The sequence below is a fragment of the Thermobia domestica genome, chromosome 5 (assembly GCF_964235325.1).
Source record: "Thermobia domestica chromosome 5, izTheDome1.hap1.1, whole genome shotgun sequence".
NCBI classification, from domain to species: Eukaryota; Metazoa; Arthropoda; class Insecta; order Zygentoma; family Lepismatidae; genus Thermobia; species Thermobia domestica.
In genome coordinates this window covers 182,903,688-184,037,834 of record NC_137458.1, presented here as the reverse complement: position 1 = coordinate 184,037,834, position 1,134,147 = coordinate 182,903,688, and the positions used below count along the sequence as shown (strand labels likewise).

The 1,134,147-nt window shown below is 36.4% G+C and overlaps 1 protein-coding gene across 49 annotated transcripts; it reads left to right on the top strand.

Annotated features, from left to right (window-relative positions):
* The first annotated feature begins 172,476 nt into the window (after window positions 1-172,476).
* On the top strand, window positions 172,477-1,127,880 carry LOC145686312 (uncharacterized). 49 transcript variants are annotated; one of them, XM_081759462.1, is made up of 25 exons: window positions 172,482-172,927; window positions 285,770-286,951; window positions 321,230-321,370; window positions 345,502-345,612; window positions 351,263-351,355; window positions 363,606-363,698; window positions 371,513-371,602; window positions 393,140-393,229; window positions 406,418-406,516; window positions 426,421-426,522; window positions 503,567-503,662; window positions 540,669-540,710; window positions 569,801-569,937; window positions 605,811-605,911; window positions 631,345-631,416; window positions 683,229-683,391; window positions 692,882-693,158; window positions 734,211-734,421; window positions 788,691-788,809; window positions 789,839-790,015; window positions 804,013-804,166; window positions 851,477-851,655; window positions 859,074-859,280; window positions 1,042,159-1,042,292; window positions 1,121,764-1,127,880. In XM_081759462.1, the coding sequence occupies exons 2-25, from the start codon at window positions 285,776-285,778 to the stop codon at window positions 1,121,954-1,121,956; spliced, it is 4,257 nt and encodes a 1,418-aa protein (XP_081615588.1). In that variant the 5' UTR covers window positions 172,482-172,927; window positions 285,770-285,775; the 3' UTR covers window positions 1,121,957-1,127,880. The 49 variants fall into 49 exon arrangements, with proteins under 49 accessions (XP_081615590.1, XP_081615605.1, XP_081615588.1 ...); XM_081759513.1 differs by having other exon boundaries at window positions 172,499-172,927; window positions 285,770-285,805; XM_081759464.1 differs by lacking the exon at window positions 631,345-631,416 and having other exon boundaries at window positions 172,477-172,927.
* The last annotated feature ends 6,267 nt before the right edge of the window (window positions 1,127,881-1,134,147 follow it).

Sequence of the window (1,134,147 nt, the reverse complement as noted above, 5' to 3'; positions counted from 1 at the left end):
GCAGTCAAAATGTCAACACTGTTCTCATGAAAGTGTCTGTGGGTGTGCATACAGATTCGGGACTTATCTCTCCCATGAAGCGCGAGATATGGTAGCTAGCGTCCATTATTGGGACTTACAACTTTTGGCGATGGAAATAGCCAGAAATATTGGACTGCCGAATTTCACAGCTTCAGTAGGGTTTATTACAAATTTGAAGCGGCAGTATGGAATAAGATCCCGTCGAATCACTATGTTACAATTGCGGAAAGAACATGACGAATCAGGAGAATTAACCAACATTGCGGAAGCATTTGTGACAAAAGTAAATGAGCATATCAGGATGAAAACAATCTCAACGGAATTTGTGTGAAACTGGACCAAAACCAATTCAACTACAAACTATCGTCAGACCGTCCATTGTCGAAAACTGGAGAGAAGGATACTATTTCGACGTTGCAATTGATGCATAGTGCAACATACAGCTATAATATTGACGTTGCAGTCTCGTTGGATGCACAAATTCTATATATGCTTTAAAGAATTCAGTGGTAAATTCAGTCCCTGTGTTGCACGGGACATGGAAGAAAGGCGCCCTCCTAATGTAGTAATGGACGCAAGTGTGAGCGGAAATATGGCGAAAGAACATCTTACCAAGTTTTTTTGTCGGTAATAAATTCACATTTATCTAAGAACGATATATCTCTTACTGTATGACTCTTGTTCGAGACACAAGGATGAACATCTCCGGAATGCCTGTGTAGAAGACGTGTAGGTATGAAACTAACCCCACCAAAAAACTACAAATTTTGGATGTATATTTTCTTCGGCAATACAAATTCTACGCCAAGCGAAATACTGACTACCTCCAGTTACGTTCCCGTGTGCAGCAGTCGTATTTACATGACGGTTCTTCCTCCTGAAATTACATTCGGTCATCTACAATCAGTTCTCGGCGAATATCTATCGACCAATGCTTCGTTATGCATGGTAGAGAACTGGTTATGACAATGGTGGGCCTGTGTAAGCTTTCAAAAGTGTAATCGATGTAGCTTTCCATACGGACATCACAGAGTGTGCGGTGTTGGCATGTGACAATTGTTGTGTGTTCTGTAGTCTTCCGTACTGCTTTGATCATTTTATTGAGAATCCTCACGTGCACTTAAAGTTACGCCACGTTACCTACGTGCGCCTCCTACTGTGACTTCTCGTGGAGGTTTCCAATATATTGCAGACAAACCAACGTCACCATTTATTTGAAGGTAAGGGGACTTGTTTAAACTTGTTTCTTTTCATAATACCTTTCCAACGATATACTACTTGACTCCCTTACCATTTAAAACTTTCGATTGGACCCTCCGGGGGACTCTGGGGAACAACGTTTTCATTCACAATGTGTGCCCCAAAAAGTAATGAGATACGTGTTGCCGATTTTTCTATCCGCACAACCCTTTTCCGCAAAAATGGCCCGCGGTCAGACTTTATAGACGCCCACTAGTTATGGCACGTGCTCTACTTTGCCCTGCTCTTTCGGACGTTTACACAACTTGCAGAAAAAACGGATATCAATGTTTGCTTCGGGGGTGCTAACCTTACACATGCTTTCCTTTCTGTGCTTATTCACCAGTTCGGGCCCAAGTACTTTCCTCGTAAGAACAATCCTGTCATTTGACTCGTTTTTCAGCCAATGATGTATGTTTTAACTACACCAAGCTCTTGCCATTCGGATATTCACTTGCGTGCTTCACACATTCTGATATCAACCAACCACTTATTCAGATGTAGAAACATTTTGTAAAATTTTAAACTCTTTTAACTTGATTATGGTAGGTGTCATTCTGAGAATAAAATGTTTTGGTTTTTTTTAAAAGAAACTTTTCTCCTTACTTTCATACGTATGTAATAACTTGACGACTTCTATCATGCACTAATTATATTGTAAATAAATAGCTTGAAATATTTAGTTCAGTGGTAAAGCGTGCGACTTTTCATAATGAGGTCGTAAGTTCGATCTCGATGGGGTCAAACATTTTGGTATGTTATAATAAATTCCTCAATGCATTAATAATTATATAAAATAATTACATTAAAATAAGTCATTTGAATATATATATTGATTCAACCATTTCATGGCATAAGTAATTGTTATGTTTAAAATATACATCTGACGTACGGTGAGTGTTTACAGAACGTCTGCATATTATTGTAAATGTTACATACAAATTAATTAAAACAAGGATTGACAATACGTATGTGTTGTGTATTTGCCTGAAACTTCAGATTCTCTCTATAGAAGTAACTATTGCAACCGGAAGTAATAGTTACTTTGAATCACTTTCTACTTTGGTAGAGTGTTGTCATTGGATGTTATCTTAAGACGCTGATTTGTTTGTAAAAAGACGCTTCTCGCTATCTGTTAAGTTTGATTTCTATATTGATAAACGTTGAAATCGGAAATGCTTAATTTTAATCCCTTCCAATTTGAATAGAGTTTCAACGTAAAAGATTGAATCCATACTTGAAACGCTGAAATAATTGCAGAAGGGCACATCTTAATATCATTTCCCGTTCTCGAGAGTGGAATGGAAATGAGTGTTGGCAACGAAAATAATAATAAATTTGACCTTTTCCGTTGCAAATAGAACATTAAAGGGGAAAATAAAACATATTCTTAAGATATGAATCGAATGCAAGAAACAACATGTTGATAGGTTTGCAGCATTTGTGACCTAAGGGGACCAGCATTGCTACCAGAAAGAATAATAAATAAAATCAGTTCCGTCTTTAACAGAGTGTTGTTGATAGTTATTATACATTGTATTGACAGGCTGATTTGTTTGAATAAAACTGCTTTTCGCTATCTGTTACCACATTTGTTCTATGGTGATAAGGGTTAAAAAGGTATTCAAACTGTAAATAATATTAAACTGAACCACTTCTGGTTGGTAGAGCAATGATAGTGTGTGTGTGTATAGTAATGATATGTTTGCAAAACTCTGCTTCTTATTGCCTGTGATCGTTTTCCTTCTACAGGGATATACGTTGAAACCGAACTTGGCTAACTTCAACTGCTTCAGATTTAAATAAGGATTGACGGAAAATATTATTGGGATGTTGAATTCTTGGAGGAACATTTTCTCAAGACCTTGAATTGATTGTAAAAAGCCGTATCTTGATATCTCTTATTGTTTTGGTTTCTGGAAATAAGAATTGAAATAGGAAGTAATAGTTAATTTGAACCACTTCCTCTTGATCGTAAGAAAGCCGTATCCTGATATCTACTATTGTTTTGATCCATGGAAATAAGAATTGAAATAGGAAGTAACAGTTAACTTGAACCACTTCCTGTTCCCGTAGGGTGTTGACAATAATTATGGTATGTTGCCTTGAGACGTTAAATCGTTTGAACAAAAATGTTCTCGCTATATGTTGCTGTTTTCGTTGTATGGCGAGGAACATTCAAACAGAATATGGTTAAATTTAACAAATTCTGCTTTGATCAAAGCTGCAATGGAGGAGGAGGAAGTTATTCTTGAGGCGATGAATCGATTGCAAAAAGCCACTTTTTAATACATTTTACCATTTTTGCTTTACGGAAATCAGCATTGGAACCCGGAAGTAGGCCCTACTAGTAAATTTGAACAATTTCCAGTTTTGGTAGAGTTATATGGATAGTAACGATATGTTTGTTGAAAAGCTATATCGTTTGCCTAAACCTGCTTCTCACTATCTGCTGTCCGTTTCGTTCTATAGCGGCAAACGTTGAAACCGTTATTGAATCCAGAAGTTTTCATAAGTTCTAACTACAATTTGGTAGAGTATTGTGGATAGTCATGATATGTTGTCTTTAGACTTTAAATCGTTTGCAGAAACCGCTTCTCACTATCCGTTATCATTTCCTTTGTATATCGACAAACGTTGAAACCGGAAGTGGCTAATTTGAACCAATTCCGGTTTCAGTAGAAGGTTAACGAAGGAAATAAAATCTATTCCTTAGACACTGAATTAATTGAAAAAGACCACATCTTGAAGCATTTACTATTTCTATTAGGCGGAAATCGAAAATTGAAACCGGAAGTAATAATAAATTTCAACTATTTATTGTTTTGGTAGAGTATTTTGGATACTCATGATGTTGTCTCTAGATGGTCACTCGTTTTCAAAAATCAGTTCTCGCTATGTTACCGTTTCGCTATGACGATAAAATTTGAAATTGGTATTGCAACCGGAAGTAATAATAATCGTTTTCATCTATGGGTTAAATGTTAGAACCGGGAAAAGCTAATTTGAACTACTTCTGGGTTGAAAATAGAGTTAACGGATGAGATGAATCCTATTCTTTGGATGAAGAATCAATGGCATAAAACCACTTCTGGATATCACTTACTGTCTTTGCTCTGATATCTGTCAACAGACACACGGATGTAACCACTCTGTAAGATTTTCGACTTTTATGCACAGCATAGTTTGGAATTTTAAAACGTGTCTTTGGTTCCATAAATATTATTAACACTAACATATCAATGATAATCTTGTGTATAATTCAGAAAGTTAGCCGTGAAATTTATGCTAGATTGGAAGTAGTTGTGGTAAGGCATCTTGCTATAACAGCTTTGTGGGTGTTCAGGTAAAACTAACATAGTCTATCCATTTTACAACGGGTGAGTAAGGCATAGGTCATTTCTACTGAATATCAACTTTACGTACAAAAGCGACTCGTGACTCCATGGGCCATTTGTTGATTCTTCAAGGTCAATCCAACGACAAAATAGCTAATACTAGGAGTACACGTGACTCATTATATCAAGAGAAGAGGCAGATTCAGCAGACATGTTCACGTATAAAAGAGTATTGCCTCTGGCACTTAGTAGAAAGCTTAACTGGGTGGAAGGAACATAGCAACGTTCTATGCGAAAGAACGCTGTTTGTTCTGTGTTGTGTGTATGAAACACGAGTTTGTTTGTGTGTCTCCTTGTGTGGTCTGTGTGGGGCCTGGGGATCAGACGAGTTGACGAAAAGTTACATAATTGTGATCACGGATACTTTTGTCCAGGCCCCAGATCAGAACGAAGCTTTTTTTTAAAAAAAAATCGAACCAGGGGTCTGAGGAGAGGGGGCAGTTTACCGAGACATGTAAAAATACTAGAAAATGACCGATATTTGTGTCGAATTCATAGTTTTCGCGGCCACTGAGATCAATGGTGACACTTCCATTAGCAATGACTTTCAAAGTCGGCTACCATTGTATGCCGGCCGGGGTCACCAGGGGTACCGAAACACGTAAAAATAATCCAAAATGACCTATATTAGTGTCAAATCCTTAGTTTTCACGGTCGCTGAGATGAATGGTGATCCTTCCAGAGGCGTTGACTTCCAAATACAACCCAATCTCCTGGGGGCCAAAGGCGTTCTTTTAAATTTCGAACCAGGGGGTCTCATTGGGCGTTTACTTTGATATGTAAAAGCAGCTTTAAATGACCGACAGTTTTTCGTTTCGTTGTTCAGGTTGTTTACTTAGATATTTTATCTGACCCATACGAAAAGTGGGTATTTCAGCTAGTTATTAATAAATGCAAGAAATAAATTATTAAAAATATACATTGTGGCCCAAAAGTAGGTATACAGTACCGTACTGATTAGCTCATTGCATTTTATAAAATTTCTTATTGTTATCCATCAGGTAGACTTAGTCTCTTTATTATTTGTTCTTAATGTGTTTTTACTTCCATCTTAAGCGCAGAAGAGCCGAAGCAAGTAAACCCATAAACTAAAATGTTATAGTTGATCAATTCAGAGGTGCAAGCCTACTTTTGAACTACGTGAACAGATAAGAATATATTTTGAAAGAAAGAAACGAAAGTGTACACATACATAATCGTGTTTGACTTTATATAATCTATCCTACACCGCGGTCACTAATCTAACAAGGAGTAGGCAGATTTTGGTAAGTGAACTTCGGGGCCATTTTTTGCGAGGAGGCAGTGCACATTTAAAGACTTAATATTACAAACTGGGAGAGCGCAATGGGCAAAAATAAGGGAGAAAAACCGGCTTCAAAAGTTTTCTACTCGCCACATAGACTGTTCGACGCGCAAATTTATGAAGTGACGGCGTAGCACAGTGAGTAAAGTGTGTCACTCATATGCAAAGGGTACGGGGTTCGCTTCCTGTTCGAGTCAATCCTTGTTTTGTTTTTTGCTTCAACTAATAAAGTAACCATTTGTAACTATAAATAAAATATTAATTCACCATATGTTTATAATGAATAAAACAATATAAATTTAAAAATCACTTGTAAAATCTTTCAATGTTCCATGATAACTAGCAAGAAAATTTAATCTATTCCGTAAATATACTGATATCACGAGTTGTATTATGGTTACGACAGTCAACGGCGCCGATTTCTCTGTAAATTTGGGGGGCATTCATAAAAATACATACAACAATACATGTAACAATAAAAATACATATGAAAATACATATTCATAAAAATACATGCGGCCCACATGAGCTTGGGGCAACGGGCCCCCGTCCCCCCATGATCGGCGCCCTTGACGACAGTCGTTGTGTAATAAATGTTCTTGACGCTTCGTGTCCACATCTGTTGACAGTGTGCGATTTACAAAGGAGTTGAGGATGAAATCCCCTTTGCTAATACTGGATGTTGCTATAACCAAAGCAGATTTCCCCCTCATTCCCTTGTAATTCTCACACTGTCAACAGATGTAGACACAAAGCTTCAAGAACATTTTTGCACGACTGCAGTAACAATAATATTTACGGAAGAGATTAAATTTTGTTCCTAGTCAACATGGAAGATCAAAAAAATTTACAAGTGATTGAAAATTTCTATTGTTTTATTAATTATAAACATATGGTGTATTAATATTTTGCTTATAGTGACAAATGCCTACTTTATTGCTTGAAGCAAAAACCAAGAAAAAAGTTTGACTCGAACGAGAATCAAACCCGGGACCTCTTGCACTTGAGTCGCTGATTCTTTTCACTCTGCCACGCCGCCACTTGATAAGTTTGCGCGTCGTACGATATATGAGTCGAGTAGAAAATTTTAAGACGGTTTTTCTCCGTCATTTTTGCCCATTGCGCTCTCCCAGTTTGTAATACGAGCGCAATGGGCAAAAATGACGGAGCTCTCTCGTATTAACTCTTTAAATGTGCACTACTTCCTCGCAAAAAATGGCCCCGAAGTTCACTTACCAAAGTGTGCCTTCTCCTTGTAAGATAATGTAGGGAAAATGTGAAAAGGTATATAATAATAAATATGAACATAAAAAATGTATTTTGAAAGAAAAAAGTTCCCCTGGAAGAACTTTTTTACTCCAGACGCCGAAGCATTAACCAGTGTTACAGTTGGTTAGTAGGTTGGTGGTCAGTGGGTCGAGCTTTCTGCGTGGATCGTGGGTCAACAGCATGTCACCCACTGTGACCCATCATGACCCACTGTGCTCACTGCATTGTAGACAGCATCTTCTGAACTGCATATTATTTTCACCCTCGACTCTAGTCATAGAAACTAAAAACACGTTTCTGATTAGTTCCAGTTTGCGATTGTCCGAACCTTTGGTTTATATATTGCGTATTATAGTAGTAATCGAAGAAAATTGTCATTCTGTTGCAATTGAAGAACAACAACATTGAAGAAGCAGTTGAGGTTAAATTTATACCATGGCAGTCAACGTGGAACAAAACGTGCCCTGCAGGGCTTCTAACCCGCCCCTCCTACTACTACTACTCTTAGTGCTGCTGCTACTCTTACTACTCCTACTGCTACTTCTCCTCCTACTACTACTACTTATACTGTGGATTCGTATAGCAAAACTTCACACGTAACGTAAGTAAATCACTTTTTTGAGTATTATTTTCATCTTATTTTAATGAAAAAAGTATTATGAAAATTTTAAAAATAAAATATAGAAATAAAAAAGCCTGCCTTGGCGCGGGTTTGAACCCACACCAAAAGCAGTTATAATTAATAGCCCATTGCACTAGTACGCTCAGCCACGAAGACCACTCGTAACAGCTACTTGATTTCTGCTCCATGGCGAGAGACGGATAATTCCAACTAACAAGAACCGCGTATTTAGCTCCTATGACCAGGGTCTAACGTGATTTGAAAATATGCTTCTGAACACTGGTGAATTTGTCTACATTTTACTTTCAAGGCCTCCATTTCCCTTTTTCATTTATTTCTGTTTACTTGCCTGAGATGAGTATCTCTAAGTGAAAAAAGAATTTGATGTATTTTTGGATATTGATATTTGTAATTGTAATAATAGCAATAGGACTTATACTAGTACTTGGCTTTCGAGACACACAGCCTGTAAGTTTTTAGAGGAGCTAACTACTGGAAAAATACATTTTTGAATCACTTTAATATATAAATTATTATATAAAAGAATTAAGTTGAGTTGAGTTGAGTTGATTTTAGTTTAGCGTCCCTTTCAGCAGCGAGGCTATATGAGACGTGGACCTACTGATTAACGTGGAATCCGAACCACATGAGCTCCCACCTATAAAAGAATTGAATGTAACTATGTGTGCCTAATGATCACGGCCAAATTGCAATCAAATGAAATGAATTTTGGTACATAGTTAAGCCTTAATCCAAACTGGGATGTTAACATATTGCATTCATTATAATATCCTAAGGGATAGTGGGGATCCAAATTTTTGCGGAAAAAATGAGTATCTCACAAGCCATTAAACTTACGGAGCTGAAATTCATTATATTAACTATTTATTTAAAATGAACAGAACGTCTCCTAGCATTTTTTAAACTTCTCATTTATGGGGAGGGGCGGCACTTTCTGTATGTGGTAAATTGATAGTGAGTTTAGTTTGTGAAAATAATGTAAAACGATAGATATTAGTTGAGAAACACATTCAGAAAAAAATTGAGAAACAAAAATACAGTGCTTCGGATCATATATCCATATGTACTTAGGACCTACCTTGCGCTTTCTACTATAATAATTGCTGAAGCTTATTTATTCTATGGAGCGTTTAGAGCACAGGGCAATCAACCCATAAAGTTGTGAGAAAAATAGACATAAATTTGTAATGTAAGCTTCTGTACGTTGGTCTACTTACCTTGATTTGGGATTTTAAAAATTTCATCCGTTTTTCCACTGAAAAGTATCGATAATTCAACAAGAAAATAATTTGACCATGATAATTTAATTGAAATTCATTGTAAGATTGCTCATGACAAACACTTTACCATTTTATATCGTAAAGGACAGATCCATCGTATAATTCTATATACATCAAGGCGCGTTGGACCACCGGAAGTTCTCATTTCGCAGTTGGCAGCTGTGCTCACCATTGGGTCGTGCATGCACTTTGTTCTGTTTGCAGATAGAGAGATTTCTCCCGGTTTCGGAAGCTAGAAGAAACAACATGAATGAAGGAATCAAACAATGATTAAAAATAACTGAAAAACTGACAGAATATTCTATTTAGTAGTACATAGAATACATGTGACTATCTACAAATAATTATTATAATACGTTGTTTCAACTATTATCATACATATTAATCGTGTGGGACTTCAAATACTTTTACAAGCAGGGTTGGACGTCTTTGGGCCACTTTCACATAATAAAAGCCGAAAGTTACTGGCAGAAGTTTAAAAATGTTTTATATCCATTTATAAGAAAATTGTCAATCGTTTTATACTAGTTTCCTTAAATCTCGGATCCGTTGCCCGCAGAGCCGTAGTTAGAAGGGGACGCGCGGGGCGGTCGTCCCGGGCGCTGATGGGTAGAAAGCGCCGAACGAACAAAAAGAAAGAAAAAGTGCTAGAAATGATTAAAAAGTATTGACACCCTATTACTGTAAATCAATGTTGTTGTCGGTTTCCAAAGCAATAGAGAGTTTAAAAATTTTCTTGCTCGCTCGGCTCTCAACACAAGCATTTCAGTCACAGTTGCAACAAGTTTTTACTTTTATGTAACAGTTTCTAACTGTAACACTCTAATTTTGATAAAATTTGGCAGTTACATAGTACACATAAAATACACGAATACGTGTTTTTTTTTTTTAATTTTCTACGGAGAAACGATTATTGGGGACAAAAGCCCCTACTCAATATTTCGAAAGTTGACGCAGTATGAAGTGGACCGAAGTGAATGAAATTGTGCACAGATATTGCACCTAGTAGATGTAAAATGAGGGAATACTTGTTTCGTATTTTCCTGAAACAAAGAAATAAATGTTTGGGAGAAAGACCCTTCCAAATATTTGATTACGAAACATGAAAAGTGCTAATGAGTATACCTTCGAAGTGCCTAAATTACATACAGAATCGCAACGAAAGTGTGTTAAGAAACAGTACACAAAAGTAAGCTAACCCGTGTTTTGGAGTTTGTGCGGAAAAACTGTGTGGATGTCAAGGCCCTCTTCTAAAAAAGTACATAATAAAGCAGAAGCGCAGGAAGGAGTGGACCGAAGCGAATGAAATTATACATAGATCTTGTATATGTAAAATAAGGCAATACGTGTTTCGCAAGTAGCTAGGGGGCAATAACTTCAGTCTTTGAACTTGAACTTTTAGGGCAGAAACACGAAACACTCGAAATTCACTGTATTGATTCCTACTTTTAGGTCATCTAACTATTGGTAAAATTTCACTATTTTCACACTAGTTTTTTTCTACCTATAGCGTATTTTATAGTATTTCGGGATGCGCCTTTAACCCTTACAGTGTTTTTCCCATAAATAAAAACACGTGTCGATTTATTTCCTGTTTACTGTTGATGTACAAATTTGAAGCAAATCAGTACGGGACACTTGGGAAACACGAATTGCTTTATTTTACATATACAATATGTACACACAATTCCATTCGCTTCGGTCCACTCCTTCTTGCGCTTCTGCTGTAATATTTACTTTCTTCGGAGGGGCCTTGGCCCCAACACTATTTTTCCGCAGAAGCTAAAAACACGTGTTCGCTTATTTTTTGCCTATTGTCTCTACAGAAAGTGTTGTAGTAATTCTCCTTATCCTTTAGGCACTTCTAATATATACTTATTCGCACTTTTGATATTTCGTAATCAAAGGTTTGGAATGGTCTGTGCCCTACCCACCTGTTTTATGTGTGTTTTTTTTTTAAAGAAAATACGAAATGCGTTCCTTCGTTTTAATTCTACCGTATCTATGCATAATTTCATTTACTTCGGTCCACTTCTACTTGCCTTTCGAGCGCCAACTTTCAAAATTTTAGGTTGGGGCTTCTGCACCCTAAAACTGCTTTTCCGTAAAAAGAAAATACGTATTCATTTATTTCATGTGTAATATCTACCTGCCAAATTTTATCAAAATCGGAGTGTTGCACTTGGGAAGTGTTACATGTTAGTACTTAAAGAAAGTTACTGCTGTACATGATTTTTAATGACGATGTGATATATATAAGGTGCTAAGTAATGATTTATAATGTACTCAAGAGCGTTTTCAAAATCAGTAACAGTCAAGGTCTGAGTCTGAAATACGTTGATGGTGATGAGTTTGCTTACTTAATCATGCTTTTCTACCCAATGGGATTAATATTTCTGTGAGAATGAAGATACGAAAATGAAAGGAGTGAAGAGACACGAGAGGACATGCAAGTTGCTGTTTGCGCGGGAATATTAAAAGTGTAGGTGAACAAGAGGAATAATAACACTTTCAAACTTCAAGCAGTTGTAAAAAAGGAGTCAGCGAATTTCCTCTTTTTCAAAGACTGATCACTACCAGTGTATTTTTTTATTCCTTTGATAGGCTATATGAAATGCTTCCAATTTGAAGGAATTTGTTGGAATCATTTCTCCATCAACTACTTGTATCGCCAGGATATTTTCTTTTGTGCATACGTATCTAGTTTTGTGGTTTTTCTATTAGCATGCATACCAAACGTATACACATATATAATATATATGTGTTATGTGTGTTAGTGTATTTTTAATATATTAATTAATAATAAGCAACCTTAAATTCAGAACTTCTATTCATTAAGAGATTACCAGGATAAGTAATTACTATTATTTCAAAATGTCGTAGCGAACTATATTTTGGATTTGAAATACAGCATTAAACATATTCTTTAGATCCATAGATCAATATTGAGAAATTTGCAAAGAAGGCTCCTTCTAATTATCCATTACATTTCACAAAATATTTTTTACCGTAAAAGAATTGAAATTGAAATCCTATTTACCTACAGAATAAAATAACAAAAGTTTACAATTATTACTGGAAATTAATTCTATAATCCATTTCGAACATTTTAAAAGCACATAGTTTCTAATGTACTGAAATTTCATTTCTTACCGATAGTATGAAATATTGCAAATAATTGTACTGTAAATTTCCATAACTGTTCTCCAAGTGGATTTGTATAGAACCAAAGGGAGTTTTGTCAAGTTTAACAAAAATTCCAAAATAAACCTCTTGAAAGCAGCTCTTGTTTGTAAAAGAATACATAATGATCGCTTTTGGCTGTTGTAATGCTCTTTTAAGCAGCTTAATAAAAATTCAGTGTAGCATAATAACAAAAGCTGCTTTTCTTATGTAAAGAAAAGAAAGCTTGGTAAGGTGTCTGTACTGGGTGCCGAATTCTACCTCACCCCGGGTTGGCATGTAAAAAGTTCGAACGGAGTGCCTACAAAACGGAATGCCGAGCTCATTCATCGTGTATGGCATGCTTTAACAATGAGAAACGCAAATAACTTTAAAACGTCGGCACAATCAAGCCCTTAAATGAGATATGAACTTCCTTTTCTAAACATTTGTAATCTCTGGGTTGAAATTGGTAAGGGTAATTATAATTTTTCATTGTTGTTAAAGACAAGAAGATTGTGCTGATATATTTACTCGTACAGTCAGTGGCGTATTTACGATTTTGTTTCGGGAGGGGCTTTGCTAACTTTCGGGGGGGGGCTTTGCCTGAAAATATGAAAATTCTGCAAGATATTTCATATACTTTACTATAGTAAGTAAGATTTCGGGGGGGGCTTAAGCCCGGAAGCCCCCCCCCCCTAAATACGCCACTGCGTACAGTCAACTGCTTTCGAGCTTCTTTAAAAGTACGAGTAATTTCATGTGTTTAGGTCCAACTCTTCCTCGTTGTTCAATCACTTATTTTCCTTCTTAGTTATTCTTTGTTTTTGACTGGGGTTAAAATAATTGAAGTAAATGATGTAAGTTGGTTCTCAAAATAATTTAGTGCAAACATTACTACATAATTATTGGTCAAGCAATTAAGTTCTATTACTGACGGTTTTATTCAAAGTAACTTATAATCTTTCATACTGTGTGTAAATTGAAGAAACTTTTTCCAATAAGAAAGTAATTTATCAATACATGTATTTTCATTTCCAGTATGTCTTTGTGATAATGTTTGTTACATTTTACATGTTACAAGCTTTGCTTACTTAATATACATTAATATCATCACTGAGCAAATCAGAATGTTTTAATTTAGAAAGTTGAACATTCACATTCAACTTGATAAACTAGTCCTATTTTACCCTGACCGAAGAAGAAGAGAGTAGAGAGAGACAAACATTTACACCCGAAAATGATCTGTCTAACGGTACTTTACGTAAAAATTATGTTATTTCATCGTCCTTTAATGGTTGTATCGCCAGACGGTCGTCTAGGTCATTAGGGTTGTTGACCTGACCATTATGTGGTTGGAACCGTTTGGAAAGTTCGTGTCCTCTTTTTTGAGTCTGTATACGTGTCTGTACAGACTGTATACTGGATATTTTGAAAAATAATAATGGAAATTTAAATTTGAATTTGAATTAAATCTGTTGATATGATGAAACGTTATTCTGTATCACTTACTTCCGTAGCAGTGATTAAATTAATAATAATATTGAATATATTTACATTATTGACATTGAGATCAAGACCCGTGTTCGAATCTCGTATTATACAGATGGTTTTTGAGTAATCGAAAGTTACATTGAGATGAAGACCCGTGTTGAATCTCGTATTATACAGATGATTTTTGACTAATAGAAACTCACAATGAGATGAAGACCCAGTTCGAATCTCGTATTATACAGATGGTTTTTTGACTAATAGAAACTCACAATGAGATGAAGACCCAGTTCGAATTTCGTATTATACAGATGGATTTTGACTAATAGAAACTCACAATGAGATGAAGACCCAGTTCGAATCTCGTATTATACAGATGGGTTTGACTAATAGAAACTCACATTGAGATATATATATAATTTGGAAAAAATGAAATATTTGAGTCCCACGGTTATGCCGGTTTTTATATTGCTTCGCTTTACAAAGAAACTCTTAAAAGTATATAGAAAGTGGGATGAAACCATTTTATAAAAGGTATTGAAATATATATATATATATATTATAAAAGTTTAGGTGGTAGGTACTGAGAATGAACCCAGGACCCCAAGCTCCGGAGGTGAACGCTGTATGGGAGAATTATTGCAATCCTCACATGTAACTTGGAGAAAGAAAACATTTGGAAGATAGGAAATATGTGTGATTTGAATAGTTTATTTATTTATTTTGTTAATATTCATTTTTATTGATTTGTTCATGGCTTATAGTTAACTCCGTGTTTACACCATGTTTCTAAGTTTGAAATACGCAGAGACTGAATTGTTCTTCCGTCTCTCACAGAAGGCTATCTTAGAATGAACACTTAGTTTTATTTTTGCAAATGGCATGACTTCCGGGTAAGTGACCTATAGACGGTTTCCTTTGCTTCCGTTAGAACTTTTAGTGGTGACACACATAGAGTCTCAATGTACTTTTTAATTTTATTTCCGCTTTACAATATGTAGTGAAATATCCTTAGACGGTTTCCCTTGCCCGTTAGAAGTCTGAGTGGCGACACACATAATTATAGAGTGTCAATGTACTTTCTAATTTTATTTCCGCTTACCAATATGTACTGAAATATCCGCCATTAACTATGATTGTCACTGAGATAGTTATCTGCCGTGATGAAGACAGATAGAAATTTAATGTTTCTTCCCTTTTACAAGATGTTATGGACAAACACATAAATGTGTTTTGTGGCAATATCTGATTTTGGCAATGTGAAAGTTTTACTTGTAACCATTTCCTTAATTAGTTGAGAAAGTGTGTATATTTCAGAACCGTACATCCCTACAGGACCCAATGGCGACACACTGTCGTAATGAGGAAAAAATGGTAGCTTTCCCTTGAAAGGTCATATAATGTTAAAAACTCTACATCGGTTGATGAACTTGTAAATAAGAAATTTTTAGATTTCCTGGTGGAGCACTGAATAATTTGATGCTATCGATTTTTAAACATGATGAACGATGTTAGCGAACATGATGACTTTATTTATAATTCATGAAAAAAACGGTTTTTGAAAACCTGATGAAAAGATGATGGAGGGGGAGGGACACATTGAAATCCCTTATAAATACTAGCGAAATAATGTTTATTATTATTATTAATATATACGTACGACACGAGTGCATATTGAAAAAGTTTATTTGTTCTTGTGTTTCTATTGAAGTTTTCGGTCTTTGATTCTAACAGAAGGAAGTTTGATTTTTAAGGTGAGAACTTTTTTTAAAACGCTAAACTTGCTTGTATTACCCATTTAATTATAATGGAAGTTTTCTGAATAATTATTGGCAAACTACTCGAGTTGCTTTTGAGAAATTGAACTTGGGACTATTTGTGTTGTCGGGAAATAAACCTACGACCATTTTGTAATCAGGGCAAGAAGGATAGGATTTGTGACAGACCGCGACCAGTGGAAATGTAATTTCGATTTTTTTGTTATTAAAGTTTTTTTATTATTATTATAGATTAGATATTTTTTATTGGTTTGTATGCCAGAGTATACTTGTAAAAAATGAATATACGGGCATTTTCTCCCTTAAGAACCGCCACTATGATTTTACCAAGGGCTAAAGACGAACCATTTACTTGTAGAGTTTTATTTGCTTAATTATAGTGTGTTTAATTACAATATGTTGATTGATTTCTTACGAATTTTAACTGTTACACCGATTGTATACTGAAACATGATCACTTTAAAATCACTTATACCCGATATATATGTACGCCGTAGAGATGGGGGTTGAAGTGAACTAGGATGTAATTTAGAATTCTGCCGATAGATGTCATACAAGTACGCTTGGTACCATACTTGATAATCTTTTAGGAAAGCAAATGTTTGAACACATTTATATATGTACTAGGACTAGTATTCGCAGAAAGAAAGAAAAAAGTTTCAGTTTGGGGAGGTAGCGCACTGTCCTAGAGTTTTTTGTAACTTATATGTGGATGCCTAGTACTCTTTTTAATTTTCGTGTTTTAATAGTAAATATTACTGAATGTTAGTTATTTGCGGCGGTGGCAGCCACATAACGCAAACATTAGCTTTAATGTTAAGAAAGAAAGGATGAAAATTTTACGGGTGAAGCCCTCCCCTAAATACATTGGTTATTGAACACTGTCTTTTGATTTTGAAAACTTGTGTATTTTCGAAGTGAAAAAAGAATTATGTACTCCTATTTGTACCATGAAATGAAATAAAATCTTTGAGTCTTACGTCCCACGGTTATGCCGGTTAGGCTAAAGGAGACAGTGATGATGAGAGATGAGTGAAATGGTGGAATGAAGAAAGTGGGAGGAAACGGGAGAACCCCGAGAAAACTCACGAGCACGGTGTTTGTCCACCACAAAGTTCACTTGGCGGGGGCTGGGATCGAACCCGGGACCCCAAGCACCAGAGGTGAACGCTCTACCACTGAGCCACCGCGCCCCCCTATTTGTACCATGTCCTTCCAACTAAGTGGCTTTTGCCTGCCAGATAGATTCCCTAGATTTTAGCAGTATTAAAATATATTGAACATGTATTATATTATTGCAAAATGAAATTATGTATGGCTATTCGTAGCATGTACCTACAACTGATGCCGTGCGCCCCCATTAGTTAGGCTCTCCATAGATTGAACATATATTATATTATAGCAAAAGGAAATTATGTACGACTATTCGTAGCATATCCCTACAACTGACGGGGGGCTCTTGTCTGCCAGATAGATTCCCTAGATTTAAACAGTATTAAAACTAAATTGAACACCTATTATATTATAGCAAAAGGAAATTATGTACGGCTATGCGTAGCATGTACTTACAACTGATGGGGGCCTTTGCCCCCTTAGTTAGAATTTCCCCTAGATTTTAACAGTATTTAAAATAGATTGAACACATATTATATTATATCAAATGAAATTATGTATGGCTATCCGTAGCATGTACCTACAACTGATGGGGCCTTTTGCCCCTTAGTTAGGGTTTGCCTTAGATTTTAACAGTATTTAAAATAGATTGAACACATATTATATTATAGCAAAAGGAAATTATGTACGGCTATTCCTAGCATGTCCCTCAACTGAGGGGCTCTTGCCTGCCAGATAGACCCCCATAGATTTTAACAGTATTAAAAATAAATTGAACACATATTATATTATAGCAAAAGGAAATTATGTACGACTATCCCTAGCATGTTTTTACCAAGTGAGGGCATGTTTCCCATTTGTTAGAGTCCCTACAATTGCAGGGCTTTTTTTTCTGAATAGGTAATAACATGATGATAATTATGTTCAACTGAAGGGTCCTATGTGTTGGTGGGTCCCCCTTAGGGATTTGTAAGACATTGAACCTATGGTGGATTAGTGATAGAAGAAGCTATGCCCCACAAAGTATGTTTTATTAACAAAACACAATTATGAGAAGAGTTTATGCCTTTTATTTATTGTAATAATGCTATCACTAGTAATTTTTACGGATAAAAAAAGAAATATATATCATACTTTACCTTTAAAATATAGATATATATTCGGGACCATCGACGAAATACGTCAACGCGACACAAGGGCTAAACTAAACTAAGGTTAATTTAAAATTTTTCCGCTAGGTGTCACTGTTAGTGGTGGTGGGAAAACACTTGATAGAACATGATATAACCTGCATTTGATGTGTACGCTTATCATTTTTTCTTACGTCGGCGTGCGTTAAAGATCACAGAGAAAGCTTTCCTAATTATTAAACCTATTTTAATAGTATTAAATAAAGTATAGTGGATTATCACTATATTTATTGAAGCCTGTTTTATTACAGACATTGAAGCTTGCTAAGTATTGTGTGGTGCTAGCAATCACAATTGAAACACCCAAACATTAAAAGTACCGACCGATGCAGAGTCGAGATTTCTTCTTTTTTTGTGGATTTGTGAACGAACAACTAAGCCTTGAAAGGTATGTATTTCTTATGGTTATTGTGATTTTTTTTAAAAAAAGAAAGAAATTATATACTTTTTAATTGTACTTGAGTTGTATTTAACCAATGTTAATGAACAGAGAGACTTTTTTTGTGTGTGTGTGTGAATATTTTTAATAGAATAGTTTACAACTCAATATAAGTGAATATATTTACTGATTTTTCAAAAAGTAACTTGATTGATTTCTATTTACATATCAATAATTAACTAAAGATGATTAATTTTTTTCTTTTATATGATATTATCATGAGAGCGTTGCTTAAAAAGAAGTATTTATTTGATCTTTTTATTAAAGTGGAGTTGATTACTCAAAATAGTTTTTGTTTGTTTTATTTTTTAGATGGATTTCTTCTGCCCAGCTGAAGAATTAAACATGATAGATGAAATCTACCTGCAAGAGGTCTTGCGCGGTCTCAGCGAGTACCCTAGGGTTTTTAGTACCTGGAAAGTCATTATGGAATTGAACAGACTTGGCCATAGGTGATCGGTGAGATGCGAGGCCATATTGCGGACCCTTCGTGTCTTTGAAGGTAATGATACACTACTTCTCCAGCATTGCGTAAGCAGTGCTGACGTACTGGATTTGTTTGTGTACGGGTTTTTCCGTACTAAAGAAACGTATGAATTGGCTCTAGATAAAGTTATGTATTTATTAGCTTGTGAGGAAGGTCAGGTGGATAGGATAAATGATGCAGAGTTATCTGAGTTTTTTGAGTTTGGCTCGCGATTTGTTTTGGAACCATGCTTAATCCCATCTGAAAATAATGCCATAGTCATGACCCCTCAAGAAACTTATAACTTGAGTCCTAATAATTTACATTTGTTAACGAATGAAGATTTAGCTTTTCTAAATGATAAAGCAGATGGGATTGGCAATCTAAATTCCGTTGAAATACCAATTGAAGAAGAAATGAGGAGATTGGTTGAAAATGAGGACAATGCTGTGGTTATACCCATGCAACAGGTCCAGGGAGAAAATCCTGTATACAATCCAGCTCATTATTGTGTACAGGATAATCATGACTATGGGAACCAAATGATTTTTTCTCCTCAGCCTGGACCGTCATATGCTAGTGTCCCACCAATGGTTGGACATGGCAACATGAACAAGAATAGTACAAGTAGTACTACTGGTAGTCCTAATAGTGGTAGTACAAGTGGTAGTAGTAGTGATAATAGTAATGGCGGGGATAATCAAAGAAATAGTAATTTCGAAGTTGTAAGACAAAGCAGACAAAGGTTTCGTAAGTTTCATCTTACGGGCCATGAAATTGCTGTCAGACCTGTGGGTGATGAAAGGAACATTAATAACCCATAGGCCTATATCGAAAGTTTAATCGATTTTGCGTTGGAACATGTGATCTCCAATGCACGCCCCATGGACTACATTGGTTTATACATAGAAAGTAGTAATAGTACTAATAACAAACCAGTGTATGTGCCGTTTAGAAGAAAGGGCAATTTCACTGTTAGAACAGTCCTCACTTCAATCGAGCGTGTACTAAATTCGAATGAAGTGTTCCTTTTAGGGGAAGACGTATTGTTTCGATTCCATATAGCTGAGAATTTGCACGGACAAGGAAGACCTAATGCAATGAGTGCTGTCCAAAAATATTGCAAATACCAAGATTACTTGGAAAAGCAATTAATTCGAATTGAAAATAAGAATATGTACTGCCTCCCCATGGCCATAATATACTGGATAACAAAGCATACCTCAAGTGGTCAAGTTTTATGTAGTTTAAGAACAAGAGACTATGATAGGTGGATTCTTAAAGCAGAAGTTCTCTGCTAGATGGCAGGTGTTGACGTTGAAAGCAAGCAAGGCTGTGACTTTTCCAATTTGGACCTCTTTCAAGCATATTTGAAAGGAGAGTATCAAATCGTAGTTTATGAGGAGATTGAAAAGAATATTCGGGAATATATAGTACGTTACCCGGGAGAACCAGCTGAAAATAAGATTTTTATCCTGTATGAAAGAGGTAACCCTATTGGTCATTTCGAACCCATTCGTAATATTACAAGTTTTCTTAGCAAACGGAAGTATTGTTATTATTGTTTGGAAGGTTATGATGAAAGATATCGGACACACAAGTGTAAAACTCGTTGTACTTTTTGCGAACATACTCACGAACGGGACTATACTGCAAACAAAATTAAATGCACTGCAAGCAATAGAGAGTTTGCTGAGGGTATATGTTTTGACAACCATGTGACACGTAATAAAGCGGCTAAATCCGTATGTGATAATGTAAAGCTCTGCATCGATTGTGGTATCATCTTTGATAAGAGGGGGCGAAAATCTGAACACATGTGTGGTGAACATTTTTGTTCAACGTGCTTTGCATATGTTGATACAAATCATACATGTTTTGTTCAGAGACAGCGACCTGTTCATACGAAAAGGTTTATGTACATCACCTATGATGTAGAGACGATGTTGAAGGCACCGAATGAGCGCGGTGAAAGGGAACATGAAGTTGTACTGGTGTGTTGTCATCATGTTTGTCACACCTGTATAAGGAAAGGTATCGATGAGCCTTGTAAAACGTGCGGTGACAATATTGGAAATCGTTCGTTTTCTTTTAAGACAATGACGGATTTTATTAACCACGTGTTAGTGGAACGTCCTGTCTTTCAGAAGATCGTGGCGATCGCCCATAATGGATCCCGATAAGATGGCCTCTTCTGTCTTAGAACTCTAATAGAAGACCAGCATATTGTACCTAGTGTTCTTATCCAGGGTCAAAAGATTTTTAATATTAACATAGGTAACCGTATCTTTTTTCGCGACACTTTCCTTTTTATTGGTGTGAAATTATCTAAATTAACGAAAACTTTAGGCCTTAGTCAAAATTTAAAGGGATATATCCCATATTTGTTTAATACTGAAGAGAATCAAAATTATGTCGGTCCCTACCCTCCGCTTGAGTACTATGACCCTGAGGGGCGAAGCACAGAAGAAAGAAAACAACTGGAAGCCTGGCACCAAGAACGTGCGGAAAGTGGCGAGGAGTTTAACCTGCAGAAGGATATGCTGGCTTATTGTGAAAATGACGTTAGAATTCTAACAGAAGCGGTCATTAAGTTTAGCGATATTATTGAAGAGAAAACGGAGGGTTTGCAATGTTTCATAACGTCATCCACCATTGCAAGTCTTGCAATCCGTACATATCGTACCCGCCGTTCCTACTATTCCTATCATTCCCGCGTTGGGATTTCATCATAAGACCAAGTATAGTACAAAAGCTATGCAATGGCTTATGCATATGGAAGACCAATTAGGGATAGAAATCCAGCATGCTAGGAGAGGTGGGGAAAAGTATATTGGTAGGTACAAGGTCGATGGATGGCACGAAGGACTCAACGCTGCCTTTGACTATTACGGATGCTATTTCCATGCTTGTCGGCTTTGTTCTCCCTTTAACCGTGACGCGGTTTTGCACGATGCTCAAGACTCGTACAATACGATGGAGAAACGATATAAGCAAACCATGCGTCGCCGTAGGTACCTGAAAAGTATAGGTGTAAACCTATATGAAATATGGGAATGTTCTTGGGACAATAAGGTAAAGACGGACAAGGAAGTGCAAAAGTTTGTTCAAGAACGTTGTACTAATCTGTCTGATTTTCTTATTCCTAAGAACTGTTACAACGTTGGTCGCACGGAGGTCTTTCGTTCTTACGTGAATTGTGCGAGTGATGAGCGAATATCCTACGCCGATGTAACTAGTCTCTACCCATGGGTAATGGCGCGTAAACCTATGACGGTTAAATCACCTAAGATTTACACCGGGCCGGACTTTCCAGATGTGGAAAGTATTCACGGTGTAGTTAAATGCACAATCTTGCCCCCGATAAACTTGTATTTTCCGGTGCTCCCATACGTGGCGGGAGGCCGATTACTTTTCGGTCTTTGCCGCACATGCATGGAAGAAGAAAACACTAACGATTGTACCCATAGTGACGCTGAGTGTGCTCTCACAGGAACATTTTGCACTCCAGAGTTACACCTTGCTCTTAAAAAAGGTTACAAAATAATCGATATACATGAGATATGGGAATTTGAACTCTTAGATCCTGAAGAGGGGAATTCAGGTGGGCTGTTCGGGACCTATGTGAATTCCTTCCTTCAGATGAAGCAGAAAGCCTCTGGTTTTCCTGCTTACTGTACCACTGAAGAAGACATAAACATAACATATGTATGCCCATGAAGGCATACGATTGAATTATGACAATATTAGGATAACCCGGGATTGAGGCAATGTGCGAAAGTATACCTCAATTCATTGTATGGAAAGTGGGGGCAACGCACAGACATGTCACAGAGTATAATCGTTAGTGATGAGGTCACATTTCTTAGGTATTTAACTACTGCAAGGTATGAGATTCAAAGTGTGGTACCAATTGATGATGACCATCTCATTCTCACATACAGAGACATTGAAAATGAAAACGTTCCATTAGAGTTTTCCAATGTGATACTAGCCGCATTTATTACTTCGTGGGCTAGATTTAGACTTTACGAACTACTGACGACTGTAGGACCTGACAGAGTAATCTACTGTGACACTGACAGTATCATGTACCTACAAAAAAAAAGATGAGGAACCCTTGTTACCGCTCGGAAACTATTTGGGTGATCTGACAAATGAAATTCCTGAAGGTTGGGAGTTTACAACCTTTATAGGTCTAGGCTGTAAAAATTACGTGATGCGGCTAACAAACGCCCAAGGGGATGTTCGAGATATATTCAAAATTAGGGGGATAACACTAAATAATAGGACCTCTCAAAAAATTAACTTTGAGAGTTCCTATAAATTAGTGTCTGGACAATTAGAGTCCACAGTAATAGAAAACCCAAATAGCATCGTTCGTAGACCGGGGTTCCGTATCTTTAGTTGTAGAGACAAAGACACACCGTGAGGTCAACAAAAAACGAAAACGTATTGACGAACCTGACACAACTGCCGATGAACCAATACAAAAACGTGCAAGTGTACCTTATGGTTATAGACCCACGAATGAGTGAATGTGAGTTGTATGAATGTCTCTTTTGTGCAATGAAACCCCGAACAATCATCGATTGTAAAAATATGTATTTTTAATTTATTTCTAATTTATTTTAATTTATTCCTAATTTATCTTTTTTCATTTCAAGCTTTAATCTTATATCCCAGTGATTTTTTCTTCATTTCGTTTGCTGTGCAAACAATATATATATATATATATATATATATATATATATATATATATATATATATATATATAATCTAGTCATTTCAAGCTTTAATTTTATATCCCAGTGATTCTTTTTTTTATTGGTTCGTATCTTTTATTCCCTCACATGTATAACATGTTCGAAAAATATATGAATGTATGAGTGTGAGTGTGTATATAAAGCAGAGTCTCTATTGTATGCATTAATTTGATTACAAGATGTTAAAGTTTCAACATCCCTCTACTATTTTAATTGCTGGTCCTTCAAGGGCTGGTCAAACTTGTTTTTTAAATCGTTTACTTAATGAATGTTATCAAATGTTTAGTATAAAATTTAATGATATTGTTTGGTGTTATGGTGCAGTAATACCAAAATTAGATGCAAATGCAAAAATACGTTTGGTAGAGGGAATACCTGACATGAATAATTTTGAAATTAAAGAAAATTCATTATTAATACTTGATGATTTAATGTCGGAAACTAATGGCGATGTTGCTAATTTATTTACAAATTATGCACATCATAAAAAGTTAACTGTAATATTTATTATTCAAAATTTATTTCCAAAAGGATAACATGCACGTGATATTAGTTTAAATGCACATTATATTATAGTATTTAAAAATCCACGTGATAAATTACAAATACAATATTTAGCAAGGCAAATTATGCCTCGGTATAGTAAAGAAATCGTGAGTGTGTTCGAAGAAGTAACACGGGAGCCTCACACTTATTTATTATTTAACTTGACACAAAAAACAAACGATGCATTGCGAATACGTACTAATATTTTTCCGAATGAAATCATGCATGTGTACGCTAACGTAAAAGACACGCATACAGAAATTTTTGTTTAGTCTGCATCAAGATGTTGAAGGTGAAACAACACTACAGCACGCTCCGTGCTCTGTGCAAATGCAAAAATGCAACACGAAAACAAATTTTACAAAATGCTTCAGGGGATTTAATAAGAACAATATCTCAAGTAGCTAAAAACACAATAAAAGGAAACATTCCTTTAAATTCTCGTCAGAACCAACGTTTACGTAGACATAAAAAGATCTTACGTGCTCTATCTCAGCAGCGTACTGGATTGAAAAAAAAGAAGTTGTTACTACACAAAGGTGGTGCGCTTCTACCGTTAATCTTGGGACCACTTCTTGCAGCAGTTGGAAGTAGTATTTTCAGTCGCTAAATATGTCAGAATTACGTAAAATGATTTTAGTTCCTGAAAATGCTGTACATGAAATTCAATCAAATCTTAAATCCATAGATTCACATCAGTCACGTTTAGATGAAGAAATGAGTAATATCTTAAAACGTCGTGATTTTAGTGTACAACAAAAGTGGATTTATATCAACAAGCTTTGCATCCTTATTTACAATATACATCTTCTTCTTCACATAAACTTATTACTTTACATATCATTCAAGAAGAAGAAGAAGAAAAATCATCATCAAGTTCCAAACAAGATAGCAATACTTCTATTTTACCATTTGTATCAGACATTTTACAATCAGTACCGAAAACACTTCGTAGGAAAACAGATCTATTATTAAAACAATTGACAAGTTCTGAAAAAATTAAGTGGGATAAGTATGGCATTGTACGTATTCAAGGAAAAACAATACCAGGTTCAAATATTATAGATTTAGTAAATGATGTTGTTCGTACAAGAAAATATTCAAGAAATCCTATAGGTATTCATGAATTTAAAAATTTATTAAAAGATCTTAATGTTCCTAAAGAATTTATTGGTACACCTATTAGCACACCAGCATCAAAAGTGAATAGTAGTAGACAACATATTCGTAAAGTAAGAAAATCTACTAGTCCTGCAGTAGTTGCTAATTTATTTAAACAGTGGAAAGAATATAGTATGTAAAAAAATGACAAAATTATCAAAAATATATTATGATTATTCAAATCCTGATTCTTTATCAAGTATACAAACATTACAACGCAAAACAATGTTATCTAAAAAGAAAATTAAAAATTGGTTAGCTTCTCAACATGCTTATACATTACATGCACCAGCTCGTAAAGTTTTTGAACGTAAAAAGTATTATGTTAATGCACCAAATGAAACATTACAAATGGATTTAGCAGATATGCAAAATATTGCAAAGTATAATAATAATTATAAATATATATTATGTTGTATTGATATTTTTTCACGTTATGCATATTGTGTTCCGTTAAAAACAAAGAAAGGTCCTGAAATGGTAAAAGCAATAACAATTTTTTAAAAATTTCAAGATACCCGTGTTTAACGTACAAACAGATTTAGGCGGTGAATTTTATAATCGTCATGAAAAACATTTGTTTAAACAATATGAAATTAATCATTATAGTGTTCATTCCGAAATTAAATGCGCGTTAGCAGAACGTTTTATACGTACATTAAAAGAAAGATTGTATCGTCATTTTACTGCAAAGAATACTTATCGTTATATTAATGTATTAGATCAAATTGTAAAAAATTATAATCATTCATACCATTCAAGTATTAAAATGGCACCTGCACAGGTAAATGATTCCAACGTGAATCAAGTGTGGGAAACATTATTCGGGAATAAAAAGAATAAAAAGAATATAACATGTAAATTTAGTGCGGGTGATTATGTACGTGTTAGTAAGTATAAACATATATTAGAAAAAGGATATTTACCTAAATGGTCACAAGAAATATTTATTGTTGACAAATGTATTAAGTCAGATCCTGTCACTTACAAACTAAAAGATTGGAACGGTGAAGAAATTAAAGGAATATTTTATGCACAAGAATAACAAAAAGTAATTATAAATTCAAAGAAAACATATCTCATTGAAAAAGTATTAAAACGTAAAAAAAGGGTGGATGTATGTAAAATGGTTAGGATATCCATCAAGTATGAATTCGTGGATTAGATCAGATTCTATTCAGTCTGCAAAATGAATTCGAACTTTACACACGACTTTTACGTTACTCTTCCTTCAAATGCAAGTAACAATCATTTTGATAATAATACAACATCATCATTTCGAGTTAAATTGGCACAATCTATTGATTTAAGTGATGGGGAATGGGCTGTTGCATTAACACAAATTAATATTCCATGGAGTTTTTACAATGTTGGTGAAAATGAAGAAATTATAATTACTAGTGTTATCGATGATAAAGTTGAACGCTACCATGTTCCAATAACACCTGGATATTATTCATCAATTGAATCGATTCTACAATTAATTCCTGAAAATGTTGGTATGTTACACTATTTACAAAATAAAAATCAAGTTGTTATTAAACATTCTTTAAAATTAGAAGATCAATGTATGATTGGTGTTACACCAGGATTACAACAGATTTTTGGATTTATTAATGAAAATACGCTTGATGTTAAAAATGTTATATACACAAAAGTTAAAAATGTTGATTTAATATTAGCACGTGGAAAATTTCCATGTGATTTAGATTATAATATTCCCAATACAATTAATGTTTGCATTGATATTGTAAAACAACAAAAATATAGGTCCATTAGTTCGAAAACTAGTGTATATAATGTACAACACGGTCATGTAAAATCTTTTGTTTTTCACACACCACATTATGTTAAAGTTGAAAAGAAATATTTTGAAACAATAGAAGTAAATTTAAAAGATGAACACGGGTTAAAATTACCATTTCGTTTTGGAACTTCAAACCTAACACTTCACTTTAAACGAAAATGATTTCTGAAAGTATTGATGATAGTTTTTACATTACATTAGTTTCAAATGCTAGTGCAGATGTATATCCTACAAATAGTCCAACACATATTATTAATCAATTAAAAAATAATATTCGTTTATCAGAATCCGATTGGCATGTAGGATTAAGTGAAGTACATATTCCATTAACATGTTATAATGTTACCGCTGGTGAAAACGTTATATGGTACAAATTTAAAAATGCAGAACCTATGAAAAGTAAAATTCTTGTTGGATATTATCCATCCATCACCACTTACTAGATGAATTAAACGCAATATCGAGTTTTATAAGATTTAGTTTTTCAAATGTTGTACATGTTGAATGTGATGAACGTGTAGAATCAGTTACATTGTCGCCTACATTAGCTCTACAATTAGGTTTTTCTGAAAAATCAGATCTTGTAAAAGAATCTCATGGATTCAAACAACCATACATAGATATCGGATATCCACATCAAATTTTTATTTATACAATATCAATTTTTAGGTGATACAAAAGCACCATTATTACGTATAGCAACAATCTCTGATATTAAATACGGAAAAGTTCAAACAATTACATTTGAAGGTATTCATTATATGCCACTTGCAAAATTTTGTTTTAACACAATTGAAATACTATTAAAAGATCATGCAGGGCGAAATTTGTCATTTCGTTCTGGGACACTGACCGTAACACTACATTTTAAACGCTCTCCTGCATCTTCTAAATAATAAAAATTATAATAGTAAAAAATGAGAGCAAGACGTGTTACTTATCACCGTGGACGTGGAATACCATATTTTTCAGGACCTGTATATCAAAGGGGACATGGTATAGGTAGTTTCTTTAAAGGATTATTTCGTTTTGCTTTACCATTTCTTAAACAAGGTGCAAAAACTGTAGGACGTCAAGCATTACAAACCGGTATGCAAGTTGCGGGTGATGTATTAGAAAATCGACCATTTAAAGAATCGGTTCGTGCGCGTGTAAAAGAAGCTGGTAATAGTTTAAAGACAAAAGCAATTAATAAAGTTGGGCAGTTGCTAACTCGTAACGGGAAGAGACGGTCACGCAAGAGGAAAGCTCCTGCAATTGTAAAGTTTGGACCACCAACAAAACGTAAACATCTACACGACATCTTTTCATAATGGCGTTCCTAAATTCAAATAGTTTTGATTCTTGTACCAATGAATTTGATTTCTTTTCTATACCAATGACACAAACAGCTATTGAAGCAACTACAAATGCTGAATATCGTCCTATTTCCACATTAACCTCAGAAGGACCTATTGAATTTCTTATTACGGGAGAAACAGGGGAATTTATTCATCCCGCATATCTATATCTTTATGTACGTTGTAAAGTTACTAAAGCTGATGGTACAACTTTAGCTAATGATGATATTGTTGGACCCGTAAATAATTTCTTACATTCTGTATTTAGTCAAATTGATATCACTGGTCTACATATGAAAACTTTTTTCTGCTGACTGAGGTATTTGACTTGTTTTTTCAAAAATCGAGGTCGCTGATTCCAGTGGTGTAGTTAGTTTTTGCCTATCACGGCAGAATTTTACACAATCTGATCATACTTACACTGACAGAATTTCTTATTTGTTCCATATATCTTAATAAGAAACTTACATTAAATATTGTACTATTGCTTTAATATTAAATATAAATATGGAACAAGTTACGATATAGTTACTGATACCCACCCACATATATCATACTATATATATATATATATATATATATATATATATATATATATATATATATATATATATATATATATACGATTTGATGTTTATGGTTCCAGAATATTACGTATGGAGTAGTTTTACGAACCTATTTGTCATAATGAATTTAGACTTGATAGAAAGTTAAGCAAATCCAATACATTTTTTAATTTCATTTACGACCTCAAGCTGATAATTGCACACAACCAAATAACACAGCGTGCTTACCTATTTAGGCAAAAATCTTCGTTTCTTTGATTTTCTGGAGTAAGTGGCGACCGGAACGTCACGCTGCAATCACCAGCAATAGTCCGCCATCATGTTTTCGTTCCACCTTCCCTGGTACCGGTTCTTCATGGTTTTGATATCCTGGTGAAATCGTTCACCCTGTTCTTCACTAAAGGCACCAAGATTGGAAGGAAAATAGTCTAGATGGCTGTGTAGGAAGTGAAGCTACATACTCATATGTACTCCTAACTTCTGAAATGTGGCCAACAAATTGTCAACAAGTTCCTCGTAGTCGTCCGCTTTAAAATTTCCAAGAAAGTTTGTAACAACGACACAAAAAGCATCCCATGCATCTCTTTCTGTGGGGTTCATGGTTTGCAAGAACTCTTTATCTTTCATTAGCAACCTTATCAGGGGGCCGTCAAAAATACCAGCTTTCATTTTCTCCTGTGTCAATGCAGGAAATTTCGAGCAAATGTATTTGAAGCAAGCACCATCCTGATTCGAAGATTTTACATACTGTTTTATTAATCACAGCTTTATGTGTACTGGAGGGAGTAACACTTTCTTAGGGTCAACAAGCGGTTCATTCTGGACGATTTTCACTCCCACTTCAAAATCTACTCTGGGAGGCCACAATCTTCCTACCCAGTGTTCATTCCTTGCACGGCTGTCCCATAAACAAATAAAGCAAAGATAACCAACAGGAACGGATGCCAACTTATTGCTATTATGTAGCAATACACACTTTAAACTCCTCTTCGAAGAGTTAATAAAAAGCCTCCATTCGTTCGCATCATAATCACATTCCATAGCTTCAATTAGTCTTTTGATATCTGAACAATACACAAGTTCTTCATATTTTTGAAAATATTGCAATAGATGCTTATCTTTGTCCCGATATACGATAGTTTTCCTGGTGCAGCATATTCCTTTCTTTCAGTCTTGAACACAGCAATTTTGCTGATGCTTTTGGTAGAGCTAGGTTGCGAATTAAATCATTTAATTCTGATTGAGTAAAGGGTTTGCATGAATTGCATTCATCAGACACCACAAAATCCTCGTCACTACGTTCTGTATTGTGTTGACAGGGCAATCGTCATCATCACTGGAACTTGCAAACGTGCTGCATGTAGGGATGGGAATTTCATTACTGTGAGGAACAGGTCTTCTAGCAGAGTAAAGATCAGGATACTGAATAGTATGTTTAGATTTCCTGCTCATACCAGATACATTTACTATACGGGAATAGCAGTCATTTACATGATTTTGCTGCTCTCGCCGCACCATTGGGATTCCAAAACTAAAGCTTGTTCTTCGACCCTTGCTCCATTGTCTGAGATTTTCTACACAAGTCCTGCATACTTTATGTGGTGCCCATGGTTTATTTTGTTCACCCAATTGAATTCCGATACACTTTTCGTATAAATTCCGAAATATTTGTTCGTTGTTTCGGGGTTCTGAAAGAACCACAAATATAGCAAAATATATCCGGATCGTTCTTACACTTTCTACGAATAGAAGTAATGTTTTTTAAACTCGGTACACCTGCCAACTTGATCAGAATGTGTGTATTCTACACTACAATAGCTGTAATCCTGTAGATATCACTACACCAATACAGCGCACCAATAGTAGAAATAACCAGATCAGTAAATGTTTGCAAAATTTCTACAAAATTCTAGCACACCTTTCGCAATCTATTAACTCGCCATGTTTTCCATAAGTAAAGAGTGCCGCGTAATTCGTCACCCTGCATAAAAATTCAGCACCAACCTGCGAGTACTCCTTTATTTCAACCCTTTACATACCTAATATCCTCTTCAATTTTAATTCAACATGATATTAACTCGTAAAAATAAAACTAAACGTAACAGTGAATGTGCTGCCATCTTCTGACATCTTGTAGAACTACGATTAATGGTTCTAAAGCATACATGAAATATTAGATAAAATTTCATTTTGTGAAAATACCTGACGTGAAAGAGGAAAACGGATTTCATTTTTGGATTTAGCACACTCGAATTATTAAAGAACAGCTGATAGCCTCCAGTCAGCAAAATTGATGTAGACCAGTGTATTTCGTTAAATGATAAATTAATTAGTTCTTCATCAGGATCTTATCCTTATCGTGCATACATTGAAACATTATTAAATTATTCTTATGATGCTTCTCAAACACATTTAGCATGTGCCATGTGGCATAAAGATACTGCAAAAAATTTTAATAAATTAGATAATACAAATGCTGGTTTTCAAAAACGTGCTAATAAGGTGAAAAATAGTAAATATTTTGAAATGTATGGACGTCTTCATACTGATATTGTAAGTTTAGATCGTATGCTTCCTAACAAAGTAAGTTTGCGTGTAAAACTACACCGTAGTAAAGATAATTTTTGCTTAATGTCTCCTGAAAATACAAGTTATAAAGTTGCACTTGAGGAAATTATTCTTCATGTACGACGTAATGATGTACCTGCAGATTTAGCTATGCAATTAAATACACGAATGGGTTCGAAAGTTACTTCTGACGAGAGTGGAAACAAGATCTTATACTATACCTGCACAAGTAAAGTCTTACAACATTGATAATCTTTTCCTTGGTAATGTTCCTAAAGGCCTGATTATTGGTTTCATCTCCAACACAGCCTTCAATGGGAAATCACATCTTAATCCCTTTGAATTTCGAAACTTTAACGTTAACAAACTGCAATTACAAGTCGGTTCAAAATCATTTCCTCCCAACCCCCTCACTCCTGATTTTAATAATAATTTATACCTTCTAAGTTACTATACTTTGATTTCAGGTACTGGTATATATTATCAAAATTATTCACATACTGTTACTGTTGATGAGTATCCAAACGGATATGCTCTGTATGCTTTTATTCTATCTCCAACAGGAACTTTAAATGATAACACGTGGGATGTAGTACGCGATTCCCCTGTAAATTTAAAAGTATCATTTTCAGAAACTTTAACTGAGCCTGTTACATGCATTGTGTACGCACAATTCGATTCTTTAGCACAAGTAGACAAAGAGAAATATTTATACTGATAACACCTTCTAATTTATTCAGTTGAGTACGATGAGGGTTGTTGTTCACTTCTCGGCGTATCATGATAACGAAGATGACTTTATTATAAAAGAGCTAGCCATTGTAAATCCTGACGTTCCCTTTTTTCAAAATTGGGTTTCTAAACCACCATTTCGTTTAAATAAGTTAGCTCAGCCAATCGTAAGTACAAACAAATATCTAGGTGAGAATGTGTATGGCATTACCTGGCACGAAGAGGATGTAGAATATCCACATCTTAAGGAAATACTTCAAACATATTGTTCAAATACTACAACCATATACACATACGGAATAAATACAAAGTGTTTTCTTCAAGAAATTCTTCAAAGAGAAGTTACAAATTTGGAAGAAATAAACTGTCTAAAGTATACTGCATTAAGTTTTCACGTTCATCGGTGTGCACATAATAAGCATCGTTTCGGACAATATAGGTGTACTGTTCATGAAGCATTACTGTATAGTGAATATGTGAAAGTATATGATTATGTGTTACATGTGAATAACAGTGATAATTACATACCTATTACAATTAAAAAAAATAATAATAATCTTCATCATGTATAGTGACGAATTATTAAGTGTTACTAAGTGATAAAGTAACTGGTGCAAGTGTTACTGGAATCTACCCTATTGACAAACTTCCTGTAACGGTAAAACCTCCTGCGGCACTTGTGATTAATCTTAATACATCTAATTCTGCTGGTTCCCACTGGGTTGCAGTGTACATCAATAAGAAAAAACATGGTTTCTACTTTGACAGTCTTGCTAAGGACATTCCCTAGGAAATAAAAAAACTTTTTGTCAAAAAATACTAAAATGTACTCTACAAATATTCAACAATATCAAGATGATAATTCTGTGTTATGTAGCTATTTTGTTTTATATTTTCTGCATCATATTATTCGCACTCAATCATTTGAAAAGTGTTTAAAATTGTTTAACAAGAAAAATTTGAAAAAGAATGATGATATCGTTTATAAACATGTAAACAAATTTTTAAAAAGAAAACACAAATATTTTTTATTTTTTTATTTTTATTATATATTTACATTTTTTTAATTTACATTTTTAATTTACAATATTTTTTTAAACTTACACCCATGCGTTTTATTTACAATTCCTCATTACAATCTTGATAATGCATTAGTTAATGCTGTTGATCTTTCATATTTCCACCAATAATTCAACTGTTGTGCATTACGATATGCACATCCTGATTTCTTTACAATAGTTGTGTGAAAAGAACAATATTCATTAAATGTATTTCCACATAATTCATTTAATGAAGGACAATATTTTGTTTCTAAATCAATGACATTATCTAATGCAAATATTCTTTTAATCCAAAGAAATTTCTCTAAACCTTTACATTAAAAGGTTGAATTCTTTGCGCATAATTGATATACAAGGTTTCGTATGCATCATACAGTATATCCAGTTTTGCTATTTCATTTCAATCCATGCAAATTTAATGTTAACCAGTCAATTTGTTTTTGACATCCTAGTGATAATAAATTATATTCTACTGGTGATTTTACCAAGCAAAAGAAATTTACTGTATCATCGCATGCAGTTAAACAAAACTCACGAATAATAAAATCGTTGTCAGACATTTTAAAACCTTGAATATCGATAATATACTGATTTACACATGGTGAAATTTCATTTGTATGAAAAATAAAAATGGAATTATCTGTCCAACAAATTCTGTATTTTGTAAAAGATCACAAGTTTTATGCATAAAGCATAGAAATGAGATTTCACTATGTTCTTGTTCAAACACTTCAAAGAGGAGTTCAAACACTATGTTCTACATTCATGAGCAAGATTTAACTTGCATTCCACGCATTCCATTGGATTATTGTTGTGTAAGTATACTTTTATAGTTTTTAATACACAGTTCACATTAATGTTTTCACCAGTACATAGCACACATGAAACACTAGCACTATTCGAATACATTTTTTCAATCTGAAATATTCGCTTTCCGTTTGTCTTTTCTTATGAAAATCTCTAGTAATTCCGGTAAATAGTCTGTATCACTTAATAATTCCACATAGGCATCTTAAATTTTTTTCTCTTGTTAATAGTCCGATAATATGCATGTTTGCGTACAAATAAAACACATCATCTTCAACACTAGGACTTGCTATAATACTCCAAGCGCGGGTTTCCAATAATTTTGGACGCATAGTCATACAATCATGAGCAAAATCATGATTAGATCCTGCCGTACATCCCTCACATATTAGTGTTTCATTAAAATTCCATTTTTCAATAGCCTTCTTTATACATTCGCGATCCACTTTTTCACTATTACAACAACAATCTAAAGCCCAAAATCGTGATGTTCTTGATAATACAACTGGAGAGAATGGTGGTGTTTGTGAAACTGTTAGCGCCGGTGAATCTATTGCGTCAAAATCAAATTCTTCATCTGACGATGATTCGTATATTTCTGTTTCAGCATCAGATATTGCTTCAATATTGCTATTGCAAAGATCCTTCTTCTCATACGACTGCATGATGTATCTTTATATATTTTGTCTCTTATAACCTGTATTTAAAGTATTTTCATAACCGCAAGGTAATCACGTGTTCAGCATTCCCAACATTAAAGTTTTTTTCTATTCTTAAATACCATAAGGACATGTTTCAACATGCTCACCTCCCACGTCCCCAATCTTTCTTTCTTTTGTGTTTTTCACCGACAATGTCTTTTGTTCACCTCGCCAAAGTTATTTTTATTAGTCTGTCTCCAACCTGTGATGTTTATCTTCCACGTCCGCAATCTTTCTTTTGTTCACCTACCGCGGCACCAAAGTTATTTCTATTAGTCTAGCGGTATTCTGTGATGTTTACCAAACGTGTCAACGGTCTTTCTTTGTATTTGAATTCACGTTTTAGCAACGCTCTGCAAGCACACATCATCATCATCACTCCTAACCAACCGGTTTTCCAAAAGCGCGCGAAAAGTTCAGTTCATGTCTTGAGTTCACCAGCAAAAGATGTACGGAAACCAGGATTTGTATATGTACCAGCATAGCGTATCATCCCGGAGTATACATATTCCGTACACGACGTCTTTTAGACGGAAAATCCACAATGTGTCCCGCATGAATAAATAAATATTTCCCATCCATCATACAGCGTTCACCTCTGGTCCGTGTGCTAAGGGTCCCGGGTTCATTCTCAGAACGTACCACGTAAACTTTTATAATATATATATATTTTTCAATACCTTTTATAAAATGGTTTCCTCCCACTTTCTATATACTTTTAAGAGCTTTCTTTGGAAAGCGAAGCAATATAAAAACCGGCATAACGGTGGGACTCAAATATTTCATTTTTTCCATTATATATATATATATATATATATATATATATATATATATATATATATATATATCAATGTGAGTTTCTATTAGTCAAACCCATCTGTATAATACGAGATTCGAACACGGGTCTTCATCTCATTGTAAGTTTTTATTAGTCAAAAACCATCTGTATAATACGAGATTCGAACACGGGTCTTGATCTCAATGTCAATAATGTAAATATATTCAATATTATTATTAATTTAATCACTGCTACGGAAGTAAGGGATACAGAATAACGTTTCATCATATCAACAGATTTAATTAAAATTCAATTTAAATTTCCATTATTATTTTTAAAAATATCCAGTATACAGCCTGTACAGACATGTATACACTCGAAAAAGAGGACACGACCTTTCCAACGATACACACACGTAATCACAGCTAAAAAAAAGAAAACAGGTACTTTCCAAACGGTTCCAACCACATAATGGTCAGGTCAACAACCCTAATGACCTAGACGACCGTCTGGCGATACAACCATTAAAGGACGATGTAATAACATAATTATTACGTAAAGTACCGTTAGACAGATCCTTTTCGGGTGTAAATGTTTGTCTCTTTCTACTGAAGAGAGTTGTTCCGTTGGCAGCTCTCATGACTTATTTATACTTTTCTCGAGTGATCTTGATGAATCAATGAAAATTCAATGAAAATTCTTGTGATTACTGTATCTTGTTTTCTGCTTTGTTGAAGTGATGTCTGAATCTCAATCAGCCTTCACTTTTGAAGACTTGGACCATGATGATTTTTTTTTCAAGGAAAGTCCCCAAAGGATATACTGTCTGCACCAGAGATGGAGTAGGTCAGTGGGTCGTGGTCAGCAGGACGTGACCCACTACTACCTACCACCCACCGTCACCCACTCTGACTGATTCACCGACACACTCAGACCGACTGACTCACTCTATTCAGTCCATAGTAGACAGCATCTTCTGAACACTGGTGAATGTGTCTGTGTTTCACTTTCAAGGCCTCCATTTTATTCATTTTTCATTTTGTTCTGTTTACTTATCTGAGATGAGTATATCTATGTGAAAAAAGAACTTCAGGTATTTTGGATATTGATATTTGTAACTGTTGTAACAACAATAGGACTTATTACCTGGCTTTCGAGATACAGCCTGTGAGCTTTTAGAGGAGCTAATTACTGAAAAAAAAATACAATTTTGAATCACCTGTAATACGTGAATTATTACATAAAAATGAATATAACTATGTGTGGGTGATGATCACGGGCAAAGCCAAATGAAATGAATTTTGGTAAATAGTTGGACCGTAATCCCAACTGGGATGTTATCATATCACTTTTTTTTATAATAAATGTACTAAAGAGGGAGAGGAGGTCCAAGTTTTTACGAAAAATTTAGTATCTCACAAGCCGTTCAACTTAAGGAGTGAAATTCAGTATATTAACTCTTTATTAAAAATAAACAGAACGTGTTCTAGCAGTTTTTAAATTTCTCTTCTATGGGGGAGACTTTCTATATATGGGAAATTGGTAGTGGGTTGATTTGTAAAACTAATCAAAAACGATCGATATTAGTTGAGAAAAAATTAAGAAACAATTATTAATGAGACACAAAAAATACAGTCTCAATTAATTAGAAAGCAGTAATAATTAGAAAGCAATGGTATCATATATCCACTACTTTCTAATATAATAATGTTTGAATCTTATGTTTATTATATGGAGCCTTCTCAGCACAAAGCACTGAAGCTATAAGGTTGCGAGGAATATATATATATACAAAATTTGTACCGTAAGTTTAATTACATGGAAGTCTTAAGTTTTTACTGTATACTTAATTATGTGGAAAACTTTACATCTTTTTTCACATTTACTTTGGTCCACTATACCTTGATTTGAGACTTTCAAATTTCATTCTATTTTCCACTGAAAAGTATTTGTAATTCAGCAAGGAAATAATAATATATAATACAAACTAAATACAACTTTCTTACAAGGCTGTCTATAATGTTTATTATAAATTAAGTAGAAATGTTACAGTTTCGGAAGTATATCACTTCCTTCTTCAGACTACTAATCCAACTGTGATTAGTAGTCTGAAGAAGGAAATGATATACTTCCGAAACTGTAACATTTCTACTTAATTTATAATAAGCATTATAAACAGCCTTGTAAGAAAGTTGTATTTAGTTTGTGTTTAAGATGGACACAAGGCCTTTTTATAATAATTCAAATCATCGTAATTTTACCCATGACAAACACTTTATCATTTTATATTGTAAAGGTCAGATACCTTATTATAACAGAGCGGTGCTTGAGCGATTGACCGTAGAAATTCAAACTCCGATTAGTGATAATTTCACAGCATTGTTTAATTGCAAGTGTAAACTCTTTAGCCAGTGGACAGGAGGACGTGGATCATGGGTTAAAGTTGATTACGATGGGTTTTGATGGGTAATGGGTCAGAGTGCGTGACGTTAGGTAGTGGGACATATTGGGTCACGGTTGATCGAAGTGGGTCATGGTGGATGGTGGATCACAGTGGGTCATGGTCACGATGGGTGGTGGGTCAATGGGTTGTGGGTCAATATTTCATTGACCTACATCATCTGAACAGTGATCAGAAATAACGATTTGAAGCAAGCATCATTCCTTCTGATCACTGTTCAGACATTTTCTCCTTTATATATTTTCCTTAGAACAACGTAAACATGATAGTCTAAACTAATACTTGAAGGCTGCTTGAGATTCCGCCATCACTTTTTCAAACTTGACGTATTATAAGAAAAGTAACAATGCACTGTAGTGCCTTTCTTTGCTAAACAAACGCATGTTTAATTAGATGCGTAACCGCGGTCTCAATTAATGCGGATAATCAACACTACTACTACAATGCGCATTTGCTGTCACTACTGGAATTAAGATTTCTTTATAGATTAATTGGTATTTTAGGCTTCAAGGCTTTTACTTGCCTCCTGATGTGACACTCGTCAATGAGCACGTAAGGTTGTAATGAAAAATGAGACTGAATTAAATTGTTCATTACGAAGCAACAGCTTGAAAGAGGTTTGATTTAAAGAGGGTGTGTGTCAAGAAAAAAAAATTGATTTTGTTGCGGAGAATGATAGGTAAATATAAAAGTTCGTAGTAAAGCTATACGTATAAAGGTAAAATTTTTAAGGGGATGACGATAGTTTCAAGAAGCAAATAAATATGAAGTTTGTTTACAAGGTGTCCAAAAAGTCCCGTATCATAGTTGAGAGCACATTTGTTCGATGTGCCCTCTGTTGAAAAATGCTACCCATGTTTTGAAGAGAAATGCTAAAGGATGAAAATACGGGGGGGGGGGGACAATTTGGGCAAATTGCTTCCCTTATATATCCTTTGTTTTCGTGCAAAGATGAGCCCCGTCGCGAATCTATACGCTGCATTACAACAGAGATTAACCGTACTCCCAGAAAGCGTAGTTCATCGAACTCAAAGTAAGCCTCGGGCTCCTTGACGATCAATACAGTTTGCCTGAAATCTAGTGTTCAAGTAGTTTAGTATGAGCAAGACGTAGTGTTCTAGGACATCAACTTGCAAGAACCATGCTTTCTTTATATGTTCTAATAACAAAGTACAATATTCTTATCCATGTTCAAGAAATGACCACACAATACTAGTTTGTATTCACGATCGTGGGGAAGGAAAAGTCGCAGCTTAAATGGATGTAGTTTTCCTTTGGGATATCGTGAATGACTGAGCGTCTTGTCTTATCCTCCTGTCCTCCCTTCGTTTTCAAATTCCGTATTTACGCAATCCTAAAACGCACATTTTTAATTATTTTTCAGCCCCAAAATCGAGGTGTGTCTTACATTCGAGTTTGCAAGTTTAGGCCTACATTTTGCACTGTCAGTAAGACCCAATTTACAGCAGAAAACGATTGAGTTTTGCCGGAGATAGCTAATCTCGTTAGTCATGATTCTGTGAAAAATCTGTACTAGGAATACCCACATTTTCCGAAAAATGGGAAATTGTTTTATCCGGAAATTGAAAACTGAAAATGGAAGACGAAAAATTTTCATTGTGTTTTCACATGTTCATTTATCTTTTTCATTCTTAAAAGTCAATGCCGAGTAGTTTTTTTTTTTTTTTTCGTCTCACATTTGAGGGCGTTTTAGTCTCGCGTAAATGCGGTATCTAAAAATGTCCTGCAACCTGCTTTAATTGAAACCTACGCTTGAAACTGCTGAACTTTTATTCTTATGAACTTTTAGTTGAGATGCATATTCAACAATTTTTCCTATGGCCACGGACTTTCACCCCAACGAAACTATGTTGGCAATCTCGGAAACACTTAATATATACAGAAGTGAACATAATGTTTAAAATTGTAAAAATTTTGTTCTCACACATTTTCACCGCAAATTCAGTTTTACCAATTTATTGTGTATTACAGCGCTTTTAAAGTATTCTGTAGATATATAAATGAAAGTCAACGCTTTACTTTTACATAACAGAAAATTATATTTGAAGAAAAAAACTAAATACAGTTTTCCTCAGTTGTTTATTCACCTATTTAAAGGAAAGTAAACGTTTATTTTAAAAGAACTGAACACTGTTTGAAACTGAAAGAAATGTTTTCAAACCTCGGATGTTATTTCACTTAACCCATTTCAGGAATTTTGCAGAAATTTTAAAGTAACATGTATACAGGGTGTATCAGATCACCCGTCCTAGGCTTTTTTTTTTTTTTTTTTTTTTTGGTTCGTAGTGCACGTATACAAACAACAAATGATGATGCTTTTATATTTGGTTTTTCAACTAATTCAAACTAGCTTCAGGTATTCTTATTATGATAATGCCATTAAGCGATCAGGTAACTGCTTTACATGGCATTTGATACATAGATTTGGTGTCCAAAATACTTCTCTGCAACACAGACTGTCACAGCAAAAGCAAGGTATGAAATTACCTGTTGCGCGTAAGTTAGGAGTTGCGAAAATACTTGCCCCGATATGTATGGTAAAGAGCTGAAATGCCATGTGAAACAGCTGATCGTTTAATGTCATTATCACGGTAAGAATACCTGAAGCTAGTTTGACTTAGCTCAAGAACTAAATATCAATGACAGGTTCAACAAAGATAAACAGAGTGCTGTGAAAGGTTTTTATACGAGTTTAAGAAGTGACTTCCCAATTTGTTTGTTAGAACACCTCTGTCTACAAGTATATTGAAATCTTTGAGTTTTATATCCCACGCTTATGCCGGCTAGGCTAATGGAGACGGCAATGATGAGAAATGAATGAAATGGTGGAATCAAGAAAGTGGGAGAAAACGGAAGAACCTGGAGGAAACCCACACACACGGAGTTTGTCCACCACAAAGGTCACTTGGCAGAGCTGTGATCAAACCAAGAACTCTGTGCAGCAGAGGTGAACGCTCTACTACTGAGCCACCGCGGCCCGTAAGTATATCGTGAACAACAACTTTCAATAAGGAACAAATTGCAAAGTTCTATACAAATTAGTGCACACTGATGAAGAAATGTTCTTTTCCACCATCACGAATATTGAACGCTCATGAGATTGGTGTATCATGTGTTCATGTTAATCCCAAAGTGATATGTGAAAAACGGAAACGAGTTCTAGGCAAGTTGACGTCGGACTAGGGTTGCCAGACGTCCCGTTTTCAATGAAAGAATTAACTGTACCGGAAAAGGCTTTCAGGACGCCTGTTTCCGCTCTTCAGATTGAAAAAAAATTCAGCCCGCAAGAACTAGTATGTCTCACCTGAAAACGGAAGGTAGTATTTCTGGCTCAAATTTTGACGCAACAAAGAAAAGAGTATCCCTTCAATCATAAATGGGAGAGTGTGTCGTAATTGGCGCAATATTTAGGGCCTGTTAAACACAAAAGCTCGGAATTCAGAATAAGGGACACGAGGCAGCTCTCCTGTTACCTCTCCACATTTTTTATACATCCTTTGTGGGGCTTCATTTGTGCTAACTGTATATAAAAAGAATGAACTGGAAAATTTTAAGTATCTACTAATCTGGAAAAGACAGGTATAATCGATTCTTACCAAATGAGTAGGAACCGTGATCTTAATGGCTATATAGCGTGAAATTGGTGTCCCGGTTTTTCGCTTACAAAATCTGGAAATCCTACGTCGGGCGAAAGAGGTCGGAATATAATATTGATATTCTGCGTGAGTGCTACTGGTCAGTTTATACTACCCCTCTTCATAATCGTATTTCCGTGCCAGACAATGAGTGAGGGACTGTTGGTTGATGCTCCACCTGAGAGTATTGCTGTAGCACAAGGTACTAATTGGATAACTAGTGATACTTTTTTTTTAGCTTCGTTGCAACACAGTGAAATTCTGTCATCGTTCCCCTCACATCCCAGTTCTGCTAATTGTTGATGGACAGGGCAGCCATAAAGAACTGAAAGTGATTAAATATGCGAGGGATCACAGGATTCACTGCTCAGTACTCCTCCACATATCACTCACAAGACTCAACTCACTGATAGGTGTTTTATGAAACCATTTCAAGACGCATACAATGATGCTTGTTCACTGTGGATGCGCAAGAATGCTGGAGTAAAGACATCCGAATACGATGTTACGCATCTTGGTTCAGAGGCATACCAAAAGGTATGTCATATGGACGTAGCTCTCAATCGATTTGCCTTCACAAGAATATATTCACTGAACCCTCAGATATTCAGAGACACTGACTATCTGTCCGGAAACGTCCACGAGTATCTGATCGGCACGTTTTGTGCAAAGGATTGGGCACATCCATCCTCACCACAACAAACGTCTGCAGATCAGGCGCCATGTTCAGGATAAACGGTCTCCCTACATCCTTGATGCAGTCCATATGGATCCCCAAATCTCAACAGGACTATTCGCTAGGGATGCTGCTAGGAGCCACATAATGATTTGGAGGATTCTGTACAATAACGCGTTATATCCTTATCATATTCGTCTGCACCAAAAACTCCGATAACAAGATTTCCATAACCATCTGGAGTTTTGTCAATGGGTGAGCGCCAGGAACCCATGTTTCAACAGAACATTCTGTGTACGGATGAGGCGACCTTCAAGATTAATATAGGTCAACGTACACAACGGTCACTACTAGTCCAGCGAGAATGCTCACTGGGTACGTGAAGTTGACAATCAACATATCTGGAGTCTAAATGTCTAGTGTGGTATAGTGGGAGGCCAAATTGGTCCTTATTTCTTTGGAAGTACTTTAACAGAAGTAGGATACGCTAATTTTTGTCAGATGTCCTTTGTGAGTTCTTGGAAGAGGTCTCATTAGCAACTCGTGAAATAATGTAATTACAAGACGGTTACTCTGCTCATTTTGCAAGAGTTGCCGGACAAACTGTGCTCATTTATTTCCAAACAGGTGGATCGGAAGAGGAGGCCGTGTCCTGGTCAGCTCGTTCTCAGGACCTGACTCCTCTCGATTTTTCTTTTGGGGACTTGTCAAGGAGCTGGTTTAGCAAGAGCGTCCTAGTACAAGGGAAGACATAATAAACAAGATCTATAATGACTGCCATGGACTAAGAGGAAATGAAGTGTTAAGAGCAAACTACAATGTCCCGGTGCGCATTCAAATGTGCATCGCACGTGCTGGACGATCCTTTGAACATTTATTGCGAGTTTTATTTTTGGGGGGGAAGTACGATATTTTGGTGAGAATGTTCAGAATTTGCAGTTCATGTTATTTATTTTATTTATTATCGTCAGTTTGTTGATTTGTACTATTCTTGAACAATTGTTTGTGCAATGAGTTCCGAAAAGTGATTTATTAAAATGTTTACATAAGTTAAGAAGACTAAGAGAATGGCAGTGATTTCGTAAGTTTGATTTTTTTGGGAGGGGGTTGTTGTTGGACTTTACATTCAAATTTGTTTCATACGTAGTTTAAAACCAAAGAGTGTTTTTCTCTGTTTTTCTGTTTTAAATTGGTTCAGATTCCGAAATCTAAATTAGTACTGTCCTGTAATATTGTTTTCGTTTGTTGATAAGTAGACGAGATATGCCCTAACGTTTGATACTGAATGCTGTAAAGAGTTTTCAGCAACTATTTAATAGAACATGTGCTATCTGATGTTCTTTTGGTGTCATTACCAACTAAAACTGTTGTGCTTAGTTGCAATTCAACAGCAAATAATACATAGATGCCAAACCGTAGAGTTTAACGAGAAATGTTCCTGTAAAAGTTGTTTCCTTTTCAATAATACTTCCAAATAAATCGAAATTGGTACCACTCTCCCCTTGAAATTTTGGAGTTGATCCCCGCGGAAGTATTCTCGCTACGCCACTGAATATGAAAAAATCACAGTTTGACTCTTCATATACGATTTGGTCATTCATTTTTTGTTTGTTTGAAGTGTCTACCTGCACTACGAAGTACGAACTGAGAAAAATGCGCGGGACGGGTGGTCTGATAGCAATTCAACAACAAATAACACACATAGATGCCAAACCGTAGAACTTAACGAAAAGTGTTTCCTGCAAAATTGCTTGTTTTTCAATAATACTTCCAAAGAAATCGAAACTGATACCACTTTCCATATAAATTTTTCGAAGTTGATCCCCCGTGGAAGTATTCCATTTAAAATTTTTGAAGTTGATCTCCAGTGGAAGTATTCCCGCTACGCCACTGGATACGGTAGCACCACTATTTGATTCTTCACATACGATTTGGTAGTTCATTTTTGTTTGAAGTGTCTACGTGCACTACTAGGCGAGAAAAGTTCCTGGGATGGGTGATCTGATACTCCTTGTATATAGTAAAAAGCTGAACGAACAGAATAAAGAGCTCGTCGCTTCATCAGATCAATACATACATATCTGTTACCATAACTAGAGGTGCGTAAAACATCTTTACACGGCTTCGCCGGAAGTCCTCTTCATTGTAAGGCTAATTTGACGCCCAAGCAAACGTTGGTACTTCTGCTTGAATGGGCGCAGAAATTGCCTGAGACTGTCCGCAAAAAAGCATCTATACTGGACTCCGAAGAGGTACTTGAGTGAATTGTCTCCAGAAAAAGCCATTTTGGGAACAGGCAGAAATACATCAATTTTGAAGAAACAAAGGTGACTGCGGTGTCATCCTCAATGTCTAGAGACGATATATCCAAAAAATAATTCTATACTCCAACCGTTCTACCGGTTGCAAAAAGGATACGTTCTTTGACGGTCTTCATATTGGTAGACGGATTTATATATATATATATATATATATATATATATATATATATATATATATATATATAATATATATATTCCATCACTGAGAGATAAAATGCTTGGATTGTATATCTGAAAAGTCGCCCCCTTCCCGTAAAAAGCTTCATTCGAACACTAAATCGAACAACTGCATCTGTAATGCAGTGCTGAATTGATTTTAATGTTCCTTTCAGCACCGAGGCTGTATGAGACGTGGACCTACTGATTAACGTGGAATCAGAACCACATGAGCTCCCTCCGGGAATCGAACCCAGGTCTCCAACGCCAAAGGCGCGTACACTAACTGCTTGGCCACGTAGGAGTTAATCTGTAAAGCAGTGTAAGCAAAAAAGAAAGAAAAAACACAAACACTCACACTAAAAGTTTGCGCAACTTGGGATCAAAACATTTTCAATGGAGTAAACGTCAAAGTCGAGAAATAATAAACGTCAATCAAAGCGGGCTTCTGCTTATTCATTACTTTGTTAATACTTAATTCCATCTATAAATAGTGAAACAATACTATGAAGAAACACTACTTAAACTAAAGGAACCAGAGTAATTTCCGACTGATTAAACTAGTTATATGTACTATACCTAACTTTACATTGTACAGGGTCTTCCAAAAGTCCTGCAAGAAAGTAAAAAGTTGTAACTTTGTAACCATTTATTGTACGTATTTGTACAAAACTTTTAGTGGACTTGTAAGAAAGTCTGAAATTTTGTTTCCAAGCATTTTTTTCAACGCCAAACCTCCAGCTGAGCACCATTTATGTCCAAACATTGCTGAAGTCTTTTCGGGAATCCAAGAATGGCATTTCGACGTTCATTGAAACGGGACACCACACATTTAACTTTGGAGAATCAGGAATATGTGTCTGAAATTCGTGTGGATTCTCAATTCCCCAGATTCTATAATTGTGTCGGTTTACCTTACCAGACACATGAAACGTGGATTCATCTGAGAACAGTAACTTTGAAAGAAGCCCTGGATCACTGTTCAACGTGCAAGCATCATTTCACAAAACGCACTTCTTATGTCACAGTCTTCTTCCGTTAATTCCTGTACAAGTTTCAACTTGTAAGGCTTTGCCTTTATTTTCTTACGAACGATATTGTATAGCATTGTCATTGGCACTCGCAGCTCCAAGGATCTGCGTTTCAACGATTTCTTTGGACTTCGCAACACGCTTTCTTGCACGGACTGAATCACATCAACACTGGTTGTTGGCCTTCCGCTACGAGGCAAGTCCAAGACACTTCCGGTAGCTAGGAACTTATCGTACCATCTCTTGATACTTGAACCTGCAGGTGGTTGTTTCTGATATTTTTGTCGGAATTTTCTTCTCACCAAAACACTAGATTTTAACTCACAAAACCAGGCCTCACACTAGTGTTGGGCAAAATCAGTTGAAATCAATTGCAATTGATCAATCAATTGAAAGCAATTGCTCTGAAAATTAATTACAATTGATTTCAATTGCAATTGATTTCAATTTGTAATTGACAATTAATTTCAATTGCAATTGAATTCAATCATAAAATTTGCAATTAAATTTTTCGTCAATTGTTAATTGGTCACCAGGCAATTGAAACTTTTAATTGTTGTCAATCGCAGAGAGTGCAAATGAAACATTTAATTGTTAATTGCAATTGACAATTGAGACTTGTAATTGTTAATTGCAATTGAAATCAGCAATTAAACTGAAGATAGAAGATATGTGTATATTGTGTTGTCCACTTGTTACTGTTTTACATATTTCAAATAAGGTACTTATAAGAAATGCTGGATAACTACCATCCCTTCGCCCCCTGAGAAGAAAGCCGTGAAACTAAGCATTTTAAAAATATATTATGTTTATGGTTCTATCCCTTTCGAAAGAACTCTATATGCCCGTCATGCATACAATAGGGATGGGCACGAGCGAGCTCGACTCGACTTGAAGCAGACATCTTTGAGCTCGACTCGAGAACTCGGCTCGAAATATTTTCCCCAACTCGACTCAATTCGGATCGAGTTTCCAGTCGAGTCGAGCCAAAACGAGCCAATTCGAGCTAAATCCTTTGTGCAGTTTCAAGTACTACTCTCTTCAAGTATCCTACATAGACAATATAATTATCCATGATATTACTACTACTACTATAACTAATTATTATTATAACACCGTGTATAAACATGGAATATATGCGGTTTGTAACTGAATACTAAAAATTAGTTGACTGCCCATCTCGGTCGTCAAGAAATCTTCAGGAGGCAAGGACATCGGTCACGAAGTTCTAGGTTTGAGTTCAGGAGGAGCAAGTATTCGGGCTCGAGCCAAAAATTGTTAAAAGTTATAGGACTCCAGCCAAACATGTTCAAAACTGCTCAACCCGGGTTTAGGGTTGTTAACGACTCAAGCGGCTCTCTCACAGCTCATTAACTTATCAAGTCGAACAGAGAAGTGAGCCGAGCCAACACTCATCTAACCGAGCCAGCTCGAGCCGGTAGCTCACACAAGCCGAACTGAACCGAGCTGAATGCTTACCCCAACCGTGCCGGTTCGAGCCATAGGCTCAGTTGAGCTGACTCGAATCCAGCCTATGGACTCGTTTCAACAGAGCTGGTTCGAGCCATTGGCTCCAATCGAGCCAAGTCGATGACTCGTCCCTACCAAGTCGGCTCAAGCCATCGGCTCAATTGAGCCCAGTCGATGGGTCATCCCAACCAGGCCAGCTCAAGCTGTTCGCTCAGTTGAACCGAGCCGAGCCGGTTGACATCACTAACCCGGTTGGGCTTCTACTTTGGCTAAACAAAATTAGACCGTGCAGTTCTCAGCCTTCATGGTAAGAACTACAGTATATACTTATATTGGTGCTCACGGCGTCATTAACTTGTTCCTCCACCAATGAATTTCGAGGTACTTTGTTTTGCATCTTTTGTGCGTGCTTTGTGAGCCTATTCCCACATTTTGTGCATCACCGGAAGTGGGTCAAAATGGGCCTACCAACATGGCGGAACAAGTTATTGCTGTTCCGCCACCAATGAATTTCGAGGTCGTTTCCTTCACATCGTTTTGTGCCGTTTTGTGCGTCTACTTCCACGTTTTGTGCGTCATGGGAAGTGGGTTAAAATGAGTCTCCAAGGTGGGACGAAAATGAATCACTGTTCCGTCACCAAGAATTTCGAGGTCGCTCCTTTCGCATCGTTTAGTGCCAGTTTCTTGCCGTTTTGTGCGGGTATTTTCACGTTTTGTGCGTTTCCGAAAGTGGATCAAAATGGGCTTCCAAGATGGGACGAAAATGACCAAGAGTTCCGCCACTATCGAATTTCGAGGTCGTTAATTTCACATCGCGTACCCTTTTGTGCGGCTATTTCGACGTTTTGTGCGTCACTGGAAGAGAGTCAAAAAGGGCCTCGAAGGTGGGACGAAAATGACCCACTGCTTCGCAACTACCGAATTTCGAGGTCCTTCCTTTCGCATCGACTATTGAATTTTCGTGCCGTTTCGTGCCCCTATTTCCACGTTTTGTGCATCACCGGAAGTGGGTCAAAATGGGCTTCCAAGATGGGACGAAAGTGACCAAGAGTTCCGCCACTATCGAATTTCGAGGTCGTTAATTTCACATCGCGTACCTTTTGTGCGCCTATTTCGACGATTTGTGCGTCACTGGAAGAGGGTCGAAATGGGCTCGGATATGGGACGAAAATTACCCACTGCTCCGCCACTACCGAATTTCGAGGTCCTTCCTTTCGCATCGACTAGTGAATTTTCGTGCCGTTTCGTGCCCCTATTTCCACGTTTTGTGCGTCACCAGAAGTGTGTCAAAATGGGCCTCCAAAGTATGACGAAAATGACCAAGAGTTCCGCCACTATCGACCCAGACAACACGTACGTGTACGACACATGTGCACTATCCATATATAAGCCGTACATTTGCACATGTGCATTTGTGTGGATGATGAACACATACATAAGCCGTGAATAACCCGTACACGTGAATTTGCGTGGATGAAGCATATATACATAACCCGTGTATGTGCACATGTGCATTTACGTGGGTTATGCACACGTACATAACCAGTGACTAAGTCGTGCATGTGCACATGTGCATTTGCATGGATAAAGTACACATTTACATAACCCGTGCCTAAGCCGTTACATTCACATGTGCATTTGCGTGGATGAAGCACAAGTACAGAACTCGTGCTTAACTCGAGAAAGATAACGTGTCGTAAATTTTACGAGCGAGTTGTATTATTTTGATGTTTCTTTCCCCATGCCCGGCGAAAATGGACTAGTCCGCTAAGTTCCATTTTCTACTAAGCCTGCATTGTTGGGCGGTATTTACTTTGCTTAGTTTCCGGCTGTATTTCTATATGAACTTGTTAGCCGGTCGTAAGATTTACGATACATTAGGAATAACGCTTGGATTTTTTAATATTGTTTACTATTATTTTCTACTTCTAGAGTGAACTTACAGATACTTTTAGTGAAAGTGTTGGTTTTATTTTATAGTATTTATTCAAGGAAAGTTTAAAAAAATGAATCGAACGGGTATTAGTGACAGTGACCTTATCGAGACTTATAATGCAACGAAAGGAGGCGTTGATGCACTGGACCAAATATGCCGTGCAGCCGTAAGACCAAACGATGAGCCTTGTGTGCCTTCTTTGGGATGATAAACATAGCACTGGTTAATGCCTACTTCATTTATGTTCACAACGTTGTGAAAAGCCTCTTTCTAGAAGAAAATTCGCCATGAAAATTCACGGCAGTCTTATTGAGCCAAGAACGGATTCAATACTCAAATTTGCCCCGGAAACTCCGGCAATCCATTGCTGATATCCTGAAAATACCGGTGCCAGAGAAGAATGTGTCCAGTCCAAAAACCAGACTCGCATAATTTGTAGGATTTGTCCATCAGCCAAGAGGAGAATGCCGTCAATGTATTGCTGCCGCTGCAACAGGATAATCTGCGGAGAACATCGTGGGAAATGCTGTGTACTGCGCGGAAAAAATTGGAACAACCAAACTGGCTGCAAAAATGTTCTCTCATATGTATTCTTACCAACTGTAATCATTAAAGTTCCAGTTAGTAAAAAGATATGTATGTAGTTAAGTTTTGGTAACCAGTCGTAAATTTTACGATACGTTAGCTTTAACGTAACTTTTTGAACATGTTAGCTTTCCACGGTTAAAGCCGCTATGTGCACATGTGCATTTGCATGGATGAAGTACACATTTATGTAACCCGTGCTGTAGCCGTTATATACACATGTGCATTTGTGAGGATGCAGTGCACGCACGTAATCCGTGCTTAAGCCGTTATGTACACATGTACATTTGCGTGGATGCAGCGCACGTACAGAACCCGTGCTTAAGCCGTTATGTGCACATATGCATTTGCATGGATGAAGCATATATTTATATAATCCGTGCTTAACCCGTTATGTACGCATGTGCATTTGCACGGATACAGCTCACGTACGTAACCCGTGCTTAAGCCGTTATGTGCACATGTGCATTTGCATGGATGAAGCACACGTTTATATAACCCGTGCTGTAGCCGTTATGTACACATGTGCTTTTGCGTGGATGCAGCGCATGTACATAATCCATGCTTGAGCCGTGCATGTGCACATGTGCATTTGCGTGGATGAAGCACATTTAAATTACCGTTGCTTAAGCCCTTGTGTGCACATGGGTATTTGCACGGCTATTGCACGTGTATATGAGACGTCCATATTACCGTGCAAGTGTATAATTTTACTTTCATTCTTTTACTCTCATTCTCATCAACAGAAAGTAACCTCCATTTTTGGTAGGTGTCGTTTTTCCTCCAGGCGGCGTTATAGAGATTTTTCGACGAATAACAGCTGAATGATTGTAAAAACTCCATAACGTCCACTGAGCTAGGATACAATTTCAACAGGTGGCAGCATTGTACTGATGTAACTACAGTCAGACAGTTCATAGGTTTACAAAATTATTTTCGTGACCTATTACAGCAAAATATGTTGCGTTATTTGTTACTTGGCAAACATGTCAAAGATACTACCTAAAGCTTTGCTTGTTGCAAATAATTAACTCCAAAACTAAAATTCTCACTGACAATTATTAGTTACTTGTTATATACTTTGAAGGTGATGTCTTTTCAGTTATAGATGGTGTTACTGTGTAAGACACTAAATATATAAACTCCTTTTTTTCGTTGCATCTCGAATTTGCTTTTACATCACCTCTGTACTACGAGGAAAATCACCTGTGCACTACATGTAAGTCATCTGGGTACTGCTTCAAATCACCTCTATCGTTCATGTAAATCATCTGGGTACGGCGTGTAAATCACCTCTGTCCTACATGTAAATCACCTGTGTGTTACGTGTAAATCATCCCTGTCCTACATGTAAATCATCTGGGTACTGCGTGTAAATCACCTATGTGCTACGTGTAAATCACCTCTGTCCTACATGTAAATCACCTGAGTACTGCGTGTAAATCACCTGTGTGTTACGTCTAAATCATCTCTGTCCTACATGTAAATCACCTGTGTGTTACGTGTAAATCATCTCTGTCCTACATGTAAATCACCTGGTTACTGCGTGTAAATCACCTGTGTGCTACGTGTAAATCACCACTGTCCTATATGTAAATCACCTGTGAACTACATGTAAATCAAATACGTGCTACTTGTAAATCACCTGCGCGGTAGGTGTAAATCACTTGTGCAGGACGTGTACGTGTGCATTGCACATGTTCTGTGCACGTGAAGATGTTGAATAGGACCTGGCATGTATATGTGCATCACATGTACAGGCGTGCATTTATACAGATGATGCACATGTTGCATCCGTGCAATTGTACATGTACTATACGGATACTATACGTGCATTGTGCTGTCTGGGGAATTTCTAGGTCGTTTCTTTCGCATCATTTAGTGACTATTTTTTAAAAAGTTTTCTGTGCCCACTTCCTCGTCTTGGCATCACCGGAAGTGAGTTAAACGGGCCTTCAAAGTGGGAGTTAAACCACTATCGAATTTCGAGGTCCTTCTTTCGCATTGACTAGTGCCTCTTTTGTGCCGTTTTGTGCCCCTATTTCCACGTTATGTGCGTCACCAGAAGTGTGTCAAGATGAGCCTCCAAAGTATGACGAAAATGATCTACTGTTCCGATACTATCGAATTTCTAGATCGTTTCTTTCGCATTGCTTAGTACCTTTTTTTAAAAAAAAAAAGTTTTCTGCATCTATTTCTCGTCTTCTGCATCTCCCGAGGTGAGTTAAACGGGCCTTTAAAGTGGCAGTTAAATGGCTCACTGTTCCGCCACCATCGAATTTCGGGGTCGTTTCTTTCGCATCGTTTAGTGCCTGTTTTTTACGTTTTGTGCGTCACCGGAAGTGGGTCAAAATGGACCTAGGGGCTATGAATATAACGAAAAAAGTTAATGCTGTTCCGTCACCAACGAATTTAAAGGACGATTCCTTTACATCGTTTAGTGTGTATTTTGTACCGTTCTGTTCTCCTACTTCCACGTTTTGAGCATCACCAAAAATGCATCAAAATGGTCCATCAAGGTGTGAGGAAAAAGAGCCATTGTTCCGCCACTATCGAATTTGGAGGTCGTTCGTTTGGCATCGTATAGTGCCTGTTTTGTACCGTTTTGTGCTCCTATTTCCACTTTAGTGCGACAACAAAAATGGGTCAAAATGGCTACAAGTATAGCGGAATAACTTAATGCTGTTTCGTCACCATCGAATGTCGAGGTCGTTTCCTTCACATTTTTTATGCATGCTTTGTGTCGCTTTGTGCATCAGCGGAAGTGGCTCTAAATGGTCCTTGAATGTGGGATGAATATGTCTTTTTCTGCCATATTTGTAGGTCCTCTTTGACCCACTTTCGGTGGCGCACGAAACGTGAAAATATGCGCAGAAACGGTACAAAACATGCACTAAATAATGCGAAAAAAGCGACCTCGAAATTCGATACTGGTGGGAGAGTGGGTAATTTTTCTTCCCACAATGAATGCCCATTTTGACCCACTACCATTCATTCACAAAACGTGGAAATGGTAGAAAACACGACAAGACGATGTGAAGGAAACGACCTCGAAATCGTTCATGATGGAACAGCATTAACCTGTTCCGCCATATTTGTAGGATAACATTGACCCATTTCCGGTGACGCACAAAACGTGGAAATAAGCGCACAAGACGACACAAAAATGGAAATTTAGCTTAATTACATGGCAATTTTAAGTTTGTACGGTACGCTCAATTACCGTATATAGAAAATTTTATACATTTTTCCTTTATGTTGATTTGGGGCTTTCAAATTTTATTATTTTTTCAACTGAAAAGTATCTATTATTCAACAAGGAGATAATTATCAATGATAATTATAATAATTATCTATATAACTGAATTCATTGTAATTTGGTCCATGACAAACACTTTACCATTTCATACCAGAGCCCTGCAAAGCCAGTCCCGGCCCGGCCCGGATGGATCTGAATTCTGTGCCCGGCTCGACCCGGCCCGTCCGAATTTCGAGCCGGGCACATTCCGGGCCGAACCGGGCCGGGCACATTCCAGGCCTAGCCGGGCCGGGCACTGAACGACGGATCAGAAACTAATGCTGGCAGCCTGTGTTAATCGTAATGTGCTTGGGAAATTAACTCTTTATTCAAGACTAAAGTTCTGTATTTCTACTATTATTATTACTACTACTGCTACTGCTATTATTATTATTATTATTATTATTATTATTATTATTATTATTATTACTAATATTATTACTACTATTACTATTACTACTACTACTATTTCTTCTACTACTACAACTGCTACGACTTCGCGTCAGAGATGACAAGTCTGGTGGCACATACTTTACAATCTAAGTACAGAAAAAATCGAAGAAATAATAGTTATTATGACCGGTCTGCGTAGAATGCGAATCGATGCTTGACGAGGGGCAACGCTGACTCAGTAGGTAAAGCTCTCACATCTGGTGCTAGAGGTCGTCGGATCGATCCCTCCTCGTGTTATGTGAGCTTTGTGGTGGACAAACACCGTGAGCGTGGGAGTTTTCGGATTAGCTAGTTTTCGTCCACTGTCTTCATTCCACCAATTCATCCATCATCATCCATACGTCTTGAGCCGTAATTGGCTAAATAACATATGAGAAAGTCAAGTCCTTGACCTACTAATTAGAATTTGGTCCGCTACCATTAGACCACGGAGGCCGAAACCATGAACTGGCGTGTTCATAAGATTAGTAGTAGTAGTAGTAAGTAGTAGTAGTAATAGTGTAAGCAGAAACAGTAGTTGTAGTGGTAGTATTAGCAGCAGTAGGGATGCGCACGAGTCGAGACATATCTTGACTCTTCTCGACTCGAATTAGAGTCGAGACACACTTTGTAAAATTCGAGACGAGTCGAGACAAACGTATTTCTCGACTCGTATTTTCGAGTCGAGACAGCTGGTAAAAATCTCGACTCCACTCGAATGTCGAAAATTTTTCTATAATTTTTAATATTATTTTGAAGAAAGTACTCACTCAGAAACACTCGGCACGAGAATTTCGGAAACTGCAGGACTTGTCAGGTGTTCGAACAGTGCTGTGGCGATTGTCTTCAACAAGTGGCGAAACCAAGGGGAAAAGACGTCCTAATGTCGAGGGGGTGGGCGCCCCCACCTCATTACAGATGTCGGATGTCGTAGGCTGGGCAGACTGGTAAAACAGGACAGGCAGCGAACTGCGTCGGAACTAAGATCAGAGTTTAATGCTGGGCAAAGTACAAGTGTGTCTGAACTAGTGTTGTCAAATTTCCAGAAAAATTGGAAAAATTGTAAAAAAATAAAAATAAAAATGTTTGTATTAGGTTAATTTTACTAGTAATGATATCTCTTTTTTATTTTCAAACACATGAAAATGTAAGTTCAAAAATTTCAATATTGCGAATATTAAAAAATAGCACTTGAAAATAAAAGTATTCTAATTATTAATTATCTATACATTAATTTTTTTAATATTTTATGTTATTTAAAGAAGAAAATTAATATATTGGATGTATCCAATATATTAAAGAATATACATAAAAAATACATAAACATATTAAATTATAAAATAACAATATACAAAATATTAATGAAAATAAAATAAAAGAATAAGAAAAATAACTGCTACAGAAATTAACAAGTAAATTTTCTACTTATAAGTGCTATTACTTCTTTAAAGGAAATCGGACTTCCTAGATTCCCTTTATTAGTAGAGTTTAACATACCCGGTATTCAGAGATGACAGGACTTCGGACTTCCAGAAGTCATGTCTATCTCCCAGTGTCGGGTAACTTAATTCAATGCACTTATTTCTATATTGCTTTTTTTCGTATTTTTTATGCAAAGAATAAAAAAGATAGAAAATGGCTCACATAAGCAAATGCTTGTGTGTGAGCCTGATTCTCGTGTTTTATTATTATTTTTTTCGTAACATATGAGGTTTATTCTTACTTTTAGTTAACAATAGTTTTTTATACACTTTTTAATTCTTTTAACCACTGTAAAATTAACCTTTTATATGTTTTGAAATTACTTTCATCTTTGATTCGGAGTGGGAGTTCATTATAGATCTTCGGAGGTCTGTAATATGTTTGGTATTGAGTTATAGATTTACTCGTTGCTCTAATTTCTAAATGTTTATTTGTCACATTTCTGGTTATATACGTATGTTTTATTACTTCCAATTTGTTTCTGTTCTTTTTAACATATATTAATACCTTCTGCAAATATAATTTTGAAAGTGGTAGTACTGAGAATTGGTCATAGAGTCTATCTAGTCTACTTTCAAGTCCCTTTTTTAAACATATTCTTACAATATTATTTTGCTGAACAATCAGAGGTTTTAAATGAGTAGGGTAAGCAGCACCCCAAATTAATATACCATATGTAAGTATACTATTTACCAGAGCATAATATACAGTTCGTAATATTTTTATGCTTACAATGTTTCGTAATTGAACAAATTTATATAATAATTTTCTTAGTATTGTGGCGATATGTGTAATATGAGAAGACCATTTTAGATGCTTATCAATAAATATGCCTAAGTATTTTACTTTATTTTCACTAATAAGAGGACTACAGTTACATTTTTCAGTATTTTGACAATAATGCAATTTTAGTGACATGTTCTCTGGCTGTCCTGTTATAGTTGGTGAAAACGTTATATACCTGGTTTTTTCAGCATTTAATACTAACTGATGATTATCAAGCCATTGTTTTACTTTCTACATTTCTGCTTCAGTTTTTTTGAATACGTCTGTCCATGTTTTACCAGTAAATATAAGTGAGGTGTCATCAGCAAATGATTGTATATGCCCGTCCATTTTTAAATTACATAAATTTTTATATAAATTAAAAATAATATTGGGCCTAATACAGTTCCTTGAGGGACTCCTTATTTTACATATAAATAATTGCTTTGAAAATTACCTATTTGGACGGCCTGTTTTCTGTCTTTCAAGTAACTGTTAAACCAAGATAGCGATAAACCTCTTATTCCACATCCTTCTAGTTTATTTAAGAGAATTTTGTGTGATATTGTGTCGAATGTTTTAGCTAGGTCTAAAAAAACTGCAATTACTTTTTCAGCTTTATCAACATTTTTACAAACAATCTCTGTTAAATTGTATACCGCATCTGATGTACTTTTACCTTTTTGAAATCCATATTGATTTGAAGAAAAGAATTTATTTTGTTCAAGAAAATTAACTAATCTTCTCTTCATACATTTTTCTAACAGTTTAGCACAGTTACTGAGGATTGATATAGGTCTATAGTTATTAGGGTCAGCCTTTGAGTCTTTTTTATATATAGGTTTTATTACAGCAGTCTTAAAATCATCGGGAAATACACCTGTTTCTAAGCTTAGGTTAAAGATATACTGCAAAGGTTTTAATGTATTTGATTTCGTATGTTTCAATACACTTGCTGATAGTCCGTCTATACCAGATGTTGTTTTTGGTGATAATTCATTTATGAAGCGTTCAATTTCCTGTTCAGGGATTGGAGTGAAGAATATAGAGTTTACTACTTTAGTTTGAGAATTCAAATTCAAATTTATTTTATCATCAATCTCTTTGTTAACTATTTTTTTGCCAACACTGGAAAAATGCTCATTAAAACTTTCAACTATTAACATTGGATCACGTTCAAACGTTACTAGACCATTTTTAGTGTTTAGTTCATTTATTTCTACATATTTTTTGTCATTTTTATCTATGATATCTGTTATTACCTTCCATAATTTACTAACATTCTTATTACATAATGTAATTTGTTTTCTATAGTAGTCATTTTTAACTTCTTTTATTAATTGTGTAAGTTTATTTCTATACCTTCTGTAATATTCCTTAAATTCTAAATCGTTTTTGTTTTTTATTACTAAACGACTTAATCTATCTCTTTCTCTTACAGAGTTGACTAATCCTTTTGTTATCCATGGTTTTATTTTGCGATATTTACTACTTACTTTGTTATTTTTATTGTTAATACGTGAATTACTTATACAATTTTTCATTATTTGGATGAAATTCGAAGTTCCAGTATTAACACAATTACTGTGTATTACCAGATTCCAGTTACATTTTTTCAATTCTTCATTTAATAAAGTATAATCTATAATTGTTGTTTCATATGATATTTTTCCCTCTTTTGCGGCGGGAGCCCATGTGGTTCGGATTCCACGTTAATCAGTAGGTCCACGTCTCATATAGCCTCGCTGCTGAAAGGGACGCTAAACTAAAATCAACTCAATTTTCCCTCTTTTGCATTGTAATGGGAACATTTATACTAGTGAGAAAGTGGTCAGTTATACTTGTTTGCAACACAGCTGAGGTGACATTCAGTGGACTTTGATACTTTAAAAATATATGATCTATACAAGTCTTACTATATTCTGTAACTCTAGTGTGTTTATTTATGCATGAAACATAACCATGACTATATAGTAAGTTTAAATACGTGTCTATATTTTCACAGTATTTGTCACTTAATATATCTAGATTAACATCACCTAAAAGCAAAGAGCAAGTTGATGAATTTTTAAGCTCATCATTTAGTGATTGTAGAAATGCTTTCTCATCACCACTTGGAGTGCGCTATATATGAGCTCAAAAATTCATTTAATCATTTTTAATGATTCCAACTGTAATCATGAGGTGGAAACAAACGTAAAAAACAAGGATTAGAATACTAAATTTACGCGTATATGTTTCTTCTCATAGAAAAGTTTATGTTTGTTTCCAATCCTTTCAAGAATGAGATCTCGAACCCACAAGTGCTAGAAACGTGCCGTTTTCATTTGTCGATTCCAAATTTTGTGTAAATTGTCCAGTTCTAATTGAATATTTAAAAAAACATGGCCATTAGTTCTTTATTACATTTTTAGGGCTACACTGGAAGTACAGAAAATTTTGAAAAAGTAAAGCATCATACCCTACGAGTTATATATTCCAACATCACATAGTTGTATATAGTGGTTGTATATCTGTCAGGCGTTTGTTTCATGGCCAAATGATAATGAAAACGATGGATAACCATTTCTCCAGTCTAAGATTAATCTTCATTGTTTGTAGAGTTTTTTTTTTTTTTTTTTTTTTTTTTTTTTTTTTTTTTTTACCAATAGACACCGTATATCACTGATAATTAACCCTTTCCGGATCCTATGGTACAATTTTGTACCATACGCGTTTTTCATGGTACATTGCGTTATTTCTCTTCTATTTGAGCTTTTTAGTTCGGGTTTTTTTGTTTTCCAAGTCCAGAGGCCTTGTAGAAGACATTACGTATGGTTTCAGACCGTCCTGCGTCCAGACATAGGAGGTGATGACGTCATAAGTCAAAAATTTCTTTTCTCATTTTCTAAGCCTATGTTCAATATTTTTTGGCGGGCTTATTTTTCTACGTAGAAGATTGAAATTTTGCACAAACATTCAGTTCACCGAGTCGTATTTATCAGATTTTTTGTTCCGATGTCAGTGCTAAAACAGGGGGGAACTAGAGGGGCAAAGGGGTAAAAAAAAAAAGATTTTTACCCCAAAAATCCCGTTTTTCGTCATTTTCCCGCCTTACATACATGATAGGACCACGCGAGTCATACCGTATGAAAGGCAGTTTCATTCTGAACAGAACGACGGTCGAATTATTATCTTAGGGTAATTAGGGAAGTCTCAGGGAATTTTTAAAAAATATAGTTCTATATAGGGAAAAATGGGGCATTGTCGGTATATATATATTTTTGGCGGGCTTATTTTTGAACGTAGAAGATTGAAATTTTGCACAAACATTCAGTCCACCGAGTAGTATTTACCAGATTTTTTGTTCCGATGTCAGTGTTAAAACAGGGGGGAACCAGAGGGGCAAAGGGTTAAAAAAGGGATATTTTTACCCCAAAAATCCCGTGTTTCGTCATTTTCCCGCCTCACATACATGATAGGACCACGTGAGTCATACCGTCTGAAAGGCAGTTCCATTCTGAAGAGAACGACGGTCGAATTATTATTCTAGGGTAATTAGGGCCGTCTCAGTGAATTTTTATCCAAATATACTTCTGTATAGGGTAAAAGTGGGGCATGGTAGGGAAATTTTTTTCTGGCGGGCCTATTTTTTCACGTAGAAGATTGAAGTTTTGCACAAACATTCAGTCCACCGAGTAGTATTTACCAGAAGTTTTTTTCCGATTTCTGCGCAAAAACAGGGGGGTCCAGAGGGGCAAAAGTTGAAAAAAGGGATTTTTAGACCCAAAAAATCCCTTTTTGGGGAAATTTTCCCCTTTACATACATGATAGAGACACGTGAGTCTTACCGTCTGAAAGGCAGTTCTGTTCTGAAGAGAATGATGAGCGAAACATGACCCTAGGGTAATTAGGGTATCTCAGGAAATTTTTTCCCTGAGATCATGGTGTTTTGTGGTCGTTTTGGGCATGGTGGGAATTCCTGATAAAATTTCTCCCGCCCTTACTATTCAAGATAGGAACTTGAAATTTGGTACACACATTTAGTTTACCAAGTACTATTCATCAGATTTTTTGGAGGTCTCTACGTTCACACAGGGGGGGCAGGGGGGCCCAAAGTTTGACCAAAAAAATTTCCCATCAAAATTTTCCCTTTGACATCAATTTTCCCTCTCCTGCTATATGGTATGGGCAAGGAAGTGATACCATTTGAAAGCCTGCTCTATTCTGAAGAGAATGAGGTATGAACCATGATCCTAGGATAAATAGTGACGATACAGTAGCTGCTTGACTGAAAGTCTAAAAAATAGCCCAAAATGCCAGGATCCGGAAAGGTTTAATTGTGTGTGTAATTTATTTACTTATTAAATAATGCATGCAAATGCATGCATACACGGTATGGGCATTCAGTAAATGGATACTTGAAAATTTGAATTCAATTATCTATACAAGCCGGCTATGAGTCTTTTGTTTTGGCCACGAACCCTTTCCTCCTACCAATTTTACAATTAGGATTGAGCTTCTTACCGGATGTGTAGCCTACCGAAGGACCACACAGATGTTATCGAAACTATTGTGCTATAGTTTCTTTGTATGCTTTGGCAAAAACTTCTGTAGATATCGAAGCCCGCCAGTGAAGCAATATCTAGCATCTTGGTGCTAGATCTAAAATAATTTACTCCCATTTAGCATCTAGCACCTTGACTTTAGCATCTTGACAAAATCTAGTTTGATTTCATTCTCCCCTCTGGAGAACAGAAAAAGAACGAAAATTTAGATGGTTCACTAATCGCAGTTGAAGCGATGGTTGGAGTAATAAAACCAGTTAATATTCCCGTTGTTGTATAGTTGAATTCACAGAAATGTTCAAAAATAAGCAAAACGTGACTCTGCACAAGATGTTTACTTACCCATAGTTTTATTATTGTGAACTGGGATGTTTCTGTCCCTTCTCACTTTACAACTTGAGAGGGGAGGGGGTATGATCGCCAGAGGACCACTAGTAATACACCGCTAAAAGAAATGCTTCAGTGCTGCGTCGGAAGCGGCATGTTTTGTATTTCTTAAAATGTTATCCATTCATAAAATATAAATTCCCCCATCCTCTCCTGATTCTCTTTCCAATATAGAGAACCGACTCTTTAAATGAAGAAAGAACCCTGAACCCTCCCGAAAATGCTAAAATGAATGATGCGTACAAATAACAAATCTGTGGATGAATCAAATAATGCAGATACATGAGAAGATGATGACGAAAATAACAGTGCTTGATGGAGCGCAGTCCACCACATGTAAATAGATTTGAAGTGTTCATATTGGTGTATGTGTACGTGTGTATGTGCTTGTTTCTGAGTATTTATATGCGTGTGTGTCTTGTAATTGTTATATTAATATCCACTGGATTAAGTGAAAGTATAAAATGGATTTGATGACAGCCAAATTGACGTCACCTTGGTAAGTCATTATTTTTTAATATTTAGTAATAATAAATTAGATTATAGTTTTGCGTCGTTTTCTGGAGCAAAGCTCTACAAGACGTGAACCTACAGTTTAACGTCGGATTTGAAACACATGATCTCCTACCATGAATCAAACCTCGTTCGAGAAAGGCGCATACGCTAACCACATAGCAACGGGGAGCTCAAAATTTAGTAATATGTATATTAAGTCGTAAAATTATATTCGTTTAATTTTTACTAATATAATCTTCACAATGTAAAGCCGTTGCTTGGCACATTATCTTGTTTAAAAACAAAAAGCCTATCTCTTATATGTCCGTCTCGGGGTTGGACTGCGGGATGATAGAAATCCGAAAGAGATGTTTTTATTATATTTTGTACAGTAGATCTTCTCCTTCATAATCATCGTGTTTGATAAGAATGAACCTCCCTGACTCACGAAAATGTATACGTAACATAGCAAACCATGCGCATTAAATGCCAGACTAATATAGCAAACATTGAAGATGCCCCCCTACAAAATTTTCTTTGGCCGCCCATGTCTGGAGGTACACAATTTCGCAACTCAGTGGATACGATGTGGATGTATTCAAAGTCTACTGATTTACCCATCAAATTTAAATTTTATAAAAATTCTCAGTGAATACTAACCTGAGGATAACTATTTTTTAAATTCAATCGCTAAAGGAGTTCTTTTTGGTTCACCAGATCTCTGTAATCGTCCGTCACGAAAACTGAAGTTTCTACAAGTGTTTCCCCAGGCTGTTAACAAAGCATTTTTTTTTTAGAAAGGTGTCCTCCAGGAACGTTATTTAGGGGTTAATTCCTCCCTTTGTTATATATATATAGATATAAGTATAGATATACTGTATATATTTAAAGATAAGTAGGAGCGGGTCTTTAAAATTAGTTCGGAAAGATAATATGAAAATCTGGCATAATTTGCAAGAATCTATCTAATCTAATATAAATAAAATAAAGAGTTTGTGTTTGTCTGTCTGTCTGCCTGTGTGCGGCCTGGGGACCAGACGAGTGGACCGAAAGTTACCAAATTTTGGTCAGGGGTATCTTGGCCCAGGCCCCAGATCAAGACGTAGCGTATTTTTCAAATTTCGAACCAGGGGGTCTCAGGGGGACGTTTACGGGACATGCCTGGAGTCTAGGCTGAGAGCTACCAAATTTTGGTCACGGGTACCTTGGTCCAGGCCCCAAGCCAAGGCGAATCTTTTTTTTAAATTCGAACCAGGGGGTCTCAGGCAGGGAGGCGTTTACAGGGATATGTAAAAGTGGTAGAAAATGGCCGATATTAGTGTCGAATCCATAGTTTCCGCAGTCGCAGAAATCAATGTGACAATTCCATTAGCGATGATATGCAAATTCAGCTACAATTGCATGAGCGCCGGGAGTCAGCGGGGGGGACGATACCGTGACATGTAAAAGTAATCCAAAATGACCGATATTTGTATCAAATTCACAGTTCTCGCGGTCGCTGAGATTAATAGTGACGCTTTCATTAGTGGTCACTTGCAAATTCAGCTACCATTGCATGCGGCCCTGGAGTGAGCGGGGGGAGGGGATACCGAAACATGTAAAAGTAATACAAAATGACCGATATTAGTGTCAAATCCATAGTTTTCGCGGTCGCTGAGATCAATGGTGACGCTTCCATTAGCGATGATTTGCAAATTCAGCTACCATTGTATGCGGGCAGAGAATCAGCCGGGGGAGGGGATACCGAGGCATGTAAAAGTAATCCAAAATTACCGATATTAGTGTCAAATCCACAGTTTTCGCGGTAGCTGAGATCAATGGTGACACTTCCGTTAGCGATGATTTGCAATGTCAGCTACCATTGCATGCGGGCTGGGAGTGAGCGGGGGGGGGGGGGGACAGGGATACCGAGACATCTAAAAGTAATCCAAAATGACCGATATTAGTGTCAAATCCATAGTTTTCGCGGTCGCTGAGATCAATGGTGACACTTTCATTTGCGATGACTTGCAAACTCAGCTACAATTGGGGAGGGTGCGCGGTTGCTCAGTGGTAGAGCGTTCACCTCCGGTGCTTGGGGTCCCTGGTTCGATCCTAGCTTGCGCCGTGTGGACTTTGTGGTGGACAAACACCGTGCTCATGTGTTTTCTCGGGGTTCTCCCGTTTCCTACCACTCTTCATTCCACCATTTCACTCATTTCTCCTTTAGCCTAAACGGCATAACCGTGGGACGTAAAGCTTAAAGATTTAATTTTTCAGCTACAATTGGATGTGTTCCGGGAGTTAGCGCGGGGGATACCGAAACATGTAAAAGTAATCCAAAATGACCGATATTAGTGTCAAATCCTTAGTTTTCGCGGTCGCTGAGATGAATGGTGACACTTTCATTAGTTATCACTTGCAAATTCCGCTACCATTGCATGAGCGCCGAGAGTCAGCGGGGGGGGGGATACCGAGACATGTAAAAGTAATACAAAATGACCGATATTTGTATCAAATCCACAGTTTTCGCGGTCGCTGAGATTAATAATGACGCTTTCATTAGTGATCACTTGCAAATTCAGCTACCATTGTATGCGGGCCGGATGTGAGCGGGGGGAGGGAATATCGAAACATGTAAAAGTAATACAAAATAACCGATATTAGTGTCAAATCCATAGTTTTCGCGGTCGCTGACATGAATGGTGACACTTTCATTAGTTATCACTTGCAAATTCAGCTATCATTGCGTGCGGGCTGGGAGTCAGCGGGGGGGGGGGGGTAATGCTTTAGATGTCCTCTGAAGTTTCTGCAATAAAAACGATATGAATATGAATATGAATACCGAGACATCTAAAAGTAATCCAAAATGACAGATATTAGTGTCAAATCCATAGTTTTCGCGGTCGCTGAGATCAATAGTGACACTTTCATTTGCGATGACTTGCAAACTCAGCTACAATTGGGGAGGGTGCGCGGTGGCACAGTGGTAGAGCGTTCACCTCCGGTGCTTGGGGTCCCTGGTTCGATCCGAGCTTGCGCCGTGTGGACTTTGTGGTGGACAAACACCGTGCTCGTGTGTTTTCTCGGGGTTATCCCGTTTCCTCCCACTCTTCATTCCACCATTTCACTCATTTCTCCTTTAGCCTAACCGGCGTAACCGTGGGACATAAAACTTAACGATTTACTTTTTCAGCTACAATTGGATGTGTTCCGGGAGTTAGCGCGGGGGGATACCGAAACATGTAAAAGCAATCCAAAATGATCGATATTAGTGTCAGGTCCATAGTTTTCGCGGTCGCCAAAAGGAGGGTAATACTTTCACAGGCGTTGACTTCCAAATACTGCCCACATGCGAAGAATGCGTATATTCAGCTAATATATATATATATACAGGGATTTATTTGTAGCCAGGGAAACCTGGGAATTTCCCCCTTCTAAATTTTGACTTCCTTGTCTCTAGGATTAATTCAGTCTTCCCAGCCTGGGAAGATATTTTCCCCCTTTTTCATGCTATAAACTGTTTTGAAGTGAAATGATTCAACTTCATATTTTAGTAGCGATTCTTTATTTATTTTTCAGTATGTTTATTGTCGCGAGCTATGTAGGTTTTGTTTATAAAATTGCTTCCAGAAGAATTATTCATAGAATTGCTTTCAATTTCTTCTGCAGAGTGTAAGAGAGCCTTTTCCAACTTAAACTTACAGCATACTGACGTTAGAAACCATTTATCTGTAAAAACCCTCGAATCTCTTCTTTCCATAAACGTTAATGCGCCAGACATTACTTCTTTCAATGCAGAAAGGTATGCCTTCAGCTGGATAAAAAGTGAACATCATGCTGCTACCGACAAACAACTGTAAAAGACGGTATCCGATGTAAACCAACCTCCTATTGGTTCAGTATTCTAAAGTGGGGTACGCTGTGAAAATATTGTTAATTTCTAAAGACAGTCTTAGATAACATGCCGTAAGTCATGCTTCAACGTACTTAACTCAAGGTGAAATCAGCAGTCAATCCTTTCTTGTGATTTTGTTATAAAAACTGTAAATATTGTACTCTACAATGGCTGTTTCAATTTCGAGAGTAAAAGTGAAAGAAAAGGTAAAGTATTTTTTCCTAGGTAGTATCATATTGGTAATTGTTTAATACATGCTCATGATTTTTCGGAGACCAGATTACAGTCTTTGTTCAATTCTGGATTCGTTTTAATACCAGTATGTTTTGTTGAATAGAAGTTTATTTTCAGCAGAACAGTGCTAGGGTCACGCACCCCTGAATCTAATTTTATTAAGTAGAAGGAGCACGCGCAAAAACTCATTTATGATATGAGGAATGACATTTAATACCATCTTTCCCCTTCTACTTAATAAAATGAGGTTTAAATGTATGTACACCTATCACTGTTCTGCCCAAAGTAAATTCTTACCTCTTATCGTATTTATTGTTCGGGCGAGGAATTTAGTTTTCAATAGAGATGCAAGGGCTCGGAAAAAAACCGGCTTTTTTGGAAAAAAAACTCGGTTTTTTCTGCTTTGCTTTTTTGCTTGGGAAATTTTGGGCTTTTTTCAAAATACTGCTTTAAATTGATAAAACAGACTTTGTATCGCTTCTCTATAACACAAAAAATCATTTAATTAGTGGTTGATGCTGATAATAATATAAAACATCGAAAATAAACTATGAATTTCGAAAAAATATTTCAAACAATTTTTCTTTAACATTCTTTGTATTATGAATTCCACAGGATTAACCAATGTATATAATAAGAATTTTTTAACCTTCTATATACAAAAGTAAGCAGAGTTGCCAAGAACCGTGGTTGTTTTTGAAAATGCCAAAAACCCGTTTTTGGGGGGATGTTTAAACCAGGCTTTTTTGGTTTAAACCAGGCTTTTTTGACTTAGATTTTTTGCTTTATGTATTTATATTACATATTCACAGAAATAAGTTTGTTTCGCCTTGATGTTATTATGCAACAGCGGGGTTATGCCGGAAGAACTCTCATAAGCTTAAAGACGTGCGGTCAGTAAATTTCTTAAGTTGAGAATCTCCCGCCCTAGCCATTGGGAAAATCCCGTCATTACTTGAAATGTAAGACAATAACGGGAAAATCCTGTTATTGCTTTGCATGTAAAATTTAAAGGTCAACGTACCATAGTCAGTACGCTAAAACTGAGGTATTAAATTACAAATTGAGTACCGGTACGTAGATATCATTGAAAGTCCAATCCAAGCTAATGTTGGAAGCTACGTAGGCAATCGAAAAATTTTGCCAATTTCTATCAATATATTTAACCAATATTGGCTTCTTTATAAAACAACACGCATTTAGGCATGCAGAAATATACAATTTGGTTTGTTTCGTATATAAGCGCACAAGACGACACAAAAATGGAAATTTAGCTTAATTACATGGCAATTTTAAGTTTGTACGGTACGCTCAATTACCGTATATAGAAAATTTTATACATTTTTCCTTTATGTTGATTTGGGGCTTTCAAATTTTATTATTTTTTCAACTGAAAAGTATCTATTATTCAACAAGGAGATAATTATCAATGATAATTATAATAATTATCTATATAACTGAATTCATTGTAATTTGGTCCATGACAAACACTTTACCATTTCATACCAGAGCCCTGCAAAGCCAGTCCCGGCCCGGCCCGGATGGATCTGAATTCTGTGCCCGGCTCGACCCGGCCCGTCCGAATTTCGAGCCGGGCACATTCCGGGCCGAACCGGGCCGGGCACATTCCAGGCCTAGCCGGGCCGGGCACTGAACGACGGATCAGAAACTAATGCTGGCAGCCTGTGTTAATCGTAATGTGCTTGGGAAATTAACTCTTTATTCAAGACTAAAGTTCTGTATTTCTACTATTATTATTACTACTACTGCTACTGCTATTATTATTATTATTATTATTATTATTATTATTATTATTATTATTATTACTAATATTATTACTACTATTACTATTACTACTACTACTATTTCTTCTACTACTACAACTGCTACGACTTCGCGTCAGAGATGACAAGTCTGGTGGCACATACTTTACAATCTAAGTACAGAAAAAATCGAAGAAATAATAGTTATTATGACCGGTCTGCGTAGAATGCGAATCGATGCTTGACGAGGGGCAACGCTGACTCAGTAGGTAAAGCTCTCACATCTGGTGCTAGAGGTCGTCGGATCGATCCCTCCTCGTGTTATGTGAGCTTTGTGGTGGACAAACACCGTGAGCGTGGGAGTTTTCGGATTAGCTAGTTTTCGTCCACTGTCTTCATTCCACCAATTCATCCATCATCATCCATACGTCTTGAGCCGTAATTGGCTAAATAACATATGAGAAAGTCAAGTCCTTGACCTACTAATTAGAATTTGGTCCGCTACCATTAGACCACGGAGGCCGAAACCATGAACTGGCGTGTTCATAAGATTAGTAGTAGTAGTAGTAAGTAGTAGTAGTAATAGTGTAAGCAGAAACAGTAGTTGTAGTGGTAGTATTAGCAGCAGTAGGGATGCGCACGAGTCGAGACATATCTTGACTCTTCTCGACTCGAATTAGAGTCGAGACACACTTTGTAAAATTCGAGACGAGTCGAGACAAACGTATTTCTCGACTCGTATTTTCGAGTCGAGACAGCTGGTAAAAATCTCGACTCCACTCGAATGTCGAAAATTTTTCTATAATTTTTAATATTATTTTGAAGAAAGTACTCACTCAGAAACACTCGGCACGAGAATTTCGGAAACTGCAGGACTTGTCAGGTGTTCGAACAGTGCTGTGGCGATTGTCTTCAACAAGTGGCGAAACCAAGGGGAAAAGACGTCCTAATGTCGAGGGGGTGGGCGCCCCCACCTCATTACAGATGTCGGATGTCGTAGGCTGGGCAGACTGGTAAAACAGGACAGGCAGCGAACTGCGTCGGAACTAAGATCAGAGTTTAATGCTGGGCAAAGTACAAGTGTGTCTGAACTAGTGTTGTCAAATTTCCAGAAAAATTGGAAAAATTGTAAAAAAATAAAAATAAAAATGTTTGTATTAGGTTAATTTTACTAGTAATGATATCTCTTTTTTATTTTCAAACACATGAAAATGTAAGTTCAAAAATTTCAATATTGCGAATATTAAAAAATAGCACTTGAAAATAAAAGTATTCTAATTATTAATTATCTATACATTAATTTTTTTAATATTTTATGTTATTTAAAGAAGAAAATTAATATATTGGATGTATCCAATATATTAAAGAATATACATAAAAAATACATAAACATATTAAATTATAAAATAACAATATACAAAATATTAATGAAAATAAAATAAAAGAATAAGAAAAATAACTGCTACAGAAATTAACAAGTAAATTTTCTACTTATAAGTGCTATTACTTCTTTAAAGGAAATCGGACTTCCTAGATTCCCTTTATTAGTAGAGAAATATACAATTTGGTTTGTTTCGTATATTTAGGCTTAACATCCTTACGAAATACCGAGGTTATCAAGGAGAAGACTTTCGCTTAAACTGACATCCGAACCGCTACTTGGGTTACGCATGAAAGAAGGTTTGTGGGTCGACCAAGAATTGAACATGGGACACCTTGATTAAAAGGTGAAAGGGAAATAAAACTATTGCAGTTGGTTTGATATCTGGAAACGTCACCATGAAGTTCACACGATTCGCATTTTTCATTCTTTTTATTTTTGTGGTTTAAACCAGTTATTAAAAAAAAAAAAAGTTGGTGTAAACCAGCCAACCCTAAAAGTAAACACTTCTTCTTAAAGAACACAAATAACTAGCAAAATAGTATGTAGTATTTTTACTTCAAAATATTCCATACCCTCTTTTTGAAACAAAATAAAATTAAAATAAAACATAAGAGAAATACTTAGATTTATATGATACATTTAAAGGCTGCATATCTAGAGCTTTTGGTTCTGTATATTCTTGAAATTCTACAGTTAAGTTTTATAGAACCACCATCACAGTTTACCCAATCCTCAAGTTTTCTGAATTTTTAACAAGAGGGATTCAACATATCATTACGGAACTCCCCCCTCCCAAAAAAAAAAAAAAAAAAGACTACGGAATATATTTAAGTTAAGCTAAATACAACTGCACAACAAAAATGACTGAGTGATTAGCTTTTGAGCTTCTATCGGGAAGTCCGGGATTCAACCAGCATTCGACCATTCTGACAAAGCTTTTCTTTGTTCCATCTGTGAATGTAGAAATAGTGCGTATACTGTGAGTTGGCCGACTTCCTTTCTTATTGTTTTTAAATAGTTATTATTACTAATTACCAGCAGTGACGGTTTTGCGAAGGTTAGGGGGGCGGTCTTTCGGACTGAAGCCCGTTCCCCAAAGTTACGGAATGTCTGCAACAAACGAAATATCTATTATTTATGCCTTTACTCATAAACTTTAAGCTCCCGTTAAATAAAAATTACGAATGTTTAAAAAACTAAACATTAGTAAGAAACCCTTCCCAAAATACTTTTCTAAATCCGCCACTGATTCTCAGTATAAAATGATTTTTAAAGTTGTATCCGGAAGATTATTGTTAAACATATAAACGAAACGAAATATTAGTTATGCCTGTACTCATAAACTTCAAGCACTTCCCAAATAAAATTAGGACTTTTTAGGAAACGAAACAATCAGAAAAACCCATCCTAAAGTACTTTTCTAAATCCGCTACTGATTATTTGTATAAATTGGTATTCAAGGTTGTGTCCGGAAAATTATTGCTAAATCACTTCACAGCTACAGTATAACAGATATGTGGAAGTACGGTTTGACGGATATATTGAAAAACGTACGCTTTGACGGATAAATAGAAAAACGGGCAAGTTTAACTTTTGCGCTAGAAGCTAGAGTACTAAAAGCTCTTAGAAATGAACACGGATGACAAACTAGAGAAGAAAAAAAATGTCGATAACTCAAAAGTTAAAATAAAGTTAAATAGCCTCTAAAATTACCCTCAAATACTACATTCTTCATGTTAGCTTTAATTCGTAAAACATGTGCTCCATCCATCTTGATGGTGAATTTCAGAGCGAAATATCACATTCAGGTCATGAAATTCTTATCTAACTATAGAATATACTATAAGAAAGCTATTTAGATAGAAAAATCATGAAGTTGAAAAAAGCCAAAATTTCCAAAATTCTCGTTTTTTTTCCAAAAAAGCCGGCTTTTTATGTGAAAAAAAACATCGATTCAAAAAAGCCGGCTTTTTTGCATCTCTAGTTTTCAAAGACCAAATTAGAACGGACTAAAGAATTATTTGTCATAACAAAACTGTTTTACGTGGGGGTGTGACACTTGTTACGACAAGTTGTGCAGATTGCAATGTAACTATAGGGCTTTTATTGGGTGCTGCACACTTGTCTTCACCAGTAGGACGATAAGCAACAACGTAACACATGTAAACTAATCTACCTAACAAAATATTATCTAACGTACCTACCCGTATTTATCATAGAATTGTTTTTTAAAAGGTGAAACAATGAGGAACTTGGGAACCGCCTATCAAACTAGTACCATAATTTTAAAGTAGGTAGGTTTAAAAAAAACGTCCCAACCCGACTTTAAAGTTGTTCTGTTATACGGAACACAATCTTGCATAAACATTCCCCCCTTCTACAAAATCCACAAATAAGTCACAGTATATATATATATATATATATATATATATATATATATATATATATATATATATATATATATATAGATAGATAGATAGATAGATAGATAGATAGATAGATAGATAGATAGATATGTACTGGTCAAAAATTAGGGGATCAGATGAAAACTCATGTAAAACTTCTTACGAATAATGTGACAACACTGTATCTTGTAAAATCGACTAGCATGAAGGCACAACGTGAAAACGAACTGTTTGAAACATCTGCGCACGTGATCGGTGACGTGGCGCTACCAGAGATCATTTTGTAGTTAGTGTTGTAAATAGAAAAAAAACCGTTCGTATTTTTTCAGAAATGTACGTTTTTTTTAGAAAAAAAACATTGCCTCTCGTTTTTTTTCTAAATTTCGTTTTTTTTCAAATAGTCATTTGTATTGCATCTTATGTCTATTTAAGTATTAAATATTTTTATGTAGGTATAATCACCATAAAATGCAACATAAATTAAACGCTAGATACTGATACGCCACAAATATTTTACAATTTACATGAATACCATACCTATTAACAATTCGGATTTCAGCAGTTTTCATCAATATCAACTAAGAAATAAAATTAGAAATGAAATTTTGTTTTTTCGTGAAAGCAGGCCTTAAATAAGTACGAAAATAATGTCACGAACAGTATAAAATTCAAATAACTTGTTTAAAGGTAAAAACTAATACTAATTTGCCTAATAGTATTTTTCTAAGTGTCATATATAAATAATTTGTCGACTAGATATATGTAATATGCAGAGCCGGCTCTACCATATATGCAACATGTGCATTTGCGTGGAGCGGCAAGTTTGGATGGTCCGGCAAAATCTGTCATAAGTATATTATTTAAATTAAATATTTCTTGTTGGAAACAGACTTCATGATGATGGTAGTTACACTTACTAAGCTGACATTCTATTTGAATACTACATTCATAAATTATGTTTAGGTTGCATTAGTTTAAGGCGACATGGACAATGCTAAAGCAAATGGTCAGCTTGATTGTTGCCAAATGCAAGAATTCAATTCTCGAACAGTAGTGAATATTTGTTCCATTGAGTAAGTTATCACAGTTTTGATATGACAACTAGTCTTGTTTTTGTCAGAAGCAAGTTCCTTATTATTGAAGATAGAAACAAGTTTGTTTTTTTTTAATGTTAACAGATATAGAAGAGAAATCAAGAAATCAAGATAAAAGAGCTAGTTGCACTGGAATTGCAAACTGATATATTGAGATTGAAGCTCGATAGTGAATTCTATAAAAAGGATTACCATCTTTCCTCTGCAGGTGTGTTTGCTTTATCTTTCACTAACATAATAGATTAATATATATATATATATATATATATATATATATATATATATATATATATATATATATATATATATATATATATATATATATAACAGACACAACGGGATTGCATTTTTATAAGTATTTAAGCCTTTCTGAGTGCAACTGCTCTTACCCTCACCTTTCTTGTTCATGCTGGAGTAGCATACTTAAAATCATGACTTTTAAGATTTGTTCTTTCTGGAGAAAGTGGGAGGCGGCAAGTTATACCATTGCATGGGGCGACAATTTGACTAGGACCGGCTCTGACGATATGTATATAAAAGACATGAATATAGGATGACACAATTTGAAGTAATGCAGGGTGTTTCAAAATTAATATTAGGGTTTTGAAACCTTGTAGTATCTATTACAATTAACTTACAATTATAAATATTATATCAAATGAAAGAGCAACTCAAACAATTTTGTACGCACGCATGTACACTCATGTCCAAAATTATTGTCGCATGTTTATAAATATGTTGTTGTAGGAATATAATTTGATAACGAATTCGCCCGGTATTTCTTATAATGTTACTCTGTGTATAATCGGCAAACACATGTATGTGGCAAATTTCATGTCAAAAGAGCAGTAAATAAGAACAATAAAACGAAAATAAAACTTTCTTGTCCATTTAGCAACATTTTGTTTTACTCATTCTAATTTTCGTATTTATAATCCTTTTCCTATGAAATTTACCACAAATACACATTTCCCGATTATACATATAGTATCAGTATTAAAAATACCCTGCAAAATCATTATCAAATTATATTCTTACAAGAAGACAGTTATAGTTATGCGACAATCATTTTGAACATGTGTACATGCATTGTTTCTTCTGTCTGCCGTTAGAAAGAGCAAGCAGCAAAGATGTAGACTAGAGAGCAGAAAGTTCTTTGTGATTTAATAAAAACTAAATCTGTAGAGTGCAACGGTCTGTGTGAAGAATATTAAGGAGACGCTTGCAACTACGTCCTTATCGTTTGCAGTTGCTACAGGTCTAAAGCCTACAGATTACGGTTTACGTGCCAATTTCGCAAGTGAAATATTGCTGCATAACAATGAAGATTTTCTGGATCGTGTCGTCTTCAGTGATAAATCGACATTTCACCTAAGAGCTAATGTGAACACTCATAATGTTTGTATCTGGCCGTCAGCAAATCTCAGGAGATGATACACTTGAAACGAGACTCCCCTAAATTGAATGTGTTTTGTACCATATGGTGGAAAGTTTATAGGCCTTTCTCGCCTATCGACTAGATGTGTGCCGTGTGACGAATGAATCTCACATTGAACACATGTAGCAAAGACTGTTTGAGGTGCATTAGAGGTTTGGTCTTTGAGTTGGTGTTTGAGGTCTTTTACTTGATGCATTGCTTATAATTGTACGTAAAATGTAATAAGTACTACGAAGACTTAAAACCCCAAAATTCATTTTGAAACCCTGCATTTCTCACCAAGAGTGTTGGAACTAAAATGTAAAAAGGAGAGAAAATTTTCCTTATAAAGTTATTGTTTACAACAACGATATTATTATTAGTCGAGACTAACAACGATATTATTATTAGTCGAGACTATAACTACAACAACAACACGAGTTAGTAGTCAAAAAAATGTAATCAAATGTATACTCGGTGGCCCAGGTGGCCAAAGTGGCACACACGGGTGCATTTGTTTAATCCGCTCCTGTATGGACACTAATTAAGATATCGGGATATTATTTTTGCAAAATATGGTTGGACTATAGTTTATCATAGTAATTTTTTTCTTCTGGTGTCGAATTTCCTTCTCAAATTTCACCCCAGTCAAAAATTCGAGAATTTTCTAATTTCGAATTTCCTTTACTTCTTTTTTCCCTGTAGCTTCCTTCGTTGTAGAAGGACCTCCTTAAGACTTGCCAGGTAGATACCTCGGACGGATACCTAATTGTTGACATCAATTGGACTAGCCTGCGCGCAGTGTTGCCAATTAGGGAAATTAAAAGTTTCCTAAGTTTGGGCAAAAAATTAGACATTTTTGTTTATAAATCCGTACCTATATGTCCGAGTGCAAGTCAACTTACGCCAATCGAACATTTGTCCTTACTTAACAATGCAAGTACAGATCGTTACAATGGGGTAATTAGGGAACGCACGAAAAATTCGTATTTAGGTTTTAACACGATTTTTCTAGTTTTTCCCTACTTTTCTGTTTACCGTAATATATTTTTGGTAATTAGAAGTTTGTTCCTTAAATATCGTCATAATATTCGTAAGATATATTAGTGATGTAACAGTGTTTAATTTAAGATAGTTTGCGTCTGTCTGGTAGCAGTGCTACCAGCTACAGAAAATTTTAATTCCAGATTTTAGGGGGAAATTTTGGAAAATTATCTGTTTTGTCTCTATTATTTCCCTCTTGTTGGCGATATAAGACCAAACGTACGAGTATCTGGAAGTCTCGTCTTTGCTCTACACAACGCACTATAGAAAGTTTCAATAGGATAATTAGAGGAAGTACAGTTGAGGTTTACAGTACACCTTGTTCTCTAATTGGGAAGATAACTGTGATTTTTTAAAAGGTAGAATGAGATATTTTTTATTGACATGCTTACTTTATTAGATATCGTCACATTACTTGTAGGATATATTAGAGGGATATCAAAGCTTATTTTAAGATAGTTTGTGTGTGTCTGATATTAGTGTTGCGAGCTACAGAAAATTTTAATTCCAGATTTTAGGGGCAAATTTTGAAAAAAAAAATCCCTTTTTGCTTCTATTATTTCCGTCTTGTTGGCTACACTCGAACAAACTACCAGTGTCTAAAAGCCTCGTCCTTAGCCTACACAGCGCACCATAAAAAGTTTCACTGGAATAATTAGGGAAAGTACAGTTGAGGTTTATAATAAACCATGTTCTGTAAATGGTAAGAAAATGGTGAATTTCTGAGGTTGAATTAGATTTTTTTTTTATTTTCTTGCTTACTTTGTTAAATATCGCCATGATACTTGTAGGATATATTCTTGGAGTACCAAGGTTTCTTTTCAGATAGTTTTCGTCTGTCTGATGGCAGTTTTTTCAGCCAAAAGAATTAATTCCCGATTTTAGGTTAAAAACTTGGAAAATTTCCCTTTTCCCCTCTATTATTACCCTCTTACTGGCCACATTGAAACAAACGTACCACTACCTGAAAGCTTCCTCTTTGCCCTACAGAACGCACCATAAAAAGTTTCAATAGGATAATTAGAGAAGCTGTAGCCCCGGCATATTTGATATTTGCTTGTGAGGCGTAAAAAGTGTCAAAATTTCATGTGTATGACAGAATTTTTTCTTTCCCTCTTTGGATGGAAGCAAGCGACTTCAGGATTTCACTGTACCTTGTCAACAAACCAAATATTTTTTTAGGTGACTTGAACCCATATAGCAGTAGTGGTACTAGATACAAAACATTTTGAAATTCGGTTAGGGAATTTTTTGTAAAGTTTCCCCCCTACATTTCCCTCAATAATTTCCCACCTATTGGCAACACTGCAATGCAACTTACACCAAAAACTAGCCACATCCATTTTCTAAAAAACAAGGACTTAACCATATCAATCGAATGAATGGTTTTTGAGCAATAAGACACTAACTGGAAATGTAGGAAAACGCCAAAAATGACCTGGGGCCGAAAGGAATAATCACACAATTTTGCTAGTATATAGGGTCTAGGTACAAAGAAACAAAAGATTTGTAAGTTACGAGGGCTTCGACTCAAGTTCTGTTGATTATTTCAATAATCTTGAACATAAATCGATAAATAATAGTTGCCAGAAAAAAAACAGAGATTTGAAAAAAAACATGAAAAAGAACGATGTTTTTTATTGAAAAAAAACTTCACAGAAAAAAAAACCGTTTTTTTACAACACTATTTGTAGTGTGGCGCTGCCAACACATTCCAGCTCCAGGATACTTTTGTTCTCATTGTGTTTAATGCGTCACAAATCCACATAGTGAAATTTCGCAACAACGTGATTTGCCAGAATCGCTGGCATGGCGAGCTGTCGGCAGGTTGGAAGCTGGTCAGTCACAGCGGGAGGTGGCACATGCCATAGGAGCGGCACAAAGTGTGATTTCCCGATTGTGGAATCGATTTCAAACAACTGGAACTGTTCAAAGAAGACAAGGACAGAGCCGTCCACTAGCAACCAAAGCCAGAGACGATCGTTATCTCTTGTTAACAGCCCGTCGAAACCGGCGTCAGAATGCAATTCTGCTCCCTCGAGCCTTCCGAACAGCAACAGAACGCACAATATCCACTCAAACGGTTCGCAATCGCCTACGAGAAGGTGGCCTCTACGCACTTAGGCCTATGGTATGTGTCCCATTAACTGCACGACACCGTGTTGATCGAAGAGCGTAGGCAGAGGAACATCGTGGGTGGGGACGCAATGAATGGGGCAATGTTTTGTTCTCTGACGAGTCTCGATTCAGTGTGTAGCCTGATAATCGACGTGTTTTCATCTGGGGAGAGTGTGGAACACGACACAATCCCATGTTTGTGCGAGAAAGATCCCAGTATCATGGTGGTGGTCTGATGGTATGGGCAGGAATCAGCATTGGTGTGTGTACTGATCTCCACATCATCCGAAATGGCTCTTTGACGGCTCTCAGGTATAGGGACGAGATTCTGAAAACTCTTGTTCTTCCTTATGCTGGTGTCATTGGTGATTCGTTCCTTTTCATTTATGACAATGCTCGTCCTCACAGAGCTCGGTTAGTGGATAAAATGCTGGAAGCTGAGGGTATCGCTCGGATGAAGTGGACAGCATGCTCTCCGGATCTCAATTGAACATGAACCCACCAATTGAACATGTCTGGGACATGCTTGGCAGACGAAATGCCGCAAGGCCAGTACCTCCAACAACCATTCCAGAGTTGGAAGTCGATCTTCTGGATGACAGGTGGCACAACATCCCCCAAGAACTCATCGATAATCTGATTGAATCCATGCCACGCAGGTGCGAGGCTCTGATGCTATTCGAAGTGATCATATGACATATTGAGGAACAATCAGTGTTGTTGCCTTGCCTGTTTGTGAGCAGTTCGAGAGGTATACACATAACCGTTTTGTTTCATGAGCCACGCGAACAAGGTTTTCCGTGTTCCAACACCAGTATGTGCCCTATTTTTCTAGTGTATCTTAAAGCATTCCTTCTTGTATGATATATATGAGTCAAACACAAGCTTATCCATACACTATCTTAAGGTCTTGTGTGATATTTCAGCTGATCCTCTAATTTTTTTGAGCATTTTATATATATATATATTTATATATATATATATATAATGGCGGATCCAGGATATGATCAAGGGAGGGGCTAAAACATAGTTTGCAGTTTTATTCCGTGTAAAGCAGGATTATTGAAGCCCATTTTATACAGTGTATACTTGAGTTTGAAGGGGGGGTTTCCCCCTTGGATCCGCTTCTGTATACACACACACACATGTATATATATATATATATATGTATGTATATATATATATATATATATATATATATATATATATATATATATATATATATATATATATATATATATATATATAGGTAGATAGATAGATTTAGATATATACATGATCGAAAATGGCCTTGATTCCATACTCGTTGAGATGAAAAGAAGATGCCGTTTAAATCCACAAATTCAGCACCATTAGTACTCTAAGGGGGATGATGACATGTAAAGATAATTGAAAATTGTCGATATTAATGTCAAATTCATAGTTTTGGGGCTCCCTAAGTTCAATGGTGATAGTTTTGGTCCTTTTTGTGTCCAAAATGAAACGTATTCTCCCCGTGCGAAGAACGGGTATTCTGCTAGTCTGTAATAATAACTAACGGAAGTTTCACATACTCAACCCTTTAATATATTTCTCGCTGCTCAAATTTACTCACTTTAGGACGTCGATAATCCTAACGTAAAAAATCCGAACGCGGTTCCTAGAAGCTTTTTACATTTTGTCTTAACGCTAGCGATAAACAAACAATAGCGTGTCCTTCGACGTTATGTGAAGTCCATGTTTTTACAAAAGTTCATTTACATGTAATTGTTTGTCATACATATTTTTATTTTTATTTTTATTTTTTCTTAGGCCTATAAGTTTTAAGTGTGACTTACAGGATCAGTGTTTTTTTAGAGTACAAGCAGGTTCTTCAGAAACATTAAATGTAAGTAGCCTTACGTATGGTATTGTAATTACTGTACGTATTGAATAACCACTGTATCGATAGAACAACATACCGTACAGTATATGTAAGCCTAAATGGCATTTTCTTGGTCATTTTCGAAAATCCGAACAATTTGAAAATCCGAACTACCTGTGGTCCCAATTAGTTCGAATTTTCGATTTCCCACTGTATATGTTGCAGACATGTTACACATCTCTGCTATCTTACTAGATGCAAGTAAGATTACTAGCATCAGGCCAAGAAATAGTTTTTAAACTATATTTTCCTGTTTATGCCAATACTCCGAACAAATTATTTTTTTCTAATGGTTTCAAAATTTCCGGAATTTTACATAGAACAAGGAAGATATCTCTATGAAATATATGTTTGATTTAACATATTAACTAAAATGATTCTGTGATTAACTAAAATGATGATTCTGATAATACCCAAATTTTCCGTTTTTTTCCTCGCTCGGGAAAACCGTAAAAAAACTTTTTTTACCCAAAATTTCCGTTTTTTTCACAGGCCTTTACAACACTAGTCTGAACACACAGTGCACCGAACACTCCTAACGATGGGCCTCCGCAGCCGACACCCATTCATGTGCGAATGTAACACCACGACATCGGCAACTACGACTGAAATGAACACGTGACCATTGCCACTGGACCTTGGCACAATGGCAGAGCGTTGCATTGTCTGATGAATCCCGATATCTTCTTCATCATTACGATGGGAGGGTGCGAATCCGCCGTGTTCCAAGGGAGCAGCTCCTTGACATCTGTACTGCGGGACGGAGACAAGCTGGCAGTGGCTTAATTATTATCCGGGGAACATTCAGGTGAGCATCCATGTGTCTAGTGGAGCTCGAGCAAGGCACCATGACGGCCGAGGCGTATCGCACGCTGCTTGCAGACTACGTACACCCCTTCATGACGGCCATGTTTCCCATCGGTAGTGGCATTTTTCGACAAGATAATGCACCATGTCACAAGACTAGGAGTGTGATGCAGTGGTTCGAGGAACACAGGAGCGAGTTCCAAGTGATGTGCTGGCACCCAAACTCTCCGTATCTGAACCCAATCGATCACATCTAGGATGTGATTGAACGTGACGTGAGGGCGCATCACCCCCTCCCAGGAATTTACGGGAATTAGATGACCGGTGTGTGCATATGTGGTGCCAACTCTCTCCAGCGCCCCCACCGAGGAACATTGTGACCATGCCAAGACGCGTCGCCGTTGTTATCCGTGCCAAAAGGTGGACATACTAACAATTAGGTAGGTCGTCATAATGATCTGGCTGATGTGTGTGTGTATATTTTAACTTGTATATTATGTCTCGACTCGAATTCGAGTCGAGTCGATACAGGAGTCGAGACAGAAACATATTTTCGAGTCGAGACACGAGTCGAGACAACATTTTTTCGAGAGGAGTCGAGACAGGCTTAAATCTCGACTCGACTCGACTCGTGCGCATCCCTAAGCAGCAGCAGTAGTAGTAGTGTCCGCCTTACAATTAGTAGTAGTAATACTACAAATAGTATCAGCGGTAGTATTAGTAATAGTAGTGTTATACCAGTGGTTACTGGCACAAATCCTGGGTGGATGCGGAGGACAAATCCCCTTCTTTGAATTGGGGGGACTGTCCTCCCCAATAATTCGATTTGAAATGTGTTTCTTGGGGAGAAATGTGATGATATATGTCCGATTGCCACAAAGGGAAGTGAGCTGAAATTGAAATTGATAGTGATGCCCCCCAGAACAAGCCTCAAATCTGTCCGCCTCCCAATGTTCAAGAACACTGTGATCCTGTGATTCTCCTTAGCATTGTTTTTCAACTTCATACATAATTTGAACATCGCTTATACAAAAATATGGGAACGATCTTATCCTTCTCCCTAATCTTGAAGACAGATTTGCTTCGCTGCCAGTAGTATTAATATTAATAGGAGTAGCGACAGTAGTCGTAGCAGTACCGTAATAGTAGTAGGAGTAATAGTAGTAGTAGTAGTATTAATAGTAGACGTGGTGGTGTTATTATTAGTTGTCGTTCTATTATAGTATTACTAGTAATAGCAGTAGTAGTATTTGCTATCGTATTTCTATAGTAATATGAGTAGTAATAGTAATAGTAGCATTAACAGTAGTCGTTGTAATATTAGTACTACATATGGTGTAGCAGTTTCACCTACCTTCTCTGTTACTCGTAACGCATTAGTGAGCGTAGTATAAGAGTTTTACGTCCATGAGCTGTATTATATAATAAATATGGCTTTACAGAGCAAGCATAGATAACAAATAGACAGAGAGAACAGGGATATAGAAAGCAAACCTTGGGTAACCTTTTACACAATTTTCCCATTAGAGAAGGGCAAATATACAGTGCAACGTTATGACGACACATTTCTCATTTTCCATTGAATAGTGAACGATTGACTTATCACAATTAGTTGTTCTCAGGCCGGTAACGCTTGGCCCGTTTATGCCCGGACCGGTCCTGCCCGTACTCCGCCCGGCTCGAGAATCGGGCCGGACACAGAATATAGATCCAGCTGGGCCGTCTTCGGCCCTGGGTTTGCAGGGCTCTGCACCGTATAGGTAAAACTGGTACACCGTATGTGACACTAATACTACAACTACTATTGCTAATACTACTATTACCATTATGAGTACGAATGCTAGTGCTAATTCCATTATTGCTGCCACTGCTACCACTACTGCTACTCCTCATTACTACACTACTTACGGGGCGCGCTGGCTCAGTGGTAGAGCGTTCACCTCCGGTGCCTGGTGTCCCTTGTTCGATCCCAGCTCGCGCCGTGTGGACTTTGTGGTGGATAAACACCGTGCTCATGGGTTTCTTCGGGATCTCCCGTTTCCTTCCTCTTTTTCATTCCACTATTTCATTCATTTCTCATCATCACCGTCTCCTTTAGCCTAACCGGCATAACCATGGGACGTAAAACTGAAAGATTTCATTGTTTTCATTACTATACTAATACGACAGCGAATACCACTACTGCTATTACTAGTAATACGAAAACAAAACAATGAAAATGATATCTTTGAGTTTTACGTCTCATAGTTATGCCGATTAGGCTAAAGGAGACGGTGATGATGAGAAATAAATGAAATAGTGGGAGGAAACAGGAGAACGCCGCGAACTCCCCACACGGTGTTTGTCCACCACAAAGTTCACTTGGCGAGATTCGGAAGACCGTGTATAACTTAAATAATGGATTGCATACAGGTGGGAAACCTGTTAAAAATGGGTTTTATTATTTTAAATAAATTATAAGTGTCATAATGGTGAAAAACAACCATACAGGGGAGAGACCAATAGTAAAATTTAATATATATAACTAACTAACTAACTAACTCTATGGCCTATGGAACCCGGAGGTTCAGTGCCGCGTTCACAAAAGCTCTCCACTGACTTCTATCCTTAGCTAATTGCATCCAGTTTCTACTTTGTATTCCTATCTCTGCGAGATCCATCTTAATATTGTCCTCCCATCTGCGCCTAGGTCTTCCTAATGGTCGTTTTCCTATGGGTCTACCAGTCAAGACTTTGAAAGCGTTTCTACTTTCTTCCATTCTAGCTACATGACCTGCCCACCTAAGCCTCCCAGACTTGACGACCCTAACAATGTTGGGTAAACCGTATAAACTATGTAGTTCCTCGTTATGAAGCTTCCGCCATTCCCCATTCTCGTTCCTCTTGGGTCCGAATATTCTTCTCAGGATCCTGTTCTCAAATACTTTCAGTCCATGTTCTTCCCTCAGAGTAAGCGACCATGTTTCACAACCATACAGAACAACAGGCATGATTATCGTTTTATATATTTTAAGCTTCAAATTCCTCGACAGAATTCGCGACGACAAGAGATTTTGAACCGAATAGTAACACGAATTCCCTGCTTTTAGTCGACATTTAATATATATATATATATATATTAATATTATTTTACAAAGGTGAGAAACCATAATATTTTAGAATAATACTTTTATTATTTTATTCAATTAACAACTCATTGATTATGTGTATTAGGGTCTATTGTATTGTTGTGTCTTTTATGTATTTATGTATTGATTTATGTATATTGTTTTAATATTTTTTAAAATTTTTCAGATCAAGAAATAGAAAGAGGAAAGAAGGCTGATTTAATAATATGGTATCAGGCAAAGAATATAAGCCCCACACCCAGTTTCTGGAGTAGATTAAAAACGAAAAGAGAGATGAGATGAAATACTAGAGAGAGATTGAAAAGAGTTAGGGGCAGATGCGTCTGCCAATAAAACCGTATGAACACGGCAAAGGCAGGGGTAGTGGAGAACCAAAAAAAAAAAAAAAAAACTTGGCGAGAGCTCGGACCCCATACACCAGAGGTGAACGCTCAAGCACTGAGCCATCGTTCCAGGAACACCTAATCGACCCTGGCGACTTGGTGATTTATTTGATCATTATATTTTGTTATATTTGTAGCATCATACTATAAACAATACATGAACATACGGGTCGGGCCGGGCCGGGCACCGGGAGGAACCGGGCGCCCCCGGGCCCTGCAGAGCTCTGTTTCATACTAGCTGTTATGCCCGTTCTCCGCACGGATCAGAAAAGATATCAATGTAAACAAACTTAACAACTGGAGAACAATTAAGAAACATTTCTAAAATTGGATATATTTTGTGTGAATATATATCCAACAACGTACATGTGTTTTCATTGGAAAGGCCGATGGGGGCTGAATTTGAACGTAAACACTATCGGGGGTGTCACTATACATCTGAGCAATCCCGATAAATATGGATCGACACAAATATTGGTCATTTTCTACTACTTTTACATGGCCCGGTGAACGCCCCTTTAGACCCCCTTGGTTCGAATTGTAAAAAAAAGTCTCTAGCCCCCAGCCGATACCGCGAAAACTATGAATGTGACTACTACTAGAGAGACTTTCAGAGTGGAAAGACGCGTTTCTGTGCTCCGCGGCGAGAGTTAAAAAAGGTGGGAAAAAGTAGGTGTACCGGGCTGAGCGACATATCAAAAAAAACCGTGAATGTTTGGAGAACAATACACAAAAAACAGTATACAAAAAGGACCAGTGGTTCCAAAGTTATAAGCAAAAATTCGTGGATAATTCTCCCATATAAATGTATTAGAACATTAAAACGTGGAAGAAAGATTCTCTAAAAAGTAAAAACTACAAGTCAGCATTTCCGCCTGTGTAGAGTGAACAGTAGTGTGAATGAACTAGTGTGTTGAACCAGTGTGAGTGCATATGTACTGGAAGTGACAGTGGCGGATACAAGGTAAAAAACAGAAAATTTTCACAAGTGTTGGACTTAAAATTTTTCTGGTAGTGCATGTGCATGTATAGCATGGAGAGTTAAATAGCTTTGGGTGGCCATGGTGCTGGAACTATGAGGGCTGGACGCTTGGGATTTTGGTGATGGGTCACTGACCCCCCCCCTTCTCCCCCCCCCGAGTTACCGTCTACGGACGTTTGGCGGGGTCATTGACCTCGGACCCCCCCCATTTTGTCATGCCCCCCGAGTCCCCGTCTCCGGACGTTTGGCGGGGTCATTGACCTCGGACCCCCCCCCAAATTTTTCTTCTGCCCCCCTCGAGTCCCCGTCTCCGGACGTTTGGCGGGGTCATTGACCTCGACCCCCCCCCAAAAGGAAAAATGTGTGCCCCCCCCGAGTCCCCGTCTCCGGACGTTCGGCGGGGTCATTGACCTCGACCCCCCCCAATTTTTTCTTCTGCCCCTTCGTCCCCCCCGAGTTCCCGTCTCCGGACGTTTGGCGGGGTCATTGACCTCGACCCCCCCCCCAAATTTTGTTCGCATCCCCCCCCAGTCCCCGTCTCCGGACGTTTGGCAGGTTTCTTTAACCTCGACCCCACCACTTTTTTTTTTTTTTTTTTTTCGAGTCCTCGTCTCCGGGCGTTTGGTGAGGTCATCGACCTCGACCCCCCACCCCACCCCCTTGCTTTCTCCCTTTTTCCCTGTCACTCTCCCTTTCCCAAATCCTTGTTTTCAGAAGCATGGCGGGGCCATAGGCCACGTAGTCACCTTTCCCATCCACGTCCCTAAACATCCTAGAGGGGTAAATTACCTCTACATCTCCTACACGCACCCAGTTTACACAACTAGTGCCCACACTTGGTTCTGGCTAGGCCCTCGGGTATAAGGCACCATGGCTCCCGGCCAAAACATTTGTTTAAAAAACACAATAAACATAACAAGATGTACAGATCACCAACAAATACGCCAACGAGAGATCAATCACCCGCAAATCCCTCGGTTAGGATAGTTAGGATGGAAGATACGGATCAACGAAAAAGGAGCCGCGAAGAAACTACACCCGAGGAGAAACAACTAAAACGACAAACAACTGAAGAATCAAGCTTTGATACGATATCCCAGGCCGATCAAGAAATGGCATACCTCGAAGGATTACTCGACTGGAAGAAAACTGGAAGAGGACATCTGGAGAAATTGAAAAAACGGGTATTGACTTGGGTTAACGACAGAGCAACACTAATGGGAAAAATAGAAGCACTAAATGAAACTAATAAACAAATACAACAGAAACACGAGGCGCTTCTAAAAGAGAAATTAATAATGGAGATGGAAGTAATGACAGGACCAAGAGGTACAAGACTAGAAGAGAAGAAACAAATTGACGAACTAATAAAAAGAAATGCTAAATTGGAACAGGAAATTGAGGAATTGAAATTGGAAAAATCAGAGATAAAGCAAGACAAAGAGAGGCAAAACCAACGATTGGAGGAGGAAAATCTAAAGTTAAACAAAGCCAATGAGGAAACATTAGACAAGCTAAGGGAAAAGGAAAGAAAAATAAGAAAATTGGAAGAAGAACTGCTCTTCGCAGAAAAGAAACATGATAAGCTCAAAGACCAATTAATAGAGGTGCAACAAAGGTTTGGAAATCAGACAATTGAACACCAACAAGCAATAGAAGTCTATAGAACCCAGATAGAAAAACTTAGAGTAAATCAAAACATTGAACCGGGTCAAATCCTACAACAGCTACAGGACATCAATAAGAGGCTAATGGAGGAAAAACAAGAGAAAATGGACACCGAAGAAAATTCACCAACATGGACAGAAGTAGTAAGAAAAGGAACAAGAAAGATAACCGACCGAGAGAAAACAATCATGGAGGTTTCTGCAAAAACGAAACCGGCGATAATAATAAAACCCAACCAAGGTGAAACTACCAGACAAACGGCGCAGAGACTAACAAGCGTAATCGATCCGAGGAAAGAAAAATTAAAAATAACAGGAGTTAAAACAACAAGAGACATTGTAGTGCTCGAAACAGCCACGAAAGAAGATTTGCACAAAATAACGTCAAAAGAGGAAATAAAAAGAGACTTTCAGTTTGAAGAAAACAAGAAGAAAAACCCACTAATGATAATATATAGCATACCGTCAGACATGAAGGACGAGGAAGTAATCGCGGCAATGATTGAGCAGAACTTAGAAGAAGAATATCAAGAAGAAGCGAAAAAAATAAAACCACGCTTCAGAGCCGGGAAAAAGAATCAAAAACGATGCCACCTTGTTATAGAAGTTACACCACAGATAAGAAACTTGCTGTTGAACAAGGAAAAAATTTATATCGACTATGAAGCAAATAGAATCAAAGACTTCATAGTAGTTCCCAAATGCTACATATGCCAAGACTTAGGGCATATAGCAAAGTACTGTACAGATAAAGACTCACCAAGATGCCGATACTGTGGTAGCAAGAGACATCTTAGTCAAGACTGCGATGAAAAGGACAAAAATAACTGTGTCCCATGCTTATTAAGACACAAAAGATGTCAGACACCAAACTCCGACGAATGTGTATCATATAGATATGCAAAAGAAAAGATAATTAGTAAAATAAATTATGGATAAAGTCATAAATAAAAATAAGAGAAATAGGAAAAAACCACCAAGCAAACTGAAAAGAGACAAGGAAAGATTAGAAAGATTCCTAAAGAGGAAATATTGGGAAATGAAAATTGGGAAAATAACAACCAAGAATAAGAGCATACAGACAGACTTGGTAGAAGAGGATAACAATAAAAGAGAATTTAAGCATCTACTTGAAAACAGGGCAAAAAATAGGAAGGATAAAAATAGAGAACAAAAATTAGGAACTATCCCACATATAGAAAAGTCATTTACACATGGAGAGGAGAAATTTCTTTTTCCGACAAAAGAAGAACCGATTCAAGATAACAAGATAGATTCGACTGTAAAAGACTCAGCAGCAAATTTTGAAGATCCAAAACCACTGTATACCAATATGAACCATATGTACAGACTCGCCAAATTAGAAGATAAAAACATACTGACAATAGCCTTAAGACAAACAATAAGAGATCTTCACCCAAAGGGTAGAACGATAACGTATCCTGCGCTGGAAGAAGTTGATAGAATGGAATTGCGTACGTACGACTTGCCAGCAAATGGATGGGAATTAATAGATTTAATAGACGAAGTATTTGAAAGAAGAGGTATTTATTGGGGCCTGGATAACGTATATAAACAACTAGTAAATGCGCATGGCAGGGTTTTCTTAGACTGCACAAAGAGCGGACCGGATATGTACATACATACCAAATATGCAGGATGACAAAGAGGTATTGAAGATAGCACAAAACAATGCTCAACATGCAAAGGTTGCCACCATGGAATTAAGAAGATTTGCAGAAACAAACGGTATTGATATCCTCAATATACAAGAGCCTTATATGGTAAATGGGAAACTTTTAGCATATCCAGTAAAATCAAGAATAATAACGGAAGGCGATGAACCGAAAGTAGCAACGGTAATTTTTAACAACAATGTGGAAATTCTGAAAATCACGCAATACAGCGACAACTGGATATTAGTTACTGAAATAACATACGGAAACTATACGTTTTGGAACATAAACGCATATTTTCAATATAGCATGAATATAAATTTATTCTTAGATAAACTCAATACCATTCTAGGTAATCACCATGAGAAGAATATATTATTATCAATGGACTCCAATGCCAAATCAGTAATGTGGGGATCAACTGTAACAGACGACAAGGGAGAAAAAATGGAAGAATTCATTGCACAACATGCACTGGAAGTAATAAACACAGGAAATAAACCTACCTTTGTTGGAATAAGAGGATCTTCACATATAGATGTGACATTAACAACACAAAACCTTAGTTCTAAACTTACAAATTGGAAAGTACATGAAAAAGAAACAACTAGCGATCACGAGGTTATAACTTTTGGCATAGAACTAACAAAAAGAAAAAACGAACCCATACTAATTAACAATAAAAAGACAAACTGGGAAATTTTTAAACAGAAACTAAAACTACCAGACATCAATGAAGAACAGGATACCAATGACCTTATTGAAACAATAGAGAAATCTACAATAGAAGCATTGAGAAAAGCAACGAAGGAAAACACAACAAAAAGAGGATATGGAGAATTTTGGAATTTGGGATTGGAAAGATTGAGGAAAAAAGTAAGAGCTAAAAGGAAGAGTTACCAAATGGCAATCTCGCAGACACTAAGACAAAGAAGATTAGAAGATTATAGGAAAACAAAGGAAGAATACGAAAAAGAGATTTTAATAGCAAAGAAGAATAGCTGGGAGAAGTTTCTATATGAGCAAATCCAAGTAGACCCTTGGGGAACCCCATATAAACTGGCAATGCAAAAGCTGAACCCGCTAATACTATGTACAATTAAAAAACCAGATGGAACGTACACACAAACAAAAGAGGAAACATTGAATATGCTGTCAAAAAAGTTTTTTCCGGAAGACAAGGAAGACGAGGACACAAAGGGACAAAAAATATTAAGAAGAAGAATCATGGAAAATGGAGAGGACACAAATAACACAGACCAAAAATTAGTAACAAACGAAGAAATAGAAGAAATAATAAGGAAATTAAAGACAGGAAAAGCTCCAGGTCTAGATGGAATAAGAAATGAAGTCTATAAGAAGAACAAAGACGTATGGATTCCGTACTTGGCGAGACTATTCAACTTATTACTAAAAAGAAGGGAATTCCCAAACAATTGGAAGGAGTCCAGATTAATAATACTCCTTAAAAGCGCCGAAAAAAATCCATCAGAAGTAGGATCATATCGGCCAATATGTTTACTAAGGAACGTCAGTAAAATGTTTGAAAAAGTAATAGCAGAGCGGATAAAAAGAACAAGAGACATGACAAACGATAAGCTGCAATTTGGATTTAGAAAGGGTTGCTCAACAGAAGATGCATTAACATCATTTGTCGAACAAGTAAAAACTAGCAGATCAGAAAAGAAATATGCGGTAGCAATATTTGTCGATATCCAAGGAGCGTTCGATAACCTATGGATACCATCACTTATTGAAAACTTGAGAAAAATCAAAGTATCGAATAATATCCTCGAATTAATTAGAAGTTACTTTACAAACAGAAAAATCAGAATACCTACAGAAACAGAAGATCATATAGTGGAAGCAAGAAAAGGATGCCCACAAGGTTCGATACTCGGCCCACTAATGTGGGATATTCAATTACAACCATGCCTAGAAAAACTAAATCGGATGATACAAACAGATAGAGTCATTGCGTTCGCAGATGATATAGCAATTATCACATCAGGAAATTCGAGAAATGAAATTGAAAGAAAAATAAACGAAATACTTCAGGAAATACAAAATTGGTGCCTAGAAAACAAACTAACAGTCTCGGCCAAAAAGACAAAATATATGATCCTAGGAGCAAATCTACAACGAAATCCTATGATAAGAATTGGCGTAGAAAAGATAGAACGAGTAACTGAATTTAAATATTTAGGAGTGCAAATCGACGACAAACTGAACTTTAACTCTCATATACAGTATATTACAGATAAAGGACAAAAGGTTATCAACAAATTAATGACATTTGCAACAAACAAGTATAAAATCCCCATAAAAACTTTTAAATTGTACCAGGAAGCAATCGTTAATGCAACAATGTGCTACGCATCAAGCATATGGGAGCACCGCTTGAGAGAAAACAAAAAACTATTAGGAAAAATAAATCGCCCACAGAGAAACCTGATGCTAAGAATGACAGGTGCATTCAGTACAACCTCCCATATGGCACTATGTGTAATACTTGGGATAAAACCATTGCACCTATGCGTGCGACAGAGAGCAATGATGTACTACCACAAGAAGAATAATTTGGACAGAATAAAAGAAATCGTCGGAAAGGAAACAAACACAAAACAGGATATTGAACAAATAATTATGGAAAAATGGAATGAAGAATGGACGCAGGTAACACACTCTGCTAGGGTGAAGAATATAATACCAACGATAAAGGATAGAATGGAAATGCAACATATGGACGTAAATACAGGGATGGTTCATTTCATCAGTGGACATGGGCCCTATGAGGACTACCTATACAAAATAAATAGAAAACCTACACCAAATTGTGATTGCGGCGAAAGAGGCACACCAGAACATCACATTCTATGGTGTCCAAGAATTATAATAGACCAGCAAAAAAGGGAACTCATCAGGGTAAAGGACATTAACCAAATAATCAGAAACAAAGAGGAATATGAAATTCTAAAATCATTAACAACAGAATATTCAGAAATTAGAAGACTGGCATTTGTGGCCAGAAACAACTGACAAATAACCTAGAAACTTATTAAGATAAATACTTATTCAGGATAAGTGAGTGCGTGAACTGTGTGAAATGCGTGCAAGACGACGAATGAGGTGCCCTCAGGACCGGAGCATCAGCTCCTGGAAGTGCAGGATCTCCGCACGGACCGAGGAACACCAAGTGGGATCAGTTGCATCTTCCGTGGCTAAGCTACAGGTGGGAGTTCCGGATGCGGCTGAAGCGTGAAAGAGAGTGAGTGTGAGTGTGGTGAAGGGCGTAAATGGGAAGAGCCCTGATGGGCGATGAGGAGGGATACTCTGGATCAGGTGAAGCACTAAGTACTCTGAGTGGACCCTGAGCCCCATTCATCGTTATGCGGGACTCGTTAAACGCCATTAGAGCTAATAGTGTAGTGAGAGAAGTGATGTGATGTGAAGTGTGTTTGTCGTTGGGGAGGGAGAAATGGCTTTGTTATACAAGTTAATGTATAAAATTCATACAGGTGAAAAACAGTATAAAATCATCAAGTATAGGTTAGATGGTGATAAGTGTTAATTAAATGTGCAAAAATATAACTACAGGTGAAAACCATACTAAATAGTGAAATAACATACAGGGAAAAATCTTCATACAGGTGAAACACAGCAAAAGGAGAAAACAGGAAGAGACATCAGGAAGAGGGGAGAAGGTAAAGACAATAAAGACCAAAAGATGCAAGACAAATAAGACGGACAAAGGACAAATTGGACTAGAGTTGAGCACAGTAGGGAAACATCAGCAAAGAAGACTAGAAACAATGTTAATGTTTTTTTTTCTTCTTTTTTTCTTTCTTTTGTTTTGTTTTGTTTTGTTGTTTGTTTGTTTGTTAATGTAGTTGTAGAATGGCTGTGGTTTCGCCACATCCAATTCCTTAATCCTTATCCCAAATAAAGATAATATAAACAAGGCTATTGAAACATTTCACTATGATGAGAGCCTTGATCAGCGTTAATTATAAGGTGCTGACAACAAAGGCAACTGAGTGAAATGTATATGAATGTGACACTAACATTTGCCACTTTCTACTACTTTTTACCTATCCCGGTAAAAGCCCCTATGATCCTCTGGTTCCAATTTTCAAAAAACAGCGCCTTTGGCCCGCAGCCGATGGGGCTGCATTTGGAAGTCAACGCCTGAGGAAGTATCACCATTCATCTCAGCGACAGCGAAAACTATGGATTTGACACTAATATCGGTCATTTTCCATTATTTTTACATGTCTCTTGATCCCCTTTATAATGCCTCCGTTCCTTAGCTAATGGGAACTAAATGTGAAAGTAAACGCAGTCTTGAGTTTCACCATTGAGCTCTGCGACCCCGAAAACTATGGATTTGACATTAATATCGGTCATTTTCGATTATTTTTAAGTCTCGGAATTCCCCCCTCTGGTGTCCTAAGGCCCGCATACAACGGTGGATGAATTTGAAAGTCATCGCTAATGGTAGTGTCACCATTGATCTCAGCGACCGCGAAAACTATGGATTTCACACTAATATCGGTCATTTTGGATTAATTTTACGTTTCGGTATCCCCCTCCCCCCGTTGATCCCCGGCCTGCAGCCGAATAGGGTGAATTTGGAAGTTAATGCGATCGGTGTTTCACCATTGATCTCAGCGACCGCGAAAACTATGAAATCGACACTAATATCGGTCATTTTCTACTACTTTTACATGTCCCGGTAAACGCCTCCCTGAGACCTCCTGGTTCGAATTTTGTTAAAAACGTTTTTCCGTGGTGTGGGACCTAGACCAAGGTACCCGTGACCAAAATTTGGCTACTCTCGGTCAACTTGTCTGGTCCCCAGGCCGGTTCCGGAAAACGTCCCCCTGAGACCCCCTTAATTCGAAATTTAAAAAAAAAAACTCTTCGTCTTGATCTGGGTCCTAGACCAAGCTAACCGTGACCAAATTTTGAAAACTTCGGTCCACTCGTCTGGTCCACAGGCCGCACAAAGATAGACAAACAGACACAAACAAACTCTTTATTTTATTTATATTAGAAAGGACAGATCCGACGTTATTGTAATAGAGCGGTGCTTGAGCGATTGATCGTAGAAATTCAAACTCCGATGAGTGATAATTTCATAGGCTTGTTTTATTACAAGTTTAAACTCTTTAGCCCTTTGGGGATCTTATGGTAGAATTTGTACCATACGCGTTTTTCATGGTACATTGCGTTATTTCTCTTGTATTTGAGCTTTTTCGTCCGTTTTTTTGTTTGTTTGTTTGTTTTTTAAGTCCAGAGGCATTGTAGAAGACATTACGTATGGTTTCACACCTTCCTGCGTCCAGACATAGGAGGTGATGACGTCATAATTCAAATTTATTTTCTCATTTACTAAGCCTATGTTCAATATTTTTGGCGGGTTTATTTTTCCACGTAGAAGATTGTAATTTTGCACAAACATTCAGTCCACCGAGCAGTATTTACCAGATTTTTTTTTCAGATTTGTGAGTTGAAACAGGGGGGAACCAGAGGGGCAAAGGGGTGAAAAAAGGGATATTTTTACCCCCAAAATCCCGTTTTTCAGGATTTTCCCGCCTCATATACATGATGGGGACACGTTAGTCATACCGTCTGAAAGGCAGTTCCATTCTGAAGAGAATGACGGTCGAATCATTATCCTAGGGTAATTAGGGACGTTTCAGGGATTTTTTGAAAAATATACTTCTATATAGGGAAAATGGGACATGGTCGGTATATTTTTTTTGGCGGGCTTACTTTTGCACCTAGAAGATTGAAATTGTGCACAAACATTCAACCCACCTAGTAGTATTTATCAGATATTTTTCAGATCTCTACATTAAAACAGGGGGTCCAGAGGGGGAAAAAATTGAAAAAAGGGAATTTTAGACCAAAAACATTCCGTTTTTCACGATTTTCCCGCCTCACATACATGATGGAGACACGTGAGTCATACCGTCTGAAAGGCAGTTCCATTTTGAAGAGAATGACGGTCGAATTATTATTCTAGGGTAATTAGGGACGTCTCAGTGATTTTTTTTTTCAAAATATACTTCTGTATAGGGTAACATGGGGTATTTTCTTAATTTTTTTTCTGGCGGGCTTATTTTTGCACCTAGAAGATTGAAATTGTGCACAAACATTCAGTCCACCGAGTAGTATTTAACAGATTTTTTTCAGATTTCTGCGTTAAAACAGGGGGGTCCAGAGGGGCTAAAAGTTGAAAAAAAGGGAAATTTAGACCAAAAAATCTTTTTTTTTTGGAATTTCCCGCCTTAGATACATGATGGAGACATGTGAATGGTACCGCCTGAAAGGCAGTTCTATTCAGAAGAGAATATGGGCGACACATGACCCTAGGATAATTAGGGATGTCTCAGGATTTTTTTCCCTGAGATCATAGTGTTTTGTGGTAATTTGGGGCATTGTGGGAATTCTTGATAAAATTTCTCCCGCCCTTACTATTCAAGATAGAAACTTGAAATTTGGCACACACATTCAGTATACCAAGTACTATTTATCAGACTTTTTTTTAGATGGCTACGTTCACACAGGGGGGTCCAGGGGGGCCAAAGTTCGAGAAAAAAATTTCCCTCCGAAATTTTCACTTTGACATTTTTTTCCCGCTTCTGGTATGTGGTATGAGCATGCAAGTGGTACCATTTGAAAGCCAGCTCTATTCTGAAGAGAATGAGGTATGAACCATGATCCTAGGATAAATGGTGACGATGCAGTAGCTGCTTGACTGAAAGTCTAAAAAATAGCCCAAAAAGCCGGGATCCGGAAGATCCCCAAAGGGTTAGTCAGTAGAGAAGAGGGCGTGAATCATGGGTCAGAGTTGATGACAATGGGTTTTGGTGGGTCGGTGGGTCACAGTGGGTAAGAGTGGTTCATGGTGGGTGGTGGGTCAGAGTGGGTCACAATGGGTAGTGAGTCAATTGGTCGTGGCTAAAGTTTTCACTGTCCCAAGCCTTCTCTGAACTACGGTGTTGAAAATTAATCAGTGAAACTCAATTGCAATTGATCAATCAATTTAAAGTAATTGCTGTGGAAATCAATTGCAATTGAATTAATTGCCAATTAATTTCAATTGCAATTGAATGACTGAATTCAATTGCAATTACTTTCCACTGCAATTATTTTCAATCAATTGATTAATTGCAATCGATTCTCCATTATTAATGGCCAACTGCAATTAACAATTAACCATTACTTACTTCAATTGTCAATTGCAATTAATAATTAAATTTACAAATTAATAGTTAATTGTTAATTCAATTGAAATTTGCCCAACACCGCCACACACTGCGCTTTCTCTTGAGTAGACGCCATCTTTGTCACGTGATTTGCGGTTATGACGTCAACGTTTACATCCGCTCATTGTTGCCAACAAAAATTTTAACATTTCCACTAAACATTACAATCAAAATACACAATTGTAAGTAGTGCTTTCAAAGTTACAGTTTGTTATGTTTTTGCAGGACTTTTGGAAGACTCTGTATACCACATTACGAAAGCGATATACTGTTTTTTTTTTTCAGTCATAGAATGTGCACCCAGTCGAGTCGTGAAATAGACACGCTGTAACGAAAACTGAAATTCAAACGCCTGGCACTAGAAGCTGTTGGAGCTGTGCTATAACTGTTTCACGTGGTCTGCAACCTATGACCTTCAACTATGTTTTAGTAACCAAATCAATGCCAAGGCACAAACAACCCAACTTTTTATATGAAGGCAACACAAGAAAAAAATTAACTTTTCGTTTCGAAAGTGATGAAATAACAATAATAAAAAGATTTTAATTCTCAGTAACCCAAATATTAATTAATTAGAGAACAACAAGCAAAAAAAAAACCTCAAAAGAGCTCTCCTTGATTAATATTTTTAAATTTCAGTGAGGCTGTGAAATATGTCAATATCTTCGTAAATTATCTACAGTATATTTCAATGTAAATAGAGTTCTTTAAACAAAAGGAGGCTCTGTAGTAGAGCGCTTACCTCTGACTTGTTGGATCCCTGGTTCGATTCCTGCTCCCGACAAACAGGTTTTTGGTGAACAAACACTGTAGGTGTGGTTATTCTTAAGGTTCTCCCGTTTCCTCCCATTTTCTTCATTCCGCCATTATCATGTATCTCGTAACCTTCTCCCTTACATTGATGTACAATCATGGGGCGTTGAACTAAAAATAAAAAGAAAAAGAAAGAAAGAAACAAATGAAATAAATTTTCCTGCAAATATCCTAGTAAAAATAGGTTTTCTAGACTACATAAGTGGCTCCGCGTAGCGTAGTTGCTAACGCTCTCGCTTTCGATACGAGTGGTCCCGGGTTCGATTCCGGTGGGGGCACTCAGTCGAAAAAGTATCAAAAGCTTTTAAGTCCAGCCATCCTGAATGAGGCTTTCTTCCATTTTCCTCATTTCACACCAGGTAAATGCCGGGTGGTACCTAACATATAGGTCCCAGGTTAGCTTGCTTCCCTTTCCCCGGATAGTGTGCAGTGGTAGAGCGTTCACCTCTGGTGCTAGGGGTCTCGGGTTCAAATCCTGCTCCCGCCAAGTGAACTTTGTGGTGGACAAACACCGTGTGCGTGGGTTTTCTCGTGGTTCTGCCGTTTCCTCCCACTTTCTTCATTCCACCATTTCATTCATTCCTCATCATCACCGTCTCCTTTAGCCAAACCGGCATAACCGCGGGACGTAAAACTCAAAAATTTCATTTTCATTTTCATTTCCGGATAGTGTGCTCACCGAGGGACGTCATAACTCAAATGCGACGGGCTAATAAGGTCATTGATGCCGAGAGCCCAGAAATCTAAATCCTAAATCGTCACTACACAAGAAAATGTTCGCGCTGAAAACGGTTTCTTAGCAATTATATTAAGTAGTCCTGTAGTAACTCTCCATCAAGTAATAAACTGTCACATATAAATGGAATGAATAAACACATAACATTCATTTTGCGTACCTTGAAATGTAAAAAGTTTCAAAACATTATTATTCAAAGATTTCTCAAAATTCAGATTAACCCATTCCTTTCTCCTCAACCATTAACGAGTTACAATAGTAAGAATTGTAATCATAAATCACATTACTTGTTTAGTACTGTATTAAAGCAAGTTATACTAAAGGAATATATAATTAATGGAATATTTAACTAAAGTGATAGTTTACTATTGTATTTACCAAGGCTTTTGTTTCCTTCCTCTCTTCATTTCCGTTGTAAACAACCTCGTTTATAAACCAACTCTCAAGCAAACGACAGTTGTTTCATGACGTCATCTATGGTGCAAGAAAGAGGTGTCTATAGCCAGTCAGGATCCCACATACAGATGGACGTATATAACATATAGCTGACGTATGGAACATTTGTATACATATGTAAAATACAAAAGATTGTTAGATGTCAGACGTTCTGCAGCGACATGATATAACACATAAGCGGGTAAAAGGCAGTACTTGTGTAGTATACGGATAAAGTACGCTCCGTACAGATTTCCTTAGTAAACATAACGAATCCTTCTCTTTGTACAATATACCGCTGTCCAGATAATGGATTTTTCTCAGTGCAAACATCTTTCACATGGTACGACGTATTGCTTATGTTTATATTTTGGTATTTTTACCCATAGGAGGGATAATCACGACCAATGAAAATTACAGAAATATATATTTTGGTCTTAGAAAACTTTTACCAAATTTCATCCTTTGACAATTCCAAATTTAAGGGATGTAACTAGGTACTCTCCCAAAAATTTTAAGGGGGAAATATCAATATACCCATTTCCAGGACCCCTATACTTATCCACATCACCATATAAGATGATAAAGTCTGAACAATGAAGATAAAATAGGTTAACAACTGACCACACTACCGTACTAATATTTGCAATTGTTTATTCACACAAGGGAATAAGCTGGACACCCAAATTTACATTGGGTCCTAGAAAACATTTACCAAAGTTTGCTTTTTGACAATTAAAAAAAATTAAGGGTTGGGCCAATGTTCTCTTCCCAAATTTAAAAGGAGAACGCCAATGTAATCATGTTTTATGAAAGGAAATGGACACCTCTACACACACACTCACATACACACACACACACACACACACACACATATATATATATATATATATATATATATATATATATATATATATATATATATATATATATATATATATATATATATATATATATATATATATATATATATATATATATATATATAATCAAGATTGGTTTTTATAATGTGAGTTCGATTGAAAGTTTAAAGGGTCACAATGGATTTGTATTTAACTGAGCAGTGGGGAAGTGGGTTGATAATACTAAGATTGTGGATTTAAATCCTGGTCGGAGAAAACAGTGTTTATTCTGATTTAAATCTTGAAGAAGAAACGTTTCCTTTATTTCATAATTCTGGATGGATACATTGGGATGCTCAAGAATACAAAATTTAGATAAGCATACTAAAATTAAGAAAAGAGAAAGAAACTACTTTATTGTTAGCAATTTTGTTCGTGTTGGCGCCTTTCTTGGACGGTTTTAAACCTGTTTATTTTAAGATCTGCTCGCTCCTTTCTTACCTGTCTAGTAAATTGAGTACAGGTTCCACTTCTGGAGAAGAATGTTCCGAGAAATAGGCTGCAGAGTCGACTTTCAAAAATAAAAATATCTACCTAGTCACTGAAACGTATTCTGGTACTTAGCATGTCAGACAAGAAATCGAGAAACTGAGAATCCGAATGTTTTCAGAAATGATATTGCTTTGATACTGCAATCTAGGCTCTAACTACATGGTCTTGCTCCTTCATTCTATAGTCAAAATAATAATAATAAAAACTATATCAGAGATCCCTATCTAACCTGCCCTCCTTCCGATTTCTGTCGTGGTCACATACTTTGGAAGGCGATGTAAACGTGCATTTGATAGTGAGGATATACCTATGCACAGGAGTAAAGCTTCGAGGTTCGAGTACATGATATTTACCGGGTGCGACTCAGAGGATATGTCGCAACTGTAAAATGCATAGAAGATTAGGTAAGATATAAATATATATATGAGTATATGTGGAACTAGATTTACGAAGAACAAAATAACGAAACGCAAAATAATGTGGTCAAAATGATGGTCTGATCCAAAGAGTCGCCTAAATTCTTGGTATGGAGCCAAATCCTTTCCCTCTACACTTAGAAGTTTTCAGTCAGGTTATATGTGGTAGATGCTATTTTTAAAAGGCACAGGAGTTCTTGCGTGCGTGCGAAGGGAGTCTTCGGTGGATAAATTCCACGGTCTAAGCGCAGACATTGACCTGCTTAGAGAGTTCGTGAGAGAACTTTGACTTCCTGTGTCTCTGTGTGTGTACGTACTCTCATTTCGTACATGTATAAATAAAATAGTGTTTAATTACAACACACGTCTTTTTTCTTTCTTTTTTTGCATTTAAATTTACAATGATTCTAATAATCTTGTTTCAATTTATTTTCGCTAAAGACCAGTACATTCTGCTCTTTTTGCTTTATTCATATTTCGAAAATTATTTCTAAGAAATAATAACATCCAAAAACAACGTTTGTCATACTGAATGTTCTTGTCATCTCAATTAAATAATAATAATAATAATAATAATAATAATAATAATAATAATAATAATAATAATAATAATAATAATAATAATAATAATAATAATAATAATAATAATGGAGAATGTATTACAGAACCATTTAAAATTTGCTTTCAAACCATTTTGAGGATTTGTGTGTCGTCTAAACCATGTCAATATAATCTTAGACTTCTAGAAATTTACGTAAAGTAGTATAACACCAGCTTCTACTTTCGACTTTCTTAAAATGGGATTGTTCTGATCAATAATAATCCACAAATGAAATTACAATCAGTATTAGAATCAGTACAAATTTTAAATATTGAAAATACAGTGCTTTGGATCTATATACTTGTGTATATATACATACATACATACATACATACATATATATATATATATATATATATATATATATATATATATATATATATATATATATATATATAACAGTTGAGAAATAAAATTACTCATATAGATCTCTTTATATAAACTTATGTAGACATTGAAACAATTCAATCCTGCTTGCATTATTGAGCAAAAAAGCACAGTATTTCTGAAACTACCTATATTTTTGAACGTAATGAAATTGTCGAATAGTAAAACATGACTTTGACCCTTGTATTTTCAAGTATAGAATTATTATGTATGGAAATTAGAGGAGAAGTCGCAAACCCAATGGAATTGAAAATAAAATTAAAAATGTCGAAGCAAAAGTTCCCTTGCAGCCTAAATTTCTCTTTCTAGAGTCACGTTATTATAATATCAACACTCATACTTAATACTGCTCTCCCTAACATTTTATTAGAGTTTATACTTACCGAGTATGCATAGCCGCAGGCCGGGATTTATATATTTGGAGACTCTGGACTAATAATATTGCGTGGTTCCCATTTAGGGTGACCAGATTCAGACAAGCTAAAAGTAGGACACAAATATAAGGTTACTGCGTCGGGAATACGCATTCTTTATTTCATTTAAAGTTAACCTTAAGTTAATCATTCTTTTTTTTCTTTTTTTTTTAAGGGGGCTACTCAACAAAAGTGTTGAAGGAATTCAACACAACTCCAAATACTTTCATGAATGGCAAATACATGATTGATGAAACAATTTGACAGTTTGATAGAGTAATATAAGAGTCACTTTAATGAAAACAAAAAAATAAGTATGTAGAAGCATAAAATCTTAATGAAATATAACAATTCTGTTCGTCTTAACGGTTATTTATCAATTAACTTGTAAACTTGTTTCCAAAAATGTTAAATTATTTTCATTAATATGTGAGATCTGTTTACTAACTAAACATCAGTACAGTGCTTGGTGACATATTTTTTCTATGAATATACAGTGGGCCGTAACTTGCTGTTTTGCAAAATCATGTCATGGAATTCACTAGAGGTAAAAATATAGTTACATTTGGTTATTATTAGGTGTTTAAGAGTTTCACTTTTTTACTGACAAGGAACGGACATGAACCTGTCATCCGGACATCCGAATCAAATCTAGTCCATTCATTAAATATAACAAAGATATGTTCATGCACAAAAAATTAGGTGCCATGGACAACGAAGTAAGCCCCTGGGGCCTATTAATCCTGTTAGTATAAGAAAATCGTAGACTCGCAGTAAAATAGCTATTGCATCAACACTATTCTTTGGAAAAAATGAATGAAATTTTTGAGTTTTACGTCCCACGGTTATCCCGGTTAGGCTAAAGGAGACGGTGATGATGAGAGATGAATGAAATGGTGGAATGAAGAAAGTGGTAGGAAACGGGAGAACCCTGAGAAAACCCACGCACACGGTGTTTGTTCACCACAAAGTTCACTTGGTGGGAGCAGGGATTGAACCCGGGACCCCAAGCACCAGAGATGAACGCTCTGGTAAGTCATGGTTTATGGTTCATTCTCTTCAGCATGAAACAGACTTTCCAGATGTACTATGTGTTGGGGCCCATAACGTACTTGAACAGGGAAATTTGGGAGAATGTCGGGAAAAATCCCTCCTGAAATCCCTCCCATCAACTTTGGATTCCTCTGGAGTGGCCCTGGGTAAAAGCACACAATCCAAATGTATCTAGGAAAATATTATAGATTATAAGGAATTTGTGTATCAAGTTTTGTATTGATAGACAGAATCGGTATAAGGGAAAAGCGTATATTGGTGTACAACCTTTTCCCCTCATACCCCCAACTTATCCCGACATTCTCCCAAATTTTCCTGTTCAAGTACGTTATGGGCCCCAATACATAGTACCTCTGGAAAGCTTGTTTCATGCTGAAGAGAATGAACTATAAACCATGACTTTTCAATGAAACAGTGTTGATGCAATAGCTACTTCACTGCAAGTCTACGATTTTCGTTATACTAACAAGGTTAATAAGCCCCAGGCGCTTACTCCGTTGTCCATGGCACCTAATTTTTTGTGCATGAACATATCTTCGTTATGTTTATCGAATGGACTAGGTTTGATTAGGATGTCCGGATGACAGGTTCACGCCCTTTCCTTGTGAGATTTTGTTACGACTCACATTTAACAGTAGGCCGTATCATTAAATAATATTAATAAAGTGGGCGTACGCATTGTTAATCTGTACCCGCATAAACAATAATAAAATTGCTGTACATTTAATTATTCTGTTTTTATAGATAATTAGTCTGAAACAAGAAAAAAATACTGTTACTGTATACTAATTGGAGATGGCAGAACACTTGGAATAAATTAAAGTTTATACGGACATAGGGCAAGGTGCCCTCAAAAACCCCCCTTGTTTATGACAAAGTAACTATGGATAATTATATAGTATATTACTACTTAGGCAGAAATTAGGGATGGAATTGTGTACTGATGAGAACTCATGGATCATCTTATAAACAGAAAAAAAAAACTACACTTTTTGTGTTAATTTGCTTTCATATGTATATAGGAGTATACACATATATATTTCCATATGAAATATAGCTTTTGGCGCAAATAAAGGGTATAATTCTTATAAAATTCAGTTTTATAGAGCATTTTACATAATTTTTAACAATATTTACTGGTTGAATGAAGTATAATCGTTCAAGTTAAAATTTCGATATATTATTTGTAATTATGGTTTACATTTATTGATTAGGAAGGACGACATGATTGAATTTTAGCGGAAGTTAGCCCGGAAGTTGTTACTAGCCAATGGGTATGCGAGAAATCATTAAATTATGTAATCGGGAAATAATAATAGCCAATTAGGTGTAAGAACGTGTTTTTGTGTTGGAAGAAGAGGGGATATGAATGTTAATACTCTAAATTAATCTATGTCAGATATTAATTTCAGAACAGTAACTAATAAATGGATAATTCACGAATCGTCGAGCATAGAATTTCACCAAACGATCAGGTAAAGACAGTTATTTACTCCTAAGTGATCCATGTGAAAGCTAAAGATTGATACAAATTGAATATACTATTAAAGTATTAACATTTTTCAATAAGACATGAACTAATTCTTTTGCAAGTACGTTTTGGAAGATAGATCATGGGAATACAAGTTGTTTATTTTGGTTATAGAGAGGTTATGATGTGTTGTCATTAAACCTTGTCGCTGGTCGCACACACCAGAATGGAAAAGAGAAAAAGGGGGATATCTTATTAATTTGGCTTCCATAATAAATAATTAGCTAAATTCAGTGCAAACCTCTTATGTTACCTTCTTATTCTAACTTGTCCTTTATGTCCCTAGATAAATACAGTTTAGCAGTGGTCTCGAGTTCGATACCTTTACAAATAAAATTTTAAAAAATCCATAATAATGATAATACGTCGAATAACAAAAATTGTTTGTCATGTTTACTATAATTTATATTCCACGTCGTATATTACTTTAGTGCAGAACTAAGAAAGTCCATGAGTTCGATATTAGTCAACATATGATAATTTTTCCTTAAGTTTAAATTCACACCTATACGTCGTATTACTTTCTAAATTCCAAATCTAGATTTTACATTTACTAACGTCTCAAGCTATGAAGTCGCTAAACCGGGAATCTTTTTACGTAGTTCTAGTATTGTATTTCCATATCCTGTTCGTATTCTTGTTTATATTAATTTCCAAGATGTAATATCAGTTGGAGTCTGGAGGACAGTAGTTAAGAACTATTTAACTTCCAACTGCCTTATAACATTTTTTTTTAAACGAGACTTTCCTTTTCTCGGCCTCTACCTCAATTAGTTTCATTCTTCAAACCGTGTGAATGTGATGAAGGATATGAAAGTTATCTATCAGCTGGGTTCCAAACCCGAGCGTATTTTCTCAATCGTTTCGAATCAAAGCAAATGTGGCAGAGGTTCTTGTTTATAGATGTATATTGTAATCTTGAGAAGGCTTGCACTGTTGTGGATTTTTTTCTACTTTCTTACTTATCATCCTCATTTCATAGCTAGGTGTAGATTAGCTTAGAGGGGGCCATCATATTTCACTGTCTTTATTTTTTTTCTTTAGTATAAGATATTCATATAGATATTTAATAATGAGTTGTTAAGAGAAAATATGTACGTTATTAATATGAAAGTTGTGTATATTGATGTAAGTAAATGTCGGAAATGATTAATTAAGAGGTCGACCAATATGGTGATTATGATTATACACTTGAAATGTTTAATGCAAGCGCCGAAATAAGCATAATATATGAACCCTGCCTGACTGTTTAATAACTAATTATGCTGGAATTAAATCACACTTGAGGCCATATGAGGCGTAGATAAAATAAGTAGGTTATGGAATTACCTCTTGGATACGGTGGATTTTTTTTTCGCTTATGTTACATGTTTGTTTATGTTAAATGATTTATGGAAGGAGTCTGTTGACTGAATTAAACAATAAACTGTCAAAACATCGGAATATAGTATTTAATTGTATATATATATATATATATATATATATATATATATATATATATATATATATCAAATATGTTAATTTCGATTCGAATCTCTCGCGTGGAGTGACTTCACCACAAGTTCCTAGATTATTTGTTGAATTTTTTTACGGTTTTATTTTTTTGTTTACTGAGAAGATCCGTTGCGCATGTATAAATTTTTTTTAAATGAAATGAAACCGATTTTCTTTTTATGAAGGAAAAAAAAAGATTTTTGAATCATAAAATTATATAATAGCTCAAATAAAATAGCATTACAATTTCTCATCAGTCCACAATTTATTTATTACTAGTTGAATATACCCGTGCTTCACACGGGAGCTGTATATGGAAGTCAACGCCTGTGGGAGTATCACCATTGATCTCAGCGACCAAGAAAAATATGAATCTGATGCTAAATCGGCCATTTTGGGCTACATGTCTCGGTATCCCCCTCCCCGCTGACTCCCTGCCCGCATACAATTGTAACTAAATTTGCAAGTCATCGCTAATGAAAGTGTCACCATTGATTTCAGCGACCGCGAAAACTATGGATTTGACACTAATATCGGTCATTTTGGATTACTTTTATATGTCTCGGTATCCCCCCTGGTGACCCCCGGCCCACAGCCGAATAGTGTGAATTGGGAAGTTAATGCGATCGGACTTTCACCATTGATTCCAGCGAATGCGAAAACTATGAATTCGACAGTAATATCGGTCATTTTCTACTACTTTTACGTGTCCCTGAGACCCCCTGGTTCGAATTTTGACAAAAACATTTAACTCTGGTCTGGAGCCTGGACGAAGGTATTCGTGATTAAAATTTGGTAACTCTCGGTCAATTTGTCTGGTTTCCAAGCCGGTTTCGGTAAACGCCCCCCTGAGACACCCCTGGTTTGAAATTTGAAAAAAGTTCTTCGTCTTGATCTGGGCCCTGGGCCAAGGTACCCCTGACCAAAATTTGGTAACTCTCGGTCCACTCGTCTGGTCTCCAGGCCGCACATAGACAGACAGACAGACAAACACACAAACAAACTCTTATTTATATTAGATGGAAAATACCCTCTCAGTTGGAGCATATGTAGCAAGGAAGCACATACTGAACTCCACAATATCATATCCTTGGGAATATGGAATGGAATTTTCTTCAAATGCTTGAATAATTCATTCTATCTGAAATCTACCCTCATTTGAGCAGTGTTTCGTCTTTATTTTATTTTATTTTATTTTATTTTATTTTTAACAGTAGCATACTGCTTTACATTTCTAATCTTATCAAACAGGTTGGAATCATTTGCTTCTTTTCTGACTATTTATTAATGTACTTCAAACTGCTCTGGACATTATCCCATTCAATTACTGAGTTAAGTCTCGTAAATTCAAAATAGTAATGTCTATGAAAGGTGTGGATCACTACTCAATATAATCGTTACAAGTTGAATAAAATGAACACACATATTTCTTAAAATTTGATATATTTACTACCCCATCTTCTTCAAAGGTTTTAAGTTTCGACTGAATTACAATTGGGAGAAAAATACAATTATATTTGTCAATCAATTTTGCTTTGAGTTCCGCGACCACTGGCGCAAATCCCAGGGGGACGAGGGGGACATGTCCCCCCAATATTGAACCTGGGCGGACTGTCCTTCCAATGATCTGACTTAAAAAATGCTTTTTCGGATAAGTGTGATGATTTGTGTCCGACTGCCACAAAGGAATGTGAGATGAAATTGGTTTCTGTTGGTTTTCTCATTTTTAATGAAAATGAAGGTGTGCGACTGTGTGTGACGTAACCTGATTTGAAATCTTATCTCCTCCTCTCCCCTAGGCCTTAGCACACGAAGAGTATATAGACTACTCAATGTCAGTAGAACCCATCTTTTAGTAAATGCGAATTTCATCTATTTGTAGTATCAGCCTAGGCATCTACTCATGCTTCGTAAGCCAACTAACAATATAGCCTATGGAACCCGGAGGTTCAATGCCGCAATCACAAAAGCTCTCCACTGCCTTCTATCCTTAACCAACTGGATCCAGTTTCTACTTTGCATTCCTATTTTTGTGAGATCCATCTTAATATTCTCTTCCCATTTGCGCCTACGTCTTCCTAATGGTCGTTTTCCGATTGGTCTTACCGCTAACACTTTGAAAGCGTTCATACTTTCTTCCATCCTGGCTATATGTCCTGCCCACCTAAGCCTCCTAGACTTGATGACCCTAACAATGTTTGGTAAGCCGTATAATTTATGTAGTTCCTAGTTATGAAGTTTTCGCCATTCCCCATTCCCGTTCCTCTTGGATCCGAATATTCGTTTGAGGATTTTGTTCTCAAATACTTTCAGTCTATGTTCTTCCCTCAGAGTAAGCTACCATGTTTCGAAACCATATAGAACAACAGGCATGATTATGGTTTTATATATTTTAAGCTTCTAATTCCTCGACAGAATTCGCGACGACAAGAGATTTTGAACTGAATAATAACACGAATTCTTTGTTTTTAGTCGATATTTAATTTCTTCGTGAATATGATGTTCGTCTGTTAATATTGATCCTAGATTTTTGAAAGTATCCACTTTATCAAAAGTATTATTTAATATTTTAACGCATTCAAAATTGCCGTGTTACGGTCCCGACGCACTTCCATGTATTTAGTTTTCTCTGCATTTCTTTATATTGTTCTCACATCATCCCCTATTAACTTTACATCATCAGCGTACGCATAACCTGGTGAACAGCGTTCAACTCTAGGCCCTGGTTACTATCTTTGATTTTCCTTATAGCGTACTCCAAGGAAAAGATGAATAATAATGAAGACAACGCATCTCCTTGTTTCAGGTCATTCTCGACGTGAAAGCTCGTGGCCAAAAATTTTCCTATCCGGAGTTTACTTTGGGATTAACCGAGTCATAAGCCTTTCTAAAATCAATAAATAGTTGATGTACCGTACTGCATTCCCACTTCTTTTCGAGTATTTGGCGAATGCTAAATATTTGCTCGATAGTTGATCGATTTCGTCTAAATCCGCACTGATAATCTTCAATAATTTCATCTGCGTATGGGGTCAATCTTGCTAATAGAATGTTTGAAAGGATTTTATAGCATGTTGACAGAAGAGAGATGCCTCGATAATTATTACAGTCAGTTTTGCCGTCTTTCTTGTGGATTGGAACAACGATTGATTCTTTACACTCTTGTGGCAATTCTTCCTTGTTGTAGATAAGGAGGATGAGTTTGTGTATCTTGTTCCACAATTTTTCGCCTCCAGGTAAAGTTAATTCAGCCGGAATTTTGTTTACACCCGGAGATTTGTGGTTTTTTAATTTCTTTTTTGCGATTTCTACTTGAATTTTATGCTGTACTAGAAATATAATGTAAATCTTTCATAATGTAAGATACTATACATAGGGCTATAGCTCTAACAATCATAGGTATTAAAGATTTTACACGTAAACAAAAGATTAAATAAAAATAATACACAAAATATGCGAAACGATAAGGCATTTTGTTTCAGTGGTTTCCTTACATGTGTCTACTAAGTGACTGGGTCTTAAGTTGCTTTCGCAGAGTAGGGTAACTGTCCCAAATTGACAGTGTACCAGTAATTGACACTATCATCTTTTTTCCGACGCTACAAGACTGCGGGACTAGGTACAAGCAAATGCTGCCACCTTTTCTTCCTTTGCAGTGTTGTTAATCCCACACCACTGTTAATATTTGCCTCTAAGTAGTAGTTCTCCAAAGAAAACAGAAAATCGATGGACAGTGCAAAATAGTACTATAATAGCTATATTAGCGAAAGAAATAAACATGTTTATCCAGGTGGAAACTTATAAATCAGCTTGATAAGTTGGTAGAAAATTATATGGTTCATTAGAATATGTCAATTACTGGGTCACAAGGTGTCAATTACTGGTACAATGATCAACTTTTCGTATACATATTGTAAAAAATAATAATTATTAGTCTATTATTTTTATGATGGTCTATATAGATGAAGAAAGGATGCCTTCGTACCTCTACGAGAGATCAGTAAGCCAGGCTCATTTAAAGGGTGAAGAGACTTGCAATTTGTCAAACACTGTTCTTATACTGTCAATTATTTGGACAGTTACCCTAGTTGGTTAATGCGTGTTCGTTCGATGTTCAACTTTTTCTACGATCGTCAGTTCAAATCCCGTATCCTTCAGTAACTTTTTTTTTTTTTTTAGAAAATTTTGATTCTGTTGATTCGTTAAACAATAATGTTTTGTTATAATAATGTTTCTTAGTATTATTCTCTTCATTCAATTTTTTTAAATAATTCAAAATTCTGTCTTTAAAGAATGTTACAATGATCAAGAATTTCATAAAAGGCGTGGGTCTTCTAGGATTCATCCGTTTTTTCCAGTTTTGCATTCCGTCATTATCATGAATGTCATTATCACCGTCTCCCTTAACCCTACAGTATAATCGTGAGACATTAAACCTAAAGAAAAAATAAAATATATAATTGGATAACTATAATATTTTTCTCACTGCATGAACATGAACTCTAAAGTTGTCTACCTAATCATCACAGGAAAATGGTAGAAATAGGGATGGTACCGAGACCGAGACGGACTTTTATATACCGAGACGAGACCGAGACGGACTTTTATATACCGAGACGAGACCGAGACCGAGACAGACCTCTATAAATCGAGACGAGACCGAGACGAGACCTTGGTCAGTCTCGAAAGTCTCGGTCTCGTCTCGAATATTTACAGCTATTTTGCCTTTACTCAAAATTTGTTTCGTTGCTGTGTGAGATAATATGGGAATGGTTGACTGATGTACAGCGGTGGACACTTCTAAATGGTACAGCCATATGGAGATTTACGGCTAAGGTGTACCATTTAGAAGTGTCCACCGCTGTACAGTGGTGTATTTAAGGGGTATGTGTCGGGCTCAAGCCCCTCCCGAAATCAATTTCTGATCATTCTTTCGCATTGCACGTACAACACAATTGTTTCTTACCGTTCCTCAAGCCTCTCCCGAAACAAAATCCCCTGCTGCCCCTCTCTCTCTGACACACTCTCTCTCTCTCTCTCTCTCTCTCTCTCTCTCTATATATATATATATATATATATATATATATATATATATATATATATATATATATATATACAGTCGCGGATCCAGGATATGATCAAGGGAGGGGCTAAATCATACTTTGCCTCTTTATCCAGTGTAAAACGGGATTGAAGCTCATTTTATTTAGTGTATACCTGAGCGTAAAGGGGGGATATAGTCCCTATAGCCCTTCCCTTGGATCCGCGCCTATATATATATATATATAATTAAAAATGCTGAAATGTGTACCATGTTGTGTGAAATATTGAAGGGAAAATTCTTCCAGATATTCTGCAATACCACTAGATAAACAAGCAGTGTTGCCAACGTAAAATAAAGTTGTATTTTTTCAAATTGCACTATGTAACGTATTACATATTTCTAATTTAGATATTAAATAAAACTACAATACCACATACATTATTCAGTGTAACAAAGAACAATACAGTATCTCCAACATCAACATTTTGGAGATCTCTAATAACTCAAATGGCATAGACGATGCAATGCGCATCATTTGTATCTTAGCGTCAAATACTATGATTGTGGTATAATGTATTTCGAATGAATGAAGGAACAAAGTTACCATAAATGGAAAATTTAACTTTTTCTAAAGACTTTACTTCGAAAACGCGCTGACATATCACGTCTCATCATGTAGATGCTTCCAAAAGACTTAAGTGATCATAATGTCATTTACAACAATTGTTATTTCAAACCGTTTCAGAGATAGCAAACACATGGATAGTGATTGTTATACTGCTTAAAATAACGTATTTGTGTTAAATTTTTATAATGATTGTTGCTTTAGTTTGCTTCTATAACATTACAACAATAGTTTTTGGTGGTTTTAATTACAAGTCGCAGTTCTATTACTTTAAGGTAGTGTTGCCAACTTAAATAAATTGCTAAATAATATTCTAAATATAGTGCAAATAACTAGCTAAATTGTAAAATATTTTAAAATTACTCGTAATTTGTTCTATGGTGCAAGAATGTTTTCAAAAGACGATTTTTTCGTAATCTTTATAATATTAATGTCAATGTCAAAGTTTTGGTTCCAGCAATACGTGTAAATGCAAATTGTAACTGAAATTAAATGTAACTGATAACTTTTCAGTAACCCTAGTTGTTCCCCTAAGCCTTAATCCTGATGTACACAAAACCATGGTTAATTAAAAGTTCTAATTACACCCTAGTTACATTTCACTTGTTTTAGTTTGACCACCGACCACCTCAAACTCGATCCATACCATATAGCTATATGAAATTATTCAAGGACTTACAGTTAGTAATACACATTGTGTTGATTTTTGGTTTGGTTTGTTTTAGTTTAATGTCCCACGATTATGCTAGGGTGTCTAAAGGAGACGTGGAGCTAATGATTATAATGGAATCCGAACCACTTCGGTCGTTTAACTGTACCCCTACCGGAAATCAAATTGGGGACCACGCGAACCCAAGTTAAGCGTGCTAGCCACTAGACCAAATGGAGGTCCTCACATTGTGTTGATTTAAATCATTGAGTCAGTGTTGTCAGATTCGAAGATAAAAAACTAGCGTGTCTGTGCTCCAAAAGTAGCGAATTTGAACTATTTGTAGGCCAAATATATACAGTAGAAATGAATTATTTAGCAACTAATGACTGGTATTAATGAAATGATTTTTAACATGGACTGGAAAATGTGCTGGACATATTGCAAGAAATTATGATCGATGAACAAAAACAATTCTAGACAGGATACCACGAGATAAAAACAGCTTAGAAAACGACCTTGTACAGCGGGGGACACTTCTAAATGGTACACCTTAGCCGTAAATCTCCATATGGCTGTACAATTTAGAAGTGTCCCCCGCTGTACAAGAAGGTTTGAAGAAATCAAGGACAACTGGGGAGTAATCTGAAAAAGAATTGCTCAAGATAGATAGTTGTAGTGAAGACTTGCAAGATCTTCATCCAGCACTGGATTGATAATGGTTGATTATGATTATGGTCATGATTTTTTTTATATCTGAACCACAGAGATAAACTAAACCAAGTCATAATTTCGTAATTTTACAGGAGAAGTGAAAAACCGGTTCCTGAAATAAGAAATATAGTATTGTTTTTCAAATTATACTAAGTAGTTACAAATTAATAGGATGCTTTTACACCACTAGAAAGAACATAGTCTATTTTAAAAAGTATTGTTAAGTCAATTTCGACCAAAAAGTGACTTAGCATAGTCTATCTCTAAAGTTCACACACACACACACACACACACACATATATATATATATATATATATATATATATATATATATATATATAAAAGGTAAACGCACCGGATTTCGACAGGTTAAGGACCTCTTTCAAAATCAATTGCCTATCGTGGCCATAATATTGGTCGGTGTTGGCCCATTTTTTTCCTTGAACTGTACAGTCTCTACTAATACTAAAAGTCACTTCAAGGCTCAAATGCTAATGTTAAATTTTTTTATGAAACTGGAACTCGCCAATGGAACCCGAAATCGACACACTTCACCTGGTTTCGACAGTTGCGGTACCTGAACTCGACACCTTCAATTATATCCATGTAAAACATAAAATCTGCATTATTAGTAATAGTAATCTCTTCTCAGCTTCAAATATAGTTTTATTATTATGCAGAAATTATCAGACGGGCAAAAGAACACAACTTAAATTTTCTGGACTGAGTAGTCACTTCGATGATCCTCAATTCGACATGCTGGAACCTGATTTCGACATTCCATGTCGAACTGAGGTTACAACTATCGGAGAATTATGCAACAAATAGCTTTATGAAACACCTTGAACATACTTGTACGTTTAAATATTCAGTTAAAATTATATTTACACTACTGAGCATGAATTCGACAACCTTGTCGAAATTCGGTTCACGTTACAAATAAAGGCTCGTGTTTTCGACAACCCCCGTTCATGTTACATTACAACCTTTGTCCTCACAGAAGAAAACAAAACGCACTGATTGAAACCCCTTTACTGCATTAAAGTACCACTATTTGCTTGAAGCAAACCTAACTTTAATAAAAGTCTTACGAAAATAACTTGCCGTCTTATGATTTCCTTAAGATTATGTGTTTTTTCTCGAAGAGTGTATCACACACACAACAATGTACTTCTTTTCTCCATGCGTATGACTCATCTACTGTAACCGCACTTTTGACACGAGAAAAGACACTCCCATAATGTTGCCATTTCTATTCACGATCGCAGGGATGACATCTTACGCTTATTTCACAATATTTAAACACAGCTATGTCGAATTCGGGTGCTGTCAAATTCAGGCGCGTAATCGTACAGCGAAAAAATTTTTTTTTTGATTGAACATTTAATCAAGTACTTCTAACATTTCCTTTATCTTCAGACTCCATATAAATAAAGCAAACAATGGAAATTATCTATCAAAAGGGACGAATGGGAACACCATAATAATGAAAATCATGTCTTCTAGTAGAACAGGGAGATCGTGTGTAAGAAATCGATAGCAAAATTGATTAACGTGAAATTGTCAATCAGTAAATGTGATTGTAAGCTGTTCGAACCTCGTGCTGAGAAATTTCTTAAATATTATAACTTCTTCTTGTTTTCTGTATTTGAGAAACAATTAAACTTCTATGTTTTTAAGACTCACTGCAATATGAAAATATGAAAAATGATATCTTGTAACTTTATTACTACTCTTAATTTTTTGTTTGCAAAGGTTTCGTAAGTGTTCCCTATGTGCTCATTGTGCTAAAGAAAGCTTTCTAGTGAATTCTATTTTTTAAAAGCACTAATGTAAGGAATTTATTAATCAATTTTCACATTACGTGTCGTCTCGAAAATTATATTAATGTCTCGTCTCGTGGCAGCACTACTTAATTAAATGCATTATAGAACTTTTCCCTCTATCCACTTATTTCATATACTTCCCTAGTAAATGTTTAATTTTCTCTGTAAGCATTTATTGAGGTAAAAGTTCTATAAAGCATTTAATTAAGTAGTGATATTTCGAGACGAGACAGTTATATAATTTCCGAGACGAGAGAGCATTTTTCAAGAAACGAGACGAGTAGAAATTTTAAACTGCTTCGTCTAGTCCCGCGGCAACACTAGTGATTCCACGAAACAAAATATTTCTCGTGTATCGTCTCGATAAATATATATACATATAAATAACGAGACTTCGAGACGAGACAATTATATAATTTTCTAGACGAGATGGCATTTGCACGAGACCAGACGAAAGACCCTACAATCTCATCTTGCGGTCACACTATTAAATTGGGTAACTTTGTCCTAGGCAACCTTTAAATATCAGTAATCGTCGAAAACCTTAAATTAAATGAACAAATAGTGAATTCCTGACACATGTCACATTTCGAACACTTAATTTAGTTATTCACTAACAATTTTAGAAATGTTGCGACCAAGGTGGAGACGATAATATTTTTTTTTATTTCCATGAGCGCCAGCAGTGACAGATATGAAATTTAGTATATAGTTTATATAAAGAAATTAACAAATATTTTTCTAATCTACAAAATGAAGTTCCTAACAGCGTAAAGAAAAGTTTTTTTTATGAAAAAATAACAGTAATGTCCACATTCTGCTAGAGTCGAATGTATTACAGACATTCACATCAAGCAATGGAAAGTATTCAAAGTTCTCAAAGACTCGTTTGGTTCAAAACCGGCATCATGAAACAACCATGTGTTGCGTTTTACTTAGAAATTCTGTCACCTCTGTTACTTCAACTGATTTTGCGTTTGTCAATGAACATTTCGTAAGGCGTAGAAAACTGCTGCATTAAATAAATAAAACGAAAATTTTACCCTAACGGGGCTCGAACCCCCATCTGTGAGACTACAAGCATTATGCCTTAAACACAGGCGATATTTTGTTCACCTACTAACAATTCACATAAACCGTGAAGTATTGGGCAGTTTTTTACCTTGTGGAAAATCATTGATAATACGAGTAATTTATTCTCGTTGCTGTCTATACTTTGATTGAATGGGAAATGTATTCATACACAAAAAATTCCCTAGCGAGTAAATAATACTTTCGTGTTTTAATTGTAATTTCTTTTTTTCTATATTTATTTCCGTTCTTTTTCCAAATACATTTATTTTTGTTCTTTGAATTTACCATATGACTTAAGAACATTGAATGTTCATAATCATAGAAGCAGAACCTCTAGTGAAATATATTGTACTTAAATGGTTTTCATTTCGAAATGATTATGCATCAACCCATCATAATATACAGTATATTCTTACGTACCCCTCTGTCAATTTCTGCGAAGAGGAAAGCGAAAAGTATTTTTCCTTACGAATCTCAAACTAAAATTTCACACGTCATGACTCGCCTCATACAGCTTCACTATTGCAAGGAGATACTAATACATGAAAATAAGATAAATGTAATTTATTCCTGTCTATATCTCCCATCAGTGGCGGCCGGTGGATTATGGTTTCGGGTGTTGCAGTACGAACGATAAGAGACAGAAGATATAAAGTTGACTCATTGACTAATCAGCATAACTTTAGATGCAAATGCTATGTGACATGTTAAATTAAATAAAATTGTTTTTAAAAAAAATGCAGAACATTTTATCCGATTAATCAGCATAACCAATGGTGATAACCTTTCGTGGGACATTCAATTCCTTGAAAGTGTCAATTCTTTCTCATGTGAAAAAAAAACTTTTCGTCTTTTGCTGACGCCATAGGTACAGTTAATATTAATTTCAGAAGGTTTGTAGATTCACTAAATATTTTTTCTAGATTACTGCGAACGATTCATTCTAGCAAACTCAGACCCTGACAGTGATCCGAATTCCTCTTCAGCGTTGACCTAAGAGAGTTCGTAGCAAAGATTAGTGTTATAAAAAGATGTACATTGAACACACTTTATTCACAGTTTATCTAGGAAAATTTAAAATAAATTGAAGAAATGTATCTGGTGCAAACAACACTATTGCCATAAGATATCCTGTAAATTTAAACTGGATTTTTTTTCGAACACTCTCCTGAATTACCCTTTGCTTGTTTTGTCTAAGCCTTAATTGCAAATTTTTCCTCAGTTGAAAGCTGGTCAATGTTTTTTGTAAGTTATTTACAGAAGTCATGGTATACAATTCATTCAGAATTTGTAGATTATTTACAGAATTAAAGCACACATAATAAAATTAAACCTATTAATTAAAATCCAAAACAGCTGATACAAAAGAGGTTCTGGTATATGAATTTCGAATGTTACATATTCATACATCAACACACACGCATGTGCGTAAAAGAAAAACTACATTCCAATCATCCGTCTTGGTTGTTACGCAATGCACGATGAACACAATATACTTCCACATGAGGCGAAACAATGCTTACCAATGTGATATGTTCTGGAAAGGAAACCTCGAAACCCGCCAGATGAAGGATCAGCATGTAACAGAAGCCAAAAATCAAAGAACATCAAAACAAACAGCACTGCTAGTTCAACACCCAGAAATGTTAACTGGGAGGGGCCAAAGTATTTGAGAGAGGTCCAATACGTCTACATAATATGGAACCTGTCTTATACTGCCCCCGAGAAGACAATAAGTAATTCTTACTTACTGTCACCTATATTTTTAGAAAAAAATTATAGAATGATTATTTTTATAAGAAAAGAAAGAGTACATGATGAGGCGTAAAATAAAATCTTTAGCATACATCAATCATTTCTCTGTTAAATAAGTATAGTTCGTTAGGAAAGTCTACAAACGTTAGTAGAGTTTCGAAATTTTTGGGAGGTCCGGACCAGGTGTACCCCTCTCGTGGCTACGCCCCTGAGCATTGCTAATTAGTCCCAAATTCAATCTGGCGTTTCCCATCAAACAGTTTTATGTGGAAAGTTATCAAGATTATAAAATACACTTATTTTATAAAAGAAATATGTTTATACTAATACTGTCCCCAGAGGAGGGGGTAGCGATTCTACATACTGACTTATTAATATTTGATTCACAAATTACTGTAGAAGAAGCCTTTATTATCAATATAAGCTAAGAATTAACTTCTAAATGCGGGTTTACTTTCATTTGTTTTCTCCTATACTAGATATTTACTTTCTTATTTTGTAATTCTGCTGTCACTTTTTTTAATTGTCATTATATTGATTTGCTTCAGTATGGCCCCGTAATATAAAAATATGAATGCATAAAAACACATTCCTTTTGTTAATTGCTAGTGAAAGAAAATTCAGAAATCTTAATTAGCGCGAAAAACCTTCTCGTTCACTGTAAACAGTGCTGTATTGCAGAAGCACTGCAACGACCAGTCCTTTTAACTTCCGAGATAGGGGAAAGAAGACTTAACATTTGCTCCAATTGTCGCGCTGAAGGAATCTGGTCGTTGTATGCTCGCTGCAACACAATATGAATTAGAGACTCTGTGACGGATAATTTTTTGCTTTTCAAAACGGATTAACAGAACGGACAGTTATAGAAGTAAAAAATATGTTATTTAAAGTGTTATGCGAGTATTAAACAGTATTTTTTCTGTTCTTTACTACTATTGATAATAATATTTTTTTCTTGAAATACTTTGGTCGTTGCGCAACGCTGCAACACTAACATTAGCCGCAGTGTTGCCAACAAGTTGATACAAAAAGTCGCTAAATTGGAGATGAAATGACTCCAATTTTGGGTGAAAAGTCGCTAAAAATAAATTTCGTGGAATTTTGCCTCTTTCATATATATATATATATATATATATATATATATATATATATATATATATATATATATATATATATATATATATATGGGGGGTGTAAGATACCTGTTCAATTCAAGCCATAGTTCTATCTACGCTACAAGAACGTGTATGAAAGATTCAAAGACATATATAACTAACAATAATTTCACTTTTATATATTTTTAACTTTATGATCAATTTTGCTTCAACAAAATTAAAAATGAATTTAGGAAAACGAGCAAAATTAAAGGTCTAGAAAAAATCTTGGTCTAAAAGGTCTACTCACGATGTATTGTTTGTGCCTCTAAACAGAAGCTCTGTAACCTAAAGGACATTAAAAGCTGGAGTTCGTTCCCGTTAGAAGGTAAGAGATAATAACAATCAAAGAGGGAATAAAGAGATAAATATTACGTACTTTCCCAGCTCGTCAACGTCTGCACTGATTCAAATAAGCAAAAGATCTGTATATCTGAACTGATTCGAGTTAATAGTACTTATTTTAGGACAACTTATTCGCAGCGCAAAAGTCGCTAAATTTGTAAGTAAGTCGCCAAATCGTCATTCCAAAATCACCAAAAAAGTCGCTAATCGGAAAAATTATTTTTTGTCGCTATCCTGGATGACGAATCCCCTAGATTTAGCGACTTTTCCCCCAAATTGGCAACACTGATTAGCCGCCACTGTCTCCCATACGACTAACGTTTGGCAAACAAAACAAATACGGTGAAACTACGAACACGACTGAAGCAGAATTTTCACTAGATTGACCTTGAGAGTAGACACATCGTTCAAGGGTACATATAAACATGAGTTCAGTAAACGTTTCTGTGGTGTTCTATTCAGTATTACTATTAGCCAATTTATAAAGGGACTGATATTTTTCATGTATACATACTATTTTGGTTTTTGCTTTATGAAGTTGCGCGCCAGAAGCGTTTTGATATAGGGTTAGTAGGTGCTGTATACATTCCAGATCTGCTTCATTGCGTAATAGTGTCATTGCGTAATAGTATCATCTATCTATGATTGCACTGCTAGACTGTTATTATACACAGAAATACCAGGGAGTAGGCAGTGTGCTGCATATAAAAGTGATACTAAAGATAGGCTGAATAAAATACTAAACATTGTGTCATCTTGTAGAATACCATTATAAACCGAGATGGGAGTACTTAGAAACATTTAGCTTCAACGTTGCAATTCGTTTTGAATATACCCCTTTGATAAGAAAAATGCAAATATCACCAATTCCGTATTTAGTTAAAACTTAGAAGATGTAATTGTGATTAATTCTGTCAAAGGCCTTGGAATAATTCGTGGATAAAATTGCTACAGATTCATGAAAACAAATAAAATCTCTGAGATTTGAAAAGAAACGAAATCTTTGAGTTTTACGTCCCACGATTATGTCGGCTAGGCTAAAGGAGACGGTGATGAGGAGAAATAAATGAAATGGTAGAATGAAAAGTGGGAGGAAACGGGAGAACTCCGAGGAAACTCACGCGCACGGTGTTTGTCTACCAAAAAGTTCACTTGGCGCGAGCTGGGATCGAACCAGGGACCTCATGCAGCAGAAGTGAACGTTCTACCACTGAGCCACGGCGGGCCCGAGCTTTGAAAAGGTCTTTTAAGTAGGGTTATTGCGTCCAAGATCATGTTGGTAAGTATTTAACAGCTTTTCAACATATGTTTTCACTCTAATTGTGAGACAACTAGTTAATAGTTTGTCCTTGCAAAAAAAAAAAAAAAAAAACACTTATAGGCAGAAAACTGGTAACAATAGCTGCTAATGAATATTTGAGGACTAAAACAGTAATGCTTGTATTGAGAGACTCTCCTAAAAAAGATGTCAGCGGTATTCATTAAGAAGAACAGCGAGGAAGGGAGCTAAAATAACCATAATTGTAACTCAAGATTATAATGGTAAAGAATCAAGGCCAGTGAATATTCCAAGCTTGCATAATCATATGGACAGTTTGACATCGTCTATTGTGAACGGACCTGAAAGACATTCTCGATCATGATCCGCTGAAACATGGAATATACTCTAGAATTAAAAAAATCAGTACAATAAGTAGTAGGTCGAAAATATAATTATTTATGAGTAAAAAAACATGTCGTGACTTAGCCGCCTCGTGTTACCGATTTCTTACACACTACATGTCTATTCTACTAAAGACATGATTTTCATTATTATTATTGTGTTCCAGTTCGTCCCTTTTCATAGATAATTTTCACTGTTTGCTTTATTTATATGGAGTCTAAAGATATAAGAAATGTTAGAAATATTTGATTAGATGTGTTATTCCTGTGATAATGAGGTAGACAACTTTAGAGTTCATGTTTATATAATGAGAAAAATATTATAGTTATCTAATTATATATTTTATATTTTCTTTAGGTTTAATGTCCCAGAATTATACTGTGAGGCTAAGGGAGACGGTGACAATGACATGCATGATAATGATGGAATGCATAACTGAAAAAAATGGATGAACCCTAGAAGGCCCACGCTTTTTATATAATTCTTGACCATTGTAACATTCTTTAAATATATAATGTTGAGTTATTTGGAAATATTAAAAAACTTGAATGAAGAGAATAATACTAAGAAACGTTATTAGAACAAAACACTATTGTTTAACGATTTGACAGAATCAAGCTTTTCTATAATAATAATAAAAAAGAACAGCTACTGAAGGGTATGGGATTTGAACTGACGATCGTGGAAAGAGTTGAACATCCAACGAACACGTGTTAACCAACTGCTCTACGAGAGCAACTTAATACATATTCACTTGACAGACATATATAATGAAACCACTGAGTCATAATGCCCTTTCGTTTTGCATATTTTGTGTCTTATTTTTATTTAATGTTTTGTTTACGTGTAAAATCTTTAATACCTATGATTGTTAGCGCTGTGCTGTATGTATAGTATATACATTATGAAAGATTTACGTTATATTTCTAATACAGCAGTAATTTTCCTCTCTCTTTGCAAATTTCGCTGGGTGTTTGCCACGTTTACGAATATGGAACTTAGAATTTGGCGATCAAAGTTTCGCAGATTACTTTTTAAAATATAATTTACGAACTTATTTCTTAATTTGTCATTGAAATCGTTTTTCGCAAATATGTGTTTCCTTCTTCATATTTGAAAGAAAACATGACAATTTTGATAAAAAGAAAGAGATATATTCTCATTTATGTAATTTCTAAAGACATGCGACAGAAATACTGGACAGAAGTCTACTTCTGACGTAGTGTTATTAGCAATTTTTTTAAATTTCGTGATCAAAAGTTTGGAGAGCTCTGTGCTTCACCCAACCGTTTTTTCCAGGAATGTACGTAACACGTAATCAATCATTTTACGCGTACAATATCTCTGCACACTTTCATTGGCTTCGTTCCACTTGGTCTTGACTTTCGGCCGTCAACTTTCAATTCTGAAACCCTGAGCAATGAAGAAAGGAGTGTCGTTCAATAGTAATAGACTACTTTCTAGTAGAAAATTACAAGACTGAAATTGTAAAAATACAAAATGACCGCCATGAGGAGAGTGCACACTTGTTTTACAGCAACAACTTTAAATGTCCATGTTCTCATACACTTTCGGTTATTGTAATACAGCATCTCAACATTCAATGGAAATGAGACCAGTTTCACTAATAGCCAGGGCCGGATCTACGAAATATTGCGCCCGGGGCAAAGAAGTTTTTCTGGGGCTCCCTTCTTCCCAAGTCTAAATATTTATGTTAGAAATTGGAACAAATCTTAGGTTAAGCTATATATTTTAAAAAGTTTAAACTATTTGTCATCTTTTACCCTTTTATAACTTTTACTGAAATTTTGTGTACACATACGACCTTGAAACCAATTACGAAGCGCATCCAAAAGTTACAAAGTAAGAAGTATTAAAAGTAATTTTATCATTTAATCGAAACACAAACCGATGCATTATGTAATGTTTATGTTTTATTTATATTAAATATTTATGATATTTTTAAAACTTAAAATCTGAAACCGGTTCTTTTGTTGAAGCCCATTTTCTTCGAAAATAAAATTCTGAAAACAAAATTCTCGAGATTTTTCTCGTAAGAAATACATAGTTGTAGAAGTTGCAACTTTGTTATATACATGTATTGGGACCTATTGTGAAATGTCCTTCAGATTTTAAGGCAAAGTAATATTAGTGTTATAATAGAAAAGAAAAAACAAATACATAGCAATTCAAACAAGCTATAAAGGTAACCAAGAAAGTTCGGTCGCTTTTTGTGGAGGTCTGTGTTCCATTGGTCCTAACACTGTGAGTTGAATGCGAATGGAGATAAGGTGAAGGTCAGTTGTTGGTGTGAGTATATCAAACATACTACCTGGTTGTAGCACTTCAGTTATACCATGAACTTGCGTAAGGACAGAATGAACATAGGACTTCCATAAGGGCGTGTATGCTGTACGAGTTCAAACTGGGATTAAACGCCGCTGCAGAGGGGCGGAAGATATGCCAGACCTTTAACCAGGGTGTCGTGATTACGTGAGCAGTGCAGCGGTGGTTTAACAAGCTTAAGAACGGTGACGAAACATTCGAAGACCCACCGCGTGCAGGAAAACGAACAGGAACAAAATGAAGATCTTCAGGCAACGATTGAGGCAAACAGTGGCCATACATGTGAAAAACTGGGGCTATAAAACGGACTATAAAACTGGGACTATAGTGCAGTAAATCCGACAGTTTCTGGGTTATTAGACTCCCGACCACAGGCTCCATTCCTCGGAACCCTGTGGATGTGTGGCACATCCACACCCCCTTTCATTGCCTCCCTTTCAATTTCATGAAATTTCGTTCCTGTCAAGAGGGCTCAAAATCTTTTGCTGAAAGCCCAAAATCTCTATAGCCGCCACTGATCAAAACAGGACAATAAGAACATTAATCAATTATCATCTCAAGGGATTTCTATTTTAGAAAGTTTGGGAAATGTCCTGGCTACTCTTCAGGGCCCCTTAATCTAGTGTTAGGTAACTTCATACATCTGTATTCAATATACCTAATAAATATGACGTTATGTGAATTCTGTCCTTTGGAATTCATTCTTTTTAAAATAGGCAATTAAACTTCGCCTGCCAAATTAGTATTGTTGTTATTCTTGCAGTTCTTTTTAGGATCGTGTAGCCAGGTACTCGATAAAACCAATTATAAGGACCCATGTGGCCATGGCTGTATCCAAGGGGTCCCATCAACGATGAAGGAGCCATCTTGGGCCTCATCAAGGGGGCCCTACCATATATATATATATGTTCGCATAGAACTAGTTCTAAACAGGGGCAGTGGACATGTTTAAATTATTATTATTGACTCATGGGGCCCAGTTGGGAATCCCCGCCTTCCTGCCCGGACCAGTCCGCTCCTAAATACAGTACATTTGACTATACCATTAATTTCTTCGACATATGGGAAAAGCGACTCCTTATTAATCATAGGTGGTCCCATAGATAGAGGTTCCCTTGCCATGATGGCTGGATATAATGAGATAATATCGTAATGAAAATACGTCCGTCGTCCTACAATTCAAATACGATCTAAACATTTCCCACCTACCAGCATTGTAGCAACTCTTAGGAATCAAAAGTCATATGCGTTGGTGCAATATGCTTCAATATGCATTGGTGCAACTCTGCATCTGTGCTTACTTTATGATCCCAACAGCACTTCCGAATCTCATGCAAATTGACTTATAGAGATTTCGTGAAATATTCAAGACAGAATTGTGTATATCTTTGTCGAACGTATTGTATGGACCAGAAGCATTATCATCTACGGCATTATGATTGTGAGGGAAGCATTTTTACAACCGTATCTACAGTCATGGTCATAAGTATTCGTACAGTGCAAACGTTGAAGAAAAGACACATATTTCTGCCATTAGGTAAATAATTAGACGCATGTGTTGTGCGAGACATATGCTTCATTCAGCAAAGAATATGCACAAAATAAACGGAAAACAAAACATAGATTAATTTGCTACAACAATGAAAAGAAACAAACATTATGCACTGTGTGCTGGACATAAGTATTCGTACAGCAAACGAAAAGTTCTCTGGTTATGAATGAAAAACCATAAATATCTTGCCTTAATACTTCGTATGCATGCCTCGCTTTCGAATAACCTCCCTCAATCTGTTGGGCATTGAATGAACAAGAGACGTAGTGGTTTCACGTGTAATATTTTGACACTCTTGCAAAAGTATCTCTTTCAGTCTAGTTTTATTAGTTATTTCATGTTTTCGTATGCGCGTTTCCAATTCACTCCACAAATGTTCAATGGGGTTCAGGTCTGGGGACTGCGCTGGGGTTTTCAGGGTATGAGGCGTGTGGTATAGTAACCACATACACACAAGCTCGGCGGTATGTTTTGGGTCGTTGTCCTGTTGGAAGTAATAATCTTGTCCAAGACCCAATTTATCCACACTCTTTTGCAAATTTCGTTTTAGGATGTCTAAATATACATATTTATCCATCGTTCCGTCAATAAATACAAGGTCTCAAACGCCCGCGGTAGACATACAGCCCCAGACCATCACCCCTCCACCACCATGCTTAACTGTCGCTTGTATATTCTGAACCTCAAGCTCAGTATTCAGTCTTCTCCACACTAAAATTCTGCCATCATTGTGGAAAATATTAAATTTGCTTTCATCTGTAAACAATACCTTATCCCAAAAGCCTGTACTTTTACTTACATGCTCCTATGCAAACGTTAAGCGCCATTTCCTGTTTTTCTTATTGATGAATGGTTTTCGTCTCGGTACCCGCGCTCTGTACCCAGCTCGATTGAAAAGTCGCCGAATTGTTCGTGAAGACACTTGTTTCCCGAAGTGTTCATGTACATATGCCGCTATCGCTGACGATGACACTTTCGGCGTCTTCTTCATAATTCTCAACACTACCCGTGTTTCCCTCGTAGTGAGCTTTTGTGGACGACCCACCCTTTCACTGTTTATGTATATTGTTTTCCCTTTATATCGTTCTACTATATACTGTACAGTCAAACGACTTCTGTCCACTATTTCTGCAATTTGTGAATACGATTTGTTCTTCTGAAATAGTGATAGAATCAGTTCCTTTCCTTGGGTGTGGTTTCTTTTCTTTTTCGCCCCATTATCTCTTTTTAGGTTACAGCGAACACCACCTCACACCTCAGCTGACACTTAGAGCGTATCAGTAATGACTATCTAGTCTCTGCCTGCTGGCACTAGTGATTTGATGGTACTTGTCTAGTATTATTCTGCGGTGTACGAATACATATGTCCAGGCAAATATCGCTCTGCCCACGCATTTCCTTTATTTGTACATTCCATAGTAAGGATATTTCTACGAATTCGTGTTGCGTCTACTCTTCCAACTGCAGGGACATGTCTGTGTTGGAGACATAACTCTCTCATTCACCATTTGCCTGTCAATACATTGTTAATTCTGGTACAGTTGCTGTATGAATACTTATGTCCAGTACTGTATATCATTAGAAGAACTGAAATTCTGCATTGAGCTCAACATGGTAGCCAGCGACATCATATTTTTCCGAAAGATTCTTCTTTATTCCGTCCATCATAATAGATTTCTATACTCATTTCCTGTTCCATATATTTAAGCCATTTCATTGCTTTTTCACTGATTTTCCTTTATGATGGAATCTCAAGGTTGGGATAATAGAGATAGTTTCGTCCGGAATATATGACGTACTGTACGTTTGCATGGCTAAACTTGTAATCTTTGGCGAAACGAGAAAACATATACGCAACCCGTTTTCTTCTCAATAATGTAGTATAAGTAAATTTAATAACTGCCTCCGTAAGAATTCTCAGATCGTTTTGGCAGTATCAGAATAACTTTCGGAATATTTGGCAGTATTCGGGGACAACGCCGAAAGCGTTGCTCATACATCTACATATATATTAATATCTGTCTATGAATGCATATTCCAGCGTAACTTTTGAAGTAATTTCAACCAAACTTGCAAATATATGACTTTCAGTAGTATTTTGAACCACTGAAATGAATAGTGATGCTCCAAATGGTGTTTAAGCCCAATTTCAGTTCTATAGACCGCGAGGAGGATGAAAAATATGACAAAAGTACTCAGATTAGTATTGAATTCATAGTTTTCGGGGTCGAAAAGCGGGTTGCCCCGTTTGAAATAACTTTCGGAAGATGGTACCCACCTCAAGGTAGGTATTTTGTGGGGCTAGAGTATTTCAATATTTATATCAAAGGTAAAGTATTTTTTTGTATTTTTATCATTAAAATTTAATTAAATTAAGTGCATCCTAAGGTAGAAGGGGATTATAATATTTACAATAAACCAATTGTCGTCGTAGAAAGAACGCGCATTTCAGATAGTTACATATAAACTCTTAACCCTTTGGGGATCCTATGGTACAATTTGTACCATACGCGTTTTTCATGGTACATTGCGTTATTTCTCTTCTATTTGAGCTTTTTCGTCCGGTTTTTTTTTTTTTTTCAAGTCCAGAGGCCTTGTAGAAGACATTACGTATGGTTTCAGACCGTCCTGCGTCCAGACATAGGAGGTGATGACGTCATAAGTCAAAAATTTCTTTTCTCATTTTCTAAGCCTTTGTTCAATATTTTTTGGCGGGCTTATTTTTCAACGTAGAAGATTGAAATTTTGCACAAACATTCAGTCCACCGAGTAGTATTTACCAGATTTTTGTTTTGATGTCAGTGCTAAAACAGGGGGGGGGGACCAGAGGGGCAAAGGGGTAAAAAAAGGGATTTTTTAACCACCAAAATCCCGTTTTTCGTCATTTTCCCGCCTTACATACATGATAGGACCACGTGAGTTATACCGTCTGAAAGGTAGTTCCATTCTGAAGAGAACGACGGTCGAATTATTATTCTAGGGTAATTAGGGCCGTCTCAGTGAATTTTTATCCAAATATACTTCTGTATAGGGTAAAAGTGGGGCATGCTAGGGAAAGTTTTTCTGGCAGGCCTATTTTTTCACGTAGAAGATTGAAATTTTGCACAAACATTCAGTCCACCAAGTAGTATTTACCAGATTTTTTGTTCCGATGTCAGTGGTAAAACAGGGAGGGAACCAGAGGGGCAAAGGGTAAAAAAAAAGGGATTTTTACCCCAAAAATCCCGTTTTTAGTCATTTTCCCGCCTCACATACATGATAGGACCACGTGAGTCATACCGTCTGAAAGGCAGTTCCATTCTGAAGAGAAGGACGGTCGAATTATTATTCTAGGGTAATTAGGGCCGTCTCAGTGAATTTTTATCAAAATATACTTCTGTATAGGGTAAAAGTGGGGCATGGTAGGGAATTTTTTCTGGCGGGCCTATTTTTTCACGTAGAAGATTGAAATTTTGCACAAACATTCAGTCCACCGAGTAGTATTTACTACAAGTTTTTTTTCGATTTCTGCGTAAAAACAGGGGGAGTCCAGAGGGGCAAAAGTTGAAAAAAGGGAAATTTCCCCCCCCCAAAATCCCTTTTTTCAGGAATTTCCCGCCTTAGATACATGATGAAGACATGTGAATGGTACCGCCTGAAAGACAGTTCTATTCTGAAGAGAATGATTGGCGGATTATAGTCCTAGGGTAATTAGGGATGTCTCAGGATTTTTTTCTCTGAGATCATAGTGTTTTATGGTACTTTGGGGCATTGTGGGAATTTTTGATAAAAATTCTCCTGCCCTTACTATTCAAGATAGAAACTTGAAATTTGGCACACACATTCAGTATACCAAGTACTATTTATCAGATTTTTTTAGATGACTACGATCACACAGTGGGTCCAGGGGGGGGCAAAGTTCGAGAAAAAAATTTTTCCCTCCGAAATTTTCACTTTGACAATTTTTTTCCCGCTTCTGGTATATGGTATGAGCATGCAAATGGTACCATTTGAAAGCCAGCTCTATTCTGAAGAGAATGAGGTATGAACCATGATCCTAGGATAAATAGTGACGATACAGTAGCTGCTTGACTGAAAGTCTAAAAAATAGCCCAAAAAGCCAGGATCCTTTAAGGGTTAACCAATTGCCTGGTAAAGGGTTCTTCTCAATTTTAACGCCTCTTGAACAAAAAATAAAAGAAGAACGATGAGCGTGCACCATATTTAAAAAATGTACACAAAAATCCTGAAATTTCATGAACTTGGAAACTTGGCTCCCTTCATAATATTATGTGTACCTTTCTGCTCTGAACTTAACGAAAGATAATACGTCTTTCAGAATTTCGAAAATTCCTTTCCCAAACGGGACAGAAGAGCTACGAGCTCTTATTTGTGCAATATGAAAATTTCTGATTATTTTCTCAGAAAATGGCCAAATTAAGTATCCGCTCAAGTTGGGGGTGTAAAATTTCGTCCTAAAATAATTTAATAACCTTTCAGCGTTTCCAAAAGTTCAACTCCTGAGAGAGAGAAAGGAGTAATTTCTATAATGTTGCATTTTCTTACATTTTTTCAGGAAAACTTCAATGCAAGAGTTCAGCAAAGTTGAAAGTTTGAAATTCAGTATATATAAAGGAAAACTTCATGCTTTGATAGACCGGCTGTTATCACTCAATGCCTTGAGGCACTTAGCGATAAAAATTTGAATTACTTCACTAAAACAATAGAATGCAATTAGTTAAATATATGTCCTCTCTAGTATATCAGAAAGTCACATCTGATGCGCAGGAAAAATCAAAATGTTATATTTTTGTAATACTTACGCAATAATAAACAAAATTAAGTTCTTAAAGTGAATGAAATCACAAAAATAATAATTTGGTCCCAAATGGGTAACCCATTTGGAGCCAGCGTCCTATTTTTAGGACACTTGATATTTTATTTTTTATAACAAAGAAGAATAAGGTTTTCGTGTTCTGCTAATTACAGGGAGCAATTGGAAACCTGTCATAATGCACTGTAATTTTTTGATACATTTTTACTTTCCCTCATTAAAAGACGGACGCTTAAATTTATCTTTGTAAGTTACTTTATTTGGGTATGTTTCGGGCAACGTTATTTTTTGTTTCTAATACAAACAATGCATTTAATTTATATGTATTAGGCAGCAATAGGTACGCGGCAATCAGAATATTAAAAAGTTATTTTAGTTTTGTTATTACTTTCGGTGTTATAGATGTTGAAACATTAGTGTCATATAAATAGGACGCTGGTCCAAAGTAGTATACTACCAAGTAATAAAAGCGAATGTATAGATAGACTGACTCCCTTGATTTTTCGCGTTCTTACGCTTATCATTCATTGTTCAATACTTAAAAACTACAAGTTTTTACTTTTCTCAATTGAATGCAATTTACATCTAAGATTTAGTGTAACTACAGTAGAGAAATAAGTGGTAGAAAAAGAAAAGTGCTGCATAATAATGTTCAAATTTGAAAAAAAATATACGCATCATACACAAAGCTTCCGCAAGTTGGTGTACAAACTGACAGAAACTTTAGCGAACTGAAAGAGAAATGTAAACAAATCACCTACAGAGATATTCTTTTGTATTTTCAACAGTGACACAGTGTAATATAGCTATAGTGAAGGAAACAGTTTGTTATGATGTAGATATAAAGAACAATCATCATTTTCTGTTGTACGATTATAAAACTTGTTATAAAAATTTGATCTCTGCTATGGAAAGGATATGAAAATAAAGGAGAGTGCTAGCGACAATATACATCATGATAGAGAAGATTTTTCTTAAGATTCCAGCGTGGTTTTCAATATGCTAGATATTGTAGATGGTCCGAATAATCATCTGCTATATTTTGAGAATTTTTTTCGCAAGTAGAGATCTGCTAATACATGTTCGTGAATTGGGATTCAGAGCAACCGGTACTCTGCAAAGCAATCGTGTGTCTCAGTATCCATTGACTGAAGAGTTGAGTAAATACATATGCACGGAGTTCATATGAATACAGATTCGACTGGGATGGTAAGTTCTCATTGTCACATGGAATGACAATTGACGTGTTGTAATTAGCACAAATTCTGACAGCATACATCCTGTTTCGTAACCATGAGGTGGAGCCGACTACATCATGAACATATTAGAATTGAGCAGCCTCATGTTATCCTACAATAACCATATGGGAGGTGTCGACTGCTTCGACTTGCTAGTTCAAAAAATTAGAATTGATATAAGATGCAAGAAGTGGTATTGGGTGTTATTTTCACGAATTATTAACATGATGATCGTAAACTCATAATTATGTTTACGAAACCAACTCAGTTCAATATGGATTTTCTGACACTTACACGCAACATATCTGTATATCTATTATATATATCAAACTTGGTGGTCACCTTTTCAAATGTATTCAATGATGTACGCCTCGGTGGAAGTGGTTACTTCATTATGGAAAGGAAGACATAAAGATGCCATGATAATCGATGCACTTGAATAACATTATCGTACTTTGAAAACTGTAATGCCACACTGTGTTTCAAAGCGTTTCGTGAAATACCAAGAAGGCAAAGAAAAATAAACTTTGAATCAAAGCCAAACACGTGTAACAAACTTGCACAGGTAGATCGAAATTACAAAACAGCAATTATCTGAACTTCAAACGTAACTGTTTAGTGTTCTAAATAAACAAACATCAATACAAAACACACACGCATATATATATATATATATATATAGGTAGATAGATAGATAGATAGATATAGATATATATAGATATAAATCAGGAAGACTTCGTGCTTCGATAGACCCACCGTGATCACTCAATGCCTTGAGGCACTTGGCGGTAAAAATTTGAATTGCTTCACTGAAGCAATAGAATGCAATTAGTTAGAAATATATCCTCTCTAGTATATCAGAAAGGACCAGCGTCCTATTTATAGGACAGGGCGTAAGTCACATCTGATGCGCAGGAAAAATCAAAATGTTATATTTTCGTGATACTCAGGCAATAGTAAACTAAATTGAATTCTTAAAGTGAAAGAAATCAGAAAAATAATAATTTGGTCCCAAATGGTTAAGAAATGGTAAAGCAAAACGAAATAACCCTCTAAAGAAACTACCTATACCATGTCCCGTTTGATATACAGGTTCTGAAAAATATGGTATTCCACGTCCACGGTGATAAGAAACACGTCTTGATCTCATCTTTATAATTATTATTATCATTATTACTTTTTAGCAGATGCAGGAGAGCGTTTAAAATGTAGTGTTACGGTCAGTGTCTGAGATCGAAATGGCAAATTTCGCCTTGCATGATCTTTCAATAGTATTTCGATTGTGTTAAAACAAAGTTTTGCAAGTGGCATATAATGAATATCTTCAAAGGTAATAGTTTGAACTTTTCCGTATTTAATATTAGAGATCGTTGCTATACGTAATAAATGTGCTTTTTATCATCTAAAATTGCATAATATCATTATAAATAAAAAAAATTGATGTGGATATCAAATATCTACGTATGGTTGTTTGAATCCGCATCGTTCTTTCACAAGATCCGATTTTTCAGAAAAACCTAATTCTAAAGCTAATGTGAGTGACAATGTAACTGATTCTACACGTTCAGTACATTCAACATGTACAATATTTGAAAAAATAAATCCTATAATTCTTGATACTGCGTTTAATTCATCTATTAAATTCTGAATGGTTAGATAATATCCAACAGCAACTTTGCTTTTCATAGGCTCTGCATTTTTAATTTTGTACCATATAACATTTTCACCTTCGCTTACATTAAAACATGTTAATGGAATATGTACTTCACTTAACCCTAGGTACCAATTGGATTCTGATAAACATATATTATTTTTAGTTGATTAACAAAATGTGTTGGATTATTTGTACGATATACATTTGTACTAGCGTTTGAAACTAATGTAATGTAAAAACTATCATCAACATTTTCAGAAATCATTTTCGTTTAAACTGAAGTGTCAAGTTTGAAGTCCCAAAACGAAATGGTAATTTGAATCCGTGTTCATCTTTTAAGTTTACTTCTATCGTATCAAAAAATTTCTTTTCAACTTTAACATAATGCGGTGTGTGAAACACAAAAGATTTTAATGACCGTGTTGTACATTATATAAACTAAGTTTTCGAACTATCGGACCTATGATTTGTTGTTGTTTTACAATATGAACGCATATGTTAATTGTATTTGGAATATTAAATGTAAATTACATGTAAATTTTTCACGTGTTAATATGAAATCAACATTTCTAACTTTTGTGTGCACAACATTTTAAATATCAATTGCATTTTTATTATTAAATCCCAAAATATTTTTTAATCCTGGTGTAATGCCAATAATACTTTGATTTTCTAATTTTAAAGAATGTTTTATAACAATTTGATTTTTACTTTGTAAATTTGTATCATAAGAATATTTTCAGGAATCCACTGAAGAATAGATGCAATAGAAGAATAATATCCTTGTTTTAGTTGAACATGGTTACGTTCAACTTTCTGATCCATAACAGTAGTAATTATATTTTTTCATTTTCACCAACATTATAAAAACTCCACGGAACATTAATTTGTGTTAATGCAACACCCCACTCCCCATCACTTAATTCAATAGGTTGTGCTAATTTAACTCGAAATAAAGCTGTAGAATTATTATCAAAATTTATTACTTGCATTTAAAAGAAGTGTAACGTAAAAGTCGTGTATAGAGTTTGAATTCATCTTGCAGACTGAATAGAATCTGATACAATCCATGAGTTCATACTTGACGGATATCTCAACCACTTTACATACATTCACCCATTTTTACATTTTAACACTTGTTCAATTAGATAAGTTTTCTTTAAATTTATAATTACTTTTTGTGCAAAAAATATTCCTTTAATTTCTCCACCATTCCAATCTTATAATTTATAAGTGACAGGATTTGTTTTAATACATTTATCAACAATAAATATTTCTTGTGACCATTAAGGTAAATATCCTTTTTCTAATATATCTTTGTACTTACTAACACAATCACCAGGACTAAATTTACAAATTATATTCTTTTTATTAAATCTATTTCCGTATAATGTTACCCAGACTGTATTCACATTGAAATCATTTACTTGTGCAGGTGCCATTTTAATACTTGAATGATATGAGTGATTATAATTATTTCCAACTTGATCTAAGACATTAATATATTGAGAACTATTATTTTGCAGTAAAGTAACGATACAATTTTTCTTTTAATGCTCTTATAAATCATTCTGCTAAAGCACATTTAATTTCGGAATGATCACTATAATGATTAATTTTATATTTTTAAATAATTGCTACACATGACGATTATAAAATTTACCGCCTAAATCTGTTTGTACGTTAAACAAGGGCAACTTAAATTTTTTTTAAAAATTCTGTTTTGCTTTTGCCATTTCAAGAACTTTCGTTGTTTTTAAAAGGACACAATATGCATAACGTGAAAAAATATCAATGAAAATGATATATATTTATATTAATTTATATACTTTGCAATATTTTTTATCTGCTAAATCCATTAGTAAGGTTTCATTTGGTGCACTAACATAATGCTTTTTACGTTCAAAGAGCTGGTGCATGTAATGTATAAGCACGTTCAGAAGCTAACCAGTTTTTAATTTTCTTCTTACACAACTTTGTTTTACGATGTAAGGTTTATATACTTGAGAAGGAATCAGGATTTGAATAATCATAATACATTTTTAATAATTTTATCATTTTTACATACTATATTCTTTACAATGTTTAAATAAATTAGCTACTGCTGCAGGACTTGATGTTTTTCTTACTTTAGGACTACGTTGTCTTTTAATACTACCAGTATTACTAATATTTACTTGTGATGCTGGTGTGCTAATAGATGTGCCAATAAATTCTTTAGGAACATTAAGATCTAATTTATTTTTAAATTCGTGGATACCTATAACACTTCTTGAGTGTTTTCTTCTACGAAAATGGCATTTACTAAATCTATAATATTTGAACCTGGTATTATTTTTTCCTTGGATAGTACTATACCAGACTTATCTTACTGAATTTTATCAAAACTTGTCAACTGTTTTAATAAGAGATCTGTTTTCCTACGTATTGTTGATCGTAAACACTAAAATGTATGATTCAAATGAGAAGTATTGTTATCATTTTGGAAAGCTGATGATGATGATGATTTTTCTTTTTTTCTTCTTCCTCGTGAATAACAGATAATCTAGTAGGTTTATGTGAAGATGAAGTATACTCTAAATAACAATGCAAAGTTGGTTGATATAATTTTCAAATTTGTTGTACACTAAGATCATGATGTTTTAAGATATTATTCATTTCTTCATCTAAACGTGATTGGTGTGAGTCTATGGATTTAATATTGGATCGAAAATCATGTACAGCATTTTCAGGAATAAAATCATTTTACGTAATTCTGATTTTAACGACTAAAAATGATACTGTCTACCACTGCAAGAATTGGTCCCAAGATTAATGGTAGTAGCGCACCACGTTTATGCACTAACAACTTCTTTAGTTACGTACGCTGTTGAGATAAAGAACGTGTCCATTTTATGTCTAAGTATACGTTGCTTCTGACAAGAATTTAAAGGGATGTTTCCTTTTATTTAAGGGATGTTTTTAGCTACTTGAGAAATTGTTCTTATTAAATCCCCAGAAGCACTTTGTAAAATTTGTTTTTTTTTTCTACTCTTGCACTTGCACAGAGAACGGAGCGTGTTGTATTGTTTCATCTTCAACATCTTGACTCAGACTAAACAAAAACTTCTGTATGCATGTCTTTTACGTTAGCGTACACATGCATGCTTTCATTAGGAAAAATATTTGTACGTATTCGCAATGCATCGTTTGTTTTCTGTGTTAAGTCAAATAATAAATAAGTGTGAGGCTCATGTGTTACTTTTTCGAACACATTCACGATTTCCTTACTATATCGGGGCATAATTTGCCTAGCTAAATATTGTATTTGTAATTTATCACGAGTATTTTTAAATTCTATAATATAATGTGCATTTCAACTAATATAACGTGCATGTTTTTCTTTTGGAAATAAATTTTGAAAAATAAATATTACAGTCAACTTTTTATGATGTGCATATTTTGCAAATAATTTACCAACATCACAATTGGTTTCTGACATTAAATTATCAAATATCAACAATGAATTTTCTTTAATTTGAAAATTACCCATGTGGGTTATTCCCTGTACAAAACTTATTTTTATAATGTGTATCTAATTTTGGTATTACTGCCCCATAACACCATACATTATCATTAAATTTTATACTAAACATTTGATCACGTTCATTATGTAATCGATTTACAAAAGAAGTTTTTCCAGCTCCTGCCGGAACGGCGATTAAAATAGTAGAGGGATGTTTAAACTTTAACATCTTGTACGCAAATGAGTGCATACAATAGAGCTTTTGCTTTATATGCACACAGAGACAGAGACAGAGAGAGAGAGAGAGAGAGAGAGAGAGAGAGAAACAAAAAATCGCTGGGATATAAGAATACTAAAGATTTCGAGTTAAAATTATCATACACTCATAGACTGTACTTATAAACTTCTACAAGAAGCAATAAAAATAAATTACGAACAAATTAAGAATAAGGAATAAAATAAGAAAAATAAATAAAAATAAATGATTTGAAGGGTTCACAGCAACAAAAAGAGACATTCATACAGCTTACATTCACTCGTTCGTGGGTCTATAACCCTAAGGTACACCTGCACGCTTTCGTGTATGTTCATCGTCAATCACGTCATGTTCGTCAATACGTTTACTATTTTGTTGACCTCACGGTGTGTCTTTGTTTCTGTACAGCTAAAGATAAGGAGCCCTGGTATACGCACGGTACCTTTTGGATTTTCTATTACTGTGCACTCTAATTGTCCAGACACCAATTTATAGAAACTCTCTAAGTTAATTTTTAGAGAGGTCCTATAATTCAGTGTTATCCCTCTAATTTTGAGTATATGCCGAACTTCCCCTTGGGCACTAATTAGTCTCATAGCGTAATTCTTGGACCATAATCACAAAAATGTAGTAAACTTCCAGCCTTCTGGAATCTCATCTTTTAGATCACGCAAATAGTTTCCAAGCTGTGACAAACGTTCCTCATCTTTTTTTCTGTAAACCATGATACTGTCGGTGTCACAGTTAGTGATGTGAAGTGGAAAATTTTCCGCGGAAACTTTTCCATTTCGGAAAATTTTCCGCTATATTTTTCCGGAAAATTTTCCGTTCTAAAATTATCTATCAATAATCAAGTAACAATTCCTCAGCAATCGTGAAATTGATTGAATTCTTGTATAGAAATGTTAAAAAGTGAAAGATCGTTTAAAGAACCTGAAAATTTTCTTGGCTTAGACAATTTTCAGTACTATGTAGGAACAAGTGGAACAATTGTTCATGAATCGAAAAATTGTCTGTTCTGTACTGTGATGAAAATTTTCCGGAAAATTTTGAAACGGAAAATTTTCCGATTTGTAAAAACATACTCCTCTTATTCATATATCGTTGTTTAGCCGTGATGTGAGATGGAAAATTTTCTTCTATATTTTTCCGGAAAATTTTCCGTTCTTAACAAATATCAGTGATCAAGTGACAATTCGCATTCGGTGCCTTCAAAATCGTCTCAACATCATACGCGATGTAAATAAACCTATTAGTATGAACAAGTCTGCGAAAAAAACATGTCTGGTTTATATCTACATGCATGCGAAATATTGAACAGAAATGTTCACCACACACGTGATCAGATTTCCGACGCCTGTAATTAAACCACAATCAATGCCGACTTTAACATTATGAGAAACAGATCTACCCGCTTTATTACACTTCACATGATTCTCAAAACATCTACCCTCAGCAAGCTCTCTATTGCATAAATTACATTTAATTTTGTTAACAATGTAATCACGTTCGTATCCTCGCAAAAGGAACACTGAGTTTCACACTTATGTCTAAGAGACTGCTCATTATAACTTTTGAAACAATAATATCAATACTTCGGTGCCTTGAGGAAAGTTTTAATATTGCGAATAGGTTCGAAATGACCAACAGTGTCACCTCCTTTATGGTAAATAAAAATCTTATTTTCTGAATGCTCTCCTGGATAACGAACTATATATATTCCCGGTTATTCTTACATGTTCCTCATAAATTACAATTTGACACTCCCCTTTCAAATAAGATTGAAAAGCATCAATATCTTTAAAGTGACGGCTTCCCTTAATTTTAACGTTAAGTCCCACCATCTCGCAGAGAACTTCTGCTTTAATAACCATGTGTTAAATCATCTTTTGTGTCATGGAGGTTTACTTGGCCCCATACAACAGCAAAAAGAAGACAATAGACATTATTATATTCTATGGGTATTAAATGCTTTTCCATATAGTTCTTGTATTTTGAATATTTCTCGACGACACTCGTTGTATTTCTCCCCCTTCCGTACACGCTCTCGGCAATGTGGAACCGAAATTTTACTTCATGCCCCAAAAAGGAACTCCTCATTTGAATTTAATACTCGTTCAATTGAGGTAAGGACCATTCTAGCACAGAAATCATCCTTTCTTCTCCATGGAATATACATAGGCTTGTTTCTACTGTTACTACTATCGATGTATAGCCCGATATAATCCTTGGGGCGCGCGTTGGATAACACATGTTCCAACGTAAAATCAATTAAACTTTCAATATAGGCCTCTGAGTTATCAATTTATCGCTCTTTACCCACAGATCTGACGGCGATTTCATGGTCCGTAATATGAAAGTTATGAAACTATTTTCTCACTCTAACAATTTCGAAGTTTCAATTACTCTGATTTTGTCCGTCATTATTATTATTATTATTATTATTATTATTACTAATACTAATGCCACTTGTACTATTACTATTATTGCTCCCATATCCAAATAATGCTGGAACAAGGGCGTATGACGGACCAGGCTGAGGATCAGATTATTTCCCATAGTCATGATTATTATATATATAATGTTGAGGAAAGGGTTGTATACAGGATGTTGTTCCTGGACCCTTTGCGTGATTGTAACCACAGCCTCGTCCCCATTTTCAACAAATCTTCTCATTTCTTCTTTAACGAAATTTTGATTACCAATCCCATCTTTAAAAATTCTAAATTTTCATTAGTTAGTTCATTTATATCATTATGACTGAAGTTATGATTTTCTTGAAAGGTCACGAGTATGGGATTTTAGGATGGGATTAAGCGCGTCCCAAAATCGCAAAGGAATGAGAACTCCGTATCCTTTATTCTGCCTAGCTAACCTTCCCCACAAGATAATAAATACATAAGTTTTCTCTGAGCCTGATCAAAACTTTCATATGTACGGAAAAATCCGTGGCCAAAAAGATCTAAAAAAAGCACAACTGGATACGCAGTACTGCAGAAGCAATGTCGTTACCTTCGAAAACACGAAGGGCGCGAAGCAGTGCTTCACACCTCTCCGGTTCCCGATGTTCTAACCTTTGCCTCTCCATTATTCCTTTAAAAAGCTAAAAGCTCTCGGGTAATCGTTTAAGCCGCGCACCAGCTCCTGCAAGTAGAGTTCATCCACAAGGTTCAGTTCCTCACTTGCGCAGAAGACATCCATCTAAAACAGACAAAAGAGAAACAACTATCTCTAGTTAATCTCTGATAAATATGTAAAACAAGATAAAAATGACGTGGTCACGTCGGTACTTTGGCCGCTCAACAACCAGCAAATGGGTGTCTTTCCTTAAAAACTGGATTCTTTTCCTTTAGTGCAGGTTTCAAGTTTCTATATATTTAAAAACTTCTTCAAAACAAGTGCTATGGAAAGTTCTATTTGATTTTTTACCTATGACGGCGTAAAAGGAAATTATATCAAAACCGGATAAATAAATACCTATTATATCACCTTGTATCATGTATGCCGAGACGTCGTATCATGTATGCCGCGACGTCGTATCATGTATGCCGACACTGATGTTAGTAGCTACACCAGGGGTCAAATTTTTGAACTACTGTTCAGTTTACTGTGAAGTGTTGTTCACGTCGAATGTCTCCTGTACTGTTTTTCGTGTTAAATTATGTAAGCACGTTCTGCGGCATGTAAACTTATATATTATATAAATTTAATTAAATAAATGACCATTTTAAAAATTAGTGAAAATAAATGAGCATTTAAAACAAATACAGGGATTTAATAATCAATGGTGGTTTGCTTGTCGTACCACCAATTCCTGGGGTCCCATCTCTAATTACATACAAAATCTAGTTTATATACTCTCAAATTTATTGCTATAACATTCTTCATAGGATCACAAATAAATTTGTTCAAAGCTTTCACAAACAAATCAGCAAAAATTGAAATCAATCTGTGAGAAAAGTCACTGTGTTCGAGTATTTTAATAGCATTTTTCTTACTTGACTAATAATATTGGGACCCTCCTAACAAAAATTTTAGTACGCTCAAAGTGATCGTGTAATTAATTACGAGATAAATAAGTCTTTTTATTTCGCTCCTCTCAAAAGATTCGGAGTACACAGCAATTTTAGTATGTTCACACTTATTAAGTGTTCTGTTAAAAGAAACATGCTGAGCTTCGTATCCAAACAATCCGTAAAAACAAACAGTGTTTAATATACACATCTTCTGTGGTAAAAAGTTAAGTTTGAACCTCGGCAAAAACATCTATCCATGTTCTATTCTGAAGTAAGTTCGAATCTCGGCGGAAGCATCTATGACGGAAATCGGTCCGTAGAGGAGTGCGTTTATCCTTAAATTTCGCGGTAATAACGCGTATCGTGTGCGCCTCTAGCGTGGGAAACCGTAAGTTCAAGCCCGGGCAAAACCGTCTATCCATCGCGTCTTTGCAATAAAAACCCGAATTCAAAACCCAAACTGGACGGCAAATCAGGCTGTCCCGTGCAGTAAGTCATATAGTTCATACCTTTTGTGCGACAGGACCTATGTTCAAACCTTAAACATCAAAAATTATGTGGATAGGTTTCCTCACCGGACAAGTAGGGCCTAAGATATATGTAGCTTTGTTGCTTTTTTCCACTACTACTTTCTTTTTAATTATGTAGGTAGCTATTAGCGACTTGAAAATTGGTCGGTAAAAAGTGTAGGTCCATGGTGGTGTTGAACAATAAACTACATATAACAATGATTCAACTCTTACTTAGTATATTCTGCATTTATCTTATACAACAACATTTTAAAAGTACAGCAAGAAATTTTGTATGATCGTGAGTTTTCTCGTGGTTCCTCCCGTTTACTTCAGTCCAATATTTCATTCATCTCTGAAGGGCAGTAAGTTATTACACCATAAATGAATGCTAGCACAGTTTTCAGCAAGCTAGCTTTATAGTACACGATGTGTTTTTACCGGTGGGCTTTCCGTGGATTTCTCCCGTCTTCTTTCGCTTTCTTCAGTCTAACAATTTTTCAAACACTGTAAACTCCCTCTTAACGCCTTTTGATAGAAAATAAAAATAAAATTAATATATGCTAAGCTACTTCTCTACAAACTAGGGTCGTAACATACAATGCGTTTGTCCCTGTAGATTTTCCCGGGGTTCTCCCGCTTCCTCCAACTTTTCATCAACTATTTTTCAAAGTTATATCTTATTACATCATAAGGGTATGCTTGGTTCTCAACAAGCTATGTTTGTACCATACGTTAATTGTGTCGTTTTTCCCGGAGTTCTTCCTTTCCTCTTGCTTCTCATTCCACCGTTTTTCGAAGATTGTAAACTCCTCTTAATTCCTTTTCATACAAAAAAGACGATAAAATAAAGTACAAAAAAGAGAACAACTTACATGTGTCTTCTAAGGTGAAGAAAAAACAGGCTTCAATCACGTAATTAGCAAAAACAAATAGTTTAATATACACAGTTTAATATCACAATATAAAGAAAAAGGAAGAAGATCAGGGTTTATAAAACTTTTATTTAAGACATTGGGAGGATCATTCATCTAGCATCATTTAAAATTTTCTCTGCAAAAATTCATAGACGATTTGTCACAACATGAAACTTTTCACATATTACACATTTTTAGTGCAAATAAAAGATTGCATTTACATCTTGATAAAATCATTCTACTTATTCACTTAAATTTTCAAGGTGCGATCTACATAGATTCTGGGATATTCCAGACATGTTTTTTCATAGATTGAAATAGTGATTCGGAGCTAGGCTCGCTCATGTTCAGCTTGTGCGATAAAATTCCATTCTAATTCATGGCGATTAAATTGTGCTCATTAGAAATGGTGATGCTATCAATTTTGTTAATGTAATTAAAGACAAAATTTATGTTCACCTACTTTCAACAACCAACCATCTCTCTACCAAGGCGAAAGCTGGTCACCCAGGTCATTGATACAAACACTCGCTTCCTCTTTCCGCCTTCAGTCTCACATCGCCCAGCTCAATCAGACACACAGACTGTTCATAAGTACAGAGAGGGGAAGGGGAAAGCTATCTGCATGCTAGCGCCACGGCTTTCTAATCACCCAGGTCAATAACACAGACACTCGCTACCTCCTTGCCCGCATCATTTTCTTTGCAAAAGAAGAGAGGGGAGCTTTATATGTATTTCATCTAATGGACAGTGCTGACCAGCCAGTTGCCAAGGTGACGTATGGGGTGACTGACGAAATCATTGACGTCACGCACTTAATGACAGTTTCACTCACAATACTCAGTTTTTACTGTTAGCTTTCAATCAATCTCGTGAATTCGTGAGAAATTGATGTGTCTAAAGATTGGTCCGCATCGTGCTATACCTGAATGTTGATCGAATTACTAAAGAATAAAGATACAAAGTAATGAAATTTTAGTATGATCACAAGTAGTGTTCTGAATATGCAAAGAATATGAACAATAAGATTTGAGTATGATCACACATAGTGTTCGAATAAATGAATGAGTAAAGAAATGTTGCTTCTCTATTACCTTCCTCTCTTCCTTCACATTTTCTCCTTCATGGTTAAGCGCTTACTGTGCACTTTCTTAACCTGGGAGCCCTGGGTTCGATTCCCATTTTAGTACTCTCACACGATGTTGGAGCAAATGAATGAATAAACAAATGTTTCTCCCTTCCAAACTCCTCCATTTTAAACACTTACTGTGCACGCCATTGGCGTGGTAATTTTTATTCCTACGAAACAATTTCTAATCCCACTCATTCAGGGTTCGATTCTCATTTGAGTACGCTCACACAGTGTTCGAGTAAATAAATATCCAATATCCTCCGTGGCTAAACGGTTAGCGTACAGGTGTTTGGCATTGGATTCCGGGGTTCGATTCCCATTGTCAATACATAAGCACGATTCTTCTACAAACACTTTAACGAGTATTATTATAAATAATGGGAATGAAATAAACAGGGAACCATTTGAGGAGGGCAGGGGGCAATTCTCTTCTTCTTCTCCTAAAGCAGTCATATTTTACGTTTGGGAACCCAGGGATACAGGGCTCATTTTTACATTTGGGGACCCAGGGCTACAGGAATGAGAAGAATCAAGTTTTAACAACTGGATTTTTATAGAGCACCTAAATCAAATCTGAAAACTCAGGGAAGAATTAGCTTTTATTATAAGGGATTACAAAGCCAGGGTTCTTCTCGGCGCCATATTTTTGAGGGTCCCTACACAGGTGCACTCTTCAGGAACCCATCTCAAGACATGGACCATGCTCCTGACGTCAAGGATCATTCATATCCCAAATGTCATTCAAAATTTTCAGGAAAAATCAGACCACTGTAACGATCAATCAATTAAGACTACATGACTTTCTCTACCACGTTAACATCTCAAACCCATTAGAAAACACCATAATTATGTAAAACATCTGTATATCGCTTTGTCGCAAGCGTTTCACGAGATTCTTACATGGTCCTACTTAGATTGACACTGAACCTGTTCTGGATCAACCAAACACTACTAATGTGAGGTGTCCTGCCAAGCATGTTCCGCCGGTCTTTTACTGAACTAAGATTGGGCCACTACAAGGTCAAAGGTCTAGTAGTACAAGTGTTCCTGTCTTAACAGGAATACCTGGAGGTAATAATATCGGAGGCTTGAAGAAAAAAGACGCTGTCCAATTGAACATTCATGATAGTTTTTACGCTAGAGGCCCAACAGTTTATGATAGACCAGACCAGCTTATTTTACGAGCCAGTAATTGTATGGAGGCTTGTACATGTAGGACCACATACACCTGTTTCGACAATGGGGGAGCTTTTTGTTTTTCTCGTAGTGACCATGGCTAAAGGGCATGTAGTTCAGAAAAACTGTAAGAGAATTGGTGTATGGAGGTTTTCTCTCGCACACCATGATTTCATGAAGGGATGTTGCGCAATTGATACTTCCGTATACTTAAGTCTACACTTCCAGGACAACATAAAGGAGCCAGAGTTGGATGATAATTATGATTGCTTGTGAAAATTTCGCACTTTCTTTAAGCTCATCACTCAACAATGGCATGCAGCATATTCACCACGAGAATATCTTGCGATCTATGAATTCATGTTGGCTTTCAAAGGAAGAGTGGGGTGTATAAATTATATTCCGAAGAAGTACAAGTGACTTCGTGAGACAATATACCAAGTCACAGTTTCTTCTTTGTATACTTGGAATTTGGAAGTATATCTTGGAAAGACAGGCGACCTCAAGTAATCCGATGTGTGTGTCACTCATTCTCTGGTCTTCAGACTCGTAAAGGTTTTAGAAATTTGAACCATAAATTATTTATGGACAACTTTTTTACATCCCCACCACCGTTTGAGGATTTTGAGAAAGAGGGAATCCGCACCTCTGGTATAGTGAATCTTAGAAAGAAAGGGATGCCTCTCTATTTCTCTCCCAAGGATTTGAGACTGAAACGTGGAGACGTGGTTTCCTTGCAAAGTGTGAGCTTGTCGCAGCGTGTTGGAAATATAAAAGTGAAGTGTATTTGCTATCGAGCATGCATGACCCACCAAGTTTTGGAAACATTGTAGACGCCGGTGGCAACGTAACCAAGCATAGGTTATGTTCATATCACAAATCAGATGAGCGTCAGCTATCAAACCAATAGGAAAACGATCTAGTGGACACCCAAGCACTTCCTCATCAATAAGCTGGCTGTCAATGCCTGTGTCCTGTATGAAAATGCTTCGATTGGTCGTAAAGCGTTTAGAATGCACTGATAGGAGACCTGCTAAAGTTTGGAAACCCAGAGTCGGGAATACATGCCGGGAAAACTCCTCCAAAGCAGATGAAGTCTCAAAGAGAAACTGATGTTGTTGCACAACATAAACCTCAAAAATGAATGGAACTAAAAGAATAAGGTGATGGGCATGTTTGCATGTGAAAAGAAAGAAGAAGAAAGTCTCGTTTTTTGTATTCTGCATGCAATGATAAATTCTACATGGACTCGGCATACTGGGAGGAGTTGTACACACTCCAGAAGTAGGATGAGAAATTAGGACAGGGCAATAAGCAGAATATGTATGAGATATATTTTTTATTATATGCTTAGTTTGTTAGATATCGACATGATACTTCTAGAATATATGTGGTAAACAAAAGTTTAGTTTGTTACTGCTGTCATCTATTTAGTACGAGTTCTTCGAGCCATAAAAGTAATTCCCGATTTTAGATGAAAAATTTTAAAAAAATTCATTTATCCCTCTGTAATTTTCTGTAATTTTTCATGTATCCCTCTGTAATTTTTTCATTTATCCCTCTGCAATTAGCTACATTGGAACAAATGTACTAATATCTGAAATCTTCATCCTTGGTCTAGGCAACGAATCATAGAAAGTTTCCATTGGATAATTAGGAAAGGTACAGTTGAGATTTATAGCAGACCTTTTTCCTTACCTGAAAAGAAAATTTTTTAAGGGAAGAATCAAACATTTTAAAATTACATGCTTAGTTTGTTAGATATTGAAATGGGTGAAACAAAGTTTACTTTAAGATGGTTTGCATTTTTCCAATAGCAGTGTTTCCAGTCATTAAAAATTTTAATCATGATTTTAGCAGAAAAATTTGGAAAAATCCCATCTATCTCTATAATTTCCCTCTTATTGGCTAGATTCGAACAAACGGACCGGCGTCTGAAAGCTTAGTCTATGGCCGACACAATGCAGTTCCATACAGTTTCAATACGATAATTAGGGAATCTACAGCATCCGCATACTTTTGATTTTTGCTTCTTAGGAGAAAAAACTGCGAAGTTTTTCGTATATATGATGTAAGAAAATTATTTTTTTCAGTCTTTGTATTACAGCCAACGTCTTCACTCTTTCATTGTACCTTGTCAACAGACAAAAGACTTTTAGAGATGACTTGAACCCCTGTGGCAACAGTTGTACCAGCTCCAGAAAAGGTTAAAATTCTGCTATGGAATTATTTGTAAATTTTCATCCAGCACTTCCCCCATAATTTCCCTCCCTTTAGCAACACTGCAAACAAACTTATTCCATACAATTGCTATATTGTTCTTCTAAAAACAAGATCGGGTAAATAGACTGAACTATAATTCATTAACTCAAAGTCGAGGAAAGCGTCAAAAGATGCCACTTAGTTAAAGGGTTAAAGGAACATATAAGATTTGTAGAAGGAATATTTAATATGAATAATTTTCACATACAAGAAAATCCATTATCAATATTGCAAATTTGCATTAATGCAAATTTATTTACACAATATGCATATCATAAAAAATAATTTTAATATTCATGGAACAAAATTTATTTCCGAAAGGAAAACATGTACATGATATAAATTTAAATGCACATTATATCATAGTATTTAAAATTCTCGTGATAAATAACAAGTACATAGGCAGATTATGACACGTAAAAGTAAACAAGTGGTGCATATGTTCGAAGATATAACTCTTAATCTTATATTATTACATTTATTTATAATTTGTTTTAACGGTTTTAACGCACAAAACAAATGATGCCCTACGAATACGCAGAAATATTTTCTCTGCTCAAACAACGTATATATATTTTCTCTGTTCAAACAGCAGTTTTGTAGTTTACGTTTAGTTCAGTTCATGTTGAAGGTGAAACCTACACTTTGATCCTCTCCGTGCTCTGTGCATATGTAAATATGTAAAGCGTAACAAATAATACAACATGCATTCGGTGATTTAATACGTACTATTTCACAACTTGTTAAAAATACAATAAAACGAAACACTCCTTTATCTACACCAATAGTGAAATCACATTGTAAAGTAAGAAGCAGTAACGTTCACATTGACGTAAAAAGAATTTACGTGCTTTACCTCTGCATCGTACAATACTTAGGAAGAATGATGCGTTTAGGAGAACATTTTATTATAAAAGAATGATGCGTTTCTACCATTATTCTTACGTCAATTACTTGGTGCAGTAGCAAGTAGTACATTTGCAAGATAATGCCTGAATTAAGTAATGATTTTAGTTCCTGAAAATGCAATGCATTAAATGCATGCGAGTGTGAAATCTATAAATATACATAAAACCCGTTTAGATGAAGAAATGAATAATATTTCGAAACATAATGATCTTATCATTGATGAAAATGGAAACTGTAACATCAAGCATTAGTTTGGTATTTAAATTATAATTAGCTATTTTCAAAAATCCTATTACATTACCTATTATTAAAAAATGAAGAAAAGTAGTAGTCAATCAACAAGATAATTCTATTTTACCCTTTGTACCAAACATTTTAAAATCAGTACCGACAACACTACCACGTAAAACAGGTCTATTAATCAAACAGTTAATAAATTAGTACAAAATTCATTGAGATAAATTGGGAAAGGTGAAGATTCGCGGAAATACAATTTCTGGTTCTAATATTATAGATTTAGATTTTCTACGAACACGAAAACATTCAATAGATCCAATAGGTATACATGATTTTAAAAGTTTAATGATGATTTCAATGTGCCTATAGAATTTACTGCTACACCAGTAGTGAAATCACATTGTAAAGTAAGAAAATCACGAAATTCATCGTTAGTAGCAAATATACATAAACTAAAAAGAACGTAAAATGTAAAAACGACAGAATTGCCAAAGATATATTATGATTATATGTTTCCTGCTTCATTATCAAGCATTAAAATATCACAACAGAAAATAGTCAACAAAGAAAATTAAAGATTGGTTAGTACCATGGGTTACATGTGCCTTTCATGAACCAGCACGTAAAATTTTCGAACGCAAAAATATTATGTTAGTGCACCGAATGAAATATTACAAATGGATTTAGCAGATATGCAAAATATTGCAATGTATAACAATAATTATAAATATATTTCATGTTGTATACATATTTTTCACGATACCCATAATATGTTCTTAAAAACAGAAACAGGTCTTGTAAAGTCGAAAGCAATAAAAAAACTTTAGTTTCAAATTACCCTGTTTAATGTACAAACTGATTTAGGTAAAAGATATAATCAACACGTAAAACGTTTATTTAAAAAATATTATATTGATCATTACAATCTCCACTCTGAAATTAAATGGGCAATATCAGAACGGTTTATACCAAAAAGAAAAATTATACCGATACTTTAGTGCGAAAAATACATATCGTTATATAGATGTTTTAGATAAATTTGTAAAAGAATATAATAACAATTATCATAGAAGTATTAAAATGGCACCTTCAAATTCAAATGATTCTAACATAAATCAAGTTTGGAATACATTGTACGAATAAAATGTATATAAAGATATTAATTTTTAAATTACAGCCGGGTGATTATGCTAGTAAGTGTAAACAATTTGAAAAGGGATATTTACCAAAAGGGTCATAAGAAACTATTTTTATCATGATAAATGTACTTTGTCGAATCGTGTTACTTATAAATTAAACGATTGGAATAGTGATAGAATTAAAGGGATATTTTATACACAAGAATTACAAAAAGTAAGTATTTATTCAAAGAAAACTTGTTTAATTGGTTAAGTATTAAAACGTAAGAAGAGTATGATGTATATAAAATGATTAGACCAAACATGAAGCACGAAATCATGGATTAAGGCAAAATATGTTCAGTCTTTAAAATGAGTTCAGCGATAAAACATTACATTTATGTTATTCTACCCTTAAATGCTAGTAGTGACATTTTTAATAATAACACAACTTCATCATTTATAATAAAGCTTACAAATCCTATTCATTTAAGTGATAGGGAATAGTATGTTGCACTATCGCAATTTAATATATTTAGTTTTTGCAATGTGCGTGGAAAGGAAATGATGAAATTGGTGAAATTGATATAACACCACCATCTTATTATTCCGTTGATTCTATTTTAGAAATGATTCCTGAACATATACATATGTTATATTATAAAAATATAAACTGGCCCTTTTCTGGATTAACCCGAATATGCACGTTTAGGGATAATATGTAAAACTGGATTAACTCGAGTTATTAGGTCATTATGCGTTGTTAGCGGTCATTATATTTTTTTACGTTCTTGTCTGGATTAACCCTAAATATTGCGTCGTGATAAAGAAAAGTGAACGGAGCAAATATTTACACGAGATTCAACCGTCTTATGTTTTGGTTTCTTGATTTAACACCAGGGGGCTGTGTATTACTCCCATAATAGCCCCGTGTTTTTTCAGAATTATCGTTACGAGGGGGCTGTTTGTGAGTTTCTTTTCTTTCGTTTTGAAGAAGTTTTGTGTTTACGACTGTATTGTTGAGTGCGTTTTGCAAATAATGAGCAGTGACGAAGAGGAAAATTTGTAGTGACAGTGAATTCACTACAGGCATTTTTTTAAAACATTTCCAATTTGTACGAAGATAAAAATGTAAACCCAATATATAAAACACTGAGGACGAAACGCAGAGAAACTGGCAAAATGAAAGTCAACATGAGGTATTAACAGTTCTCTGGTCTGGTTACAATGTAATTTATAAATTATCTTAACTTCTTTATTTGAGTTGGCATTATTACTAACTTTTAATAATAATACCTCTTGGATTTGCTTGTGATTAATGAAAATAGCATATATTATGATAATATAGCCATTATATTATGACACATGGAAAAGTATATGACTAAATATAGCATATTTTCAGCGTATATTTTTATTTCATTCTTACATTTTTTCTATTTTTCAGTGCTCGAAATAGCTCGGGATAATCCAGAAGGTGTGATTACTTTTTAAAATAACTCCATATTAGTATTACAGGAAACTTTTGCTTTGGGTCTGTTCGGTAATAAGGAGATAAAAATGTTTCCAAATAGAGCATATTTTTAGAGCGCAAATCCATTCTATTCTTACAGTTCTTGTATTTTGAACTGTGCCCGTAATAACTCGGGATAATCCTGGAGCTTTTTGAGGGGCTATAACTTTCGAAATTTAGTTCTGAATGGCAATTAACATAGATCATGAGAAGTTGCATTTAAAATTTGAAATAAAAAATATCATTTTTCTGGGACGTTTTTCTGCAAAAATGTAGAGCGGGAAGCCCTTACATTATTGAACATTCCTTAAAATTAAAAGATCATTGTATGATATGGTATAACTCATGGTTTACATTTACTTGGTTTTATAAATGAAAATACGATTTTGTTTTATGATGTAAAATTTGCAAAACCTTCCAATGAAGAAATTCCAGTATTAGCGTGTGCTGAATTTTCCTGTAATTTACAATATATTACCAAGTATTATAAACGTTTGCTTTGATATTGTTAAACAAGGAGAAAATATTGGACTGATACTTCGTAAAGTTAGTTCATATAATGTTGAACACGCACATGTAAAATGTTTCTAATTCACATATCACATTATGTTAAAGTTAAAAAGACATATTTCAACAAAATCGAAGTAAACATAAAAGATGAACTCGGTTTAAAGTTGCCATTTAAATTTGGAACTTCAAACTTGACTAAACTTTAACGAAAAAGATTTCTGAAAGTATAAATGACAGTTTCTACATTACGTTAGTTTAATGCAAGTAGTGATGTACATCCTATAGCGAGTCCCGGTGAGGCTCTACAGAAGCCGAGCCCGCATGGGAGTTACTGGTAGGAATTTCAGTGTTTGACCTTTGATACATTGCTTCTATTGCCTGCGTAGAGGAAAATAGCTCGTTCGAATAATCGCTTTCTAAATGCTAATGCAGACCAAACGTGACAAATCTAATGACAATGATTTATGATGAATTTACTGAGGGACACACCGTCGAGATTGGGCCTATGAAGAAACGGTGTGATTTATATTCGTAATATTAGAGATTAATGCCTAAATTTTTGTAATACAGATTAATCAATAACGGCGCAATAAACTATCGAACCCCTCCACAAGTTATACGTGAGATGACAATGGGGGAATAATTAGAAACCTCTTGCCCGCTGATATTCCAATTTTATATATTCACAGAGAATTAAATACACAATTTAATTGTATAGTTAACGAGGCCACAGGGGTGCCGCATAGAGACACAGAAGTGTCTCTCACAAAAGAAATGGGGTTCCAAGCAGATCCCGTAATAAATAAATACATCAACAGGGCGAACGGAACAAGATCACATGATAGCACCAGTGCCGTAATAGGTGGGGTGCGAGCAACTAGGTGAGTGCTAAAATATGGTAGCTAATCAGTGAAACATTAGCAAGTAATAATTAGGATTCGAGGAATAACATTATAACTCATTTACATCCTGGAACAAAAGGCCCATTGAGAGAGCGATTTCCCTTAATTATTAATAATAAACACACAGTAAGAATGTCATTTATGAACGCAAGGATAGGACAACGATAGAGTGAAGATCATAATCACAACTTTACAACACATGACCCATTTTAACGAGATGCCTACCTATCATGGATCTCATAAATAATTGAGTCAACACAACGCTACTGCGAGGCAATTCACTGACACATTGATATCGTTGGTAGAAAAGTAACACACACACTACCTTTCCGCTCTTGAAGAGGGATGACTTGCGGTGTTATCAGATTGTAGTCCGATAGGAAAAATCAGAGTTATTAGTTTCTTACCTGAAGATCGATGATGAGAATGTTTACCCTATTGGCGTCACAATCGCTATAATAAAGTAGCGCCAGCGAACAAGAGAGTGGAACCTCTAAGCAAAGGTTCCTCTCCAGATGTCACCAGTACTTCGACAACCGGCCAGCAGGTTCGCAGAGGCAGCTCTCAGGAATGGCCCGATGGTGGATGTATCATCCATAAACTCACATTTATATCAGTATACGGAGGCGTGCCAAGTATAACAGCAAAGATAGCTTGAGATTTTATTAGCTATCTGTTAAGTGTAATGATGTGAGCGACATTTGGTTGCCAGAATAATCTATTAAGAAGTCTTTGTTTACAGACCATTATACAAGGAGGTTTAGATAATATCCATTTTAGGCTCAAAAAAGGTTACAGTAGGTAGATTGGTTTTCAGATAATAAAATAATTGAGATATGGGCGATGCATCCGTAAAAATTCAAAGTTGATCATCCGAAGGTTCTGTATGAAAATTGAGAACAGAAAAAGACTTACGCAAAAGTGGATTGGGCGACAATCGATAGAAGAAGACCCACTGAGTTTGACAGAGTGGGTAGTGGCGTAGAATAGAATAGTCCTTACAGCTCAAGAGAAACTTAAGCTTCACAAGAATTGACGTGAACATTGTTGGTGCACTGTCACACTGACCTTATAGGCACGAAGATTAAATAGCTCGTATCTCACAGAAATTAAATAATTCCATCCTGTAGTGAGTGTTGTCCAGGACTAAACAATTAAACCACGATGCACTCGCGTCACTAGATGAGAACTAAGCTTTGTCACACCGTAGGGAGTAAAGAGGATAACAAAGTTCCACAACAGTTCGAAGAGAAAGTGTAAAAATTTCAACGTCAAGAGTGCAAAAGTACTCTGACGCAAGATATGTGTTACGACATCGCGAAGAATAAAGGTCTTAGGATAAAAAAACTCGAGGTTTTAAAGGAATTAACAAAATGGTGGGGTAGAATTACTTTAGAGTTGTGCAAGAATTTGAAATACTTGGAGAAACTTGATTGAATTCTAATGACATCATAGGACGCAAAATAAAGCATTACGCATGTGTATCAACTTTGATGATTCAAATGCATACGTCCTCATATAGATAATACTCAGTAAAAAACGGAATGATAGGTCATCAAAGTGGACCTTTCTCGATACACACACGTGTTCCAATTACAATAAGTTAAAACTTATAATGACACATACAGTTACACAACGCTTGATGAATTATAGTAATACTAAGTGTTAAGGTTAAGAGGTCATATCAACAGCTGTACAAGAAATAAATAGTCATTGTAATACCAAATGTCAAGTATTAACATTTATATAAGACGTGATGAGTCAGGCGAGTTAAATACAGAGAGTACTGCCTAATGCCAGTAGTTAAGGTTAAGAGGTCATAGCAACATATATACAAGGCGTGATGAGTCATTATTGGATATTGGTTATCGTTTTGAAAAGAGTATAAAAAACAATCTTGTTTTGAATGATCATGTCAAAGTTTTCATATAAGATTTTGGATGCAGGTGGCTTGGAGAAGGGAGAGATAGGGGACGAAAGAAGAGAATGTCTGGAGCGAAGCAGAACTGACAATTTTTATCGTCTACGTGGAGGCGACGGCTATCTTACAGATTCTACTATTTGTTGTTTTTGGTTTTTAAAGAAATGTTATTCTTTCACAGAATTCTTATAAGAGGGGAAAATGAAACGTAAGTATTCATAGCACTCATGTACAATCCTCCTTGAACAGTTATTGGAGAAGTGAATAGGTTGCGACTTGTCGTGAATATACAGGGTGTTTGCATGAACACCGGAAAAAATAGATGCGAAATTTTAGTAAGAATTTTAGCCACAACAATCCTAAAAACAATCCAACACAGTTTATAAATTAACTAAGGAATAATATTAAATTATCAGAAAGCGATTGGTACGTAGGGTTAAGTGAACTATATGTATCTTTAACATGTTATAATTTTGTTGATGGAGAAAATGTTATATGGTATATACTAAGAGAAGGAGAAACGCAGAAAAGTAAAATTATAAGTGGATATTATCCATCCGAACATAATTAATCGAAGAATGAAATAAAGCATCAAGAAATATATTTTTTGTATCAAATATATAATAACAAAGTAGTGAATACATTGACTCTATTCGTTTCACCAACATTAGCGTTACAATTAGAATTTTCGGAAAATTAAATTTTGTCCACCATTTTCGCAGATTTAAACAACCTTACATTGGTATTAGCTATCCACATCAAATTTTTATTTATTCTGATATTATACCCAGGTAAATAAGTTTTTGGGTGATACGAAAGTAGAATTATTACGTATTGCAACAATATCTAATATTAAATACAACAAATGCAAACAATAACATTTCAAGATATTCGTTACTTACCACTTGCAAAATTTTTTTCAACACTATTTAAATACTACTAAAAGACCACGCAAGGTGAAATTTGACATTTTTTTCTAGGATGCTGTGTGTAACACCTCACCTCATTTTAAGCGCTCTTACAATAAAAAATATTAAATAAGTTAGAAATAAAATTAAGACGCCATTACGAACATAGTATCCAAACTTTTCAGGACATATATACTAAAGAGGTTACGGTATAGGGAGAGTCTTTCAAGGGTTATTTAGTTTCATCTTACAATTTATTAAACACAATGCTAGAGCTGTAGGGCTTCAAGCATTATAAACAAGAATACAAGTAGCGGATATAATATTACAAAATATATCATTTAAAGAATCAATTTCTGCATGTGTAAAAGAGGACGGTAAAACACTAAAAACAATAGCCGCTAACAACGTTGATCAATTATTAACTGGTACACTACTTAAAAGACGAGCACGGAAACTCAAAACTCTTGCAGTTATAGATTTTGAAAAAGCAACAAAACATAACCGTGCAAACAATAGTAAAATAAAAATAAAAAGGAAAACATGTCGTTTCAGAGATATATTCTGTGATGGCTTTACTTAATTCAAATAGTGCAAAATATTGCACTAATGATTTTGATTTATTTAGTATTCCAGTGATACAAAGTGCAATTGAAACTGCAATCACTGTTGAATATAGCAAAATTTCAACATCCCATCGAATTTTTTATTACGGACGAAACATGTTATTTTATTTATACTGCGTATCTTTCTACTTACGTCAAATATAAAATTACAAAGCCAGATGACACACCTTAAGGTGAAAATGCCGTTGTAGCACCAACAAATAATTTCTTACATACACTACTTAGTCAAATTGATATTTCATTAAATTATAAATTAATGACTTCTTCATCAGGATTTTATCCTGATCGTGCGCACTTTGAAACGTTATTAAATTGTTCATCTGATATTAGTGATGTGTATTTAAAATTAGGTATGTGGTACATAGGTACTGCTATACAATTCAGACACATTAAGTGCAGATAATATTGATTTTCAAAAACGTTCTAATTATATTAGAAATAGTAATTCGCTTGAAATGCATGGTCGCCTGTATACAGATATGGCGGGATGACCACATGCAATTGTAAATAATGTGAGTCTTCGTATAAAATTACATCGTAGTCAAGATGCTTTTTGTTTAATTTCTGGTATACATTAACATTTGAAGATGTTACTGTGCACATGAGCCGTATAGATGTTTCCCCACATTGGAAATAAATAGTAATATGATTCCAGATACAACAAAACATTCTTTGTTACGTTCAAACAAAACCTTATAGAATTCCTGCAAATGTTAATTAAGACAACCTTGATAATGTTTTCCTGGTTAACGTTCCTAAAACTTTCGTTATGTTTTCGTCTTCATTTAAAAGAAATGAAATGAAGTCTTTCAGTTTTACGTCCCACGCTATGCCGGCTAAGCTAAACGAAATGGTGATGCTGAGTTGATGATGCAATGATGGAATCATTAAAGGGGGAGGAAACGAGAGAATCCCAAGTAAACCCACGCGCACGGTATTTCTCCACCACAAAGTTCACTTGGCGGAACAGAGGTGAACGCTCTACCACCGAGCCACCGCGACCCGCAGCATTTAAAGGAAATTCTGAAATTAATCCTTTTAATTTCCAACACTTTAACGTTAACAAACTGCAGCTACAGGTCGGATCAAAATCTTTTCCTCCTAATCCCCTCACCCCTATTTTAAAAATGATTAGTAGCTCGTAAGTTACCATTCCTGTTTTCCAGTACCAGATTACCTTATAAAGATGATGCACATAATATTACTCCTGAAGACTATCCACATGGCTATAATCCATTTCTCCTATGTCCTACTGCAACATTTAGATGATTGTGCGCAATGAACCCACAAATTTAAAATTATCCTTTTCCGAAAATTTAAATGAAGCTATAACATGCACTGTATGCGCACAGGTTGATTCCCTTATTAAAATTGATAAAGAACGAAATATTTATGTAGACAATACATTTTAAAATATATTCAGTTGAGTGTGATGCGTATTGCACTGCAGTTCTCCGTATTTCATGCTGATGAATACAAATTTCATTACAAAAAAATAGCTGTAATTAATCCTGATATCCCATTTACACAGAGTTGGATATTCAAAACTCGTAATGATATGAGAGAATTAAGTGAGCCACTGACAATCCCACCATCAGTTTGCAGATAAATCATACGGTCTTACCTAGTATGAAAAGGGCGTAGAATATTCTAACCTTCATGATTTTATTAAAAAGTAAGGCAATAATGTTACTTCCGTTTATACTTACGGCAAAACTCGTCAAAATATTCTCCAATCAATTTTACAAAGGGGTTACAAATCTTGAAGATTTGCAGTGCCCAAAGTATTCGTCATTAGCCGTCCATGTATCAAAGTGTGCGTACTATAAATACCGATTTGCAAAATATTGTAAGTTACATGAAAGATTACTTTATTGTGAAAATACAAAAATGTACCGATATACGTATGTTATATGCAAACAAACTAAACGTACATACTTTGATTAAAATATGTTTTCTGATGAAATATTAAAGTGTTGATCTGTGATAAAGTGACTGGTAAAAATTTGTGTGGTATATAAAAATAGATATTTTAAAAGTGTACACCATCGGCTGTATTGATAATAAACTTGGACAATTCAATTTCTTCCGGATCGCACTGTGTGTGTGTATTAATTGAGAAAAGCACTAAAGTTATCATTTTGATAGCCTTGTATTACCTATTCCGAAAGAAATAAAAATATTTTTAAATAAGGACAGTAAAATATATTTTACAAATAATACTGCTTACCGAGATGATGATTCAACATTATGTGAATATTTTGTTTTATTCTTTTTACATTATATTGTAAGCAAGATAACTTTTCGACAGTGTTTAAAATTATTCAATAAAAATACCCTTAAACATAATAATGATATTGTATTCAACCATTTATCAAAACATTAAAATTAAAAAAACAAGTAGATTAGATTAATATTTTAATTTACAATTCTAAATTTTGTGTTTCCTTTTTACTATCAAAAATCAAAATTTTACAACACTGAATGTGCAGTAGTTAGTGCTGTTGATCTTTCCTGTTTCCACCAATAACATAATAGTCGTGTAAACAAAATTCACGTCCTGATTTTTCAAAACAATATTATAACTAATTGTATGCGAAGAACATAAATAATTTGAGCTGCATTATGTAGTAATTGAAATTTAAAAGTTAAAGTACCTAAGTTTGTACCTATGGTTATACATAACCTAACAGGATATGATTTCCACTTGTTTATTAAAGAGCTAGGATGTAATAAACCAAAAATAGTTTTAATACCTAATAATGAACAACGTTATATATCCTTCAGTAAAAAAAGTTGGAAATATCAAATTAAAATTTAGAGATTCAATTAGACTTGTGGCATGTAGTTTAGAAACATTATCATCAAACCTAACGAGAGAACAAATGATTCATACACAATACTTCTATCCTGATGGAGGACAATTTAAACTTGTAATAAGAAAAGTGTTTATCCATATGATTATGTTAATGATTGGAATAAGTTTAAAAACAGAAAATTACCTCCAAAGGAAACATTCTTTAAGAAGCTTACTAACACACATTAGTGATGAAAACTATGAGCACGCAATGAAAGTATGCGAAGTATTTAAGATTTATAATCTAGGACAATATCATGATTTATATCTAAAAAAGTAATGTGTTGCTATTAACAGATATGTTTAAGACTGTTAGAGAGATATGGCTTAAACCTTATGGTCTTCATGCAGCTTGGCGTATTGATCCACCGGTTTTAGCTTGGGATACAATGTTAAAGACGACAAATATATAATTAAAGTTATTAAGAGGTTATGATATGGTCTTGTTCGTAGAGAAAGGTATAAGAGATGGAATTAATCAATGTTCGAAAAGATACATAAAAGCAAACTATAAATATATATGAAAGATTATGATGAGAATAAAGAAGATTCTTAAATAAGGTACTTAGACGCAAACAATCTGTAAGGATGGACTATGAATCAATATCTACCGTATAAGATTTAGATGGTTAAGTGAGCAAGAAATAGAATGAATAGATTTTATGAATATACTCAATAATTCTAAACTGGTTATATATTAGAAGCAGAGCTTGAATATTCTAAGGAATTACATGATCATCAGAAAATGTCCATTAGCACCTGGTTCAGAGCAATCAGTTATTAACAGTCCTATATAATGAAGAAAAATACGTGATTCACTATCGAAACTCAAAACAATGTTTAACATCTGGTTTAAAATTAAAGAAAATACATCAAGTAATACAGGGTGTCCAATATACAATGCAACCCAAAGTTTGGGATAGTAGGACTTTTGAACCTGAAATGATACACGAATAACGGTTATACCAAAATGAAGCCTTGTTCATGCGTATATTTTTAAACTAGGAAGCAACGATTGATATACACTAGGAACCACACAATATTGCCAGATGTAACCGAAGGTGTAAATCAATTTTTTGCAAAACATGTAAATTGACTCAACTTATACGTATGGGTGTTCTGTCGTTACTTTTCAGTTTGTTTAGTCGGAGTGGCTTGGAAACTATGGAGCAGAAGAAAGAATTTTTCATTTCCATCGATAACTAATCGTATGAGACCTCTGTAAGGGGTAACTAGGAAAATCGTAGTTTTCATAAATTTACACTCTTAATTGGCAACTTTGCTGATTTTTCAGTGCATTAAAAGGTGTGTTAAGAATCTGTTCACACCATGCAATTCCTGGAAACAATGAAAAACAAACTTTGAAATTATCATGATAAAGCATTTACTTACATGCACCCGGCAACATTGCTACTATCAGAAATGAGTTATCAGTAGTGATGTCTACCGGCTCGGCTCGGTTCAACTGAGCTATCGGCTCGAGCCGGCTCGGTTGCGATGAGCCATCGACTCGAGCCGGCTCGGTTGGGGTGAGCCATCGACTCGGCTCGGTTCGGCCCAACTGAGCCGAGGGCTCTAGCCGGCTCAGTTGGGTGAGCTGTTGACTCGGCTCGGTGGTGATTGAGCCGTGGGCTGAGCCGCTCGAGCTGTTGACTACATTAGGTTAGTTACTAACTACGTGCTACGAAATGTTATAACAAAAGCCCAATTTTCGAAGTTGGATTACTGAAGACAAATAAAATGTTTTATACTTGAGTTTGTAGTGACTGATTTGTTAATCAGTCTCTTTAATCAGTAAGCATTAGTTGGATCTCTGTTGTAAATATCATTCAAGAAACTAATTAAATAATAGTAGAAATATGTATAAGTTCAAGTACGCCTACAACTATTATTGTTAAGGTCGTGTAACAGCATCAATGTAGTACTTTTTAAAGGCATCCTTTGTGTTAAGTAAGTGTTAGGATAGGGGAAGAACTGACGGAAGAGAGTACAATTGGAAGGGGAGTTCGACAAGGATGCTGCCTATCGCCAACACTATTTAATGTCTATCTAGAAGAGATAGTGAAAAAGAGTTTACATGATGATGATGGTATTTCGGTAGGAGGTAGAATGATTAGATGCATAAGATTTGCAGATGATATGGCGCTTCTTGCAGAATCTGAAAAGAAAATCAATAAAATGTTAGAAAAAATGAGAGAGGGCTTTGAAGAATATGGGATAAAAATAAATGTTAGAAAGACAAAAGCCATGGTGATTGGAACGAAGGGGTCTGTGTCAAATACAAAAGTAGGAGGGGAGAAAATAGAACAAGTGAATAGTTTTCGATATCTGGGTAGTATTCTTAGTAATAACATGAAGTGCGAATAAAAGCAAGGATAGGAATGGCGAAAGAAACCTTTAGGAGGAAGAAAAGTCTGTTTTGTGGGACCTTGAATAAAGAGTTGAGAAAAACACTCATAAAATGCTTCGTGTGAAGTGTTGTACTGTATGGGGCGGAAACGTGGACATTACGTAAAGGTGATGAAAATCGACTGGAAGCCTTCGAAATGTGGATGTGGAGAAGAATGGAAAGAGTTAGTTGGGTCGAGCGCAAAACGAATGAGAGAGTGTTAGAAATGTTGGGTGAGAAAAGAACACTTTTAGATATTATTAGGAAGAGGAAGAGAAACTGGTTGGGACATTGCGTAAGAAGAGATTGTATCATGAGGGACGTCCTAGAGGGTATGTTGGCGGGAAAGAGAGGGAGGGGGCGAAGGAGACTACAATTAATGGATGATTTAAAAACAGAAAGATCATACGCGAAGACGAAGAAGTTAGCGGAGGACCGTGGAGCATGGAAGCTTCTCAGCTGCGGCAAGTGACCTGCCAATAAAGGCAGAATACCTATGATGATGATGATGATGATTTGTGTTTATCTAGACTTGTTTGTTTTATTCATCCCATCTATTTATCAATAAGTGAAAAAATATTTCTAAGCGAACTTGTATTATTTCTTTGTTGTTAATCAGGACAATGTTGAGCCCAACCGCCTCTGCTCGAGCCATGAGCCACCGGCTCAGCTCGAGCTCCGGCTCGGCTTGTTTCACCTGAATCATTGATTCGAGCCGGCTCAGTTTCGATGAGCCATCGGCTCGGTTCGGCTCGGGTCAGGTGAGCCATCGGCTCGGTTTGGCTCAGCTCAGGTGAGCCATCGGCTCGAGATGGCTCGGTGGAAATGAAAAATTCTTTCTTCTGCTCCATAGTTTCCAAGCCACTCCAACTAAACAAACTGAAAAGTAACGACAGAACATCCATAGGTATGAGTTATGAGTCAATTTACATATTTAAAAAAAAAATTGATTTACACCTTCGGTTACATCTGGCAACATTGTGTGGTTCCTAGTGTACTTCAATCGTTGCTTTCTAGTTTAAAAATATGTGCATGAACAAGACTTCATTTTGGTATAATCATTATTTGTGTATCACTTCAAATTCAAAAGTCCTACTATCCCAAACTACGGGTTGCATTGTATATTGGACACCCTGTAGAATTTGAACAATCAGACTTGTTAAAGAATTACACAGATTTAAACAGACAGGTTTATGAGAATTAACTCAATAAATGATTTTGAGAGACTTCTATAAGTTGATGAATAACAGTGTATTATGAAAAACAATGAAACATATTAGAAAAGGATGTAACCCTGTAAAAGTAGAATGTGATCCAGCACGAGTAGAGAAACTAAATTTTTTTAAAAATATAATTATTTATACAGAGAATCTATGTGCAATAATAATGGACAAAATCAAATTAACTTTTAATAAACCAATATATTTTAGAATGAGTATATTAGACCTATCCAAATATTTAATATATGATTTCCATTATAATGTGATAAAACCAAAATATAAGGACAAAATATAAATACAAGTACAGGTAGCTATATTTATCATATTCAAATAAAAGATGTGTACAAAGATGTTAAGAATTATATTGATTACTTCAATACAAGTGAATATCCAAAAAATAATAGATGCAAAATACCACAAATAAATAAGAAAATACTTGATAAGATGAAAGATGAAGTTGAGGATACAGTTATAGAAGAGATTGTTGGTATAAGACGGAAAATGTACTCAATTAAAGCACCATAAATTTATTTAACAGATAAAGACTTTAAAGGTAAGTTCGATAAAGAAAAATGTAAAAAAAAAAAAAAGGTATTAAGAAAAGTGTTGTATATAAAGAAGCCACACTTAATTAATATAAAGACTGCTTGTTGAATAAAAAGGAATATTATAAGAAGATGAATCGAATTTGAAGTTATAAGCATAATATACAAGGCGATTCTTTATAGGGTTTACAAGTTCAATCAGTTATAATTCTTTATTGGAACCACATACAGATTTGGTTTATATATTATACTGCAAAACACTTCAAGTTCTTTTTTCTTGTGACAAATCCATTATGCCTCAATGTGTGCACTGCGGTCATCCTGGACACACCCCAATGAAAGTCGATTTCCTGCCAAACAGTAGCCAGTATTTCGGTGGTAACGTCCGCGATGGTTGTTGTAAAGCGATGTTTCAGGTCATTAACGTTATCAGGTAGGGAAGTGGTGTACACCTTATGTTTCACAACCCCCCACAGAAAGAAGTTAAGTGGCGTGTAATCTGGAGACCATGGTGTCCAGGCAATTGGTTCACCACGACCTATATACATTTCTCTGGGAAACGCTGATCAAGAAATTCCCTTACGTCTATCAGGTAGTGCTGGAGGGTGCCATCTTGTTGCTACCATAAGCGGACATCGTGGTCATCCTCACCTAACTGTGTAACAACGAAATTCTGGAGCATATCAAGATAGGCAATGCCAGTGATGGTGCTCTCAGCAAAGAAGAATGGTCCATACACTTTTGCTCTGGAAACAGCGCAAAATACGTTCACTTTGGGGCTGTCACGAACGAGCTCCACGTGCGCATGTGGATTTTCCGTGCCCCAAACACGACAATTGTGTGTGTTGACTCGGCCGGAACGGTAAAAATTTGATTTGTTACTGAACATTCTGCCATGAAATGAATTATCTCATTCTGAATATCCGGACTAGTGTATGTTGCATTGGCAGGGATAGTTTTGACAATTTCTGCTAATTTCCGATCTTTACGAATACTAAATTCAAACAAATTTAAGAACAAACCACTTGATTGTTTTCCGAGTTGCTCATACCCAGAATCTCCCCTAAAGGACAACTGATTCACAGCCAAGAATTGAATAACTTCCATCACAATTTTCACATAGTACCTATTTTTCATAATTACATCACTACACACCTTCTTCACGACCGTTTCGTCCGAGTCCTCACGTTTCCGTTGCTCCAAGTAGCAAGCCACAGCGTGCCTATGAGTATCAGAATCGGCGTGAATAGAAAATCCCTTAATTTTTCTCGGTTGCATGCTTCCAGTCTCTGAAACCATTTTGCACAAATGAGGGATCACTTTCTTGACGGATATTTCCGGCATGGGAAGCAAAATGCAGCATCTAACATAACAGAATACTCGAGCAAATCCCACGTTTTGTACCATATTAGACGAAATCGTCGAATTGAACCAGAAATGCTGGAACCTGGAAAATTCGCAAGATACAGCTGAGCGGGCTTTGTATCGCCAAGGTCTGATACATGGTGGAAATCAACACCAACATGGTGGAAATCAGATGTTTGACGTTTAGTTTCTTCTTGACCTTCTACACATGTTGATACAGATGCCCCTGCTTCTGAATTAGTTTCATTTTCGATAACTTTTGCACCAAAAAATGACTTGATGGATGCCTGCTTCATATTTATGGCGTTATAATAGTCAGTAGAGTAATTGGAAACGTCTGGCGAGGTACATTTGCCTGTAGTTCATTTTCTACTGTTTTTGTTTCCTTCTGGAAATTCGCTAAGCACTCTGCTACTTATTATTGCGCGCAATTATAATGGTGTGTGACAAAATCTTTTTAAAATAATAAGTTCGGTGTTCTGCTGCATTCTTGATTTTTTCTCTGAGTGCATATAAGGAATTAACGTTTTCTTCATTCCGTATATTTGTAAACAAATCGTGAAACAAATGGTTCGGGGCCACTTCAGAAAACACAAAGTGAGCCGATGCAAACTGCTACTTAAAAACATTTCACAATCATTGATTTACTTTTGTGGGTGCTCCCCGCAAAGACTCAAATCACGTGAAAAACAGCAGATTTTTTTGTATCTGACTATTCTAGGGGCGCATGTACGTTTTCTCCAGGCATCACAGTTTCGGTACCAGTTTCATGTATGAGACATGCGTTTTCCTTGCACTGTAAGGAACATGGACATGTTGCATGTTTTACACGTTAATTACAGGCACACGTGGGATATGTATTGTCAAGTCGGCAAAACACTTTTTTTTTTTTTTTTTTTTTTACCTGCAATGTTACACATGCACAAGCCAGGCACTCACATTCATGTAACATAGCCTGTTTTCGGGTCAATTTTCATATGGGTATTCTTTGGAAGGGCATCTTGTCCAACGTCTTGAATGCTTTCGTGGTTGTGATTCTTCTAACTCTTGGAATGAGGAAAAGTAATACATGGGAGATTATTGAGTATATCTAGCAATAAGAATAACTGTTTTTCGTTGAAATATACGCTACGTTCAATTTCATTTGTTAGTAGTAGTAAATGCGCGCTAAGTTCAATTTTATTTAGTAAATAAAATCACAAGATTTTCCTATTTGGGATTTGCTGAAACAATTTGAAACTTCTGGACAACGTCCTTTTTAGAGCGGGCAACGGGCCTGGGCTGCACACAAAATTGTACACAAAAATACATAACTACCTATGTATATGCATATTATGTCTGCTGATGTACATACCTATACGTACATCGACCAGCCACTGTTCAAAGATTCAGCGTTTGATTTACTATCATACAGGGTGGTCCAAAAGTAGGTATACAGCCCCGTACTAATCAACTCATTGCTTTTTATAAACTTCTTATTGTTATCCATCAGGTAGACTTAGTTTCTTTATTACTTGTTCTTACTGTACCGTACCTACTTTTGGGCCACCCTATATTATTATTATTATTATTATTATTATTATTATTATTATTATTATTATTATTATTATTATTATTATTATTATTATAGCAAAACCGTCACGTTCTTCCCGCCCATTGTCAGAGAAAGAGTGTTGAATCCTTGATTTTTCTCCTTTTTTTTCTATTTTTGTCCTTCGTTCAATAAAAGATTTCCCATCCCTCTCGTTCACTCTGTCGTTCATCTGTTTGCAAAATGGCATTTTCCTGATTAGTGGTGAGAAGACAAAAAATCTTACCCCCCTGCACTTCATGTTTTGGTCAACATCAAGGGTCAACATTCATTCATATTGCTTGGCTTGAACAAAGCGGCTTTGCTTAGGGATGTGGGCTAACGGTCGTGACACCCGCTTCTGAAAAACGAGAACTGAGGTACCAAGGAAAGAAGATAGGTTTTATTGCGCCGCCCCTGGAGTCAGACGTTGGCAGTCGTAGTTTTTCAAAAATAATTTTCTGAAAAAATGGAAATAATGAATATTTGAATGAAAGGAATTTCGCAAAAATAATCAATGGGAAAAATTTTGAATTGACCGAAGTGCACACAAGATGCACACAGATTGGCATTACATACAAAATGCACACACAGGGCAAAATTACACACATTTTGTGTAATTACACACACATTGGCAACGCTGCTCAGGAGAGTAATGCTCCTGGAAGTAGGAACGAAAAACACAGTTCTGATTGGTTGGCGTTATCCACTTCTTGCCACGTTGCATTCAAGGGAAGCCTTATTTGCACACCTCCTGGTGTATGTATCGAAATCGAAAAGAATCGATCTTCGTCGACACTGAAATTTCCGATGTTGCCAAGTGTACTGTTAATACCATCGCAACCACGTAAACTTGAATTATGGAGAAGGACCTTCAAGTACCGATACCTCCTTACTTAGAAGGTATAGAAGATATTAAACACTGCAAGAACTTTTACACATATGAAATGTCAACTTCAACTTCACAGCTTGAGAGTGAGGTTCGAGTGAGTTCGAATTCCATTTCTTATTGTGAGCGTGAGGTCGAGTGATCTTGAGTTCAGGTGAGTTTGAATGAACGTGAGGTCGAATTCCATTCCTACCGTGAGCGTGAGGTTGAGTTGAGTTGATTTTGCGTTTAACGTCCCTTTTCAGCAGCGAGGCTATATGAGACGTGGACCTACTGATTAACGTGGAATCCGAACCACATGAGCTCCCGCCGGGAATCGAACCCGGGTCTCCCGCGCCAAAGGCGCGTACGCTAACCGCTTAGCCAGAGCGTGAGGTTGAATGAGGTCGAGGAAAAATGAACACCTCGGTCACATTGAAGAGTCAGTTCATTTATATAGAAAAGAATATTTAAAATAATGACTTATTCTCGAATTTTATTATACAGTAGGTTGGTGTTACAATGCGTATAACTAGTTAAATGTTATTTGGAGAAAACGGTTACTGGTTAAAAACAAGCAGCTCTAGCGTTGTTAAAGAATATTAACGAATTTAAGTTCGCTTAAATAAACCTTCTATTTTATTGTGATGTACACAACCTGTAATTCATCACGTCTATTATTTTATGAATGAAGAAAAAAAACTATTGGGCAGTACCTGTACCTAGGTACAGAAAATGAGTACCTAACCCAACACTGCGTAATGGTGACTCGTAAATACAATGTAAGTAACTAACAAAATTCATTATCACTCTAAATATCAACCATTGACACTTAGAATTAAGATTTCACAATGCAAGGGTTTGCTTGCTGCTTTTTGACCGAAGCAAAGAGGAGGTCCAGATCAGACTTACTCGGCATGTGTGTTGTCTGTCTGTATGTCTCACGATAACTTTCCGTTTCAAATGGAACTTTCACAGATTGTTTATTGGTTCAAAGTACAGGTCAGGTTCGTTGGGCAATAAAATCGAACAAGAGGGAGGGGATGAAACCCTCCTCTAAAGGGGCAAAAATGGAGAAAAAAACGATATAATTTCAATTAAAAGCTAATTATATTGAGTTTTTTCTCCTGTAAGAGCTTTCTACTTTTGTAAACGTACTTCGGGGATTGTGAGCTATTGGTTGTGAGAAATCGGACAAAAACGTCGCCAGACGATTAAAAAAAATGAACTCGGCTTAACGTAACGTATTTCTATAGAGCTTTAATTTTCACCACAAGATGGCCCTTTTATATAGATCTGTTTTGAATGGACGTGTTGAGATAAGCATAGAGGGTCTACGCTCTACATTTCTTTACTTGAATAGATGGCGAGTTGTACAGCGGGGGACACTTCTAAATGGTACAGCCATATGGAGATTTACGGCTAAGGTGTACCATTTAGAAGTGTCCCCCGCTGTACATGTACTGCAAACTATACGCGGTATAGGTACCGGCTTTATGAGAAAATGCTCGAATCAAAGTAAGATCTTTGTTGTAGTCTGATCTATAGGTTTTGAAGTGGGTTTTATTGTTTTTTTTTTGTTTTGTTTTGTTTTACCCGAAATAAAATACGTTTTCGGAGGAAAACTTCACCAACCCTATTTCTGAAACTAACACATCTATTTTACTGAGGCCAGTTATACATATGGTGGATCAAATAAGCCAACGCTTCCCGGAAAGAATGTTTGAAACAAAATAGTGTTTATTAATATCCAACAAACGGCGGAATAGTTTAGAATGGGAACTGATCTATCTAAAGCAACATGGAGGGTAACAAATCGAAACCCCAGAATAATACTATCGTAACTCGAAATATACCTCGTTACAAACCAACCAAACAGACAATTTGTTTGTGATAGTTTCCGTCCTTCTTAGAATTAGGCTATAAGTTTAAGCGTAATTCTTTGAAAACCGAGGAAACTATTCAGTATTCTTATCAAAAACTTTTTTTTGATTAAGCTGTAACCTGGGCCATTTCGAGTTACGACAGTATTATTCCAGGGGCGCGATTTGTTTAATTGCGTGATTTCAATCATTTATATGCTAAGACTCACACACTTTGCTTGTGAATTGTAGTAAAAAAGAATTTAATTTGTGCTGCATGTACCTTGAATGCACTTCATAGAGATCTCGATATAGGTATAATTTAAAAGACATTATGAAACGGAAAACCTAGCGTCAGTCTCCATTACAGCTTGTGTTTCAGAGAGCGAGATTGAAGTCTGCTGTTACGTAGAATAAAATCGATACATTTTTAAACCTTTCTAGTATTACTACCTCCAGCAATGTAAAATAATACGAGATTATATTTTCTTCCACTTTTAAATACAGTTTCGTAATCTTGGTAACTATATAAATATATTTCAATTTCCGCACGTATGCTTTCAGTACAGTGGCGTTTGGACAAGTGAACAGAACCGTGCGTGGCACGTTAGGAATTTAGTTAATTCTTTAAAAAAAGACAAAATCTAGAAATATCATTCCTCGTATCATAAGTGTTTTTAATTTACTATTTCTGAAAGAAATTGGTTTAAGTTTACCTAACCCGAAGTCAATATCTTGACAATGTTTTACTTAAAGTAAAATTTGTAAATGGTTTGTTTGAGCATTGCCCTTAAATACAAGGGGAAGTTTAATGTGAGATTCCGGTTATAGAGGAGGATTACCAAAGAGTACGCACGCCCTAAGAGCGCGCAGTGCCAATTACGCTGAACTGGTAACACACAGAATTATTATTGCTACGCTCTTTGACGTGTCTTTGTGTGAAAGTTGATACAAAGAAAAGGGAAGTTAACGTTTCGCTGCAAACAGAAAATACAGCTAAAAATAACTTTTCTGAATTCTTGATGTAATATTTTAGTACTCTTAGTTAAGAAGTTATTCTGATATAGCAACTAACTACAGTACCCTTGTTGTATGGTAGAAAACATGAATGCAGATAGAATTGCTTATCATGGCTTTGTTTCGGGGGTCTTGCATGTGCAGCCACATGGATGAATTTTACTCGAGTCGACTGCTGTTTCCCAAAGAGTGCGCGTTAGTGAGCTACAAAAGAACGAGCGTGTTAGTGAGTTACCAAAGAATTTCTCCGCGGCATTCATATTACAGACTATGTGGTTCTTCTCATCAGTTACTCTCGGAGTGTAATCTGATGTTTGAATGGATTGTAGAATTATTTGCAATTGTATGACTTCGATTCAAGCACCAACTGTACCTCATCTATAAGAAGTATTTTAAATTCACAAAATTTCTTAAATTACAATGATGATATGGTGTTCTGCCCGAAGGTAGGCCTTTGGTCCATGGTAGTTTGCTATTGCCTTTCATAGTATGATGATGATGTCCTAAGAAGTGAGGAAATGATCAAAATGAAGATTCTGGAAGTGTTCTGGAGGAAGATGCTGAGCGAAATATGGCTTCGATTACGATTGAAATGAATTAAAAAAAAAAGAGAGAGAGAGAGACTAAAGGTGTTGCTCAGGATTTTTTTTTTCAGTTGGTGGGATAATGTAATGAAACCACGAACTAAGAATTTTAAAAATCGTCATTAATTTTACTCATAAAAATCATAATTTGTGGGTGAAACTGAACGAAGATTTTCTTTAATATTTTAAATTTCGTGTACGTTCATAACATAATTTTTAAAACCACATGGACGTATAATAAAGAAAATGTTGGAAGCAAAAGCAAAATAGTTTAGAATCACCTGTAGTTACATAACGTAGTGTTTATTAGTAGTAATTAACATTTTGAATAAAATTACGAACAATTGGAAGCAAACCTTAGGGTAAATTAAAGTTTAAAATCCTTTTTATTTTTACATCGTTAGATAATATTTTTCAGAAATTTTTTTTATTTTATTTTAACTGAAGTCTTATAATTTCGTTACACCATGGAGAAAGGAAACGTTTTAGACCTACAGAAGCCGCAACAACAAGCACGTCTGTTCATCCTAAATACATCATTCCTCTTCCGAAATCAAAAAGTTTGCGACAAATTGCACGTACCAAATGTCGATCTGAAATTTTTACTATTTCTCAAGTTTCTTCAGAGCAAACGAGTCAAAGGAAATGTTAAGTCAAAGAGAAAATTCTTTGATCATCCCGATGAACCATCCACTTCAAGAAAGAAAACTGCAGCTGAGATCAACCAAAACTTCATGCGCAATGTGTCACGAATTGAATGAAGATCCAATTGACGAAGACTGGATTCAGTGCATGAATTGTGAACGATGGTGACATGAGCAGTGTTCGTCTTACGAAGAGGTTTGGGATTCAAGTATGATAGGTGTTGAATGCGCCCTCTTAGGGACAGCAAAACGCACTCTTTGGGGCACTGGTCCTTAAGAGTACGCATTTCGGTTTTTTAACTTTTTAACGTATATCACCATTTCTACATCTAGTTTAAAGTTTTCGATTTCTTACGATGTAGCCTAAACTTCAAATAAAATTATGTACAATTTATATAATTTTTGCTTCATTACTTTCGGAGCTTTTTGAAGATGAATATTAAGTGCGTGCTCTTTGGTAACCTTCTCAGTGGTAGAGCGTTCACCTCTGGTGCTTGGGGTCCCGGGTTCGATCCCAGCCCCCGCCAAGTGAACTTTGTGGTGGACAAACACCGTGCTCGTGGGTTTTCACGGGGTTCTCCCGTTTCCTCCCACTTTCTTCATTCCACCATTTCACTCATCTCTCATCATCACCGTCTCCTTTAGCCTAGCCGGCATAACCGTGGGACGTAAAACTCAAAGATTTCATTTCATTTCATTTCTTTGGTAACCTTCCTCTACAATCACTTATTATGGCAAGGGTGTAGATGACTGATCCAACACCGACATTCCGACATTGGTAAAGGTATCGCAGTAGTAAGCCGAAACTAGTCAAAAGTTAAAAAAAAAAAAAAAAAAAAAAAAGAATGCCGTAGTTAAATGTTTTTTTTTTTTTTTTTTTTTTTTTTTTTTTTTACATGCCTATAAGAACATCCGTGAAAAATAGTGGCCTTTACTAAAAACTCACTTGATTGTTTAATATCATATCTTTTATTGTCCAATTCTGGGCTAACCTATTGACTGGCAAGAGCAAACTGAATGAGTGTAAAACGGTACCGGAGCAGACGGAATTTGTTTTTCTTAAGTATAAGCGTCTACTACTTCGAAAGAAAATAACCTAACTTTACGTACGTAACCTAAGTCAGTATTTTCCTGATTCACATCTGCGGAACCTTTGCCCCGTGTTAACTTAGGATTGGTATTTTGTTCAATTTTTGGCACTTGTAATAAAATTTTCAATGTTCCGGGTATGGTGGATCTGTTATCTACATCCTAGTTATAAAAAAGAACGTTTATACGAACAGGGTATTCTGTCTCACTTAAGACGGATTTATGAAGTATAGACTTGGTAATTTTCTAAATAGTACAGTCTTGGACAAAAAAGGGACAACCGCAATTTTTGATCCATGCCCACCAAGAACAAGGAAATCTAAGAAGGAAAACAATGACATTTAGTTGAAGAAGGGCTAGTACTACAATTAATATAAATGTCAATGACTCAATACTCCACACAAAATTCTAATAATCCCGGGGAGAATAATTGTTGATTGTGAGTTTAACGTCCCTTTTCAGCAGCGAGGCTATATGAGACGTGGACCTACTGATTAACGTGGAATCCGAACCACATGAGCTCCCGCCGGGAATCGAACACGGGTCTCCCGCGCCAAAGGCCGGGGAGAATAAGAGCGGGTGTCCCCTTTTTTGTCCAACACTGTATAACCCCTTTAGTACATTTTACTCTTGTAATTTTAAATTGGTGTAAAAGTGCTTTTTAATAATAATAATATAAATATGTAATAATAATAGCGCTTGTCTCATAATGTCTTCAATAAATTAACATATGGGATAATGCTAAAGTGCATTAAAGAAACTTCTCAACCTCAAGACATAAATGGCATGCTATGAGATTGTTTACTACAATTCACATCAAAATTTGTAGATCCTTTTCCAATTAAAATGATTGAAATCACTTACCAAGCACCTTTTGAAATATAGTATTTTAACTGCCATGGCCAAAGCATCTTCTCGGTTATTTCGGGGAAATTAATTATTTCGTTTTGTATATTGGAAAATGCTTCTCTCATTAAGTAAAAAGATCACTCACTGAAAATGGGCTTAGCTGTGGTTGCGATGGTATTAACAGTACACTTGGCAACATCGCAAATTTCAGTGTCGACGAAGATCGGTTCTTTTCGATTTCGATACATACACCAGGCGGTGTGCAAATAAGGCTTCCCTTGCATTCAAATAGCAGAAATTAAACGATTGTTTTCGTCGGTCTTCGTGGTCGAGTGTGCTAGCGCTATATGCTAGTAACAAAAATCTCTTTTGGCGTGAGTTTAAACCCGGCCCGAGTGTTTTTTTTTTTTTTACATTTTTAAAACACATTAAATTAAAATAATATGAAAATAATACTCAAAAAAAGTGATTTACTTACTTTTGTGCAGATAAGTAGTAGTAGTAGTAGGAACGGGTTAGAAGCCCGCAGGGCTCGTTTTGTTCCCCTTGTACTCCATGATATAAATTTCGTGACCAACTTAAAACAACTGGCTAGGATAGCGCGTAAAACAGCTGGCTAGAGTAGTGCGCGGAAAAACGTACTTACTCTCCCGAGCGGGTCGTAGCAAACTAGGTGGCGGAATAGGTGGCGCAACTGGCGAACTAATGGTGCAAGGTAGTGTGCACGTAAATGCATTTGTATAGGGTTCATATATAAACATACAATCTTCTCAACTTAATTTACTCGTTAAATAATTCATTCTTAAAACTTAGTAACTGTACGAATACTTTTTCGAGTCACTATCCACACTAAAAAAAGGAAAAAATAAAATGCAATTACTTATCTACATAATGAGTGAATAGCTATGTAATGTCCCTGGAACAAGTGACTACTGGTCAGGGTGCGAAATCCCGGGGGGACGGGAGGGATTTCCCCCCCACCAAAAATTTTACACTTGCTTTTCCCCCTCACCAAAATCTGTAAGGGGGGACACCTTAATAGGAAAATATAAGTAGGTCTATAAAGAAAATTTTCAGACAAACAATAATTTTAAATGCATGCTGTTTTAAAAAACGTAGTTTATTTGTAAAAGGATCAGGTGTTTAACTTTTTCGGTTGTTGACGAGATGAAGACCTTTATTCTCTAGCGTACCAGTTGCATGCAAAATTGGTAAAATTTCTCAAACAAACAGATTGTTCTTCAATTTCAGTTGACGAACCTACAAACAGGTTTGCGGATAAGCACTTGCTGTTATATGAACATATGTGGACGAAGAAAATAAACCTTGTCGTTTTTATAAATTAGTGCCTGTAGAAAATGCCGATGAAAAATCCCTTAAAGAGAAAATTATTCAAGCATTTTCCGAAGATGGCATAGATATTTTTAATCTTAAAGAAAAACTGGTTGGATTTAGTTCGGACGGGGATGCAGTGTTTACTGGGAGAAACGAAGGTGTTGCTGCTCAAATTAGAAGAAATGTCAACCCGTGCCTAATTAGCGTACACTGCATGGCACATCGAATTGATCTTGTTTCTGAAAGAGTTTTTGGTGTTGTGAATGCTGTTCACAACTTTGCATGTTTGTTAGGCGAACTTTACCAGGTGTTCAGTAAGTCATCTACAGCTGCAACACTTAAAAGTATCGCGACAGTCACAGATGCCGCAGGACAAAAATTTGAACGATTACAGTGGTTCGGATTCACCTTAAACTGTAAGTCCACATTTCATAGCCTCGCTGCTGAAAAGGGTCATTAAACTTAAATCAGCAAATCAATCGTATTATAGTGTTTGTGCTTTTATTTTCTAAAGTTGAACGTCCTATGAATATTCACCACGGCTAAGGAAGACGGTCATGATGAGATGAATTATAATGGTTGATTAGGATAATGGAAGGAAGCGAGAGGACCCCGAGAAAACCCCCACACAATTGTTTGTATACCGCAAGCAGAATTTGGCGCGAGCTAGGATCCAGCCGATGATTCCACGCACCTGAGGAGAGCGCTCTACCACTGAGGCAACAGGGCTTTTTGTTGTCTATCAAGTATTTGTATTGAAATCATTATTTATAATAATATATTCTTGCTAATAATACAAGATAATAGATACATAGTATTATTTAGACTTACAAAGGTGACCGTATATCTGAACGACCAAACTGAAACACTACGTACGTAGCGAAGAAACGAGAATTTCATAAATAATAATAAAAACTATACTCTGACTCTACAGCTCATGAGGATCTATGGCTTGCCAGGTGGAGCGCTTCAAGTTAGTAGTTCTAATGCTTGGTTAGGACATCGGTTCTCAGGGACTATTATTTCTGACTTATATATCTCTACTGATATTTTCGCGAATGTAATCTTCAATATAATGGTAAACACAAGGGTACTGTGCTCCCACTAGAGTCTAACCCTGGACCATACGCACCGAAGTGTATATTAAATGCAGTAGATGAGTTACCGGTACCAATTTTGGTTAAATGAATAAATAACATTAAAGTATTTTTAAATAACAATTACGACTAGTTTGAACATTATTATTATTATTATTATTATTATTATTATTATTATTATTATTATTATTATTATTAATCCATTAATATTTCAATTTTTGGAGGCTTCACGAAGCATTAGTGTGGATCGCTGAACTTCTTCCCCCCCCCCCATTTTCAAATGATTTCCCACCCTGCTACTGGTACATTAACATTGTATTAAATATGGTGGTATGTCAACGGAAAAGTTAGAGAAACCCTTATTTAGTTTATTACCACTCATTCCTTTTTAGTAGACCCTACATGAGCCATAGCATTTAATATAGTTATTAGTTTTCCACCAAGATAATAATTATATTAGGCCGAATGTCTACATGCTAAAGCAAATTGTAAACAGCTGTAAAATAACTATTTTTACAAGCTCTTTGTAGGGAGTGAAAAGAGCAACACATTTTCCGACGCCCTGATGCCATTGAAGTGTTTCTGTCCTCTCTCCCGTCTCTCTCGGTCGTTGTCTCAGGAAAGCTCAATTTTAAAAGCGAGACATAGAAGGAGAAGGAAAGCTTTCATTGCAGGAAGGGGGCGTGACAAGCGAGTGAGGGAGCACTGGCTGCAAGCAAGTGAAGTACCTGGCTGATGGGCTTGCTTAGTCGGACACGGACTGTCAGTGCTGAGTGTAAGAGGCTGTGTGAGTCAGTGAGGTTGTGTTTCTTTTCATATTATTGAATTCTTATTTGCGTAGTGGAAAAGAAAAGCAGTTAGTGTTTGCTTGATATTTAATAATATAAGTGCTTATGTGTAATACTATGCAACTTACAATTTAGTTTGGAAGTGAACCATGAGAAAGCTTTGATTCATCTGTTGCTTGTTCTCCATAGCCTTGAACTTTTTGAAGGGTGAAGTCAACCAACTCGACGTAAGTGCACTGTGTATTCTCTGTTCCTTCTCTGATAACTACTGTAGTTTTTGAAATCCAGCAGCCGTATACTTTGTCATAGTGTTTTCATCTCATTGATATCTTTTTCAGATTGCGATACTCCCGCTTAGAAATTGAAATTTTACGAGTGGAATTTATTCACAAAAGAAAGGCTAATATGTAAGGAATTTATGAGGTGCCAACCTTTAGGTGCTGCTTAAAGTGTTAATAAGTAAGCGTAGCTACTATGTAACCCTCAATGGATTAACTATTGCAAAAATTATACACTCTTCAACATATTACAATTACTTAAAGTATTTTGGTCTCAGTGGCTTTAAGTAGCTTATTCGGCGCCATTACACGCCTCTCTTCGCTCTCTCTGTCCCAAATTTTTCCTTGTAGGTTGGGGACATGCTTTCTTCAAGAAAATTTTCAGGGTAGAGAAGATGAATAAAACTGTAAAGGTCCGAACTGCGATATTCTTTTGGTATGATGTGTATGTCGTGGATATTGGAAATTTGTGAATATAGATTTTTACACAGTGAGCTGAAGGGAGGATAATGTACGGACGTGCCCAATAGAAGATTAATATGTAATCCCGTGGAACAAACACTTGTTACCAAAGAAGGATATAGTATGCATTAAGCTGCAACAGTTCCCAAAGGAGCAGGACGCTCATACGTTTAGGGATTATTCACTGAGTATGTACGTACTTACAAAGGGGGTGACAAAGTGACTTTTATTTACTTATCGACTGATACGAAAATCAGGATCGCACCTGTACTTTATATCTCCATGTGTAGTGCCCTTGTACTTTATCTTGACTATTTGTGTGTGTGTGTGTGTGGGGGGATTTATCGCATGTCTTGTGCAAATGGATACTTCTTACTATTGCACTACGTAGAAAATTTATGGTATTTCATGTAGAAGTGGTAATAGAACACAGAAGAAACGCAGATCAGGGGGTTCTCATGTATACTGTTACCCAAAAGAAATTCCGTGAAAGTAAGGTCTGATAAAAATCTAAATGCACTGATAGAATATCTCTCTTTAAAACATTAAGGAAGTAGGGCTAAGCTTCCGCAGATGGCGGCCCCGGGTAAGGCACATGAACCAGTTTTCAACGTTGTAGTACTAGTTACGGCATTTATTCCGAAGTTGGGCGTCCGCTTTCGCCACGTTTTTTCGCTTTTATCTCCTTTCCACATTTTCTGCAATTTGTTATTAGGTTCATTAATCCGTGCTCTTCACAAACTTTTAAAAGATTTTGCCCGTTGTCAACGTATTGCTTCACAAATGTTAAAACTGTTAGTTCATTGCCCTTGTACATTTGCCATGTTCATAACATAAATGCTAGTTTCTTTCCCACAATGCAATTGTTCGATTACCTTGCAGCAAGTAGTTCCCTCCGCTCGGCGTATAGTCCCATGTTTATAACCGCTTATATATAACAAATAAAAAGATTTTCGAGGCCCTTATATATTATCAAGCACACAAACCATCAAATTATCCATATCTTTCCTGTAAATTTTTAAAATATTGCTGGAAACGGACGCCCAACTTTGGAACTTGACCCCTAGTTACATGGTATTTTAGTATGCATCATGTAGAATTACGACTGTTTCATTTCCGTCGTTCATTTTTCAGTATTAATCATAAATTTCTTATTTTCATGCTTCCTTTTCTCTTTCCTACATACGTATGCAGCATTACAGTGCAAAGTTAGTACCCTCCAACTGACCCATGTTGCATACTACGCACTACTTAGATATTACTAAAACAACGAATCCTTACAGTATTACATAAATAAGCTTTTAAGAGGGCGTTTTGGAGTGTTTCTCCCTGTCAAACTCGTGCCCTTGGCATATTAAGGATTATAAAACTCATACGTAAATACTTCTTTCCTGTGTACTATCCCGTTCTAGGGGGACGAACTTATATTCATGAAAAATGCATTTCTTTTAGCATAACATACACTAAATAAGCTCCATTGCTAGTTTCAGATTACCTAACTCCAGGGGGCTGAACACACATACAGTGTGGACATATGGCATAAAAACTACAGTGGCAAGGTTCTAGAACACAGTGGGGGCCAGTGTTACCAATTTTGGAAAAAAAAACCGCTAAATCTAGGGGATTTGGCTTCAGGATAGCATCAAAAAATGACAGTTTGGCGACTTACACATATAGCAACTTTTGTGCTGCGAACAACTTGTCCTGTAATCAAGTACTATTAGCTCGAATCAGTTCCGATATATGTTTATTTTCCTTTTGCATATTTGAATCAGCACAGGTATTGACAAGCTGGGAAACTACATAGCATTTATCTCCATATTACCGCTTTGATTGCTCTTATCTCCTGTTCTACCAACTCCAACCTTTAATGTCTTTTAGTTTGCAGAGCTTCCGTTTAGAGGTACAAATAATGCATTACCGATATCAAACTCACGGGCGTCTCTGGCGGGATGACAGAAGGGACGCGTGCCCCCAAATGTTTCGAGTACGAGATAAATGGATCATAGCTGTATATATTTAAATCTGTTTGGAAGAAGTAAGCAGAACGAATTAAAGTTATGTCTGTTGTTTAGTGATTAAAATGTCCGCTTGACTGTGACTTTGAAAGTTTTTTTTTTTTCTTTCTTTCTTGAGGTTACTCTTCTTGATTTGTCAAAGTAGTCTCGGTTGCAGGCTCACATATTTTTCATTGCTTAACCAGCAATAAATGGTTTCCATGACGAAGGAAGACTGGAGAAGGGAAGGAAAGGATAAGTCTGCAAATTAAGATAAGTCTACATGATGGAGATACACAAAAGATTCGAAGGTGACAAGAGGAATTAAAAAAGACAACTACTATGACAATATAAAAACTAAAGATAGAAATGAGTGTTTAATGAGCGAATTGAGCTTGAGGAAGATGAGAAGAATACATTGAGGAGCCGCGTGACAGCAAGAATAAAATGTACATTTTAGACATTAAAACGGGAAACGAAGTGAACGAGGACGGTTTATTGGACAAGTTCAAAAATACAGCGAAATGAAGAACAAAAAGGTAGATATATCTTTTGAGTTTATTAAAGAGTACAGAAGAAGCAAAGTCAAAAATTCGAAATTCGCAATCAAATCAAGAGTATTATCGTAAGACTTCTTTCAGGGAGTTAAGATTTGTGTTAGCTAAAAATTCGAAATATATGAGGACTATAAAACTATACTGCTGCAGATGCGTTTAAGAACTGAGTAGGAATTCACCGCTAAGAATGTCGAGGTGAAGAAATTACCTTAGAACTATATAATACATAAACTTAATTTTTTTCGGCAAGTAACCTTCCAGTGAAAGAAAATTATAATGAATTGTGTTGGTAAAGGTAGAAAGAGCGGATCCCGTTAGTAAAGTAGATTTCAGTTTACTCATAATTTTGGCGTAATTTTAGTTGGGGCCCTACTACCATTGTAGTCGTTCCCCCCAATTTTAACATGCCAGAGACGTCCATGATCAAACTGATTATCTATAGAAGCATGAGTAGGAGTGAAGTGTGTAAGATTTTTGTCTTTATAGACTTTTACTTTTGTTCGTTTTCCTAAATTAATTCCTGATTTCGTTGAATTGAAATTGATCATAAAATTAGAATATGTGAAGAGCTTGTTTCCAAACTCCACCTAAGTTATTTTTTGTAATTTTACAGGAGAAGCAAAAAACGAGTATCGCTCTTGTTCTACATTTAATGAAAAATATTTGAACGATATCTTTTATGTAAAGTGGTACATAACAACATGCTAAATTTTAAGAAATTTCTGATTTTAGGTTTAGGCCTAAATGGCGGGAAAATGTTTCATTTCTGTCCAAAAACCATTTAAATCCAGGGCCGTGCCGTGGAAAATCAGCACCCGGGGCGAGAGTACACGACGGCGCCCCCATACATATATTCCAAGCAATTTTTCCTTTTTCGTCCCCATTACTTCGGCGCCCGGGGCCATCGCCCCGCTCGTCCCCCCCACGGCACGGCCCTGCTTAAATCATATGTTTTGTGTAGAAAAAAAATCAGCTACTGCTCAATGGTTACACTCTACTATCAATATATCTTGCAAAACATATAAAATAATAATTATAATTTATATTTCATTTTACTAGGTGCTTATTTACACTAAGAATAACATGATTTGTGTTTTTAATGAGTTTTTATTTATTTTGGTTATAAGATTTATATTTTAAACTTATATTTTTTTAATGTACTTTTATTTCTTTGGACATTCATATATGAACAAAACCGATTACACAAAATTTACAAAATTTTGGAGCAACAACAATGCTCGTACTCAGTACAACAAAGAAGAAACATTGTGATTTTGTTACCTATAAAGTATGATACTTTTTTCCAGACATTCCCGCTTTCTTTATAGGAAAGGCTCTTCAAAATTTTCGTATAGCAGTTCATTGGCAAATTTTGCGCTATCCCTATTAAGTGCCTCTTCATAGACAGCTTGGTCGTCGTCATTGAGCTCTATAAACTTTGAAAGTTTTTTAACGTCTTCTTTCTTTACATCACTTACACAATTTACACTGGGAATAGTACTTGCATTTCTGAGGCTTGGGACTTTTGTAAGGTTCCTCTTTAAAACAATTGAGTAAGAGTTTGACCCTGCATAAATATTTCTGTGCCCAATAGATTTATATTCTTTGCAGAACCAAAGTACACGCACTTGTGACAGTTTTATTGGCATCGCTGATTTCAACGCATCTTTGGACAACCTCTTAGTCTTTGCACACCCAATGCTCCCCAATCAGAGAAATGGTAACAATGAATATCAAACTTTCAAAGCAGATAAATAATACCGACGAAGTGGAGTTTGGAATTAATATTTTTAATGACTTAGGCGCATTTTGGAAAAGAAATGTGATTTTTTACATTTAATTTCGAGACTACTTACGTGAGTTCTGAGAGATTATATAGTCAGGCATATGTATCTACGACTAGAATGCTAGTAGACCCCAACTAAAGTTAGGTCAAATTATGAGTAAACTGGAATCTACTTTACTAATGGCATCCGCTCTTTCTACTTTTAGCAACACAATTACAATTTTCTTCAATCACTACTTGCCGAAAAAAAAAAAAAATTAAGTCTGTATATAATATGGTTCTTATGTAATTTCTTCACCTTGACATTCCTACCCCGTGAATTCCTGCTCAGTGTTCTTAAGCACATTTGCAGTAGTGTAGTTTTATAGTCCTCAAATATTTCTATTTTTTAGCTAACAAAATCTTAAATCTCTGAAGGAAGTCTTACGATGACATTTGATTTGATTGCGAATTTCGAATTTTTGATTTTCATTCTTCTTCTGTATTCTTAATAAACTCAAAAGGTGTATTATGTACCTTTTTGTTCCTCATTTCGCTGTATGTTTTTGAACTTGTCCAATGAACCATCCTAGTTTACTTCATTTTCAGTTTTAATGTCTAAAATGTACAGTTTATTCTTGATGTCATCCGGCTCTTTAATGTGTTCTTTCAATCTTCCTCAAACTCAATTCACTCATTAAACATTCATTTCTGTCTTTAGTTACTACATTATCACAGTAATTGTCTTTTGCTGCTTTTCTACAGTATTTGCATGAAATTTATTCTCATATATGATATCCAAATTTCTCTGTTTTTAAATTCCTCTAATCACCTTCGCTTCTATTGGGTATGTCCATGGTAACTCACATTAAGTAATGACGTATATTTTGAAGAATACTAACCACAAATAAACTTAAACGCTCCGCTTTTTTGTTTTAAAGGAAAGCTGTCATACAGATAATTACCAGATATCGTGATTTTATTTGATATAGCAAACCTAGGAGAAAAGAAGATACTATAGTAACTCAGGTTACAAATTTTTTCCCTACATTTAGAACCTGAGATTTTTCAGTACATTTTCTTTTGTGTTGGCATAGCTATGTGCTGAAATTACTATGTAATATAGGGACATACACAATTTAATTATGACGAAAATATTAAATTTTTATTTACGTTTTATGACTACCTATTTTAATGGAATATGCACAGAGTCCGGTAACTCACGTTACATTTGTCAACGATCTTTTATTATTAAGTATAAGCAACATAAATTTATAATAACTTGAAATAAGCACAGTTTAATTAAGTTAAACATTGAATTTTACTTTAAGAAAACGTTTCACCAGTTATATGAAATTTTACTTGGGATACCGACAGAAAAAAATAAGACCTATGTAATAATAAATAAAGCTTGTATAGCATAATCAACATTAAAACTTAGTAGATTAAAGGTAACCTACGGAAAAAATAAGAAAATGGTTATTCTCTGAAAAACAATGATGCCAGCTACATACAACTATATCTTTATCAAAAGAACAACTTAACTAAAAATTATAACTATATATCTTTCATGAATTTTTGTCCCTGTTTCCGTGGACATGCCCTATTGTATATTTATCTGTCTTTGTAGATTTCCCTTCTTGATTCGCAGATAAACTTTCTATACATCTTTTCTATGCGTGTGATCACGAATATTTTGCATGAACTCTTTGTGCAGCTCAGAAATTATGCGTTGACAAGGTTGACTTTTTCCCTTTGGCAGTAACATATGTTTTAACGTGATACTGATTAGTCATTGCCTCTGTGCTAGTAACCTGATTGCAAATCATTTGAAAGTCTTTCAAATATGAGACCATCTGGATATTGACTTGTTGTAACCACTTTTTTCAACCTGTTCAAAGTAGTCTGAGTTACCCAGTGTGAAGTCAGCCACAAATAATATTAAAGCATGCGGCAATATATTCGAATTGTGGAAATCCTATTTATCTTAGTGTTTTCTTAACATTACTTCGTTTGCCATAAATTTTTGTTTGACTTTCTCTCGTACTGTAGTTTACAATAAAAGTATTCTGAACCATGAATCTACGCATATGCGATGACTGGGAAGTTATTAAAGTAGTAATTTGTTCTCACGTGACTAAATCTTAGCGTTAGCTACCAGCAGAGTTGGCTGCTTTAAACCAGCTGTTTTTTTTTTTTAAACAAACTGGTTTAAAAAAAAAAAGCCGAGAAATGCTTTAAATCGTGTGAACTTCATGGTGACGTTTCCACATATCAGACCATCTGCATTACTTTTGTCTCCTCTCCACCTTTTAATCAAGGTGTCCCATGTTCAATTCTCGGTCGAACCATAACCCTTCTTTCATGTGTAAACCAAGGAGCGGTTTGGATGTCACTTTACAGCGAAAGTCTTCTTTATAACCACGGTATTACATAAAGATGTTAAGCCTAAACATACGAAGTCTGGTGGGAAGCGCGCACGCCTTTGATGCAAGGTGTCATGGGTTTGATTCCCAGTGGAATATGATCGAACGCTTTATGGTGATTTGGATTCCATCGTAAACTATAAATTCACGTCTCATATAGACTCAGAACTTGGGATGCGCACGAGACGAGTCGAGTCAGGATTTTCCTGACAAAATTCGAGTCGAGACATCACTTTTACAGCACATTTTCGAGATGAGACTGCCACAAATCTTGTCTCGTGCGCATCCCTACTCAGAGCTAAAACGAACCTTATATTTTAAGGGAAAAGTTTGTATAATTGATGTTTAAGGATCTGTTGATACAGCAATAGAAAATATGATATGACGTTCCGAGAGAGGAAGGAAATATTCGGTTAAAGTAATAAACACAAAGGCGAAAGATGAACCACCTTTCTTATGAATTTGCATATAATTAAATATTACTAAATTATTTAAAAACTAACAGGTAGACTGGGATTTGGCAAGTTCTTCATATAAAAACTAATCTATTTCGGACAAAATAATATCATTTGTGGCGTGCACTCAAAATCCTGCGACAGTTCAAAAGGTGCTTGAATTGCTGCTGTAGAAAGCCAGAAATTTTGCTGGGAGTTGATGCACTGAATATACAGTTCGTGGCATAGAAATCGTTACAAATATTCTAGGTCGAAATTAACAACAACTCTTGCTCCGTTTGCTTATGCATTCAGAAACACACGTGTCGATCAACTGCTTCCTTCTGGTATTTAATCCAACTCACGCCCCTCCTCCATCTCTCCTTGCCTAAAACAGTGTGTGTCTTTGTTATTAATATACTCTTTCCATTCAAACGATAAAACAAGAACGTGCTATACATGGTTTATAGCTCTCTCTCTCTCTCTCTTTCTTTCATTCGTTTGTTCTGAAATGCCTTTTTAGAGCCTGAATAATAATAATATTAATAAAATGTCACGAAATGTTCCCATAGCTTCATAAACGCCCTCATTTGTATTATTTTCGTTCTTCAACGATTGCAAGCTAGGAAGATGCTCCTTGTGAAATCTATTGAAATTGTCAATCACGGCAGTAAGTTTTGTGCTTATCAAAGTCTGTAGGGCGCAGAACTTTAAAAACTATTGACATAAATGAGTGTTTCTCAATGATTAATTACATTTCTTTTCAGTAATTGCAAGCAAATGTTTCAGGAGCGTCAATTGGCCAAAACAGGAGGGTGTGATTCACCTATCCCTTGAGTTTTTCATAAAGACATATTGTTTGATCAAGTAAGTTTTTATATTTTACACAAAAATATAAGAAGTGGAACTTATGTCGGCAGAGAATCCCTCCTGGGAAAATCTAAAATGACACTGCTATTAGCAACAAATCTAGAGAGTTACGATAGCACATTACCAGAGTACTTACATTTGGTTTCAAAAGTCGGTTTCATCTCAAACCATGTGTTTTCATAGTAGACGACATTGAGAGAGAGATTCAAATATGGAAAGAGGGATGATTTACATATGCAAGTTTAGAATTAGAGAAAAAAATGATCGGACAGCATCAATATTATGACAAACCTTGTGATTTTGTGAACGAGGAAGGAAAGTTTCCGAATTGCGAGGATCATGTCAGGCAGTTGTCCATTTTTCAAAACATCATATTAAAAGTATTTTAAGTGCCTAACTGGAATACTTGATGATACTGAAGTCACATCTGCTCATTATATATCCATGAAAACAAAACTTTCATAATTACGTTAATATTGGTTTAATTAGTTTAACTAATAAGTACACCAGTGACATATTCTGGTACAAATTATTATTGATAGGCCATCTGATTATAATGACAATTTAAAACTTTTTTGTTTAAAAAAAATAAATTGTGTAGAAGGCATTCTGTTAAGTACAAAGTTTGATGCGTATTTATTAATGTAGGTTAATATCTGAGTAATAAAGCTATTATTACTAATTACCTGTATGTAGTATCTTAATTTGCAATTCGTCCAATTTTTATATACGTGATGAATTACATGAGAAAGAAACTGATCAATTATTGATCTGCCAAAGTATGTCATACAGTGAGAAATAATACTTGCGAGCAAGGCAGAGAAACAGAATATTTATTAAGTCTAATCCTAATATTATTATTCTACCGCAACAAACTAAATTCCTGGACAGTCCTTAGGAGGCCTAGACTTATGGCACTCATTCATGTGCAGTGATGTGTTGTCAGCAGATCGTTACCCTCGCTGTTAACGCTGTCTTCCTAGACCGCAGTTCGCTACTTTCTCTTTCAAGTACCTTCCCAATTGTCCCCACAACACTGGGTGGACGCCGCAACGCCAACATCGTCTGGTGAGTACGGAAACCCCAACACTGTTTGATGAGTACGAATGGTCACACCCATTTTTCCTCCGACCAGAACCGGCACTTCTTGACATTGCTTATCTCACGGGGAGTGATATTTCAGTGTGGCTAGGGCGTTGGTAATAAAATAATAAAGCATATTGAAATAGTGAGGAAATTAGCTAGGAAATATACAGAAGTACCTTCAATGGACTCTTTATTGAACGGAAACTTGTGCTAAACGGAAATATTTCTCGGTCCCACGAATTTACTGGAAAACATCGTGTTGAATTCCCTTCTTTAGACGGAAACTCTTACGCTGACAACGGAAATCAAAATAAGCATCTTAAGGAAAATTTCAAGTTTCGGACTGCATAATTAAGGTATCTTTTATACATCCTACGAGGGCTTAGATATATATTTTTAACAAAACAGACAGTAATATGCAAACCGATGCAGACACGACGGATATACCTACCTTAATGAGAATTATACGAAAAGTTTGAAAGAAGAGGTGGAGGAAGAAAAGAAATAAGGCATTAAGTTGGAAGGAGAGTGTAGGCTAAAGACGTATCAAGATTCTGTCAAAAGCTTAAAGGAACTGCAACATTTGCCTTAAGTCGAAATGGCACTAATATGCTTAGTGTGGTTTCTTAGGCTAAAGTCTCTGTAGAAAGTTGAGCAGACAAGTAGCGGTGTGTGCAGAAAATCCTCCTTGACTATTGGAAAAATTAAGTTAACGTGTATATAATATTTTTGTTCATCGTGAATTTTCCGTGTATTAACTGTAGTAAAAATAAATCCTGTAAATTGACTAAAGCACGTACAGCGTCTTATTTTATCTCAGTATGTGCATTATATGCATAGATTTTTTTTTTAACCGGAAACCTGTTTTTAACGGAATGGAAACTGCTGAAGACAGGTTTTACTGTGCTAAACTAACCATGAAAGGCTGTACCTAACCATCAGCTACGCACTGAAAATATTAGAGATAGGAAGAGCTCGGCTTTTAAACTGTTGCTATTCCTTGACGGAGTGCTCGAAGTGGAAGATCTAAAGAAGTATACCCCGCATACTCTCCCTCTGAGAGCATTGCCTTTACGTCACTTATTGAGAAAACATATTAGAAAGGCTTGGACCGAGAATAGAGAAGTTTTGCTTTATTCGATAACATTTACCTGCTTCCCAACATTATTGACATCAAAGTAATTTGTGTTTTAAGCTGAACAAAGTAGACTAAATTACTTTCATATATGTATTGCCAAATGACGTGGGCTGGCTGCAAAGCCTAGCAACCGAAATGTACGTTCTTCAATCACGCTATAGTGTACGGATGCTAGACGGCACAAAAGCTGTACGATGCTACTGTGATAACCATAATGGGGTTAGCTGAATACAGTTCTGAATTGAAGCGGCAACGCCAGAATCTAGTTACAAAGAAGGATTTATGATAGGGACAAACCCTTAGATTTTGACCTTCGAAGAAAAAAATGACTGTTCTGTTACAAACTATACCTGTCAACACAATATATTGTAGTTGAATACCCATACAACGCGCAATAAGTAATTATATATTTAGACTTATAGATGAAAATGTACAGCATCCAATTCCGTGTCGGTAAATACATGAGAGACCTCTCGTATCGTATTCGGTAACTATTTCAGCTTTCGTGCACGAGGTCTCGGATTCAGTTCTTGGGGACACTCGAGCGAAAACAGTGTATAGTATCTCATGGGTGTCCCAAGTCGTTTTCTTGCATCTCCAAAATACTATAATTGCAAACGGGATGCTGTTTCGCCTACGTAACGGATTAATATACGCGTACGTACCAATAACACTGGACAACAAATTTTAACTTTTTCCATGGCTTCGAAAGAGGAAAGTACATTTTCTTGTGAGGATGCTGAATACGAAAATGAAAATAATAATGCTGAATTGGTTCGGATTTAAGTGTAATCGACAGAAATATGTGATATGTAGTGTTGACGCTTTGTTTCTTGAATTTTCTATTTGGCCTTTCACTTAAGTATCTATTGCTTCAATTTTGTTCATCCGAGTATCGTGGTTCATATGTCATTCGCGACAGAATAAACCAAGCTTGCAAATGGTACTATGCGCATGTGTACATGATGTATAAGAGGAGGGAAATTTAAGGTAAAATTGGGAATTTGCCGTCCAAAAATCCCGTTTATCAAAAATAGCACCTCCTGATACGGACCCGGCTAAAGGTACCCAAATATACCTTTAAAACTATTGTAGTTTATACGTAATACATGTGCCAAGTTTCATTGTAATATCTACAATAGTTGAGAGACAAATGTCAGTTCTGCTTGACAATACCAAATTTCATATAGGGAAAAGTGAGATATAAATTAAAAAGAATTCAAATTGTATTATTTATTGAGTATCATGACTTACATGTCATTCTCTTGAGAATAAAACAGGCTTCAAATGGTACGGTGAGAATGTGTGTGTGTGTAATGCACGAGAAATGGAAAAATTGGAAATTTTCCGTCCAAAAAATCCTTTTCTTCAAATGTAGTGCTCCTTGATGCGGCCCCAGCTAGAAGTACCAAAATACAATATACCTGGAAACTACTGTGGTTCATACGCAATGCGTGTGCTAAGTTTCATTGCAATGTGTACAATAAATATGAGGGAAAAGTATTTCTCAAGCATGCTTGACAATATCAAATTTTATGTAGGAAAAGTGAGTTATAAAATAAAAATATATAAAGTGATGTTCGTACTTAGAGAGGAAAATGCGTTCTTTTTTATAATGCTGGACCCTCTACATGAGAGAAAAAATCACTTGATATATACGTTATAGGGTATGATAATTGTGTGTGCTTGGCAAAGCGTTTGTTCAAAAGAATATAAAGCCATCAATAAGAAATTAAAACTATATAAAATGAGTGATAAACAGGGTTAGGGTTTTTAGGTGCGCACTTTTTCTTTGTAGGGCAAATTAGAGCTCTCTGAAAGAAACCAATGTGTGAGATGTTGCCTGAAATTGAGAATGGGGGTCATTTTCTAGCACCTTTTCCCCCCTTTTTGTAGTCTTTATCCCTTTTTTCTTCACTGTTCAAAGCCCCCTTCCTCCCCCTTTTCTGGTCTTTCTCTTCTACTTCATTTTTCTACAGCACATTTTACCATTTTATTTACTTTCCAATCCATAAGAAATATATATATTCTCGTCACCTTGTCGTGAACGTGGAATTATTGCGCCTGTTTCCTTTCAGTGAACGCCGGACTGTAAGCAATACAAATACAGCACACCTGCTACAATGGAAAACATTAGTTCGTTGGGTTCTTTTAATTTATATTGAATCAGTAGCAGTGTATTTATATATTCTAATTGTTGACAACAGTCAGTCAGTCAGTCAGTAGCGTAGCTAGAATATTTTTCAGGGGGGGCTAACGAAGGGCCAAAGAAAATTTTGAGGGGGCCATCTCCAATGAATGAAAAACTAGATTCACATAAACTAATATATATATATATATATATATATATATATATATATATATATATATATATATATATATATATATATATATATATATATATATATATATATATATAATATGTGTGTGTGTGTGTGTGTGTGTGTTCAAGATGAATGTTTCCATCTTTGTTGTTCATGTTCATGATTGTTGTTCAAAACAGCGAAAATATTAAGAATTTACTACCTCAAACAACTAGGGCACATTTATACAATTGATTTCCATTCTAATATAAGTAGTTACTTAATCACGGCATTTAAAATATGTGTGGCTGATTGATTTAGGGAACAAAGTGCCTCGTTGAAATTTGCACTTATATCATGATGCTAGTTATTTTAGGAATTTGCTTATTACATACGAAGGCAGAGCTACCAGAACTTTAGCTGTACTTTCGAATCAAGCTGATATGCATACTGCTATGTTAGGTTTTTACAAATAGACTAGTGGAATCTCTATTAAAAGTAAACTGAATTTATTCTATTTATTGTAATGATTTTCCTCACTCTCACAACAAAGAAAAACATTAAATATAACACTTCAAACACTTGTATAAACTATACACTTTCGTTACCTTTCTAAAACTTTTAATAAACAAGTATTATTACGTGACAAAGCAAACTAATTTATGTTGTGTTAAACGGTAGAACGGACAGTATTATTTCAGAAAAGGTAGAAGATTATAAATTTCAAAAACAGCGCTTCGTCTATATTGTCTTGTTAAAATAGCTAATTTCACTTGTGTGCTTGACAGCTGTAACACATAGAAGCATTGATCAATACCAGTTTGTAACAGTTTACATTACCAAAAAAAGCATGTAGTTTACTTACAAGGGACATCACCCAATTGTCCGGCTCCGATTTCCATGAAATTTCTTTCGCTGATAGAGGACTTGTATTAATTATTTGTGATGACAGAAATTTTTGCCATGGTGTATGTTTTCTATTTTTTAAATATTTTTAAAGAGTTGTGATGGGGTTATTAAGAGATTACTGCAGAAGTCCCTTACTACCCTTTGTAAGGAGAGTGTTAATGAAAGAACAACCATATAGATACATATAAGGCCTAGGGGGAAGTCGTATGGTAGGTATGACCTTGACGGCAGCCATCTTGAAATCCGCCATTTTGAATTAAGGTCAAGTTTTTTAAATGGGAATAGGGTAATATGATACATCATTTCGGACTAGAATTTAATAAGGAAGACAATGGTGAAATTAGTTTTAAGATACACCCATTTGGGGGAAAGTTACAGGCATTAATTGTTTATACTTACTATGTGCATAAGTCCCTTACCTCCGCTTCTAACTCGCGTATTAATGATAATAAGTGGATAAAAGCTTCGGTAATACATCTTATGCCTAGAGGGAAGTGATACGGTAAGGGTATCCTTGACGATAGCCATCTTGAAATTCGCCATTTTGAATTAAAGTGAAGTTTTGAAAAATGAAAATATGTCACGTGCACGTGACACCTCATTTTAATAGAAAATTTTCCCAAAGAGCCAATGGTATACTTAATTTTGTTCTATATGTAACCAGTATGAATTTAGATCTGCTTCTAATGTGCACCAAAGGTCCATTATTCGATTTTTCAAATTGGCAACACTCCTAATTTTCACCGCATGTTCTAAGATTCCAACTGGCACTTTGCAATTGTTGCCATGGCTCATGTTTTCCAAATTTATTACATTTTTTAAGAGTTGCGATTTGTCAGTTCATGAATAGTGTTAGGATAAGCATCCAGCAATTTTTCTGAATTTTGAAGACCAATTTGAAAGATCGAATAATGGACGTTTGGTGCACATTAGAAGCAGTTCTAAATTCATACTGGTAAAATATAAAACGAAAGTAAGCATATCATTGTTTTTTTGGAAAATTTTCTAACTTTTGATTTTAGAAAGGCTTACGACTCGGTTAGGAGGGAAACATATAACATTCTTACAGAATTTGGAATACCGAAAATGCTAGTTTGATTAATTAAAACGTGTTTAAATGAATCCCAGAATAAAGTCAGAGTAGAAAAATGCGAGCTTCCACGTCGAGAATGGCCTGAAGTTCACCAGGATCGTAATACGGCAAATTATGAATGCGTTAAAACATCAAATAATACTTTCGACAAAGTGAATACTTTCAAATATTACCAAACCAAAATCATGTCCATGAAGAAATTAAATGTCGATCAAAATCAGGAAATTCGTGTTATTATTCACTTCAAAATATTTTGTCGTTGGGAGTTCTGTTGAGGAATTTAAAGCTTAAAATATATAAAATGATAATCATTTCTGTTGCGCTTTATGGTTGTGAAATATGGTCGCTTACGCTGAAGGAAGAATGCACACTGAAAATATTTCAGAATAAAATCTTGAGACGAATATTCGGACCCAAGAGGAACGGGAATGGTGAATGACGAAAACTGCATAACTAGAGCAACCCAAAAGCATAAAAAGCATAACCTATTTACACATATGGTTGGTACCTAGAACATGGTTGTGGTTGTCTAAGGATCCAGAAGCAAGTAAGTTTGAAAGCGTATTAAAGCATAATTTTAGAAAATGAAGCATAATTTAAAATATATAGCACAATTCTTAAAATTCTATTTAACTGCAAGTTTAAGACACTGTATTAATATATATATATATATATATATATATATATATATATATATATATATTAGGGATGGCCAAAATTTTCCGGAATCCGGATTCCGGAAATTTTGTTTTCCGGAATCGGAAAATTTACTTTCCGGAATTCGGAAAAATTCCGGAATTCGGAAAAATTCCGGAATTCAGAAAAATTCCGGAATTCGGAAAAATTCCGGATTTCGGAAAAATTCCGGAATTCGGAAAAATTCCGGAATTCGGAAAAATTCCGGAATTCGGAAAAATTCCGGAATTCAGAAAAAATTCCGGATTTCGGAAAAAATCCGGAATTCAGAAAAATTCCGGATTTCGGAAAAATTCCGGAATTCAGGAAAAATCCGGAATTCGGAAAAATTCCGGATTTCGGAAAAATTCCGGATTTCGGAAAAATTCCGGAATTCAGAAAAATTCCGACATTCGGAAAAAAATCCGGAATTTAGAAAAAATCGGAATTTTTCCGAGATCCGGAATTTTTCCGATTTTACTTTCCGGATTCCGGAAAGTAAAAATTCTGGAATTGGCCATCCCTAGCTAGTAGCTGTTAAAAGAGAAACACAATAATGAATATATATACTGTATTAGTTTCTTGTAGTTGGATATGTCTTTATCACTTACGCAGACAATTGCTACTGCAGTTATTTACTGCTTTATCAGAAGGTCTTATTTTCACACACAAAAAAGTCGCCGGTATGTCTCAAACATTATCGCGTTCCCACCTGCAGCTGCTCCAAAGCACTGCAAACTACTTTTTAATCAGGCGAAAGGCAGTGAAGGAAAAGAAATCTCAACAAATATTCTAATAACATTCGCTTATTGTCAACATACCTACAGTGTGCGCAGAAAGTGTTCGTACACCGTGCATACTTTATATTGAAAACAGCTAGCATGAGAACGGGAGGTGGAAAATATATATATAACCAGAATTAAGACTACACATTCATACATTTTATTTCTATATACAAGAGAAAGGCCAAACAAAGACAATCACTGTTTTGCTCAGAAGAAAAGAGAGAATTCCTTTTTTGTAAACGCAAAAAGTCACCGTACACTTATGATTGAATTAATGCTTATAAAGTATATTACGTTATTTATTATTTTGTGGGATTACCCTGTGCGTTAATGATTGTCTGTAGTCTTCGTGGCATTGATTTCACCTGTAGTAGTTCGTAGTTCTGTAGCTTCGGGACTATAGAAGTCAGTGGAGAGCTTTTGTGAACGCGGCATTGAACCTCCGGGTTCCATAGGCCATAGAGTTAGTTAGTTAGTAGCTTCGGGACTGATTATGTCCCATTCTTCTTGAATAGCTTTTCTCAGGCCTTCTTTAGTAGAGAAGCTGTGCCTTCTGATTCTTGTCACCAGAACAGACCATAGATGTTCTATGGGGTTCATGTCTGGGGATTGGGGAGGTGTGCGAAGCTGTTTCAAGGTATTATAGAGTAGCCACAATCGAGTATTTTCCACTGTATGTTTGGAGTTGTTGCCTTGCTGAACAATAAATTGTTTTCTGCGCACTAGTATGGAGATTTTCCTTTAATATGTTAATATACACTTTGTGGATCATCACTCCATCGATAAAGTGGAGACGACCCACTCCTGAGGCACTCATACAACCCCAGACGAGCACGGACCCTCCTCCGTGTCTTACTTTAGGGACGAGATTTTGAGGATTCATCTCTGTATTCACCTTGCGTCATACCATACGCCTCCCATTGGATTCGATAAGATTAAATTTACTTTCGTCCGAAAATATGACCCTATTCCAGAAAGAAGCCTGATCCCTTATCTTTATACTCTTTTTCAAACTTTAGTCTCTTTATACGATTTGTCTTGTTCACCCATAACATTTTCCTGGCTATCCGAGCATGATACCCTACAAATATTCCGCACTGTACTGGCTGATACTTTAACACCGCGTGTTTCCAGATCCGTTGCCAATTGCACAGCACTACTTTTCGGAAACTTTTTTCTTTCCCTAATAATGTAACGTTTATCTTGTTCACTCAACACTCTTGGTCTTCCAGTTTTTTTTTTTTTTTTTTTTTTTTTCGCACAGTGATAGAAACATTATACATCGCAATTATTGTTTGTACTGTTGAACGAGGTCTGTCTGCAAGGTTTGCTATCTTTCTCAAAGATTTACCCTTCTTATGCAATTTAATAATTACTTTTCTTGTCTCCTCATTTGTTTCTGTTCGGTTGCTTCCCAGTTTTACAGCCCACCGTGCAGTTTTTTCACTCCTATCCACAACTAAACTCATTCTGTTATTCGTCATGCTATAAACAGAGGTGTATAATCAGGTGAATACTAGTGAATCCCAGTTGTGGTATCTTTGTTTCGTATTCGTACGTCAGGTGTACGATCTCTTTTTGCGTCTACTCTATACACTTTCTACGGAATTTATTTACTTTCTGACCATTAAACTTGTCTTTTTGTTCTTTATTGGTATATTCATAAAGCTTAGTTTTCATTATTCATATTGTGTGTGTTACTACACTTCTTAAATTTTCTGTTTCTTTTTCGCAAGCATTCTCGTTTCAATAGCATAGATGTACGAACACTTTCTGCGCTCACTGTATGTACAGTAAATACAAATTTATAATTTTTGACTTTACGAAGTATACAATGTAATTGTTCAATAATTAACATAAGCAGGCATTCATTAATTTATATTAATATAATAATTAATAAAACTAATAAGCGGGTGATTGATGACTCAGTGGTAAGTTTTCATCTATGGTATTCTAACCCAGGACATGTGGGTTTTCGATGGCTGATTTTGTGTTCGAAAATTTTTCCGGTGGTAGGCCTACTCTTGGTTCCCTTTCTTATATTTGTTCCATCATCACTCATTAACGAATTTAGTTTATCAAAACTCTATAGCCATATATTCATTCTGTCCGTCAGTGAAACAGACAGTCTCAAGTACTATCTGATGGATTACCATCAATTTTGGCCACGATGTACAGAGTCAATAGTTAAGAATCGAGTTCCCTGATGAATGTAATATTCAAACCGGAAGCGGTACAAATCAACCATTTCCGGTTTTAACGTTAATCATTATATAGTAAATATGGTAATAGATAGCGAGAAACGGTTTCCAGTAATCGACATATATAACATTCATGTAGATAGAATGTTACCCAATTTGTGCATCTGCTGAAAATAATGAGCTTAGGTATTTAGAGAGCATTTTCCGCTTTAGAAAATGTGTGCTTGGTAAAGAATGTAGAGAATTAGCTGAGTCAGGCACGTAGCTAGAATATGGTAATAGGAAGGGGGGGTCTGTCACGAAATACTGTGGTTATTTACCAGGGGCTCAATCATTCTAAATTATTTTATTGGCAACATATATTGGTTCGTTTAGCCAAGATTTCTAATGGAGGGATGATATGAAATACTGTGGTTACACACCAGAGGCTCGATCAATCTAAATATTTTACTGACAACATACCCATATTGATTGGTTAGGACAATAAAATGAGGATATATTAGTAAGTATTTTAATAAGAAGCTATGAAGATATCTCGAGTAAAAAATTATAAAAAAGTATTTAAAAAGATATAGTCTTCCGAGGTCATTCGAACGGTGTCGAGAATTTTGCGTCTGGGAAATTTGCGCCCTACCTCAAGAACAAGGAAAATTGCGCCTGCAATGTACCTCCACCGGGAAGTTTGAGCCCTGCGAAATAAAAGAACCTATTCGAGCTTACGCATTTGCTCGGAAGGGCTGACATTACAGCATAAACAATCCTCCCCCCACAACCATGCCATTTGTGATTTATTTTCATTGTGGCTATATAAGGGGAGAATAAACTTCAATATAAGGCAAAAGAACACAACGGATGAACGCAATCACTGCTTCTTCCAGAGATGATTTTGGGGGAACACTGGCCTCCCCAGAGCTCTCAGAGTGCCCCCTCGGAGGAGACCAAAATAATACGTCTATAATATAATAATAAATAGAATAGTACCAGCAGTGACCCCCTCCGGAATACTAAGTGTGCCCCCCGGAACATTTTTTCTGAAAGAACGACTGAACGCAATTGTGTGTTTAAAGTGTAATTCCAGCAAGTAAACACACTGTACATAGTTTTCTTGATAATATTACTGAACTGATTTTAAATTCACTTTACATTTTCTTTTCTATATTTTGTGTCCTAAAAAGCCAAACAACTCGCAAGGATTGTGAACAGAGATATCTGGGTAGAGCCAAACAGCCTTTTGTAGATTAAATTATACTCTTTGATTATATTAATAAATAATTATATATCAGTCATTTATACTTTTATTGTAAATTTTGTAGTATAATGAAAAATTGTATTTATATGGATTGCCCTTCAGTGAACTAAAATTGTATTTTTTTTTTTCATTTGTTCGGAATATTATAACGGATGGAGTAACTCGCTGAGACGATGAGAGGCAAGCCTAGTTCAAGTGTGAGTGGAAGTTACTTTACACAGTACAAAAATAAGTTGAATTGTAGGGCGCTAACATCCCAGTGCAAATATATAGCCGGCGCATTTTCCCCTCTTTTTGCGGTAGGCCGCAAACATCCCAGTGCAAATATATTGCGAGCGCATTTTTTCCTATTTTTGTGGTAGGGCGCAAATTTCCTGGGCGCAAAATTCTCGCATTCAAGGGAAATATAATGTCCGTGAAGTTGACAAGCCACTTATGTCAGACTCCAATTTCGACTTTAAATGTCGCTAGTGCTATGTTAGTGTTCGATAGTGACGCAAATCGTTAGCACTCCACAGATAACGTGTGCTTTTTAAATAATGGATATGTCTTCTAACTGCATGCCAACACGCCCACTTCTAAGAATCATCTCAAAAATGAGGTTAACCGTTAGAGCAAGTAAGTGCTCATTAGTACCATTAACATTAACGTTAATGCCTCCATTGTACGGCCCTTTGAGTAATAATTACACCACGTATAGTCTCAATGGGTCCCTATATTCTCGCGAACATTCTGACGTGCCCAAGTTAGTTACTTTTTTTTGGAACTATTGTTTATCTGTTATTGTTTATTGTTTATTGCTAGTCTGCAGAGTAGTCCTTACATTAATATGCCATTGTCCTTGATAATCATTGCGTATTTACAAGCAGTTTGTTATTACTGTTAGAAGATATCAAAAAACAACAGATAAAATCTACTACTTAACGGTTCATATTTTTCTTTTACAGTACACAAACGATTAATAATAATAATAATAATAATAATAATAATAATAATAATAATAATAATAATAATAATAATAATAATAATAATAAGACTATTCCAGCATAAAAGTTATCAATTGCATCACACTGGCAACAAGCGACGCATATTTTAACTTCATAAAAATTCGTTTCTCACGATTTTCTGGAAAACTACGTATGATATCTTCATTCTGTCAAGTTGTTTATCTCAGTGTGATATATGTATTACCTCTGGACAATATCACAGTAAAACAAAAATTAAATATTAGGAGTACATCGTACTTTTGGACTACATCTCATTAACCATGGGAAGATTGAGTAGTGTATACTTTAGGATGTAAGTTTCAGCTTAACTTGCATCATACATTCTTAGAATTACAAAAAGGAAATTTGTTCGTTTGCATTTGAACAAAATTCTTAGGATTACAAAAAGAAAAAATAATTTTTCCGAATTCCGGAATTTTTCCGAAATCCGGATTTTTTCCGAATTCCGGAATTTTTCCGAATTCCGGATTTTTTCTAAAATCCGGAATTTTTCTGAATTCCGGAATTTTTCCGAAATCCGGAATTTTTCTGAATTCCGGATTTTTTCTGAATTCCGGAATTTTTCCGAAATCCGGAATTTTTCCGAAATCCGGAATTTTTCCGAATTCCGGAATTTTTCTGAATTCCGGAATTTTTCCGAAATCCGGATTTTTTCTGAATTCCGGAATTTTTCCGAATTCCGGAATTTTTCCGAATTCCGGAATTTTTCCGAAATCCGGAATTTTTCCGAAATCCGGATTTTTTCTGAATTCCGGATTTTTTCCGAATTCCGGAATTTTTCCGAATTCCGGAATTTTTCCGAAATCCGGAATTTTTCCGAATTCCGGAATTTTTCCGAATTCCGGAATTTTCCGATTTTACTTTCCGGATTCCGGAAAGTAAAAATTCCGGAATTGGCCAACCCTAATATATATATATACAGAAGGTCGATCCGCGTATATGTGTCCAATTTTACACCCGTACCCCTTACCACAGAAGCGACCGAACCAAGTGGTTAAACGCGTGTGCTATACCTGGAGGCCCATTCTGTCGTCTGCCAAACGAAATTGTGTATCGTGTGCATCATGGCTCCAAAGGTGAACCGTTTTTTGGAAGGGCTACGTAATTGGACTTTTCCGCGCCAAATATTCGGTTTCTAAAATTCAAAAGCAGTGCAAAGAAAATGGTTGTGCATTGGGTTCGACGACTATCAAGAAACATAATCAATCAGTATAAAAAAGAAGACATACCAGGTAAGCATTCACGCACTAAGGAGTCGAGGAAGCGAGCGGGTTCCACAGTGACTCCACAAGTAGCTCAGAAGTTGCGGTGAGTGGACTTACAAGAAAATCTCCCTCCGCAACTTGTGATGGCAGCTCGGCTCTACATACCACAGTCAACTGTTAACCGCGCCCTGAGTGGGAAATTAAACCTCCGGAGGGTCTTTAAAAGTCATGGACATTACCTAAGTGCGGCCATTTGCCGTGAGAGACCAACAGCAGGCGCCTCTATGAACGCCATCTATCTGGGGAAAAGCGGAAGTTTGTGGCCACACTAGAAGCATGGGTGTATCTATCAGATTGTGGCAAAATTCGCTCGATAACTTACACTTCGCGAGATGCAAAAAGCCGTCCTGCGTTCATCCGTCATTGCAAAGCAACTTTCTCGAAAGGGTTTATGGTTGTCGCCTGTTACTTTTATCAGGGCAAGTTAACAATTCGTCAGGTCTCTAAAAGCAGTAAAATCAACTCTGCATTCTTTCAGCAACATATACTGACCCCAATTTATACAGATCTCCCATGTTTGTATGGGCATACCATAAAGCAAGTGTCTGTGCATATGGATAAGGCCTCCTCACATATATCTCGTTCTACCCAGAAGTTTCTGAAGGAAATGGAGACAGACACCGGTATTCGTGCTATTCCATTTCATGATGTACCAGTGACATCACCAGATGCCAGTCCATGGATTTCTGCGGGTTTGGTCTACTGAAAAGGGCACTTTCTTCTCGTCGTGTCACTACTCTCGGGGGCCTGTGGAAAGCCTGCAGGGAGGAATGGAAGATTATTTCACTTCCTGTACTTCGTCGTAGTTTTCTACAGTGGAAGTTACGGTGCAGGGCTATTGCCCGAACACATGGCCATCACATTGAGGCCAACCGATGGTGGTCCCATGGATTTTCATAAGGATAGTGCTATTTCAAAATTGGACACATATACGCGGATCGACCTTCTGTATATATATATATATATATATATATATATATATATATAATATTAAAAAAACAATATTTACAATACAAAATCTTTGATAACATAACAATGCAACAAAGAAAAGCATATTTTTATTTCTATACATTTTTCGGTCTAATCCTTTGAAGTGGAGAAAATAAAAAAAGGAGAAGTAGTAAAATAATGCAACTCCGGAGTTTTAAGAGAAAAAGTTGAAGTAACGTTTAAAGATATTATAGTTAGTAGCCCCCTCTGAATCAGAAAAGTGTAGATTCGAAATGTACAAAAAGGGCACAAGAACTCCAAACTACATTGTTAAGGTGCGTACGCACTTGTAACATGTTGCCCGCACAGAACAACAATCACATGTGCGCGTAACATGTTCGGTCAATTAGTGGCTCTCCGCACAGAACAACGTAACAAATTTTGTTACGGTGTTACGCTCCGAATGTTTTCCGAGTGGAGTCGGTTTTTCCTCGACACATCAAAGGAATGTTACGTGCTGTAACATGTGCTAGTGTGGACGCCCTCCGTAAATTGTGCGCGCACATCAACCCACACAGTTGTTTCAGGGTCGAGCCATGGAGTGGTCGCGAGAAGCAGCAGTTGAGTTGATCGAGTGTTATAAACAGAAAAGTAGAACCGGTAATAAACTAGAACCACTCTAGATAGGTCGATTCGCAAACACTTGCTTTATCGACCATCGCGGTGGTGCTTTTCGCTTTTTTTTGTGCAAAATGAATAAAAATGTAGCTAGCAGCAGCCAACTGCACAGAGGCAGACATTGCATCCTACTCACTCGACTAATGGAAAACATCTATGTACTCCCATGCGCAAAAAAAATTGCGCGTATACTGTAACTCACGATTTTTCGCAATTATTTCATTTTCCTTATGTTTATGGGTAAAATTCAGTTATTAGTATGTGGAGATAATAGAAAGCAATCAATCTAAGGAGATATTTCCAAAAAATATACTAAAATAATAAAAATATAAGCAAAAAACAAAATTATGTTCGGTTTTGTGTATACTGGCAATAATGTTTTCGAGGGAATGTTTGGAGTAGCACAGCACGATTGTAGAGGGAATTACAGAATTGGTAACAGAACAGGGGGACAGTTGAATCAAGGAACAGGAAAGTGGAGTAAAATATTGCATTTATTGGCTTAAATCTAGGGTGTAAATTGTCTGCCAAATATAAATTAGCTTCTGTAACCAAGATGTTGTACGGAAATATATAAACAAAGAGAAAAACTGTTGTCTTAAGTTTGGAAGTAACATGCTCTATAGCCATGAGCATTTATTTCTTAAGAAAAAGATAGGCAACAAAAGAAAGTCTGTGTGGTCAAGTGGGTAGAGTGACGGATTAGTAATTCTTATATTGTTTTGACCCCAGATCGAATCCCATCCGATCCTGTTCAATTTTTTTTCTTTACAAAACATTCTAGAAAGTGTATAATTTTTATGTTAATAAGAACCGAAACAATATATTAATGAAATAACTTTTTGTTTTTCTGATGACGTATTTATTCAGAATTAGCTTACTATTAATTACTAATGGCGATTGTTTTTAGTTTATGGTATGGTATGCTTAATCATTCCCTCTCCGTTTTTTTTTAACACAGCAGAAGTAACTTCAAACTTCAACTCACTGCGAGTGTGTCTGTAAAAAAACAAAACAAGCGCGACCTGCAGCTTTACACACAGCGTGACGAACACAATCCCAGCCATAGCTCGTTGTCTGTTCTAGTGTTTCTGTGTGTGTGTTTCTTTTTAGAGTATTCTCTCTCTCTCTCTCTCTCCTTTTGTTTCATATCAAGTGCAACAAATGCAAGTCTGTGTAAAAAAAAAAAAATCAAGAATGCTTTCTTTAAACAAAACTAAATTTTCCAGATCTCTTTGTGAATAACACGAATGCTTCCGACGAATTATACAGTAGCGTGAAAAACTGATAATAAAATGATCTAACATGCATAAGCTTCTTTTTCTAGCGTGACAACACATTAAACATAACAAATTAAATTTTTGGGATTACAAATTATCAGATTACGTGTCGGTGTAGGCCTATTCGTTTTCACATTCGAGCGACGAAAGAAGAAAGTGTGGTTATAGTTATAAAAACCGAATACCAGATTTCAATGAATTCAAGTTACATGGCTCCTACATATCGAAAAAATGATTTTTCGATGTCTGTCCATCTATTCGTCTCTCGGTTCGTCACGCTTTTACACGCACTCAAATAGAGGCCATACTGTTCAACGTATCTGGACCGAATTCTAGATATAACGTTTTAATAACATACTATCTTTAGAATTTTCCTTCGACATCTAAAAGTAAGGGTAATTTACTGAAGGATTAAAATTTAAAACAATTCAATTTTCTCAAGTAAAAAAGCTGTGACGATTTTATTTACTTTTTATAAATATATATTTTATTAACGAATCTCCACCGCATATGAATAATTTTTCTGAAAAAATATATATGGTGTAATTTACTGTATGGTATGCGTTCTTTTTGCAGAATTTTCTCAACCACATTTCATAAATAAACGTATCATTAATAACCTAACAAACAACTCGTTCGAAGGAGTAACTTAATCTTAGGGTGAGCTTTACCCCGATAGTTTTCCCATTAACGCCTCAGGCAATTTTGTTCATATTTCGTAAAGAAATGTTTCATTAATAAACTAACAGCATAAATCGTTTATTCCGATAACATACAGAAGAAGTGGTTTTCTCAAGGTTTGAATTTTTTTGGACAATTTTCTCAGTAATAACCGAGACAAATTTGTTCTAATTTCAGTAAAATATTTTCTGTAATAATCTTACAATATGGTATAACTCGCTTGTTCCGAAAAGAAAAATCCAAAAGAGATACTTTGACAGTGAATTTTTTCCCGACGATTTGCTTAAAAATTACTCGATATACTGTCAAAATTACAGATAGAAGAGTTTACCTTTGGGGGTAAGCTTTTCCCGATGACCTTCCTAAAAAACACTCAGGAGATGTTTGTTGTTCATATTTTATAAGTACATGTGACATAAATAACCTAGCTATATGGTATAATTCCCTCATCCGGAAAAACTAGAAATGGTATATTACTTTTGACAGTTTTACCCTGCGATTTTCTCAAGAACGACTCAGGCGATTGTGTTCGTATTTCATAAATAAATGTTTTACGAAAACACTAACAATATGGCATAGCTCGTTTGTCCTGAAAAGATCCACAAGGGATAATTTATTCTTGGGGGTGACTTTTTTCATGATTTTCTCAGAAATTACTCAGACGCTTTTGCTTATAGTTCACATACAATTATATCCTTAATATTTCTAATATATGGATCGAGTTATTTCTAACGAAAATATGACCAATGGGTACTTTACTTTTGGGCCTGAAGTTTCTTCTAGCAATATTTTCCAAAACATTATTTTATTCGCAATTTCTCAAATAAATGTTTCAATAATAGTTACAGCCTAACATAAGTCAGTATAAAAAATTCGAGCGAGAAAGTACAGTGCGTTTGCTCCGTATCCTTTCTTAAATATATTTTTTAATGTTACACCTAATCACAATTTTCCGAACAAAATCGAAACTTCTTTTTAAATGTGCCTTGTTGTGGTCAAATGGTTCAAGTGCATTGGTTCTGGATTTGATTTCCAGTGAGAGCTAGTGTATTTTCATCCAAGAGATGTGACACGTCGGTGCAAAGAAAAAAGTGTTTAAATAAGCCTAACCAAGCTAATCAACAAAAGAAATAATACAATGTTACGAAATTATCGTAGAAACGTTGTTAATATTAGGTAGGTGCGACTGAAATGTCCAAACGATTATTGTCAATTCCAAAGGCCTTTGTTTTCGTCCGGCGGGAGCTCATGTGGTTCGGATTCTACGTTAATCAGTAGGTCTACGTCTCATATAGCCTCGCTGCTGAAAGGGACGTTAAACTCAAAATCACATCACACTCTCACATCACTTTGTTTTCGCCTTTGTTTTAAAAGTCTCTGTTCATGAGCTCCTTAGTGGCTAAGCGGTTAGCGTACGCGCCTTTGGCGTGGAAGACCCGGCTTCGATTCCCGGCGAGAGCTCACGTGCTTCGGAGTCCACGTTAATCAGTAGGCCGACGTCTCATATAGCTTCGTTGCTGAGCGAGACGTTAAACTCAAACTCAATGTCTTTGTTCATAAATGTCTTTGTGTATGGTTTTGCATATACGTAGCATGGACATTAAATTTTGATTTCTACGCCATATGTATCTAATTACATACACAGCTATAGAACGAACACAACAAACTTGGAATATCTACATTGTTTGCGTATGGAAAATAATCACGCTCTACTGTACAGGACAGCCGTGTGTATGGAATTCCATACACATGGCAATCAACGTATTAAGAAATGTATAATAAGAATTAATAATAATAATAATAATAAACAGAAAACGATACGATCACTTACATAATTTATAAATATAAGTTAACATTTAATAAGCATATGACTGCAATGGAATTAAGTTGTTTCTCTCTCTCCCTGAACGCAACAGCCCTTATTGTGCTAAGGCGTAGAAGGGAACTTGTGGCACTCACGATTTGGGGCGGTGTGTGGTCACAACTTCGGATCCCTTTGTTGTTAGTCCTAGCTTTCTAGACGGATGCAGTTATTCGTCCAAGAGATGTGACGTAGAATATACAAGCAAATAGATTTTGTATTACTATTAAAGTAAATAATTATACTCATTCCCTCAATGTGATACTTGTGGTTGCTTAACCGTATACACACAGCTGATCCATGGAAGAATCGTTGATAATAATAATAATAATAATAATAATAAATAACAGAAGCTCGACAAATATTCTTGCAAATAATAGGAAAAAGTTTGCGTCACACAGTTCACTTTGCTGGACACACCAGTGTGCCGCGTTATACCGATTGTGGCACACTGGAATATAGGGTATGTTTTTTTTATTTTTTTTTTATTTTGTTCCAACTATTCCAACTGCTTCAATTGAAATGGATCTATAATAATAAGAGAGTGAATTTAGTCTTCTTACCCTTCGATTTAGAAATAAGGTTCGCGAGAATTTCATAAAAGAATAATATACTCAGAATTGTATATAGTAGTTTGTTTTATTCGAAATTACATACTTCCTACAACTGTTTTTTGATTGAAATGATTTGAAATGAAACCTTTAAGTTTTACGTCCCATGATTATGCCGGATAGGCTAAAGGAGACAGTGATGATAAGAAATGAATGAAATGATCGGATGAAGAAAGTGGGATAAAACGGGAGAACCTAGAGAAAACCCACGCACAGTGTTTGTCCAGCACAAGGTTCACTTGGCGCGAGCATAGATCGAACCAAGGACTCCATGCACCAGAGGTGAACGCTCTATCACTGAAACACCGTGGGCTCTGAAATTACTTAAAGGAGAAAGGGACTACTTTATGAAAACTTGATGACGAACACATTTGTTAAAAAATACCAGCTTTTCATGAAATATTGTTTATAGACAGGGGCGGATTAAGGCTTTTGGGGACCTAGAACCGACTGTTTTAAGGGGGCCCTATGTTAAGAATAGTTCCAGTGCATAAATTATCTTTTCTGCCTTCCACAGCCTCATAGGCTTATGGAACTACCGAGAACTATGCTGTAATATTTGATTGTGCTCCAAGTTTAGAATAATTAGTTTAGTTAAATTCATTATTAACAATTAAATAATTGCATTCATTATTAACAGGTAAATGCTGCTGATAGAAAGACCGGTATCTAGCGATACCGCGTGCGTAACGAGCGGGGGAAAAAAATTAGCATCGGTCTGAAGCCTATAATATAATAAGTTGATTACTATATTTTAGTATTAAACAGAGGGATTTTAAAGGGCCCCCTGAGCTTGGGGCCCCGAAGCCTGGGTTTCATTGGCTCCGCCTTTAATCCGCTAATGCCTATAGATTATAAATTAAAGGGGACGGGCCGGGTCCGTTCTAAAAATTCCGGCCCGTGCAGACCTCTAGCCTCTGTGTATATGCTATCTTTGAAAATACAGTAGAGTTTCGCTTATCCGACATGAAACAGGCAGGCAGAACGCCGGATAATATGGATGTATTAAGGAAAGACCTATTAAAAGTCAAACTATGATATAATTTTACATATTACGCATCTAATTATCATGTTTTGCAAGAAACAAATACAATGCATTGACTCAGTGACGTATCCAGCGTGAGGTCCTGGAAGCTGTCCCCTACCAAACCTCAAGCACTTTTTAATAAACCTACTTTTTCCCTTTTGAGGTTCTTTTATGTCAGATTACTTTGAGTCAGTGTCCAAACTGTGGACAATGCGTTGTTATAATTCTAACAAGTAACACTTCTCAAGTATAACACTCCGATTTTGATAAAATTTGGCAGGTAGATACTACACATAAAATAAACAAATAAGTACTTCTTTATTTTTTTGCTGAAAAACGGTTTTAGGGGGAAAAAGCCCTCACCCAAAATTTTGAAAGTTGACGCCCGAAAGGCAAAAACAAAGTGGACCAAAGTGAACGAAATTGTGAACAGATATTGCGGACATAAAATTAGGAAATACGTATTTTGTATTTTCCTGGAAAAAACGGTTAGGTGGGGCACAGACCCCTCCAAACCTTTGATCATGAAATATCAAAAGTGCTAATAACAGTATGCCAGAAGTGCCTAAATTTACACGAAGAATTGGAACAAAACTTTGTGTTAGTACAATAAGCAAAAAATAAACAAATACGGCTTTTTTATTTCCTGCGAAAAAACTGTTTTAGGGGGCAAAAGGTCCCACCCAGAATTTTGAAATTGGACGCAAGAAAGGCAAGAAGAAATGGACCGAACTGAATGAAATTGTTCACAAATGTTGTAGAGGTAAGATGAGGGAATACGTGCTTCGTATTTTCCTGAAAAGAAAAAAAAAACTGTTGAGTGGACCGAGGCGTTGAGTGTCGGAAGGAGAGGACTGAAGCGAATGAAATTGTCTGTAGATATTGGATATGAAAAATAAAGCCTCTCGTGTTTCACAAGCGTCTCCATTAGATGTCTTCAAATTTGGCAGATCAACAGCAAGCACAAACAGTTAGCGTATTTTGTAGTATATCACGAAGCAACTTTAACCCTTATAATGTTTTTCCGCATAAACAAAAACACGTGCTGATTAATTTCCTGTTTGTTGTTGATGTACCAAAATTGATAGGGACATCTTAAAAACACGAAAGTCCTTATTTTATATACAGTCTATACAATATCTACACACATTTTCATTTGCTTCGGTCCATTCCTTCCTCCACTTTTACGGTAATATTTACTTTTTTTTTTTTTTTTTTTTTTTGGAGGGGCTCTAGGCCCCAACACTGTTTTGTCTTACAAATTAAAACTCATTTCATTTATTGTTTTGCAAATTGTCGCTATACGAAGTTTCGTTGCAATTCTCCATACTCTTTAGGAACTTCTGACGTATACTTATTGGCACTTTTAATATTTCGTAATCAACAGCTTAGAAGGTCCGTTCCCCACTCAACCGCTTTTTTTGCAGGAAAATACGGAACCCGTATTCCCTCATTTTTCGTCTTCAATATATTTGCACAATTTCATTCATTTCGGTTCACTTCTTGCCTTTTGGGCGTCAACTTTCAAAATTTTGGATGGGGGCTTTTGTCCCCTAAAACCATTTTTCCGCAGAAAATAAAAAAAAAAAAAAACAGGTATTCGTTTAGTTTTTGCGTATTGTCCATACACAAAGTGTCGCTGGAATTCTTCGTCCTTTACACACATCAGACATATTGTTACTAGCACTTTTGATATTTCATGATCAAAGGTTTGGAGGGGTCTGTGCCCCACCTAACCGTTTTTCCAGGAAAATACAAAACACGTATTCCTTCATTTTACGTCTGCCATATCTGTGCAAAATTTCGTTCACTTTGGTCCAGTTTTTGTCTTTCGGGCGTTAACTTTCAAAATTTTGGGTGAGGGCTTTTGCCCCCTAAAACCGTTTTTCCGCAGAAAATAAAAAAAAAACATGTATTCGTTTATTTTATGTGTAGTATCTGCCTGTCAAATTTTATCAAAATCGGAGTGTTACACTTGGGAAGTGTTACTTGTAAGAATATACCGTAATGCCATTGATACCAGGTGGAATTAAAGAACACTTTTAAATGAGATTACAATTTCGTTTCCGTTCTGTTTATAACATTACTGTATTAGAACGATACACTCATTGCCATTTGCTATTTTTGTTATGTGATATACGTAGCAGACAGTTTTCCTTATGTCTCTAGAAAATATTTTTTTGATTTCGTTTGTGTTAGAATGCAGTTTGACCGGTTCATAAATGAAAAGTAATAAATGTTTAAGAGGAAATACAGAACTGTTGCATTATTATTATTATTATTATTATTATTTATTATTATTATTATTATTATTATTATTGATATTTTTGAAACATTAGAATTACGTGCTTACGAGCTTTCGTGTCGGACCCCCTCCGAAAAGTAAAGCTGGATATGTGCCTGCACTGAATGATAGACGTATGAGTCAAGGTATAGACGGGCGTGCTAGGCGATCGAGTCCGGAGCATCAAAAGCAGACTAAGACCACAACTTGCAGTTTTTCTTGTCGATTGATGCTGCTTTTTACCTGCTATGATATGTCGGATAATAATGTGAAATAAACGAAGGTCAAGACCATGGCGTATTGGTGTTTCATGCACCTAGACCTGTAAAATATTTGTGCCGAAAACATCTTTCATCCACTAGCTAAATTTGTGGGTATGATCGCACATCTTGCCTTATAAAGTATAGTTGTATAAAGAATATATATAGCATGCTAAAAACCTAAAGACCAAATTCAATGATTTTCTATAGTTTTCTTTTTTAATAACGGGAAACTTGTTTATTTCATCACGATAAATCACGTTTGATACTAAGATGTCTGTTTCTGTCTATATATATTTTTCATACTTTATTGGAGACAAATTTGTTTTTTTGTTTTTTTTTTTCAAGAAAAGAGGATGATAAAAGAAGCTATATAACAGCATAAACTGAAAGCAATGGCTATTACTAATAGTACACTAATTCTAAATAAATACGTCATCAGAGGAAACAAAAAGTTATTTCTTTATTGTATTGTTTCAGTTTTTATTAACATACAAATTATACACTTCTATAATGTTTCGTAAAAAAAAAAAAAAAAAAAAAAAAAATGAACAGGATCGGATGAGATTCGATCTGGGGTCAAAACAGTATAAGAATTACTAGTCCGTCACTCTACCCACTTGACCACACAGACTTTCTTTTGTTGCCTATCTTTTTCTTAAGAAATAAATGCTCATGGCTATAGAGCATGTTACTTCCAAACTTAAGACAACAGTTTTTTTCTTTGTTTATATATTTCCGCACAACATCTTAGTTACAGAAGCTAATTTATATTTGGCAGACAATTTACACCCTAGATTTAAGCCAATAAATGCAATATTTTACTCCACTTTCCTGTTCCTTGATTCAACTGTCCCCCTGTTCTGTTACCAATTCTGTAATTCCCTCTACAATCGTGCTGTGCTGCTCCAAACATTCCCTCGAAAACATTATTGCCAGTATACACAAAACCGAACATAATTTTGTTTTTTGCTTATATTTTTATTATTTTATTATATTTTTTGGAAATATCTCCTTAGATGGATTGCTTTCTATTATATCCACATACTAATAACTGAATTTTACCCATAAACATAAGGAAAATGAAATAATTGCGAAAAATCGTGAGTTACAGTATACGCACAAATTTTTTTGCGCATGGGAGTACGTGTTTGTTACAGTGCGGGCTGGTGGATTGCCGTAACATCGTGACACCGCAAGAACATCACAACGAACATGTTCGTTCTGTTCGGGCAAAATGTTACAAGTAGCGTACGCACCTTTATATGTACCTCTTGAACTTGAGCACTTTCTGTACTTTTTGATATCTTTTATATTCCCTTTCTGTATATATGCACCTCTAAGGCGCACACAAATGATATATAAACCTGACTCGAGTAAAAAATCTCTTTACAGTGTATTAAGTAGAAAGTTCATAAAATATGAAAAAAAAAAACTGGTTGCATAAAATGTGAATAAATAGATCGAGATGTTTAGAATATTTAATGCATTGTAAATATTATGCATTATACACGATTAACGTAAAACAATGATTGAAATTAATAATAAAGCATAACTTGGAAAAAATAAAAGCATAATTAAACAAAAAAAAAAAAAATAAAATAAAACAATTTCGGTTGCTCTATTCATAACGAAGGACTGAATACTTTATACGGTTTACCAAACATCGTTAGGGTCATCGCGTCCAGGGGGCTAAGGTGGGCAGGACATGTAGCCAGAATGGAAGAAGGTAGGAACGCTTTCAAAATCTTAACTGAAAGACCAATAGGAAAACGTCCATTAGGAAAATCTAGGCGCAAATGGGAGGGCAATATTAAGATGAATATCGCAGAAATAGGAATACAGAGTAGAAACTGGATCGAATTGGGTAAGGATAGAGGTCAATGGAGAGCTTTTGTGAACGCGGCATTGACCCTTCGGATTCCATAGGCCATAGAGGGAGAGAATACATTTAAGTTAAGCACAACTGTACAACAAACATGAGTGAGTGGCTAGCTTTTGCGTTTCTATCGGGAAGTCCGGGATTCAACTCCGCATTCGACCACTTTGACAACAGTTTTTCTTAATTCCATCTATGAATATAGAGGTAGTGCGTGTACTGAGAGTCCTGGCCGACTTTCTTACCGTTTTTAGATCGTTATTACCAGGGCCCGGATTTTGTTGACCTAAAATTTTCTAAAAAGTGACCTATAAAATGATGCTAAAATTCCTGTAAAATGACCCTAAAATTAACAAAAATTGACCTTAAAACTTGCCATTTCTTAAACGTTTATTTCGTTAAAACATTGACATTTTTTGAACATCTATTGAATTTTAATTACTATTTCTCACTCATTTTCAAAAGTTTTGTTTCAGTTAGTTGCAGTCAGTTGATCATTTGTGTCTTTGGTTTAAAAAAAGCAATAATATTAAAACTAAACTTTGACCAATTTAGTAAATATCTAAGCATTTCATATGTGAATTACAGATATATAGGTCTATATCCAGTTAAGCAAAATATAAACATTTTATAATCTGTGATACAACTAACTAACTCAGGAGCTTTGTAATCGTTACAAAATTTAGCTCATACATTATTCAGCATTGCAGTAGATAACTGTAAAAATTTTTACGATTTAATTGAATTAGCAACCTTAATTATATACGGAGCAGCATCTGTTACAAAAAGAACATGGTCATGTTGGACACCTTCAGGCCAAAGTAGGGATATAGATTTATCGAAAAGTCTACATATTGTAAAATGGTTGATAGATTCCAACACTTCACCAGTCAGCAAAAATATTTTGCTAGGTTCGTCGGCTTTCATGTCCCAATAATAATATTGACTATATAACGTTCCTCCACACCACTAGTCTCTCTATAGAAACAAAAAATTTCTGAGTTCAAAGTTCCTCTCTTAGTTTTCTTATTGTGTTTTCGTTACACTTTGGCATGTATTTTTTCCTAAGATTCGTTTCATCTGGAATGGAACGACCTGTATGATGTTCCAGGAAATCCAGCAGTTGAGTTTCCAAAGAGGAATATTTGAAGACACAAAAACTTCACACAACTCTTTTGAATACTGAGGATTTGCCTTTACTATTCGAAGCACTCTCCACAAGTAACAACTGCGAACACTTGGTTTTATGTTTGTTTTCAACTGCACATACATGTTTTTCACTTCAGATATGCTTTAGCACAGTGTATCTTTTTTACTGCTGCCACTTTTCTTCACATATCTTGCAAAACTATTGTGCTATAAGTACTAAAAACATCCTCAACAAATTCAGAAACAATCTGTCTTAAATGAGATGCTGTAGATTAGGCCTTGGCATTCTACATACTTAAAGCATCAATTGACTCTCGAGTTGAAACTAGGAAGCGCACTTAAAGAATAATTTTTAGTTATTCACGTAGTCATATCCTTTGTAGTAAACAACCTACAACCATCTGCTTTGGCCACTTACGAAACCCCAGTCCTCGTCAACCAGCTACACCGTAGTGTTCATTGACTTGTTAGGAATGCAGTTTTTCCACCCCAACAATCAGGAAGCAGGAAAAATCACGAAGATCATTTAACTTCGTGTTTTTTAAATCCGTAAATAGTTTTTATTTTAAGATTTCCTTATGTAGAAGAAAAAGAATAAAAAGACCATAAGTGACCTAAAAGTTACCTTAAAATATTAAAAATTGACCTGAAACTTCAAAACGGCAAAAAGTGACCAAAAGTTGACTCTAAAAAATATATTTTTAGAACCAAGAGTTGATGGATAACGTTTTTATTTGAACTTGCCTTGTCATATGCGTAACAGAAAAAAGTTGACTTGTCAACAAGATCTGGGCTCTGGTTATTACTAATTACTAGCAGTGACGGATTTGTTAAGGTGGGGAAGTATTTCGGATTGAAACCTGTACCCCGAAATTACGGAATTTCTAAAACTAAATATTAGTTATGCCTTTACTCATAAACTTCACTCTCTCCTCAAATAATATATATATATATATTTTTTTTTAGAAAAACTAAACGTTAATAAGAAACTCCTCCGAAAATACTTTCCTAAATCCGCCACTGATTATCAGTATAAAATGATCTTCAAGGTTGTATGCGGAAGATTATTGCTAAATATACAAACGAAACGAAATATTTGTTATGCCTGTATTCATAAACTTCAAGCTCCCCCCAAATAAAAATTAGGGGTTTTTAGAGAAACCAAACATTAATCAGAGGTACACCTCCCAAAATACATTTCTAAATCCGCTACTGATTATTTGTATAAATTTGCATTCAGGGTTGTATCCGGAGGATTTTCTAAATCGATGCACAGCTACAGTATAAAAGAAATGTGCAAGTACGCTCTGACGGATATGTTGAAAAGCCTAAGTTTAACTTTTGTGCTAGAAGCTAGAGTACTAAGCTCCAAGAAATGAAACACGGATGACTAAAAATGAAATGATCTAGGGTGAAAAAAATGTAGTTAACTCAGAAGTTAAAATAAAGTTAAATAGCCTCTAAAATTAGCCTCAAATACCACGTACTTTGTTTGCTTTAATTCATAAAACGTGCTCTATCCATCATGATGGTGAATTCCAGAGCGAAATATGGCATTTAGGTAATGAAATCTTATTTAACTATAGAGTATGCTATAAGAAAGCTATTTAAATAGAAAAATCATGAAAATGAAAAAAGCAAATTTCCAAAATTCTAGTTTTTTCCCAAAAAGGCCGGCTTATGTGCAAAGAAAAAAGAAAAACCGATTCGAAAAAGCCGGCCTTTTTGCATCTCTACTAAAAATATATTTGACCATAATAGGGCAATGCTGCTCAGTAGCAACACATAGGACCTATTTTATGGCAATGTTGCTTTGAAATAAACAATCTGTATTTTGTAACCAAAGCACAGAAATACTTCAAAAATTACGAAATTATGATAAGGAAGACATGGTTCAATCATAAAAGTAAACTAAATATTTTAATAGCAATGCTATCAATGCTTGCCAATTAAATGGTTAAATATGTATTACCAAAAGGTGATCTCCATAACAAATATCATTGAAAAAATGTGTTTCGGAGTCATTGTAATTCGTGCTCTATCAAATTCGCATGTACGAGAGAAAAATATTTCTCAATCTTGTTTGATTATATATAAATATAGAGTAAAAGTAGTATATAATGACTTTCCAAACAGTACTATTCATCCAAGCATCATGGCTCATACATTATTCTCTTTAGAATGAAACAGGCTTTTAACTGTGCAAGATCTTCATAACGTGCAAAAAAGAGAAATTTGGGATAAAGAGGGAAATTTTCCCCTAAATATTTCTTTCTGGAAAGTGGCGCCCTCTGGAGTGGTCTTTGCTACAGGTATAACACAACCAGCGAACGAGTGCGGGCGGCCGGTTTTGGAACTAAAATGCAAGCAGCAGTGTTTCTAACCGGACTACTTGTAATCAATCTATCACAGTTCTGTAATCAATCTATCACAGTTCTTTCTGTCTTCGTAATAAACCACTTCACGCATATGCTCAAGTCAGGGGCGGAGCGATCGGGGTCTTGAGTAAGAAAATTCTTTTGCATTGACATCATATTCGGATGTACTTCAAAAATTAGGTGAGAGAGAGAACTGATAATTTTTCACCGCCACCCTCCTAACCGTCTCCCCAGGGGTCCTGGGTCCACCCCCTGATTGAGATGGTACATAAAGATAATTTTGTCTAATCTCTGTCATTATTTAGCATGGTTTAGTAATTAAAAAAAAAAAGATATTTCTGCCACATTTTGAAAACTTTCAGTTTTCAAAATGTGGCAGAAATATCGTTTTTCTTTAAAAAAAAAAATAAAAAATAAACCATGCTAAATATTGACAGAGATTAGACAGTTATTTTTATGTACCATCTCAATCAGGGATGGACCCAGGACCCCTGGGGAGACGGTTAGAAGTGTTGCATTGACGGCGGAGGGGGAGCGGTTAAAATGGGGTGCCTGATAATTGAAGGTTCGTTATAACTCCAGTAAAATTCAGACAGAATCTTTGAATTACGTAAAAAAGAAAGCATACAAAATACATTTTCAGGGTAACTCTTACAGCCATTACGTTATTCTAAGATTAATGTTACTTCTGAAATTGATTAGAGCGAATATGTATTTGAATAACAAAACCACTTTCATAAGTTTTTCAAAGTATCAAGTTTGAAAAGAACGAAGTTTATCTTCCATTGTTATCTCATTGCTCAAAGATACAGGTGATGAAGTAATTAGCTGGAAATCAATCGGCCGTTTCTTACATCAATTTATAAAGATGAGTGCCAATGTTAGATATGTCAGTTCAGTATTTTTTAAAAAGCCACCCAACCTCTTGCAACCATGCGTAGCGCATTTTAATACTTACACTTGAAATAAAAATACAGCTGAATAAAGACGATTGACTTTGCCTTTGAATTTCATATGTGAATAACAATATAGGACTTTTCAGATAGAGGACAGGGAGGAGCAGGTTTTATTAAACAAGACCGTACATCTGATATGTTTGAACTATAGGCAACTTGTGTTTACGGGCTAAACTCAGTCCTCTGAAGTCAATCGACAAATACCTTTAAGAGGTTCAACAGAATAATGTATCAGTATCAGCATTATTATATACTACAGACTCAAATATAACACTAGGCTCCCAAGTTTCAAAATTATATTGTCTGTGAAAACAGTTAGTAGATTTAATTCTTTGTGACCTGATAGCTAAAACCTGAGAGAAATTCAGTTCGTCCAGAGGTAATTTCTTTCCTCATAAATAAAATTTGTGTGCTGAAGCAATGATACTCTTACACTACCCATACGCTGATGTTTTATCAATACTTTTATTCGAACTCTACCGTAGGGCTGGATTTCTATAATGATCCTAAAAGAAGGGTGCACTGAACCAAATTGTACAAATCAATCCCTAAAGGTAAGCTATCCAATCCCATAAATCTTTAAAAAATGAAGGAAAAATTTCTTCACCTCCTTTTCCCCTAAAGGGTTCTTCTCGAACAAAAAAAAATGAAATTTCTTTATTTTAACGTCCCATGACTATGTTGTTTATGCTAGAGGAGACAGATGATTAATGAAAGTGAAGGATTGTAAAATTAAATTTTGTTTTCTCAATGGGAATCAAACCCAGAACCACATACAATAAAAGCACATGCGCTGGCCAATAGACCAGCGGAAAGGACTTTCACAGTTCTCAAGAGGAAACGTTTTGAGATTCCTCCCTGGCTAAAACTCGAAAAAATAATTTATTTGTCAATCGATAAACATACACTTAAACAGCAGCATCATGAGCCTTAACCTTAACTTGATTTAAACTTACAGTTACAAGATATTGCGCAAAACTCTAAGCTATCAACCCAAAATTAATCTTTTGGTCACTGACATGTCATTCCTGCGTTTTACAGGCTGCTACTGTTTTATAATGAAATCGAATAAAACGTAATCAATTTTTATACAATCTGCTTAATACACGGTAGAAGCTCACTGAATTGTCAACTGTGCTATTTTGTTCTTAAATTGGTAATTTCCATTCACAAATCACTATTCACAATACATCTGCATTACTTCAGGGATGGTTCACTACAATACATACATTTTTTATTAAGCGTAAAGAGATTAGACTATGCACAACATCTAAACTGCAACTTTAAAAAACCGTTGGATACACTGCAAAGTGAAACTCTCCGCTCCCCTGTCCCACCGCGCTTGCCAAGAAACTGATGTAAACACAACAGCAGCGCCATCCTCCCAAAACCGCACAGCTATCCTGGTCAGGTTATACCCGAAATAATTACCTTAAAAATACTATGGCCTCTACGTAATGCGTATCCAAATTTCCGTTCCAATACCCAGAATAGTTATGTGGGTAAAAATATTTCTCAATTCTGTTCGACAATACAAATGATATACAAAGGCTGTTCATTAAGTTTAGCACAGATGGGTATAACATTGTTATTGCAATGTGGTAATGACATTTTTAGGTGAACGTACTTTGATCCTTTGCCTTGAAAATATTTTAGGTGAACGTACACCCTGTTTCAAAAAGAATATACGTATTTCGAATGCATATATTTATTAAACTTTAAGACATAAGAATATGAAATTTTACACACATATTTACGAACCTCTCAAGTTCAAATTACAGTTCAAAGTTCAAATTACAGATGTTCAATATGTCCTCCATCAGCGACACGAACAATATCACATCGATACTCAAATTCCTCCCATACTCGGGCAAGCATGTCCTGCGTCACTGATGTTATGTCAGAACGGATCCGGTTCTTCAACTCTTCCAGGTTCTGTGGAAGTGGTGCTACATAAACGTTGTCTTTAGCGAAACTCCACAGGAAGAAGTCAGAAGGTTTCAAATCCGGTGACCGTGGAGGCCAGCTGAGACATGCTAAGTCGCCAGCTCCTTGACGACCAATCCAACGGTTCGGTAGAGTTTCATTCATATATTTACGCACTTGGCGATTCCAGTCTTGTTGAAAAATGAAGTTGTCTTCGTGCAGCCTCGGAAACAATCAGTTTTGTAACATAGCGAGATACTGCTGACTGTTAGCCGTGTTTCCATTAAAGAAGAACTGGCCGTAAACAGATGATCGGGATATCGCACAAAACACACTAAACTTTGGGCGAATCTCGTACATGTTCAATGACTGCATGTCGGTTCTGTAGGCCCCAAATTCGAACATTTTGTTTGTTTACCTGACCACTAACATGGAAAGTCGCTTCATCACTGAACACGATGCGTTGTGCAAAAGTCATCCAGAATCTCGTCATCATTGTCATCCAGAATCTCGTTACAAAATGCCACACGTTTGCGTTTGTCATCAAGACGCAGAGCTTCTAACAGCTGTAACTTGTACGGCTTCATAGCCAACCGACGTCTCAAAACACGCCAAATTGTTGTTGTCGGCACTTGTAAATCCCGACTGGCATGACGAGTTGATTTTGAAGAACTACGTTGGAAAGCAGTTTGAATTCGTGCAACATTTTCTTCAGGAACACGAGGGCGGCCAGGACTCTTTCATTTACATGCACATTCTGTATCTACAACCTGTCAATACCATCTGCGAATGTTCCACCCATTCGGAGGATCAATTTGGTACCTCAACCTGAAACATTTTTGCACTGTAATCACGGAAATGCACTTTGCAAACTCGAGAACACAAAATGATTTCTGCTGCGGAGTAGCCATTTTAAACATATGGCGGTTACCACGCAAAACAGAAGACAACTGACATCTAGCGGCTATTAATATAAAGTAGACTATGTATTCGTTTCTCCAATAGCCGAGCCGAGGCGCAGCGATCGATAGTTTGGACAAAATACTTCTTCGTAATACGTATATTCTTTTTGAAACAGGGTGTACTTTAATCCTTTGCCTTGAAAATGGTAATAATTGTTGTTCCTATTGTTCAGGAGTAAACCACAGTGGACGCTGAAGTAGACATCAGGACCCGGCAACGGTCGATAATGGAAATCCTGTTCAAAACTGGCAATGAAATCAGCCACATCAATTCATAGGATGTTGCTTCCGGTTTATGGGGGATCACATATTGAATCACTTCAGTATCCAACGTTGCTTGTAGCGGTTTACAAAAACCTAGACTTTCCAGACCAGGCCAGAAAATTGTTCTTTTTGTTAGATCAGTGCGGTGTCATTTTCATAGGCTTCTTGGAACATGGCTCCGCAGTTAAGAGGCAACGTTAATGTTTGTTGCTGTATAAGGTACGACATGTTCTCTAGACCAAGAGACCGGAGTTGCAAGGTAGAGTAATCAAAGTCCATCATGATAAGGTCAAGCGTCTCACAGCCATGATGACAGCACGAAGCCATGAAAATGGGATGGGAAGTCGTTCCTCAGCCTTCCTTTTTTTTTTTTTCCGGACTAGGCTCATTAGGATTTTTTCCTGTTTGGTCGTACTACTACCACCTCATTTCTTGTGTGAAACATTGGTGTAAATATCAACCATCTGGATTTTACCAAAGGACATTCGAGGCGTGGAAATAACTTTGGACGAGATGCGACACAGCATATGGAGGTTAGATTGAATGGCATGGTTTTGTAGTCAAAGGATCAAAGTATACTCACCTAAAATTTCACCATCATATTGCAACTAACAATAATATAACCATCTGTACAAAAATTATTGAACGCCCTTTATACTATCGGAGAATCGAAATAAGTGGTAACACTCTTATTCCGCTAATATACCGCATTACACTCAAATGCTACCACTCATTTACCATTTGCTAATACAAATGCAATAAATCCACATAAATATCAACTACCCCCCCCCCACTTCCTTATTTACCTTAAAACTAATTCATATAAAGTTTTCTGGATGTAAGGAGGGGAGTTTGCGAGAGAAGTTATATCCCCATGCCATGAGCGTCAGTCAGTGCACCACCGATGGGCAACTAGATATATCTCGCCAAAAATTGGCGGCCCCGCAGTGACGATCCACGGTGGCCCCACTTCCCTTTTGAAAATTACCACCAGCGGCAAAACGCCAATGAACAACAAAATTACTCCCTCAAAATACGTTAAATCGCCTATATCCGTAATTTGTTTACATTAAGGAGAGTCTAAAAAAAAACACTAAAAAAAAGTGTCCCGTGATGGCGCGAACCACCAACCTTTGAATTACTAGGCAATTGCTCTTCCGACTTGGCCATGGAGGCGATGAAGAAAAAGTCGCTTGCAGAGGCATAAATTCTTGAGGTATTTTTAATTTGACTAATCAGAGTGCTCATGTAACCATGTATATTCGACGATAACCGTTTGAAATCAGATGAAGTCCGTTCGCCATGTAATTTTATAACAAAATGATGCGCGTCTATTTACTTTATTTCATGGTTCTTTCATATTCACTTTCAAACGATCGGCTACAGTTGTCATCTAAATTCATACGATTATACGCACTCAAGATTTTTCACTTCATGATGTTAGAGCCAGGGGTTCCTCTTGAACCCCGTAGCTCCTTTAGGAACAGTTCTTCAGGAAAAATTAATATATAATAACCGCATGCACATGACTAGCGATAGTTCGTGTTGGTCCTTTCCCGATTCTCCTCGACAATTCGAAGAAGCGCGGACTGAAATGAAGTCCTCGCTGCTACGCGGTGGTAACTTCAATACCCCGACTCTAGATATCTCTTTCGACTCGACGAAACCCTGCCGCCAGTGGCACATCTACGGTAGTCCTTCGACGCGTCGCTATAACGACGATTGACATTTACCGGCAAGTGGGCCACTAGGTGTTGGCGACGTTTACGGCATGGGGATGCTATATTATTGTTCATATCTACATATATACTCATGAAGCAAAAGTACCGACAAAGGAGGGACTTCATCACGTCATATCGACGAACGCAGAGAACGGAAAACGCATTGTGTTATAACATCATACCCTCTGTACACAAGACAAACACGAATAATTAAAACAAGCTGTTGCAAGCAGCTTTCTAACAACTCGAAACATTTAAGTTCAAAGTCAATGCTCACGAGCTGTAAGTTTTTTTTTAAAATTATAGATTCTTAGACACCTTTCCACAAGATCTGGTAATATTGATACAAGGGTATATATATATATATATATATATATATATATATATATATATATATATATATATATATATATACTGGAAGTATTATAGGCTGTTCCGGACAAGAGTTGAACCAGAACAAATAACATTATGAATTAAAAATAAATAAATTGAAAAACGAGCATAGGTAAAGAAAACAGTCCTATAGCGAAGGCTGTCAGGATATATATAAATCGAGATTCTGTGTTTACGTGTTATATTATAAAGAGCATTCAAAAAGAAACGAACCGAAGGCTGTAATGTGCACACCAGTGATAGAATAGTAATATTGTTGCGCATGTAACAAATAAGCGTTCCGACAAGAGCGCGGAAGTTCACAACCTGCCAGTAGATTGTCATGTGCCCAAGCCACGTGACTTATAAAGCCAGCAGAAGCAGACGCCAATCGTCCAGCGCGGTCAGTCGTATTTTAAGCAGTGCAACAGTGAAATTGAGGCGTCAAAGGAAGAGGAAAGAGCTGCTGTTCGTTTTCTGACGGCGGAAGGAGTCGGGGGAACGTACATTCATCGAAGAATGTCAAAAGTGTACGGTGAACACTACATGTCCCTTGCAAGGGTCAAGGAGTGGCACAAGCACTTCAGGGTAGGACGGGTATCGTTAGCCGATGATGGACGGTCTTGAACACCACACCGCATTACCGATGACATCGCCCAGCTGATTGATGCACTCGTTACACAGGACCGCAGTAGTGAAAGCCGTAGCCACCGAGGTCAACTTGAGCGTCGGAAGTGTGCACACCATCATAACGAAATTCTGAACTGGCGCAAAGTTTGCGCGCAATGGATGCCCCGCAGTCTTCAACCACAAAAGTAAGCATGTCGAATGGCCCACTGTCTTGATCATCTGCAGCGCAGTGCCAGGGAAGGGAAGAGTTCCTTGCACGTGTGGTGGCTGGTGGGACGAGTCTTGGTGTTATCACTTCGAACCAGAATTGAAACGACAAAGTATCCAGTTGAAATATCCAGGGTCACATCAACAAACGAATCCAAGGTCATCCACACAAGTACAGGAAAGGTTATTTGACCAAGACGGACCCCGTTCTGATAGATTTCCTGCAGCACGGGACAACAGTGAATACCCAGCGTTACGCATGAGCATTGACCAACCTTCGCCAAGCGATGAAATCAAAACGACCAGGCAAGCTCACCGTGGGGTCATTTTGCTCCATGACAATGCCCGACCTCATACACCCAACAGTCAAGGCAGTCGGGGTCGGATCAACAAAATCAGCAGGGGTTTATTTTATTACCTGAAAATATAGAAGTGATACATGAGTGCTTGTGTAAACATCTTTGCGCAGAGCGCCATATTAAAATAAATGACGTGTGAAATACAAAATAATTTAGTCTTATTTTGGAAAATTGGGTTGTAAATTTATTTAATTACAAAAGATCTAATTAAAAGATATAATAATGAAGCTTTTAAATTGATTGTTATTGGAAGTATACTATTCAACTCACTAGATGCAGTGAGTGCAGTGATGCCAATTTAGCCTATTTGGAGAGGCATTTAGCCATACAAGTCTACAAAATGCTTGTTGCCTTAAATATGCCTTACATTATGAAACTCTTTCGCCACTTTTGGATTTTTCGTTAGCCGTTAAATTAATTCTAAAAATACTTTTTTAAACATAAAGTGTAAGTTTTAAAAATTAGTCTTTGTCATTATTATACTATTAATAGATTTCTCTAGAGAGAGGTTTTATTACGCAACGAACACGTTTTTCGTTGTTCTCCCTCCCCCACCCACAGATTTGCAACTACTTAACAAATCAGAAAGAATTTGACTCAGAAAGAATTGTAATATCTTCCCCGTAACGGCTCTATTTGTTACTTTTTAATTATCTTAATTTTCTTGTTCCAATGCAAGAATGAAAGTATTCCAATACAAATTCAGTAAACTGTTCGGGTCTTCAAGGCACAGACATTGTTTTTGTTTACTAAAATAAACAAATAGGATATCTGATTAGCTTTCAAATTCTCAATGCAATCATGACGATTCGCATGGGTATACAAGAGATAAAAAGTGTTTATAAGGACTACGACCTACTGAAAGAAGTACTACTGAAAATTGGGACAATGGCAATTTACACAAACAAACCAATTCAGCGATGGTGCATCCTCAGTGTTTTTTTTAGAAACAATGTTCCGGGGAGGCACATATAGTATTCGGGGGGCACTGCTGGTACTATTCTATTTATTATTATATTATAAACGTATTATTTTGGTCTCCTCCGGGGGGCACTGACAAAGCTACGGAGGGAGACAGTGCCCCCTAAAAACATGCCTGAAAGAAACACTGCATCCAATTCCAGCGCCTCAGCTAGCTGCCAGGTCATTGATGATGACTTATTTGAATTAAACTGATCATATGGCTGTTGACTTATACAAATCAAGTGAGTTTTTGATGGATTTTATTGTAATTTAAAGTCATGTATGTTGCTTGTTAGTCTTCAACGAATAAAATGCAACGCTTCAGATTGTACTATATCTCACTTATAATCCTACACACAAAAAAGGGATTTAAAATCTACAATGTGGGTTATAGGTTAGGTTCAAAATCTAGCCCGTTTTGCAAAAAAAAAAAAAAAGCTTATTTTTGAAGACCATCTAACCTATTTTGTTCAGAGGTTGTTGGCAACACTGAGTGAGTGTAGTGCAGAAGACGTAGTGAAGTAATGTGATGTGTTGGACGGATTTTCTGAGGTGCCGATAAATCTAGAATTTTTCATAAAATGACGTTTGTCTGGCCAATAAATCAGTAAACTTATAAAACCTTAATTCTGCATATATTAGAAATATGGGCTCTCCAAACTAGACAGGTAAAAGTTAATACACAGATTTTGTTCAGCCTCAGGAAATGTGAATCAGCACCATTTTGACAGTTGGGTGTTTATAGTTTTCTCTCTCCCCCTTCAGAATTTGGGGGGAGGTACCCCCATGATGGAGCTACAAGGATAAAAAATGACATCCATAGAGACAAACGAACATACTAACTAGCCATATCCAGTCCATGACTTTTGGACTTGAGAGGGGTGAATAGGAGGGGGTATTGAATTTACCCTTTTTCTTATTGTATATTTTCTTATAAAGACAAAAAAATTTCAAATTTGAGGAACTGTGGCAACATTGTTATTCATCGTACGCAAGAAAAAAATCTCACATTTACGACAGATATTTGGGACAATGATACACAAAAGTCAAACCCGTCGGTTCAATACGAATGGAAAAAGTAATTCGGAACCCCGAACCTACGTGACACATCCTGTATATTATTCAATATCCACTGTAATGTACTCTGACGTTGACAGCCCTAGCGACATTCCTAATTATTACACACACACAAACCATACCTCGTTGAAAACCTTATAGACCAGCCATGCCAACAATGTAACTTTTGTGTGTCTCGGGCCAAACCAGTAAAAGAAGAAAGTCATTAAAAAAAACATTACAGATTTTGTCAGACTGTGGCAACGCTGTTATTTATCGTACGCAAGGAAAAAAAATCTCACATTTACGCCAGACACTGGAGAACAATGATAAAAAAAAGGAAGGCTGTAGGTTCAATAGGAATGGAGGAAACAATTCTGAACACCGAACCTACGTAAATCATCCTGTATTTTTTTTCGATAGATTGTGGTATACGCTAATATCGGCAGGGTTGGCTACGCTCTTAATTGTCAGAAACATATCAGCTATACCTCGTTGGAAAGCTTAAGGAACAGACATTCCAACAAGGTTACTTTCATGTCCCTCGGGCCAAACTAGTAAAAGTAGAAGAAAACGAAAGTAAAAATTTAGGGTGGAAAATCAAATTTTTCGAAATTTGTCGGACTATGGCCACGCTGTTATTTGTCGTACGCAAGGAAAAGAAATTCACATTTACGCCAGACATTGGAGACAATGATACAAAAAATGAATGGTGTAGGTGCAATAGGAATGGAGGAAAAAATTAAGAGCACCGAATCTACTTGGACCCTCCTGTATTTTTTCGATAGATTGTGGTATACGCTAATATCGGCAGGCTTGGACACGCTCCTAATTGTCACAGACATCAGCTATACCTCGTTGGAAAGCTTATGGAACAAAGATTCCAACAAGGTAACTTTCGTGTCTGTCGGCTCAAACCTGTAAAAGAAAAACAAGACAAAAATGAAAATTTTTTGGGGAAAATAAAATTTTTCGAAATTTGTCGGACTATGGCAACGCTGTTTGTTGAATGTGAAAAAAATCTCACATTTACCCCCGTTATTGTGAGCAATTGTGCAAAAAAAATTTTCACGAATTTTTTCCTCCATTCCTATTGCACGTACACTCATTTTTTATATCATTGTTCCCAATGTCTGGTGTAAATGCGAGAATTTTTTCTTGCATACGACAAACAGCGTTGCCATAGTCCGACAAATTTCGAAAAATTTCATTTTCCATCCAAAATTTTCATTTTTGTCTTTTTGTTTTACTGGTTTGGCCCGATAGACACGAAAGTTACCTTGTTGGAATTTTGTTCCATAAGCTTTCCACCGAGGTATAGCTGATATGTTTGTGACAATTAGGAGCGTGGCCAAGCCAGTCGATATTAGCGTATACTACAATCTATCGAAAAAAATACAGGATGATTCACGTAGATTCGGTGCTCCGAATTTTATCCTCCATTCCTATTGCACGTACAGCCTTCATTTTTTATATCATGGTCCCCAATGTCTGGCGTAAATATGAGATTTTTTTCCTTGCGTACGATAAATAACAGCGTTGCCATAGTCCGACAAATTTTTTAAAAATGGATTTCCCAACCAAAATTTTGATTTTCGTCTTCTTTTACTAATTTAGCCCGAGAGACACGAAAGTTACCCTGTTGAAATGGGTGTCTTATAAGTTTTCCAACGAGGTGTAGCTGATATGTTTGTGACAATTAGGTGCATCACCAGACTTGCCAATGTTAGCGTATACTACAATCTATCGAAAAAATAAAGGATGATTCAGGGGGGACGCTGCAGAAGTCCTAAAAGGCACAAGACCTAAACGGCTTTAGACCTAAAATGCATAAGTCCTAAAAATTATTTCGCGGCACAAGTCCTAAAAGGCATAAGTCCTAAAAATCCCTTGTGGCGCTACCATCGCGTCCGTAAGAAGAATACTGTCAATGTGTTAGTCAAAGTTTTAGATATACTGTTTCAAAGTACAGTACCTTAGTTCTTACAAGTTATTTGTATAAATACATATTCTATCGTTCTGAAATAATAAATAAATAAATAAATAAATAAATAAATGAAGCCTATTGTCCTTTCTTACTCTTTCCATGATATATTTCTATGTTGAAAAAAATTTAACTTCCTACCAAATGTGATTCCCAGATCTTTCATAATGTCTGTTTTTCTCTTATTTCCACACCATTGACCTCATATTAGTAACATAATATTGTGTTTTAGTTATGTACGTCATAAATTTTGCTTTCCTTGTGTTGTTTTGAAGTAAATTATTTTTACACATATATTTCTTGTACAAAAGTCTTTCTGTAGCAAATAATTGTCATACTCGTAATTAACTACTACTCACTCGTTATCATTATTAATAATAATTTTAGTGTTACTAACATAGTTGTTACCGTTGGAATTAAATACGTTCATATTGGTATTGTGCAACTACTTACTACTGAAATGCCTTATCGAATATTTAAGTCTGTAGTTTGTAGCAGGGTAGCCATAGAAGTTAATGGCTTATAGCCCATAGTGTGTCACTGAAATTTTAGAGGATTTTTGAAAAGAAACAATTCAAATTAATGAGAAAGATATATTTAAAATAAATTTATTTAATACAAGAACATTACGTTTAATCAATTCCGCAACCATTGTTGAGGAAGGGATGTATTAAAGAACGAACCATTGAAATAGTGCAGAACCAATAACTGAGTTTATATATATATATATATATATATAATAAAAGTATACTAGAATGTAACTAACTAGACTAGAAATGAAAGAATGTAACTATATATATATATATATATATATATATATAAATGAAAGTAATTATATTTGTAACTTAACAACACCTAAACCACCAGACTGATCTCGACAAAAACTTGCAACATAGATGAGGTTCGGGCCTGAAATGGTTTTATCATTTCACTTTGAAGGTGCAACTTGGAGGAAGGAAGTGCGGATATATATGAAAAATTATCGATTTTAGTGTCGAACCCATAGTTTTCGGGGTTGCTGAGATGAACACTGACATTTCCGATGAAGCTTAAATTCTAAATCAGCACTGCAACTTGGGGGAAGGAGAGGAAGATGTATAAAATGATCGAAAATGACCGCTATAAGTGTCGAATCCATAGTTTTTGCGGTCGCTGAAGTGAACAGTTACACTTTCGATGACGTTTAAATTCAAATGTACTCCCGCAAATTGAGGGAGGTATATAAAAATGATGAAAAATAATCGATATTAGTGTGAATCCATAGTTTTCGAGGTCGCTGAGGTGAACAGTGACACTTTCGATGCCTTTTAAAAAATTTAAATTTATCCCCGCAAATTTGAGGGAGGGGGAGGTATATTAAAATGATACAAAATAATCGATATCAGTGCGAATCCATAGTTTTCAGGGCCACTGAGATGAACAGTAACATTTCCGATGCAGTTTAAATCCAAATTCAACGCCGAAACTTTAGGAAGGGGGAAGGGGATGATATATAAAAAATGATCCAAAATGACCGATACTAGTGTTGAATTCATGGTTTTTGGGGTCCTGAGATGAACAGTGACACTTCAAATTACATTTAAATCCAAATTCAGCACCGCAACTTGTGGGGGAAGACGATGTGGGTATATAAAAATGGTCGGTATCAGTGTCGAATCCATACTTTCCTGTGTGGCTGAGATGAACAGTGACACTTCGGATGCCGTTTAAATTCAAATTCAGCCCCCATTATTACTCCTAAAGGGAGAGGATGACATGTAATAGTAAGTGAAAATGACTGATACTAGTGTCAAACTCATAGTTTTGGGGTCCCTAAGTTCACTGGTGATAGTTTTGATGCTCCTTATAGCCAAAATGAAACTATTCTCCCCGTGTGAAGAACGGGTATTTTGCTAGTCTTTAAAAATAACGAACCTAAGTTTCACATGTTAAATTCAATATATTTGTCGCTGCTCAAATTTACGCACTTATGCGGTGTATGTGTGTATATGTAAAGAAAATCCTCTCTCTTTTTGAGTTCTTCGAAAAATATACAAATAATAAAGAGGTATTTATATCAGAAAACTAAAAAGTAAAATTAAAAGATGTTGCTTTAACTATTTTTCCTGCTAGCGAAATACGTTGTATGTATACAGGGTTTTCATAAAGTCTGGACGGATTTAATTTGCTTATTTTCATAAAAATGCTCATAATGAAATCAAATAAAGTGCAAACGGTAGCTGAAGGATTAAATTTTTACCTGTAATCTGCACCAGCTCAGTTCATTCACCGCCACGCCTCCAACTGGGCGCCATTTGCGTCCACACATTCGCATAGGCGGCGCTGGAATCCACTCACAGCGTTCCGCCGTGTTTGATCCGAAATTCCAGCCACAGACGCCCTGATTTTGTCCTTTAAGTTCTCCAAACCACTTGGCTTCTTTGCATAAACTTCCGTTTTCACATGACCCCAAAGCCAGAGTCGCAGGGGGTAAGGTCGGATGATCCGAGTTCCATGCACCGTCTAGGAATCGACTTCTGTGGGCTGTTGATGATGCTTTCCCTTACCCTGCTCACTGTTGCAGGCGATGTTGGCGGCCTCCCACTTCGAGGACGGTCCAGGACGCTTCCTGTCTCAAAGAACTTAGCATGCCACTTTGGGATTGCACTCTCAGTCGGTGCCGGATTTTTGAACTCTTTAGTGAACTTTCGACACACCAGAATTGGTGATTTTAGCTCTGCGTACCACAGAACACATTGCGCTTTCTTTCACCGACGCCATCTTTGATACGGTAAAAGAAAATAGTCTTCTTAGAGGAGTTTTTCATTTATTTATTTCTTTAAAAGACACACACACCAATAAAGCTTACAACTTACTTTTAACATTCAACATTGAAACAACAATGAAAACAACAATGGATGGAATTTGGTAAGAAACTGACCCTTGTCCTCCCTCTCCCTCTCTCAACGTGTTCAGAGTTGCCGCTTATCTAACAGTGTTGCCAACTAAAAATTTAATCCTTCCGCTACCGTTTGCACTTTACTTGATTTCATTATGAGCATTTTTATGAAAATTATAAGCAAATTAAATGCGTCCAGACTGTATGAAAACCCTGTAGATAGATGTTGCAGACACTTTACACCAAATAAGATTAGCATCAGGGGAATAAATAGTTTTTAAATTACATTATCCGGGTTTTGCCAATATTTCCGAACAAAAGATTTTTTCTAATGGGTTCAAAATTTACAAAAATTTACACAGGAAAGGAAGATACGTCTTCCCATAAAATAAATACTTGTACATACTGGTATTAACTAAAATTAATCTGGCCCTGTTATTTTAACACTTCCCTGCCATAAAACGGTAACTTCATAAGATTACTTAAGATAATTTAAATGCGTCTATATTATTTAATCTAACTTCGATTATATTTCAGTATTTTTTGTAGCCACAACTCCATTCTATTATGGTGCTAACTTTAAAGTAATGGTGTAAATATATTTATTTGCATAAAATTTCCCTATTCTAATACAAGAAACATAACTACTCAATGATCTTAACTGTAAAGTAGTAAATATAAAATAGTTTTGATTTTAAAGGCATAATGTGTGAAACATTCGAAAATTTCAATTTTCCCCAATCTTTTCGTTTTTTTCAGGTTCGGGGAAAACGGTAAAAAACTGGTTTTTTACCCAAAATTTCCGTTTTTTTCTAGACCTTTGCAACACTAGTCGCACATATTGTGAACATTCATCAGACACGAAGACACATGATTCATCACTAAAACTCCTATTCTCCAATCATCAGCAGTCCAATGTTCTTTGCCTCGTGCCCATTTGAGGCGCTTCTTTGCAATGATTGGAGCAATTTTTGCTTTCTTTCTTGGCCTGAGTGCTTTTATTCCCTTAATACAAAGAACCCTTCGAACATTTTCAGGCGAAATGTCTACACCATACTCAGCCATTTTTATGCTTAAGTCTCTAGAAGTTGCGTTTCTGTTTCCCAGAGCCAATCTTTTTTAGTTTTTTGATACCTCTTAGCAATAGCTTTGGATCTCACCCACACTTCCAAAGCCTATTTTGCTGACACATTTGCTTCTTGCTCATCGCAACGGAGATTTTACTCACAGGTTTTTGCCCTACCCCAACTCTAATAACAATTTGTCGTGTATATCTTCCTTTCACCAGAAGTGTTTTGACAACTTCCACTTTACGGGAAGAAAGGTCTCTGGCTTTTCAAATTATGCCGTGATTACAGGACTTCATAGAATAAAAGATAAATACACAAAACACGTCAAGATCACTTCGAACTGACCCATACAAACTGTTGAACGCTTTGAATGTCGTAACCACTTAGGACACAATACTTCAGATTGTAACTTGTTCGAAATCACAACAGCTGTCTAAGCTGAAATACCACTTTCAGAACACTCTCTCCCCTCTACGAATGCCATCTGCTATTCAACGGTGATATCACCACTTCAAGTCTACAGTAAACAAATGAAGAATCCTATATTGGTGGTTTAAAATATTAAATTACATGTTCAAGAACTCCGAAATTAGGACTGCAACATCAATTTCTCATTTTTTGAGTGAGTCTAATAATTTGAACACGTCTGCACAACTGTCTTACGTGTTTTATTGAGTTTTCAGTATTTTAAACAGGTTACTTATAAAGTGAAGAATTACAGATAACATTTTAGGTGCATGACATCATCATCATAGGTATTCTGCCATTATAGGGAGGTCAGTTGCTACAAGTGAGAAGCTTCTATGCTCCACGGTCTTCTGCTAACCTCTTTCTCTTTACGTACGATTTTTCTGTTTTGATATCGTCCATCAATTGTAGTCTTCTTCGCCCCTCCCTTTGTTTGATGTGTGACACTTGTACAAAAGAATAATCATCCTTCTATTGGGCTGCGTCTATGATTCTGTCTCTTGATTTTAGTTCATTTTGTAAGAATTTTCAAGGTCTTATCCTCTTGGATTTTGTCCTGCATTCATAATCATCTGTTTAGTAATTCTAACGAAGTCTATAAGAAGAATAGCCATATCTTCAAGTTTCATCATAAATTTTAGATGTTATTCTACTTGTTCTTTTCGGAGAAATGACTAGGATACAGTTCTGTCATTAGCAGAGTTATTCACATCTACTTTAGTAAAAATGAATGTAATTTTTAAACACCTGCAGGGAAATGGAGAATCGATTGATTCAGTTGCAGGAAAGCCGTCTGACATTGTGACTTAAACGAACGTAAAACATACCTAATGCGGTCTAATATCAAGTCGTTTCACATCAAAATTTTATTCAATTTTCCAGAAGTTCATTTCCAACATGCTAAGGCTCCCAGTACGCAAAATGTGTCACTGTTCACATCCTCAAGAGATGTTTGGCCACGTAATAAGTAAGCAATGCAAGAGAACGCATAATGAGTATTTTAAGAAAATCTTACTCCTATACATCACAACTTCTTTTTCCGCATCACCTTATCAGCTTATTTGTCTTCTATACATAAATCTAAACTATATGCGATAACACTTCTATTCTCATATTTATATTGTCAATGTATACACGACTCCAAAAGTGCATTACCACCTGCAATTCTCCTTTTCCTGCAATAGCAGACAACCCAAAAAGCTCGGCGGTTGGGTTGGTTGCAAATTCGAAAGGCGTTGGACTAAACCTCAATTTTGTCACAAATATATCAGTGTGCAAACTGCAAATAAGAGAATAAACCAAATTGTTAAGAATGACAATTTTATTATTGTGACGGAGTTAGATGACACCAAAAGTTACAAAATGACTTACTTAAGCAGTTCATACAAGACGAATGGTAAGAAACAGATATAAGAAGAAAGCATTTCTCTTTCCCCCCTCCCCACCCAAAAAAGAAACTCATAAAAAGAAAGTTATAGTATAAAGGTTTCATATAACAGCCTAACAGCACAAAAACAAATAGCTAAACGAAACTAAAAACAAACAGAATAGGGGACACCAATGGCGTAGCAGACTTGCGGCCCTCCCATGCAAGATAAAGAAATGGGACCCTACTTGTAAACCCCATTAATATAATAATAATAATAATAATTATTATTATTATTATTATTATTATTAAAAAGTCGTTTCCTTTTCAAAATCTGACTCCCTAAGAGCATGAATGCATATAGCGATCATGTGTGCACGTTTTGTCAATGAGCGGTCCCAAAGGCCAAACGGGGTGGAAATCTCCAAGAGAGAGAAATAAAAAAACCTTAATATGGTAAATTCTAGTTCAAAGTTCGAAGCACTTGCTTTTGCACCGGATTTTTTCTTTTTTCAGGGAACAAAAGTTCTGGTGCCCAAGAAATTATACCATATAATATTGCAAATTTGCAAGTGGATGTATTTACATTGCAATTTGTGGTAATAAAGATATGATTAGAAAACAATATTGCAAAAAGTAAGTTTAATTTCTTCATCCATCGCAAGTCTTAGGGGTCCGTTATACCTCGCCGCGCCCCGAATATCAATATCGAAAATTTAGAATGATATATTCATGTCCATATATGCGCGATATCGAATGTTGATATATAATAATATAGATATCGACGATAGCGATGTATCGACATATCACAGGCCCAGGTCCGAGAAGTGATGCTTGAAATATACTGGAATCAACAATCAAATTCTAAATAAGTTCTCCATTTCCGTATTCAATGTTGAGGGGGAAGGGTGTGAACCCGAATGGAAATTTTAAGAAAAAAAATGTTAAGATAAAAGTAGGTTTTCCGTCTCCCCTTGAATACAACAGTTAACAGAAAACTATTACTGTAATTTACCTTTTACTTCTGTGTCTGATCATCACAAATCAGCGACAGTACACATACTTTACATAGTATACCAATACACTCTGTAACTTTTCACAACCAAGCAAGCCGGAAGATAAATTTCCTGTGATATTAAAGTGGAATGTTCTACAAAATAGTCATAATTCATTGGCCATATTTCTATCACTACTTTGGTACGGATATAAGTCCCTTATTCTGGGCTAATTCTGGCTACCGCGCTTTCGAGGTAATCGGTAAACGAAAAAGTATAGTTTGTCGGCTCTTAACTCTCGACAGTTTGTGAGAAGATATTTCATAGTTCATATTATTATTTCTTCGTTACAAAAACACTTCTAGTTGACGCTATTCATGGTAAATTACTGAACTTATAAACATTTACAATTATTTAAAAATGAATAATTAATTTTAAACATAAAAAGTCGTTACAGTTCAGTAGAATGCAGTTGTAGATGGAAGTGAATGAAAATATTGTTTATTTGTTGAGATGTGGAAACTGAATGTGAATAATAAGTGTTGCCCATTCTCTTGTCCAGAGGCGGATCTACGATGGACTTCTGGGGGCTCGGTGGTTGATAATACTCCTACTTAGAGCTACTTTCAAGAGCTCCAAACTCTGGAATGGGTTTTATTTATATATAAAATAACAAATATTCCCTTTCTGGGGAGCAGCCATGACCGCCCCCTGGATCCGCCCCTGCTCTTCTGTAGCAGACTTTAAAGACACTTAGTTCGTGTATGCTTCTGACGATGCTGATTAGGGGTGGCCACATCTGGATAATTTTTTATTCTGATATCGGATAGTTACTTATCCGGATTTGCAATATCCGGTTGACGGATAACAAAACGGATGACGGATAACGGATAATATCCGGATAACGAATAACATCGGACTGACGGATAATATCCGGATAACGAATGACGGATAAGATCTGGATAACGGATAATATCTGGATGTCGGATAATATCCGGATAATTGGAAGATATTTCTTCTTAAAATGTTCGCTACTAACTACCAATTTTCTTGTTCTTGTTGTGGAGCGCTGTGACTCAATGGTACACCGCTTACTCTGGTGCGTGGGGTCCTTATTGTTTTGATCCCCGGTCAAGTAAGCTTGCGGTGAAGAAGATCGTATCCGTAGGTATTCTCAGGGTACTCCCGCTTTTCCCAAGTTCACTCCAACAATTCCTCTATTATCATTCACTTGCTTTAATCATTGGGCGCGGCAGCTGTGGTAGTGCGCTTCCTCTGGTGCGTGGCGTCCTTACTGTTTCAATCCCCTGCCTGAAAATTTGTGTGGGACAAGATTGTATCAGTGGTTTTATCAGGGTATTGGCGCTTCCTCGCACATTTCATTCTACCAATTCTTCTATTATCATTGATTTACTTTAATCATTGGGTGCGGTTGCTCAGTGGTAAAGCCTTTCTTCTGGTGGGCCAAGTAAGTTTGTGGTAGACGAGATCGTATCCGTGGGTCTTGACAGGGTACTCCCGCTTCCTCGCACATTTCATTCCACCAATTCTTCTATTACCATTCTCTTCTCAATCATTGGGCGCAGTGGCTCAGTGGTAGAGCGTTTCTTCTAATGGGCCAAGTAAATTTGTGGTGTACAAGATCGTATACGTGGGTTTTGTCAGTACTCCCGCTTCCTCCCACATTTCATTCCAGCAATTCTATTATTGACTTGCTTCAATCCTTGGGCGCAGTGGCTCAGTGGTAAAGCCTTTCCTGTGGTGGGCCAAGTAAGATTGTGGTGGACAAGATCGTATCCGTCGGTTTTGTCAGGGTACTCTTGCTTCCTCCCATATTTCATTCTACAAATTCTTCTATAATTATGGAGTTACTTCAATGCTTGGGCGCAGTGGCTCAGTGGTAAAGCGTTTCCTCTGGTGGGCCAAGTAAGTGTGGTGGACGAGATCGTATCCGTCGGTTTTTTCAGGGTACTCTTGCTTCCTCCCACATTTCATTCTACAAATTCTATAATTATCGAGTTACTTCAATCCTTGGGCGCAGTGGTTCAGTGGTAAAGCGTTTCCTCTGGTGGGCCAAGTAAGTTTGTGGTGAACGAGATCGTATCCGTGGGTTTTGACAGGGCACTCCCGCTTCCTTGTACATTTCATTCCACCAATTCTTCTATTATCACTGATTTAGTTTAATCATTGGGTGCGGTTGCTCAGTGGTAAAGCCTTTCTTCTGGTGGGCCAAGTAAGTTTGTGGTGGACGAGATCGTATCCGTGGGTTTTTACGGGGCACACCCGCTGCCTCGCACATTTCATTCCACCAATTCTTCTATTACCATTCACTCTTCTCAATCATTGGGCGCAGTGGCCCAGTGGTAGAGCGCTCCGTCTGGTGTGCCAAGTAAGTTTGTAGTGCACAAGATCGTATTCGTGGCTTTTGTCAGGGTACTCCCGATTCTTCCCACTTTTCATTTTACCAATTTCTCTATTATCATTGACTTGCTTTAATCATTGGACGTGGTGGCTCAGTAGTAGTTATTTCTCTGCTGGGCCAAGTACGTTTGTGATGGACAAGATCGTATCCGTGTGTTTGGTCAGGACACTCCAGCTTCCTCCCACACTTCATTGCACCAATTCCTCTATCATTTATTTGCATTAATCATTGGGAGCGGTGACTCAGTGGTATAACGCTTCCTCTGGTGGACCAAGTAAATTTGTAATGGGCAAGGTCGTTTCCGTCGGTTTTGTCAGGGTACTCCAGCTTATTCCCACATTTCATTCCACCAATTCCTCTATTATCATTTATTTGCATTAATCATTGGGTGCGGTTGCTCAGTGGTAAAGCCTTTCTTCTGGTGGGCCAAGTAAGTTTGTGGTGGACGAGATCGTATCCGTGGGTTTTTACGGGGCACACCCGCTGCCTCGCACATTTCATTCCACCAATTCTTCTATTACCATTCACTCTTCTCAATCATTGGGCGCAGTGGCTCAGTGGTAGAGCGTTTCTTCTGGTGCGCCAAGTAAGTTTGTGGTGTACAAGATCGTATTCGTTGGTTTTGTCAGGGTATTCCCGCTTCCTCCCACATTTCATTCCACCAATTCTATTATTATTGACTTGCTTCAATCCTTGGGAGCAGTGGCTCAGTGGTAAAGCGTTTCCTCTGGTGAGCCAAGTAAATTTGTAGTTTACAAGATCGTATCTGCGGGTTTTGTAAGGGTAGTACCGCTTCCTCCCACATATCATTCCCCAATTCTTCAATTATCATTGACTTCGATCATTGGGCGCAGTGGCTCAGTGGTACAGCGCATCCTGATTGGCCAATTGAGTTTGTGATGGACAAGATCGTATCCGTGTGTTTTGTCAGGGTACTCCCGCTTCCTCCCAGATTTCATTTCACCAATTCTTTTATTATTGACTTGCTTGAATCCTTGGGCGCAGTGGGTCAGTGATAAAGCCTTTCCTCTGGTGGGCCAAGTAAGTTAGTGGTAGAAGAGATCATATCCGTGGATTTTGACAGGGCACGCCCGCTTCCTCGTACATTTCATTCCACCATGTCTTCTATTATTATTCATTCTCTTCAATCATTGGGCGCAGTGGCTCAGTGGTGGAGCGCTTCCTCTGGTAGACCACGTAAGTCTGTGCTGGACGAGATCGTATCCGTGGGTTTTGTCAGGGTACTCCCGCTTCATCCCACATTTCATTCCACCAGTTCCTCTATTATCATTTACGTGATTAATCATTGGGAGCGGTGGCTCAATGGTAGAACACTTCTTCTGGTGCGTGGGGTCCTTATTCTTTTTATCCCCGGTCAAGATAGTTTGTGGAGGACAAGTTCGTATCCGTGGGTTTTCTTACGGTACTCCCGCTTGATCCCAGATTTCATTCCACCAATTCCTCTTATCATTGACGCTTTAATCATTGGTTGCGATACCTCAGTGGTGGAGTCTTTCTTCTGCAGCATGGGGACCTTATTTCGATGGCCGGCCTAGTAAGTTTGTTGTGGACAAGGTCGTATCTGTGGGTTTTCTCAGGGTACTCCCGCTTCCTCCCACATTTCATTCAACCAATTCTTCTATAATCTTGCTTTAATCAGTGGAGAGGTCTTGGACCCTAGAGCATTGCGGTGATATCAGAAATTAGATTCGGTTCCAAGCATTTGGGTTGTGATGTAAACCTTTGCTGTGGTTCAATCTCAGTGTTTTATTGCGCGAGATAAAACCATCCATACAGCTATAAATCTTGTTCTATCTTGCGCAACCAGGTATTGAGATTGAGAATTCGGAGACTCATTTCTGGCGCTTTGAGGGTAGGAACCCGTTTCGGACATTACGCTGTCCTCAAACGACTAGGGTCTTTCCAATGTTACCATCCGCGTCCAAAAACCCCATGTTTAAAAGGGGAATAGAAACGACCCGCCTCTAAAACTTCCGGAACCAGTTTCTTGAGGTTCAATGCTAGGGATCGATTTCTGACATCATAATTGTGCTCAATGGATCGAAACCTTTCAAATGCCGCCAACTCCGTCCAACAACTTCATGAATAATAGGTGAATAGAAGGGACCCGAACCGATAACGTCAGGACCCCATTCCTTGAGCTTGGTGGCCTGGGCCTGATTTCTGACATTACTACTGCACTCAGGGGACCCGGACCTTTCCAACAATACCACTCGCGTCCACCAACTCCATGTGTAACATGGTCCCTCTGACGTAGGAGAATCGACTCCATGCTTTTTTTCATAAGTATTCTCCAATAGGCTTTGTATACAAGGTAGCAGGTCTAAAATAAGCTTCTTGAGAGCGGCTCTTATTTGTTAAAGAATACATAACGATCACTTTTGGCTGTTGCGATGGTCTTTCCAAACTGCTTGGTAAAAAAAATCAGCGTAGCATAACAACAAAAATGTGTTTCTCTTATATGTTAAAAATAAAAGCACAGAAAAGAAAAGTCAAAGCTTGGTATGGTGAGTGTCGGGGGACGCCGAATTCTACTTGGCCCCGGGCAACGAAATTTCTAGGTACGGCTCTGAGCTCTAACACTTATCGGTCTTTCAGTCTCATCCTTTACCTATAACAACGTAGTTTAACCTGTTATACAAAACGTTTGGAAAGAACCTGTGAATGTGACTTATTGATAGCTATGCAATATGTTGACAGAGTGCTAGTCTTCAGTTTAGCAACGAACCTGCCCTTAGGCGAAATATCACATTGATCTCTACTTTTGTCTGTGCCTTGTAAATCGTAACATTGTGTTTAAAGGCAAACAGAAACGATCAGTTGTTTAGTTCTTTGTAGTACTGATAACACGTTTGTGTCTTACACAAATACTTTTTGCCAGATTGCTGCTTGAAGCCTTTTTGCGTCATACACTATAAAACAACATATCCAGATTCAGAGAAGCCCACAGAAATTTTAAAGAAGGGTGAAAAAATATCTTTATTATTCAGATGATTAATTATTATTATTTACCAGCTTCTCTTTGTTGATAAAAATCGTAATTTGGCATTTATTAAGTGTAATATGACTGAGTCTAGAGACAAGAGTGGGGGTCTTATTGCCAGATATAAAAATAAGAACTTTGTTCAACAGTGACTACGTATTAAATAAACAAACGTATTGATTACGCCCTTCTAAAAGAAAAATTAGTAGAAAATGCATTCATTGAAAAACTGAGGTAATAAAGGATCACGTGCTAGCCACTAGACCAGCGGAGAGGATACCCATTCGCCCACATAGATAGGTTAATGATTTCATACATTACCACTGCCCCTGACTGCAGTAGTAATGTCAGATATCAGGCCCAGGCCACCAAGCTCAAGAAATGGGGTCCTGACGTTATGGTATCGAGTCCGTTCTATTCACCTATTAAACATGTTGTTGGACGGGGTTGGCGGCATGATCCGTTAAGTACAATTGTGATGTCAGAAATCGATCCGTAGCCTTGAACCTCAAGAAACTGGTTCCGGAAGTTTTAGAGGCGGGTCGTTTCTATTCCCCTTTTAAACATGGGGTTTTTGGACGCGGATGGTAACATTGGAAAGACCCTAGTCGTTTGAGGAGAGCGTAATGTCCGAAATCAGTTTCTGGCCACAAAGCGCCAGAAATGAGGTTCCAAATTGGCTCAAACTCAATACCTGGTTGCGCAAGATAGAACAACATTTATAGCTGTATGGATGGTTTTATCTCGCGTAATAAAATACTGAGATTGAACCACATCAAAGGTATACATCACAACCCAAATGCTTGGAACCGAATCCGATTTCTCACATCACTACAATGCTCAAGGGACAAGACCTCTCCAATGATTAAAGCAAGTCAATGATGATAGAAAAATTGGTTGAATGAAATGTGGGAGGAAGCGGGAGTACCCTGAGAAAACCCACGGATACAATCCTGTCCACCACACAACTTACTTGGCTGGGGATCGAAAGGACCCCACGCACGAGACGGAGCGCTCTACCAATGAGACACCGCGCCCAATGATTACAACAAGTGAATGATAATAGAAGAATTGATGGAATGAATAGTGGGAAGAAGCGTGAGTACCCTGAGAAAACCCACGGATACGATCTTGTCCACCACAAACTTACTTGGCAAACCAGAAAAACCACAATACCATTGAGCCACTGCGCCCAATGATTGAAGCAAGTCAACGATAATAGAGGAATTGGTGGAATGAAGTGCGGAAGGAAGAGGGAGTACCCTGACAAAATCCACGGATACGATCTTCTCCCCTTCAAACTTAACTTGGTCCACCAGAGGATGCGTTCTACCACTGAGCCATCGCGCCCAATGATTGAACCAAGTCAATGATAATAGAGGAATTGGTGGAATGAAAAGTGGGAAGAAACGGGAGTACAATGAGTGAACCCACGGATACGATCTTGTCCACCACAAACTTACTTGGCCGCTGATGGAGACAATAAAGTCCCCACCCACCAGAGGAAGCGCTCTAGAACTGAGCCGCCGCGCCCAATGATTAAAGCAAGTCAATGATAGAGAAATTGATGAAATGAAAAGTGGCAAGAAGCGGGAGTACTTTGAGAGAACCTACGGATACGATCTTGTCCACCGCAAACTTGCTTGCCGGGGATGGTAACAAATGGACCCCACACACGAGAGTAAGCGGTCTACCATTGATTCACCGCGCCCCACAAAAACAAGAAAATAGGAAATTACTAGGAAACATTTTAAGGAGCAATATCTTTCAATGGTAAAGACCACTGCCCGATGATCGTCTTTTAATAACTTTTAATAATATCATCCGTTATCTGGATCTTATCAGTCATCCGTTATCCGGATATTATCCGTCATCCGTTTTGTTATCCGTCAACAGGATATTGCAAATCCGGATAAGCTTCTATCCGATCTCAGAATAAAAAAATATCCAGATGTGGCCATCCCTAATCAGCATCTTCAGAAGCATACACGAACTAAGTGTCTTCAGAGTCTGCTACACAAGAGCAGGGGCGGATCCAGGTGGCGATCATGGCAATTGCCCCCCAGAAAGGGAATCTTTCTTATTTTTTTTATATAAATAAAACCCACTCCAGAGTTTGGAGCTCTTAAAAGTAGCTCTAAGTAGGAGTATTATCAACCACCGAGCCCCCAGAAGTCCATCGTAGATCCGCCTCTGGACAAGAAAATGGGAAACTTATTATTCACATTGTTTCCACATCTCAACAAATAAACAATATTTTCATTCACTTCATCTACTACTGCATTCTACTGAACTGTAACGACTTTTTATGTTTAAAAATAATTATTCATTTTTCAATAATTGTAAATGTTTATAAGTTCAGTAACTTACCATGAAATCTCTAATTTCTAGTTCTGTTAGTCTTGTAGCTCTTAGTCCGTACCAAAGTACTGCTAGAAATATGGCCAGTGAATTATGACTATTTTGTAAAACATTCCACTTTAATATCTCAGGAAATTCATCTTCCGGCTTGCTTGGTTGTGAAAAGTTAGTGTATTGGTATACTATGTAAAGTATGTGTACTGTCGCTGATTTGTGATAATCAGACACAGAAGTAAAAGGTAAATTACAGTAATAGTTTTCTGTTAATTTTTGTATTCAAGGGGAGACGGAAAACCTACTTTTATCTTAACATTTGTTTTTCTTAAAATTTCCATTCGGGTTCACACCCTTCCCCCTCAACATTGAATACGGAAATGGAGAACTTATTTAGAATTTGATTGTTGATTCCAGTATATTTCAAGCATCACTTCTCGGACCTGGGCCTATGATATGTCGATACATCGCTATCGTCGATGTCTATATTATCATATATCAACATTCGATATCGCGAATATATGGACATGAATATATCATTCTAAATTTTCGATATCGATATTCGGGGGCGGCGAGGTATAAGGGACTCCTAAGACTTGCGATGGATGAAGAAATTAAACTTACTTTTTACAATATTGTTTTCTAATCATAATATCTTTATTACCACAAATTGCAATGTAAATACATCCACTTGGAAATTTGCAATATTATATGGTATAATTTCTTAGGCACCAGAACTTTTGTTCCCTGAAAAAAGAAACAAAAAATCACATGCTAAAGCAAGTGCTTCGAACTTTGAACTAGAATTTACCATAAGAAAGTTTTTTTTTTATTTCTCTCTCTTGGAGATTTCCACCCCTTTTGGCCTTTGGGACCGCTCATTGACAAAACGTGCACACATGATCGCTATATGCATTCATGTTCTTAGGCAGAGTCAGAGATTTTGAAAAGGAAACTACTTTTTAATAATAATAATAATAATAATAATAATTATTATTATTATTATATTAATGGGGTTTACAAGTAGGGTCCCATTTCTTTATCTTGCATGGGAGGGCCGCAAGTCTGCTGCGCCATTGGTGTACCCTATTCTGTGTTTCTCTTTTTCGTTTCGTTTAGCTATTTGTTTTTGTGCTATTATGGTTTTATATGAAACCTTTATATTATATAACTTTCTTGTTATGGGTTTCTTTTTTTGGGTGGGGTGGGGTAAAAGAGAAAAAATACCTTCTCCTTATATGTTTCTTACCATTCATCTTGTTTCAACTGCTTAAGTAAGTCATTTTGTAACTTTTGATGTCATCCAACCCCGTCACAATAATAAAATTGTCATTAACAATTTGGTTTATTCTCTTGTTTGCAGTTTGCCACACTGATATATTTGTGACAAAATTGAGGTTTAGTCCAACGCCTTTCGAATTTGCAACCAACCCAACCGCCGAGCATTTTGAGTTGCCTGCTATTGCAGGAAAAGGAGAATTGCAGGTGGTAATGCACTTTTGGAGTCGTGTATACAAGCTTGTAAATAGCACCAATTCAAAATATCAATATAACACTTTGAAATACTTACATGTTTTTTATACAGTTGCAACCAAATCAAAAGGTCAGATAATCGGTTATAAGGGCCGTCTTATGCGCCCTCTTGGATTATTTTTTAATGTATGGCCAAACATATCTTGGGGATGTGAAATGTGATGCCTTTTATTTACTGCTAACCTTAGAATGTTGGACATGAATTACTGGAGAACTGAGAAATTTTTTTTTTTGAAATGACTTTATATTAGACCGAATTAAGTTTGATTTATGTTTGTTTCAGTTACAATGTCAAGCGACTTTCTTGCAACTGAGCTAATCAATTTTCCATTTCTCTGCAGAAATTTAAAGAAATCACATTCATTTTTACTAAAATAGATGTGAATAATACTGCTAATAGCAAAACTGCATCTACTCATTTTTCCGAGAACAACAAGTACAATAACATTTAAAATTTATGATGAAACCTGAAAAAGTTATTCTTCTTCCATAATTTCTTACAATTAAGAAGAAAAACATTCCTAGAAGAAATCTCTCCCTGTACAGAATTCGCACCTTCAAAGATTAAGCAGAACAGGAATTCCCGTTCTGCTTAAAGATGAGAATATTTATAATACTTTTTACATAGTGCTAGAGGGCCCTTAGGCAGAACAGAAAGACAGAGTTCATAAGGACCTCTCGTTTTCCTCTTCGGAGAAATTAACAGAAGAGTAACGTAAGAATATACTGCATATTATGAGGGGATTCCAAATAGTAAATAGCTTTCCAAAGTGAATAACTTTTATGTAGAATACGGTTCACTAGATGCTCTACTTCTGTGATGTGTACATTCGATGTTCTTTGGAAAAGAAAGGAAAGAATAGAAAACATAGAAACATCAATTTAAACTCAGAAGCATTATTTACTTGTTAGGAAACTATTCATACTGTACGAATACATTTCACATTGAATTGAAGTATTGATAGCAACGAGAGTAAATTATTCATTTTATTAAATGATTTCTCATGACAAGGTAAAAGGACTATCTAATATTTCACGGTTTTTGTGAACCATTACTAGGTTAACAGAGTAGCGAAGGGGTTTAAGGCATAATGCTTGCAATTTTACGGACGTAGATTCGAGTCCCTATTACGGTAGAAACTCTCCGTTTCTTTATATAATGGAGCAATTTTCTACAACTTACGAATTATTCATTGATAAAACGCAAAATCAGCAAAAGTATCGGAGGTGATAGAATACGAAGGTAAAACGAAACACATGGTTATTTCATGACGGCAGTCTTGCACCAAACGAGCTTCGAAAACAACACTTTCCATTGCTTGGTGTGAAGTTCAGTAATACATTCGACTCAACAGTGTGTGGGCAATTACAGTAATTGTTTAAAAAATAGTTTATTTTCTTTGCGTTCTTAGGAACATCGTTTTGTAAGTTATAAACACTTTTTTTTATTTCTTCATATAAACTATATAATAAATGTCATATTTTTCGCTACTGGTACTCATGGAATTTTAAAAAAAATACTCCCATTTCCAACTTAGTGGCAACATTTATGTAATTGTTGGTGGTGAATAACTACATTCAGTGCTCGAAATGCGATAGGTGTCAGGAATTCACTACTTGTTCATTTATTTAAACGTTTTCGACTGTTACTGACATTTAAAGTCTTCCTAAGATAAAGTTACTTAATTTAATAATGTTGCTACCAGATGAGGCGAGAGAAGATTGTAGGCTGTCTCCTGTGGTATGATGCAAATGCCATCTCGTCTCGAAACAATCTTTCTCATATGAAAGTCTCCACTCTTACACTGAGAAAAAAACATTCTCCGGACAGCGGTATATTGTACAAATATACGGAATCCTCTTGCTTACTAAAGAAATCAGTGCGGAGCATACGTTATCCATATGCTACATATGCACTGCCCTTAGATGTTACATCATGCCATTGCACGATGTCTGACATCTAACAGTTTTCCTTATACGTGTTACATACATATATGTATGTTACATTCGTCAGCTATATGTTATATACGTCCATTTGTATGTGAGATCCTGACCGCCTATATTGTTTCATACGGAAAGTATGTATAGATGGAACACATACGGAAAGTATTATAAAACACACGTTTTCAGTTATACGTCCGCTGTACGTTGTCAACTACAGGAATTACGCATGTAACCTACCTCTTTAAGTACGCTACATACATTTTTTCTCAGTTTAAGACTCTAGATGATAAACTTTGATAGGCGGCCAGCAAGATGGAGTAAATTCCACTTTGATGGTCACCTGGCAATACATTCGGTCGCAGACAAAACCCACCCAAATGCTTTCATGTCTAGAACAAAAGTCCACTAGATACATATTTTATGATTAAACATTAAATACACACTCTATGTACGAGTAAAAGCGTAAAAATGAAATGAAATCTTTGAGTTTTACGTCCCAAGGTTATGCTGGATAGGCTAAAGGAGACGGTGGTGATGAGAAATGAAGGAAATGAAGTAAGTGGGGGGAAACAGAAGAACCCCGAGGAAACCCACGCACACGGTGTTTGTCCACCACAAAGTTCACATGGCAGGAGTCGAGATCGAACCCGGGCCCTATGCACCAGAGCTGAACTCTATCACTGAACCGCCGAAGCCCCATATATAAGCGGAAAAAATAAACAAATGTAACGATCACCTACGATCAGGACAGTATACACTGTGAGAATGAAAAAAAAAATTCTAATATTAAACAAAATAAAGCTGTGTTTTCTTACAAGTTAACAAGAAACCGTTGGAAAAGTTTCCGTGGCTGCATTAAGACACGGAACACAAACGAAAAATTAACTTCCCAAGTAAAATGTAGTTACAGAAAGTAGTTCGTGAGCTGGAAAACTAAGAACAGTAAGGAGTATTTAAACTTCGGGTTTTGAGGTCACGGAGGTCCTTCTCGGAAGGTAGGCCAAGGTGCTGCACGTTTGCCGAGGAGTTGTTGATTAACAGGCTGCTTCGATTTCGGAAGAGAGAGGCCCAGAGTTCAGTTCAGTTTTATTCAGCTCCATAAGCCACGCCAAGAGGTTTGCTGTGGGCTGTGACTGTTGCCTACCTCAGAGGTCCTGAGATCCATACCGTTCTATATAGCCACGCAAAGAGGTTTGCTGTGGGCTACCACTGATGCTGTCTTTAGAGGTCAAAAGTTCGATCCCGACTACGTAGCCACACAAAGAGGTTTGTAGAGGGCTCAAACCTGATCGCTACTCTAGGCTTGGAAGAGGAAGACGTGATGCATCTAGTGAATTGTAGTGCCTATAATTAGTTTGCAATTAAAACAGTTATCGTGGGATATGAAAAGAACACGAGAGGCTGACTTCCAATACGAGGCCGAAACGTGTAAGTAGCCAGTAATAAAATTTAATGCATAAATGATAGATTCACTCTTAAAACAGTTCTAAGCGATATAGCCCAAGGCTTATCTTATGCCTGGCGTGTTATTTCAAATCATTTTGCTAATATGATAATCTTTGTGTCAAACAAAATATATATTATTTTAAACTCTGTTAAACTAACTTTTGTGACAGAGTTTGACCCTGGTTTAGCAGATACGCAGCAGTGACCAACAGATTCCCTTTTGTTGTATGTATACCTTATGTAAATAAACAATCATCATTATATATTTTCTCCCTTATTCCATTTTGTAATTGTTAAATAAGATTAACAAAAGGTTGTAAGAACTAATAGCGTTATATTAACAAAGGTTCACCAAGTAGTTTATAAAATAATTTCGTCCTTATTTGTAATGGAATTGCAGGGGCTTATCGCCCAGCCTTGTTAGGAAGAAGCAGCATATACAGTTTATTGCATTGCAGATAGCATATCCTACAGGGAAATTAAATTATAGGTCACACTCTATCACTGTACTACCACACCAAACTAAAGTTCATTCAACGAACCTTCTGATCCTGATGTAAACATTGCATAATTGTATTACTCCGCCAGTCATCGGATGATTGGCTATCGGTCAGCGCTTCTTTCGAGAAGCACGTGCTTGTACCCTGTCGATGTTTTACTTATTCCCCGCATGTGGCTATATTGTTAACTGTGATTCGCGCTAAAGTTGGGTCAAAACCACTTTCAATGCATGCGTATTCTCTTTTATCATATCCATATCCATTACACTTGTAGTAGTCATAGACACAGTACTTTGAACCACACCCGAATCCCCTGACATTCCGACCTGGAATCCCGGATCACTCACGTAACGCAAGAAGACCCGCATCTTTTCCTTATTACGTAGTGCACCAGCCCAAATTTCGGTTTTCTTGCGTTACGTGAGTGATCCGGGATTCCAGGTCGGAATGTCAGGGGATTTTGGTATGGCTCAAAGTACTGTGTCTATGACTACTACAAGTGTAATGGATGCGATTATTGCGAAATCTGAAAATTGATTGGTTCCGGAAGTGTGCGTAATATGCAAACAGCAAAGGCAGAGTGGCAAGAACAATATACATTTCCGGGTGTTATCGGAGCACTTGACTATACACACGTGACAATAAAGAAACCTAGTATTTTGGAGACAAATACTCTAATAGGAAGAGCTCCTTCGTGGCTAAGCGGTTAGCGTGCATGCCTTTGGCATGAGAGACCCGCGTTCGATTCCCGGCGGGAGTTCATGTGGTTCGTATACCACGTTAATCAGTGGGTCCCGTCTCATATAGCCTCGCTACTGAAAAGGACGTTAAACTCAAAATCAACTCAACGTTGAGAGGAAGGGTTGTATATTTTTATGCCAAGGCGAAAGGGGACACGTATGGTGTGGAAAACGCAATCAGATGGACGTGCTTTATGACGTGATTGGCTGGACTTTTTTTTTTTAAATAAAGAAAACAAAGGGGCCAAGTGTCTGATTTCGTTCTTAAGCCAAACAATCTACAAAGACCTTGGACAACACGTGATATGCGCTTGTCGTGTTGATCTTGATATTGCTGGATTCGAATCAAAATCCATCAGCTCCAATAGGTTTCTTTCTCATGGTTTCAGTGTTACTTTCTTGTTTCCCTTTCTTTTTTCTTTTTGTTTTTGTTTTATTCTCGCTCGAATATTAAAGATTCTCTTCTCGATTTGTGTCTCAGTCGTAGATGTATTGGATATTTCGTTGCATTTCACTGTAATTGCCTTCAAAGCTTCGGCTTTCCTTCGTTTACTTTCTGGTAACTGTGACTTTAAAAGTACCACTGGAAACTATTTTAATATCCACAAATGCACTTTGATTGAAACTGTCGTTGCTACTTGCCCCTTCCATGGCGTTTAGGATACTACGCCATAGGTTAAAAAACAACGAAATGACCGCGCGACGGATGGGAGAAATGAGTAATCACTTCTTTTGTTGATACGACTCACTGCTACGCGCAGAGGAAACGCGAGTAAACGTTCATAAATCTGAAGCAGTCTAGACCTGAGTAGTGGCTTGTTTTATTGATACGAAATTGAGGGAGGAGATTACTCCAGCTGTAGTTATTCCCGATTGTCGATCAGGATTTCTCAGGAGTAGTTATTTTTATTAATATCACCCAATCATATACTCTCCCATAATACGCACGGAGTCACCTATTTTGCTTGCTCCACAAATTTGGAGAAGTTACTAGCATCACAGAGGAGTCGTTGATTTTTATTGATATCAAACGCGGAGTAGTTACTCGTCTCGAGAATAGAAGTGTGGTTACTTCAAAAGGGCGGGGCTTCTCCGAGGTCAGCCGAGACGAGTAGTGCTCAGTTTTCTTTTTATTGATACCAATGCGAGAACTACTTCAAAATTGCGAATAATGAGTAACTTCTCCGTTTTATTGATATCACCCAATAAATGCCTTACTCTCCATATATATATATATATATATATATATATATATATATATATATATATATATATATATATAATGTGTGTGTGACATCTGTAATAACTAAGATTTATTAATGTAATAAATCTACCGACAATAACTATGCACATATATATTGTCTGACGTACATACACCCCACTAAACCTTTCAGAACGTGTTTAAATGTTGTACTCACTCTTGTCCCCGTAGCTCTCTAAGGTTTATTTAGTTAATAATTCGGCCCGAGCGATAGCCATGATCACAAGCATATGTTAATTTTTCCACTCATATTAAAAGCTTCCATTTCGCGTTATTACACACAGCTTGCAAGAAAAAAAAACTACTTTAGTATTATGAAAACCACTAAAATTATCAGTTAAACCGGACATACTTAGAAAATAAAATAAAATAAAATCTAGATATTAGCCTATCAAATAAGAAATGGATTGTTGCTGGTCCCGATTTCTGACATAAAGATCATATCAAAGGCCAAATATTTAAAATCTCTCAATTCAAATTTCGAGCTTGTGCTTCTACTTCCCGCTAAAGTTGTGCTCATCACGACTTTTTTCTCCAAATATCGATTCCGTGATGGGGCATAGGAAGTCAACACTTAAAATTGCTTTACTGTTAGGTTGCAGATGAGTTGATTCACTATGGGCTACGTTATTCAAATAAAGTAAAACATTACATTGAAGTTGTGAACAGATCTTCTCGGGATAGCAGCCAGGTGAATACTGATATATCTTGCGACGTTTCGAGGGCTGACATCGTCCTCATCTTCAGGCGAATATGATGGTGCAATGGAATGGAGTATATACACTCCATTGCACCATCATATTAGCCTGAAGATGAGGACGATGTCAGCCCTCGAAACGTCGCAAGATATAACAGGGTCAGTCCATGTCAATTCATCCAGGTCATGAAACCCATAGTCTCAGAATGGCATGAAAATTTTTCTGTTTACTCTACTTGCCATCCTTATTGATCACACGAAATTTTAATTTGATATCTTATATACTTTTTTAGTTAAATTATTTTTTAGTTTGGTAAAATATACGTTTTTGTTGTTGCCGAGGGTTAAAGAGATTACGACATTGATATACTAAAAAGATCATAACTTTGTTAATTCTCATCATATCACAATGATTTTTTCACTAAAATGATCAAAATAAGATACTGAATAAGGTAAAAATACATTCAGCTACTTGTACTTGAATTGTTGTAGTAAATATTAGCTCAAACCTGGATATTACGATTTTTTAAAAGAAAAAACATAAAATTTTAAAATACAGTAAAAACTTAAAGGCACTACATAAACCAAATTATTTTATATGTATTTATAAGCCTAAAGGCATGAGCTAATGTGTTCTGAGAGAAAAACTATGGGATTTTAACTGCAAATATTTTTAAACCATTTATCTTTAAAGTACGGCCAGGTATTTTAAGAAAATCGTAGACCTTCACGTTGGCAGCCCTAGCGTTGTTCCTAATTGTCACAGGGACATGAACCATATCTCGTTACAAAGTTTATGGAACACGGATTCCAACAAGGTAACTTCTGTGCCCCCTTGTTTCCAACCAACAGTAGAAGAAGAAGAAGAAGAAAAATGGCTTTAAAAATATTTTGTCGGACTCTGGCAACACTGTTCATTGTCATACGCAGGAAAAAAAAATTCTCGCATACACATCAGACATTGGGTGGAATCATATAAAAAATAAAGGGCCTAGGTACAATAGCTTGCGAGATAAAAATTCGAAACCTCGTATATACTATGGTCAACCTGTATATATTTTACGAAGGAACTGTGGTCTACCCTCAGGTTGGCAACCCTGGCGACTTCCCTAATTGTCACAGAGACGCGAATGATACCTCGTTGCAAAGCTTACGGAACACTGGTTCCAATGAGGTAACTTTTGTGCCCCCCCGGTTCCCAACCCACAAAAGAAGAAGAAAATAGCTATTCACTATGAGTTTAATGAATTATCCATATTCATCACATACAACAAATTGAATATAATCAGTGAACGAAAAGAGAATTTACCAAATCATCTTAAAGTCCTGAAGTGGTTCATTTACTATTTACACCATAGAGGTCCTGAAGTGGAATTACAGAAAATGTTTAAATAAAACACTAACAACATTTTATTTCTGGGCTTGCGTTTGTTTCAACATCTTGTTGCACTGAAGATTGATTGAACCTATTTCCTTTTCGGAAAAATAATACATTCTTCCGGATGCTTTTGTGACTGGGAGGGGGGGGGTTACACATGAAATTATGTTACTCATAGGAATCCAGCAAACATCATCTTTTGGGGGCCAGTGAAAAGATGGAGCAGGCCCATGGGGATGCATAAATTTAATTTTAACGTCTCCTTCATCTTCATGTTTTGACAAAACTAATCCAACATACCACCGGTCATCATAAAGGCATGCAATGTAATTGTGCACACCCACATCAGGCATTTTCACGGAATTATTTTCTCCAGAAAAGTTGAATATTGTGCAAAAGTTGTCATCTAAACTTACTCGTTTTGTTGTGGAGTCTTCCGATTTGGGCTCAAAGTGATGAAGACTACGTGTTCCAGGTACTGTCCTGGCTTGAGTAAAACGCCCTTCTAAGTTTTTTCATGCCTCTATCAATGTTTCTTTTCTAATCATTGTGAACTTTATATTTTCTATATTTTCCTTGCAAAAATAAATTAAAAAAAAAAACTCGGAATTATCAATAGCATTACCAGGACTACGTTGGAGACTTGCTTTTGTTACGATGCGCTTGACAGTACACCTATAACGTCACAAGGAGACTTCCTATCGCTGGTGGCAAAAAAACACCATGTAGCTTTTAATCCAAAGTGTTTTTCATGAACTCACGTGGTTCGGATTCCACGTTAATCAGTAGGTCCACGTCTAATATAGCCTTGCTGCTGAAAGGGACGCTAAACTGAAATCAACTAAACTCTTTTTCATGAACCTGAGGGCTGTAGGATTCGCACTCCTCAAGATACTGAACGAAATTGCTACCTAAACTGATATAAGATTCCAACGAACTGTTTTGATTTGTGAAATACTTTGTGAAACTATCTTACTTTCTAAATACATTAAATATATTTTTAATTTATTAAAAACGAAGACAGTTACCAAAAGCGCTTATGAGTAAAAATAATAAAATTATTTTGGTTATTTGATTTTAAAGTTTACTGTAAAAGCTTATGCGCAGTTGTATTAGTTCTAGAACATTGATAAATTTACTGCAGCTTAAATAATTTAACATCTTCAGCTTGATTAAAATGTTATAATTTCATTACGCCTTACATGTAAATCATTCAATGAGTTTTTCAGAAAGTAAAATGTGCACTATTTTAACCCTTAGAAGATGCCTGGCTCATCCCTTTCTCTTAGCGCCAGTACTTCAAACCTCTGTTGCTCGGCTCGTAATGAACCTAGACTGTGCCTCCTCATGCCGAATCCGTAGGAGAAAGTGATTTTTTTTTTTATGACAAAAAACAGTGTTGCCAAAGTCCCACAAAAGTCAAAGATGATTTTCATCTTCTTTTGTGGGTTGGGAACCGGGGGGCACAAAAGTTACCTCATTGGAACCAGTGTTCCGTAAGCTTTGCAACGAGGTATCATTCGCGTCTCTGTGACAATTAGGGAAGTCGCCAGGGTTGCCAATCTGAGGGTAGACCACAGTTCCTTTGTAAAATATATACAGGTTGACCATAGTATATACGAGGTTTCGAATTTTTATCTCGCAAGCTATTGTACCTCGGCCCTTTATTTTTTATGATTCCACCCAATGTCTGGTGTGTATGCGAGAATTTTTTCCTGCGTATGACAATGAACAGTGTTGCCAGAGTCCGACAAAATATTTTTTAAAGCCATTTTTCTTCTTCTACTGTGGGTTGGAAACAAGGGGGCACAGAAGTTACCTTGTTGTAATCCGTGTTCCATAAACTTTGTAACGAGATATGGTTCATGTCCCTGTGACACCTCTGCCAACGTGAAGGTCTACGATTTTCTTAAAATACCTGGCCGTACTTTAAAGATAAATGGTTTAAAAATATTTGCAGTTAAAAACCCATTGTTTTTCTTTCAGAACACATTAGCTCATGCCTTTAGGCTTATAAATACATATAAAATAATTTGGTTTATGTAGTGCCTTTAAGTTTTTACTGTATTTTAAAATTTTGTTTTTTTCTTTTAAAAAATCGTAATATCCAGGTTTGAGCTAATATTTACTACAACAATTCAAGTACAAGTAGCTGAATGTATTTTTACCTTATTCTGTATCTTATTTTGATCATTTTAGTGAAAAAATCATTGTGATATGATGAGAATTAACAAAGTTATGATCTTTTTAGTATATCAATGTCGTAATCTCTTTAACCCTCGGCAACAACAAAAACGTATATTTTACCAAACTAAAAAATAATTTAACTAAAAAAGTATATAAGATATCAAATTAAAATTTCGTGTGATCAATAAGGATGGCAAGTAGAGTAAACAGAAAAATCTTCATGCCATTCTGAGACTATGGGTTTCATTTGATATTTTAGCTGGATGATTTGAAATGGACTGACCCAACAGTATTCACCTGGCTGCTAGCCCGAGAAGACCTGTTCACAATACGTCGCCAGGAAAGCTTCAATAGATACTTTACATTGAAGTTTTTCAGACAACATTATTAGTGTGGACAGCAAACTGTACAGCGAAAAGATGGGAAAATGAAGGGTTAACCCGCTCCAGTTGAAATGCTTATACAGACACGGACAATGACACTGAGAACCGGTCGTATTAACAAATGCTGAAACAAATCTTCAATTGTGCGCTTATTCACCTAAAAAATCACCTTCACTAACATGTCTGCTCACTAGAAGCGTATCCCCAGGGTGTACGTTAACATATACTTACGAGAGAATACCTATATCTCAGATTTTGAGTACAGTTTCAAAAGTTCATTTCCGTAAACTGCAGTGGCGGCTGGTACTATATGTTGCACGGTTGTGCAACTGTATATGATTTTTACCTCCAAAGATTTTCTTAATTTTAAAATAATATTTTCGTACAAATAATCATTTGCTCTTTAGCACAAAACAGTATTGATGTATCTCTTAAAAAATCATGTCAAAAAACTGAAAGAAAGAGAAAAATACACATCCAGTGGCAAAAAGCGTTTCCACTGGATCCAATAGCATTGAGCATACGGCAGAGAGCTCCTATTTCTTAACACTGGAAAATACATTTATTCTTGCATCGCTCCTATCCTGTTGTATGGTCTCCATCCAGTTGCGGAGACCTTGGCAACTGCCACTCAGCTTCTGTAATAGTTATGAATTCCTTCACTCACCAGCGATGAAAGCGTGGGTGTTGCGTGGGTCGAGGCAGTTTGGAAGAACAAACGACAAACTCGCAATAATAGCAATAATAATAATAATAATAATAATAGAATAGAGGGAGGGATATGCAGTGTGTGTCCGAGGTTTTGCGCATAATATTGTTACAATTGAAAATCCTATTGTGCTGTTTTATTGTAAGTGTGTGTTTGAAGAATGTGATGGTGTTTTTGTTCTTAGCCTGTGAGTGATATTTTAATATTAAAATATAACGCTAGTCAGGGCCGCCCACAGGGGGGATGTATGGCGCAAGCTGCGCCATTGAGAAAAATTTTGGGGGGGGATTTTACTCTACTTTCGAACTAGCAATTCTACTGTCGGAATAGCATTAAAACACGATTTTGAGAAGCTAATTTTCAAAAATTTTCCGGGGTGAACCCCCGTACCCCCTGCTTCGATACTCGATGAATGAAGTACTGCGCAAGTAGCCGTATGAAAGGAAAGGTTGGTTCGTTTTAAGAGAGAAGGGCCGCCCACAGGAGGGATGAATGGCGCAAGTTGTGCCATCGAGAAAAAAAATTGGGGGAAATAAAAAAAAAATGGGGAAGAATTTTACTCTAATGTCGAATAAGTAATTTTGCTGTCAGAATAACATTGGAACACGATGCGATTTTTTTTTTTTTTAAATCTCGAGAATGAATCCCCCTACCCCCTGCTTAGAAACTCTATGAATGAAGTACCGCACAAGTTGCTATATGAAAGGATGGCGCCAAGTTCTGGTGAACAACAGTTACAAACACTCAAGGAATCACTTTCAAATTTAGATTTGAAACTTGCCTATGTTGTTTGTTGAAAATTATAAAGTAGTTTGACATAATTGTGAGCTAGTGGTAACCATACAGACAACAGCCAAGTTTCAAATCTAAATTTGAAGTGAGCCAGTGTGTGTTTGTAACTGTTGTCCACCAGAACTTGGCGCCTACTTTTGTGATTTCAATTCTTTTTAAGGTCACTCGTACTTGGCTCTTTTACAGGAATGTTCTTTGTTGGATATCACTTCTTTTTGTAGGCTAATTTCGAGGATAACATTTTCTTTTGGTATCAAACTCAATAACTTGTAACTTGCGTCTTACTTTTCATGTACAAGGGAATTATATCAATATTTTGTAAAGAAAAAAATAATACTAATTGTAAAAAAAAAAAAAAAAAAAGAATACCTGTGCCATACACAGTGTGTAGAAGTTTTTATACCCTTCAATATCCTTATAGAACATATTTAGTATTGTACACTACCAAGACTACTAATAAAAGTAATGCCATTTTTATAATTACTACTGCCCCTACTACTACTACAAGCATTCTATAATACTACTACAGGAAATAAAAACAACAACAAAAATAACAATTACTAGTACTATAAAAACTATTGCTACACTGGGCCAGGGGCGTCATTTAGGGGGAGCAGGGAGGGACATTTGCCCCCCCCCTGAGTTTGAGATGTATATAGATTTTATCAATAGAATAATAGTAAATCCGTGAAAAACGCGAAATTTTACTTATATCAAGGGGTCTTGCCCCCCCCCCCCAAGCAAAATCTGAAATGACGCTCCTGCACTGGGCAATTGTTTTTAGAGGACTTGAGTTTTGAGGAGGGAAGAAATTATTAGTTTTGGGGGGGAGTGCGCCATCAGCTTTGGGGGAGATGGGCACCCCTGACGCTAGTAACAGAAAACTCAAAATGAATTCAGTTTGCAGTCTTCTCAGGACCCCGTTTTCTCGTAGGCCGATGGAGGAGAAGGTTGAAATAAAAAGGTTAGGGCGTCCAACACCAATTTTAACAATCAATCAAACAGTGAAAACAGGTAAGAGACAGTTTCAGCGCTCTTTTAAAATCGAGTATTATAACAACACAGACTGGCTTTGTGGTTGTGAGGGAAAAATGCTTTGTTTTCCTTGTTTACTTTTTGGGGGTGAATGTGCTTGGACTGAAATAGGCATAAAAGATTAATCATTTGAGTGAACGAATTAAGGGACACAAAGCTATAAATATCCATACGAAAAATGTATTACAGTTAGCTTTATTTGGTACTGCCAATATAGCTAAGCAGTTAGACAGTGAGTATAGGCGAAATATAGCTTCGCATAACGAAAGAGTGAGACATAATAGTTATATTCTAAATATTATAATTAATTGTGTACGTTTCTATGGTGCATTTAAATTAGCGTTGCGGGGTCATGACGAGACAGAAGGATCTTCAAACCCAGGTGTTTTCCGTGGCCTCATTTATTTCAGTGCAGAACTTGACACAGCTATGAAAACTTATTTGGAGAAAGCTACTGTCTTTAAGGGAACATCTAAACGATTCAAAATGAACTTTTAAATATTATGTTAGAAGTTTGCCAAAACAAAATTTCACAAGAAATAAAAGAATCAGAATTTTTAGCTGTGATTGCAGACGAAACTAGTGATGTGGCTAATACTTTTCAAATGGCCGTCATTTATCGACATTTAGTGAATGGAAAACTAGTTGAAAGATTTTGGACTTTTCTGGAACCTCCTAAACACGATGCAAAATATTTGGCGTCATGCCTGTTAAAAGAACTTGAAAAACATAGGTTAGAGGAGACCCCACAGAAATTAATCGCGCAGACGTACGATGGCGCGTCAGTAATGTCCGGAACGTCTGGAGGAGTACAAGCAATTATTAAACGACAGTTTCCAAACGCCGAGTACGTTCATTGTTATGCCCACCAGCTGAATCTAATTATGCTCAATGCTGCTTCAGTAGTAAGAAATGTTAGAATATTTTTTGCCACTTTGCAAGGAGTTTGTTCCTTCTTCTCAACAAGTCAACAGCGTACAAAATTACTTGATATCGTAAAGAAAAGACTTCCCCGGTCTGTTCCTACGAGATGGAATTTACAATCACGCGGCGTTAATACAATTTATCTGTACAGATAAGAAATAATTCAGAAAAGAAAATAATTCAACAATTTATCTGTTTGAAAGATGTTCTAAATAATGAAGACACTAAAAATTCGAGCATAATCGAGAAGGCAAGAGCGCACATTGTCACACTTACTAGACGCAGCTTTGTGTTTTGGCTAACTCTGTCCCGTAAAATTTTACCTCATGTTGACATCTTGTATGGACAGTTCCAAAGAAAGGACATTGATGTGGTAGGTGCTCAAAAGTATGTTTCAGGTTTTGTAGAAAGTGTTGAAAAAATAAGAAACGAAGAAATAGATATTGAGCCTTTAGTTTCGTCGGAGACATCGAAAAAAAGAAAAACTGATAAAACACAACTAAACATGGAAACGAAGGAAGTGTGTGATGCGATTATTAGTAACGTTAAACAAAGATTTAGTTTTACTGGCCATCTTGTGGCGGGCACTTTATTCTGTAGTGAAAAGTTTGGAGAATACAGGAAGGAATTTCCAGAAGAAATTCTTCATAACGTTTGCGACTTCTATCCATTTGTCAACGCAAAGCAGCTTCATTTCGAACTTTCTATAATATATAACACTGCCGAGTTTTCATCAATATCTGGACCAGTTAGTTTATTAGAATTTTTCTAGCACAATAACATTGAGAGAACCTTTTCTGAAATAACCAAACTTCTGAAGGTTTTGCTCGCTATTCCAATGACTTCATCGGAGACAGAAAGATGCTTCTCTACCTTAAAGAGAATAAAGACTTTTCTACGGAATACCATGACACAAGAGAGACTATCTGCGCTGGTAATGTTATCTATTGAGAGAGACTTGGTGAACAGCATTCCAGACTTTAATCAACAAGTAATAGAAAAATTTGCAGCTCGAAAAGAACGAAGGATGAACTTCCTTTTCAAATAAGGTACCATTTATTTAATTAAATAATTTTGTTTAGCTTATATATATATATATATATATATATATATATATATATATATATATATATATATATATATATATATATATATATATATATATATATATATATAATCTGTTTCTTTACTGTCTCCGTAATGCTCTCATGCTGTTTATATTTCCGTGCCTTACAACACATGCTACATTCTATTTATCTCTTGTTTAAAAGTGTCGTATATGCATAACGTATAAATGTGCAATGACAGTGATTGTTTACCTTGTTCGGAAGGAAACAGAAAAGATAGGTTAGTTCAGTAATTGTTAATATACAGGTTGGCCCTAAAGTACGTATACACTCCTGCATTGATCAAGTGTAACATTCCAGTTTATGGATTTATTTGCTTCGACTGTTCTGGGCTTAAGTTATAAGTAAAAAGACGTTAAGAACAAATAATAAAGAAACTAAGTCTACCTGTTTGATAACAATAAGAAATGATATAAAATTCAGTATGGGACTGTATACCTACTTTTGGGCCACCCTCTACTTAAATCAATAAACATAGCAGTAGAGCTTGGAGTCAAAGACACAAGAGAAGGAAGGTTGGGGGTGGAGTGGAAGTCGCGCGTAAGCATGTACTTTTTGACACTGCAACTGCTGGTTTTACAGACCACGAACCGCTACTGGTAAACTGTAAAAGGCAGTGATTACTATGCTAATTATCAGAAATTGAATGCAACTTTTGAGTTGCATAGGCCCTACACACAACCTACTAGGGAATGAAGACCGTGTGTTAACAAAGCGTACACTGGAAAATGAAATAACATGTTATAACAAAACTTAAAATAAGATTATAATCGATATAAATGTAGAGGAAGAATATGACATGTCTGAACTTCGCCAAGTATGGTGGAAGAAGCTATTTGTTTACTTCTTCTTGGCCAATCGCTAAGAACATTTATAAATCCATATGTGGCTTTGTTATTCGCAATTAGTACATTAAAATTCACAAACGATGACGAACTGAAGGGTACGAAGGTACAGTTGCACGTAACAACCGTAGTCATAATAATATAGTTCAACTAAACAACGTTGAAAATAGTGGATAATTAGGTGGTAAGTAGAAATTACCAAAACTGAATAGTCAGGGTGGCCACTCACCTGGAAAACCGGGAAGTCAGGGAAATTTTTAATTCTGGAAAAGTCAGGGAATTTTGATGAAAAACCGGAATTTTTACTCGGGGGAAAATTTACGTTCTGCTGTATTCCTAGCCATTTAGGCGGTTTATTTATATACAAAATAGTTTTGGTCGCTGGAGGCTTCGCCCCCAGATCTCTCATTCGTTCCAGGTTTCGTTTATCTAGCTCTGCTGGTTTGGGCTGTGCATACTTTCTTCGTGTTCTTTTGTCATTTACTGCTGCCCATGAATTGAGCTGGAGCGAAATCGGGATCATTTTGTAATTAACACACTTGTTTTGTTCGATGGCTGCTCGATTTTCAAAATTCGCTCGGGGCTGCGCCCCTGCATCCCGTTTTGGTAGTCACGTGATTAATATAAAGGCTGAACGGTAGTTGAGTTCTGCCGGAAGAGTTCCGAGTTTGTTTCGGATTTCACAAAATGTGTGGAATTTTGGTTAATGCGTGTATTTCTATGGGAATCAAAAGCTGTGTGGATTCCACATGCATTTGTACTCAGTGGCGGCAGTACTTTCTGCGACACACGATTAATTGGCTATGCTTTTTACAGATATTTGACCTTTTGACCACCAATTTGAGGTAATGGCATTCCCCTCCCCCTAGTTTTTACACCCAATTCCGCTACTGCATGTACTACTGTTCTAAAAAAAAAAAAAAAAAAAAATCAGCTACAAACAAAATTTTCTGATTTCTTAAAAGCACATTTTATTAGAGCTCATTTACTTCAGTTCCGTTGTTTTGTTACACAATATTTCCTATCAATGTCGACCTGTTCCACGGTTGCATAACCACCGCACGCCATTGCTGGCACGACAAAACCTTTGGGACCCGGGCCTACCTAAAGTTGTTAATGCCGGCTTTCTAGACCGAAGTCCGCTACTTCTTAATACAGGTAGCTCCATAATTCTCCTCTCCATACTCTCTGGGGAAACGGGCTATTATTAGCCACATGGAAGGCAAAAAACACACTGCAGCTGTGAAGAACTCTCTAGTAACTCGGCCGATAACAACTTTTTGTCAGCAAAAGAATGCAGTGGAATGTAGTGGTCAGAGTCCAGGTCCTTCTTGTCCCGCTGAAGAACTGGTTCAGGAACATTAGCTGATGAAATCCAAGGTGACTTCAAAGTTTTTGCTAAAAATCCTCTTGTAGTGGAAGCAATGAGGACTTATGACAGGAAAAGTAAGAGATTAGATGACCATTGGATGGAGATGCTGCATTTAGGTGCATGCTCAATACATATGACTGATTTTGTGAAATTTCTCCTCATTTTATCTCATGGAAATGCTAGTGTGGAGAGGGGATTTTCAATCAATAAAGAATGTTTAATTGAAAATCAAAGCGAGTTGAGTCTAATTGCACTCAGGCAGGTACATGATAAAATTTCAGCTGTGGGTGGTATTGATAAGTTTCCAATTACAAAGAGGGTTGTCCATGCTGCCCGCAATGCTCATGGAGTATATGTTGTCTCTCTGAGAAATCAAGAAGAGAAAGAGAAGAAACAGAAGAGAAATGCCATTAAGGATAAAGTTATTGAACTCGAGGCGAAGAAAATGAAGTTGTTGAATGATGTCAAGGAGAAACTGTCTGCAATTGATGAGATTATTGGTTTTAGGTGTTGTCAAACATTTAAGTGGATGTGGTCTTAACTTCAGTTTAATTTTAGTGAACTGCAAGTTTGTGATTTGAGGTTTTAAAACATTTCAGTAAAGTAGTGTTCGTTCCAGTAATTTGTAGGTGTGTGTACTTTTGTGACTAGTATTAAGCTTAAGGTTGGAAAGCGATAAGGATAGACATTCCTCTTCTCGTTTTGTGCAGCAGTTGGTTACAGTGGAGTGGAAACACACAGGAGAATTGAAACTTAGGTAAGTAAGTGATTAAAATTAGACTATTTATCTTCGCTAGCGGTTTTTGTGATTCTTTTTTAAATAATGATCCTCTAGTCCACATTGCATTTCACTTGTAGCTTCCGTTTAAGCTTTGAAAAACAATGATATACCAATTTTAGATCTCTCTAGAAATTTTCTGGAAAACCGGGAAAATTTCTCGAAAAGTCAGGGAATTTTGAAGTTCCAAATGAGTGGCCACCCTGATAGTTTACATCGATCATTTCGAAATACAGCTAGAAGATTAAACTTACAAGAAATGACAAAATCAGTGAAATTTGGAGTTATACTAAGCATAGTTTGTGGGGGAGGGGGAGCGAGCATCTCCGGTGGGGTCTTAAGGGGCCCATAGACGATTCACGGTTTGTGCAAACACTCGGCCATACACGGTTCAACTGTTTGCACAAACTTCAGTTCAATTTTGAGTTTGATCGCGTAAACATGTCCACTGAAGCAGCTTGTTTAGCGATAGTAATTGCTTATGCTTTGGAAGCGGAAAGACCTGCGAAACCAAACGGAAGAGGAGACTGTAGATGAAAGAGTGGTTCAAGAAACGGTCTAAGTTTAGTCATCAGAATTTACCTGGGTAATATCCGAACTTGAGATAAGTTCGACTGTGGACTATAAAAATTATTTACGAATGGATTCAACTACATGTGGTGAAATACTGGAAAATTGATTTTATTCCTCACTGACACTCTATCCGCCTTCTGATCTATTTTCTTCACTTTATCCACCAATTTTTCTCATATGCCGCATTTTTCAGATTCCTGTTTTTATAATCTTCACAGTTCACGTAAATTTCGATAAAGTTCAATAAATTCTCTCCAGAATTCTTGATTCATATTCATTGACACCATAGCGCAAGAAATAAGCGTCTGTACACTAGGCCTCTTACTCGGAAATAAAGCTCGTGTTTGCACAAACATGCCCATACACGGTCCACGTCTTTGCGCAAACATCATGTTTGTATAAACAATTTTTGAACCAGTTCGATGTGGAAAAAGTTTGCACAAACGTTTGCGCAAACAGTTCATAGAGCACCATACAGGTCAAACTGTTTGCACAAACAGCTTTGTTTGCACAAACCGTGGACCGTATATGGGCCCTATTACGCAGAGTCGTTGTGAAGCGTGTTTAGTGTCATACTAAAGAGTTGAGTTGATTTTGAGTTTAACGTCTCTTTGAGCAGCGAGGCTATGTCAGACGTGGACCTACTGATTAACATGGAATCCGAACCGCCGGGAATCAAACCGAGGTCTCCCATGCCAAAGGCGTACGCTAACCGCTTAGCCACGAAGAAGCTCGATGTCATACTAAAGAGTTCGACTAACATATGTTTCCATGCAGTAGCCAGGCATTTAGTATAACGCTAATCATACGTCAAAACGACTCTGTATAAGGCCCTATGTGTTTAGAAGTAACGGTTGTTTTCTTTACGATTTTGTAAACTATCTTAACGCAATACTAATTTGTTTGTTTCTTTTGACTAATACTTTCGTCAGTCATAATGTTAAATAATATTTTTGTTGTAATACATAGGTGATTCTTTTCCCACAAAATGTGCCCCTTGTTATATTGTATTGTTACAGAAGATAAATGTGGCAATCGCGCGTGATCGCACGTTAGAGTTGTCAGAGCTCGTCTTAGCGCGGCCTTATTCTAGTTAATTACAAATCTTGAATGTTTCAGTTGGAAAAGGAAATTACTAAAGATGTACCTCTTAGTGTTATATATATATATATATATATATATATATATATATATATATATATATATATATATATATATATATATTTAAAAAAAAACGTATTTTTCAGAAATGTACGTTTTTTTTAAAGAAAAAAACATTGCCTCTCGTTTTGTTTCTAAATTTCGTTTGTTTTTTAAAATAGTCATTTGTAATGCATTTTACGTCTATTTAACTATGGAATATTTTTATGTAGGTGTAATTACCGTAAAATGCAACATAAATTAAACGCTAGATATTCATACGCTACAAATATTTTACAATTTATATGAATAGCATACCTACTAACAATTCGGATTTCAGCAGTTTTCATCAGTATCAACTAAGAAATAAAAGTAGAAATGAAATTGTTTTTTCGTGAAAGCAGGTCTTTAATAAGTATAAAAATAATGTCACGAACAGTATAAAATTCAAATAACTTGTCTAAAGGTAAAAGCTAATATTAATTTACCTACTAGTATTTTTCTAAATATCATATATAAATAATTTGTCGACTAGATATATATGATATGCAGAACCGGCTCTACCATATGTGCAACACGTGCATTTGCATGGAGCGGCAAGTATGGAGAGTCCGGCAAAATCTGTCATAAGTATATTATTTAAATGAAATATTTCTTGTTGGAAACAGACTTCATGATGATGGTAGTTACATTTACTAAGCTGACCTAATATTTGAATACTACATTCATAAGTTATGTTTAGGTCGCATTAGTTTGTCACATGGACAATGCTAAGGCAAATGGTCAAATAAATTCCAGCACAAATTGCTTGGTTGTTGTCAAATGCAAGAACTCAATCCTCGAATAGTAGCGAATATCTGTTTCATTTAGTTAGTTATCACAGTTTTGATATGACAACTAGTCTTGTTTTTGTCACAAATAAGTTCCTTATCATTGAAGATAGAAACAAGTTTTTTTTTTTTCAGTAATAGGTGTAGAAGAAAAATCAAGAAATAAAGGTAAAAGAGGTAGTTGCACTGGAATTGCAAACTGATACATTGAGATTGAAGCTCGATATTGAATTCTGTACAAAGGATTACCATCTTTCGTTTGCAGGTGCGTTCCCTTTATCTCTCACTAACATTACAGATTAATATTTAAAGAAAAAACAAACCCAAGAAGATTGTACTTTTAGTAAGTATTTAAGCCTTTCTAAGTGCGACTGCACCTACCCTCCCCTTCGTTGTTCATGCTGGAGTAGCATACTTAAAATCGTGACTTTTAAGATTTGTTCTTTGTGGAGAAAGGGGGAGGCGGCAAATTATGTCATTGCACGGGGCGACAAATTGCCTAGGACCGGCCATGATGATATGTATATACACGACATGAATATAGGATGACGTAATTTGAAGTAATGCAGGGTGTTTCAAAATGAATATTAGGGTTTTGAAACTTTGTAGTATCTATTACAATTGACTTACAATTATAAATATTATCAAATAAAAGAGCAACTCAGTTTTGTACACACATGCACATGCATTGTTTCCTCTGTTTGGCGTTAGAAAGAGCTAGTAGCAAAGATAGAGACTAGAATGCAGAAAGGTGTTTGTGTTTTAATAAAGACTGAATTTGTAGTTACATTGCAACCGTCTGTGTGACGAATATTAAGGAGACGCTTGCAACTACGTCCTTATCGTTTGTAGTTGCTAAAGGTCTAAAGCCTACAGACTACGGTTTACGTGCCAGTTTCACAGATGAAATATTGCTGCATAACAATGAACATTTTCTAGATCGTGCCGTCTTCAGAGATAAAGTCGATATTTTACCTAAGAGCTAATGTGAATACTCATAATGTTCGCATCTGGCGGTCAGCAAATCCTCAGGAGATGGTACAGTTGCAACGAAACTCCACTAAATTGAATGTGTTTTTTGCTATATGGCGGAAAGCTTATGGGCCTTTCTCGCCTATCGACTAGATGTGTCCCGTGTGACGAATGAAGCTCACATCGAACACTTGTAGCAAAGACTGTTTGAGGCGCTCTTTTACTTGTTTATAATTGTACGTAACATGTAATAAATACTACGAAGACTTGAAACGCCGATATTCAATTTGAAAGACCCTGCATTTCTCAACAACAATATTGGAACTAATATGTAAAAAGGAGAGAATTTTCCTTATAAAGTGATTGTTTACAACAACGATATTATTATTAAAGACTATAACTACTACAGCAACACGAGTTAGTAGTCAAAAAAATGTAATCAAATGTACAATAACCCTTTCGGACGCAGGTGGCCAAAGTGGCACATACGGATGTATCACTTTTTAATCCGCTCCTGTGTGCACACTAATTAAGATATCGAGATATTATTTTTGCCAAATATGGTTGGACCATAGTTTATCATATTAATTTCTTTTTCTTCTCGGGGTCGAATTTCCTTCTCAAATTCCAGCCCAGTAAAAAATTCGAGAATTTTCGAATTTCCTTCACTTCTTTTTTCCCTGTAGCTTCCTTCATTGTAGAGAGACCTCCTTAAAACTTGCCAGGTAGATACCTCGAATTGATACCTAATTGTTCACATCAATTGGATGGGCCTGCGCGCAGTGTTGCCGATTAGGTAAATTAAAAATTTCCCTAAAGTTGGACAAAAAGTTCGAAATTTTTGTTTATAAATTCGTATCTATACGTCCGAGTGCAAGTCAGCTTACGCCAGTCGAAAATTTGTCCTTACTGAACAAACGCGGGTACAGATCGTTACAATGGTGTAATTAGGGGGCATACGGGAAATTCGTATTTAGGTTCTAACCCTTAATTCTTCTAGTTTTTTCCTACTTTTCTGTTTACCGTAATATATTTTTTGGTAATTAGAAGCTTTGTTCCCTAAGTATCGTCATGATACTTGTAGGATATATTAGTGGTGTACCAATGTTTAATTTAAGATAGTTTGCGTCTGCCTGGTAGCAGTGTTACCAGCTACAAAAAATATTCCAGATTTTTGGGGGAAATTTTGGGAAAATTATCTGTTTTGTCTCTTATTTCCCACTTGTTCGCTACATTGGAACAAACGTATCACTATCTGAAATTCTCGTCTTTGCCCTACACAACGCACTGTAGAAAGTTTTAATATGGTAATTAGGGGAAGTACAGTTGAGGTTTACAGTAGACCGTGTTCTCTAAGTGGAAAGATAACTTTTTTTTTTTTTTAGGTAGAATGAGATTTTTATTGACATGTTTACTTTATTAGATACCGTCACAATACTTGTAGGATATATTAGAGGGATACCAAAGCTATATTTTAAGAATGTTTGTTTGTGTGTGTGTGTGTGTGTGTGTGTGATAGCAGTGTTGCCAGCTACAGAAAATTTTAATTCCAGATTTTAAGTGTAAATTCTGAAAAATTCCATTTTTGTCTATTATTTCCCTCATGTTGGCTACGTTCGAACAAACGTACCAGTGCACAGTGGTCCAGAAACCCTGAAAATGTGGCCAAAATAGGAAGATGTTGTTCCCTGTCCATGAAACTTGACAGATAAAGGTTTGTGAGGTCGCTGAGTACGATTCTGATATCCAAATTAAAAACTTCAAAATGGCGGATCCAATATGGCGGACAGATAAAAGAAAAAATCAAACCATGGAGCTGAAATTGGGTAAAGAAAGGTAATGGGGGTCGCTGAATATGAATCTGATATCCAAATGAAAAACTTCATAATGGCGAATCCAATATGGCGGACAAAAAAGAACAAATCAAGCCATAGATCTGAAATTGGATAAATAAAGGTTTTGGGGGTCGCTAAATACGAATCTGATACCCAAATGAAAAAATGCAAAATGGCGGATTGTGGAAACAAATAAGACATGTAGTCACCAAATGTGTATAATGGCATGCAATATATATATATATAAAGTACATAAAATGGACGCATATATATATATATATATAAAGTACATAAAATGGACGCATATATATATATATAAAGTACATAAAATGGACGCATATATATATATATATATATATATATATATATATATATATATATATATAAGTAAACAAATATATATTTTCTAACTGAAATATGTACCATGTTCGTTGCAAAATGTGCACACTCCTCAGTCCGTGTTGCATTGTACACCTTGTCTCAAAAAGGTTGAGCGCATTCTTTACTGGTGTTTTGAGGCAATAATTTTCTAAGTCCAGCTTCGGGTATCTTCGGGAAAAAGTAAGCCAGGTTCGAACCTCCAAGCCAGCCTTTGCAATCGGGAAAAAGTTTGCAGATGTGTTTTTCTTCTTTTAAATATAATAAGACTTGTTACCAAGTGTTTAAAAAAGCAACATTGATTGAAATACTTAATGATACAATATTTCGAAACCTTTTATTAATGTCATCACATGCTTGTTTGTCATTTAGCTCTCCATACGTAATGGAACATTTAAATACGTTAAAGAATCTTTCCATACGTAAAAGAATGCTCAAAGTTAAGAAATAGAACATAATTATCGCCTGAGTACTAAAATAAAGGTCAAAGTAGAACAGAAACAGCGTTGTTTGTAATGGATATGAATGTCATAATTATCTTGAGATCCGTTATACATCGCTAGAAGCATAATTCTAGAAGTCATTGTGTTAGCTCATTGGTAAGCTGTCGGATTTCAAATCATAAGGTTGTGAGTTCGAATCCCGACTAGGTTAATCTTTTTTTTTAATTATATTTTCCGCAATGCATGAAAAATTATGTAAAATAATTACATTAGAATACATAAGTTGTGTATATATAACATAATCATTGCAGAACATAGTAATTATTATGTTTAAAATATAACATCTGAGATAATTTTCACAGTAGGTCGTTATTATATATGAGAATGTTAAATACAAGTTAGGAAAATCGTTTAATAGCAATAAATAAGTTATGTAGTGTATTTATTTGCAGCTATTTGTCATACAGATGTAACTTCTCAATATTCTAATTACAGCATGTCATTTACATTCGTGAAATACAGTATATTCCTACGGATATAAAAAGTGTATAAACAGAGTATCCAAAGTCGTATCCTGCTTCAAGACACATAACTTTTCCCGATCCCCTTAACGTCACGGGAAGAAACACAAATTCCCTTTAGAACGGAATATCGTTACTTAGAGTCTCATTCGAATACGTTGAATATGTTTTTGTATATTCATTTCTCTCTCTCTCTCTCTCTCTCTCTTTCGCTTTGTTTATGTGTTGCGGAATATCCCAAGTTGAATACATTTGCCAAGTATATGAGCATCATTGTAATCGAATACCAGAAATTGAAAGTCGTGTTTCTTCAGGTTGGGTTTGCGTGTTCATGTTAGCTCACTGGTAGAGTTCGGACTTGCCAATGAAGAGGTCTTGAGTTCAAAGCCTACAGCTAATTATCATTCTTTTGTTAGTAGGATTGCACAGAAACCGGATACAAGGAGTGGTTTACTTCCAGAAATATTTTCAGAAGCGTTTAGGTAGCCCTGAAAAGGGCTGTTTTCGGGAGTTAAGGCGGGGACATTAATATTGTGTCCAAGACCCTTCTGAATTTATTACACGCTCCATTCTTCTGGCCATGGAATCTATTACATGGGTGACAAATCTATCTCCTTCCCCTACCTCCAGCCATGCTTCGGAAACAAGATGCTACAGGTCATCCTGAGTTCTTGGTGGATCTGCCTCAGGCCAACTTTCCCTTAGAGTACGCTTCACTTCTGCCCACATATTTTCCATGAGATTGAGGTCTGCTCCACGAGCGGCCAGTCGATTAAATCAATCTCAGGGTGCCCTGCGAACCATTCCTGAATCACACGGGAAGTATGTATTAGCGACTGGTATTGCTGGAACTGAATTACACCATCAGGCTGAAATACTCGTACAGATAGCACCATGATATTACTGATAATGTCTAAGTACTGAGCATTGTCCAGATGTCCTTCAATTCTATGAAGCTGTCCTGCTCCGCGACTGGAAATCCAACCCCAACATAAAATAGATACATGGCCACTGCGATTGCAAGCAGCCACATATCCATGGTCATATCGGGTGCCTCTCGGACAATACACAAAACGGCGTCCCTCCTTTGATGTTGTGAATATGGATTCATCTGAGAAAACTACGTTTTCCCAATTGAGACCCACATTCGCCTGTGCAAACGCGAGACGGTAAATTTTGTGGTCGTCTGAGAGTTTTTCCTTCACGGCAGCAACACGGCCACGTAACCCAGCATGACGAAGCCTTCGCAGAGCTGTATGCTTACTACCAGGAAAGAGAGAAGCTTCCCTTAGCTGTCTAGACGTCCTTAGTGGGTCTAACCGGGCTTCGTTTACTAATCTCGCATCTTGGGCTTCGGTTGACACATGCGGACGACCAGGAGATCGTAAATTACCAGTCTGACCTGTAGCACCATATTTCCGAATGCATCGCCTTCCTGTAGAGGCCGGGACACCTACTCGCCTGCTAGCTGCAGTTGCAGAATAACCTTCCAACTCCCATAAAGTAATTACTGCTGTACGTCTATCCATAGTTACCAATGTTCTGAGCTGTGAGAAGGAAGCAATAGGTAAAAGCTAGTACCTGACGTGTGATTGGTTACTTGCACGACACGCCTATTGTGGGGAACAGCGTTGCCAGATCTAGCATAATTTGCATGTCTCTAGCATCTAGCATCTTGCTTTTAGCATCCTGCCCAAATCTAGCACAATTTCAGCAAGTTTATCAAAAAGCCGTAAAACCTGGAGATGAGAAAGAAGTTGGTCGTGGGAAGAAAAAGAACGGCAGAAATGTTTCCTCTTCCATTGATTCATATAGTGGGTAAACCATACAGGCAGTCTTATTTTCCGAAGTAAGTTCGAAACGGCTTTGGGCTTTTTTGTGGCTCCACCCAGGGTTTTCTAATCCTTTAACTCCGAGGCATGGGCGGAGCTATGGGGGCCATTCCCCCCTCAACTTTTTGACAACTTCACCATCTTTATTTCTGACTTCATGATCATATTTATTCCTGAAATGACAGCTCCGAGACCGACCAAAAATCTGCCCCCCCTCCAGCAGACGATTCCCAACTCCGCTTATGCTGCGAAGTAATTTTCTTTCAAAATATGTAAGCAAAAACTTTGCATTCATTTATACGATATATACGCCAGTGAGTCTGGCAACGACTGCAGTAATTTAGTTGAGTTAAAATTTTGGTGCGTGAAGTATTGAGTTCTATCCATGCATTCTTGCTCTCTGTGTATTTTAAGTTACGTTATCGTATCTCAGCTTTGTTTTTTTAAGCTCCTGAATTAGTAATTATGAGGATCTAGCATAATTTGACCGAATCTAGCATAAGTTCGATCAGGTTTTGGAATAATTCCGAGCTGTGAGTCTGGCAACGCTGGTGGGGAACGACTTGGTCAACGACTCGCGAAAGAAATCTGAAAATGGTGCGCCGTAATAATAATATTAAAAACAGTTTTTATAAAGGAATATTAATACATACGAAAAGCTGTTTAAAGAATGAATTGTTATACTGACTTTACACGTATAAAAACATATACCATATCCCAAACAGATTGAGCGATATGATGATAGCTGTTTTGCGACAAACACTTTCGAAGTCCAACTTCGGGTATCTTCGGAAAACAGTAAACTAAAGCTGCCGGTTCGAACCTCCAAAGCCAACCTTAGTAATCGGGAAACGATGTACAGATATGTTTTTCCTTCTGTTAAATATAATAAGACATGTTGAGATGGTATTAAGTGTAGAAAAAAGTAACATTGAAATACTTAATGATACAATATTTCGAGACTATGTATTCACACTCATCGTCATTGTGATTTCCATACGGAAAAGAGCATTTACGTATGAGCTCAGTTATATTTCAGAAGCAGCTTCCGAAAAGCGGTCATGTTAGCTCAGTGGTACACCACCGAGCGTTTAAATCGTGAGTTCGATACCCGTTTAGGTGAAATTCTTTTATGATATTCTACTTTCCTCAATGCATGAAAATTATGTAAAATAGTTACATTACAATTCATCAGTTGTATATATCAGTTGAATATATATATATTCATATCATCAGTTGTATATATCAGTTGAATATATATATTCATATCATTTCACGACATAAGTAATTCTTATCTTTAAAAAAAATAACATCTGAGGTATTAACAGAACGTCGGTGTGTTATGTGTGAATATTGAATACAAATTTAAAAAATCGTGTAATAGCAATAAATAAGTTATGTAATGTATTTATTTGCAGCTACTTTCATCGCAGATAACTTCTCAATATTCGCATTACAGCATTTAGGTAGAGCATATCGAAAATCGGATCGTGGTCCAAGACAAAAAACTAGCTAGCCCCAAACTGTCACGTAAGAAATTCACGATTCGCAAAAGTAAAGTGAAGAGATTGAGAGCGGTAATTCCTTAATCGCTCTCTCTCAACTCTCTCTTATCTGCATTTATACACATAAAAGTGTATGTATGTATGTTCCAACATAACTCATGTATGCCTAGAGCAGGGTTTCTCAACCTGGGAGTCGCGGCCCCTAGGGGATCGCGAAGATAGGCGGAAGAGATATAGTTAGAATCTAATACCAGAAATTATTTTTAAATATTATTTTTAATTTTGTTCTGATAGGCATACTTTTATTTTTTATACACACTGTAAAGAACAATAAAAAATAAGTCTACTGAACATTTTCAAAGGGTGTAGAATTCGTGTTACTATTCGGTTCAAAGTCTTGTCGTCGCGAATTCTGTCGAGAAATTTGAAGCTTAAAATATACAAAACGATAATCATGCCTGTTGTTCTGTATGGTTGCGAAATATGGTCGCTTACTCTGAGGGAAGAACATAGACTGAAAGTATTTGAGAACAAGATCCTTAGACGAATATTCGGACCCAAGAGGAACGGGAATGGGGAATGGCGGAAACTTCATAACGAGGAACTACATAATTTATACGGTTTACCCAACATTGTTAGGGTCGTCAAGTCTAGAAGGCTTAGGTGGGCAGGTCATGTAGCTAGAATGGAAGAAAGTAGAAACGCTTTCAAAGTCTTGACTGGAAGACCAATCGGAAAACGACCATTAGGAAGACCTAGGCGCAGATGGGAGGACAATATTAAGATGGATCTCTCTGACAAGTAAACCTTACGTTTGGGTGAATCGAGTTGCTGACTGAGACACATATGAGAAAGTAGTACTAAATGTGGTCAGTATTTCAGTGAAGTTTTAGGTGCGAAGCTCCAGGGGTTTAGGAGATACAGCTACCAGAACATCACATGGAAGTGCAGAATAGTCTTCATACAGTTGGAGGTAAAAGCTCTGTAAGACCTCTTCTAACGACAAAAGGTGAATAACAAATATATGGGTACATATTAGAACTAGGGAGAAGTCATATTGTAAGGGTATACCTGACGGCGGCCATCTTGAAATCCGCCATTTTGAATTAAGGTTAAGTTTTTAAAATAGGAATAGGGTCATGTGATATATGATTTAAGGCGCAAATTTAATCAGAAGAACAATGGTGACGTTAATTTTGATTTACGCGCAATTGGTAAAAAGTTACAGGGAAATTAAATATTGTTGCAGCATATGTATTAGTCCTTTACCCCACCTTGTAAATTTTGTGTTAATGATAATAATTAAATAAAAAGCAGATGGATAAATATTAGGTCTATGGTAAGAGTTGCCTTGATGGCGGCCATGTTCAAATCCGCCATTTTGAATCAGACAAAAGTTTTAAACAAAACGCATAACAGTGACACCTTATTAATAGCAAATTTTACCATAACTCCAACGGTACAACCATTTTTGCTTTATCATTAACCAGCACAAAATTAAATGGATCGCTCCTTACGACTACTCCTTTGACGGAATTGTTAACGACAAATGTATCAAGTGTAACTCGATTGCCTTTGTCAGGTGTGCTCACTGTGAGCAGAGTATTTGTGCAAGTCATGCACTCTTTTCTGAACTACATAATTTCTGAACTGGTGATTGTACTAGTTGAGGACTTTTCTGGAAGAAAGACCCAAGTTCAATTATGACTCAATTCCACTTTGGTCATTTTTCCTTAAATTAACAACTTGTTTATGCGATAACAAGTGCTGGTTAATGATAAAGCAAAAATGATTATACCGTTGGATTTATGGTAAAAATTGCTATTAATAAGATGTCACTGTTATGCGTTTTGTTTAAAACTTTTGTCTGATTCAAAATGGCGGATTTGAACAGGGCCGCCATCAAGGCTACTCTTACCATAGACCTAATATTTATCCATCTGCTTTCTATTTAATTATTATCATTAACACGAAATTTACAAGGTGAGGTAAAGGACTAATACATATGCAGCAACAATATTTAATTTCCCTGTAACTTTTTACCAATTGCAAGTAAATCAAAATTAACGTCACCATTGTTCTTCTGATTAAATTTGCGCCTTAAATCATGTATCACATGACCCTATTCCTATTTTAAAAACTTAACCTTAATTCAAAATGGCGGATTTCAAGATGGCCGCCGTCAGGTATACCCTTACTATATGACTTCTCCCTAGTCCTAATATGTACCCATATATTTGTTATTCATCTTTTGTCGTTATTAGAGGTCTTACAGAGCGTTTACCTCCAACTGAATGAAGACTATTCTGTACTTCCATGTGATGTTCTGGTAGCTGTATCTCCTAAACCCATGGAGCTTCGCACCTAAAACTTCACTGAAATACTGACCATATTTAGTACTACTTTCTCATATGTGTCTCAGTCAGCAACTCGATTCACCCAAACGTAAGGTTTACTTGTGAGATAAGAATACAAAGTAGAAACTGGAACCAATTGGCTAAGGATAGAAGTCAGTGTAGAGCTTTTGTGAACGCGGCATTGAACCTCCGGGTTCCATAGGCCATAGAGTTAGTTAGTTTGTAGAGTTGTTTAAAAATGAATTTAAATCAAAGAGGTATGATATAAAACTGAGAACTGTATATAGAAATACTAGAAAAATACACATGCAACAAAACCTGCACATTGAAATACAATTAAAATTAAAACCTAATGAGATACCTAAGCATGGTGTAATTTCACTAGTGCAGCAATGCCCGGTTCAATCTTCATGACGAACATTATCAAGCCATTTTCAACTGATAAGCGATTTCTTATCTTTGTTTTAATGTTTACCATAAAAAACACACTTTCGCACAAGTACGATATAGCAAATGGAATTATTACTTTTAAAGCAGCAGATACCAGACCAGGATATTCTTCTCTCCTCATCAGGCAGAACTTGTCCAAGTCTTCGTTACAGAAAACCAGTTGCAAAAACTTGTCGCATGATCATTCTATTATTTGGTCAAGAAGTTGTGGGCTTAGATCGGATACGTTAATGACCTCTTCAATGAAGGAGTTTAACATCCATCTTGAACCAGCACCTTCGTCGTTGGGAATATAGATATTACAGTTACTGTATCCACTGTCAGTGCCGGGCACCGAAAAAATTGGCCACACATTTCGGAGGAAGTGTGTTACTCATGTTAGGAAAGTGCATGTGCACATGTGTAAAATAGAAGGAAAAAGTAATAAAATGTGCTCAAAATTAAGGAAAGGTAGGGTTTATTTTGAAAATGTTATTGAGCTTCGTGCCAACCATGGTGGCGCTTCGTAACTAGTCTGTCGACGTCACTCATATATACGGTGACATCGTACTATACTCTCACCCCGGGCGCTGATTCTCCATGGCACTGTTCACTATAAACAAAAAAAAATGGATTCTACTATTATAAAGAATATGGAATATATATTGTAAATGTGACAATTTATGAGAGAAATAAACAAAAGACTATTTTTCCTATTATAGAAATAGGTATGTTAAAAATCCCACACAAGCTTATTATAAAACAAATTATAAAAGGCTCGCTGGCAAGAGCGTGTGATAAAAGGGGATCGTGATAGGAACTAGATTGAGAACCACTGGCCTAGAGTAATTTTAACCACATTTCTTATAGTTTCAAAAAGAGTGCTGCCGGGTTACCTATGGTGAATGGGAGGGGGATACATATAAAAGATTGCTTGAAAATGATCGATATTAGATTCATAGTTTTCGGGGTCGCTTAGATAAATAGTGAGACTTTCAATTTCGCTTAACTCCGATTAAGCTCTCATTAGTAGGGATGGGCACGAACGACTTTTCTTTGAAACTCGACTCGACTCGAAACAGACATCTTTGAGGTCTACTCTTGGACTCGGCACGAAAAATATCTTCCAACTCGACTCGGATTAGAGTCAAGTCGAACCAAAACGAGCCAAATCCTGTGTGTAGTCCTACCTAGACAATAATTATTCTATCATCTATTATACTACTATTACTACAAATAATAATAATAATAATAATAATAATAATTATTATTATTATTATTATTATTATGACAACACCGTGTACAAACATGAACAATAGATGGTTAGTAAAGGAATACTAAAAGCTAGTTGACTGCCGACGTCGGTAGTCATGAACTCTACAAGGCAAAGACATCGTTCATTACTCTAAGCTGTAAGCGTCGGTGGACTACAGATGGTCAACTATTGACCTCTCGCCAGAAATTGGTGGCCCCGCAGCGACAATCCGTGGTGGCCCAAGTTCCATTTTGAAAACTTTACTACCAGCGGCAGAGACGCGATGAAACGACAACGAACCACAAAATTACTCTCCCAAAATATGTTAAAATGCCTATATGTGTGATTTGTTTATATTTAGGTGAATCAAAAAAACAAAACAAATACCCCAGGGTGGACGCGAACTATCAATATTTCGATTACTAGGCACATGTTCTTCTGACTTCCCCACGGAAACGATCATAAAAAGCTTGGTTGTTGAAGGATAAATCATTGACGTCTTAATTTAGCCAATCAAACCCCTACATCTCGAGTTCTAGAAGGTGATACCGTGAACCGTTTCAGATTTATTGCTTCCTGGTGGAGTACTATCCATGCGCAAAATTTGAGCATAATAGCGGACATGCATTTTCGGTGCCTCTTATCTTTAGTACAATTTTAACCAGAGATAGTGTGGGTCAATGAAAATTTGATCCACGATCCATCATGACCCACTATCACCCATCACCCAAATGCCCCATTGGCCCACTCTGACCCATCAACCATCGTGATCCACTCTGACCAACCAACTATGAACCACTCTGAACCATTGCGACCAACTCCGACCCACCAAAACCCATCGACAGCAACTCTGACCGATGACCCACGTCCTCCTCTCCATTGACTAAAGAGGTTACACTTGTAATAAAACAAGTCTGTGAAATTATCACTTATCGGAGTTTGAATTTCTACCGTTAATGGCTCAAGCACTTCTCTGTTACAATACTGGTGGGTCTGACCTTTACGATATATAATGGCAGTGTTTCTCATCTTCCGAATTAAAATGAATTTAAATTTATCATATATAGTTATTTCTTTGTTGCCTTAGACACATTTCAGTAGAAAATAGGGTGAAATTTGAAAGTTTCAAATCAAGGAAAAGTAGACCAACGTAAAAAAAACAGAGAGAGAGAGAGGGAAACTAATTTTCTATATAATTAAGCATGCCGTACTAATTGAAAATGCCCATGTAATTAAGTTTAGAATACAAATTTTATGGCCATTTTTCTCTAACTTCATGGCTTGATTGCCTTATGCTCGGAACGCTCCATATATTAAACACCAGCTTCAGCAATTATAAATAGAAAGCAGTGGGTATAAAATTCAAAAAGAACTTTAGTTTGCATTACTCAATTTGTTTCTCAACTAATATCAATCGTTTTCGATTATTTTTACAAATCAACCCACTACCAATTTCCAATATATAGAAAATGCACCCCCATCCCCCCGCTCATAAAAGACAATTTTTAAAAATGCCAGGACATACTCTCTTTATTTTTAATAAAGAGTTATATGCTGAATTTCAGCTCTCAGTTGAACGGCTTGTGAGATACTAAATTTTTCGCAAAAATTCGGACTTCTACTCCCCCTAAGGATATGTATTATAATGAAAGTGACACGCGTATGATAACTTTCCAGTTGGGATTGGAGCCTGATTATATACCAAACGTCAATTCATTTGACTTTGCAATTTGACCGTGATGATTACGCAGACATAGTTACTTTCAATTTTTTATGATACATATCCTTATTTCATATGTTACAGATGATTCAAAAATATTTTTTCAAGCAGTTAGCTCTTCTAGAATCTCACAGGCTGCATCCCAAAATCCAACTCCTACTATCCGATGACAATCCAAAAGTGACTGAACTTTTTTTTATTAGGAACAAATGACAAAAGAAAAATGGAGATCTTGAAAGCAAAATATAGAAAAGCTCGGTGCCCCCAATAACTACATATTTCTCCGCCCCTTCATCCCGAACTTAAAAATAAAACTTAATTCGAATATGGTTAATTAGTGAATTTATTACAGTTAAATTCCACTCACTACATGCTACAGCTACAACTATGTAACAAAAAATAACAACTGTGAAACATTTTCTGAATTACTATTAGGTTTCTTACGCTATTATTAAACATATTAGAATAGTAAAAAGAGGATTGTTCGTGAAATAGTATATTTGCTCTTGATTTTTAACTTTTTCATACGGAAAAAATTAAAATATTATTCAAGTTTTAAACTTTGCACTCTGCAAATATGTTGCCCTCTAGGCAATGGGACTAATGTGAAATGTGGACTAATGTGGACTAATGGGAAATGCTGCACTGTTAGCGGCGCTGAAAACTTACGATTCGATTCTAATATCGAATGATTTCGATATCTTTATGTCGCTACGTAACCACCCTGGGTGCTAATGGGAGCTTAATTGGACTTGAATTGAAAGTAGAACTATTCACCTAAGCGACCACGAAACTATGGATTCGATACTAATATCGACCCGTTTCTAGCATTTTTGATATGTATCCCGACAGTACTCTTTTTCCAGACTGTAAGAAATATAGCTAAAATTGCTCTAGATATATCAGAATTATGTTGAAATACACACACAAATCCACTTTTATATACTGTATAAATAGAGAGTGAGCGAGCGAGAGAGGGCGACTCAAGGCATCACCACTTCCACATTGCAAAAGCATATATCAGGAATTGAATTGAAAATCTATGTAAAGACTTTCTGCTGTGGCATGCTTCATAAGGACAATTCCAGTCTGCTCACGTGACCTTTGGGGTTCATGAATTTTTTTTGCAAGCGTTCCGACTTTGGATTCTCTGTTTATTTTCAAGAACATAAATGACATTCTGTATTATGAATGTTGAGAATTACCCTCTATATGACAAATAGCTGCAAATAAATACACTACATGATTTATTTATTGCTATTCAACGAGTTTCTTAACTTGTATTTACATCCTCATATATAATAACGACTTACTGTGAAAATTATCTCAGATGTTATATTTTAAACATAATAATTACTATGTTCTGCAATGATTATGTTATATACACACAACTTATGTATTCTAATGTAATTATTTTATATAATTTTTCATGCATTGCGGAAAATATAATTTAAAAAAAGGATTAACCTAGTCGGGATTCGAACTCACAACCTTATGATTTGAAATCCGACAGCTTACCAATGAGCTAACACAATGACTTCTAGAATTATGCTTCTAGCGATGTATAACGGATCTCAAGATAATTATGACATTCATATCCATTACAAACGCCGTTTCTGTTCTACTTTGACTTTTATTTTAGTACTCAGGCGATAATTATGTTCTATTTCTTAACTTTGAGCATTCTTTTACGTATGGAAAGATTCTTTAACGTATTTAAATGTTCCATTACGTATGGAGAGCTAAATGACAAACAAGCATGTGATGACATTAATAAAAGGTTTCGAAATATCATTAAGTATTTCAATCAATGTTGCTTTTTTAAACACTTGGTAACAAGTCTTATTATATTTAAAAGAAGAAAAACACATCTGCAAACTTTTTCCCGATTGCAAAGGCTGGCTTGGAGGTTCGAACCTGGCTTACTTTTTCCCGAAGATACCCGAAGCTGGACTTAGAAAATTATTGCCTCAAAACACCAGTAAAGAATGCGCTCAACCTTTTTGAGACAAGGTGTACATACAAAACAAGTATTTTGTTCAGAACAATAACCAACGTGACCGATAGGCAGTTAATAGTCTTTAACACAGTTATTCGGACTGATCATCAGAAGACTGTGCGTGCGGAGCCTCTATATCTTTCAAAAGCATGAGTACAGCTGGAGACAGTTGCTTTTTCCTATGCTTCTGTCATGGGTTCGCGAAGCGTCGAGATTTTGGGATCACTTGTGACCAGGAGTCGCAGAAATACATCTCGCAACGTGTCTCCTCGTGTGCACTTACGAGAATGATGTTCCCTGTACTGTTTGATATGCTTGTTTCGGGCCTCCTGGGCCTCTTCGGACATCTGCCCAATCGGTAATATGCAACGACTGATAATTGTGGATCCATGAATAAGAACTTTATGCACTGAAGCGGGCATGTAGAACCACGAATAGTGTTGAAGGTACAGTTCCAGTATATCATTTGACCAAGCATCAAATTTACGTGGATCTATCTCCAGCCCACAAGATAAAGCGTGAAGCAACACAGCACACTTCTCGATAAGATCCCGGTTCAGACCTGTTATGAATGCAACCTTATCGGGATGTTGAAAGAAACGACGGGCAGTGTTTCCGTCATTTGAAGTACCGCTTCCGCCTTGCCTTGGTTCATCGATGATCAGCCCTAGCTGGGCCTTCATGGCCTTTTGAATGTCGGCTTGCTTCTTCTTCATGATCGGTTTGTGTTCTTTACGAATTTGACAACTTCGAAGATCCAAGCGGTATGCAACATGAAGCAGTCACTCCATAAAACGGATCCACGTATGAAGAGGAGACAGTCCGAAGCCAAGATTGTCAGGTTTTACTTGCTTAGGGCCCTTTGTCAATGTGTTCATCTCCTTTGGCGTTGCGCCACACACATAGCAGGTCTGTGCTGATTTTGTGTGCGTAATCGCGTTACAGACTTTGCCGTCAACCATTGTGAAATGCAGGCTGTGTGTGACCTCAAATACCTTTCCTGCGATGGTGATTTGGCTAGGCGTCAGTTCTCGTATTTGTCCCTGAATACATTCAAATTCTTGTCGTATCAGTTCAGTTGTTTCCTTCTTAAACTGCAACCTTATGGGCCGGCAGAATCTCGGGGATGATGGCCGCTGATTCTGCCACACTACGACTCGTAATCTCTTCCTTTCATAGAACATTTGAATTGGTACAATCCGCGGCAAAAAACCTGCAACATGAGGATGTAAGTTTATTGCGAAACTACGCCTAACAGCACAGGGAATGAACATAACGTCTAAGTGGAACGAATCACGCCAGGATAAACCTCGGCCTCCTCCCGTGCACACTTATTTTGGAGCAAAAGACTTAGTGATTTCACAATAAACTTATATGCTCATGTTGCAGGTTTTTTGCCGCGGATTGTACAATTGACGTGAACACAATGTCAGTGTCTGTAAAGCCCTCCTCTTGTGCAACTTGTTTGTATTCAGCGTGTCCAGTAGTATCATCGCATCCCCATTTGGTGATGAGCTGAAGTGACATACTATATTTTGCTGGAATTCTTTCTAGCACAGGCTCCTGTGTTTGTACAATTCGTTCAGCTGTGTGATCTAGCAGCGATTGCAGGGACACCTCCGCCTGGGACTCGGTAACGTCGATCACTTCCGGGTAGCACCGTTTTTTTTTTGTTTTTTTTTGCGTCAAGCACATGATTATATGCAGGATATATATCACATAATTTCTTTGCGCCGTTTCGCAGCAGCTGGTACTGATGGCGTGTCAGATTTCCTTCAAGGAGCAAAGCCAGAGCTTCGTCCGCGGTATAACACTTTGCAGTTGTCTTTTGTGACTCCGTCCAAGCCCTCCTCATTTTGGCGGCCCTGGTTGGTGATTTTTCCATTTAATGCAGCAGTTTGGTCTTTTCCAACTCACCCTCCTCTCTGTATTTCATAGCAGCCGCATATACAAGACACTCACCACTTTCTGCCGACGATCGTAATGACTCCGTCTTTCTCCGCTTCGAGCGCTCGCTGCTCGCCGCGAAGCCTGTATGCGGCCTTCCCCTTCCTTCTATTGACGAAGAAGGTTCAGGCTCAGCTGCACTGTCCGGTCGAAGCACTAACACTAACGCATTGTTCAACCACTTCCCATGTTCCGCTTCTAATCTTTCATAATTTCTGTTGCACTGATCGAGCTTCTGAAATAATTGGTAGCAAAACTCATTCACAGTTCGTTTCGCTTCTTCTGCTAGTTCCGCTGCTGTTTCCTCCCTCAGGAACGTGACAAGGTGCTTCTTTTTTGCAGACCTGCGTCCTGCAGTGGCTCGTAAAACGTGGACAAGTTTTCGTCTTGATATGTGATACGCCATGTCTGAAACGAAAAGAAAATCCCATTCAGCATTAATGACCTATACTGTTCGTCACATTACGATTAGCATAATTACTAATACTGTAAGTCAGAACTCTGTTATACACGCAACATACTGTTGCTGAGGTCTGTCATTGTGATTTGTATGGCAATATGTGCTGACATCACATATAGTCTTCTATTTACTCCTTTATGCACAATTTCTCGTCATTAGGGTTTCAATTTCCAATCGTTTCAATTGTACATGCTTTTAGCTAGTTTGAATAGCTTTTGTCACAACTATTTTATTACAAACGCAATGAGAGCATTATTTGCAAAGTCGAACACACATTCAACGTATAATATACTCTATTATGAAATGCCGTTGGTTTCATTTGTCTACTCAATACCTTACTCCAGCTTTCTTTGAAAACCTTTAGTCTAGCAACACTGAATATCTACAGATGGCAATACTGAAGGTGCTTTTTCCATCTCCTGTGTGTCGACTAACATTATTTATGGTCAGTGGCGTATATATGATTTTGTTTCGGGGGGGCTTTGCTAACTTTCGGGGAGGGCTTTGCTTGAAAATGTGAAAATTCTGCAAGATATTTAATATATTTTACTTCACTATAGCAAGTAAGATTTCGGGGGTCTTAAGCCCGGAAGCCCCCCCTAAATACGCCACTGTCTATGGTCATGGTACATTACTGTTCATTATCTCTATTCGTTTATGAGACATCCGTGGCTACGCGGTTAGCGAACGCGCCTTTGGCGCGAGAGACCCGGGTTCGATTTCCGAAGGGAGCTCATGTGGTTCGGATTCCACGTTAATCAGTAGGTCCACGTCTCATATAGCCTCGCTGCTGAACGGGACGTAAAAATCAATCAGTCAATCAATCGTTTATGAGACAATAGCAAACGAATGAATATCAAACGTTTGCCTCCCAGAGGGTCCGCCCGCCCCTTATTTTCATTTATTTTCATTACTTCAACTACAAACTGACCCTGTTAGCATGTTTCTGGTTTCGGATTTACACTTCTCATGACATAATGCTTTAGAACAACATATTTCCATATATACAACAGTTTACCCTGGTTGTTCAGTCACTTCGTACATTTTTGTTTACTATCAGCTTCCCACAAACATCCCTCGATTTTACACAACCGAGCGAAATGGAGCAAGGTTTGTTTGTAGTGTCTAACTCCGAGGATATTGGGCTCACATGTACGAGAAACATCTGAGCTTCACTTGGCTTCACTCCAAAAAAAAGTCTAGAAACACAAAAATACACTCATACTTGTTTCCTTTGCTACGCTTACCTTTAACGCTCATTCCAACAGGACACTGCAATCACATCACACATCTACGCACACCAACAGCAAGTATAAGCTTTGCATATATAATATATCTTGACCCCCTTGTTTAGTTGACGAAGGACATACATAACACAACACTGGTAACTCTGTTGTCTCTAGCTGATACACAACTGCTGTTTTGTGCACAGGCAACCTCTTACATTGGACGCCAGTCACAGACTGCTGGAAGCTATTATTTGAAACACCCATGTCGATATGACTGCTCAAGGTCAATGCCTATCCAGCACTACTACTAGTTCCGAGATTTGCGTCATGTAATTTTGGCCAGGTTTTGAGGGTCTCTGGACCACTGTGCAGTGTCGAAAAGCCTCGTCCTTAGCCTACACAGCGCACCATAAAAAGTTTCACTCGAGTAATTAGAGAAAGTACAGTGGAGGTTTACAATAAACCATGTTCTGTAAACGGCATGATGATGGTGAATTTCTGAGCTAGAATGAGATTTTTTTAAAAAAATTTCATGCTTACTTTGTTAGATATCACCATGATACTTGTAGGATATATTCTTGGGGTACCAAGGTTTATTTTCAGATAGGTTTTGTCTGTCTGATGGCAGCGTTTCCAGATAAAACAATTAATTCCCGACTTTAGGTGAAAATTTTGGAAACTTTCCCTTTTCTCTGTTATTTCCCTCTTGCTGGCTACATTGAAACAAACGAACCACTACCTGAAAGCTTCCTCTTTGGCCTACAGAACGCAGCATAAAAAGTTTCAATATGATAATTAGAGAAGCTGTAGTCCCGGTATATCTGTTGATTTTTGCTTCTGAGGCGTAAAAAGTGTCAAAGTTTCATATGTATGATGAAAGAGAATTTTTTGTTTCCCTCTTTGAATGAAAGCCAGCGACTTCAGGATTTCACTGTACCTTGTCAACACACCAAAGAATTTTTTTAGGTGACTTGAACTTACATGGCAGCAGTGGTGCTAGATACAAAAAATTTTGAATTTCGGTTAGGGAATTTTTTGTAAATTTTCACCCCTACATTTTCCTCAATTTCCCACCCATTGGCAAGACTGCAATGTAACTTACACCAAAATATAGCCACATCCATTTTCTAAAAAACAAGGTCTTAACCATATCAATTGAATAAACGGTTTTTGAGCAATAAGTCACTAACTGAAAATGTAGGGAAACGCCAAAAATTACCTGGGTCCGAAAGGAATAATCACACAATTTTGCTAGTATATAGGTGCAAAGAAACAAACGATTTGTAAGTTACGAGGGCTTCGACTCAAGTTCTGTTGATTATTTCATTAATCTGCAACATAAATCAATAAATAATAGTTGCTAGAAAAAAAAACACAATTGAAAAAAAAGGAAAAAAGAACGGTGTTTTTTATTGAAAAAAAAACTTCACCGAAAAAAACAGTTTTACAACACTAGTACCTCTATCTCAGCGTTTCCCAACCTTTTCCAACCTGCGGCACACTATTGGTGTAACTTGAATTTTCGCGGCACACTTATAGATATTATTAATTATTTGTAAATATAAAATACAGTGGTATTTTTGTGATTACTGGCTTCCTTCTCACAGACAAGAAAGCTCGATCACTGTTTTTCCTCATGGTAAATCATTGTTTATTTTTCATTCTAATTTAAAAATAGAAAACAATTGCAATGAAATATCGGACTCAGGTTTTTAAAAATTCACTTTCTTTTTCGAAAACTGTATCCAACCTTTCGTCAAGAAAGATAACTAAATAACGAACGAACAAACAAGTTTCTAGTACTTTCATGACAAACATGCATATAAGTTATCTACATTTGTGCTTTATCGAAAGGACTGAATGACATTTTAAAATTTCAAGTTACGAAATAGTCTGCAACAATAAGGAAGCAATAATGGCCCTAACAATGATAACAAATAGTTCTTTACAACATAAAAATGTACAGAAAGGTAACACATTATGAAATTTACAATTTATTATAATGGTTAATGTACGTTACAACTTTTAAAATAATATATTAAGGTTAGAATTGTTCAATAATATTAGTAATGTAACAACTTTTCAATAATATCTATTGAAAGTTACAATTGTTTAATGATAATATATGAAAGTTACAGATTTACACAAATATGCAAAACAAGTTTGTTCACGAAGCAAAATTAATGTAAACTATCCGTTAACTGTGGACGAATAGCTGATAAACACAGCCTCATATCGTGTTACGGAGTTAACAGTTGTGACCTGTTCTTACACTTGATTGTGTTCATTGCAGAAAATCCTGTTCCACTTTAGTAGGATGTTAAGAAAATGAGAACTTTTCACAGCCTTTGTAGTATTCTCCCCGAAGAGAAATCCAGATGATGCCATGTCTTGCTGTGAGTGCTGGAGGTTCAAACCACAGTCATTCCTCACATCAACCAATTCACTTTCTTCCTAGATATTTAATTCTGCTGACTGTAGGACAGAATGCATAAAAAGGTTCTTCACAATAATGTATGTACAATAATATATTACAATTATTATTTTTTTTCGTAGTAATATGAAATTAAAGTTCATATTCTTTTGTCTTCCAATTTGGTTGACACATGATTAATAATTTTATTGCGATTTCCTCGCGGCACACTTGCAGCCCAATCGCGGCACACCGGTTGGGAAACGCTGCTCTATCTTCTCAATACTAACGTCAATCAGATCGGGAAACTCCCTAATTCTTCTTGCTTATCTGATGGAGCATGTAAAGCACAGTGTAATTATTGTATGTCACAGAAGCCCATCAATCGTAAAATCTATTGTAAGAAAGCTAACTGGCAACTGAAAATTAGAAAAAAATCCATTTCCAACATTTCAGTTCTTTAAAAAAAAGCACTTTTTTAAAATTTCTTTTAGATAAACATCCATTCAATAGAACCATTTTTATCTCTGGTTCCTGAACTTGAGGTACTATTTCAGTTTTTGCCTGGCGTGCTTTGGATGAAACTAAAAGAATCTTAGATCACGACGGCTGGCTCAAGGATTTGAATCCTGAGCGTAAGAGGGGATTTTATTCGTACTCTGTATTACGTAAAATTATCCACCTCTTTGTTACTCTAGAAAATCGTGTACTTCCTTCTTTCTAGTGAGTTAGATTTCTGGGCTTTTGACATCTATGGCCATGTTAGCCCATGTATGAGGATGACGTCCCTAGACGATCACACTATCCAAGGAAAGGGTAGGAACAAAGAATTGACGTGTATGTTAAGTACCATCCCGCTATTTACCTGTCGTGAATGAGGAAAACCCAGGAAAATCTCATTCAGGATGGCTAGCCTGGAAAGCTTTTACACTTCCGAACAAGTGTCCCCACCGAAAAATATAAGCGAGTGTCAGTAGTGCCGAAACGCGTATGGGCTTCATGGATTTCGCAACATTTTTCTTACTGTGTTATTTTTAAGTTTCGTTCAATTTCTCATGATTATGCACCGGAGCTAAGGAGACTGATGATGAGATGGATGATAATGGTGGCATTACGAAAGTGGAAGGAAACGAGAGCGCCCCGAGAAAACCAATGCACACGGTATATGATCCACTACAAAGCGCACTTGGTGGAAGCTGAGATCGAACTAGGAACCCGCGCCAGAGGTGAATCACTGCGGCCTCGAGAAGAATTTCATAGTTTCATGTGCACAATAGAACATGAATTCTCATATGCAGGGTGTCTGCTGACCTGGAAAACCTTGAAAACCTGAAATTAACCTGGAATTTACTTTTGGACCTGGAAAACCTGGAAATAGCCTGGAATTGGATGAGGGACCGAAAAGTTTTTTAAAATTGTTTTTAAAATATTGTTTTTGCGATTGGTATGGAATAAGTATATTTTTGTAAAATGCAAGAAAGTTATATACTACAACATAAGTTAAAAGCCAATAATAACTTATTCAGTGGAGACGTAGTTGAGAAAGACAGACAAACGTGAGCAGAGTGCATTCGGTGAATATTTTTGGAAAGTATGTTGAGGGTGCAAGAAGAGACTGAATATTTTATTTGTTTGGCATGGTCGTTGTGAATAACAGTGACTACAAAAAGAGCTAAATTAGTCCCCTACGATGAGAGTAAGGTAATTGAAAAAGTTAAATTCCATGATCTATTAAGTTTGTCTTACACTGAGGGATACTGGCATACTAGCCAGAAGCTTTCTCTGTAGTTGCTGCTTATTTGCATAGTATGAATCAAGCTTATTTGCTGCTTTGTGAAGACATTGGTTTACATGTTTCTGTAGCAAGAGTAGGAGACAGGTCTGGAACAACATTCCGCTCATACTCCTGTGCCGAAGCTTTTTAGCAGGAGTCCAAGCCCGCGGATGTCGCAGTGAACACCATTCCCGGTGGCCGAAAGATGTATCACCGGAAAAAAGTAAAATTGCCTACATCTTAACGGAATCATTTTTTGTATTTAGGTTAACATTTTACTAGTCTAGCAATAAATCCTGTTACCCACTAACAATTAACATTTTATTTTTCAGCCTTTTTTATCTCTGGTTCAGGAACCAGAGATATAAATGGGGGAAAAGTAAAACTAAATTCCAGGACTCGTGGAAAGGCCAGTGGAAATGGGTTAAGTCCAGCGATCCATTTAAAGCAGGTTGTAAACTCTGCAGAACTGATTTTGACATTTCAAATATGGAAGCTGGATCATTGAAATCTCATGAAAAAGGAAAGAAACATCAAATAGCTGTTAAAGCTCTTAGTGCACAATGTTCGATCGTAAAGTTCTCAAGCAATGTTAACAAGGAGCCTTCCTGTACAAAAAATTCTACAGTGTCTTCCAGTTCAGTGACTGGCACATCATCTACTCCAGTTGTTCAGGAGAAAAATGAAAGCCCAGCAAGAACTAGTGGTGTAATGAAGTTATCTTAACAAAGATCAAGTGACGAAAGTAGAAATAATCTGGACATTATACAAAGTTACAAGCCATGCATCGGCCAGAAGCCAAGCGAGTGCAACGGATTTGTTTCTTTTAATGTTTCCTGAGTGTGAAGTCACTAAAAATATGCAGTTACGCAAAGACAAAATAGGTTGTCATCACTTTTGAATTGGGTCCATATTTCCAACAGACGTTACTTCGTGAACTACAAAATTGTGAATTTTTTTCAGTATCGTACGACGAAAGCCTAAACACTCTCTCACAGAAAAATCAAATCAGAAAAATCAAGTTCGTTTCTGGCACAGTGACGAAAATAAAGTTTTAACACCTTATTTAACATCAGTATTTCTCAGACATGCTACTGACCAGGATTTAAGTGCATTTATAAATACTTTCAAGGACAAGGGTCTCAGTTTTTGTAAGTTATTTCAGGTTTCTCTTGATGGCCCCAATGTTAATTTAAAATTTGAGTGATTTGAAGGCCTATCTGAGTGAAGAAAATTGTGAAGGTCTACAGCTTTTGGAGACAGGAACGTGCTCTTTATATGTTGTTAATGGGGCTTTTAAGACTGCGCATACCAAAGCGGGTAGGAATGTGACAGTTTTTGAGAGCGTTGTACTATTTATTCAAGGACTTCCCTTCAAGAAGAGCAGATTTCATGGCAGCACCTGGAACAGCAGTTTTCCCTCTTAAATTTTGTTCTATTAGGTGGGTGGAGAATTCTAAAGTTATCAACCGTGCCATAACTATGATTCCTACCTTAAAAGTTTATGTTGATGCAGTGAAAGCAAAACCACCTGAAACATCAAATTTCTCTAAAGTAAAAACCCACATCTTTGATGTACTGTTGCATGCTAGATTAGGGCTTCTTCAGTCCGTATCTGTAGAACTAGAAGAATTCCTCACTAAGTACCAGACAGTCCATTACTACCGTTTCTATGGAATGACCTAAACACGTTAATTCGTAGTTTGTTAAGCCTCTTCGTGAAAGATGATGTCTTAAAAGTAGCTAAAACTTTCAAAAACTGACCTCAGTAGATGTTTTTGATAAGGACATCTTAAAACCACTTAATCTAGTTGATGTTGGGTTTTCTGCGGTTACATCGCTTAAAGGAGTGAAGGATGTTGATATATTGAACTTTAAGAAGGAATGCAGAAGATTCTTGCAAGAATTGTGTAAAAAAACTTATGCTAAAATGTCCTTTAAAACACAGTGTAACAAGAGCCTCAAATTGCTTGTCTCCAGAAACTGACCAACGAAACCCTTCGTGAATCACGTATCCCACTCGCCCTGGAGACATTTGTCGAGAAGGAGCAAATAACACCTGTAAATGCTGATATGGTGAAACGGGAATATTTAAAATTTTGTTCAGGCCAAGACACAGCATGAAAACTGTCAAATTTCAGTTACAAAAATGACAGATTAGACGTTTTTCTCCATGATCTGTTAAGTAAAGAAGGTGTCTCCAATGCGTTTAAAACATTCATGCATAAAATATGTGTACTTTTCCATAGCAACGCAGCAGTGGAAAGGAGTTTCTCCATTAAGAAAGAGTTCATTGTTGAAAATCTCCAAGAGGAGTGCTTGATTGCCCAGAGAAGTGTGTTGGATGCTGTGCGTGTTGCTGGTGACATACGTAATATGAATATCACAGAGTATGATCCAGTATGTGAGGAATACATCAAGCAGAAGAAATGAATATCTGAAAGGCCGCAGTGAAAAAGAAGACAGAGCAGCTTGAGACAAGAAAGATATTAAGAAGAAACTAAAAGAGTTGGAATTAAAGAAGAAAAGAATACTAACTGACGCCGAAGCAGAAGTAGATGCGTTTGAAGAACAGGCAAAAAAGTTAAAAGGGATGTTGAACTCGAAGTAAAATGTCAAAAATTGTTCACTGTGAAGGTTGTTTTCTATATTTGTTCATATAATGTGCGTGGTTCCATAACATTTTCAGTTTTTTAAACTTTCATGTTACAATACATTTTTAAATGAAATATAACTGATGGCCAGTCCCCATCCAAGAAGAATGTGCAGTAACCTTTATAACAATCTGGACTATTTTGCGTTAAGAATTTGTATTATATATGATCATTTTCTTTTTACTTCTAAACTAATACTAGGGTGATAAAAATGTCGGGAAAATAGCTTACTCACCGTAAGTCCTACCAGTACTTAGCATAAAATACAACAAGAGTACTTTAAAGGGGAGTGCTTGTAGTAAAATACTCTTGTGGTATTTTATTCCATAACTTAGCGGTGAGTAAGTTATTTTCCCGCCATTTTTGTCATTGTTCATCAACACTCACGTGCTACTACTATAATAGTTTATTTGAAATAATATTTTTGACGGAAATTTACTATTATACAGGGTGAACCTTAACTAAACCGATAAATTTCGGGAGGTGATTCCCGAGCCCGAAACAAGAAAAAAAAAAAAAAAAAAACTAACTTTTCTCCACGGTACATAGTTTTGGAGCTACAAGGTGCCTAAAGTGTGGAAAAATGAACTTCCGAGGTCTATTTCCAAACCTATCCAACCCTATCCTATCCTATCCAACCTTTCCAAACCTACCGAGAATACAGCTTAATATCTCTTTAAGGAAGTCTTATCTGTTCTGAACATATGATTTCCTTTGTGAGATTTTAAGCAGCACTCTCTACTTTGGATAATTTTGGAAATATAGGCATCGGAAGTTCATTTTTGCACACTTTCGGCACCTTTTAGCTCGGAAACTATGCGCCCTGGAGAAGAGTTAAAGGGTTTGTGTTTGTGTGTGTGTGTGTGTGTGTGTGTCGAGAATCCTGTCCCGAAGTTTGTCGGTTTAATGAAGGTTCACCCCTGTATAGTATTCCTACAGTGCAGTGGTTTTAGGGTATTTAAAGCTACTGCACATTTGTCTCAACCGGCCTTCTGGTAGGGGATATTTAAACATTTTCTTGTGTAAAATGTTTTGAGAACCTACATTTCAGTCAGTTTTTTTCTTTTCATCTTTTCACTTAAAGAAACCACCACTTGCCATATGCATTCTCTAATTATAACCAGTTTGTGTTAAGAACTATATAAAATTGCATTAACGTGTTACAATAAATGTCACTCTACTGAATAGACCTTTATATATATATATATATATATATATATATATATATATATATATATATATATATATAAAAATGATAAAACCTGGAATTTGAAAATGAAAATTCAGTAGACACCCTGATTGGTATTTTAAGTAGGAATATGGCTTTAAATATACGTGCGAAATTTAATAAAATCCAATTGTGCCCAATAAAACCCACTGGGTTGAGCTGTTTAGAAAAACCCTGGGTTTTTCACAACCCTGCTTCTACGACACATTACATCAATAGATATAATTCACTTTCAGAATTACTGTAGGTTTTTTTCTTTTCTTCTTCCTTTCTTTAAATGTCGAGCTTTGCAGCGAAACAGATTAAGTAATTCTTCGTTTAAATGAAATACTTCGCGGAAGTATCTTTCTTTTGTGAGATCTGAATTTAATGTGAATTTGCTTGTGTAAAATGTTCGTGATGATTTTGTGCATAATTCTAATAGTTTGTTTCTTTGCTTTTCTTGCAGATCGATATGGCGGACGTAGCTAAAAATTCTCAGGGAGTAAGTAGCAACGAAAATATGTCTGGACTAACTGTGTGTGAACCTGTGAGCTTGGAAGGTGATTCACTTGAATCTGCATCATCTGCAATTAATGACATTTGCAATGACGATTCAACGAAAGACTTGCTAAATAATTTCGCTCTACCAGTTTCGGATGAAACTAGTTTACAGGAGTTAATAGAATCAGAACTTGCCTTCAGAATATCGGGGGATGTCCCTAGTAATGATCTCAACGATGACAGTGAAAGAAACAATCTTCTGGAGGGTAGAGGTTATACTGACGTGCGAAGTACTCGTGAATCAGAGGAAGAGTATTCCAGGGGCCAATTCGATGTTTCAAATTCCTTACGTTGCATTGCTGAAAGTAGTAGTTCCCATAAGGTTCTTTCTTCAGAACAAGCGGAGTCATATTCTTCTGATGGTATTTTTGATGAATACTGTGAGAACGAATTGGACTCCATGCAGACAGTTAAAGCATGTTCAGCTAGTGATTTAGGACAAAATCAGTATAAAGTTCTATCCGAGCCCAATTCAAATAATATTGCTGTTCATGCAGACGTTTCCGGTAAGTCTTCAAGTGGTAACAATGTTAGTTCTTCTGTGCTTCCATCACATTTACCCAGTATTAATCAAGATCCCGATGAAGATCAGTCCATGGAAACCCAATGTTCTGATCAAATAGTAAATTTCGAATTCAAAAATCAGGAGAATGATTTTGAAGATGGGGAAGTTCCCTTTAACACAGAATCTCGCATACAGTTTGACAGTAGTATCAATAAAGTTGGCAGTGGTTTTGCGGATGTTAATGCAGAAATCGATGATTGTCCTCTTAACTGCATGGTAACTAATAATCTTTCTTCCACCGTAGAACTAGTATGTGTTGTTCCTACTAACAAACCTGACAGTCTTGAAGAAAATTATGTGGACGATGTATTCACTACTTTTGCTGATAATAATGAGGTAATTGGAGAACCATCAGTGAAAGAAAACTTTAGTACAGAAGATAAGTGCAAGGAACCTGTATTGGCAGAAATCTCAGATGCAATTTCGACACTAGATGACAAGATCTACTTCCAGTCCTCTATGCATGGTACGTCCGTTTATAGCAATAGTTCGTCTGGCACTGATAATACCAGTGATGAGAACGTAAGTGTGTTTGATTATTTTCGTTTATTTGAGCTAATCAATAGTAATGCTATATGATGTGTAAAGTGATAAGCTAATTTTTGATCATTGAAATTAATTTTAGCTTTGTTAGAGCAAAGAAGTTCTAAGTTATAAAATACATTTCTTTTAAAAATATAATATTTCGTTCCAATTAGTAGAAAATTTCCTCAGCTGCACTGTAACATTTACTTCTGTAGATGGTGTAGTACGTTGCTGAGGAATTGCAGGTGATTGAGGCGAAATATTCTGCAAAAATCTTGAAGCATGAAATGGTGAGTGCTTTTTTTCTGCTTTTAGTTGAACATACTTTATTATAATTGCTGTTAGTTTGATCTTTCTGGTAATTTATTTTATACAGGATGTTTCAAAGCGATTTGAATTATATCAACTCATATCTTTTTATTAATTATGCAAATTTCCTAAAATTTTACAGAAGTACTATAACTGACCAAGTTATACAGTAACTTACAAATACTAATACAGTATTTGTAATACAGTAACTTACAAATACTCAAATGTGACCCCCTTTGTTACTCTGCGTACATCAATTCGGTAGTCTTAATTTCTCCCAGGTCCGTTTCAACGTATCTTCATCAACAGTTTTCATTGCAGCAGTAATGTACTCTTGCAATGTTGATCATTGTGAGTAGCTCGCCCAGTCCAGTAGTGACAGTCCCTCATTAAGGTAATTTCCAGGAATGCGATGAAAGTGGCAAGGAACTCCTTCCAGTTTGATAAATAAAGTTTCACTTGTCATGTTCAAGCTTTGGCATAAGTCACGTAGTAAACATGTGTAGAAATATTTCTCCCGTCAGTTTCTTCGAGAAAGAAGTACAAAACGTACACTTGAAAATGAAATACCATAAAACACATGTTTTTGATGAATCACACACAGTTCACTGAAACTGAGTTTGTTCAAGAAATAGTCACTGCACACCTATTGAAATAACAAGACAATTCTTAGCAGGCCGTGTGATCATTAATGTTAAAGAGTTGTAACAACTGTACTCGGTAGGGATGCATCTGTAAACGCTTATTCATTACGCGCCACACAGCTGTTCAAAACATTTGAAGTTACTGACTAGATCTCGCTGTAGGCCTTCGAGATCTGCTTTGAAAACAAGCTCGAACTCTTTCGGTATCTGCCTCAGACGTGGAAGGCATACCACATGACTTTTCCATGCAAATGCATCTTTTTTTTTTTTTTTTTTTTTTTTTTTTTTTTTTTTTTTTTTTTAATAACGATACTACTAAACTTTCGTTGAATTCACAACTCAAAGTACTTTATCTGAACCATAGGCACCCACCCATCTTCCAACTTGACACCCTGCCGCTTGAAGGAAGAATTTCTAATTACTGCGACCATAGCAAACAAAACTGTAGGATGGGGTCAAAAGTGTTTCAATACAACTTTAGTCGTCAGAGTTTCAACTCACATTGAACGATTTCTTATCGTTCAAATAATTGTTAGCAATTTTGTATTCACGTTTTGAATGCAGTTGTTAAAAGTGCGTAAATTCAATTAGACCATACTTTTCTGTTTGCTTATCTTAGCTAACATCAAACTTCTATGAGTTTCACGTTTTCAGCATCCTATAACTCCAAAACTATCCACTTTTGAGCACAGGTCAATATGAACGTTTTTCTTATTTTGATCTGAGGAATCTGTTCCCAAAATATTGACAAATTTTTTGTAACACCTGAATACGGGTCCTCCGACCGCCGATCATGAAATCCCATGAAAGTTGATTTGTAGTAAACTGTAGTGCTCCTGAAACCGTAAGTTGTACTAATTAATACTTTATCATAAATTATTTTACTTTGTCATATTAATGTGTTAGAAAGGGGATGAAATGCCAGTAATACAATGGATTCAACTTAATATACGTACGCTTAAAATTGTTCGAGCACATTCTCGTCCTTAACATCATAAACGAACTTTGCTCTGCTAATAAGGATTACGCTAGATTTTGTATTGTCTGATGGAGTTCCTGATTTATCCTCCTTCGGAAAATATATATTTATCGTATTGGGTCTGTGGGCAAACAGATATAATTTTGATAGAAGTTCCATCATTCTTTTACTGCATTTGTACTGAAATATTGATGAGACATATTAGTCTATTGTAGAACTCACCGTGGGTTAAAAACACGTCTTTGTTCCCTTCGTATGGTATACGTGGATTGTACGTTTTAAGAAAGCCGTGTGGTAATCTGTTCAAATCGTCTCTCGTGTTAGTGCATAGTTTCGACCGTTTTTCTAGTACATATTCTTGATGTTCCACAAGTCATACTTGCCGCTGTCATTATTATAATGTCAGTTGGAATACCACTGCTACGACGTCTGGCATTTTGTCAATAATGAGAGCATACACATAACATGACCTCAAATACTCTTCCTGATATGTCTGTGGAAGCATTGGTGGGTATGAAACTTTGATCCTATTCGTGAATTTCGTGGGACGAAAAACTCAGATTTCATTTCATTATTAAAAAAAAAAAAAAAAAAAAAAAAAAAAAAAAAAAAAAAAAAAAAAAACAGTTAAGTGGTAATTCGGGTCATTCTATTACCGGAAGTGCATAGTCTTAAGAGTAAACTTTGCTTCATGAGAAAGTGTGCTATCAATATGTTCTTTCAGGGATAAAACACTTTTATATGTTGCCACTTTCTTGCAGATGTTGCGCAGATGTGCGTAATCGAACTCTTCCATAGTATGTAAAGAAAATCAGAAAAATCCAAACAGCAATGGAAGTGGTAAGTTTTTCTTTCTGTGGCGGCTTTTAACTAGTTATTAGCCTTCCACTTTTATGGAACATAGCTTCTGAGTGAATCGTAAACTAGCCATGATGGTAAACACAGTCTCTGCATAATCGATACGATCAGTAATCTTGCTGTGCTTTTGAACTGTGATTTGAGAGAACAGATACGGCACAAATCGGGACACGGTGACTCAGTGATAGAGCGCTTACCTATGGTGTGTGGGGCTTCTGGTTTATTCCTAGCCAAGTAAGTTTGTGGTGGACACCATTGTGTCCGTGGGTTTTGTCGGGGTTCTCTCGTTACTACACACAATCTCATTTCACCAATTCTTCCAATATTCACTTGCCTTGATCATCCGTCTCCCTTAGCCTAAAAGGCAAAAACGTGGGATATTAAACTTAAAAAAATTCATGTCATTTAATTTTTTACAGCACAAAGTTGTTACCGAAATGTTTAGCTCCCCTGTAAAAGTTTCTCCAGTTTGTCCGTTTACTTCAAACGTACTGTATAAATTTCATCAGTAAGGATGTAAAAATGAATGTCACACATCTAGATCAAAATCAACAACCCGAATGATTTAAATAAATATATTAAGTGTTTTTCGGGTAGGCGGGAATGTTCACAGCTTTGGATACACTTCATGGTGTTGATATTTATCTCACATTGTAATATATAAATACTCCATAACGATGTCATAAAACTTACGTAACCATGTCAATCAGACCCTCTTGATATTCCTGAACTTCACTTAAGTGAGCTTTAGGAATTAGACATACCCCTTGTAAGCTATAGCAGACCTGAGTTTTTTTTTTTTAAATGTGTATCTTTAGCTATTAGCATTGATGCTGAGTTTCCATTTCTATGGCAACTGATAGTCTTTAAGTACCGGTAAAAAATCTAAATGAGGACCGCAAATCATTTTTAGGTTTGTGTAAGGAACTATCCACAAGAAATGAAGTAAATTATACAACGAAATGATCGCATTTTTTTAGTCGTGTGAGAAACGCATGCAATCAGAGAAAAATACATTTAAATGTGACGTCATCATCCCGCTCTTGTCAGCGAACAAATTACTTTTTCTCTTCCTATAAATCTTTAAAAACGAAAAGGAGAGAAAGCAGTTTCAGTAAAGAACGGACCTCTTAAGAGGTAGTTAATCAGGAATATGTGCTCGTGACATAATGTATATGCTGTGCCGTGTCAAACTGTCATTGCAGATGGTGGTTGGATGCCTTTTTCCTGGAATACGGATAGGGAGAGTTTGCGGTGTCTCCACCACTACAAAACAAAAGCAAAAAAGAAAATCTTCATGTTTTAAGTTACGTTGTATTTATTAATTGCTTACACAAGCATTCCAAAAAAAAAAAAATAAATAAAAAATAAAAAAAATAAAAAAAAATAAATAAATAAATTTCATATTAGGTATCTCCATCTAATTTTCCCTCTTAAGCATATAAAATAGTACTCCCACATAAAATAGCATTCCATCCCTTACACCTTACCCTTTCCTACAACCCTCTGCCTAACACCATCTATGCCATTTCCTGTTACAAAAAAAAAAAAAAAAAAAAAAAAAAAAAAAAAAAAAAAAAAAAAACACTATAACCAGCCAAACATCCTGTTTCCAAAAAACGTTAAAATCTCTACTTGTTCCTATACAGCAACCAAGTTCATCGCAGCCGACATAAGCACTTTTCAAGCTGCAGTGAAGTCGCAGTCCTGTCCACCAGGCGCACAACCATAAAATATTCATCACCACAAATACAACCTCTCTTCATGCTGCAGTTAAATTACAATCTAATTAATCAAGTACACAACAAATAAAAAATGAATCACAACAAAAACTACTGCTTCAGTTGTCAAGCCAATATTTAAAAAAAAAAAAAAAAAAAAAGTATCATTAAAACCTGGTGTCCAGTTCTCTATTACCACCAAGCCAAAATTCATCGCAGCAAATATAACATCCTTCCGGCTGCAATTAAACCGCTCCAGATTTCATCACTGCAGCCACAACCACTTCCAAATACAGCTAAAATCATCATCCAGCACATCATTCATGTAAACCTCACAACTAAACATCATTCCTACTCAAAATCTCCATTTTACATTACTGTGTACATGCATCTCCAGTCCTGGCTGCTTTTCTCATATCTAAAATACACCTATTATTTTCCAGCAAACATTCCCAAAATCTTGCTAATGATGTAGGCTGAGGCCCATTAGTGACAAGAATCCAAGCTAAAAGTCGACTCACGACACCTGTTCTGACTGATTAATTCACTGATCCCTTTGTTTATCATTTGTTTAGTTTAAATACCCAGTTTTTGGCTCTTTACCTGTATAAGTTCCTTATTTTGTTTTTGTATAATTGACATTTTCACTTTCATTTTAAGATTTCACTTCCTTGAAAGTGCGTTTACGGAACATTAGCCTGTTTGTTTTTATTTTTTTTAATTATTTTAAAAGTTTTTATTACACATTGATGAGTTGAATTTACATTACATTGCCTCTTCTGGAAAAAATATGCCAAGTGCTTTTTTCTTTTTAAAGTCATTGGTTATTACCTTGCTCTCTCCTTTATATATATATATAAGGGTGGTCCTTAAAAATTAATTTATGAAATGTTAAACTCTTACCTCATTCTCTCATTCTCTGTGATGAAAACCGTCTACACTCAAAGTTTAAGAAAGCTTGGAAAATTTTAAACCGTGCCGCACAGACCTTGAAATTTATCATTACTGTCCAATATTACGCATCGGTGAAAGACGAAATGCGCTGCCTACAATAAGATGTAAAATATTCTTACTGTGGTATTTATTTGAAGCTAAAAGAAAATGCAATATTGTGTAATGTGTAATGACTGCATTGTTCAGTGTTCATTATTGACCCACCTTATCCTGTCGAGGCTTCTTCGCGTCCGGAAACTTGCGCCGGTGTTCTTCCACAACTTGCAGCATGTATTGTTTTTGCTCTTCATCCTTTGTAAGTATGCAGTTGAACTCCTGCATTAACGCAACTCCCCGTTCCGCGAAGTCGTTCACAACTTTTAGCTTTTGTACGAACTCCCTAAAAGTACTATAGTCAGGTCTGGTTTCCCATTCTTCCGGGTCGAATGCAAGAAAATCGCTTGGAATCTCCAAAATTTCCAAAAAGCGACGAGAAGCTTTTGTAACAAAAGTTAGCGACCGTCTTTTCGCCTAAGTTCTGGTTCAACGTTGATCCTCTTCATCACACCCCCTGAGCTCTCATTCTCAGATAATGCTTGAACTATCTGTCTTTTCAACAAGACAGTTATACTCAGATCAAAGAACGCGAGAGAGACCAGTACTTCACTTAAGTACCACATGTGACGGGAGAAGGCTGTGACCGCTGCTTTAGAAATATGCTTGTCCTCATATGAAATGAGTTGCTTCAAAAGCGAGAGATCATTGGAAGGAGCAGCTGCAGCTGCAGCAAGAGGGGCCTGGAACAATGCGCGAATGTACACTCGGACGGAAAACAAAGCGAATCTCTGCATAGCCGTGAGCTCTCTTATTCATAGAGAATTGAGAGCGGAAAAGACAAATTTTGAAAGCGTATGACTCTTGCTATCCACCTTGCCTGTGGAGTGCTCCCGGTTTATAGAACCGTATCCCTCTATGAGGAGTACAGCCCAGGTATATTATTGCCAGTTCAAGCATCTCCCGGTAGTCGTCATGAGGTTGGGTGTTAATGAGCTGATTCTGGCAAAAATCAATTATGAGTTCTTTCTCATTAACTTCTTTCTCGATCGGTAGATAAGCTTCATAATTTATATTCGTCCACGCCTGCAGGAAACGTTGGAAGATTGCGATGTTGGGGCTTGATGAGTAGTTATGACAGTCGGTGAAGACCGCACTTGCGATGATCTCCATGATGTGGTGTCTGCATGCTAGATGGAGTAACTCCCTTCCTAACTTATTTTCTATTAGAGTGCAAGCTCCTCTCTTTTTTCCAGTATTGCTGACGGTTGTATCGAAGCACAATCCTCGCACTTCGTCAATTAAATTCCACTCTTTCAAGCATCCCATTGTAGATCGAGGGAGCCATTCTGTTGTGGAGGTAAAACAACATTGACTCGAGAGAGCCAATTTTAAACTAATTAAAATTTCCAATATCGGGCTTCCGAAGAAAGAAAAAAAAATCTAAATTAATTTTATTGACCGTGTTCCTGAAGATGACTCCCAGTCACGACTTCTACTTCAATAAAGAGAGTAGATAACGAAGTTAGAAGGAAGAGGAGAAAAAAAGATAGGAGAGAAAGAGAGGAAAAGATAAAGAGGAAATAAGGAAAGGTAGAAATATTAGAGGATTTTCTTTTCTGTATCCCTCTTGTATTACATACTGCTCATACCACTCTGACCAAGATCCAGGTAACTATGCAATTTTAAGTTACCCAAACTCAGCCCATTTTATAAGGAGTGGCAATTGTTTATCTTTAAACTATATATATACTGATATATTTACTTAAATTCCGGTAATACTTTGAGTTGCTCAAAATTTAAATAACAGATATATATATATTAATAAAAATTTTAAACATAATGCTTAACTTGGCTTCAGCTTATTCTTCGATGTTAGCTTGCCCTTCAGAGCCATATTAAACTAGCATTTACGTTATCACATCGACTATGACTATGGTGCGTTATAAACATTCACATATATTTATATAATTACTGCACTTAATATCACAAGAAAACACTAGTACTTAAAATTGAAAAAAAAAAAAAAAAAAAAATTCCATCCATCCACAAGCACAGACAAACATACGCACAGGACGATGTTATTTTCTTAAGAAAAAAGGAATCATTCTATCTAAAGTTTTGAGTACATTTATTGTTCAAATCATAGAGAAAGAAGAAAAATACGAAACATATATTAAATAGTAAATAAAACCAAGGAGCAGACCAAAATCACAAGAATTGGTCATTACAAAATTATATGTTACACTATATATTCGGATAAAATTTTCAAAACAAAATAAGGTAGAGTAAAATTACAATATATATATATATATATATATATATATATATATATGATGAAACGAAATAAAACAATAAAAAGGAGAAAAAAAGGTAAATTTTACTTGGAATGAGTTCGTCTCTCATGTTGTTATTAACTTCACTTCTTAAAGCGCACGTTCACTGCACCATGTTAGGTGTCCTTGCACTAAAGGGCACATCTTAGTAAATTAAGTCCTTGCACAGAAGTTCACTTTAATTGCCCCCTTGTACTACAAGAGTTTGCGAGCGTTCATTAAAAGGACAACTTATGTTCACGTGGTGTTTCTATTACACCTTTCCGAAACATTTCTAGTGGATATTTTCATACATTATCCAGTTTTTGCACTACTTAGTTCAAATCGGTTCAATTTTTGTAAAGTTAAATCGAAGTCTCAAATTGGAATATACTACAAAGTTTATTAATTATCATAACGTCATAATCGTTCACCGGAGTTACAGGAACATCGGAGGGAAGTAAGTTTCAAATAATTAATGGAAAACTTAAATTGGTTGTATCAATTGAAGAGATTAGGATTCTTTTTCAAATTCAGTTGCTTAATCTCGCACCTTTAGATCTTAATTTCCGTCGCACTGTGACCACGATTACACTAAGGCGAAGAATATTTGGTAATTTCATACTGGGATGGTTCTAAAATATGGAGGCTAGGAAATTCCATTGAACATTCATCACTATTTTAACCTGCCCTTTGACATGCTTCATGCTGTTACATATAGGGTTTAGTTTGTGACACAGGTTTATTTCCCAACACCAAGGATTCACATGTAATATGGCATAGTACTTTACATTCTACAACATACAATGATTATCTAACTACGTGCAACATATTTACGAAAATTATGGCAAACACACACCGGCGGGGTAGGTAAAGACCCTTTAACACATTCACATATATTATCAATATTTACTAATATATTCAACATATTATATTCATTTTACTTATATTTACTTTACTTTTTATTTTACGTCAGTTACCCCGTTCCAATAAATTTCAAGCTTCATTACTCATTGCCACACATTAAATACAGCTACGTAGTTAAAATCACAATAAACATTTCAAAAAAAGATAATATATTAACGAATCCTTAATTGTTCTTTAAATAAGCTACCCAAAAGTTTTGGCAGTTATTACAAAGGTTTCTAGATTCTTATGAAAATCGTGGAAACAAAAGTGAAATTATGAAAAAAAAAAAAAAAAAAAAAAAAAAAAAAAAAAAAAAAAGATGGAATTTATAAAAAATTGATAGGCCTGTACTATGTGAGAATATATATAGGTCTCATACCGTGCGATCGATCTCAAACACAACTGGCCGAAAGTAGTAGCATAAAGCTTCGTTGGTATTCTATAAGAGCAAATAATCTTACAAGCTCTGTCTGTCAATGTCTCAATTGAATGTTCCAAGTTAACTCTGCGTATGAACGATTTCACAATCAAATACGAGAACGTAAAATTAAAAAGAAAAAATAAAATAAAATAAAAAGGAGGGGAGGGTTGAAAAAAATAACACGTAAATAGAAAAGTGCAAGAAACAAAGAAAACGAAAAAGAGAGAGAGAAGGGTCGTTAAGTGATAAACGAACCAAAAAAAAAAAAAAAAAAAAAAGGCACGACAAGTGTCGATTTTAGGCCGAAATTTATTTCTGTTTTTCGAAACGGGGCGGGCTTAAATAACGCCACGCTGGGGTGTCTTCTGATCGGAAAGTTTCGCAAGTCCGTGCCCAGATCAATAGATTTATAGGGAGGAAATAGTCCCCATAAATGTATTAATACTCACCGTATCCGGCCCAACCAATCAGAATTACGAACGGTTTAGCGGTAAGGTTGGCGAAGTCTATGTTTTGGAAATTTCTAAAACAACAAAACTGTTCGATATCCCAACTACAAAAGTATGAGTTACGGTAATAGAGATTTTAAAGAGACTATATTCAGACGGGGATAACCAGAAAAGATAAAAGAAAAAAATAAATTTTGTACTAACGAGTTGTTTCCCAAATTCTCGTTAGTGGCTCCCAGTACACAAGGACGCCAACCTTGAAGTGTCGTGTAAATTTCCAGGCTATCTAATCTTAAATTAAGGAAATTGAAGATATAAGGGGGGAGGGGAGAACGACTTTCTGGTATGGAAATTTCATATACAAAAAAAGGATTTCTTTACAATATTATTCACTCTTGTCCTATCCTTCACTTGTGAACCTTAATAAATTTTAAATTCGACAGACGACTGAGAAAGAAAAGAAAAATAAAAAAATCCTAGGGGACTAACTCACATTAAATCAGGTTTTTTTAAGATTAGTTAGACACTTCGGTTGTATTACTTTCATGAATTAGCTATTTTAATCCGTAGCTAAATATAAGCTATTCAACATTTATCGGTATTTGTAATTAATTTTGCTGAGAAAACCATTTCGTCGCCATCTTGAGCCTTTCACAGCTATTTCTATCTATTCATGCTTTGATTTCTTAATCTGTGTCATTCATAAACAGAACTCGAGTCAACAAATATTATGAATTTATTTGTACAAGGCAAACTCAATAGCCTAACTTAACACAACACTTGTTTCATGTGAATTTGCAATGTGAGAGCCAGTGGTCAAGTGTTTCCTGTCTAACGATGAATATTTAATAGGAGGGGGCCGCGGTGGCTCAGTGGTAGAGCGTTCACCTCTGGTGCTAGGGGTCCCGGGTTCGATCCCAGCCCCCGCCAAGTGAACTTTGTGGTGGACAAACACCGTGTGCGTGGGTTTTCTCGGGGTTCTCCCGTTTCCTCCCACTTTCTTCATTCCACCATTTCATTCATTACTCATCATCACGGTCTCCTTTAGCCTAACCGGCATAACCGTGGGACGTAAAACTCACAGATTTCATTTCATTTCATTTAATAGGAGGTCAAGTAGCACAAGTATATCTCTAGTGGCAAAATTCACTTGGCACAAGTATACTTTGGGGTGGCCATTTACATAAACAACAACGACTCACTTTAAAAATTCTATTTACTTATTATCGCGACGACTCACATTTAAAGCACAAACAATCATTAATATAGCCATTTACACCACTATCAATCAATATATTAACTACTCCTAACCTACATTCGCAGTACTCTTTAATAAATCCTCTACTCAAGTGAACATATTTGAGGAAATACAATTGACCAATGGCTAGTACAAATCAAACTCCCATGAATCCAAACACTTGTATCCGTAACATACCGAAGTCGTGTTTACCTTACGTAAATTTTTAGTAATATGGAAATTTTAATTATTTGGTTGAGTCATTTTACACGCATATTTGACTAGAATTCAATCCTAATTATTCTTAACAGGTGGGTAGATAAAACAACACGAGAGAATGTCTGTTTATAAAGTACTGAAATAGTATTTATGCTGTTAAGGTTCTAAAATACGGACTAGGAAGTTCTGTTAAAGCCAAACGCGAAGTTGAAATTTTGCAATTACATAACTATTTCGAGTTGGAAGAGGTAAAAAATTGCAAACCTACTAACCTGAAACATTGAAATTACTCCAGTTGTTATTATTTTTCGAAAATATAACAAAATATGCTCATTTTGTTAATATCTAATTCCTTAACCAGTCGACGACAATTGACTGACACTTGTGCGAACGCTGTTTCCCTACTAGAGGGCGCTGTGAATGCATAAACTAACCTTGTGCTGATAAAAGTTTAAATATCTGAACACTGAATTGCGCGCTAAAGCAAGAATAAAATTTTGTGGTTAAGGTTTTTGTCCAAAAAATGTAAGAAAACAAATAATTAATTGCATAAATATAACACTAAATCGTCCTCAATCCACACACACACACACAACTATTCAACTACTGCACCATAATGACATCGATTACATAAAACTACACATAATATAAATACGAATTACTAATTAGAATCTACACGTATAAATATTTCACTATCCCAATAATATGGCTCTGAATACATAACGTAAATATTTAAAATTTACGGAGGAAAATTTTCGGGGCCCATTGGTCCTGAAGTTCCCACTAAATCATTACTAAGTTCAAGAGGACCTATCAAATTGTCCTGAGAAGATTGTCCCCCCCCCCCCCCTGAAGGAAGAGGAATCTTTGCGCAATTTACCTACATTGTGAAAATAACCTACATTATGGGAGCGACAAATCAAGATGGATAGAAACCCGGTTCGAAATTTAAGCTGTCATGGTGTCGACCAACTTAGCACACCTCAAATTATAATGCATCATGGAAAAGAAAATTCGAACAAACTGTACAAACTGGGGATAGGGACAGGTTATTCCTGGTCAAAAAAAACACCCTCGTGACTAACGCTATGACGCTGCAAAAACATCTGGCAGAATTTCTGATTTTGGGAATCTCAGAAGGGCAAGGGGGTTCTAATTTATTTTATTAATTTTATGATTGGAGGATTCTTTAAGAAACACTTGTGTGTCTGTTCTGACATATGGTTTGGAAGAAAAAATTTATGAACCAGATTTTTACCCATTGTTATTGACCAAACAAGGAAATAAACATAGAGAAAATTTAATTACTATTTAAGAACAGTGAAATATTACCAAAAATATAAATTTGGTCTATTTCTTTTAGTTATTATTGAATTATATGAAGAAAAAGTTAATTTTTAACGTAAAATGAATAAATGTAATAAATAAATCGAAATTTTTACTATTAAGAGCCATTATTATATAGGGTGTCCCATTTCTAATTTCACCATAAAAAATTATTATACCTAACTGTAATAGGTATATTACACCATCACTGCATTTGCCATAGCTAAGCCAAAACCTGTACCGGAGGGAATACTAGGAGCACCGAGTAACTTGTTAACTTCTCCCCCAGACACAAGCACTGCAATGCGGTCAATTTTATCGTTGCCAGTTACAGCTGGTAAGATCTTCCCATCAAAGTGTACAATGAGGGGGGGGGGGATATCCTGGAGAAAGATTCTTTCATAACGTCAGCTGTTGTCTTGCGATTTTGCATCCTCTTTCTGCGTATTGTGCTTCGATTAAGTGCCAGTTCGTCGACGTCTTGGCCAAGGCTGGAAGCAGCAGCAGACAGAATATGGACAGCATCGCGATCACTCACTATCGTACGGTCCAAGGCAGCTGCCAAAGCCGGTGTAACAATGGATTTCGTTCCTCGTTTCTTTCTTTTCGGTTCAAAAAGCGCTGTTCCTTTCTCCTCATCGTCGTCTTCAGTACTGCTACTGGAGGAATCTAGTTCAGCTAAGGCGTTCAGCCCCTTACTACTTTCTTCCTCTTTCTGTTTCCTTTCTCTGAATCGTTGATACTTTTCTTCTCTTTGTTTCTTTCGGTCTTCCTGGTCAGCCAACTTCTTGTCGATTCCCGCCATGTACCCTCTCCTTCCTTCCTCTCTGGACCAACAGAAACTCTTTATCCTCTTCAATTCTAATCATTTGTAAAGCATTTGCATGTGCAATATCAGAGATTTTCCAAATCCGCTTTAAAATCTGTTTCCATTTTTCTCTGTGATGTCGAACGTCGGGATTTGCTTTTCTGAAGAGTTCCCCACTTCTCATATTCCTTCTGAACCTTCGGGATTATGTTATATGATGCCATGGGGGGGTATTCGATCCATATCCCAGAATTTCAGCATCTCGTTGACCACATAGGTGTACGCGTCTCTCAGTATGTGGCCGTCTTTTCGAATTAGAAAAGAAGTTTCCTACCACCAATCGAGCTAATTGGTTTTCCGATTAGCCAAACCTCCGTATTTGTCCGCGCACTCCGCGTGCTTGTGCTTGGTCCTGCTGTTGGCTCCTTGGTGGCCATTTCAATATTGTATAAAAGATCACTAACTCAGCGGCCCAATTATATGTAATGTAAACGTTTATTTTACACAATTCAACCTTTTACCACTACGACAAAATTATAAGGAAACCCTTTTAATACTTAAACAAGAACAACCAGTTTGCTGCCATGAGTATTATCGGTAATAGTAATTTCGGAATCACTAATATACAGTGAGTATCACCGGTGATACTCATAAGCAATATTAGGATATACACCCTTTTTATATTCGGCATGAAATCGCAGTTTCAGTCGTAACAAGATTGGTACCTGCACAATCTATACTACATGCAACGTGGCTGCCATCTATCGTCAATTTTTTCGAAATTTCGGGATTCGCTTATCTATTATTTGCTTCGTTTTATTCTCTGCTTCTGGGCCAATGCTAACATTTTAGCGCGAATAAATGGAGGGAACAAGTGTTTTTCTGTTAATTAGATTATAAATAACACGATTCTACAAAAGTGTCCAGTGTTCACATACCCATCTAAACCTCAGAAGGACTTCCCAATTTCAGGGACGATGCGGCACAGTTTAAAATTTAGTAAAGAAGTTAAAATTTTGTTTACTTAAGTTTTTCATAAGAGAGAACATATTTAGGGGGTAAGACTCGGAATAATTTAAAAGCAAAATAATTCTTTATATAAGGACCACCCTAATCAGGGTGTCCGGTGAGGAAATGCAAAGATTTTGGGAGGTCATCCTAAGCCAAAATGCCTATATGAATATAGGGTCTAATCCCCTTCGTTTCGGAGATAGGGGTGAAAGTAAGTTTTTGCCGCTTGCACTTCTCAAGTTCCATGTAAAAGCTTATAGAACACCCTGTGGCTGGTTTTACGTTAAGTATTATACCTCGTTTGAAAGTTACTGAAAGAGGCTTTCAGACGGATATAGTTTGTCCACGTACTGCATACAAGAGGGAAATAATGGAGGGAACATTTTCGAATTGTGCTATAAAATTCCCTTTTTCAAACAATTTTTCGCCATTCTTGGGTGGAAACACTGGCAATAGTGTAGCAGGATCTAATTGGGGGAAAACGATGCTGTATACCACAAACCCAGGTGAAATGAAAAATGAGGTATAATACTTAATGTACGTTATCTTGACTCATAAGAGTTCACCTATGGCCCCGGACTTTTGATAAACCCGATATATATGCAGATAGCTGAAATAATATGAATTTTGGAGCTTGAACACCTCTTGATGAAATTGTGGTTACGCATAAACCATTTTGGATAAAAATGTTAAGAGAGAGAGGTTTCTCTTGGGGGTGAGTTTTATACGGACAGTTTTCTCGAACACGCCTTCCAAGAAAGAAATCTGTGTTTGAACATATTTGGGACATTTTTTGAAAAGACTTTTGATACTTGTGTAACTTTCCGAAAAGTGCCCTAAAATCTATCAAAATGTAACCCTTTCCAATGAGTGTACGTTTAGAAACAACTGTTGAACATTGACCCTTCACACATCGACACTCTTTGAACAACACTGGATTCACTCCTTTTAGGTATGTTGGACTTGTAGGGACACATTAGGCCATGGGAGAAACTTTATGATGCGGGTCAGGTGAACGGCCGCTATCTTGCTGTCCTCGTGATATATGAATTTTAAGAGAAACTCAATTGTGAAATCAGAGTTAACACGACTGTACTAACTATGAAATTATAATCACATGAAACTCACATTACCTTTTTACAAAATGTATTCAATGTGCTGATGGTGTTGTGCTATGCAAGTTCGCAGAAGTGTCTCCAAGCTGTATGAACACGGAGCAATGCCTCAAGTGTAATTTGTGTACATGCATCCTGTTTCCGTTGCTTCAAATTATCTAGATCCCTCATCTTTTCGCCTTCAGGTGACCTCACAAGTAAAAGTCTAATGGCGATAAATCAGGTGATCTGGCAGGTCATTTCACTGGCCCACATTAACCAATCTAGCGACCGGAAAATTGTATATCAGATACTGGCGAACCTGCAGTCCACAATGAGTTGGCGCCACATTATGGTGATAAAATAAAGTTGCCATCCGAGGCTGAAAATAAGTTGGTCTAACATGTCCAAGTAACTCTATGTAGTTAACCGTTTGGGACCAAATTATTATTTTTCTGATTTCTTTCACTTTGAGAAGTTAATTTAGTTTATTAGTGCATAGGTATGACGAAAATATAACATTTTGATTTTTCCTGCGCATCAGATGTGACTTACGTCCTGTCTTATAAATAGGACGCTGGTCCTTTCTGATATACTACAGAGGACATATTCCTAACTAATTGCATTCAATTGTTTCAGTGAAGCAATTCAAATTTGTACCGCTAAGTGCGTCATGATATTAGTAGAAGCCAAGACGGCATTGAGCGACCACGGCCTATATATATTACGAAAAGTATACAAAATAAAATATATGAAACATAACTAAACAGAAAATACAAATGCCAGTATTTAGAACACCCAACAGTTATATTTGAAGTACAGATAATTACATTTTTGTAATTCCAATCAACCTGTGCTAGTTTGTTTCACGTGTTTTCACTTTGAGTCAAGGTTAATGTTTTTTTTTTTTTTTTTTTCTTTGCCTTCATGGTATTTCACTAAACGCTGTGAAACAGTGTGACATTACACTTTTCGCAGTACGATAGTGGTTTTGAAGCGCATCCATCATCGTGTCATCATCTTTACGTCTTCCTTTCCATCATGATGTAACCCCTTTCAGCGACGCGGACATCATTGAATACATTTGAAGAGAGGACCACTAAGTTCGATATATTTTACAGAAGTGTTGCACTCAAATGGTAGAAGATCCATATTGCACTGAGTCAGTTTCGTAAACATAATTATGAATTTACGATCATCATGTTAATAATTCGTGTAAAATCACTCAATACCACTTCTTACCTCTTATATAAATTCTAATTATTTGAACTAGCAAATCGAGATGGCCGACACCTTCCATATTATAACGTGAGGCTGCTCAATTCAATGTGTTCATGATGTTCGCGAAACAGGATGTATGCTGTCAAAATTTGTGCCATTACAACACGTCGGTTGTAATTCCATTTGATGATAAGAACTTACCCATCCTAGTCGAATATGTATTCATATAAATACCTTGCATGTTTACTCAACTCTTGAATCAATCAATGGATACAGAGACAGACGATTGCTTCGCAAAGTACTGGTTGCTCTGGATCCCAATTCACTAAGATGTATTAGCAGATATCTACTTGTGAAGAAATTTCCAAAATATATTGCACATGACTTTTTGGATTATCTACGACACGTAGCACATTGAGAACTACTCTGGAATCTAAAGAAAAATTTTCTCGATCATTATGTATATTCTCGTTAGCACTGTCCTTTATCTTCATGTTTTTTTCCATAGTAGAGATCAATTTTTTGCAACAAATTTTATATGGGCACAACTGAAAATAATCTTAATCTCCACACCATAACGAACTGTTTCCTTCATTATAGTCATATTTCAGTTACTGTTAAAATACGATAGAATATCTCTGTAGATAATTTGTTTCAACATTTCTACTTGAGTTCGCTCTAGTTTGTTTGTGGGAAACTTTGTGTATGATGCGTTTATTTTTCTCCAAGCTGGAACATTATTATTCAGCAATTTTCTTTTTCTACAACTTATTTCTATACAGTAGCTATACTAAAGCTTAGAGATAAGTTGCGTTCAATTCAGAAAAGCAAAAATTGATGTTTCTAAATGTTTAACAACGATTAATAAGCGTAAGAACGCGGAAAAATCAAGGGGGTCAGTCTATCTATACATTCGTTCTTTATTACTTGGTAGGATAATGCTTTGGACCAGCGTCCTATTCACATGACACTGTTTCAACATCTATAGCACTAAAAATTATAACAAAACAGAGATAGCTTTTCTATATTCTTGATTTCAGCATACCTATTGCTGCCTAATACAGTGAAACCTCTACTAACGGACACCTCTATAAAGCGGACACCTCCCGTAACGGACATATTTTGTAATCTCCAAACATCGTAATAGGAAAAAACATATTGGCAAACCTCTCTAAAGCGGACACTCTCTAGTACGGACACGGACAGTTTTTCTTGTCTTTTATAGGTATTATTTACCTCCTATTACGGACACTTATTCTGAAAACAAGTTGAAAAGTACAGTAAAAATACACTTTTGGTAATTCATACTATGTCACCAAGGAAGAACATGAGGGTGTGACAACATTTTGCCTACTCAACTGTCTGTTCAGCAACCCTGAGGAAGGGTCTCTGTTTCACAACACTCTTATGTCCTTTGCTTGCATTTCACTCCCACCCAACCTGTTTCAGAAACAAAAGTGATTGACAGTTGCCCACTGTTTGGGATGACACATCATTCTACTGTCCCGCTGGAATCTCTAACCAAGCAGAAGACAAGTTTGGTATTTTTGACCAGGGGTACGCATATTGTCTTTTAAAAAAGTCATTATTGGACTGCAATTAACTCACAAATTAAAGCAAAAAACCGAAAACGAAGTAAGTAGCTATAAGTGTAAAGTGCAGAGAACCATAACATCTTATTCCCATGTTCTGCCTCGAACATAGGGAATTGGATGACGCAAGATAATGCAGGTACAGTATCATTTTGGTAATATTCATAAATGCGTGATGCATGCAAAAAAATTTTTTTCTAATTGCACATTACCTTGTTTATTAATTTACGTAAGAAAATATTGAAACCTCTGTAAGGCGGACACCTCTCTATAGCGGACAATTTTTGATTCCCCACGGCTGTCCGCTTTAGAGAGGTTTCACTGTACATATAAACCAAATGCATTGTTTGTATTAAAAACAAAAAAATAACGTTTCCCGAAACATACCAAAATAAAGTAACACATATATAAATTTGAGCGCCCGCCTTTTACAGAAGGAAATGACAGAATGTATCAAAAAATTACAGTAGATTAGAACATGTTTCCATTTGCTCCCTGTAATTAGCAGAACTCGACAACCTTCTTCTTTGTTATAAAAAATAATATATCAAGTCTCCTAAAGATAGGACGCTGGCTCCAAATGGGTTAAGGTGCCAGGGATAACAAATAGGCCAATGCTACGTGTTCCCGAGCATTTTACATGAATCTGTCCATTTGGGGTTATCTGGAGACGAGTAGCGTAGATTTATTTATTTTTTTTTTTTTTTCTGTCTTGCAACATAAAAATCTGCAACATCGATGTGTAAAATTTGCATTGAAAAATTGGAGCTATGCTGCAGTTGTTTCAATGCCCACTCAAAATTGCACTCTCCGATCTGGGACATCCTAAGAAAAGATGTTACTGCAGCTTGTAAGGATGTCACTTATGCGTCTGTAAGACCCTACAAATGGCGGTTTGGCTGACGTGGCATTCAGTGATAATCGGCGTGGCTGTAGAGCCTTAAACAATGCAAGCACTGCCGTAGCTGTGCCTTCGTTAGTAGCAGTTCTGGACCTACTGGATCGTAGCCTGTCCTAGAATGTACCTGTGTCTTCGAACTTTGTCAGTAACTGTGTTACCGCAACGTGCGAAACTGGAGAACACTGAGGATGTCTTTTATTAAAATCACGGGCACTTCTACCATTCCACATCTTAACAATCTCCATGCGGTCGGCTTTGGCTAATGGCATGGTTCAGCACCTGAAAATATGAGAAAAATGAGTTTCATGTGATTATAACGTCAAAGTTATTACAGTTATGCTACATCTGATTACGCCACTGAGTTCCTCTTAAAATTCTAGCCCTGTTCCATGTATCACATGATCCCCATCCCATTTAACCTTTTTGACCGGGATACAAAATAACACAGCAAGATGGCGGGCATTCACCTAACACGTACCATAAAGGTTCCTCCTCGGTCTAACGTGTCCCTAGAATAGAGATGCAAAAAAGCCGGCTTTTTTGAATCGATGGTTTTTTGCACATAAAAGCCGGCTTTTTTGGGAAAAAAACGAGAATTTTGGAAATGTTGGCTTTTTTCATTTTCATGATTTTTCTGTTTAAATAGCATTCTTATAGTATACTCTAAAGTTAAATAAGGTTACATGACCTGAATGTCATATTTCGCTCTGGAATTCACCATCATAATGGATGGAGCACATGATTTATGAATTAAAGTAAACATAAAGTACGTAGTATTTGAGGGCAATTTTAGAAGCTATTTAACTTTATTTTAACTTCTGAATTATCGACATTTTTTCTTCTCTAGATCATTTCTTTTTAGTTATCCGTGTTTCACTTCTTAGAGCTTAGTACTCTAGCTTCTAGCACATAATTAAACTTATGTTTTTCATTATATCCATCAGAGCGTACGTTTTTCATTATATCTGTCAGAGCGTATTTCCACATTTCCGTTATACTGTAGCTGTGCAATAATTTAACAATAATCTTCCGGACATAACCTTGAATACCATTAGATAGAAATAATCAGTATCAGATTTAGAAAAATATTTGGGAGTTTTTTTTTTTTTTTTTTCTGAATAATGTTTGTATTTTCTAAAAATTCCTAACTTTTATTTAAGAGGAGCTTAAGTTTATGAGTACAGGCATAACAAATATTTCGTTTCGTTTGTATATTCAGCTATAATCTTCCAGATACAACCTTGAAGACCATTTTATACTGATAATCAGTGGCAGATTTAGAAAAGTATTTTCGGAGGGGCTTTTCTTATTAATGCTTAGTTTTTCTAAAAATTCCTAATTTCTTATTTGAGGACAGCTTGAAGTTTGAGTAAAGGCAAAACAAATATTTAGTTTGCTTTAGAAATTCCGTAATTTCGGGGTAGAGGCTTCAATCCGGAAGACATCCCCACCCTAACCCTCTTCGCAAATCCATCACTGCTGGTAATTAATAACAACAAAGATTTAAAAACGATTAGAAAGTAAGTCGGCCAGGACTCACAGTACACGCACTATCTCTACATTCACAGATGGAATTAAGAAAAACTTTTGTCAAAATGGTCGAATGCGGGGTTGAATCCCGGACTTCACTATAAAAGCGCGAAAGCTAACCATTCACTCATGTTTGTTGTGCAGTTGTGCTTAACTTAAATGTATTCTCTCTCTCTTTCTCTTTGGCCACAAAAGCTCTCCATTGACTTCTGTCCTTATCCAATTCAATCCAGTTTCTACTCTGTATTCCTATTTCTGCTAGATCCATCTTAATATTGTCCTCCCATCTGGGCCTAGATTTTCCTAATGGACGTTTCCCGATTGGATTTCCAGTTAAAACTTTGAAAGCGTTCCTACTTTCACGATGTTTGGTAAACCGTATAAAGTATGTAGTTCCTCCTTATGAAGTTTCCGCCATTCCCCTTCCTCTTGGGTCCACATATTCGTCTCTGAATTTTATTCTCAAATAATTTCAGTCTGCGTTCTTCCCTCAGCGTGAGCGACCATGTTTCACAACCATAAAGCATAACAGGCATGATTATTATTTTATATATTTAGATTTCTCTGCATTTGCTCATGTCCCTGCAAGCGTTTAATAAGGCCTCTGCATTTCTTTCGATCGTTCTATCAGATTTACATCATCAGCATACACCATAACCTGGTGAATACCATTGAACTCGAGGCCCTGGTTCCTATTTTTGAATTTTCTTATACCGTACTCCGGAACAAAGCTGAATACTAACGGCGATAACGCATATCCTTGTTTCAGGCCAATCTCTACGTGGAAACTCCCATTTTTCTACTCGGACTTTACTCTGGAATTCATTTAAACACTTGATAAATCTAGCTTCAGTATTCCAAATTCTGTAAGAATGTTGTACAATGTTTCCCTCCTTACCGAGTTGTAAGCCTTTCTAAAATCAATAAACAGTTGATGTACTGGGTAATATTGCCATTTCTTTTCGTTTATTTGTCCCAATGGTAAATATCTGGTCGATTTCGACTACATTCACACTGTTAATCTTCAATAATTTCATCTGCGTATGGGGTCAATCTTATTAATAGAATGTTAAGAGAAATGCCTCGATAATTATTACAATCAAATTTGTCGTCTTTCTTGTGAATTGGAACAGTGATTGATTCTTCCAGTCTTTTTAAATGTATTCCATAGTTTTTCTTTTTTATATAAAAAAGTTTCGTAACTATATGTTGAATTTTCTTGTTAAAAATTTAGAAACCTTCAGCATTGGGTTAACCGTGATGGTGGTTATATATTCTACAGCCTAGGAAACCATACGCTCAGATGAACCGTCTATTACGTATATGATCCATAAACAGAAAATTCGATACTTTCCCGATTCTGAACAAGCTTAACTAGCAGCCAGTGCATTACAGAATTTGGGAGCTTTACCGATTTTGCAGATCCGAAGCACCTGATAGGTGGTGACAGATTATTACGTATGTGATCAATCAGTGAAAAATTTGTTCGAAATATTCATACAATGTAGATGAAAATTAAAACTTAACTGAAAAATTTCAAGAATGTACAGAACCACCCGAAACGAAGCTCTTGATGTGCAGATTTCTCTTATGTTTTTCTTTACTTTGCTTCAAAAAGAGGGCGTGTGATATTTTGAAGTAAAAATACTACATACAATTTTGCTAGTTATTTGTGTATCATTTTTTATAAAGTACTTATTGTATATAAGAGGTTAAAATATTATTACATATATTGGTTAATCCTTTAGAATTCATAATGTAAATATGTTAAGAATTTTAAAAAATCTTTTTGAAATTCATGGTATATTTTCGAGGTTTCATAATATTATCTGCATCAGCCACTATTTAAATGAGTTCTTTTTGTTGTAGAGACGCGAAACAAAATCTGCTTTATCAGTTTAAAGCAAAATTTTCAGAAAAGCCCAAAATTTCCCAAGCAAAAAAGCGAAGCAGAAAAAACAGAGTTTTTTTCCGAGCCCTTGCATCTCTACCCTAGAATTCCCAATTACGGCTATCTACACGCGCGTTCATTTTATAAGGGGTGTAGGGAACTTTTCACTCACCCTGTATATTAACTATAGGCCTATTCCATCTCAAGACAGACAGACGGAATGACAGACAGACAGACCAATGATTGTCTCAGATTTTCATGAAATTTAAATACGTTGCACTAGGTACAAAAATAAGGGACCCATATTTTTGTGTTTTGCTCATTTTTTTCTTTTCTTTTATTTTTTTGGACCAAGTTATGCCCATTTAAAGTTTTGGTCAAAACTCTCGCGCTTTTGGGGTCAAAATCTTCAAATGAATGTATATTAAGAACTATTCAGGATATTTTCATTGTTTTGTTCCTCTGAAAGCTAACTAAATGCTCTACAAAAGAGACTAAATTCAGTTCTGTAAGTTACATACGTACTGAGCTATTACTATTGAAAGGAAAAAAAATAAATCAATTTTTAGGTCAGTATATTTAAAAAAACCCACCTTAAAAAAATATTCTCAGGATAGATTCAGCAACATCCCAACATGCTTCTCTAGAAATTTCAGAGAGTAAATGCTTGATTCAGATATTAGAGTGGATCTATTAATTGTGTTAATGTCGGAGAAATTATATGTATGGTCAATTCTGCGGTAACGGACCCTACGAAGTGAAAATTTGAAGTTTCACATTGGCCCAGATAAGTATTAAAATTCATTTTTAAGAATGCTGAATTTTTCATACATGAACAAGATGATACCAACGTTGACTTGTAGATGGGTCTGCCGGAGGTAAAATATGGCCACTTTCATGTCGCAGAATATCGTACCTACATTTGGATTTTAAGTTTTTTTTTCCTGTTAATTCCTGTAGGTAAGTGAAGATCGCGTATGGTATTTATTAATATAATGTTTGTGTTTACATCAGTGTCATTATTTTGCACATAATTTAATAATAGCATGAAAATTATAATAATTGATTTATTCAAGTAGGCTGTCGTGTAAGTCACAAGAAAACATGAATAAGTTTATGTATTTATATACATAATTAAATAAAAAAAGCTGTAATTCTAAATTTTCTTCATTTGGACAGGCGGTAATCAAAGGCCGTACAGAAAGTCCCGAAATAATATGAGTAACTCTTTTAAATACAAAATATAGTATGTCGTGTAAGTCACATTTCTTTCCCTGTCGTGTAATTCACATTATACGTGTCGTGTAAGTCACATTTGGTTGCAATGTTAGCACATTGCCAACAGTAGCTAACTGCAGTAAAACGTATAATCAATGGATTGATAACTCAATTAATGTATTAGGTGCCATGTTTAGTGTAAGAGAATGAAAGATCAGGAGGATAAAAGCAATATTATGGAGTATGAGTGTAAAGTGTACTTGACTGGAATATAAATGTAACGAATGAAAAGTTAAACAATATGAATCAATGTAATCTAGAAAGAAGTTTTAAAAAGCGTGACAGAAAGTATCTACTGTCTTTGGAACAATGCCGGCATATGTGGTTCCGAACTTTCTGGCTTCATCTACTGTTAATACTATTTTTGGTTTTCTTGTATTCTTTCATTGTTTTGGAAACATGCTTGTAAATTGGTATTTATTGCCTTTAGGCATCTAAAGCTCAGGCCGGTATAGGACGGAGGTGGACATGTGGGAAAGGATTCGTTCAAATGTATTGAAAGAATATCATGTCGACATTTGCCTGGTGTGAATAAGGAACACATCAGTCAGGATTGACAGCTATATGTTTTAAACCCGCAACCTACCGAGCCAAATCTAGCACGCTACTACTCTGTCACGCTTCCTTGGTAGAAAACATGCTTAAACGAAAATATGTAAGACTTTAAGATTATGAAATTAGGACACGTCAGATATGTAACACTCGGCTTTTCTATTGCATTTTCAGATATGCCTAGTTCAGAAGCTGAACGGAAGCGGAAATAGAGAAGTTGAAAAGAATGATATTGCATCAAATAGATTTTTGTGGAAATTACTGTTTTATGTACCAAGAAGAGATACAAACCGCTCACTAGATATGACACAGTTGTACTATGTAAACTGCAATAATATATTTTCCTGAAGAAAATGATACCACGGAACATGATTCGTGCGTAATTATATCTGATTATATGCATCAAGATATGTTTGCAGTTGCTTGTTTCAATTCTACACTTATGGGAGATTTTGAAGGGCGTCATCCGGGTTTTCCGATCAACAATGTGAATTATCAGTCGGATGATGGTGCACATTATTCACTTCGTTCAATAACATTGCAGTCAGTTGAAATGTCTTGGCATTTTTCGGCTACGAACTATGGCAAAGGCTCTCAAAGACAAATTGATCTTCAATCTGCTTTAGAATTTATTGAGAGCGCACGTAAGTTATGTCTGAACATTAATGTAATATACTATAGTAAAGAGTATATGTTGTTTTGGAAACATGCTTGTGAAACACGAAACTAGCACTACTTTCATTGTATTCTAGCATATACTATTGAATGTTCTCTCATCTAAGATATTTCTTCACGAAGGAAGTTTGATTTCATTCCAGAACAGTAATTGGCGCATGTGAAGGGAATAAACTCAGCGACGAAGTGATGAAAATACTCTACTGGATACAGGGTATTCGTACCCTTCGCCGGAAAAAGAACTATTAAATATTTGTTAGATGTGGAGAAAAGAATCAGAAGAACTGTATGTAATATTTCTTCGCCTTACCATCAAGGTAAAGAATTTTATTGGCCGCAACAGAAAGATTTGGCCTATGTTGCATTAACAGACGTCGATCACAGACATAAATTAGTTTTTGACAAATTTTGCTCGAGTAAAAGAACTGTTGACTTCTTGTTTTGTCTGTTAACTTCCTTTCATCTCTCTAAATCATAGTGCCACTCTATCCGCCAATAGATTTAGAAAGTGTAATTGAAATGAAAAGGAAATGAAATTTTTGAGTTTTACGTCCCACGCTTACGCCGGCTAGGCTAAAGGAGACGGTGATGATGAGAGATGAATGAAATGGTGGAATGAAGAAAGTGGGAGGAAACGGGAGAACCCCGAGAAATCCCACGCACACGGTGTATGTCCACCACAAAGTTCACTTGGCGGGAGCAGGGTTTGAACCCGGGACCCCAAACACCAGAGGTGAACGCTCTACCACTGAGCCACCGCGGCCCCTTAAAAAGTGTAATTAAACGAAGACATGATGTTAGACTTGTAAGTCACAAATTTATGTCGTGTACGTCACGTTATATTTGTGGCATATATTTTAAAACAAATACAGAAAATATAATAATTTTTATCTTGGTCTTGTAGCTTGGTATATGTGAAAAGTTTGTTTTCTTGTAGCATAGAACAGAATTTTCATATAGTTAACCGTTATTCAAAACACGATGTCTCCTACTGTCGTGTAAGTCACGTATATATATGTAGACTTGTTTCAGGCATTTTGTTTACATATTTAAATGCTGCAAATAAAAATGAGTGAATGACTTATTGCCCCTTATTTATAACCTAACTTGCCCATGAAAATATCTTATAACTTTTCTAATACGTAATATTGACTGCCCTCTGGCGTCTGTTGTCGTGTAAGTCACAAATGAAATTAGCCGTATATTTCTTTCTTCAAGTGCACCACAAATTAGCTCTTTACCTGAAAACCTTTTGAACGTCAGATTCTTCTTGTGTTATACCGTGAAGTCTTCCTGATTGTTCTAAAGGATGTGCTGGTGACAGAATCTTGAATATTTTCCACTGGTATTGTACGCTCATGATCCCGCTGGTGTTTTTCCCTCTGGAAACTTAAAGCCTGTGGTTGATCCATGGGGCAGCATGAAGTGCACTAGCACTTCCTGAAGTTCAAAGTAAACTTGTTTCGCTTCTGCTATCCACCAATTATCATCATAAATCACAGTCAAAAATGAGTTAACTTTGATATCTTGAATTTTACATGAAACAACACCACAACTCGAAGTTTTAAGTTTGAGTTCATGGAGTCGATAACGATTTTTAAAAGTTGTCAGGGGAAGTTGCCGCCTCTTACTGTTCGCTTCGGGCGTCTATGTTTAGGACTATATTATAAAATCACCGTAGTATATTACGCGCGTCTCTCGGACAACAGAAGTATGTGCGGTCGTTAAACAATGACGAGTCCTCCTGAATTGCTGACCCTAAAGTTACACTGCCGCTAAAATTCGTATTTTTGCACTAGTACCCAAGTTTCTTTGCAGAAACTTGTCCGGGAGATTATCAAATTGTAAAGGGGATGTATTCGATAGTAATGTAGTTTTTCTTAGCTCCGGGAGGCGATTGTCCAACTCCGGGAGAGCAAAGTCCTCCAAAATTATGCCTGGAAAAACACTACTATCACCAGATGCGTATTTTTTCTTTGCGAGTTCCTGTTTTGCGAATCAGTCTTCTTTCTTTCAAGCTGCTGCAGTTCACTCACCCTACCAATTGAGTCAAGCACTGCCAATTGGAGGAATTCCTAAATATTACAGAAGCTAACTATTTACCGATGGCCGAAGTAGCTGCAACTGCTAGCGGACAAAACGGGAAAATAGCAGAGATGCAGGTACAAATGCAACCTCCAATTTTAAGAAATATCTCCCTACCATATGAGCCACGGTGGCTCACTGGTAGAGCGTTCACTTCTGATGCATGGGGTCCCTGGTTCAAACCCTGCTCCCGCCAAATGAACTTTGTGGTTGACAAACACCGTGTGCGTGGGTTTCTTCGGTTCCCTTTTCCTTCCACTTTCTTCATTCCATTCCCTACCATATGTCCAATGTTACTGAATCCAGTGGCAATGCTCATCGCAACTGGAAATGTAAATCTCTCCCTTTTACTGATATTCGGTTGCACAACCATGCAACATACAGGACCTAGTGCATGGAGTTAGTGTCAGAAACCACCAAAATATTTCACTTCTGGCTACCAGTCTGCAATTTTACACAGTTCTTATATGTATACCAAAGAACAGAAAATCGCCGGGAGACACTTGATCTGACGTCCGGAACTCATGTGATGACGTCATCAAAATGGCGGACAGCTCGATTAAAAAAATAAGCCATATCTCCGTTATTTATGGACCGATTTTCTTCAAACTTGGCTCATTTTAAAGGAAGTTAAATTTGCAATAAAACGTGTTACCAAAATATTTCCTCTAAAATTAACAGTTTCGGAGTTATTTAAGAATTTAATAAATTAATGAGTATTTATTGAAGAAAAACACAAATAACTCCGAAACCCTTAGTTTTAGACGAAACACTTAGGTAACGTGTTATATTGTTAATTTCATTACCTTTAAAATGAACTATTATTGAAGAAAATCGGTCCATAAATAACTGAGATATCACATATAACGTGTTAATTACATTATTAAAATGGCGCTCACGACTTCTTACAGATAGCGACAAATTCAGCCAAATTACTTCACTTCCATATACCAGTCCCAAATTTACACAGTATTTATATACATAATAAATAATTTTAAAATACCTGGGAGACACTTAGTTTAACACGCTGAACTCCTATGTTGACGTCATCAAAATGGCCGAGGAGATTAAAAACATAGATTTGCTTCTCCGTTACCGATCATTTTTTTGAGTCTTCCAATTGTTCCATTTGAAAGAGCATGAAATAAGCTACAAAAATGTTATTCGATTTAGTTTATAGGTAAATGGTTTATGAATTATATATGGCGATGACAGGATGAAAAAAGCATCCGTACATTTTCTTCTAGTAGATGGCAGAAGTTTCTACTTGAAGAAAACGCAAAAACATTTCTTTTGTTTTTGCTAGTGGTGATTTTTGATACTTACCGGATTTTTAGAAAAGAAACAAATATTCTATCACACAATGTACTGGAAGACCACCATGGTGCTAGAATGTTTCCTTTTAGATTAGGTCCGCAGCATTCGACAGGGCAGTTTGATAGACTTTATTTCTACTGTGGAAAAAAATTGTCCATGGATGTTTGCAGAGATGCATCCAACAATGTTTCGTGAGTTCCAAAACGGAAATATATCTGACTGCAAAACTAAAAGAAAATTTTCCAGGATGGCATATGACCAGTTACATGAGCAGAACAACAAACTAATTAAAAATTATTCAATTAATCTATCCCGTCTAAGTGAAGGGGAGGGGCTATTGCAATGGATGGTTGCAGGACCCGAAGTTGTCTGCATGATTGGAGAGTTCGAAAAGGATCGGAACCTGAAATCGTAACATCACTTCCGAGGAGCATCATGAAAATATTCCAAGTTTTCATGAGAAATTCGAAAACCATGTTTCTCCCCTTGTTGAAGTGTTTGAATCACACGCCAACCCATTCGAAGATGACGAGTTAACTACAGTCAACAGCAGTAGAATCATTCTCCCAGAAGAAAATGCGATGAGCGTCATGTCGGCAGATGCTACAGGGAAAAGCCAATTTGATAAGTTTGTCGAAGATCGGTTGATCCTTAGAAAAGTTTCCATCCATGAAGTCATCAAAAGAAACAACCTTCCCTTGATGAGTGCTAAGAAAGTTACAGTTAAGTCCAAAGACAAACAGAAAATAGTAGACCTGAGAAAAGACAGTACTCTTTTTGCCAAGTTGTACGTTGCTAGTCAATCAAGGTGAATTGACGTCAAAAAGTTCTTTACCCATGAAAATAGCTCATGTCCACCTTTCATATCCGACCGCGGTAAGCTCGGAAAACCAAAAAAGAAAAATCCGACGTGGTGTCCTGTATCGCGTCGAGTGGAGTTCGCGTGACCACTGCTCATGAGCCCGAAGTTTCTTCGCTCATAATCGATGCAGCAGCCTTGATCCATATGCTTGTCCCTAAATTCAGCCGGACATTTCAAGAGTACTGCAACCAGATTGTTAAACCATACATTCTAATGAAATTAAGATTTGTGGAAAGAGTTGACCTAGTTTTTGACCGCTACCTAGAAGGAAGCCTAGAAAGTGACGTAAGACAGTCGAGAGGGTTTGGGCTCAGAATAAATGTAAAATCTAATGTTGCCATTCCCAAATCTTTCAGTAAGTTCCTTGCTCACAGTAAAAACAAAGAAGAACTCTTTGAACTTTTAGCAGAAAACCTGGTCAAAATGGATCTCCCCGCCGGGAAAAAAGTTATTTGCACCTACAGAGACACGGTAATTGGATCGCAAATGGAGGCGACATTTGAAGCTATATCTTCCGAATTCCATGAAGAAGCCGATACCCGTCTCCTACTTCATGTATGGCATGCCATGGAATATTCGGGTTGTTGTTAGGTCATGGTGAAAACTGTTGATAGTGACGTGGTAGTAATTGCTATATATGCCTTTTCTAGACTCAGTACAATGAAAAAGTTTTGGATTGAATACGGCAGTGGAAAGCACTTCCAATACCTTCCGATCCACGAGTTGCACAACAAAGTTCCAGGAGGAGTTCCAGATGTTTTGCCTTTCTTCCATGCATTTACGGGGACTGACACTGTGTCAAGTTTTGTAAGTATTGGTAAAACCACTGCATGGAAAACGTGGATGACTTTCCGAGATGTAGACAAAGCATATTCTCAAGTTCTGGACAACATCTCTCAAGATGACGACACGTTTTTATTCATTCAACGCTTTGTAATTCTTATGTACCATTCATCAAGTTCTGTAGAGACCGTCAATGAGGCCAGGCGGATTCTCTTTACCCAGCAAAACAGACCCATTGAAAATATTTCACCAACCAGCAACGCTCTGTTGCAACACTTGAAGAGGGCCATCCTACAATGTTCTCTGTGGACAAACTATCTTCAACGGAACAGTCAACGCTTGGATCCTTGTGAGTGGGGATGGAAGAAGACCGCAGATGACTACGAAACCCTCTGGTCGACAAGCCCAAACTTCACCATGGAAAAGCTAAAAGAGTTGATAGGATGCAAGTGCAAACAGATTTGCACACGCTGTCGATGTGTAAAAATACACGAACTTTGCACTTTACTTTGTAGTTGTGAGGGTCAATGCAGAAATTAAGTTTAATCTTACAAACTTGTCACTTTGTTTAAAGTTTACATTGTTTTCAATAGTTGTGGCTTCCACGTTAATAATCCATATGGACTGAACATGTTTTCATTGTGAGAAACTGTTGTAAATATCTGTTACTGTTCCTAAAAACAGAAAAATATTTTTTTTTTTTCATTTTTGCCAATCAGTATAAAGAGGGCATGGATCCACTAAAAGATGTAAATAACTATTTTTATTTTCATGTTCACTCTTTTGTGGTATAATTTATAATTAAAGATTAATCACTCATAAAAAAAATTATACAAGCATGCAACATTGCAATGGATGTATTTGTTTACTTGAGTTAACGCCTCTTATAATAACAGAAATGTCATTGCAAAATATATTAAGCCAACAGCAACCATTTTAAAATATTGTTTTTTACACCCTTCCTCGTTGTCGTAGTCATAAACCATTTAAAATCGAATAAAATTTTTGTAGCTTATTTCATACTCTTTCAAATGGAACAATTGGAAGACTCAATAAAATGATTGGTAACGGAGTTAAGTGTATTTAAGCAAACCTATGTTTTTAATCCCGGCGGCCATTTTGATGACGTCAACATAGGAGTTCAGCGTGTTAAATCAAGTGTCTCCCAGGTATTTTAAAATTATTTATTATGTATATAAACACTGTGCAAAATTTGGAACTGGTATATGGAAGTGAAGTAATTTGGCTGAATTTGTCGCTGTGTGTTAGAAGTTGTGACCGCCATTTTAATAATGTAATTAACACGTTATATGTGATATCTCAGTTATTTATGGACCGATTTTCTTCATTAATAGCTCATTTTAAAGGTAATGAAATTAACAATATAACACGTTACCTAAGTGTTTCGTCTAAAACTAAGGGTTTCGGAGTTATGTGTTTTTCTTCAATAAATACTCATTAATTTATTAAATTCTTAAATAACTCCGAAACTGTTAATTTTAGAGGAAATATTTTGGTAACATGTTTTATTGCAAATTTAATTTCCTTTAAAATGAACCAAGTGTGAAGAAAATCGGTCCATAAATAACGGAGATATGGCTTACTTTTTGAATCAAGCTGTCCGCCATTTTGATGACGTCATCACACGAGTTCTGGACATTGGATCGAGTGTCTCCCGGCGGTTTTCTGTTTTTTGGTATACATATAAGAACTGTGTAAAATTGCAGACTGGTAGCCGGAACGCACTAACCAGCATCCTCTGCTAAATACACTATCCTAGTAGCTCGTAAGTACCAGAAGATCATACATAGAACATTTAATATTGAACTATCTGTATAGAAAATTGCGAAAAACTAACTTTTTTTTCAATAGTTTTCCAATTCTAGGGAACTTTTTGAAGTTGGTGTGGATTTTGAATTTCTATCAGTGAATATTTAGTTTTAAAAGTTCACAGTAAGGACAGTAACAGACAATAACTACATACACGCAAGTGTAGCTGAGATTCTAACTATTGTAGAAGAATTAACAGTATTATCTTTCTCTCTCTCTTTCTCCCTCTCTCTCTCTCTATCCAGGGGTGTAGCCAGCAGGTTTGTGTAGGGGGGGCCGTCGTTTATTAAGGGGGGCCAAATACAATGTAAAAAGCAAAAAAAAAAAAAAAAAGTGTTGCTGCTAGTGTTTTTGAGGCCTGAAAGAAAGGAAAATTTTGGTTTCCTTCTGGAAGACTAAAAACACTATTTTTGCTTATTATTATTATTATTATGTATAAATTATATTCAAGATAGTTTTTATTATGCTTAATCAAGAACCACTGCCCGGGTCCAAACGCTACACTTTTGTGCATAACTATAAAGGTAACCAAGAAAGTTCTGTCCATTTTCATGGAGGTCTGTGTTCAATTGGACCTCACACTGTGAGTTGAATGCGAGTGGAGGTAAGGCGAAAATCAGTTGTTGGTGTGGGTATATCCAACATACTACCTGGTTGTGGCAATTCATACTCACCGTGAACTTGCGTAAAGACAGAGGGAACATGGGACATCCACAGAGCATCGTAAGAGCATGTATGCTGAACGAGTTCAAATGGAGGTCAAACGCCGCTGTAGCGGGACAGAAGATATGCCAGGCCTTTGGTGAGGGTGTCGTGACGACGCGGGCATTGCAGCGATAGTTTAACAAGTTTAAGAACGATGACGAAACACCCGAAAACACCACGTGCCAGAAGACCAACACATGTACAAAGAGGAACTGGGACTACAATTCAGTATGTGGTGAAACATTCGGCAGCACATCCATCAACTTGTGAAGCACTACAAGTTGGGTCGATGGGTCTCTCATATTTTGACTCCGGGCCAGAAGGCAACGCGGCACTCGCCTGTGTTTATTTACTGTTTCGGAGCCATTTCTGGACAGGGCGTTGACATGTGATAAAAAGTGTGTCCTGTACGAAGCTCGACGGCGCCGTCATCATTGGTTAGCATCCCATGAACCGATTTCAAAACGGCAGAAACCAGCACTGTACCAGAAGAAGATCCTTCTGTGTGTTTGGTGCATCGTGCATCGGGAACTGCTACCAGCTGGTCAGAGTATCAATGCAACTGTGTACTGTCAGCAGTTGAGCTTGATTCAACAAAAACTCAAAACTCTGGAGCCATCACTTCTGAATTGCAAATGGGTCCTCGTTTACGCGACAACGTTAGGATGACTCAGGACACCATTTTCCGCCTTGGATGGGAAACAATATTGCAACCACTATATTCCCCGGGCATTGCACCGTCCGATTATCACCTGTTCCATTCTTTGGACAATCACCTTAGAGGACGCCAGTTCAAATCCCTAGTAAAAGTCCAAAATGCACCTGATACTTTCTTCGTTTCACGGCCCACCAAGTTCTACCGCGATGGATTGCATGACCTTCCAGAACGTTTTCACAAGGTCGTCGATGCTGATGGGGGCTATTTTTGATCTTCCAGGTGACATATCGATGTTCGAAGGTGGTGGGTGAAAAAGCAACAAAACTTTTCTTGGTTACCTTTGTATTTAAATTTAAGACCTTGTATACAGAACCTATCTACACAAGATTGATTTTCTTTGAAATTTCACTTAATTTCTCTATGGTTTCCTGACAAAAATATTTATTTATCATTCGTGACTAAAAAAATTATTATTTTATTACACTGAGTAGAAATAAAACAGAGCGAATGAAATCCAAATTGAATAAAAGCATTGTTTCTCACCAAATTTTCGATCCTCTATGTCTTAAAACACTTGTTAAAGCATATAAAAATATACTGTACTTACAAATCAGTTTAGTACCTTTGTTTTATGGCTGTATTTGTAGTACCTTGTTAAAACGTTTGTCTTCAAACTGTCAAATATAAATCGCAGTAAATTGTGTAATCTGCTGTCACAAAAAAGTATCCTATTTTTCGATCGGTATAAGGAAGAGAGACTATACTATTTTTCGATCGGTATGGAAAAACTATTTCTCCATACTATTTTACCATAAATTATTAATTGTCAATAAACTTTGTTACTTTTAAATGAATGAAGCGAGATAATTTTACTATGATGTTTTAAAAGCTGGTCATTTGGGGGGGCCAGGAAACCATTTGGGGGGGCCTGGCCCCGATGGGCCCCCCTTGGCTACACCCTTGTCTCTATCTCTATATCTATCTATCTCAACGTAGTATTCACAGCCGTCAATGAAAATAATTAATTCCTTACAATTTTTTTTTTTAGTTCATTAAGACCATTGTCTGATACTTTGGAGGAGGCACTACTAACTTCTGTATCCTTTAGGTCGAAGAGGAGTCCATGACGGCTGAGATGGAAATCAGTGGGAAGAAGATTGTGAAAAAGAAGAAAAGTTCAGGCGAAACTAAGATTAAGAAAAGCAAGAAAAGCAAGAAGTCGGATGCAGAAAAGGAGAACATTTCTGTGGTAAGTGAACATACACTTCAAATCTCATTGTCTTTTGGATCTGTCTTGACTGTCTTTCCCAGTCATAGTGTTGGTTTGTGTGAAACTCAGGCAACCATACAGTTATAGATTATACTGTACAAACCAAAGTACACTTACAAAAAAAAAAAAAAAAAAAAAAAAAAAAAAAAAAAAAATTCCATCGGTTTTCTTGCTCTTTAAAACTGCATCAATATCTTCAGTTGCGCTGATAGACTGTTAGCATGTAGGCAGATTCGTTACTTTCCGTATTTGATATGAGATAACTTGTGTATAAAAAACTTGTGTAAACGTGACGACCTAAAGAAAAAGTTTAAGGTGGATAGGTGTTTTATTTTCTTGAAGCCTAGGTAGTATTTTTCACATATTTGTAATAAGGATGGTACTTTCATCGTCCCATTAAGGCAAAACTGATGTCGTATATGCCATTACAGGAAGAGAAGTGCATCAACCTAAAAATAGTCCACCTAATTTAACGAAACATTAATCTGGAACATAAAGGCTAGAGTATCCACACATTTTAAGACTTGTTTTCTCTACCTTTAAAAGAATTGTTGTTTTTCTTAATTAAAAAATTAATTTTAAGTGATTTTCAGTATCTTAAATCATTAAACAAATTTTGATTTTTTTTTTTAATATATGTATGGACATTAGATTTAATTTTGTCAATACGCTTGTCGTTCTGAATATACACTGAATGCTCACTGAATTACGACCAATACTTTGTACTTTGTTGGTCCACCTTTTGCTCAGAGGACCGGCCTGGACATGGTGTGGCGTGAATTCTGGTAATTGCTGATATGTTTCTACGGGGATCTGACCCCATATAATCCTGATGGTATCCCAGAATGAGCCCACATATGTTGGTGCAGGAGTCATGCTGTGAAGAGCTCGTTCACTTAAGGGGGCAAATCATACGCTGCAGCACCGTGCATTGTCGTTCTGAAAAATTCTGTCTTCGTGTGGGTAGAAGTGTTGTAGGGTATACGTGATTCTCTAACACCTGCAGGTACATAACGAATGTCTCGCTGTGATCCATACACACCAATGGTCCCAGTCCATGCCAACAGCATTATCTTCGAACCATAGAGCCGCTCCCACCTGCCTGTGCAGCACGCACCATGCATGAGAGATCCATAGCTTCATGCTGTTGGCGTCACACACGCATACGCCCGCCTGTAACATAGAGTGAAGTTTTGAAATAGGTAGGTTGAAATTAGATTCGTAGCTAGAGGGTGGCTAGGAGGGTGGTCAGTCCCCTGAAACTTGCAATTGCTTGTTGTATGTATGTAAAGTGAATTCAAGTTGCGCCCCCCCCCAAAAAAAAAAAAACTATCCCGCCCTTATTTAAACAATCACGTCTTGGTGTTCTGACTACGGACCTGGCTGTAATGTTTGACAGAAAAATCCTAATTCGTGCAATAGATTTTTCATACAATGCAAGAAAAATATAAGAATAGTTCTGCTTCATATTTCCCTTGCATATACGGTTTCCGTACATATGCGATACTCGCACTGCACGCACACTGTATTACTATTTCAAAGAAACAAACAAAAACGGATATAGAGCTATCTTAATTTTAAATTCTCCAAATCATAGGCACAAACTTCAGCACACTTCACCCACAATACCTATCAGCATACTAATGGAAAACAGTAGTGCTGCAGCTCAGTCAATTTATGCTTTTTACAGAAAAAGCTAGTACAAAAAAGAAGGCACTATACCTCACCAGAGGCCTCATTCATATCGATCTTCGCAAAACTTGCAGGTCGCAACGCAACGCAAAAAATGCAACAAGCAATTATATCTGCTATGTCAATTATCGCCAACTAAAATGCAAATCTTACGCTGCGATAGCGGAAACAGATACGCAATAAGATCCCTAATGTGTTAGTACTATTCATAGTAAGATTTTTGATCTCTCTCTCTCTCTCTCTCTTTCTCAGGACTTGTTACTGATTGCGAGCTCATAAATTTTTCATAGTCTCTCTATTTTACACTTTCATACAAGACCGTATCCTGTCGCTTTTGTTTTCCCAAACACCCGAAAGGCTAGCCTTTCCCCAACATTCGTCCACATTCGTTGCATCGTGTTGAATTTTTGTATAGCTCATGGTTTTCGTCTGCTGAGGATGACGGGAAAGCGATTGTCACCGCCCATTCTCAATATTTATACATCAAGCAACATTCCAGGTTGATGTATAAATAAACGGATAGGTTAAGCCTTATAGCCTCAATTGACACTACGTCCCAGGTGCCTCCCCAAGAACAGTAGCACAAACCGTGATTTATCGGATCAACACACCCTTTTCCAATCATCTGGTCCAATTAGCGTGTTCCTGTGCCCGAGTGCGACGAAGTCGGCAGTGACGAGTCGTAAAGAGTGGGTGACAAGTGTGTCGTCTGTTGTGGAATTGCAGGCGTGCAAGTGTACTCCCTATAGTTGCGTAAAATATGGGTATTGTTCATTATATTGGTTACGTAATTCCCGGACACGGATGATTCGTTTGGCTGTCACGAGCAATTTGACACGACGCTCGCCCCCCGTTTTGAGCTTCCGTATGCCCCTGTAGTTCCGTCTCTTGGAGACCGTTACTCCATTTTCTTTCCACTCATTGTACACTTTCACTACACAGAAAGGGGCGCATCAGACAAGTATTGCTATCTGAGTTATTAACGCACCTATTGCTCGGGTACCCACAATCACGCCTTATGAAACTACAGATAAATCCTTCCCACCTCCCATTATAACAGTGTGCTGTCTGTGAACATGTAGCGTCGACTGTGTTCTTTTTCTGCAATACTACCAGTCAGGGTGGTCACGTAATCTGCTCGGCTGCTGACAATACTTTTTTGTGTGGAGGGGTGGTTGCAATTCAGTGAGCACTCAGTGTAATAATTACTGCAGTGTTTTATTTATTTCATTAAGACTAGAAACAAATTTATTCCACTGCCTGCTGAAAATCAAACCCAGAAAATTAATGTACTTGCCCTTTTCCAGTTTCTGCGCTAAACTTGATTCTTATATTAATATTATTGAGTTTGTTCCGGAGTATCTATAAATGTTTGTCCATTTTTTTAAGTACAGATCGTATAATCAACTGTGCGATAGTACTTAACATATTAAAACTGACCTTTGTATAAAATTTCACTCCCGTGATGGTTGATAACGGCCAATTTTACTGGATAGATCAAAGTGGAAATAGAATATATTCTTTTGATGTTTGATTGTAGAAAACTGCTTTCCGCATCGATTACCGTTTTTACTCTATAGCGATTAACGTTAAAATGGGAAATGTTTGATGCTTATCACTTTTTGTATATAAGAGAATATTCCTTTCCTTCAAACGCTATATAGTTTCCAAGAAAGTGGCTTCTCGCTATCTCTTATCGTCTTTGCTCAATGTATATCAGTGTTGAAACATACTTAGATTTCTCCTCACTTCCGGTTTTAGTAGCGAGTTGAGGATGAAGTCTGAAATGCATTCTTGGCACGCTTAATCGATTGCAGGAAATTGTTTTTTGCTATCTATTACCATTTTTACTTCATGGTGATCAACGTTAAAACCAGAAATGTTTGATAGCTACCACTGCCAGTTTAAATACCCCCTCCATCAACGAACTCTGTTCCTAACTTTCAGCCATCCTGGCCAATATTTATGGTGATCCATCAAGTAGTTCTTGAGAATTTGCAAACGGACGGAGTAAATCCCGAATGTATTGTCCGGATCATAAGACAACTTCGTTATGAGTAAAGATAGGAAAAAAATGAAAATAGAGGAAAGTTGTTGGAAACCAGTGGTTTGAATCTAAAACTGTGGATTTTTTTTATATTGCATCATCCCTTTGAACTGTTCACTTGTAGGTCATGCTATGTTAAATGAAAGGGAAACCTTTTTCAGCTCAGCAGGTTGTTCAAACGAAACGTAAGGCCACACAAAAATGAAACTGGGAATGTGACTTAGTTATTTGAGGGAATCTAGAATCCTTTTCCCTGCAATGTTGTATAGTTGGTATGGTGAGGACCAATGGAAACAGCCTTATGATCTGGTAACAGTTGCTTTTTCATCCAATATAGGTTACTTTATTAGTGTGAAGGCCAAACGGCTGGTGTGATTGGCACCATCTTTGACTGAAAACCACGTGTTGTTTCCAGCAACTTTCCTCTCCATATTTTCCTACCTTTCCTTATAACGAAGTTTGCCAATGGCCCCGGACTTTGATACAGCCGGTACATAAAGGAGTTTAAGTAAACCAAACTTCTTAAAACAGCTCCATTGGATTCCACGTTCTCAGATTAGTATAAAAAGTGCAGTCCGAAATTTATCCAAGCATGGACACCTTTATCATTGCTATAAGCAGTACTTCAAAGATCCGAACTTTGAGGTCGTTTTTCTTGTGACTCTTTAAACGAATATGTTTTAAAATAGTTACGTTTAGATTTGGCGCCCCCCACATTAGTGTAAAAAGTGTAACTAGAAATGTATCCAAGCACGATTACTTTTACCATTGGCATAATCGACAGTTCTTTAACGTCAGTCAAAATAATTTGTTTGAAGACATTACTCAAGTATTGTGCGTATCTCATACACCTCTGTCATTAAAGTTATTGTATTTTAACTATTTTTGTGTGCATTCCATGACTGAATCCTGTGGTATGGAGTTAAATATATCGACGACGTTGATAAGGGCTATTTTTAACTTGCCCACATGAACCAACGCACAAAGATCTATTTCTGGTTGGCTGTTACTAAGTACGTGATATTTTTTTTCCAGTGTCGGACGGTTTATTTTATTCAGTGATTTCGGATGACACCAACAGCTGGTTACTGAAATACTAGGCTTATTAAAAATTGGATGGCGCAATGGTCGTGAGGGATTTTTATTGGTAGAAATATGTATTTGCTTCCTCCAGTTATATATTAATGGTGAGAAGTGAAAAGAAGTTTACTTACAGTGTCTAGTAAGACTTGCACAGCTTGTGTCAAAAGTAAAGAACATATTTTATATAGAATTTCCGTGATGTACTTTCACTATAACGCATAGAGTAGGCAACCAAATTTAAAACAGTGCTTTGCTAGATCTGCATATTTCTATCAGGATATAATTCGGTAAAAGGTAGAAAAATTTTCAGCATCATGGAGGTATCATCTAGCATTTTTGTTTTCCCATTAAAGTAATACATTATACAATACCTTGGAAAATGAGATAATTGAGTGAAGTGGAGAAGAATAAAAACAAATGTGGCAAAATTCCTTAATCTTCATAAAGCAGAATGTTCATACATAAATCAGATACAAACAAGGTAGCATATTTCACATTGATTAGTTTGCTTGCAGAAAAAACATAAAATAATTATTTAGTTGACATACAATAGTATATACTCAGGAGAAATTCAAGAATCTAGTCCTGGGTTGGTACACGAGAAGATAACGAGGGCACAATGACTCAGCAGTAGAGGGCTCTCCTTTAGTGCAAGGGATCCCTGGCTCAATACCTGTACATATAGTCTAATAGTGGATAGTATGGTATTAATAGGTTTTCCCGTTTCCTCACACACACTCTCATTCTACCAATTATTTCATAATCACTAACTTTCATTAATCATCCTTTTACTTTAGCGTACAGGCATACCTCTAAAACGTAAAACTAAAGATTTTTTTTTTTATTTCACGAGAAGAAAATGATAGTATTTCAACATGAGTCTCATATGACGAACATCGTATTCAAGGTATTCAAAAAGCAAACCAATAATAAATAAGTAAAATGAAATAAAATAAACACGTTATTAGCACATACATCCACCACCAGCGGCCACATCCTACCGTTGGCCCTCCATCGTATAATGTTGCACATATATTCTATAAATCGGGGCCGTGGTGGCTCAGTGATAGAATGTTCACTTCTGGTGCATGGAGTCCCTAGTTCGATCCCAGTTCGCGCCAAGTGAACTTTGTGATGAACGAACACCGTATGTATGGGTTTTCTCGGGGTTCTCCTGTTTCCTCCCACTTTCTTCATTCTACCATTTCATTCATTTCTCATCATCACCGTCTCTTTTAGCCTAGCCGGCATAACCATGGGACGTAAATCTCAAATATTTCATTTTCACTTCAGAAATTACTAGAGTTACGTTTCAGCAGAGATTCGCAGATGAAAATTCGATCAAGTAAATGCTTCTGAGTAAGATAATGTGATACCTTAACCTCTAGCTTCTTTTTGTAGCCACATTTCTCCGAATGATTTAGGGTTGGAGACGTTTAGGTCATTGGCAATATCATGGCTGTTAAATGTCGGTTTATTTCGACTTTTTCCAGAATATTATCTAATTTTGCAGTGATTGGTCATCCACTGCAAGAAGCATCTTGGATATCGAAATTTCCAGAACGAAACCCACTGAATAATCTTTGGCTATTGGTTTTCATGATACATCTTGTTCATAAACAGGACAAATTTCTTCACTGTTTAGACAATTTGATATAGTGAGTTATATATATATATATATATATATATATATATATATATATATTATAATACATACCTACCTGTGCACCCTGCTAAAGGTGTATGCAAGCAGGGCCATAGGAAAACCGAGTATGCACTCATATCTGCTTTACTAATGGAGATATTTTCCTGATACGCTCCCAAAAGGTGCGCCAGCGATAAAGCTACCTTTCCACAGGCACCAGAAAGGAGTATCTCGACCTTGACTGCGTATGTACAAGTGAGCACCCAAAACATCTGTGTATTTGCAAAAGGAGTAATTGTAACAAACGAAGACACTAACAAAGAAAGATATTGTGTGTAAAATGTGTAAATTGCGAGTTCAGTGAGTAAATGTGAGCAATGCAATTAGAGCAATTGCTTTAAACACTAGTTAACTTTGTAGCAAATAAATCACATGGATAATTGCTGTTTACTTTTCTTGGGTCCTCCAATTTCTTTCCACCAATTATTTCATAATCATTCACTCTCATTAATCACCCATCGATTATAAGCTATAGAGGATAACCAAGGGATATAAAGCTAGACATTTCATTTGATTTCAAATAGAAAAGTGCATTGATTCAATCCCCGGAGAAGTTAGTGGTGGACAACATAGTTTCCATGTGTTTTCTCTGAGTACTTCAATTTCCTTCCACATTCTCATTCCACTAATTCGATCGTGATTCACTTGCCTTAATCATCGCCTCCCTTAACCTAACGAGCATAATCGTGGGACGTTAAACTGTAAGATTTCATTTCATTTTGAAATAGAATAGCGAGAATAAGTAGGGTTATATCTGTTTGTTTGTTCGATGAAGGGTAGTGTTTCTTTTCAGCATCGAGGCTGTATGGGACAGAGACTTATAGGTGAAGGTGGAATCCGAACCACTATAATAGTTCAGATTTTATTAATGCTTCCATGAGACCATGTGACCAAAGAGGCACGTGCTAGCTACAAGGCCAGCGGGAGAACAATATTATATGCCTACAAAAAACACGAGACAAGATACATTATTCATACCAGGTGGGAGACCCGGGTTCTATTCTCGGTGGGACTCATGTGGTTCGGATTCCATGTCAATAAGTAGTTCCAGTCTCATATAGCCTCGCTGCTGAAAGGGATGTTAAATTCAAAATCAACTTAACTATTTGTACCACCGAATTTATTATTTTTGTTATAACGTCCAAAATGAAGTACTAAACTACAAGAATACTGCAAAACAAGATAGAATATAATACAATAAAACGAAAAAAAAGTAGGTTTAAAATTGACAAAGGGGAGATTTTAAAAGGTTAAGACATTATCATGTTACTTGCATTAACACTTAGCAACAAGACACAAATATACTATTATACTGTTGAACGTCGTAATTTTGTATCACTTAAAATTTTTGTGTGTCTGGAATACTATATTTGTCTAATCGAATCAATTTATCCATGTTACTGTTTTAGCCATAGTAACTATGAAACAAATGCTAATATGCAATGTTGTCAATTTTAATGCGAATGGTTAGCAATAATCTGTGCGTTCACTTTACTGATAACTTTTTTTTTATCCATTTGTCTCATATTTACAGTACTCTTACATAATTTTTTCTACTTCGATCTCTTCATGAAATCCATACATATGCTCCCAAACGATTCAACTGTTAATTTAATGAGAGAATAGCGAGACCATTGGAATCCAAAATTAGTGACCAACAAAACTTGATCCGTGGCTTCTACATGTGCACCATTGTTCTCTCGGTTTTCTGTCTGACCGACATGCTTCAAAGACTCACTGCCCTACGAAATATTGCAACTCAACTCAAATGCTACACAATGCTTCATATAAGCATTATATAACTAACTACCTAATGAGATTTCGTAGTTGACTTTCCCATCTTCAGGGAACAAAACCTAATTACAAGATTCTATTCAATAATAATAATGTGTAATTGTTACTGCTCAACTACTGACATTTGTGCTAGCCACTTGATAGACATATACTTTCCGTTGAGTTGATTTTGAGTTTAACATCCCTTTCAGCAGCGAGATTATATGAGAAGGGAACTACTGATTAACGTGGAATCCGAAACACATCCGCCGGGAATCGAACCCGGGTCTCCCACTCCAAATGCGCGCATGATAACCGCTTAGTCACGAAGAAGGTCATAGACATATTTGTTTTCGGTGCAGTTTTCATTTCTCTATTGCAAGAAAGCTCAATTCTATATATTATTGTCGTACTATACTTGTATATACATAAATGTACTACCTCAGTCTCTTGAATCACTGCAGGATGAAGTTAATGTCAATTTAGCAGTACCTAGACAAAATCCTATTTTTCAATATAATCCTCTCTGCTATTACATACTTCAATATCACCACCACAACTAGAGAAAGATCAGAAGTCTAACCTCGACGTCGTAGAATCTCCACACCAGGAGAAAACTACTGTTTAAAACGATTTTTCTTCCCTGGCCAATAAAATGGCAGAGCCGTATTTAATAGTTGCACAAACCAGTTTGCATAACCAAAATAGAAAGGGGAATTAAGGGAATAAGCGATGAAAAAAAACTTAAAAAGGGGAGAAGTATAGAGGAATCAGGGGTCAGCACAAAACCTCCAACAAAATCCACAACAGAAGATCAAATACTGTACTTCGCAATATGCAGAAAGCATAGGCACAGTGCTTCTATCTATTTTAAACGTCCAAAAAGCGAGTAGGGCCAACCCTTGTCCAGGAGTCAAATATCAAGAAATTCTAATGACAGAACAAAAGCCTATAAATAATCACTACATAACGCAGGCAAACAGTGCTAGTGGACACCGAATCCAGCATTTGCATCTGGGCTTTCGAATATTTCCTTCCTGATGTTCAATTAATACAACATAAACAGCGGTTAAAGGGATATGAAATAAAATTAACGTGAAATATGTAACAATGGTATCATTCAAAGTTGGGAAACTAAATTCTCTCATTACTTTCGTATGATGAAGAAATCATGTATTCCAGTTTCAGTGGTAGAGCGTTCACCTCTGGTGCTTGGGGTCCCGGGTTCAATCCCAGCCCCTGCCAAGTGAACTTTGTGGTGGACAAACACCGTGTGCGTGGGTTTTCTCGGGGTTCTCCCGTTTCCTTCCACTTTCTTTATTCTACCATTTCATTCATCACTCATCATCACCGTCTCCTTTAGCCTAACCGGCATAAGCGTGGGATGTAAAACAAAGATTTCATTTCATTTCATTTCATGTATTCCAGTTATTTTTAGTTTAGACTTGCTTAAACGCTTATATGTTACAATCGATTTAACAAAGAATCTTATTTCTCTATTTAAAAACCATAAAAAGCCAACATTACCGGAAAAGAACCAGGAAAACCATTTTATCACATGACTCATATACTTAGACAAAGAAAACAAGCTTGTATTTTTTTTTTTTTTTTTTTAATCGACAAACGCATTACTTTAGTTCCACTTTTCCACGCATTTATTCCGGTGATAACAAAGAGACAGATTGATGATTCTGCATCTTTCTTCGTATCGTTTCTCCACGGCTTCCTTGACAAATACAAACTATTGAGCAAAGGTTAGACGTACACAACATGACTGGTAATTTCCAATCCAAATAGTTATCCTGTAACTTTAAGGAAAAATACGCCAGTGGTGGATCTTGTGGCATGTCAGGATTAATCTTTTGCAACAACGGAAGCGAGCTCAATAGAATGAAGTAAAACTTGTACAGGAAAAGAGGAGGTTGACAATTCTTTGAAGTATAGATAAAAATTTTTCAAAATTGATGTTTTTGATATTAATCCTTGATATTAATCCTAATTTAGACCAGTCGCAGAAACAGGCCATTCACGAGTTACTATACAAATGCAAAAATTTTTTTATACATTCCGGACGGCATTTGACATTATAGGTGCTACAATCACAAAATAAGAATATATATAAAACGGCAGTGTTCCAGAACAAATCTCCCTGTTCCAACGCAAATACGAACGCATTTAGAATTGTTTCTAATTTACAGCAGTGTAAAACACATTAAATACCTTTTGGGTGCCATTCCAGTCAACTGAGTATGTGTTAAACACTTTGAAAGGAAACATAACCACTTTAGATCTCTCCTCGAGCTACCACCAAATCTTGCTCCATCCGAAACGCCATTCATTCATGACCTTCGAGGTCAGTCACACAAGAAAATCTTACAAAATGCTCATATGCGTGATGGGTCATAAAACTATCACACAAGCTCTCTTAATTGCAACTAGGATGATTTTACATTGATTAACGAATAAAATCTTTTACCGATGACATCGTGCTGAGAGGCTACACTTTTCAACAATAGCTATCGCAATTTTATTTTAAAAATTAAGAAATTTTTGTGCTTCACCTAAGGCAAATTTTATTTTACTCAGAGTGAATGTTCTCGTATATTTACTATCAGGCAGTTCTGTTAAAATCTCTGCAAGAAAGCCAAAAATACAGAATTCAAGATTCCACAAAAGAGAATTTTGCAAAGTTTTACGGGCTTATGTTCCTACTTACTGGCATATATCAAGGATTTTGCCATGAAGATAGAACCTTTTTAACAAATCTTTCCAGAATAATATTTGTGTTTTTCAAATAATCTTGTGAATTCTGTTCCTGGTGTGGGGGCTGTAAAGTTCAGTACCTCAGGTGTAAGCAACTACTGTAAAGCATGCTTTATTAACGAGCACGTGTTTTCTATTCAAAACATAATCACCAACAGACGTGGAAGGTGATCGCTAAACTTCCTAAACTATTTCTGAGATCGTTTTGTGTTACGGAGGTTTTCATAAATGCAACTTCTGAAGCCGTAATAGGCAAAGGTGTATTTCTATAACTACCTGCCCCGGAGGCTGCAATAAGCAAAGAGATACAACTATACTGTCTCCTGAAACTACGATGAGTAAGAAAGATATCATTTAAATCACCACCCTAGGCCGCTGTGGGATAGAAGATTTTACCTTTTAAAGCTCTTTATAACCATCGATTTCGGTAGTGGCAAAAGCATTACAGCTAAGCCGCATGGTGTTGCTAGTTTCGTTGCAACCATAACACCGATCTGAGAATAAGCTAGCAATTATTTATTTCAAACTAATTTACGGCTTTCAACTTGTTTCAGAGGCATATTGAAACGTGTCTCGCATGAATATTGCTCTCAATAGATTAGCATGCACCCGAATATATTCACTGAACCCTCAGATATTTACAGACCCGACTGTCTGTCCGCAAACTTGATTCGTGTAGCAAGATGATACACTAGGCCTACCTGTGAAGACTCACAATGCTAAACTTCGGTAGGGGTTGAGGAAAAGGGGGATACTTCTTGTTTGTCGTCTGCAGTGATTCATTTTTTGTTTGAAGTGTCTACGTGCACTACGAACAGAAAAATGCATTTACCGGGTGGCCTGATATATACCGTCAAACTAAAATGATGCCATTTCAGGTTCGAACTTCATCCATGTTGAAAATTTGAATGAGATCGATTCGGTGGTTCCAAAGTTATGAAGTTTTACTAGTATATATTTACCCGCTTCGCAGGGTGAAATGAAAATTAAAATGCACAATTCCGTATCTCATGTGTTTAGTACCCACGAAATATGCTGTTTTCGTTTTTAATGGCATCGAATTAACCGGCATCGGAAAGATCACTGTTCATCTCGGCGATCCCAAAAACTATCGATTCAACACTAATATCGGTCATTTTCGACGATTATATCCCCCTCCGCCATGTTGCGGCCCATGTCATTGGAAGTGGCAGCGTGGAAGTAACCACAAAAAATTTGGAATCAGCACTAATATCGGTCGGTCATTTTCGATCATTTTTAAACCTCTTCCTCCCCCAAGTTGGTTTGAATTTGAATTTAAACGGGATCGAAAGTATCACTGTTCATCTAAGCGACCCAGAAAACTATACATTCGATACTGATAGTGGCCATTTTCGATCATTTTTATATAACTATTTCTCCCCCTCCTTCAACTTGTGGGGCTGATTTTGGATTTAAACTGGATTGGAAATGTCAATTTTCATCTGAATGATCCCGAAAACTACGGATTAGACACTAATGTTGGTCATTTTCGATCATTATTATATATAGCTCCCCCTCCCCATCAACCGCATCGACGTTGGGGATTTGATCGAGATCGGTCGGGCAGTTCAAGAGATTGTCACAAACATAGTCACTTTCAATTTTATAATAGATTTTTATATATATATACACCTCTCCCTCCCCTCAGTTCTAATAAAAAACATTTTGAGCTTAGGGTTATTTTTACGTAATATTCATATCCTAGTTCTTACTGTGAATAATTCCTCTGCTATAGCTGCTAATTTTCTTTAACATTTCAACAAATACTTGATTGGCAACAATGGTGAACGCAGCTGCAGTGAGTTTGAATTGCTCTACTTCCTGCTTGGAACACACACGTAGATGGCACTGTGTCGAAATTAGGGATGGGCAAAACCGGTTTTTATAAAAACCAGAAACCGGTTTCTAAAACCGAAATCCGAAAAACCGACATTTCGGTTTTCTCAAAAACCGGTTTCGGTTTTTCTCCAAGCCCGGTTTGTTTTCTCCAAAAGCTGTTCGGTTTTTTAAAAAAACTGTTCGGATTTAAGCGAAACTGGTCTCGAGTTTCTTCAAACCCGGTTTCGTTTCTTACCAGAGTAGAGTTTCATTGTTCTCCGAAAACCGGATTCGTTTACAACAAAAGCAGTTTTGTTTTTAAAGATACTGGTTTTTAAGCATTTTCTGTGTGTTCTTCAAGTTATGTTAAAAAGCCATGCTGAAAAAAGGCATGAAGTTTGAAATCAGTGTTACTACGAGTAGAATCCAACCTGCGGCTACAGATAGATGTTATGTATGTATATGTATATATAAACAATTTAATTTATTAGGAGGAAGACAGTACATACTACATGAATATGTTACCTCAAGTTATCGGGTAAAGAGAAAGATAAAATGCAGTATATGGTGGTTTGAGTTGGCTTCCGCTAAGTAAATCATTTTTTTTAAATATAAGAATGCTTTGCACTTTGAAAAAAATCAGTGTAATACAGTATCCATTAATGTACGAACCCTTTTATTAACCAACCAGTAAGAGTTGAAATGACGGAGGCAAGTACAATTGGAAGGAAGTTTGACAGAGATATTGCCTTTCACTAATTCTACAGGGTGTTCAAACCAACACCGACATCGTTTGGGAGATGACTCCTGACACCAAGATGAGACGAATAGTAGACCAACCTGGGTACACAAATGTTTCCTTTCGGAGTTATAGGTTGCCGAAAACATGAAAAAATGAACTTTAAAGGTCTATATCTCCTAAACTATGGGACGTCCTGTAGTCGGGTGAAGATTTCATTTAGGAACTAATATGTGGCCTATCCAAATATCCATGTTTCAGAATCCTGGGGCATTTCCGCAACAATTTTTATAGAGGTAATTGGCGAGTACTTGAACTTATATGCCTGTAGCCAAACTCCCTCTATAAAAAAATATTGTTTGAGTACCTTAGGATTCTGAAACATGCAATTTTGCATAGGGCACATATTTTTCAGGGGAATTTAGGGTGGATATATTTATTATTATTATTATTATTATTATTTGGAGAGAGAGAGAGAGAGTAGCATAACACATCTTTATTTAGATCGCAAAACTATAGATTTTTAAAATTTAACAATAGCGTTATCTTAACCTCTTGATATTACACACTTGGAGCCATCCCCTCAAACATCAAACATTATCTTTCTGAATATTTTTAATCACTCGCAGTGGTAATGGCTGAGGTAGTTTAGCTGCATTATTCTTACCAGTTACTGTAATATGAACGTGCAATATATATATATATATATATATATATATATATAAATTACTCATGACGCGCTACGAGTCTACCCAATTCCTCCTGGACACCGCTCTTTCCCCCGGTGTCTGATTCCCATATACTGACTGTAGTGGTCTGATTGCCATATACACTATACGTATTATAAATTGGCTTTTATGCGGGTATACCCAAAAAGGTGCTTTATTTATTTATTCGTTCGTTCTTGCTCACAGAACCAAAATGAATTCTTCTTATAGCGTCTTATTTTGCGTAACTGAATTAAATTTCTTATCGAGCATTACATATCATTTCATAAGAAAAGTACCTGCACTTTTCTATAAAGTGGGTCTCAAATCATTGCACTCAATAAATTACAGTTGAATCGAACTCGATCACTATGCACAGCAGAGCCTCAGCCAGGTCGCCCTCGCTCTTCCTCGCACGAGTAACTACCCGAATTGTCTAATTCTGCGTTTATGACGAAGTGACAACGCAGCAAGTTGTCGAGTCGGTGAAGAGGATCGGAATCGAGGCACGAAGTGCTCTGATGAAAATGTGGAATCCAGTATAGGCTTAAGACTTTTAGGTTCCAAAACGTTCAAATAAGAATAAAGTACATTTAAGGACGTTATACGTTATCAAAAACGTTGTTTAGGATTTTGTTTTATATATTACAGAAAATGATATTTTCGTACATTTGATTACCAGTATATTTTAACAATGTTAGCTATTGTGCACATCGAAACATCTTTTAATACAACAATATTTTAGTTTTAAGCTAATAGTTAAGCTAACAGTTTTAAGCTAACATCTCTTAAACAAAATAAAATATTAATAGAACTTTCCTTACCTGGACTTATTCAAATCTGGTACAAGTAACTTTGCCAAAGGGGGCCAAGGAGGCGGGCGCTACCCGTAGGCTATACCTGCACCCCAGACTGGTAGTATATATTAATATTGCGCAAATAATGTGAAATTAATCTTTTCAGTATAACCCCCTTCAAATAAAATGTATCCACCCTTCGATTGCCTCCCCAAGAAATTAAATCTGATACTGTAACTGGTGGTATAGCATATCATAGCCAATTTAGAACTACAATGAACCTAATATTTTTATTTTACTTATTTATTATTTTTAATTTTCCTATTTTTAAAATCAAATGCATTTCACTTTCCTAGAATCACACTAAGGGAGAAAATAACACTTATATGAGGAAGAACATACCGCGTAGAGGGAGCCTTGTTATTCCATTGTTCAAAACTGTTTGACGATGAGAGGCTATATTGATATTTCGTGCGTTGATTATATATATATGCTAACAAACGAAATATATGTAATGTTAAGAATTAAAAATAAGTGTAATATCTGAAAATAGAGATTTACCAATACAATTCATTTATTGAAACTGAAGGTGATTTGTATATCTTTAATCAAGATGCATACCGAAGTTCAAACAAGAACTTCCTTCTACAAATTTGTGAATAAAAAACATTTAATATTCATGAGAACTATCAAAGTATATATATATATATATATATATATATTCTTAACGTGGGGGGACTCCGTCCCCACTTCGAAAAAATATGTAGGCGTCGCCCAGTTCCTTACTTAAAAAAAAAAGACAGGAAGGGAGAACGGCGTGACGTCATGCTGCTACCTACCGTCCTCCTACCTTTTCAGATGCACTTTTACTCCTTTTTATAACTCCCAAATTAGAACATTTTAGATGGTTTAAAATTCTTGTATTTTTGCTCATAGCAACTTGACCTGTAAAGAAGACACAAAATTTCTCCATTAACTGTACAGGAATGAAATAGGACCATCCTTAAGAATTCGAGCGATTTGTGTTCATGCAAAGAAATGTGCGTACATCAGCACAACACAAAACTGAAAAAAGCTATTTATTAATGCTTATTTTCATTACCGCAAACTAAACGCAAATATTACGTTGTGTTGACGTCGAAAACCGCTAGTGAATGAGGGTTCAGAGCGCTTGAAAAAATTGATTTACACAATAATTTTGTACTCTGAGTCCAGGAAATGAACACCAATAGGCCTACATACATTTCAGTTTCTTACTGGCAAATAGTTATCTGGACTTTCGGTATCCAGTTCTCAAACAAGCCAAAAAGTTTGCTATAGTAGATTAATTGAACGACGGTAGTAAGAGCTGTTTCAAAGAAACAAACACAGTAATTTTTGAAAAGGCGGTAGACGGGCCTCCGTAGGAATGCCAAGTTACGAGTCTGTCTTTATTCGTGAAGGCAATAAATCAAGCAATTTTTCTACTAGTATTACCATTTCTTCTATCTACTACATAATATTACGCAACTCTATCATACAGGGCATAGTATTTCATTTCAGGATTCTGCCCATTAAATTGATCACTTGTGACTATAAATACAGTAGAAACTCGATTAACCGTCACCCTCGGGACAGGGACCATTACGGTTAAGCGAATAGACGGATAACAGAAATATCGTTATAAACCTCTACAGTAAGTAGATTTAAAAGGTTCTGGAAAAAATAAATACCCTTATACAAGTGAATAATACTTATAATGATTGAACAGGACCAGAGTAAACCTATTCCTTCCATGTTACACTAATATAGGTTCGTCTTGAAAAGAATTCATTACAGTTTGGAATTTAATTTCTGGCATCTTGAGTGTTTCAAGTTCATGCTTTTCTCCATAAGGGTTTCAGTACTGTACCAAGTTTTTGTGTGAAAACTAGCATGACCGGAAGTGACGCATGACTATTTCAGTCCATTTCGCTTACACTTTATTCCGTGCTCTGCACGGCGCACGCCATCAATTACGGCACATTTAAAGTACATTACTGTCCGGAGCAGTGACGGATAACAGGGAGTGACGGTTAATCGAGTTTCTACTGTACCTATTTATTAAAATGCTAGGTTTGTGGTACCTCTTGCTGATTTTTATCAAACCGCCTTTCATTTGTGTCTATAAAGGGGCATGTACAGATGTTGTGAGGAATGGCAAGGAGATTCATGCTCATATGTGAATGATGCGCTGTGTAGAGAGCGCAGGTTAAGCTAGTCTAATTTTAAAAAAATCCAGGTTCTGAAAATCTATTAATAAGGAAGGTAATTGTATTCGAAACAACTAGAGATTTACAGAAGAGCGAATATTGAATCGAAGGAAAAACATGTTTTTAAGCGTAACTAATAATAATAATAATAATAATAATAATAATAATAATAATAATTAAAGTACCGTTATAACAAAAATCCCAACTGGGTTTTGATGAAAGTTCAAGCTGGATTTAAGTAGAAGCTCAAAGGTACTTCTTGATGAAAACTGAAGTCAATTTTGATTGAAAACTAAGCCGATTTGAAGATCGAAAACATATGTAGATTCTCAAGAAACCAATACCGGCTTCGGTAAACATCGCAATGGTTTTACTAAAAACTAAAACCCAAAACTGTTCTGGAAAACACACAAAACTATTTGTGTAAAGGAAATGGGTTTCCGCAGAACCACGAAAAACTATTCTGGTCAGAAATAGAACCATTTTTGGAAAAACTGATACAGGTTTTGATGAAAAACTGAACCGGCTTTGAAGAAAACCGAAATCGGTTTCAGTAAAAAAAAACCGTACCGGTTTTTGAAGAATACCAGAACCGGTTTTGAAGAAAACCGTATCCAGATTCGGTCAAAACCGAAACCGGTTTCGATGGAAACCGAACAGGCATTGAAGAAAACCGAAACCGGTTTTTTTTAAAAAAAACTAAACCGGTTTTGAAGAAAACCGCAACCGGTTTTTGGAGAAAACCAATTTCGATGAAAAACAGGTTTTTTAAAAAAATTGAAACCCCGGTTTCGGTTTTTCTAAAAACCGGAAACCGAAAAACCAGTTCCTGTGCCCACCACTAGTCGAAATACACACCGATCGAGAAACTAAATTTTTTAGTCTGAACACACAATTTACACACAACCGGCTGTATCCGTATAAACGAGCGGAGTCAAAAGAACTCACGGGGGACCCCTATAAGGGTCCTGCACGCGTTAAAAGTAAAAAACAGTTCGAGCAACCACTAAAAAATGCTCGCTTTGCAAAAATTACTCACAGTGCTGCTGTGTAGACCGATCGACCTACAAAGATTGTCGGGTTCACCAACGCGCGCGCGCGGGGACACACACACACACACATATATATATATATATATATATATATATATATATATATATATAATATAAAATAAAATAAAATAAAATAAAATAAAATATCGGGTATTGCAAAATAAATGTTACAACTCTTGGGAAGTGACTCCTGCCACTGAGACAAGAAAAAAGTTCTCTTGAACTTTCGGCTATCGGACATAGTTTCGGATCTACAAGGTGCCGAAAGCGTGGGAAAATTACTTTTGGACGCCAATAGTTCGGAAACTATCCAACGTAAAGAGGGCGGGTAAAATATTCACTGAAGTAGTCATACCCGTTGTATTGAATTTTGCATGTTTCACAATCCTACCATGCACGCGCAAGGGATTCCCCCAAGGAACGTAGGGAGTCCCGGATAATCTGTCAAATGAAAATTGGTCTAAATGGATATGAATTGATAGGGTTTCTAGACCGATCGACCTACAAAGTTGTTGAATCCTTATTGGCATGCAACCGTGCACATCATATTGCATCGGATTGAGAGAATATTATTGGTGAATTGGCAATGGCTTTCATGTTCTTGACGTTAATCCTTACATTTCCGACGCTTTGAACTCACGTTTACTCAGTATGAGTGCATTTCTGGGAATTTTTCGTTAAGTGTTTCCACACATGTGAATCACCCTGCTTCATCTGTTGTGCTCTGCCGACACTCCAGATGTCTTTCTAGAGCATTTGAGTACAAATTTGCTACACTTAATACTCAGAACGTCACTGTTGGCCAGCATCCGTACCTGGCGATTATGCAACCACACACAACGGGCATGAAGAAGTTCGCCATTTTGTATTTGTTCCAGATATCGACTTAATACAAACGAATTATTGGTACCGGTAGAAGCCCTATCAATTCATATCCATTTAAACCAATTTTCATTTGACAGATTATCCGGGACTCCCTACGTTCCTTTGGGAAATCCCTTGCGCGTGCATGGTAGGATTGTGTAACATGCGAAATTCAATACAGCAGGTATGACTTCTTCAGTGAATTTTTTACCCGCCCTCTTTACGTTGAATAGTTTCCGAACTATTGGCGTTCGGAAGTCATTTTCCTACGCTTTCGGCACCTTGTAGATCCGAAACTGTCCGAGAGCCAAAAGTTCAAGAGAACTTTTTTTCTTGTCTCAGTGGCAGGAGTCACCCCCCAAGAGTTGTAACTTATTTTGCAACTCCCGTCATATATGAGTGATTCCATTTCAGATCGTCCAGGGTGGTCCACACGACTCTCAGATTTAGTTTATTTTTTAAAATAAGAAACTACATACAAAATTATTAGACCCATATTTTTTCTTTTTGCTGAAAAAATGTTTTTCTTCGATATACAGCCTTCCAAAATGAATGCCCTCCTCTCGGATTGCTCGAAAAACTGAAAAACATGTCAAATTAAAAATTTTATTGTAGAGAAACGAGTGTACTTAGTAACATAATCGCAATAGCAGGAAGATTATAAAGTTGTGGAGGGCCAAAATTCGTATATTGGTTCAATAGGAATCGCGGAATTCACTCGCAATGTTGCCAACTTTGGTGAAATTTTTGCTAACTTTTTTTTTTTTTTTTTTTTTTTTGTCCTCACGCGCAATATCAACCATATGCTTCTAGCATCGAAATCTACTTCATAAGGTCTCTTGAAAATGTAAAGGACTTACGTTTCTGATTATTACATCCCACGTTATAGCATGATGAAAAGCAGAAAATTTCATTAAGACGCCATATTTGGACGCCATTTTCTCAAAAAACCCACCTTTTAAAAAATCTGAATTTTTTACATGTATTGGAGAAGTACCTCAGTATTTAATATCCGTTAACCGTTCATGCGGCTGCAGCCCCTAACTTTCACAATTAATTATTGAAATTTCGATTTTTGTACTTGAAATGTAAATATTTCCTATGGACATTGAGATCCTATACACAAGTCAAATTGAGAGAGAGTATGAAAATTTTGAGAGATGAATCCTGACATCAAATCCAGTAGAAAAGTTCCTATAAACATGAGTCGAATTCCGCTTCTTTTTCGAGTTACAGGGTTTCCAACTCGGGACCCAAAATCGGCCTGAGAATAGAAAATAAAATATATATTTCGCGTTAAGTGAGAAACTGTGTGTTAAAGCTTTGATAAAGTTCAGGAAGTTGATTTGTATAAATGATTTTTACGTGCGTGGCAATTCGGTTGGCAGTGTTGCCAACTTGGTAGAACTTTTTGTTTCCAAATGACACTACGTGGTTTTTATTTGATATCTGGTATTTACTAATGATTGTAAACATCACACGAAGCACAATTTTCCCCACATCACCACAGTTTTTGAAAACTTACATGTATTTCATTAAAAGGTTTTATCTCGTGCGTTATTGATAGTTTGTAAGATTCGGTGTCATGAACATCATCTTAGTGTTCTCTGGAACCATGAAAATTGTTTTCACTGGTAGCATGACATCGTAGTGCACTAAATACACTGTTTGTGTGAATAACAATGGGAAAGTCCTGTTACTGTAAGAACCGTATTTATTAAATGTGTTGATTATATTAAAAGCCATAAGAGGATTCTTCACAGAAAGAATTCTAGAAAAAAATTTGTCTTGCGGTAAAATATATGGATTGCGTACAGCGTGTCTGCCCAAACGTACTATTAGGAGAAAATGATTATTTGTCCTGTACACAACGCGATTTGAAAGGCAGTATGAAAAGTTTTGAGAGGTGAATCCTTCACCGTAGTCTAGGTTTCACCGATAGCGGCCGTTTTAATGGCGACACATTCATGTTCAGCATGTCATCTGTCTGGTTCCTCTGGCGACATATTCAGAAGAACAAATTCTTTATCTTGCTGGTGCATAATTTCATAATTACACCTTCTTCCGTGGTCACCAATATCTCATATATATTCACGTTGTTCACGGTAAATATTCAAAGCACCCTTTACACAAATAATCATCCTCTCCTAATACTACGTTTTGGCAGACGCGCTGTACGCAAATACATATATTTTACCGCAAGATAAAATTTTTGTCAAGGAATTCTTTCTGAACACAATCCTCTTATGCCTTTCAGAATAATCAACACATTTAATATGGTCCTTACTGTAATAGAACTTCCCCATTGTTATTCACACAAACACTGTAACTAGTGCACTACAATGTCATGTTGCCAGTGAAAACAATTTTCACGGTTCCAGTGAACAGTAGGATGATGTTCACAATACCGAATCACGTAATAAAATGTTTTGTGGTTACAGCAGAACTTCTTGAACAAGTTCGAACTTGATGCAAAGAATTGCGAGAGGTTTTGCAATAATAAAAAATAGATTTTGTTGTTGTTCTTGTTGTTGTTGTTGTTTTCTTCTTCTTCTTCTGCTTATTATTATTATTATTATTATTATTATTATTATTATTATTATTATTATTATTATTATTATTATGAGAGCTTACACAGACGTAGTTTTTATTCCACATTTTGGTTTTACTAATGATGGCAAACATCAGGTGAAATTCACACTTAATGTTGAAAACTATTAATAACGCACGAGATAATATATTTTAATGAAATACATGAAAGTTTTCGAAAACTGTGGTGATGTGGGGAAAATTGTACTTCATGTGATGTTTACAATCATTAATGAATACCAAATATCAAATAAAAACCACGTAGTGTCATTTGGAAACAAAAGTTCTACCAAGTTGGCAACACTGTCAACCGAATTGGAACGCACGTAAAAATCATTTATACAAATCAACTTTCTGAACTTTATCAAAGCTTTAACACACAGTTTCTGATTTAACGCGATATATATAATGTATGTATGTATATAATATATTGTCCCGGGCCGATTTTGGGTCCCGAGTTGGAAACCCTGTAACTCGAAAAAGAAGCGGAATTCGACTCATGTTTATAGGAACTTCTCTACTGGATTTGATGTCAGGATTCATCTCTCAAAATTTTCATACTCTCTTTCAATTCGCCTTGTGTATAGGACCTAAATACCCATCGGAAACATTTATATCCCAAGTACAAAAATCGAAATTTCAATAATTAATTGCGAATGTTAGGGGCTACAGCCGCATGAACGGTTAACGGATATTAAATACTTAGGTACTTCTCCAATACATGTAAAAAATTCAGATTTTTAAAAGATGGGGTTTTTGAGAAAATGGCGTCCAAACATGGCATCTTAATAAAATTTTCAGCTTTTCATCATGCTATAACGTGGGATATAATAATCAGAAACGTAAGTCCTTTACATTTTCAAGAGACCTTATGAAGTAGATCTCGACGCTGGAAGTAGATGGTTGATTTGCTCATGAGAACAGAAAAAAAAAAAAGGTTTGAAGTTAGCAAAAAATTCACCAAAGTTGGCAACATTGCGAGTGAATTCCGCGATTCCTATTGGACCAATATATGAATTTTGGCCCTCCACAACTTTATACTCTTCCTGTTATTGCGATTATGTTACTAAGTACACTCGTTTCTCTACAATAAAATTTTCAATTTGACATGTTTTTAGTTTTTCGAGCAATCCGAGAGGAAGGCATCCATTTTGGAAGGCTGTATATCGAAGGAAAAATTGTTTTCAGCAAAAAGAAGAAATACGGGTCTAACAATATTGCATGTAGATCCCATATATAAAAAATAAATGAAATCTGAGAATATGATGGGGACCAATTGTGGTTTGCCTGGACGATTTGAAATTGAATCGGTCATATATAAAATCTCGGAGGTGTTCCAAAAATAGCACCCGCAGCACTATTCTACAGGTCAAAATAAAGGGAAAATGTTACATGATGGCATGCCCTCCGGGTCCTCCTTCAGCCGTTATAGGAAATCAAAATTTCACAATGTGGCAACGTCGCATATTAACTTGGAGGCATTAGCATTACTCTACGAATACAACAAGCAGTTGAATCGATTGCTACACTAATAAGTGATGCTAGTGTCAATGAATATCGACTTTAGCTGCCATCTGGAAAGAATCGATATAACTGTTTGATAGATTGGTAGATCTAATGTATGCTTCTTTATTTGTGACGTTGCCATATAGTGCAATTTGTGTCTCCAGACGAGGACTCGAGAGGTATACAAATATATATATATTTGCTTTATTTCGACTTGTAAAGTAATGCTTTCTTGTCCGTGGGCGCCATGTTTAGAATACCCATATATAAATATATATCTCAAGAATGAAATACGAAATATGTAAGAAATAGGACATGGGGGAGGAGTAGCAATTTTTACTGTCGGAAAAAGAAAAACTGAATGGTTTTTGAGATAATATAGATCTTTATACACTCTCTCTTCTGGGAGCATGGAGGTGAGTGTGAAAAAAATTATCTGGATATATTTACCACTTACATTTGTCACGGTTAAATGTAAGGATTTTAGTGGTTATTACATTTCTGCGTCATAATAATTTTGTTTTTAGAAGGTCCTTTTTTTTTAACATGAATGTAACATGTAATCAGCATTAATTAATTTTCGTCTCGTGTTTATACGTTAGAAGCACATTGATGAATATATTTATGGTGTTAACATGTTGCATATGCGACAGGCTTTTAAGATATATTATGTATTATATTTAATGTCTTGTTATCGTTAAAAAATGATTTTTGTTTCATTAGATAACCAATGGGCTTGAAGTACTTGTGAATAAATCCCGAACCCCTATTGGAAACTTTAGTGAGATTCACTACGCCGAGGATGATTTATCAAATGTGTGTGTGAGGGATTTGGTATGTTAGTGAAATTCCTTTCTTGATAGAGGTGTTGGTTACTTCACTATTTTTCCCCCCTACTTACTTAATATTTTGAGAAATTTTCAACTCTTTCGACACGGATGTGACATATAAGCAGATAAACATCTAACTTGTTACTGAAGTCGTCTCTAAAGGGCTAGGAAATACTCGTGGATCCTTTAAGGAACGAAATGTGAATTAAACACAGCTTATTGAGTAACTTCGCAAGTAGTCACATGTTCGGCAAATTTGTATGTCTCACTTGTTATACTTAATACTTACGGACTTGGTTCATTGTCAATATGAACCAGTAGTGTCATTCTAGATTTTGCCACGGGGGCAAGATTGCCCACCGACATAAGAGTTTGAAGTTTTTTTTTATTAGTATACAATTTATTAAGAAGGATGTTTCCATATTCAGGGGGGAGAGTGGAGGCGGGCAGCCTCTCCCAAATAACTCTCTCTATATGAACTCGTAAAGTGCTGATATTTACAACAGATATTTTTTTTATGACCAAATCAGCGTTAAATGAGCATCACGTACCTTTTTGAAAAGTGTGGAAGATTGTATCGAATAGATGCGAGCAAATTCCATGTTACTGAAAGCGTTGATGTTTTAGTGAATCATTCATGTTGTAAACCAGGGTGTCGACTGATATGCTGAATGCTGGAAATTTACAGTGAATTTGTATTGATACTGAAAATATTGAAAATGTATATGTAATACGGGAGAAATGTCAAAATTTCCTTTGGTATCTGTCAAGATGGTTAAGCGTAGACATTAAATCTGCTACTCTTTTGATATTTATAATTAATCGGTCTTCTCAAATCATCTTCTGTACGAAATAATACGAATGTTAAAGAACGTCTAAATATATGTAAAACGATAAACCAGGCGAGGCAAAGAGTTGGCTGTGAGAAGTGAGTAAAAATCAGCACTACAAGAAATAACATCCATTTAGTCTTCTGCTTTTCATTTTAGACCGCTAGTTTCTGTGCATCTATTTTTTTTATTATTATTATTATTAAATTGAAGAAGTCTTTTTCAATACATGTTACTGCTTTTTTATATATTTTACACGCTGCTAAATACAACAACACGCAGTTAGTTGCACGTGGATGTGGCACTCACATTTTTTAACAGGACACTGGAAGTTCTGGAAATATCCAAGTCAACTCCAGTAGACACCCACAATTATTTGACACCGTAAATTTATTGTAGAAGAGTGAGTCCGAGCATGGGTATAGGTATTCTTTCCTACTTTTCTTTCGCAAGCTTTTCAGAAAGCACAAATTTTGGTACAGTAATGTTAGATACATCGTTTTAGAAATTCAAAGGCTCAAAAATCCAGGAGTCTGGTATAAAAACTCTTTCCCGAGATGTCAACAGAATACCTTGAACTAAAGTTTTGTTCCAGTTTTGTAGTAAAAACTGAGGGATCCCAAGCCTCGGTATGGTTTGACACCTCTTGCATATGAATGCATAAATTTCGTGTATGGGGATCATAATTGCCGACTAGAAGTGTGCAACGTACAGTTTCTTAAATTTTGGTCCACCTTCTGGATCATCAACCTCCCAGAACATCCAAATTCTGCAGTAACCGTGAACCCCTTTAAGAAAGTTGCCATGCAGCAATTGACAAAAGCTCTACGTCCTTACATCGTTGGTGCCGTAAGTAAGGGCATGTATTTAACCATTGTAGGATAAGTAAATGTATTCCTCGTGCAGTGTCACCTTATACTTTGAATTATCTTCCGTTCGTTCAGTTTCAGCAGTTGATCTTTAGCTACATTAATATACTGAGTAATGTATTTGGTCTAGGAATTAATTCGTGCGGTTTTTAAAGAAAATTGAAGCTTTATTTCAAAAACAAAGTAAATGAATACGTTAACAAAAATATTGTCCATCGCTAGCCACTACTTTCTCCCATCTTTCAGGCAATTTACGGATTCCGTGTCAAAAGAATTCCTCATCTTTTGACGCAATCTAATCAAAGATCCATTTTTCGATATTTTCTGAAGAAGTGAACCGCTGTCCAATCAAATCGTTATTCATGCAATCGATCAAGTAGTAGTCAGACGGAGCAGTGTCTGGTGAATATCGCGGGTGGAGTAACACTTTCCATCCGACATTTTCCAAATAGGTTTTGACTGGTTTTGCGACATGTGGTCGAGCGTTATCATCTTGATAAATAAGTTTATTATGCCTGTTATTCCATTCTGGTCGTTTTCAGGCCAAAGCTTGCTTCAAACGCATTAATTGTTGTCGATAGCGGTGTCCATTAATAGTTTCACCAAGTTTCAGAAGTTCATATTACACCACACGTTTCAAATCCCACCATATATACAGCATAACCTTTGCACAATGAATATCTCGTTTCGGTTGTGAAGAACCTGGTTCACCTTGCTTCACCCAGGCCTTTTTTCGTTTAGGATTCTCGTAATGAATCCACTTCTCATCACCAGTTACAATTCGATGCAAAAATCCCTTCCTTTTCTGTCTTTGAAGCAGCAATTCGCAAACGGTTTTTCTTCTTTCAACGTCTTTCTTTTCAGTTCATGTGAAACCCAATAAGACATCTTTTGAATCATTCCTATGGCTTTGAGACGTTTGGAAACTGTTGTTTGCTCAACTCCAAATGCTTCTGCAAGTTCGTCCTGCGTTTGACACGAATCCTGATCAAGCAATGCTCTCAATTCTTCATCTTCAAATTCTTTTGGCTGTCCAAATTGCTTTTGGTCTTCCAAGCTGAAATCACCACCTTTAAACCGTGCAAACCACTTCTGACACGTTCGCTCAGCTAGAGCATGGTCACCAAACACTTCCACTAAAATATGATGACTTGCGGTAGCACTTTTCTTCATGTTAAAGCAATGAAGAATAACTCCCCGCAGAAACACTTTATCAGGCACAAAATGCGCCATTTTCAGTTGAAGAAAAAATGTTGTTGTTTCCGCTTCAAGCAACTGACATATACTAAACAAGATGCTCAATGACAGTAGTTTTCAACGCATGTTCGGATCAACGAAACTATGGGACAATAAGCTAGTTACGCCATCTTTTGTAAAACCGCACGAATTAATTCCTAGATCAAATATATCAATGTGACAAGAAATGATTAAAAGTGATCTACCTGCGATAGTATTGCTGCATCTCAGTGAGATGTTGATTTTTTTTCATACTAACTTGACACGTCACCACGTGAGCCCTCTGAGCCATTTTCCTCTGACCAGGGACATTAGCTAGCAGAAATATCTTTATAACATCAAATTAATATTGATGTAAAATTTCAGTTGTTTTATTTATAATTTTAAATTTTTAAATATGTAACAATCAAATATATATATATATATATATAATATAAAAGGGAAATCGCTTATCGTGCTGTCGTGTCAAGTTAGTATCAACAAAACCACTCATCTTCATTGTGATGCTGCAATGCTATCACAAGGCCCAGGTAGACTACTTTTAATCATTTCCTTCTCACAGTGATATACATTACTCAGTATATTAGTGTAGCTAAAAGACCAACTGCTGAAACGGAACGAACGGAAGATAAAGTATATGGTGATACTTCATTGTATATACTCTGTTCAGAAAAGTATTAATTATTTAAGTAATAGTTCGAGTGAAAATGGATGAAGTTATATGGTATTAATGTGCAGTTTAACAACGCGTGGGAGGTGAATCCACTTACAGAAACAAGAAAAAATACCACTAAACATTTCCTCGAAATTGCTTAGTTTCAGAAATACAGGCTGCTGAATGTGTGGGAAAATGAACTTTGGGAGGTGAATATTTCCAAAGCTACTAGCTATTAATTTGAGGTGGTGTGTTATCGTCTTGGACCTGTAATCTCTTCTATCCCCCCCCCCCCAAAAAAAAAAGCATCATTCAAAATATTTTAGTGGCGGCGCAAAGGATTCCCGGATAGTTGCACATCATTTTCGCGGTAATTCTTTCAAAATCATTATATATCCGAATTCTTTAACCCACAGTGTACGATTGTAAGATGTTAAATTGAAGATTTTATTTAACGTCATTTTATCAACTACAATCACTCACTTCATTAATTATGCAACCACGTACAACACCCCAAAAATTATCGCCATTCTGATTCTTGATCAAGATACTGATATTCTGTCAACGAATTTTTGTCACTTCCTGGGACGCCGTCCCATATTTTGAATAAGAAGCACCTGTCCCAACGAAATATCAGGAAATCTCTTGACTTCCTGTAGGAGAATCGCTTATGCCGCCACTAAAAGATTCTGAATCATGCATTTTTTATAAAGCAGATTAGAAATAGCATAACCACTTCAGCTCAATGGATAGTAGTTTCGGACAACCCCCGAAGTTAATTTTCCCACGCTTTCGGCAGCCTGTAACTGAAACTAAGCGATTCCGAGGAAATGTCCGCTGGCAATTTTTTCTTTTTTTTCTGAGTAGATTCACCTCCTAAGCGGTGTCAAACGTGTATATTAACATTCTGTACATATATGTAGATGTGTGTGTAATGGACGTAAGTAGTGATGTTCTTCCTTCCCATGCCATTCGACGTATCACATGTGACTTCCAATCGTAACTTTCACTGAAGTTCTCTTTCGGACTGTCATACAATTATCACGACACTGTTTGAGAATCCTGTCAGGTGAATGTTGCATGGAAAAGAGTTCCGATGTACTCTTCCCTAAATCCATTAATTTTAACAGCAATTGCATTGCATTGCTGCACCAGTGCACTTCAAATCCTAATAGAGGAAGCCACAAATAGACAAGCAACATGCAGTCCGTCGCTACAGCTCACGCCTACAGATGGTAGTAGCATATCGAACTTCACTTGCATTCAAAACAGCCCTCTGTATGGTTTTCCAAACTAGAATGGCTGAACGTAAATTCTACGCGTAAAATTTTTTATTAATTACTGAAAAGTTCGACAATTGTTGCGGCGACGAACGTTTGATTCCCTTACAGCATACAATTTAGATCAGCAAATTTCTACGTAATTTTATTTTTAATTTTAAAAGGTACAGTGGTATTACTGTAGCTAATTGAAATAAACAACTTAATTCCATTTATAAAGTCAAGAAAGAAAGGAAGAAAAAAAGATATATATTTTTATTTATAAATACTAATAAAAATTTCGTGAATGAGAGAATAATTAGAATGGCAGTATCTGTAATGAATTAAAAATTACAAGTTAACATGGAGCAAGCGGAACTATGTAACGTACTGAATTTTACGTAGGAGAGTATGTTAATGCAGTTATATTTTACCTGGACAAGTTTAAGTTTCTTTTAATAATAATAATAATAATCTTTCTCTCTCTTCCTTTTGTGTATGTATGTATGTATGTATACGTATACTTAAACGTAATAGTTACTAAAAATGCATGTTCTATGTTGATAAATGTGTTTCGAATTACTGATAAGATAACTTGAAAGCATCACTGAACATACAAGTATCACTGATAAGTAATAATTCGAAAGGAGTTTGATAACACCTATTAAGCATTCTCATTCTTTTTCTTTCTTTAAACTTGTTTGCAATTAGCAGATGCAGTAAGTTGTGTAAATTAACACTTTTGCATGTATATGATTTGGTTTAAGTACTAAAAACAAAGTGTTTCGTATTTTTGCATGCACAGAAGTCAGTGTATTCAAACAACAAATCAACAAGTATTGAAATTAAGAAGCAGGAAATGAAAGAACTACCACAAGGAATATCTATACAGTCATTGGTAAGTTCTGGAAGCTAATTATTTCATGTATATTTTATGTTCATTTTTTTTTTTTTTTTTCACTGGTGATAATCAGATTTATGAATTGTTTCTGTAGAAAAAGAATAAAGGAAATAACGGTATAGAACACAGATTTATGAATTGTTTCTGTAGAAAAAGAATAAAGGAAATAACGGTATAGAACAAAATTTGATTTGTTTCACGAAACATAATTAGTTGTCCTGGATCTAGTTACAAGTTCATGTACAAGACAAAGATAATGGTAGATGGGAGTTATTGAACGTGGTATCCGTTAACATCCGAAACAAGGTGCTCAAAAAACATACAATACCTTAATAATATGTGTAACATTTCGAGCCGCCACACAAATTGTCCCCAGACACTGTCAATCACCGCCTCTACATGTCTCACGCTTACAAGGTAGGATTTACTCCGAGAGACGCAGCAGACCGAGGTAGGTTTATACCAATCAGACTTTGGTAGATTGTTCTGATGATAACAAATTACTCAAATAAATTCAAACCCCATCACGTACTCCTACGTTCAAATTAAGCTATTATGCAAACTGAAACAAACCGATGTTATTAACGTGTACCATTGTACACATGTAACGTACTTTTATACCTAGTGCACAGAGATAAACAAAAACTGACATTAACAATGTAATCGATTCGTTGTCTCTGTTCGGGCGGCATTTTTTTTAATCGCCCAGAGTATCGGGTCGCTGTTCAGGCGTCAGTTATTTATATAACTGCTTTCCGGGGTCTGTCCTCCGTGGTCCTGCCAATGAGTGTGTTCCAGAGGCGTTGAAGGAGTCTCCTAAAATGGATTACAAAATTATCTTTAAATTGCCTGCAGGTCTCAATAATGAGATGGGTATTAGGCACTGAAAGGTTCGGATGTCTTGTCTCGAAAACCTCACGGACGATCAGACAGCCACTCAGACTACAACGCACACAAACATCAATCATACACACGACAAAAACACACTGAATTAAACGACACTATGCTTATTTATTAAAATACTATTTAAAGAAAAAAATAACGGATTAAAAAAAATAATCACAACACTCAACACTGTATATGTATAATTATTTCCCTTAATAAAATCACCCTTCACTTTCTCATTATGCTTTAGCCCTTTGTCACTTCAGATATTAGGATTGAAGATTAAGATAATGATTCCACTAGATATACTTTTCTCATACCACTAATGCAGTTGATGGATTAGCACTGGGAAAAAGTCGCCGGGATATTCCCACGAAGTAATATAGTTGCTGCTCCAAACAATCCTCAAATGTTGACGTTAATTCTCAGAAAAAATAGGAAGACGATCACCAAAATGGAATGATAATGTTGGAGGGCGCGTTATAATTTATACGCACATGGTGTATGAACCTGGGACCTACTGATTAGGGCTAGCCACGATTAAGTCATTGACTGGTGGCTAATAACGTATAACCCTTAGCACAACATTATACTTGATGCTCGACGCGACGTGCGTGGTTGGTGCCTCGAAACGTGGAGTAACACTCCTCGAACTTAGAGGTTCGAGATACGAGCTGCATTGATCGTAGAATCAATGTTGGCAGTTCATTCTCAAAAGCACCCAGGTTAAATCACCTGTATGGAAATGTAAATAGAATATAAAAAGAGTTGACGTTAATATTAGTCCACTGGCCACGACTCACAAGACATGGCGATAACGTGACTGTGGGAACATTCAGATAACGAGCTACTAAAGCGATGTGGCTGGCGTCTCCTTGATCGCTCCTGTACCTGGTGTGCTATGAATCGCAGTATTTCCATAAATGATTGGAGAATTCAGTTCCAAATGACCATAGAACATAGTTTTTGTATATTAATAAATCAGGCAGAAACACTGAGAAGCTTCGTCGCTCACTGAAATGTTCTCACCACAAAGCAACGTTTTAAATATATATATGAATAGACGATAAAGACTTTGTTCAATTGCGTGGGAAAGAAGCAATTCCCACCGAAAAAAGAACTTATTTGCGTCGCAGAATAAAGTATAAATCGAAAAAAATATAATCACGGTCTTTATGAAATATACAGAACATTCACAAAAATACTTCTATAACCTGGTGACAGTTATAACAACAATATATATCAACAACTATTTATTTCATTGGTACGACTTGCCAAAAAGCGGGCCGTAACAATTTGTCAAATGAAAGCTTCCGAATTGCTGTTGCTTTACGTTTAGGCTTAACTTCTTGTAAGCCTCATCGATGTCCATTTGGCGGGTATCAGGTTAACCAATGTAGCCTAATTAGGAATTGTGTAGTTCTACAGTGATTGTGAAAAATGATACAAGTAGTTTCCTGCCATATTTGATGTGGATACCAGAAATGAATAATGGTATTATGAATTAAGAGGGATGTAACATTATTTCATGTAGAAACCAAAGTAGGACAATGCAAAGTTCCTGTAAGAGAATTACAGTCAAGTTTAATGTAAACAAACTGTAGAAGTAGACCTATATTCATAATGCGAATATATTAATTTTACAGTCTTTTAAAGTAGTAAAAGGAGATATTTTACAGGATAATATTCCTAACAGGATCTTTATCAGATTTATTAACTTCATGCACACGATTGGATTGTATTTTGTAATACTTCGGAATGAAAACATTGCTAAACTCACTTAGTATCATAATGAAACTACGGTGTACCGCCATGTTGGACTGCGTGAACGGAGAAAGGAATAATTTGGCAAGAATAGAACAGTAAAATTCGAAATAACAGTTAAGAACAGTTTTCTTTTAATGAGGGAAGAATTTAGGTATTAGGTTAATAAAATTAAATTGTTCGAAATTTAAGTTTATTAATATGAATGTTATTCCGCTCCCGAGTGCGAGTTCAGATGTCCAACTGAGTTGCCCAAAATCTAGAAATTAACAAAAAGTGATGTTTTGGACATAAATCTATTGGAATTGATCTTTAGAATACCTGGAATTTATCGGGGTAATAAGGCACTCAGGAGTAGACAGGTAAAAGAACTATAACTGTAAATAACTTACAGGAGAAAAGGAACTTGGCATGGTCGATATTTCGTGCAAGTACCTGTTTCAATCGGCGAATTATTATTATAATGAATTCTGAGACAATTTATCTTCCGTATAAGTGTTTTTGGGAGAATTATTTTAATCATGTGTGCTATGAATAGTTAGTTTAATTTCGTTCCGTCACATTCATTCAGGCATACTATTGAACGGGCGTGATCTAACATGTTTTGTTTCAAGTATTAAGTCTACGAATAGTATTTCAAGAGCATAGTCAGTATGCTATGATATTATTTAGCTTAATCATTTACGTATCCCAAATTGATTAAACTAAGAAATTAATTTGATTATTGCAGGGCAATAGGAAAAATTCATGGTGAAACTTCTGATTAGTAGAATAATATTTGCAAACGTTGATTAAGACGCGGATTGTCTGGCGTTAGCTACTAGATTACAATGAAATTATTTGAACATTTGAAGTAAATTTCAGGAAGCTAGATTTAATGAAAATAATAATCCATAAATCCCTTACTCAGTGTGTAAGAGTGGCATAATTAGACATCTCATTTGCTACCTTAAAATAGGGCCTAGTCTGGATGATAGGATACCTATGGGTGAGCTCATATGTATGTTAACCAGATGATAAGCCTTGGTTAGTTATAATATTTATTGTAAATGTTACTTAATAGACATATATACGTCAATGATGATGTACTGTTCCTACCATCAACGGTAATAGATTTGCAATGTGATTAGGTTAGCTAGGTTGGTTAGGTTAGGTTAGGTAGATTCATCTTTAGGTTAAGTTGGATAGGATTATTAATTATTAATCTCATTTACTATTTACAATGATATCGATTTTAGATCCCATAATACTAATATTGTATGAGTTGCTGTGATGAAATGAACCATAAACCCAGTTCTCATTAGAAAGGGAATATGAACATGTTGTCCCTTCTTAAATGAACATTATGATGCTATTTAAAATAAACATAAAATTATTCTCGAAGAGATGTGAAAATGTATTGTCTTATGCAAATGAAAATGTTGCTTTAAATCATTATTTATGCATCCTTTAAAAGGAAGGAAAAATAAATAACTATATTGAATTTGGATTGCAGATACGTTGCTATTAAATACATCAATATTATTAATTGAATGAAACAGTTGTGACTTTCCAGGAGTGCTAATCATAAAGGACCAAGCATTGATTTTAATTCGTAAAAAGAAGAATGTTCTATATTAATCTAACATAAATATAATAAAGAGTTTGTGTGTAGCCTGGGGACCAGACGAGTGGACCGAGAGTTACCAAATTTTGGTCAGAGGCCCCAGACCATGACGGATTTTTTTTTTTTTTTTTCGAACCAGGGGGTTTACGGGGTTTACTAAGACCTGTAAAAGTAGTAGAAAACGACCGATATTAGTGCCAAATTCATAAGTTTTCACGGTCGCTGAGATCAATGGTGAAACTCCGATTGCATTAACTTCCAAATTCACCCAATTCGGCTACGGGTCGGAGGTCACCGAGGGGAAAGGGGGTACCGAGACATGTAAAAAATAATCCAAAAGGATCGATATTAGTGTCAAATACATGGTTTTCGCGGTCGCTGAGATCAGTGGTGATACTTTCATAGGCGTTGACTTCCAAATACACCCCCCATCGGCTGGGGGCCAGAGGAGTTTTTTCAAAATTCGAACCAGATCATCTCAGGGGGTGTTTACCGGGATTTGTAAAAGTAGTTAAAAATGACCGATATTTTGTTCCTTTCATTGCTCAGTCTATTTACATAGATATTTTATCTGGCCCATGCGAAGAATGGGCATTTCAGCTAGTTATTAAATAGATGAATAAGCAGTTGCTCACATTGTAATGCAAATTTTATTAAACAAATAATATACAACTGAAGAGTCATGAAATAAATTGTTACAACTGATTACCAATCAATTCACAATAATTGTTGTTTATGGATATAGATTATCAATGAAATCACAACACTATCATTGGTGTGTGATCTCTTGTGGAAGCTATTTATCTTGTTACTCTAATATTGCCTTTAAAATTAATAAAATTGTTTCTTGTTGGAAATAATTTATTTGTTTGCATAGAAAAAAAATATTTATTTATATCTTCAAGAGTATTGAATATGATACAGGTCGAGGAAAAAAATTCTTTCTGCTATTAGATAGTAAAATTTAGTCTCTTGATCAGAGTGACGGTACTGAAAGTTCCTTGATCACTTACAGCTCCTCTCAAATAAATACAGTTGAGCTAAAAAAGGATGATGATGATTATTATTATTATTATTATTACTATAAATTCGACCCAATTGCAGACTCCACAAATAAAAAATACTATTCGTTTGTAAAAATTATTGTATTTTGATTCAATTACTAGTTCAATTTTATTTATTTATTTTTTAACAAAATGAAGACCTAAAAGCGAGGAAGATATCGCAATCAGCTATGCACCCGCTTCGGGAGTTGAAATAGCAAGGAGCCTAGACAGTAACAGATGATTATGAACATGATATGCAATTGGTGTATATCAAGATGACTGATAACACTTTTTGCTGATTTCTGGGAGGTTCGTACTGCTCGTCTATCGTAGCGTTACTGAACTACCCCATCCAAGTCCAAACAATAACCCTGTGGAAAGAGAACATCGACTAAAAGATCCGTGTTAAGACGCTAAGGATGTAGGAATCGCCATATCCACAGCTCGTCGAGTATCAAGACCACCAAACCCAACAAGTAAAGATGCTTACATCCAAGAGTCGTCGTTTAAGGAATAGTTCAAAATTGATTCAGTGTCAGTTTTCAGAACATGATATTCTTTTCCAGCAGCACCTAGAAGACAAGCATTCTGAATAGCTAGAGGGTGTATGCCTGGAGGAGCCTATTAAATCTGAAGATTTCGTCGAATGTGGTTTTTCGTCTGAGCCAAGACAACCTACCTCACATTTAGAAAATTTATAACGTTAAGCAATAACAGTTGCGTTTCTCATTTATTTGTATCTAGGATGAAAGAACCATCCCGGAATCACCAACCAATTGGTCCATCGTCTGAGTAAAGAGTGAATAGTTACAGGGAAAAGTTGGGCCCAGGGCATCATCTTCGTGTACACTTTCCTGAGAAGAAATAGTTCGCCTAGAAACAGATCACTGGGTTGAGCATAGCATTGAAGAACATACGAATATATTAAGGAAAATTATTCAGCACTGCAGCAGGTATGGTATCCCGGCGAAGTTCATTAAATGCATTACCATAATCCAATTTTATGACCGCGTTAGAAGCAATGTGAGTAGAAGAAAAATAAACTCTAGTTTTGTGAACAACTGCCTCGGCACAATTAGGAATACAAACATCGAGCTGATGGGGAGGGGAGGGGGAGGATTTTAACAGGCTCACGTATTTTAAAACATAAAATTTTTGCAGATATTCAGCTCCATACATTCCCAACCGTTATAGGCCAAATACCACCATCCTTCTTTCTCAGCACTATAAGTTCGAAAAACAACGGACGAGCTTCTACAGGCACTTCTCCCACAAATGATTAATGAAATAGACCACGAAAGTATTTTAGGAGTTTTTTTTTCTTTCTTTTCGATTCCAGTATTTGACAAGAAAGAAGGTCTCTAAGAATTGAAGGATGAAGCCTCTCTAGCCCTCCCTCGCTGCCTGACAGAAATGAGTAGATTACATTTTGAACCTCAATAGTTGAAACTCCTTGAAATACGAGGCCTGTCTAAAAAGTATCCGACCTTAATGTTTTCCACGCAAAGTAGTGATTCTCAGGCGGCGCCACCGTGCACGGTGGAAGGAGGAACCTTAATGCGCATGCTTGAATTTTTTCACCGCATTCGCGTGTGCCAGTCGTGAGCTGGTGGTCGCGAAGTGAGGTGCTGTTGGTAGTGTTCGTCGGATTTAGTGTTTCTCGCAAGATGACTGAACGAATTGAGCAAAGATACTGCATCAAATTCTGTCAAAGGCTGGGTGATTCTCAAAGCCAAACAATTCGTAAGATTCAGCAGGTGTTTGGAGAAGATGCGATGGGTGTAACACAAATTAAACAATGGTTCAACCGATTCAAAGATGGCCGCACATCAGTCGAGAGTGAGCAGCGTAGCGGCAGGCCCCAAACTGCTCGGAATGCAGCTGTTGTTGAGCGGGTGCGAAATTTGGTGATGGCAGATCGCCGTTTGACAGTGCGGGAGATTGCAGAAGATGTTGGAGTGAGTAAAGATTCTGCACATGCAATTTTGCGTGACGATTTGAACATGAAACGAGTGGCTGCTAAATTTGTACCCAAGTTGTTGTCTCAGGAACAAAAAGACACCCGTTTTGACGTTGCACAGGACCTTCTGGACACCACCAACACTGATCCTGGGTATCTGAATTCCGTGATAACTGGAGATGAGTCATGAGTGTACGGGTACGACCCAGAAACAAAACAACAATCGTCTCAATGGAAGCATCCCGATTCTCCAAGGCCGAAGAAAGCGCGGCAGGTGCGAAGCAAAATTAAGGTGTTGCTGACTGTTTTCTTCGATACCCGTGGAATTGTGCATCACGAGTACGCACCGGAAGGACAAACAGTGACAAAGGAGTACTATCAAGATGTTCTCAGGCGACTCCGTGACGCAGTCCGGCGCAAAAGACCAGACATGTGGAAGCGAAGAACTGGCACGTCCATCATGACAACGCCCCAGCACATTCATCCCAATTGATCCACACGTTCTTAGCCAAACATGGAATTACAACCGTTCGCCAACCTCCCTACTCTCCAGACCTGGCTCCTTGTGACTTCTGGTTGTTTCCAAAATTGAAGACGCCTCTGAAGGGATCCCGTTTTGAGAGTAGAGAAGACATAATGCGGAACAAGACGACGGAGCTGAACAACATTCCAAAAGAAGACTTCCAGCGGTGTTTCCAGTAGTGGAAGGATCGGTGGGCTAAGTGTGTGGAAGCACAAGGGGCCTACTTTGAAGGGGATTAGGGTCCCAAATCTGTCAGGTATTCGCAACTATTTTTCTGGCCAAAGGTCGGATACTTTTTAGACAGCCCTCGTATATGTTCATCATCAAGAAGATTCGGCGAAATGAAATTGCTAGAGTGGACTGGATCTTTTCAACAGGTCACCAACACAGATATCCGGGGCCGCAACTGTATCATCAAAAATTAAAAGACGAACTGGTTGCTCCAGGGATGTCACCATCAACAAGTTTCTCTACAATCTTGGAATTGGAACAATTCCGGTTTGATGGAGATTTCTGGGTCTTGGTTAAAGGCCAGATTAAGGCATCATGACCGATATTGCACAGAGGCGAACTCATTGCTTCACCCAAGAAGTCAGATTCGTAACATTATCTGATAGTTTGGGAGCACTTAAAGCAACAAATAAGAATACACACACATTGGTCCAATCCTTCGTATAATTTGAAATCATTACTTGATATGATATCACACACCTCAGAATGCATCAGCCACAGTTGAACAAGCATTTCATGGAACATTCCTTAAAATATGTGTAGAGGATCTTAGTCACATTAATATCTTGCCCTAGTTACAAATCGGCAAAACTTTGTTATTGCTGTTAGCGTTGGTAATATTTGTAGTTTTACCTTGAAGGTAACTATTATTGGTGATACAAGAGAAAATAAAATCATCATTCGTAACTTGATGTTCCGTACCAATATGTATAGCTAAGCCTCTGACATTTATATAGTACTTTCCACAATGAGGGCAAGATAATGTATTAGAAATTTAGAAGGACCCAGAAAACAGTCATTATTACTAATATTCGGTATTGAAAAATCATTTATGTGTATTTCATATTTGAGATCACTTTTGTAGGAATCTCATGCATATGTTGAAATATAATTCCATTGGATTCATGGTCCTGGGTAATTAGACTTTTATCCAAGCATAGTCACTCTTAGCATTGACGTACTGTTACCATTGGCACAAACGGTACCTTAAAGATCCTAAATTTGAGGTTACTTTTCTCGTGACCTCGTGGACAGTTATGTTTGAAATCAGTTTCATTGGTTTCAGTTTCCTCAAATTAGTATAAAAAGACAATTAGAAATTTATCCAACTATGGACATTTTTACCATTGGCACGATTGGTATTTCTTTATCGTCAAAATCAAAATAATTTATTTGAAGTAACCATTCCTAGCGCGAGTTGGCCATTTTCTGTAGGGTTTGACTCCCTTCGTAAGTGTGTGGAAGGAAAACTGAATTATTGGTTTATTGCAGTGAAATTAAGTAGAATCATTAGTTCAACATCCCACAATTATAGCTTGAAGGTTAAAAGAGACGAATATGAATAAATAAAATGAATTATGATGAAAGTAACCGTATAATTAGAAAGAGGGAAGAAATAGTCACGGATATGATGTGTCTGCCTAAACTAAGATGGCATGATCTGGAAGCGAACGAATGACCTTTGGAACCGGAAGTGAACACTCTCATTAGACCACCATACACACGTTATGGCAGGAATAGGTGATTCCAATCCCGAGATCAGGACGTAAACTTCGTGAATTTCACTAGAGTTTAACATGAGGTGAAATATCAGACTGTCACGCCTCGAACAAATCCTGATAATCGAGTTTCATCTCGAAAAGGTGTATCTATTTTTGTTAGACTACTTCCGTTTTGCCTCATCTAGCCTCGTAGACAACACTAATTTTTGCACACAATGTAACACATATGATGTACTAAGAAATGATAATCGTGGAGTGTGGACACGCTATTAGTTCGGAAATGTTTTTGTTTTTTAAAAATCTAAATTTTTAAAAATATTTTTGTTTGAAATTAATATTAATGTGGACATACGAATTGTTTATGCGTGGAACGAAAAAATCATTTATGTTCTAAACATATGCAGCTTTCAGGATGGAGTAAAATATTCTGTTGTGAAATAAGTATTACACAATTAGTTCTATTCTTTTATGGAAATTAAAGAATATATGCTCTAAACATCCAAGTTTTCAAGCACCAAAAGCCAAGGAGCACATAAATACTTTATTTTGTCCTCTTTGTTAAATGAGCGTTACGTACTTTTTTTCTCACCCTCGCTTAGCGGTGAAGATAAGCAAAACCCTCATGGCTATCTTCTCAATCTTTGTGGTTCGCTTGAAGGCGAAACGTCACATAGCAAACAAGAGCCTTCAACACATGTTTCCTTTTGTTGTGTGATTTACTCGAAGACATGTTATTTCGTTTTTGCACATGATTAATGGATTACTGATTTGTCATAACCCACGCGGATGGCTGTTCTGGGTAACAATCATCTGATCTCTGTCGCAGACTGTGATCCATACACGACGAATTTAGTTGTGTAGAACTCACTTACAGTTACACTAATCATTATTCTCCGACGGACATCAAGCTATTAGCAGCATACAGCACACTACAGACATACACACTAGTCGAATTTGCTTGAATCTGACAATGGCCTTTTTTTCGGGTGTAGTAACTAGTGCGCGGGGCCGTGCTTTAATGCACGTTGACCTGGGTTTGATTTCCGGTAGAGAGCATTGAAATTTGAACACATTATAGTTGTTCGGATTCCATATAAAATTATAGGTCCACGTTCCATATAGTCTAGGTGCTGAAAAGGCTAAACTTCAGGAAGCAGCAAAAGTCAAATCTGACGACGAATATTGAATGTTCTTAAATATTTCTCCACCTTATGTATCGACATAGCTAATGTAAGTTTTATTTGCACATGCACACTGATACTAAGTAAAACAAGACAACACAAGACCATACTGAGAATTTTGAGATATTCTGGTCTGCAAAATTAGAGTAGGGAGATATACTGAGTACTTCAAAAGTATGTTCCAGGTACTTGTTTTAGAAAACAGTGTGTTGTAGGCATGACTGCATGATAAAAATAACCTATTTGTGGTTGAATGTTACGGGTGTTATACTCAACACTATCTTCCATCCGGGAATCACTGTACATTTTTAACATGTAAACAGGGTGTAAGTTTGTACATATATATTTTTTCAGTACTCAGGGTGATGAAAACCTGGAAAACGGGAAAATTCAGGGGATTGAAGAAGACGGGGAATTTTTGTAAGAGTCAAGGAATTTCGATTTGCTAAGATTGAGGTTTTAAAAACATTTGAAATGAAAATTTTAAGACTATTCCGGATGTGGTTAAGTGTTTGTTCTTGAATTGGCAACTTCAAACGTAGAAACTTACCGGTGTTTTCCAATAACGATATGTAAATACGTTTTTTAGTTGTGTGCATTATCTTTTGCTTTCGCTTGTGCAGGAAAATATAAATTATAAAAAAAAAAGTAGTTGGATCAAGGATCCAATGGGAAATTCATTTTTGACGCATGCATAAATCCGACCTTTTTTCTTTTTCGTTCCTAATAGTTTCCATTTTATTGGAATTATCCGTCGTGAATTAAATTAGGGTAGCTTTTTATACAAATGAAAAGATTTTGGAATATGGTTACTTGTATTTGAGTGTAATTTTTTTTTTTTTTTTTTTTTTTTTTTTTTTTTTTTTTTAAACTCCGCAGTGTGTGTCTAATAGTGGTGTTAAAGTCTAACAAAAAGAGCGTGTCTCAGATTTTGGTCTTACAGTCTGACAAAAAATGTTCCCGGAAATATTCCTGACAGTAAACCTTGATTTACTAGAATGCATTAAAAATAACTAACTGCAGGCTGTTGAGTTGCGTTACAGAAATAAATTAAATAAGTTTTTATTGTAGAAATTTCCTGAGTGCCTGGAGACATTAATTTTCAGTTAAACAGAAGACACTTGTCACCATTGTTGGTTCTTTTCAGTTATTTTGAATAAACATATTTCGTTGTACGAGACGTTAAGTAGCAAATGTTTTTCAGTTGCTCCTTGATCGTTATTTTCTTCCACAGTTTCTCATTTTTGTGTGACCACTAATTCCTGTTAGAGCTAAATCTAAAGTTATGGTAGAAAAATGTTTTATAAGGAATGCTAGTGTCCATGGACATTGAGTTACACTTATAAATGTTGTGAGAATAATTTTATAAATCTTCTAACACTCTATATAACAGTATTCTATTTGCACTTAAAAAAATGCTATTATTGCGTATGTAATTTGATACGGTAAGATATTTTTATTTTGTGCGTATTTTGTTGATGTTCATGACTGGCTTGCTTGTTCTAGTATGTTTTGTTTTTACCCGCATGCACTGTGTTTGTTGTTTTAGAAGGAGACTTATTGTAGTCAGTTGACAAGAGCAATGGAAAAGAAGAGTATTGCGAAAGAATCCATATCAACAGGAGTCTCAATCAAAGAACTGGTAGGTGTACTTCGTAGAATATTTTCTCCCCTTTCTTTCAGCATGTAGAGCTTTAAATCTTTAATTAGAATAATTTGCTTTAAAAATGGTTATAAATAATTTAAAGTACGCTCGAGATTCGATATCGATTGCAAGTTCTACTGTACGAATATTTGTTACTAGACTCAAGATTTCAGTTGAACAAATACAGTAATGTCAATTACAATCCATACGAAGGAACTCAAACAGTAGTTAATTTACCTATTAATGAGAATTACATAAACAACACATATAACACTAAAACGATCAAAAAACAAACAAAAACTAACATTAAGCTTCGCATAAATCATTTTCGTGCATAAACTATATCTGTCAAAATGAGTAATGCGACTAAATATTCTCACTAATAAACCCAATATAAAGACTGGAGTGGAACTACTTCTCTCTTTCAACACATTTTTGTAGGCTAAGAAAGTACTTCCATCAGCGAATAAATATGGGATGGGCATATTTTATTGGCACCTCTGTGGTGGTTTTCACGATAATTTGTTTGTACCAAAGTTCAGAGGGAAATTATCTTAGCTTATTGTTTGCGTGAAACGCCTGTTTCACTTGAGGTTTTTAAACTTTTTTTTTTCTTTTCATTTTTAGGTTAAATGAGACTCTCATATTTGGATTAAGTGTAAATGAAACTGAAACATACACTAAATTTCGAAATTCAGAACCAAGCAAAGAAAGGTTTAATAATGGGCTTTAGCAATCATACTGTAATCCGATTTGATGGTATCCAATTATATAGATCAAGCGGGTCCGTTCAATTTCTTCTTTGAGCCATCCGAAGCTGTAAGAGTAGACTTCTTAAAGATGAAATTTAAGATTATAAATTTTGACTGCAATAAGTGATCACAATACTTGTAGTTTTGGAACCATACTCAAGCTAATACGATGTGCGCGTAGATATAAAATCAGATCCTATCTAAACATAAAATTGAGCTTTTCCTAATAAAATTAAACTTACTCCTTAATCGTCGAAATTGGTCTTAAGTCAGCGCTACCGAAAGTTGGCATGTAATTTGCAGAATCCACAATAAGAAAAACAAAACCATTGCCGATTCTTAACGTATTTAGTCTGCATTTAATACTGGGAGATCTTTTTATCCTGGAAAGTGTTTGAATTATTCACTTCAGACTTTAAGTAAATACGTACTTTAAATAAATGTGACACTTGCCTTTGAAGATAGTGTTTTTCTACCCTTTCTTTGGGTGTGTCCATAAACAGTACATGCCAAACTTATGTACTCCTCTTCATGAATAACTGTTTGTGTGCCACCAAGCGTCTGTCTTCTTTTATGAAGTCTGGAAGTTAGGTTCATGGGAAAGTTGATATAGCGAAATCTGTGTACGTGGAGTTGCTAACTTGAAGATGCCAATATCTACTTTGCAATGCACTAGCGAAATTGTTCTAACGCACAGCACAGGTTAGTTGTTGTCACTCGATGTTTGTTGTTTTTTAGTTCTAGGTATTGAACTAAACCTTAACAATTAGGGCAGTGTTGACAAGAAAAATCTTCGTGCGCGGTCTTATGGATACTGAACTGAACTGAACCTCAACCACTGAGAGAAGAGGTTCTGTAGGATTATTGGTGTATTCAGATAGTGTCTTTTCTCATATCTTGTAACTTTCCCGCTAGTCAAGATTTAAGAAAACTATTGAGGGATTAGTCCTGTGGAACTGAATTTACGGAATATGATTAAAGACTAAATGGCACTGGAATTAATGACATATGGAGTTTTTCTGAGATTAATGCTTAAATAAAGGTCCAGTGGCTTGATTGCCTATTGGGATGTCAATCATCCTTGACAATACATTGTACTCAGCGTTTGGATATTTGTATACTCCTTTTATCCTTCACGTCCTAGAGGGTATGGTGTCGGGAAAGAGAGGGAGGGGGCGAAGGAGACTACAATTAATGGATGATATAAAAACAGAAAGATCATACGCGAAGACGAAGAAGTTAGCAGAGGACCGTGGAGCATGGAAGCTTCTCAGCTGCGGCAAGTGACCTGCCAATAAAGGCAGAATACCTATGATGATTATGATTTATCCTTCAAATTAAGAAAGAAGGAAAGAAAGTAATAAATGATGTAAGTATGACTTTAAATGCTTACGTTATCTCTGTCTCTCGTCGCTAGTGTGCTTTTTATCGTTTTGTTTTACTAGGGAATGACCTATTTTTGTAAACATACAGACAGGGTTTATTTTTCTTTCTTTCTCCATAATGAGGGCGAGAACCAAATTCCTTGCCTTTACAATTATTATAAAAGAGGAAATATTGCATCGTAGTCGATCATGTTGACTTTCCGGGATGATTTCAATGAAAAACAAAAGTTTAATTTTACATCTGTCACACAAGTTACACTATTTTCAGATACGACATTTACATTTGTTAAGCGTGGAATATGCAGATTATTATTAATCATAATTAGAAGAGGAGCAACTTAGCTTGCTAGTGTGATTTTACGGTTTATTATCGAGGTGACGTATAGGGAAACTATCTAGTCTGGGTACTAGCTGCTGCACAAAGGACTCTGGTTTGGTATTTACACCGATTGACACACACCAATTTAAGAGAATTTTTAGTGTGCTGTGATATAAAATGAATATGGAGGCCTACGCTGTAGGACAAGAAAAATAAATACCATCATACTAGACATTTAATTGACAGATTCTGGAAAGAGGTAATTGAGGAACCGAAAGAGAAAATCGGAAGCCACATTACAATTTTAGGGGGAATATATCTGGAGAACCGGGAAAGGTCATGGAATTTCAGAAGTCTGAAAACGGTCAGGGAATTCTATTCAAGACTGAGAATTTCCAAGAATGAGGTTTTATAAACATTTAAAATAACAGTTATAAGATGATTTCAGATGTGGTTAATATTTTATTTATTTATTTTAATAGCCAACTTCAGACTTAGAATCTTATCTGTTTACCACTAACGGTGTGTAACAAATGCATGTTCTGTAGTTGTGCATATTATCTTTCGCTTGTTCAGTGGAATATCTTATTGGTGAATCATCGACAAAGTCAGCAATCCAGTGATAAATTAATTTTCGACACACGCATAAATCCGACCTGTTTATCGTTCTTTCTTCGTTCGCATTAGTTTCAATTCTATCGGAGTTTCCTGTTCTGCATTAAGTGAGGGTAGCTCATCACAAAATGTTTTCATTGTAGTATATTTTAATTCGTAAACATGTTTATTTCGAATGAGCTTATGAGTTCACTAAAACTACTGATAAAGTTTGCACCTCAGCGTAAGCGTTGGGTCAATACTCAGTGAATAACCGGTCTCATTTCTTCGAACTCACGAGCTTACTATTTGAACTCCCGCGGTTTACCACTGAGCCAACATGACCACTCTGGCTGAGCAGCATGTGCGTTGGAAATGTTGCTGTTTTTTTTTTCGCCTTTGTCTTTTTTTATTTTATTATGGAAACGAGAATTATGTTCCCTGTCTTTCCTTTCATTGAAAATGTTCTTTTACATATGGAAACCTAAATGACAGAACAACGTGCTGATATGAATACGTAGTTTCGAAATATTGTATCATTAAGTTTTTCAGTCAATGTTACTTTTTCTACATTTAATAATAATTCAACTTGTCTTATGTTTTTCTGCTTTCAAATATAATATCTTCACATTCTTTCCCAATTGCGAAGGTTGGGTTAGGAGCTCGAACCTGAGATCTTTGGTTGACTTTCCCAAGATACCCGAAGTTGGACTTGGAGAATTTTCCGCTCAAAACAGTCATAATTAATACGGTCATCCTTCTTGGAATAGTGTACGTCACTATGCTGGAAAATAGAGTTTAAATTCAAGAAGGTATATGTGCAAACAGAAAATGATTACCTTCTATAGGTCATATAATATGTAAAGCCAGTTTTGAAGCAGTTTTTATACCTAATCTTTTCTGTCTCTTTCTATCCACACTAGCTGAAATTTCCGTTTTTCTTACGAGAAGAATAGATTCAGGGAGTTAGTTGCGAAGATTTAAACTCTTTCCTATCATTTTTAGGATACCCATTTCAGTCAAACTGACATGATTAAAACCCAGGACAATCCACGTGGTAACTATGCTCCAAAATTCATTTCAAACTTTCTATCAGTTTTCCCATGAGGGTGAGACAGACACCGTTGATGTCATTTTTAAGTATTGAGAAAGCATATATGGGAAGGTGAAACTCAGTATTTAAACTCCTTAAGAAACAGACACATCCGGATCTTCATGGTTAAATTACTTCTCATTCGCTAGTTCTCAGCACACAACCCCTCCATTTCTACTACGCAGCATAAAGTCATTATCATTAACGTATCCTCTATTCAAGGGAACCAGGTATCTACAGATCTTAGTAAGCATCTACTATGGACCTTATACACTAGTCTTATAGGATAAGGGTGCAGGGTAGTACGCGTCACACCCATCGAAAGATGTACCAAAGAGGTACGTACATTGGTCTTAAATGCTCGTAAAAGGGAATAGTGCTCATCCAAGGACCATCTTAGAGAATAGAATGCAGAGTTACCCACCCGTCCAAGGGAACCACAGGAGTACGTCCTCGGACTTCGACACTTATTCAAGAACTCATTCATGGGATCATGTATCCATACATGGACACAGAATGATAAGCACATACCTTAGAGGATAAGGGATGCATGATACCCACCTCACCCCATTCATGCAAGAAAACAAAGATGGACCACAGAGGTACGTACCTTAGTCTTAAAATGTTCATTAAAAACAGGAAGTGCCACCCATAAAACTGTAAACACCCATCGTAGAGGATAAAAGGTGCAAGGGTAGTCTATCCCCACACCTCTTCAAGAGAACGACAGGGATACGTATCTGCACTTAAACTAATCGAAGACAGTAAGGTACTTACTCATTTAGATATGTGTGTATATATATATATATATATATATATATATATATATATATATATATATATATATATATATATATATATAATATATTCGCACCTATTCAGAAGAATCGCAGGGATACGTGTCTAATCCTGGACGCCCATCACAGAGTAAGGTGCTAATCCATAGGGCCAGGTACCGATACCTAGGCACTATAGGATAACCATTTTAAGAGCATAATCGCCCCACCTCGAATATCCAGAGGAACCACAGGGGTACGTATCTGGTCCTAGATACCTATGAAAGAGTGAGTTACCCCTCAATAGGATCATAAACACCCATCATAGAAGACGAATAACATCAAACTCCTTGAAATGTCCAAATTTTTTTTTTTTTTAATCCATCCAGGGGAACAGGCTAGAACTCCAAACTTTGAGAGGTACATATTTACACCGCATAGACCCATCTCCGAAATTTTGGGAGTGGAGAGTCATATCGCTGACAAATTTGAGAGGTCGTTGATCTATGACGTTATATTACGTGACCGGAGTCAGTCACATGATTCCCAACATCAAATCAGTGCCGATTCTTCTCAAGAGAGCGCTAACGCTTTCGCCTTCAGTGCGAGCGGTCCCGGTGGGGCCACTCGGTCGAAAAAGTGTAAAACTCTTTCAGACCAGCCACCCTGAATAAGGTTTTCCTGCGTTTTCCTCATTCACACCAGGCAAATGCCGGGGTGGTATCTAACTTATAGGTCCCAGGCCGCTTTCTTCTTTCCATTTCCCCGGATAGTGTGCTCGCCGAGCGACGTCATCCCTCAAAACGTGACGGGCTAAATGGCCTTAGGCACCGAAAGCCCAGAAATCTAAATCCTAGTCCTAATCTTCTCAAGAGCGATTGTTACTATAGTTTCTGGCTGTTAATAGTTCATGTATATTAAGAAAAAAGGCAGCTGTTTTTTGAATTAAAAAAAAAAAAAAAAAAAAAAAACGCTGTAGGTTCTTCTTAGCACATATTTCTCTTGTAGTCATGTGGTCATGACCTTCGAGCTGTGCGAACGAGGAGCAAATACACTACTATTGATAATAACCTATCTTCTTTTTCTTCCTTTTCTTAGGTGAGTATTCTTTAACTCTAGAAGTGGCACCAATACATACTCCAATTTTTCTAAACATTCCTGATTTTTTTCTATCAGTAAAGTATTTAGAACATTGAGCATGTTTTAAAATGGTTATTTGGTTTTAAAAGTTACATACTCGTGAATAAGACCTAATATTTTGAAATACTTTCCATTTATAGTTTAAGAAGGATCAGTTATATAAACATTGTGTATCATTTTACGTAAGAGAAGATATATCGCTGAAGAATATTCTGTCTTTTTGAAAGAACAAGTACTGCTGAAAGCTATTCTTTCGCTACAAGACCCAAGAAAATGCGAGTATCTCAGATAATTAATTTTATTTACAACATACATAAATGAGTGTGTTGCTTGATTTATGATTAACACGTCCATATTACAGATGTTTAGTATGCCGTCCATCACTATGTAGTTGTATTCAAATTTGACGTTCCATATACGCAAAAGTTGATTGAAAGATGTCTTTGGTGATTGCAGCAACTTTGCGTCGAATATTTGATTTCAGTTTCAGCACACTATGAGGCGTGCGGGCAAATATCCTTTCTTTGAGGGATATGTCCATGAAAAAAGAAAAAGAAAAAAAAAGCCTGTGTTAGATCACTAGATTTTTGGGACAGAATTCTTAGAAATTCACCACCCGTGAAAACTACCCTGCGCTGTAATGTAGCTGGCATATTTAATTCGTAATTGTCAAGCTGACTTGTTAAAATTTGTTCACAAATTGATTGAAAATGTATACGTAATGGACAATGTTCAAAAAGTCGAGTAACAAATTCGACCTATTATTATATGGCATCTGGATATTGCATATTATACACGTGTGTTCTCCAAATGCGTAATTCATAGTATATAGTGCATACTATACACGTTTGGTTCGGATGCGTATAAGTAATATTCTGAGAGCTAACGTACAGTCTTACATGGAACTATACTTACCTGTAAATCATGTAATGTGAGTAATTCGCCACGTTTACGGAACATGCTCTCGAATCATTCGCGATATGCCATTCAGTTCTGTGTATGCGGTGGCTCCAGTTTGAGTGCAACACAGATTTTTCAGTCATGACTTTGCCACTCTGACAAATAAATTAACCTGATTTTCTCACAAAATCTGGTGAAATACCTTAGGTTTTGCAAGCATTGCTTTAGATCTGCCATTGTTTTAATCGGAAATGAGCGATTTACCGTTACCGTGTATACCTGGAACGCTTGCTTTCTGACTCGTCTAACCTTTTATTGGTTTCTTAAATACCGAACTTCTAATTTACTAGGAGTGTTATATAATTCTGTAGGGCTATTCTAATATATATACTTAACATTGGGCTTGTTTATCAGTGACGATCGACGATGCACACCATTAACCTGTTCTTCTGCAGTAACCGCGCGCACTAAGCAGAAAAACTGAGTGCCAGTAACTCGCACGTCACTGAGTACTCGATTCCACAGAACCGTGGAATAGATACCGTACGATACAGTTGCAGGTACTAACTACAGTCTAAAGAAAGAGCGTAAGAAGCAATTTGGACAGGTCTTTTTAGAATCATCACGGCGCTACGCTTTTGGTTAGTATTAGAGCCACATATTAACAGCCATTCAGTTTCCAAGCTTTGAGGTTCCTTTTAGTTCTACAGACGAGTTTTCTGGTAAGTCTGTTTCTTTCTTTCAGGACTAACAATATTAACTAATGCTACTATGTAACTTGTTTATCTTTACTCAATATTTTCGCTATGTTGCCTTCAAATTACTAACTGCATTAACATGTGTTCTTAACAGTGTAGAAGCTGGGGAGATTTGAGAAAGATAGATACTAAGGTACCTCAAAGGAATGAGACTTTTGTCCTTGGAGTATCTGTAGCGGAGTTGGTAAGCAATACTTAAATAATGTTGTTTTATTTATTTATTTATTTGTATTGTATTGTATGTGTGGCAGGAAGTAAGGAGGAGTTTGAGTTCTCGTAACCAATTATTCCAGTTTTTGACATCAAATTTGAATTCAAAATTTGTTGGACTTCAGTTTCTTCTGTATAAGATACTTAAGCTGCATAAAGCTTGTTGAACAGATTAGTAATTTTTATTGGATGCTCGCACTAAATCGCATTAAACAAAACATTTATTTCGTATCATCCATTGTTGAAAAAGTAGTGATGGACGTTTTGGTTTCGAATTTCATTTATTGGGGCATTTAAATTATATTCAACAGCAAAGATAAATACATACCTATGATATTATCATCAATACCAAGATACAGAAACACACTCCAATATGAGCAATACACATTTCTTTGAACGCTTTCTAAACACGTGGATGACAATGAGGATGATAATTACATGGTTCTTCAAACACAATGTAATATTTGCCAAAGTTTTACATGAACCTGTGATAAACAAAAGAAAACATCTTCGAAGCTTATTTTACTTCAACAAAACTAAACGAATAAACAAACAAGTTCTGATCAAGGAAATCTAAATAGTGTGTGGCATACTGCAAAAGTAATTTATTAATAGTATAAAACAATCAGTCCCTAATATCTGGAAAATTATTTAGGGTAGGTACCAGCTTTAGTAAAGTACTCTTTACATAAGATACAGATACTGGAATCGTTCTGATGGATCTCATGTCAAACTCGAATTACCCTTTTTATGTTCATTTGCCATGTAGATAATTTTAAAAGTGAACCGCGATCGAACGGAAGTTGTAAATAATTTTCTTCTTTAAATGCATGTGCCTTTGGACACTCACGTGCTTAGTAACACATGTAAATTAACAGGAAAAAATATTTATCGGAGCTCCTTGTCCAACAACTGCAGTCAGAGTACGTTGTTTCGACTAATTTGCCGTGCGCCATACATGTATTATGCTTATATTAAAGAAAGCATAGACATACTTTGCCTACTTGGTCACCATAATATAAAGAATGTAATAAAAATGGTGTTCTAATACACAATGAACTGGATAATTAGTGACATTTTTGTTTAAAATTGTAGTAAAATTACGCAGGAAATGAACTAAAATTTTATCTCATGATAAAGTATTCTATACATAACACATGAGTAACTAGGTAATATTTGCGTGTATATGAAATGGTTTGGCAAGATAGGAACCATAGCGTTCTTTTGTTTTTGTTTCCCATCGTATGCTAAACCAATTCAGTCGGGATTGCTACACTCCAGTTTCCAAAGGACTTGTGTTTTTGTTTTCTTTGTTTTTCCATCTTGTAGGTCTACCCAGAGGTACCCAAAGGCCATGACTCGTACAAAATCCAGTGATCCATGTATATTGTGGAGTTTCATATTATGCAACTTTCTCCATTTGACAGTTTATTCAACCCTTTAGGCTACAAAAATTTTCTTCAAGGCTATTTTGAAGTATTCTTAACTTGCGCTCGTTAGGTCGTATTAATGACGAACACTCACATCTATACAATACTATGGGCAAAAATATTGAGCGACATGTACGGTGTGGAAAACGCAATCAGATGGACTTTAAAAAAAAAAAAAAAAAAAAAAAAAAAAAAGAGCCAAGTGTCTGATTTCGTTCTTAAAATCAATCTACAAAGACCTTGGACAACACGTGATATGCATTTGTCGTGTTAATCTTCATATTGCTGGATTCGAATCAACATCCATCAGCTCCAATAGGTTCGTTCCCATGGTTTCAGTGTTACTTTCTTGTTTCCAGTTTTTTGTTTGTTTGTTTGTTCAAATTAGTTTTTTGTTTTATTCTTGCTCGAATATTGAAGATTCTCTTTTAAATTTGTGTCTCAGTCGTAGATGTATTTGATATTTCGTTGCATTTCACTGTAATTGCCTTCAAAGCTTCGGCTTCCCTTTGTTTACTTTCTGGTTACTGGGACTTTGAAAGTAGCACTGAAAAGTCTTTTATAATATTCACAAATGCACTTCAATTGAAACTGTCGTTGCTACTTGTCCCTTACATGGCGTTTAAGATACTGCGCCATAGGTCACCCACAACGAAATGACTGCGCGACGGATGGGAGAGATGAGTAGTCACTTCCTTTATTGATACGAGTCAGTGCTACGCGCAGAGGAAACGCGACTGAACGTTCGTAAATCTGGAGCAGTCTAGATCTGAGTAATGGGTTGTTTTATTGATACAAAATTGAGAGAGAAGATGAGAGTTACTCCAGGTGTAGTTACTCCGATCCTCGAGCAGGACTTCTCAGGAGTAGTTACTTACTTTTATTGATATCACTCCTTATCTGTTTCTCTGTGTGTTGGTGACTTACTGTCGGTCACTGACATAGTTCATGCTCCGTTCTTAGAAATTTACTTACAGGAAAGAAACATTTGTTTCCGATTGTAGTTACTCAATTGAAATGTAACGCAAATTAGATACGTTACTTAAAAATTTGTTACACGTTACCGTTACAGTTACTTTGGAGAAAATGTAACGCGTTACTAGGAAACGTTACTTAAAAAGTAACGCATTACTTCCGTTATGTTACTTCCCAAAACTAAATATATATCTAATATGTACCTATATATCTAATATATATGTATTACCCTGTACTCTTCAATATAATCATCTGTCGCAGTAAAAGCATTATCTTAGTGAACATTAAGCACAACGTTTTGAATTCGCGCCTCATAGTAATTTAGTTTTACCGCCAACATTTAAAATCCCCGTGAAATATAAAGTTACTTTGACAATTTTGTTCTTATAAAATGAGACAAGCAAGACCAACCAAATTTACAGAAGTATGTTTTCAAGTCATGGAGAACATCTATCAGTATCTGTTTTGATAATTTTCAAATTTAAGAAATAAATCAATGTACCCCTCAAATTTTAAAATGAGAGCATCAACGTACCCATATCTATGAAAGAATTGATAGGTGTGCTCGTTCATATAAGCGTATAATACTATAAAGCGTTATCGAGGAGGATAGAATAATAGATCAAAAGCCTCTAAACTTTGAAATTTTCAGAATTGTTTTCCCGAAAAAGGGAACAAGATGGACTAGCCAAACGTACAGAAAGATATATTCTGGTCTTAATAGGCATTTATCTAGTTTTTTTTTTTTTTTTTTTTAATAAGTTTAAGGGGTTGGTCACTGTGCACGTTCCGAGATTTTAGAGAAATATGTTTATGTACCAATGTCTAAAGAAGGACAATGAGCCTCTGTACTTAATTATATAATCTTATAAAGTAATAAAGCCTCATCAAAGAGAATAAAATGTTTTGAAATCCTATATATTTTTAAAAATTTTTACCCATAAAAGGGAACGAAATGGACCACCCAAAATTACTTACACCCTGATCCTATATCACTATAACAAATGTTTACTTTTGGCAATTTCAGTAATTTAAGGGGGTGGCCCTTTGCACTCTACGCAAAAATTGGTGGTGGGTCAAGGTACCCATGCCAAAGTCACGGTGGCACTGACCCCAATGACGTGACCATGTCGTGTGACGTCCCTAAGCAAATCAGCCGAGTGTCGTCTAGTCTAGCTCATACTACTACTACTACCATTATAATACAAATGAAGTTCGATTGTGGCATTTTTAATGGAAAATTATGCCTCTCCAGAAATAATCTTATTGGTGCATACAGAGCCTCTAAAACTCGCCTGAGGGCATCCCTGTTCTACCCATAACTAAGTTTGATCAGTGTCCAAGGAGTTAATAGTGAAAAGTTATTTTGGAAATACAACCAGGCATTCATCCAGAAAATTTTGTTTTTGCAGGAAAAAATTAAAACGTGAGAGGGGAAATAGGTCGCTTCACTAAATAATGTCCTCTGCACAAGAGTGAAATGTAATTGCAGTTTAATTTACATTAGCTCCGTGGGAGGGGCAGTTAGCCATCTCCTGGAGGGTTTGACCTCAACTTGACTTTTCTTCGCAATGAAGGTGAACTTCACTCTCGTAATTACCTACTCGATCGTCTATGTTCGTGTGAAAGTCAGATGTTACATAGCAAACAAGGACCTTCAACATGTGTTGACAGAACAAGTTGAAAACTTCGTACTCTTGCTTGATTTGAAAGACAGAATACTTTCTTCCGTAACTGAACCTACAATTCAATTTGAACGTTTATAAATAAACATTATCTTGCGCTTTGCCAAATTCAGTTTTGCACGTTTATTAGAAGTCAGAATATACTGTTTTTTTTTTTTTTTTTTTCTCAGGTACTGCTAGAGCAATGAACATAACGTTCTTACAGTATCTTGAAAATACGAGATATGCTTCAATTCGTTTTTGTTTGTTTCCTGACTTTATTCGCTGATAACTTTCCAACTCTGCTTCGGAGACAATTATTTTAGTTTGGAAAATTTCAAAACTTCTCTGTTATTTCTGTTTTTGTGAACATTTAAATTAAACTTATACTGAAGGAATTAGGGTCTGAGCTATATGCATATAAAGCAAGTTATGATTTTACCGAAAGAGTAAAATCTTAGGAAAAACGGAAGTTTTAAATACATTTCGGCCAAACAGTCGCGGTCGAATTCCGAAAATTCTCATAGGCACTTGTTTCGACAGAGCAAAAGAAGAAAAAGGTTTATTTTCTGCTGCCACCCAATTATTTGCTTGTACGATCCATTTTTGAAATAAATTCTAAAAAAAGTAAATTCTATTTACTCGAAATAAGTTCATATATATATATATATATATATATAATTAAATAACAAGACTGGTGTCATAAATGTGATGTATTACAAAGAAAGTTACAATTGACCGTTATCCCCTTCAATATACTCCCCTCCCTTATCTATACACCGCTGCATACGTGCCTTCCATTGTTCAAAGCAATGCTGTAGGTCATCTGATGTCACACTGTTCAACAACTCTGCCGTTTTCCGTTTCACCTCTTCCACAGACGGATAATGTGTTCCCTTCAATGCACTTTCCGCTTTTGGAAATAGATAAGTCAAGTCACAGGGAGCCAGGTCTGGGCAATATAGAAAATGATCGAGCATAGGAGTGCTCTTGGCTGCTAAAAACTGCTTCACAGAAAGGGCATTATGGGCAGGCACATTGTCTTGTTGGAGGATTCATGCATCGTTCTTCCACAAATCCCGTCTCTTTTTCCTTATTCTTTCCCTCAGCTTGATTAGGACTTCTTTGTAGTAGGTCTGATACCCCTGAGGCACCCATTCAGTCATGATGATACCCCTGATATCGAAAGAAACGATGAGCATTGCCTTCACTTTGGACTTGCTTATCCGTGTTTTTTTTTTTCGTTCTTTTTTTTTTTTTTTTTTTTTTTGCGATGTGGGAGTCTTCCAGTGCATGGATTGACGCTTAGTCTTGGGGTCATACTGGAAAATCCATGTTTCATAACATGTGATGGCACGTGTTAGCAAGTCTGGTTCTGCTTTGAGTCGTTCCATGACGTCACAACAAATGGTCATTCGAATGTCTTTTTGTTCCTGAGAGTTCCGGGTCAATTTTTGCATAAACTTTTATCATGTTTAAATTGTCATGCAAAATTTGTCTTACTGTTTCTTTGTTAATGTTCGTCATGTCTTCGATCATCCGAATGCTCAGACGCCTGTCTTTCCGCACAAGTTCATTAATTTTTTGAACATTTTCGTCCGTTCTTGAACTCGTTCATCTTCAACCTCCTCCTTACCTTCTGAAAATCGTTTGTGCCATTCGAAAACTCGCGCACGTGACATAGCATTATCACAATACCCCTCTTTTAACATTGCACAACATTCCGTCGGTGTTTTGTTTAATTTTACCAATTTGATGTTAATGCGCTGCTCAACTTTACTGTTCACCATGATTCCGGCACTATGACAGAACACTGTCCTCTTCCTGCAAGCCTGCAAAGAAAAGAAAAGCTTTCAGAATCATGAAACAAACAGTGGCTGCTCATGAAGGTTCAAGATCAATAACACATCATTAGCTACCTCCTCCCCCCACGATCCTGCGCGACAGGAGGTGGGGAGTATCGTTATTTAATTGCCACACCTCGTGTATATATATATATATATATATATATATATATATATATATAGGTCTAGGAATTAATTCGTGCGGTTGGTACGCACACATTGAAGCTGTAGTACAAACACAAAATACATAAATACCTTAAGAAAAATATTGTCCATCGCTAGCCACCACTTTCGCCCATCTGTCAGGCAATGTACGGATTCCGTGGCGAAAGAAGTCCTCATCCTTGGAAGCGATCCAGTCAGAGACCCATCTTTCGATATCTTCTGAAGAAGTAAACCGCTGTCCAATCAAATCGTTGTTCATGCAATCGAACAAGTAGTAGTCCGAAGGAGCAACGTCTGGTGAATACGGCGGGTGGGGTAAAACTTCCCATCCGACATTTTCTAAATAGGTTTTGACCGGTTTTGCGACATGTGGGCGAGCGTTATCATGTTGAACAATAAGTTTATCATGTCTGTTCTCCCATTCTGGTCGTGTTCTGGCCAGAGCTTGCTTCAAACGCATTAATTGTCGTCGATAACGTTCTCCATTCATAGTTTCACCCGGTTGCAGCAGCTCATAGTACACCACACCTTTCATATCCCACCATATGCACAGCATAACCTTTGCACAGTGAATATCTCGTTTTGGTTGTGATGGACCTGGTTCACCTGGTTTCACCCAGGCCTTTTTTCGTTTAGGGTTTTCGTAATGGATCCACTTCTCATCACCCGTAATAATTCGATGCAGAAACCCCTTTCTGCTCTGTCGTTGAAGCAGCAATTCGCAAATGGTTTTTCGTCTTTCAACGTCTCTGTCTTTCAATTCATGTGGAACCCAATGTGACATCTTTTGAATCATTCCCATGGCTTTCAAGCGTTTGGAGACTGTTGTTTGATCAACGCCTAATGCTGCTGCAAGTTGTTCCTGCGTTTGACACGAATCCTGCTCGAGCAATGCTGTCAATTCTTCGTCTTGAAATTTTTTTGGCTGTTCAGCTCGCTCTTGGTCTGCCAAGCCGAAATCACCACTTCTAAACCGTGCAAACCACTTCTGACACGTTCGCTCAGCTAGAGCATGGTCACCATACACTTCCACCAAAATACGATGACTTTCAGTCGCACTTTTCTGCATGTTAAAGTAATGCAGCAGGACACCCCGCAAAAACACTTTATCAGGCACAAATTGCGCCATGTTCACTTAACTACAAACTGGTGTTGTTGACGCTTTAATCCACTGCCCTATACTACGAACGATACGCGATGACAGGGGTTTGCAACACATGTGTGGATACACGGAACTGTGGGACGCTCCGTTCGTTGCGCCATCTCTTGTCCACCCGCACGAATTAATTCCTAGACCAAATATATATATAATATAATATAATATGGTGAATGGTAACGATGCATTCCTTGGAAGGGGGTATTCTACAAGTATTCTGAAACATTTTCACTTATATGAACGGGGGTTTGCAAATCAATAGTTTGAGTAATTTGTACATTTTGATATCTTTGAAATTTGCCTAGCCGGTGCACGAGAAAATTGAACCTTGACCTACTTCCACATATCGTAGAGCAATGAAATTTTACATGTGTAATCCTGCACACCTATGTAGATCATATGACAATGTACAGTTCGTAACTCTGCACCGTTGCTGTGTTATAAGTCAGAACGTGAAATAAGTTGTATTGGTCCAAAATCCATTACTGCACCTCAGAAAGCAGCGTAGCAACGTCACAGAACTAGTTGTTCCTAAGAAATGACTACATGGTAAGGAAGAGGTGGAATGAAGGTGGTGTGTGGCCAAGAGAAAACTCGATCTGTGACGAATTTCATACCCTTCGTTCATCTGTGTGGCCAACATTCGAGCAGTGAGCGGGTGAGTTGTTTTCCAGGAGCTGGAAACCTTTTGTCACATGACAAGCTTTGGGATTTCACAGAATCCCGCAACGCACACAGTAGTGAATCGTAGTATATCCTGGTAATTGTAATATTCTTTCTCTCGAAAGCAAGTAGTAATACTCCACGCTGATCCCAAATAAACGTGATCATCACTTTGATCGTTCAGAGTTGAACACGGATTTCCTTTGGTGGTGGAACGTTCGCACCCTGTCTTTGGTTTGACTAGGTTTTAATGCATGTATTTATGCAAGGGAATGATTCAAGAAAGGGTTCGGACCTCCAACTCCGGGGTCACATCGGTCTTTTAGGTGGGTCTAGGATTTGGAAAGGAACTGACCCTGGCCTTCTAGAAGGTACCATTCCTGCCTTCGCCTGGTGGGAGTGAAGTAAACCAGGGAAAACCTAGTCAGACCAGTGACAGCGTGGCGATGTACTGCCACCAAGGGAAGTCTGTGTTCAACTCTGGGAGGCCAAAGTGATGATCATGTTTGTGATCGGCATGGGATATTACTACTTGGTTTGCAGGCAAAGGGTGCCACAATTACCAGGATATACTATGATTCAGTGCTGCGTGCGTTGCGGGATTCTGTGAAATCCCACAGCATGACATGCTGACAAAACATGTCCGCCTCCTGGAAAACAACGCATCCGTTCACAGCCGAATCTTGACAAGACAGATACACGACCCTGGGTACGAAGTCAGTCATAGTTCGAGTTTTCTCTTGGCCACATACCAACTTCATTCCACCTCATCTCAACCATGCAGTCATTTCCTAAAGGCAGGTAGTTGAGGGATGTTGCCACGCTACTTTCTGAAGTGCCGTAATGGATTTTGGATCAATACACCTTACTTCACGTTCGGACCTCTAACACAGCAACGGTACAGAGTTACGAGCTGTACGTTATCACGTGACCTACATAGGTATGCAGGATTACACATTTGAAATTTGATCGCTCTACGATATGTAGAAGTGGGTCAGGGTAAAATTTTCTCGCGCATTTCTCGTTACTCAGGCCGGCAAATTTCAAAGAAATCACAAATGTGCAAATTACTCAAACTATTAATTTGCGACCCCCGGTTCATATAGGTGAAAATGTTCCAAAATAGTTGTAGAATATTCCCTTGCAAGGAATGCATCGAATTACAAGTCACCCTGTATATATATGAAGGAAGCAAATGGTAATAAAATTATGCGTAGTTAAAGCACGTGTAGATGTAAAACTAGTAAAAAGAAATGGTTAAGTTCTTCAGCTAGTAAACTTTAGAAAAAAAGTAGAAGTGGGGAACAAAATACAAATGAGAACAAAATACGCCAACAACTAAATAATTACCAAGCAGCGATCATTTATAAGTCCAAAGGACGTCAGTTCGAATCCACTCTAAGCAGTATTTTTTACTATTAATAATGCGTACAGCACATGAAAGATGATAAAAGAGAGCGTTCCTCCCTTTTAGTATGTTAAGTGAAAACGAGGAAGCAGGTATATCTAATCAAGGTTAGGCATCAAAGGGCGGTGATCGGAAAAACGAAATTCTCCGGAATTTCGCACATGTCAGTCTCTACAATAGGCAAATTTCCTGAGAAATATGCCCATTGCAGAGACCATCATGTCAGAAATGCCGAAAAATTTCTATGCGCTTTTGCCGATCATCACCCTCTGAGACGAAAACTACCCTTAGTTCGAAAGTTTCTCTTTTCCGCTTTCTGTATATATATATATATATATATATATATATATATAGAGAGAGAGAGAGAGAGAGAGAGAGAGAGAGAGAGAAAGAGATGCTCCCGGAACTGACAGTGGGATGCGTCCCTTCAAATCGACGAGATGATAAATCCCACATTAACAATGCCTAATATAAACAGCTCTAAAACATCAAACTGATTATTGCAAGCATTATACTAAACTATCCGTTCACCTAAGGTACAAAGATCCGAACCACATATCCCGAATGCCAAAACATTGTGATTCACACATCTTCCCCTCTCCCCAAAAGTGTCCAGTGCAAAAACACACTAGTCTTTCGAGCCTTACAACAAAGTAGACGTAAACAAAGCGAAATGAATTACTCCGCGGCTCTCACGTGCTTCGGCAGCGAGAGACGTGAACAGCAAGATCGTCTGCTTACTTACTGTCGTCGCATAATTTCCAGACTATAAGGCTACAGTTTGTTGGTAAATAATAAACGACTGACACTGACTATTGCTATGTTGGAGATTTGAATTTTCTTATATAAACTAGATTCTCTATTCCTGTTGTCCTCTTTTGTTTTATAACCCGAGACGAAAATGGATTATTGTCACACATCGTCGCCATGAAACTCTGCATTCTACAATAATTTTAAATGAGTGGGGAAGGGCGTGAACGCATACGCATGCGCAGTAAATACTATATGTCCCGATACGGGTGAGGTTGAAGTAAAGCTACATCTGTTGTTAAATATTACATATATTGCGCTTATTATCACAAAATGTAGGATAAATTGAGATATTTATATTTGAAATCATTATTTTAGTAGGGATTATATTGCGGTAGGATACTAGTGCACTGAGACCAACAGCCAATCATTCGTCATCGACAAACTGGTAGTCAGGTGGGTTTGTTTACATCTACTTTTTTCTAAGGCTGGAAAGAGAATAGTTTTGGGATGAGGGACCATATTAAGACCGCAATATAAAGCTATATAAATACACTCGAACAGATTCGTATTAAGTAATTTCTTCCTACAACTAGTTTTATTCATACAGTATGTAACAGTCTTGTTCGTACACGTTGATTTTTTACTGAAATTAAACTTTATTCCAACTAAAAAGCAATACACGGCGCGCCAAGTGGTGAAGTAACCTAAGCAAATCCAGGATTGTTAAAAATATACAGAAATTCCTTTCTTAAAATTAAAAGAAAAAATAAAAGAAATGCATTTTCTAGTCATCTGCAAGGACTTATCTTTTGCGAACACCATTCTCGATTTAGTTTGTTGTGGATGTAACGTAATTCGCACAGATAGAATGAACACGTTAGAATTGATTTTGAGTTTAAAGTCCCATTGAGCAGCGAGGCTATATGAGACGAGGACCTACTGATTAACGTGGAATCCGAACCACATGAGCTCCCGCCGGGAATCGAACCCGGGACTCCCACGCCAAATGAACACGTTAGAGCTGGAACAGGCCATTGCTTCAGTCGAGTGATATGGGTTAGCTTATCGACCACCACCCGGTCGAGGATTCGAACCTGTAGTGACCCGCCCGATTGAGACTCACAAGTAAACCTTACGTTTGGGTGAATCGAGTTGCTGACTGAGACACATATGAAAAAGTAGTACTAAATGTGGTCAGTATTTCAGTGAAGTTTTAGGTGCGAAGCTCCAGGGGTTTAGGAGATACAGCTACCAGAACATCACATGGAAGTACAGAATAGTCTTCATACAGTTGGAGGTAAAAGCTCTGTAAGACCTCTTGTAACGACAAAAGGTGAATGACAAATATATGGGTACATATTAGGACTAGGGAGAAGTCATATAGTAAGGATATACCTGACGGCGGCCATCTTGAAATCCGCCATTTTGAATTAAGGTTAAGTTTTTAAAATAGGAATAGGGTCATGTGATACATGATTTAAGGCGCAAATTCAATCAGAAGAACAATGGTGTCGTTAATTTTGATTTACGCGCAATTGGTAAAAAGTTACAGGGAAATTAAATATTATTGCAGCATATGTATTAGTCCTTTACCCCACCTTGTAAATTTTGTGTTAATGATAATAATTAAATAAAAAGCAGGTGGATAAATATTATGTCTATGGTAAGAGTTGCCTTGATGGCGACCATATTCAAATCCGCCATTTTGAATCAGACAAAAGTTTTAAAGAAAACGCATAACAGTGACACCTTATTAATAGCAAATTTTACCATAACTCCAACGGTATAACCATTTTTGCTTCATCATTAACCAGCACAAAATTAAATGGATCGCTCCTTACGACTACTGCTTTGACGGAATTGCTAACGACAAATGTGTCAAGTGTAACTCGATTGCCTTTGTCAGGTGTGCTCACTGTGAGCAGAGCATTTGTGCAAGTCATGCACTCTTTTCTGAACTACATACTGATTGTACTAATTGAGGACTTTCTGTAAGAAAGACCCAAGTTCAATTATGTCTCAATTCCACTTTGGTCATTTTTCCTTAAATTAGCAACTTGTTTATGCGATAACAAATGCTGGTTAATGATAAAGCAAAAATGGTTATACCGTTGGAGTTATGGTAAAATTTGCTATTAATAAGGTGTCACTGTTATGCGTTTTCTTTAAAACTTTTGTCTGATTCAAAATGGCGGATTTGAATATGGCCGTCACCAAGGTAACTCTTACCATAGACCTAATATTTATCCACCTGCTTTTTATTTAATTATTATCATTAACACAAAATTTACAAGGTGGGGTAAAGGACTAATACATATACTGCAATAATATTTAATTTCCTGTAACTTTTTACTAATTGCGCGTAAATCAAAATTAACATCACCATTGTTCTGCTGATTAAATTTGCGCCTTAAATCATGTATCACATGACCCTATTCCTATTTTAAAAACTTAACCTTAATTCAAAATGGCGGATTTCAAGATGGCCGCCGTCAGGTATATCCTTACTATATGAGTTCCCCCTAATCCTAATATGTACCCATATATTTGTTATTCACCTTTTGTCGTTACAAGAGGTCTTACAGAGCTTTTACCTCCAACTGTATGAAGACTATTCTGTACTTCCATGTGATGTTCTGGTAGCTGTATCTCCTAAACCTCTGGAGCTTCGCACCTAAAACTTCACTGAAATACTGACCACATTTAGTACTACTTTCTCATATGTGTCTCAGTCAGCAACTCGATTCACCCAAACGTAAGGTTTACTTGTCAGTAACCCGGAGGATAAAAAGAAAGATTTTACTTATTTGTTTGTTTAAACAGTATTCCTTTCAGAATTGACTAGGACTGGAGATGTTATCCTCAAAGCACGAAAAACACGATGCCAAATCCTCAGTCACAGTTCCCAGACCGGGTCGATCGGGCTCTGGCTCGGTTTTAACTCTGGAACACGCACATGGACATAAATATGTGTGTGTGTGTTTGTGAGAGAAAAGACACAATAAGATGAATTATGGTGGTATTTCTTCGGATAATAAAAATTAGAAGAATAAAAACAATACGCAAAGACAAAAAGTATTACCAGTACTAAACATTATCAATAATGATTGCTACGAAAGACTAAAACGAACAGCTGAGCTCCTAAAGATGGAACTTACAATTGTGGCCAAACTATGTTAAGTACCCAACGGACTCAAAGGGGCCGCGGTGGCTCAGTGGTAGAGCGTTCACCTCTGGTGCTTGGGGTCCTGAGTTCGATCCCAGTCCCCGCCAAGTGAACTTTGTGGTGGACAAACACCGTGTGCTTGGGTTTTCTCGGGGCTCTCCCGTTTTCTCCCACTTTCTTCATTCCACCATTTCATTCATCACTCATCACAGTCTCCTTTAGCCTAACCGTGGGACGTAAAACTCAAGATTTCATTTCATTTTTTTCCAACGGACTCAAACCAATGTCCACGTGCACCAAGATAACCAAGATGTGCGTTGAAGTGACAACTGTACAGTGAAGGTGAATATTTATTATTATTGTTAGTTTTATAATAATAATAATAATAATAATAATAATATTTATTATTATTATTATTATTATTATTATTATTATTAGCAGCGTACTTTTGAGTTTGTACGGCGAAATTACTGAATACGTTCATTTATGTAATTCTCTTGCATTGTATGTCACTTAGTTTATTAGTGGGCACTAAATTGCTTCCAGGTCATAGAATAAAATTCGGAATGCAGTTTGGTGTAAATATCATTACAAGAAAAACATTACCGGTTTGTTCCAAACATCAGGTCTAAACTTAGCAATATCTGGCTTTTAATTACGTGATAACATAGTGTAGGGGTAACGTGCTCGACTTTTGAGTAATACTTCTGACCAGCGTAGGTTCAAATCCTTTTCAAGTCAAAGATTTTGTTTTACAAACCAGTTGTGAAGAACCGAAGAGTTCTCATACCAAACGAGCAATCCTTGAGAAAGTGGAAGCAAAAACCTGTATGATGATACAGACGATTTACGAATGTTGATTGGGGAAAGGCAAGGAAATTACTAGGACATTCAAAACACTCTATTGATCTGCTGTATACACTTTCCGTGTTATCGTTCTCAGAAAGAAACACTACACCTTTGTTAAACAGACTTTGGGTAGAGCAATTGGTGGAGTATTGGTGTCGTGCGAGACTTCCAAATGGAAAATCTCGGTTCGATTCCCCATCAGGTAGTATAATTTTTTCGTATAAAATAATGGCTTGCAAACAGAGATCCATTTACGGTTGGAGAACTTACAAGGCATCACTGGTGAAAATCCGAGAAAACAGTGTGTGCGTTCATCATCATACACTGTAATTAAAGTAGGTTTTCTATTTATTTAACAATCCTGGGTTTGTTTAAATTACTTTACTACTTGGCGCGCCGTGTATAGTTTTTTAGTTGGAATAAAGTTCAATTTCAGTAAAAAAAATCAACGTGTATGAAGAAGACTGTTACGTACTATATGAATAAACCTAGTCGTAGGAAGAAATAACTTAATACGAATCTGTTAGAGTGTATTTATATAGCTTAATATTGTAGTCTCAAAATGGTCCATTATCCCAAAACTTGATTGTTTGCACAGGACACTCTGGAAGATATTAAATTGCGTGAATCACAACGTTTTGGCATTCGGGATATGAGTGTAATGTAGTTGGGATCTTGGTACCTTAGGTAAACGGATAGTTTAGTACAATACTTACAATAATCAGTTTTGTTTTATAGCTGTTTGTACTAGGCTTTCTTATTATGTAAGCGTCGATTTGAAGGGACGCATCCTATTGTCAGTTCCGGGAGCATCTCTTTTTCTATGCATATATATAGGGGATACACAAAAAATCTAAAACACTTCATACAGAGCATGTAAGTTTGGCCCTCCACTGTACAACGCGTGTTGCGGTTGCCGATCGCTTTTTGTTTTCAGTGTGTCATGTCGACCTTCCTCTTCCGTCAGCAGTAACCAGTTCACCTGTGAGTGTCGTGGTGTAAAAGTGGTGCGCTAAAATGGGCTACCTGACAGACTTCCAAAGAGGCATGATTGTTGGTTCCCGTCTGGTAGGAGCTACAGTGGCGAACATTGTGAAGGTATCGAAAGGCACTGTGTCCAATGTCACGAGGGCATACACAATTCATGGCAAACGACACACAACAGTGGTCGAAAGACAATCCTGTCAGATAGGGACCGGAGGGCATTAAAACTGATTGTAGCGTCTAAAAAGAAAACCACTACATTGAAAATTACGTCTGAACTCAATTCCGGCCTACAGAACCCGGTTTCATCGAAAATACTGCGACGGGAACTTCATAAAATGAAAATTCATGGCAGGGCCGCTATCGCCAAACCCCTGGGCACAGCAGTAAATGCGAAGAGGTGTATCCAGTGGTGCAAGGACCACAAAGCGTGGACTCATGAGCAGTGGAAACACGTAATATGATCCGATGAATCGACCTTCACCTTGTTTCCAACAGCCGGTCGTGTTTACATATGGAGAACACCGTCGCAGGCCTATGATACAGACTGTCTGTTCCCAACGGTAAAGTATGGGGGTGGTTCTGTTACAGTATGGGCAGTGATATTGTGGTTTTCTGCAGGTCCGATCATAGTCCTGCATGGAATGATGAATGCTAAGACGTATAAGGCCATTTTAGTGGACCAGGTTCTACCCATGACCCAAATATTGTTCCTGATGGTTGATAGCGTCTACCAAGATTATTTGGCACCCTGTCACGCTGCACAAACGGTGAAATCATGATTTGATTAGCATGACCAGGAGCTATCGCACCTCCCCTGGGTCCCACAATCACCAGATTTGAACATCATTGAGCCATTGTGGTCTGAGTTAGAAAGGCATGTTCGGTATCTTTACCCTCCACCAGCATCCCTTAAGGAACAGCAGTATGTTTTGTAGGAACAATCGTACAAAATTTCACACACCACGATTCAGAAGCTGTATGCGCCCATTCCACGTCGTATCCAAGCCATTTTGGACGCAAAAGGAGGCCCCACACCATACTAGGTATGATTTTCATACATTTTGCAAACGTGTTAGATTTTTTAGTCCAACCACTATATATATATCTATATATCTATATATATATATATATATATATATATATATATATATATATATATATATATATATATATATATATATATATATATATATATATATATAGATATATATATATAGATATAGATATATATACAGAGAGCGGAAGAGAGAAATCTTCGCACTGAGAGTAGTTTTCGTCTCAGAGGGTAATGATCGGCTAAAGTGCATAGAAATTTTTCAACATTTCTGACATAATGGTCTCTGCAATAGGCACATTTCTCAGGAAATTTTCCTATTGTAGAGACTCACAAGTGGGAAATTCGCGATTTTTTTTTTCCCGATCACTGCCCTTTGATGCATACCCCTGAATAAATATACACCAAAATCGCTGCTTGGCAAGTGTTTAGTTGTTTTCATATTTGTTTGCATTTGTATTATGTTCCCACTTCGACAATTTTCACTCTTTTTTTCTTACTAGCAGTTTCTGGGTTTCTCTTCGGTGTCGTTCTTTATTTACACCATGTACTATTCGTATTCACAGTTTGCCCCCTCTTCAATTTCTTATTCAGATTAGGCTTTTCTCCTTACTCTTGATTCATTTAATTCATATTATCCACGGTTAGAGCGCAGAATACCAGACTCAAAAAAAAGAGATGTGCGTTTCCTTTCCTGACAGAGAGTACAAGAGTAGAGCATATGATCCATAGCGGGTATGTTTGAGAGTTGACCACAGATATTGACCAGGATATACTGGTTAGCTAATTGCTCTATGAACCTGTACTAGCCGCTGAATACTGCTCTCATCCTGATAGTGAATTTTATACCCTCCTCTACTGTTTTGCCGACGCTTCTTAGCCTGCCTCTGTTGGCAAGTCTTGTTGCACTACGATTGTTCACTAACAGTTTTTCGTAATCTGACGTCAGTATATGTTATTCCGATGTCTCTGGCATTGCCTAACATTGAGTTTCTTAGTTGCTACATTGTGACACTTGTTAGTAAATCCTCTTATGAAGTGAATGTTTGTTTGAAAGATCTTTTCGCTTGAAACGCAATGATCACTGGTTAGGGGCCGTGCACTGTTATTGAAACTGTTGTATCAAGATGACAGCAATAGCAATACAACATTCCGAGAACAGGGATTGTAGAAAGCCGAGAAGAGGTGCATAGCAGTTACTGGCTAAAATACTTGAAAAATTCAAGGAAATACGTGGATTACATGTCGCATCAGAGGGAGAAAGTAAATTGATTAAGAGTTTATGGCTGACTGTTCTCACATGCTGCAGATTCTGCAACTAATACTCGAGCTAAGTTATTGAATTACCTCTACTCTGGCCAACTGTCATAAGGTTTCACAGTTCATTTTGCACTGGTGTTCCTGCAAGAATAGTAATGAGCACCAATTCCAACCTTGATATTTTCCACAATGCCTCAGTTTGGCCTTCGGTTTTTGACATTCATGGAAATGAATAACATGTGGCCGGGGAACATTTTGTAAACTGGCCAGGCGCATTTCACTCCGGATGGAACGAATACATAGAACTGTCGCATTAAGCACAGCTTATGTACTATTGGTGAGGTTTCACAGACTCTATCATTCTTTGTTCGTTTTTTGTTTCATATGACACCTTGAAAGCTTGTTATGTGTACATTAACATCTTCGCGTTGTAGTAACATTGTGCAGCATGTGATTCTTACTTTTCAAGAATGCAAATATAACACCGCCGATATTTTCATGCAAGAAGGAGCAACACGATATGTCGCTTGCCAAGTGAAAGATTGGCTGCAAGAAACCTTCACTAATAATCGCAATCTCTACACGGTTTTCGGTTGTGTGCGCTGCAAGATCTCCCAACTAAAATCATATACTTTTGAGTGTGGGGATATTTAACAGTTTTTGTCGATAAGTGAAGTATCTGGTCTCTCCCTGATCTAAAGCTAAGCATCTGACGTTATGATTTCACTAGAACTTCGCGATCAAATGTCGACCATATCATTTTACGGATGCAGTATGTTACTGAGTTGGGAGACCATATTGAAGAGTTAATGTAACTATAGTTTCTAGTAAATATGCCAGAAAGATCTATCTTGTGTTCCATCTTTCCTGACTTTTTTACTGAACCTATAATACGTTTTGGCTGTCTACAGCGCTACATTTTCAGCTGGTGGCAAAAGTTCGAACTAATTATTTCTTTCGCGAATGCATTGCGTAGAATATATACGAAGTTCCAAACTCTACGGTCATTACAGCCCGTGCAGTACGACTCTGAACACAGAAAGTTTAATTATAAGCACTTGGTGTATTAAAGCAGAGAACGAATGTCTGTGTCTATGTAACAACGGTTTTATTTTCCTGTACATTAAGAACTGGTTCTTGTGTAACATGACTGCCGTTTCGTGTACAAAATTGAACAGATTTGTCAGTTTTAGTAAGTTTTTGTATTTAAAAAATTCTACAAATACAGGGGATTGACAAATAAAATCTAAAAGCACTTCATACAGGACACGTGTTTGGCCCTCCACTGTACAACACCTGTTGTGGTTGCCGATCGTTTGTTTGTTTGTTTGTTTGTTTGTTTTCAATGTGTCATGTAGACCTTCCTCTTCAATCAGCAGTAACCAATTCACCTGTGAGGGTCGTGGTGTGAAAGTGGTGCGGTAAAATGGAACGACCTGACAGACTTCCAAAGAGGCATGATCGTTGGTGCCCGTCTGGTTGGAGCTTCAGTGGCAACAGTGGCAAACATTGTGGGGGTATTGGAAGACACTGTGTCCAATGTCACGAGGGCATACACAATTCATGGGCAAAAGACGTCTGCAAAGCACGTCAGATAGGGACCGGAGGGCATTAAAACGGATTGTAGCAGCTAAAAAGGAAACGACTGCAATGAAAATTACGTCTGAACTCAATTCCGGCCTAGCGCGGTGGCTCAGTGGTAGAGCGTTCACCTCTGGTGCATGGGGTACCGGGTTCGATCCCAGCCCCCGCCAAGTGAACTTTGTGGTGGACAAACACCGTGCTCGTGGGTTTTCTCGGGGTTCTCCCGTTTCCTCCCACTTTCTTCATTCCACCATTTCACTCATCTCTCATTATCACCGTCTCCTTTAGCCTAACCGGCATAACCGTGGGACGTAAAACTTAAAGATTTCATTTCAATTCCGGCCTACAGAACCCGGTTTGATCGAAAACAGTGCGACGGAAACTTCATAAAATGAAAAATTCATGGCAGGGCCGTTATCGCCAAACCCCTGGGCACAGCAGTAAATGCGAAGAGGCGTATCCAGTGGTGCAAGGACCACAAAGCGTAGACTCATGAGCGGTGGAACACGTAATGTGATCCGATGAATCGACCTTCACCTTGTTTTCAACAACCGGTCGTGTTTACATATGGAGAACACCGTCGCAGGCCTATGATACAGACTGTCTGTTCCCAACTGTAAAGTATGGGGGTGGTTCTGTTACAGTATGGGCAGTGATATTGTGGTTTTCTGCAGGTCCGATCATAGTCCTGCATGGAATGATGAATGCTAAGGCATATGAGGCCGTTTTGGGGGACCATGTTCTACCCATGACCCAAATATTGTTCCCTGATGGTTGATGGCACCCTGTCATGCTGCAAAAACGGTGAAATCATGATTTGATTAGCATGACCAGGAGCTATCGCACCTCCCCTGGGTCCCACAATTACCAGATCTGAACATCATTGAGCCATTGTGGTCTGAGTTAGAAAGACATGTTCGGTATCATTACCCTCCATCAGTATTCCTTAAAGAACTGGAACATGTTTTGGAGGAACAATGGTACAAAATTCCACACACCACGATTCAGGAGCTGCATACGCCCATTCAACGTCGGATGCAAGCTGTTTTGGACACAAAAGGAGGCCCCACACCATACTAGGTATGATTTTCACACTTTTGCGAACGTTTTAGTTTTTTTTTGTTGAACCCCTGTATTTCTTTAAGAAAGGAAGAAACTAAAACTTCACTTTCGACAAATCAAAAACTCTAATATGCATACTTGTTAAGCAAAGAATTTCTTACTGCTGTAAAACCAGAATTGCTAGTCACAGTAAATATACGTTTGGAATTTGTTCTGATCAGTATTAGTCGGTGTATGCTGTGGCAAAACCAGAATTGCTAACCACGGTGAATATACGTTTGGAATTTGTTCTGGTTAGTATTAGCCGGTGTATGCTGTGGCAACTGTGCATAACTATATTTCCAGAAGGCATTATGAAGGAGTTGATATTAGTATAGGATTCATTAGTGTACAACAATTAGGGGTGAAATAAGAGAAAGAATAAAAAAGGATTTTGAAAAAAAAAAATGTATTTGTAGTGAGAAGGTATTGTGTAGTACGTATTCTTATTTCTTACATTATATTGCAAGTATATCTGTAATATAATGAATGTTAGATTGGTATTTTGGTGAAGATTAGTATTGTTGCAACGAACAAGAATTTAGTCTAATTTTGTATTTAAAAAGATAAATGTTCTCCTTTTTTATACTATGTACACTCACGTCCAAAATTATTGTCGCATGTCTATAAATATGTTGTTGTAGGAATATAATTTGATAACGAATTCGCCCGGTATTTCTTATAATGCTAGTATGTGTATAATCTGCAGACATGTATGTGGCAAATTTCATGTCAAAAGAGCAGAAAATAAGAACAATAAAACGAAAATAAAACTTTCTTATCCATTTAGCAACATTTTGTTTTACTCATTCTAATTTTCGTATTTATAATTCTTTTCCTATGAAATTTACCACAAATATACATTTCCCGATTATACACATAGTAACACTATTAAATGTGTCCTGCAAAATCATAATCATATTATATTCTTACAAGAAGATATTTATAGATATGCGACAATCATTTTGGAATGAGTGTACATATTTCTGTGTTGGGAAAAATAAATGCCGAGATGACAGAAAACATCGTTCAATATTAGCCTGCTAAACATGAAAAAGTTATAACTTAGTTGTAAGAAAAGACTGATTACTACAGTTGATGTCTAACATTAAAGAAAAAGCGATTTTATTCTTCAAACTTGTTCCTTCTAATTAAAATATTTTATAGATGTAGTTGGAATAGGATTACGTTAATTTTTATTTACTACTAGCTTGTATGAAATTTATCTTTCTGTAATTCGCATGGAGACTAATGATGTTGTCCTTAATGCTTTGTAAAAGTTAGTTTCAAATGACAGTGTAATGGTCACTTACATCCATAGAAGCTTTGTTGTGATACTTTTAAGATGTTAGGTTCTAAGGATGTGGGTAGACTCTTTTGTTGTGTCTTTATCTTAGGCTACAAATATTGTGCTGTGGCTGTAGTTTATGTGTGTGTGTAACTTTATAACAGAGACGAAGTTTTGGTGACTTGAGCAGCCTGAAAGATGAATCAGTATGGACCAAACATCCTGACACTAACAAATCCAGTACGGTAATTTTGGTAAGTATTACATCCCAACTGTTCGTTAAATATGTATTATATGATGATGATTTTGAGTATTGTACTTTTTCCGATATAAAGTATTGGGTTGAGGAATAATTCATGAGTTTATTGAAATATATATAATAGTGGTAATATATTATTGAAAACAAACTACAAGAAATTAATCAATAATATAATCCCAATTGTTTACGATTTCAGTAAGTCTGTCGATGCCTCTACGATAGAAATTTCCCCGTCTTGGCTCAGAGAATTCGTCCAACCAAACCCTCAGTTCTACGTCATTCTAAAACAATTCATAGCTTGTGGTAGATAAACACCGTGTGCATGGCTTTTCTTGTGGTTCTCCTGTTTTCTCCCACTTTCGTCATTCCACCGTTTATCATCTGTCATTATCATCATCCTCTTCCTTAGCCTTGGTTTATGATCGTGAAACATTAAACTTTAGAAAGAAACACACAGCGCAGTGCGATTGCGAGAGAGATGCAATTCTGATGGCACTAAATCTGGAAACCATGGAGGACGAGATAGCACTTCCCATTCGAAGTCTTGAATTGCAGCTTTAGTGATATTGGTGATATGAGGAGGGCGTTGTGTTGCGTTACGACGCAATTTCACCTATTGGGTCTATTTTGCAGAATTGTTTCGTTGAGGCAGTGCAGTTGTTGAACGTAGAACTCTGCATTGAGTGTTTGATTGCACTCAAGGAATTCGTAATGAATTACACCTCCCAGCTCCACCATACACATAGTTTATCGAGGCTGAGTTCTTTTTCCCTCGAGGAGTTGCTTGTTTGTCGAGCCTGAGGCATTGCTTTCGTACTTTATATTGCAATGAAGGCACAATTTTTTATTGCACAATGCAGTGAAGAAAACACTGTTCGTAATCATGTGTTTTGCAAAGTGGAAAGAACTAGCGGCGGTTGTGGAGTATTGGTAAGCACCGAGTTTTGGAATCTTGACTGTTGAATTAAAGTGGTTCATCACAGTTTTTTGATCACAATTCATGTGCTCCTCGAATTCTCTTGTCGTTTGACGCGAATTGGCCGATTTGTAATCCGTCCTTGAAGTGAAGATTTCCATTTATGATGCGCGAAAACAAACGACGAGCAGTACTTTTAGAACTTCTCAATATACAGCACAAATTTCACTAGCAGGTTTTCGTCTTTGACACTTAGGTGAAATGCAGAAAGCAAACACTGTCAAAGAGATTTAGTTTTGTCCACTTGGTATTCCATTTTAGTGCTCTAAAAGGACACAAAACTCAGTGAAATTAAAAAGTCACAACATACTATCTTGTGAGCAAGCTGTTTTATTTTAAATATCATCAAACATTTTGCCAATACGTTTCATTTTTGCGTGTATTTTTTGCTATCAAAAGAAGTTCAATCAGAAAATGACTAAGATTATTGACCGAAGAAATGCTGCAGCTTATTCTAAATCACAGAAACAGAGCAGCGCAACTGTTATGGACAGACGGTTTCATCAATGCTGGTAAGTGTGAATTTTGTGAGAGCTGAAGGGGCAGCTGATTGGTATCTTCATTTGTGGGCTATAAGAAAAATGATGCCATATTTTGGCGCTGTAGGATATTGAAGTTGTTTGAGTCATGCCACTGTTTGTGATGTTTATGGAAAAGATACCGCAAAGATGTTTAGAATATTTCTTGATAGGTGGTGATGTGATGAGGCATTAAACTGCAGGAATGGGATGTGGCCCGATATGGTAATAGCTCACATGATTGAGATACGGACATGGCGAAAGAGGATCTTCGTTGATTGGTCTTACACTGGATAGTGCTGAAGACAAGCGATAGGTTTTAAGTGTGCATGTGATGGATCAGCTAGAGAATGATGTGTATAATGTCAAGAGTGTAACCATAGTGAAGAGAGACATGATTTCAAAAGGAAGAAGGAAAAGCAAGAGTAAGGCGTGATGTTGAAGACAGGGCAAAAGTAAAGACAAACTGGAATTATCAATTCAGTCTTTAAATCCACCGGAGCATCCTGAAAACTTAGTAATTGTGACTACGAAAATTACATAAAGTTAACGTTGACAGGGATTTTGAGTTGGACAGTACATTTGTGCAGAAGTTTACATAATTAATATTACATGTACGCGAACTTAAATTTTGACGTTGTCTATTACAACATCATGTTGTTTAACGACAATAAATTATTCTTATTCTTATTCTTATAATCATCCAAGCGGTTTCTAAGACAGTCTGGAGAAATGTATTGTTAGCATGGGTGAAACGAAACAATGCTCAACACGAAAAACGGTCATACGATTGGATGTACAGTTTTGTATGCCAGAGTCGTAACCTTTCATGCAAGTGTAGATAAAAAAGTGGTCGACGTATCGAAACACGAACTTGATGTCCCTAGGTGTGTTTGAAGGTGATGAAAGTATGAGAGCAGACAACAAATGTGTTCTGAGGAATTCTAGTTGTATCGCATTCAGGCAGAACTAGCAGAATACCTACCATGATTTTTGTTGATGGTTGTCCTTTCCTGTGGGTGGTACATTTATTCACTTGAAAAACAATACATGGTTTTTTTTTTTTTTTTTTTTTTTTTTTTTTTTTTTTTTTTTTTTATGGACAGCTTTCTTAAAAATACTGAAATTACTGAATAATGACCATGTCTACTTTGTATTTGACAAATACCAAGCTATAGCATAAAGGGTGCAACAAGAGCAAATGGTGGGAAGCAGGGATTCTGAATATTTATCCCTACCGATACCCAACATAATAGCGTTTACAGCAATTTGATATTTCGAACCGTTCCAGAGATATGATAAACATCGATACTAACAAGATAGCTTAAAATTATATGACTGTGGGAACTTCTTTTAATTATAATTATCTAAAACTATTCACGTAATATTACAGAAGCAAAGAAAAGCAAGAATCATCTAAATTACTTCCGAAAAGTATGTCGTGTTAAGAAGTACAAAAATAACTTAAATAAATAAATAAATAAATCTCTTGAAGGGTATGAAGTACTAAATTACTGTAGACGGCATTATGGTCTTTGTTTTTAATGAAAAGCATGTATGTAATTAGAATGGTGCTTATCTAAGTAGTTTTTCGAAATAAGTCACATGGTCATCGTATTCAATATCAATACTAACAAGGGACATCACCCAATTGTCCGGATCCGATTTCAATGAAATTTTTATTGCTGATAGAGGACATGTATTCATTACTTGTGATGATAGAAATTTTTGCCATGGTGCATGTTTTCTATTTTTTAATAATTTTTAAAGGTTGTGATGTGGTTAATAGAGATTACTGCAGAAGTCCTTACTACCCTTTGTAAACGGAGTGCTAATGAAAGAACAACCATGTAGATACATATAAGGCTTAGGAAAAGTCGTATGGTACGTATGACCTGGATGGCAGCCATCTTGAAATCCGCCATTTTGAATTAAGGTCAAGTTTTTTAAATGGGAATAGAGTAATGTTATACATAATTTCGGGCTAGAATTTAATCAGGAAGACAATGATGAAGTTAGTTTCAAGATACGCCCATTTGGGGAAAAGTTACAGGCATTTTAATTGTTTATACTTACTATGTGCGTAAGTCCCTTACCTTCGCTTCTAACCCGCGTATTAATGATAATAAGTGGATAAAGGTTTCGGTAATACATATTATGTCTAGAGGGAAGTGATATCATAACGGTATCTTTGACGGCATCCATCTTGAAATCCACCATTTTGAATTAAAATGAAGTTTTGAAAAGTGAAAACCATAGCATGTGGCACCTAATTTTAATGGTAAATTTTCCCCAAAAGCCAATGGTATGCTTATTTTTGTCCTATAGTTAACCAGTATGAATTTAGGACTATTCATGAACTGACAAATCGCTACTCTTAAAAAATGTAATAAATTTAGAAAATATGAGTCATGGCAACAATTGCAAAGTGCCAGTTGGAATCTTAAAACATGCGGTGGAAATTAGGAGTGTTGCCAATTTGAAAGGTCGAATAATGGACGTTTGGTGCACATTAGAAAAGTCCTAAATTCATACTGGTTAACTATAAAACAAAAACAAGCATACCATTGGCTTTTGGAGAAAATTTACTATTAAAATTAGGTATCACATGCTATAGTTTTAATTTTTCAAAACTTTACTTTAATTCAAAATGGCGGATTTCAAAATGGCTGCCGTCAAGGTCATGCGTACCATACGACTTCCCCTAAGCCTTATATGTATCTACATGGTTGTCCTTTCATTAACACTTCATTTACAAAGGGTAGTAAGGGACTTTTGCAGTAATTCCTATTAACCACATCACAACTCTCAAAAATTATAGAAAAGTAGAAAACATGCACCATGGCAAAAATTTGTCATCACAAGTAATGAATACATGTCCTCTATCAGCAATAAAAATTTCTTTGAAATCGGAGCCGGACAATTGGGTGATGTCCCTTGTAAGGTACGTTGGATATCAGTGACGACGTCAGGTTTAATTTCTCAGGGGGGCAAAGGAGGGGCAGAGATTTTTTGGGGGGCGGCTATTTTTGCATACCAAAGACGATAGTTTTATGATGTATGTATGTATGTATGTATGTATGTATGTATGTAATGATACTTACAGTATGTATTACTTTGTTGTTTTCATAATAAGTAATTATAAATTAAACTTATTTCAAGTAAAATTTGCAACTGACAAATAAGGTGTCTACATATGAAAATTCGATTCCTGGTGGGAGTGTACATTTGAACCCGTTACAGTGTTTCGATCTCCATGTTAAATGGTCTATTTTCATTTTATATAACCTCGGTGCTGAGAAAGACACCAAACTTCTATCTAACCAACCTAATTGAAAATACCTTAGTGAACCTAGATTTTACTGATTACACCACCACTTTTAGGGTTCGAAAAAGTTTGGAATAAAATTTACATATTTTCCCCTAGAACTCGAATCTGCAATTAAAATGACGGGGTTCTTGTATAATTCTTCAGTTCCCCCGTCCACCCCTAGCAGGAGGCTAATTTTTCCCTGCAAAATACTAACTTATTTTGTACATTTCTCTCGTCCGATACTTGTTTTTCCAAGATATTTTGCTGTGTGAAGTAACAAATTTCACTCTATTCATTCTCATTTCTCATTTTAATGGACCTCTTCCAGTTTTTAAGTCGTTTAAAAAGGTAGCATTGGTGGTCAAATGTTTCAGATTGTCTTCAAGTTCCTGTAATACTTACAATTATTACGAAAGAAGGATGAGTAATACAGCAATATGTACTTTAATCGAGTACAATATTCAACCTTGCCGTGTAAAATACCAGATACGCTGTAAATGTACACTCATGACCAAAATTATTGTCGCATGTCTATATATATGTTGTTGTAGGAATATAATTTGATAACGCATTCGCCCGGTATTTCTTATAATGCTAGTATGTGTATAATCGGCAAAGACATGTATGTGGCAAACTTCATGTCAAAAGAGCATTAAATAAGAACAATAAAACGAAAATAAAACTTTCTTGTCCATTTAGCAACATTTTGTTTTACTCATTCTAATTTTCGTATTTATATTTTTTTCCTGTGAAATTTACCACAAATATACATTTTCCGATTATACACATAGTATCAGTATTAAAAGTACCCTGCAAAATCATTATCAAATTATATTCTTACAAGAAGACAATTATAAATATGCGACAATCATTTTGGACATGAGTGTACATTATAAGACAATAATTTCAGCACTATTGGTTTAAAATCAGGATTTTAGACTGAATATTTCGTGTGTCGCTTCTGAAATTCGTTATCTCGAGGTCCGTAAAATCGAAGGATGAGTATATATAATTATAATTGTTATTTTTGTATTCTTGAAAATTTGAAGTATTAGTGAAAAATAAAACAGAAGTACCGCTGGACAGCAGATTTCCCCCTCATTTCCTTCCTACTCGTCAATTTAAAAAATACGTAAGAGTTGAATTATTATTTAACACTGTATCTAGAATTCTAAACTTTGATGAAACCAGTAATACATTCATGTATTTCGTTGATGCATCTATGTACTGCGAATTTCAATAGGTCAATATTCTTTGTGATTGGATTAATCCGAGATAGTTTACTTTAAACTTTGCCATCAATGCTCCCTACCACAGCAAAATTGGGATTTCGTCAGCTGTTTGGTATTTAAGGTATATACGTTGAGTAAAACGTATAGGGTGTTTCAGTGAAGAAGCAGTGATTTTGAAGTGAAACAACGTATTTTATTGATGACCATAGTAAGAGAAATTTACATGGTATGATAAGTGAAAGAATAAAGTTTAATGCAACAGTGAAGTTAATGTAACACGTGACCGAAGTGTACACCCTGACGATTGGACACTTCCCTGACCTTGATTCACATGTTTTCAAAAACCTCACCAAGGATGAAGTGACTAACTGCTGCCGTACAGTGCTCAATGTTTGCTCTTATTTCATTTAAAGATCGGGGTTTAAGCTTGAATACCTTCTGCTTGAGGTAACCCCATAAAAATATCACAGGTGTTAATATCTGGGCTGCATAGAGGCCACTCTAAACCGGTTCAGGAAGACAATGGATAGCAATTAGAGATCACACGATTGCGGAAATTTGCGTGAAGGAAATTAAGAACAGATTCTGTTGTATGCGGTTTATTTCCATCCTGCTGGAACCATTGCCGACGAGGTGGACACCTTTTATGACGAAGGCCAGGATAAAAGTAATACTCAAGCATTTCCAAATAATTTTCTGATGTGACATAGCCATCAAAGAAGAAAGGTCCAATTATGCCACGTTTTGATACAGCACGCCAAATCAAAACCTTTTCCGGATGCAGAGGTGAGTCTACCATTTCATGCAGATTTTCTGTTACCCAAAATCTTACATTTTGTTTACTTCACCTGACAGATAAAAGTAAGCTTCGTCTTTTTACCACAAGTTTTCAATAATGTCTGGGTCATCAGCATTGAACTGAATTGCAAAATACACACACTTAGTTTTGCAATGTTTAATTTTTGAAGCATCTGCATTTTGTAGGGGAACATTTGCAGGTCTTTTCACAAAATACGCCAACATGATGTTACGGATATTGCGTTTTCTGCTGACAAACGTTACAGAGATTTTTCAGTCGGGCTATTTACAACAGATGCCGTCGGGCTATTTACAACAGATGCCGTCGGGCTATTTACAACAGATGCCGTCGGGCTATTCACAACAGATGGCGCTGCAGAATCACTACTGCAATACGCTATTCTGTACACACAGTTGGTCTGGATCCCCCTCTTTGAAATCCTGTAACATTACCAGTCTTATTGAACTGATCAACATAACGCAATATGGACTTGGTGGATGGTGGTGCCCGTGCACAATGATTCTCCAGTCAGAATCGTCATTGCAAACCAACAAGGGAGCGTGATAAAATGAACCAAATCATCAATGAGATTTTCTGCTGCAACGTAAGTCTACGGTTCGTATTGGACTATGCAAAATAAAACAATAAATAAATAAATAAAATAAACATTGTAAAACAAAATTTATACTTTGTTTGCTGTGTATTTACATAGATATATTACTATACTATTATTTAAATACATTGGGTAGCAGCTGGAAATTACGGCTTTTTGGGTGAAACACCCTGTACAATAAGCGTATACGAACTTTGATTCGCTCAGGTCAATTAAGCCACGTAGAATATTTATTACAATGATAACTTGTTTATAATAAAAGAATGAACATAACCTTATCATAAGTTTTAACAATGTTTACTCATAAAAACATTTTCTCTAATTACATTTCATTGCCTTGCGAGAATATTCCGAAAATGGTTAAAAACGTTCTCCTCTTAATATCAGTCCAAATGTGTCCACATCCAAATCTCTTCAAAAGATTCCCAGTCTATACCAAATTTTATAATAGTTATTATGAATTTTAAGAATTGGAACTAGAAATATTACTGATTTCTTACTGTTATTTAAAGGGGAAATATTTATTTCCCCCTTTTTTCTATACAAGAATTTAAGTTGGCAGGTGGAGAGAAGTTTTCTCCCATTTTTACCGCAATGCCGATCAATTTTTGTCACGAATAATAATCATGGACGAAACATGGTTGTATTACTACGATCCTGAAACGAAGCAACAAACAGTGGAGTGGCAGCACTCATTTTCTCTTCACCCCAAGAATTTCAAGAAAGAAGTCTGCTGAAAGAGTGTTTGCAACTTTCTTCTGGGATAAGGATGGAAGGGAAAACTACCTGCCCTAGGGTCAGACATTAAATGGAGAATCTCGGCATTACTCAGAAAACTGAAAGACAAATTGAAAGTGCAATGCCACAAATCCTTTAGGAGTATGCATCTATATATCAATCACTAGAAATATAACTGACATTGCATGATCTAGGGTTTCAATGTTTCTGTCCTCCTTATTCCCCAGATTTAGTTTCGTCTGACTATTACTCACCAAACGCAAATAACACTTAAGGTTAATGCTATGAACAGTGGTGTGTGGAAGAGTCTTCAAATTTTTTAAATGTTCTTGAAAACGGAAGCACGTGCAAGGAAACATTGAACTTCTGGGGAAAATATAAAATAGCTAAACTTCCTTCGTTCCACGTATACTACGTCTGGGTTGGGCTACGAACTTTACAGCAGCTCGTCGCACATTTCTGCTCAGTATGGCAGACAGTATGGTAGACATCACGTCAATGCTTTGAAGCAAGAGAGACCACTAGTACATACCAATTGCTAACTAAAGATCATCACTTTGACAATATATTTTATTGGGAGTTAATCAGTTTAATCCCATACATGTATTATTATATGCAGTAAGGAAAAGCATAACACTTTTCATTTCTTCCAAAAATTAAACTGTTAGTATTCACAAATTAAGCTGTTATAAACCCATCCTATGAATACTGAATATCGAGAATAATGTTTCAGAAAAAATATGTATAGAACCTTTAAATAAAACAAAAAGTGTAATTGAAAACTCCAGATATGGATAAATACAAACCAGTTTTCAATGTATATAATACTATAATTAATGGTTTTACCTTTCTTTTGTTTCTAATCGAAGTTGATCCAGTGCGAAGAAAACATGTCGACGAACTCGAGTATTGTTGTTCGCTAGGCACAATGAAAGCTCTGTTTTCAGTTGAATCAGATCTACAATGTAGCCAATTCTTAAAATACGGGGTGGTCCATAAGTCAGTACAGTGAATTATTTTGCAAACAAACATGATTAAAGCAAATCTGACCAGCGGAGGGCCGACTTGGGTAAAGGAGCTACCGACTGATGCATGCGTGGTGAATGGCGGCCATCTTGGATCCAGGTTAATTTTTTCAAATTGTAAGGTAGGCATCTGGACATCAATTGACACTGTTTTTTTTTTTTTTTTTTTTTTAGGTGAATGCAGTCCCGCAAGCAGAAATGCGTTATCATGTCCCGTTTCAAAGTTATGACGCCCCAAATCCCTCCTACAGGATATGCTACACATGTTGCCCGTCAATTGCAACACACAACCGGAGTCTCTTAATCCAGTTCTCCTGAACCCGTAACAACACAGGGGGGGGGGGGGCTATCACAGGTGTCCTGATTACGTCCCTGTAGGTGTGCAACATCCCGAATCTTCTTCTGATACACCAGGTGTTTTAAGTGTCCCCATAAAAAAATTCAAGGGAGTGAGGTCCGGCGACCGGGCTGGCCACTCCACAGGGCCTCGGCGACCGATCCAACGTCCAGGAAAATGCAGATCCAAGCATTCCCGCACAGGCAGCGCATAGTGTGGTGCGGCACCATGTTGCTGAAAATATCGCGGCAAGATAGCATCAGGTCGGAGAAGCAACGGATACACCAACTCCTGTAACATGCCCAGATATCGGACACCATTTAGGGTACCAGGAATGAATAGGGGTCCTATGATCGACGTGTTCCATATCTACACCACACCATGATATGAGCAGGAGTAACCCTCTTGCATGGATTGATCGCATGTAGGTTTGCATCCGACCAATATCGCATGTTCTGGCGATTCACTTCCCCATCCAAATAAAAGTTTGCCTCGTTTATGAAGAGAACCCTGGCTCGGAAATGCGGATCTCGGTCATATTGTGACAAAGCCCAATTGGCGAATTCCATGCGCCTGTCTGGATCATCCTCTGGAAGGTTGTGGACAAACTGCAGCTTGAAGGGATGCCACTAGTTCGTATGGAGAATCCTCATCACGGAAGCACGTAGTACGCCTGTTATCGCTGACAGTTGTCTTGTGCTGCGCTTCGGACTTTTCACACTCGCAGCAAGCACCATTGTGGATGTCTCCCCATCTGTCGCGGTTCGTGAGGGACCTAACCGTGGTCTGTCGGCAACATTACCAGTTACACTGGATTTCCTAATGAGGTACCTAACGGTATTGTGGCTTATTGCAGGTCTTTCGAGGTGACACGCATTAAAGCCCTGGGCAATCACACGACTGCTTCTTTCCACAGACATTAGGATCTAAATTCTTTCCTGCTTCGTCAGTGCCATCTCGCTCTACCTGCAACGAAAAGAAAACCTGTCAAATTTGAGGCGTCACGTCTTTCTTTCAGCGCTCGTGCCATGTCGCTTTCCCTGCAAGGAAACAAAACCGTCAACCTCTGAGCGTAATAACTTTGGAACGGGACGTGATAACGCATTTCTGCTTGCAGGACTGCATTCCCCTGCAAAAACAGTGTTAATTGATGTCACATGCCTACCTTCCTATTTGAAAAATATAAGCTGAACCCAAGATGGCGGTCATCAAGATGGCCGCCATTCACCACGCATGCATCAATCGGTAGCTCCTTTACCCAAGTCCACCCTCCGCTAGTCAGATTTGCTTTAATCATGTTTGTTTCCAAAATAATCCACTGTACTAACTTACGGACCACCCTGTCCATACGTATATATATAATAATATACCGGGTGGACAATTTAGCTGGAACATCCGTGATAGCGGAGAAACCAGAAGAGGGAGAAAAGCGAAACTTCGCATGAAGCAACTATAAGGAGAGGGACATCGTTTTATGTAATAAACTAAGCATGCTATATCACAAACATCCAAAGTTTGGTGGAAGCCTCTATCACACATACAGCACAACGGAGATGGACAAGACAATGTACATCGGAAGTACCTTATCGTTGGATACTGTGGTCATATGACTTGTTTTGAATATATAGCAACGAAGTTACAAGGGGTTAAAGATTTGATTTTTTTCGAATGGCTATATTTCGAAAAAAATGCTGAGATACGTATCACATCTATTTACTTGTGTGGCTTACAATGATGTGTAAATTATTTTGGCATTTACAGCAATTTGATATCTCAAACCGTTCCCGAGATATGATAAACATCGTTGAAGTTTGCACCACTACTTAAGTCATGTAATTGCGAGGACTTGCTGTAATTACACCTACTAAAAGCTATTCCTGCAATGCTGTGAAAGAGAAGGAAAACAACAATCAGTTTAAATATTATCCAGAAATACGCCATTTTCAGCAGTGTTGCGAACTTGATCAATGTTTATCGTATCTCCGGAACGGCTTAAGATACCGAAGTGTTGTAAACGGGAAAATGATTTATTTGCCAATTGAAAGCCACACAAATAATTAAGATATGATACTTACCTAAGCATGTTTTCGAAATAAAGTCTTTAAAAAAAATCAAATTTTCAAGCCCTTGTAACTTCGTTGCTATTCATTCAAAACAAGTCTACCATGACCATATTATCCAGCGATAAGGTACTTCCGATGTGCATTGTCTTGTCCATCTCAGTTGTGCTGTATGTGTGATAGAGGTTTCCAAACTTTGGATGTTTGTGATATTATAACACCCTTAGTTTGCAACATTGACTAATAAATATGGTATTTTAAATTTTCGTTTTACATGTTGATTTGAAATTTGTAATAATCAGACGTACTGTCATTTGAAAACAAATATAACTATACTGGGATGCCAACACTGTTCTTTGGGTGGTGGTGGTTAATACATATAACGATGTCCCTCTCCTTATAGTTGCTTCATGCAAAGTTTCACTTTTCTCCCTCTTCTGGTTTCTCCGTTATCACGGATGTTCCATATATATTGTCCATTCTATATATATATATATATATGTGTGTGTGTGTGTATATATAAATATTCTTACAGTTGGAAATCAAAATTCGTAAGAATGAACTAGAAATAAAATTTGCAGGGAAAAACACTAATTAGAAAACAGAAATATACTTGCATACCCAGACGCTCAAAGAAGACATCTTGAGCAGTAATACGCTACATAGTAAATGCATGGATAACACAAACTGACAATGACATTGAATATGATACTGACGTATAAAATGCCATATTTAAAGTGTTTTAAGATTGTAGGAGTCGGGGGGGAAAGGAGTAGACACTAGGGGGCGCTCACCCCCTTGCCCCCTCAGGCGTCGTCTCTGTTGAATATGCATTGCGCCATCTGTTTTACTAGAGTTATGCTGTTGCAAAAGCCTCCTAATTTTGAATATTTGTAATACTATAGTACTTTCACCATTGAATATTTAATTAGATATTGTGGGTTTTTGTGTTCTGTTTAAGATGTAAATTTGAAATATGTAATACTTTGGTTCAATGCCGTTAGAAAGATACAACTTCATCTTTAGTTAGCAACACTGTTAACCTGGTAAGTCGATTTTTCATCGTACCAAATTTTATTGCTTTTATTTCAATTAAAATTTATTTCAATAGCGTTTCAAGATAAATAAGTTCCTCATTTATAATGTGTTTTCTAGTTTAGAAGTAATCAATCAATACCTAAATCTTAAGACTGATAGGCATATAGTTAGTCATGCATTTCTTTTCTAACACGAATTAAGTTGCTGCATTTGAGTAAAATCAGAAATGAGAAATATCATGTTTGGTACTTTAATACTTACTATTTAACAAGTGCTTGTGCTTTTTTTTATTACTATTATTATTTATATATATATATATATATATATATATATATATATATATATGTGTGTGTGTGTGTGTGCGTGTGAGAGAGAGAGAGAAAGAAAGAAAGAAATAGCGTGTATGAATTTATAAAATGCAAGTGAATGTTCCTGTAGCAAAGAGTGCATGATGTGTAAATAATAAATACTAATAGACTGTGTATGTAGTTTATGAGTGAAAGAAAACTAACATATGATTATTGCTTGTTGTAGAGGGCAAGTTATGGGGATCTGTCAAAATTCGAAGAGACTGAAACTTTCCTTGTTAAAAGTAGCTCTTCACCTAGATGTGGCGCACAACCAAATGAATGGGTGAGTAATTTGTACCCGTCCCGTATAGTCTTTTCCCTGTAAGAAGTGCGATCATCCTATTTATATTAGTTTAATGTATGTGAATGAATTGTTTAGTAGTAGGTTAAGTGAAAATGTATATTAATTGAAACGTAAAATTGAGTTGTATTTTCTGATAATCATTGTTTAATTAAGCCAAAGAAGTAAAACAGAATGTAATAAACGATGCGTAAGAATTTTTGTTGTAAATTTCAAACACAAATATAAGGAAAGGCCATGACAGTATATGAGCAGACTGATGAACATAGAAACAAACAACATTATGTTAGAAGAAAACAGTTATTGTATCAGTGCATCGATTCCATATTCAGCTGGCACTGTCTTGGTAATGCTTGTCCATACCCATTTCAAAGCTAGTAGGTCCGTGATATTCTTGCCATTGTTCCAGTATTTACGACAGCGCCGATGATTGCTTGTGCGTGATGTCTTACAGCTCACAATACTCCTGTAAGACTCTACGGTCTTAACACTCATTTCTAGCTGGAATAATGAACGGTCGCCATTGGTGACGTAAAATTGAATAATTTCCTGTTGTCTAATTTAGTTTGCCACAGTTTTCATTTGAGCGGTACTCAAGAACTTTGCACACATACGATCTGCTTTGGATATTCCTTCATAACTATTCGTACGAGCAGCTCCTCTGCTTCTGCACATTCACTAACTTCGTGACATTAATTCCTGTGTATCCTTTAAATTCAGTTAGATATAAATTGCACATTTCAGTTTACGTACACAAAATGAATTCGAGCAGGCGTACGTGTACTTGAAAGTATTAAAATTTTACATTAAAGAAAATGTGATATTTAAAAAAAATAATTCCTTAAAATTAATAATAGTAATTCTCTTTAGAAACCGTTAAATTTATTTTTCAAACAGATTAAATTTATTTTCTGGTAAATAAACCGTACTATCAATAAGGTAAAATATAATCGTTGGTCAGGGGCCGTTCACATATTACGTAACGCAATTTTTGACCAAGTTTTAATCTCTCCCTCCCCTTTGTCAAACTTCATAACGCAATGCCGAACCCTTCCTTTCTTTGTTACGTAATACTTGATTTTTTTTCCCACCAGTATTACTGATTTTGCGGGATATTACAATAAGAAAACTATTTTTATTGGTAGAACTTTTTATTAAAATATGTTTGTGTTTTGAATATATTTGTAGTGTTTCTTCGCCAACAAATCAAAGTATTAAAAAATGGTAGTACACTAGTAATATTTTAATCCCATAACTAACTCTATGGCTTATAGAACCCAAAGATTCAGTGCCGCGTTCACAAAGGCTCTCCATTGACTTCTGTGTTTAGCCGACTTGTTCCAGTTTGTACTTTTTATTCCTATTTCTGCGAGATTCATCTTAATATTGTCCTCGTATCTGCGGCTAAATCTTTCTAAAGGTAGTTTTTCGATTGGATTTCCAGTCAAAACTTTTAAAGCATTCCTACTTTCATTCCAGCTACATGACCCTCCCACCTGAGTTTCCTAGATTTGACGACCTTAATAATGTTTGATAAATGGTATAAATTATACCTGGTACAATTCATAGTTATGAAGTTTACCTCTTGGGTCCGAATATTCGTCTCAGGATTTTATTCTCTGATACTTTGTGTTCTTCCCTTAAAGTAAGCGACCGTGTTTCGAAACCACAACAGACATGATTATCGTTTTATATATTTTAATCTTCAAATTTCTCGACAGAATACGCGGCAACAAAGGTTTTGAACTGAATAACACGAATTTCCTGCTTTCAGTCGACATTTATTCTCTTCGTGGATATATTTTCAGTCTGTTAATATTGATCGTATATATTTGAAAACCTCTACTTTATCGAAAGTATAATTTGATATTTTGACTCATCCATATTGCAACATTACGGTCCCGGCAGACTTCCATGTATTTAGTTTTCTCTGCATTTTAGTTCCAAACCCATGTTCCTTGAAGCGTTTAATAAGATACCTGCATTTCTTTGTATTGTTCTCCTATCATCCCCTATCAGATTTACATCGTCAGCATACCCATAAACTGGTGACTACCGTTCAGCTCTAGACCTTGGTTGGTGTCTGATTTTCCTTGGAACGTGCTCCAGAACAAAGTTGAATAATACATAATGACGATAACGCGTCTCATTGTTTCAGCCCATTTTCGGCGTGTAAGCTCGTGGCTAAGAATTTTCCAATTCGGACTTTCGGATTTATTTAGACACATCTTAGTTAATCTAACTAGCTTTCTCGGTATTCCAAATTCTTGTAGTGGTTCCCTCTTAACTGAATCATAGACTTTCAAAAATCAATAAATGATTGATGTACCAGGGTATTGTATTTCCATTTCTTTTGGAGTATTTATCAAATGGAGTAAATATCTGGTCGATATTTGATCGATTTCGTCTAAGTCCGTACTGATAATCTCCAATAATTTCATCTACGTATGGGGTCAATCTTGCTTATAAGATGTTGACAGAAGAGAAATGCCTGGATAATTATTACAATTGTTTTGTCGTCTTTCTTGTGAGTTTGAATAATGATTGATTCTTTCCACTCTTGTGCAATTCCTCCTTGTTCCAGATAAGGGGAAAGAGTTTGTATCTTGCTCGACAATTTTTCCCTCCAGCTAAAATTAACTTAGAATTTCGTCTACACCTGGAGATTTGTTTCTTTAATTTCTTTATAGCAATTTCCAGTTCTGTTCAGTTAGGCTCTGGAATATACGGATCTGCTGTATGCATTTTCCTTTCTTCACGAAGATTAGCTTTTGACTGCATGTTAAGTAAATCGTCAAAGAAATATTTTTATCTATTTAAGATGTTACTTGTATCAGTGAGAATTGTTCCGATGGCTTTCTTTAATATATAAGCGCGAGATTGATAACCTATCTTAAATTCGTTGATACCTTTATACATGTCCCGAATGTTTGCTTTTACTATTATTTTCAAGTTCATTAACTTTCAGAAATATCGTTTCTTCTAAAAGTTTTGGAAATCTCCCGCCTGATGTCAAGAAATTTTGTGTAGTTTATTGATTGGATTTTGTAGCCATAGATTTGGCGTATTTTCTCTTCTCTGCTAATGTAATGCATTCCTGGTCAAACTATGGTTTCTTTCTGTTTTCGCGTGCCCCAGTTCTTGCTTTGCTGAAATTTTAATGCTGTTCCTAATTTCAACCTAAGTATCCTGAACATCCGTGGGCTCCAAAACTTCTAAACCTCCAAACCTTCAATCTGGTATGCTTAGTGCATTTGAAGTTCACCAGTGTCGACGATGCAAAAGTCTTCTTCTCGTCTACTACAGTTTGTCCCTTTTCAAATTCGTCTTGTCTGCTTATTCTCTAATTTATTTAAATTAAACGTCTCCATTTATAGATGTTGAATATTTCCTTTATTCAACGACAATCTTTCTCATTATCACTGATACCAGGTAGTGATTAGTGTGAAAGTCAGCTCCTGTGAATGACCAAACATCAATTATGCTAGACTGTATTCTTCTTTCTATTATAACGTGACCAATTTGATTGTGTTTTTCCACCTGTTGAGGTCCAATTGTATTTATGAACGTCGTGATGTGGGAAGTTTTGTATTCTTCACGATAGTGCTTTTGAATGTTGAAAAGTACACGAGTATAAAGCCGTTGTCATTATTTTCCTTATGCAGACTTTCATTCCCTACAATCGGTTTCTCGTTCTACCTTCGCATTGAAATCTCCTAATCGAATTTCACATGATATCGCGGGAGTTGGTCAAATACCCGTGCTAGTGTTTCGCAAAGACTGTCTTTTATGTCTTCATCCTTATCTTCCGTTGAGGCATGTACACTCATGTCCAAAATTATCGTCGCATGTCTATAAATATGTTGTTGTAGGAATATAATTTGATAACGAATTCGCCCGGTATTTCTTATAATGTGTATGGCAAATGTAGTATGTGTGTAATCGGCAAAGACATGTGTATGGCAAATTTCATGTCAAAGAGCAGTAAATAAGTACAATAAAATGAAAATGAAACTTTCTTGTCCATTCAACATCATTTTGTTTTACTCATTCTAATTTTCGTATTTATAATTCTTTTCCTATGAAATTTACCACAGATATATATTCCCGATTATACACATAGTATCAGTATTAAAAGTATCCTGCAAAGTCATTATCAAATTGTGTTCTTACAAGAAGATAGTTATAGATATGCGACAATCATTTTGGACACGAGTGTACATTTACAATAATATCTCATCGCCGACCTTTAAGAGTAATAAAAGACAGTCTATCATTAATAAATTCAACCTGTTTAATTGCTGATACTATTCGTTTGTGAACGAAAAACCCTGTTTTTAGTTGATTTTTGTTTCCTTACCTGTAAAAGAACGTAAAATTTCCGGAGTTTATTTATTTATTTATTTATTTATTTATTTATTTATAAAAAAAGAGAACTGAATAAAATGTTTTGTTTAAAAGGTTGCATATATACGTGAGACTAAAAATTACAGCAAAAGAAAACAAAAGTGTTACATAACAAAGACGTAAACACCCTCTTCCCCCTTGTCACATTTTGTAACGCACGGCCGAACCCCCTCCTCCCGTTGCCGCGTTACGTAAAATATGTGGATGGCCCCTTATGTTACTTCGATGCTCACCTCTCTCCCTCCTTGTATATATAATATATGGTGTCCCGTAATTCCTATTATAGCGTTTGGAAGTTGAAAGTAGACATCAAAACAAACAACAAAATATATGGACAAAGACTCGAAAGCGACGTCGTTTAAGAGTTACGAGCGTGGGAAATTTGGCGGCATAAACATTTGAAACGCAGTAGTACAAGGACGAATAATCTCGACACTGTCTGTGGAATTGCACACAGGAAGTTATAGGCGTAGTATACAAAAATATCAAAATCAAACCTCCAGAACAATTGTGCAAGGGATTTTTCCAAAGTAAGTAGTGGATTCCCGCTATGTTTGCAAATAAAGATCGGTAAAAATAAGCTGGAAAGGAAAGAGTGTTTCATATTAAAGTAGAATTCCTCTGTGCCATGTCGATAGTGGAAACTCCAGTGTGGAGAATTGTGGAGTTGCTATGAGTGGTTGCATAACTACCAGTAAACTAATTTCAACCATATCAGAAACATTAGTGTATTATTGAAAGTTGATTAATTTGTTATCAATGCATGCAGTGTTGCACTCTTCATTGGTAGTATCACAAACAAGTACGGAGTCTTTTTCGTAACATTTTGTTGCTGAATCCACAAAATAGTATGTTGTACGTCTTGTATTAATGTGTTGTCAAACCCGTAATCTACATGATATGTAGACTGTCCTTATGCACTAACGCACCCTACAGTGGAAATGACATATGTTGTTTGAATGTTTGCACTTACATAAAACTACATGGAGTGATACGTGAAAGAAAGTTCGTGAATCTTACAGAATGATGCTGAAGATATGACCTGACACAATAGTATACTACAGAGCAGGAGGCATGCCAGTAGAAAGGAAAACTGAAGTGGGAAGTGAATAGTACCATTCAATCGTGTTCTCTTTGCACAAGCAACCACTAGTGCGAGAAAGGGCGGGCATTAAGAGTTCGTGCGACAAATGCACAATACAATAAGTATGTTTCCAACACAAGACAGTCTCAACACTCAAAGGAAACATTGGTCATTAGGTCAGTACATGTCATTTACCAAGTTCGAACCGACGAGTACGCATTGTGATGATCCAAGTTACGCAAGTCGGGAGTCCATTGCATGAAGCGAATTGTGCTGCAAGAGTGGCTGGAAGCAACGCCAACTAACAACAGATGTATCACCGACGCCTGTTCGGATAGACGAGATCGAAAACGGCTGGCGTGTCTCAAATTTCCTCAGCCGCGGCTGAATGCATGCCAGGAGATCTTGCTTCGACTCAACCGGAGTCTCATACATCAACGTCTTCATGCAACCTCATAAAAGAAATCCAATGACTTCAGGTCTGGCGAGCGTGGTGGCCATGCTCTTGGACCACTACAGCCCATCCATTGTTCAAAGGAAGTATTTAAATAATCCAGGATAGCTCGTGTGAAGTGCGGAGGGGTACTGTCATGTTGAAACTACATGTGCTGTCGGATTCCAAGAGGAATTTCTTCCATTAACACCGGCAGTATCTCCTGGGAAAAGATTAAATATTTTGCACCGGTGAGATGTGCTAGAAGAAGATATGGTCCAATTAACCGTCCACTTATGATGCCTGCCCATACGTTCACACTAAATCGTTCCTGAAATGCGCGCTCTCGAACAGCATGAGGATTTTCTGCTGCCCACATGTGGCTGTTATTTTAGTTAATTACACCATCCCTAGATAAGGTCGCCTCCGTTGGAGAAATGCAGGATCCTCTTCAGAGCGGTGAAAACTCTCTGACAGAAGTCTACACGTGTCTCATAATCGGCTGCACCAAGACTTTGAACTCACGTATGATATGGATGCAGATGTTCGTGGTGTAACACCCGCGAAACAATTGTCCTGCTCCCACACAAGTCATGTGCCATGCGTCGAATGCTCATCGAAGGATCTCCTTCCGCGCGTAGAAGCACTTCCTCTTCAAACTGCAGGGTTCGTACACGCCTCGGAGCACCATTGTCGATTCTGTTGTCTGTGAAGGTACTTAAAAATGATTTTTTAGTATACTTTTAATACTGATACTGTGTATAATCGGGAAATGTACTTATTTATTAAAGTAAGTCGTAACAGTTACAATAACAGTTAATGTTATCTTCTTCAGACGGTTAATTATCATATGTATGTTCATAATATTAAATTACTATTAATAATGCTAAATTAAAACAGTTATACTCCGTTAAATTATATGATTTACAAAATGGCAAAGCTTACGAAATAACATGAAAATTAATTCTATCACAGAAAGAGTTTTAGAGAACAGGTGAAAGATTTTTAGTACATTTAGATGGGAAGTATAAAACCCCAATGCCACAATGATATTATGAAGATACAGAGCAAGAAATTACAGATATGAAAAAATATAAGCTATTTATGCATTATGATCTTATGAATCCGTTAAATAATGGATATTCTATACATCAAATATTTTTCAAGAATGAGCCGCTAAAATGAATTATTTTTGAAAATTTATAAGGGAAAATTTATGTTTAATTAAGATAAAAGATTTCTTCTAACTTGTGTGAGGGGAAGATGCTTAAGATACTAATCGCATTGCCTCTTTGTATAGCTATTCTAATGCGTTGTACTAAAAATTGTTGGCTTCTGGCGTCGCCTGGTTTAGTAATCAAATTGGAACCCAGTTCTTTCAAAAATTTGTGAGCTTCTTTGCTGAAAACCCTCATAGTTTCAGTTGCAAAAGCAACGAAAAGATGCTCTTCTTTCAGTTTAGAATATTTGGAGTGTTTTCTCTTGCAGGCCACTTCAGCTGCACTACCTGCTTCGTTTTGTGTTGATGGCAAATAAGATGGTGCAAAGGTATCCACGCATGTGACATCCCATATCAACCGTTGACCCATTTTCCATGGAGTTAGGGTAATTCCATCTGGCCGCTTTCCATCTTCTCGAAACATTCCTGGTGGTTCCAAAATGCTTGGAAAATCAATGCTCGCTAGTGTTCGTTTTATTATGTTGTTCAATTCACCATGGCGTACTAATCGTCCTCCACTTTTAGTACAACTTAGTGCGTGTAACCCTTTTTCATCCATTCTGCTTTGGCATGTACAAGTAAATGTATGGCAGATATTTACCCCCAGACGCAAGGCTACACATATTTGAAAAACTTTGTTATCTAAGAAAGTTCCAATTGTTGTAGATGGCGTGGCTTGCAACCAAGCACCGGTCTCTTTTTCCTGTAAAGCTTTCATACGCACAGTGTCAATTATACTTTCAGGAATTACTTCATTATCTATTACTTCCTGTAATAATATTGCATCCCAACTTTTTTGTAATTCTTTTGCCTTAGGAATTTTACTGTTGTAGACCCCCTTCCAAATTTCCAAAGCCTCATCCATGTGATGTATAACCACGTTGTCAACTGAACTATTTAAAATATTGGAGACAAGTGGACGCACCCCATGGCAAGAGGAAAGGAAGGCTGGTAGGCTCAAGTCCGATGCTTTCCGTATGTTTAGACCTCCTAGGCGGACTGGAAGGCTTGCTTGTGTCCATTGGGTTTCGTTTAGGGAATAGTTGATTATTAGCTGTAAGGCCTTTTTCAAATAATTATCTATCTGTAAAACTTTAGATGGTCTTTTCCATGTTGGAACAGTTCTTAAAAAGTACGTTAGCTTTCGAATGCCGAAGCAATTTTTGAGAAGAAAATAAGCTATGTGATTTGGTAAATATTTTAGTCTCTCAGTTATTAGTTTGAAACTATTCATATGTTTCTCGAAATGGATATCATACCCTTCTTCGTGGAGCGGAGACCCTAATAACGATAATTCATCTGGTTGTAATCGGGAAATGTATATTTGTGGTAAATTTCATAGGAAAAGAATTATAAATACGAAAATTAGAATGAGTAAAATAAAATGTTGCTAAATGGACAAGAAAATTTTATTTTCGTTTTATTGTTCTTATTTACTGCTCTTTTGACATGAAATTTGCCACATACATGTCTTTGCCGATTATACACATACTAACATTATACGAAAACCGGACGAATTCGTTGTCAAATTATATTCCTACAACAACGTATTTATAGATATGCGACAATAATTTTGGACATGAATATACCTGTCTCCATCCATCCATCCATCGATCGATCGTTGACTCCTTTGCTGAAACCAGTGAAGTCTGTGGTAAGCTACAGTGGGTAGATGGTCTTTTCTTTTCCAGGATTTTGATTTGACTTTATCATTTCATTCAATAGTGACACGTGGACATACAGCTTAATGTAGGGTCCAAATTACATGAGCCCCCGCCGGGAATCGAATCCAGGTCTTCCACGCCATCCTCTTCCAGGAAAAAAAAATCGCGTCAGCTTTACTGGCCAGTTTAAAGAAAACCTGAAAAGAACTTTCCTGCATTTAAACCACTCGGTGTGCTCAGAACACTTCTAGTGCGACGTTGAATGGAGTCATAGAGGTCGTAAATGCTAGCAAGTGAAATGTTAAAACCATTCCGCGTACAGTGCACCACTCAGTTCCGGAAGAGAACATGAAGGCTGAAATTGCGTTGTCTCGAAGAGGGATCACAGATGTTCAGTTACATCCATGTCCGGGTGGGTCAAGGGAGGTCTTAAAGTTAATTGCGATGTTGTTCAAACGACACCGCAACAAATCTAGCGCATTATCACCCTGGGATATGGTATAATTTCCTGGAAACATAATCTGGATCGTCGTATGTACATGGCGCCCTAAAATGGTGATATACTCACAGGCAGTGACGCGTTCGGTGTCAACACAGAACCCAATGTAAACTAGGATATTGCAGCCCACAGCATTACAAAGCCGTCGTAAATTCCCATGGTTGGGTAGAGACAGTGTGGGTCAATTGGTTCTTTAGACGTTCGCTACACACAAACATGGCTTGTGGTTTGAAATAAGGTGGACTAATATGATCTTGAAGCTTTGCTGGCGTCTACTATTAATCCAATGTTCTCGGGATTGCTGCCACAGTGAGTGTTGCTGAGCTTTCGTTACCATACAGCGGCAACATCTTCAGAGCTATGTGTTGGAGTGTGCTGGTCGTACAACTTATATTGTGGTCTTTAGGAATTGCTGTGTTTCTATTGGTTGGTTTTGTTGGCCAATGGCGTGCTCTGATTTTGCTGGTGGAAACTGCTCTCTGATTGGTGGGAACTGCTCTTTTCGTACTGAGAAGTTGGATCCAGATGTCAGGTAGATGATAACCTTCGTCTCTGTTGAGGGATGGCTTGTATGAACGGATGAATAGAGATTCATGTATTTTCCTGTCCCAGAACTGTTTGCTTTTCTTTAGTACTTCAATTTGGTCCCACATGGCTGTATGATTGTATTGTATGCAGTGTTTGGCTATTGCAGATTTTTCAGGTTGTTTAAGTCTGGTGTGTCGCTGGTGTTCTTTCATTCTGTCTTCAATGTTCCTTCCCGTTTCACCTATGTAAGTGGCGTTACATTCACAGGTGATCCTATAGATGCCTGGTGTCTTTAATCCCAATGGGTCTTTTGCAGTTGGTAGTAAACTCCTGATCTTCGGTGGAGGGCAGTGTACAGTCTTGATGTTGAATTTCTTCAATAGTCTTGCTAGTTGGTTGGAGGTTTTTCCCCATATATGGAATAACTGCAATATTTTCCTTGTCTGCCGTGTTGTCCTCTTTAGTGGTGCAATTTCTGCTACTGTATTTTCTCATGGCTGTCTTGATCTGTTTCGACGAATATCCGTTGAATTTGAATACCGTTTCCAGGTGAGACAGTTCTGTGCTTATATTATCTGGATCTGCTATTTGGTATGCTCTGTGTATTAGAGTATTTAACACTCCCATCTTCTGTGCAGGATGATGAAAACTGGTCGCATCGAGGTAGAGATCAGTGTGCGTGGGTTTCCTGTAGATTGAATGGCCTAGACTTCCATTTGGTTTCTTGTATACGAGTACGTCCAGGAACGGGAGTCTTCCTTCTGTTTCTGTTTCCATAGTGAACTGGATGTTGCGGTGTATAGAATTCAGATGCTTCAGGAATTCGTCGAGTTTCTGTCTGCCATGGGGCCATATGACGAATGTGTCGTCTACATATCTATAGAATACTTTAGGTTTGTATGTTGCTGTTTCTAGCGCCTTGTGTTCAAAATACTCCATATAGAAGTTCGCTATTACTGGAGAGAGAGGAGAGCCCATTGCCACGCCATCACTTTGTTCAAAGAAATTGTCTTGGTAACTGAAGTAGGTAGACGTTAGGGTGTGTCTGAAGAGATGTACTATATCCTTGCTGAAGTGCGATTCCAGGAGTTTAATAGAATCTTCTAGTTGTACCCTCGTAAAGAGAGAAACCACAACGGGTCCTTATCAGGACCAGCCACGCTCTAGTCAGGGAACAAATACAGGAACTTCACAGAAGACTAGACCAGCACGACAGGGAATTGAAGCATCTACTTCTGTATCTACCAACAGTGCTCCACTCCTGGGACTGGGAATGGGTAGATTCCATCACGTATGCTTATGGTAGCAGGCAGCAGGAATTACACACAGTTCATCTTAAGAAGAAATTCGAAAAGCTTAACCGAAGACAAAACCCTGAACCATCTCATCGGAGCAGAGAAAAAGCAGTGGTGAATCTCCCCAGCAAAAGACTAAGTGAAGCAGCTACAAGTCTTCTATGCAAAGGCCTGAAATTCGCTCCAACGCCAAAACACATTCCCATCATGGAAACTGTAAGCGCTATTGAACAAGCAATAAAACACTTAGACCAAGAAGCAGCAGACCACATACGCACACAAGCCGTTACGGTCCTTTTGAGGGCCAAGCAGCAGAAGCCGAAATACAACCTATCCAGAGAAGAAAGGAAAGCCCTCAATGACCTACGAGCAGATAACAGCATCATAATATTACCAGCAGACAAGGGGAATGCGACCGTCATTCTCAACAGGGAAGACTACCACTCCAAATTGACATGCCTACTGGAAGATCCAGCATATAGGAAAATTGACAGAGATCCAACCAAGGCCATCGAAAAGAAAACCTACAGATTAATACAAAGTTCCAGTCTGAATGAAGAAGAAAAGAAGAGGCTTAAACCTTCCGGTTCAATACCACCAAGGATTTATGGCCTTCCGAAGATACACAAGAAAGAAGTTCCATTACGACCCATAGTCAACACCAGAGGAGGCCCCACGTACAACCTGGCCAAGAAACTAACTGGACTGCTACAGCCACTAACAGGAGAGTGTACACACCACATCAGAAACTCCAGCCATTTCGTACAACTACTACACAGCATCAAGACAAACGCCGACGACATACTCGTCAGCTTTGATGTGGTTTCTCTCTTTACGATGGTACCACTAGAAGATTCTATTAAACTCCTGGAATCGCACTTCAGCAAGGATATAGTACATCTCTTCAGACACACCCTAACGTCTACCTACTTCAGTTACCAAGACAATTTCTTTGAACAAAGCGATGGTGTGGCAATGGGCTCTCCTCTCTCTCCAGTAATAGCGAACTTCTATATGGAGTATTTTGAACACAAGGCGCTAGAAACAGCAACATACAAACCTAAAGTATTCTATAGATATGTAGACGACACATTCGTCATATGGCCCCATGGCAGACAGAAACTCAACGAATTCCTGAAGCATCTGAATTCTATACACCGCAACATCCAGTTCACTATGGAAACAGAAACAGAAGGAAGACTCCCGTTCCTGGACGTACTCGTATACAAGAAACCAAATGGAAGTCGAGGCCATTCAATCTACAGGAAACCCACGCACACTGATCTCTACCTCGATGCGACCAGTTTTCATCATCCTGCACAGAAGATGGGAGTGTTAAATACTCTAATACACAGAGCATACCAAATAGCAGATCCAGATAATATAAGCACAGAACTGTCTCACCTGGAAACGGTATTCAAATTCAACGGATATTCGTCGAAACAGATCAAGACAGCCATGAGAAAATACAGTAGCAGAAATTGCACCACTAAAGAGGACAACACGGCAGACAAGGAAAATATTGCAGTTATTCCATATATGGGAAAAACCTCCAACCAACTAGCAAGACTATTGAAGAAATTCAACATCAAGACTGTACACTGCCCTCCACCGAAGATCAGGAGTTTACTACCAACTGCAAAAGACCCATTGGGATTAAAGACACCAGGCATCTATAGGATCACCTGTGAATGTAACGCCACTTACATAGGTGAAACGGGAAGGAACATTGAAGACAGAATGAAAGAACACCAGCGACACACCAGACTTAAACAACCTGAAAAATCTGCAATAGCCGAACACTGCATACAATACAATCATACAGCCATGTGGGACCAAATTGAAGTACTAAAGAAAAGCAAACAGTTCTGGGACAGGAAAATACATGAATATCTATTCATCCGTTCATACAAGCCATCCCTCAACAGAGACGAAGGTTATCATCTACCTGACATCTGGATCCAACTTCTCAGTACGAAAAGAGCAGTTCCCACCAATCAGAGAGCAGTTTCCACCAGCAAAATCAGAGCACGCCATTGGCCAACAAAACCAACCAATAGAAACACAGCAATTCCTAAAGACCACAATATAAGTTGTACGACCAGCACACTCCAACACATAGCTCTGAAGATGTTGCCGCTGTATGGTAACGAAAGCTCAGCAACACTCACTCTGGCAACAATCCCGAGAACATTGGATTAAGGTGGACTAATACTTATCCGATCTTATCACACGATTCCAGTCATCAGCGGTCCGTACTGCATATTTGCGGCAACATTGACGTCTAGCTAAAGGAGTGCTGATCCTTTATCAGCGGTTTCGCCCGTGCAACCCGACCCCGTCTGTCCATGTTTCCTAACTCGCGGTGGCTTTGATTGTCGACAGAAGTTATTGCAGGTTGTGTTCGAGTTTCTCCGTCACTTGTACCGCAGTCGCGACGATTCTGAGTGACTTTAATGGTCGGTTGGACCTGTCACTGAGTATTTTGTTCCGATCACTGTTTTCTTTCTCCGGTGTGGTTTTGTTGTAAGTTTTTGTAAGATATCATCATCTTGGACATTGTCCCTCGTGACACAGCCATCATACTTGCCACTTTCGTCTTGCACACATTACACAGCCAAATGCCAATAACTTGTCCTCTTTGAAAATCAGAGATGTTGTCCATTTTACAGTATTACCGTCTGCGTAGTTCAGTGCAAACTCGTCCTACTGCTCCTCACGTAGTACGGAGTTTGCTATCACACGACCATCAACAGTCCTACACTGGCGTTGCCGAACCTTCGTAAATTTTACTTTTCCAAGCTGAAGTGTTTCTGTTAAATTAATAAAGATCTGTAAAATATCTTCGATTTAACGCCCTATGATTATACCCTTATGCTAAAGAAGACGGGCGATGAATGAAAGTGAATGATTATGAAAGGATTGGTTGAATGACAATCGAGAGGAAACTGGAGAATTCCGAGAAAACCGACAAACACCATATTGTTCACAATAGTATACAGAATGCAACATTACGTTACTGTAATAAAATGAAAAATGAAATGAAATCTTTGAGTTTTACGTCCCACGCTTATGCTGGTGAGGCTAAAGGAGACTGTGATGATGAGTAATGAATGAAATGGTGGAATGAAGAAAGAGGGAGGAAACAAGAGAACCCCGAGGAAACCCACGCACACTGTGTTTGTCCACCACAAAGTTTACTTGGCGGGGGCTGGGATCGAACCTGGAACCCAAGCACCAGAGGTGAACGCTCTACCACTGAGCCACCGTGGCCCCCGACTGTAATAAAATGTGAGCTGTTATGTAGGTTAAACTTGGAAGTTCTAAAAGTAAATTGATGAATTGAAAACTGTAATAAAGGTGATGGCAAAAACATGAATTAAATATTTCTATTAATACAAATTACAAAATATAAGAAAAAAATTATTTCGTAAATAGTGCTCATGTTTCTAAAATAAGCAAGAATACAATACGCAACAAATAATTACAATCCCTCAATCCTCCACAATAGTGGCCTAAAATATTTATTCATCATGGACTTCGAAATTCTTTTTTGTAACTCACAGTAGTCGTATTAATTTTTGCCTTTGTTGGTTCATTACAGACTGCGAGATTGAAGTAGTCAGCATTCTTTACTCAAGCCTTATTAGGAAATAATAGAGTTTCTGTAAAGCAGTTGGAACTTCATTTTTGTGTTGCAGCTCTTTCTTCTTAAGTTGTCATAATATACCAGTAAGATTTTAACCCTGTGTCAACAATCAGTTCTATGCCAGTACTCATTGTTCAGTTGTTCCGCAGTTTATATCGAAATTAGCTGAAAAATTGAAAGAATTTTAGTATTTGTTACAACAATGCAGAAATAAAGTAGTAAATCACAAAGTAGATTTGTTTTGTTTGTTCACATTTAGCTTGCATGAGTATATTATTGGTCTATGAATAATGTGAATTTACTTTAGAACGAGAAATCTAACGCTTTAACAGAAAAAGTCCGGTACATATTCGTTAAAATTAATAACCACTAACCTTTCTCACATCCTATGAGAATCATTATTGGATGATTAGTTCCCACGTAAGATTCCGACAGTCAATTCTGTTGCCATCGAGTATGAAATATGATACTACTACTATAATAATTGCATTTAAATGCGTGATTAGTATTCTTGAATACACTGACGTAATTTTTAAATTCATTCCACAGCTTTGTCATTTTCTTCATGAAAAGTAACGCTGTAATGTCAGTCTCAGAAGAAGTGATTTCGTAGAGACTTTAATGCGTTAGCTGGAAGGTACTTTTACGTTTCATTAATAGTATTGTGTTGCGATGGTTGGACCATAGATCACCGTCAGTACTAGGAAGATATCTTTATTTATGTAATTCACCTGAAAGTTTTGAATAGCATATTTCTTAACTCCCGAAATTTGGACATTTTTCCAAATTGGCAAAAGCGCTGAAGAAATGAAAGAATTCCCGTGCAAAATAACAAAAGGAATTCTTCTATAACTAAAGTATGGTTATTTCATGTTAATACGTTTGTATTGTATCAAATTGCAATGATACAAGACGTAGTACACTCTTTCCACTAATTGAAGATTTAAGAAATATCATCGGGAGTGTTAGCAGTGTTAGTATTTCCACTACCTTTGTCTCTAATATTTAACTTCAATTGGTACTTCCATTTCACTCTTTTTCTTTTCTTTGCTTCGAGATTTGAACTGAAAATTCAGAGTGAAAAAATTCGGAACTGATTCAGGAATCAAATCCGGATCTCCGGCTTACCGTGCCGGTGCAACAACGAAGACATTACCCAGTCTACTCTCGGAACAGCAGGACACTTATTACTTCTGCGGTCGGTGCTCATTTTCATTTCTGATTTATAATTTAATGCCAGATTTTACCATTTTATAAGTGTTCACTAATATAGATACTGGGTTGTCTATGTGATACAAAAGTATAAGGACTAAACTTCTCGGTTAAGTTATGTACTTTACCATTCATTAAGTTTTTATTAAGTTCATACCTGCAGTGGATATGGTGTAAAGATCAGTTGAGTCCTCCCATTTTCAGAATCAGTTTGTTGCGTGAATTCATTACTTAATAATTCTTAATTAAGTAAGAGCTATAGTTTCGTCTTTACCGGTTGGTTTGGAGTTCAGCGTTTCGTTCAAAACAATCTACAAAGCGTGGATGTACAAGTTAATGGGTTTTGGGATGTACAAGTTAATGGTTAGTGGGTTCCGAACTACATGGACCCATTGAAAATGGAACCCGGGTTTCCGGTTTCAAAATTCTATTATTACTTTTTCACAGCCTCAGGGAGACCAGTCTTGACATTTATACACATTTTAAATCAAAATACCTGAGTAATGTGTTAAATGTACTGTTTTCATTAACGTAAAACCGAAATATTAAAATAGTTCCGACTTATGCGTCTTAAGGATTAATAAATTAAAAAATAATTTTCCGAATTTTGGATCTCTATACATTCGTTTATACTTTCGACTATTACATAAGCCAAATGTATTCTACGGTAATTGTAACATGTCCGAAATGGTAGTTTGGCAGTGAAATACTTACGCAGCCAGGGTTATTCAGAGGTTTTCTCAACATAAATGTCAATATTTTCTTACTTGAAGGGGAAAGGGGTCAATTTAAGTGTTCCATCCCCCACTTTATCATTATTATTATTATTATTGTTATTATTATTATTACCTTTTTGCTTTGCATGGTAGATCAAAATGTTATGTAGAAAAATACCATAGTATCAACCCCGGCTTCGAAAAATTTCTGTTCTAGTTGTTTTCTTTTGTTCGAATTTCTCTATATACGCATGTTTCATTAAACTTGGTATTGTTAGTTTGAATCTCCACACATTGTAATTAACTAGACGTTTAAAATTTCCTCATCATCGGAGACTCCTTGTAATATTGTTCATTATGCCAGCTCTTGCCCGTTATTTACTATAATTAAATAATAACAAATCTGTGGGCAAAGAAACCAGTTTTCTTATAAAATTAATATCTTGTGACAGTTTTCCCAATTAAACATTTGGCTTCATCAGACACTAAGACATACGTGAGAATTAACAAGATTAAATACTATGAGACAGCTAAAGAATTCCTGTAACTTGATGGGTAACTGACAGTACCAAAACGTACAAAACCTGCTAAATCCCTTCCCTCTCTTCCCTGCTGAGACTAATTACGTGCCAATTGATACACAGATCAATTATAATTTCAGAGTGTTACAGGCCAGTGTGGTGTTCTGGCCTTCTCCAAAAGTGTCCAGCTTCTAGTTGTCCTCCAAAAGGGTTCAAAATGAAGGATTTAACTTGGACAACAGAAACAATATAACAAAAAAGCACTATTAATGACAATGCAAAACATTTCATTGATAAAGTTTTTCAATTGTATATTGTATACTACCAGAAGCTTGTATTTCTTGAGCATTATATTCATTAAATATGTAATTCTAATTAAATTAAATCTTATTTTTACTTCCTTTTTTCCAGTTTTTTTTTTTTTTTTTTTTTTTTTTAATAGATTTTTTAGGTCTTTTTATAGGTCCGTTTTAGGCATTTTTAGGTCTTCAATTTCCGAGCCCGACTAATAACTAACTATGCTGAATTTAAAGAAAACTAATAATTATTTCTCTTAATAACTTAATCCACTGTTTATCAGTTTTAATTCCATTTCCATCACATTATCACCTTCTGTTTAATTGAATCGTGCTTCTTTCCATCTACTGATTTTCATTCTGTTTTCTTGGCCTAGTACCTTCAGCTCATTCCAATTATCTGCATTTCCCGTGTCCTTTATGTGTTTGTAGACTATATTTGTATCTTTTTCTAGCTTTATGTCGCCCTTACGTTGTTTAATTCGCTCCTTTAATTTATTTCTTGTTTCTCCAACATAACACAGTACACTCACTGCTCTGGGTTCTACGAATGACTCGTTTGTTCAATATTTCGATCTCTTAGTGTCCTTTAGCACCTTCACTATTCTCTTGCTTTCTTTCCTGTATGTCGAGATACCTCCCATTTTCTTCAGGATTCTTTTTCATTATTTCTGTTTCTTCCTCCATACTTCTATATTATCTTCTCTTTCTCCCTTTTATCTGCTTCCAGTCTTTTTACTCGCCCTTCATTTTCTCTTCCTCCATTACCTCCCTCTTTTTCTTCTGTACTCCCAATTCTCTTATCAAATCCATTTTCCTGTAACTGCTCATGGAAAACTGTATCTTTCTTCGCCTTTCCTTTGTCATTGTTTGTCTACCTAGTCCTCTGTTTCATGTTGTTAATGAAGTTTCTTTCGTGGAGTAGTTTACGTCACTCCTAGCAGGACAGTAGTTTGCTTGTCGAGATCGAAACGTTTCATAAGGACTACAAAAGGCTAGAAAAAAGTAAATGCAGTCTACAAACACATAAGTGACACGAGTCATGCGGTTAATTGCAATGAAGTGAAAATGTACACGAAAAAAGCAGAAGGACGATCATGAGATAAAAAAGAGCCAGATTGAATGAAATTGAAGGTAACAATGAGATAAACTGGAACTCGAGGAATTAAAATTGATAAACAGTGGAAGAAGTCATAAGACTGTTTGTTTCCTGTAAATTCAGCATAGTTGGGTATTAGTCATTGAGTGTTTGTCTATACAGTCTCAGCAGGAAAGGAGAGGGGTTTAGCCGGTTTGGATCTGTTTCGATACTGTAAGATGATGGTCAGCTACCAATCAGGTTACAGGAAGTCTTTAGCTGTCTTGTAGTATTTAATCTGCTGTTGGTTCTCTTGTATGCCATAGTGTCCGATGTAGCCAAGTGTTTAGTTCGCAAAACTGTCACAAGATACTAGTTTTAGAATAAAATTGGTTTGCATCGCTCAGCGATTAGTTCATTATTTAATTACAAAGTCCTTGCACATTTTTGCTTTTGAAATATCTTAAGATTAGTTTGTAACAGTAGATTGCAACTAATATTTGCGCAATAGAAGTGGATGGATATTTAAGCAACATTTACTACTGCGTGGTTCATGGAAATTTAGCGTGTAATTAGAAATAGCTAAGGATAATTCTAGCTCTGTTGAAAAGTTAAATATTGTTGTAACTCCAACTATCCAAATAATTTTTGGAAACTGAATCATAGAGTAAAGCTCATTTCGTAATAAATTGATAAAATAGGAATTATAGTACGTATTGGTACATATATATATCTATGTTCTTTCTATTCCTGGGGAAAAGAAGTTGAGATTTGTCTACTTAGTTTAAATACCCTAGATCTTACCATAATGAATTTAAATAAGATTTTTGAAAACATTAATCAAATTTATTTGTATTTGTCATTGACTATACTGTTTAGTTTCGTGTGTCAAACATGAAATTCAATGAAGACTGTATTCAACTTTTTTTTTGTCTGCAATAACTTAAGCGATATCAAATTTTCATTTTTTTAAAAATGATTTTTCAATAAATTATATAAATTTTTATTCTACTTCATCCTGGTATGTATTTTATAGGTATTTATAGAAAAAAAATCTGTTATGTATCCCTATTCAAAATTTACAAAATGACTTTTGTCGCCTGATACCTGATTTCTTTGCATGAAGAGTGACTGCGTAAAATGCAAAATATATTAGTGTGTTTTATTGTATAGATGTTTTAACGAAGAATGGGTAACAGTTTTAGACTTACTAATTGATGCTAATACTTTTCACTTGTACAGTTGTTTATTGTAATAACGCATGATGTTTTTTGTATGTATTCAGAAAACCAAGTCTCTAGGGGACTTAAGGCAATTCCCAGATACGGAGACTGTTAAATATACTTCAAAAGAACCCATTCAGACGGGAGTTTCCGTAAAAGTATTGGTGAGTTATGTGAACTTCTTTTCATCATCATGTCTTAGTTCATTTGGGGGGAATATTATAGAGCTTTTTACTTTTAATGTATTTTGCTACCTATATTTACAGGGTTGTAAAATGCTAAGCGTGAAGGTAGGTTCTGAACTCAGAAAGTAATAGCATAGCTGAGCTCATGTCCAAACTGAAAATTTTAAAATGAACACTCAATTCAACATCATTTTTATTTTGAGTTACTAAGTAAGAAAATGTCTGAAAATTTAATAGTAATCTTTATAGAAGGGAATTTGAATATCTACTATTTACAAATTAGGATCCTGTACTGCAGCTTTGAAACTGTTCAAGTCATGGAATAAGTTTGATTTTTCTGGTATTAAATACTTTGTACGAAATGGTCCAATAATTTTTTGGTTCCTTGATCATTCTTATTTACATTTTTTTTTTCCTTTATACTCTTACACACCCATTGGTAGCACAAAACTGATATTTAAAAATTGTAAACTCGGCCGTTTTGTGAGTGGCGCTCAGTTTTGTTGAGCAGCATGTACAGTCCGCGGCATAAAATTTGTTACAAAAATTCTAAGTCCAAATGAATAACAAACTCTTGCCCAGTTTTCTTATGCATTCCCGCAATACATGTATCAATCGATTAGTTGCTTCTAGTATTTATTCCAACTCCTCCCCGTCCTCCACCTCTCCTTGTCTAAAGCAGTGTGTGTGACGTAGTACACTCTTTCCATTCAGCTGAAAAAGAAACAGGAATCAAGTTTACAGCGTTATAGCTTTAAAACAGTCTTTTCCATTCGTTTGTTCTGAAATATTTTTAAGAGCCTAAATTAAAGGAAAGTCACACAATCTTCCCAGAGCTTCATAAATATCTTCAGTTTCATTCTTTTCTTTCTTTAAAGAGTGCAAGCTAGTAAGATGCTCCCTAAGAAATCTATGGAAATTGCCAAAAGCTCTAAAATATCTACGGACAGAAACGAGTTTTATTCAATGATTCATTGAATTTCTTTTCAGTAAGTGCAAGCAAATGTTTCAGGGGCGTCATTTGGGCAGGACAGGAGGGTGTAATTCCCCCTCTCTTGAGCTTCATAAATACGTATTTTTTGATCAAATGTATAGTAATACACTAATAAAAAGTGAAAATCTTATGTCGCCGGAGAATCTCTTCCTTGCCCCCCCCCCCCCCCCCCGAATAAAGTCTAAAAGACACTGGTTTTAACAACAAACCTATAGAGTTTCGATAGCACATTGCGAAAGAGCTTACATTTGGTTTCAAGAGTCGAAGGTTTGATCTCAAGCCATATGACTTCCTGGGTGACATTGAGAGAGAGAGAGAGAGAGAGAGAGAGGAGAGGGATTCAAGTATGGAGACAGAGAGGGATGATTCGTATACACAGATTTAGAATTGGGGGAAAAAATGATCGGACAGCATTCGTATTATGACGAAATTTCTGATTTTGTGAAAGATAAGAAGGGAAGTTTTCGAACTGCGAGGATCACATTAGGCAGTTGTCGAATTAATGTGGAGAACTCTTTTTAGAGCATCAGATGATTACGAAAGGAGAGAAAGATTTTCAGAACTGAGGAATTAAGATTTTAAAAAATTTGGTTTCGGCGACGGGTTTCGAACCACGAACCTTGTGGTCATCGAACCATGACTTTATCCATTCTGCTACGGAGGATTCTATTACTCGTTCACATACGTTTCCCTTAGCTGCGTTGAAAGCTACCTTAAGGGGATATTCCAAAAGTTGACTCGGTGGATGCGCCGTTCAGTTAGGACGTAAACATCTTGTAACTTAGTTACAATGTGCAAAATGAACTTCCTCTTCTTCAGGACACTTTTTAAAGCTTTAAAATTTGTTACTATTGTTTTAATTAAGTTACATTTGATAGAACCATCTGATAAAGTAGTGCCAAGCCCTGTGCGTCATTGTCTGTTAGGTGAATGGTTAATGTAAGTTACTCCTACGTGGATGGTCCGAGCTTCCAATCAAGACCATTCTTATTGATTATTTTATTTGAGCTACGCTCATACTGTATATTCCACAAGTTCAAGTTTGAAGTAATGTAGTCACAGCTAGTTTAATTCGAAATAATTTTCCAATATTATATTTGTTACTAAATTTACATGGCACTCCTCACTTGTTTGTAGTCCTGCATAAATGCAAAATTGTTTTAAAAGTATATTTTACTTTCAAGTATTATTGATTTTTTTAAAATTGTCCTTCAACTTTAATTTATAATTATTTTCTATTTCTTAATTATAACATATTTTCTATTTATATTGTATTCTATGTTACACGTTTATTATTTACATTTTATGTCACCTTTGAAGAGGAGCTTTTGACAATTCAGAGCAGCAGGGACATACACAGGATGCAGGCCTTCGCAAGCCAGAGCTTTTGCCCCCACGAAATCACTACTTTTTTGTTTGTATATATATCTAATTTTATAAATGGTGATAGCAGGGGCGGATCCAGGGGAGTGTGTTTGGGGTGATCGCATCCCCCAGAATAGGGAACTTTTTATACTTTTTATTTTAAAAATAAAACATATCCTAAGTATTTTTCATCTTTGTATTATAAACGTAAATTAAAACCTAAAGTAGATAGGCCTTACTTTCTTAAGAAAGTTAATTCTACAGAAGAGCTCTTTCTTATTTTCTATTTTTTTTTCTTTCTTTTCTTTCCTTTCTTTCTGTTTTCTTTTGTTTTTTTGCAATCCGCTCTTACCTTGATTTGACTTCGAACGACCGCCCCTCCCAAACAACCATCCTGGATCCGCCCCTGGATGATAGACATTTTACTAAAATATGCCCTCAATCGCTGAAATAAATTCCTGTCAAGCTTTCGATCGCTAAAATAAATTTCTGTCTACGGCCGTGCAATACAGTGACAATTTTAGGGAGTGATCAGGTAGTAATGCCTCCCTGGAGCAACGACACTTCCCCAGAAGTCATATCTCCGATAATTCAGAATGTGACTTGTGCATTATCACTTTTCACTCTCAGTGTCTTGAGACGCACCAAAAAGGAACTGTTCTGAAGTATTTACTGGTTCTCCCTATGACCCCATTTCAATATGGCCAACCTTGGACATATACACATCTGAAATATCACCTTTTATGTCAGTGATCCCGAAAACTATCCATTCGACACAAATATAGGATATTTTCGATTCTTTATTCCTGTCACCCTCCCATTGTCAACTCGAAGCCAACCAAGGCTTATTTTGGACTTACGCAGCATCCACAGTGTCACTTTTCATCTGTGCATATGAATTCGACACTAATTTCGTTCGTATTTGACTACTTTTACATGTCACCTTCACCTCTTGGTAGGGATTTTTTCAGTATCTCGCCCCCACAACTATGGAGAAATTTCAACCAACTAAGTATAATTATAAATTATCATCTGAAACACAACAGTACGGGTGATCTTTTTCGCAGAGGAATTCGTGAACTACTGTTTCAATATCAATGTATTGGCTTTTTTTGCTGTCCATGCTGAAGATTGCCAAAGAACTAAACTTCATCTTCACTATTGTACAATGAATATAGGTTTTAGTGGTTTAATTTACTGAATACTCGCTTAGATGTTGCTCTCGTCACAGAAAAAGTGATATACAGTTATAAAAGAAAAATGAAATGAAATATCTAATTTTTAGGTCCGACGATTATGCCGAGTATGCTATTGGAGAGAGTAATGGTGAGAAATAAATGAAATTGTTTAATGAAAAAAGTGGGAGGAAACGGGAGAAACCCGAGGACACTCATGCACACGGTGTTTGTCCATAATAAAGTTCATTCGACGTGAGCTGGGATCGAACCAAGGACCCCATGCACCATAGGTAAAGTTATAAAAGAATAGGCGTCTAAACAAATACGGAACACTACTATCAATGAGAGTTATATAAGATTAGATTTTTAGTTATTTCATTCTAAGTTAAAATTTCAATCAATCTTGTTCGTCATTACTGTTCGAAAACTTAAAGTTGTTGCTGCAAGGACGTGATAAATCTTTTCAGTTGACTTCACAGTTCCCTCCACAGCTTCTTTTTCATGTAAGGCTAAAGTAGTCTTATTTTAGACATCGAGGAAAAATAGTGGAATTACGAATTTTCAATGGTCCCCGTTTTACTCTGGGCTCCCTCAACGCACTGCCGTTAGTTACGTCACTGTTCAGGATGCATGATGCAGCTTCTGCTTTTAGGAATACTTTCTAAGGCAGTACGAGTTTTTTTTTTTTTTTTTTAAACTGCTGTGTGAATTAAGTTGTATTTGCTAGAAGTGTCGGTTAAAGGAAACTAAAGATCCTACACTCAAACACAAATAATCTCTTTCGAAACTCTAATGGAAAACGAAACGAATCGTCCTAAACATGTTACGCTTTTGAAGAGAAAAAGAGCAAAGCAGTAGTTGCACATACGCTTAATGGTGTTTCTTGGATACAAATTTATAACTTACAAAAGTCATGTTCACGTCATGGTTTGATAGATGAAGGGTTAGTAAAAGGAATTCATACGCTGGTGGTCGTGGGTTCGAATCTCTGCTCATCTTGTTACTTTTTTCTCTTAGCTACACGTAGTTTGTGCATTCCAAACCTCGAAGTTTGGTTTGGATTATTTATGAAAGCAGGTAGAGAATTAATTGTAGTCGAAATTGGTTTCAAATATGTTATTATAATTACATATTTTGTCTTTAACTTATTACGTATCAATTTTTATATCAAATTTTCCAGTCTTTATTTAATTCATCTTCCGGTGTAATACAATGAACATTTGCAGAGCGACGTCAGTCGGACGAAAGTACTATATTCCATTGTTACTCTAATATACCTAGGTATTTGTTCATATATTTATAAATTGTTTACTAAGTAAAAACTTATGGCGGTCCACATTATGTGTCATATAATAGACCGTACGAAGGCGGACATAGCAGAAGGCGTATTGCAAATATCCCTGGTGATAAAAAGTAGGGGTCTACTTCACTAGATTCGAACCACTGTTACAGGCGGTTTTGGTTTACATAGCAAGCATAATACCACTCGGCCACCAAGTCTCGCACGTTAGCCTCTTTATTAATGCAGAATACTGAGACACTTACATTCACTGGTGTCGCGTAATGTATTTCATAAAATTTTGTTAATAAGTGGGTCGAATTACAGTGGACGGATGACGAGAAGAGCCCTAGCAGAAGTAGTGTGACGTAGGTATGGGCTCACCCACTTTTCGCACGGGGGTTTCGGCAAGTCGTTCCCTATACGAGTTCTCATGCTATTTAATTAATACATTCGTTTTCTTGCACGCAACGTATAAGTTCTATATTTAAATATGTATTTTACAAATATGAGTGATTGATATATCGTATATATGTACACATATAGGCGGATCCAAGGGAACTATAGAGGCTATAGTACGCTCCCCCTTTACATCAAAATTTACACGGCATAAATGGCAGTTGATTTTATCCTTTACTGGACAATTTGAAGACTATATACAGCCTAGCCCCCCTCTTGATCATATGATGTATCCGCGTGTGTATGTGTGTGTGTATGTGTGCATGTGCCAGCATTGGTTTCGAGAAATTCCAATCAACTTGGTACAAATGTCACTTATACCCTAGAGAGAAATGATACTGTCGATTCCACAGTTTTTTCGGAGTCGATGATGAATAGTGATACCTGCGATTCCATTTAAATAACGTCCACTAGGGTTTCGCTCGAGACGAGACGAGACAGAATTTTCGTCAAAAAATTCGAGTCGAGACAGAGTGCTTCTAATAGAAACATATTTATTTTTTGAGACGAGACATCACTTTCACGACATATTTTCGAGTCGAGACAGCCTCAAATCCTGTCTTGTGCGTATCCCTAACGTCCACCTTCATGTTTTACCAAGGAATATCGTTGCAACGCAAGTATAACAAGTATAACAAAAAATTAGACACAAAACGAAATGAATAGGGTACTTACCCTTTACTGTGATAACGGCTGTGCCAATTCGTCACTGTCATCATCTGTTTCACCCTCGAATGCACCATCCGAATCATCTGACGGCTCACTGTCGCTATCTTCTGTTCCTCCAAACGAAATCAAAATTTTTTCTTCCTCATTTTCCATCAAGCCGTCCCGCTCCCAATACTGTTTTTCTATTTTTTCGACATGCTGACAGAAACCCTTCCAATCTTCTGAAGTGCATGATGATATTGCAATTGAGGTAAGTTCCTGGAGTGCTGTGAATGAAAGTGACCCTGTCGTGTTATGGTCACGTATATATTTTTTCACCTTGGCCCACGAAAGTTCTATCGGGTTCAAATCACACGAGTACGGGGGAAGACGAAGCACTGTATGGCCATGTTCTTCAAGTAATTTGTCCACACGATACGTTTTCTCACGAGGTTTGTTGGCTTGAATTATAGCGTTTAATTCCGCCTTCCTCATGGTTTCATCACAGCTAATTTGTCGAGATTTTAGCCAGGAGAGCATATCGGTTTTCAAGCTATAGCCCGAAGGAACTTTTTCTGTTTGTACTGAATGGTAAGGAGCGTTATCCATTACTATGACAGACTGAGGAGGAATATTTGGGATAAGTTTTTCTCTAACCCACTTCTGGAAATTCTCACCATTCATTTGACCGTGATAATCACCTGTACTACTACCTGCCTTATATATAAGACACGCGTTCGGCACAAATCCATTAATGCTTCCTGCATGCACAACTATGAGTCGATATGCAGAACTAGCATTCGCATGGACCCCCACGACATCGTCTGACTGCCAACACTTCTTAGTTGTAATGTTGCTGTCGACTCCAGTTTCATCAAGATATATCAGAGCGCGATTTTCTCCCCGATATCTCTTGACAGCTCTTAAATATTTACTCCTCCACGTTACAATATCTGGTCTTTCAATCAACACCTTTCTCCTATTGTTACATCTCTTCCAAATGAAACCACACTGTCTCAATACCTTGCGCAGTGAGTCTATTTTCCAAGGAAAATGAATTTTTTGCCGCACTACAGTTAAAAGCTTAGCACACGTTGGTACAATGTGATCTGACACGTACATTTCAATCACAGCATTTCTTATAACACACAAATCAAAATCGTCTACAATGACATTTCTGTGATCGGGTCTTTTCCTGTGTTTACCGGGAGAAATCAATTTTCGTGTCGGAGAATGCATTTTCCGTGTAAGAGACTCCTTGCGAATTCTTTTTATAGTTGATTCAGACAAACCTGTAGCTCTAGAAGCACGTTTTGTGGCTTGACCAAGAGGTACTAAACACTGTTTCTCTCTTGATTCGCGGTCACAGAATTCAACAATGTTGCTTATTATTTCTCGACAATCACTATGAATAGTCGCGCCTTTCTTCCTAGAGCTCGCCATTACACTAAAACACAGTATATTATAATATTAAAAACACACTAATTCGAAAAACACAACGAAACTAAGCACGAAACACAAAGCACAACGCGCGTTTCAAATGACACCACGGAATAGCACACAGATAACTTTACCCGGAATAGCAGACGACATCTAAGTATAGACCACACCTTAAAAACCGAAAATGGACTTGACCGTGTCGTTGACCTTTCCCCGCCACCCCTGTTTTAGGGCTCTTCTCGTCATCTGTTGGCAATAGGTAGCCCTCGAGAGGGCTGATGCAAGGTTACTAGAAGGAAAGGTTGGGCTATACGGTCAGACGCTTAGCTCCTCGTTTTGCGTGACGTCACCAGCGAGGAGCAGCAAGTAGGTATAGAGGTGTATAAGTCTTTTTTCTTTCTTTATGCATGACATTTTCGCTGTCACAACATTCTTCTACACACAAACTACAAATAAATAAATAAATAAGCAATAAATAAGCCAGCAATAAATAGAACATCATCTTAACGGAATTTATATTATGGAAAATTAACGATGTACCTGTGTTGCATGATCATTTATTTATTTTTTGATGAGATAGATAATTGTTGAGTTATAATTACATTTTAAATGTATTTATATCTGAAATGTTGCTGTGAATGTATTTAAGCAAAGTAGCAGATAAATATGTGTTTTACCAGGGCAATCTCTGAAATTTCCGGTGCCTGGAGTTAAAGTAATTGCGGAACCAATGATAAGGTGAGTTCCACACCCGGCATAAATAGATTACTTTGTGATTACTGATAGGAATATCTCAATAAATAATTAAAACCATGGATAATAATAATAATAATAATAAGAAGAAGAAGAAGAAGAAGAATAGATTGTCGATGTATTCAGTTGCGGAAGCTCTTTGATGCCTAGCAATTTATTTTGTTCAATATACGGCACTCAGGCTTAAAGTTTAAAACTGCCAATTCATATCTTCTCCACCGTTTCGCCACGTTTGGCCTAATCCTCGTTTCGCCTAACCAATTATCTGACACTTTTATGACAGATAAATGATAAGATTTGTGTCAGCCATTTTAGGCGAAAAAAGGATCCTCGTTTGGCCTAATCCTCGTTACGCCTAAAATGGCGAACAATAAGAAAAAATCGTGGACATTCAACTAGAGGGAAATTATATGAGAGAAAATTCCCTAGTATATAAAGAATTAAGAAATGCAAAATATATAGATTAATATTATATTAACTATTTTCGAGGAGTTAGGATTACCAAATTTCTTTATGTATTTACTAGGTCCATGGATATAAGCGAATATATATGAGTAGGTAAATAGCAAAACCCGTTAAATTCACATTTTAAAATTTGTGACAAATCTAGAAAAACTGTTTAAACACGTCATAATTGTAAAATAACATTAGAAACTAGAGAACATTAAGCAAATAAGAATAATGTGAGTGAGTGAGTGTTGGTCTGTCGAAAGCTCTATAATCACACAAGTCTGTGAATTGCGTTATTGAAGAAAATAGTTTGGATTTAACAGGTTTTGCGCATGTAAATGGAAATAATAGCTTTTGCATCTGGGCGAGTGGCCATTTTTGTTGAGGCTCAAGATACAAAACCTATCAAAAAGAAAGGGAGTCAGAGTCAGAAATCAGTATTATGCGTACTAAAATATTGGAGGGGGGGGGGTATTATCAACTATACATTGCACAAGATTGGCACAAATGAATATGGATACATAAATGTTACATTAATTTTGTTCTAAATTGAAAACAATGGATCCGAATATGCAAAAAATTGTATTATGTAACCTCCTCTCCATAGTCATCTACTAAATGGAAATACATATCGTCGTCGTCCTCTGGTTCATCACCATTTTCTCGGTTTTCTATTCCTCAAAAACCTCTTTGTAAAACGTGAGCTTTGAGCTGCTTTCAATCGTCAAACCCTTCGTAACTACAAGTGGAGTTAATTATACCTATCCGTATACATTTCTAAACTGAATTATTATATTTTGGAAGAGTTTGTAATCTTTTATGGACTAACATAGGGCGAATATTAATTTGCCAATCATCCCAACATATGAATTTGAAATATAGCAAAACAAAATGTGCAAATGTTCAGTTTGAGCAAAACAGTGGCAGAAAGAGAATCAGAAATGATAAATAAGTGGCAAAATTTTTTAACATGTTGTACCAGAAACATGTTATAATTTTGAATGGTAATTGACAGGAGACATTTTAAGAAAGAGGTTCTGCTGAAGCTGAAGAGACCGTTTAGAGAAGAACCTAATCCAACAATGTTCTGTTCAAAGTAAAGAGTTACCCTGAAATACAAAACAAATGACTTTTAACCATAGATACCATGGCTACATTTCGTTTCCAGTTTTTCATGTGTCTTGTACGTTTTCTAGACAATTTTGGTGTTGTCTGATAACAAAATTATGATCATCGCTGCTTAGAGTATCGTTTTCTTTTGATTTTGCGTGCATTTGTCTAGTAATTATTAAAGAAAAGCAAATAAGGACAGAAAAGTTTCACGAACAGTTAGGTTAAGACGTATAGTGTCTCCATTTTCAGTCCAGGGTACGCGGTGGCTCAGTAGTAGAGCGTTCACCTCCGGTGCTTGGGGTCCCTGGTTCGATCCCAGCTCGCGCCATGTGAACTTTATGGTGGACAAACACCGTTCTCGTGGGTTTTCTCGGGGTTCTCCCGTTTCCTCCCACTTTCTTCATTCCACCATTTCATCCACTTAGCCTAACCGGCATAAGCGTTGGACGTAAAACTAAAGATTTCATTTTCTTTTTTTTTCAATTTTCAGTCCAAAAATAAAAAAAATAATGAAAGCACACACTTCAAATTCTGCCAAATAAAATTTCGAATGATTTACGAAGAGTTGCAATAAATATTCAGATTACGAAACTAATCCTATACAGTACAAAACCTCAAATTGTTTGAAATATGGAATTAACCGGATTTGATTCTGCTTTTCTCATTAGGTTGTTTGCAGGTTTGGGATTTAACAGTTTATGAAACTGAATATGGAAGAGGGATTTATCTGGTTTTGCATCTGTATTTCTCAGTTCTTCACATAGTAGGGATTTTTTTTTTCCGATAATTTCCCTCCAGTTTTATTCTCCAGATTTTTTATAGTCCACCATTTTAGGCAAAACGAGGATTAGGCCAAACGAGTATCCTTATTTCGCCTAAAATGGCGGACATAAAGCTTATCTTTTATCTGTCATAAAAGTGTCAGATAATTGGTTAGGCGAAACGAGGATTAGGCCAAACGATGCAAGATCCTTCTCCACATGATTATTAAAACGGAACCCATCCGTGTCAAACGTCGTGTCGACTATCCATCACAGATTATATTTAATGTAACCATTGTTGACGCTATGATTGCACTTCGTGACATTAATAGTACACAGTCCGGAAAAATGTATTTGGTTTATATCTAAATATCTGTATGCTAACTAGTGTTACGAATCGAGACGAGACGAGACGAGAAATTAGGTTTTCTCGTCTTGTAGAATCGATTTTCGAAAAAAGCTCTTTTCGTCTCGCCTCGAAGTTCCTCTAGCCTCTTGTATATATTTTTGTACAAAATTTTCCCGACTTCCTAAAGTCACGAGAGATCCACGAAGGATAAGATATAGCAACATTTAAACGATATTTATTATTGGAGTATATTGTGTAATGACTTGTGTATCTTTGAATGCTCTTCATTGTGTTCTTACAATCACTTTATCAATTTATAGTTTTTTTTTTTTTTTTGTTTTTAATGATGAACCATGCAACACTAAACCAGTGTTTAAGGTTTAATATTTGGGTGAAGACTCGTGAAGTTTCTCAACTTGCCTCGAAAACGAGACGAGAACTCCCATATTTTTAAATTTAAACGAATTTAAAAGATTCTTCTCGTCTCGAATTGCAGACGAGACGAGACATTTCTCACCTCGATCTCGTCTCGTGGACAACACTAATCTCAACAATGAATTAGAAATAGTTAACCTGCTAGTTTTCCTCAACGGTCAAACTCTTTCATTCTGTGGTGCAAGGCGTAGGGCAATCGCCCCACCTGTTCTACCCACACGACGTCCCGGAGTTTTACTCTGATTTCTAACTCAAATAAACATCTAGAGAACCAATAAGCAGAAAAATATCGAAAAATAATTTTAATTTATGAACTTCATGCAAACATAGAAAGTTATGAGAATGAATAAGGAAATTAAACTTACTTTTTTTTACTTTGAAATCGGGAAATCGGCTCCCCCTAGAAAATTTTCTTCGGGTGCCTATGATCCTGACTGAGGACCTTTGTCTTTTCTTCACTATTTTGGCATGGAGGGACTAAAACTATCAGTTAAGTATGAATAGTGCAAATCAAAGGCGTATACATGCATAAAGAAATCGATTGATTATACAATTGATAATAATTTAGAACGACTTTTAACTCTAAAAGAAACCGATGAAATATAAGTGTTACTGTTAATATTAAACAAACTGAAAATAGTTTGAAAAATGTATCGGTAAATATCGGTGTTTATTTGCCAATGCCGATACCTATACTCTCTAGATACCGATACCAAAAGTGGCTGATATTACCGATACCGATATATCGGTACATCCCTAATTCTATAATGTGGAACACTTGGAGATGAAAGACAAATAGAAGTAAAAATACATATGTACACACGTACTCAAGTTCATACTATCTTGCAATATTGCATGTCTGTACAGCCAAGCCCACGTAAAGAAATCTGAGATATTAACCTTTTCTCTATTAAATAATATTCGTCTACGTACACCACTAGAAAAGAAAGCAACACAATTCAACATAGCAAAAACCCAAAATAAATAAAGTATTGTTTGTGGTCTTACTAGCAAATCTTCGCGCGCCAAGCAGACGACAAGCTCTAAGTTCCTCGCTGGTGACGTCACTGTGAAGAGAGCGTGAAAGTAGAGGTTCGGGACATATATTAAGAGCACCCCCTGGGCTGATGGTGTTGTGGGCGAGCATTTATTAATAGTGTGTATAGTCCCCTTGGGACTCGATTACAGCTGCCATACGCCGTGGCATTGAATCCACCAGGCGAGAGATATAGCGTTGGGTGCAACAGATCGACCACGCATCTTCAACACGCTCCCAAAGATCATTAGATGTTCGTGAAGGATTGTTCGACCAGGTTTCCCGCAATGTTCTTGCAACAGAGGCCCACATATTTTCAATAGGGTTCAGATCTGCTCCATGAGGAACCCAGTCAACTATTTCGACATCAGGTTGCCTCTGCAACCATGTCTGAATCACATTTGAATTATGTATCGAGCTATTGTCCTGTTGCAAGTATAATATGCCGTCACCTACATGAGCTTTTATTTCCGGAAGCGTTTCATCCAGATGTTCCACATACTTCTGGGCGTTTAGGCGACCAGGAATCCTGTAGATTCCTCCGAAATTTGCAGCCTTGCATATCCATGCCCAACAGTGGACAGTTACATGTCCCATTCGACCAGAACGGGAAACGTATTCAGAGGCATACCTTTTTCCAGGGGGGCGGTCTGCCCGAAGTTTGCACTGGAAAATATTTTTTCGTCTGTGAAAACGACCTCGTCCCACACACGTGCAATATTTAGCTGTGCAAACGCCAGACGGTCAACCATGTGGTCTTCTGTTAGTCGCTCCTTAACAGCTGCCCTGTATGATCTCAAACCAAAGGATTTGAGTCTACGACGGACAGTCGTAACATCGCCTGGGAAATTGGTTTCCTCTCATAACTGTCGGGCAGACATGAAAGGGTGCTCACGGCATTGGGCAATTACACTCTGGTCTTCTTCGGCAGAGAAAACTCTTTGTCGCCCACTTCCTCTTTTACGTCTTACATCTCCTGTTTCCTCATATCTCCTCCATCACCTTCGTGATGTAGCATGGTTAACGCCATATCTCGCGCCTGCCTCGCTATAGTTCATGCCCGCATGCTCAATTAAAGCAATCACGCTGCTTTTAACAGAAGCTTCGTAGTGAGCCATTTTCACACCAGAAGCAAAATAATAGCTTTGCTTAGGTGTTTGAACGAAACGTGCTTCATGTGACGTCACGTAACAAGGCGGAGTTTCCTCTCATTGCTGTAGACGATATCGTACGCCCTCTGCTGGGTGTTTCGTGACGGAAAAAGTGCTTTTAAGCAGTTCATGGCGACCGCTTTGAAATCAAATGTAAAGTATGAGAATTAAATTTGTCATATCTGTAGTTTGGTGTAGAGACAAAACAAAATTGGAAACCAAAGGTTTAAGAACAACTCAGATTATTAATATAAAACAAGTCAAAGATTATTAACTTGTGTTATCATACAAGAAATGCGAGAATTTTGAAACAAAGAAAAATAACTTAGAAATTTGCAACTGAAGACAAAAAAACAATTAACTTAAACACACTAAAGGGTATGAGTAGGGGGATTAATGGGGACGTCAGCAATGAGGCTATATGTCCCCGTCTCGATTAACGCGAGGGATGGATTTTGCCATTTCACTTTGACGGAATAACGTAGAGGATGGAGAGGAGGGGGGAAGATACATAACAGCTATAAATATAAAAATAAAAAGGGGCGGATCCAGGATGATTGTTTGGGAGGGGCGGTCGTTCGAAGTCAAATCAAGGTAAGAGCGGATTGCAAAAAAAGAAAGAAAAAGAAAGAAAGAAAGAAAAGAAAAGAAAGAAAAAAATAGAAAATGAGAAAGAGCTCTTCTGTAGAATTAACTTTCTTAAGAAAGTAAGGCCTATCTACTTTAGGTTTTAATTCACGTTTATAATACAAAGATGAAAAATACTTAGGATATGTTTTATTTTTAAAATAAAAAGTATAAAAAGTTCCCTATTCTGGGGGATGTGATCGCCCGAACGCACTCCCCTGAATCCGCCCCTGCTATCATCATCTCTAAAATTAGATATAATTTACAAAAAAAAAAGTAGTGATTTCGTGGGGGCAAAAGCTCTTGATTGCAAAGGCCTGCATCCTGTGTATGTCCCTGCTGCTCTGAATTGTCAAAAGCTCCTCTTCAAAGGTAAGACATAAAATATAAATAATAAACGTGTAACATAGAATACAATATAAATAGAAAATATGTTATAATTAAGAAATAGAAAATAATTATAAATTAAAGTTGAAGGACAATTAAACAAAACATTAAAACTTGAAAGTAAAATATACTTTTAAAACAATTTTGCATTTATGCAGGGCTACAAACAAGTGAGGAGTGCCATGTAAATTTAGTAACAAATATAATATTGGAAAATTATTTCGAATTAAACTAGCTGTGACTACATTACTTCAAACTTGAACTTGTGGAATATACAGTATGAGCGTAGCTCAAATAAAATAATCAATAAGAATGGTCTTGATTGGAAGCTCGGACCATCCACGTAGGAGTAACTTACATTAACCATTCACCTAACAGACAATGACGCACAGGGCTTGGCACTACTTTATCAGATGGTTCTATCAAATGTAACTTAATTAAAACAATAGTAACAAATTTTAAAGCTTTAAAAATGTCCTGAAGAAGAGGAAGTTCATTTTGCACATTGTAACTAAGTTACAAGAGGTTTACGTCCTAACTGAACGGCGCATCCACCGAGTCAACTTTTGGAATATCCCCTTAAGGTAGCTTTCAACGCAGCTAAGGGAAACGTATGTGAACCAGTAATAGAATTCTCCGTAGCAGAATGGATAAAGTCATGGTTCGATAACCACAAGGTTCGTGATTTGAAACCCGTCGCCGAAATCAGATTTTTTAAAATCTTAATTCCTCAGTTCTGAAGATCTTTCTCTCCTTTCGTAATCATCTGATGCTCTAAAAAGAGTTCTCCACATTAATTCGACAACTGCCTAATGTGATCCTCGCAGTTCGAAAACTTCCCTTCTTATCTTTCACAAAATCAGAAATTTCGTCATAATACGAATGCTGTCCGATCATTTTTTCCCCAATTCTAAATCTGTGTATACAAATCATCCCTCTCTGTCTCCATACTTGAATCCCTCTCTCTCTCTCAATGTCACCCAGGAAGTCATATGGCTTGAGATCAAACCTTCGACTCTTGAAACCAAATGTAAGCTCTTTAGCAATGTGCTATCGTAGCTCTATAGGTTTGTTGTTAAAACCAGTGTCTTTTAGACTTTATTCGGAGGGGGGGGGGGGGGGGGGCAAGGAAGAGATTCTCCGGCGACATAAGATTTTCACTTTTTATTAGTGTATTACTATACATTTGATCAAAAAATACGTATTTATGAAGCTCAAGTGAGGGGGAATTACACCCTCCTGTCCTGCCCAAATGACGCCCCTGAAACATTTGCTTGCACTTACTGAAAAGAAATTCAATGAATCATTGAATAAAACTCGTTTCTGTCCGTAGATATTTTAGAGCTTTTGGCAATTTCCATAGATTTCTTAGGGAGCATCTTACTAGCTTGCACTCTTTAAAGAAAGAAAAGAATGGGCAAGAGTTTGTTATTCATTTGGACTTAGAATTTTTGTAACAAATTTTGTGCCGCGGACTGTACCAGTTACTGATTTCGCAGACGTTAGCGTAAACTGGTATATCTTAGGACTGGTTTGTAATAGCTGAAAATTACTCTATAAATTTAGTGTGGACATTTGTCTAATTCCACGTTTTAAGGCTGTAATTTATACTGAATGGGTGAAATATGTCTATTTTTTAAAATTATAATTACATATGGTACTATCCTCGCTAAAGCTAGAATAACAACACTAATAAGCGCTTCCAACATTTTTATGATGGTTAAAATTTGGACTTTTGTAATTATTGCACAACTTGAAATATATCATCTATGGTGGAACATCGAATAAAACTTTTTTTTTTTCAGATATAACATACATCTGTACTAGAGAATACCAGTTAAAACATAAACTTAGTATTTAACTGAACGAAGTTACTAATTTTCATTTTCATTATTCAGTGATAATCTCTCTTTATTATCGCTGCTACCAGGTAGTGTGTACAGTCAGCTCCTGAACGACTGCACATCAGTTATACTAGAATGTCTTCTTCTATCTACTAAAACGTGATCAATTTGTGTGTTTTTTTATCTATTAAGGTGCAAGTATATTTATTAACATCGTAATGTGTGAATTTTGTACTCTCTACGATAATTTTTTGGATGTTGCAAAGTTCGAGTCTAACGCCGTTGTCATTATTTTCCTGATGCAGACTTTCACTCCCTGTAATTGGTTTGGAAATATTCTCTAGTCCTACCTTCGCATTGAAATCTCCTAATAGAATCTCCATATGATATTGCGGAGTTGGTAAATACCCGTTCTACTGTTTCGTAAAACCTGTCTTTTATACCGTCATCCTTATTTCCGTTGGGCATGTATATTTAGAATAATATCACTGAGTCTTAAGAGTAATAAAAGGCAGTCTATCATTAATAAATTCAACCCGTTTAATTACTGATACTCTTAGTTTGTGAACGAGAAACCCTGTTCCTAGTTTATTTTCATTTCCTTTCCCGTAAAACAATGAAAATTTCCAGACTTCACTGCTCCATTTCCTTCCCATCTACCTTTCTGAGCTCCTACTAAGTACATCCTGAGTTCATCTGATTTGTTCGTTACGGATTTTAACGCGCCTGCCCTATAAGGATTTCTTGCATTCCATGTTCCAAATCTGATGTCTATTTTACTTCGATGAGGTTATTCCAAGCTATCAGTCCTTGTCTGATTTTTCTGTGAATGTTTCTGAACATTTTTTTTTTTTTTTTTTTAAATATAAGATGAGGTTTTTAGTCTCCCGCCAAACCCCAAGCTGGGCGACCACCCTTTATCATCTGTGCGTGACTGCTTATTCAGTATATTCGCAGCTGACCTCTATATGTAGAGATCTTCTTCTGGATCCACAGCTTGAGGACGAGCCATGCTGTGGTGACAGGAATCCGCATTTCACGGTATATATATATATATATATATATATATATATATATATATATATATATATATATATAATACAGACTGTCCCATAATTCGTGTTTAAACTTTAATTTCATAGTATACTTAGCACTTGTAAAAGATAGATCTGTGAAATTCAGGCAATTTAGAGGAAGGTCAGAAGATTTGTTTGATATCAAAACGAGATCACGGGTGTTATAGTCTGCGGAGTTACAGGGTGAAAGGTCAAAATGCGATTTTTTCCTTATGGGATTTCAATGTTAAATAGTAGTCTCATGTCATTCCTTTGAATATCCATCTCCGGTAGCAAAAATTGGTATTCCGAAACAATGTGATAACGAGAAATGTGGGCAATCATGGCCCAGTGACCTCTATGAGGTCATCTGTGAACTTTGCGTAGAAAGTTCCATTTTCAGGTAGCTTATTATGCAGGATTAATTCAGTTCAAGATAATGTTAAAAAGCATACGTATAAAGGACCTACCCAAGATCCTTTTTCGCAAAGCGGTCAGCAATATCATCAGAGGTCAAAGGTCACGTAGTTAAAATATCATGTTTGATGTATTAGCAAGTATGAAACTGTAATGTTGGAAATAACAATTTGAACTGTCATAGAAAATATGTATAAAGGTCCTTCCGATTAGTGTGTATGCGCATAGAAAAAAGGTTAAAAATGTCATAAAAGGTCAAAGGTCACGCAGTTAAAATATCATGTTTGTTGTGTAAGCAAGTATGAAACTGTGACGTTAGAAAGAATGATTTGATCTCCCATAGGACACATGCAGAAAGGTCCTTCCAAGAGGTGTATGGGCATAGAGAAAGGTCAGCAATGTCATAAATATTCAAAGATCACGCAGTTAAAACATCATAGTTGATGTGTTAGCAAGTATGAAAGTGCGACGTTTGAAAAATGATTTGACCTGCCATAGAATATATGCAGAAAGGTGGCCATAGAATACATGCATAAGAAAAGGTCAACGTCATAAAAGGTCAAAGGTCATCAATAAGTTCATTATTCGTACATTGGCAAGCATGAGACGGCAATGTTTGAAAACTAATTTAGTTGGTATGATATTTAAAACTAAGAGTATTTTATTAGGAAAATGTGATGGGAATCGTTCCGCATTCAACATCTTACAGTACAACATTAATGCAACTACAGATGCCACTGAAAACTTGCGTTAAATAATTATTGAGGGTTTTGTTTCAACCAAAAATAAAACTCTGGATGGTCATAAGGGTCAAAGATCATTGTTTGTCGTATATTGGTGGCAAGAAACTATGCGAAATGTTAAACTGAATTCTTTAATGTTTGAAAGTAAGCTCTTGGCTCAGTTTTCTTAGCTGTCTGATAACATTTTCTTTTTAAATAACAAGAATATGTAATTTAGGAAGTCATTATTGTGTGCAGGACATTCTAGGACACAGTAGGTGCACGATTTTCTTTCGTCTCTTAGTTTATAAAAAAAATATATTGTTTGGGTAGCATATTCCAATAAAAATATCACATGTAAATGCAAATCACTCAGGAGTTCTCCAAAAGAAATTTCCTGAGAGCAGACTGTACTACAGATTGTTAGTTATTTCTTTGTATCCATATCAAATAGGATAATGCATTGAAACTAAACTATTTCCAAACAATGCATTGTGTTGAGAAGTTTGAAAGAACAACACACATGTCCCGTAATCTCAGGGAAAATAAAAATGGCAGCCTTAATATTGCCTTGATACTTATCCAGGAAATTGAGAAAAAATAAAAATAACTCTACTGGAAATAAATTGTTTCCCCATATGTAGGAAGGGACGCATTCTTATTGTTTATTTATACCCTTTCGTGACTGACGCATAAACACAGTCTGTTTATGTTTTGGGCTCATGTCAAATAATCAAACTATTTCGTTGAACGTGGGCAGTAACACTGGAAAGGGCCGGTTTTCCCTGAGCACACCGGTGATGTAAATCTGGTCCGGGCCCAAAGCCCAAGAAATCGGGCCCCAAAGGATGTTCATGCCATATTCTCCATGCAGTTTTCTCACAAAAGTAAGTTTCCGGATAATCCTGCCTAAATGTTATTCAACCGAATATTACAAGATAATACTGTGATGCTGCACGTCAGTAAGGGACAGCGCAATATATTTGATATCGAACAGAAGGGACCTGAGCCCAAACCTATAGGACCCGAATTGAGTTGAGTTGATTTTAGTTTAGTGTCCCTTTCAGCAGCGAGGCTATATGAGACGTGGACCTACTGATTAACGTGGAATCCGAACCACATGAGCTCCCGCCGGGAATCGAACCCGGGTCTCCCACGCCAAGGACCCGAATTGTCGGGTATCGTGCCACAGGACCGATTTCTAACATCGCCGGTGTGCTCAGGGGACCCGGTTCTTTCCAATGCTACAACTTGTGTTTCCAACTCCATGTCTAACACAGTTTCCACGTTTTAGGAGGATTTTCAAGGAATATTCTCCATGTTCTTATTTAAGAGTAACAAAGACATTACAAAGTTGTGGGAATTAACAGGACATTAAATTGGGACAATTTGTTTTTATCGTGTATATAAAATACAAGGAAGATAGTGAACCCTAATGGAAACGCACCACTCCCCTCTTGCAAATCTTCATTTTGTAATTTATGATTTTTATGGTAGAAGGAGGTCTCCATTGCTGATGTAATCATAGTGTTTTTATTTTTTATTTTATTTTTTAAGTTCGAGTCGATAAAGAGGAAGGGGAATAGCAATATGAGGTTTTTAATTTGGTGTACCTAACAATAGTGCAGGAATATTGACGGAGACCCATTTGCAAATATAGTGGAACGTTGGGGATACTCGATCTTAGTTACACTACTAATAGTAATATTAAAAATAATATAATTTGACTTGTATTTATGTGTGTGTTACGTGGAATATTTCATCCTAAGGAAATGTATGGATTACACAGGTCATATGGGTCTTTAATACGAAGGTACCCCCGAAGCAAACAGGTCACGGGAAGATCGTACAATTAATCATTGTCATAACTTGGAACCCGATTAACGATGAGCTTTCTGGCATTTTCTTAACACTTCATTTCACAGCGATTAGCAATAAAGCATAATCTCACCCTTTACAATCCCTAGAAAATAAATTTTACAATCATAAAATCACACTTTTTTTTATTAAGCTGCAACACCGATTGTTTTCATTACCATCTGGAGAAAATAAAAAGAACCGCACTCATTGTTGTAACCCGAACTTGTTCTTTTTAAAAAGGTAGAATTGAAAAGCGTTAAAAAATAAACTCCATAATAGCTAAGTAAACACTATTCGGAGTATTTTAGGTCATATTCAATACAATTCCGCTAGGTATGCGAACCATTGCTAACGATTAGAACGTACACTACGCAAATAGCTGCATATTTTTGACGTCAAAACTGTAGTAAGGATTATGTTCTATATGCAATACTTTAAGCGTAGAACTGTTTCATTTGGCGAATTTGGTTTTCTTTAAACAAGTGATGGAATCGAGAAAAGGTACACTATTAACAAAAACACGAAAGAAAGATAAATCCAGATATCAGAAACATAAAGAAGCAAAGAATAATGCACTTGTCGCAGCTGGAAGTGATCCGAAGCAGAGAAAACTGATTTCTCTACCAACTTCTCAAGCGGTATATGTAAGCTTTATATATACACAGTGCGTTCCGCGAATAACACTAAGGTCCACCTCCTGAAGAAACCAAGGCAGATAGAAACATGAAACCTTTTGGAACCTTCAAGGGACATAAAAGGCAACATTATGCTGAGAAGGAGAATCCCCCACAAGGGGGGCTAAAGAGGGTTACTGGGGGTAACTCAAAAATTTTAAATAGCAAGCCCCATCGTGTGTACCTCGTTTGAAAAGTAATCACGAGTAAAGACCACTTGTGAAAATTGTAAGTCGCTAGCATGTCCGTAGCCAACATGGCGGCCATCCGTAAAGGACGGTCGAAGAAACATTGCAAACCTGTAAGCAGAGAGTAACATAGTATGATTTGGAACATACCTCATTAATGCAGGAGATGCTCGAAGTCTGCACCGCCCACTTCCTGGCAGTAATGTAAACGTTGGACGAACTCCTCTCGAACACGGGTAAAAGTCATTACCGGTATAGAATGACAGGCATCAACTATGCGTTGGCGCAACTCCGCAATGCTGTTCGGCTGCGTGCGGAACACTATAGTCTTCAAATAGCCCCAGAAAAAAAAGTCGGGTGGAGCAAGGTCTGGCGAACGGGCTGGCCATTCAATGGTGCCGCGACGACCAATCCATCGTCGCGCAAACTCACTATCTAAATAGTCACGTACAAGGCGGTGAAAATGGGCAGGACAGCCGTCATGCTGAAAAACGGGCGGAATCTCTCCAAATTCTTGCGGATTCTCTTCCATTGCCTCGACAATCAACGGTGCAATAAAGTCTTGCAGCAGCGCCAGGTACTTCTCACCCGTTAATATCCCATCGATGAAGAGAGGCCCGATTATGTGATTACCTAAGATACCCGCCCAGACATTCAGCGACTCTGGGTGTTGAGTGTTGCCTTCACGAAATACATGAGGGTTTGTGTCACACAAATATCGGCAGTTATGCCTGTTGACCTTGCCATTCAAGTGGAACGTACTCTCATCGCTGAAACACACGTTTGTCAGCACTTTGGTCCCACGTGCCAATGCCTCACACATCTGCTCACAAAACTCGATACGCATATCGGGATCATGTTTACTTAACTCCTGGACCATATGTAGTTTGTATGGATGGAAGGTATGTTTTTTTAAGATTCTGTATGTCGTTGTGCGTGACACACCACACGTTTGAGCCACAGTTGTTATGGACTGTTGAGGGTACACATTCAGCTCCGCCAACACTTGTATCTGTGTTTCTTCCGTAGCAACACTAGGGTTTCGAGGCTTTGGGGCATTGGTCACACTGCCTGTCGTAAAGAATTTGATTAATAAATGGCGTACAGAAGAAACACTAATTGGGTTGCGTACATTTTGTTCATTGAACAACCGTACTGTTGCACTGTACGAACGATTCGTAGCACCAAAGAGTAACACAATTTCAATTCTCTGTTCAAGAGACCACATTATGTATGCAATGTAGGATGGTCAAACGCACCAGCACAGACACAAGTCTACGTCCTTCAGACCTACTGTTCCGGGTTGTAATGTAGCGCACTGTTGGTCGGAAAAGCACATCTGAGAGTGGTGCACGAGTAAACAGAGTAGCTTTGCTAAAGTACGTGTGTCCAACACCAAAGCGCCAGCACGGGCAACTCGTCGTCATGAACTACATCTTCTCGTCCGTAAGAGTAGCAGTTCGACAGTAGCGCAATGGTAAAGTGTTGGATCAGTACACGTGCGGTCCGGGGTTCGAGCCTCGGAGGGTTCAGATTTTTCAATAATAGTATGGTACTCTCTTTTCTATCGGTTTCAGTTCAATTTGCATGTTTTGTATTTGCAATACTGTTATAGTGTTGTGTGGTATGTGTATTGTGCATTCGTTCCGAACTAGACCTACGTTAGACTTTAGAATTTGTTGTGGACACGGTCTGGTCTCTATACGCGTTTACTTTTCCAGCGAGGTACCAGCGGGGGTTGCTATTCAAAATTTTTGAGTTACCCCCAGTAACCCCCTTTAGCCCCCCTTGTGGGGGATTTTCCTTCTCAGCATAATGTTGCCTTTTATGTCCCTTGAAGGTTCCAAAAGATTTCATGTTTCTATCTGCTTTCGTTTGTTCTGGAGGCGAGCTTTAGTGTTATTCGTTGAACACACTTCGACCGTCCTTTACGGATGGCCGCCATGTTGGCTACGGACATGCTAGCGACTTACAATTTTCACAAGTGGTCTTTACTCGTGATTACCTTTCAAACGAGGTACCACACGATGGGGCTTGCTATTTAAAATTTTTGAGTTACCCCCAGTAACCCCTTTTAGCTCCCCTTGTGGGGGATTCTCCTTCTCAGCATAATGTTGCCTTTTATGTCCCTTGAAGGTTCCAAAAGGTTTCATGTTTCTATCTGCCTTGGTTTCTTCAGGAGGTGGACCTTAGTATTATTCGTGGAACGCACTGTGTATATAATATATAAGATAGATAGATTGATTCATTCATATCCTTCATTCATTTATTTGAATTTGTGGGATGAAAGCGACAAAGAACCTTAATAGAAATAACAAGGTGAAGACGTCTGCGTGGGGGGGCCTTCAAGCTACTCGAAAAATTCCCCCAGAAAAAAAATAAAAGTAACTAAGGAAAAGTAAAAACAAGATGAAACTTTTGTGTGTGCGCTCTAGTGGGAAAGGAATAACATTGAATTAACTAAGTAGAAAAGTATGTATATACATTTGCTGCTAGATTGAAAATACCCATCATTACTATGCATTACATTACATTTATCGAAGTTTACACTTACATCGGACGTTTTATACACTGATACCTGGAAGGAAATGAGATTTTACGAGGGAAATTGTCATTTTAAGTTGCTATCTGTATAGGAAAAAGGGAGACTATATTTGAATAGGCATTTATGGCATTTTTGAACTAAGCCCGTCTCAGGACCGAAGGATGACGTCCCCCAACGCATGCCTCCGAGCAAAGGGATTGGGAAGGGAGTGCCCAGGGCCTTATTCAAGGTACCATCCCAGCATTCGTCTATTGTGACTGAGGGGAAACCCTGTTAAACCTCAGTCAGGATGGCCGGCGGTTCGCTCATTTCAAATTGTTATGTTCAAATTGAAGCTTCAGATTTGAACATAAGTAACACATTGGGAGAAAACAACTGCTTCATTTACAGGTATAATAAAACCAAATTCAGCACATTAGAGTGACTAGAGCCTTTCTATCTGAACTGTGCCCCTTCTGGCGCTGCTGTCGATATATGATTTCCTGTACCTCCCTCGAAAGAGGAGGGACAAGTTTCTACGGCCGAGATCTTTCAATTGTTGAATGCGGAAGCGTTACCACAATGAATTATTTCACGGACTTCGGTGTGCTCTACCTTATTAGCCACTCAAGTAGCCTACGATCTTCACTCATCAAGATCAAACGACTGAATGACAAATTTGCAACACAGTTGAGGTCATTCACTTCTTTTCCCTAACCAAAGGGAGGGTTTCATCCACCAGAGGGTGACGGGAGTAAAGCCGAAGTATAGTTTGCATAGTTTCCGAGGGCACAGGTGAAATAGATAGGCTCTAGTGCATCATCCATGTAGAATTTCGATTATGTGAATATTTCCATTGTTACAAGCATTCGTTGTTGAAAACGCGAGTCATGATATCTCCGTAATAAAGTCAGCAGTGACTGCGATATTACGCAGGCTTATACACTACGAAAACTTCTAGTGCATTGTTCATTTAAAATTTTGATTACTTTATTATTTTCATTTTTGTAAGCACTCCATTGTTGAAAACGCGAGTCACAATGTCTGTCATAATGGCAGCAATGCTACCATATCATAAGGTGCATTCACTACTACAGCTTCTAGTGGCTTGTCCGTCTGCAATTATGATTATCTCATTATTTTCATTGATGTCAGCTCTTCATTGTTGAAAACGCGTTCCAAGATAGCTTCGTTGTATATTTAGCAATGATTACTATATTGCGCATGTGCATTCGTCACTACAACTATTGTAATCTTTATTATAAACTAATTTTTAGGACATTCATTTTATTTTGTGCTATAGACTTAAAGAATCGCATTTGGTTTCCATTTCTGCATTTGCTTTCTTTTTACGTTACAATGAGCTCTTTATCCACGTTAGAACCTCATCCGTGGTAATCGTAGATATAACGTACTTACACAGACTGCTTATACGTCATGTTAATGCTCCAGCCAATGAGGGTACATGTGCAGACGAAATGGATAAACATTTGTATTGAGGATTCCGAGATTATATTTAACGCCTGTGTTCTAGGCCCGTGGACGAGGACTTCGTGAGAGGAGTGGGAAGAACAACATGCCATTGTGAATAATGGCTGACTGATATATGGACTTGCTTTAAGTTGTGCATTTGTTTGTTTGTTTGTTTGTTTGTTTGTTTGTTTGTTTGTTTATATCTTCATACTTCTAATCTATATGAATAACATGTAGACTAAATTTGTTAAGGAATTAAATATAAAAGTTCGATCGTATAAGTATTATGATTCAATATTTTCCTTCGTTGTTTATGTGCATAGTCCGGCTACATTAGGTTTCAGAGTATGTTTTTAATATAACTCCTAATATTGTGATTTATTGCGGTTGTTTATGGTGAGATTGGAACGAAACTTCGTTTTGTTTGAATCACATCATAATTTGCATTGAAACAGCATTTGTGTGCAGATAGTGTTATATTCATTTGAATCAGTCAATCCGAAAAGGCCATATGTCCACCGCCATCACATTTTCTTTTTACTGCAAATTCGAGCCGTACGCGAAGAAACGCGTATCCCCTGTGAAAAGGAAATATCTCACTCATTCCTATGTGGGTGAAATTACGAGTCGTATTTCATGTTCCGCGGGAAAGAGCCATATCTCCCGCGAGATGGCCTCTGCGGAATCAGCTGTTAGTACACGTGTTGACCATTGCAAGCTCTGTGCACCGAGCATATGCTTACGTAGACAAGTGACTTTGCTTTCTCGGAGGGTTATCAAATGACGGAGTTTCCACGTGGGGTTCTGTTAGACTGTTGTTGACAATCAATGAAAGTGAGACTGGCAGTGAGTGTGTGGGTGTAAAGAGAAGGACAAAAGGTAGGTGGAGTAAATATGATGGAATAAAACGAGCAAAAGTCAAGGGAAACAGCATGTGAGCTAGGGTGAAAATATCATACCAGCACGCAAAACGGGACCTCCATGCAGGTAGATGTAGTTACTGATGTAGAGCCTAGAACACAATAGCTATATCGTAGATAATAACTTTAATGCGGTATTGGGCAATACTCTTAGAAATCCTATCGGAATGAGCCTGCAGCTGTATCGTGAAAAATGGGTTGTTTGATCACAAATTGATTGATCGTGTTCGTATTTACAGGTGCCGAAGGTGTTTCGAGACTGTTACAGAGGATTCGCAAATGCAAATATTAGAGCACATATGAATACTTTTGCTGATAAAGATACTCAGGATGGTTATTTAGAAGGTCTTATTAATGCGCATCTGGTAAAGAGAGAAAGGAAGTCAAATATGACAAATCCCAAAGTGCAAATGGCTAATAATCGGTATCACAAGAGCATTGAAGCAAGACAAACCCAAGTTTGTAAACATGCGTTCTTAAGCCTCCATGGAATAGGTGAAAAACATGTGCGTCGTTTAAATCATCAGCTAGTGGTAGACAGCGTACCAGTTGACATGCGGGGCAAGTCGAAGGATTCAAGACATAACATAATCCCCGGAGAAGTATGCTCCACGATTAACTGCCACATTGAATCATTCCCTGTACATGAAGTCCATTATTCGAACAACACACGAAGGAAATATTTATCAGCACAGTTGAATGTCAAGCAAATGCATCAGTTTTTTCAACAACAATATCCGGATGCTAAAGTGAACTACAAATTTTATTTGAAATTCTTCAAGGAACATTTTGATTAAAAATTTGGAAAACCGCAGATTGACACGTGCCCGACATGTGAGGAGCTGAAGCAAAAAAATAAAGACCCGCATTTGAATGACAATGCGAGAAGAGTGGCTACAGCAGAACCCATAGTATATAAAAACAGAGCAAAAAAGTTTTACACGAAAATTGACACAATCAAGAAGCTTGCCCAGGGAAACAATCGTGTAGGTGGTATTGCAATCGACTACATGCAGAACATCCCACTGCCGAATATTCCAGTGCAGGAGATGTTCTATTACAGACAATTGTGGGTTTATGAATTTTGCATTGTCAACTTGCGGGATCACAGGGGTAGGCTCATACCATGAACGGCAGGTTCTTAAAGTACCCAATGAAGTCTTCTCATTGTTGAACAAGTATTTTAATGAAAATATTCCCAAAGAGGTGACAGAGCTACATATCTTCTCAGATGAATCCCCTGGTCAGAATCAAAATAACACCGTGATCAGATTTTCGTTAGCTGCAGCATCTTCTGGGCGATTTGACAGGATTATTATTTTCCCATCCGAGGACATTCATTCCTACCTTGTGATAGGGCTTTTGCCACCGTCAAGAGATTTATTCGTAAGACCGAATTTTCACCCAGACGAAATCAACACACGGGTTTGGTTCACCTGGATGGGCCACATTTTATCATATATTTTAATCTTCAATAAGAGAGCAAAAAGTCTTCCTTGTGCTCATGCAACCGAGAAATGTCTTTGGAAGAAATCCGATAAGAAATTTTGCAGGTGTCCACTCAGCCGTGGACTCAACACCTCTCTTTATCTTTCCATCAGCGTTTTTCTTCCACGATCACTATAAACGCTCTCCAAGAAAGTGATTCTTTGTCACGCATTAAAAATAACAGGAAATCACGAACTAGTTCATTTTTAAAATACTGATTCCATTTCACAGGTAGCGAGCAACTGAAGCTCAAAGAATCAAAAATCATCAAAGCAACTGAATCAAAAATCATATTACAAAGCATACTTTTCTCACTACTGTTTCTCGTCTCCAAGAGATAGCTTGGAGAAACGCTTACATAACTTCCGTTTGAATATACGTATATAATTTCAATTTTCATTATTCTAAGCAAGTCTAGATAGATCAAATTTAAATGCAGTACTATAAAAAATACTGACTTTAAGAATATAAATACATTATTCAAATGAAAATATAGAATAGATTAAATAACATACTTTACCATTTATGGCATTTTAGAAAACGAGATATTAAATTTTTAATGGAAAAATATCACAAGGTTTGGAAGTTGCTCAACTACCTAAAATAGGCTTAAAAATACAAAAGGATATATTTCAACCTTCCTCGCACGAGTTGAAGACTAAAATTTAGTATGTTTAAAGCTTTGAATTATATATATACACAAACTTGGATGTAACAGTACACACGAAATCAAAAATAACCACAAATAGAATTAATATTTCCTACGTTGCATATTGTACAAGTACATAATATATACTTGTATGTATTATATACTACATATTATATCTAGTTATTTATTGACGGCATGTAGTGTGGCCATTGAAGTTGAAACCTAAAGCCACGTGTCTTCTACTAGGTATTTAGGGATGGTACGGAAACCGAGACACTTTCATATACCGAGAACAGACCAAAACCGAGACAGACTTTTATATAACCGAGACGAGACCGAAACTGAGATATACCTCTATAAATTGAGACGAGACTTAGATCAATCTTGGTCTCGTCTCAAATATTCATAGTTATTAAAATTGCCTTTACTCAAAATTTGTTTCGTTGCTGTGTTGGATAATACGGGAACGGTTGACTGATGTACATTGGCGCATTTAAGGGATGTCTGTGGAGCTCAAGCCCCTCCCCAAATAAATTTGTGATCATTTTTTCGCATTGCACGTACAACACAAATGTTTCTTACTCCTTCCTCAAGCCTCGCCCCCCCCCCAAAAAAAATACACTGCTGATGTATATAGCCTTCTCTCTCATATATCCGCTTATCCAGGATATGATCAAGGAAGGTGCTAAACCTTAGTTTTTCGCTTTATCCAGTGTAAAGAAAGTATGATTGAAGCCCATTTTATCCAATGTATACCTGAGCGGCAAGAGGGGCTATAGCTCTCCCCTTGGATCAGCGCCTGTATATATGTATTAAAAATTCTGATATTTTGTACCATATTGTGTGAAATATTGAAGGGGATATTCTTCTAGATACTTTGAAATACCACTAGATAAACAAGCAGTGCTGCCAACGCAACATAAAGTTGTATTTTTTCAAATTACACTACGTAAGGTATTACATATTTCTAATTTAGATATTAAATAAAACCACAATACCACATACATTATTCAGTGTAACAAAGGACAATACACTATCACTAACATCAACATTTTGGAGATCTCTAATAACTCAAATGGCATGGACGGTGCAATGCACATCAATTGTATCTTAGCGTCAAAAACTATGATTATGGTGTAAGGTATTTGGAATGAATGAAGGACCAAAGTTACAAAAAATGGAAAATTTAATTTTATCTAGACTTGACTTCGAAAACGTGCTGGCATATCATGTCTCATCATGTAGATACTTCCAAAAGACTTAAATGATCATAATGCCATTTACAACAATTGTTATTTCAAACCGTTTCAGAGATACAAACACATGTGTAGTGATTATTATACTGCTTAAAATGACGTATTTGTGCTAAACTTTTATAATGATTGTTGCTTTCCTTTGTTTCTGTAATTTATTAAAATTTCAACTAGCTAAATGGGAAGATATATGACATAAGGGACGCGCAGGAGGTGAGTCCTGGGGATCCAAACTCCCCCTCCCTTGAAATCTCGACTTTTTTTGTAAATTTTACCTAATTTTAGGGGCGATTTTACATATTTTCTTACAATTTGCCCTCATATTGCATTTGGACTACCCCGAAAGATTTTGGACTCCCTCCCCTAAAATAAATTTCTGCTTACGTCTTTACATGACATAATTGAAACTGTATGGTTAATCAGAGAAAAAAATATATTATTTAATTTTTAAAACTTTTTTTTTCTATACTTCACATAAACTATTGCAAAGAGTAGTATGAAGAGTAAAACAGGATATTCCAGAAAGAAAACAAATTAGTGTTTTGTCTAACTTAGTTGAGTTGCAATAGCTCTGGGTTGTAAGCGCCCGGGGCGAGAATTCCTAGGCGCCTTCCCCCCACACTGTTATGAAAAACAACCAGAGTTTATTGTGTACTCTTAGATTTAATAATATCATACAATATACAAATAACGATACAAATATTAAAGTCCAATGTGTAAGTGATCAGAAAAACTTCGTAGTTTCCTGACTTTCGCTAAAATCCAACAAAATGAACTTTTCTTTCCTTGTCATTAACACAACTTTTTCAGTAAACTTATCGTAGTGTTGGATAACTAAAGTAACTTTTTTAGGTGATGTTTGTAATTATTTGCAAGTATTTGCTTCAATTCAATCCTGCATTTATAATTTATGTTCCAAATCAGAAAGTGTGGTTCGTTAATGTTTGTTCTGCAAGACTATGTTAACGATACGTTGTTCAAAAACATGTAGTGTAAAGACCATATAATGATAACATAAAAATACTAATAAATTAAAATAGAAGTGAGCTAAATTAACTGCATAATGACACATATATACTGTATTCAAACACTAAATTGCATTCTCCTGACTTTTCTGTGAGAAAATGTGGGCAATATCTCCTTAAAATCTAACTTTCTGGTTTCATCATTTTCAATAGCTAGTATGGCCAAATTCTTTTGTAGGCCATTGTTGAGCATAAATATGTCTATTACTTGAACATTTTTTGGTCGGAATACGAATAAAGAAATGTTATTGAATTCTACTGAAGTTTCTTCTGTTTGTACCAAACTGTCTTACGGATAAAAAGTAGCAACAGATCTCGGTTTTTCAAGATAAAAACTCTTCTCACAGAGGGCTGAAGAGAGTTCCAGTTGAATAATCCTAGACGATGTTTTATATTACCGGTAATTTTACTTAGCCGTAGCTTGGTCATTAATAAAGTATCTGAATTAATATTAATTTTAAAAAAAAATCATTTACTAAGATGAAAGAAGAATCTGAATTACTTGAATTTTTTTTTAATTGTCCCGGTGCCCCCTTGGTCTCGGCGCCCGGGGCAATCGCCCTGGTCCCTCGCCCACGCGACGGTCCCGTGTGGACCCCCAAAGCTGATTTCGTCGCCACCGAGTGGCGAGATTTTTCCTGGCGCACAGATAGGTCTGCAGTATCCATGACAATTTATTCAAATTATAGTTAAATTCTTCAATTTCTTAGGTATTATCCTTTAGTCAATTCTCAGAGTAGAAATTTTGTAAGCCTGACTGATTTTCTCGAGGCCCTTATTTGTGAGGGCCCCGAGGCACTGGCCCAGTTGCTCCTGCCTAGTTACATTGGATATATGCTTATGTAATGCATTACGACCTTATGAACTTTTATAGTAAGAAAGAGAATATATTTAAAGTGCGACGCGAAATGTGAAACTGAAGTGCGAAACATCGGACTTTGAATCTAACTTGTTTGATGATCCAACCCGAAATCAAGCAAAGATGACTATCGTAGCTTCCACCACAAGATTCAGGAAGTTCGTGTTATAAAGTGTCAGTAAAACACGGAGATGTGAAATGTCAATGAAGCATTTGATCAATTTGAAGCAAAGTGATAATTTATCCTATTTGTTAAGATAATGAACCTTATATTCTGTTTTTACAATGACAGTCAAAGCAGAATATATTTGATAATAAATATCATCATCATCGTAGGTATTCTGCCTTCATTGGCAGGTCACTTGCCGCAGCTGAGAAGCTTCCATGCTCCACGGTCCTCCTCTTCGTCTTCGCGTATGATCTTTCTGTTTTAATATCATCCATTAATTGTAGTCTCCTTCGCCCCCTCCCTCTCTTTCCCGCCACCATACCTTCTAGGACGTCCCTCATGATACAATCTCTTCTTAGGCAATGTCCCAACCAGTTCATCTTCCTCTTCCTAATACTATCTAAAAGTGTTCTTTTCTCACCCACCATTACTAACACTCTCCCATTCGTTTTCCGCTCGACTCAACTAATTCTTTCCATTCTTCTCCACACCCTCATTTCGAAGGCTTCCAGTCGATTTTCGTCACCTTTACGTAATGTCCACGTTTCCGCCCCATATAGTACAACACTTCACACGAAGCATTTTATGAGTCTTTTTCTCAACTCTTTATTCAAGGTCCCACAAAACAGACTTTTCTTCTTCCTAAAGGCTTCTTTCGCCATTCCTATCCTTGGTTTTATTTCACGTTCGCACTTCATGTCATTACTAAGAATACTACCCAGGTATCGAAAACTATTCACTTGTTCTATTTTCTCCCCTCCTACTTTTATATTTGACACAGATCCCTTCGTTCCAATCACCATGGCTTTTGTCTTTCTCACATTTATTTTCATCCCATATTCTTCAAAGCCCTTTTTCATTTTTTCTAACATTTTATTGATTTTCTTTTCAGATTCTGCAAGAAGCGCCATATCGTCTGCAAATCTTATGCATCTAATCATTCTACCTCCTACCGAAATACCATCATCATCATGTAGGCTCTTTTTCACTATCTCTTCTAGATAGATATTAAATAGTGTTGGCGAGAGGCAGCATCCTTGTCGAACTCCCCTGCCAATTGCACTCTCTTCCATCATTTCTTCCCCTATCCTAACACTTACTTGTTGGTTCATGTATAAGTTTCTTATGAGTCTTCTATCTTTCCATTCCAACCCCATCTTCGTTAGAACACCCAACAACAATTCCCAACTCACGCGGTCAAATGCCTTTTCTAGATCAATAAATATAACATACACCTCTTTCCCTTTTTCTATAAATCTTTCACCGATCGCCCTTAATAATCCAATTGCATCTCTAGTGCCCTTGCCTCTTCTGAACCCGAACTGCTCCTCCTCAACATCTTTATTTGTTCTTTCATATAACCTTATGTTCAGTATTCGGAGCAGAATTTTAGCTGAACGAGATATGAGACTAATAGTTCTATAGTCCTCACATCTCTTTGGGTTCGATTTCTTAGCCATCGGTATCATGATCGTTTTCAGAAAGTCTTTTGGCCATTCTTCTGTTTCATATATTTCATTGCATAGTCGCAACAATTCTTTCTTTCCCTTGTCTCCTATATTTTTAATGAATTCGATTGGTATGCTATCTATTCCGGTTGCCTTTCCATTCCTACTCTGATATAGCCTTTTCAAACTCATCCCGAAGAATACCAATTCTTTATCATCCTCGTCTACTTCAACATTTAGGCTACATCGTCTATCCCTACTCTCATATAAGTCTTCAACGTATTCTTTCCACCTTCCTATGAGCTCATTTCTCTCGCTGACTACCTTCCCATTCTTATTTTCTACTGCCATCATAATACCCCCTTGTTTCCTCCGAAATTCCATAGATTTTACCTCCTTGTACATTTCCTCATATTTCCCAACTCTTTCTAATTCTTCTATGTCCTCGCATTTTCTTTTGTAAAACTCTTCCCTCGCTTGTCTGTTTCTCTTCGTAATTCATTATTTAACTTTCTGTACATCTTTCTGCCCTCTTCTGTATCAACCTATTTCCACATCTTCCTCTCCCTCATTTTCTGCAACATCTGCTCTGTAACCCATGGTTTCTTAGCAGTTTTGTGTTCGCGGTAACCTACTGCTTCTTCTGCAGCCTGCTGTAAGCAACGTTAATATGTTCCCACCGTGTGTTACTACCTGCGCCTATCCTTTCCTCGTTTGAACATTTTTCTTCGAATTTTTCAACGTAAAGATTTCTTATTTCCTCGTTTTTCAACTTTTCAGGATTCAACACTTTGTTACCTACTTTTCTTCTGCCTACATTTTTCAGTTGAATATCTATTTCGGCCAGCACAAGATTATGATCAGAGAAAATATCAGTCCCGGGAAGGGTCTTCGTGTTCTTTAAGCTATTCCTATACCTGTCCTGAATCATAACATAGTTTGATATCTTCCGCCGTCTATTGTATTAATATATACATAATTAATATATAATTATTATTATATATTTATATATATATATATATATATATATATATATATATATATATATATATATATATATATATATATATATATATATATATAATTAATAAATAAGAATAAATAAATAAAAAAGATAATAAATAATAAATAGTAAAATTTCAATTTCAGTTTCGATATGATTAAATACATTCGTGTTGCTATGTGTTGCGTTATCCGTTAGGAAGTATTGAGCAATTCTGATTGAAAGGAAAGAAATAAACTGAGTTAATTTAATAGTTTAATTGTATAGGCAGTACTGAGACTATATGAGACAAAATCTACTGTTTTATCCCAAGTATGATATACCCAGTGATGATAGAACGTGGAATACACGCATGAAAAGCATTAGCGTTATCAAATTAGCTACGAAGAGGTACACGATACCATAATTCTAAGTCAAGAATAAAGGCACAAAATAAGAAGCGAAAACGAGAAACTGCACAATAATAATATTTTGACAATTTTAATTTCTCACTATTTATTCTAAGACTTTCGAGACAAGACCGAGATCGAGACCAGCATATGTTGACCCAGACGAGACAGACCACTATTTATCAACGAGACGAGACCGACACTGTACAAAGTCTCGTCTCATCTCGATGCCATCCCTACTTCTAATGGTGACTTCCCGAGTGGTCTATTCCCGTTTCGCCTACTGACTTAACTACTAATTTACATTATGATCTCCATTTCATCTTAGATGTAGACGTAACAGGTATGCCCGTTTTATACTGAGAAAAATCCGTTCTCCGGACAGCGGTATATTGTACAAATATACAGAATCTTCTTGCTTACTACAGAAATCAGTACGGAGCATACGTTATCCGTATGCTACATACGCATTGCCCTTAGATGTTAGATCATGTCGTTGCAGGATGCCTGATATTTAACATTCTTCCTTATATTACATACATATATGTATGTTACCTTCGTCAGCTATATGTTAAATACGTCTATTTGTATGTGAGATCCTGACCGTCTATATTGTTTCATACGGAAGGTACGTATAGATGGAACATTTATACAGAAAGTATTATAAAACATGAGTTTTCAGTTATACGTTTGCTGTACGTCAAGTCCAAAAACTACAGGATTTACAAATGTAACACACGATTTTACATACGCCACAATTTTTTTTTCTCAGTGTATCCACGCACACTTAGCAAGGAATATTTTATTTAATGTCTTAGGGAATTTCTCACGAAGATTTATTAAGTTTCATTTTTCAACGCAAACAACAATACCAAGAGTCGTCTGTAACACATACGTATGTAATTGGCTGTAATTCTATTAGCTCTTTGGAACTCTCTGGCACTTAAAAGATGGGTGCTCTGCTGGAGATTATTATAAAATTATTTTGAAGAATGACTCCATATTCTATACAGAGACGATAATACTTTATTGCGATCGAGCCATCTACACAAACTTGGGAGCTGTACGTACTTTAGGGTATTTTTAAATAATATGCTTATACAGGTGAATAAGGTTTAATTTTCTGTTTACTTTCACTTTTGATATTACATTTTTATTTTTATATATTTTTAATGCTTTTTTAATGCTCATAACTGCGGAAATAAGTGTGCTTCAACTGTAAGTTTTGTGTATCGGGTTCAGGATAGTTGTTCTCGATAAATTACAAAAATTAATACTCAGGTCGTTATACATGTTGAATATATATCACTCCCTGTATATTATATATAAAGGAGATAGATTTTTGGTGGTGATTTTTCAGGCATAGTATAATTTTCGTATGTCTTTAGATCACATCAAAATAATTTCGCTTTTTTAACGCCGGAAATCTGTTTCATTGTGAATGCAACCTGGTACCGACTATATGCACTAAAGTCACGTACTGTCGGGCAGTATATAACATGATTTATTCCACAATATTACTCGTTTACTTACTGAACAAGCATGATTGAATATCTACCAGCCAATTAAAATGAACTTAGGTGGCTGTCTGTTAGCTTTTTCTACAACAACGTATTCCGTACACTTAACGATTTTAATAGTAACCTAACTTCAATTTTTGTTTGAGATTTAGTTAATAAGCTTATTGATTGAAATGGGAGTCGGTCAAGAATAACAGGATAAATTCAACCCCAATTTGAGTTTCCGTATACACATAATGTTACAACTAAACAATTTTCCAATGACTAGAGAAAAATCTATTTTGAAGCTACATATCGTATATTTCTTTTCAGGCTTCCCGATCATTCACATTGCTTAGAGTTTAGATCAGATTAGGGCAAGAGGATGGACAAATTATATAGATATAAATCACTTAACCATATCTTAGACACCCATGTCCAGTTTCTAGAACTTACCGAATTTTTATTAAACATGGCATGTGTTTTATTGGTGTTGACTCTGAGGAACGTTTTCCACATTTATATTTTAAATATTGGGGCCGCGGTGGCTCAGTGGTAGAGCGTTCACCTCTGGTGCATGGGGTCTCGGGTTCAAACCCTGCTCCCACCAAGTGAACTTTGTGGTGGACAAACACCGTGTGCGTGGGTTTTCTCGGGGTTCTCCCGTTTCCTCCCACTTTCTTCATTCCACCATTTCATTCATCTCTCATAATCACCGTCTCCTTTAGCCTAACCGGCATAATCGTGGGACGTAAAACTCAAAGCTTTCATTTTATTTCATTTCATTTATATTTTAAATATTTGGTCTAGGAATTAATTCGTGCGGGTGGACAAGAGATGGCGCAACGAACGGAGCGTCCCACAGTTCCGTGTATCCACACATGTGTTGCAAACCCCTGTCATCGCGTATCGTTCGTAGTATAGGGCAGTGGATTAAAGCGTCAACAACACCAGTTTGTAGTTAAGTGAACATGGCGCAATTTGTGCCTGATAAAGTGTTTTTGCGGGGTGTCCTGCTGCATTACTTTAACATGCAGAAAAGTGCGACTGAAAGTCATCGTATTTTGGTGGAAGTGTATGGTGACCATGCTCTAGCTGAGCGAACGTGTCAGAAGTGGTTTGCACGGTTTAGAAGTGGTGATTTCGGCTTGGCAGACCAAGAGCGAGCTGGACAGCCAAAAAAATTTCAAGACGAAGAATTGACAGCATTGCTCGAGCAAGATTCGTGTCAAACGCAGGAACAACTTGCAGCAGCATTAGGCGTTGATCAAACAACAGTCTCCAAACGCTTGAAAGCCATGGGAATGATTCAAAAGATGTCACATTGGGTTCCACATGAATTGAAAGACAGAGACGTTGAAAGACGAAAAACCATTTGCGAATTGCTGCTTCAACGACAGAGCAGAAAGGGGTTTCTGCATCGAATTATTACGGGTGATGAGAAGTGGATCCATTACGAGAACCCAAAACGAAAAAAGGCCTGGGTGAAACCAGGTGAACCAGGTCCATCACAACCAAAACGAGATATTCACTGTGCAAAGGTTATGCTGTGCATATGGTGGGATATGAAAGGTGTGGTGTACTATGAGCTGCTGCAACCGGGTGAAACTATGAATGGAGAACGTTATCGACGACAATTAATGCGTTTGAAGCAAGCTCTGGCCAGAACACGACCAGAATGGGAGAACAGACATGATAAACTTATTGTTCAACATGATAACGCTCGCCCACATGTCGCAAAACCGGTCAAAACCTATTTAGAAAATGTCGGATGGGAAGTTTTACCCCACCCGCCGTATTCACCAGACGTTGCTCCTTCGGACTACTACTTGTTCGATTGCATGAACAACGATTTGATTGGACAGCTGTTTACTTCTTCAGAAGATATCGAAACATGGGTCTCTGACTGGATCGCTTCCAAGGATGAGGACTTCTTTCGCCACGGAATCCGTACATTGCCTGACAGATGGGCGAAAGTGGTGGCTAGCGATGGACAATATTTTTCTTAAGGTATTTATGTATTTTGTGTTTGTACTACAGCTTCAATGTGTGCGTACCAACCGCACGAATTAATTCCTAGACCAAATATTCTATGCAGTATTTTAGATATGTCGACAACTATGAATAACAAATTCAAATGCCAATAACAAACTAACGAAACGTAAGTGCATCAAGTGAGTAATTGTTTAATTCTATGAGTAAATTGCTGTTGTATAAACCTATACTTGTATGTATAAATTTATATATATATATATTTGGACATATTTCCGCGTAGAAAGAAGTCATCAAGAGCCACAGATAGACCTTCACCAGATCTAAGTACGTACGAAGCGGTGCTTTCGATTTTCGGCTAAGGAAGAGATTAGAGGGGGTCAAATATATGCATAAAACGAGAGGATAAATACCCGCAATAGGCCAAACAAACATGAACAACCAACCCTTTTGATTTTTCCTCTATTCAAACTGAACACTCAAATTCCTAATGTTGCTGGATTTTTTTCTATGATTTCTATTGCATCGCATAGAGGTTATAAAGAATTCCCCAGAAAATTAAGGAATTTTAGTTTATTAATTCATTTTAATTACAAAAATGTTGGATATTACCTTGCCGGCGTTTTATGACAGAGGGCAAACAACTGCTAGTTTCTACAATATAAACGATTTTAACTGACTGAAGATATTTGTCACTATAAGAACAGAACAATACTAGCCAAAATTGACACATACACTTGACATGTTCTTTTTACCCGTTGACGTTGAAGTCTAAGGTTCATTGCTGCACAGTACAGAGATTTGTTGTTTTTACGTTTAAAAAGGAAAGAAAAAAATAAACTGTCGTCCTGAAAATAAATATAAAAATAACTGGCCGATCGAAAGATAACGAGAGGTGCTGGGTCCACGGTTGAGTGGACACCAGCAAAATTTCTTATCTGATTTCTTCCAAAGACATTTCTCGGTTGGATGAGCACAGGGAAGACTTTTTGCCCTCTTATTGAAGATTGAAATATATGATGTAACCCATCCAGGTGAACCAAATCCCAACACACTAATACAAAGAGCAAGTTCCAATTTCCACGTTCAGCCAGTGCAAACTTCTGACATCATTAATTTTAAGGCATACTGGCCTACACATTATAAAAAACCTGTCCTATCACGGAAATCTCTGGCCAAAATTCCACGTGAAAAAAAGTGATCCTACAACTGTCGCAGTATATAATGTTTGAATATTCTCCATGAGAAGCTGGTTTGTTGGAAGCATATCAGTGGATCCATGACTTGCAGTGAGAAGAGTTTTTTTAGGGAAGCCTGTGGGGTCCACACCTGAACTATCAACCGCTTTAGCACACCAAGGCAAACTTCCAATCAATATGAAAAAATTGCTTACATTAGGAAATTAAGTACATACCAGACGATAAAGTAGCCTTCTACAACGACCTTTGTGCGTGGCCCACAAACACCCTGAATGAGCATGAAGACTTTTGATGATTGACAGCTTTGCTGTTGTGTACTGTTCGCAACTGCACCGATTGTGTAATAAAAAGCATACTAACATATGCATCATGCTGCATTCTTGATTACTTACATATTGTAACTGATTTACTTGACACAGCTACAAGGTATCAGCGATTCGTACAACGTTACTTTTCACCGCAATAATTCCACTCGAAAAGGCCATATCTCCACATCGGTTGCTCGACCATTACATAGGTCATGTATTGTTTTTGACACCCAATTGTATGGTCACATTATGTTACATATCGTATCTATTGTCTCAATATCATCGATGCCATTGTACAGCCAGCCACAAAAGTATCCCCCCCTTAAAGCGCGCTAATTCCATTACTTGGGATCTAGGTCTTTTGCAGTTGTGAGAACGCCTAGACAGATGCAACCCAACTTACACGTAACTTTTCTCGGCACTGACAGCAGTTGGTAGCACTGAGTCAAGTCTTTATGCAAGTAAAATTGTGAGTAGATAACGCATGAAACATTTCTCCATTCTGAGATCAATCTCTCTGGTTCAGAGCGTGTTGTCCAATGAACATCATATGTTAATCTCAATATTGCTGTGTATGTAATGTATTTTTTCATTATATACTGTATAATCAAAGAAATAAAAACACTGATCACATATGAATCCGAAAACTCTTCAAAGTAGCTAAAAATATCAAATCTAGAACAACTGCTGGAAATAACTGTAAATGATTGCCTCCATTGAGAGACCTTCTCCAATTCTCATCCAACATATTTTTCTCTCTAGGGAAGAGAAGATCTTGCTTATCACACTGAGTATGCATTGAAATTGAAACAGAAACACTTGAAAAAGTGTCAGCCTAGCCGGGATTCGAACTCGCGTCTACCGCACAGAAGTTCAATGTTCTAACCACTCACCTACCGCGTCACTTAACTTTCCACCAAAACTAATAACTAGTTAAAATCGTTTCATGAAAAATTTAAACAAGATACTCAAATATAACAATATATATATATATATATATATATATATATATATATATATATATATATATATATATATAACAAAATATAAATAAAAACATATAACAACTTGTGTGAGTGTTGTAATGACTTCCTCGAGATTTCCTTGTTTAACCCTAAAACAAGTTATATACACCTTGCTTAATGAAGAAAGTATCACGAAATGTTCAAGTTGAGCCTACGTCATCTGCAGAGCCGTAACATGTAAACGAGGGGGGGGGGGGACTGCCAGAGAAGCTCCCCGCCGTTCGAGGGGGCCCATTTTCAGACAAAATTTTCTCACTCCATATACGATACGAACGTGAAATTAGAAATGAAGCATGGAATAGGGTCGCTACATTACATAAACAACACAGCACACAAAAGGTAAATAGAACAAAAATGAGTCGTGGACCCATTTGAGTAATATTTATTCGTATAGCTTTGAGATTTATCAATATTGTCCCCTCAATAAATTTGCCATGTATGGAATAGGCCCAGGGAGTAATTAACGGAACCGCCGACCTTGCCGTGCGGGAGGGCCCACAGGCTCCGTTAGCCCCCATAAAGATTAAGAAAAAGTTGGAGATGGGACCCAATAATTAGAAATCAACTTTTTCTAGGGGCCCAAATAAGCTTATTAATGCTGCCCCCCTAGAAAAGAGTTGAGATGATTTTGAGTTTAACTTCTCGTTCAGCAGCGAGGCTACATGAGACGTGGACCTACTGATTAACGTGGAATCCTAACCAGATGAGCTCCCGCCGGGAATTGAACCCGGGTCTCAAGCCCCCTCCCCAGAAAAGAATCTAAGTTACGGCGCTGGTCATCAGTTGCAGGTATGGTCCCAATTTACGTTTCATTTCGTCTTTAATATAACTTCTGATTTCCAACGAAGAAAAGACGACAAAATATTTTCACATTCTTTAAATTGCATCAACACGTGTAGAAAAAGACAGTTCTATGTTCATGTTTCATAACTACTAGTTTATTTTCTTATATTCATATGAGGAGTTTGGGCAAATTGAGGCCACTTGATCATGAGGCTCAATCCACTAGGGGTTCGAATTCCTATGAAGAGCAAGGTCGGAATTTTAATTGTCCTCAGTATTTCTGTGTTCGTGTTCCTGTAGTGTTTGGAATACCTCGAAAGCACACGAGGTGCCAGTGGCGAACAATACTCCGGTTGGAGCGATTTCTTGAAAAAAAAAATGTGAAAGTAGGAGACTCTCATTGCAGCTACTTGGTAATTATTTGGTCTAGGAATTAATTCGTGCGGGTGGACAAGAGATGGCGCAACGAACGGAGCGTCCCACAGTTCCGTGTATCCACACATGTGTTGCAAACCCCTGTCATCGCGTATCGTTCGTAGTATAGGGCAGTGGATTAAAGCGTCAACAACACCAGTTTGTAGTTAAGTGAACATGGCGCAATTTGTGCCTGATAAAGTGTTTTTGCGGGGTGTCCTGCTGCATTACTTTAACATGCAGAAAAGTGCGACTGAAAGTCATCGTATTTTGGTGGAAGTGTATGGTGACTATGCTCTAGCTGAGCGAACGTGTCAGAAGTGGTTTGCACGGTTTAGAAGTGGTGATTTCGGCTTGGCAGACCAAGAGCGAGCTGGACAGCCAAAAAAATTTCAAGACGAAGAATTGACAGCATTGCTCGAGCAGGATTCGTGTCAAACGCAGGAACAACTTGCAGCAGCATTAGGCGTTGATCAAACAACAGTCTCCAAACGCTTGAAAGCCATGGGAATGATTCAAAAGATGTCACATTGGGTTCCACATGAATTGAAAGACAGAGACGTTGAAAGACTAAAAACCATTTGCGAATTGCTGCTTCAACGACAGAGCAGAAAGGGGTTTCTGCATCGAATTATTACGGGTGATGAGAAGTGGATCCATTACGAGAACCCAAAACGAAAAAAGGCCTGGGTGAAACCAGGTGAACCAGGTCCATCACAACCAAAACGAGATATTCACTGTGCAAAGGTTATGCTGTGCATATGGTGGGATATGAAAGGTGTGGTGTACTATGAGCTGCTGCAACCGGGTGAAACTATGAATGGAGAACGTTATCGACGACAATTAATGCGTTTGAAGCAAGCTCTGGCCAGAACACGACCAGAATGGGAGAACAGACATGATAAACTTATTGTTCAACATGATAACGCTCGCCCACATGTCGCAAAACCGGTCAAAACCTATTTAGAAAATGTCGGATGGGAAGTTTTACCCCACCCGCCGTATTCACCAGACGTTGCTCCTTCGGACTACTACTTGTTCGATTGCATGAACAACGATTTGATTGGACAGCTGTTTACTTCTTCAGAAGATATCGAAAGATGGGTCTCTGACTGGATCGCTTCCAAGGATGAGGACTTCTTTCGCCACGGAATCCGTACATTGCCTGACAGATGGGCGAAAGTGGTGGCTAGCGATGGACAATATTTTTCTTAAGGTATTTATGTATTTTGTGTTTGTACTACAGCTTCAATGTGTGCGTACCAACCGCACGAATTAATTCCTAGACCAAATAGTATTATTTCTGAATAGGAAGATAATGTTTATGCAATTGGTATTGTAAATATGTTATTCCTTTATTATTATTATTATTATTATTATTATTATTACTACCACAATGGAAAGTAAAAGTAACATAGTCGAAAGTATTCATAGGAACAGAAAAGATAGAGTATGTCAGATGTTTCTTAGGTTTACACATGAACGCAATAATGTCATTACGTTTGCGGATTTATAGATAGAATTACCATTTTATGACAAGAAATGGAATATACAGCTGATAGCAGTAATGCATTTTGTTTCGCCCTTCTTCTAAGTAGAAAGGTGAGATGACATCTTAAATAGAATCATTCTCGTTACTAGCGATCCCTATTTTAAGTTCGATCACTATTAGCAATTTGTGCATAGCTACAAACAATTCCTTGCAACTCATTTTTGGCTCATACTACAGCAGTAAGGACGTGTTTAGCCCTTATGTGTTTATCAATTCTTGTCAAAACACGTTACTTGCTAGACAGTTACGAAGGTTGATACAGATGACGTAATTTTGTTTTATTGGCTTTTCACCTGTAGAGGAAGTTGTCTCAACTCTTAGACCCAGAGAAATTGAATATTTTTAATGTTACTATACATCAGAAGTATCAGTTTTGTAGTTTGTAAATATTTACTGAATTGCCACACCCGGAATCGAACTCGCGTCCCCAACATTACGAAACTAACGCTTAAGTCACTACTCCAAGACATCACTGTTCTGGGAGAAGGAAAAAATGGAGCTGTAGTGAATTCAGTAATTACACACTTTTACAATTCCAGTGTAATAATGCTGAAACTTTTTGATTCCAGTCATGATAAAATAGTAAAGCATTTTACAGAAAGAATAGTCCAGAGAAGTCAATTTTAAATTGACAACTCATATGTATGGAGGCGCTGCCATATGCTTTCGCCTCGATCCCTGATTTTTCACGGCACGGCATTGGACAGATACTTATATTAATTGGAATCTGGTGTTTCAGGACACTGGATTATTTTTTTAAGTTAATTAATTTAACGAACCTTCCTCACTACCTTTTTTCCTGTTTTTACGCGTTTTACTCACTTTTCCAGTTTTTCCACTAACTTTTTAAGAAGAGGGACAAAAACACAGAAACATTGAGGAGAGTAAAAATCACAAAAACTATTCGCGCGTTCTTCCCTTGCCTGAAGTAAAACAATAAATATGGTGAACATGCAATTTTTGGTCTTCCATTTTCTATGTGGTGTCAAATCCAGAGTTGAAGTGGGTCAGTGGGTCGTGGGTCAACAGCGTGTGACCCACTGCGACCCATCATCCACCGTGATCCACTGCGACACACCACCCACCGTTACCCACCACTCACTATAATGCATTCTGACCCACCGAACCTCTCTGCTCACTGCATTGTAGACAGCATCTTCTGACGCGACAAAACACCAATGAACCACAAAATTACTCCCACAAAATGTTAAATCGCCTATATGTGTGATTTGTTTACATTAAGGTGAGTCTAAAAACACTAAAAAAAAGTACCAGAAAAGTACTCCGGAGGAGGCTCGAAGCACTAACCATATGACTACTGGGCGGGTGTTCTTCCGACTTCGCCACGGGGACCATGAAGGACACGTCGCTTGTAAAGGGATAAATCGTAAAGATTGTTTTAATTAGGTCAATCAGAGTGCTCTTTTAACCGTATATATGAGACTATAACTGTTTGGGATAAGATAAAATGCGTTCGCCACGTAATTTTATAACGTGTGTCTAACATCTGTCTATTTACTTTGTTTCATAGTTCTCCCATACTTACTTTCTAATGATCGACGACAGTTGCCATCTAAATTCATACAATTATCGCAATGAAGATTTTTGACTTTATGATGTTGAGGCAGACATTATTCTTGACCCCCGGAGCTCACTTTAGGAACAATTCGTCAGGAAAAAATAACATATAATAATAATCGCATACACATGACTGGCGATAGTTCGTGTTGGTCCCTTCACGATTCTCCGCGACGAATTGAAGGAGCACGGACTAAAACAAAGTCCTCGCTGCGACGCAATGGTAACTTCAAGACCCCGACGCGAGATATCTGTTTCGACTCGACGGAACCCTGTTAGCAGTGGGACACTAGCGGCAATCCTTCGACTCGTCTCTATATTGACGATCGACGTTTACCCCAAGTGGGCCACTAGGTGTTGGCGACGTTTACGGCATGGGGTAGGTCCATTTTCATATTGCCTCGCTGCTGAAAGAGTTGTTAAACTCAAAATCAATTCAACAAAAAATACGGTGCTTCGTATCATATATCCATATATGCAGTGTTGGGTAAGTTACTTGTAAAAATGTAACGCGTTACAAGTTACTTTACTTTCTCTTAAAATGTAACGCGTTACTAACGCGTTACTTTTAGGTCCGAAACTTTGAATATGTGAAAAAAATCTTATTACTTCAGTTTTCCGTACTACTATTACTACCGCTATTATTATTATTATTATTATTATTGTTGCACGTTCTGAATCGATTTATGTAAATGCAAGGACAAATTTTTACTTGACAGCTATATGAACACTTTAATGTAATGTAACATTGACTAAAATGCCATACTGGGTTACTCGTAGGGATGGGCACGAGTGAGTTCGAACAAGTTTTCTTTGACACTCGATTCGACTAGAAACAGACATATTTGAGCTCGACAAGAGAACTCGGCTTGAAAAATTTCCTCCAACTCGACTCGAATTCGGATCGAGTCGAGTCAAATCTGGTGTATAGTTTCGAGTACTCTCTTCAAGTATCTTACATAGACAATATAATTATCAATGGTACTACTACAACTTTTAAATTATTATTATTTGGTCTAGGAATTAATTCGTGCGGTTGGTACGCACACATTGAAGCTGTAGTACAAACACAAAATACATAAATACCTTAAGAAAAATATTGTCCATCGCTAGCCACCACTTTCGCCCATCTGTCAGGCAATGTACGGATTCCGTGGCGAAAGAAGTCCTCATCCTTGGAAGCGATCCAGTCAGAGACCCATGTTTCGATATCTTCTGAAGAAGTAAACCGCTGTCCAATCAAATCGTTGTTCATGCAATCGAACAAGTAGTAGTCCGAAGGAGCAACGTCTGGTGAATACGGCGGGTGGGGGTAAAACTTCCCATCCGACATTTTCTAAATAGGTTTTGACCGGTTTTGCGACATGTGGGCGAGCGTTATCATGTTGAACAATAAGTTTATCATGTCTGTTCTCCCATTCTGGTCGTGTTCTGGCCAGAGCTTGCTTCAAACGCATTAATTGTCGTCGATAACGTTCTCCATTCATAGTTTCACCCGGTTGCAGCAGCTCATAGTACACCACACCTTTCATATCCCACCATATGCACAGCATAACCTTTGCACAGTGAATATCTCGTTTTGGTTGTGATGGACCTGGTTCACCTGGTTTCACCCAGGCCTTTTTTTCGTTTTGGGTTCTCGTAATGGATCCACTTCTCATCACCCGTAATAATTCGATGCAGAAACCCCTTTCTGCTCTGTCGTTGAAGCAGCAATTCGCAAATGGTTTTTCGTCTTTCAACGTCTCTGTCTTTCAATTCATGTGGAACCCAATGTGACATCTTTGAATCATTCCCATGGCTTTCAAGCGTTTGGAGACTGTTGTTTGATCAACGCCTAATGCTGCTGCAAGTTGTTCCTGCGTTTGACACGAATCCTGCTCGAGCAATGCTGTCAATTCTTCGTCTTGAAATTTTTTTGGCTGTCCAGCTCGCTCTTGGTCTGCCAAGCCGAAATCACCACTTCTAAACCGTGCAAACCACTTCTGACACGTTCGCTCAGCTAGAGCATGGTCACCATACACTTCCACCAAAATACGATGACTTTCAGTCGCACTTTTCTGCATGTTAAAGTAATGCAGCAGGACACCCCGCAAAAACACTTTATCAGGCACAAATTGCGCCATGTTCACTTAACTACAAACTGGTGTTGTTGACGCTTTAATCCACTGCCCTATACTACGAACGATACGCGATGACAGGGGTTTGCAACATATGTGTGGATACACGGAACTGTGGGACGCTCCGTTCGTTGCGCCATCTCTTGTCCACCCGCACGAATTAATTCCTAGACCAAATATTATTATTATTATTATTATTATTATTATTATAACAACAATGAGTATGAACATGAAAGATAGGCGGTTTATATCTGAATACTAAAAAAGTAGTTGATTGCCAATCTCGGTAGTCGTGAAGCGTAGGAGTCAAGGACATTTTTCACGAGCTTCTGAATTTGGGTTGAGGGTCTAGGTTGAGCATTCGGGCTCGAGCCAAACATTGTTAAAAGTTATAGGGCACTGGCCAAATATCTTAAAAACTGCTCGGCCCGGGTTTAGAATTGTCAACGACTCGAGCAGATCGGCTCACAGCTCATTCACTATCGACCCAAACCGAGAAGTGAGCCGAGCCAACAGCTCACTCAACCGAGTCGGCTAGAGCCCTTCGCTCAGTTGAGTCGAACCGAGCAGATGGCTCATCCGAACCAAGCCAGCTCGAGCCGATGGTTCGCCCCAAGCGAGCCGGCTCGAGCCATCGGCTCAGTTAAGCCGAGCCGAGCCGAGCTAAGCTTGTTATAAAAAATCTCTTGTAGTATCGCTATCGAAACGAGACGAGGTGCGAGCAGTGTCCCATCTCGTGAACAACACTAAAAGTATTCCAAATTACTGCTTAGCTTACATTTCTCATGGCTTTCGCTTTTCAGTGTAATCAGGCCATGATTTCAAAACGAGTTTAAACGAGCGAGCCATTTATCAAACTCGACTCGACTCGAAACTCGACGCCAAAAACAGTACATCGGCTCGGAACTCGACCCGAGAATATTACTTTTGACTCGACTCGAAACTCGACTTGGATTCGAGTCGAGTTTTAGCTTGACTCGTGCCCGTCCCTATGCGTTAGAAAAAACGATTGCTTATTATTATTCTGCTAAACTAATTATATAATAATAACAATGTTGTTAAGTAAAATTAAAAATACAGAATATAGAGAAACATTACACTACAACTGACAAAATGAGAACACATGAACTGAGGGTGAATCAAAACTTGCCAATAACTCTAAAATCGATACATGCTTTTTAAAGCTAGTTGTTCCAAACTCTATAATCAACAGGACTTTAGGATATGCAAACTGATCTAAAACAATTCTAATATTACTTTCCATCAACATTACATCAATAAAGTAGGCCTGATCATCAGAACACAGTTTATTCATATTAACCTTTTACTGTATGTCATTAATTATGGCATCCTAGTTGTTGATAAATATTTCCCGCCGGGGCACCACTTTACTTTTAAATTCTGTTCCCCATCATCTTCAGCTTTTAAGAAAAAGTATTCTTTCAAATGTTCGAACGATAAAATATTTTCGTTCTCCATCGTTATAAAAACACCACCAATCAAAGTAAAATAGACTAGCAGTACCATTGCACTCGTAGTTCACTAACTGAATGTATTGGTTTGGAGCTGTCAAAATCTAACACAAAATCTTCCAGGTGCTTGCAATCGGTACATGTGATTTCCCTGGGGCTGTCCTCTTCCAGAAACAGCAAGTGGCACTATATTTTGTTACATAAATAAACATATATGAAATTGTATCTATGAATGTGTTTGCAGGCTTACCAACATAAAGTTCGTAAGGCGAAACGGGAAAATTCACATAGAGATTTCCCGTTCCGCTTTACATTAAAATGAAAAGTGATAACAGGTTTTACATGCAAATTTCATTGCTAGAGGTCATAAGGCGAAACGGGAAAAGGCGAACAGTGCAGAAATCGTCGGTCACTGACATCGTTCATGCTCCATTGTTCCATTCTGAGAAATTCACTTACAGGAAAGAAACATTTGTTTCCGAAGAAAAATATACATATATTGTAGTTACTCATCCGAAATGTAACGCGAAAAAAGTAACGCAAACTAGGTACGTTACTTAAAAATTTGTAACGCGTTACCGTTACAGTTACTTTGGAAAAAATGAAACGCGTTACTAGGAAACGTTACTTAAAAAGTAACGCGTTACTTGCGTTACGTTACTTCCCAAGACTGCATATATGCTTACCATGCGCTTTATAAGAATTGGTAAAAGCTTGTTTATTATATGGAGCGCTTAGAGCACAAGGCAATCAATCCATCAAGTTGTGAGAAAAATGGACATAAAATTTGTAATGTAAGCTTCTGTAAGTTGGTCTACGTACCTTGATTTGGGAGTTTCAAATTTCATCCGCTTTTCCACTGAGAAGTATCGATAATTTAACAAGGAAATAATTAGATTATGATAATTTAATTGAAATTCATCGTAAGTTTGCCCATGACAAACACTTTACCATTTTATATCGTAAAGGTCAGATCCATCATTATTGTAACAGAGCGGTGCTTGAGGGATTGACCGTAGAAATTCAAACTCCGATTAGTTAGAATTTGACAACCTCATTTTATTACAGGTATAAACTCTTTAGTCGGTAGAAAAGAGAACGTGGATAATGTGTCAGAGTTGATGACGATGTGTTTTGGTGGGTCAATGGTTCATGGTAAGTGATGGGTCGGAGTCGGTCATGGTGGGTAGTGAGTCAGAGTGGGCCAAGGTGGGTGGTGGATCATGGGTCAGTGGGTCGCGGTGGGTGGTGGGTCAAGTTTTCGTTGACCCACTCCATCTCTGATCAAATCTGTAAAACAAAACCAAACAAAGAGCAATACTACTACACAAAACGCTCAACATCTTAGCTATTCATGACAAACTATTGCATGATCCGAATAAATCTAGTATATCCACAAACCATCATTTGTCATATTTTACCGAAATAACGTCATGACTTTTCTGACAACCTGATATTTGAAATGTTAATACGCAAAGTTCATTGATCTCGTCACTTATTCACTTATTCTCTTATGATCATCACAACCTTTAGGGTACTTACCGTAGATATAGAAAGGTGAAATGTAGTATCCAAGCATGGTATAGCGTGCAAGTAAACCAATGAAAAGCAACAGGATAATATTTCCCTCCTCCAAATCCCCTAAAGTGGAGTGTGTTGATTAGTCAACAAGAAGACTTAAATTCCAATCAGAAAATTTATAAAATATAAAATATGTAGCTAAGTCTCGACTTTGCAATAATAATAATAATATTAATAATAGAAATAACAATTACAAAATCAAGTACGTAAACAATATCTTCAAATTAAGAAAAAATGATTGCCACGACGACGGGCCGTAACTTGAGGGGGCAGGGAGGCCACTGTCCTTCGCCCCCAGGGAAGCTCCCCACCATTTCATGGGTTCTCATTTTAAGACAAAATTGTCTTACTTCATATACGATACGAAAATGAAATTATAAATGAAGCATCAAACAGGTTCACTACATTACATAACCAGAACAGCACACTAAAGGTAAATAAAACAATAATGGGTCGTGGGTCCATTTCCATAAAAAAAATGTCTACTATTAGGGCCACTAGAAATAATATATATTCGTATATTATTGTCAGATTTGTCAATATTGTCCCCTTAACCCATTACCCGCCAAAACTCATGTATTGTTGCTAATTTATTAAAATGTGTTTATTCATAATTGTTTGAGGCATAAAGACGCAAAATTAGTGTTAAAATAGAGATAGCCGATATAGTTCAGGAAATAGTCCGTCCCATTTTTGGGACAATGGCAGCATACGTAAGCATTTTATATTTGCATTTCATAGACGTCTTTGAAATTGGGGAGTTTATCAAATTGTTCCAAATGAATACACATTTACACACTTGATTCTTTTTACATATATGTAACTCAGAATTGCTTTATTGTTATCCTACAGCAGTTTCTACACTTATATTTATGCATTTGTTAGTTCATCTCCATATTTTGAAAATTATATGGGATTACACGAAAACCATCTTTATAAATTATAAAACATTACTCACTTCACTAATTCACATGAGCAACAATGTTTTTCTACAATTTGTGTGAAATGAGTCAAAGCATTTTTCATGCAGTCCTACGTTACATCGTTCCGTACTCAATTCTACCGCAGTTGTCGATCAATTCAAAGGTACCAGCCATAGCACTTTCCAATAAAGAGTTCTCTGGTATCTTTTCCTCGTCGATAAATTCATCTGGTTCTGGAGGTATGATTGCAACTTCCACATCTTCGTGGTCGACCTCATCACTATCGTACTTTTCTAATAAATTCACTATTTCACCCACAGTGAGGGCAGGCTTATACAATGTCATAGTGTTCTACGAAATGCAACCTTCGTTACCGACCACCAGCACCTAATCTTCAGAACTACCACTATTCCGCCCAAGACTGAACTATAACTTTTATAGGAAATAATACTAAGGTAACCAGTCAATGTCCCAATTTTGGGACGCTAGAAATAAATATATGAGAAATTTAACTAAATGCTTTTATGTTGCATAGCAGACTATCATATTACTTAGAGATACATATTGTCACAGAACAAACTTTATTTTATTGAATATGCGGTTCAAATATTATGCAAAAACGGAAAAAAATTTGCACGGTTGAAAATTGCAAATTTGACATAATGTCGCTCCATCTCTTGGCCATCATGTTATTAAAAGTTTGCAAGTAACTTCTGTATCATACAGTAGAGACTCTAAACAAATGGAAGGAAGTGAAATATCGAAAGAATATATTTGCAAACACTTTCAAAAATTAATCAAAAGCACCGTCCCAAAAAACGGACAATGGCTGATAATGGGTTAATGAACTTGTCGTGTATGGAACGGGCCCAGAGGCGTAACTAACGACCCCGGAGACCTTGGTGTGTAGGAGATTCGAAGAATTTCAGATATCCTCTGATCTTATTGGCCAATACAAATAAGACATCAAGAGTTATGACCTACATGTAGAAGAAATTTAGGGCAACTGCTGTCGGCCTTCGTGGCCAAGTGTTCTAGGTCAACGTTCTAGTAATGAAAATGTTTTTTGGCATGGGTTCAAACCATGCCCAAGGATTTTTTAAACTTTCATGACACTTTTTTCATTAAAATAAGCTGCAGTTTTACAATACGGATCCATAGTAAAAGTAATAATAATAATAAAGGAATAACAGAATTACAATATCAATTACGTAAACAATACCTTAAAATCAAGAAAAATAATGAAGGCCACACCGGGATTCGAACCCGGGTGACTGTAATGACAGTTCTCTGCTCTCACACTTTGCCATCAATTCCTCGGACAAAGAAAATAAACTAGTAGTTATGTTAGATAATCACAGCACACACTATTTCTATACGTGTTGATATAATTCAGAGAATGTGAAAATAATTTCTCTTGTCTTTTCTTCTTTGGAAACTAGAAGGTAAAGAAGAATTGTAGTAATGGGCACGAGCGAGTTCGAGCGAGTTTTCACTCAAACTCGACACAAGTTTCGATTCGTGTCGAGTCAAAACGAAGAAAATCGAGCCAAATGCTGTGTGTAGTTTCAAGTACTTTCTTCAAGTATCCTACATAAACAATTATCAATGTTGCTACTACTACTACTACTACTACTACCACTACTACTTCTACTTAATAAGAAGTAGTAGAATATTCTGTTATTCCTTTATTATTATTATTATTATTATTATTGCAAAATCGAGACTTGGCTACATATTTTATATTTTATGAATTTTCTGATTGGATTTCACGTCTGTTTGTTGAATAAACACACTCCATTGAAGGGGACTTTGCGGAGGGAAATATCATCCTGTAGCGTTTTTTGTGTTTACTTGCATGCTACACCAAGCCTGGATACTACATTTCACCTTCCTATATCTACAGGAAGTGCCCTAAAGGTTGTGATGATCATAAGAGAGTAAGTGAATAAGTGCTGAGATCAATGAACTTTGCGTATTAACAACACTTAAATTATTAGGTTGTCTGAAAAGTCATGACGTATTTCGGTAAAATATGACAAATGATGATTTGTGGATATACTGGAGTTATTCAGATCATGCAATAGTTTGTCATGAATAGCTAAGATGTTGAGCGTTTGGTGTATTAATATTGCTCTTTGTTTGGTTCGGCTTTACAGATTTGACAACACACAGAAGATGAAAGACCAAAAATTGCATATTCTCCACATTATATTGTTTTACTTCAGGCAAGGGAAGAACACGCGAATAATGTTTGTGATTTTTACTCTCTTCAGTGTTCGTTTTTTGTCCCTCTTCTTAATGAGTTAGTGGAAAACTGTAAAAGTGAGTAAAACGCGTAAAAATAGGAAACAGGGTACTGACGAGGGTTCGTTAAATAATCCAGTGCCCTGAAACACGAGATTCCAATCAATATAAGTATCTGTCCAATGTCGTGCCGTGAAAAATCAGGGCCCGAGGCGAGATCATATGGCAGCGCCTCCATACATATGAGTTGTCAATTTAAAGTTGACTTCTCTGGACTATTCTTTCTGCATAATACTTTACTATTTTATCATGACTGAAATCAGAAAGTTTCATCATTGTTACACTGGAATCGTAAAAGTGTGTAATTACTGAATTCACTACAGCTCCATTTTTCCTTCTTCCAGAACAGTGATGTCTTGGAGTAGTGGCTTAAGCGTTAATTTCGTAATGTTGGGGACGCGAGTTCGATTCCGGGTGTGGCAATTCAGTAAATATTTACAATCTACAAAACTGATACTTCTAATGTATAGTATACTCTGTTCACTATCCTCTTATACAGTTTCAGAAACTCAAAGGCATGGTCCCTTTCCCCCAAAAACCGCAAAACAGCACTCAAATAACGTCAGCGGACAACTCTCCTGCTGGCAAAACCGATCCATCAATGCTTGTACGACGTTGCCTTATGTATTTTCAAATTGTCAAGAAAGAGATGGTCAGTGACTATTTTTCCTTCTTCCTTTTTTCGGTCATTTTTTTTTTTTTAATTCACAACACACTTTTCTTTTACTTTCCCTAACTCAGATAAAGTAAACATTTTCCTGGAAACTAGAGCAATGTAACACAATAAGCATAAACGTCCACCTTGAGCACTGATTAAATATTAGGGGGGCGCGGTGGCTCAGTGGTAGAGCGTTCACCTCTGGTGCTTGGGGTCCCGGGTTCGATCCCAGCCCCCGCCAAGTGAACTTTGTGGTGGACAAACACCGTGCTCGTGGGTTTTCTCGGGTTCTCCCGTTTCCTCCCACTTTCTTCATTCCACCATTTCACTCATCTCTCATTATCACCGTCTCCTTTAGCCTAACCGGCATAACCGTGGGACGTAAAACTTAAAGATTTCATTTTTTTTTTACTGATTAAATACTATAGCAATAGAATATAAGCGTTATATAAATAGTAACTATTGACTGTAGCAAAACCTAAAGAACGTACTGTAATAGACGCACTCTCCAATTTTGATAAACACTGAAGCCTATTGTATAACACAGTTCGAATACTATTACCAATATAATTACGTCTGATATAGTGGTGTTCACGAGTCGACACGAGAAATAGGGTTTCCTTACCTAAATTTTGAAAGTCACATCTCGTCTCTCTTTTCGAAGAATTTTTTTTTCTCTAGTTTCGATTATCGAAAAAGATGTCCTCGTCTCGTTTCATTTTGTAAATTCACATACAAAATTTATGACCTGATTTTTTTTTTAGATTTTCAAACTATGCTGTGCATAAGTGTCGGAAGTCTTAAAGAACGGGTTTGTCCGTCCGTTCGTCTGTCGTCAGTTATCACAGCCAAAACAATAGGAGATATCGAGATGCGGATTTTGCAATCGATTCAGCACCCCAGAAACAGGTCCTGTCTTCTCCATTAACCCTCTATTCGAACCAGAAGTAATTAAAAATAATCATTTCGGGTTTCAATATTTATCGCCATAGAACAAAAATAGTAATAGACAGCGAGGAACAATTTTCTGCAATCGATTCATGGTCCCAGGAGTATTATATATCTATATTATATATATAATCACAACCTGCAATCTATCGAAACCGGAAGTAGTTCAATCTATAGTACTTCTGGTTTCAATACTGATTTTCATAGAGCAAGAACTGGAAAAGATATTGTGAAGCACTTCTTTTGTCTTTTGCAATCTATTCAGCGTCCCAAGAATAGTTCAACAGTATACCCTTCCTTAATCCTGTATTCAAACTGGAAATGATCCAAATTAACGATTTTCGGTTTCAACATTTCGCCACTGAACAGAAACAGTAAGGAATAGCGAGAACTGTTTTATATATATGGACTCAGGAACAGGTTCTTTCTTTGATATTATTCCTATATTACATCCAGTAGTTGTAGATGTAGCCGACTACTTCGAAGTTTTAAGTACATGTATTGTATTCAAATGGTTTGGAAGTATTACATAGTTTCAACTGTGAAACAATATTCACTTGTCTTAATTTCATCTAGAAGTTACCAAAATCCTTAAGCGTAACGAGAGGTTCATGAAGGGAATGAAAAAAAAAAAACATATTTATCATTGGAGTATAGGCGTAAGACTTGCGTATCTTTATAAAAATGATAAATGTTCTACACTGTGTTCGTACAATCATTCTATCAACTTATGATTTTATGTTATGATTCATGTATCAATAAAACAGAGTTTGAGAGCTAAGACTGGGATAAACTAGAGTTGCCCGCCAGACTCGTGGAACTTATCGATTCGTCTCGATTCTAGTCTCGAAAATGAGACAAGAATGGTCATTTTTCTAATCTCGTCTCGAATTTAAAAGATATTTCTCACCTCGGGAACAACACTAGTCTAATACTATGTATCCTAACAATAAATTACGCTTAATTAGCCGTGTAGGAAAGACGTAGAATTAAAGCAACACTAGGAAAAACTCTAGGAACTAGTGAAAAATATAAAATAAAAAAATTCCAGTAGCATTTGACTGAAATATAAATTAGAAATGAACATCTGCGTGATTTCATGTTATTGTGTTTTTGTTATAATTATGAAGGTTTATTTCCTGGTCTGCACAATTCCAATTGCTTGTTTGTTAAAGTCATTATGGATTCATTGGTTAATAAAAGAATCATATGTGCTCATTTAAAACCTACTTAGGGAATCTGTAGAACAAACGTAATATTTAAATATGGATAATAATTATTATTATCAATTGCTAACTATTTCTCTATATATTAGCAGTTTTGCAACCGTTTCCTCGTATACAAAATTCTTAGGTATTATGTTTTAATGTAGTTTTTTCTTTTAAATAAAGAAAAAGGCCTCTAGAAATAACACGAAAGGGAAAATGTGGCAACAACAGACCTGTCACCCTCACTGACTTTCCTTCGACCAGCCATAAATAAGCCCCCATACTGAGTTTGGTGACATCCTACACCACCCTCGGTGTGTCGGCATCGGACAGTAACTGTATACCAGGATAGCGGACGTACTATAACATTAAAAATATTCAATTTCTCTGGGTCTAAGAGTTGAGACGACCTCCTTCACAGGTGAAATACCAACAACACAAAATTACATCATCCCTACCAACTTCATTCGTAACCGTCTGGCAAGTAACTTGTTTGGACAAGAATTGATGAATACAAAAGGGCTAAACACGTCCTTACTGCTGGAGTATGAGCCAAAAATGAGTTCCAAGGAATTGTTCACAAATTGCAAATTGTGATCGAACTTACAACGCTAGTCACGAGAATGATCCTATTTAAGATGTCACATCACCTTTACACCTAGAAGAAGGGCGAAACAAAATGCATTACTGTTATCAGCTAACAAATCTTTATATTCCATTTCTTGTTGTCATAAAATGGTAATTCTATCTGTAAATCCATAAACTTAATAATATTATTGCGTTCATGTGTAAACCTAAGAAACATCTGACATACTCTATATCATTTCTGTTCCTATGAATACCTTCAACTATGTTACTTTTTCTTTCCTTCTGTGGTAATAATAATAATAATAATAATAATAATAATAATAATAATAATAATAATAATAATAATAATAATAATAATAATGGAATGACATAATTACAACACCAATTACATAAACATTATCTTCCCATTCAGAAAAAATAATAATTGGTACGACGGGATTTGAACCCAGGTAGCTGGAATAAGACTTTCCTACTTTCACAATTTCTTTTAAACCAATCGCCCCAACCGGAGTATTGTTCGCCATTGGCACTTCATGTCCTTTCCACGTATTCCAAACAGTACAGGAACACGAACACAGAAATACTGAGGACAGTTAAAATTCCGACCTTGCTCTTAAGAGGAATTCGAACCCCTAGTGGATTGCGCCTCATGATCAGCAGCCTCATGATCATGTGGCCTCAATTTGCCACAAATTCCTCATATGAACATAGGAAAATAAACTAGTAGTTATGGAACATAAAGATTAACCTGTCTACTTTTACACGTGTTGATGAAATTTAAAGAATGTGAAAATAATTTCTGTCGTATTTTCTTCTTTGGAAATTAGAAGTTATGTAAAAGACGAAATGTAATGTAAATCAGGACATCCCTGCAACCGATGACCAGCGCCGTAACTTAGATTTTTTTCGTAGGGGGAGGAGCATTAATAAGCTTATTTGAGCCCCCTAGAAAAAATTATTCTTCTGATTCTTGGGTCCCCTCTTTCCGACTTTCTCTTAATCTTTATGGCGCTCTCGGAGCCTGTGGGCTCTCACGCACGGTAAGGTGTACGGTTCCGTTACTTACTCCCTTGGCCCATTCCATACATGGCAAAATTATTAAGGGGTCAATATTGATAAATCTCAAAGCCATACGAATAAATATTATTTCTAGAGCCCTTAATGGTAGACATTTTTTACTGAAATGGGTCCAAGACAATGTAGCGACCCTATTTGATGCTTCGTATCTAATTTCATGTTCGTATCGTATATGAAGTAAGAAAATTTTGTCTGAAAATGGCCCCCCTCGAACGGTGGGGAGCTTCTCTGGAGGTGCAGTTGCCCCCTGCCCCCCCCCCCCAAGTTTTGGCTTTGCCAATGGCGTAGCCTCAACTTGAACGTTTCGTGATATTTTCCTCATTGAGGAATGTCTATATAACTTGTTTTTGAGTTAAACAAGGAAATCTCGAGGAAGTCATTAAGAGAGTTGCTTATATTTTCTTATTTATATTTTTATTTATATTTTGTTTATATTTGTTTTTGTTATATTTGAGTATCTTGTTTATATTTTTGTCCATGAAACGATTTGAACTAGGTATTAGTTTGGATGGAAGTTTAAATGGCGTGGAGAGTGAGTGGTTAGCGCATTGAACTTCTATTTGGTGGACCCGGGTTCGAGTCCCGGCCAGACTGAAGCTTTTTCAAGTTTTCTTGTTTCAATTCCAATTTCAATGCATACTCAGTGTGATAAGCAAGATCTTCTCTCCTCCAGAAAGATGATTATGTTGGAATGAGGAGAATTGGGAGAAGGTCTCTTAATGGAGGCAATCATTTACAAAGTTATTTCTAGCAGTTGTTCTAGATTTGATATTTTCAGCTACTTTCAAGCATTTTCGGATTCATATGTGATCAGTGTTTTTATTTCTTTGAATATACAGTCTATAATGAAAAAATATATACACAGCAATATGATGTTCATTGGACAACACGCTCTGAACTGGAGATATTGATCTCAAAATGGAGAAATGTTTCGTGTGTCATCTACTCACAATTTTACTTCCATACAGACTTGACTCAGTGCTACCAACTGCTGTCAGTGTCGAGAAAAGTTACGTGTAAGTTGGGTTCTGGACCCCAAGTAATGGAATAAGAGCGCTTGGGGGGGGGGGGATTACTTTTGTGGCTGGCTGTACACGTCGATTTTGCAACTAAACATTTTTTTTTCTCCTGAACAATATGCTTTGGTGGAAATATGGCTAACGAGAGATGTGCTAGAAAGTTTTTCCCCTGACCCACTTCAACACATCGTAGAGCGATGAAATTTTTCATGTGTAATCCTGCATACCTGTTACGTCATGCGGTATTGTACATCTCGTAACTCAGCACCGTTGCTCTATTATAGTTTTATAGTTCCGAACGTGAAGTAAGGTGTAGTGGTCCCAAATCCATTACTGCACCTTAGAAAGCAGCGTGGCAACATCGCAAAGTACTTGACCCTACGAAATGACTACATGGTTGGGAAGAGGTGGAATGAAGATGGTGTGCGGTCAAGAGAAAACGCAAACTATGACGGATTTCATACCCAGGGTCGTGCATCTGTCTGGCCAACATTCGGACAGTGAACGGATGCGTTATTTTCCAGCAGGCGGACACCTTTGGTCAGCATGCCACGCTCTGGCATTTTCGAGTCCTACAAAGCACGCAGCACTGAGTCCTGGTAATTGTGGTACCCTTTGCCTAGAAAGCAAGTAGTAATAATACCCCATTGCTGGACCCAATTAAACGTATTCATCACTTTGGTCGCTCAGAGTTGAACACGGACTTCCTTTGGTGGTGTACGTCGGCACGCTGTCATTGGTTTGACTAGATCTTTCCAGATTTTCTTCACTCTCACCAGGCGAATGCCGGGATAGTACCTTCTATAGAGCGTCTCACTCTTCGATTGCAGAATAGACTAAATGGAGCGCGCTGTTGCCACATTTCTTCCGTCGTATGTTTTCTTCTGAAGAAAGAACAAGAAAGACAGAAAGTGTGACTGGGTCTGTAAATAAAGCCTTTCTTAAATTAATATATTTTCTTCGCTTTTGCCATTCTATTCACATAAATTCACCTGGAATGACGAATTGGAAGTTACGAAACAACAGCCTAATAACTGCGTGTTAGAGGTTTCATTTTATGATGGTTTAGAAATCGTTGCAATAAAATTTTGATGGAAGCAATACGAAGTCGAGAGAATATATGAAACGAATACAAAACATATGATTGAAATAATTGGCAGGCTAAATAGTTCCACACAGAAACTTCCTGTACCAATTGTGCGGCAAACTAAGGAATAGCAATGGGTAAGATACTGCTACTGAAATTAGATAAGAGTGAAAACTAGAGTAGGGTGATAGTGATAAGTGACGAGAAAATATGACGTACGAGAACGCTCATTCGTCTGTGTACGCAAAATATCCGCAAATCCAATTCCGTTTGTCAAACAAGTTACATCGTAAAGTATATTGTGAAGGCGGCTGCTCCTCACTTCCGATGTATTAGATCCGATTTTCCCCGCGGAACTACAGTATGATATTTTAACAAATACCAGGAGATCAAAATGAAATATCGCACTATAATAGAAATTATAAATACATTTGTGAATATTAACGAAAAATTTGTAAATTTAAAATAAAGAAGAAGAAACGAACGCATGCTAAATACCATTTAATCACTTTCGCTGGTTCCACATAAAGGTAAAATCCCTTCTTTGGGCTTTCAGCTACATAGAACATGGAAATGTAAACGTGAAATAAAAGCAAGGATGGGAATAGCGAAAGAAGCCTTTAGGAGGAAGGAGTATATTTTGTGGGGCTCTGAACAAAGAGTTAAGAAAAAGATTCCTAAAATGTTTCGTGTGGAGTATTGTACTGTAAGGGGAAGAAACATGCTCATTACGCAAAAAATGATTAAAAACGACTGGAAGCTTTCGAAATGTGAGTGTGGAGGCGAGTGGAGAGAATTAACTGGGTCGAACGAAAAACGGATGAAGAGTATTAGAAATGATGGAAGACAAAAGAACAATTTTAGATATTATTAAGAAGAGGAAGAGAAATTGGTTGGGACATTGGTTAAAAAGGAACTGTATCATGAAAGACGTGTTAGAGGGTATGGCGGCAGGAAAAAGAGGGAGGGAACGAAAGAGACTACAATTACTGGACGATATCAAAATAGAAAAATCATACGTGAAGACGAAGAGGTTAACCGAAGACTGTGGATCATGGAAGCTTGAGTTGCAGCAAGTGGCCTGCCAATAATGTATGGTGATGATGATGATGATAATGACAAATGCAATTGTGAATAGGAACGGAACATCCCTGGTTTCTATACTCATTTCTGACACCTCAGACACAAAATGTTAGTTTGGAAACAGAAGAAGAATGAAAAGAATCCCTATTATATTTCTTTTCTAAAGAAACACACAAGTTGTGACTTTTAAATTAAGTATAGTGACAGCCAACAAGTTACAGATTGTTGGGCGAGAAAACAAAAACAAACAGAATTATAAACTCTCCGAAGATATATTTTGTTTCTTTCATGGTTCCTAAAGAAACGTGGGGGAAAAGAACAAAGAGCCCTTTCATTCTGCTTTGTGAGCTCATGAAGTTATCTGTTATGAACGCTTTTGTCATTTTCATCTGCGTATTCAAAGTAAATAAGAGAAGTGAATTACAAACGAAACCCACTTCTATCGTCAAAATTGTCAGCATCCGAAACAACATTAAGGACCACGTGCAAACTGTAAATGAATCAACGAAGATGTAACATTTTATCATCTAGATTGAGGAGTTTTATTATTAATAGATGTTGGTCATTTTATATATATATATATATATATATATATATATATATATATATATATATATATATATATATATATATATATATAGATAGATAGATAGATAAGGCGCGGATCCAAGGGGAGCTATAGGGGCTATAGCCCCCCTTGACGCTCAAGTATACACTGGATAAAGCGGCAAACTATGGTGTAGCCCGTCCCTTGATCATATTCTGGATCCAGGATTTTGCGAACATGCTTCCGTTGCAGTAGATTCGTGTTCGCATAGCATCAACAGTAAGGATTCATCGGTATAGCACAACACTCTACATCAGTAACTTTAAAACAAACATTATAAGAGAAGTAGCATCGGCAAGATTTATCACTGCCTTTCTTCTGGTCAGACGCGCGCGCTTTGGAAAGTTGACTCTTAACACTAAAAGTCATAAAACCTAAATAAAGATAGATATCGATCTGCGAATTGTTTTAAAAATAACTTCAATCCTTTCTCAATATTTTTATCGCTTTGCACTCCCGTCAAAGGTGAAAAATTAAAAAAGTTTCTCATGTGTCAGCTTTTTAGTTATTGCATTGTAATAGTATATGCACTTTCTCTTATATTTTATTTTATTTTAAAATTCAAAAATTTTTTTGAATGCCAACTTTTCCAACATTGGCACCAAATATGATGTTAATACCTGTATAAGTTTCAACTTTGTATCTCTTATAGTTCCAGACTTATGATGTGATATATTTAACGCGACTTTAGAATTTGTCATTAGCAAGATTCCACTATTTCAATTTATTTCAATACTTGAAAATTCTTCTTGATATGGGAAAAACATATTATTTGATAGAGAACACAATGTTCTACAATAACCTATCCATATCTAGCAGAAGAAGGTATTTCTAAAATTCAGGCTAAGTTTGGCAACAATGGGCATAAGGAAAAGCATTGCCATTGGAGGTCCGAACTCTTCCTAGTGTCATTCCCTTGCATAAATATATAAAGTAAGAAAGAAAGAAATAACAATCGAATACATCGCTTTAATAACTCAAAACCTAATTACGACCATCGCCGTACACAGTGCTACAATGAGCGTTGCACAGAAGCAGGGCTTAGCGTATCCGATATCGTTAAATGGTTGTCTTTCTCTTGTGTTCTGGCGCCAATCTCTGACGTCTTGACATTCTAATCTCTTCGAGTGTTCAAGGTTACAAGCAATACACACATGCGGACAATGTTCACATCCGCTAGTCGCAGTTCTCCTCGGAGTGCAAACGTGTAGTTGTTAAGTAACTAAATACTAATCTGAACATTGTGTTTAATGTCGTCGTTTGAAAAGCACGCATATTCTGATAACTTATTTGTTCATGGAGTCTGTGCAGGTGACCCCACTGCAGCAAGAAGAGAATATTAAACGCGTTTCCATAACCGCCATGTACCTGAAGCGCGTATTTTTAGTGTGACGTATCGGCGCATTCGAGAAACGGGATCAGTACACCGACGCCAACATGACTCTGGGAGACCTCGAATCCACGTTGGAAGAAGAGGAAGACCCTGGGTATGAGATCCGTCATAGTTCGCGTTTTTTCTTTACCGCACAATCTTCATTCCACCCTTCCCATCCACGCAGTCGTTTCCTAGGGGAAGTACTGCGATGTTGCCACGCTGCTTTCTAAGGTACAGTATTGGATTTTGGACCACTAAACCTTACTTTACGTTCGGAACTACAACACTGCAACAGTGCAGAGTTACGAGCTGTACATTACCACATGACCTAAATAGATATGCAGGATTACACATGAAGAATTTCATCGTTCTACGATGTGTGGAAGTAGGTCAGGGCAAACCTTTCTCGCGCATATCTCGTTAGCCGCCAAATTTAAAAAAAAATCGTACATGTGCAAATTACTCAAACTATAGATTTGTGACCTCCAGTTCACATAGGTGAAAATCTTCCAAAGTACTTGTATATATATCATTGTATATCATTATATATATATCATATATCATTATATATCCAAGTACTTGTATATCATTGATGTCTTCACTAATGCTCGTTTTAACACGATTAACTTCATTTCTGACAGAGCTGATTTCAGAATTAAGATACGCTTTCACAGAACTAACCTCGCTCTTTACAACGCCCAAATTAGATAACATAATATTAGCTAGGTCCTCAATTGTCATATTAGCCTTAATTTCCGGAGTACTAGCCATTTCATACGGTTCGGTTAACTCTAACGCTCTATCATTGACATTTACGTTTTCATCAGAAAACACTCCTTTTAAATCACCTGTATTCTTATCCATTATGTGAACAAACAATATTCTTAGTCAGAGAGAAAATATTTCTTACTACAGAGATAAACAACCTTCATATATATGATAAATAAACCAAAAGCAATTTCTTAAGTAAACGGTAAGCATAAAATGTTCTGCATTAACTTAAACTTTTGTTTTTGTAGCCATAAAACACAACAATACTTCTATTTTTATATACACCTTTCAAAAATGCTTTGTTACAGTCTGTTTTTAATAATCCTTTAGTGGCTAGTGCTAATTGTTGACACAAAAAAAACTTCCGGCACCACTTATCTATCACTGACCTATCACCACATTTGACAAATTATTATTCTTTATGGAGTAATAGCTCAACACACTGGTTTCCCTGGTAATTTCTCCTTCCCGCCATACTGAGTGGTCTCTGTACACTTCGGAAAGGGTTGCGTCAACAATATGAAAAGGTTGCGGAAATCTAGCAAGATAGTCAAATTCCAGTAATAATACAAATTTTAATGGCGCTAGTTGAATTGAAGTAATTACAAACAAATAATACAATATAGACAAGTTCAACATAATTCCAATGTCTAAAGTTCTACTTATAGTAACAGAATGTCATTGTTTCCATAACAGCCGCGCGTCTACGCTCGTATACTTATGCCTATCTTCATTTTACCTTTTTAAAAGAAAAAATTTGCTTTAAAAATCCAGCGACGAAAACTACGTTGATTCAACATCTTGGATATCCATTTAGGCGGGCCTTTACACTGTCATAATCTTTAAAAGTCAACACTCCAAAAGGTCTAAGATTACACACAAACAGCCACTTTAGAACATGTCCACCAAACTGCACGTTAGTAGTAATGGCCTGACCTGATCTAACTTTGGACTTTGACCCCGACCTTTGTGACGTCATAGGTCAAAGACCTTGGCCCGGGGTCAATGACCTAGGGGTACTTAGGACCACCACCTCTAAATTTTGGCAGGGGTACCTTAGCCCAACCCCTAAATTTTGGCAGGGGTACATAGGACCACCCCCCTTAAATTTTGGAAATTGCCAAATCTAAAAATTGGGTGTGGTAGCCTAGGACCAGGGTATGTACTCTATCAGTATTGGGGGTCTATGTCGTTCCCTTTCATGGGTAAAAAATTGAGGAAAAAAATGATTAGTATAGAAATAGTTGACGATAAAATAAATACACACTCAATGATAAATATGATAAAATTACCTGGAAGGTATATTGTAGTAATTTACGATCATTAACCATGGGTAGTGTTGTAAACAGGTATTGAATTTCACGCAGAGATTTTCCTTGGGCTTTACAGCACAAATAAAAATAAGCATAATAGCCACATACGGATGAACCAAGACATTGCATTTGGCTATTATTGTATTTATAGTGCATACAATTAAGTTTTAAGAATGCAACATGTTGTGGTACATAAGGAGGAAGGCCATAGCTGTCAAAATATTCTCCAACACCGCGATTATCAATATAAATTGCAATCCAATGGCTTCCTAATTTTGTGGATGGATCTGTACTTACAATGATCGCCAGAGGAAGAGAAATCCGTGAGGGCAACTCATCGCTTGCAAACACTCCGGTAAAATGATTTCTGAATAATGGACTACCGTTTAAAGCACTAGCTAATTGTAATGTATTCAACATCGTGAATGGAAATGATACATAACGTATACGTACCTTGTAATTTAAAAGTCCAGGATAATGTTGCGCTGATGGTCGATGTCTAGGAGTGAGGAAAACTCCACATACACAGTACAGTTTGCAGGTGCTGCTAATTTCACTTGGAAATGAACTTCCAATCGGATGGCTCCATGTCGTTGTAAATTCCAATAGTGACAATCTCCAGCAGAAGAATCGGGAGTTAGGTCAAATACAAACGGTGTATATCCATTGTTCTAGTCGGCTCTTGAAATTGTATTTCCAGTATTGGTAAAATGTATGCCAGACCCTGAGAACAATGTGTGGTACGATGAAATGTAGAGATTCTCTTCAAAGCTGGGTTGCAATGGTTTTGAAGGTACAGCTTTTCCATCTACGTAGAATGTAAAGAAATTAATGTTTAGATGTTGAAATTCAAATGGATTGCTGTTAATAGTTCCACTGGATGCTTCATTCGATGTAAATCCTACAATAATAATAATGTATGATGAAAAAAAATACAATGTTCCCATAAACAGGTTATCAATAGTTTTGGATTGTATATCCTTCGGGATGGTAAATGATTTCATTTGAACCCTTGTGAGAGGATACTTTGCCGGTGTAGATTGTAAAATTTTATTGTGCGCCAATTTAACACTGGGACTAATGCTGACTTTTTTTCACCTGCAACGATACATCTAGAATATTGATTTTTGCATTGACACCACTTTCACTGGCCATGAGACAAAAGTTTGGTTTTGCAGGAATAAGTTTCACACCTAATTCCACTCCATGAATTAAAAATTTATCTTGATTAAAAATGTCACAATGAAGATGTCCAATCATATCGAATTTCATACTTTGTTTTGTCAGTTCATAACGTTGTTGAAATCCATTGTTCTCACTGATGGTTGCGTTCATATGACCAGCCGTATATTGCTGTTTGTAAATGTGTATTTTTTAGCTCCATCACTATAATTGAGCAGTTTTACCAGGTACGAACGATATGGATGATTATGTGACGGAAATGAAATCAGTTTATTGTTCAAGTAGATTTGTACTTCATTAAACATAGCATTTAGAAAATTCTTGACAGGTACAATTGCTTTATCCGTCTCGGTGAAGGAGGAAACATCTGATTTCACAATTTGTGCTTGGATGTACAATAAGGTTTGTGGCAAATCAATATATTCATCACTGCTACCACTCACTACAAATTCTATTGGTGAATTTTTAGCTATTAAACTAATTGGTTTGTAGCCAATAATACGATTGTCCAGAACACTGGTTTGCGTGGGTAACGTTGAAAAAATGTCCAATTCACTTTTTACACATTCACGGGATTGATGATGCAAGAAAGCCATCGTTGAATTAATCAAAAATATCTGGTGACGATGCCAATGATTTCTTCTTCTTCTTATGTGATAATTTACGTCTCTTCGTAGGATTGATGGTGTTGTTGATCATTGGAAGGTCAACCTCAAACTGAGAGCACTTGAGAGCATACATTTTCGTTTGATATGCACTTCCCAGCATAGTTTTCAATTTATTTTTAGCTTTTTCTTGTAAATTTGATTTTGCTTTGTATACGTTTATGAAACAATTCTTCCAGCGGTTGATTCGAGATGATAACGTCATTAATCATATTGGCACCTGATTTTAATAATTATTTTCCCACAGTTTTAGCTCCTTGCTTCACAAGTGGTAACACTGAACGAAATAAGCCACCAAGGAAACTTCCAATGCCATGTCCTGCTTGATAGGGACTTCCCACATAGACGTTGCCGATACCGGATAACGCTTGTTTTTGATAGTATTGCAAATACGGATCAGTCATGACGACGGCGACGGAAATGTAGTTTTGTACACACCGTTCCAAGGTGAATGGCATACGATGACCTGTACTATCCCTTATATCGATTTGAATTTGCTCAAAATTCATTTTTTCCACCGGAACAGAATGTGCAGGATCAAAGATTTGTACTGCATGACTTCCAAAAGTATGATTCACAGGATCCATGTTGACAATTCGTAGCAAGGGTACCATTGTATCTCCAACAATGACAGATTCAATAATGTGACAGTAGACTTACATTTGTGATGGTAAACCTAATCGTATATCCGGTGTATATCGTCCCTTTAGCATATCTTTTAAATCACTTTTCGGTTCAAATCTAGGCATTCAACTAACACTTGGTGAGAATTGTACGGAAGTATGGAATTCCTTATTGGGATGTCTTATGAGTCATATATTATTAGTTGCATTATGGGAAATAAATAAATTGGTTTCTTTATGATGTGTATTAATTGCATGAATAAAATCCCGTATATTGTTATAATAGCGTACAGGGATCGTTACAACCTTCCACGGTTCTTGATCACTACTACCTGAAGGTTTGTAATATATTTTATTGTTTTCACTGTTAATGCTCAGTAAAGAATGTGCATAAGGAATCTCTACAATTGCTACATCCCATTTCTGGCGAAACTCTACAGGTCGTTGTCATTTCGTAATATATGAAGCCAATGTATTTTCTGGAAAATAATACATGGAACTATTACTGGGAAGTGTAACGTAAAAATCTTGATCAGGTTCCATTCTTCTTCTTCAATGAAGTTGCAGGGATCCACGAATTGAATGAGGAAGGATATCCTTTCCACTGGACTAGATACTCCTTTCTGCGACCTTTTGTTCTTGTACGTAATATTTTATCGATGAGGAATGTCGAAGGGAGCGGTACTGGTTGTAATTCTTCTCTGTAGAAAACACCATCGATGAGTTGAGGATTTAAATCCTCTAGTAGATACACTGGTGGGTTTATTGGTACAATGGCTTTTACTCTAAATATTTCCCAAGTCCAGTTCTCGAGGTAACCCTTGTCAAAGATACGTTTTGTTTTACTAATACGAAAACATCAACATCATCAACAGATAAATCCGTATCTTGTTTTGAACGCTGTAGTTGTTTGTCGTATAAGTTATGCTACACCTCCAGTAAATTGTCCTGAGAAACGTTTGCAAGTGCCATTTTAATACTGGAATGTAGACTTTCATTGTATGCTTTTACAAGTAAAGGCAATACTTTGATGTAATTGTATGTTTGATATTTGGTCAAGTATTTCCACATACGATGTTTCAATGTGTGATTAAATCTTTCTGTGATGCTGGCTTTAATATCTGGATCCTTTGTTGTAACATATTGCACATTGTGTTTCCTGAGAAACTTTTTGTACTGTCTTGTTGGTAAATTAAGTTCCTTGATCACTACGTAGCACAATTGATTTCCTGTCTTGGAAAATCATTTCAAATGCATTCACTATATCCTCGGCACTTTTTGATTTTAGTGGTACAGCCCACCCGTACCGACTAAACACATCAATCACTGTAAGAATATAGTGGTAATTGTCATTATAGTTTTGAAGTGATTGTAAATCATTTAAATCACATCCCATTGATCATCAATATTGTTGACAAGATAAAAATTACGGAAACAACGACGTACAGGACGATGTAACGTATAGGTATGTTGTTTGTTTAACCAAAGTTTTATTTTGGCTAGAGGTATAGATTTTCCTGTGGCTTGCCATAATATTTTTGCAGTAGAAAACGATGGAGGATGTGCTGGATTGTAATAAATGGATTTCAACTTTTTGTTCATGGTTTGTACGTTGACCGTTGTGGAATGATACGTTTTCTTTTTGGTCGGACTTCTAAAACATCATCATCATCATCTTCTTCTTCTTCGCCGGAAGAAAATAATACAGGTGCAGGTTTTGGTAGTGCAGATCCTTCAGATGCTGTTGTACTATTATGCTTGACAATATAGTTTAATCTTCATGGATTACCAATCAATTCTTGAGGTGTGTTTGACGATGCAAGGTAGTTGCAAAACAATTCCCAGCCTTGAGGATTAGAATGTTTCCTCGGTCGAATCACATCGCACATTAAATCTATAATATTGGACCCATGTAGTTTATTATCGTTGATGTACATTGTTCTTTTATAATCCCACGTAATTGCGTCATCTTGTTTTAAACGACGGAATAGTAGTTCGACTTTCTTACGATACATTTGTGGTATTGCGGCTAAAATTTCTTGCTTCGTGCTATTGTCAACATTCGGAACGTCGCCATCAGGTTTCATTGATGTAATTGTAAGTGGTATTGGTTCTTCGTGTTTACGTATAACGTAAAGATATTTCTGTAATATTCTATTGTACTGATTCCATTTTTCATCATTTGGATACGATGTATTCAATATAGATTGCATTTCACGATCGAGATTAGATTCTCGATTTTCACTCTCACGGGATGATGATGCATGCATTCGTTGAAGCATTTCTGGTATCACTAAAACCATCTTCTTGCTATGTTCCATGATGTTTATTGTTTAAACAAAATACTGGATAACACACTTCCAACAATAGGTGGAAGTAGTGCAGGTAAGAATCCTCCTTGTTGTACTGCTAAATGTTTCTTCTTTTTATCCAATGATTTTGTATTGTCCACGAGATAGCGGAGCGTGTTCTTGTAACGCTTTAATCTTGCCTTCTGCGCACTTGTCAGTGGAACATTGCCTTTTAAGACATTATAACAACATTCACAAATACTATGAATTAATGAAGTGTCTGCATTAGCAATAATACCTTTACGCAATCTCGGTTTAGCTTTGTGCAGAGCACGTAGATCAGCGTATTTCACTGTAGGAGACATCGTGACAGACTAAGTCATCCTTTTTACATGCACAATAATTTAAACATTTTTTGTTGGTACGTAAACGTAATGATGCAAATCGTCGGGAAAAAATATTTGTACGAAATTGCATTTCATCGGGTGTATCTTGTTTAAGATCCATCAGTAAATAGCCATGTGGATTTCTTGTTGCGTCTAGGTAACTTTCTTGTAGAAACAGTGGATGCTCAGGCATGATTTGATACCTCATATGCTTGATTTGTGACTTGTCAAGTGGATTTTTAAACACCAAATACGAACAATTTAAACTCATATTTCTATTTGCTTTACTTTGATGAAATACAATTGGTGTTACAAAAATCACACTAATATTTCGTTGATGTGATCCTTTCGTGAACAAATCAACAATATCACTATTCACTTCTCGCACATGATCATCAATAATAATCAAATGTGGTCTATCTTGCGGCTGAAAATCTTTCATTCGTGGAAGTCCTACTGGAACCGGCATTGTTGCATACACGTCTTCCCATTCTGCATAATACCAGTATATCTTACGAAATTTCTTATTGATTATGCTTGGGAGATGTGACAGTAATCGCTTCACAAAATACGTTTTTCCACACCCACTAGGTCCTGCGAGAATACAGGTAAATTGATGTTTCCACTGTGTATCCATGATGAACACTAACACCTTGTTTCAAATATGATTCGTATTTAAAGTGACTTCAAATTTTTTGTTTTAGTTTGTAAATTCTCGCACTCACTGGTAAATGTTGGCGAGAAACGGAAAGACCGTTTATCTGTTTATCGAATAGTTGAAAACTGTTTAATCGAATAGTTAAAAACCGGATAAAGTTTGACGCTTAACCGTGACAGTTGATCAGTTTGATTTTAAATTCTATTTGATTTTTTGTTTGAAATTTTTCAATTTTTTTTGTTTCAAAATTTTGTTTGAAAATTTTTGTTCCAAATTTGTTCTAAATTTTTCATTTGAAAATTTTGCTTCAAATTTTTTAGTTTGAAAAATTTTTCGTTTCAAAAATCTTGTTTCAAACTTTTTGCTTTGAAAATTCTTGTTTGAAATTTTTGCTCGGAAGTTTTTGTTTAAATTTTTTGTTTTGAAAATTCTTGTTTGAAATTTTTCTTTGAAAGTTTTTGTTTTGAAAATTTTTTCGTTTCAGAATTTTGTTCTGAAGATTTTTTAGTTTGAAAATTATTGTTAAAAGTTTTTGTTTTGAAAATTTTGGTTTGATTTATTTTTTTTTGGTTTGAACGTTGAAAAAATTTTTAAATGCCATGAATCTTGTTCAAAGAGTCCACCTAATTTTTAGAGAACATTGACCAGGGACCCGTCGCGCATCAAAACCAAATCATCGATCACGTGACCATACTAGCATTTGACACCCTAAGGGTCCTACCAAATTGAAAGGGGATACCCGTCCATACCTTATAACCTTATCAAATAGGATAAATTGAGTCAATAACCAAACACGTGATTCTACTAAAAATTTGGCAGTAGGACCACCAAAATTTATCATGATACATATTCAGGTCCTATACTATGCTTACATTGGACGATTTCCAAAATTGAAGGGGTGGGTCAATGTACCCCTGCCAAATTTTAAGAAGGGTGATCAATATACCCATGTCTTATGATAGGAAATGGACCCCTGTAATCATATAAGGTAATAGGACCTCATCAAAGGGGATAACTTAGGTCAAAGCCAAACACGTGGTACTACGTATTGCTTACGTTTATATTTTGGCAATTTTGTACTCCTAAAAGGGAACGAGGTGAACCATCCAAATTTATAATAATACATAGTAGGGTCCTATACTATAATACCAAATGTTTAAATATGACATTTTCCAAAATTTAAGTGGTGGGCCAAGGTACCCCTCCCAAAAATTTAAAGGAGTGCACCAATATACCCATGTCTTATGATAGGGAATGGACACCTTTATACGCCCATATAACCATATAAGGTAATAGGACCTCATCAACTGGGATAAACTGGGCCAAAAACCAAACAAGTGGTTGTACTAAAATTTGGCAATTTTGTACCCATGAAAGGGAACGAGGTGGACCACCCAAATTTATAGTGATACATACTAGGGTTCTATACTATTATACCAAATGTTTAAATTCGGCAATTTGCAAAATTTAAGGATGGGCCAAGGTATCCCTCCCAAACTTTTCAATGTGTGCATTAATATTCCCATATCTTATAAAAGGTAATGGACCCCTGTATATGCCCAAATAACTATATAAGGTACTAACACCTCATCAAAGGCGATAAATTAGGTCAAAAACCTCCGAAATTTGACTTTTTGGCAATTTTTTACCCATGAAAGGGAACGATATAGACCCCCAATACTGATAGAGGTACATACCCTTGTCCTAGGCTACCACACCCAATTTTTAGATTTGGCAATTTCCAAAATTTAAGGTGATGGTCCTATGTACCCCTACCAAAATTTAGGGGGTGGGCTAAGGTACCCCTGCCAAAATTTAGAGGTGGTGGTCCTAAGTACCCCTAGGTCATTGACCCCGGGCCAAGGTCATTGACCTGTGACCTATGATGTCACAAAGGTCGGGGTCAAAGTCCAAAGTTAGATCAGGTCAGGCCATTACTACTACGTTCTTTCTACGACAAAACCTGCTCTTATTCTTTTTTTTTCTCTCTTGCTGCTAAAGGAATAAGATGACTAACTTTAGCCAATCAGAAATTTTCTGCCGTTGCCTAGCAACGAAGGACTTGTGGTGCGCTTGAACCTGTGTATGTGAGTGTATTGTTGAAATTCAAGCACCGCTTGTATACGAGTTGTGCTTTGTATCCTGCCGCTATTTGTAACTAAATCGTTGGAATACTATGTAACATTGATACACATACAAATGCACATTCAAACCAACTTACAAAAATAACTATGAATACGATGGTCACTACGAAAATTTTGAGATGTTAAATAACTTACATACTTAAAATCAATTTAACACTTACATTTTCTCAAAGTATTCATCATTACACTGTACACACTTTTGCATCCTCAAAAACCACTTTTGGAAGCAGTGTTGCCAGTTTTTATCTTCAAGTGTAGAAAGTTTATTCTCGTAAGCCACTATAGCTTCTTCAGGGCTGCAAAATCTCTTCCCACGCATGCGATCTTTGATCCTGGGTAACAGAAAAAAAATCACTCGGGGCCAGGTCAGGGCTATACGGCGGATGAGTCATAAGGTTGACCTTCGTAGATTCTAAAAACTGAATTGTGATGTTGGCAGTGTGTGCGTACGCGTTATCATGATGAAGCAGGATCCCACGCAATCCAGTTCTTTTATGCCGTTCCCGAAGCTTTTGAAACACTTTTGTTAGACAAACAGTGGTGTACCACTGAGCAGTAACAGTCCTTTGTTCTTCAAGTGGAACAGTTGCAACATGACCAGATTTGGAGAAGAAAGTTGCTACCATCATCTTCTCCACACTTCACGGTAGCTTCACTTTCGTGGGTGGATTTTCGTCTGGAAAGATCCAAACTGTAGACTGGCATTTATTTTCAGGGTCAAATTGATAGATCCAAGTCTCATCACCAGCAACAATGTCCACCAGCAACGCGTCGAGAATTTCCTCCATCAAATCTTGCAAGCATTTCTTCACACCATTCCACACGCATGTGCTTCTGCTGTTCAGTCAAAGTGTGAGGCACCCAATGAGATGAAACCTTCCAGAGCCGAAGATGATCATAAAGAATTTTTGTTACTGCTGGCGATCCAATGTTCATTGTAGATTCAATATCCTTGAAAGTTGCTCGATGATTTTCTCGAATCATTTGGTCAACAGCGGCAATGTTTTCATCTGACACAGTTGTTGCCGGACGTCCAGCTCTCTCTTCATCTTTAAGCGATGTCCGGCCCCTTCTGAATTCACCAAACCACCGAAAAATTGTAGCACGGGAAGGAGCAAGGTCCCCAAATGCCCCCTGCAAACGGTCAAGGCTTTGTGTCTTGTTTAAACCACTTTTGAAATCATAAAGGATCATTGCCCGAAAATGTTCCCTTTCGAGCTCCATTCCTGACAGCCGAATACTGCTCACATTAACAAACAAGTGAAGGCTATACGGCCACGCCGATAAGCGAGGCGAGTTGAAACTTGCTTCGCTTTTCGCTCTGGATACCACTACCGAACGCAATTGTTGGAATTCAAATACTGTGCCACAACAGTGCGTATCTCAAAACTTTCGTAGTGACCCTCGTACTTGAATATATGTGAATAAACTGAAATAATATGAGGCAATTTAATAAATGCAAATTAAATAATAAGGAATGTCACTAAATCCCATTTGTGACAATACATGTGAATTACATCGCATTAAGTACTATACATGTGTCAGGACCTTGCATATGTGCATGACAAACTGGAGACTTGGTGATTGAATATTACATGTTTCCTACACCTGTAACATTAATCATTCAGTCCATTCAACCTTGTTCATTGCATGCACCTGTTTAACCCGTTTATTGGCAATCATGATCATTTCATTTTCCGTTTACCTGCACATTGCGTGTAGACTGCACGTAGGGGAGTTACACACTTCGCATGTACACGAAAATGATAAATGTAAAATAACATATTCTACATCATGCGTTTTCCATGCTATACGCTAATACATGGTATTTACATATAATGGGAATGTCACTCATGTTGATAAACAGGCACCTCTCTTGTACTTTTCATTCTTATTGTATTGCGAATGTTATCAACAATCCATTCAAAGTATTTAACATGCACATATTCCCTCCATTTACTTGCATGTGAGTAACTACGTGTACATTGCATGTTCTCATTATAATGTACAGACTCTGTACAATGCATGTTTCTGTGCAAAATTTCCAACAGAAGTTTAATTCTTTTTCGACATGGATATCACCTGAAGACAATGTGCCTGTAATATTTTCTTTACATGTGTTTTCGCCGAAACAGGCGCCTGTATAATGCCTGTCGAAATCTGACAGGCTTTTACAGGCAATTCCATGTACAAAACATTGCATGTTTCCACAAAAATTTTCATAATAGTCATGACTTTCCAATGAACAGTGTTGATATTTCACTGCGAGTCTACGATTTTCTTTATACTAACAGGATTAACCCTTTGACTACAATTTTTTTTAAAATGTGAACATTCTTTTATATGTACGACTCCTGTAATATGGGATATTCCTGACATCTGTACACAGTTTTGGAAACTAAACACAGTCTCCTGGTCACATCTGACCCGATGCGAGAAAAAGATGATAATTTTTTTATTTAGAGTTTTCTAAAACCAAATTCAAAAGGATGGTTGAATTATTTGGCGTGGGACACGTGTCCCGTTGTTAGTCAAAGGGTTAATGGGTCCCTGAGACTTACTTTTTTGTCCATGACACCTAATTTTCTGTAAATGAACATATCTTCGTTATGTTTATAGAATGGAGCAGGTTTGATTCGGATGTCCACAAACATCCAAAATTTTGTAAAGTCTACAGCAATAGTAACATGACAAGACAACGCATGTAGAGTTTATCTATAATCATCATCACGGATTTCGAGTGAATAGGAGGGACGCGGTGGCTCAGTGGTAGAGCGTTCACCTCCGGTGCTTGGGGTCCCTGGTTCGATCCCAGCTCGCGCCGTGTGGACTTTGTGGTGGACAAACACCGTGCTCATGGGTTTTCTCGGGGTTCTCCCGTTTCCTCCCACTTTCTTCATTCCACCATTTCATTCGTTTCTCATCACTGTCTCCTTTAGCCTACCCGGGATAATCGTGGGACGTAAAACTGAAAGATTTCTTTTTTTTCGAGTGAAAAGGAACAAAATTACAAGGAATTGAAGACTAGACTATTTTTTAAAGCCTTTGTTCTGAAAAACTAAGATAATTACCTCATCCAATTACGTAAATGGTTTTTGGTTTACAGCAATTCGATAGGTAAACCGTTCTGAAGATAGGTAAATAATAGTGAAAATTTGTAACATTGTTTAAAATTATGTAATACCGACCAGAAAAGATTGTTGTGATGTTATAAAAGCAGTGAATCAAGAAGTATTTCAAAATGTTCCCACTAATGTCTTTTTAAGCAATATATCAAATTTAACAATTTTTTTTTCATATCTCCGGAATGTGTCAAAAACAATTTACATGTGATATTTATTTAAACACTTTTTTAAAAAATTTTAATCTTTTGTTGAAAAAAAAAATTGAATTTTCAATTCCTTGTAACTTTTTTCCTCGTTGTTTGAAAAAACTTCGTATGACAGTAGTATTCAACATTAAGTGCTTTGGTTCTGCAAGAGGTGTGGGTTAGTAGTGGTGGTTGTTCCTATTCGACATGTTTACATGATAAAAAGTAAGTTTCTTGTTGTATCCGGTAACGCAATTTTTCTAGCAAATTGAATATATCCCACCATATTATTTTTCTCTCTATGGCAGAGATGTCTTCCAAAAGATGGTGAAACTAACCATCGCGCACTTTTTTAGAGGATGATTGTAGGAACGCAGTGTAGATTTTCACAATGTTTCATGATTCTAAAACTCTACGAATCTCAGCCTTATTGAGCACTTGCGGAACGCAATCGAATGGCACATCCAGCCTTTCAAGATACTTCACCCATCCTCCATCTCGGTACTGAAGGCCTCATTATGCGCAGTTTGGTTGGCCATACTAACGAACAGCTATCATCTTTCATTACGTTGCTTCTAAGTCGGGTGGCAACTATACGAAAGGCGAAAATAGAATCTTCCTTTGCACTTAATACAGTTTTCGCGGAACACAAATTACTCAATATACAAAGTATAAAATATCTGTGTCTAATGATAGATTTTTTTAAATCTGTGCATGCACAATTCGCCGCCGAAAATAAAGTATAAGGACCAAGTATCAGCCATAATTTAAACTGATAAATTTTCCTATTGTGGATATGTGAATGTATTAAGAAGTTTACGCGACTGTATTTTTTTTCAATTTTGGTGGTTATTATTTATTTACCTATTTATTTATCTTTATTTATTTTCAGAGATCAAGCTTCAGCAAGTTTGATCAATTAAGTAAGAAAACTGTCCTCCACGTTCGTTCCGTAGATGCTTCGAAAGTACAACAACAATTTAATCAGGTAAGGCAAACTAACCATAGAGGATTGAGAAAATGTGAATGCATAAGATTGTTCCATAGGTGTGGTATTTCTTCGCTCTATTTTCAAGATATATATACGGGGTGAAAGGGGAACAAAACCGAAAAACTTCGGAAGGTGATTCTACAGCTTAAAAAAAACATAGGTCCAACGCCGCGGCGTTTTCAAGCAACAGCCGTGTGACGTTTCGCCGACCGCCTCCTTCTAAGTGCAATATCTGCCGAACAAATAGATATTGACGTCGGGTGAAAAAAATGCAAAGAAAATCATACACCACCAAATGATGGCGCAAACAGAAAAGAACAGAACTAATTGCACAAGGGGACTCCCCAGAGGGGGAAGGGGATTCACCAAATGAGATGCAGTAGAGGACGTGAAAATGAATAATACGTACAAACGTAAAAAGGCCTGATAATGTTTAGCGTACGTACTTAATGATCAATTGAAACATGTAAATAGGCATTCCCCCCTGCAGCGTCGGAGAGCAATGTATACGACAGAATACGCCACGAACGAGGTGTTTTGTTGAATCGACAGTACCACTCGCAACTGTTGTTTCCGACAGCGTCCAAAACAGAAAACTGTCGGAAGCTTAGGAGGATGTTGATTGTTGTACTACCAGTTAGACACAAAGGGTCTACAAGGGAAGTGAAAATGTGAAAAGAAGCGGTCATATTAAAAAAAAAACCTTCAGAATTGGAAGTACGACTACACATTACCTTCTAAAAAAAAATTTGGGCGGTATGTTCAGCCCCACGCTCTTTCCGCCTTGTTCTCTGGTATTTTCGTTCCAGAAATGTACATACCCTTCCGATTAGGCAACTGCGGCTCGTAAAACATGGCTTTTGATAAATAAAACTTACCATAAGATATAAACTGTGTTTGTAACAGGGTTTGCCCAAGTGGGCCCAGCCCGAAAAAACCCAGCGGGTTTTTTCAGGGTGAACCCACCTAAAAAAAAAAAAAAAAAGCCTTTAAACCCACCTGGGTTTTTGAGCTTTTTGTTAGTATATTATTGGTATAAATAAGGTGATCACATTAAAAGTTATTTTTATCAGATTTTGAACTTTCTTTAGGCGAATTAGATGCTTTCACTTTAAGGTAGACAACAACATTCAACATAAGACCTTTATAAAGTTCTAAATAAACTGAATGAATGAATAAAAAAACTTCCCTTAGCTTGAGATAATTATAGAACAAATTAACCCTTAGTTGGTAACATCCAAAAAATAAGCTATAACAGTAATATCCGCCTCAGAGACGGACACACATAATTGAGACGTTTGAAGCCAAAGTGGTATAAGTCAGTTTCCAATAAGGTTTATTTACACCCAGAGAATTCATTTTACGTAACAAAATTCATTAACTGAATAGTGAAGCACGTCGTAATTCACTTGTACCCATGAGTTCAATACAACATGCGTCACCGCTGAGAATCTATTTCTAAGCATATATCTTGTAGAATTTTATCAACACATATTTGCATCTCAATAAAATATGCCTTCTGACATTCAGAAATGGTCTTATAAAAACAAACACACTGATGCTGGAGAATTCTTTCTTTTCCTTCGTTCACGTGTAGCTGTATCATCAAACCTAAGAGCCACCAGCAAACCTTTACATCTTTTCGAGAGACATGAATGCACGAAAAGCATGAAGCCCAGTACAGTCAGTTGAAAGAAGTGGCACCAAGTTTTCAAGCACTGACTTAAAAATCTTAGCGTGACATAATTAAAATCGATTTCTGGATTGCTGACTTGACCTGTTGTGGATAAATGATCTTGTTCAGGAACATATGAATCATCGGATCTGTAATCATAATCAGTTTCTGATTACAGCCATCTGTAATTGTTCTGTATGCAGTTGTAGTAAAGCCCTACTCCTTTGTGGTATACCTTTTCTACTTGACATCTTGAAATATTGATTTTCGAAACGAAACAGAACACACCAATATTAATAGTTGTCAGTATAAAGTAATATCCGTCACTTAGACGGACAAAATATATTACCTTTACAGTAATATCCGCTTGCGAGATGGAGTAGAATAACTTTATACACTTCGAAGTTTGCAACGATGAGCTAGACACGCGACCACCTGCACAAAACATCATAGTCAACCCACAACTAAAGCATAGGTGAACTATCAGATCAAACCGTGAATATGCGTACCAACTCTGAACAAAAATATATCGTGTATCCGCCTGGGAGACGGATATTACCAACTAAGGGTTAATGTGTGGATTATGCTTATAGCCTATTTGAAGTAAAATAAGCAATTTTATATTTTAGAAAAATACTTTCCGTGAATAGTGTGCTTGCTGACTCGGCGCTGCCGAGAGACGTTATCCCTCATACGGTGACGGGTTTAAGGTCATAGGTACCGGTACTAACAGTAAATATGTAAATACATTAGTAAAACTATTAGTATTATTTCTTACCTTTGGTGGTAACAAAAGTATTCAGTAAAATTGGTTTTCCAACAACAACAGTCATTTGTTGCTACCCTTCAAATAAGCATTCTGTAGAGTCAATACCAGCAATAGCGTAAAAATTCTTATCAAAATTAAGAAGCTTAATGCTCGGAGCTCCCATGACTACGTAACGCTTTCTATTTCAAGTGCTAAATTCAAACTTCAGTATTATTGGAAGTTTCGATGTACAGTAAAGCTAGCTGCATTTTCAGGGAAAACCTGTCGTGAAAGAAGTGTTCAGGAAATTCCCGCAATTGAATGCGCAAAGCATCGGAAATTAATACTTCAACAATAAAACTATTTATTTTGCTCTGGTAGATATTTAATTTCATTTATTACATTTTGAAACATTTACTTTATAACATGTGAAGATCTTTCATAATTGTTTTAAATTAATTTTCGGAAAAGAATAGGGTTGGTTTTTCACCGGTCTGGCCGGAAATATTGCTGTTATTTTGATTAAAGCCGGTGACCGGTGCAAACTTCGTACCAGCCCATTTATGACCGTTTTTTTCAAACGTGTATCTAGTTCAAAGTATAGATTTAAAAAGTAACTTTCATTCTGCAAACCCAAAACTCACCTTTCACCATCTATCAACGATTAATATATTTTGTTCATCTGCTTACATAATTTTGAAGAGATGACAGGGACTGTATCACGGAAAATTTGAAATTTATTTGTAAGGAACTTTATACATTTATTGAGGGTAAAAAAAGGACTTCTTAAAGCAATTTCCTGTAGTTGATGTGTAAGTTTAAAGAATAAATTTCATTTTCCAAATCCAAAATTGTTACGTAAAGATTAATTTATTCATTTGTTTCAATAATTTTAAAGAAGTGGTGATAAATAAATAAATAAAAAAAAAAAAAAAAATCAATGCTGATTTCAGTTTCTCATTTATAGTACGGATGGCCAATTCTGGAATTCGGAAAAATTTATGAATTCCGGAATTTTCCGAAATCCGGAAAATTTTGGCCATTCCTAATTTATAGCGTTAAGCTTATTATTGAATGTACTAAGGATATGCAGAATACAGGTGCTAATGCACTTTTGTTCACGATAGTATTTTCCTTCCCATGGGGGAAGGGGTCCGAATAGAGATACGTTACACTTAGACCTATATCATAGGGAATTTTGCGGGGGTGCGGTTTTTCTACTTTCCATAGTTAGCAAACACTAGAAAAGAACGGTCTTGCAACAAGTGCTCGGGAAATTCCCGTAATTGAACGCACAAAGCATCGAAAGTGAACTTCAGCAATAAAACCATTTATTTTACGTTGAAAAATATTTATTTCGTATAAAACATTTTGATGAATTGTGTCTTTGTTTCAAATTAATATAGCTATTTGGTATTCATATTTGGCGAACGTCACTGGGCTCCTGGGATGATCTACATTTGTTCGTTTGTCTGCCTGTACTACACAGTGTTCAACTTTCGGTCTTTTAAATTTTCAGGATACAAACTAGAAATACTCTAAATTTTCTGCATAGATTTTGGCAGCATACCAACGTAAAATTACAAAATGGCTCTTTAAAAAAAAATAGCGAATATCCACGCTACAAAGGGCAGTTTTCAGTGTTTCAGGTTGAAATTTTCAGAGTAGAAGCACGAAAGACTAAATTAGCTGTATATATTTTGGCGGCATAAAATTTCAAAATGGCGGCCATTGTTCAAAATAGCGTGTATCCATGCTACAGGGTGCAATTTTCGGACTTTTTAAGTTCAAATTTTGAGGGTAGAAGCACAAGACATTCTAAATTTGTTGTATAGATTTTTCAGCTATCCAATAAAAAATTTCAAAATGGCGGCCATTTTTTCAAAACAGCAGTGAATAGAAAAATGTTGCAAGTTGTGACAATGACAATCTTGAAATATAAATCACATTTTTACCCCAAAGACATTGAAATATTTCGAAAAAAACCAATTAAACCCGATAAAACCCAATTAAACCCGAAAATACCCGAAAAAACCCACATGGACCCAGGTGGGTTGGGTTTTTTCACCCGGGTTTTTCAAACCCTGGTTTGTAAGGAATTTACAATATGAAAAATAGTACGTATGTGATAAATAACTAGAACAAAGAAAAACACTGAAGATTATAGAGGTCATACAATATTCGTACCTGTAGCAAAATCAGAGAAGATGCTCAAAATGACGTCCACCAACCTGCACACATGCATTTCTATGTCATCTCAAAGAGCGGCGCTCACGTGTAAATGTTACGGCTGTTGCTGCAAAGCGTCACAGGCGGCTTGTACTCGTTGTTGCTACGGAATGGCATAAATATTACTTTTAAGATGTCCTCATAGGTAAAAATAAAGTGGATTAAAATCCGGCGAACAGGCAGGACATGGCACAGGTCTGCCACGCCCAATTCACTTTTCATTGTATTCAAGCACGGGATGAGAGAAAGGAGCCGGGACACCATCATGCATGAACCACATGCGTTGTCGTAATGCCAAAGGAACATCCTGAAGAAGAGTAGGGAGTGTCTCCCGCAAAAGTATCAGAAAAAGAAGCTCGGTGAGCCATTGTAGGAGAACAAATGATCCAATAAGATGGTCACCCAGAATTTCTGTCCACACGTTAATGCTAAACTGTTGCTGGTGGCGCTCTTCTACCATTCTGTGTGGATCATGCACAGATGGCTGTTGCGGAAATCGTGGATACCATTCCTTCCAAATTTGGCTTCATCTGTAAACAAAATGGAGGAGATAAAACCGACAGTATTATTGATCATATGTAGGAACTGATGACAAAAGTCCATCCTGGGACGAAAATCCGCTGCAGATGACCCTGCATCCGTTGTGATAGGGGTAAAAAGTTCACATGTAAGATCGACAACACTGTCTAATGGCTGACATTATAACGATGGGCAAGTTCTCTGCAACTCACACTAGGGTCATTGTTCACATTTTGTAGAATACGCTCTTCCACACGATGGACACGCTTCTCAGGTACTCTTCTAGTCTTACTCGTGTCTGGGCGAAATGTCCTCGTTTCACACATGCGATGATATAAGGATGCAAACGTTGTGTGATGCGGTTATTGTCTATTGGGATATTTTTCGTGGTATAACCCTGCTGCTGCTAAGCCATTTTCCTCTGCATGTCCATAAACGGAAACTATCTCTGTTCTTGACATGTGTACTGGGTCATTTTCGAACACAACACACTACAGGCGTAATGTCAAAAGGCAACGAACTTGTACCCGTTCACTGTACAAATTACTTTGACAGACAATGTAGGTATGTTCTTGGCTAGTGCCGTTTGTAGCTGGCAAAGCAAGTCGCTTCGGTACAAACTCTATGCATAGACGTAATCTGGAAACCTTTCACGAAAAGTCAACTGACAAGGATAGATAATTCTGAACCCGAAACGATCATACGAAGCACTCGAACTGACTATCGTATATGCTTCTTTTTCTTTGTTTCTTTCTTATTCTTCTTCTACTACTAACATTAATAATCGAAGTATTGTTGTACGTATTCTTGTAGACAGTGTGTACAGTCCTTATTATCAAGTGTCTCAACTGCATTACACGTAGAGTAACAAAACTCAACACCTTTCCCCCCCAATTCAGCCATTTTCCTGTTTCGGAGATCGCTGTAGGTAACAATTTTCGGCAGCAATACTGTCCTTGTTGCGTTACTGTCGGTCCAACAAACTACCTCGTTCGTGATATATTCTGTCGTATACACTGCTCCCCGACACTACAGTGGGGAGTCCACATTTGCATGTACTCCCATGCGCAAAAAAAATTGCGCGTATACTGTAACTCAAGATTTTTCGCATTTATTCAATTTTCCTTACGTTTATGGGTAAAATTCAGTTATTAGTATGTGGAGATAATAGAAAGCAATCCATCTAAGGAGATATTTCCAAAAAATATAATAAAATAATAAAAATATAAGCAAAAAACAAAATTATGCTCGGTTTTGTATATACTGGCAACGATGATTTCTAGGGATTTTTTCAGTAGCAGATCACAATTGCGGAGGGAATTCAGTAGGGGAATCGAGGAGTTGGATCAAGGAACTGGATATTGGACTAAAATGTTGCATTTATTGGTTAAAACCTAGTGTGTAGATTGCCTGCCAAATATAAATTAGCTTCTGTAACTAAGATGTCGTACGAAAATACAGAATTAAACAGAAAAACTCTTATCTTAAGGTTCGAAGCGATACGGACCATAGTTATGAAGATTATTTCTTTAAAAAAAAGGAGCTAACACCATGTAGCCTCCGTGGTTCGGTGGGTAGAGTGGCGGAGTCGTAGTTATTTTATTATTTTGACACCACATCGAACCCCATCCCATTTTTTTTTTTTTTAATAACAAAACGTTATAATTTTTATGTTAATAAGAACCGAAGCAATATAATAAGGACAACTTACTGATATTTTGCTGTAATGACGTATTTATCCAGGATTAGAAAACTATTGTTTTCTGTTCATGCTGTTGTATAGTTTCTCTCATCCTGTTTTCTTGGGAAAAAAAAAATAAAACAATTTTGTCTCCAACGAAGTGTGAAGGATATATACGGACAGAAAAAGACATCTTAGTACCAAACGTGATTTATCGTGATGAAGTGGACTAGTTTGCCATTATTAAAAAAAGAAAAAAAATGAAGTTGGCTTTTCTTTAGGTTTTAGCTAAAAAAAAATATTTTTTTCTTTATAAGACTATACTTTATGAGGCAAGGTGTGTGATCATACCCACAAATTTAGCTAGGGAGTGAAAGATAATTGTTTATACAAACATTTTACAGGTTTAGGTGTGTGAAACACCAATACACCATGGTCTCGCTTATCCGACCATCCTTTGTTCCACATATCATATGATCCGATATATCATTGCAAATAGCACCAATCGGCAAGAAGATCTGCAAGTTGTGGTCTTAATCTATTTTTCATGCTGTGGAGTCTATCGCCTAGCGCGCCCGTCTACACCTTGACTCATACGTCTATCATTCAGTGCAGACACGTATCCATGTCTTCTATTCGGAGGGGGCCCAACACGAATCCTCGTAAGCACGTAATTCTAATGTTTTTAAATATCAATAATAATAATAATTAATAATAATAATAATAATAATAATGCAACAGTTCTGTACCTCTCTTAAACTTTTTCCTACTTTTCATTTATAAACCGGTTTATTTTGGAAACTGCATTATAGCACAAACAAAATGAAACATATTTTCGAGAGAAATGTAACTAAAGAAAACTGTCTGCTACGTATATCACATAACAAAAATAGCAAGAAGACATGGAGTGTATCGTTCTAATATATTAAAGTTAAAAACAGAACGGAAACGAAATGTTAATCCTATTTAAGACTGTTCTTTAATTCCACCTGGTCAGTGGCGTATTTACGATTTTGTTTCGGGAGGGGCTTTGCTAACTTTCAGGGGGGGGGGGCTTTGCCTGGAAATGTGAAAATTCTGCAAGATATTTCATTTACTTTACTATACTAAGTAAGATTTCGTGGGGGGCTTAAGCCCGGAAGCCACCCCCCTAAATACGCCACTGCACCTGGTATAATGGCATTATGGTATGTTCTTAGAATTATAACAAGACAACAGCACATTGCCCAAAGTTTGGACACTCACTACTAGTAAACTGATATAAAAGAACCTCAAAAGGGTAAAGGCAAGTTCATTAAAAAGTGCTTGAGTTTCGGAGAGAGACAGCTCTCAGGCCCTCACGATGGATACGTCCCTGATTCAGTGCAGTGCAGTTATTTGTTATAGAACATTATTATTAGATGCGTAATATGTAAAATTATATCATAAGTTTTACTTTTAATAGGTCTTTTCTTAACACATCCATATTATCCAGCGTTCTGCCTGCCTGTTTATGTCGGATAAGCGAAACTCTACTGTATTTCCAAAGCTAGCATATACATGAACTAGAATTGTATCGTCCTAGAACAGACAATAGTCTGAAATGCTTATATTAAAAGGCTGGAATAAAAAAAGCATAAGTACTGTTTTGGAAGCGTGAGAACAAATTAAAAACAATTCAATATATTTCCTAGGTATCAGATTATCATCTTATTATGTCGATGTGTATTCTTTTTTAAACATAGTTTTAAAAGTTATACCATTCGCAATATTCCTAAGGAAATCGAAAGAAAAACTCCTTGTGCTTCTTATGGCAAAGCGGCTTAAGTGCATGGTCCGAAACCGATTCCCACGTTAAGGTATAGATAAAGTTCCCGAACTTCAAAAATGCAAATCCGGGACGCTACTAAATTACGAGAATCTCTGAAATGCTTAAAACTGAAAGAAGTGTTGAATACTAATTTACTTTCCTCCATTAGATAGAGTTGTTCAAGTATTACGTTATCACATTTTTATTCATTTCACTAGATCTTCCAAGGACGCCAATTTCTCTGTAAATTTGGGGGGGGGGGGGGAATTCAAATGCAGAAGATATATATATATATGAGGATTTTAAGACAAATTACACTCAAATAATGCCAAATATTGTATATTCATAAATACAAAGGAGGCCTACATGAGCTTTGAGCGGGCCCGGCCCCCCAGGATCGGCGCCCTTGCCTTCTTCCTAGTTAAGCAAACGTAAGCAGATGATTTACTCCCTCCCCCTGGTAAGCAAAATTGTTTTTTGTTTTCCCTCAAGATCTGTTGTGTTTCGTGAAATAACAGCAGGAATTTTCTGATTACTTAACCATCTGAATGAATGTTTTCACTTAGTGCCATCCCGTCGATTCGCGTTGCCTAGGACTGAATTAAATTAAGGGTCAATAATGAAGATGAGACTTCCATATCAAACATGAAGAGACATGTGGATCGGAGATCTTTCTTTGTTCCAACTTTGATTTTTTCAAATCCATGATGGGAAATTATATTGTGGGTACAATTTTCGAAATTAATAGTATACAATCGTAAAAATATCTTACAAAACGATGGTTTATTGCAAAATACTTTGACTCAAAGAATAAATTACAAGTAATAAACTTGTTACTTTTCCTGAAGAGTCTAAGTCGTGAATGAGACGGAAGCTGTCGAGCGTAGTGCTTGGAACGATTGCCTCACTTGTTCTACCTTGCCGTGGCGCAGCCTTCATTCGACTTGATCCTAAACGGATTATTCAGAAGTCGAAGTCGGAAGATGTTTCCTATTTTTCCAAAACACTCTTGGTCGATTACAATCTGCCTCACTCGTGAGGGGAAAATCCCATGCCGTAAGCGTCGGTGGACCACCGATAGGCAACTAGTGACATGCTCCCAAAAATTGGCGGTCCCGCAGCCAAAAATTGGTCCCACTTCCGTTTTGAAAATTATACCACCACCGGCAGAGAAGCGACGGAACGCCAACGAACCACAAAATTATTCCCCTAAAATACGTTAAATCGCCCATATGCGTAATTTCTTTGCATCAAGATAAGTTTAAAAACATTTTTAAAAAATAAAACGAAAGTGCCCTGAGCTGGGCGTGAACCATCAACCTTAGGGTTACTAATTGCGTGTTCTTCCGAATTCGTCACGGAGGCGATTATGAAGACAGCTTGTAGAGTGATAAATCGTTGAAGTCTTTTTAATATTTCTAATCAGAGTGCTTCTTTAACCGTGTATATTTGAAGACAACTGTTCGGAATCAAATCAAATGCACTCGTCATGTAATTTTATAAGAAAATGGCAAGCTTCTATTTATTTTTTCATAGTTCTCCCATATTCACTTGCTAGTGATCGGCGACAGTTGCCAACTAAATTCATACAATTATACGCACCCACCTCAAGATTTTTCACTTCATGATGTAAAGGCAGGAGTTACTCTTGACCCCCGGAGCTCAAATATTGTCCTTATAATAATAATTCGTCAGGGAAAAATAATATATAATAATAACCGCATGCACATCACTGGCGATAGTTCATGTTGGTCCCTTTACGATTCTCCGTGACAAATCAAACGAGCGCGGACCAAAATGAAGTCCTCGTTCTTACGTGGTGGTAACTTCAATACCCCCGATTCTAGATATCTGCTTCGACTCGACGAATCCCTGCCACTAGTGGCACGCTAGCGGCAATCCTTCGACGCGTCGCCATATTATCATTTGTTGGTATTCCAGAACTGTGAATTCACCTTTATTCATAATTTACTTCTATCGTAGTTTTGATATGAGAATGATATGTCTGAAACTAACACAGGTCATTAATACTTTTTTGCTTTATTCAGATTTAGCAGTTTTACTTAACAGTCAGTCAATTTGGATCTGTGATATCAGAGTTTTAGAGATTTCCTTAATTTTTTCATTTCTAAAAAAGGTTGCAAATAACACCATTAACGTATCTCTTTCGATATTTCCATATGTAATGGCTTGGTCATTCCCAGTATATTTCAAACAATAAAATATTTACGGGGTCTTACTCCATTAATCCGAACTACATTTTATATCCAACAACTCTGTGCATTTTACCTTAAATCTGCAAACTTTCTACTAGGTTAAAACTCAGTATTTTCTATTTTCTTCCTTTCTTGCTAAAACGAAAGTGTTCTTTAGACAACCTGGAATGATGACTCTATACTACATTATGTTGCATAGAGCATTTTATGTAGCATATCATTTGACAGTTGGACACTTTCTTTTTATATTGAAAGCAACAGGGATTAAGTCCTTCTACACTTATATGATAAGTAAACACATTCTTTTTAATTCGTGGAATTGTGCCAATGCACTAGGTCCAGAGAGTTTTTAATTTAAGATGATAATAATAATAATAATAATAATAATAATAATAATAATAATAATAATAATATTAATTTTATTGACTTAGGTTTTCCTGAATATTAAGCAATATTTCACAAAAAGCTGGTATTTTTAAACAAATGTGTTCGATATCAAGTTTTCATAAAAGTAGTCACTCTCTCCTATAAATAATTTCAGAGGGGCCGCGGTGGCTCAGTGATAAAGCGTTCACCTTTGGTGCATGGGATCCTTGGTTCGACCCCAGCTCGCACCAAGTGAATTTTGTGGTGGAGAAACACCATGTGCATGGGTTTTCTCGGGGTTCTCCCGTTTTCTCCCACTTCTTTCATTCCACCATTGCATTCATTCCTCATCATCACAGTCTCCTTTAGCCTAGCCGGTATAACCGTGGGTCGTAAAACTTAAAGATTTGATTTCAAATAATTCCAACCCAAACAGTCGCAGGAAGTATGTCATTTCGAATAAAACAAACTACTCTATAAAATTCTGAGTATTATTATTTTTTATATATACAATTCTAGCGGACCTTATTTCTAAATCGAAGGGTAAGAAGACTAAATTCACTCTCTTTATATTATAAATTCATTTCAATTGAAGCAGTTAAAATAGTTGGGAAAAAATTAGAAAGCCATACCCTATATTCCAGTGTGCCACAACCAGATAACGTGGCACACTGGCGTGTCCAGCAAAATGAACAGTGTGACGCAAACTTTTACCTATTATTTACAAGAATATTTGTCGAGTTTATTTTATTTATTATTATGAACGATTCTTCCACGGATCAGCTCTCTGTATACAATTAAACAAACAAGTATCACATTGAGGGAATGAGTGTAATTATTTACTTTAATAGTAATAGAAATGTATATATATATATATATTTGTATTTTCTACCGGGAATAACTGCATCCGGTCTAGAAAGCTGGGACTAACAACAAAGGAACCCGATGTGCTAAACACACACCACCTACGCACTTCAATACACCAACGAAGGTGCAGACTATTCATGAATTAAAGTCTCTCACCCAATGTATTCTCCTAACATGTCTCCCAGCGATTACAACATTTTTTGGTATCTCAATCACTTCCTAGTAGGATAGCTTTACCTAGAGACCACTGATTCACCTGTTATTGGATGTTTCACTTTCTTACCTTTGGAGTTGACAATCATCGGTTGGACAATCTCACACGCAAATATCTAATATTAACAACGTTTCTTCTATAATTTCGTAATATTGTATTATTTCTTTGTATTATTTATTAGGTTGGTTAGGCTTGTTTCAACACTTTTCTCTTTGCACCTACTTATTACCTATACCTTAACGTTGGATAAAAATACACTAGCTCTCACCGGGAATCAAATCCAGAACCAATGAACTTGAACCATTTGGCAACAACAAGGCACATTTAAATAGAAGTTTCGATTTTGTTAGGAAAATTGTGATTAGGTGTAACATTTAAAAATATATTTAAGAATGGGTACGGATGAAACACACTGAATTTTCTCGCTCGAATTTCTTAAAATGACTCGTGTTAGGCTGCAGCTATTACTGAAACATTTATTTGGGAAATGCGAATAAAATAATGTGTTTATGGAAAACTTTGTTCGAAGCAACTTATGTCCAAAAGTAAAGTACCCGTTGGTCATATTTCTGTTAGAAATAACTTATGCCATATATTAGAATTATTAAGGAAATAATTGTATGTGAACTATGAGCAAAAGCGTCTGAGTACTTTCTGAGAAATCGTCAAAAAAGTCATCCCCAAGAATAAAATATCCCTTGTGTATCTTTTCAGGACAAACGAGTTAGGTTATTTATGAAATACGAACAAAATTGCCAGAGTCATTCTCGACAAAATCGTAGGGTAAAAATTGCCCCGAAAAGTAATATACCACTTCTACCTTTTTAGGATGATGGAATTATACCATATCGTTAGGTTATTTATGTGACATTCATTTATGAAATATGAACAAAATTGCGTCAGGCGTTAATGGGAAAATCGTCGAAGAAGAGTAAACTACCTCTTCTAAATGTTTACAGGACGAACGAGTTGTGTCATATTGTTAGGTTATTAATGATACAATTATTTATGAAATGTGATTGAGAAAATTGCTCGAAAAAACGCATCCCATACAGTAAATTACACCTTATGTATTTTTTTCAGAGCAATGATTCAAACTATATTTGTAAAAAAAAAAAAAAAAAAAAAAAAAAAAAAAAAAAAAAAAAAAAGCAGCAAAATCTTTACAGCTATTTTTGAAACAATTTAATTATTTTAAATTTTCATTCTTCAGTAAACTACCCTTATTTCTAGGTGTCGGAAAATATAGAATTCGAAACGATAAACTGTTATAAAAACTTCATGTCTAGACTTAGGTCCAGATAGGTCGAACAGTATGGCCTCTATTTGAACGCATGTAAAAGCATGACGAACCAACAAACGAACAGATGGACAGACATCAAAACCACTTTTTCGATATGTGGGGGCGTGAAACTTGAATTCATTGAAATCTCGAATTCGATTTTTATCACTATTACTACAATTTCTTCTTTCGTCGCTTGAACGTGAAAAAGAATAGGAATACAACGACACGTAAGGTGATAATTTGTAATTCCCAAAATTTAATGAGTTACGTTTAATGTGTTGCCATGCTAGAAAAAAAGCTTATGCCTGTTTGTTATATCATTTTAATATCAGTTTTTCACGCTACTATATAATGTAGAAATATGGTATGATTATCGTTCATATTCATTCTATATTTGGAAATATTCGTGTTCCGTATACATAGATCTGTATAATTTAGTTACGTTCAACGAAAGCATTCTTGCACTTGTGGATATGAAAAAAAGAGCAAGTCAATACTCTAAAAAGCAAAAAACAAGCACACACACACACACACACACACACACACATAAACGATCATTTAACATCAGGTCGATGTAACAAGGGGTAAGACTGGACAGACTTTCAAGCTCGCGTATGTTCTTCCTGACACACAAACCCGAAGTGAGTTGTCTGCTGTTCAAGAACGGGAAGTAACATACAAGACTATAAACTGAAAACAATAACTGCTTCCAATAGTACACGTATTCTAATACTGAATAAATATGTCGATTAAAGGATACTACCAATAAATTATTTCCTTATTATATTGTTTCGGTTCTTATTAACATCAAAATTATACACTTCCTATAATGTTTTGTAAAAAAAAAAAAAAAAATGGGATGGGATTCGATGTGGTGTCAAAATAATAAAATAACTACGACTCCGCCACTCTGTCCACCTAACCACGGAGGCTACGTTATGTTGGCTCTTTTTTTAAAGAAATAATCTTCATAACCATGGTGCGTATCGCTTCGAACCTTAAGATAAGAGTTTTTCTGTTTAATTCTATATTTTCGTACGACATCTTAGTTACAGAAGCTAATTTATATTTGGCAGGCAATCTACACACTAGGTTTTAACCAATAAATGCAACATTTTAGTCCAATATCCAGTTCCTTGATCCAACTCCTCGATTCCCCTACTGAATTCCCTCCGCAATTGTGATCTGCTACTGAAAAAATCCCTAGAAATCATCGTTGCCAGTATATACAAAACCGAGCATAATTTTGTTTTTTGCTTATATTTTTATTATTTTATTATATTTTTTGGAAATATCTCCTTAGATGGATTGCTTTCTATTATCTCCACATACTAATAACTGAATTTTACCCATAAACGTAAGGAAAATTGAATAAATGCGAAAAATCTTGAGTTACAGTATACGCGCAATTTTTTTTGCGCATGGGAGTACGTACGCTAAATATAACCAGATCATGTTTGTACGTATTATTCATTCTGCTGTATCTCAATTGGTGAATCCTTTTCTCCCTTTGGGAGTTCCCTTGTGCAATTCGCTCTGCTCTTTTCCGTTTGCGCCATAATTTTGGTGGAGTATGACTTTCATTACATTCTTTTGACCCGACGTCAATATCTTTATTAGTTCGGCAGATATTGCAATTAGGAGGCCGGCGTAACGTCGCACGGCTGCTGCTTGAAAACTCCAACGCGTTGGACATATGTTTATTTGAACTTTTTCCTTGTTTTTAGCTATAGAATCACCTCCCGAAGTTTATCGGTCTCCTTGCCTTATATAAACATTCATCTTGAAATTTAAGTAATATTGTTATTTACGAGCTTTCAAGGCGATACCTTAAGAATAAAACTCAACATTTGCTTGTTGGAGTTTTTTGTGTAGGTGATTGTGCATTTTTGTCAGAAAAGGTTGTCGCATGCTTTTAGAAATTGAATAAATGGGAATAGCTCTCATTCTCGAGAGAGAATATTTCACGTGTTATTGGAAATGTATAGAAGGAAAGAAGAAAAATTTTTAAACAGTAATATATATATATATATATAATATATAATATAATGTATATATATATATAATGTATATATGTATATGTATGTCAAAGAGAAAAACAAAACAATCCTTGAAGCTTTCATCTGTAAATTCTAAGTTCCGTTTACTGAAATATGGAAACCCTCAACGAACTTGAAGAAGAAAGGGAATTATGTGCTGTATGATAGAGGTTACGTATTTAGTATTATACATTTAGCACGGTCATAGTATGCAGAAGTATTCATCATATTACACGTGAACAGAGGACTCTATAGGGAAAACGTTGAGATGCGCGAAGCGATTGGCTACTTTCAATTAGTTCCGTATACACGTTTACCATAGTGCTTTTGTAGACTAGTTCGTTAGCAGGCGTGCTGTAGTTATTTCAGCTTTCCAGAGGCTATGTAAGTATTTTTGTTTGTCTTGATTGTTCCAATTTGTTCAAGATCAGTTTTTAGTTCCAAAAACCTTTTCTTAATGATACTTGTTTCGTTGTAGTCTCTTTGAATATTAGCAGTTAACACAGAATTTTGTCTAACACAGTATTATGTTTAAGAATTTTATTAAAAGAATGAACTTCACTTCTAGTCATTGTTCATTAAAGTTTCATTTTATAATTAACTTGAATTAACAACTGAATAAACGTCAATAAAACATTACTTCCTACTTATTACGTGCAACCTAATGCTAATTACATTGTTTGTGTCATTTTGAAGTGCAGTTTGATCTTAACATTACCATAAATGAGTAATTACGTTCGTTAATTTTCTTAATGCACAGTATTGTGATAAACTGTTACTATAGTATCACGTAAACGATCGTGACAGCATCTAACTTCGTTCGATGAATATTATTGTAGTATCTAGTGGCATACAGAGTATTTTAAAAGCGGTAACAAATGTTTTGTTGTGTGATATTAGCTTGCATAGGATTACGTTGTCATTCTTTACTCGGATTAGTCTCTGCAAATAATACGTAGAAAATGGGTTGAAATAATGAACGTAATTTTTTTTTTAATAGGACATGAAGAAGCAGTAGTATATTGTTACAGAAGTTGCCTGATTCGGTGTTGAATGGAAATAAAACTGGCTAAAACACAGTACTTCGCGTTAATTTATTAGATTGCCAATGTATTCTTAAAAGTTTACTTAGCGTTGTTGTATAAAACTGAGTATGATTGCTAGTTAACTCACTACTTCGAGATGGTCTTGGGAAAACTTATTTAGAGAAAAGGCTAATTATTTTCATAAAACAGTGAAAGGTTTCGTATATGAGAAGAAAGAAAAAAAAAAACTGTTCGAAGCGGTGATCTTATGCCTAAAACTAGCACTTCCCCCTTATTCATCTTTGCTTATAGCCTTTTTCACTCCGCAGCCATTTATGTGCCAGCATTGGGTAAAGTTATCTCCGGCACTTGGCGCACTGCTTCTTCAACATAATTAGATGTAGAATGGTGAAATCAGAATGGTCCTTTACCACCGTATCCTGATGGAAATTAATAGTTAGTCGCAGAGCAACATAATTTCGTAGGAATACCAAGCAAATGCTAGCGAACGATGAGTATAACGTATGTGAAACATGTGGTATGGCGGCATGTACGTCATGGTGTATATAGTGTATATAGCTGTGAGAAGCTGACAGAGTTTGTTAGTGTCTAAGAAGTCAGCGCACCATCAGTGCTGTGTTACATTTACTGTTATGAACTCCTTACAGGGTTAGTTTAAATTGTAAAAGAGAAAGTGCATAGCCTCAAGATCTGAGAACTATGGTTAGTTTAAATGGGGAAAAAAAGAAAAATGCGTAGTCTCAAGATCTGTCAAGTAGGACCAAGATCACAGCTGATAAATGAGGACGGCAGCAGTGCAAGGACGCGGCTACCAAAATCTTTAGTGACATCGGAGCAGAGGTAGACTGATCGCCGTGACCCAATCGAGTAGTATTTGTGGAATTTCTTTCAGATTTTTTTCTGGAGAAGTGGATAATTAGAATTACTCCGGTGCTTTTTTTTTTTTTTTTTTTTTAAGGCCGATACGGCTTTAGATGTTTCCTTCCCCGCAAACAAAAATTAAGCCAAACTTTTTTTTTACATTTCATATGTAATAATAAAACCAGGTTTATTGGTAATGTGGAATTAGTGCCGTGCACGAAAGAAGAACCTGAATTAAATATTCTTCACTTGAAAGATCATCTCCGTCATCAGAAATTCTCATGTAGTAGTGTAGTGATGAGTTTTTGAGTTTACTTAGTGATATCTTTGATTCATTGCATTGTGACCTTTTAATGGTAGCCATTAAAGCACAAGCACAGTTAATATTTTCACACACATGTGCATCATAACCTAGAGTTGAAGTAAGAGTATCTTTTTTAGTGGTTACACACTGTTATTCGCGTTTTCGCCAAGAGTTTGAAGGATTTAATATCTGCTTGTAAATGACTCTCATTTATCATGAATAAACTAGTAAATGTTTCTCATATCTTTTATCAGCTGAATATTAATGAAAGTTTCAAACAAGAAACACAAGGAGATTAAACGTACTGCAGCTCTGTTAAAACTTCAGCCCAGCTGGATTTCGAGATATGGTCATCCTATTACAATATTGTAACCCCTTTTTTTTTTTCCTTTTATTCCCGGTGGGGATAATTGGTCGAGAAGATCATCCATCCTGAGTGAGGTTTTTCCTCATTCACATCAGGCAGGTGCTGGGATTGTACCTAACGTACAGGTCCCAGGCCGCTTCCTTTCTCCACCATTTCTTTCTTCTTCCCTTTCCCGGATAGTGTGTTCGCCGAGGGACGTTATCGCTCATAATTATGGCTTTAAGGCCATAGGTGCCAGTAATGTCCAGAAATATGTATAAATAAATATTATTTCCTTCTACAGGAAATATCTAAAGATGGTGAAGCGCGTATTTAATTATATTTTAAAGAGGAAATCCATATATGAAATTTCATGTCCCCACTCTTCAGAGATTCGGATATATGGACATTTATTATAATAATTGCCACCTATATTTTTCTCCTCCGAATTTCCGAAGATCCTTCTTTAGTGGTACCTTATGTCACAAGTCCTATACACCTTCAAACTTTTTAGTTTCTAGCTTAAGCGGTTTGATCTGGGGGTTGATCAGTTAAGACAGTTAAAAGCCGCTGCCTTTTATATCTCTAGATGTTTGTAAGTTTTGATAAGGTAAGTCGTTTCAAATTTTATTTCTGTTTTAGAAAGAAGTCGAATTGAAATGAGAGATTGTACTTAAAATTAGTTGCGAGTAATCCTGCTAACTGACAGTCTTCCTTCGCAAATATTTGCTTAAATTTGACAGATTCCAGAGTCCCCATGGTTAGGCATATGGTTTAAGGAAGAATAGGAGTTTGCATTTCTAATAGACCAGGTCAGTTCAGGCAGCAGAGAAATGACCCTATTTTGACACTCGGACGGTTGCTGAAATTAACAGATGTTAAAATTCAAGACAGAGTAAGAAACTTGTATTTCTTGTGTTATAATATAAATACCCTGGCCCGAGATGGAGGCTGTCAAAGGTGGTGCCTTGGATGTCATTTTTCATGTGCGAATTTCGGCAAAATATTAAAATGCTCCATCTCTGAAACGGTTGAAGATCTATTGTTGCTTTTTGTTGTTCTATTTCAAAGATAATTATTCATTGATTAAAATTATATCCACCATTTGTGTATATATATATATATATACAGGGTGGTAGGAAACTCCACCGACAATTCGGGAGGTGATTCCCGACACCGAAACAAGAAAAAAAAAAAAAAAAGTCATTTTGCACTTTTCTCTAGGACACAGTTTCGGAGCTACATGATGCCGAAAACGGAGTAAAATACACTTTAGAGCCCTATATCTACTCTATTTTGAAAGATAGAGGCAAGGCGTATGATCACCTCAAAGGAACGAAACCTGCTCTATTCAAAGATGGGTATGTCGCAAACGTGAAATCAGTGCACAAGGGATTCCCCAAAGGAACATAGGGACTCCTGGATAAACTGTCAGGTAAAGATACCTCAAAATAGGCGTGAATGGATAGGTTTCCCACCTGGTAACCATAATTAATTGTACCATGCCGAGATCTCAAACAGAGACGAAATGGTGGACACGTCATATTCTCTGTGTGTGGTTACATAAGGGCCTTCACCACAGCGAAAATTAAACTACCGCCAATTGTATAGTTTTTCTGTAATATGTTCAAAATAAATACAAATATTGGGAAAGAAAAAACATGGTGCGCTAGAGATTATGATTCTGCATGTGATACCGTCATCACAACTCACTTATCTGCTTTCCATTTGCAACTGCCGAAAGATTTAGCATTTTTTGCGGGTTGTGTAAGTAGCGGCACACCCAAAGAAGATAGGTGAGTTGTGATAACGGTATCACATGCAGAATATTATTTAGTGCACTGTTTTTTTGTTTTTCCAATAATGTTATTTGTTTTCAAGATATTATAAAAAAAAACTTTAAAATTAGCGGTAGTTTCATTTCGCTGTGGTGAAAATCCATAACCACCAGGTACTGATGGTAACCAATAATGCAGTGGTATTAATTATTCCTGCCAGGGATACTATGTTATTTTCTTGATAGAAGCCGGGGATAAACTTTTACGTGAGAATGATTACCCCCTGCACCCCCTCGTTTATTCGAACACTGCTGACAGCAAAACATTGACTATTTTCGGGAACATTACACGGTCACAACAGAGGGCCATTGCTACCATACGGCTAAACCACACTACATACGTACTTCGTTGATTTGCTTCGAAAGGACCCCCAAGTTGCCAGTCCAGGTCATTCCGATGCACAAGGTGTTAGCACTGAAGAAACACTGAGTGCACAACCAACAAACAATACATCACCATTGAGCAGACCTATCTTGTCTGTCAGTCATCCGTGAAGTTGAAGTGGGCAACTACTACATTGTGTGTTGTGAATTACGTTCACCGTATGTTGTGACAATGGCCCATTGCACCAATCAGGAACAGGCCGAGATGATTTTTGTGTATGGAGAAGCACATGGAAATGTTAGGCAGGCAGCCCGATTATACGACGATCGATATCCCAATAGAAGCCAGCCGCATCATACAAATTTGCAACGCTGTTTCGTCGTTTGTGAGACACTGGAACGTTTCACCCTGCCATGTATGACACGGGAAGACCACGTGAGAAACGCACTGTGCATGCCGAAGAACGTATTTTACGACATGTTCTCGATGACCCGAGTGTAAGTTCCAGCGAGCTTGCCCGTCAGCATAATGTCAGTCATGAGAGGGTGTTGTCGATCCTTCATGCCAACAATTTTTACCCCTATCATTTGTAACGTGTACAGGGTCTATCGCCAGGGGATTTTCCTCCCAGCCTGGACTTTTGTAATCAGGTTCTCCATTTTGTGGCAACAACTGTCGGTTTTCTCTCCTCCATACAGGTTGTTCACAGATGAAGCCCAATTTGGAAGGGATGGTATCCAGAATTTTCATAATAGTCATCTGTGGTCTGTGGATAATCCACATGGAATGGTACAGGCCTGCCACCAGCACCAGTTTCGTATCAACGTTTGGGCAGGGATTCTGGGTGACCATCTCATTGGACCAGTTGTTCTTCCACAACGACTCACTGGGCCTATCTATTTGAACTTCTTGCGCGAGATACTTCTTACACTTCTGGAGGATGTGCCGTTGGTCTTACGACGACGTATGTGGTATATGCACGATGGTGCCCCGGCGCATTTCTGTCGGCCCGTGCGTGATTATTTGAACACTGTTTTCCCGGGCAAGTGGATCGGCCGTGGCGGTCCTATGTCATGGCCTGCCCGGTCGCCGGATTTAAACCCTCTGGATTTCTACTTACGGGGGCATCTCAAAACTGTTGTTTATGCTACTCCGGTACCTGATATCCAAACGTTGGAATAACGCGTCCGAGCCGCTTGTGACGCTTTGCGAAAAGAACCAGACACGTTTCGACGTGTGCGCCGGTCTGTGCGACGACGTCTAAATGCCTGTGTTCAGAGTGGTGGACGTCATTTTGAGCATCTTCTTTAGTGTTGCCACAGGTAAGACTGTTGTAAGACTTCTGAAACCTTTAGTGTCATTCTTTGTGATACTTATTCCTCAGGGACACCAGTAAGAGCTGTAGTGTATCATCCTTGAAAATACAGTCCATGTTTCCCTGTACGCATGCTTACTTTTGTCCATGTCTTCCATGCCTCAGTTGCCTACTCGGTAGAGCCTACAGCGATTCTCGACCCTGCAATGTCTGCGTACTCTGCTTGTTGCGGAACCGCTGCACCAACACCCATGTCCGGCGGTGTTCCCTTGAATTGGTCTCCGACGCTGCAATGGGGAATCCCCACTTTTCCAGCTTTCACCCCACAGTTCGTACGTAAGCCATACGTAACACGTCATAGTACATACGTCTGTTTCACTTTTCACTGCCCCTACCATGTCTGCTTTGCGGAATCCCCTTCTTGTATGGACTCCCATTGCGCAGTTCCATCTGCTCCATTCAGTTTGCACCATCAGTTCCCTTGAGTATGATTTTCTTTCTCATTTTGTGGACCGACGTCACTATCTCAATTCGTTCGGGAGATATTCTACTTTACCCACGGTGTGTGGGCGATCGTTTGCTCTGTTCCTGCTGGAACACGCCGCCTCTTTCGACTTCTGTTCATGACTTGTTTCCTTGTTTGCAGTTGTGGAGTCACCTCCCAAAGTGTATTCACCCCCCAAAGTGTATTCACCCACACTTCATATCCACAACTTCATTGTTGGTCACCATCAGTATCTGGTAGTTATGCACCCACATATACCTAATATGACGCGTCCATCAATTCGTCTCTGTTTGAGATCTCGACATGGTTACAACTAATTATGGTTACCAAGTGGGAAACATATTCATTCACGCCTATTTTGACTATCTTTACCTGACAGTTTATCCGGGAGTCCGTGCGCTCCTTTGGGGAATCCCTTGTGCACTGATTTCACGATTGCGACATACCAATCTTTGAATAGAGCAGGTTTCGTTCCTTTAAGGTGACCTTACCGCCTTGCCTCTATCTTTCAAAATAGAGTAGATATAGCGCTCTAAAGTGTTTTTTTGCCTCGTTTTCGCTGCAAATACCACATGCTGTGAAAAGGAAAACTTACACTTTTGAGTTGAACAGGATTTATTATTATTATTAAAAAGAAAAAAAGAAAATTAAATAACTTTTCGTTACCAGATTGGTCACATATTTGTTTTATGAAGTCAAAATTTAGTTGTATTTGACATAGCATTTTAATTCTGCATGAAGATAAGTAACAGACATAGCTTTCAAACATATTAAAGCTTCTAAAATGTATGTGCAGGTTGTAAAACATATTACTCGTTCCAAAGCATATCATTCCATGCATTCTGCTTAGAATTGAAATTAGCAACTCAGTGAACTAAAAATGTGTTCAACTGTGTCAGTCATTTCCTGTGGTATTGAGTAATTCCTTCATGTTGATTCAATAGGAACTTGGGCACCCACAGTCTTTAAAACATCGTCAATTTGAAGTGAGCATTGGTGGTTCTGTTGCTGTCTTGTAGGTGGAAATCTATATCCAGAAGTCGGTCCATGTGGAGCATAAAATCCACGACGATTTCATTTAAATCACAACTGATACCTTTAACCTCTGCAACCCACTAGTCAGTCATACACACAAGCTGCAACATTCCTCTTGTAAATTCTGAATTTGAATGTTTTCCTGTCGTTTTTGAAATCTTGGTTGGACAATTGAAATTCTTTCTTGCACTTTAAAGATGGCCCATTACTTTGAGTGAGTCCAGACGTGTGACTTCTGAATTCCTTTCATAGGGGTAGTTTGGTTGAAACATTCTTCTATTTTCTGATGGCGGAATTGGACCATTCTTCTATTTTATAATGGCGGAACTCAACTTCCTCTTTGGGCAACAGTATAAGGGCTATTGATGTGTGTGACCACCATTTTTGTAAAATTCTCTAAATTCTGAATTGCACCTGTAGTGTGGTGCTTCAGCAGATCCCCTACACCATCACCAAGCACTTACGCATGACTAGCAACATTGTAAGTATACCCACTCCATTGGCACAAGCGATTTAATAAATTGAAACAGTTGGTAACTATTTTTGACGTAGCAAGGGAGACCATCAGAAATAATAATTCTTTTCTGCCTATGATCGCAGCTATTGAAGAATTTTGCGTATTGCCAACAATGCATACGCTGAATCATGTCCTTTGTCATCACTTGTAATTGCAACACTTGTGCTCTTGTTTCGAAAATGTGTGAGATTTGTAAAATTTGAAACAGATTTACTCCAGTGATATTCTTCTATTTCTTGTGGTAGGATCACAGACCTATTCTCAGCATAACCACAACGAAGAACTAAACATAATTGTTCACCCTCTACTCATCCGTTCACTGCTGCAATGTGTTGTTGCAATTTCTTAAATGTTAGTGTGTTACTTCTTTCACTGTCTATTTCCAAGTGCATCAATGAAGGTATCAATGGCATTAGTTTTCTTAAATTTATTTTTCTTGCATATTGCATAAATAACGTCAGAAGAGTCATCTATGTTTTCTACACCAAATGTTTGTAAGTGGAGTCCTTGCTTTCTACATCACTCATCACAGTCTTGAAACAAACAGGTCTCTCGTTGTACACCACGGACTATCAACGACCTCATACGTTCAACCAAGGTGTCATGTATTAAGTCTTCGAAGTTACCACGCAAGTTCAAAATTTACACAATACACACGCAGACACCTTGAAGTAGCTGTAGAACCACTCACTTAGACCTTTCAATTTCAGTACTTGAAGTGGTACGCGGGGATTTGCAGGTGCTATGTATTGTTGGAATGGTTACACTCAGTACACCATTTGAAGATCAGAACAAGGCACGCTCCGAAACACCACAAAACTTGGACAAAATAGTAAAATATAATGTAATCGTTTTGAGACGTGGTATATATAAGTTTAAAAGGTAGCTGAATACGAATCTGATATCAAATGCTTACAAATTAAAATGGCACATCCAACATGGCCGGACACAAATTACAAGAAACAAGCTATGGATCTGAAATTGGGTATATGAAGATATTCGACGGATACCAGAAGTATAAAATTCAAAATGGCGGATCCAAGATGGTGGACAAAATCAAAACACTGCTTTGGAACTAAAAATGGGTAGTTAGAGGTTTTCGTGTTCGCGGGATACGAATCCAATGTTAGAAGTGCAAAATGCAATATGACAGATCCAGTGGACAAAAAGTGCAAAAGTGCAGAATGAACATATGTGTATCGGGACGAGCCTTGGCTCTGTCTCGATTTGGAAAAACACATCTCGGTCTCGAATTGGAGACGAGATTGAGACTAGTTTCAGTGTCGAAACCGTCACCACTCATCAGAGTGGACATGGCTCGAAAGTGTACATGGCATAATGTGAAGCCGGAAAGACAGTTGTGGAAGCATAACGATGTTTTAAATTCCAATGCACACTTTTCACCGTCATTGTTCGGATCTTCAGATGGTATCTGCAGATAATCGCAACATACCCTACACGTGCCATTCAGGCGAGATGTTACAGATGTAAAGTGTATTCGGTGCGGGCTTTTCAACGATATGTAATACATGCCGATCCCTGTGTATCTCTTTGGAGGTTGAAAGTGAGTTGGTAGTAAAATAATTGTTGTCTATGATTGCAACCCGTTCGTATTATAAAACTTTCATCTGCGCTATAAAACCTGCCCTACATTCCGTACCTCAATTTTCGCATAGCAAACCACGCCCCCTGTTTATTGTAAAACATCACCTGGCCGTACTTGCTTCGTTATGTACTATAAGTATTTTCTACTACATGTGTAAGAATCACTTATGTCTGTTCTGTACATATTTTTTCACTTTTCGTTCGCCACATTGCATTTTGGATCCGTCATATTACAGTTCGCACTTTTAACATTGAATTCTTACTTACTGACCACGAAAACCCCTACCTATCCACTTTCAGTTCCATAGCAGTGTTTTGCATTTTTTCCACCATTTAGAATTTTACACTTTTGGTATTCGGTTCATACATAACGACGTCGAATATTTCTATATACACAATTTCAAATCCGTAGCTCATTTTTTGTAATTTCTGTTCGCCATGTTGGATCCGCCATTTTGATTTGTAAACATTTGATGTCAAATTCGTGTTTAGCTACCTTTTAAACCTATATATACCACTTCTCAAAACAATTACATCATAGCTTCCTATTTTGTCCAAGTTTTCTGGTATTTCGGAGCGTGCCTTGTTCTCATCTTCAAATGGTCGCCACGCCCCCTACAGGCCTCATTCAAGCGAGATATTTCACTTGAGGTGTACTCGGTGTGACCTCTCCAACAATATATAACACATATAGATCCCCGCGTACCACTTGGAGTACTTCCCTTATTAGTGCATAAAATTTTGATCTTCCAGTGTGAAATATTAAATGCAAGACAAGAAAAGTCAGGAAACGTCGGGAATTTTAGGATTCTTCAGGAGAAGACAGGAAAATAGTTAAATATGAGGTCAAAAGTCAGGAAAAAGTACAAAATTTATCGTTGTATGAGAAAAATTTTCACTCAGGGGCTCGCATCTTGCGAGCACGTAGATTAGTGACCAGAGATTATCTGGGCTAAGTGTGGCATTGCTTCCATTTTCCTGTGCATGTAGTGAATGGTGATGTGAATAGTGGCTTTGTCTGCTTGGTGGGAACTGCATACTTTCTTCGTAACATTTTCTTCCTGTTTCAAAATTCACCTGTTCAACGTGCAGGTTTGACAACAGTTACTGGTTATAACATATTTCCGTTTAAATATTGTGGTGAAAAGTAATCAGAAGATGTTTGTGTTGAAAGCTCTAGAAATAGTTGATAGCATGAAATAATTTCTGAAAAAGTCAAAAATAGTAAAGTCAGAGCCTTACTATGTAGTTGCAGAGTAAGTTAATGATAAATTTTTCAAATGTAATTTGTCTTTTTTCTTTTTTTTTAAGATTCTTGTTCTGGATGTCAGCCTTTCTTGTCACATTTTCAATCTACAAGTCCTTTGACTCCGTATCTATTCTTTAAATTGCATAATCTCATGAGATTACTTATAAGCCGGCTTGTACAGCCAAGTAAGTTCAAGTCAGCTCTCACTGTAAAGTACACTCACGTTACTTGACCTTAATGATGTTGAAACCTTGCTTTTTATAATGCTCTTTTCAGCTTCCGGATCCAGAAGTTCCGAAAGCAAGTATAGGCGATTGAACTGTAATTATTTCAATTCCGAAAAGAATGGCAAACATTTTTGAGAACTATACTTAAGAAGTTGAAAGAAGCCCCGTGGGATATAAGGTAGTCAGAGAATTTGTCTTCCCTGAATCCGTGTGTAATTTTAAAGCAATTACGGGGTGATTGCATTATGTTCAAATGCTTCCTACGCTGTTCAAATGCCTCCTACGAAGTAACAGAGGATCTCTTAGAAAATGGAAAAAGAACGTACACTCACTACTGTATGATGATGATAGAACATCCATTTCACAAAACTATGAAACATATCTGCAAGACAAGCAAAAAATTGCCAGACTGGATGGTTTCTATGCTCCCCTTTCAAACAGCCGAAGATATTGGATATATCATTGCGGAAAGTGATAAAGTTGAGTTTGATGATGTCCGATGGAAATGCTACAATTGTGAGTAGTTTCTCAAGCAACAAGTCTATCCTTACTGAAAACCAGTGTGGAGATACAGTCATAGTACTGATGAAAGTGCATAATGCTGTTATGAATTGCAAAGTAGTCTATAGTATTATCATCACACACACACACACACACACACACACACACACACACACACAAAAAATGATGGCAGAGCTGCTCTTAGGCGATATGAAGATTATTTGAAAACACAGGGCAACACACACAAAGAAGAAAAAAAGGTATAAGGTAATAGGCCCAAATTTCGTCCCCCAGTTGCATTTTGCCTTCTGGAGGAGTTTTGTGAAGTAGCATGGATGGCAAAAAAAATTACAATCCGTCGTCATTCTAGTACATATTGATGATAATTATATCTATGCAGAGCAAAAGGTTAGAAAGAGAAAAAATAAATTCTAGCAACAAACAGAATAGCAGTTACATCTAAAGTGGTTCCTAATTTCGTCCCCTGGATGTTAGTAAATGAAACACACGGTAGTAACACAAACTTATGTTAGGTATTGACATGAAATGATTGGTGTACAATACATGCAATGTAATGATGATGAACACAGATAAAAAAATTTAAAAAAAAAAAAAAAAAAACAGATTTAGCAATGACAGCTCAACTTCACCCAACTTCAACTGAATTTAGCAAACAAAATAGAAAAAAAAAAAACAGCTTTAGCAATGAAAGCACAACTTCACCCATCATAGCAAAAGTCTTTTTTTTTTTTTTTTTTTTTTTTTAGTAGGTGAGGTGCAGCAAAGTTCATGGAACCAGGGGAATCCATTTCTCACCACGTTTGTCTTCCGAGTACAACTTGCCACAAATAGGGCACACTGCATCACTGTCATCACTTTCACTTGACGCGTCAACATATTTGTCTTTCTGCTTTGTTTTGTGGATGGGGCGTTCTTTGGCGATTTTCTTTTGTGAAGACTTAACTTTACTATTCTTTCTGACAATGGAGTCTTGAATTTTTGATTTATTTGGAGAGCTGGTCACCAAAACAGCAGAGCCTCTGCGAGCTGACTGTGGGAACTTCTCTGATTTGATGTGAACTGACAGTAATTCCTGACGTGCTTGGTGCGATCTCATCCTGTGGTGCTGAGGGTTGATTTCCGTTGTTACTCTGATTCAGTCTGTGTGCAACGAAGTCTGCCTCTGTAAAAATGTCGGGGTTGAGTGGCATGATGCCTGTTTTGCGTAAACCATTCACTGCAGTTTGCACAGTAGCTGCACGTATGTAGGCTTCGTTAAATAATCTTGCCAGCTGCAGATTTGTAACTACCCGTCCAGGATGGCTGCTTAGCCACTTCTCTATTGCCTGTGCGTAGAACGTCTTGAAGGGAAACATGAAGGCTACATTTAGTGGTTGCAATTTTGAAGTAGAATGGGGTGGCAGACATACGATGGACACTCCATTGTCTCTTGCTGTGTCAATCACATTGAGATTGCGCGTATGGAAATAGTGCCCATCTAAGGTAAGCACCATCGGGACCTTGTTTAGTAGGTTTTACAAAAGATATGAAGTGCTGAAACCATTTTTCGAACAAGGCAGCAGTTATCTAACCTGACTCGTGAACAGCACCTATGGTTCCAGGGGGAGGGCACCGTCGAGTAGTTCAGCCTTCATTAATTTCCTTGGAAATATCATCATGGGTGGCACATAGTGGCCACCAGCAGACATCTCATGACAAGAGTAACCAAAGCTCTTCTCTCTGCAGAGGACACTCTGTCCCGCTTTTTTCCCTTTTAGGGCAACGATTTTCACAATGACTTATGCTGTACAACCGATATTCCTGTCTCATCGACATTGTACAATCGCATGGAGTTATGATTCATTTTGTCTAGTTCCTGTCTTAAAATTGTCCAACATTTTGAGGGGAAATCCTCCAATTCCAGCAAGAGAAAGGGACTGTGGTTTTCCTAACGATAACAGGGGATGTCGCTTGAAGAACAACCTTATCCATTTGCGGCCTCCAGCACCTTCAACTTTCGAAAACGGATTTACAATTTGTTTCGAATGGCAAGCTGATATGCAATTCGGCGGAGATCCTTCATAGTTAGAATAGACCGTAAAAACTCTCCTCCATCGCGCGAGAATATGAGACTAAATCCTATTCTATTCTTGCATTTAATACTGGTTTACGCCCTATTTTGGTATCCACTAGCTCATTTGTATTTAAATATCCTCCTTTCTTGCAATAGTCTTTCTTGCAATAGGCTTTATTGGCAACTTTATAATCCATATCCCTCTTGCGCACTGTATTAATTGCCCTCTTCATTGATTCCTTGTCCCATTGTTTTCTTGGCGCCACCTGAAACGACAAGAAACAGAAGCACAAAATGAGTGCTCAATTTCGTCCCCGGGACGGAATAGAGAACATGACAGGGGACGAAATTAGGAACATTGCTACATGCAACATGGTGGTACGTTTCCACGAACAGATGGAAGCACAACACCACAACGATACGTGGCTTACAACTTCGTTATGCCACAACTATAATACAACACAGTACATTCACACATTGTTCATAGATTCAGTTTTCAAGTTTTATAAACTTGACTCTGCAAGAACTTACCTCAGCAAAAACAATAGAAATTCCGACTCCTCGCAAACTGCTACACCTCGATGACAGCCACTCTCACAAACAACTGAACAGATGGTGCTGCATGCGTCTTGCTCACCGGCGTTACCAAGAGGAGGAACATACATGGTTAGAACGCGTGGGGGACGGATTTAGGAACGGGGACGAAATGTGGGCCTATTACCTTATATATATCTCATGAATTAAATAGAGAAACTAGAAAATGAGAAAAAAAAGTTGAGAAACTAAGTTTGAAATGGAGTGAGAAGAACTGTCTCAGAAAATCACTTTTGCGGAAGTTGCAAAAGTACGTCTGTGAACATAGTTGAAACTTCTGTTTTCATTCTTGTAATATTGTTTATTATAATAGTCTAATATTCCTTGCTTATATTCATAGAATTTATTCATATACGTATAAGCCCCGACGAACTCATTATCAATTTGCACGAGAGTTGCAAGTCGATTCCTTCTGGCCAATTGGCGAATGTAGCGATCCTGTCGAGCTGTTGTACTGCTACCACGACCTTCAACATGCACGCGTATAGCCGTTCCTCTGGTCATAGCAGCTTTCTTTACTCGGGAAATAACGCTTTGTGCCACTCCCATCACGTACAACCTCTAACTTTTTGATCTGCCCCAAGGCAACCAACAGTTTAATTAGCTTGCACTACATTATTGTACTCACAATAGTGGCTGTCGTGCTTGGCAGCGTTTTTTGAGTGCAACCTTCTGAGTCAGTCTGGCGTTTGTTCGTGAGCAAGAACCTCGCATAGCCTGGTTCCACCTCCTCTTGGATGCATGAGTCACTAATGTCCTCTACTGATATATTTATATCACTACATAGCCACGAAACCGCGTTCTCAAAACTTAGGACACTCTCTCTCTCTCTCTCTCTCTCTCTCTCTTTCTTTCTTTCTTTCTTCCTTTCACACAGCTCTCCCTCCCCCAAAAAAGGATATCTCTTATTTTTAACTCAGATTATGTTAATGGTGAAAGTTCAGATTACAAAATAATCATGTGAGAGCTATTCTAACTTGCCAGCTGTTATACTTCAAATAATTGGACGTATTCTTTACTTTTAACAGACCTATCCACTATTCTGCTGCACATTCTCTTATTTACTCGGATACAGCACAAGAAACTGTCACGATCACTACGTGAGGGATGCTTTTAACTACCTATATTTGGTCTACGCTATGCATGTTCTTACTTCACTGTGCGTCACGAGGCTTGGTTAATTGTTCACAATTCCTTACTTGTGCTGGTCCTCGACTTGACTCGCCTATCCCCTGCTTGACTAATCATCAAATTTCGTGAAACTGTAAAAGATAGAACTAGCCTTTTTTTCCCCAATTTTCAAACTATAAGTGGTAGAAATTAATTATTTACGGTTTTAACATTCATCGCTATTGAAGAACCATTCCAAAAATATATTAAATCTCCATCATTAACTATACTATAACCGGAAGTGGTACAAATCTATTATAGCTTCCAGTGTCAATATTGATTTATATAGAGCAAAAACGATAATAGCAAAAAGCGGTTTCCTGCAATCGATTATGCGCCCTAACAGTGCGTTGTATTTCCATCTTTAAATCTACTACATATTAAAACCGGATATGGTATAAATCTACCGACACTTTCGGTTTCTATAATTGATAAAATATCACACCCTACAGACCAAACTTCTTCACGTTATATATACGTGACACTGCTACTTGTCCTATACACACACACACACATATATATATATATATATATATATATATTAAAGCCATACCTATATATATTCAATTTGTTAAAATTTATTGGGTAAGTGATCCGAATCTTGCGTACCAGTGGGTATTTTATTTATTATGTTATTAGAAAGGTTTCACACATTCATAATGTCAGTGACCAATATTCCTAACGAAATCGAATGTTCGTTGGTTTGAAGTGTAGGGTCCTATTCAATACCCAATCTTAAAACTATCACGCTGTAGTTCATCTTGCAATAATAATAATAATAAATTCTCTGACACTGTAGCTTCAATCGATGGTATACCAAACGAGTTTTAGCTGAGTAAATTGCGGTTAGCACCTCGACCCCAACGGAATTTTTACTGGATTGTCAGGTCAGCCAAATTACATTCACTTGTATGGTCACCGCATTGACCCAAGTGCGATTGTTATTGAGTTTCTGGACCTACTAGAACGGTTTTAGTTGAGTATTGTACGATATGCAAATTGATCCCAATGCGATTGTCACTGGATTACTAATCCTACCAGACGGCTTTCATTTGAGCAATGTGTGGTCAGCATATCGACCCCAAGACAATTATTATTTCGGCTTCTAGGCCTTCGTAACTGCTTTTAGTTGAGTGATAATTTTCAACACATTGTTATTGGATTTCTGGTCCTACCAGACGCTTAGTTACGTGATATGTGTTGCCACCAGAACACATTCTTCCTGGATTTGTAGACCTACAAAAGTGGTTTGATACGTGGTAGGTATATTAATCCCAACGCGTTTGTTACTGGGTTTCTCAGGCCTACTAGGTTGCTTTTAGTTGAGTGATATATGACAGCATATCACCCCAACACAAATGTAAATGAGTTTCTAGGTCAACCCGACGACCTTGGAGGTTAGAGGTTGCCCATTTACACTAGCAGTGTCTGGTCACTACACACTGACGTGCTACTTCTCCTTAGTTCGCCCTTCGGACTTCGCTGTAACATACTACCATCAACAGTCCTGACTATTGCATGTTTGTGGCACTAAGAGAAAGAGAAAGAGAGAGAGAGAGAGAGAGAGAGGAGATCTATCAATATAACTCACTAGGGATGATTCCATACCAGGAAAACCTATATATCGTCTGAAAGCTCTTTCCATGAGAAGCACGAAACCGTTTTCAAATCACAGGCAAACCTGCAACCTGACTTCGTTGGGGTTCGTGACCCTATGTATGACATATTCGACAGAAGTAAAAACTGATCTTACAAGCATCACGCATAAGCGCCTGAGTCCTTCATGATCCTTCTTGACTCATTGTTAGAACATGACTTGGACAAAGGTTTGATGCCACTGGATGTATATCGATGAAACGTGGCATAATCATCATTCATCGCAAGAGAAAATATACGGTCGAGGTATTCCTCTCCCAAGGATTCCAGTTTCAGTGTTGCCAACCAATTGTAAAAATGAGATGTAAAACAGGTTCCGTCCGATGAGACGTTTATACACCAAGCTTGGAAGAAACCATACAACACTATAGCAAGAAGACGTTGAGCGTTACCGTCTCCCAATCATTCTAGCTATTTAGTGTTACCAACCAAGTGTAAACATCGCAATGTTGCAAATGGCATGCGTGCCATTGAACGAATATAGAACAAATGTGACAGAAGCAGCATTGGACAATGGAAAACATAGTGTGAGTGTACCTGTCTCCCAAGCACCCCGTTTGGCAGTGCTGCTAACTAATGCGAACATTCAAGATTTTCGCATGAAGTCTACGGCATTGGTGGACATAATTATACTGTCATTCAAATTAGATTTGTAGTATGATAGTGTGAACCCATAGGCACCCATGTTGTCAGTGTTTCCGATCATTTTCAAATAAATTTTCTCGACAGATTACCTGACCATTGCATGCATAGAGACAAAACTTGGCATAAACATCATTCGACACAACAGCAAACATACTGCGGTTGGTACCATTCCCATAAGTTGCATAAGTTGCAACTCATGGTGCCATAAGTTGCAACTCAGAATACTTATTGAATGAATGCAACAAATTGGGGATGAAACTGATGCACAACACCGTAGTTAACTGCAAAGTTATGATTGAATTTAAATAAAATTCAGATGTTTCTGATTTGAAAATGACTAGTTGGGAGAAAGGTAGGTAGGTAGGTAGGTAGGTAGGTAGGTAGGTAGGTGTGTGTGTGTGTGTGTGTGTGTGTGTGAGAGAGAGAGAGAGAGAGAGAGAGAGAAAGGTTTTAACTAAGATAAAGGAATGAGCACTTGCCTGATATTTCAACGAGACTGGCGTCCTCCTGGTCATCTGGAACGATGAATACCTTTCTCTGGAGGAATTCTGGAAATGCTAGAATTGGTCAACATCTGGATTTCTATCCTATTGATCTGTTAGGGGCGTCGAATTCTCTTATTCACGGTGCATCTTTTACAATGTTCTTCTCCACCTTCATTTCACTACTCTGTCAGATTCAAATGTATTTGCGGCGATGAACCTACAGAATGGTATACTCGGATTATGGAGTCGGTCGTCCTCCAATAATGCGATGTCTCTCTCTCTAACGATCCTGCACCTTCTTCAACCGTGAGGCGAATACCCACTGTCGATCTGTCCTCCGTGGTTTTGCTTTTCTGCCCAGTCCTGAGTCTGGCAATCCGAGAACGGTGAAATATCAAGCTATGCGGAAGGGAATGCGGAAAATCAAGAAGAAAACTAGTCGTGTTTATTAACTATTTCAAAAGTAACAATTAACAAATTCATGCGTATTCAAACTGTCTGGCAATGTACAACATTAATAAAAGTTTTTTTTTCCGATGGATTTTAAAGAGTTCATGATTCTGTCGTTGATAAATGTAATTTAATAAAATAATTGAATGTAGCGAATTAAGTTGAGTTTACACAATTATCACAAGGTCACTTCACATCTAATGCACAGCTACTTCACAATATAATTAGGCAATATAAAAATACCACCAACCTTCTATACTGCCATTCGAAGAACTTCATTTTGAAAACGTTAGCAATACTAACAGACTGGGGTGCTTGGGGAATGGTACCAACCGCAGTATGTTTGCTGTTGTGTCGAATGATGCTTATATCAAGTTTTGTCCCTATGGATGCAATGGTCAGGTAATCTGTTGAGAAAATGTATTTTAGAATGGTTGGAAACACTGACAACATAGGTGCTTGTGGGTTCACACTAACATACTACAAACCTAATTTGAATGACGTATAATTATGCCCACCAATGCCATAGACTTCATGCGAAAATCTTGAATGTTTGCGTTGATTGGCAACACTGCCAAACGGGAGCTTGGGAGCAGGTATACTCACACTGTTTTCCATTGTCCAATGCTTCTGTCACATTCGTTCTATATTCGTTCAATGGCACACATGCCATTTGCAGCATTGTGATGTTTACACTTGGTTGGTAACACTGACAACCTAGAATGGTTGGGAGACGGTCAACTCAACGTCTTCTTGCTATAGTGTTGTATGGTTTCTTCCAAGCTTGGTGTATAAACGTCTCATCGGACGGAATTTTCTCATTTTTACAATTGGTTGGCAACATTGACAAACGGGTTCTTGGGGGAGGAATACGTCAATCTTATATTTTCTCTTGTGATGAATGATGTTTATACCACGTTTTATCGACATACATCCAGTTGTACAGAAACCATCAGTGACATTGTATTTACTATTCGTTGACAACACTGACCAAATGGGTTAAAGTGATGCGTCTGTGTGCAAAGTGATATTATCAAACCTTTGACCGAGTCACGCGTGATGTCTTGTAAGATTTTTACTTCCGTCAAATATGTCATATATAGAGTCATAAACACCAACAAACTGGACCCTTATACTGTCAGGTTGCGGGTTTGCCTGTGATTTGGAAACGGTTTTCATACTTCTTATGGCAAGAGCTTTCAGACGATATATAGGTTTTCCCGAGATACTTGGTCCCAGTATGGAATCATCCCGGGGCAGTGTTGTAAAATTTCGATTTATGTTACTATTGAATGATGAACTGATTACAATTATCTTTAGGGAGCGCATATGGACCATTGTCTACACATGAGATTGTAGATCACCTGTAGTGTTCTGTAAATACTTCTGTCTCTGTCTACATTGTATACGTTGCGTTTGTTTTATTTGCTTGTTCCTCTTTTGCTACCATGAAATATGTATGTCATAAATACGAGGGTCATTTAACTCCAACTGGCAACACTGCCAGGATTGGAGTGTCGTGCGGGCAGGAGACAAATGACGAACGTAGTGTATTCCGTGGATGTGTACGAGTAAGAAAATTAAGAAAGAAAGAAATAGATTTTCAATGAGGATTGCATCCAGAATCACCAAAATACGAAACTGAAAAGCATCCATCTCACAACATTGTGTCCGTGAAATTTCTCGGGATACTCAGTTTCCTCTTACACTCTTATTCCACCAATTCTTCCATTTTCATTCACTTGTTTTAATCATAATATTCCGTAGCCTAAAGGGCATAATCGTGGGACGTTAAACTGAAAGATTTTATTTATTTCAGCATCCACCCCTTCAGTCATTCAAGAACTACTAATTACTTCATATCATTCGTTAACTACATTTACTTTCTCGTGTTAACATACCTTATAAGCACTTGAAGAAGGAAAATATGACAATTTTTTTGTTAATGAAATATAACAAATGTAATGCAAAACATTGTAAACAAACATCTTCGCAAACACAGCCGTGAACAGAGAGAAAGAGATATAAAAGGCACACACAGTTCGTTGTATTTAGTCTAGCTGAAAGGCAACTACGTAAAGCCAAAACCAATACATCATTTGGCAGTATATTCTGAAGCTCTTACGCTTGGGCCGTGTTACGTGCAATGTTGCCAAACTTATTTTGAGATGGAAAATATCTCTTTCTTCGAGTGTACGGCTAGCTCTACTCGCGGCACTCTATAACGAGTGGTAGCACCTGTCTCTGCATACCATCGGTGACTTAGTGGGTATTGTTCCTTGTACGGTTGAATCTTTCGAGTGCTGCCTAAGGGGGAGGGGTGATCTACCAAGTTCCAACTCTAGAATTAGAAATAATTCCTTTTGTGCACTGGTACATTGCAATGGCCAATGCTCATTTTCGAGTCTCTTTCACGAGTCATTTCCATGTTTAAGGTATGTATAACATATTAAGAAATATGTATAAATTATGATTTTTGAGCTTGGATCTGTTTATGTACGACTGAAATCTTGAGTTTATTTTTTATTAATTGAGACGTTCCTCCTCTTTCATTATTTCTACATATTCTCATATAATGCATGTATTGTTTGGTTTGTTGCATGTAAACTAACTGTTCTTTCTTACTAGGATATGTTTCCTTTGTATGAACTGCTGGAGAAATATGATACAGTAAGTGGTACTTCTTTTATCTCTCTCTCTCACACACACACAACAATATGTAGTTCTTTCCAGGTGCACAGCAGACTAATGATATGAGGTAGCATGTTGAGAAATACAGCTTCGAATATTTAATCTCTTATGTGTTGTCTTTACACCTTCAAATGTCTTCGGTTATTGAGAAGTTTTGTGCAGATAAAGTGGTTTCCGGGTCACACGAAATTTAATTCAACAATCAAAATACACTGACTAGCCAGAACATTATGATCACTACCTAATATCTATGTCCACCTTCGGATAGCAGCAATGCAGTTCGTATAAAAATAATGAAATCTTGGTAGCTGGCTGGAGGTATGGAGCATCACATCACATCACGTAACAGTCACGTAATCCTGTAGATTCCATGGAAAGGGTTGAGGACATTGGATCTGACGTTAAATAACGTCCCAAAGGTGTTACATTAGGTTAATACTCGGTGAGTTTTGGTGTCATTGCAGCAATTGAAATGCGCCACTGTGCTCCTCACTGCAGTACAATGTTGGTCTTGTAACTAGGAACATTGTCGTGCTGAAAGATCCCATTCCCTTCTTGAAATATGGCCGACATGAATGGATGTACGTGATTAGCAAGGACTGCTGATAGCTAGGAGCCATCGTAGTGCCCTTCACGTACAATGCCGAGTCCATGGATGACCATATGAAGGTTCGCTAAATTATAATTAAGCCATCACCAGCCTGTCATTCATGTAAACTTGTCTTGCAGAATAGCTGCTTGATGATTCTGACCAGGCCATGGATGTGATGAAGCAACATTCTCTCATCTTCTGGGGACCAATAATGCCCATTCCAGCTGTTGTCGAAGGTGTCGTGTGATTAACCTGTTAGGCGCGAATGATCCCTAGCAGAAAGATACCAATATTTGCCCCCCCCCTTTTTTTTTTTAACCCGTGGATTGTTAGATTGGATTAAGTATTTTTCATAGAAAAATGGAGATACAAAACAGTGTTTTACATTTTTGTAGCACTACTCTCGTTTCTCTGTTTTCAAAATTATTTTCATTTTGTTAAATACTTTGGAATTTTCACGTCTAACCAGTTCTAATTTTAAGTAGTTACTTAGAGTTATTCAAAACACTGGAAAGTGAGTTTTCGGGACTCATGCGATTCAGTAGCTTACTCATCTAATAGAATAATAAAGATATCAGCATACGTATTACTGCCCCCAGAACGGGAACATTGGCGTAATATATATTTTTTGGACAGTTCGAGGTAGCGTTAGTCCTACATATGAACATTACGCCTTGCGTGTCATTTGTCTGAGAGTTTTGGTGTGTTTGTATCAAGTGAGCGGTGAAAAATCGTTATTAAGCTACGTACTGTTTTCTTGCGAAGTCAGTTCCTTACTTCAGAAGAAACAATAGAGTATAACTGAATAGAGTAGAAATTCTATTAGAAACTGACATTGTATGGTTGCTCTTCAACTGGGAATGATGTCTGACGTGAGATACATCAACAGTAGTGACTTGAGTGATGTCCTTTCACTCGTCCCGAATTTACTTCATCAGTCTTCCGAAATTGCTCAAAACTCCAAATATTCCGCATTTTCTCTCCTAAACATAAGTTTATATCATTTGTGCGAGGCACAAAACGGAATTTTATTATATTGTAATACACGCATTGTTCGTCACCAGTCATGCTGGTGTCTATTAGCGTCTTCGAATTTCTTTTGCATGATTCAATTTGTATCGGCTGTATGTTCGCAGTTTTCTCAAACAGAAGAAATATTTATTTATATAAAAAAAGAAAAGAACTGAATAAAATTATTTGTTTAAAAGACTGCATATAAACCTGAGAATAAAAATAAAAATCACAGCAGAGAAACATGTTTTACGACAACGTAGACCCCTTCCTGCCCCCACACTTTGTTACGCATAAGCCGAACCCCCTGCTCCTTTGGCGCGTTACGTAATAATATGTGGACAACCCCTTACATGCCTTAATGAATGTCAAGATCAAAAAAACAATGTTTAGTATCTCCGTTGTTCAAAGCAACAATATACTGACGCTCCCATTCGATAATATCAAATAGCTGAAAATCAGTTATTCTCCTTGTGACTCCATCCACCAGCAGCTGCAAGTCAGATTCTTCCACGTGATGTCAGCAGAATACCGATCCCTTCTTCGTGTAAAATCGGTATAGCTTCATGGGCCATTCTTCCAGGATAGTGGTCATACCACGACTGGCTCTACCACATCCAAAGGTGCAGTTGCTTTGCTCCAAGCACCCTTTCGAATCAACTTGAGGTCTCCGCGGGGCACGACCGGGTCTTGTCCGCCTTCTTCAAGATCGTTTGGAATGAACTCCTCTTCATCCGAATCGGCATCCGAACCGAAGTGGGGAACACCTATCTTCTTTGTCCCAAGCCCCTCTGATCACCAACCGCTGGGTTGACTTCCTCGTTGTCAACATCATCACCGGCTGGTTGGCGGCGATTTCCACGAAGTGTTGATATTCTCGGCGAAGAGCATTGCAACAACTCAGGCAGATGCGGCCGTTCGCAGGCAAGTCTTGCAGCAGCGGACCACCAACATTCGTTCGGCACCAGTTGAGAAAGCCAAGATCGTACGTTGCCTCCATTGAAGTTATAGAATGGCATCTGAATTTGCTGCCGCGTCTTTTCCGTCCTTCCGCAACCCAGACAGTTGACAATTTCGATTATCTTAAATGATAGTTAGCAAAACACAAACAGTCACTGTATCAGAGGCAAGCACACTGAGAATCCTTTACACAGTTGTTAGAATCCTCTTCACAAATCGGCAAACCACAAACGAAACAAAGCAGAAGTGCAAACGAAAGCGTAACACAAGACACAGTTTACCTTATGTTTACTGTGCTTGATGCATAGCTATAATGAGCTCCGAGAAGCGAATTGAACACTACATTGATATCCAATGCCCTTGGCAGAGGGTGGCATAGCTCTGTGGATCAAGGTCCATATATATATATATATATATATATATATAATATCAGGAGCGTCATTTCAGATTTTGCTTGGGGGGGGGGCTAAACCTCTTAATATAAGTAGAATTTCGCGTTATTCGCTCATTTACTACTACTCTATTGATAAAATCTATATAAATCTCAAACTCAAGGGGGGGGGGCAAATGTCCCTCCCTGCCCCCTCTAAATGACGCCCCTGATATATATCTATATAAAATAAAACTATGAACCTACTAGATATCACAACCAAGCCCAAGAATGTGTTCCAACTGTAACCAAGCCAAACTTAGCTAACGCATGGGTCGAAATAGCCGAGAGCAATCAGGAGTGGCCCTTGCACTAGCACAACTTCAAGTGTGACATTGGGGTTTGCATATTCGAAAACCAGCGTGTCTGCTCGTTCTCCCCCCTCACATTGCCCGAGGGGTCCGTCGGTCACCGGAGATACACCCACATAAGTAAACAATCAGTACTTCTGAGCCGGTTCTTGTTGCGTCTTTTGAGGATCCTGCTGGATCTCTAGGTTGTATGGGAAGTGTGTTGCATAGAATTACGCAGCAGAGTCCGGAGATGGATATAGGGCCAAAGATCTCCACCGGAAGCCTCTCCATTGGCGAACAATAACTCGAGAAGTGAGCACAAAACTATCGGGACCGTCGATGGGTTTTTCGACTCCTGTTGGGACATGCCTCACTTTGCGACATCGAGACCAACATATTCGTGACCCACAGGGCCTGGGGCAATCCAAATGAAATGGACCAATGATGGTTGCTGACAAAATTTAGTTTTTTATTAATTTTTTTTCACCTAAGTTTGTGCCACATTCAGGGAGTTGAGAATGGGTATTCATTTATTTTTTAGCTGCGCAGGTTTTGTCGTAGCGGCCATTTTGCATAAACGCCTGAGCGTATTTTGAACTTTTTAGTTCATTCCCTTAAACGCTGTTACTTTTTAGGTTTTAAAGATAATGAGTTCAAACCAAAGCCATATGAAAGATAATGGAATGGGCAATATTCTATGTTCTGTGCACATTGAGACGTGCTTCAGAACGTCGAGAAAAGAAGCTCTGAACATTGAGGTTGGAAACCTAGAAATTGCAATTTTGAAATGTACATTTTGAAACGAAATAAATGAGACTCACCTTCAATTCTTTGTCTACAGAAAGACTAAATAATAGACAACGTCCCAAACAAGTTTCAGATCTGAAAATCGTGTATTTTCATCATTAAATATCTCAGGAAGGGCAGAAGTGAAAAATCTTAAATTTTCACAAAATAGACTATAGTTATGCAGTAACAAGTGGATAAAATTGCATCACTGAGACTCGAGTAGTTTCTGACAAGGGAACCTTCCGAAAATGATAGTTGCAGTGAAAGATGTGGCCTATGCCAATTGAAAGAGCTGTAACAGAGATGAGCATTCCAAAAAAATTAGCTGCCCATAGCAATAGGCCCAAGAAATATAAGGGGTGGAAGTTCTGGAAACAGCAGGGTTGGACAAGGGGGAAAAGTGCAAATTCTGCTAAAAAGGGGGGACACGGCGAAATTCAATGCTGATAAGTGATGTATAGAAAGAGACTTGCCACAATAGGGAACAAATGAAGGCCACCAGTGGGGTTAACAGTGTTGCCAACTGCAATGAAAAGTACATGTTTTGCAAAGAGCACTATATGAAGTGAGTGCAATATTCAGTGTCAACCTGTCATGTAGAACATAAGATATGGCGTGCATAATCAGTGGTACAGTCTAACAAAAGAAAATAGAAAAAAACAGAAGTACGAAAAATACGGAAAAGACGGAGTGGCCATAATGCGTCACATTTGATCATGGGCTGTGCATATTAGAATGAACAAAACAAGAAGCACCGAATATGCAGGAAACCGACGTACCTACAGTCGAAAAGAAAAACGAGTTCCAAAGTTGGCAACACTGGCCATGAACATCCAGACAAGTCTAATATAGTTAGACCACTCGCTTCACAAAAAGAAAATTCCGGCAACAGGCATCACTCGGAATGCATCAATGCTAGAGTGATTGAGGAATGTCAAGTCGGGGAACATGAAATGATTGGGTTTAGCCAACAACCGATAACAGAAGTAGTGAACATTATGCCATGGTTGGGTCGTATGTGGGAATATACAGGGCGTCCCACCAAACTTTGTGACCTGAAAGATTTGCGAAACGAACAAAAATGTGATGGATCCAGTTGTGCAGGAATGTACCAATGTCAGGGGGTGATAAAAGTCTGTGAGAAGCAAGTGCCCCCCAGGATCCCCATCATAGGGCCCCAGGAGCCAACTTCAAGTTTTCAAATGGCAACAGGGACCGAGTGGTACCTCTCTCAATATATCATGTAATGTGCAACAACATCTATATGAAACATTTGCTATATGAAGCATGTTTTTCAAAATGGCCGCCACAAATATATGTTGTGTCTTAACATGGCATCGAACATTGTGATCTCAAATTGCTGCGCTGCGAAAAGAGATGTTGCAAATCCAATTGCACAGGAATGTACTCATGTCGAGGGCCAAGATAACTTTGTAAGAAGCAAGTCCCCCCAGGGCCCCCATCATAAGGCTCGAGGAGTCACCCACAACATTTCAAATGGGAACAGGGGGCGGATGATATTTCTATGGATAGATACAACACCGCTTATAAGAAACATTTGCTTTATGAACACGGGTTTCAAAATGGCCGCCAAAAATGCACGTTGTTCTTGTCACCGAGCAGATATTTTTGGCAGCCATTTTGAAATTCCATATAGTAAATATTTCTGATATGCGTTGTTGCATATTCCAGGATTTATCGAAAGAAATATAACTCGACCGATGGTGCTATTTGAAATTTTGAAGTTGGCCCTTGGGACCCTATGATGAGGGACTTGAGGGCACTTGCGTCTCACAGAAGTTTGTCGCCCGCTGACATAGGTACATTCCTGCACAACTGGATGTGTCGCATTTTTTTTTTTTTTTTTTTTTGAAACTATTTTAGTCGCAGAGTTAGGTGGGATACTCTGGATATATCATATAGGCGGTGATAGTACAGCAGACAGCAACACAAGCAGATCAAGCCTTTGATTATGTTTGCTTTCTACAGGTGTGGATATGTGGTAGAAAGACCACCAAAGGTTCCGACACCTCTAGAGTACTGTTTCGAGACATTCACAGGCGATCATTGTACCATGTGAGACGGATTGGCAGTATTCCGCTGTGCTCACTGCCAATGTATGTTCTGTTTGGATCATTGTGTCATCGAACAATTGCACGTACAATGTGGACGAGCATGTACAAATGATGCGAAGGATAATGGCTGTTGCCGGAATTTTCCTTTTGTGAAGCGAGTGGCCTAACTATATTAGACTTGTCTGGATTTTCATGGCCAGTGTTGCCAACTTTGGAACTCGTTTTTCTTTTCGACTCTAGGTACATCGGTTTCCTGCATAGTTGGTGCTTTTTTGTTTTGTTTATTCTAATATGCACAGCTCGTGATCAAATGTGGCGCATTATGGCCAACTTCGTCTTTTCCGTATTTTTCGTACTTCTGTTTTTTCTATTCGCTTTTGTTAGATTGTACCACTGATTATACACGTCATATCTTATGTTCTTCATGAGAAGATTGACACTGAATATTGCACTCACTTCATATAGTGCTTTTTGCAAAACATGTACTTTTTATTGCAGTTGGCAACACTGTTAACCCCATTGGTGGCCTTCATTTGTTCCCTATTGTGGCAAGTCTCTTTCTATACATCACTTGTCAGCATTGTATTTTGCCATGTCCCCCTTTTTTGCGGAATTTGTACTTTTCCCCCCTCGTCCAACCTTGCTGCTTCCCGAACTTCCACCCCTTATATTTCATGAACCTATTGCTATGGGCAGCTAATTTTTGGGGAATGAACATCTCTGTTACAGCTCTTTCAATTGGCATAAGTCACATCTTTCACTGCAACTATCATTTTCGGAAGGTTCCCTTGTGAGTTACAATATTTTCCTTCACTGTTAACATCATGAAGCGCCATTGAAGTGAATATAAAGTTTCTAGCAAAAGTCAAAATAACACAACAGCAGTGTTAAATGGGTAAAGTATGCATAATTTATGAATCATATATTGTACAAAAAACGAAAGTTGTCTGTTATTTCTTTTCTGTGTATAGCGCTGCTAAGATATCAGTGAGGTAAATAGTTGAGTAATTTGTGTACAGAGTTTGGCACTGATAATTGAAAGTAAAACCTGTAGGAGACATAAATTCTGTGGGTATGAGTTTCCGGCGAACCTTAGTGATTGGCACCCACACTTTGTCACTTGTACATAGTTTAAAAGAGGTTCTTGGGCCAGTGGGATGTAACAAGTGCTCAAGAAGATCGTTATTTTCCTGACTGATGTCTTCAATTCCCCAAATCCACGATTTCTGTCATAAATACAGGCTACGGTATCATTAGGTGAAAATGACAGCATGCTGTGTTCTGGAAGTACTGAAGTACTACAATCAGTAAATTCATCTGATTGTGAGTATTCATAACATCTCATTTGTGTTTTCGTCAGGGGTACAAATCTGATATCACTTGGTATTAATAATGCTTTTTCAAGTAGCAAATCTCGAATTTCTTGGTTTGACTGCACTTCTTATGATGAAACAGATAAATTGTATGCCTAAGATAGTATCAACACAAAACCTGCAAATCTGTTTAGCTTTTAAAACCATAAGTTTCACATCAATGCAAGAAGTTATACCTTAGAAACTACTCAAGTCTTAGTGATGCAATTTTAGTCACTTAGTGCTGCACAATTTATTTTGTGCAATTTTGGGATTTTTCACTTCTGTCCTCTCTGAGATATTTGATGAAGATACACGATTTTCGAAAGTTCGCAAAGTTTGAAAATGCCCAAAAAATCAAGTATACGGTTTCTAGATCTCAAACTTGTTTGGGACGTTGTATACTATCTGCACTCTATGTAGACAAAGAATTGAAGGTCTTATTTATTTCGTTTCAAAATGTACATTGCAAAATGGCCATTACTAGGTTTCCAACCTCAATGTTCAAAGCTCTTTTCGACGTTCTAAAGTACGTCTCAATGTGCACAGGACATAGAATGTTGTCCATTCTATTATCTTTCATATGGTTTTGGTTTGAATTCATTATCTTCAAAACCTCGAAAGTTACAGCGTTTAACGGTATCCTCTGAAAAGTGCAAAATACGCTCAGGCGTCTATACAAAATGGCTGCCATAGACAAACCTGCACAGCTAAAAATTAAGTGAATACCCGTTTTCAACTCCCTGAATGTGGTACAATCTTAGGTAAAAAAAATTAAAAATAGATAAGTTTTGCTAGCAACTTTTGGCCTGGAAATTGGTCGATTTTATTTGGATTGCCCCGCCTGCCGGTTTTCTACATACCCATATCGACTCTCTACTTTACCGGTGAAGAAAGTAGGGAGTCAATGCATTGGATGGATATGCTCTTTTTCGTATTCGGTGGTAATAAAAGTTGAATAATACCGCTAGATTTTTGAACTTCCTTGGACAATTTGTAGTTTTCTGGTACACTGAATATCTGGTAATATTGTTTCCATTTGCAGATAATAATAATGTGCAATGTTAAAATGTAATAATATAAATAAATAAATTCTAATATTCTTAAGAAAAAGTTTAATGAAGTTGAATGTGAAAACTTACGTGTTAGTGATCGTGTCATTATCCTATTTATTTCATTCCACTGTGTACTGTTAGCCTTCTTACACTTCCAGTACGAATTCAGTACGGGCCGAAACATTCTCCAAAGTATTCTACCGTGTTCTAACTACTTGATATGTTGTCACAAGTATAGAATCAGAACACTGTACTTCGTCAAATTGACTACCTTCTCATACCCAGCTCTGGGAAGCTGATTTCATCTCTTCTGGCAACTGTGGGCGTCTGGTTCGTTTTAGCAGCGGCCGTAAGTCAATTGAGACAATACGACTTGCCTGTCGGGATAATAATGAGAGGCACGTGATGAGGTGCGGAATAACAACACCAAATTTATTTGAAATAAAACCGATGATTCTGAAGATATTGAATGGTAGCTATAAGGACGTTAAAGGAATAGATGGTAGAGCAAGGATTAGCAACTAATTTGGAACAGTCTCACCCTAATACGAAGTAGATGCAATCTTCTCCCTCTTACTCTTTGTTGATGATAGGTTGAGGCGTCTTGAAGGTCTCCATGATAGTACTTGTTCGACAATCGACCAAGGCATCGCATGCCGGATCGAAGGCACGATGACGTCGATGTGTTCTTCGTCGTGGGTGAGATCAAAAGACCACGATCAAACTTTCTTAAGTGTATTTGTTTCGACAGTCCCTCTTGCGTCATGAAGGAAACGAAAGTGATGACACTTATGTGATCACATGCACATGGTTAATTCTTAAATTGACACATCCAAAGTGCATGTCCTCATATCGATGATACAACATAAAGCAGCTATACTTCCTACTAGGCTACTAACGTAGTTAAGATGACATAGACCAAAAGCAGGAAGAGAGCGACTTCCGAGAGTCAAAGTACGTACTACTCAACAGTAATACTTCCTTTTTGTGTCAACGTTTGAGATAGATGATCGGAGCGAGCGGTGATTCGATGTTAATGCATGACAATGAGGGCGCAGTAAAAATAACTTATTGAGAAAGCATCTGATCTAAACAAAACTGAATTTCAGCTAACGCGTGTGAGACTTTAGTAATGTGACGTACGGGAAAAAAAGGTAATGGGAAGTGCTACCAATATTTATTACATATTTACAAATACAAGGACTTACTTGTAGTTATGTAAACAGTAAGTAATTAGTTGTTTCCTAGTTAAAAATACGATGTTAGCTGACGATGTTGATGGTCGGTGTAAATAACATCTAAAGGCGATGAACTCCAACAACGAAATAATGTTTATCGTAAGGAGTTAGGCAGTCTGATAAGAGGACTGTTTGGACGTCCGCCTCTTGTTTGAAACCCGAATAAAGATAACTTATCAAACCATATTACTCTCTTCAAAACCTCGAGGTTAATATTTTGTTTTCAGAACTTCTAGAGATGCAAGGGCTCGAAAAAAAAAAAAACGGCTTCTTTGGGAAAAAAAACAAACCTTTTTTCTGCTTCGCTTTATTGCTTGGAAAATGTTGGACTTTTTTTCAAAATTTTGCTTTAAATTGATAAAGCAGACTTCGCTTTGCTTCTCTACAACACAAAACCTCATTTAATTAGTGGTTGATGTAGATAATAATGTGAACCTCTAAAATAAATCATGAATTTCGAAAAGATTTTTCAAACAATTCTTAACATATTTGCGTTATGAATCCAAAGAATTAACCAATGTATAATAATTTTTTAACCTCTTGTATACAAAAGTAAGTTTAAAAAAAATCATACACAAATAACAAGCAAAATTGTATATAGTATTTTTACTTCAAAATAACACACACACTCCGTCTGAAACAAAATAAAGTAAAACAAGAGAGAAATACATTTATATGATAGTCTTAAAGGCTGCACACCAAGAACTTCGTTTCGGTGGTTCTGTACATGCTTGAAATTTTTCAACTAAGGTTTAATTTTCATATACATTGTATTAATATTTCAAACAAATTTTTCATTCCTTGATCACATACGTAATAATCTGTTACTATCTATCAGGTGCTTCGGATCCGCAAAATCGGTCAAGTTCCGAGTTCTGTAATGCACTGACTGTTCCTTAAGCTTGTTCAGAATCGGGGAACTACCGAATTTTCTGTTCATGAATCATATGCGTAATAGACTGTTCATCTGAGTGTGTGGTTTCCTAGGCTCTAGAATATATAACTACCATCACGGCTTACCCATTTCTGAAGGTTTCTGAATTTTTAACAAGAGGAATTCACCATATCATTACGAAAGTTCTTTGTTTCTTTTTTACAAAATAGAAAAACTATGGAATACATTTAAGAAGAGTGGAAAGAATCAATCACTGTTCGAATTCACAAGAAAAGCGACAAAACTGATTGTAATAATTATCGAGGCATTTCTCTTCTGTCAATATCCTGTAAACTCCTCCCAAACATTCTATTAACAAGATTGATCCCATACACAAACGAAATTATTGGAGATTATCAGTGTGGGTTTAGGCAAAATCGATCAACTATCGACCAGATATTTACCATTCGACAAACACTCAAAAAGAAATGGGAATATATTACCCAGTACATCAACTGTTTGATTTTAGAAAGGCTTACGGCTCTGTTAGGAGGCAAACATATAACATTCTTACAGAATTTGGAATACCGAAAATGCTAGTTTGATTAATTAAAACGTGTTTAAATGAATCCCAGAATAAAGACCGAGTAGAAAAATGCAAGCTTCTACGTCGAGAATGGCCTGAAACAAGGAGATGCGTTATCGCCATTATTGTTCAGCTTTGTTCCGGAGTACGCTATAAGGAAAATCAAAGATAGCAACCACGGCCTAGAGCTGCAAGGTATTCACCAAGTTATGATGTATACTGATGATGTAAATCTAACAGGAGATGATGGGAGAACAATAGAAAGAAATGCAGAGGTCTTATTAAACGCTTGCAGCGACATTAGTTTAGAAGTAAAAGCACACAAACTAAATACATGGAAGTTCACCGGGATCGTAATACGGTAAATTAAGGATGCGTCAAAATACCAATATTTTCGACAAAGTGGATACCTTCAAATATCTAGGATCGATATTATCAGACCAAAATCATATTCACGAAGAAATTAAATGTTGACTGAAATCAGGAAATTTGTGTTATTATTCAGTTCAGAATATTTAGTCGTTGCGAATTCTGTCAAGGGCTTTAAAGCTTAAAATATATACAACAATAATCATGCCTCTTGTGCTTTATGATTGTGAAATATGGCCGTTTACGCTGAGGGAAGAACGCAGACTGAAAGTATTTGAGAATAAAATCCTGAGACGAATATTTGGACCCAAGAGGAACTAGAATGGGGAATGGCGTAGACTTCATAACGAAGAACTGCATAGTTTAAACGGTTTACCAAACATCGTTAGGGTCATCAAGTCTAGGAGGCTCAGGTGGGCAGGTCATGTAGCCAGAATGGAAGGAGGTAGGAACGCTTTCAAAGTTTTAACTGGAAATCCCATCGGAAAACGTCCATTAGGAAGACCTATGGGCAGATGGAAGGACAATATTAAGATGAATCTCGTAGAAATAGGAATACAGAGTAGAAACTGGATCGAATTTGGTAAGGACAGAAGTCAATGGAGAGCTTTTGTTTACGCGACATTGAATCTTCGGATTCCATAGGGCATAGAGAGAGAGAATTCATTTAAGTTAAGCACAACTACACAACAAACATGATTGGGTGGTTAGCTTTTGCGCTTCTATCGGGAAGTACGGGATTCAACCCCACATTCGATCATTTTGACAAAAGTTTTTCTTAATTCCATCTGTAAATGTAGACATAATGCGTGTACTATGAGTCCTGGCCGACTTCCTTTCTTATCGTTTTCATATCTGTAAGCTCTTCTACAGCGACTCATTCAGCTATTTTCAGAAGTATAAACTTCTTGATCATCTGTCTGTTGTCTTGCATAATAGTTTTGAGAAATTAGTTTTAAATATATACAACAAAAAGGAAAGAAGAAAAGGAACGGTTTAGAGAAGAAACTTCACAACGTTTTCAAATCTGTGGTGCAACCTCGTTTTGTGCTTAGTGCCTTAACTGAAAGGTTGAAATGCAGTTTTCGGAATATGTAATGTTTTTTTTTTAATTATATATATATATATATATATATATATATATATATATATATATATATATATATAGATATATATTTACATTGAGTTTTCTGCATTTAGTCAAGATTTCACACAAAGCCTGGTTGCTATCATTATCAAGTTACTTTTAAACAAGTATCTGTTAACAGAAATTGATAGGTACTCTCGATTCTCAATAACATAGTTGATACATAAGAATATCAAACCGAAGTGCTTATAGTAGTATCGCGTACCATAGGTTCGATTTAAGATGAAAATACTGGAAAATATACCATGTTTAGTTATACCAAGACAAGGTGATATGAAAACATCTCAATTGGGATTGGGGTCTAATATAAACTGATTTTTTTTTTTTTTCATTCTGCTTTGCCGTTTGGCCATACATAAAATTGGATTAGACACACTGTCAAGGTATTTAAGTAAAGATACTGTTATAAATAACTACATCAAGTGACTTGTGTCATTTACTTCCCACTAGTTCTGCGAATAGAGGCAGCCGTAACCTTGTTGTACAAGACTATATGCTCATGTATAAAGGGAGAAAGGGACAATAGTCTTTCATCTTTTCTCACAGAAGAGTGCACCTTTTGCTACTGCCTACACTGATTTGATGCGTTTCACGTGCTAGGTTTATAGCAAGGCAGATAAAAATTCGGAACCTCGTACGTACTGTAATGACCCTGTATAATCTTAAGTAGGGACTGTGGTTTAGTCTCATGTTGCCAGCCCTAGCGACACCCCTAATTACCCCAGGAACATGAAGAATACCTCGTTGGAAAACTTATGGAACAACGATTCCAACGAAGTAACTTTTGCGCCCCCTGTTCCAAATGTACGACTCATAACAGTGTTGCCAGTGTCCCAAGAAAGTCAAAACATGTTTTTTCTTCATTTTTGATTTTCTCCTTCGCCTTCTACGGGCTTGCTGCGGCGGAAGCATAAAAGTTACGTTGTTGAAATCTGTGTTCCATACACTTTCCAACAAGGTGAAGTTCATGCCCCTGGGACAATTAGGGGCGTAGGCTAGACCACAGTCCAATAGCAAAAAATATACAGGGTGACTTGTAGGTACGACGATCCCATTTTTTTCTCTCTTGGTGTTAAACGTAGACCGTTCATTTCTTTGTATGTTTGCACCCAATTCTGGCCTACATGTCAATTTTTTTTCCTCGGTACGACACATAACAGTCTTGCCAGAGTCCCAAGAAATTCAAAAACATGTTTTTTCTGTGTGTATTTTTTTATTTTCTTCGTCTTCTGCTACGGGTTTGCAACATGGGAGTACAAAAGTTACCTTGTTGGAATCTGTGCTCCACAAGCTTTCGAACGAGGTATCGTTCATGTTGCTGGGACAATTAGCGTTGCTACTAGGGTGCTAACCTGAAGGTCTAAGATTTTTTTTTTTTTAATCCTTGGCCGTCCTGTAAAGGTTATGGTGCATCAGCACCTGTTAGAGGGTGACCCGATCAGTGTTCGGAATGCACGGAATAAGCAACAGATCTAATGCGCCAAAATCCCCGTTTCGCCTACGATCTTACAGATGAGGCCAGCTTTTACATTTCTGGTGAGGTGAACAAACAAAATTTTCGCTACTGGACGGACAACAACCATCAATGATGTGAAACATCTGCTGGAATTCCTGGAAAAGTGATGGTGTAGTGTGGCGTGACATGGTGTCTGCAAAGGAGACCCGTGATGTGGGTCCTTGGTGTATCAATGGTAGCTTAACAGCAACCGAGTACTGTCGAATATTGGAAGAAGATATTGGGTCATCTCTCTCTTATCTGAATATGGAACACTCTGTCATTTACTAACACGATGGTACCTCTGCATTATGGAAGTTGTGTTCGTGAATATTTGAATGTATACACGACTCCAAAAGTGCATTACCACCTGCGATTCTCCTTTTCCTGCAATAGCAGGCAACCCAAAAAGCTCGGGGTTGGGTTGGTTGCAAATTCGAAAGGCGTTAGACTAAAACTCAATTTTGTCACAAATATCTCAGTGTGGCAAACTGCAAATAAGAGAATAAACAAAATTAAGAATGACAATTTTATTATTGTGACGCAGTTGGATGACATCAAAAGTTACAAAATGATTTACTTAAGCAGTTCAAACAAGATGAATGGTAAGAAACATATATATGAAGAAAGCATTTCTCTCTTTCCCCCCTCCCCACCCAAAAAAATTCATAAAAAGAAAAAGATATAATATAAAGGTTTCATATAAAAGCCTAACAGCACAAAAACAAATAGCTAAACGAAACGAAAGAGACAAACACAGAATAGGGGACACCAGTGGAGTACCAGACTTGCGTCCCTCCCATGCAAGATAAAGAAATGGGACCCTAGTTGTAAACCCCATTGTTATAATAATAATAATAATAATAATAATAATAATAATAATAATAATAATAATATATATATTATTATTATTATTATTATTATTATTATTATTATTATTATTATTATTATTATTATTATTATTATTATTATTATTTATTAAAAAGTTGTTTCCTTTTCAAAATCTCTGACTTTCCCTAAGAGCATAAATGCATATAGCGAAAGTGTGTGCACGTTTTGTCAATAAGCGGTCCCAAAGGCCAAAAGGGGTGGAAATCTCTAAGAGGGAGAAAGAAAAACTTTCTTGTGGTAAATTCTAGTTCAAAGTTCGAAGCACTTGCTTTTGCACGTGATTTTCTTTTTCTTTTTTCAGTTAACAAAAGTTCTGGCGCCTAAGAAATTATACCATATAATATTGCAAATTTGCAAGTTGATGTATTTACATTGCAATTTGTGGTAATAAAGATATTATGATTAGAAAACAATATTGTAAAAGGTAAGTTTAATATCTTCATCCATCGCAAGTCTAAGGGTCCCTTATACCTCGCCGCCCCCCAAATATCGATATCGAAAATTTAGAATGATATAATCATGTCCATATATTCGCGATATCGAATGTTGATATATGATAATATAGATATCGACGATAGCGATGTATCGACATATCACAGGCCCAGGTCCGAGAAGTGATGCTTGAAATATACTGGAATCAACAATCAAATTCTAAATAAGTTCTCCATTTCCGTATTCAATGTTAAGGGGAAGGGTGTGAACCTGAATGGAAATTTTAAGAAAAAAAATGTTAAGATAAAAGTAGGTTTTCCGTCTCCCCTTGAATACAAAAATTAACTGAAAACTATTACTGTAATTTACCTTTTACTTCTGTTTGTGATTGTTATCACAAATCAGCAAAAGTACAAATACTTTACATAGTATTTGTATACCAATACACACTATAACTTTTCTCAACCAAGCAAACCGGAAGATGAATTTCCTGATATTAAAGTGGAATGTTCTACAAAATAGTCATAATTCATTGGACATATTTCTATCAGTACTTTGGTACGGACAAAGAGCTACAAGACTTCCAGAACTAGACATTCGAGATTTCATTCCTTTTTTTCTCTCAGACTAAAAGACTTCTGCGTTTTCCTGAGATTTTCATTTTCTTAATATAAGTCCCCTATCCTGGGCTAATTCTAGCTACCGCGGTTTCGAGGTAATCTGTAAACGAAAGAGTCAAGTTTGTCGACTCTCAACTCTCGACAGTTCGTGAGAAGATATTTCACAGTTCATATTGTTATTTCTTCCTTACGAAAACACTTCTAGTTGACTCTATTCATGGTAAATTACTGAACTTATAAACACTCACAATTATTGAAAATGAATAATTATCTTTAAACATAAAAAAGTCGTTACAGTTCAGTAGAATGCAGTAGTAGATGGAAGTGAATGAAAATATTGTTTATTTGTTGAGATGTGCAAACTGAATGTGGATAATAAGTGTTTCCATCAATTCTTCTATTATCATTGACTTGCTTTAATCATTGGGCGCGGTGGCTCAGTGGTAGAGCGCTTCCTCTCGTGCGTGGGGTCCTTATTTTTTCGAACCCAGCCAAGTTGTGTTGGGACAGGATCGTACCCGTGGGTTTTCTCAGGGTACTCCCGCTTCTTCCGCTTTTCATTCCACCACTCCCTCTATTATCACTGCCTTAATTTATTCACTGGGCACGGTGGTTCAATGATAAAGCGCTTCCTCTTCTGCGTGGGGTCCTTATTGTTTCGTTCCGCACCCAATTAAGTTGTTTGGTGGACAGGATCGTATCCGTGTGTTTTCTCAGAAGTACTCCCGCTTTTCTCACTTTTTATTCTACCAATTCCTCTATTATCATTGACCTACCTTAATCACTGGGCGCGGTGGCTCAGTGGTAGAGCGATTCCTCTGGCGGGCAGTGTAAGTGTGTGGTGGACAAAATGTTATCTGTGTTTTCTCAAGGTTCTCCCGCTTTTCCCACTTTTCATTCCACCAATTCCCCTATTGTCAATGACTTGCTTTAATCATTGGACGCGGTTCCTCAGTGGTAGAGCGTTTCTTCCGGTTGGCCAAGAAAGTTTGTGGTTTACAAGATAGTATCCGTGGGGTTTGTCAGGTTACTCTCGCTTCCTTCCACATTTCATTCCACAAATTCTTCTGTTATCATTAACTTCCTTTAATCATTGGACGCGGTGGCTCAGTGCTAGAGCGCTTCGTCTGGTGTGCCAAGTAAGTTTCTAAACAAAATCGTATCCGTGGGTTTTGTGAAGGTACTCCCGAAACTTTCCACTTTTCATTCCACCAATTGCTCTATTATCATTGACCTACCTTAGTCACTGCGCTTGGTGGCTCAGTGGTAAAGCGTTTCCTCTGGTGGGTCAGGTAAGATTGTGGTGTACAAAATCGTATTAGTGGATTTGGTCAGGGTACTTCCGATTACTCCCACATTTCATTCAACCAATTCTTCTATCATCATTGACTTGCTTTAATCATTGGAGAGGTCTTGGTCCATTGAGCATTACGGTGATGTCAGAAATCAGATTCGGTTCCAACCATTTGGGTCGTGATGTAAATCTTTGCTGTGGTTCAATTTCAGTGTTTTATTACGCGAGATAAAACCATCCATACACCTATAAATGTTGTTCTGTCTTGCGCAACTAGGTATTGAGATTGAGCCAATTCGGGAACTCATTTCTGGCGCTTTGAGGCCAGGAACTGAATTCGGACATTACACTATCCTCAAACGACTAGGATCTTTCCAATGTTACCATCCGCGTCCAACAACCCCATGTTTAAAAGAGGAATAAAATGGACCCGCGTCTAAAACTTCGGGACCCAGTTTCTTGAGGTTCAAGGCTAACGGTCGATTTCTGACATCACAAATGTGCTCAACCTATCAAAACCTTTCAAATGCCTCCAACGCCGTCCAACAACTTCATGTTTAATAGGTGAATAGAAGGGACCCGAACCCATAACGTCAGAACCCCATTCTTTGAGCCTCGTAGCCTGGGTCTGATTTCTGACATTACTACTTCACTCAGGGGACCCGGACCTTTCGAACGCTACCACTCGCGTCCAACTCATGTGTAACATGGTCCTCCTGACGTAGGAGAATAGACTTTTTTCCTCCATGCTTTTTTCATAATTATTCTCCAAATGGATTTGTATACAAGGTAGTTTTGTGAAGTTTAGCAGATCTAAAATAAGCCTCTTCAGAGTGGCTCTTATTTGTTAAAGAATACATAACGATCGCTTTTGGCTGTTGCAATGGTCTGTTCAAGCGGCTTAGTAAACAAAATCAGCGTAGCATAACAAAAAGGTGTTTATCATATACGTATGTTAAAAATAAAAGCACAGAAAGGAAAAGTCAAAGCTTGGTAATGTGAGTGTCGGGGGACGCCGAACTCTACTTCGCCCCGGGCAACGAAATTTTTAGGTACGGCTCTGAGCTACAACACTTATCAGTCTTTCAGTGTCTCATCCCTTACGTAGTTTGATTAACCTGTTATACAAAACATTTGGAAAGAATCTGTGAGTGTGACTTTTTGATAGGTATGCAATATATTAACAGAGTGATAGTCTTCAGTTTAGCAACGAAGTTGCCCTTATACGAAATATCACATTGCTTTCTACTTTTGTCTGTGCCTTGTAAATCGTAACATTGTGTTTAAAGGCAAACAGAAACAAGGTCAGTGTTTTAGTACTTTGTAGAACAACTGATGAGACCTTTGTTTTTTACACAAATACTTTTTGCCAGATTGCTGTTTGAAGCCTTTTTGCATTATACACTAGAAAACATATTCAGATTCAGAGAACCCCACATAAATTTTAAAGAAGGGCGAAAAAAATATTTATTATTCATATGCTTTATTATTATTATTATTATTATTATTATTATTATTATTATTATTATTATTATACGGTGTACCCGGAGAAAACCCACGGATACGATCTTATCCACCACAAACGTACTTGGCCGGGGATCGAAACAATAAAGACCCCACGCACAAGAGAGAGCGCTCTACCGCTGAGCCACCGTGTACAATGAATGAATCAAGTCAATGAGAAAAGGAATTGGCGGAGTGAAAAGTGGGAAGAAGCTGGAGAACCCTGAGAAAACCCACGGATTCGATCTTGTCCACCAGAAACTTACTTGGCCCACCAGAGGAAGCGCTTTACCTCTGAGCCACTGCGTCCAATGATTGAAGGAAGACCATAATAATAGAAGAATTGGTGGAATGAAATGTGGGAGGAAGCCGGAGTACTCTGACAAAACCCACAGATATGATATTGTCCACCACAAATTTATCAGGCAGGGAATAGAAACAATAAGGACCCACGCACCTGAACAAGCGTTCTACCACTGAGCCGCCGTGCCCAATGATTGAAACAAGTCAATGATAAAAGAGGAATTGGTGGAGTGAAAAGTGGAAAGAAGCGGGAATACCCTGACAAAACACACGAATACGATCTTGTCCATCACAAACTTACTTGGCCCACCAGAGGAAGTGCTCTACCACTGAGCCACTGCGCCAAATGATTGAAGCAACTCAATAATGATAGAGGAATTGGTGGAATGAAAAGTGGGTAGAAGCGGGAGTACCCTGAGAAAACCCTCGGATACGATCTTGTCCACCACAAACTTACTTGGCCAACCACGAAAAGCACCCTGCCACTGAGCCACCGCGCCGAATAATTGAACCAAATCAATAATAATAATAATAGAATTGTTGGAATGAAATGTGCGAGGAAGCGGGAGTACCCTGTCAAAACCAACGGATACGATCTTGTCCACCACAAACGTACTTGGCCCACCAGAGAAAGCGTTCTACCTCTGAGCCATCGCTCCCAATGGTTAAAATAGGTCAATGATAGTAGGGGAATGGGTTGAATGAAAAGCGGGAAGAATCGGGCGTACCCTGACAAAACCCACGGATACGATATTTTTCATTACAAAGTTACTTGGCACATCATGCTAAGCGCTCTACCACTCAGCCACCGCGCCCAATGATTAATGTAAGTCAATGAGAATAGAGAAATTGGTGGAATGAAAATTGAGAAGCGGGAGTACCCCCAGGAAACCCACGAATACCATCTTGGCCCATCAGAGCAAGCGCTTTACCAGTGACCCACTGCGCCAAATGATTGAAGCAAGTCAATGATAATAGAATTGGTGGAATGAAATGTGGGAGGAAGCGGTAGTACCCTGACAAAACCCAGAGATACGATAATGTCAACCACAAATTTATCAGATAGGGGATCGAAACAGTAGGGACCCCGCGCACCAGAGGAAGCGTGCTACCACTGAGCCACCGTGACCAATGATTGAATGAAGTCAATGATAAAAGAGGAATTGCTGAAGTGAAAAGTGGGAAGAAGCGGGCGTACCCTGAGAAAACCCAGAGACACGATCTTGTCTTCACCAAACTAAATTGTCCCACCAGCCGAAGCGGTCTACCACTGAGCCACCGCGCCCAATGATTAAGGTAAATTACTGATAATAGAGGAACTGGTGGAATGAAAATTGGGAACAAACGAGAGTACCCTGAGAAAAACCACGGATACGATCTTGTCCACTACAAATTTACTTGGCTGCGGTTCAAAAAAATAAGAACCCCACGCACGAGAGGAAGCGCTCTACCACTGAGCCACCGCACGCCACAACAAGAACAAGAAAATTGGAAGTTACTAGGAAACATTTTAAGAAGCTATTTCTTTCTATGATAAAGACCAGTGTCCGATGATCGTCTTTTATAACTCCATGAGCAGAAAGGACTGATACTTCCCTTTCCTATTATGTCTTTTTAAAACCTTATACTTTATCCGGATATTATCCTTTATTCGTCATCCGGATGTAATGAGTTATCCGAATCTATTATCCAGATATTATCCGTTATCTTAATTTTATAAATTATCCGGATAAATCCATTATCTGATATTATCCGTTATCCTTCATCCGGAGATCATCCGTTATCCGGATATTATCCGTCAGCCGGATATAATCCGTTATCCGTCATCCGTTTTGTTACCCGTCAACCGGATATGGCAAATCCGGATAAGTTTCTATCCGATATCGGAATAAAAAATTGTCCAGATGTGGCCATCCCGAATCGGCATGATCAGAAGCATACACATTAACTAAATGTCTTCAAACTCTGCTACACAAGAGCAGGGGTGGATTCAGGATGCGATCATGGCAATTGTCCCCCAGAAAGGGAATCTTTCTTATTTTATATATAAATAAAACCCATTCCAGAGTTTGAAGCTCTTGAAAGTAGCTCTAAGTAGGAGTATTATCAACCACCGAGCCCTCAGAAATCCATCGTAGATCCGCCTCTGGACAGGAGAATATGAAACACTTATTATTCACATTCAGTTTGCTCATCTCAACAAATAAACAATATTTTCATTCACTTCCATCTACTACTGCATTCTACTGAAGTGTAACGACTTTTTATGTTTAAAAATAATTATTCATTTTTCAATAATTGTAAATGTTTATAAGTTATTTACCATGAATAGCGTCAACTAGAATTGTTTTTGTAACGAAGAAATAACATGAACTATGAAATATCTTCTCACAAACTTTCGAGAGTTGAGAGTCGACAAACTTTACTTTTTCGTTTACCGATTACCTCGAAACCGCGGTAGCTAGAATTAGCCTAGGATAGGGGACTTATATTAAGAAAATGAAAATCTCAGGAAAATGCAGAAGTCTTTTAGTCTGAGAGAAAGAAAGGAATGAAATCTCGAATGTCTAGTTCTGGTAGTCTTGTAGCTCTTAGTCCGTACCAAAGTACTGATAGAAATATGTCCAATGAATTATGACTATTTTGTAGAACATTCCACTTTAATATCACAGGAAATTCATCTTCCGGTTTGCTTGGTTGAGAAAAGTTATAGTGTGTATTGGTATACAAATACTATGTAAAGTATTTGTACTTTTGCTGATTTGTGATAACAATCACAAACAGAAGTAAAAGGTAAATTACAGTAATAGTTTTCAGTTAATTTTTGTATTCAAGGGGAGACGGAAAACCTACTTTTATCTTAACAACATTTGTTTTTCTTAAAATTTCTATTCGGGTTCACACCCTTCCCCCTCAACATTGAATACGGAAATGGAGAACTTATTTAGAATTTGATTGTTGAAAGCAATATATTTCAAGCATCACTTCTCGGACCTGGGCCTGTGATATGTCGATGCATCGCTATCGTCGATATCTATATTATATATCAACATTTGATATCGCGAATATATGGACATGAATATATCATTCTAAATTTTCGATGTCGATATTCGGGGGGTGGCGAGGTATAAGGGAACCCTAAGGGACCCTTATTATTATTATTATTATTATTATTATTATTATTATTATTATTATTATTCCAATGGGGTTTACAACTAGGATCCCATTTCTTTATCTTGCATGGGAGGGACGCAAGTCTGGTACTGCACTGGTGTCCCCTATTCTGTGTTTGTCTCTTTTTCGTTTCGTTTAGCTATTTGTTTTTGTGCTGTTAGGCTTTTATATGAAACCTTTATATTATATAACTTTTTCTTTTTATGAGTTTTTTTGGGTTTGATGAGGGAAAGAGAGAAATGCTTTCTTCTTATATCTGTTTCTTACCATTCATCTTTATTGAACTGCTTAAGTATGTCATTTTGTAACTTTTGATGTCATCCAACTCCGTCACAATAATAAAATTGTCATTCTTAACAATTTGTTTTATTCTCTTATTTGCAGTTTGCCACACTGATATATTTGTGAGAAAATTGAGGTTTAGTCCAACGCCTTTCGAATTTGCAACCAACCCAACCGCGGAGCTTTTTGATTTGCCTGCTGTTGCAGGAAAAGGAGAATTGCAGGTGGTAATGCACTTTTGGAATCGTGTATACGTACTGTTTCCCAACTCGTGGGTTGGTAGACGTAGTGCCTTGGCGTAGCTACCACGTTTTTCTGACTTTACTTACCTAGATTTTTATCTTCGGGGACATCTCAGGTCCATTGTGTATTCAGTGAAATTTCGGGATATTAACCACCTAAATAAATGCATAACAAACGCGTGTGAAAACATACCTGAATGCACTCTGAGCAAGGTTTCAAATGAATGGGGAAAGAAACGAATAACTGACAACACATCGAACATATCCTTTAATCGGGAGAAATTTATGGTATGTGACTGACATTGTGAAAACCAAAACGTTGTCATAACTTTGTTACGGTAAGTGATAAAACAAACACAGCATTGAATTCCTAAGAAAATTTCGGATGAGAAGAATGTATTACAACATACGGTTTCCATTTAAGAAAATGAAATTGAAATCAAAATGTCCGATTTCAAGATTGTTTCGCTCCACATGACATATGCTGAAAGTTTCTCCACCTGTGCTACTAACTTACTGTAATTCCTTCAAAATCGTACCTTTTGTTTGCGTGTTAATAAACTTTTGGGCGATCCTATACATTGTTAAATATTTTGTGAAATATATCAATTTTGATTTTTTTTTTTTTTTATTCACGAGAAACTCAAGATTTATTCTGAACTGGTGTGTACACGTAAAGAGGGTGGGGAAGAATTATATTGATACTTAGGTGAAGTTTCTTCAGATAAACTGGGAAATGCGGCTTTTTTCTTTTTTCATAACTTTATTTTAAACATATGTAAGATGATTAAATAATTCTTTTAAGTAGACTAAACATCTTTCGGCTTGACGATTTTGCTGTAAGTACCGTGATTCTATGTTAATTTCAGAATGCATGAAATTCCTAGTTACCCTGTGTTTCGTTTCGTTAGTGTTGTTATTTTATCGAAGCTCCTCGGAATATAAATCACTTTTTGAGTGCGATAGTGATGTAATAAAGGTTGGGGAGAAGGTGAAATACTTACCGGCAAGAATGGTTAAACATGATTTCATTTTAGTTCTTTTCAAATATTGCTTATTCAACTCAAGATAAATAATCTAGTACGAACAGTTGAATGTACTAAACGTTTGCAACTTCATTTCCATTTTAATTAAAATGCTTCTCTCTGTCTGTTACAAAATTACTCGCTGTTGGTAGATTAAAAATCTATCAACAAATATCCTGACAAGAGAGGGCGTGAAAATACTTGACTGCAAAATGTTCAATAAGTGGTTAGACGTAAATAGTTGTTGGTGCATAAGAGTGGATAAAAATAATGTAATTAGTCAAAAATACTATAAAAGTAAGTTACTTCAAAACACGAAGGTGAAAGTCTCACAAAATAGAAATAACCATGTTTCAGAGATTATTTAAATGGTGAACGATTCCTTGATTCTTCATTAAAAAAAAAAAAAGAACGTATTTGTAAGCTGGAAGTTGCAGCTCCAGCTCTCCCCAGAACTCTCAACCAACTGAAAGTTCGCATTACAACAATCACGAGCTTTCAAACTTGATAAATGTTCTTGATAAGTCATGAGATAGAAACACGCAATTCTTTTTTAACATTTAGCTTCAAGTTCAAAGTAAGAAGAAGAACAGGGTAGCTGAGTGGTAGAGCGCTTCCCTCTAATGCTGGGGCCCTGGTTCGAGCCGTGGCCAAGTAAGTTTGTGGTAGATAACATCATGTCCGTAGGTTTCCTCTGGGTACTCCCGTTTCGTCTCACATCCGCCAATTCTTCCTCATCATTCACTTTCCTTAATGATTCGTCTCCCTTAGCCTAACAGGCATGACCATGGAACTTTAAAATGAACAATTTTATTTCATTTCATTTTTCAAAGTAAGGACTAAATATGTTTAGATTCTTCTGTTCCCGTTTCCTGGCATTTCGTGTACTTGAATCGTACCGTATAGTCTATCTGTCTTTGATATACATGATAAACTAATTATTTTGCATTCGAAGACATAATATTCCAGGAGCATGATAAGCACCCGCTATTCTAAACCAACATATTTAGTAATCGTTTTGAAATTACCATTTTCAACGTCAGTCTTCTTGAAATACATGAAATAATACGTTGGTTCTATTTTCTATAATCTGTTGGTAAAGCTTAGTGATTTTAATTATCTATTAATTTTGATGAGAATAGCAAATTATGGTGCATTGAACTTCCTGAATTCAACAATATTTGGGCGTGACAAATTCGAAATAGATACATAGAAGAATACAAACTATAGTGGTTTTCAAAGCTAAACCAAGTTTTCTTATCAGCAGTAAAACTGTCATATGATTGTTAGCGGCCACGTGCGGTTTGTCAACCAGTTGGATGTTGCCGGTATTACGAAAGCTTAGCCGCTCTCCCTGTCGCCAGGGTAAACAATGAAGTCTCGAACTATTCTTTCGGAGTGTTGCAAATCAATAAGCAGATACATAAAACCAGAATAACCATTTAAAATAGGGATAAAATACGTACACGTCATTCAACAAGTAATTTTCTCTCCTATTAATATAATAATAATAATAATAATAATATGATAGTTTTTACGTCTGAGTCGTTTCGGGCTACTGTGCATTTTCGGTAATGCTCGGAAAATAGAATAGATCCTGGACCGCACGTTAGACCGATATTGTATTTTTACCCGTATGAATCGGGTTTGCCCGATTGAACCGTATGAATAGGGATGACCTGATAATCCCGTGTGTCATTATTGTAAATGATGTGTTGTTTCACTTTATCATAACACAAATTGTTCTAATTATCATGTACGAACTCATAACGAGTCTATCGGGTCAAACGGTCCAAACAGGCCAAACACGGGTCAAACGAGTTTATCAGGTTTAAAGATAGAGTAAACCAAACGCAATGGGTATCGGGCGGGTACAGCTTACCCGAAAAGTTCAAGCACTAATTAAAGGTTAAAGTCAATACTTAAGAGTCTTCATCCCGGCGAAATTAAAATGCCGCTAATTTTACAGTAATTATGTGATATCTTCAAATAGATAAAAGATAATCGAAATGTGGAACAAGAGCGCCCTAGACAATCTTATTTTACATGAGAAACCGTTATCACGACTCGCTTATCTGCTTTCGATTTCGAGCCATTTTAAAAATCGGCATTTATTTTCGCGTTTCTAAACAGCTGAAAACGGAAAGCCACTAAGTGACTTGTGATAACGGTACCTCACGCAAAATAATATTGTCTAGGGCGCTCTTATTCCATATTTCAATTACCTTTAATCTATTTGAAGATATCACATAATTATTGTAAAATTAGCGGTATTTTAATTTCGCCGGGATGAAGACTCTTAAGAGCTCTAATTGTTTGCATTCACTTTTTTTTTTAGTTAACCGTCCAACGAACTTGCGGATACATAAATATAAATGCTCAAATCTAAATTATTGCATTATATTATTGCAATGAGCATCAACGTGATTTACTATTAGGAGTTAGCGTGATGCACTAATGTTAGTCTTTTATAAATAGCATTATTATTATTATTATTATTATTATTATTTGTTTATGCCCTTCATGCAACTTAGAATCAATCTCATAAAGCACTACATCAGACCTGATTGAGCATTATTTTGAAAATTCTCACATAAATAGATAAAATAAACAATTGGAACTTAACACTTCAAGAGTTGAAAATATGTCCTCGTTTTCGTTTTCCTCAGTTTCTGAGGACGATTGATCTATCTGGATGACAACATGATCTTTGTCTCCATCAAAAATATTTTGCAAGACACGATAACTTTGTTCAATGTCCTGGGAAAACATTATTATTATTATTATTATTATTATTATTATTATTATTATTATTATTATTATTATTCGACAGACCATCTGTCTATAATGACAATTTAAAACTTTTTTGTTTAAAAAAAGAAACGATTAAAAACCATTCTATTAAGTACCTAAATCCTCACATGTATTAATGTATGCAGGTTAATATCCGAGTAATAAAGTTATCATTATTAATTTCCTGTGTATAGTATCCTAATTTGTAGTTTGTCCAGTTTTTATACACGTGAAGAATCAGATTAGAAAGAAACTGATCAATTATATATTGACCTGTATAACTATATCTTAAAGTTAGAAAGAATATACTTACAAGCAGAGCAGATAAACAGACAGAATCTTAAGCCTATTACTAATATTACATATTATTATTATTAGCAATAATATTTTTTTTTAACAAAAGAGACACTGACCAAAGCTTAAAACTTTACTTTATTTTAAATTATAATTTGTAACTGTTTCGGATATCTAGCATATCCTTCTTCAGACACGATCGAAATTAATGAAAATACATATATATATATAAATGTTGTTATAACAGAGTTTAAATTCTTTAACCGTCATATATATAGTCATTGTTATAAAAAAATTTAAATTCTTTTAATAGTCATATATAGTTACAAATTATAATTTAAAATAAAGTTTTAAGCTTTGGTCAGTGTCTCTTTTGTTAAAACAATTAATCCAAAGCCATGAATAGTCTTACTATAGCAATAATAATAATGATAACTAAATTCTTGGCGCAACAGCCTTTAGAAGGCCTGGACTTATGGTACTCATTTCTGTGGGGTAATGTGTTTAGAAATCTGCACGGACTCGGGGTACTATGATAACCGTAATGGGGTTAGCCATACTGAGAGCTTTATACATTTCTACCTGAGTTGGTGCGGCAACGCCGAAATCTAGTTACTATGAAGGATTTATGGTAGGGACAAGTAAACCCTTAGATCTTGACCTTCGAGGAAAAAATTGGTTTGTTTTGTCGCGATGTATACTTCCAGTAGATCTATAACACTTACGTTTTCATATAAAACGACTGGAAGAATTTCTTTGTTAGGGTAAATAAATTAAGATCAAAAGGTAGAAGTTCAGTAAATAATAGAAACATTCACAAGAAGAACCGATATGATGAACCCATTTTCCCAAAGTAGTGAACGAAAATGCAGAAGATAATACACTCGGAGTAACGTAAGTCCAAAATACTAATTGGAAGATGTGAATAGGACGTCGGCAATTTCCAGGTGGTTCAAAAATCTTGCTACATGGTCGAGTGGTTTAAGACTAACTGGTATCCTCAAAACTTGCTTGTCGCGGGTTCGAATCCCTCTCAGAATATGGATATTACGTATTGTCCTTTCAAATTTTCGTTATCAACATTCGTTGTTTTACCAATTTCATCCTCAAAGGCGTAGCATGGGTCAGTAAAGAGTTAAATAAATAATTTCAGTGTAGTTTCAACCCAATTGAATGCCGCTTTCGGCATACAGAAGTTACTTTGCAGATCAGCAAGTGTAAAATTACAAGACAGTATGCATATTAAAAACACCAAAACAAAGTAAAGGGATATACATGATGAATTCAAGAATAATGTAACATTGATATATGTCCTATTTAGATGTTTACTTGCAATAAACAGTGACAAAATAAAAATTCTCTAGAAGTCAAAATCGCAGATTTTACCGTACATGAAGTTTATATCAGTGCCACAGATAGGAGTTTAAGCTAGGTAATTTTAACGTTATAGACAAGTTCAACGGCACAGTTGTGATTAGAAAACACAAATACAACTCAGGGAACATGACCATACCGATATTTAACTCCTTGAATTGTTTCTACCGCCGTTGGAATCAGAAATTGATACTCAAGAATGAAACTGATATCGATTCCACATTAACTCTTAATCAGGTACCGCTTACAGTCTGAAAAGTGTATGTCACATAAAACTATTTTTATGATACACGTGAATGTAATTATGTTTCTACAATATTTGTGGATACTTGCATAGCTCAGCTAGGAAGATGAACATTTTGATGATATTTAGTAATTTACTGACATGTAAAAATGTACCAGTCCCGAATATGTATCTCCTAGGAGTAAGCGTGGAAAAACAACAAAACCAAGATTAAGCTACTACTGGCTGCTGTTTAATTTATAGAATTAAAGAAAGAATTTTTTCGTACAATTTATTGTCAGTTGTCTCACTAATATACATTTTATTAATTTTAATGTACTTCCTTGTTGTAGACTACTACTGTGACAGAACAGACCACTCACTGTAAAATGTGTGACAAACAAGTATTTCAGATGGAACAAATCAAGGCGGAGAAAGCTGTGTGGCATAAGAATTGCTTCCGCTGTAAGGAATGTAACAAGCAACTAACGTAAGTATTTTGTTTTCCAATACTTCAAAGAATGATATTATCTTTCAAAATACTGTAGAAGGAATATTTCTGGTACAGTCAGTCTTGAAGTTAAATTTAAACCATGTTACAATAAAATGAAATAGTGGTGTCATCTTCTTTCCGTTGTTATTGTGATTGCAATTTGCTTTTCTTACACAAACGCGTGAAGCGAAGGCTGTATTATGAACTCTAGTGTAAATAAGAACTGTTGTAAATTTGTTTCTAATTGTAGAATATTTAAGAAAGTAAAGTTGGTGTGAAATGACACAGATTTAGAATATGGTGCCAGTATTCAGAAAATTTGAGTAAAATCCAGAAATACACAAATAAGCGTCCAAGCCTCCCTACATACCTATCCGCACTTTGTCCTTCCGAGTGTCGGACGAGGTAACAGTATATTGCAAGCAGTTGGGCCCTACACACAGGCGAACGATACACGGATCTTCCTCCGAGAGAGAGCTATGATTCGTCCGAAAGTTTGTCCGGATGTTCAGGTGAGACATTTTGGGCAATGGAAGCAGTGTGCGAATTGGAGGGTTGCCTGGGATTTCGTTCCTGGAGAGAAAAACTTTCATTCCTTGCAGGGACTTTTGTCCTAAAGGAATTTTTCGAATGGTCATAAAGAAACTGGGAACAACCAACTGAAAATTTGTGTAGCTAAATTAAATGGCTTGAAACAATTGACGAAACAGCTCGCTCCTCAACTTTCTTGAAGTAGTAAAAATCACACACTTCAATTTCTTAAAATATTTACTATTCATGCCAAACAATTACATTCTTTTTTTTTTTTTTTTTTAAATCCTTTTTACCAGGAGCAATTAAAGATCACAAGTTGAGGTATGCAATTTTGGAAAAGCATACTTGTATACCGCGTCATTGTCACAATATGCACTCAAACGATGAAGTTTCACCTAGAAGCATTGTATTTGTAACACGTAGAGACTAATAATAATTGCTTACATTACAATATAAATATATATATATAATTTATATATATTAGATAAATCGACAGATAGATACATAGTAGACTATTTGCCTTAGTATGCCTTTGTATCTTTTAAACTAATAGACAGAGAGTGCTGAAATTTTGTATCATGTAAATGTCGGCAGGTAACATTGTTCGACATACTTCGTGATATCACTTGGTTAACAGTATTGCAAAACAAACATATATTTATGTTGTCAAATGACACTACTTCAAGTTATTACACATGTCAAAGTCAGAAATTGTCTCCAATGATTTTTAAACTCACTATAAAAGTTGTTTTTGGCGAGTGTAGAAATATATATGTATATATAATATAGGGTGTAACAGCTCGTTGTTTACAACATTTGAGAGGTGATTCTAAACATAGAAGCAAGGAAAAGTGTCCATGTAACACAAAATCGAATACCACATCTATCCGGTGTTACGGGCATCCGAAAGTGTGAAGAAATGAACGTCCACTTGGAATTGTGGCAAAACGACGAGTCATAGAATTGCGGCGATAGGTGGCTCACAAAGAAACTGTACGCAGGAAATCCAAAGATGCAGTAATCGGTTGTGCACACTGAGGGCGCAAGCGATCCCCCAAAGGAAGAGAGGGATTCCCCGCAATTTTCTGAAGGATACATTGACCAAAATAAGCGAAATATACGACTTGACTACAATACGTACGGCGTTGCTGTTGACAGATGTTGATAGCGTAAGCCGATTCTAGATGGCGGACGAAACCTGATGTCCGGGGTTGGATATCCACATGCAGGAAGTAGCACATGCGTACATGGAGCATGTAATTAACCACTTTTCGCAGTGGTGGCATTACAAATATTGCACACTACGGTATACTAATTGCATTAGCAAGAATATTACCAGTTGGGTAAAAGCATTTTTCCAATCAGTATGCCGGCGTTCGATATCTTGCGGCGGCTACCCTGACCATGGTTTTGCAGTGTTTGTCATCAGTCACACTGGCTAATGCCTGCATCCCTGTCCACTTTCCTAGCCCGTCATCGTCAAGGTTGCTGCAATCATATAGAGCGTTAAAATAAATGAGGGCGGCCTATCATCACCTTTCATAGCCAGTTTGTGGGTGAATAAGGGGACATATGCTTGATGTCAGCTAACTTTATCAGGTATAAGACGTACATGTTTGAAGGAATACCATGATTTTCAATGCAAGAGTTATACATACATTTGGGGGGGGGGGAGGGCGACGGAGTGCTACCAACCCACATACAAGTCTCCTGTAGACGAGCACCGAACAGCAAGAAGAAGGAGCAGTGCTTTGTTTGTCATTTGTATCAAGCACACCACAGACCATAGATACAGAGGGTTTGTAAGCAGTCCGCCAGAGGTCTTAAGCTAGTTTTGTGTGATGCTTTCAGTGCTTCGCTTTGTAGGCAATGTTTATATGGTTGGTTGCAAGTTACATCAAATTAGTTTCTGAGTTAAAGTGGGCAGTTGTGGAACGTGTGGGTTAAAAGAATACAACTTGAAGACTGTGAGTAGTGACAGGAAGACAACTTTTCTATGTGATATCACGTTGTGGCCAGGATGGCACATTTCTCATTATCCGAGCTGGCTGATATGCATCTCATGTATGGGGAGGCAAGGGGCTGATATGCATCTCATGTATGCGAGGCAGTTGTATAGTGATATTTTCCCTAATCGTCGAGTACCGTTGCACGTCTTTTTTTCAACGGCTTGATCTTCGTCTTCGAGAAGCAGGATCCCAAATGGATAGTGGAAGAACTGGAGATGTGCGAACTGTTAGGTGTGAAAAGGAAGTGTTTGCAGCAATTGAGGCCCCGTCCTCAATCCAGCACACGCGGTATAGCCCAGACACTACACGCCAGTCATATTAACGTGTGGTGCGTCCTCCATGACGAAGCTATGCACCCATTCAAGTTGAAGAAAGTGCATGAGCTATTGCCAGAAGACCTTCCCCGCCGTGTAGACTTTTGCCAATGGTACTTACAAGTCGCCATTTCTAATGGTACTTAAATCAAATTATCGCCATTCCGAATTTTTCAATGTCATTTTGTGGACCGACTAAGCAATATTTACCAAGACGAGTATATGCTCAAGAGTCATGTGTGGGATGTGGGAAATCTAAATGCCACTTTGGTGCACAACCATCAGTGCAGATTTGTAGTCAGTGTGTTGTGCGGCATTTTAAACGGCCATTGTAATTGGGCCCTACGTGTTACCTAACTGCCTTCGTGGTGACACATTCCTCACATTTTTCCGTGAGGTCTTACCGGAACTTCTAGAACACGTTCCTTTGGCACTTAAGAGGGGCATGTAGTTGCATCTCGATGGTGCTCCTGGGCATTTTGACCGTCATGTCAGTGCCTTTATCAACGAATCGTATCCCGAATGGTGAATTGACAAGGGTGGACCTATGTCATGGCCACCTCCTCGCCTGACATCACACCGCTTGATTTCTTTCTGTGGCGTCATCTCAAATTGTTTTATTTTGTCTTTTTATTTAAATATTGTCAGTGTATCACAAGAAATAAAGTACAGTGTTACCATACCAGCAGAGAGATCTTTTCATATAAAATTAAGTTTCAAAACAATATTTTCATGATCATGTGTATACGAAAAGGTAGAAAGTAGTAGGTACCGCGTCTTTTTGATAACTGTGATGCTCTTTCTCTCTCCATACCATCGTACGAGCTCTCTCATAACAAAATGGTCCTGCAAGAGTTTCAAATTCGGAAGAGAAGAGGTTAATTGTTTTCTTAGGATGTACTTATAATCAGTGGCGGTCTTCACATGGGCAAACCGGATAACCGCCTGGGATCCCACGTATTGATGAGCCCCTCGCTTGAGAGAACTACTCTTGAATTTTTAAAAACATTTATGGACAACAGATTATGCTACAATCACTAGAAGTCTAAAGTTAAAAACGTCCCAGAATAGACAAACCGATTAGAATTCTAAAGTTGCCCATGAACATATGTGTCATAAATTATTGCTTCCATCTAAGTATGCTGTGTATTGGTCTAGCTGCGCTAAGAAGAACTCTGACAACTCTAAAGTGCGATCTAACGAGGTTGACACATTTACCTCCTGTAACAATACAATACAACAAGGGACATTTTTGTGGGGAAAAGAATCAGCTGTCTGTTACAACAAAAATATTATGTAACATCATGCCTGACGAAAGTATCAGTCGCCCCTCCTCTCCCCCCCATTAAAAAAAGAAGTATTGCGTTAATAATGTTCACAAAATCGTAAAGAAAACAATCGTTACTTCTAAACACATAATGTTACATCTTTTTTTAAAAAAAGAAAGAATTGAGAACAACTAATGTTGGAGAAATGGTTTCCAATTGTAGACAGGTTAATACTGTTTACTGTGGAGATCCTACTTCGCAGTAGTCCATCAATACCTGTACTTCATATCTTCCGTTTGTCTCTTAATTATCACTCATAGTTTCATCATGGTGTTATTACGGTCTTGCAGCGACATCACACCTCTTCTGCAGTGTTTTCAAGTAAACCTACCTTCTCCTTGGAGTTTAAAATAATTTCCCAACTATGATCCAAGACTTTTTCCACTTTGCTCCAGTAATTTCTTTAATCGCTTCCAATATTAAACTTTGCATGGTGAATATCTTGTGGTTTTTCCCCTCAACTCAATGGGGTTGTAATGAGAATGATACAATGGCAACCCGATAACTTTATATCCTGCTGTCTTGGCTGATTCATCGATCTTAAAATGTTCTGCCGTGTTTTTTGTAATCTCGAACAATCTGAAGTAATTCAACGTTGTTCACTGAAGAACAAAATCCAGGAATTCGATTTTCTTCAAGCCATTTTAACAGCGCTTCTTTCCTTGTAGACGTGGTAGGCACTTTATTTACCTTCGTATTGTAAAACGATGTATTGTCCAAGACAATAGTGGAGGGGCAGACCAAATGAAATCGCCAATTTCCAGGTCAAAGGTTGCTGACAAAATTGATTTATTTTATAATTTTTTACCTAAGATTGTACCACATTCAGGGAGTTGAAAACGTATTCATTTATTTTTTAGCCGCGCAGGTTTGTTTGTGGCGGCCATTTTGTATACGTGCCTGAGCGTATTTTGAACTTTTCCGAGGATATCATTAAACGCTGTAACTTCTGAGGTTTTAAAGATAATGAGTTCAAACCAAAACCATATGAAAGATAATAGAATGGACAACATTCTATGTCCTGTGCACATTGAGACGTACTTTAGAACGTCGAGAAAAGAAGCTTTTAACATTGAGGTTGGTAACCTAGAAATGGCCATTTTGGAATGTACATTTTGAAACGAAATAAATAAGACCTTAAACTTTTTGTCTACATAGAGAGCAGATAGTAAACAACGTCCCAAACAAGTTTGAGATCTAGAAACCGTATACTTGATTTTTTGGGCATTTTCAAACTTTGCGAACTTTCGAAAATCGTGTATCTTCATCAAATATCTCAGAGAGGACAGAAGTGAAAAATCCCAAAATTGCACAAAATAAATTGTGCAGCACTAAGTGACTAAAATTGCATCACTAAGACTTGAGTAGTTTCTAAGGTATAACTTCTTGCATTGATGTGAAACTTATGGTTTTAAAAGCTAAACAGATTTGCAGGTTTTGTGTTGATACTATCTCAGGCATACAATTTATCTATGTTTCATCAGAAGAAGTGCAGTCAAACCAAGAAATTCGAGATTTGCTACTTGAAAAAGCATTATTAATACCAAGTGATATCAGATTTGTACCCCTGACGAAAACACAAATGAGATGTTATGAATACTCACAATCAGATGAATTTACTGATTGTAGTACTTCAGTACTTCCAGAACACAGCATGCTTTCATTTTCACCTAATGATACCGTAGCCTGTATTTATGACAGAAATCGTGGATTTGGGGAATTGAAGACATCAGTCAGGAAAATAACGATCTTTTTGAGCACTTGTTACATCCCACTGGCCCAAGAACCTCTTTTAAACTATGTACGAGTGACAAAGTGTGGGTGCCTATCACTAAGATTCGCCGGAAACTCACACCCACAGAGTTTACGTCTCCTACAGGTTTTACTTTCAATTATCAGTGCCAAACTCTGTACACAAATTAGTCAACTATTTACCTCACTGATGTCTTAGCAGCGCTATACACAGAAAAGAAATAACAGACAACTTTCGTTTTTTGTACAATATATGATTCATAAATTATGCATACTTTACCCATTTAACACTGCTGTTGTGTTATTTTGACTTTTGCTAGAAACTTTATATTCACTTCAATGGCGCTTCATGATGTTAACAGTGAAGGAAAATCTTGTAACTCAGAAACTACTCGAGTCTCAGTGATGCAATTTTATCCACTTGTTACTGCATAACTATAGTCTATTTTGTGAAAATTTAAGATTTTTCACTTCTGTCCTTCCTGAGATATTTAATGATGAAAATACACGATTTTCGAAAATTCGCAATGTTTAAAAATTTCTAAAATATCAAGTACACGATTTTCAGATCTGAAACTTGTTTGGGACGTTGTCTATTATTTAGTCTTTGTGTAGACAAAGAATTGAACGTGAGTCTCATTTATTTCGTTTCAAAATGTACATTTGAAAATTGCAATTTTTAGGTTTCCAACCCCAATGTTTAGAGCTTTTTTCCTCAATGTTCTGAAGCACGTCTGAGTGAGCACAGAACATAGAATATTGTCCATTCCATTATCTTTCATATGGTTTTGGTTTGACTCATTATCTTTAAAACTTCAAAAGTTACAGCGTTTAACGATATCCTCTGACAAGTGCAAAATACGCTCAGGCGCCTATGCAAAATGGCCGCTACGACAAAATCTGCGCAGCTAAAAAATAAATGAATACCCGTTTTCAACTACCTATATGTGGTACAAACTTAAGTAATAAATTAATAAAAAACTAAATTTTGTCAGCAACTATCATTGGTTGATTTTATTTGGATTGACCCTGGAGCGAGGGGGAATGCTCGCGAGAAGGGAGTCCTGAGACCACGACTTAAATTTTTGGGATGTCGTTTCCTCATGGTAGTCCACTGTTTTTCCCTACTGGAAAAGAAGCAGTAGTAAGGGCGTGAGCTGAGGACACTTTTGACCCTGGGTCCTTGCCTCAGGACGCATGGTCCCTGGCCCAGGGTCAATGGTCTAGGGGTACCTAGGACCACCCCCATTAAGTTTTGGTAATTACCAAATTTAGAAATTGGGTACGGTAGCCTAGGACCAGGTTACGTATCACTATTAGTATTGGGGTCTATCTCGTTCCCTTTTATGGGTAAATAATTGCCAAATATTTAAATTTCGGAGGTTTTGACCTAATTTACCCCTTTTATGAGGCTTAATTACCCTATATGGTTATATGGGCGTATACAGGGGTCCATTCCCTTTCATAAGACATGGGTATATTGATGCACTCCTTAAATTTTGGAAATTGCCCAATTTGAACATTTGGTATCATAGTATAGGACCTTAATATTTATATATCACTATAAATTTGGGTGGTCACCTCTTTCCCTTTTCGGAGTAAAAAAAATTCCAAAATATAAACGTAAGCAATATGTTGTACCACGTGTTTCGTTTTGACCCAGGAGCCGTGGTGGCTCAGTGGTTGAGAGTTCACCTCTGGTGTGTGGGGTCCCGGGCTCAAACCCTGCTCCGCGAAGTGAACTTTGTGGTGGACAAACGTCGTGTGCGTGGGTTTTCTCAGTGTTCTCCCGTTTCCTCCCACTTTCTTCATTCCACCGTTTCATTCATCTCTCATAATCACAGTCTCCTTTAGCCTAACCGGGATAATCGTGGGACGTAAAACAAAAAAAAATCATTTCATTTTTTCGTTTTGGCCCAATTGATTCCCTTTGAGGTCCTATTACCTTATATGGTTATATGGTCATGTATAGGAGTCCATTCCCTATCATAAGACATAGGTACATTGGTGCACCCCTTTAAAATTTTAGGAGAGGTACATTGAGCCACCCCTTCAATTTTGGAAATTGTCCGATTTAAGCATTCGGTATCATAGTACACGACCTCAATATGTATCATGATAAATTTTGGTGGTCCATCTCGCTCCTTTTCATGGGTACAAAATTGCCAAATTTTAGTACAATCACGTGTTCGGTTATTAACTCAGTTTATCCTGTTTGAGATCATATAGGGTTATAAGGTGTGGACAAGTATTCCCTTTCAATTTGGTAGGACCCTTAGGGTGTCAAATGCTAGTAGGTCACGTGATCGATGATTTGGTTTTTGATGCGCGAGTCTTCGATACGACGACGGGTCCCTGGTCAGTGTTCTCTACGACATATGTGAGGTGGAAATTTTGAACAAAATTTATGGTATTTAAATTTTTTTTTCAACTTTCAAACTAAAAACTTCAAACCGAAATTTTCAAAACAAAAAATTTGAAACAAACTTTTGAACAAAATTTTTCAAACTAAAAAAAAAATCAAAACAAATTTTCATAACAAAAAACTTCAAGATTTTGAAACGAAAAATTCTTCAAACTAAAAATTTGAAAAAAAAATCAAACAAAATTTTCAAACGAAAAAATTAAAAACAAAGGCTTGAAACAAAAAATTTTCAAACAGAATTTTGAAACAATAATTTCGAAACAAAAAATTTCAAACAAAAGTGTTTCAAGCGAATAAAATTTCAAATAGAATTTAAGACCAAACAGTGATCAACTTTCACGGTTAACCGTTAAATTTTATCCGGTTCTAAGTATTCGATTAACAAACGGTTTTCAACTATTCTATTATCAGAAACTTTTTTTTTCGTTTCTCGCCAACATTTACCAGTGAGTGCAAGAATTTACAAACTAAAACAAAATTTTCAGACGAAAAATTTGAAGTCACTTGAAATACACATATTTGAAAGAAGGTGTTAGTGTTCATAATGGATACACTGTGGAAACATCCATTTACATGTATTCTCACAGAACCTAGTGGGTGTGGTCAAACTTACTTTGTGAAGCGATTACTGTCACATCTCCCAAGCATAATCAATAAGAAATTTCGTAAGATATACTGGTATTATGCAGAATGGGAAGACGTGTATGCAACAATGCCGGTTCCAGTAGGACTTCCACGAATGAAAGATTTTCAGCCGCAAGATAGACCACATTTGATTATTATTGATGATCATGTGCGAGAAGTGAATAGTGATATTGTTGATTTGTTCACGAAAGGATCACATCAACGAAATATTAGTGTGATTTTTGTAACACCAATTGTATTTCATCAAAGTAAAGCAAATAGAAATATGAGTTTAAATTGTTCGTATTTGGTGTTTAAAAATCCACTTGACAAGTCACAAATCAAGCATATGAGGTATCAAATCATGCCTGAGCATCCACTGTTTCTACAAGAAAGTTACCTAGACGCAACAAGAAATCCACATGGCTATTTACTGATGGATCTTAAACAAGATACACCCGATGAAATGCAATTTCGTACAAATATTTTTTCCCGACGATTTGCATCATTACGTTTACGTACCAACAAAAAATGTTTAAATTATTGTGCATGTAAAAAGGATGACTTAGTCTGTCACGATGTCTCCTACAGTGAAATACGCTGATCTACGTGCTCTGCACAAAGCTAAACCGAGATTGCGTAAAGGTATTATTGCTAATGCAGACACTTCATTAATTCATAGTATTTGTGAATGTTGTTATAATGTCTTAAAAGGCAATGTTCCACTGACAAGTGCGCAGAAGGCAAGATTAAAGCGTTACAAGAACACGCTCCGCTATCTCGTGGACAATACAAAATCATTGGATAAAAAGAAGAAACATTTAGCAGTACAACAAGGAGGATTCTTACCTGCACTACTTCCACCTATTGTTGGAAGTGTGTTATCCAGTATTTTGTTTAAACAATAAACATCATGGAACATAGCAAGAAAATGGATTTGGTGCCACCAGAAATGCTTCAACGAATGCATGCATAATCATCCAGTGTGAGTGAAAAACGTGAATCTAATCTCGATCGTGAAATGCAATCTATATTGAATACATCGTATCCAAGTGATGAAGAAAAATGGAATCAGTACAATAGAATATTACAGAAAAATCTTTGTTATACGTAAACAAGAAGAACCAGTACACAATGAAACCTGACGGTGACGTTCCGAATGTTGTTGATAGCACGAAGCAGGAAATTTTAGCCGCAATACCACAAATGTATCGTAAGAAGGCCGAATTACTATTAAACCAAGATGACGCAATTACGTGGGATGATAAAGGAACAGTGTACATCAACGATAATAAACTACATGGATCCAATATTGTAGATTTAATGTATGATGTGACTCGACCGAAGAAATGAAATTGTTTTCCCACTAGTTTCCTCAAGGCTGGAAATTGTTTTGCAACTATCTTGCATCGTCAAACACACCTCAAGAAATGATTGGTAATCCACGAAAATTGAACTATATTGTCAAGCATAATAGTACAACAGCATCTCAAGGATCAGCACCACCAAAACCTGCACCTGAATTATTTTCTTCCGGAGAAGAAGAAGATGAAGATGATGATGATGATGTTTTAGAAGTCCGACCAAAAAGAAAACGTATCATTCCACAATGGTCAACGTACAAGCCATGAACAAAAAGTTAAAATCCATTTATTAGAATCCAGCACATCCTGCATCGTTTTCTACTGCAAAGAAATTATGGCAAGCCACACGAAAATCGGTATCTTTAGCAAAAATAAAACTTTAATTAAACAACCAACCTACCTACACGTTACATCGTCCTATACGTTCGTTTCCGTAGAGATTTTTATCCTGTCAACAATATTGATGATCAATGTGAATGTGATTTAAATGATTTACAATCACTTAAAACTATAATGAGAATTACCGCAATGTTCTTACAGTGATTGATGTGTTTAGTCGGTACGGGTGGGCTGTACCACTAAAATCAAAAAGTGCCGAGGATATAGTGAATGCATTTGAAATGATTTTCCAAGACAGGAAATCAGTTGTGCTACGTAGTGATCAAGGAACTTAATTTACCAACAAGACAGTACAAAAGTTTCTCAGGAAACACAACGTGCAGCATGTTACAACAAAGGATCCAGATATTAAAGCCAGCATCGCAGAAGGATTTAATCAAACATTGAAACATCGTATGTGGAAATACTTCACCAAATATCAAACGTACAATTACATCAAAGTCTTACCTTTACTTATAAAAGCATACAATGAAAGTCTACATTCCAGTATTAAAATGGCACCTGCAAACGTTTCTCAAGACAATTTACTGGTTTTGTGGCATAACTTATACGACAAGAAACTACAACATTCAAAACAAGATACGAATTTATTTGTTGGTGATACTGTTCATATTATTAAAACAAAATGTATCTTTGACAAGGGTTACCTCGAGAACTGGACTTGGGAAATATTTAGAGTGAAAGCCATTGTACCAATAAACCAACTAGAGGATTTTAATCATCAACTCAGCGATAGTGTTTTCTACAGAGAAGAATTAGGGTGGGACATGCCGAAGATACATCACGATCGAGGTCGAGGTGTAAGTCGCGGTCGCACCCTCGATACTAGCACAAACCCATGGATTCAAATGAGTAAGCGCATGCCGAAGATGCACGCTACATCGCGACCTAAAGGTCGACTGCGAGGGTGAATTAGTGGTCGCGATGATGAACAACTGAGTTTGTTTTTACATCGATGTACAGCGGAAGCATCGCTGTGGCTCGTGTTCTTATTGGCTCTCCCTGAAGCGCTGCATGGAGTAAAGTCTTCATTTGTTTAGAATTTCGTCTGCGGTGGATTGTGTGTGTCTACGCTCGAGAGGTTTTGCCGCATTATTATATTTGATTATGAAAGACATATTAATAGATTTAATGAGGAATGTTTCAGCAATATGGAATAAGAAACGCAAACAACATCATAATAGGCACGTTTTAAATAGAGAATGGAAGAAAATAGCAACTGAAATGGGAATGTGAGATAAGTTATTTATTTGAGAATTATACTGTAGCTTATTATTATATAAGGCAGTGGCGGTCACAGGGAGGCACTTTCGGGTTGAAGTCCGTAAATTGTAGAATTTTTAAAGGGAAAAAGAAGCTACTGTTAATACTATCTATGCTTAAAAATTACACACACACCCCAATTCCGAGATTAATAAAAAGGGTTTCTTCTAAATTCGTTATTGATATAAGGTAATTGAATACTTGTAAAGGCTGGCACGTATCCATAGCAAGGAAACGTCGAATAATGGAATTTCGGTGCCGAAACTTCGTTTGCTGCAGTTAATACCCCCTCCACCTCGAAACCTGATGATATACCTGATTTATTTGTTTATTAAATTTTACTGGGAAACGATTTCTCGCCTGTGCTGAAAGAGGGCATTTCTTCACAGAAAATTGAATAAAAGTAAAAATCTTTGATTTAGAATATTGATCGAGATGAACAAGAGATGAGACTCAAATATTTTTGCAGGGGGCACGGTGACTCAGTGATAGAGCGTTCACCTCCGGTGCTTGGGGTTCCAGGTTCGATCCCAGTTCGCTCCGTGTGGACTTTGTGGTAAACAAACACCGTGCTCGTGGGTTTTCTCGGCGTTCTCCCGTTTCCTTCCACTTTCTTCATTCCACCATTTGATTCATTACTCATCATCATCGTCTCCTTTAACCTAACCTGTATAATCGTGGGACGTAAAACTTAAATATTTCATTTAATTTTTTCAAATATTTTTGCGAGACAAGAGACGAGATTTTGACCTTTCTCATATTTCGTCTCGTGTCCATCCCTATTTATAAACTGTTTGTTCCTTTCAATTTCAAAATGTAGTTTCGCAGTGATTTTTATGATCTGACGGAATAATTTCATATGCGTGACAGCAATGTTTCTCCTTAAACTGAGAACTTAACGGCGAGGATGCGACCTCCTCGCTATGTGCATCCTTCATCCATCGCGACCTAGACATCGAGGTAGCGACCGCGACTTAAATCTAGACCTCGGTCGCGATGTAACTTCGGCATGCATTTACCCTTACAACCAGTACCGCTCCCTTCGACGTTCCTCATCGATAAAATATTACGTACAAAAACAAAAGTTCGCAGAAAGGAGTATCTTGTCCAGTGGAAAGGATATCCTACTTCATTCAATTCGTGGATCCCTGCAACTTCATTGAAAAAGAATAGAACCTGATCAAGATTTTTACGTTACACTTCCCAGTAATAGTTCCATGGATAATTTTCCAGAAAATACATTGACTTCATATATTACGAAATGACAACGACCTATAGAGTTTCGCCAGAAATGGGATGTAGCAATTGTAGAGATTCCTTATGCACATTCTTTACTGAGCATTAACAGTGAAAACAATAAAATATATTACAAACCTTCAGGTAGTAGTGATCAAGAACCGTGGAAGGTTGTAACGATCCCTGTACGCTATTATAACAATATACGGGATTTTATTCATGCAATTAATACACATCATAAAGAAACCAATTTATTTATTTCCCATAATGCAACTAATAATATATGACTCATAAGACATCCCAATAAGGAATTCCATACTTCCGTACAATTCTCACCAAGTGTTAGTTTCATGCTTGGATTTAAATCTTTAATCCTGCACATTATGTTCCGGTGAAAAAAAATGAATTTTGAGCAAATTCAAATTGATATAAGGGATAGTACAGGTCATTGTATGCCATTCAACTTTGGACTGGTGTGTACAAAACTAAATTTCCGTCGTCGTCGTCATGACTGATCCGTATTTGCAATACTAGCAAAAACAAGCATTGTCCGGTATCGCCAACGTCTATGTGGGAAGTCCTTATCAAGCAGGACATGGAATTGGAAGTTTCCTTGGTGGCTTATTTCGTTCAGTGTTACCACTTGTGAAGCAAGGAGCTAAAACTGTGGGAAAAGTATTATTAAAATCAGGTGCCAATATGATTAATGATGTTGTGATCTCGAATCAACCGCTGGAAGAATCATTTCGTCAACATATGCAAGAAAAAAAAAAAAAAAGTTAAACTATGCTGGGAAGTGGATATCATAAACGAAAATGGGACGACTGCTCTCAGTTTGAGGTTGACCTTCCAACGATCAACACCACCACCATTTCTACGAAGAGACATAAATTATCAGATAAAAAGAAGAAATCATTGACATCGTCACCAGATATTTTCGATTAATTCAACGATGGCTTTCTTGCATCATCAATCCTGTGAAAGTGTAAAAAGTGAATTGGACATTTTTTCAACGTTACCCACGCAAAGCAGTGTTCTGGACAATCCTATTATTGGCTACAGACAGTTAGTTCAAAAGCTGAAAATTCACCAATAGAAGTTGTAGTGAGTGGTAGCAGTGGTGAATATATTGATTTGCCACAAACCTTATTGTACATCCAAGCACAAATTGTGAAATCGATGGTTTCTCCTTCACCGAGACGGATAAAGCAATTGTACCTGTCAATGATTTTCTAAATGCTATGTTTAGTGAAGTACAAATCTACTTGAACAATAAACTGATTTCATTTCCGTCACATAATCATCCATATCGTTCGTGCCTGGTAAAACTGCTCAATTATAGTGACGGAGCTAAAAATACACATTTACAAACAGCAATATGGTTTCAAGATACGGCTGGTCATATGAACGTAACCACCAGTGAGAACAATGGATTTCAACAACGCTATGAACTGACAAAACAAAGTATGAAATTCGATATGATTGGACATCTTCATTGTGACATTTTTAATCAAGTTAAATTTTTTAATTCATAGAGTGGAATTAGGTGTGAAACTTATTCCTGCAAAACCAAACTTTTGTCTCATGGCCAATGAAAGTGGTATCAGTGCAAAAATCAATATTCTAGATGCATCGTTGCAAGTGAAAAAAGTCAGCATTAGCCATAGTGTCAAATTGGCACATAATAAAATTTTACAATCTACAATATCCCCTGACAAGAGTTCAAATGAAATCATTTACCATCCCCAAAGATATACAATTCAAAACTATTGAAAGTCTGTTTATGGAAACATTGCCAAATCGTAACGTATGGTGAAAAAAATTTGCACAAAAATTGCAACACTGCAAACCCTGGCAACAGTGGACCGTGGCACACGATATGAGTTATGCAAGAAGATTAGTGTATCTGTCGTGCATTAGCAAGTGCAGGAAAAGAATGGCGCACAACGAAATGAGTTTGGCGTTAAATGAGGAACAGCGTCGTAAAATAGTCGTGTAATATTGGAAAGACAATCCGAGTATTAAAAAGTCAGACCTTGTGAAACACTTCCAGAGTGTGGGATATTCTAGACGAACGATGTATAATATTGTGTCGAAAGTAGAAAAAGGTATGAACGTAGAAAAGAGGGTCGGCAGTGGACGGAAATAGACTTGCACTTGTGTTGAGACAACTTCGACTAGCTACTGCAGGTAAAGTGGCAAAGTCATACCAAGAACTTGATAGGAAATTTCACTGTGATAAAAATACAGTGAAGGATGCTTTACAGAAAATGGGATTTATCAGACGTAAACGGATAACTGTGCTGAAGGTTACAGAACAACAAATTGTGATTCAGAAACAACGTTTAAGAACTCTGGTCACCAAAACGTTCACTGCTACAAATGATGTACTCTGCATCATGGACGATGAGACCTATTTTACATTAGACGGTCACGAGTGGCAGCCTAAGTCGTACTAAGATCTAGGAACTGGTGATGTGCCTGATTCAGTGCGTTTTTCTCCGAAAACAAAATATCCACAAAAGGTATTGCTATGGCTTGCGATGAGTGAAAAGGGACTCACTAAACCGCAGTTTTTCACCACCGGTCTTGCTCTAAACACTGAACGATATGTAAAGTTTTGTCTGCCGAAAGTTAAACAGTTTATTAACACGTATCATCGTGGAGACAATATGGTGTTTCGGCCAGATTTAGCCAGCTGCCACTACGCTACAGCAAGTCTTGCAGCCTATGGTATGGCACACTATGGTATACGCTACATGCCCAAAGATCAAAATCTTCCTATCCTCAACTTCGGCCTATTGAGAACTTTTGGACAAATTTAAAGAAACAAGTGTGTACTAATAATTATCAGCCAACATCTGTTGCAAGTCTTATTCGATAGATCCACAGATGCTTTAATGAAATTGATACATCCTGTTTTGCGTCATCTATGCAGGAAGTTCCCCGCAATTGTCGTAAGACCAGCAGATATGGCGTAAATGTGTGTGTACATTAAAATTTAAATGTCATTCTTGTTTAACAATCAAAGAACACAATAAAATTGCGGATGTTCAGTGTGGCAAACATTATAATTTTGTGCAAATTTTTTTCATCATACGTTATTATTATTATTATAGGATTTACATAGAATGAAGCATCCAGTGGAACTATCACCAGCAATCCATTTGGATTTCAACATCTAAACATTAATTTCTTTACATTGTACGTGGATGGAAAAGCTGTACCTTCAAAACCATTGCAACCCAGCTTTAAAGAGAATCTCTACATTTCATCGTACCACACATTGTTCTCAGGGTCTGGCATACATTCTACCAATACTGGAAATACAATTTCAAGAGCCGACTACAAGAATGGATATACACTGTTTGTATTTGGCCTAACTCCCGATTCTTCTGCTGGAGATTGTCACTATTAGAATTTACAATGACATGGAGCCATCCGATTGAAAGTTCATTTCCAAGAGAAATTAGCAGCACCTGCAAACTGTATTGTGTATGGGGAATTTTCCTCACTCCTAGAGATCGACCACCAGCGCAATATTATTCTGGACTTTTAAATAAAGGTACGTATACGTTATGTATCATTTCCATTCACGATGTTGAATACATTACAATTAGCTAGTGCTATAACGGTAGTCCATTATTCAGAAATCATTTTACCGGGGTGTTTGCAAGCGATGAGTTGCCCTCACAAATTTCTCTTCGTCTGGCAATCATTATGAATACAGATCCATCCACAAAATTAGGAAGACATTGGATTGCAATTTATATTGATATTCATGGTTATGGAAAATAGTTTGACAGCTATGGCCTTCCTCCTTACTTGCCACAATATGTTGCATTCTTAAAATTTAATATATATGTATTACAAATATAATAATAGCCAAATGCAAAGTCTTGGTTCATCCGTATGTGGCTATTATGCTTATTTTTATTTGTGCTGTAAAGCCCAGGGAAAATCCCTGCGTGAAATTCAATACCTGTTCACAACGGTACCCTCGGTTAATGATCGTAGACTACTGCAATATACCTTCCAGGTAATTTTATCATATTTATAATTGAGAGTGCATTTTACATGTTTTATAACCATCTATTTACATCTAATCATCTTTTTTCCTAGTTCTTTCTACAGAATTCACAATACGAAGCTTTGCAAACCGGTGCTATGCTGCAAACCATGCAAACAAATCATCACAATCAAGAAGAGGAGGAGGAGGTCTAATGAAGAAACCCAGCTCAATATACAAACATTGTCAATACCTTAGTATACACACCTGTTCACAAAAAGCTCGAAACTCGTTCAGAAACTAAGTTCGAGAAAGTGAGCCTAGATCCGTCACAATTCCCGCATATTATACACAGGGAATTGCATGTTCCCGCAGTTCTTTATATAGACACTAGCTGCAAACCGTACTGTCATCCGAGCGATGTGAAAATGTAAAAACAGAATCAAAACTACTTATTTCTGAGATTAATATTGATTTCACATCTCATGCGCAGTTCCAATATGGAAAATCAACCATTATCTTAAATAGAAATTGCTGAAAACGACAGAAAATGGATATTTAAATCTGCAAGTAGGAACCTTTGCTTGGAGCGATTCTGTTAACAATATTATAACACAATCTCTTGTAAGTTGCGTCTGTGGTCAAGCGGGTTTAGTACTGCTACTGACATTTCTGAAACGAAGGGTGACGGTTCGAGCCTCCGTGCGGAAAATTAGTTTTTCTTCCTTTTTTTAAAATATATGAGAACTTTTTATAAATATAAATTTCTACTGTGAAGTGATTGGAAACACATTATCCGACGAACTGTCACTTTTCAAATCCCTGTCACATTTACTAGCCCGCTATGTCCATAATTCATATACGAAAACGCTAAAATGAGAAATGTGAACACAGTTGAATACCTAAAACCAGACGCCCAACATGAAAATTATTCATATACGAGGGTTGGGGCAAAAGTCATGGGAACTATTTTTTTTTCTTGAAGGTACCAGTCTGGTTGGAAAATGTAACATATACAGACGAAAGGACAAGGTGTTAACTATATGTGAGGACAATGAATAGCAGTGAAATATTGTAACTCGCTAATTTATTACGGTAGTATACAGGGCAATATGGCCTTTCACGGTGCAATAGAATGACAACACAGTACGCATACAGTTGACATAACAAACCTGGGCCTAAAGACCCTCAAAGTAGTCCCCTGCCACTTGCACCACACGCTGCCAACGATGTGGGAGGCGCTGAATACCAACCGCCTTAGCATTTGCCGCACCATGTGTGAATCGGGTCACCTGTTTGCGCACAGCATTAGCAATGTCCTCGCACGTTGCAAACTTCCTACCACGTAGTGGTTCCTTAATCCTTCGAGGGAGATCAAAGTCACAAGGCGAAATGTCAGGAGAGTACGGTGGGTGATCCAATTCTTCCCATCCCCAACGTCGCAGTAGCTGCCCTACACACTCTGCTTTATGTGGTTTTGCATTGTTGTGCAGGATTATTGCACTGTCCACAATATCCGGACGTTTCCCCGAACGCCACGTCGTACCTGTCGCACCAGAAAAGCCTTGTAGTACTGCGCGGTCACTGTTCTGCCATGTGGAAAAAAGTGGCAAAAAATGACACCCCTGACGTCATACGCGACGATCACATCAATTTGACTGGGGAAGGATTCTGACGGAACTTCTGCCTCCTTGGTGATCCAGCATGTCGCCACTCCGGGGACTGATGTTTCAGTTCTGATACGTATGCCCTGGCCCAAAATTCATCGATGGCGATTATTCGTGACAAGAATTGATCGCCGTCCTGTTGCCAGCGTGCAAGGTGATCGGAGCATATTGCATAGCGCATCCACCTTTGAACTTCGGTCAGTGCATGCGGTAGCCACCGCGATGCGATTTTGTTTAGTTGGAGCTCATTACGCAATATCCTGTGAACAGTGCGTTTCTCGATGCCACTTGCCTCCGCCAACTCCAGTAGCGTCCATCATCTCTTTTCATCCAGGAGCTGCTCGATGACGGCATGTGCCACGTCGGTTCGCACACTGACAGGTCGTCCCGAACGTTGCTAATCACTGGTTGACACACGTCCTTGCTGAAACTTTCCCACCCGCCGTGCTACTATCCTGTATGGTAGGGCATTATTTTCAAGAGCTTCCACTAATTCACTGTGACATTCCATCGCATTTCTCCCTCGAAGAACGGCTATTTTGATGTAAGCGCGCTGCTCAACACGGGTTACTTCCATCTCGCACGACACTCGCCAACTGACTGATTTCACAGCCCTCGCTGTGCTACTACCAGCTGTCACAGAGCCATCTGTTATTCTGCATACACACTATGCCTGCAGAACTTCCACACGACACATAGAAGTTTGTGATCCGCTCTCATATCTGTAAGAAAAAAATAGTTGCCATGACTTTTGCCCCAACCCTCGTATATATTTCGGGGGCTTTGCTAACTTCATTCTTGAAAATGCGAACATTCTACAAGATATTTCATTCACTTCACAATATTTTATTTGAATAAACATAAAATTTGGGGGGGGGTCAAGCCCGCAAGTCCCCTAAAATACACACACACATACACACACACATATATATATATATAATTTTTTTTTTTTTTTTTTTTTTTTTTTTTTTTGCATTACAAAAACTTAGAGTATCTCATAATCTGGATTCTTATAAAGCAATTTGAACAACTATTTAGAAAATATGTACTGCTTAAAATGGGATTAAATCGCAACGCCAGTAATTTGTAATATCTTACATTTGTATTTATTTACATTGAATGTGTACTTGTTTTATACTGTATAACTAACTAACTAACTCGATGGACTATGGAACCCGGAGGTTCAGTGCCGCGTTCACAAAAGCTCTCCACTGACTTCTATCCTTAGCTAATTGGATCCAGTTGTTTTATACTGTATAGCATGAATATTAGCTGCTACATAAGAAACAATTATCTATAATTGAATTTAAGTAGGAAATCGATATAGTTATTATAAGAAGAAGCTTGTGAAAATGAAGTGTATAATAATGGTTGTATCTGAAATAGATGTTATGTAATGGTGTAATTGGGTATCCCACCAGCTTTGGAATACTGGGCTCTTCAAACTGTCCATCCTTAGGGATGCGTAGAGTCGAGTCGAGACAATTTTTCTGACAAAACAGCTATTCCAATAGAAAAATATACATTTGTCGAGTCGCGACATCACTTTTACAGCATATTGTCGAGACGAGACGGCCTCAAATCTTGTCTCGTGCGCATCCCTATCCATCCTACCTACATAAAATCAATTTTGGATGAGAATATTCAATTTCTGTTAACGATAATTGTAATCTACGATACAGATTGAAGTAAGATATTGGCTTGAACTGCTTTATTACCCACTTAATTTTCGTATACTGCAATTATATCTAATTGTGCCATAAATATTTATTATTGTTAGAATGTAAACACTGAAGAATATATATTAACACACAATGAAGAACTCAATGCTCGTAGTAATTAACAAATTGGTTGCGAGTTTATTTAAAATAAACTCTCTTGAAATCTAAATCATCATTATTAGAAAGAAAGCAAGAGAACAGTTTTGTTAATTTCGACATATTATAAGAGATTGAGGAATGTGTATTTAATCGAACAGAATATATGAAACTAAATGGAATGGCATGTGGAACCGAACTTGAAAGAGGATAGGATGTGTAAATGAAAAATGAAAGAAAGCAATGGTTAACAGCAGTAGTCACTACTTACAGCAGATGAGTGATATCAACCCCCCCCCCCTCCAAAAAAAAAAGTACAACAATTCTGAAAGAGATGGATTTTGCATATTGTTCGTCTATAACCCTTCAATACAGTTAGCTAATAAATCAAGTACGGTCGACTGACTAGACGTCAAGTAAGTGAAATTTATATAGGAAGTTCACCGAAGTGACGCAGACGTGGTGTTGAAGCTTCTGGTAGGTCCTATTTCGTAATGGATTTTGGGTCAGTGAGATTTCTTTATACGTATCAGAAAGCTCTTTAACTCCATACTAAAGGTGTGTCGTATGATTTATACAAATCGTCAGGTATTCGGACAACCATAAGCCCAATTCGTTTTTCTTCACTGCTCACAAGTTTAACTTGAAATAAATTCTTACCTTTCCACGGAAACACAAAGTGTTTTAATGCTTATTTTATTATGGGTGAAATGTATAACTCTGCAAGGAATAAAAATTTACATGTCCATCTTCGAGATTCGTTCCCTCGTCCTTTGGCTCAGCAGTTCTATACGTAGACAACTAGACTATTATCATTGGAACAGTTTGCAGGAAAATCGGTTTGAACTGCACGAAGGAAATTGAGGGCATTGATTATAGCTGGATTGAGGTGCTCCCATGTATACATAATTTCGAAAAACTTTATCCTTAAGTATTACAATGATGAATTGTTTCTACAGTAGTTAATAACGGATTAACATATCTTATTACACTTAAAAGAAGAAAATACATATTTACAGAATGTTTTCGATTGTGAACGTTGGATTGTGGGTTCGAACCTATAATCTTTGGTTTACTGTTTCCCGAAGATATTCGAAGTTGAACTTAGGAAATATTTGCCTCAAAAGACCAATATTACACAGTCCAAGTTCAAAAACTAGTTCTTACAGCAAGTATAGTGATTTCCTAATTAAATTTCATTTAGAGTTACCCCGTGCCGTAAGCGTTGATGGACCATCGATGCAGGGGCGTCATTTAGGGGGGACAGGGAGGGGCATTTGCCCCCCTGAGTTTGAAGTGTATATAGATTTTTATCAATAGAATAGTAGTAAACCAGTGAAAAACGCGAAATTTTACTTATATCAAGGGGTCTTGTCCCCCCCCCCAGCAAAATTTGAAATGACGCTCCTGCATCGATGGCTAACTAGCGACCTCTCGCCAAAAATTGATGGCCCCACTGCAACGAACCGCGGTGGCCCCACTTCTGTTTTGAAAATTATACCACCAGTGGGCCACCGGTGGCAGAGACGCGACGAAATGGCAATGAATTACAAAATTACTCCACCAAAATATGTTAAATAGCCTATATGCATGATTCATGTACATTGAGATGAGTTTAAAAAGCACTTACAAAATATATATAAAGTTCTCCCGGAATGGCGCGAAACGGCAACCTTGTGATGTAGAAGCATGGGTTACTCTTGACCCCGGAGCTCACTTTAGGAATATTCGTCAGGAAAATCAAATATATAATAATAAACGCATGCACATGACTGCCGATAAGTCGTTTCGGTCCCTTCGCCGATTCTCCGCGACGAATCGAAAGACGGACCAAAAAGAAGTCATCGCCGCTACGTGGTGGTAACTGCAACACCCCTACTCTACATGTCTGTTTCGACTCGACGAAACCCTGCCACCAGGGACACACTAGCGGCAATCTTGCGATGCGTCGCTATATCGACGATCGACGTTTACCGGCAAGTGGGCCACTAGATATTGGCGACGTTAACGGCATTGGGTCAAATTTCATCTCACAAATGTGAGATATTCTATTTTTGGCATAAATTTTAACTCCTCTCCCCTGTTAGGATACGCATCTTAATAAAAATGGCGTGACAACAAGCCAGTCCGCGCATGGCACCCTAAAATGTAGAAGGCGCTATCTTCATGGTTGCTATATATTATGTTTGGTATTTCTGTTTGTATACATTTTGTATGTCAGAGGGCGGCTTACCCTGTCCCCTTCGGGTGCCCATGAGTCAGAGGTAGGTGAAAGTGTTAACTAATAAAAATTTCAAACGGTTAAGCCATTTTTTTTCTGATAGACGACGTCTTTTTCATTTATATCCTATGTAGATAGATACAGATTAATAGCATTATTACTGTCTTATTATTTATTTCATTTTTACCATATACTTTTCTCAACGTTTAAGTCCTTTAGGCTAAAGAAGACGGGTGATTCATGCAAATAAATTCTAGTTCAAGTAAAATTTTAATGGACCTTTACGGGAATTGAACCCGCGACTATAAGACCCAACAACGAACGCGCTAGGCATTAGATATTAAAACAAAACTGACTTACCGAACGTTCCTCAGTAACTGATTTTTTTTATTTGTAATTGTTATACTCGGTTTTATAGTTTTAGCAGTACCTCTTTAACAACAGGGGCACGAACACAGAATTACCACAGATAGGTAACAATACAAGCCTCTCCCAGCGGGAATAGAACCCGGTACCCCGTACACCAAAGGCACACTTGCTAACCATTGGACTATCTGTGTAGGGTAAACAAACGAGCAGAAATAAATATATATTGCACCTTCCGACGAAACGCAAACGTCCCAATGAAAGCAATATTAAAGGAAAAATGGAAAAACTTAGTGAGCTCTTGAAAGAGCTCGAAGGTCACCTGGGTATGAAGACAAATCTTTATTCAGGTATTTATATCTCGTATAATCGCCGTTAGGTTCGATGACGCATCTTAATCTTCTTGGTAATGAGTTAACCAAGCTAGCCACATAGTAGTAGGCCCCGACGTATATGCAGCCGAGTCAGCAAAAATTTTAGTGACGTCATAGGTCAAAGGTCAATGACCTTGGCCCGGGGTCAATGACCTAGGGGTACATAGGACCACCCCTTCTAAATTTTGGCAGGGGTACCTAGGACCACCCCCTAAATTTTGGCAGGGGTACCTAGGACCACCCCCCTTAAATTTTGGAAATTGCCAAATCTAAAAATTTGGTGTGGTAGCCTAGGACCATAGTATGTACCTCTATTAGTATTGGGGGTCTATGTCGTTCCCTTTCATGGGTAAAAAATTGCCAAAAATTCAAATTTCGGGGGTTTTTGACCTAATTTATCCCCTTTGATGAGGTGTTATTACCCTATATGGTTATATGGGGCGTATACAGGGGTCCATTCCCTTTCATAAGACATGGGTATATTAATGCACCCCTTGAAAAATTTGGGAGGGGTACCTTGGCCCACCCCTTCAATTTTGGAAATTGACCAATTTAAACATTTGGTATTATAGTACTGGACCCTAACATGTACTATGATAAATTTGGGTGGTCCACCTCATTTCCTTCTAGGGGTACAAAATTGCCAAAATATAAACGTAAGCAATACGTTGTACCACGTGTTTGTTCTTTTGGCCCATTTTATTTCTTTGGATGAGGTCCTATTACCTTATATGGTTATATGGTTATGTATAGGGGTTTATTTCCTATCATAAGACATAGGTACATTTGTGCACTCCTTTAAAAATTTGGGAGGGGTACTTTGGCCCACCCCCTTAAATTTTGGAAATTGCTCATTTTATATATTTGGTATTATAGTACTGGACCCTAACATGTATTATAATAAATTTGGGTGGTCCACCTCGTTCCCTTCTAGGGGTACAAAATTGCCAAAATATAAACGTAAGCAATACGTTGTACCACGTGTTTGTTCTTTTGGCCCATTTTATTTCTTTGGATGAGGTCCTATTACCTTATATGGTTATATGGTTATGTATAGGGGTCCATTACCTTTCATAAGACATAGGTACATTTGTGCACCCCCGGGAGGGGTACCTTGGCCCACCCCTTAAATTTTAGAAATTGCCTATTTTACACATTTGGTATATATAATAGTATAGGGCCCTAATATATATTACTATAAATTTGGGTGGTCCACCTCGTTCCCTTTCATGGGTACGAAATTGCCAAATTTTTAGTACAACCACATGTTTCGTTTTTGACCTAATTTATTCCCTTGGATGAGGTCCTATTACCTTATATGGTTATATGGTTATGTATAGGGGTCCATTACCTTTCATAAGACATAGGTACATTGGTGCACCCCCGGGAGGGGTACCTTGGCCCACCCCCTTTAATTTTGGAAATTGCTCAATTTAAACATTTGGTATTATAGTATAGGACCCTAATAGAGATTACTATAAATTTGGTTGGTTCACCTCGTTCCCTTTCATGGGTACGAAATTGCCAAATTTTAGTACAACCACGTGTTTGTTTTGGCTCAATTTATCCCCTTGGATGAGGTCCTATTACCTTATATGATTATATGGTTATGTATATTGGTCCATTCCCTATTATAAGACATAGGTACATTTGTGCACCCCGGGAGGGGTACCTTGGCCCACCCCTTTAAATTTTGGAAATTGCCCAATTTAAACATTTGGTATAATAGTATAAGACCCTAATATATATTACTATAAATTTGGGTGGTCCATCTCGTTCCCTTTCATGGGTACGAAATTGCCAAATTTTAGTACAACCACGTGTTTCGTTTTTGACCTAATTTATTCACTTGGATGAGGTCCTATTACCTAATATGATTATATGGTCATGTATAGGGGTCCATTTTCTATCATAAGACATAGGTACATTGATGCACCCCGGGATGGGTACCATAGCCAATCCCTTAAATTTTGGAAATTTTTCAATTTAAGCATTCGCTATCATAGTACATGACCTCAATATGTATCATGATAAATTTGGTTGGTCCACCTTGTTCCCTTTCATGAGTAAAAAAAAAAAAATGCCAAAATATAAACATAAGCAATATGTTGTATCACGTGTTTGGTTTTTGGCCCAATTTATTCCGTTTGATGCGGTCTTATACCGTATATGGTCATATGGTCATGTATATAGGTTCATTTCCTATCATAAGACATGAGTACATTGATGCACCGGTAGAGGTATCTTGACTCATCCACTCAGTTTTAGAAATTGTTTAATATAAGCATTTGGTATCTTCGTACAGGTCTTCAATATGTACCACTATAAATTTGGATGGTCCACATCGTTCCCTTTCATGGGTAAAGAACTACCAAAAACAAATTTCGGAGGTTATTGACCCCTATTTAGCACGTTATATGGTTTATTACCTCTATATGTTTATGTTCTCTTTTAAATTTGGGAATTATCAAATAACATAATTTGGTAAACGTTTTCTAGGACCTATTGGTGTTCCTCTTATGGCCAAATATTCAAAATTTAAAGGTTATTGACCGGCTTTATTATTGAATAACTACAGAATTTATTACTTCTTCAACACACACGTGTATTTGTGTACCAATCTTAAATTCGGGAGGAGTACATTTCTTATTGTCATATCAATAATTGGTAATTGGATAGTATCTCATTCATTGGGTAAATCATTATGATCACGTGATCAGTTATTGACCTATGATGGGATTAGGAGTCCAGGACATTGGTACATTTAAACTTTGTAGGATAATTTGAGAATGCGTCATTGGTATTGATTATTACAGCCAAATATAAACGTAAGCAATACGATGTACCACGTGATTGTCCTTGATGAGGTAGTGTACAGGGATTCATTTCCTTTGTTGTGGTACTTCTTAAGTTTGAGTACACACACACTTCTAGAAAACAGTTGGTTCTACTCAGGTAAACAATTGACGGACATTATTGACATTATTGAACATATAATGATATGATTAACTCTAAGACTTAGGTATATCAAGAGAAGTATTCTTTAAATTTGGGAATGGTGATAAACAGAATTTTAACATAAGGTGCGAAATTTGAAACAATACATTGAACTTTAGTCACAGCTCATAGTCTAAGATCATTGGTGGTGATTGATTTGAAATCTGATAGCTAACCTTATTGAATCTTATGACTCATAGTCTTAAGGGAATACATGCTACAACACTGGCAAAGTTATTGTTGATGCAATTTGATTGGTTGATCACTATCTTTCGTGCAATCTGATTGGTTGATGATTTTCAAATCTTTGATGCATTCAGTTTTAAGTTTTGTTTAACATTTAAAAATCTTGGTTTCGTTCAACATTTTGCACTCACTGATAAATATGATCAAAACCGTTTATTTGTTAATCGAATAGTTAAAAACCGGATAAAGTTTGACGGTTAACCGTGAAACGTAAAATTTTTTTAGTTTGAAATTTTTTGCTTGAAATTTTTTGTTTGGAACTTTGGTTTGAGATTTTTTCGTTTGAAATTTTTGTTTGAAATTTTTTTCGTTTGAAATTTTTTGTTTGAAAATTTTTGTTCGAAAATTTTTAAAATTTTTCGTTTCCAAATTTTTTGTTTGAAATTTTTTTTTTCAAAATTTTGTTTGAAATTTTTTTCGCTTAAAAATTTTTGAATTTTTTTTTGGTTTGAAATTTTTTGTTTGAATTTTTTTCGTTTCAAAATTTTGTTTCAAAGATTTTTGTTTGAAATTTTTGTTTCAAAGTTTGAGTTGACATTTTTAAAAGTTTGTGCACTTATTAGTAAAGAACCGGAACTGTTTAGAACAAAAACCTTTGACAACATTGTGGTGCAATAGTACACGTCAGAACCTGGGGTTGTACTTGAAATGAAAAAACACAATTCATTGAAATGGATCATTTTATTACACTCCACATACATCCATACCAGATAGTGGTTCTGGATATTGTCGATACAATGTATTTTGAACTTCTTGCACTAGTTTGTCTTTAGCATATAATTTTAATTCCAGTTGAAGTCTTTTAAGGTCTAATGCAATATCAATTGATGGAAACTCAATGTCCATTTGATCACAAATAAACTGTCTATCAATACAGGTATGCACCCACGAACGATGTTGACAACCATCACAATATCTAGATACATGTTGTACAATATGCATAACACATTTTTCAAAATAGTACTTTTTCAGGAATATACTTGTTTTGTTGCACACTTCCACTGCATGTTTAACACACTGAAATACGCTGATGAATTTGTTCCATTCCGTTTGTGTTAGATACACCATGTTGCGAGGGACATGAAATGTACTCTTTTTACGTAACAGCACCATCTTCTCTTCGAGGACTGTACGTAGCACCACTTCATGATTTGAGCCTAATGATTTGACTATGGTCACATTTAGCTCATCATGAAAATAATCGTTCATTTGGTCGATTCGTGAACATAATATTTGCCATTCTTCACAGGTCAGTTGTACACCAAATTGTTCTGCTTTGCCCAATCGAATCACTGGGTCAAATGTTCTAGCACTGATAGCAATCATCACATGTTTTGTTTGAAATATATTTATTGGATAATAGCTTGCGAAGATGAACTCTTTATCTTTAGAAGTACACATCTTTCCTCCTGAAAAGCACTTGCTCAAATGATTTCGTGGGATGACACTGTATTTGCTTGTTTATAGTTATTGCTGACGTCATTGGTAAGGAATGTGCTGATGTTTGAATTCATGATTTCATCACAGTTGCTGACGTCATGCCGACCAACCAAATTCATACAACTACAGCTGACGTCATTGGAAAGAAATGTGCTGATTCATGATTTCATCACAATTGCTGACGAATCTGGCTGTGTACTAAATTCAAGTTGATGACTTCGACCCAAGAATCCTTTGTAACATAAAGATACAGATCCAGTATTTAAGAAACGCAGCAGTTCTTCTTGTTTTGATGGTTCCATGGGTAAATATCTTGCTGGTAAAATTATATTCTTATCATTTTCAAGCTTCACTACGATTCTTAATCCAAACTTTGTAGGGATTTTTTGGCTAGCTAAGATTCTATAAGGTACATTTTGTTGTAAATCAGTAATCTTGGTAAATGATTTCATCACATCACGTGTGTTTAGAAACTGCAGACAAGTAGCCATGATGATGTTATCATGAATACTAACTCGAACGATACTTATATATGATGCAAAACTGATGACGTTGCATTATCATGTTCTGACATGTACTATTGCACCATGATAAACAACGTTGCCAGATGTTTTTGTTCTAAACAGTTCCGGCTAGTGCATACCTGTATTGATAAACAGTTTATTTGTGATCAAATGGACATTGAGTTTCCATCAATTGATATAGCAATAGATCTTAAAAGCCTTCAACTGGAATTAAAATTATATGCTAAAGACAAACTAGTGCAAGAAGTTCAAAATACATTGTATCGACAATATCCAGAACCACTATCTGGTATGGATGTATGTGGAGTGTAATAAAATGATCCATTTCAATGAATTGTGTTTTTTCATTTCAAGTACAACCCCAGGTTCTGACGTGTACTATTGCACCACAATGTTGTCAAAGGTTTTTGTTCTAAAGAGTTCCGGTTCTTTACTAATAAGTGCACAAACTTTTAAAAATGTCAACTCAAACTTTGAAACAAAAATTTCAAACAAAAATCTTTGAAACAAAATTTTGAAGCGAAAAAAATTTCAAACAAAAAATTTGGAAACGAAAAATTTCAAACAAAAAATTTGGAAACGAAAAATTTTAAACAAAAAATTTTAAACAAAATTTTCGAACAAAAAATTTCAAACGAAAAAAATTTCAAACAAAAATTTCAAACGAAAAAATCTCAAACCAAAGTTCCAAACAAAAAATTTCAAGCAAAAAAATTTCAAACTAAAAAAATTTTACGTTTCACGGTTAACCGTCAAACTTTATCCGGTTTTTAACTATTCGATTAACAAATAAACGGTTTTGATCATATTTATCAGTGAGTGCAAAATGTTGAACGAAACCAAGATTTTTAAATGTTAAACAAAACTTAAAACTGAATGCATCAAAGATTTGAAAATCATCAACCAATCAGATTGCACGAAAGATAGTGATCAACCAATCAGATTGCACGAAAGATAGTGATCAACCAATCAAATTGCATCAACAATAACTTTGCCAGTGTTGTAGCATGTATTCCCTTAAGACTATGAGTCATAAGATTCAATAAGGTTAGCTATCAGATTTCAAATCAATCACCACCAATGATCTTAGACTATGAGCTGTGACTAAAGTTCAATGTATTGTTTCAAATTTCGCACCTTATGTTAAAATTCTGTTTATCACCATTCCCAAATTTAAAGAATACTTCTCTTGATATACCTAAGTCTTAGAGTTAATCATATCATTATATGTTCAATAATGTCAATAATGTCCGTCAATTGTTTACCTGAGTAGAACCAACTGTTTTCTAGAAGTGTGTGTGTACTCAAACTTAAGAAGTACCACAACAAAGGAAATGAATCCCTGTACACTACCTCATCAAGGACAATCACGTGGTACATCGTATTGCTTACGTTTATATTTGGCTGTAATAATCAATACCAATGACGCATTCTCAAATTATCCTACAAAGTTTAAATGTACCAATGTCCTGGACTCCTAATCCCATCATAGGTCAATAACTGATCACGTGATCATAATGATTTACCCAATGAATGAGATACTATCCAATTACCAATTATTGATATGACAATAAGAAATGTACTCCTCCCGAATTTAAGATTGGTACACAAATACACGTGTGTGTTGAAAAAGTAATAAATTCTGTAGTTATTCAATAATAAAGCCGGTCAATAACCTTTAAATTTTGAATATTTGGCCATAAGAGGAACACCAATAGGTCCTAGAAAACGTTTACCAAATTATGTTATTTGATAATTCCCAAATTTAAAAGAGAACATAAACATATAGAGGTAATAAACCATATAACGTGCTAAATAGGGGTCAATAACCTCCGAAATTTGTTTTTGGTAGTTCTTTACCCATGAAAGGGAACGATGTGGACCATCCAAATTTATAGTGGTACATATTGAAGACCTGTACGAAGATACCAAATGCTTATATTAAACAATTTCTAAAACTGAGTGGATGAGTCAAGATACCTCTACCGGTGCATCAATGTACTCATGTCTTATGATAGGAAATGAACCTATATACATGACCATATGACCATATACGGTATAAGACCGCATCAAACGGAATAAATTGGGCCAAAAACCAAACACGTGATACAACATATTGCTTATGTTTACATTTTGGCATTTTTTTTTTACTCATGAAAGGGAACAAGGTGGACCAACCAAATTTATCATGATACATATTGAGGTCATGTACTATGATAGCGAATGCTTAAATTGAAAAATTTCCAAAATTTAAGGGATTGGCTATGGTACCCATCCCGGGGTGCATCAATGTACCTATGTCTTATGATAGAAAATGGACCCCTATACATGACCATATAATCATATTAGGTAATAGGACCTCATCCAAGTGAATAAATTAGGTCAAAAACGAAACACGTGGTTGTACTAAAATTTGGCAATTTCGTACCCATGAAAGGGAACGAGATGGACCACCCAAATTTATAGTAATATATATTAGGGTCTTATACTATTATACCAAATGTTTAAATTGGGCAATTTCCAAAATTTAAAGGGGTGGGCCAAGGTACCCCTCCCGGGGTGCACAAATGTACCTATGTCTTATAATAGGGAATGGACCAATATACATAACCATATAATCATATAAGGTAATAGGACCTCATCCAAGGGGATAAATTGAGCCAAAACAAACACGTGGTTGTACTAAAATTTGGCAATTTCGTACCCATGAAAGGGAACGAGGTGAACCAACCAAATTTATAGTAATCTCTATTAGGGTCCTATACTATAATACCAAATGTTTAAATTGAGCAATTTCCAAAATTAAAGGGGGTGGGCCAAGGTACCCCTCCCGGGGGTGCACCAATGTACCTATGTCTTATGAAAGGTAATGGACCCCTATACATAACCATATAACCATATAAGGTAATAGGACCTCATCCAAGGGAATAAATTAGGTCAAAAACGAAACATGTGGTTGTACTAAAAATTTGGCAATTTCGTACCCATGAAAGGGAACGAGGTGGACCACCCAAATTTATAGTAATATATATTAGGGCCCTATACTATTATATATACCAAATGTGTAAAATAGGCAATTTCTAAAATTTAAGGGGTGGGCCAAGGTACCCCTCCCGGGGGTGCACAAATGTACCTATGTCTTATGAAAGGTAATGGACCCCTATACATAACCATATAACCATATAAGGTAATAGGACCTCATCCAAAGAAATAAAATGGGCCAAAAGAACAAACACGTGGTACAACGTATTGCTTACGTTTATATTTTGGCAATTTTGTACCCCTAGAAGGGAACGAGGTGGACCACCCAAATTTATTATAATACATGTTAGGGTCCAGTACTATAATACCAAATATATAAAATGAGCAATTTCCAAAATTTAAGGGGGTGGGCCAAAGTACCCCTCCCAAATTTTTAAAGGAGTGCACAAATGTACCTATGTCTTATGATAGGAAATAAACCCCTATACATAACCATATAACCATATAAGGTAATAGGACCTCATCCAAAGAAATAAAATGGGCCAAAAGAACAAACACGTGGTACAACGTATTGCTTACGTTTATATTTTGGCAATTTTGTACCCCTAGAAGGAAATGAGGTGGACCACCCAAATTTATCATAGTACATGTTAGGGTCCAGTACTATAATACCAAATGTTTAAATTGGTCAATTTCCAAAATTGAAGGGGTGGGCCAAGGTACCCCTCCCAAATTTTTCAAGGGGTGCATTAATATACCCATGTCTTATGAAAGGGAATGGACCCCTGTATACGCCCCATATAACCATATAGGGTAATAACACCTCATCAAAGGGGATAAATTAGGTCAAAAACCCCCGAAATTTGAATTTTTGGCAATTTTTTACCCATGAAAGGGAACGACATAGACCCCCAATACTAATAGAGGTACATACTATGGTCCTAGGCTACCACACCAAATTTTTAGATTTGGCAATTTCCAAAATTTAAGGGGGGTGGTCCTATGTACCCCTGCCAAAATTTAGGGGGTGGGCCAAGGTACCCCTGCCAAAATTTAGAGGGGGTGGTCCTATGTACCCCTAGGTCATTGACCCCGGGTTAAGGTCATTGACCTTTGACCTATGACGTCACTAAAATTTTTGCTGACTCGGCTGCATATACGTCGGGGCCTACTACTCACATATTGATGTCCCTGTGCTATTTCTTCCCACGCGTCAGAAACTAGCTCCCAAAGTGCGTCAGCTGTCCTTGGTGGGGGATCAGGTCAATTTTCGTGTAGAGTTCTTGTAACTTCCGCCCATAGATTTTCCATTAGGTGCAAGTCAGATCCCCTTGGAACCCAGTCGACTAGCTCAACATTGGGTTCCTCTTGAAACCAGGCTTGAATTAGATGGGAATCATGTATTAAGCTATGATCTTGTTGAACTTCTACAATGCCGTCTTCAAATAAATTTCTCGCAGCAGGGAGCAAGCCATACTGCACAATATCCAGATACTTCTGGCTGTTCAATCGGCCTTCTATACGGTGTAATCCACCAACTGTATCCTTCCACAGTCATCTCCAGTAGTGAATAGTAACATGGCCCATTCGATGCGTTCTGTGCATGTACTGTGGATCGTAACGTTTTCCTGTGGGTCTATACACAAGCCGAGGACCATCATTTGCTGAAGAGAATATCTTTTCGTCTGTGAAGATTACATAATCCCAATTACGACCAATATTTGCCTCAGCAGATGCTAGTCGATCAACTTTATCCGTCAATTGCTCCTTACACGTGGCTCGATATGCGTGAAGCCCTGCATCTTTTATGGCGTCGCCGAACGGTGAGGAAGGAGCCAGGAAAACGAGACGCTATCACTAACTGCCGGGATGACATGAAAGGATTGCGACGGCTTACATGAACTAGGGCCCGATCTTGTTGTGGGGTTGAAACCCTTTGAAGGCCAGCGCCAGGTTTTCTAGACACGTTATCTGTTTGAGTATTTCTTCCACCAAGTATATGCTGTAGAACAGGGAACACCAAGACGTTCACTAGCTTGTCTCACACTCATACCACCGTATTCAACAAGAGCAGTAAGCTTCTCGGGAACATTCTGACCATGAGGAGCCATGACTAATGAAAGGATTGCAGCTGTTTAGCTGTAGGTGAATTCGTTCCTCGTAGGAGAAACTCGTCTGCTGCGACAAGGCATACGTCATGTTTTCGTAGTTCAGCATTATTCACGAAAAAAAAAAAAGTGTTACAGAGTTCTGTGACACACACTTACATACATACATCACGTCTGTGTTAACGTTTTCATACATAAAGTGTGGAAATGGCAGGTTAGTAAATGTAATAGAGATTTGAAAAGTGACAGTTCGTCTGATTGTTATAATATAAGTTTCTACTTTGAAATGCTTGGAAAAACAATGTCAGGAATTTTTTTCCCATATATTGGGAAAAAAAAGGAAGAAATAAAAACGAACGCTCCGCACGGAGGCTCGAACCGTCGCCCTTCGCTTCAGAAATTTCAATCACCATCACTAAACCCGCTTGGCTACGGAAGCACTTAGAAGGAAACGCGTTATAATATTGATAATTGTATCGCTCCAAGCGCAGGTTGACACTTGAAGTTTTAAATAGTCATTTTCGGTCTTTTTCAGTAATTTCTACTTAAGATATTGGTTGTTTTTGCATATTGGAATTGTGCATGAAGTGTGCAATCAATATTAATCTCAGAAATAAGTAGTTTGATTTTATTTTTACATTTTCACATCGCTCGGATGACAGTACGGTTTGCAGCTAGTGTCTATATAAAGAACGGAGGGGAAATGCAATTCCCTGCGTATAGATCTGCGGGAATTGTGACGGATCTAGGTTCACTTTTTCGAACTTAGTTTCTGACCGAGTTTCGAGCTTTTTGTTAACAGGTGTGTACTAAGAAAGGAGGAGGAGGAACCAGAAAAATGAATAAATTACAGTTTCTGCTTATCTATGTGTTTTTATTTTTTATTCCATCAATATGGTACATACAACCTTATGAGATTCAAAGTAATGTTCTCTACGATATAAGACGAGAATCCTGGTCATGAATATTGTTCAAATTTTCCACTTGACATATGTCGTAGAGAACATTAACCAGGGACCCGTCGTCGTATCAAAGACTCGCGCATTAAAAACCAAATCATCGATCACGTGACCTACTTGCATTTGACACCCTAAGGGTCCTACCAAATTGAAAGGGGATCTCGTTTTCTATTTTACAAAAACCTACTCCCTACGGCGACAGGGAGAAGGTGGACCGGTTGTTGTTCCATGTAACCCTCCCTTCTATTTTCGTAGCAATCTTGTCAAAAGGACAGAGTTGTACTAATAAGTGGAAAAAAAAAAATATTCATTACTGTAGCAATAACGCTATGCCTAGTGGAACTACGTTGTACTGGAAGGTTGACAAGGAAAGTAAAATATGATTATTTTTAAAACATCTAGTTTGTAAATATTTCAACTTATAATCTGATTCAATCCGTGACAAAGTAATTCGATTCCTTAATCATTCTGTCGTGTGTTTGTCTTGATTTTTGTAGCTGTGATAGTTCACAGCATGTCGTCAGCTTACACAATGTTAGATGTGTCAGAGCTCAGGTTATGAAGACATTAGAATAGCACAGGTTCGCGTGGCATGTAGGTTTTTCTTTCAGAATCCGTGGAGTATACGCATCATCTGAGAAGCACACACAGTGCTCTTGTATTTCAGTTTTGTAATGTAACGAAATATAATGTTAACATTGCAGAGAATTGTCCATGAACTGGCGTTGTTCTGCCAACAAGTTATATAGATCATGTATGGAAAACAGAAATTCAAATATGACATGGTTTAAAATGTTGTTGTGAAAAGAAAACAATAGTTTTGATAATTGTTAATCCGTCCTTACGTTAAGCCTGTAAATTATCACGTTTTATTTTTATCTTTAATTAATCTTTCATCTTTTATTTCTACAGGGTTGATACGTACAGTAGCCATGAAGGTGAATTGTATTGCAAACCACACTTTAGGGAATTGTTTAAACCAAAGGCCGTTGTGGAGGATGATCCGGAACCACGTAAGTAGAGACTATTTTCTTTTGAAATTAAACAGAATTTCGGGTTCTGCCCAATGCAAAAACATAATTTGTGAGCTATATGAGGCAGTGCTAGCATGTTAGTGTTTCAGCTTTTACATTTTTCTCATCCTTTTTCTTTTCTAGAAGAAAGAAAAGTTATTGTACGTTATGGTCAGATCAGTTTCGGAACTGACATTTTATTTTTATTTTTTTATTCGTTAGGTATCTGCATATGTATCTCTGTGTATCTGTTATGTATTTGCTTATGCATCTAAAAACAGCATATGACATCCCATAATTTAATTTTGTCATACTAAAGGAAATTGTATTTTGCAAATTCTTGCTGAGAGCTGCTGAAAGTAGAGTTCAGCAGTGATGGTCTAGCGAGGTGGAAGGAGCTTTAATGCACCACTTGCTGACAATTCCACCATACAGAGAGCATAACATTTCATGGGTGCAGAGATGGTCTTGAGGTGTGAAGACCAGGGCCACTTGGCGACAACCAATATGTGGTACACTTGTGAATATTATAGATGACCCACTTCTCGACAAGTGAACAGGCGATCAAAGAGGAGCAATCAGAGAGGAGATGCCGAATGAACAAGATGTCACTTGTTGCTTGTTGGCTGCCGACAATGTATGAGGCACCCACTTGCTTAACTTGTATGAATTCCCTAACCCGTGTACATGCAGACTGTTTCGGCGGAAACATGGAACCTTTCTGCAAGTTCATCATGCGTTAGACCACTGTCTTCCTCGATAGCTGGTTTTAGGGTTTCGTCATCCAACACACGTGTCCATTCACTGCGAGATTCATCCGAAAGTTTCACATCTTCTGAATGCAATTTCTGGAATCAGTGCCTGGCGGTGTGTTCGTTCACAGCATTCTTCCCAAATACCTGGGATATGCGCCAGCGGACAGGCCGATTTTAAAGTCATACAACTTACACACGTGAACAAGCTGCTTCGTTACCTCCATTTCTTTTGGACATTTATGATTGATGTATGTGCGCAGCTTGCCTGTATTACTGAGGGTCGATGTTAGACTAAGTCCCGATCGCTTGGCAGGTACGTGCGTCATTTCGTTTCCTCAATTAGTGTATGATTAATGGGGCATTGAAAACGGCAAAAAAATTTTTGGTTGCCTTGAAAATGAGGCAGTTGACGTTTGCACAGATTTCGACAAGTTGGGGTGAAAACAAAGGCTACCAAGATTATTGCTACAGGACAGTAGTCTAAATAGTGTTTATAGCACTGCGTTTCAACACAATGTTCGATCATGTTCTATGTAAGATGAATACAAATGAACGAGGGGAGGCACGTCGCAACCTTTATTATGATTATTATTCGGTTCAAAGAGGCCAATACTTGCAAATCATTCGTACAGGGTTGAGAAGGGGTTGTGGACCGAAACATAAAATGGAGTACTAATCTTTTGCATTTCTGAATTGTTAAAATTAAATCCGAACCAGAATTACATCCTATTCGTAAGAAAGTATTTAGTGTGTGGTGGGATGTCAAAGAAATTATTCCCTGGAACATTCTAGCCCCCTAATCAAACCATTCACTCCTACTATGAACAGTTGAATAAACTGTGAAGAGCATTGCCAACAAAGGGGCCAGCTACATTACCGATTTCATTTTTTGCAGAACTCCATCGCACAGAAATTGTTTGATGTGGAAGCTTTGAAAGCCTTAACCGGTAAACAGTTCGACTCCGAATCTGTGGATTTTTATTGATGTGAGATTCATTTTCTACCAGAGGGTTGGCAGGTGGACATAGGTTGCGATGGCACTGTATATTAGTATATTAGTTATAGTTCGTGTTGTTGTCAGTTGTATCTACACAACAAAAACGTAAGAAGAAATTTCACGTACCCGCTAGATACACTTCCGTCTTTGTCAAACCCTCATAATATTAATTAGAAGCAGTTATGTTTGGACTTCGTGGAAGACAATCTGGGTTCCTCAGCTGTCTATTCATCATCATGGGAAATGCTCGTTGAGTCAATTCCTAACGCGACAGGGAAAATCCAGGGGATCACACAGCTGCGAGCTCGCACACATTCTACCATAAAGAAATCGTTGGCAAAATCAGACTCTCAGTAGCAATGAATATCAATAAACCTTGTTGCAGTTGGAGTTCATATTTTGAGCAGTTGTACTAAATCTTTCTTATGGAACACGTAATAAGGATGATTTAATGAATTGTAGGTAATCCATATGGTCTATTAGATTAGAAAGCAAGCTTCCACCTTACTACATACATATTTTAAAGTTAAATACAAGCACCATTAGAAAGCAAGTTTCAACCTTAATATATATATCTTTTAGAAATTAAATACAAGGACCTAACATATTTTTGTCGTTGTTTCGTTCTTTCATTTTCTCATTTTAACTTCCATCAGTAATAACCATTGTCAATCCATTGCTGGATGATCTCTCCAACTCTTGTGCACACTACCTGTAAACAATTCTATTCCATGTTACTTCCATGGATTATGATTACGTCACAGACTTTGTATGACAACAGTTCGTAAGTCTTTTGGTATCCAATCCAGAATTCTTGAAATATGTCCAGCTCGTTGACATTTCAGTGCGTTTATGTACACTCATGTCCAAAATTATTGTCGCATGTCTATAAATATGTTTTTGTAGGTGATAACGAATTCGCCCTATATTTCTTATAATGTTAGTATGTGTATAATCGGCAAAGACATGTATGTGGTAAATTTCATGTCGAAACATCAGTAAATAAGAACAACAAAACGAAAATAAAGCTTGTCATTTAGCAACATTTTGTTTTACTCATTCTAATTTTCGTATTTATAATTCTTTTCCTATGAAATTTTCCACAAATATACATTTCTCCATTATACACATGGTATCAGTATTAAAAGTACCCTGGAAAATCATTATCAAATTATATTCTTACAAGAAGAAACTTATAGATATGCGATAATCATTTTGGACATGAGTGTACATTCGTACAATATTTATGACATGTGATTATTTTCTTGTCTTGCAGTGATGTCTAACATACATCACTCCATGCTTTGTTGTGTAGTTTGCAGACGTTGAATATATATCTGCTGAATCACTTGCAGAGTTTCTTGATTAATGAAATATTGTTGTATTAACCTTTCCAGGACGAACGGCTCAACCCTTGAGCCAGCAATTCAAACCTCTCTAGCTCAGTTCCTAATTAACCTAGAGATATGATTTTGGTATGTATCTCTTCAGAAAGGATGGAACTTTCTAATCCTGTGTATATCATTCATGTAATGGGTCCCGCTGTGAAGGGGGAGGGGGCAAAGTTGGGTGTTTATAGCTTTCCCTCTCCCTTCAGAATTTGGGGGAGGTACCCCCCCAGATGGAGCTACAAGGATAAAAAATGGCATCCATAGAGACAAATGAACACCCAGTCCATGACTTGGGCTTGAGAGGGGTGAATAGGAGGGGTATTGAATTTATTCCTTTTCTTATTGTATATTTTCTTATAAAGACAAAAAAATATTTCAAATTTGAGGAACTCTGGCAACATTGTTATTCATCGTACGCAAGAAAAAAAATCTCACATTTACGACAGATATTTGGGACAAGGATACACAAAAGTCAAACCCGTCGGTTCAATACGAATGGAAAAAGAAATTCGGAACCTCGAACCTACGTGACACATCCTGTATATTATTCAATATCCACTGTAATGTACTCTAACGTTGACAGCCCTAGCGACATTCCTAATTATCACAGACACACAAACCATACCTCGTTGAAAACCTTATAGATCAGCCATTCCAACAATGTAACTTTTGTGTGTCTCGGCCAAACCAGTAAAAGAAGAAGACGAAAGTAAAAATTTTGGGTGGAAAATTAAATTTTTCGAAATTTGTCGAACTATGGCAACGCTGTTATTTGTCGTACGCAGGGAAAAAAAATCTCACATTTACGCCAGACATTGGGAACAACGATATAAAAAGAATGAATGATGTAGGTGCAATAGGAGTGAAGAAAAAAATTCGGAACCTCGAACCTACGTGAATCATCCTGTATATTTTCGAGAGATTGTGGTATAAGCTAACATTGGCAGACTTGGACACGCTCCTAATTGTCAAAAACATATCAGCTATACCTCGTTGGAAAGCTTATAGAACAGATATTCCAACAAGGTAACTTATTGAACAAACAAACATACACACACACACACACACACACACACACACACACACAGAGAGAGAGAGAGAGAGAGAGAGAGAGAGAGAGAGAGAGAGCGAAAGGAAAACAGTTATCACCTCAGAACGCACCGTTCTATTTTTAGCCTGGTCAAGGTCAGCTATAGTTATCAGTTGAATCTAAGGGTCGTAAATATGCAATACATTTCTTTCAAGTCCAAAATCTTCCTGCCGAAGCAAAAGGAAAGAAAAGCAATGATCTTTCGACGAACAATGTTAGGTGAACCAATGCGAGTTTATTCTCCGCCATTAGTAAGATAAATTTTTCTGCATTCCGACTGCACTTACACGGTTTATTTTCTGCAGAATTGTTCACAATAACAGGGATAAATGGGAGAAATATACGACAAACAACAGGTTGCCATAGTCCGACAAATTTCGAAAAACTTTATTTCCCTCCAAAATTTTCATTTTCGTCTTTTTCTTTTACTAGTTTGGCCCGACAGACACGAAAGTTACCTTGTTGGAATGTTTGTTCCATAAGCTTTCCAACGAGGTATAGCTGATATGTTTGTGACAATTAGGAGCGAGGCCAAGCCTGCCAATGTTAGCGTATACCACAATCTCTCCAGCAAAATACAGGATGATTCACGTAGGTTGGATGTTCAGAATTTTTTTCTCCATTCCTATTGTACCTAAACCGGTCATTTTTTTATATCATTGTTCCCAATGTCTGGTGTAAATGTGAGATTTTTTTCCTTCCGTACGACAAATACCAATGTTGCCATAGTCGGACAAATTTGGAAAAAAATAATTTTTTCGCAAAAATTTTGACTTTCTTCTTTTTCTAGTTTGGTCCGAGAGACACGAAAGTTACTTTGCTGAAATGCCTGTTCTATAAGGTTTCCAACGAGGTATGGTTTGTTTATGTGTGACATTTAGGGGCGTCGCCAAGCCTTCCAACGTAAGATAGACGAAAATTTCTCGGGAAAATAGGAACAGGATGATTCACCTAGATTCTATCTTCCGATTCTTTTTTACCTAGCTATTAGTGGTTGCATAACTACTGGTTGACACGTTGTAACCATACCAGAAACATTAGTGTATTATTGAAGGTGAGATTAATTTATCAATGCATGCAACGTTGCATTCTCCATTGATAGTAGTAGAAACAAGTACGGTGTCTTTTTTTATTTTTTTTTTTTGTAACGCTTTGTTGCTAAACCCACAAAATGGTATGTTCTACGTCCTGTATTAATGTGTACCGAACTGTCGTCTACATGATATGTAGATTACTGATACACTCTACAGTGGAAATGACATACATCTTTTGAATGTTAGGACGTATGTGAAAGTAAGTTAGGATGTCTGAAGGAGTATTCAACATGTATTCGTGAATCGTACAAGAGTATGCTGGAAATATAACCTAACAAAATAGTATACTACAGAGCAGGACGTATTCCAGTATAAAGGAAAACAAGTGGGAAGCGACCAGTACTACTCAATTGTGCCCTCCTTGCACATTCAACCACCACTGCGAAAACCTGTGGCGGACATTAAGGTCCATGCGACAGTGGCACAATACTACAAGTATGTTTACAATACAAAACGTTCTGAACACTCACAATGAAAACACTGGTTTCTAGATCAGTACGTGACACTTACCAAGTTCGAACCGATGAGTACGCATTGTGATGATCCAACAGATGCAAGTCGGGAGTCAATTGCGTAAAGAGAATTGTGCTACAAGAGCAAGTGGAAGCTACGCCCACGAACAGCGATGCATGTCTCGGATTTCCTCACCCGCAGCTGCAATGTGCCACGAGATCTTGCTCAGACTCCACCGGGGTCTCATACAGCAAAGTCTTCATGTAATCCTATAGAAAGAAATCCAATGGCGGCAGGTCGGGCGAGCGTTCTGGCCATGCTCTTGGATCACTATTCATCATCCATTGCTGTCTAAAGGATGTATTTAAATTGTCTAGGACAGCCCGTCTGAAGTGGAGAGGAGGACCATGTGTTGAAACTACATCTGCTGTCGGATTCCAAGAGGAATTTCTTCTAATAACTTCGGCAGAATCTCCTGCAGAAAGATTAAGTAGTTGGCACCGATGAGACGTGCTGGGAGAAGATAGGATCTAAGTAAACGTCCACTTATGATGGCTGCACATACATTCATACCGAATTGTTCCTGAAATGCACTCTTTCGAACACCATGAGGATTTTCTGCTACCCTCATGTGGCTGCTGTGAGAGTTAACCACACCATCCCTAGAGAAGGTCGCCTCGTCAGTGAAGAGTATTTGGTGAAAAAATGCAGGATCCTCTTCACAGCTTTGAAGAATCCATTGACAGAAGTTTACACATGTCTCAGAATCGGTTGGACGAAGCATTTGAACTCGCATAAGATGGTATGGATGCAGGTGTTCGTGGTGTAAAACAGGCCAAACAGTTGCCCTGCTCCCACGCAAGTCATGTGCCATGCGTCATGTGCTCGTCGAGGGATCCTCTTCCACGCATTGAAGTACTTCTTCAAACAGCGGGTATCTACAAGCCTCGGAACGCCATAGTTGATTCTGTTGACTGTGAAGAAACCTGTCTCCCTAAGCCAGGGGTGGATCCGGTGTGGGGGGGGGGATCTTTACCAGGCTAGAACGTCGGCTTACGGCAGGAGCGGATCCAGGACGGACTTCTGTGGGAGGGGGGTTGTAATACTTCTACTTACAGCTACTTTTAAGAGCTTCAAACTCTGGGATGGGTTTTATTTATATACGAAATAAGAAAGTTTCCTCTTCTGGGGGGGGGGCGTTTGGAGCTCTTAAAAGTACCTGTAAGTAGCAGTATTACAACCCCCTCCCACAGAAGTCCGTCCTGGATCCGCTCCTGCCCTAAGCCGACGTTCTAGCCTGGTAAAGATAGTACGCGACGGCCCTTGACGATGTGGAAAGCGCTAGGCGTAAAGACAAGCACTTTTCCATTACGATGGGCTTTGCCATAAATTAGTAGCATTTCTGCATACTCATCAAACGTTAACTCGGCCATTGCAATAAATTGCACGATTAGATCAAGAGAGACCGTTGGGTGGCCACAATCACAAAGCAAACTATTTAATGTAGGGAAGATAGTACTGATAGGTGTACGTCATGTCATGTGCAGGGGTTGGCAGCGTTTACTTCATACACGCCAGTTGGAAAACTATGCGAGAAAATGTCTTCGTTGTATCAATTTTCTGCCTTTGTTGATAGATACACAATCTGGTAACAGGATACGAAGTCAGAATCAGAATTAGACATGTGAAGCACTCGGAAGGTCAACTTCATACGAATTGTTTATTGGACACGTTATTCCTACCTATTTACTTGTAGTCCTGCAGTTCACAAAGGTGTTGTGTTGTCTGCTTCTTTTCTCTCTTAGTATGTTACGTCGAACACACACACACTCACTCATTCTATGACTAACAGCAAAGATGGCAAATTGTGTTTTTGGCTCAGCGTGTAATAAATAATGCGTATCTCGTGACAACTTTGAATGATAATTCTCGCATGTTTCCGTCTTTGTGTTTTCGACGTACGCTATCTGCATTACCAGAAAACTTCATTGAGTGATATGCAAAGTGCATGAAGTACTTTGTGTGTCTTCCTGTCACGTGGTATATATGTAGGTCTAGCGTATGCACGATGACCCCTACTCCTGCCGACCATCCTGACGGAAAGTTTCCCTGCTGTTGGTCACTCTCACTAGACAAATGCTGCGATACCTTCTGAAATGCCAGGGCAGTTGCTTTCCAAATCATTGGCCTTCATCTATCCCGCCCTGAGCTTTCGATACGTAAAGGCCATAAATCATATAGAATGTAGTTTTGACGTGTGGTTCTTGTTCTGAGAGTGCGCCTAGGAAGTGACCGAACGTTATTGTTAAAACCCAAACTGCAAGAACGAATTAAGACAGACGAGATAGAATTCGGTTTCGTACAATTTTGAAACGACGCTTGAAATATGCTACTCATTGTTTCACGTGTCCCTTGTGGGCGAGTGGTAGCGCTCACTGCCTTCTAACCAAGGGGTCTCGGGTTCGCTTCCCACTATTGTTTTCCTTTATACTGGAATGCGTCCTACTCTGTAGTATACTATTTTGTTAGGTCATAGCTTCAGCATACTTTTATAGGACTAACGAACACACGGTGAATAGACCTTCAGACATCCTAACTGTCTTTCACGTATCACTCCATGCAGTGTTGGTTGGTGCAAACATTCCAAAACCGTATGTTATTTCCGCTGTAGGGTGCGTACGACAGGTTACACTCCGTATTTGTTTCTAGAACCAATGGAGAGTGAAACGTTGCATGCATTGATAACAAATTAGTCTCACCTTCAATAATACACTGTTTCTGATATGGTTACAGCTTGTTTACTCAGTAGTTATGTAACCACGCATAGCAAGCCTACAATTCTCCATGATGCATCTTTGATTCTGACAATATCCACATGGCACAGACGAATTCTACTTCAGTATTAAATACTGTTTCCTTTACAGTTCATTTTGACCGATCTTTATTTGCAAACATAAGCGGTAATCCACTACTTCCTTTGGGTAATCCTTTGCACAATTGTTTTGAAGGTTTGATTTTGATATTTTTGGATACTACGCGTATCACTTCCACACTGACTGTGTCAAGGGCATTCGTCTTTGTGCTATAGCGTGTCAAAGTTCCAAGTCGCAAAATTCTCAGACTCATAACTCGTAAACGAGGCTGCTTTCAAGTTTTTGTCCATGTATTTTGTTGTTCGTTTTGATGTCTACTTTCAACTCCCAAACAGTATCATTAGGAATTACGAGTCACCCTGTATATATATCATACCAGTTCAATGAGACTCATCCGATATGAATGAAACTTAGCATCGAGGTACACCTACTTTGCTAATTCACGTGTTTGAAATATGGTATGCAGACTTTTCGTTGCTCAATTATACGTACAATAAAAATCCATTGAAAGACTTTTTTTTCGACTATGCATAAATTTTGCTGATAATTTTATATATTTCAAAGGTAGCGATTATGAAAATGATATATAATATGTAATAATATTGTCGTAGTCATTTATATTGCAGAGTAAGATCAAATGAATGGCGAAAAGCGAACGATTATAGTTTCACATTATCCTCTGCTATTCGAAGTGGTACTTCATGTTTGACCAGATAGTGGTTCCGTAACAGTTTTTGAAAGGGATGAAGTTTAAAAGTTGTGCGGTGTTCGTGCCTTCTTATCGTATCTTCTGTACGGTTTGCGGTACGTGACATCAAATAAAAGATCCATCGAAATTTTTTTGGAAGAGAACAAATCACTTTTTATAAACCTTGAGGGATAATACGGAAATTGTCAAATTAGAGACCTTTACATAAGCTATTGGTAAATCAATCCTGGCTTGTAACCTACTTTCTAGCAGGCGTTTGGATTTTATTAGAAAGTTCAGATGAATTTATTATCTGGTTGTACTGCAACTTACTTGCTCTAAGGTGACCAGATGTACTTCTTTTAATAAAATTACATTAGTTTAGAGGTTCAAATAATCTATACTGTATTTTTTTCTCTCTCTAAGGCATAATGTAGGAATTATATACTCTTTTTTTTTTTTTTTTTTTTTTTTTTTAATCACAATATTTCTGGTTATCTTAACTTAGAAATCTGTTCTTTTAAACTTTCCAAGGAAAAAGCGATACTTAGAAAAGCGCAACAGAATATTTGATACAATGGGATACATTGGAATTATTACAAATGTTACTAGTATCAGTTTGTTTCATTGCATATTTTTTCTGGTTAGCATACGTTTCTTAAGGGTTTAACCACTGTAGCAATACTTTGCTGTTGTCTTCATTTTACCTATTCTTGTACACTTCATTATGAATGGGCATTTATAATTCATTCAAAGAGTACAGAATGGGGCCGCGGTGGCTCAGTGGTAGAGCTTGGGGTCCCGGGTTCGATCCCAGCCCCCGCCAAGTGAACTTTGTGGTGGACAAACACCGTGTGGGGGGTTTTCTCGGGGTTCTCCCGTTTCCTCCCACTTTCTTCATTCCACCATTTCATTCATTACTCATCATCACCGTCTCCTTTAGCCTAACCGGCATAACCGTGGGACGTAAAACTCACAGATTTCATTTCATTTCATTTCACTTCAAAGAGTACAGATCTAAGGAAATCCTTTTATGATTTCGCCCTGGGTCTCCGTCATTTCACGAATTCAGAGTGCTTTATTACTGAGGAATATTTATTAATATCTGCAAGTAGCATATTGCGTGATGAACCACTATTGCAGACTTCTTGTGTATGTAATATTCCTAAACTTGTATTTATCCCTCTACCCTAATTCATAATTTCCATTTCGCCTATTTAGCTTTCTTTGAATCAAGGGGAAAGAAATTAAGCAGTTACCCTGCTCTGTGGGGTCAGTGACTCTATCGCCATTTAACTTTCTTTGAATCAAGGGGAAAGAAATTAAGCAGTTACCCTGCTCTGTGGGGTCAGTGACTCTATCTACGAGCGTTAAGGCTGAAACATGCTTTTGGGCAAAATATTCACACATTTTGGTCATACCAAATTCATTATTCTAACCTAACTGAGTTACACTGTTCAACAATGAAAATGTAAATTGAACAAAATTGCCTAATTCTCATTGATTTTGTAGTGCTGATCACGAATGTGAAAGCGAAAATCGAATATTAGTGCTGGTTTTTGATTTATATCCATCTATAAAAATAACGTTATAATAGTGAATATATTCACTTTATTTGGGGCAAAAATGTCCCTGATCTGGCAATACTGGAGGAACTATACAGACGCTTTGTTTCTCTGTATTCTTTGTGTTCTGCTATTTAGTGTTGTAAAAAAACGGTTTTTTTTCTGTGAAGTTTTTTTTTCAATAAAAAACATCGTTCTTTTTCATGTTTTTTTTCAAATGTCTGTTTTTTTTCTGGCAACTATTATTTATTGATTTATGTTGCAGATTATTGAAATAATCAACAGAACTTGAGTCGAAGCCCTCGTAACTTAAAAATCGTTTGTTTCTTTGTACCTATACGAGCAAAATTGTGTGATTATTTCTTTCGGCCCCAGGTCATTTTTGGCGTTTTCCTACATTTCCACTTAGTGACTTATTGCTAAAAAACTATTCATTCGATTGATATGATTAAGGCCTTGTTTTTTAGAAAATGGATGTGGCTATTTTTTGGTGTAAGTTGTATTGCAGTGTTGCCAACTGGTGGAAAATTATTGAGGGAAATGTAGGGGTGAAAATTTACAAAAAATTCCCTAATCGAATTTCAAAATTTTTTGTATCTAGCACCACTACTGCTATATGGGTTCAAGTCACCTAAACAAATCTTTGGTGTGTTGACAAGGTACAGCGAAGTCCTGAAGTCGCTGGCTTTGATTCAAAGAGGGAAAGAAAAAATTCTGTCATACACATGAAATTTTTACACTTTTTACGCCTCAGAAGCAAACATCAAATATGCCGGGGCTACAACTTCTCTAATTATCCTACTGAAACTTTTTATGGTGCGTTCTGTAGGGCAAAGAGGAAGCTTTCAGTTAGTGGTACGTTTGTTTCAATGTAGCCAGCAAGAGGGTAATAATAGAGGGGAAAAGGGAAATTTTCCGAATTTTTCACCTAATAGCGGGAATTAATTGTTTTGGCTGGAAACGCTGCCATCAGACAGACGAAAACTATCTGAAAATAAACCGTATTACTCCAAGAATATATCCTACAAGTATCATGGCGATATATAACAAAGTAAACATGAAATTTAAAAAAATCTCATTTTACCTCAGAAATTCACCATTTTCTTACCATTTCCAGAACATGGTTTATTATAAACCTCAACTGTACTTCCCCTAATTATTCTAGTGAAACTTTTTATGGTGCGCTGTGTAGGCTAAGGATGAGGCTGTTAGACCCTGGTACGTTTGTTCGAATGTAGCCAACAAGAAGGAAATAATACAAATAAAAAAGGATTTCTTTTCCAAAATTTGCCCCTAAAATCTGGAATTAAAATTTTTTTGTAGCTGGCAACACTACTAACAGACACACACAAACTATCTTAAAATAAGCTTAGGTATCCCTCTAATATATCCTACAAGTATTGTGACGATATCTAATAAAGTAAGCATGTCCATAAAAAATATCTCATTCTACCTTTAAAAAAATCAGTTATTTTTCCAATTAGAGAACAAGGTCTACTGTAAACATCAACTGTACTTCCCCTAATTATCCTATTGAAACTTTCTATAGTGCGTTGTGTAGAGCAAAGACGAGACGAGCAGATACTAGTACGTTTGTTCCGATATAGCCAACAAGGGGGAAATAATAGAGACAAAACATATATTTTTTCCAAAATTTCCCCCTAAAATCTGGAATTAAAATTTTCTGTAGCTGGCAACACTGCTACCAGACAGACGCAAACTATGTTAAATTAAACATTGGTACACCACTAATATATCCTACAAGTATTATGGCGATATTTAAGGAACAAAGCTTCTAATTACCAAAAACAGAAAAGTAGGGAAAAACTAGAAAAATCAAGGGTTAGAACCTAAATACGAATTTTACGTGCGCCCCCTAATTACCCCGTTGTAACGATCTGTAGTTGCGTTTGTTAAGTAAGGACAAATGTTCGATTGGCGTAAGTTGACTTGCACTCGGACGGATAGGTACGGATTTATAAACAAAAATTTCTAATTTTCCCCAAATATAGGATAATTTTAATTTCCCTAATTGCAACACTGCACGTAGGCCCGTCCAATTGACGTCAACAGTTATGTATCCATACGAGGTATCTACCTGGCAAGTCTTAAAGATGTCTTTCTACAATGAAGGAAGCTAAGGGAAAAAAGAAGTAAAGGAAATTCGAAATTAGAAAATTCTCGAATTTTTGACTGGGGTGAAATTTTAGAAGGAAATTCGACACCAGAAGAAAAAGAAATTAATATGAGAAATTATAGTCCAACCATATTTTGGAAGAATAATATCCCGATATCTTAATTAGTGTCCACACAGGAGCGGATTAAACAAGTGAAACACCCGTGTGTGCCACTTTGGCCACCTGGGCCACCGAGTATACATTTGATTACATTTTTTTGACTACTAACTCGTGTTATTGTTGCAGTTATAGTCTCGACTAATAATAATATCGTTGTAAACATAACTTTATAAGGAAAATTTTCTCTCCTTTTTACATCTTAGTTCCAAAACTGTTGGTGAGAAATGCAGTGTGTTTCAAAATAAATTTTGGGGTTTTAAGTCTTCGTAGTACTTATTACATTTTACGTACAATTATAAGTAATGCATCAAGTAAAAGAACACCTCACAGTCTTTGCTACAAGTATTCAATGTGAGATTCATTCGTCACACACGGCACACATCTAGTCGATAGGCGAGAAAGGCCCATAAACTTTCCGCCATATGGCCCGAAACACATTGAATTTAGGGGAGTCTCGTTTCAACTGTACCATCTCCTGAGGATTTGCTAACGGCCAGATGCAAACATTATGAGTGTTCACATTAGCTCTTAGGTGAAACGTCGATTTATCACTGAAAACGACACGATCAGAAAACGATTTATCACAGAAAATCTTCATTGTTATGCAGAAATATTTCTCTTGCGAAATTGGCACGTAAACCGCAGTCTGTAGGCTTTAGCCTGTAGCAACTGCAAACGATAAAGACGTAGTTGCAAGCCTCTCCTTAATATTCTTCACACAGACGGTTGCACTGTACAGATTCAGTCTTTATTAAAACACAAAAAGCTTTCTGCTCTCTAGTCTCCATCTTTGATACTTGCTCTTTCTAACGGCAGACAGAAGAAACAATGCATGTACATGCGTGCGTACAAAACTGTTTCAGTTGCTCTTTCATTTGATATAATATTTATAATTGTAATAGATACTACAAAGTTTCAAAACCCTAATATTAATTTTGGAACACCCTGCATTACTTCAAATTGTGTCATCGTATATTCATGTCTTGTATATACATATAATCAGGGCTGGCCCTAGGCAATTTGTTGCCCCGTGCAATGGCATAATTTGCCGCCTCACCTTTTCTCCAGAAAAAACAAATCTTAAAAGTCATGATTTTAAGTATGTTACTCCAGCATTAACAACGAAGGGGAGGTAAGTGCAGTAGCACTCAGAAAGGCTTAAATACTTACTAAAAATGCAATCCCGTTGTGTCTGTTTTTTTCTTTAAATATTAATCTATTATGTTAGTGAAAGATAAACCAAACACACCTGTAGAGGAAAGATTGCAATCCTTTTTATATAATGCAATATCGAGCTTCAATCTCAATGTATCAGTTTGCAATTCCAGTGCAACTAGCTATTTTATCTTTATTTCTTGATTTTTCTTCTACATCTTCTCACATTTTAAAAAACTTGTTTCTATCTTCAATGATAAGGAACTTGTTTCTGCCCAAAACAAGACTAAGTTTCATATCAAAACTGTGATAACTTACTAAATGGAACAGATATTCACTACTATTCGAGAATTGAATTCTTGCATTTGACAACAATCAAGCAATTTGTGCTCGGATTTATTCGACCATTTGCTTTAGCATTGTCCAAGTGGCCTTAAACTAATGCAACCTAAACATAATTTATGAAGGTAGTATTCAAATAGGTCAGCTTAGTAAGTGTAACTACCATCATCATGAAGTCTGTTTCCAACAAGAAATATTTAATTTAAATAATATACTTATGACAGATTTTGCCAGACCATCCAAGCTTGCCGCTTCACGCAAATGCAAGTGTTGCATATATGGTAGAGCCGGCTCTGCATATCATATATATCTAGTTGAGAAATTATTTATATATGGCATTTAGAAAAATACTATTAGGCAAATTAGTATTAGTTTTCACCTTTAGACAAGTTATTGGAATTTTATACTGTTCGTGACATTATTTTCGTACTTATTAAAGGCCTGCTTTCACGAAAAAACAAAATTTCATTTCTACTTTTATTTCTTAGTTGATATTGATGAAAACTACTGAAACCCGAATTGTTAATAGGTATGGTATTCATGTAAATTGTAAAATATTTGTAGCGTATCAGTATCTAACGTTTAATTTATGTTGCATTTTACGGTGATTACACCTACATAAAAATATTTCATACTTAAATAGACGTAAGATGCATTACAAATGACTATTTGAAAAAAAACGAAATTTAGAAAAAAAACGAGAGGCAATGTTTTTTTTCTAAAAAAAAGAACGTACATTTCTGAAAAAATACGAACCGTTTTTTTTCTATTTACAACACTACTGCTATTGTTCGAAGCAACAAGGATATAAAGTTATCAGAGATGTTGATTTTTTTTATTTATTTTTTTTATAGTGATTCATATAAAAACAGTTTTACAAGCATATTTTTGAACAGTTCCTCTGAGTTGCTTGAAATGACATTTTGAGTGTTTGAATAGACGAAAATGCCGCGACATTGTGTGAATAGAGCGGACAATTTCTGCTACGTGTGTGCAGAAGTAACATTTTTTTTTTTTTTTTTTTTTTTTTTTACAAAAGCAGCTTATAACACCATTAATAAGAAAAGCTTATCAACTTTATTATAGTTGTAAAATTGGAGACCAGGATAAGGTTTGGGCACCCCACATTGTTTGTAACACTTGTGCAAGTAATCTGAGAAACTTGGTTAATGGAAAGAGACATTCAATGCCTTTTGCAGTGCCTATGATTTGGAGGGAGCCAATGACCACATCAAAGATTGTTACTTTTGTATGGTTCCTTCTGTTCAGAAGGGAATTTCCAGGAAGAAGAAGCGGACCTTGGTATATCCTAATATTCCTTCTGCAATGCACGCAGTTGCGCATGGAGAAGGACTTCCTGTTTCTGACCCACCCAAAGAATACGACCTTTCTTCCGATGATCAAGAAGTTGTAGCTCCTGAACCATGTACTTCGAACGACCTTGACTTTGTGGTAAACGACCCCGCAAGTGAACCACATAGACTTACTCAAGAAGAGCTAAGTGATCTAATCAGGAATTTAGATCTACTAAAAAGCAAATCAGAAATTTTAGCATCACGGTTACAACAATGGAATTTATTGCAGGAAGAAGTAAATGTTTCAGTGTATAGCAACAGGGAAAATAAGTTCACCTCATTTTTTATTATGCAAGAAACATTTGTGGCATGTGTAGATATATGTAGTCTTATGAAGACTCCCAAAATTATTACGATCCTACGGATTGGAGGCTCTTCATAGATTCGTCAAAGGTGAGTTTAAAGGTAGTACTTTTACATATTGGAAATGAACTTCCTTCAATTCCAGTAGGTTATGCAGTTCGTTTGAAAGAATCCTATGAAAAGTTGGAACATCTACTTTATGCCATTAAATATTATGATTTTCACTGGTTCATTTGTGGGGACTTCAAGGTGATAGCGCTGTTGTTAGGTACGCAGTTACAGTATACAAAATATTGTTGCTTTATTTGTGAGTGGGACAGTAGAGATCGTGCATCTCACTACGGCAGAAGTGACTGGATTACAAGAGGAACTCTTCAGCCAGGAATGAAAAATGTGCAACATAAACAACTTGTAGATCGTAGGTGAATTTTGGTTCCCCCGCTTTATATTAAATTAGGTCTCGTGAAAAGTTTTGTTAAGAGCATAAACCAAGAGGGTGTGAGGCCTATAAGTACTTGAGAGGAAAATTCCCTCGCTTAAGTAACGCCAAAGTTAAAGAAAGCGTCTTGATAGGACCACAGATTCGACAGCTATTCACAGATCGTCAATTCGATGAAATTCTACAAGGTGAGGAAAAAGCTGCGTGGGAAAGCTTGAAAAGTGTTTGTTCACCGTTCTTGGGAAGACACGCGAGCAACGAATCACAGAGAAATAGTGGCTGAATTGTTATGCTACGAGAAACTTGGTTGCAATATATGTCTGAAACTCCACTTCCTTCATTCCCATCTCGACTTTTTCCCTGAGGATTGTGGAGCAATAAATGACGAATATCGTGACCGTTTTCATAAAATATTCTATCCATGGAGAAGAGATATGAGGGCAAGTAGAGTTCTAACATGTTAGCAGACTACTATTGGATTATTGCAAGGGACGCTCCAGATGTACTGTATAAAAGGCAGGCCAAGCGAAGACGCTCAAAATGAATTCCACAGGAATCTATTTTGTACAAGGGATCTCACGAACCTTTTGCCTATATTGTGGTGTAGTTGTTCTTTTGTAAATTTATATTATATTGTACTTTGCTTCTTTTGGGACTGTTAGATTTTGTCTATACTAATTGTGAATTCTTATTCAACTATAAAGAAGTTAGGATTACTTCGTGCTGATTTTACTTGATGTACCAAAAATATATTTGTGCAAATTTGTTCTACCATTATTTGAAGCTCGTTGTATAACATTGATTTGCGCATTTTAAAGTATGGATGTATGGTAGTACGAGGGTATAAATTTATGGGGTAGTGTTTGTCTTAATTATCCAAACTTATCACATTATTGTTAAATGAATGTAAAAATAGCTTAACCCTCCATCGCTCGAGGAGTGAGTGCAGCGCTCACTTTTGTATTTCTAGAGCTGCCATTGGTCGTTGTAATGTTCTACTGACGTGTGATGCATCTAGCTGTTAGTGGTAATGTTAAGAACGGAATTAAGTTGGTACGAGGTTTGGCGTAAAGAATGAATGAAAATTATAATGTGTTTTGTACTGAACAGCATATAACAGTGATCATGACAGTGGAAGTGAACTATCTGGAGATGAAAATAATGTAAATGAAGAACCCGTAGTGTGGCATGCTTGTGTGGCTCCAGTTTGTGGCGAACACACAATAACAATGTGCATCAGTGTCGTAATAGAAACTAAGTTAGTGACGATAGCACCGAATAGAGATGAAACTGTAAGGGACATGGACACTCAATACTTGAATTTGATTGTTTTCTGTAATTAATCTTTAATCTTTGGTTAATCTTTAATTGTAATTACTTTTGTGTTTGTAGTGTAATATTCTGTTAATAATACAGTATATCTCTATGTTAATAATTCTACGTCCTTCAAATTTTAATGATTAAAGTATTAGTACTTCCTTGAAAAATAAAAGATTCTTTTCATGATTATTATCAAATTTAATAAAAGAAATCACAAACACAATATTGTAAATGGAAAAAAAGAAGAAAGTAAATTATTAAGTGCAAAATGTGTGGTTTGACCGATGAACGGTTAATCTCGGTATTTACAACTAATTTGGTTAAATGTTTTCATAAATTTTAATGCATTTGAAATATACCGATAGTGTTGTACAAGGGTAAATTTTTTCATAACCAGAGCTAAGAATAATATACTACTATTAAATTTTCTCATATTATGCTTAAATGAATGCAAAAATCATAAATTTATACAATTTACATACTTTCGATCAAAATTTGTTGAACAGTGTTTTTAGTCCACATTAGTAATTTGTCAACAAAAAGTTGATAATTTTACGTTTTAACTTAGTTACTAGAAATGCAAAGAGGAGTATATAATACATGCGTACAAGTAAATGACAGCAAGTGGAAAATCATTACAAGTGCAATATAAAGTTGTATTACTGAATTATTGTAAGATTGCTTACCTTATTTTTTGCTATTGAAAGTTTGTTTGAAAAATATTTTTTATTGATAATTCACGACGAAACGATTGAAAAATAAAGATTTAATAAAAGTATTTAATTGCTATTATCTGTTTAAAAAAATCGTGCCAAGCGGGACAAACTAAGTCTGCTAAATATTATTTCGATGGTAATTCTATGAGGCATTAATATGTTTGGTCTAGTACAACTTCAAAATATTTTTCTGCTTTTAAGCATTTTATTATTTTCTGCTTTCAGGTCTTTCTTTGAAGTCGATTCATATTCCTTTTTTTTTTTTAAAAAAAAAAAAAAAGTTTTTATTTTCAACTTTTTAGTGCGTTTTTGAATTTTCTCATTTTTCTTGTAAGTTTGTTTAATTTTTACTCTTTTGATGTCCAAGATGCTCCTCATAGTGGGTGACCAATCACATTAAAAGTGGGTGATATTGGGGCAAAAGTCTAAGAAAACAGTTCTACAAGGAATCTTGACATCGCCAATTACCTAAACATCCATCACCAAACGGTGTTCAACTATTGGAGAAAGCTGGCTCTAAAGATTTTCTTTAACGTTTGGTTATATGCAATCCACAGTTGTTTAATACCTAGTTGCTCATATTTTAGGATATGTTTTTTCATCAAGCTTTGGACAAATTATTTGATCTTTTAGTGGATATGTACTTTTTATAATAATTGAGGTCATAGTGGAAGGAAAATTGTTATATTTGAATGAACAAAGGAACGTAAATATTGTAAAATCTTTTTACCAATACTTTTTTTTATTCTTTTACTCGAGATTTCTTCATAGTTTGTTATTAAAATACTGACTAACCTATCCTCATTTTATTGTCCTAGAAAACCTACAAGCAATCTTGACATCGCCAGTGACGTAAACATCCATCAGCAAACGGTGTTCAACCATAGAAGAAAACTGGCTCCTAAACATGCTCTTAAACCTCCATCAATCACCAATTATACGTAAGAACCTCCCTTAAAGATAAGCTTATTCAATTAGTGAAAACCACAATCAAATATGACCAACAGTTCTGGATATAATTGCAAACATACATACATACAAGTCAGATTGAGAACGTCCTTTGTCTTCTGTAGTCTGTTAAGAAAACAGAGCCCTATTACGCACACTGACGCAAGTAATGCTGCAAATATCATGGTTACGGAAGCGTTGTGGAGGACATCGCGTATTTTATGTACTTTTGTCGACAACTTTGAACACGACGCTTCTTGTTTCTCAAGAAAAATCAATCGCCTGTAAATTGTGAAAGAACAGACGACATAGAAACACAAAGAAGAGATAGTAAAATTGGATTGAGTTTACATCAAAGAAAGATATGAGAAACGAGTTATCTTTCAACTTATTGCTTATTCCGTAACGGTTTGCGCCGACGCAATGCAGAATGAGTTTTAGATTACGATAACCGGCATAGCAGTTATTCGCTAAGGCTGGTTCGAAATGTGGTCGATTAATTTTGTATGCTGTGACCTGTGTCTGTCACACTAACCGCGTCCTACCCGCGTTAGTTTGCGGTGCTGTAAACCTTATAGCACTCTCTTGTCTTAGCTTATTGATACTTACTCATGATATCACATTTCCCGGTAGGTTACGAAAGAATTTCCTTGTACAAGCATATCTAGTAATTGTGGAAATTCGCTAATAGAGTTTAAAAGTGATTATTTCTGTATTTGTAGTCCTTACTTTCTCGGCCCGAAATAACTCTGTGCCTACGGTAATTGTAGTATGAATGTAAGGTGGATGTTCAATAATTTACGTAATTACTACAGAAGTACATTTTTACAGGAAAATGTAAAATGTTTTTGTATCCGTTATCATTGTGAGCTCAGATTGTAAATGTGTGCAGTGTTGACTTCAAAGGTAGACAAAAACAGTCGTGATAACTGATGCACCACTCTGAACAACTATATTCAAGAAGGTATAACGTCGTTGGCTTCCCGCGCTTGGACCTGCTCGTCACTAGCGGTGTGGTAAGAGGGTACCCAATCACCACCAACCGTCTACTGCGCTCAACGAGCCACGAGTAACCAAGCTGGCCACTCCCCATAAACGTCACTACAGCTTTTCGCGGGAAGCCAACGACGTTATACCTTCTGTACTACAGGAAATTTAATTTGCTTCTACAGTGCAACGAATGCTATCTCATTATCTCTGTCGGCCGTAGTCGTAGCTAATTGCAACGTATGTTCATGTTGGGGTCGCGATAGCTCAGTGGTAGAGTTTTCCCTTTTTGGTGCATGATGTCCATTGTTGGATCCCAGCTCGCGCCAAGTGAGCTTTGTGGTGGACGAACACTGTATGTTTGGGTTTCCTCGGGTTCTCCCAACTTTCTTCATTCTACCATTTTAGTCCTTTCTCATCATAGTCTCCTTTAGCCTAACCGGCATAATCGTGGGACGTGAAACTTAAAGATTTTATTTGTCTGCTCATGTCAGTAGTCAATTACATCATTGCACCGTACCGTAACGAGGTCGTTGCATTTTAGTTTGAACTCCTAACAGTGTATATTTCAGATTGAAATATGAAATGAATTACAGTATTACTTACTAAAGTTCGGAAGTTTTATGCAAAACTATAAAATGACAGTTTATATTAATATTTGTACTACCTTCCTTCAATGTTTAAGTAATATTAGTTGCAATGTAGCCAGTATGTACTGAAATACTGTAATGTTGTCATGATGATTTTTTATTTTCAAGACAGCATGAGCTAAGAAGCTAAGTATGAAGGAAAAATATTCATGAGTTAATTTTCGTATTCCGAACATTAAAGAAAAAGAAATACTGGTAGTTAAGTAATAACAATAGGGTTAATCCATACGAAGTGGTCCAGAGGTGGTTGCTCGACCATCTCTGAAAATTATAGAAATTGGAGTATGATGAACCTTGTGTATGAGAAGGTCAATAACATAATTCACGTTGTGGTATGTACAGCTCACAGATGACGAGAAGAACCCTAGCAGAAATAGTGTGACGTAGGTATGGGCTCTCCCACTTTTCGCACGGGGGTTTCAAGTGACACCATGGAATACCACACAGATAACTACCCGGAGTAGCAGACGACATCTAAGTATAGACCACACCTCAAAAACCGAAAATGGACTTGACCGTGTCGTTGACCTTTCCCCGCTACCTCTGTTTTAGGGTTCTTCTCGTCATCTGTAAGCTGTACAAGTGTTCCTGAATGGCGGCCATTTTCATTGTCGATGGAGTGCCAATTTTTGCATTAGCAAGCGTTTACGAAATCTACAGTTGCTCAGGACGTAAGAATCAGACGAACACCCAACAAAAATGAACGTTTACAGGAGAGACTGAGGTACACAAAGAATATAAACTTTTGCTTCTAAATAAATGCGCAGAGTTGCAAACCAATACATACAACCACCAGAAAAACAACAGAAAATTAAACTTTTAAAGGGGCTATATTTTGGAATGGCATAAAGTGAGGGGCTCGTAATTTTTGTGCTGGATACTATTGCATGTAAAGAGTCTGTAGAAGTATCCACATCTAGGATGTTACTGGCACCGTAGATTTACGGGGATCCGAAAGTTGAAGTTTGTGATTTTGATGGAATTTTTGGGGCGTAAAATCTCTGGAGGGCAAAGTCCTAAAAGTTGTTGCTTAGGCCACAAAGTGATTCAATATGTGAATAAACTATTGCAAAAAAAATCATGACCGATATTACATGGAGAAAAAAGTGAGAACATGGTAAAAACGCGAAGAAAGCACTGCGTGACGATGGTCGTAGCCCGTAAAAATTTAAATGTTTGGATGTGTGTCATACTAGATCATGCTAGCATGTGTGTCATGCTAGATCTCAAAAACTACGCGTGGTGCAGCAATTAGTCCGCTTTTGTTTGTGTTCAGTTGTGCTAAAACTTGCGAGTGGCGATTGTTCCATCTTTCTAGATCCAAGATCATTGCCAGGTCTATATGGTAAGGGGGTTAACTCCCCCTTGCTCCCACGACACCCATTGTCAAACTGGACCGCGGTATCAAGGCATTTAATGTATCTGCAAAGTATCATTGAAATTCAATTCCGGCGCCATTCAGGAATTACTTTGTGGCCTACGCAGCAATTTTTAGGACTTTGCCCTCCAGAGATATTACTCCCCGAAAGTGCCATCAAAATCACAAACTTCAACTTTCGGATCCCCATAAATCTACGGTACCAGTAATATAATTTTTGTGCTGGATACTATTGCATGCAAAAAGTCTGTAGAAATATCCACAGTTATGATGAGTCCCTCACTTTATGCCATTCCAAAATACAGCCCCTTCGTGTACCTCAGGAGCAACTGTATTTTCATAAACGCTTGCAATTATAATTTTCGGCGATGGTCGAGCAACCATTTTCACAATTTTTGGACCACTTCAGATGGATTGACCCAATAACAATCCTAAATATATGAGAGGCTTTAAATTTAAATCAGTAAGTTCATATTCTCTGTGAAGCGTTTTCCCTGATTTCGCAGATTTTGTGTACTGATACATTTTGAGGTCACAGTAAGAATTAATGTATAATATAGACCATTTATCTTAAAATGACGTAACATTTAAACCAGTGGATAAAATTCGATGAAATTTTGTAATGCGCAAGTTTCTACAGAGGGACATCTTTTAAATACCCCGTAATATCACCGGATTAACAATGTGGCTGCGTAACATAAAGTTATGTTTCATTCTAGTTGATGACAGTTATTTTAGTTATCCTTTTGTTTTTCTTTTTCATTTCCTTATTGAAGAAAATATTTATTCATTGCGAAACGTAGCAAGTACTCTAGCATATAGTTTTCAAAAAGATCAATGCACTATCTTTCACATAAATCACATTGCTTTAGCACAATCTTCAGCTGAAAGACTATGTTGCATATTGTTTATTTACATTTAACTGTATAAGACATTCCAATATAACTATTCAGAATGAAATTAATTTTTGTTACTATAAAGGTAACCAAGAAATATCCGTTGCTTTTTCACCAACCACCTTCGAACATCGATATGTCACCTAAGATGTACCTGGAAAATCAAAAATAGTTCCCATCAGCATCGACGACCTTCTGTCAACATTCTGGAAAGCCATAGATTCCATCGCGGTAGAACTTGTGGGCCATGAAGCGAAGAAGGTATCAAGTGCAGTTTGCACCTCTACTAGGGATTTAAACTGGTGTCCTCTAAGGTGATTGTGCAAGGAATGGTACAGGTGATAATAGGACGGTGCGATGTCCAGGGAGTATGGCAGATGCAATAGCATTTCCTATCTAAAGCGTAGAATGGTGTTGTGGGTTATCCTATCCACGTGGGGCTTAGCGTTGTCCTGTAAGTGGAGGACCCCTTTGCGATTCAGAAATGCTGGCTCCAGAGTTTTGAGTTTTTCTTTAATACGACTCAACTGCTGACAGTACACAGTTGCATTGATCCTCTGACCACCTGGTAGCAGTTTCCGATGCACGATGCCGCGAGCAGTCCACTAAACACACACAAGGACCTTCTTTTGATGCAGTGCTGGTTTCGGCTGTTTTGGAACCGTGTCATGGGATGCTAACAAGTGATGATGGCGCTGTTGAGTTTCGTACAGGACCCACTTCTCATCACATGTCAACACTCCTGTCCAGAAATGGCTCCTTCCTCAGACGAGACAGCAAGTAAACACAACTCCGGGCCAGAAGGCAACGCGAGCACACACCTAACTCATGTGGGGCCCATCGAGCCAACTTGTAGTGCTTCCCAAGTTGATGAAGGTGCTGTCGAATGATTTCTCCACTCACATTGAATTGTAGTTCAGTTCTTCACACTGTTCGCCTCAATTGGTGCCTGAAGATATTCTTTTTGTACATGTGTTGGTCTTTCTGTACGTGGTGCGTCTTCGAGTGCTCCCTTACCGTCCTTAAACTTCTAAAACTACCGCTGCACTGTCAACGTAGTCACGACACCCTCACCAAAGACCTGGCATGTCTTCCGCTCCGCTGCAGCGACGTTTGACCCCGGTTTGAACTCGTGCAACATACACACCCTTATGATGCTCTGTGTAGGTCCCTTGTTCACTCTGTCCTTACGCAAGTTCACAATATAACTGAACTGCCACAACCAGGTAGTATGTTGGATATACCCACGCCAACAATTGATCTTCGCCTTATCTCCATTCGCATTCAACTCACGGTGTGAGGGCTAATTGAACACAGACCTCAACAAAAAGCGACAGAACTTTGTTGGTTACCTTATAGATTACAGGCTGGATATGACTATAAAACAGAATGAACAATGTGACAAACTCCTTACTCATTTGCTTAGAGCTAATTCAGAATATTAAAAGTAATACTATTGATTTACTCGAACGTAAGAAGAATCTTTAAATCTGATAGACATCTGCAAAGAAATCATACCATAAATTAATAGTAGTTTGACATTGGATTTATGCTAATATTATAGGAAACTTTTAAAAACAATTTTAACATTATAAATTAAACTTAGTACTTAGCTCCTATTTATTAGAGTTGTTAATACTGATTAAGAACTATCTTTATTTTTATGAAAGTCAATCTCTTTTTGTTAAGTGAATAAGTCGGTAATTCACAGTAATTATAATTTCTTCGTTTTAATTTATAGCTCGACTGAGGAAACCAGAACTTATCATCAGAGAAAATCAACCAATAGAATTACCACCGGAAGTGGTCAGAGGTAGTGTACTTTCTGCATGATAATGGGTTACGTTGCAGTTAAGACATTAATAATGACTTGAATTTGCTTGCATGATATTGTGTGTTAGCTCTTTGTTGCTCTAAGGTTAATGCCTTTTATGCTTTTCAGGCTTAATCTCTTCTGAACTGAATGCATTCAATGGCAGAATTGGTGTTTGTGTTGTAACCTGTGATGTCTTTGAGGCTTACTGTTAAACTGTAACGCATGAAGTTCCCTTCGGAGTTCTTCCGAATGTTATCAAGAATAAATCTTTCTTGCTGACTAACTTATGATGCAAATTATCTATTATATATTTTATAGTTCATCTTGATGTTGCTACAACTAGTAACATGTTTCACCTTAAATAGCATGAAAACGGCAAAAAAATGAATTTATAGCAGCACCAATATTTCAAAGAACTCTGAAAACTGATTCGTTTTTATAAATGTATTAAGTCTTATAAGTATATACAATAATGTAATTCCAGAAAAGAGGGAAAACATAGTTACCTAGGTACGCACACTAAATATTATACTATTAGCCCTTCTGCTAATTACAGTGTGTCTGTGAAATTGTGCTACCCAAAGTTCGATTGTGTATATCTTATGAAACAAGAACGATAAAGACTTGAGACTTGACACAAATCTAAGCGTGTTTAATGTTGGTATTTTGGAGATGATGACTAATGTTAGAATTTGTAACGATTTTGTGTAGTAACGAAAGAAAGTACCGAAAGTGTTAAAAAGAAAAAGTGCAAAATGAAGGAAATCAATATTCAGTTGCAGAGAACTGATTTCCTGCTGGTGAATCCATGTGTATATGCGCAGTGTGGATCAACATTTATCCATTGGTGCGAAAATGTGACAAAATTGATGCAGTGTTGCCATGTAAAAAGGCTGTTTAAGGCAAGTCCATAAAATGGGTGTTATATAGAAACGTGGCTCCTGTGAACACTGTTCTCGTAAAATTTCTGCAACAGGTGTTTTTATGGGTTTTAATTAATGATGGGTTATCAATTATATGCAAATTCTCATTACTTGAGTTTTTATGCAAAACAATTACTCAGCTATAGCTTGCAAACCTGGAATCGTCGTGGAAAGAGAAGGTCACTTTACAGCAAATAATCGAAGTGGCTGCCCCGTTTTTGCAGACACACATTTACACGCTTCACTATGTTTCTTGACACCTTTTTAAGAGTGTTTCTGGTGATTGATGTAATTTCTGTTTCAGTGTTTGTCTTTAGTTTCTCAATGCTCCTGGGGTTATTCTTGTACACCACATTGTTCAGGTAACCCCATAAGAAAAAGTCAGGTGATGTTAAGTCTGGAGAACGGAGGGCCTCAAAGTTTTGGAGATAATGTGGTCACCAAAAAATTCCCCTAACATTTCTAATGTTTCGTTGGAAGTGAGGTACGTTGCCCCGTCCTGTTGGAATCAACAGCAGCGTTCATCGTCCTGTAATAGCGATATGAACTGCACGATCAATTCTCTGTGCACTGCACCATCTGTCGTATTGAAAACTAAAGGTCCAACAATACGGAGACGCGTTATTCAACACCACATACCTATCTTCTACGGATGAAGTGGAACTTCCTACAGAGTGTGCGGATTCTCAGATGAGCAGTACCGCGAGTCTTGACTGTTAATACACCCAATCAAATGGAACCACGTTTCGTTTGTGTAGAACACTTTGTTCAGAATGTCCATGCCTTTGTCCCGAATTAATTGTTGAAGTCAACAGTACCTCACTCTAGCAGCCTTGTCAACTTTAAGTTCTGGAACTGCTCGAATTCTGTAAGGGTGTAGCTTTAATTTCCGTACGGCTTTGAGTCGTAGGCTTACGCAAGCCAGATTATGAACTGAGTTTACGAATTGACTCCTTTAAGGAAACAGTCATTCGTTCCTCAACATCATGAAGAATGTCGTCAGTTAGTATTGTGGGTCTTCCAGAGCAATCCCTGTTGCGAACGGAACCTTTTGCACGAAATCGCTGCCCAAGGCAACATATTGTGGCTTTGTGTGGTAATGGTGAATCTGGAAACCTTTACCTAAGCGAACTTTCACGGCTTCGTAAGACGAAGTGTTAAAATAACACAACAATCCACACCCTCTCTTGAATAGAAAATCTCATTTTAAAACTTTTGCAACTACTACCACAAATATATCTCTAATGCAACAGCAGTTATTTGTCAGCACCCCCAACATCAACCATGAAAACTCTCCACACAATGACATTTTTCAGGTCGCTATTAATCTGCCTCCACCGCGTGTCATTGACCCAAGGACGGTAGGGTTGGCAGCTGTAGGTGAGTAATTTCTTTACCCCAAATTTTTGCATAAAAACTCAGGTTATCAATTATGTGCAAATTCTCATTGCTTATGATTAATTAACCTAAAACATACTTATTACAGTAATTTTACAACAACAGTGTTGGTAGGGACTGCGTTTCTGGAAAAACACGCATTTTACGGACTTGCTATTTTGCATTAAATAGCCTTTTTACATGGCAACACTGCATCAACTTTGTCACATTTTCGCACCAACGGATAAATGTTGATGCATACTGCACATATGTGCAGGGATACACCCGCAAAAAATCAGTCTTATGCAACTATATATTGATTTTCTTCATTTTGTACATTTTTATTTTACACTTTCGGTACCTTATTTCGTTACTACACAAAAACGTTACAAATTCCAGCATTGGTCATGATATCGAAGATATCTACATAGAACACTCTTACATTTGTTTCATGCCATGTGTTAGGTCTTTATCGTTTTTGGTTTAAAAGATATACGCTATCAAACTTCGGACTACACAACTTTACGAACACAATGTATCTTATCCAAATGGGCTGCTATATTTTGGAATCAATATCACATAATAATAATAATTACCTTACGATATATGAAGCAAGGGATTAGTGGTGGATAATAAAACTAGTTGGACGGGTATTTCTATATAAGAATGAAAAAAGCAGGAAAAAAATAATAACGAGGAAAAAATTACAATCGAAAAATAGATTTGAAGAACTTAAGAAAGAAAGAAATTACAAATTAGAAGTGAGAAATGAAAAAGAGTAAAGAATATGAAGGAAGAATGCTAGGTAAAGGAGCAATTAGCAAAGACGAAAGTTATGTGTGGGAAAGTAGAGCGAATGTAGTGATGTGAAGTATTATAGTAGTTAAGATAGGAGGGCAGTCCGCATCTTGAATGGTAATGCAATAGTCTTCCTACCTTCTTTCGGCGAATATCACAGTCCGGTAAAAGGATTTTTAGGGTTCTTATGCGGAGGTGGTAAAGTTGCTGTTGTGATAGGTTGCGTGTTCTGGAACAAGTAGATAAAAAATATTTGCCCGTTTGGAATATGTGTGATAGTTAATGCGAATCGAAAGAACAACAGAGAAAGCTGGACAGTGTGTATATTTAAGAGGGTAAATGAGGTTAGAACTATGAAAATTAAAGGAATGGTCGAAAGTAGGCGTTATCTTCGTGATAGTGTGTTGGAAAGTCACATTGGTATTGGACATAGCAAGAAGTTTTACATCTCATAATCAGTTTCTGCATTTTTCCGGTCATGTGGAATATTCCAAAGGACCAGTTCTCATAATGAGGGTGTAGATTTAAGGTATTTCGGTAAGTGATTTTAAACCGGATCTGAAAAGCCTAGTGATGTGGTGATTATTGGGTAAGAAGGAATAATTCATTTCTATAGGGAATGATATTGGGCAATAGACTTGGGACAAAATAATTTTGTTGGCTTTGAAGAAGGGGGACATTGAAGCAGAAGATTATTGCACGATTAAATTATTAAGTAATAGGATTGAGGAGATATTTCCTGATGGAGAGTGATATTGAGAAGGCGTTGTAATGTTTAAGGGAACAGATTCGGAGCAGATTTCCCTAAGCAAAGGCATAAGACAAGAAGCATTCGATTCTATGAGGGTAAGCAGTGACAGTTGTGAAATTTAAGTATTGCACACTGTTGGTAGGACTGATGCATGTGTTAGTTTATAGACGACTGTCCGGAAGGTATTCTTGCGGATAAAGAAAGATGACTCCATGGTTAAAAAGGATCAGGTTGACTGGGCAGTTGCTGGATGAAGGAAAAGTTCTAGTGCTGACGTAAGTTCATTTTAGAAAATTGTCCTCTATGAATTGAAGGTAGAGGAAAGGTTGAAGTGGTGAGGAGCGGAGTATTTGCTTTTGTCCAAACGCCTTATAAATAGATTGGGGTGACAATTCCATGGCAATGAACTCGATTTAAAGATAAACTATTCAATAAATTTTTAGGAGGTTTCGTGTTACTGAAACGTAAGCAGCAATTCTTGAACAATTTCAGGGTTCTGAGCACTAAAATGAAAATTGAAATTGTTTCTTGTTCTGAAAATTTAGAGGGAAAAGGGATATAGATGGAAAAGGGAAGATTCCGAAACTAATAGGAAATTTAAATATATTTTTTGGGACTTCCATGACGGAACTCCCAGTATGTTACAAGCTCTACACATTTTTAAGAATGACATGTACTAGAATCTTTGTAGTATTTTTTGCACAAAATTTCTACCGCTTTATACAAAGAAACTTAAGAAAATTTGCGCAAATAAGATAAAATGGTAAGTGTTCCTAAACATTTAACGAAATCTCTGTTTTGTTCCAGTTTTACTGGTGGAACTGCCAATATGTTTAGATACTTTACATTTGTCATAGAGCATTGGACATGTACTAGAACAATGGTAGAGCTTTCTTCATGCAGAAAATTTATGACAATTTGTTCGAAGGAAAATGGAAGAATGTATCAAAATTGTAGGATTTCGTGATGATAGGTTTCCAAATTTTCCCTTTATCCCAATTTCCATAAAATTTCCTATTTTCGTTTGAAATAAAGTGGCTTAAACTTTGTACATAAAATGAATACAATGTCCTTAGTATATGTGGCTATGAGAAAATGTATAATATTTGTGAACATATTGGAAGTTACATCACGAAAATCGCAATGATACATCACTTTTGGATTTTTTCCCTTTTCCTTCCGTAACTTCAAACCAAGAACTAATTACGATATTTCATTGAGATTTTCATCTTAGAACCCTAAAATTATCCATATATGTATATATTCTGTTACAAAAGCTTTGTTGACTGCGTAACGAGAAATATAACTAATTTCTGTGGTTGTCCTGAAGGAATTTTTAATACAGTAAATTCTGTAGTTTACATAGCCACGTATAATCTTCGTACGATTATTATGCACAAAGTTTATGCACCTTTATTCAAATATATTTATGTATTCAATTATTAAGAAGAAAATTGTGAAAATTAACAAAAATAAGGAAAACGGAAAGTATATATTTATATATTGAAGTATTAAGAAGAAAAATAAACTTACGAAAATGAGGCAGAAAGGAAAGTGTTTCTAAACATTTGACGGGATCTGTAAATTTTGCGATTTTTTCGTAGCCACTTACACTCAGACATCGGTACAAAATATATAGCACTTTGTTTCTTCTGTACAAAATGTATAACACTTTATTGGAAGTTAAATTTATGAAAACTGTAAGATTTCCTCACATGTAATGTGGGTTCCTGTCATCGTGACATTCATTTAGACATGTTAACAGAAGCCTCGGAGAAAGACTAATAATTTGGCACATCAAAGCAAAGTGCAACAGGATTTATAGATCACAAATGAATAATATCAGCAATTAAACCTGTTTAATTTGTTAGTGATATATTTACTTTTATTATTCGTAAGACTTGGTAATACGATGTTATTGTTCTAAATTTGCATGCCTCAACAGAACATAAAAATGACTATCTAAAGAGCTTCTGGTAAGAAGTAGAACTTGTACTTTACCAGTTGCAACATTACCGCATGAAAACTATTATTCAATTTCAGTGCGAAGCTAGAGCTAGAAAACATTTTCAAACTAATTGTAGGGAACGACAGTCTGCATAAGGAAAGTAATAATAACAGTGTTAAGCTCATGAATCCAAAAACTTTAAATTAAACAATACAAAATTTCCACATCGCGAAATTCATAAATATATTTGGGTCTACCAGGTGCAAAAATGCATAATGGAAGTCATTTTGATCTATTACAAAGCTGACTGTAATACGGAACATTCCCCGGTAGCATCGTTTATAACTGAGAGATCAACATTTAAAAAATGAAATAATTAGCATCCGATAACGGAGAGGTTGAGTGTTAAAGAAATTAGATTAGGGGCAGCGAAGAGGGAATATTGAAATTATTGAACTTGAAAGTAAAACACCTACCCACACACACACACACACACACACACATATATATATATATATATATATATATATATATATATATATATACAGGAGCTCGACAAAAAATCTAAAACGTTTGCAAAAGTGTGAAAATCGAACCTAGTATGGTGTGGGGCCTCCTTTTGCATCCAAAACAGCTTAGATTCGACGTGGAATACACGTATGCAATTCCGGAATCGTAGTGTATGGAATTTTGTGCCATTGTTCTTCCAAAACATGGCGCAGTTCCTTAAGGGATGCTGGTGGAGAGCAATGAGACCGAACACACCTTTCTAATTCACACCACAATGGCTCAATGATGTTCAGACCTGGTGATTGTGGGACCCAGGGGAGGTGTGATAGCTCCTGATCATGCTCTTCAAACCATGATTTCACCGTTTTTGCAGCGTGACAGGGTGCCAAATCATCTTGGTGGATGCCATCACCATCAGGGAAGAATATTTGGGCCATGGGTAAAACCTGGTCCCCCAAAATGGCCTCATACGCCTTAGCATTCATCATTCCATGCAGGGCTATGATGGTACCTGCAGAAAACCACAATATTATTGCCCATACTGTAACAGAACCACCCCCATGCTTTACAGTTGGGAGCAGACAGTCTGTATCATATGATGGTGTTCTCCATACGTAAACACGACCGGTTGTTGGAAACAAGGTGAAGGTCGATTCATCGGACCACATTACGTGTTTCCACTGCTTATGAGTCCTCGCCTTCTGGTCCTTGCACCACTGGATACGCCTCTTCGCATTTATTTATTTATTTATTGAACAATTTCCCAGATACAGCATAACTTTGCCATTTTACACAGGGACATGCTAACAAAAGAAAGAAAAAAAAACAAGACAACAATAACAACAACATAGAAAAAAAGAGTGTAAAAGTAAAACTATTCCGTCAAAGCTCGTTTAATTGCTCTTTCAAACACTGGGTAGCTCGAAAAAATGTCCACATCAGTTGTTACTTGATTATAACTGTTTGGTATTCTATAAAAAAGAGACCTCTGTATAACAGCCAACCTAGAACGGGCAAGATGGAATAGGTGGGTATTCCGAGTGATGCGGGAAGGGACACGTAAGGATAGTTCCTGAAGTAATATTTCCGATCTTAAGGTTCCATTAACTATTTTATGTAGATATTTCAGGTCAGAGATAATTCTGCGTACTTCAGGAGTCTGAATATTAAGATGTCGCAAGAGCTCCTTCTTAGATAATATTCGAAGTGCAGGAACACGAAATCGGACTATAGCAATGAAGAAATGAGAACAGAATCAAGTCTGGAGAGATGTGTAGGTGCTGCCATGGCCCATATGGGTGAGCAGTATTCGATCTTGGGCGCTATTAAAGTCTTATAAAAAGTTGCTAATGAAGAAACAGTGCGTAGTTCGGTGAATCGATAAAGAAGTCCCAACATGCGCATTGAATTCTTTAGTATTGAGGAGATGTGGTCAGAGAAGGTGAGTTTTGAATCAAAGATGACACCAAGATCGTTATGACTAGCAGAATGTGTGATAGGGGAATCGTTGATATGGTATGTGGAAGGAACAGGAGACTTTTTCAAAGTAATAGTAATACTGTCACATTTCTTACTGTTGAGTTTCAAGTGCCACATTTCACACCAGCCTGTAAGGTAATTTATGTCTTCCTGTAGAGCAATTGTGTCATGGAGACACGATATTTCTCTGTATAACTTACAATCGTCAGCAAAAAGCAGAAGGCCACTAGGTTGAGCTGATAAGTGCGTGTAGAGATCATCCAAATACAGGACAAACAGTAGAGGCCCAAGTACACTCCCCTGAGGCACCCCTGAGATCACGGGTTGGGGGTTAGAAGTCGCCCCTGAAAGAACAACTCTCTGTTTACGGTCCTTCAAGTAGCTTGTGATTAGAGAGAGAAATTTGCCATGTACATTAAATCTATTGGGGAGTTTATGAAGAAGATGAATGTGACTGACAGAATCAAAGGCCTTCGAGAGATCAAAGTAGATAACATCTAATTGAGTATTGTTATTCATACATTTGACTGCACAGGAAAGAAGAGTACTTAAGTTTGAGAGACTTGAGCTTTTCGGTAGAAAGCCGTGCTGAGAACTATGGATGTAAGGTGAGGTGAATTTAAGTAGCCTGTCTTTAATTATTTTTTCGCAGATAATTGATATTACAGAAAGAAGAGATATTGGCCTATAGGAGGATACATGATCTTTAAGTCCTGATTTATATATTGGGGTCACGTGAGCCAGTTTCCAACTGGTGGGATAATACCCTTCCTTGAAGCATCTATTGAATAAGATAGATAGAGGAACCGCAATAACTGAAGCAGTTTTGTTGAGAAAGAGAGGACTAATTTTATCAGGTCCAAGTGATCTATGTGGAGATAACGATAGCAAGAGAGCCAGAACTTCGCCCGGGGTGGTAGAGAGAATGGATAAGGTGTCCGAACAGATGGGGTGGAGAGGGGGGAGATGGGTTGTAGAGGAAAGGGAAGTAAATGTTTTGCAGAAGTAGTTATTGAAGAGGTCTGGTCTTTGATTATCACTCGCTTCAGTATTTTCATCATGAATTGTTGCAGGTATGCCCGGAGATTTTGTTCTAGATTTAATTACAGACCAAAAGACTTTAGGGTTACTAACAGTAAAATCACTAATTGAGTCCATGTATTCAAAATATTTACGCCGCTGTACCTTCTTGGCAAGACTTCTAATTCTAGCAAAGTTTTTATATGTGTAGTCACTCGGATGTGATTTCCATAGAGTCCAGGCAAGCTTTTTGTTTTTAAGAAGGTCACGAAGTTCATTGTCGTACCAGACCGGAAACCTGTTCGATTTTGATGCTTTCACCGGCACAAAGTCCTTTATGGCTGAGTGGACAACGGATGTAAATAAGTCCACAGCGTCGTCAACAGTTCCTACCTCTAACAAACACCAAGGAAACAGTTCAATAGCCCGGCAGATGTCACCCCAGGGGGCTTTCTTCCATAGAAGTTGTGACCTACTTTTGATGGGCTGGTTTGTAGTAGTGGAGGGGAGGAAATCGAAAGAAACATCCAAGGAATCGTGATCCGAGGGAAAAAGATTTCTGCATGGGACAACACAACGAGGTTCTAAGTTAGAAAGAATGTAGTCAAGATTGCTATTATTGCGGGTATTATGCATATTATGTTGACCTAGACCAAGTCCATGAATAAAATTGTCCATAAAATTTACTACTGTGACCAGGGTTTGGCGATAGCGGTCCTGCCATGAATTTTCATTTAATGAAGTTCCCGTCGCACTGTTTCCGATGAAACTGTTTTCTGTAGGCCGGAATTGAGTTCAGTCGTAATTTTCATTGCAGTGGTCTTCTTTTTAGCTGCTACAATCCGTTTTAATGCCCTCCGGTCCCTATCTGACAGGCTTGTCGTTCGACCACTGTTGTGCTTTGCAGACGTCGTTTGCCCAAGAATTGTGCATGCCATCGTGACATTAGATACAGTGTCTTTCGATACCCCCACAATGTTCGCCACTGTTGCCATTGAAGCTCCAACCAGACGGGCACCAACGATCATGCCTCTTTGGAAGTCTGTCAGGTCGCCCATTTTACCGCACCACTTTCACACCACGACACTCACAGGTGAACTGGTTACTGCTGACAGAAGAGAAAAGTCCACATAACACATTGAAAACAAAAAACGATCGGCAACCGCAACACGTGTTGTACAATGGAGGGCCAAACTTACGTGTCCTGTATGAAATGTTTAGATTTTTTTTGTCTACCACCTGTATATATATATATATATATATATATATATATATGTGTGTGTGTGTGTGTGTCTGTGTGTGTGTTTGTTTGTTTTAAATATATAACATATATAATATGTCTCATGGTGTAACAACTCGTTGTTTACAACACTTGGGAGGTGATTCTAGATACGAAAACAAGGAAAAGTGTCTATGTAACGCAATAGTCAAATACTGCATCTATCCGGAGTTACGAGCATCCGAAAGTGTGAAGAAAGGAAGTCCACTTGACTTTGTTGTAAAACTACGAGTTATAGAACTGCAGCGAGAAGCGGCACACAAAGAAAAACAGTAAGCAGAGAGTCCAAAAGTGCAATAATCGGTTGTGTGCACTGAGGGCGCAAGGGATTCCTCAAAGAAAGAGAGGGATTCCCAGCAATTTTCTGAAGAACACATGGATCAAAATGGGCGATATGTAACACCTTACTGCAGTGCATACGATATGCTTTCATGGATGTTGATAACGTAAGCCGATGCAAGATGGCGGACGAAACATGTTGTGCAGGGCTGCATACCAACATGCAATAAATATACGCGCACATCAAAATAGCGAGTAACGACATTACATACCAAATAAGGATAGCATTAACGTACACACGCATATCAATGTGTATAATGATCTCAGGAAGTGAACACACATTTCCAATACTGCTACCCAGTAAAAAAAAAAAAGAAGAAAAATCCTTGTGGACGGTGCTGAAACTGTCCATCATTCATCTTAATACACAAATAATACCTAAGAATCAAATTTTGTCCGTACGATCAAACACGCCTGGCATTTCGGAAATAAGCGCTGCAGCTGCGACAACTCGGGCAATTAGATCCTGGGCTTTTGAGAGAGGGGTTTCGTAAGAATTCATCTCTCCCCACAGAAAGAAATCAAGCGGTGTGATGTCAGGCGAGCGAGGTAGCCATAACACAGGCTCACTCTGCCAAACCACCAGCGCTCGGGATACGTTTCGTTGAGGAAGATTCTGATAGAACGGTCAAAATGCACAAGGGAACCCGAGTCATGTTGGAACCACATTCCTCGCCTAAATGCCAAGGGCATGTATTCCAATTCCGGTAAGACCTCACGGAGAAATATGAGGTATGGTTATCATGAAGTCGGTTAGGCAACACGTATGTCCCAATTAGGTGGTAGTTTTAAATGCCGCACCACACATGGACTGCAAATCTGTGCTGATGGTCGTGCACCAAAGAGGCATGTGGATTTTCACATTCCACACATGACTGGATGTAACTGTTGAACACACCTGTTTTCGTAAATATTGCTTTGTCGGTCCACAAAATGACAGTTGGAAAATTTGGAATGGTGATAGTTTTATGTAAGTACTGTTGGCAAAAGTCTACATGGCGGGGGAAGGTCTTCTGGCAATAGCTCATGTACTTTCTTCAACTTGAATGTGTGCATAGCTTCGCCATGGAGGATGCGCCACATACTTATATGACTGGCGTGTAGTGCCTGGACTATACCACATGTGCTGGATCGAGGACGGGCCTGAATTGCCGCAACAATTTCCTCTTCAAACCTAACAGTTCACACATCTCGAATTCTCCCAATATCCATTTCTGGTCTCAGAGATCCTGTTTCTCGAAGACTAAGATCAGGCCGTTGAAAAACGATGTGTGCTGGTACTCATCGACTAGGGAACCTATCAGTATACAACCGCCTCGCCTCTCTGCTATTACCCCTTGCCTCCCCATACATAAGATGCATATCAGCCAGCTTGGATAGTGAGAAATGTCCACAATGTGATATCACATATAAGCAACTACCTTAGTTAACACCATAGCACTGTGTTCCAGTTACTGTAATATTTGAACTCTCACGTTCCACAACTGCCCAAGTTAACACAGAAACGTAATTTGATGTAATTTGCAGTCTGTCGTTTAAACACTGCCTGCAGTGCGAAGGACTAAAAGTTTTACACAAAACTAGTTTAAGACCTCTAGCTGATTGCCTAAAAACTGTACCTGTAGTATGCTTGATACGAATTAGAAACCTGACCTAGTAAAATCAATAGCTCACTACGAGCACAATCCTCCCCTCCTCCCTCTGAGTACCTATAACTTTTAGCAGACCCGTCATCGCTGTACTTTGACCAGCACGAAAGGACAGCGCAAAGTATTTAATAATTAGAATGGTAAAATGTTCTGCGCGTAAAGCTAAATACATCGTGCTTATAACCCCTAATCAAATAATAATAGCGTCTTCTTATAATAGTCTCTTTGATTGAACAGACACTTTTTGTTTGATCCAAATCAGATCACAGATGGCTGAATGATGAGATGAAGTTTAGACTATATGAGTATTAAATAGATGCACAACCAATTGTATATATATATATATATATATATATTATTCTCTCATCTTACCGCACACACGCATACAGATACAATTCAGTTTGCTTGATGAGAGAAGCAAGAGCATACGAGCATATTAAGCAAGCATAAGAGCAATATTATTCTCTCTTTTTCTTTCTTAGAAAGTGACTTGATATCCACTTTTTATTTCTTCACGTCAACAAGTTTTTTTCTCTCCCTTCAACAGAGCTTCTAGCTAGCAGTCGTGAGATGGCACTTCGTGGACGACTTAGTCTATCCTTGTTAGACAACGTAATACATGACGTCATTGAATAAGTTACGAAATAATCTCTTGGTTCTCTTGCCGATACACGATCCTTTAGGGAGACAACGTAAGCACAAGATGTTTATAGAAGCGGTAAATTCAAAAGATAGTAGTATTAAGATTATCGATATCTCAGTTCCTATTGAATATTTTGTCAATCTGATTGCATTTTTTTTTGGCAAAGCCCATATATGTGTTGCGGGTTGCATACATACAGTGGAAGTATTGCGGGATTGCATAACTGCTGAAATCTCAGGAGCAAAAATGAAAATGCTTGTATCTTATTTATAAATCAATTCTAAAAATACAAACGGATATCAAGATAGAATTAAAAGGATTATTCCCTGGTGTATAGCAGGTTGCCTAGGTATTACTTCCCTGGTGTGTAACCGGTTGCCTACCTTTAAGGACACAATGATAATTTTTAATAATTTTACTAATTTTTATCACTTTTGAAAAATAAAAAATACTAGCATAACTACATAAAAGTCTAAGGCTTTCTCAGAGAATAACATTTTCCCGAAAGCTCAAAAATAAACCCGTAAAAAGTTCCCAAAATTTTGAATATATGACCGCCAAATATTAATCGATTTTGAAAATTCAAACGAAAATCAATAGAGAGATAAGTCTACCATCTTTTGAAGGTCTTGTAGGCTGCATAACTCTAAGGACATTATTACAAAAACTCAAATAACTTATTTATGTATGGATCTTTAAAATTCAAGCGGCATTTAAAAGTACTGCTTTTTCTTATGCGTTGTGTATGTCTAAAGATCTCAGTTTTTATGGATTTATAACCATAAAAACAGTTAAAATGGATTAACTATATTTTAAAACATACTTAAAATTACAAACTGGGGTATTGATAGTAAAATCTCCTGCTTGTCTCATTCTCTATAGGAAATTGTTTTCCTTGCACTATGATCAATGGACTGAGATTAAGAAGTCATTAATATCCATTAATCTCAAGGACTACTTCAGTGTTTTGTTGAACGTTTTTGACGATTACGTTGAAGTTGTCGGTAAGAATAAATTTCTGCTGAGGATCCATACTAACAGCTCACTTTTTTAAGATTATTTATTTCGTTTTTGTTTCTAATAGTATCGAATTTCGTTAAGTATATCATAGATTCTGTTAACCATCTTTCTTACATTTTCATCTGTCAATTAACCATTCAGTAACTTAATTACATTAAGCTCATCTTTAAACTCAATTTGATTCACCATATTTTTATAATGCTCTTTCTTTGAGCCTACATTAAATCATATAGAGAAACCAGTTACAACAGCAGAAGCCGAAGCAAATGCAGTTGTAATATTTGAATACACTGTAACAGGAATAAACACATTGATAAACCATCTAAAAGCTGATAGTAGAATTGATAACGTAATAAGAGTAGTATAAACAAATTTTATTCTCTTAAACTTCCTTTTGTTTTTCGTTAATAACTTCTCAAGAATTAATGTGGTATCTTCAATTAACGCAATTAAATTCTCTCGTGGAATGTTATCAGGAATGTTTAAGATAATTTATAATGTTCATTTAAAAAAAAGCATAATCTAACAAATCCTAATAAACATAATTGGTTACATTTTTTCGATCATTTTTTCTTTCTCAACATCGTACTCAAAATTCTTTTTACCAATAATAACGACATAACAAATCGTTTTATCTGATACATCGCTTTCAAAATTAAGTCAATTTCAAATTAGTTCTATCATTTAGTTACTGATTTATGTTTGCTTGTATTAATTAGAAAGTATCAGTTTTTCCAGTTGTAAATCTCTTTATATATCGTATACATTCCGTAAGCTTTGAGATATTTATGTTTTTCAAAATCCAAGTTCAAAGACTAAAGAAAAAGATTCATTTCTAGAATTACGAAAATGGATATTCTGGACTTTATAATGATCAAAATAGCTTAAATCTCTTTCTTGATTATCATTCCTATCACTTTGGAAAAAGGCAGTCATGAAATTAGGCATATCAAATTCACTCGAGTTAAATTGTGTGGTTAAATCATACTGCAAGAGTTTGCCCCTAACTGATTTCTGTAAACATTGATGTGTGTTGAAGGAAATAGGAATGTTACCCTCTTTTAACATATTAGATCTTAGCAAGGTAGCATAGTTAGGTTCATAATTAACAACAGGCATTCTTAACTCCATATTTGTAATCTTAACTTTACCCGGATGTGGTTGATCATTCTCATATGCCCCATCCTGCTTTTTTGTTTTCCAAATAGCAAATGTATTATCATGAGAACCACTTCTTGTAAATGTATATTTTAATGCAGCTTTCCACATGATATCTGTATAATCAGAACAAAATCCTGGTGAAAGTCTTAGCAAACATACTATTTCCTCATCTTTTTTTCGCCATGTAATTCCTTCCCATCCACATTCATCATAATGATTTGCTTCTGGTTTTGAAATCGTACATGTGTTTACAGCGGTCGAAGTTAAATCAGGATAATCTATAATATCTAATATCTGTTTATGCTTACTAACTTGTATTTGAGAAAGCAGATGTGGGAAGAAGTTATTAAGAAGTCTAATATTTTGACCAGTATTATATTCTCCATCAGCGTCTCTACCTCTAATTTCAAGTTACATAAATATCAGCATAATAAGGATAAACAAACTCATCTCCAACATCTATATCAAACTCAACAGATCTGTTTGGTTTATTTAAATTCTCGATTGTCTTTTGATTAGGCTTAAAGGATTGTAATTGACATGACTCTATTTTATCCATATTTATTATAAAGGAAAAAATAATTTACGCTACAACTTAAATATACTTTCTCCAAACACCTTTATTTCTATTTAGTTCACTAATAATTTCTAGAAAACTACTATATGTAAACATTTTTAACACTGTAATACATAAATGTCCACTGATTACCTCATTAAAATGTTGGATACGATTGCTATTGTACTCTATGTTATGACCAAGATACGTTATGAGAGCTTTTGGTGGATTTCCTCCGAATGAATCAAACACATACTTTCTATTTCCTTCTTTTCAATAACATCCAATGAGTTCCTATATTTTTAGACGTATCAAAATTAACAATAGCGCATTCGTTCTTTGGCTTTTTACGTAATTCATCACTCATGAATACACCCTTAAAGTTTCTTACCTTAAGCTGTTTAACAAGATGTATTAGGTCCAAACTAGTAAAAGGTGGAATTTTTTCTTTTTCTTTACTTTTTCAGGCTTCCCGTTTTTTGGAAGTTCATCACTTTGTTTCTCTTCCATTGCTAAGTTATGGCTTTTTTGTTCTCCTAACTCCTTTTTATTCTTTTTACATCATCTACCGTTTTGGCTATAGCAGCAGCTCCGGTAGCAGCAGAACCGAGAGCACCTATTAAAGCTAAAATGGTTGGAATTGTAAATATAAAACCCCCGTAATGAACTTTATTGTCATTTATCTTTATTTCTTTATTTTCTTAACTTGAATAGAAGGAGTTAAAGACATACGTTGTCCTTTACTTAGTTTCGCTTCTTTTCGTTTGATTCGTTTCTTGGTTAAAATGTGATCAATATTTAATTAAGTTTCTCGTGGGGAATTGTAAATGCAAAACTACTTAACTTCATACTTATATTTATTATAAATCTAAAAAAAAAAAACCTTCTTTACTGGAAAATCCATAAAAATTAAATACAATACTTGTAAACCTAAACCAAATCTTATTTTTGTATTCATAGCCAAAGTAGTTCCTAAAGCTGGTAACCGTTTTGTTATCAAGTTTGCATCTTCAGCAAAAGCTCTTTCCCATGCTTTATTTTCTAATTCTTTGTCTGCAATATGTCTAGCAGCTGTATCTTTTATCTCTGTAGTAAATATCATGTTCTTTACAAGCTTTATCTACTGGGTTAATATCTTTATCTCCTGTTTCTAACCTTTCTTGCAGCTTTGTGTAAGGCCCGTAAAATTCGTAGCCTGGAATATGTAACTCTGGTATTCCCTTTATGTTTAAAATCCTATTCATTAATCCTTTTCCATACTTCTCATTATTCCAAAATTTTGGTGGCAACGTATTCAATATCTTTATCAAATAACCTATACCCTTTGGATCATTAGGAACAAATTGTAAGAGTTTAGAATTAATTATATAATACCTACTTTCTCATTATAAAAGTTATCATTTCCAGATTTTCCTCTCCGTTAGTAACTATTAATCGATCAATTAAGAGTCCCTACCCACAGAAAATTTGTTCGCAGAAACATGCATGCTCTCATTCCTTCCTGTTAATTAACAAAGTGGAAGGTTGTCATAATTTTTCGATATGTTACAGACATAGGATGGTACTATGTAGCTATACGGCCCATTTCTCAAAAACGTAATATATTTTTATTACACATGTGATTAAAGTTACGGTAACTTTGTGAATCAATAAAAGTTTAAAGAACACAATATTTGAAATTTTAACGGCATAACGCCCTAAATCACAATCTTTTTTATTTAGGAGTTATTTCAAACGTATCATAATACATATATTAAACGTGAAAAACATAATTTACCAACAATTATACATTGATTAAATTCAATGTTTTAATACGTTTTCTCTTCTTTTTAAGTGGTCGTAGTGTTCGCACTAACTGGTAGATGTCACCACATGGGTTTTCTCTTCCTCCCCTTTCTTTTCGGCAGAGGGAAACAAACAAGAGGTCCACTATAGTAGCTGGGGTTGGGGAAGGGTGGATGAGGACTTTTGTTGAAAGAAAACTGACAAGGAATGTATGGGAGGAGAAAGTCCAGCCTCGTTTTCATAAACACAGAATTCTTAAATATAGCCTAAAATGTACTACATAGTTAGCACTGCAGACAAACCGCCAGACCAGACCAGTCTGGCCAGACGCTTATGAGAGGCAAGAGATTAAGCTTTAACTTTTTTTTTTTTTTTTATTGTTTCATCAAAGGATATTACAATCATCCGTATGGAATGTCTTATTTGATAAAACCAAGCATCTACTTTTTTTTTTTTTTTTATTTAAACAAATTTCCTTTGTAATAGGAAAGTAGTTAGTATGTTATAGCGGCAATATTCAGTGTGCCAAAGTATCAATTATTTTAATGCATTTGTGTCGGAGAGAGTAAGGCAACCGATTTTGCCCTACACCTTATCATGGCTTTAGTACAACTTTAATGCCGGCTTTCTAGACCTGATTCAGCTTCGTTTTATTTCGTGTAGCTTCGTAATTGTGATTTTTTTTTTTTTTTCTCATTCGCAGCTAATCTCTGTATCTAGAGGCTTTCTTCTCGATCCGCGAAATCTGAGGACGCGCCGTGCCGTGCTGACAGGATCCCAAAGTAAAGTACGGGTAGGAAAATTTTTGTTCACGAGCTTTCACGCCGATAATGGCCTGAAACAAGGAGGTGCGTTGTCGACATTACGGTATTATTCAACTTTGCCCTGGAATACGCTATAAGGAAAACCAAAGATAGCAGCAACAAGGGTCTAGAGTTAACGGAGTTCACCAGGTTATGGCGTATGCTGATGATGTAAATTTAATACGGGATGATAGGAGAAAAATAGAAAGAAATGTAGAGGTCTTATTAAACGCTTGCAGAGACATGGGTTTAGAAGTAAATGCAGGGAAAACTAAATACATGGAAGTGCGTCGGGATCGTAATACGGCAGATCATGGATGCGTTAAAATATTTTGATAAAGGTGATAGTTTTAAATATCTGGGATCAATAGTAATAGACGAAAATCATATTCACGAAGAAATTAAATGTCGATTAAGAGCAGGGAATTCGTGTTATTATTCAGTTTAAAATCTCTTGTCGTCGCGAGTACTGTCCAGGAATTTGAAGCTGAAAATATATAAAACTATAATCATGCCTGTTATTCTGTATGGTTGCGAAACATGGTTGCTTACTCTGAGGGAAGAACATAGACTGAAAGTATTTGAGAAAAGATCCTGAGGCGAATATTCGAACCCAAGAGGAAAGGGAATGGGGAAAAGCGGAAACATCATGACAAGGGATTACATTATACGGTATTACGGTTTACCAAACATTTTTAGGGTCATGAAGTCTAGGAGGCTTAGGTGGGCAGGTCATCTAGCTAAGATGGAAGAAAGTAGAAACGCTTTCAAAGTCTTGACTGGAATACCAAATGGAAAACGACCATTAGGAAGACCTAGGCGCAGATGGGAGAACAATATTAAGATGGATCTCGCAGAAATAGGAATACAAAGTAGAAACTGGTTCCAGTTGACTAAGGATAGAAGCCAATGGAGAGCTTTTGTGAACGCGGCATTGAACTTCCGGGTTCCACAGGCCATATAGTTAGTTAGCTTCGTAATTGTACTCAATATGCTGGTTCAACACCGAAATTTTTAAGTATCCTTGTTGAAATCGAATCCGGAACCATGCACACTTTACGTAGGATAATATCCGGATGACTGATAAAGAATAATATCCGGATGAAGAAAACGGTCTTAAGTAGCTCATAGGAGGGACACGTACCAGTCTAGTCTGCTCATAGAGATGATTCGCAGTGACTATCTTTGAAAGTTATTGCTTCCCTTATAATTTTCTTATGTTGTTTCGGGGGGCACGATGGCTAAGTGGCAAAGCGCTTACTTCTGGTGGATGGGTTTCTTTGTTTGATCCCCGGCCAAGTAAATTTATGGTGAGCAATATCGTACCCGTGTTTTTTGTGTGCTACCGTTTCCTCCCACTTTTCATTCCAGGAATTCGTCCATCATCATTCACTTGTTTTAACCAACGTCTCCCTTACCCTAACGGGCATAATCGTGGAACGTGGGATTTCATTTAATTTTTTCTAGACTGGATACGAGATAAAAACAGCCAAGGAAACGTCGGCATAGAAGAAGGTGTGATGAAATCGAGAACCACTGGAGAGTAACATGGTAAAGAACTGTTCAAGATAGATAGTTGAAGAGAAGTTTTGGAAAAACCTTTATCCAGCAGTGGATTGATAATAGGTGGTGATTTTATTATATCTGGACCTCAGAGGTAAACTAAAACAAGTCCTAATTTCATAACTTTACAGGAGAAGCGAAAAACCGGTCCCTATGCTCTTCGACTTACATTATTACACCATTAGAAAAAACATAATCTATTTAAAAAGTATTCTTAACTGAATATCCACCAAAAAGTGACTTAGCAAAGTCTACCTATATATATATATATATATATATATATATATATAATATAAAACTTTCACTAGGCAGGGAAAAATGGATCCAGAATTTAACGAAAGTTGTACAGCGAAAATATTTTTGGTTATTCAATCCTTCATATTGCAGCAAAACTACGAAAATTAATACAAAAGAAAACTAGAAAGTTAAGAATCACTTGTTTTGGCGAGAGAGAGAGAGAGAGAGAGAGAGAGAGAAAATAGATACAGATACCTCGAATTACTAATTACCTATATACTTATAAAATATGTATGTCCATGTTTCGCAAGTAATTTTCAATCAATATAAAATTTCAGCGTAATTTACGCACGATTAGTTTTCTCGAGTAAAGATCACACGCACCGCTGAGAGCTCAGGGTTAAGATTAATCTATGTTGCTGCACTAGATAGATGTTTATGTAATACATTGCGATCTTATGAACTTGTATAAGAAACAATGTACTTAAAGTGAGACGCCACCTATGTGAAACATCGGAATTTGAATCTAATTTCTTTGGTGATCCAACCCGAGACCATACATGGCAAAGATGAGTGTCGTAGCTCCCACCACAAGGTTCAGGAAGTTCGTGTTACAAAGTGTCAATTAAACACGGAAATGTGAAACGGTAATAAAGTATTTGATCAATTTGAAACAAAATATATTGTAGTAATAATTTACCCTATTTGTTAAGATAGTGAATACTATATTCTGTTTTTAAAATGAGTCAAACCAGAATGTATTGGATTAATAAATGAGAAATTGTAAAATTTCAATTTCGTTACGATTAAACACGTTCGTGCTGCTATGTGCTGCATTATCCGTTAGGGGTATTGAACAATCCTGATTCGAAGGAAGGAAATAAACTACTGTATAGTACTGGAATTAATTTAATAGAGTTGAATTCTATAGGCAGTACTGAGGCTATATGAGACAGTCTGTTGCTGAAAGTGAAATATGGGTTACTATTAGGGTTTTATCCCAAGTATGACATACCCACTAATTATTGAACCTGGAACACACACATGGAAAGCATTAGCGCAGCAAATTAGCTATGAAGAGGTAGGCCTACACCATACCATAATTCTAAGTGAAGAATGAAGGCAAAAATAAGAAGCGGAAACGACAGACTTACGATAATAATACTTTCACAATTTTAATCCACACTATTTATTTTGAGACTTTCGAGACGAGACGGAGACCGCTATTTATCAACCGAGACGAGACCGAGACTATACAAGGTCTCGTCTCGTTTTGATACCATCCTTAGTTTCGACGTTCGAGTCCCGGGCTGAACATAAGTAGTTCTATGCATTCCATTTTAAACTGGGGATCACGTGCTCAATAAGTTTACCGGTTCTATCGTATAAAAAATAAAATTTCTAGCAAATTAAGCACGTTATGTAGGAGTCAAGTAGTTTGTAAGGTTGTACTAATTGAAGTTGTGTATTTATTGCATCTGTCTATTAGATTTTGAAGGGTAACCGGGAAAGCAGCCAGAATATTCATGCTGACGGTTGCAATGCTCAGGACCGGATTTATGTACACGGGCGCCAGTTTTTTAAATGCTTACTTCATTGGACAAAATGGACATTAGTTCTTTATTGGACAATATAAAATGATGAAAGTTTTCTGTCTGGTTGTGACTTAGTGACCCAAGAAGCACTTTCCCATTGAGTTACTTTTCTTTCTGCAAAACTTATATGTAAACCAGTAAAAAGAATATCGAAGAAATGACCACATCCCATTTCCACTCCCTCTTGCTGACAGTGCGAACGAATGGCAATAAATAGTTCTGGTTTTCTTGTTTTTATTTCCTTGCAAAGCAGATGGTTGAGAAAAAAGTAAAAATTCAGAACCGTACTGTGACGAAGAAATGAATTAGTTGAACATGTAGGAATCTAAGAAGTTTACGAACAACCTTACCCATAGCCTCACCCCTATTGTAGACACATGCCCTGTTGTAAAGTGAGGAAAGGGGAGAGGTTAGAAACGAATGACAAGAAAGATTCTTTTCTTTTTCTTGCAAAACATATGGGTGAAGAGGTCAACATTCAGAGTCATCTATTGACGGAAAAATCGGAGAATTGAAAAATTTTCTCCGGTGGACTGACTCTTAACTTCCTCACATCATCCATCCATATGTATTCTTTTGGTAATTCGTTATATATCTTTATTCGCTCTCCTGTTCTCTTTTTTGTTGGTGTTGGAGCCAAAGTTGGTTTTATATATCTATCCCAAATATGCTTGATAATTTGTTTATATTTTTCTCTTCTACTTGATCGTTGTTTTCTTGTATTTGGATCATTGTTATGAAATGCTACATTAGAATCCATGACTATCTGTGTATATTTTTAGGTCATCATTATGGGAATTACTAACAAAACATAATCCAAAAAACTATAAACCTTCTGTTCCTGTGTAATGTCGATTATTGATAACTAAATCGTCACCATGAATTTTAACTTCCGTATCCCCTATCATACGTATGATTTTTTTTATCATATGGTTGTATTCCAAAACTTATCATCTCTAGTTGCATAATATCTTGCCAAAATGAGTAGTAGCTAAAGACTCTATCCCTTCTACTTTATACTTAATTTGCTTTTTCATATGTTTCATTCCTTCTGTTATAGGCGTATCACTTCCATTTTCTGAACTCTCATACATAGATGGTGTCACTAATAAGCTTGAATCTACTTTCGCACTTTTATGTACAACTAGAACTAACTCTTGAATTAGATTTTTATTTTTTTCTGCTACTTTTAATATATCTTGTCCTAAATCTTTAATTGTATCGATAACAGGCTGATCTTCTTTAATTGCATCGATAACAGGCCGATCTTGTTCTTTATATTTCTCATATTTACTTCGAATAGCCTGTTTAATTTCCTTAAATCTTTTCACAAGTTCTCTTAACTTTATATATTTCTTAGCTTTATTAACATCCATTTATTATATAAAGAAAAATAAAAAAAACACAACACAACGTAACACAACATACACGTTCATCTACGTTCACCTACGTTCATCCATGTTACGCCACGTTTATCTATGGTAAACTTACACTTTTAGAAACTTTAATTTTATTTCTATATTTACCATTATTCTTTTTCCTAGTCATATGTATTGTTAAGAAACCATACTCTTCTTCCCAACACTTATTGCAGAGTGATTGTAATTTTTCAAATGACATATCAGGTCCAACAGATTCATCATATATATGTTTTAAATTTGAGTTATCCTGTCTAAAGATACAGAGAAAATTTAAGTTGTTTCTTATTAATTGTTTTGGTACTTTAGAATATGTATGCCCGAGATAGATGCAATTTAAATCTTTATGTCGACCTCGACTAAAATATTCTTTAACGTGGTTTTGTTGTTCTAAAATAAAATCGTCAAACACTACAACAGAATCTTTCTCACATTGATCTAGTGGAATAATCTCTTCGTTGTTTCCTCTTACTACTGCATCTTTAATATCACATTCTATATCTCGAAAAAGTTGTATTAATTGTTGGTATTTAGGTTGATTGAGACTTTCAGAATAGATATAAACATTTGCATATTTTAACCATTCAGGTGCTAACAAATTATCAATCATAAATGTCGTTTTACCACAACCACTAGGCCCTACAATTAAACATCTTATATCAGATAACAACTTTCCATTCTTCTTTTTTACAGTGTGATCTTGTAACCTTACTTGAATATCCCATTTATCCATTTTAATTTTTATTATATAATAAATAAGAATATCTAATTTAAATGGTTAATCATCTGTATTAAACATTTATCTGCATTATCCATTTAAAAACAATTTAGATGTAGCTCGTGCAGGACTTTACACAATATACTTGACAACAAACATTACAGAAAAAAATAATAAGTTAACAATTCATCTACCTAACAGTGAAGTATTATAAATATTAGTTCCTCCCGGTCAATACAATTTAAAAGAACTAGAAGAGTATACACAACAATCAGGACAGAACGGTCTTACGTTGAGTGAGGATAGATCAAAATAGTGAAACTCTGGAGCAAACATAAGTTTAGATACTATTGATTCTGTATTAGGTTTTAGTGAGAAGAATTTATCTAACTCTGGAAAATGTGTTGGAGATAAGGTACCAAAATTTCATCCATTTGACTGTTAATATCCAATGTGATTTGGCAGAAGGTATGATTTTAAAAGATAACGATACCGCGCATAACGAAACAGATTTAATCGCAACATTTGTAACAAATGCAGAATTTAGAGAACCAATTATATATGATCCTAGAGAAAATATATTTTTCCCAATACATCACAACAAATGTAGTAATTTCAATCTTTCAATTCGAGATGAGAATGGTGATTTGATTGATTTTGGTGGAGCTCGTATAACTGTTCTCGCTGTTAAATAGTTATAACTTTTTATATAATAAATATGGATACCTTTGGTAATATTATAAGTAGGATAAGTGGTATTAATATTAGTGAAGATAAATTAAAACTACTAGAGAATTTAAATAATGTTGTTAACGTAAGACAACTTAGATCATTAGAAGCTAGTATCAATAGTCAATTGAGAGAACGATAGAAAACGATTTGAAGTTGCATTTGAAACGTTACAAAACACACACATCACGAAAGATGCAAATGATGCTAAGATGTTTGCTACAAAAGAGGACTTTCAAATATTGAAGAAAGACATCCAAAAATTAATTATGCAGAAAGGAATTATACACCTATTATGTCGATTGAGAGCTAAAAATGTTAAGGAGCCAATCTTTAGAATATTTAATATTTCTAATGGTTATAAATTTCTCTACAATGGAAAATAATGCACATGGAATTAAGCTTTGATAAATACTTTCTAGATACATATTTGGGCGATACTTTGATTGAAGAGTTACCTTTTAGCTTTAACAAAAACTGTATAATTACGATTTAACCAAATAAAAATTCTGCTATGGAAGGAGGACAATTATAGTTTGTTGTAATGGACGTAGAAAGAGAGCTTTCATAAAAAAGAAAAAAAATTGCTATACAATAAATATGGATATTCTTGGTAATATTAAAAGTAGGGAAAGCAGTAAGATGCTATAACAGACGTTTGTTAGGAAAGAAGAGCTTTGAGAGTATAATATAAAAAGTCAGGTAGCTTTGGAGCTCTTTAGATTTAAAATAGATAAAGTTTTTACGTCAACTTACACGTACTGGGTTGATTTTAAGAATAAAAGATTTGATAATGTATCTAATGCTATCGATAAACAAGATGTTGTAACCTTAGAACAGCTCAAATCAGCAAAAGAAGTGTTTATTTACACGAAAAGAAACTGTAGAATTACCGAACTGTCGATTGGTAGATGATGATGTTGAGGAACCAGTCTTATATATATATATATATATATATATATATATATATATATATATATATATATATATATATATATATATATAATATAATATATCTGCCGCCTACAAAAAAAAAGAGGTAGGATAATGCATATAGAATAAAGTCTCAATTTATGTCTTACAGATATTTTTAAATGACACTCTAGTTGAAAGTTTTACATTACATTTTAATATAAATGATCAGTTAGCAATTAGACCATCCAAAGATTCTGCTTTAAAACATGGCAAATTGTTACTGCTTATTATGCATATAGAAAGAGAAGATGAAAATGAAAACAAGTGATGATGATAATGTTAGGTTTGTAATATTAGGTAATGATGAATTTTTAATTTCTATATAATTAATAGTAATGTTGATGTATTGTGTTAAGTGAGAGAAGCAAGCAGATACAAAGAAAGATGTCATTAGAATAGAACAAACAAAGAATGGAATATATCTAAAGGAATATGTAGCGTTTGTGGTATTACTAAAACCCAATTCGTAAAGAAGCAAGATTAACTTTATGAAGGTAAAGGTGTTAGAAAAGACATTATAGAAGAAATTCACAAACCTTTTAAAAAGAACTATCCTAGGTTAAGTGTTATTGTTAAAGGTATAGATGATTTATGGCAAGCAGATCTTGTGGAAATGGATAGTGGTGTGTTAAAAGGTGTCTCCAAATTATATAAAAGCTATAAGTATTGGCTAACGATTATCGATGTGTTTTCGAAATATGCTTTTGCTGTTCCTGTTAAAGATAAGAGCGGTAAGAATGTTACAGAAGCGTTTCAATCAGTATTAAAAATTAGAAAACCTAATCACTTACAAACAGATCAAGGCAAAGAGTTTTGCAATAAAGAATTTAAGAAGTTGATGGAGGAAAATAAGATTAATCATTACTCAACCTATAGTGGTATGAAAGCTTCTGTTGTTGAGAGATTAAATAGAACGCTTAAACAAAACATGTGGAAGAAATTTACAACAGAAAAAAATATAAATGGATAGAGATATTACCGACATTAGTTAGCGAGTATAATAATCGAGTGCATAGAACAATTGGTTTAAAGCCTGTAGAAGTTAATAAAAAGAATGAGCAAACAATATTGGATAAAGTGTATAAGAAATAATATAAGCATGTTAAGCGAAAGGATAAGATTGGTGATTATGTTCGTATAAGTAAAACTAAAGATTTGTTTGAGAAAGGATGTACACCAAATTGGTCAGTAGATGTATTTGTTATTAAAGAGGTTATTCCATCTAATCCACCTACATATAGAATTAAAGATTTAGAAGAAGAGGATGTGCAAGGTAGATTTGACGAACCAGAATTATTAAAGACGAAACATAAAGACGAATACTTGGCGAAGAAGGTGTTGAGAAAGAAAGGTGACAAAGTATACGTTAAATGGTTAGGGTTTGACGATTTACATAATAGCTGGATAGATAAAAGTAGTGTTGTAGTGTATATGTAAATGTTGTCTTTTATGGAATAATAGCCATAACATGTTAAAAAAAAATTAAATTTAATTCTTTTAATTAATAAATATGGCTAGTATTAATAAAAGTTTGAATGAGATATGTTACGAACAGATTAAAGATGACTATTGGCATGGAAAGTTTGGTGATTTCAAATTGATTATGGATAAGAGTACAGGATATTTGAATGCTACTAAGTTGTGCAAAATGGAGGAAAAGAATTTAAACATTAAATGGAAAATAAACAATCCAAAGCACTCATTGCGTATATTTCCAGAGCCGGAATACCGACTGATGAAATTATCAAAAAAATAACAGGTGGTAAAGGAGAAATATGGAATGAACTTAGAGGAACATACGTAACAAAAGAATTAATTCTCGATATATCTCGATGAATTTCTCCTGAGTTTTATCTTAAATGCAACGAAATTATTATCTACCACTTCATCCAAGATTTTAGACAATACCATGACGATATGGAAGAATTAGAAACATTAGAAGAAGTTGAACAGTCAATGGAAGGACTAAGGATTCGAAACGAGGGCTTAAAGAAATAGCAGCACCATATACAGACGAGATTTAAAAGATAATTGTCTAATCATATATCAGGTGTTGCAAAATAAATGTTATAACTCTTGGGAGGTGACTCTTGCCACTGAGATAAGAAAAAAGTCCTCTTGAACTTTTAGCTATCGGACATAGATTCGGACCTACAAGGTGCCGAAAGCGTGGGGAAATGAATTTCGGACGCCAATAGTTCGGAAAGTATCCAACATAAAGAGGGCGGGTAAAAACTTAACTGAAGAAGTCATACCTAACTAAGAACTAACTCTATGACTTATGGAACCCGGAGGTTCAATGCCGCGTTAATATTGTCCCTCCATCTGCGCCTAGGTCTTCCTAATGGTCGTTTTCCGATTGGTCTTCCAGTCAAGACTTTGAAAGCTTTTCTCCTTTCTTCCACTCTAGCTACATGACCCGCCCACCTAAGCCTCCTAGACTTGACGACCCTCACAATATTGGGTAAACCATATAAATTATGTAGTTCCTCGTTATGAAGTTTCCGCCATTCGCCATTCTCGTTCCTCTTGGATCCGAATATTCGTCTCAGGATCTTGTTCTCACATACTTTCAATCTATGTTGTTCCCTCAGAGTAAGTGACCATGTTTCGCAGACATACAAAACAGGCATGATTATCGTTTTGTATATTTTAAGCTTCAAATTCCTCGACAGAATTCGCGACGACAAAAGATTTTGAACCAAATAGTAACACGAATTCCCTGCTTTTAGTCGACATTTAATTTCTCCGTGAAGAAGTCATACGTGCTGTATTGAATTATGCATGTTCCACAATCCTAACATGTACGCGCAAGGGATTCCCCAACGGACCGTAGGGAGTCCCGGATAACCTGCCAAATGAAAATTGCTCTAAATGGATATGAATTGATAGGATTTGTACCAGGTAACAATAATTAATGTATATAAAGTCGATATCTTGAACAAATACAAAATGGCGGACAACTTCATGCCCGTTGTGTATGGTTGCATAATCGCCAGGTACAGATGCTGGCCAGCAGTGACGTTCTGAGTATTAAGTGTAGCAAGTTTGTAGTCAAATGCTCTAGAAAGACAGCTGGAGTGTCGGTAGAGCAAAACAGATGGAGCAAGGTGATTCACATGTATGGAAACACGTAATGAAAAATGCCCAGAAATGCACTCATACTTGGTAAACGTGAGTTCAAAGGGTCGGAAATGTAAGGGACAGCATCAAGAAAAGTAAGCAATTGCTAATTCAGCAATAATTTTCCCTCAAACTGATGCAATGTGATGTGCATGGTTGCATACAAATAAGGATGCAGCCCAAGTTGAAATTGTGCAAGGGAGCTCACAAAGAAACTGGGGAAACTAAAGGAATGTCACTAGTGGGAACGCATGATCGATATTGAAATGTGGCCAATGTGTGTTGATATCGACATGTAGCTAATGGACAAATGTCAACATGTCCCACTCTGCTGGCGAAAGGGGTCCCAGGTGCGAAAAATAGGAAAATAATGTTGAACATTCTGCTATTACACTTGGTTCGTATTGTAGTGCAACGTAAAAAGAACAATTGTATCCATGCCCCACCTCTACTGGAACACTGTCACACACTCGAAACATAGGAGAATAACTGTCATATGTTCTAGTATACATGTGTCACATTCTGGTACAACGTAAATAGAACACAATTGAATCCATGACCCCTTTCCTTTGAAACATTGTCCCCCACTCGAAACATGGGAAATAACTCTCTAAATTCTTCTAGTAAACATGGTTCAAATTCTGATTCAACTTGAAAGTAACAATATGTCAGCACGTCCCATCTCTTCTGGGACAATATTACGCACTCAAAATATAGGAAAATAACGCCGCAAATTCGTACAGTGCACATTCTAACGAAGAATAAATAAAACAAATTGGTACGAGTCTCATTACCGCTGGAACAGAATCAGAAAGAAAAGAAAATAACCTGAAGAGAGGGAAAACACAGAACATTTAACAATTAGAGAACAATTAATAATAAATCTCAGGATCTGCACTACTTGTAACTTATGTGGGGAATGAGTGTAAATATGCACGTCGGGAATGAGTGTAGTGTCACAATAACGTTAATTAATGAGTGTATCGCGTTTAAAAGTTTGGATGTCCGTGCAGCATTATGCCTCCCGACACAAGAATACCTGGATTACTAAAATGATAATGTTTCCTGTGCTCATTGCATGTTCCTATCTTCTGCGAGATGAGTGCACGTCCAGAATCGCTACTCAGACTGAATCTGTTCTCATCTGATAAGAGAACATGATCCCACTTCTGCTTGGTCCAGTCCGATTGATTAACACCACTGTGAATGGTGCTACCGCTATAAGGATCTCAACAAAACACAACGTAATGACCGCCAGGCAAAGAGACTATCCTCTGTACAGTCGACGTGTCACTGTGAAACGAGAGATGGGCGCCTTGGAGTTCTGTTAAATGTATTTGCTATTGCATCCATTATTTTACTTCAGTTGCTTTTTGCCTATTGAACAATGTAGCCGTAGCCGTCGTCCTCTGCTATGATTGACCGTGGGCAACCACCACGTCTCCTTTGCATAACATAGTGTGTGGTTCAGAACGTTCCTCATCCACATGAAACACTGCTGAGTTGATTCTGAGTTGAACGTCACGTTCAACAGCGAGGCTATGTGAGACGTGGACCTACTGATTAACGTGGAATTACCGTCGGGGAGAAACAGTGCTGTAGGCAATATCAAACTTGTGAGTGATAGTCATTACACTTCGTCCTTCTTCCAGTTCCCAATGATTTCCTCCCAATCTGAAGTCATTCAAGTGTTGTGTACGGGCCATGTTGTCAATAACACCGCCACAATGCACCTTAACAACTCCTTTATTAAAACAAACTATCTGTCCCTTTCACTGAAGTGCTTCTTATGAGGGGAGCAGAGCCATTTAGTGCTGTGGTCACGCTATGCAACGTTTTGCTCTGAGTGTACGTGTAGAAGACATCTGACAACGTGCTGCCGGGCTTTGATTCCTTTCCAGCGACTACGTAATATTTTATGTTGCTGTATCTATCTCGTCCTGAAGTGTTGCTTACCACTATGTTTCCCATCTTTTTTCCGAATAAAGTATCGTAAAGATTTTTGCATGTGAACAGTAGCAAGATCCTTGTGTGTGTGTGTGTGTGTGTGTGTGTGTGTGTGATTATCAAAATTGTGTATAATTTGTGATGATACTGGGAGTTCTAGCAGGAAAACAGCAAAAATATATTTCGTTCCCATCATTCTGTCCTTTTTCTCCCTCTCTCTGTAACGTCAAAAAGACACACACACACACACACACACACACACACAAACACATATATATATATATATATATATATATATATATATATATATATATATATATATATATATATATAATATATACATGATTCCTTCTTGACGAGGGAAGAAATAGTGGATATCTCCCCCTCCATCACCACCAAAACTACTTCTGTCATAGGCCACTATACCAATAACAACTCGTTCGGGTAAAAAGGTTGTTTGGAAATTGTCTTAGCATACATAGAATTTCAACGGAAGGTTCAAGGAAACCATGTCGTATCCTTTCACGTGTAATTTTTGTTGATACCTCTTAATATAGTGTATATATATATATATATATATATATATATATATATATATATAATCAGAAATGACACTTCGATGCAGATCATCCAGATATTCCTTACAGTCACAGAACTGCAGACTCTAGACGGAAATCCGTATTTGCCGGTGTCACCTCCTATGATACATGTGAGGTCAACTTTTTGACCTTATCCATTGTGCGAAACTGCTGAACAACAGGGTATAGTGTATGCCAAACTCATCTGCAATTACACGAACATTTGTTGATGACGAGCTTATTATATGAAGTTCTTGTTCACTGGATACAGGACTTTTTAAATGCTGTGCCACCGTCACGAAATTTCAGAAACCAACTGCGTATCATGCGTTCCTTCAGCACTTCTAGCCCAAATGCAGTTCGTTTTTGACGCATAGAATGTCCCAGTTTGAACTTGTACAGGAAAATCACTCTCAGTTGTGTGTATCATCATTGTGTACTTTCACAGACTTCGTTCAGTAGTTACACAACTGACTGGGTACTCTGGTCTTTTCTTTTTCTTCTGAATCCGTAGATTGTAACGTTGCACGTGGTCTCCATTCATTGCTTGCGTTATAGGATAGTTTTTCTCACTTAACGCAAAAATCAGCATTTCAATTCGAATAGTGATTTTGTACTGTTTTTAAGTAGTTTTACACATACAGGTAAATGATTTTTATTTATTTATTTTTATTTTGCTCTTTTCGTACCAAATTGTTACACAAATCTAAATTTAATAGCTGTTTATAAGTTTTGTATCGCATTTTCGTCATTAAAGGAATTACTTTTATTATTGTTAGTAATAATAATAATAACTACTCCTATGTCGCTTGACATAAAATATCAGCAATAGACATTGCGTTACATCACAAACAACTATGTTGATAGAGAGCAAATTGAAGACTCGCTGTAGAAAACAATGTAAATGCCAAACACAAAAGTTACTATAATAGTAGGGACAAAAGATAGTAAATTGTGCTCAAGCGTTTATATATATATATATATATATATATATATATATATATATATATAAACTATTGCTTATAACTACAACCTAACATATAACCAAGTATGAAAATCTAACTAATCCATAAACGTATTCAAAAAATAAGTGAGACAATTTTAAGGTGGCATTTATATTGTTTTCTATAGCGAGTCTTCCATTATAGATAAGTAATGATACATATATATCTAAAAGAAATAGTAAAATGTTGAAGGGCACGTGGACTCGTTATTATTTTAAGTCAAATGTGTGTTAGGATGTTGCGGAGTCCATGTAGATATGTCCGTATCATTTAAAACCTAAAAGATTAAGGGAAAATGTTAGTTTTTCGAAGGAATATTTCTCACTGAACTTTGTCATGTTCAGTGAGAAGCTTCAGTATGTATGGGATGATAGCATACAAAACTCGTGGCAAGATACAAACAGCGAGAATAAATGCTTGGCAGAAATTATATTCAGGATTTCCGTTCCCTATCAATTTTCTTCATCGTAACGCAAAGTTTGCGATAATCGGCGGTGTAGCAGTTACAGTTGTTTTGTGCTTGTTCCGTTGCATTCCACAAATTTTGCGAAGACTGTCACGGAATTTGTTCTAGGATAAAATGATGCAACTCATATTTAAGATGGGGCGCTTTGAAAAGTACATAAATAAATAAAGAGCTTGGGTGACTTTACGAACCTATGAACTGAATAAGAATTTGGGGACTTGTTTCTGCAACTCCAATCCGACAATAGGTTCCACAACTTGAACATTCACTATCGAGTTGGAATTTTGAAAACTCTCATCGCAGCGCTAACGCGGTATCGGTATACAGATAGTGCTGTGAATATGAAAGGACCTGAGTCAGGATCCCTAGGTGATCACGAAGAGGGGTTAAAAAGACAATTATGACCTAGTAGCTAACTAACTCCAAGGCATATGGAACCCGGAGGTTCAGTGCCGCGTTCAGAAAAGCTCTTCATTGACTGGTTACCGTAGCCAACTAGATCCAGTTTCTACTTTGTATTCCTATTTCTGCGAGATCCACATTAAAATTGTCGTACCACCTACGCTCTCGTTTTCCTAATTTTCCGATTGGATTTGCAGTAAAAACTTTTAAAGCTTTTCTACTTCCTTCCAGTCTGGCCACCTGAGCCTCCTAGACTTGATGACTTAGTAGCAGGAAGGTATTTTTAAAAGATTATTTGAATTTCTTACTATTCACACAAAAAAAGAAAGAAAAAAAAACCTTCATCCAAAAATAGTTGGAATACAGGAGGAAACTGTAGAAAAACTGAATATTGAAAATATAAATACAAGAAATACTACATATTGAAGTATAATTCAAAATGGGAAACATTGATTATTTAGTCGGTGGTACTGCGGAATTAAAAAGTAGATGCACCAATTCGTAATGGCTGTGATGTATTTGTTGATAAGTCAAGAATAGAGAAGTGATTTCGTCAGTAGTTGGAAAGAGACCAGTTTCGCTTTGGATTGTTCGTTACCCATTGCAGAGACTTATACGTGTGTAAAGCTTGCATGCATATACAACTTACAACCAGAAATTACTTACGAAAATCGCTAGCAGTACGATGTGATAGAAAGAGTTTCGTGATATAAAGTAAATTGCAAAAGCCTGCAGTAAGATTATGTGCATTAACTCAATGTTTAAATACATCCTTGGTCGTGAATTTTTTTTTTCTTTTATTTTCTTGTGGGCCACGCTTCCGTACACTGATGACTACTCCACTTTAACTACTGAAGCTGACATGCCTCTTCTACATATTTGCACCAACTTGAAACCTTACTGAAATTTTATTCTGGTGCAAGAGATGAATCCAAACGCATTGCGCAAAATCACGTTGCTCATGAGGAGTCCTCCTCCAATTTATACTATTGTATAACCAAGGAACTAGGTTAAGGACCTTTCATAGGCTTCGCATTACCATTAGAGTCGTTTCATATAAGTATATTAGCTAATGGTTCTGAAACCGTACATCGTGGTGCTATGAAACATCAAAAGTGGCTAGGTAGCACGGGAAATGATATTGAATGATGAGTTGATTTTTTTTCTAATGACTAGTGCCTGTATTTTTTAGGACAAGACGCAATTTAGAGTAGCCTCTAAACCAGTTAATTACGTACGAAGGTGTTCCATTGAATTGAACCCGGGACCTTGTACATTGAAAACACAGTGTCTATCAGACACCTCTCCAATGGTCTAATGGATAGCACGTATTTGTATTTACATCAATAGAAATGTATTAATATTTTTTTAGAGCTAAGCACAAACCATTTATTTCCACATCTAACACGCATTAAATCCGTTTGATATTCTGATATTTTTTAAACAGCTGTTTCGTAATGTTACATAATTACTTATGTGACATTACTGCTAAGTGTTTCAAGTCTTATTCCGTTGTCAATTTTCAGGAGTTTATCATAAAGTGGTAGAATTTGTCCTTACTGGCATCCCTGGTTTCTTGAGACTCCAGTAAAAGTCTTACCTGTTTCTTTAAGAAAAGTGACAGGACAAAATCTTTACTTCCTATCGCAAAAATCTGATGCAACTGATTTGAAAATGAACATGGGAATTTTGTTTAGCATTCTTTACCACTCTTCTATATTTTGGGTTCGTGGAAGTCAGACTTGACGTTGGCGTGTGACTCTTGTAATCGTTAAATTACCGTTAAGATTGATAATATTTGTTTAATCCTTAACTTCGACATTTATAATATGGCGAGGTACGAGCTATACAAATTCGCAAATGGGGTAAAATACGTTTCTCTGTAAACAAGATAACTTTTTACCTGTAACAACTAGAGGATTCAGATTTGGTATATAGATACCTTAGGTCGATACTGAGATCCAATAACCGAACCAACCATCTACTATCACTCTTAAGGCCAAATTATTGAAAAAAGTTCTAAAATCTATAGAAAGATAAGTATCTGTGACCTTAAAAGGATATGTGTAAGCAAGTGACGCACACTTACCTGCACAACGTACAAACACCCATGGGACACATTGAAGAGTAGGAAAATTATTTTTCTAGGACATCACTATTTGTGCTTGAAAAGTTTTTTTTTTTTTTAATTTTTTTTATGTAGTATCAAATATTAATAACGGCTTACAATAACATAAATATAACGGACGATTTTCAAGTTAACAAATATTATACACATTCACTAAGGAATATAAAAGCATCTTGCTAATAGTTGTATCACTACAAATTTGTGTCATTATCTGGAGACGATACTGATATATCTGGTTATCATTTAGTGAGAAACAGTGGCGGAGCCAAGGGTGGGCCAGGCCCCCTTGCTCAAAATCTTGGCCCCCCTAGCGCCCCCCCCCCCCTGACACAGAGTGATACTGCTATAGGCCGACAAACGGTGAGTTAATAGTGGCCGCAAGTTAACTACTACCGAAACATATCTCGACAACAAAGTTACCAACTGCAGAATATCGTATGTTGCAATAGTCGGCGTTCCGTGCAAAAATCTTCAGGCTCCTTTTTGTTTGTAGCACAGCAAGATCTAATGTATCTAAATCTGTAAGGTGCATGCATTGACCTCAGCATCTGAACGTTCCTTTTAACCTCTGTCCCTTATCTGATTGTCTTATTTGTTTTCGAAAAAAAAAAGTCTGCATTCTGATTTGCTTCAATGTTGAAAGTCATACTAAATTAAGAGATTCTTACTTACAAATAGCATGCACTGCAGTGAAACATTACACTTGTGTTGGACGAAAGAAGTCTTTGTACACTAAGTAATTAATTTCCATCGATTATGGCGACATAGAACAAATGCATAGCATCCATTAAATAATTTGGTATTATTATTATTATTATTATTATTATTATTATTATTATTATTATTATTATTATTATTATTATTATTATTATTATTATTATTAAATAATATCGAGAGGTTTTGTTTAATATACAGTAAAAAAAGAGAAGAAGTTTTTATTATTTCTGTCATTCTCTCTGCTGTTCGTATCCCAATAGTTCGAGAAAATTAAGATACTGAATACTACCAACACCTACTATTTGCTACTGGTACTGGTTCTCCTTCTCGTCTACCTTCTGGTCTTGTCTGTAGTACGTCAAATTTCCTAACGCTATTGGCCGTGGCAACTAAGTAGAAACCTTCTGCTGCGATGTTAATAAGCGATACTAGCGATCTCCAAGGAAAACGCAGTCCGCGCTTGGTGGACCTATTCTACTAACTAAAGCCTGAGGAAATGAGGCTAACAAAAATCAGTGGTTCTTTATAAATAAATCTTTCAGAAGTATTTTCTTTTAAACTATTTTAACTGTAGCTTAATCCCAAAACTGCTACTACTAGAGAAATTCCGAAATTTATCACAGGGAGAGTGCTACAATCTCCTGATTACTAACCATCAGGTAAGATACCGAGATGATACAACTTGGTCGCGGCAGTAATGGTGTTTTGTGTAAAAGTGTAGTTACTCCCATGACCAGGTAGCATCATCCTGTTATCTGATGTTTGTGGGACTGGTTTACAGATATTCCATTCAGTAAATTCAGTCAGTGAATACCAATTTTTATCACAGATTTATATTAATTCTGCGTCAAAATGTGCATTTCTGAGAAAACTACATTCTTGGAATTTTTTAGAACAGCAAATCAGTGATGACATGGATTCTCAACAGGATATACTAATTAATGCCCCTCCTTCAAATCTAATCTCAAAACTTACAATATTAATTTAGCATCGACTACAGGATAGTAGAGTTATTTCAACTACATTTGAATTTATTTTAAGGCTTTCAAACATCCGAGACTCAGAGGATAGAAATAAGGGAAATTAGTCAATAGAGCCACCGAGGAAGAATCTTGGTAATCTCCTCAGTTGAAATATTTATCCACGAGGGATCAATCACACCATCTTCCGAATCTTAAGTTGATGTTCTATCGCTGAGCTTTGGCCATTAGGTGTGGGTGTGAAGTGTTTGTGTATTTGAATACACGTCAAATTCTACAAAGTAGTGAAGGTAAACAAACGAAAGAAAGAAAAGGACCACGTATACTTCTTTTGCTGTAATGGGTCCCGATTTATATGTCTGTTCTAACACTGTTTGATATTAGGGAAAGAAAAACATATTCCTCTTTTTGCTTCAAAGAGTGCTCACTTCATTATTTTAATAACGTAAAGGCACATTCATTACTCTGTTTTAGAGCTCAAGGGTAAAAGTAGCCAAAAGTAATTGAACTACGGCCAGTTCAAAACAAGATCCTGGAACCGGGGCAGTTGCCCGGGCGCCAGCAAATTAATGTGTGTTTATTGGTGTGGATGTAGATGAAAGGGGTACTAATCGCAAAATTTGCCCTGGGCACCAAATGTCTAGTTTCGTCACTGATTAGGCTACCATTTTTTAGAGCGTGAAATTTTGACATTTTTCTGAAATATTAAGAATGTATGATAATTATTGGGAGTTTACTTTAGAGTGAAACATAAGCTTCAAGAGCAAGGCTTATAATTTAAAGTGGGGTGGAACGGCAAATCACTGTCCTGTTAGAGTTCAGTTCCTGTTTCTGTGCGACGTTTGTCTCGTAAGCACTTTTGTCCTCGTACATCACATTTTACTTTATTACTAGCTGAACCTGCGCCCTCTACACAGCGCATCATTCACATATGAGCATGAATCTCCTTGTTATTCTTCACATCTGTACATGTCCCTTTGCAGACACAAGTAAAAGACGTCTTCATAAAAATCGGCAAGAGATACCGTAAAGGGGAGATTTTTTTCGATTACTGGAATCAATTGGCTAAGGATAGACGTCAGTGGAGAGTTTCTGTAAACGCAGCATTGAACCTCCGGGTTCCATAGGCCATAGAGTTAGTTAGCTTATGTATTTGTTTATTACATACTGCATGCAATAAGAAAGAAAATACTCTTCATACATGAATTAAAACCTCCAATCGGAAGTAGGATCAAATCTTGCAAACGGTTTGAGATATTGTAAAAATATCTGAATATGTGGTCTGGATTCACTTGTGGTCTGGAGAATATGACTCAACGAACAACATTCGAACAAAGTTATCAAGAATATTTGTGGATATGCATAGAAAATGGTCCTGAAATTCCAGAGCCGGAAATAGATAGGCTAGAGGGGTTCCTCGTGGAAACGAATTAGACATTCCCCATCGAAATATCACAAATTCATTTTGGATGAATCTCTTCCTTCATTGGAGGAAGAAAACGAATTTTCTAAAGATAATATACTAAGAGACATTTTTCTGCCTACTATTGATAAAGCAATCACTGAGACGGAAAAACGCTTTGGATCATGTAGCAAAATCATTAGATCAGTCACCACTCTACATCCAAAAGGTGAAAACTTGCTAAATTACAACATTGTGGAGCATATGGCCCAGTATTATGAAAGTGATCTGGAAATAATTAAATGTAAACTCAAAATCCTCCCAAACACAATTAAGTTGTATGAAGTCGAGAGAAAACCAAAGTTGATTCCTTGATGAATTTCGTTGATCTTTGCGTCTACAAAAACGCATTCCTAGAAACCAACAAGTTAGATATAATCTCTGCGACTATGTCAGTTTTTAGTGCTACATGTGAAAGGCCATTCTCATGTTTGAAAAGATTAAAGATATATAGGCAACTCAATGACTGGTGATAGGTTGAAAAAGTTAAGATTACTTTATATTGAAGAAAATTGCTAAATCGTTAGATCTTGAAGAAGTTGATAAGTTTGCTGCTGCCCACAAGAATAGAAAGATCCTCTTTTAAGTAGAGGCATGAACCTCTAAGTTATTTTCTTGACCTGTAAAAGTGTATTTCTCTGCTTTCACTTAAATCTACCAGCCACACACATTTTAAATGCAGCGATAAATTACTACTTACTTATATTGGAAATCAATTGTATTAATGTATCCTAGTTGTTTGAAGTAGTAAGTTTATACATTCTCACCGTAAAAGAGTAAAATCATGAACAACAAGGATGAAAACATTTACTTTGAAAACACACACACACACACACACATATATATATATATATATATATATATATATATATATATATATATATATATATATATATATATATATATATATATAAAATATGTGTGTGTGTGTGTGTGTGTGTGTGTGAAAAATTCATTCATTGGAGATGGCCCCCTCAAAATTTTCTTGGGCCCTTCATTGGCTCCCCTGAGAAAAATTCTAGTTACGCTACTGGTGAGAAAGGTATTTCGCGACCAGTAGCTAAAAAAGTTGCGAAAGGGACACAATGTCCCACAATCTATTGCGTTATGTTGCCATCTGTTTGTATAAGAGCTCAGTGAGTTGAGGGACAGGTACTCGAAGTCTTGCTGTGTGATACAATTTGTGAATTAGTTGCTTCAATCTTTCGATGCGTGTTATCTGGCATACCATACGAGTCGATTATTCCAACTCTATAATGTCCTTGATTCCAAAAACTTAAATAAAAGTGTCCATCATCGGCATAAAGGAAGAAGATCAACTGTGAGTGGAGCATCCTTTCATCACAATATTGATGTATGTCACCGTACTCGAATGTCGAAACATTGTACAGCTTCATGAGCAAAACGTCGTCGAAGACAGAATAAATACTATAGGGCAGAGTGAAAATGGTCGGCCCATTATTCGAATGTTTGTTATCGTTTATGTATCCGCTCAACATATAAATATCGATCACAGAAGCTGACACGTCCCGGTTTGAATCCAAGAAAGGCAAAACCTCTGAAATTGAAGGAGCTACTCTTAGGTCGTCATGAAATTTGAATTCTCTGGCAGATATAATTGCTGTGAGGATTGAGTCGTATTGAGCAGATGTCCGGCGTGTTGTGCGGATACCGGCTTTTTCTACATAAGAGTAGGAATCTACTAATTTGTGTGTTTCGGCATTATATTTATTACTAATATCCATTTTTTTCATAGAAGTTCTTATTTCTATATTTTCCTCAATTAGTTTAATCTTTTTGCGGGTCGTAGTGCATGTTTTGTCTGTCTTTTTCTTGGTTTTGAGTGTTTGTCTCGGTGTTTGCACCGGAACTCATATCTATCAGTCGGATATTAAGGATTAAAAATCCTAAACTTTCTTCATATTAGGAATCTCGCCATCCTCGTTCCACGAGAGCCTAATGTAGCTGATGATTTTTCAGTTCCCTTGAATTAATTTCTGCCCCAAATGTATTTCTTCGTATTTATTGAAACAAGCGTTAATTGTACTTCTTTTATTCGACTTAGCCGAGATTTGTGTGTATATCTCTGCTCAACTCTCATAAATTTAAGCGATTTTAATTTAACTTAATATATATATGCTTATATTCTAGTAAACCCACGTAAAAGATTATTCAAATTTAACATAATCTACAGTGTGTCCGTAAAGTTGCGCAACCCAGAGTTTGCGTATATCTTTTGATGTAAGAACGATAAAGACCTGAGACCAGAAACAAATGTAAGCATGTTCTATGTAGATATTTTCGAGATCATGACCAATGCTGGAACTTGTAATGTTTTTCTGTAGTAACGAAAGAAATTACCGTAAGTGTAAAACAAGAAGTTCGCAAAATGAAGAAAATCAATATTCAGTTGCAGAAAAACTGATTTCTTGCGGGTGAATTCCTGTGTATATGTACAGTATGCACCAACGTTTATCCATTGGTGCGAAAATGTGACAAGGTTGATGCAGTGTTGCCGTATAAAAAGGCTAATGCATTTTTGACAAACTCGGCCTCTGGCAACACTGTTGTCGTAAAATTACTGCAACATGTGTGTTTTAAGTTAATTAATGATAAGCAATGAGACTTTGCATATAACTGGTAACATGAATTTTTATGCAAAAATTTGCCATAAATTTGCGAAATCATCCAGCATTGGTCATGATTTCGAAAATATCTACATAGAACATGCTTACATTTGTTTCAAGTGTCAGGTCTTTATCATTTTTAGATCAAAATATATGCGCAATCAAACTTTGAGTTGTGCAACTTTACGGACATAACTGGGCTAATGTTGTCCAGACGACCCTTGGATAATCGGAGCTCATATAATAGACTTTTTTGTAAAATGCAAGGCAGTACTGTATAATAGAGGGTATATAGAGGAATCATTTAGGGAGGGTAGGGGAAGAGAAATTGTTTGAGAAACACATACTTTCTAACAATATTTACACTAATAAAATAAAAAAAAAAAACAAAAAAAACGTGGAGCTGTTATGTTGGTGAGCAAAGTTTCGCAAAATCTGAAATTTATGCTTCTGGCGTGAGATACGGTATAGTGAGTATGCCAATATTAATCGGTATACAACACTTTGGTCCTTCTAGTGTAAGCTGAAATGCAAAACAATCAAATGCAAAAATTGAGAGAGTACATATTCACAATACAGTACTCTTCAAAATCGTGAAATAGTCCTGAAGTTTCGAAGATGATTCTTGACAGCAGTAAACATGGTTGTGGAGCTGTTCCATTATTACGGGCGGGGCGAGAAGATTTATAAGGAAGGAAAACTGTAGAAGGACTAACTAGATCTCCCGAATACGATAGTGAGAGCGGGTCGATAGTCGTGCCGGTTGGGGGTCGTTTCGTCCAAAGCACATTTCATTCAGAGACATTCAGTGCAAGCACATTTGGTCCAAAAGACATTTCGCCCAAAGGACATTTCGTCCAAAAGACAATTGGTCCAAAGGACATTTCGTCCAAGAAACACTTCGTCCAGGGTTGTTTAGTTCAAAGCACATTTCGTCCGAATGGCATTTGTTCCGGTAACGCTTGGGGTCCGGAGTTTGTTTCTATTAGAAGAGTAAAAGTGATTCCTATAACATTATGACTCAGTAGCTTCTTATTTCTGAAGGAAATTTGAAATGGAGATTTATTCCGCAATTTTCATTTCGATAGAACAAATATATGCTGAGCTATTCAGAAAAAAGGTAAACGCCTGAAAACAAAATGGCCACCTTTCTTTGCTTTCATTAATAATTTTACAAAAATAGAGTTTTAGCTTCCCAGAAATACAGTTGTAGCTTCGTTGGTTAAGGAATTTACCACCTCCCGAAATGATCAACAACACTTTGAAGAAGAAACTCCCCCTTCATTTGAGGACAACAATTCCTCCTCATGGTCATGGGAAAGAATTTTTCTATTTGGTTTGATACTTTGCAATGGATATCTTAAATGTACTGTACCGTACCGAGAAAATTAATATGAAAGCTAAAGTATATACTGTATTTGCATGAGGAATAACACTGAAATAAAAATACGAGAAAAGTGAACAATTCTAGTTTGTCATACAACTCACTAATTATGTAGAAACGTCTGCCGAAGTTACACAGTATCAATAGTCTACGAATAGAAACCAGACTTGTGGTTAACCTGAAAAGATATCTGTATTCTACACGCAATGTTCCAACTTTCTTCCTATATTTGTCAATCACTTATCACAATGTTGCAGCCAAGAATGGGACTGTTTAAGAGTATTATTAACGGTAAGAAGAATATATTTCACACATGTGTGTTTTTCTTTTCTCAGTGTTTCTTCAAAGAAACTTGACACATTATTTTTCAATTTTCTAACACAAGGGTTTGAATACCTAATATTTAACTTACTCAAATTTAAACTCCATTAATTTTAGTTACTGGTACTTATTTTTAAATTATTTCATTCACAACATTAACATTTTAAATGTCATGTTAGCAGTTATTGGAGCAACATACTTCACACTCTAACCTTTCCCTCATTCCTGTTGTTCAGCCATTTTCTTTTCAGGCGTTTACGTTTATTTGAATATCTCAGCATATATTTGTTCCATCGAAATGAAAATTGCGGAATAAATCTCTATTTCAAATTTCCTTTAGAAATAAGAAGCTACTGAGTCGTAATGTTACAGGCATCACTTTTTTACTCTTCTAATAGAAACAAAACCCGGACCCCCAAGCGTTACCGGACCAAATGTCCTTTGGACAAAAATGCCCTTTGAACCAATTTTTTTTTTTGGACGAAATGTCCTTTGGACCAATTGTTTTTTGGACGAAAGAGTAGTCACCGTCGTGCCTGTTAAAGCTTGATGCATGTAACCTCGGAATCGGGCGTTTGAATCTTCATTTTTTTTTTAACTTTTTTTTTCCACTTATTTTTGTTAATTTATACCAATTTACGCGTCTCCCCGGCTTCTGTTCGCATTATCAGGGCCGGATCCAGGACCGGCCCCTTGAGCGGTGGCGAGGGAGATAAATGATTCTCAGTTTTCTTTCTCATCGGACTTTTGGAGTAGTGATGCCTGTTCTCCTGTGGGGCGAAAAGATCGTTCACCATAGATCCGCTTATGTAAACTACAACACGCGTCGTTTAAAACGCGAGTGATTCGCTCTGGAATTTATTCTTATTTTTTATATATTTATTTTTAGAACCACCTCGGTTAACGCGGAACTCGGTTAATCCTGTCTCGGATAACTCGGGTTTACTGTATTTTCGTTAATACTTTCCAACGATTCCATTGTTTGGATTTCAAATTTGCCGTGAATGGAAAGATCAGTTTACTCTACCCCCAAAATTTAAGAAAAACGTTTCATGATACTTCTATTTAAGAATTATTTGAATGTGACTTAATATTGTGTGGATTTTCGCTGAGGCTTTCCCACAATACCATTGGTTAGAGTTAAAATTACTCAGGAACGAGAGGTTTTGGTCCATGATGAGAGTGAATTAATCCTCCATCATTGAAAAACATGTTTCGCTGTAATTGTCGTGAAAATTGTTCAGTCTGTACGTGACGTTTCAGACTTTTCCCCTGTCCCGTGGCATGGAATTAAAATCACGTCAGTTATGAGGGAGTGACTACCCTACCTTGGATTTCAAAATTATTTTCTTTGATAATTTTTGTTAATAAGAATTGGATTTTTCTGCGGTATAGCATATATCTTTTCTGAGGCTTACGAAACAAAGAAGTTGAAATTAATGAATAGAGAGGAGTGAATTTAACTCTACCTCTACGGATGTTAAAAACGTACGTTCCGAAAGAATTTGCAATTTTATGAAACAATGTTGTGCTTTCTTTGAGATTAGCAAGTTAATGTTATTGTTTAGGATTAAAGAGCTGAAGAGATTCATGCCATCTCATAAAGCAGTTAACAATAACGTTACGTATGTTTTCTTTCAGACTTTCTAAGAGGGCCTATATTGATCAACATCACATTAAAATAAAAGACAAATGCTCCTCAGTTTTTAGGTCATATTTCACGGTAACTTCCATTAACAATAAACACATATGTACACTCATGTCCAAAATTATTGTCGCATGTCCATAAATGTATTGTTGTAGGGATATAATTTGATAACGAACTCGCCCGGTATTTCTTATAATGTTAGTATGTATATAGTCAGCAAAGACATGTATGTGGCAAATTTCATGTCAAAAGAGCAGTAAATAAGAACAATAAAACGGAAATAAAACTTTCTTGTCCATTTAACATTTTGTTTTACTCCTTCTAATTTTCGTATTTATAATACTTATATTATGAAATTTACCACATACATACCTTTCCCGATTATACACAATGTATCAGTATTAAAATTACCTTGCAAAATCATTATCAAATTATATTCTTACAAGAAGACAGTTATAGATATGCGACAATAATTTTGGACATGAGTGTACATTCATAATTATAAATCATGTAACAAGCCATGTGGTTTTTTGGAGGCTTAAGAATTACTTGTGCTGGTTGGAATTGAAGTTTGTTAACTGTCGTTCGGAACGTGTATGCTTTATTTCCTACTAGAATTCTATTTTGGTCCACTTTGCTACGCTACCACGCAGGGTACTCTCCGCTTTGGTACATGTCAGATCGCTAAATTTACTTCACAAGTTTCCCTTAAGAGTATCTTTTTCAGCTGAGGCTGGTGGCATTGCCCTATAATCTAACTCTCTTGAAGGTGAGAATTTGGTGGGAATGACCATCACTATGAGAGTTGATCGTGCAGATGGTATTTGCACCAGATTCAAGCCTACGTTAATAGTAGGTTCCGTTTTTCGTAACCACTGCTGTTGATTCTAGACTAATTTAATGGTTCGTACTTCAATAAATTCAAGTACAGGGATTTGAATTCATCAATTTGTCATTTGGTAGTTTTAACTGTGTAGATTGTAGTATCATGAATGTAGTGTACTTTCTACTAATGTGCCTCAACATTCACGTTCAAGTCTCCAATTTTGGCTGGTCCTGAAAGTAAAAGTAATAATTGTGCGAGGTTTCTTTGCCAAAGCCGAAAATTCACTTTGACTTAGAGAAGGTGGAAAACTACTGTGAGTGGCGGATTTTCTTGAAAGGTATCACAGTTGCAGGGACATAGAATCCCGTAATTTTCGCAGCATGAAACACTGTCTAAACCGGAGGGCATGGAATGGTTACCAAAGGTGTCCGTATTCTTCAAGAGAATGTTCCAGCTTAACTCGCATGTAGCCAGAGAGAATCACGATCCTGCCCGCACATAATCCTTCTCATCCCCGTACACTGCTGACCCTAAACCATCTGACTCTTGTCTTCCCAACGATGGATTCATTATTGAAGAAGAAATTTCCAAGACAATAGAACGCTGGTTTCTAAGGTGAAGCCATGACTTCTGGCACAATCCTGCGAACTTCTACAAACAAAATCTCTACAAGTGCAGATAGCGATGGGAAAAGTGTGTGGCATTGGCTACATCGAGAGTAACTATCTGTACCAAATTTCGTTTATCTCAATCAGCGGTAAGTAGGTCAGGGAAGTCTTTAATTAACGCCCCTCTTATTTTGTGGTTATAATCAAATACTTGTATTGTCTGCAGCACAACAGAATGAAAATGCTTTCGAAATTAATAAAGTAAAATATGTACCAATAGAAATTTAATGGTAATTAAATTCATTGGTATACAAAAGTTTATTTATTAATATTACAAAAGCTATCCTAAATCCAGGGGTGTAGCCAGCAGGTTTATGTAGGAGGGGCCCGTCGTTTTTGAGGGGGGGGGGGGCAGCCACAAAGCCAAAAGAAATTATGTTGCAGCTAGTGTTTTTGAGGCTTGAAAAAACCGGCAAACTTTGGTTTCCTTCCGGGAAACTAAAAAACACTGGTTTCTAGATTATGATTATTATTATTATTATTTGCTTTTTGTGCATAAATTATATTCAAGGTAGTTTTTATTATGTTTAACCAATAATTACTGTCCCTGACCAAACGTTATACTTTTGTGCATAACAATTTTAGTTTAAGTCCTTGTACACAGAACCTATCTACATAAGGCTGATTTTCTTTGAAATTTCACTTATTTTCTTAAAGATTTCCTGACAAAAGTAATTATTTATTATTCGTGACTTTAAAAAAAAAATATTTTATTAATATATGTGTCTTATTTCCTGTTCTAGGGGCCGTCCACATATTACCTAACGCTATTTTTGACCAATTTTTACCCCCTTCCCCTGCTTGTCACACTTCGTAACGCAAGGCCGACCCTTCCCCTTTGTTACGTAACACTTTTTGATCTTTGTTTTTTCATTATTTTGATTATTTTAGGGGTTATTGCAATAAAAAAACTATTTTTAATGGTAGAACTTTTTATTACAAAATACTTATATTATTGTGAATATATTTGTAGCATTTTTCGCCGACAAACCAAAGTATTAGAAGATGGTAGACTCGTAATAATCTTTTATCTACATAAGGTTGTTTAATTAACCAGTCCTAATTCTTCAAAACTCCTTAAGGAGATCGCACCCATCATTTTAGGTCACTAGTGATTGGCAAGGAGAAAGTACTGCGGAAGATGCAGTTAAAACAGGATTTAAAGAAATAACATCGACCTCTCCTTCCGAGATACAGGGTGCTTCGTGCATTTGAAGTTCGCCAGTGTTAACGATGCAGAGCTCTGTTCCACGTCGACCACAGATTCAAAGTGGTTACACACATGAAGGAGCAGGGACATCTCGTTTATAAACAAGCTTTCGAGCATCTTCTTTGGACTTCGAACTTCAGTTTACCACTTTACAATTTTTTCCCTAAATTAGTGCGAGAATGCGAATAAACTCGATTTCTTCAGAAATATTCAAATCCAAAAATAATAATAATAAAAGTAGTACGACATTAATATCCGACGAATTAGGTTTTTAATATCTTTAGGTCTGTAAATCGTGCATTGTTCCGTCGCGGAAAATATTTCAAGAAAAAAGTTTCTTCTGTTTCACATGCGAAACTTCTTCGAAGAAAAGAGTGGGTAAGGTTTCGAATCAGGAGTTTTAAATAATATTCTCAGAAATAGCGATACAAGTGGGAACGTGAAGGAATTTTAAAGCGGTGGTTACGATCACTAACAACTAACTCCAGAAAAGCGTGTGACGTAAATGCAATGGTGCGATAGTCGCAAAACGGAGTTTTGTTGTATTGTAATACACACAGGATTCTTCATCAGTCATGCTGGTATCTAGTGCGTCTCCGAATAACTTCTGTATGATTCAATTTATATAGACTATAGTTCGAAACTTTCCGAAATAATGTAATTATTTATTTATCTATATATACAGGGTGAACGTTAACAACGTGTGACATTTCTTTCCTTTACAGCATGTCCGGGAATTCCTCTGTTCCTTTGGGGAATTCCGTGCGCACGCATAGCTGCGTTTCCAAACATGCATTTTTCAACAGAGTAGGTATGACTTTCTAAGTGACATTTTTAACCGTACTCTCTATGATGTATTGTTTTTAAGCTGTTGGCCTCTGAAGTTCATGTTCTCACGCTTTCGACACTCTCACTCCGAAACGGGACAGAAATTTCCATGTTCACTACGACTTTTTTTGCTTCTTGTTAGATGTACTATCACCCGCCCAAATTTGTCCACGTAGTTACCATTCACCCTATATATATATATATATATATATATATATATATATATAATGAAATTACTACATTTGTAACAACTCTTGAGCCACCCGACTGATTTCGATTAAATTTTCAACGTAGATGAGGTTCTGGAATGGTTTTTATAGCTTCACTTTGAAGGTGCACTTTGAAGAAAAGCGGAAGATATACAAAAATGATCGAAAATGACCAATATTAATGTTGAATCATAGTTTTCGGAGTGGCTGATATGAACAGTGCCACTTCCGATGCCATTTAAATCAAAATTCAGTCCCCATTAGTATTCCTAAGGGGAATGGTGACATGTAAAAATAATTGAAAATTACCGATTAATTCAAATCCATACTGAGAAACGTTTTTCATCAAATTTTTCATCTGATATAAATATGTTTTTTTTAAAAAAAAAATACTAGTTACAGCATATAAAAAATGTATTGCAAGCCTACTTACAAATCAGTTTAGTACCATTGTTTTATGGTAGTATTTACAGTATAATGAAATTACTACATTTGTAACAACTCTTGAGCCACCCGACTGATTTCGATTAAATTTTCAACGTAGATGAGGTTCTGGAATGGTTTTTATAGCTTCACTTTGAAGGTGCACTTTGAAGAAAAGCGGAAGATATACAAAAATGATCGAAAATGACCAATATTAATGTTGAATCATAGTTTTCGGAGTGGCTGATATGAACAGTGCCACTTCCGATGCCATTTAAATCAAAATTCAGTCCCCATTAGTATTCCTAAGGGGAATGGTGACATGTAAAAATAATTGAAAATTACCGATTAATTCAAATCCATACTGAGAAACGTTTTTCATCAAATTTTTCATCTGATATAAATATGTTTTTTTTTTAAAAAAAAAATACTAGTTACAGCATATAAAAAATGTATTGCAAGCCTACTTACAAATCAGTTTAGTACCATTGTTTTATGGTAGTATTTACAGTAAATTGTTGAAACGTTTGTCTTCAAAGTGTCCAATATAAATCGCAGTATATTGTGTAATCTGCTGTTAAAAAAAAAAATAATAAATAAAATAAATAAACCATACTCTTTTCCGATTGGGATAAGGAGAAGATACCATACTCTTTTCCGATTGGCATAAGGAGAAGATACCATACTATTTTTCGATTGGTATAGTAAAACTGTATTTTTCCATACTATTTTACCGCAAATTATTAATTATATGTAAACTTTGTTATTTTCAAGTGACTGAAGCGAGGTAATCTTACAATGATGTTTTAAAACCTGGTCATTGGGGGGGGGGGACAGGAAATCATTTGGGGGGACTGGCCCCAATGGGCCCCCCGTGGCTACACCCCTGCCTAAATCAATTATCAGTAGGGATCGTATTTCCGAATAACGCCATGAGGTGACCTGACAACCATGTAGGCATATAACTAAATTCATTGTGTAATCATAAAAATGCGCTGAACGTGTTTAGTTAACTAATCTACGCACTAGCCTTGTGAAGATATGTTAATTTGTACACTCCAGTTATTTTGAGTTCTGAGTATGAACATAGAAACGGAGCAACGTTGTACAATATCATATTGTGTTTATTGGACTCATCGATTGTGGAGGAAGTAAAGGATGTCTTTAAATAAGGATGTTTAAGTGAGAGACCAATATTTCGTTGGCATAAAGTTTTTTTGTCGAATGTTGGAAGTCAGTAGTGGTAATCGCCTACGGTGGTCGGCCGCCAGTGACAGTTACTGAGGTAACCATTGACACAGTTGCGGCCATTGCTAGCGATGATATGAATATTTGTCTGTTCGAACCTTTGAATGATAGATCCACTTTCCTGAAACGTGTATCCATTATATTCTGACCAACTTGAAAATGCAACGAATCTGCTGAACGTGGGTTCCTCGTATGTAGGATATATTAATAATCGAGTGGAAATGTGCAACTTGTGACAGATTGCATGATAATAATTAAGATCTCTTTTTAAGGTCACCAAATGCAATGGGACGGCCATTCTTTCGGCCTGCTAACGAAGCAGAAAAGTGCAATTGGAAGGCAAAAAATTTCCCAAAAGCCAGTGGCAATCTGCTGGCAGTATTCTGTTTATAATACTTTTAAGTCTTGTAATCTCGTTTATTAGCACTTTGTGCATCCGGATGCAGTTATCAACAATGAATATGACTGTTGTGCGCTGCATTCGTTACTGAGTCATATTACAAGAAAACTGTCGGTGTTGAAGACGAGTGGCTATTGCATCAAGATAATGTGCAATTACATATATTCAATGATGCTTAGAAGTTTTTGAAACAAGGAAAAGTACGCGGTCGGCAATTTGTAACTCATACAGAGGTCCAAGTTGCTGTGCAATCTTTCTTCAAAATTGTACTTCAAGAATATCTTAGGAAGACTGTACACACTAACGGCAAGTAAGGGTGCATTGTGTGTCAGCGGTGTAGGCTGTTACTTAGAGGAGGGGAATACGATACTGTTAACGGTAGTGAGTAATTGTAAATTTATACGTAAAATAAATATGTATGGTGTGTTTTTCTTCTAAATAAATGAATAAATTCTGTAACACAGATAATTACTTACCTAAGCTAAAGTACGTTCCAGACAGCTTTATCTTTAGGTAATGATTTGAAGAGATTGCCTCGTGGTACTGTTTGGAAATACGAACACTACTGACAGCTGTTTTCGCATAGTCATTGTGTGAGTCATTTAGATTGAAGTGGTAACACTACTATTATTTGATTGTCGTTTGTCCGGGAGGCAAATGACGAACTTAATGATTCTGGTCAGCGTAGCAATCATGTCTACGTGTTCGTGTTCTCGTATTATGGTGTATGCGACGATGACGATGTTAAAGTCAGGTCCGTGTGATATATTGCCCTAAACAATGTTTACCTATACGGAACAGCGTGTTTTCATCAGGTCTTAGGTATCACGAAGCTAAAATGCACGTCAGATCCACGCAGAATTAAGTGAGGAGTGCACTGACAGTGTTCTGCCTTATCGGTCAATTGCGAATGGGCTGTTACATTCGAGGCAGACAAAAAACATGATGCGGGCCTATTTGACCGGCTACAGAAAAACACCATGTGGAAGCACTGAAAATATAACTCGAAAATGATCAGCGATGGACATCTTATAAACTGGCTAATAAGCTGAATATTTCATCTGAGTCATTGTATCACATGCTAACACAATTGAATCCAAATAGGTACTGTATGTTCTGACGGAGATGCAAAAGTGGCCGGATGAAAATATACACGCTTACACCTTGAACGTTTCGGGTAGGAAGGTATTTGTTTTCTGCACCGCATATTGCAGTCAGTGAAACATGGGGAGGTTCTACGAACCAGACTTGAAACTCCAGCCCCGTGAATAGTGCCACCCGGCGTCCGCACAACCGAAAAAGGTCAAACAAGGGTCAACAACCGTTAAAGTCTTGATAATGTTTTATGGCACGAATACATTATCCTCTCACATAAAATTCCACCAGGGATTACCGTAAATGCTGCATACTGTGCCTGCCTCACCTGCGTCACAATTTCCGGCCAGCATTGCCAAGCTGGACCAATTCACCATCACAACAACATTAAATGCCATACTGCCCATGTGATGGAGACTGGTACGACAATGAGTTGGAAGGTAGTGAAGCATCTGCCATATTCCCCCCTATCAGTCCGAGGTATTTTCATTTGTTACCAAAAATGAATTAATCACTTCAAGGACAACATTTCCGTGATATTCCCAGCATTGTTCGTGCCTTAGAACACACTCTCGAAACTCTCTAAACAAATGGGTTTTTTTTTCAGTGGTATCCAGCTTCTGCATGGTACCTGGAAATGTGTTCACCAGGCAGACACGTATGTAATACATTTCATTTTCATTTCTCAACTGTGTCTTCACTTCACTCGAAATGATCCTCACATATAATAAGATATTTCGTGGTAACGAAAAGCAGTGATTTCAGTGTAAATTTTTATCTGATGATAAGCTTGCATTTATAGACCTGTGTTATTAATGTACATTTTCTTTTTTTTAAAGCATCCGATAAGCCTGATTATGGACTAGAAGAACTTTCCAGCTTAAATGTGAAATCTCGGTTTCAAGTTTTTGAAAAGGTCAGTGATACAAACACAGAACTGGAACGATCAGCAAGTACTGTTAGTGTGAAGAGATCACCTAGTATTTTAAGCAAACTTGCAAGGTAAGGTGATTCTTGTTATTTAAAATTTTCCCCCATTTTTTCTAACATAATTTGTTTGTTGGGAAAAGTTACATTAAAGGTATTTGTTAGGGATGGTCGACATATCGGTTAACCGATTATTTAGACATAATTAGTTGTCAGATTCCGTTATCCAGGTAATTTGATTTTCATTACGGCCACCCCCTACTAACTACTTGTCGTTATGTTGTTAGTATGTTTCAGTGTTCTCATGCAGTCACTTAAATTATTTACTTAAGTAGAAGTGTTTTCAACTTACTCAGATGTCTTTTTTCTTTTTTAATTAAGCTCATTTCCATTTAGGATCTCTGTACCTTTCACGTAGGGTTGAGTGATGCAAATTCATTTCTTGTACACCACTTTAAATATATTTTACAAGATCATGATTATTTAATTAGTAATTATTTTTTTCCGTCATTGTATGTTGTCAGGCTAAAGAAAGAAATGCACGTTTTACAGAGTCGAGAGACAAATAAGAAACTTCGAAGTAATAATACTGCTAAAATACCAATGTATTCATGAACAGATAGCGTCAAGCGAAGTTAATTACTTCACATATACTTCTTAGAGCTAATGTACTAATAAAATTGTATGTAACAATCTTTGGGTCCGATTTCCTACCCTAATCTCGTTATTTATAAATATTTATGTACAAATTACCTATATATTATCACACTAATTATAATGATAAAGTTAGTTAATCGTGATGAGTATAGAATATCACTAATCACCAACACACGTCAGCACATTTCTTTTACGTTTCCAATCTGTTATAAGGAACGATGATATTGCCAGTAGTTGATCCAAATTCAAGCGATGAACATTTAAATTTTGTCCAAGCACAAGTTGAGTGAAGGATTAGAGAATAATCCGTAAACTTCTTGATATTTTGTTTCTTTCATTATCAAGAGTTATGTCTTTGAAAGCATACTTCCGAGGAATAAAATTAAATACTCGACACAATGAATGAAATTGCACATATTATAATTTGATTATCAATTCAACATGTATTTGGATGAAATTTGAATATTTATCTCTTGAATTTGTTTAGTTAATGTGAATATTGTCGGTACTTACAAAAAAACATTGGAAAAATTGGAAAAAATGTTGTGTGATACGTACCTAATAGCGGAGCCTGTTTACTCACCTTGATCATTCATATTCAGTCTAAACGGTATAGTCACATTTTGTTGAAATCTCTTTATAAATTTCATTTGACCACTTACGATTAATTCCGAGCTGTATCAGTTTATAGCTGGTGAATCGATGTAGATTTAATACATCCAAGCAAAGAATACTGAGCATTCTCTGCATTCTTTCTTTCTCACCTGCACCAATAGGATTCAAATGGAGTAGGTTTTTCCGTTAGGCAATTGAATAGAACACCTAGTTTTAGTGAAGGTCGTGGTGGCTTAGTGCTAACTTCTGGTGCTTGGGATTCCTGGTTTGACTTCAACTCGCGTTATATGGGCTTTGCCTACGTACCGTCTTCCTTGGGTATTGGCTCCTAGAATAGTCCCTAAAGAAACAATTGATAACACCCTGGTTCAGAGTTCACGTCCTGTTCAAGCGCAAATTTAGAAAAGTAAAGTGGTACGACGTGGGTGTACGTATGGCAAATAAATAAACTTAGAATATAGCTTTTATGGTTATTATTCTTATCACACGCACTGAAACACTGTTCACTTCGAGGTTTTTCTTTCACTAGTGAATAGTCCGTAAGTATGGAGGTTTGGGTAAAAAAAACAATTTCCGGCGAGGTCTTGTTGTCTTCAAGACCAACACATTTCGAAGAAGAATATAATGCATTTTGCTCACTTATTATTTGTTGTCCGCAGAGGGTATCGTCCCACAAATTTGTTTAACACATAACCAACACCAGAGGTGAACTATGATACGAGTAAGTCCGTTCGAAGGAAGCTTTCACGTGCCTGCCTTCGTTAGTACCAAGCGTGAACTTCTCGCTTCTGCCAACACCCGGGAAGATCCCGGAAGGATGTCGTTGGTTGACAGTGTCTTTTAGGATTTGTTATGGATATATTCACAAATTTTATATTCATAATGAATGCATAGTCATCGTATATTGCGTAGTCCTGGCAATACGTCTTTCAGTCCCGTGGGAAAATGAATTCGTAATCAAGACAGAGCAAGAGTTGCAGACCAAATTTAGGAAGTTAGTCTATAACCAATGAATATCTCGCGTGTTAGTCCAATATAAAACAGTTTAATAAAAAAAGAATACTGATTGGCAATTCTGTCTGCAATTCACACAGATTACAAGCACAGTTCCCACCGTAGTTGAGATAATACAACGTCAGTTTGTCGACCGTTGCACCTGGTCTGTCAATGTAACAATTTCGTATTTAAAAGGGTTTCCAAGCGTTGATTATCATTTATATGAAAAGTGTACACAAAATAGTCTTAGTAGCCAAAACCATAAGTTGGTAACTTCAATCAAGAATAGAAAAAATTGTTTGCTGTTTTGAAGCACTCTGCTAATGAAATAAAGATTCAGTTCAATAAAGAGTAGTTCTTTTGTATTATTCTGGGCGCCAACCTGTCTGAAAAATACCTATGTGCAAAGAAAACAAACAGTTTCTTACCTGCTGTAAAGTGTTCAGAGCAAAGCAAGAAAATAACTTTTCTTTCACTTGAATAAAATATTAATTTTGCATGATGGTTAACATCGGCGAAAATATACAGTTTGTCCAATAAATGAGTCGTTATGGCCAACCTGACGGTCATATGGTGGACAAACAGTGTACGTGCGTTTTCTCGGATTCTCACATTTCCTGGTACTTTCTTTATTCGACCATTTCATTTATTATCACCGCTTCCGTTAGCTTCGGTACGTAATCGTGGGACATTAAACTATTAAAAAATTACAAAAAAAAACGTATATTTTATCGATCATTCGATTCGTTATCGTACGTGCCTTCGATGCGGCAGGTCCGGGTTTGATTCCTGGCAGGAGCTCATGTGCTTCGGATCAAAACAAACCAATCAAGCTGTGCTTTGATTTGTGATGGGAATTCAGTGTTCATTAATATAAAGCGGAGAACAGAAGAGTATACAATTACATTGAGCAACAAAGTAGGATATTTTCTTATCCACCAAAAGAAAGGAAACATGGATTGATATAGAAATACTAACACTTCCTTAAATAGAAAATGTCATAATAATATGCGAAATAGTGAAGTTTTACTGTTTAGCAGTAAGTACCAGGCACTACTAAGAAGTAAATATGTAACTGTTTCTATCTCTGAAAGTTCTTTATTCTATAAAGATTAAGTATATGTGTCCTAATACTCACAAAAGTTTTTAATCAGCTGATTGGGACGGACCTCGCTTTTGATGAACAGTATTAATGAAACTCGACGAGGAAGCTGTTTTCAGTCCCAACGTATTGCCTTCATCTACAGATCTTAATTTGGTTATATCTTCAACGAGCTCGGAGATATGGCTACTGAACGAAGTTACACAAACAGCCTGACACAAGGTACATCTAGCCTTTTTAAAATTCTCGAATGATCCTTCACAACCCCATGTTCGAGAGCTCTGAGGAGCAAGCAAAATGCTCCGTTCGATGCATCTCCAGATATTCTACTATCTGATGTTTTCTTTCAGCCTTTTACCTCCAACCATTTCTGATTACGTTTTACCTGAGACACCGCCATTTTGGCCATTCTGTAAGCGGTGACCCACACGAAAATAATTTTCGCTACAAACGTTGTTCATTTTTCCGTGACTTTTCCCACGATATATAAAAAGACAAACCTGGGTATTTGAGGTTTTCAATTGACCCCTAGAACCTCATGTTAAGGGGGTCCTGATGCTAAAGCAAAAATCCTCGACTCGATGCGTTGTTTGCCACTTGTCTATCTCAGTTTTTGTTTCATCCTTTTATTTCCAGCTGTTTGTCTGTAGACACTCTACAAAGTTAACAAAGTCAGTCTGTATATAACAATGTGGAACAAAAACAGTATTATTCATACATGTATATGACGATAAGTAAAATAATCACATAAAGATGGACACGTCTTAGAAATGGCCTAATTATTTTTATGTATGGTGATTTTAATATATAATACGTAGTACATGCTCAGCTGAAAATGTTCTAATAATTCTGTAAAAGGAAGATCGTTGTATGTATTGTCCATTTCATGATTTTGTTTTTTAACAGTAATTTTTCATACCATTATAAGTCTGAAAACAGTTGCATGTATTCTATGGCATTTTGACAGCATCTAATGGCATTAGTAGTTCATGGATTCAGAATAAGTCATTACTGTTTATCTTAGCACTTGATACGTATAATGAAAGTCTTATATCTTCAGCTGGAAGATAGACGTTTGACAAATTAAGAAAGTTTGCGAGAAAATTGTAAAGATGTCACACGTTCAATAATATATGAAAATTCCTCACAAAAGCTTAAAAGAGAATTCGTCTGAAGTGCAAAATTAAATAATGTAGGTTGTATCAAAAGTCCGGCCCATAAGTCAACTACGGTATGAGTAAAGATACGAAAGAATGGAGAGCGAGGCATGTTGTTGGAAATGGATAGTTTCCAATTTAAAATAGTGGAATTTTCCCAGTTGCATCAGCAGTTTGGCTTCCATACTGTTAAAGGATTCGATGTTCAATGAAAAAGCAACGTTGTCAATTCAGCATTTTGTTCTCTTTGTTTCTCACCATACCAACAATACTGCATTGGTGGAAAGCGGATTCGAGATTATCAAGTTTCCTTACATGATAATGTACACGTTCCCATGTCATTTTTGCGTGCCCTCGTGTTTCGTTCTTCAAACTGCTGAACTGAAAATTCCTTTTGCATTTAACAAAGCTCCTTACCAGAATGGATCACAGACTGTTGGAGCAATTGGAAAAATTCCGCATTTCAGATTGAAAAAGACGTATTTCCAACAATTTTACTCTCTTTCTACTTCCGTGTGTGGCCACTCATGACAGATTTGTCTTATATCCCCGAACTTTACAGATGAGATGGAAGTTAAAATGAGAAGAAGAAAAAAAAAAAGTTGAAAATATTTTTTAGTGTATTTTACTTTCTTGACTCTTTTACTTGAATCTTGACTTATTGCTTGAATCTTACCTTAATTTTGTAAAATAGCTACCAAATGACACTATGGGATAAATATCACATTAGTAAATCGTACGAGTAAACCTACGTTTGTGTTCCGTGACACTTTTCCTTGTCTTAGTGAATGATGTCTTCGCTTCACCCTGGAAGTTTTTTCGGAATTAGTTTTTCTTGTACTTGATTCCTTGTGCAGTCATTGTTGAAAGATATTTCTCTGGAAAATTTAAGAAAACCACTTAAAAGAAACATTTAACTTTTTCTTATTTACACATTTATTCATCTTTTTCGAAATCAATTTATCGTAGAAAGTTTTTACTGTGAAAATCACTATTATTGTTCTTCACAAATACTATTTGAAGGATAAAAAGGATGGACACATTCACATTTAATGAAATCCAATGTGAAAAATTTCCTTCTAAAAGCTTTTCTCGTATTACACAAGACAGATCTCAGTTATTGTCTACAGATATTATTAGAACTAGTTTTAAAAAAATGTATGTGATTCTTACATTGTGGAAAAATGGAAGAAGTCCACATCATAATTTCACAACAGATCTCAAAGTAACCGTCATCAGAATGATAAAAACAAATGAATGCTCCTTACCTGTGTGGTCGAGCGTTTTCGGAATACTGTGCAGCATACGAACTAAATTCGGAATGAAGTTCGCCGTGACATTGGTAAGAGTTTTGAAAGTTCTTTGTTTAGATGTAAAAACTATTACAAAGATGAGTTGACCACTTCATAGGTATACGGAACTTTTGTGTTCATATACTAACAAGCAAGATTTTCCAAGTGTTACACTACGATTTGCTTGAAATTCCTGGAGTGAATAAACGAATCAAAACTAGAACGTACGTTTATATATATATATATATATATATATATATATATCAGCCAACGGGGAGGATGAAGGAGGTAAACACCCCTCTAAAGTAGGAACATAGGGCAATATGACACATTTTAACGAGGCAATAACTAGCAACACACAACGCGGATTTGCTCGAAAATTCTGCAGTCAATAAAGGAATCAGAACTAATGCATCTTACTTTTTCTTTTATTGGCCAACGTGGGGCATGAAAGGGGTAAACATCCCTTAAATGTCGAACATAGGGCAATATGACACATTTTAGCAAGGCCATAACTAGCAACGCACAATGTGGATGTGCTTGAAAATCCTGCAGTGAATAAAGGAATCAAAAGTAGGACATACTTGTTTATATATATCTCGGCCAACGTTGGGGATTAATATTGTAAACACCATCCTAAAGTGCGAACATACGGAACACTACACCTGTTAAGACCATAACTAGTTACGCCGTTAGATATACACATTGTGCGCCCGCTTAAATGCTCACAGCCACGATTTGAGGCTGTAAATGAAGCCACGTTATGCTCCTGACTTGCCTGGAGAGCCCACGGTTGCAGATCTACGTCATGCAGCGGTAAATATACACCTATTGCGGTTTGAACGTTTTAAAATATGGCGATCGACACCTTACGCAATTTGTCTTTGCGTGTTCGACCTGAAAGACTTGCTTTTCCCAACGGTACGACTGTTTTTCAAGACGTTACTCTCTTGGAGTGTCGAATAACGGACTGTAACAAAAATCTCTGTCGTTTTCCACTCTTCTATAATTCGACTGCTTTTATCTTTTATTCCAAGTTCACAGACTAACCACTCATATCACCGCAGGTTCCCGATGCTCTACTTCCACATATTCCTCGGACGTTTCATCCAGTTCTCCAGAGTCGGTGATGGCATTTGGTTTCATGATATCCTCATTTAAAAATCAAAGTGTACAGTAATGTTTTCGTTGGATATTGGCGTGGCTCTATCTGCAGCGTCATTGATCAATTCCCGGAGACAGTTTGCAAGGTGTGTCTCTGCTCTGTTTGGAGGTGGATCTGGGATGTCTACAATAGTAAAATACGCTGTAACATTTAATAGGTTTACACCCATTTTGGACTTGGCCCTATAGCTTTGACTTATTACGGCTCAATAAAGATAAAGATCAGCATGCCTTATATATAATAATATACCGTTCAGTGCACGTCATCAATGATATGTAGGACACAAGGCACACAATTAACACATTTGACCATTGTTCACTGATAACTTACCGGCACATTTATACTTGAACATATTGCTCTGCTCTGATAGACGCTTTACTCAGGCGTGATTGTCTTTTTATTAATATGAGATAACATTCCGTTCGTAACGTATTTATCCAGGATAAAACGAATTAAATTAGTGTCCAATTGTATTTGAATTGTTTGTGATTATCATTTAATTTCTAGTATCGTTTGATGTAACTGCTCTAAACACTCAAAATATTGCTTTCTGAAACAGATGCAAAAAACAATTCAAACTGTAGTAACGAATTCCAATCTCATCTCTCACCTTGGCCAATATTTACAAGTGGTCCATCTATTGTTTTTCTTCAGTCTCTCCATAACAAATTTCAAGACAATCAGATCTGTGTATTTATCGTTCAGGAATTCATAGCACTTCTCACATTGTGTGCAGACGGTGACACAATATTCGTAATTGATTCGCCATTTGCCAGACATATCCAGTACTATTACAATGTGTTCCCCTTACTGTTTCTTCCTCTACGAATTTTAAAAGCGTCTAGCGAATCGAGAGAGTGCGTTGCTAGTTATGGTCGTGCTAGAATGTGTTATATTGCCGTATGTTTGCACTTTAAAGGGGTGTTCACCACTTTCATCTCCCACGTTGGCCGATATGGAAAAAATCACATATGTCCTACGTTTGATTCCTTCATTCACTCCAGGACTTTCAAGGAAATTCACTTTGTATGTTGCTAGTTATGGTCTTGCTAAAATGTGTCATAGTGCCTTATGTGGCACTTTGAGTGTTTACCCCTTCACGCCCGGCGTTGGGCGATATATATATAAAAAAAACAACAACAACAAAAAGAAAACGCATGTCCCACTTTTGTTTCCTTTATTCTCTCCAGGAGTTTCAAGCAAATCGTAGTGTGACACTTGGAAAACCTTGCTTGTAAGTCGTACTTAGGGATGACCAACAAGAACATTTTTACCCAAATGAAAAACGAAAACATTCGAGACTCCATGGGCAGTGAAATCTGAGTGTTTAATCCCGCGTTCTCGAAAACTTTCGATTAACTTCTGTTCTTAACTAACTGGATCTAGTTTTTACTTTGTCTTCCTATCTCTGTGAAATCCATTTACTCCTTGGTATTTCTAATGGTCGTTTTCTGATTAGATTTTCAGTTAAAATTTCTGAAAGCTTACCTACTTTGGTTCATTCTGGCTGCATGACCTCCTTACCTGAGCCTCCTAGACTTAATGACCCTTACAATGTTTGGTAAACGATATAAATTATGTGGTTCCTCGTTGTGAAATTTCCGCCATTTCTTTTTTCGTTCCTCTTGAGTCCGAATATTCGTCTCAGGATCTTGTTCTCAAATACTTTGTCTGCGTTCTTCCCTCAGAATAAGCGACCCTGTTTCGCAGCCGTACAGCACAACTGGCATAAAATATCGTTTTATATATTTTAAGCTTTAAATTCCTCAACAGGATTTCCGAAGATAAAAAAGATTTTGAACTGAAATAAATAGTTGAATTTTCTACATAATAAATTAATTTTATTGCTGGATCTGTTGACACTCTGTGGACAGTCATTTGTTTTCATAATTTAGGTAACTGGAACGAAACAAAGTAAATGACATCAACGTTAACAGTGATAAATGAAAAGTTATATATACTTTTTATAACGACAAATGAAAAAACTTAGTGGATTTTATATCAATAGGAAAAATTCGCAGGAATGCGTTAAAAGAGATGGCTACATTCAAATAGGAAGACTCGCGAAGAACAATTACAACAACTTTCGCAATAGAAACGTTTTAAGGCAAAAACAAAATGTCCAGAAAGTGAATAAGTGAGGAGGTAATAAATAGTGCACAAGTTTAATACTTTTTCAGATGATCTTGTTTTCGTTATTTTTTCAAGGAAACAATAATTATATAAAGAATCAACTATTAGAAGTATTCGTACTGAAGAATGTTTCAGAGCAAACTGATACAATTCACTAATATAAGAAAAACTGTCACGGGATACGAACGTAAGTTTACCATAATGATACTTAATTTCCAAAATGTAATACGCAATAATGATGATTAGCTCAGCAAGTGAAAATGTTACATGTTTATAAAATATTTCCATACTGGAAATCATTAACTTGCTTATATTGCATTCATACTCTGCGTATTATACATAGCTTCTATTCTTGCAGTTACACTGGTTTGCTATTTTGTGCAGAAGTATTAAATTTTGGCATCAGTGAGTTGTTTGAAGTATCTGTAACAGTTTGACTCTTTTGTAGATTTCAGGCTAAAGGAATGGACATAGGAGTTACCGATGATTCTTTGAATGGTATTCCATACGAAGAATCGTCATCGTCTAGTGAAGAAGAGGAAGTGGATGAAGATGTCGACGTTGAAGTCGTCCGTTCCTCAAGGAAGAAGAGAGAGAGACCTGTGAGTTTTAGTAAAATGGACGACATAAAATCCAGGTGGGAAACTGGTCAGGCTGCACGGCGAGAAGAACTGCGCGAAGAGCGCAAGGAAGAAATACAGAGGCTGAGATCTCGACTTTTCATGGTAAGTTCCCGTAAAACACAACACAGGTATTTCTTTTTTCGTCTGCTTCTTTTGGTATGAGGTACACAAACTTTTCTTTTAAATACCAGGTATCCATAAAAGTTCGTGCCGCATTTTTCAGTGAGAAATAACAACCCCTTTAACTCTGTGAAAGTGCATTTTATTCAGCAAAATAATCTTCAGTTTCAATTACGTGTTCGCAACATGCTTATAAATCTCACGTTTGCAAAACTCCTTGTCCATGGAAGCAAAAATTGTCCTGTGGCCTGCATTATAGTCCCAGTTTCGGAAGTGTTGCTCACAACGTGTTCGCAACATGCTTATAAATCTCACGTTTGCAAAAGTTCTTGTCCATGGAAGCAAAAATTGTCCTGTGGCCTGCATGATACAGTCCCAGTTTCGAAAGTGTTGCTCACGCAAATGATTATTCATAACCAAAAGCAAGTGATAGTTCGATTAAGTAATGTCCAGGGAGTAAGGAGGATGAAGAGAAGCTTCCCAACTGTGTTGATCACCCCTTTCGTCGCTTTCCTCGTATGAGGTCTAACGTGTCGTGAAGGATCACTCGTTTCGTTTGACTAGTGCTGGCTGCTGGAACCCTTTGCAACTGGGACGAGTACATCTCGGCTGTGATGGCTTGCCACTGTCTAGCAATTCAAAGTGCATAATGCCAGGGTTGGTCCACCAAACACAGAGCAGTACCGTATGCTCATGAATATTTTGTTTGGAGGTAAATGTCACAGTACCAGGGCACGATCAATGATGTTTTTTTTGAGGTTACTCTATAACACTCATTCTTCGTCACATGTCAATATGTCTGCCTTTTTTGTGACATGACAGCAATGAAGAGCAAATGGTGAGCCGCTGGAGTTTGCGTTTTTCGGTCAAAACGTGAAGAATTCCTTACTGAGATTTCAATTTTTTCCAAGGTTGTGCAGATGCAGTCTAATGGTTTACTGCAATGCTCTAAACTCTTTTGCAAGTTTTGTGCACTTTTGACGTGGATCACGCTCGATGAGTCGATAGTGGATGAATGTCCACCTCGTGACTTGTCCTCGAAGCTCTCCTCTCTCGATGCAAATCAACGGAACCACTTTCACGCTTTGCGTTAATTTACTGATGCTCTCTAAAAGTGGAGCATATCTTTGGAGCAGCTTCTATAGCATTGCTGCCCAATTTAAATTTCTAAACTAAACATGGCCGTAAAATATCCTTTGAGACTGACGTCTTCATGTCAGAATCATAGTTCCTGCAGAACTGCTTTCGACACGAACGACACTCCTCACAATTCTGTACTGAGTGACAGTTGATGGGAATGTCAACATCTGACGTCATGCAGATAAGGATTGTCGACACGTGAAGCTTGGATATCGCCTATATGGTTAATAGCTGCTCAGATATCGTCAGGTTCATCCTGTTCATTACCACATATACATTTCCTGATAATTGGAAAGAAACTTTAGCTTGTCCAGTCTCGAAAACAGAGAGAATACATGCAATCTAGAATCATAGGACCATTGGTATTCTCTGTTTTTGCTAAAATCTAAGAAAAATAATACATGTGCATATTTTTAAATGTACACAGCAGGCTTTTTCAGAATTCAAATACTAACCTACATTCCAATCTTTCTGTTCAACTATCATTAATTTGTCAGCTATAACTAAATGGATAGCAATTATACTGGGTTGATAGTCAGGTGGATATTATTCCTACTGATTTGAGGAAAATATTTCAGACTGTTGATCATGTTTCATTTATGAACCAAAATCATTTAATTGTTAACATCTTCCGTCAAATTCTTTGTCTTACTTAAGTAATACAATGATCGTAGAGAATCCATGTGAAACACCTTAAGCAGTTCTGTAGCTCAGGCATGGAACTAAGTGGTGCATTGCATCAAAAGGTACAGTATTCCTTTAAGTACCGTTTATGACTTTCATGCATCCCTCCATTCGAAGAAATACTTTAATGATTTATCCCTCTACAAACGATATTTTCTTTTCTTCATCGCCTCCGTGGCGAAGTCGGAAGAACACGCGCTTAGTAATCATAACGTTGGTGGTTCGCACAAACTCCGGTGTGTAATGTACCATTACAGTTGAGAGTAATGACAACATTTTTTTACTCACCCTGTACCTTGCAAAAAAATTTTTTAATTCGATTTCGGTTTAATTACACGATGTATTTATTCTCTTTACTTCAAATTAAATGTAATGAATCGAAAGGTCTCATTAGGAATCATATTTTCACTGAATAACATATTTATTTATATTTTGATTAATTGTAAATCTCATTTTCGCATATACAAGTTGAATAGTTACAAGGTTTACCATTCTGACGTCATACCGAAACATAGTTCCGCCATTGGAAACAAATTTCTTAATTTCAGACCAATTTAGAATTTGACCAGGTAACTAAATCTTCCCTCACCCCCTCTCACTAGTCCATAGTAACTTTCAGATCCGGTTATATCTGGATTTCACCAATTTCTATTTGCTTTGTAATTTCCGCGGCTGAAAGATTTCGCCCTGATTGGAGGAATCCTCCTACCCCTGTCATTTTCGGTGCAATGTTATCATTCTCAGCTAAAACACCTTACGAAGTACAACCTGTGAAAGTGATCACTATATTTTGACTGTAAAGGGACTGAAATCTTAAGGAGAATTAAGGTAACATCTACTTTAATTTAATAGTTAAAGACTTACCACGGCTTAGGAGCCCAAACCTCTGCATTTTTTATTAAAGGAAATATAATTCAGTGAAATATAAAATTCCGGTTGACAGGACGCCATGTTGCTGCCAAGATAGGATGGACAGAAAGGAGAGTGATATTTGATCCTTTCATATTCAGTTAGGGATTAGGGACAATACGACCTGTTTAGTGCATTTTGTTCGTGTATTCGGTAGATGTGATTTTTTTTATTAATCAGTAACTGCATGTATCTCGTAGGTTTCATAGCTGTAATACTAATCAGCAGAATGGCAGCTTAATTTAACTAAAAGGGCTCCTATTCATTTTCCGAATTGAACCATTTCTAGCGGGGAGATGGGTTAGTTATTGTTTGTATTAGGGCCTTTTCCCCTCTCAGAGGGAAAGGTCCCTCAATAAACTTTAAGGAGCCCCCAGGGCTTCAAACTCCAGTAAACATGTTTTAAACAATTGGCCAGGTCAATTGGACCTAGGGTTTACTCTTCTCATTTTGTCTCCCTAAAGTTCAATAGAGCCAAATTTATATACCGACAAGGGAGTAATGTGTTTTAAATCTAATATGCTAGGTTACTTTCTTCAACATGCATGTAATTAAATGGTGCTTGTTTGGTTTAGTAGTTTAGTATATATATTGTTATGTGTAGTTAGTAGTGTTGTGTGAATGTGTGACGTCACTGTGTGAGGACAGTGTATGTACGTATGTAAGCTCATTATCATTTTTCTAACTAAAAATAACTGAACCAGAATAAATATTATAGATTTGATTAGCCCTTAAGAGATCCGGGGTTTTTGAGCTATTTTTTAGACTTTCAGTCAAGCAGCTAGTGCATCGTCACTATTTATCCTAGGATCATGGTTCATACCTCATTCTCTTCAGAATGGAGCTGGCTTTCAAATGGTACCACTTGCATGCTCATACCGTATACCAGGAGCGGGAAAAATGATGTCAAAGGGAAAATTTTGGAGGGAAATTTTTTTCCTCGCACTTTGGGCCCCCCTGGAGCGACCCTGTGTGAACGTAGCCACCTAAAAAAATCTCATAAATAGTACTTGGTATACTGAATGTGTGTGCCAAATTTCAAGTTTCTATCTTGAATACCAAGGGCGGGAGAAATTTTATCAGGAATTCCCACCATGCCCCAAATTACCGTAAAACATCATGATCTCAGGTAAAAAATTTCCTGAAACATCCCTAATTACCCTAGCGTTATGTTTCGCCCATCATTCTTTTCAGAATAGAACTGCCTTTCAGGCGGTATGACTCACGTGTCTCCATTATGTATCTAAGGCGGGAAAATTAGGAAAAACGGGATTTTTTGAGTCTAAATGGCCTTTTTCCAACTTTTAGCCCCCCTGGACCCCCCTGTTTTAACGCAGAGATCTGACAAAAAAAATCTGGTAAATACTACTTGGTGGGGTGAATGTTTATGCACAATTCCAATTTTCCAGGTGCAAAAGTAAGCCCGCCAAAAAAAAAAATATACCGACAATGTCCCATATTCCCGTATACAGAGGGAAATTTTTAAACATTCCCTGAGACATCCCTAATTACCCTAGGGTCATGTTTCGCCCATCATTCTCTTCAGAATAGAACTGCCTTTCAGACGGTATCATTCACTTATCTCTATTTTGTATCTAAGACAGGAAAATTCCGTAAAAGGGATTTTTTTTGGAAAAAAATTCCCTTTTTCAACGTTTAGCCCCTCTGTACCCCCCTGTTTTAACGCAGAAATTTGAAAAAGAAATCTGGTAAATACTACTCGGTGGACTGAATGTTTGTGCACAATTTCAATCTTCTACGTGCAAAAATAAGCCCGCCAAAATTACTTTACCAGGGTGTCTACTGGTCATGAAAGTCATGAAAAAGTCATATATTTTGCTTAGTGGTCATGAAAGCCATGAAAAAGTCCTTTATTTACCCAACTGGTCATGAAAATCTGAAATTTCAGAGTATATTTTTATACTTCATACCTTTTATACCTCATGCTGCATGTACTGAAACAGTTGTATCATTTCAGTAATTGTGAGAATTTCCCCCACCAGTTAGTGCTGGCTAACTGGTACTTTACTGTCTTCCTAGCTGCTCCCCATTTCATCTTCTAGTCTCTGTAATATAGTAACAACTTTTTACTCTCCAACTTTCTGATCTGCTATTTCTTTACTTCTAAGAAATGTAAATTGTGTATTTTTGGGCCTTTAGACTTATGCAAATAATATTATTCGTTTGAGTTTGCAGATTTTAAATTTGATGATCTATTTTTTTAAAACGAATTTCTTTTATAATTTGTTTTGCCTTTGGGCAGTTCTCTGAGTGCTTAGTTTCAGACAAATTTCTGCTAGATGGATAATTATACTCAGAATTAAAACTTCAAATACAGTATAGAGTGATTCACTGGTAAGAACAGGCCCGTATTTAGGTAAGTGCTATTCTGTGCTCGAGCACAAGGCGGCAAAATTTTAGATTCTTTGTTTAAGATTCACAATAAGTGATATTTAAGACTAGCAACCCGCATAGTTCCAATGCACCACTGATGGTAGGGGTTTATTATTACTAAGGGTAAATTTTTATCGCCATGGTCATGAAAATTTGAACAAAAAGGTCATGAAATGTCATGAAAAAGTCATGAATTTACTTTCTGGTATTCTAGTAGACACCCTGTTTACATACCCCCCCAAAAAAAAGTATTACACGAAAATATAAATTTTAGACTTATGACGTCATCACCTATGTCTCGACACAGGGAGGTGTGAAACCATCCGTAATGTCTTCTGCAATGCCTCTGGACTTGAAAAAAAAAAAAAAAAACCGGACGTAAAAGCTCAAATAGGAGAGTTATAACGCAATGTACTACCATGAGCAAAATAAATGACGCGTCTCTTTATTTTGAAGTTTTTTGAAAATATCTCCGTTTTCTTTATATGTTCGAAATTTCGGAAGGTTTCCCCAGCAGGACAGGTTAATAACAAACCCGTTTTTAATATTTGTGTTAGATATTAGCTTAAAATAAAGAAATTAGAAGCAAAAAACATTAAATCGACAGAAATCTCGAGAATTACCAACTCTGCTAAAGTGGGAAATTTTCAAGAACACGAGGGAATTCTGCATTTCAACACGAAGCAGCGACATCTATGTCATTGAGAGAAATGTGGATTAAATCTACAAACTAAACTTTTAACGAATATTTCTAGTATGTCTTATTATATGCATTATCTGCAAACTCCAAATATGTGAATATATGCTAAGTATTAACATAAAGATAGAGCAAATAGTGGAAATTATCTATGGAAAAGGACGAATTGGTAGGACGATCGTAATGAAATATCGTCTTTACCGAAACAGGCTCAGTTCACGTAAAAAGCAAATAGCTCAGTTAGTTAAAGCAACGAGTCTGTATGCTGAAGGTAGCGGGTTCGATCCCCTGGAAATGCCGTTGTCATTTTTATCACTACACTACGGTTATTTTATTTATTTTTTTATGTGGGAAAGAATCAAATTGTAACGTATGTGTAAAACTCATGACGATACCAAAAAAAGAAAAAATGCCGTTGTCGCACTTGCACTAGCGTCCCTAATTTTGTTTGCAAACAGTTTCGTAATTATTTCCCCTGTGCTCACTGCTCACCATATGCTCGCTGGCGCATAACGAATGTTTTCCAGTAAATGTTAATTCTAATTTGGGGAATTTTATAAAGTTTCACAATATTTCTCACTAGATAGTCTTCTATCTACGTGTTTGGATATTTTGATAACAGATGTCCCTATTAAATGTTTAATTTTCCCTAGATGTTTAATTACGGAAAAGTTTTACAATGTATTTGTATTGAATTGAAATTGTTTTGAATTTACTACATAAGGTAAGTAGACCCAAGGAGGAGAACTCAAGTAATTGATATTCTACGTAAAAGCAACCTATTGTAGAATGATGATGCTTCTTACCTTCAGCACATAATCTTTACGTTAGAGAGTCAGACAGAGAAAAATCCTGTTTTTCCTCCTCTATGACCACCCATCTTAAACCTCTACATATCGTTGTTCGTCTCACAAAATTTCGATGCTCCAAAAACATTCAAATAATAATAATAATAATAATAATAATAATAATAATAATAATAATAATAATAATCCTGAATATGCCATCCTTACATAATGTAAGGATATCTTAGTTTCCTAGTTTAAATCTCAAATATCTTAGTTTAAAATGCTTTCTTTAGTACTTATTTGAGCAACCATGTAGAAGGGGGTACGACTTTTTATTTTGCCCCTCTCATTTCAGTACCCTTCCAACAGAAAGTAATTTTTGATAAGCAGGACAGACAAAATGAATAAGAAATATATTTACAGCATCCTCTCCCCTTTCATGATTGGAATATCACGTAATATTTTTTATTCTACGAAAGATGGCCCTGTGCGGTTAGGGGTAGGTAACTAAAAGAATACCTAATATATAGCGCCCCTTGATTGTAATATTACCGCTTCTTTATTTGTACGAAGGAGCCCCTACACAATCAAGGGTGACAAAAAGAATAGGAAGAGTGTCTATTGATTCCAGTGGTGGATCCAGCACGAACTCCTGGGGGAGGGGAGGGGAAGTGAAAGATTCTTTTGATGATGTGAAGCTGTCACAAATTACCACTTAACTAAACTAAACAATAGTGGGGGGAACCGGAACCCAGTCAGTTTAAATTGATGTAAAAGTTTAATTTTTGGCTTCATATTAAAGTTTTGGTTTCAAATGAGAGTTTCAGTCTAAGTGGTCAATGATCAAATCTCGTGGGGCTCTTCAGTGTAGGCTAATACGGCCCCCTTATGAGAAAAGGCAAAATTGTTAACATGTTTATAACTTTCGAATTTTTCGTCTATTTTAAAGAAATATTTTGCTTCATATTAAAGTGTTGGTTCCAAATGACAAATTCAGTCCGAGTGGACAATGATCAAATCTCCGGGGGGGGGGGGGGGGCTCTTCAGTATAGGGGGCTACGGCTCCCTTATGGGAAAAGGCAAAAATATGAAAATGCTTATAACTTCCGAATTTTCCGTCTATTTTAAAGAAATTATTGGCTTCATATTAAAGTCTTGGCTTCAAATGACAATTTCAGTCCGTGTGGACAATGATCAAATCTCGGAGGGCTCTTCGGTGTAGGGGTTTCGGCTTCTTTATGGGACAAGATTCACGTAGTTGATATTGCAAAATTGTTTTATATATATGAGTGGAAACTTGCACCATTTGGTTAATTTTACCTCTTATGTTTTGCAGATTCATATTCCAAGCAATAGTTACTCCGCAGAGCTAAAAGAAGGCACTTACTAGTTTCATTAAAATGAAATGTCTTTTATGAGAGGAGCAGACGAACGAACAGGCACCCAAACGTTGGTTGAGTCGTACGGTTGAAACTCGTTAAGCTCGCTTCAATTATTATTATTATTATTATTATTATTATTATTATTATTATTATTATTAAAGCTTTTTGCTCCTAATTTATTTATTTTACTTTATTATTTAACGAATATATTGAAAATTGTCAGAGACACGTATGCAGTAATTTATTTCGGGAGGGGTCCGACTTCAATATTAGGATAAATTATAATAAAATTTTAAAAGATAATCCCCAAAATTAGGCTAAATTTACAGAAAAGTTGGGGTTTCAGAGGGGGTCCGGACCCCCTGGACCCACCCCTGAATGCGTCCTTGTTTGTCAGTAACATTTCCTCATTTTGAAACCTTCAAAAACTTCGGATAGACTATATAAAGGAAAACGAGTTATTTTCGATAAAATATCACTTCAAAGAGACGCGACAGTTTTATTGCACATGGTGGTATCCAACGTTCACAAGGGCAAGAATTCCTTCCCTTTTATTCTTTTGCTATTGTGCTGTATCGAAAGGTCAGGTTTGTAACATATTACTCCTACGAACAAGCATGACTGGCAGATAGGAATACTGAACACAACTCCAGAGAAATGCATGCTGAACTTACGTCTTTACGCTTTGGTGATTTGCCCTCAAGGTCAATCGAGTGGTAATTCAGTTCCGTCTCTGTTCTTAAGCCATGTTCGTATTACTTCGAACAGTTTTGATAATGAAAAGCATGCCTCTTAATATAACAGACTTCTTTCGCGTAAGAAATCGAAACTCAGTTGGTCAGAGCAACTAGTCTGTAAGAATTAGGTTGTTAGTTAGTTAGGAGCCCAGTACGAGTAAGGGTTTTTATTACTATTGTTTTTATGTTTTTTATGTGAGGAAAAATCAAATTGTGACATCCCGATATCAAATGTATTTGATTAGGTAGCTTTGTCTTAGCTAAATTTTAAATATCAGTAAGCGTCGAAATTATTTCACTAACCGATCAGTTACTGAACATTTCAAACACGTCAAACCAGTGGCATAACATGAAGGTTAACCTCTCCTCCGCAGTCCTTAGTTATGCGTCCGTACTTTCAAGGGCGGACTAAGGGCCGGGCGACTGCCCGGGGCGCCAGAGAAAGAGGGGCACCAAAACGAGCCTCAAAAAGTAAATTTTATAATGTGCTTTCTACTGACGTTTTTGGTTTATATTCTTGTAAAGTAGTGGCAATTATATGATCTTTTTCCATTTCACTATGGAAGAAGAGAGTTTCATAGTACTAAGGGGGCTGTATCGAAAAATTGAGAGATGGCATGTAGAATAAAGAGTGCCGGGAATTAAGTATTGTTTGTTTGTTTGCTTGAGTTCAGCGTTCCACGGTTATGCCTTAATGGGCAAGGGAGATATGGATACTAATTATAGTGGAATCCGAACCACTTTTATCGTTCAACAGTAATCCATCGGGAATTGGACCCGGTACCACAGAAGGCAGGCGTGCTAGCCACTAGACCAGGGGGGTGGAGTTGGTATTGTTTATAGCGGGCCATATTCTTTGTGAAGTTTTCCTAGGTAAGGATTTCTTTTTGAAAATGGGTTTAAAACAGGGGCGTCATTTAGGGAGGGCAGGGAGGGGCATTTGCCCCCCCCCTGAGTTTGAGATGTATATAGAGTTTATCATTAGAATAGTAGTAAATCAGTGAAAAACGCGAAATTTTACTTATATCAAGAGGTCTTGCCCCCCCCAAAGCAAAATCTGAAATGACGCTCCTGGTTTAAACTATTAAAAACACTATGATAAAATGTAAAATATAGGCTACTACTATGGGAAGGGCGCCAAAAAGTCACAGGAATAATAATAATAATAATAATAAATATGAATGTCTTTGGAGAGCCGAAAGTATGTGACACGAATCATTATAGGTAGAGCTTTAAGATGAGTGGTCATAGGGGAGGAAAAACAGGATTTTTCTCTCTCTGACACTCTAACGTTAAGATTATGTGCTGAAGGTAAGAAGCATCATCATTCTACAATAGGTTGCTTTTACGTAGAATATCTGTTACTTGAGCTCTCCTCCTTCGGGCAACTTTGCTTATGTAGTAAATTCAAAACAATTTCAATTTAAGACAAATATTTATAGAGAAAATTAAACATTTAATAGGGAAATCTGTTATCAAAATATCCAAACACGTAGATAGAAGACTATGTAGTGAGAAATTGTGAAACTATAAAATTCTCCAAATTAGAATTAACATTTACTGGAAAACATTCGTTATGCATCAGTGAGCACAGGGGAAATAATTACGAATCTGTTTGCAAACAAAAATTAGAGACACTAATGCAAATGCGACTTATTTTCTCTCTTTTTTTTTTCTTTTTTTTTTTTTTTGGTATCGTCATGAGTTTTACACATATGTTACAATTTGATTCTTTCCCAAATAAAAAATAAATAAAATAACCTTAGTGATAAAAATGACAACAGTCCTTCACGGGATTCGAACCGTCTACCTTCGGTATACAAACTCGTTGCTTTATCTAACTGAGCTATTTGCTTTCTTACGTAAGCTGAATCTGTTCTACAGTAAAGACGATTTTTCATTACGATTGGGCTAACAATTCGTCTTTTTCCATAGGTAATTTCCACTATTTGCACTATCTATACGTTAATACTTAGCATATATTCATATATTTGGAGTTCGCTGATAATGCATGTAATAAGACACATTAGAAATGTTTCGTTAAAAGTTTCGTTTGTAGATCTAATCCACGTCTCTCTGAATGACATAGATGTCACTGCTTCGTGTTGAACTGCAGAATTCCCTCGCGTTCTTGAAAATTTCCCACTTTAGCAGAGTTGGTAATTCTCGAGATTTCTGTCGATTTACTTTTTTTTGCTTCTAATTTATTTATTTTAAGCTAATATCTAACACAAATATTAAAAACGGGTTTGTTATTAACCTGTCCTGCTGGGGAAACCTTCCGAGATTTCGAACATATAAAGAAAACGGAGATATTTTCAAAAAACTTCAAAATAAAGAGACGCGTCATTTATTTTGCTCATGGTAGTACCATGAAACACCCCGTATGGTACAAATTGTACCATGGGATCCCCAAAGGGTTAGCAAGTGTAAGGGTGTATTTAGTACACAGTAGATTATTCCTTACTACAGCGCCATCGTGTCCGTTTTCGGTAATCAATTGTTTGTCGACATTACGTCAGTGCGTGAGTTAGTGATTTAGGTTGTTTGATTTTAGCCCCTTATTCTTAAATTACATCCAGTAGACATGGTTTTCGGTTCATATGAAAATACATTCATATAAAATAGCATGAGATCTTACTGTTCTGAAAATTACAGCTTGCTATGTCAATTAGAAACCGAAATATCCACTGAAATCAGGAATGCCTATTTTCTTAATAGAAGTAAGCCTACATGATGATACTGTTTGTTTCAAACTGCAATATTAAATTCTCTTTTCCCGTTGCTGTAGAGATATTTCATTGTTGCTTTAGTTTTATCAGCAAATCAGAAATAAAATCATCGTTGACAATTTAACTTTCAGTGAATGCACGTATGATTTTTTTTTTTCAAAACTGCGAAGTAAATATAATTTTGGTGTTTCGGAACAGAGTCCGTGGTTCGATGAATATTACCGTGTAGCAGTTAAGGCGTGACGGGTTGTGATAATTATAGATTTATAAGTGCATAATGTAATTTGTGTATGGCCTGCGTGTAAATGTATGTAATAGGGTGTCTGTAAAATATTACTTCGCGTGAAAATGAGTAAATAATGAATAAATGTAATGTTATAATAATAATAATACGATTGAATGAGATGATAGGACACCTGTACTTAAATGAATAGGCCCAGTGTATATTATATATTGAGAATCTGAATATGTTTACTGAAAATCTCTCGCGTTTTGTCTTCTACACTGATACATTCATCCGAGTTTGCTATTGGATAGTAATGTGTAGTTGGGAATTATATGATACTTCACATTTAAATATCTCATATTAACAGCTTCGGTTCTTAAGAATTCCATCAGATAGGGTATCATCATGTAGGAATTACTTTTGAAGGTTTACGGAAATGATAATTGAGAAAAATAACTGCTATATTCTGTGATCATCGGGAAGTACAGGTTTGGTCATTTGTACCTTTAACATTCATTGACTCTCCGAGATTTTTTTCCCACGTTGCTCACATTATTTACCATACAGTGTTCATATGGCTAATGGATTGCACTATCCAATTAAATCAACCGCTACTAAATTAATATCTAGGTCCATTGCGTACCCGGACGTCGACCCCTAGTCCTCTTAAGTATTTTCGTTTCTTTTCTTAAGTTTAATTAGATGATGATGGAAATTAATCTACGTCCCAGACCTTGGCATGTCTGCGCAGAGTAGCCATCGGTGATGTTTGGCCACTGAAATCACCGATCCAAAATTCAGTTTATTTATTTTTTTTTTTATTTTGGCAAATTACTAGTTAGGGATATCTTAGCTATTACTTACTCTAGTTTCATTACTATTCTGGACTTTCTTAGTTTTCTGAGAGGTCGGATGATTTTTTTTTTGAAATTCTAAGTTAGAGCCTACTCTAACCTTCCGGTGATTCCGGGGTCTTCAATGGCGTTGACCAGATACGGTGAGTGGTGGGATTTCCCTAAAGCCTTTGTCTTTCCGAAAATCCCATTGAGGGCACAGACTCGTCTCGTTGTTGAAGATATTTGTTTATCGGCTATTTATTTGGTAAGCCGAACCCCTTTTGGCATAAAAGAGAATATTTGGTTATAGGATGTTGTATACGTAAATTCGACCACTTATCTTTCGTAGTTGTAGAGTTCTGTCTCCTCTCTTTTTACCTATTCTTTCTTCTACTCCTTCTCTAAAGGTTTGTTTTTTTAATTTTTAACCTTCCTCTATCCCCGGTTTTGAAACTCATGAAAACATACAATGTTCATATCACTTATTTAGATCGTATGTACTAACTGAGACATCGAGGGATACAATTCGTGAAGGTATTTTCCGGTATTTCAGAACAACTCAGGACCGTTTTTCACGATACTCAACCCACCATGGAAGGGACTGACGAGAAGGTACACTACGATTTCAGATTCCCAGAGACTTGATTATTGTTCTTCGATCGTACAAACTATACCCATTGATTACTGACTTCTGGTATTTCTTTCTATTGATTGGTTATATGGTGTGTATGTATTAGTAGTTTGGGCCCACTAATTTCAAATAATCTTGATTTTTTTTTTCTTTCTCTGTATATACATTTATATATGTATGCTTACATAGTTTGAAAAGTTACGTGCCTGTTTTACTTGCTGTATTTCCACTTCTTGTGTCAAGTTAGTAAATAATATCAACCTTTTCTTTATACGCAGATCTTAGTAAATTGAATCTTTGTCGATTATCGGGTTTATATATATATATATATATATATATATATATATATATATATAGGATAATGGCAGTAAATATCGAACGCCCCCTAAATATCGAACACCTTGGTCATTTCGTTAAGAAATAAGAAAACTAAAAATGTTGCGTACTATCTGAAATTTGTGAACACACCCTTTCAAACCTGGCCTTATAAAAATCAATAGGTCGTTACGTTTCGATATTAGCGAACGCGGGAAAGTTTCCTAGTCTGTGGTTTTGGTGGGAAATTGGAGAAATCGCTATATCTTTTGTAAGGTGCAGCACCGCAGTAATAATCTTTTTTCCCATGTGTGATGGTGTCATTATGAGCTATCCTTTTAATAATACGATGTGTTAATATCAATATATGTATATTTATTCGTTATAATGTTACTTTTCAGCTATCATCTTATTTGAAGGGAAAAGAAAATAATGTTCCATATTCGAGACCCATTTCGTAATATCGAAATGCCGTTCGATAAAAGAGGTTCCTTTAAGGAAAAGTGTTCTTTTGTATCGAACATTATTGTAATTGGAAGGGCTATTGGTGAATTAAATATTAATTTAACTAAGTTGTTGATTTCTTTTGCACTGAATACCGAGTTTTACACTGAATTGTAAGCCATCCACCTTGTATCTGATAGTTCATGGGTTCAAACCGTTATAAAAATATTTAGATTTACAATTTTTAGTAATGTTTCGTCAAAGAGAGCCTATCTAATCGAGGTCTTACGTCGTGCTGATCGCATTATTTCACACTTCTGACCCGGGCTCTTCTCAATGTATAGACTAGTAACCCAGTTGAACTTAATCATAAATAATTGTTTACATTTTTGTTGAGTATCCGTAACTACTGCTCAGGATTTGACAATGAGCAAAATTATGATACCCAACAAGGAAGGTGTCCCCAAAATCAGAATCAAACCTGTCAGAAAATGAAACCATTCCATTATTCGTTATCTGCTTTGACAAGCTGTTCAGCATGTGTCCCAAAGGCAGGCATCGAGAACCTTCCATGTTCCTATCACAACTTTAAACGATAAATTATCTGGGCGTCAGAAGACTGAGATTGCTCTTGGCCGGAAGCCGTTCCTGAGCCCACAAGAAGAAGAAGGAATTTCTGAATGGGTAATGAACATGGCAAAGAGAGGATTTCCGCTTAAGAAAAGTAATTTACTGGACACTGTTCAGGAAATTGTACAGTCTTTAGGAAGAAGCACATCGTACAAGCATGGAAGACCAGGAAAAATTTGATTCAGGTGTTTTATGGGAAGACATCCTTGTCTATCTCAGAAGAAGGTTGAAACTACTAGCAAGGGCAGGGCTGCGGTTTTGGAAGAGAATGCGCGGCTGGTTTGCTGAACTTTAGAGCTATCTTGAATCTGAGGGATTAAGTGCAATAATGGAAGACCCAAGAAGGATCCTCAACGCATACAAAACAAACTTTCTGTTCCACATGGTTTCAGGAAAGTACCTTGGTGTGAGAGAAGTGCAGCGTCAAATTACAGCAACATCTAAAGAAAAAGAGGGCATAACAGTACTTGGCAATTTCTGTGCTGATGGTTGTTGCGCCCAAACCATGATTATCTACAGCAACATAAGACTTAAGCAAATTATGAAGAAGAATGTACTACCATGAGCAAAATAAATGACGCGTCTCTTTATTTTGAAGTTTTTTGAAAATATCTCCGTTTTCTTTATATGTTCGAAATCTCGGAAGGTTTCCCCAGCAGGACAGGTTAATAACAAACCCGTTTTTAATATTTGTGTTAGATATTAGCTTAAAATAAATAAATTAGAAGCAAAAAACATTAAATCGACAGAAATCTCGAGAATTACCAACTCTGCTAAAGTGGGAAATTTTCAAGAACGCGAGGGAATTCTGCAGTTCAACACGAAGCAGTGACATCTATATCATTGAGAGAGACGTGGATTAGATCTACAAACGAAACTTTTAACGAAACATTTCTAATGTGTCTTATTACATGCATTATCAGCGAACTCCAAATATATGAATCTATGCTAAGTATTAACGTATAGATAGAGCAAATAATGGAAATTACCCATGGAAAAAGACGAATTCTTAGCACAATCGTAATGAAAAATCGTCTTTACCGTAGAACAGGTTCAGTTCACGTAAGAAAACAAGTAGCTCAGTTGGTTAAAGCAACTAGTCTGTATGCCGAAGGTATTGGGTTCGAACCCCATGGAAGTGCCGTTGTAATTTTTATTACTGTGGTTATTTTATTTATTTTTTATGTGAGAAAAAATCAAATTGTAACATATGTGTAAAACTCATGACGATACCAAAAAAAAAAAAAAAAAAAAATGCCGTTCTCGCACTTGCATTAGTGTCTCTAATTTTTGTTTGCAAACAGTTTCGTAATAATTTCCCCTGTGCTCACTACTCACTACATGCTCACTGGTGCATAACGAATGTTTTCCAGTAAATGTTAATTCTAATTTGGAGAATTTTATAAAGTTTCACAATGTTTCTCGCTTGATAGTCTTCTATCTACTTTTTTGGACACTTTGATAACAGATTTCCCTATTAAATGTTTAATTTCCCCTATATATATTTAATTACAGAAAAGTTTTACATGTATTTGTCTTAAATTGAAATTGTTTTGAATTTACCACATGAGGTAAGTAGCCCGAAGGAGGAGAACTGAAGTAACTGATATTCTACGTAAACGCAACCTATTGTAGAATTATTATGCTTCTTCAGCACATAATCTTTACGTTGGTCAGACAGAGAAAAACCCAGTTTTTTCCTCTCCTATGACCACTCCTCTTAAAGCTTTACATGTAATGATTCGTGTCACATAATTTCGGCTCTCCAAAGACATTTATTATTTTTATTATTATGAAAATGAAATGAAATCTTTGAGTTTTACGTCCCACGTTTATGCCGGTTAGGCTAAAGGAGACGGTGATGATGAGTAATGAATGAAATGGTGGAATGAAGAAAGTGGGAGGAAATGGGAGAACCCCGAGAAAACCCACGCACACGGTGTTTGTCCACCACAAAGTTCACTTGCCAATATTATTATTATTATTATTATTATTATTATTACTGAATATACCACCCTTACATAATGTAACTTTAGATATCTTGGTTTAAGTGCTTTCTTTAGTAATAATTTGAGCAACCATGTAACAAAATTTAAAATGTATGAGGGGGCACGAAGTTTTATTCCCCCCCCCCCCCTCTCTCTCTTTTCAGCACCGTCCCAACAGAAAGTATATAATTTCTGACAAGCAGAGTAGACAAAATGAATAAGAAATATATTTAAAGTAACCTTTCCTCCTTCGTGAATGGAATATCACGTAACATTTTTTTATTCTACTGAAGACGACCCTAGGCCGTTATGGTTAGGTAACAAAAGTTGCTGCGACCAACTGAGTTTCGATTTCTTACGCGAAAGAAGTCTGTTATATTACGAGGCATGCTTTTCATTAGCAAAACTGTTCGAAGTAATACGAACATGGCTCAAGAACAGAGACGGAACTGAATTACCACTCGATTGACCTTGAGGCCAAATCACCAGAGTAGCTATAAACGTAAGTTCAGCATGCATTTCTGTGGAGTTCTGTTCAGTATTCCTATCTGCCAATCACGCTTGTTTGTAAGAGTAATATTTTACAAACCTAACCTTTCGATAGAGCACAATAGCGAAAGAATAAAAGGGAAGGAATTCTTGCCCTTGTGAACATTGGATACCACCATGTGCAATAAAACTGTCGCGTCTCCTTGAAGTGATATTTTATCGAAAATAACTCTTTTCCCTTTATATATCCGAAGTTTTCGAGGGTTTCAAAATGAGGAAACGTTACTGACAAACAAGGACGCATTTAGGGGTGGGTACAGGGGGTCCGGACCCCCTCTGAAATCCCAACTTTTCTGTAAATTTAGCCTAATTATTGGGATTATCTTTTAAAATTTTATTATAATTTATCCTAATATTGAAGTCGGGCCCCTTCCGAAATAAATTACTGTATACGTGCCTGCTGACAATTTTCAATATATTCGTTAAATAATAAAGTAAAATAATTAAATTAAGAGCAAAAAGCTTCAACACGGGCTAACTTTTGTCCACTGCCAATATTGTTAGAAGGGATATTAATAGCAAAAACTGCTAGTCAATGCTGAACCTTGAAACTTCACCCCGAACAGCAAGCCTATTATTGAGAACTACATATGAAACATTTTATCAAAACTTATCTAGCTTTTATCTGGCATGAAATTATTATTTACACTAAAATGCACTATCCTAAAATGTGTATCTAAACATTGCTCTGCGTATCTACGAAGCAATGAAAATTTTTTATCGAAATATTTGGGCAGGAAACTCTAACAGCCAACCATTTTATTTAAATCGTAATAAACCCTGTAACCGTGCGTTAACGTGAAGACAAAGCTTGGTCCATTGGTAATGTGTTGGAAGAATGAAAACTCAATGTTCGTAGGTTCGAATTTATCCACTCACCAGAACATTTTATTCTTATGTGTAACGATGAAATAAGAAAGAAAACATGTATAACCGTTAAGACAAAACTTCAACCAAGTCTGAAGAGAACAATACTAAAATAGTAACACAATGACGTCAACCAAGAATTATTTCATGTAGCGTTTGGACGAAATTACAACTGTCAACAATTGCAAAAGTAAAAACAGGCTGATAGGCGTAATGTAGTCTAGACTTCTGAATGCATTTACTTCCTCAAAACTTCCGTCTCGTCATTGGTATGCCGTTAGTCATGGTAAAACCTTTCAATTGGAAGTGAAATGACAAACTAAAACAGTTTTAAATCAATAAATGTCTATGTGTAAAAGTAGGTGTCTCTTATCTGTAGTTCTGAGTTCCTTTTACTTTGAAGTGACAAATGAGAGAAGTATGGTGATCGAAAAAAAAATCAAATTTGAGATTTCAACGAATTTACACGTATTATAGCCCCTAATACCGAAAAAGTTATTTTTTGATACATGTCCATCTGTTCGTCTTCCGTTCGCTACACTTTTGTGTGCACTCGCCTAGAGGCCAACCGTTCAACTTATCTGCACCAAATTTTAGTTTAAGATTTTTATAGTATTTCCTATAGTTTCTTTTATTTCCCTCCTACTCCCAAAACAAGGGTAGTTTCCTGTACGATGAAAATAGAAAAAATATATTTTCTAATAACTGGCTCTAACGATCTTGTTTTCTTTCTTTTTTTCATAAATCAATATTTAATTAGCAACCCAATTTAATGGTATAAGGCATTTATCTGAGAAAAATCTACAAGGGGTAGTTTATACTTAGGGGTGAGTTTTTTCTCAGTGATTTTCTCAAAATGGACTCAAGTGTTTTCGTTGATATTTCATAAATAAATATTTCATTAATAACTTAACAATATGGCATAAATAACTCGTTTGTCCTAAAAAAAAAATGCGAGGGGTAGTTTATTCTTGGTGGAGTGTGTTGTCTGGGTGATTTTCTCAAAAATGACTCAAAAGAGTTTATTCGTATTTCAAAAATACATATTTCGTTAATAACCGAACAATATGGCAAAACTCGTTTGTCCTGAAAAAAAATATACGAGGGGTAATTTACTCTTGGGGGTGTTTTTCCTCCACGGTTTTCTCTAAAATGAATCAAGCAATTTTGTTCGTACTCAGAAATAAATATTTCATTAAAAACCTAATAATATGGAATAACTCGCTTGCCCTGAAAGAATCCTCAAGAGATAGTTTATTCGGGGAGTTATTTTTCCCTCACGATTTTCTCAAAACTTACGTGGACAATTTTATTGATAATTCATAAATAAATATTTCATTAATAACCCTATATTTTAGTATAAGTCATTTCTATGAAAAACAATTACGACGGATAGATTATTTTGGGGGTCAAGGTTTTTCCCAACAATTTTCTCGAACGACAGGCGATTTTGTTCAAATTTCGCAAATAAATATTTCATTAATAAGCAAAAGTATATCTTAACTCATTGTTCGAAACAATTCACAAGAGGTAGGTTACTCCTGACGTGTTCTTTTTGAACGACTTTCTCGAAAATGACTCATTTGATTTTTTCATATTTCATAAACAATTATTGCATTAATTGCTCTATTATATGTCTAATGAAAATGTGCTCAAAGTGTGAGTTAGTTTTGTAGTGTGGATTTTCTTCAATCGAAGTTTTTTATTCGATAATCTGACATTCGATGTATTTGAATAATACGATATTTTTTTTTCGTATTATCCAAATACACACTTCAGTAACAACTGCGGCCTAACACAGTTAAGAAATTGAATTGAAAAAGTTTAGTGCGGTGGCCCTGTAATTGAATATTTTTTGGTAAACACCCTAGCTTTTTGTGGTAAACTCAGGCTTTTCTTTTTCGAGCGACAAAAGAGAGAAGAAAATATGGTGATTGTGAAAATAGTATATCAAATTCAGATTTCAACGGATTTACATACTTCATGGCGTCTACATACCGGAAATGTGATTTTTCGATACCCGTCCTTCCGGTCCGTCCGTTCGGTACTCGCCTAGAGGCACTCGCCTAGAGGCCATATCGTTCAACGTATCTACACCAAATTTTAAACTTAGGGTTTACATAGTATTCCTACAGGAGATTTTCCCATTTTTTTCCTACCACCTAAAATAAGTGTGGTTTACTAACAGCCGAAAATCGAAAAAAGCTATTTTCTCCAAAATGGTTTTAACAATTTTGTTTATTTTTCATTAATCAATATTTAATTAACAACCCTATATTGCAGTATCAGATATTTCTCTTAGAAAAATTTACGAGGGGTAGTTTATTCTTGGAGGTGACTTTTTCTCGACGATGTTCTCAGAAAGGACACTGGCAAATTTTGTACACACTTCATAAACAAATATTTAACCTTGCAGCATGGTATAAGTCAATTGACCTGTAGTAGCTTATTCTTGGAGTTGAATTTATTTCCAGTGAGTTTCTCAAACACGACCAGTTGGCAACACTGTATCTCGACAACGAAGCTGAACTCGAAAACTGCAAGAGGGCTATTTGTCTCCTTTTGATGTCAGGAATCATCTCCCGAAGTTTGTGGACAACTTTCAGGTTCACCCTTAATGAAGCTTCTTTTCGAAAAGTTAACTATTAACTTTAGACATTGTTTATTTTTTTTAAAAATCACAAATGCCGTTATTAATTTTAAGGCAGAGAGCTACTTCTGAGAGAATAGATCTTGAAAAATAATTTTAAAACTTAGACTTTTGTTTTCGAGACATTCCAGACAAGACGAGACATTTTAAAAGCTATCTCGTGTCCAAAACATTTGTTACGTCTTCTTTTGGATGTCACAAAGCGCGTCTCTTCTCTTTCTCGAGACATGTCTTATCTCGTGCGCATTCGTTAACACTTGGGAAGGATTATCTTTCTACTCAAAACATTGTTTTTATAATGGTTGCATATTTATGATAATTGCCGTCAACATAAATTACAGTTCTTTCAGTTGAATTAATTGTTTATTATTATTATTGAAATTAAAATTAAATGGAATATCTAGTTTAACGTTGCACGATTATGCACCTACGCTAAGGGAGAATGATGATGAATGAAATGATGAAATGAAGAAAGTGGGAGGAAAATGGAAAATTCCAAGAAAACCCATACCCATGCACATGGTATTTGTCTACCTCAAATTTCACTTGGCGCGAAGTGGAGTCGAGCCACGGACCCCATGAATGCTCTATTATTATTATTATTATTATTATTATTATTATTATTATTATTATTATTATTATTATTAATAATAATAATAATAATAATAATAATAATAATAATAATAATAATAATAATAATAATAATAATAATAATAATAGTAATAATTGAAGTGAGCTTAACGAGTTTCAACCGTCCGACTCAACCAATGTTTGGGTGCCTGTTCGTTCGTCTACTCCATGACAACTTTTCATAAAAGACATTTCCTTTTAATGAAACTAGTAAGTGCCTTCTAGCTTTGAGAAGTAACTATGCTTGGAATTTGAAATCTGCAAAATATAAGAGGTAAAATTAACCAAATGGTCCAAGTTTACACTAATGTATACAAAACAATTTTGCAATATCAATTACGTGAATCTTGTCCCATAAAGAAGCCGAAACCCCTACACCAAAGAGCCCTCCGAGATTTGATAATTGTCCACAAGGACTGAAATTGTCATTTGAAGCCAAGACTTTAATATGAAGCCAATAATTTCTTTAAAATAGACGAAAAATTCGAAAGTTATAAGCATTTTCATATTTTTGCCTTTTTCCATAATGGAGCCGTAGCACACTATACTGATGAGCCCCCCCCGACTCCAGGATTTGATCATTCTCCATCGGACTGAAATTGCCATTTGGAACCAACACTTTAATACGAAGCCCAACAATTCTTTAAAATAGACGAAAAATTCGAACGCTAGAAACAATTTAATATTTTTGCCTTTTCTCATAAGGGGCCCGTATTAGCCTACACTGAAGAGCCCCACGAGATTTGACCCTTGACCACTGGGACTGAAATTTTCATTTGAAACCAAAACTTTAATATGAAGCCAAAAATTAAACTTTTACATCAATTTAAACTGACTGGGTTCCAGTTCACCCCACTATTATGTTTAGTTTAGTAAAGTGGTAATTTGTGACAGCTTCACATCATCAAAAGAATCTTTCACTACCCTCCCTCCCAGAAGTTTGTGCTGGATCCGCCACTGGATTCAATAGACATTTTTCCTATTCTTTTTATCACCTTGTTGGGGCTCCCTCGTACAAATAAGGAAGCGGTAATATTACAATCAAGGGGCGCTATATATTAGGTATTTCTTTAGTTACCTACCCCTAACCGCACAGGGCCATCTTTGGTAGTATAAAAAAATGCTACGTGATATTCCAATCATGAAAGGGGAGAGGATGCTGTAAATATATTTCTTATTCATTTTGTCTACCCTGCTTATGAGAAATTACTTTCTGTTGGAAGGGTACTGAAATGAGAGGGGCAAAATAAAACGCCGTACCCCTCCTACATGGTTGTTCAAATAATTACTAAAGAAAGCACTTTAGACTAAGATATCTAAGATTTAAACTAAGAAACTAAGGTATCCTTACATTATGTAAGGATGGCATATTCAGAAATATTATTATTATTATTATTATTATATGAATGTTTTTGGAGCACCGAAATTTTGTGAGACGAACATTGGAATGTAGAGGTTTAAGATGGGTGGTCATAGGGAGGAAAAACCAGAATTTTTTTTCTGTCTGGCTCTCTAACGTGAAGATTATGTGCTGATGGCAAGAAGTATCATCATTCTACAATAGGTAGCTTTTACGTAGAATATCAATTACTTGAGTTTTCCTCCTTCGAGCTACTTGTGGTAAATTCAAAACAATTTCAATTTAATACAAATACATTGTAAAACTTTTCCGTAATTAAACATCTAGGGAAAATTAAACATTTAATAGGGAAATCTGTTATCAAAATATCCAAACAAGTAGATAGAAGACTATCTAGTGAGAAATATTGTGAAACTTTATAAAATTTTCCAAATTAGGATTAACATTTACTGGGAAACAACGCGCCAGCGAGCATTACGTATAGTGAACAGTGAGCACAGGGGAAATAATTACTAACCTTTTTGCAAACAAAATTAGGGATGGTAATGCAAGTGCGACAACGACATTTTTTCTTTTTTTGGTATCGTCATGAATTTTACACATATGTTACAATTTGATTCTTTCCCACATAAAAAAATAAGATAACCATAATAATAAAAATGACAACGTCACTTCCATCTGGATTCGAACCCGCTACCTTCGGCATACAGACTAGTTGCTTTAACCAACTGAGCTATTTGTTTCCTTACGTGAACTGAACCTGTTCTACGGTAAAGACGATTTTTCATTACGGTCGCGCTACCAATTCGTCCTTTTCCATAGACGATTTCCACTTTTTGCTCTATCTTTACGTTAATACGTGGCATATATTCATATATTTGGAGTTTGCAGATAATGCACGAAATAAGACATATCAGAAATATTTCGTTAAAAGTTTCGTTTGTAGATTTTATCCACATTTCTCTCAGTGACATAGATGTCGCTGCTTCGTGTTGAACTGCAGAATTCCCTCGCGTTCTTGAAAATTTCCCACTTTAGCAGAGTTGGTAATTCTCGAGATTTCTGTCGATTTAATGTTTTTTGCTTCTAATTTATTTATTTTAAGCTAATATCTAACACAAATATTAAAAACGGGTTTGTTATTAACTTGTCCTGCTGGGGAAACCTTCCGAAATTTCGAGCATATAAAGAAAACAGAGATATTTTCAAAAAATTTCAAAATAAAGAGACGCGTCATTTATTTTGCTCATGGTAGTACCTGAGCTATGAATCTATGAGAAAACAGAAACTGGTTGAATGAAGACTACAACATTTTTGACTTACCTCCAACGGTTTAGTCTGTGGCTAAACACTGAGAAAATCATACTTCCTGTTATTCTCTTTCTTGATGGGCACAGGAATCATCTACCACTTCATGGTGTATTGTCTTTTCCCCAATGCCACTCATCTTCTCTAACCAGAAGATGTAGGCATATATTCATCCTTGAAACGATCATTGAAGAATGCTCTTTAGGACTAGAAAATCAAAACTTGGTAACGAAGGTAAATTTTGCACCCCAATTGAAGAAAGTTTGTAATGATGCTGTCAAACCAGAAATTGTGAAAAGCAGAAATTGTGTCTTTATCCATTGAGTCCTGCTGCTGTGGTCTATACCAAGTGTGTTGACGATATTCGGAAGATCCAAGTGGGAAAACCACAGCAAGAGAGTGACTAGAGTACTCCTTCATCTCCTCAACAAAGTTCCCTATTCCTTATCAAAAACTGAAGTTCGTGCTTGATGAACTGGAAGAATTCATGCCTCCTCGTGTTCTTAATATGTTCCGTGACAAACTAAGACGTGACGAAGAGGAACAGAGTGATGATAATTCAGATTTGGATGCTTATTGGAAAAGTGTTAAAACCCGGTACAGTGTGACACATGAAACTAAATTGGCTCATAAAAAGTAAATAACAAATGATTGAAGCTCAGAAGAAGAAAACGAAGAGTAAGAAAGTGATAATCGTGAATTCACATGGCATAATGAACGCTTAAATGTGTACGCACCTTCACCCAAGAAGGATCTTCTAGGTGCCATCATTTCGAAAACGAGTAAAAATTCACAAGTCAAAACGTTGCATCAAGATGAGATTACTTCGGAATTATTATGCTCGCCTTCCTGAAGTAGTAGTGATGATTTTTTTAAAGAGTTTCTTAAACTTCCTGAAGCCACGGAGAAACTCCAACAATTTAGGCTGAAGAAAGTGTATGCAATATCTTGCGAGGAATGCCGGAAAGAACCGAATAAGAAGAAAGGTAAACAAAAAGATTAACGTAAGATGCTCCTCTCTGTGCTGAATAGTGACGATATGAAACAAACATTTTGTAGCTTAAAACATTTTAATATGTATTCCTCTTTGCATCTACTATCTTAATTTATATTTTAGAGTTATTGCAATGTGTTTACAATGAAACTACATCCATATTATTCTTAAAGTGAACTTGTTTAAAAATTAAATATTCTGTTTCTATATTTAAACCCCGCTCTTCAATATATTACACAGCCTGTTCGATAATTAAAACCTCGTTGATCGATATATAACACGACCCGTTCGATACATGAAGTAATACAACTTTGCTATTTAAATGTTCTTCAAATTTCAAAATTGTTAATTATAATTGTCATAAAGGGTTGGTTTCAACCAATAAATAACACCTTTACAGTTTTATCGCTAAAACAGTGCCCTGTTCCTCACTGATAGAAAATAATGATTAAATATTCATAGCAATGTCCTTCAGTGTTCGATATATAGTGCCATAACCCTATACTATTTTAATGTTGCAACCTTATTAAAAGAAAAGAATTTTTGTTAGTCAGGGTTTTTGTTTTATTTTGAGCCAAGAAAATGTGAATACTTATTAAATATGAAAAGGTTATGTAGAAAGTTAAGTGTCGACGAAATACTAAGATTGATATTAGAATAAAATTTATTATATTGAGTAATATGGATATATATATAAGCGAATATGTATGTAAAAGGCTCGGTATTTACCCTTGTTGTTTTAGGTTGCCATAGATTTTTGACAGCCGATACTGACCAACTATTTGTGTTTGTAGATTATTACCGCGTAACTTGTACTAAATAACATCTTACGGATTTGTTATTAATGTTCGTAACTATTAAATTTTTTAATACTATGTTAAATGTTGCATGTAAATAGAACAAGTAACAGGTCGTAAAAATAACCCTAATCCGTATTCAGTCTTCTCATTTTGATTGAACCTTGTATGTTCGAAATTAAGAAATGGATAATATATTCAAATATAATTAGACATAAGCCGATAGCTTCATGAATATCCCCATCAGGGGTGAAGGGTTCCCACTCACGACTTATTTCATGCATCTCATTTGTTACAGAACGAGTGGAGTATTCTTAATTTCTTTCTTTTTTTTTTTTTCCTTTTTCTTTTTCGCCCTTTTCAGGTGATACTTATTTTTAAACTTTTTTAGACTCACTATTAATGGGAACAAATCACTATATAAGCGATTTAATATATTTGGGGCAGTAATTTTGTGGTTCATTGGCGTTTCGTTGCTTCTCTATCGCTGGTGGTATAATTTTCAAAACGAATATGGGGCCAACGCGGATCGAAGCTGCAGGGCCGCCAATATTTGACGAGATGTCACTAGTTGCTCATCGGTGGTCCACCGACGTTTATGGCATGAAGTACTTGTCAACGATCAAAAATATTTCCATGTAATTAATGAATATAAAACAAAATCGAAGCTTACAGTGAGAACAGTGCAAAATTATAGTATAGCAATTTTCACCGTTACGAAGAACAGCTACTGTTTTACGAGAAGTCTCGATCACAAAACTTTCGTTTCGAATTAAATGTAATGGAAATAATGTAAACCATCACAGTTTGAGTGCGGCAAAAGGTGTAATATTGGATGCAATGTTCAGTGAAAATATATCGTTAAGCGTTGTGATACATTAATATGACGTGATATTATGATACGTAATTAACAGGGTTTGAGAAAACCCGAGTTTTTCTTCAAACAAAAAAAAAAAACCTAGGCCCATATGGGTTTTTTCGGGTATTTTGAGGTGTAATTGGGTTTTTTTCGAAATATTTCAATGCCTTTAGGGTAAAAGTGTTAAAATGTAATTCATATTTCAAGGCTGTCACAACTTGCAACAATTTTCTATTCACTGCTGTTTTTGAAAAAATGGCCGCTATTTTGAAATTTTTCACATTGGATCACCGAGAAACTCTACGCAGCTACTTAGAATGTCTCGTGCATCTACGCTTAAAAAATTCAACTTAGAAGTCCGAAAATTGTACTCTAGTGTGGATACCCGCTATTAAAAAAAAAAAAAACGCCATTTTGAAATTTCACGTTGGTATGCCGCTAAAATCTGATCAGAAAATTTAGTGTGTCTCGTTTGTACACTGAAAATTTAAAGTTAAAAGACTGAAAGTTGTACCTTTATAGTGTGTGGTACAGGCAGATAAACGAACAAATGTAGATAGTTACCCTAGAAGCCTAAGTGACAGCCAAATATGAATATCAAATATATTAATTTAAAATAAAGATATAATTCATGTTTTATAAAATAATGTTTCAAAATGTCTTGTATGAAATAAATATTTTCCAGCGTAAAATAAATGGTTTTATTGATGAAGTTCAGTTCCGATAGTTTGTACGTTCAAATACGGGAATTTCCCGAGCATTTGTGGCAAGACGGTTCTTTCCCGATAATTAATTTTAAAACAACAAATTTATAATTAGTATTTATAAAATGTTTCAATATATCTTCAATGAAATTAAATATCTTCCAGCGTAAAATAAATGGTTTTATTGTTGAAGTATTCGCTTCCTTCGAAGATGCTTTGTGCGTTGTTACGGGAATTTGCAGAGGACTTCTTTCACGACGGGTTCTTCTTGGAAATGCAGCTTTCTTTGCTGTACATCAGTACAAATTTGAATTCAGCACTTGAAATACTAAGCGTTAGGTAGTCTTCAGAACTCCGAGCATTAAGCTTCTTAAATTTGACAAGAAGTTTTACTGTATTGCTGGTGTTGATTCTACAGATTGCTTATTTGAAGAGTAGCAACAAATGACTGAACTAAATTGTTGTTGTTTTAAAACCAAATTTTACTGAATAATACTTCTGTTACCATTAAAGGTAAAAAATAATACTAATAGTTTTATTAATGTATTTACATAATTACTGGTAGTACCGGTACCTATGGTCTTAAGCCCGTCACACGTATGAGGGATAATGTCCCTCGGCGTGGCCGAGTCTGCGAGCTCACTATTCACGGAAAGTATTTTCTAAAATACACAATTGCATATTTTACTTCAAGTAGGCATAATTCATACATTAATTTCTTCTACAATTATCTCAAGTTAAAGTTAGTTTAGTTGTTGTATACCTTAATATGAAAGCATCTAATTCGTGCAAGGAAAGTCCAAAATCTGTTAAAAATCACTTTCAATGTGATCACCGTAGTTGTACCAATAATATACTAACAAAAAGCTCAAAAACCCAGATGGGTTTTAAAGTTTTTTTTTCACGTGGGTCCAACCCGAAAAAATCCACCGGGTTTCTGCAGGCTGGGCCCACTTGGACGTACCCTGGTAATTAAACTTTCAAAAGCAACCCTATGTCGTAAGCGTCGGTGGACCACCGATGAGGAACTATAGTCCCCGCCACCCGAATTGGCGTGTGGCATTAGCCAATAAGGTCGCAGTGTGCTGTTACTAATCTTTCAGGGAGGAATCAAATCATTCATAATTGATTTTGTTTTATTTGTGAACAATTATGAATGATAAAATTCCTCCCTGAAGGTTTAGTAATAGCACACTGCGAGCTTCTTGGCTGATGCCACACACCAATTCGGGTGACGCGGACTCTAGCGACATCTCGCCAAATATTGACGGGCCCGCAGCGACGATCCGCAGTGGCCCACCAGCGGCATAGACACGACGAAACGCCAATCAACCACAAAATTATTCCCCTAAAACATGTTAAATTGCCTATATGCGTGATTTGGGTACATTAATATGAGTCTAAAAAACACTATATATAAAAAAGAAGTACCCCGGGTGGGCTCGAACCACCAACCTTATAATAATCAGGCGCATGTTCTTCCGACTTCGCCACGGATGCAATGGAGAAAATCTCGCTTGTAGAGGAATAAATCATTGAGGTCTTTTAATTTGGCTAATAAGAGTGCTCCTTTACCCGTGTATATTAGACGGTAATCGTCTGAGATCAGTTAAAATGCGTTTTCCATGTACTTTTATAACAAAATGACGCGCGTCTATTTACTTTATTTCATAGTTCTCCCATACTCACTTTCTAATTATCGACAACAGTTACCATCTAAATTCATACAATTATACACTCTCATCTCAATTTTTTTCATTTCATGATGTAGAGGTAGGGGTTACTCTTGACCCCGGAGCTCACTTTAGGGACAATTCGTCAGTAAAACATAATATATAATAACAGCATACACATGACTGGCGATAGTTCGTGTTGGTCCCTTCGCGATTCCCCTCGACGAAACAAAGGAGTGCGAATCAAAGTGAAGTCCTTGCAGCTACGCGATGGTAACTTCAACACCCCGACTCTAGATATCTGTTTCGACTCGACGAAACCCTGCTGTCAGCTGCACGCCAGCGGCAATCTTTCGACGTGTCGCTATATCGACGATCGACATTTACCGGCAAGTGAGCCACAAGGTTTTGGCGACGTTTACATCATGAGGAACTGCTTATTGTCAAATTTCTCGTACAAGAAATTGATAACGTTAACAAGTGTGTGTGTTTTTCAAGAATAAATGTGAGTGGTTGTTTCACGTATTAAGGTCAACTAAATTAAGATCAAAGAAAAGTTAATGGAGATTTGCTCCCCAATCCCCGTTAGCTGCGGGCCTGTACGCTAATGGTTGTAACGCCCCTTCCACCTAGCATACACAGAAAGCTTCCAGTCCGACAACTATTATCATTTAAACTAATAATAATAATAATAACAATAATAATAATAATCGTCAGACCGAATGCAATCCAATTAACGCCTAGTCGATGGGACTTTGAACCGGAAGATTTAGTTCTCCATCGTACATCCAGTCAGTGTGAAAGTGAATTATCATTCCAATATTTCCAAACAACAGTAAATTCAAAATAAATAGGAGATAAATTATTATATAATAAATAAATGACGACAACCAAAAATTTCAATTTTCAATAACAATTTTATTAATATTGGGTTGTATATTTGCACTATTGCGTTAGAATAGTGTAAATATACTATTGAAAAAAAATACAACCAAAAAAAATTATATTAAAAAAATATACTATCAAAAAACCTGAGTAAATCTATAAGCAAAAAGTTTCTTTAATAAACTTGAATTCTAAATAGTAATAATATCAAAAATTATTCTTAATAGAATCTTCTATTATGCAAGAAAATACAAATGAAATACGTTAAGTTCCTCTAAATATCAATGATTCTCAATGATTCTATAAACGTTACTTTTTACCTGAATTCATAAAGATAATCAAACTAACAATTTACAAGCGCGCATCTAAATCTCTTTCTTTATGAATTTTAATAAAGATTTTTATTACTGAAATATTCAATTTCAAGCAAATAAGTATACAATATGGCTCTATGATGTATTAAACAATGCATCTATTATATGAACTCTCAGCCTCAATTTTTATAAAAGTGGAATGAAAATGTTGAATCTCAATTCTTGACGTAAACATATATTATTCAACATTTCACACAATTCATAATCAATACCCTTTTAATATTTTTCATTACTCTTTTCAATAAAGTGGAATGAGAATGTTAGAGGAAAAATTATTCGCATTCAGTTTTCTAACGGCCAAATACTCGGAAGTCTTCATATAAAATGAATATTAACTATATACTGTAAAAGAATCCAAATTAAACTGGAAATATTGGAATTCTTAAGGTATTTCAACAATTGGTCACTTTTGTCCCCCGTACTACTTAACTCCGAAAAAATGGAAAATTCCATAAAATTCTAGAAATTTTCGTAAGGGTGAAAAAATGATGGAATTGCCTTAGCAATACAACCTGAAGTGGATTTCAAATCGTACAACCTCACAAAACACAGAATAAGACAAGTCACAGTCACTACTTGTAATAAGTCAAAAATTACACTCACTTTGACTTGTTTATAGTATGGATTACCTTCTATGTGTAACGCTAGCTCTTTTTTGGTAGTCAGGCTTCCGTCTGAGCTTTCTGATATTCGATTGAAATCAGATTGGTGGAAAAAACTTCAGTTTCCGAATGTTAAGTAATTCCTTACAATAATCCTTCTATGCCTTAGTTTCCGAACGAAAAAGTAAAGCAAGGAAGAATTATTTCTGGTATTTAAGCTAACTACACCAGATAGTGCCCGATAGGAATTACTAATAAGGTGATCTAAGCGGGCTTTCACTCGGCACAATAGGCCCCACAAGCACTGCCCTTTAAAACTTCACTATTCCTCTGCACAGAAGTAACAAAAAAAGAAAGAATAAGCTTATAAAGCAAATAACTCTCTGTGCTATTAAATCACAAGCAAATAAATCACTATGAAAGAGAACTTTCACTATCCTATTCACTTTCATTACTTAGCGGCCACAAAACGAAGAAACTAAAAGAGCCCGTTTGACTTGCCACTAAGTTTGCTTGCGAGAATAGAATAGACGAGGAATAAAACATTCCTTTTTCCACTAATCACTTCGTTATTTAACTGACTTAACACCAATGTGATTTCATCGAAAGTCAACGATAACACTCTCATCACACAAAACAGGAATAACAACGGTGAAACAATTCTCAAAAGAGAAACCCTGCCGAAACGAAACAAAACTCCATTGACTGCACAAATCCTCTCGTTAAACCAGTACTCCGCTTTGACACTATTCCAGCTATACAATACGAACAGAGTAATCATCCGGCTATACCACTACGAAACAGAAGGGCAACCTTCCGGTTAAATAATACGAACACAAGTAAAGTAGGCACGGGACCCACTTTAGCTTGTAGATTCGGTTTTTAAAGATCACGCCCACAATTCGCGACTGCAATCTTTCCTCTAACAGTCTTACCAACTCTACTTACACTTTTAACAGTTTCAATATTTTTTCTTCCTTCCTTCCAACATTTTTTACTTTTTCTTTTTTTTTAAAAAAAGAAAACATAATATGACAAAATCAATGAATCTAACAACCAATAGTGACTCTTACAATGAATTAGATTAACTCAATCTAATTTTCATTATTTTTATCCTTCTTTGGATTAAATTCTTCTTGTGTCGTGTTCATACTCGTCGGCCTCATTCCGAAGACGACACGGCACATGGTATACTTCCCTTATCTATAGTGTGTCTGCTTACAGCTATTTATGAAATTCTAAACCTTTGCCCCCCAAACGTTCGTTACTGGCTGTAAACTTAATGACCTATTCATGTGAATCGAACGTCTAATGTGTGTCATCGAACATCTAACTCGCTTTATGGTGTAAATATTTAATTTGGCAATGTAACGAAAACGTCGTTGTCAAGGCAGTACTCATAAACAGTGGATGGTTGTGTCTAAACAACCAAGAATTTCTGTTGGAGATACTTGCAAACGATGCGAAATGCCATTTTATAAACTCGAGAATTTCGAGGAAGGGGTTGCAACGCCTTATATTTCCCATGAATACGACGTTGATGCAAGGGCGCCGTACCTGGGGGGCCGAGGGGCCCCGGGCTCCCCCAAACCTCATGTGGGCCCACCTACTGTATTTGTGAATAAACAATATTTGGCATAATTTGAGTGCAATTTGTCTTACAATCTTTATATATATATATATATATATATATATATATATATATATATATATATGGGTTGGACAGAAAAGCTAAAACGCTTGCAGAAGTTTGAAAATCGTACCTAATATGGTGTGGAGCCTCCTCTTGCGTCCAAAACAGCTTTGGATCCGACGTGGAATATAAGTATACAGCTCCTGAATCGTGGTGTGTGGAATTTTGTACTATTGTTCCTCCAAAACATCCTCCAGTTCCTTAAGGGATGCTGGTGGAGGGTAATGAGACCGAACCCCCTTTCTAACTCAGACCACAATGGCCCAATGATGTTCAGATCTGCTGATTGTGGGACCCAGGGGAGGTATGATAGCTCCTGGTCATGCTCCTCAAACCATGATTTCACCGTTTTGCAGCGTGACAAGGTGCCAAATCATCTTGGTAGATGTCATCAACATAGGGAAGAATATTTGGGCCATGGGTAGAACATGGTCCCTCAAAATGGCCTCATACGCCTTAGCATTCATCATTCCATGTAGGATTATAATGGGACCTGCAGGAAACCACGATATCACTGCCCATACTGTAACAGAACCACCCCTATGCTGTACAGTTGGGAGCAGACAGTCTGTATCATAGACCGGCGATAGTGTTCTCCATACGTAAACACGACCGGTTATTGGAAACAAGGTGAAGGTCGATTCATCGGACCACATTACGTGTTTTCACTGCTCATGAGTCCACGCCTTCTGGTCCTTGCACCACCGGATACGCCTCTTCGCATTTACTACTGTGACCAGAGGTTTGGCGATAGCGGCCCTGCCATGAATTTTCATTTAATGAAGTTCCCGTCGCACTGTTTCCGATGAAACCGTTTTCTGTAGGCCGGAATTGAGTTCAGTCGTAATTTTCATTGCAGTGGTCTTCTTTTTAGCTGCTACAATCCGTTTTAATGCCCTCCGGTCTCTATCTGACAGGCTTGTCTTTCGACCACTGTTGTGCTTTGCAGACGTCGTTTGCCCAAGAATTGTGTATGCCCTCGTGACATTGGACACAGTGCCTTTCGATACCCCCACAATGTTCGCCACTGTTGCCACTGAAGCTCCAACCAGACGGGCACCAACGATCATGCCTCTTTGGAAGTCTGTCAGGTCGCCCATTTTACCGTACCACTTTTACACCACCACACTCGCGGGTGAACTGGTTACTCCTGACTGAAGAGGAAGGTCCACATGACACACAGAAAACAAAAAACGATCGGAAACCGCAACAGGTGTTGTACAGTGCAGGGCCAAACTTACGTTTCCTGTGTGAAGTGTTTTCTTTAATTTTTATGTCCATCATATATATATATATATATATATATATATATATATATATATATATATATATATATACACACACAGGGAAATCGGCGTCCTTGGCTTGATCGTTGTAAACTTGTAATGTTGAAACCATTTATATTCATAATATTGACAAACGGCACGATCAAGCACTGAATCTATTGAAAACTTACTACTAATAATGTAATGAACGTCTTCATTTTTTTCTATTAAAGCTCATAGTATGGGCTATCAAAATTAGTGATGAGGTGGAAAATTTTCCGCTGTATTTTTCCGGAAAATTTTCCGTTATAAATAAATTCTAGTGATCAAGTAACAGTTCCTCGTTAACCATAATATTGATTGAATTCATGTATAGAAATATTAAAAAATGAACGATCATTTAAAACACCTGAAAATGCTAATGGCTCAAAAATTTTCCAGTACTATGTAGGAACAAGCGAAACAATTTTTCATCAATCGAAAAGTTTGCTGTCTTGTATGGAAAAGTTAAGAAACTTTTTATGTCGTAAAATTTTCAGCATTTTGAACAAATTAAAATTTTCCAATTAGCTTTCGGAAACCGGCACGTTTTCTAATATTTCGAGTTGACAAGTAAAAATTTACAAATTTTCACATAGGGTGTTCTCTCTCTCTCTCTCTCTCTCTCTCTCTCTCTCTCTCTCTCTCTCTCTCTCTCTCTCTCTCTCTCTCTCTCTCTCTCTCTCTCTCTTCTCTCTCTTTCTCTCACTCTCTTCTCTCTCTTTCTCTCTCTCTCTCTTTTTCTTTTTTTCTGGGAACATAATTCGAATTCGTAGAGCACAAATATCCCATCCAATGTTGTAAAATATAACATGATACCGAAAAGAAACCTTTATTTTATTAGTTATTTAAAAAAACAGAAAATTCCACTATTTCTTCACATACAGGCCTACTTATGTAATAAAATAACTACATAAAAGTTCCTTATCAAGATTATTTTTGTAACAGCACGTAAGAAGAAATGCTTTGATTTTATTGTTTAAAGCTGTGAAAAAACTTCTTCTTACGCGTATTAAAGTAACGAAATGTGATTTTGAGAGATAAGGGAAATCCTGAGGGAAGAATACATTAAAAGTTTTTTCAAGCTAACAATCGTTAGATTTACACTTCATGAAATTTGTTTCAGACAATATTTATTAGAAATAAATTTTGCGGCTAAACAGGGATGTAGGAATAAGTGGAATATGTTTTTATGAATCGGAAAATTTTCCGGTAAATTTTCATCACTGATCATTATATAAGTTTTCACCTATATAGTGTGTGTTAATGTAATTCGAGATTAAATTATATATATGGATACCTGGCTTAAAATGACTTACAAGTTTGTGGCGCCCTCCATCGGTACTGCTGGAATACAATATGGTGCTGGCCCACCCTTAGCCTTGATGACAGCTTCCACTCTCGCAGGCGCACTTTCAATCAGGTGCTAGAATGTTTCTTGGGGAATGGCAGCCCATTCGTCACGGAGTGCTGAACTGAGGAGAGGTATTGATGTAGGTCGGTGAGGCCTTTCACGAAATCAGCGTTCCAAAACATCCCAAAGGTGTTCTATAGGATTCAAGTCAGAACTATGTGCAGGCCAGTCCATTACAGGGATGTTATGGTCGTGTAACCACTCCGCCACAGGCCGTGCAGTATAAACAGCTACTCGATCGTGTTGAAAGATGCAGTCGCCATCCCCGAATTGCTCTTCAACAGTGGGAAGCAAGAAGGTGCTTAAAACATCAATGTAGGCCTGCGCTGTGAGTGTGTCACGCAAAACAACAAGGGGTGCAAGCCCTCTTCAAGAAAAGCACAACCACACCCTAACACCACCATCTCTTATTTTTACTGTTGGCACTACACACGCTGACAGATGACGTTCACCCGGCATTCGCCATACCCACACCCTGCCATCGGATCGCCACATTGTGTACCGTGATTCGTCACTCCATGATGTGTGGCTTATGAGCAGCCTGTCGATCATGGAATCCAAGTTTTCTCACCTCACACCTAACTCTCATAGTACTTGGAGTGGATCCTGATGCAGTTTGGAATTCTTGTGTGATGGTCTGGATAGATGTCTGCCTATTACACTTTACGACCATCTTCAATTGTCGGCTGTCTCTGTCAGTCAACAGACGATATCGGCCGGTACGCTTTTGTGCTGTATGTGTTCCTTCACGTTTCCACTTCATTATCACATCAGACACAGTGAACCTAGGGATGTTCAGGAGTGTGGAAATCTCGCGTACAGACTTCTGACACAAGTGACACTCAATCACCTGACCACGTTCGAAGTCTGTGAGTTCCGCGAAGCGCCCCATTCTCCTTTCTCACGATGTCTAATGACACTTCAGGTCGCTAATAATGAGTACCTGGCAGTAGGTGGCAGCACAATGCACCTAATATTTAAAACTTATGTTTTTGGGGGTATCCGGATACTTTTGATCACGAGTGAGATGGACTCAAACTGTCTCGTAGAAGACATGCCTTGCAACTCACTGGGCCACACAGGTTAAACTGTTTAAATTTTTTTACATGCTATCTAAAGTAGAAGTTAATTTTAAATTCGCTTTGCCGATTCGGGTTTTCTAACGAGAATTGTTATAACACTATACATGGCTTTGGATTGGGTATTGTAAGAAAAGAAATACTGATGAAAGCTTGGAAACGCGCTGCATTTTAAAAGTATTGTGTGTTACAGTTTCGGATATTTACCATATCCTTCATCAGACACTATAGACCCACTATAGAGCATAAATAAAGGTACAGATATATATCATCCTTATGAACATGTCTAAATTCTGTTGGCTGAAGCCTTCAGTCAGTCCCGTAGGTCCGTGTGTCAATTTTCCAACTAACCACTTGCCGCTATTTTTGGTCCTTGTAAGGTTTTTTTTTTATTATTATTATTATTATTATTATTATTATTATTATTATTATTATTATTATTTAAATTTCACCTTCCTGTCTATCCTATCCAAAATTATCTGCCATGATTCATTAATAGGTAAGTCCCCTGTCTTAAATAAATAACAAGACAGTAACAATACTATTAATCTATATCTACAAAGTATATAAATAAAAAGACGTTGCCTATCATAACGAAAAATGGCTGAATAGTTTGAAATGAATTTTATTAACATAGTTAGCATACCTCGGACTGGTTTGATGTAACGCCATTTTAATTAAAATGCGTAACCTAACACAGGAAAGGGGTTAAAGATTTGTGTCAAAAATAGAATATCTCATGTTTGTGAGATGGAATTTAATATATAAAATCCTTATTTAAAACGAGTGTGCACCTGTCCGACCGTGTTTGGAAATTTGGGTATTAAATGGGAGAGGGGGCAATTTGTGTCATTTTTTTTCTCAATATTTAAGAATGATTACATCAAGGTTGTGTCTTATCATCATAGCAAAACGGATTAAGCACTTAAAATTATTTTTTTAACATACTGTATTTAGCATTTGGGCCAGTCGGGTTTTTATCATTCATTAACACATATAAGAGAAAAAATGAAGATATAAACACCTTATTTTAAAATACGTACACCCATCTTCCCTTGTATTTAAAAATCCGCTTTTGAGAGGAAAAGGGGGAAAGTTCCAAATACGCGGTCAATATGTAAAAGTGACTTCGTTATTGTCTGTCTGATCATCACGGGAAATTGAGTGAAGCGTTGGAAATGAGTATTTGAATACATTTAGTACTTGGAAGAAAATAGTTAGCTGACGTCGCTGGAAATGTGACAAAACTTCGGTACAGTTTAGAGGATGGTCAACTATGCCTAAAGATAACATGTTAGGTGGAAGTGAACACGAGGAGAGAAGTAATAGCCGATTGAAGTTTAGCATTGAAGTCATTGAAAAACAGAATGTGATGCGCGCAAACGAAAAAAAAACTTAACGTTTATAAGGTTTCAAAACATAATTAACAGATTATTTACCCCAACCACTCGGCTATTTCTCACGCATATCTGAAGTATTTAGTTGCGCTCTTAATTGGTGCGGATTGTGGCTACATTAAAATTTCTTATTGAGATTCATTTCTAAACTTCACTTCAATCCCCATAACTTCTTCTCGTGTGTATTTCCTCCTGATTTTTTTCTCCATTTAGGCATAGTTGATCATTCTCTAAATACATAGTGTCCAAGTTTGACCACCGGGCGCCAGCTGACCATTTCTTAATTAAGTCGGGCCGGACTTTTCTCATGTTACTTTCATACAATACGTATTTTAAACGAGGAAAGGAGGATTAAAATATACTGCAAAAAAAAGAGTTTCTGACTAATGTCACATCATAGGAAGATGAAACTCTGCATTTAAACTCCTCATTACAATTATGTGACGACGTGGTCCATCGTTTTCGGAAATTCTAACTCTAGCAGAGAAAGCGAGGCAACTGCTACAATATCTTAATTTCTCATTTTGTGTTGATAAATTATCCAAAGCGAGTAAACGCTTTAGCTGTTTAAAATAAATCTTGGAGATAGCAGTTTTAATCACTTAGATTTTTATCGTTTCACTTCGATTGAGATGCTGTTCTATTGGGGAAGAGGTTTAAATATTTCGCAAATAATACTTCCATAAACTTGTTTTTCTCGTTCGAAGAATGAGAATTTCAACTAGTTCGTGTCTGATATTTAAAGATTGCTCGAGCTTATATTTTTAAACGAATTGTGTATTCTATTTTTTAATTTTTAGAATATATTTAATGGCCTTTTGAACCCATATTAGGAACTTACAAGCACAATCTTCGGAAGCTAAAATTCAAGTTTAATTGTGGGTCACGATAGTTCAGCGAGCGATCAACTTCTATGCGCAGATTTGTGACTTTAATCTGTTTCGGGTGTAGGTGGAAATTGCTCCATGCATGGCTTGTGCATGGCATGGCTTGAGCATTGCTCCATGCATGGCATGACTTCTGAACTATATGAGTTCCTTTAGGAATCAATCTCTTGATGAAATTTATTCCATAAATATTACATTTCTTTTCATTCTCACATGAATATTCCCAAATAGAATAGACCTTCCATAATACATGCTGTCTTTTCACTCGGTAAGAACACTAGTTTATTAATCATTGGGAATGATTGGGATACCCTGAAGAAAGTATGTGCTACGTTTTACCGAATTCAAATCATGTTTACGTAGTTTCTACCAGAAAATGATCTTCTGTATGTGAAAATACAACACAGAGAGAATTTTATTCCCTTTTACTCGCCTATTTTGACAGTCTTGCAACGTCATACAATAAAGTTATTTTCAGTGATTGGAGGAAGGCATATACCAAGTTTAATTAAAATCAAATAAGTTTTATCAGAGTTATGGTGAAACACACAGACAGGTAGAGGGAGAGGGAGAGAAATTCTGTTTGAGTCAGCTGGCAGACACTTGATACTTTCATTTCAATTACGTGTATATTTAGTTTCGGATGTAAACTTATTTTATTAATGCAAAGAAATCTAGAACACACGCTTGATGTACCTAGGTAGACTTATACTTGTAGCCTTATATTATTACCTTAGAAAGGAATAACAAAAAAATCTAACAGAATGAAACCATATATAAAACTCTAATACTACAAGTAATGGCTGTTCCTTCCACGAAAAGAAACAAAAAATGTACTTGAGAAAAATTCGAAAATAGATCAGCTGATTGGTAGGTTAGAACGTTAACCACTGCGCCACATACTCAGGTGCTTGTTTTTTTGCTATACACTTTAAACATCAGGTCGTGACTTTTGTTTCCGTTGTCTTACCATATAACAGTTTCTCTGCTTTCCCTGGTTGCGACAGTATTCGTGTTATATATTGTGTAAATTGTATTTGCAAACGTAGTATACTTCGTTGTTTTACCAGGATGAACAACTTTAGAAGTTTTTAAGGTCAATTATATTGTTAAGCGAACAGATTTTTTCATATTTTCCATCGCTTCAAGGGGCAAGCGATACTATCCTGCGAAAAACATGCATTCTTTATTGTGACAGATAATACATATAACCTTATTTACGTTATATGATTACAATATTATTTAATTCTTTAGAATGTTATTCAGCACTCGGCATTAGTATGCTTTTGTTTTTATACGAAATAATGCACGGTATTCTCCTTTTATTGTATTTTTATTCATAATTACCAATATTTTTATGCCAAATATACCAGTAGTCTGCATGCCTATGATACATCATTTATCAGGATCACCGCGTAATTCTATGACTTTTAGCAACTTCTTCGAATGATTTATTTTGTTACTTGCAAATAAACTTACTATATAATACAAATGGCACGACATCAACAATGCATGTACAGATGAAAAGCAGGCCGTAACACATTGGCTGAACAAGATGTCACGGAATGAACAACAGTTTTCACTTAAAGCGTACAAGGGTACTTGATGATATGGTCTTTTAGTTCTGCACTGACTGGAAATAAAATGAGAAAACGTTTGGAAATTCCAAACTTGAAAAGGTTCCTGAAGATTGTGGAAAACCTTGGTATACAGGATGAAAAATACCGGTTCCTCAGCCTGGCAGTAGAGAAACCTGCTTCTTCTGCCGTTTCACAAAATGAATGACAACGAATTGTTTTTCATCTTGCAAACACCCCATATGTGGAGAACACCGTGCAATGTGTTATGTTCAGTGCAACGAATAAAACTAAATGAATTACATAAAGGTCACATAATAATATAAAGACAGAAATAAGTATTTGACTTCACAAGTTGCTATGCTGTTTGTATGTTTTTGTTATGGTTTTCGTGCAGCTCCTCCTTATCTGAATTACTAGTAGTTTAGGCTTAGCAAAGACGGTTTCGTTGTAACCAGTTTTTATTTTGTAAAGGAGATCTTTGATATAACTACAATAATTATATTTTGAAACTTTCTTTCTTTGGTCTAGATGTATCGTGGAATAACACATACCCTGAAATAAATAAATCAGCGCCTTAAATAAATAAATTTGTAAAAAGTAAAGAAAAATAGTTTTATTTCAAGCCGTAAAGTTTCCTATACGAATGATTAGTGATAGCGTATAACAAAAACATTAGTGTTCCAAGATTACAATAAACAGCGTTTTTCGGTTTTATCGTAATTGCAAAAAATCTTAATCCGTGCCTTGAAGCAACACGTTCCGCAGTTTGTAAGAAAATAAATAAATATATAAATAAATAAATTATAAGCATACATATTAAACTAAAGTAACAGATCTGATATACTTATGTAGCTGCAGTATGGTTTTTAATAACTCTCTATACGTTCCTTTTTAGGGCAAGCAAAGGAATATGAAGGAGTTGTATGAACAAGCTGTTATGGACAGTGAGCGAACAACACAAAAGAAGGAAGTAGATGTTCGCTGCGAAAAGGCAAAATCCATCAAAGAAAGATTTGAGAAAGGTGAACCATTGAACTCAGACGAAGAAGACAAGACTGAACAACAAAAAAAGGCAAAAGAAGAAGAACTTACAGTGTTTGAAGCAGGTAAGATTTGATGATGTTGAATTTTAGATTCAAGCTTTATTTTTATAGCCGAACTTATACATATTGAATTTATAAGACGATGAGAAAAAAAAAGAAATGAAAAGAATTTCAATTTGTACTGGCTTCTCTGAAGAAAATCATATGCTTTTTATGTTCATATCTTCGAAAATGTTAATTTTTTTAGACATTAACACCTTCGATAAACTTTTATCAAATAGGGGGCGCGGTGGCTTAGTGGTAGAGCGTTCACCGCCGGTGCTTGGGGTCCCTGGTTCGATTCCAGCTCGCGCCGTGTGGACTTGGTGGCTCTATCGGACCGCTAGCTCTCATCATCACAGTCTCCTTTAGCCTAACCGGCATAACTGTGGGACGTAAAACTGAAAGATTTCATTTCATTTTTTCTCGAATAATAAAAAAAGGAAGAAAAATAGGAAGTTCAAATAAAATATATGCAAGTGAACAATTGAATAGCACATAAGGATGCTTATTCAAGGGGCTACAATTTTTTTCTTTTTCCTTTGAGTGAGATGATTCTGTGTATTGCCGCCTGGATGTTTGTACTGTTTATTACAAGACAGGGAGCTTGGATGAATTTTTCTGCGTGTACTCTGAAGTGAAATGGCCGGTGATTACATGCAGAGCTACATATTCTGAATTTAAGCTTATAAATCACCAACATATGGAAAACAACATTAATAATCATTCTGTTTTCTATTGCAGACTTTACTTTGACAACTGCTTTCTATAAATTAATATTTCTTTACAGATTTTCTGTTTAGAAAGGGGCGCTGTGTCAGATCTGTAAATGAAAAACGTAAATATGTTCGATTAAAATATGATACGTTAGAAAGGTGATGTTTAAAAATATTTGAAGATAAAGTAATGTACTTGCAACTGAACAATAAAATTACAATATTTCTTCGTATTTGATATTCAAAATGCACTAAAAGTTAAATAATCCATAAGTTACTCCTCCGCTCCAAAGAAAAGTAATTTCTGAATAAACTCGGTGATTTCCGTGAGTTTGTTCATAGTTTCAAGACGAGTGACTTATTATTAAAAGTTTCTTGACACTTTATGCTGTTTTTACTGCTTACACTTTTTAGACTTCTTCCCACCAACGAAGAAATAATATTACTAGGGCTAGTGCGCCAAATAAATTGGGGATTAGGCACCCTGTGATAGCTGTGGCGGTCCTGTTATGAGAATGGAGCTTTTCAGTTTTGATTCGTATTTTAGCCATTTGTACCGTCATGCAGTTTTGTGCCAGTGTTGATTAAAGTTTCCCCGATCCATTTTATTATTATTATTATTATTATTATTAATTATTGAAAGCGTCGAAAATAATTCCTTAATTGTGGTTTTGCGTTGTGTAGTATTTGTACTTTTTCTGTTACTAGCTAAATGTCCGTCCTTCGCGCAGGAGAAATAAATTAATGGGAAGTAATTGAAAGATGTGTTTAGAGCCTCTTTTTTCCTTATGATGTGTAATTCTGTCAAAATGAAATGATAAGAACATACGTTGTCCCAACTCCTAAATATGTTCACTCATTTCCTTCCATGCCTACCTAACCTTTCCCACGGGGCTTCCTCTTCCACTACTGTTCAAAATCTGTCGTTGGACGTAGAATGACTGTTTTTTCTTCCTATGTTTGTTCGTTTCCTTACTGGCATGTGTGGTTTATTTATAAAGTTTCCTTAGAAACAGTAAGAATCAGGTAATATTTAGTGTAATAATTAATGTATTGATTGTCGTATCAATTTTGAACTTCCGAATTCCCTTTATTATACGCTTTTTTATAGAAGTGACATGATAAAAACTGAACTGGATGTAAGTACTAGTTAAGTTCAAAAATTCGTGTCAATCAGGTCGGCCGTCATCTAACCACAAACAATGACGTACATTTTTATTAATAAAGAAGTATCCATTTTCACAAAAGAGACACTGACCAAAGCTTAAAACTTTATTTTAAATTATAATTTGTAACTGTTTCTCTTTTGTTAAAACAATTAATCCAAAGCCATGAATAGTCTTACTATCCATTTTCAGTAAATGTCTAGATGACCTAGAGTTAATACCTCAGTACTGATTTAACTACTGATAATGATCTTCCCTTCATATGCTTCGAACTACTTACGTTGTAGTGACACCCAATTCTTCACATACTTCCATCACTATGTCGTAGTCGTCGCCTCCTCTTCACATGTTTTTGGCATCCCTACGTCGTACTGATTTTTCCAGTACAGGTTTTTCCAGTACGGAGTATGTACTTACAAATATATGTATTGTTTTCGAAACTTTTCATTCTCATTAAATATCCCAAATCAAATTAAGGCAAATGGTAATAAGCACTGAATGTGATAGCAGTCCGGATTCGATCCCTGGTGATGCATTACCTCGTAGAAAAGTCCAAATATTCTCTCAGATTCATTTAAGGCGAACAAACAGAGGCGGACCAAGGCAAAATTTCACCCGGGCAAAGTGACTTTTTGAAGCCCCCATATTCCTAGCATGTATTTTACATTTTATTACAGTGATTTTAATATTTTAAACCCATTTTCTTAAAAAGAAAAATTAATACTCAAATATACATGATTTGGGCATATTTAGTACTTAATGTCTATGGTACGAATTACATTGTTTTTATTATTATTATTATTATTATTATTATTATTATTATTATGTACCGATAGGTATAAACAAAACCAATATCGAACAGCATTTATTAAATACTGCTAATGGTGGCAAGGTATAAATTGTTTTGTTATATCAATAACATCAGGAGTCATTCTTCCATATATCTGCCTATGTAACAATCTATTCTAATAACGTGAAATACCAATAAATACATTTCACATTTGCTGAACGTGTTTTACGCAAAGCAATATAAATAACCCTTTTTATGTAGGCTCTAGTAGTTGAAGTCCATAGCATTCATAAAACGTATCTCATGAGTTTGTACAAAAGCTGAACACTCTTACAAGACTGAACCTTAATGACAGATTTTATCAAGTATTAAAAATAATCTAATTTTCGTAAGTGTGATAAGTAAGTAAACCATATTAAAGTTAATTTAGGGAACTATCTTGTTCTTCCATAAAAACAGTACATTAAAATCTAGAATAATTTACACAAATTGTTTTCCGAATTTTGAAACCTTTGGCCACAGGTGTGGTAACATAACAAAACTTAAGAAAATTTAATAAAAAGTTAAATTCCACTACTACTGAAAATTAGCAACAAATTAAACAATTTTAAATACATTTGTTTTCAGCACCTCACAACAATTACAATATAACCTTCCGAACTTTGTCTGCAAAATCTTTGACAATGACATCTATGTTAATGTCTTGAAGAATGCCGAACTCAATCGACATAATGGCGAATCCCACGAGGTGCTCCCGGCTCAACTATTGTTTAATTAATTTTAATTTCGAGAAGCTTCTTTCGCCTGAAGCCATGCTGACAGGAAGAGTGAGGGCAATTCTGAGTGCAATCTATACATTAGGAAAATTTTCTGTTAGCTGGCTACTCGTCAAGTATTTTAGTTTAATTCTTCAAGGGGGCTTTTAGCATTTTCATCTGGTAGTAGGGAGATTAAAACCAGTAGTTCCTGTTGAAGTTAGAAACCTTCACGTGGCATTAACAGATAAAGAGCACTGCGATATTGAAGGTAAGCACATTTCTTCTTCAGGGAATGCTTATCTTCATATTTGATTCTGTATAAAAACACGAACAGGTCGTGATGGTGGTTTAGTTGAGACAACCGTTCTCTTAGTGAGTGTATGGCTTGATCCAAAACATAAAAATAAAAGCTACTTTAAAATAAATTTTGGGATTTGCAGTGCCCTCATCACGGGATTCATATTCAAACTAACCTTTAGCTTTCCGTGATGGTAATTGTAACTCACTTGGAAATAGGGATCGATTTCTAGAGTATGCAATTTCTCTTGCATCTACTAGTAGCTCTTTAAACCCTCGATCGGTTCACATTTCTTCAAAATGGCTTTTGGGAAAACTTCATATAGCTTGGGAAAAGTTCACAAATAACAAAGCCCGCTATAAACAGTTGGGAAAACTTCATATAGCTTGGGAAAAGTTCACAAATAACAAAGCCCGCTATAAACAGTACTAACTCCCCCTCCACTGTTTCTTCTACTTGTCATGTCTCCATTTGCCGATACAGCTCTCCCTACTACTATGAAACTCCTTTCTTCCATGATGAAATGGAAAAAGATGATGTAATTAACGATACTTTACAAGAATATAAACCCAAAAAGTTGGTAGAAAACACATTATAAAATTTACTTTTTGAGGCTCGTTTTGGCGCCCCCTGACTGTGGCGACCCGGCCAGTTGCCCAGCTCTTGGTCCGCCTCTGCGATCTGATGGCCTCCGTTTTCAGAAAAGCACAGTATTATATCAAGGTACAAATACAGAACATTAATTTACAATTACAAATAGGAAGTTTCACCATCATGTCAGAGTAATCCTAACCATTAGGATGCGTATGCTTTGTCATTTATGTAAAGCAGAAGGTTCTGTCAACGTTGCGTTCTCTTTGTGGCTTAAGTTTAAAGCACGATAACGGAATCATGACTACAAGGGGTGAAAATAATTTGTAATACTCAGTGCTAACACTAATTCGTAAGATAAAGCGGAGAATTCCATTTGAAGAAGAGTCGTCATCCACCAAGGGTACTTGGAAATAGCTTTTCCTTCGGAGCGAATAAATGAGCTGCTTATTTTTATTTATTCAACAATTACCAGATACAGCTCAAAGGCCATTTTACACTGGACAACAATAACAATGGAAAGGATTTGGGAAGGTATCGGCCAGGGCCTGTTTAGTAAATACCATCCCGACATTTGCCTGGTAGGACTGAAGAAAACCCTGGAAAACCCCAGTCAGGATGCCGGCACTGGAAATCGAGCCCACAACCTTCCGAATGAGAAACCAACACCCTACCACTTGAGCTACTAATTTTAATTCTCTTAGAAGATTTGTTTTCATTTAGCCATATAAGATCAAATATAGATGGAAAGGATACTGTTCCTTGTCCGAGTAACTAACTCGTTATGTTCTGTGTATGTGCTCCTTGGTTTGATTTTCGGTGAGCGCACAAGACTTCAATTAAAAATTTCAATGGTCGTTTTAACCAGCAAGTTCCTTCTGATAGAGCCTCGATACTAAAAGTGACCGTTACACTTCAATCAATATAGCAATCAAGTAAATATAAAAGATATGTTCGATGATAGCATAGTAAGAGGAGTTAATTAAGATTATACATTTTTCCCTCATAGTCATTATCTTAATGTTATAATTAATTACAATTAAAATAACTTCAAAAAAAATACTGTTAAAGTTAAAATTTAATTTAAAATTAATCGATTAAAACTGAAATCGATTGCAATGGGAATTGTATAGAGCTCTGAAACTTACTGTAAAATTTCGCGGGTAAAACTAGGAGCCTGGAAGAAATTTAGTTAATGGACAATGAAATGTGATAAGACAGAAAAATCAAATGAAGATCATTAATTTTTTTCTTTTCTTTTTTCTTTCTTTTTTGTTTAACTATTTTTTCTCTACTTCTTCTAGACATTTTTTTTAGATAAATTTAGATATGCACATATATCTATTATTATACAGTGAAGCATCCCATAAGGACACCTCTCTATGGAAGTCATCCCCATTAGTAAGTAACCTCTTCATAACGGACAGAAATTGTTTCTTTATATGTATTTAACATAATACTTTCAGTTCTTAAATGTATATCGGTCGCAGTACGCTACAGAAATTCCTTTTTCCAAAATGTCTTTGTTGTAGGTAGTGTGCTAATCGTCTTTTATCGTTGCGAATTCTGTCGAGGAATTTGAAGCTTAAATATATAAAACGATAGTCATGCCTGTTGTTCTGTACGGTTGCAAAACATGGTCGCTTACTCTGAGGGAAGAACGTAGACTGAAAGTATTTGAGAACAAGATCCTGAGACGAATATTCGAAGAGGAACGGGAATGGGGAATGCCGGAAACTTAATAACGAGAAACCACATAATATATACAGTTTACCAAACATTGTTAGGGTCATGAAATCTAGGAGACAGAGGTAGGCAGGTTATGTAGCCAGAATGGAAAAAAAAGTAAAAACGCTTTAGAAGTTTTAACTGGAACGACCATTATGAAGATCTAGGCGCAGGTAGGAGGACAATATAAAAATGGAATTCGCGGAAATTAGAATACGAAGTAGAAACTGGATCTTGTTCGTTAAGGATAAAAGTCAGTGGAGAACTTTTGTGAATGCGGCATTGAACCTCCGGGATCCATAGGCCATAGAGTTAGTTAGTTAGTTAGTGTGCTAATCAACACACGTAACATTTCCAAGTTGAACTTGAAATAATTTTTTTCTCTATCGACAATAAGGGTCATTCCACGTCAGTTCAACCAAGGCTTTTAACCCACTATCTCAGATTTGGATGAAATTTCGTAGTGTTATAAAATTTTTATGCTGATTACAAGTGTGTAAATTTTATTGCAATAGCATCAGTGGTTCAGAAGTTATTACATTTCAAAAATGAGAAGAAAATCAATGTTTAACGGTCGCGACATGATATTTTCCCGGTTTGAAAGAACACTAAAACAATCATATTTCGGTTCCTATTAATGCTAGAAACATGATTTTTCCTTTATTCAGATTGTCCTGAAGTTGTTTACCATTAAAAACTATAAATTTTCTATCAGCTCTAAGGAAAGTTTTCATAAGTCATTTGAAAGGTAACATTTTGAGAAAAAAACTAGAACGCCATTTTGTAAATTTCAGATCTTAATTTCTCAAAATTCCCATCATGGACTTCAATGAATTTGTTTTTGTTTGAAAGCTTATTACATCTAGTTTTACACATACAAAAATTGTAATGGGCCATCCAAGCACTGAGGAGATATCCCAGTCAATGTTGCCAACTGATTGCGAAATAAACGTTTTTCAATTACTTCCATACGATTTAATATATCCACCCCAAAATTGGTATAAGTACTCTTCGGTATCCTAGAAATATGTCTGTGGGCATTACCACTCCTTTCAAGCAACCCAGTTGTGGGTTGCCAACCAATTTCAGGCTTGCCTGTGACAGCGTTAGACGTATCTGTGCCACATTTTGCAGTAACTTGATTACATCTATTTTCACTATGCAAAAATTGTGATGGACTATCCAAGCACTGAGATGATGTCCCAGTCAGTGTTGCCAACTGATTTCGAAATAAACATTTTCCAATAACTTCCATACGATTTAATATATCCACCCAAAATTTGGTATAAGTACTCTTCGGTATCCTAGAAACACGTCTGTAAGCATTACCACTCCTCCCAATCAACCCAGTTATCAAGGTTGCCAACCAATTTCATGCTTTCCTGTCACAGCGTTAGACGTATCTCTGCCCACACTTTGCATTATTATGTGCGACATTACAAATATACGAAATCGTGTGGACCAAATACCCATAATTACTGAACTACCAATTTCGTAAAAACGTGATGTTGTAAACAAACAATTCCACGCGTCAGTGTTTACAAACACCACCACGTTGTTCGGTAAGAGGATCTCCCACCAGATGGATCTACAGTCACATGGAGACGACGGCTTCTCGGCCCTCACACGGAGCAGAAGACGACACCGGAGCAGCAGCGCCATCGCCACCTAAGGAACCCTATAAATTGAATGGACGAAGGCAACTCGACACTAGTTTTCTGATGACCTCCTCTAGTCTGCTACGGGACTTTTGGAGTAACCTAACCCCAGGCCTCTAGTCTAGTCTACGCCTATCCTATATCCTGGCTTAGCCTGCTACAGGGCTCTGTTGGCCACTTAACCCGCCTCTGCTTGCTATAAAGCATTGGTTCCTTAATTCTCCTCTGCTTAGCCTGCTACGGGGCTCTGTGGAGATCCTGTCTGCGACCTTACGGTCAAAGACTACCTATTTCTAACCTTTCATATTAGAGAGATTATTTTGTATAGCATTTTGTGAAAATACTTTTATAGTGGAAGCTTTTATGATAAAACTGGTAGTGGGAGTCGATTCCGGACGCTCTTTTTATTAAATGCTCTACCTATAACCTATATGAGACAAAGTTTTACAATATATATATATATATATATATATATATATATATATATATATATATATATATTAGGGTGGTCAAATTTATATGGGGAAAAATAAATTTAGGAATTTCTTTGGACTCACCCCCTAAAATAGTTCCATATGGAACCAAACTAAGCCAGGAGAAAAATTAGATCTATTGAATAATTTTAAATGGTGCCCCAAACGACCTAAAATTTTGAATGCGTTTACAATACATAGTGTATGGGAAAAAGCTGGGATAAACTCTTGTAATTTAGAAACGGCTCGAGGGAATGAAAATATGTCTTGGATAATGGAACTAGAGGAAGAGACCAACCTAATCTTGTATACGTTATCATGGCGGCCGTCTTGAAGTCCGCCATCTTGAATTCAGGTCAAAATTTTTAAATAGAAAGAGGGTCATGTTACATCTTTTTAAGGTAGCATTTCACCAGATGCACAAATCTGGTATTATTTTCAAGTTACGTATATTTATGTAAGAGTTATTACGTGTGAAAAACAAAATGCTTCATGTAATGTTATTTTATTGCAGTTATGGAACACAGATATGTAAGAATTTTGGAAGTCTTACATCAACTGAAACAAACTGCTTGTTTCGCTTTGAACTACAAATAAGTTTTTTCCATCAAGATGATTCATAGACCATTATGAGGAAAAAGAAAAATTATAACTTGGAAGAAATTAAAATATCCCTTATTTATGTAGTATCTTTTTGGTAAATTATGAATCTTATTTGCTACATAGTTCACTTTGTCGCATATAGGAAAAGATTGTCTGTGGGCCTTTATTATGTGCAAAAGAAACTGTTTGTGCTCCTCATTTTTCGTAAGAACGTTGTTGTAATCTTCTGTTAGTTACACTCCCCTTTCTGCACACCGTTTGTTAGGTGGATGAATTAAACTATTGTCTTTCCTTGAAGATAATCATTGTTATTTGGCCATGAAGTCGGATCACACTCAAGAAATTCTTTGGTTTTTTTAAATCTCTCGAGGAAAATTTGTTTGTTGTAACAAAATCACTGATTTCTCTTTTCACAAGAATTTCTATGGTATCATCTCTTGCGTCAAGCCTCTTTGCTGCTTCACGGTTTCCCCTTATAGTTTTAATTCTTTCAACCATTTTTTGCTTTTCCATTGTAGTAACTCCATCAAAAAACCCAATGCTGCGTGTTCCTCCGTCAAGTACCAGGGTCGGCGTGAAAATTTAGAAAGAGCCACTTCAGATAATTCAGCATCTATTTGTCTTTAACTGTACAAATCTTTCAAACATTGTAGATCTTGTAATGGTGAATGGGATATTTGATCACATTTAAGCCAACTGTGAACATATAGTCGGATCAGAAAGTGCATATTCTCCGAAGACCCGTTTCTATTTGCTTCGTTAAACGAAATTGTTGGCGAAAGAGAAATATTTTAAATAGTAGCTTGCTTTTCCCATCACCTTACATAGTGAATTGCTCCAGGCAAACGAAAGAAACCTCCTCAAGGAGGTATGCCACCCAAGAATATGATGGTCAGTTCTAAAAATTCCCTGTAATCTTCTCTGCAGCGTCCTGCTTCTACAAGTTTGATAGCAAAATTCAACACTTCATTTCTTACATCGGAAATATTGTTTGTTACATCTTCAATTCCTGGAATAAAGTTAGTGCAATCTATTCTAGACCACTCGTTCTGAAAACACTTCAATAGGAGAACGTCCGGTCCAGATGCAAACGAAACACAACAGTTATCAAATACACATTTTAAAACTAATTCATAAATGTGGTGTCTACAAGGAATATATAGGTTATTTTGGAGCTACTGCTCTAGCAGAATGCAAGCACCGTTGACAAGATCCATATTGCAAGGAGTAGTGTCACAATAAACTGCCTGCACGAACTTTAGCGAGTTCCATTCTTCAAGCGAATGTACTATAGTAGAATCAATATGTTCTTCTCTTGATGACGACAAAATGGGAACACCAATTAGCCTCTCATGACAATCTCCTGTAATAATTATTGATAACCTGCCGGCAGTCTGTCTGCCAGTCAAATTCAGCAGTAGTTTTCCGTTCCAATGCACAACTAACGCACTTGATGCACTCTGAAATTGTCTCTTGTAGTTCTGTGCAACTTCACTGCAGGTTTTCTCTCAGCATCGGTGAATGGAAGACCCATTTATTGCTAGTTCCTCTACATTATGGCCTAATGCCTCTGCTGTCGCTGTCAGAATATGTATTGCTGCTCTATGAGTGATCTTTTATCGTTTAAGAGCAACACTAGTCTTTAAGTAATAAAATTAGTTTTTCCCCCTTTTATATCTCTTGGACGGTCCGGGCACACAAGCATTCGTATTTACATTTTCTCTAACATTCTCAACTGGGTTTTCTTCTTCATTACTTGAACTGCTCCATGTCTTTTGGCGTATAAAGTTCAAACAAATCATTTTCAGAAGTGCATTTTCTTTCGCGTTTCTCTTTCGTTTGAAGCCGTGCATATCCCTTTCGTTCTTTTCAGCCAAACTCATTTCTTTACTTTTAGTCGTGTAAGAATTATTAATCTGAAAAGGAGAAATCTTTTCACAGGTAATAATTCTTACATTACTAAAGCTATCTTTAAAATAGTGTCAGATTTGTGCTTCTGGTAAAACGATACCTCAAAACGATATGTCACATGACCCTCTTTCTATTTAGAAATTTTGACCTGAATCCAAAATGGCGGATTTCAAGATGGCCACAGTGGCAGTACTATACAAAATTAGATATGTTTCTTCCTCTATTTCTATTCTCCAGGGTATCTTTGCATTACCCTTAGCCGTTTCTAAATTACATGAGTTTATTCCAGATTTTTCCAATATACTATGTGCTGTAATCGGATTCAAAATTTTAGGTCGCTTGGCACCATTTAATATTATTCAATGAAGCTAATTTTTCTCCTGGCTTAATTTAGTCCCATATGGAACCATTTTAGGGTGTGAGAGCAGCCCGATCTGAAAATTTATATTTATGGACAACCCTAATATATATATATATATATATATATATATATATATATATATATATCAATTAATACAGAACACTGTGTTCGACACCCTACTAACCTGTACGTAGGGCTCAAAACCCGTATTCACTCTGCTCTCATTTCCAAACAATAGCGAAATTAGTCTTTTTCTTTCTTTCTTTGAAATATCGATGACATTAGAAATAATACTACATAGTTCAACGCTCTCTTTCCGAAAATCAGAGTTAGTGAATGTATTTGAAGATCTTGCAAATATTGCTTACCCCGCACAACGGAGGGCGTATCAGCTAGTATATCTATAACAAGTAAAGTCTTACATTGCTGTTCTAATGTAGTATAGTTATTGTTAGAATTAAGGGAACTATTGTATCTCAATGTGATTCCCCCAACTAATTATGACTATTCAACACAAAAGTTATTGCATTCTTTCAGATGATATGAAACATGACGTATCAACAATCTTTCAAACACAGAAACTGGTCATGTCGGATTTAAAACAAAATTTTCCTCGCGTAACAAAAGTACAATATTTCACTGATGGGTGTTAAGCCTAATATAAAAGCATCAAAGCCTTCTTTCTTAAATATTTACTTCCGATTTCCGTGATTTCTATGGTATGGTGGCAAAATGGTCTTTTTTGCTACCAGCCTTGGAAAGCTCCCATGCGATGGAATTGGTGGGGCTTTTAACCGGGTTGTGACAAAAGCAAGCCTTCAGAGACCATTGTCTGATCAAATAAATACATGTGCCCTTATGTTTCATTTCTGTGAAAAACATCATCATTAGCACTATGTTTTTCTTTGTGTACAAAGAAGAACTGGCTGTTGTTCGTGCCACACTTCAACAAAGATTTCTGGGAACACGTGCAATTCATTGTTTTGAAAAAAACTGGTCCATTAAGATTGGAGAGAAGCGTACAGGTCTGGATGAAGATTTTAGTTAGTGAATAGTGATGAAGGTAATGCATCAGTAAATTTCCTACATCCCCAAGTTCCATCTCACTAATTTGATTGGGTTGAAAGTGATTCCTGTTGTGTTCCGTTTACTCACATCTCTTACGTAAAGTTGATATAACAACTGCTACTGGCAGAACATATCAGTTATCTCCAAAGTCTCTGCAAGTAGTTACATCAGTGTGGGAAACGTTTATAAAAAGTACTTGATGTTAATATATAATTACAGCAGAACCGAAGATTTATTTTATGTGCCATAACATGTAGGCCTACAATACTATCAAAGTTTATTACATTTACTTCTTTGGTAGTTACTCTGATTAACATTTAAAAATGCTAATGCCCATTTAGTGTTCAGATTATTGTATTTTTTCCTTTACCTATACGTTTTCAAAACTCCCTATTTCTCCTCTGCTTGGATGGCCCATCACAACACAATTTTTGTATAGTGAATGGCAACCCTGACAACTGGGTTGCTTGGGAGGAGTGGTAATGCTCACAGACATGTTTCTAGGATACTGAACAGTACATATACCAATTTTGGGTGGATATGTTAAGCCGTATGGAAGTTATTGGAAAATGTTTATTTCGCAATTAGTTGGCAACACTGACTGGGATATCTCCTAAGTGTTGGATGGCCCATCACAATTTTTGAATATGTAAAACTAGATGTAATAAGCTTTCAAACAAAAACAAATTCATTGAAATCCATGATGGGGATTTTGAGAAATTAAGGTTTGAAGTTTACAAAATGGCGTTGTGTATTTTACTACTACAAAAGTTATAGCCTCTCAAAAATGAAACATACTCCGTTGTAGTGGCACACTAAAGAAGGGCTATATAGGGGGTTACTTGTCTTCAGAGCACGTTGATAGCTTCACTGGTATCAAAGTACAGTTTCAATAAATTATACTTGAACATTTTCACGGCTAGACTACGTTATGACAGGCTTGGGGGGCATTTATAGCCGCAAGTGTTGATGCAACACGTACAGTGTAGCTATGCTGTATGTGACTGATCAGTCTGACATTAGTGAGTTACTTGTTCACATCTGTAGCAAATGGCACAAGTTTATGACGGGTTGAACAGTGTCATGCGAATCTATATTTTTAAAATCTGAATGTTTATGTTGTAGATACCGTGTAAAGAGGTAGGTAAGCAGGCCTTGTTGGACATGTTTAATATTTCCAACGAAACTGATGAGTTGCCCGATACAATAACGTACAGAAAGCGGATAACAACTGATAGGGCAGAAATGAACACAGATCTCAAGAGCAAAGTGGAATTATTTGAATCGTTAGCGGAGAAATTGGAAAACCTGAAACCTCATAATCGTGTGTCAAATTCTCAGGCTCAGTTTCCCAAGAAGAAAAAAGCTGAACTTACTGCAGAAGAATGTTTAGTGTTAACAGATTTTGCAGAAAATTATTCATTCATAGTTGAAATTGAGATACAGAGTTTTCAGTGGATCAATATCCAAGCTACGGTTCACCCTTTCGTGTTCTGCTTTAAGGAAAATGATAAATTAGAACACAAGACATTTTATTGCTATCAAAAGATTTTCACAGCGTATATTAAAGAAGTACATTAAAAAACTTATTTGTTAAGTCAATATAAAAGCAAAAAGAACTTTGCTAAGCTATGCTGTCACAAACACGGCTTCGATCTGGACGCTGAATGGTACTTTTTCGGATCATCTTATGGGGAAAAACGCCTGTGATGGTATGGGTGGAACTACAAAACGAGAGGTCTCAATAGCAAGTTTGCAAAGGCCAACAAATAATCAGATGCTCAACGTAGATGACGTTTTCACTTTGTAATGAAAAGTTACAAAACATAAAATACTTTCTGGTGAAATCAGATGAAGTAGCTAAGATCTCCACAACTCTACAAAAACGTCTTGACCACTGTACTAGATTTCTTGGTACTAGAAGGTACCACAAATATATTCCTATCTCAGAAGACATTGCAAGATGTTACGTCACTTCAGAGTCGGAGGACTACGACGACCATTTTGTGTTACGTATTCTACCTTTTGCATCAAATTACTTTGTTTGAATCAAACATAATGGAATGGATATTAGTCTGGTGACAGGGCAAGAGAACCTTGCATTTTGGGGTGACCAAGGTTTTTTGATGTTTTCTTGTAGATTTTGATGTGCTGAATCCAAAACTGCCGGGTGCAACGCTTTCACCCTTGAGCATTTCCCACAAAACTCACTAACGATTTCCCCTCCCCCCTTGTTATAAACAAATCTCTGACTTCGGGGAAATTATCTGTAACTTCTACAGTAGTTAACGTAGAATAAAAATTCAAACCTTGTTCTACTTCTAATGAAACAGTCTTTCCAACTATGTTAATCACTTGGGCTGCGTCGAACAGGAAAGGGAAATAAAATGGGAAATTCTGGAAAATTCCCTCCCAAAGCATCTTTCAGTTCTTAATATCGAATAGCCGTACCTCGAATCTCAATCCGGAAAGAAAATATTTTTTATATTTTCATGAACTTTCGACACTAGCAAACAATATTAGGAAGGATATCGCCCTGGCACCCTTGTACATTTCCCACAAAACTCATCGTTTCCCATCATTTGTATTTTACCAAAAAGTTATTGACTTCTGGAAAATTATCTGTAACTTCTACAGTAATTAACGTAGAATAACGGTTCAGACCTTGTTATGCTTCTATTGGAACAGTCTTTCTAACAATGTTAATCACTTGGGACTGCAATGAACAGGAAACTAAAATAAAATGGGAAATTCCGGAAAATTCCCTCTCAAAGCATCTTTCAGCCCTTAAAGTACAAAAGGGATGGGGTGTTTCTCCTTCCGAAAGAAATATTCTTATATTTTCATGAAATTTCTACACTAGTAAACAATATTAGAAAGGTTGCCACCTTGACCATTTCCCTTTAAACTCATGATTTCCCATCATGTATATTAAAAATAGTTCATTGCGGGAAATGTACCTTGAACTTCTATACAAATTAATGAAGAATAATGCTTCATCTCTTTCTGCTTCTGTTCGAACAATCTTTCCAACGATATCAGCCCTTAGGGCAACATTTGCAATTTCGAGACATTTTTATTAAGCATGAATGTAATGTATTTAGACTGTTTCAAAATTTTCTATTATCAGTAAAGTGTACTAATAAATCGTATATTAAAAGAAAAGTAAACATTCTTATAACTTTCTTCGATTTTTATGATTTTGATTAAAATGTTGGGGAAGGCGTTGTACCTTTGAAACAATGTACCTTTGAACACCTGTGCTTTTCTCGAATTCAAAGCTATCTAGGTGCAGTGATTAAAATTCATTTGAAAGATTAAATGAAAAAAAGTACTACAAACGCGTTTGGCTGTTGTTTACTGAGTGTTGTGTCAAGTAATGTTCCTTTTAATTTTTTCACCCCCAAAACTAAGATTTTTTTGTACTTAACTTTTGAGTTTTGTGCTCTTCGCTTTTCGCAACTTGATATTTATTTGTCCAAACTTGGGGTAGAATCATCGGTGAATAAAGCAATATTTTTAGTTTTAACTTCTGTTCAATACTTAAGCTAGTGGAGAACTTTTTTTCGTAATGGTGACCCTCTTGTACCTATGAACATTAATGCATTGTGTACCTTTGAACGATAAATAATACTGTTTAAAGCTACACAATGTAAGTAGTTAAAACAATTTATATATTTTATATAGGTTAGGTTAGGATATTAAGTTATTAATTATAATTTTAAGTAGTTTCTATATATTCGCTTATTATATAACATAATGTTAAGAGTTGTATATGCTCAACTTTATTGTTCACAAGTTTTTGTTAGAACTTCTCTTCAATTTTTAATTTAATTGATAAAATTTTAATTTTGGGGAGCTTTTTATAGCTAAATCTTTTATTGCAATTTATAACTGTTAATATTTGTGGTTTCTTTTTATATTATTGCCGCAGAAACATTGTAATTATCACTGTTCAAAGGTACAAGACGGTCTTTTCGAAGGTACACGACCATAATGTACCTGTGAACAAAACGGATTTGTTCTTATTTTATCTTATAAAAGCTATTGTAATTATGTAACACGTTTAAAAGTTATCCTATCTGATAGCAAAGAGATGACACTTCAAATGTACGACAAATATTGGGGAAAAGGTGCTGAATATTAGCACCAAAATTTCGAAGACTCTAAAAGTGTTCACAGGTACAACGCCTTCCCCTAGCACTTGTAATTCGAGAGGTTTCGCACACTTAGAAAATGAATGTTCTAGTGATATTCTAAAAGCACACTTATCTATAAAAATTGGTTATTCAAGATAAACTTACATAATGACTTAAATATGTCATGTTTATTTGTAATATTATTCCTCACCACTTTCTTCACTCTCGTCAGCGTCGTTATGTGAGTATGTGTTTCGTTTGTTGTAGCATATACCATCAAAGCATTTACAGAACATTGTACAAGGTAGTTTACCTACTTAACTACATCTTCTTGTTGAACAATGTTTTTCTGACGAAAAGGAACATTTGATGAGGTGAAGTACATCGGCAGGAACTGGCTCAACATTTGAAGGAAGCATAACTGGCCTTAACGATTTGGTTGTTTCATCACGTGTCCATCCATAGCCAGTTGGATCAACATTTGGTGGGTTTGCCTTGTCTGCACTCAGCCAAATTAGCATTTGTAGATGTGCGCGCTTTACATTTAGCTTAAAAGCTTCCGACGTGGGTGGAAGAGAGCAAAGCAGTGGGGCTCTTGTGTGAGCAGATGCAGTTTTTTTTCTTCCAAACGTTAATACGAACTTCTGTCATAGACTTCACACTTGCTACACCATAGCACTCAGCTACAAAATCAGTTGCTTCTTGTTGTATATCACTGGTTATTCTCTTCCTGAGACCCCAATTTTTTCAAGCTAACTCCTTTTAACACTTGTTTAATGGCTGTTGAAATAATCTGCAAGTAATGTTGAAATGATGATAATAGTAACAAAGGAGAAGGAATACATCGGTTTCATCTGGTACCACATTAACATGCTTACAAAAATTTTGTGTTATAAGGTGAATGACTTGCTGGGTGATTATAACATCGGCTTCCTCGTGTGCTGTCGCTGAATCGACCATACTTGAAATGCCTCCATTTTGCACTTATTGAGGCACAGTCACCAGAGGTTATTACCAATTTGTGTTCAACACAATTTTCTTGGGCAAGATGAAGACGTTCAGCGCATACCAGCTTAATCAGCTGTTGCTTATTGTGTGTGTTCTGTAATATAACATTAACAGAAGGCAATGGTGTGGACAGCTGCAATACATACTTCCTGCTGCCACCTTTACAACGTAGTATCCTGGTGGATGACCTAATGCTGTAGTCGAAGGAACGATCAAAAATAATGTACACATCACTTTCTGTTAAGAACTTTGAAACAAAATTGTAAACATTCTTTGCATAATCAGAGACTGTTTCACTTACTGGCCACTGAACAATCCAGAGAATACCACATCCATCTATAACCACAGCATCGGGAGTCCCAACATTTGGGGTAGATATGGTACATGCCAGTTTCTCCTTCATAACGTACTTCGTGTTGGTAATCTTCATTTCCCCAGAGTTTTCAAAAAGAGCGGTTGGAATTGACGAAAGTTCATAACTTAAAGCTTTATTAATCGATAATTCACGAGATGATAGTAAACTGCTTACGCGACTGTAAATCAAGTCAGTATCATATACCGCTTTGTCTCCCACATTTACATATTTCTTCATTGCTTCCATTGTTACTACTTTCTTCTTAAGGGGAACGTAATAACCAGCTGGAAGGCTGCTTTTGAACATATGTAGACCACGCTCTCCTATTTCTACAACTTTGTCTACATTAACATTTTCAGAAGCGATTGACCCAGTGACAACATTTATTAACTCTAATGAGTGTTCATGTTGATTCAGAGGTTGTATGCAGGATCTCAACATATCTCGTATCTTTTCTCTATCTGCTCGGTTGCTCTGCATCCTAGAATGACCTTCTTCTTTATGAGAAAGAACTGTGCTATCTCTTCCTTGCCTCTCTTTCAAGTTACACAGGTCTCGGACTAGTGAATTGACAATATGGAGACTTAGTGCCCATGTATCAACTGTTTTAAGCTGAAGTGTTAACCCAACAAGTCCACCAGGACCTTTCCCATAACGCATAAATGTTGTTTCAATGAACATATGTGACCACATTCCATTCCATACCCGTATCTAGTGTCTCATTACATGATTCCCATTCTCCATTAACATGTGTAAGAAGTACTTTTTCAAACGGTACATATGTTGAACGTACACTACACCAGAACGAATATAATTCCAGAGATCAGCACAGTAGAAGTATTTAAGCATAGCTTCAGCTGCCCATAGGTAGGCCAGTCACCTTCCCTTTCTGCGCGTACAAAAATCATCATTATAAAAACAGGTTTAAGAAGGCAGTCTACTCACAGACGAACTGTTCTACTCTGTTCAGATCTTTCTTCTAACAAGGACATCAGCTTATCGTAAGAAGCAACTGCATCATCTTCTGATATCTCACGCAAAATTTCCTCTGCTACTAATTGAGAACTCGCATGTTTTGGGGGGAATTTCTTTCCTTGAAGCATAAGATTAACACCCCGAAATGCAGTCTACATTACTTCTATAAGTTCCGACTCCGCCATTAAAGTACCAACACTTTCAATAAAAGACATTAGCATGTGCATCCCTCCCAGACGAGGTACGAATGACTAAAATTCGGATGGATAAGCCGATTGCACTCCAACCACAATTTTGTATAGCTGCTGATCTGTTGTATAGAACGTGTACTTCTGTCCAGTGGATTGTGTTTTCTTCTGAACCTCATACATTGATGTCAGGACTGTATCAGGATCACATGGAGTCACGTCAATAAGAAGTGTGTAAATAGCTTTTGTCTTTGGTACTGATGGAGTGTAGCTTAATCTTTCCTTTCTTGTATTATAACCACCATGTTCAGGAGTAACTTCAGGACTCCTAATGATCGACTTTAAAAACTCGAAATCTATTTTTTGTGCTCTGTACACTGAATAAACTTGAGATGCAAGTAATGCTAGAGTTGGCACTTCTTTTACTGAGAAATGTTGGGGCATTGGTCCCTGTGTACCGGTGTACAGGCACTCCACTACTCACACGTTCCTTCATTTCTTCCTTTGTAACGCGACAAATTTTGTTACTGTTGCAACTCCTTGACTTCTCGACTTGAGTTATCAGGGGAGCCATACAGTGAGTTTGACGTAGGCCATTTTGAGATGAAATAGACGTGTCAAAGTTGTCACCCACAGCTTGCACAAATCCGTCCGTTGAGGAATTAAGTCCTTGCAAAGTTGGTGCTATGCTAGCTTCTGCTGCAGCTGACGCTTTAAATCTTAGGGTCTCACTGTAACTACAAGTGATTCCAAACTTATAGAATTCGTCAATGAGACGTTTGCTGTTCAGAAGCATAGCAAGAGCAATCTGGAGAGTAGTTGGCTGCTTTGTCAATGCGGCAGTTACCATATTTCCAATGAGTATTGCAGGTAGCTCAGTAATTTCAAGCATCTCTAAGTAAAGTTTCTCTAGGGAAAGTAAAGTTTCACTGACATTATTTTTAATATTGTCTTCAGAGAGGGAAGCTTCGTAACTTTACAATCTCTCATCAGGCTTCTTCACTTCATTTATTATCTTTGTACTTAGTTCTTTATTGTTTCTCCATCATCATCATCATCATCTTCGGTAATATTCATGGGAAGAGCAGCTTGATTTTTAAAGGCAAGAATACTGGATACACCAGGAGAGGACAATACTAGAAGGTCTTTACCTATTATTTCCTGAACATCCCTTATAATTGCACGACGATCAATTCTAGATCCACCGTTCTGTTGATAAAGATGGTAAACTTCGATGAAGTTCCAAATACGAGAGGTGTCCTCTTTTAAAGCTGTCGTGACTGCATTGGTTGCCTCTTCGTCACTTTCCTTATTTCTGCTGCATTTAAGTGAACAAATTTTAGCTGACTTACTGTGCAAGAATTGATTGTAACAGTCTTTGTGGTAACGAGCATCTGCTGCATGTAGATCTCGATCGGATAATTCGTCATTTCTAACATCACATATTTTGAGGATAGTTTCTTGAATAGTCGGTTGCCCTGGACGATCGACCGTTCTAACAAGGTGATGTCTGCGTTGTCGACTTGGATTTTTTGGATCAGGATCGGAATAGATCTCTCCACAGAATAGACAGTCAGTACGAAAATTGAAAGGTTTTGCGTCTGATCTAATCCGTTTCACCTGTGGTTCAGAGGAGGTTGAAGTTGATTGAACTTTGGCTCTCTTGATATGGCACTGTGAAGTATATGTTGATATGCAGTCCTTATGAAAGTATACTGGCACATTTTCCTCAAGAGAAATAAACCGTCCGTCACGTCTAAGACTACTTGCCAACATAATTGATCGAACTCGCGCTGGTGCTCCAGTTATAAGCCGCTCTTGTGTTTTCTGACAGATGAAAATGCACTTCTTTTCTTCCGCCATGTTTTTAAAAAGTGCACTATGAAACACTACTTTGAAACGTGTTAACACACACAAAACAGTAACAGTTTATTCACTTGGCACTAGTTAGTTGTAAACTCACCCACATGTTCACTAAAAACTGTTATGTCTATGTGATGGCTGCTACCTGTAGATATATAAAAAGGTTGAATTAATACATGGAGGAATAGTGTTGCCACGAGACGAGACGGAACCCTTTTGACGAGACACGAGACGAGACGAGACGTCTCGTGAAATGTCTCGAAAATGCAAACGCTGGCGGGAAAGACCAAGATTGAAGTGGCCAGTGCTCATATAGATTGCAAAAGGAAAATCCCCTTTGTGGGAAAAGATTTTGAAAGCCCTTCATAGAAAAGTGTCCTCTGTCTATTGAATGAAAATCGTGATACATGAGCTTCCAGAAATATCATCCTTAATGTCTTGTCCCAAATTCCCCTTGCTGTAAACTGAGGAATTCTCTATTTTTTTCATTTCTGGCTGGAATGATGAAAACAAAAGAAAGACAGGGAAGATTTTTACAAGCCCAAGAAACCGAAATACCAGCACCATCCATTTAATTTGAAAACTGGGTACATTCTTCACAGTGGTCTTTATTCTTTTTGTTAAATGCGCCGAAAACAGCAATTGAAGCACGTCATTTTGCAAGTAAATTTTTTTCTCCTCTCTCTCTCTCTCTCTCTCTCTCTTTCGCGCGCGCGTGCACACACAAACATACACACATACTTCTACCATTTTACCAATCGCTAGCTTACGGTCATCTACAATATACAGCAGTCGTGTTGTAAAATTCAGCTCTTCGTTTGGAAGCCGGCCGAAGGACAAAGAAAGCCAAGATATTGTCGACGAACCCTTCAAATTGTTGTTTGCATTCAGTAAATTTATGATACTAACGATAACACTAAAGGTGAAGAGGTTTTACAGGGGGTCTTTGTTTTGTTCCGCGGAAATGCTGGATCTGACCACAGTGCGAAATTGCCCTCTGCTTCCATGTTGAGAGGAGGGAAATACTTCCCTTTCCTAGTGAATAATATTAATTAGAACCTGAATTATCTTCAGAAACGGTTTCCTACAGGCACATAAAACCTTTCGAACTTGATATGTGTAAAGAGTATTTGGTATAATGTTCATGGAACTCCGTTGAAAGCAGAAAATATCATGAGAACGGGCAAAATTCGAACACTGAAGAACATAATTAACAAAAAAGAAATAGGATACCAAACCATATTCTCCCCAAATCTTTCAGACTGAAATCCTCTTATCCCGCACGATTTCGCCCCCTGACACTGATACGAAAAGATAAGTGCTGTTAAAATCCATACACATGACCCTTCCGGGACTTTACCCGGGGTCTTCGAGCCGATGGTATATCGCCGCAGAGCGCTCGGTTTGGTATGAAGGTGTACGTTGTACGATCACGAATAGATCATGACAATACAAGAAAATGTTTTAAAAAGTCGCCATCATTAATCGAAAATGGCCACCCAAAAATATTTTTTTTTACACTAGCTAATCTGGGTGTACCGTCATGAGTATGTTCCACAAACGGGGCGAACACCATATAGGGGCACAGACCCCGCGGGTATGGGGACAGATTTGTAAAATGGGGGTGTAGAATGTCCCCCAAGCATTCTTTCCTCTGATGTGTCGTTCAGCTTCCAGTACTATGGCATTCTAAATAGAGCTTATTGTGCAGTAACCTATAAAATTTGAATTAAATACTTTTATTAAAAACTAACTAACTCTATGGTCTATGGAACCCGGAGGCTCAATTCCGCGTTCACAAAAGCTCTTCATTGACTTCTATCCTTAGCTAACTGCATCCAGTTTCTACTTTGTATTCCAATCTCTGCGAGATCCATCTTAATATTGTCCTCCCGGCAGAGTTGGCGTGGGTCAATGAAAACTTGACCCACGGCCCACTGACCCACCACCCATCGTGACCCCTGACCCACCACCCACCATGACCCTCTCTGACCCACGACCCACCATGACTCATGCCCTACTGTGACCCACTCTGACCCACCACCCACCATGAACCAATTTTATCCATTGTGGCCTACTCTGATTCACCAGAATCCATCGTCATCAACTCTGAACACGATCCACGGCCTCTTCTGTACTGACTAATGAGTTTACACTTGTAATAAAACAAGGCTGTGAAATTGTTACTAATCGGAGTTTGAATTTCTAGTCAATCGCTCAAGCACCACTCTGTTACAATAACGGTGGATCAGACCTTTACGATATAATAAGGTAAAGTGTTTGTCAGTGAGGACATTGAAACAGTCCGAAGTGGAAGGGGGGGGGGGAATTAGTGTGTGCCTAAAATATACTTGTACTAAGAGAGTATTCTTGCAAGTGTTAATTTCTGAACGCATTCCAAAAGAAACTTCTATTCGCAGGAAAATAAATACCTCCGTACAATATGGAAAAGGTTATGGTTTCTCAGTTCACAGTATTTTGCTCACAAAAGACTTGAAAAATCAGTTTTTCATAGGGTACCCAAGCACCTTTAAACACTATGTGAGAGCATCTCCATAAAGTATGCTCATAATTGTAATTTGTGTAATCACTAAAACACCACGTTAAATTTAAGTTACAAATATGCATAATTGCAATTATTATGAATATTTATTCAAAGTAGTTTACCTAAAGCAAAGAAGAGAGTTACTAAAAATTAGGTACAAAATTGAATAACACAAATAAGCCATTAGTAATACAAGTATACATTTTCCATAACTCGTAATTTTCCACCTTAAAACAAATCTGAAATAAGGTTTATTTCCTGTTGGTAACTTTTTCGTGGTAAATCATCCGCAGTGGAATGATGTTCATCCTTCAGTCCAAAAATAACTAGCTCGTGTAATTTGAGCTTGTCTAGTGGTGGGCCATTAACATTGATGAACAACAAGTTAGATAATGTTTGAGCACTTAGTCTATTTCTAATATCAGTCATCTGTAAATTTATAAGGGGGAGTCCCCGTTCGCACTCTGTCGTGGAAATTTATAATACTTCTACCAGATTTCTGCAACTCCCCATCGACAATCTGCTTGTTAGACTTAAGTCTGATAACGATTTTTCTTAGTCAGTTTTGAAATACTCAGCAAGATGTAGCATCTCTCTATCACCATACAACATCTTTCCCATATCGACCATGTCAGTTGGCAATGTCGACTTATGGAGAACAGAAGCTTCATCTACCACACCTTCGATAGGGAATCTTGTGAATAAATTATCAATTAAAGCCTAATAAACTGATGATTTCCTATTTGTTTATAAATTTAATTTTTGTAATTACACGTGAAGGTTTGATGCCATTACCAAGTTCCCTCCCCCTGTCTAGAATGCGAAAGGAAACGAGGTTCCTGGAAAGTGTTCAGAGGTGAATAGGAATTTCCCGCCTTCTTCCCCTTCAATTACCACACTGATGTTTGCCATCTGCCAAATTACGATAAATTTCAATTAAATTATTATAGTATAATTATTTCCTTGTTGAATTATCGATACTTTTCAGTGGAAAAAAGGACGAAACTTCAAAGTTCCAAATCAAGGTAAGTAGACCAAGGTAAAGGGAAAAAAGTGTAACTTTTTTCATATAATTATGCGTACAATCCAAACTTAAAATTTCTGTGTAATTAACCCGTAAGTAGTCGCGCCATTTTTTGTAACGTAAGTACTCGCGTGGGGGTGCCATAGACCCCCATATTTTTTGTTGTTTTTTTTAGCTGTTAATTAAAATATTGTGGTGAGAATTGCTAGAGACATTTCTTATAACCTTTCTTTTCGACTCAGTGATTAATAAAAGGCAAAATATTGATGTTTCTCAGGAACGTACTGTAAGTGGCAGCAGTATAACCAACTCCATTTTCAAGAAAATCACTAAGGAAACTTGCTGGGGGTCCAGGAGACCCCCACGCGAGCACTTACGGGTTAAGGTTACAGTACAAATTTTATGTTATGGGTTGATGGCCCTGTGCTATAAGCGCTCCATATAATAAACATAAGCTTCAGCAATTATTATAGTAGAAAGCAATGGATATATGAAGCCAAGCACTGTACTTTTTGTTTCTGATTTTTTTTCTTAAATAACATCGATCGTCTTCGATCATTTCTACAAACGAACTCACTACCAATTTTCCATATATAAAAAGTGCTCTCCTTCCCCCCCATAAAGGATAATTTAAAAAAATGCTAGGACACATTCTGTTTATTTTCAATAAAGAGTTAATACACTGAATTTCAGCTCCGTAAGTTTAACGGCATGCGAGATACTCATTTTTTCTCCACAAAAATTCGGATCCTCACTACCTCCTTAGGATATTATGCATTATAATGAAAGCAATATAACATCCCAGTTTGGATTAAGACCTAAGTATATATCAAAAGTCATTTCATTTGACTTTGCAATTTGACCGTGATGATCAGACACATAGTTGCATTCAATTTTTTATGTAATAATTTATATATTACAGTGATTCAAAAATGTATTTTTCCAGTAGTTAGCTCCTCTAAAAACGCACATGTCTCGAAAGCTAAGTTGTAGTATAAGTCCTATTGCTACTATTACAATTAAAAATATCAATATCCAAAAGTGCCTGAAGTTCTTTTTTCACTTGGTTAGATATACTTACCTCAGGTAAATAGACAGAAACAAATGGAAAAGGAAGGGAAATAAAGGTCTTGAAAGTAAAACGAAGACAAATTTACCAGTCTTCGGAAGATACTGTCTGCAGTGCAGTGAGCAGAGTGGGTCGGTAGATCATACTGAGTCGGTGGGTCGCAGTGGGTCATTGTGGGTGGTGGGCCGCAGTGGGTCACGGTGGGTGATGGGTCACAGTGGATCACATGCTGTTGACCTACGCCCACTGACCCACTCAGAAAACTTGACCCACCGACCCACTCCATCTCTGGTTCTGGGTAATAACTTTGTTGTATCTTGATAAGCATGGTACAGTCTGCTACATTTTACTTTCGTTCTTATGATATGCCACAATATTTTACGAGACGAGACAAAACGACACAAACGAGACGAGACAGAACCCTTCGAGACGAGACACGAGACGGAACGAGCATATCTTTTCGAGACGAGACGAGACGAGACAGCCTGAAGTCTCGTCTCGTCTCGTGGCAACACTATGGAGGAACGTTAGAATTAATAACAATGAAAACATAAAAGGAAATTTAAATTTAAACATTAAAATCAATGAACTTTTAGCCAGAAATCGTGAACTGAACTTAAATTGTTAAAAACAAAAGCGAATACAAGTACTAAATATATCCTACTGCCCAAATTATATGAGGAAGATATAATAATTGTACCATCTATTGTGTTACTAATCAATTTTTTAAATGTAAATTCCTTTTAAATGTTAATTATTCAAGTGTGTATCGCACGGTTACGGTTCACGTGTGTACGGTTATTTTCAAATGTAGAAAGTTCATGAAAATATATATTAAAAAAATCTTTCGGAAGGGGAGACACCCCATCCCTTTTGTACTTTAAGAGCTGAAAGATGCTTTGAGGGGGAATTTTCCGGAATTTCCCATTTTACTTTAGTTTCCTGTTCATTGCAGCCCCAAGTGATTAACATTGTTGGAAAGACTGTTCGAAAGAAGCATAACAAGGTCTAAACCGTTATTCTACGTTAATTACTGTAGAAGTTACAGATAATTTTCCAGAAGTCAATAATTTTTTGGTAAAATACAAATGATGGGAAATTGTGAGTTTTGTGGAAAATGTACACGGGTGCCAGGGCAGTACCCTTCCTAATATTGTTTGCTAGTGTCGAAAGTTCATGAAAATATAAAAATATTTTCTTTCCGGATGGAGATACGAGGTACGGTTATTGGATATTAAGAACTGAAAGATGCTTTGGGAGGGAATTTTCCAGAATTTCCCATTTTATTTCCCTTTCCTGTTCGTCGCAGTCCAAGCGATAAACATAGTTGGAAAGACTGTTTCATTAGAAGCAGAACAAGGTTTGAATTTTTATTCTACGTTAACTACTGTAGAAGTTACAGATAATTTCCCTGAAGTCAGCGATTTTTTATAACAGGGGGAGAAGGGGAAATCGTTAGTTGTTTTGTGGGAAATGCTCAAGAGTACCAGTGTTGCACCCGGCAGTTTTGGATTCAGCACATCAAAATCTATAAGAAAACATCAAGAAACCTTGGTCACCCCAAAATGCAAGGTACTCTGCAAATCTTATGGACTGGCTGCCAGACTATATTTTGCTAACATGCAGTTATGTTTTGTGTCTTTACAACAATACTATTTTGTTTTCAAAATAGTTTCTTTTTATTGCAGTCTCATTTGTGCTAAATGCTTACTCTCTCTCTCAAACAGTAATATGTTATTAGTACTGTTTAATCTCCGTATATTGAAGTGCTGAGAATTGAAAAATACACAAAACCATATCAATTGTTCCAATATTGAAACAATACACACATATAGGACAAATATACAGCATATCAGCGTGCTCTGAAGACAAGCATCCCCCTATATAGCCCTTCTTTAGTGGACCAAAACGGTATCTCTATAACGGAGTAAGTTTCATTGTTGAGAGGCTATAACTTTTGTAGCAGTAAAATACACAAGAATGTTTTTATTTGCCATAAACATATACAACAGCACTAAATCCTGTGCTAATTTGAGATGTTTATCACTAGCCCAATCAGAGTTATTTGAATACAAACTTCGGGGTTTTCGACAAAGCTGTGATTTTAACACAACCATAAAAACATAAGGGTAAGTATATCACAATCAATATTTTTTCTAGTAAAACTATTGACATATCTCTTCATATCACAAACAAAATCAAACTGTGTATACCGCTCCAAAACATTGTGAAAAGTGAAATTTCACCGATATTGATGTTTACTTTTACTAGTAAGTTTCTCATAGAAAAGAGAAACATAAGTAAATACCTTTTAGGCCTAGTTTTTGCTTCAATCCATTACCAAACAAATGATTTTTGTTTTATCCTTCTAGGCCAAGTACTGTTTTCGTAATGAACGTTTTTAATACTTACAATCGTGAAACTAGGCCCGCGCCAGGAAACAAATATGGCCTCCACTGGCAAACCGCTTCAGATAGACATATTGTAAACACAGTTTTAAAGTCTTAAAACATGAAGCAAACTACTATGTAGGTTTCATAATTTTCAAAAATGTTCAAGCAACCAATTTATTTTTTTCTGGATCATTTTACGTAGATTGACCCAAACAAAACGAATTTTATATCTCAGAAAATGTGTTTCAACACGCTATGTAGATAGAAGCATAGTGCATCTGTTCCATACATAAATTCTTAGCAATAGAGAATCAACAGTATTTCAGTCAGTGATGTGAGCTTAAACTCATTCAGAATGAGTGGATAAGAATTACTATTTTCTTTTCAATTGCTTTGCAAGAAAACTTGCCCAATTTTAAACAGCAGTTTTTAGGTATTTAGTTGTAATATATAGAATGTATTCAATAGAGAGTGATATCGCTCGAATTGTCCAATACTTTTTTTTATTTGAGTAACGTTTTGTGACTCATTCTTTATTTCTGTGAATAGCGCACTGTTCGTAGTTTCCGTGTATCCTCGACTGCCTAGCTGTATAACCTCATTAATATTAAAAGGGGATAAGCCATTAACCCCTTAAACAGGGAATTTTCAGTCGTAGGTTTATCACGTGTTGTGTAATTTTCCATCTAGTAAACAATATTGTCAATAAGTGGCAGGTTGTTTTCACCCAACTTGACGCGTAATAAGCGGTCTACAGAAGGAGAAAAAGGAAAACAGGCTTCAAAATCGCTTATAAGCGGTCCACCCACGTAAAGGCTTAACACTATCCGGAAGGTTAGTCTACATTATCACTATTACCACCTTTTTCTTTAATTGTAAGGTATTTTGATTCCTAAAAGATATCTTGATACTTGTCTTTTCAACATTCTCTACCGCAGTTTGATTTTCAGTCTTTTGTCTGACTTGGGGTTTTTACAAGACGGTAAGTCCGAACCAGACTCGAAATTAGATATTTCATTTTTCAATATAAATATGGTTGTATGGGCAATTTGAAATTAAAAAATTGTATATGCTTTCTCTGTCACACGCAAACGTTCATAACGAGAAGAGTCTACTCTCCTACTAATTTCGTAGGCATGATCTTCACTGTACGATCAACGTGAAGGGTGTGGTCAAAAAAATTGAAAGGTACATTGAAACACCATTCGCATCTACAAAACTCATGAAGATGAAGACGCCATGCGAAAGGAAACCAGAAACAAAAACAAACTTTTTTTTTTTTTGTAACAAAATTAGCACTATTTTTTCTCACAAACAGGTCGGGACGTGTCTACCTTTATATTAGTATGGTGAAGATGTCTCTTCATCTTTCTTTTTATAGACCAGGGTGCAAAGTTCTGTAGTGGATGGGAGCAATTTCCCCACTTAATATTTTGGAATTAACTATTTTCCACTAGTAATTTATTTGGATAATGACACTATAATGAGAAGTTCGCAAATTAATTACATTAGTTCATATGTACCTAGAACAACATTCATTTCTTGTATAATTGTGTGAATTAGTGCTTAGCAGTATCCATAATCTTGTATACTTTAATAATTATAAATATTCAAATGAATTAATTCTATGTCTAAGCATTCCAGTCCATTTTTTTTTTCCTTACACACTTTGATTTGATTTCGCACTTTGGCATAAGCTCTCATCCAACTGAAAGAACAAGCAAAGAATATATAGATAAGAGTGATTAATGCATGGTAGATGAATATATAATTATAGACCGAGTAAAAGCGAGGTTTTCTTCTTACTTATGCCCTACACATCGATAGTAGAACAATTGCAACTTCGACTTGATGCCTGTGGAGACTTCATCGACATGGCGGATCGAGACCTAGATTTCCTGAAAACCATCGTCACGAGCGATGAGACATAGTGCCTGAGGTATGACCCTGAAGACAGGCATCAGACTATGGAGTGGCGGGGTCCAGGGCCGCCAAAAAACAAGGTGTGAAGTGGGAATCCCGCATCAAGACAATGGTCGTGGTGTTATTCGACTCCGAGGGTCTAATCCATAAAGAATTCCTCTCTGAGAGTACCGTGTTAAATACCGTTAAATATGTGAAAATACTCGAACGTCTGCTGCAACGGTTCAAGAGGCCATGTTCTGAGTACGCCACTCAAGGCGACTAGACTTTGCTTCAAGACAATACTCGGCCAAATTGCCTTTTTGGTGCAGCAGTTCCCGGCCAACATGGGAGTTGTCACTTAATCACCCACTCTACTCTCCCGGACTTTTTCTCGTTCCCCGAATTGAAATCAGCCCTGAAGGATTAGAGATTTTTCAGACATTTCTAACATCAAACCTAATGTTACGAGCAAGCTGAAGGCTCTCCTTAAAGATGAGTGCGTCAGGAGTTTCGAGAACTTATACAGCCGTTTCCATAACTGCATTAACATTAACAGGGATTACTTCAAAGGACAGTAACTGCTGTTTCAGGTAAGACAAAAGTTCATTCGATATATACACACATTCACTGAACTTTCAGGACAGAAACATTCAGGAACAAATGAACAAAGAAAGATAGCTGTTAAGTTAAACATGAACGGAATTATGGAATTCACTGTAATGCAGGCCAACCTGAAAATAATAATAATAATAATAAATAAAAATAAAAATTGTAGTTCCAAAACTTGATTTGTTTATATTGCAATATTTTGCTTGGTACAGTCTAATAAAGCGTTTGGGAACCCTTCGCCATTGTATTATAAAGGTAGTGTCTTATAAATTTTCCAAAGTTGTAAATGACACAAAGTTTATAAAATGTTTTCCAGTATGGAGACAAAAACTTCAACACACGAATTTTCAAAAGTACACATTCAAAAGTAAAATACCCCAGCCCACAGTGGCGTCGGATAGTGCACAGAATGTGGTAAGAGGGTGTACAGACTGCGGAAATTCACAGGCGATTGGTGGCAGTGTATGGAGAGTGCGCACCGTCACGAAAAACCGTATACAACTGGGTGGACGGCTGGAAAAGTGGCTGCACATCATCGGAGGAGAGAAGGGAACCAGTTCTGGAAGGAAAGTAACTGTGACAAAATCAGTGAACATTTCAAGAATGAAGTGGCTTAATCAGGACAAAAGGTGCATCACGTTCACGGAACTGGAGGCAGCCACAGGACTTGCCAGAATCACTCTTGCACGAACACCTTAAGATGGATTGCATAATGCACGAGCACCTTAAGACGGGTAAGGTGTCTGCCAGGTGGGTACCCTAAATTCCTGAATAGAGCACACACACACACAAAGCGAAAGGAGGTAAGCAGTGATCTACAATGCTACAGCCACAATCCAAAAGGCTTCATGTCCACATTCCTTACTAGGACGAGACTTGGCTGCACTATCATGAGCCAGAGACTGAAGTCCAATCAATGCAGTGAAAGCGTAAAGGCAGTCCCACGCCAAAGAAGTTCCGTATACAGTCATCCGTAGGCAAACGCATGGCCAGTTTTCTGGGACAAGGATGGAATCATGCTCATTTGACTGGCTGGAACCCAGAATTACCATTAACAGCGAGTCATACATGGCAACGCTTCGGAGTTCGCGCCGTGTAACTCAGAGGAAACGACCAGGAAAATAGGCGAAAGGTAATGCAACACGACAACGCTTGTCTCCACACTAGGCGGGCAACCACGACTGCCATTAATGAGCTAGGGTTCCAGGTGCTGCCACACCCACCTTTTTCTCCTGACTTGGTCCCTTCTGATTACCATATATTCGGGACATTGAAGAAACTGCTACGTGGACATCATTTCGCTGATTTTTCAGGAACTGTAAGCCGCTGTCCGGATGTGGATGCGATAGATTCCGAGTGTTCGCAGAGGGCATAGACAAGTTGCCACATCGGTGGCGCAAGTATGTAGTTCTCACTGGAGAATATGTTGAGAAAGTGGATGTATCTGCCGAGGCATAAGATTCTTAAAGTGTAAATCGATACGAAACGCACCTTGTATTGTAAGATTAAGACACAATAATGCTTCCAGTATGCATTTCTATATATATATATATATAAAAGTAATAATCTTAGACCTATTTTTTCCTAGTGTGGGGGTGTACGGTTACATACCATCACGTGAAAGCAACTATTATAAACACACAATTAAACCACAAACACTTGTTAATGTTTTTATAAACATTACCAGCAGACGATGAAAGGGAAATACTAGGAAGACACGAAGTTAATTCGGAAGGAAACCGAAGACGGCCAACCTTCGATAGTGATGTAAAGACGTAATACTTTGTTCAATAGGGGCCGCGGTGGCTCAGTGGTAGAGCGTTCACCTCTGGTGCTTGGGGTCCCGGGTTCGATCCCAGCCTCCGCCAAGTGAACTTTGTGGTGGGCAAACACCGTGTGCGTGAGTTTCCTCGGGGTTCTCCCGTTTCCTCCCACTTTTTTCATTGAACCATTTCATTCATTATTCATCATCACCGTCTCCTTTAGCCTACCGGGCATAATCGTGGGACGTAAAACTCAAAGATTTCATTTCATTTTAACTTTGTTCGATAGTCTGCAGATTAAAGGTGAAGTTCAAATTGTAATTGGTTGGAAGAGTACGATATTCCAAAGAAAATTAGCCGTATCTTTGGTAGGTAAATTTAGAGTATCAGTCATTTTTTCTACGAAATAACGAGTAGCGAGCTCGTGTGTAACTAAAACATATTTACTGTGTCCAGCACTGTCCTTGCTGATCACCTTCCATGTTGTCCGCACGTCCAGCTGTTGGTGAAACGTGCAGTAATTTCCAGGAATTACACTTCTGTGTATTGTTTTTCCACCTAAGGCAGATCTAAGTACTACTTCCTTCCAACTGTAATGACGAGCTCAATTGTGGACCTTGAAAGAAGAAAAAAAGGAAAGTGTAAATTAATATGGAACTCCTCACGTATATGGAACGTATATACAAACTCTAAAAGTTACACTGAATTTGATGCGAAGCACTAAGTATAATAATGGTAATAATACTGCGAGTCCGTCTTATCTAAGCAGGATCAATATAGTTATAATTTCTCTCAAAGTAGGCGGTGTGCTATCACTAATGGTAAGAATGTTACAAGTCTTTTGTTTATTAGGTTCGTCGTATATTTTACGATTGTCTATGTTGGGAACACTCTGTATAGTAGGAGTGTCGATTTTATTAGCAGGCGCTGGTGGTTATTCGTTCTAAAGAAAATGAGATATCTGGCCGAAATGAATGATCTTTATCGTTAGAACGGGACTTACAAAGAATGAAACATACATAAGTTAAGATTAACGTTAGAATTAAAAAAGAATGAGAGTCGGAATCAGGATCATCTTTCTGAAAAGAAGAAAGAATTGTTAAGTTCGTACTTCTAATCGTTTTTTATAGAAAATGTAAAGCAATGCCTACGACAGTTAAAGGTAGAAATATAATACAGTATCTAATTAGGATAGTCTAAGGAAACAAATGATGCAAATATAACTCAGAAGAATGACTTGGCAGATCATTACCTTTTTCACTGAAGAACGTGTAAAGACGTAATACTTTGTTCGATAATTTGCAGATTAAAGGTAAAGTTGAAATTGTAATTGGCTGGAAGAGTACGATATTCCAAAGAAAATTAGCCATATGTTTGGTAGGTAAATTTAGAGTATCAGTTATTTTTGCTACGAGCAAGCTTGGGTGTAACTAAAATATATTTAGTGTGTCCGTTCTCCGCTGATGGAGAACCTAATGCATTGAAATTCATCCAGAACCAATTTGTCCTATAGTATGATACAGCAATTTGACTTGCATCTTTTCGGGTAATTTCTTCAGTTCATGGCACTCTGTACAAATCTTTATCTTGTGTGCTAAATAATTTTTAAGAGGAGGCGTATAAAATTCCCATAAAGCAATCTTATATGATTTGGTGAATCCAAAGTGGAAAGTCGTTGGATGTTTATAAAAGGTTGTGAACCATAAATTGGCAAGAGACTTCGGAATGCACAAGATTGATAGACTGCAGATCTTCCTTAATCTATTTCTTCTTCCTGTAAGGTATACCATTTCGAAGACAGAAAAATCAAGTCGATCTGTTGAAATTTTGTCCGGTTCATGTCCTTCTAACATTGGAGTCATGTCCTGCAATTTTCGTCCTTATGTTCCTCTCGAGCTATATACGGGAATGGTTCCTGGTCACTAAATTGTGGAACAGTTGTTGGGTTTCTCTTTTTCGTAATTTTGAATATTTTTGTTCCGTTCTGACCTACTAATAGTATCTGTTGGATGTCGAGAACCTGGCAAATAATGAATATCAAACTGATAATCTGCCAAACATAATTTATATGGGGTATATTTTCCGACCTTATCTGGCTGCATATTTAAAGATGAAAAACATATGGCGTCAATGTACATGTTAAAATTTCTGTTCAACAGAAAATATCGAAATTTTGGCCGTATATAATCTAAAGCGTATAGCTCGTTTTGCCAGATGCTGGCCTTTTGTTCTGTTTTGGTGAATCTGCGACTATAATAGGCTACTACTTTTCTTTCGCAAGTTTTTGGTTATAACAGGCAAATAAACCGCCCGCCTGAACATTGATGCAATCACTGTACGCGCGAATTTCTAGAGAATCATCAAACTGAGAGAGATGGGGCGTGTATAATATCGTATTTTAGTTTTTCAAAGAGAATGCAATGTTCCTTTGTCCATTAAAATTTTGAATGTGGCGCTACCAATTGTAGAAAAGGTTCTATTTTTATGATAAAGCCCTTGATATATGCCCATAAATAGAACATGAGCCAATCGATCTTTTCAAAATTCTCTCTGTGGTGGGCTTTTTGAAATGTGATTTTCTTAGCTATTTTTGTACAGATTTTAATGCGATCATCTGATACTAAATATCCTTCAAGTACATTTAATTCTGAATAACATAATTTCTTCCTCTTAGGTGAGGCACGAATATAATGTTTTCGTAATTTATGAAATAATTCTAGATCCGATAGTTGTTGTAAAATGTAACTACTCAGCACAATATCGTTAGCAAACTATGTTATCCTGTTCGTTAAGCCGTGTAGAATCATTCTAGTTGCGATGGATAATGCTTGCGCACTAGTTTTGTGACCCATCACACATGTGAAAAATTCGTAAACTTTTCTAGTATGATTGCAGGGTTACTACTATACTGGAAATACTTGAATTATACTGGAATTTAATTTTGATACTGGAATTTTGATCCACACTAGTAAATTTATGAAATATGCAATAATTTATTTTCATTCTTTATAATCTACCAGGGGTGTCATTTGGGGAGGGCCGGAGGGGCAATTGCTCTTACCCTAAGTTCCAGAAACACATGGTTTTTAATAACTTGTATATTAATACACTAATAAATAACATGAAACCCTTTTGTAGATGGTCATTCTGCCCCTCTTAGCAAAATCTGAAATGACGCTACTGTAATCTACCCTGGATTTTTGAACTCCAAAAGTCTAGGGAAATAACAATCTTGCATTATAACTAGAATAGAATAATATACAATTAATTATTTATACAAGTTGTAATATAAATTCATAATACATTTCTATAATACAAATAATGCTCTTGGCTCACTGTATCAGGCCTCCGAGCAGGGTGTCTACGGGACATGAAAATCATGAGTTAGGGTTGTCGGTCAACAGATCATGAAAGTAGTTAAATTGAATTTCAAGTCATGAAAAAAGTGATTTTATAAAACAATATTTATGTGATACAGTACAGTTACTGAATAATAAATTGTGATTTTCCCCAATGATCCGGTATTAAGACCTTTCTCTCTTTTGGGGTTGCAGGTAGTCACTAACTTCCCTGTTTCTACCAATACTGTTTTCAGTTTCCGTGTTCTTTTTCTTTTTTTCTTCAATACTTCACGTATAATAACAGTGGATGCACTATATTATATAGAATGCTTCAAGTACAGTATACAGGGCTGCAAATAGTAGTCAGTAAAAGTATGCCCAATAATGGGGAACTGAGGGCTAGTTGTAATGCTTGGTATGGATGTGGCACATTGCTTGTGTAAAGAATTCAGCGCTTTCGTGAGCAGCTATATACACATAACAGCAACACTCTTTATTTTATTTTAAATTATTTTTTGTTGCAGGTCACATTAACTATTGAGTTTTGAAGAAATATTTTGTGATGTCTACGAAGTGTTTGTTGACAGGTTTTTTGTTGTACACAATGCAGTACAAATTTTTGTGTACGTACTTCTTTGTTTTTATATTGTATATATATTAAAGACGAGCAAGGGAATTGGACTAAGCAGCTATGACTTACTCTGGGCTTCGGTAATTGCACAACATTACCTATTTATCGCGTTTCTTTGTCATTTAAAGATCAAATTGCAATTTCCACAGCTGCTCATTGGGGAGAAGATGGCCAATTTTAAAAGCACTTAATTATTTGATTTGTTATTGTAGCCTAGCCTACTTCATATTTTAAATGAGAATTGATATCGGTAATGTCAGGTATTTAGTCAACATTTCCACATTTTTAGTCAGTAAATTTTACCCTACAGCTAGTTTGCAGCCCTGAGTATATTATGTATAGAATATACCGCATCCATTGTTATTTATTTATTTACTTAAATTATTGTTTCACTTATCTGTTCAGAGACAATGAATAAAATAAGTTTTTTCTGTGTTGCATATAAAGTGGTTGATTTCATATATGTATATCTCTGACTTATGACTTATTATTTAGAACAAGTTTTTACTTACAATAAGCCTGGTACAGAATCCACTGAAGAACTATTTACTTGCACAGTGTGTGTTATGATACTCTTTCTTTGGCTGTGTTTATTGGATGTGACTGTTAACGAAGTGATCTACGTAGCCAAAAATGCATTGTCACTTAGAACCTGTGATATTAGCACTATTCAAATATATTTTGTGTGTATTATATCATTGTGAATTAAAAATGAATAGTTATATATGAAGCTATAAATTTATAAAACGATTTTCATCATTTATGTAAAACTGGTAATTTGTCAACCATACTTTTTTGTAATTGTTTTAGAAATATTAGTCTTAGAAACAGTTTTAAATTCATTGAGATTGTAAATTTTCTCCAAAACAAGAGTTGTATACATTTTGTAATTGGACATTTAAAGCAATGGGTGGAGTAGGGAACTGTGAGGGGAGTTGGGAGCCTCTTTAAAAATGTTAAAAAATAATTTGTATTTTTTAAAAAAAAATCAAGACTAGCTAAGGCTAATTAAAAATATTCTTTTCTTGGGAAAACAATTACAAACCTGAAATTATCAAGAGTGTGATTATTCCTAAAGGACTTTTAAAAAAATTCCTTGTATTAGGTACTGGAATTTTGCTGATAATTATACTGAATATACTGGAAATATACTGGAATTCTGAAAATGCAACTCAGTAGACACCCTGGATTGACCTCAACCATCTGTGACTTTTTGGATGTGAAATGAAATGAAACCTTTGTTTTACGTCCCACGTTATGCCGATTAGGCTAAAGGAGACTGTGAAATGAATGAAAATGAACGAATGAAATAGTGGAATGAGTAAAGTGGAAGAAAACGAGATAACTCGAAGAAAACCCACGAGCACGGTGTTTATCTACCACAAAGTCCACAGGGTGCGAGCTGGGATCGAACCAGGGACCCCAAGCAACTTTTTGGATGGAGCAAGATTTGGTGGTCCAAGGTTTATATATCTTAATTTTTTTTTCTTTCTTTTAAGAGCTTTAAGACCTCTCAGATGACTGGAATGGGACCGATAGATATTTAGTGTATGTGTTGCACTTTTGTAAATTCAAAACCATTCTAAACTCGTTTGTATTTGGTTTCTTCCGACGCAAAACTATAGTCGTCTGTAGGCCGTATAGTTTTAATAGTAGTAAGTTCCTGAATCTGCCTATCCACCTCATCCTGAACATGCAAAGGAACAGGAGACTATATCATGGATCTCTGCCGATTTAGATTGTATGTAAAAAGTTCTCTATATTTGTATAATAAATCGTGAATGGCCTGTTTTTGCGACTGATCTAAATTAGGATTGATATCAAAAAGATCAATTTTGAAAAACTCCTGTTTATATTCCAAACGCTGGTCAACTTGCTTTGTTGTATAATATTGATTTTATTCTGTAGATGTTGCTTCATTGTAGCAAAGGAATAGTCCTGACATTTCTCAAGAGCCACTGGCGTATTTTTCCTTAAGGTTACAGGATATTTGGATTAGGAATAAGCGAAGACACGTTGTTTGTGTGTATCTTTTGTTCAACGGCTTGTAGTTTGTACTTACCAAGGAAGCCTTGAAGAAAAGTTATATAGAAAGACGCTGATTATTTTTTCTTACTATCACCGGGATAAACTTACGAGCGCGTGCTATGTAATACACTTGTCCAGAAAAAAGCACGCTTGCTGACTTTGAGTGTATGAGTCACGTGTTGTGATAAAATGTTTTCCTAGTTCTCTTCTTGGAAGAGAACAAGGCTGGCTGCTTAGCAAATAATATAATGTTGGCTTCTTAGCAAAGAAATTACATTTTCCCTTAAATCGATTGTACCATTCAACCGTTTTAACAAGTCCAATCCGAAAATGACTGATACATAATTTCTCTATATTTACGGAAATAATGAGAGAATGTCGTTTGTCCAACTTTAAATGTTAACAGTGCTATATATTTTAAGTTGGTAATTTTATTTGATATTCATTTAACCGCTGTCTTATGTGGTATTTTTTTAGTAATTGAACACCAGGACGTAAATCTTTGAAAGTGCAAATGGAAAGACTTGATCCGGTGTCCACTAGAACTGTTTGTTGGCTTGTAGTGGTTATTGACAAAAATGATTTATTCTGTTCGGCAGTCAAACTGGCGTTTTCACGACGGTCCGTAGATGTCATTGGTTGATCGTCCACATTAGTAATTTGATGCATTATGCAATCACAGCTGTTCTTTGCAGGCGTTGTTCTGTTATTATTTGAATTGCCTGGTTTTTGAATCCTGGGGCCCTACGTGCTTTTTGACGCTTAAAACAATTTGAAGCAGCGTACCCACTCTTTCCGCAAATTGTGCAGACCAGTCTTTGATCTTCTGGTGGTAGATTTTGTTGGCGGTTTTATTTTGTCCTATGTTGTTATTATTATTATTATTATTATTATTATTATAGGCTCCGTTCTGATAATTTTTCTTTCCTCGCTTATTTCCTTGACTCTTGTTTCTATTTTGGTTACGTAAGCTGGACTGAGCAACCATTAAAGAGAGCTCTGCCATTTTGTTGGACAGAGAAGAAAAGTTACTTGGAACAGGATTTCTCTGCTTGTGGGGAGAGACTGCGGGTTTGAGGTTACATTTCTGATCTTCGTCCTCTATTTGTTTTTGTGATGTTGAAGAATGTAGTTGCGGAGCGGAAGGATTATATTGATAACTATAATTTTGACTCGATACTGCTGGATGCATATTGTAAGGTGTTAAGTATTGCGATTTTTGTTGATAGTTATGCACTGGAGTAGGAATATATAGTTGTTGATGCAGCTTGCATTTCAAAAGGAATACTGCTGGCGTTGATGAAGTTGTATTAGTAAGGTAGTATCATAGTTAATAAATTATATATATTGTTAAGCTTATGATTTTGGTCATATAGCGCATGTAAAATTTTCGCCATTCTACATGATCTCTTTTCCTCATTAAATTTTGCGTCCATTCTAGAGTGTTGAGTTTCATTTAAATCGCCTCCACTGTGTCAAACCTTTCTAATGCTATTCTTTGAAGAAAGTCAGACTGAAGTCCCAATGAAAGATGATGGATTTTCTGCTCCTCCGTCGCGTTAGGTGTTAACTGTCGCATAACTCTTAGTTCCCGAAGAAAATATGCATCTATAGGTTCATCTGAATGTTGTTGGACCTGAAATAGCTCTTGTTTCTCCTTGTGAGATGGTATTTTGGGACTACTTCACGAATTTAATTTTTCTTGTAAATTTTCGTAGCTTATTGTGCTGTACTGGTTTTGATTTTTAAGTTAAAGTACCAAATCTAAAATCGTATCCTTCAAGTATAACGGAACAACTTCCTTTGTTTTAGCGGGTGACCATGGCTGTAGATTAGTCATGTGGACATATAACAAAAGATCAGTTGGGATCTTCCTTAAAATGTTTTTTAAATGCTGCATCCCAAATGACAACTGTGATACACCTTCCATCATACTTTCGTTAAGTCCATTGTTATCCTCCTGAGGTTTAAATATCTGTTTTCCAGATCTAGTTTCTGGTATAAAATCGCACTATCAAGAAGAGAAGAAAGGAAAAATGGAGTAAAAAGAAGAGAAAAACGGTGTTTTACTAACCTATAATGTGCCTGAAAAATCAGTCCCAATTCGGTTAATAAGAAGAGTGTTCTGTAGGAACATGCTCCTTGTAATATATTGAAAGTTCCCGCTTTACTACCATGCAATATTTTGCATGGTGGAATCTAATAAAACGTTTGGGAACCCTTCACAGTCTTATTATAAAAATAATGTCTTAAAAATTTACGAAGTTCTTGTAAATAATACAAAGTTGGGAACATGTTTTCCAGTGTAGAGAAAAAACTTCAGCACATGAAAAGTGGCTTCACATTCAGAAGATAAAATGACCTAGCCCACAGTGGCGTCGGACGGTGATTCAAAGCATCTCCCTTACTCATCGCAGTTTCACCACATAACAGTTAAAAATTACCCCTTTACTCATTATAGCCTTCGGAGTAGATAGTTATAGGAATATTCCTTCGCCCACAGCGGCTTCAGCAGCAGGGATTTAAGGAAATTCCATAACCTAAGGCGGTGTCGGGAGATAATTTAGGAAGGTAGGCGATCAGTACTGGAACTGATGCCTCTATGCACTTAAGGTTCTCTTTTATGGATCAGCCGTCTTCGGTTTCCTTCCGAATCAACTTCGTGTCTTCCTGGTATCATTCTTTCATCGTCTGCTGGTGATTCTTTTAAACACAGTAACATGTGTGTCCGTGGTTGAATCATGTGCTTATAGTCGTTGCTTTCACGTGAGCATATGAAACCTTACAATATAGTTTTAGCTGCATAAAGTGAGGCCAGTATTAAGAGAGGAATGGGAACTTATTAGCTCTTAGAACGGAGGATCGTGCTGTGCCATACCGTAATTTAACACTTAAGCGCAAAGTTGCCGTGCGAGAGTGGCGTAAGTAAGAGGAAGCCTAAGGAACTCGACCCGTTTGGCCTAAAAGGTTATACCTTAAGCGACTAAGTCCACAATGCAAATCCACACCGTTGGCTTGGCATTCTTCTGGGTAACTGTAGGAAAGAGACCGTAGATTCTTTAGAATTAACTTGTGGTTTAGCTTTCTAAATTTTTCTCTGACATGGGTGCAACATATTTTTGAAACTATGTATATAATTGGTGTGTAAAGGAGATACAACGTTTTATATTTTACGCGAGCTTCACCGGGTATTCCATGAACTGATCGTTTATATTGCTAGAAGCACTTGGTTATTAAACAAAATACTGTTAGGTACAAAGCAAGATGCTTGACACTTCTTTTTGTTACCTTATCTTTCGAACGTACGCATGTCGTCCCATGACTTTTGCAACAGAGAAATTGAAAAGATTCTGTTAACTTCGTTCTCTCTACAGTTTTACAAACATAAGTTATTTTGGAATCTTAGAGTTTTGTAAATGTATACTACTGAGAATTTAAGAAAGTAAGTTTTTAGGTGAATCATATCTTTCTTTCAGTGTCTGGGGGTGCTGTTAATTTTAAATGTGTAAGGGTTATTGTACATGATGAAACATCACCATTATTCTTGTATTTTAAAAATTGAATTGTTCTCAAGGCAAGAGATAGGATTGTTATATTTGGTCTAGGAATTAATTCGTGCGGGTGGACAAGAGATGGCTCAACGAACGGAGCGTCCCACAGTTCCGTTTATCCACACATGTGTTGCAAACCCCTGTCATCGCGTATCGTTCGTAGTATAGGGCAGTGGATTAAAGCGTCAACAACACCAGTTTGTAGTTAAGTGAACATGGCGCAATTTGTGCCTGATAAAGTGTTTTTGCGGGGTGTCCTGCTGCATTACTTTCACATGCAGAAAAGTGCGACTGAAAGTCATCGTATTTTGGTGGAAGTGTATGGTGACCATGCTCTAGCTGAGCGAACGTGTCAGAAGTGGTTTGCACGGTTTAGAAGTGGTGATTTCAGCTTGGCAGACCAAGAGCGAGCTGGACAGCCAAAAAAATTTCAAGACGAAGAATTGACAGCATTGCTCGAGCAGGATTCGTGTCAAACGCAGGAACAACTTGCAGCAGCATTAGACGTTGATCAAACAACAGTCTCCAAACGCTTGAAAGCCATGGGAATGATTCAAAAGATGTCACATTGGGTTCCACATGAATTGAAAGACAGAGACGTTGAAAGACGAAAAACCATTTGCGAATTGCTGCTTCAACGACAGAGCAGAAAGGGGTTTCTGCATCGAATTATTACGGGTGATGAGAAGTGGATCCATTACGAGAACCCTAAACGAAAAAAGGCCTGGGTGAAACCAGGTCCATCACAACCAAAACGAGATATTCACTGTGCAAAGGTTATGCTGTGCATATGGTGGGATATGAAAGGTGTGGTGTACTATGAGCTGCTGCAACCGGGTGAAACTATGAATGGAGAACGTTATCGACGACAATTAATGCGTTTGAAGCAAGCTCTGGCCAGAACACGACCAGAATGGGAGAACAGACATGATAAACTTATTGTTCGACATGATAACGCTCTTCCACATGTCGCAAAACCGGTCAAAACCTATTTAGAAAATGTCGGATGGGAAGTTTTACCCCACCCGCCGTATTCACCAGACGTTGCTCCTTCGGACTACTACTTGTTCGATTGCATGAACAACGATTTGATTGGACAGCGGTTTACTTCTTCAGAAGATATCGAAACATGGGTCTCTGACTGGATCGCTTCCAAGGATGAGGACTTCTTTCGCCACGGAATCCGTACATTGCCTGACAGATGGGCGAAAGTGGTGGCTAGCGATGGACAATATTTTTCTTAAGGTATTTATGTATTTTGTGTTTGTACTACAGCTTCAATGTGTGCGTACCAACCGCACGAATTAATTCCTAGACCAAATAAAATTTAGTGAGAGTTATTACTTGAAAGAAGAGACAGTAAAGAAATCACTATATTTTTATGTACATTCATAATTTTTAAATATTTTTTCACATCAGTATTAGCACTTTTTTTTTTACATATAAATGACGTATTTTTATAGATAACATCAAGTAATTCTTAAGATATCCTACTGCAAATAACTAAGATAACACACAATAAATTACTAAAATCTTTAGCTGATTTGATGAAAGAATTACTTTTAAAGGTCTGGTTTTAAAAGTATAAAACAAAAAATAATAATAATAATAATAAAGTTGCCATGTACACAGCAAACAGAGCTCCTCCGTGGCTAAGCGGTTAGCGTACGCGCCTTTGGCGCGGGAGACCCGGGTTCGATTCCCGGCGGGAGCTCATGTGATTCGGATTCCACGTTAATCAGTAGGTCCACGTCTCATATAGCCTCGCTGCTGAACGGGACGATAAACTCAAAAAATCAATCAATCAATTACACAGCAAACAGTTCTAACGGACACTGATTCTTTAAATTCTGCTTTATTTTCTGTTGTATTATTTTCAGTCATACGGTTACTTGTCTGTGCCATGAAACTTATAATACTGATCGCAATTAAATGTGAATTTACTTTGTTCCTTGAGTTATTAAACCCATTTAGATATTAAGACGAACTTTTTTCTTGGTCTCCTATGCAACAGATGGATAGGATGAGTCATATGTTACCAAAAAAAGAAAAGAAAAGAAAAAAGCACAATTTTATAAAATACTATTGCGTGAGTGCTACTAATTTCGATGGGTTGTGATAAAGTACTCCTTGGTTTTTTACTCAACGAAGGTCACCGTATATGTCGTGGAACCGCTCGAATTGGGAGCTGAACAACTAACAAATCCCGTAAAGCAGATGAATAATCATTATAGTCTACTTGTAGTACCGATACTGCCCTTATTTCTGTGAGTCTCTTTTTCAGTTGTTGTAGATTACAAATATGAATCATGCATCAAATTGGCGACTTAAAATTATCACGTTTTCATGTATGATTGCTATGCTTTGATCATATACCGTACATGCAATAAAATTACGGGCCCTGTTCCCAACCACGGGCCGTGTTTATGTGTGGAGAACGCCCAAAGAAGCTTATGATCTGCAGTGTCTCCGCCCAACTGTGAAACATGGTGGCGGCTCGGTGATGCTGTGGGCCGCCATATCATGGTTTTCATTGGGTCCTGTGGTCACACTTAGCGGACGAATCACTGCCAACGATTATGTCGCAATTTTAGGAGACCACTTGCATCCTATGGTTCGGATGTTGTTCCCGGACAATGACGCCATCTTCCAGGATGATAATGCACTTATTCACACAGCTGGCGTTGTTGCAGTGTGGTTTAAGGAACATCGGGATGAAGTTCAACACCTCCCCTGGCCCGCCCAATCCCCAGATTTTTAATGCTCAGATCCGCCTATTCAGTTTCGCCATCTGAAGACTTTAACCGAAACGGGCTATCATCATCGCATTTTATTTTTCTTTAGCCTTTTTTCATCATCCTTTATTTGCAATAATTGAAGGGAAAAAGGGAACAAGGGAACAAGGAAAAGGGTGGGAAGGACGGAACCACAACACTCAACATCAAACAACAATGAACAACAAACAAAACAAAACATTTTGAAAAACAAAAAGAAAACGAAAAGAAAAACAAAATGGACTTGAGCTATCTCAACAATATTCCTAACTAACAAGAATTTAATTACTATCTAATTCCTACCAAATTTTATTATCATATATTTAACAGAATTCGATTGCTATCTAGCTCCTACCTAAATCGTCATGTATATTATGTTGATAATTCTTTAATATTTCCAAAATCTACAATTTCTATTTTCGTCTTATTGATTTTAGAGTTCATTAAAATAGCACGAAAAAATTTTCCTGTTATGCTCTGATCTCCAGTCAGATAATTTCGGTGTCTGCTTAATGCTGTTCTCTTCCTAATCTTGGTTTCTCACCTAAGTGATTTTCACCTGTGTGTGTGTTCCTCTCCTGTGTCATGGTTTCCTCTGTGTGGTTAATAATCACTATGTACACATTACTTCACTAAACACTGCACACACATCACTTCACTAAACACATCACTTTTCTGTAATGCACATAAGTGTCATGCTGACAAAGTTGGTTCTCTGATTTTTTTTTTTTTAATTATGATTAAATTATGATTTTGGCTGTATTTGTTAATGTAGCTGTATTATTCATTGCTCTCGGTTCATCCTGCACATCAAAAAACGGACCGTGAGTATCGACATGAGGCCCAGGACCCACTCGGAGCACTTAGTGCGGGCCCTGGTCAGTTGTGTCCCGCCGCCGCGTACACACGGACCGGAAGTCGCACGCTATCGTGACCGAATCGCGAAGCGGCTTCAAGATGATGCTCTATTTCCGAGTCTTCATGTCACAATTTCGTATATTATTATATATGATTGTTTCTATTATATATTAGTGTATATTTATTCCCACACATTTTATCACCATCGCATCACACACACACTCCCAGAGCATCCGGAGTTCCTTACCAGTCAAAAGACCGAGAATGCTCTAGGCACTCACACACCATCACTCAACCTCCTTCCTGGGGGCGCGGAGATCCAGCGCTTCCAGAAGTTTCCTTCGGTCCAGGAGGAAGGAATCCTCATTCATTCTATTTTCCATATTTTATGTCCATTTAGCTTGTGTTTCCTCTGTAAAATGCTTTTTTGCATAGTTCTGAGTATTCCTCTGCTACATGTGCCAGGATTCTATAATCCTCTTCATCTTCCAAAATAGCTTTAATATCCTTCTGTCTAATTTGGTCACGAATTCGCAAGTGCTCCTCCAGGAACAGGCACCACAGAACACTTGTGTTCAGGTGTCCCTAGTTCTCCACATTCACACCTATCATGTTCTTTCTTGTTGATTCTATAAAGATGGGTTGGGTAGGAACCATGTCCTGTTAGGAAATGAATTAGTCCTTTGTTGGGATTGAAGTAATTCCATTTAAGTCGCGTCCCAACGTCTGGAATAAACGTAAATAATCTTCTTGATGTTTTATCTAGTTGCCAGTCCTGTATCCACTTTTGTTGGATTTGCCTTTCTATTTCATCCAGTTTTTCTGCTTTGATCCCTAAGAGTTCTTTCGTCTTATTTAAATTTCCTTTTTTATACCAATACGTTGCCGCTCTCTGGATTACTATTAAATACATTGGTTTGAAACCCATCAAAATACACAATGCGCTGTGCGGTGTCGTGCTGAAGGCGCCACCGAGCCGAATTAAAAGGTTTCTTTGTGGGCGATTTATTTTTGCTTTTAAGGAGTTATTCTCTAATAATCGATGTGCCCATACGCTGGAAGCATAGTTCATCGAGGCGCTTAGGATTACCTCCTGATAAGTCTTAATTAATTTTCTCGGTAGCCTATAATTTGTTTGAGCCAACGAAATGAGTTTATTTGTTACTTTATGACCCTTTTGAGTAACATAATTAATATGCTCTCCAAAATTCAGTTTATCGTCTATCATAATCCCTAAATATTTAAATACTGATACCCTCTCGATCTTACTGGTGCCTATTTTAATTATTGGGCCTCTTAATAATTTACTTCCAAAAATCATGTATTTCGTTTTCCTCTCAGAGATTTTTAGCTTAGACTTTCCACACCAATCAAGTAATTCGTTTATAATTCGTGCTGATTTTCTCTCCAATTCTATTCTAGAGTTTGCTGAGATTATTACAGCCAAATCATCAGCAAAAGCAATTACTCGTTCAGTTTCCTCTAATTGGTTCAGTCTTTCTAAACACGGCTGAAATTCCAAATCCCACATCAATGGTCCTAAGATCGATCCTTGTGGACATCCCTTTTGTGCAGTAACTTTGATATTTCCCAGGTTCTCATGGATGATGATCTGTCTATTCAAGAAGTAATCCCTAACTATATTTACTAAATATTGTGGTAAATTTAGTTCTTTTAACCTTTCAATGAGGGATGGCGTCCATAAGTTATCAAACGCTCCCTCTATGTCAAAAAACAGGGCCAATGCATATTTTCTTTCCATGCTACTTTCCTTAACTTGATATACAAATGCATTTAAGGCATCTTCCGTAGATTTGCCCTTTCTGAAACCATATTGTAAACTATCATCTTCAATATTCCTATACTTTCGAATTCTATTTGCTATTATCCTTTCAAATAATTTTGAGATGTTTCTCAAAAGGCAGATTGGACGGTAAGAACTCACTTCTGTTAAATCTTTATCCTGACTTTTTAACAAAATTAGCAATTTCGATTCTTTCCACAACGAGGGAAATACCTGCTTCTTAAGTAGTGTGTTGAACAATTTTGTTAGATATGGAGTCCAAATATCCTTTTTATTTTTGTAGATCTCATTTACTATACCATCTAATCCTGGAGCTTTTTTAGTTTTTAGTTTATTAATTATTGTTTCAACTTCCTCATTGTCCGTTAGTTCGATATCTTCTTCTGCTGCCAATGCGATGGGTTGCAAATATTTGCTTCTCAATTCTTTCTGTTCTTCCGTATCATCTTCCTGATTATCTTTGGGAAAAAATTTGTTACTTAATTTCGACAATGTGTCCTCTCTAGTAGTAGTAAATGAACCATCTTCATTTTTTAACGTTGATAGGGTCAGAGGATTAATTTTTTGCATAGCAAGTTTATATGGGAATCCCCATGGATCCATTTCTAAATTCTTTTTTAAAAAATGTTCCCAACTTATTTTCTTGGCCTTTAATATTTCCTCTGTGTATTTTAGTTTGATTTCTCTATATTCATTTAATCTTCTTCTTTTCAAGACTGTAGACCAGGTTGCTTGATAACTTTTCCGTTTAGCTTTGACTAATTTTTTTAAGCGATCTAATTTTGGTGACCAAAAACCATTATATGTTCTTTTAGGAGCCAAATCTGGAGTAGAAGCCTCTATTGCTTTTTTTGTATTTTCTTCTATTAAGGATACCAATTCATTCATATCTTCGAAATTGCTTATTTCAGGTAATTCTAAGTTTTTCTCAATTTTGCTCCAATCGATTTTATTCATATTATATTTCTTCTTAATTTGCTCTTCGTTTGATTCACTTCCTATTTCAAATGTGATTACTTCATGGTCGCTGGTGGTTACTCTATCCTGTACCATCCAATTTTTTATCCATGTCTCCAATTGTGGAGAGCATAGTGATATATCAATATGGGATGAGCCCATGGGACCCACAAAAGTTGGCTTATTACCCCTGTTCAATATAATTAATCCATTTTGATTTATAAAATCCTCTATCAATTCACCTTTATTATCAGTTTCAGGGGATCCCCAAAGAACAGATTTGGCATTAGCGTCCATGGTTAATATATACTCGTTATTTGGGTTTTGTTGAATAATTTCCTGTATTTTATCAATAAAAATTTCAGTGTTCATGCAGAATTGAAAATATGAATTTAAAAGCCAAAAACTTCTTCCATTGTAGTTAATTTCGACACAGATCAACCAATTATCACAATACTGGCCAATTTTGAGTACCCCAATTTCATTATTCAATACAGCAATTGCTACTTTAGATTCATTTCCTCCTATTAAAATCCTTGAAGATGCTGGAAAAGTTGTAAGTTTGTTTTTAGCTAAATAAGGTTCTTGGATAACTACGATATCCACTTCATTTATTTCTGCCTGTCTCCTGAGTTCCATTGTGGCGATTTTTGATCGCTGAGCATTGTTTTGCATTACTTTTATAATTTTTCTACGACTATGCATACCTCGTATGAACTATTGCCTCCCTACCTGATTTGCTGAAATCAAAGTAGACCCTGCCATGTGCGTTTACTAGCTGTTTATATACATTTTCTATACTCCAATAGATCCCTCGCCTTTCATAAACTTCATTCACCAAATCGATAAGTTCCCAGCCATTAGCTGGAAGATCGTAGATTCTCAATTCCATCCTGTCTACTTCCTCAAGAGATGGATATGTTATCGTTCTACCTTTTTCGTGCAAATCCCTCACAATTTGCCTAAAAGCTATTGTTAAAATTTGTCTATCCTCCAATTTCGCTAATTTATACTTGTGATCCATATTTTCATATAGAGGTCTAGGGCCTAATATGATTGGATCATCTCCTAGGAATTTTGTAGTCGTAGAAGAAACTGCATTGTCCTGTATGTTGTTCTCTCTATTTGGTTGAAAAGGTTGCTCGTTGCCTATTATAAAGGATTCTTCTATTTTTGGGATATTGTCCAATTTTTCAGTTTTATTTTTCTTATGTCTATTTTTTAGTCTATTTTCTAAGAGGGTAGAAAATTCGTTATTACCTTGATTGTCCTCCACTTGAGGTTCTGTTTGTACTATTTTATCTTTAGTACTTGTTGTTCCTTTCCTTTTCCTTTCTAAGAATTGTTCCAGTCTTCTTTTATCCCTTTCTTTCTTACTTGGTGATTTATTCTTCCTGATTGTTTGTTTATGAATTTTGTTTCTATCCATAATTGATTTTACTAATAATCCTCTCCCGGGCTACCCTGTAAGATACACATTCTTCACTATTGGGAGTCTGGCAAATCTTGTGCCGCAGTTTGCACGGAACACATACTTTTTTATCTTTTTCATCACATTCATCTCCTTTGTGGCGTAGACTACCACAATACCGGCATCACTGTTTTTCCTTATTATCGCAGTATTTTGCAACATGCCCAAACTCTTGGCATATGTAACATTTTGGTACTACCAAAAAGTCCTTAACCTTATGCGACTCGTAGTCGATATATACCTTATCGTTGTTTATTAGGTGTTTCCTTATTAAGGGAGATACTTCTATAACTAAGTGACATCTTTGTTGTTTTTTCTTTCCCGCTCTGAATCTTGGTTTGATGGATTTGGCTTCCTCTTGGAGATTGTCTTCAAAATTTTGTTCTATTAGTGTTTCTATTATTTCTTGATCTTTCAAATCAGACGGAACCCCGTAAATGATCATTAGGGGATTCTTTTTTCTACTTTCCTCAAAATTAAAGTTATTCTTAATTTATTCTTTTGTTGTAATTTTCTGTAGATCTTCTTTAGTTGCTGTTTCGAGGACGACGAGATCCCTAGTCGTTCTTACGCCAGTTATTTTTAATTTGTCTTTCCTGGGATCGATTGTTTCAGTTAATCTCCTTGCTGTTTCCTTCGTTGTCTCACCTTCTTTAGGTCGAATGATTATAGCCGGCTTAGTTTTTGCTGCCACCTGCATGATTTGTTTTTCTTTTTCTGTAATAGTTCTATCCTGTTTCACAATTTCTGACCATGTTGGTTGTCTTATAATCATTCCGCTTTGGTCTACTTCCATTCTACTGGTTTGGAACTCGTCCAGTTTTTTCGTGAGGTATTCCATTTCTTGAGATATTTTTGTTACATCCGGTTGTCTCTCCAATTTTAAAGTAGCTATTCTCTCTCTCAGTTGTGCTGATTCTGCTAATGAGTTGCTCTCTAATTTGACAATTGTCTGTGCATAATCTTTTATCTTCTCTTGAAGCTTATGATTTTCCTTCTCTAGATCAGCATAATTTTGCTCCAATGTCCTCAGCTTCTTGGTCTTTTCTTGGATTTCTTTTTCCATCCTGTCATAGTGCTTATCTCTATCGGATCTTATTTCTAACTTCTCCTTTTTAAGGTCTTCTATTTCAGTTTTTTGTATTGCAATAACCTTTTGAAGATCTTCCATTTGTTTTTTGTCCTCCAGTCTTGATCCTTTTTGCCCAGACATCATTTCTGTTTCCATCATTAACTTTTCTTTTAATATTTCTTCGTATTTTGATTGAAGATTTTCGTTGATTTTTTCCATTTGGGTAAGTTTCCCTTCCAGCTCTTCGCGGTCCTTAACCCAAACGACCATTCTCCTTTTCAAGCGTTCCAGTTTCCCTGTTCCAACTTTCTTCCAGTCTAGTAAATTATCTAGGTAGTCCAGCTCTGCTTCGTATTGATCTATAGTGTCAAAGCCATATGTTTCCATGGTTGGTTTCTTCGTTGTTTGAATTTCCGGAGAGCTTTCTTCTCTGCTTCTTTTACGAGCTTCTTCGTCGTCTGACTTGGTCATAGACATTGGGTTTGCTGATGTCGCTATTTGAGTATCCTCCTTTGCCTGTTTCTTGGCTTGCGAGCTCTTCCTACTTAAGGGTGGGCTACGTTGCATCATCTTAACATACCACGCGGTTGCCGCGAAAAACCGAATTTGTCCCCTGAAAAATTACGGATAACCCCCAATACACTCACGTATGAAGGGTTGCCTACTTTTACTTACATAGATGAAGTCTGTACCTTAAGATTAAATGTTTTCTTATGAGTGTTTTTACATATATGGAGAAGCGCCTTAGTGGTTATGCTAACCAGTCCTACCACAATGCCCAAAGGGTTGCGTATCTGCTCCTTAAGATTGAAAATAATAATAATTACTCACCTATACATAGTCCATACAGCCACATGTTAAGAATGATTGTCAAGTCCGGAAATGATGACGCTGAGGTTTTTACTTTTTAAACTTCTTCGTCTTTTAAATGATACGTGTAAATTGTCTTTCAATGTTTTGTATCACAAATTAATATTATTGTTTTTCTTTTATAACGCATGAACCACTTGTCCAATTTACACCGGTTTTTGAAATAACACTCACCAAACATTCACACACACTACAGTACCATACATTGCACACGAAACACACTTTTTCTCGCACTCCCGAGCTCCTTTTCAGGAGCAAAACAAACGCACTTCTTCTCGTTTCTCGATCCAATACTCAAGTCCCAAAATAATTGAACATCTGTGGTCCGTCTTGGAAACACGACTCCGGCGACGATTTCCACCTCCATCCTCTCTCACAGAACTGGCCGATGCCCTGCACGAGGAATGGTGTAAAATTCCACTTGCTACCATTCACGACCTCTATGCCTCCATCCCACGTCACATCAAGGCTGTTCTGAAGGCGAAAGGTGGCCCGACACCATATTAATCTGGTAAGTTGCAATTTTGTTCAGGTGTTTCCATTTTTCTGATCACCATCTGTATGTATTAATATAATACACAGTATTATTTTTGTTAGAGAGAGGTGGAAATTAAATGATAATGAGTCGGATATAGAGGAAATACATAAGAATCTAGGATCGGTGTTTGGGACTTACTCTGGTTTCTGTATCCAGAAGTGTACTACATACTGAGTCTAATTAAAATAATATAGTACGAACATCAATTGAGTGTCACCGAAATTCACATGTATAATAATAGGCACTCAAGAAAGGTCTGTGGGAACTTGACTCGAGACAATAACATGAAGTTAAACGTGCGTGGAAAACCAGTAGTCGTCCTCATGTACAGGAAAAATTACTGGTTAGTACCACATGAAGCCACTCCCAAACAATTATATGCTATGACACCACTGATATTTCTTGAATATTGCACATCACTCGGACTATCATTTGTTTCATCCCCGGAGGGATAATGATTCCAAACCCTCGACGAGATGACACACGTACCGGTCATCGTTGCATTCTATCATCGTAGGATCTATAGTCTGTAATACTTGGATAGATTATGGATCCTATGATGATGTAACATGAGCAATGGAATTCTTCCAGTGCGTGAATGATATCGTTGAGGGTTTGGAATCATTATCCTCAGGGAATGAAACAAATGATAGCCTGAGTGTGCAGTATTCAAGAAATATCAGCAGTGTCATAGCATTTGATTGTTTTGGAATGGGTTTGTTTTTTGTTAATCAATAATGACTAAGCATCATAAAGAGCACACTTTTCATTGCGCGTGAGCATTCTGCTCAGAAGCAGATCATTCTTTCCAATGAAAGAGCAAGGAAAGATGGACTTTGCTTGTGTCGTTTTCTGACCAATCAGTTTACGTGAAACACATTGTCCTTTCTTATACCATTTCTCAATTTAGTGAATATGTTGCTTAATGGTTTCTGCACTGCAGTTGGTTTCTCGTAATGCTTTACACGTTTACCCATTATCAGTTTCAAAACCCGCCTTGAGTCCCTAGTTTTCTATAGGTAATAGTAAGTTTCTCGTATATAGTGTGTCTTAGAAGCATAGATCGCCATTATGGTGTCAGTTGAATTATGAAATCTGTACCGAATGTCTGATGTACTATCTTCCTGTTTTGCTTGCAATTTTGCCATTTATACTCGTAAAACATACAATCCGGTATTTGTGTTTGAGATTTCTATGCTTGACTTTCTCTCATTGAAATCCCCTTTCAGCATAACGATAACGGCGACCATACTATACGAAGAGAAACCTCAGTAAACTTTTATCTACGTTTTTTCGCCTCAACAGGTTCTAGATACATTGATAGATAGAATGTTAATTACTAAGTCTTGATGCCATTGCCGGTCTGAAATGTATAGCATTTCACCAATGTTTTCTTACGGAACATTTATAATAATAATAATAATAATAAGCAATATGAAGGGAAATGTCGTGCATTGTCAGTCAGGAAAACTGGACAGGCAGCACCCCCACATTTGAAAACTTTTTGTGCTTTTACATCGATTTTTTCCCGGATACGCATTTTTAAATATTTAGTTAAAATTTTTAGAAGCATAAACGAAGAAGTTTACTTGAATGGAAGATGCAAACTATTGATTTTGTTATGTGTTGTTTTTTTCGTTACAATTTTTTGCCTAGCGATAGCGCATTTTTAAATACCAAATTCCAGAAATAGAGCATTGACTGAAACACGTGTGTTACGGCATGTATTAATAAAAATTGCAAAGATTACTGATTTGAAATATGTTTGAACGCTTGCGTTACGTTTAACGATAATGTAACGTATAATGAAGGAGGCGGAAAAATTATTTGGATGGAATAAAAAGGTGATGAAAACCTATTGGAAGAGGCATGAAGGAGAAGATAATTAAAAAAGAAAAATGGAAACTGGTTATGAAAGTACTTGAAATAATAATAATAATAATAATAATCCTTCTTTTCCTCCTGAGGAACTTGCGACAGGGTGTGGTAGAACGGAAACTCTAAATGGAAAGAAAAGTATTGCACTTGAATGATTTATTGAGGAGAATTATTCTTACACTAAGAGGAAGAGATTGACAAAGAACCGTAGTCTTTGTGAATTCGAATAATTTCAAAATACAATGACCTTTATTAAGGGTAGAATTGCATTCGTAAAATTTATGAATTTGAAGTATACTTTTTCCATCAACTTGATTGAGTTTGCATCCTATAAGTAGATTTATTCGCGCAGAAAGTCAGTTCGCGCAGTTTCGCTCTATTCCTTTCTGAATAAGTAGAAACGTCATATTTGGAGCACGAAGTACTAAAAGTAATGTGTATTTAAATGATTTATTACTTTATTCAACTCTGCCTATTTACTCCGTATATGTTACATAAATATATATATATCTAAAGTTACTAATTTAAAATCTCTTCAACTGTTATTCTAATCTTGATTATAGGTATATCTAAAAAATCCCGAAGCTTGTTTCTGGAATTGGATGCAACTGCTGCGAAGATTCAACCAGTGGTTACTACACCGAAAACTCCAAGTGGAGATGAGCCGAAGAAAAGTAGAGAAGTAAGTGATTTAACTGGTAATCAGATACCTTAGTGTTCACGAGTGAAGTGGTCGAGAGTTTCCATTTTAACAGTATTATATTGTTTCTTTTACCAAGAGTTCCGTAAACGTATACAGAACGATAAAAACTTCCTAAGGTATATTACATTCTGCTTTTGATAGATTCACTGTTTAGTTAGGAGGAGGAAGAAAAAGTAAGAAAGAAAAAAAGAACTTCGCAGAAGACGCAGGCTGGACTTGTAAAGTTGGTTCTTTTTACATATTAACAGCACATGACTAAATGAAAACGGCTTTACACATATATTTAAAAAAATAAATAGAAATACTGGAAGAAAATTGACATTTGTTAAGCTTTTCAATGAAACTAACAAAAATGTCTCGTCAGGAGTTAAATTTTGTATACGCTATTTTTTTGTAAACACAACATTTATTTCCCCTCAGTATGAAAATATATTTTAAAGAAATGAAGTGAAGTTTTCATACTACCTTGTTTCTAATTCTTTGGAACCGGATTCCGGCAAAATAATATAATGTGTGTCTGTGTGTGAATTCAGTTTATAGCTTTAATATTATCCTGATTTCTTTTCTTATGTGATTCAGTTTCTTAAATGCTTTAATGGCCTGGATACTGGATACTCACTTTTAGCATTACTTTTTTAATGCTAGTGGTAATTTTTTATTTATTTATTTATTTATTTATTTATTTTATAATAAACATTAATAAACACTTAACTTTCTCACTCCAATTACTTTTTCGTTTAGAGACGAGTTTTAAATTAAGATTTCTGAAAACTATTGTAGAGATATTTAGCGATATAGCAATTAAATAATTTTCAAAGATGCAGTTGTCAAAGCTTGAAAATAGAAATTGTTATGGGAACTTTTATATATATTGGATGCGTTTTAGATATTTCCCCATGGGCTGTAAAATGGACTACTGGTATTTTACGTTCTATAATTTTCATTTTCCATCTCTCATGACCTGCAATTCCCATTTCCGAATCTGTGATAGTTGGGCTGGTTTTTCAGGTTTTGTTCCGAAGACAGATTTCTGAAGACATTGTGAAAGCCTCTGATCAAATTGAAGATGTGCAAATCGAAACAGCTGACATCTGTTCTAGGTTCAAATTCTTTGAAACGTACAAGGAACCTGAAAGACAGCGTAAGCAGTTCCGCATCACACCTCCTCGGGAAGGTCAAGTGAAGGTTGGCAATCGTAATTGAATTATTGTAGAAAGAAAGGCATGGAATTCCTTTACCCAAAGCATAACAACATTTAAATCATCCTTGTTAACCTCTTTATGCTGTGTGACCTTATTAACCGGTTTTTTTATATATATATATTTTTTATAAGATTTGAGTACCATGCTTATCGGTTTTAGTTACGTGTAGTATGTTCGTTACTAATCGCTTTATGCACGTCAATTAACTTTATATTTTACAAATTTGAAAGCCAAAAATATCGGAAATGGAAGTAATTAAAATGTATTAGTTATGTATAACTTCAGGTTCTGTCATATATCTGTTACTGATATATATGAAATGAAGTTGAATATAAATTCTAGGTTTTCAGCCTGTGCATAATCTATGGCTCATCGTGTTGAAGTATTCAGTCGTTTGTCTATAAACTATTCGTACACGACGACCAAGTCGCACCTCGCTGCTACCGGAAAATTTCAGCCTGGCTCAGTTTGAAAATGAGGTCTGTTATAGTTTCACGTCGTACTCGGACACTCGTAATCGATAATTGTTTTATATCGTGGTCTGTCAAAATATAGAATGCCTTTGGTGTATTTAATTGTAGTCGCACAATTTATCTTCTTAATAATTTTATTTATTTGGTTATATAACTGAGTCTTCTCAAATTGCTCCATTATCTTAAGCCTTAACGAATATCGAAGTGTACCGAACAAAATTATTGCTAATCATAACACCAAGCTGTTGTAATGTTACTTAAAAATTAATGTATTCGAAAATAATCATCATTTATTAATGTGTGTTTCATAGGACTTCTTGCCTCAGGGGGAAAAGTGTATATCTGTTACCCTGTGCTACTCATACTGTACCTAGTAAGAACAGAGATTGATGAAATATTTATATTGTGACATGCTGCTCTCACATACCAGAAGACATGTAACGTCTGTGCGTTTTATAGTAGTATTTTTAGTTTTATGTACCATTCCTTACTTCATACTCTCTTACTTTTCATTTTTAAAGATTTTTAAAATAATAAGAATAAAAACTAAACAACAAACAAACAAAAAAAAAAAAAAAAAAAGAACGTATCTGAGAAGTATGGAGAAAAGGATTGTGTTTTCAATATACAGTGAAGTTGTTTTTCTTTGAACGAGTATGGAAAACAACAAATGTAAATATATCATTGTCGCGTACAATAAGTGTATTAAAGGTCGACTGAAGTTAGTATTTTTTTTTTTTTTTTTAATTTACCAGTGATTAGCCGATGCGTTTAGTGTTCTGATTTTAATTTTTTATTCTCTTTCATTATGGTACATATTTACTAGTTGATATGGCAAAATACATAAGATAAGAAATAAAAAATCATAGGAAATGCCAAAGGCAATGCCGTAACTATCTCAAGTGTGTCAAAATATTTGAGCAAAAACGCAAAATGGGAAGATTAAACTTTTACACGGACCAAAGTGGCATACAGAAAAGCAACATACATTGTTTCATTCAAGAACAACCAATTCAATACAATTCAATACAAATTCGGATGTTAGCAAAGTGCCCTTTTTTCGTTAATCGTCTTTAACTTTTCAGTCAGATAGTACATGGTGCTTAAATTTTCCTTCTTTGTGGTTAAGTGTTTACAAGTATCCTTTGGTAGATACAGGTATGTTGGCGCCCATGTTCAGCGGGGGTGATGTTACATATAAAAAGAAGATGAAAGCATAGTATGACCGTTAATCTCCCGACCCTTGTTCAGCCAGTACAGTTTGTTAACGATTTGACTATGTGAGTTGTAGGGCATCCGATATATAAATGTATTATTATTATTATATCTCAATTCAGACGCATTGCACACCAATAGTTCAGTTTTCTTGTTTTGAACTCCTTCGTGAAAAGCAAGTCTCTGCGTACGATTGACTTTTTTTTTTTTTAATTTTTAATTTTTTTTTTTTTTTTATTTAGGGAGTCGTTAGTGAAATTGTAATATTAATAAAGTGGTTGAAAATATACTTATTTGACACAAATATTATGTATGTGCTGTTTGATCGGTAGGAAATTACAGAAGAGCTTACATTTGCTATGTTTCTTGTCCACTCCTAAAGTAGATACTGTAGAAATTATCTGCATGAATCGACAGCCAGTAAACTTCTAATAACCTGCTTATAATTTTATTATTATTATTAAATAAATATGTAATCTAGCCGTATGTCTATATTTATAATTGTAGAAGAAATGTATTACTGGCTTTGGTTTTAAGCACGAAAGCATTATTTTCATCTGAATTACAGTTCATCGTAAATAATGAGATTTTTAATAATTTTGTAACACGTTGTTTGCGGTCTTCCCAGTATCATGTACAACTTCTCTGAGAAGAACCGAAACAGTCATGTGTAAGATCTTATTTATAATGCACTTTGGTTCATCAAAAGCTTACACAGTGCATATTAACTATTAATCCCAATTTATTAATTGAGAAAATTATTGAGATGTCAACAGCACATTATTAATTTATGAAATTAAAAATAAACCAATACATTGTGTATATAGGGTTAAAAATTTTGATAATTATGTCAAATCGGAAGCTCAGAAGACTTGCAAATTATTTTATAATACCAAAGGTGGAAATTTTTATGTTTTATCACTTCAGTTAAATCTACTTACTATTTGGTAATGCATGAAGACAATTTTTAATATTTCTTGTGTGCTAATTGTTCTAATATGCTAAATTGATTCATGATTATGCAGATTTCTTGCTGATACTCAGGCTGTTGTGCAGCGAGATGCAAATTACAGTTAGTAATTAACAGTTGATACATTTTTGTTTGTTTGATTTTTTTAGTTAGATTTGAGTTTAGCGTCCCTTGCAGCAGCGAGGCTGTGTGAGACATTAACCTACTATTTTACGTGGGATCCGAACCTTATCAGCTCCCACAGTGAATCAAACCCGGATCTTCCATTTGCTTTTTGCAATGGTGATTGAAGAATTTTTTTTTTTCTCTGTGTGGTCGGTCGAGTATACAATTAGCTACATATTTTGTGTATGGTTTGCTTTTTGCGTTTGTAGTTTCTACATGCCATAACCGAATTTACTAAAGCATAAGTTGTGTGGTCCGAATATTAAAATATTTTTTATTGTGATTTATGTAGTTTGACATAGTAATAATAATAATATAATTCTCCTTAACAGGTGCTTTTACATGACACTGAACAAGTGCTTCTGAAGCATATGTAGGAAAATTAAAAATTAAATAATAATATTTGAATAAAGAATTCATGTACTTAAGGTGATTTTTGATAATTGTTACTATTTCCACTTTTAAATAAAAAAAAATTATATATCACGTTCTAAAACAGGTGAATGGTAAAGAGTGATGTAATGAGATTGCAATGTTTTGTATTTTCCGTACCTTTCTTATTTTGCAGTTATATTAAGTTATATAAGGTAGAAATGATTTGTAGTCTAGTTAAATAAGTAATCTACTAATAAAATAAGTAATCTACTAATTTTTCCGATTAATTTATAGCCATTGTTTTACTTCTGCCTTACAACAACAACACTCGAAATTAGTGTTCAGTATCGAATATATACAAATCGCCAATCATGCAGACTGTATCCTAGGAGTTGATATGCAGCCATTTTGAAAATATTTTATATCTTAGACTATAATTTACAACTCACGTACGGGCATTCCTTCATTATGGATTTCTTACCGCTACATATAATCAACCCATAAACCAGTGCTTTGTTTACTCATTATATTCGGATCATTTTAATGTTTTAAAAAGTTTTATTTCTGAAATATTTAATTCTGAAAGCCAAACTTAATATCTCTTCCAGTTGAACCTACTCACTTGTTACCGAAACAGTTTTAGTTTCAAAAATAATAGCTTCATCCCAATCCAAGGACAGCACTGGAAGAGCATAGATGCTCTATTTTACTGGAATCTAGAGAGGGTTTGAATCACGAAAACCTTTCCTGTGGCAGTGATATAGATACTTTGATTCGAACAGTCAACATGGAAAAAACTTTTGTATTATCTGAATAATAAATGTGATATATTCACTTTTTCGTATGTTCATTCTCACGTTTTGCTGAGGATTAAGCTGGGACTACAGTGGCTCAATAGTAGCACCCCTTTCTGGTGCACTGGGTCCTTAAACCGATACCAAACCATGAGAGTTGCTGCGGACACGATCGGATTCATGAGTTCTCTCCAGGCTCCCCATTTTCTTCTACATTTTCATTCCACAAATTATACCATAGCCATTGACTTTCAGGCTAGAGGGCATATCACTGGAGTCAAACCCGAAAACTAAATTTCATTACATGTTTTGGTTGTAAACGTTAGAGTTCAGAGAACGTCGTGAGACTGATAAAATAAAAAGCTGTATTCATATTAAAGCTCCAGGGTGTCCACCTACCGGGAAAAACCGGGAAACCGGGAAATAGCCGGGAATTTCATGAACCGGGAATAAGCCGTGAATTTCTCCAAAGAACCGGGAAACACGACGATAATGGCCGAAGGAGGCCGAAAGTTAAAAACGCAAGTCGTAGCTCAATTGTTTTCTACCGATAAGTCGCTGGGCGCTTCTGAATTGATGATTCGTTGGGTCGGTTCCAGCGTCACCCTGTCGGTATCCACCGTTTGGGGCGTCCGAATTCAGCATCAATGGTGAATCGCAAGTGAACGTGGCAACGGTGAAACGGGCGCTCGCTTGAATCCTACGTTGTGGTTCACTTTAGGGATGGCCAGATCCGGATCCACTTGGGTCCGGATATCCGGACACTGGATCCGGATCCGAGATTTCGGATCTTGGATCCGGATCCGAAATTTCGGATCTTGGATCCTGATTCGAGAAACCGAATCTTGGATCCGGATCCCAAAATCCGGATCCGAAATTTCGGATTTGAAACTCCGTGTCAGAAAATTCGGGTGTTCCGAATCAGCAAAATTTTCGAAATTATTGACAAAGTGATTTTCATTCCTATGCTTAAAATAAGATTTTAAGACACTTTTTGTATCTGATCGTGTGACAGCCTTGCGTTCTCTTCATTTTGTTGATATTTGGTTTTCGTGCCTTAATATGTCACAATTACTCCAAATTTGATTGAGTAAAACTGTCGACTTAGGTGAGAGCAATCTCATTGTCAGATTCGATTCTAGTGGATTCTACTTGACCGAAAAGGTAGTAAATCTTTTTTAAAGCGGTCGTCCTGATGGAAATTTGTCCTTTGTTTTCTGTAACACTAGTCAAATGCTGGGATGAAACCTTAGTTTCAAGCTTAAGCTTATTCATTAGACCCAGGCTACTTACTTTTCTAATTCTTTCTGAGTTATTGTGGTCACTGAATGAGGCCATTTCCTAGTCGTGATGGGCTAGGCCATTGCTAATGGAACAGCCCATAAAATATAGATCAAATCAAATTAAGGAGCAACTTCATTTTCTTGCTCTTGATGAGCTTTTTTTTCTTTCTTTAAAAATACGTTTCTCTGTGACCGTACCACTCCAGTTAAAATTAAGAATTGTAGTAGAGATGAAGTTCTAAATGGCAATTAATGTATCAAAATCAATGTATTAATGTACTGTATGTGTATACAAAATACCATATGGAGCCTCGAGCAGTAACACGTATCTTTGTAATTAGTAATCCACTACTATTAACTCTGCATAGGTTGTATAAGGAGCTATATCATTCATGTAAACACATAGGCGGATGCAGGGAGAGGGCGAAAAGTCGTTCGCCCCTACCCAGCGCCACCATTAACAGTGTACTTTAGTAGTAATTTGTGGCAATTTCAGATCTAAGTAATTTTTCACTGCTAGCATCCCCAACCGCCCTCTAAGAATCCATCCGCCCCCTTCAGGAGTCCGTTCTGGATTCGCCCCTGCGCAAACATAATATACAACTCATTCAAGAGTACATTTTGGTAGGGGGCGCGGTGGCTCAGTGGTAGAGCGTTCACCTCTGGTGCTTGGGGTCCCGGGTTCGATCCCAGCCCCCGCCAAGTGAACTTTGTGGTGGACAAACACCGTGCTCGTGGGTTTTCTCGGGGTTCTCCCGTTTCCTCCCACTTTCTTCATTCCACCATTTCACTCATCTCTCATTATCACCGTCTCCTTTAGTCTAACCGGCATAACCGTGGGACGTAAAACTCAAAGATTTCATTTCGTTTTCATTTTTTACATTTTGGTAGCTTTTTAAAATTTTTATCTTAAAGGATTGTCATTTCTCGTGGCTACTTATGCAATTTTGTCCACAGGCATACATGCAATTACGCAAATACATTTATATACTTAATAGACCTCGGCTAGTTGGGGGCTTCGCCACTAGACCCCCGTTACTAGGGCCTCGCACCACAAAAGCCTCTAATCATAATCAATTTAAAAAGAAATGTCTGGGGATTTGCCCTTAGACCCTCTGATATCTCATTTGATTGGCCTATGACTCGTACCTCGTAAACCTACAACCATACAGAATCTCAGTTCAAATATCAAATTGTATGTAATAACATTCCGATATACCGAGACATAGCGAATTTCAGTGCGAGTACATGGGGGCTTTCCCCCCAGCCCACACTTTTCCTCGGTCTACGGCCTCGCACATGATACGCCTGCAAACGTAACGAATTTTTAAGGGGCCGCTGTGGCTCAGTGGTAGTGCGTTCACCTCCGGTGCTTGGGGTCCCTGGTTCGATCCCAGCTCGCGCCGTGTGGACTTTCTGGTGGACAAACACCGTGCTCGTGGGTTTTTTCGGGGTTTTCCCGTTTCCTCCCACTTTTTTCATTTCATTTATTTCTCATAATCACCGTCTCCTTTAGCCTAACCGGCATAAACGTGGGATGTAAAACTCAAGGATTTCATTTCATAACGAATTTTTCTTCAAATAACAAGTTTCATTTCTCTAACATTCCAGGATTCCGAGATATAAAAGTCTTTCCTCCATGCCCCTTTTCTTCCCCTCTAAGACATACATCAAAAAACGCTTAAGTACATACCTAATTATGTCAAATGTAAAGTTCAAATAACAAATTCTATGCTCCTAACCTTCAGAGGTTCCCAGATATCGACATGTTATTATAATAATTACAATCCCCACCCTCTTTCCTTTCCATCTCTTTTCTTTTCCTTTTTAGTAAAACGTAAAAAACACTGAAACACATGTCAAATTATTTTCAATGAGAAATGCAAATACCAAATTTCAAGTCTCTAACCTTAAAGGATATAAAATATTAATACAATAATTGTAATCCCCACTTAATTTTCTTCTCGCCCTTTTTCTTCCCTTTTGCCCCCCCCCCCCCCCCCCCCCCCAGATTTCAAAGTCTCGAACGAGTGGTTAGAGAAGTTTCGGATTAGACACAAAATTTCTTTCAAAGCGATTTGTGGAGAATCCGCAGATGTCGACATGCCCACAGTCATAGAATGGTTTGATAAATTACCTTCAATAGTTCGTAATTACATATCACCTTATTTACTAATTTACGTAAGAAAATATCGAAGCCTCTCTAAGACGGACACCTCTCTATAGCGGACAATTTTTTATTCCTCACGGCTGTCCGCTTTAGAGAGGTTTCACTGTACTAATTACCAGCAGTGACGGTTTTGCGAAGGTTAGAGGGCGGTCTTTCGGACTGAAGCCCGTTCCCCAAAATTACGGAATGTCTGCAACAAACGAAATATCTATTAGTTATGCCTTTACTCATAAACTTTAAGCTCCCGTCAAATAAAAATTACGAATGTTTAGAAAAACTAAACATTAGTAAGAAAAACCCTTCCCAAAATACTTTTCTAAATCCGCCACTGATTCTCAGTATAAAATGATTTTTAAGGTTGTATCCGGAAGATTATTGCTGAACATATAAACGAAACGAAATATTAGTTATGCCTGTACTCATAAACTTCAAGCACCTCCTAAATAAAATTAGGACTTTTTACGAAACGAAACAATCAGAAAAACCCCTCCTAAAGTACTTTTCTAAATCCGCTATTGATTATTTGTATAAATTGGTATTCAAGGTTGTGTCCGGAAAATTATTGCTAAATCACTTCACAGCTACAGTATAACAGAAATGTGGAAGTACGGTTTGACGGATATATTGAAAAACGTACGCTTTGACGGATAAATAGAAAAACGGGCAAGTTTAACTTTTGCGCTAGAAGCTAGAGTACTAAAAGCTCTTAGAAATGAAACACGGATGTCAAACTAGAGAAGAAAAAAAGGTCGATAACTCAAAAGTTAAAATGAAGTTAAATAGCCTCTAAAATTGCCCTCAAATACTACATTCTTCATGTTAGCTTTAATTCGTAAAACATGTGCTCCATCCATCTTGATGGTGAATTTCAAAGCGAAATATCGTATTCAGGTCATGGAATTCTCATCTAACTATAGAATATACTATAAGAAAGCTATTTAGATAGAAAAATCATGAAAATGAAAAAAGCCAAAATTTCCAAAATTCTCGTTTTTTTCCCAAAAAAGCCGGCTTTTTATGTGAAATAAACCATCGATTCAAAAAAGCCGGCTTTTTTGCATCTCTAGTTATAACTCATTCTGAAAATATTATCATAGGTCTCACAAACAATCGAATTTTAATCCTAACTCGATTAATATATAACAAAAGGCAGATCTATACAACTACTGACTTGAGATGAAAGTGGCATACTTGTAGTACGTTTAAAGATATACTAAAGACTAAATGATGAGGTGTGCGCAACAATGGTCTAACCCCGAAAAATGTGAAAATGAGATTTTCATGTAATCTTTTGTCATTTAAATTGAATTGTCTTCCCACTGAGTTAGATAAAATTCACCTAGTAAATTTTATACATATGGATATTTTAGTTCTGGGTCTCAATCTAAGGCCTAAAATATTTAAAACAGGAGTCCGAATCTGAACTTCGAAATTTCGGGTGTGGATCCAGGAACCGGATATCTGGATTCGGATCCAAGATCCGAAACTTCGGATTCGTATCCAAGAACCGAAATTTCGGATCCGGATCCAGGATCCGGATATCCGAGATCCGGATCCGTCTGGCCATCCCTAGTTCGCTTATCGACCATGTTTTGTATTTTAAAAAAAGAATAGAGTAGTGATGCGTCAGAGGGGGTTGTTTGAAACCTGAAAGAGCGCTATGTTGTAGTCAACAATCATGTGTGCGGTCTTTTGTTTTGGCCTTGGTCTTTTAAGAAAAAAATATGGAAAATTATTTAACTATAATTCAACTTTAAGTAGCACGAATTATTTCTTTGATATATTCTCTATTATTATTTTTGTTTAAAATGAATAACAATCTACAATCTCCTGATATCTATAACCAACAGATAAGTTAGCAAGATGTTGCTGCAGTAGTTATTATTTCACGTAAAATAACACATTAGTAGTGTGGTAAGTGGTATCATTCCATTATCTTATCTGACGATTAAGAGACTTCAGGAAATTTTAGGGCTTGCCCTAAGGGAATATTTATTGGTATACAACTTTATTGAGTAATTTAAAATTTTCATCAAGATGTTGCGGCAGTAGTTCTCATTTTACACAATATATATTATATTGTAATCACTTATCATCCCATTCTTATCTGACAATTAAGCGGCATCAGGAGGTTGTAGGACTGGTCCTCATAAAACATTTATTAATGGCGTACAAGTTTATTGAGTATCTTTAAAGCTGGTTTTAAAAATATTTCAAATGTACGGATGTGAGCAAATATGTAAAACGAAAGCAGTTTTCAGGCGTGGAATGTCAAAATAAAAGAGGGCATTAATTTTCTGGATTAGGCAAAAGTTACTTCTGCATCACGAAGTGACTAAAAAGACAAAATAGTCAGTAAGAAAGTCATTAGTCCATTTTTTTTTTTTTTTTTTTTTTTTTTTAATTACGTGTGGTAACATCAGCACAATAAGTACAAGGGACCATATTACGTCTTGATGGTCATTATTCTCTTAACAGTATGGAATAACAGTAGAAAGGCTTTTGTTACAGTGATTCCACACCACAGAAAATAAATAAATTGTTCATGAACATGTATGAAACAGCGAGTGTGGGATTACGTCTGATGAGCAATCGCCACTCCGGTCCCGGCAATAATCCACTTTAATGTAAGCGAAATATTGAAGTTTCTTGCCCAAATTTTTGAGGCCAATCTATACAAACTGTGATAGTAAATACAAACATAAATAACGAAACAAATCTAACCTAACCAGATCTGACCTAACCCAACCTAACCAAAACTGACCTTACCTAACCAAATTTAGGCATTTTTTTTTAAAGCAACTTTTTTTGGGTAAGAAATTCTGGCCCCTATCAGGCCGACATATGCCGAGATATTATTATGCTTTCGTATTATTTTTTATTGCCTAATACAGTGGAAAAATCAGCTGGAGGACTTTCATTTGCGCTGTGAATGGATTAACTCATGTTGCGTTTAAGAAGTCATCCAAAACTAATAGTCATCAAAGTACATCCACCGATCATTGTCATAAAAACTCGTCCGACACTAATAGTAAGCAAAGTTCATCCACTGATCATTGTCAAGCGTCAACTTCTGCTTCTTCGACTGAGAATGACACATCTTTTTCTTGTCAGTCAGGCAGTATTCATTCTACTTCTTAACCGACTATTAATCGTTACCTATTAGCAGATTCAGTTACTAAAGCTGAGGTGCTTTGGTGTTTACAAATTGTGATGAACGATATGTCTCTCCGAGAAGCTGAGCGTTGTGCATCAACATTTAAATTGATGTTTTCTGACAGTGATATTACAGAAAAAATGCAATAGCATCGAACTAAAGTGGGGTACACAGTAGTGTTTGGATTAGCACCCTACTTCGAGCGAGAGCTTCAGAGGTTATTAAAAGACTGCACCTACGTTGTGATCTGCTTCGACGAATCATTGAATAAAGTTTCTCAGAGGCAACAAATGGATTTACATGTACGATTTTGGGATTCAAATAAATCTCTTGTTACAACAAAATGTTTACATCTGTTTTCCTCGAATACTCAACAGCGTCAGATATGTTAAAAGGTATCAATGAAAAGGTATCTTCGGACGTTTTAAAGAAACTCATTCAGGTGAAACTTATTCAGGATGGGCCAAGTGTCAATTTTAAACTATTGTCAGATTTGCAACTTGAACTGCAACATACGCCGGAAAGTCCAGTGTTGTTAAGCATTGGTAGTTGCGGTCTTCATATAGTTAATGGGGCGTTCAAACCGACATGCAGAAGACAGATTGGGACTTAGTAGGGTTTTTACGTGCTTTGTCTTATTTATTCAAAAACTCGCCAGCACGAAGGTCGGACTACACTTATTACACTGAATCTGATATTTTCCCAAAGAAGTTTTGTGCTGTTAGATGGGTAGAAAACAGTGACGTTGCATCCCGAGCCTTATTAATGTTGCATCACACCTAACTCGACAACGTTCTCATTTGTAGAGAAAAAATTTGCACGACAAAATGCTAGCACCAAAATTAGCATTTTTCTCAACTATTGCTTCAATGGTGAAACCATTTCTGACCGAATTTCAAACAGACTAACCCATGGGACCCTTTTCGCATGAAGAGCACACTTCTTTCGTACAAAGATTAATGGAAAAAATAGTGAAGGGTGATGTTCTTAATAAAGCAGGTTCATCTGTTCAGAAAAATAGATATATCAGATCCAAACAATCTTCTTCCTGCTAAAGATGTGGACATAGGCTTTGGAACTAGGAATGCCATGTTTGGAATCAAGGAAATAACGGATCTAGACAAGCTAGCACTGCGACGAACGTGCACAGAAGCTATCGCAGCGATGATTAGTAAAATAATGGATAGGTCACCATTGAAATACAAACTTACTCGAGCTATTTCGTGTCTCGACCCTGTGCTTATTGGTCACAACCTGACACTAGCGGAGAACGTGTGACATTATCTTTGGAGGAGATGGTAGCTAAACAATGGTTTACGGAAGCAAAGCAGATAAAATTATGGGACAATATTGGAAGGTATTTTCGTCACCTGAATCTATTAATCACTGCAAAACGTTTAAAAGAAAGGAGAAGCGTCTGGATGCATTTTATGTTGAACTTCTTAGCGTATTCAGTGAGGACAGTGTACAAGAACTTAATGATTTTATACAATGTATTTTGATACTGTTACACGGAAATGTATCAGTAGAGAGAAGATTTTCTGTAAATTCTAAATGGATTTTTGAGAATCAAACAGGAGAGCCTTATTGCCATGAGACAAGTGTATGATGGTGTGAGTGCATTAGGTGAATTGGAGTCAATTAAAATCAACAAAGATATGATACATGCGGCCAGAAATGCACATGCTCGGTATACTGAACATTTGAAGAAAAAGGCGAAGGATTTGAGTGAAAAGGAAAAGATGGAAAGAGAGAGAAAACGTGTGACGTGAGAAAGGCTGGAATTGGAAGCTAAAAAGGCAAAGGTAATTGCTGAGGGGAAAAAAGAAGCTGCTCTTCTGGAAGAAAAAAATCAATGCACTTATCGGGAAGTAATGAAAACAGGCAAGAAAATATAATTTCTTTCGATAGTATAATTTTATGTTGTTCGGGAGGGAACTAAATAATAATCCTTCCCCCTCTTTCGCAAAATATTCGTCTTTTAGTGCCCGTTATAACCGGGAATTTATCTAGTAGAGCCGGGAAAACCGGGAATTTCAAAACGCTTTGAGAGTGGACACCCTGAGCTCGTATAACAAACGCTCCTTACTTTGTCTTGATTCTCCTCCATGAATCTCGGGTTTCCTTTTCTATACTACCCCTCGACAAACATCTTAGAATTCTTTCATCCGGACTTACACGGCAAGAAACACCAGTCTTATCCACAAACAACTGGACCGTGCTAGAAAACTCAAATTATGACAATTTTCACGACTGAATAAAATATTTTATGTACAGTATTTTTGCTTCTTTGTAAACTACGATCTTGGAAAAACTGTTGAACATGATTCTTCCGATCTTACCGTGTACTGGACCCGTTCCTGCTCCTCTTCCTTTGGTCAGATGCGGAAGAATTAAATTCAAAAATTGTGTTGATTCCGTCCGATCTTGGTTTGAAATAACCCATAACGAACAAAGTGTATCATAACATAAAACAGAAATATTGAAAAGAAATGTACTACGTATGATACCGAATTTTGAAGGCCTTTATGTAGTAAAAATTCCATTGCAGCCCTAGTTGTGCAGTTTAATTTTAAGAAAAACTTTTTTAGAGAACGTATCCCGCTGATGTAGTGGCTATCGGATCCACGGCTTTGGTGCACGGGGTCCCAGGTGCGATTCCCGGTGAGAGAGCATTAAAATTGGAACATATTGTGTTCGTTTCGATTCTGCCTTAAGCTGTAGGTCTTTATTTCGTATAACCTCTGCCTGAAAATGATCATTAAACTATAACCAACCAAACAAGAAAACTTTAAGTTTCTTCGCCCAACAGAAGTCCGAAATAAAACAATCCGAGAAGAATTAACCAGTGGTGATAATGTAAAATATGTATGTATAAAGTGCTATACACTTTATATATACATATACGTGCTCGTTTATTTACGTTTTATTACATGGCGTATATCCAAGCAGTAGTTGAGTTCTTCCAACTATTTTTATCAACTTTTTCGGGATATTAGATTCAACAACCGCAACAGTCTTGCATCTCAAGTCAGGTTTGCTACTGCGCCTGAATTCAGATAAGTTACTAGGTAATGGTGGCACATAAAATCGAATGAATATGCAAAGTATTCGATGGAGTGTCATTATTTTATTCAAAGGCAATTGAAAACGAAAAAGTATTTTTTTCATGTTCTGTATCATTGCTTATATATGAATAAAATTAAATCGTGGCGCGTGTATAAAAGAAGTAATGCACTTATGTGTATTATTGTTAACCAGCTATTTTATTTGCAGACAAACTTCATGATCAACAATATTGTAGAGTTTCTTTAGTTGTTAGTGCACTCTAACTAAATCCAAGCTTAAGTATTTTCAATATTAAATTGATTGTTGTAGGAGGATTCCCCAGAAAAGGAGATCTATCGTGATCCTTCTGTGGTGCGAGCAGACGATAAAATAGACGAAGATATTCGAACGAACACTGCAAGTAAGGTTCTGTCCATGTTCCGACAAATGGAAGAAAACGCACAGAGACCAGAGATTCCTGAGGGTAGGTATATTTTATGAAAAAAAATAAAAATAAATAAACTACCATGATGGTGAATTATTGATATATTCTCATAAAAAGTGTTGTAGTTGATAAACTTGCGTATTTTTTTCCCCCACACTACACTATGTAAATCGAAAACAACAATAAAAGAAAGCATATTTAAGTTTAGGACTCTAAATAAATTCGAAATGTAGCAATTACAAGAATAATATTGAGTAATCAGGTAGTTTTAATTAAAAACTTAATGGTGCTCTAAAGCTTTACACAAGTATTTAGAAAATTCACGTACTTGGCCCTCCATATGTTTCTCCAGAGTATCTTAATATTTGTAAGCCATGTGTGAGCTCTTATTTGAAGACTTACATAATGGATAAAACCAGGAGCGTCATTTCAGATTTTGCTTGGGGGGGGGGGGCAAGACCCCTTGATATAAGTAAAATTTCGCGTTTTTCACTGATTTACTACTATTCTATTAATAAAATCTACATAATCTCAAACTCAGGGGGGGGGCAAATGCCCCTCCCTGCCCCCCTAAATGACGCCCCTGGATAAAACAGGTTAGAGGAATGAAAACAAGTTACAGGGATAAAAGGAGGAATAACTTGTCGTCGCATGAGAACCAGAGGAACGTAACTCCATAAATGCGGTTTTCGTTTTCTTCATGCTTGGACATAATTTTGAAAACTCCACTTAGTGTAAATGGAACGTAACCCCATCGGTTCTCCTTGTCAATCATCTGTTGTAATGTAGCTCAATTATCATCTTATTAAAAACACATCTTTCTAAGAAAATAATATTTTTGTCCTCTCGCCTGTAAACCTACAAAAATGGAGTTATGTTCCTCTGGTTCTCATGCGACGATATGAAAGTTCAATCATGCCAATTGAGTATCTAAAGTTAAGTAAATATAAGATTTATTTGTCTTGAAATTTTAGATAAAGACTGAGTATCGAAAGAATATATCCCAATTTTTATACTTGCTCTTGTATCAAGAGCAGTACTCGAGAGCAAGAACATCCGTGTGTAACAGGTGGAGAGTTTGGTGTATGTGTGTTAGAAAGTGTGTGTGTGTGTGTGTGTGTTTTTTTTTTTCTTTCTTTTTCTCATATTCTCATATTTTGCTCGTACCAGTGCATGATTTAACACTTGTCTAATTAGCATTAAAAAATGTTCTGACATTTTCCGGATCCAGCATTTCTAAGATTATAAGGCGTTCGCTACTATCCAAAACTTGCAAAGATCTGAACAGTGTACTTACATATATTGAACACAACTGATAGACATCCATTGATAGTGTTCAGAATTATACATACATGATACAGACATATAGAAGTATGAATCTTTTTCTGTATCTAAAGTATATGTTCAAACCATTGTTTTGCAATGCATCAAATATATATTTATTATAGGACTTGTTTGACAGTATTATCTGATGTGCATATTTTTCTAATAGACGGAATACTTATTACTTCGTAATGACTTCGTACAGTGTAATAGTTCGTAGAAGCGCTAGTGCATTGTTTGTTCAGAACAAACGTGATTTCCGATAGTAATGGAGGCAAGTCTGTCTTGTTGTACATAGATTTGTACCAAAAACATACAAGATACCCGCCTTGTTTCGAGAGACTGAAATAAATGATCTGTAAATTTTGGACATATTTTTCATATTAAATATGTATTCGTGTCTTTATTTCAGGTATTCCGGGACGAACTTAACAAAAGTTACGTGCAATGAAAACACCAGCAAATTACATTGAAGATATTCAAGTAGTAATACCAAACTCCTCTTGGCAGCCACTTTTCGTATTTGTAGAGAAAGTCGTTCCTCTTTCCCTTAGAAAGGAAAATGCCAAAATGAATAGGCGTTTATTTTGGTCTGTTGAACTTATTTCTGATTTTCTTATATATCGTGCAGATTTTCCTCATTCTTGTACGACTAGTCTCTCTCTCTGGCCGAGCTGCACCACGAAATATAGCGATCCTTCTTCCTACATACTTAACGAAATTTGGTTCAGATTCCGCCAGTAGTTATTAAGAAACTTTCTCTCACATACGAATATATATATATATACACGTTGAATGATGGTGGAGTACACTATGGAATAACAGGCTCAATTTATGTATTCTTTTCACGGAGGGAAGTTACCAGCCCATGTTGATGTTTAGGTTTTGTATGTACGTTCGAAGTTAGAATATGCGTGAACATGATGGGACTCAAGTGCGCAAGAGCAGGTTCAATCAATGTTTGTGTGTTATTTAACATATTAGGCGCTCCAGGTAGTAAGGGCGAACTCAATAAAATGCTTGTATACTGAAAATTCGTACTAATCACAAAAATAGATGTCAGTATAATATAATGTTATAGAAACAGCCTTTCCCTAGCAAATGGAACTGTTACTTGCGACTTCATCTTGTACTCGCCAGTCAGCGTGTCAAACTACTCAATTAGACATGTTGCAGTTTTTGAGAATTAGGAAAGTAGTACAGTCACCTTGCTCATAAAATTACTCTTGGAAAGGTATGAAGACGCACAGAATGTTTGTTGCAATCAGTCTGACATAACACCCCAATTAAGTTAGGAACACTTGCTTTATTATCTTGTCAGCGGATTCCCCGGCAGCTGTATGCCCTCGACAGGCATAGGGTTTTGTTGCGAGCTGCGAGTGAGTGGAGGTTGCGCCAGTTATTTCCTTGATGGACAATGGTCTAGAAAAAAATGTTAATGTAAACGTCATGCGATTGTACGTAGCCATGTAAAACTACAGAAACGTAATCCGTTTAGGGTGGTGGTAGAGTATGGTGATTATTATAATGTTTGAACCTCCTGTTGGTTTCGGATAGAGTAGGGTTCAAAGAAAAGTAGAAAAAATGGACGTGCGTAAGGCAGTTAAGAGTCAAGTGAGATGTTCAGACTCCTCCAACCACTTAGGAGTACTCATGTAATTATCTACTGGACCATACCAGCAAGCTTTCACAAATAATTATAATCTATACATACTGTAAGCGCTCCACTGAACACCAAAAATGATCGCAGATTACTGCAACGGAATGAAATTTTATGGACAGTGTAAAGAGACTGCACCCATTTACCATGTTTCATATTCTGCATGATGACCTAGATCTTCAGGCCTAGAAATACTACAAAGAATGTTCCCCAACTCCGCAAGTACGGCGGAATAGTTAAAGAACAGTAACAGCTTTCGCGACTCACAAGTGATTCAGACCACATCTTGTTTACGGACGAAACCATTTTCACTACTGAGAAGTCCTTGAATTAACAAAATGACCAAGTATATGCAACATCGTTCAACGAAACTGTTATATCCGCTCCCAGAGTGCATCCCGACTGAGTGATGGTACTGTGGGGATCACATATCATGGACTCACAAAACCCTACTCCGACAAAACTCACGAGTCTGATGTTTCGACACCTGTAGTTGTGACATCTTAGTCAATACCCTCGTTGCCAATACTCAATGAATCTTCCAGCAGAATTCGGTCCTGCCCATAAGACAAAATTGACGCAGACGTGGTTCTAATAAAATTATCCCAACTTCACAGTGATCTAATGACGACTGGCAACCTCTCCTTTGGAGTTTGAGCATTTTTTTTAATTGGAGGCAAAGGTCTGCTCGAGGCGGCACTCTGAAAATAATAAGCATATCAAGTAAAATACACTGATTCATAAGACTAATAATAATAATAATAATAATAATAAAAATAATATGAGCATACAAAAAAGTAAAAGAATTGCATATGTCATATAAATAAAAAACTCATGACTAAGATAAAAAAAGTGCAGTATCCTTTTACTTATTATTATTATTATTATTATTATTATTATTATTATTATTATTATTATTATTATTATTATTATTATTAATTATTATTATTATTATTAATTATTATTATTATTATTATTATTATTATTATTATTATTATTATTATTAATTATTATTATTATTATTATTGAGTGGTATGAAAAGTTCTTAGGTAGAAATCGCAGTAGACCAGAAAATATATCATACAATGAATATAAGATAATTGTCAACTAAGCAGATTAAAACCTTTGTATGAAAATGAGAATAATCATATTTCCAAGGTTTGGGCCGATTTATAAAATAACTAGCTGAAATGTTCGTCTTTCGAACGGGATGAATAAGTTTGTTAAAATTATTTGAAACCTCTTTTGTTTCCTTAGTATACGCATCATAAAATCGGTAAGATATTCTATTTTTGACATAGGACTTCCAAGTAACGGAAGTTGTATACGCATTTTTTTAATTGTCGGATTCACTACAGGGAAACAAAAAGTCGTGCTTGAATAAGAAAGTCTTAAAAAGCCAGAAAAATGAAAATTTCAGTTTCTTTAAAAACTCTGGTTTCAAATGAAAACAACCTCTATTAAAAAAAAAAATAGATATATGATTTTTTTTCATTCCTATTGCTTGTACAAGTGTACGTCTCAGGAATGCAATATCAATCTCTAATAGCAACTACATAGTGTCTTCCTAAATTCAAAGGTGTCATTTGAAAGATTTTTTTAAAGGTTTTTTAGGTTGCTTTTTTTCCTCTCTCTCATCTTTTATTTTCCTATTATCTTTTCCTCTCTTCTATGCTTAGTTCATTGTTTTCTTCGGATATTCCACTTTTTTTTATCTTGGTCATGAGTTTTTATATATGTCATATGCAATCCTTTTACTTTTTTGTATGCTCATTTTATTATTATTATTATTATTATTATTATTATTATTATTATTATTATTATTATTATTAGTAGTAGTAGTAGTAGTAGTAGTAGTAGTAGTAGTAGTAGTTCTTCTTCTTTTTCTTTTTTCTTTCTTTTCTTCTTTTTCTTTTCTTTTTCTTCTTCTTAAGTAAATAAATTTATACCAAGTGTATAAACCAACACAATTTTATGAGATCTAACTGATTGCTTTTAGCCGGTAACTTCAACATTAAGAAAAAATCCAACTGTGAGACTATCATTTAATGCTGTAATAAGTAACTTCTGCTCCAATTTTATTACATGTTGGGTGTTTCCTGAAGTACAGTAATTGTATCTACTTTCATAATAATAAATGGTATTCCGCAAGCAATGAAATTTTAGTATATATCACTATTTATTTTATGATTATACTCATAAAACTTACAGATAAGTAGGCAACATGATAACATTATTTACACTAGAGTTGACAGTGCCGAAGATACGTATCTCTTAATAGAGATCACCACATTAATTCTCTCCTTATGTTCATAGAAATGATAGCATTCTTGTTGAGCGTTGTTTACACAATGTTTCTTCTTTCTAACTTCGACATTCGTGGAGTACTTCGAAATATGGAGCAAAGAGTCTGAGATCTTCAGGTAAGTTCAGAGACTCAGAAAATGATATACTACTGAAACAAATTACTATAACGACAATTCTAGTGGAGAGATTACAAGCAATTTAGGTATAGATGACAAGATTGTGAAAACATGGGTCAGATGTCAAGATCACGTGGGGAAACTGTTCACTGTTAAATATCGCAGAGTGGAGTGAGTGCCAGATATTTGGCCTAGCGAAAGATTGAAAAGAGAGTTAGTATTAAAGCCCACTTGATATTGCGAATACATTATCGCTTGCCGCACCAAAAGATGAAGTTTGAAAGAAGATATTTAAAATAATAATTAGCACAGGATAGAAACATATGTATGAAATCTCCATGTAACGAATATATACTAGGTATTGGGAAGACATGATGAACACAATTTCCCACTTCCTTGAAAGATAAAATTGCTCCAACCTACACATAAAGCATAATATTGCATTACGATGGAGAGTGCTATAATTGGATGGAAACTGTTAATTGGGAAATGTAATCTTGCATACAAAATAGTGAACAGAAGCAGGGTCTCTATGTATTGAAGAACGAAGAGTGGACAATCTAAGTAAGTTAACTCGAAGCGTTTATTTCAATAAATTATGCACATAGTATATCTCACTGTAAGAAAAGGGGTCTTCACAGAACATGATCCTAAATTTAGAGTGTACAATTTGGTTTAAAAAAAAAATATGTAAATACTTTATTAAGATAGTGATATTTTTCTGATTTAAAGTTCAAACGACCCAAGCCAGAGTCTGGAAGATGACAAGTTCCTGAGATCTAGGTAAGTTAATTAAAATCTGTCAAGCTGTTATCAAACCGGGATCGTATATAACCAGCATTGATGGATTAAATCAAAGAGATTAAAATCACGATTTAAATCCAATGATTTTTTTTTAAATCTTTGATTTAAATCATTTATATTTCTTAAAACAGAGATAAAATGCAATATTTTTTGACTATTGTGGAACACTAATCGAATGTACGTTTGAAATGTGCTTCCTAATCCGAATCATGGTAGGAAATGAGTTAAGTTTAAACAAAATATATCGTGTTTTAGGTTAATTGTCCAAAAATGTTAACACTATACTGACTTAATCATTTCGTATTGTATAAGATATTTAAAGAAAAAGGAAGAACCCATTTAACATCAAAATAATTAGTTCAGAATTGTACATATTGTGGTAATATATGTCATAGCCTTTATATCGTAACTGTAACGTTTACATGTATACAACAGGGTGAACTGTCTGAAATTATTTTTTGAACATAACTAATACGTACCTCGAACAGGGATTTCATTATGTCACTTCGATTAAATTGCGCATCTTAAGGGGATAGGGGAATCAAAATTTATGACAAAAATAATGTCTTAGAAGCCTCTCAAGTTAAGAAAATGAATTTTAGTATATATACTCTTCATTAAAAATAACTGGACACATGTCCTAGCAATTTAAAAACTTCGCTTCTAAGGAGCAGGGAGGATTTCTATAATTTTTTTCCGTTCACATTCAAATCGATTTGTCTTGTAATTACGGGAATATGATAAACAGTTTGAGATACTTTTTTGAAAATAGTTGGCACTTGGATCAAACTGATTTTATACCATATTATTTTCATTGTAATGACTATTATAAAGTGAGAGCAAAAGGCGTGAAAATGGTGTATCAAAAGTCACTAGACTCGGGAGATGGAATTTCTTGCGTGATTTCCTTATGATGAATAAGTGACCAAGTGCTCAACTTATTAAAAAATTGTGCTTGTACGTTATTATAATATATAAAAATATAATCGACGATATCTGTTTCATGATGACGGTAAACGAGTTTCCGTTGGATTGCATTTTTGAACAAAGCAGTGGTGGCTCCTAAGTTATACAAGAGGGAAGTGACATCGAATAGCGCCGAAACCGACGTTGTACCTCTCCCTATAAAAACAGTCCCCACTTTCGGGGCCTCCAGTGATTTTTTACTTTTGAAGGTAGTTTTTAAATTCTAATATTAGGTAAAAGAAAGAAAGTGACATTGCACTATCAACACCTATCATGTATGCAACAGAATTATTTAGCTGAATTTTAAATACTGTATTCAACTCGATAAATTTAAGTTGTTGAAAAAGTGTAAAATAACCAATGTTGCTAACACTCCTCAAACTATTTCTTCAAATTTAATATCTCAATTGATTCTGTAAAAATCATATATGAAAAAAATATATATAAAAGTCGTAAAGAAGTACGTCGTAAATAATCTTTCGTTCAAACCCTACTAGGAAGCTATGTCTCCCTTCATACAGTATGAGTCGTTCCTTTTCTATCGCGATTAGAAGGTGTTTGTTTCCTCCTACGTCCATTTTCATGTATGGATTATAGAACACAATCATATATCACTCGAACTGAGTTCCTTCTGGAATATAAAACACCGGAAAAGAGTTCACAATACGTGGCCCTTCTTCCATAATTCCACTGTCTTCAAGCTCACGTAGCACAATTATGTAAGAAATACGTGTTTGGCGTTTAGCACGAGCCGCCGCTAAAGGCGGGTGATGGGTAACTTCTGAGGTACAACAAAATGTACCGGGTGTATCAAAGTGGCTATCCGTAGGCTAAACATGTTGTGATTGAAAAAAGAGAGGCACTGATTCACTCTGGTCATCATTGGAGAGGGAAGAGGAAGAGGAGTCCGCCTCCAAAGGAGTATCTTCGTGCTCTCCTTTTTCTTCATCATAATAATCGCGATTAGGAGGCATCCCTGGCAGACGGTTGATAAGGTCTCTCCAGAATTCCCAGTCCTCAGGCAACACATGCCTCTGCTCTTGGATACAAAGATCCTGAAGTTGCGTTCTTGTGCAATATATATACAAAAAGCGCACGCGGGTTCTCTGGGGGCCACCATATGTCCTCAGGCTTGAGATCTATTTGTATCACAGGTTTAGCAAGTGGATTGTCAATAAGCCAAAATTGAAGAGGATCTGGATCGTCTTGTAAAGGGTTGGTTAATGCTCCTTCAGCGGTAGAGGCTTCAAGAAGTCTACTTGCGGCAATTCATTATTCGACTTGGTTGCATTCAATGGATCAGTAGTCGTCGTTTTCTTGTTATTCGTCGTCGGCGGTCGAAAAGGCAGCTGAGGAAACTGAATGTTGAGGCCGCGAATGACGGTGAAATACGCATTAAGAGCGGCTGTTCTTCAATCATACTGGAGAGCGATAAACAATAGTTTAATTCGTTCGATAAGAAATTGACGGTGTGCGTCCGTAAAATGTTCTATGAGAGAAAAACAAATCAAAATATATCGTATTTCTGTGGCGTCCCGCTTGTCCAAGGAAGGTTCCGCTTGGTGTGCTCTAAATAGTACACAGCAGCTTGGAGATCGAAAGTTGCTCTGTGATGAGAACCTCGTTGACCAGAGGCAGTATTTTTACAGAGGCGCTAGAGCTGATTTGTGATGGCTTGAAAAGATTCGACCAACGCAGCGTTAGGATCTGACGTGATTGTTCTAGAACAGCGTTTCCCAACCTTTTTCAACTTGCGGCACACTACGGGTCTAACTTGAATTCTCACGGCACACTCATAGGTATTATTATTATTATTTGTAAATAGAAAATACCGTCGTATTTGTTTTCTTTGATTACTGACCTCCTTCTCACAAAGAATAAAGCTCGATCACTGGTTTTCCTCCATCGTAAATCATTATACTTACTTTTCATTCAAATTAAAAAATAGAAAACAATTCCAATGAAATATAGAACTCAGTCTTTTAAAAAATACACTTTCTTTTTCGAAGAATGTATCCAACCTTTCACAAGGAATATCACTAAATTACGAACGAACAAACAAATCTCTTGTACTTTTAAAACAGAATTGCGCTAATTTGTATGAGTGTTTGCTTTGTCGAAAGGATATAATGAGATTTTAAAATTTCAAGTTACGAAATAATCTGTAACAATAAAGAAACAAAAATGGTCATAACAGTGATAATTAATACTTTTTTCAACATTAAAAATGAACAGAGAAGTAACACAGTGTGAAACTTATAATTTATTAACATGGATAATATACGTCACAATTTTAAATATTAATAAAATTCTGTTTTCGAAATACAATCTATGTAGTAATAATGTATGTAAAATAATATACTGTATTACAATTACAGTATTTTTTCATTGTAGAGGTTCATAGTAATGTGAAATTTAAATACACATATTTCCTGTCTTGCAATTAGGTTCCTATATAATTAATAATTTTGTTTTCATTTCCTCGCGGCACACCAGGGGCCCATTCGCGGCACACCACTGTGCCGCGGCACACCGGTTGGGAAACGCTGTTCTAGAAAGATCTTCACCATCCTACATATTATGTTTAAGAAATTGTGTTAACAAGAGTTAGTAACTTGAGTGGGGCAGCACTGTAACGGATTACGAAGTCAAAGCGACGCTAACACTCACTGAAGCACTGGCACTATCCGCAACTGTCACAGTTTTTTGTGTGTTCGAGAAAGACGACACTGAAACACTAGGGCACACCGAAGATGAAACTGCACGTAGGCTTTCAAAATTGGAGGCAGGAGGCGGTGTGAGGTACGGAAACGAATCCTTCGCGTATTGTAAGGCGATAGTCGACGAGCGGCGAGATTCGTCATAAGGTACGAAATGCACAGAACACTCGAAAGAGACATGATTGCCCTTACCTAGCACTTCGGCGACGAAATGGTGGAGTTGCTCCGAAGACTGAAAAGAGACATGCGATGTATCGGCAGAAGACGTGGGTGCTCACCGTATAAAACATAGGAAATCAATCGAAGTCCTCACGCGCGCTGCAGCATATCCCTTGCACCTACGACACTCATCGTCGAACTGGATCGCGGCAGTAACTGTATCAGCAAAGTGTCATTGAAATTCAATCCCAGTTACGAAAGTTCATGTGTCCACAAGGTTGCGTTACACCTATGTATCCTATATAACGCAATCTTGTGAACATATTAACTTCCGTAACTGGATTGGATTTCAGTGATACTTTGCTGATACAGTAGGTGCTTCAATACCGCGGTCCAGTTCAACGATGGGTGTCGTGGCTGCAAGGGGAGCTAACTTCTAACCATATACACGTGGCAATGATCATGGAGCTAGAAAGATGAGACAAACGCTACTCGCAAGCTTTTGCACGACTGAACACAGACAAAAGCAAGCCTAATTGCTGCACTGTGCGTAGTTTTTGAGATCTAGCATGAAACATATCCAAACTTAAATTTTTCCGGGCTACGACCGTCGTCACGCACGTGCTTCCTTCGCTTTTTTTTTTTTTTTACCATGTTCTAACTTTTTTTCTCCATGTAATATCAGTCATAATTTTTGCAATAATTTATTCACATAGAGAATTATTTTGTGGCCTAAGCGCAATTTTTAGTACTTGGCCCTCCTGAGATACTACGCCCCAAAATGGCATCAAAATCACAAACTTTAACTTTTGGACTTCCATAAATCTACGATGCCAGTAGTATCATAGCTGTGAATATTTCTGCAGACTTGTTACATTCAATAGAATCCAGCACAAAAGTTGTGAACCGCGCACTTTATGTCATTCCAAAATACAGGTGCCCTTTAAAGGTGTAGTTTTCTGTACTTTTTCATGTGATTTCATACATTGGTTTGCAACCCTGCATATTTATTTAAAGGAAGAGTATATGTTCTCCGTGTACCTCAGTATCTCCTGTAAACATTCGGTTTTGTTTTGTTTGGTTTTTATTTGATTCGAATGTCCTGAGCAACTGTAGTTTTCGTACATGATTGCAAATGCAAAAATTGACACTCCACAGACAACAAAGATGGCCGCCATTCAGGAACACTTGTACACCCAACCACAAAAGTATCTTCCCCCTAAGCGCTCAAATTCCATTACTTGGGGTCCAGGTCATTTGCAGTTTTGAGAACACCTAGACAGATACAACCCAACTTACACGTAACTTTTCTCTGCACTGACAGCAGTTGGTAGACCTGATCCAGGTGTTCATGCAGGTAAAATTGTAAACTAGGTGACTAACAAAACAGTTCTCCATTCTAAGTTGAATCTCTATGGTTCAGATCGTGTTTTCCAAAGAGCACCATATATTAATCTCAATATTGTTGTGTATATAACGTATTATTTCTTTATATACTATATGTTTAGAGAGATAAAAATACTGACCCGCATTTGTCAGGAAATGCTTAAAAGTAGCTGAAAATATCAAATCTAGAACAACTGCTAGAAATAAGTTTGTAAATGATTGCCTCCATTGAGAGACCAAATGATTGCCTCCATTGAGAGACCTTCTCCAATTCTTCTCATTCCAACATCATTTTCTTTCTAGAGAAGAGATCTTTCGTGTCACACTGAGTATGTATTGAAATTGAAATTGAAACATTTGATAAAGTTTCAACCTGGCCGGAATTCGAACTGGGGCCCGTCGAACAGAAGTTCAATACGCTAACCACTTACCTACCGCGTCACTTAACCTTTTATCTAAATTTTAGCTAGTTAAAATCGTTGCATGTAAGACTGTACAAAATACTAATGCTCGTACGAGAAGACGTTCCTTGTGATTGTCTTAATGACTTCCTCGAGATTTCCTTCTTTAACTCAAAAGCAAGTTATATAGACCTTCGTCAATGAGGAAAATATCACGAAACGTTCTTCAAGTTCAGGCTACCTCATCGTTTTTAACTGCTCCCGATTTACATGACTACTATTCTTCCTCATCGTAACTTCTAATTTCCAAACAAGAAGAGCCGGCAGCATTTACGCCGATCCCAAGAGCTTCATTATTCGCGCGCTACCCTAGCCAGCTGTTTGAAGCTGGTCATGTAAAATGTACCAGAAAAATTTGAGCAAGAGAACAGAACCTAACCAACCCCTGCGGGGCTTCTAATCCGTTCCTCCTCCCCCTCCTCCTCCTCCTCCTACTACTACTACTACTACTGCTACTACTGATCCGTATAGTAAAACTGCAAGCGTATTTTAATGAAAAACGTGTTATGAAAAGTAAAAAAAAAGTAATCGGTAAATCACTTTTTTTCAGTATTATTTTCAATCCTATTTTAGTGAAAAAGGTGTTATGCAAATTTAAAAAATCCTTGGGTAAGGTTTGAACCCACGCCAAAAACTATTTTCATTACTAGAATGTTGCCTTAGAACGCTCGGCCACGAAGGCTGACAGCAGTTGGCCTTAATTTCCGCCATATGTAGGCCATGACTCTTAATGTCCTATCTGTATCGGCCAATAAGATCAAAGGATATCGAAAATTCTTGGAATCTGCGAAAATGCAAGCCGGCAGACAGGCACGTAGCCAGAATTTCGTAATAGCGGGGATCCGTGACGAAATATTGAGGTTATCACACCAGGAGCTGGGTCATTCTAAATTATTTTACTGGTAAAATATTTTTGTTCGTTTAGCCAGGATTTGGTAATCAGGGGTCGTGGTGACATCAAATATTGTGATTACCCACGAAAGGCTCGATCAATATAAACTAATTTACTGACAACGTACCCATATTGGTTTGTTAAGACAATAAAATGAGGATATGTTAGTAAGTATTTTAGTAACAAACTATGAAGTGAAAACATCCTGCCGCGAAATGCATTAGTTTTCAATTTCTTTAACAAGTGTCACTGGAATCTATGTTGCCAGGCTCATATTATTGGTATTAAGTTCTACCTGAGAGTCTATCTGATTTTCATTTGTAGTCCATAGGATTAGCATGGAGCTAGATGGAATTCAGAATTCTCCGTTACAATAATATTCATTTTTAACTTGACTCCCCCCTCTTGTTTCCCCCCACACAAAGCTCCTCATAAGAAAGAGTAACCAAACGGTTGCTGTAGCTTTATATTTTTAACGCTGATTCTTCTTTTTCTCGTTTCTTTTTGTTTCATCTTTCCATATTTTTTTCATTTCTGGTCTCGAAGGGGAAGGGTCCAAACTCCCGGACCCACCCTTTGGCTACGTGCCTGCGACAGACATTATTTTCGCATTCTTTGAATTGCATCAACACGTGTAGAAAAAGAAAGTTCTATTTTTATCTTCCGTAACTACTAGTTTATTGTTTTATCTTTGTATGAGGAATGTGTGGTAGATTGGCAAATTATGAAACTTCTATGGCAGAGACACGGGTTCGAATCCCGTCGTGGCAGCGCCGTAACTTAGATTTTTTTCTAGGGAAGGGGCAAGGATTAATACGCGTATTTGCGCCCCCTAGAAAAGCCATTTTCCTAATTATTGGGTCCTCTCTTTCCATCCTTCTCTTACTCTTTATGCGTCCCTCCCGCACGGGAAGGTTTGCGGTTCCGTTAGTTACTCCCTGGGCCCATTCCATACATGACAAAGGGGACAATATTGATAAATTTTAAAGCCATACGAATAAATATTACTGAAATGGGTCCACGACTCATTTTTGTTCTATTTACCTTTTGTGTGCTTTTTTATTTATGTAATGTTATTATATAAGTTTGATTCTATTTGATGCTTCATTTCTAATTTCATGTTCGCACCGTATTTAGGGTAAGAAAATTTTGTCTGAAAATGGGCCTCCTCGCACGGCGAGGAGCTTCTCTGGGGGGCATTTTTCCCCACATGTTACGGCTCTGCCGATGACGTAGCCTCAACTTGAAGAACATTCCCTGATATTTTCCTCATTGAGGAACGACTATATAACTTGTTTTTGAGTTAATAAAATCTCGAGTAAGTCATTAGGACACTCACAGAAGCTGCTTATATTTTCTTATTTATATTTTGTTTATATTTGTTTTTGTTATATTTGAGTACCTTGTTTATATTTTTCCATGAAACGATTTTAAGTAGTTATTAGTTTTGGTGGAGAGTTAAGTGGCGCGGTAGGTGAGTGGTTAGCGCATTCAATTTCTATTCGGTAGATCCGGGTTTGAATCCCGGCCAGGGTGAAACTTTTTCAAGTGTTTCTATTTCAATTTCAGTGCATACTCAGTGTGACAAGCAAGATCTTCTCTTCCCTAGAAAGAAAAAGATGTTGGAATAAGGAGAATTGGAGAAGGTCTGTCAATGGAGATAGTGATTTACCAACTTATTTCCAGCAGTTGTTCTAGATTAGATATTTTCGTCTACTTTCAAGCATTTTCTGATTCATGTGTAATCAGTGCTTTTATTTCTTTGAATTACAGTATATAATGTGGCAGTATTCGTTTTTAAATCGAAAATTATGTCTAATAATTTTATTTTTAATCAATGTTTTTTTTATGTTGCAAAGATCGCGTTTTATAAAATAATAAGGTTAAGGTGAATAATTGTTACGAGTTAAGTTAATGCAAGCTGAGGAATATTATTATTCAATGGTCAGCGAAATGATGTAAATAAAATGTTTCATTGAGAGTCTGCCAATGCAGGAAGACAATGCAGACAATGCGTCAATTCTTGCATAGGCCAAATACTGTACATTATGAAAAGAGAGATTGTAAGCTTTTGTGAACATTTCACACATTCACGGATATGAGGAAATTGCTTAGAATCGAGAAATCGGAGTGTGTCGGGAGTTGCAGTTTTTGAGTCTTGACACAAGGAAAGAATTTGTTTTTCCATGTGAAAGGGGGTCGCACGTGCCATCCAGCAGACGACAGGAGGAGGACCAAGTTGAACAAAACCGGGAGACGAGAGGTCTTCAGGACAGTCGTGGACAGTCTTGGAGAGTCTTGGATCAGTCTTTAGGAGTCTTTAGGATCAGTCCTTAGTAGTCTACAAGATCGGTCCTTGAGTGTTTAGTCAAAGACAGCGGGACAGTCAACTGACAGTCAACCGACAGTCAACATAGAATACAATATTCTATCTACGGAGAACATCGAGTCATCGTTAGCATTTGGGAGAATACCGAACTCAATGCTCGTCTACATCAATCACTAATTGGAAGTATCAACTTGGCGATACTACATCCATCACCTAGATCATCAGTGGAGCGTCATTTGAAGATATCAGGTATGTGTTACTCCTATTCAGGGCTCAAAGGCTCAATACTCGATCGGCGATACTCGACTGGCAAATATTCCGATTATCCGTAATTAAATACATCACAACACTTACATTCACAATTTTATCTAAAAGAAATATAATTGTTATTAAATGATTGAAGTAACTGTTTTATTATAAGAATTAATCCCCAGTTGGTATACGATAATTTAGTTAACCTCTCGCACATGTATATGAGATCATTCCCACTCATTCTAGATGGTGAGTGGAAGGCGCTCAGTATCACTCAAATAGCATCCCCAAATTAGGCACAGAGTGACTGGGTTGTCAATAATGAAATGATACATTACATACACAGCAATACTGAGATTAACATATGGTGTTCATTGGACAACACGCTCTGAACCAGAGATTGATCTCATAATGGAGAAATGTTTCGTGCATCTACTCACAATTTTACTTGCATACAGACTTGACGTGCTACCAACTGCTGTCAGTGCCGAGAAAAGTTACGTGTAAGTTCGGTTGCATCTGTCTAGGCGTTCTTACAACTGCAAATGACCTGGACCTCAAGTAATGGAATTAGAGCGCTTACGGGGGGAAGGGGATACTTTTATGGTTGGGTGTGCATACGACAACATGAATGATGTTATTGACGTTCTCATACACAAGGTTCATCACACTCCAATTTCTATAATTTTCGGAGATGGTCGAGCAACCATTTTCATCATCTTTGGAGCACTTCAGATGGACTGACCCATTAATATTAATAGAAAATCAATATAAAAATTAAGTAGTCCACATAACTAAAAAGCTATAAGGAGATGGCTAATTGCAAGCTTACTGCAAAGACGATGAAGAGCTTAAAAGCGATGTATGGCACGTAAGGTAAATATGGATAGAACATTGTCAAAAGTCGTTGTTTAAGTGAAATCAATAATACTGATAAAATAAATGCATCGTCTTCGAATTACCCAGAGCGCCCCACGCGAAGGTTACGTGTCGGAAATATTTTACATTTGTATTTGGAATCTCTACACTCGATTTGGCATGCAGCATGACTTTTGACCTGATCACGTGACAGTCTCGTCCTTCTGGCAAACCGGATAGGCCTTTTCACTTTCTTAACTTGAAAGCCTCCTAAGACATTATTTTTGTCATAAATTTTGATTCCCCTATCCCCTTAAGATACGCAATTTAATCAAAGTGACATAATAAAATCCCTGTTCGAGATAGGTATTAGTTCAAAAATTAATTTCAGACTGTTCACCCTGTTGTATACATGTAAACGTTACAGTTACGATATAAAGACTATGATATATATTACCACAATATGTACAATTCTGAACTAATTATTTTGATGTTAAATGGGTTCTTCCTTTTTCTTTAAATATCTTATACAATACGAAATGATCAAGTCAGTATAATGTTAAGATTATTGGACAATTAACCTAAAACAAGATATATATATTGTTTAAACTTAACTCAATTCCTACCATGATTCGGATTAGGATGCATGTTTCAGACTTACATTCGATTAGTATTCCACAATAGTAAAAAATATTGCATTTTATCTATGTCTTCGGGATCGATGGATTTAAATCAGTGATATCACGATTCAAATTGATTTATTATTTAAAAAAAAAAATCTGACTTAAAAATCATTTATATTCCTTGTTATATACGATCCTGGTTTGATAACAGCTTGACAGACTTTAATTAACTTACCCTAGATCTAAAGAACTTGTCATTTTCCAGACTCTGACTTCGGGTTGTTTGTATTTTAAATCTAAAAACTGTCATTATCTTAAAACATTTATCTCTCTCTCTCTCTCTCTCTCTTTATATATAATATAATATTTCAAACCAAATTGTACACTGTAAATTTAGGATCATGTTCTGTGAAGACCCCTTTTCTTACAGTGTGATACACTATGTGCGTAATAAATAAACGCTTCGAGTTAACTTACTTAGATTGTCCACTCTTCGTTCTTCAATACATAGAGACCCTGCTTCTGTTCACTATTTTGTACGCACGATTACGTTTCCCAATTAACAGTTTCCATCCAATTATTGCACTCTCCATCGTAATGCAATATTATGCTCTATGTGTAGGTTGGAACAATTTTATCTTTCAAGGAAGTGGGAAATTGTGTTCATCATGTCTTCCCAATACCTAGTATATATTCGTTACATGGAGATTTCATACATATGTTTCTATCCTGTGCTAATTATTATTTTAAATATCTTCTTTCAAACCTATACCTAAATTGCTTCTAATCTCTTCACTAGAATTGTCGTTATAGTAACTTGTTTTAGTAGTATATCATCATTTTCTGAGTCTCTGAAACTTACCTTAAGATATCAGACTCTTTGCTTCATATTTCGAAGTTCTGCAAGAATGTCGAAGTTAGAAAGATGAAACATTGTGTAAACAAGGCACAAGAAGGATGCTATCGTTTCTACGAATATAAGGAGAGAACTAGTTTTGTGATTTCTACAATAAACAGAACTATGGAGCTGCAAGAAACTATTAAGAGCAGTAGCGTACGCACGAATTTATTTCGAAAGGGATCCAAATTCAATATGAGGGTATTTTATATTAAAATTCGTAAAATTACCACTAAAATTAGGCTAAATTTACACAAAAGTCAAAATTTCGGGGGGAGGGGGTCCGGACCTCCTGGACCCACCCTTGCGTACGTCCCTGATTAAGAGATACATATTTTCGGCACTGAAGTCTAATGCTAATAATGTTGGCATGTTGCCTATTTATCTGTAAGTTTTATGAGTATAATCATATAACAAATAGTGAGATATACCAAACATTTCATTCCTTGCGGAATGCTTGCAGAATGAGCTTACTGATTATTATTATTATTATTATTATTAATATGAAAGAAGTGCAGCTTCCTAGTTAAAATAAATACATATACATTGGAAAAGAGATTTTGTTCATTGGAAAAATACACACACACTATATATATATATATAATATTCTTAAGATGTATCCATTCATTCAGCCATTGCATGGTGGGCCTCTGTCTTCGGTAGCATGTATATTCTTCTTGTGGTAGTGCAAGGGTTCATTTTTGTAAGAACATTACACTTCAACATCCACCAGATATCGTTGTATGTAAGAAAACCCATAAGCTTATTCTCTGACATGAGGTCGCTATATTTGCAGAAACTGTAGTGTTACCTTACAACACTAGGGAATTTTGTAAAGTTTTAATCCTTGATTTAGGTTATTTTTGTGGTGATTTTCGGTAGAAAATAAGTTTTAAAGAAAATTGCGTCTGTCTGAGTTTCTGGATTAATTGTTCATTGTATTCAATTATTTATCAGAATTCAATTTGTTAGAATTCTCTTTTTCTAAGTTAAATTTGGGATCTTTCTCTCCGATATAGTAATTTTCAATTATGTATATTTCTATTGTGGAAGATGATATTTTTTTTTGTGTGTGTGTGTGTGTGTGTGCGCGTTGGTGAACCCGACGATCTTTGTAGGTGGATCGGTCTACACAACAGCACTCTGAGCAATTTTTCCAAAGCGAGCAGTTTTTAGTGGTTGCTCGAAATGTTTTTCACTTTTAAGGCGTGCAGGACCCTTATAGGGGTCCCCCCCGCGAGTTATTTTGACTCAGCTCGTTTATACGGATACAGGCGGTTGTGTGTGTAAAGTGTGTGTTCAGACTGAAAAATTTCGTTTCTCGAGCGGTGTGTATTCCGACGCAGTGCCATCTACGTATGTGTTCCAAGCAAGAACTAGAGCAATTCAAACTCCCTGCAGCTGCATTCACCATTGTTGCCAATCAAGTATTTGTTGAAATGTGAAAGAATATTAGCAGCTATAGCAGAGGAATTATTCACAGTAAGAACTAGGATATGAATATTACGCAAGAATAACCCCATGCCTAAAATGTTTTTATTAGAACTTACGGTTGGGAGAGGTGTGTGTATATATAAAAATCTATATTATAAAATTCAAAGTGACTATGTTTGTGACTCTTAATCTCTTGAATTGCCCGACCGATCTCGATCAAATTTCCAACGTAGATGCTGCGCTACCTTGAGTGTGTTTTCAGCTGTTTACTTTGACAGTAGAGCTTAGGGGAGGGGGAGGAGGGGACATAAAAAAATAAATAAAACTTAATGACCCTTGAACCAAAAGACCGATCTTGATCAAATTTTCAATGTAGATGAGGTTTGGGACTGGGATGACTTTTTATCATTTCATTTTGACGGAGCAACGTAGGGGAGGGGGTGAAGGAAGAAATATATAAAAATCAATAAATATAAAAATAAAAGTGACTATGTTTGTGAATTCATAACTTCTGAACCACTCGATCGATCTCAATAAAATTTTCAACATAAAAAAACTTCCCAGGTTTGAATTTCATATATCATTTCCACAGTAGATTTTAGGGGAGGGGCAAGGGGAAAGGGAAATATATGAAAATGAATAAAACAACTCCTGAACCACCCTACCGATCTCGATCTAATTTTCAACATAGATAAGGTTTGGGCCTGGGATGCTTTCTTCATTTCACTTTTACAGTACAAAGAAGGGGAGGGGACAGATATATAAAAATAAATAGTACAAAAACTCTTGAATCACTCAACCGATCTTGATCAAACTCTCAACATAGATAGTGTTCGGACATGGGATGTTTTTTCATTTAACTTTTACGGTGCAACCTCGGGGAGGGGAAGGGAGGAGATATTTAAAAATCAATTCATATAAGACTAAAAGTGACTATTTTTGTAACTTAATTTCTCTTGAACTATCCGATTGATCTCAATTAAATTTTCAAGATACATGAGGTTCGGATCTGAAAACATATTTGCAATTTCACTTTAGTGGTAGATCTTAGGGGAGGGAGACGTATAAATAAAAACTAATAAAACCTATTAACTTTTGAACCCCCAACCAATCTTGATTAAATTTTCAACATATACGAGGGTCGTGCCTTGGGAGATTTTTTATCGTTTCACTTTGACGAGCCAACATAGCGGAGGGGGAGATATACAGTATATGTAAAAAATAAAATAAAAATGACTGCTTTTGTGACTTCATCACTCTTGAACCACCCGACCGATCTCAATCAAATTTTCAACATGCATGAGTTTTAGGGCAGGGATTGCTTTAGGCTATTCAGTTTCACGATGCAACGTAGGGAGGGGGAGAGAAATTTCAAAATGATCAAAAATGACGGAAATTAGTGTTTAGTCCATAGTTTTCGGGATCGATGAGAGAAACAGTGACACTTATGATGCTGTTTCAATCCAAGTTCAGCCCTGATAGTTGGGGAGGGGAAGGGTACAACGTAGTGGAGGGGAATAAACATTTAAAAATGATCGAAAATGACTAATATTAGTGTCGAATCCATAGTTTCAGGAGTAGCTGAGATTAACAGTGAAAATTCTGATGCCGTGTGTCGCAGCAAGGAGAAGGGGAAGGGGAGCTCTATATATAATGATGATCGAAAATCACCAATATTAGTGTCTAATCCATAGTTTTCGAGATCATTCAGATAAACAGTGACATTTGCGATCCGGTTTAAGTCTAAAATCAGCCCCGCCACTAGGAGGAGGGGAAGATATATATATATATATATACAGACTGTCCCATAATTCGTGTGTAAACTTTAATTTCATAGTACTCAGAACTGGTAAAAGATAGAACTGTGAAATTTGCAGGCAATTTAGAGGAAGGTCAGAAGATTTGTTTGATAGCAAAACGAGATCGCGGGTATTATTGTTTGCGGAGTTACAGGGTCAAAGGTCAAAATGCAATTTTTTCCTTATGGGATTTCAATGTTAAATAGTAGTCTCACATGCCATTTTTTTTGAATATCCATCTTCGGTAGCAAAAATTGGTATATCGACATAAATTCTGATCCGAAACAATGTGATAACGAGAAATTTGGGCAATCGTGACCCGGTGACCTCTAGCAGGTCATCTGTGACCTTTGAAGAAAAAGCTACCTTTTCAACAGCTTATTGTACACAACTAATTCAGTTGAAGATAATGTTAAAAAACACATATGCACAAAGGATCTACTGAACATCATTTTTAGCAAAACGAAGAGGTCAGCAATATCATCAGAGGTCAAAGGTCACGTAGTTAAAATGTCATAGTTGATGTGTTAACAAATAAGAAACTGTGACATTGGAAATAATGCTTTGAAGTGCCATAGAACACATGCATAAAGATCCTTCCAACGAGTGTGTATGGGCATAGGAAAAAGGTCAACAATGTCATAAAAGGTCAAAGGCTACGCAGTTAAAATTTCATGTTTGAAGTGTTAACAAGTATGAAACTGCGATGTTGGAAATAAGGATTTGAGTTTCCACTGGACATATGCAAAAAAGATGTTCGAATTGGTGTGTGTGAGAGGTCAACAATATCGTAAAAGGTCAAAGGTCACGCAGGTAAAATATCACGTTTGATGTGTTAGAAAATATGGAACGGCGACGTTTAAAAAATGATTTGACGTGCCATAGAATACATACAGAAAGGTCCTTCCAACGGATGTGTATGGGCACAGGAAAAAGATCAAGAACGTCCTTAAAGGTCAAAGGTCACGCAGTTAAAATTTCATGTTGGATGTATTAGCAAGTATGAAACTGTGATGTTCTAAATAAGGATTTGAGCTTCCATAGAAAATATGCATAAAGGTCTTTCCAATTGGTGTGTATGGGCATATGAAAAAGGTCAACAATGTCATAAACGGTCAAAGGTCACGCAGTTAAAATGTCATGTTTGATGTGTTAACAAGTATGAAACTGTGATGTTCTAAATAAGGATTTGAGCTTCCATAGAAAATATGCATAAAGGTCTTTCCAATTGGTGTGTATGGGCATATGAAAAAGGTCAACAATGTCATAAACGGTCAAAGGTCACGCAGTTAAAATGTCATGTTTGATGTGTTAACAAGTATGAAACTGTGACGTTAGAAAGAATAATTGGAGCTCGCATAGAACACATGCAGAAAGGTCCTTCCAAGGGGAGTGCATGGGCTTAGAAAAAGGTTAACAATGTCATAAAAGGTCAAAGGTCATGCAGTTAAAACATGATAGTTTGGATTAGCAAATATGAAAGTGTGACGTTTGAAAAGTGATTTGATCTGCCATAGAATACATGCATAATTAATGGTCAAAAGTGTCATAAAAGGTCAAAGGTCACGAGATAAGAAGTTTATAGTTTGTATATTGGCAAGTATGAGACGGCAACGTTTGAGAACTAATTTAGTTGGTATGGTATATAAAATTAAGAATATTTTTTGGGCTCTCGGAAATCTTTTCTTTTAAATAACAAGAATACTTAATTTTAGGAAGTCATTATAGAATGCGCACTATTGTGTGCAGGACATTCTAGGGCATAGTGGGTACAGGATTTTCTTTCGTCTAGATTCTAAAAAAAAGATATTATTTGGGTAGCATTTTCCAATGAAAATATCACATGTATATGCAAATCACTCAGGAGTTCTCCAAAAATAAAAATAAAAAATAAAATAAAAATCCTGAGAACAGAGTGTACTACAGATTGTTCGTTATTTCTTTGTATCCATATCATAAAGGATAATGCATTGAAAATAAACTGTTTCCAAGCAATGCATTGTGCTGTGAAGTTTGAGGGGAGAACAAAGATGTCCCTTATTCTCATGAAAAATAAATAGGACAGCCTTAATATTTCCTTGATGCTTACCCAGGAAATTGAGAAAATAAAAATAATTCCACTGGAAATAAATTGCTTCCCCATATGTAAGAAGAGACGCACTCTTATCGTTTATTTATACCTTTTTGTGACTGAAGCATAAACACGAACTGTTATGTTTTAAACTCACGTCAAATAATCAGTCTGTTTCGTTCACAAGGGTGGTTTGGTGTTGCTAGAATGATAATCTGGTTGGACAGAGACAGTGAGGCAGTGAAGTGTGGAGTTGAGCTTAAAATTAAATGAGTTTGTGAATCTTGAGTGTTTGGGAATATTGTGTGTCTTGTGAGTGTGTACGAAAATAAAAGCTCTTGTATTTCTTATTTTCCCTATACTCATAGACCTACGTGTTTGGAAGTGTGTGTGAGTGTGTGTGTAATTGTGTAAGTCACAGTGGATATTCTAACAAAGGAACAACGTGCCGATTTGCACACAGTTCTTAGTAGGAAGTAGGTTACAAAAACGCGGAGAAAGGCGTTTGCACGGTGGGGTGTGAAAATAAGCAATACCAAAATTCTTCATCTTTGCAAACAGTTTCGGAATAACTGTTTTTAGAAAGAAACATCTTTCTCAGCGACAACGAAAGGCAGGACCACCTGTAAGGATCTCTACCGAGGATACTAAACGCAAAGTGGTTCGTTCTGTGCTTAGTTCACCAAGAAAATCAATCCGTTACTGGATTGTTGCACCCAACGTTGAAAGAAGTTTGCTGAGTAGGATATTGCGTGTGCTTGAGGTTGAGGCGTACAGTATGAAGATTATAAATAAATTATATGATGATTATTTCGGTGCCAGAATTTTATTTTGTAACTGGTTGATAGACAAATTAAATGAAAATCCCATATTTTTATTTCAACTTATGTCAGATGAAGCTTTAAAAAAAATGGAAGAGTGTCTTCGTCACATGAGCGGTTCTTGGGACCCAGTCCACCGGCGGAAAGAATTGAACGCTGTGCAGATCAAAGGGGTATTTTGGTGTGGATGGGACTAACAGCAACTGGTGTAATAGGGCCGTTTTTCTTCGAAGGAAACGTTAATAAACTTACATACCAAAATATATTGCGAGAATTTCTTTTGCATGAACTTGATCCCTTAAATCTTGATCCACACAATGATATGTGGTTTCAACAGGATGGTGCTCCAGCACATCGTACTAGGGCAACATTGCAAATTTTAAGAGGAAGGTTTGGAAACCGTTTAATAAGTATAGTTTCTGATGTTGAGTGACCAGCTGGAAGTCCTGATCTAACCCCATGCGACTTCTTTCGATGGGGCTTTCTTAAGCAACAAGTTTATAAAACTCCTTCAGTAACACTTGAAGAACTTCGACGATCGATACAGCGTGCCGTTGAACAAATAACTCCAGACACTCTTGAAAAAATCTTCACAAAGACACTTATACACAGAGTGAACTTAAGTTTAGCACATCACGGAGGTCACGTGGAATAAATTGCAAAGTACTAAAAAGATTTACAGTCTACAAGGACGTCAGTGTTTGTTGTAGAGGTAAGACAATATTTCAAATATTTCTGTGCAATAAATAGCTATTAATATGTTTCAAGAAGAAAGAAAAAAAAAAAACATTTCGAATGCAATTTTGCAAGGCTAAATAATTAACAAAAGGTGGGACTCATACTATGTTCAATTCATTATTTTAAACATCACAGAAACATATTTACCATTGCCTGCAGCATCTGAATTACAAAATTAGGCTTCCTCACCTTATGGCAGTATTGACCTTTTCATTATGGTCATGTACACTCATTGGAAGGACCTTTCTGTATATGTTCCATGGAAGCTCAAATCCGTATTTAAAACGTCACAGTTTTATACTTGCTAACACATCAAACATGAAATTTTAACTGCGGTCATTTTGACCTTTAAATTTAAAAGGTCATTTTGACCTTTTATGACATTGTTGACCTTTTTCATATGCCAATACACACTAATTCGAAGGACCTTTACGCATGTTTTCTGTAGTAGTTCAATGCATTTTTCAAACGTCTCAGTTTCATACTTGCTAACACATCAAACATGAAATTTTACCTGCGTGACCTTTGACCTTTTACGATATTGTTGACCTCTCACACACACCAATTCGAAGATCCTTTCTGCATGTGTCCAGTGGAAACTCAAATCCTTATTTCACCATCGCAGCTTCATACTTGTTAACACTTCAAACATGAAATTTTAACTGCGTGACCTTTGACCTTTTATGATATTGTTGACCTTTTTCCTATGCCCATATACACCAATTCGAAGGACCTTTATGCATGTGTTCCATGGTAGCTCAAATCATTTTTCAAACGCCACAGTTTCATAGTTGCTAACACATCAAACATGAAATTTTAACTGCGTGACCTTTGACCTCTTATGATGACCTTTTCCCTATGCCCATACACACTCGTTGGAAAGATCTTTATGCGTGTGTTCTATGGCACTTCAAAGCATTATTTCCAATGTCACAGTTTCTTATTTGTTAACACATCAACTATGACATTTAAACTACGTGACCTTTGACCTCTGATGATATTGCTGACCTCTTCGTTTTGCTAAAAAGGATGTTCAGTAGATCCTTTGTGCATATGTGTTTTTTAACATTATCTTCAACTGAATTAGTTGTGTACAATAAGCTGTTGAAAAGGTAGCTTTTTCTTCAAAGGTCACAGATGACCTGCTAGAGGTCACTGGGTCACGATTGCCCAAATTTCTCGTTATCACATTGTTTCGGATCAGAATTTATGTCGATATACCAATTTTTGCTACCGAAGATGGATATTCAAAAAAATGGCATGTGAGACTACTATTTAACATTGAAATCCCATAAGGAAAAAATTGCATTTTGACCTTTGACCCTGTAACTCCGCAAACAATAATACTCGCGATCTCGTTTTGCTATCAAACAAATCTTCTGACCTTCCTCTAAATTGCCTGCAAATTTCACAGTTCTATCTTTTACCAGTTCTGAGTACTATGAAATTAAAGTTTACACACGAATTATGGGACAGTCTGTATATATATATATATATATATATATATATATATATATATATATATATATAAACTTGATAGAAAATTGCCACTATCAGTGTCGAATTTATGGTTTTCTGGATCCCTTATGTGAACAGTGATACTTTCGATCCCGTTTAAATTTAAATTCAAACCTTCAACTTGCGGGAGGAAGAGGTTTAAAATGATCGAAAATGACCGATATTAGTGCTGAATCCACATTTTTTGAGGTCGCTGAGATGAACGATGACATTTCCGATGCCATGGTACAACGATATAGAATCAAATGTGATATATAATCGCTGTATAGCCTTGGTTTGCAACTCAAATTAAATTAAACAAGAGCGCCTCTAAAATAAATACACACTTCCTTTCTTTAGTGATTTGCTTCCATTTTATTTATATTCTGTATATTTTTTTGTGATGCCAACGGCGTGCCATAAACCTTATTATTTTAAACATTGGAATATCTATATTTTATAAACATTCAAATTACATCTATTTTCTTTTTCTTCTTCTGGATATATAAATCAGCAAGCTAAGCCTAGTATTAATATACAAGGTACCATTGTACTTGTACCGTTGTATATTATGGCGTCTGAATGGAATTTCCTTTTTATTCGTTAACTTTTATAAAAAGGAAATAGAATTATGGACCGTTTACATACATATGAGAATTATCCGAGTTTTGGAATGCACCTCGTATATTTAAAAATTATAATTTATATAATTACACATACATATATATCATATTTACTTCTATAACAATATTATTATCATCTTCATATATTTATACATTTCAATGACGATGAGGTACATTCAAAATTAGATTAACATGTTATTTTATGTCCCTTTTTTGTGTCCATTTGCAAATTATTTTAATTCTTTTTCAAGGCCATAAAAATGCTTGCTACAAATCAATAATTATCTATTTAGGCATCATGAAGAATATTTTGAGAAAGATATATGTGATATATAGTTATTCGTCTAGCAAAGAATGATCGAATATAAGATATAGTTAAACAAAATATAAATTAAGATTGAAATATCGATACCAATCATGACATGACATAATAATTAATGTCTTCTTAACATCAGAACAATAATAATGGGATTGATATTTCATTTTGGTAATCACAGGAAAACACATAAATAATATGATGCACAAACATTAAAGAATACACATAACATAAAGCAAAATCAGTTGAGTACGGGTCCCTTCAGACGCATTATAAAATTGCTTATAGAAAACAAAACTTATTAACTTCAATTTATACCCTAACATTACAAAGATGCTTTCAAGTATACTTCAATAACCTGGAACATAAATAATGAAATTGATAATACAAATATCAAAGAAAACACATTACATTAAGGCATTTGGTCCTATTAAGAATTAATTTGATATGTCCTTTTAGACGTCCTTACATTAGGTTAAGTTATATGACCAATGCATTTGTTTGGGTTGCATCGAAAGTCACAAACCGGAATACAATCTATCGCGTTATTTACGTATACAGTTCCTTGTTTCTTACTTTGAGAATTTTCGTCATCTCCAGGATTTCTATGTAATCTCCATCGAACGTGATTAGATCTTATGTTTACATGCTTCTTAGATGTACGTGATAGTACTACACTAAGATTAGGTCGAGTCACACAATCACATTTACGGTCACTACCAAGGTTAGGTTCGGTTATCTTACCGGTATCACATTTATCGTCACAACTAAGGTTAGGTTCGGTTCTCCTTCGTTTCACTGGAGGTGTAATATCATGCCTTCTAATAGATCGGTGTTTGTCCTTTACGTGACATCCACGGTAGTCTGTCCTGCCATGGTTTCCTTTTCTTGTATAGCTAGACTTGGCTACATTATCGGCACACATGGATCTAAATTGCATTGCACCTTTTACATTGGGATCACCCTTTAGTCTCACATGTCCACTTCGAACTTGGTTACGAAGGTTAATTTGACGCAATCTACTATTGTATTGAAACATTGATGTATTTTCGAAACTCTGCAACATCACACTTGGATGATGGAAACCAATGCGCTGCATCACATGCTGTGAAAGCATCATCGGATTGTTTACTAACATCATTCCGGCCTTTTTGTTGAATACACAATTCAACTGATTGAATTCATTCGGCCACTCAATACAAGCACTGTTGGAAACACATGTCTTCTTTCCACATCTCACAAATATTAGAATCAACTTTATTTCTTGCTAACGGGTAACGCAAACAGTTAATAGCGTTCTCAGGTTAAGGGTGACCATACATTTTCCCATACTGATTCATACCAGAGTCTTCGCTACAAACAATATCAGTAAAGCAGTCAAAAACATTCAAACGAGAAAAGAAGTTGGGATAATCCGGCACAACCAATACAGCATCACGCCTCTCTGGAAACTCTACAAATTCCTCTCATACAGACCCAAAATTTGTTTTCTTCGTGGTTTTTATCAAGTCACTTTGGTCCATTTCTTCATCATGATGTCCAAATATGGCTGTAATTACCTCATTCACCTGGCTTAGTTGTTTCTGCAGTCGGTCCCATTTATCGTCATTACATTCTTGTAAATGCTCAAGCTTTTCCTCAAATCGCTGAGCTTGGTCCTGTAATTGTTGGTTCTGGTGTTTAATTTGTTGAGATATCCCTTTCAGAATATCTAACACACTTTCCGAAACATTCCTTTCGGTCTGAGGTATTTGTGTATCTATTGTTTCATTAACCATAATATTCACTTTCTTTCTAGATCTTATTTTCCCACTTCGTAAGAGGGTGAAATCTCTATGAGGCTCTATGGTGCTCGCTTTATTACTTTGCTTCAAACGATACCCTTAATTTCTTCACTGTACCGATGTTTCCGGCACCATTTTATACAACGATATAGAATCAAATATGATATATAATCGCTGTATAGCCTTGGTTCGCAACTCAAATTAAATTAAACAAGAGCCTCACTAAATTAAACACACACTTCCTTCCTTTAGTGATTTGCTTCCATTTTATTTATATTTTGAATATTTTGTTGTCATGCCAACGGCGTGCCATAAACCTTATTATTTTAAACATTGGAATATCTATATTTTATAAACATTCACATTACATCTATTTTCTTTTTCTTCTTCTGCATATATAAATCAGCAAGCTAAGCCTAGTATTAATATACAAGGTACCATTGTAATGTGTACTGTTGTAATGGCCCACAACATAGGGTGGGGAAATATATATATGTATATATATAAATGGTCAAAAATGACAGATACTACTGATGAATCTATAGTTCCTGCGGTCGCCGAAATGAACAGTGACACTTCTGATGCGGTTTAAGTCAATTTTCAGCCCTGACACTTGGGAGATGAGGAGGGATGACATATATTAAAATGATCCAAAATGAGCAATATCAGTGTGCATTTAAATTATTTATTTCAACCCAGCGAAGCGGGTAATATATGCTAGTAAATCTATATATATAAAATTGAAAATCACTGCTTGTGACTCTAAATCTGCTGAACCGTCTGGCCGATCTCGATCAAGTTTGTAACTTGGATGAGGCTCGAGGCTGGGCTACTTTTAGGCTATTCAGTTTGATGGGAGAAATGAGGATTGGGGGAGGGGGAGTGGGTATAAAAATAAATAAAACTTAATAACTCCCGAACAACTCGACAGATGTTGACCAAATTTTCAATATAGATGAGGTTCAGGCCTAGGATCGTTTCTATGATTTAAATTTGACAGAGCAACGTTTGGGAAGAGGAGAGGAAGATATATAAAAATCAATTTATATAAGAATGAAAGTGACTATTTTTGTAACTAAATAAATCTTGAACTATCCGTCCGATCTCAATCAAATTTTCGAGTTACACGAGGTTCGGATCTGGAAACATTTTTCTAATTTCACTTTAACGGTAGATCCTAGGGGAGCGGGAGGGGAAAGGGACATATGAATAAAAATTAATAAAACTAATAACTTTTGAAACACTCAACAAATCACGATCAAATTTTCAACATGTATGAGGGTCGGTCCTTGGGTGTTTTTTTATCGTTTCACTTTGACGAGCCAGCATAGGGGAGAGGGAGGGGTATATATATATGCAAATTAAAATTAAAATGACTGCCTTTGTGACTTCATCACTCTTGAACCACCCGGCCAATCTAAATTAAATTTTCAACATACATGAGTTTTGGTGCAGAAATTACTTTAGGTTACTCACTTTGACGATGCAACGGAGGGGAAGGGGAGGGAGATAAATTTAAAAATGATCAAAATGACCGATATTATTGTTGAATCCATAGTTTTCGGCGTCGATGAGAAGAACACTGACACTTCTGATGCTGTTTCAATCCAAGTAGAGCCCTGTCGGTTGAGGAGGGGGAGGAAACAACGTAGGGAAGCGGGAGAAAACAACGCAGGGGAGGCGAATAAACATTAAAAATGATTGGAAATGACTAATATTAGTGTCGAATCCATAGTTTTAGGATTAGCTGAGATTTACGGTGACAATTTTGATGGCGTGTGCCGCAGCACGGTTGATGGAGAGGGGGAGCTATATATAATAATGATCGAAAATGACCAATATTAGTGTCTAATCCGTAGTTTTCGGGATCCTTCAGATGAACATTGACATTTCCAATCCAGTTTAAATCCAAAATCAGCCCCACAAGTTGAAGGAGGGGGAGAAAGAGTTATATAAAAATGATCGAAAATGGCCACTATCAGTATCGAATGTATACTTTTCTGTGTTGCTTACATGAACAGTGATACTATCGATCCCGTTTAAATTCAAATTCAAACCAACTTGCGGGAGAAAGATGTTTAAAAATTATCGAAAATGACCGATATTAGTGCTGAATCCACACTTTTTGGGGTCACTGAGATGAACTGTGACACTTTCAATGACATGGGCCGCAACATGGCGGAGGGGGATATAATAGTCGAAAATGACAGACATTAGTGTTGAATCTACAGTTTTTGGGATCGCCAAGATGAACAGTGACACTTCTCATGCTGTTAAAATCCAAATTCAGCCAAACATCTTGCGAGAGGGAAAAGGAAATAAATCAAACGGATAAAAAATAACCCATCGAATTCATAGTTTCCGGGGTCGCTGAGATGACCGGTGACACATCCGACGCCCTGCCGCGCAACATAGATGAGGAGGAGGGGGAAATATATGAAAATGGTCAAAATTTTCGATATTAGTGTTTGATCCGTAGTTTTTAGGGCCGCTGAGATGAAGAATGACACTTCAGATCCCGTTTAAAACCAAGTTCAGCCCCATAACTTGGGAGAGGGCGAGATAATAAAATGATCGAAAACGATTAATATTAGTGTCGAATTCATGATTTTCGGGGTCGCCGAGATAATCAGTGATCTTTCCGATGCCGTTTAATTCGATGCCATTAAAAACGAAAACAGCATATTTCGTGAGTACTAAACACACGAGATACGGAATTGTGCATTTAAAGTTTCATTTTACCCAGCGAAGCGGGTAAACATATGCTAGTAAAACTTCATAACTTTGGAGCCACCGAACCGATCTCATTCAAATTTTCAACATGGATGAACTTCGGACCTGGAATGACTTATCATTTTAGTTTGACGGTATATATATATATATATATATAATATAATTAGACCACCCGGTAAAGGCATTTTTCTGTTTGTAGTGCACGTAGACACTTCAAACAAAAAAATGAATCACTGCAGACGACAAACGAGAAGTATCACCCTTTTCCTCAACCCGTACCGAGGTTGAGCATTATGGGTCTTCACAGGTAGGCCTAGTGTATAATCTTGCAACACGAATCAAGTTTGTGGACATATATTCGGGTCTGTAAATATCTGAGGGTTCAGTGAATATATTCCGGTGCACGCTAATCTATTCAGAGCAATATTTATGCGACACATGTTTCAATATGCCTCTGAAACAAGTTGAAAGCCGTAAATTAGTTTGAAATAAATAATTGCTAGCTTATTTTCAGTTCGGTGCTATGGTTGCAACGACAGTAGCAACACCATGCGGCTTAGCTGTAATGCTTCTGCCTCTACTGAAGTCGATGGTGATAAGTAACTTAAGATTAAAAGGTAAAATCTTCTATGCCATAGCGGCCTAGGGTGGTGATTTTAAAGGATACTTGCTTAGTAGTTTCAGGAGATAGTTTAGTTGTATCTCTTTGCTTATTGCAGCCTCCGGAGTAGGTAGTTATAGAAATACTCCTTTGCCTATTACGGCTTCAGAAATTGGATTTAAGGAAATCTCCGTAACACAAAACGATTTCAAGAATAGTTTAGGAAGGTTAGCGATTAGCACTGGAACTTATTTTTCTTGAGGTGTTCTTTTATGGCTGTCTTCTGAAGGGGAAATTCGTGAGGAGAGGGTTGGCCACCTTGGATTTCCTTCAGAACCAACTTCGCGTTTTTCTGGTATCCTCCTTCCACCTTCTGTTGGTGATTATGATTTGAAGAGAAAACACGTGCTCGTTTATGAAGCATGCTTTATAGTATTTGCTTACACCTAAGGTACTGAACCTTACAGCCCCCACACAAGGAACAGAATTCACAAGATTATTTGAAAAACACAAATATGCTCTGGAAACATTTGTTAAAAAGGTTCTATCTTCATGGCAAAATCCTTGATATGTGCCAGTAGGTAGCAACATAAACCCGTAAAACTTTGCAAAATTCTCTTTTGGTGGAATCTTGAATTCTGTATTTTAGGCTTCCTTGCAGAGATTTTAACAAAATTGTCTGCTACTAAATATCCGAGAACATTCACTCTGAGTAAAATAAATATGTCTCAGGTGAAGCACAAAAAATTCTTAATTTTTAAAATAAAATTCCGATAGCTATTGTTGAAAAGTGTAGTCTCTCAGCACGATGTCATCGGCAAAAGTTCTTATTCATTAATCAATGTAAAATCATCCTAGCTGCAATTAAGAGAGCTTGTGTGCTAGTTTTATGACCCATTACGCATATGAGAATTTTGTAAGATTTTCTTGTGTGATTGACCTCGAAGGTCATGTATCAACGGCTTTTCGGATGGAGCAAGATTTGGTGGTAGCTCGAGGAGAGATCTAAGGTGCTTATGTATTTTTTGCCTTTTAAAGTGTTTAACACATACTCAGTTGACTGGAATTGCATCCACAGGTATTTAATGTATGTTTTACACTGCTGAAAATTAAAAACAATTCTAAATGTGTTCGTACTTGGTTTCTTGACTATAATCTGTGGCGAGGCGAAGCTATTATCGTCTGTGGGTCGTACAATTCTAGCATTAATGAGTTCTTGAATTTGTTTGTCTGGCTGATCTCGAACATGCATTGAACAGGGAGATATGTTCTGGAACACTGCCGATTTAGGGATTCTTATTTTATGACTGTAGCCCCTATAGGGTCCAATGCCGTCCGGAGTGTATAAAAACATTTTATATTTGTATAATAACTCGTGAATGGCCTGTTTCTGCGACTGGTCTAAATTAGGATTCATATCAAAAACATCAATTTTGAAATTTTTTATCTATACTTCAAAGAATTGTTAACCACCTCTTTTCCTGTACAATTTTTATTTGCTTCTATCGAGCTCGCTTCCATTGTTGCAAAAGATTAATCCTGACATGCCACAAGATCCACCACTGGCGTATTTTTCCTTAAAGTTACAGGATAACTATTTGGATTGGAAATTACCAGTCATGTTGTTTACGTCTAACCTTTGCTCAATACTTTGTATTTGTCAAGGGAGCCGTGGACAAACGATACGAAGAAACATGCAGAATCAATCTGTCCTTTTGCTATCACCGGAATAAATGCGTGGAAAAGTAGAACTAAAGTAATGCGTTTGTCGATAAAAAAGCAAGCTTGTTTTCTTTGTCTAAGTATGAGCTGTGTGTTGTGATAAAATATTTTCCTGGTTCTTTTCCGGTAGTTAGCTTTTTATGATTTTTAAATAGAGATATAAGATTCTTTGTTAAATCGATTGTATCATATAAGCGCTTAAGCAAGTCTAAACCAGAAATAAGTGAAACACATGATTTCTTCATCATATGAAAGTAATGAGAGAATTTCGTTTCAAAACTTTGAATACTATTGCTACATATTTCAAGTTAATAATTTTATTTCATATCCCTTTAACCGCGGTTTTATGTTGTATTAATTGAACATCAGGAAGTAAATATTCGAAAGGCCAGATGGATATGCTGGATCTGGTGTCCACCAGCACTGTTCGTCTGCATAAATTAGTGATTCTTTATAGGCTTTGTTCTGTCGTTAGAATTGCTTGATCTTTGACTCCTGGACAAGGGTTGGCCCTACTCGTTTTTTGGACGTTTAAAATAGGTAGAAGCACAGTGCCTACGCTTTCTGCATATTGCGAAGTCCAGTATTTCATCTTATGTTGTGGTTTTTTTGGAGGTTTTGTGGTGATACCTGATTCCTCTATACTTCTCCCCGTTCTAATAATTTTTTTTTTTTGCTTCATCGCTTATTACCTTAATTCCCCTTTCTATTTTGGTTATGCAAACTGGTTTGTGCAACTACTAAATACGGCTCTGGCATTTTATTGGCCAGGGAAGAAAAATCGTGTTAAACAGTAGTTTTCTGCTGGTGTGTAGATTCTACGACGTCGAGGTTAGACTTCTGATTTTCTTTTTCTAGTTGTGGTGGTGATATTGAAGTATGTAATAGCGAAGAGGATTATATTGAAAAATAGGATTTTGTCTAGAACTGCTAAATTGACATTAACTTTATCCTGTAATGATTCAAGAGACTGAGGTAGTACATTTATGTATATACAAGTATAGTGCGACAATAATATATCGAATTGAGCTTTTTTGCAATAGAGAAATGAAAACTGCACCGAAAGCAAATATGTCTATGACCTTCTTCGTGACTAAGCGGTTATCGTGCTCGCCTTTGGAGTGGGAGATCCGCGTTCGATTCCCGGCGGGAGCTCGTGTGTTTCGGATTCCACGTTAATCAGTAGTTCCTTTCTCATATAGTCTCGCTGCTGAAAGGGATGTTAAACTTAAAATCAACTCAACTGAAAGTGGCTAGCCCAAATGTCAGTAGTCGAGCAGTAACAATTACACATTATTATTATTATAGAATAGAATTTTGCAATTAGTTTTTGTTCCCTGAAGTTGGGAAAGTCAATTACGAAATCTCATAGGTAGTTATATAATGCTTACATGAAGCATTGTTTAGCATTTGAGTTTCGCAATATTTCATAGGTCAGTGAATCTAAAACCGAGAGAACAATGGTGCACATGTAGAAGCCACGGATCAAGTTTTGTTGGTCACTAATTTTGGATTCCAATGGTCTCGCTAGTCTCTCATTAAATTAACAGTTGAATGCTTTGGATTTCATGAAGAGATCGAAGTAGAAAAAATTATATAAGAGTACTGTAAATATGTGAGACAAATGGATAAAAAAAAGTTTTCAGAAAAGTGAAGGCACAGATTATTGCTAACCATTCGCATTAAAATTGACAACATTGCATATTAGCATAAGCTATGGTTTGTTTCATAGTTACTACGGCTAAAACAGTAAAATAGATAAATTGATTCGATTAGACAAATATTCCAGAGAAACAAAATTTTAAGTGATACAAGATTACGTTCAATAGTATAATAGTATTTGTGTGTTGTTGCTAAGTGTTAATGCAAGTAACATGATAATGTCTTAACCTTTTAAAATCCCCCCTTTGTCAATTTTAAACTTACTGCCTTTTTCGTTTTATTGTTTTCTATTCAATCTTATTTTGCAGTATTCTTGCCGTTTAATACTTCATTTTTTATAAAAATATATTAAATTCGATGGTAGGAATAGTTAAGTTGATTTTGAGTTTAACATCCCTTTCAGCAGCGAGGCTATATGAGACGGGACTACTGATTAACATGGAATCCGAACCACATGAACTCGCACCGGGAATCGAACCCGGTTCTCCCACTAGGTATGAATAGTGTATCTTGTCTCGTCTTTCTTGTAGGCATATAATATTGTTCTCCCGCTGGCCTTGTAGCTAGCACGTACCTCTTTGGTCACATGGTGTCATGGAACCATTAATAAAATCTGAACTATTATAGTGGTTCGAATTGTACCTTAACCTATAAGTCTCTGTTTCATACAGCCTCGGTGCTGAAAAGAAACACTAACCTTCATCGAATAAACCAACAGATATAACCCTACTTTAGTCTCGCCATTCCATTTCAAAATGAAATGAAATCTTACAGTTTAACGTCCCACGAATATGCCCGTTAGGTTACAGGAGGCGATGATTAAGGCAAGTGAATGACGATGGAGGAATTAGTGGAATGAGAATGTAGAAGGAAATGGGAGTACTCCGAAAAAACCCATGGAAACGAAGTTGTCCACCATAAACTAATTTCTCCGGGAATTAAATCAATGCGCTATTCCATTTGAAATCAAATGAAATCTCTAGTTTTATATCCTTTGGTTATCCTCTATAGCTTATAATCGACGGATGATTAATGAGAGTGAATGATTATGAAATAATTGGTGGAAAGGAAAATGTGGAATGAAATTAGAGGACCCAAGAAAGTCAACAGCAATTATCCATGTGATTGATTTGCTACAAAGTTAACTAGTGTTTAAAGCAATTGCTCTAATTGCATTGCTCACATTTACTCACTGAACTCGCATTTTACACATTTTACACACGATATCTTTGTTTGTTTGTTAGTGTCTTCGTTTGTTACAATTACTCCTTTTGCAAATGCCCAGTTGTTTTGGGTGCTCACTTGTACGTACCCAGTCAAGGTCGAGATACTGCATTCTGGTACCTCTGGAAATGTAGCTTTATCGCTGGCGCAACTTTTGGGAGCGTGAGGAAAAAAGCTCCATTAGTAAACCAGATATGAGTGCATACTCGGTTTTCCTATGGCCAAGCTTGCATACACCTTTTGAAGGGTACACAAATAGGGGTATGTGTGCGCGTTGGTGAACCCGACAATCTTTGTAGGTCTATCGGTCTACACAGCAGCACTGTGAGCAATTTTTGCAAAGCGAGCATTTTTTAGTGATTGCTCGAAATGTTTTTTAATTTTAACGCGTGCAGGACCCTTATAGGGGTCCCCCCGCGAGTTCTTTTGACTCCGCTCGTTTATACGGATACAGCCGGTTTATGTGTGTAAAGTGTGTGTTCAGGCTGAAAATTTTCATTTCTCGATCGGTGTGTATTCCGACACAGTGCCATCTACGTGTGTATTCCAAGCAAGAACTAGAGCAATTCAAACTCCCTGCAGCTGCATTCACCATTATTGAAAATCAAGTATTTGTTGAAATGTTAAAGAAAATTAGCAGCTATAGCAGAGGAATTATTCACAATAAGAGTTCGGATATGGATATTACGTAAAAATAACCCTATGCCTAAAATGTTAGTAGAACTGAGGGGCGGGAGAGGTGTGTATATATAAAAATTTATATTATAAAATTGAAAGTGACTATGTTTGTGACTCTTAATCTCTTGAACTGCCAAACCGATCTCGATCAAATTTGCAACGTAGATGCGGTTCTGGTCTGGAAGTATTTTTAGCTGTTTACTTCGACAGTAGAGCTTTGGGGATGGGGGAGGAGGGGGACATAGAAAAAGTAAATAAAACTTAACTCTTGAACCACCCTACCGATCTCGATCTAATTTTCAACATAGATAAGGTTTGGGCTGGGATGCTTTCTTCATTTTACTTTTACAGTACAAAGAAGGGAAGGGGGGGAGGGGACAGACATATAAAAATAAGTGAAACTTAATAACTCTTGAACCACTCAACCGATGTCGATCAAACTTTGAACATAGATAAAGTTCGGGCGTGGGATGTTTTCTTCATTTCACCTTTACAGTGCAACGAAGGGGGGGGGGGGGGGGAGGCGGAAGGTACATGTTAAAAAAGTAAAAATTAAAGTTACTGTCTTTGTGACTTCATCACACTTAAACCACCCGACCGATCTTTTAAAAATCAACATAGATGTGGTTCGGACCTGAGGTGCTTTTTATCATATCACTTTAATGATAGAACTTAGGGGAGGAGGAGCGGAGGGGAGAAATCTATAAAAATAAATTAAACCCAACAATTCTTGAGCCAATCAAATTTTCAACATATATGAAATTCAAACCTAAGAAGATTTTTATCATCTCATTTTGACAGTAGATTTTAGGTGAGGGGCAGGGGGAAGAAGAAATATATGAAAATGAATAAAACTAAAATCTTGAACCACCGCACCGATCTCGATCTAATTTTCAACATAGATAAGGTTTAGGCCTGGGATGCTTTCTTCATTTCACTTTTACAGTACAAAGAAGGGAAGGGGGGAGGCGACAGATATATAAAAATAAATAAAACAATAACTCGAACCACTCAACCGATCTTGATCAAACTTTCAACATAGTGTTCGGGCATGGGATGTTTTTGTCATTTAACTTTTACGGTGCAACCTAGGGGAGGGGGAGGGAGTAGATATATAAAAATCAATTTATATAAGACTGAAAGTGACTATTTTTGTAACTTAATAAATCTTGAACTATCTTATCGATCTCAATCAAATTTTCAAGATACACGAAGTTCGGATCTGAAAACATATCTGCAATTAGACTTTAGCGGTAGATCCTAGGGAAGGGGAACAGGAAGGGGCCGCACAAATAGAAACTAATAAAAGCTAATAACTTTTGAACCACCCAACCAATCTTGATCAAATTTTCAACATATATGAGCTTCGGGCCTTGGGAGTTTTTTATCGTTTCACTTTGACGAGCCAACGTAGTGGAGGGGGAGAAGAAGATATATATATGTAAAAAATAAAATAAAAATGTCTGCTTTTGTGATTTCATCACTCTTGAACCACCCGACCGATCTCAATCAAATTTTCAACATACATGAGTTTTGGGGCAGGGATTGCTCTAGGCTATTCAGTTTCACGATGCAACGTAGGGAGGAGGAGGGGGAAGATAAATTTCAAAATGTTCAAAAATGACCGAAATTAGTGTTGAATCCATAGTTTTCGGGGTCGATGAGAGAAACAGTGACACTTCTGATGCTGTTTCAATCCAAGTTCAGCCCTGATAGTTGGGGAAGGGGAGGGTACAGCGTAGTGGAGGGGAATAAACATTTTTAAAAGATCGAAAACCACTAATATTAGTGTCGAATCCATAGTTTTACGAGTAGCTGAAATTAACAGTGACAATTCTGATGCCATGTGTCGCAGCAAGGAGGAGCGGGAGGGGGAGTTATATATAATAATGATCGAAAATCACCAATATTAGTGTCTAATCCATAGTTTTCGAGATCATTCAGATAAACAGTACATTTACGATCCGGTTTAAGTCTAAAATCAGCCCCGCCACTTGGGGAGGGGAAGAAAGAGATATAAAAATATGATAGAAAATGGCCACTATCAGTGTCGAATTTATAGTTTTCTAGATCCCTTATATGAACAGTGGTACTTTCGATCCCGTTCAAATTCAAATTCAAACCTTCAACTTGGGGGAGGAAGAGGTTTTAAAATGATCGAAAATGACCGATAATAATGTTGAATCCACATTTGGGGTCACTGATATGAACGGTGACACTTCCAATGACATGGGCTGCAACATGGCGGAGGGGAATATAATAGTCGAAAATGACAGACATTAGTGTTGAATTTATAGTTTTTGGAATCGCCGAGATGAACAGTGATACTTCTGATGCTGTTAAAATCCAAATTCAGCCCCACATCTTGGAAGAGTGGGAAGGGAAATAAACGACAAAAAATAACCCATATTAGTATAGAATTCATAGTTTCCGGGGTCGCTGAGATGACCGGTGACACATCTGATGCCCTAAAGTGCAACATAGAAGAGAAGGAGGGTTAGATATATAAAAATGGTCAAAATTTTCCGATATTAGTGTTTGATCCGTAGTTTTTAGGGCCGCTGAGATGAAGGATGAGACTTCAGATCCCGTTTAAAACCAAACTCAGCCCCGTAACTTGGGAGAGGGGGAGATAATAAAATGATCGAAAACTATTAATATTAGTGTCGAATTCATGATTTTCGGGGTCGCCGAGATGATCAGTGATCTTTCCGATGCCGTTTAATTCGATGCCATTAAAAACGAAAACAGCATATTCGTGGGTACTAAACACATGAGATACGGAATTGTGCATTTAAATTTTCATTATACCCAGCGAAGCGGGTAAACATATGCTAGTAAAACTTCATAACTTTGGAACCACCGAACTGATCTCATTCAAATTTTCAACATGGATGAACTTCGGACCTGGAATGACTTATCATTTTAGTTTGACGGTATATATATATATATATATAATATAATTAGACCACCCGGTAAAGGCATTTTTCTGTTTGTAGTGCACGTAGACACTTCAAACAAAAAAATGAATCACTGCAGACGACAAACAAGAAGTATCACCCTTTTCCTCAACCCGTACCGAGGTTGAGCATTATGGGTCTTCACAGGTAGGCCTAGTGTATAATCTTGCAACACGAATCAAGTTTGTGGACATATATTCGGGTCTGTAAATATCTGAGGGTTCAGTGAATATATTCCGGTGCACGCTAATCTATTCAGAGCAATATTTATGCGACACATGTTTCAATATGCCTCTGAAACAAGTTGAAAGCCGTAAATTAGTTTGAAATAAATAATTGCTAGCTTATTTTCAGTTCGGTGCTATGGTTGCATCGACAGTAGCAACACCATGCGGCTTAGCTGTAATGCTTCTGCCTCTACTGAAGTCGATGGTGATAAGTAACTTAAGATTAAAAGGTAAAATCTTCTATGCCATAGCGGCCTAGGGTGGTGATTTTAAAGGATACTTGCTTAGTAGTTTCAGGAGATAGTTTAGTTGTATCTCTTTGCTTATTGCAGCCTCCGGAGTAGGTAGTTATAGAAATACTCCTTTGCCTATTACGGCTTCAGAAATTGGATTTAAGGAAATCTCCGTAACACAAAACGATTTCAAGAATAGTTTAGGAAGGTTAGCGATTAGCACTGGAACTTATTTTTCTTGAGGTGTTCTTTTATGGCTGTCTTCTGAAGGGGAAATTCGTGAGGAGAGGGTTGGCCACCTTGGATTTCCTTCAGAACCAACTTCGCGTTTTTCTGGTATCCTCCTTCCACCGTCTGTTGATTGTTTTGAACAAAAAACACGAGCTCGTTAATGAAGCATGCTTTATAGTAGTTGCTTACACCTGAGGCACGGAACGTTACAGCACCCACACCAGGAACAGAATCCAGAAGATTATTTGAAAAATACAAATATTGCTCTGGAAACATCTGTTAAAAAGGTTCTATTTTCATGGCAAAATCCTTGATATGTGCCAGGAACATAAGCCCGTAAACCTTTGCAAAATTCTCTTTTGGTGGAATCTTGAATTCTGTAGTTTTGGCTATTCTTGCAGAGATTTTAATAGAATTGTCTGATATTAAATATGCAAGAACATTCAGCTCTGAATAAAAGAAATTTGTCTTAGGTGAAGCAAAAAATTTCTTAATTTTAAAAATAAAATTTCGGTAGCTATTGTTGAAAAGTGTAGCCTCCCAGCAAGATATAATCGGCAAAAGATCTTATTCGTTAGTCATTGTAAAATAATCATAGTTGCAATTAAGAGATCTTGCGTGCTAGTTTTATGACCCATCACGCATATGAGACTTGTAAGATTTTCTTGTGTGATTGACCTCGAAGGTCATGTATCAGTGGCTTTTCGGATAAAGTAAGATTTGGTGGTAGCTCGAGGAGAGATCTAAAGTCGTTATGTATTTTTTACCTTCCAAAGTGTTTAACACATACTCAGTTGACTGGAATTGCACCCACAGATACTTAATGTATGTTTTACACTGCTGAAAATTAAAAACAATTCTAAATGTGTTCGTACTTGGTTTCTTGACTATAATCTGTGGCGAGGCGAAGCTATTATCGTCTGTGGGTCGTATAATTCTAGTATTAATGAGTTCTTGAATTTGTTTGTCTGCCTGATCTAGAACATGCATTGGAACAGGGAGATTTGTTCTAGAACACTTCCGATTTAGGGATTCTTATTTTGTGATTGTAGCCCCTATAATGTCCAAAGCCGTCAGGAGAGTATAAAAACATTTTTATATTTGTATAATACCTCGTGAATGGCCTGTTTCTGCGACTGGTCTAAATTAGGATTAATATCAAAAACGTCAACTTTCAAAAGTTTTTATCTATACTTCAAAGAATTGTGAACCTCCTCTTTTCATGTACAATTTTTATTTTCTTCTATCGAGCTCGCTTCCATTGTTGCAAAAGATTAATCCTGGCATGCCACAAGATCCACCACTGGCGTATTTTTCCTTAAAGTTAGAGGATAAATATTTCGATTCAAAATTACCAGTCACGTTGTTTACGTCTAACCTTTCCTCAATAGTTTTGTATTTGTGAAGGAAACCATTGAGAAACGATACGGAGAAAGATGCAGAAAAATCAATCTGTCTTTGTCTAAGTATATGAGTCGTGTGTTGTGATAAAATGTTTTCCTGGTTCTTTTCTGGTAATGTTGGCTTCTTATGATTTTTAAATAGAGATAAGATTCTTTGTTAAATCGATTGTAACACATAAGCGTTTAAGCAAGTCTAAACCAAAAATAATTGGAATACATATTTCTTCCTCATACGAAAGTAATGAGAGAATGTCGTTTCCCAACGTTGAAGATACCATTGCTAAATATTTCAAGTTAATAATTTTATTTCGTATCCCTTTTATGTAGCATTAATGAAACATCAGGAAGTAAATATTCGAAAGGCTAGATGGAAATGGTGGATCCGGTGTCCATAGTAGTGTTCGTTTGTGTAATTTAGTGATTATTTATGGGCTTTGTTCTGTCATTAGAATTGCTTGATCTTTGACTCCTGGACGAGGGTCGGCCCTACTCGCTTTTTGGACGTTTAAAATAGGTAGAAGCACAGTGCCTACGCTTTCTGCATATTGCGAAGTCCAGTATTTAATCTTCTGTTGTGGATTTTGTTGGAAGTTTTGTGGTGTCCCCTGTTTCCCTCTATACTTCACCCCGTTCTAATAGGATTTTTTGTTTCATCGCTTATTCCCTTAATTCCTCTTTCTATTTTGGTTATGCAAACTGGTTTGTGCAACTATTAAATATGGCTCTGCCATTTTATTGGCCAGGGAAGAAAAATCGTTCTAAACAGTAGTTTTCTGCTCGTGTGGAGATTCTACGATGTTGAGGTTAGATTTCTGGTCCTCCTTCTCTAGTTATGGTGCTGATATTGAAGTATGTAATGTCGGACCGGAAGGATTATATTGAAAAATAGGATTTTGTCTAGGTACTGCTAAATTGAAATTAATTTTATCCTGTAGTGATTGAAGAGACTGAGGTAGTACATTTATGTATGTACAAGTACAGTGCGACAATAATATACCGAATTGAGTTTTTTTGTAGTAGAGAAATGAAAACTGCACCGAAAGCAAATCTCTGAGCTGCTTCGTGGCTAAGTGGTTATCGTGCGCGCCTTTGGAGTGGGAGACCCGGATACGATTCCCGGCGGGAGCTCATGTGGTTCGGATTCCACCTTAATCACTACGTCCCGTCTCATATAGCCTCGCTGCTGAAAGGGATGTGAAACTCAAAATCAACTCAACTGAAAGTATATGTCTATCAAGTGGCTAGCGCAAATATCAGTATTCGAACAGTAACAGAGTTACACATTATTATTATTATTATTATTATTATTATTATTATTATTATTATTATTATTATTATTATTATTAGAATGTAGAATGTTGCAATTAGGTTTTGTTCCCTGAAGTTGAGAAAGTCAACTACGAAATCTCATATTTAGTTATATAATGCTTATATGAAGCATTTTGTAGCATTTGAGTTTCGCAATACTTCGTAAAGGCAGTAAGTCTTTGAAGCATGCCGGTAAGACAGAAGACCGAGAGAACAATGGTGCACAAGCAGAAGCCACGAATCAAGTTTTTTTGGTCACTAATTTTAGATTCTAATTGTCTCGCTCTTCTCTCATTAAATTAACAGTTGAATCCTTTGGGAGCAAATGTATGGATTTCATGGAGAGATCGAGGTAAAAAAATTCTGTAAGAGTACTGTAAATATGTGAAGACAAACAGATAAAAAAAAAAGTTATCAATAGTGAAGGCACAGTTATTGCTAACCATTCGCATTGAAATAGAAAACATTACATATTAGCATAAGCTATGGTTTGTTTTTCATAGTTACTACGGCTAAAATAGTAAAATATATAAATTGATTCGATTAGACAAATACATTATAATATTTCAGAGAAACGTAAATTTTACGTGATACAAGCTTACGACGTTCAATAGTACATTAGTCATAGTATATGAACTAATAGTGTATTAGTTCAATAGTATAATAGTAGATTTGTGTGTTGTTGCTAAGTGTTAATGCAAGTAACATGATAACGTCTTAACCTTTTAAAATCCCTCCCTTGTCAATTTTAAACTTACTGGCTTTTTCGTTTTATTGTTTTATATTCTATCTTGTTTTGCAGTATTCTTGCCGTTTAGTACTTCATTTTCGACGTTATAACAAAAATATTAAATTCGATGGTACGAATAGTTGAGTTAGGTTGATTTTGAGTTTAACGTCCCTTTCAGCAGCGAAACTATATGAGACGGGAGCTACTGGTTAACATGGAATCCGAATCACATGAGCTACCCCCGGGAATCGAACCCGGGTATCCCACCTGTTATGAATAATGTATCTTGTTTCATGTTTCTTGTAGGCATATGATATTGTTTTCCCGCTGGCCTTGTAGCGAGCACGTGCCTCTATGATCACATGGTGTTATGGAAGCATTAATAAAATCTGAACTATTATAGTGGTTCGGATTCCACCTTCACCTATAAGTCTTCGTCTATTACAGCCTCGGTGCTGAAAAGAAACACTAACCTTCATCGAACAAACAAACAGATAGCACCCCACTTTAGTCTCGACATTCCATTTCAAAATTAAATGAAATCTTACAGTTTAACGTCCCACATTATGCCGTTAGGTTAATGGAGGCGATGATTAAGATAAGTAAATGGCGATGGAAGAATTAGTGGAGTGAGAAAGTGGAAGGAAATGGGAGTACTCCGAGAAAACCCATGGAAACGATGTTGTCCACCACAAACTAACTTCTCCGGGGGATTGAATCAATGCGCTATTCCATTCAAAATGAAATTAAATTTCTAGTTTTACATCCCTTGGTTATACTTTACAGCTTATAATAGACTTGTGATTAATGAAAGTGAATTATTATGAAATAATTGGTGGAAAGGAAATTGGAGGACCCAGGAATGTCAACAGCATTAATCCATGTATTTCATTTGCTACAAAGTTAACTAGTGTTTAAAGCAGTTGCTCTAATCGCACTGCTCACATTTACTCACTGAACTCGCATTATACACATTTTACACACAATATTCTTGTTTGTTTGTTAATGTCTTCGTTTGTTGAAGTTACTCGTTTTGCAAATGCCCAGTTGGTTTGGGTACTAACTTCTACGCGTCCAGTCAAGGTCGAGATACTGCATTCTGATGCCTCTGGGAACGTAGCTCTATCGCCGACGCAACTTTTGGAAACGTATCAGGAAAGTAGCTTCAATACTAAAGTAGATATGAATGCATACTCGGTTTTCCTATGGCCCAGCTCGCATGCGCCTTTTGTAGGGTAAACAAACAGGTGTTTTTTTAGCGTTCTTTCAGCAGCGAAACTATATGGGATGTGTAATCCGAACCACATCAGTTCCCTCCAGGGATCCAACCCGAATCTTCCACGCCAAAGGCGCGTTCGCTAACGCTTTATCCAGGAGCTCTCCACTGTGGAAGAGTTTAGTGTAAGAGAAACGTTCAAGAAACACACAACGCTGGTACCACTGAACTATTGTCTTTAGCGTCTTCAATGTGTTCCTTTGTCCTTGAACCTATATTTTCCTTTGTCATAGCGATATGTCAGATTCGAAATTTATCCGTGTTTGTACACCTTAAGTTACCATTTAATCTACGTAGTAATTTTTGAAACTAGTTAATGGCTCTACGTTCTAGAAGATTTAAGTGCGACATTAAATCCGTATTTAAGCACGCTTTTTCGAAGGGTAAATGAGAAACTAGGCCCTGAAAAAACAAAATTAATTTTTCTGAACTTCATTTCTTCTGTTATTGCTATTGTTGAGTTTTGTAAATACTTAATTTTTTTTTTTTTTTTTTTCGTTCTTCACCTATTGTATATCGTTGTGCTGTAAATATTTTGTGGTCCCATGTCATATATTCGTTCTATTTGTTCTTTTGCTTCTTTTCTTGTGATACTATTGATACTATTTTGTAATCCTTAAGAACTACTGCTACTGGTCACAAATAAACTAGATATGAACCATGGACAGAAATATCTTCAAATTTTCTGTTTATTCTGCCAGTGAACATACATGTAAGAGTCTAAATAAAATTAATAAATTCCTGATATGAACAATGAACAATTCTTTCGTATTGTACTTTTTTCATTTCGCCTATTTGATTTTTTTCAGATTCGTTTCTATTTATTTAATTTTTTCGTTACTTTATTAGTTAGTTCATTTATTTATCAGTACACTTTTACTGAGAAAAACAGATGCGGAGACTGAAGTTTTCTCCCTTCGTAAAACACTGGATTAAGAATTTTTTATACAAAATAATCTTACTGGTTTGAAGAAATGTTCCGAATATGCTATTGATGCTAAATACTGATGCTCTTATGATAGATTTGATGCGTGATTTCTGTGACTAATTATTGATGTATTCAACTGAAACCTTACGATCTACGAAGCATTTACTAAGATAAAGATTAGTCACTTCATCCTGCATTTTCCAGTCACCCTTCATCTACATTCATTCTACAATTTAAAATACTAAGCTATAAATTAGTTATTCTTGACATTTTATAGTGATATTTGTGACTTAAACCTACGACTGCATCTGAAAATGTAAACTCTAGTTTGAGATTTTGAGAGAAAAGAACTTACGAAAATATTATTTACAAACTGTCTTTTCTTTTCAAATAAATAGAATTGTATTCATTTTAAGAAATAGAATAGTAACATTCCATTTACAGTTTGTGTAGAAAGAAAATTTGTAATGAAATAAACTTCTTTCATGGTGACGGAATACTGATATATTTTTAAACGCATGGGTTTGCTAACCAAAATGTAAATGTACCAGATTTGAACAAATAGGAAAACATATAATTCTTTTCTTCAATTTTAGGACCGAAGCCATTGAAGAGATTCACACCTCCTCCAGAGTTCACAAGAGAGTCTGAATCTGAGGAAGACGAAGAGGATGAAGAGGAAGAAGAGGAGGAGGATGAAGACGAAGAAGAAGTTCAACATGACCCAAATATTGTTCGTGCATCAGATAAGATTGAAGACGAGTTTTTGAAGCAGGTAAAAGACTTACGTCATTAATTTAAAAATATTTCAATATAGTGACATATTGCACCGTAGTTCTTCATACTTATACATGGATTCATCTGGATGAAGCATTTTTGTGAGTTATTTGAGTGAAATTTTTACCCTCAAAATCACAATGTAAAGGACACAAAGAATTAACTTTGGTGGTTATATTTTTACTATTTTTAACATCGTTTTGGTTCCCAGGTATCTCTCGGCGTATTCAGTATCTTTATTTTGTCGAATTCATTGTTTGCTATGTAAATAAAGACTGCCCTACTTATGGAATAAAAAATATCCTTGAAAGCGTCATGTTGAATTCAGTCTATACATTAAAAATTTACTGAAAAGTTCAATATTTTTCTTTTTTGAGTGACATTTTTCTTTCTGACTCATTGAGTGACATTTATTTAATTATTCACTCATTCATTCAAAATATTCCTGTGTGTTCTATATATCTTTCTGATATGTTTTTTTCATGAATTTAAGTTGCTCATTATAGGATTCTTGTTCGTTGTTATGTATTACGTAAATAATCTATAGGCTTGGTGGTTGAATGTAGCTATTATCTACACAACTATAATTGGAAATATTTAAGCTTTTGTACATTTTGCTTCTGAAACCATAGTACTAGAGAACACAAAATTTCTTTCTAGAATAAATGCATTGTCCTTGTTTATTTCAGTTGTATTGCTTGTATGGTAGTAATACAGAAAAATAAAAATTGAATGACAGTGAAATTCAAGTTTCTCAAGATGATTCTTCAAGTTCATAGTATAATATTAATTTAAATGTACAGTGCATATTGCAATATTAACTTAAATGAACAATTAGATTGTATGAAACAAATTGAAAATGATTTCAAGAAGTGGATTATGGCAATACAGAAAATGAGACTGAAGTGAAGGAAGTGCTTCCGAATGCAAACTACTCTGAAGAGGGCGTGTACAGACTAGTAGATAAGTAAAAAAAAAATTTCACGATGACATAAGGTGCCCCAGCATTTACCAAAATAAAAGCGTGCGACAGTTACCAGAGTTGTCTTAACCTAAATTAGATCTTTCAGCTTACTGTTTAATGACTGAAATTGAAAATACGATTTACTTCTTTCATTAGTGATACGTTATAAATATTATTGTTACATACACAGGTACAGTTAGATTTTTGAATCACAGCATTTCCATACTTTTCTATTCTATCTTTTAGAGGGCTTCTGATTACGTCCAGTCATCTCAAATGGAAGCAGTATAACTAATATTTTTGCGGAATAAGAAGTTATAACTTGTTTATTTTATGCCACTATGAGTTACAATGGGTTTATAGATTTCATATCTTTTACAGCTTTCATGATAAAGCTAGGTATGAGCTCCAAAAAAAGAAAGAAAAAGTACAAGCTTGCTCCCGTGAGAAAGCTTAAGAGAATGGAATAGAATATTATCTTCCAGGAAACTATGTAATAGAATGAACAGCTAGTTCTTGTTTAAAAAGCTATGACAATTCTAACAATACATGCTTCCTAAACCAGATAAATATAGATAGAAAATTCAGTGCATATATGACTTTCAGATGTATTCTCATTTGAAATGTCTTCCTTAGTTGTGTAAAGATGGAACACGAGCAGAAAATATATCTTCACGATTTGTACTATATTTAGCTGGACAAGGAATATCAGTTATAACCTTTTTTTTTCCCGAGTTAGCACTCTTAAGGACTCGTAGAATATAGAACAGGCTGACTGGTAGATACTGTAAATAATAATAATAATTAATAATGTAAATAAATAAATAAAATAAAGCAATTTGTTCCCGAAGAGTTCAAATTAAACAAGATAAAACCAGCGGAGTAATCTCTTTCCGGGTATGCAAAAGTTTCTACGTCGCTATCATACTATCTTAAGCTTGACAAATTTGTTATCCTTATAGTTTAGTATATAACATATTAAGAATATCATAGTTGCATAGCGCTTCCCGCTGGTCTAGTGGCAAGTACGCCTTTCTTCGGGACACTGGTTCCCGGGTTCGATTCCTGATGTGAGAGCCTGGAAACTTTGAACCCATTACAGTGGTTCGCATTTCACCTTGATTTGCAGATTCATTCTCATATAGCCATGGCGCTCGAAAAGGACGCTAAATTCCAACCAACCAACTAATCAATAATAGTTGAAAAGAGAAACTTTAAATCGTATATTCTCATGTAAAAGAAGATGGCGCAGCCTTTTTAGATTAATTCATTGTTATTCAAGTAAAAGAGAAGCAGTTACTGGCCTCGGATGAGTGTGTATCTCTTTTGAGTGTGTCATGTATTGTTGCATATGTTGCGTGATTGAACTTAAAATCTTCAGTGAAATATCCTCAAGAAGGACTAAAGTTGTTTATTGTTATTATTATTCTAAGAAAAAGAAGAATTCTCGGTTCTCCAAATTCAACGAAGAAGGAAATTGGACTGAGAAGATTTGGACAGCAGAGGAGAGTGTAATTCCCCTTTCCTTGACTGTGACAAAAACATTTGTTTGATCAAATGTATAGTAACAAAGTTATATAAAAAGTGAAACTCTTATGTCGACAAAGAATCATTCCTCTCCTCCCCCTCCCCGAAACAAAATCTAAAATGACGCTGCTTTTAGCAACAAACCTATAGAGTTACTATAGTACATTTCTAGAGCACTTGCATTTGGCTTCAAGGGTCAAAAGTTTGGTCCCAAGGTTCGTTCGTAGTGGGCGGCGACATTGAGAGGGAGAGATTCAGATAAGGAGAGAGAGGGGGATGATTTACATATACAAGTTTAGAATTGGAGAAGAAATGATCGGACAGCATCCATATTATGACGAAATTTGTGATTTTGTGAAACATGAGAAAAAAGTTTCCAAACTGCGAGGATCACATCAGGCATTTGTCGAATTAAAGTGGAGAACTCATTTTAGAGCTTCAGATGATTACCAAAGGGGAGAGAGATCGTAAGATCTGGGGAATTAAGACTTGAAAAATCTTCAGCTTCCGAGGCGGGTATCGAACCATGGCTATCTATTCAGCCATGGAGAACTCAACGGATATGAAAAATATGTATGAAATATGTCCATCCAGGGCCAGAAATAAAAGCTTTACAAAGCTAAAGACTGCAACTTAGCTGTCATTCAACTTCCTTCACAAGTATGTTCAAAAATGAAAAACAGCTTTATTCGTTTGTCAAGCATTGAAGGAGATGCAAATGGATTTCTTTTATTTCTGGTCTTAACCAACGTCTTGGTAGGGGTAAATCACTAATGAATTCAAAAAAAAAAAGTTTCATTTTTTAACCTCTAAATGGCTTAGCTTTCATTTCAGCATGGAAACCTGGAACGTACAAACTCTACGATGTGAGGGAAAACATGAAAATTTAAAAGTGGAAATGGACAAATGTAAAGTAGACATAGTGGACTTGAGTAAAGTGAGATAGCCTGGGAGAGATGAGATAGTATCGGGAAATTACATAATATAGTATTCGGGTGGCGATAAAGCCGAGAATGGTGTCGCGATAGCAATGAAGGACGAAGTAGCAAGAAGTGTAACCAAAGTGGAATGCTGCCGTGACCGCTTGATGTTTTTAAAAGTACATGCAAAACAAGTGGATATTGTGATAATATTAGTATATATGCCAACAACCGACCATGATGATAATGAAGTAGAAGTAATGTATGACCAGATTAGTGACATATTGCATCAGAAACGAAGAGGTAAAGTCAACGCCATAGTAATGGGAGACTTCAACAGCGTAGTAGGAGAAGGAGTTGCGAATAAGGTAGTGGGACCATTTGGACTAGGTAGAAGAAACGAACGAGGTCAAATGCTTATCGACTTCTGTAGGCAACATGATCTTGTGGTGATGAATACGTGGTTTAAGAAAAGAAGAACCAACGTGGAAAAGTCCAGGAGGTAAGAAACGCTACCAAATAGATTACATTCTTGTGAAGCAACGTTTCAGGAATAGTGTACGAGACGTGAAGATACTGCCAGGAGCAGACATTGATTGGATTCACAATCTCCTGGTGGCGGAAGTGCAAACCTGCTTAAAGTCGATCAAGTAAAACGGGAGGAGAAATCGAAAGTGGAATTTAGAGCGACTAAGAAATATCGACAGTGATGTGAAAGAAGATATTGAAGAAAACTTCTGTGCAATGGGCGATGAGGTTGACAATATAGAGAATAGTTGGGGAAAAGTTAAACAGATTCTACTTGACACACTCCACAATAACATTGGCAGGATAGAAAGAGCATCGAGAAAACATGCTTAAATAGATGGAAGAACGCAGAAGGGCAAAAAACACGGACATCAATGAATACAGAAGGCTGAATAATGAATTGAGAAGAGAAACAAAGCCAAAGAAATGTACATGGAGCAGATATGTGAAGAAATAATGGAACTTCAAGAGGGCTACAGATATGATCTGATGTACGAGAAAGCACAAGAGTTAGGAGGAAAAGCTAACAAAAGTATACGAACGTTCGGCATCCAAGATCAACAAGGTAATGTAACCACTGACAATCAAAGAATCCTTAGAATTTAGAATCCTTCTGATCATACATAAAAGATCTGTATGATCAGAAGAACCGCCCCAAAGATATTGCGATCAAAGCAGAAGAAGAGGTGGATGATAATGAAAATGGACCCAGTATATTGAAAAGTGAAGTAGTACAAGCAATCAAAGACATGCAAAGGAGAAAGGCCACTGGAGACGACGACATACCAGTGGATTTGCTCAAGGAATTAGGAGAACGCAATGAAAGTACTTACTTCACTTATTAACAAGATCTACCGGAGTGGAGAATGGCCAAAGGATTTTCTTGATGTTACAATGATTGCATTGCCCAAGAAAAAGCAAGCAAAGAAGTGTAGCGATCACAGAACCATTAGTTTGATTTCCCACACTGGAAAGATCATTGCACGCATACTGAACAGGCGGTTGGAAAGTAAGATAGATGAGAGGTTAGAACATCAATTTGGATTCCGGAAAGGAAAAGGCACCAGAGATGTTACTGGATTGATGAGAATTATATCAGAAAGAATTCTTGATGTAAAGGAAGAGTTGTGTTTGTGCTTCATCGACTGGCGAAAACCTTTCGACCGAGTCAATTGGACGAAACTTCTGAAAGTACTTAAAGAAATCGGAGTCAACTGAGAGATCGACGACTCATTCGCAACCTGTACATAGGACAACGAGTGAAGTTGCGCTTGAATGAAGGAGAAACCAATAGTGTGGGGGTTGAAAAAGGAGTCAGACAAGGATGTAGTTTGTCTCCCCAATTATTTAACATTTACAGTGAATGTTTAATGAAGGGAATTGGAGATTTCAAGATTGGAGGGCAGATCATTAACAAGATCAGGTATGCAGATGATACGGTTATAATAGCTAAAACCGAAGGAGGACTACAGGAGATAATTGACAAAATAGTTGACACTGGAAGACTGTATGGAATGGAAATTAACATCGAAAAGTCGAAAGTCATGAGAATATCCCATGGAAATACGCCCTTACGGATCACAGTAGAACAAAAAGAACTTGAAGAGGTCGATAATTTCAAGTATCTGGGAAGTATTTTGACGAGAGACGCTTACTGCACCAAAGAGATCAGGTCAAGAATTATCATAGCTAAAGAAGCATTCAACAAGAAAAGATCACTCTTAACTAGCAAGCTCAATATTGGACTTAAGAAATAGTTGGTTAGGTGCTATATATGGAGCATTGGACTGTATGGTTCAGACTTGGACATTACGGAAGTTAGAGAAGAAATATTTAGAGAGCCTTGAAATGTGGTGTTGGAGGAAGATGGAGAAGATAAAATGGACAGAGAGAGCAACAAACAAAGATGTTTTAAAACGGATAGGAGAGAAGAGGACATTTCTAGCCACTATCCTTCGTAGAAAGACCAATTAGATTGGACACATCTTGCGAAGAAATTGTCTTTTTCACACCGCCATAGAAGGAAAGATGGAAGGGAAGCGAGGAATAGGAAGAAGAACACAGCTGATCGATGATTTGAAAGATATGAGAAAATATTGGGAGTTAAAAGAGGAAACTGAAGATGGACAAACGTGGAAGAAACATTTCCAGGCCCAAATTTAAAAAAAAAAAAAACTCATTAGTCCCAGGACCTGCCGAAAGGCAGAATACTTAATAATAATAATAATAAAAATAATAATGTTTATTTCTGTGCCATGAACAGCCTAACGGCAAAAATGCAGCACTTTATCAGACAAGATAAACACATATTACATACAATGTAAGCTACATACTAAAACAATAAAACATAATGATAAAGTAAAATAATATCGGATTAATAATTCCTTGTCAAATTAACACCAAATATTTTTTTAGTCTCAAAATAGTCGTCATAAATACTAATAATAATATTTGTCAAGCTCTAAAATTCGTGCTTTTATACTGGTAAATTAAATTAAACTAAATTAAAAGAATTGGTCAATCTTCTTAAAATTACAGATTTCGGATTCAAAGGAACTAATGTCGATCTATTTCTTGTATTATACATTGGTACCCTTATACCTATATTATGCAAGCAGTATTCACTATGATAGCTATTGTCTAGTAGTTTCTTAATAAAATCTCTTTCAATAAGTTTTCTCCTGTCGCTCAGTGCCTGCAATCCCCAAAATTAACACCAGTATTCATAACTACGTGAGTAGTAATCTCTATTCATTTTATAGCCGAGTAACGTAATAAATCATTTTTGTACTGATTCAATTTTGTTTGCCAATGCTATACCTATACTATTCCAAATAACCACACCGAACTCGAATTTTGATCTTGCAAGCATCTTGTATAAATATACATAATAATTGTGATTTAGTCAACTAAGTAACTTTATTCAATGTCATTAGGCGATCCGATCCCTGATGGTCACTCTGACCAAAAGTTAGAAAAAACCACGTTCATCGTTGTTACTAACTACAAACCAAAAGTTACCATAATTTAGAATTTGAAATATCACTCTTCGTCGTCGCTGACCACAAACCACAAAGAACCATAGTTTAGAATTTGTGCTGGGAAAACCCAGAGTGAAAGCGTTAGGAGAGTGTGTGTTTACTAGTGTAAGCATATTGGTAGTAGTAACTTCGTAATTTCCAAATATTGTATTCCTACTAAATTACACTTTTCCTACCTATTTCTGGATAATACTGATATCATCAGCAAATGTGGTTTTTGATCAAATCCATAACAAAGCACAGAAAACCTTGGTGAGTACCTTTTTGAGTAATTCATCTTAGTGTAGAGTTCAATATATTCAGAAAATTTGTATGTTATACATATGTCTGTTTTGTCACTTTCCACAAGACTTCAAATGTAGAGAAAACAAATTACAAGTAAGTTTGCTTAGTCGTGTATGATAGTACTTGTTAAAATTGTTGTATGTTGTTTTAGAATTCTGCTCGAGCTAAGGCCTTGAGAGCGAAGTTCGAGAAATGGGAATCAACAGTAGAGAAGGAGAATAAACTAAACTTGATTAACCAAGAGGAATTTGGAACGAGTCTAGACACAACCAAAAATCTTAAAGCTAGGTTCGAAATGATGAGAGAAGAAACTCAACATCCAAAGGAGAAACTACGACCAAAAGTAAACAGATTTGTGGTAAGTGTGCTGTTTATCGATTTTAATTTTTATTTCATGTTTTTGTCGTTATTAGGTTACAACCGATATATCACCTAAAGTAAGAGAATTCATGCTAATGCACGCTGTAGAATAGATATTCCAAATTCAACAATAAGAACAGCAGTGAGAGGAGAGTTACTTAAAAAATCCAAAGACGGTAGAAATAATTTGGTAAATGTAATACATTTTTTGGGATACTACTACTTAATTTTAATATACGTAAGACTTCATACTACATGTAAACAGCTAATTCACGTGCAGTTTTGTTAGCGCTACAAAATATATCATTTGCATTTTGCAAATTGATATCCAAGAGTGGAGTGGAGAATTATTAATTATTAAGAAAGATTTTAAATGAAATTTAATCCCCATTTCAATGTGTTCTGTTCCATGTATTAGTTTCTAAATTAAAAACCTTAGCTTCTGGAGAATATCTAAAATAGAAAGTATCTGTTTTGTACGTGTAAAGGACTAAATGTTAGGATATTATTATACCGTTAAATGACCGAATAGTAATAATAAGAAAATCATCATTGAACCTTAATTTAGAAAATTAAAGCGGCTTCTCTTTCCTTCTTTTTTAATTTCGTCGATGAAAAGTATGGATTTTTGTTTACATTTTAGGGAAATTCTTGACTAACTGCTCTTGACATTGTACAATTACTCTTCGCTTCACCGGCATTTCATTAATTCGAAAATTGATAAAAGCGATAATGTACCTTTTAGTTTCTTTCTTTCTTCACATTAAGAGCTCTCTGATCATTTAAAATAAATGAGAAACGAAAGTGTAATCACATCACATTACTTCAACGTGTACCCAACAAAGGACATCAGCAGGTAAACTGAATTAAATATTTGACTTTAAAGATATTCATTATACAAAGAGTATTGAAGGTATGCAATTTAATATTATTTTAACACTCATCGTTATTCTCATTAAAATCGAAATTAAAATGGAAATTCTAGTTCGATCAGTTAATAACTGAAATGTTTTTCAAAGTATTTTTGTCTTAAGTCATGATAATTCTAGCTCATTTTATATATGAACTAAAACAATTTATTGCGTATCGTCTGAGAGAGCAGTATATAAAGATACTATTTTACACAGTCCTGGTTACAAAAGCCTGGACGGACAGCCGTAGTTTAAGTTCAAAAAGCTAAGCATGGATTCTTTCCAATTTCCACAGGTAAGCACATTTTTCCTTCATTTTGTCAAAGAGTAACACCCCGAAGTATATGTAAGAGGAGTAGACCATCTGGCTCTGGCCATCTAAGAAATATATGCTTGACTTACATAGAAATAAGATATTGTAAGAAAAAAGGTCAAAATGATCATACTGAATAACACTATAGATGAGCGAAGCCTGTAGAAGTCGCTAGATGACCAAGACAGAAACAGAGAGGTTTCACAGTTTTGACTTCCTGGACTTTATGCTATAATTAGGATTATGTATTAATATGCAATGTTTCTTTCAGCCTGGGTTCTAATTCTATCTGTGCATGAATGGATGTATGATACCAGCTATCCAATATAGTACACTACAACATACTGTCTAAACATAATCACAAATTATCCCCCTTTTCTCGTTATCTAACGTACAAAAACTCTTATACGCCTAAAACAAAACAAACCAAAAAAGAAAGAAAAAAAAGGCAAAATCTCCAAATGCGTTGGAAGCACTTCTCACCCAACAATTTAAATTACAATAATACATCTGAAAATGTAAACAATGACGAGTGTCCACTAACCAGTAAGCGTACTCAAAATATAAACGCGGTGAGTGCTGTATTTTACATTTCGCCATATCCAGTTCTTCCTAAGAGAGCACCTTTGATTCTTGACTTTCTCGGAAAAGCAAGGTGTAATATACTTCAAGGTAGCTTACCTCCTGAGCAAAATTCTTGTTGATACTATTTCTTATCTACATTTAGTATATGCTTTTTTGTCCTAATGTATTAAAATTCATACGTTTCTTTCTGTTGAAGTTGTTTTGATAATGATCTTGAAATTTTTAACGCTGTGATTGGACATCGTAAATGTTTCGATAAGCCAGGAACAGCCGGATCGTGACTTTTGCAATGTCGTAACATTTCTTTAATCTGGTATACTGATGCTCCCCTTGGCCATACTGATATATTAATATCACGTTAGCAGATAATTTTATAGTAGACTTACTTGCGAACAGAATGGATTGATTTAAATCTTCTGATTTTTAAAATAAAAACCATTGATTTAAATCATACTCCAAAATAAATTAATTTGAACTGAAATAAGTGAAATCTCCTTTGTTCTCTTATTTGGATTATGGAAGATAATGATCATAAGAAGCAAAAATTAGTTGTAAAGCAACCAGATTGTATAACTATAAAGTATCAAATTTTAGAGCTGTTGTATCATTCCGAACCGAAGCCTAGGTAAACTTATACGCTAGACTTATAAAATATTATCTGGCGTAAGTTTCTAAGTGCAATATATTTTGTAATTAATTCAACATGTATGTACGAAAAAAAAAAAAAAAAGCCTTCCAAAATTTCGTATATTTTAATTTTTCATTTAGTTTTATTCATGTTACTGAGTACAGACAAAGGGTCTTTCCTAGTAAGATAGTGAAATCGGCCCTTGACCCAAAAGGTTACCTTTGACCTAAAACTACCTCAAAAAAAAAATTTGAGCCCCTGCCTCCTCCCCTTACCGAATTATCCTCTCCCTGTCTTTTTATATATAAATTGCTTACTTTCTGTTATATAATTGGATCGATTTGTGAACTATGTTCTTCTTAAACTTTCATTAAAACTGCCTCGTTTTTAACATATGATAATGCCAAACAATAAACGAAAGTGTTCCACCGCACTTCCGAAAGTATGATTAAAGACTGCCCCCCCTCCCTTCCCCTTCGTGTGATATTTACTGCATGCTGAACGATTATTTCTAAAATATTTCACAACAGAAACATATGCTTACTATCCTTTACACTTTCAACTACCAGATCTTTTGTTAATAAATGTAGTAGATTAGCTGAACAGCCATATGTAATAACATCTTCAGATTCACTTAACGCTTTCCTCATTTTGGCCATGTTTGTTCCAAACATTCATAATATGCCGTAGGGAAATGAGTTACATTAAGGTTGTAACATTTAATATCAAGTTTGAAACATCGCAAGTTATAGAAACGTATGTAATAACAAATATCATATTTGAAAATAATTTCGAATTAAACTAGCTGTGACTACATAACTTCAAAATTGAACTTGTGGAATGCACAGTATGAGCGTAGCTCAAAGAAAATAATAAGAATGGTCTTGATTCGAAGCTCGGACCATACACGTAGGAGTAACTTACATTAACCATTCACCTAACAGATAATGACGCACAGAGTTTGGCACTACTTTATCAGATGGTTTTATCAAATGTAACCTAATTAACAACAGTAACAAATTTTATTGCCGTAAAAAGTGTTCTGAACAATGAGAAGTTCATTATGCACATTGTAATTAAGTCACAAGAGGTTTATATCCTATCCGAACGGCGCATCCACCAAGTCAACTTTTGGAATATCCCATTAAGTTAGCTTTCGACGTAGGCAAAGGAAACGTATGTGAATGAGTACAGAGTTCTCCGTAGCAGAATGGATAAAGTCATAGTTCGATAACTACAGAGTTCGCGGTTCGAAACCCGTGTCGGAAGCTGCAGATTTTTTAAATTCTTAATTCCTCAGTTCTCAAGATCTTTCTCTCCATTCGTAATCATCTGATGCTCTAAAATGTGTTCTCCACCTTAATTCGACAACTGCCTAATGTGATCTTTGCAGTTCGAAACCTTCCCTTCTTCTGTTTCACAAAATCAATTTTCGTCATAATACGAATGCTGTCCGATCATTTTTCCCCAGTTCTAAATCTGTATAGAAATCATTCCTCTCTGTCTCCATATTTCAATCTCTCTCTCTCTCTCTCTCTCTCCCCCTTCTCTCTCTCTCTCTCTCTCTCTCTCTCTCTCACTCACTCACTCTCTCTGTCGCCCAGGAACTCATATGGCTTGAGATCAAACCTTCGACTCTTGAAACCAAATGTAAGCTCTCTAGCAATGTGCTATCGTAATTCTATAGGTTTGTTGCTAAAAGCAGTGTCATTTTAGATTTTATTCGGGGGGTGGGGGGAGTCTCGGCCAACAAAAATTTTTCATTCTTTTATTAGAGTATTATTATACATTTAATCAAACAATATGTATTTATGAAGCTCAAGGGAGGGGAAATTACACCCTCCTGTCCTGTCCAAATGACGCTCTTGGAACATTTGCTTGCAATTACTGAAAAGAAATTAAATGAGTCATTGAATAACACTTATTTCTGTCAGTAGATATTCTCGAGCTCTGTGCGTGCATTACAGACTTTAGGAAGCACAAAACTTACTGCCGTTATTAGCAATTTCCGTAGGTTTCTTAGGAAGCATCTTACTAGCTTGCAGTCTTTAAAGAAGGGAAAGAATGAAACTAAATGTATTAATGAAGCTATGGGAAGATTGTGAGACTTTTTTTTTTAAATTTAGGCTCTTAAAATATATTTCAGAACAAACGAATGAAAAAGACTGTTTAGAGCTATAACATTGTAAACTTGATTCCTTTTTTTTCTTTTCTTTTTTTTTTCTTTTGTCTGAATGGAAAGAGTGTACTACGTCCGACACACTGCGTTAGACAAGGAGAGGGGAGGAGTTTGAGTTGGATCGTACTAGAAAGAACTAATCGATTGAGACATGTATTTCTGGATGCATAAGAAAACGGGGCAAGAGTTTATTATTAATTTGGAGCTAGAAATTTTGTAACAATTTCTATGCCGCGAACTGTACCAACCGTCAACACTGATATACCCAATTTGTCCTAAGTTTTCGAAACAGTTTTTCCTCTCTTTCATGTAAACATTGTCTAAAAGATCACATGCGACATTATTTTTTGATGGTGGTAAATATCCTGGACGTAGCATTGATATAAACTTTTTAAATTCAGGATGTTCTATAATTCTGAAACTCAAGTTGTTTGCGTATATAAATCATGCTATTTCTTCATCAAATTCTTGTTTTTGTTTCTGGATCGTTCTCGTTACAGAATTTCATATCTGTGGTTGTTTCTTTAGTTTCCATTCTGTTTCATTTGATTCCACATTATAGTGTCTTCCTCCTGGTGTACTGAAACTGTCTTTTTCATTAGTGCTTGTTGATGACTCCTGAGAAATATTAGGGATTAATGCTGGAAAGAAAACAGAAAAATAATTATAAGGTTTCTTCAAAATAAATTTGACACTCTTAAAACCTGAAAAATACAAGTATGGTGAATTTTTCTATCGTAAAGTTTTTATTCGTTACTAGCTAAAGTGTCCGCCGTTGCACGGGATCCACCGTTGCATTAATGTGTTTGATCTATAATGCTTCATAATATACTCCTACTATCACTACTACAACCACCACTAGACCTACTACTGGTGCCGTGCCATGCACTGGAGAAGCAAGCAATACCTTATGTAATTCGTTAGTAGTGCTGGGAATCTTTTAGTTATCTTCCGTAATTTACCAGTATCTTCACTGGAACTTGAATTGAATGAAAGTTTTTGTGAGGTCTTTCGTCGGACTATTAATTCCCGAGATATAAGCATCGCCCCTTCCCTACATTGTAATAAAATCATTACACAATATAAACACCATTTGTCCCAACGACTACAACCAACAGTTTTCGAGATATTAACGGAAAACTTTTTCCCCTCTTAGTTTTCATGGGGAGGGGGGAAAGCTTTGTCCTTTTCATCCTCTATCAATTTTTACCTTTGCCCTCCATACTCCCAAAAAGTCGGTTCTCGGTTCTTTTAAAATATGTAAATGGAATTCATTTTAAACTTCATATATTTAATATGCTTAGTAGGTATTTGAGGGAACCAATCTAAAACATCATATCGGGGAGTGCAGAGAGAGAGAGAAACCTTCACCCGTAAAAGTAACTTTTACTGCGTTTTTAATTTGATAAAATTTAACTTCCTTTATATTTACGATAACTATTAAAGTGCACCAAAAAATAACAACTTTGTCAATATTGGGAAGAGGAGCTTTGCCCCTGTTAATCTTGACTAAATTCAGTCGCAAACAAATATGCATGATTCAGGAGTTTCAAAGAAGAAACTTGCCACATTTAGTGAAAATCGAATAATCACGAGCACTTTTTCCACTATACTACCAAAGAGTCCTATATGCTTTTGCTAGAATAGAAGTAAATACAACTGTACCACATATATGTTGCCGAAACGATGAAAAATGATCAGAAGGACCTAAAACGTGAATTTGTCCCTATCTGATACAATATTCAAAATTTTCGTAACTCCATTACTTTCTTATAGAGATGTAATAATTGGTGTTCTGCCGGAGACTCAATTTTGACTCTACAGTTCCTGGGCGAAGTGAGTCTTCCATCGTATGTATGTAACGTCCTATGGACGTGGCCTAGTTTAACCTACGCTTCTAACCACTATGTTCCACCAGGGATCAAACCCAGGATCCTTTGATCTCAAGGCGACAAATTTAACCATTTGTTCACTGCGAACACTTTTTCTTGCAAGAAATAAAATATACTGTACTTATCCACTACGTATAATTTTTTCTTAATAAGAAATAAAATGTACTTTACTCATCTGACAAAACACTCACAATCATCATCAGAGAATTTCAGATCCTCTTCCCAGACCCTTACATGTGATTTAATGCTTCTTGATTTTTGCAACTAGACCTTGTAATTCTGGATCATAGAATTTACATTTAGCTCTATATCCTTTTCCACTCGAAGTTCGAGTACGAATGAATGAAATGCATATGGAGTCTTTGTATATATATCGTATATATATATATATGGCCTGCCATTAGCAATTCCAAACAAAAAGTTTTCACCAGGTCAACGAACGTTACATGCGTCAGGCGAGGTACAAATACAATGAGACGCAAATGTGTGTACAGCAGAGTATGAAAACGAGTCTTTCATACAGAGGATGATAGGGAAAAGTCCCGTTTGGAGCGGATAACGGGACAATCTTGCTTTCTTCTTTCTGTAACATAAAGTTTGTAAATCGTTAAATTATTCCACCAGGGAAACCACCATTGACATTTAAGACGAAAATTCCTTTGTGAGCGCGTCTGTTTATTTGTTCCCGGATAATATGGTTGTATTTCGGGGGCTCCGATCCTATCCCCGAAACTTGAAAACTTCGTACATTTTACATAACTTTAGGCGAAATTTATGTATTTTATGTGTATTAAATCACTGAAGAAAATAAATCACTTCGGGTCTGCTCCGCACATGCCTTATGTTCAGCTATGTTAGTTTTAGGGTTCTTTAACAATTAAGTTTCTTTCTTTTCGACATAATTATATTGGTGTAATGTCCTAAGCCCCCGGGCAAGGTGAAGCTTGGTGGTTTGTCTTTGCCACTGCTTTCAATCGGGTTAAAATATCCCAATGTAAAGACTAGAGATCATAGTTGAATTCATTCATATCGCAGGGGCAAGAAACTCCACAGGTTTTGCTGTTCTACTCGAGTTGCATAAAAAATTACGGAAATTAAGATATATGTATGAAGTAACGGTGTTCGAGCCCCCTTTCAATCTTACTAGTGCCCCCTGACTGTGAAGTCTGAATTCAACACTGCTAGGGACCTAGAGTTTAATGTAGATTTCTGATCATATTAGTACCCCCGGGGTTCAAGGTCAAGAATCTTCTTTATACAAGGCGATGAGTTTAACCATTGAAGAAATTACCATTAGATATTTAAGACGAAAATTCTAGTGTGCACGCAACTGTTTGCCCAGATAAAAGGGACATATTTAGGAGGGTACCCCTCTCCGAAATTTAAAAAAAAAAAATGTACATTTTACATAACTTTAGGTGAAATGTATGTAATTTGTGTGTGTTTAATGATGCAAGCTAGTTCTGGGCCGCCCGATTTTTTTGAAAATATGTCCCCGCCAAATATCAATAACTTTTGTTAAAAAAAGTGCCATGTTGATAAATATTTTACTTTTTCTTTAATGCTTAAGAAACATTGGGATTTAAATAGGTTAACGATTGAGAATTAATTCAAAATTCATCCCAAATACTATCATCTAAATGGCATAATCAACATTTAACCTGATTCCTGAAACCAGCTTTTGTTTAAACTAGTTGTTTTCTTTTTTTTAAAAAAAATAATAATAATAATAATGCTTTAAATCGTATGAACTTCATGGTGACGTTTCCATATATCAAACCATCTTCACTAGTTTTATCTCCTTTCCACCTTTTAATTAAGGCGTCCCATGTTATTCTCGGTCGAACCACAACTCCTCTTTCAAATGTAAACCAAGTAGCGGTTCGAATAGCACTCGAAGCGAAAGTCTCCTTCCTAATAACCAACGTATTACATAAGGATGTTAAGCCTAAACATACGAAACGAAACAAAATTGTATATTTCTGCTTGCCTGAATGCCAGTTGTTTTATAAAGAAACCAAGGTTATTGATAGAAATTGGCAAAATTTATCGACTGCCTACGTAGCTTCCAGCATTAGCTTAGATTGGACTTTCAGTTTTAACTTAATTGAATAATATCACCATACTAAATTTGTAATTTAATACCTTAGTTTTAGCGTACTGATTGTAATACGTTGACCATAAAATTTTACATGACAAGCAATAACGGTATTTTTCCGTTATTGCTTTGCATTTAAAGTAATAACAGGATTTTCCCAATGGCTAAGGTGGGAGTGTTCCGATTTATATATACTTCTTTATAATGGTTTCACTTGTGCAACTGTTTATCTTTTTGTCCTTCTGAAATGACTCTTGACAATTATATTAACAAGTGTGTAAAGATCAATGCAACTATTTTTTATCAGGGGTCCTTCGTGTGTGATTCAGCAGACTCATGGCATTTGTGGCCAATTAGTCCCGGTTTCGAGCCCAAATGCAGAACAATTTCTCTCAGATGTAAACCGAGAAGCGGTTTGATTCCGCTTTAAGCTTGTGATCTCTTCCAGCATAACCCGGTTGCTACATAATAGCACCAAGGCAAAAGAAACTTCTGTCCATATGTAATATACTACATAGAGCAAATTATTTAAACCAAGAAAACCTGATTTAAACAAAAAAAGTTGTTTTTTGTTATTTTTTTTCAATAAAAAACATGGTTTTTGCCAACCCTGGTATTATACGAGAAGAAAGATGTTATTTAAAAAAGAATCTAAGTCAAAAAAATAATCAACAAATATTATTTTTCCCACCCTTCTAGCAAAGTACTTTTTAAAAATCAGTAACCAGATTTTCAGTGCTAAGTGGCGATTTATATGTAGCTTTATAAACCTTGAAACTATAAAGGTAACCAAGAAAGTTTCGTAGCTTTTTGTTGAGGTATGTGTTCAATTTGCCCTCACACCGTGAGTTGAATGTGTATGGAGATAATGCGAAGATCAGTCGTTGGTGTGGTATATCCAACATAATACCTGGTTGTGGCAGGTCAGTTACACCGTGAACTTGCGTAAGGACAGAGTAAACATTTGGCCTCCACAGAACGTTATAAGGGCGTGTATGATGTACGAGTTCAAATTGGAGTCAAACGCCTCTGCAGCGGGGCGGAAGATATGCGAGGCCTTTGGTGAAGATGTCTTGAGTGCAGCGGTGGTTTAATAAGTTTAAGGACGGTGATGAAAACACTCAAAAACGCACCACGCGTCGGAAGACCAACACATGTACAAAATGAAGATACGTCTTAGGTGACATCGATGTTCAAAGGTGGTGGGTGAAAAAGCGACAGAACTTTCTTGGTTTCCTTTATATAATTATTATGAGCCTTGTTCAAACAATAAGTTTTGGCCAAATTAGATGAAAATCCAAGTATTATTTGATTTACCTGTTATCTTACTGTTTGGTGTAGTAGTGTATTCATTAAATGTATTCGTGTTCTTTCATGGCATCCTCCGTAGCTGCTTCACGTATTCAACAACTTCTGGAGGCTGCTGATAGATTTATTTTTGTCATACAGCAAACAGCCGCGAACGGGCTGCTTCGACACTTTAGAAACTGTGATTGTGTGTACATTGTGCGTGTATTCGCGCAGGTTAATAGTCACACTAACCTCTCATGGTCTTTGTGGTATGTAAGTCACTTCGTTCCATCTTCAACAAGTGGGACGTCAGAACTCCTCAAGTTGGACGTCAAAAACAACAAGAAAGAAAGAAAGAAAGTCTCGAGAAAGATTTCTGTCGTTATTCGCTTTATTATCAATCAGATTACTCGTCTGAAATCATTTGTGTCTTTTTAGAGTAGTTATGCGAGATAGAAATAAGAGTCATTTCGTAAATAATGTACATTATGGCATGGAAGAAAGAAAGAAAGAAAGAGTCTCGAGAAAGATTTCTGTCGTTATTCGCTTTATCATCCATCAGATTACTCGTCTGAAATCATTTTTGACATTTTCTGGATAAGTAGTGGGAAATTTTAATATTAGATTTTGCCCCCTTTAGTTATGGAATTTTCAGAAACATGTGTTATTTTGAAGGGAATTTTATATGCCAGGTTGCATCTTTCTTGCTTCAAGTATTTGTGAGGTACACTGAGCTTGCCAAAATATTTAAACTTCATTAGAATATTTGTTTCCAGAAATCCTTCCTTGCCCATTACTTTCGTGATAGAATATACTTTGTCCAACTTTTTTGTTTCTGTATGTAGTTGTATGCCCTAGATGATGATAAGTCACTTCTGTCCTTTTATATAATATGTAGATACACAGTATGTTCAGAAATTCGGGATCAAACTCCGGGATGTGATCCCTTTTATCAAATGAAGAATGAAAGTTCTAATAAAGATGGCTCAATAAAACTTCCTTTCTGTTATAAACCGCTGAAAATGCGAAGTATCACGCATTCAAATTCGTTGGTTTGAAAACTAAGGGACGTATCGCAAGCGGTTCAAGAAAAAACGCAGGAATTAATATGCACTCTATCCAAATCCCTATGTTTCAAAATTCTCCAGTACTGACTCAACGAATGTTCAATTAGTACTTAAAGCAATGTGCCCTGTACCCCAACTTCCTTTACTATTCGTTTTGTCAACTACAACTTTTATTTGCCATTATTTCAACTACAGAAGACTAATGACTTTTAGCATTCATTACTTTTAACCATTTGTTATTTTCTTGCATTCTTCATATCCTATCTTCTCTCAAGATAGGTTTAACAGGTGGTTATATACACACAATATACAGTTTTGCTATAAAAGAACAGTTTGTATCGGCATTACGGTTGATAATAACATCTAAAAGAGTACAGTTCAATTAAACATACTTTGGTAATACTGAACGAACTTTTAACTACGAGAATTGCCAACACAGAATTTTCTTGTAACTGCAAGAAGTTTTATGCAGTATTATTGTGGCAACATTGAGCGATTATGCAAAACAGTCTGGTAATATTGAACTATCTGACCGTAGTGAACAATTGCTTATTAATATAAAACATCATTTTGAATTATCGTTTTGGGATGCTATTTGCGTAAGAAATAAATTTTGCATAATAGTCCATCTAACAAATCAGATGGGGGCGAACCCTTAAGACATTTATCGGATAAAGTTGTTTATACCGAATGTGTGAAAGCGATTCTGATTATAAAATTTGTACATTTGAGCGAAGTAAAGTTGACGAAAATTACAGGTGTAACAGGCACTAACTCTAGCATAGAGACAGTACATCAAAATAATGTATTTGGTGCAGCTGATCGTATGTAATAGGTGCCTAGAGATGTGAGCACGCATTACAAGGGCGCCATGCATAATGAAATGTGATCAAGGGAACACTCGCAAATTCGTTTGCGAAAAGAAATGTTTATGAAAGGTGTGTGTTATCATCTTGATGGATTTTCATTGATAGAATAATTCTTCAATAGTCGAAGTACTGAAGCTCAAGCTCGTGGGCTGCTACAAAAGGACAATTGGACAGTCAGTATGGACAAACTGTAACTGTAGATGCACGTGGAGTAAATAGAAATAGAAATGTAGAGCTGCACTCTTTCAGGAGTAAATATTAAAGTTTGCAATTCTGTGGTGAAAGAACGTATCGAAATTGATTTTGTGAAATAATGAGATTTTTACGCTTTGACTTCGTCTGCTTGATCTGTTCGTTTGCAGAGTACCAAATTTATATTTTGTCACGTATGTGGAACAAATTTATTGAAAATTGTGGAAAGCATCCCTTTGACAAATATTACCAAAAATTCTCACTTTCAGCCGATGTTGATACTAAATAGTTGTTGAAGGGAATACTTTGCCTGCGAAAAGATAATTGTCGGCGTTTTGTGTGAAATATAATTAGCTACGTGAATATCTAGTAATGCAACTGATGAAGCCGTTTTTGAATAAAGGACTCCATGTCACAACAAGCTTAAATAAAAAGGTACAAGTATAATCGGCACTGTGAACAAATGTAGGATAGAAATTCCTCAAGAAGTGGGAGGGAATCGAAGAGCAGCTTTTTAATCACTGCATATTTTGATACGAGTGCAGAGAGTGCATAAAGCGCAGTACTCACTGGACCACAGAGCTCAGTGCTCTGTGGTCCGTGGGCGCCATTTTTAGAACACCCGATATATATATATATATAAGAGAGAGAGAGAGAGAGAGAGAGAAAGAAAGAAAGAAAGAAAGAAAGCTGACATTTTAGTCGAGAAAATCCGTAGAGGCGAAATTTGGCAGGATTCTGTATTACACCCAGGAGTTTCTATACCAAACTATGTACAGTCTTGTTGTTCAGCAAAGACCAATCTGTACAGTCGCGAATAAACGGAAATCATGTATGCTCTCCGTCGGCAGGTCCAGGATAGAGAAAATCGTGGGTATGTACACTCATGTCCAAAATTATTGTCGCATGTCTATAAATATGTTGTTGTAGGAATATAATTTGATAACGAATTCGACCGGTATGTCTTCTTATGTTAGTATGTGTATAATCGGCAAAGACATGTATGTGGCAAATTTCATGTCAAAAGAGCAGTAAATAAGAACAACAAAGCGAAAATGAAACTTTCTTGTCCATTTAGCAACATTTTGTTTTACTCATTCTAATTTTCGTATTTATGAATTTTACTACAAATATACATATCTCGATTATACACACAGTATCAGTATTAAAAGTATCCTTCAGGATTTTTGTCAAATTATATTCTTACAAGAAAACAGTTATAGATATGCGACAAATCATTTTGGACAAGGGGATCAGCGAATTTAAGAAAGGCTATCAATCTCGTGCTTATATATTAAAGAAACCTGACGGAACAGTTCTCACTGATACGGATAGCATCTTAAATAGATGGAAAGATTTCTTTGACGATTTGCTGAACACGCAACCAAAAACTAATGTGCGTGGAGAAAAGGAGATACACATCGCAGTACCATATATTCCAGAACCCAACCAAATAGAAGTAGAAACCGCTATAAAGAAATTAAAGAAACACAAATCTCCGGGTGTAGATGAAATTCCGGCTGAGTTAATTTTAGCTGGAGGTGAAAAATTGTGGAACAAGATACACAAACTCATTCTCCTTATCTGAAACAAGGAAGAATTGCCACAACAGTGGAAAGAATCAATCATTGTTCCATATCACAAGAAAGGCGACAAAACTGACTGTAATAATTATCGATGCATTTCTCTTCTGTCACCATCCTGTAAAATCCTTTCAAACATTCTATTAGCAAGGTTGACCCCATACGCAGGTCAAATTATTGGGGATTATCAGTCCGGATTTAGACGAAATCGATCAACTATCGACCAAATACTCGAAAAGAAGTGGGAATACAATACCCCGGTACATCAACTATTTATTGATTTTAGAAAGGCGTACGACTCGGTTAGGAGAGAAACATTATACAACGTTCTTACAGAACTTGGAACACCGAGAAAGCTAATTAGATTAAGATATGTTTAAATGAATCCCAAAGTAAAGTCCGGGTAGGAAAATTGTTGTCCACGAGTTTTCACGTCGAAAATGGCCTGAAACAAGGAGATGCGTTGTCGCCATTATTATTTAACTTGTGTTGGAATACGCTATAAGGAAAATCAAAGATAGCAACCAGAACCTAGAGTTGAACGGTATTCACCAGGTTATGGCATATGCTGCTGATGTAAATTTAATAGGGGATGATAGGAGAACAATAGAAAGAAATGCAGAGATCTTATTAAACGCTTGCAGGGACATGGGTTTAGAAGTAAATGCAGAGAAAACTAAATACATGGAAGTGTGGCGGGACCGTAATACGGCAAATTATGGATGCATTAAAATATTAAATAATACTTTTGATAAAGTGGATAATTTTAAATACTTAGGATCAATATTAACAGAGGAAAATCATATTCACGAAGAAATTAAATGTCGACTAAAACCAGGGAATTCGTGTTACTATTCGGTTCAAAATCTCTTGTCGTCGCGAATTCTGTCGAGGAATTTGAAGCTTAAAATATATAAAACGATAATTATGCCTGTTGTTCTGTATGATTGGTCGCTTATTCTGAGGGAAGAACATAGACTGAAAGTATTTCAGAACAAGATCCTGAGACGAATATTCGGACCCAAGAGGAACGAGAATGGGGAATGGCGGAAACTTCATAACGAGGAACTGCATAATTTGTATGGTTTACCCAACATTGTTAGGGTCGTCAAGTCTAGGAGGCTTAGGTGGGCAGGTCATGTAGCTAGAATGGAAGAAAGTAGAAACTCTTTCAAAGTCTTGACTGGAAAACCAATCGGAAAAGGACCATTAGGTAGACCTAGGCGCAGATGGAAGGACAATATTAAGATGGATCTCGCAGAGAAAGGAATACAAAGTAGAAACTGGCTCCAATTGGCTAAGGATAGAAGTCAGTGGAGAGCTTTTGTGAGCGCGGCATTGAACCTCCGGGTTCTGTAGGCCATAGAGTTAGTTAGTTAGTGTACTTTGACAGACAGTATTTGATTGTGTTCGGACACCACATAGTCCAGAAAATCTGCACCACAACACGAATTTTGTTGAATTGCAGTTCTCCAGCAGTGGCAGGAGCAACGCCAGGAAAGCCGTCTATAGCCTGGATTTTCGAATTGCGGATTCTCCTTCTAAATTTGTTCAAATTATTTCTCCGTGTGGTCGTACGAGTTAGGCCTAATATAATGAATTCAACACACCTAATATGATGGGTGATGCTGTTTTTCAGACCTCAATTCCCTTATATCAGGATCAAAACAGGGTAATTTCAGTACATGTGGCTCCATGTTTAGTATGTTCCTGTATTGTTTTTTCGTATATATGAAATGCGAAAATTTTGTCTCTCAGAGATATATAATGGCAAATGGCAGCAGATATCTTACAGCCGTTTCGGGAATTTCAGAATAAACAGCCTCAAACTGGAACCAAAACTCCAGTAACGGTAACAAAGGAAATAGTATTTTGACCGTTGAATCACAAAATATCGCGATAAGTTGTGTTTCTTTGATAAAAGGAAGTCCATATTTCGAGTCTAGAAAGTTTTTGTTTTTTCTTTCTTTGGGATAAATCAGAAAATACAGACGTAATTGGGACGCCAGTGACCTCAAATGTTCAATCATACTTTCAGCATCATCACCAGAAAGAGCTTGTTCACTGAAATCAATGAAATCACTGTGTAAAAGGAGTCATATTTTCCTTTCTCCAAACTGGTGCACCACAAATATCATGACTGTCGCCAGTATTTTGTCTTGCTCAGAAAACATGGTGTCAGATCAAAGGCTTGAGTTAAGACCATTCAAAATGTTAGTAGGAATGTTCTTCAAATAAGCAAAAGACCAGAGCCATTCGAAATCGTTTAAATTGTGTTAACTGAAGAACAACGTTATTTTGACCTTGTTATATCTATCAGTTTAGATTACTCTTTATCAGTAAATCATAGTTCGTTTACACACATGAAATAATTTTCATAATTAGGATTAGAACCTATGTTAAAGGAAGAAGTCAATGCAGATATGTTTTTTGACTGTACAGTCACGATTGTGAAACTAACTTCCTCTTGCTTGTATAGTTACTGTGCACATTTTCAGTGCGGGAGACCCGGGTTCGATTCCCAGATGGAGCTTATGTGGGTGTCTTATGTGGCCGTGGTCCTGAACAAGATGAAGAACTTTAAATCAACCAACCAATCAATGACTGTAAAACCTCTCTTGTAGTATGTCAGTTTTTTTCCTTTTTGTTTTTTCTTTTTAATTTCCCATAACTTCTCTGCATGCCAGTTCATTCATATTTATTAAGTAGCAAAAGCCAGGTGGCCTACTCATCTTATATATTATGCGTGTTACTATTATCTGACACAGAATGAAGGATTTTTTTTTCTGTGTGCAGATGTGTGGAATTTAGTAGGAAGAATTAGCTTCAATTTCTTGGAAGGCCGTCTAATTTTTGTGACCTTGAGTGTGCATGAGGATTTCCAGAACATATCATGGTATATTTGACAGGCCTAAAGCAAATATTTATTGATGTCAGATAAAAGTCACACCCATCACATTTAGTCCTGTAATTTAACAGTTGTAATTTTTTTTTGTGTGTGTGTGTGTGTGATGTGTCACAATATTCGTCATTCACTGGAGCAGTATGTAAGCAGAATAATAATTAATTTATGTGCTACTCGTAACTGAAATGACTGCTAAAGGGATACAAAGATTATAGTCTTTTGTACTAATATTTGATGCGTACATTTGAGTTGAAAAATTAAGATAAGTAATCAGAAATGGAACGTGACATTGTTGCTGGGTCGTAGTATTAGTGTAATTTCAATGTTGCCTTTAAATTTGTAATTGACACAGTTGTAATATGACATAGTAAAGTTGTAATTTTCTTTTCAAATGTTCAGCTGCTTAGTTCACGAATTATTGAAAATAAATAATAACAGTTATTATTGTTGTTGTCTCTACACATATATTATAAAGTGTTGTCCATATTATAAAGTGAAATGCTTTGCAATTCTAGTCATAGAAAAAAAATTATCAGTAAAATTTTTTTGTTTGTCTACCTTCAAATATCATCAGTTATGTAACAAGGAATTGCGTAAAATTAATACATTAAAGGGTTTCTACAAACTGAAAAGTAAAAATAAATAAATAAATAAATAAATAAAATAAAAAATACAAAAATAAAATGGTCTGAGAATGTCACGGAAACCGATTAGAAGGCAAGGGAAAAAGTTGAAGTTTATATATGTATATGCAAAACAGTTGAAAATGACAGAAATATCTTTAACTTAAGCCAGTGTGAACCAATGATAGTGCGATGAATCAGTGAACTAGACTATTTGTAACCTACTTCGTCATTTCCACTATTTATTCAGTGACTTTCCAGCTGAGGGAAAGTTCATGGAGATCACAAGATGCACAAAATTTCCTGTGAAGTTTTGCGGCATCCACTGATTGGAAAATGCAATTTGTTTTCAGAGGGCATTAGAAATTTGGAACTAAAATTTCTTCACTAAGCAAAACTTCCAAACACGAGAACTATTGAAATCCTAAGAAAGCAATAAGCAAGCCATTAAGTGCAAACTAGTTTTGTGCAAGATCGTATCCATTGAATCCAGCTCTTCTAACGTAGGATCCAGACTTTGACCAATTGTTTCTGATGTTAGTCGTCTTTGATGTTATAGGGAAAGATCTCATGATTCGAGAGTGAAACGAGAACTGTCGAAATGTACAGATACAGGGCTATTAAGTTGATGTGATAGAAGCAAAAAATGTTATTGTGAGCAAAAATATCGACATTGAATTTGCTGCTTAATGTTTTCTCGCACAATAGAAACCAGAGGACAACAGAAACTAAGTTTTACGACTGCCCCTGGACTCTATGATTACCAAACTCCAACAGTGTGTCCTTTAAAGTACAAAACAATTGAAGACCTGTCTTTGTTAGATCCTAAGGTTTCAACTTTCATCCATGTAACTTGAAAAGAGATTCGCTCTTCTTCTAGACGAACTTATATGTCTGACATCATAGATAATGTACTTGGTGAGAACTCTGGGAAAGAATCTATTTCTTTCTCCAGTTTAAACTCAGCAAAACTTCAAGAAATCTTCCAAAGTTTTAACAAATTTGGACTTGACATTTGACTTGGAAGTTTCTTGCTGGCCAGTAAAGATTGGGCTGTCGTTCTCGCATGGGAATGTAGTGGTGAAAGAGAATCTATCAATAAATCACTCTTAGTGAAAAATATGCATGAAAAGACATCCATGAGGAGGTACAAGTATGAGTAAAATAAATGACGCGTTATTTTAATCTGACGTTTTTTGAAATTATCTCAGTTTTCTTTATATGTTCTTAATTTTGGAAGGTTTCTACAGCAGAAAAGGTTCATAACAAACGTGTGTTCAATGTTTGTGTTCAATATTATTTTAAAATAAAGAAATTAGAAGCAAAAAACCTTAATTTGGCAGAAAACACGAACATTACCAACTCTGTTGAAAAGGGTATTTTTCTAGACCGAGAAGGAATTTTGTAGTTCAACGTAGAACTGAAACCTCAACGTCACTGACAGTGAGAACAATGTGGATTCGTATCCACAAACAAAACATTTAATGAAATATTTCTAACATTTTTATATCTATGCAGACATGAAATTCAGATATAACATGCAGACTCCGTGTAAATAATAATAATAATAATAAAAAAAAAAAAAAAGTGAAAATCATGTCTTGTAGTTGAACAGACTTATAATTTGTAAGAGGTCAGTAGCACAGTTGGTTAGCGCGAGAACGTGAAATCAATTAACACATGTGAGTGAAGGCGGTTCGAGCCCCGTCCACAGAACTTTTTTTTTTTTACTATTATAATTGTATTTTGTATGTGAAAAAATTTAAACTACTACATCATCACTATCAAAGTGAGAAAAATGCCATTCTTCACCTATATTATTCTTCATTTTTGTTTGCAGAGGTTTCGTATTCTCATTGGTACATAAAGAAAGCTTAGCAGTAAATTCTATTTCTTAAAAGCAGTAATTTACGGAATTTCATAACAATTTTCACATAACTTATCGTCCCGAAAATTATAGGGTTGTCTTGTCTCGTGGCATCACTACTTAATTAAATATATAGAACTTCCCCTCTATCTACGTGTTTCATAACAGACTTTCCTATTAAGTGTTTAAATATCTATGTAAACATTTATTGAGATGACTTGGTTCGTAAAAATGCTATCTCGTCTCGAAAATTATGACTGTCTCGTTTCGAAATGTCACTACTTAATTAAATGCATTATAGAACTTTCGAGATTTTAAACTGTGTCGTCTCGTTTCGTAGTAACACTAGTGATGCCACGAGACAAGATATTTCTCGTGTATGTCTCGATAACGAGCAAAGACTTCGAGATGAAATAGGCATAAAATGTTTAATGCGAGACGCCATTTGCACGACACTAGACGAGATAGCCTACAATATCGTCTCGTCTCGTGTCGTGGCAGCACTATTAGCTTTGCTTTAGGAAAAGTATCAGTAACCATCGAAAACATTAAATTAAATGAACAAGTAGTGAATCTCTGACGCATATCGCATTTCGAACACTTTGAATGTAGTTGTTCACTAGCAATTATGAAATTTGCTTTAAGGTAGAAACGGGAGTATTATTATTATTATTATTATTATTATTATTATTATTATTATTATTATTATTATTATTATTATTATTGAAATTTTGAGAGCCAGCAGCTAAAGATATTAAATTTAGTATATGGTTTATGTGAAGAAACTAACAAATATTCTTCTAATCTACAAAATTATGTTAAGAGCTTAAAGAAAGTTTATATATATATATAATGATAACAATAATTGCCCACACTCTGCTTCAGTGGAATGTATTACTGATATTCACATTAAGGAATGGAAAGTGTCGTTTATAAGGAGTCGTTTGGTTCAAGACTGGCGTCATGAAACAACCATGTGTTCCGTTTTACCTACGTATTCTATCACCTTTGATACTTCAGCTGATTTTGCGTTTGTCGATGAATATTTTGTAAGTCGTAAAAAAATTGAGCAATTACATAAAGAAAACGAAGGTTTATACCTTGATGGAACTCGAACCTACGTCCGGGAGATTAAAGCGTTATGCCTTAAATCCTTCCGTTATTCTAATCTATCAACAATTCACACCAACTGTGAATTATTGGACAGTTCTTTTGCATTATCGTGGGAAATCATTTGAAAAATATAAACAATTTACTTTCGTTGCTGTCAATACTTGGATTGAATGTGAAATGTATTCATACATAATGAACAGATTCCTAACTAGTAAAGAATGCTTTCGCGTTTTGATTGATGTTTCTTTCTATTCTATTTGTATTTCCCTTCTTTTTCCAAATACATTTATTTTATTTTTCTTTTCTTTTTTTTTTTTTTTTTTTTTTTTTTTTTTGAATTTACCATATGACTTAAGAACATCGAGTGTTCATCATCACAGAAACAGAACCTCTAGTGAAACGTATTCTACTTAAAAGTTCCCCATTTTGGAATGATTATACTTCATCCCCTCATGATTTACAGTATATTCTTACGTATCCTTCTGTCAATATCTGCGAAGAAGAAAGCGAATGGTCTTTTTCCGTACGGACCCCGAAGTTAAATTTCACAGGTTGCAAGGACATACTACTGCATGAAAATAAAATAATTTTTCTGTCTATGCCTTCCATACGAATAAAGTTTAGGAAACAAAACATATTGCTGCTTCTGAGACGCTGTACTCTAGATTAACAGGGGCAAGAATTCGCCCTTGCCTTGATTTCGCCGTATATGTGTTGGGGTCAACCCAAGAAGAGCTCAACGGTGAGTGAAGCGGTACCGAGAAACTGGGAAAACTGCTAGACGCCCCGACTGCGGGAGGAAACGTGTAACTACAGAAGAGCAAGATCATTTATTCCAAAATAAGTAGCTTTTCAGTAGAATATGTTTCACTAGAGGTTCTGCATCTGAGGTGGTGAACATTCGATGTTCTTAAATCATACGATAAATTTAAAAAACAAAAAAGAACTATTCAAGTCTCCCTTTAGCTGTTATGAATGCTGGAGCTGTTGCTAGTCGTAGGGAAGTAGAAAAGCAAAGCTCCAATTGCCATCGAGACTAGTGGTGCCTGGGGATCTGCAAGCCTTGATTTTATTAGAGAAGTAGGCAGACGCATTTCTATCGTTACTGGAGATATTCGTTCAACATCTTTCCTAATTCAACTCCTATCTATTGCTATCCAACGTGTCGTCTGTTCTTGACACCTTACCACATGGAAAAGAACTAGATGAGGTATTTCTTCTCTAACACAAAGGACAACACCGAACATTTATACAACTGGACCACATACTATACAAATAAGGTGTAATATCATTGGATGGCGTAGAAAAGCAGACAGTAACACTAGATATGATGCCGTTGATAGGTGGTTTTCTACCCCTTCCTTTGGTTCGACTATAGAAATATATTTCCTGTTGACTTAATTATTTTTTCTTAATTGTTTCGTAAATTTATTTAATGCACTTGTTACAATTTTATTCAAATTATTATATTTTTCTGTTATTCTGTTACCAATTATTGTTCCATTCCTCATTTATGCCTGTTCTTATTTTAATTGAATGTCGAATAATTTTGAATTGTAATAAATTTGTTGGTAAAAAATAACTATTTGGAACAAGAAAGGAAATAAAAATAGAAAAGATACATCAATTACAACACAATAGCATTCTTTACTAGTTAGGAAACTGTTCATTGTGTATTAATATATTTCACAAAGTATTTACACCAACAAAAGTAAATTGTTTGTATTTTCAACTGATTTCTTACAACAAGACAAAAGAACTGTTCAATAATTCAGTTTGTGTGAACTGTTGATAGGTGAACAGAATAACGGAGCGGTTTAAGGCATAATGTTTGTAATCTCGCGGACGTAGGCTTGAGTCCCCATCAAGGTAGAAATTTTCGTTTTCTTTATATAATGGTTCAGTTTTCTACGACGTACGAAATATTCATCGACAAACGCAAAATCAGCTAAAGTATCGGAGGGAAACATGGTTGTTTCATTACGCCAGTCTTGAATCACACGAATCTTCGGAAACAACACTTTCCATTGCTAAATGTAAACATCAGCAATACATTCGACTGAAGCAGAGTATGGGCAATTACTGCTATTTCTTAAACATCTTATTATCTTTACGCTCTTAGGAACATACTTTTGTAGATTAGAAACATATTTGTTATTTTTTTCATATAAATTAAATACTGAATTTCGTATTTTCGCTGCTGCCGCCGCTCATAGAATTGAAAGAAAACCAGATGAGAATACTCGAAGAGCATTGCCAGAACGAACTTAAAGAACATTAATTTTTTCGAAATGTATATGGAATTGTATATTAAATTTATTTGATAATGAACTTACATATTTGGAACCTGCGTATTAGAGGATCTATTAAATTTCACTTTTTATCACCATATATATACTGAAAATGCAGATATAACTAGTGGCTATCGATTGCTTTTTGGTACTAAAATGTTCACCATCCTCTTAGGTATTGATTAACACCAATATCGTCTCTCTATGCTTACAGTTCACGAGATATGCCTCCTTACATTATCTCCCGAAATCGGAACATTTTTGTCAATATCTCGGGAATGGTAAGAGTAACGCGAGAAGTTCCATCACTTCTTTCAGATAGTTTTTGATGCTCTATCGAATGAAAGGCTCAAATTGAAAAATTCGGAAATAACATTAAAAAACACACACACACACACACACACACACACAGAGAGAGAGAGAGAGAGAGAGAGAGAGAGAGAGAGAGAGAGAGAATGAATGAATGAATGAATGAATGAATGAGAATTCATTAACGAACCTTTTAAGTTCGTTGAAAATATTTCCGTTTCAGCCTTAAAGCAATATTTATGTAATTGTTAGAAATACATTCAGTGTGTCCAAAATGCAATGTGTGTCAGGAATTCACTACTTTTTCATTTAATTAAATGTTTTCGATGGTTACTGATACTTAAAGTTTTCTAAGACAAAGTTCCCTAATTTAATAGCGTTGCCAGGAGACGAGACGAGATTGTAATCTGTCTCGTCTATTCCCTTGCAAATACCGTCTCGTCTCAAAAATTATATCTGTCTTGTCTCGAAGTTTCCGCTCTCTATCGAGACGATACACGAGAAACATATTGTCACGTAGCATCACTAGTGTTGCCGCGAGACGAGACGAGTCGAAACTTTAAACTATATTGTCTCGTCTCGAAGTATCTCTACTTAATTAAATGCATTATAAAACTTTTAACAAATACAGTTTACTGGAAAGCATTCTTTGTGTACACTATAAGAAATAGAATTTACTGGAAAGCATTCTTTAAGCTTCAACGAGCATACAAAAAATAATTATGAAACGTTTGCAAACAAAAATGAATGATAATAATACAGATGCAAGAACGGCATTTTTTCTTACTTTGATATTATGATGAGTTTTAAACATATGTAGTAGTTTAATTTTTCCTCACATACACACACACACACACACACACAGACACAGACACACACACACACACACACACACACACACACACACACACACACACACACACACACACACACACACCTCTACCTACCTACCTACCTACCTACCTACCTACCTCTGTTTGTCTACCCTACAAAAGGCGTATGCGAGCTGGGCCATAGGAAAACCGAGTATGCATTCATATCTAATTTAGTATTGATGCTACTTTCCTGATACGTTTCCAAAAGTTTCGTCGAAGATAGAGCTACATTCCCAGAGGCATTAGAATGCAATATCTCGACTTGACTGGACGCGTAGAAGTGAGTACCCAAACCAACTGGGCATTTGCAAAAAGAGTAATTTTAACAAACGAAGACACTAACAAACAAACAAGAATATTGTGTGTAAAATGTGTATAATGCGAGTTCAGTGAGTAAACGTGAGCAGTGCGATTAGAGCAACTGCTTTAAACACTAGTTAACTTTGTAGCAAATGAAACATATGGATTAATGCTGTTGACTTTCTTGGGTCCTCAAATTTCCTTTCCACCAATTATTTCATAATCATTCACTCTCATTAATCACACGTCTATTATAAGCTATAGACTATAACCATGGGGTGTAAAACTAGAAATTTCATTTGATTTCGAATGGAATAGCGCATTGATTCAATCCCCGGAGAAGCTAGTTTGTGGTGGACAACATCGTTTCCGTGGGTTCTCTCGGAGTACTCCCATTTCCTTCCACATTCTCATTCCACTAATTCCTCCATCGTCACTCACTTGCCTTAATCATCGACTCCCTTAACGTAACGACATAATCGTGGGACGTTAACTGTAAGATTTCATTTCATTTTGAAATGGAATGGCGAGACTAAAGTAGGGTTATATCTGTTTGTTTGTTCGATGAAGGTTAGTGTTTCTTTTCAGCACCAAGGCTGTATGAAACAGAGACTTATATGTTAAGGTGGAATCCGAACCACTATAATAGTTTAGATTTTATTAATACTTCCATCAGACCATGTGACCAAAGAGGCACGTGCTCGCTACAAGACCAGCGGGAGAACAATATTATATGACTACAAGAAACACGAAACAAGATACATTATTCATACCAGGTGGAGACCCGCGTTCGATTCCCGGTGGGAGTTCATGCGGTTAGTATCCCATGTTAATCAGTAGGTCCCGTCTCATATAGCCTCGCTGCTGAAAGGGACGTTAACTCAATTATTCGTACCATCGAATTTAATATTTTTGTTATAACGTCGAAAATGAGGTACTAAATGGCAAGAATATTGGAAAACAAGATAGAAGATAAAACGAAAAAGGCAGTAAGTTTAAAATTGACAACTAAGGGATTTTAAAAGGTTAAGACGTTATGAAGTTACTTGCATTAACACTTAGCAAAAACACACAAATATACTATTAAACTATTGAATTAGTATACTATTAGTTCGTTACTATAACTATTATACTATTGAACGTCGTAATCTTGTATCACTTAAAATTTATGATTCTCTGAAATATTATATTATATTTGTCTAACCGAATCAACAATATCTATTTTATTATTTTAGGCGTAGTAACTATGAAACAAACCATAGCTTATGCTAATATGCAATGTTTTCAATTTTAATAGGAATGGTTAGCAAAAACTGTGTCTTCACTTTTTTGATAACTTTTTTTTATGTTTGTCTTCACATATTTACAGTACTTTTACATAATTTTTTACTTCTCCATACAATTGCTCCCAAAGGATTCGACTAAAAATTTAATGAGAGAATAGCGAGACCATTGGAATCCAAAATTAGTCACCAACAAAACTTGATCCGTGGCTTCTGCATGTGCAGCATTGTTTTCTCGATTTTCTGTCTTACCGGCATGCTTCAAAGACTCACTGCCTTTACGAAGTATTGCGAAACTCAAATGCTACACAGTGCTTCATATAGGCATTATATAGGCATTATATAACTACTCATGAGAATTTGTAGTTGACTTTCTCAACTTCAGGTAACAAAACCTAAATGCAACATTCTATTCAATATTATTATTATTATTATTATTATTATTATTATTATTATTATTATTATTATTATTATTATTATTATTATTATTAATAATAATAATAATAATAATGTGTAACTCTGTTACTGCTCAACTACTGACATTTGCGCAAGCCACTTGATATGCATATACTTTCAGTTGAGTTGATTTTGAGTTTCACATCCCTTTCAGCAGCGAGGCTATATGAGACGGGACATACTGATTAAGGTGGAATCCAAGAAACGTGAGCTCCCGCCGGGAATCGAACCCGGGTGTCCCACTCCAAAGGCGCGCACGATAACCGCTTAGCCACGAAGCTCATAGACATCTGCTTTAGGTGCAGTTTTCATTTCTCTATTGCAAAAAAAAAAAAAAAAAAAAAAAAAAAAAACAATTCGGTATATTATTGTCGCACTGTACTTGTATATACATAAATGCACTACCTCAGTGTCTTGAATCATTACAGGATCAAGTTAATGTCAATTTAGCAGACAAAATTATATTTTTCAATATAATCCTCCCGGTCCGACATTACATACTTCAATATCAGCACCACAACTAGAGAAAGAAGATCAGAAGTCTAACTTGAACGTCGTAGAATCTCCACACAAGCTGAAAACTACTGTTTAAAATGATTTTTCTTCCCTGGCTAATTAAACGGCAGAGCCCTATTTAATAGTTGCACAAACCAGTTTGCATAACCAAAATAGAAAGGGGGATTAAGGGAATAAGCGATTAAACAAAAAAAAAAAAACTATTAGAACGGGGTGAAGTATAGAGGAAAACGGGACACCACAAAACCTCCAACAAAATCCACAACAGAAGATTAAATACTGGACTTCGCAAAATGCAGAAAGCGTAGGTATTGTGCTTCTGCCTATTTTAAACGTCCAAAAAGCGAGTCGGGCCGTCCCTTGTTCAGGAGTCAAAGATCAAGCAATTCTAATAACAGAACAAAGCCCAAAAATAATCACTAAATTTCACAGACGAACACTGCTAGTGGACACCGGATCTACCATTTCCATCTGGCCTTTCGAATATTTACTTCCTGATGTTCAATTAATACTACATAAAACGGAGGTTAAAGGGATATGAAATAAAATTAACTTGAAATATGTAGCAATGGTATCATTCAGCGTTGGGAAACGACATTCTCTCATTCCTTTTGTATGAGAAGGAAATCATGTATTCCAATTATTTTTGGTTTAGACTCGCTTAAAAGCTTATATGTTACAATCGATTTAACAAAGAATCTTATCTCTCTATTTAAAAATCATAAGAAGTCAACATTACCAGAAAACAGGAAAACATTTTATCACAACACACGACTCATACTTAGACAAAGACAAAAAGCTTTGTTTTTTATATCGACAAACACATTAAGTTAGTTCCACTTTTTCAAACATTTACTGCGGTAATAGCAAAAGACAGATTGATGATTTTGCATCTTTCTTCGTATCGTTTCTCCATGGCTTACTTGACAAATACAAACTATTGAGCAAAGGTTAGACGTAAACAACTGACTAGTAATTTCAAATCTAAATAGTTATCATGTAACTTTAAAGAAAAATACACCATTGATGGATCTTGTAGCATGCCAGGATTAATCTTTTGCAACAATGGAAGCGAGCTCTATAGAAGAAAATAAAAATTGTACAGGAAAAGAGGTTCAACATTCTTTGAAGTATAGATAAAAACTTTTCAAAATTGATGTTTTTGATATTAATCCTAATTTAGACCAGTCGCAGAAACAGGCCATTCACGAGTTATTATAAAAATATAAAATGCTTTTATACACTCCGGACGGCATTGGACATTATAGGGGCTACAATCACAAAACAAGAATCCCTAAGTCGGCAGTGTTCCAGAACAGATCTCTCTGTTCCAATGAATGTTCGAGATCAGGCAGATCAACAAATTCAAGAACTCAATAATGCTAGAATTATACTACACACAGACGATAATAGCTTCGCTTCGCCACAGATTATTGCCAAGAAATCAAATATGAAAGCATTTAGAATTGTTTTCAATTTACAGCAGTGCAAAACATACATTAAGTACCTGTGGGTGCCATTCCAGTCAACTGAGTATGTGTTAAACACTTTGAAAGGCAAAAAATACATAATGACTTTAGATATCTCCTCGAGCTAGCACCAAATCTTGCTCCATCCGAGAAGCCGCTGATACATGACCTTCGAGGTCAATCACACAAGAAAATCTTACAAAATTCTCATATGCGTGATGGATCATAAAACTACCATGCAAGCTCTCTTAATTGGAACTAGGATGATTTTACATTGATAAACGAATAAGATCTTTTGCCGATGATATCTTGCTGGGAGTCATACTTTTCAACAATAGCTATAAAAATTTTATTTTTAAATTTAAGAAATTTTTGTGCTTCACCTAAGACAAATTAATTTAACTCAGAGCTTAATGTTCTCGCATATTTAATATCAGACAATTCTATTAAAATCTCAGCAATAATAGCCAAAAATACAGAATTCAAGATTCCACCAAAAGAAAATTTTGCAAAGTTTTACGGGCTTATGTTCCTTCTTACTGGCACATATCAAGGATTTTGCCATGGAAATAGAACCGTCTTAACAGATGTTTCTAGAGCAATATTTGTATTTTTCAAATAATCTTCTGGATTCTGTTTCTGTTGTGAGGGCTGTAAGGTTCCGTACGTCAGGTGTAAGCAAGTACTAGAAAGCGTGCTTCATTAACGAACACATGTTTTCTGTTCACAACATAATCACCAACAGACGGTGGAAGGAGGATACCAGAAAGACGCGAAGTTGGTTCCGAGGGAAATCGAATGCGGCCAACACTCTCCTCACGAACTTCCCCTTCAGAGGACAGCCATAAAAGAGGACCTCAAGTGGACAGAAGAATAAGTTACAGTGCTGATCGCTAACCTTCCTAAACTATTTCTGAGATCCTTTTGTGTTACGGAGATTTCTTTAAATCCAACTTCTGTTGCCGTAATAGGCAAAAGAGTATTTCTATAACTACCTACTCCGGAGGCTGCAATAAGCAAAGAGATACAACTATACTATCTCCTGAAACTACGATGAGTAAGAAAGATATCCTTTAAATTACCACCCTAGGCCGCTGTGGGATAGAAGATTTTACCTTTTAATCTTAAGCTATTTATAACCATCGACTTCGGTAGAGGCAAAAGCATTGCAGCTAAGCCGCATAGTGTTGCTACTGTCGTTGCAACCATACCACCGATCTGAGAATAAGCTAGCAACTATTTATTTCAAACTTATTTACGGCTTTAAACTTTTTTCAGAGGAATATTGAAACATGTGTCGCATGGATGTTGCTCTGAATAGATTCGAGTGCACCGGAATATATTCCCTGAACCCTCAGATATTTACAAGCTCGACTATCACTCTGTAAACTTGATTCGTGTTGTAAGATTATACATTAGGACTAATTGTGATGACCCACAATGTTCAACTTCGGTAGGGGTTGAGGAAAAGGATGATATTTCTTGTTTGTCGTCTGCAGCGAATCCATGTTCTCCACATATGACCGAGATATCAGAATCTTCTCGTCCATCAACTAGTAAAGAACTCTCCAGTAGTGAACAGTTATCATCATTGCCGGAAAATCGCGAGACGTTTAGCGTCACGCACCAAAAGAACTGTGTAGACTGCGATACCATATAAGAGGTAAATTGAAAGAAAAAGTGACTTCAGCAAACGAAGTAGCAAAGTCCGGACCTGACTCCGCTCGACTTTTTCTTTTTGGGATATGTCAAAGACCTGTTTTACCAAGACTGTCCTACTACATGGGAGGATATAATGGAGAGGATCCGTAAAGGCTGTCACGAACTAAGTGCAAACTAAGTGTTAAAAGAAGTCAACAATGTCCCGGTACACATTCGCATATGCATCGCACGTGCTGGACGATGCTTTGAACCTTTATTGTAAGTAATTTTGGTCCAAGTACGATATATTGGTAAGAATGTTCGGAATTTGCTGTTCACCTTATTTATTTATCCTCAGTTTGTTTATTTGTACTATTCCTGAAAAATGATTCGTGCAGTGAATTCCGAAAAGTGATCTCAATTAAAATGTAGTCTATACAAAAGTTAATTAGAACTTTAAGAAGATCGACAGAGTGGCAGAAGTTTCATAAGTCTGAAACTTTAGATTTCTTTTGATCTTTTATTGCTTTCACTTTACATCCAAATTTCTTTCATAAGTAGTTTTCTTATAATCAAAGAGTGTTTCTCTGTTTTAAATGGTTTCAACCCCGGAATTTAAACTACATACTGTCTTGTAATTTTGTTTTCGTTGATACGTGCACGAAATTTGTCGCAACGTTTGATACTAAATGCTGTAAAGAGTTTTCGCAGCAGAATATTTGATAGAAAATGAGTTATTTTGTGTTGTCTTGGAGTCATTGCCAAGTAAAACTGTTGTTCTGTAATTACAATTCAACAACAAATAATACAGATGCCAACAGAAATAAGACAGATTTCTTTGTCAACTATACTTCCAAAGAAATCGAAAAAGAACACTTCACATTTGAAATTTTGGAGATGATGGACCGTATAGGTAATCCGCTACGTCATTCAATATGAAATCACCATTTCATTCTTCCCATACAATTTACTCATTCAATTTTTCGTTTAAAGTGTCTATGTGCATCAAGAGCCGAGGGAAATGCCTCGGACGTATGATCAGATAGTAACAGCTCCACAAAAAAGAACAGACAATGCTAAACTGTATAATTTATCGAAAAGCGTTAACTGTAAAAGTTGTTTCTTTTTCAATAGCATTTCCAAAGAAATCGAAATTGATACTTTACATTTGAAACTTTCTAGTTGATTCCCGTAGAGGTATTTCCCCTACGCCACTAGACATAGATGCAACACCATTTGATTCTTCACATACGATTTGGTCATTCAGTTTTTTTGAAGTGTCTACGTTCACTACGAACAGAGAAAAATGCCTTTGCCGGGTGGACTGATAGTAGCAATTCAACTTCAAATAACAGACGTAGATCCCAAACCGCAGAATTTAACGATAAGTGTTTTCCGTTAAAGTTGTTTCTATTTCAATAATACTTCCAAAGAAATCGAAATTGATACCATTTTCCATTTGAAATTTTGGAGTTGACCACCGTGGATGTATCCCCGCTACGCCAATTGATATAGAAGCATCACCATTGATTCTTCACGTACGATTTGGTCATTCAGTTTTTTGTTGTTTTTTGAAGTGTCTGCGTGTACTACGAACAGAGGAAAATGACTGAGATGGCAATTGGTCTGAAGTGGCAATTCAACAAATAACATAAGTAGATACCAAACCGTAGAATATGACGAAAAGTGTTTCCCGTAAAAGTTGTTTCTTTATCAGTAATACTTTCAAAGAAGTCGAAATTGATACCAGTTTCCATTAAAAATTTTGGAGTTAATCGCTTTGATGCATTCCCGCTACGCCACTGGATATGGGAGTATCACCATTTTATTCTTCAGATACGATTTAGTCATTCATTTTCTGTTTGAAGTGTCTCCGTGCACTATGAACAGAAAAATGAGTTTACCGGGTTGTTTGATAGTAGCAATACAAGAAATAATAGACGTAGATCCGAAACCGTAGAATTTAACGAAAAGTGTTTCCCGTAAAAGTTAATTCTTTTTCAATATTACTTCTAAAAAATCGAAATTGATACCATTTTCCATTATAAATTTTGGTGTTGACCCCCTTGGTGTATTCCCGCTACGCCACTGGATATAGAAGTATCACCATTTGATTCTTCATGTACCATTTGGTCATTCATTTTTTGTTTCCAGCGTCTACGTGCACTAGAAGCTGAGAAAAATGTCTAAGAATGGTGGTCTGATACACCCTCTTCCCCTCCCTACATTGGACCGTCAAACTAAAATGATAAAAGTCATCCCAGGTCCGAACTTCATCCATGTTGAAAATTTGAATGAGATCGGTTTGGTGATTCCAAAGTTATGAGGTTTTACTAGTATATACCCGCTTCGCTGGGTGAAATGAAAATTTAAATGCACAATTCCGTGTCTCATGTGTTCTGTACCCGTGAAATATGCTGTTTTCGTTTTTAATGGCATCGAATTAAACGGCATCGGAAAGATTATTGATCACCTCGGCGATCCCGAATACCACGTATTCGACGCTAATATTAATCATTTTCGATCATTTCATTATCTCCCAAGCTACGGGGCTGAGTTTGGTTTCAAACGGGATCGGAAGTGTCATTCTTCATCTCAGCGACCCTAAAAACTACGGATCAGACACTAGTGTCGGATAATTTTGAACATTTATATATATATATATATATATATATATATATATATATATCCCCCTCCTCTTCTTTCATGTTGTGCGGCACGGCATTGGATGTGTTACCGGTCATCTCAGTGACCCAGAAAACTATGGATTCGACACTAATATGGGTTATTTTTTATTTCCCTCTCCCCCTCTCAGAAGACGCGCGGCTGAATTTGGAATTAACACCATACGAAGTGTCATTGTTCATCTCGGCGATCCCAGAAACTATAGATTCAACACTAATTTCGAATCATTATATCCCCCTCCCCCTTGTTGCGGCCTATGTCATCGGAATTATCACTGTCCATCTGAGCGACCCCAAAAATGTGGATTGAGCACTAATATCTGTCATTTTCGGCAATTTTTAAACGTTTTACTCCCCCTCAACCAAGTTGAAGGTTTGAATCTGAATTTAAACGGGATCGAAAGTATCACTGCTCATCTAAGCGACCCAGAACACTATAAATTCTACTTATAGTGGACATATTCGACCATTTTTAATATATCTCTTTCTCCCCCTTCTTCAACTTGTGGAGCTGATTTTGAATTTAAACCGGATCGGAAATGTCTCTGTTCATCATAATGATCCCGAAAACTATGGATTAGACACTAATATTGGTCATTTTCAATCATTATTATATACAACTCCTCCTCCCCTCAACCGTGCTGCGGCACACGGCGTCAAAATTGTCACTGTTAATCTCAGCAAATCCTAAAACTATGGATTCGACACTAATATTAGCCATTTCCGATCATTTTTAATGTTTATTCCCCTCCCCTACGTTGCAACTTCCCCCTCCTCAACTATCAGGGCTGAACTTGGATTGTTACAGCATCAGAAGTGTCACTGTTTCTCTCATCGAACCCGAAAACTATGGATTCAACACTAATATTTGTCATTTTGATCATTTTTAAATTTCTCCTCCTTCCCCCTCCCCTACGTTGCATCGTCAAAGTGAGTAGCCTTAATCCCTGCCCGAAAACTCATGTATGTTGAAAATTTGATTGAGATCGGTCGGATGGTTCAAGAGTGATAAAGTCACAAAGGCAGTCATTTTTATTTTTTACATATTTCTCCCCCTCCCTCTCCCCTATGGTGGCTCGTCATAGTGAAACGATAAAAAACACCCAAGGTCTGACCCTGATACATGTTGAAAATTTGATCGAGATTGGTTGGGTGGTTCAAAAGTTATTAGTTTTATTAGTTTTTAATCATACGTTCCCCTCCTTTCCCTCTTCCCTAGGATCTACCGCTAAAGTGAAATTACAAAAATGTTTCCACATCCGAACCTTATGCATTTTGAAAATTTGATCGAGATTGGTTGTGTGGTTCAAAAGTTATTAGTTTTATTAATTTTTATTCATGTCCCCCTCCCCACCCCCTTCCCTAGAATCTACCGTTAAAGTGAAATTACAAAAATATTTCCAGATTCGAATCTCATGTATGTTGAAACTCTGAATGAGATCGGTCGGATAGTTCAAGATTTATTAAGTTACAAAAATAGTCACTTTCAGTCTTCTATAAATTGATTTTTATATACCTCCCCCTCCTTCTCCTCCCATACGTTGCTCAGTCAATTTAAAATTATAGAAACAATCCCAGGCCTAAATCTCATCTATGTTGAAAATTTGATCAAGATCGGTTGAGTGGTTCGGGAGTTATTAAGTTTTATTTATTTTTATACCCATTCCCCCTCCCCCCTCACTTTTACCATCCAAGTGAATAGCCTAAAACCAGCCCGGCCTTGAACCTCATCCATGTTACAAATTTGATCGAGATCGATCAAGCGATTCAGCAGATTTAAAGTCATAAACATAGTGATTTTCAATTTTATATATATAGATATATTTTTATATACACACGTCTCCCTCCCCTCTCCCTCTCCTCAGCTCTAGTAAAAAAAAGCATTTTAGGCATAGGGTTATTTTTACGTAATATTCATATCCGAGTTCTTACTGTGAAAAATTCCTTGCTATAGTTGCTATTTTTCTTTAACGTTTCAACAAATACTTGATTGGCAACAATGGTGAACGCAGCCGCTGGGAGTTTGAATTGCTCTAGTTCCTGCTTGGAATACACACGTAGATGGCACTGCGTCGGAATACACACCGATCGAGAAACGAAATTTTTCAGTCTGAGCACACACTTTACACACACAAACCGGCTGTATCCGTATAAACGAGCGGAGTCAAAAGAACTCGCGGGGGGACCCCTATAATGGTCCTGCACGCGTTAAAAGTAAAAAACTTTTCGAGCAACCACTAAAAAATGCTCGCTTTGCAAAAATTGCTCAGAGTGCTGCTCTGTAGCCGATCGACCTACAAAGATTGGCGGGTTCACCAACGCACCCCCCCCCCCCCCACACACAAAAGTACAATAGTAGGGGGAAATGTTCTACGGACTGGGATGGAACCGCATTCAATCACATTCGTTAATTGATTTTACGTTCCAACCAACTGATTTCTTACACATTATACGTCTGTTCTATTGCAAAACATGAATTTCATTATGATCGTGTTCCACCTCGTCCCTTTTGATAGATAATTTCCATTGTTTTTTCTGTATTTATATGGAGTCTGCATGTTATCTGTATTTCTTATATCAGTATAGATATAAGAAAGGCTCGAAGTATTTGATTAAATGTTTTGTTTGTGGATATGAATCCACATTGTTCTCACTGTCAGCGACGTAGAGGTCTTAGTTCTACGTTGAACTACAGAATTTCCTGTCGGTCTAGAAAAATACCCTTTTCAGCAGAGTTGGTAATTTTCGTAATTTCAGCCAAATTAAGGTATTTTGCTTCTATTTCCTTTACTTTAAAATAAAATTGAACACACGTTTGTCATGAACCTTTCCTGCTGTGGAAACTTTCCAAAATTTCGAACCTTTAAAGAAAACGGAGATATTTTCAAAAAACGTCAGATTAAAGAGACACGTAATTTATTTTGCTCACCTTGTACAAGAGGTAGGATTTACGGAACACCTGCGTATCACCAGAAGATGCTGCTTTATATGTAAGGTTCCGGCGATACATCGAAGAGTATTTGTACCAGCAAGAGATTGAGTGAGCACAACAAAAAAGGAAGCTGAGAAGAGAATGTTGGGTGAATGCACAACTGACATACTTGAAGCAACAGAGGATATGTCTGATACGAGATGGTAATGAAAAGAGCTAGCCATTGATACCGAACTGAACGAGATCAAGAAGAAGGGGCTTCTTTGACGTAAATTTTAGTAATTCCCTGGCGCAAAGTCAGTGTTTGATAACGATTTTGCGTTAATCTTGTTTTTAATTATAGTTCAATAGTTTTCACTCAAATGAACTATTGGGGGCGCAGTGGCTCAGTGGTAGAGCGTTCACCTCTGGTGCTTGGGGTCCCGGGTTCGATCCCAGCCCCCGCCAAGTGAACTTTGTGGTGGACAAACACCGTGCTCGTGGGTTTTCTCGGGGTTCTCCCGTTTCCTCCCACTTTCTTCATTCCACCATTTCACTCATCTCTCATCATCACCGTCTCCTTTAGCCTAACCGGCATAACCGTGGGACGTAAAACTCAGATTTCAAATGAACTATTTTTATTCTAATTTCAAACTTTTGATCGTATTTGTACATATTTTGTGTAAATATAAAAAATAAAAGCGGTCAGTAAAAAGAAAAAGAAATAAAAAAAGATAGCATTGCTGAAGAGAAATTGTCAAATTTGTGAGGGAAGATCGGCTGTAGGAGAGAAGGATAACTTCACAAGAATTTCATGTAGTCATTGAATTCTTATGAAAAGTCACGGAAAGTTTTTTAAGCATAACGTGTAGAAATCCTGCATTAGCATACGTATACATATAATATAGAAAAATTTTACTAACGTTTTCTTCTAACCACGCTGTAAATTTTTATTTGTTCTCTGTCGCTTTCTCTAGAAAAGTTTTGTATTTCTTAGTTTTCTATTCGCAAAAGTTTTCGTGTGTGAATTGATGGCTTGAATCCAGTGCCTATCCGTATTGCCTTTATTCATATTTAATAGCGAGTTCATCGTTTTTATTAATAAAATATCAAATGCGTATTCGAATAGATTTTTAAAAAAAAAAAATACTACTTCAGTATATTTATTCAACTGCCTGAGATGTTTAACTTTTTTTATTTTATTTATTTATTGTATTGTATTTTGTTATATCCTACAAACTTCTCGCTTCCTTCTTAGTATAGGGAATTTGACTCGCATTACATCACCATGCGTGCCATTTTTCACGCACATAGTAGGTGGCAGGAGTTTTGAATCGTTTGATTTTTTAATATTTTTATTTATTTTCTTTCTATGTCTAATAACAAAAGAAACTCGCTTAAGTTTTACGAGAAGTTAAGAAATTCTGTAATTTGGGTTTGGTAAAGGTTTCATTTTGCCATTTGGTGTTTAGTGATTCACTTAGCATAACGTGTTTGTAATAAAGATTTCTAGGGAGGAGGAGAGGCGCAATTGTGTATTTGAAGCTATAGAAAGTAGATAAGCTCGTGAGTTAGTGTTTCGATTGACGTCACTCTGTGAATGTTGAGAGTTGTGCTCACACGCTTTCGTGGCAATGTGTCTTCTGGCCTGACATAGGATTTGTGTCATCTGGGAAAAACATGAAATTCTCCCCCTCTCTCTTCCTCAGGGTTGATAAAAAAAGAAGTATTACTTATTTATATTAGTGCACTAGCTTTATTTAAATTAATGTTATATTAATTTATAATAATGTTAATGTAAATAATTTAAACCATTAGTCATGGACTTCAAATAGTTTTTAAAAGTAATTTTGTATGTAAGTTTTTGTTTAAAAGTACGAAACCAGTATAAAATAAAAGTACAAAATGTCCACAACATTATAAAGTTTCATTGAAATAAAACTTCGGCAACACAGCCCAGTACTTCTTTGCAGCGATTTTCCTCTTTTGCTAGTTGGTCTTGAAGATTCTATTCCCAATGAGCATTCAAGAGTTTTCCAAAGCCGAAACAAAGTTTATATTTGGCAAATTCTCATGCTGTGGGATCCTTTCACTGAACTTTTTCCATTGCGTGAAGCCCTCTTCTTTAGCCAAGAATGACAAAGTTGTTTTGGACGCTCTCGAAAGGTGAAAAAATAATCTACAATGGACAGAATACAGTACATTTTTTACCTGGTTGTAAGCTAGCCGCAATCTTGTGATACGATGTCAGACCATAGAATAGTCCCTTTGAGGTGTCACTCCAGCCACGCGCCCGTTGCTTACCTTTTCTAGTTGCGGCCCTGTGTCAGTGGCCACACTTGAAATCTCAATATGAATTGCTAATATTAAGTTTTCCATCAAATTGTGCAGGTATGGAGCGGAGGCATTTGGAACGAATTGGTACGCTTACGACAATGGATCAGTAAGCAGTGCGAGATATTTTCAATGACATTTACGCTTCTAAAGAAAGAAAGAGAGAAGGAAAAGAAGAGAAAACGAGAACATCAGTGAAATGAAAGGAGAGCTTTGGGGGTTCCCACTAGGAAGATACTTTAAAATGAAATGACTGGTATATAATGAATTTCTGAGAATCATTCACAACTTTTCCTCAGGCATTACATTATTTCATTTCAGCATATACGGAATACAACAAGCGATCGTGAAGTTTGTTTTTGAACATGATGCAGAGTTTGAACCTAGGATTCTAACACTCAAAGAGAAGTTTATCCTTCAAATTTGTAAGATTTTCGCAAGCAAGATCTTAGTAACCGGATGTTCATATTGTGATCATTACAGGTACAAAGTTTGAGTCCATGGCAACGTTGCGGAAACGAAGCACGAGTCATTATAACACTACAGCCCAGTATGTTGAAGGTCGAGGAAGAAGAGTCGGGTTAGGAGTGCAATAGAAACCATGCTTTATTGTTTCCTTTGACACTCGGGAGTTTGCATCCCATGAATTCGTTGCAAAGGTCATGTTGCCAACTCAGTTTTATTGGCAAGAGACATTTAACAGGGACACTTGAACCCATGATATAAACGGTGGCCCCGCTGACAATTTGATTCTCCATTACGACAGTGCATCTACTGACAGCATTCAAAATACACTGCGGTTATAGTTCCAAGAACGATGACGGGAATGTGCCTAAACTCACATGATTTGTACAGCAGGATATGACGTACAAATGGTTACATTTTCAAAACAGTGAGTGCATTGAGCGTTGCTGGGACCTCTATTCAGTGCTCGAGTGGTAGTGGAGCGTGGGTAATCAGATAGGAAGTGATTAGGCAAGTGTCATTGTGTTTCGTCGGCGTGAAAGGATTCAATAGAAACAGATGACTGCGTTCGCATGAATCACGCCATTGGCATACTGGAAGGTCACTTGTCGTACTACAAAATTGCTGAAGGTAGATAACGTCTTATTAGAACAGTAATACCTGTGTAGAAGCAGGGGACACATAGGACCGTACACAGCAAATATTAGGTAGTGGGCATCGCAATGTGTCCACAGCATGAATGACAGCCTGCTCCCATGACCATTACCAAACCTACATCGTCGTACACATTGTTAGCTGAAGGCTGCAGCACGGTAATGGATGTGTATATATGCGCTTCGACGGTTAGCTGCGGTGGACGCTGAACTGTCATCACATCCTTAGCATCAGCTCTTATTCAATCAGAAATGTCTCAGGCTACATAGTCGTTGGCGTGCTGAGTGACAGACGGTCGTGTTTTTGACAAGCTCCGATACAACGTGCCCTCCAGTGTGGTCCATACGTGTTAGACGCCATTTTGATGAGCACGATCTACCAGCGTGCATTATTGAATGACAAAGCAAACAAACGACAGTTACAGTACTTCATTAAGTAATTGTATGATGTCGATTGCTACGTATTGAGGGTAACCTCATCAATGACCGCCACATCAGAACATTTTAAGAGATCGTTGGTTTGTCCGTCTTTCAGGCAACTTCAGATGCCACATTTTACCACAACAATACCCAGCAGATGTATCCCAGAATATGTGAATCTATTTTGAGGAACAACGGGTACTGTTGTTTCTCGACCTGCACTGTTACCTGACATATTATCCATCTGCAAAATGTGAAATATCAATGTGGAGAGTTTGTTTGTCACAGTTGTGCATCAGACATTGTCGATGTTCTGGACTAGCTTACAGGAACTGTGGCGACGATCCTCTTAGGAACACATACAATGTCCGTTTGATTTCTTGCTGTGACTCATAGAAGTTCTGATTGTAGCATATCGATGCTTCAGCCATACTGATTTATCAAGATTAGAAATATTGCATGTTTTTGAAATTATAATCAATTCTGTATAGTCATATAAAATTTGTTCACTCTTATGAGTCTTACTATTCCATTTTTCAAAAAGAAGAGTGTATAGGAGCTTTCCAGGAGCAACATTATGATCTTCCTTACCAAAATTAGTCTCCCTTCACTTCTCCCTCTTCCAATGTATATATGTATTGATATTAGAGTGATTACCACTACATTTTCTGTTTGAAGAATTTAATTTGGTAATTGAAACATTAGAACTATTAAAGAAATTGAAACTAACTGTTACATACAGACTGATTTGAGTTCATACAAAAAAAAAGAAAACTTTCGCGTGTTTACAAGGAAATGATCGCACGAATTACGTACACTTTTCTTTTTCTTAGTCAAATAAATCCCAAGGGCGACCAGAAGAAATAATAATAATAATAATAATAATAATAATAATAATAATAATAATAAACCATCATTAATTACTCTTGAGCATGACAGTGAAGACAAAGATTGGGTTTAGTTTTCTTTTTACCCAAGCATTCCAATTGACTTACGTAAAATATACATCAGAACAGCTTTAATAACCCCAGAAAAGTTGTGACAGGATTCACATGCCACAAAAGCATCTTTGTTAATATATTGAATGCAACTTCAGTTTAGGGCCTCGGTGGCTCAGTGGTAAAGCGTTTACCTCTGGTGCATGGGGTCCTTGGTTCGATCCTAGCTTTCGCCAAGTGAACTTTTTGGTGTACGTCCCGTTTTTTCTCATTTTCTTCATTCGACCTTTCCTTCGTTTCTCATTATCACATCCTCCTTTAGCCTAGTCGACATAATCGTGGGACGTAAAACTTAGATTTCATTTTATTTTCATTTGAACTTCAGTTTACTAAACCACCTAATCGTTTTAGACTTAGATTAGTATGACTAAAAGAAACATACATTTCAGAATTAAAGACCATGTAAAGGATGCTAAATACAATGATTCCTTTGTTTTTTGGATTATCCAAGCAGAACATCCATGACATACAATTTACTTAAGGCGGTCTCTAACCTTTGGAGGGCGCTTAGTTTCTCTCTGTCTAAAAGCATGTAAAATTTGGTCATGATTATTTTAGGAATATACGTAGAACATTGCAATTTTGGATAAGTATTTCAATGGCCAATCTCAAGAAAATGACTGGTCAGTTTTATAGATATCCTGTTTTGTTTTGCAGTTGATTTTGATCGATTAAATTTGACAATCATGCAGTGAGGCTCGTTGCTTCTAGCTCGAGCAGACGCATTTTTCTCCTATCTTTTGTCACGTTCATTGTAACTCAAGAAGCGTGTCAAAGTTCTGCGTATATTTATATCACCGCCCGCTCGAGTCACTCAGTCTCCTCCCGCTCTCTATAGAGGATGGAGCAGACGGTGTTTATAATATACTTTCAACACTCTTTATTTCATGTTTTATGCTGTAGAATTCACCCATACTAGGTATAGCTGTAGGTTTTGGTTCCACAAATGCGGCTGCTAACACAATCAACTGAAAGAAATGTATTTCTTTCATAAAACAACTCAATTGTTTTTTTATTTTATTTATTTATTTTTTTAAATTTTTTTTTATACTTTGTGTTACGGAGAGGTATGAGATTGAAATACTAACAATTCGTTTTGGAGACATTCTGTCGTCTTCTGTGCTGTTCCAAATCCACCGAAGAATGAGTCATACTCTTGACTTGCTATATTTTCTTTTTCCTCTTTATTATTATTTACTGTTTTAAACGATTGTGCTTGTTATTTTTAGTGCGCGCGGACAAGTTTTGTTACACACGTATTGTTTATAGGCCTATAAGTCTGAGTTTCGAAGTAAAGAAAACAACGTTTGCGCCATCGATTTTTGTGCATATTGTTTTCGTAAATACTAATTCATATTTGGCAACATGGGCGATATAGAAGGTTCGAAGGTAAAAAGACGAAGATCATGTTACCCTCGACATTCGAAAAATCGATCCAGTCAGGGATATGTTCTCAAAAAGTAGTGGATAAATTTGAAATAAGAATCGGAAACGAAAATCTGAAATGCACACGTAATCAAAACGAAAGACTGCTTCTTTCAAGTATTGGTTGGATTGTTGCCATTGAAATGTGTGGCTGACGTGTGTCACTTTCAAAGGCAAGAAATCCAAAACTTCGTTATTCAAACTAGTCTGCGGTCGCAGCCACACACTTTTGCCATCTCTCTGCCAACAATTAGATTCCTCCACGAAACAAATTTGAAACTGCAGTGGTGGAAATATAAGGAGATCAGATCTCCCTTCCAAGTAGCGATCATGTTGCTACTAGCTGAAATAATAAAAAACAGTACAGGTCGGGTAAATACTCTGTAATATGCATTTGAATGCTACGAAGTATCCAAATGCAATACGAACTTCTGGTAACCCTAGATAGAACACACTAGAAAAATATAACTAGTTTTGAGTTGTCCACTAGTAAAAGTATAATTTGTGTAAGTCATGTATAAGGGTTTTGAACCCAGGACACCTAATGCTAAATCAACGAGATTACAATTGAACCACAGCCGCGCGATACGCACACGGGAGAAACAGTATGTCAGAAATTGGCCGAAATGAGATAGTCAGAATTGGACATGTGCCATGCTCCACCGGTTAACTTGGTATAAGTCAATTGTAAACGTGAGTTGATTAATCGCGTCCTGGTACTGTTAGTGTACGTGATTCATACTTATAAAGTGGTGGCAAACAGTGGAGAAGAAAGACAAAATAGATTGCTCATAATATAGGCTACCAGACTAGCAACAACACCTGCTTGTTTTTGAGATCTGCATGAAGGGGTGGTTTTGAAACCATTCTGGAAGGTAACTATGATTCACTGTCCGGACAGTTTACAATCCTCGTAGTTATCAGAAGTGACAATTTGACCGGAAATCTTCCCAGACAACTGATAACTGAAATCTTTATTGGCGGTATTAATTTATATGGCACCCATGAGGCCAAATTTTGAGTGATAGCACGGAGATGCCGAATGGCAGTGATACGACCTATGCATAACTCATCTGCAATGGCACGAACACTTTTTCCGAGAGTACGGTTCCATGGTGTTCCTGAAGAGCTAATCGGAACTTGCTGTTGTTCAGTAGCCGTGAACTCATTTTTTAATGTCACCGGCACGAAATTTTATAAATCAACGGCGTATTGTTGAATTCATTCACCAGGCCTGGCCCAACGTCACTTTTTTTCGGTTAGTCATGTAGAGTGGCCCATTATGAACTCGTGAAGGAAAAAAAACTCGGAATTGTGTGTTCTCCATGTCGCACTTTCAAAGGATCCTATTCAACATCACGTTGTCTTCTGACTCATTCGCCTCCCTAGCCCATTTTCTGAACATGTACGGAGCTCGTGACGTCGTACTCTTGACCTTGGTCCATCCACTGGTTCAACTATAAAAGGGTGGTTTCTCACCAGACGTAACTTTGGATATTTCAATCGTACTTACCCAATAATTGAAACTAATTTAGTTTTCTAACACAAAATTACATTTCTCTTTATCATTGCACTTTTGCTGATGTAGCCTGCAAATACATAAGAGCTTGTATATTATATAGAATTGCTAACTTTCCCAAGTAGAAAGTCAGGACATCTTGGTTCAAGACTGAGAGAAAACACCTAAAATATACTGTACACAACCATCCGGTAGAAAAATTTCTTTTACATCTTTCCTTTTTCGCCCTAAAAATTATAGTTCTCTTTATTATTTGCTGGCCCAACAGTTCCATCCGGTTTCTGCATCCTAAGAATTCTATACAAGTAAAGGGGCCGCGGTGGCTCAGTGGTAGAGCGTTCACCTCTGGTGCTTGGGGTCCCGGGTTCGATCCCAGCCCCCGCCAAGTGAACTTTGTGGTGGACAAACACCGTGTGCGTGGGTTTTCTCGGGGTTCTCCCGTTTCCTCCCACTTTCTTCATTCCACCATTTCATTCATTTATCATAATCACCGTCTCCTTTAGCCTAACCGGCATAACCGTGGGACGTAAAACTCAAAGATTTCATTTCATTTTCTATACAAGTAAATAGACACTTTTTAAAATTAATTGAGCTTCTAGTGAGATCATGTGAAATTTGTTGCGTTCATCATTCTCAGATTTCTCATGACTGAAAAAAAAAATGGCTCAACCAAAGCATTATCCAATGAAACCGGCAGAAAAAAATAACAAAATTGTAAGCGATTTAGCGTTTTACAAGATTTCGAACAGTAATTTATTCGCCAGATGTTGTACAAAAGTGTTTGAAATTAAATGAAATTTTTAGCTTTACGTTCAACGATTATGCCCTTTAGGCTAAAGGAGGCGGATGATTAATGAAAGTGAATAATCGTGAGAGAATTAGTGGAATGAGAATGTGGGAGGAAATGGGAAAATACGGATACAATGTTGCCCACCACAAACTTACATGGTCTTGGATCGAACCAGGAATCCTGCACACTAGAGGTGAGCGCTCTACCACTAACCCCCCTTCCGGTGGAACATGGGTAAAATAGGATCGGTTGAAAACCCTGATATTGAAATTTAGTCGGAACAAGACAACTCTCTCAGATGTGACTTGCAAATTTTGTAATTATTTCTGTGAATTTTTTGGATTTACACTAAATGTGCATTATTATACTTATTAGGGTCTATTAATAATAATGCATGTAAACTGAATTGGTATAAGCATTTCCCTCTATATCTTTATTTCAGAGATGGAGGTGTACGAACACATTTTCGTAAAAGGGAGAACGTTTCGAACATACACAATCGTGTATGCAGTACATAAAATTTCAATACCAGGTTTCATGTCTCTGACCTGCGATCCTAAGATACACCGAATTTTATTATAATAATTGCAATCCCCACTTTTTTCCTTTCAACCTCTTTTCTTCCTCTTTTGTTAAAATATCAAAAAACTCTGAAACACGTGTCAAATTAAAATGACAAATAAAAATTCCAAAATTTCAACTCTTACCTTAATCGGAGATACGGTCATTTTACGAAAATTCTTTCCATCCCTTTCACACCCTTCCCTGTCGAATGTCCAAAAATACATTCTTAGTTGTACCCTACGTCACAAATTCTATGCACTGTCCAAATTGTTACTCGGTCTCTCAGGATGTCGTACTGTATTTTTTATTTATTGAGATTGTAATAGACTTTATAAGGATTATGCTATGCATCATGTAACACTAAAAACGTGTTTGAGATCTAATATTTGGGTGAAATACTATTTCCCACAGGACTAGAGGAATTTCTTGTCTCATCTCGATTCTCGTCTCGAAAACAAGATTTTTCCTCTCGTCTCATATTTAAAAATTACTTCTTTCTCGTCTCGTGACAACACTACTTAACTCAGCAGTGAAATATCCTTTCAGGATCCTTCACAAAAAAAGAAGTGCCACATTACAGGGTCAAATATGAACTACTATACTTATTTTAAAAATTCAATTTCTTTAGCATTTATTCATAAAATTAGGAGAATCATTTCCAAAAAAATTACTGGAAAAGTCATCCAAATTCCGCTGAATTTTTTGACAGAAATAAATTATGCTATATTGAAGAAATAAATTCTGGTAATTGCAGTAAAGAGGATAACGCGACGTTTTGTCAGTTAACATTGAAACCAAAAGTGATATTAGATTTCCACCCTTCCAGTTTAGTAGAGAAATCAAAGTAGAGAATACATTCTTGGGACGATTAATTGACTACAGAAAACCATTTCTTACTATCTATGACCGTTTTTACTCTGATAGTGATCAACGTTAAAACCGGAAGTAGTTGATTTCTGCTACTTTCTATTTGAATAGAAGGTTCAGAGAGAAGATGGCATCTATACTTAGAACGCTAAATCGATTCTAACAAAATCGTTTCTCGCTTTCTCATAGTTTCTGATTATGTAGATCAATAATGAAATCAGAAGTTGTAGTGGATTTTTATTACTTCCGGTTTTAGTAAAGAGTTAGGGATGGAAATGGATGTATTCTTCACTCCCGATTGCAAGGAACCGCTTCTATCTATCTATTACAGTTTTTGATTTATAGTGACCAACATTAAAATTGGAAATGATTGATTTCTACCACTTGTAGTTGATGGATCATCTCCATTAACGAACTCAACCGAGATAATTGCCCTAACTGTCTACTGCAAAAATTCGCCTTCGTTCAAGAATTATCGTATGGAGAAGCGGACGCACCTTCTAACATTACAATATTATAAAAATATAAGTCCCGTGATCATAGTCATTACGGAAGACACAAGAGTACATCCGTTCCTGAAAAAATCGCTGTATTCGATTGTCTTCCCTCAATAAACTACCCGTAGTTCTGAGGTGGGAGGAAAATTTAATATATATATACCAGGGATGCAAATATGCAAAAAAAAAATACAATATACCGTTGTCCGAATAACGGTCTACACATTAAAAAAAAAAAAAAAAGGAAACGTCCTTACTTATCCCCCTCCCCAATGTTGAAGATAGATTTGCGCCGCTGCCCACTAGTCATTCAAAAGCCATATTTAATGAACCGTATGTATGAAATTATGATGCTACAACTTGAAGAAAGATCTCAGATGTTCAAAAGATATTTTCATTGTGTTACTTACTCCATAATGAATAAGACTGATGGATGTCAGAGAGTTAGGAGAGTGACCAGACTGTACAAGACGAAACTAGTGATTGAACAAATGATTTCAGACCCAATAATATTGTATCCTACTGTGCTTAGATTGAACACATTCTTCACTTGCTTTTACTGTGAACGGACTTAGCCTGAAATTTTAATTTTTTTTTTTTTATTTTTTTTTATTTTTAAAAAGTAGGTCGCTTCAGTACTATCTTCTTATTTCAGTATACTTCTAAATATTAAAAATATTTTACGTTTTGAATTTTAAAAAGAAATGTGAAAATTAGTAAGGAGACAGTTTTGTTCTTTTTCCAATCAGTTGGCTGTTATGCTTGTGCTGTAAGGAAGTTACATTATATGTGCCTCAACCTATTTTGAGATTCGAGGGAGAAAATGACTGAATAATATAGTACTTCAATAACTTGTAAAGAAAAAGAAGCTTCTGATACGGATTTCGTGTAGGGAGACAGAACAACGCGAGGAAGGGGAAAGAGAAAAAAAAATTCGATTGTTTTCCGTGCGAGCAGCAGCCGGTATTATTGCACGATTGTCAAATTTAAATGATCAAAGTTCACTGCAAAATGAAACGAGATATCTATAAAACTGCTGTCATTTTCTTGAGATTGGTCATTCAAACACTTATCCAAAATTGCAACGTTCTACGTACAGTAGTTCCTGAAATAATCATGACCAAATTTTACATGCTTTTAGATAGGGAGAAACTCAGCACGCTTCAAGGGTTAGAGACCGCCTTAAGTGTTGGAAAAATGTTATGTGGAAACAGGTATTTGAACCTGTTCATACCAAAAATAGCAAAGCTGTCGTTAAGTGGGAATCCAAGGAATTTAGAAAAGAACTGGATTCAAGTCAGTAACGTATAGACGAATTCTTTTGCGAGGTTGAAAGAAAGAAAGACGGAAATAAAAATACCCTGAACAGCAAAAGGAACAATGTTTTGAAACGGATGAAAGTTGCACCATGATTAAAAGGAAGTGTTAATGGAATCTTTATTATTATTTTTCGTTTGCTTGGTAATTCCCGTATTTCATTTAAAATTGTTTTTATAGATGTTTCAGAAGGAAGTTCCTTTCAATTTCTTGTTAATTAGTTTACTGATGATGACTCTAGCAATACAGCAAAAGTATTCTACTGCATTGGCAATGAAATATTCCCTTACCGAGAATTATAGTGGTGTTTCATCACCTAATTCAGGTTAATTGTAAACGATTCATCGAGTATGAAAGTGCTGTATTAAAAATATATACAGTAACGAATGATACATGAAAATATATAGGAACTTCCCAAATTTCAGGCGTACTGTTACAAATGTTCGATATGACTTCCTTTCGTCACATGACACATATCTATGCGGTAGTCTAGTTCGCCTCACGTGCACTCTAGTATATCCGTTACTAAGGTCGTAAATGCAGCTGTGATTAGATCATGAAGCTCACACTAAGTTGTTGGTAGTGGAGGCACACATTGTGTCTCTCACGCTTTCCCAAAGGAAAAGGTCACGAACTCTACATCAGGAGATCTAGGAGCCCATGGAACTGTCTTCTTTTGGACCTTTCCAATCCAACGGCGTTGGAGTTCTTCGTTCAGGTGGGACGCACTTGAATGGGATGATGCCGCTTCAAGTTGGAATATGAAGTTATTGGAATTATTTTGCATTTATTTTCTTTTTTTGAGGAAGAAAAAGCAACTAGAATACAAGTGAATGACATCCGTCACAGTGTTCTCCGCGAAGAAAAACGGGTCGTATACTTTTGATTTGGACACCGCAACAAACACATTCAATTTTGGAGAGAATCTTGTTTTTGTTGCACGGTACCGTGTGATGCTCAGTACCCCTCATGCTCATACGATGCTCGTGGCGATTAACCCTACCACTCAGATCGAGTGTTCCATCGTCACGACAGCAGAAGGTCAAGAAGACCATCGTCCTCCATAGCGTTCAGTATAGAATTACAAAATTCATATCGTTTGGCAAGGTCGTTCGGTTGTAACATTTGTAGTGACTATATGCAGTGCAGTTTTAGTCGCAATCTGGTTTAAAAAAATCACCTCTACTTTTTTCGGAATATCAAGTTCCCGACTGGCGCGCCTTGTTGACCTCTATGGGTTGCGTACAAAATTTATTCTAACTAATCAGAAACGCTTGAATGTCCTATGCTTTTACCTTTACACAGGCAGGCAGTGCCCCTAGACAATCGATGATATCTCAGAATGCTTTGACGACATGGCAGAATAGTTGCAAACTATGTGCGGAATGCATACTGTACGATAACAACGGAAAATACTTCTTATATTCCAAAATAGAGAATGTTTCCTGCTGCATAAATGCCATTTTGGAAACTAGATTTCTGCTGCCGTTTCCTGCCATGAGTCAAGATTACGAATATAAGAAATTGATGTTCTTTCGCTTTATTAGAACAAACACATCGTGTTAATACTTTTCGACATATTTCGCTTTGAGATCCGACGAAATACTTATAATCACGCTGTATTGTGTTGGCAACTTTTGGAAACTTTTGTATTATTAGATTGTAAATGATATTTATTCAGATCCGCAAACCTTAAAGATGAAGATATGTTAATGTATATTTTGTGGTATCAGTATAAGTATACGTTTATGATTTCGATAACATGCCGTATTATTTGACTCAACAATGTAAATGTGAATTCTATATTTGGCTCCATTAAACAGAATATTAGAACTCAGAGTTTAGTTCATTTTCTTACGTTTAAAACTTTATTTCAGCAACAATGTCATATGCCTTGATAAACATATGTCATGTATACATAAAATTCGCTAATAGTTGGCTTAAAGAGATTACTGGACGCATAATTCAATAATAATCAGAGATTTCCATAGTTTTTATAAAAGATTTCCAAAGATTGATCTTTTATAAATAGCATTTTTTTTAACGGATAACCTCCGTCATTATCAGCAGTGTTGAAAATGTCGGCTGCAGTCATATCACTTCTTGTAAAATAAATTGGAACATTTCTGAGCTAACTTTCCGATTAACAAAAACGTTTGTCAAGTTGTACGTATGGAGAAAATCAAAAATTAGATTCACATAAAAGAGAATGGTAAAAATGTGTTTTTGAAATAAAAACTGAAATAAATACTTAAAGACCATCTACAACCAACTGTAGTGTCCAGCGGAAGAGACCATCTGGTGCATCCCGTTATAAATTGTTATAATAGTTAGTAGAGGACATTTATAATTAACCTAAAAGTACTAATTTCAATCTTCTAACAAAAATTATGTTTTGGACCACGTTGGAAACATGCTAGCTCAGAAATGTTTATATTGCAAAGAGTGATGTAGAAGTTTCTTCAACACCATTGATAACGACGTAGGTATCCATTGAAATTGCATGGTTAATTTATAAAATATCGACACATACTAAGTAATTCTTCATTTTAACTAGTTGTTTTACAATTAAGTGTTGCTTTAAAAGAGACTACTAAAGTATTTTGTGATCTGGCAAAATTAACGTAATTTTTAACGTTGAAAAGCTTTATTTTGTTTATTAATTTATTATGTATTTTTATGCTTGCTGCTGAGTGGTTTGCTACTTTTTATAATAGTTTATTTTATAAAATAATATGGGCGCATGAGAGGATGATTCAAATTAACAAACAAGTGCCTATTTACCAATGAATTCTTCTTGGGCAGCTTAAGTAATTTTCATACGTGTCGCAACGCCATACTGGCTGCTACTTCAGTGTCAAGATAAAAGGGATAAAAACGCAAAGGGGATAAGAAATGTGTAAAACGAGGAATACGTACCACTAAATAAATGTAACGTAAAGAATGGATCCTGAAATGTCACGAGCAGAGGAAAGCGCAAAATCAGTGATCTGAATCGAAGGAAGCACAGTGACTATGTTACGTCACTATTGCCAGAATCAAAATATGAATCAAAGGTAAGCAACGAAATTCTATCAATGTTGTCAGTATCCAGATTCAAAGCAGGTTTATATTATGAATAAAGAATAATTCTTTAATCTTCCATTGTTTCTTTGTTTTTGTTGAACCTATTACATTAACCTGTTTTATATTATGTGTATGTTATTTTAAATGACGCGCCAATCCCGACATGCCCTCTTCTTGTGCCTTTTTTGATTGTCTAATATGTTCTTTAATTCGAGTGTTAATATTGCGTTTCGTTTGGCTTATATATGAGGAGTTACATTCGCATTGAACGCGGTAAATGCCTGACTTATTTAGTGGATCAACAAAATAACTGTTAAATCCGGTGAGTTGTTGTAGACTTTTCGACGGGATACTACAAGCAGATATGATATGCGTTGCAAGAATACGTTGAATTTTTGTCGATAATTGTGGAAAGTAACGAATTCCTATCCAAGTTTTCGCTTCTTTGGGAGTAACAGTTTTAGGGACTTGCACCCAACTACGTGTTCGATTAAACCACTTTTGTAAAGTACGCAATTTGTAATATATATATATATATTTGGTCTTATTTTCTATAAAAACTGTATTTCGTCATTATGATCATTTGGATGATCACAAATTAATAATGCCCTGCGAAAGAAATTCTTCCAAATATTGACCTTGTACAGTGGCGGATGTGCTGACTGTTGATGTATGTAAGCAGTGCTTGCATTAGGTTTTCGATACACTTTTGTTTTAAATTTGTTGTGTGATCGGGTAATCAGTAAGTGTAAAAGTTGAAGACAGTTATCAAATTCACGTTCGAGGATGAACTTCAGCCTAGGATGCTGATTGTTGTATTGTTTAAATATTTGTAAAAGTGTATTTTTGTCACGATATAACTGTAATATCTAATGTACTTAAATGCATCCTGCTGTAAAATACAAGTTTGAATCTGATTTAAAACAATATTGTACAATATCGGAGATAGTGTGTTGCCCATGGCTAAACCATCATTCTGAGAAAAGGAATGATTTTCAAATCGGAATACATTAGTTGTTAAACAGATCTCAAGTAATTGTAATAAAAAGTGAATTTCATAAGTAGATGCACCATTTTATAATAATCAGGATCATGTACTATTGATAGTACAATACGGATAGTACAATGGTATAGACGAATACATATTAACAACGTCTATGGATGCACGTAATATGATATTAGAATTTTCAAATGATGATAACTGTTTAATGTCAAAACTAATTTTCACAACATATTTGTAAACACTATTGTAATCATTTAAGAGGCCTCATCCCGGCGAAATTAAAATACCGCTAATTTTTCAGTAATTATGCCATATCTTTAAATAGATAAAAGATAATCGAAATTTGGAACAAGAGCGCCCTAGACAATATAATTTTACATGGGATACCATTATCACGACTCACTTATCTGCTTTCGATTTCGAGTCATTTTGAAAATAGGCATTTATTTTCGCGTTTCCAAACGGCTGAAAACGGAAAGCCACTAGGTGACTTGTGATAACGGTACCTCATGCAAAATAATATTGTCTAGGGCGCTCTTGTTCCACATTTCAATTATTTTTTATCTATTTGAACATATCACATAATTACTGTAAAATTAGCTGTATTTTAATTTCGCCGGTATGAGGCCTCTTAAGTTTCTTTATATAACCATTTGGATAGTAAATAAGCTGGATGATTGAAACCTGGTGTGATCGGACGAAGGGTAATGTTGGGTTTGTGCATCTTCGGAAAGCCATGGGAAGACTGGGTGCATGTATTTTTGTCATGTCTTTTTGAAAATCAGTTAAAAGTGGAGAAGAATCAATTGTCGACTGTACCGTCTTTATAACATATGGCAATGGATTACGGGAATATGAAACAAAATTGCAATTATGAAACAAAATTACAATTGCGTTACAGCCTGCTTTTTATCAAGCTGTACCACTAGAACAAATACTCGTTCGTTAGTATATATTCTTGATGTTATTTTTGATGTTATTCTTGATGTTATTCTTGATGTTATGTACCAAAGGTTATGGCCTGCTTGTTATCAAGCTGTACTATTGAAGTTTAGGTCATTTATCTTGATCATGTGATTTCAGTAAAATAGTTCGATTATAAGATGATTTTTTAAATTTTTTTTTTATGGTAGGTTAATAACTTGACTGAGTAATATCAATATAAATTCAATAGCGAACCTTTTTATTTGATTTGGCATAGCGCCACTCATCTACAGTAGACATTGAATTTCGGTGAGATAATGTAAGCAGTAAGAACACATTATCGGTAGTTGATACAAGAAATCTCATTTGCTACCTTAACAATTAGTCTGAATGATAACAATATATCTATGCTTTGGGTTTTTCACCATATGTGGATTGAATGATTAGACTGGCTCAGTAAAGATCGTATTTATCTATATATTAAAATGCTACAGTACCAATTAAGAGCGACTGAGCTCTAACCTATAACCTTAGCTTTCAAACCTTTAATTTACGGTTATTTGTGATTTCACGTTTATAACAAAGACAAATATTTTTAAAAGAGTGTATTTTAAATAAATTACCTAAAGAAATATTTTTCAGAAAATGTTTATCCTTTTAAATTATTGTTTGAAGGCCTTCGCCTTTAATAAGCCTTCTCGGAAATAAATGCAAATGAATTGTGCTGCCATCTTTGGAGCTCTTTTAAACTACGCGTATATGTATGTGGCCAATCCTTTCGACAATGAGATCTCGGAAACTACAGGCTCTAGAAAGATGACGTTTTCACTGATCGATTGCAAATTTCATGTAGATTGTCCAGTTCTAATTGAATATTTAAAAAACATGGACATTATTTCTTTATTACATTTTTACGGGTACATTGGAAGTGTTGAACTTAAAAAAAAATAAAATAAAGCATCACATGCTAAGCATTATACATTCCAACACCACACTGTTGTATATAGGGGTTGTATATGTCTCAGTCGTTTGTTTCTTGGCCAAATAATAATGGAAAAGGAAGGATAAGCACTTCTCCAGTCTAAGATGAACCTTTCTTGGGGGGAGAGTGTTTTGCCCAATGAACACCATATATAATTGACATTATAATTAATTGTGTATGTAATGTATTTGCTTATTACATACTGCATGCAAGAAGAAATAAAACACTGGTCATACATGAATTAGAAACTCCAACCGGAAGCTGGCTCAAATCTTGCAAACGATGCGAGATATTGAGAAAAATAATCGAAAAAAGTCTCTCCTTTATGATACCCCTTGGCTTTTTTTAATCAATACGTCTTTCAATTGTGTCTGTAAGGGGACATGTACAGATTGTAAGGAATGATAAGGAGATTTATGCTCATATGCGAATGATACGCTGTGTAGAGAGCGCAGGTTCAGCTAGTAATATATTAAAATGCTAGATTTATATGTTTGTCCCCAATCCTCTCGACAATGAGATCTCAAAAACCACAAGTGCTAGAAACGTGCCGTTTTCACTGGTCGATTCAAAATTTTGTGTAGATTGTCCAGTTCTCATTCAAATTTTCAAAAACCGTGTCATTATTGTTCTATTCAACATTTTAGGGCCGGTTTAAACCCATAAGATTAACATTGTTGCAGGCCGAAACTATGGTGTTAGGCAACCAGTAGAGAAGTTATATTTAAAGCAAAGCACCTGCAATGTCCGTCAACCCGCCAATCTGAATGGCAAAACTTATTGCATGCTGGCAACTTCGACTTCAAAGGCTTCAAGAGACGCAATGAGGCGTACTCGGACGGATATGGATTTATTAGAAAAAATATTTCCACTTGATATCGTGTTACTTCTACAAATTTGCTACAAACTCACTCCAACATCTATACATAGCAATTCACTTCCTTTGTGAGTCTCCTAAATGAAATGAAATGAAATCTTTGAGTTTTACGTCGCACGGTTATGCCGGTTAGGCTAAAGGAGAGATGAGTGAAATGGTGGAATGAAGAAAGTGGGAGGAAACGGGAGAACCCGAGAAAACCCATGAGCACGGTGTTTGTCCACCACAAAGTTCACTTGGCGGGGGCTGCGATCGAACCCGGAACCCGAAGCACCAGAGGTGAATGCTCTATCACTGAGCCACCGCGCCCCCCTGTGAGTCTCCTATTGTGCCTTTACTTGTGTGAGTAAGGAAAAATGCACAGTGGGAAGGAGATTCGTGGTCATAATAAAACGATGCGCTGAGTAGACAGCGCAGGTTCAGCTAGTTGTACATAATTGTTCACTGCGTTATTTATTCTGTGTTTAGGTAGATTACGTAGGATAAGAGTATTGATTATTTGTTCATTTATTTCATGTATGAGTATAATAATAACATAATTGCTTGATCCCATAGTTATTGATATTAAATATGTCAATGGCCATGAAAAATAATAATATAAAGTTACCTAGTTGTCAGTAAAAGTAAATATGAATATGTTGTCTCTTGTATTCAAAATAAACATAAATATTGTTCGAGGAATGTGAGCATGTGTCTATACACATGAGAATGTCGTCACTAATTATTATTTAAAAATATTTAACTATATCTAATTTGCATTAAACGACCCATACACGTACACACCTACATGAGCAACATGGATGAAAGATCTGTTTTACCACGCATGTTGGAAGAAGTTTTTGCCCACACAGGTACCAACATTCTGTCCAACTTAGAATCGAATGGCAAGACAATATGATTGCTACCAAACCATCGAGGTCTCTTAATTCTACATGTTAGTACACAGGAATAAGTGTGAAAATAAAACTAGTTCCAATAATGATTTTTTTTTTTAATTCTGACCTGTGGAGATAACCCATCAGGGTCTTATCATTTAGGTTATACTGCTGTGTTTATTAAGGTTGCTTCTACTTACACGTGTTTCTTCCTGATCCGATAAGAATGAAAGTTCATCGTAGTACCCCATTGGTGTAGCCTTGGGGGCCCATCGGGGCCAGTCCCCCCAAATGGCTTCCTAAACCCCTCAAATACCAGCTTTTAAAACATCATCGTAAGATTACTTCTCTTGAGTCATTCAAGAATAACAAAGTTTACCTATAATTAATAATTCACAGTAAATTATTTACCGATCGAAAAATAGTATGATACCTCTTCCGTGTAATGAATAACCAAATGCATAACTTGCTACCACATCTGCTACAATCGATTGATCTAGTGCTCCTGTGCGGATCATGTCCAAATTAGATGGAAAAGATTTAGATAATGGAACTATATTATTCCACATCATTTATACTTCTTCTTTAGATTTGTGACAATATAAACTGCATAACAAGCAAATGGACTTCGATTTTTTTTTTTTTTTTTTTTTTTTTTTACAACAGATTACACAATGTATTGTGATTTATATTTGACGGTTTGAAGACAAACTATTTACTATAAACACTGCCTTAAAACAATGGCCCTAAACTGATTTGTAACTACATTATATTTCTTATATGCTGTAAAATGTTTTTAAAAACACATTTTTCATTAGATGGAATATATGGTAAAAAACAACGTTTTCATTGTTTTTCAGTTTGAATTTCATTTTTTTTTTTTTTTTTGCCACCTGGTGTAAAACAGGAAGTGAGATATAGCTCTTAATTTTTTTTTTATTCACAAATAATAAACAAAGAAATTAAGTAAAATTTCAAGGAAATTCAGTCTTATGTAGATAGGTTCTGTGTACAAGTGGTTAAATTGAAATAGCTTTGCACCATTGGTCGGGCAGTAGTTCTTGGTTAAGTATAGTAAAAACTACCTGGTACATAAATAATATTTATGGAGAAAGAAACTAAAAAAAAAAAAAAAAGTTTTTTTAGTTTTTCGGGAGGAAACCAAAATTTCCCAATTTTTTTCCAGACTTCAATATCTCTAGTTGTAACACTTTTTTTTTTTTTTTTTTTTTTTTGCTTTGTACAGTGTAGCTGCCTCCCCCTCAAAAACGACGGGTCCCTTCTTAGATAAACCTGCTGGCTACACCTCTATAGTACTATAACTTCGCCATGTAAAATTCATGGCAAAAACACTTAATTTGCTTTTTCTCACTTTGTTGTGCTCTCTTCTGTAGTTGGAGTGCAACGTGTTCATCCTCCTTTTAACACCATTAAGTGTGGCGTCAGGTTGAAACTCTCGCAGCTTTTTACCTTGCACAAACATGGTAGTTCTTTCTATATCTCAATAAATTCACGTACAGAATCCCTTGTCATGTAATGCATATCATCCATCTTCAACGACCTTGACATTACGGAGGAAAGAGGGGTCACGTGATTTCTTCCGCTGCCGTGATTGGCGAACCAAAATGTAAAACGACAAACTTGCATGAACGAGCACATACACGATAAACATGCATGAAGAACGGCAAAACCACTATGCGAGTTTACAAAAGATTTTGAAAACTTTGAACATGCGTGAACGAGGCCATACACGATCAACTTGACAGTGGTTTTATCATTTCTCATGCAAGTTGGACGGTTTCTTCATGCATGTGTGTACATGTATGGGCCGCTTTACAGATGTATCATTGAGTACATAAATGTTATGAGTCATGGCCAGACCTAATCGTGATTGCCTAGTCAAGTTAATCAAGAATAATCAAGTTAGTCAAGAATAAAGAAAAACTCATCATAATTTACGGTAGACTTCTAAATAATAATCCAGACTAGATACTTAATTTATTCATATTTAAATTGTTAATTTAACTACTTTATTAAATTTTGGATAAAAAAATTTGTTTAAGCTGAAAGGATCTATATTAATCTGATATACAATGTAATGTTTCATACAATAGATCGTTGTTTTCAAAATATTTCGATGAAGCCATGACAACGGCTATGCTATATGTCTGTTAATTCAATTCCAACATTGTCATTGATATGCTTTGGCATTTTGTAGAATCACTCTTGTTCCTCAGCTGTTGCTGTTAGGAAAAATATAATAAAGTTTTACTTCTGCTTGAAACTTACTTGTTTCTTTGTATGATTCACAATAAATTAATGCTTATTCTGAAACTGAAAACTAATGTAGGATTAAGCAAATGAAATTTCTTTTCAGCTGGTAAATAATGAAATATACAGCCTCTTGAATCGAATGACACCATTGCAGGACTCTGGAATATTTATAACTTAATTGAAATGTCAAATATGTTGCGCCTACAAGATTTTTTCTTTTTTCATAATCTGGTCAATGTAATTAAAGCCAATATTCTTGGTTACTACAGTCCATACTATTAATAAATATGGAAAAATAGGTATAAAGGTCAAGATGTATATTTAATATATATTAAATATTCTTTAAAAAAAAATGACCATGTATGCATTATGGATATATTTATTTATTTACTTATTCATTTAACTATTTTATTTTATTTTATTTTTACAATTGTGAAACAAAATTGCGGAAAAGTGAAAATTTTTTTCACATTCCCATAATCCATTGCCTCAGGTTATAAACACGGTACAATTGACAATTGATTCTTCTCCACTTTTAACTGATTTTGAAAAAGGCATGATGAAAATACCTAGCCTTCCCATGTTTTATGGCTTTCCGAAGGTACACAAGCCCAACATTTCCCTTCGCCCGATAATCAGGTTTCAGCCATCCAGCTTATTTACTATCCAGATGGTTATATAAGAAACTTAATGATTACAATAGTGTTTACAAATATGTTGTGAAAAATAATTTTGATGTTAAACAGTTATCATCATTTGTAAATGCTAATGCGATATTACTTGCATCCATAGACAGTGTCAATATATATCCGTGCATACCATTGGAGCTTACTATCAATAGTACACGATCTTGGTTATTATAAAATGGTGCATCTGCTTATGAAATTCACTTTTTATTACAATTAGTTCAGATCTGTTTAACAACTAATGTATTCCGATTTGAAAATCATTCCTTTTCTCAGAATGATGGTTTAGCCATGGGCAACACCCTATCCCCGATACTGTCCAATATTGTTTTAAATCAGATTCAAACTTGTATTTTACAGCAGGATGCATTTAAGTACATTAGATATTACAGTTATGCCGATGACATTTTACCACTTGTACTACTTGTACGAAAATACAAATTTACAAGTATTTGAACAATTTAACAGGCTGAAGTTCACCCTCGAACGTGAATCTGATAACTGTCTTCAACTTTTACACTTATGATTACCCGATCACAATAAATTGATAACAAAAGTATATATCGAAAACCTAATGCAAGCACTACTTACATACATCAACAGTCAGCACATCCGCCACTGTGCAAGGTCAATATTTGGAAGAATTTCTTTCGCAGGGCATTATTAATTTGTGATCATCCAAATGATCTTAATGACGAAATACAAATTTTATAGAAAATAAGACCCCCCCCCCCAAAAAAAAAAGGTTGCTTTTTTTTACAAAAGTGGTTTAATCAAACACGTAGATGGGTGCAAGTTCCTAAAATTGTTACTCCCAAAGAAGCGAAAACTTGAATAGGAATTCCACACTTTTCACAATTATCGACAAAAATTCAACGTATTCTTGCAAAGCGTAACATATCTTCTTGTAGTATCCCGTCGAAAAGTCTATAACATTTCACCGGATTTAAGTTATTTTGTTGATCCACTAAATAAGTCAGGCATTTACCGCGTTCAATGCGAATGTGACTCCTCATATATAAGCCAAACGAAACGCAATATTAACACTCGAACTAAAGAACATATTAGACAATCAAAAAAGGCACAAGAAGAGGGCATGTCGGGATTGGCGCTTCATTTAGAATAATATACACATAATATAAAACAGGTTAATGTAATAGGTTCAGCAAAAACAAAGAAACAATGAAAAATTAAAGAATCATTCTTTACTCATAAATATAAACCTGCTTCAAATCTGCATACTGACAACATTGATAAAATTGGTTGCTTACCTTTGATTCGTATTTTGATTCTTGCAATAATGAAGTAACATAGACACCACGTTTCCTTCGATTCAGTTCACTGGTTTTGCGCTTTCCTCTGTTCGTAATATTTCAGGATCCATTCTTTACGTTACATTTATTTAGTGGTATGTATTCCTCGTTTTACACCTTTTTTTATCCCCTTTCCATTTTTATCCCTTTTACCTTGCCACTGAAGAAGGAACCAGCGTGGTATTCTGAAAAGTATGAAAAATATTTTGGCTTCCCAAGGAAGAATTCATTGGTAAGTAGCTAATTTTTTGCTAATTAGTTTATTTTATAGTTTTTATTAATATTTTTCTATTTACTATATTCCGCATATTTCATATATATTAAACCTTGTTCATTATATTTGCTAGATTGGTCAATTCCAAGTTCTAAGTGCAATTTATATTTAAATTTATTTCTTAGTTATTATATCTATTAAACTGAGAGCGCTAGTTCTCTTCCCACGAAAGAAATAAGTTTTTCCTTCTTCTTTAAGCGTTTGCAAAATATGTAGAAAATTACATCGATTAGAAAAGATCTTATTGTAATTAATTGTTTGTTCATGTACTTAGTTACTAGAACATAGTGAAATCGTAATCGCGCACACTAAGAATGTTGCGCTATAGGCATTTTCGCCAAATGCTTCTTAAGGTAGGTAAGGAAGGAATTGGTAGAAACGAAAGAGAAATAAAGAAATAAGAGTTACCTGTGAAGCATCCTTGTGAACAACAGATTATGATGGATTAAGAGTAAAATATTCAAATATGCTCGCTATGGCAGTATCTTAAAGCACATTCAATAATTGAAGTTTTAGCAGCGGGAAAATTAAATCTTAGCGAAATTGATAATCATTTACAAACAGTAGTGAAAAATTTCGGATCGTATTACGATGAATTAGATGGAAAGCAGGAATTTTTGCATTGGAAATGGGGAAAGCGAGTATTAAGACTGAATCTTGGAGTGGTCGATAAATGTCTCTGGCAGATGAAAAATGTGTACATCAAATAAAGTAGTTATTTTGAAAAGACAACGAATTTCACTGCAATTAGTATGTTTGGTCGCGACAAACCTGAAAATTAAGAATATCAGAGAATTTGAGAAATCAGAAAAGTTAGGAAATTGTGCTAAGAACAGGGAATTTTGATTTACTAATTAATGAAAATTTTTAAAAATAATATGACTATTTCAGATATGGTTGAGTGCTTGTTTCTTATTTCGAAACATCAAACAGATAGATAGATATATGATAGATAGGTAGGTAGATAGATAGATAGATAGATAGGTAGGTAGGTAGGTGCGTCTTCGAGTGTTTCGTCATCGTCCTTAAACTTGTTAAACCATCGCTGCACTGTCCGCGTAGTCACTCTATCTATCTATCTGTCGGCAGGTGGTCTAGTTCTGGAAATCTGTCAGCAAAAAAGACCACTTTCCATTATCTACTTTTATGAAAGTGGCCTATTTGCTGATTGAGGTGGTCTATTGGCGGAATCTTGGTGGTCTATTTGCTGACTTGAGAAATTTGTGGTCTAAATGCGTAATAAAGCTTGCCAACCTCTGCATTCTCTACAGCATAACTATACTCAGTAGATACTCATTGCTTGACAACCATGCAATTTAAGGTTTACCGCTAGTCGTCTATGCTTACTTAGGTTTATCTGGGTAAATCCCATTTCAGGGGTAGACATATCATTTCCATCAGAATATATACTTATTCTCTAAAAATTTTCACCTTACTAGTTCATCACATTTTATTTTTCTCACGCTAGTGACTACGTCTTCTTCTACTCATTTGACATAGTTCTTATCAGCTTAAGCCGCTAAGCGGTAAGACTTAAATTCATTTCAGGGGTACACATTTTATAAATGAAACCAAAAAAAGTTGTATCGCTTTTTCACCCACCACCCTCTAATATCAATATATCACCTAAGACGTACCTGGAAGATCAAAAATGATCCCCAAAAACATCGACGAGCTTGCCAACATTTCGGTAGACCATGGATTCCATCGCAGTGCGCCGTGAAGCAAAGAAGGTATCAAGTGCATTTTGCGCCTCTACTAGGAATTTAAACTGGGGCATTCTAAGGTGATTATCCAAGGAATGTAACAGGTAATAATCTGAGATACAATGTCCGGGGAGTGTGGCGGATGCAATAGTGTTTCCAATCCAAAGCGTAGAATGGTGTCCCGGATCATCCTAGCCACGTGAGGCTGAGCGTTGTCCTGTAACAGGAGGACCCCTTTGTGATTGAGAAGTGCTGGCTCCAGAGTTTTGAGTTTTTCTTGAACACGGTTCAGCTGCAGACAGTGCACAGTTACATTGATGCTCTGATCTGCTTGTAACAGATCCCGTTGCACGATGCTGCGAGCAGTCCACCAAACACACAGGAGGACGTTCATCGGTGCAGTGCTGGTTTCGGCTGTTTTGGAACCGGTTCGTGGGATGCTAACCAATGATGATAGTGCCGTGGAGCTTCGTATAGGACCCATTTCTCATCACATGTCTACACCCTGTCCAGAAATGACTACTTCCTCAGACGAGAAAACAAACAAACACAGGTATCTGCTCATGTTGCCTTCTGGCCCGGAGTCAATTAATGTGGGACCCATCTCCCCAACTTGTAGTGCTTCCCAAGTTGATGGAGGTGCTGCCGAATGGTTTATCCACTTAAACTGAATTTGTAGTTCCAGTTCCTCGTATGTCTGGAAACAGTTCACCCGAATTTCTGGCTGATGATCTTCATTTTGAACATGTTTTCTGGCACGTGGTGCGTCTTCGAGTGTTTCGTCACCGTCCTTAAACTTGTTAAACCATCGCTGCACTGTCCGCGTAGTCACGACACTCTCACCAAAGGCCTGGTATATATTCCGCCCCGCTGCAGCGGCGTTTGACCCGAGTTTGAACTCGTACACCATACATGCACTTATGACGCTCTGTGGTGGTCCCATGCTCACTCTGTCCTTAAGCAAGTTCACGGTGTAAGTGAACTGCCACAGCCAGGTAGTATGTTGGATATACCCAAAATAACAACAACTGACCTTGGCATTATCTCCATCCGCGTTCAACTTACGGTGTGAGAGCCAATTGAACACAGTTCTCCACAAAAGCGACAGAATTTTCTTGGTTACCTTTATAATAATTTATCATGGAAGCCCGTCAATACAGTTTTGTTAATATAGTCATCTTTTAATACTCTCAAAGTTATAAGACACTGATATTCTTGGATTAGGATTTCTAAATTACGATAGTTTATGTTAGTGAAACTTGTTTGTTTATTAATAATATGAATTAAAGATGCATTGATTTTTTTAATTTAAGATAAGAAATTAACAGTGATGCTTAGATAATTAGAAAATTCAAGTGCACTGCAACGTGCTACAAGCAATCTTAAAAATATACATAATTCAAGTGCATTCCACACCATGATGTTCATTTTAAACGTGTGACTATAAGAAATACTGTATTCAGAAATTTTGCTGTATTTTTTTTTTATGTAACATATTTGTCAATATACATATTTAAGTTATGTAGAATTTATTACTTTTATAGACAACATAAATTTAGATTTCTAATACAGTACTTTAATTCATTTTTCGTTAAATAGGTAAAGAACTGAACTATAGATGCTCAATGGTAAATCGCTTATCTATGGTGCGTAGGGTCCCCGGTTCGATCCTGGTTTTCATTAAGTTGTTTTTGTGGTGGCAAAAAGTGTGCGCATCGAAATTTCAAGGAGTTCTCCTGTTCTCGCTCGTCTTCATTCCACAATTTCGTTCATTATCATCATCACCGTCTCCCTTAATCTAGATGCATAACGTGAGACGTTAACTGAAGAAAACATTGTGTTCGTGGATTCTCTTGGGTTCTCCCTTTCCTCCCATAGTCTCCCTCTACACCCCTACGAGTAAGTCTATAATCTCGAACAAAATACACACTATGTTTTATAAAAATAGGAGACCTATGAAATTGCCGTGAAAATATTTTATTTACAATCAGGAGGGATTCACTCCCTCAGTATTGACATGTCAAAATAGAACAATGTTATATGTAATTGTAGAACACTTATTTATTTGAACACCGGGGAAATGAGATTGGAATCCCTTAAGAAAATTTTACATTGTATTTTCTCAAAATCGAATAATTAATAATATATATGCAGTTATTAATATATATACATTTATAATTAAGTAATGTACTGAACAAAAAGGAGAATGTCGTAAAACAAGCTACTAAATGTTTTACAAAGTGAAATACGTTACAATGAGTTTTTGCAGGGAAGAATTTGCCATTAATATTACTCCTAACATGAATATTTTATTCTATGAGCTGGCGTTCGTTCCTGTATACACTGAAACTGATGGAAGGATGTAACAACAGGAAATTTTACAGTCATTTATTCTGTAATAATCTACTTCTACACTTAAGGTTTAGAAGATATTCGTATTAATATACTTCTAAAACAACTACGTATATTATCTCTTTAAATTCTACAATAGATTATTGTACAATAGTTGTCCAAAGATGAGATATGCATATCAATCGATAAAGCTAGTTGAACCTAAGAAAGTGACATGCGGGAGGATAAAACCTTATATGTAATTTTTCGAGAAACTGCAAAAATAAATATATATTGTGCTAAAAGAATGTTATTAGTGGCCAACAATAGCTGAGCCAGTAACATTACACTTATCAAAGCGAAATTCACATATATATATATATATATATATATATATATATATATATATATATAAAACTTCATAAAGCATTTCATTATGACACCAGCAAAAAGGCAGTACACTCTTTGGTTAAAAATACAATAACTTAAAATTATCATTAACTTTAATTTTAATAGAATATATCAAAAATCCAGGATTGTAATGTAATAATGTATCCCCTTTAACTAGGACCATATGAGTCTTTCCGCCTCGGACAAGGCCCTGATAACAACTAAAGCAAATATGTGAAAGACGTTTTTGAATTGCCCACCCGCCACTTTCTAATTTTGATTCGGAACCGAAGCCATACATTTAGGCGCGTATTTACGTAAGTGCTATTTTCTGCTCGAGCACAGGGCGGTGGAATTAAGTGAACTGCAAAATTTTGGATTTTTTACGATTTACAATAAAGTAACATTTAAAACTAGCAACTCGCAGAGTCCCGCACAAGCGCGAGGAAATATCTTAATGTGTTTAATTCGCTCTAATTACAATAGTTACCAATAAGTTAGTTTGTTTGGTTGTTTTAAAGAAGTCATTCTCTCCCACCCTCACTCCAAGGGGTGAGGATGAACTTGAACATAATGAAAACTGATACCATTAAACTCAGCGACCTCGAAAACTATGAATTCAACACTACCTGTTGCTATTTATTACCTTTAAAATCTCGCTCCCGCACTGGGGAGTGAAGTAAGACCTTAAAGTTGAATAGGACTAAAACTGCCACTATTCATCTCATAGACCTCAAAAACTATGAATTCAACTCTAATATTGGTCGTTTTCGATTATTTAAAAAAATGCTCCATGTTATTCGTGTGGGTACTTTGCACCCCCATATCTCAGCTCAAGTGTGACCTAAGAACCTGAAACAGTCATTTGAATCATTTCTCTTAGAGCTTTAAAACATATTAAAATCTCATTTTTCTATCTATTTTGATTCTCGAATTGAAAAGCGCTACAGACAGACAGGCAGAAAAACAGTTTATTGTATCATTAATATGGATGTTATTAAACAATTACTGATGGCGAATAATGCAAACAGTTATTTTTCTTATCAGTTATCACCAATAATTATTGGTGTCTCAGTGATGGATGTCAGCCAATCCCAGTTTCAAAATCACACCGCCATTAGATCTCTAGTAGGCTACTCTCTCTCTCTAGAAATTAATAGAATGTATTTTCTCCGGACAGTATATTAAAACATAAATGAATAAATTACATGCCAGTATTGAGAGAATGTCCCCAATGAATGAGCGGTTAAGCTCCTTGCCTTGTAATCAAAGGGTCCTGGGTTCGATTCCCGGTGGGGACACTTTTGATTCGGATCCCAAGTTAAGCTGTAGGTCCCGCCATTGGTACGTCATCATTATCCCATGGAAGGCAATGGCACTATCCATAGGTTCAGCTTGCCCAGGAACCTTCGGGTCAAACACCTACCTTTGGACAGAATACCACATCGTAGTCATCATTGAGGGGAGAGAATAAGGCTATTTAAAATTACGTTGTAACGTTTGTAACTTGTAATAGCTAAACTGCTACTTAACAATAGCTGGTATGTTTGCAAAATCAAAGCTTGTTTCCTTGTTTAAGACATAAGTTTGTTTGGAACTCCTTCGTAGCTAAGCGGTTAGCGTACGCGCCTATGGCATGGGACACCCGGTGGGATCTCTTGTGGTTCGGATTTCACGTTACTCAGTAGGTCCACGTCTCATATAGCTACGCTGATGAACGGGACGTTAAACTCAATATCATAATCATCAATCATAAGGTTGTGTGGGAGGAGCGGCAAATTATGTAGAGCACAGGGGCGCACAATTTATAAATACGGGCCTGCAAACATTTGCTTTTCGTTTGTAATTGATTGTTTTGAATAATAAATAGTTTGTTTCCAAAACATAGATATATATATATACAAAATTAAGTTAGTGGGAGCAGTGTGAAGTGGTCCTCTATCAAATTTCGATTCAAAACCAAAATCAATAGCATGTTTTTTGTTAGTTATCGATTCTTTTGAAGAAAGAAATCTATTGTTTCAGAAACCTTCAAGAGATATTTATAAAATAAAGTTGGGGGCAACTTCACACTGTCCCCCACTTTAAAATTTTGTTTCAAAAACCTATCTCAATCGTTTGTTTCTCGTTTGTTATTGATTATTTTGAAGAAAAAATTGTTTGTTCCGATAAACGTATTGAGATATTTACAAACTGGACTGTAGTTAACTTTTGGGTTGGGGTGTAGCTAACTTCACTCTCGATTCTCATATTTCAATTTTGATTCAAAATCCAAGCCAATCGTTTGTTTTTTCTTTTGTTATTGATTTTTTTTTTTTTAAAAAAAACACCTTCAAAAATTATGGAGAGATATTTACTCTTTTACCCTACTTTTAAATTTTGATCCAAACCCAGAGCCAATCGTTTGTTATTGATTTGTTTTGAAGAAAAAATTATTTATTTCGAATATCATAAAGATATATTTAGAAAACAAATTTTGAATATGGTCAGATTTGCCCTCGTCTCCCTACTTACAGATTTCGATTGAAAACTAAAATCAGTCGTTTGATATGGGTTTGTTGTTGATTATTTTGAAGAAAGGTAGTTTGTTTCGATAAACATAAGAATATAGTTACGATGTGGTTTGGATGAAAGTGGTTTGTTTCTCGATCGTTGTTGATTGTTTTGAAAAAAAAAAAAAAAAAAAAACTAAAAACAACAAGAGATATTTACAGAATACATTTGATGGACCACTTCACACTGCTTATTCTACTTTTAAATTTCGATTCAAAGCTCAAGTCAAGTTTGTTTTTCGTTTCTTATTGATTAGTTGAAGAGAAAATAGTTTGTTTCGAAAAATATTAAGAGCCATTTACAAACTAAAGTTGGGTGGGCCAACTTCATACTAGTCTTTTGAATTTTGAATTTCAGTTTAAAAAAACTCAATCATTTGTTTGTTGCGTGTTATTTTAATGCTTTTCGATTTTTCTTCAAAACAATCAATATTTTGATAATAAAGTTGGTGGTCATCTTCACACTTGCCCTGCACTTCCAAATTGCATTCAAAGCAGAAAGTAGTAAAAAATGTTAAGAAAAACACAATTGGTAACGTACGCAGAAATTCATCAAGGGGAGTCCAGACTTCGAAGTTCGTATAATTTCAAGTGTTTATATATATAACAGAATAATTAATATCAATTGAAAGTAGAACATATTTTATGATAAAGTTCAAAAAGGAAAAGGCCAAATAATAATACCCGATACGATACAGATTCCATAACAAACCAGTACGGTATTTCATTACTTTCTTTTATACTTTGATAGTAAGAAGTGAAACACAACGAATACAGATTAGATAATAGCGCTTTAAAATTGCTTTATTTATTACAAGTTGAGAAGAAAGAAAGTAATACTATTTGATGGAACAAAGACTGAATAAAAATAGTGCTTCATTCTCCCTTTATACATTAAACAAGTGTCACATATACACCATGTGATCGTGTTTAGTTTTAACAGCATGATGTTTTTTTCAATTATTATTGAAATCATAAGTGGTTAAAATTTATATCACTTCTAGTTTTAGTAGAGATATTAGAGTGGAGACTGCATCTCCTCCGTAATATTGGTAAATAATTTTTGCTTTTTTCGCAATATAATTGTATTTTTCCATATTTAAACGATGGGAATCTTGTTTTTATTTCGTAAAAAAACATTGTGTGGCACGTTTAATTCATGTTCGACATAAGAAAATTTTATCTATTGTGTATCGTTATATTGTAGTTTATCTACTGTGCAAGGTTGGCATCCTTACTCCGCATTTAGACGACAAAAACCCAATGTTGCAAACTAAGTAGCACGTAATAAAACATCAATTGGGCAAGAACATTAATCATGTGACGATTTAAAGGAACCGTATGGGCATTTTCTCATGTCAATTAGGAATTCGTGTTCATAAATTGAATGTCACCATTAACTTACACTCGGTTTCAAATATTTGATTTAAAACACCGGTCAAATGACAATAAAGGTTTCAAGTAGGAGATGGTGACACTGAATTCTGCAAATAGACCTCAAGCAGCTTTAATTATTGTATGTGCATTATTAAGCATTTTAATGAAAATATTGAAGTAAAAATTGTCATGTACAATCTCACCCTAAAGGGAAATATGTTTCAAACCTTATTTTCCTTAAATATTTACAGAAAACTAGACTATTCCGGATTTTGGCGAAATCTGGTTCTTTTTTGCGCAAATAGACCACTTTTTTCGGTTTATAATAAATATTTCCATATTAAACGCTCAATCAAGATGGAAAACCTATTTTAATGGCTAATAATACCACATTAAACAATTACAGATACTCACAACAGTTAATATCAGAAATTTTGAAAGCTCAATTTTTTTTCACTTTTCCCTCTGATGACCGAACATCATTCTTGATTAACATATTGACTTTTTTGTCCCAAAAATGCAAACTTTTTTATTTAAAGGTTGATAATATAGTTGATAAAGACTAAATGGTTCATTTCAGCTCTTTAATGCCTATCAAACATCAATATTCTAAAAATAAAACACTTTTCTTTGTGATTTTCATAGTCGACATTTTTTTTGTCAGTTGATAGCACATTTTTGCAATGAAACACTAGTCGGCTTTTACTTTTTTGGTTAATTCTACGCAATTCATTGTACCTACTATAATTTATTATGCCGTAGTACTATTTTTAGACCTATAAATTACGAGTCCACAAATAAGCCACTTTCAAGCAGCTATAGATAGATAGATAGATAAATAGAAAGAATGAATTATGATTAATATTATTATTATTATTCGTTAACGATGTGTAATAAACTGATGTTCTGCAGCTGAGCATATTATCTCCTGTTTTTGCAGTGCAGTATCATACAAGTGAGTCACTCACAAAATGTACTTTGATCAGTGATGCAACGGTACATTGATTATCAACGCGTAGACAGTTGCAATCTCTGTTCCTCTTTCATAACATTTGTTTCGATTTTGTCGGAGTTTCCTGTCCTGTTAGTATTTGATCTTTGTTATCAGTGTGATGTATTTTAATTCGCAAAGTCGTTTAAGCGCGACGAAGTTCTTACGAGTTAACGAAAATTGCTGCTAAATTTGCACATTAATAAATGCATTGGGTCAATACTCAATGGATAGCCAGACTAATTTCATCCTACATTTTATTTTTTTATATGGGCCCTGAGACGAATATTCGGACCCAAAAGGAACGGAAATGGGGCATATCGGAAACTTCATAACGAGGAAATACATAATTTGTACCGTTTACCAAATATTGTTAGTCATCAAATCTAAGAGGCTGAGGTGGACAGTTCATGTAACCAGAATAGAAGAAAGTAGGAACGCTTTCAAAGTTTTAACTAGAAGTCTAATCCGAAAACGACCATTAGGAAGACATAAATACAGATGGGTGAATAATATTAAGATGGATCTCGCAGAAATAGGAATCCAAAGTAGAAACTGGATCCAGTTGGCGAAGGATAGAAGTCAATGGAGAGCTTTCGTGAACGCGGCGTTGAACCTTCTGGTTCCATAGGCCATAGAGTGAGTGAGTGAGTTAGTTAGTTAGTTATATGGAATTCGTACAGATATCAGTGCTCTTTCTATGTAATCATAATGCAACATTTATAATTTCTTGTACATTTATAGATACATATATAATAATTCATCAATAGTTACATAAATGTAATGATTTATTAATTATGATGCGTCCCATAAGTTAACAATTATCATTTATTCTCATTTTAAAATTATTCTGATATCAAAAATAATATAACAGTTTGCGAACATTCTTTATGATACATGAGTTCAAAGTTTCTTGAATACCTTTCTTGTGCCAATACGAAAAGGTTCAAGTTCTGTAAAACAAAATTCTTTCTAATAAGACGTGAAAGACATATTTTGTAACGAGAATGCAGCTTTGGAGAGGGGAAGGGGAAATTGTTCTGGAGTTCTAGAGTTGGAAGGCTCATGCTCTCCTTTCACCTCTCTCCAAATATACTTAATAGCTAGATTTCTTTAGTTAGCAAGTCACAATGAAAGGAAAGAAAAGCCGGGAAAGTTAGAATTTACGATTCAGATTATCATAGAATAGTAATCTTTTGTTCCAGTACACTGTGAAAGTAACGAAGTTTCATGATACGCAATTCGTGTTTTACTGTTGACATATTTATACCCTTATTGTGGGCAGAAAAAGATTTCATAAATGTGATTCAGTGTCATGTTGATATATTGCTGTTCTTTATCGTGTTTTCCGTCAAGATCGTTTACTTTCTGAGCAAACAGGTCGGTTTTTGCTGACGATTATATTGTATGAAAGAAACTGATCCAAGAAATCTTTAACGTTTTAGATGTTACGCAGATTTGAAATGTTTTAGAATGTTGATGTTAACTGAAACACGAATTTGGTGGTCTAGTCGGTAAAACCTTCGTTTCAGGCGCAAGAGTTCCTACGTTCAAACCATGGGTGCACAGTGTGTATGTTGTACTAAATAAATATGTTCCTAATGATCGGGTTTTCACGGCGTTCTCTTTCGCATCTCTTTCGTTCTTACATCATTAGCTCAATAATTACTATCTTGTTCGTGGGACGCTAAACTCATGTTTTAATGTGAAGGATATTTTTTAAGCAACGAGCTTTGATCTGTTAGTAACTGTAAGGTGCCTTCGAGATTTTATGCTACGTATGTGCAGTGATTGACTACTTTCACGCTTGTAAATAACGTTGTATGACACTATTTTACTGTTTATTTTTATTTTTATTTTATTTTGTTGTATTTTATTTTGTATTTATTTATTTATTGTCTGAAATAAGCAGTTCTCGGCTCGCTTTCTGGTGTGGGAATTTACTTTACTTTCCCGACAGTATTAATTGATGGAAAATAGGATTTTAATCACCCAAATGTGCAAGCCTAATAGTTAGTACAAAGTAATAAAAACATTATTACGGGAAATTACAAATGAATAAATAAGAACTTGAGAATAAATGTGTATGCGCTTTATTGTCGTGTATTAAGCGCATGATTGTGTTTTATTGTTAGTTTAGTTCAACATATTCATCTCTTTCCTTAGAAACTTAGTGTTTAAATTGCTAAACACAAAAACTACTTGTGTGCCAAAAGGAAAAGAAGTAGCAAATGAAAGGTGATTTGAGTCCGATAGATTGAGGCAGCTTACATGGTTAAAGAAAAATATTTTATACAATTGTCAATACCAGCATTTTATTTACGTCAACATAATGTTCTATAGAAAGGCTTTCGACAAGCTGGAAATGGGGTGTGTATTAGCAGCTTTCTGATAAATTCATTCAATTTTTGTTTCCATCACTGGTTTTGCGTGGTTGTTCAAGTTGCAGAGGTGGGATCGAAACTGAAGAGGTGTTGTAATTGTGGTGGTCGTGTTCGTTGCATTCAATGTTCCTGTGCAGATAACAAGCATCTCGGTTTCCAAGTATTTCAAAGCTACGTTCAATCCTTCCCAGTTCTAGATAATTCTTGGAAGTATCAGGTGAGAAATTATCTGCTGGCTGTAACATTTGCCGACATGTCTTTTCGCTGAATAATATGGAACGACACGCGGTAAAAAGTCACATGAAGGGTCGCGTCCATCTCAATATTAGGAACAGATAGTGCCTTTTTGAATTATGAAGACAAGTCAGTACCTTCTGACTGAAATGGTATCCTGTTTGTACCTCATCTGTACAAAACCTAAAGGTTTCTGGTGATCTTGCATGCTTAAATGTGAATTTCACAAGTGTGTACGAGTTCGGGGACGAAACAAAGCAAGGATTCTTGCTAAAAGATAACATTACAAAAGCAGAACTACTGTGACATTTTCGCTGCAATCAGTGCGCAATGACATACAATCAATGCGCACTGCTGCTAAAGGTGTCAGAGTATTCAAACTTAAGTTTCCATACAACATGACAAAATAACGTACAGCTTAGTCACCGAAATCCACATTCCTTCAACAAATCAACTAGATTATTCCTAAATTATGGTGAAAAATCAAACTGTCTTAATAAAAAGTGTGTCAAAGAAATCAGATGCACATAAGTGTGCGACTCTGGAGTACCATGAAGAGCTCGTGTGCATATATCACTAACATTGTCGTTTTCAGGGCATTCTATAGCTTCTGACGTTTTAATCGTTTTCAAGTGGACGCTTTGTCTTTTGAACGTTCAAATTTCAATAGATGCCCCACGTGTAGACATTAAATTTCTCCATACCTTCAACTCAGAAATAAATACGTTAAATTACCGTATAATATTTGATATAGGAAACTTAACACCAAAACACCAAGAAAGTGTCATTTGATACTTCGCGTCTTAAAAACATTGATAAGATATTTACACCTCAAGTTAGAATTTTAAAACTTCTTGATTTTTTTTTTTTTGTTTGTTTTGTTTTGTTTTGTTTCAAAATAATAATATGAACATGCAGAAAAACAATGGCCCATTGAGTTTTATTATTGACCACCAGTTGATAAGGTTTGTACACTTCTCCATGTACTTAACTCCGTATGTTTATTTGACTATTTTACACAATATTCATACATCAAGAATGAACGGAATTTGACGAACTGTGGTATTTTCGTATTCAAGACACATATAGCTATAAGACTGCAATAGGTGCCACACTACTTTTTTTTTTTCCACGTTACGTGAGATCTTACGTTTTTTTCAGCTGACTCATTGATTTACGCACGCCATGTGCAAATGGTTCGCAGTATAATGTAAATATTATTATTCTACACGTAACATACATGCGGTGGTAACCTAGAAAACGTGTGTGCAGCATCTTGTTTTTGTTTGTTAGTGGTGTGTTACGTAATTGCCGTAATACAGCAGACGGAGTAGAACGGAAGTAGGTGTTGAAACTAGTGGATGATGGTGACCCAAAATGGGAAACGTCTGAGTTTCAAAGAGAAGAAATTGTGGGTACTCCCTTAGTCTGAGCAAATGTATCTAGAATGTGAAATATGTTACGTATATCCCGGACACAGTGTCCAAGATGATGACCTAAGGAATTCATGGTAAAATAACATCGCCGTAGAGTAGTAGCGGACGGAGAAAAATCGTGGACGGCAGGGATATCTATGCATTGAAAAAGGATTGTCACCAAGGACCGTAAAGTGAACGCAGCAAAAGTGACTGCTGAACTCAGTCAACACCTGGAACGGCCCATTGTGGGAATCACAAGCTAATGCGAATTTGGGTATTAATTTTCGGATTACTCATCATCGCTAAAAACTCTTTCACGCGAAGGAAATGTGCGGAGAACATTCAGAATGGCCCACCGATGATTTAAAACGAACATTGTAGTCCAGTGAGTTCATTTTCGACTTACTTTCAACAGTAAGCAGTCTTTATGTACAACGGACGCTCAAAGAAGCGTATGTCCGATCTAGCTTCTTCTTACTGTGAAACATGTCTGCGGTGTGCTGCATACTCCAATTTTCTAGTGTACCGTATTTCTTCTACGCTGAGAAGACGAATTACTGCTAGTGATTATGAGGTATACTATGTACATCCTGTAGTACATACTATACTATGTACATAAAGCAGTTTTCCAATTCACACTGCTGTACTACAAGAAGAGTTGTTGTATGAACATCGGGATGAATTACATTTCATGTGACTTGCTCAATCCTCAGACCTCAAATTTATTGAACCTGTGGTCAGTTCTGGACTTCATACTCGAGTAGATTTCCTCCTCCCAAGGTCGTTAAAATAATGTTGAAAAACATTAACTATAGCGAAATCCCATGATTGCTGACAGAAATAAAAGCTATTGCCATGACATGTCAAGCTGTTACATAGTAATAAAGAAAGTATAGTAGCTATAATGCGCCACAGATGACAAGATAGACGGAAAATATGCGAACTAAAAACAGTATTGCAAATTTATGAACTCTAGTAGTTACTGTTGTTATAAAAATTATATTGTGCTATTAATGCAGAAAGAAAAAATTGTTTAATTTTCTTGTGTTCATGTTATCCCTTTCCCTTTCATTGTCGTGTCGTATTCGAAAAATATATCCTTTTCTTTGTCCGTTGAACAATGAGGAGATCCATATATAATGAATATAAATACAATTGGTTATTATATGATTTGTTTTGAGTTTAGCGTCCGTTTCAGCAGCAAGAGTATGTGGGACGTGGACCTACAGCTTAACTTGGGATCCAAACCACATGAGCTCCTGCCGGGATTCGAACCAGGGTCTCCCGCGCCACAGACGCATACACTATCCACATAGACACGAGGGTGTTCTACAGTGAGTTATGAATAAAACTGATTCCTAAACTTTTGTAACCTCTTAATCTATAGGTAACTTTTTATTTTCACTTAATATGCTTCAACAAGATCTGTTTTCTAGCTAGAAAAGGAACTGAGCGAGCGTTATAGCAAGGGAAGGCAAGCAAGTATTATCAGGCAGCTTAACTTACGATTGAAAACATAAGCTCCCACAAGGAGTCAACCCATTACCTATTAAAACAATGTGAAAAGACAATCATTTATCCAAGATGGAGTATATTGCTTCTCTCAAATAGTTATTTAAGTAAGTGCATGATATTACACAACAATTGAATGATTTTGCGAACAATAGGAGTGTTATGTCAAAATAAAGACGCTGTGTTTATAGTAATTTAAGATTTAAGTTGATTTCAATTTCGTGTTTCTGTGTAGCTACCTATCTTCCACTCTGTGTTTTATTGTTTTCGTAAGATAAAATGCAAGAATGCCCTATATGATAAAGGATTACCCAGAATTTGCACTCACAACGACAATACGATTTTTCATTAAAATAATACGGTATATATATATATATATCTTAGAGATAGTAGGTACCTCGTGCCTAAGCGGTTATCGCGGGAGCACATGTAGTTCGAATTCCTCATTAACCTGTAGCTCCACACCCCATATTGTCTCGCTGCTGAAAGAGACGCTAAACATCAAATTTTAAAAAATCAATCAAAAATATAGGCTAGTGTTAGCGATCTTCTTTCTTAATGTCATGGTCCCAGGTACAAATCCGAAGACTATTTATCCTGTCTGAGGTTTCCCCAAATGCTTTCCTCAAGTTCCACCAAGCAAATAAATGATATTTTTCAGTGCAGCCACTGGCCAGCTTCCTTCAACTTCGTCTTATATTGTTATAAATTGTTTCTGTTTTTAGTATAAATTGGCGTCTTAGGCTGTATCAGAAAGTTGGTTAGCGTTCAATACATGCTCAATATACACTAGTTTAAAGCATGTGAAGCATTCTGGGTAATAATGGTGAACTCAACAAAGAGTTACTTTGGGAAAGACACAATTTAAACTTTCTTCACAATGAAGAACTCTACAAAACGTTCTTCTTTCAGTTAGTTGTTATTATTATTGTTGAAATTTCTGTTATTATTATTATACTTTGGGTAAATAAAAAAGTTGGGCAGATGTTGAGTTTGTCCTTACTATTTGAAATGCCTCATACTGTATGTAGTAAATTTGCATGAAACTAAAATAGTTGTTGAAAATAATCTAGTCTTTTTTTCGATTCTTAAAGATTATTTGTAAATGCTATGTTTTCTTAACCTTTTCCGGATCCTGGCTTTTTGGGCTATTTTTTTAGACTTTCAGTCAAGCAGCTACTGTATCGTCACTATTTATCCTAGGATCATGGTTCATACCTCGTTCTCTTCAGAATGGAGCTGGCTTTCAAATGGTACCACTTGGATGCTCATACCATATACCAGAAGCGGGAAAAAAATTGTCAAAGTGAAAATTTCGGAGGGAAATTTTTTTTCTCGAACTTTGGACCCCCCCTGTGTGATCGAAGCCATCTAAAAAAAAATCTGATAAATACTACTTGGTGTACTGAATGTGTGTGCCAAATTTCAAGTTTCTATCTTGAATAGTAAGGGCGGGAGAATTTTCATCAAAAATTCCCACAATGCCCCAAAGTACCATAAAACACTATGATCTGAGGGAAAAAAAATCCTGAGACATCCATAGTTACCCTAGGACTATAATCCGCCAATCATTCTCTTCAGAATAGAACTGTCTTTCAGGCGGTACCATTCACATGTCTCCATCATGTATCTAAGGTGGGAAATTCCTCAAAAAAGGCATTTTTGGGGCAAAATTTCCCGTTTTTCAACTTTTGCCCCTCTGGACCCCTCCTCTTTTTACGCAGAAATCGAAAAAAAACTTCTGGTAAATACTACTCGGTGGACTGAATGTTTGTGCAAAATTTCAATCTTCTACGTGAAAAAATAGGCCCGCCAGAAAAAAATTTCCTTACTTTGCCCAACTTTTACCCTATACAGAAGTATATTTGGATAAAAATTCACTGAGACAGCCCTAATTACCCTAGAATAATAATTCGACCGTCTTTCTCTTCAGAATGGAACTGCCTTTCAGACGGTATGACTCACGTGGTCCTATCATGTATGTGAGGCGAAAAAATGACCAAAAACGGGATTTTTTGGGGCAAAATTTCCCTTTTTTCAACTGTTGCCCCTCTAGACCAGCGTTTCCCAACCGGTGTGCCGCGAGGAAATGAAAACAAAATTATTAATTATATAGGAACCTAATTGCAAGACAGGAAATATGTGTATTTAAATTTCACATTACTATGAACCTCTACAGTGAAAAAATACTGTAATTGTAATATATTATTTTACATACATTATTACTACATGGATTGTATTTCGAAAACAGAATTTTATTAATATTTAAAATTGTGACGTATATTAACCATGTTAATAAATTATAAGTTTCACACTGTGTTACTTATCTGTTCATTTTTAATGTTGAAAAAAGTATTAATTATCACTGTATGACCATTATTGTTTCTTTATTGTTACAGATTATTTCGTAACTTGAAATTTTAAAATCTCATTATATCCTTTCGACAAAGCAAACACTCATACAAATTACCGCAATTCTGTTTAAAAGTACAAGAGATTTGTTTTTTCGTTCGTAATTTAGTGATCTTCCTTGTGACAGGTTGGATACATTCTTCGAAAAAGAAAGTGTATTTTTTAAAAGACTGAGTTCTATATTCCATTGTAATTGTTTTCTATTTTTTAATTTGAATGAAAAGTAAGTATAATAATTTACGATGGAGGAAAACCAGTGATCGAGCTTTATTCTTTGTGAGAAGGAGGTCAGTAATCAAAGAAAACAAATACGACGGTATTTTCTATTTACAAATAATAATAATAATAATAATAATAATAATAATAATAATAATACCTATGAGTGTGCCGTGAGAATTCAAGTGAGACCCGTAGTGTGCCGCAAGTTGAAAAAGGTTGGGAAACGCTGCTCTAGACCCCCCCTGTTTTAACACTGACATCGGAACAAAAAATCTGGTAAATACTACTCGGTGGACTGAATGTTTGTGCAAAATTTCAATCTTCTACGTGAAAAAATAGGCCCGCCAGAAAAAATTTCCCTACTTTGCCCCACTTTTACCCTATACAGAAGTATATTTGGATAAAAATTCACTGAGACGGCTCTAATTACCCTAGAATAATAATTCGACCGTCATTCTCTTCAGAATGGAACTGCCTTTCAGACGGTATGACTCACGTGGTCCTATCATGTATGTAAGGCGGGAAAATGACCAAAAACGTGATTTTGGGGGTAAAAAAAATACCTGTTTTTACCACTTCGCCCCTCTGGTTCCCCCCTGTTTTAGCACTGACATCGGAACAAAAAATCTGGTAAATACTACTCGGTGGACTGAATGTTTGTGCAAAATTTCAATCTTCTACGTAGAAAAATAAGCCCGCCAAAAAATATTGAACATAGGCTTAGAAAATGAGAAGAGAAATTTTTGACTTATGACGTCACCTCCTCCTATGTCTGGACGCAGGACGGTCTGAAACCATACGTAATGTCTTCTACAAGGCCTGTGGACTTGGAAAACAAAACAAAACAAAACAAAACAAAACAAAAAAAAACCGGACGAAAAAGCTCAAATATAAGAGAAATAACGCAATGTACCATGAAAAGTGCATATGGTACAAATTGTACCATAGGATCCCCAAAGGGTTAAAAGACACGCAATGCTCCAGATATGTTCTGAAATTCAGAGTAAACTTCCTTTATAATATTGTAGTACCTAACCCCATCACTCTGTCAACGTAAAGAAATGTTCTCAACTTTGCAACGCTATGTTTCAGATTACAAGAAGGTGTCAACCAATAGGAGTTGCAAACTATCAACAGAGATGAGTTGCCACATTTAACATTAAGATACCATACACGGGACGGCTGCCGACGAAAGAACAAACCATGTGCGTGTGGTGTGTTTCTCAGTTTCTCTTCGAAGTCCGTGGCGCTCAGATGACACTTTGCCTCAAACGTGTAGCATTCATTTTGTCCTTCTCAACAAAGAAAGAGAGGGGAAAGAAAGGAACTCCGTAACTATAAATAAGTCATTGCAAAGAATATGAATATAAATATGTTACTATGGTTATGTGAATGTGTCGGTAAAATACAAATGAACACGTAATTAAAATACAATTATTATTATTATTATTATTATTATTATTATTATTATTATTATTATTATTATTATTATTATTATTACTATTATTATTATTAAATCTGGCGTGCGTGTGTAAAGTCGGTTAAGTCAAAAAAATCAGAAATTGAGATTTTTGCAAGGTCTTGTGTAAAAAAAATTCTGCATCTTTGTGTCTAGTCGGCTAAGTCATAACTTCATATTTAAGAGAGATATGGAAGTGTGCATAATCAGACAAATGGGCAAAGTTAATGTTTTGCGTGTGTAAAGACGGTTAAGTCAGAAAAACGTGACTTGTCTGACTTTGAACTATTCTTACTTTATGTGCGTAGTAGGTTAAGTCAAGATTGAATGACTTGTCCGATTTTACACCTGATTTTGTGGTATACTGAGTGTCCAAATACGGTTAAGTTGCATCGATATGCTGTATGAAACTTGATATTATTTCTTCTGTCCTTGAAAAAATATTTTAGTAGTGTGTGTGTATTCTACTATGCTTGCAGGTGGTGCGAGGGATATACTCGTGTTACAAGCCGAAAACAATAATAGTAATAACACAACAATAGCTTCGTGTAGTTTCTTTAGATTGAAAATAAAAGCAAAGCTCAAAATAAAATGTCGGTTCCTTTATATATTTTGTTTCTTTTTTAAAGCTAGCTTTTGAAAGGCAATGCTGAAAAGCAAATTCTAGCTTCAAGAATTTTTAATAAAGCCGCCGCCAATACAATAGAAATCTTTCATTCGAAACGTTATTTAATCACTAATATGACTACGGTCGGAAAATTTACTTATTTCCTTCTGTACGTGAAATTAATAGCACACTCTACAGCAGCAGTTGTTAGAAATGCTTTCCAGGAGTAAGTTGATTGTTGCGTTAGCTAAAAAACGCAAAATGGAAGACTCTCATGATGACATTCAGCAATCAGATAACTTAAGGCAAATAATTGACTGTTCTGATGATAGCGATAAAGATCCTCTTTTTAACCCAAACGACTATTCAGAAACACTTTCGGATTTAGATGAAAACGTGGATGATAGGAAGGTAATAACGAGAGAAAAGAAAAGTGGTGGAATAAAAAGACGAAAGAAGGTTAAACGTCAGTTTGCTAAAAACATCGAAATAGAAGACAATAGTACAGTTATGGTGAGAGGTAAAGAAGTACGCTATAAGGAATCCTTTAAGATTTTTGGAGAACCACACGAACATCTACCCAGTACTTCTAATCAAGATGTAACATGTGATCAAGATCTCTTAAGCCAACGTCAAGATATTAATATTGAGAAAGAAACAAATGAATCAGTTAATGAAGGGATAGAAAAGAGAGGAAGCAAAGGTGACACAAGAGAAGTACGGCAACAAAGAAAAGAAGCCCGAAACACAGGAAAACAATACACAACAAAATCAGGAAAAGTAGTGAAGGAAAAAGTTATGCAACCGCTAGGAACATGCAGAATGAAGTGTAGTGAAAGAATAAAAGACGAATACAGAGTAGAACTACACAAAGACTATTGGAATATGGGAAGCTTCGACAAACGGGTTCTGTATATTTCCAGTTTGATCGATATTCAAGATAAGGCCAATACAAGAATACGGACAAATGATCCTAATAAACACCGATTTAGACAGATAACTGTAAAATACAATTTAAGTATAAATGGAAAACTTGAGGGAATTTGTAAATCATGTTTTATAAAAACATTCGGTGAAACAAAGGCTTTCATTGAAACAGTTATTCAAAAGAAACGGTCACAATTATCTGGAATTCCAGACCAGGACATGAGAGGGAAACATCCAGCAGTTTCTAAATTGCCAGATCAGACAACAGAAGCAGTTAGAAGACATATTCTCTCTATACCAACTTACGAGAGTCACTATACTCGGAAAAAATCTGACAAAACGTATTTACCAAGTCACTTTACTTTGTCAGATCTATACAGGGAATACACAAAACAATGTCCAGAGAATCCCGTGAGTCGTAGAATTTACGAGTCTATTTTTCATGAATTTAACATAGCTATTAAGAAAAATAAAACTGATACATGCCATGTATGTGACAAATTTCAAATGAGAATGAAACTGTCCGAAGGTAACGATAGATTAATGATGAAAGAAGAATGGGAAAAGCACACTGAAAAGGCAGATTTGGCATACGAAGAAAAAAGAAGAGATAAGGAAATATCAAGGAACAATCCAGATACTCTTACCCTCACTTTCGATCTTCAACAGTGCCTTCCGACACCAGTTGTTACTAACTCTATTGCATTCTATAAGAGGCAGCTTTGGACTTACAACCTAACAGTTCATAACTGTAAAACGCAACAAGCGCATTGTTTCATGTGGCATGAAGGGCAGGCTGCAAGAGGAGCCAACGAAATTGCATCCTGTATCTACAAGTATTTAATGGGACTAGAACCTAATGTACGTCATGTAATAATGTACTCTGATTCTTGCCAAGGACAAAACAAAAATAGCCATATGGCTGTGATGTGCATGGTCGCTATCCAAAACAATCCAAATATATTATCCATCGACCATAAATTTTTAATCCCTGGTCACACTCATATGGAAAGTGATGGAGACCACAGCTTAATTGAAAAAAAGAAGAAGTATGGACTTCCAATACATCATCCACATGATTGGGCCCAATTAGTTCGTGTTACAGGCAGGAAAACACCATTCCTTGTTACAGAAATGTCAACTGCAGACTTCCTTGACTTCTCATCACTACTGAAACAGGATTTAATTTTACGAAAAACTGACATGGAAGGAGAACGGATCTTTTGGAGAGACATTCAGTGGCTTCGTTACGATCAGCAGAATCCTGGCAGCTTTTCTTTTAAAACACATCTGGACAAGGACGGAATTTTCAGAAAGGTCAGCTTCAGGAGGAGAGGGAGACAGACAAGAAAGCTTGAACCAAAGGTTTGCTACAATGGACCAAATCCTATATCGGTGGAAAAGAAGAGGGATCTACTTGATCTTTTGCCATTCATCTCCGAGACGTTTTGGGAATTCTATAGGAACCTGAAAACAAGCACAGATGTCCGCAACACTTTGCCTGATGCGGTTGAAGATGAAGACATGGAAGACTATATTCCTTAAGCCAAGTGTCAGTGTGGTGATATCGTTAGGCTATGTGATCTGTGGTGATATTGTGTTGTGCTGTGAAATGTGGCTGATCTTTTATCCAAATAGTGTGTGTTCATTTTACTCTTTTTATTTATATTAGTTTTCATTACGCATTGTGTGTTGCAGAAGTGATTGTGTATTTTGTAGTTGTGCATTATGCCTCCAAGTTTCTGTGCTATATGTAGCAGAAAGTCCCTATTTTGCAAATGCTAGAGCTATACAGTGAGACAAAAAGTGTAAAAAATTTAGTATATTTTTCATATTAGAAGACTAGGAGCCTACAAGTGTCATTTTAGTAATATTGTGATAAGTCTTAAACATGATGTGCAGCTTTTTCGTAAAGCATAGTGTTTGTTGATATTATTCATGTGTTCAGTGACGATAAAGCTTCAGTGCATTATTTTTTTTCAAGTTTGTGTTATATTACCAAAGAAGTTCCGAATTTTGCAAGGAATAGAGGAATGCAGAATGGTAATTTAATCATTTAAGAACATATTTTACAGATGTCAAAATAGAAGTAAGTTTGCAGCAACATATAGATCGACAATTCATATTTTAAAAGATGAACCCATAATAAAACTGATTGCAAAGAATTCAGTCAGTCAAGTATTGTAAAGTGTTTTTATTTGTTTTTTGTTTTAGTATTCTTTTGAGTGTTGTTTGAAGTAAATTTGTATGAAACACATACAGCTATGTCCTTAATGTCATTGAAATATACTTAAGTAAAGCGATAAAAACAAACAAAATCATAAATTATATCCCGTAAAGCTTGCCTCAAGTCTTGTGTAAAGTACGACAAGTCATATTATTTTTCGTGTAAAGTCGGACAAGTCCAAGCTTGAACTGAAGTATATTTTTCAAGTATTGTCTAAAATCCAAAATAACTTTCAAATTGCTGAGATGTACATGTAAAATCGTTATTCTTGTATTAAAATAACAATAAAAATAAATAAAATTACTATGGCCTCATTTAGGGATTTACAGCAATTTTTCAAACTTTCAAATTTATTTTTCTCAATTAGTGTTTTTCTGACTTATCCGACTTTACACACGCACGCCAGAAATAAAGAAAAATAACTGACGAAAAACTTACTTGATATACAGAACATACATAAGATTCGTTCCCCCTATCTCATCATCATTGCCTCCTAACGGTATAATAAGTATGCTGACATTTTTTGAAAATCCCACCTTTAGTCCAGACCTTTTGTATTATATCACATGCATATTTCACTATAGGTGCCTTCCATTTCAATTCAGGCAGAGCATGTACCATCACCATCTCAGATATTGTTGAAACTTTTTTTATAGCAACTAGACATGTTTTTAAGAGACCCATATTTTTTTGTTTTGTCGAAAAAAATTTTCCCGCCAAGTAATGGGCCATCAAAGACGGGGAGTACAATTTATGAATTGTAGAAGACATGGAAAATGGTCAACTTCGTAGCCTCACCATTCGGCTATGGAGACAGGTAGAGTTATAATTCTTGTTGTGATATGTACATAGGGATATAAATAAACTATATTTTATTATAGTTTGGTTTGCGCATGCGTATCTTTTTGTACATAAATTAACAAATGAACGTCAATTTATCTGAAAAGTCGAAGTTTGCGAATTTTTTTCGAGCACTTCCGGTTCGAATTTTAAAATTCTGTTTTCATGGTTGGTAAGACCTGGTTACCCGCTTTCCGAAAATATTTTTGTATCGCTTCTGTGTGCAACCGTTTTGTCGCAAAAAATTCGAGAAATTGTAAAATTTTCAAAAATCGCCATTTTTGGGCGCCATTTTCTCGAAAACACCATCTTTTAAAATTCTGAAACTTTGTCAGATGGTTCAACGTTACATGAAAAATAAACACACCAAATACCATTCTCGACCAATGTTTCATGAATTAACTGCAGCCTTTTAAAGTTAGCGAAGTTTCGTTAACTTAGATGTCACAGTTAGCAACACTGGGAACAATAAAAGTTGCTATGATTTGATGATGTTTGTGGTTCACATTCATTAAATCAAGAATAAAAGGTTTTCTTGACTGTTTTTTTTTCATTATTTTGATCAAGAAGGCTCTCTGAAATAGTAAAACGAGCCTCCCCCTACTCCTCCGTTTTCTTAAACCGAAATAATCTCAGGTGGAAATTACGATTACGAAAAACACAAATTTTTATACTTGAAATCCAATAAATTCTGATGATCTACAAAAAGCCTGAACTATTACCTCAGTGATGATTTGGAATGCTCCAGACAAAGTCTCAATTAAGTGCGATGTTATTACAGTGATCGAAAAAGGACAAGAAGTTAAAAAAAAAATCGAAACGTTTTCTTACGCGTTCCAAAGAAATTTACTGACTTTTTAAACAGAACAATCCCAACATAAGAATGGGTCACTCGGAATTTTACAGTATTCGACTAAAGTGGGTCAGTCCGCAACCTGCGAGGGAAGGGAGAGACAGAGAGAGAGAGAGAGTGAGTGTATATATGTATATTTTGTGCAAATTCTAAGTTAGCTGCTACTGCGTTGCTACAAATCAAAGGTGGAGCCTGTATTGAAGCTGTCATGAGTGACCTATTTCCTTTAGTAGTATGATTCGTAGAAAATGACAACTGTCTTCTTCAAGAATGAGGTGAATGTCCTGGAGTGGAAGGAATAAGTGTGGAGTCTTTAGTCATTGATCCTGATGAAAATGAAAGTGTTACGTATGCCATATGGGAAAACAATAATCTCGTTAAAAAACAGTGCCACTTTCTGTTTTCGTATCGTACATTGCTGGTTTAACTGTAAGAATTGTAATTCATGATTACATCAAGAAAATCCAAAGAGAATTAATTGCTACCGGAAAGCACCGTATAAAATTTAAAGATACAAATTCTATTTTACTTCATGTGGACTTCGTTGAAAACTGGACTGTTATTCTGCAAAGTGAAATTCAGAGTCATCACCGGAATGTGAAACAACTGAGAGTTTTGTTGTAATAAACGACGATAAAACACGCGATTCGGCTCATGTACTCATAGCCATAGACAAGATTCTAAAAATACTCGAAGAAAAGCGAAAATATATTTTATAGAAAAAGGTTTGAATACGAGAACATAAGTGTCTACAATTTCCCAAACCGTGTCAGTGATTTCTGATGGTGCTGCATCCCACTTTAAAAATCGCTTTAAGATGTTCGAGATGCAGACAGGTCCGATAAAGCAGTGGTTTTGCAATGAAACCGGCCATGCAAGGGTCTCTGCGACGGTATTGAGGGGGGGGGGGGGAGGTGTACAGAATGTGGCAACGCGGCATAACCATAAGCAAAAACAGATACACAGTATTAAAACCGCAGAAGAAAAAATGAAATGAAATCTTTGTTTTACGTGCCACGCTTATGCCGGTTAGGCTAAAGAAGACGATGATTATAAGAAATGAATGAAATGCAGAAAGTGGGATGAAACGGGATAACCCCGAGAAAACCCACGAGCACGGTGTTTGTCCACCACAAAGCCCACACGGCGCGAGCTGGGATCGAACCAGGGACCCCAAGCACCGGAGGTGAACGCTCTACCACTGAGCCACCGCGCCCCCACTAAAACCGCAGAAGAATTTGTGAGTATAGTTGAAGTACAAACTCCGGGTATTACTCTCGTTTTGTTGCCTGGAACTGAATTCGACGACTTCCGGAAGAAAAAAAGGGAAAGTATGCGACCGGTAACTGGTATTCAACTAAGTCATCTTTGGCTTTCGGAAAATGGTGAAGTTTTTATGGCAGTAACGGGTCACCATGAACTAACTTCATGCTTCCCCCAAAATCGAACTTCTGCAATTCAAAGTGTAGATTTAAGAAATCTTCAAAAAGGAACTTTTGTTACATACATAATACTTATATGTATGATAACCAGTGGTGCGTAGCAGAAATTTTATGAATAAATCATGAATTACGTGAAGTTGAAGTGCTGTTTATGCTTCCACATGGACCTTCAGCATTTGTGACTATCGACAATGTGCTACGCAGGGGCGGATCCAGGACGGACTTCTGGAGGGGGGAGGAGTAATACTGCTACTTAGAGCTACTTTTAAGAGCTCCAAACTCTGAGATCGGTTTTATTTATATATAAAATAAAAAAAGTTTCTTCCCCCTAGATCCACTCCTGGACGAGTTGTGAGTGAGCCAACACCTATTGGAGCACCTGCACAGTTACATGCTATTAGCGAAGAAGACACCAACCAAGCAAATGTAAAAATAAATGGTCCATGTAAAAATAATAATAAAAAGAATCAGTGAAATTTTGTTTCCAAAGACCATTTTAAGTAAGTGAACTTGAAATTTGTGCGTTTCGTAATCGTAATTTCCACCTGAGATTATTTCGGTTTAAGAAAACGGAGGAGTAGGGGGAGGCTCGTTTTACTATTTCAGAGAGCCTTCTTGATCAAAATAATGAAAAAAACAGTCAAGAAAACCTTTTATTCTTGATTTAATGAATGTGAACCACAAACATCATCAAATCATTGCACTTTTATTGTTCCCAGTGTTGCTAACTGTGACATCAAAGTTAACGAAACTTCGCTAACTTTAAAAGGCTGCAGTTAATTCATGAAACATTGGTCGAGAATGGTATTTGGTGTGTTTATTTTTCATGTAACGTTGAACCATCTGACAAAATTTCAGAATTTTAAAAGATGGTGTTTTCGAGAAAATGGCGCCCAAACATGGCGATTTTTGAAAATTTTACAATTTCTCGAAGTTTTTGCGACAAAACGGTTGCACACAGAAGCGATACAAAAATATTTTCGGAAAGCGGGTAACCAGGTCTTATCAACCATGAAAACAGAATTTTAAAATTCGAACCGGAAGTGCTCGAAAAAAATTCGCAAACTTCGACTTTTCAGATAAATTGACGTTCATTTGTTAATTTATGTACAAAAAGATACGCATGCGCAAACCAAACTATAATAAAATATAGTTTATTTATATCCCTATGTACATAACACAACAAGAATTATAACTCTACCTGTCTCCGTAGCCGAATGGTGAGGCTCCGAAGTTGACCATTTTCCATGTCTTCTACAATTCATAAATTGTACTCCCCGTCTTTGATGGCCCATTACTTGGCGGGAAATTTTTTTTCGACAAAACAAAAAAATATGGGTCTCTTAAAAACATGTCTAGTTGCTATAAAAAAAGTTTCAACAATGTCTGAGATGGTGATGGTACAATTTTATATTTTTTTGCCTGAGTTGAAATGGAAGGCACCTATAGATCCCTATTATTTGATATTAAAATAGCCCTTCCCTCTGGTCTAGTAGCTACCGCGTGTGGCTTTGTTGCACATAGTCCCGGGTTCGATTTCCAGTGAAAGCACAAAAGTACATGTAATTTTGTAATTCACTTTTATCTATCATCCGTTTCATTCAGCCTAAAGGACACAGTCGTGCGACATTTCTTTCATAATAAATTGTCCACTTTGTCTATTGCGAGGTTTCTCAACCTTGGACTCGCTAGAATATGAGGGTTGAAAAAAATGAAATCTTAAGTTTACGTCCTACGATCATACCGGCTACGCTAAATGAAACTGTGATGATGAGAAAACAATTAAATGGTGAAATGAAGTAGGAGGAAACGGGTGTACCTCGAGGAAACACATGCACACGATGTTTGTCCACCACAAAGCTCACTTGGCCCGAGCTGGGATCGAACCAAGGATCCAATGCACCATAGATGAACTCTCTACCACCTTTTCTATTTTTAAAGTTCGTTCCAACCGGAATAGTGTTCGCCATAGACAGTTCGTGAAATTTCTTCTTAATCCAAACACGACAGGGACGCGAACACAAAAAGGTCCAGGACAGTTAACCATGCTCTTCAGAGGGATATGAAGCCGAACGCCCGAGACCACTCGGCTATTGCCACCGACTTACCACTGAGCCACCAAAGCCCGGGTGCGAAGGGAGATGTAAATGATAAATGTAACTAGGGTCTAGTAGCAGAAAAATATTTTTAAAAAATTTTTGAACTTCTTTTCAGACATATTTTTTTTTTGTACACTTGTTTCCAAATACAAAAAAGCATATTGAGGAATTACGAGAATCGTTTTAAAAACAATTAGAATAAAAGAGGATTGAAACTCCTTAAGTTTGCAGATTTAAATACAAGAAAAATACAAATAGAACTTACAATTGTAAGCGATGAACAGCAATAAACAAAAAAACAAAAACTTATAAACAGGAAATTAATTGTGAGGCTCGCAGGCAAGAAGGCGTGATAGAAGGGGGTCGTGATATAAAATAAATAGATTGAGGAAGCCTAAGGGCGCCGATTTCTCTGTAATTTTTTTGGGGGGGAGGGGGCATTCAGATCCAGAAGGTATATATATATATATATATATATATATATATATATATATATATATATATATATATATATATATATATATATATATATATATAATATGAGGATTTTAAGACAATTTGCATTCAAATTATGCCAAATATTAAATATTCATAAATACAATAGGGGGCCCACATGAGCTTTGGGGGACCCGGGCCCCCCTCGGATCGGCGCCCTTGAGGAAGCCTAGTCTATTGCATCATTATATAGTAAGTCTTTGGTAGTCTTTTATCTTCCGTTTTAACGAAGTGCAAGAGAATTTACGTAAATCAGTTATAATAATGGAACGGCAGAATGCATACCTAAACGAAAACGTGCCGGTATATAGGCCTAAAACGAGTAAAGAACTCAAATGCGTACACGGAAGCTAGATACTAACAGACATGCGGTAGTCTGAAAATAGTTTTACAAAATAAACAAATTTTGTATCCACCACCAACACAATATTAAAAAATCCTGAGTAAAAAGACTCATTCGTCCTTCTACTTTTTGACGTTCAGGTAAAATGAAGAGGGAAGGGACGGGGAAGAGGGGTAGGGTGAGAACGTGGCAACAGCGATTTGTCAAACAGAAAGCGGAAAGTGTTTTGACCGCCTAGTTGATCCTAACGCCACCACTGAAATTGGAGTTCAGACAACACGTCATCTATGTCGTGCTATAGAACGAATTTGTTTTCGATAAACTGCTCTAAATGTCAACTCCCCCTTCCCCCCCTCCCAGCTTACAACAAATTTACTCCAGGATTTACGAGTGAATTTAGCTGATCAGACATCAGGTACACGGCGTTTGTGGCATAAGATGTTCTCAAAACGTTAATAAATTATTAGTTGAACAACGATGTAAAGATATTTACTAAATGTTGGTGAAACAGTAGGTTAATTTAATTCTCGTAGTTTTAATCCGTAGGTAATGAAGAGGGCAGGATAAGAAAGAAAAAAAACAACTATTAGTAGGAATTTATGTAATAACAGAGTGCGGAAAAACTGCAATACCAGGGAAAATTCTCGTTTCTCCCAGTACCAAAGCTAAATTTAATCTAGAATTGAGTGGTGCACCGCGCTCCAGAAATTATCGTGATAGAACTTACTTGATACAGTTAGCAGTAAGAGTGCATAATCTGATTAAAATATAAATTATTAATAGAATAAAAGTTTAGGCGCGCTTGCAGCTGCTCTGGCAACAACAAAACCTAGTCGAGTGTTGACAAAAAGAAAAAAAATTCCTAACCAGTGAAAGGCATCGGTTAGTAATTCATTTTGGAGAATGAAACATTAGGAGTCTTAACACGGAAGGCAAGTTACAAAGTGTGAAAGAAGAAACAAAAAATGAACGTGGATATAGGGTTGCAGTGGGGATCAGCAAAGTAGAGGGGAAAGAGCATGATGATTTCTGGTCAAGTGAATAAAATTGTCAACTCGGAAGCGGAAAACGGAGTCACTGGAGTTAAGTTTATAATGAATCAGATGATAGGACGAGAAGTGAGAAGTTACAACGTAATAAATGACAGTTTTAACAATAAAATTAGCTACCGAACAAGGAATGCATCTATCATCGACTTATATATCCCAACGACAGCACACAATCATGAAGTAAGCTTGGTAGGAGATTAAAATGCATTTCTAGGTGAAGGCGTAGAGGAAAAAATACAAGGAAAATATGGACTATTAAAGTGCAACGAAAGAGAAGAAAGACTGATTGAAGTTGGCATGAAGAACAAAGTAGTTAGCAAACTCTTTGTTCATAAAACATAAGCACAGATTTTTTACTTTGGTGCTTTTGTTGATCTGGCATTTTTCAGATAGATTACATACGTGTGAAGTAAAGGTTCAGAAACCAAATAAAGAGCTGGGGGTATTATCCAGGAGCAAATGTGGACAGTGATCCCAACTTTGTCGTTTGTCCCAACCAATAACGAGCTGAAATTTGAAAAATTAGGGAAAAAGAAAGAAAGAAAGAAAGAAAAGGAGGATGAAAAGTTGATACAAATATCCTGAAGAACAACGAAATTCAAGGAACTTCCTTGAAAAAGAAGTAGGGAAGATAACACAAGAACGAACTAACAAAGGAAAAGTTAGGTAGGAATGATCATACATAAAAATTGGCCTACTGACTACCACGAAAGAAGTATTGTCACAAAGTGTTCCATGGCAACGAAAGAATGGACCACCATGGAAATTGTCCAATTAATGGATTAGAATGTAAGAATATTAGGAACAGTGTGGCGAAGAAGCAATATAAAAAGGAGGAAATAAGATAATTCTAAAATGGAGACCTAACAAAGAAGAGTGGTTAAGACAGCAATGTGGAGAAATACAAAAAATATATATGAACACTTTTGGCTTACAAAAAGTTTAAAAGGAACTTCAAACCACGAAAAGCAAAGATTGATGTATTGAAGGTAAAGGGTGAGGATCCATAACTAACACTGATAGTAAAGTGAAAACTGGAACGAATATTTTGAAAGGTTCTATGAAAGCGACGAGCAACTAGAGGAACTGGAAAACATAGAAAAAGTAGAAAAGAAAACAATAGGAAACTTCATACTTAGGTCAGATGCGACAAAGCATTACAAGATATAAAACATGGAACAGCTCCAGGAGTTCAGAGAGATAACAGCAGAAATCATTCAATGTGCGGGACAGGAATTTCAAGGTAAGTTGTATAAATTAATCAACAACGTTGATAAATAAGGGAAGGTGCGTCCAGAATTCCAGAGAAGCAAGATAGTGGCAATAACAGAAAGAGTAGATTATGAGAAATGCGAGAGTCAAAGAATGGTAAGCTTGCTTATCTTGCTTAATCATGCCTCAAAATTCTTGATAAAAATAATCTATAAAAAATTGGAAGCCTGAATAAAAGTACGAGTAGAGGACCTGTTTGGTTTCAGAAGAATACTGGAACACGAGACTCAATATCCACATTAAGAGAATTGATAGAGTTTGAGTGGGAAGAGCAATTTACGTAGCATTTCTAGACTTGGAGAAAGTGTTTGATAATGTAGAATGAAACAAAGTGTCTTTTATATATATATATATATATATATATATATATATATATATATATATATATATATATATATAAATCCCGAATAAACTATGGAAGTGAAGAATAATATACAATCTATTCCAGGATTTAAGACGACAATTGAGGTAGAAGGGAAAAAGAAGAGAAGCAGTAATTCAGAAGGGGGTCAGCAAGGACGTTCATTGTCAACAGTTTTGTTTAATCTGTAGATCGCTTACCTCTGGTGCCTCTACAAATTAAGCTTACCGTAGGGTCCCTGGTTCGATCTCCGGCCATGTAAGTTTGTGATGGACAACATCGTGCCCGTCGGTTTTCTCGGGGTACTCCCGTTTCCACACATATCATCATTCCACCATTTTTTTCCCCATCATTCATCTGCCTTAATCATCCATCTCCCTTAACCTAAAGGCTATAATCATGGGACTTTAAACTAAAAGATTTTGTTTAATATGTGCTTTGAAGTAGTAGTAAAAGATACCAAGGATACTGACACACAATTGAAAAATGTTCATGGACAGAAAATACACTGCTTGCATTTGCGACACTGTTGAAAGACAGTGTACTTAGAAGCCGATCTAAATGAAATGCAACAAGTGGTTAGCAGCAAATTCAACATGAAGATCAACAAGAGCAAAACAAAAGTCAAGAGATGCACAATTGATACAAGTAAAATAAATACCAAAGAGAGTGAAATAACAAGAGATAATAGCTGCAAACAAAATGTAAAATCCAAAATAGTTCAATCGAAAAAAGAATTCGAAGGAAAACAAAAGCTTCTAACCAAAAACCCAGATATAAAACTCAAGACCTGAGAAACTATATGTGGAGTTAGGCGTTGTATGGATGCGAGATATGAACTCAAAGAAATGAATTAAAAATGAGAGTGTAAGGCATTGAAATGTGGTGCTATAGAAGGATGTTGAAAATCTGATGGATGAATAAGGTATTAAATAAAAGCATATTGAAAATAGTGAGAGAAGAGGAGTATACTAAAGAATATTTCAAAAAGATTATGATGATTGGATGCATTATCAGACATGGAAAAATCACCATATTAGCTAGGAAGGAAGTGTCAAAATAAAAAATATCTGGAGGGAGTCAGTGATTGAAAGGTACGAATCAAATTCATAGAATATTTAGGGAAGACAGAGTACTTGAAAATGAAAGGTCTGGCTCAGGATAGGAAAGAATGGAGTGGTACGTCAAACCAATTGAAAAAAATGCTAACCTCAGAAGAAGAATACTGGAAATTGGAACTTCAATTATGTAGCACAACCAATCGAGTTAATGTGATGCCGTAACTCGATTATTATATTTGATTCCTCTGTATTAAAAAAATTCACAATATGCGAAGCAGCTCTAATCTTTCATGTCCTCCTGAACTTCTACTAATTACAATTCCTTCAACTCTTGTAAGTGGACATTTACCTGTAATAAGCTAACTGTATAAAGATATCTGGATTAATATATATATATATATATATATATATATATATATATATATAATATGTAATAGTTTAAGGTTCAATAATTCCAGGCCTGGATAATTATTTAAATGCATATATATATATATATATATATATATATATATATATATAGTCTATAAGGAGTTCCAATATTTATTTAATTTGTATAATTTATCTGTATATTATTTGTAAGACTATCCATGGCTTTGGATTGATTATTGTAACAAAAAAAAAAAAAAAAAAAAAAAAAAACACTGACCAAAGCTTAAAACACACTTTATTTTAAATTGTAGTAACCGTTATTATAATTTAAAATAAAGTGTGTTTTAAGCTTTGGTCAGTGTTTCTTTTGTTATGTTATTTGTATAATAATTTTATTTTAATATATATATAATATATTGCATATAACCTTAGAGAAATTGCTTCTAAAATTTTACTTCTTAGCTAGATACACTGTTCCATTTGTTTCTATAGTTTAAGAACCAAGGGGGGAAGTTGGTAGCGTCGTTTTATTTATTTTTTTTAATTTTTTTATTTTTAATTTTTTTTTTTTTTTTCAAATTAGTAACGAACTTTCATTTTAGCTGGGGATCTTTTCGTTCATGGATGCTGCCAATGAGCAGAATCGTATATAAACAGAGCTGTTTCGCTCGGTCGGGGTTCTTCTGACACACTGGACCACATGGTTACGTTCGACCGAAGGTCCTAATATCTGTTGGATCAGCCATATTTTTTTAGCTATGCTGTTTAAGGCTGGTAGAGTAGGATGGTCTTTCGGAATGACCGAGGATAGGGAATAGGAGTTTTTTAAGTAGATAACTAAATAATAGTTTTCTGGGGAGAATTCTTTTTTGTTTGTTGGGTCTTGAATTTTAATCCCGCCGGAAACGTGGGGATATGTATTAAATAGGTTTTATATTTTGAGATGTTTTAATCTCTTGGATAGGCTTATTAAGGAATTCTTTTTACGAATACCAATGGTTTTGGGTTCGATGTGCCTCTGGTTCGAGAACTTTGTTTCTCGATTTAAAAGTTTGTTTCCCTGGTCCTAATCCTGTATCAGTGCTTGAAAAAGAAATAAGTTTCTGGTCTCTTTTAGAGTGAGACCTTTATTAGGGCAAGGCCTAATTGTTGGTGGCCAGTTTATTGTCTCGCAGAGAGAGACGTGTTTCTTCCATGAACATAACCTAATACCTTGTAGTACTTTTTTAGTCTGGTATCCCTTTTCACAGGTTCTCTTAAGTTCTGGAGTCCTGTGTAGATAGGCCGAGCATTTTCTTTGAGTCAAAGAACTGCTTTTGAAGTGAAGGCTAAGTGGAGCTGTGCCGCTAGCGAGAGCAGAGAAACTTATATGCTCAAGTATGCTCTAAGTTTTAAGGGTCCTTTGGCATAATTGTGTCTAGTTAGGGAGTGATGGGTTCTGAGTTCGATTCTTCACGAGTCAAGTTTTCCGAGTGCTAAACGAGAACTCTTGCTGCGTTTCATAGAGAATTTTTTAGTTTTTCCTCATATCTAGTTTTTGAATAAAATATTATAACAGATCAAGATAATGTTTCGTTCTTTAAAATAAAAGCTTCCCTGTACCCGGATGTAGTAAGAATATGTATAATCATACCCTTAGCATTTAAGTTTTTGAGAGGAGCCAGTAAAGAAGGATTAATTGGACGTAATCCCGTATTCTATTTTTTATTTATTTAGTACTAGCAGCGTTCACCCCGCTTCGCTGCGGTCACCCCGGAACGCAATAAACTTTGTTACTTAGATAATTTTTACTTTTTCGCTTTCAAATTGCAGTAAATGTTAACATTATAGCGCCTGTCATTTATGTTAACCCGCCGAGTGACACGGTCATGCGGGTTGCATATAAATACGTTTATTTTTATACCTATGATGAACTAACAAAGGATTTGTACGTTATGGACACTTGAATGGTCAATTATCTCAAGACACTGGTAATTAAAAATTAAAGTGATATGATAAAAACCATCTAGGGTCCAAATCCTAATAACCCCCCAAAAATGAAAGAAATTGGTTCAGCCGTATTAGCGTGATGAGGGAACAAAGGATTTGTACGTTCTCTTTTATAATATAGATATTGACTTTTCAATTCAGTTAGAAGAAGACTGGTGTAAGAGAGATAAATTAAAGGGTTCTTAGTAGTGCGATACTAGACAGCGAGTCTCACATTCTCCCCCATAGTCTTTTTGGCCATTATATTATTAGTAATATTACTTATCTGTGGTAATTATTTTGGAGACTACACTCTGTAAAACTATTGGCTATAAATCTTTCAACAAACACTGATCATAGGTAATATGAACTGGTTGACTAGTACCATTTTTGTACATATTTCAGTATATCCTCCACTCTCTCAGACCACGTCTCTTACCGTATTCATTAGTCTCATATTTATCAGAAGCAATCTTAAAGTACTATAACTTGTTCCTATTGCCGGGCCACGTCGGAATTTTCTTCCACTGTCATGAAAGTTTTTCTCTCCTTTTCTATTTCATTTTCAAAATTATCTTTTGGCTTATGTGAACCCGACTCCCCTTGGATAAAACCATATAAAATCAGCCAATGATGGTTGCTGACAATTTTTCTTTTTTTAATTTTTTGTACAAATAGTTGTACTGTATTTAGAGAGTTAAAAAACATCATTCACTTTTTTAAAGATTCTAATTTTCATTTGATCAGCCATTTTGTATAAGCGCGTAAGTCTATTTGACATTTTTCAGATGTTTGTTGTAAACGCTGTACCTCAGTTATTTTCGAAGATATTAATTTAAAACCATTTTAAATAGCATTAAATGTTCAACGATAACCATGCCTGTTGTTCTGTATGGTTGCGAGACATGGTCGCTTACTCTGAGGGAAGAACATAGACTGAAAGTATTTGAGAACAGGATCCTGAGATGAATATTCGGACGCAAGAGGAACGGGAATGGGGAATGGTGGAAATTTCATAACGAGGAACTACATAATTTATACGGTTTACCCAACATTGTTAGGGTCATCAAGTCTAGGAGGCTTAGATGGGCAGATCATGTAGCTAGAATGGAAGAAAGTAGAAACGCTTTCAAAGTCTTGACTAGAAGACCAATCGGAAACGACCATTAGGAAGACCTAGGCGCAGATGGAAGGACAATATTAAGATGGATCTCGCAGAGGTATGAATACAAAGTAGAAACTGGCTCCAATTAGCTAAGGATAGAAGTCAGTGGAGAACTTTTGTGAACGCGGCATTGAACGTTCGGGTTCCATAGGCCATAGAGTTAGTTAGTTAGTTTTAATTAAATGTTCAACATTTTATGTCCAATGCTTATTTAAATTTAAGCTTACGACACCACAAATTTTCAAAAAGTTGTTGAAAATTTCAAAGTTGACTTAGTACTATATTCACTATAACTAGAGTAACATTGGTGAGTTCTTCTTCCATATTTTGTGGCTTTTTCTAAATTTGAAATAATGTATTTAAATAAGTTTGGTAAAGTTTAAAGAATGATGTCTCTGATGAGACATGGAATAAGAATGTTTTAAATACGGAATATACATCTGTGTAATAGAAATCTATACTAAAAATTTCAATTTTGGTATTTGTGAACAAAATTATGAATTTTGAAAAAATTTCTCGGAAAACTCATTTTTACGCTACTCTCAACCATTTGTTTCTGAACTAAATACTTTACCAATGTGAATCACGGGACACATTGTTTTAATTTGTTATTTCAGTTTTAATGTTAAATTCCCTACGCCTTAGAATAAACGTACAACATTCAAATAAAAAAGTTTAATTTTGAAAATTAAATAAAATTGATAACCTATCACAAATAAAAAGGACATTAGAAATGTTGTAAGCTTAAACTACACTTGACTGAGGTATAAGCCATTTAACATTAAAATTGAAATAACAAATTAAAATAACATGTTGCACCCTGGTAAAGTAGTTCAGAAACAAATGGTTCGGAGTATCGTGAACGAATTTTTCCATGCTGTTTTTAAGAATTCATAATTTTGTTCAGTCTAATGTCGAAGTTGAAATTTCTAGTACAGTTTTCTATTACGTAGATGTATATTCTGTAAAAGGAAAAAAACAAAATTCATGTCTCACCAGAGGTATCAAACTTCATAAACTTTGCAAAAATTTCAAAATATCAAATTAAGGAAAAGCACTTATTAATCGTATTACTCTATCTACAACAAATATAATACCATATTTAAATACAATAAAGAGAATTAACTTTGATACTTTACCCCTTTATTATAAACTTCAACTCCAGAAAGAGGAATTTGTTAAATTTCAATACTACACTTCGGGAGTAATTTGCACCTTTCAGGGTTTCATTGATACTTTTGATACTAAGAGAGGATTAAAAAAGAGAAAGTACTAAAGAAACTGATGTTTGTTGCAATATTCAAAAATCCAATCCCAAGATATACAAGTGTGCGCTAATGTCTCTGCAATCACTAATTGGCACACGCGACTCAACATAAATGGCCGCCACCACTCTCAAACGGGCTGAGATTAAAATTTTTTGAAACCAGTTTTGTGCTGCCAATGCATTTCGTTATAGTTATACAATTATTTGTAAATTTTATTATTTTCTTACAGTAGGTGAATTGGAAGCACGTAATATAGGAATAGAGCGCTCTCTCTCTCTCACACACACACACACACTATATATATATATATATATATATATATATATATATATATATATATATATATATATATATATATATATATATATATATATATATATATATATATATATATGTATGTATGTATGAGCATTGAAAAAGATGTAAAGTACGTACGAAAAATAATGTTTTACCAAAAATGACGAAGGAAATGGTATCCAATCTTGTTTCAGGGGTTGTTAGATGGGCATATAGCCCCACCGCTGTTTTCTTCAAGTCAGTGTATTGTTGAGCTTGCCAAGTATTTTCAAAATTGTGATTCCAACTAAGGGCATTAAACTTTTATTGCACATAGTACAAACACTCGGATGGGTCTTTGAGCTTTAGTTAAATTTATCTCATTCCCTTCCGTTATGTGTAATGCCGATCGAGGTATTTGATCCAATTAAATGTAGAAAGACTAGATATTGTAGATATCAATCTTCTTTTTATTTTTACATAACAAATGCTAAGTTGAATAAAGAAGTCTTTTATGATGAATAGCCTATTTGAAGCGAAATAACCATATGATAGCAATAACTTTGAGTGAAGACATTTCGAAACAACTTAAAAGTTGTTGCAAAGGTTAGAAAATAGTGTCCTTATTTCCCCGACTCCGACAGTGATTAGGAATATTCTTAATAATGTTGATATACGTGTAGATGCCTGCTTGATATAGTGTGCATGTACGTGTGAGTATAGCAGCATGAGTAGATTTGTTAGTGTTGTGTGTTACTGGAAACAATAAGATGACTAACCACGTGAAACACTGAGTGTGGGATTCTCCAGGCACAATAGGGAAACTGCAAGCATGGCCAGGAAGATAGGCATGAATTGAAACATATTGTTTTGTGTTTGTGTAGTTCGCATGGAATTTGAGAAGAACACTAATCACAAAATGTGTATATGAAGATAAGTATAATTAATATGAAAATCAATTTATTTCTCTAGTAAATTAGAAGATGGTGAATCTCAACAGGTTGAAGTTAAGAAACAGATATCAGGAAACATCATGGGAGAATTTAAAGATGCATTTGTGCTGTGTTTGAGAAGAATTCATCAAGGACTATACTTAGTTTATTTCAAGTGGTCTGCACCCACCGGTGTAAATGATCGGTGTTACTTGAGAAATTTGTGTAAAATGTTGGTTATGTGCAAACGTGTGGAAAGACTTTCCTTTTTCTAATAATTATTCATACGATTATCTTTTCAAAGTTATTTTTGAATAATCTCTTTATAAATAATTTCCCTCGTTCTCATACATGGTGTTCCTGTATATGCTAATAATTATATTGATTTATTATTATATTATTATTATTAATTTTGTGAAAATCAGTTTGGATTAACAGAAAGACTGCTTTCAGTGCCATGAATCCAAATCTGTGAAAGCGAAAAAAAGTAATTATAAACTGTATAGACTTAACTATTTTATACTACTGTTTTTTGAAAGAATGAAAAGACTAAAATTTCGATGTTTTTTTATTACTGATTTTTGAAAAGGAAATTTGGTGTTCTCTCTGTATAGTGTAGCTTCTATATTAAATGTTGGAAGTTTACATGATTCCATATAACATAATCGTATTGGTATGATACTTCAGTATAATCTTCTAATAATAATAATAACATAATTTAAAATACTAAGAAAAGAGCAATTCAAAGAAGAATGTACACGTCTGTGTTAACGAAGAAAATGCACTTCTGAGAGGTTTTATATAATCGATATCTTCATTCATTTTTGATAGTGGAAATAACTATTTCATGTTGCCATAGATTCTGCTTTGATATTGGCGTATTTAATACAATTGGTCACATAAAGCGGGGAATTCTAAGTGGTCAACTGAGAGTTAGAATCTGTTGTCTCCGAATTTACGTGGTACTGATAACCTTTGGTATTTAACACAAATTGAAACTGTTGTTCTGTGTATATAGATTGGTTAGTATTGTGCAATTTATATAAAATCATGTATCTCGTACAGTAATTGCAATGAAATTGTTATAGTCATTTCGAAGGTGAAGGAAGAAATTATTTAAGAGCTTTCCAGTTTTGTAGACAAGTATACACTTGCTAGTTAGTTACTATAATACATATTTGCAATATAATTATATATAAGCCATTATAGGATGCTACATAAGTGATTGAAATTTGCTAATGCGGTGAGATGAAAAGGCTGCTACAATAGTGCACCACCTCTTTGGAATCTCCTTCTTAGTTTCGTATTAGTTAAAACATGTGAAGCTTCTGTAATTTGTTGTGTTTACTAAGTTCTCTTCTACTCAGTGTGCATATTTCTATTGTATTTTCTGTTTTACAGTATAAAGAACTATATAAATCTAAGCAGAACATAATTCAGGATTAATGTTTATATCATAAGTATTACTATAGTATGTATTCGATGTTTATCCAATATGTTCGGTGAGAAGCCTACTTTCAAAATTTATCAGGTATATTTTCAGTTGTTCCAAATTTATCAGGTATGGTACGTAAGTTGCATACAGAACTTCGAATGTAGCATCGCTTTATGTCTTGGACAACTAAAGAATGAATGGCATACAAATAAAAAAGGTAGTTTTCCAGGAATGTGATACACTTGTTGACTGTGTGCTGTTTTAATGGCAGTGTCTCTTTTATACACAATTCTATTTTTTACTTGCTGATAATTACCCAATTTTGCGATATAAAATTTTATTGTTTAGGAATTTACTAAAGCTTCGTAAGTTCTATTAATGTGAAAATCGTACTGAAATAGACAAAACATTACAGATAATGGATATTTTCACAGTGAATATTCTGTCAGTTTAATATATTCGTATAATTCTATTATATCGCTCTATAATTCTATATCACTAAGTAATTTCTTGATTGGAACATATTACGTATTTCCAATCTTGGACTCAGTATATGCGTGGGCTCTAGACCTGTGAATTTTGGTAGTCTCTTTAAGGAGTTGTTGAGTTTAATATTGTGATGAAGATAACAAAAGACTAACATATAATTTTTCAACTCGATAGGTGATGATCACTTTGAAAAAGATACCAGAGAATTGTGTTAGGTATTGATATTATAAGCTTCTAAAATAAAAATAGTAATAAATAAATAAAAAAGCATAGGACTTTATTTAACTTTTATTATACACAATTGCGTATAACACAAAATATGAAAACTTACTGTTCTCGACTAATTTACGTAGTAATTTTCTGACTTGCATTTGTTTTTTTTTAATATTTAAATTTTGCACAATCCCAGTAAAGTACATACCTACCCCTATGTAGTAATGTGTCAGCAACTTTCATATAAATTTCAATACAATTTTGTCTGGTGAATGTAGAACATAATTAACTGTAAATTACCAAAAAAAAAAAAAAAAGTATTAAATTAAATTTTAAAAAAAGTAAAAAAGAAGTAAAAGAAGGTACACAAGAATATCCACATGAAAAGGGATATCCACTTTTACTAGCTACTCGTTCGTCATGTACAATATATCCAATTAAGAAATGAAAGCTACATTTCTTAGTTACTGAGAAAAGGATTTAGTGACGTATGCGGCAAAATGTACTATGAAAAGGTCACATACATTTATAGTACTGAAAGAAATCTTCCATAAATTGAAGCCAGTGCTGTGTTTTCGCTGATCTATCAAATTGTTTTATTCATGATTTAGTAACTACTAATAAAATATTTTACGCACATCACAAAATGCGTTATATATATGTCAATGACTTGTCAATCTGTCGGAAATGAATATCGAATTCTAAGAGTATTAGATTTTTTAGTGTCTGTAAGTAATATAATTCATGGTTTGTACTGATTCTAATATAAATTAATTATTGGTTGCGTTGTTTTGTCCTATTTCTCCTCGTGATTTTCATCGGGGTAAAGTATTGTTAATCTTTTCTTGCTTATAGTATAATTATTGTTATTTAAAATATAGAACTGTAATTAATACTGTATCAAAAGTGTAATTATATGTAATAACTTGGCTATTTAGCGCGTGTTTCTTTGGTTTCTATCAAGTCATTTCTACTTATTATTAGCGTAATTTTCTTTGCTTGTTCAAAGTTACTTGTAAAATCCTGTAATCTAGATTAAGACACATAATTTGCTGACCTTGAGAGATAAACTCGGTAACTATCTGTGTACTGTTTGTGTAGTATATACAGTAATAAATATTAAATTGATCATAAAATTTTAAAGGGCTTTGAATTAAATCATAGATCTCTTATTTTATCTTTACATGAAATATGGCTTAAATCGACTGAAACATAAAACTAACTATTTCGGAATTTCCCGTCCGACAGTGATACATCAAGTCTAAAGGAAACGGTGATGGTGAGGTGGATGATGATTAGAGTCCAGATTTTTATGTAATATCAACCCCCTAAATATGTACACTCATGTCCAAAATGATTATCAAATTATATTCTTACAAAAAATCAGTTATAGATATGCGACAATGATTGTGCAGGGTACTTTTAATACTGATGCTGTGTGTATAATCGGGAAATGTATATTTGTGGTAAATTTCATAGGAAAGGAATTATAAATACGAAAATTAGAACGAGTAAAACAAAATGTTGCTAAATGGACAAGTATGTTTGTTTTATTTTCGTTTTATTGTTCTTATTTACTGCTCTTTTGACATGAAATTTTCCACATGCATGTCTTTGACAGTTATACACATACTAACATTATAAGAAATACCGGGCGAATTAGTTATCAAATTATATTCCTACAACAACATATTTATAGATATGCGACAATAATTTTGGACATGAGTGTACATAAATATGTAACAAAAATCGCTTAAAAATGTAAGAAATATGTAATATTATATAAGAAAATGTAATATTACATATAATACATATGTTACATATTTATGAAAACGTAATATTAACACACGTGTGAGTATGCAATATTTAAACGAATTATGAAAATAAAAAGGAAACTCTACTACACTTTATCCTGCTTAATGCAAGTCCCCCAATGAAGTGAAATGCTTGAACAGTTGAAACAGCCATACGTCACTGACGGGACTGATTGCAGGATAATAAAAATCAGACGCGAATAAAGTAAGATGTGAATCGGCAAGAGAGAAACAGGAAAGCCCCGCGAAAAGCAATGCATACGGCATTTGTACGTCAGAAATGTCATGTGGTGTGCTGTGGTCCCGTTTCAAATCTAGAATCTTTTACACTAAATGTGCATCCGTCACCACGGCCCAATCTTGAAATGAAGTATACGCAATATACAAATTTAAATACTAAAAGCAACTTAAGACGAAATGTATTGTTTTATATATATTTATTTCATGCAGGGAAAAGCAGTCTATATCTTTTAAACAATACCAGCTGAACGAAGATTGAAGAATATTTCCACTAATGAACATTTTTAATTTGAAATAAAGTACTTACAAAAGATGTGCCTGCAGTTCAACTGTGTTGTTGCACAATCGGTTACAAGGTACATTTCCAAATGATCAGAAGTAAAATTTTGTCGACGATCGGATAAAATATTCTTGTATGCAGAGAATGATCTCCCCACATCACATGAGGTAACAGGAGCGTATTTCAACAGGGGGATGTAGTTGGGGGAAACATCTTCAGGGGAAGTTCTTGTTTCACTACTGAGAATCACACACTGCCAATAGGTTGACGTAACTCGGGTTTCTTTCCAGCACTGCATTTAGTTTCTTTCAAACTTTTTCTTCTACATCTCCACACACACCTTGCAGCAGTCTCTTTGCATCCTCTATGATTTCCATGGATTCCGGAAGAGGCCGCCCAACAGTCTCTAGCTTTTTAATGCTTGTAGGTAGCCAACCAAAATTGCTGTCTATGTATGCGATATTACACGCTACTTTTGAGTCATTAAACGGTTTCTGAGCAATGCCAACTGACACAGCAGACTCTCATGTAAATAAATGAACAATAGGCTTAATTTTTTGAAAATGTTCATTGTAGAAATGTACTGCCTGTGTCCAAGTGCCCCATCGCGTTAGCACAGGCTCCGAAGGAAGTGGCACGTCTGGCAGTTGACCTCTGTAAACTTGACCACGTTGTGGTGCCTTAACAAACATTTTTTTCGAGGAAGAAACTAGTTGATTTACTTCGCAAAAGTTGTCTCTCACGTCTTCAGCAACAGCTGAAGAGCATGGGCCATACAGGTGAAATGAATTAAGTGAGGGTTAAAAACTGGAAGTGCTCTAACGGCTTTTAACATATACGCTGCACTGTCTGTATAGAGACCAAGGACTTTTTCTTCCTGAACTCTTCCCGGCTACAGCACTAAGACCATCGTTTACAAAGCGAGCAATCGTGGAATGATTCGTGCGTTCCAGCAATTTACTCGCAATAAGATAGGATTTAGATGAAGCATCTTCACTTAACTTTCCAATCACTAAATTTGCTACATAACGTTCCAAAACGTCTGTTGTTTCGTCCACAGAAATCCAAATATATATAAACTACCTATTTCTGCTCTAATGGTATCTATAGCTTCTTTATAACAAACTTCGAGATAACACTTCGAAGAAGGGATTCGTCAGGAATTCGACGCCCGCAGTACTTCTCCAGAAGAGCACGGTATTTTGGCACTTGAACTTTGTTCCAAGGAATGTTTGCTGCTATCATTGCTTGGCACAAGTCTTTGAAAAACTCACTCACTGAAGTATCTTGACGCATTTGTGTCAAGACTACTTGTTTTTTGCAGTTCACAAATTTTTATTTCTTGCATATAGTGCACTTCGTACATGTTGTTCTAAGATTTCATTGAACATCCAATTTTTTTGTCACACACTTGGCACAACACACTTTACCGTCCGTAGTAAACGCATCATCGATAGTTGCCCACTACCGCCATTTCGCGGATAAAGTTGAGGCAACCGGAGACATTTCTAACTTCGACGGTCAATACAAAACACGTGCGTTTTGCAACTGCAATACTAGAGTATTGTCCTCCTGTCATTCAGTTCAACAAGTGAAGTTCTTTGAAAGCTTAGGTTACCTGCTATGATATTGCCATTGTCGCCAGCTTCTTACAACGAACTCTTGCAGTAAAGTCTTGGAAGCACACTAGCATACAGTTTTAACTTGAATTGCAGGATTTGCTTTCATCTTTTTTCCCGTCCGACCTCCAATAACAATCAAATAGACGTCATTTTAGGAATTTTCTGGCCAGTCGCATGTCAGGCACGTGATCTGTCTTCCTCCAGAGTTGAGAATAAAGGGCGCTGCTAATGTACCCCGGAGGGAGAATTTTACTTGTTTCTTTTTATATTTCTTTTATCGGCGAAAATTCTGCGAAACATGGTTTGACAAATAAAAAAAGAGAGAGAGATTTCTCTTTCGGTAAAGAAACGAAAAGATAGACATGACAAAATTGAATCTAGATGCAAGCTTTCCATAGTTGGAGAGTTTTTTTATTTTAAATTAAAATTTCGGTAAACGCAAAATTTTAAGACAGTTGTATGTAAAAAAAAAATGTAGAAACCATAGAAATATGTAATATTGGTCAAAAAATTTGACGAACATACATATGAAGGAAAAAATATGTAATTACATACAAATCCGGACATTAATGATGATGGTTGATTTACGAAAGTGGGAGAACTCCGGGAAAACTCACGCACACGATATTTGTCCATTACAAAACACATTTGCTCGAAGCTGAGATCGAAAATTTCCATTCTTTGTATCCTTTAATATATTATAAACCAGTAGGTTTTACTTAAGACTTCTTTCGAAAACAATGTATTAGAAATCAAGATGACTTACTTGTTCTATAACTTTCAATTTTTTTGTTTTCAATGAGTTCGAAACAGTTTACAATATACATGAGTTACAATCGCAATTAGTTATGACGTAAAATTATCAGCACTACCATGAAAGGAAGCTATTATTTTATTACCAAAAGAGGAAACGTGAAATTACTAGAAAACATACTTCGTAAAAAGAAATGTAAAATATATATGTGAAATAAAATGACATTATTTAGTGTAACGTTCCACGCTTATGCTCTTTAAGCTAAAGAAGACATTAATGAAAATTAAAATTACATTATGTGCTCTCACCGGAAATCGAACCCGGGAGCAAGCACATCAAAGATAGTATATATATAGAGAGAGAGAGAGAGATAGATAGATAGATAGATATCGGGTGTTCTAAAAATGGCGCCCACGGACCACAGAGCACTATTCTACAGGGCAAAATAGGGCGAAAAGCTTATATGATGCAATGCTCTCCGGGACCTCCTTCAGCCGCTACGGGGCATCAAAATTTCACAATGTGGCAACGTAGTAGATTAACTTTGAGCTATTAGCATTACTCTACGAATGTAACAACAAGCAGCTGAATCGACTGCTAGACTAATAAGTTATGCTAGTGTCAATTAATATTGACCTTAGCTACCATCTGGAAAGAATTGAGAAAAATTATTTAATAGATTGGTAGATCTAGTATATGGTTCTTTGCAAAGTTGCCACATAGTGCAATTTGTCTGTGTTACGAGGGGGGACCCAAAAAAAAAAAACGGGAATTGTGCTGCAGCGGGGAGGGAGAGTGGGGAACCCATTGTTGTACCAGTTGTCCGTTACGATCACGCCACCTGCGTCTGTGTGCGAAGTTGTGTCGCTGTGAGTGCATTGGTTCGCTCTTGAGAGTTTATTTAGTAAAACAACTTTTTCCAGTTCGGCGAAAACATGATGGCAGATTATCAAGAGCAACGGGCGGCTGTGAAATTTTGTTTCCTGTTGGGGAAATCGGCCGCGGAAATTACTGTAATGCTGAAGACTGGTTTTACTTAGGGCAGCATCCCCATAAGCAGAGTTTACGAGTGGTTTGCACGTTTTAAAAATGGAGAAATGTCAATTGTAGACCAACCCCGTTCAGGAGGCCCTCAACGGCAAGAACTGACGAAAACGTCGAAAAAAATCAATGCCCTCGTTCGTGAAGACCGTCGCCGAACCATTGATCAACTCTGTGATATGTCTGAAATATCGTGGAGTTCAATTAAGAGGATTTTATCAGAAGATTTGCACATGAGAAGGGTTGGAACCAAATTTGCCCCTCGCCTTCTCACAGACGAGCAAAAGGAGCGTCGACTTGAGGCATGTGTTGAACTTCAAAATCAGCTCAAAGAGGACCCTGACTTTTTTGCCAAGGTGATTACTGGTGATGAATCGTGGTGCTATGGCTACGACCCCTAATCAAAGCAGCAATCAAGCAAGTGGAAGACAAGTGGCTCTCCTTGTCCCAAGAAAGCTCGCCAAGTGAAGTCACACATCAAGACAATGCTCATTTGTTTCTTCGATTGCAGAGGTGTTGTGCACGCGGAGTTCGTTCCCCCGGGTCAAACTGTTAACCAGGGGTTCTACTTGGAGGTTTTGAAAAGATTGAGGGGGAGTATCCGGAAGAAAAGGTCAGATCTTTGGCGCACAGGCGAATGGTTCTTCCATCATGACAACGCTTCGGTCCACACCGCCCTCTCCGTGAAGCAGTTTTTGACCAAAAACGGCATGACACCGATTGTGCACCCCCCTACTCACCGGATCTAGGCCTTGTGATTTATTTTTGTTCCCCAGACTCAAACGTGACATGAAAGGAAAGCGTTTTGCCACTGTGGAGGAGGTAAAACAAAAATCGCTAGACGTCATAAAGAAGATCCCGATAAGTGATTTTCAAAACTGTTTTGAACAATGGAAGGATCGTTGGCAGAAATGCGTTGCGGTCCATGGACAATACTTTGAAGGTGATGAAAATTTGGTGTAAAAATATTAAGAAACAAAGAAGTTATGACCAATTTCCCGGTTTTTTTGGGTACCCCCTCGTATATAAATATTATATAATTATATAATATGCCAGGCTATGTTTTCTTACCTAACAATCAAGTTTTTCTAAACTATAGATAAACCGTTTAGAACTACAATTTCGTGAACGTCTGAAATTAAATTACTAGCTTCATCCACTTGAATTAGTGATGGAGTTCGCCTCTGGTGCTCAGGGTTGGCTATCCTATTGTAGACATCGTTGTGGTCAGCGATTTCACGAGTTTTTTCGAGTACTGACAAGTACTTGATTATAATTTCATCAATTACGTCATTTATGTGAATCTTTTTTTAAAAGATATATCGTGTAAAAGTATTAGTTTCATTATTCTGTTTCAAGGTATTTTATTTTGAAGTGACAATTCTTTGTGAATGAAGGAAATCAGTTACCTATTATTAAACGAATGGGTCAGGGAGCAAAATTCCAGAAGACAATAGCGTTCAGCATAAAATGTGTATTTTTTTTTAAAATAGTATTTTCGATAACAAGTCCTGTTACAGAAAATATCTTTTTAAGCGAACTACGTACATGCAAATATAGTTTTACGAATAATGATGTCCATTGAGGATAGATGAGGATAGATGTGATAGTACTGTCTACTCAGATTGTTTTGTGGTAATCTTCATCTACTTCACATGTTCATCATCAACACTATTTTCCTTCAGTAATTCTATTGTTTGAGGTAGAATTTTCCCTCTTTTTCAATCCGGAGTATTCCCTACTTAACTGCTTATGCTGTCGTTGGCTTGCGAGCTTCACACGACTCACACAGCATAAATAGACCTATATATCCTCTCATGACGCTCCCACTAAGTCGCTGATCTTTATCCCTATTAGTTTATTTTCTGTTCGCCACACGAGATATTTTAGTAACGTACATTTCTACTTTGGTAAATTAACATATTTAAATTAAAACATTTGGTACTTATAGTGCAGTAAATGAAGCTCAAATTTTAATGAAGAAAGGAACAAATTAGTAACAAGCTGAAAATTGGTACAGGGGTTGGGAATGATGTTCTAAACAACATACTAAAAGTCCCCTGAAATCCCAGGTGACCTTCGCCGCCATATTGGAAAATGGCCGCCGGAAGTGTCAAATGAACAATACCCAGATAAAAATAGCAATATCTTAGCTATGGTTAAACATAAGGAGATACTTAGTGTCGTTTTATAGAACATAGACAACACAATATTTTTTAAAGAAAAACAATTTTTCATAAAACGCATACTTTTAGAAATATTTAGCTCTAAAGTCTAAAATTCCGAAAACTACCGTCAAACTGATTTGAAATTTTATTGAACTTAGGATGTAATTATTAAGAAGTTAAAATTTGACATAGATGTTGATAAAGATTATTTAAATGGCACACTAAAATCCCACAACTTCTTCGTTCGCCATATTGGAAAATGTACAAATGTCCGAAGTAATTGAAAGATAATATTTTGTTAAGTGAAATACAAAATCTGGACCGGGCTAAATATTTGAGAAGCTGTAAATGCAGTCGGTCCGAAGCCAATTGGGATCAATGGTGGTGCAAGGGGGAAACATTATGACGTGTTTAGGTTGTCCTTCGCCATCTTGGAATCAACTTGTTTATTTTAAATGGCAACATGGTTGCGTGAAATATGAAACAACATCCTCGTTCGAAGAGAAACCCAATGGTAAGGTTTTTTTCCAAAGCCTACAAATTCCAAAGCCAAAGCCAAAGCGAAGTTGTGAATAGATTTAGGATATGTTATATGCGAAATGCTGTGAAATGAGCTGTGCGAAGTTTCGAATTGAAGGATAAAGTAAAAAGCAAGCTTTGTAACATTCTCACATTACGTATTCTTTAATAACCAGGAAAAGAGAGCTAACACACATGAGACAATTACAATCACATGACATGCTTAGCATTCCCACCGTTCTGTTCTATGCATATTCTTAACCTTGAGACACAGTGCTTGTGCACTCTGCGAACCATAGTTTGTGATATTTCTTCACAGATAGTAATAATGTTCGTTTTCAGGTAACCAATGTCAATAATTTTACACTGGTAGACAGCTTTAAAGTGCCCCCAAAGATAGAAATCCAGCGGAGGAAGGTCGTGGACCTTGCTGGCCTCTCAACTGGTCCATGCTGACCTACCCAACAACTGGCAAAGTGTTCATTGAATCATCGATTACATTAAGACCAATGCCGCGGTGCCCCATCTTGTTGCCAATATTGATTAAATCACCCTTCCTCGTCCAACTAAAGTGATATAACAGTGTTTTCAAGCATATCTCCATATTGTGCAGCATCCAAGGTTCCATCAATGAAAACACGTCCAATGAGTTTTCGCCCCATATTTCACACTACACCATTACCTTACCTGCATCTTGCATCTTTGATGCATTTATCCAGTTAAGATTTGTATTATCTCAGTACCGGACATTTTGGTTGTTAATCTCACCTGTTACATAGAAATTTACCTCATCACTAGAAACAATGTTATGAGGAAACACTCGGTAACGAGCTATCTGGGCCAACGCCTACTCACAAAACTTTATTGGTCTATCTAAATCATCCTCTGGCAGTTTTTGTTTCAACTTTAGTTTTTAGGGGTGCCACTTTTTTCTTAACATTCTTTGAACACTTTTGACACTAACATTATGTTCACTTGATAGACGTCGCACACTCTCCATAGGACTTTTCACCAATACACCCAACACAGCTGCTGATGTGTCTGGATCAGTTGCATTTCGTGGTCGTCCTGATCGAGGTAAATCATCAACATTTCCCTTTGCTGTACGAAAACTAATCCGCAAATTCATGGCACTGTCTGTCACCGGCTCGCGATTAAGATGTCGCTCTTTAAAGGCGGATGTTATTGCTGAACTGCGCTCTCCAGCCAAAAGAAAGATTTCGATTCTTTCCTCTCGAGTTAGCATCCTGTCCTACCTACAAGAAAAAAAGATAGAATCAGTCGGTTCCCGTCTATACAATGTTCCACACATAACAAAATTTAAGTCTAAATGATAACGTATTCTAGCCTAAGTCCATTCACAACTTCAAAACCGTTGCAGATTAAAAAAAAAAAAAAATACCATTGGATTTCTCGGTATTGGGCAAAATGTTCGGTACAGGGCTAATACAAATCTTAATTAGATAGGTGCTTCAAAGATGCAAGGTGCAGGTAAGGTAATGGTGTGCTGTAGAATATGGGACGAAAAACTTATTGGACCTGTTTTCATTGATGGGACCTATTGGACCTATTTTCATTGATGGAACCTTGGATGCTGCACAATATGGAAATATGCTTGAAAACACTTTATGCCACTTTTGTTAGAAGAGGAAGGGTGATTCATCAATATTGGCAACAAGATGTGGCACCGCATTATAGTCGTAATGTAACCGATGGCTCAATGAACACTTTCCCGATTCCTGGATAGGTCGGCATGGACCAGTTGAGTGGCCAGCAAGGTCCCCGACCTAACTGTGTTGGATTTCTATCTTTGGGGGCACTTTAAAGCTACCAGTGTAAAATTATTGACATTGACTACCTGAAAACAAGAATTATTACCGTCTGTGAACAAATATCACAAACTATCATTCGCAGAGTGCTAAGCACAGGGTCACACGGTTAAGGATGTGCATAGAACAGAACGGTGGGCATGCTGAACATGTCATGTAATTGTAACTGTCTCATGTGTGTTAGCTCTCTCTTTTCCTGGTTATTAAAGAATATTGCAAGGATCCCCACATCACAACAGACCCACGTGTCAGCCCAACACACGCTATTCTTTATAAACATCCTAGCAGACAGCAAGCCAACACGGAAGATACCGAGGAACACCGAAAGCAGACGGACCTCACGGAAGGACCCGAGGAGGACAAATAAAAGGAGGAACACCGAGGGACCCAGCATCAGTCGACCAACTGATCGCCTAACCTTTACCTTCCTATGTCGCTGTGGACTAGGAGCACCTCTTCCTTACCCTATGTCGCACTGTGCTAGGGATCCATCTTGAACTTATAAATCCAAGTCTAACCTACAACCTACCAAAGTGTTCTGGAAACTGCCATGAGTAGAAAGGGCACCCGGCAAAACATTTAGTATTCCTTCACTTGGTCATTGAGGAAGAGACATTGAATTAGAGACACTTGTATTTATTATATTATATTTTGTAATAAAACTTGGTGAAGGGGGAAAACACACCCGGTCTATCATTTGACTCTACCAAACATTACAATATGTAATGTGAGATGTTACAAAGCTTGCTTTTTACTTTATCTTTATCCCTCAATTCGAAACTTCGCACAGCACATTTACAGCATTTCACCTATAACATATCCCAAATCTATTCACAACTTCAAAACAGTTGTAGGTTTTGGAAAAATAACCTTACCATTGGGTTTCTCTTCGAACGAAGATGATGTTTCATATTTCACACGACCATGTTACCATTTAAAATAAAAAAGTTGATTCCAAGATGGCGGTCACCAAGATAGCGGAGGACAACCTTAAACACGTCATAATGTTTTCCCCTTGTACCACCATTGATCCCAATTGGCATCGGACCGACTGCATTTTCTGTTTCTCAAATATTTAGCCCGATCCAGATTTTGTATTTCACTTAACAAAATATTATCTTTCAATTACTTCGGACATTTGTACATTTTCCAATATGGCGAACGAAGAAGTTGTGGGATTTTAGTATGTCATTTAAATAATCTTTATCAACATCTATGTCAAAGTTTAACTTGTTAGTAATTACATCCTAAGTTCAATAAAATTTCAAATCAGTTTGACGGTAGTTTCCAGAATTTTAGAATTTAGAGCTAAATATTCCTAAAAGTATGCGTTCTTATGATTTTTTTTTCTGTTTAAAAATATTGTGTTGTCTATGTTCTATAAAACGACACTAAGTTTATCTCTTTATGTTCAACCATAGCGAAGATATTGCTATTTTTATCTGAGTATTGTTCATTTGACACTTCCGGCGGCCATTTTCCAATATGGTGACGAAGGTCACCTGGGATTTCAGGGGACTTTTAGTATGTTGTTTAGAACATCATTCCCAACCCCTGTACCAATTTTCAGCTTGTTACTAATTTGTTCCTTACTTTTTGCTAATTTGACTACACTATTAAAGGGTATAGCCGTATAAGGCGGTGAACAATGTCTTTACATGGATTGTTGTGATATTTATACCAAAGGTACTTCATATCCAAATATAGCATTGGCCGGAAAATCAACTTCAAACTACTTCGAATTTCGAAGTTACTGTTGACAATTCGAAAATCAAAAATTGTTCATATCTCGGAAACGACTTAAGTTACGAGGATGAAACAAAATATGAATATATTTTGCTTCAAAGGCCTTACCGAAAAGTAGAAAAAACGTATTTCGCCCTTCAAATTTCTAGCAAAAAGCACGTTGAAAATATTCTAATTCAAATATTTTTGCTTTATGTTCGAATGACCACCTTTTAATTTCCACCAACCCACCTACGATATATCTTCACCATGGTTTGATACTCGCGGTGCAACTTGGTGTAAAATGAGGAAAACCAAAGCCGGGCACGCCTAGGAGATATGCAACCCATATTACGCCATAAATGTTTTGGCCGGCGCGAGTATTGTTAGAAGTCAAAGATGTTCTAGTTTGAATTTCTGACTTATCATAAATGACTCTACTTGACAGTATAACTCTCATAATCGTACCTTTCCGAGAAACCGCGTGAGAGCGCTAGTGCCGCGATAATTGAACTGTCATTTAACTACTGTTCCGTTTTTGTTTAAACTGCACACTGACAATTCGAATAGTTTTAGTGCTGCAATTGTAGGGCTGGAAAAGGAACAACAAGTTTCAGATATGTGTGCATTTGTCACGACGTCCTTCGGGGAAAAAAAAATCATTTTACTCTATAAGTTCGGAGTCGCGACCTGTTCGCGAGAAGAGTTCATAGCAATTGGAAAACCTATTGTGGCAGCGAAACTTCACAATACTGTTGACCATTTGGTACTAATCTTTGATGGAAGATATATCCGACACGACAAGTGGTCTAATAATGAGTATGAACGAAAATCGTAACCTGGACAAAAAAAAAAAGCCTCTATGAAGGCTTTTTACTGTTTATCCTACGACTGGTTATATTGTAGATATACTGGGGCCATATGCTACCATCATAAATGATGCTGCAGCAATAATAAAATGTGTTTCAAGATCCAAACCGGCTACCGATTCTAATGGCGTCAATTTGTCATAGATTTCAGCGCTTAATACAGTTAAGTTTGTGTATGTAATTTTAATTTGCTAAGGAATAAAGTAATTTGTTCATCTTCTGTATAATGTATGTGATATTGTCACTTTTTTGATAAAATCCACATATTTTTCTTGTGTGAATCATGGCTTTCGGGATACAACTAAACATTTGGAAGAAAGAGGATTTACAGTTTTATTGCCCACACTGAAAAGTAAACGCAGGCAATTGACTACAGCTGAGGCGAACTTTTTCCGTTGTGTTATAAAAATTCACTGGGTTGTTGAAGTCGTTCTGGTATTCTTGGACAAGTATTGTCTTCTGCGTCAGCAGCTGGACAAAAAGTTGCTTCAAGTTGGATTGTTATGCCGGATAGCTTCTGTTTTACATAATACTTTTAGTATTCGTCTCAATTCTGATGAGGCCTTGACGAAGATGTTCGAAAAATAAAACGACAGACATCGCGGAGAACGCATTAAGATTAGAAGTAGAAGAGCACGGTTGGGACAGGTATACACGCTGTTTCGCAGAAGTCACATCTGCGGACATCCTGGACTTCCCGGAGTTGGCAGGAAGAAACCTAAAAATTAATCAGTTGTCTCAGGCAGTTTCCAACTTGGCTGAAATGATGAGAGATCCCTTCGTGGCTGAGCGGTTAGCGTACGCGTTTAGCATGGGAGACCCGAGTTCGATTCCCGGCAGGAGTTCATGCTGTTCAGATTCATGTTAATCTGTAGGTTCACGTCTCATATACCCTCGCTGCTGAAAGGGATGTTCAAAATCAACTCAGCTCATGCAATAATGAATGAAGATGACACTGTCAATCTCCATTTCCTGAAAGAAAATAGCCACACTTTGAAATTCGAGGTACGATCTCGATATATTAGTGGGAAAATATACAGGTATATTTTGTTCCAAATACAGTAGGATATTCGGGTCTAAAGCCGTGTTATTGTGAATGTGCACATGGGAATCGAACAGTTCGATGTTGTTCATATGTTACTGCAAACATTTATTACCTTTCACGTGCTCGATACTTTGCTAAGATTATTCGGCCTCTTCAATGATGAAAAAATGTCGAAATAGAAGGAAACTTACAGAGTATCGTCTGTCCACAATGCATGTTTGGATTGAGGTAACGAAAGAGGTGTCAAATATTTGTCATTGCAGTTATCAATGTTTAATGTAATAACCACGAGCTTTAGCAGTATAAACAATTAGCTGATAAAGTACTCAGTTACTCGGGTAAAATACATAATGTTTTAGGTTTTTGCACAGCAGTTCATACGTGAATTTTAAAAAGAAAAATCGGAACCATTTTTGAGAAAATAACGAAAATTGAGAACAGGAAATAGTAAATAGCTAGTTGAAAATTCTAGATAGTCTATGGCAGGTATGTCAAACTCAAGTTATGCATGGGGCCAATTCAGCCCGAGCCAAATCAACGACGGGCCGCATCTCAGAGGAAAGTGATATATTTCGATGTTACGAAATTTAATATCGATAAAAAAAAATTGTAAGTAATAAAACATCTTACCGGTATTTTTTTGTCGAACTGATATCATTTTGACAAATGTAGTAATTATGTTGTCTGCCAACAGTTAAATCGGACGTGTCATATATTTTTTTATTAATCAGATCATTTTAAAAAAATATTCGAATAGATATGAAAAAATTACACACAGTCATGAAACAAGAACATATTGCTAAATAGTCAAATGAACAATTACAGAATTAAACTTACATTACTGATTTTTCCTTGAGAATTGGCATCTTTTCCAGGAAACAAGTTTCAGTGTCAGCTACATGATTCTGTGAAGATGCTATTTTCAGGATGGAAGACAAATGCCCTGCTGTAAATCTTGATCTATGAGAAGTTTTGTTTGTGTTCATAAGGGAAAATAATTGTTCACAGAGATAGGTGGAACCAAACATGGCTAGTATTCTCGCAACAAACTGACTGCAGCTTATTGATTTGGCAAGTAAGAAAAGAACGTAGGGATTCCTATTTCATTATATTTTTGTCTTTCAACTGGAATTGCACTGAATTTCAATCAGTTCCATTTGGATGATACTATCTGCCTTCTGAATGCCGAAGGAGAATGGAGCACTAAAAGAGAAATCACTCTCACACGATTCGAAATCTTCAAACCTATTCTCAAAGTCATTGATTAATGCCTTTATGTGGGGAACATAACGGGTGAAATCATAATCACTGTGAGACTTCTTGAAATCCTGGCAGGTAGGAAAATGAATTAATTTGCCACTGCTCGTCTGTCCTTCCCAAAGCCTGAGTTTTAATTTAAAGGCCTTAATATTGTCATACAAGAAAAGGACAACCTGATTTTTCTCTTGTAACTTCAAATTTAAATCATTTAAGTGCCCTGTTGTGTCCACCATAAAGGCCAAATCCTGTAACTAAGTATCATCACAAAGTTTGTCAGGTGATTCGCCTTTCATTTCCAAGAACATTTTAATTTCTTCCCGAACAAGCCAAAACCGCTTTAAAACACTGTAACATGAAAGCCATCATAGTATGGTAGACTCTCAAATTCACTTCCGATGTCACGAAGTAAAGATGAAAACTGACGTTGATTCAACCCCCGAGGACGAATAAAGTTTAAAACTTTTTTCACAAATTTCAAAACGTGATCCATTTTTATAACTTTTGAACATAAAACTTCTTGAATAATGCAGTGGACATGGTGAAACTTACTTACTACTTTCTGTTTGGCCAGTAGCATAGCGACAAAACCGTTCTGTTTTCTTGTCATGGAAGGAACCCCGTCTGTTGCTACACACACAAGTTTTGATAGCGGAAGATTGTATATTTCCAAGAGACTAATTACTTCATGAAAGATGTCCTCGCCAGTTGTTGTATTTTAAAGAAAAACTACGTCCAGTAACTCCTCAGTTATATTTAACTCATTATCACATGCCCGAATGAACACAGCTAATTGTGCAACACCACAAACATGTGTACTTTCATCGACTGCAAGAGAATATGACGTGAAACTTTCAACTTTTGCCAACAACTGCTCACTTAAATTAGTAGCAATATCATCAACCCTCTCTGCAACAGTATTTCGCGACAAGGAAATGTTTTTGAAAGTTTGAACTTTATCAGGACATACAATTTCAGCGGTTTTTACAAGACACTCTTTTACAAATTCACTTTCACTAAAACACTTAGAATTCTTTGCTATAAGTTCTGCAATGACGTTGCTTGCTTTGATAACGGCTTCAATCTGTGTTCACAAATGTGAAACTGAAGAATGTTGCTTACCGAGAGCAGCCTTAAAATCGCGCAATTTATCTTCCCTTGACTTCTCTTTATACTGGTCATATTTTGCACGGTGTGTTTCGTAATGACGCCTATATTGTATTATTTTGGCACGCTTATAGTTTGTCCACAAACCAAACAAGTCATTTTGCCTTTAATTTCGCAACAGCAATAGGCGATTTCCCACTTTTCTTGAAAAACACGGCGCTCAATTTCAATTGTTCTTTTTTTGGTGCTTGAAGGTTTTGATAACGATATTTTCCTTAGAAATTTACTGTAAAGCACAAGATAACTGTTTGCTTAGGTAAGCTAATGGCCAGTTCAGCGAGGTAGACTTGCACACGATCGCTACAATTCATATACACTTCGCACTGTGTAAAAAGACACTCAGCTCGGCTACGGCTATGCTGAGACTAAGTAGAAACTCGGATGCACATGTGACATTTCACAACCCCCACTGCAAGGGTGGAAATTGGACGAGGTTGTGACGACCAGTCCACTCCTTGTCCTTGAAATTATTTTCTTTCTGTAAGGGGGGGACTGAGTGGAGAAATACATCACAGAAGTGCAGCAACAACAATCGGTTTTCTCATTCATGCTAGGAAAAAGTTTTTAAAAAACATTATTTCTTCTTTAAAAGTGCAAAACAGTCTTTCTCTTCCAGAAAGTAAAACTAAATATGGATTACTGGGAAACTTCGATATGCGAAAAACCTCAAGCAGTGAAATAGGCCGGCGGGCCGCAAAGCACGGGCTTCAGGGCCGCATGCGACCCGCGGGCCGCATGTTTGACATGCCTGGTCTATGGTATCTATTCTACAGTTACCAAAAAGTGTGTAAAGCCAACGGCACTAATTTGTATAGCAGACGAATAGAAGTAGCTGTTTAAGTCTCTCCTAGACCTTCATACATCTACGACACTGGTGCTCAATTAATTTTCACTTAGGTTTGAAATCTCGGTGATAAATTAATGTGTTATCATTGAATACTTTTCATTGTCTTCAAAAATACCTTTTTACTTCCTTCATAGCAACTCTACTGTACGCAGTTAAATACAACATCAATAAGAAACTTTTCTTTGTAATTGCTTCTTGTCATGGTTAGTTTTATTGCTTTTGACCCATTTTCTAGTTATATCTCTTATATAGCGTGTCCGAAAAGTCGTGAATTTCATGGCCAGGAGGTAGATATTATTTTTCTTCAATGATTTGCAAGTTTCTTGTTGGTTTATAACAGTCTGTCTATAGGATAGTTGATAGCTAACCATATGTGTTGACACCGTCTGGTACCATTAGCATCGCCTTATTACGCCATAAAGGTGGAAAACATGGTTTTTACGACACGTCATTAGCACGGTCGTGGGATGTCGCACATGTTAGTGTATCAGAACGATACATTCCTACACAGTCTACCAATTAATATTCACATTCCTCCACAAACCAGGCCCCAATTGCCACCAATTTGAAATTTTTCGCATTTTGTTAGAAAAAGGTCCTCTTCGTATGCTTCTGACCTTCTTGAGGACGAATGCCGAATTCTCTCCTCACGGTTTATATCTCAAAAATATCTACAAAGAGAGGCATTCGTTCTCTGTATAGTAGTTTCATTTTATTCGCAATTATGATTCAAAAGTTCTGATGATCCAAAGTTCGGGCTGTGCGACTTTTTGGACACCCTGTACTATGCTGTTTATTCTTCTAGCAATTTCACGTTTAGTTTTAATTTTATTAAAAACGTTTCGTTTAACTTTAACTTTTTTATGTATTTGTACTTGAAATTTTCATTTTAGAAGTTTTATTTTGAATTTTTAATCCACAGAAATGTGTCGTTTGCCGGTCTTATCATGGACAAATAGCCTTGGTCTGACGTCCCCATTATATATCCAATAATTAATCAGTGAATGAGGAACTTTGCACCTTCAGTTCCAGTTACTTCTCTTCTCTGAAATATACCACTATTATACTTAAATTGTCCTCAATGTATTCAACTTTAACTTAAGGACTATGATTAGAGGCACGAGTTTTTCGCAATGCACGAAGAAACGAAATGCGTCAAAATTAAGAAATTTTCAGTTTCTTGACGCTTTATGATATTTTATGTGTATTTTCACTGGTTTCCGTTGCGCGATAAAACGCGAAATTAGCAGTTTTGCGCGAAATTTCTAACAATACACGAAATAACGTAAAATTTTAAAAATACATTTTCATTAATTTAAAAACGCCAGTTTTCCGCTGACGGAACAGTAGAACGTGGCATGAACGGTGCCTTTTGGGTGATTTGGACACGGCTATAAAGAATATGTTTCAGGGTCTCTTTGGTGAAAAAACTAAAGCACACTTACGTTTGTTACAAAGTGAAAAGAGGGCCAGTGTTGAATGTGACTTTAAAATATGTGCAGAAAGATCATTCTTAAAGCTTTTTTTCCCAACGAAAAGACTCCCAAACTACAGAAATACAGAATAAAAGTATGTGATGTTTTGGAAAAGCTATTTGATCCTTCTGTAATTGCATGTAGTAATGAACCAAACATTGTTACGTAAAGGAAGTTTTTTTTGAAGCTTTGCCTTCATTTTTTTTAAAAAAATGCAAGCATCTGATTATGAAGTACCGTATTTGGAGTTTTTACAAAGTGGCCTATGAACTCTTGACAAGTGATGCGTCTGGAAAGTGCAGTGTAGTGGATGTTTTGAGTGGACAAAAGTTCCGAAGTGATGATTGATTGAAGTTTGTTGTAAATGCATGATCGAAGTTTGTTGTAAATGCACTTACATATATGTGGCTTCTAACAAGCAATGCCAGTTGTAAGAGTTTTTTTCAAGTTTGGACTGGTGATAAGTGACAAACGTACAACAATGAAGGAGCAAATTGTGGAAACACGTAAGATGTTTGTTTAATGCGTAAATGTAAATTGTGCCTATGTGTTTCAGAAGGCAGCAAAACTTTCCTACTCTTAGTAAGTTTAGTTACTGATTTTCTTTCAGTTTGATTAAAAAGTTTAATTTTCTATAAGTAAAATTTACAATGTTAAGTAAAATATTCAGTGTTATTTGTTTTTAGGTAATTCATGGTTTATTTCTGTAGTGATCTGTAAATAGAACAACAATTATAAAAATGTCAGGAAATATCTTTTCCACAAAAGCTACAAAATGCGAAACTTTTTTTTTTTTGAAAATGCGACAAAACGCGAAATATGAACAACGAAACGCGAAATTTTCAAATCCTTAGTGCGAAAAACTCGTATCTCTAATGTTTATTGGCTTAGCAATCTCAGATTAATATAGCTAAGCCATATTTTCTTTACATTGCAAATAATAATATAGTGCACCGTTTATTATTACTAACAAATGCACTGGGTATGATAATTTTAAATGAAATTCGGTCATTTTTATGCTGATCGATGAATCTTCGGTACCAATGATTTCCAATCCTAGTCTGAACTCAGGCACAAGCAGTGCACAATGTTTTGACATTTTATCGTCTCTTTTTGTGATAGACTTTGGCTACATTATTTCAATAGTTGTTGGGTGAGTGTTAATTCACGTAAATATCAAGTACACAATCGAAAATAAGATCAAAATACGAAGGTTGCAAATCTCTTTTACTGTCTTGTCTGAATACTGCAACAAGACACTACAAGATAATGGAAAGATAGCGAAGAAGGTAACAGCTTCACAAACGAGATTAAAACCAAAGATGACGGTTCGTACCCTGCTCAGGAACTAATATTTTTCCGTAATTGTCATTATCGAATAAGAAAGGAAACAAAATGAAATGTTAATACCGATACTTAGATAAATCAGCAAATAAAACAATATTGATGCTGTGAAGTCAGCTATACCAACAACGAGAACTACGAGAAACACAGACTTCGTACTGTCGCGTGAGCAATTTACTTTAGTATTACGCATTTCAAACCAGAGAACTCGAAATTTCATACTGATACTTAGTGGTATCAGATATTCCCAGAAACTATTGAACCGATTTTAGAAAGCCTTTCAGCACTGAGAAGTTAATATAATGTATAAGGTGATAAGCTATGTTGTATCCGGAATGTGAGGCGGTAGGGATTGGGGCGCCGTTTTTGTTTTCTTATAAGCAAGAAATAATCGTGGACTGATATTAAAAATTCTTTCATCATTGGAGAGAGAATTTAATGTATATGATAATAGGCTGTATTCCATCCATGAATATTGGTCCGAAAGCGCTTGGGTCGTCATTCTTTCTATATATGCAAGAAACAGTTTGAAGAAGTTCCTGATCGGTTAAAAAAATCTTACATAATTAGAATGCTGATTTGATGCAGAGAGTGATTGGTTTTATTTTCAGTGGAATACGGGACTGGAAGCTAGTAGAGGGTCCATTTTTTATTTGCATGATTGATCTATTACACATGTCTCATGCTGACGATATCAGTTAAGTCACAATAGCCGAATTTTTTAAATATATATTTTCCAAAAGAGACACTGACCAAAGCTTAAAACTTTACTTTATTTTAAATTATAATTTGTAACTGTTTCGGATATCTGTTATAACAACATTTATATATATGTCTGTATTTTCATTAATTTCGATCGTGTCTGAAGAAGGATATGCTAGATATCCGAAACAGTTACAAATTATAATTTAAAATAAAGTAAAGTTTTAAGCTTTGGTCAGTGTCTCTTTTGTTAAAACAATTAATCCAAAGCCATGAATAGTCTTAATATATTTTCCAACAAATAATTTGATTATAAGTTATAAAATAATTTATTTCAGTTATTAATAGTACCGGTATTGAAAAATATTCTTCTGATTTCATGTTGTATAAAGTAATTACGTATCACCATTGTAACAGTGAAGTTATTATTATTTACTATTCAGCCTGTTGTCAGGTCCTAGCACTAATGAGAGGTTTTAATTTTAGGTTTCAGCCTACAAATGTTTCTTCCACATTTCTCGATCTTCATCTTTTAACTCCCATTATTTTCTTCTCTTTTTAAAATCATCGATCAGTTATGTTCTTCTTCTCCCTATTCCTCGATTTCCTTCCATATTTCCTTCTATAGCAGTATGAAGAAGATAATTTCTTCGCCAGATGTGTCCAATCCAATTGGCTTTCTTACGAAGTATGCTGTCTGAAAGCGTCCTCTTATCCGTTTTAAAACAGCTTGGTTTGTTACTCTTTCTGTCCACTTTTTCTTCTCCATCTTCCTCCAACACCACATTTCAAAGCTCTCTAAATATTTCTTCTCTAACTTCCATAGTGTCGAAGTCTCTGAACCAAACAGTTCAATACTGTGTGTATATATATTTGGTCTAGGAATTAATTCGTGCGGGTGGACAAGAGATGGCGCAACGAACGGAGCGTCCCACAGTTCCGTGTATCCACACATGTGTTGCAAACCCCTGTCATCGCGTATCGTTCGTAGTATAGGGCAGTGGATTAAAGCGTCAACAACACCAGTTTGTAGTTAAGTGAACATGGCGCAATTTGTGCCTGATAAAGTGTTTTTGCGGGGTGTCCTGCTGCATTACTTTAACATGCAGAAAAGTGAGACTGAAAGTCATCGTATTTTGGTGGAAGTGTATGGTGACCATGCTCTAGCTGAGCGAACGTGTCAGAAGTGGTTTGCACGGTTTAGAAGTGGTGATTTCGGCTTGGCAGACCAAGAGCGAGCTGGACAGCCAAAAAAATTTCAAGACGAAGAATTGACAGCATTGCTCGAGCAGGATTCGTGTCAAACGCAGGAACAACTTGCAGCAGCATTAGGCGTTGATCAAACAACAGTCTCCAAACGCTTGAAAGCCATGGGAATGATTCAAAAGATGTCACATTGGGTTCCACATGCATTGAAAGACAGAGACGTTGAAAGACGAAAAACCATTTGCGAATTGCTGCTTCAACGACAGAGCAGAAAGGGGTTTCTGCATCGAATTATTACGGGTGATGAGAAGTGGATCCATTACGAGAACCCTAAACGAAAAAAGGCGTGGGTGAAACCAGGTGAACCAGGTCCATCACAACCAAAACGAGATATTCACTGTGCAAAGGTTATGCTGTGCATATGGTGGGATATGAAAGGTGTGGTGTACTATGAGCTGCTGCAACCGGGTGAAACTATGAATGGAGAACGTTATCGACGACAATTAATGCGTTTGAAGCAAGCTCTGGCCAGAACACGACCAGAATGGGAGAACAGACATGATAAACTTATTGTTCAACATGATAACGCTCGCCCACATGTCGCAAAACCGGTCAAAACCTATTTAGAAAATGTCGGATGGGAAGTTTTACCCCACCCGCCGTATTCACCAGACGTTGCTCCTTCGGACTACTACTTGTTCGATTGCATGAACAACGATTTGATTGGACAGCGGTTTACTTCTTCAGAAGATATCGAAACATGGGTCTCTGACTGGATCGCTTCCAAGGATGAGGACTTCTTTCGCCACGGAATCCGTACATTGCCTGACAGATGGTCGAAAGTGGTGGCTAGCGATGGACAATATTTTTCTTAAGGCATTTATGTATTTTGTGTTTGTACTACAGCTTCAATGTGTGCGTACCAACCGCACGAATTAATTCCTAGACCAAATATCACTTGACCAACTTTTTCCTTAGTCCAATATTAAGCTTCCTAGTTAAGAGTAATCTTTTCTTGTTGATGCTTCTTTGGCTATGGCACTTCTTGACCTGATCTCTTTGGTGCAGTAAGCGTCTCTCGTTAAAATACTTCCCAGATACTGAAATGATCTATCCCTTCAAGTTCTCTTTGCTCTGATCCACTTCTCTGTAAGTTCTCTGACCCGTAAGGGCGTGTTTCCACGGGATATTATTATGACTTTCGATTTTTCGATGTTTATTTCCATTCCATATAGTTTTCTAGTGTTAACTATTTTGTCAATCATCTCCTGTAGTCCTTCTTCGGTTCTAGTTATAATAACCGTATCATCTGCATATTTGTTCTTGGTAATGAGTTGCCTTCCAACCTTGAAATCTTCGATTCCCATTAATGCTTTCTTCATTAAACATTCATTGTAAATGTTGAATAATTAGGGCGGCATACTACATCCTTGTCTGACTCTTCTTCCAATATCCACACTATTGGTTTCACTTTCATTCAAGCGCAGCTTCACTCATTGTCCTATGTACAGGTTGCGAATGAGTCTTCGATCTGCCCAATTCAACTCGATTTCTTCAAGTATTTTCAAAAGTTTGGTCCAATTGACCCGGTCGAAAGCTTTTTGTTAGTCGATGGAACACAAAGACAACTCTTCCTTTACGTTAAGAACTCCTGTTATAATTCTCACTAGCGCAATAGCATCCCTGATACCTTTTCCTTTCGGAATCTCAAATTGTTTTCCTGCAACATCTCTTCTATCTTCCAACGGCCTGTCCAGTATGCGCGCAATAATTTTCCAATGTGCGAAATAAGGCTAATGGTTCAGTGATCACTGCACTTCTTTGCTTGCTTTTTCTTGGGTAATGCAATCATTGTAACATCAAGAAAATCCTTTGACCATTCTTCACTCAGGTAATCTTGTTAAAAGTGACGTCAGTACTTTCATTCCATTGCTTGCTAATTCGTTGTCTGTTGGTATATTGTCGTATCCCAATGGCCTGCCTTATCCGCATGTCTTTGACGCTTGTACTACTTCATTTTACAATATACTGTGTCCTTTTTCTTCATCATCCAGCTCTTCCTCTGCTTCGATCGCAATATCTTTGGGGCGGTTCTTCTGATCACACAGTTCTTTTATGTATTCCTACCTAATTCTAAGGATTCTTTGGTGGTTAGTTACTACAAACAGTCAAATTCAAAGGTAATTTAGGCACTCGTGACATACATGTATTCTATTCTTCAAAAGCTTGGTTCATGCTGAAGTACACGACGTTTGAACCATGGACTATCGTTATTATGGACCTCAACAGTAAAGCGCGAAATTTGTTCAACAAATTCCGGAAAATATTTTTCGGATTTATGCATCCGTGACACACATGCATTTGAAAATTTTTCGCTTACATGGAAGAAAGTAAATATTGTAAGGATCCCCACGTTGCCGTACCAGGCAATAACCACGTGTGAACAACATGTGTTACTAATAAATAAAAACAAACAGACTACGTTCCCGAAGAGGAGTCGATCACCATCGCCAACAGTCGGAAGGACGAGAATCAACGAAGGAAGCCGACAAGACAGGATAAAAAGGACCTGCACACCTCGACCAACATCAATCTTCCCGGATTGATCACAACACCTAAAACCCCTCTCACGACGCTTGGTCACCGAGAGTACCTCACCTCAAAGCCCACGACGCTTGGTCACCGGGCTCCTATCTAATCTTACCTAAATATTAGAGGAATACTTGTTATAATTTGTATACATAAATACTTTTTGTAATAAAAGGGTGAAGGGAAAGTCCATATCCCGAGTACATTTTTATTGCTGTACCCAAGAAATTTTACATGGTAGATGCGTCGGCGTCTATTTACAGACAATAAAAGGACTTTCCTATGGGGCGCTCTTTTATTAACGAAAACACGGACTTAAAAACTTTTTAACAATACAGTGTAAGTGTTGCTAAAAGCAGGATCATATAAAAGTTGGTATCCGTATTGTCATAAATACTCTCATTACTCTTAACGGTAGATTGATTCGTTACAGGCTGGCAAGTATTTATGCCGACAACTAGATCTGGGAAAAATACATATAAAGAAGGTGATAACAATATGGCAGAATCAGGCTCCCGTATACCTGTTAATATTCCTCATTTAACTAGATATTCTGGTCACAGTACTAACGACCCCGATCGAGTGTTCATGCTGTTTGATCATTTGGCTTTACTTCAGGCTTGGACCCCCGAAAAGAAGAAAGAAATTCTTCCTATGTATCTACAGGACGTAGCTCTCGACTTTGTCTTACAATTGCAAAATCTGAATCAATTCGACACACTAAATTACGAACAACTGAAAAACAAATTTATTTCTCTGTCCCGCCCAAATTTACCAGCGTATAAGGCGGAATTAGAAATTTTCCAAATTCAACAAAACGAAAATGAATCGGTCGATTCATATTTTTTAAGGAAATTGAGGGCTATCAGACAGCTAATGCCAGAGGCTTCAGAAGAACAGAAAAATCATTTTCTTTCGTTAGGACTACACAGAAATTTGCTGCAAAAGATAGCGTTAGAATCTCTTCCAACAATCCAATGGCTGCAGGATCGACTCCACGAACTGGAAAAAGCTCAGGATCTCATGCAGAAGAGGAATTATGTAGAATTGTCACAGGCAATTCATTCTTTAATCGGCCAACCTAACCGCCCCACACCACTCCCTTTGTACGACCATTATAGCCAAACGAATTCTAATTCATACCTGCCAACCTATGCACAACAGCCAACTTCTACTGTGCATCACACCCAATCTGCTCCTAGTTATTCACAATCGTTACCTTCTGCACCTCCACCGCAGAATATCTTCCCTCCTCAGTCAACTTCCTCTACACCTGAAGTTTCGAATCCGCACCCCCACCAAAGTCAAAACCTGCCCTCACAACCTCCTCACACGGACCTTACCAAATTAGCTAATCAAATGGCCGAGTTATCGTTAATGGTGGCACAGAATTCCATGAAGTCTAATTATAGGCGTAGCAACGGACGAAAAGCGGAAGCGAAAAATACCAATAAACGAAATAACGGTGGTAGAAAAAAAGAACAATTTTGTAAAGGGCGACAAAATACCAGTCTGCTCAATTTGTTATAAAAAGAACCACGGAGCATCCACGTGTTGGAATAATCCTAAAAATTCCAACCAGGGAAACGCGTAGATGGGCTCGCAGGCCAAAGTCAAGCCTCGCGGACCATTTCAGAAAAGTCGGCGCGGGCCCCACAGACACCACCACAATTAAAATGTGATGGCAATCAAGAAGAGCAGGCAACAGCAGAAACTTTTAAGGGCACGGACGCCAAATTTTTCACCCAGACGACCATTAATGAACATGGTGAACATGTTAAATTGGAATAGAAAATAATAAACTGTTACTCAATATTAATGTAAATACAGTCTACCAGCTATAATAGATACGGGTTCTAGTCTTAGTCTATGGTCAAGACGGGACGTACCTCCAAAATGTACGCTGATACCATTTCAAACTCGTATCAAGTGCATTACCAACAAAGTTCTAACTTTAAAAGAAATAGCTTTAATTAAATTTAAAATTGGCAACACCACCTTCTCACATTACTTCCGCATCATAGATGCTGACTTTAATCTAATTTTTGGGAATGATATTCTCACAAGGCTTTTCTCTCAAATAGACTTGGAGAATTAATCTATATCATTATATACAAAACCTAGGAAACCTACGTTTCCAATGGAAAAAAAAAAAGAATCGGAAGAAATGTCACGAGACACTACGCACTCTTTGCACTTGCAAAGGAATGCAAACGTCATCACATCAAGTAAAGTTACGATTCCGGCGAAGTCACATTTCTATTTCCCTGTATCGATTCAAAAAGAAACAATTCATGACGCTGCATTTTACATTACTCCATTACAATCATTATTAGACCGATACGGCTTACAGGCAATGACCATGGGAGTACCGAGTAACGATCTTACGTTACTAATTTCCAATCCAACGACACGAATAGTAACGTTAAATAAAGGTACACCCGTGGCGTATACAGAGGAGGGCGTGGAAGAATTTTCATTTACAATAGAAGACGAAAGCGCATCAATTTCGTACTCAAGAAGAGATAAAGGAAAGATTAAGGCAAACTGCTAAATCTTTTAACATCAACCTTTTTTATATGAATCCGGATTTACCGCAATACCAGCGAATTGCTGTAACCAACTTATTATACAAATACAGGGATGTGTTTTCATACAGCCCAGAGGATATGAACACAAAATTCGTATAGATAAAAGTGCGTCATTTCATCACCGTTCCCCACCAATTCCATTAGGGATAAGAGATCAAATTGATAAGCAGATACAACAGCTGTTAGATGCCAAAATCATAACGGAGATACAGACTAGTAACTTCTCCTCACCTTTAATTGCGATCAAAAAGCCAAACAGTTCAGATTTCAGGCTTGTGTTGAATCTCCAGGCATGCAATAGTTATACAAAATACTTAAGCATACCATTTCAAAATACAGAGGGCGTTTTAAGGTTTTAAAAGGGAAAAACCTAATTTCAAGCTTGGATATTTCGCAGTCGTATTTTCAGATAAAATTGCATCCAAAAAGCACTAAATATATGACTTTCGAAGTAAATCATACACGCAAAAGTTATAAATTCCTTAGATGCTTAATGGGTCATTGTTCCTCTTCCCAATCTTTGACTATAGTAATTAAAATGCTACTAGACGGCTTACCTAAACGCATAACCAATTTTGCAGATGACATCGTCATCGGTTCTTATACGTGGGAATAACAACTTTCAGATTTGGAGCTTTTATTTCAAAAATTAAGGAAACACGACTTCCGAGCCAACTCCAAGAAGACGCGCCTGTTATATACAGAACTCCCAGTACTAGGATTCCTTGTATCCGGAGAGAAGATAAGCATCTCACCAAAAATCGCAAAAAAGATCAAGAATTTTAAAAAGCCAACTACCAAACGCATACTTAAGAGCTTTATTGGCCTATACTCTTATTTACGAAGTCATATCAAGGACTTCACGATCAAGATAGAACCTTTCCAGCAGCTTCTTACCAAAAATGCCAAATTTAAATGGACAGAAGAACATGAAGAATTATTTGAGAAGTTGAAAGAAGACATTTTGAATGCCCCTTCTCTATCAATTCGACGAAAAGCTAGAGACAAGGCTGTACACGGATGCATCCTCTCACCAGATTGGAGGGCTATTAGCTTGTTTTGATCCCAAAACTAACGAAGAAAGAATCGTTTCCTATTGTAGCGGACGTCTCACAAAAACTGAGACCAAGAGCTCAGTATGGCAAAAAGAATTATACGCTATTATATATGCTTTACGCAAATTTAGATATTTCTTACTCAATCGTAAATTTAAATTGTTTACAGACGCAAAATGTCTAACCTCTTTGCGTAGTCACCCGGATAGGGTAGGAAAATACACTCGCTATAGACTTTTCTTAGCTGACTATAATTTCGATATCTGCCACATCGAAGGGAAGAAACATCCGGCTGATATCAGCCGCTTAGAGCAGAATAGCAGTGATATTTCAGAACCCATGGACCCACATCAGGCAATTGAAGATCTACATGCATACAGATCCAATTCTCTAGAGGAACCCATTCTCCAAATAGAATACTCTGGATCTTTGAAGAACTTACGAGAAGAGCAGCGTAAGGATGACGCATACGCTGATGTCATAACAGTTTTAGAAGGGGGAGAACCGGCAAAAAGTTCCACCACGAGGGCAGCCAAATATTTTCGATTAAAAGACAACATATTGTATCGTACACAAAAACATCCAGAACTTGGGCTACTTCATCTTTTGTGCATCCCGAAAAGCTTGGCAGGACATTGGTTCGAGTTATTCATAAAGACCCGTCAGCTCCCCATTTTGGGTTTTCTAAGACATATAAGACTGTCCTTAACAAATACTACATGCCAAACATGAAATCATACTTGGCATTCAGAATCAAGAACTGTAGGGAGTGCCAACTATTGAAAAAACTACCCAAAAACGACAGGAAGAACTCCTGCATCACCTGATAGGCCATATAGGAAAACGATGGATGTTTGACGGCTTAGGTCCCTATCCGCACGAAGAAGGGAAACCAATTCTTATTTGAAGAAATAATTCTGAAATTCGGCGCCTTTCGTTTCCTTCATCTGGACAGACATCCTGTGCACAGAGCGAAGAAACTTCAAAAATTAGCAGAGATATATAACTTTGAATTTAAGTTTTGCCCTGCTTTCAACCATCAAGACATAGGATTAGTCGAAGTTATGAACAAAACACTGCAGAATTTCTTAAAATTTTTCGTCCAACAAAATCACGAAACATGGCCAAAATTATTACCTCATATTACTTTTGGTTTAAATAGTTTCGCTCAATTAGGAACGAAGAAATCCAGCTTCTTCCTCATGTTTGGATACAAACCAAGGACAATCAGCGATTGCAAACTACAGATTACCCCTCAGCTACAGCTTGAACGGGACCAACTCGTAAACCTTCGAGAAAAGACACGGCATAACTTACTGAAGGCTCACGAACAACAAAAGAAGTATTTTGATAAAAGACATAAACAACAAACTTTTCACACTGGAGATAAAGTACTCATTTACTTTCCCTTTCGAAGAATTGGAAAGTCATCACAATGGACCGATAGATACTGCGGACCGGCTACAATAATCTCTACCGAGTTCGCATGCCCCATAATTTCAGGGATAGAGAACAGGATATCCATCGATAGAATCAAATTTTACCATGATGGCGAGGAACACATTCCACACGAGGAAAATGAAGAACGCAACGGATAAGATGACGAACCGAACAGAAAAAAAAACAAATTCTCATCATCTCAGCATATAAACGAGCGACATGCAAAGCGCACTCTTCATGTTTCAGCGGCAAAGAAGAAAGAAAAAAAAAGGAGACGAAATAAAACATGGAATAGAAGAAAACAAGATACACCATATGATACAGCTAACTATTTGAAGTGACCAAATCTAGCACCTACCTTAGTATTCGAATCGCAAGTGATCCCTTGTCTTTTTTTCACTCTTATAATTCCTAACCAACCTGCATTCTGTCATATAAACAAGCATCCATACATACTCCTTCAGTAAACAAAATTGCAAGCCAGCATTTTCTTTCGACTTCGAGCGAATGAACTTCACAAGGCCAGCGACAACATTTTTTCTCTTCGCTTCTCCGTTGCGTATCATATAACTAACACATTGATCTACATGTACAGAGTGTTCGGAAAATCAGGACTTTTGATTGGCAACCTTTTCTCCGCCGTGACTACAATTATCAAAGTACTTACTTTAACCGTTCTCTAAATGTGTTCTATCATCTATTCACTAATACTAGCCAGAACTAGACCAATATTAGAAACTTTTATATAATAGCACCATATGACGTGCGAACTTCATAACATATACTGCGGACATTACTATCAGTGACGTAGTTATAACTATTAACTGTAATCTCCAGAGCTTCGACAGCCTCTCCTTTGAGGGAGATGACGTATTATACGGATCCTGCTTAGATTAAGAGGACACACTGTCAGTGCTCCAACTTCAACTTTCATTTTAAACTTGTGTGATAATCTCTAAAACAGTGATATCAGTGACCAGTGCTTTTAACTTTGATTTTGTGTTTCAGTGTTATAGTGTTTTCCAGTGTATACTGTGTCCAATATGCAGACTCCACATGCTGGCACAAACACGAAAAAATAATCCAGTGGCTTATTTTTTTTCTACGCCCCGGGGGTGTAAGGATCCCCACGTTGCCGTACCAGGCAATAACCACGTGTGAACTACATGTGTTACTAATAAATAAAAACAAACAGACTACGTTCCCGAAGAGGAGTCGATCACCATCGCCAACAGTCGGAAGGACGAGAATCAACGAAGGAACCCGACAAGACAGGATAAAAAGGACCTGCACACCTCGACCATCATCAATCTTCCCGGATTGATCACAACACCTAAAACCCCTCTCACGACGCTTGGTCACCGAGAGGTACCTATCCTTATACCCACGACGCTTGGTCACCGGGTTCCTTTCCTCTTTCTCACGACGCACGGTCACCGAGAAAGAGATACCTAATCTGCACCCCTCTCACGACGCTTGGTCACCGAGAGTACCTCACCTCAAAGCCCACGACGCTTGGTCACCGGGCTCCTATCTAATCTTACCTAAATATTAGAGAAATACTTGTTATAATTTGTGTACATAAATACTTTTTGTAATAAAAGGGTGAAGGGAAAGTCCAAATCCCGAGTACATTTTTATTGCTCTACCCAAGAAATTTTACAATATTATTACTATATCTAAATGTGATAGTACAAAAAAGCAAATATTACTATATCTAAATGTTGAGTTGAGTTGAATTTCAGTTTAGCGTCCCGTTCAGCAGCGAGGCTATGTGAGACGTGGACCTACTGATTAACGTGGAATCCGAACCACATGAGCTCCCGCCGGGAATCGAACCCGGGTCTCCCGCGCCAAAGGCGCGTATGCTAACCGCTTAGCCAGGGAGGAGCTCTATATCTAAATGTGATGGTACAAAAAAGTTATGTCTCCTCATACAGACCAATATCAATATTGTTACTTCCATCAATTATTTACAAGAACAATTATCAAAAATAAAATTTTCAAATTGAACACATCTTGTTTCAACTTAGTCCAACATAGTTTTTTCTTCCTGATAGTTGTTGCTTAACAAGCTTGTCAGCTATACTTCCTCATGCTATGAATTGTATATCAAATATAAAGGTAACAAAGAATCTGTCTCTTTTACACCCACCACCTTCCAACATTGATATGTCACCTAAGACGTACCTGGAAAATCAAAAATAGTCCCATCAGCATCGATTTCCTTCTGCCAATGTTCTGGAAAGCCGTGGATTCCAACGAGGTAGAACTTGATGGACCGTGAAGCGAAGAAGGCATTAAGTGCATTTGGCACCTCTACTAGTTATTTGAACTGGTGTCCTCTAAGGTGATTGTCCAAGGAATGGAACAGGTGTTAATCGGACGGTGCAATGTCCGGTGAGTATGGCGGATGCAATAGTGTTTCCCATCCAAGGCGTAAAATAGTATCCCGGGTCATCCTAGCCACTTGGGGTTTAGCGTTGTCCTGTAACAATAGGGACCCTTTTCGATTCAGAAGTGCTAGCTTCAGTGTTTTGAGTTGCCGCGAGCAGTCCAGCAAACACACAGGAGGACCTTCTTCTGGTGCAGTGCTGTTTTCGGCTGTTTTGGAAGCGGTTCATGGTATGCTAACCAATGATGACGGCATCGTAGTGTTCCGTAGGACCCACCTCTCATCACATATCAACACCATGTCCAGAAAGGCTTCTTCCTCAGGCGAGGCAGCAAACAAACACAGGTATCTGCTCCCGTTGCCTTCTGACCCGGAGTCAAATCATGTAGGACCCATCGACCCAACATGTAGTACTTCCCAAGTGGATGGAGGTGCTGCCGAATAGTTTCTCCACTCACACTGAATTGTAGTCCCAGTCAGTGTTGGTTAAGTTACTTGTAAAAATGTAACGCGTTACAAGTTATTTTACTTTCTCTTAAAATGTAACGCGTTAGTAACGCGTTACTTGCCCCAAAAAAGTAACTGTTACTTTACTTCGAAAGTAACGCGTTACTAACGCGTTACTTTTAGGTCCGAAACTTTAAAAATGTGAAAAAAATATGACTTCAATTTTCCGTACTAATATTACTTCAGCTATTATTATTATTATTATTATTATTATTATTATTATTATTATTATTATTATTATTATTATTATTATTATTGCACGTTATGAATCGCTTTATGTAAATGCAAGGACAAATTTTTACTTGATATATGAACATGTTCATATAATGTAACATTGATAAAATGCCATTCTGCGTTACTCGTAGGGATGGACACGGGTGAGTTCGAGCGAGTTTTCTTCGATACTCGATTCGACTAGAAACAGATATCTCTGAGCTCGACCCGAGAACTCGACTCGGAAAATTTCCTCCAACTCAACTCGAATTGGAGTCGAGTTTCGAGTCGACTCGAGCCAAATCCGGTGTGTAGTTTCGAGTATATACATAGACAGTATAATTATTATCAATGACACTACTACTACTACAACTTATATTACTATTATCATTATTATTATTATTATTATTAATTATAACAACTGTATATAAAAATGAAAGATAGGCGGTTTGTATTTGAATACTAAAAAACTAGTTGATTGCCATCCTCGGTAGGTGTGAAGTCTAGGAGTCAAGGACATTGTTCACGAGCTTCTGAATTTGGTTTGAGGGTTTAGGTTGAGTATCCGGGCTTGAGCTAAACAATGTTAAAAGTTATAGGTCACTGCCCAAATATCTTCAAAACTGCTCGGCCCCGGTTTAGAATTGTCAAGGACTCGAGCAGCCCGGCTCACAGCTCATTCACTATCGACCCGAACCGAGAAGTGAGCCGAGCCAACAGCTCACCCAACCGACTCGGCATAGTTGAGCCGAACCGAGCAAATGGCTCATCCCTACCAAGTCAGCTCGAGCCGATGGTTCAGCCCAAGTGAGCCGGCTCGAGCCATCTTCTCAGTTGAGCCGAACCGAGCTGAGCTTGTTATAAAAAATCTCTGCTCGCAACTCGTCACGTCTCGATAGCGAGACCACAAGTGTTCCCTCTCGTGAGCAACACTGAAAGTATTCCATATTACTGTTTAGCTTACATTTCTCATGGCTTTCGTTTTCCAGTGTAATCAGGCCACGATTTCAAGACGACTTAAAACGAACGAGCCATTTATCAAACTCGACTGGACTCGAAACTCGACGCGAAAAACTGTATCGGCTCGGAACTCGACTCGAGAATATTACCCTTGACTTGACTCGAAACTCGACTTGAATTCGAGTCGAGTAGAGTTTTAGCTTGACTCGTGCACATCCCTTAGCGTTAGAAAAAAATGGTTGCTTATTATTATTCTGCTAAACTAATTATATAATAATAACAATGTTGTTATGTAAAATTAAAAATAAAGACTATAGAGAAACATTACACTACTCTATAATCAACGGGACTCTAGGATAAGCAAACTGATCTGAAAGAACTCCAATATTACATACCATTAGCAAACTATTTTCTAGTAATAAAGTAGGCCTACTCATCAGAATACAGTTTATTCATATTAACCCCTTATTTTAAATCGTTAATTATGGCACGCTAGTTGTTGATAAATATTTTCCTCCGGGGCACTTCAGACACTTTACTTTTAAATTCTGTCCATCATCCTCAGCTGTTAAGAAAAAAGTATTCTTAAGAGCTGAGTAAAATGTTCGAACGGTAAAATATTTTTGTTCTCCATCTTTATAAAAACAACACCAATCAAAGTAAAATATACTACCGGTATCATTGCACTCCTAGTTCACTCACTGAATGTATTGATTTGGAGGTGTCAAAATCTACGACAAAATCTTCCGGGTGCTTTCAATCAGTACACGTGATTTCCCTACGGTTGTCCTCATTTTTCAAAAAACAGCAAGTGGCACTACGAACTTATCTGTTTCTCTGTGTGTCTGTGACTGTTGGTCGCTCGATTGTTTTTTGCTGAGAAATTCACTTACAGGAAAGAAACATTTGTTTCGAAAAAAAATATACATATATTGTAGTTACTTATCCGAAATGTAACGCAAAAAAAAGTAACGCAAACTAGGTACGTTACCTAAAAATTTGTAACGCGTTACCGTTACAGTTACTTTGGAAAAAATGTAACGCGTTACTAGGAAACGTTACTTAAAAAGTAACGCGTTACTTGCGTTACGTTACTTCCCAACACTGTATATAACATAGATTTCATAAATTCAGTATTCACTAAAGGAGCCACAAACTTAACCAAAAGAAAATGGCAAATATGTTCCCAATCTGTAGTAACCCGTAAGTAAACGCTGTAATTCCTCATAAGCTTGTTTCCTGGATTTTTGTAGACTTGATACCAAATGGCTTCAACAGGAGCTATTTCCTTAACAAACATGTCAAGCTTTAAAAGGAAATAATAAACCAATAACCTATCTTTTCCGTCTATCTCTGGTAATTCATTAATTTGTTTTTCTAAACAGCTAAATATGATTTGAGAAAATTGCTTTTAGAAATTACAAACTATAGGAGGTCGCAACACTCCTTCATTTCGCAGTGGCTGGACAGGTGGGCGAGTGGAAGAAAACGAATTGTTTGCTCCAACTCGCTGCCTTTCACCCCATCCCAAGCCTCATCGTCTTCAAAAGAAATAAGGGGAGGGTCTGCGATAGGAACATAAGGTGCAGAAGCACGCCGTAATTGGTTAAAGGCGGATTTTCATGTGTCCTTTACCTCCGTGAGTTGCGAGCGATTGTGCTAAACAGCCAATGAAATCACGCATCGGAGATGGCGCGCTACACTCGCGTCAGAGTAGACATTTGTTCAATTCTGACGGAAGTAGCGCGCGTACACTATTGTATTCACTGACTAACATGGCGGAAGTCGCAAACTTTCTATTTTACGCATGCGCATTAGCTAGGGAGTAGTAATTTGGCGCAATACACGCACGGATGTACGAAAACGAAAATAATTTACGGTGAATACGCTACATGTGATGCTTCCGTTCTAACGCGGGCATGAAAATCCGCCTTAACTCGTAAACCTCTCACGTTGTAAATGCTCATTTTCTTTTCTCCTATTAACTGCCTAAACCAAATATAAAGAATTTTATCCCAGCTTACAATTTCAAACGTAATCAGTTCACTTGCCTCTAAATTCAATGGATTCGATTCCTTCACACATCAAAGTTTAATACTGAGAATTGGAAGAAAGGTCATTTTAATTTTTATGAAGCAGCAATGCACCAAAACGGGTATACTGCCATCTATTGAAATGGTTCGTAATATATTCCTTTGATGCAGAGTTTTAGGCAAGAATCCAGTTTTCAAGAAATATTCCTTATTTTTCAGTAACACTAACATTTATTCGTGAATAAATGTAATAAATAATAATTATAATAATCACATAAATGTAATAAACAATATAGCATAACAACATGAAGACGTAATTTTCCCCATTCTACCTATTCTGATAGTAGTGTGAACAATTTCACATTTTCACGCCCTAATTTTTTTTTAAACAAATCTATCAAATTAGTAGTTAGTGTTAATTTCAAAATTTAATGCCAAAGCTTTATATTTAATGATATCAAAATATAATTTATGATTAAAAGAAACAGTTACGTGCGACTTGATTGAACACATTCATCGGAAACGCAAAGTATCGTTAATCGAAAAGGGCAAAAGAAAAGGTTAATAATTTTTAATATACTTACAGTTTCTGTTGAATATGTTACATCAAATCACTCACAAACACTTCAATATCACATTTCGGGCTAAATTTTCACACTACTTTAATGAGCTGATCTTGGGTTAATCCGGAACAGACAATCTAATTTCACTAGTGCATATTTAACTTACAAAGCATTAGAGATGCAAAAAAAAAGCCGGCTTTATTGACTCGGTGATTTTTTTTTACATAAAAAGCAGGCTTTTTTTTGGGAAAAAACGAGAATTTTGGAAATTTTGGCTTTTCATGATTTTTCTATCTAAATAGCTTCCTTATAGTATATTCTTTAGTTAGATAAGAATTCCGTGACCTAAATGCCATATTTCGCTCTAAAATTCACCATCAAGATGGATGGAGCACATGTTTTACGAATTAAAGCTAACATGAAGAATGTAGTATTTGAGGGCAATTTTAGAGGCTATTTAACTTTATTTTAACTTTTGAGTTATCGACATTTTTTTTCTTCTCGGGATCATTTCAGTTTGCCATCTGTGTTTCATTTTTAAGAGCTTAGTACTCTAGTTTCTAGCGCAAAAGGTAAACTTACGTTTTTCTATATATCCGTCAAAGCGTACGTTTTTCAATATATCCGTCTAACCGTACTTCCACATTTCTGTTATACTGTAGTTGTGCAACGATTTAGCAATACTTTTCCGAATACAACCTTGAATACTAATTTATACAAATAATCAGTAGCGGATTTAGAAACGTACTTTGGGACGGGTTTCTCTGATTCTTTCGTTTTCTAAAATGTCCTAATTTTATTTGGGAGGAGCTTGAAGTTTGAGTACAGGCATTTCATTTCGTTTATATATTTAGCGATAATCTTCCGGATACAACCTTGAAGATCATTTTATACTGAGAATCAGTGGAGGATTTAGAAAAGTATTTTGGGAGGTTTTTTTCTTACTAATGTTTAGTTTTTTTAAACATTCGTAATTTTTATTTGACGGGAGCTTAAATTTATAAGTAAAGGCATAACGAATAGATATTTCGTTTGTTTTAGACATTCCGTAATTTTAGGGAACAGGCTTCAGTCCGAAAGACCACCCCGTAACCTTCGCAAAACAGTCACTGCTGGTAATTAGTAATAATAACGATTTAAAAACAATAAGAAAGGAAGTCGGCCAACTCACAGTACACGCACTATTTCTACTTCACAGATGGAATGAAGAAAAGCTTTGTCAGAATGGTCGAATGCTGAGTTGAATCCCGGACTTCCCGATAGAAGCGCAAAAGCTCCACTCAGTCATGTTTGTTGTGCAGTTATATTTATCTTAACTAAAATATATTCCGTAGTCCTTTTTTTTTTTTTTTTGGTGGCGGTGGGGTGGGGAGAGTTCCATAATGATATGAAGGGTGTGAGCCAAGAACATGGTAACTAACAAATTTTCAATTGCTGAGTTATGCAGCACCAGATAGACAGCAACGCATACCGCTTCGTTTAATCCTTCATGTATAGTCTTATGTGAAAAATCAGCTTTCCGACTTTCAAAATGGATTGTGCAGCAGAAAATCTCTAATTTCTTAAAATAGTAAAATTGTGGGTTACCATGTTCTTGCCTCACACCCTTCATTTGTTGAATCCCTCTTGTTAAAAATACAAAAAACTTGAGGACTGAGTAAACCGTGATGGTGCTTATATAAAACTGTAGAATTTCAAGAATATACAAAACCAAAAGCTCTAGATGTGTAGCCTTTAAGTGTATCATAAAAATCTAAGTATTTTTTTATGTTTTATTTTAATTTTATTTTGTTCCAAAAAGAAGGTATAGAATATTTTGAAGTAAAAATACTACATAGAATTTTGCTACTTATTTGTGTATTTATTTAAAAGAAGTATTTACTTTTAGGGTTGCTGGTTTACACCAGCTTTTTTTTTAAATAAGCAACTGGTTTAAACAAAAAAAAATATATTAAAAGAACGAAAAATACGAATCGTGTGAACTTCATGGTGACGTTTCCCCACATCAAACCATCTGCATTAGTTTTATTTCCTTTTCACCTTTTAATCAAGGTGTCCCATGTTCAATTCTCGGTCGAACCATAACCCTTCTTTCATGTGTAAACAAAGTAGCGGTTCGGATGTAACTTTAAGCGAAAGTCTTCTCCTTGATAACCTCGGTATTACGTAAGAATGTTAAGCCTGAACATACGAAACGAAACTAAATTGTATATTTCTGCATGCCTGTATGTCTGTTGTTTTATAAAGAAGCCAAGGTTGCTTAAATATATTGATATAAATTGGCAAAATTTATCAATTGCGTACGTAGCTTCCAACATTAACTTGGATTGTACTTTCAATGATGTGTACTACTATGAGCAAAATAAATTACGTGTCTCTTTATTTTGAAGTTTTTAAAAAAATATCTCAGTTTTCTTTATATGTTCGAAATTTCGGAAGGTTTCCCCAGCAGGACAGATTAATAACAAACCCGTTTTTAATATTTGTGTTAGATATTAGCTTAAAGTAAATAAATTAGAAGCAAAAAAACATTAAATCGACAGAAATCTCGAGAATTACCAACTTTCCTAAAGTGGGAAATTTTCAAGAACGCGATGGAATTCTGCAGTTCAACACGAAGCAGCGACATCTATGTCATTGAGAGAAATGTGGATTAAATCTACAAACGAAACTTTTAACGAAGTATTCCTAATATGTCTTATTACATGCATTATCTGCAAACTCCAAATATATGAATATATGCCAAGTATTAACGTAAAGATAGAGCAAGAGGTGGAAATTATCTATGGAAAAGGACGAATTGGTAGCGCGACCGTAATGAAAAATCGTCTTTACCGGAACAGACTCAGTTCACGTAAGGAAACAAATAACTTAGTTAGTTAATGCAACGAATCTGTATCCTGAAGGTAGTGGGTTCGAACCCCATGGAAGTTCCGTTGTCATTTTTGTTACTATGATTATTTTATTTATTTTTTTATGTGGGAAATAATCAAATTGTAACATGTGTAAAACTCATGGCGATACCAAAAAAAAGAAGAAATATCGTTGTCGCACTTGCATTAGGGTCCCTAAGTTTGTTTGGAAACAGTTTCGTAATTATTTCCCTGTGCTCACTGCTCACTATATGCTCGCTGGCACATAACGAATATTTCCCAGTAAATGTTAATTCTAATTTGGAGAATTTTATAAAGTTTCTTAATATTTCTCACTAGATAGTCTTCTGTCTACTTGTTTGGATATTTTGATAACATATTTCCCTATTAAATGTTTAATTTTTCCTAGATGTTTAATTACGGAAACGTTTTAAATGTATTTATATTGAATTGAAATTGTTTTGAATTTACCACATGAGATAAGTAGCCCGAAGGAGGAAAACTCAAGTAATTCTACGTAAAAGCAACCTATTGTAGAATGATGATACTTCTTACCTTCTGCACATAATCTTTACGTTAGAGAGTCAGACAGAAAAAAATGCTGTTTTTCCTCTCCTATGTCCACCCTTCTTAAACCTCTACATACCATTGTTCGTCTCACAAAATTTCGGTGCTCCAAAAACATTCATATAATAATAATAATAATAATAATAATATTTCTGAATATGCCATCCTTACATAATGTAAGGATACCTTAGTTTCTTAGTTTAAATCTTAGATATCTTAGTTTAAAGTGCTTTCTTTAGTAATTATTTGAGCAACCATGTAGGACGGGGTACGACGTTTTATTTTGCCCCTCTCATTTTAGTACCCTTCCAATAGAAAGTAATTTCTGATAAGCATTGTAGACAAAATGAATAAGAAATATATTTACAGCATCCTCTCCCCTTTCATGATTTGAATATCACGTAGCATTTTTTATTCTACCAAAGATGGCCCTGTGCGGTTAGGGGTAGGTAACTAAAGAAATACCTAATATATAGCGCCCCTTGATTGTATTTGGTCTAGGAATTAATTCGTGCGGGTGAACAAGAGATGGCGCAACGAACGGAGCGTCCCACAGTTCCGTGTATCCACACATGTGTTGCAAACCCCTGTCATCGCGTATCGTTCGTAGTATAGGGCAGTGGATTAAAGCGTCAACAACACCAGTTTGTAGTTAAGTGAACATGGCGCAATTTGTGCCTGATAAAGTGTTTTTGCGGGGTGTCCTGCTGCATTACTTTAACATGCAGAAAAGTGCGACTGAAAGTCATCGTATTTTGGTGGAAGTGTATGGTGACCATGCTCTAGCTGAGCGAACGTGTCAGAAGTGGTTTGCACGGTTTAGAAGTGGTGATTTCGGCTTGGCAGACCAAGAGCGAGCTGGACAGCCAAAAAAATTTCAAGACGAAGAATTGACAGCATTGCTCGAGCAGGATTCGTGTCAAACGCAGGAACAACTTGCAGCAGCATTAGGCGTTGATCAAACAACAGTCTCCAAACGCTTGAAAGCCATGGGAATGATTCAAAAGATGTCACATTGGGTTCCATATGAATTGAAAGACAGAGACGTTGAAAGACGAAAAACCATTTGCGAATTGCTGCTTCAACGACAGAGCAGAAAGGGGTTTCTGCATCGAATTATTACGGGTGATGAGAAGTGGATCCATTACGAGAACCCTAAACGAAAAAAGGTCTGGGTGAAACCAGGTGAACCAGGTCCATCACAACCAAAACGAGATATTCACTGTGCAAAGGTTATGCTGTGCATATGGTGGGATATGAAAGGTGTGGTGTACTATGAGCTGCTGCAACCGGGTGAAACTATGAATGGAGAACGTTATCGACGACAATTAATGCGTTTGAAGCAAGCTCTGGCCAGAACACGACCAGAATGGGAGAACAGACATGATAAACTTATTGTTCAACATGATAACGCTCGCCCACATGTCGCATAACCGGTCAAAACCTATTTAGAAAATGTCGGATGGGAAGTTTTACCCCACCCGCCGTATTCACCAGACGTTGCTCCTTCGGACTACTACTTGTTCGATTGCATGAACAACGATTTGATTGGACAGCGGTTTACTTCTTCAGAAGATATCGAAACATGGGTCTCTGACTGGATCGCTTCCAAGGATGAGGACTTCTTTCGCCACGGAATCCGTACATTGCCTGACAGATGGTCGAAAGTGGTGGCTAGCGATGGACAATATTTTTCTTAAGGTATTTATGTATTTTGTGTTTGTACTACAGCTTCAATGTGTGCGTACCAACCGCACGAATTAATTCCTAGACCAAATAATATTACCGCTTCTTTATTTGTACGAGGGAGCCCCTACAAGGGTGGCAAAAAGAAAAGTGTCTATTGATTCCAGTGGCGGATCCAGCACGAACTCCTGGGGGGGAGGGAATGAAAGATTATTTTGATGATGTGAAGCTGTCACAAATTACCACTTAACTAAACATAATAGTGGGGTGAACCGGAACCCAGTCAGTTTAAATTGATGTAAAAGTTTAATTTTTGGCTTCATATTAAAGTTTCGGTTTCAAATGAGAATTTCAGTCCAAGTGGTCAATGATCAAATCTCGTGGGGCTCTTCAGTGTAGGCTAATACGGCCCCCTCATGAGAAAAGGCAAAAATATTAAAATGTTTATAACTTTCGAATTTTTCGTCTATTTTAAAGGAATGTTTGGATTCGTATTAAACTGTTGGTTCCAAATGACAATTTCAGTCCGAGTGGACAATGATTAAATCTCGGGGGGATCTCCAGTATAGGGGGCTACGGCTCCCTTATGCAGGGCCGGGGCAAGGGGGGTCGAGCCGTGCCACCGCCCAGGGCGGCAAGTCTAATGGGCTGCAAAATTTGAAAATGAAAAGAATACTATCAAAATATAATGCTTCGTAACAGGCCCACATGGAAAAATAAATTTGTGTTCATCTGAGAATGTAATTGAACTTACTTCACCCACATTCAGGAAAATACTCACTCAGGAAATTCAGAACATTCCCCATCTTTTTCAATTATCAAACTACTAGCCACAGATATCTCGTTCAATATTTCCTCGCAGCGGCAAAGATAAGATTTTCAGTTACAGTGGATAAGTTTATAAAGATGCCTATAGATTTCATGAATGACGATCTCACCACAAAAGCGAGCACAAATATCACATATAGTGATGTTGTTCTAGACCAAGATCCAGAGAATTGGCCTCGTAGTATAAATGATTCTATTAGAATCACTCTAGCAAAAACAGCCTCTCCAGAGCATTTAACCAAGTTTAACAACTCTTCCAGGGATAATTTCAACAATCGGTTCACAAGTAACTGTTACAAGTACACATTTGTAATGGCGAAACTGTGTTCAGAAAATGGTTAGTTTATTTAGAAAGTAAGAATGCTGTTTTCTGTTTTTGTTGCAAATTAGCATTTACTACAAGTAAAGTATCTTTAACAGTTGATGGCTATAACAATTGGCGCCACATTTCTGAAACTTTACCTAGTCATGATAGGTCTCCTATTCACCTTGAGTCGCAAAGAAGTTGAATGGAGTTTCGATAAGACTGAAGAGTGATCTTACAATTGACGCAGAACATCAGAAAATGTTAAATGGCGAAGCACAACATTGGAAGAACGTAATAGAACGACTAGTTGCAATAATACAGTTTTTAGGTGGACAATGTGTACCGTTACGCGGAACATCAGATAAACTTTACACAAGTAATAATGGTAATTTTCTGGAACTGGTGGGACTATTTGCAAAGTTTGACAGCGTTATGGCCGAATACATTAAAAGAATTATAAAAGGACAAAATAAATAACACCATTACTTAGGAAAAGATGTCTAAAATGAAATTATTCTATTTCTGGTACAGAGAAAATGACAATGATTGTTCTCGTTTTGTATGATACAAATTATATATAGTATTGGAGAATGTTTTGTAAAAATTTGCGAAAACTTTCTTGATTTCGTGCCAATAACAGATACCACTGGTGTAGGACTGACAAAAGTAATAATTAAACAGCTGAAGGAAATAAACTTTCCTATCGAAGACATGAGGGGCCAAGGATATAAGAATGGATCCAATATGAAAGGCAAACTTTCAAAGAGAGTTTTAGAAATAAATTCCCGATCCTTCTATGTTCTTTGCAGTAGTTGTTCACTAAACCTTGTCGTTAAGGATGCAGCCACAGCATTTCAGTACGCCGTTTCATTTTTTTTTTTTTTTTTTTTTTTTTGTACAGTTTAAAAAGTTTGACTTTTTTCTGCGTCAGTTCAACGTTGGGCCATACTAAAGGAACATATTAGGAGTCTCACTTTAAAACCATTAAGCACCCCAAGATGGGAGAGCCAAGTTGATGCTCTGATTCTGCTTAGATATCAAATAGGGGAGGTTTATGATGACACTTCAAATAAGTAACGACAGTAGAATAGAAGGAATGGTCGCCCAGGATGCTCTGTGTATAGCAAACCAGCTGCGTGACTTTACTTTTCTTCGCTCACTCGTTATCTGGTATTTAAACGACTTATTACTCCACATAAACATAGTAAGCAAGTCTCCAAAGTATTGATTCTCAAGTGTTGGAGGTAGTCGGGTTTCTTGACAATATATCTGAGTACTTTGAGAGAAGCAGAAATGGTGCAAAGTTTCAATCTTACTTACCGTAGTTGATGTTATGGAGTTGGCATCACGGATAGGTAATACAGTGCATGCTCGAAGTCGAAAGAAGCTGATACAGTTTCCCCTTTCAGTACGAGACAGAGGATGAAGCTATTGAAGATCCACAAAGAAGATACAAGATCGATTTTTATTACAAAGTTCTAGGCGTAATTGCGTTAACTTTAAGAGAAAAGTTTAAAAAACTTAAACATCACAGCGAGTATTTCGTTTTTCTTAACGATATAAGTAATCAAGATATGCCACCTGAACTTTTGTCTAAAAAGTGCACTAAACTTACCATCATTTTAACACACGAAGAAGCGAAAAATATTAACCCCACTGATTTGAAACACGAACTGGCAGTATTATCCGCTATAATTAAGCCTAAAAGCTCACCAAAACGAGTTTAAAATTAATTAGGGAACATGACTTTCCTCCCAATATCAGTGTTGCACTTACCATACCGGTAACAATAGCAAGTGGAGAAAGAAGTTTCTCGAAACTTAAGCTTATTAAAAATTACTATCTACGTTCTTCAATGTCCGGAACACGCTTGAGTGGTCTAGTGGTGATATCAATAAAACACGAATTGGGTGAAATATTGGGCTACGCGAATCTGATAAAGGAATTTGCTCACCTCAAAGCAAAAAAAAGTTTCTTTCAATTAAGGGATGTTAAATTTTTGTATATTGTGTTTTAGTACATTATAAGGCTTAGGCTAAACACTTAGTTTTGCCGTAATATCTGATTCACTATATTATCTTCATGCTTCATACTCTATTGGAAACACCTTTTGATATAAAATAAACTTAAAATTCTTAATCGTGACTAAAGCATATTTTATATTTTATTTTCTGTATGAACTGCTGTATATCACAAATATACAGCGAAATCGAGCATACTGGATATTGTGTCATGTATGGTGTCGTTTAAATATTACGTAAGCATTCGAGAGAGGTAGTTCAGTTTTTTGTTTACTTTTCCATTTCATAAATGTTTTTAAATGGAACATCTTTTTCGTGACACTTGAACGTCTTCTGTGTAAATAAGGTTTGGAGATTAAAGGAGCGGCATGTGAAAGAACCGCCCAGGGCGGCAAAACTGCTAGCGACGGCCCTGCCCTTATGGGAAAAGGCAAAAATATGAAAATACTTATAACTTTCGAATTTTTCGTCTATTTTAAAGAAATTATTGGCTTCATATTAAAGTCTTGCTTCAAATGACAATTTCAGTCCGTGTAAACAATGATCAAATCTCGTAGGGCTCTTCGGTGTAAGGGTTCCGGCTTCTTTATGGGACAAGGGTCGCGGTGGCTCAGTGGTAGAGCGTTCACCTCTGGTTCTTGGAGTCCCGGGTTCAACCGCTGCTCCCGCGAAGTGAACTTTGTGGTGGACAAACATCGTGTGCGTGGGTTTTCTCGGGGTTCTCCCATTTCCTCCCACTTTCTTCACTCCACCATTTTACTCATCTCTCATTATCACCGTCTCCTTTAGCCTAACCGGCATAACCTTGGGACGTAAAACTCAAAAAAATTCATTTCATTTCTTTATGGGACAAGATTCACGTAGTTGATATTGCAAAATTGTTTTGTATACATGAGTGGAAACTTGCACCATTTGGTTAATTTTACCTCTTATATTTTGCAGATTCAAATTCCAAGCAATAGTTACTTCGTAAAGCTAAAAGAAGGCACTTACTAGTTTCATTAAAATGAAATGTCTTTTATGAGAAGTTGTCATGGAGCAGACGAACGAACAGGCACCCAAACGTTGGTTGAGTCGGACGGTTGAAACTCGTTAAGCTCGCTTCAATTATTATTATTATTATTATTATTATTATTATTATTATTAATATTATTAATATTAATAATAATAATAATAATAATATAAATAAGGCATTCACCTTTGGTGCATGGGGTCCGTGGCTCGATTCCACTTCGCGCCAAGTGAAATTTGAGGTGGACAAATACCGGGTCCATGGTGGGCATGGGTTTTCTTGGGATTTTGCATTTTCCTCCCACTTTCTTCATTTCACCATTTCATTCATCATAATTCTCCCTTAGCGTAGGTGCATAATCGTGTAACGTTAAACTAGATATTCCATTTAATTTCAATAATAATAATAAACAATTAATTCAACTGAAAGGACTGTAATTTATGTTGACGGCAATTATCATAAATATGCAACCATTATAAAAATAATGCTTTGAGTAGAAAGATAATCCTTTCCAAGTGTTAACGAATGCGCATGAGATAAGACATGTCTCGAGAAAGAGACGAGACGCGCGTTGTGACATCCAAAATAAGACTTGACAAATGTTTTGGACACGAGATAGCCTTTAAAATGTCTCGTCTTGTCTGGAATGTCTCGAAAACATATGTCTAAGTTTTAAAATTATTTTTCAAGATCTATTCTCTCAAAAGTAGCTCTCTACCTTAAAATTAATGACGGATTTTTTGTGATTTAAAAAAGATAAACTGCCTAAAGTTACTAGTTAACTTTTCGAAAAGAAGCTTCATTAAGGGTGAACTTGAAAGATGTCCACAAACTTCGGGAGATGATTCGTGACATCAAAAGGAGACAAATGGTCCTCTTGCAGTTTTCGAATTCAGCTTCGTTGTCGAGATACAGGGTTGCCAACTGGTCGTGTTTGAGAAACTCACTGGGAATAAATTCAACTCCAAGAATAAACTACTACTCATATATTTTTCAGGTCAATTGATTTATACCATGTTGCAAGGTTAAATATTTATTTATGAAGTGTGTACAAAATTTGCCAGTGTCTTTCTGAGAAGATCGTCGAGAAAAAGTCACCTCCAAGAATAAACTACCCCTCGTAAATTTTTCTAAGAGAAATATCTGATACTGCAAATATAGGGTGGTTAATTAAATATTGATTAATGTAAAATAAACAAAATTGTTAAAACCATTTTGGAGAAAATAGGTTTTTTTCATTTTCGGCTGTTAGTAAACCACACTTATTTTAGGCGGTAGAAAAATGGAAAATCTCCTGTAGGAATACTATGTAAACCCTAATTTTAAAATTTGTTGTAAATACGTTGAACAGTATGGCCTCTAGGCGAGTGCACAGAAAAGTGTACCGAACGGATGGACCGGCAGAACGGGTATGGACAAATCACAGTTTCGGTATGTAGACGCCATGAAGTATGTAAATCCGTTGAAATCTAAATTTGATATACTGTTTTCACAATCACCATATTTTCTTCTCTCTTTTGTCGCTCGAAAAAGAAAAGCCTGAGTTTACCACAAAAAGCTGGGGAGTTTAAAAAAAATATTCAATTACAGGGCCACCGCACTAAACTTTTTCAATTCAATTTCTTAACTGTGTTAGGCCGCAGTTGTTACTGAAGTGTGTATTTGGATAATGCGAATAAAATTATCGTATTATTCAAATACATCGAATGTTAGCTTATCGAATAAAAAACATCGATTGAAGAAAATCCACACTACAAAACTAACTCACACTTTGAGCACATTTTAATTAGACATATAATAGAGCAATTAATGCAATAATTGTTTATGAAATATGACAAAATCAAATGAGTCGTTTTTGAGAAAGTCGTTCAAAAAGAACACGTCAGGAGTAACCTACCTCTTGTGAATTGTTTCGAACAATGAGTTAAGATATACTTTTGGTTATTAATGAAATATTTATTTGCGAAATTTGAACAAAATGGCCTGTCGTTCGAGAAAATTGTCGGGAAAAACCTTGACCCCACAAATAAACTATCTGTCATAGTTGTTTTTCATAGAAATGACTTATACTAAAATGTAGGGTTATTAATGAAATTCTTATTTATGAATTATCAATAAAATTGTCCAAGTAATTTTTGAGAAAACCGTGGAGGAAAAACATCTCCAAGAGTAAACTACCCCACGCATATTTTTTCAGGACAAACGAGTTTTGCCATATTGTTCGGTTATTAACAAAATATTTATTTATGAAATATGAACGAAAACACTTGAGTCAATTTTGAGAAAATCACTGAGAAAAACTCACCCCTAAGTATAAACTACCCCTTGTAATTTTTTCTCAGATACCACAAAATAGGATTCCTAATTAAATATTGATTTATAAAAAAAGAAAGAGAACAAGATCGTTAGAGGCAGTTATGAGAAAATATCTTTTTTCTATTTTCATCGTACAGGAAACTACCTTTGTTTTGGGAGTAGGAGGGAAATAAAAAAAACTATAGGAAATACTATGAAGATCTTGTACTAAAATTTGGTGCAGACAAGCTGAACGGTATGGCCTCTAGGCGAGTGCACAGAAAAGTGTAGCGAACGGAGGGACGAACAGATGGACATGTATCGAAAAATAACTTTTTCGGTATTAGAGTCTATAATAAGTGTAAATTCGTTGAAATCTCAAATTTATTTTTTTTTTCGATCACCATACTTTCTTCTTTCATTTGTCACTTCAAAGTAAAAGGAACTCAGAACTACAGATAAGACACACCTACTTTTACACATAGACATTTATTGATTTAAAACTGTTTTAGTTTGTGTCATTTTACCGTCAATTCACTTCCAATTGAAAGGTTTTACCATGACTAACAGCATACCAATGACGAGACGGAAGTTTTCAGGAAGTAAATGCATTCAGAAGTCTAGACTGCATTACGCCTATCAGCCTGTTTTTACTTCTGCAATTGTTGACAGCTGTAATTTCGTCCAAACGCTACATGAAATAATTCTTGGTTGACGTCATTGTGTTACTATTTTAGTATTGTGCTCTTCAGACTTGGTTGAAGTTTTGTCTTAACGCTTATACATTTTTTATTTCTTATTTCATCGTTACACATAAGAATAAAATGTTGTGGTGAGTGGATAGATTCGAACCTACGAACATTGAGTTTTTATTCTTCCAACACTTTACCAATGGACCAAGCTTTGTCTTCACGTTAACGCGCGGTTACAGTGTTGATTACGATTTAAATAAAATGGCTGGCTGTTAGAGTTTCCTGCTCACATATTTCGATAAAAAATTTCATTGCTTCGTAGATACGTAGAGGAATGTTTAGATACACATTTTAGGAGAGTGCATTTTGGTGTATATAATAATTTCATGCCAGATAAAAGCTAAATAAATTTTGAAAAAAATGTTTCATATGTAGTTCTCAATAATAGACTTGCTGTTCGCGGTGAAGTTCCAAGGTTCAGCATTGACTAGCAGTTTTTGCTATTAATATTGGCAGTGGACAAAAGTTAGTCCGTGTTGAAGCTTTTTGCTCCTAATTTAATTATTTTACTTTATTATTTAACGAATATATTGAAATTTGTCAGCAGGCACGTATGCAGTAATTTGTTTCGGGAGGGGTCCGACTTCAATATTAGGATAAATTATAATAAAATTTTAAAAAATAATCCCCAAAATTAGGCTAAATTTACAGAAAAGTTGGGATTTCAGAGTGGGTCCCGACCCCTTGGACCCACCCCTAAATGCGTCCTTGTTTGACAGTAACGTTTCCTTATTTTGAAACCCTCAAAAACTTCGGATATATAAAGGAAAACAGTTTTTTTTCGATAAAATATCACTTCAAGGAGACGCGACAGTTTTATTGCACATGGTGGTATTCCACGTTCACAAGGGCAAGAATTCCTTCAATTTGATTCTCTGTTATTGTGCTCTATCGAAAGGTTAGGTTTGTAAACTATTCCCTCTAAGAAGAAGCGTGATTGGCAGATAGGAATACTGAACAGAAATGCATGCTGAACTTAAGTTTATAGCTACCCTTTGGTGATTTGCCCTCAAGGTCAATCGAGTGGTAATTCAGTTTCGTCTCTGTTCTTAAGCCATGTTCGTATTACTTGGAACAGTTTTGATAATGAAAAGCATGCCTCGTAATATAACAGACTTCTTTCGCGTAAGAAATTGAAACTCAGTTGGTCAGAGGAACTAGTCTGTAGGAATTAGGTTGTTAGTTCGAGCCGAGTACGAGTAAGGGTTTTTATTATTATTGTTTTTATCTTTTTTATGTGAGGTAAAATCAAATTGTGACATCGTGATATCATATGTATTTGGTTAGGTAACTTTGTCTTAGCTAAACTTAAAACATCAGTATCCGTCGAAATTATTTCACTAACCGATCAGTCACTGAATTTTTCAAACACGTCAAACCAGTGGCGTAACATGAAGGTTAACCTCTCCTCCGCAGTCCTTAGTTATGCGTCCGTAGTTTCAAGGGCGCACCAAGGGCCGGGCGACTGCCTGCGGCGCCAGAGAGAGGGGCGCCAAAACGAGCCTCAAAAAGTAAATTTATAATGTGTTTTCTACTGACTTTTTTGGTTTATATTCTTGTAAAGTAGTGGCAATTACATAATAGTTTTCCATTTCACCATGGAAGAAGAGAGTTTCATAGTACTAAGGGGGCTGTATCGAAAAATGGAGAGATGGCATGTAGAATAAAGAGTGGCGGGGGAGTAAGTATTGTTTGTTTGTTTGCTTGAGTTTAGCGTTTGACGGTTATGCCTTAATGGCCAAAGGAGGTGTGGATACTAATTATAGTGGAACCCGAACCACTTGTATCGTTCAACAGTAATTACCGGGAATTGGACCCGGTGCCACAGAAGGCAGGCGTGCTAGCCACTAGACCAAGGGTGGGGGGAGCGGAGTTCGTATTGTTTATAGCGGGCCATATTCTTTGTGAAGTTTTCCTATTTAATGAATGTCTTTTTGAAAATTGGGTTTAAAATATTAAAAACACTATGATAAAATGTAGAATATAGGCTAGTACTAGGGGGAGGGCTCCAAAAAGTCACTTTGCCCGGGTGAAAATTTGGCCTGGTCCGCTCCTGCGTACTTTCTGTATATTTTTTGGCCTTGCAGGTTGTGCGGTCCCCACGCCACGAGGTTGCGGGGGGCTATTTACGCCTAAGCTTCGAACGTAATTCAATAACTTCTTAAGAAATTCTACCATTAGCGTGGAAACGGGAATATATATTTTTCTAATAGTCCATAGAACTTTCACTCAGAACGCCAGATGCAGTTTTGCAGAATGGGTTCTGGCTAAGTAGAATTAGAATCTGATGTTTCGTAAGTAAGTTCCTTTCAGAAAGTTCGCTATTTCTTTAACGGTGGTGTAAATAAACATACTCATCGTTATTAGCCCGACACCAAACCATCCTGGACAAATCCCTCTAGAACAATGATCGGCAAGAGTTTATTCTGCCTAATTTTATAAGCGACTCAAGGGTGAAACACTTGTTAACGAAAGCAATGCTGTGTATACACTGCCTTGCTTCTGACAAAATATAAAGTGCTTTGTAATCTTTAGACACTTTTCCTATTCTTTTTATCATCCTTGGTTGTGTAGGGCGGCCTCGAACAAATAAAGAAGAGGTAATATTACAGTCAAGGGGTGCTATAAATATATTAGGTATTTCTTTTGCTACTTAACCATAACGGCCTAGGGTCGTCTTCGGTAGAATAAAAAATGTTACGTGATATTCTATTCACGAAGGAGGAAAGGATACTCTAAATATATTTCTTGTTCATTTTGTCTGCCCTGCTTATCAGAAATTATATACTTTCTGTTGGGAGGGTGCTGAAGAGAAAGGTGGGGAAATAAAACGTCGTGTCCCCTCATACATATTAATTTTTGTTACGAGGTTGCTCAAATTATTACTAAAGAAAGTACTTTAAACTAAGATGTCTAAAGTTATGTAAGGGTGGCATATTCAGGAATAATAATAATAAGAAGAAGAAGAAGAAGAAAAATGAATGTCTTTGGAGAGCTGAAATTATGTGACACGAATCATTACATGTAGAGCTTTAAGATGAGTGGTCATAGTGGAGGAAAAAACAGGATTTTTCTGTCTTACTCTAGCGTAAAGATTATGTGCTGAAGGTAGGAAGCATCATCATTCTACATAGGTTGCTTTGACGTAGAATAACAGTTACTTCAGTTCTCCTCCTTTGGGCTACTTACCTCATGTGGTAAATTCAAAACAATTTCATTCAATTTAAGGCAAATACATTGTAAACCTTTTTCGTAATTAAATATATATATAGGGAAAATTAAACATTTAAAAGGGAAATCTGTTATCAAAATATCCAAACACGTAGATAGAAGACTATCTAGTGAGAAATATTGTGAAACTTTATAAAATTCTCCAAATTAGAATGAACATTTACTGGGAAACATTCGTTATGCGCCAGCGACCATGTAGTGAGGAGTGAACAAAGGGGAAATAATTACGAAACTGTTTGCAAACAAAAATTCGAGACACTAATGCAAGTGTGACAACGACATTTTCTCTTTTTTGGTATCGTCATGAGTTTTACACATATGTTACAATTTGATTCTTTCCCACATAAAAAATAAATAAAATAACCATAGTAATAAAAATGATAACGGAACTTCCATGGGGTTCGAACCCACTACCTTCGGCATACAGACTCGTTGCTTTGACTAACTGAGCTACTTGTTTTCTTACATGAACTGAACCTGTTCTACAATAAAGCTATTTTTCATTACGATTGTGCAAACAATTCGTCTTTTTGCATAGGTAATTTCCATTATTTGCTCTATCTATACGTTAATACTTAGGATATATTCATATATTTGGAGTTAGCTGATAATGCATATAATAAGACATATTAGAAATATTTCGTTTGTAGATCTAATCCACGTTTCTCTCAATGACATAGATGTCGCTGCTTCGTGTTGAAATGCAGAATTCCCTCGCCTTCTTGAAAATTTCCCGCTTTAGCAGAGTTGGTAATACTCGAGATTTCTGTCGATTTACTTTTTTTTGCTTCTAATTTATTTATTTTAAGCTAATATCTAACACAAATATTAAAAACGGGTTTGTTATTAACCTGTCCTGCTGGGGAAACCTTCCGAAATTTCGAACATATAAAGAAAACGGAGATATTTTCAAAAAACTTCAAAATAAAGAGACGCGTCATTTATTTTGTTCACAGTTGTACGTACTAAATTTGTAATCTAATACCTCAGTTTTAGCGTACTGATTATGATACGTTGACCTTAAAATTTTACATGCAAAGCAATAACAGGATGTTTCCCTTATTGTTTTACATTTAGAGTAATGACGAGATTTTCCCGATGGCTAGGGCGGGAGTTTCTCAATTTAACAAATTTATTGACCGGACTTCTTTAAGCTTATGTGACTTCTTCCAGCATAACCCTGTTGTTGCATAATAACACCAAAGCGAAACAAACTTATTTCTGTCAATATGTAATATAAATACATAAAGCAAAATATCTAAACTCAAAAAAAACCTGGTTTAAACCAAAAAAACATAGTTTAAGCTCCCTCCAAAAAACGGGTTTTTGGCATTTTCAAAAACAACCATGGTTCTTGCCAACCCTACTTACTTTTGTATGTAGGAGGTTAAAAAAATCTTATTATATACATTGGTTAATCCTTTGGAATTCATAATGTAAATATGTTGAGAAGTAAAACTGTTTGAAATATCTTTTCGAAATTCATGGTTTATTTTCGAGGTTTTATATTATTATCGGCATCAGCCACTAATTAAATGACTTTTTGTGTTATAGAGGAGCGAAACAAAATTTGGTTTATCAATTTAAAGCAGAATTTTGAAAAAAAGCCCAAAATTTCCCAAGCAAAAAAGCGAAGCAGAAAAGGCAGAGTTTTTTTTTTGTTTTTTTTTTTCAAAAAAGCTGTTTTTCCTCCGAGCCCTTGCATCTCTACAAAGCATCATTAAATTTTTCATGATCCGTCGCTCTTTACCATTTTTCCAATTCTGACGCAAATCAGTAGTTGTCATTTCCACTACAATTCCCAGGTGGCGTTACTAATTATTTAATGAAAAAGTGAAGAACTAAGTTACATTGACATAATAACATGATTAATAGTTGCCAACTACTAGTATAAACGACTGATCAGCTGTTCCACAACGTCCAAAAACTTTTTTTTTTTGGGGGGGGGGGAGAAATGTTACAATAGACAAACATACTGCGAAATTATTTTAAATACAGATAAAACTGTTCTTTTTTTGCCTGTTAGTTTTATATGATATTTACACCCGTAATTCAAACAAATTAATACTGGTACAAACCACAATCACAATTAAACTATTTTCACCAATTCCCCAATGCATTGATGCGAAGCTAATTAATGAATTCAACGTGGCATAGTAAAAACTAAGAAGTGCTTCTCTGGGCAGTGTCCTTGGAAGTTTATATAAGAAAACAGACACCCTGCTTAGCTTTTTGTTTAATGTGGAGATGTGAGCAAACCATGAGAGATCGTCACCTATGGTTGCACCTAAAAGCTTTGTCTTGCAAGAATATTGGAGGGAATGAGGAGTTATTTTTATTCTAGGTGATATACACAGTTTCCCTAGAAAATGAAAATGAGAGAGTCGATTTATCATGATTTATAATTAATATGTTCGCCGTTAACCACTTTACCAATTTGTCTGTAAACATGGCAAATTTTCTCTTAATTTCTTCTCTTGGTTCTTCTGATATAAACATACTGATGTCATCAGCGTACATTTTGCTGCATATATATATATATAATATATATATATAATATTATGAGAAATCATTTATATATGGCAGGAAAAAATAGGACCCAAATTGGAACCTTGAGGAACACCGCTGATTACACTTGAAAAAGAATAAGTTGTTTGAACTTCATCTGCAACCAATTCTGATATCTATGCTACTTGCTATCTACTGTATAAATATTAAAGAAACCAGTTTTTAGCTACATCTCTAATGCCATAAGCATGCACTTACTCAAAAGAACAACATAATCCATTATATCAAAAGCTTTGCATAGGTCGGTGAATAGACCAACAACATTTTTACTGTTTTATAATTCAAAAGTTTACATATTTATTGATATTAGACATAAAATCAAACACGACTGTTTCAGAACTTTTGTTGTTTAGGAAGCCATTTTGTGATGCTGATAGTAAATTACATGACTAAAAAATTGCAGAGTCGTAACTTCATAACATATTCAAGATTTTTTGAAAACATAGAGAGAATGAAGACTGGGCGATAATTACTTTATATCATGCATACTGCATTTTTGTGAAGAGGAATTACTTTTGCCGTTCATAACATTGATGGAAAATATCCTATCTCAAGAAATAGGTTTAAAAATAGCAGAGATTATCTACAATAAAAGGAAAGCAAAATTTAAGAGTCGCCGGAACTTCATTAGAATCTGAATATCCTGAATTGACAACCTACTTAGTATTTTCCATAGCGCCTCTACTATCGCTGAAATTAAAAAGAAAGTATGTGAGCGTATTATTAGTTACATCGAGTCAACGTGACTTGCTTGTGTGGTGTTACATAATTGTACGCTATTCAGAAAATAATTGTTGAAGACATTGCAACCAATTTGTTTTTAATAATTTTGTTCCCAACTTTCACATAATCAAAATTGCTCTTTTTGTTGGTTGCTCCATCATTTGAAATTGTTCCATTACTTAAGATTTTCCACATAGGTTAGCTTTATTAGTAGATTTATGTATAGTGGAACTATTAAATAGCAATTTAGAATTTTTAATTACTCTTCTATATGTTTTCTTTTACTTAAAATATAATTGCTAAACTCGTTAGGAACTGATTTATTTACTTTGAGTAATCTCTTATATCTAAATAGATTCCTTTTAGATATTTTAATACCTCCAGTTAACCACATTTTAGTTTACGACATTCGGATCTTACGACTAACTTTTGGAAATATTGAAATAGTGTAAGAAAGTTTCAAAGAAATATTTAAACATATCCTCTGCTAGACGTGTTATATATACCGTTCCGATACTCGTGACACAGCAAGAAATTAAAATCTCATATTATGACTGGAGAGAATTCTCCTTGTAACTATAATACTTCAGACAAAGAAGCAATGGTACAATCTGTCCACGATGCGACTACCTGAACTTAGTGTTAATTAGTTATATTTCATTTGAACACGCAGCCAGATTCTCAATTAGAGAACCTAAAATCTGTTAGAAATACATAACTTACTTCATATTTCGAAGATAAGTAGATTTAACGAAGCGAGAAAAATTCTTCCTTCTTTGATTAAACAAAGCTATTTCCAGAATACAACGCAACAAAAGACTAATCAACATATACAATTTTCAATAATGTGTAAGTCTCCTGTTTCTCATCTGAAGATTTATGATGAACAGTTTTCAGAAGGAAAAAATAATTGATTTCAGTACATTATAATACGCCTTCCCATTATTTCAACCGTCTCTGCACATTGTGTACACTTTACACCCTAACTGATTCACTGAATGACTGTCAACAATAAAGACAGCACTTTGAACTAAGCAGTTAAAAGTCTACATCTGTGTTGAGTTTGGTCAGAACCAATTCCTCAATATCTTTATAGTGAAATTTCTAGATAAAGTCGGAAAAGAGACCATAGTGGTTCAGTGGTAGAATGCTCACTTCTGGTGCGTGGAGTCCTTGTTCATTCGCAGCCTCCGTCAAGTAGGCTTTGTAGCGGTCAAACACCACGTATGAGAGTTTTCTCGGGGTTCTTCCGTTTCGTTCCACTTTCATTACTCAGCGATTATTATCGAGTTCATCATCGCCCTAGCCTTGGTGCATAATCGTAGGACGTTAAACTAACAATATAATATACTAATAAAAGTAAGTTAAATCCTCGACCAAACCAAATCGCGTTATAGTATCTCAAATACGCACTAATCTGTACAATTTACTGTAATCTACAATGCCAAGCTTGAAGATTGGATGAGTTCCATCGAAACCAAACTTCAATGGCAATAACGCGGGAATCAAAGATATGTTCCAAAATATTTTATGTGCATAGCATACTGACCTCGTGAAAGTCTATCAGCATACGAAGTTTGGTCAGAATCAAATAAATTCAATCTTCTTTTTCGTGAAATGTGTTGATTTCACTGAGCCTAAGCCCAAATCTGTTTGTCAATAATTCTGGAACCAAGAGTTTGCACACCATATTCTTTTGTACTACGCTCGCACGAATATGATTGTATTAAAAAAAAATACTTCGTTTCATTTCAAATAACGCTTCGCCTAAACATATTTAAAGGTTGTTTGGACGAGTAGAAAAGTCCAAACATCTAATTATATCATACACAGTACACTGAAGCATGTCTATGTTGGTCACCATCCGTTCCATTGAAGGGGCGCGGTGGTTCAGTGGAAGAGCTTTCAACTCGGTGTGTGGGGCCCTTGATTTGATTCAGCTCGCGCTAAGTGAGCTTGGTGGTGGACAAAAATCGTGTACGTGGGTTTTCTCGGGGTTCTTCCGTTTCCTTCCACTTCCTTCATTCAGTCATTTTATACATTCTCATCATCACAATCTCTCTTAGCTACACGGAATAACAGTAGGACGTAAAACTCAAAGATGTCATTTCATTTCAGCGATGTGTCTTCCCAATTTTTTCTTCTATTTGAAATTTTCAACACGCAAAAAGAACAAGAAAATACGCATCGATTTTTTTTAAACGCACACTTTTACACCTACTTAGTATCTACAGTCTATGAACCTCACCAAAAATATGGAATTTTGAGTATATATGATGCGATCAGTCAGTAAGGGCTGGGGGTAGGGGGTCAAAACTTTTTTTGAGGTGGTTTTGGGTCAAATCTAACGTTTTAAGTGAATAACGACCCAATTTGGACCAAGTGCCGATTTCACTATCTTACTAGGAAAGACCCTTTTTGTGTATATTCAGTTCTTACTGAAATAGCAATTGTAGTATATGAATACAGAACGACAACTGTGAAGCCGGATTCAAAAGTAGCCACAGTTTTATTCAAAAGAAACACCTACGTACAAAGAATTTAATGATTTTTTACTTACCAATGTTGTAGATTCAAGAAGTCCGAATTTATAATCCACTCATTACAATAGCACTAATCTCCGTTCCCACGGTAATTTTCGAAACGACACGATAAGGATATACACTCACAGTAACACATACTCCGAATAACTGACCGCGGCTCAACTTCTTGAGAGATAAAATTGACAACAACTGAAAAATAATAGCAAACACTCATGAGTGACTCAGTGTCAAAACCACGGGATCTTGTTACAAAGGTGAGGTGCGACGCCATGATATAAATCACGAATTTGATCTCAGATCTCTTTCTGTTGGGTTTTAAATTGTTATTTTTCTGGGCCAAGAAACTAAACTCTCAATAAGTGTATTGTCAGGCCACTATACTTTCGGCTCTCTTTTGTATTCCGCGTTAGGAAGTGTATTGGATTTCACTATTGTATTTGTTTGCACCGACATGACCCTGAACTGGCAGTGCCCATTTTTATTTTATAAGGAACGTGAGTCACAACAAAATTTTAATAATAGGCCCGAAGAACATGCTGTTCAGATTTCCGCCGTGACTTTTGACAAGAATATTAATTGTCGCACACGTTTTCCACATTCTTTTTCTCTTCCTCCTGACCTCCTCACTTTCTTAAAAACTTTCATTTGGGCCCCTGTCTGGGCGGCGATAGTCGCCTAGCCATCTGGGCCAGTCAACAATACATACATATATACGTACATATTCATTACTTTCCTCTGTTTTCCTCGTCACTATTATATATACAAAAATAGTTTATACAAAAAACTATTTTCCATCAATTTATCGATACGTACATCAGTGCTACTCGCAACCGAGCAACTTATACTTAGGAGATGAAATAATCCTCTCTCAGCGTGGCGTACAACAAGGCGACCCTCTTGGCCCTGGTTTGTTCGCACTAACTTTACAATCCATCGTTAATAGTATCAATACAGAACTGAACATATGGTATTTGGATGACGGGACTATAGCTGGAGACAAGGATACAGTACTAGAGACATTAGAAATGATCCGTAGACGGGCTAAGGAGATCGGATTGCAAATGAATTTCTCCAAATGTGAGGTCAGCTTTCTCGGAGTTTCCAATGAGGAGTCTAATAACCTCTTCAAGCTGTTTGACGAAGCCGCGCCTGGGATTCAAAGAATTTCGACAGATGACGCCAGCTTATTAGGAGCAGCATTATCTAATGAGGCAAGACGAACAATATTAAAAGACAAAATTTCTAAATTAGAATTCTTCTTTACACGTCTTTCCTTGATTTCAGCTCACTCTGCCTTTTACCTACTACGTGCCTCATTGTCCATGCCAAGGCTGCTATACTTTCTTCGTTGTGCTCCTTCTTGGCGGGATGCTGATCTACTGGAATGCTATGACAACACCTTGAAAACCGGTCTAGAATCTATCCTGAATTGTTCACTCAACAATAACTCTTGGTTGCAGGCGTCCCTTCCTGTTAACCACGGAGGTCTCGGCATTCGTCGCGCCATGGATCTGGCTATTTCATCCTTCCTGTCTTCATTCTATGGCGCTAAGCCATTAATTGAGACCATTCTCCAACAAGATCTTAGCCTAGTATCGGATTCGGATGTCAACGATAGCATTGCTAAGTGGTCATCTATAGTGGGATCAGATCCACCTGACCTTGATAAGAGAGGACTACAATCCTCTTGGGACGATCCTCTTATAAGTCATCACTTTTCAGCTCTACTTCAGTCATCCGATAACCCAGAAGATAAGGCCAGACTTCTAGCTACATCATCTCCAGAAGCAGGCGCTTGGCTTCATGCTATCCCGTCACCTTCTTTAGGATTACATCTTCCCAATGACAGTTTTCGAATTGCCAGTGCACTGCGTTTGGGAGCAGATGTTTGCGAGCAACACAGATGTCCTGCCTGTAGAAGTGTCGTAGACAAGAAGGGCCTTCATGGACTCTCCTGTGCCAATAGTGCGGGCAGATATTCACGCCACTCCAGCGTCAACGACATTATCATGAGGGCACTAATTTCAGCAGGCGTTCCTTCTATATGTGAACCGTTGGGATGCAGTCGTGCAGACGGCAAGAGGCCAGATGGTATGACCCTAATACCGTGGAAGAAAGGAAAAGCACTTCTATGGGATTTTACTTGTTCCGACACCTTCGCCCCTTCAAATTTACATTCTTCCTCAGCACAAGCTGGCAACGTGGCTGCTCGCCGAGAAACAGAAAAACGCAGGAAGTATAGCAATTTACTCGACAAATATAATTTTGTCGCTATAGCTATTGAATCGGGTGGTTCATGGGGTCTCGAAGGCCTTAACTTTATAAAAGAAGTTGGTCACCGCATTTTTTTATCGTCAGGAGATGCTAGAGCAACCTCTTTTCTACTGCAACGCATCAGCATGGCAGTACAAAGAGGGAACGTTGCATCAGTTTTGGGAACGCTACCCTCTGGTAAGGAACTGGAGGAGATCTTTTGTCTGTAACCTCGGCGAAGTTTGAGGATGCTGTTGCGAGGCTTATGTTATCAAAATTATATTTGAATTTTAAGTACCTTTCCAATATGTATGTTTGTTTCTTTGTTAAAAAAAGTTTATTTTTATTACTGCATGTTCACATAAAACAGTAAAATAACGTACCCCCAGAATAAAAACTGTCGTAACTCTGAAGTGTCAATTTTAAAAGTAAGCCAAAGAAATTTGTTATATCTAAAGGAACTTAATTATCTCGTCTCTTTTTGAAGATTGTAACGTTATTTCAATATGTATAGTAATAATTATTGCAGACAAAGTCTTTCTTAAATACATACACATTGCAATTATTACACGTTAAAAATTGATAATTAAAAATCTATTTTGAGTTACGACAGTCTTATTCTGGGGGTGCGATAAATGATTTCCGTTTCCATTGCCATCGAGAATGCTATAAGAAATTGTGTAACCTACGATGCAAATTTGAATTTCTTTCGCAAATTGCCAAACTCAAAATTACAAAAATGATATAAGTTCTCTGGACTCAAGTTTGAAGTGCATATTTTGTTGCTCAGTTAGCCGTTACATCACCTAGGCGTGAAGTACAGCGTTGATTGTCTTGACATGCTGTCAATGTAGAAGAGGATGACTTACAACTCCAATTTGGCTCATTCCTTTAACAACTGGTGCAGCACAGCGGCCAGCCGAGGTGCAGTTTATGTCTTCTCTTCACGCTCTTTCAAATTTTCTTGATAATGTTGAGATCAGGCGAAGTTGCTGGCCAGGTTAGATATGTCCACCTCATATGCAACAAACCATTCCCGCACAATTGTGGCAGTACAGTTGTAGTCTTGATACTAGGACTCTGGGATGTGTCCATCTCGAAGAAACTGGACAAACAGCAATATCTCACTATCCAGAATGGACACATAATCCGCAGCCTTCGTGCGGTTAAGCACCTCTATCAAGGGACTCACATCAACATTCGAAATACACCTCCACAGCATGGCACTCCCATCATCCTTCTGTACAGCCGTTTGCACAGCTTCGTAGGCTTCTCCAGTCCACCTCACTACCCTGGAGCAGCCGTTATTGGAATAGAAGCAGAATTCAGAGGATTCGTCTCACCAGTGGTTGCGTAGCCATTGATCTTTAGTCCAGTAGCGGTGATCCATCGCCCATGACAGGCTTTTTTTCCTATATGGTATTCAACCTGTAGCTTATAAGGAACGCGGCTGAATATGACTACACCATACAGTTCTTATCGCAGTGTTTGCTCAGAGACTTAAAAACTGGGTCCTGTATTATACTCCTGCAGTAGGTCCTGTAAGGTTTGGAACCGTTTAGAGGTCGCTAATCGAGACGGAAAATCTGAACCCTAGATTGCGAATACAATAAAATATTTCCATCAGAATGTATAAAGGACCTAGAATAAACTCGAATATTTTGATGTACTTTTACCTGATGATTTGAAAGAATGCAAAGTTATTTGTCTTGGGGAACATTGGTTGAATGATACGCTTATCAAAGAGGTAAATTTTGAGAACTTTAATCTCATCACTAATGTTTCTCGTATCTCACGTGAGCGTGGGGGTGTTTGTATCTTTCTTCACAATAGTTTGAAAGCATCTGAAATATATATTAGGAAATTCACTTGTGAATTTGACTTTGAAACTGTAGCCATCAAGATGCCAAGTGTTAACCTTTGTATTTTATGCATTTATAGGTCGCAATCTGGCATATTTACTGTTTCCCTAAAGAAATTCGAAAGTCTATTAGATTTCATAAGAAAAGAGAGAAAAAATTGTCATTTGTGGTGATAAATGTAAATTGGTTATTGATATTCAGTTAATCATTACTATAAATCAATTTGTCTATAACCTCGAAGTATTTGATCCCGGATTCTCTGATCATGATGCGATTGTATTAAAAATTACTTTAAAGAGTACCACTGCTCCTATGTCTAAAGTACATACAAGGAGAATTCTCTCCAGTCATATGAGATATTTTAATTTCTTGCTGTCTTAAAACGGTATATACAGGGTGAGGCAAAAAGATGTAAACATTAAATGCGAGTTTAGTCACGTGAAATTACAAGGCAAAGATTTTTTTTTTTTTTTTTTTTTACAGAATTTCAATTTGGCACCCATACTGCTCAGTGCACTTATAGAGTCTGTTCGTTGTTGAATGTATGGCTCTCTAGGTCATTTGAGCAGGGATAACGGCGAAGACCTGATTTGTTGTGGTGCTTCATATCGTCCAAGTTGCTAGGTTTGCTGGCATACACACGATCCTTGACCATGCCCTACAACCAAAAATCACATGACGTCAGGTCGGGGGAACGTGCTGGACATGCGAGAGGACCACCTCTACCAATCCAACGTTTACCGAACTTGTCGTTTAGGTAATCCTGAACCATCTGGCTGTAATGAGGGGACACACCGTCTTGCTGAAAGTACCCTCGCTGGAGAATGACAAGTGGCGCGTTCTCCTTCATGAACGTGCTGAGATGGCAAGATAATTCTCTCCCTGACGGTCTCTTTCTACCACTGTTTTCCTTACAATCGTCTTGAACGGACTCTGTCTTTACAAACTTCTAGTTCCTATCAATTGTCAGGCGGGAAGGTGCATCCCGTCCAGTTCAGGCCATTAATTTTTTTGTACGATGCTTGGGGACTGAAAAACCTCAATCCAGGCAGTTATTTTCAGTCGTTCCTCAATGGAATATCGGCACACCATGGTGTAATCTGCAAAACAAAAACAAAAAGAACACCCATTTATTGTTAACATCTTGCCTCACCCAGTATAGCACGTCTAACACATGATGTAAGTTGAAATATTTCTTTGTAACTTTCTTACACTATTTCAATATGGCTTTTCCAAAAGTTACTCGCAAGATTCGAATGTTATCCATTAAACCGAATGTGGTTAACTAGAGGTAATAAAAATTCTAAAAGTAACCTATTTAGATATGAGATTATTCATAGTAAATAAGTCAGTTCCTAACAAGTTTCGCAATTATATTTTTAAGTTAAGGGAATCATATAGAAGAGTAATTAAAACACCTAAATTACTATTTAATAGTTCCATTATACTTAAATCTATTAATATAGCTAACCTATGTGGAAAATCTTAAGTGATAGAACAACCAAGAAAGAGAGCAATTTTGATTATGTGAAGGTTGGGGACGAAATTATTAAAAACAATAAACTGATTCAGATGTTCTCAACAATTACTCTCTGAATAGCGTACAATTACGTAACACCACACAAGCAAATCATGATGGTTCGATGAAACTATTAATACGCTCACATACTTTATTTTTAATTCCAACGACTGTAGAGGAGTTGTGAATAATACTAAATAAGTTGTCAAATTCAAGTCTCAGAATCAATGTTAAAAACGGCAAAAGTACTTCCTCGCCACAAAAATGGCAATATGCATGATATAAAGTAAATATTGCCCAGTCTGCATTCTCTCTACGTTTTCAAAAATTTTTGAATGTGTGATGAAGTCACTACTCAAATTTTTTGAAGTCGTGTAATTTACTGTCAGCATCTCAACATGACTTCCAAAATAACAAAAGTTTTCAAACAGACCTGTTTCATTTGTGTTTAATATGGATTTTGAATTAAAAAACAGTATGTTGTTGGCCTATTCATCGACCTATGCAAAGTTTTTGATACCATAGATCGTGATATTCTCTCGAGTAAGTTGTATGCTTGTGGTATTAGAGATGTAGCTCAAAATTGGTTTCTTTAATATTCGTCCAGTAGAAAACAAGCAGTACAGATATCAGAATTGGTTGCAGATGGGGTTCAAACAACTTATTCTTCTTTTTCAAGTGTAATCAGAGGTGTTACTTAAGGTTCCATTTTGGGTCCTATTCTTTTCCTGCTATCTACAAATGATTTGTTCGACTAATATATATATATATATATATATATATATATATATATATATATATATATATATATATATATAATATACAGCAAAATGTATTCTATATACTTACGAAATCAATATGATTATATCAGGAAAATCATTAGAAGAAACTGAGAAAAAATCTGCCACGTTTACAGACAAATTGGTAAATTGGTTAACAGCGAACAGATTAATTATAAATCATGATAAATCGACTCTCTCACATTTTCATTTTCTATGGAAACCGCGTATATCACCTGGAATAAAAATATCTTGTCATTCCCTCCAATAGTCTTGCAAGACAAAGCTTTTAGGTGTAATCATAAGTGACAATGTCTCATGGTTTGCTCACATCTCCACTTTAAACAATAAGCTAAGTAACAACGTGTCTTGTATCTTATATAAACTTCAAGGTACAGTGTCCATAGAAGCACTTCCTAGCTTTTACTACTACAAGTTGAATTCATTAGTTAGCTTCGGAATAATCCACTGGGCAATTGCTGAAAATAGTTCAAGCACTTTCCGATTGCAAAATAAAGCAATTAGAATAATTTTCGGATTACCCACAAAGTCATCGTGTAAAATAGTTTTCATACAAGCAAAAATGTTAACACTTTCCAGCTTATACATTTGTAAATCTATTCTTTTTACTATGAAAAACAGGTATCTTTCCACCTTTAACATAATTGTTCATAGCCATAATACAAGACAAGGTAGTGACATATTTGTGATGCATCAAAAATACTCTAATGTAAGCAATACTGTGTATATGAATTGTGTTGTACAATAAACTTCCTATGAACATAAAGAGCATGACTAATGTTGCCGTTTTTCGTAAGAAGTTATTTAACTTACTTGCTGTAAAGTGGTATTATAGTATTAAGGAACATTTAAGTGATTCATTAAATGAAAAATAGGTAACAGATATTACTCCTTAGTATATGCCAGGTGTGGTAGAAATGGTTTCCTAATTACAATGTAAATACTTGATATCACATATTTTATGGTATTATACTCCTAGTTTATTAAAATACGTAAGTGCAAAATTATGTGCATTCATGTCCAAAATGATTGTCGCATATCTATAACTGTCTTCTTGTAAGAATATAATTTGATAATGATTTTGCAGGGTACTTTTAATACTGACAGTATGTGTATAATCGGGAAATGTATATTTGTGGAAAATTTCATAGGAAAAGAATTATAAATACGAAAATTAGAATGAGTAAAACAAAATGTTGCTAAATGGACAAGAAAATTTTATTTTTGTTTTATTGTTCTTATTTACTGCTCTTTTGACATGAAACTTGCCACATATATGTCTTTACTGATTATATACGTATTAACATTGTAAGAAATACCTTGCGAATCCGTTATCAAATTTTACTCCTACAACAATATATTTATAGATATGCGACAATAATTTTGGACATGAGTGTACCTAATATATATTTTGCTAGCTCATAATATTTTGCATTTATATTAATGACAACTGTAATGCTTACATGAGAATTTTCTCTCTTTTGTAAGCTAATGAAACAGGTAAATATTATTCCTAAATTGTAATTTTTGACAATATCGTGAGGGAAAAATAACTCCCCGAATAAACTATCTCTTGAGGATTCTTTCATGGTTAGCGAGTTATTCCATATTATTAGGTTTTTACTGAAATATTTATTCCTGAGTACCAAAAAATTGCTTGACTCATTTTTGAGCAAACCGTGGAGGAAAAACACCCCCAAGAGTAAACTACCCCTCGCATATTTTTTCAGGACAAACGAGTTTTGCCATAGTGTTAGGTTATTAACGAAATATGTATTTTTGAAATATGAATAAACTCTTTAGTGTCGTTTTTGAGAAAATCGCCCAGACAACACACTCCACCAAGAATAAACTACCCCTTCCATTTTTTAGGACAAACGAGTTATGCCATATTATTAAGTTATTAATGAAATATTTATTTATGAAATATGATCGAAAACACTTGAGTCCATTTTGAGAAAATCACTGAGAAAAAACTCATCCCTAAGTATAAACTACCCCTTGTAGATTTTTCACAGATAAATGCGTTATACCACAAAATGGGATTGCTAATTAAATGTTGATTTATAAAAAAGAAAGAAAACAAGATCGTTAGAGCCAGTCATGAGAAAATATCTTTTTTCTATTTTCATCGTACAGGAAACTACCCTTGTTTTGGGAGTAGGAGGGAATTAAAAGAAACTATAGAAAACACTATGAAAACCTGAAACTAAAATTTCGTGCAGATAAGTTTCACGGTATGGCCTCTAGGCGAGTGCACAGTAAAGTGTATCGAACGGACGGACGAACCCCAGATGGACATGTATCGAAAAATAACTTTTTCGGTGTTAGGGTCTCTGATACGTGTAAATTCGTTGAAATCTCAAATTTGATTTTTTTTCGAACACCATACTTTTTTCTCTCATTTGTCACTTCAAAGTAAAAGGAACTCAGAACTACGGATAAGAGACACCTACTTTTACACATAGACATTTATTGATTTAAAACTGCTTTAGTTTGTGTCATTTCACTTCCAATTGAAAGGTTTTACAATGACTAACGGCATACCAATGACGAGACGGAAGTTTTCAGGAAGTAAATGCATTCAGAAGTCTAGACTGCATTACACCTATCAGCCTGTTTTTATTTCTGCAATTGTTGACAGCTGTAATTTCGTCCAAACGCTACATGAAATAATTCTTGGTTGACGTCATTGTGTTACTATTTTAGTATTGTTTTCTTCAGACTTGGTTGAAGTTTTGTCTTAACGGTTATACATTTTTTTATTTCTTATTTCATCGTTACACATAAGAATAAAATGTTGTGGTGAGTGGATAGATTCGAACCTACGAACATTGAGTTTTTATTCTTCCAACACTTTACCAATGGACCAAGCTTTGTCTTCACGTTAACGCGCGGTTACAGTGTTGATTACGATTTAAATAAAATGGCTGGCTGTTAGAGTTTCCTGCTCACATATTTCGATAAAAAATTTCATTGCTTCGTAGATACGTAGAGGAATGTTTAGATACACATTTTAGGAGAGTGCATTTTGGTGTATATAATAATTTCATGCCAGATAAAAGCTAAATAAATTTTGAAAAAATGTTTCATATGTAGTTCTCAATAATAGACTTGCTGTTCGCGATGAAGTTCCAAGGTTCAGCATTGACTAGCAGTTTTTGCTATTAATATTGGCAGTGGACAAAAGTTAGTCCGTGTTGAAGCTTTTTGCTCCTAATTTAATTATTTTACTTTATTATTTAACGAATATATTGAAATTTGTCAGCAGGCACGTATGCAGTAATTTGTTTCGGGAGGGGTCCGACTTCAATATTAGGATAAATTATAATAAAATTTTAAAAAATAATCCCCAAAATTAGGCTAAATTTACAGAAAAGTTGGGATTTCAGAGTGGGTCCCGACCCCTTGGACCCACCCCTAAATGCGTCCTTGTTTGACAGTAACGTTTCCTTATTTTGAAACCCTCAAAAACTTCGGATATATAAAGGAAAACAGTTTTTTTTCGATAAAATATCACTTCAAGGAGACGCGACAGTTTTATTGCACATGGTGGTATCCCACGTTCACAAGGGCAAGAATTCCTTCAATTTGATTCTCTGTTATTGTGCTCTATCGAAAGGTTAGGTTTGTAAACTATTCCCTTTACGAAGAAGCGTGATTGGCAGATAGGAATACTGAACAGAAATGCATGCTGAACTTAAGTTTATAGCTACCCTTTGGTGATTTGCCCTCAAGGTCAATCGAGTGGTAATTCAGTTTCGTCTCTGTTCTTAAGCCATGTTCGTATTACTTGGAACAGTTTTGATAATGAAAAGCATGCCTCGTAATATAACAGACTTCTTTCGCGTAAGAAATTGAAACTCAGTTGGTCAGAGCAACTAGTCTGTAGGAATTAGGTTGTTAGTTCGATCCCAATATGAGTAAAGGTTTTTATTACTATTGTTTTTCTCTTTTTTATGTGTGGGGGAAAATCAAATTGTGACATCGCGATATCAAATGTAATTGGTTAGGTAATTTTTGTCTTAGCTAAACTTTAAATATCAGTAACCGTGGAAATTATTTCACTAACCGATCAGTTACTGAACATTTCAAACACGTCAAAACCAGTGGCATAACATGAAGGTTAACCTCTCCTCCGCAGTCCTTAGTTATGCATCCGTACATTCATGGGCGTACCAAGGGCCGAGCGACTTACCGGGGCGCCAGAGAAAGAGGGGCGCCAAAACGAGCCTCAAAAAGTAAATTTTATAGCGTGTTTTCTACTGACTTTTTTGGTTTATATTCTTGTTAAGTAGTGGCAATTACATAACCATGGAAGAGGAGAGTTTCATAGTACTAAGGGGGCTGTATCGAAAAATGGGGAGATGACATGTAGAATAAAGAGTGGCGGGGGAGTAAGCATTGTTTGTTTGTTTGCTTGAAAATGAAAAATGAAATGAAATCTTTAAGTTTTACGTCCCACGGTTATGCCGGTTAGGCTAAAGGAGACAATGATAATGAGTAATGAATGAAATGGTGGAATGAAGAAAGTGGGAGGAAACGGGAGAACCCCGAGAAAACCCACGCACACGGTGTTAGGCCAAAGGAGATGTGGATACTAATTATAGTGGAATCCGAATCACTTTTATTGTTCAACAGTAATCCACCGGGAATTGGACCCGGTACCACAGAAGGCAGGCGTGCTAGCCACAAGACCAGACGGGAGGGCGGAGTTTATATTGTTTATAGCGGGCCATATTCTTTGTGAAGTTTTCCTAGGTAATGAATGTCTTTTTGAAAAATGGGTTTAAAATATTAAAAACACTATGGTAAAATGTAAAATATAGGCTAGTACCAGGGGGAGGACGCCAAAAAGTCACTTTGCCCTGGTGAAAATTTGGCCTGGTCCGCCCTTGCGTATTTTCTGTATATTTTTTGGCCTTGCAGGTTGTGCGGTCCCCACGCCACGAGGTTGCGGGGGCGGTATTTACGCCTATGCTTCGAACGTAATTCAATAACTGCTTAAGAAATTCTACCATCAGCGTGGAAACGGGAATATATATTTTTCTAATAGTCCCATAGAACTTTCACTCAGAACGCTAGATGAAATTAAGAAGAAGGGGGATCTGATGTTTCCTAAGTAAGTTCCTTTCAGAAAGTTTGCTATTTCTTTAACGGCGATGTAAATAAACATACCGGATACTCATCGTTATTAGCCCGACACCAAACCATCCTGGACAAATCCTTCTAGAACAATGATCGGCAAAAGTTTATTCTGCCTAATTTTATAAGCAACTCAAGGATGAAACACTTGTTAACGAAAGCAATGCTGTGTATACACTTCCTTGTTTCTGACAAAATATAAAGTGCTTTGTAATCTTTAGACACTTCTCCTATTCTTTTTGTCACCCTTGGTTGTGTAGGGCGGCCTCGAACAAATAAAGAAGAGGTAATATTACAGTAAAGGTGCTCAATAAATATATTAGGTGTTTCTTTTGTTACCTAACCATAACGGCCTAGAGTCGTCTTCGGTAGAATAATAAATGCTACGTGATATTCCATTCACGAAGGAGGAAAGGATACTCTAAATATATTTCTTATTCATTTTGTCTGCCCTGCTTATCAGAAATTATATACTTTCTGTTGGGACGGTGCTGAAAAGAGAGGGGGGAAATAAAACGTCGTGCCTCCTCATACATCTTAAATTTTGTTACGTGGTTGCTCAAATTATTACTAAAGAAAGCACTTTAAACTAAGATGTCTATAGTTACTACAATATGTTAGGGTGGCATATTCAGGAATAATAATAATAATAATATGAATGTCTTTGGAGAGCCGAAATTATGTGACACGAATCATTACATGTAGAACTTTAAGATGAGTGGTCATAGGAGAGGAAAAAACAGGTTTTCTCTGTATGACTCTCTAACGTAAAGATTATGTGCAGAAGGTAAGAAGTATCATCATTCTACAACAGGTTGCTTTTACGTAGAATATCAGTTACTTCAGTTCTTCTCCTTCGGGCTACTTACCTCATGTGGTAAATTTAAAACAATTTCAATTTAAGGCAAATACATTGTAAAACTTTTCCGTAATTAAATATATATAAGGAAATATGTTAACAAAGTGACCAACAAAGTAGATAGAAGACTATCAAGTGAGTAACATTGTGAAACTTTATAAAATTCCCCAAAGTAGAGTTCACATTTACTGGAAAACTTTCGTTATGCACCAGTGAGCATGTAATGAGCAGTGAGCACAGGGGAAATAATTACGAAACTGTTTGCAAACAAAATTAGGGACGCTAATGCAAGTGCGACAACGACATTTTTTTGGTATCGTCATGAGTTTTACACATATGTTACAATTTGATTCTTTCCCACATAAAAAATAAAAATAAATAACCATACTAATAAAAGTGACAACGGCACTTTGATGGAGATTCGAACCCACTACCTTCGGCATACAGACTAGTTGCTTTAACTAACTGAGCTATTTGTTTTCTTACGTGAACTGAGCCTGTACCGGTAAAGACGATTTTTCGTTACGGTCGCGCTACCAATTCGTCCTTTTCCATAGATAATTTCCACTTTTTGCTCTATCTTTACGTTAATACTTAGCATAGATTCATATATTTGGAGTTCACTGATAATGCATGTAGTAAGACATATTAGAAATGTGCCGTTAAAAGTTACGTTTGTAGATCTAATCCACGTCTCTCTCAATGACATAGATGTCGCTGCTTCGTGTTGAACTGCAAAATTCCCTCGCGTTCTTGAAAATTTCCCACTTTAGCAGAGTTGGTAATTCTCGAGATTTCTGTCGATTTAATGTTTTTTGCTTGTAATTTATTTATTTTAAGCTAATATCTAATACAAATATTAAAATCGGGTTTGTTATTAACCTGTCCTGTTGGATAAACCTTCCGAAATTTCGAACATATAAAGAAAACGGAGATATTTTCAAAAAACTTCAAAATAAAGAGACGCGTCATTTATTTTGCTCATAGAAGTACAATGATGTAAAGAAGAATGGAATTAAAAATTTCCAGCCAGAGAGGTAGAATGTGTGTATGTGTGAAAGTGTAATATATATATATATATATATATATATATATATATATATATATAATAAAATATGCTTTTTCACTTTAACCGTTCATAATGTTTCCAGTCACGTTTATTGTAACAATATTTTAACAAATAAAAACAGATTTTAAAAAATTATTGAAACATTTTCTTAGAGTGAACATGGTGTAAACTATGGGGCAAGCTAAGGTTAAAGGTTTAGAAGATGATTTGGAAACAGTGATATCATTCAAATTAGTTAACAAGGACGTTGGTGAAATAATAATAATAATAATAATAATAATAATAATAATAAGCCAATAATGCTTATTGGTATGAGTACTATCAACAGGCCTTAGTTGTGTTTGAACTGATACTAAACCTCAATATTTGTCATGACAAGTAATATAGTGTTTTGGTACTCATTCTGTCCAGAAGAAATACATTAATTCTGTTAAACCTGTACTAGTAACTGTTTACAACCTGTATAAGACTTTACTTCCATAATAACTTTTATTACGGAACTATTTATACATATTAATTTCACATAACATAATATTTCATCAATACTTTACTCAGTACTCTTTTTTATATAATTAACCTCCTTACAACTCAATCATCTACAAACCTCTATGACAAGCTCCTTTAAAATCACGAACCAAACAACGACTTTTTCTTCTTTTTTACAACTAGTATCTTATTATGCTTTAAACACTTTTATCTCAAGCTATTAAACTCCCAACAATCCTCCCGGGTATCCTTAAAAACAAACAGAACTTATACATTTTTTTTTTTTACTTTATTCGACTTTTGTCCCTTTCTTCGACCTTGGCCTTGCATTTACTCTTGTTAGTCTCCGTTCTATCTGGGTAACTTTATCCCACCATGCTTGAACCATTTTCTGCCAACATCCTAATTCATTAAGAACAAATTCAAAAACCTCTTCTCTCAAGTTTAGAATCTGTCTTTCCACAATCATAATCTCTTGATTCTTTAAAGACTTTACTTTTTTATATTTTTTCTGATACGCTTCTCCCTGTCTTCTGTCCTTGCACTGTTCTTCTTCTAAGCTATCGGAACCAAGAAGGACCTCTTCTTCTGAATCTATTAGTGAGCTGTATCTACTAGCACTCGTTTGTAACCTATCTGCTTTATATTTCACCTTATTTTTGTATTTAAGCAATCTCCTTTGCCTTTCAGGCGTATCTTTATATTTAACTGTCTTATCCTAACTGTGATTACTCAATAGATCTGTTGCTCGGCTAGGTTTCCTTTTGTATGCGTCATTGTGATTATCCAATCTCTCCGTTGATGGCCTTTCCTGTGGAACATCATTTGAAGATTGATAATGTAATGTTTCTAATGTTAAAACTTGATATAAATCTTGTACATTATCTTGATCTAATATTCTATGTGTTTTCTCATCATACAGATTCTGTTTCTCAACCTCCGGTACTTTATCGGTATCATATTCCTTTAAATGAAGTTCATTAATTTCACCCTCCAAAGTCTGTACCACGCACGCAGTAGCAACGTGATGAAGACCGGTGCACTTAAAACATCTCTTTCCGAAAGCTCGACACTCTCCTTTAGAATGAGAACGTAAACAACTCTTGCAATAATTCCTTCTACCATCATTTTTGCTAGCTGAGTCCGAAGACGAAGAGTAAGTAGAAGTACGTCTTGGACTTTCAGGTAAACTACTACTATTTGTTGTACATCTCAATCTTCCTTGGAATTTCTTTGAACCCTTAGACCAGCGTGATTGCACTAGATTAACTTGATGTTGTGCTTGATCAGATACACTATTAAACAAGACCATTTGTTTTTCTGTTCTTTCCACAGCCGTAGCAATATCAATAGCCTGTTGAAATGTTTGTGTGCTTGATGTTAATATCTGCCGTCTGGCAATGTTGCTTTTCATACCAAAAACAAATTGATCCCTTAAATAATGATCTAAACAGGAGTTAAAATCACAGTAACTTGCTTGCTTCTTTAAAACCATCCCCAATTGTGCTACAGTTTGATATTCTTGCTGTCTGATGTTATGAAATTTAAAACGTTCTGCTATCTGATTGGTTTTCACTCCGTAATGCTGAAGCATCAGTTCTTTTAAATCAGCATACGTTTTTTGTGCCGGTTTTAAAGGAGCACATAAATTTCGTAATTCTTCATAAGCTTGTAAACCTATAACAGCAAGAAAAGTGGAAAGTTTTCTGTCTTCTGGTAGAGCTGAAGAAAGTGCTACCTGCTCAAATCTTTCGATTAAACTTGAATTCTGCCAATCTCAATATCAAACGGTTCAACATTGTTAAAAGAAGCCATTTTATCAATCAAACGCGAAGTGTGACCCTACCGACTGTGCTAATTGTTAAACCTGTACTATTACCTGACCAGGAAAGCAGTGCGGTTTTGGGAGGATGGCGCTGCTGTTGTGTTTACATTAGTTTCTTGGCAAGCGCGGTGGGACAGGGGAGCGGAGAGTTTCACTCTGCAGTGTATCCAACGGTTTTTAAAAGTTGCAGTTGGATGTTATGCATAGCCTGATCTCTTTCCGCTTAATAAAGAACGCCTAAATTATGTGGTTGAAGTGAACCATTCCTGCAGTAATGCAGATGTATTGTGAATAGTGATATATGAATGGAAATTACCAATTTAAGAACAACATAGCACAATTGACAATTCAGTGAGCTTCTACCATGTATTAAGCAGATTTTATAAAAATTGATTACGTTTTATTCGATGTCATTATGAAACGAGCAGCCTGTAAAACGCTGCTCGCTAGTTTGTTCGCAAGTTAATATGGAGGGTGTATTTTGGTTGTATTTTTTTGCTTGTTACTTAAGATGTTCTGCAAATAACTTCAATAACTTTCGAAACTGTTTGTCTTGAGCCAGGGGCGGATCCAGGCTGAATGTTTGGGGGGCGGTCCTTCGAAGTCAAATCAAGGTAAGAGTGTATTGTATTGCAAAGAAAAAAAGTAAAAACAACTTTAAAAACGGGGAAGTAGCTATTGTCTGCAATTTCTAGAACAGAAATCGCCACCTACGATTTCGAGGGTGGACTTTTTTTTTTTTTTTTTTTTTTTAGCAAGAATGCCAATGTAAGTAATTTCTTGCAATTTATTGCTTTATTTGACGTAAAACAAAAAAAGTAAGGCCTACCTATTTTAGGTTTTATTTTACATTTATAATACAAAGGTGAAAATTCTTTGGTTTTATTTTTAAAATAAAAAAATCCTATTCTGAGGGGTAATCGCCCCTCCCCCTGGATCTGCCCCTGACTTGAGCATATGCGTGAAGTGGTTTATTACGAACCGGACAAAAAGAACTGTGATAGATTGATTACAAGTAATCCGGTTAGAAACACTGCTGCTTGCATTTTAGTTCCAAAACCTGCCGTCCGCACTCGTTCGCTGGTCAGGTAATAGTAACTGTTTACAACCTGTATAAGACTTTACTTCCATAATAACTTTTATTACGGCACTATTTATACATATTAATTCCACATAACATAATATTTCATCAATACTTTACTCAGTACTCTTTTTTTATATAATTAACCTCCTTACAACTCAATCATCTACAAACCTCTACGACAAGCTCCTTTAAAATCACGAACCAAACAACGACTTTTTCTTCTTTTTTACAGCTAGTATCTTATTATTCTTTAAACACTTTTATCTCGAGCTATTCAACTCCCAACAAATTGAACGTTGCCTTGACCAGACACAACTTAGAGAATAAACGTCCTGGCTTATTGTTTTCTGTCATGATTCATGATAATCCTCCTTCTCCACTCTCTTTAGTGAAACCTGTAAGTTAGTTTCAACGTGAAAAAAAAAGGTTTCCATTCTGCATCACTGGCAGCCACGGGTAAGACATTACATGGCTAGTCCGGCTGGTTCTACACAACTTCACATCACACTCGCTGTCGAGCTCACTCATTGCTATGTGAGTAGCGTATGCGCATTTGGCGTTGTAGATCTGGCTTCGAATCCCGGCGAGAGATTGTGTGCTTCGAATTCGACCTTAAGCTGCAGATCCATGTCTCATATAGCCTCGCTCCTGAACGGAACGCTAAACTCAAAATCCAATCCAATTAAATCATTCTCGGCGTGCGGGTCTCCTTCCGGCTAGGCAACGACACGGTTTGCAGACTATCTATCTATCTGAAAAATATATAACCCAACTGGAAACCAAGACCTGGACCATTCGTATTGAACACTATACAACTAAGGTGGAAAACCTGGAAAACCAGCTAGTGTCGGGGAATTTGAGGAAACAAGGAGAAGATAGAGGATTTTCGAAGAACAAGGTTTTAAAAATTTGTAAGGCTATTTCAGTTGTGGTTTAGTGTAGTGTTCTAAAGGGTCAAAGAAAAAACAGAAATTTGTGGGAAACCCAGTTTTTTACAGTTTTTTCCAAGAGCAGGGAAAATGGAAAAGTAAAAATAAAAAAATTACAGTCTTTAATTTTTCAGTCTTCTTAGCAGTTCTTTGTTTCACAGTCATTGCAAAACTAAATTTGAGTAGTACATTTTATAAACTATGATGTTCTGTTGCGTATAGTTGCGTTATCTACAGTTATTGCTGCCTGGGACGTTATTTATTCTCAGCCTCCAACCGCCTTGGAACATACAAACAAGCATTCATACCCAAAGGAAGAAGAGCTATTCGTTAACTGAGGGCTTAATCTAAGTTTAGAGTCTAATTATTTCCTTTCACATGAAAACTGATTAAGTTCATTGTTATTCATTGCTTTGGCTAATGTACTGTTAAAAGCATTATATTTGCAATTCAAAAAACTTTTTAGTTTAACATCCCATGCTTTTGCCGTTTATCTTAAGGGAAAGGGTGATTAATGAAAGTGAATGATTGTGAAATGAAATTTTGTGTTCTATTACCTCTGGAATCGAACCCGGGGCAACATATACAAGATATATTTACAGTTTAGAAGGGTTGAACTGAAATGAATTATTTTTATATATATTATAGATGAAAGATAATGTACCGTGTTCCCCGTTTCTTGTATGTACAGTTAACATTGTGGAATAGAACAGGACAAGTTGAATTACACTCCAACGTATCGACGACCGACCTTGGGTTCCGCCCACTCTTCGGTCGGCTTTTATTGGCTTTTATTATCGTTGTGTTCTTTATTATCGTCGTTATAAGTAAAAGTTATTTTTCTATATTTCATAAAAATACTTTGTGACAGTGAACCATAAATCTTTGATCCTGAAAACCCCGTGAAAACGCCAAGAATTCGAATATTTAGTTTGAGTGAGAACTCTGTCTTAGAAAATAGCCTTTAAATAAGTGTATACAAAGTTTTTTTTTTTTTTTAAATCTACATTTAATCTTTGTATTCATTCGAATAAATATGCAAACTACAAAATATCCCCCACACTCTTCTACTTGGTGGAGCTAGGTGCAAACCGACTATTATATTTCAGCTTGGCACACCTTAGGTTGCATTAAAAGTAATGAGTTGAAATTTGTGCCAAACATATTTTAAGTACAGGAAGTAACTTACCTGACAAAATTTCAACTTTGAATCATAAATTTATTATTATCTGAATGATATAGACCCAAGCATTAAGTAATTGTATCTCTTTAGCTGGAAGCTGTATACAGTTTATTTCGTATCGCTACTGTTTCAAGAAGTGCGTGGTCTAAACCAGTAGTTCCCAGCCTTTTGTTTAACTGACAACGTACTTTACTGAACCCCCACACTCTCGCAACACACTTGTTACATTTCGTTTTAATACCAGTATAGATTATAATAGTGTAAGACTGTAAGTTTGTATAAAGTAGTTACTCTATGTAGTACTGAGCTTTGTTACTGCCGCTAGAGGATAGGACTGGCACAGTATGTCTCAAAATTGATTTTAGTTAATTTATTAAATGTCTCATGATTTTTAAATTCCAAAATTTCGCGACACATCGTTTGAGAACACTGGCCTACGCAGTAGTTCGTGTGTAGTGTACAGACTGTTTCTTTTAGCCTTCAATTTGTCATTTGATATTCGAATAACTAGTAATTAGTTTACTGTTTGCAGGAAAAAATCGCCCTTTATTGATATTAGCAAATCTTTATTATAAGTATACCTTGCATTCACTTATCAGTTTAACTAAAAATATTTTCATAATTTACCACACTCTATATGACTAATCTTTTGTGTTATGATATCTCTCCTTTTAGTTCTTAATTTGATTTCTCTTTTTACAAAATCAATTTCAAGGATAGTATATATCGCACGCGATCTCAGAATTTATTTGATCTTGGCCAAACTTGGAATAAAATTAGAGCTTGCTGCGTAATAAATATGTGGAACATTTCCCTGTGGAAACCTTTGAGGTATTGATCGTCAAAATTGGGATTTTGACTTAGTGAAATTTCGAGAAAAAACTGATTGCTATTGAGAACAATAATTATTTGTAAATACAAGGAACAGGAGGAACAATCGTTCTGTTCCATAATGTTTACATCTAGTTCTAATTATAAAATAACTAGTATAATGCCTGTTCTTTGCATGGAAAAAATGAGGTTATGGAAATTATTTGAAAGATATATACTACTTGTTTTTTGGAAAGGGTTGGGGGCAAAGTAGTTATTGATCCATGCTCGATTTCATTGGAGTTAAGTAAACGCTCACTCCTGTTATCTACTTATACTTTAGGTGTCGCATCGCAATACTTCGCAAAATTACATCTTATCACTACACTAAGTTGCATGGGGAGTATTTATACAAAATTTCACAGTTCTAGTCCTATAGTTTCGGAGATCTTAGGAAAGCAACTTTTAAGACTCGTTTTACCCTTAGGGGTTGGATCTCACAACGTTTAGTAGTATGAGTTTGGGTCCTTGAATCCTCCTTTGATGATGTTCTCTGTGCACTACTGGCGTGCGTAATTTTTGCCTGTAAAACTTGTAATGTTTATTTATTATGGTACAGAATAATTTTCAAATAGCCCCACAAGAAGTAATCAAATGGAAGAAGTCACAGGAGTGAGGGATCCATAAACCTTCCCAATAATCCAGTATAAAATACCCCATCAAGATACACATTGTTTCATCTGCTGCCTGATTCGTGACACCATCATGTTGGCACAATAACCCTTTTACCCTTTTGTGCTCTTTCGCGGGTCTCTGGTTCGATGCCTGGTGGGAAACGTTGAAGCTACTATGATAGTTCGAATTCCACCTTAAATTGTAGGTCCACATTTCATATGAGCGTCGATGTTGAAACGGGGAGCTAACTTCATCAAACAAACAAACAAACATACCCCATTTGGTATCCTCCAACATCGACACGAAGGCCTGCACAAATCAAAGGCGCACGGACGTTAGTGGTTCCATTGGTCTGTACCTCCAAGAAATTTCATAACTCTATTTTTTACATATCATAGTTTTTCTGTTTTGTCTGCACCAGAGGCGCAGTTCATCCACGAACAGAAATTTCTGGATTCGCGCTTGTGCACAATGTTTATGTAAACAGCACAAGTTATACTTTTATGGAAGAAAAAACGGCATAATAATGCGCCCGTGCACATATTTTCACTGAATCTTGTGCAAAATATGAGGGTTTTCAGATATCCGTACTCTGTAATTCTGGATGTTCGCACAACCAGAGAAATCAAACCACGCTTAGTCAGAAATGTGTCAAGCCTATTTTGTGTTGTGTTTGCCTCACGAAAGCGCCACAGAAACGTTGTTCTTTCAGCTTTTGTGCGAAATTGAAACGTACGAAGTGATTTACGTAATGTAAATTTTGGTTGATGTTATCCATAAATCATGGAAATATTTCCTGTGTGAACGTATTGGCGTAACTAGAATAGTTTGCTAGGGGGCGCATTATCCCTTCTGATACTTGAAAGAACCTTACCTTGTGTAGCAGTATTCTAGGGAGCAACAATGTTGTAGACTATTCTTTGTCTCCGGGGACCGCGGTGACTCAGGGTAGATCGTTCACCTCTAGTGCATGGGGTCCATGGTTCGATCCAAACTCGCGCCAAGTGAACTTATGGTGGACAAACACCGTGTGCGTGGGTTTCCTCCAGGTTCTCCCATTTTCACCCACTTCCTTCATTCCACCATTTCATTCATTTCTCATCAACAGTCTCCTTTAGCCTAACCGGCATAACCGGAGGACGTAAAACTCAAAGATTTCCTCCTTGTCTTCCTCTAGTAACACTAATCGGTGAACGTGCGTAAAGATTTTGCAATCTTCTAAAATGTCAGGCGTCAGGACAGTTGTTCCTTCGCTTTGGGTCAACTGGATGGGGAGGGGGGTACTCCCGTAACTATGCCTGGTAGAAACAGTGGGAACAATCATGCATATATCATTTCGCTTTAATACCAATTTGTACAGCCCTTACCCGAATTGGCTCAGTTTCAACTGTGGCTAGATAGATGTAGTGTTGCTAACCAACACGAAATCTAAATAACTATGTGAACTTGACTTGCTTCACATGTTAAAAGTTAAATTAGAATGATTTTCATTTCTCCTTTATAATGTACAGACATCTGTTACGCGTCATCTGGTGAAGTTTAGTGCTCATAATATTGCTACTAGTCAAGAATTTTGATAACTAGTTTTTTAAGCTGACGTCATAAATTGCTATTTTATGTGAATTCATACACTGTAAACACAAGATATTTACTTGTTTCAATATTTTAGCATATACCATGTCTAAAACTACAGAATAAGTTTCCGTAACATTGGAGTTTGGAAACGTTTTCGGGCAAACAGAAAATTTTCATAATTTTAGTTTTTACACCTAACGTCAATCTTCCCTTCTCACATATATCTTTGCTTATGTGATATATTTCCCTTCCTCAGAAGAAAGATGCCAATAACTCATACTTTCTTTATTTGCAACCCACAATCATGTCAGACGTTTTATTCCCGAGGTATAACACTTCAAAGGTCACGAGACAATACTTTGTGGACACTCGGTGTATATACCTGGGTATATTCGCCAAATTTACAGCGACGTTGTCTGTACTTTGTGATCACATCACGGAAAAATGACAGAACAGTTTGAAATGATTTTTGAAACATAGTACCAACCTCCAGCTAGCTTTTTATCATATTTGATTCAAGGTCGTTTCCTAAGGAGAATAGGGAGTTGAACATTTACTCCAAAATAGAATATCTTGTAGTTTATTTATTTATTTATTTATTTATTTATTTATTCATCATTACACTTCCATTGAAGTACTTGTTCTAAGAAAAGAAAGGTCAAGACCCATAGCCAGAACACTTTTGACAGGGGAGGAAGCAACAGGATCATTTCAGGAAGGCTAACTAGTCCATTGTACATTCATTCTTACAACAAAAACTGAAAGTTTCAGGGGAACTGAAGGGAATCGCAGGTGGTCTCAGCCACACTGGCCACCTCCCTAGTCATGGACCTGAAGAAAGTACGAACATTTTCCATTAACCTATCCTCCCCGTGCGAAGAACTCGCATTTCATCAAATCTAATATATAAAAATGCAGCTGATCTTGTGGATGATCGAACCACGGGAAAATGGCTAAACCGTTTGAAATGATCCTGATCCTGTTGAAGTGATCCCCTCGCTATTCTGTAACGTACGAGGGCTAGTCAAAAACGACTGAGAATGTGTTTTTTAAACTCATGAAATACAGTTAGTGTGATCTTTTTCAAAGTAATATCCGTTCAGTTGAATCCGCTTGGCTTAATGCGTCTGCCAGTCGTGTAACGCGTCTGAAAACCGTCCTTTGACATCTTCAAAACAACCTCAGTGTTCTTCACGATGGGCTGTACAGAATCAAAACATTCCGTTCCTTAGCTCATTTTTCAGACATGGGAAGAGAAAAAAGTCACAGGAAGTTAAATCTAGGGGTTTAGAGGCTGGGAGACGCATTCTATGTATCTGTAGGCTAAATGTTGAGTAGGCCCCCTAACAACGTTGCAGCTGAAGATGTTCATTGTCGTGATGAAGGCTCCAGCCACAAGAATGCAGTTCCTTGTTGTCTGCGTTGGATGTGTTTAGCAAGAATGTCCAAAACAGACTTGTAATACTTGCCAATAACCATTGTATATGGAAAGGCTACAAGCTGGTACATTATTCCACGGCAGTCGAAGAACAAAATGATCATCTCTTTTCCTGCCGACCGAATAACCTTCGTATACTATGTCGTCGGAGCATATGTAAAAACTATAGAATAATGACTATATTTTTAGATACGTAAGAAGGATATGAAAATTGACTATAAAATGGCTAGAGGTGGAAATAATGTGGTTAGGATTGCTACTGGTGCTGAATTAACAACCCTGGACTTTTAGGCCTACCTTTGTTCTTATCAGCGTCCTGATATCAGAGCTTCTCTTTTTCTTCTTCTTCTTCTTCTCTCTCTCTCTCCCTCTCCCTCTCACACAGGGCGGGTAAAGTAATTCGATACTTATGAAAAAGGTGCCTTCCGAGCAGTACTGCAAACTATAGATCATGTTCAATGTAGGGAATTTCAGTTCAGTTCTTACTTCTTTATTATTTATTATATGTCCCTGTGAAAACGGGAAGTATGGTCGCCCTATCCGTGTCTCATCACATGTAATGATGGAATTCAGATTACATCTCTCCGATTTCCACGACCAGATGTTGAAGTTCCCTACACATTTCCTATTCACATCATCTTTTGTTCAGGAGTCAATAATCTTGGGAGTCATCTCGCACAAACGTGTCTTGTGTTCAAATGATCATGCGGAATGAAAACGCACTGTCATGGAAAATATGTTAAGGGTGTTCGTGTTTCTTATTTTTTTCTGATATATGTTTTAAATCGGAAAATCTCGTTTTTGTGTACACCACCAAACAACAAGTGGCCGTGTAACCACCAAACAACACATCTTTCATGCCTTCAGTGAGAGCAAAATATAGTTACTAGTGAGTTGTTTCTCGTCCAGAGTTGTTAGGGTGCAAATGTATGACATTATCTACTAAAATCGAGTGAAGAGGGTCTTTCTTCCCGATCCTGTTCATACTGGCTTCTGTCAGGTTGCTTATGACACGAATCTATAGGGCTACTAGGTAATACTACACCCTAGGCTCTACTACAGGCCCTTTTTGTATTTATTTTATATGAACCGTCAGTGGCGGGTTCATAGGATTAGGTAGAACATGGAAAAACTGATTTGCAGCAGGAATTATTACTATATTTTTAAATTTATTTATTTAGAGGGAATTTATAGCTACACCACAAGCCAAACACTTTTAGATTTTTATATTTTTTATGCTCATGCAAAAACAAGAATACATTATTAGGAGGGAGGGTGGCGTATGGGAACCTTACGGATGAGCCTTTGATATTGTATAATAGGATTTGCTGAATGAAATCGCCAACAAGGGTAGAAAGATCGTTGAAGAGAGTTTTTTTTTTTAAAGGAACATTTAATTGGGTAGATTATGTAAATCTTATCAGTCTTATCAAAGTAATGCACAATACATAGATACAAGCGACGTAAAAGCAGATACAATGAGCTTTAGCCAATACATCATGTAAAATTAAAGAAACCTTAGCTTATGCTTGAATCTTGAAACAACAAAAATTTATAGCAGTGGTAGTTTTCACTTGTTATCAACCGATTTGGGAGTGATTATGTCAAGCGTCGGAACATGCGCATTGAAATCTGTTCGTAGTTTGCCGACTACGGGATGATTTTAAAAGAAACATGTACACATAAACCTTAGAATATCATTGTTACATTATCGAATATAGTTTGCCATAATGCAACTGATATTAGGAAAAGATTTTACAAAGACTATGTATATTGGAATGTCAAAATTTGTTCATACGAAGGTTGTTTTTTTTTCTCAGGGAAATGAAAGATAATGCTTCCGTTATATAGTGTTAAAAATAATAACGGAATAATACAAAATTAGCTCATGTAATTATAAATACGAACTGTTTAGAGTTACCTTATTTTTTTTAAAAAAAAAGTTACAACTATATTTAGATTTCATAACATAACATAACTTGAGTTGAGAGAGTTATTTTTCAAAATGAGTTGAAATAAATACTGGTCAAACGTCTTAAATAAATTTTTGTGCTTTCAGGGTGTTCAAACTGCCTGCATTGAGTTGTGCTCTAGCTGCGAAAAGAGAGTCTATGCAATGGAGAAGACTGAAACTAGTGGAAAAGTATTTCATAAACGATGTTTTAGATGCTCTCAGTGTGACTGCGTTTTAAGGTATTATTTACTTTCCAGATTTAATTTCCTTAATGAATTTATTGTAATAGATGAAAATCAACTTTTATTTGTTTGCAAATTTGTAATTATTTCGTCAAAACGTTAACGATTAAATTAATTAAGATTTATAATTTTTAATTTAATTTAATTTCATTTCATTTTAATTTAATTTAATGTAATTTTTAATTGGCAATCGTTAAAAAAAATTAACGATCAACAAATTAATAGTTAACTTTCCTCTCAGTGTATATCGAATTTATATTCTATAAGTATTTTTGCGGCGTATTTCAAACACTTCATTAGGATTTCCATAGCGTGCATTTGTAGGTTTTCCAAAGTGAACATTTTGACCTCAATTTGCTTCGAAGTTTGTATCAATCAGTGGCGTATTTAGGGGGGCTTCCGGGCTTAAGCCCCCCCAAAATTTTACTTATTATAGTAAAGTATATGAAATATCTTGCAGAATTTTCACATTTTCATGCAAAGCCCTCCCGAAAGTTAGCAAAGCCCCCCTAAACAAAATCGGAAATACGCCACTGGTGTCAATGTACATTTTCTTTAAAAACAAACAAACAGAAAGTAAACCAATTGCTTTAATAGTTCATCATTTGACGCACAAAGAGTCCCGAACAAGAAAGGATTTTGGTGGTCATAACCTGTTATCAGGGTTGAATTCACGGGGTAGCCCGGGGGAATCTCCCCCGAAGGAAATTCATTCCCCGCGGAGAAACTCAAAAAATTTCAGTCACAAAATGTAGAAATTACTTCACCCAATTATTTGCTTTCTTTCCGTGCACGTGCACACGAAATCCGATCTGTTAATATACATATAAATGACGCAGACCCATTCTATATAAATATTAAACATGTAACATCTAAGATAGAATACCCAATAGTCGATAAAACTTTTATTTCTTAACGCTATGACCGAGTTTGGCAGAGCATGAAATTGTTAACTGTTGAAGAAAGGTTTGTATTTTAGTAGGTACAATACTCTCGCCCTATATTATACACCGTATATTAGTAAGTAGCGCTAGCACAGGTTGAGATAGGAAAGGAAAGATAGGGAAGATCTTTCGATCATTCTATATGATCTCTGATGTCAACAGACTTCAGTTCTTGAAAATGTAGTTCTCGTATTATTTGAAATAGGGCGCCTAAACCTCATTTCTCGCATCGGAAGTAACGGACGTAAATGTGTTTTACGATTGTTAAAGTAAACACACATTTTTTTTAAATTAAAAATAATTCAGTTAAAGGGTGAGATTCAGAGGGCGTCATTTAGAGGGATCAGGGAGGAACAGTTATCCCTCCTGGATTAGAGACTTATATAGAATTTATCAATATGATAGTAGTATGTAAGTGAAATATTGCTATTGAAGGTGATGAAGATCCTGCTCAGTGCCGTGCCATGGGGAGGGGCAAGCGGAGCGACGGCCCCGGGCGCCGAAGTAAGGGATGCTAAATTCGGAAGGGAAAAAGAAAAGAAAAGAAAAACAGAGGAATGAAACACATGTGCACATATATAAAATGAAAGGAAAAAAGTAATGAAAAGTGCTCAAAATCTATGAAAAGCAGGGTTTACTTTTTAAAATTTTCTCACTTTTCGCGGCTGGTCTGTCGACCTACTCATATATATGGGGGTGCCGTCGTATACTCTCGCGCCAAGCGCTGATTTTCCACGACACGGCACTAATCCTACTGAAGATTTCGGAAACTAAACTATTGATGTGTATGCAGCGAAGAAACCAGGGCTAATATGTTTGATTTAGAATCAGAAGTGTGAGAAAGAATGATAATTTTTGTTAAGATATTCCTATGTATGTTTGTTTTAGGACAAAAAATATTTGAGTTAATTTAAATCTTTTTAAAAACTTCTACATTAGTAACAAACAGTAACTTCTGAATATAGGAAATAATAACAAAAATAGCTACTGTAAATAGCAGTTAAAGTTTAGTGTAAAATATTTTTGCCAGTCTCTATTTAATGTTTTAGATGAACTCAAACGATTGTTTTTTTAATTATAATCTCACATTGAATATTTATCAGCAATTAGTCTCAGTATTAGGTAAGATGTGTATGTGAATGGAATTGTTAAATATGCTGCTTTCTTGCAAAAATACAGAAAAACAACTCCCCCCCCGAGGAGTTGACATTCTCCCCCGGGTGAAAATGTCTGAATTCAACACTGCCTCTTATTGGTGACAGAGTTGTTGGAGATCTACTCCTCCCTAATTTTCGTGTTTCCCTGCAGTGCAGCTGTCAATTTTTGGAACCTTCTTTACAGTCTCAAATAGCTACATCAGGTTAAAGAACAGAACAGCGGGCGGTAATGTAAAATATGCTTTGAGTCGAGTACAATACAAATATCACTGCCGGTTGTTAAAAGGATGAAACGAACAAGATACGCTGAACTTACTGATGTGAAGGTACCTTCGATATCTTATTGCATGTTTTTTATTGCTGTTGCTGTGTCTCTCTCCTCAGAGATTTTAGTAATTCTCACACCGGCGGTAGACGTGCTTTATTAGATAGCCAATCAAAGAGAACCAATTCAAGCTTTGAAAGAATGAGAACTTCGTACCTGGGAAACGAGCACCATTGGTGGTGGCAAGGGGCAATTGTATATACAACTGAAAATACGGGTAATACATTAGCGAAAAATCCAGAACTCGATGCTGCTACTGGGAAAGGTCTTTGAAACAATTGTTATTTATAAGTATTAAAATTACTAGTTTCCAAAATGATCATATTAATGTTGTTACGTTCTTGAAAGATGATTTTTTTAAATATGTTTAACATCCCTCGGTTTTGCCCTTTACGCTAAAGGAGACGGATAAGTAAGCACTGTCCGATGTTTTCAGCAGGAATAATTTCTACGTATACAATAACGTGATGTATACCATCGCGAAATACCACGAAAACTATTTGTCGTATGCAATTAGAAATGTAATTAGATGTTAACCTACCTCAATACTACATGTTCACTTTTTTATTTCTAAACTAGTTTTCATAGTCCATTGTTATTACTTTTGATAAAGAAAATAGCAGAAGTGGAGACGACATAAATATACTTACAGATGCAGGTATTGGCAAATGTGTGACTTCACGTCCATTTAGACAGCCTACCTTTTCAGAGTCAATCGCAAGTGGTCTCAATCATTTGTACATCGCTTGTACAGAAATGTGCAGACGAAATTTTCGTTTGTACACAATTAGGTGCGCCGCCAGAACGAAAACAAAGTGCGGGCGGGGCTGTCTAAATGGTAGCCCTCCCACCATGTCCAATTCAATCACAAATTGTCGCAGTCGTTTGTACAGAAATGTGCAGGCGAAAATTTCGTTTGTACACAATTAGGGGCGCCGCCAGAACGAAAACAAAGTGAGGGGCTGTCTAAATAGTAGCCCCCCATGTCCAATTCAATCACAAATTGTCGCAATCGTTTGTACATCGTTTGTACAGAAATGCGCAGGCAAAATTTTCGTTTGTACACAATTAGGGGCGCCGCCAGAACGAAAACAAAGTGGGGGCTGTCTAAATGGTAGAAACATTTAAAAAATGTGTTACATACTATGGAGTATTTACTAACAAGACTTTGTACACACTATTGTGTCGATTGGTATGTTCACACTATCGTATGATTCACTATATTGATCTTATTCTAACGATGATGGAATCTAAAGTTTTTTTTTTTTTTTTGTTTTTATATTTATATTTATACTTACAATCATTATTGCTGAGTTAGTTTATCACTCCTCGGCTCTTATTATTAAACTGATTCATTATTTCTTACGTGAGCTGAATCCTTATGAGAAAAATGCATTTTTTTCTTTCTAACTTGCGCAGAAACCGTTATCCTCATCTCGTATAGGAAATTGATAAGTGGAAGTTATAACAAATTCACGAAGTAGACTGTTAAAGGGAAAATTATAACACAGTGTCTTGTTTTATTTGAACATCTTCATTAAACTCATTTTTCAAAAACTATAGAATACATGGTGAAGTATTTTGGTGCATTCAGCATTCCGATTTACGAGTAGGGTTGCTAACTGGCCGGTATTTCACCGGCCTGGCCGGGAATATTGCTGTGATTTTGATTAAGGTCGGTGACCGGTATAAACTTCTTATTAGCCCCCTTCTGACCGGTATTTTCGAATCTTCAATCCAGAATATAACATTGAACATCAAAATTTTTCAATAGTGTCTTTACAAACAGAAATTTCCGTTGCATTATGCATTACCGATATTTTTTTAATCTATGGCAGTTTTTTAATTTATTTAACTTAAGAAATTTGATAACGGATTGTATTGTAAAGGAATTTTATACAATAAAAGCTCTTTATTCGCGGGGTATATGTTCCATAAATATGCCGCGAATACAGAAACCGTGAATACGGAATGGTAATTTATATGGGATTATAGGGGATACGTTCCTAGGTGACAAAATAAAAAAAACAAATACGTATATAAAAAATCAATTTACTGCAATTGTAGTTTTTGACTATATTGATTAATTATAATCTTCAATGGTTTGAAGAATTTTGTAATTTTTTCTTGCTTGCCAGTTTTTAAAAGCTCCTTCAATTCAGACTGATATTCAGCAGTGGCATTAGCAATTTGCCTCGTTCCATAGACGGATCAATTTTCATAAAGAAATCACAAAGCTCATTTGCCATTCTTAAACCTTCACTAAGATTTTTCAAATTAAATGTCACGTTTCCAGTGCTTGTTGAAGCCTCTTCTTCACTGGGCTGTGAATTTAACATTTCCTCCAAGTCGGTTTCAGTCAAATCTTCATCTTGCGATTCAAGCAATTCCTGAATGTCACTTGATCTATCTGTTCGAACCCATCTCGTCCTATTCCATTCGCAATTTCGGTTATGTTTGCAGTCAAAGTTTGAATTTGCACACATTCTTCGTCATTCTCCGCAGTCAGAGCAGGCCACATTTTTTTCCAGCATGACTTCAATGTGTGTGCCTTCAGTTCTTCCAATGATTCTTTTATGTTTACGATGCATTTTGCTATGTCAAATTTCTTCCAGCATTCCATAACATTCATATCAGGATTATATTCCATATTATCCAATACGATTTTGAAGGTTCGTCTAATGTAATAGAGCTTAACGGCCTGGATTATTCATTGGTCCATAGGTTGAAGCAAAGCCGTCGTGTTGGGAGGTAAATAGGGATGCGCACGAGACAAGATTTGTGGCTGTCTCGACTCGAAAATGTGCTGTAAAAGTGATGTCTCGACTCAAAAAATATATATTTTTCTATTAGAAGAGCCGTGTCTCGACTCGAATTTTGTCTGGAAAATCCTGTCTCGACTCGTCTCGTGCGCATCCCTAGAGGTAAAAATGTCACCTTTTATATTTGGATGCATAGTTTCAAGTTCGTGAGGATGACCTGGTGCACTGTCCAAAGCTAGAACTGCTTTAAAGTCTAAATTGTTTTTTTTTTTTTGGTTTTTTTGTTTTTTTTTTTAAATAAGTTTCAACTTCAGAAACAAAACAATTCCGGAACCAGTCACAAAAAATAGCGCTCGTAACCCACGCTTTCTTATTAGCACGCCAAAACACTGGCAGGTCGTCCTTGTTTTGATTTTTTAAAGTCCGAGGATTTAACGATCTCTAAAGCATCACTGGTTTAATGACACAATCTCCAGATGCATTAGAACATAGCAGCAGTGTAACTCTATCCTTTGCTGCCTTAAATCCAGGAGCAGACTTTTTGCTTTTAGAAATGAATATTTTGTTTGGCATTCTCTTCCAAAACAGTGCAGTTTCGTCTGCATTAAATACTTGCTCAGGTTTGAATCCTCCATCAGCTACTAAGTTTGCAAATTCTTCTGGATATCGTTCTGCTGCAGCAGTGTCTGCAGATGCAGCTTCTCCATCGATTTTAATGTTATGCAATGATTGTCTCACCTTAAATTTATTGAACCAACCTTCCGATGCTTGAAATCCTCCATCTGTACATTCACCACTACAACTACCATCAGGTTCTTTAAAATGAGCGTAAAGACGCTTTGCATTCTCCCGGACCTTTGGACCACTCAGGGGCACCCTTTTTTGGTCGCGGTCTTCGATCCATAATGACAACGCCACTTCCATTTTTTCTTGCTGGATCACGAACAATTTTCGCTGATAGTGAACTTGAAGCTACAGACGACCTTATTTTATCTTCGGATTTTTTTATCGATCGTATAGTTGATTCGTTAACATTGAATGGGCGTGATATGGATGCAAACGACTCTCCAAGGCATAAACGATCAAGCATTTCTATTTTCGCTTTAAGCAGTAATACAGATTTTTTTCGTGTCGAAACTCATTTCTCAATTTTTTAGTTGACATTACTGTATAAATTAGGAAGACAGCGGTAGAGACGTGTTACTCGATCACAATTTTTGTAACGAATGGAAAGACAAAATAATAAAACACGCAAAGCGGCTCTTACCAAAGGACGGAACGTCTAATAATGTGGCGGCATTTAAAAATATACTTTATTCATTGAGTAATAAGGTTGCTTTCATTCTGTTCGTTTACATTCTCAAAAACACCGATTGCGGCGAAGGCGCTTATGTCAAAGTCCGAACCAATACAGCGGCGATATCATTTAACAACATACTTTAGGCAAAGTTGTAATAAGGTCTATTTTACATTTTATTAGTCCATTTGAGGCGTTTACAAAGGATATTGGGTTGGATACCTATTGGAATCCTTTTTGTTATTATGTATGTACGTACTGATAGATCCGCGAATAAAGAAATCTTTAGCCGCGAATATAGGAATTGGGTCTCATTTTTTTAATCCGCGAATAGTGAAAACGTGAATGAAGGAAGCGCGAGTAAGGAGCTTTTACTGTACATTTATTGAGAGTAAAAAATGACTTTTTAAAGCAATTTCCTTTGTTTGAAGTGTAAGTTTATCAACAATTGTTACGTAAAGATTAATATCCAGTATTATTCATCTGTTTCGATAATTTTAAAGAAGTGGCAATTGCTGGTAAATACAATAATGATCAACACAGTCTTCAGTTTCTCATTTGTACAGAGAATTTTGAGGGTGTGCCGGTAATTTTGTTTTCCTGAGTTGGCAACCTATCTACGAGGTTTTGTTTCAACTCTGCTACATGGTGGCTCCGTACTGACACTCCGCATGCAAATAAGTATGTAAGGCTACCATACGCCCCGCTTTCTTAAAATTTGTCCCGGTGTGCAGAAATTGTCTTTCTTGTCCTGTTTTTATTATTATTATTATTATTATTATTATTATTATTATTATTATTATTATTATTATTAATTACATATCAAAAGCTTTGAAAAGATAATGAAATCGACTTAATCCTTTTGTTTTCGATTCCGACAATACTATAGGAACAATTTCATCCTAATCTTTATTATTATTCCAATCGTTGCTTCCCCGGATATAACATGTAATGTTTAAATCCTCCTAACTGGCACTATTATCACAAAAAGTAAGAATGTATACCCCGAGGTGGCGACAAATTCTTGTGACGTTGCACACCAGCCCCAAAAACACAGTTTTTCTGCTTCAGAAAAACAATTATGCAAATTGCTTTCTTTTAGTTCGCATTTTAGGTTAACAAAAATAAATCAGTCCATTGAAATTTGGAAACAACTTCATAAATCTGGATTTTTTTCTTTATAGAGATGTAGAGCATGTGAGGTGGTATGTGTAATAATGTTGAAAATATGATTTTTGCCTAAATAGTGTATGTTCACTGATTGCGTTTATATTGTATAACAACTTCTATAATACTTTTTAGAACTGTTGATTAAGTATGGACTATATTAATACATTATTTTAACTTGTGTAATTAGTGAGATGCTGTAGAAAATTCGAAAGATAAAATTAATACAAAATGCAATATTTACTACTAATTTGTAAGATGTCCCGTTTTTTGTTTTCAAAAAATATGGTAGCCTTAAAGTATGCTAAACCATACAAAATAAATTTACTGTAAATTGTACCCCCTCTGACTAGTGCTCTCAAACGGGTCGGGTTGTCGGGTCAGGCCACTCGGGTCGGGTTGTCGGGTCGAGTCACTGGTTCAGCTCGGGTCAGGTTAGGCCACTCAGGTTGTCGGGTCGAGTCAGTGGGTTCAGCTCGGCTTGGGTTGTCGGATCAGGCCACTCGGGTCGGGTCAGTCGGGTCAGCTCGGGTCGGGTTGTCGGGTCAGGTGACTCGGGTCGGGTCAGTGGGGTCAGCTCGGGCCGAGTCGCACTGTCTTCACATATTTTGAAATACTATAAGGAGTTTTGTTGTAGAATTCAATTCGAAGTTGGTGAATGAATGATAATTGTGACTAATTGTAGCTGAAATAGTAATAAAATTTTAATTTAACATTAACTAATTGGCATGGTAATTAATATTACGACTGACTTTTTTCCTTTCTGCGTTTTTATATCAAATTAAATGTCACATTAAGTGAAATTGAAATGAAATATCTACTTAACGTTCCACGTTATGCACCAACGCTAAGAGAGACAGTGATGATGAGAAATAATTGAAGTGGTTGAATGAAGAAAGTGGGAGGAAATGGGAGAACAACGAGAAAACCCATGCACACGATGTTTGTCCACCAGAAAACTTACTTGGTACGAGCTGGAATGAATACCCATGGACCTTGGGGTCAAACATCTGCCTTTGGGCAGGACACATTATTATTATTATTATTATTATTATTATTATTATTATTATTATTATTATTATTATTATTATTATTATTATTTCATTATTTTAAGAGTGACCAAGGAAGTTCTGCCGCCTTTTCACCCAACACCTTCGAACATTGATATGTAACCTAAGACGTACTTGGAATATCAAAAATAGTCTCCATCAGCATCAACGACCTTTTGCCAACGTTCTGGAAGGCTATCGATTCCATCGCAGTAGAATTTGGTGGGATGTGAAGCGAAGAAGGTATCAAGTGCATATTGCACCTGTACTAGCGATTTGAACTGGCGTTCTCTAAGGTGATTGTCCAAGGAATGGAACAGGTGGTAATCGGACGGTGCAATATGCTTGGAGTATGGCGGATCCAATAGTGTCCCATCCAAGGCGTAGAATGGTGTCCTGGGTCATCTTAGCCACGTGGGGCTTAGCATTGCCCTGTAACAGAAGGACTCCTTTGCTATTCAGAAGTGCTGGATCCAGAGTTTTGAGTTCGTCTTGAACACGGCTCAAGTGCTGACAGTACACAGTTGCATTGATGCTCTGATCAGGTGGTAGCAGTTCCCGATGGACGATGCCGCCAGCAGTCCACAAAATGCACAGGAGAACCTTATTCTGGTGTAGTGCTGGCTTGAGCTGTTTTTGAACCGGCTCATGGGATGCTAACCAACGATGACGGTGCCGTGGAGCTTCGTACAGGACTCATTTCCCATCACATGCCAACACCCTGTCCAGAAATTGCTCCTTCCTCAGACGAAACACCAAAGAAACACAGGTGTCTGCTTGCGTTGCTTTCTGGCCCCAAGTCAAATCATGTAGGACCCATCAACCCAACTTGCAGTGTTTCCCAAGTTGATGGTGGTGGTGCCGAATGGTTTCTGCACTCACACTGAATTGTAGTACCAGTCCCTCACATGTCTGTCTTCGCCTCAATTGCTGCCTGAAGATCTTTATTTTGAACATTTGTTTGTCTCCCGGCACGTGGTGCGTCTTCGAGTGTTTCGTCACCGTCCTTAAACCGTCCTACCGCTGCATTCTCCGCGTAGTCACGACACCCTCACCAAAGGCCTGGCATAGCTTCCGCCCCGCGGAGCAGCATTTTACCCCAATTTGAACTCGTACAGCAAACAAGCCCTTATGACGCTCTGTGGAGGTCCCAGGTTCACTCTGTCCTTACGCACGTTCACGGTGTAACGGAAAAGCCACAACCAGGTAGTATGTTGAATATACCTACTAGTGTTGCTCACAGGACCAGGTTTGGAGCATTCTCGTCTCGAAAATGTGTCGTGAAGGTAGTCTCGTCTCGAAAAGTACATATGTTTCTCTTGAAAGATCTTTGTCTCATCTCGTACCCCTTCATAAAAATTCTGTCTCGTCTCGTCCAACAACTGACCTTCGCCTTATCTCCATTCGCATTCAACTCACGGTGTGAGGGCCAATTGAAGACAGACCTCCACAAAAAGAGACAGAACTCTCTTGGTCATCTTCAGATTATTATTATTATTATTATTATTATTATTATTATTATTATTATTATTATTATTATTATTATTATTACTGCGGTAGTGATTTGATTTTGTCGGCACTAAATTAAAGGCATGCTGTTTTTAAATAGAAAAATCGCAATGTTAACGTGAAGAAATTCTTGTTTATACTTTATTACACAGCAAAAAATATTAAAAGAAGTTCTAAATACATTCCTTACTAGAAATTCATGTTGTCTTCAGCACTTCAAATTTTATTTTGACTTTCGTGATTGCCTAAATTTTAACCTTGGAAATTTGGATATGGAGGAAAATAGAGAAGTTTAGCAGCGTAGAGAGGAAAATGAATTAGGAAATGCTGAAAAATGCAAGAGACGAGAGCAATGTTGGACGATATAAGGAAGCGAAAAAATGGACGGATCACAAGTTTCGATCTTGCTAAGGGATTGCATTCTGAGAGATGTAGTAAAGGGGGTGATATCAGGAGAGCGAGAGTGTGTAAGAAGTTTGCAGTTGATAGATTGTAGTAAGGAGGGTGGTACATTATGTTGGGTTGCGAGGAAGATATTAGCGGGAAGTTGCAAAAATGGAAGCTTCTTACTAGTTCACGGAAACTGGCCTGTCATTAATGGCAGAACACTGAGGAGGAGGATGATTATACTGCAAATAAAAAAGCCGAAACAATGGTTTATGCATACGTATTGGCCAGCATTTTTTTCTGATGGCAGCTTTGTAAGGTTCTAGTTCTCTCAAACGGGTTAGATTGTCAGGTCAGGTCACTTGGGTCGGTTATCAGGTCAGGTCACTTCTGGTCGGGTCAGTTCGGGTCGAGTTGTCGGGTCGGGTCAATCGGGTTAGTTCGGGTCAGCTCTGGTCGGGTTGTCGGTACTGGTAAATCGGGTCGGGTCAGTCAATTCGGGTCACGGGTCGGTTCACTAGGGTCGAGTCGGATCAGTCAATTCGGGTCACGGGTCGAGTTGGTCTTCAACACACACAATTTCCACGAAAAGTACAATATAAACACGGTTTATACCTCATTGGACTTCCAATAAAACATATTTTCAATGATGTGTACACCATGTCGCCATTTTTGTATGAGGGAATTTCTACAGGGATTTTCTGGGAATTTGATGGAGTGTAGATTCGTGTGTGTATGTGTGTGTGATACCTTACAGGATACAAGATGCCGAGGAAGTGTGTAAATCAACCGGACAATTTCTGTTATGTATGTGGAGAGCTGACATTTAAATCGCAACGTCGATGTTTTGCTCCACTTGTGAGGAAGTGTTATCAGTTATATTTTGGTTGCTGTGTAGGAGACCAAGATAAGATTTTCGCTCTTCACTACATTTGTTGTACTTGCGTGAAACGTCTGACTGGGTGGGCAAATGGTGAACGAAACATGAACTTCGCAGTACCGATGATCTGGAGGGAACCAAAAGATCATTCTTCAGACTGCTACTTTTGTATGACACAGATAAAAGAAATGACCAGTAAATCTAAGCACACAGTACAGTACCCTAATTTACCATCAGCAATTAGGCCAGTTCCACACAGTGCAGAATTCCCTGTACCAGTACGTCCTGCTCATCTTACGGTAAATGAGGATTACGTAATTGGGGCAACTACTGAAGTTCCAAATGAAGAAAATGATCCTACTTATGTAGGAAGCACATCTACATTGGATCCCTATCTGATAACTCAGGGGGAACTAAATGACCTCGTACGGGATTTAAAACTCTCCAAGATACAAACAGAACTTCTTGCTTCTAGACTTAAAGGCTGAATCTGCTCCATCGTGACAAAATTTGAGGATCTCTTAACTCCGGTTGAGAAAGCAGCTTGGTGTTCATTTAAATGTTTAACAGAGAATTTTTTAGGAAACCAGAAAGCCCCAAATTACCGTGAAATTGTGAGTGATTTTTTGCAATCATTCCAAGAAATGGGTTGCAACATGTCCCTTAAAGTTCACTTTCTAGACTCGCACCTGGATTTCTTTCCTGAAAACCTTGATGCTGTTAGTGATGAGCATGGGGAACGTTTTCATCAGGACATTTCCTCTATGAAGAAGAGATACCTGGGACAGTAGAGTTCACAAATGCTAGCTGATTACTGTTGGACATTCAAAAGAGATGTTCCAGAAGCCAAACACAGAAAAAAGTCGACAACTAACACATTTTAGTTAAGGTAAGTAAGTGTTCATTTATTAAGAAGATACCACTCACCTTTTTTGTATTATTTATTAAGTAGATATAAAATGGTGACACGGTGTATACATCATTGAAAATGTTTTATTTCAAATCTAACGAGATATAAGCCGTGCTTATATTGTAATTTTCGTGGAAGTTATATGTGATTTTATCTGCACTAGGGATGGTCTTTTTTGAAAAATCTGTTTTTCGATTTTCGGAAATTTCATTTTTCGTATTTTCGATTTTCGCTTTTTCGAAAATTTTTTTGTTTTTTCGAAAAATTTTTCGTTTTTCATTTTTCGAAAAATTTTTCGTTTTCGAAAAAGCCATTTTCCAAAAAGTATTTTTCGAAAAATGTGGCCATCCCTAAATTAAAGAAAATTTGACGAGTCATATATCAGTGGTAAGCTACAGGAAGACTGGGGGCTAGGATCACTGCTCATAAACATGGCCCAACCAGTGGTCCCTACTCAATGTGGCCATGTTGCCACGAACTAAAACATTGAAAACCGTAGTACCAGTCTATAATTACTTCGTGCTATCAAATATTAGAAATTGCTCGCAACTACGGCAATATCTGTACCAACCTTTGAGTTGACTATTAGGAAAAAAAAAACGTGTATTATAATGAATGTTAAGTATAAGATCAGTGACGACGTCAGCTTTAATTTCTTCAAGGGGCAAAGAGAGGGACAGAGAAAATTTTGGTGATGGCGGATCTATGTTTTGTACACCGAAAATGATAGTTCTTTACAACTGAGGGGCACAGGTTTTGAGGGAGAAGCGACGCTTCGGTACAGAATTAGGAAAAAATATTTGCTTACCTTGTTTCCGAGAAAATATAGAAAATAAAAAAAGTGCTTTTAACTTACACCAGAAGTGTTCAAAGTTATGTTTTAAATGTTTATTCATTCACAAATAAACGTTAATAAATATTCATAATTAGCTTTCAATTTCTATTTATCTTGAAACTGTGTTTTGGGGTCTCTTATCTTCCATCAACCACTCAGGCACAGATGAATTTGGGACTATCAAATAATCCTGATATTGTTTAGCCTACATTACAATAGGTCTGTAGGCGGTAGTCGGGGCGTAGCGTTGCATCAAAGAACTACCCTCTTCCCCTCTATGGCGTCGTTGCTAATTGTATAGATTTTTGCTGGATAAACATCGTGCATGTGGGCTTTCCCGTGTTCTTCCCTTTCCTTTAAATTTCTTAATTCCATTATTTTGCTCATTAGCATCTTCCTTAGTTACGCAGCCCCATTCGAGGTCCCTCGTGACTATATATTTAGCGTATGCGTCTTCGGCTCGGGAGACCGGGTTCGATTCCCGGCTGGAGCTCAAGTGGTTTGTATCTCATGTTACGCTGAGTTCACGTCTCTATAGCTGAGTAGGACGCTAAACTAAAACCAATATCCTCATCATCATCGGAACACATTTAAAAGGTGTTAAGCTTAAAATAAAAACTAGATTGCGATTCTTCTATTTATATGTTTTCTTTTCACTTGAGAAATATTTTGAGTCTCTTTAAAGGGTGACATCCAGAAGTCCTAAACGGCAGAAGTCCTAAAAATATAGGCACTAGACCTAAATTTTAAAACTTCTGCAGTTTAGAACTTCTGCGGTTTAGGACTTGTGCCGTTTAGGACTTCTGCCATTAAGGACTTGTGCCGCGATATGATTTTTAGGACTTCTGCCTTTTAGAACTTGTCCCGTTTAGGTCTTGTGCCTTCTTCATTCACTTGCTTTTGTTCTTAAATTCGCCACCACCACACGAAATTGCGACGATGCAGCAACTAGTTGGCAATAATGTTACGAACGTAGCTAATTCCAACAGTAACAGCTATATTTGTACTACTAAGATTATTATTATCACTATCTGTTCTGCACTTATACACGAATTACATAATACAACCTATTTCATTCTAAGAATTAATTACATAATTAGTTAAGAAATTCGTTTCTTTCGAATGGAGATACGAGAATCCCAAGACAAATTCCTAAAACAAAAATAAATAAATAAATAAATAAAAAATTTAAAAAATGTTTAAAAAGCATATTTTATTAGACTTCTGAAACTAAGCAAACATTCAGAATTGCAATATATACTGTGCGGAGCGTATTGTATTAAGAGTAGGACAAAAATCCACCAAAGTTTACTTAATTAGGACAAAAGCTCACTAGACATTTCACGAGTGAACATTAAAAACCAACTGTATACATAAAGAACGCAGTAAATTGAACAAAGAACATTTATTATGCAATACAGTGGGTGACATTCATAAGTCCTAAACGGCACAAGTCCTAAAAATATAGGCACTAGACCTAAATTTTAGGTCCTGTGCCATTTTTGCAGAAATTGCTACATAGTCATTTAGGGGTGTAGCCTGCAAATTTTTCTAGGGAAGCAGGCTTTTTATATATTAAAAGCAAATCAAAAGTTTATTTCCAGGTTACGAAAGCTTCAATAAGACAATAAATTTATACATATTACACATGTACATAAATACATAATATTATTATATTTCCAGTTAGTTTCTTTTTGAAACCTGGACCTTGACAGAGCGTAAATTTAAAACCACAGCTTGTGGGAAATGTACGAATAAGTTAGTTATAAGAAATCGGCCAAGAAAGAAAGCAAAAATTACTCCAATCATTGCAAAGAATCACCTCGAATGGGTACGAGGCAAAGAACATTGAACTGCTGATGATTGGAGAATAGGAGTTTCAGTGATGAATCATGTGTCTTCGTGTCTGATGAATGTTCACAATATGTGCGACTAGTGTTTGCAAAGTTCTAGAAAAAAAAAACGGAAATTTTTGGTAAAAAGCCAGTTTTATACCGTTTTTCCCGAACCTGAAAAAAACGAAAAAAGTTGGATAAAATTGAAATTTTCGAATGTTTCACACATTATTCTTTCAAAATGAAAACTATTTTATATTTACTACTTTACAGTTAAGATCATTGAGTAGTTATGTTTCTTGCATTAGAATAGGGAAATTTTATGGCAATAAATATATTTACACCATTTCTTTAAAGTTAGCACCGTGATAGAATGGAGTTATGGCTACAAAAAATACTGAAATATAATCGAAGTGAGATTAAATAATATAGACGCATTTAAATTATCTTAAGTAATCTTATAAAGTTACCGTTTTATGGCAGGGAAGTGTTAAAATAACAAAGCCAGAATAATTTTAGTTAATACCAGTATGTTAAAATAAAGTATTTATTTTATGGGGTCACGTATCTTCCTTTCCTGTGTAAATTTTTTGTAAATTTTGAACCCATTAGAAAAAAATCTTTTGTTCGGAAATATTGGCAAAACCCGGATAATGTAATTTAAAAACTATTTATTCGCCTGATGCTAATCTTATTTGCTGTAACGTGTCTGCAGCATCTATACATACAACGTATTTCGCTAGCAGGAAAAATAGTTAAAGCAACATCTTTTAATTTTACTTTTTAGTTTTCTGATAAAAATACCTCTTTATTATTTGTATATTTTTCGAGGAACTCAAAAAGAGAGAGGATTTTCTTTACATATACACACATACACCGCATAAGTGCGTAAATTTGAGCAGCGACAAATAAATTAAAGAATTTAACATGTGAAACTTCCGTTCGTTATTCTTAAAGACTAGCAGAATACCCGTTCTTCACACGGGGAGAATAGTTTCATTTTCGGTGTAAGGAGCAGTGAACTTAGGGACCCCAAAACTATGAGTTTGACATTAGTATCAGTCATTTTCACCTACTATTACATGTCATCCTCTCCCTTTAGGAGTAATAATGGGGGCTGAATTTGGATTTAAACGGCATCGGATGTGTCACTGTTCATCTCAGCCACCCAGAAAAGTATGGATTCGACACTGATATCGACCATTTTTATATACCCACATCTCCCCCCACAATTTGCGGTGCTGAATTTGGATTTAAATGTCATCGGAAGTGTCACTGTTCATCTCAGGACCCCATTTTGGATCATTAAAATATATATATATATATATATATATATATATATATATATATATATATATATATGGGAAGGTTACCAAAGAGCACGCACTTAACATTCATCTTGAAAAAGCTCCAAAAATAATGAAGCAAAAATTATATAAATTGAATATAATTTTAATTGAAGATTAAGCTACATTGTAAGAAATGGAAAACTTTACTACTAAATGTAGATATGGAGATATATGTTAAAAAGTGAATAAACCCAAATGCGTACTCTTAAGAACCACTGTCCCAAAGAGTGTGTTTCGTGGTCCTTAATAGGGCGCACTCAACACCTATCATACTTGAAACCCAAATCCCCTTCGTAAGACAAACACTGATCATGTCACCATCGTTCACAATTAATGCACTGAATCCAGTCCTCGTCAATTGGTTCTTCATACAATTCGTGACACATTGGGCTTGAAGTTTGGTTGATCTCAGCTGCAGTTTTCTCTGTTGAAGTGGATGGTTCATTGAGGTGATGAAAAAGTTTTCTCTTTGACTTAACATATCCTTTAATTCGTTTGCTCTGAAGGACCTTGTGAAATGGAGCACTAGTAAAAATTTCAGATCGATGTTTGGTTTGTCGTATTTCTTTTGTTTCTGAGGAGGAATTGTGTATCTCGGATGAACAGACGTGTTTGAAATTTTGGCGTTTGTACGTGCGACGTTTGGTACGTGCAGTTTGTCGTATTTATTTTATTTCGGAAGAGGAATTATGTATCTCGGATAAATAGACGTGTTTGAAGTTGCGACTTCTGTACGTGCATGACGTTTCTCTTTCTCTTTGGTAGTCGGAGGCATGTTTCGCTCACCATCTTCCTTCATTTATTTCCTCACTGCTTAGGACGTCGTCGCCATACCATGAAAGGCAATAGCAAACTACTATGGATTCACCATGACTGGGGATCTTCGGGCAGAGCAGATCATCATCATTATCATTGTAATTTAAGAAATTCTATGATTTGAAAATACTTCTTATAGAAGATTTACAGTTGGTGCTTGAATCGAAGACAAACGATTGCAAATAATTCTACAATCAATTCAAACATTATGTTACACTCCGCTTTCTTAAACTAACTAGATACAGAGAATAACCATATAGTCTGCATGATGAATGCCGCTTGCTCTGCGCTCTCTTAATGAAATTATCCCAAGGAGTACGCGCGCGCTCTTTGGTAACTCACTAACGCGCACTCTTTGGGAAACAGCAGTCAATTCGAATGAAATTCATCTAGGTGGCTGCACATGCAAGACCCCCGAAACTAAGCCATGGTAAACAATTCTATCTACATCAGTGGCGGCCGGTGGATTGTGGTTTCGGGTGTTGCAGTGCGAGCGATAAGAGACAGAAGATATAAAGTTGACTCATTGACTAATCAGCATAATTTTAGATGCAAATGCTATGTGACATGTTAAATTAAATAAAAAATAAATAATGCAGAACATTTTATCCGATTAATCACCTTAATTAATTAGTAAGTTCATTTTCCTCTCTTTGATTGGAGCAAATCTGTCTAATACATGCTGGTTGAACTCTGGTATTCTTATTGTAAGGTCTTTTTCGATGGAAAGCATAACCAATGGTGATAACCTTTCTTGGGACATTCAATTTCTTGAAAGTGTCGATTCTTTCTCATGTGGAAAAAACACTTTTCGTCTTTTGCTGACGCCAGAGGTACTGTTAATATTAATTTCAAAGCTTTGTAGATTTACTAAATATTTTTTCTAGATTATTGCGAACGATTCATTCTAGCAAACTCAGTCCTTGACAGTGATCCGAATTCCTCTTCAGCGTTGACTGAAGAGAGTTCGTAGCAGAGATTAGTGTTATAAAAAAATGTACATTGAACACACTTTATTCACAGTTTATCAGGTTTATTTAAAATAAATTGAGGAAATGTATCTGGTGCAAACAACACTACTGCATAAGATATCCTGTAAATTTAAACTGGATTTTTTTTAACACTCTCCTGAATTGCCCTTTGCTTGTTTTGTCTAAGATTTAATTGCAAATTTTTCCTCAGTTGAAAGCTGGTCAATGTTTTTTGTAAGTTATTTACAGAAGTCATGGTATACAATTCATTCAGAATTTGTAGGTTATTTACAGAATTAAAGCACACACAATAAAATTAAACCTAATAATTAAAAACCAAAACAGCTGATACAAAATAGGTACTGGTATATGAATTCCGAATGTCACATATTCATACATCAACACACACAAACACACTTGTGCGTAAAAGAAAAAAAACTACATTCCAAATCATCCGTCTTGGTTGTTACGCAATGCACGATGAACACAATATACTTCCACATGAGTCGAAACAATGCCTACCAATGTGATATGTTCTGGAAAGGAAACCTCGAAACCCGCCAGATGAAGGATCAGCATGTAACAGAAGCCAAAAAAATCAAAGAACATCAAAACAAACTGTACTGCCAGTTCTACACCCAGAAATGTTAACTGGGAGGGGTCCAAAGTATTTGAGGGAGGTCCAATACGTCTACATAATATGGAATCTGTCTTATACTGCACCCGAAAAGACGATCAGTAATTCTTACTTACTTTCACCTATATTTTTAGAAAAACTGATAGAACGATTATTTTTATAAGAAAAGAAGAGTACATAATGAGGCGTAAAATAAAATATTTAGCCTACATCAATCGTTTCTGTGTTAGGAAAGTATAGTTTATTAAGAAAGTCTACAAATGTTAGTCAAGTTTCGAAATTTTTGGGAGGTCCGGACCCGGTGGACCCCTCGTGGCTACGCCCCTGAGCATTGCTAATTAGTCCCAAATTCAATGTGGCGTTCCCCATCATACAGTTTTATGTGGAAATTACCAAGAGTATAAAATATACTTATTTTATAAAAGAAATATGTTTATACTAAAATACTATCCACAGGGGGGGGGCGATTCTACATACTGACTTATTAATATTTGATTCACAAATTACTGTAGAAGAAGCCTTCATTATCAATATAAGCTAAGAATTAACTTGTAAATGTGGGTCTACTTTCATTTGTTTTCTCCTCTACTAGATATTTTCTTTCTTATTTTGTAATTTTGCAATCACTTTTTTTAATTGCTATTATATTGATTTACTTCAGTATGGTCCCGTAATTTAAAAATATGAATTCATAAAAACAAATTTCATTTGTTAATTGCTAGTGAAAGAAAATTCAGAAATCTTATTTAGCGTGAAAAACCTTCTCGTTCACTGGAAATCGTGCTGTGTTGCAGAAGCACTGCAACGACCAGTCCCTTTAACTTCTGAGATAGGGGAAAAGAGACTTAACATTTGCTCCAATCCCCGCGCTGAAGGAATCTGGTCGTTGCATGCTCGCTGCAACACATGTAAATTAGAGACTCTGTGACGGATTATTTTTCGCTTTTTAAAATGGATTAACGGAACGGAGAGTTACAGAAGTAAAAAATATGTTATTTAAAGTATATATATGCAAGTATTAAAAAGTATTTTTTTCTGTTCTTTACTACTATTGATAATAATATTTTTTTTCTTGAAATACTTTGGTCGTTGCGCAACGATGCAACACTTACATTAGCCGCCACTGATCTACATTCATGTTTTCTACCATGCAACAAAGGTACTGTAGTTAGCTATTATACCAGAAAAATTTCTTAACTAAGAGTACTAAAATATTACATCCAAGAATTCAAAAAAGTTACTTTTATCTGTATTTTCTGTTTGGAGCTATACGTTAACCTCTTGTTTTCTTCGTATCAACACTCACACAAAGACGCATCAAACAGCGTAGCAATAATAATTCTGTGTGTTACCACTTCAGCGTAATTGGCGCTGCCCGCTCTTAGGGCGTGCGTACTCTTTGGTAGCCCTCTCTCTCTCTCTCTCTCTCTCTCTCTCTCTCTCTATATATATATATATATATATATATATATATATATATATATATATATAATATAAAATATGGATTTAAACTGCATCGGAAGTGTTACTGTTCATTTCAGCGACTCTAAAAGCTATGTACCGGTATTTGACACTAATATCGGTCATTTTCGATCATTTTTATATATCTCTCCGCCTCCAGGTTGCGGAGATGAATTTGGGTTCAAACTGCATCAGAAATGTCACTGCTCATCTCAGCGAACCCGAAAGCTATTGATTTGACACTTATATCGGCCATTTCCAGCCATTTTTATATATCTCTTCCTATCCAAGTTGCGGGCCTGAATTTGGATGTAAACGGCATCGGAAGTGTTACTGTTCATCAAAGCAACCCCAAAAACGATGTATTCGTCTCCTCTGTCCCCAGGTCACGGCGCTGAATTTGGGTTTAAACGGCATTAGCAGCGTCACTGCTCATCTCAGCAACCCCAAAAACTATAGATTCAACACTAATATCAGTCATTTTCGATCATTTTTTATATATCACCCCTTCCCCCTCCCTAAAGTTTCGGCGTTGAATTTGGATTTAAACTGCATCGGAAATGTTACTGTTCATCTCAGTGGCCCAGGAGCGTCATTTCAGATTTTGCTTGGGGGGGCAAGACCCCTTGATATAAGCAAAATTTCGCGTTTTCCACTGATTTACTACTATTCTATTGATAAAATCTATATACATCCCAAACTCAGGGGGGGCAAATGCCCCTCCCTGCCCCCCCTAAATGACGCCCCTGCAGTGGCCCTGAAAACTATGGATTCACACTCATATCGATTATTTTGCATCATTTTAATATACCTCCCCCTCCCTCAATTTGCGGGGATAAATTTAAATTTTTTAAACGGCATCGAAAGTGTCACTGTTCACCTCAGCGACCTCGAAAACTATGGATTCACACTAATATCGATTATTTTGCATCATTTTTATGTACCTCCCTCAATTTGCGGGGGAAATTTGAATTTAAACGGCATCGAAAGTGTCACTATTCACCTCAGCGACCCCAAAAACTATGGATTCACACTAATATCAATTATTTTGCATTATTTTTATGTACCTCCCTCAATTTGCGGGAGTAAATTTGAATTTAAACAGCATCGAAAGTGTAACTGTTCACCTCAGCGACCGCAAAAACTATGGATTCGACACTTATAGCGGTCATTTTCGATCATTTTATACATCTTCCTCTCCTTCCCCCAAGTTGCAGTGCAGATTTAGAATTTAAGCTTCATCGAAAATGTCGGTGTTCATCTCAGCAACCCCGAAAACTATGGGTTCGACACTAAGATCGATAATTTTTAATATATATCCGCACTTGCTTCCTCCAAGTTGCACCTTCAAAGTGAAATGATAAAAACCATCTCAGGCCCGAACCTCATCTATGTTGAAAGTTTTTGTCGAGATCAATCTGGTGGTTGAAGTGTTGTTAAGTTATAAATATAGTTACTTACATTTATATATATATATATATATATATATATATATATATATATATATATATATATATATATATATATACATAGTTACATTCTTTCATTTCTAGTCTAGTTAGTTACATTCTAGTATACTTTCATTTATATATATATATATTTATAAAAAAAAACTCAGCTATTGCTTCTGCACTATTTCAATGGTTCGTATTTTAATACATCCCTTTTTCAACCATGGTTGCGGAATTGATTAAACGTAATGTTCTTGTATTAAATAAATTTATTTTAAATATATCTTTCTCATTAATTTCAATTAAGTTGTTTTTCAAAGATCCTCTAAAATTTCAGTGACACACTATGGGCTATAGGCCATTAACTTCTATGGCCACCCTGCTACAAACTACAGACTTAAATATTCGATAAAGCATTTCAGTAGTAAGTAGTTGCCACAATACCAACATGAACGTATTTAATTCCAACGATAACAACTATGTTAGTAACACTAAAATTATTATTAATAATGATAACGAGTAAGGAGTAGTTAATTATGAGTATGACAATTATTTGCTACAGAAAGACTTCTGTACAAGAAATATATGTGTAAAAATAATTTACTTAAAAACAACACAAGGAAAGCAAAATTTGTGGACTACATAACTAAAACACAATGTTATGTTACTAATATGAGGTCAATGGTGTGGAAATAGAGAAAAACAGACATTATGAAAGATCTGGGAATCACATTTGGTAGGAAGTTAACATTTTGTCAACATAGAAGTATATCATGGAAAGAGCAAGAAAGGACAATAGGCTTCATTTATTTATTTATTTATTATTTCAGAACGATAGAATATGTATTTATACAAATAACTTGTAAGAACTAAGGTTCTGTAATATGAAACAGTATATCTAAAACTTTGACTAACAGATTGACAGTATTCTTCTTACGGATTGACAGTATTCGATGGTAGCGCCACAAGAGATTTTTAGGACTTGTACAGTTTAGGACTTCTGCCGTTTAGGACTTGTGCCGCGAAATGATTTTTAGGACTTTTGCCATTTAGGACTTGTGCCGCGAAATAATTTTTAGGACTTGTGCATTTTAGGTCTAATGCCGTTTAGGTCTTGTGCCTTTTAGGACTTCTGCCGCGTCCCCATTTTAAAACTAATTGATAAAAATGGCTGGAATTTTATAAGATGCAAATAACTACAAGGGAACTCTGTCTAATAAACTCTGCAGTACCAACAAATTAATAGTGTTGCCAACATAATATAAAGTTATATTTTTAACGCCACTATGCCATGTTGTTACATATCTCAAATCTAAATATTAAAGGAAAACTTACAACACAAATTTCTTATTCAGTGTTGCAAATTAAGGACGCTGCAATATGACAAGCATCTAAACTTCAGAAACCTGATAATAGTATTAATAAAAGCAGAGGCGGATTCAGGACGAACTCAACAGTGAGGAAAGAAGGTAGTGAAAGATTGTTTTCTCTCTCACTGACTTTTGCATCACTGGTGATTGTGAAACTCAGGGAGGTGAATAACCCTGGAGCTGTCTATGAATAGAAGTGAAACGGACTGTGAAAACCCGAAATACTTTAGTGTCTAATACTATGACCATGGCTTATTTCGAATGAATACAAGAAATTGAAAATTAGACTTTTTTCGAAAAATTTCTTACATAAACAGAACGTCTAATCGCGTAGGCGATTCTCAAAAGTCGTTAACTTCTCGGAGCCGTTACAGCAATTTAATATCTCAAATCGTTCAGGAGATACGAAATACGTGAATTTTGATAGTGATACTCCTAAAACTGACGTATTTGCGGATTCTTTGTCATGTATCTTGATCCTCTTTGCTTTTATAACATTAGAGAAACAGATTTTGGTACTTGTAATTACAATAAATTCTTGCAATGACATAATTTTAACCAGTGTTGCAAACTTTACCAATGTATATCATATCTCCAGATCAGTTTGAGATATCAAATTGCTGTAAACTGCATTATGATCTTTACGTCCGTTGAAAACCTTCTATGCTGTTGGATATGATACTCATCCAAGCAGTTATCGAAATGAAATATTTCGGGGAAAAAAAAGTCAAATTTTCAATCCCTTACGTGAAGACTAAGGAGCAGTTGCGGCAAGTGACTCGCCAATAATGGCAGAATACCTATGATGACAATTTTGTACCTATTTATTTGAAATAAATCATATCATGATCATAGTATGTAACACTAATGTACTGTGGATGTGCATGCCCCGTTCATATTATTATTTTTTACTATTATAGAAGCCTAAAACATTTGGATCTTTGTGGATGTTCGTGATACTGTAGCATCCTTAGTTTGTAACCAAATTTCAGCCTTTTTTATATTATTCTAAAAGTTACAAGAGTGTAAAGATAAATAGTCCACTAAGTGTGTTCGTGTCACGTTATTTTTCATTTTTACCCTAAGAATGTTAAACACGAGTGTCCTCTAAATAAATCTTATCTACCCCACTCGGGGAGGGGGGTGGAAGATTCAAATGACTCCAATAGATATGTACAATCACTTACCTCTGTTTCTTTTGTGGCTCCATCTCTGGATCACCCTCGGTCTCAATAATCTCTTCCAGTGACTGCTGTCTTGACGTTTCCTGTATAACACCAACGTGCCGTGATCTTAAATGGTACCACAAGCCAGTCGTTGAATTTCGATTGTGGATAATACTTCGACAGTAACTGCATTTTGAAGAGCCACTACCCTTTTCACGAGTGAAATGTTCCCATATATTCGACTTTCCCATTGTAAATACTTCTCGAAAATATCTCTTCTTGCAGTTCTCTTATATAGTCCGAAACAAGCTCTGCGTTGGTAACTGATATAATGAACGTCGGTTGGGTATTCCTCATAACGAACTAATGCTTCTCCCACTAGGCCAATAAACATATCAGAAGTGTTGATATCGTAGGACACGTGTCCTGTCTCTAAACAACAATCTTTTATTGTTACCAAAATATTCAGTCACAGCGAATATGAAACCACATACCGTATCAGCAAAGGCGAGTACGAGATAGCTAGCTAAAAGTAGTCTCAAATAGCTATAACGATTAGAACACGCCGCATCAGCGAAATAAGATACTATTCAATTTCAGTCCAGGAGTAAAGCTTATCTGTATGTAATGATGTGTTTCTTTTCTTTCGTTTATAACTTCAATCAAACCAGGCAGGGAAGGAAATGTTGCTCTTTCGCAACTTCAAATTTCTCTTCAGTTTCATTTCGTCCCTTCGTGTTCCATCTCCAAACTTTGTCCTTCTGTTTTGATTTTTTTCGTTTTTCGAAAAAAAATTCATTTTTCGAAATTTTTTCGTTTTCGAAAAAGCCATTTTTCGAAAAAGTATTTTTCGAAAAAATGTGGCCATCCCTAATCTCCACTAATGAATATGGTAAAATCAACAGTACACATATCATATTTTTTATATAAATATGTTTATTTCTCTAGAAAAAATAATGTTATTCTTATGAAACTTAGAGGGCTTACTAAGTGTAAATCAAGCTAACATACAATATAATTTGTGTGTTTATATATCTAAGGTACCCGAGCTACAGATATGAAAATGGTAAAAAAAAGAAAAAAAAGAAAAAGAAAAAGAAAAAAATTTGAGGGGAAATTTCTGGAAAATCCCTCTGTCACGGGAAAACTGAGAGTGATGGAGATAAACTGATTGCAGATTCGAATTATACGTGAAAAGTTCTATTAGAATCAGGTATTTTCTTCCGTGTGCCAGAGAAAAATACCTTTTTGTCGACTAGTGTAATAGATACAATTTTCAATCTCAGCAACCGTTGGGGGGCGCGGTGGCTCAGTGGTAGAGCGTTCACCTCTGGTGCTTGGGGTCCCGGGTTCGATCCCAGCCCCCGCCAAGTGAACTTTGTGGTGGACAAACACCGTGCTCGTGGGTTTTCTCGGGGTTCTCCCGTTTCCTCCCACTTCCTTCATTCTACCATTTCACTCATCTCTCATCATCACCGTCTCCTTTAGCCTAACCGGCATAACCGTGGGACGTAAAACTTAAAGATTTCATTTCATTTTCTCAGCAACCGTTATTCAATCCGGTTAACGTTGATCACTAAACAACAAAAACGGTAATACACAGCTGTAGCCCCACCTCCTTTCTTGCTTTCTAGGTTAAGTATCAAAAAACGTTAAAACACGATACACTGGTTTAACATTTGAAACGAGAAGTCGAAATAACAACTTTCATATCTCTAACTTTGAGCAATCCCGGGATATATACATAATTACAATAATTGCAATCCCCAACCCCTCTTTCTTCAATTCTAGGTCAAATACTAAAAATACTCACATCCGTGAAATTTTGTATATTATTTCTACACACTTGTATATTATAAGAGTGTAGAGACAGGATTGTTAAAATGAAGGAAGGACTTAATATAGAATCTTGGTTGAGTCCAGTACTATCACGTATAATAATGAATCGATGGGAGAAGGAGACGATAGAAAGAGGAAGAGAAAGACTGCTTCTTTTTTGTCGTTATGTAGATGACTGTTTAGGAATATGGAAGGGAACGAAAAGGCAGCTAGAGCAATTCATAAGAGACGTGAAAGATGAAAAGAAAGAGATTGAAGTAGAGAATGAAATAGAAGTAGACAAGGAGATAAACTATTTAGATATGAAAATAAAGAAGTCAGAAGGGGGAGAGTTTATTACATCTTGGTACTAAAAAGAGTGTGCAGCGGAGTGTATTGCCACGAACGAAGTAAGTGGATGAGGGTACAAAGAAGAGTTTCATAAAAAGCATGGAGGAAAGAATAGGAGACCTAAACACAAATGAAGAACAGAAGAAAAGAGATTAAAAGAAGTTCTGGATACAACTAAGGAGAAATGGATACAACAAAGAGGATAGGGTGACAAGAAACATAGCAAGAGAGAGGAAGAAAGAGGAAGAAGACAATAACAAAAATGGTTTGGAATAGAAAACCTAGCCAAAGAAAAAAGAAGATAAAGAGAATGCTTCGGAAAGCAGAAATAAGGACGTACAGGGAAGGAGGAAGCAGAATAATTGAACTGGTCAGGAAAACGAAGAGAAAAGCAATAACGGACAAAGACGAAAAGGGGGTAATATATAGTGTAGGATGCGCGGAGTGTAACAAAATTTACATAGGAGAAACAAAGAAGAAGATGGAAGAAAGGATCAAATAGCACAAGGATGATGTAAGATTGAAAAGGGATTACAAAGCGATATATAAGCGTCAGAAGGAGACAAACCACAGAATAGGGTAGGAAGGAGCAGAGGTCATAGAAGTAGAGAGGAGAACTTTGGTGAGAAAATGGAAAGAAGCCAGGGAGATTATGAAGGCAGGAGACAAGGTGATGAATTGGAATGCAGGAGTCTCGATAAATAAAGAGTTGGGAGAAGATTCTGCTTAAAGAAGAAGAAATGAAAAGGAAGAAGAAAGAAAGTGAACGAACTAATAAGAAAAATAAGGATAATTAAAGGCAGAATGTATCCAGCGAAAAAAGTAAAAATTTAATTGGACACGTGTGCAGCTAAAAAAGTAAAAGTGAAAACCACACAAGTGTTACTTTTTAATGAAGGGGCGGAGCCTAATTAAAAGTTGATCTCCGGAGAGTAGTGTTGTAAATAAAAAAAAAGTTCATATCTTTTCAGAAATGTACGTTTTTTTTTAAAAAAACATTGCCTCTCGTTTTTTTCTAAATTTCGTTTTTTTTTAAATAGTCATTTGTAATGTATCTTACCTCATTTAACTCTGAAGTATTTTTATGTAGGTGTAATTACCATAAAATGCAACATAAATTAAACACTAGATACTGATACGGTACAAATATTTTACAATTTATATGATTAGCGTACCTACTAATAATCCGGGCTTCTGTAGTGTTTCACTAAAATCAACCAAGAAATAAAAGTATAAATGAAAATTTGTTTTTTCGTGAAAGTAGGCCTTTAATAAGTAAGAAAGTAATATCACAAACAGTATAAAATGCAAATAACTTGTCTAAAGGTAAAAACTAATACTAATTTGCCTACTATTATTTTTCTAAATTTCATATATAAATAATTTGTCGACTAGATATATGATATGCATTGCCGGCTCTACCATAAGTGCAACACGCGCATTTGCACGGGGCTGCAATATCTGTCATAAGTATTTTATTTAAAATAAATATTTCTTGTTGGAAAGAGACTTCATGATCATGGTAGTTAAATTTACTAAGCTGACCTTCTATTTGAATACTCATTCATAATTTATGTTTAAGTCGCATTAGTTTAAGTCACATGGTCAGTGCTAAAGCAAATGGTAAAATAAATCCCAGATCAAATAGCTTGATTGTTATCAAATACAAGAACTCAATTCTCGAACGCCTCTCCCCTTTGGTTAGTTATCAGAGCTGTGATATGAAAGCTTCTCTTGTCTTTGTCGCAAGTAAGATCGTTGTCAATGAAGGTGGAAACAACTTTTTTTAAAAATAACAGATGTAGAAGGAAAATCAAGAAATAAAGATAAAAAAGCTAGTTGCACTATAATTGCAAACTGATATGTTGAGATTGAAACTCGATATTGAATCCTACAGAAAGGATTACCATCTTTCGGATGTGTTTCTTTATCTTTCAGTAACATAATAGATTAATATTTAAAGAAAAAACAGACACAACAAGATTGTATTTGTAGTAAACATTTAAGCCTTTCTGAGTGTGAGTGTAGTTTCCCTCCTCTTCGTTGTTCATGCTGGAGTAGCATACTTAAAATCGTAACTTTCGAGATTCGTTCTTTCTGGAGAAAAAGGGAGGCGGCAAATTACGTAATTGCACGGGCGACAAATTGCCTAGGGCAGGGCCTGATATGTACACTCATGTCCAAAATGATTGTCGCATATCTATAACTGTCTTCTTGCAAGAATATAATTTGATAATGATGTTGCAGGGTATTTTTAATACTGATGCTATGTGTATAATCGGAAAAGGTATATTTGTGGTAAATTTCAAAGGAAAAGAATTATAAATACGAAAATGAGAAAGAGTAAAAGAAAATGTTGCTAAATGGACAAGAAAATTTTATTTTCGTTTTATTGTTCTTATTTACTGCTGTTTTGACATGAAATTTGCCACATACATGTCTTTGCCGCTTATACACATACTAACATTATAAGAAATACCAGGCGGATTCCTTATCAAATTATATTCTTACAACATATTTATAGACATGCGACAACAATTTTGGACATGAGTGTACATACAAGACATGAATATAGGATGACATAATTTGAAGTAATGCAGGGTGTTTCAAAATGGATATTAGGGTTTTGAAACTTTGTAGTATCTATTACAATTAACTTACAATTATAAGTATTATCAAATGAAAGAGCAACTCAAACAGTTTTGTATGCACGCCTGCCATGCATTGTTTCCTCTGTCTGCCGTTAGAAATAGCAAGTAGCAAAGATGGAGACTAAAGAGCAGAAAGCTTTTTGTGTTTTAATTTTGCAAAGACAATCTGTAGTTACAGTGCTACCGTCTGTGTGAAATGAATGTTTTGTGCCATATGGCGGAAAGTTTATTGGCCTTTCTCACCTATCGACTCAGTGTGTACCGTGTGACGAATGAAACTCACATCGAACAAACATTTGAAGCAAAAACTGTTTGAAATGTTTTTATTTGATGTATTGTTTATAACTGTACGTAAAATGTAATAAGTACTAAGAAGACCTAAAACCATGATATTCATTTTGAAACACCCTGCATTTCTAAGCAACAGAATTGGAACTAAGATGTAAAAAGAAGAGGAAATTTTCCTTATAAAGTGATTGTTTACAACAACGATATTATTATTAGTCAAGATTATATTTACCATTCGCCAAATACGCGAAAAAAAGTGGGAATACAATACTCCGGTACATCAACTATTTATTGATTTTAGAAAGGCGTACGACTCGTTTAGGAGAGAAACATTATACAACGTTCTTACAGAACTTGGAACACCGAGAAAGCTAATTAGATTAAGATATTTTTAAACGAATCCCAAAGTAAAGTCCGGGTAGGAAAATTTTTGTCCACGAGCTTTCACGTCGAAAATGGCCTGAAACAAGGAGATGCTTTGTCGACATTATTATTTAACTTTGTTCTGGAATACGCTATAAGGAAAATCAAAGATAGCAACGAGGGCCTACAGTTGAACGGTATTCACCAGGTCATGGCATATGCTGATAATGTAAATTTTAAAGGGGATGATAGGAGAGCAATAGAAAGAAATGCAGAGATCTTATTAAACGCTTGCAGGGACATGGGTTTAGAAGTAAATGCAGAGAAAACTAAATACATGGAAGTGCGTCGGGACCGTAATACAGCAAATTATGGATGCGTTAAAATATTAATAATACTTCTGATGAAGTGGATAGTTTGAAATATCTAGGATCAAATTAACAGACGAAAATCGTATTCACGAAGAAATTAAATGTCGACTAAAAGCAGGGAATTTGTGTTACTATTCATCAAAATCTCTTGTTGTCGCGAGTTCTGTCGAGGTATTTGAAGCTTAAAATATACAAAACGATAATCATGCCTGTTGTTCTGTATGGTTGCGAAACATGGTCGCTTACTCTGAGGGAAGAACATAGACTGAAAGTATTTGAGAACAATATCCTGAGACGAATATTCGGACCCAAGAGGAACGGGAATGGGGAATGGCGGAAACTTCATAACGAGGAATTACATAATTTATACGGTTTACCCATAATTGTTAGGGTCGTTAAGTCTAGGAGGCTTAGGTGGGCAGGTCATGTAGCTAGAATGGAAGAAAGTAGAAACGCTTCCAAAGTCTTGACTGGAAGACCAATCGGAAAATGACCATTAGGAAGACCTAGGCGCAGATGGGAGGACAATATTAAGATGGATCTCGCATAGATTGGAATGCAGAGTAGAAACTGGATGCAGTTAGCTAAGGATAGAAGTCAGTGGAGAGCTTTTGTGAACGCGGCATTGAACCTCCGAGTTCCATAGGCCATAGAGTTAGTTAGTTGTTGCTGGGATAACAATTGGTGAACAGTAAGGCGATATAAATCTCAATTTAACAAAAATTGCTCTTTTATAGACAGTAATAGGATCAGAATACCACTAATGATGCTGTGAGTTGTTGAAGCGAGAGATTTTCACTAATTTCGACCCTAAACTTTAGGAGTAAATCGATAACCTCCAACAAAACACATCATTATAAAAAGTTCACAGATCCAAATTGTGGTCGAAGAACATTCTTTTTCTGATTCAAATCATGAAGGAGAGTTGTTTCTATGTTCATTTTTATCTCATAATTCTATGTTTTAATAGTATTAAACTTTTCCTGTATCTATTCAGAAAATGTTGACTATAGGGATTCTTTTAAGTTAGAGATGTGAAATTTGTCATTTAAACTCCTAACTAAAACTAATGGAATACGTGTCTCGGCGTTTTCGTAACTTCCGCTCCTAGAGAGATGAAAATATATATAACCCATATTAAAAGCAAGTAGTCTCGTGCGCCACCGTTACAAAAATTCCACTTATAAGGCAGCAGTTCCTACAACGTCCTGTCAATACATAAAACTGACACCAGGGAGAAACGAATGAGTCGTTTGAAATGAACTTTCGAATAGCACTTGACTCGAGCTGAGCTTTCATGGTGTCACTTCCATTAAAATGGATATCTTAAGGAAAATCGAGGGTTATCGTATACTCTAAAATTAAATATATCATGATTCTCTCATATTAGAGAGACGAAATTCGATATATAAACTCTTTACTTGAAGAAATGGCCACCTGCTCCAGCATTTTCGAAAACTCCGCTTCTAAAGGTGGTTAGGGGGCAATTTCTAAGATGTTTTAATTTCCCATTTTATATTCATAAAGTAATTGAACTGTGGAAAAGTTTAGAAGCGTTTAAAGTTATTTTGTGAACATAATTAGCATTTGGGTCAACCTGGTATTTGTTAATCAACTCAACATGAAAAGAACTGGGTGACATCCACTAGCGCACAAAGCAGTGAAAGTATTCACTCAGTATATAAAATATATCACGAGCGCACCACATCCAATTTTGTGTTGCTACATTTTGATTTTTGACAACTGTAGATAAGAGGTTGTCTTTGTTGCATAAAATGTCAAATATCAAGAAATGTAACAGACGAAATTTTATTATACATTAATTTTATATCTACAATCTATGTTAAGATTTGTCCATATTTAGTATGCATTTACGAAAAAGTAATATACTGTATATGTGAACACCATCGGGTTCTATCACAATATAGATGCTGCTAAGAAGGAAAGTTTTGTCAAGGGAAACATCAGTAAGTTCATGTGTGTACACGATTTCCAATTATATTTCCAATTATATTTGTAAAGAGTTATCGTCATTACTTAACTTAGAAATAATTACCGTGTATTAATGAAGCCAGGGCCGATTTGCGTACTCTAGCCCCTGGGCTATACTTCCAGATCTATTTTCTCCCCCACCCCGCACAGAAAGTAGGGTAAAGTTACGTCAAATATATTTCTAGCTACCGAATTTGATGATAGTGTTTGTATATTTTGATCAGTGTTTGTATATTTTGATCGTGCCATATTTTTATTTTGAAAAAGAGAAAGTATGTTGTAATCTGTAATGTAGAAACGCCCACATGAAAATTCTCTAATACATTAATTCTGTATTCTTAATATGTAAGGCTGGGGAGAGGCGAACATTTCCCACTCCCTAGGCTGCATACCACCCTAGACTCCAGCCTACTCAGCCTAGATGCTAATCCGTGCCTGAATAGACCACAGCCATTAACTTTGTCTTAATGTGTCCTTCAACATTATGAAAATGAAGACATGAAACGTATATTCACTTACCTTCAAGCTGTTTTCTTTTCCAGTGCGAAATTAATGGAACATGCGCTCATCAAGCAGAATGCATGGAAAGTCCTTCGCCGAGTATGTTTGTGTTGGTTCCACTGTGTTCCCTTCCCTTACACGAAACGAATTTTCACTTCCGATATTATTTATTCTATTTGAAAATTACAAGATACTGTGCATATGGAAAAATGCAAATATTTTGTCCTTTCTTATTTAATGATGGACGCGTCTTTAGATGCGCTCCGAAGACGACGCTAAATCGGGGAGAGCATCTACAGACGTGTTTAAGAAAGAAAAAGAAAAGCGTTTACCTTAAAAATGATTATATATGATGCTCTTTGCGTTATCGGGAATATATCTGATTCGGATTCACAAAATATTTTTAAGTACAAAAATAACTTATATGAAAAATTCAACTTAAAGTGAACAGTGTCAGGCTGGTTCAAACACAAGTATCAAGCATGTGTGAAACTCTTAGCTGGAAGCTGTACTTATTCTGTATCGCTGATCGTTCAACAAATACTTGGCGCAAGCAAGAGTTTGTATGTAGGACAGAGATTACATCTTTTAGCCTTTCATTTATCATTATTTTAATGTCTAGCAATTTGTTTTCTAGTTGCAGGAGAAAAATCGTTCTTCATTGATTTTAGTATATCTTGGTGTTAAATACACGTGTGTGTGTGTGTGTGCGCGCGTAACTTTTTGATGGTATCCGGTCAAAACAGCGCAAGGATAAAAGCTGCGCATGGATAAAAACAGCGCATGAACAAAAATCGCGCAAGGACAAAAGCAGCGCATGCAAATACCGCGTGGACAAAAACGGCACATGGACAAAATCCACGCATGCAAATACCGCGTGGACAAAAGCAGCGCATGAACAAAAACCACGCAAGGACAAAACAGCGCATGAACAAAAACCGCGCAAGGACAACAACAGTGCATCCAAATACTGCGTGGACAAAAACAGCACATGAACAAAAACCGCGCAAGGACAAAAACAGCGCATGCAAATACCGCGTGGACAAAACAGCGCATGAACAAAACCCGCGCAAGGACATAAACATCGCAGGCAAATACCGCGTGAGCAAAACAGCCCACGGACAAAAAACATAGATGAACATTTTGCACTGGCTCGCTCGCGCTCGAGCTCACTTCTCTCAACTGGGCTCGCGCTTCCGACAGCTTCCCTCAACTGTTCTCGCAATCACTCGCGCTCGCGGTCACTTGGGCTTGCACTCACACGAACGGGTCAAGATATGAATTAGTTTGAGAACCACTGCCACAGACTTTTTATATTTTTATAGACATCCTTAGGAAAGATGACTGAGAAATAATTACAGCAGAAGCCCCTTTAGTTTGACAACCCAAATGTCTGTACTGTGTTTCTGGTTGCATAATTGGCAGACACACTTCCCAGTTAAACAGATATAGGAACAAAAACGGCACATGAACTAAAACCGCGCAAGGACAAAATCAGCGCATGCAAATACCGCGTGTACAAATACAGCGCATGCAAATACCTCTTGGACAAAACAGCACATGAATATAAACCGCGCAAGAACAAAAACAACGCATTCAAATACCGTGTGAGCGAAAACAGCCTATTGACAAAATCCATTGATGGACATTTTGCACTAGGCTCGCTCGCGCTCGAGCCCGCTTCTTTCAACTGGGCTCGCGCTCTCCTCCCTCAATTGGGCTCGCGCTTCCGACCACTTCCCTCGACTGTTCTCGCAATCACTCGCTCTCGCGGTCACTTGGGTTCGCGCTCACCTCTCTCAACTGGGCTCGTAGTCACTCGTGCTTGCATTCACACAAGCGGCTCAAGATAGGAATTAGATTGAGAACCACTTTTATTTTATGTATTTAATTTATTTATTTAAAGAAAGAAGAAAATGTATGTATTGGATCTATCCAATATATTAAAGAATATACATAAACATACTAAATTAAAAAAATAACAATATACAAAATATTAATGGAACAAAATAAAATTATATGGAAAAATTAACTGCTAATGAAATTAGCAAGTCAAATTTCCTACTTGTAAGTGCTATTACCTCTCCAAAGGAAATCAGACTTCCTAGATTCCCTTTATTAACAGAATTTAACGTACCCGGTATTTATAGATGACAGGACATTGGACTTCCAAAAGTCATGTCTAACTTCCGGTGTCGGGAAGATTAATTCAATGCACTTATTTCTATATTGCGAAATTTTTTAATTTCTTTTGCAAAGAATAAAGAAAAAAATAGAAAATGGCTTACGTAAGCAAATGCTTGTGTGTGAGCCTGATTCTCATGTTTTATTAATTTATTTTCTTACCGCAACATATGAGGTTTATAATTCTTACTTTTAGCTAACAATAGTTTTTAAAATACTTTTTGATTCTTTTAACCACTGTAAAATTAAACTTCTATATGCTTTGAAATTACTCTCCCCTTTGATTTCGAGTGGTGGTTCGTTATAGATCTTCGGAGCTCTGTAATATGTTTGCTATTGAGTTATAGATTTACTCGTTGCTTTAATTTCAAAATATTTGTTTGTCATCACATTTCTGGTTATGTACTTCCATGCGCAAAAAATATTGCGCGTATACTGTAACTCACGATTTTTCGCAATTATTCCATTTTCCTTATGTTTATGGGTAAAATTCAGTTATTAGTATGTGGAGATAATAGAAAGCAATCCATCTAAGGAGATATTTCCAAAAAATATAATAAAATAATAAAAATATAAGCAAAAAACAAAATTATGTTCGGTTTTGTGTATACTGGCAATAATGTTTTCGAGGGATTTTTTGCAGTAGCAGAGCACGACTGCAGAGGGAATAACTTTAGTTGAATCAAGGAACTGGAAAGTGGACTAATATATTGCATTTATTGGCTTAAATCTAGGGTGTAAATTGTCTACCAAATATAAATTAGCTTCTGTAACCAAGATGTTATACGGAAGTATAGAAACAAAGAGAAAAACTGTTGTCTTAAGTTTGGAAGTGACATGCTCTATAGCCATGAGCATGTATTTGTTAAGAAAAAGACAGGCAACGAAAGGTAGTCTGTGTGGTCAAGTGGGTAGAGTGGCGGACTAGTAATTCTTATATTGTTTTGACACCAGATCGAATCCCATGCGATCCCATCCAATTTTTTCTTTAAAAAACATTGTAGAAAGTGTATAATTTTTATGTTAATAAGAACCGAAACAATATAATAATGAAATAACTTTTTGTTTTTTCTGATGACGTATTTATTTAGAATTAGTGTATTATTACTAATAGCGATTGTTTTCAGTTTATGATATGATATGCTTAATCATTCCCTCTCCGTCAGCAGAAGTAACTTCAACTCACTGCGAGTGTCTGTGAGTCAGGAACAGTAAAAAAAAAAAAAAAACATGCGCGACCTGCTGCCTTACAGCGTGGCGAACACAGTCACAGCGACAGCTCGTTGTCATGAAGAAAAAAAAAAGCTGATGTTAAATTACTGTTCTAGTGTTTCAGTGTGTGTGTTCCTTTTTAGAGTATTGACTCTCTCTCTCTCTCCTTTTGTTTCATATCCACAAGTGCAACAAATGCAATCATAAGTCTGTGTAAGGAAATAAAGGATGCTTTCTTTAAACAAAACTAAATTAACAGCTCTATTTGTGAGGAACACGAATGCTTCCAAAAGATGCCATGGATATTATTTATAATCATACCGAATTATACAGTAGCGTGAAAAACTGATAATAAAATGATGTAACATGCATAAGCTTTTTTTTTTCTAGCGTGACAACACATTAAACATAACAAATTAAATTTTTGGGATTACAAATTATCACCTTACGTGTCGGTATAGGCCTATTCGTTTTCACAGTCGAGCGACGAAAGAAGAAAGTGTGGTGATAGTTATAAAAACCGAATACCAGATTTCAATGAATTCAAGCTACAATGCTCCTACATATCGAAAAAATTATTTTTCGATGTCTGTCCATCTATTCGTCTCTCGGTTCGTCACGCTTTTACATGCACTCAAATAGAGGCCATACTGTTCAACGTATCTGGACCGAATTCTAGACATAACGTTTTAATAACATACTATCTTTCGAATTTTATATCCTTCGACACCTAAAAGTAAGGGTAATTTACTGAAGGATTAAAATTTAAAATAATTCAATTTTCTCAAGAAAAAAAAGCTGTGACGATTTTATTTACTTTTTATAAATATATATTTTATTAACAAATATCCACCGTATATGAATATTTTTTCTGAGAAAATATATATGGTGTAATTTACTGTATGGTATGCGTTCTTTTTCCACAATTTTCTCAACCACATTTCATAAATAAACGTATTATTAATAACCTAACAATATGACAACTCGTTCGAAGGAGTAGTTTACTCTTAGGGTGAGCTTTCCCCCGATGGTTTTCCCATTAATGCCTCAGGCAATTTTGTTCATATTTCGTAAAGAAATGTTTCATTAATAAACTAAGATACAGCATAAATCGTTTATTCCGTTAACATACAGAAGAAGTGGTTTTCTCAAGGGTTGAATTTTTTTTTGACAATTTTCTCAGTAATAACTGAGACAAATTTCTTCTAATTTCAGTAAAAATATTGTCTGTAACACTCTTACAATATGCATAACTCGCTTGTTCCGAAAAGAAAAATCCAAAAGAGAGAGTTTACTTTGACAGTGAAATTTTTCCCGACGATTTGCTTAAAAATTATTCGATATACTGTCAAAATTACAGATAGAAGAGTTTACCTTTGGGGGTAAGCTTTTCCTGATGACCTTCCTAAAAACAACTCAGGAGATGTTTGTTGTTCATATTTTATAAATACATGTTACATAAATAACCTAGCTATATGGTATAATTCCCTCATCCGGAAAATCTAGAAGTGGTATAATACTTTTGACAGTAAGTTTTACCCTGCGATTTTCTCAAGAACGACTCAGGCGATTGTGTTCGTATTTCATAAATAAATGTTTTATGAAAACACTAAGAATATAGCATAGCTTGTTTGTCCTGAAAAGATCCACAAAGGATAATTTATTCTTGGGGTGACTTTTTTCATGATTTTCTCAGAAATTACTCAGACGCTTTTGCTTATAGTTCGCATACAATTATATCCTTAATAATTCTAATATATGGATCAAGTTATTTCTAACCAAAATATGACCAATGGGTACTTTACTTTTGGGCCTGAAGTTTCTTCTAGCAAAGTTTTCCAAAATATTATTTTATTCGCAATTTCCCAAATAAATGTTTCAATAATAGTTGCAGCCTAACACGAGTCAGTGTAAGAAATTCAAGCGAGAAAGTACAGTGCGTTTGCTCCGTACCCTTTCTTAAATGTATTTTTAATGTTACACCTAATCACAATTTTCCGAACAAAATCGAAACCTCTTTTTAAATGTGCCTTGTTGTGGTTAAATGGTTCAAGTGCATTGGTTCTGGATTTGATTTCCAGTGAGAGCTAGTGTATTTTCGTCCAAGAGATGTTACACGTTGGTGCAAAGAAAAAAAGTGTTTAAATAAGCCTAACCAAGCTAATCAACAAAGAAATAATACAATGTTACGAAATTATCGTAGAAACATTGTTAATATTAGGTAGGTGCGACTGAAATGTCCAAACGATGATTTGTCAATTCCAAAGGTAAAAAAGTGAACAATACAATGCCAGGTTAATCAGTGGCCTCTAGGTAAAGCTATCCTACTAACATAAGAAATGATTGAGACGCCAAAAAATGTTGTAAACGCTGGGAGACATGTTAGGAGAATACAGAGGTGAGAGAGAGTTTAATACTGCGAATCATGGATAGTCTTCACTTTCGTTTGAGGGCGAATATTGAAGTCCGTAGGCCTACATAGGTTTGCATTGAAATGAACATTCTTTGTTTTCGGCCGGCGGGAGCTCAGGTGGTTCAGATTCAACTTTAATCAGTAGGTCCACGTCTCATATAGCCTCGCTGCTGAAAGGGACGATAAACTCAAAATCACATCACACATCTTTGTTTTCGCCTTTGTTTTAGCCCATAAATGTCTCTGTTCATGAGCTCCTTAGTGGATATGCGGTTAGCGCATGCGCCTTTGGCGTGGAAGACACTGCTTCGATTCCCGGCGAGAGCTCACGTGGTTTAGAGTCCACGTTAATCAGTAGGCCGAAGTCTCATATAGCTTCGTTGCTGAACGAGACGATAAACTGAAACTCAATGTCTTTGTTCATAAATTTCTTTGTGTATGGTTTTGCATATACGTGGCATGGATATTAAATTTTGATTTCTACGCCATATGTATCTAATTACATACACACCTATAAAACGAACACAACAAACTTGGAATATCTACATTGTTTGCGTATGGAAAATCATCACGTTCTGCTGCACAGGAGAGCCGTGTGTATGGAATTCCATACACGTGGCAATCAACCTATTAAGAAATGTATAATAATAATAATAATAATAATAATAATAATAATAATAATAAACAGAAAACGATACGATCATTTACATAATTTATAAACATAAGTTAACATTTAATAAGCATATAACTGCAATGGAATTAAGTTGTTTCTCTCTCTCCCTTAACGCAACAGCCCTTATTGTGCTAAGGCGTAGAAGAGAACTTGTAGCACTCACGATTTGGGGCGGTGTGTGGTCAGAACATCGGATCCCTTTGTTGTTAGTCCTAGCTTTCTAGACGGATGCAGTTATTCCCGATAGAATATACAAGCAAATAGACTTTTGCATTATCCCTCAATGTGATACTTGTGGTTGCTTAACCGTATACAGACAGCTGTCCATGGAAGAATCGTTGATAATAATAATAATAATAATAATAATAATAATAATAATAATAATAATAATAATAATAATAATAAATAACAGAAACTCGACAAATATTCTTGCAAATAATAGGAAACAGTTTGCGTCACACTGTTCACTTTGCTAGACACACCAGTGTGCCGCGTTATACCAATTGTGCCACATTGGAATATAGGGTATGGCTTTTTAATTTTTTCCAACTATTCCAACTGCTTCAATTGAAATGGATCTATAACAATAAGAGAGTGAATTTAGTCTTCTTACCCTTCGATTTAGAAATAAGGTTCGCGAGAATTTCATAAAAGAATAATATACTCAGAATTGTATATAGTAGTTTGTTTTATTCGAAATTACATACTTCCTACAACTGTTTTTTGATTGAAATGATTTGAAATGAAACCTTTAAGTTTTACGTCCCACGTTATGCCGGCTAGGCTAAAGGAGACAGTGATGATAAGAAATGAATGAAATGGTCGAATGAAGAAAGTGGGATAAAACGGGAGAACCCCGAGAAAACTCACGCACACAGTGTCCAGCACAAGGTTCACTTGGCGCGAGCATAGATCGAACCAAGGACTCCATGCACAAGAGGAGAACGCTCTACCACTGAAACACCGTGGCCTCTGAAATTGCTTAAAGAAGAAAGGGACTACTTTATGAAAACTTGATGACAAACACATTTGTTAAAAAATACATGCTTTTCGTGAAATATTGCTTATAGACATGGGCGGATTAAGGCTTTTGGGGACCTAGAGCCGACTATTTTAAGGGGGCTCTATGTTAAGAATAGTTCCAGTGCATAAATTTTCTTTTCTGCCTTCCACAGCCTCATAGGTTTATGGAACTACCGAGAACTATGCTGTAATATTTGAATGTGCTCCAAGTTTACAATAATTAGTTTAGTTAAATCCATTATTAACAATTAAATAATTGCATTCATTATTAACAGTTAAATGCTGCTGATGGAAAGACTTAAATCTAGCGATACCGCGAGCGTAACGAGCGGAAAAAAATTAGCATCGGTCTGGAGCCTATAATATAAGTTGATTACTATATTTTACTGTTAAACAGAGGGATTTTAAAGTGCCCCCTGAGCTTGGGGTCCCGAAGCCTGGGCTCCATTGGCTCCGCCCTTAATCCGCTAATGCCTATAGATTATAAATTAAAGGGGACGGGCAGGGTCCGTTCTAAAAATTCCGGCCCGTGCAGACCGCTAGCCCCTGTGTATATGCTATCTTTGAAAATACAGTAGAGTTTCGTTTATCCGACATAAAACAGACAGGCAGAATGCCGGATAATATGGGTGTGTTAAGGAAAGACCTATTAAAAGTCAAACTATGATATAATTTTACATATTACTCATCTAATAACCATGTTTTGCAAGAAACAAATATAATGCATTGACTCAGGGACGTATCCAGCGTGAGGTCCTGGAAGCTGTCCCTTTCCAAACCTCAAACACTTTTTAATAAACCTACTTTTTTCCTTTTGAGGTTCTTTTATATCAGATTACTTTGAGTCAGTGTTCAAATTGTGGGCAATGCGTTGTTGTTATAATTCTAACAAGTAACACTTCCCCAGTGTAACACTCCGATTTTGATAAAATTTGGCAGGTAGATACTACACATAAAGTAAACAAATAAGTGCTTTTTTATTTTTTGCGGAAAAACGGTTTTAGGGGGCAAAAGCCCTCACCCAAAATTTTGAAAGTTGACGCCCGAAAGGCAAAAACAAGTGGACCAAAGTGAACGAAATTGTGCACAGATATTGCAGACGTAAAATTAGGGAATACGTATTTTGTATTTTCCTGGAAAAAACGGTTAGGTGGGGCACAGACACCTCCAAACCTTTGATCATGAAATATCAAAAGTGCTAGTAACACGTAAGATGTGTGTAAAGGACATGAAGAATTGCAACGACACTTTGTGTATGAACAATACGCAAAAAATAAACGAATACGGTTTTTGTTTATTTTCTGCGGAAAAACGGTTCTAGGGGAAAAAGCCCCCACCCAAAATTTTGAAAGTTGACACCTGAAAGGTAAGAAAAAGTGAACCGAAGTGAATGAAATTGTGCATAGATGTTTTAGACGAAAAATGAGGGAATACGGGTTTCGTATTTTCCTGGAAAAAACGGTTAGGTGGGGCAGAGACTCCTCCAAACCTTTGATCATGAAATAACAAAAGTGCTAATAACAGTATGTCAGAAGTGCCCAAATTTACATGAAGAATTGGAACAAAACTTTGTGTTAGGACAATAAGCAAAAAATAAACAAATACGGCTTTTTTTATTTCCTGTGAAAAAAACGGTCTTAGGGGGCAAAAGGTGCTACCCAGAATTTTGAAATTTGACGCCCGAAAGGGAAGAAGAAATCGACCGAACTGAATGAAATTGTTCACAAATGTTGTAGAGGTAAGATGAGGGAATACGTGTTTCGTATTTTGCTGAAAAGAAAAATACTGTTGAGTGGACCGTGGTGTTGAGTGTCGGAAGGAGTGGACCGAAGCCAATGAAATTGTCTATAGATATTGGATATGATAAATAAAGCCTCTCCTGTTTCACAAGTATCTCCATCAGATTTATTCAAATTTGGCAGATCAACAACAATCACAAACAGTATAGCGTATTTTATAGTATTTCACGAGGCAACTTTAACCCTTACAATGATTTTCCGCATAAACAAAAACACGTGCCGATTAATTTCCTGTTTGCTGTTGATGTGCCAAAATTGATAGGGACATCTTAAAAACACGAAAGTCCTTATTTTACATACAGTCTATACAATATCTACACACAATTTTATTTGCTTCGGTCCACTCCTTCCTGCACTTTTACGGTAATATTTTTTTTTTTCGGAGTGGCTCTAGGCTCCAACACTGTTTTTCCGTACAAATTAAAACACATTTCATTTATTGTTTTGCAAATTGTCCCTATACGAAGTTTCGTTGCAATTCTCCATACTCTTTAGGAACTTCTGACGTATACTTATTTGCACTTTTGATATTTCGTAATAACCAGTTAAGAAGATCCGTGCCCCACTCAACCGTTTTTTTTTTTTTTTTTGTTTTTTTTTTTAGGAAAATACGAAACACAATTACCTCAATTTACGTCTAGAATATGTGTGCACGATTTCATCCAATTCGGTGCACTTCTTGTTGCCTTTTTGGCCTCAAATTTCAAAATTTTGGGTGGGGAATTCTTCCCCCTAAAACCATTTTTTTCGCAGAAAAAAAAAACCGTATTCGTTTGTTTTTTGTGTATTGTCCCTACACAATGTGTCGTTCCAATTCTTCATGTCCTTTAAGCAGTTCTGACATACTGTTATTAGCACTTTTGATATTTCACGATCAAAGTTTTGGAGGGGTCTGTGTCCCACCCAAACGTTTTTCTTTTCTTTTTTCCAGGAAAATACAAAACCCGTATTCCCTCATTTTACGTCTACAATATTTGGGCACAATTTCTTTCATTTAGATTCACTTCTTCTTGCCTTTCGGGCATCAACATTCAAAATTTTGGATGGGGGCTTTTGTCCCCAAAAGCCATTTTTTCGCCAGAAAATAAAAAAAAGCAGGTATTCGTTTAGTTTTTGCGTATCGTATATACACAAAGTGTCGTTGGAATTCTTCGTCCTTTACACACATCTGACATATTGTTACTAGCACTTTTGATATTTCGTGATCAAAGGTTTGGAGGAGTCTGTGCCCCACCTAACCGTTTTTTCCAGGAAAATACAAAACACGTATTCGTTCATTTTACGTCTGCCATATCTGTGCACAATTTCGTTCACTTTGGTCCACTTGTTTTTGCCTTTTGGGCGTCAATTTTCAAAATTTTGTTTGGGGGCTTTTGCCCCCTAAAATCGTTTTTCCGCAGAAAAAAAGAAACATGTATTCGTTTATTTTATGTGTAGTATCTACCTGCCAAATTTTATCAAAATCGGAGTGTTACTTGTAAGAATATACCATAATGCCATTGAAACCAGGTGGAATTAAAGCACACTTTTAAATGGGATTATAATTTCGTTTCCGTTTTGTTTATAACATTACTGTATTAGAACAATACACTCATAGCCATTTGCTATTTTTTTATGTGATATACGTAGCAGACAGTTTTCCTTACATGTCTCTAGAAAATATTTTTTTATTTCGTTTGTGTTACAATGCAGTTTGACCGGTTCATAAATGAAAAGTAAGAAACGTTTAAAAGAAATACAGAACTGTTGCATTGTTATTATTATTATTATTATTATTATTATTGATATTATTATTATTATTGATATTTTTGAAACATTAGAATTACATGCTTACGAGAATTCGTGTTGGGCCCCCTCCGAAAAGAAAAGCTGGATACGTGCCTGCACTGAATGATAGACGTATGAGTCATGGTATAGACGGGCGTGCTAGGCGATCGAGTCCGGAGCATCGAAAACAGACCACAACTTGCAGTTCTTCTTGCCAATTGATGCTGCTTTTTACCTGCTATGATATGTCGGATAATAATGTGGAATAAACGAAGGTCGAGACCATGGCGTATTGGTGTTTCATGCACCTAAACCTGTAAAATATTTGTGCCGAAAACATCTTTCACTCACTAGCTAAATTTGTGGGTATGATCGCACATCTTCCCTTATAAAGTATAGTCTTATAAAGAATATATATAGCATGCTAAAAACCTAAAGACCAAATTCAATAATTTTCTATAGTTTTCTTTTTTAACAACGGGAAACTTGTTTAATTCATCACCATTAATCACGTTTGATACTAAGATGTCTGTTTCTGTCTATATATATATTTTTCATACTTTATTGGAGACAATTTTTTTTCAAGAAAAGAGGATGATAAAAGAAGCTATACAACAGCATACACTAATTCTAAATAAATACGTCATCAGAAAAAACAAAAAGTTATTTCATTATTATATTGTTTCGGTTCTTATTAACATAAAAATTATACACTTTCTACAATGTTTTTTAAAGAAAAAATTGGATGGGATCGCATGGGATTCGATCTGGTGTCAAAACAATATAAGAATTACTACTCCGCCACTCTACCCACTTGACCACACAGACTACCTTTTGTTGCCTGTCTTTTTCTTAACAAATAATGCTCATGGCTATAGAGCATGTCACTTCCAAACTTAAGACAACTGTTACAGTCTATAAAAGCAATTCGTGTTTAAGAATCAAAACACAACTTTCTATCTTTTGTCTATTTTCCATTAAACATCACACATTACTATATCATTCTACAAACAAGACCAAAACCATACAAATTGACTGAATGTCCTCAAAAATTATAAATGTTACCGGTACACATTACTTCAACCTTTTCTATAGCTTCATCCGCAACTACTACGTTCCATTACAGTCAAATGTTTTTAGACTTTTCACAATGTTGCCAGATACAAACTCCACATCCTCCCACCTTTTGATTTATCACAAATAAATCAAAACTAAATCACACCAAGTACCGTACAGGTATCTTCACCTTTCGACCTTTTCTTGTTGTGACAACACGTTCACCCTTTTCTTCAATTTTACCTAAAGTCAAGGTTTTAGACGGACATTCCTCTTCATTTTTCGCTTGCAGAACACCTTCTTCGGTTTGAACAAAACTCACTTCCAAGGGGTACAACCGCTGAACAGGTCTTATAATTTCTCCACTCTCAGTCTTAATCCTAGCCACTCTTACAATATCATCCTTTCCAGGGAACACCTTTGTAATTTTTCCTAAAGGCCAGTCTAGTCTTCTCTTATTGTCACTTCCAACAAGTACAACGTCTCCTTCTTTTATTTCTCGACAAGTTTTCTTTCCAGTTTGCTTCAGTACTAACTGACTTAAATACTCACTACGAAATCTATTCTCAATTGTGTTCTTATGTGCTGCAATCTTCTAAATCTTTTTGACTTGTCAACTGTCTCTATATGATCCAGATCAGGTACTCCTACCTCCAAATTATCTTGTAAAAACATAGCTGGAGTAATGGGTGTGAGATCGTTTGAATCTTCTGACAAATAAGTCAACGGACGTGCATTGATAACTGCTTCTATGTCACACAACACTGTACTCAATTCTTCATAACTTAAAGACGCTCTACCCAACGTTCTACGAAGAAGTTTCTTGATCATTTGTATAATTCGCTCCCACCATCCACCCCACCAGGCAGCGGTAGGTGGAATGAACTTCCACTGAATTCTTTCTACTGATGAGTACAAAGAAATTTGTTCCCAGTCGATTAACTTAAAGAGATTATCTGCACCGACAAAATTCGTTCCATTATCAGAATAAATTACCTTCGGCCTTCCGCGCCTGTCAATAAATCTCCTAAATGCTGACAAAAAACTAGAGGTCGATAAAGACAGTACCAGTTCTAAATGCACTGCACGATAAACGGCACAAGTAAACAAGACAATCCAACATCTTTTCCCATCTTGAAGGAAGAGAGGCCCAGCTAAATCTACTCCGGTTATTTCGAAAACTAATGCATCTTTAACTCTGTCTTCTGGCAAGGAAGCTGGTGTAACATTAATATTTTTTGCATCGTACCGTTTACATTTAACACATCTTCGAATAACAGAACTTATAGTTTTTCTCCCACGAAGAATCCAAAACCTTTCACGCAACTTTGTCAATAATACTTGAACTCCAGCATGAGATGATTTCAAATGTTCCTTCAATATCAACATCTTCACAACTTCATGCTCAGGTGGTAATACAATAGGACTCCGAAAATCATCTTCATCGAGTCTACGTGCAATTTTAGTCTTTAACCTAATCAAACCTTCACCATCAACAAAAGTACACAATTGTTTCAAACGATCTGGTTCACTAACAAAACATTCTTTCTGGATAGTTCTCATTATAACCTTCTCAGCTGATTCTATTTCAAATACCAATAGCTCACCCGTTAACCTTTCACTTTCCTTTGAACGACAATTATGGATAAAACGCAAGATCCATGCAACCATACGTATTAATTTCTCATTATTTGAAAAATATTGCATATACCACTTTGGCTCATTTGCAGCACTTAATGAAACAACTGTTTTCAGTTTTTCATTATTTACTTCAAGCGCATTTGGTTTCATATCAGTTTTCGGCCAGAATTCTTCCGTCTGCCGTAACCACTCAGGTCCTTCCCACCATTTACTCTTCAGTAACGCTGCAGCATTGCAGCCTCTTGAGGGTAGGTCAGTTGCGTTCAAATTTCCCGGTACATGTCTCCAACACTTTACATCGGAGAGAGCTCGAATTTCCTTCACTCTATTCATTACAAACACTCCCCAAGGTTCATCATTTTTTATCCAGTAAAGCGCCACCAAAGAATCAGTCCAATAAAACACAGGAATGTCTAAATTTAAACTCTCAATCACAGACACAGCAAGTCTAACTCCGATACAACAGGCCATTAATTCTAAACGTGGAATAGTTGACTTTTTCAATGGCGCAACACGTGCTTTGCTGAATAACAACTGGACATTAACTTCTCCATTGCATTCACTTCTCAAAAACACGACAGAAGCATATGCATTTTTACTAGAATCACAGAAAACATGTAACGTCCAAGAGTTCCTTGTACCATCTTGTGCAAACTGTCTAGGAATCTTTATTTCGTCCAACATCGCCAGTTCTTTATACCACTTGTCGAATTTCCTGGAAATTTCTGAAGAAACTGGTGTGTCCCAAGAGTTGTTACTTTCCCAGCTTTCTTGAAGTAACAATTTTGGAATCAATGTCACAGGTGACAGAAATCCTAGAGGGTCAAATAACTTATGAGCAGTAGATAAAATAACTCGTTTGGACACTGGCCCTTCTACTCTGCCTAAATTCTTTGTATCACACAATAAAGTGTCTGTACATGTGTCCCATAACATACCTAGAATTGGAGTGTAAACATCATTACTGCCTATAGAAGAACCACTATATACCCATCCTCGTAAATCGAATTTACCTTCACTGAGCAGCGTCTTTGATTTTTCGATTAGAGCAAACATTTCGTCTTCATTGTCAACAGACGTGACACAATTATCGACATAAAGGGATTGTTTCAATTTACTAGCTATTTCTTCATATTCACGGGGAGCATTTTCTAAATGGTAATTAAGCACGGCCCCCAACAGAAAGGGACTGCAATTCACGCCAAAAACAACTCGCATATGTCTAAAAGTTTTAAACTTCCTTTCGTCAAAATTCTCCCATCAAAGAAATCTTAAATAATCACGATCGTTTTTATTTACCGAAATTTGCAGGAAAGCTTTTCTAATGTCCGATATAATCCCTATCTTTTTCTCTCTAAACCTATGCATAAGTGCCGGAATTTCTTCAATGAAGTTTGGACCCTTCTCTAAACAGTCATTCAATGAATATGCACCCTTTGTTTTCGAAGACGCATCAAAAACTGGCCTGATTGGGGTAGTGGAATTCTCTTTTATCACTGCCCTATGTGGTAAATAGTAACTTCGATTGTCCAGCTCATCCTCCGGTACTTCTTCTATGATTCCTTCTTCCAACCAGTTTCGAAAAACGTTATCATAGTCTTCGTATCTTCCTTCTTGCCACAGCTTCTCGGTCATCTTCACACATCTCTTTTCAGCTATTTCCTTGTTGTCATGTAGTTCCATAGGTTCTTCCTTCCACGGCAATTTAACTTCGTAACGACCATCTGAATTCACGCACAAAGTTTCTTCAAAATGTCTTAAAATTACTTCATGGTTTTCGTTCTTAGTCTTAACTTCTATTGGGTCAGTGATGCCTAACGTATCTAATTTCCACAAATCCGTAATACGGTCACTGATTGACAATAAAGTGATCACAACATTGGCAGACATACCATAACATCTTTTGGACGGTAACTTACCCATTATCGTCCATCCAAACATTGTTCTAACAGCAAATAGTCCTGACTCTAACTTTAACATATCTACTGTTAAAAATTCACTAGCCATATCCGCACCGATTAACAGTTCTATTTCTCCCGTACTATCTAAATCGGACAGCCAAATTTTTCTCTTCTTCATTTCTTTTAACCACGGTCCACGTTTAAGAGAAGGTATCTCACCGCAAATCACTGGTTTCTCTAAAACTTCCATCCTACACGAATGATTGTCATTAACATCAGCTACAAGTATACAATATTTGTTAAGGGACTCCTTTTGTGTTTTGACACCACCAAACAAACTATGTTCTAAAGTTTCAGTACATATTGGTTGACAACCCAGTACTTCCACTACTCGCTTAGAGACATATGATCTCTGTGAACCACTGTCATAAAGTGCACGCACTACACATTCTTTCCCGTTTGTTTTCAATTTTAACTTGAGTGTTTGTAGGAGAAACTCATCCCTACCATTTTGATTCGTTAGCGTTACGTTATGCTGTTCTGAATTTTGTTTTGTTTTGTTTTCTAATTTTTCCGAGCACAAAACCGAAAAATGTTTTCCCTTACACAAAAAACAAACAACATTAAACGTACAGTTCTTGGCAGTGTGTTTTTGAGGTTTCAAACACCGAAAACAACACTTTTGCTGCATTAAAAGTTTCTTTTTCTCTTCCAGGTTCATACTCTTGGCCTTTTCGCACTTTTGTGGTAAATGATACGCTTCACAAAAAACACACTGTTTGTCCTCTTTTACCTGATTTTGTCCAGAAAACAGATTATTAACAGTAGGCACCCTTTTTTCTTCTTTATTCTTTTTACAATTCACCATGGAAGTTTGTTTCACTTTAAACCCTGCTTGAGCTAACGCAATGCGTTCTTCTCCCTCCACTTCATTTCTCAAAAACTGTAACAACTGTTTTAGTTTCTCACTATACGTATTTGCATTACTATCACTTACACTGGCAGTCGCTGTATGCCTTAACCAAACCCTCAAAATTTCATCAGGCAAACAAGATTCTACCAAGGGGAATAACATAGCTGCATATTTTTCACTAGTCATACCTATTGATTCTAGCGCACGTAAATATGACTCAAGTTTATCATATAAGGAATACAATTTTAACTTATTTTTGTCATTCGAAACATTCTGTATAACAAGTCCTAACAGTTCACGTATGTAGTACTCTATCAACAATTCTTCTCGACCAAAACGATTGCATAAACTTTCTATGGCTTTATCGTAATTATCGGCTGTGGGTGGATAACTGTTCACTACATCCCATGCTCTGTTACCGGTACTAATTGCTTGTAGCAGGTATTGAAACTTGTCCTCTTTCTCGATTTCATCATCGTTATGAATTCGCTTGAACTGGCTCCAGAAACTTATCCACTCACTTATTTCCCCACTGAAAGTTTTCAACTCAATTTTCGGTATTAAGTTTCTTTTTACCTGTATGACCACCTGAACTGCTAGAAGGAGCTACTTTTTTCAAAATGTTCTCATGTTTTACACGCGCTTCGTCGAACATTTCCCGGTAACTTTCCACGTTGTTGTACTCTTCCATGTAACGTGCTTCACTTTTTTTGCTTGTATCGCTAAGCAACAGTTCAAGTATATTTTCATCATAGGTTGACAATTCGGTTATAAGTCTCTCCAACTTCGTAAAATATAACTTGACACTTTCCACATTTACATCGTCCTTTTCACATTCAGCCACTAAGCTATTATAAGCCTTTGAAAACGATATCTGCACCGGTTTTCTAGCCTTTACTAATTTATCCATGATTCGTCCTTTTTTCCCGCCTCACGCTGGTGTGCCAAAATGTTACAGTCTATAAAAGCAATTCGTGTTTAAGAATCAAAACACAACTTTCTATCTTTTGTCTATTTTCCATTAAACATCACACATTACTATATCATTCTACAAACAAGACCAAAACCATACAAATTGACTGAATGTCCTCAAAAATTACAAATGTTACCGGTACACATTACTTCAACCTTTTCTATAGCTTCATCCGCAACTACTACGTTCCATTACAGTCACATGTGTTTTTAGACTTTTCACAATGTTGCCAGATACAAACTCCACAACAACAGTTTTTCTCTTTGTTTCTATATTTCCGTATAACATCTTGGTTACAGAAGCTAATAAATATTTGGTAGACAATTTACACCCTAGATTTAAGCCAATAAATGCAATATATTAGTCCACTTTCCAGTTCCTTGATTGAACTAAAGTTATTCCCTCTGCAATCGTGCTGTGCTACTGCAAAAAATCCCTCGAAAACATTATTGCCAGTATACACAAAACCGAACATAATTTTGTTTTTTGCTTATATTTTTATTATTTTATTATATTTTTTGGAAATATCTCCTTAGATGGATTGCTTTCTATTATCTCCACATACTAATAACTGAATTTTACCCATAAACATAAGGAAAATGGAATAATTGCGAAAAATCGTGAGTTACAGTATACGCGCAATATTTTTTGCGCATGGGAGTACATATGTTTTATTACGTCCCATTTGTTACTATCCTCTTTAACATTTATTGTCTTCTACATATACATGTATTATTTTGAAAGTGTTAACACTGAAAATTCGTCATAGAGTCTATCTAGTCTACTTTCAAGTCTCTTTTTGGATCGCAAGTTCCAATATATTTCAGGCAAAAATTTTCTTTTAGGCCTTAGATCTCCAGAACTATATATAGTGTAGTCAAACCAAAACTAACAATTACTCAGTATGATGTGCTTATTTCGTAAAAAGATGAAAAATCGATTTAGGAGCTGTTAAAAATGTTGTGCGACCTGATCCAAAAAATGCAATATATTACATTGAATCAAACATTTTCTTCTACGCCTTATATGTAGAGAACTACACGTAGTGTAGCCAAACCAAAACTAACAATTTACTCAGTATGATGAGCTTATTCCTTGAAAAATATGAAAACTTGATTTAGGGGCCGTTTAAAAACATTGTGGCACCTGATAAAAAAAATCAATATATTTCACTGAATCAACCATTTTCTTGTACACCTTAAATGTGAAGAACTACATATAGTGTAGCCAAACCGTAACTATCAGCTAACTCAGTATAATGTGCGTATTGCGTAAAAAATACGAAAACTTCATTTAGGGACCATTCAAAAATTTTGTGGCCCCTGATCCAAAAAATTCGATACACTTCATTGAATCAAACATTTACTTGTATGTGGAGAACTATATGTAGTGAAGCCAAATCAAAACAAACTATTCACTCAGTATGATGTGCTTATTCCGTAAAAAAATATGAAAACTTGATTTTGGTCCCGTTCAAAAATTTTGTGGCCCCTGATTCAAAAATTCGATATATTTCATTGAATCAAACATTTTCTTCTACGCCTCGTAGTTTGAGAACTGCATATAGTGTAGCCAAACCAAATCTAAGAGTTTACTCAATATAATGTGCTTATTCCGTTAAACACATGAAAACTTGATTTAGGTGCCGTTCAAAAATTTTGTGGCCCCTGATACAAAAATTTCAATATATTTCATTGAATCAAAAATTTTCTTGTACGCCTTATATGTGGAGAACGACATGTGAAGCCAAATCAAAATTAGCAATTTACTTAGTATGATGTACTTATTCCGTAAAAAAAAATATGAAGACTTGATTTAGGGACCATTCAAAAATGTTGTGGCCCCTGATTTAAAAAAATCGATATATTTCATTGAATCAAACATTTTCTTTTATGCCTTATATGTGGAGAACTACATATAGTGTAGCCAGACCCAAACTATCAGCTAACTCAGTATGAAGTGCGTATTGCGTAAAAAAATACGAAAACTCGATTTAGGAGCCGTTCCAAACTTTTGTGGCCCCTAACTCTTGGGCAAGATCGCAATTCTTTTATGCATTTTTGATCATTCCTAAAATAATTGTTTAAACATGTTCTTACAATATTATTTTGCTGAACAATCAAAGGTTTTAAATGAGTAGGGTAAGCCTCGCCCCAAATTAATATACCATATTGTAAGTATACTGTGTACAAGAGCATAATATACAGTACGTAATATTTTTATGCTACAATGTTTCGTGATTGAATATTTTTATTTTTAAGGGGTCTAAAGGGGAACGAAGAAATTCCGATGCTTTTTAAACGGGTGTTTTCTTGGGAAACAAAATCTCATCTTTTAGATAGTTGAAAAATGAAAAGAAACAATAGAATTATGGGTTGAAGGGGTTCAAGGCCTATGCGAGCAAAGACAGTGTGTGAGGGCGAAGCCCCCGGATGGACAGATTCTGGAAATATGAAGAACAAGTTCACGAAATTCACTGTTGATGCAAAGGCCGATAGATAAATGCCGTAGGTCGAGTAGACTCGGGGGTCTGAGGGCGAAGCCCCCAGCTAGCCAAAGGCTAGTTATTATACAAATTTGTTCACTTTTGACAATTTTTCTGTCGGTTAGTCCTGGAAGGCTACAATCATGCCAAGTTGCATCATTCTAATCCTGCGGGAAGTGCCTAAACATTTTGGGATGTAGAAGACGTCCCATATAAACAACATGGGAAAGTTTTTCAGTTTCCCATATAACCACTCTACGGTTGGTAATTTTTTATTTCTGATGATTCACTTAGGTAACGGTAACGAAAACGTACAAGCATACCAAATTTCAAGATTTTATTCTAAGTATCTAAAACATGAGATTATAGGTCCAAAAAAGTCCCATCTAAATAACATGGAGAAATTCTTCATCCCCTTTTTAGACTCCCTAGAAGTTAAAAATATTCACATTTGCCAATTTTCCTGTAGGTTTGTCCCGGAAAGCTACAATCATGCCAAATATAATCATTGTAGTCCTACAGGAAGTGCTCAATTTATGTCAGATCATGTAGTTTTATATATAGTTAAGATTTTCTTAATATTGTGGCAATATTTGTAATGTGAGAAGACTATTTTAGATTCTTATCAATAAATATACCTAAGTGTTTTACTTAAGTTTCACTGAGAGGATTACAGTTACATTTTTCAGTATTTTGACAATAATGCAATTTTAGTGACATGTTTTCCGGCCATCCTGTTAAAGTCGACGAAAACCAATCATATACCTGTTTTTGCAGCATTTACCTAGGTAATACTAACTGATGATTATCAAACCATTGCTTGACTTTCTTCATTTCTGCTTCAGTTTTCTTTTATACATCTGTCCATGTTTTATCAGTAAATATAAGAGAGGTGTCATCAGCAAATGATTGTATATGCCCATCCATTTTTAAATTACACAAATCATTTATATAAATTAAAAATATTGAACCTATACAGTTCCTTGTGGGACTTCTTGTTTTACATATGAATAATTGCTTTGAAAATTACCTATTTGGACGGCCTGTTTTCTGTCTTTCAAATAACTGCTAAACCAAGATATAGCGATATATCCCTTATTCCACATCTCGTTTATTTAAGAGAATTTTGTGTGATATTGTGTCCAATACTTCAGCTAGGTCTAGGAAAACTGCAATTACTTTTTTCAGCTTTATCAGCATTTTTACAAACAATCTGTTAAATTGTACACCGCATCTGATGTACTTTTACCTTTTTGAAATCCATATTGATTTGAAGAAAAGAATTTATTTTGTTCAAGAAAATTAACTAATCTTCTCTTTATACATTTTTCTAACATTTTAGCACCGTTACTGAGGATTGATATAAGTCTATAGTTATTAGGATCAGCCTTGAGCCCTTTTTATATATAGGTTTTATTACAGCAGTATTAAAATCATCAGGAAGTACACCTGTTTCTAAGCTTAGGTTAAAGATATACTGCAAAGGTTTTAACATATTTTATTTCGTATGTTTCAATACACTTGCTGATAATCCATCTATACGAGATGTTTTTGGTGATAATTCATTTATGAAGGGTTCAGTGTCCTGTTCAGTGATTGGAGTGAAAAATATAGAGTTTACTAGTAAAATTTATTTTTTCATCAATTTCTTTGTTAACTATTTTTTGCCAACACTGGAAAAATGCTCATTAAAACTTTCAACTATTAACATTTGATCACGTTCAAACGTTACTAAACCACTTTTAGTGTTTAGTTCATTTATTTCTATATATTTTTTGTCATTTTTACCTATAATATGTTATTACCTTCCATAATTTACTATCATTGTTATTATATAATACAATTTGTTTTCTATAGTAGTCATTTTTAACTTCTTTTATTAATTGTGTAAGTTTATTTCTATACCTTCTGTAATATTCCTTAAATTCTAAATCATTTTGTTTTTTATTACTTAACGACTTAATCTCTCTCTTTCTCTTATAGAGTTGACTAATCCTTTTGTTATCCATGGTTTTATTTTCAAGTATTTACTACTTACTTTTTTTATTTTTGTTGTTAATACGTGAATTACGTATACAATTTTTCATTATTTGGATGAAATTCCAAGTGGCAGTATTAGCACAACTACTCTGTTTACCTGATTCCAGTAAAATTTTTCAATTCTTCATTTGATAAAGTATAATCTATAATTGTTGTTTCAATTATAGATTATACTTGTATTTCCTCTTTTGCATTGTAATGAGGGCATTTATACTAGTGAGAAAGTGGTCAGTTATACTTGTTTACAGCACAGCTGATGTAACATTCACTGGACTTTGGTGCTTTAAAAAATATACAAGTCTTACTCTGTCTTACAAGTCCACTTCCACAGACTCTTTGCAATTTTTATAGACATCCTTAGGAAAGATGAGTCAGGAACAATTACGGCAAAAGTCAACAAAGTTAAACACAAATCAGCTTAAGTTTGACAATCCAAATGTCTTTACTGTGTTTCAGGTTGCATAATTGACAGGCACTCTTCCTAGTTAGATATGAGGACAAAAGCAGCGCATGGAAAAAACCGCGCAAGGACAAAAACAGCGCATGGTAATAAACCGCGCAAGGACAAAAATAGCGCACGCAAATACAGGATGGACAAAGATCATAGATGAACATTTTGCACTAGGCTTGCTTGCGCTCGAGCACACTTTTGTGAACTGGGCTTGCGCTCACTGGGGCTCGCGATCACTTACCTCAAATGGGCTCGAGATCACTTTCCCAAACTGGGCTTGCACTCAATTCTCTCGAGTGGGCTCGCGCTCACTCGGGCTTGTGCTCACTAATACTAAGTGAGCTCGCGCTCACTCGGACTTAGGCTCACTTGGGCTTGCCCTCACTAATCCTAAGTGGGCTCGCGTCCACTCGGACTCGCGCTCAATTCTCTGAACTGAGCTCGCACTCACTTGGGCTCACGCTCACTTCCCTCAACTGTGCTCGCACTCACTTGGGCTCACGCTTACTTCCCTCAACCGGGCTCGAGTTCGCGATCACTCCTCTCAACTAGACTCCCGATCATTTCCCGAAACTGGGCATGCGATCACACGGGCTCGCACTCAATTCCCTGGAATGGGCTTGCGCTCACTATTTCTAAGTGGGCTCGCGTTCACTCGAACTCGCTTACACTTCTCTCGACTGAGCTCGCGCTAGTGATCACTTCTCTCAACTGGACTCGCGCTCACTCGGGCTCGCAAACACTTTCCCAAACTGGGCTCGCACTCGCACTTAATTCTCTTGACTGGCCCCTCTCGTTCGGGCTCGCAAACCTTTTCCAAACTGGGCTCGCACTCGCACTTACTTCTCTTGACTGGCCTCACTCTCGCTCGGATTCGCGCACACTTATATAATTGAGGGTCGGGATCCCGCTCAATTGTTGAGCTAGCCCAGCTGAGCACGAGTGGGCTCGCGAGCCCGAGATCGTGAGTTTGGACACCTATGACAAAAACAGCGTATGCATAGACCGCGATGCACATCCCTTCCCAAAGCAAACAGTGTACAATTCTTGATCTCTCAATAAATAGTATTGCCTTTATACTTTTTATATTGTGTTCTCTTTATAGGTCAAGTCATCGGTTCGGTTTTGTATATACATACACGGAATAGATATGAAAGGAAAGGTTGTATACCTATACGCTGTCAAAGCGAAACTTGGTACACTCATTTTTTAACCCCTGTAGTATTTTTCAAGACACACTTGGATTGTGTGCTTTTATCTGGGGCCACTTCGGAGGGGGCCAAATTTTGGAGGGAATTTTTCCCAATTTCCCGTTTTCAAATACGTTATGGGCGCCAATACATAGCCCCTCTAGGGAACTTGTTTCATGCTGAAGAAGATGAACTATAAAGCATGACTTTCAAATGAACAGTGTTGATGCAATATCTTTTTGACTGCGAATCTACAATTTTTTTATGCTAACAGGATTAATGGGCTCCAGGGACTTATTCCATTTTCCATGGCACCTAACTTTTAGTGCATGAGCATATTTTTATGTTTATCGAATGGACTAGGTTTGATTCGCATGTCAGGACGACACATTCATGTATGTTCCTTGTGAGATTCGCATGTCATTTGAATACGGCAATGTGGATATCGGATTGTGCTTCCGTTCTGACACATTTTTTTCATTAAAGATATTTATAAATTTACTATTTACACAAAACACACTTTCCGACACACTCTCTCTCGATATATCCAGAGTTCGTATCCGGTTTTACCCGGGGATATACCGAGTGCAAGTATAAAGTTTCTTTCTGGGACACGCGGAATGCCGACGTTTCTGGAGGAGTCCTCCACCCCAGAAAGATTTACAGCCACCCTTCCATTCATTCAGCTACACTGTTATTCTATCAACTCACTTTGAAAAAAAGAATCGTAAAAGTAGAAGACAATTTAGATTTCTTGCAAAGAATAAATACTGCATTGTATGAAACACATTTTTGAACATAGTCGAGCTAGAGGTTTTATTTCACTTTTGTTCAAATAAGTTACGTAACGGGGAAAGGGTGTTCAAATATAACTTTCAAATATTTCCCATAAACCTATTCTACCCGTACGATGAACGGGCTTGCATATAATAATAGTAAATAATAATAGCCATATTCTCACAAATTTATATTTATTTCCAGCAAGACTCCTGCATAGCATTGTAGTGCAGTGGAAAATTATATTTTACCAGTTTTGTCAATGAAACCACAGTTCTTACACAATAGTTATTTCGTGTTTAAATTATATTTAATTTAATGTTTGTTACAACATTCGTATTATTTGTAATTTTAAATTTAGTTCTGTCAGAGACTCGCACCCCTAGATTAGGAGCCACTGCTCTAGGGACTATCTAGAAACTTTGAATTTACACCTACATAGGATTTGTGACGTGGTGTACCACTAAGAAAAATTTTTGAAAATTCACGAAAAGAGGAGGAATTGGGGTGAGAGTTATTTTAATATGATACCCTTATCTCCGAAATGTATAGGACTGGGAACTTAAATTATTTTAAATTGGAAATCCAAATACCAAATTTTAACACGTGTTTCAGCATTTCTTTTATCTCTTAGTAATAAAGGGGAAGGAAAAGATGAGAATAGGAATTATTACTCATATAATAGCATATCGGTATCTCAGAATCTACTAAAGCCAAATTTCATGTTTGTAACTTTCAGACTTCTTATTTAGAACAAAATCTCTTAAAGACAGTAAACAGGACCACCCAATATTTTTCAATTAAAATTGAAACCAGAAGTTGTAGTAGATATCTACCACTTAGTTTTATAGACTAGTGATTAGAGTGGATATGAAATATATTCTAGGGACGTTTAATCGAATACAAAAACCGTGCCTATTTATTGCCTTTTGTCATATACAGTCTTGTTCAAGAAAACTTTGCCACTCATCTCTCTTTGAAAAGGCCTGTAGTCTTACCTACAGTTAAAATTAAATCAAATAAATGTGAATTTTGTTTGGTCGATTAAGAAGTTTATTTAGAGCCACAGCATTATAATTTCCTTTTGCGGTTGCAAGAATATCATCATAGCAGGGTGAGTGGTTAATATTTCTCGAACAAGACTGTACAACGATGAACGTTAAAACCGGAAGTGGTTGATTTCTAATAATTACGTTTGATTACAGGGTAAAAGAAGAGATAGTACCTACTCTAAGAACGCTAACTCCTTTTTTAAAAAAAAAAAACTCTTCTCGCTGTCTCTTATAGATCATGTTGTATGTATATTACATTTAAACTGGAAGTCATACTGGATTACCAGGGTGTCTATCGGTCACGAAAGGGATTTTAAAAAGTCACGAAATCAGAAAACGGTCATAAGAGTCAAGAAAAAGTCACGAAATTTTGCTTTTGTATCACGATTCATTTTATCTGTACAAATATAAGTACATACTGGAAAATGTTGTTCTATAAAACGTCAAAATTCACCATCAAAAACGTCTATGGTTTTAGACGCTACCAAATCACAAGAAAAGCACGCTTCTATCTCTTGCATGAAAATTGGCCCAAGTCGCACTCAAATTCGCTTTTGAGAATGTTACTAAATTTATTGGGTAAAGAAAAGGTCATGAAATTTCATTTTGGAATTTTAGTAGACACCCTGTCATTTCTGATTTTATTAGAGTGTTATGTATAGACAAAATGTATTCTTGAGATGCTCAGTCGATTGTCGAAAACAGCTTCTCGCTATCTATTACAGCTTTTGCTCCACACTAATGGAAAGTAAACCGAAAATTGTTGATTTCTACCGCTTCTAGTTTTATCAAAGTGTTAAGGATAGAAATGAAAGGTGTTCTTGGAATCTTTTAGTAGATTTCTCAAAACTGCTTCTCGCTATATATTGCCGTTTTCCCCGTTCAATGTTAAAGCGGGAACTAATTGATTGCTGACACTTTCTATTTCAATACAGTATTAAGGATGGAGTTGAAAGGTATTCTTGGGATGCTAAATCGACTGCCGGAAACCGTTTCTTGCTATCTATTACCCTTTTTGGTTTACAGGATCAACGTTAAAAGCAAAAATGGTTGATTTCTACCACTCCTGGTTTCTGATCCACAACCTCCTGGTTTATGATCCTCTACTAACGAACTCTTTCGAGATAATTACTCTAGCTATCAATTACAAAAAAACAGAAGTCAAATTCAGTTTCGTTCAAGAGTTTCGTGCGGAGTAACGGACGGGATGGACCAAAGTACTAACTGTACAATATTACTATAAATCTTACTCTGTAATCCCAATAATTAGATACATATTTCAGCGTTTTTGATTGTGATCTAGAAGGGAAGGAAAGGGTTTGGAAGAGAATAGAGGTGGATATTACAATTATTATTATTATACTAAGATGATTACATCTCGGGATCCCGTAAAGTTGAAGACATGAAACGTGGTATTTGAACTGAAATCGGTATTCAAGGCCAGATATATATATAAAGTGCAAGGCCATAGGCCGAACAAACACGGTGGCCTGGGAGCAAAGCCCCCAGGTATTTCAACTGAAATTCAGTATACTTGTAGGTATTTGAGGTGCGTGGCCGTAAGCCGAGCAAACACTGATGATTGCAGGTTTGAGATGCAAAGCGTTAGATCGAACAAATTTGCGGGTCTGAGGGCAAAGCCTTCAGCGAAACGAAGGCTTGTATTGAATAAATTGATGAAGACACTAAGGAGGCTCACACAATATTTTCTTAATTAATAATGAAATAGGAAGTGATAGTAGATTTATACCACTTCCGGTGTTAATAGAGGGATTGGATTGGTGACACAATTATATTCTTGCGATGCTTAATTGATTGCAGAAAACTGCGTCTTGCTATCTACCTCCGTATAGAGATTGATATCTATCAGTTCCAGTTTTAGTAGAGGGTAAAGGATGAAGATGAAGTGTATTCTTAGTCGATTGTAGAAAACCGGGTTACGGTTTCTGCTCTGCAGTGATCAACGTTAAAACCGGAAAGGGTTTATGTCTACCACTTCCGGTTTTAGTATAGGGTTAAGGATGGAGATGAGAACGGACGGTTAATCGATTATGGAAAACAGCGTTTTGTTATCTATTACAGTTTTTCTTCCATAGCAATCAACGTTAAAAACAGGAAATAGTTAATCGCTACCACTTCCTGTTTTAGTTGTAGGTTAAGAGCAAAGATAATATGCATTCCTAGGACGTTTAATCGATTTTCAAAAAACAGCTTCTAGCTTTCTACTAACGTCTTTTGCTCTACAGTGATCAATCTTAAACTGGAAGTCGTTGATTTCTGCCACTTCCAGTTCAAGAGTCACCTCCATTAATTTTAAAACATTTTCCTACATAATTATATAACACTTGCTTTAATTCCAACTAAACTTGATACATATATGCCTTACAATCTGGAAAGAAATACTCGGGAGGGTAAGGAACCCCTAGCATCCCAAGGAGTGGGGATGGGAGACCTGACATTTTAAAAATAATTGCAATGATCGATATTCATGTTGAATCCATAGTTTTCGGGTCAGTCGCTGATATGGATAATGACTGTTTCCATGCCGTTCAAGTTCATCCCTGAAGAATCGGGAAGAGTGACATTTTAAAAGTAATCGAAAATGACGGGTATTAAAGGCGAATCCATAGTTCTCATTAGTGCTAAGACTAATAGTGGTACTTTTGATACAATTTAAAAAGAAGTTAGAATGCAACTTTTGAATTTAATTAATGTAAACTTATGCATTAAGAAAAACTAGACTATTTGCCATCCAAAGTTGTAGGTGCAACTGTAGTTTTTTATTATTATTATTATTTTTAAAGTATACTTTTTAAATAGCACCACGACATGGGAGAGAGAGAGAGAGTGAGAGATTTCTGGCCTTTTCAACATATTCTTAAACGTTTATAAAGATTTTGTTAAGATTTTCTTATAATTTTAATTTATGTTTGTTTCTTATATTGCAAGTACACACAACTTGTAAGATGTAAATACAACTTAATTTTGAAGAGGCTCGAAAATGGTGACGCCATTTCCGTTGTTCTAGTAGCTAGCACGCGCGCCTTTCGTGCACGTAGTCACACGTTCGATTCCCAGTGGGAGTCTTACAAAATTTGGACGATTACTGTGTTTGAATTTCATCATAATCTTTGAGTCTACGTCTCATATAAATCGAAACAGAAAGGGAATCCTAAACTTAGATAATTAACTAACTCGAAACCGATGAGAGTACAAAACTCAAAGTTTCAGCAGAAAACTAGCACAAAAATTTGGAATAGAAAAAGTATCAAGTATCCAGTTGGATGGGGAGAGAAAGGATGGGAACACGGACATAAGACCATAAAACACATTATTGAAATGGCAGTCAGTGATGATTATAGAGGTGGCTCTTGGGCCTAGAGCTTCGAAATTCCTTGTAGGGCATTTCCCGAGCGTGCTCAATCTGAGTTAACAGAATTTTCACAGTACTATATTCACCCATCGTTTATTCAAAACCCCCGCACTGGAAAATCTGAAATGAACATTTGTCTCCTATCGTGCTCAATATAAATTACACGTATTTTTTGCAGTACTGCTTTTCACCTCTAGTGTAATGAAATTCTTCCACGAGAAAATCTGTAATCAACACTCAGGCATGTACCTAAGGTGGGGTCCGGACCCCCCCCCCCCCCCGCCTTCGAGACCAGAAATGAAAAATTAAGGAAGGATAAAACAAAATGAAATGACAAAAAGAAGGATCAGCGTTAAAAATTAAGAAGAAAACTACAGGAAGCTTTTGCATACTCTTTCTTATGAGGAGATTACTTGCAATATGGTGGCAAGGTAAGCGAGGTATTCTGGAAGAGTCAGGGAATTTAAAATTTCAAGAAAAGTTATGGGATTCTCAGAATTCCTGCTACTAGTCAGGGAGATTTCAAGCTTTCGAAAGCATAAGTGCCGTTGTGTAACAGCGTGGACAATTTTAATCATAACTTTTCGTCATCGCATCCTTGCATTATCAAACATGCTATTTCAAGGACAATTTTCTATTGCTCCTTTAACCTGTCATTTAGAACCGACAGTATTTGACGGAATAATAAAAACAAAAAATTATGTTGAAAGAAAGTTCTGTTAGCATTTGATTCAACAGAGAAAGGAACACATATATTGTAAAACTAGTTGAATATACACATGCTTCGCACAGGGGCTGTATTTGGAAGTCAACGCCTGTGGGAGTATCACCATTGATCTCAGCGACCGCGAAAAGTATGGATTTGATACTAATATCGGTCATTTTGGGCTATTTTTTTTTACATGTATCCACCCCCGCTGACTCCCGGCCCGCATTCTTGAAAGTCATCGCTAATGGAAGTGTCACCATTGATTTCAGCGATCGCGAAAACTATGGATTTGACACTAATATCGGTCATTTTGGATTACTTTTAAATATCTTGGTATCTCACCCCCTCCCTCCGGTGACCCCCGGCCCGGAGCCGAATAGCGTGAATTTGGAAGTTAATGCGACTGGAGTTTCACCATTGATTTCAGCGACCGCGAAAATATGAATTCGGCACTAATAGCTGAAGTGGTAGAGCGTTGGCTTCGCATTCGGGAGGTTGTGGCTTCGAATCCCGCTGCCTACCATTCTGACTGAGGTTTTCCAGGGTTTCCCACAGTCCTACCAGGCTAATGCCGGGATGGCACCTACTAAACAGGCCCTGGCCGATACTTTCCCAAATCCTTTCCATTGTCAATGTTGTTGGATATTCAATGTAAAATGGCCTCTGAGCTGTGTGGTGATTGTTAAATAAATAAATATCGGTCATTTTCTACTACTTTTACATGTCCTGGTAAACGCCCCCTGAGACTCCCTGGTTCGAATTTCGACAAAAACGTTTAACTCTGGTCTGGAGCCTGGACCAAGGTATTCGTGACTAAAATTTGGTAATTCTCGGTCAATTTGTCTGGTTCCCAAGCCGGTTCCGGTACACGCACCCTGAGACCCCACTGTTTCGATATTTGAAAAAAAAATGCTTCGTCTTGATCTGGGGCCTGGGCCAAGGTACCCCTGACCAAAATTTGGTAACTCTCGGTCCACTCGTCTGGTCCCCAGGCCGCACATAGGCAGACAGACAGACAAACAAACTCTTTATTTTATTTATATAAGAAGAAAGTTTACAAGACAGTATTCAGTATGTACTTTTTATTATAATTGAGGTCATAACGAAAGGAAAATTGTTATATTTGAATAAACAGGAGAAGGACGTAAATATTGCAAAATCTTTTTCAATACTTTTTTTTTTTATTATTATTTTGCTCGAAATTTCTTCATAGTTTATTAAAATACTTGCCAACATATCCTCATTTTATTGTCCTAACGAACCAATATATGTTGATAGTAAAATAGTTTAGATTGATCGAGATCTTGAGCCTTCAGAATTTCATGTCACTTCCCCCCTCCCCCCGTTACGAAATCCTTGCTAAACGAACCAATATATGTTCCAGTAAAATAGTTTAGAGTGATCGAGCCCTTTTTGTGATGACCACAGTATTTCATGTCACGGCCCCCCCCTTCACGAAATTCTGGCTACGTGCCTGCAACACTGCCTACGGTTAGCTACGTCCTCGACTAATATACATTTACAAGTACAGCTTTATTTTCGTATTTTTTCAACAGTTAATCAATTTAAAACCGTATTATAATTCAAATTACTTATCACATTTCTATCGTAAACAAGAATATGTAGTTAACTTCTTAAATACTTCGCTCCGCAGGAACCCGTTCAGCGCGTGCAATAAGCAAAAACATGTTTGGCGTCTCACAAATGACAAAGGACAAAAAAGAAAAGCAAAAGCAGCACAGCAGTGCCTTATCGCAGTCAGAGCTGACAACATAGTTTCGGTCGTCACTTACGCCAATAGACCTACAAGCGGTGTACAAGAGTTATAGAGTTACCATATACGTTGTGCCACAGTAGCGCTACAGGCGGAATGTGCACGAACTACAAATGAATATGTTGCTTACAAGTGTCAATCACTGTTGCATCCTCTTGACATTCTACACATCCATTTTTCTCCCACTTTTTGACCTTGACAAGCAGAAGTACCAGGCTTTCCGAGTTCACAACCATAACCTGTTTGTGTACAGAATACGTTTTCAGTTCTTCGAATGACTGTGCGCGCGAAGAACAAGGGTGATGATCGGACAGCCGTATACGGCAGTCAGAAACACCCGGTTGCAATTTTAAATGTAAAATACAAATATAGAGCCTTGACAATGCCGTAAGGATGTGTATACAGTGAAAGCTCTACTAACGGACACCTCTATAAAGCGGACACCTCCCATAACGGACATATTTTGTAATCCCCAAACACTGTAATAGGAAAAAACATATGGCAGACCTCTCTAAAGCGGACACTCTCTAGTACGGACACGGACGGTCTTTCTTGTCTTTTATAGGTATTATTTACCTCCGTATTACGGACACTTTCTCTAGAAACAAGTTGTAAAGTGCAGTAAAAATACACTTTTAGTAAACCATACGTATGTCACCAAGGAAGTAAGTGTGGGTGTGACAACATTTTGCTTCCTCAACTGTCTGTTCAGCAACCCAGAGGAAGGGTCTCTGTTTCACAACACCCTTATATCCTTTGGTTGCATTCCAGTCCCACCTAACCTGCTTCAGAAACAAAAGAAATTGACAGTTGCCCACTGTTTGGAATGACACATAATTCTATTGTCCCGCTGGAATCTCTAACCAAACAGAAGACAAGTTTGGTATTTTTGACCATGGGTACGCATATTGTCTTTTTTTTTTAAGTTATTGCTGGACTGCAATTAACTCACAAATTAAAGCAACACACCGAAAACGTAGTAAGTAGCGATAAGTGTAAAGCGCAGAGAACTATAACATTTTATTCCTATGTTGTGCCTTGAATTGGATGGCGCAAGGTAATGCAGGTACAGTAACATTTTGGTAATATCCATAAATACGTGAGTCATGCAAAAGAAATTATAATTGCACATTACCTTGTTTATTAATTTACGTAAGAAAATATTGAGACCTCTCTAAGGCGGACACCTCTCTAAAGCGGACATTTTTTGATTCCCCACGGCTGCCCGCTTTAGGGAGGTTTCACTGTATATATATATATATATATATATATATATATATATATATATATATATATATATATATATATATATATATATATATTGTAATATCCCATGTGATGCTATAAACAAACAATTCTACATATCATTGATTACAAACACCACCACGTGGTTCGACAAGAAGACTTCACAACAGATGGATCTACAATTACTTGCAGACGACGCCTTCTAGCCCCTCTCACGGAGCAGACGACGACATCTGAGTAGCAGCGCCACCGCCACCCAAGGAACCCTATAAATTGGATGGACAAAGGCAATTCAGTACCAGTTTTCTGGTGACCCCCATCTAGTCTGCTACGGGACTTTAGGAGTAACCTAACCCCAGGCCTCTAGTCTGCTACGGGGCTACGCCTATCCTATCTCCTGGCTTAGCCTGCTACGAAGCTCTGTCTGGTGTAATATGTTGTGAGGAAAATCATATTACTTCGGCAAAAAAAAAAGTTATGCTAGCGCCCCGAAAGTTAAACGGAGACATAGATAACTATGAATGCTTCGTGGGTGGAGGCAGGTGACAGGGAAGCCATTAGTATTCTGAGTGGAGACTCAGGTAACATATACGTGAATAGAAGTCAAAATAGGTGCATTTGTAATACTTGTTTAAGTGGCCTCCGAAAAGAAAGTTATATCTTTTAGTGATGGTTTCTGAATGTTACTAAGAATTTATGCGTGTTTAAAGTGTAGGCAAGCTATAAATTGTGAAGTGGAATATAGTATTGAAAAAGTTTATAGCAACCCAAGAAGTTGTATGTGGTTATAAGGATTTGTTTATTTAGCACATCTGTAACGTATTTTCTGAAAGATTTCGGAGTCACATGTGGTGCGTACTATTCTTTATTATAAGTTACAGTTATGATATGGACATATGAACTACTGGTAAGCAGCATATATACATTATATTTTGTTCAATTTAATTCTGAAAAAAGAAAATGAACATTCAGAAGTTAAATCAGGAATGGTAGAATGTGAATGTTGTCTAATAGTCCTAATTTGAAAAGAACCTTTCGAGAACTTGTATTACTTTAAGTGCTATTGTGGAAGACTATGTAATGTTTTAACTTCCTGCGCTAAAGTGACCATTAACATATTATATCTTAATTAATTAAAATGGAATTTCATTTATATAATTGGCAAAACTCTACTGTGTTTTTTGGCGATTATCTCATCAACTAGTCTCTTTAGTGTACAACGCTCTTAAGTATAAAATTTTTAAATTATTTTGCGTGGGTTTCTAACCCGGCACCTTCGGCGTGTTTCATTATTAAATCCTATGCGTCGTCGCACTCGGAATCCAACTTCAGCCGCTTAGCCTGCTACGGGGCTCTGTTGGCCACTTAACCCGCCTCTGCTTGCTACGGAGCATTGGTTCCTTAATTCCCTTCTGCTTAGCCTCCTACGGGGCTCTGTGGAGATCCTGTCTGCGACCTTACGGTCAAAGACAACCTATAACTAACCCTGTATATTAGATAAATTATTACTGTAGTATTTTGTAAATACACTTTTATAGTGGAGTAGTTTTATAATAAAACTGGTAGTGGGAGATCGATTCCGGACAATCTTTTTATTAAATGCTCTATCCATACCTATATGGGACAAAACTTTACATGGTAGAGGCTTGAACGGCTCAGCATTGATCTGAATACTCCCCTACCGGACAGTATTTTTATTAACTTGAAAGTCAACTCTTTTTTAAGGTATGTGATTTTCTTAAGTGTACAATTAGTGAAATTAGTGACTCGGACTTGACTTTATTTTAGTGCATGCCTCATACTAGAACAGGAAAGAACACTTTCCCGGAGGACGGTGCAAATATGGAACAGAATTCGCGCCATTTTTTTAATATACCACACCTCACGCTACGGAGGTCCCCAATAGATTTTTTTAATGCTTTTCGACCATCTTGCGTCATTGCATTCTTGGAATGCTGAGAAAAAGAAAGAACTGTTACCAATGTATTTACAAGACATGGCACTCAATTTAGTACTACAGTTAAAGGCCCAGAACCGGTTAGGTGCACTTAATTACGAACAATTAAAGGATAAATTAGTTGACGAGTAGACCAAAATTGCCGGTATATCAGACGGAATTTGATATTTTTCAGGTCCAAAAGGGCGAAAATGAGCCAATAGATGCGTATTTTCTTAGGAAACTGAGAGTTATTCGTCCAGTTTACCCTCAAGCCATTGAAGAACAAAAAATAAATTATGTATCACTAGGGCTAAAGAAAAACTTTGTACAAAAGATTGCGTTAGTAACATTTACAACTGTTCAGGCCTTACAAACACATTTACATAATCTGGAGAAAGCAAATGACCTAATGAAGAAGCATGATTGCGTGGAGTTACAACAGGCAATATATTCACTCTGTGATCATAATTCACCAGTCAGCAATTTAAACTCATCAGCAATCGCTGGCGCTTCCTTCCCTGTGAATCAACAACAACTGACTTATCTATTATGTAACCCAACACCTAATTGGAATCACTACCAACATCCGACCCCAGTCTTTCCTACACCTCCAGCACAACAGCTACAGGGTGCATCACAAAATCTATTACCTCGAAATTCTCCTCCCCAAGCTACCAATTCAAATCCCCCTCCCGAACCCTCGCGCCTAGCATGTCTAGTACTTCTAGTGCAAATAATTCTTTAGACTTCACTAAATTAGCAAATCAAATGGCTGAACTATTTCTTCTGGTAATTCAGAACGCTATAAAGAATTTGCAATTTAGGAGAGGTGGCCGTAACAATTACAGATCGAACAATACAAATAATGGTAATCAAAAACAGCAGAAAAACGGAAAGAAAAAAATTCTAATAATAATAATAATAATAATAATCCTAGGCCAGAAACCGTCACAGTAAGCGGTACGTGCTCTAAAAGGGTTATTCTTCAAGCACATGTTATAAGAATACTAAGCAGGGAAACGCCTAGAGAGGCCCCAGGACAAAACCTCTCAGGAACATTTCCTGAGGGCCAAAATTCAGGAACTTAATGAACAACAAAGACTGGCAAGTACATCACTTTATACGGTGACTTCGTTATCAGATAGAAGAGATAACATTAAAATGCTAAATCAAGAACATAAGTTATTAATTAATGTAACAATTAACAAAGAAAAGTATCCTGTTATCATTGATACAGGCAGCTCATTGCGCTTATGGCCTAAAAATTGGCTTCCTCCAAACACAAAATTGATTCCATTTAGCACTAATCTACGAGGAATTGAGAATTCCGTCGGAAATTTACACTATATAGCTTTAATTAAGTTCAGGATTGGCTCAACAATTAGTTCTCATAGTTTTCGAATTTTAGAGCATGAAGATTTTTTGCCTTTATTTGGTGAAGATATTCTAAATCGTTTACAGGCCAGAATTGACTTACAAAATAACATGTTATCGGTATACAGGAAGCCACGGCTTCCGCCGTATCCAATTGAAGTTGACACTCAAGAAAAGTTATCTGCCAGCGCTATGCATACAATAAAGCAGCATAAATCGGCTACTCGAAAGGTTACCGTACCAGTCAGGTCATATTTCTTTTTACCAACTAATGTCAAGAATTGGCAAGCGGATAGCGAATATTTCTTTATTTCTCCATTAGAAAAATTTTGGAACAATAAGGACTACAAACGTTGCTTACCAAAGTACCTAAGAATAATTTCACGCTATTAATATCAAATCCGACTAATAGGCCGGTAACGTTAGTAAAGAATACACCCATTGCATATGTTGAAGAAAATATTCAAGAAGTAGATATACAGGATGATTACCAAACTGACGAACAAAATGATGAAGCATTCTATAGAACTGAACAGGAAATTCAAAATAGGCTGGACGAAACCAAAGCCGGACGCTTTTTGATATTAAGTTATTCGACATCAATCCAAACTTAACGAATCAACTGAAAAAGGCTGTACATGATCTACTTTTTAGATACAGGGATGTCTTTTCTTATACACCAACGGCATTGGCTACTTTTGCGGTTATGTACATAAGATAAGGATAGATAAAGGAGCCTCTTTCCATCAGAGGTCATCACCCATTCCATTGACAGTAGGACCGCAAATTGATTTGCAAATTAAAAAACCTTTAGAGGCCAATATTATCAAAGAGACTAGTGACAGTTCCTATTCTTCGCCACTTCTCATAGTGAGGAAACCAAATAGTTCAGAGTTCCGCCTGGTTCTGAATCTACAGGCTTGCAATAAATTTACACAGTATTTCAGCATTCCATTCCAGTCCACAGAAGACATTTTACATGTACTTAGAGGCAAATCTTGCATTTCGACTATTGACATAAAGTCAAGTTATTTTCAACTATTATTGCATCCTAAAAGTAAAAAATGCATGACTTTTGAGCTTAATCATACTAGGGAGGCGTATACATTCAAATGCTATGTCATGGGGCTGACCACCTCTGCGGCAGCCCTCACTATAGCTGTACGCATGCTTTTGGAAGGTTTATCACCTCGCATAACTGCTTTTGCAGATGACTTCGTAATAGGTAGCAAAAATTGGAAACAACAGCTATCAGACTTGGAATTGCTCTTTAAAAGAGTAAGAAAGTGCGCTTTTTGAGCGAGCCCGAGTAAGACCCAACTATTATACTCGGAATTAGATATTTTGGGATTTACAGTTAATGGCGATGAAATCAAAATTTCACCCAAAATTGCTAATAAAATACGGAATTTTAAGAAACAAACCTCTAAAAGGACCTTGGAGAGCTTTCTGGGACTCTGCTCTTATTTGAGAACGCATATTAAAGATTTCTACGGAAAAAGTGCAACCCTTTCATATTTTAGCTAATTGCTTCCAGTTTCTACTTTGTATTCCTGTCTCTGCGAAATCCATCTTAATATTGTCCTCCCATCTACGCCTAGGTCTACCTAATGGTCGTTTTCCGATGGGTCTTCGAGTCAAGACTTTGAAAGCGTTTCTACTTTCTTCCATTCTAGCTACATGACCTGCCCACCAAAGCCTCCTAGACTTGACGACCCTAAAAATGTTGAGTAAACCGTATAAATTATGTAGTTCCTCGTTATGAAGTTTCCGCCATTCCCCATTCTCGTTCCTCTTGGGTCCGAATATTCTTCTCAGCATCCTGTTCTCAAATTCTTAGTCTATGTTCTTCCCTCAGAGTAAGTGACCATCTTTCGCAACCGTACAGAACAACAGACATGATTATCCTTTTATATATTTTAAGCTTCAAATTCTTCGACAGAATTCGCGACGACAATAGATTTTGAACCGAATAGTAACACAAATTCCCTGCTTTTAGTCGACATTTAATTTCTTCGTGAATATGATTTTCGTCTGTTAATATTGATCCTAAGTATTTGAAAGTATTCACTTTATCAAAAGTATTATTTAACATTTTAACGCCTCCACAATTTGCCGTATTACGGTCCCGACGCACTTCCATGTACTTAGTTTTCTCTGCATTTACTTCAAAACCCATGTCCCTGCAAGCGTTTAATAATATCTCTCCATTTCTTCCTATTGTTTTCCTATCATCCCCTATTAAATTTACATCAGCAGCATATGCCACAACCTGGTGAATACCGTTCAACTCTAGGCCTTTGTTTCTATCTTTGATTTTCCTCATGGCGTATTCCAGCACAAAGTTAAATAATAATGGCGACAACGCATCTCCTTGTTTCAGGCCGTTTTCGACGTGAAAGCTCGTGGACAACAATTTTCCTACCCGGACTTTACTTTGGGATTCACTTAAACATATCTTAATTAATCTAATTAGCTTTCTCGGTATTCCAAGTTCTCTAAGAACGTTGTATAATGTTTCCTAACCGAGTCGTACGCCTTTCTAAAATCAATAAACAATTTATCTACCGGAGTATTGTATTCCCACTTTTTTCGTGTATTTGGCGAATGTTAAATATTTGGTCGATAGTTGATCGATTTCGTCTAAGTCCGCACTGATACTCTTCAATAATTTGATCTGCGTATGGGGTTCAATCTTGCTAATACAATATTTGAAAGGATTTTATAGCATGTTGACAGAAGAGAAATGCCTCGATAACTATTACAGTCAGTTTTGTCGCCTTTCTTGTGAATTGGAAAAATTGATTCTTTCCACTCTTGTGGCAATTCTTCCTTGTTCCAGATAAGGAGAATGAGTTTGTGTATCTTGTTCCACAATTTTTCGGCTCCAGCTAAAATTAACTCAGCTGGAATTTCATCTACACCCGGAGATTTGTGTTTCTTCAATTTCTTTATAGCGGTTTCAACTTCTATTCGATTTGATTCTCGAATATAAGAGGTCCTGCGGTCACCGGTTCTGCGATGTGTATCTCCATTTCTCCACGCACACAAGTTTTTCATATAGTTCGTCATGCTGAGTTGTCCATTTAAATTTTGAATTCTTCTCACTGATACGGATAGCCTCTTAAATAAACGGAAAGATTTCTTTGACGATTTGCTGAACACGCAGCCAAAAACTAAAGACGGATATTATACAAGCTCCATCTTTGTTTCATTTCGATCCATCACTGGAAATTCCAGCATATTCAGATGCATCGTCAACCTCCGCAGGCGGTATTGGCATGTTATAATAATAAAACTAATCAGGAACGTGTTTTTTCCCATTGCAGTCGTCGTTTTACGAAAACCGAGAGAAAGGCCTCAGCATGGCAAAAGGAACTATATACACTGATATATGCCCTGCGAAAATTCCGATATTTCCTATTGAATAGAAAATTTAAATTATTATAGATACTAAATGCTTAGCATCACTCAACACCCAGCCGGACAAAGGAGGGAAATTTAGCCGCTATAAAATATTCTTGGCCGATTACAATTTTCAAATTCAACACATTGAAAGTCAGCAACATCCTGCGGATATTTTTAGCCGCTTAGAAGACAAGCAGGATATACAACGTGACTAAAATCAAGAAGTTGATAACTTCTCCGTTACAGAGGATGCTAAAGTTTTTGCTTCGCACTCTTTAGAGCACACCTTTCAAATTGACCAGTTCATTATGTTATCCAATTTAGCAGTTGAACAAAGGAAGGACCCTTCATTTTCGGACATCATTACTGTATTGGAAAATAAAGAACCTAACAAGTTATCTACACTCCGTGCGGCGAAATACTTTTCTCTTAAAAATGGACTGTTATATAGAACTCAGAAACACCCTCAATTAGGACTGCTGTGTTTACTTTGCGTACCGAAATCTTTACTAGTCAAATGGTTTGAGGCTATCCATAACAACCCAATGGCACCACATTTTGGGTATACTAAGACATACCAGTCGGCACTCAGAAAATACAATTTTCCTAATATGAAAGCTTACATAGCAAATAGAATAAAGACATGCAATCTCTGCCAAAGACTCAAGAAGTTACCAGTTAAGCCGGCGGGCCAATTGCTTCATCCTCCCAATCCGATTGCGACAGCCTGGCAGTATGATTTAATTGGAAGAATTCCAGTCGAAGAAGGAAGATTCAAACATATACTACTTGCCATAGAAATGTCTACGCGATACTGTGTAACCAGGGTTGTAGACAATATTACAGCAGAAGAAATTGAACGATTTCTTACATATGACATTATTCTAAAATATGGAGCTTTTTCATACCTATATTTGGACAGACACCCTGTACATAACGTTAAGGGGCTGCAGAACCTAGCGAAGTTATACAACTTCGAATTTAAATTTTGTCCAGCGTATGACCACAAAACTCTAAGTGTAGTGGAAACATTTCACAAAATCATACAGAACGCTCTTAAATTTTTTGTACAGGAAAATCAAAATCGTTGGCTAAAACTAATTCCGTATATAACATTCCAATTAATACATTTGTACAAGCTGTAACTAAATATTCAAGTTTTTTTTATGTACGGATACGAACCTAAGATTATCTTTGGTATAGCATTAGCAGCAACTCCGACGTTATGCGTCGACAAAGAACATCTGAATAAGATACGTGAGATCGTACAGGATAATTTAATCGCAAGTTATAACAAACAGAAAATGTATTTCGACCGTAAACATCAATAAACTAATTTTGATGAGGGCCAGAAAGTACTTGTATTTTTCCCAATCGGAAATTGGAATACCAGAATCCTTCTCAGCTAGATTCGTAGGACCTTGAGAAATCATCGAAAGAGTTAATCCTAATCTTTATAAGATCAAATTTCCAGACTCATATCGTCAAATAATACAGGAGACTTCAGTAGACAGAATTAAGCCATATTATGAAGTAAAGAGGACATAGAGCAAGAATAAATAACTTCTTTTTATTTCTACACGAGCGAAGACTTTTAATTTAAAAAAAAAGAGAAAAAAATGATACAGTCACGAACATTCGTATAGACTTTAAAACATTTCTCTATTACTCGCAAAAAGCTGTCATCACTCTTCATAGAATGAAGTAATGCTGAAACTGCGTATCCGCATTTAAAGGCGAATAATCTTTAAAAGAACAGCTAACTTATAATTCAACACTTTCTTGATATATTTTGACTATTTTTCGACTATGTACCACAGGTTGTCACTGACATTATGCAACATAAACATTATAGGATGTTTCAAAAGTTATGATCATAAGTGCATTAAACAAAGAATTCAAGTTCATAATTATTATTATTGTACCGGTAGTTCAAAATTGAAATAACTATTAACATAATATTTTGGAAATGAATAACGTAATGGCACATACTTAATAAACATGCACAGTACTCACCTAGTAGACACTAAACTTAAGTTTTCGTCTCTCCTTATCATTCACCCACTTCTCGTATCGGATGACGACTTCCCCGTTCCTTTGCAAGACTTCCGAATAATCCTCCGCTATCCCTCACACCTGCCTCCACAACTTCTCTTCTTTAACTCGATCTAAATATTTGTAAGCTTTAATCACTTTCCTACGATATTTTCCTAATACACCCTTCTCTTTCAAAAGTAGCACCTTGATATCAATATGCATTTTGTTCAACTGAATGATGATTATTACTTGACTGCTATTCAATATTATTTTGCTATTCAGCATTTTTTTCTCTTTTTCTTTGTAGGAAGTACGCATATTCAGTAGCAGAATGCTGATCACTTTAGCTTTTCACTTCCTAGTTCTGCTTATAGCCGGCTTAATGGGAATGAACTTGTATTTGAACAATATGGAATATCAATAGCCAAGTTCAAGCCTATAATCAATTATGACAATGTATAATTCCTACCTTATATTATCCAGTTAGACTTTTCGGCAGTACACCTTCCAAATGATTCTTGTGCTGGATATGAACAATTGGTATCACTTCTCCACGGTTAAGAACGTCAATTCACTAATAAAATCAAAGATATAATACCCTGCGATTTTAAAACAGGGTGTTCCAAAAGACCCCGACGAATGATCTTTAACCTATTACTTCGACTCCCAAATTTTGGACTTAGTGAATATAGTCTATATGAAGTTCATAAATTAAAATAAGCTATTACTCAAATACAAGCACAGAATGATTATCTAAATTCTTAAAAACAAGAAATTAAAAAAAAGTAATTTTGAACTCACACATTTGGTAACAAATTTTTCAGTAGCTGTCGAAAAATTAATAACCGAAACTCATCATAGTAGTTTGCAATTGGTATGTATAACGGCCACAAATGAACGTTTTCTGATCGCTCTTCTTAATTTTCAAATAGTGGAACAACACTTTGATGCTATAATACAAAGCATTCTTCAAAATAAGGTTAACGATGCTCTAATAAAACCTGCTTTAGCTAAAGAAATGATCAGACAGAATATAAACCTAAGAGGCACACTCATGGAGAGGGATCTTAGACTATTTTATCAGTGTTCAAAAGCATTTTTAATTTCATTTGACTCAGAATCTTCCACTTTAGATATAATAGTGCAAACTCCAGTTGTTCGTACCAATGACTATCATATTTTATACAAAATTTTTAATAATGGATTTCTCTGCAACACATCTCATATAAGTCTTCAAACTCCTGAATATGCAATTTGGGCGGACCAAGAAATCTATGAATTGGACTTATTACTGTGTCAATCTCATAATATGTTTTCTATATGCAAATTACAAGCACAACTACGATCTCAGATAACAGACTGTCAATATAATTTAGTTTTTCTAAATTCAACTAATAGCTGCCGTCTGAAACCTACTTTATCACGGACTGAGGAATTTTACTTATATACACCTATGGGACTTCATCTCACAACATGTAAACCCGTTAAAATTGCATTCCAAAGGAACCATATGTTAGCTGCTGACGCTGTTAAACCCTCATTAACTTACTTTTTTAAATACGAAGAATTCCAGCGTATAATAAGAGATACTTTGAATCTTCTTACTAGAACTTCGTCGAACTTTACCTTAATATATAGAAATTTACCAGAAAACACAAATTTGAATTTTACTCATAATTTCCAGAACTTACAGCGTACCATTACTTCAGTGAATTCTTTACTTCAGCATGAAAAGACTTCTTTATTGGATAGGATGCCGGAATTTCATCTCTCTAATGCATTTCCGTGGACCATACTTGCTATTGCTACTCTCATTATTATATTATTGATTGGCCCTGGAATATTTTTATATTTTGTTTAGAAACGCCTTATTCATAACAATGCCTCATAAGCATTTTACTTTATAAAGTATTTCCGATAATTACCAATCGTAATTTGAATCGTTTTCTCTTCTTCCATTATGAAACATCTTTATATATCTGTATTAATAGCAACTTTTTTAGTATTGGTAACTCTTTATCATTTTATATATATTATATATCCATCTCCACTCAATACCAAAAATATCCAAGAGACCTCGCTTAGAAATGTCTCCTCCAATTCCAATGGACACATTTAATACAATTCATACAACTAAAGAGCGACCGAGTCCACAGACTCCAAAACCCCTCACTATAAGTGAACTAATATATATATATATATATATATATATATATATATATATATATATATATATATATATATATATATATATATATATATATAATATTTATTTTAAAGCCAAAGCTAAAAACAGCCCTAAATCGAGGGAAATAAAGTGACATATAAAAATGCACCAGTCCTGCCTGTGACTAGGGAACAACTATTTAGTGCTTTCTTCCGCTACGTTCGTAACGGTATTTTTTAAACAAGCCAGGAGGATGTAATATCCCATGTGATATTGTAAACAAACAATTCTACATGTCAGTGTTTACAAACACCACCACGTGGTTCGACAAGAAGACTTCACAACAGATGGATCTACAATCACTTGCAGACGACCACTTCTAGCCCCTCCCACGGAGCAGAAGACATCAGAGCAGCAGCGCCACCGCCACCCAAGGAACCCTATAAATTGGATGGACAAAAGCAATTCAGTACCAGTTTTCTGGTGACCCTCCTCTAGTCTGCTACGGGACTTTAGGAGTAACCTAACCCCAGACCTTTAGTCTGCTACGGGACTACGCCTATCCTATCTTCTGGCTTAGCCTGCTACGGGACTCTGTCTGGGAATCCTAACCTCAGCCGCTTAGCCTGCTACGGGGCTCTGTTGGCCACTTAACCCGCCTCTGCTTGCTACGGAGCATTGGTTCCTTAATTCCCTTCTGCTTAGCCTTCTACGGGGCTCTGTGGAGATCCTGTCTGCGACCTTACGGTCAAAGACAACCTATAACTAACCCTGTATATTAGATAAATGATTATTGTAGTATTTTGTAAAAATACTTTTATAGTGTAGTAGTTTTATAATAAAACTGGTAGTGGGAGATCGATTCCGGACAATCTTTTTATTAAATGCTCTATCCATACCTATATGGGACAAAGTTTACATGGTAGAGGCTTTGAACAGCTCAGCATTGATCTGAATACTCCCCTACCGGACAGTATTTTTATTACTTGAAAGTCAACTCTTTTTTAAGGTATGTGATTTTCTTAAGTGTACAATTAGTGAAATTAGTGACTCGATCTTGACTTTATTTTAGTGCATGCCTCATACTAGAACAGGAAAGAACACTTTCCCGGAGGACGGTGCAAATATGGAGCAAAATTCGCGCCATTTTTTTAATATACCACACTTCACTAAGTATTCGTAACACGCTACGGAGGTCCCCAATAGATTTTTTTATGCTTTTCGACCATCTTGCGTTATTGCATTCTTGGAATGCTGAGAAAAAGAAAGAACTATTACCAATGTATTTACAAGACATGGCACTCGATTTGGTACTACAGTTAAAGGCCCAGAACCGGTTAGGTGCACTTAATTACGAACAATTAAAGGATAAATTAGTTGACTTGAGTATACCAAAATTACCGGCATATCGGGCAGAATTTGATTTTTTCAGGTCCAACAGGGCGAAATTAAGCCAATAGATGCGAAACTTTACAATATAGCCTCTCTCTATATATATAATATATAATTATATTCTGTACCTTAAAGTAGTGATTTATAGCCGCTTTATCGTGCAGTTCCCTAGAGTAAGTCCTAAAATTTTAGAATTTTAGAATCATGTGTTATTTAATAGTTAAATAAAATCAGTTTCAAAACAGACTGTACCAGTCTATGCCTCCAAAGGCAATAAATGATCAGAAGCACAAAGAGTTATTATTTCGTAGAAACTTCTAGTCTTATACTACTAAGTAAGTGTGTCGCAACATTGTCGGCCTGCGTCACTCAGTAAAGTATGCCATCAGGAAATAGGTCGGGAATCACTGCCTTTAAGAATAGAGTTGCATACAAGTGGAGCACTGTGGCTTAGTGGTATGGCTATCAGTTTCGGTGGGAGGGATTCCTAGATAAACCCCAGGCCATGGAGATTGTGGTGGACGACAGCGTGTCTATGATGATTCTCCCATGTCCTCCTACACTCATATTCCAAGTAGTTCTCCGATAATAATTCACTTTTATTAATTTCTCGTCTCCTTTAGCCTACAGCGCATAATCGAGGGAAATAAAAATTTCATTTCATTACAGTAACATACAATAAGAAAAAAGTAATGCGTGTGTAGGAGTTGATCCAAGTAAGTCCTACGCTGGCATTGTTTTTTCCTTTTGTAAAGTAAGATGAACACATCCTGCCGGGCAACGAGAGTTTCGTACGACTCTCAATTGGGTGAATTACAGGAGTCAGTAATTCTGGTACTGCAGGTGGTACCTCAGTGCTAATCTGAGATAGGTAGACCTGGGATTGTAACTCCTTTCTGAGTTCCCAGAGCATGGATTGAACTCGGATCAGGTTGTGGTTATACCGTACAATTCGGTACCTTGCAATGTTGCGACGTCTCTTGGCACCGAAATGGAGATATTAGCTTGCCAAAAACGCTCCGCCACAAACATTAGATATACTGCTACATTCCCAATCGCTACGAAAATTTCTTCCACCAGTAGGTTGCCTATAAATAGGAGATACATTTCGGTCCAACATTGCTGATCTGATAAGAAGGAACCTCTCCTTATACATGTGACAGGGGAAGTGCGCCTTTCTTGAAGGTGATGTAAGGTCACTGAGCTGAACGAAGTTAGAGATCAGTTTAGGCATACGACAAATACAAAACATGAACATTTTCACTAAAATTGAAAACTCCTTCAAAATTTATGACGTACGGTAATTTAAGATACCCGGAATATTTTTATTCAACACACCATGAAACATTAGGATTCCTGTTTCCATTGCTCTACGAGGATGGATTAAAATATGAAGTTTCATATTTTGCCTCTTTCTAGTCCAAGACTGCTTCAGCCAAGAAAATAACCTCCCAAAGTCATGGTTCCTAAATTTTGAAAGAGTGCCGTAGCCCGGGTTCATGTGGAAGACACTTAATTTTCAAATACGTTCACACCTGCTGTATATTTCACAACTGCCAATATTCTCCTTTAACCAAACTCGGTGGATAAATATGCCGAACAGAAAGGTAATGTCTTTCTTTTACAGGTAAAATATGTAATATCAACCGTGTCAGTACAATACCTTGTGTCTACAGCTCTCGAAATCGGATACGAGATTGTGTATTGACATGTCGGCGCCAGGTGTAAGTTACGTGTCATTAAGATAGTCCATTATCATACTCAGTTTTTTGCATTTCTGCCTCTTCTACTACTAGGTGAACATTTCTTAATAAATTCAACTTAAAGTTGAAATTCACTAAATATTGCATTGACACTGTCTATATAGTAATATAATGTTTTTTCCAGAATGGAAACATACACTTTGAACAACGGGAAACTGTACTGCATTCCGCACTTCAAACAATTATTCATTGCGAAAGGAAATTACGACGAAGGGTTTGGAGTAAACCAACATAAGCAGAAGTGGGGAGGAAAGGAATTTACTAACGGAATCCAGGAATCCACTGTGATGAACAGAGTGACGAATGGGAACTACTAAAGTTCTGTCAAGGCGTAGCATGTAAACAAGAATTTATATTATGACTGTGAGACAGTATTTTGTTTGTAGTTATGTGGGATAAATATGAACACACATTGTTTTGAATCGCATAGCGAAAGTCTTGTGCATAATAAGGATCTGAAGGATTTTATATCAATAAAACATACAAGAAACAAGTTAATCTATGAATTCTCAAGGTACGAGAAAGTAATATTATTTGTTATTAATTTAACGTAGTCATGTTTAAAGGAAAGAAATGATTAATTTGTTGAATTGTACAGATAGTAAACAGAAAACGTTTCTTTAGTTTGTACGTAAAACTTTTAGAAGGAAAATAAGTAGAACATAATATTTGGTGTTCTGTGACTTTAGGTATATGTAGACACGAATATTCTTTATAGAGAGTGTACATAATGGGACAGAGATTTCAATTTATAATTATCTTACCCTAGTTTAACAATATTCAAAAAAGATATTTTTGCGTTTTTCTTTAAGTGTATAATGTCTGGAGGTATTCTATTTGCACATAGTGATGAATTGTATATAGTAGTGTTACTGTATAGGCGTGCGTATTATGTACTTACTGAATATTCACTAATTGTAAAACCTGACCCTATCTATTTATATGTTAATGCTTTTGTGTAAAAGGATATACATCGATCAAAGTATATGTGTTATTGTACTTTTAAAATGTATTCTTACTTTAAAATTATATTCATATCTAAGTTACAAATAAAAGTAGATGAATAATAAGCAAGTATTAAATAAACAATTACCAGTAAGCCTAATGTATAATACTTTCCCGGTGATGAACAGGTATTTTTAATATCTTGTCAAGCGAATGAAACACGTTATAATAATTAAAATTATTCACCTAATAATGTTCCCCGTCAATTTTTCCTTCAATATTTCGAGTGAGACATTCAACCACTTTTCCTCAGTGGCACAAAATGGCTTAAGTCCTGTTTCACAACACTATCTTCACATTGTTTTTTTTTTTTTCTCTTTCTCTCAATAGTAATACTTTATGAATATTGCGTTAAATTTTATCGACACTTATAGTACCTACCTTTCTCATAGTTACCGATTATTTTATTGTAGCCCTTACTTTAATGCATTCACTTCATGTACTAATAGTCTTTTCCTGTTGATGCTCTAGGTTTTCTTTCCAATGAATTCTTCGTAATCATAACGTCGCCATAATTACTAAACAAACAATTATTTTAAATGTCTGTGTTAACAATGTAGCCAGGTCAAACTGTTTTACTATTTTTTGTATGCATATGTGAACCTCAAATTTTAATTCATGGAGTTCCAAGCGTATTATGTGAATCCAACCAATAAATATGTAATAAATAGAGACCGGATGTTTAGGCACTAAAAACCTGGAAAATAGGCAGGCAAATAGGCACTAAAAATTTAAAAAATAGGCAGTGGAATAGGCACTAAAATGTAACTCGAAATAATGAAGATAAATACTCAATATAATTAAAAACTAGATTCAAGTCATAGATAATGTTCAAAGAATATAGAAACATACTTCTTTGTTAATATCTTCTGTTATTGCATATATATAAACGAAGCTTGTTATGCATTCCATATATACTGGGAGAACCGGAAAGATGTGCACATACGTCAAGACGTGATTCATAACATCAAAAGAAGACAAAAAGTCCTTTTGCATGTTGTTGAATTCCATGTCATGTAGGAGTGACAAGGAGGCGAACTTGGAATCCAAAATCAAATCCTGACAATGGAACGAGACATAAAGGTGTGCACATACTTCGGGAGGTGATTCGTGACATTCAAGAGGAGTTTTTGTCTTCTTTTCATGTCACGAATCACCTCTCGAAGTATGCGCACATCTTTCAGTTTCGTTCCAATTGTCAGGATTCGATTTTCGATTCCAAGTTGGCACTCTGCCACTTGTACATGATACGGAATAAAAAAAAAAAAAAAAAAAAAAACAAGGACTGTTTGTCTTCTTTTGATATCACTAATCATTTCCCAAAGTATGTGCACATCTTTGAAGTTCACTTTGTATATATATATTGCAACGTACTACGTGCTTGTGTTTACAAACACCTAATATACACATATATGTGTGTATTATATATGTTATATAAATTATATTTTTCCCAATGAAGGCTTAATTTGAAGAAAATGCATAGAAAAGGCAACATTAGGCACTAAAGCAATTATTTAGGCAGTAAAGGTCGAAATAGGCAAAATAAAATTGGCTTAAATTGAAACTACAGTAAAACCTGTCTTCAACGGACCCTTTATTAAACGGAAAACTGTCTTAAACGGAAATATTTCACGGTCCCATGAATTTTGGAGAACAAAACGTGTAAAACTCCCTTCATTAAGCGGAAACTGTGTTACGCGGACAACGGAAAGAAAAATAAACATTTAACGGAAAATTCTGAGTTCCGGACTACAGCGTTTAGAAGATGTTTAGACATTCTGTGAGACATATACATTACACTGTCTGCGATAAAATGTTCGTTCTTTTGTTAAATATTTCTGAACAATGTTGATCTTCCCCAACCACTACTCATATTCACCCCCACAAATTGTCTTTAATCTCCGCAACTTAATCAAGAATCATACGGAATGTCGGAAAAAAGAAAACGAGATAGAGGAAGAAGAGGAATACGATACCGAGTTCCAAGAAGAGTGTAGAATAAATACATATAAAAATTCTCTCAGAAGTGTAAAGGAACTGCAAAAATTTGCCTTAAGAAAAAATGATTCTGATTCACTTAGTATAATTTCACAGGCTAAACTGTATGCGGAAAGTCAAGCAGCCAAGCAGCAATGTACACAGAAAATCCTGCTTGGCTATTAGAAAAATAAAGAAAACGTGTGCATAGCATATTTTGTATTCATTTTAATTTTTTGTGTATTTATTCGTAGAAGAAAGAAATACTGTAATCGAACAATGTACGTACAGCAATATATTTTCTCAGTATGCCCCTTTATAAGCATGTATTAAAAAAAAAAAAAAAAAGGAAAGGTCTACCTCCACTAAGCGGAAACCTGACTTTAACGGAAATTTTTGCAAGTCCCACTCGATTCCGCTAAAGACAGGTTTCACTGTATAACCCCCATATAAACTTTAAAACGTTACTTTTGATCATATCTTTAATATTAAAGAATAGGCATTTTGCCTAACATCCGGTCTCTAGTAATAAAGATTCTTTTTATTATTATTATTATTTATATATATATAACTGGTAACAATTCTGTCCCAATTCCTATCAAGATTTTCTTTATCAGTGTTGAGCTTTGGACTTTGTGTCTTTATGCAATATGCTTCATATGCATTTCTTTCAATATTTTAGAAAGCGCGGTGTACTTTCAAATACTGTATCGAGTGTTCAGTAATTTGCAGATGCTTTGATAAAACTAATCTAGTTTCCTTGTACTTTCGGGATTCCCTTATGTATTCACAGTCCCTATCAAGAGTTCCTTCATCGATTCAGCTTTGGATTTTTTTTTCCGCTATGGAATAATTTCACATACATTTCTTCCAAAATTTCAAGTTGGCGGTGAAGAACTTTCAAATCATGTACTGAGCGTTTGGTTATTTGTAGGTATTTTGATAAACCTGATACAGCTTCTTTGTTCTCTCGCAGCTCCCTTATGTAGTATTTTAGCCAAGTGCTAATATTTCTTTTCGTCAATTTTATATGACTAGCATGATGTGTAGAAGAAGTCTCGTAAATGCCGCTTAAAGTATTTTCCTCTGCAAAATATTTTTTTATATTGGTTTAATGATCTTTCAGTATTCCTGGGGGTTTTAAGGCTAACTTTCATGTTATGCTTTTTTTATATTTTTCGTTGTATGAACGACAAATTTGGAAAGAGTGGGAAGGAATCCCCACTGTGAGGTCTTATCTGTTCGGCTTTTTAAGTTTCTAGCTTCCCCATTAGTCAACCATTAAAGGCAGTTTTCACATTTCCATAGCCAGTAGACTGTAAACATTAGCGAGACCTAAGTTGGTAATTTTCTTAAGTCCTCTGAGAGATCATCTTGTGTGCCAGCAATCTATACGCTCTAATATATATGTTAATCCAGATGTTAGCTTTAACCTGTCAAGGATGACCTGAAGTTTTGTGAAGAAAGAAATTATTAGCTAAAGATTTCTTATTCGCCTTTGATTGGAACTTATTAAAGTTTCTGTAAAAAGTAATATCCAAGGAGGTATTGTTTTCCTCTAGTTCTTAAGTAAAATTTATTTTGAAATCTATTTCGTGTAATATTTTTCAAAAGAAAGTGCAGTTGATAATCTTTGTATATTATAAAAGAATCGTCAGTATGATTATAATATTTATACATTTCAATTCAGGGTTATATACTGTAGGATGTTGGTTTCGTAATGGTTAATCTATATGTTAGCCAACAAAGGAGATAGAGCATAATTTGTTAGCACTGCACCATGACAATCCCAGAAAACGCGCAGCATCTCCTTGCCCAACGATGGTTGGGTATTCACCTTTTTCGCCGATAGTGAATCTACGTTTCCACAGCTTGCTTTGCTTCTTTGTCTCGGTTAATGACAGTACACTCAGCACTCATCCATGGGTGTTAGGCGTTTAAAGAAATCATCTGGATTGATCTGACACAGCTGCCACATTTCCGCTGCTGCCTCGGTTGGGCGGGCCTTTTCAATGGGTGTAAGCAGTCGTGGATACCAGCGTGCAGTGATCGTTGTCATGTGCAAGATGTTGACAACTGATCCGTGATTGATTTTGTTACGTTGGATCAGATGAAAAATTAAATTTCTTAGTTACAAAGAAGAAAACTTTAAAGAAGGAAATAAAGGGGATATATATAGTTAAATATAATGGAAAAATGTAATGTAATGTAATAATGTTATGGCTATCTGTAATAAAATAAGAGTTGACAATCTGGTTTAAAGAAAAGTAGAAAGAGAGAAAGAGAATTAAATTCCTTTGCTTGTTGTAGCGAGTGCTAGTCAAGGTCATTCATACCCGATGCAGGATGTGGCAACAACGCATAATGTCAACAAGAAGACAGCAATCTCTCCTCCTTGATTTGATCTGTGGTGTTCGTGACGTGAGGAACAGCTACGAGAATTGAGGAACTCGTGTAACTCATTTTCCAGCGCAAATAACTAAATCACAATAATTCCATACAGGAAATTATAATTCACTCGAAGAAATAAAAAAGCAAAGAATAAATGAGGTGATAGCGAGGGATATTGTGAATTTGTTTGAATTAATATCTTCATTTCTGAAAATTTGCTGTTTTTGCAGTTTGTGATTTTCGTAAGAGACGATTTAACAAGGGAATAAATGAAAGAAAGTGCGTGAATAGCTACTGGTTGATCATATTATTAGTGTGAAATTCCTTATTTCAGAATATTTTGTTGTTTATATTCCGTAATACATGATTCTTTATTAAAGAAATATCGGTTATAAGTCTTGTTGGGTTGCAGAGTCCTGTACTCGTATTTGACTGACCAATAAAGTTGCCGTCTTAATCTACACTATGTCCTCACTTAACCGAATGTATTCTTGTTAAATGGCCAAAGAAATACAAGAATATTGATCGTACAGAAGATATATTGGCGAAGGTAAAATGAATAGTAGAACGAGAAGTAAGGTGGGTTGAACTTTATTGTTGTCCGTTGTTATTTGTGTTCCGTTTGGTTGTTTATTTTATTCCGATTTCCTTAGGCTTGTTGACCATTCCTCGGTTTCCCGAAGGCACTTATATTATATAGTTGATAATCCAGTTGCATATGAGGAATGGTTCTTGAACCAAAACCTCAAATCTCAAATTTCTATATACATTAAGTTGCGATACTGTGAACTAAATTTGGATGATTTATATTTATTGGTTATTACACAAAATTTGAATTACGTTAATAGTAAAAATAAAAAATTGGAATTACGGAAAAGTCAGAGTTGTGTCTCGTGGGCCGTCGTTTGAGAAACGCTCAATTTACAAAGTATTTTGGAGTTAACTATAATCTTGTGAATTAAATTTATTATATTGAATTGGTTTCTGAAGTCAATACTTGGGAGAAGAATTCTGGTTTTGAGAATTCCGCCCAGAAGCAAATTCTTTTAAATTTGAAAAATGGATAAATTTGAATTTCCTTATTTGTGAGTAAATTGAAACTGGTTATAGTAAAGGAATTTAATTAACAAGACCTTTAAAGATTTACAAATTATCTCACGAGATTTTTTTTAAAAAATAAGCCTGCTTATGTGTAGGTGATCTCGGGTATAGTCATTACGTAATCAAGATCAGGAATTTGTGCTAATTCGATATTTTTGTAAATCGAGACAGAATTATATTAAATTAATTGTCGACATATTTGAATTTTTCTGATTTAAAGACTCCTGATTGATATAATTCAAGTATTCAGAAAGAAGTGTTTTGATAGTAAAATTCGATTTTTGGTATTTGGCTATTTTATAAGATCTAGAGGGTCGTCGCCTACGATTTCTTTTTGAATTTTGTATGTTATTGTAATAAAGATTGTTATTAAGAAATTTTTGTTGTTATTATTATTCTCATTATACTGTTGCTAATAATTTCATATATCATCATCATCATAGGTATTCTACCCTTACTGGCAGGTCACTTGCAGCAGCTGAGAAGCTTTCATGCTCCACGGCCCTCCGCTAACCTCTTAGTTTTCATGTATGATCTTTTTGTTTTTATATCATCCATTAATTGTAGTCTCCTTCGTCCTCTGACTCTCTTTCCCTCCACCATACCCTCTATGACGTCCCTCATGATACAGTTTCTTCTTAGGCAATGTCCCAACCAGTTTCTCTTCCTCTTCTTAACAATATCTAAAAGTGTTCTTTTCTCGCCCACCATTTCTAACATCCACTCATTCGTTTTCCGCTCGACCCAACTAATTCTTTCCATCCTTCTCCACACCCACATTTCGAATGCTCCCAGTCATTTTTCATCACTTTTACGTAATGTCCATGTTTCCGTCTCATGCAGTACATCACTCCACACGAAGCATTTTATCAGTCTTTTTTATCAACTCTCTATTCAAGGTCCCACAAAAAAAGACTTTACTTCCTCCTAAAGGCTTCTTTCGCCATTCCTATCCTTGCTTTTATTTCACGTCCGCACTTCATGTCATTACTAATAATACCACCCAGATATCGAAAACTATTCAATAGTTCTATTTGCTCTCCTCCCACTTTTATATTTGACACAGACCTCTTCGTTCCAATCACCATAGTTTTTGTCTTTCTAACATTTATTTTCATCCCATATTCTTCAAAGCCCATCCTCAGGTTTTCTAACATTTTATTGATTTCCTCTTCAGATTCTGGAACAAGCGCCATATCGTGTGCAAATCTTATGCATCTAATCATTCTACCTCCTACCGAAATGCCGTCATCATCATGTGAACTCTTTTTCACTATCTCTTCTAGATAGACATTAAATAGTGTTGGCGAGAGGCAGCATCCTTGTCGAACTCCCCTTCCGATTGCACTCTCTTCCGTCAGTTCTTTCCCTATCCTAACACTTACTTGTTAGTTCATGTATAAGTTTCTTATGAGTCTTCGATCTTTCCATTCCAACCCTATCTTCTTTAGAACTCCCAACAACAATTCCCAATTCACGCGTCAAAAGGCCTTTTCTAGATCTATAAATACAACATACACTTCTTTCCCTTTTTCTATAAATCTTTCACCGATCGCCCTTTATAATACAATAACATCTCTTGGGCCCTTACCTCTTCTGAACCCGAACTGCTCCTCCTCAACTTCATTTGTTCTTCCATATAACCTTCCGTTCAGTATTCGGAGAAAAAATTTAACTGCATGAGATATGAGACTAATACTTCTATAATCCTCACATCTCTTTGGGTTCGTTTCTTAGCCATCAGTATCATGATCGTTTTCAGGAAGTCTTTTGGCCACTCCCCTGTCTCATGTATTTCATTTAGTGCTCTCAAACGGGTCGGGTCAGCTCGAGTCGTGTTACGGGTCGGGTCGTGTTGTCGGGTCGGGTTAGCTCGAGTCGGGTCAGTTCACTTTGGTCAACTGAGTTTAGGTTGAGAAACTCGGCTGGAGTCGAAAGCTGCTGTTTTTCACTAGCTGCCTAATTAAAAATAGCAATTTCCAATTGATTTTATAGAAACCATAAATCTATTTTGAACACTTGCAGCTAGTGTTTTTATGGTAAATGCTTATTTTTGTACTTGTGTGTACTTTAATTTTTAAATGTGGAAGATTGATTTTACCAATCGACTGTAATATTAATATCTACGCCAATATGGAGTCTGGATTTAGAACAAAACTAGAAGTTGTTTAAGCAAGGCCAAAAGAAAGATTAGATATAGACGACCAAGCCCAAGCAGGGCCGCGTTGGCTCAGTGGTAGAGAATTCGGTGCATGGTGCATGGTGTCCATGGTTCGATCCCAGCTTGTGCTAAGTGGGCTTTGTGGTGGAGAAACGCAGTGTAGTGGGTTTTCTCGGGGTTCTGCTTCCTTCCACTTTCTTCATTCCACCATTGCATTCATTTCTCATGGTCACCATATCCCTTAGCCTCGGTGCAGAATCGAGGGACCTTAAATTGAATATTTCATTTTATTTCACCAAGCCCAAGAACATCGATACAAGAATAAGATAAAGATTGGATATGCAAGACGAAGTGCATAGTAATCTTGCTCTTGGCCTTGTTTTGGTTATCACCAAGTAGCGATGAGCATATTTTCTTGCTTTCCATATAGTATGAAAGACCATAATCAAAATCACACTTGGTCTTCATTTGTACCGATGAGGCGAGCATTCTTGGCTCTTGTATAGCATGAAAGACCACCAAGACTACGAAATGCAGGACCAAGACTTGACTGTGCAAGACAAAGAATAAGACGCAGTATTGATGACCAAGACCCAGGGTGTGAATTGTTTGAATTTCATTTGTTGGGTTGAAAGTGATTGATAATTAATTATAAAGTACTAATTTTATTTCTACTGTATTTTTAAATTTTAAGTTACAAAATTCATACTATGTATCTTCTTACTTGCAACTATATATACTGTAAAATACGTTTTAATTACCGAGAAAGAAAAATCAAAGTAGCGCGGGTCCCGGAATCATAAGAACCTATTTTGGAATGAAAGTTGAAGGGTTGGAAAAAATCACAGGTTTTCTCCTCTTTCCTCAACCCTTATCATTGTAGTTAAACGATTTCCTTTTGTCTCTGCTAAGAGACTCTTGCTACTGCCTTCCGAAAAGAGGCCCTGCAGTCCGACTCGTTAAGAACACTGACCTTGAATAAAAATTTCGTCACATAGAAGTAAAGCAAAATAAATAAATAAATAAATTTCTTCCACGTCGGACATTGGTATCAGTTATAAAAAGAAATAACCAAACCTCAAAAGTGCCAAATATTCATGAAGATGCATATACAAATACCTCGCTTGATCTAGCTAGTGGTTAACGTGTAAGACTTCGGTACACGTGGTCCGGGTTTAATTCTTAATGGGAGTGCATTTTGGCGTTCACCCAGTGTCGTGAACATAGTGCTCTCAAACGACTCGGGTCGGCTCGAGTAAGCTCGTGTCGGGTTGTCGGGTCAGGCTACTGAGGTCGGGTTGTCGGGACGGGTCAGCTCGGGTCGGGTTGTCGGGTCAGGTCAAACGGGTCGGGTCACTCGGGTCATCGAATCGGGTCGGTCTTCAACCCGACCGGACCCGACCCGTTGAGAGCACTAATTTCATTGCATAGTCGGAACAATTCTTTCTTTCCCTTGTCTCTTATATTTTTAATGAATTCGATTGGTATATTATCTATCCCGGTTGTCTTTCCATTCCTAATCTTTTCAAACTCATCCCGAAGAATACTAAATCCTTTATCATCCTCACTTACTTCATTTTCTACTTCAACATTTAGGCTACACGGTCTCTCCCTACTCTCATATAAGTCTTCCACGTATTCTTTCCATCTTTCTATGACCTCATTTCTGTCGCTGACTACCTTCCCATTTTTATTTTCTACTGCCATCGTAATGCACCCTTGTTTCCTCCGAAATTCCACAGATTTTACCTCCTTATACATTTCCTCATATTTCCCAACTCTTTCTAATTCTTCTGTGTCCTCGCATTTTATTTTGTAGAACTCTTCCCTCGCCCTGTCAGTTTCTCTCCGTAATGGGGCGTTTACACTTGGTCGATTTAGTCGCACGGCTAAATCGACTCGTTGCATTTGCGACTAAATCGAAGCAACTAGGCCGAATCAGATCGATGGATGTGTTCAATTGTTTCAACCGAAATTGAATGCTGCTTGTCGACTCGCTCTCCTCTGGTCGATTCGAAATCGACTGGCAATTTTAAAGATGTCCAAGCAAGCAGTAATTGGTACAATTTGCGGTGTTATAGCAGAAGAAAATAGAACGTCTTTCAATTCAGTTGCCAGTCGATTAGTCGCCTTCGATCAACAAGCGATTAAATTGAAGTCCCGTTTACACGGTCGATTAAGTTGAAAGTGACGTCAATTCAACTGAATCGAACGCAAATCGACTAAGTGTAAACGCCCCATAACTCATTATTCAACTTTCTGTACATCTTTCTGCCCTCTTATGTATCAACCTGTTTCCACGTCTTCCTTTCCCTCATTTCTGCAACATCTGCTCTGTAACCCATGGCTTCTTAGCCGTTTTGTGTTCGCGGTAACCTACTACTTCTTCTGCAGCCTGCTGTAAGCGAAGTTTAATGTATTCCCACTGTGGGTTACTATCTGCGCCTATTCTTTTCTGGTTTGAATATTTTTCTTCGAATTTTTCAACGAAAAGTTTTCTTATTTCCTCGTTTTTTCAACTTTTCAGTATTCAACACTTCGTTACCTACCTTCTCTTCTTCTTTCCTTCTTCTGTCTACATTTTTCTGTTGAATATCTACTTCGGTCAGCACAAGATTATGATCAGAGAAAATATCAGCCCCGGGAAGGGTCTTCGCGTTCTTTAAGCTATACCGGTCCTGTCCTGAATCATAACGTAGTCTATTTGATATCTTCCACCGTCTATTGGTGATTTCCATGTATATCTTCTTTAAATGTGCTGATTGAACCAAGTGTTCCCAATTACTAGTGAATTCTGTCTACAGAAATTCACTAGTCCCTCTCTTCTTTCATTTCTTTCGCCTAAACCATATTTGCCTACGATACTATCTTCCTGTTTTTCTCCCACAACTGCATTGAAATCTCCCATTACAATTACGCATGCACCCCTCTTCTCCCTATCTATAATTTCTTCTATTTTCTCATAATTTTCGTCTACTTTTTCAGTTGCATGCGAAGTAGTCGATGCATATGTCTATCATCACTAGATCCTTCGTTTTCCCTTTAAGCCTTAACATCATAACTCTATCATCAATAAATTGTACTTTCATTACCTTCTCCTTTAAACGCTTTCCAAGAATTTTTCCTACGCCATTATCACCGCCCTTTTCTTTACCTGAGTAAAACATTCTATACCCTTCGTTGTTCAACATCCCACTACCTTCCCATCTAACTTCAAAAACTCCTACCAAATTTAGGTTATTTTGTTTAATTTCTTCTTTAAAATATTCTAATTTTCCTCCCTGTAACATAGTACGTACGTTCCATGTCCCTATCCTAAACCTTTTGCTCTTCTCTGTCTTTTCTTTTCTCTGTCTCTCTTCCCCCATTATCACTTTTTCGTCCAATAGTCCTTCCCAAGCCATCCCCTTCCCGGAGATCCGAATGGGGGGGATATTTTACCTCCGGAACTATATTTTGACTTGCGAAAGACCATTGTACAGATGTTCTCTATTGTACGGGAAATAGAGTGGTGGTTTCCCGTTGCCTTCCACCGCGCAGTATCCCAGCCGTTAGTCACTCTGACTGGGGACTAAATGTCCAATGTCCGTACCAATCACTCAGTGGCGGCTGGTACTATATGTTGCATGGTTGTGCAACCGGATATTTTTTTAAATACTAAAAATATTTTTAAGTGTTAAAGTAGTGTATCAGTAAAAAATAAACCTTTGCTCTTGAGCGCAAAACAGTATTGATGCATTTCTGAAAAAAGTCAATTAAAAAACGGAAAGAAAGAGAGAGATTTACCTTTCCAGTGGCAGCGAACGTTGCCACTGGAAGCAGTAACATTGAGCATATGGCAGCGAGCTCCTATCTCTTAACATGGTGAAGTGG

Excerpts from the sequence above, each read along its gene's own strand:
- LOC145686312 (XM_081759462.1), top strand. The coding sequence starts at position 285,776 with ATGGCGGACGTAGCTAAAAATTCTCAGGGAGTAAGTAGCAACGAAAAT. Across the intron at positions 406,517-426,420 it reads GCGCACAACCAAATGAATGG|AAAACCAAGTCTCTAGGGGA; the intron begins GTGAGTAATTTG and ends GTATGTATTCAG. Across the intron at positions 788,810-789,838 it reads AGCCGAAGAAAAGTAGAGAA|GTTTTGTTCCGAAGACAGAT; the intron begins GTAAGTGATTTA and ends CTGGTTTTTCAG.